Source organism: Bos mutus, chromosome 4 (assembly GCF_027580195.1).
Source record: "Bos mutus isolate GX-2022 chromosome 4, NWIPB_WYAK_1.1, whole genome shotgun sequence".
NCBI classification, from domain to species: domain Eukaryota; kingdom Metazoa; phylum Chordata; class Mammalia; order Artiodactyla; family Bovidae; genus Bos; species Bos mutus.
The window spans coordinates 55,056,983-56,174,785 of NC_091620.1; the positions used below are offsets into that span (position 1 = coordinate 55,056,983).

General features: G+C 39.6%; 9 protein-coding genes, 1 long non-coding RNA gene, 2 other non-coding genes and 1 pseudogene across 23 annotated transcripts; 6 read left to right on the top strand and 7 right to left on the bottom strand.

Annotated features, from left to right (window-relative positions):
- Positions 1-1,023: 1,023 nt before the first annotated feature.
- Positions 1,024-4,179, bottom strand: LSM5 (LSM5 homolog, U6 small nuclear RNA and mRNA degradation associated). Of its 2 annotated transcripts, none has more exons than XM_005889123.3 (5): positions 4,033-4,179; positions 2,847-2,942; positions 2,544-2,571; positions 1,875-1,947; positions 1,024-1,281 (listed from the first exon to the last, which is right to left on the bottom strand). In XM_005889123.3, exons 1-5 carry the CDS (start codon positions 4,076-4,078, stop codon positions 1,249-1,251), a joined length of 276 nt encoding a protein of 91 aa, XP_005889185.1. In that variant the 5' UTR covers positions 4,079-4,179; the 3' UTR covers positions 1,024-1,248. The 2 variants fall into 2 exon arrangements, with proteins under 2 accessions (XP_005889185.1, XP_070225608.1); XM_070369507.1 differs by lacking the exon at positions 4,033-4,179 and adding an exon at positions 3,755-4,010.
- A 4,633-nt stretch (positions 4,180-8,812) lies between these two features.
- On the top strand, positions 8,813-67,465 carry AVL9 (AVL9 cell migration associated). The gene is made up of 16 exons (XM_005889122.3): positions 8,813-9,146; positions 28,867-28,987; positions 30,658-30,743; positions 33,902-33,973; positions 36,477-36,566; positions 37,244-37,310; positions 38,398-38,438; positions 39,647-39,685; positions 43,972-44,041; positions 44,328-44,860; positions 51,953-52,087; positions 54,065-54,284; positions 56,785-56,902; positions 59,424-59,477; positions 59,993-60,081; positions 62,475-67,465. Exons 1-16 carry the CDS (start codon positions 9,057-9,059, stop codon positions 62,588-62,590), a joined length of 1,941 nt encoding a protein of 646 aa, XP_005889184.1. The 5' UTR covers positions 8,813-9,056; the 3' UTR covers positions 62,591-67,465.
- On the bottom strand, positions 52,136-52,659 carry LOC102264350 (large ribosomal subunit protein uL15-like; annotated as a pseudogene).
- A 5,168-nt stretch (positions 67,466-72,633) lies between the features above and the next one.
- LOC138987621 (uncharacterized) lies at positions 72,634-91,452 on the top strand. Of its 3 annotated transcripts, XR_011464003.1 has the most exons (5): positions 72,634-72,988; positions 73,936-75,719; positions 78,123-89,625; positions 89,863-89,965; positions 90,293-91,452. It is a non-coding gene; the product is annotated as an uncharacterized lncRNA (long non-coding RNA). The 3 variants fall into 3 exon arrangements; XR_011464004.1 differs by lacking the exon at positions 78,123-89,625 and having other exon boundaries at positions 75,595-75,719; XR_011464002.1 differs by lacking the exons at positions 73,936-75,719; positions 78,123-89,625.
- A 640-nt stretch (positions 91,453-92,092) lies between these two features.
- KBTBD2 (kelch repeat and BTB domain containing 2) lies at positions 92,093-112,275 on the bottom strand. 4 transcript variants are annotated; one of them, XM_070369509.1, is made up of 5 exons: positions 111,886-112,275; positions 106,045-106,122; positions 102,577-103,087; positions 97,459-97,624; positions 92,093-94,789 (listed from the first exon to the last, which is right to left on the bottom strand). In XM_070369509.1, exons 3-5 carry the CDS (start codon positions 102,744-102,746, stop codon positions 93,254-93,256), a joined length of 1,872 nt encoding a protein of 623 aa, XP_070225610.1. In that variant the 5' UTR covers positions 102,747-103,087; positions 106,045-106,122; positions 111,886-112,275; the 3' UTR covers positions 92,093-93,253. The 4 variants fall into 4 exon arrangements, with proteins under 4 accessions (XP_070225610.1, XP_070225611.1, XP_070225609.1 ...); XM_070369510.1 differs by lacking the exon at positions 111,886-112,275 and adding an exon at positions 108,828-109,016; XM_070369508.1 differs by lacking the exon at positions 106,045-106,122.
- A 25,730-nt stretch (positions 112,276-138,005) lies between these two features.
- LOC102267744 (uncharacterized) lies at positions 138,006-162,504 on the bottom strand. Its single transcript, XM_070368851.1, has 4 exons — positions 162,385-162,504; positions 154,958-155,289; positions 145,299-145,428; positions 138,006-138,579 (listed from the first exon to the last, which is right to left on the bottom strand). The coding sequence occupies exons 1-4, from the start codon at positions 162,502-162,504 to the stop codon at positions 138,514-138,516; spliced, it is 648 nt and encodes a 215-aa protein (XP_070224952.1). The 3' UTR covers positions 138,006-138,513.
- On the top strand, positions 162,488-206,215 carry FKBP9 (FKBP prolyl isomerase 9). Its single transcript, XM_070369512.1, has 10 exons — positions 162,488-162,987; positions 176,909-177,054; positions 177,601-177,790; positions 178,080-178,225; positions 183,066-183,255; positions 187,359-187,504; positions 195,381-195,567; positions 199,354-199,499; positions 201,020-201,183; positions 204,590-206,215. Exons 1-10 carry the CDS (start codon positions 162,503-162,505, stop codon positions 204,764-204,766), a joined length of 1,977 nt encoding a protein of 658 aa, XP_070225613.1. The 5' UTR covers positions 162,488-162,502; the 3' UTR covers positions 204,767-206,215.
- A 3,597-nt stretch (positions 206,216-209,812) lies between these two features.
- On the bottom strand, positions 209,813-249,015 carry NT5C3A (5'-nucleotidase, cytosolic IIIA). Of its 4 annotated transcripts, none has more exons than XM_005889119.3 (10): positions 248,765-248,903; positions 225,020-225,074; positions 219,093-219,191; positions 218,058-218,127; positions 217,041-217,087; positions 215,999-216,084; positions 213,335-213,424; positions 212,059-212,221; positions 211,198-211,398; positions 209,813-210,637 (listed from the first exon to the last, which is right to left on the bottom strand). In XM_005889119.3, exons 2-10 carry the CDS (start codon positions 225,053-225,055, stop codon positions 210,536-210,538), a joined length of 894 nt encoding a protein of 297 aa, XP_005889181.2. In that variant the 5' UTR covers positions 225,056-225,074; positions 248,765-248,903; the 3' UTR covers positions 209,813-210,535. The 4 variants fall into 4 exon arrangements, with proteins under 4 accessions (XP_005889181.2, XP_070225614.1, XP_005889180.2 ...); XM_070369513.1 differs by having other exon boundaries at positions 225,020-225,071; positions 248,765-248,846; XM_005889118.2 differs by lacking the exon at positions 248,765-248,903 and adding an exon at positions 229,016-229,116.
- Positions 249,016-259,413: 10,398 nt separating this feature from the next.
- Positions 259,414-267,415, top strand: LOC138987537 (uncharacterized). Its single transcript, XM_070368797.1, has 4 exons — positions 259,414-259,515; positions 262,568-264,238; positions 266,433-266,528; positions 267,296-267,415. The coding sequence occupies exons 1-3, from the start codon at positions 259,443-259,445 to the stop codon at positions 266,483-266,485; spliced, it is 1,797 nt and encodes a 598-aa protein (XP_070224898.1). The 5' UTR covers positions 259,414-259,442; the 3' UTR covers positions 266,486-266,528; positions 267,296-267,415.
- Positions 267,416-271,039: 3,624 nt separating this feature from the next.
- LOC102267466 (RP9 pre-mRNA splicing factor) lies at positions 271,040-283,731 on the bottom strand. 2 transcript variants are annotated; one of them, XM_070369514.1, is made up of 6 exons: positions 283,403-283,703; positions 279,412-279,442; positions 277,856-277,985; positions 275,509-275,600; positions 272,583-272,644; positions 271,040-271,673 (listed from the first exon to the last, which is right to left on the bottom strand). In XM_070369514.1, the coding sequence occupies exons 1-6, from the start codon at positions 283,552-283,554 to the stop codon at positions 271,475-271,477; spliced, it is 666 nt and encodes a 221-aa protein (XP_070225615.1). In that variant the 5' UTR covers positions 283,555-283,703; the 3' UTR covers positions 271,040-271,474. The 2 variants fall into 2 exon arrangements, with proteins under 2 accessions (XP_070225615.1, XP_070225616.1); XM_070369515.1 differs by lacking the exons at positions 275,509-275,600; positions 279,412-279,442 and having other exon boundaries at positions 283,403-283,731.
- Positions 283,732-287,152: 3,421 nt separating this feature from the next.
- BBS9 (Bardet-Biedl syndrome 9) lies at positions 287,153-767,479 on the top strand. 2 transcript variants are annotated; one of them, XM_005889113.2, is made up of 23 exons: positions 287,154-287,797; positions 308,905-309,027; positions 319,192-319,342; positions 322,290-322,354; positions 330,945-331,058; positions 412,907-413,081; positions 419,884-419,968; positions 427,718-427,901; positions 428,571-428,700; positions 480,655-480,836; positions 486,501-486,577; positions 490,035-490,088; positions 498,277-498,379; positions 500,080-500,184; positions 502,293-502,307; positions 507,500-507,640; positions 517,218-517,313; positions 531,091-531,263; positions 538,045-538,197; positions 665,749-665,931; positions 699,625-699,847; positions 764,564-764,674; positions 764,877-767,478. In XM_005889113.2, exons 2-23 carry the CDS (start codon positions 308,916-308,918, stop codon positions 764,906-764,908), a joined length of 2,664 nt encoding a protein of 887 aa, XP_005889175.2. In that variant the 5' UTR covers positions 287,154-287,797; positions 308,905-308,915; the 3' UTR covers positions 764,909-767,478. The 2 variants fall into 2 exon arrangements, with proteins under 2 accessions (XP_070225617.1, XP_005889175.2); XM_070369516.1 differs by lacking the exon at positions 490,035-490,088 and having other exon boundaries at positions 287,153-287,797; positions 764,877-767,479.
- Positions 392,443-392,527, top strand: LOC138987674 (small nucleolar RNA SNORD86). The gene has a single exon (XR_011464058.1). It is a non-coding gene; the product is annotated as a small nucleolar RNA SNORD86 (small nucleolar RNA).
- Positions 710,270-710,374, bottom strand: LOC138987701 (U6 spliceosomal RNA). Its single transcript, XR_011464081.1, has one exon. It is a non-coding gene; the product is annotated as a U6 spliceosomal RNA (small nuclear RNA).
- Positions 767,480-1,117,803: the final 350,324 nt, after the last annotated feature.

Genomic DNA, 1,117,803 nt, shown 5'->3' on the forward strand with positions numbered 1-1,117,803 from the left:
AGTTCAACATTAATTTAAAAAAATTAAATATACCAGATTTTGCCTATCACAATGGCAAAGAGGGGAAAAAATGGAACACAGCCAGTGTTGATAAGTATGTGATGGGTACTATGAAAAACGGCTTCCCAGGTGGCTCAGTTATAAAGAATCTGCCTGCCAGTGCAAGAGATGCAAGTTCGATCCCTGGGTCGGGAAGATCCCCTGGTGCAGGGAAGCACAACCCACTGAAGTATTCTTGCCTGGAAAATCCCATAGATGGAGGAACCTGGTGGGCTATAGCACATGGGGTCACAGAGAGTCGGACACAACTGAGCACACACACTAAGAAAAACTACAATGTGAGGCTGGCATAAACTTTTGTTGGCAATTGACAATATCTACCATTGACCTTACCATGTAAGGTAAATATATACCAAACTGACCATACAAATTTCTGAATTTATTCTAAGAAAACTAAAACTGTATAAAGATTTAGTTAGGACTACTGTGACCAGTAATAAATAGGCTAAATAAGTTATGGTAAAACCATTTAATACTTTGCCCACATTAATGTTGCCAAAATATCTGACATAGAAATTTTCTCACCATTTAAATTCAAAAAAGTCTTAAATGGAGGCAACAAAACAGTACATTTAGGAAGTTTTAAAAAAATGTACAGAGTGTACTGAAGTCTAAGAGGATATACAACAAAGTGTGATTAATATTTTCCTTTTCACTTTACATGTCTACAATGTACATATATTATCTGGGTATGCTGCTTGTTTAATAGGAGTTAATGAATTTGAGTTCAGTAAAAAAAAAAAAATTATCATTTCAAAGCATCAGAGTCTGCAATGAGTTTTGTAAACAATCATTTCTAGTTTTTTAAATGTACCTGTTCAAAATCAAGGCTCATCTTTTTGTTTGAGAATCGAATGTCATGTAGATGAGAACACAAATAAACATAAAGTGACAGGAAAGTGAGTGAAACTAACTACAAGCTTTGTTTCACTGGCTAGTGCAGTATAATAAATAAAATGACAGTTAACAAAAACATGTTTATTTTTGTCTTCAAAGAACAACTGTTCTTTTCCCAATATAACCATGATTAACTTACAAAAATGGGCATTTACAATGCATCTTCAAAGCATTTCCCTTTAACGGGAAACTTGGCTTCACAGAATACAAATATTAAAAGGTTAAAAAAAAATTCTACTTTGTTGTCATTATGAAACAAAACAGAACCTAGCATACGTCAAGGAAATCCATTCATACTTCAGGTCCTTCTCCTCCAGGAACCAGCTGCAAAGGAGGAAAAAGTTTAATACTTAGTTTAGTACTACATGATCTAAAAACCCCTACTGAGAGCTCACTGACTGGTCATTGATCAGTCTTTGCCTCTCCCTCATATTCCCATTTTCCCCATGTCACCTCTGTTTACAATTCCAACAGTATCAAATTAATACTTAGTGATTTAATGTTTCAACAATAATTCTTGGTAAAATAAATGATTAAAAAGCACAAGCAGGGACTTCACTGGTGGTGCAGTGACTAAGACTCCATGCTCCCAATGCAGCGGGCCCAGGTTTGATCCTTGGTCAGGGAACTGAATCCCACATGGTGCAACTAAGTAAAGATCTTTCGTGATGCAACTAAGACGCAATGCAGCCAAATAAAAAATATTTTTAAAAGACATACGATAAAAGGCATAAACAAACTAATCTTAGGCCTAATGTCATCTTCAACAGTTAGGCCATAGAACCTGATCAACCGAGCATTCCCTTCCCATCATAAGCACCGCTGGGCCAAGAACATTGAGTCAAGCAAGTTAGTTCTGTAATCTCTGCCCCACAAAGATGGCTTAACGTCTAAATAAAAGACCGTCACTGTCTTACCATCGTTATATTATTTCCATTTAGCAAAATTTGATCTAATTTAGTAATTCTTCTTCCTTCTGGTGTGATTTCACTAAACAAAAAGATTTTCAAAAAGTCAGGATAAAGAGTGATAGTCAAAGCCAACATTCTGATCTGCCAAAAGGCTAGTTACTATATATAAATGAACTGTACAAACACTTTCCAGAGACAAGGTTATCCCCCTCATGATGTCAATTCTCCAAAGGCAACAGAGTGGACTGACTGGCCTAAGACCCACATCCACTAGTGTAATCTTCCATCTAAAAAACTGAAACTTGCCAAGGAGATCAAATATGAAACAAAATGTCTATATATATACACAAGTTGTAATTAATTTAAAACATTAAATGTTTTCATTATCAGTTCCTTTACTTGATCTGAGCCCTAATATCCCTGGCTGCTTTTAGTATCTTTTACCTTAAACCTTTGTCTCCACTAACTTCCTAGCAATTAGTGACAATTACATTACGGTAATAATCCTCCAATCCAATTTTACTAACATCAGTAGGTAAACTTTCTCTCTTTAGAATAATTCAAACAGGCAGTGTGCTCTCCTACATCCTTTTACTGACTCAACAGCACTAAAACTGCCTTAAATCAAACACAGAGATTCCCCCTATGCATTCTTTAATTTTTAACACTACTCACAATTCAGTGACATCTTCCAATACCATATCTGAAATTTGGTGTTAAGAAAATAAATATACCAAATTAAATTTACTCTGGCTTATTTCTTTGTTCAGTTTTAATTGTAACATTGAATACAATGGCTCAAATGCAAGCTGCGTGCAACTGGAAGGAACTTCATCTTTCAGTACCACATCCCTTAAAACACTATCACAATTTCCAAGAAAATAAACTTTATTATAATAATCGGTAAGTACTGATAGTCTATAGTTCTTTTTAAAAAATCTGAAGAAAACCCCATACAACCACCTTTTAAAAGGATACTGACAAAGTCATCAAATCCCAGAAGTGTGCCAACAATCTCCTTATCACTCTTCATCACAATGTGAATTCTTGACCCTATACACTTGTCCACAAGCTCTACGGATATATTTTTTAAAAGAAAAAAAAAAAGAGGGGGGGGGCGAGAGAGAGAAAAGATTAGTTTACCCATTCATAACACTAACAAATATTTGAGTGCCTACTGACACTTACTACGTGCATATGGTGAAAAGATAAGCCAGGCAAAGTATTCACTCCAAAACTTTGGACCTTATGTTACGGATCTCTGTTCAGTCATTCCATTAACAGGAAAGTTTTCCCTGTTCTTCATTGAACCCTCCTTTGTAGCAATTTATCATGGTTGTGCTTTAATATTATTTTAGTTATCTGATTAACATATGAACGCCCCTCTTGACTCTAAGCTAAAAGAGAGCTGAGAGGTGGTTTTTACTCATCAGTGTATCCCCAATGGACAGTGCCTGAAACGTACTGGTTATTCAGAAGAATTTGTTCCAGGAAGCAAAAACACTTTACGATCACTGCTACATCCACTAACCCGATAACCCTTCAAATATAAAATATTAAAAAAAAAAAAAAGGCAGACTGTCTTCACCAGAGATTCCTCCTTGACATTAAGTCTGCGTCTGCCCTGTATCCTGTCTCCTACACTGGTTTGCATGCTATCTGAAGGTAATGGCCGTGATTTAAATTTGTTGAACAGTGCCCAATCACGGTGTCTAGTGCACAGATGCGCGGTAATTGTTTGCTGAATAAATGAGTAACAAGAGCTAGTTTTCAGAGGCCTCTTTAAATGCTCATTCCAGACCCAAGTGCCTCACTCAAAAACCAGCCAGACAGGATATAATCCGGGTAGTTTAAAAGCCCGGTTGCGGAATGAGCCTGCTACTCACTATTAAAAAGGCGAGCGCACACCAAAGACGGCCGACGACGCATTCACCAAGAGTGAACCTGTCCGGTGAAGGTTTGGGGAGTCAAAAATCCCTGCCTTAAGAAGACCCCCCACGCCGAAGAGACGTGCGCGGCCTAAGGCCGCAGAGACTTGGAGCCTAAAGGAGAGCGGCGGAGAAAGCTACACTTTTCTAACACTCGGTCAGGGACTGCGGTGCTCTTCGGCCCCAACCCTAACTTTCAACTCCTCGCCTCCGCTCCCCAACAGGACAAAGATTACCTAGAGGAAGCAGCTGCGACGGGTTAGTGGTAGCGTTAGCCGCCATGGCTACGCCGGAAGTGGCCTGCCTCTAGCGACGTCGGAACGGCGAGTTTGAAAGAGCGCGCTTCCGCTTTTTTCCTGCCCGGGCAGGCTCGACCAATCTGAGGCCGAGAGTGCGATTGAGGAGATCCAGCCACTTTATCCTGCAGTGAGATTCTAGAAAGTGTTTCTGTTCACTGAGCGTTCTAGGTTCTCCACAGGTAACTCTCCTCTCCAAACTTCCAAGAGACTTTAGAGATCTCCGGTATTATAAATAAGTTATTTCTCTAATCCGGAAGACTTTGCGAAACGAAAGCCTTTGTGCTGTCTTATTTTCCCCTATCAAGCTGTGTCTCATATTAACCCAGGATCTTTCTTCGACCAGTATCAATAAATTTGATTTTCCCGCCACCGATTGTGTTGCGATTTTCGTTAAAAAAATCTACCGCTTCTTTTAAAAGTTTGATGATTTGAAAACCCACAACTAGCATTTTTTAAAAACTCTTCTGGGCGAGGGGGAAATTTTAAGTATGTTTTCTATTTTCTACTATCGTTTTCTTTTTCTATTTTTCTATTCTACTTTTTATATTTTTTCCATTTCTACAGTTTTCTATCTTCTACTATCAGGAGTTGGTGATGGACAGGGAAGCCTGGTGTGCTGCAGTCCATGGGGTCGCAAAGAGTCCGACAAGACTGAGCGACAGAACTGAACTGTCCTTTTTAATCTTGTAATATCTAGGAGTCTGCTATACACTTTTTGTATACACTATTTCTTCCACAGTCCAACAGGCAACCACCAGATGTCACTCTATGTTAATAACAGCACATTTAGGAAACCTTGGTGCTTTTACGCATCTGTTTTGAAAAGAAAAAGCGAACAAATTTTTTGCACTCGTCTATTTTATGGGAAATAGATGGGGAAACAGTGGAAACAGTGTCAGACTTTATTTTTCTGGGCTCCAAAATCACCACAGATGGTGACTGCAGCCCTGAAATTAAAAGACGCTTACTCCTTGAAAGGAAAGTTATGACCAACCTAGATAGCATATTCAAAAGCAGAGACATTACTTTGCCAACAAAGGTCTGTCTAGTCAAGGCTATGGTTTTTCCTGTGGTCATGTATGGATGTGAGAGTTGGACTGTGAAGAAGGCTGAGTGCCGAAGAATTGATGCTTTTGAACTGTGGTGTTGGAGAAGACTCTTGAGAGTCCCTTGGACTGCAAGGAGATCCAACCAGTCCATTCTAAAGGAGATCAGCCCTGGGATTTCTTTGGAAAGAATGATGCTAAAGCTGAAACTCCAGTACTTTAGCCACCTCATGTGAAGAGTTGACTCATTGGAAAAGACTCTGATGCTGGGAGGGATTGGGGGCAGGAGGAGAAGGGGACGACAGAGGATGAGATGGCTGGATGGCATCGATGACTCGATGGATGTTGAGTCTCAGTGAACTCCGGGAGTTGGTGATGGACAGGGAGGCCTGGCGTGCTGCGATTCATGGGGTCGCAAAGAGTCTGACACGACTGAGCAACTGATCTGATCTGATCTGATCTGATTTTATGTTTATATCTGAGGAGCTTAAAGCTAAAGAGTTTAAGCAGGAGAGGCCAGGAAGAACATCATTCATTCACACAATGGCTGTAAAGCACCAATCATTCATTCATCGAACAAATACTTTAGTTGGAACATTGGCATTTTGCTCAGTATAAAATAGTGTAAAGAACAGAGCTACAACATCTTCTGCCTTTATAAGAGCTAAAGGATAAATGGGGGAGAAAGACAGCTAGCAAGCATTATGTACAAGGCACGTGAAATTTAATATGAAAAGCAAAAAGTCCTCTTTTAACTTCAGGGATCTTGAAGTAGTCAATTGTCACATCATTCTTTGGCAAGACAAAGTAATGCCCCCAATTTTTTTTTTCCTTTATCTATTCTTGTTTCATTTTCACTATACCATAATGTGAATAGGAACCAAATTCAAGGCATTGTTGCTACCTGATAGAGTTTAAAATTCAAGAAAATAAGCTTTAAGTCAATATCTTGCTTTCCATTACAGAAACCAAATTAACATTAGCAATATTCAGCACTATTGATGAAGAATAAGGGAGGTCTTATTCTCTGAAAAAGGAGATACAATTTGTTTACACAGTAGTTAATGGGGATTGCAGGAAGAGGTGTTTTTATTCTATTGAGTTCTTTCCTGAGGCAAGACACTAAAAGAAACAACAGGCCAATTCCAAATGAATTTGAAAACATATCATAGCTCTGTCTTCAGGGTTTTTCTCCTGGTTCTTACTTACAGAGTAGATATAAATTAGAACTTATAATTTATCATAACACATAATTACAAGAAGCTCTTCAATGTACTGTATGTTCAGAAAGACATTTCTAATTTTTTCCCTGGAGATAAATTTCATCATAAAATACAAGCAAATGTTTCCTTTCAAAATAATATTAAGGAAGTATTTCATTATCTCAAATTGCTATTTCCAATCTTGTTCTTTCCAACACTTTTTAAAATAAAGGAGAAATTCCTATTTTCCCTCAATGTGTCCTTATAGACAATGTCACTAATGAATGTATTTTATATTAATAGAACTCATTAAAAACTAATGTAAAAGTTGTTAAATTGTTAAATGGACCAGTCTGTATAATTAGAGATGGAAAAATTTTTAGAAATTCCCTTGCTTACTTTCTCTCCCAATTTTCCCTGTGACATATCTTGTTTACACCATTATTTTAAATGACATATTTTTTAAACATTTAGGCAAATAATGGTCAGGAATAAATGATTTCATCTTAGTTGGAGACCCTAGCATGCAAAATGTAACAGATTTGGGGGAGTATGGCTGTGCTGGGCCTTATCTGTGGCATTTGAGATCTTTAGATGTGCCATACAAACTCTTAGCTGTGGCATGTGGGCTCTAGTTCCCTGACCGCGGATCAAACCCGGGCCCTCTGCATTGAGCCCCTGGACCACCAGGAAAGTTCTGATACAGATTTTATACTGCTATCACTGGGGTCTCCTGCACAATGAAGTAAACAGTTGGCATTCATTATAGATATAGAGTTCTAAGATGCCCTGACCTTTCATCTTTTTTAAAAAAATGTTCAATTTCACTTCAATTTTAGCTAGGCTAATTGTGGAAAATGTCAAAGCAGATGGAAGAAAAGAGTAACATATTCTGTATACAGGGAATGTTATAGTTTCACACACAGTTCTGAGTCAGTGCCAAAAATTTTGTAATACAGAAAGAAATAGTAGCAACAACTTGAAGTTTTTCTACAGTATTATTAGCATTAAAACAATTCTACTGAATCACAGAAACTATGTTCTATTAATAAGAAGAAAATGGAAGTTAAAGTCACTCAGTCCTGTCCAACTCTTTGGAGACCTCACCAACGTTAATAGTCTTCAAGGCTCCTCTATCCATGGAATTCTCCAGACAAGAATATTGGAGGGGGTAGCCATTCCCTTCTACAGTGTATGGTCCCTATCCAGGGACTGAACCCAGGTCTTCTGCATTGCAGGCAGATTCTTTACCATCTGAGCTGCCATTATACAGTTTTTCCCAGCCATACTTAGATTAGAATGCAGGTCCTTAAATTTTAAGGCCAGAGTGGAAAACATCAACTATTAAGGTTGTCTAAACTAAGAGATGGGCAACTTGTAATGATAAACTTCACAACTAGTTATTGCAATGATTGTGAATGCTATTTGAAGCAGGCACCTACCCTCAAACTGCCCTGGACAAGATTTGTTAAATCTGCTAGTATTTCCACTATTCACTTTAAATTGACATAAAATGAGATTCAGTTTCTTTTTTAATTCAACTAGTACAATCAGTAAGGAAATAAAAACCTCTGATGATAACTGACTCCATGTATTTTGTGCTGATCAGAGTACTAAACCCAGAAAGATAGAATGAAAAAAAAATTTTTTTTTTTAATAGCAGGACTAAATTGGCCTTTCCTGGTGGCTCAGACAGTTAAGAATCTGCCTACAATGCAGGAGACCTGGGTTCAATTCCTGGGTCGAGAAGATCACCGGGAGAAGGGAACGGCTACCCACTCCAGTATTGCCTGGATAATTTCATGGACAGAGGAGCCTGGCCGGCTACAGTCTATGGTGTCGCAAAGAGTCTGACACGACTGAGCAACCAACGCTTTCACAACAAAGTAAAAAATAAAATATCAGGACTAGAATAATCATTTTTACAGGTCTCCCTGTAAATTTACTTTATTTTCAAGGATAGTCTGCATGAGGCCTTAAAACGCTTCCAAACTCCTATACATAATATTTAAATAAGGAAAAAACACAGAACGAAGCAAAAGAGAAACTCTGGGTAAGCAAGTAACTTAAAGGCTGAATACACAGATGTAGAGCTGCACCGATATGTCTCCATGTTATCAAAATTTAAGGATAAAGGCTCCAGGCCAGAGAGGCGAAGGGAAGGAGGTGGAAGAATTGGATACACAGAAAATGAAGGGGGAAAAAGGTAGGAAAAAACTGACGGAAGAGATGGGTAGGGGCGGAGATGTTAAGGAGGAAAAAGCAAGGACAGAGGAGGAAGGGGGAGAAGGTAGCACAGAGCGAGGGGGTGAACTGGGGACAGGTGTGCCCAGAGGCCCCACCAGGCCCCGCCCTCAGCCCCGCCCACCTAGCGCCCCCGCCCCGCTCCCCAGGCCCCGCCCCGCCATCAGGCCCAGCCCTCTCAGGTCCCTCCCGGTCCTTCCCAGTCCCGCCTCGCCCGCGGCGGCCCCGGCATCAGGTGACAGCCCGGAAACAGCGGAAGCGGATGAGGGAAGCGCGGCCGCGGCCCGGGGGGGCGGTGCAGAGCTGCAGGATCCTCGGCCTCTTCCCGGCCCCCTTCTCGGCTCTCATGCGGCTCCCTCGCTGACACCTGAAATCCACCTCTCGCCGTCCTCCTGGGGATCGCGGGGTCGCCGAGCTTGCCGCCCTCGGCGGCTGAAGTCATCGTTGTGCGGGCCCGCGGCGGTCGTCCATGGAGATCAGGCGGGGCGGCGATGGCCCCCCACGGGGGCCCGTCCTGCACATCGTAGTGGTCGGCTTTCATCACAAGAAGGGCTGCCAGGTGAGGAAGGGGCCTGTGCCCGCCCCTGGCTGTTCTGGCGTTCGCGCGCCGCCGACACCCACGCCGTTCCGCTCGGCTCAGACCACCTTCCAGTGCCCTCGGCCCTCCGCCCCTGAACTTGACTCCTCTCTCCTGATCCTCGCACTCACCTTACCTGAAGCCCACCCCGCACGCTCCCTGTTTTCCCCTCCCCCTGAAAATTGTATCTTGAGCAGCGGAGGAGCTATGTGTCGGTATGTTGGGGTTGGTAGATATTTAGGTTCTTCTGTGGAGTCAGAGGAAGGAATCGATGGTCGGCCCACTCTCTTCCTCATCCATCTCGGTCTCCGTTGACTTTCTGGTTGTCTGCTTTTAGTGGGATTCCCTTAGAAAAAAAAAATCAGCACTTGGGCTGCGTTTTCAAGGTAATGAGCTCTGGGCTTCCGCACGAGTACCTTAGGATGGTCGAAGCACAAGCGGCACCGTGGGAAAATCAACTTCCTTTGTTTATCTGTGAAAGCCCTGGAACCCCTGTTGGGCTGATGTACTGACTCCGCCCCCCTTCCCATTCGGCCTTCGAGTTCCTTTTTAGTCTTGTCCAGATCTTCCCTTTTGATGAGAGATAGACTCTCCAGTTCAGTTGCAGTGAGGGGAAGTGTTATTTACTGAGCAAAGAAACGTGCAAATATTAAGTCATTTTTAAGCTTCTTCACTGAAATGGTGAACGGGAACAATAGGACATCTGCAATCTATGTATCGAAGGCAGGGGAACAAAGGTAGAGGATTATTTAATGAGCGCAGAACTGGAAGGCAATGATGTCATAATGTGCTAGTGAACAGTAAATTGAAATGCTTAAAGTAATAAAAATGCTGATTGCTACCGCTAGGTAATGTAGCATTTCAAAGAAAATGTAATATTTTAAAAGACTGATTGGCAAAATTTCAGTTCATGAGAGGATAATGACAGAAAAATGATGGAACGAAAGTAGTTGTGTATGTATGTGTTTTAAAGACAGCTTCACTTAAAAATATATTCCTCATCCTTCAAGTAAAAATGACATAGTTACCAAGGAGGAAGTGACATTGTTCAGGGTAGTATTAGAAAATTCCAAGCAACAGCAGTGGAATATATATGGTTTTTAAATGTGGCCTTATATTTGGAGGTAAGAAAATAAATATTTGAGATAATTGTACTATGGCATGTAAGTAGTGCCTTTATGCTCAGTCGTGTCTGACTCTTTTCAACCCCATGGATTGTAGCCCCGCCAGGCTTTTCTGTCCATGGGATTCTCTAGGCAAGAATAACTGGAGTGGGTTGCCATTTCCTACCCAAGGGATCTTCCCGAGCCAGGGGTAGAATCCACGTTGCCTGCATGGCAGGTGAGTTCTTTACCACTGGGCTACCTAGGAAGCCTGTAAACAGTGTTCATCATCCTTAGACTTTTAATACTTTAAAACTTCATCTAGTTGTATGACAACTAACATCAAAGAGATGAAGTTTTATAGTATTAAAAATCTAAGGATGATGAACACCGCTTACCTCAGATATGGGTGAAGAAACTGAAACTTGGAGGAAGTAACTGATCTTGCCAAGGTTATGCTGGAGTCAGGCTTAGAATTGCCTTGGCACCACGTGTGTTCATTCAGCTGAGCCACATGGCATGTAGGAGTCTCTATGAAAAAGTAAGGAGTGGGTCCCGTTCACAACCAAACGAAATTTTTAATGACAAAAAAGAAGAAAATATTCGTAGGGAATAGAATAAAATCTTTTAATCATTTTTGTCATCTAAAGTCAAGATTATTATGTGTTCTCTCTGTTTTATTGGTAGAAGTAATATAATTTATGTTTCCAGTAAGGAAAAATGATTTATTGTATGAAAAATATATACTAATTAGGGATTGCTGCTGCTGCTAAGTCACTTCAGTCGTGTCCGACTCTGTGCGACCCCATAGAGGGCAGCCCACCAGGCTCCCCTGTCCCTGGGATTCTCCAGGCAAGAACACTGGAGTGGGTTGCCATTTCCTTCTTCAATGCATGAAAGTGAAAAGTGAAAGTGAAGTCGCTCAGTCGTGTCTGACTCTTCGAGACCCCATGGACTGCAGCCTACCAGGCTCCTCTGTCCATGGGATTCTCCAGGCAAGAGTACTGGAGTGGGTTGCCATTGCCTTCTCCAATTAGGGATTAAAGAGCACTAAACAACAGATTTTAAAATGAAGCAGAACTCTGAGGTGAAGCAGCAACCTGGATGCCATGATCTTTCTCAGGATTTATATGGCTTTTGCTTTCAGCCCTGAGACTGATTGTTTTGTGTGTTTTGGGTTTTTTTGGCCATGCTGCTTGGCTTGCAGGATCTTAGTTCTCCAACTGGGGATGGAACCTAGGCCCCAGCAGTGAAAGCACCAAGTCCTAACCACTAGGCCACCAGGGGATTCCCTAAAATGAGAATTTATAGCCAAGGAGCAAAGTGGGGGCCAATGGCTGGAAACTTACTACATCAAGGGTCAGAGGGGTTTCTAGCTAAAGCCACCTAATGGGATACTTGATAAAATTAGGCAAGGCAGAGGTGAACCCGGAAGCCCAAAGTCAGAGCCTCATTGAGAAGAGAGTTCAGAGGAGCCTGACTAGTTTGGTTAAGATGAGCCTCATTGTCAGCACTGACATTGAAGCCCAGATGTCCCTAGTCTTTATAACTGCAACTCTTTTAGTAGCACTTTTAGGTTGTAGGCTTTTAGTAGAAAGGAAAAATACATGCCTTGTATATTACAAAAATATTTTGTAATCTGCATGATGCCTCATGGAGACCAAAGCAATGATTTTTTTAATACATACACTTACTGAGTGTTTTCTCACCTGGGGTGCTGATAGAATTAAAGAGAATGCAGAAGGTTCTACCACAATGCAGTGAAAGATGCGTTGTTATTGTCTTATTGCTGACTGAAAACAGTTTTTTTAAAAGTATACTTAAATAGAATGGCAGAAATTGAAGAGCTAAGAACCTGGTTCTGCAAATCAAACAAGAATTTGTTATAATTTGTTAAAGTCAAAATGCAGTGAGCAGAAAGGTGATTTTTAGATTGAACTAGTGCATATTCTATAGTTTTTACTTATAATTTTAATAGAACTATTACTATTTCTCACAAAAATTTTAACTCACTAATAATCGTTTTTTTTTTTCTATTGCTCCTCAAATTGAAATTGGGTGGAGAAATGACACTATGATTTCTAGACTCTAAAGAGAGTTAAAATTGTGTGAGTTAATAATCTGAAAAACTTCTAAAATCCTCTGTGGTGGTAGTCAGGTGGTGCCTAGGGACTGCTAAATAGCCACTCCACTCAGACAGCAGAGCAAATGAATGAAAAGGCTCTCACACTGAGTTGGTTGATAAAACTGACAGGTCAATGCAGTCAAAAATAATTAAACTTTTGCTGGAGACATTTGTATAAATTAATGGAAGTTCATCCAGCTGGAATAGGATGTTCAGTTGATGTGTAATAGTATAGAAAAAGATGGGAAAATAGTTTGTTCAACTACATTTCTAATTTTTGGTTGCCCTACTTTCCTCCCTTTTTTGCCTTAGTTTTTATAAAATATCAAGAAAGTGTACTAAAAATCCAATATAAGTCATACTGGATTTTCCAGGTGTCTCAGTGGTAAAGAATCTGCCTGCCAATGCAGGAGACACAAGAGATGAGGGTTCAATCCCTGGGTTGGTAGGAAATGACAGCCCACTCCAGTATTCTTGCCTGGGAAATTCCATAAACAAAGGAGCCTGATGGGCTACAGCCATGGGGTCACAAAGAGTCAGACATGACTGAACACATAGGCAAAACATACGTCGTATTAGTTCTTAAATGATGTTCTTCACTTTTGCAAATGATTCTAGAAGACCTACAACTCTGCTTTCTTAAAAAAATTTTTATTGGAGTATAGTTGATTTATAATGTGTTAGTTTCTGATGTACAGCAAGTGAATCAGTTACACATAAATCCCACTATTTTTTTAGATTCTTTCCCATATAGATCATTAGAGAGTGTTGAGCAGAGTTCCCTGTGCTATAAATAGGTCCTTATTATCTATTTTTATATAGTAGTATATATATGTCAGTCCCAGTCTCCCAGTTTAACCTTCCTCCCTTTCCCCCTACTAACCATAAGTTTGTTTTCTACATCCGTAACTCTATTTCTATTTTGTAAATAAATTCATTTGTACCATTTTTTTAGATTCCACACACAAGCGATATCATATGATATCTATCTTTCTCAGTCTGAGTTACTTCACTCAGTATGACAATCTCTAGGTCCAGCCATGTTGCTGCAAATGGCATTATTTAGTTCTTTTTTATGGTTGAATAATATTCCGTTATATATGCACCACATCTTTATCTTTTCCTTTGTCAACGGACATTCAGGTTGCTTCCATCTCCTGGCTACTGAAAATAGTGCTACAGTGAACATTGGGGTGCATGTATCCAACTCTGCTTTCTTAATCTGTCAAAAATCTAAATATGTTTGATGTTCTGTTACTCCTTGGAAGAAAAGTTATGACCAACCTAGATAGCATATTCAAAAGCAGAGACATTACTTTGCCAACAAAGGTCCATCTAGTCAAGGCTATGGTTTTTCCAGTGGTCATGTATGGATGTGAGAGTTGGACTGTGAAGAAAGCTGAGCGCTGAAGAATTGATGCTTTTGAACTGTGGTGTTGGAGAAGACTCTTGAGAGTCCCTTGGACTGCAAGGAGATCCAACCAGTCCATTCTGAAGGAGATCCGCCCTGGGATTTCTTTGGAAGGAATGATGCTAAAGCTGAAACTCCAGTACTTTGGCCACCTCATGCGAAGAGTTGACTCATTGGAAAAGACTCTGATGCTGGGAGGGATTGGGGGCAGGAGGAGAAGGGGACGACAGAGGATGAGATGGCTGGATGGCATCACTGACTCGATGGACATGAGTCTGAGTGAACCCCAGGAGTTGGTGATGGACAGGGAGGCCTGGTGTGCTGCGATTCATGGGGTCACAAAGAGTCGGACACGACTGAGCAACTGAACTGAACTGAAAGTTAAATGCATCAGGTGTTTCAGACTTTTTAATTACATAAGGTTTCCCTCAGGATGAATTAATCAGGTACCTTCTTGTGTAAAGGATTAAAAGTACATGGCTCATTGAACTGTGGCTGGCTTCGGATTGTTTTAGGCGGTTTGAGGGTGCTTTGTTAGACTGCTCTTCCAAGTACTGAAAATGCTGCAGGTCATGTTGAGCACCAGTTCATTCAATGCACTGAGATCATTCATAGAAAAAATTTCCATACTTGGTTGTAATTTATAATATTTAGATTCAAGTGAGCCTAAGTTAAACTTTCATTTAAAAAAGTAACTCCGTGTAACACTGTGCTGGGTTGAACATGGTGACTTTATCTAGAGGAATGTACTAAATCTTTGTAGACTCTTCTGCTATATTCTGCTGTAAAGGTGCTCTATAATGCTGTGATAAAGAAGTCAGGTCCGTTCACATGGGCCAGAGGAAAAGCCATTTGTGTTGAAGGTCCTCAAACTAGGCATGTAGATGTTCATTCCTTCATCTTGTTTCTGACATTTTTCCACCTTTGAGGCCTTCAGATGTATTTTAAATGAAAAATGCCTCTTAAATTAGAATGAACATCTATTAACGTTATCATTTGATTATTTTCTCACTTTTATTTGGTTAATTCATGGGGATGGATTCTTCTATAGGTACACATTCGTTTCTAGTGGTCGTTCTCATTTATTGATATACTTAACATTTAGGACATTTTAGGTGAGCTACAGTACTACCATGACATTTCAAATGGTTTTGATATTTATTTATTTATTCATTTATTTATTCAATAATTCAATAAATATTCAAATATTTATTCATTCTGACTCTTCCCCTGAAATTGTTTAAAATTTAGCACTTAGTAAAGAACTCTTCTTCCTTAAAAAGCCACCTGCAGTTAGACTCATTAACATGAGGTAATTTATAGACTTCTCTGTAGTAGTTTGCTTAGATTGTGTGTCCCAGAGTTTTGCTTGTTCTTTATTTGCTTTATGGAAGTAAATATATAAACTGAATTTGTCAGATTCACCATAATTTTGGCAAAATAACGTAATCAATGTATAGCAAATAAATCTGGTTATTTCTTAGAGTGGAACTTTTTTAAGCACTCAAATTAGTAGGGAATAGTTATTTTCCAAAAATGATGTCATAGAAAGTTGGAATTAGGGACTTCCCTGGCAGTCCAGTGTTCAGACTCTGTGCACCTAGTGCGGAGGGCACAGGTTCAATCCCTGGACCTGGAACTAGGATCCCGCATGGCACAGCCAAAAAAAAAAAAAAAATCCAAACCAAAAACAGTTGGAATCATTGCTTTAATTTTGGCCACTATTCTGGTAGAGTTCATGGTTTTATATACATAGCTAGCAGTTTTAGTTCTTGAAGAAACTGGTTTTACCAGCCTGTACTTCTCTAAAAGGTAGAATCGTGAAAGAACTAGAACTCATGTTTGCACTAGTTACAGCAGTGAATAAAGCAACTAGATACAGTGAAGAGAACAGTGTATTTTCCTGTTGGACTGAGTGGCAGGATGTAGCATTGTAAATTCAGGGGTGGGTTGAGGAGATCTGGAGGGACATTTGGTTTACATTAGGGTTATAATGTCAAGTTCTGACCCACTTCAGGTTTTGGGGACAGAAGGCTGGCTGACAAATACACAGTTTAGGCACCTGCTGTTGATGGGATCCTGTGGTGACAATGATGAAATATTGGGGAGATCTTATTTATAATTCTTGTTGTAATTAAATAGGTCTTTGGGACAGTAAAAACAAATTTTGTGAGAATTAGAGGTTAGGGAAGAATAAAATCTAAAGTTTGGGGGGTTTTTTTTGTTCTTTTTTTAGCTATGCAGAAAAACTCCCGAAATGAGATTGCGTTTTCTGGCCCTCCATTGCATTTTTATATGTGGGTGGAGGTTTCCACCTGATTTCAGCCATGCTTTTTCTGTGCTGAAATGATGAAACTTTCTCACTTTGCAGGGCTGCAACATTAACACTTAGTAGCAGTGGAATAGGTTTTTTTTTTAGGCCTTGGCATCACAGCTAAGCAGGATAGCGGGCAGGGGGTCAACCTTCAAGAAATCAGGAAGATTCTTTTGTCTTAAGATTCTCCGCAGATGGCTAGACAGTGCCTAAGAGCCTAAGAATATATAAATTTCTTTCTTTACCTTAAGTCTTTGATCCCCAGTAACCCATAAGTTACCTAAGTAATATCATGGGTAGTCTTCTCCTTGTTATCGGTGTGATTGCAGATCCTTTGCTGAGCACAGATTTTGCTAGATATGGGGAAATTGCAGGGATGGGCACTATAAGAGGAAGATGAAGACCTATCTACTGAATAATTTTTAAAAAGACTGGTCCTATTATATTCTTTGGTTAAGACACCATCAGATTAAAAACTCAAGTTTTCTCCTAGGATATTTTTAGAGGCTGTTATTTAAGTTGATTTTTTGGACAGGTTTTAAAATAGTATTTCAGCTGTTTTAAGAAATGACATTTCTTTTCAGAAGTAATATGTGTTCACTGTGGTAGAAAAGTGAGAACACAGAGACAAAAGAAGACTGGCACTTAAAATCCTTTATCCTAGAGAAGTCTGCCTCGATAAATATTCCTCCATTTCTCCATTTTTAATTAATATACATAGCTTTTTCCAGAAATGTATTAAACTATAAACAAGTTTTTTGACCTGCCTTTTTAATGTAACTTTATACCATTAATATCTTCCATTTTGAGAAGTATTGAATTTTAGCATCTTAAAATAGCTAAGTATTTTATTGAAATCTTTATTTAACTGGTCTCCTTTTTAGACACTTAGGTGGCATTCCAGTGTTTTGCTGTTTTAAATAGTGCAGCAAAGAACATCATTGTGACATTGCACCATTTTTCTTTTCTTTTTTTTTTTTAATGGAAAGCTTGTTAAAATAAACTTTGAAGCAGAATATCCTGGACACAATTTAAATTACTCTGGATGATTCTGTCTTCATCACAAATGTCACCCATTGTACTATGGCATTCTGGGTTTATTTTAACATAGGGTGATTCGCACATGCCTCTGACTCAGCGGGGCTTTTGATAACCAGTCAGAGAGAGGGAGATGATGGAGCAGTTAGCAGTTACTTTTCAGTGTCGACCAGAAACAACGCCGCAGTTTTCAGCTTACCCTCCCTTCTTTCTCATGCGTTGCTTCTTTTCTTGTGTGGACTGGAAGGGCATATCTACTAAATGTGTATGAAATACAATGACAGTCATGAATTTTGAAAGAAGACCTAAAGAATTCTCTTTATCTAGGGGTTCATGATAGCTAGTTAAGCTGATAGATGCTTTTCTCACTTGTTCCTGGTCGGCAGTGTTCTAGGTAATTAAATCGTCAGAAGTCCAAGTTCAGGGTAAACTGTTTGGGTGTTCAGTTAGATTTGAAAGCAGCCCTCTGCACTTGTATTTTCTTAATCCAACTTGTCACAAGGTTTGCTACCTATGTATTAAGGGAATCACTGCAGAGTTGTTAATGAAACCTGTTCCTGCTCCCATAGCCTTCACAGGTGATATTAGTAATTTGTTAGGTTGTATTTGGTGGGTATGGTGCACACCCAGAAATTGAAATCTTTTTTGCCGTGTAGAAGTTCAGTATTGAAATGTTCAAAATAAATTTATGTGTAACAGATTGCTAAGACAGAGTTTATTAAAATAGATTTAATCATTTATTAAGAAGTTTTCTAATTTTTTTCCTGTAAGAAAATAATTTTTTGTCATCTTAGTATATATTTGCAATAGCCTAGAGATTAATGTTTCATTTATATCATCTTATCCAGAAGATCAGTCTTCGACATTGCACCAGATATTTTTTTAATAATTTCTCTTCCTGTCTTCCCATTGTTATTGTTTAGTCGCTAAGTCGTGTCCGACTCTTTGCGACCCCGTAGACTGTAGCCTGCCAGGCTCCTCTGTCCAGGAGATTTCCCAGGCAAGAGTATGGGAGTGGCTTGCCATTTCCTTCTCTAGGGGCTTTGTATATGGAATTCTTTATATCCCTTTGTAATTTCAGCTCTGCCAACTTTGTTAGAGAATAGTGAGGAAGAGTGCCAGTTCTTTTCTAGCACTGAATCTTCCAGAAATTTGCAAAGGAAAGTATAACTTAGAGAAGACCTACTTTCTATGTCCAGCATTTCATTTAAAGTGAAAAATTCTGACAGAGCCTTGGTGCCTATAATGTTTTGACTGTTACAAAAACAAATCCCTAAGATGCTTACAAAGGAAGCAGAGAAGTGGAGCAGCTGGTTCAGAATCTCATGAAGTCCTCTCCTTCCCTCAGTAAGCCTTGTATCCTTATCAGTGGAGTCCACGGATGTGTTTAGTTGATGTGCTGTTTGGCACTGTGGCTTCTATGGGTCTCTGACAGTGGAGTGGATGCTGCATTGTTAGATAGCAAACAAGGGTATTTTTGAAGTACTCAAAGTTCACATTAGGACACTATGTTATTGTTTTGGTTTTGTAGTTTTTCACTGGTGTTTTTCCAACCTTTTGCTTCTGAAGACAAAGTAAATGGACTCTGACTGAAGTGAAATTACTCACTCGTGTCCGACTCTTTGCAATCCCATGGACTGTAGTCTGCCAGGCTTCTCTGTCCATGGGATTTTCTAGGCAAGAGTACTGGAGTGGGTTGCCATTTCCTTCTCCAGGGGATCTTCCTGACCCAGGGATCGAACCCAGGTCTCTTGCATTGCAGGCAGACTCTTTACCCTCTGAGCCACCAGGGAAGGGGACCCCAATTTGACTTGAAAACTATGGGAAAGGATGGTAACTTTTATTATTCCTGGAGAGTAAACATATGTCACTATTTTTTACATAGTTCATTTAGCATTTTGAAAAATTGTCTTTTTATTCCTTGTGGTTAGAAAATTATTATTCAGCTTTTGGGCTTCCCTGGTGGCTCAGTAGTAAAAGAATCTGCCTGCCAATGCAGGAGATGTGGGTTTGATCTCTGGGTGGGGAAGATCCCCTGGAGAAGGAAATGGCAACCTACTCCAGTATTCTTGCCTGGGAAATCCCATGGACAAAAGAACCTGGCTACAGTCCATGGGGTTGCAAAAGAGTTGGATATAACTTAGTAACTTGTTCAATCAATCAGTGGTGTCAGACTCTGCAGCTCCATGGACTGCAGCACGCCAGGCTTCCCTATCCTTCACCATCTCCCAAAGTTTGCTCAAACTCATGTCCATTGAGTCAGTGATGCCATCCAATCATCTCGTCCTCTGTCCTCCCCTTCTCCTCTTGCCTTCAGTCTTTCCCAGCATCAGGGTCTTTTCTAATGGGTCAGCTCCTCACATCAGGTGGCCAAAGTAAGGAGCTTCAGCATTAGTCCTGCCAACGAATATTCAGGGTTGATTTTCTTTGGGATTGACTGGTTTGATTTCCTTGGAGTCCAAGGGACTCTCAAGAATCTTCTCCAGAATCACAGTTCAAAGACATCAGTTCTTCAGCGCTCAGCCTTTCTTATTGTCCATCTCTCTCATCCGTGCGTAACTACTTGAAAACCACAGCTTTGACTATATGGACCTTTGTCAGCAAAGTAATTTCTCTGCTTTTTAATATGCTGTCTATGTTTTTCATGGCTTTTCTTCCAAGGAGCAAGCGTCTTTTAATTTCATGGCTGCAGTCACTGTCTGCAGTGATTTTGGAGCCCCCCAAAATAAAGTGTGTCACTGTTTCCATTGTTTCCTTGTGTATTTGCCATGAAGTGATGGGACTGGATGCATGATCTTAGTTTTTTGAATGTTGAGTTTTAAGCCAGCTTTTTCACTCTCCTCTTTCACCTTCATCAAGAGGCTCTTTAATTCTTCTTTGCTTTCTGCTGTTAGCGTGGTGTCATCTACATATCTGCTGCTGCTGCTGCTAAGGCATGTCAGTCGTGTCCAACTCTGTGCGACCCCATAGACGGCAGCCCACCAGGCCCCCCTGTCCCTGGGATTCTCCAGGCAAGAACACTGGAGTGGGTTGCCATTTCTTTCTCCAATGCATGAAAGTGAAAAGTGAAAGTGAAGTCGCTCAGTCGTGTCCGACTCTTAGCAACCCCATGGACTGCAGCCCACCAGGCTCCTCCGTCCATGGGATTTTCCAGGCAAGAGTATTGGAGTGGGGTGCCAGTGCCTTCTCTACTACACATCTGAAGTTATTGTTACTCTTGGCAGTCTTGATTCCAGCTTGTGCTTCATCCAGCCTGACATTTCACATTATGTACTCTGCATATAAGTTAAATAAGCAGGGTAATAATATAGCCTTGATGTACTCCTTTCCCAATGTTGAACCAGTGCGTTATTCCATGTCCAGTTCTGACTTTAGCGACTAAACAACAATTCAGTTTTCACTTGTTGACAATCATCCTTTGTCTTCTTTTTCCCTCCTCTTATCTTCTTTTAAGTTATTTAAGTGTGAAAATTTTATTGCTAATTGAGATCAAAATAGATTTTGCCATATGAGTGTTTGTTGACATAAAAAGATATTTGAAATATGTGTGATTTAATATTTAGTGTTATCCTTTCAGTTCAGTTCAGTTCAGTCGCTCAGTCATGTCTGACTCTTTGCAACCCCATGAATCGCAGCACGCCAGGCCTCCCTGTCCATCACCAACTCCCGGAGTTTACCCAAACTCATATCCATCGAGTCAGTGATGCCATCCAGCCATCTCATCCTCTGTTGTCCGCTTCTCCTGCCCCCAATCCCTCCCAGCATCAGAGTCTTTTCCAATGAGTCAACTCTTCACATGAGATGGCCAAAGTATTGGAGTTTCAGCTTTAGCATCAGTCCTTCCAATGTTATCCTTTAGGGGATATATATTAATATCATATTATATATTAATATTTACTAATTTAATATTTTTAGGGGAGCAATTGATACATTTGTTACACACTGTCTGTGCTAATACCTTACCAGATACCATGTTTGATCCCCATATTTAACTTAGATTTTGGGCTGTGAACTTTCACTATATAATAGTTCTCTTACTGGATGATAATCATTCTAAATATTTCTTAGTCTCTGGAGATATACTTTGTTTTTTGTCAGTGATTTTTCACATATATTCAGGGCTGCCATATACAGTGTGCAGACCCTGTACAGCATGGCTGCAGGGGAGAGCCCTTCCAGTAGACTGCCATTGTTGGTGGGTCCCCCTAGACTATACAGTGAGACTGCCTATATACCTGCCTTTACTTTCTGCTTAGTTCTATTGGCTTTATTGTTTAAATTGTGTTTTGAGTCAACAGAGTATTATGTAAGAGTCTCAGGTAACCTCCAAGAGAATTCCTCTTAAGCCTTTGTGCCGTGAATTGTATGTCTGTGGATTATTTTGGATATATTGAATGGGAGCATACAGAGTATTCAGTCAGCACTCAAAATATGTAGAATTTACACCTTAAGATTTAGAAATCCCATTAAGTGCAAATAACAGATTCACTGTTGTTTTGTTTTTCCCCACACATCAACTGGGTATCTAACAATTTAGTCCTATTCTACACTAGCTACCCAGAGTTAGCCTCATACTCCACAGGTTTAAGGGCTCAGCCCCACAAGATGCCCTTACTTTAGACACCAGTCCCAGGTCCCCAGGCTACCTGCATTTCTGTCCAACTTGGCTACAAATTCAGGGGTTCCCGTGTTCCCCATTTAGATTCTGAGATTTCCTAGAGCAACTCACAAAACTCAGGAAAACACTGCTTACTTTTACTGATTTATTTAAGGATACCTCTCTGGAATAGCCCAATGGGAGAGATGCATAGGATAAAGTATATGAGCTGAAGCATGGAACTTGCAAGTACTCTCTGGGAACAGCATCCTCCCAGCACCTCAGTGTCTTCATCAGCTGAGAAGCTTCCTGAACCTGATTGTTTGGGGATTTTATGGAAGTTTCATTACATAGGCATGATGGATTAAATCAGTAGACATTGGTGATTGAACTCAATCTCCACTCCCTCTCCCCTCCCTGAGATTGAGAGGTGGAGCTGACAGTTCCTAGCTTTGAATCAAGGCTTTCTCATTCTGGTGACCAGGCCCGGTTCCAGAGTCATTTAACCCCACCTAGAGTCCACCTCCTTAGCTTGTTGTTGTTCAGTTGCTCAGCCGTATCTGACTCTTTGCAACCCCGTGAACTGCAGTACGACAGGCCACCCTGTCCCTCATCAGCTCCTGGAACTTGTTCAAACTAACGTGCATTGGGTCGGTGATGCCATCCAATCATCTTGTTCTCTTTGCTCCCCTTCTCCTCCAGCCTTCAGACACTGGCGTGGTTGCAAGCATCTTCTTTTGAATAACAAAAGATGTTCCTATCACTTGGAAAATTCCAAAGGGTTGTAGGAGCTTAGGGTTAGGACCAGGGACATAGGTCAAATATATATATATTTTTATTACATTACACTTAACTGTCCTGTATAGCTAATAATAATGTTTTAAAAAAAAGCTATAAAAATATTCAACAGTAGAGAGTTGACTAAATAATGAAACAAAACTATATTGAAATTATTGTTTATGTGTAGACACAAAGGAGTTTGTGTGGAAGTGTTATAAACTTGATTAGCAAGTTTAGCCATCTCCAAATGCAAGGATTTGTTGGTGGCAGGTAAACCAGTAGAATTCTAGAAAGTTGCCAACACAATATAGGCAATGTTCAATTTGTAAAAAGTTGTATCACCAAAGTTGGCTGTTTGAAATTCTGAATACATATTCCCAAAGAAGTGTTGTTAAATATATTCTGGGTGCAAATCAGTCTAAAGCTGCTTTAATTTACTCATGGAATTCTTAGAGCATACATAGTATCTACACTTAAAACAGTTTGATGAGTTGACTATATTTTATATTCCAACTAGAGTCACTCAAAGCAGATTTTCCTTCAGTAGAATCAGGAGAATATATTGAACATAACATAGCCTCAGATATTAATTAGACTCTGGCCATTGGTAACTTGTTAACTAAATCATCAGAAAAATAGATCTTTTCACCTCCCTTTGCTTCCAAAATGATAGGATGTAAATAAGATTTCCTTCAGAAATTTGGAACTCCTTGTGGTTATCTTTTGCCTTTTTTAAATGCTAAAAGCAGTCATTTAAAAATAAATACCAGTTTACCTAAAAGTAAACGATAATATTTTCAACTTACCGTCAAGTGGTTTAGAAAATGTATCCGTATACACGTGCAACACAAATAAAGCACATGTGGACAAAAATTAGCAGTTTGTGAATACAGATGAAAGTTATAAGATTGTTCGAATTTTCTATAACTTGGAAATTTTAAAAACGAGTTACAAAAGAAAAAAAAATCCTTGAAGAGAAATGTGCTATGTAACTATTTGCATAAATGGAATATTCCTTTATCTCCAACTCTATTTACCTCTCAGAGATATTCTAACTGCTAATTTTTGTCCACATTGCTATTTGTGTAATCCCATTTATGCAAATTATCGTTACTTTAGGTAAACTGTATTTATTTTTAAATGACTGCTTTTATTTAAAAAGGCAAAAATAACCACAAGGAGTTCCAAATTTGTAAATGAATTAAAAAACATCCTTGAAAAACATTTCTCTTCAAGGATGTTTTTTAATTCATTTACAAAGATGTGCTATGTAACTATTTGCATAAATGGGATTACAGTAGAAGTAGGATTATACTATATTTACTGATACCCTGCTTCCTCATTAAATTTAATAGTTGCATTAATTTTCTATTGCTGTTACCACAAGCCACACACTTAAAACAGCGCAAATTTATTAAGAGTTCTGGAGGTCAGAAATCTGAAATGGGTTTTAGTAAGGCTAAAATCAAGGTGTTGGCAGCTCTGCGTTGCTTCAGGATAATCTGAGGGAGAATTAGTTTTCTTGCATCTTCCAGCTTCTAGAGATCACCTGCACTCCTTCGCTCAAGGGACTTCTGAAGGCTCAAGTGCCTTCCTCCATCTTCAAAGCATCTTGAAGCAAATCATCATCACTGTCTCTGACTCTGTCTCTTCTGCCTCTCATAAGGAGCCTTGTGATTACATTGGGACCACCTGGATAATCCCCATCTGGAGATAATCCTGTCTGCAACATCCCTTTTGCATAGTAAAGTAAGGACAGATTCTGAGAATTAGGAGATGGACATGTCTGGAGGGCTTTTATTTTACCTACTTTACAGTATATCACACCTGTCTTGCTTTATCTATATATATAAATCTACCATTCTTTTTAACAGCTGCAGAGAACTGATGTAAAATCTACTTGACCAATCCTCTGATGAATATTTAGTTTTCCAATTTTTACGCTACAGTAAGTCATATTACTGTGAACATTTTTGTACTGCTCCATGTGAATATCTGTGTGTATTCATGGAATAAATTCCTAAAATAGAACTTGCTGCTGCTGCTGCTGCTAAGTCGCTTCAGTCGTATCCGACTCTGTGCAACCCCATAGACGGAAGCCCACCAGGCTCCCCCGTCCCTGGGATTCTCTAGGCAAGAACACTGGAGTGGGTTGCCATTTCCTTCTCCAATGCATGAAAGTGAAAAGTGAAAGTGAAGTTGCTCAGTCGTGTCCGACTCTTCGCGACCCCATGGACTGCAGCCCACCAGGCTCCTCCGTCCATGGGATTTTCCAGGCAAGAGTACTGGAGTGGGGTGCCATTGCCTTCTCCAAAATAGAACTTAAGTCAGAGTAAATGTATTATTGATTTGATAATTCTGCCAAATAGCCACCAAAACTGCTGTACCAATTTATAGTTACACAGCCAAACCCCATACTCTTGTCAACACAAAGTGTGAATAATTTTTTTCATGTTTTTCAATAATGAGTAAAAATTTTGAAATTACTTTCATATGTTTAAATAAGAGATTGAGCACTGTTGTACTACTTTCTTTTGGAATTTTCACGATTAAACTTGTCGAATGAAAAAAAAAAAGGCGCAACATAAGAGTTGTGAGTTAAATTTTATTTGGGGGCAAAATGAGGAGTATAGCCCTGGAGACAGCCTCTAGGAAACGTCTGAGGAACTGCTCTGAAGAGGTAGCTGGGGAGGTCAGTATATATATCAATACTGTGTGATTTTGGAGAAGGGGGAATACATGGAGTTAAGCACACATTTGGCAAAGGGTTACTGCTAGTCACAAGGAGCAGATATCCTTGTCAATGATTTTAGTGCTTTTCTAGATATAATTTAGAATTATATCTAAATTTTAAGATTTTAGATGTAAGAATTTAGGCTCATAAATATTCTGAAAATAATCTGACAGCCTGCTCTGCCAGTTCTTCTGAGAGCACAGAGTTCCGCATTCCTAATCTCTGCCCTAAATTCCGTGCAAAGTATGTTGAAGGTCCGTGACTGCAGGGGTTAGTGACCTAATCCTTGTATAGACAGGTTTCAAGTGATAATTTTTAGTTGGCAAAAACTTTTTGGATCATAAAGAGCAACATACTTCTTGATATACACTTGTGATCATTTGAATCCATGATGCTTATATTTATTTAAAAGCATGTTTATTCCATACTAAATGTTTTTTAAGTAAATACTATACATTAAAATTAGTGGTTTTCAAATGAAATTATTTTGTAATATTACCAAGTCTTCTTATGTTAAGTGTTATATATTGGACTTTAGTGTTTACATAAAATACAATAATTTATTTCCTTGGTGTTTTGTGTGGGGGGGTTTGTTGTTTTTCCTGTTAAACCAAGGATTCTGAGTTGGTAATTTTTTTTCTTTTTTAACTTTGTAAATACCTGATTCATAGCTTCAGCTTTGAACTTACATCCTTCTCTTTATGGCACATTTTGCCTCCCCTTACACTTTCAAGACAGAGAAGGCAATGGTACCCCACTCCAGTACTCTTGCCTGGAAAATCCCATGGACGGAGGAGCCTGGAATGCTGCAGTTCATGAGGTTGCTGAGGGTCGGACACGACTGGGCAACTTCACTTTCACTTTTTACTTTCATGCATTGGAGAAGGAAATGGCAACCCACTCCAGTGTTCTTGCCTGGAGAATCCCAGGGACGGGGGAGCCTGGTGGGCTGCCGTCTATGGGGTTGCATAGAGTCAGACACAACTGAAGCAACTTAGCTGCAGCAGCACACTTTGAAGAATTGCCAGTATAAAACTTGAGATTATTTATGCCTCCAGTTAACTGATATTAAATACCTGATCTTGGAGAGAAAGTTTGACTCCATAAACCAAACCTTTGAAAAATGCTTTCAAACTGAAATGTTGATTGCTTTTGGAGGTGGGGGGCAGGGAAATTTAAACATTTCAGTATGGCACTAGATTACCTGTCAAAAATAATCATTTCTAAAGCCCTTTTATAATCAGTCTCATATGACTAGTGGCACCTTGATTACCTTAAATGTAGGGAAATCAGCCATCGTGTCCTTCCACGTTAAAGGTGAGATCTAAAAGTGATTCTCATCCCTATGTTGTTCCAACTTTAGTGTATTTATTACTGATGCAATGCAAATCCCTTTTAAGTATACTTTGAAAGAAAATTAAATGTAAGTCAGTGTGATACAATCCAGGTCTTCAGTATTGAATTTTGTCAGCTCTCATTGAGACAACCAAAAGACAAAGAAGGAGAGGGAAAAATGCTGGTAAACCTGGGGAATGCCAGAAACTGCGGGCTTATGCTAAAAACTTTGTTATTTCTATAAGACACAGTATTAGAGAGACTTCATTGATCATTTCTCAATCTGGGGGCAAAAAATAACCTAAAGTGGTAGTTAATGCCCACTCACCCCCGCTAACAGCCCATTGAAACCATAAGCTCCAGTATTGGGACCAAGGGAGTCAACTGATGGGAAGCAAAGCTAGATCTTGACTCAACTTCTCAGGCTCCTTTGTTGGCTCTCTCCTACTCAGTTCAGGAGGATATTGGTTTTTCTCAGGGCTCCCTGTCTTCAGTTACTATCTATTTGGTTCAGTTCAGTTCAGCTCAGTCATGTCCGACTCTTTGCGACCCCGTGAATCACAGCCCGCCAGGCCTCCCTGTCCATCACCAACTCCCGGAGTTCACTCAAACTCATGTCCATCGAGTCAGTGATGCCATCCGGCCATCTTATCCTCTGTCGTTCCCTTCTCCTCCTGCCCCCAATCCCTCCCGGCCTCCGAGTCTTTTCCAATGAGTCAACTCTTCGCATGAGGTGGCCAAAGTACTGGAGTTTCAGCTTTAGCATCAGTCCTTCCAATGAACACCCAGGACTGATTTCCTTTAGAATGTACTGGTTGGATCTCCTTGCAGTCCAAGGGACTCTCAAGAGTCTTCTCCAACACCACTTCATTCAGATGCTTATATCTTTCCTTTTCTCCTTTGCTTTTTGCTTCTCTCCTTTTCACAGCTATTTGTAAGGCCTCCCCAGGCAGCCATTTTGCTTTTTTGCATTTCTTTTCCATGGGGATGGTCTTGATCCCTGTCTCCTGTACAATGTCATGAACCTCCATCCATAGTTCATTAGGCACTCTATCAGATCTAGTCCCTTAAATCTATTTCTCACTTCCACTGTATAATCATAAGGGATTTGATTTAGGTCATACCTGAATGGTCTACTGGTTTTCCGTACTTTCTTCAATTTAAGTCTGAATTTGGCAATAAGGAGTTCATGATCTGAGCCACAGTCAGCTCCCAGTCTTGTTTTTGCTGACCGTATAGAGCTTCTCCATCTTTGGCTGCAAAGAATATAATCAGTCCGATTTCAGTGTTGACCATCTGGTGATGTCCATGTGTAGAGTCTTCTCTTGTGTTGTTGGAAGAAGGTGTTTGCTATGACCAGTGCGTTCTCTTGGCAAAACTCTGTTAGCCTTTGCCCTGCTTCATTCCGTATTACAAGGCCAAATTTGCCTGTTACTCCAGGTGTTTCTTGACTTCCTACTTTTGCATTCCAGTCCCCTATAACGAAAAGGACATCTTTTTTGGGTGTTAGTTCTAAAAGGTCTTGTAGGTCTTCATAGAACCGTTCAACTTCAGCTTCTTCAGCGTTCCTGGTTGGGGCATAGACTTGGATTACTGTGATATTGAATGGTTTGCCTTGGAAACGAACAGAGATCATTCTGTCGTTTTTGAGATTGCCTCCAAGTACTGCATTTCGGACTCTTTTGTTGACCATGATGGCTACCCCATTTCTTCTAAGGGATTCCTGCCCACAGTAGTAGATATAATGGTCATCTGAGTTAAATTCACCCATTTCAGTCCATTTTAGTTCGCTGATTCCTAGAATATCGATGTTCACTCTTGCCATCTCCTGTTTGACCACTTCCAATTTGCCTTGATTCTTGAACCTAATATTCCAGGTTCCTATGCAATATTGCTCTTTACAGCATCGGACCTTGCTTCTATCACCAGTCATATCCACAACTGGGTATTGATCTATTTGGCAACAACTCCCAAACATCTCCAATTCAGTCACCACCACCACCTACACCCTACCCTTAAACACATCAAAATTAAACTCCTTTAAATCAACAAAGGGGAAAGGCTTACTTTTTTTTTTTTCTTCTCCTTTTCCTCCTTTTTTCTTTTTCTTCTACACCCATAGGTTTATTGATATTGTCAAATGGCGTCAACAAGCATGGCTTATCCTTACTTCTGTCATTGAGAGTTTGAAAGCATTTTTGCCTGTTGAGGTATAACTTTCCCTTTGATCTTCGCCCTGTTGGCTAACATTCCTTACCATTTTAGGTCGAGTTCTCTTACCCACCCCTGATCCCAGGAGATGGACATGATAGTCACACCTTACCTGAAGAGTGGAAGTATTTGCCCTTCCTTGCCCTACCAGATGGCGCACACAACTACCAAGAAGGTATGTAAACAGACAGTGGAGCAATCAGTAGGTGCCTTTTTTGTTTTTTTCACATTTGCTCAGACATCTTAGAGTCTGAGTACTTTGGTAAGGAAAGACATTTGGCCTAGTGATTGTTCATAAAATATTTAAATGCTTGTTTGAAGATGACCAGTTAGTTATTTATACTAGAGGATCTGCAGAGGAGTGCCAGGCTTATATTGGCAATGGTTGGTGAACATTGGCCACTCTTTTGCCAAGAGCTCTGGCCAAGGTAAGAGATTAGCCATATTAGGACATCTGCTATTGGTAGCACTTTCGGTATTTAAACCTCAGACTCCTCTCAGAGGCAAACTCAGGAAGGTTACCTGCACCAGCTGCAGGCTGACTGAAGCTCTAGCTACAGGTTGACTAGCTTCATCTCCCAGTGCCCACCTGAAAACACCTGGGGTTGTTTCTCCTCCTGAAGCATTGCCATCACAGTCTGCTTAAAAGTTTTCATGCATGAGGAGCGTGTTAACACCCTCAAAGAAAGCAGCGCTGTGAAGTTAGTACGGAATCGCCTATCACCCTATACATGAGTGCTTTGAATGGCTTAATGAAGAAATATGCTTTATCATGGTTTTATAGGCTCTTCCAAGACACCAGATTAAACTTGGTTTGGTTGCTTGTTTTTCTAAAATTTATTACTTTTTGTATGAAATGAGGCAAATCCTACTATGCAGTTTAACATAAAATTTAAATGCTGTATTTTTAACCTCACAAACCTTTTTAACTTTTTATTTTGTATCCGGGAATAGCCAATTCACAAATCTTTTTGTAAAAATATTTTTAGTATGAGAGCTTTTAAACATACAGAAAAGTTGGAAGAATAGTAAATATTTGACGGATTTTCTTTATATATGTCTACGGTTTTGCCTATATTATACTTCCCTGGTGGCTCAGATGGTAAAGAATTGGCCTGCAATGCTGGAGACCCAGGTTCGATCCCTGAGTCAGGAAGATGCCCTGGAGAAGGGAATGGCTGCCCACTCCAGTATTCTTGCCTGGAGAATCCCATGGACAGAGCAGCCTGGCAGGCTATAGTCCATGGGGTTTCAAAGAGTCAGACACGACTGAGCAACTAACACTTTCACGGTTTTGCCTATACTATTTGAAAGTCAGTTGTAAACATCATGACGCTTTATCTGTAAATACTTCAGCTGACATTTTCTAAAAATAAGATCATTCCTGGGATGACTTTGGATTTGACCTTTACCACAGCTAAGAGATTTAACAGTAATTCCATAATACCACCTTCTATCCAGCCTACATTCAGATTTCCTCAATTGTCCTAAGAATTTCCTGGATCTGTTCAAAATTTCTGTGTTGCCTTTGGTTTGTATGATTCTTTACTTTCTTTTAATCTGGGATAATCCTGTATAATAAAGTATTTTCTGAGAAGGGCAGCTGTAGTCTCAATTCATCCTGTTACAATTCAGCCTCTAGAGCTTTTTGTGTGATGAGTATACACTGAAAGGCAGTGAGAGGAATTCTAAGAAACTAGTGGTTTGATGCTAGAAATAAATCTGACATGGGTTCCTGTTACTTCACCATTTTTGTTTCAATGACTGCATTATACTAATGTCAGAGTTGATTATTAAATATAAGTAGTCTACTTTGGTATTTACATTTTTCTGTATATCTCTTAGATACTGTGTTTTTTCACTTGCCACCCAGAAATGGAAATGGAGCCACTATATATGGTATCTCTTGCTATCGACAAATTGAAGCCAAGGTAAGACAGTTAAAATGAAAAGCAAAAAAACACTTGAAAACTCCTTGTACTGGCCACTTAAGATGTAGAATCTGGGGAAATACATAAGCCTTTATCTTTTATGTGGTACCTGTAATATAGTTTTAAATTTTTATAAACTGTTTAGCTGTTTTCTCTACTGTACCAGTTAATTCACATGAATGTTTTTCTAAGTTGAGATTAGTGACTATATTTGTATCATAATGTTTGGTACATTGTTTTTAGATAGTGATACCTAAACTATCCATTTATCTTCAGAATACTGTATTTCAATTTCATGGTATCCTTGAGTTTTCTATTTCTAATGTTTGGTATGAAACCTTAAAAAAAGGAACGGTAATGAGTGTTTTTCTTTTTTTTAGAAGCTTTCTAGAAATAGTGGAAAGTACTGACAGTAGCTGCAAACTACTCACAAGTTATCTTAATTATCTATAAGATTTTGATCATTCTTAAACTTACCTGCCCTCTTAATGCCTAACTTAGTATAATAGCTCTGATTAATAAATTCAAATAAACCGAGATGGGTAGCTTCACCTTTCCTGCTGTATTTCTGAGCACCACCATTCTTTTTGCAGTGGGGATACCTTTTCTGAGTAGATCGCTTTCCTTTTATGAAATCATTAATACTCTGAAGTAGTGGTACTGGTATGTGTCAGTCATGTACGACTGTGACCGCACAGACTGTAACCCGCCAGGCTCTTCTGTCCATGGAATTCTCCAGGCAAGAATACTGGAGTAGGCCAATATTATAAAGTAATTAGCCTCCAATTAAAATAAATAAATTAATTTTTTAAAAAAAGAATACTGGAGTAGGTTGCCGTTTCCTTCTCCAAGGCATCTTCCTAACCCAGGGGTCAAACCCAGGTCTCCTGCATTGGCAGGCAGATTCTTTACCACTCGTGCCACTTGGGAAGCCTGAAGTAGTTCTCAGCTGCACATTGGAATCACCTGGAGAGTTTTAGATAAGTAGGGATGACTGGGTCCCCACTCCAGAGATTCTGAGTTAATGTTCTGGCATCAGGATTATTAAAAGCTCCCCAGGTGATTCTCATATGCAGGCCAGATGATGAACCACTGCTCTAAAACACTGGTTTTTAACCAGAACTACCTGGAAGCTTTTTAATTTAAGCATAATTGCTGGGCCTTTCCTTCTACAAACTGAATTAGAATCTCTAATAATTGATCCTAGGCGATCACAAAGTTTTAAAAGCTTCCTCAGGTGGGTAATTAACTTAGACATAAAAATTTTTCTTTCAATTTTTATAATGAACGTTTCAAACACAGATAAATTAAAAGAATGGTACAATAAATACCTGTATACCAACCATCTACATTCAGCCATTGTTAATATTCTACCACATTTGCTTTGTCTGTGTGTGTTTCCCTGAACCATTAGAAAGTAATAAGTAAATTCCAGCATAAACAAGCTAGTAAACTACATGAAATAACCCTCCACGCACAGGGCCTAGAACCAAGGAAACACATTGTAAATGTTTGTGGTTCAGGTGAATTCTGTGCTGTGCTGAATCGCTCAGTCGTGTCTGACTCTTTGCAACCCCATGGACGTAGCCCGCCAGGCTCCTCTGTCCATGGGGATCATCCAGGCAAGAATACTGGAGTGGGTTGCCATGCCCTCCTCCAGGGGATCTTCCCAACCCAGGGATCGAACCCTGGTCTCCCACATTGCTGTCTGAGCTACCAGGAAAGCCCAAAACTCCTGGAGTGGGTAGCCTATCCCTTCTCCAGGGGAACTTCCTGACCCGGGAATCGAACCAGGGTCTCCTGCATTGTAGACAGAATCTTTACCAGCTGAGCTACCTGGGAAGCCCTTCAAATGAATAACTGAATTTAGAGATAAAGAAATCTGAGAATTTGTATTTGATTTCTTCACATACTGTTACCCTTGCACATTGATATTACTAGATGGAATGAATCAAGCTGCTGCCTTTTCTTGGAAATCTGTTCCTTTTACCACCTTTTACCCCTGTAAATTGTATGTGTGTGTGTTAGTTGCTCAGTTGTATCTGACTCTTTGAAACCCCATGGACTGTAGCCTGCCAGGCTCCTCTATCCATGGAATTCTCCCAGCAAGAATACTGGGATGGGTAGCCATTCCTTTCTCCAATAAGTTGTATAATCACTAGTAAAATTATTTCTCCAGTACTGTTGTTATTAACAGCAGTTCTCATGCTCTGCCTAGACATCCTTTAAGTGGCACTCCATACTGCCTGTCTCCCTTACCTCCTGAGTCTGACCCACTTTAGTCTATAGGGTTGCCCATTTCTCCAAGCTGTTCTCTCCTTTTCTGATAACTAGACAGATAAACCAGACATCAGAGGCCATAGAGCCTAGGAGAAAGCCTTTCATTCCCTTTGAACAAAGGTGAGACCTGATGGATGAATCCAATAAAGGTAAAGAGGTAGAAGCAGATTGAAGAAAGGCTCTACTCTCAATGTAATTTAACAACAGATCATCAGTTCTCAGGCAGTTGAAGACTCAGAGCCAAGGAGATGTCAGGCAGTACATGAGAAGGGGAAGAGTCGCTCTTACTGCCCTCACAGCCTTTCCTGGGGTTGATCAAGTCTTGTTTCCTAGCAGAGAACTGCAGAAATCTTATGTGGTCATCCTCAAAATCACCAGGACCTGAGTTTTGGCTCAGAACTGGACTACAGTACGATACAGGTGTGCCAGGACAGACTCCCAACAGTGGAGAATAACCACCATAACAAAACTGCTGACGATTCTTCCATCTCTGGAGAAACAAGCTCTTAAACTATCCCCTTCTCACCAGAAACAAAAGTCTCTGAAAGGAGTATCCATTTTAAAACTGGAACCAAGGATGACTGGTTTGCATTATGATTGTGGCAATTTACGCATAAAGTATTCTCCACCAGACTATAAATTCCTTGAGAGCAGAGACGGTCTCTCACTCTTACATTCCCATTGCCTGCCAGAGTCTTAACACAGAGTACTCTGGTTGACATTTATTCATTCAATAAATGTCTTCTGAGATTCTCAGTAAGTACTTTTAAATTTATTAAGTGCAAGTATTTTTTTTCTGATTGCTATCTTATATTGAAACAATGATTTTTAAATATTTCCATGAAAAATTTCTAATAGTGACTATTTGTTTATAATAGGCATTGAAAGTACGGCAAGCAGATATCACCAGAGAGACTGTTCAAAAAAGTGTCTGTGTTCTAAGCAAGCTGGTAAGTGACTAAATAACCTGTTAATATCAAACACTCATGGCAGCTTTTTATTTGAGAATAAAGCATTATTGGAATGAGGAGAGGGACTTCCCTGGCCGTTCAGTGGTAAAGACGCTGTGCTTCCACTGCAGGGGGTTTGGTTCCTGGTCTGCAAACTAGATCCCATAGGCCACAACTATGACCCGGCACAGCTAAACAGAGAAATATTTTTAAAAATAATTTAATAATATGGACCTTACTAATAGGATCTGAAGGATCAGGGTATTTCTTCCCAGATAGTAATTTTAAACATAGGGCAAGAATAGTCTCCTAGAAAAGAAATGATTATAAAAGATTTTAATATCAGAAAATTGGTAGATTGCTAATCCGATTCCTGTACATAGTTTCTCGAAGGGTAGCCCGAAAAAATATATATCAGTGAATTTTTTTTATATACTGGACCAGATGACCAATGTATAGGAGTGCTGAATGTTGGACGAATACACCATTTTGAAAGGCTTCCTGAACAATCATTCTTCAAAGAACAATAATAATGGTGCCATTTATCAAGTGCCTGTATGTCAGATATTCTATAGCAGGCACTTTTTAGATAGCCTTGTCATTTTAAACCTCATAAGAAGAGAGATCTAAGTATTTACTGTTCTTGTTTCACAAATAAAGTTACATCTCAGACAAAAAATGTCTCTCAGAGACATGTAACTGCTAACGATAAAATTGCAGTGAAAATCCAGTTTTATTGGACAGATAAAACAGGCAGGGAGATGGAGAGAGCTGGCTCACACAGAAATATCTGATGGTTCATACTGCCTTTTAGCCTATGTTTAAAAATATGTTTGGTGCTGCTGCTGGTAAGTCACTTCAGTCGTGTCCGACTCTGTGTGACCCCATAGACGGCAGCCCACCAGGCTCCCCTGTCCCTGGGATTCTACAGGCAAGAACACTGGAGTGGGTTTAGATAGTAATAATGATATATTAACCAGGATTTTTGTTGTTGCCTGCCAGAGTCTAGCACAGAGTGCTCTGGTTGATGTTTATTCATTCAATAAATATCTTCTGAGATTCTTAATCAGTACTTTAATTTATTAAGTGCAAGATATTTTTTTTTTTTCTGATTGCTATCTTACATTGAAACATAATGATTTTTATTGACTTTTGTTGTTGTTTTAGCCGCTAAGTTGTACAGCCTCAGGGACTGTAGCCTGCCAAGCTCCTCTGTCCATGGGATTTTCCAGGCAAGAATACTGGAGTGGGTTGCCATGTCCTCCGACAAGGATTAAACCCACATCTCCTGCATTGGCAGGCGGGTTCTTTACCACTGAGCCACCAGGAAAGCTCATTAACTGGGATACTGGGGGATAAAACTATTAACTTGTTTTAACTAGTTAGACAATATATGCAGCATTAGTTTCTGCATCCTGAAAAGGACATAGAAACCAGAAAACATCTAGAAAAGAACATTTTATTGTTGTTCAGTCGCTAGATCGTGTCCAACTCTTTGCGACCCCATGGACTGCAGCACATCAGGCCTCCCTGTCCTTCACTATCTCCTGGAGTTTGCCCAAATTCATTGAGTCAGAGATGCCATCCAACCATCTCATCCCCTGCCGCCCTCTTCTCCTTTTGCCTTCAATCTTTCCCAGCATAAGAAAAGAACATAAAAGGATGGAAATGGTAGGAAGAGGGTTTTAAATAGGTAAGAATTAAGGAGTAACTTTGTTTTCAGATACACAAAAGAATATTATATAGAATATAATAAAGGACACAGACTAGTAGTTTTTTTTAGATTTTAAGCCCCTACTGAAGGCCAAAAAAGGCAAAATGAACTTAATCATGAGTGTTCAACTAGATATAAGAACTGAGTGCTGCAAGGATGATTAAATGTAACCACAGCCTAGCAGAACAGTGTGCAGAATTACGATGTTTTAAATTGTATGATACTAATGGCTAACATTTAAGTGCTTTCTATAGCCACATAGTCTAGTAAGTGCTTTTCAATGTGAAAGTGTTAGTCAGTCACTCGTGTCCAGCTCTGTGTGACCCCTTGGACTGTAGCCTACCAGGCTCCTCTCTCCATGGGATTATCCTTCCATATACCTGTGTTTACATTAGGCAGCAGATGTGGAAAGGTTAAGTGCCCAGAGTTATGTGACTGAGTGACCAGAGCAACACGCCGGAGGTCTGTGCCCACAGTCTCAACCCAGTGCTCTGAGTGGTGGTTACTTTGTACCTGCACCCCAGGAACTAGAACACATGACTTAACAACATTCAACTGTGAATGCTACTCCTACTGCTGCTAAGTTGCATCAGTTGTGTCCGACTCTGTGCAACCCCATAGATGGCAGCCCAACAGGCTCCTCTGTCCCTGGGATTCTCCAGGCAATAATAAGATACTAACTTTGTCAGTAACTTTTTCCTTTCTGGTCTTTTCAAGTTAAAAAATTGTGGCGTGTTTGTTTTGTTTTTACTATTATCAAACTAATGGTAATCTCTCTTTTTCTTTAAGCCTCTCTATGGCTTACTCCAAGCAAAACTTCAACTCATTACACATGCATATTTTGAAGAGAAGGATTTTTCACAAATTTCCATTCTAAAGGTAACTTTTTATCCTCCATGGATGTGTCTGAAGACAGATTCATGAATCAAGTAGATCTTTAATATTGTGAGAGATGGTTTATTAACTTAAGAAAGACATTCTTCTTTGAAAATAACATTGAAGGGCCAAAGATCTGCCCAAAATGTACAATTTCTACTTAGTAAATTTAACAAAACTATCTTTTATTAGGAAATGATGACTACAGTTGATTATAACAAATATTTCTGTTAGTGGATAATAGCCCTTTTGCTATGGCATTGCTTCTCTACAATTGTTATCTCATTAATACCCTGCACCGTATGTTTATATATCAGGCTTCTGGATCCTAACTCCCATATCAAAAAGCACAGAAAAACTACATGACTATTTTACTGAAGAATAATGTTTTTCTCAAGGCTGCCATTATTGTATACAGCGTGGATCTCCCCTGGATTCTAGTGAGAGAGAGACAGTTATTTAGCAAGGACACAGAGGGAATTTATCCTAGGAATCCATACCACCATGGGAATGGATCAAGCTCTAAAATATAGAGGTACAGAAAGAAGGAGTGCTGGAAACTGGCAGAGTTTCAAAGAGACAAAACTGCTTCAAAGAACCAGTTTTCTCCTGGTCATTCTATTTCTGATTCAGTGTCTAAACTGATGGTAAAGTGTTCTAAACTGAATCTTATTTTATAGGAGCTCTATGAACATATGAATAGTTCCCTGGGAGGAACTTCGTTAGAAGGATCCCAGGTATATCTTGGTAAGTCGCTTTTTCTACAAGTCAGAAGAAATGCCCTCTTTTCTTTTTGTTTGGCATGTTGGTTGCATGTAAAACTTCATGATCAGAGTTACATTTCTATATGGTATCTAAATTCTCCAACCAAAATTTAGAAGCATTATTGTATAAAGCATATTTCAGCTTTTCAGAATAATAATGGAAGTTTTTCTTTTCCTTACGTTAATGCTGATAGGTCAGTTCCTTGTCATAACACAGGGAGAGCGAGGGAGAGAGAGATCTGCTTAGTAGTGTCTTTCTATTCCAAGATTTTTCAAGTGGGAGTTTTATGCTATTTTCACAACCAAGAACATCCATTGGTGTGTCAGGCACTCAGTAAAAGTCATTTTCCTAATTATTTTTTAAAAAGAATCATGATCACATCTTGATCACACAGTGATTTGTGCTCACTCACTTCGAATTTTAGCATAAAGTAGCCAAACTGTGCTAGGTTCACTTTTGCAGTCTCATGTGTAATGTGAACTGGTTATAAAACTCCTTTTCGGAGGATATATTTTTCTCTGAATAAATTTATCTTGTCTTACGACAGGCGATAAGAGAAGCCTGTGATTCAGAAATAATACCTATGGGGTATAGTGCCCAAAAACCTTGTTTAAATGATTGACTGCTACTGTGAAGTAAAGCCTCATGATTTCTAAACTTGTGTAATTTGTAGGATGGCTTTAGAATGGGGAGAAGGTGTGAGAGTTGCACAGCCACAACATGAGCCTCTAGACACAAATAACTGTTTACATTTAGATTAGAATTAATAGAAGTTAAATAAAATTTAAAAATCAGTTTGTCAGTTGCTGTATTTCAAGTACTCAGTGGCCACTTACGTCTACTCTATTGGACAATGTAGATTTAGAATATTTCCATTATTTCAGGACGTTCTGTGCGACAGTGTTGAAGTTCTGTTTGTATGTGTACATAATCAGATATTACATAAATATTTAAATTTTGCATAGCCCTACTTTTACCTAACTTTTTGGAGGAGATTAAAACTTCCTTTGACAAAAACAGTAGGTTATAGTCACAGATTAGCTTTTCTTTTCTTTTTTTAACATTATAGGTTTATCTCCTCGGGATCTTGTGCTTCATTTTCGACACAAGGTATGATACCTTATTTAAATTTATGATGTACTCAAATTATGTTCATTTAACTAGGCAGATTTCATGAGCTGCATGGTCTAATGCAGATTATGGCATAACCATGTTTTAATTTTTCTGAGACAGCTGTCATAATGATAGAAAGTTAAAAGTGTTGGTAGTGCTTATATAATAGAAATTTCTAAAAGTACACGGTGTCTGTTTATTTCAGTGCAGGATAGGATACTTTTTTATACAGTTGTTGATATTTTGGATATTATGAAATTAGAGTGGAAAGAAACATGTTTTATTTTATTCTATTCTTCTTCACTATGGTTTATTACAGGATGTTGAGAATAGTTCCCTATGCTATATAGCAGGACCTTGTTTATCCATTCTGTACGTAATAGTTTGCATCCACCAATCTCAAACTCTCAATCACTCCTCACAACCTCCGCCACACACACTTGGCAACCACAAATCTGTTCTGTAAGCCTGTGAGTCTATTTCATGGATAAGTTTATTTGCATTGTATTTTAGATTCCACATGTAAGTGATATCCTATGGCATTTGTCTTCTCCCTCTGACTTACTTCATTTAGTATGATAATCTCCAGGTCCATCCGTATTGCTCCAAATGGCATTGTTTCTTATGCCTGAGTAGTAGTCCATTGTGTGTATATGTGTATGTGTGTGTGTGTGTGTGTGTGTATACAACATGTGAAAGAAATACGTTTTAATTAATCTTGTAGACTATTTTGTATGCTGCCCTGAGAGTGAAACATTTTCCAGCAAAATATCTATACTTAACATCTTTTGACTGGGGCATACACGCATTGATTGTTCCCTTAACACATATAGTGAGTGTCTGCTCTGTGAGTGCCCTGGACAAACAGAAGTAAATGAAAAGTACCTTCCCTTTAACGGGCTTGCAGATATTTCAAGCAAAAAATGGCACAACTTCCTCCCAAAAGTCCAATTTGATAGTGATTTATGGGGTTGCACAGAGTTGGACACGACTGAAGCGACTTAGCAGCAGCATCACATTTTTTAGAGAACTCAGATACTTAATTTCTCAGTATAAGTTCATGATTTTCAATTATTTTTAAAGCACTAGAATTATTTAATATTATTGACTCAATGTTACATGGTTATGTTTGAGGAAGGACAAAGGCAAATGAATAATAGGCTTGGATTTCTTATTTTAATACAATATTATTTTTCTTTCTTCAGGTTCTAATCCTATTTAAACTAATTCTTCTTGAAAAAAAGGTGAGATTTGAATGGATGGAATATTTAACATTTATTGACATTTCTTAAAATAAAACTAAAGTATAAATTAAGACTTTTTTGGCTATCAAATTGTGGTGAGCTTAAAGTACGTATTCTTTTTTACTACTATAGAAGTGTGAATTCGTGCAGTGTTTTCTGGGGGCAGTTTGATAGTATTCAGTTATCAAGGTGGTTTTGACTATATAGGTAATAGAGAACTCTATGTATGTACGCATATGTGGCCGTGCTGCATTGGCATGCGGAATCTTAGTTACCTGACCAGGAATGGAACCTGCACCCTCTGCAGTAGGAGTCCAGAGTCTTCCCCTGGACCACTAGGGAAGTCCCCAAAACTCAGTCTAAATTGACTTAAAAAATGTATTGGCTTGCTTCAGACTTGAGAGTATGTTGACTGAATGGTTTGATAATATAATTAATTACCTAGATTTTTTTCATCTCTTTGCTCTACAGTCCACAATGCTAGCTTTATCTTGAGCCTGATTTCCCTTGTAGTATAGGATTACTGCCAACAGTAGTTGAGCTATATATGCTGCCTCATCTATATGCTAGTGGCAGAGATAATATCTTTTCCCTAATTTAATGAGAATTCTTCCCTTCAATTCATTTGGGCCTGTGAGGCCATATGCCTACTCAGAACTAATAATTGTTGCTAAAGAAATGCCTGTATTGATTGGCTTAAGTCTGGGTTCCAGATGCACTCTCTGGTACAAAGGGATGGGATTACCATGATTTTAGATAAAAAATTATAAGGGATTTTAGACCAAGGTCTGCACACTTAAGCCCAAGGGCCAAATCTGGCCCACCAGCTATTGTTGTAAATGAAGTTTTCTTGGAACACAGTTTCAGCCATTCTTCAACTTATTGTTTATGGCTGCCTTTGCACTACAGTGGGAGAGTTAAGTAGTTGGAACAGAGACCAAATGGCCCACAAATGAAAAATGCTTACTATCTCACCCTCTATAGAAAGTTTGCTGACCTCTGGTTTAGACTAGCCAGGAGCCATCCCTGGATCTGTGGTCACTATTACTGTGCTCAATAGAGATGGAATGGATGTTGGAAGGTCAGTCATTCACAATGTCCAGTATAATTCATTATCATAAAAATGTTTATCCATTTGGCCCAGTAATTGTCCTCTTAAGAGATTTATTTTCCAGAATTTATCTGAGTTGACACAGAGCTCCAAGAGATTCTTTCACAGAATCATGTTTAATAATAAATTATCAATGGATAACTTAAGTTTTGATTTATCTTGTATATAATTCCAAACAACAAAAAAGATTCTGAGTGGTTTTATTATTGGAAAGATGTTTCATAGCATGTTAAGTGAAAAATGGTGATCCAACTACATATCAAGCCCAGGATTCTGATTTTATAAATAAATGTATTTATTCATTTAAATGAGATTGGAAGGAAAGACAGCAACAGTTTGGTGACCATGCATATTTTTTAACAAGGAAATACTTTTCTTTATTCTGGTTTTCTGAATGAATATGTATTCTTTCTTCAAACAGGAAAGTAAATTTAAAAAAAAGAATGAAGCATGTACTAGTGCAATATTTCAACCTTTAAAAAAAGCTCTTAGTTGTAAAATACATGTAACATATAATTAACCATCTTAACCATTTTCAAGTGTGCAGTTTCATAGCATTAAGTGTGTTCACATTGTTGTGGTATTACCATCTGTCCTCAGAACTCTCTTCATTGTGCAAAACCAAAACTCTACCCATTAAACAATAACTCCACTTTCACCCCTTCTCCCACCACTGGCGACCACCCTTGTACTTTCTGTCTCTATAAACTGGACTATTCTAGGTTTCTCACAAGTGAAATCATATGTGTTTGGCTTATTTCATTTAGCACAGTGTCCTCAAGGTTCATCCATGTACAACAGATGTCAGAATTTCCTTCCTTTTTAAGGATGAATAATATTCCATTGCATGTACATAGAGCATTTTTTTATCCCTTCATTCATTGATGGACACTTGGGTTGCTTCCGCCTTTTGGCTCTCATGAATAATACTGCTGTGAACATGGGTCTGTGTAAATGTCTTCAAGGCCTTGGTTTCAGTGTTTTGGAGTGTATACCTAGAAGTGGCATCTCTGAATCACATGGTAGTTCTGTTTTTAATGTTTTGAGGAACTGATGTGTTTTCCATAGTGGCCTCACCATTTTACATTCCTACCAACAGTGCACAAGGGTTCCAATTTTTCCACATTCTATCCAGCATTTGTTATTTGCTTGTTTTTTGATAGTAGCCATCCTAATAGGTGTGAGGTAGTATCTCCTGGTTTTGATTCGCATTTTCCTAATAATTAGTTATGTGAGCACCTTTTCATGTTTTTGTGGGCCACTTGTATATCTTCCTTGGAGAAATGTCTTCCCTAATCCTATACCCATTTTTAATCAGATTTGGTTTTTTGTTGTTTAGTTGTAAGTTTCAAATTTTTATTGCAACTTATAATTGTAAAAAAATGTTTTTCAACGCAGCACACATGGTTACATATATCTGAAAAAAAAATTTTGCAAAATAATACTTAGTCTAGCCACATTTATGATCAAGTAGACTTTATTTAACATGGCAAATCATAGGTATACCCTTTTTATATTCACTTGGTAAAGACATCCTTTAATGCAAGTCTTGGTTTCTCTGTATTTGCACACTACTCCTTAAATCATCAATGTTTAAGGAGAGCACAGGTGATTGTGGGCACCATGCTTTATTAGATATGACTTCGTGCTACTAAATGATTTAATTGTTAAAACAAAGAAAAAAAACTCACCTCAGCAACTATATGCTTGTTTTTTCATCTCATTTAATTATCACTAGTGTTAGTTGTAGTTGTGTATCTAACTGAACCCTATCCCTCAATTTTTATTCTGAAAACCCTACAAGAAAGTTGATGGAATAATTTTATAATGGACACTTTACATCCTTCATCTGTTGTAGCATTTTGCCACTTCTGCATTACATTGTTTTATATACATTCATTCTTCCCCCTGAATCATAATAATTTTCAACTAATTTGTAGAACCACGGTACTTCATCCCTAAACATTTTCAGATATATTTCTTAAGAATAAAGGTATATTCCTGGGGCTTCCCTGGTGGCTTAGTGGTAAAGAGTCGACCTGCCAATGTAGAAGACATGGGTTCAATCCCTGATCCAGGAGTATCCCACATGCTGTGGGACAGCTAAGCCTGTGAGCCCTAGAGCCCATGCTCCACAAGAGACGCCACCACAATGAGAAGCTGTCACACCACACCTGGAGAGTAGCTCCTGCTGCTGCTAAGTCACTTCAGTCGTGTCCGACTCTGTGCGACCCCATGGACTGCAGCCCACCAGGCTCCTCCATCCATGGGATTTTCCAGGCAAGAGTACTGGAGTGGGGTGCCATCACCTTCTCCGAGCTCCAGCTCTCTGCAACTAAAGAAAAAGCCCACACAATAATGAAGACCCAGCACAGCCAAAAGTAAATAAATAAAACCTTTTAAAAAAAAATAGGGTATATTCCTACATAACAAAAGTATTTTCCTATTCGAGAAATTTAACACTGAGATAATAAATGATATCTAATGTACAGTGCCTTTTCAGATTTCCCTAGGTATCATAATAATGTGCTATAAACTGTTTGCTTTTCTTAATCTGGGGACCATGGATCATGTATTGCATTGTTAGCTCTCTTTAATCTCAAACAGTTCTACCACCTCGCTTCTTGTTTTGTTTCTCTGTTTTTATAACATGGATTTTTTTTTTTAATAATCCAGATTAGTTGCATTTTTATATTAGATTTGTATGATTATTTTCCTTTTTCTCATTTCAGATTAAACTTTTTTGGCAAGAATATTGTATAGGTAGTGATGTGTCCTCCTGGGGCATCATAACTGGAGGCCCATAACTGCTTGTTCTCTTATTGGTGATATGAAGTTTGATCATTTGACTAAGGTGGTGATCGCCAGGTTTCTTCATATTAGTACTTGTTATTTTCCTTTGCAATTAATAGGTGAACTGTGGGATGATAAATTTGAAGCTAATATGAATAAATATCCTGTTGCCCAAGAGCCTTGCACAATAGTTTCAGCATCCGTTGGTAATTTTTACTTGAACCATGGTTTTCTGATTCTGTCATTAATTCTGTATTTATTAGCTGTTATACTTCCATAAAGAAGAGTTTTCTTCTCTCCCTTCTTTGCTTTTTTCTTTTTTAAAAAGTGTCATTGTGGACTTGTGGATTTTCTAATTTAATTTTGATTGACTCCATTTCAGGTTCTCTTTTATATTTCTCCAGTGAATAAATTGGTGGGTGCCCTGATGACTGTGTTATCCCTTTTTCCAGGTAAGAGGGTAGCAGTTTCCATTCTCTTACTTATTCTGGACCTTTGAATGATAAAAATTGTCAAGGACAAAGTGGTTAGGGTCACCGTCTATTTTAATAGGATATTTTTACTTTGACAATAGATTTTTCTTTTGTCTGAGATTTTCTTTTTTTCAATTAAAATTTGAGTAAGCATAGCTCTTTAAAAATTTTTATAGGAGTTCCACTATTTAAAGCAGAACACACAGCTCTTATCTTCTGATATCTTTTTCTAAGCCAAACTGTTCTCCAATATTGTATGTTTTAGGCATGATTGAACATGGACTCAGTGACAGTTCTCAGTATAGACCCCGAAAAAGTATGTCTGAAGATGCTGGGCTTCAGGAAAGTAATCCCCCTGCAGATGAATTTGTTTCTGTGCCTGCTTCTGACATTTCAAATACCAACTTGGGAACTGTCAAGAAAATCCTGGGAAACCATGGAGGAGATGCAGCCATCAAAACTGAAGAACCTTTGTTCCAGGTAGAAGATGATAGCAGTGAACAAGAAGCCAGTGATAGCAATCAATATCTGAAACCTCCTTCTCGCCCATCTCCAGAGTCTTCAGAAAGTGACTGGGAGACCTTGGATCCTACTGTCTTAGAGGACTCCTCCTTGAAAGAACGAGAACAGGTGGGGTCAGAACAGACAAACTCATTTCCAAAGGACTCTTTGCCCTCAGATAGTCCTCCGATTACTGTTCAACCTCAAGCTAATACCGGCCAGGTGGTCCTAATACCAGGGCTGATTTCTGGCTTGGAGGAGGACCAGTATGGCATGCCCCTGGCCATCTTCACAAAGGTAAGAGTTAACGTCCTTCATTAATGCCCATAAGGATAGCACAAAATCCTTTCAGAATTTAACTTTCAGTGTTGAACACATTTAAGTGTGCAAATTCTCATTGAAAAGTGTAAAATAACATAGCAGATGTGTAGTACTATGACACCTGTGACCATGATGTAAGACTGCAGGAGATTTTGATTAGAGTTTGGAAACTGAGGTTAGCAATCACTGTGTTTGGTGTGTTTTTCATTAGTCAGGTTTACCTTCAGGGGAAAAAAAACAAGACAGCCTTGATTACATTTAATGAATCTATATTAAAATACCATAATTCCAAAAGCTTCAATTTTATAAGAAAGAATAAAAAGCTTAGATGGCTAACTTAAATATTAGTACCCTTCATAGATATAATACACTGTTTTGGTTAACTTGCCTTAAAAATTAATCTTTAATCTTTTTATGGAAAAACATACAAAACGTATTTCTAATTTTTTTAAATAATTTAAACACACCATAGTAAAACAAATTGCATCTTTGATTTAGTATCTTATTTCTAGGATATCATTTCTTTATGTCAGTAATACTATATTAGGATTCTGGAAGCTACATTTGAGGTTTGTGTTTTTTTTTTTTAATCCTAACAGGAGAAGCTACTTTATTCTCATTCATGAATTATTTTTTGTAATGAAGAAGATGAAAAGTCCCATTTCATTTTTCAGTCAAAGAAGTATTTACTACCTTCCTACGTGCCAGGCCCTATACTAGGTTCTAAATTCTTGTATCCATGGCTTTTCAGTTTAACCATGAAAGACAGATACATCTGTCCAGTAACTAGAACAAAATTTATGTTTTTCTCTAAATACCTTCCTTTATGCTGGAAGTAAAACTTTATATGGAAAAGAAAATGGATAGCATTGACTTGACATCAGTTCTTCTCCACTATGTGGTAAATTCTTTCTGGGTTTATCTAGTTTTACAAATAAGTACTTGCCCCAAGTCAGTATTGCTGAATAGTTAGCAGAAAATGCTGTCTTTGTTCATTTTGTGGTCTGTTAGGGGATGTTGAAATTATCTTAATCGGTTTCTTGATTGAACTAATGCATATTTGCTTAAAACTGGAGTTTAGGAGCCTGGGGAGAAAACTCTGGGCCCTCAGACTACTAAGTATACTCAACAGCCACAAATTGTGGGTTTTCTGAACTCACATGTGGGTGTCATGACTGCCTATACTTTTTGGAGCCCTTACTTTTGCAACTTAACCCACCCACTCTAATTTTTATCATTGTGGAGATACCAGGAGGGAGATTAACTGGGGTGGGGGATTTTGGTTTTGTCTGCGAGGTCGCTGAACTAAACAAAGCAATGTTAATGTGTTGTATGTGCTGTTAATAAACTGTTTGACAGAATATTCTCTTTGTACACCAGTACTGAATATATGATGGGCTTACCACCATCATTATGGTAAATTAAACATTTTCCTTTTAGGTTTTCTGTTTTATTATGTAATGACTCAAATCTAACTTGTTTAATCACAGTTTCAAATACAATTGCTGATTCTTTGATGTCAGCAGCTTTGGAATATGAAATATACTTAAAAATGACTTGCCTTTAGGCTTTTCTTCTTTCCTTCTCTTGAAGATCTTAAAAATACTTGTAGAGAAGACCTGGATTAGCAAAACATCCTGAAAAGTCATTTCAAATATAGCCAGAGAGAAGCTTGGATGCCCACACAGTATTGCTGAAGTAAGATAGCAAGCTTTGAAGAGAATAATGAGTTGACTGGTCCCCTGACTGTGTTCACATATGAAAGTTATGCTTGGAGAGATTCCAAAGCTCCGAATTTCCAGTCTTCTCTCTGGGGCTTGAAACTGATGGTGCATTTCTTCTCAGTCTTAGAGATGAGGCTTATTACATAAACACTATAGGTACCAGACCTGAAAATATGCTTGAACTTTTCCTGAGAGCTGAATTAGGGATGTGAGGAAGAAACGAGGTTGCTGAGGGAGAGGAGATGGGACTGGTGGCAACTTTAGGACAGGATTCCGCGGGATGAGGGGAGGGCAATGAGGGAACCAAAGGAGAAAGATGAAAATTTAGGAAATGTACCCAGGTATTCATAGATATCTATGGTGATTTTAGGTATTCACTAAAAAAAAATTTTTTCAAAGTGAAAGTTTTAACTTTTAAAAAAAGGTGAACACCTACTTCTTAGTTTTTTAAATTACATGTATCTGGTACTTTTAAAAATTTAGTAATAATTGCCTCCACCAGAAGATCACTTAATTTAGAATTCTGTTGTTTCAGTCTGTAACTGTTTTAGTAAAGCAGTAAACTTATGAAAGAATTAATAGTAAATGTAGTTGGAAAACAAAATTTTTTCTGCTTCATGTATTAAACTTCTTTAAATATTGCTTCTGAGTTTATATTTGGTTTGCTTGCTTACAGTTGTGTCATATTCAAATTTAGGGAACCTATAAATAACTTGACGACTAGCTAAAAAGCAATAGATGCATGTTTTTGAGTTTTATTTATTTAAGTGGCACCACAATTTTTCCCCCTCCTCTCTCAACATGATTTTTAGTTTCATCATAATTTTGCATGAAGTTGTGTTTTATTATTCCTCTGTAGTTTTCTGGTTTTGGCTATTCTGCAATATATAAATTCTGTGGATGGATATCTACATTGTTTCTAGTTTCTGGTTACTACAAATAACGCTTCTGTTAAATTCTTATTCAGTAATCTTGGCTGTATACGTGCAAGCATTTCTTTAGGAGTCAGTGCTTAGAAGTGGGAATACTGGATTATAAGGAATGGGTAGATTAGCTTTACTAGAATAATTCCAAACTGTTTTCTAAAGTGGTTGTGACAATTTCTATTCCTACAGCAGTGGATAAGAGTTCCCTTTGCTTCACATTCTCACCAACGGTTGTTATTGTCAAACCTCCTAATATTTAGCCAGTCTGATGGTATCTCGTGGCTCTTGTCTTTTTTTCAGTAGTCACTGTTGAGGCTGACCATCTTTTCATATTCTTGGTAACCTTTTGAATTTCCTTTTGTGTAGTAATTGTTTAAACCTTCTGGATTGTCTCCCTCATTGTCATGATTTGTGAGACTTCAGGCTTTGTAGTTTTGACTTCCACATTTTGGGTTTTGTCTACCTGGAATTCATTTTTGTGTATATTGAGGAAGGGCGTCTGTCTCTGTGCTTTGTTGCTGCTTCATCCATGTATCTGTCTATCCTTGGGTCAGTCACGCACTGTATTAATTACCATTATGTCGTGTCAGGCAGAGAAAAGGCTTCCCCTCTTGCTATTGTTCTTCAGGAGTTTCTTAGCCCTTTGCATTTCCACATCAATTTCAGGATCAACTTAAGTTCTTATACTTAAGATTTAGATAGGGGTTACCTTTAAGTGCTAGATAAAGTTTGGAGAGAACTGACACCCCTACAGTATGGAGGCTTGCGGTTCACAAACATGCTTATCATCTCAGACCTAAGAGATAAGAAAGTGGCAGTTGGTCCTGATGACATTGTAGCCCTTCCCAGGTCACAACGGAGAAGGCAGTATGCTTTTGAAGTGCTGTAACAGATCAGCTCACAACAGGTCTGCCAGATTTTCCAAGCTGAGGTGTGTTTTTTGATGCTATCTTTTTCTTCATTTTAGTCGTGGTCAAAAAACAAATATAAGATTTATCCACTCTATATCATTTTTAAGTGCATAATTATGTGGTATTAAGTGTATTCTCATGGTTGTACTACAGATCTCTAGAACTTTCTCATCATGCAAAACTGAAAGTCTGTATTCTTTAAACCACAACTCCCCATTCTCCCCTCACCCAACCCTTGGCACCCATCACTGTTTCTATGAACTTAACTATTTTTAAATACTTACATAAGTAGAATCATAGAGCATTTATCTTTTTGTGACTGGCCTATTTCACTTAACACACTATCCTCAAGGTTCATCCATGTTGTAGCAAATGACAGAATTCCTGTCCTTCCTCAGGCTGAATCATATTCCATTGTATGTATATACCACATTTTCCTTATCCATTTATCCATCGATGGGCATTTGGGTTGCTTCTGCATTTTGGCTATTGTGAGTAGTGCTGCTGTGAACATAGGTGTGCAAATATCTCTTCCGTTTCTTTTTTTTTTGGCCATTATATACCTCAGCCCGAATGTAGAAGTTAAAGCACCCTAGAAAAGTGGAAAGTGGTGGTGTGTTTGGGTGTAGAGGCTGCTGTATTTTAATGTACTCAGACTCTTAGTGCCACTGTACATTTTCCAGGCCATAGTACTGGAGTGGATTGCCGTTTCCTTCTCCAGGGGATCTTCCCGACTCAGGGATCGAACCCGGGTCTCCTGCATTGTAGGCAGACGCTTTACCGTCTAAGCCACCAGGGAAGCCATGCCTCTGTACGTTGGAGACCTTTAAATTTAGGCTTGATTGACCATCGGTAAAAGTGATGATGCTAAAATTTTAAGGTTATTTTGAACTACTATTTAAAATAACTTTATAAATCTGCAGTGCTTTTACATGGTTCAATATTAAGAAGGTTCCAGAGCATCTATAATAATAAAAAATCTCTCTCATTCCATTCCCTGCTACTCAGAGAATAGCAGGAAATTTATTCCCCTCTCTGTTGGTAACCAACCTTACCTAATCTATGTCCTTTTTTTTTTTTTTTTTTTTAACAAAATATTCCCTGGAGATGAACTTCATCACTTAATGCAGGGTACTCCATCATATAGAAAAACATTTATTCATTGCCCTGCTGCTGCTGCTGCTGCTGCGTCACTTCAGTCGTGTCCGACTCTGTGCGACCCCATAGACGGCAGCCCACCAGGCTCCCCCGTCCTTGGGATTCTCCAGGCAAGAACACTGGAGTGGGTTGCCATTTCCTTCTCCAGTGCATGAAAGTGAAAAGTGAAAGTGAAGTCGCTCAGTCGTGTCCGACTGTTAGCGACCCCATTGACTGCAGCCTACCAGACTCCTCCATCCATGGGATTTTCCAGGCAAGAGTACTGGAGTGGGTTGTCATTGCCTTCTCCGATTCATTGCCCTAGTCATGAATAGTTAGGTTTCCTGTCTTTTGCAATGATAAGTAATGCTGCAATAAGTAACTTTTTACACATCTCACATATGAACAGGTGTATCTGTAGGATAAATTGTAAGAAGTAAAATCCTGGGTCAAAGAATATGGATATGTGTAATATTTTAAGGACTGTATTTCTTCATTTAAAAAAAAGAACTTTGAACTATTGACTTTTTAAAAAAACTACATTCTTAGTTTTCATGCGACTTAGCCAAGAATTCCACTGTTGACAACAGACTTTTCTTCTTTAACAGAATCAGTTGTGAAATGCAATACTATGAGCAACTGAATCAATCTTTGTAAATATTGGTAGTTCTGAAAGTGCCCTTATCAAGGATTCTCAGTCCTGGCTGGGGAGGTAGGAGTATTCGGGGGAGTCCATATAAAGTTTTAAAGAGCATTCAGCATTGTAGTATTTATGTTCAGAAACAGGTAACAAAAAAAAAAGAAACAGGTAACAAGTTTTTAATACGTAGCACACATTGTCAAGTATGACCCGTGAGTCTGCCAGCCGTTTGAGTGCTTTGGCATGAGCATGGGTCCTTTCCACCTTTAGTCACAAGAGGGCGTGGGTTGAGAAGCACTATATACTGAATATGTGTAAGGCATAGACATGGGTTTATTTTTGCTGCTTCTGCTATTTCGCATTTTATAGAGGGGAGGAAAACATTGTCAAGAAGGAGAATGAAACCAGTTTACCAGACGTGTATTCCAACTTCTGGAAGTCTTCTCTCATGTCTTCTCCTAATAGCTGACGGTATGGTACATCCTAGACATAGCAAAGGACATGAAGTAGCAGAAATAGTGTCTCCTTCCCTCAGAGAAATTCTCATGGTAGAAACAAGACATTATCTGGATAACTGTGGTTCAGTGTTTTGTTTTATTTTTTTAAAGATGATTAGGATAACAAATAAATAAAGCTGTCATCGAACTTGATAGAAAACAAACTCAGGAGTTCAGCAAGTCCTCCCTCCTGGCTTTATACACAAATTATGCCACTTGTTGAGACCTATCTTGATTTAGAATTTTTCAGCAGAAATTCCATTTACTCCTTCAGTGCATCATTCCAGTGTTAGCATTCCTTTTTTCTCAGGATATAGGCTATTTTTTGTACACTTAACTCCCTGCTGTGGTTTGGCAGTTAAAATATAAATTTCAGGGCAATGGCATTTTCAAATGCAATTCAACTGGAAATTTTAAATACACAACTACTGCCATGGTCATTTTTGCTTTGAACATTTAGTAGCAAATATCTTGAAATACTGTATCATTTTAAATTATAGGACAGTAAAATAATTGCCATGCAGTGCTTTGCTATTCTCACAAGAGTACTTTGGTGGTTATGTGCAAATGCCTGTGTTTTAAAATTTTACTGGAAGAAGGAACAGCTTTCTAATAAACGGCAGACTTTTAATGGGCTTAATATTAGTACTTCATTCCTAAATGAAAAAAAAAAAACCTAGCTTGATGGTTATAGTAGCTTTTAAGTTGAACTGAAAGCCAAGAGGTCACACAAGACAAACCTTCATGTTAGACCACCTTGCCAAGATTTGACCATTAATGGAGCAGGTTAGCAATTAACTGGCCTTAATACAGTCAGGACCTGTGGTTGTTATTATTGGTATATTATTGTGTTGATTCAAAGATCAGCTGTGTTAGGAATAGCATGAGGTTGTAGGAAGACTGGAACTTTCCTTTCCTACTATTAGCTGTCTAGGCTTGACGAGGGGCTTCCCTGGTGGTTCAGTTGGTAAAGAATCCACCTGTGATGCAGGAGACCCAGATTCCATCCCTGAGTGGGGGAAATCCCCTGGAAAAGCAAATGGCAACCCATTCTAGTATTCTAGCCTGGAAAATCCCATAGACAGAGGAGCCTTGTGGGCTACCATGGCCCAGTCCGTGGGGTCACAAAGAGTTGGACACAACTTAGTGACGGAACCACCAAAACACCAGCTGTTATGAGAGACATGGCTGTTCCATTACTTTTCTAACATTTTCTACTCTTGTAATTCATAGGGATATCTGTGTTTGCCTTATATGGCATTGCAGCAGCATCATCTTCTCTCTGATGTCACCATTCGAGGATTTGTTGCTGGAGCTACTAACATCCTTTTTCGACAACAGAAACACCTCAGTGATGCCATTGTGGAAGTAAGTTGACATCTGAGTGCAGATACTTGACTGCTGGTCCCTGTTTTTCTTTTTTCTTTTTTTATTTTTGAAAAGCACTTAACATTTAATGAATTTCCCAGCATGTGGCTTCAAGCCACCAGGACACAAGCCCCACCTACACCCTTAATCTTCTCCTCATCTCTTCTGCTGAAGAATTTGGCCTTCACGATGACAGGATGCTTTGGGCGCTTTCCTTTGCCCAGAACTTTGTAGTAACCTGATTGCACCACATCAATGATAGGAGCAGCTCCTGTCTTGTTCTTGGCAGCATTTACTTGTGTCTGCTCACTAACCAAGGTCCACAATTTATCAAGGTTGACAGTCGGGCAGAAACTCTGGTTCCTCTTTAAGTGGTAATGCCTCATACCAACTTTCCCAAAGTATCCTGGGTGGTATTTGTTGAAGTTGATCCTGTGATGATGCATGCCACCAGCATTACCTCAGCCTCCCGGGTGTTTCCGGTGTTTGCCGATGCGGCCGTGGCTGTGGCTCACGTGGCCCCTAAGTTTCCGGGTCTTCCTTAGTCTGGATGGCATGTCGGTGGCCTAGACGAAAGAGCCTGTTTTTCTTTTTTAAATGGAATTTGGGGCATAGTAACAACACTAATAGTGGTCATAATTGCTTCCTTTGCCAGGCATCCTAAGCACCTTAGGTATATGAACTTATCTAATTTTCATAACAACCTGTGAGATAGGCATTGTTACTGTCCGTATCACACCTGTGAAGCTAAGGAACAGAGGGGATCAGACAGCTGCTAAGTGGATGAGCCAGGATTCCTACCAAGGCAATCTAGTCTTACTTTGCTGCTGCTAAGTCGCTTTAGTCGTGTCCGACTCTGTGCGACCCCATAGACGGCAGCCCACCAGGCTCCCCTGTCCCTGGGATTCTCCAGGCAAGAACACTGGAGTGGGTTGCCATTTCCTTCTCCAATGCATGAAAGGGAAAAGGGAAAATGAAGTTGCTCAGTCATGTCAGACTCTTCGAAACCCCATGGACTGCAGCCTACCAGGCTCCTCCGTCCATGGGATTCTCCAGGCAAGAGTACTGGAGTGGGGTGCCATTGCCTTCTCCGAGTCTTACTATAGTCTCACAATAAAAGTGTGTTTATCATTTAAATAGTTTAAATACCTCTACCTTATTTAATATGCCCCAATATCAAGTGGAAGGAGCTAGAGATAAACATTTTATATCTTATTAATATAGAAGAAGTATAAATAATTTGTTAACTTTTACAATTAAAATAATTTTTATAAATGGGTGGAGGGGATTTCAGCCACCCTAAGGTTTCTGTAGTTCCTAACAGAAAGTACCAGAATGTGCTTCCTGGGAAAATGTTTATAATACAATAAATTAACTGGGATTCAAAGCTATATGGATCCCAATATTGAGGGAGAAAAATACATATATTATACCTTCCAAGACAGGAGGATATAGATGAAAGGACCACAGAGTTTTCTTAAACATTATTGTTACATTCTAGTTGGTTGGCAAGCTGATGATTATTTATTATTATACTTTAAAACTAACCTGTAAGTTACATATAGTTCTTTCTGTGTCAAGTATTATATAATAAATATACCCCAAAGTATCTGTGTGTGGTCAAAGCAAAAATTTTTAGTAATTGTATTTAATTAATTGTATTCATTTCTATTTGTATGATAAAGGTGATTTTTACTGTACATTTCTATATTTTCCAAAATATTTGTCAACATGAATCACTTTTATAATTCAAAATTAAGTATTTATGCATGTAAGAACAAAAAATGAGCATTTTTTTTAAATAGTGAAAAATAAGAAACAGCTTCAGAATAAAAAACCTCTCTTTCTTAGGCTCATCTTTTGAGAATGCTATTATTCATATTTTTTATTTCCAACTCCGACTTCCCAGTAGTTAAAGTGTGGCATGGATGTCTGCATGAATGCCCAGACTCTGACTTGTACCTGGGTACCCTCTAGGTAGAAGAAGCTCTGATCCAGATCCATGATCCAGAACTTAGGAAGCTGCTCAATCCAACCACTGCAGACCTAAGGTTCGCAGATTACCTAGTGAGGCATGTGACTGAGAACCGGGACGACGTCTTCCTGGATGGCACGGGCTGGGAGGGAGGTGACGAGTGGATCCGAGCACAGTTTGCAGTCTATATTCATGCGCTGTTGGCCGCCACACTGCAGCTAGGTAAGGAGCTCACAGTCACTTTCTTATTTTGTAACTCTGGATGCTTTGAATTGCATAAGAAATAAAGTAATCAGAAAAATTACCTGTCACTCCACACATATAGAATTAACTACTCTTCACAGTTTGAGTAATTCATATCCTTCTAGACCTTTTTCTATGCATATGTTTTGGATTTTAGTTTTGTAGTGTTCATGGTAGTCCTCTTGCAAACATGGATCCCATTTTTCATGTTTTTTATAGCTTAGTTTTTCTTTATAATATAAACATGTATCAAGAGAGTAAATGCAGATCTTCATCACTTTTTACATGACTTAGTATTCCACCATATGGAAGGATATATCAGTAGTTGAGTGCTGTTTATAAACACTGCTTACATGTTTTTAAGATATATGAGGGATGGAAAAAAAATTAAAAAAGTAGAAATCATTGCAGATCACATTCTGAATGATTAAACCTTCAAATTTATCCATTCTAACAGTACCCCTATTAAATGTTTAAAATGGATCAGGCAAACATAGAATCACTCCTGTGTTAAAATTCTCATTCCCCATAGAAACGAATATATTCAAGGAGAAAATGAAGCTCTGCAGTGAGCTTTCACACCTGGGATACCTGCCACCCTGCATATTAGCAAATCAGTAGATTTGGTAGTCGGAGAAGGCACTGGCACCCCACTCCAGTACTCTTGCCTGGAAAATCCCATGGACGGAGGAGTCTAGTAGGCTGCAGTCCGTGGGGTCGCTAAGAGTCGTATCACTTTCCCTTTTCCCTTTCATGCATTGGAGAAGGAAATGGCAACCAAGTCCAGTGTTCTTGCCTGGAGAATCCCAGGGACGGGGGAGCCTGGTGGGCTGCCGTCTATGGGGTCTCACAGAGTCGGACACGACTGAAGCGACTTAGCAGCAGCAGCAGATTTGGTAGTGATGGTGGTAAGGCTGTTAAAAGTATATGGAGCTTCTGTTTTTCCTGCTTCTCAATGATATCTCCAACTGTTTCCAGGTTGCTTTTTTAAAAATTGTGAAATCCATATACAATTTACCGTCTTAACCATTTATAAGTGTATGATTCCACAGTGTTTAAATACCTTCGCGTTGTGGTGTCCGTAGATATTTAAATCAACCCCACTGCTGCCACCTCCTAGATTAGTTCTTCCAATAGTATTTGTAGAGTTTTAAATCCAGGCTTCAGGCATGTTCTTCATTCATTAAGAAATCTATGGAGTGACTCCTTATTTGTTAATGGGATTTTTTTTTTTAAGTGTCTGCCTCTTCTACAATTGTAGCAACTGAGATCCCCAAATTAAATCCTCTAACCCAGAATCACTCAGTTTGTCTATTAAGAAAACCCAAGTCTCCACCAGTCATGTATGTTCCTGAGTAATTAATTTACTTCTTAAAAATATTTTCCTGAGTACACAGTAGCTATGTATTTTCAGAGGGAACATTTAACATGTGTGGAGACCCACCCTTATTTTTTTTAGAGCACTTAACATCTACTAACTCATTTCATCGTCTCAGCAATCTTAGAGGTAGATACCATGTCATCCTCATTTTACAGATTTGAGAAAGTGAGGTACAGAGAGGTTAAATAACTTGCTCTTCCCCCTGGTAGGAGACTGAGCTGGACTTCAACCCAAGTAGTCTGGTTCACACCCAAGCTTTTAAAGGAAATTTAGCCCAGTGAGCTGATTGATGAATATGTTCTTAAAAGCACTTCCTTATGGTACATATAGAACCATGAATGTTCTTTTCTTCCTCTCCCAGCGACGAAAGTCACATGTTTCACCTTCAAAGCAAGCAACTTGGAATTAATATATGAAGCAATAGCCATTTGAATTAGTTCTCCAAACCTTTTCTGTTCTTCCAAGTAGAAGAAGCACTGTGGATTGAAGCTTCCTCTTGATAGTGATGAAGCCAAAAAGTTTTATGCATTAAATATATGAAAATCCCCTTATTAAGTATTTTGACCGTGAAATGCATGGAGGCTCAAGAATGAGTTTCACCGAATAGTAAGATAAAGAAAAAAGAATGGCTAAAAAGAACCAATTATTCTAATTTCCTTTCTTAGAAAATGGTATTTGTGAAAAGATTTTTTAAAATACCCTAATTGCCTACTCCATATATATATGTATGTCAGTATGTTTAACCCACTCTAGTCTGTAGTTTTTAATAAATAGTACTATGCCTCCTTACCTTGGTGAGGAGAACATGGAAATATTTTGGAGTTTTTAGGAACTTTAGAAAATATTTGGCTCAACCCCCTTATTTTCTAGTAAGAAAAATGAAATCCCAGGTGATCAAGTGACTTAGCAAAAGCCACATAGCTTCTTACTAGGGTTCTGGAACTTGACCCAAGATTCCTGACATTTGGTAGGCTTTGTCCCCAAGAAAGCAGCAGGGGACAGGGAGGCTAAAGCCATTTCTTTACTGTTATTGGTTATTAATCTTTATAACCCTGACTGGCTACAGTCCAGCCCAACTTTCAAATATTTACTTGACAGATAATGAAAAGATCTTATCGGACTATGGGACGACCTTTGTTACAGCATGGAAGAACACTCACAACTACAGGGTCTGGAACAGCAACAAGCATCCAGCACTTGCAGAAATAAATCCGAAGTAAGCACATCCTCTACAGGGTGATAGAGGTGGTTGACTTATTAAGGGTTTCTGAATAAAGAAAATCATGTCTGAACTCTGATGATACTGTGAATATCTTCAAGAATCCCTTAAATAGATTTTTTAATAAAAAAGGCTCCTAAGTACAGGGAAGCAGCTGAAAACTGCTTCCCTATTCACACTTCTTACTCACAAAGCACAAGGCATTTTGGAAGCACTAACATTTCTCCCAGCTTCCAGTATAATTAGGAGACGAAAGTCCTAGCCTGTGGGGATGCTTGTATGTCATATCGATCTTTCCTCCCTTTCTCTGGATTTTTGCCTCAGCAGAATGGTCAAGTGAGATAGAAGCCTTGAGGGAAATAGCACTGGTTAAAACTGAGAGGTTATTGTAAAATATGAAGTGTGAACAACTAAAGTCAATATTTGAATTCCTAGATAATCAGTAAAATCTGGTGCCATTTCCATATCAGATTCTAAGATCCAACAAAATTTAATACCTGTCATAATATTGACTGTTGACTGGGCAAAGACTTTATTCCATGTAAAAGGCATTTAAATGTGCTAGAGAATTGGGCCATTAAGAAAAAAAATACCATGTGAATGGGAGAGTGGAGTCTAAGGAGATCAGTTGATATAATGTGTACATATTGGGAACTTCTAAATTAAAGGATTTTAATTTCTTTATGATAGAAGTATACATTGAACTTTTGTTTTCATTTGTGTTTTTTTGGTGTATGTGTTTTTTAATTAATTTTTATTGGTGTATCATTGTATTTTAAACTTTACTTCTTCATGAAAATATGACAAAAATCAACTTAGTACTGATTACCATATTATTTAGGAACTTGGGTAAACTTGACTTGGGAATGTGCTTTAGTGGGGCTACACACACAAAACCCAGGGATTTATGTCATTGTAACTTGCAGAAGCATCTGCAAGGAAGCAGGGCTTGGGAGAACATGTCTGCTAAACTTATCCATCAAGAACCATGACTAGGTTCAGGACCAGTTTTGGTGAATTTTGTCCTCATACTGGGCTATGGCAGAAACCTAGATTGCCATTTGGATGTGGTAAAAACATAGAGAATTAAAAGGCAAAAACACTAATGGAATTAAATGAAAGGTCTAAGTTCAAAGTCTTCTCCCTCACTAACCACAAGGTCTGTGTTCTAAAGAGTAATGAAGAGAAACGGATGTGAGCTTGTTTGCCCAGTGGCGCTGGTTGTAGTGGTGCTGGGGGAGTGGCCATTCACAGCTCTGTCTCCTCCCCTGGGGCTCTGTTAGCCTGGACAGATCTTTACTCAGCTGCTACATCTGCTGTAGTGCCTTTAACTTGAAGCAGCGCTACAGATTTTAATGCAGGTCCTTATGAGGATTAGCTGGCATGTGTTTTAAAGGATTGTGAAAACAGTGCTTTTAAAACTATGTAAATAACTGAGGTTATTTAGGTTGAGGAGAAAGAAAGCTGAAGCAAAAGACCAGAAAATTCAATTCGGAAATTATGCAGATATGATAGTCAGCAGATTTTCAGTATTTTCACCAAATTAAAAACAGAAATGATGATAGTCTTCAGCTGTCATCAGGGGATATAATTTAGAAATATTCAAAACTAAATGTAAGGTTTGAGATCTTTGAAACCCTTTCTTCCACTCATAAAGATTAGAAAATTAAGTCCTCTCAATGCTTTCAACTGGTGATTCAGAAATCCAGATAAAAGAGAGGTTGTTATGTATGCCTAATGTGACCAGTAAATAAATTTGTTATCATTTGAAAAGCCATACTAGCATTTTTAAAATTTTAATTGGAAGCTAATTACTTTACAATATTGTGGTGGTTTTTGCCATACATTCACGTGAATTAGCCACATAATAGCGTTTTAATGTTTTAATAAGTGGCTGCAAATTTCACCAGGGTGACTTTTTTTTTTTTTCTTTTTTTTCTGGTCACTTTCTTTGTTAGACATTGACAGAAGGACCCCTGCCCTGTGTATGAGATAAGAATCTGAATGTTTACTGATTCCTTGTTTTATAGTGTAATGTTGATCAGGTTGCTTGATTTTTATACATACTGTTTCCCTAAGATCTGCACTTTGAGTTGCTTTTCTGATAACACAGATTAAATCTTCCTTTGACCAATAGCACCCATTTATAAGATGGCCAGAATCAAGCCATGTCCAAAGTCAACGACTCTAACCCTGACTGTCCCAGGAGCTTTTTTAAAATGTTGGTGCTTGGGCCCCACCTCAGACCAAAGAGGAACATTAGGGCGGCACTAACACAAACCAACCCCACCCAAGGAAAAAAAAACACCTATTTTACAAGCAAAGTACATAAGCTGAGAGAGACTCCGTGACTGAGTGGAGAGCTGTGATCGGAGCCCTATTTCCGGTGTCTCGTTTGGAGCGCCGCCGCCCGCCTGAGTCACCCCAGTGCAGTTTCCTGACACTTCCTTGTGATAACTCTGTGTTACAGCTTCACTGGTGAGACACTCATAGTCTAAACTCAAACTTTGTTTTACAGCCATCCTTTCCAAGGACAGTACTCAGTGTCAGACATGAAGTTAAGATTCTCACAGTGAGTATTTAGGGAAAATACTAGGAACGTTCTTGTGTCTGAATTCATGCCATGTGTTTCATCGCTAATTGGGAATTGTTTTTCTCCACTTCATAGACTTGTGCTTCAAATAGTAACCAAATATGTGCATAACGTTCTCTAGCTCAGCAGTGTGTATGTTTCAAAATGAAAACACTGCTGTTCCATGGAGAATGGTGTGAACTAATAGCAGGATTTGCCATTTTTATTCTGGTGAAGTAACTTCAGTAAATTATGACCATACAAATTATGTATAACCATACATCCTTATGTCCTTACACCACTTTCTGGCTCATCTGTATATTCTTTTAAAATTTTCTGAAAATTCCTGTATTTAAAATATTAGTAAATTAATTGATGTATAACAAATAATGAATTATTTATCTTCTTTTCTCAATAATTCTGATTTGGGGGATGATTATAGAGTGGTTAATGTATATGTGAGTGATTTTTTTTTTTTTAACTGTACTTACTTAACATTTCTCTCCTTTACTCAGTTCTGTTCAAAACAGTGAGCGTGGCAAAAAACTTGGAAACGTCATGGTTACAACAAGTCGGAATGTTGTACAAACAGGAAAAGCTGTTGGTAAGGATGTCTTAGGCAGGAACAGATTGGAATCATAAAACATCTCTTCTCTATCCTCAGTATGTCATTGATAAAAACATAAAGTTGCAGAGATGTGTGTATCACATAATAATGCAAGATGGTTGAATATACAGTGGTTTTTCTTTTTAATTTTGGTCTTATTCATTAAAACAATGCTTGTGACACTAGATAATGCCAAACCAAGTTTAGCAAATGTTGTCATATCTGTTATCAGGAATCAAACTTCTCTGGATTTCTCTTTCTGTCTCTGAGCTGCCCACAGTTCTTTATAAATAGTAGAGTACTATTTATACAATAATAAAGTAGGCATTAGGAGCAGCTGTCTTTTAAGGTAGTATCACATAGTAAAGAAGATCAGTGAAAACCAACAATTGTTTTTATGAAAAGATCACATTAATGATACTTCTACAGACTAGTAAAGAGAAAAAGAAGATACAAATGACCAGTATTGGGCATGAAAGAGGGGATACCATTATAGATCTTACAGAAATTAAAAGGATAATTAGGTAATACTATGAATAATCTTGTGCCAGTTATTCAACTGCTTAGATGAAATCTACAAAATCCTTGAAAGACTCTAATTGCCAAAACCAGTGCAGTAAAGAAATAGAAAATCTGAATAGCCCTAAATATATTAAATAATTGAGTTAAAGTTTAAAGGCTTGTTACAAGTTTTTAAATGTAATCTAAGCCCAGGTGGCTTTACTTACGAATTTTATCAAACACTTAAGGAATAATGCTAATTTTATACAAACTCTTTCAGAAAGTAATGGTTGAGGTAATACCTCCCAACTTGTTTTATAAGGGTATATTACCCTGATACCAAAATCAGACGAATGGTTGTTAGGTATATCCTTCTGTACCTAGCTTTTTTCACTTTGGCTGTTTTGAAGATTATTCCATCTCTTTTTCTTGGAGAAGGAAATGGCAACCCACTCCAGTGTTCTTGCCTGGAGAATCCCATGGACGGAGAAGCCTGGTAGGCTGCAGTCCATGGGGTCGCATAGAGTCGGACACGACTCAAGCGACTTAGCAGCAGCAGCAGTAGCAGCCATCTCTTTTTCTAAAGAAATTTCTTGTTCCTTCTTTCCTACATTTTTAACTGTTTACTTTTATACTATTTCAGACTTAAAGAAATCATGTAACAGTGTACAGGGAACTCCCAGTTATCTCAAGTGTCCGGTTATTTACACTTGGCTACATTTGTTTTGTAATATCAGTATTAAAAATTGGGCACATCTCATTCCTTAGCTCCTGAGAGCTAAGGGTTAGCTAAAGGTTAGCTGACTAACCCTTACTGAACACAACTCTAAAGCCCCAGAACTAGGTGATCTCTGTGCCAGGGCCCTCCTAGCTCTAATGTCCTGTACATCTGGAGATGGGTAAGAGAACTATTCTACAGACTTAAAGACAAACACGGGGTATACAGTCCTGTCACCCTGTACAAGGGAATAGAATTAAATATATAAGCATTTATTTCCATACAATATTATACCTTTGACTTATTTTGAATTCTTTGTTTTTGATAGAAAAATTCTACTTCATCAAAGGTATATGATGTCAGTTAATTTTTAGTGATGCTGCTGATATTTAAATTCTATGGCCTGTTCCCTTCTTGCACACTCCCCTCTCCAAGAACAGTGAGTTGTATGATTCAACTTAAATAATTTCATTATAACATCAGCTTTTGAGATAATGCTGTTAAAAGCAAAACAGACCTCAGGCAGGTAGAGCTCTGTATGTTTTAATTTGGTGCACCATGGTTATTTATTTTATTTATTTGAGCGCTTCGGGCCTGTCTTGCAGCGCTGCAGGCTTTTCTGTGGTTGTGGCGCATAGGCTTAGTTGCTCCGAGGCATGTGGAATGCCAGTTCCCCGATGGGGGATCAAACCCGTTTTCTCCTGCTTTGTAAGGCAGATTTCCAACCACTGGACCTCCAGGGAAGTCCTGTGATGCAACATGATTTTAGATGACAATAACAAATTTCCCCAAGCAGCCTAACAACTCTTTCTTGTAGGTGGTTTTCAGTTATAAACTTGGATTTGGGTTACAGAGAGCACATAGAAGTTTGGTTTTGTTTTGTTGTGTTTTTTTGTTTGTTTTTAGCTCTCCAAGACGTTTAAGAACCACTAGCCTGGGAAAAGTTTCCCAAAGACTTTCAAAATACTTAGGAGAGCAGTATCTTATACCCAGTCAGGTTCCTCTTAGACATTCCCATGGTAAGGGATTATTTTGAAACCAGAAGTGTCAATTTTATTGCACTACCTATTAACATATCAGTGTGTTGCAGTTAAGTAGCATTGGTTATTCAGTGTCTCCTAACAGAAGTGAAGACCATTTTCCTTCTGTTTTTCCCCTCCTTTCCACTCAGGCCAGTCGGTTGGAGGAGCTTTTTCCAGTGCGAAGACAGCTATGTCTTCATGGCTTTCTACTTTCACCAGTTCCACTCCACAGAGTCTCACTGAGCTGCCTGACGGGAAACCCTGAGCCGAGCAAGCCACCCAGAAGCTGCTGTCGCTTTCTTAAGTTTTAAGCGTCCCCTGTCTGTCTGCTGCTCCCAGACTGTTCCTCTTCATTGGCTGCAGGTCCACAGCAGGGGACCAATAGGTCGAACTGTTTACATGGACGGTTGCCCTCTATCTAAATGAATGTCATGGGACACTGAAAAGATGAAAACCACAACCGCAGCCGGGACGGCTTCCCAGGTTGGGGTTTAAATTGACTACGTTTATTTCAGTCTGAGCCTGATTAAAACACACAGCGAACCTTCTAATGAATTTTGAGTTCTGACATTATACATTTGTTTACTTTAGAAAAGTTTCTCCTTGATGTAAGTTTTGTTCTGTTGTTGCTGTTTGAATATCCAGATGGATATTTATATGTGCTAAGATTAATTTATATTACTATTTTAATTTCTCTAAAGTGAGCCCTAAAATGTTCTGATAGCGTGGAGGGGCCATACAATCCAACCCTTTGCTGTTATTTTGCTGAGTTATATAAGGATTTTTTTGTTTGTGGGTTCTTTACCTACAAAACAAATTTGTCATTCACTTCCTCCTGGAACATAGAAGTCAGAGGTGGTAGTTCTGAGGATGGAATGTTTTGTGATTTTAATGTATCCTTTTCCCACCCTACACACTTGCTTTGAGGTGTCAAGGAGTGTCACTGTGCTTTCCTCCTCTTCCTAATTGTTCAAGTAGATGTGCAAAGAATGAGCATGGTGATGGTTACAGCAGAGTTGAAACAGTTTAACTGTGTATTTAGGGCAAGACTTTTAAGGACCTAGGTGGGTTCTGTTGACTGTAGTAACGTTGCAATCTTTACATGCGTTTTTTAACCTGAAGTTTGTGCCTTCTATTTCTTCTTTTGGACGGTTTTCCATTGGGTGTTTACAGATTTAACAGGTTTTTTCTCAGTCTTACTCTTCATGAAGCTTTTCGAGGCACTTGGCCTTCCTCCTTCCCTGATAGAAAATCCTTATGTAATCAATGTCTACCCCCTTCCAAAAGCATTTACAAAAGAAAAGATGATCTGTAAATATTAAATAGAATTCTCATCTTGGCTCACATTTAGAAAAGCGAGAGAAGAAAAACTTCAGCCATGACATTAGTCATGTTTTGTGAAGGACATCTGGGTTCATGTTAGACACAGGTGTGCTCACAACTGAAGATTTTTACACAACTAGACCTCATGTAGCTGCCAGGCTCAGCTCTCTTTTGCTTTTCAAGGGGACTCTGATTGGGTGTTCTCAGGGAGTACTTAGAGGCGACAGACTGCTTTTTCAGTAACAAAAGATACTTGGGAAATACATTGTGAATATAATCTACATTTGATGTGACAAGTATTGAGAAAATCAGGGGCCTAATTAGGGAGGGGGACTCTTGATTATATTTGATTTATCCTTTAAGAAATGTTTGTGTAAGAAGCACTACTGGGGTGTGTGAAATGAAGCATAGGGACATAATCCAAATATCCCTGAATTTTCCAATTTGTGTTTTAACACAAGTCCTACAAACCTAAAGCATACTTCCCTTTGAGTATAATAATTTAAGAATTCATTGATGATAAAGGGCTTATTGTGGGAAACATTAATTTTACTTCTAGGAAAGCTTTCTCAGGAAAATACTGTTTGAAGAGAAGAAGGTAGTACCGAACAAAAGTTTTAAAAGGTACTTTAAAGTTGCACTGAGACGAACATCTCGTTGTTTCATGAGGGCGCGTCATTGGCTAGAGTATGATAGTGCATCAGATAGCGTTCATAGTGCTGTGAGGGTCAGCCAGCATGCTGCTGGTTCATCCTTGAGTTTGTTTGATTTGGTATGATTGGGGTGAATTCTCATCTCTCGTCATTCAAAGCAGCCCAGTCCACTTTGGAATCCCATTGAAATAAAAATAGTTACTTAAAATTTAACTTTGCTTTGCTATCACTCCCCATTTTAATAATGCACACCTTAATGGAACTTTCTCTTCACGTTTCCAGTTAAGAGTTCCACCCTTACAGTGGTCATTAAACTGGCTTTCAACATAAAATGAATATTTCAGAAGATAGAACTTCTGTCATAGAGACGGTCAAAAGACTATAACTATATATATTCTTTCAGGTTCTAGGAGGTATGGGGGTCTTCAGGGAGTGCAGGCTGTCACATTGTTGGCGGGGCCCCAGGGCAGCCAGCACAGGGAGAGGCAGGAGGCCTGGCCCCTGGTCCTGGGGGCCTGCGCTTCAGGTTTGGATTCTGGGCTCCGCCCAGCGGCAGCATGGAAACAGTAGCTTCCTCCAGTCACTGGCTCTGTGAGCCGTAGCAGCCAGCACGGATGTGGCCGTCTGTGGACATCTCACTGGTAAAGATGAGTGCTTTGCTTGGCCACACAGTGCTTTCATCTGAGAACTGAGTGTTTTAAGTAGGCCTGAGGGAGCTAGGGTCAGCCAGGCTTTTTCAGAGTGTGCCAGGCACACAGACTGCATCCACAGCTTGGTGGACACTTCTCTGCTATCCAGGTGACTTAAAGATAGTGCTTGGAAAAAGTCCCTGGCTGGCTTTAATTCCTACTAGGCACTGTAATGACGATGACATAGGTAAGGGAAAGAGGACTAAAGCTGCCCCAAGTGTCCCAGGCTAATGAATAGAAGAAGTTGCCTGTCGAAGTGTGGCTTGTGGTTATTTTGTATTTGCATTGGCTCTTGTAACCAGGATGAATAGTCTATCCCCAAATCCATTAGTGATTTGCCAGCCCTCCGACACTAAAACAATTCTCTTCCACTTTTTGCTTTAAGAAACACAGCAGTAATATCCTTGGGCAGCAGACCAGAGCATATAACCTGATCTCCTCAACCTTATCTTGCTTTCTGAGTCCTATATTAAACATTGAATTTTTTTTTAAGGATAATTTACTTAGAAAGGCAAGGAGGAAACAAACTTTGAAGGGAGAGATGAGACATTTATTGTTGCAAAGCTGAGAGACAGGTTCTTAAAGTCTGCATGAAAGTATTTTGGGAGCAGTATTTAATATGCTAAAGGATGCACAAGTTCTTTAATGAAGAAGTTAGGTTTTTCATCTGCTAGTTACAAGCTGTAAAATGAAACTTTGTCTCCCTGGCAGGCAAATTTTGGTTTGGTTTAGTGGAAGTTCAAGCCAGTGGCCATTTTCCCTGAGGTGTGGTGATGAGTTTAGGAACACCCAGCTCTGGGAGGGGCCAGTGGACTAATCCTGAACCCTTGAACTATTACCTGCTTCAGCAGTTTTGGAAAGTAGCCTGTTAGGATGGTAGCCGATGAATGTGGCCTGTTACTCTATTGGGGAGTTGGCTGGGACTCTGGAGATGGTATTGACACTGGCGTGCTCTGACTGTGTGGCCAGAGTATTCAGAGCGGCACGGCATTCAGTCTGCCCACCCAGTTCTGTGGTACCCTCTAAACAAGATAGAGAACGCAGCCCTGGTTTCTAGAAGATTGTCTCATTCCACGTAGAGCAATGTGTTACTAGGAGTTTTTTCATTCCAAGTCTTTGGGCTTCGTAACATTGGAATTGTTTTTTCATAATTCCCAACATTCCATAAATATTTGTCAAGGACAAAGAAAAGGGATGTGTTTCTTTATTCTTCTCACATAAATAACTTTGTACAATGACTTCCTGCTTTCATATGAAGGAGAAGAAACTAGCTCCCTTATGTGGCAGCTCCAAAATTAAAAGATTGTTGCACGTATAAGGGGTTGAATATATTTTATAAAACTAATGCATTTGTATTTCTGTGCTGTTCTAAAGATTACCTTTTTACTTATATTAATTAAAGATATAGAAAGTATATATTTAAATCATGTAAATGTGACTCATTAGGGAGTTTCCTCAATCTTAATATTCATCAGCTTCTCACACTCATATAGTATGCTGCTCAAATTTTTTGTGTGCAATATGAACATTTGAACATTTCAGTCAGGTACTGAGCCAGAAAAGGTAATTGAAGTTTTTAGAAAACTTAACGTTGCTTAGAAAATATTTTGTTTTCTTGAAATAGTAATAATTTATAGCTGGAAAGATAAGATCAAGACTTATTTCAGGCCGCTTGGTCACTGGTTCCTAAATTTAGGAAGCACTTGATTAACAAGTTGTTGAAAACATTTAGTGGGTACAGGAATAGTTTAAATACTTGAGATTAAAGGCTTTCCTCCGATCCCTTTCTAAGAAGTTTTAGCTCAGAAAACTTAGAAAGTTTTCTAAGGGAGTATAGCTGTGGTACATGTTCCGATCAGAAAGGCAGTTTCTCTTTGCTCTGTTAGTTTTATAATTTGTACTAGTTATTTGTTTCTGTTGTCATTTTTTTTATGTTAAAATTATAAATCACGTCTAATCATACTGAATTATAAAACTTCTACTGTATCCTTCTTTTAAGGAAAAATGAGAATAAATTATCCTGTTTGTCCTGCATACAGTGTATTTGGTCTGTCTTCTTAGAAGTACCCTTCATGTTTCTGTGTGGTTTCTGGCCTGTTTCACCAATGCACAGAAGGGCCAGCTTCGTTTATTAGGAAACTAGCAGAACTAGAGGACTCGTTGCTCATTTCTCTGTCGTTTTGAAATTACTTATGGTGGTACTTGAGTCTGTGAGGTGGTTACCCTTGCAGCAAGAATGTTCAGAACCTGGGGCTACACAGCATACCGCCAAACAGAGCTTGGTCATGCAAGAACATCTTGTCACATGCACACTGACAGAAATCCCCAGGGGACAGGGGCATTGTCGCAAGCAACTCATTTTTCCATCTGGACTGGTGAGCTTCAAAATAGCCTTAACATTGCCACTGAGGACTCCTAACACATTTTCATATGTATTTCCATGTACCATGGTTTCTTTCCTTACAGCTGTTTTGCAAAACAGCTTCAAAGAAGGAGACAAGTTTCTTTGCCCTCCCGGGAATGGGCACTTCCTTGAGTGCAGGATTAAGTTTAAGGTACCAGTGTTCTTACAACGTGGACCATTGCTGCCTGGATCTGACAAGGTGACTGAGGCAGTAGAGCTCGACACTACTGGCATCTCCCCTTTCCCTAGGACCTGCCTTCCCAGGGACCTACACTTCAGGCTCTGCCATGGTGAGAGGATGGTCCCCCTTCGTCTCCTGGATCAGCGTTGCCTGGCGTTCATTCTCATAGGATGGGAGATATAATCAACAAATCTGGCAACATCTACAAGGAGCATGATTATAGAGCCAGTTTCTTCCAAGGACTCACCCATTGTGAAGGGCTTCCCTCCTCCTGCAGTAATCACAGGCTCAGGGAACTGCTCAGTAACAGAACTGATCTGTCCCAAGTTTAAAATCGACAAACCCCCAACTGGCCTTCGACTTTCATGTCACATGACTGATCCACTCCAGTCAAGATGGCTAAGGTCTAGTCATCAGCATAGGTAACATGCGTTGTATGACTATGGAGTCAGGCTGGGAGCCTCTGGGGTAGGAGAACTGAATGGTCATACTTGTTGCTCTTGATCCCATGTATATACCTATTTTTGGAACCACTGACATCCCCACAGAATACAAAAACTAAGATTCATATATTTCTAAATGTAGGTTTTATCCTTCACTGGACCTAGCTTCACTCCTGGGGCCCAGAGCTGTGGACTGTGGGGAAAATGATGAAAGTCACTTGATAAGATACTAATCATTGTTGAAGCCAGGTGATGAGTACACAGGAGTTTGTTAGACTATTCTGGTGTTGTATATGTTTGAGAATTTTCATAATGAAAAGTTTAAAACTTGCTAGTCAAACAACTCTACTGCTGCTGAAAAGGCTCCGCTGCTGCCACCCCTTCCCTGGCAATACTCTCAAGTAGTTGCAGAGAATGTTGAAGCCTTTAGTCAGGCTCTCAGCATCAAGTCAGTGTCTGCTAGTCCTCTTCTGACCTTATGTGGTTCTGGTCACTCATCCTTGTAAAGCAGAATCTCTCTCGTTAACTTTAGAATGGAAGGGCTGGGAAGGACAGAAAATAAGTTTTTGAAAGTTTGTTCAGTCACTGAGTTCTCACTGTTCCTCAGTAACTCATCTCTGTTCCATCTCATTCTAACTTCACTTCCATTGTGCATGTGTGCTCAGTCACTTCAGTCGTGTCTAACTGCGACCCTGTGGACTGTATAGCCCGGCAGGCTCCTCTGTCCATGGGATTCTCCAGGCAAGAACACTGGAGTGGGTTACCATGCCCTCCTCCAAGGGGTCTTCCCAATCCAGGCATTGAATTTATGTCCTATGTCTTCTGAATTGTGGCAGGTTTTTTACCGCTGAGCCACTGGGGAAGCCCTCACTTCCATCATTCCTGGTCCATTATGCCTGCACCTTACTGGTTTCCCTACTTCCAGTCCACCCCACCCCTCACACCCAGATTCATCTCCCTAAGACTTTAGGGTATTTTTAATTGTCCCTTGCTACATGATAATCCTTCAAGTCTACTTAACTGTCTACAGAATTAAATCCAGATTCCTAAATCTGGCACTCAGTGTCTGCCACACAGTAATGTCCTGAGCTTCTCCAGTGACCCCCTGGCCTCCACAAGCCCCTGGCTAACTGACACCTTTGCTGTGATGACACTTTCCTTCCCTCTAGCCGTTGGATGAGCATTGAGAAAAGCCCTGTAGACACTAACTGAACGTCAGCTAGACACTAACTGAACGTCAGCTTCAACCCCTCTTGTGTTCCTCAAAGTCTCCCCTGGGGCTAACCTAAGTTCTTTCTAAAATACTTGGACTCAGCTTTTATTGTTGATGTTCAGTTGCTAAGTCACGTCCAGCTCTTTGCAACCTCATGGACTGCAGCACACCAGGCTCCTTTGTCCTCCACTATCTCCTAGAGTTTGCCCAAATTTGTGCCCATCGAGTCCGTGATGCCTTTATTGAGCACCACACAAATAGATGCTTCCCAGTTTTGGAGATTTTCAGCTAGCAAAACTTTAAGAAAGGGATGGCAAATTAAGTGTGAGATATACATCTGGAAAGAAACGTGTACATTAAGATTAACCAGTCATACAACCGATGCCCAGGGAGGAAATAGGGTATTGCCAGCACCTAAAACACCCCATCCTTTGTGTCTTTCCCAGAGCATAATTCTTCCTCCAGAGATATTTGGTTCTCTGATTTTGGAGATAATTATTTCTTTATAGTTCTACCTCCTTCTTCCTATGTATATATACACAAAGCATTGTTTTGGTCTTTGAACATGTATAAATGGAATCACCTCATTGGTATTGTCTTTTTCTGCCTAATTTTGGTTTTAGGAGATCATTCTCTTTCACTGCTTCCTAAGCTGTCTCACTGTACAGCTGCACAGTTATCCCCTCTACTGTGGGTAGGCGTTGGCCATTTCCAGTTTGAGGTTTTCCTGAGGATCAGTGCTTCTCTGACCCTTAAAGAATACACCTCCAGTGCACCTAATGCGCGTTTTCTGTAGGGGATAAATGTGGGAATGAAACTGGAGGCATGGAAATATGTATCCCTCTAAACTTTTTTTGTTAATGTCAACTTGTTTTCAAAGAGATGGTGCTATTTACCCTCCCACCAGCAGGGCATGAGAACACATCGTCCCCAGTGCTTGGGTATCATCAGGAATTTAAATTTCTCCTGATTTGGTGAGTGTAAAATGGTATCTCACTGTGGGTTTTAATTTGCATTTCCTTGTTGTAAAATTGAGTACTTTTTTATTTATTGATTGATTGTTCAGATTTCCACTTTGGGGAAATGCCTATTTGTTTTTTACCCGTTTTTCTATTAGTCTATCTGTTTCTTATTTGCTTGAGTGTGTATGTGTGTATATGTCTGTCTATAGATATATATTGTTAGGGATTGCTGGATACTATTCTTCACTATATTGCAGATTTCTTGTTCTGTGGCTTACCTTCATTCTTTATGGTCTCTTTTGCTGAATCAAGTTCTTAATGTAGTCAAACTTTTATCTTTCCTCTTAAGATTAGAGGAAATCCTATCTTTTTGTGTTTCACTTAAGAAATTTTTTTTCCACCTCAAGGTCATAAGGATATTCTCTGTAATGTTCTAGTGTATCAGTTTTCCTTTTCATACTTAAAGAATTTCTCTACCTGAAATTTCTTTCCCAATCCCCACCCTCTCTTCCTTACCCAGTATGACTAGAAAGTCTTGGCACTTCTTATTTTGCTGAGTAAGACTCTTTATTTATTTTTGGTTTTTTAAAAAATCTTTATTGAAATATATTGATTTACAGTGTGTCTGTTAGTTTCAGGTATACAGCAAAGTGATTCAGTTATATTTTTTATACTCTTTGCCATTATAGGTTATTATAAGATATGAAGTAGAGCTCCTTGCGCTATACAGTAGATCCTTATTGGTTATCTATTTTATATACAGTAGTGTGTATATTTTAATCCCAAACTCCTAATTTATCCTTCCCCCCTCCCCTTCCCCTTTGGTTACCATAGCTTTGTTTTCTATGTCTCTGTGAATACTTCTGTTTTATAAATAAATTATTTGTATCATTTTTTTTAAGTTCCATATATAAGCAATGTCATATAATATTTGTCTTTCTCTTATCACTGTCACTTCTTACCAAGACATTTTGATACCAAAACATGAGAAGAGCATAGGTCAGAGTAAAGGAGAACCCTTTGAATCAAATACTTAACTCTTTGTGTTATACTTGTTTAATTTGTCCATATTTTTCTCATTTTGTTACAGGTCCTTTGCAGAACTTCGCCTAAGTATAAGTTTATGAAGATGGAGGAAGGAATCCTTTTTTTTTTTTTTAATTTTGAAAGGCAGATGTTCTCCAATTCTAACAACCACATAAATGTCCAGTGTGTCCATAACTGTCCAGAGAAGCCACTAGCAATAAGGACTTCTAACACTGTAGCAGAGATGCATACTAGCCTCCAGAGATCCAAGATGTACACATATTTGACTTGCCCTGGGAAATCACTCTCAAAACTAACGCAAGTCCCTCATACTGCATTTTAAATACCACCTTCTTCCCAGCAAGTATTTGAGTGCCTACTGTGTACACACACAGTACATGCCCCACACATAGCAGGGGGAGATGGACAGTTAACATGGATGGTTACCATGGATGGTAAAGGCCGGGTCAAGGGTCAAAGCCCAGCCCAGCTTGACCACAGCATGGCGGCCAGCTGCTTTTTTACAGATTGAGTAGATGTTGGCTCAGCTGGTAAAGAACTTGGCTGCTAATGCAGGAGACACAAAAGACGCTGGTTCAATCCCTAGGTTGGGAAGATCCCCTGGAGGAGATGGCAACTCCTCCATTATTCTCGCCTAGGAAATCCCATGGACAGAGGAGCCTGGTGGGCTGCAGTCCATGGGGTTGCAAAGAGTCAGATACGACTGAGCACACACGCACTTGTAGATGTTTCTTCCCCTGAAGACTGTGATGGTTTTAGGAGTGAGGTGGGTTTAGAGGAAGAAGCTGTAAGATACAGAGAGCTCCAGGGCCTTAGGAGAACAGCATAGGCAAAGACTGGGAGACAGCAGATGTACTTTGGTGTGGCTAGAACATAAATGGCAAGGAGAGCTGAGCAAGAAATGATGCTAAGGCCAGACCAGGAAAAAGAGATCCCTGTCAGCCTGGCAAAGGGGGGTGGACTTGCTCTAAAAGGCCAGTGGAAAACCTTAAAGGGCTTCCTAAGAGCAAGTGGCAGGATGCTGCATTTGAAAAAGTTCATTCTGGCTTGGGCACCACAGCATTTAGACTAGGGGCTTGTGAATGAAAAGCAACTCCAAAGTGATTGTGGGCAGTGCCAGGAGAGCACAGAGGACTCTTCAGCATCAGTTGTTACCTTTTTTGGCCATGGATCTTAGTTCCCTTACCAGAGTTGGAACTCGCACCCTCTGTAGTGGAAGTGCTCAGTCTTAACCACTGAACCACCAGAGAAGTCCCCATTGAAGTTACTCCTTTTTGGCAAAAGAGAGACCCAAGAGACACTTGCCACCACTGCTGTGTGGATATATTTAAACCTGGGTGCAACTCTCTTTCTAGTTTACCAGCAGGAAGGATATACTTCGTGTATTCAAAAAGTCCATCTGTGGTTAACATCTGGACTTTGATTTATATTCAGTCTAATCCATGGAATTTTTATTCTGGTCAGCGTTACCAGATGAACCATGTTCTCTGAGGAATGATTAGCCCAAAGTAGGACAGAAGAGAATCTGAGAAGTAGCCTTTCCACCTGCCCCTTGGCTCTGCCCTAGGAAACAGTCACCCAGCAGCACTTCCTGGAAACCACCGAGACAGAAGTTACAGGGCACCGGCCTCGGCTGCAGAGATCCTGAATTGGTTCTTTGTACAAGATCGTCTCTTAGACACCAAAGCCTCAGTGCCCTCAAAAGATCATTCACTCCCTCTAAATGCCTTAGAAATGGAAATTCTCAGGTAAGGTTTTAACAGATGAAGATAAATGAGTATTTTTTGTGTGTGTCACCCACTTTATGGTTATTTAAAAGCCCAAGGCCAGCAGGACTGAAATTTTTAAATCTTATATTTTACAACAATCATATTTTAAAGTGCGTTTTTCCATTGGTGATAGATTGTGCATTTTGAGACTCGAGGTTTAAAACATTTTTATTTTGTGTGCCATTTAATTCCACTCCTTTGAGCATCTGGACTTAAAGAATCCTTAGGATTTTTCCTCTTGGGTCTCCTTGGAAAAGAAGGATGCTAGTTGCTACTTCTCTAGTTGGAAAACATGTTTTCTGTTTCCTTTTAGGTTATCAGGTTAAATTCAGTGACTATTCTCCCAGAATTCTGTTCTTACAAGCTATTCTGTAAGAGCAGATTGTATTTCCAAAGTTTCTGATACAATTCTCAGGGAATGTGGAATGGGATTCCTAATGGACAATGTTGTTTATGGGAGCTGGGCCTCAGCTCGTAAAAGCCTATATGTCAGAGAGCCAGAGTATGTACCAAATAAGTACAAGGTGCTAGAGAACTGAAATGCTCCACACAATAGACAGAAAAATGTGATAACCTACAACTTGACAGCTGAAAACATAGCTACCCTCTGCACAGCTCCAGTGGGAATAAGTCAAGATTCAGTCACAAAACCACTTAACTATGGGTGAAGTGCTATTCAAGGGTCCAGGAGACAAGAAGAGATCTGCTCAAAATTTTGATATTAAAAAGTGATGAATATCTTGAGAGGTCCAATAAAGTGCCATGACTGGAACAATCAGAGAAGGCTTCCTGTGACATTCACAGGAATGAGAATGAGGTGACATTCACACTGCTCCTTGAGTGAAGATGTTAAGATTTTGAGTAGAGACAGTAAAGATCAGAGCAGATTTTTAGTCTAACCAGGGGTCCTATGATCTGTGATGCAGGAGAAGAAGGGATCAGTGGCTATAGGCCTATGAAGAGATACGGAGTGATGACAGAGGAGAAAGAAGTGAACAGTCTCTGGAGGTGCTAAAGCCAGAAGGAACCTGAGAAGTATAGAAACCATCCGAGATTAGCCTTGGTGAGAAGACAAAGATTAAGGGAAAGAGAATGAGGAGGAGGGAAATCCCTGCCAATACAGGAAGAAAAAGAAGTACCTGTAAGGGTTCATCTATATGTTGAGAACCTCTGTTGGATGAGGTGGTCACCTTCCCAGAGTCAGGAGTACGAAATACTCCATCAAGTAAGCTGTAAAGTTTGGAAAGTGCAGTTAGCTTTATATCAACATCACAAAACAAGGCATTTTGAAAAGAAACATCAAGTTGTTTTCTATGGGGACCAAAAGATGCTTTTCCCACTTTCAAGCTGTGACAGATTTCAAGTCCAAACATAATGTTGATTAAAATCGACTATTTTCACTTGATCTATGTGGTTATATGAGTGTGCTCAGTCGCTCAATCATTTCCAACTCATTGCCACCCCGTGGACTGTAGCCCAACAGGCTGCTCTGTCCATGGAATTCTCCAGGCAAGAATACTGGGGTGGGTAGCCATTCCCTTCTCCAGGTATGGAACCTGGGTCTCCTGCATTATAGGTGGATTCTTTACTGTCTGAGCCACCAGGGTATACAGGATAACAATAAAATGAGCATTCCATCACTTGATTTAAGATGGTATCTCTCATCACTCTAAGCTGGGGAAAAGATGGGAGGAGGGGAAAGGCCCAGGGAAGCACACAGGCTGCTTTCCTCAGGGCCTCCTGCCTTGTGTTCCAATCGCTACCTGAGTTTCCCTTATTGGGAGGGGATTTCTGTTCTGAGAACCCCAAAAGCTGAAGACAGTACAGTCCTGGATTGTTATGTGACCGTGGGCACATTTAAAAAAAAAAAAACAAAACTCCAGGCCTGTGTTCTGAATAAAATGAAGGAGGAGGATTAGTGGTTTTCAATCTTCTCTTAGGTGGGAAACTGCTCAAAGTCCTCCGGGTGCTGACTGAAGAAGACGCCTCCCCCGGCACTTGACTGTTTATTCGTTCCTCATTTAGGTCTCCATGACTCAGTGCTTCCTGTACTGTATCGAGTTCCCACACTCCAGCAGAATTTTTTTTAAGCGTGTCAGAATGTTAAGCTAACACTTATTTCATTGCTTTAAGAGAGATGGGCTTTTAAGGAGGACGGTCAAAAACGCAAATGTGAACCTTTTTATGACCCTGTCCCTTCATCAGGAAAGCATCTAACTCAATGTCAACGGACTTAATCCCCACTAAGCCTGATTGGCATTCCATTCCTAACAGTTAATATCAAGGAGATAATCCAAAAGGAAAAAAAAAAAAAGCCATGTGCATGGAGTTCTTTGTCATTGTATTTTTCATTATAATGAAAAATGCAAAACTAGAAACAGCCAACAGGAGGAAGGACGAGTTACGGTGTCGTACTAATAAGTTCGCTGCTCACTGTCACATCAGAAGGCTATGAGAACAATCACTGTGGAAACAGGATAACGGGGAGAAGAGCAAAGTGCAGAATAGTGATGCATGTAAAGGAGGTGGGAGTCCAGTTTGCTTCCCCTGCATTTCTCCTCCCTCTTCCCTGTGTCTTTTCTCAGTTTCTCCCACGTTGCTTTTGAAACATGGAAAAATGAGTTGATTTATGAGGTCAGTAACCCTGTGGTGATTTTCTGCTTCTGAACTGTGTCTTGAAGGAGGCCACAGAACCCAAGCACCAAGAGAGGTAAATAACTCATTGTTTAGTAGCTAAGTCACATCAGACCCTTTTGCGACTGCATGGACTATAGCCCACCAGGCTCCTATGTCCGTGGGATTTCTCAGGCAAGAGTACAGGAGTGGGTTGCCGTTTCCTTCTCCAGAGGAACTTCCCAACCCAGGAATAAAACCTGCGTCCCCTACATTGGCATGTGGATTCTTTACCACTGAGCCACGAGGGAAGCCCCAAAGAACTCATTGAATGGTAGTTAGAGCCTCGGGCTTCCAGTGCCTTTCTGCCCTGCTGGGACCTGAATATATTTCCATCACCATCCTTACTGTTCCAGTTTTGTGATGAACCAACCATGAGGACAGGAGCATGGCACATAGTAGGCACTTGTGACATGAACAAAACCCTCCTTTCCTTCCTCTGTGGTTGTGATTTACCAAGAAGCACCATGTAACTGATGCAGTGATACAGCCAGAGAAACTAAGAAAGCAGTGCTTTCAACTATTTTCTGTTACAAAGTACTTGGTGAAACTGTAAGAGGATATTTAGCACCACAAAAAGTAGGCCAAGGGTAAGAAAAACTCTCCATACCCAAGAGACTTCAGCTGACCAAATTAAGTCTGATCCAGAATAAACAGTTCTCATCTGGAAGTCTAGCAGTTCCAGAAAGTACTGTCCAGGGAAAAAGGCCCACGATGCTGATCTGCATAATTATGTAACCCTAGCAAAGTGGGGATAAATACCATTGTAAAGGGGTGCACAGGAAAAACCAAACGTGAGCAAGTAACAGTTCTCGGACCTTAAGAAGAAGACTTTATTCCTGAAGAAAAACCAGGCCCCTTCCCGTGAACTTGACCAATGTCAGTTTTGCCCATGCTCACCCAGCATCCAAAGCCTAAACCAAGATTTCTATTATCAGATCCCTCCAGTGGGACTTGCCTAGTGGTCCAGTGGCTAAGACTCTGCACTCCCAGTGCAGGGGGCCTGGGTTAGATCCCTGGTCAGGGAGCTAGATCCCACATGGTGCAACTAAAGATCCTGCTTGCTGGGAAAGATTGAAGGAAGGAGGAGAAGGGGATGACAGAAGACAGATGGTTGGATGGCATCACTGACTCAATGGACATGAGTTTCAGCAAACTCTGGGAGATGGTGAAGGACAGGGAAGCCTGGCGTGCTGTAGTCCATGGGGTCTCAGAGAGTCGGACGCAACTGAGCGACTGAACAACAACAACCTAATTAATCATAAGGACGTTATCTTTCTGCAGCACCCGAAATGAACCTATTCCAGTACTATCTCATGCCGATAATGACCGTGGTTATGCAGGTCTACTTCCTTACCAACAAACTTCGGGAGACGATACTCCATCTTTTAACCATCAAGTGGAAATTAATCTTTATATTTTACTTATTCATCCAGTAGTCATAGTTATTACTGACACATATTGAACAACTGGATGTGCTAGACAACGTGCTAACAACTTTAACATGTGTAAAACAACGTTAATAATCCTATTTTTAAACTTTTATCTATTTTTGGCTGTACTGGGTCTTCACTGCTGCTCGGGCTTTTCTGTAGTTGCAGAGCATGGACTCTAGGGCACGTGGGCTCAGTAATTGTGGTTCCCGGGCTCTAGACCACAGGCTTAATAGTTGTGGCACATGGGCTTAATTGCCCCTCAGCATGTGGATCTTCCTGGGCCAGGGATTGAACCCATGTCTCCTGCATTGACGGGGATTCTTTACCACGGAGCCACAAGGGAAGCCCAATAGGATTATTAGCTCCAGGAATTTCCACTGGAGAAGGAAATGGCAACCAACCCACTCCAGTATTCTTGCCTGAGAAATCCCATGGACAGAGGAGCCTGGCGGGATACAGTCCATGGAGTCACATATGACTTAATGACTAAACAGTAGCAAATAATCTTACTAGTAGAAATTATTTTCCCCAATTTTTGGAGGAAAAACTTGAACCAAGGAAACTCAAATTTATATCATATATCATCCACTACACTCAAAAAGACCATTGAACTGTAAGAGACATGGGGGGTCTTCAAGTTCAATCTCCTCACTGTTGTTTACCTTCCTTTATTATGGGAATACTCAAATACATTGAAAAGTGTAATAAACCTCTTTATAATAAACCACTAGGCTTCAGTAGTCATCAATTTATGGTCGGTCTTATTTAATCTTTACCCTCGCTTATTTTCCTCCATCTCATAGAATATTTTGGCCCTAATATCTTTTTAGTCCTTATCTGGAAATAATTTCAAACCTACATACAAGTTGCTAAAATGAAAATATTTTTAAAACCCATTACCCATTACCTCTATTATTAACGTTTATTCATTTGCTCCACCAGTACTTTTTTTCTCTCTCTCACCACCCCCCACCCTACCCTTACACTTTTTGGTTGCTGTTCAGTTGCTAAGTCGACTCTTTGTGACCGGATGTACTGCAGCACACCAGGCTTCCCTGTCCTTCACTATCTCCCAGACATTTGTGGGGAAACCATTTGAGGGTAAGTTACATATGTCACAACGCTTTATCCCTGAATGTGTATTTCCTAAGAATAAGGGTATTCTTTAATAGACCATGGTATAATCAACTTCAGTAAAATGAACACTGACTCATTACTTGATCTACTCTATTCTTATTCCAATTTTGTCAGTTGTGTTCCTTAGAGCGTGTCTTTCCCCTTCAGTATAGCATCCAGTTTTGGGTGAGGTATTACATTTAGTTGTTAGTCTCTTTTGATCAGGAACATTTCCAGAGCTTTTGTCTTTCATGACATTGACATTTTGGGAAAATGAATCCCTTTCCCTTTCTTTCTTTTTTTTTTCTTTTTGAGCCATGCTGTACACTGTTCAGGATCTTAGTTCCCCAGCCAGGAATTGAACCTGTGTTTCCTGCAGTGGAAGCGTAGTCTTAACCACTGGACCTCCAGGGAAGTCCCTCTTTTCCTTTTTTTAACAAGACATTTCTCATTTGATGTTTGTCTGCTGTTTCCTTACGATTAGACTCAAGAAATGCATTCTTGGCCAGAACATTACCTAGATGAGGCTGTGTGACCTCAGAGCATCACATGGGAGCTATATGATATCCATCTCTCCTTACTGGTGGTGGTAATCTTCACCAGTCAAGGCTGTTGCCCAGCTTCATCACTGTACAATTACTGTTTTTTCCCCCTCTCTTATAAATAATAAACAGCCTGTGGGGAGGCACTGTAAGATCACAGAAATGTTCTGCTTATCAAAATTTCCCCTATATTCAGTATTTGTGTTTAGTTACCTGGTGCTGCATAATAGGTTATGCCAAAACTTAGTAGATTAAAACGATAAATATTTATGATCTCACACAGTTTTTGTGGGTCAGCATGTTGGCCCTGCCTTGGCTGGATGGTTCCTGGCTCAGGGTCCCCTTATGAGGTTACATTCCAGCTGTTGGCCAGGAGCTGCTGGCACCTGAAGGCTTGACTGTGGCTGGAGAATCCACTTCCAGAATGGGTCGTTCACATGCCTGGGAAGTCAGTGGGGAACTGAGGAGGCTTCAGGTTCCCTGCCAGATGGACCTCTCCAAAGGGTCACTTAGGTATCCTCTTTGCATGGCACTCGGTTCCTCTAGAGCAAGTGATCCCTAAGAGGGAAAGGAGAGGACAAAGCCTTGTGACCTAGACTTAGAAGCCACACACTCACTCCCACTTACAGTCAGCTCGTTAGAAGTGAGGAGCCAAGTCCGGCTTACGTTCCAGAGAAGGGAAATTTAGCTCCAACTTTAAGTTCCAACCCTCTCTCTCTCTATGTTTTGGTGGGTTCATCGATTGGTTTATGGGATCTTACTTTCCTGACCAGGGATTGAACCCATGCCTTCCACAGTGAAAGCACTGAGTCCTAACCACTCGACCTCCAGGGAATTCCCTAAAATTTCAACTTTTGAACAGAGAATATCAAAGAATTGGTGGACATCGGTTAGGGCCATTACAGCATCCTTTGATGATTCTTGCCTGGCTTAATCCTTACTCAAAATAATGATTTCCCATCTATCCTGTATTATTTAATAAGCAAATTATAGCATCATATTTCATCTATCAATTTTTGGGAATGTATCTCTTTAAAATGAGTATTTTTAATATTATAAACTTATAATGTTATATATTATAATATCAAATAGCAGATCCCCTGGAGGAGGAAATGGCAACCCACTCCAGTATTCGTGCCTGGATAATCCCATGGACAGAGGAGCCTGGCAGGCTACAGTCCATGGGGTCACAAAGAGTGGATACAACTGAGCGACTGAGCAGTCAGGCAGTCAGTATTTAAATTTCCATGTGTCCCGTGAATGCTGTACTTTTTATTGAGATACAATTCACAAGCCTCAGAGTTCACTCTTTTAAAGTGTTCAATCCAGTGGTTTATAGTATTTTGAGTTGTACAATCATCACCACTACTTTATCACCTCAAGAAGAAACCCTGTATCATAAGCAGTTACTTCCCATTTCCAAATCAGTCCCTGACAACCACTAATATGCTTTCTATGGATATGCTTTTTCTGGATATGTCATATAAAGGGAATAATTACAGTATGTGACATTTTATGCCTGATTTCTTTTGAAACCATGGATGTAATCCATGTCACCTGCCTTTACTTACGAAGGTTTTAAGACTTTCAGGTCCTCCCAAGCAGCACGTAGCCTAAACAACGTGTTTGCCCAAGTTGTTTTTCAGGAACTTGGAGTCAGCTGCATCTGCTTCAAGTTGAGCCAAAGTCAGCTGTGTCTGCTCTGAACTGAGCTGTTTAGGTCAGGATGGGACCACCAGGCCTTCACCTGGGCACGCAGGAGCATCTGCTTGTGCTGTATTGAACGTGCAGAGGCCTGTAGCTTTGCTGTGCCTGCAGAGAACAATTATCACACCTTTTCCCAATCATCTTTCCTTTCTCCCCAGGCCTCAGACCACCCTGCTTCTTTGTTCTTTATCCCATACCTGAGACTCTTGCCTTAAGGGAAGCAGATTGGAGACTTGTTTTCCTGTCTCCTTTTGCTACAAACCTCTGCATCTCACTGTTTTGACTTCCTGCGCATCTGGCAAAACAAACCTGGTGGTAATACCTTCACTTAGTATAAAGTTTTTAAGGTTGATTTATGTGGTAGCATGACTAAGTACTTCAGTCCTTGCTGCGGCTGGATAGTATTCCATTGTATGGAGATACTACACTTTGTTTATCCATTTTTGGCTATTTGCAAATAACATTACCCATGTACAAGTGTTTGTGTGGAGCCCTATTTAATTTGTTTCTTTGAATTGGTACCAAAATAAAGTCCACATAATGCCGTTAGCTGATAAATCTTTTAAGTCTTTAGAGGTTCCTCTACAATTTTGTATTTTTTTTTCCAACTTGTTGAAGAAACTGAGTCATCTGTCCTGTACAGTTTTGCAAAATCAGGATTTTGCTGATTGGATCCTTTAGATATAAATAATTTAACATGTTACTCTAATATCTATAGTTTCATAGATTGGTAGCTGAGTGTAGAGGCTTGATCAGATTCAGACTTGATGGGGGAGGGAAGCTGGGAAGATTACATTATATGTCTGTTCTACAAACATCATATCTGGTTTTCTCTTTTTCTGTATTAGCAGCCATTGATGATTATTGCCTAGATCCACTATGGAATGAGAAGTAGCAATACTTTAATTCTGTCATTTCTTTATTAGCTAGAATATGGTATAAAGAAAAAATTTGCCCTTAACTGTTTTGTTACTGTATCATTCAATTTATATATAAAAGGAAGGATAAAATGCTTGAATGTTTCCCTTTATTTCCTAGTTTTCAAAATGAATTGATTCATTATCATACTCTAATAATGACCAACTGTTTGTGAGCTTTAAAAATTAACTCATGAAATCCCCTGGAGGCCCATTGGTTAGGATGTGGAGCTTTTACTGCCCTGCAGGGTTTCATCTCTGGTGGGAGAACTAAGATCCCAGAAGTTTCTTGGGGTGGCAAATAAAAATAGCCATATTAATAAACTTCTCATCTTGAAGTCTTCATCCCTTCATTCTCTTAACCACTGAAGCATAAATTACCTCAGAGAAATTTAAATACTAGTATTTGAACTTTATACATAATATTCTTTGCAGTTGCTTTTTATTTTTAAAGGGTGAATTGGTTTTTAATAAGTCAGTATCTGTTTATACTTTTCTCTTGGTTTAGGACATGATGTTTGATCATGAGAGCTTCCAATGGTATATGGAATAAGAGAAAAAATCTGCTAAATGCATTAGAAAGCATTTGAATAGAAATGCTGGTTCCTATTTAAAACACTCTCTTTTCTGCATATACCCAAATGGGAGCAAAAGATTCCTTAATATTTAATTTTTATATTGTTAGAGACAATGGGTTTAATAAATTCCTTTTTATCTGTTGTGTATTTTTAGTTGTTTGGTAACTGAGTTCTAAGTTCTTTCACATAAACTCCATTTCAAGCCTTGTTTGTTTTCAAGTACTCAAATGTATGTCTCATTTTGAACGTGAGACATATATAATATGTCTGAAGCATCTTTGTAAAAATATATAGAAGTCTTTAAAATGCTGAACTGTAGTACCTGCTTATTTTCTTTAGTCATTAGCAGAGAAAAAAGTTTTATCAAGAAGTTACTGATGTGAATGTGCAATTTACAGTGATTTCATATATGCTCCCCAGCTTCAAAATCACTTAGAACTACAGCTGTGGTTTCTGGAAGGTCAGTCGTTGCTTCCTCAAGTTACACCTATACAGCTTGGATTTGAGTTTTTAAAGAATATTTAACTTTTAAAGGAGTTATCTTAGGGAAAGGGAAGTTTGAGTTGTATTCATGGTTTTGGCTGGGTTAACAATGGCTTCAATTAAATTGTTTGAATTATAAAGTAAGTATAATTATGGTAAAGAAGCTCAGCCTCATTTTTAAATGTTGAATCACATTTTTTTATTTGTTTCTATACTATAGAAACTTCAAAATTTAGGACCACTGAAATATGCCAAGTTCTGTTTTGGGATTGTGTGTTTAGTTTTTGTTGTGTTGATTAGTTTGCTTTTTAAAAAATTTTTTATTGAAGGGTAATTGCTTTACAGAAATTTTGTTTTCTGTCAAATCAAATTTTTTTTTCCTAAAGAAACTGAAAATGCTGCATCTACTAGTGGAAGAAAATGCTTTGGTTTGGTTTGCTCTGAAGATTTTACTGTTGTTCAAGCATATTGTGGTTCAAAGATTACAAAGAATAATGTTAGTTAAATGCCAATGAACTCTTTTTATATGAAATATAGAGATTCTGGGGGGTGATGGTGGCAGCGGTGCCTCTTACTTCCTTACGTAAAATACTTGAACATTCTCATCAATATTGCCATCATCTGTTTGATATTCCCAGTAGGGAATTCCCTGGGTGTCCAGTGGTTGGGACTCAGTGCTTCACTGCTGGGGCCTGGATTCAATCCTGGTCATGGTACTGAGATCCTACAAGTCACATGGCAAAACAAACAAACAAAATCTCCCAGTATATTTTCTCAAAGTCTATTTACTTAAAATGGTATGGAATGACATAATACGGAATAACATCTGAATTACAGACACACAGAAATAATTCAATATTTAAAAATAACTTTCATATTTTGGCAGGAACACATAAATAGAATTTTTGACATTCATTATATTAGGTGATTAATGCTATTTCTTTTAATATAAAGTCCTCTTATTTGGAGTTTAATATTTCATATGTTTGAATGTGTACAATATTCCCAAATAAAAATAAAATTTTCAGGCTAATGTTTTTGTTTCTGAAGACAATAAAGAGATTATTTAGTAGATCATTTCCAAGAAAAAAAACACTGATATATTTTATAGTGGTATCCCCTAGGAAGTTCCATGGATTAAGGGTAAAAATAAGTTCTTTTGTATATCATTAAACAGCTGGCACTGTCCCACAGAGGAATATTTTCAAAATGGGAAATATATGATACAATATGTGATTAGTATTGGGAAAATATTTTCAAATACATCTACTGTTTGTATTTTAATGTTTTTCCACTAAAAATAATGTTACTGGTACAATGAGAAATAACAGGGAAAATTAACCACAATAAAAGTGAAAGGTGTTATAATTCAGAAGCTCTAATTTTCAACAAATCATTAGCCTAAATATCTTCTTGATTGGTTGGAGTTTTTATTCTTACTGTTGCTCATACTGCCCTCTCTCTGCTCAGTGGCTTTTTGGTTTGCTTTTAATTTTTTGTGGCCTTGTCTGTCCCTACACAGCCAGACCTGGGAACTGATTCTGGGGAGCCTTGATGCTGAATCACCATGGAACGCACACATGCAGTTAGCTCTTGCCCACTTGCCCTTGGGCCTCAGGCCCCTCTGCCCCACTAGGCCACATTCCTGGGGCCAGGAGTTTGTCCCCACTCTGCAACTGATGAGGGGGTTCAAATGGTGTTTACAGTTCCTGCTGTCCTTGTGGGTCTAGTTAATTATGAATCCCAGGTGTCTCCCATCCCATGGAGCTGTAGTCAGGCCTGGTCAATGGTTCTTGTTGACCAGTGGGTTCCAAAGTCATTTGATGTGACGCTCTAATAGTCTGTGATAGCTTTTTTTAAATCTATTTTTGGATGTGCTGGGTCTCTTGCTGAACACATGCTTTCTCTAGTTGTGCTCAGGCTTCTCACTGCAGTTGCTTTTCTTGTTGCGGAGCATGGGCTCTAGAACTCATGGCTTTCTGTAGTTGTGGCGCTTGGGTTAGTTACCCTGCAGCACGTGGAATCTCACAGCAGGGATTCAACCCATGTCCCCTGCTATGCCAGGCAGATTGTTATCCACTGCACCCCCAGGGAAGTCCCTGATAGCTTTCTTTGTATCTGGCAAAATAAGATCTTCTAAGCTCCTTTGTACATTTGTGTTTTTTTTTTGCAATTGAGGTGCTTCTTCTTCTAACTTAATTTTTATCTTATATTGGAGTATATTCACAATGTGGTGTTAGTTTCAGGTATACAGCAAAGTGATTCAGTTATACATATACATATTTCTATTCTTTTCCAGATTCTATTTCCATATAGGTTATTATAGAACATTGAGTAGAATTCCCTGTGCTATACAGCAAGTCCTTTTGATTCATCTGTTTATATATAGTAATGTCCATATGTTAATCCCAATCTCCTAATTTATCCCTCCCCGTTTCCTGTCCCCTTTGGTAACTGTAAATTTGTTTTTGAAGTCCGTAGGTCTATTCCTATTTTGTAAATAAATTCATTTGTATAAATTTTTTTTTAGATTTCACATATAAGTGATATCATACAATATTTGTCTTTCTCTGTCTTAATTTGATCATCTCTAGGTCCGCTCACATTGCTGCTAATGGCATTATTTCATTCTTTTTTTATTTTTATTTTTTTTTTCATTCTTTTTATGGCTGAGTAATATTCTATTGTGATATGTAATCTTTATTCATTCCTGTGTTGATGGACATTTAGGTTGCTTCCAGGTCTTGGCTATTGTAAATAGTACTGCAATGAACACTGAAGTGACTATCTTTTTGAATTATGGTTTTCTCTACACATATGCCCAAGAGTGGGATTGCTAGATCATATGGTAGTTCTGTTTTTTTTTGTGGCTGTGCCATGTGGCACATAAGGTTTTAGCTTCCTGACAAGTGATTGAACCCACACCCTCTGCATTGGAGGCATGGAGTCTTAACTACTGGACAACGACGCAAGTCCCCTGTTTTTTAGCAACCGCCATATTGTTCCCCACAGTGGTTGTACCAATTTACATTCACACCAAGTGTAGGAGGGTTCCCTTTTCTGCACTCTCTCCACAATTTATTGTTTGTAGACTTTGAAGAAAGCCATTCTGATCCATGGGAGGTGATAGCTTGCTGTAGTTTTGATGTGTATTTCTCTAATAATTAGTGATGCTGAGCATTTTTTCATGTGCTCTTCAGCCATCTGTATGTCTTCTTTAGAGAAATGTCTATTTAGCTCTTCTACCCATTTTTTGTTTGTGTGTGTCTGTGTTTTATATTGAGCTGCATGAGCTGTTTCTATATTTGGAGATTAATCCCTTGTCAATCATATTGGTTGCAAAATATTTTTTCCCATTCTGAGGGTTGTCTTTTCATTTATAGTTTCCTTTGCTATGCAAAAACTTAAGTTCAAATAGGTCCCATTTGTTTATTTTTGTTTTTATTTTCATTAGAAAGGGTGGCGGCTCAGCTGGTAAAGAATCCGCCTGCAACATGGGAGACCTGGGTTTGATCCCTGGGTTGGGAAAATCCCCTGGAGAAGGGAAAGGCTACTCACTCCAGTATTCTGGCCTGGAGAATTCCATAGACTGTATAGTCCATGGGGTCGCAAAAAATCAGACGCAACTGAGCACCTTTCATTTTCACTTTTTCAGAAGGTGGATCCAAAAAGATACTGCTACAATTTATGTTGAAGCATGTTCTGCCTATGTTCCCTAAGAGTTTTAAATATTTTTCAGTCTTACATGTAGGTCTTTAATCCATTTTGAGTTTATTTTTGTGTATGGTGTTATAGAATGCTCTGATTTCATTCTTTTACATGGAGCTGTCCAGTTTTCCCAGCACTTGTTGAAGAGACTGTTGTTTCCCCTGCTCTTTTTCATAGATTGATCATAGCTGCGTGAGTTTATTTCTGGGCTTTCTATTCTGTCACATTAAACTATTTTTGTGCCAATACCATACTGTTTTGATTATTGTAGCTATACTATATTGTAGCATAGTCTGAAGTCAGGGAGCTTGATTCCTCCAGCTCAGTTTTTCTTTCCTAAGATTGCTTTGGGTGTTAAGGATCTTTTGTGATTCCATACAAATTAAAATTTTTTTTGTTCTAGCTCTGTAAAAAATACCATTGGTAATTTGACTGGGATTGCATCGAATCTAGATAACCTTGGGTAGTACACTATTTGATTTTTCCAATCCAAGAACATGGTATCTTTCCATGTGTGTCATCTTCTTTTAACAGCGTCTTTATGGTTTTCAGAGGAAAAGTCCTTTGCCTCCTTAGGTAGCTTTAGTCCTAAGAATTTTATTCTTTTTTGATGTGATGGTAAATGGGATTGTTTCCTTAATTTCTCTTTCTGATCTTTCATTGTTAAGTGTCTAGAAATACAACAGATTTCTGTGTATTAATTTTGTACTTGCAACTTTACCAAATTCATTGAAGGGCCCTAACTAGTTTTCTGGTGGCATCTTAGGATTTTCTGTGTACAGTATCATATCATCTGCAAACAGTAAGTTTTACTTCTTTTCCAATTTGGATTCCTTTTTTTTCTTCTGATTGCCATGATTGGACTTCCAAAATTATTTTGAATAAAAGTGGTGAGAGTGACAACCTTATCTTGTTCCTGATCTTAAGAGAAAAACCTTTTAGTTTTTCATGTGGGTTTGTGATATATGGCCTTTACTATGTTGAGGTAGTTTCCCTCTATGACCACTTTCTGGAGAGTTTTTGTCATAAATCAGTATTGAATTTAGTCAAAAGCTTTTTCTGCATCTATTGATTGCTTATTGCAATGAGCAACGGCCTATTCAATAGAAAGAAAATATGTTAAGATAAAATGTAGTGTAAATTTATATAGGGTTTTACTCATCCTCTTCTGTTTTTCCTTTCTCCTCTGCAGAGAATTCCAGCTCTAAGAAGATTCTAGTAATAACAGATTAGATTATTACTCATTTGCTTTAGCCACAGTACACACACAATAGTATTAGAAAACTAACACCAACATTACCACTAATAATATGACTAAAACAAGTTAAAAAGATTTTTTTCTTTTTTCTTAAGTGGAAAAAAAATCTTATTCCACTAGAGATGTACAAATTACTGTTTTAAGTTGATTAAAAGTTCCTTTTTGGGGTTCTCCCACCCCAGTATACTAATTTAGATTCTTTAGCTTCATCTTAAAATCTTTGTTTTATAATTATGTAAAATATTTATATATTTTGATCCCTCATCCTGTTCCTTTCCTTTCCTTCTAGTTAACCATTTAAAATGTTTATATTTATCTTTTTTAAACACAAATTTTGTAAATAATGTAATTTTACTGTATACACCCACTTTTTTAGCTTAGTAATATGTTCTGGAGATCTATGGTGGATCTGACATTATTTAACCATTCCTGATTTAACCATTTGCTGATGGATTTGGGGTTGTTTCTGGTCTTTTTCCTGTTATGAATGCTATTGTAAAGGATAAGTCTTGTGCATATATTTTAAAAAATGCTTTTTTCTTTGAACGAGATCCCTAGATTTAGGATTGTGATCAAGATTACTAGTACTGTCAAATCTCCCACAACTACCATAATTTGTAGGAGTATCAGGAATATGTGAGCATACCTGGTTCTTGACCAACAGTATGTCCCACTTTGGATTTTTACCTAATACATGAGAAATGGTATCCCAGTGTTGGTTTTATTGTCTGTGTGTTTCTCGTAGTATGAATAAAATCAGCATATATTAAGTTTATTGTTCATCTCAAAGCTCAATTTCTTACAGGGTACTTGGTCTTTTTATTTTTAAAAACTCTTTAAAGATATTAGAGATACTAGCACTTATAAACCTTTTTCATATTTTGCCATGTCTTTGAATTTTGATGGTTGATAATACATAAAACAAAGCTGACTTATATATATTGTTCTTGTATCCTGTAAACTTGCTAAATTGTTAGTTCTAGTAGCTTTTTAAAAAATTTATCACAAATGGTCCTTAGATTTTGTCAAATAACTTTTCTATTGAAATGATTATATGATTTTTCTCCTTTATCCTGTTCACATGTTGTATGATTTTCAGATGTTTAACCAACCATTCATTCTTAAGATAAATCCCACTTGGTCAAATCACAATTGTTGGAAAGTTTGTGGTTTGTTGTTTTTGCAAAGTTTGTGTTTTTAATGTTGGTTCATTTGATGTTAATTTATTGACAAATCCTTTTTCCATAGTGTCAGAGATAGTCCATTACTAATTACTACAATTCTGAAATGGTGGTCTGAATTATCTACTCCCACAGACTCCCCATGTGACCTACGCATGCCTTTATATAGATTTTACTGTGTGCCTACTATGTACCAGGCATTATTATGCACTGAGGATACAGAAATAAATAGGGTAGACAGCCCTTACCCTCTCAACTGTGGTGAAGACAGTAAGATAGTTTAATAAGTGTTAGGCAATAGAGAGGAAAATTTAAGATTTATACAAAGGGAACCATGTTATAATTTTTTTTAAAGCGGCTTGGAGGGGACATGTCCCTGGAGGTCCAGGGGTTAAGACTACGCAATGCAAGGGACATGGGTTTTATCCCTGGTCCAAGAACTAAGATTCCACATGTCCCATGGCATGGCTGAAGGAAAAAAAAAAAGTCCCTTGGAGGAAGTTACCTGAATGGTAAATTGAATTCAACCACTGTTACCATATCATTTACTATCCAAACAGGGACAATTTTCAAAGTGAAAACAAGCATAAACTAGGATGTATAATCACCTTAAATCTAACCAGTCAAATGAGAAGTGTTTGAGGCAGAAAAAACTATGTGAAAGAGGACAAGGCCCATTAAGGTAACTAAAAATCTTAATTTAGTGAGCTGAGATCAGCCCTGGGATTTCTTTGGAAGGAATGATGCTAAAGCTGAAACTCCAGTACTTTGGCCACCTCATGCGAAGAGTTGACTCATTGGAAAAGACTCTGATGCTGAGAGGGATTGGGGGCCGGAGGAGAAAGGGACGACAGAGGATGGATGGCATCACCGACTCCATGGATGTGAGTCTGAGTGAACTCTGGGAGTTGGTGATGGACAGGGAGGCCTGGCGTGCTGCGATTCATGGGGTCACAGAGTCGGACACGACTGAGCAACTGAACTCAACTGAAACTGAGGAAAGAAATTAGCAGAAAAGTAAGCAAAGACCAAAATATAAAGGTCTTATAAATTGGAAAGGAACTTGAACTTTATTCTAAGGACAATGAGCGTTATAGGCAAAATTAAATGAAAACTATTGCACTGTGCATTTGGAGGGGAGTGGAGAGTGGGTATGGGTTTTGGGGGTCACCAAGCGTTCTACAGTTGTGTGACACAAAGACACTGAGTTGCATGCTATGTGCCTTACAGCTCGATAAAACTTTTTTCCTCCAGGTGAGAGATGAAAACAGCTCTGGATTAACATGTTGGAAGTATGGACGAATTCAAGAGATATTTAAGAGAACCCATAAGGCCTTGTGACTGACAGGATATGGAGGTGAGGGAGAGGGAAAAGTCAGTTAACTTCCAAGATTTTGGCTTAAGCAACAGGATGGATGATGGTGCCATTTACTGACATCACCAGAACCAGAAATGAGGGTGTGGGTGGAGAAATAAAAATGTTGAATTTGAGATAACTTTGAAAACACTAAAGTTATGGACTGTTTGTGTCCTCCCAAAATTTGTTAAGTTGAAACTCTAATCCCAACTGGGTGTTGGGAGGTAAGGCCACTGAGAATTACGTAAGGAGGGTGGAACCCTCATGAATCTGACTAGTGCCTTTATAAGAAGTGGCCCAAGAGATTACTGAATCTTTCTGCCACAGGAGGATACAAAGTTGGCAGTCTGCAAGTCAGAAGAGGAATTTGTCAGAATCTAACCATGCTGGCACCCTGACCTTCAACTTCCAGCCTCTAGAACTGTAAGAAATTTCTGCTTATAAGCAACCTAATCTATGGTACTTTGTTATAGCAGCTCCAGTTAAAACAGTATCCAAGTGTGGCTCAGGTGAAGATCTGGGCTGAAAAGAATCAGTGGAAGTCACTGAGGTGAAGAGTTTTGTTTAGGGCATATGTAAGATATGGTTAGAGGTGAAATCAGCAGGAGTCTGAGAAAAGGCTCTGAGGCAGGGAGAAAACCAGAGGAGCATAACGTGACAAGTGCAGTTTAGAGTCTCATAAAGTGTTCAACAGTGTAAAATACTATCATGTTTCAAAGTAAAATGAGCAAAGTATCCTCTGGACTTAAAAAAAATTCAAGTTTCAGTGGAGTAACAGTGGCAAAAACTAGTCTCATGAGTTTTGTGCTAAATTGTGAGCTGTGATTCCTCAAGAGACATATCAGGCAAGGAATCAGGTTTATAAGTGGAAAAGAGGGAAAAGGTTGAGGAGGATTTTTATTTTAAAAAAGGCTTGGTCATGTTTAAAGAAATACAAGGATCCAATTAGAGAAACTGAAGTACTGGAGGAATGAGAAGGCTACATAAGAATCAGCTGGGGAGGCTTGCAACGTTTAAGGTTTGGTTAGTTTAGGAATCTGTATTTAAGTTCCTGATGGGATTCTGATGCTCAAGACAATTTGGGAGCTGCTGCTGCTAAGTCACTTCAGTTGTGTCCGACTCTGAGCTAGTAGAATCATAGAGCAAACTCTGTAAGATCCTTCATGCTTTTATGCTTTCTAAACAGGGGAGGAAGAACCTATAGAGGATGCAGGTACAGACAAATTTGGTGATGGATAGTTCAGAAGTAATCTGCTAACAGACTTGGGGAAGGTGAAGATTTAAGGAGACTACAGGTTTCAGATTGTTTTGAAGAATGAAAGATAGGTTGCTAATGTTGAGGACTTAGTTGAGGATGATAATCACAAATTTATAGTGTCAAGTCTATACCATTATGCTATTTTCTGTGGCAGTTATCAGCTAACCCAATTGTATTTAGGTAAGGCAGACAGAGCTGAACTCATCTAAGATTCAGAGCTTGCCACAAGTTATAAAAGTGACAGTAAGGCAAAGAAGTTTGGAGAATTGCCAAGAAATCTTTTTTTTTTCCTTCACTTTAGAAGGATAATTTTGCAGGACACAGAATTCTATGTTGCTTTTACTCTGAACACTTGATAAATATTTTATTCCATTTTCTTGCCTGAAGAGAAGCTGGATGTAATAACTATGTATAGGTATTTTTTTTCACCTGGCTTCTCTCAGGATTTTCTCTTTTTCTTTGATTTTCTATAATTTTGAAACAGACCTAATTTGGACTTCACTCAATAAGGGGTGGGCGGCAAAACATAATCAATGATATACTCTAGGAAGACCAGAATCAAATCTAGGTAATCTAGAATCAAACCTTTAAGGCCTAAACCAATGGGGTTCCAAAAGATTACTGCTTTGAAGACTGTCAGACTGTGGTTTCCTTTGTCCCAAGTTTTTTCAAAAGTACCCAGAGATGATTCTAATAGGCAACTGCAGTTGAAAGGCAGTCATTGATCTGTAATTTATGTTGCTACAGTAAGGCTCAAATTGGACAAATATACATACCATCTCAAACAAAATTTTGAAGAAATCACCTGTTAACTAAGCTGACCCCATAAAACTACAATCACACCATTCCCATCACAAAAGAAAAACAGATTTTGAATATATACAATTTATTTAATAAATTAATGTCATTCAAAATACAGTGCCAGAACATTATGCAGTTGAACATGCTAGTAATGTTTGTCATGAAGCACCTGTGCTCATGTTAGATTGGCGGCGGCCCGCTACTGCTAGTGGTTCCTGGGATTAATGCCAGAGCAGCACTAGTTATCTGCTCTTCTGCACCGCTAGTGCAGAGAATTCCTGAACAGTTCACCTTTCTAATCCTACCCCCCACACACAACAGGTTAAAAAAAACACACCCTGACAGCTAACAAATATCTATACACAATCACTCTACAGTAATGCTTATTAAATTAAGATGTAATGACCTGGTTAACCCACTCTAAATCTTTAAGATGGAGAAATACAACAGCAGCAGGTAGTTATATGCATGAGCCAATGTTAATGTAATACAGAAAGTGGAGGCATTTACTGATTAAAGCTCCACACAGACCCGCACAATGAAGGACTAGCAATTCTTATTGCAAGCCCAGCAACTGAAGTCCACACCTGGTAAATGACCAGCTGGTTGGAAGACCTGTATTCTAGATAGACAAGTATAAGTTAGTGAAGAGAGTACATGCACCTAATAGTATATAGTTAGACTGATCCTGCAGTCATACTTTCCCTGTGCAATACCATAAAATGGAAGATCTTCCTCAACTATAGGATTCAGACAACATTTCTATGCCAACATGGACACTAGTGTTAAGTGCAGCTCAGTTAACTACACTGAAAAAAACTACATTCCAGGACTTCAAAACAGAAGCACGGGAATGAAATACATTTACCAAAATAACCTCAGCACAATTTGCGATATACCACACTAGGAACAGGAAACTACTTTAATAAGTGAACTTTTGGAACTGTACATACACAGGGCTAACAATGTTAGATAATCCAGATTGTTATGCTCATGATACACATAAAAGTTTCTCAATTATTGGATAATCTATTTCATATTATGGAAGCATATCTTTAAGACTCACTGATATATATTATACTGATGCAAATATTAAGTAGGGCATAAAAATAAAATTTATCAAAGATAGATTTTTTTATGTACTCATATTCAGTCCTTTCATAGTCTCTCATTAAGCAAAGAAAATGACAAAAGCAAACAGACGAAGCGTGCACTCCCTGAACTCCTGACTATACAGGCGGTAGTGCAACCATCTCTCCATCCATTTCAAACTCCTCTGTTCCATCCGGTGAAAAAAGGTAAGTTGGTGGTTTCCATGGAGATTCTTCAAGGCAGGATGGATACAGTTTCCCCACAGTGCATCGAAAATCTCTCCCTAGGTCCCAGAGTACACGTTCAGATATATGTTGCCGCAGAGACCACCGGTCGAGTTCCAGATCGTATTGGTAAGTGACGTATTTAGCTCTCTCATTTAAGTGGGTTTCTCGCATAAACACACACAGAGAATTTGAGATTACAACAGCTCTCACACAGGGATCTGAGTACCTCTTAGCAGGGATGTTGGCTGCCATTTTCCACTCATTTTTATTCACATCATAGACTTCCACAGTTACTGAAGACCCATCTACAGTGCCAGAGGGGAGTCTTATGCCAGAATTAGTAGCAATGTGCAACCCTCCGATATAGAAAATTTTATCACCAAAAGCTGCAGCTGAAGCAAAAGACCTGCTCGTCTGTCTCATGGCCATTTCTACCCATGAATCAGACCTTGGAAAATAACAATACATGAGGTTCAGGGTCATCACATAAATGCAGTCATGAACTACAACTGCTGCACTCCACTGCCAAGCACAAGGCAAAGGGCTTACCATTGTCCATTCATCCTTCTCAGTGTCGTATCTTTCTACAGTCCTCCGATTAAGTTCTCCACCCACACTATCTCCTCCGATTGCATAGATATAGCCTTCACAGCAAACCAAAGATGGCTTTACGCGGACAAAAAGCATTGGGGTCTTTGGAAACCAGGTATTTTGCTGTGCATCAAACCAATAAAAGCAATTCACAGTTCTAAAGGCAGTCTGAAGTTTGCTTGTTTTACTGTGATTTGTTTTTGTGTTTTTCAGAGGAACTTGACCACCTGCTATATAGATGTCATTATCAGGTGTTACAACGGTCCCAACCTTATGTAAATCAGCTGGTGGGCTGCACAGCTTGTAAACTTTTTCTGCTTGGGGGCTGTAACAGACTGAAGAGTAAAGACTACAAGGATTTTCTGAAGATGCTTCAATGAAAATCATCATCTCCTCTTTAGTCATTCCAAGTCTTGGTTTGAAAAACTTGGGCATGGACTTATACAGACCTTGAACAACTACTGACTTATCATTGGGTGGCAGACCTTGAAACCAAGCTCTCTGTGTTACTTCTGAAAGTGCATCAATTCTGATTTGGCTAAGAACTGAAGACAAATACTGCGATCGTGATTCTGTGTTGTACTCCAGCCATAGCATAGCAGCTTCACGAACTGTCTCCTCCTTTTCTACATTTAAATTGTCACTACTGAGAATGTCTATCAGTAGATCATGTGACAGCTGCATGAAAGCTTCCTGATGATACACAGCCGTGAACTTGTGCTCCACCATCCTTTTAGCACTTTGTTTTAATTCCTCACAGCTGAACAGATCAGCAAAACTCAACAATCGCACACAATTCTCTGCATTTATTTTTTTAATTAAATATTCTCGACAACGTTGTAACACATCTTCTACCTAAAAATGGGGGAAAAACAAGGCTGATAAAGGCAAGCCAGACATTTGCTATGTAACACACAAGTATATTAATCAAATCTTTATACTGTAGTTTTATTTTTACGTACACTTGTGGGCTAAGAGAGAGTGTCTTCCCGTAATAAAAAACTAGAAGACTGTGCAGGGGGTTTCCTGGTGGCTCAGATGGTAAAGAATTCGTCTGCAATGCGGGAGACCTGGGTTCGATCTCTTGGTTGGAGAAGGGAATGGCTACCCACTCCAGTATTCTGGCCTGGAGAATTCCATGGACAGTGGAGCCTGGCAGGCTTCAGTCCATGGGGTCACAAAGAGTCAGATACGACTGAGCAACTTTCACAATGTATTGTTTTGCATTTTTCTTCCTGTCTAGTGGCCTACTTAACTGCCCTATTTAGGAGTCAGTAGTATAACATCAGATAGGCTCTTGGGGACTTCCCCAGTGTTTAAGACCCTGAGCTACCACTGCAGGGGGTGCGGGTTCGATCCCTGGTCAGGGAACTAAAATCCCATATCCCACATGCTGCACAAAAACAAGACCCCCAATAAATGACTCTTAAAAACCTAAACAGCCTAAAGGTAAGGAAATTCATGCATAAGTTAAATACTTTTAGGCTTTAAAAAATATGTAACTGAAAACCAAGTAAGAACAATATAAATCAGTACAGGAAATGATTATTGTTGAGAAGTGAGAATCTGGTTTTGTCAACGTGTATAAGATATTCATAAAAAAGCAGATATACACAATGCCTAACGATAGTTATTTGCCTTTCTTACCTGGAGCACTAGGATAACCAATCAAAAGAAAATAGTGCAGTTATAATCTAAATTTAACAACCCATCTTAGCCACTCAAAGTTTCCTAGATTTTTCTCAAGACAAAACAGATCTCAGTTGAGTTACAAGTGCTACCTCCTATATTTATTCCAGATCACAGTGATTAACTAGAAACAGTTTGTGATAAGAAGTCAGGTTGTTTGGCTTCAAAACTTGGATAGGCCAGTCAACACTTGTATAATATCAGACAAGTAGCTTTCTTCTCTAAGCCTCAGCTTTCTCCTGCATAAAATGAGGAAATCCTTTAAGTGATTATTTTAGGATTAAATGAGAACTGATATATAGCATCAGTACAGTATCTGGCATATAAAAACATTTCATGCAGTTAATAGTGAAAGCCATGTTGACAGTCATAAAATGCCCCATCCCAGACTTGCCAGGGCAACCTTAGTCCTAGAGGAGGCAGAGTCTGGGTTTGCATTTGGGTAACCATATGCCTAAGGGTTTCATTAACATGATTTAAAAAAAAAAAAGGAAAGCTGTCACTATTTACAGTAACAGTGTTCTGAAATCCAAATTTCTTAAAATTAATTATTTAGCAATTGTAAAAATACCTGCTTTTAGTTCTTGGCTTTTAAAAAAGTAATGAAATCATTTAAATTAAATGATTAAATAATATAATAATAATAAATAAATTAAATCATTACAGTAGGCATTTCTCCCTTTTAGGTTTGGATTCAGGATATCAATGTCTTCCATTGTAAAGCACCAGGAAGCTACCATGGGCTTCAGTTTCCCCAGAATTACAGGTACACAAGGACACTGCACAACTGGGGGGCGGGGAGAAGAGTACAAACTAAAAAGGAGGAAAGCTACTTAAACTGGTGCTCAACCAATGTCACTGATGTTTATTCAGCACGCATTTATCTAGTACCCTCTAGGTATCATGAACTATGCTACCGAAATTTAACCTTCAGTTTGATGATTCTCCCTTTGGAGAAACTTATTTCTGAAAATACAAAGAATTATTCCAAATAGGAAAAGAAATGAGAAAAATGTATTTATTTATTTAGCCACACCATACAGCATGTGGGATCTTAGTTTCCCGGCCAGGGATCAAACCTATGTCCCCCGCAGTGGAAGTGTGAATTCTTAACCAATGGACCACCAGAAGTCCTGGAAAATATTTTTATATGCCTCTTAAAATTTAAAAGAAACGTTGAAGGGTGGAAGTCCCTGTTGGTCCAGTGGTTAAGACTCTGCTTCCACTGCAAGGAGCATGGGTTCCAACCCTGGTTCAGGAACTAAGATTCCACAAGCCACATGGCATGGCCAAAAATAAATAAAAATGTTGAAGGGGAAACAAAGAGTGAGAGAGTGAAATAGTTTATCATATGTAAATATATCGTCACTTTTTCTTTTAGTTTAATTCTTTAATAGCTCAGTGTGTTCTCATGCTATTACAAATATTTGTTTGATAACTTCTGTTAAGAATCTTGACATTTTCCATGAAAAGTAATACCATCAAAAATTAGCATATCTAAGCTTTTAGCCAAAACACCAAAGCATTTAAATTTAGTAACACTGTTAAAAGCTTTTTTACTTAAGATCTAAATTCTGCGGTATACTAGGCAGAATATGAAACTAATATGAAATTTTCACTTATCTTTTCAGTAAGGTTCCCACCATAAAACTAAGTTTACTAGATGATCAAATTCTATTGTTTTTCTTTTACACATTTTAAAAAGAGAAGAAAAACTTTACATTCTAAAATCTGCAATAAAATTACATAGCTATAATACATCACTGATGAAACAATGTTTCTTAAGAAAAATAAACCACAGTTAACACATACAACTGAGAGAAAAAACTGCTTACCTGCAGGAAGCACGCTGTCTCATAAAGCTGTTCTACAGTGCTGTCACTTATTGCCAAGTTACCCGTGTATGTATAGGTTATTATTATCTGTAAGGTGGCTGAGTCCACATTCCTCAGATGTATGTGTGTCTGTTTGCTTTCACTTAGTCCACTCATGAACATGGCCCTACAGGAAGGGTGGGAGGGAGAGACAAAAGTAGAGCTAAAAGAAACACCAAAACTAGACCACACAGAATTTTATTTAGGGTATTTGCTGATGGACAACTTACAGGGAAAAACTTTTGAGGGAGGCAACAGAAAAGTATAATCCAGTGCCAAAGCTATACCAAACTATTCCACTATGCCATTCTGAATGATAATATCAAAATTAATTCATTCCTTATATTCACACAATGCAACTTAGCAATAAAACAAACTCTTTAATACGTACACAGACAAACCTTAAAATCATTATGGTCAGTGAAAGGCAGATACAAAAGACCACATACTATATGATTCCATTTATATGAAATATCCCCCAAAAGCAAATATACAGAGGCAGAAGGGAGATTAGTAGTTACCTCGGGCCATGGGTAAGAAAGGTGAGTGACTGAGACTATAAGTGGGCATAAAGTGATGGAAACATTTCAAACTAGATTGTAGAGATGGTTGCAGAGCTCTTTAAATATACTTAAATACTTAATTGTATGTAAATTAGCTTTCAACAAAGCTGTTAAAATTTCAATTTATTCAAATGATTTCCTAAAAATATGCAGGACAGTTTCCTAAAAATATTTTACATGCAGGAAAATATGCTGTAAAGGCAATTATGTTATGAATACAAACTAAATGTCCACATATAGGGGAGAGAGAAAAAAAAATGCAAAGAGTATTATTACTGTATGTATAGAAAAGCCTATAGTGATCTCAAGTGTAGTATCACAACAACTAGCCTGGGCACCTCAAGGACAAGATTAGAAACGCTTTAAAGTGGATGAAGTAGTGAGTCAGGGGAGAATATAAGTACTTTTTTGGGGGGGGGAGACTGCTGAACCTAAGAGGTTCAGGCATTTAGATCACAGAAGGCTTTTAAAATGAGACCCAAGAGGGAATTCCCTGGCGGTTCAGTGGTTAGGACCCAGTGCTTTCACTGCCTGGGCCTGGGTTCAATCCTGCATCGGGGGTAAGATCCACAAGCCCAACAGCAGAGCCAAAACTTTTTACTGAACTTCCTTCTACATAATGAAGAATGCTGAAGGGTTCTGAGCATGGATTCACTAGCACAATAAAACATATTCTAGAATGAATACTCCGTACTGACAGACCTCAAGTGCCAAAGGCTGGAGGCCAGAAAACTGCTTTTTTTAGGCTACTGCAATAATCTATGTTAGAAATAAGAACCACCCGAGGATGGCAGAAATGGATACAAAAGCTTTTACAAAAAACCCAACAAGATCAGGTGATTTTCTGAACACTAGCAATAAGAATAGGAAGTAGATTGTTGTTTTTTAGTTGCTAAGTTGTGTCTGACTCTTTGCAACCCTGTGGACTGCGCATGCCAGGCTCCTCTGTCCTCAACTATCAGAATTTGCTCCAATTCATGTTCATTGAGTGGGTGACGCTAACCATCTTGTTCTTTGCTGCTTCTTTCTTAGATAGGAAAAGAATCAAAGCTAGCTCTTTATTTTCAAGTAAATGCCTGAAAAAAAATACTGTTAACCATTGAGAGGAAAATTGTAAGATGGAGGAAAAAAGGTGAGTTAAATTTTAGATATGTTTAATTGAAGGTGTGGGCAGCTGAGTCAAATAGAAATAATACAATAACCAATCAAGTATTTAATATTACTGAAACTATGAAGAAAGTCAGGCATTAATGCAATAGACTGTGAATTATCTACAAAATGTCATGTGTTAAAGCCAAGTAAGTTACATGAGAGAGACTAAAAAACTAAGAGAAAAACCCACCCAGATTCCCAATGACCAACCTGAGGTAGAGTTCTATTAGAAGAAAAAGTAAGAATGACAAAAGGTTGAGAAACATTCATCAGAGAAATAAGAACAAGCCAGTCAGTATAATGCTACTCTGGGCAAGAGAAGCAGGGTGACAAAAACTGGAGCGTCAAGGGTAACAAACATAGCAAACGCAATTAGGAAAGCACTGGTGATTTCTGGTGTAGCTCACAAAGAGCAGTAAGAACAGCAACTAACTTGAAGCAGTTAGGGAATGGAAAAGTGGCAAAAACATCAATCAGGGTGTTTGAAAACTGCCTCCCAAAGAATACAGAATGGCCATAAACCTAATCAAAGTAAAGGAGAACAGGAATTATTCTCGAAAAGTATCCGAGATTTAACAAGAAAACCCTAATAAAAACACCTAAGACAGCTGGTGTCACTTATTTCACAAGTCTCTTCTCTCACATGGGAGATGACCAAAAGCAACCTGAAAAATTACGAGAGATCTGAGTAAAAATGGAAGATTTAGGGGTCATGTGCTTTTTCTCTGTTCCAATAGAAGGTAGTTAACTTTGGAAGAGGAAGTAGGGCAAGAGAACAGCTGACTATACAGATGACACTGAGACAGGTTATTCCAGGCTATAGTTTAAGACACCAGAATAGTGGACTTCTGTGAAGGATTTATGCTTCCCAAAGTCGAAAGACACTAGGGGAAGCTTAGCCAACTTGATCATAAAAATCTGAAACAGGCTTTTCAAAGAAAGAATAAATGCTGAATTGCATATTATAGCAGGCTGAATTACCATGGTGAGAGAGGTGCTGAGTAATTCTCAAGTAATCCCTTTCACTTGGGTTCTACTATCTATGTTACTAAGAAGTAGAAACTATTACTTCAGAGGTTCTTAGGATTTTAGAGGTTTTTTTTGATTCTTGGTGGAATGGTACTGGTAAACTGCAAAAGAATGTACCTAGTTCAAAGGACAAAATTTCTCACAGTAAATTTCTAATGGTTAAATTGATGGCAACATATGTAAGGATACTGAAATCTACAAAGTTGAAAACAGAATCCAGTTGAAGAAACCTGGGAAAAGATCAAGTTATTATTGTGGGAATATATAATAATTATCTATCCAGTCCAGAGAAAAGATATATATAGGAGGAAAAATTAATACACGTGTTTGGTCTTGTGGATTATGAAACTGGCCCAGACACAGTATTGTAAAGACGGATGGATTTAATCCCAAACATGGGCAGAACTATTCTTTCTACTGTTACTTCAAATCCCTATTATCTGATTTGCTTTAGGGAGAATATATTCTTTTAGAACACCAAAGCTAAAGAAGGGAACTAACTAGTGAAAGTAATAGCAGCCTTAAAGAGATTGTGTTGCTTTTAAAATTTTGATACTAATGATGTATTTAAACTTTTTATTTCGTCTTCCAGGAAGCCAATTCCAACCCAATTAGTTAAAAGATAAAAGAATAACCTCATGGCTAGAGAATTTAGAGAACAGCGTGTTATCTATACAATAAAAAATAAAGTTAACAAGGGAGGAAAAAAGGTAAGACACCTAACCCGTAATCGCATGTGTTACTTTCCTGATAAAGATGACAAGCAAATAGAATTTCTGCATAGGTTTAAAAGTTAAACAAGACAACTACTAGGGTAATAACCACAAAAGATTCTATGATTACAAATACCAATCTGGAAATCCACAAGTCATAAAGCTTTCCAATAAAGAATAATCAATTCATAATTAACAGCCATTAAAAAGGGAGAACTAATGGACCTAGGTTTGACTGAATCTGTAACTCTGAATTCCTGACACTATCTACTAAGCCAATGGAAATGAAAAAACAAAAACAATCCTGACAATCACAATCATCTGGGAAGCTCTTAAAATATACAAATCCTCAAACTCTAACTTGGACCCACTGAGTTAGATCCAGAAGAATCGTTAACTTCTGGGTTTGAAATCCAAGAATCTCTATCTGTAGAAACACCAGAGGATTCTAAGGATCCTTTCTGGGTCCATTAGGTTTTCTAGAATCACTGTTTGCAAATATGCTAAGTTTTCTAAGATAAAAATAGTTTTAATGTCTGAAACTATGAAATATCCACAGTTAAACCTGAAAAAACAGCAGGAAGAGCAAAGCAACTGACAAGGCAATCTGGGTCTAAGCTTCTTTAATCATCATGAGATGTGTTATACTGGGGAACGTGAAGTTTCTACACCTTCCTCTATGTTAGCTTTGAAAAGTTAAGATTATACTGTCCTGTCCATAGCTGCCACTAAAAAGCAGCATAAAGTAAGTTTCATTGATGATAGCCACTTAAGCCAGCTAAGATTTGCTGTACGAATATACCAGTCCACATTTAATTCATCTTTACTCACTCTGTCCTCTTCAAATATTACGTAAAAATTCAACCTAAGGGCAGTGACCAAACAGGAATTTCTATGCCTTAATTCTATTTCTCCCATGAAATACATAACAAAGGAAAACCTACCTTAAAAAGATTAAAAATTGTAAAAGGTCATAAATGTAAAGTTTTATTTATAATTAGCAAACAATTAAATCAACTTCTAAATTCTGAGGCACAGAGAACAACATTATCAGTTATTAACTATTTCAATCTGGGAAGGAGTCTGGTAAGGCTAAAAAGATATCACAAATGATAAAAGTAACCAACAATGAGCAAAAAATTCATTTTTTCAAAGGAAATCAAAGTTCTTAACACATCTAAACACTACCAATTATCGTCTAGAAGTTATTATCAAGTATACGGTAACTCTTAAATTCATAAACAAAGACCATTTTCTAAATTTAATATTTTAAAATCTTATGAGTAAGTGAAAATTACACCATTCATTTTCCTTTCTCTTTCAATGAAAAAAACAGTACTGTATTCTGAACCTTTTTGCTTCCGCATCATTAAACTTAACCTTAATTTCAAATTTCTTGTATTTAATCTTTATAAAACCTTCCCTTGCCTGTCCCTTATTTACATACACAAGGAGGTGACTGGCAAACACTTTATCACCCAAATAGAAAATTTAGGCAAAACATTAAGACATCTAATTTTTTAAATTCTAAATAGTGTTTAAAATAATTTCTATCAAAAGATTAAAACAAGCTAACATTCTGCACTTGAAATTACAAACTAACCAAGATTAAAAGTACTTACCTAAAATAAGAGCTGCATGTTGCAAGAACCATCTTATGACAAGGGAATTCAGTGCCCTCAACAATTAACACTATGTCAGTAAACAACTGCTGTTCATAAAACAATTTCAACTGCTCCAACAAGGACACAGCATATTCAGTATTGATCTGCTTCTCCTCTTGAGTGGACATGACTGTATTCCATTAATATCTCCAGGAACAGATTAGAATAAAGTCAGTCTTACTGATGGAAGGTCAAGTGAATGCTTCAGAAATAAAGAAAGGAGAAACTCTGCTTGCTGTTATCTGCAGCATTCAGAACCAAGACTGACACACTCACTAATGAAGAGTATCTTGCTATAGGCTTAGAATTACTATTAGGTCATCCTGTGTTAATTAGGTTCTTCAGAGTTTTTCAACACAGTCTGCACACATCTTGCTCAAATTTGCAACTGCTGTTCATCTCAAAAGAGAGTAACACACGAGGTAGATTTTGTGGCAACATCCTATGTTTGGTGGATCCTCTGGAGTAACTAAAAAAAAAAAAAAAATACATCAGTCAGAGTATCTAGGCCAGTACATTTTTAGAATACAATATTTAAACAGACTTACATATGAATTACATTTTTTTGTAATTCAACTTTAGACATTACCATAAAAATAAAACATGAGGAAAAGAATACTTTAAAAGTTTATTTGTAGTTTTATCTTTTTGACTTCTATAAAAAATTTAAACATTTCAGAAAGAACACATCAATATGCATACACTTACAAAGTTCTTTAAAAACAAAAACATACAGTATGACAAAATACAGAAATGTATTACTACATGAAGACTTCATATTATACAAATATGAATGTTCTCAAAATGTGTAAATTTAAAATTTTCAGAAGATTCAAGTCCAATTTTTAGACAATTAATCTGGAAGAATTCCCCAAAACTGCCAAGATATCTGAGTGAAAGGGAGGCAAGTTCTTCCTCATGACTTATCAAATATTAAAATATATTAACAGTTCTATAATAAAGGCAAGTAAATAAAAATAAGTAAATATAATACACTCAAGTTATAAGAAAAGGTATTAGATATGATAAAGAAGTCTTCAAATTAGAAGACTGGGTCATTCCAACAAATAACACTGGACACCCCCAGGAGGAAAAAACAAAATCTAATACCATTCATCAAAGAAATTCCAGCTGCATTAAAGTTTAATTTTAAAATATTATTTGGAAATAAGTATTTGTAACGTATGGCAGGAGAAGGCAATGGCACCCCACTCCAGTACTCTTCCCTGGAAAATCCCATGGGCGGAGGAGCCTGGTAGGCTGCAGTGCATGGGGTTGTGAAGAGTCGGACACGACTGAGTGACTTCACTTTCACTTTTCACTTCCATGCCTTGCAGAAGTAAATGGCAACCCACTCCAGTGTTCTCGCCTGGAGAATCCCAGGGACAGGGGAGCCTGGTGGGCTGCCGTCTATGGGATCTCACAGAGTCGGATACGACTGAAGCGACTTAGCAGCAGCAGCAGCAACATATGGGAAATGAATTACAAATAAGGAAAAAGAATGTATAATATAGAGTACTAATAATAGTTAAAAAAAAACTATCACCTGTTTCCTAATTAGATGATTCTTAGTTCCATAATCAGAAAGTCAAGTGCTGTTGACATGAAAACTATTTGACCATCATTTGGAACTACTACTACTTTTTCTCACAAAAATATCATCCATCTCTCAAAGAGGTCACACTGTACTTCGGGCCAAGCTATACTATTACATAAACTGCTAACCTGATGTAGACTGTCAAATTTCCAGCCAAGTAAAGTATAAGGGAGTAACTAAAACAGGTGCAAAGCCAGAGACTTTGGGTCATTTAAGGTAATGACTTTGCTCTTCCAGATCTGAAAGTTATCCTATAAATCTAAGTTTATTGCATAACCTCTAAGGCTAATAATACCTAAAATCACTGGCTATTTTCATATATTAATAATGCAGCAAGGCCCAGTGTTAGTGAGGGTGTTAGAAATGAGCATTTTTACACAGGAGTGTAAGTTGATACATACCTCCAAGCCCTTAATCAAAACTCTTAAGAGCCAGCTATGTTCTGGAATTTAGGATTTCTCAAATCTTATAAAACTAATGTGGTACATATATCATGTACTACAAGCAGTCTAGGACAGAACTCCGTAACTGAACATCCTATTTTCACTGAGGGAAATATGAATAGTATGAAAAATAATACTATATAGAATCTCATTACTTCAGATCAAGTTTTACAAAACCAAATTTTTTAAAACTTGACTTTAAGAGCTTTTTGAATTTCAGAATTGCAAAGGAAGTATTACAGAAGACGTAATATTTGGCACTGTAAATGCTTACTATCTCAATCTTTCAATTCCGCCTCTAAAAATTTATCTGACAGAAATGTATATATTGATAGGCTAAAATTCCTAACCCCAGCTGCAGGACCCCAAATTGTCCCCATCCATGTTTAAACCAGGTGACAGGAGCTGCTGGCCAAAGCCAGGATGGATTTAGACGACACTCTACACTCCAGAATTCCTTGCAGGGTAGCTGTACAGGTTCATTCTGGTTATTTCTCTAAGACTTCATACTCTCTGAACCTGACTTTTTTGCAGTTCCTTTTCTGAGCCCCATTTATGTATGTCTCCATTTTATTAGATTTGATTTCTTTTTATCATATTCATGATACTGTATTAAAACAATACTAGTCTGCTTTTAGAAAATTACACAGTGAGCCAACTTTATACAATCTTATTGTCACTGCTTTATACGCCCCCTATTTCCACCCCTCCCTTTGAAATCTAGGGTACACTGTCTTCCTAACAATTTTTATTTAAGATATCTCAACATTAAAATAGGCAGCAGAAGTCATTCAGACATCATATAAATTTAATAATTCACCCAGATCAGTATCTAGTACAATTCAAAATAAAGTTAAGTGTTGCTTTTCTGGGAACGTAAGAGTTCAAAATGTATTAACTAAAAATGTAAAAAATGGCAAAGTTTAAGATGGCCAACCAATAACCTTCAAAAGGCCCCTAAAATCAATATACTACATGCTCTGAAACATTTCACAAAGTCTGAACTATACTACTTAATAACCAAAGATTGGACACATTTACAAATTTGCCCTTAATTCCCAGGTATCAATGAAACTGTTTACTTAATTTTTGATCATAAATTAATGGCTACTTAAATTTAACTCCACAAATGTTTTTTGAGTATTTTCTAAGTGCTGGTCATTGTACTGTAAGTACTCAGACTGAGAGTTGCCAACCACGAGAGCTCCAGGACACCAAGTGCATTTACTCTTACTACAGCCAAAACATGTCTATCATTTAAAAAGAGTGTCTTTATTCTAGACAAATTCAAATCTACAGGCAGGCAAAAGAATAAAATCTAGCCGTCATGATCTTTCATTTCTAAACTTTTGATAGAGAAGTAATACAAGAAATTTTATTCTTTACCATAAGAACAACTGTAGCACAAGTGCAATGAGCAAAGAAGGCAGCTGGGATTTGTCCCACTGTTAACAGTGGTTCACACTGCAGAGAAAAGAAACATTTATTGAAGACTTATTTAAACCTTCTACATTTTGTTAATATATGCAATGATAATTTAATTAAAAAACTCAAACTTTCAAAGGTATACTACTCTCTTTTCTCATCATAAAAACAAAATATTTTAGGATTTGTAAGCACAGTCTTTGTCCCAAATGCTAAAGCTGTTGCAGTCTGAAAACAGCGAAAGTCAACATATAAAGGAACGGACATGATTGTTTCAACAAAATGTTCTCTACAAAAAAGGACTACAGGCTAAATGTACCAATCTCTGTTTTAGGCTGCTTCTTGATCAAATATTAAGAATTTTTTTAAAAGGTGGTAACAAAAATACACACTTCAAGATTATTTTTCCCAGAAGAATGTTTCCCCTTCAAGTCATAAAAACAAGGAAAAAGCACAAACCTTAAACACTTGAAAGTTGAGTTAAATATAATTCTTAATCTGTCTATAGTCCACCTTTCAACTGAAATATTTTAACGTCTCTTACCTAGTCACACAACCACTTTCCCTATTTACTATGGGTTCAATCAACTTTTCAAACACTTTTAAAAAATCCAGTGAGTATCCTTTATTTAGGTTAGAAAAAAAGGACTTTTCTAATCTGCTGAAAGAAACCCACAATGAGAAAAAAAAACTATTTTAGAGTCAAAAACACTTGAATTTCTTTCTTTTTTAAAAAAATCAACTACATCATTTCTGGAGAAGGAATGGCAACCCACTCCAGTATTCCTGCCTGGAGAATCCCATGGACAGAGGAGTCTGGCAGGTTATAGTACCAAAGGTAGCAAAGAGTTGGACACGAGTGAAGGGACTTAGTAGGCACAACTTATTTATATATATTTGAAAAACACAAGATGTGTACAAAACAATTGTGTGTAAAGACATTCAATGAACACGTGGATTCAGCAGATGAACTGATGGCCAAAGACTAGGAAACCACTATTAGTTGCCACATTTCCAGGTATCAGGTACCTTAAGATGAATAGAAAGGTCCTGTAATTTAAAGGTACTTGTCAGGACATATTTCACAGTGAGAAAAGCCAACTAGAAAAAGCATTAAATGGGAGTCATACAAACACAGTGTAACGACATTCAGAATCTAACAAAGTAAAATGTACTCTGGCATTAAAAGTATGCATATTCTTATTTCTTTTTCTAAGTTCTTGGCTATATTCAGTATTTTTGATTGATCTATTTGATACCAGTGGATAATAGCAATGAATAAGGTTAGAATGCTATATACAGGATGATATCCTTTCTTCTTTTTACCAACTTTCTGCAAGTTAAGTAGAGAACAAAGACCAAGTTATGTTTTAATCTAAAAGCTTCCTATAAGAGTAGAATTACAACTGAGAGAAAAAAAACCAAAAACTTGGATTCTAACATTTTCTGTAGGCTACCCAAGTCTCCAAGGTTCTACTGAGTGAATTTTGCCACACAAGAGTTTCAGAGCATTGTTATTAAATGGTCATCAGGATTAAATCAGTCAACAATCCACAGCAATACACACAATTCTACTTAAAAATCTGAAATACCTCTTACAGAAAGTTGTTTCAATACTTGTTTTCCTCCCTTTAATCAATGTGACTATAAATTTTGTAGGGGAAGCAAATATATCTAACTTCACTTTGAAATCTAGTTTTCATTCCCACAAGTGTGTCATTTATAGTACCTTTCCACAGAATAGCTACAGAAACATAAACAGATACAAAAGAAGTTCTCCAATGTTATACAGACAAGATCTGGAAGATAAAGAATAAAGGATTGAAAAACTACTGAATGTGAAAATGAGACTGATCAGCAATTAACCGAGCTGTACATGTGAAACCAGGAAGGATAAAAAGATAGGGTTGTTGTTCAGTAGCTAGGTTGTGTTCTCCTCTTTTGAGACCCTATAGATTGTAGCCTGCCAGGCTCTTGTCCATGGGATTTTCCAGGCTAGAATACTGGACTGGGCTGCCACTTCCTTTTCCAGGTGAAAAAAGGGAGGAGGTTGCAAACAACGACTGCACAAAAACTACACAGTAATGATGAAACAGTGATAAAGAGGAAGAGCGGTGGACTACAGGTCACACCACCTGTATGCAGACTTTCAAGTTGTGTATTATTAACTTAGGTGATGCTCTAACTTCCAGTGCTACAAATGTCAATATAGCAGATCTAAACTTGTCAGAAAAAATCCAAGGCTATTCTAATGTCAAGTATTGCCAAAAAATTAGAGCATGGACTGTGGAGCCAAATTACTTGGGTTGAAATCCCAACTCTGCAACTTACTAGTTGTGTGACCTTTCCTAAGTTATTTCTTTTTTGTGCTGTAGTATGCTCATCTGTAAAATGCGGGATAAAAATAGAATTCTTCTCAACTGGATTAAGGATTAAATGAGCTCTATGGAGAGTCTGGAGCAGTGCCTGACACACAGAAATACTACTCTGTGCAAAAAAGAATAATTTGTAATTATTTTACTTAACACTCACTTACTGGTCAAGCTTTTTGTAGTACCTTCGCACCTTCTGAACCTTCATACCTACACAGGTCTGAGTCCCAATTACCAGGTTTCAACACTCAAACACAGTTCTCTTTTTGCCTTGGTGAGTAGCATTTTAGATAAGAGAAATTTATTCAAAGATTTTAGGGAGTATTTTTGATGGTACAAATCATGAAACAAACTAGTACAACAAAGACTAACCTTGAGAAGGCTGATGCCTGTGCAAAAAAACTAAGTGATAGCCAGGAAGGCGCCAGTCATAGAACAAGCCTTTCTTCATTTCAGTGAAAAGATAGGTTTCTCCTTCAGGGAGGACTATTGGTGCTAGAAGTAGTTTGCTTTCAAGTTATCAACACAACTCTGACAGTTGGGAATGTTTGGAAAACCACTTCATCTTCAGATTGATTGTCAACCATTACACAAACAGAATTTTCTGGAATTGCGACAAACATCAATTAAAAAACAAACACCCTGACTTTTAAAGAATGTATGAGTTTGAGAAATTTCAGTACAGCTTCCTCTACTCTGATCAAGTTCAGAACCTAGGTCTACTCCTTCTTGACCCCTTTTCCAACGAGTGTGAAAAGACTATCTGACTCCATCAAGTTAATTATGCTCAATATCCTAAGTAAATTCAGGTCACAAGAATAGGCTTCTGTTCTACATGATGATCAGTAAGTTATTTCACTTTTAAAAAATTAAACAAGAACATAAAGGAAACACCATTTGTGATAGAATAATTATGACTTGTAGTATGCCCTTTTATTTTGGTTATCACTTTTCTTTTTTCCTCTCAGCTCTGCACAGACTTAAGAAAGCTGAAGAAATATAGACTAAAGTAAAACTGACCTTAACTTTTTCAATAGATTTCAATTTTCACCAAATCAGTGATTTTTTTCAATCACAATAACAAAACTATTTCCCAGATATTAAATATATTCATGAGGTCATTAAGGGCACACTCACTTACAATTATGGCTACTTAAGTTTCTCAGTTTCTTAAAAAAATAGAAGGGTAAACTGAGGAATACCTAGAATCCCCTGCCAACCATGGAACCTATTTACATGTTACCACTTGTCAGAAGTACAGGAGGGAGTGGAGCTGAAGAAAAAAAAAAAGGGGGGGGAAGAATTGAAAAAGTATCTCTCATTAAATGATTACATTTTCTCGAGTCTCCTACTATAATCCCTCCTTCCCACACAGAAGAATCTAAGTGCTGAAAAATCCTGGCAAGCGAACAGGGAGTAAGCTTCACATATTTAAAAAGTTACTTGAAAACAACCTATCATTTCTAATACCCTGAGTAATTTGAACATAACCTGCTCTATTCAAACTCTACAAAACTGAAAATGATTAAGACTAAGATATAATGAAGGACTTTGGTATTTTCACTCATATTTTTTATGACATCAGGACCAATCCTTTTTCCTGCTCTTAGGAATATGAGCAAGAAGAAAAACAACTCTTTTATAAGTAAATGAGTAAAATCTTTGGGAAAACCAAATAATCTTTTGCCTTTTAAAGACTGCATTCAAATTTCTATAAATTTACCATTCACTTTAAACACATTCAGTGTTCAATGTTTGCATGTTATGAAATAGCTAATTATTTCCATTAACTAGGACAAAGAAAATCTGTGGAGGAGTGTGGACTGAAGTACTGACACCTCTATTCCCAACCACCTCCTTAAGTGCCATGTGAATAACCAAAGCTAGCAGATTCTACGGTACTGCTTAGGAGAGCAAATAGGAGAGAAGAGTTATAGCACTTAAAACTCTTCCTACAAAGAGCTGTCTGTAGAGAAAAAAGAACCATGTAGAAAAGCATGAACTATAAACCAAGCTCAACAGGAATGCCATAGCCCTGGTACTGTTTACTGAGGACAACAACCTCTTGAGAATTTCAGGGCCCAATCTAAAGGGGCTTCAATAAGCACTAGACCAACAAAAGATCAAAGTAAAGAAGTAAACTTAATATTAGCAAAATTCCACATCATCAAGGCTGGAAAACAATTGACTGGTTAGACTTTTCAGTTTACTTTCGGTCCGAAAAAGTCCTTCTTAGGAAAAAAAAAAAAAAAAAGGAAAAAAATCCTAACCTAAGGTTAACTAAAGCCACTCACAATTTCGAGATTTGAAGTTCATATGACTCAAACTAAAGCAAAAATTCACACAACACAGCGGGAAGCAAAACCAACCAACCCACCCACCTTACTTTAAAAGAGAACCACTGTTAATTCCACTTTGTTGATTAGTGGTCTCAATAGAAAAGATAAAAAATAACTGTAGTCAGAGTACACTGCTGATAGGGGTGTTTCTAAATGCCTGAATGCTAAGTGAGCCAGGCGTACAGATTCATGTTATCAACAACACGTGACGTCCTGTACCCTACGTTTTTATAACGCTGATACTTTAGCTAGATATTTCACACAAATATAAGCTTTCACAGGTAATTTTACATTTTCGATTCTTTTTCCATTTTCATCTTAACGGGGTCATCCGTGGCATCGGACAACTCTAGAGATTTGTGAGTTACCTATTATTCTCCCTTTGAGATGGTAGAAAGTGAGCTTTGATTAATAAACCAGGGGGGATAAAAGAGCCGTTAACTCAAAATAACCGCTCCACATCGGGATATTCTACTCCACGGCTTCTTAATTCACAGGGAGAGAAAGATGGTCGAGTTCAAATAACTTAAAGAGATTTCAGTCTAAAGTAAATACGTACACAATTCTCCGTTTCATAGGGCAGCTTCTGCTTTCTTTTTAAAATCATCAGTAGACCCACAATGGGACCTCTGTTAATCTCGACATCTCTTGGTTACTTAAGAAGTACCGGACAAGGAAAAAACGCAGGGCTTGCCCTCCTTCTGCCTACCGTCTCGCGAACACGTCGCGAGTAGTCAAGGGAAACAGCTTGATTTTGGCAATGCGGGCTCCAGCCGGGGCCAGGGCGCCGCCCGGGAGACCCGCGGCCGGAAACGCCCCCGCGAGCGACTCGCTCAGCCGCCCCTGCCCCAAGCACCGGCCGGACGCCGGGCCGCAGCGGGGCCGCCGCCGGGTGTGGACAGAGGAGCCGGCCGCCCGCGCCCATCCCCCGCCCGCGGCGGAAACGTCTCCGGTTTGAAAGATGCCGCCGCAGCCGTCCCCTGCCCGCCGAGCCACAAAGGGCCGAACCCCTTCCAGCCGCAGCCCTTCTTCCCTAGCTCTCCACAGGTCGCCCCCGGGTCCCCCGCCCGGGGCTGGCGACGCCTGCTCACCCGAGTCCCTCAATCCTGAGGGTTGCGATCCAGTGCGGCCGGCGGCGCCGAAGACGCTGGGCCCCAGGAGCGCGGCGGCGGGGGCGTGGCCCTCCCGCGGCGGCTAGGGCCGGGGTCTCGCCTCCGCCTCCCTAAGAGGAAGGCTGGCGCCGCCGCCTCCCCTTCCTTCCGGTTTCCCCTCGCGCCCTCCCTCGGCCGCTCAGTCCTGGGCGGAAAACTGCGTCCTCTTTGGGCGCCGCCGCACGCTCCTCTGGGCCCGACCACCGCCAGACTCCTCCCCCGGGAGCCGCACCGCCCGCCCTCGCCGCCTCGTCAGCCCCGGGGCCGCGAGACGCCTGGCTTGCCGCTCCCACCCCGCCCCTGCGGCGCGCTCTCGCCCTCTTGGCGGGCCCCTTTCGAAACCCGGGGACGCGCGGGCAGCGGACCGTAGCCTAGCCTTCTCCAGGTTTCTTTTCCCGCCGCGCGCGCCTAGGCGCGCGCCTAACAGCACAAACGTCAGTTTCGCAGTTTCCCGGGTTCTTGGGACCACCCCCACAACCCCGCCCGCCCTTTTCCTTTGCTAGATCCCACCGGAAAGCCAAAACAATTGGGTCCGCGCAGGCGCGTGGAGGAAGCGGAAAGAGCAGGAAGGGCGGGGAAGGCGCGAGGTGACGGGGAAACGCTTTTGAAGGGGTTTCCCTGGGAAGGTCAGCGGAGAGTCCGTGGAGGGCGCGTGCGCGGCGGAGGGGTCGCCCTCCAAGGAGCGCGGCTGTGGGGCGCCAGGGGGTGCGGAGAAGGGAGGCTTCAGGCCTAGCCTGGTGAAAAGATAGCACGGAGAAACTCAGTCCTGGGAAATGCGGACAGCCAAGCACCAAGTTCTATGCCGTAGACTGATTTTTTTCCACCTCTCGAAATACAGAAATTTGCAGGCTGAGTCCGGGAGTGGGAACAAGGTGGACTAGACAACACCAGACCAGGGAAGAAAGAGAGGTGCTGGGAGGCTGAGTGGGCTTTGTCTCCTCGGCCCCTTCTCTCCAAAACACGATCTCCACTTACCAGAGCACGTTCGGTTTTCCAGTACTCATCAAGAGAGACTTCATGTCCTGGTCTCAAGGCCAAGGGAAAACTCAAAGCAGCACCTGAAAGAGCTTGCAGTTCTGCGGAGTGAACCGTTGGCGTGTGGAGGGAAGGCTCTTCAGCTAGTTTGTGCTGCAATGCCTCGGCTTCCAGCTCCCCCCAGTAACTCCAAAGGAGAGCCTTCAGCTTCAGTAAGCGAGGCTTTTATAACAGCCGTAGGCTGTGGCCCACTCCGGTGTGGTTAACTTGGCACGGCTTGCTAGCAAGCAGAAAGTCACAGATCTATTCTCTAGTTTGATAGAAGTTATTCACAGATCACAAAACTGTCAGAAATGCCCACATAGACTTCACCTACCTGCATAACTTCCATTCTTGGCACAAGCCCAATCTGGAGAATGTACGTGACCAATTATAAACTAAATGCACACATGTTACTGAAGAGCTTCTTTAGGCCAGATTAAATCAACTGAATACACACCAAGATATGTATGTCTGGGATTACGGCAGAATCTAGAAACTAATTCAAAGCATCTTTTATTAACTGTTCAGTATGCTCTCACTCTGCTTAGTCTGACTAAATGTCTGTTTTTGATACTTAAGATTCAAATCATTTAACAGGTAGTTGTGTTCCTACTCTGTGCCAGGCTGGATCCTGGAGATGCAAAGCCTAAACAAGAAGGCAGAAACAAAAAAAGGGTTTGTGTTTCCTCCTCTAGAAGACAGAATCATTTAAAATTTTTTTAAGGCGAATATCTATTTATTTTTATTTATTTATTTTGGCCTCACCGCGCTGGCATGTGGGATCCTAGTTCCTGACAAGGGATGGAATCCCCCTACCCCAACCCCACATTGGTAGCAAGGAGTCTTTACCACTGGACCAGAAGGGAAGTACCCAGGAAGAGAATATCTTGATAAGATTTTAGAAAAATAATTCTGAAGCATGGTGCATATTGGATTGAATCTGAGGTTACTAGTTAGGAGGCTGTAAAAATAATCCAGACAGGAGGTGGAGAGAGTCTGAACTAATGTGAGGATAGTGAAACAGAGTTGGACTTAAAACTAGCTAGATACAATATATAAGATTCAGGTACTAAGAGGATGAGGGGAAATAAGAAGTGAAGGATGACTGAGTTTTCCGGTTAGGGTGACTAGATAGTAATATCAGTATAGGAAAAGTAGCTAATTGTCAGGGTAAGAGAGTTCTAAAAGGTATCATTTTAATAGCTGTACAGTTAGGAATGCTTATGGCTGCGAATAAAAAAATTCTGCAGTGGCTTAAAGAAGGGTCTGTTTAGTCACATAAACCTGAAGGTAGTTGGTTATCCTTGATTCAACAGCTCTAGAAAAGTAGAGCCCAATGTCTATGATTCTTTTAACATTTCTCTCACAATTGCAAGATGGCTGCAACAGTTTTAGCCTTTACATAGTTAGTTGTCAGAGGCAGGAATATAGGGAAAGGAATGGCTTCAGCCATCTTTTTCTTTTTTTCCCAAGAAAGTAAAAGCTTTCCCAGGATAATACTCCATACCCCAACTCAGCAGACTTTCACATACATCTCACTTTCTAGAACTGTAATTCAGCCAACTATAGCTGTGAAGACTTAGATTTTCCAAGGTCTAGCAAAAGCCTATTTGGGTCAGACAAGTAGCAATCTGCTACTTAGTTAATACTTACAGCATTACTTTATAACATTTAAAAGACTGTGGGATGGCAGGCTGGATTGAAGTTTCTAGAATTTCCAAACCAATCTTTTTGGTGTTTTATCTTAACTGGAAAAAGAACACGTTGAACATTTATTCTCAAATACTTGTACTTGTTTGCTGTTCCTTCCCTCCTCAAAGTTGTAGTCTCCTTAAAAATCCTTAAAGAAGACTGCAGCCATTAGGAAGAGGAGGCTGCTGATGTCAGAGGAGGCTGACTCCTTGCAGCTACTGTGGTGCAACAACTGTAAAGTGTTTGTCACTACAAACCTCAACACCACCTTGCCTTCTTTACAATTTAACGTCTTAGCTCAGAAGCAGAACAATCACAGCTAGTTTGCCCATTTTAGGGAGATCATAAATCAGTATTTTCTAGCTTTTATACTAATTTTTTTTTTTTTGCAATGTAAAGTAGCTCCCATGTGATCTGTATCTAAAACTAGGCACATGACATTGTTTCAAGCATTCCTTTTGAGTTAATAAGGCATTTTATTTTAATTAAGTGCCAAATGCCATGAAACAGAATTCTTAAGACTACATTTTAAACATCGTCATGATTCTAGAAAAGAAGGCAGAAATGATTATAAAAATAAATAAAATAAAAATGTAACCGGGAATATAAAGATGTAACTACACATTTTCTAAAGTTGAATTTTTGCTTAACCATTTCTGATGTTATAAATCATAATCATTTAAGATATTAAGATAATCTAAAATATTCTTAATGTTAATTTTAACCTATTTAAAAACCTTGGATTTGGGGGAGGAAATTACCAGGCCATCTGTGAGGGGGACAGTGCACAATCCACAGTTGGTTGAATCTGCAGATACAGCACTGCAGATAGGGAGGGCCCACTATAAAGTTATATGGACTTAAAGAAGGGTCAGTGCCCTTAAACTCCATGTTGTTCAAGGGTCAACCGTATACCCTTTTTATCTTGCTTCCCTATAACACGTACATCATGGATACTGGCTGAAGAAGTTGTGTAAACAGGCCTTCAGCAATATAGTGGTATGGTATGGGGCAAGGCAAGTATTTTGTATTCCTACAATTATGTCTGTCTTTTAGTGAGCTTATATTGCTCATTGTGAACTTCACACATTTCGGGTCAGAAAGATCCCCTGGAGTAGGAAATGGCAACACACTCCAGTATTCTTGCCTGGAGAATCCCATGGACAGAGGAGCCTGGCAGGCTACAGACCATGGGGTTGCAAAGAGTTGGACACGACTGAGCGACTAACACTTATACGCACCATGAGAAAACTGCAGAGCTCCAGGAGGTGAAACTCATGGAAATGTGGGGGCTCCATCAATGACTTGGTCTCCCTGGAGTTTTTATTTCTTAGACTTGTCAACACTGAGCTTCCAGAAATTTGTCAATTAAAGTTCAGGTTTCCCCACTCAGGGCTAGTTCCCATAGAGGTTGCTTCTTTTGGGCTTCACCAGTAAATTGTGATTCTCTGTCTGTCCTAGAATCAGCCATTTCTTCAAGTTCTGATTCCTCCAAGTGGAGAATGACATTTAGAAACCAAGATTTGAGGGCTAGGTGTCCTTGTTTCCAAAGATATTATTGCTTTAGGCCCTTTCAGCAAACAGAACCAGAAAACAGATGTAAGCTTATGCATACGCATGTATGCATGTTTGTACATACATGTAGACCAAAAATTAAGGAGCCTGCCAGACTACAAACATGAGATTGCAAAAGTCAAATATGACTTAGTGACTAAACAACAACAACAGAAAATTTAAATAAAAAATGTGAATTAAAAGGATATTTATAAATAAAGAACATCTAATAATTAGTGGATAAAACTTTTTGTTAAATTTACGCAACCATTTACAAAATTTGAATACTTACAAGGCTATATAAAACAAATCCAAACTAATGCCAAATTATTGGCGACTTTGAACAAAATGCACTATAATTAGAAATCAATAATAAAATATTAGCCAAAATAATCTGATGTTTGTAAATTGAAAAACTTTGTTCTTAATAATTCAAAGGATCATGAAAATAAGCATATTGCAATTAGAAAAAGGAGCAAAGAATGGAAATTAGAAACTATTTGGAAATAAATTACTATGAGAATTCTTCATAACAACTTGTAAAATGCAATCGAAGAGGTATTTAGAAGGAAATGTATAACTTTAAACATGTATATATGAAATAAAAATAATTAGCTAGATGTCCAACTCATAAGCTAGAGAAGTAAACAAGAGGAAATCCAAAGACCTTTAAAAATACAAATAAAAGAACAGTAATTACTACATCGGAAATAAAGGAGAGGACCAGCAACAAAACAGTTTGTACTTTGATAAGACTAATGAAATGGATATAGTTTTGAGCACATTGATCATGAAAAAATACAAAGGACAAAGAACATTAAGACTCAAAATGAGAACATATTTATAGATATCACAACCACTTTTAAAAAATAAAAAATCATGAAAACTTTTATAGCTACAAATTGGGAAACTCAGACAAAAAGGACAAATTCCTAGAAAAATTCCAAGTCGTTAAAATCAAGAAATTAAAAAAACAGACTTATAAACATTAGATAAAATGCATCAGTAGCCAACTCTACTTACAAAACAAAATACACAGTGTACTCTTACAGCAAAGTTCTAATAGACTTTCAAGGAATAAATAGATAATCCTTGTCTTATGCAAATTGCTCTAGAGAACAGAAAAAGATGGCAAGTTATCTAGTTTATGTTACAGTATGAGGCTAAGATATCTTGAAACCAAGAAAAGACAATATAAGAATTAAAAATTATAAAACAATTCCACTTATAGTCTTAGTTTCCAAAATTCCAAATAAAATACCAGCAAATGGGATCCTACAATGCATATTAAAATATATCAAGACCAAGGTGGGGAAATTCCCTGACAGTCCAGTGGTGAGGACTCCCTGCTTCCATTGCTGGGGGCCTGGGTTCGATCCCTGGACAGGGAACTAAGATTTCACAAGCTGTGCAGCACAGCTAAAAAGAAAAGAAAAATTAAAAAAAGACCAAGTTGGGTACACCCTAGGGATACAAGGATTGTTTAACAAGAGAAAAATTCTTTAAAGAATCTGCTTTATTAGCAAGATGAAGAGGGAAAAATATGATTATTTCAAAGATGCAGGAAACCATTTGTTAAAGTTCAACATTCATTCAATATTTTAAAACTTAGCCAACTGGAATAAGAGATCCTACTAATTTGCTAAAGGATGTCTCAAAAATAACCTACAATAATACTTTATAGTGTATCATTAGAAATTAAATACAGGAATTCCCTGGTGGCACAGATAATAAGAATCTACCTGCCAATGCAGGGGATAGGGGTTCGATCTCTGGCCTGGGAAGATTCCACCTGCCTCGGAGCACAACTCCTGAGCTTGTGTGCCACAACTTCCAAAGCCTGTGTGCCTGTAGCCTGTGCTTGGCAACAAAAGAAGTCACTAATGAGAAGCCCTCGAACCACACACACACACAAAAAGCTTAATTAAAAAAAAGAAATTAAGTACAAGACAATGCTATCTGCTATCTATTTTTTAATTGAATATTGTGCTGAAAGTTTTCAAAATTAACATAAGATAAATAAGATATTCATTGAAAAGGAAGAAACAAAATCCATTATTTGTAATAGCTCATTTGAGTGTTCACATAGAACATCTAGTCAAATCCACAAAAAATCGGAACTAAGAGTTCAGTAAAGTTGCTGGAATATAAAATCAGTATGTAAACATCAATAGTATTCCTATATCCCACCAACACAGTTAAAAATGTAATTTAAATAAATCATTTTTCAGTAGCAAGAAAAGCTGTAACTCTAAAAGGTATTTATAAAAGAAATTATAAATTAGAACCTTGTATTTAAGATTTATCCATAGAGACAGATGTGATTCTAGTTATTTCATTTAATTTCTGTGTAGTGTACTTTATCTATACTCCAATTTATTTATCTATTCTTTTATGGACAATTAAGTGGCTTTTGATTTTTTTTATATTATAAGTAATGCTATAATAACAAACACTTTAAATAAATAGCTCCTTGTGTGTATATGCAAGGTTTTTCCCAAGGATATTTTAAGAGGCAGAATTGCTGCTTTATGACTTCATGACACATTTTCAGCTTTTTCAGATACTGTCAACCTGCCCTCCAGAGTGATTTTTACCAATTTATACTCTCATGAGTAACTGTCACCCCACTTCTTCCTTAACCCTTGGTGTTTTCAGACTCACTTTCCTCCCCAATATGATAGTTATGAATGGCATCTCATTGCAAATACGACAAGAATGAAGGCTCCTTAGGAATTATAATTCTGTTTTCCTTCGGGCTATTTCCTTAGGGCTAGAATTGTGCTGGTACCATTATAGGGATTTAAATTTTGTGAATGGAATGAATGAATAAAGGATAACTAGTGAGGCTCTTTAGGTGTGGAAAGCAAGACCATCATTACATTTGTGTTTAAAATTTCTATCTGAAATCAGCATGTCAATTGAGAGGAAAGTAGAAATCACTTCACTTTAATAAGAGATGAAGACTGTTAAAATGAGAGTGACACTGACCACACAAACACTAGAAAAGGCACTGGGTCTGGAAATCCAAAGAAAGACCTCATCCTACTCCCCTTCCAACTAGTAGAACTGCAACGTAACGTATGTGGACAGATTACTTAACCTCCCTGAATCTTAGGAGTCCTCATCTTAAAATAGAGATGATAATAATAACACCTATTTGGAATCTTGAGCAGAGAACACACAGTTCACTAGCTGGACATTAATGCAAAAATAGCAACCACCATCTAACCTCAGACATCCTACCAACACAAAATGCCTCAGTTGGCACAAAAACATCCTTACATCAATGGTCTAGTTGGAATCTATGGACCAGGTAGTACCACTCTCTATTTCATTCTTGACATCTTCCAGCATTGCCTCAGATTCAAAGTTCCCAGTTAGCTGGCATTTCTGGGAACTTTCATTTCAGTCCTTCTCCCTGCTGACCTACCTACCAACTTGCTCAACTACGCAACCTGGAAGACCTGTTTAGCTAAGCACAAGCCACCATATCCCTCACCTATTTGAAGCTTATTCCCTCCTAAGGACACTCCTGTTCTGAGCTGCCCTCATGAGAAGGTTCTTCATGCTCCCAGTCTCCATGCACTCCAGGGCTAAGACATGAACACTAGCAGGTGGCAGATCCAAGCTTTCTGGGTACTTAAGATTATAAAACTCAGGGACTCCATTTAAGAAAAGCATCAAGTTATGAATACAAGCATCTTGTGATGTTTCCATCTCTCACCTTGCTGGTCACTCTGCCACATTCATTGAGGACAGAAGAACCTCTAAATGACTATAATATGAAAGAAGCTAAAGGAAGCAGGACACAGCAGGGCCCTCCCAGGGTCAAAAGCCTTTCTGTGTCGGCCATTTATTGTTTGTTGAAAAAGGTTTTCGTCTCCTAGATCTCTGAGTTTCAAAGAGCACCCTCAGTTACTAACTAAGGAAGTGAGGGAAGGCAGTAACAAAGGAAAAGCAAGACCAACATAACCTTTTCCATGGTTGTTAGCTTAAACTAATCCCTTGATTTATGACCCCAAACATCTGAGATAATGTCCTTTTTGGCTTCAACCAGCTGGCTCCAACAGACTTAAAACTGATGACACCTGGAGGGTCAATTAAGAATTGAGGCTCCTGAACCATCAGGAAGGCTCTAAGTACAGAATAAAATGCCTCAACAACTGCTTTTGCTCTGTCCTAGAAAGAAGTTAAGGGATCACTAGACCATCACTTCGGAGAAGGCAATGGCACCCCACTCCAGTACTCTTGCCTGGAAAATCCCATGGGCAGAGGTGCCTGGTAGGCTGCTGTCCATGGGGTCTCGAAGAGTCAGACACAACTGAGCGACTTCACTTTCACTTTTCACTTTCACTCATTGGAGAAGGAAATGGCAACCCACTCCAGTGTTCTTGCCTGGAGAATCCCAGGGACAGGGGAGCCTGGTGGGCTGCCGTCTATGGGGTCACACAGAGTTGGACACTACTCAAGTGACTTAGCAGCAGCAGACCATCACTTACTAGTTTTCTTTGCAGGAACACACAGATCAATCACAGTCACCAATGAAACATCCAGTGACAGGAAGCCAGGAAGACTGCAGTTGAGGTCTTATCAGAAAATCACAAAGAACCTGTACCTCTGTTGCCTTTAAAAACCTTGCACCCCAGCCCACCAGCTCCCAGGATGGATTTGAGATGAATCTATCAATCTATTAATCCATCTTTTGGGTTGGTGTGTCTTCAGCAAGTAAATCTTTCTTTGCTCCAAACTCCAATGTTTCAGTTTGTTTGGCCTCACTGTGCATCAGGCACACAAACTTGGGTTCAAAGGGGGTGACTCACAAAACTCCAGATTCCCAGATCTTTTCCTTTTTCAGAGCCAATGACCTTCATGCCCACCGGACTCCAGCAAACCAATGGTCACCCTGTGGACCTTGTTATAACTTACAGCTACTCCAACTCTGAAATCCTAAACCTCAGATATCCATTCTCACACCACAAACGCCCTCCTTTAGCTCTTTCATTCTCATGTATAAGACTTCCATTACTTTTTCTGAACTTGATCAGCTCCTCTCTGACATTACTTTCTCTCCCTGACTACATGCTAAGTCACTAAGGGAGGTAAGGCACCTAGGGAGCACGGTTTATGGAGGCGCTCACACTCAGGGTCACACAAGTGCAGGGTATGCATATGTGTTATGTATTACTTTAACATCTCACCATTACACTGAACTTTCTTGAGCCCTTGATTTCTCTTCCTATAAGCCCTGCAAAACCACAGTCCTTGATCCACCCAACCATTCTGTCTCTCCCAAGTGACTGAAAATGACGAGGCAAGTGACATACCACTGCAGATGAGGGCCAATACAAATTTGTGAATCCCATCCCCAGGTCAGCCCCTAGTTCTACCAGCAGCTCTTTTCCGTCTATAAATTACTGCTCCTTCCATTCCATGGGGCAATATGGCAGGCATTGTTAGTACTATTCCTACCCTTCTTGGCTGAAAATATAGTAGTAACAAGGTAATAGAATTAAATTCCTGCTTTCAGGATTTCATTTCTCTCCAACCTCAGAGACTTTCTCCTGTCCAAGGCCAAGCACTGCAACCAGACTGGACTACTCTCCCATTCTCAGAACGTTGTCTTAACATCCCTCTCTCTCCACTGTCAGTAACGTCTCCCTGTCTCTCCTTGCCGGAGATAAATACACCTCAATTCCTCTCTTTCAAAAAAAAAAAAAAATCTGAAAGCCCCACAAATCCTCCTTACAACCCCATGACTCCCCTCCATTACTGTCCTATAGCTTATCTTCCATTCACACACAAAGAGTACTCTACTCACCAGCTTCCCCTTCTCACTGCCCACCCATCACCCCAGGGACGATGCCACACCTCCCTGTATCACCACTGCCCTCGATCACTAGCATCCTTATCACTAGCATCCCCCGAGGTGCTGCTCTCAGCAGCATGAAGCACGCTTGCTTACCCCACCTGTAGAAATCTTCCTCCTCTCAGGTCTGTCCTTCATCCAGGTTGGCCTCCTTCGTCTCTTCTCCTCGGTAGGCTCCTCTTCCCTAAGTGTCAGCGGCTTTGTGCCCAAGTAAGGAAGGAGGCCAGGAGCTCAGAGAAGCGGCTGTGACCCGTCCTAACTCAACACACTCTGAGGAGGGGACAGTCGGGGGGGCGGGGCAGAAGGGCTCTGTCCTCTAGAAGAGCCAAGGTCAGGGCCCCCACGCTCACATGGATATGCAGAAGGGAGAACTGGGGTTCACCCCGGAGTGGGTGGAGAGGACCATTTACCCCAATAAGTCTCAGCACCGGCTTCTTCCAGCGCCTTCTGTCTGGGCAGTCTGGCCACGGAGCTCCGACAGGGCGCCAGCGCAGGGGCGGGGCCTGCGGAAGAAGCTGCACGCGTGCAGGTCCGGACGCCCGAATAAAGGCTGGGGCCTTGAACATGGGCAGTCAGGTCTGAGTAGCCCGGGTTGTGTGCTCCACGACTTCCAATTGCCTAGAGGCTTGCAGTCGCAGACTAGAGCAGGTTGGTGTCACTAATGGGAACATGGCGTCGTACAGGGCACAGGGGCGCAGGGTTTGGAGGTCTTAGGGACAGACTGGCCTACAGGGAGGAGGGTGTTAGGAGACGCAGAGACGAGGCCAGGACTCCGGGATTGGGGAGGGATTCAGACTGTGGCGGAAGCTGAGGGGCTGCTGGAGAGGCTGCGAACAAGGACAGTGCAGCTGGGCCTAAGCCCCCTCTTCCACTGCAGCCGCTGGGCACAGCCCCTGGCTTTGGCACCCGACGCTGAGTGTCCCCACGCCTCCAAGGCCTCATCCTCCCAAGATGGGGCTGCTTGGGGAGCCAGACTCGCTCAGCACGATGTGGGCCCAGGCCTCTGGGCACTGCTTCCCTGGTCGTAACGCATGCAGGGCAACGCATCCAGGCCAGCGGGAAGACAAGGTAAGGGACCTGCCACCCAGGCTCCCAGTCCTGACGGGGGACGAAGATGATTCCCTTACTTCACAACATTTTACAGGGTGGAGTGCAGCTGTCCTTTTCTGACTACGAACACGCTATTTTTTTCAGCGAAAATAAACTGCCCAGAAAACAACGAAAAATTTGAGAGCAATAACTCCAGATCTTTCTTCTATGTGCCGCCCAAGGCCCAGCAGCCTCGCCTGGGTCCCTGGTACCAGAATCCTGCCTGTAATCCCCTCTCCATTTCTGGGGCAGGTGAGGAATCTGAATCCCCAAGGAGGTTCAGTGGGATTACCGGCCATCCCTGTAAACGGAAGCCTGAAGGTTTTCTAACACCTTTACTTCCCTTTCCTCACCCTGGATTCACACTAAGAGATTGTGGCAGCCCACGGGGCAGTGTTTGTCGTTCAGGTTAATAGGAAACATTCTAATTCTAGCTATATGCCAGCTACTGTGCTAAATACTAAAAGTAGGTTCTCTGATTTGACCTCAACAACCCATGAGCTCGGTATTGTTACTGCACTTGTTTCCCAAACTAGGGAGCCAAGGCTCCCAGTCAGTGACTGGCCCAGGCTCACAGCATAATCCAATCAAAGTCTTCGCATGTTGTGAGACTAGTCTGGCTGAGAGAGGTACCCTAGAGGTTTCTAGTCCCCTGTAATATTTTTAACAAGGCCTAAAGGTTCTAAAAGCTGTTATGGTGATGTCAGAAAAGTAGTTTGGAAGAAGCAGACAAATAAGACTTGAAAATGTCTGGAAGGCAAACATCTAGGATTTCATTCAGTGCATGGGGGGAAGGGCTGTGGGCAGGCAGGAGGATCCATGAGGTGATTCTCCCAAGTATCCTGCTGTGGATAAAGCCTGTTGTGTATATAGTGTAACTTTTCCAAGTAGAAAACCAGGTGTGATGAGGAGAGCTTTTGAATTCGTCAGTCACCATTCCCAGATGAATAGTAGTCAGTCTGAGAAAGAGAACCTTGAGCCAGTTTATGGCCGGTGACCTACAGTTCCTCACTGTGTCTCTACCTGGCAGATGTTGGACTAGCACCTCCACCATGAGCCACTTCCTTCAAGAAACCTTACTGTACATAAACCATTGGGTTTGTTTCTCTGGAGATTCCCTAATTAGTACAGATGTTGAAATGTTGTTTTGAAATGGTACAGAGACAAGAATTTTGAGGGGGAAAAGTGTTGAGTACAGAGGGTAGGGGGTTCTAACAGAAAACAATTCATAGTGTATCTTAAATATTCCTTGAATTAACAGGTTGAGATGCCTCTGTGATTTTTTCCACACCATTCCCCCTCAGGTTTAAATTATGTATCCCTTAGAGTTGTGGTTTAGGAGAATTAAAGTGGTGAGTGCTGGGAGTAGGAATAAAATTTCTAATTTTTTTTATTCCAACATAATTCAGACTTTAGTGAAAAAAAAAAGAAATGTATAAAATTACACGAGTAAAGCCATCTAGTCAACTTCTGGTTAGCTAGATGGGGACTCCAAAGACATAATCCATTTTTTAGTCTATTTCCCTCTTATTCTAGGTTTTGATTTTCTCTGTGTTGGCCTCACTGTTAGCCACTATTTCAGAGTGGCAAAGATGCTCACATTTCCAGGCCTATAATGATTCTGTGGCTAGTCATCCAGGAGAAGAGCATACTCTTCTAATAGTTTCAACAAGAATTCCAGATTTGACCCTCCACGGACTAGCTTTGAAGTTATCTGTCTCTATGGTTACATGAACTACCTTTTGTAACTTCTAACCTCTTAAGAGGGCTTCCCAGGTGGCTCAGTGGTAAAGAATCCTCCTGCCAAGTAGGAGACATGGGTTCACTCCCTGGGTCAGGAAGATACCCTGGAGGAGCAAATGGCAACCCACTCTAGTATTCTTGCCTGGGAAATCCCATGGACAGAGGAGCCTGGCAGGCCCTAGTCCATAGGGTCACAAAAGAGTTGGACACAACTTAGCAGCTAAACAACAACAACAAACCTCTTAAGACAATGTTGAAATCCAAGCTGAGACTTCCTTTTCCTTCAGTAAAGGAAAATACCCATATGCATATGCTTATGCAAAATATTAGGTCAGGTACGAGAGGCACACTGATGCATTCCTTGACAGTGAAACTGAGTTCATGAGATAGCTGCACAACACTGATTTGAATGTAACTACCACTTCTTTTATATAGTTAGAAGTTTCATCTTGGCTTCACTTGTCGGTTGTACAAATCCGTCTGGCAATGTCAGATGCCTTTCTCCAAAATGTATTTGTATGAGAGAAATGTGTCTGGTGTTATTGACACCACTGCAGTGGTTATCCCTAAAGAGCGGAAATGGGGGGGTGGGAAACGTGTGTGTGTGTGTAGGGGGGTGGGGAATGAATAGTGCTGAATACATAGGCTTAGGAAGGATTTTAAATCCAAAGAACTTTTGTTCCCTTTTACTCTGTAAGGTCTGGTATTATTCTTCTTGTAACCATGACAAGCCTGAGTTTGCGCTGGTCTCTTTTAAAAGGCTACAGAGTTGGGAGTGCTGTTCTTAATATGCTGCCCAACTGATGGCCTGGGAATCACCACGTAGAATAGATGCCTGCCCTAGAGCTGTTCTAGTGTGAAGAGGGGTTCTGGAGGCCCCACTGATATAGTCATTCCTCCCTCATTGGTTGACTTCTGCGAATGTCCAGGGAGGAACTAGGGGCTGTTAACCAACTGGCATAGAGTAAACTCAGTATTTTAACAATTGGTAAAAAAAAAAAAAAACACAATTGGTATGGATGTACAGGTGTACACTGGCTGAATGTTGTGACTGGCTTCAGGAGACAAAATGACTATCCCCTTCTCTTTCTAGGTTTCAGAAATGGAAGTCTGTATTTTCCGTGTTCTATGGTGCTCAGTGAGTATCCTGCCTTCCTTGTTCCTCAGTCCTCATTGCCCACTATCCTTAATTGAAGACCCGTAGTCCCTATATCTTATAATGTGGCACAATTCCAACAATATGGTGGCTATGGGGAAGAAATGAAAATGAAACACACACACACTGAACCTCAACAGGCTGAAAACATGAATAAAAACAAGATGTGCACTCAGAAGGCAAAACCCATGACATAGGAAGGGTGACTAGTATCCCTAATTTTGACATTGAAACTGACAACATTCATCAAGAAACATATGGGGCTTTGATTTTCGTTGTCCAGAACAGGGAGCTAAATGGCAAGAGCCCTTCTAATTACACTGTATAGAAACGCACCTCAAGGAAGCTATGCATCCAAGAAAGAGCTAAGGAGGCTAGAACAGGGCAAAGGATCCTCTATGATAAAATTCTGGAAATCACTGAAACAAACTGTGGGTTTGTATGATGTGGCTTATGGTAAAACTATGCCAGAGAACGTACTGCAGCACAATGGAATTTCACAGAGTTCCTGTAAAAGTAGAGGTGTGCTTTATAACCTCATGAGGGTGGAGACCACATTGCATATAAAGATGAACACAGAGTTGTTCAGTCAGAGCAGTATTTTGATGTTGTAAGACATGATGAGATGTTAAAGTAAGAATTTATCATAGAGATGAACTTCGATGAGGAAAATAAGAGATATGCAACTCTTTCCCAAACCCACCACCTCTGAATGACAGAGATGAGATCCAGAATACCCAGAATTCAAAACTGTACTAGTCTGCTCCAGCATGGAAGCAGTTAAAGACCTGAGCCTACATTCAGAATCATCTCAGAAGCCCTTTACTGCAGGGGAAAGTATGCCAAAGAACAGTAGCGGGAGTCATGGCTCCCTTGAGACTGTGGGTGGAGAGGAAGAGAGCAACAGCTACCCTGAGATGCCTGTCCCGTCCCCTCCCTGCTTGGCTCAGGTCAGCAAAGAAGATGAGGGCATCCAGTGCAATATGAGCTGGTAGATTGAGATATAGTCTGGGAATTCCCCTGAGTCTTCACCAGGAAGTAGTAGGAAGGGAGCAGAGCAGATGTCAGTGGGGAGCAGGAACCAGGATGAAGTCTATGAGGTGGAGAACAATGGCTGCGAGGGGGAAGTTCCCTCCCCTACCTGGTTGGCCCAGGTCAACAAAGTGGATGAGGGCATCCAGTACGACATGAGTTGCTTTGAAGCCCAGGTAGAGAAATCCCCCAGTAAATGCCCCCCCAAGGGGTGAAGAGACAGTATCAGACAGCAAAACCAGGGGATCTTGGAAACAACCAATCACCAATAGGAAATTAAGTGCAGATAAAGAGGAAATGATCATGAATGATGAGACTGGGGAGGTGTATAATGAGAACTTGAAAAGGTGTGCGAAGATTAAAAAGACCTTGAAAGGCAGGAAGCTGAAAGAGCTGAGCAGTTTCTCAAATGTTAAGACAGCCTATTTGCTGAAGAAAAGAGTTGCTTTGACCATTGTGCTTCCTGAGGATTCAGAAGACTCTGAGTTGGAAGAGGAGGGTGACATGGATGAGGTAGGATGCCTCCTTGAAGAAGTGAGTCCATGGGGTCCTCTGACATCTTCCAAAGGAAGGTCTTATCATGAAGCTGGAAGGATAATCAGGATGCCACCTGAGAACTCCCTCTCCAACTTATGGTATGGCCCACCGTAAATTAGTGCAAGTTATTACAAGTTCGTGGTGAATATGAGTGTGTCCCTGCAGTTTGCTAGTGGAAACGACAGGATGGCTGTGAAAGCAGTGGTGTCAGGCTCTGAAGCAAACCCACCATGGCCAACAAGGAGGGACTGCAGTCGGGGAGAGCCTCTCACAAATCCCTGGAATGTAAGTGACTAATGTGTTCATGTACTAATTGGTTGTCTGTGCTGGTTCCCTACCAGGTGACTCAATAGCATTTCTTCATTTTGAAAGTGTGTTGTCACTTAAACTGTACTGTCCACATTCAAAGGATTTGCAAAGAGACTCTGTTGAAATTTCTGCATTCCGGGAAATTGCAGTGTAATGGGAAGTGAAGTGCTCCAGGAAAAGATGATAGAGAGCTGGGTGGTGGTGGGCTGAGGTAGTCAGGAGGACATCAGTCTAGTTGGATGACTGAGAATGGGAAGTCCACATGCAGGCAGAGACTTCCCACACAAATTTAGGATCTGTTGGGAAATAAATGGACTTCCCTGGTGGCGCAGACGGTAAAGCATCTGCCTACAATGTGGGAGACCTGGGTTCAGTCCCTGGGTCAGGAAGATCTTCTAGAGAAGGAAATGGCAACCCACTCCAGTATTCTTGCCTGGAAAATCCCATGGATGGAGGAGCCTGGTAGGCTACAGTCCATGAGGTCTCAAAGAGTCCGACACAACTGAGCGACTTCACTTTTGGAAATAAAAGGACAAAGTTTGGAGAGGGAATAGAGACAGCAGCATGATCTCAGATGGACAGCCAGGGCAGGATTCTGTTTGAGATCATCCTGCTGGAGGGAAGAATTATGAGGAATTGGGAAGGAGGCTGAGAATTGGGTAAATTAAGAGTGTTTCTCTTCCCTTACAGACTTTTATCCTGTAGGCAATAAGTGGCTAATCTAGACTGAGTAGAAAAATGAAATGAAGGGGCTGTAGGAATTTCAACCAGCATATAAAGTATTTTGTAGGAGAAATTAGAATGGAACGTGACTATATGGCTGAAAACCAGTTTTATTCAACAAAAAGTGTTGCAATTCAACAGAACAAAGTGATGAGGATCCTGACTAGCATAAATAGACACATGACAGGCCTAATACAACTATATCTTTAAAAGGTGGAGTTTGCACTTGAGTACATAGAGAAAAATGGTAACTTCCATGGAAAAGAGTTAACTTGGGAAGAGAAGTTGCTTTGCTTCGCTGTGTGGGTTGTGGTTGGGACAAATGTAAAATGGTGAGATAGAGGGACTGGACTAGCAGCCCATCCACACCTGGACCATCCTAGGACTGGTGGGGTACAGGTGACAGGAGTGGGGAGGGAGGGAGGACCCCAAGGAGAGCTTTGGGAGATGATTATGTCTGGGGGTGCAAAGAATGAAGCAAAGCAGGTAAATGAAGAATGGGACACATAAGGGCCCCAGGGAAGTTTGGTTCTAGTCTTAGTCCCCAAACCTTTGGACTTGACATGTTTAAGCCTACTATGTCCATTTAGAAGTTGGGATATTGTCACCTCTTAACTTGGCTGTAATAATAAATTCAGTTCATGCTCAGTAATTTGGAAGGGATTTTTAAAAACAGGGTCACTTTACATGAGCACTTTTTTGGCTTTGGTGTGTTTAGTCCCTGCTTATAAAAGATGGCAACAGAGACTGTTCTCAGCCACTGTGTTTAGAGACCACTTATGCACAAGAAATGGAAGCATGGTGTAAGCTCCATAACGAATGAGACCATTCCAGATGTGTGAGCCCTAGACTGCAATGTCTAAATTGTAAAATGAATAAACTAAAACACCAGCCACTTACCTTTAGTCGTCTTCTACATTCCGCATGTGGTTTCCCATCAGAGTGCAAGTGAATCTCTCTATTTGGGGAAATCACATCAGTTATAAATTTATCCTCCCCCTTCACAAAATTGTAGTTTTCAGCACTTTCTCCTTTGGCCAAGTCTGAAAGAAAGTCTGGAAAATTTCCTGGTGGTCCGGTGGCTAGGACTCATTGCTTTCACAACCAAGTTGCTGGGGTTCAATCCTTATCCTGATCGGGAAACTAAGATCTCACAAGCTACGTGGTGCGGCCGGAAAAAAAAAAAAAAACACAACAAACATCTGATTGACTTGTTCTGTGAGGAAGATAATGGAAACTCAGTTTACTCCTGGCTACATGGTCAACATTTTAATTTCCAGGCTGAAGGCTCTCTTCTATAAATTGTCTGTTATTTTTGGCCAGTGATATTTTTTGCTGCCGCAAACTATAGAATCGTATGGAATAGTGTCTTGAAGATTGGTCATTTTCTTGAAAGATGTGTTTTTTCCCCCCCTTTTGTTTTTTAAGCATCTTGGATTATTTAATGTATAAATCCCTTCTCTCAGGTAACTGTGGGAGATAAAAAACCAAGGTCCCTTACAAATTAACAGAGATCAGAGGCAGATGTTATAAAGTGCAGGAAATATCCAGCAGCTCTAGCGGTTGGTATCTATCCTGTGTTCAGTTTGTCTTACGATTTGCTCTTTGGACTTTGGGGTTTCCTACTTGGTGCCTGTTCTGCCCTCCAAACTAACACTGCTTATGAGCAACAACAAACAGCAGGGTTCCACCCAGGTAACAGACATACCTTGTAAGGAAGGCCTTACCTTTCAAGATTAGAGGCAAAGCCTTTCAATACTGTGGAATGTTATTTTTATACCGGTTTTCATACTTAACTCCTAATGCTGTTGATGGTATTGTGGGTTACATGTTGATGGTATAGTGAGTTACATGAATATATATTGTGGGTTACAGGGAATTTTGTAGGTGATCCTGGCAGATCTTATGTTCAGTACTGGAAGCTTAGCAACTCCCTTAAGGGTGGTAGCATGCCAGGGTTCCCTTCACACAGGTAACCCTTCCTCACAGTCAAGCCCTAGTCCTGGAGTGGTGGCTTGATAGCCCCTTAAAGGCCATTTCTTCCCTGCAGTGGTCACAAAGGGAAGAATGATAACTAAGCTCAGGCAAACTGTCAAGATCTTTAGCTTTATCCTAAAAATGAAAACTATAGATATTGGTAAAGATTTTCTGTATAACATCTTGAGTCTGTGATACAACTAGTTTAAGGAAATGTATTCCATTGTTCTTTCATAGGAAACAAATTGCTGAGTTCCAGCTTCAAGGAAGAGCTAAATCATATGTGTTCTTTCTTGATTGAACTATTAAAGCATTATATCAGAAAAGCAAGTTAAGAAAATGTGACATTGTAAAGCCTTTGGAATTATAAGTTGTAAAAGAGCAAATGAATTGCAGGTGTATGATTTTTAAGCATTTTCTTCTCCTCTCAAAATGGCGGCATCACCAGTTGTCATGAATAGTGTTGTGATCTCCACAAACCTCTAGATAAGGAAAAAAGGATGATGGAGTGGAGGGCATAAAGGATTAAGCATTCCCTACAAAGAACTATCGTGAAGATAGCATACTGACAATTTATTTATAAATGGAGGCCAGGCACATAGGAGGTCCATGGATGGATATTTCCAGGGGTGGCCTGTGGAATTATGTGCTTTACTTTCAACCAGTGTAAGTGCTTAGGGATAAAGGAAGCTTTAGGCAAACAAAAGAGCTTTATACTCAGAATCTAGGACTTATGTGGTCAATTGGTGGAACCGATCTCCCAACAAATGGTGCAGGTTAGGTTTTGGACTACATGCTAAAAAGATTTTTAAGTGATCGGAGGCTCTCCCAAGGTTATTTAAAAGAACAGAGCAGATGTGAGGGGATGGGGGTGCCTCCAAGAATGGGTTCCTTCAGTGTTACTTCCAAGTTACCCTATGATGAAAATGTCCTGGAGAAAAATGTCCTTTAATTCCCTATGTGTGCGTGCTAAGTTGCTTCAGTTGTGTCTGACTCTTCAGTTATGTGTGACTCTTTGCAGCTCCATAGACTGTAGACCGCTAGGCTCCTGTGTCCATGGATTCTCTAGGTAAGAATACTGGAATGGGTTGCCATGCTTTTCTCTGGGGATCTTCCCAACTCAGGGATAGAACCCATGTCTCCTGTGGCTCCTGCACTGCAGGTGGATTCTTTATCCTTGAGCCACTGGGGAGGCCACTTTATTCCCTATATTAACCAATTATCCCTTAAGATGGATTAATCCCTCAAAGTGATTAAGCACTACATTTTTTTCATTGAGAAGCAAAGGATGGTAGTGTGTCCAGGGCTGGTCTTATAAGGCCTATAATTTTGTCTAACTCCTTAAAGATTTTGTTTAGATACACCCCATCCAAGGCTAGATTATGTGATACTCCTGTGTGTTCTGGCATCACCTATATCTTCACTTTCATAGCCCATTTAATGACATGACAGATGAGACCTGTAACATTCTTAACCTCATCAAAGGAGACCATATATTCCTTAGGGTTGTGAATTAATGTAGCCAATGCAGTATCCCTGAGAGTATAGAGCCTGGAACGTCATACATATGCAGGTATTTGTGAATGAATGGCTTAGTGTTAATTTTATGAGATTAAGTCAGACCTTGTGGGTTGGACCCTAGAAAGTGGGGAAGACAGTGATACCAGTATATGGAAAGGGAAGCACAAAGACAGAGGACAGTACTAATGAACATTTTCCTGCTTTGTAATTCTTTCCAAAGTCTTGCCTTTATCGTAGAGGAGAGATGAAAAGTCAAGGATGAATTTGGAAAATGAGAGTCTAAGATGAAGGATAACTCCTGACCACACCCACCTTTCACCCACCCAAGTGGCCATCGTACCTCTGTGGCATGTTGAGTTCCTTAGGACCAGACTCTGGGGTGGAGATTTGGGTGCAGGAAATTTAATGGGACGTGTTATAGGGAATAACATCTCTGAGGGGACAAAGAAGGCATGATTAAGTGGAGAGAAGAGTTTGGATATGTTGTAGGTACAACAAAGGCCTTGGCCAATCCCATTGAGAGCTCATGAGCTGTAATGATCCAGAATTGTCCCAGTTAGGGCAAGAGGCTGCATCTTACACTGCTGCAGAGAGCAGTCATTGTGATGCAGGATGCCCCTGGAAATGAGGTACGGCCTTGGATAGGATAGCTGTCTTCAAGAAAGAACAGTCCCTGGAAAGGGCAAGTCATTTGCAACTGTTAAATAAAGTCAGCTGTTGACTAGCAGTTGGGACAAGGTGAGACTATAACAGGAAACAAGATGGTCTCTGCCTTCAAGAATCTTCCAGACATGTGAGCAAGCATTAATTACGACAAATATGGTGGCTCAAAACAGTATCCATCAACTTCTGGTCTCTGGTCTGGTGTATAAAGAGGTTAGAAGTCTTCACTCTTTCCTAACAAGTAAAACTAATGATCAGATTTTCTTAAATCTGTTAGAGAATCATGGTCTCAGGGCAAACCACTGACCCAAAAATCAGAGAGATGGACTAATAAAGAGTCAAAACTGACTGAAGCAGAAGCCTTTGTGGGAGCCAGGGTAGGATACTTTGCTATACGCCAAAAAAAAAAAAACCACCTCTGGTTTTAGAATTCTCGTGAGTTGGTTCTGATCACCCAAACAGTTGCCCTTTGAAAAAACCAAACTGTCCAGAAATGTAAGCTAATCATGGGAGTAAAATCCCTTCAAGTAATGGTTCTACAGGTTTGGGCAGGAAATCTGGGGGCCATTTTACAATTGTGTCAACCACAGCCATGATGACAGGCTAAGATACCTTAGTAAAGAGAGGTCTGGTGGCTTCTTTTGACTTCCTTAATAGGATTAGTGAGTGGGGTGGGGATGGTGGTGGGTTTGAGGGAGAGATTTTAGGATGAAGAAATTTGATTGGTCAGCTTTGTGGGCTCGGCAGTCTGGAAATTCTAATTCCCAGAGGAGGAGGAATTTGGTTTGAGATTCTTTTGGGTAATCTGGGCAGAAAAACCAGAGGTCAAGGGAGATAACAGGCTTAATTGACAGCCACAGAATGTAGGCCAGAAATAGAAGACAGAGCAACCTGGAGTGAGGGACAAGGCACAGGAATTAACTTGCAGGGGCTGCAGTGAGTGGAGAGATTCCAGTTAAAGCAGAAAGTGGAGAAAGGCTTTAAAAAGAGGTTAAACATTTAGATCAGTAGTTCTTCAGACCTGGTCCCCAAACCAACAGCATCAGCATCGTTTGGGAACTTGTTAGAAATGCAGATTCCCCAGTCCATTCTAGAATTAGTAAATTGGAAATTCTAAAAGTAGGAGTGAGGCACGAGAATCTGTTTCAACAAGCATTCCAGGTGATTTTGATGCCCCATAAGCTTGAGAATCATTGATATTCTTCTATATTGTAATAGAATATGTTTATCATGAATGGGACTCCAGCAGGAGAAAGGAAATTTCTGGAAGCAAAATTTTCTGCTGCATGGTGAGCTGGAAATGCCAAAGATAAGTTTAAGACATTGCTTGACTTAACTGGCCTTAGGGTTTTCAGAAAGAAGTTCAGAGCCATTCCAGCCAGTTGTGTTATTGAGACACACTTTTCAAGGCCAAGACTAGGAGCAGTTGGAAGAAAAGTTATGACCAGCCTAGACAGCATATTAAAAAGCAGAGACATTACTATGCCAACAAAGGTCTGTCTAACTCAAAGCTATGGTTTTTCCAGTAGTCATGTAGGATATGAGAATTGGACTATAAAGAAAGCTGAGTGCCGAAGAATTGATGCTTTTGAACTGTGGTGTTGGAGAAGACTCTTGAGAGTCCCATGGACTGCAAGGAGATCCAACCAGTCCATCCTAAAGGAGATCAGTCCTGGGTGTTCATTGGAAGGACTGATGCTGAAGCTGAAACTCCAATACTTTGGCCACTTGATGTGAAGAACTGTCTCATTGGAAAAGATCCTGATGATGGGAAAGATTGAAGGCGGGAGGAGAAGGGGAGGAGAAGAGAATGAGATAGTTGGATGGCATCACCAACTCAATGGACATGAGTTTGAGTGCACTCCGGTAGTTGGTGATGGACAGGGAGGCCTGGCGTGCTACAGTCCATGGGGTCGCAAAGAGTCGGACATGACTGAGCAACTGAACTGAACTGAGGAGCAGTTTACTGAGGGGAGTAGGGAAGGAGTCAGCCTGGCCTGCGTTGGTTATTCTTGAAGGAGGGGGAAATCCAACCCCTAGGGGAAAAAGCAGGAAGTGGGAACAGTGAGTTCCTGGGACCCTGAGTGATGAAAGCAGCAAGAGACTGGTGGAGAGGGAAGGACACTTGCTTGTGAGCAAGATCTGGCTCCACTTCAGCTCAGTAAGAACAGATGCCCTCTCCTGGCTGCAGGCAGCGTCTGGCCCTCCGGCCTCAGCTGCAGCAGTCAAAGCCACAAGTTCTAATGTCAGCTGTCCTTAGCCAACAGGAGGAGGATATATTTGGTGATGTGGGTAGCTGACCCAGTACACTGATTCCTATGTCCTTATAATTTTTATGAATCAATTATTCTGGGAATAATAATAATCATGGTACAATGGCAATAAGTGCTAAAGACATGGTTGTTCATTGTTATTATAGGCTATCCCAGCAAGACGGTAGGAGGAGCGAATTCACGTTTAAAATCAAACGCCATTCCCACCAGAGATGCTCAGAGGGCTCAAACGAACTTTGTGCACACCAGGACCCAGGAACCCCACAGAGACTGAGACAGAACTGTGTTTGAGCATCTCCTGTGGAGGTATGGGTCGGCAGTGGTCTACTGCAGGGACAGAGGCTCTGCGTGTGGGTATGGCATAAGCCCTCTTGGAGGAGGTTGCCATTAAACCCACCATAGAGCTGCCAGAACTTACACAGGACTGGAAAATAGACTCTTGGAGGGCACAACAGAACCTTGTGCACCAGGACCCAGGAGAAGGGAACAGTGACCCCACAGGAGTCTGTCCTGGACTTGCCTGTGGGTGTCTGGGAGTCTCTGGTGAAGGCGTGGGTCGGTGATGGCCTGCTGCAGGGTTGGGGGCACGGACTGTAGCAGTACATGCATGGGGTCTTTTGATGGAGATCACCATTATCTTCATTACCTCCACCATAGTTTGGCCCCAGGTAAATAGGAGGGAGGGAACACAGCTCCACCCATCAATAGAAAATTGGATTAAAGATTTACTGAGCAAGACCCTTCCCTGGTGGCTCAGACAGTAAAGTGTCTTGCTTACAATGCAGGAGACCTGGGTTCGATCCCTAGGTTGGGAAGATCCTCTAGAGAAGGAAATGGAAACCCACTCCAGTACTCTTGCCTGGAAAATCCCATGGACAGAGGAGCGTGGTGGGCTACAGTCCACGGGGTTGCAAAGAGTCGGACACGACTCTAATTTTTTTAGAGAGAGACCTGGAGAGATGTGGGAGACCTGGTTTCGATCCCTGGGTTGGGAATATCCCCTGAAGAAGGAAAAGGCTACCCACTCCAGTATTCTGCCCTGGAGAATTTCATGGACCATAGAGTCCATGGGGTTGCAAAGAATCGGACACAACTGAGCGACTTCACTTCACTTCACCCTGATGCTGGGAAAGATTGAAGGCGAGAGGAAAAGGAGATGACAGAGGATGAGATGGTTGGATGACATCACCGACTCAATGGACATGAGTTTGAGTAAACTCCGGGAGTTGGTGATGGACAGGGAGGCCTTGTGTGCTATAGTTCACGGCGTCGCAGAGTCGGATACAACTAAGTAACTAAACTGAACTCATCCCTTCCCCTAAAAACTCAACCAAACATGAAAGAGGTTTATCGGCTTCCCTTGTGGCTCAGCTGGTAAAGAATCTACCTGCAATGTGGGAGACCTGGTTTCGATCCCTGGGTTGGGAATATCCCCTGAAGAAGGAAAAGGCTACCCACTCCAGTATTCTGCCCTGGAGAATTTCATGGACCACAGAGTCCACGGGGTTGCAAAGAATCAGACACAACTGAGCGACTTTCACTTTGGTTCTTTCTTTCATGAACTCGAGACTTCTGTGTATAGCAAAGACCAACATGTTTTACACTGTTGAGTTAAAAAATAAAAAAACAAGCAGGCAAATGGGTATGGTATGCTAGCATTTGTATTAAAAAAGGGAAAAAAACATTTGTGATACATAAGATATTTCTGGATGACTTGATGAAAAATTAGTTTAAAAAAATCAAGAAAAATTAGTAAAATTGGTAGCCATTGGGAAAGGGAACTGAATAGCTGGGGAAGAAAAGAGGAAACTTTTTCATGATTAAAACCACATATACCTTTTATATATATATTTTTCTGATTACACCTCTCAGCTTGCAGGATCTCAGTCTGCCAGTCAGTGATTTGAACCCGGGCCGTGGTGGTGAAAGCACAGAGTCCTAACCACTGGACTGCTAGGGCATTCCCCTTATATACCTTCTAAATTTGGACAACATAAGTATATTATGATGATTTAAAAATGCTGCTGCTGCTAAGTCGCTTCAGTTGTGTCTGACTCTGTGCATCCCCATAGACGGCAGCCCACCAGGCTCCTCCGTCCCTGGGATTCTCCAGGCAAGAACACTGGAGTGGGTTGCCATTTCCTTCTCCAAAAAATAAATGAGTATTTTTAAAATAAATAGTGAGCTTTTATTATCCTCAGCAGCAGAGGGAAATCAGGCCTGAGCTCTACACAAGTAGCTCCACCCTGGAGGTGGAACCTACAGCAGCAGAGACTCCCTTCATCTGGCCGCCCTGCCTGAGGCATTTCTAAGGAGTTGGGACCCACAGAATCAGCGGGGAGGAGCACAAGGGGAAAAGCTCTCCAGCCTGAAGTCAGAGCTAGCACCTGGCAACGCACAACTGGCATCCTCCCTGGAAGGCAGGTGAGACCCTCGCCTGGGACCCCACACCCCCGCCCTCCGGGCATCTCTCCGGTTCCTCTCCAATCCCGCCTTCCTTTATGATCCTCTCATCTTTGGCCACAGTGTCTGGTTTGTGAGAAGAGAATGTTGAACAAGCCAGGCTCTCGTCATTCTGAGTCCGAACTCTCATTTGACTTGGAAGACTTATGCTTTCGTTTTTTCTTCTTTCTTCTTTTTCCTCTTCTTTTCTTTCTTCTTTTTCTTGTGTTTCTATTCTGAGGAACTGGAGCTTCTCCCATCGTCATCTGACATTGAATCCTCCAGTAATCGTTTTGATTGTTGTATCCTAAACACATAAGATTGACCAAATAACCATATTCAATTCAACCTAAAAAAATTTTTTTTAGATAAAAAGATAAGAGCAGTAGTAAGGATGAAAACTGTCACAAATAGTCACCTCATTAAAGACAGTACTGATGTTTATTTTTGCGTATTTCCCCATTCTTATCTATATCCATGCCTATTTTACATGACTGTAACCAGTGTACAAGCCATTTTGTATTCTCAAGTGAATACTAGGTAATCTCCCTCCTCAACAATTACAATTCAATATCACCAATTTGAAAAAAAAGAAAACCCTCTTGTTTTTTCACCCTATCTTTATTCATGTCTAATTTTTAACAATAGCTCAGACCCTTAAAGACATTGGAGAAGATAAAACATAAGAAAGAGACTCAATCACATAATAGAACTAGATATCACAATGTCAGCTGCCAACATCAACTATCTGTGACGTGAGTGGGCTTGGCCAACCTTTAAGTTAACCCTAGTGGAACAGGCTGCCTGCTCATTCCCCACATGCTGGTCTTTTCAGGGATTACTCCTGTTCTCCAAACATTTCACAACTAAAATACCATCTTTATTAAACCATTTCTCTAATACTGGAATGGCTGTTTCTAACTTTGTATGATTTCAGACTTCAAGAAGATATTATTATCACTAGAATAGTCTCACCTTATATCCTTTTTGTGTGTTTTATTCTCTCGTATGATATCATACATGGGATCTTCATGTGCCTTAAGGGTGAAAAAGGGTTGGATGAAAAAAGGGTTAAAGTTGGGTTAGGCTTGCTAGGTTGTTAGTTAATTAAATATTAAACCCCTAGGTTACTAAAAGGCAGTTATTCTGTTTCAGTTTGGTTGTTCGAATGTTCTAATCCTTCCTAAGGGACACCAGCACTGCCAACTCACTGAAGCTGTGAAAAGAATTTCCCAAATAGGAAGAAACAGGAGGGTTAACCTGGTGGTCCAGTGGTTAGGACTCGCACTTTTCACTGTGGAGGCCCTAGGGTCAACCCCTGATCAAGGAACAGGATCCCGCAAGGCACACAACGCAGCCAAGAGAAAAAAATACAGGATATAATTTAAGAACCCTTTATAAAGAAATAAACCATAGCAGAATCATGAAATATTATTCATGGAAGAAATATTGAAGCAATTCTCTTTGTTCTATATGGATACATGACCATGAAATATTAATAGTATTAAGAAAAAAAATTGAATTATAAAATCACATATGGGGGACTTCCCTGGTGGTTCAGTGGCTAAGACTCTGCTCTCCCATTGCAGGGGGCATGGGTTCAATCCCTGGTCAGGGAACTAGATCCCACATGCCGCAACTGGTGCAGCTAAATAATAAATACAAAAAAATAAAAATAAAATCATATATTAGAATGAAACATTTATAGATATACAAAAATATATAAGTCTCCCAAAGTCTGGAAATATACTGGAGGTATGCTGCTGCTGCTGCAGTCATTTCAGTCGTGTCTGACTCTGTGCGACCCCATAGACAGCAGCCCACCAGGCTCCCCCATCCCTGGGATTCTCCAGGCAAGAACATGAGTGGGTTGCCATTTCCTTCTCCAATGCATGGAAGTGAAAAGTGAAAGTGAAGTCGCTCAGTTGTGTCCGACTCTTAGCGACCCCATGGACTGCAGCCTATCAGGCTCCTCTGTCCATGGGATTTTCCAGGCAAGAGTACTGGAGTGGGGTGCCATTGCCTTCTCCCATACTGGAGGTATAGATAATTTAAAATGATTTGAATTACTTAAAAATAAGAACACATGTATGGGAAATGTTATGGTATGTGAATTATCTTGTTTTAAAAAAGAATAAACATTTATAATAGAAATTTTAGATACTGTCAGAAAATTAAGTTTTAAAAACGTTGATTACTTCACTACCCAGAGATAACAGTAACATTAACATGTGGTGTCTTTTTCTTGCTTTTTTCTCTTGTTCTGGGGGGTTTCTTTTTTGCCATCCTATGCAGTCTGTGGGATCTTAGTATCCCAACCAGGGATTTAACTTGTGCCCATATCAGTGAAAGCACCAAGTCCTAACCATGACCACCAGGGAACTCCCTGGTCTCTCTTTTTCAATGATTATTCATAATTTATGAAAAATCATAATCATACCATATAAAACTCTATTACTTTTCATTTACATTTTCATGAACATTTCCCCATGATATAACACATTCTTCTAAGCCACAATTCTAATGGCTAAATAATCTGTTACAGTAATTTATGTCGATATTTAATTTATCTTGATATATTAGACTATTAAGTTGTTTTACATTTTTCTTTCAGTCAGTTCAGTTGCTCAGTCGTGTGTGACTCTTTGCGACCCCATAATCGTAGCACGCCAGGCCTCCCTGTCCATCACCAACTCCCGGAGTTCACTCAGACTCACGTCCATCGAGTCAATGATGCCATCCAGCCATCTCGTCCTCTGTCGTCCCCTTCTCCTCCTGACCCAACCCCTCCCAGAATCAGGGTCTTTTCCAGTGAGTCAACTCTTCGCATGAGGTGGCCAAAGTACTGGAGTTTCAGCTTCAGCATCAGTCCTTCCAAAGAACACCCAGGACTGAATTCCTTTAGGATGGACTGGTTGGATCTCCTTGCAGTCCATGGGACTCTCAAGAGTCTTCTCCAACACCACGGTTCAAAAGTATCAATTCTTCGGGGCTCAGCTTTCTTCACAGTCCAACTCTCGCATCCATACATGACTACTGGAAAAACCATAGCCTTGACTAGATGGACCTTTGTTGATATGTTAGACTATTAAGTTGTTTTCCATTTTTCTTTAGTTTTCATTTTTCTAAACATATAAATAATAATGAAAACTATCCTATACATACATAAATAGTTGTGTATATACTAATGTTCTCTTATACTCTTAAGGTAAATTCTTATAAGTAGGATTTCTGAGTCAAAATGAGTATCCTTAAAGTTTCTGGGATTTATCGCCAAACTATGTTCTATGGTATCTGTAAAAATTGTCACTCCACTAGAAGTGGAATGATTGATGTCAAAATAAGTTATATCAGATTATTAAAATGAAAACACAGCATCTTAAATATCATAAAAACCAGAGAATGTCTGCTAACTCCAGTCTGTTTTACATTGACAACCTCAGTACAGCCAGACATCTGCATATTTTACTTGATAGAAGCAGTTACTGAATTTACACCCCTGGGAAGTGACTATTAAAATAATGTGAGGAAATGATAGATTTATTTTACTGTCAAGAGTATATACAATTTATATATACATTTCTAGCTTATAGTTTAAAGATATAATCTTTAGGTAAAGCCTGGAAAACTAAAACCCTATTTTAGCTATGAAACATGTTTTTTTAAATACACTAAGTTTAAAAAAGTGATTGAATAAATAACAATGTCTGCTTCAGAAAAAGAATGACTATTCCCAAGGTATAAACAAATAACACTTTAATGAGAAGTTAATTTTTTGTTAAAGAATGAATCTATCTCACAAATATACAGGCATAATACCTCATTCTTTATTGCACTTGGCAGATACTGCGTTTGTGGCAACTCTGTGTCGAGTGAGTCCGTCAGCATTGTGTTTCCAATGGTATTTGCTTACTGCATGTCACAGTGTCACATTTTGGTAATTCTCATAATATTGCAAACTTTTTCATCATCGTTACGTTTGTTAGGGTGATCTGTAATCAGTGATCTTTGAAGTTAGGACTATAGGCTTCTGAAGGCACAGATGATGGTTAGCAGTTTTTAGCAAGAAAGTATTTGAAATTGTTACGTACTTTTTTTTTAGACAGAATGCTGTTGCATACTTAACCAACTACAGTATAGTGTAAACATGACTTTTATATGTATTGAGAAATAAAAAAATTTGTGTCATTCACTGTATTGTGATATTCACTTCTAGATATTGCTAGAACTAAACCTGCCTTATCTCCGAGGTATGCCTGTGACTTAACACAAATGTGGTTAACACCAGACACTTTGGCTGAATGGCTCCGGGAATGTATTTTGTGTGAATTTCTAGTTTATTGATTACAGCCTAACTCGCTGATATTCACTGTCTCTGATATAGGTAAATTGATATGGTGTAAATTGATTACTACTCTGAACTGTTCTAACTTTTAGATTGCCTTTGATAAAAAAAAAAGGGGCATTCTGTGTCCCCTATTCAGTGACTATATCGTTTACAGCACCAACCTGAAAGCCAAAAAACAAAAAAAGGAAATATTTCTGTAAGATAACACAGTTTCCTTTAAAGAAGACAAAGAATTGGTAGATCATATCAAAGTTTTTCTTCATTAAACTCCAGTTCTAAAAACAAATGCAATCAATGAATGAACCATGTAAGATCCTAAAAAATAAAGGAAAACTTGTGATTGGGTTATGTCCCAATAAACCCATTGTACGCTGAAAATATCGTAGGTCGAAAATGCACTTTAATGCACCTAACCTACTGAATATCATAGCTTCAGTTCAGATCAGTCACTCAGTCATGTCCAACTCTTTGTGACCCCATGAATCGCAGCACGCCAGGCCTCCCTGTCCATCACCACCTGCCGGAGTTCACTCAAACTCACGTCCATCAAGTCGGTGATGCCATCCAGCCATCTCATCCTCTGTCGTCCCCTTCTCCTCCTGCCCCCAATCCCTCCCAGCATCAGAGTCCTTTCCAATGAGTCAACTCTTTGAGTGAGGTGGCCAAAGTATTGGAGTTTCAGCTTTAGCATCATTCCTTCCAAAGAAATCCCAGAGCTGATCTCCTTCAGAATGGACTGGTTGGATCTCCTTGCAGTCCAAGGGACTCTCAAGAGTCTTCTCCAACACCACAGTTCAAAAGCATCAATTCTTTGGCACTCAGCTTTCTTCACAGTCCAACTCTCACATCCATACATGACCACTGGAAAAAACATAGCCTTGACTAGCCAGACCTTTGTTGGCAAAGTAATGTCTCTGCTTTTGAATATGCTATCTAGTTTGGTCATAACTTTTCTTCCAAGGAGTAAGCATCTTTTAATTTCATGGCTGCAGTCACCATCTGCAGTGATTTTGGAGCCCAAAAAGATAAAGTCTGACACTGTTTCCACTGTTTCCCCATCTATTTCCCATGAAGTGATGGGACCAGATGCCATGATCTTCATTTTCTGAATGTTGAGCTTTAAGCCAACCTTTTCACTCTCCTCTTTCACTTTCATCAAGAGGCTTTTGAGTTCTTCTTCACTTTCTGCCATAAGGGTGGGGTCATCTGCATATCTGAGGTTATTGATATTTCTCCCGGCAATCTTGATTCCAGCTTGTGCTTCTTCCAGCCCAGCGTTTCTCATGATGTACTCTGCATAAAGTTAAATAATCAGGATAGCTTAGCCTAGCTTAAATGCACTCATAACACCTATTGATACATTAGCCTACAATTGGGCAAAATCATCTAACACAAGGGCTTCCCCAGTGGCTCAGCAGTAAAGAATCTGCCTGCAACGCAGGAGCTACAAGAGACACAAGTTCAGTCCCTGGGTCAGGAAGATCCCCTGGAGAAAGGCATGACAACCCACTCCAGTATTCTTGCCTGGAGAATCCCACAGACAGAGGAGCCTGGTGGGCTACAGTCCATGGGGTCAAAAAGAGTTGGACACGACCAAAGCAACTTAGCAATGGCAATCTAACACAAAGCCTATTTTATTGAATAAAAAGCCTATTTTATAATAAAGTGTTGAATTTCTCATGTAACTTATAAATGGATGTATGAATTCATTTACATATAATCAGTTCAGTTCAGTCGCTCAGTCCACTCTTTGCAACCCCATGAATTGCAGCACGCCAGGCCTCCTTGTCCATCACCATCTCCCGGAGATGCACAAAAAAGCCAAATTGATAAAAACAGTAGATTAATGGCTATCTGGGGCTGAAGTGGGGATTAACTGGAAAGAGTCCTGAGGGATCTTAATGGGAGGATAAAATTTTCTAAAACTTATTTATGGCAATAAATAAATATACTCAGTAGTTAACTAAAAAAAATCACTATTTAAAATGGGTGAACTTCATTATATCTATATTAAACTGCAATAAAGCATTTTCAAAAGGCCACAGACCCAAACATACAGAGAAAAACTGTAAGTCAAATGCAAAAAAATTTTGTATACCATAATGCAAAATGCAATAAACACTAAAATGAACAGACACCAGAAAATTCAATTCTAAGGCACCAGAGGGGAGAACTGAGAATCAACTCAATTTTTCTTTGCAGAACCTCCAAAGAGCTCAGGAATTGAGGTCTGAGCACCAGATACTGTTGCATGTAAGGGTAAAGGAGGAGCTGAAATAATGAGGACTGATTAAAAGTCCAAGGGCAACTCTTACTAGCCCTGGTAGAAGTTATTGTCTGAAAAAGGTAAATCATAGGATCTCTGGCAAAAGGACAACAGATACACGTGAAGACAAGGTGTGACAGTAAATACAGAAGGTTACGGGAACACATTAAAAAAAGCAGACGGCAAGATTTCCCAGCCTTTTTGCTCCAGTTAGATTCCACAACACTAGCAGCTTGGCCTTCACCCTCCATGGAGGAGCCGCCTTCTCTGGGAAAATACAACCCAGCCCTAGAAGAAAAACCTACAGGTACTGACCTCATAAGTTCTCAGTTGGACAGACTAGAAAGATCACCCTCCAGTGAAACTCAACAAGCCCTACTCACACACTTAGAGCTTCCAATCAACTTTTTATCTCCCAGTGATGAGCAAGAATCGCTGTAATTGCCAGTCTTCAAGATGGACGCCAAAATCCCTAAAAAACATGCCCTCAGGTATTCCCTGCAATGCTGAATAAAGCTAATTGTTGTAACCTAGGTACTGGGAAAGGATGGTGTGTGAATGGAGGCAAAAAAACATGAACTGCTATTTTAATTGTATGCATGAAGAATCTCTGTACAAACAAATGTCTTTAAAGGCAGCAGTACCCCTTCAAATGCCATCTTATGCTGGTGCAGTGGATAGTGTGCACACAGCTCCACCTGGTCCAGACCCACCCTGTGTGGCCCATAGCTCCTCTCAGGTCACCTGGAGAAAACCTTGATACCATTGATGAGGAGGATTGGCTGAAGCAGGACCCAAGGGACCACTCCCCAATGCATCTCTTGTTCCCCATGGCTTTGCTACATGGAATATCCTTTCTGTTACAGGAACATTACTGAAGCATAGACTCTGCAAGCAGCTACAGTCCTGTGGAAGATCACTGCCCTTGCAGCCAGAAGCCCTGGAGTCAAGACACTGCTCTGCCGCTTACCCCAGACACTGACTAACACACCAAGGGGGCTTCCTCATCTATCGCCTAGAGATCATGCCCTGACTTCAACAACATGGTGTGAGAATGAATTAAAAGGAGTGAACTCGTTTGTAAACAGTGATCCATAACTTGCGTGAATTGAGGGTGTTACTTGAAACCTTTCCATGCTCACACTGCATGACTTTGACTTCTTTCCCGAGTGGCATCCAAAGTCCTTTGGTTGGTGCGTGGGCCAGAAACTCCCTGGCATGTTCATTGCCTGGGACATCTGGAATACAGTCTTCTGGCTTAGTCTCATCTTCCTGAAAAAGGAAAGAGTGTGTAAGCTCTATGGCAAAAAAAGCACCAGAGCCTTCTCCCACCTGCTTGAGAACACAGCACTGCCTGGCTTGCTCATGGGCTGGAGATCCCTATGTCATCATGTTATCCTCTGAAGAGCTGGAAAGACAAATTGTAACTGAGAAAGAAAATATAAGTAACTATTCCAGAAGAGCTAGCCTACCACAAAAACAAAGTAGCTGTTCTTAGAGAAAAGTCACTAGTGTTTACACAGGGATGATCTGTGAGCTCCAAATTCTAATTCTAGAGCATAAAAATTAGATTCTAAGATCACAAAAAATTTTCTGCTAACTTAGAAGCTTTGTGGAATGAGGCAGAAGATAGAATTAAACAAGGTTTCCTGAAACAATAAAAACAATGTGTCAGAGTAAAATAGATTATTAGACCTTGAAGGCCACTGTCACATTCTATAATCTCATATATACTGTATTTGTGAGATGCATTTTCACCACCAAATAACTGCACTGTATAATTAAGGTGCTGTTTTTTTACATTATGATTTTTTTCATGTTTCCATGAATATTAAATTTATAATGGAAGAATGTTTTCTAAAAAATTTCTCTTTAAGTTAAAAGCTACCAAACAGGAAAGGTTACTTTGGTCTTAAGTCCTCTAAGTCTCACTCCCAGAGAAACATGCTGACACTGTGGCCGGGGTGCTGGAGGAGGGACTCTGCACCAGGCGGGGCTGGACTGGACGGATTCACATGTCCTCAGACTCCACTGTTCTCTGAACTGATGACATTCAAGAAAGCAGCAATGGAGCGTCAGAGAAGGAACATGGGGCAGCAGAGCTTTGAGAAGATGCAGTCGCAAGGGAGACAGACAGAAGGGGAGTGAGCGCTGAGGACACCCAGGAGGCCTGCAGTGGTGTCTTAGGGACAGACATGAGGCAGATTAAACTTCTGCAAAGCACGGACTATGACAAAGCCCAAAGTGCACGAACTGACTGCCATCTGCAGAGAAGAGACAGGACTACCATAAAGGAGCTTCAAACCTTAAGCAGCTGTTTTTCATAGCAACTGAGTCTGAGCACTGTGTCAAATCTGTCTCAGAGAAAAACCAAAAATACAAACTTTACACTGACTTTGATAAACCCAGGAGGAGGTTCTTCATAACTAGAAGGAAAAAAAAAACACTGGTCATCAACCATGTTCATAGGAACATAACACATTTCAATCAGCAAAAAGCAACTATAGGCCAAAATAAAAAGGTGTTGTTTTTTCAGTAAAAACAAAACATTATAACTAAAACAGTTAATAAAATATGCCCAGCAGTCAGAAGTCCCAAATAAATAAACTGATGCTATACCACATCCTACTGGGTTGTAGAACTTAAATTCACTGAAGTAATAACCTGGTGTCTTGGCATGATTTTATTTTTGGAAGAATCAAGAGATTGCAGGGAAAATGTGATGTAAAAAGAGCCTTGAGTTAATTATGGTTCCAATCTGTCATTACACTTGTGGGTGATTTACCTATCATAATTTTCAACTTCCCTGACACTGAGAGGGTCATGGGGATGGGGACTGTGCAGGGGGGAGGGAGTGAAGCCAGAGGGAAGGACCTGTTGTAGCACAAGGAGGTGGGGTTGACCTGTCCCAGAGGCTCCTCCTCCCACTCCCCACCCACCAGCTTCGGATTCAAGACCCTCCCTGAAAGGCCTGGCTGGCCTTCCAGTGGGCTGAGTGGGCTATGGGGATACTGTCTGCTGCTCAGCACCCTGACTGCCCTCTGACCTCTTGGGACTCAAAGATGCAGGCCTCCTACTCAGTGCCTGGATAATAGGTGACACTCGGTGAAGAACTACTGCTAGAGAAGCAAACGACTGTGTGCAAATGTATTTTCCCTTCCACCAACACCGCTCTCAGACCCCAGGGTCCTGAGAACGAAAATCATGCCTGTGCTCCCAGCTCATTTCCACTTGTCATTGCTATGCTGAAACTTCCAGAAAAGGCTTCTGGATGCCAAATCTAGAAAAGTAGCACCACATGCTCATGTTCATTTTTAAGTACTGACACACTACCTACTCGCTATTAAACACACTGTGTGGGTGTTTGGGTTTAATTGTGAATGCCCAAGGGACCAAAAACAAAAATGAGAATGAAAACAGAGAAACAGGACAACGGAACATGCCAGGTCTGTTCAGCGCTTCTGTAAGACATATCCAGCTGAGGACATCTGGACACTGTAGCTGGTTTAAAATTGTGTCTTGACTCCAGAAACTTGGAAACACACATGGGAGCTTCACCATTGCTGCACCCAGATGGTGAGAGCCAGGATGACTAATTTTCCACATTTTCTATAATGAAGATGTGTTACTTTATGACCAGGGGGAAAATGTTTAAAATGTGAACTAGATATCCATATGGGACAATCTCCATAAGTTTAAATTTTTAAAAAAGGGGAGTGAAGAGCAAACCATTATATTTGGTGTGTTTTTTTTTTGGGGGGGAGCCACACTAGGCAGCTTGTGGGATCTTAGTTCTCCAACCAGTGATCAAACCCAGGGTCCTGGCAATAAGATCCCTGAGTCGTAACTACTGGACTGCCAGGGAATTCCGTTGGTATTTGTGTATATGGGTAAAAGAAGTCATCATATGGCCATAACACACCCACCTTTGTTATTATACATATAGACTGTCTCTGGAAGGATATCTAAAAAACTGGCTTGTCTCTAAGGAGGGGAACTAAGGATCATATAAATGGGAGAGACTTTATTATTCATTCTATTTGCATTTGCATGCACATGTATTAACTTGCAAAATGTTTTCTAATTACAACAGAAAAGCAAATCTGTGGATTTGTAATGAAGTGGAATTTGTAATGAAGTGGAATCTTCATTACAGCTATGTTGGTGTAAGCTCAGGTTAATATACTTCTGAAAGAAAACTGAAGGTAACAGGGACTAAGAAAAATGGAGCCTCAAATAGAGGAAGCTCTGCCCCTGAAGACTACACAGTAAACAAGCAGGCATGAAGAGACTTAGCTTTTTATGTGTGGGACACTGCTTTTCCAAAGTAAATGCTTAAAATATTTTCTAACAGAAAGTGGGGAAATGATATCAGTTCATTGGCATCCATTCATTAGGAACATTAATGCTATGCCTTATGCATAGAGACCAAAAGGAGACTGCTGGTACCATCATAAACCAACTGATCCAAGAATACATCCTTTGAGCCACAAGAGTTATACAAACAACAACATATGGCCAACAAACTGAAATCCAAATTACTGAAAAAATATGTAACTACTGATGCCAAAATGAAAAGGAGTGTGAAGGGACTAGACATTTTGAAATCTATTATTAGCAATGGCTTCCCTAAAAAGTCCATTTTACAACTGTTTTCATAAGTTTAAAGGAAGGTGGTTGATGGTTTTTCCTCGGGCTAAACAATTCATTAATTTAACATATTAAAAAAAGATAGTTCTAAAAAAAAAAAAAAAAAGATAGTTCTCAATGTCTGAAGTAATATATAACTAGTACACAGAGAATAATTTAGAAATGGTAGTATGTTTATGTTAAGTTTAGCTTCTATGCCATAACAATCAAGGAGTCTACATTTATCTTTGTAGTTAAATTCTTTTTTATTTTCTGCATGGCCCATGGGATCTTAGTTCCCTAACCAGGGATCAAACCCGTGCCCCCTGCATTGGAGTCTAAAACCACTGGACTGCCAGGGGAGTCCCTGTAGTTAATTCTTAATATTTAAAAAAGTTCATCAAGGCCCATTATTCTGTCCCATCTAAGAAGCTTACCATTAAATCATTCAGATGATAATAATTTATTCTGTGTAATAAGACTAAATTAAGAAGGAATTTGTGACGGAGTGGGAACATGGACTGGAGCCTAGGTGGGAGACTCAGATGTCTTTGAGGGCCTGGCAGGTATGGGCAAAGAGAGAAGCAAGGTAAAGTGTAAGAAAATGGCCAGTGGAGATTGACGTGGGTACATCAGGGACAAAGGATTTCAATTCAATTTCTGAAAAAACAAACAAACTGTGGGGCTTGCCATTTAATATGGCAGACTGAACAACATGCTTTATTTTTTGTTTTTTGTTATAACAACAATAAACAAATTTAAAAGGTAGAAAGCTACAAAGGAATCTTGAGCAGAGACAACATCAGAGGAAGATTTCAACAAATCTGGGCAAGTGGAAGGAAGAAAGAACTGATTTCTGTCTGTGTAGGAAGTTAGTCTTCAGGAGATGGGGTTAGGGAATGTGGACATGGAGTGGCTGAAGCCACCAGTTTTTTCCTCCTTCCTTATATCCAGGAAACTGCCCACCCAACCTGTGAAGGTGACTGCAGATTAGTGCCCTCTGAGCATAGCTGAGGATGGGGGTGATAGTGAGCACGGGCTGAAAATCGATGCTGAATGGAAGTTTGTATGAACTCAAGACACTCAGCCTTCTCGTTTCCAACCCACCCAGAATGCTTGCATCCAAGCATAGATCCCCAGAATGAAGGGTCTTCTCTAGAGAAGCTGAAGAGCCCTAAAAAAAAATCTCTACCCACAGCCTGATCTTCCTCTAGTGAGGCTGTGCAGTCAATGAATAAGCACCTTCTCTCTCTGTCTCATACATGGATGCTTGTCAAAGGGTGTTACAGGGCCTCACTCTTAAATATGAGTAGACACCCAGATATCCAGGCATTAGAGGGGGAAAACTCTAAATGGAAGACAGATCAAAAGAAAAGGCAAATACAAAGGCAATGGAGGGAGCAGAAAAAAAAAGAAAAATTAATGAGTATCCTCGAAGAAGAAACAAGAAAGGATGCTATGGAAAAATAATGCTCAGAATAAGAAAAAGTTCTTGAGAAATACAAGAACAGAATTTTTAAAATATGTGCAGTAGAAGAAACAGAAGATAAATCTACAAAATAGATTGAAAAGTCGAAGGGATAAACAACTGGAGAGAAAAGATAATTATAGGATCGACAGAAATCCAACAGAAAGAAAAAGAAAAGGAGAAAAAAATCAAAACACAGTACATTTATTTAATGTACCCATGAAATGTCAAAAAATGAAAAGAAACTGTTGTAAAAAAGACACACATCATCATAAGCTTCAGAATGGCAAAAATAAATGGAAGTAAGGTTGCCAAAGCTTTAAGAGTAGAGTTAAGGCTGAGCAGGTAACCTATAAAAGAAAGGACTCATAGTACCATCAGACTCCTTAGCAATTCTGGAAATGACATGCCACCTTCAAAACTGAGTGAAAATAATTTTTGACCTAGAATTCTATACCTCACCAAATTATGAAGTTTAAAGACAGAATAAAGACATTTTCAGATATGCAAGGCATTGAAAAATTTACCTCCGATACACTCTTTCATGGGAAGTTACAGAATGTGCTTCAGCAAAATATGGGAGTAAAGACAGAAGGAGGAACAGATGTAATCCAGGAATGGGATATAAGACAGGATATTAGTGAAAGAAATTCCAGGATAATGGTTGCACTCCAGGTCTAGAAACTAACGAAGGATTACTGGAGGATAAAAGATGGAAGATCCAAGTGAAAAATAAAATGATTGATTATCTAGATAGGAATACATGGGGAAAGTATTTTCAGCTTTTGAAGCCTCAGGGGGAAAAAACAGCACTTGATAATAGTATATGAAGTCGCTCAGTCGTGTCCGACTCTTTGTGACCCCGTGGATTGTAGTCTACCAGGCTCCTTGTCTGTCCATGGGATTTTCCAGACAAGAGTACTTGGAGTGAGTGGCCATTTCCTTCTCCAGGGGGATCTTCCCAACCCAGAAATCGAACCCTGGTCTTCCGCATTGTAGGCAGACGCTTTTACCATCTGAGCCACAAGGGAAGTCCCTGGTGTGAAAAGAGAAGCAAAAAGCAAAGGAGAAAAGGAAAGATATACCCATTTGAATGCAGAGTTCCAAAGAATAGCAAGAAGAGATAAGAAAGTCTTCCTCAGTGATCAATGCAAAGAAATAGAGGAAAACAGTACAATGGGAAAGACTAGAGATCTCGTCAAGAAAATTAGAGATACCAAGGGAACATTTCATGCAAAGATGGGCTCAATAAAGGACAGAAATGGTATGGACCTAACAGAAGCAGAAGATATTAAGAAGAGGTGGCAAGAATACACAGAAGAATTGTACAAAAAGATCTTCACGACCAAGATAATCACGATGGTGTGATCACTCACCTAGAGCCAGACATCCTGGAATGTGAAGTCAAGTGGGCCTTAAAGCATCACTACGAACAAAGCTAGTGAAGGTGATGGAATTCCAGTTGAGCTATTCCAAATCCTGAAAGATGATGCTGTGAAAGTGCTGCACTCAATATGCCAGCAAATTTAGAAAACTCAGCAGTGGCCACAGAACTGGAAAAGGTCAGTTTTCATTCCAATCCCAAAGAAAGGCAATGCCAAAGAATGCTCATGCTGCTGCTAAGTCACTTCAGTCGTGTCCAACTCTGTGTGACCCCATAGACGGCAGCCCACCAGGCTCCCCCGTCCCTGGGATTCTCCAGGCAAGAACACTGGAGTGGGTTGCCATTTCCTTATCCAATGTATGAAAGTGAAAAGTGACAGTGAAGTCGCTCAGTCATGTTGGACTCTTCGAAACCCCATGGACTGCAGCCTACCAGGCTCCTCCATCCATGGGATTTTCCAGGCAAGAGTACTGGAGTGGGGTGCCATTGCCACACAATTGCACTCATCTCACACGCTAGTAAAGGAATGCTCAAAATTCTCCAGGCCAGGCTTCAACAATATGTGAACTGTTAACTTCCAGATATTCAAGCTGGTTTTTAAAAAGGCAGAGGAATCAGAGATCAAATTGCCAACATCCGCTGGATCACTGAAAAAGCAAGAGAATTCCAGAAAAACATCTATTTCTGCTTTACTGACTATGCCAAAGCCTTTGACTGTGTGGATCACAATAAACTCTGGAAAATTCTGAAAGAGATGGGAATACCAGACCACCTGACCTGCCTCTTGAGAAATCTGTATGCAGGTCAGGAAGCAATAGTTAGAACTGGACATGGAACAACAGACTGGTTCCAGATAGGAAAAGGAGTATGTCAAGGCTGTATATTGTCACTGTGCTTATTTAACTTATGTACAGAGTACATCATGAGAAATGCTGGGCACAAGCTGGAGTCAAGATTGCTGGGAGAAATATGGCACCACCCTTATGGCAGAAAGTGAAGAAGAACTAAAGAGCCTCTTGATAAAAGTGAAAGAGGAGAGTGAAAAAGTTGGCTTAAAGCTCAACATTCAGAAAATTAAGATCATGGCATCCGGTCCCATCACTTCATGGCAAATAGATGGAGAAACAGTGGAAATAGTGGCAGACTTTATTTTAGGGGGCTCCAAAATCACTGCAGATGGTGACTGCAGCCATGAAATTAAGAGACGCTTACTCCTTATGACCAATCTAGACAGCATATAAAAAGCAGAGACATTACTTCGCCAACAAAGGTCTGTCTAGTCAAAGCTATGGTTTTTCCAATAGTCATGTATGGATGTGAGAGTTGGACAATATAAAGAAAGCTGAGTGCTGAAAAGTTGATACTTTTGAACTGTGGTGTTGGAGAAGACTCTTGAGAGTCACTTGGACTGCAAGGAGATCCAACCAGTCCATCCTAAAAGAAATCAGTCCTGAATATTCATTGGAATATTCATTGGAAGGACTTCATTGGAAGGACTGATGTTGAAGCTGAAACTCCAATACTTTGGCCACCTGATGCAAAGAACTGACTCATTTGAAAAGACCCTGATGCTGGGAAAGATTGAAGGCAGGAGGAGAAGGGATGACAATGGTTGGATGGCATCACCGACTCAGTGGATATGAGTTTGAGTAAACTCCGGGAGTTGGTGATGGACAGGGAGGCCTAGCGTGTTGCAGTCCGTGGGGTTGCAAAGAGTTGGAAACAACTGAGAGACTGAACTGAACTGAACTGAATAGTATATGAAGCAAATGAAAAATTGAGGCTATTACTATTCAAAAGACAACAGTTATACTAGAAAACAAAAAAATCATACCGTTTGACTCAAAAGCAAGCAACACTGCATAATTATAACAATGTTAGTACTCACATTGATTAGGGAAGTTATTATATCATAATGGAGCTCAATTGGAAGGATGGAAACAAAAAGGGCAAATAGGAGAACTAAATCTTTATAAGAAGTTAATAGATAATGTCTAAAAGTGTTGAATCAACAAAAGCAGTATAAGCATACAATTTAGAAATGTGCAGTTAAATCCAAGAAGTGAAACCTAAAGAGTTGCATATGGAAGTCTTGGCCCTGTTAGGAGAGAACTGGGGGTAGAGGGTTGTGCGGGGAACTATCGGGGCGAATGAGGAGCGTGGCAACTCACCACTATTTTTTTGTATGATTTTTAGTAAATACTATTAATATTTGAGTTTTTAAGCTATATACAAGTATTACTCTGATATAAATTAAACTTTATGACAATCAAACACAACTCTGAACTAGAAAAAGCAAACATGTTCATAGCCTAGCCAGTTTTAAACGTGTGAAACTGGAAAAATCCCATTGATCTGAGAATTGAGGACACCTCAATTCTGCTGTAGCTTTGTTGGCTAAACAGGTCAGTGACTTAATCACTGAGCCTCCATTTTCTCACCTATAAAATGTTATCATCTTTCTCCTGTCTGTGAAAAAGTTCTGTGAGCTTCAAAATAAACATATAGAGTATTAACCACCATCTGGCATCCTATAGTTAAAGATACTGAGTGCCGAGTGGGCTCAGTCCTGCCTGAGTCCAGGGTGTCTAGAAGGAGCCAGGACTGTGGCTGCTAGCAGTGCAGCTCCTGTATCTGCACCCATTGTTCACTGAGGCGAAATTCAGCTCAAGAGCCACACTGAAAAGTACAGGTCAGGCTTCAAGGAGCCATGCATTTTGTGCCAAAGTTCCCAGAGGTGAAGGAGAAGGATTAACCCTTTGAGGACCTTTCCTGACATGTCTGTCTCAGCAATCATGAGAAAGCAGGCAATGAGAAGTGCCTGAAACAATTCAAATAACTAACTGAAAATCAAACTTAGGAAAGTTCGACTTCTAAAGCTGATTACAGGATGACAGAAACACAGAAAAGAACCGAAAGGATCGTTAATCCAACTTTCCACCTGATGTTTATTTAAATCTCCTTTACAACCCACCCTTCTCTCAGTGGTCATCTGGACTCTCCTCCAATCCACGGGAGCTGGGGGAGCACACTGCCTCTTGTCAGGCTGACACGGGTCCTAATTCTTCTTGAGCTGGAACTGGCCTCCTAGAAGCTTTCATCCTTATCCCTGGTAAAAAATCCTAAGGACCAGAGAGAACAAGTCTAGGCTGTCTTCTACCTGACAGCTCCTCCCGAGTAGTTAGGAGCCAGGCCCTCATCCCACTTTACTTCTCTTCGTCACCGCACGAACGTAACGGGACTGGGCTTTCTCTTCCTTTATTAACAGCAGAAGATGAAAAGGATGGGGATTTTAACCCGTTCACAGTGCGCCCCCTGACCTGAGAGCGGGAAGGACCAGGGTGCTCAGCCGCACTTCGGGATTCAGTCCTGACCAAGCACCGCCGCTTTCTACCGGGGAAGAGCCCGCCGCCGCAGCTCGCGTCCCCGGACGAGGCTCGGGGGAGGAGCCTCCCTCCCTCCAGCCAGCCGCTGGGAGTCTAGGGTCCCGTCGCCCGGGATCAAAACCCGCTTCGCGGAGTCGCGAAGACGGTACTTCCTCCTTGCCGCTGCCGGCGGGCCTCGCAGCGCCCCCTCCTCCCGCCGCCCCACGCCCGATTTCATCGCCGAGGCCACCGGTCCCCCGCCTCCTCCGGCAGCCCAGCTGGACAGACTGCCTCCGGGCGGAGCAGCCTTAAGTCCACACTCGGAGCGCCAAAACCCTGCGGTGGGGTCAGCGGGTGCCGCAGGCCGGAGCGCGCCCCCTGCCGACGGCCGGGAGCCTCGGAGCCAGGGTGCTGCGGCGGGGAGCTTGAACTCCCACTTGGTTCTCTGGAAGTATTTCTCCTGAAGCCTTCAGGGATGTAAGCTGTCAGTTACATTGAAGCCACCATGCTAAGAAGCCCAAACTAACAAGCGGGAAAGATTGAAGGCAGAAGGAGAAGGGGACGACAGAGGATCAGATGGTTGGATGGCATCACCGATGCGATGGACATGAGTTTTAGTAGGCTCCAGGAGTTGGTGATGGCCAGGGAAGCCTGGCGTGCTGTAGTCCATGGGGTCGCAAAACGTCGGATACGACTGAGTGACTGAACTGAACAAGTGGGGAGAGATCACGTAAAGAGGCCCTAAGACTCAATAAAAAATGAGATGTCAGGTCAGACCCCACTGCCTAACCACACCCTACCCCTAGTGAGAGGACTCCTTGGTGCATGCCAGAGATAAATTTTTAGTGGCTCACAGCAACTAAGCTAGAACAGAACTGTTCTCCCCATCTTGGGGAGGCTTTGTGCCCGGCCAGTTATGTGCCTAAAGTAAAAGAAAAGAAAATGGAAGAAGGAAAAAAGAAAAAGAAAAGACAACAAACAGTATTTAAACACAACAGGTGACCTTATAGTATGCAAGCAAATAATCTGAAAACTTTGCAATTGTTTTGGATTTTTCCCACTTGCAATTGATAAAAATCAATTTAAAGTCAGTTTACCTAACACAGTGATTTGATCTCTCAGCAAGAAGACCCAGGGATTGATAATTACATTTTAGCAAATATCAGTAAAAATTCTTTTGAAGCCAACAGTGGGCCAAAATCCAAATCAAATTGTTCTTTTTTTTTTTTTCTGCAGTACCTCCCCACATGTGGGATCTTAATTCCCTGACTAGGGATGGAAACTGTGCCCCCTGCACTGGAAACTCTGAGCCTTGACCATTGGACTGCCAGCTGCAGCTGCTGCTGCTAAGTCACTTCCGTCATGTCCAACTCTGTGCGACCTCATGGACGGCAGCCCACCAGGCTCCACCGTCCCTGGGATTCTCCAGGCAAGAATACTGGAATGGGTTGCCATTTCCTCCTCCGATGCATGAAAGTGAAAAGTGAAAGTGAAATCTCTCAGTCGTGTCTGACTCTTCACGACCCCATGAACTGCAGCCTACCAGGCTCCTCCATCCATGGGATTTTCCAGGCAAGAGTACTGGAGTGGGGTGCCATTGCCTTCTTGGACTGCCAGGGAAGTCCCCAAATGAAACTGTTCTAAGAAAATAAAATTTAGGAATTTATTGACTTACATATGTGAAATGTCATAGGATAAAACTTCAGGAATGGCTAGATTTGGGTGCTAAAATGTTATAGTTGGCAAGTTCTCTCTCCGCTTTACTTTCCTTTGTATTGCTTCATTCTTTGCAGTTTCTCCCATGTGGGGAAAAAGATGGCCACTGGAAGCCAAAGATGGCCAACAAATTAGCAGTCCTAGATGGAAGAAACTTTCCCTTTCTCAGTTTCAGTAAGAATTCCATGTATTATACTCATTGCCTTAGCAATTCTTTGTTACCCAGGGCCATCTCTCACATTTAGCCCCATTTTCTGATTGTGATAAACTCAGTATAATCACGTCTACTAAGCAATGAGACAAACGGGAATTCTTACCCTGGTGGTTATGATTCTGAATCATTGTTACTTATCATCCTTTGTTTATGCTTATAACATCTAGAGGGGCGTGCAGGTACAGTTCGTTTCCAGAAATAGAGAGTAAAGTGATTATTACCCAACCGTGAATATACATGGAGTCACCCTTCAGTTTGTACCAGGGCACCTAGCCCAGTGAGTGAGAGATGCTTTCTTTGTTGTCCCTTCCTATTCTAGCTTCAGCTTCAGTCTTTTCTACCCCTCTGCTTCATCCTAAGATAGCAAATTCACCCTCAAATCCAACAAGAGGATCTTGGTGTTGGTTTAATTGTAGAGGGGTGTCTGTATCTAGTCCTGACTGTGTTACTGGATAGATTTGAAGCCTTTTTCCTCCCCCCTAAATGTTTATTTATTTCTGACTGTGCTGGGTCTTTTGATGGTGCTTGGACTTTTCTCTAGTTGTGGCGAGTGAGGGATCCTCGCTTGTGGTGCACGAGCTTCTCACTGTGGTGGCTCCTCTTGCAGAGTACGGGCTCTAGTTGCAGCACGTGGGTTCAGTAGTTATGGTGCATGGGCTTTAGATGCCCCACTGCATATGGAATCTTCCCGGACCAGGGATCGAACCTGCGTCCCCCTACACTGACAGGCATATTTTAACCACTGAACCCCCAGGCAACTCCTATTTCTAATCATTTCAACTGGCATTCTATTTAGTCACCAATAGGATTGGAGGAAAAATGGCAGACAATGTGTTTTCTTTGGTGCTTGGAAGGGTAAAGGGAGACAGCTAACATAATTAGCAATCTGTGGCAAAAAAACTAGTTGACAAACCAATTGCCATTCCCCCTTCATTTCCTTGCTCACACCACTCTGGTTTGTACAAGAAGCTTAGGTGGCCATCTACTTCAGTGGAGGCCCTTTCCCTCCTCTCTGGAAATGAATCTTAATTAGTCTTAAACCAATCATAGTAATGCAGTTTCTCTTCCACTGATAGATTAGCAATGGGCATGGGATGCAATTTCAGTCAATGAGGCATGATGGGAGGGCTGTAGGAGGGAGGGTTTCTGGAAATGCTGTCCTTTCTCTTAATAAATGATACTTGGAAAGATAAAAGGTCCCCTTTCTGCCTCAGGATGGTGTTCTCTGTAGGTGGTAGTTGGATCTAGGGCAGGCATCTTGTAATCACAAGGGGCAGCAGCAAACCCCTGAGGAGGAAAGGAAAAGAAGGTGCGGGGAGCAAGCTCCGCGCGTGGCAAAGGTCATGAGGAAGGAGGCTTGGCATACGCAAAGGCAGGATCAAGCCTCAGGAGTCTCCCTGGAAATTCTAGAGCATCTACCTCCAAAACCAGAGTCTGCCTACTTTATGCTTTGTGCTTTCACCTACACCTCTGACTTTACGGGGGCCTGTCCCCCACTACCTTTCTCTGAAAAAAAAGAGTTAGCTTATAGCTCCAGTTAATAATTCCTGGGTGTGACAGTGTTTAACCTACAAACTCCTTTGGAAATCCTCTAGCCTGCCTGAATAGGTTTTTCCGGCCACATGTGATTGTTCAGAGCCTCCCAACTGTGAGAGGCAGGAGATGTTCTAAACTGTCTAAACACAGATTCTTTTGAATAGTTAACACATTGATTAGAAATTGTATTGGTGAAGGGTTTTTCACTTATTGAGCCAATGTTTGCTGCTAAGTCTCCATACCCATTACCTACTGTGTCCTTGGCAGTGTATTGATTGATATAATGGGTGTATAGAAATGTAAGTAGTAGCCTCAATGTTTGTAACCTTGGACCCTTGAGTTAATTCTTTTCTTGATTGAGCCCACCTCACCTTTGCCCTATAGGAATGCAGCTTTGTCCAGTGCTTTTTTGGAGGCTGGTGCCTGACTTTGGAATAATCACCTTTAGAGAAAGATAAGTTTCTTAAAATGTTAACAGGCCTCCTGGCCAGAAGATGATGTAATTCACCTGAACTTTTGCATATGATTAGTTTGAAAGCCTGGCTTCGATTAGGACCAGGAACTGCTGTCCTTGCATGACTCTACCCCTTCCCCCATTATCCTCTACGCACAACTTAAGGTATAAAAAAACTTTGGAAAATAAAGTCGGCCTTGTTCACTGAAACTTGGTCTCCCCATGTCGCTCTCTCTCCCAAATTCTGGCTGAGTCTCCATCTGGAGCGCGGAACCCGCCATGCTTGCTAATTATGCCTGGGCTTCTAAGATCCGACCGGGGGAGGCCTCAGTGTCTCCTCTCCTTCGGGAGAACGGAAGGACGCCTGCGGCCTATGTAAGTGGTGCAAACTTCTTGTCTTGAAGTTTTATTGGTCTCCGCGTAAACCAAGCTACTCAGCCTCTTTTCTCCACTGAATTTTCCTACTGAGCTATCCTCATCCTATCACTCTTTATATCTTTGATAAAATATTTAAATAAATAGGTCGCCGACGCCGTCCCCGCTTCGAATACCCTGGATCAGCCGGGGCTGTTCCCCGGCAAGAAGGCATCAGAGCACCTGAGGTTGTTCTAGAGACACTTCATTAACCACTCCTGCAGTTGCTTCCCATCCAGACCTCCTCTTCTAAGAGATAGTACATATGGGTTAAGTAATTTTTGAGTTGAGTTTTCTATTACTCATAGATAAATGTTATTCCTTACATTTCCATATTACTTTGCAGATTCCCACCCCTCCTAAGCTGCTTCACTTGATCCACAGAAACTCTATGGAGATAGGCAAGACATCTTACAAATAAGGAGTGTGATGCTCAGAGAATAGGGGGATGGCTGGCCCTACAAGCAGGTCGGTCTGATTTCTAGTCCAGGATTTTCCATCAAATCACATGGCAACTCCAGGTGTGTTGTCCAATACTGAAGGTGGGAGAATTTTTTGGAAAATCCTGGGAAGGGAGAGAAGACACTGCTACTTCACATTTGCCTCAGGTCAGTTCAGATGAATACTGGCCTTCTCTTTTATCCCCAGCTCAGTGTGTACCAAGCTAAAGTTAATAGCTTACATAGCTTAGCCTCCAGGGTTTACTGCTTTTGGAAGATCTGATTCATGCATGAATCCTTCTTTATTTCAGGCTCAATGAAAAGTGGAATTCTTTCTTTAGTGCCCCGCTTTACTTGCCAGATTATGTTTGTAATTTTCCCACTAACTTCTTGTATGGAGCTGGATCGAAAGAACCTTTGAACCTCCAACACTCTGGCCCCCTGATGTGAAGAGCTGACTCATTGGAAAAGACCCTGATGCTGGGAAAGATTGAGGACAGGAGGAGAAGGGGACGACAGAGGATGAGATGGTTGGATAACATCACTGACTCTATGGACATGAGTTTGAGCAAGCTCTGGGAGTTGGTGATGGACAGGGAAGCCTGGCGTGCTGCGGTCAGTCCATGGGGTTGCAAAAACTCAGATATGACTGAGTGACTGAACTGAACTGAGAAAGAACCTAGTTTTCTGATACTCATTCGGACGGATCCTGTTTCAAATCCCCCTTCAGTTCTTCCTCCAGGATGCTCCACACCTCCATCCTGGCCTCAGACCTTTTGTATATTTCTCCTATTGTGTCCTTGCCTCTGATTGTGTCACACATCCTCTTGTTCCTTGGCTCTGTTCTCTCACTGATTCTCATCTTCTATTTTTCCCTTCTTGCTATATTTCTTGCTTCTCCCCCCACCCTTTTAAAAAGTTCCAGTACCTTTCCCTTCTTTCTGGTTCCTGTCTCTCACCAACCTACCTCTTCCCCCTATCTTTACCTTTCTGAGCTTTTAGTCTACTGTTGACTCTTCTTGACTGGATTCAGTTTTTAAACTTGGCCAGTTCTCACAATGTCACCCCCAGAAGTTTAATGGAAATCTTTTTTCTTTTTTTAAATTTCAGCTTGACTTTATCAGTTCTTAGGTTGATGTTATCAGTAATGCCAAGAGGTAAATTTTCTCTTTGGTAGATTGCTACAGAAATCCAATTCAAAGAATGTTGGTTAGGATTTAAAGAGACATTGTAGAGCACACATACTGTTTGATCGATAATTAACATTTAAAAAGGAAAAGCAAGGGAATTCCCTGGTGGTTCAGTGGTTGGGGACACTGCTTTCACTGCTGTGGGCCCAAGGTCAATCCCTGGCTGTGCAACATGGCCAATAAATAAATAAATAAAATAAAAGGAATGACTAGAAATCAAGCCACTGGGAAGCACTACAAGGCAAAGTGGAAGTGGCAATCACTGCCTGACTGTGTCTGTCTTCTTTTCCATGCTGGAGTGTCTCCTCTCTTACAGGATCACAGAATTTTAGGATTGGAAATCTTAGAAATCAACCCCTTCATTGTGCAGATGAAGAAACTGAGGCCCAGCTAGGTGCCATGTGTTGCCCACAGTCACAAGGGAGTGCAAGATTCCTGACTGGAGCCAGGCTGACTTTTTGGTTTGTTTCTGTGTAAAACCTGGCAGACTGATTAAAAACCATAAAGAACTAATGAAAAGTACATAGAAATAAGCAAGTCATCACCACAAATTCAACTTACTGGTGGTTGAATTGTATTAGCAGGTTTTCTATTTCAATAAAATAAGCTCTATTAGGAATAATGGACGTTTCTTTAGTGCTACATGTAGCTTCTCATTAGATCCTGGATCTAATAAAATCTATAATACTCTAATAATTATAATTTTAAAAAATTATCACATTTTATCTTCATCTTACAGAGGACACTGACTTAATTTGCAGGTCACCTAGATAGTCCACATTTTTTTTTTTCCCCTTTAATAAGGTGGATTCAATCTACTCACCATTTGTTAGCATTTTTGCATTTCTAGTTAGAGATTAGGTTGGTAACCAGCTTTTCTCCCCCTTGCTATCTTTGCCAGGTTTTGGTATTGGGATTGTTTGCTTCCCAAACAAGTTGACAAACCTTTGGTGATTTGCTTTCATTAGTCCAAGTTTCAATAAATAAGAACAAACAATTCAAAACTAAGAATGCATTTAACTACTCTAGTAAATTTTCCCACAGAATCTGGGTCTGTAATGTGAAGTCTTAACTAGCTTAGTCACAGGGGTGGGACCATGTGGGATGTTTGCTAATAATTATCACTCACAACATCTTAAAACGTTTGTCTGAGCAACTGTCATGGAGTCTCCCCTTTCTCTAAGTATTAAAAGAAAATCCTGGGGAAAGAAATCTCGAAGATGGCTTCAGTCTGTTTCAACGTAGAATCCAGCCTTGAAACTAAGTTTCTTTAAAAAGAAGTTTTCCTCCCTTCCCAAATCAGCAAAGGGTAACTGGATCCGCGGCCACGTAGGAGCCTCTAGGGGCCCTAAATCCGGAGTCTCTAGGGGTAGGCAGAGATCCGCGGGTTTGCCTGGGCCAGAAAAGTCTCTTCTAACTGTAGATCGCAGCCCAATCCCAAAGAGTTCTTGATTTCTCCCTCGGGGACTGGTCCCTTTGAACTTCCAGAAGGCCCGCCTCTTCCCCGGGCTGGCCAGCTCACTGGACCGGGCCCGCATGGGCGGCGCAGGGCGCAGCAGGGCTGGCCTGGCGCGCGGCCGCGGCTCCTCCCCTCCCTCGGATGTGGCCGGGGGGCGGGGGCCGGGGGCCGGGGGGGCGGGAGAGAGGGGTGGCTGTTGCCGCCCGGGGAGAGCCGGGAGTCTTTTCCACGTTTGCAAAGGCCGCCGCACATCCAGGCCCGAACCGCGCCGCCCGAGCTCCGTGCGCCCTCGCGGCTCCCCGCCGCGCCCCCTCCTCTCCTCGCCCCCGATGGCTATCAGGGCCCGGAGTTGGCGGCCCCCGCCGCCGCCGCTGCTCCTGCTGCTTCTCTGGGTGACCGGGCAGGCGGCCCCTGTGGCGGGCCTGGGACTGGGTTCGGACTCGGAGCTGCAGATCGAGCGGCGCTTCGTGCCCGAGGAGTGTCCGCGCACCGTGCGCAGCGGCGACTTCGTGCGCTACCACTACGTGGGGACGTTCCCCGACGGCCAAAAGTTCGACTCCAGGTACCGCGCCCCGCGCGCCAGCCGGACCTCTGAGGCTGCAGCGCCCGTTTTCCCGCTTCCCGGTCTCCGGACAGGCCTTTCCCTCCCGACGGACCTCCCCCAGCTCCGCCCCTCGAACCCCCGCTCCTCCCTTTCCCTATTCTCACCCCAAAGCTTCCCCGACCCTTCATCCCTTCAGCCTGGGGGCTGCGGGGGCCCTGGAGCCTGCCGGCCCTTTTGCTCGCCTGGTGGGCTGGAATCCTCCTGGGAACTTGCGCAGCGGGGTTGGCGCAGACCACCCACTCTTCCGCCCTGCGCAGTAACACGCGCGAAATCTTCGTAAAGAGCTAGCCCCCTAGCCGACCCCCGAGAGTAAATGTTAGTGTCTGCCTGTCTGTCTCCCTTGACTGTTCCTTCCGGCAAGGCCCTTGAGTGTCAAGTCATTCATGCCTCTCGATGATGATGATGATGGAGGTGGCGACAGCCGCTAACATTTATTGATTGTTACAGTTGTTACAGGGTAGTTCTCAGTGGTTTCCATATAACGAATTTATTTAATTCTTAACTACAGTTTTCTGTGTAGGTATTATCATTACCCTTATTTTGCCAGTGAGATAACTTGAGTCCATTGAGGCTGAGAAACTTGTTTAAGCGAGATCGTTTTGAAAACCGAATAATCCAAGTCCAGGATTTGTGCCCATTAACTACCGCCCTCCCCTTATGGCCTTAAAAAAAAACTCACTAGGCAGGAGGTCGTCCAGAGCAAGTAACTCAGCTTTGCCCCATGGCCGGTGTCCACAGTTCCTGCCCTTGAATCTGCAGGGAGATCAACAGCACCTCTCCCAGCTTCCCCAGTTTAGCATTAGGGTTAACAGGCCCCTTCTCCAGCTCCAAGCTGCTCTCCTTCCCCAGACTTTGTTACGGTCCTAGGTCTGTGTCCACACTTCTCTTCGTGAATCACCAGGCTAAGTAAAGAGAACAATTTGTTAGTATCTGCTTTGTGCTTGAGGCGGGGCTAAGCTCATTCCTGAGGTTATCTTTTAAAAGGTACTCTTAGTCTTGCCTTTTAAAAAATTCCAGTGAGTGTATGTACAAAAGCTGGTTAGTATTTGATGTAGCACATAGCAAGCACTGAGAAATACTCATTCTCATATTGTTTCAGTTGCTTCTTTTTAATACAGGTTTATTGAGATACAATTTACGTTCCATACAATTCACCCATTTAAAGTGTATGATTCAATTTTTTTTTTTAGTATATTCACAGAGTTGTGAAAATCGTCACAACTCTCTAATTCTAGAATATTTTCCACACTCCAAAAAAAGAAAGCCATCAGCAATCACTCTCTTCCCCTCCAGGTCTAGGTAACCACTAATCTTCTTTCTGTCTTTTTATGGAATCTTGCCATTTGCAGCCTTTGGGTTTGGTTTCTTTCACGTAAGGTCGGTTCATTTATGCTGTAGCATGTATCAGCTCTTTATTGCTATTTATGGCTGTATAATATTCCATATCATATTTTATCTATTAATTAGCTGATGGGCTTTTGAGTTATTTACACTTTTTGGTTATTATGAATAATAATGTTATGAACATTCACATACTAGGTTTTGTATGGACGTATGTTTTCATCTTTTATGGATATATGCCTAGAAGTGGAACTGCTGGGTCCTATGGTAACTATGTTTAACTTTTTTAGGAACTGCCAAACTTGTTTTCAAACGTGGCTGCACCATTTTACAATCCCACAGCAGTATATGAGAGTTCCTGGTTCGCCATGTTCTCACCAACACTTGTAATTGTATGCCTTTTTGATTATAGCCATCCTAGTGGATATGAAATAGTAGGTCATTATGGTTTTGATTCATGAATCTCAAATGGTCAATGATGCTGCACATCTTTTCATGAGTTTATTGGCCATTTGTATATCTTCTTTTGCTTCACTAGTTAGAAAATAGTTAAGGCTTTCCTTCTTATGCTGATGTTAATTAATAATTCCCACTGGAACAAATCATCTAATACTTTCTACCTGCTAGAATGGCAGCCACTGTGAGGCAATGTAAAAGTGAAAAGAGAAAGAGTTGCTCAGTCATGTCCGACTCTTCGCAACCCCATGGATTGTAGCCTGCCAAACTCCACTGTCCATGGAGTTCCCCAGGCAAGAATGCTAGAATGGGTTGCCATTCCCTTCTCCAGGGGATCTTCCTGACCCACAGACAGTGGAAATACAGATGAGCTGTCATCCATTCTGCAAATGTGTATGCAGTGTCTGCCTCTGAAGATGGTGTTCCCTCCCTGCACTCTGGCTATTGTCCAGACAATTGTACACTGTGTTAAGTACAGAAAGAATAATAGCACACACTTCTGTCTCTCACATAGAATTCACAGATAGTTCTTACCTTGTGCCTTTACATATATGAACTACACTGAATTCTTTTAACCTCACAATACAACACCATCTCATTACACATGAAGAAATCGGGGCTCAGAAAGTTCAAGTAATTTACCCAAGATGATAATTACTAAGTGGTGTAGTAGGGCCTCGAATCTAGGCAGTTTAGTGCCAGAGTCTCATGTTTATAGTCTGTAGTCCACTCGTGTATGATGGAAGAATGGCAAGGAGCTTTGGAACCACCCAGAAAGTTTAACTATATGTTGTGTGTATTGGTGTGTTTGTGTCTGGTTGTGGGACTGGTCAGGATGGAGTTCTAGGATGTGTAAAGTCACTTCAGTTGTGTCCGACTCCTTGCGACCCCATGGATTATAGCCCACCAGGCTCCTTTGTCTTTGGGATTTCCCAGGAAAGAATATTGGAGTGGGATGCCATTCCTTTCTCCAGGGGATCTTTCAGAGCCAGGGATCAACCTGTGTCTCCTGCATCTCCTGTATTAGCAGGTGGGTTCCTTACCTCTAGTGCCACCTGGGAAGTTGATGTGTGTGTCTGTATGTGTGCCTGGTTGGGGGCTGGTCAAGATGAAGTTCTGGGACAGCAGGAATAAAATCTGAGGAGGATTAAAATTTACCAGGAGGAACTGAGGGATGAGGGCTGGGGGTGGGGGTGGAGAAGAAAAGGCGTGAGTGGTGGAGGGAAGAGCATATGCAGAGGCCTGGAAGAGGGCGCATGTGAAAGCTGCTTAGTATGGCCCGAGCTTGGAGTGGGCGTAGAGGGGCGACAGGAAGGGAAAAAGAGAAGGTGAAAGGAGGTCAGAGAGACAGGGTCAACTTTTGAGAGCTCTCCTCTGCCTGGCTGTGGAGTTTGGTCTTTGTCTAGGGACAATGGGAAGCCATTGAAGAGTTAACCACGGGCGTGAGAGACCAGAACTGCATTTTATTATACAAAAGTCCCCGTGGTTGCAGTGCAGACAATGGAATGGTGGAAGCAGGGTACACTGTAGGTGACTGATTATTGTGTTTCCTTCTAGAGCCTCCATTCCTTTGGGAGTTTATGAAGTATATTAGAGCATTCCTTTGCTATTCCTTCACAAAGAGCTTCAGTTGAGTTCAGTTGCTCAGTCGTGTCTGACTCTCTGCAGCCCCATGGACTGCAGCACGCCAGGCTTCCCTGTCGGTCACCGAGGGCAGATGCGGTACCTTCCCTGTCCATCACCCTGTGCCTCCCGGTGCATCACCAGGGAAGATGGACAGGCTTCCCTGTCCGTCACCAAGGGCAGATGCGGTACCTTCCCTGTCCATCACCCTGTGCCTCCCGGTGCATCACCAGGGAAGATGGACAGGCTTCCCTGTCCGTCACCAAGGGCAGATGCGGTACCTTCCCTGTCCATCACCCTGTGCCTCCCGGTGCATCACCAGGGAAGATGGACAGGCTTCCCTGTCCGTCACAAAGAGCTTAGGGAAGGAGAAGTCTAGGAGCTTTGGGCTTTGGCTGTTAATTTGGAGGTTTGGCCCAGAAAAAAATGATGGCTGTCAGTCTGACCAGAGTCATAAAACACAAAGGGCCTTTCTTTCCACAGAGCATTCTTCCTGCATCTGTGCCTGGCACTTGGGGGCAGTTGGTGTCTTTTCAGCTTATGGGCATTTGCAGTTGCCAGGAGGCCCAGCCCATCAGCCCTTGGTCGCTGGCTTGGGCATGGTTTCATTTTATTTTGGAGCCTCCTCGGGCTTGTTAGCTTGCTCTATGGCTACTGCTCTAGATTGAAGGAGAAGACGGCAGTTTCCCGGCAGCAGGTTTCTGGGGAGGGCTCCTGCTCTCACCCTTCAGTCCTTGGGAGCTCCTTGTCCACCACTCTTGAGTCAGCTTTGGAAGAGTTCCATAGCGTTCCAAGTAGTAAGGGACTGAAGTTTAACATGTTCCTGTTAGCTTTAGCAGGCAAAACCAGCATCCTGGTCACAGCCTTCAGGCCTGTCTACAGGCCCCTAAAGTCTATACATTCAGTAAAGGTTACTGTAGGAACTTCCCTGGTGGTCCAGTGGTTAAGACTCCATGCTCCCAATGCAGGGGGCCTGGGTTCGACCCCTGTGTGGGGAGCTAGATACCGCAGTCTGCAGCTAAGAGTTCACATGCCACAACTAAAGATTGTGCATGCTGCAATGCAGATTCAAGATCCCGAGTGCTGCAGCTAAGACCTGGTGCAGACAAATAAATAAATATTTTTTAAAAAGTAATAATACGTATTACCGTGTGCCCACTACATGCCCTGTTGGGTATTATAGAGTTGTAGATGCTTGGACCCAGTGGTGTTCAAACTGTACATGCATCAGAATCACCTGGAGAGCTTATTATACACAGTTTCTGATTAGGTAGGTCTGGGATGGGGCCTGAGAATCTGTATGTCTAACAAGTCCCTAGATGATGCTGATGGTGTGGTCTAGGACCACATTTTGAGAACCATTGCTCTAAAAGAATCATAAACTCATAATGGAGGTCAGCTTCATTTTATATATTCATTATTCAACAAATATTTATTGAATACCTACTATTCTAGTTGCTAAGATGTAGGAGAGAGAAAACAGACAAAAGTCCCTGCTTCTGATGGTGGATACATGTTATTTTACATTTATCCAAATGCATAGAATATATATCACCAAGAGTGAACCCTGAAGTAAAAGCTATGGACTTCCAGTGATAATGACATGTCAGTGCAGGTCATCGATTATAACAAATGTACCACTCTGGTGATACACTCTGCTGATAATGGAGGAGGCTATGTATGTGTATGTGGCACTGGGTGCAGGCAGGGGGTATATGGGAAATCTCTGTATCTTCCACTCAATTTTTCTGTGAACTCAAAACTGCTCTAAAGCAAAACAAAAATGAAAAACTGCCCTAAAAGAACAAAATCTATTAAAAATCCCTACCCTCAAGTCAAGGAGTGGGGAGGGCCCAGAAACCCATTCTAGCTGGCATAAGGAGAAAAGGAGGGAATTTATTGGAAGGATCATCCATTCCTCCTGAGGATCCAGAATTGTGAGCAGAGGTGACTTTCTGTATCTCTCTGATGGACTGCAGAGAGGCTGATTCCAAGCCCCCTCCTCCCCGAGAGAGCTCCAGCAGGCTTTCTGTGCCACATACGTGGCCTCTTGGGTCCAGTTATGCTGACTAACTGGAATCTGTCTCAATTCCACATTCCCAGGATTTCTCCCATTTCATTAGTCCCATTGGGAACCAGTTCTCACCCTCAACTCCCTCACCCTGGCTGTGTGTATAAAGTCAGGTGTTAAGTGAAAGAGTGTTATCTTATTCTTTAGGCAGGATGGGATCTCAGAGAGGAGCCAGAGGGCTGGGCAGTACCTTGGATGGTGTCAGGGTGGATCTAAGGGGCTAAGTGGTGGCAGGGAGACTGGTCAGGTCAGGGCACCCTCTCTTAGGTGGGAAGCATTTAAAGTGTGGATCTGGGGCTTCTCTGGTTGACCTAGTGGTAAAGAATCTGCCTGTGAATGCAGGAGACACGGGTTTGATCCTGAATCTGGGAAGATCTCACGTGCCTCGGAACAACTAAGCCCGAGCACCACAACTACTGAGTTTGTGTTCTAGAGCCTGGGAGGCACAACTACTGAGCCCATGTCCTGCAGTTCCTGAAACCCGCACCCTGTAGAGCCCGTGCTCTGGAACAGAGAAACCACTGCAATGAGAAACCCTCAAACTGCAATGAAGAGTCGCCCCCGCTCTCTGCGACTAGAGAAAAACCTAGGCAGCAATGAAGAGCCAGCACGGTCAAAAATAAATAAACAAATAAAATCATAAAAAAAAATAAAGTGTGGATCTATATGGGAAACCTTCCTATGGAAAAGCCACATAAAGAAAGAGAAGCTGCCCAGTGCAGTTTTAATAACTTGAGGTAAAGCTCTTCTTTTTCATTCTTCTTAACTAGAGTCTTATGCAGTCATTGGTAGCCTGACTTAATGTCCTCTGTGGCATTAGGACTTCCCTGGTGGTCCAGTGGCTAAGACTCTGCTCGACCTGGGTTTGATCCCTGGTCAGAGAACTAGCTCCCACATGCTGCAACTAAATATTCTGTGTACAACTAAGATCGAAGATCCCAAGCGCCACAACTAAGACCTGGTGCAGCCAGATAAATAAATAAATGTGTTTTTTTTAAGACTTAATGGCATTGCTTTTAATTTCATTTGGGCATCATTGCAAGCAGTGATACATTCGTATTGATTACTGAAGTTGGCTATATTTTACTGAAGGGCTTCCCAGGTGGCTCAATGGTAAAGAATCTGCCTGCCAATACAAGAGACATGGGTTCCATCGCTGAGCTGGGAAATTCCCCTGGAGAAGCAAATGGCAACCCACTCCAGTATTCTTGCCGGGGAAATCCTGTGGACTAGACAGAGGAGCCTGGTGGGCCCCAGTCCATGGGGTCATAAGAGTTGGACATGACTTAATGACTAAACCACCAACTACTACCACATTTTACTGGGCTGAGAACTTGTGTGAAATAAGAATTATTTCTAGAGATCTGACATTTTAACTTGTGCAGTTGCTTAAAAACAAAAATCTACAATAGCAGTATAATGATTTTACTTTCCTTTGTGAAGTTTTTCTTTTAATGATATTTTAATACACCAAAGACTGTCAAAGCCAACTGCTCACAGGTCAAGGTCTGACCCTCCATGGAGGTGTGAATGGGTGCACTATTTCTGTTCCTACTCGCTCCTCTTTTCTCTCTCATCTTCTTTCTCTTCCTCTCATTTTTCCATCTGGGTAGATCATTAATAGCTGGCCTTTCTCCTCTGCCAGGGCTCATTAGCTGCTGGTAGAGATGGTTGTTTGAGGGAGATACTCTTGTTGGAGCGTCTAGGAAGCCCAGAGTCACCTTTAGGAGTAAGAAGTGTGGGGAGCAGGGGTGGGAGGCAGAAACATCAGATTTGGCCTCCTCACTTCTGAGTTGGGCCCAAGCTCAGTGGTGGAATTCAGCCTGGGGAGGGTGTTGAATCTCACCTGCGTCATCCCAGGATTAGGCATCCAGCTAGGAGATGAGTTTCTGCTTTTGAGCATTTCATGGGTCTTATTCACCAAGGGCTTGGGCAAGGACCACAGTCCTTGTATCCCAGGTGACCACCCATCTGAGAGATTCTGAAATACCAGCAGGTGGTTCCTGTGCCCAGTGGACTGGCTCTTTATTAACTTGTTTCCTTCCTGTTTTGAATTCTCAAAATATGGCAGTCTCTTTAATGTTCAAGACAAATTTATTCAGTCTAATGTGAAGCAATGTGAATATAGTTAATAACACTGTATTGTATACTTGACGTAAGTATACCTTTTACTAAAAAGGTAAAACTAAATGTCCTTACCACTAAAAGAGAAAGAAGGGACTTCCCTGGTGGTACAGTGGATAATACTTTGAATTCCTGATGCAGGGGGCCTGTGTTCAATCCCTGGTTGGGGAACTAGATCCTGCATGCCAAAACTAAGACCTGGCACAGTCAAAGAAATAAATAAACTTTTAAAAAAGAAAATGGTAACTATGTGAGATGATGGATATGTTAATTAGTTTAATTGTGGCAATGATTTCAGTGTACACAACTTAAATATGTACACTTTTTGTCAATTATACCTCAGTAAAGATGTGAGAGGAGTAATGTATCCAGTTGTCATTTGTCTAAACTAAATCTAAAATTGGCATTTAGAGCAAGCTGTCTTTTCCTTTTATCATTAATCAGGGCTTCAGCTCTGCTAACCGTAGGGCCATATTCTCTTCCCTTTTGTAATGGCCATTTTAACTTTGCTTCTGCATCTGAGATCAGAATAATCTCAACCACAGGTAGTGTATGTGTATGTCAATTTTTGGCAAAAAGTTTTAAAATTAATTTTAAAATAAATGCACATATACTGAGTTTTAAAAGCAGTTACATAATTTCCGTAAAGCTAAAAATTATGATTGCTAAGCGACAGGAGTTGGGAAGGGGCTTGCAGTGAGGTGTAGCTGTTCTGAATTCCGACTTTCAAACTTCAAGTTTCCTTCTGCCCTCTTGCTCGTCTTTCACTCTGCAACCTCTGGGCAGCACACGGCATCTACCTTTGGCCATATCCCCTTTTGTATACACCTAGATTCTGTTTCTTCCCTTCTACATCAGTTTCTGCTCTTTCGTTCCCTTTCCATATTCCAAAATGTTGCCACCTTTTGACAACAAGGGTCCCTGCACTGGTTTTCTAAGTTCTTTTTAAAAAAGAGAAGCTGAGGAGGGTGTTCAGTTTGCTGTGTGTTCTTTTTAAAGTTCATCCTCACTACAGATTGAAACCTACATTCAGAAATTGAGCTCCAGTGTGGGAGCTTTAAGAACGCAGCCACAGGGGTAGTTAGTTACCTGTCCTGAGGAATAAGCACAGGACGATATGTGCTTGTGTGCAGCAGCTGAGTGAGTTGAAGATGATGGGTGTTAGGTGATGGCTTCTGTCTTAGTGGTCCTTGGGCTAATCATCTTGAAGAGCATCACTGGAGGGTGCTGCAGCCACCCCAATCCCCACTGGGGGCAGAGGAAGATAGAAGTGTCAGCAATCAAAGGGTCTACAGGAGTGAATGATCAGGGGAGAAAAAATAAGCTGGTGGAGAGGAAAGGGGGGTATTGGATGTGCTGGATAATTTCCATTTTAAAATAACTTTTTTGGGGGCCACATCCTGTAGCATGTGGGGTCTTAGTTCCCATATCAGGGATCAAGTACATGTCTCCTGCATTGGAAGGTGGAGTCTTAACCATCAGGGAAGTCCCATTTTGGATAATTTCCATTTGCCTTTCTAGGTCCCCGTTCCCCCAGTTCCACTTCTTTTTGCTCTGGGAGGTTGACCTGTATGGACCACGTGTGCATAATATGGGTTATATCAGTGACCCCCTTGTAGTCTGGCTTCTAGTTGGGTTCAGCCAACGGGACATCAGAAGATCAGAGGGAGTAGGGAGGCTGAGGTGGAGATATTTATTCCTCTGACTTCCTGCCTGTACAGTCATCACATAGGCTGTGTTCCTAAACCAAAGGTCCTAGCTTAGCTTCTGTCAGGTGCTCTGAGCTCCCTGTCTGTCCCTGGATCCTTCAGGCCTGGGTGTGACAACTGCACTCCCTACTTGTCCCCAGAGCTACTGCACTGGCCCTTAATGTTTCTCTGCATCCTGCACACAGCGCCCTGGAGCTGTCTACTTTGGGCATATCATCTGTTTTCTGCAGGACCTTGACTGGGACATCTGCAAAACAGCCAGATAGTGGGACAGGCTGAATAAGTGCTAATTCCAGTGGTTGCAGAAATAATTTTCATGACCAACTCCTGGCAGGACCCTGCACATGAATTTGTGTTAGTCGGAGTAATCAGCACAGACTTGCTCAGAACGATTTATTTTTCCAGATGGTCAGAGTTTTCAGCAGTAGACAAAACTGGCCTTGCATTGTTTGTTACTTTCTAATGTATGTAAGTTATATATTTTCTTTTGGAAAGGTGTTTTTTGTTTTGGGCACGTTGCTAGGCTGTTATTGTTTAGTCGCTAAGTCGTGTCTGACTTTTTTGGACCCCATGGACTGTAGCCTGGCAGGCTCCTCTGTCCATGGGATTCTCCAAGTAAGAATACTGGAGTGGGTTGCCATTTCCTTCTCCAGGGATCTTCTTGACTGTTATCAAATGAGTAAATTAATGCCATAAGGCCACACTAGTTTTTATACACCATCTAGGGAGGCTCTGTGCCTGGAAGGTGAAACTTGGACAGTCTAACTTTTTTTTCTCATTTGGCTAATTTTGTGAGCTTGAGAAATTTTTTTAACTTCAGGGGACCTGAGTATCAGTACTTCCTGATACTTAAAGTGTTGTATGAGGATTAAATGAGGTAGTGTATAGAAAAGCTTGGGCTTCTCAGGTGGCACTAGTGATAAAGAATTGCCCTGCCAATGCAGAAGACATAAGAGATGCCAGTTCAATCCCTGGGTTGGGAAGATCCCCTGGAGAAGGGAATGGCAACCCACTCCAGTGTTCTTGCCTGGAGAATCCCATGGACAGAGGAGCCTAGTGGGTTACAGTCCATGGGGTCACAAACAGTTGGACACAGCTGAAGCGACTTAGCACATATAGAAAAGCTTAGTTGCCCCTGTGCCAGACACACAATAAATACTCTCTAAATAGTAGTTATTATTAAAAACTCTCATTACTTTTGGGTTCTGTGAATGAAAAATATAAAGTTTCCAGCTTGTGCATTGTTGCTGTTTGCACATGTTCTGTGCCTGGGAAGCTTTTGAAGCCTAAATTCTGGTCCATTGTTAACCTAAACCCTCCAGTTTGATGACGGTTCAGGGTGTGGCAAGATCCCAGCCAAGTGAAATTGGAGAGCTGGCATTCCGAGGGTGGTTGTTTATTTCTCCTGGAAATAGAGGGTGGAGATGTAGAGCCACTTGGTCACAAAGCTGATCATGCGCTTTTGTCCTCTGGCTTGTTAGCCAGAACTTGGACGTTTGCTTTCTGTTCACCAACCTTGGGGAAAAGAAGGTGGTAAAATGGACTATAAAGCTAGGAGGAGAAAGGGAAGGAGGGGACAGATCTGACAAAGCTGCTCTGATGGGTGGTGAGGTGGACCATGCTGCTCTCCCAAGCTGATCATTGGGGAAAATAAGAAAAATGTAGAAGTAATTTACAAAGAAGAGCAGCACGTCCTAATGAGGTGAATTCCAACAGCTCTTAAGATTTATTATACAAGCACAGTTGTCCCTCGGTATCCGCGGGGGTCAGGTTCCAGGACCCCTTTGGATACCAAAAGCCTCAGGTGCTTAAGTCCCTTATATAAAATGGTGTAGTATTTGCATGTAACCAAGGCACATCCTCCTGTGTACTTTAAATCATTTCTAGATTACTTCTAATACCTGCTGCTGCTGCTGCTAAGTCGCTCACTCGTGTCTGACTCTTAGCGACCCCATGGACTGCAGCCTACCAGGCTGCTCTGTCCATGGGATTTTCCAGGCAAGAGTACTGGAGTGGGGTGCCATTGCCTTCTCCATCTTCTAATACCTAATACAATGTAAATGCTATGTAAATGGTTGCCAGTGTTCAACAAATTTAAGTGTTTGCTTTTTGGAACTTTCAGAAATGAAAAAAATTTTTTTTCAATTTCCAGTTGGTTGAATCCATGAAGTGAAAATTGAGGATACAGAGGGCTGACTGTATTCCATGATCATTTTGAAATTAAGAGAATTAAAGAGAAGACACATTAAGCCACTTGAAATCTCATACTCATAGATTAATATAGATAATATTTTCATGTTTCACCTTGTGGATTTTTCATATGCATCTATATATGTAAATTCAAAATTGGATTATTTTATATGTGGCTCTGTAACCTGCTCTTTTCACGTGTATGTCTTTCTGTGCCAATGAATAAAATCTTAAAAAATTTTTCATTGATGTATAATTAACATGTAGCATTATGTTAGTTTTAGGTAAACAACGATTTTATATTTGTATGTATTGCAAAAAACCACACTAAGTGTAGTTAACATCCATCACCATGCATAGTTACAAAAATTTTTTTCTTATGATAACTTTTAGGATTTTACTTTCTTAGCAGCTTTGAATAATGCAATACAGTATTATTAGCTATAGTCACCATTAACTATATTCACTATACAGTATTTTATTAACTGTAGTCATGTATTGTAATGCTATACATTACATAATTATAGCAGAAATCTTTTATTTTTAAATGACCATAGAGAATTTATTATATGTCTTTGTCTTTTATCCAACCAGTGCCATACTCTTGGACTTCTAAGTTATTTCCAGCATTTCGTTATTATAAACCAAGCTCTGTAGTTATTTTCTTAAACACAGTGTCTAAAACCCTGTGGGTGTTTCTGCCAGTTTATAAGGTTCAGTTCAGTTCAGTTCAGTCGCTCAGTCATGTCCGACTCTTTGCGACCCTATGAATTGCAGCACGCCAGACCTCCCTATAGGCAAAATTCATGCCTTGGAATTTTTTATATTCCCCAAAGCCCCTAGTAAAGTCTCCTAATTGGCACCCCCTTGTTGCTGCTAAGTTTGGCATTGAAGAGGATGAGAACTTGGATTGTAGCCATGATTCCATTATTTATTTTCCTACTTCAGGTCATCACCGGTTGGCCTTTAAAACACATTTATTAGTGATTTAAAGATTACTTCAGACTTTCAATCACCTGGAATAATTATGTATAGTAATACTGGCATAATCCTGAGGTTTTCAGAGCCCTTTTCACATTCTTATACGGATCTTCTGATGGCTGTTATTGTCACTCACATTTTACAGTGGAAGAAACTGAGATTGAGAGCGTTCAAGTGCCCTTCATGCTACACTACACTGCATCTTTGTTTAATTTAGTGACTTAAAAGAAAATAAAGGAAAATTAGTAACAGAAACAAAATCAGGGACCTAGAAAATAGACTGGTAGTTGCTAAGGGGAAGGGGGTGGGACAGGATAGGAGTGGGAGTTTGGAATTAACAGATGTAAACTGGTGTATATATAGGATGGATAAACAACAAGGTCCTACTGTGTAGTACAGGGAACTAGATTCAGTATCCTGTGATAAACCATAATGGAAAAGAAATATGAAAAAGAATATATATCCACATAACAGATATATGGGCTTGCCAGGTAGCTCAGTGGTAAAGAATCTCCCTGCCAGTGTAGGAGACACAGAAGACGTGGATTCTATCCCTCCGTTGGGAAGATCCTCTGGAGTAGGAAATGGCAACCTGCTCCAGTATTCTTGCCTGGAAAATTCCATAGGCAAAATTCCAGGAGCCTGACAGGGTGCAATCCATGGGGTCGCAAAGAGTCGGACATGACTGAGCGACTGAGCATGCACACATGTGTGGATAACTAAGTCACTTTGCTAATCACTTTGTTAATTAAATTAACACAGCATTGTAATTCAACTCTGCTTCAGTAAAAAATAAATTTGAAAAAGTTAGTATTAATTTGCACATTAGTATCTGTGATGTTGCTCTTAGGTACCAATCGCATAGAAATGCAGTAAGTGATTCTTTTTTTAATGGAAGAATTGGTAAGCTATTGTGCCACAAACTTGACACATATATTATTTAAGCCATAACATTTTGAGAACGATATTTATTTGCTTTACACAGCAGTAAAAATGATATACATTGTGTGTGTGCAAGTTCAATCACTAAGTCATGTCCAACTCTTTTGTGACCCCCCTGGATTGTAGTTCATCAGGCTCCTCCATCCATGTAATTTTTCAGGCAAGAATACTGGAGTGGGTTGCCGTTTCCTACTCTTTTTTTTTCTAGAGAGAGTTATGCCGATGCTTAACTGACTAGATTTGCTGGCAATATTCAAGGTAATTTTAAAATCCCAACCCTGCAAGTACTGTCCAGTGAAGACATTGCCTGCATCAGTAATAGATCTGTAGGTTTGTTGCTTGGCAGGGACCTCACTGTGTCCATGGGTACTTTTTTACAGGTTGGCTTCACTAAGGTTGGCTTATTTATACTCTTCTCTCTCCTTTCCGTTTGGGTCTCCAGCTACGACAGAGACTCCACTTTCAACGTGTTCGTGGGAAAAGGACAGCTGATAGCAGGGATGGATCAAGCTCTGGTTGGGATGTGTGTAAATGAGAGACGGTTTGTGAAGATCCCTCCAAAGCTGGCTTATGGAAGTGACGGTGTTTGTAAGTGTTTCTTCTGTACTTGTGAAAACATTTGCTGAAACAACCAGAACATTTGCTGGTACAACCAGAACATTTGCTGGCTCTTCAGTCAGGCAGAATAGAGAGTCTTTGGAAGCTTCAGGTAGTGGAAAATGAGAAGCAGTAAACACTCACACACGGCTGAAATTTCATCTGCAGTTTATTTATTCTAGATATGAAAGAAGTGTTATTAACACAGGTATACTGAATGTTATTCTTGTTGAGAGGAAATTTTTGTTTTTCTTTAAGTTTCACTGGGAGGGAGTTCTCTGCTGGCTAGTGGTTGGAATAACGGACTTTGACTACTGTGGTCCGGGTTAAATCCCTGGTTGAGGGACTGAGATCCTACAAGCTGCAGGGTGTGGCCAAAAAAAATTGGTTTTTTTTTTTCATTTGGAGGGAACATCACTCATTTTGGAATTGTATGTGACCTCTTGAGCCCTTCTGACTTCCATTCACCTTGGCAGCATCCTTGGTGTTTCTTTGAAAGGCGGCAGCTTCTCAGTGTGAGCTCTCTTTATTTTCTAGCTGGTGTGATCCCCCCAGATTCAGTGCTTCATTTTGATGTACTTCTGATGGATATTTGGAATTCAGAAGATCAGGTTCAGATTCACACTTACTTCAAGCCTCCCAGTTGCCCTCGGACCATCCAGGTATCTGATTTTGTAAGATACCACTACAATGGGACATTCCTGGACGGGACACTGTTTGATTCGAGGTAAGCCCTGCCATTTGTACTAGTACCATTGAAATGCCCTTTAGTTCCTTCTGTCGCATCCACTTTTTATGGCCTTGGAAAAACCAGGAAAGGGACTCGTTCCCAGCTGCTCTGTGATTGGGAACAAAGGTGTATACCTGCCTTTTCTCCAGGGATGGGTATGAATCCATTGGTCAGCTGAGTTTGAGCTGACCAAAAGTCAGCTCAAATTTTAACAAAAATCTTTTGAAGGATGAGTTAGAGGTGCCCTCGTGGTATGGAACTTCTCCCTTTTCTCATTGGTTTTCAGTCACAATCGCATGAAAACATATGACACCTATGTGGGAATTGGCTGGCTGATCCCTGGAATGGATAAAGGGCTGTTGGGGATGTGTGTGGGAGAAAAACGCATCATCACCATTCCTCCTTTTCTGGCCTATGGAGAAGATGGAGACGGTAAGTCCTTCCCATTCTTCAAGCTACTCTCATCTGTCTATTTCTTTTGCAGTGGTTGGTTTAACTTACTGTGTGAAACCCACCAGAACTTGTGGTCTAGACTTGCAGTGTCCAATAGGGTAGTCACCAGCTATATTTAGCTATTTACATTTAAATTAAGTTAAATAAAAATTTAAATTCTGTACCTTGGTCACACTGCCACAGTTCAGGTACTTAAAAGCTACTTGTTGCTGAGAGCTACTGTACTGGACAGGCACTCCAATCACTGCAGGAAGTTCTGGTGGACAGTGCTAGTCTAGGTCATCTGCTGACTGATGGTTAAGATGCAGAAATCTCCATCTATTCACGGTCATTTTTGTTCTTAAGTAAGCCGTCTACCATTGCCTCAGAAGCTGTAACCTTAGGCACCAACCTCTCCAACCTATGTTTTCCCTTCTGTGAAATGAGATTTGAATTAGATAGTCTAAAGGTTGTAGCCATCAAGGTAGAAATTCAGCTTATGTTGCCAAAATTGTTGTTTTTTTTCACTGATTTGTACCTCCTTAATGGGTTTTACCTGTGGCATTAGCTCCATGTGAATAAATGCAAAGTACTGATATAATTTTAGAGGATACATTAATTTGAATTCGTGTCCAGTTTGTAGTTTCACTATGGAGGCAAGTGGTAAACTATTTACTAGCTGATAGAATTTCTTACTCATGTTTGAATTTCAGGCACATTTAATCACACTGACAAGCTGACACAACAATGAGACCTTCAGGCATTTAAACAAACTGATATATGTAGTTAAGAATAGAAATGAGGCATTCCTGGAGGCATTCCAATGGTTAGGGCTTCAAGCCTCCACTGTAGGAGGCATAGGTTCCATCCCTCATCAGGGAACTAAGATTCCACAAGCCTCCGAGCAGTGTGGCCAAGAAAAAAAAAAGAAACGAAAATGTGATGCTATTTAAGAAGTTTACTGATAGTGGTACCCAACTTCTAATAACCCCCTAATATAATGTTTTCCAAGCTATGTTTCCTGGCCCTAGGTCTGTATACAGAGCAGGAGAGGGGAGCCTTCTCTCCTGTTGACTTCCACTTTTGGTACTTAGGATCTGCAGGAAGTTTCTTTAAAAACCTTCTAAAAGAAGAACAAAGCAGCTTGAAAACAGCTACTGTAAATATATCTTAATTCTCCCCTCCTCAAGATATGTTCTTATCTTATTGATACTCAAATTTTGTCATCCTTGGCTAGTAGAAGTTCATTCCCTTTGACTCTCAAATCCTTTTGTCTTCATCCACATGCATACAATGAACCAGATAAAAAGAGATGCCTAGCCTGATGTGAGGACTGTTATTCATTTATTTTAAACAAATAATTGCTAATTTAAATATTTAGAATAGTTTATTTAAAATAGTTATTTTTAAATGCTTTATACTTTGACATTCTGCTCAGCTATCCAGGCATAAATTTAAGTAGGTGAATTGTATGGGAATTAAATCTCAGTAAAGTTGTAAAGGTCAGTTTTCATTCCAATCCCAAAGAAAGGCAATGCCAAAGAATGCTCAAACTACCGCACAATTGTACTTATCTCTCATGCTAGCAAAGTAATGATCAAAACTCTCCAAGTCAGGCTTCAACAGTACATGAACTATTAACTTCCCATGTTCAAGCTGGATTTAGAAAAGGCAGAGGCAACAGAGATCAAATTGCCAACATTCACTGGATCATCAAAAAAGCAAGAGAGTTCCAGAAAAACATTTATTTCTGCTTTATTGACTATGCCAAAGCCTTTGACTGTGTGGATCACAACAAACTGGAAAATTCTGAAGGAGATGGGAATACCAGACCACCTGACCTTCCCCTTGAGAAATCTGTATGCAGGTCAGGAAGCAACAGTTAGAATTGGACATGAAACAACAGACTGGTTCCAAATTGGGAAAGGAGTATGTCAAGACTATATATTGTCACCCTGCTTACTTAACTTATATGGAGAGTACATCATGAGAAATGTTGGAATGGATGAAGCACAAGCTGGAATCAGGATTGCCAGGAGAAATATCAATAACCTCAGATAAGCAGATGACACCACCCTTATGGCAGAAAGTGAAGAATAATTAAAGAGCCTCTTGATGAAAGTGAAAGAGGAGAGTGAAAAAGTTGGCTTAAAACTCAACATTCAGAAAACGAAGATCATGGCATCTGGTCTCATCACTTCATGGCAAATAGATGGGGAAACAATGGAAACAGTGACCAACTTTATTTTTTGGGCTCTAAAATCACTGCAGATGGTGATTCCAGCCATGAAATTAAAAGACACTTGCTCCTTGGAAGAAAAGTTATGATCAACCTAGCTGCTGCTGCTGCTGCTGCTGCTGCTGCTAAATCACTTCAGTTGTGTCCGACTCTGTGCAACCCCATAGACGGCAGCCCACAAGGCCCCACAAGAATCCCTAGGATTCTCCAGGCTAGAACACTGGAGTGGGTTGCCATTTCCTCCTCCAATGCATAAAGTGAAAAGTGAAAGTGAAGTCACTCAGTCGTGTCCGACTCTTTTTGACCCCATGGACTGCAGCCTACCAGGCTCCTCCGTCCCTGGGATTTTCCAGGCAAGAGTACTGGAGTGGGTTGCCATTGCCTTCTCCTGCTGCTGCTGCTAAGTCACTTCAATTGCTTCTGACCTAGACAGCATATTAAAAAGCAGAGACCTTACTTTACCAACAAAGGTCCATCTAGTCAAAATTATGGTTTTTCCAGTAGTCATCTATGGATGTGAGAGTTGGACTATAAAGAAAGCTGAGCACCAATGAATTGATGCTTTTGAACTGAGATGTTGGAGAAGACTCTTGAGAGTCCCTTGGACAGCAACCAGGGACTGGAGATCCAACCAGTCCATCCTAAAGGAAATCAGTCCTGAATATTCATTGGAAGGAGTGATACTGAAGCTGAAACTCCAGTACTTTGGCCACCTGATTTGAAGAACTGACTTGTTGGAAAAGACCCTGATGCTGGAAAAGACTGAAGGCTGGAGGAGAAGGGGATGACAGAAGATGAGATGGTTGGATGGCATCATCAACTCAATGGACATGAGTTTGAGTAAACTCCGGGAGCTGATGATGGACAGGGAGACCTGGCCTGCTGCAGTCTATGGGGTTGCAAAGAGTTGGACATGACTGAGCCACTGAACTGAACTGAAAGTTGTTATAAAAAAGCAAACATTCAGGTAGTACCTAATAATGCTAGAAAAATTTAAACACTAGGGCTTCCCTGGTGGCTCAGACAGTAAAGAATCTGCCTGCAATGTGGGTTTGATCCCTGGGTAGGAAAATCCCCTGGAGAAGGAAATGGCAACCCACTCCAGTATTCTTGCCTGGAAAATTCCATGGACAGAGGAGCCTGGTGGGCTACAGTCCATGGGGTCACAAAGAGTCGAACACGACTGAACGACAAACATTTTCACTTCACTTTCAGGGTTAAGTGAAACTTTAAGGTGTTCTATTTTCTATTAAATTAAAAGATAGAGAAAAGTACAAAAGATTAACATTCTACACACACCCTCCCATATCCACACCTGCAATTGAGGCATTGATCACATCTGGCATTCCAGAGGCCAGCTTGGCAGCCCACTTTCAGCAGACTTCACCATTCCTCTGAAGGAAAGGAGATGGGGGAATGGTTCTGCAACAGAGACAGCTGAAGGAGCACAGGCTCGGGATGCCCAGTGGTTCGCTTGCCCAGGCCTTCTCCTTTTACGGCATAACAAGTAGCAAGTAAGAGTGTTGACAGAGGTGTTTGTCAGGTCACTAACTTCCTTTTATCCCAGAGTCCTGGGTTTAGAGTCAGGTATTGGTGGATGTTGACCTCTGCAAGAAGAGTTAGTGCCCAGTAATCTCTTCATGTGGATTATCCCATTGCACATATTCAATAAATCCTCACTGCCAGGAATATCCAAGAGAAGCAGTACCACCCTGAAATGAGATAGACATGATTTGAGGACTATTTCTATTTTGGATTGTGGGTGGCATTTTTTCCCCCCTCTTAGCTAACTTTAGTTTTGTTTATATGTTGTTTTGGATGCATTTAAAGGAGTGAATTTTTGCCTCTTTAAAAAATTAGCTGCGAGTTCCCAGACAGAGAACAGACTTGTAGTTGCCAAGGGGGAGGGCGGTGGGAAAGGAATGGATGGGGAGTTTGGAATTAGCAGATGGAAGCTATTGTGTATGGAATGAAGGGGCAACATGCTTCTACTGTATAGAACAGGGAACTACAATCAGTGTCCTGCAGTAAACCATAATGGAAAAGAATATGAAAAAATATATATATGACTGAATCACTTTTCTATACAGCAAAAATTAACACATTATAAAGCAACTATACTTCAATAAAATAAATTTTTTGAAAATTGACTACGAGTTCCAAAAAACAAGTCTAGGTAGTGTTCTCCAGAACCATGTCCGAGCTTTGGAATGTCTGCGATTTGCATCTGTACACAAATAGAAGCCCACAGAGGTATGTATTTGGGTTTGCATGTGGGTGCATAACCTCCCACACAAGGCCTTGATTTGCAAGCACAAGCATAGAAAATGTGGTCACAGTGGTCTCCATGTCATTAATATTGGTTTGCTCCTGTTTCTGAGGAAGCCAGGCTTCAAATTATACCTGTCAGCCCACGATTGGACACCATAGTGAGACAGAAGGTTCCATGGGGAACCACCCAAGACGTGAAAGAACATTTATTTCCTTGGCTTGAAAACTTCAAGGAATGTGTAACACCAATGCTGTGGGTGTTGAATTGTAGTTACAGTACTTCCTAAATCTTGTGTCCTGATTTCATCATCTTACTTCATTCCACTCTAGGGAAAGACATTCCTGGTCAGGCATCTCTGGTGTTTGATGTTGCGTTATTGGACCTCCATAACCCTAAGGATGGCATTTCCATTGAGAATAAAGTAGTGCCTGAAAACTGTGAGCGGCGAAGTCAAAGCGGGGACTTTCTCAGGTATCATTACAACGGCACGCTCCTGGACGGCACATTCTTTGATTCCAGGTGAGCAAACAGGGTCCTTCACTGACCAGAACATCTATTAACTGCAGTTTACAGCTGGCGGGACCATGATCTGTTTGCTTGTCAGTGCTGATCTGGAGTTAGTATTTTCATCTTCCATATAGGTTTGTATTGTTTGATACTGAATTCCTTCAGAGGCTGTTAGAACAGTCTCCCTGGGCTCTGTAGGAAAGCAGGAGGGCTCATGCTAACTCCCACCACCCCTGTAGACCGTGCTCAATGATCCAAGTACAAACCCAGCTCTTGAGTCTGAGACGGGAAGTGACTGGAAGTGAAGTCCAGGCCGTAGGATGGAAAGAGAACAGACCTAGTATCAGGAGACCTGGATTCCAGGCCCTGTATGTGGTGCACTGAGGCATTTAACCTCTCTGAGCATCAGTTTTTTGCCTGTTGTTAGCTCCTTTCTCAAAGAGATGGTTAGATTAAAGAGAGAAGGTGGGTGGAAGTGCTTTGCAAACTTTGATGACTTATCTGCTGCAGGAACTGTTTGACTGCATTATGCTCCTCCCATCCTGATACTAATTAGGAGGCTAATTACCGAGCCTGTCATTACTCAGTTTTGTATTGTTTATCACGCTTAGCTTGCAGTCTTGATCAGGCAACAGGCATTTGGTTTGTGTTGTTTGGGAGACATTCCTTTAGCTTCCTACAGAGCAAACAAGTAGTGACAGCAGTCTTCTTGTCTCTCTGAGGTAAGAGGCTTCCTGTTTAATTAGTCATCTGGAAACATTACAGAAGAATTTTTATATGGTATACTTTTATTTGCATAAGTCATTTCCTGCTCCTAGGATCCCTTCTTTTAAATTTTTCATTTGATTTTTTGGAAAAAGGCAATAGTTACATTGTTCAAAATTAAAACAAAATATGCATTAAGATATGTTGTATTAATCACCCCTGCCAACCTTACATCCCCCTCTCCACAAGCCACTTAGAGTTAACCACTTTTATTAATAAGTTTCTTTTCTTATTCTTCAAGTGTGTGGATTTTTTTCTAATGCAGATATAATCAAATACAATTGTTATATTATTAATATCTTCTCCCTTTATAGAATATAGCATATAGAATACTGTATGCACACATATATAACATTATGTATTATATATCCATACGGAACATAATGCTATGTACTATATGCACTATTCTGCCCCTTGCCTTTTTTCACTTTGGGACTTTTTCCATATTAATGCATTGAGAGAACTCATTTTTTTGTCTGTAGTGAATTGGGTGACCATACCATATTTATTTAACCATTCCCCACTGATGACATGGAGTTGTTTTTATTCTTTTTCTATCAAAAAAACTCAGTGTGTCTGTATGTGTGTGTTTGTGCACATGTGTGTGATTGAGTCACATATGAGCTTGGTTCTGTCTTTTATTCCCTGGAATTACATTTCTAGTTGAAAGGCCATTTTCCAAGTAGATACCAGATTTCTTCCCTTGTTAATGGAACCACAGTTTTCTTAGGTTTCAAACAGATTTCCATTTTAGTATACTGGGATCTAACTCATCCTAAGAGCTAAGTAATATTCTATTATAAAGATTTGCCTTAATTTAGTAATCAGTCCTCATTATTTTCTACCTTTTGATGTTCTAAGTAGAGCTGCAGTACTTACTTTTGTAGTAAAATCTTAAATAATATAATTGTTTCCTTAGGATAAATGTCTAGAAGAATCTCTAGATCTAAAGTTATGTATATTTTTACAGCTTTTGATATAACTACTAAGCTATCCTTAAGGAAGGTTTTACATCACTAAGAGTACCCCATTCCCTGCAAACTCAGCAACATTAGGTATCATTTATAAATTATTTTTGCTAATTTATAGGAGAAAAATAGAATTTTATAATTTTAATCGGAATTTATTTGATTGCTATTAAGGTTGAAATTCTTTAAAATGTTTATTGACTATTTGGATGTTTTCTTTTGTGATTTACCTGGTTGTGTCTTTTGCCTGTTTTTATATTGAGGATATTGGCATTTGTCCTTATTAATTTGGATTTTGATACATTAAAGATACTAACTCTTTTATGGTTGCATATTGTTGAAGGCATATTGCTTATTTATTTTCATTTTAATTTTGGTTATTGTGATTTTTGATCTGTTTTAAATATAACCTTTTATGTTGTTAAATGCATTCCACATCTACTTTATGGCTTCCTTTATTCTTATGTAAATTCTTACACATATATATTCTGTTTTGGATAACTTGCTAAAAGTTCTCCCCTCGCCTAGGGTATATAAATATCTACCTGTATTTTCCTCATGCCTTTCTCATTGTTTTTTTTTATCCTTTAAAATGTTCTGTATTAGAATTTTTATTTGAGAAACTATTATGTTCTTATTGTATAAGTGAAACAATGCAAAGATATTTAGTAAAATGTAATAATTTCACATCAACCCCTTCCATTTTCACCACTTGAGGCAAATATTAAAAACCTTCCACAGACTCTCTCCATGCTTGTAAACTCTTTCATGTTTAAATCTGTAATCCATCTGGAATTTATTGTGGTGTTCAGTATGACCATAAGGATCTAAATGTTTTTTTCCCAGATGGTTAGCTAGTTTTTCCAGCACTATTGAATAACTTGTCTTTTCCTCACTCATCCAAAATCTGACATTTATTATGTACTAAATTCTTACATACACTTTGAGTCTTGGTCTAGAATTTTTATCCCTTTCCAGTGATCTAGCTATTATTCCTGGGCCACTATCACACCTTTAGCTATGGTAACTTTTTAATTTGTATGATAGAGAATATTCTTTTTCTCTTTATTTTTTTTTTCTTTTTCTCTTTAAACATTTTTTTTTCCTATTAAGTGATACATTGACATGATTTAAAATTCTGGAAGTATAAAAGGATAAACAAGGAAGAATTTTCCCCCTCTCCTTGACCATCAACCTCCTAGTTCCCCTCTTCACAGGGAACTAGTGTGATGATGTAATAGGTCTTCCATTCATATACAATGAAATGCAGATAATTATGTAAATAATCTGCTTCCTGGCTGAGGAGAGTCACTTGATACTGTCATTTCTTCATGCTCTGTGGCTCTGTGGTCCCTGAGGGGCGCTGAGAAGGAAGAGCGCCTCACAGCTCTGCCTTTTCATCTCCCTGCCCCCACTGCTGGCCATTCTCTCTGAGGCCATCATCCTTGGGCTGTGTTTGAAGAGACACTGACAGTGAACTGGCTCTTTCAGGACAAGCTTTTTGCCACATCTGCGCCATGTAAGGGTGGGTAATGCGCGCAGATCATTGCAGGTCAGTTTGGTAGCAGACCTGACGTTTGAAGTTTTATTATTTTATTCTGGAATCACCAGGCTTTGGGAAATTTATCCCAATTCTCTCCAAACTCATAGTGTAATCAGAACCAGAGAGGTTGGATCTCTCCACTGAGCGGAATGCTTGGGTCTCCTGCCAGAGACATTGAGAAAGGCAGGTACTCACCCGGAGGTGGCTTGATGAGCAGCAATTACAGCAGGGAGGGTTCATCCAGGCCCTGGTGGAGACTGGAGAGTTAAACTGCTCTCAGTACATATACTACTTTTCTGGCAGTCCAAATATTCATGTCTCACGTAAACAGGTGTTCTCCTCTTTAGAGAAATTCTTAATTTCTTTTTAAATTTTTTCCCTTTTTTGGCTTTCCTTTGAAACTTTATATTAGAGTAATAGAAGACTTTAAAACTTCTAAATAAAACTGTTTACAGGAGCTCACAGATAAATTCTTAGTTTCTGTTAAGGACCCCTTGATGCTTTTTTCATTGACTAAACATGGTCCCCAAGAGTACAGTCGTTTCCATTAGCTACATTCCTGCATGGTTGCTTCTTGTAACCTGCATCCAGTTCATAACCTGACTAAAGCCAAATGCTGGAGGGCTTCTTTATGTGAGCATTTCTGCTGGAAGCAGCTCCCACGCTGTGTGTGGACCCTTGTTCTCCATTTCAGGGAAGCATGTTTCCTGGCTCGTCCTCCAGCTCTAGGGTGCACCGCATCTCTGGTCTGGAGGCCTCCGTGCTCTGGCTGCTTCATGGAACCTGTTCCACAGCAACTGCGGCGTCCCTTGTGACCAAGCTCTTTTCCTCTTTCCCAGCTACTCGCGGAACCGCACTTTTGACACGTACATTGGGCAGGGCTACGTGATTCCTGGGATTGATGAAGGTTTACTTGGCGTCTGCATCGGAGAGAAGCGGAGGATCGTGGTCCCCCCTCACCTGGGGTATGGTGAGGAAGGAAGAGGTGAGCTCTGGGTGCTTCTAGGATAAACTGAGAGCACTAATTGCTGCTTCCACAATGCTTGGAATAGGGCCTCTTGAGAGCCAAAGCATAGAAGCTAAAGTCTAGCCTCAGACTTGAATGCTCAAATATAACTCTAGTTTCTAGAGGTGCTCTGCCGTTTCTCCCTGTTACCCCTGCCCGTCTTCCTTTTGAAAAATTTAAAACTACATCAGAGTTGAAAGAACTGTGCAATGAACTCCACTTAGATTCACCAGTTGTTAACATCTTGCTATGTATTTATTTTTTCTGTATGTGTAAAACTATTTTCTCTTTGTTGAGCTATTTGAAAGTAAATGCCAACTCCCGCTTCTTTTGTTGAAGTATATTTGACATATAACATTGTGTGCATTTAAAGTGTACATGCTATTTTGATATGTTTATATATTGTAATGTGATTGCCATTGTAGTGATAATTAGCACCTCTATCATGGTGTGTGTTCAGTCGCTCAGTTGTGTCCGACTCTTTGCGACCCCATGGACTGTATAGCCTGCCAGGTTCCTCTGGCCATGGGATTTCCCAGGCAAGAATACTGGAATGGGTTCCCATTTCCTACTCCAGGGGATGTTCCTGACCTAGGGATCGAACCTGACACAGGGATCAAACCTGAGTCTCCTGGATTAGCAGGGAGATTCTTTACCACTGAGCCATCTGGGAAGCCCTTCTGTCATGGTACATAATTACCATTTTTTTGAGGGGGTTGGGATAATTGATAATGAGCAAGTTTGATGATTATAATATTGTTGTCTGTATTTGCTATACTGTGCATTGTATTTTGGTTTTTGTTTTTAACAACTTTATTGAAATATGCCATAAAATTCACCTATTTTAGGTATACAACTCAATGACTTTTAGTAAATGTATTGAGATGTACAGTTATCATATTAATCCAGTTTTAGAATATTTGTCACCCAAAGAGCAAACTTTTTAAAAAAATCACATCATATATGTTGACTTTAGAAAAAGAAAACAGAGCTCATCAACAACAAAAATTTCCCATAATCTCACCAGCCAGGAATAAGCATTATTAATATGGTAGATGGAATACTGGCCACAAAGATGTCCATGTTCTAATCTGCAGAACATGTGAATATGCTATTTTACATGGCAAAAGAGACTTTGCAGATATAATTAAGGTGAGGGTCTTGAGATGAGGAGGTTATCCTGGATCATCCAGATGGCCTTAATGTACTTCCTAGGATCTTTATATGGAGAAGGCAATGGCACCCCACTCCAGTACTCTTGCCTGGAAAATCCCATGTACGGAGGAGCCTGGTAGGCTGCAGTCCATGGAGTCGCTAAGAGTCGGACATGACTGAGCAACTTCACTTTCACTTTTCACTTTCCTGCATTGGAGAAGGAAATGGCAACCCACTCCAGTGTTCTTGCCTGGAGAATCCCAGAGACTGGGGAGCCTGGTGGGCTGCCGTCTATGGGGTCGCACAGAATTAGATATGACTGAAGCGACTTAGCAGCAGCAGCAGCAGCAGGATCTTTATAAGAGACCAGAGAGAGGAGAAAATGCTAGGCTGCTGACTGAGAAACTGGAGGAAGGGGCCACAAGCCGAGGAAGAAGGGTGACCTTGAGAAGCTTGAAAGATGAGAAAACAGATTCTCCTCTGAAACCTCCAAAAGAAACACATCCCTGCCAATAACTTTAGTTTAGACTTTGACCCCTGAGTTATAAGAATACATTTCTGTTGTTTTAAGCCACCAAGTTTGTGGTAATTTGTTACAGCAGCATTAGGAAACTAATACAACTATAAAGTGGTTGTATACTTCTGTATCTTGAGTATATGTGAATCTGTATTGGTAAAAGGAAATACATATCCATTTACACTAATAAATACTGACAAAAATTGTGATCATCTACACATATTACTTTGTAATTTCTCTTTATCTAATTTGTTGTGAACAGTGTTTTATGCCAACAGGTTGCATAGAATTTTAATGGTTGCATAAACCATATTTGTGCAAATATGCATATCTATTCCAAACCATATTTCCTTTCTTTTTTTCTAATATACCAGGAACTTTGCTAACTTAGGAATAGTTGATGCAGTATTGTTTTGCTTTTGTGTTCTTTTTGCTGGCTGGCCTGGCTGGCTGTACACATTCATTTCGTTAACCCTCTTCTGACTTCTACTACTGCATCTATCATATGGATTTCAGAATTTTCCCAGTAGGATTTGTTTGAAAGGTCTAAGAAGCCCCAGGTTGGTTGTATTTTTTTCTCTGACTTAAATTTCTGTTATAAAGCCACAAGAAGTCACAGCTTACAATCTTAAGATCATTCAGCAGGCCTCACTTCCTGTCCTGTTTGTCTAGTGTCTTGATGGTCTTTTTTTTTTTTGTATTATGTAAATGTCTGTGCTGTACTAAGTCACTTCAGTCGTGTTCAAATCTGTGCAACCCTGTGGACTGCAGCCATCCAGGCTTCTCTGTTTGTGGGACTCTTCAGGCAAGAATACTTGAGTGGGTTGCCATGCCCTCCTCTGGGATCTTTCCAACCTAGGGATTGAACCCGCAGCTCCTACACCTCCTGCACTGCAGGTAGATTCTTTACTGCTGAGCCACCAGGGAAGCCCCATGCAAATATCTACTTCTAGACAAATACATACAGGAATAAACAAATACTTTCAGAGTACCCTGTTTTGTTATGCCCTTAGAACTAATTCTTCCCTTCCCTAAGAAGAATATTGCTGATGGAAAACATTTGGTTAAATTATTTTTCTACTTTTGGCTTTCTCTCAAGTATGAGATAGTTTGCAAAGAATTATATAAAGTTCTGGGAAGCATTTGAAGTCTCATACATTTTCTGGGCACAAGGCTGCTTCACCCTGAATCATGTGTTGCCATGGAGGGAGGGGCACCCTGGCAAGTAACACCCAGGTGCTCTTGCACAGGATCTGTCTCTGACCTGTTGGTTAACAAGTACCTCTAGCCTTCTGCAGGATTTGCACAGGACCTAACTTTAATCATGGAGGGACTGACCTTAGAAGGGTGTCAGGACCCAGAGGAAATCTGTAGCTTCCTTACCGAATACCACAGGATCGGGAATATTTGCGGAAGGAAGAAATGCTGGGCTCTTCTGGGTTCTCCAATTGATCAGCATTTCATTTTGTTGCAGTTATGTTCTCTTACAGGGTTGATGGAGGGGAGGGGACAGTCCTTCTGTAAAGGCTCTGGGCCTTTTTACTGTCTGCTTTGTTCCATGGGGTTCAGCCCTAACTTTAGAGCACCTGGATATGTTCCCGACCGTGAAGTGGAGAATAAATTCTACTGCAGGGTTGTGGAAGCATCACTTCCTCAATGGTTTTCTGCCCCCCAACTTCCACATTACCTTTTTTTTAAATTGGAGGGTAGTTGTTTTATAATGTTAGTTTCTACTGTACAACAGCATGAATCAGCTATTAGTATACATATATCTCCCCCCTCTCTTGAGCACATTTTCTTTTAAGCACTCTTTTTCAAAAGTTGAAAGAGAAGCTAATGTTTGACCCATACTCTCAAAGATTTCTCATATATAAGCTCGTTCAAACTTCAAAACAGTTCTCAGTTAAGAACATGAGCCCCAAAGAGGTTGAGTCCACAATAGCTAATTAGTATGGAGCTGAATTGGACCCAGGGCTCTTACTGCCTGTGTCACAAGTGGAGGGGAAGAATGCCTTTCCATTAGGCTGTGACTTGTTGAAACCCATATATGGAGAACTGAGGACTCCAACCGGAAGTCCCAGAGCTCTCAGAGGAAACTCATGCTTCCAAGGAGTCACCGAGCTTCCTTCTGGTCCAAAGTGCCAGTCGGCTTTATTTTTTTGTCATCTGTGTCTCTTCTTGAGGAAGCTTATCTAGTGGAGAAAATTGACGACTACTTTTCTGCATTGGTTATGGGTTTATTCAAAGAGGAGGCTGGTGCCATGATGAAAAGCTAGATTTCAAGTTTGCTGGTAATGGGGAGGAAAATCATTTCCTCTATGCTTCTAGGTTCTTCTGGCTGGTCTAGGAATTAAATTGATATGAGACAGAATAACAGGAGAAAATCAAAGTTTAAGGACGTATATATGGGAGGAATCTAAGGAAACTGAGTAACTCACCAAAATGTTTGAAGCCCTCGCCTTAACATCACCTTTAGCTAAAGACAGAAGAGGATGTTGGGTGTAGTGTTTTCAGACTTCAAAAGGGAGGAAGGTGATTGACTTGGAGAAGGTAAAGCAAGTGTTAGGTATACAGATATTTGTTAGGCCACACAGACATTGGGACCTGAGAGAAATTTTAACTAACAGACTGCTAGTTTCCTCCCTGTCTACACACCTAATTCATACTGTAGTAATCTATGGTATAGCTCCCCACCTCCCCTACCCCCGAACAGGTCCTCTATCTACATTCTTTAGGCAGTTAAGTAGGAGATAAAAGAGGGTTTTTGTTTGAGTCTTTTGGGTCTTGCTCTCAACTTGAAATAATGCACATGTCAAAGAGATGTTTTGGGGTGGTAAATTTTGCTCCCCTACACTGGGGAGAATGGGCCACCATTTATAGGGGGAACTGTCATCAGGTTGGCTCATCATCAGTTACTAGGAAAACCAGCATCTGGCACCGGCCACACCTGTAGGCAGTTACTGATTAAGCACTATGATTAAGATAATTGGACAGTGATGTGAGTGAAGCAGGAATTGGTCAAGCAGGGGCAGTACAGAGAGCAAGAGAACAGCCATCTTGAATGTAGTTCAGTCATACAGTTGGCACAGGGAGGTTAAATTTGCATTGGCCCAGTGCCATCAGGTCCTTGTCCCTTTCTGGGCTTCATCCACATACTTTCTTCAGAGAAGTTAATGGAACTGCTCAAGATGCAGCTTTCTTTCTCACCAATCTCCTATACCAACCATGGCCTGCAGCCTGGTCCTCTTCATGGAGATGTTCAGTCGCTCAGTCGTGTCCAACTCTTTGCGATCCCATGAACTGCAGCATGCCAGGCTTCCCTGTCCTTCAGTATCTCTTGGAGTTTGCTCAAATTCATGTCTCTTGAGTCAGTGATGCTATCTAACCATTTCATCCTCTGCTGCCCTCTTCTCCTTTTGCCTTCAATCTTTCCCAGCATCAGGTTCTGTTCCCTGGTTGACTCTTTGCATCAGGTCGTCAAAGTACTGGAGCTTCAGCTTCAGCATCAGCCCTTCCAATGAATATTCAGGGTTGATTTCCTTTAGGATGGACTGGTTTGATCTCCTTGTTGTCCAAGGGACTCTCAAGAGTCTTCTCCAGCACCACGATTCAAGGGCTTCCTAAATAGCATCCGCTGCTCACTTACAGACCATTTAGCACAGTGTTCCTTAAACTTGGCTGCCCCTTAGAGGGGCAAAACAAAGCAACACAAAAGCCCTGGGAAACAAAACAGAACCATACTATGCCTGGCGGCACTCTAGTTCAGCTATTCTCAAATGTTGGTGCTGTCACAGAAGAGAATCGCCTGAGAGCTAAAAGATTACAGAACCAAAGGTGCTGCCTGGGAAAAGCCCTGGCCCTTTGTATTTTCACCCAGTTCTGCAGGACATCCTGATAGCACCCAAGACCGAGACAGACCACTGCACTAGATAAGCTAAATCTGAATCTTAGAGGGCACCCAGGTGATTTTTTTTTTCAGGTCATCATGACTTTTTCTTTTATTCTGTGAATGTGGTGAATTAATTTTTATTGTGGTGAAATGTACATATTTACCATTTAAACACTTTTTAAAGTTTACAGTTCTGTGCCATTGAATTTATTCACAATGTGGTATAACCATCAACATACCCAGAACTTTTCTATCATCCCAAACTCTCCATTACCCTCTCTCCCTCCAGCCCACGTGAACCGTCATTCTACTTTCTGTCTCCACGAGTTTGCCTATTCCAAGTGTCTCACATAATTGAAAACATACAATATTTGTCTTTCTGTGTCAGAGCATAATGTTTTCAAGGTTCATTCCCAGTCGATTGTAAGGGATAACCAAGATTGAGAAACCATTGAGATGGCTCCACAGCCACTCACCCCTGTTAGCATGTCCTGTTTCCTGCAGAGAGCGGCCCTTGACTCTGGTTTCTGAGCACCTTCCTATGGCAGTTGGCAGTACCTGGTTCCTATGGAAAAGATCCTGCATCTTGTTACTGCTCACGTTAGCAACTCCCCATCACTAGTGAATATCAGGCACCTGTGTTCTGCTGTGGACGCACAAGCTTCTCTAATTACACCTTGGTAACTTCGGGCAGGTGTCTAAACCTGTGCCTCGGTTTCCTCATCTGTAGGTTGGGAATATGATTATAATGAGATTAAATAAACTAATACATCGAAAGCACTTACAAGAGTGCCTGGTACTTAATAAGCACCTATCCATTAAGTATGTGTTAGAGAGAAAGCAGACAAAAAACAGAAAAGTACATGGTGGGAGTTGGAAGATCGGGGTGAGGAGGGGCTGTTGATGTTCACGTATCTCTACTGAATTCTGTTGATAGCTGTGTTATTTTCTTGAACAAGTTATATATGAGTTGGTTTCCTTGTCTGCAAAATGCTAATGAAAATATTATACATTCTTGATTCTAAGTATTATTGTTTACAAATCTTTTACATTTAAATTCTGAAATGATTTGGCAAATGTGGTTAACAACTGATGCCTCCCTAGAAGCGGTCATTAGATTCATGCAGGAATTGCTGTTCCTGAATTTATGATAATATTTACCCAACAAGGTTGCTGCAGAGATTTAATAAGAGAATGTATGTGAAAAATGCTTTGTAACGTGTAAAATGGGCTTCCCAGGTGGCTCTAGTGGTAAAGGACCTGCCTGCCATTGCAGGAGATGTAAGAGATGTGGGTTCAATCCCAGGGTCGGAAGATCCCCCGGAGAAGAGCATGGCTACCCACTCCAGTATTCATGCCTGGAGTATCCCATGGACAGAGCAGCCTGGCAGGCTATGGTTCACTGGGTCACAAAGAGTCAGACAACTGAAGTGACTTAGCACACACACACACACACACACACACAGTGTAAAACATTATCTCATATACGATGTGAGATAATGTTCTCAAAAGTGGAAGTGCAATAACTTTGTGTAGAACAGGACGTGTCATAAAGCACTTTGTGAACTGTTAGGTGTATATCTTAAGGGGTGTATATGGGCCAGTTTTAGCTAGGTATTTTCCCCCATGATGCTGATGCTGGGAAAGACCCTAATGCTGGGAAAGATTGAAGGCAGGAGGAGAAGGGGATGACAGAGGATGAGATTGTTGGATAGCATCACCGACTCAATGGACATGAGTGTGAGCAAGTTCTGGGAGTTGGTGATGGACAGGGAAGCCTGGCGTGCTGCAGTCCGTGGGGTCGGAAAGAGTTGGACACAGCTCAGCGACTGAACTGAACTTCCCCCCATGAAGTTACTGTTGTTTTGCTTCTCTTGAGCAGTGGTAGGGCACTAAAGTGATTTTATTTCTCTAACTGATTTTCTTATTTCACCTCTTCTAGCAGGAGCGGGGCAAGTGTTAATTGGCTGAGCTTTAGTTTTCTCATCTCTGATGAACTTAGCTGTAAGTCTTTCAGGCTTAACCATTCCATGGGGCAGTAGTGCACTGTCTTGACTTTTAGTCCAAACTGTGCTCCTGACTGTGGACCCTGGACAAATCTGTGCCTCAGTTTCCCCATCTATAAAACTGAGTTAGTTTACATTTTAACAGCCCTTCTAGCTTTGTTCTTCCAGCATCCCTAGGATTACATAGCTGGGTCCCTGCGTTTCTCACTGAGGTCTGTGACGAGTACCTGGTGACACGAGGGGTCAGGTGTGCTGCTACTATTCTAATTGCCTGTGTCTGTCCTCTAGGGAACATCCCTGGCTCGGCCGTGCTGGTGTTTGACATCCACGTGATTGACTTTCACAACCCGTCAGACTCCATCAGCATCACCTCCCACTACAAGCCCCCTGACTGCTCAGTGCTGAGTAAGAAAGGGGATTACCTCAAGTATCACTACAATGCCTCACTTCTGGACGGGACCCTGCTGGATTCCACGTAAGGGCAGCAGGGATTGGGGGGGTGTGAGCCTGGCGGATAACAGTCGGTATTCCCGTGGCCCCCCTTTTCTTGTCCCGATACTCATCGAGGGCTTTTGCTTCCATGCCTTTGCACTGTGTATCTTAAGTGTACGTCACTACTCTGGTACCTTGTTCTAAGAGTTCCCTCTGAACGGTCTCATCTTGTCCCCTTGAAACTGTCTGAAAAGATCTCGTAACTACTGTCTTTAAAAATTAACCCACAGATAAAATCCAAGCTCCAGAGTCTCTCTGGAGGCACGTGAGGCTCTCTTGTCGCTCCGTTCTGCCTCAGCAGTCTCATCTTCTGCTGAGGTCCGTCTTCGGCCTCCCAGGGGTGCCGTGTGCCGTGGTGCAGGATGTGCACCGCGTTCATCCTTCCTCCTGGCCAACCTCTGCCCTGGTCTCAGTGCCTTCCCTTTTCGCAAGGTCTTTGCCTAGTTCCTAGGAAGAATCAACTGTTCTCACTTCTGTAGTCTCATAATGTTTTATGTGTTACCTGCCTTTTAGTTGGGGGCTTCCCAGGTGGCTCAGTGGTAAAGAATTCGCCTGCCAATGCATGAGACACAGGAGACGTGGCTTTGATCCCTGGGTCAGGAAGATCCCCTGGAGGAGGAAATGGCAACGCACTCCAGTATTCTCACCTGGGAAATCCCATGGACAGAGGAGCCTGGCGGGCTACAGTCCATGGAGTCACTAGAGTCGGACATGACAGAGATTGAGCTGCGCACACACCTTGTAGCTGTTTTTGTTTCTATCACTGTTGCTGGTCTGAACACCTTAGATACTCAACATGTTTATTCATCTTTTTACTCCTTACACTTAGCCCAGAACAGAACGCAAAGGAAGTATTTTATAAATATTAATTGAGATGAATCTAAAACCATATTACTAGGAATCAACAGTGTATACTAGTATCATGCAGGTAAAAGGAGCTTTGCTCCTTATGTATCTGAATCTTTAGATTGTCTTTGGAAGTGAAAGTCGCTCAGTCACGTCCAACTCTGCGACCCCATGGACTGTAGCCTGCCAGACTCCTCTGTCCATGGAATTCTCCAGGCTAGAATACTGGAGGAGGTAGCTGTTCCCTTCTCCAGGGGATCTTCCCAACCCAGGGATCGAACCCAGGTCTCCTGCATTACAGGCGGATTCTTTACCATCTGAGCCAAGGTAATATGCTATTCTCTTTGGGAAGGAAACATTTTCAGCCTTTCTTTGTGTCTCCATATAAATACATCCATTTTTGTACTGAGCCTGGCTTAGAATCCTAAGTTTAGTCTTAAGGAGAAAGAACAGCTTCATATAAATATGTGCTACTGCATTTATTCTAGATGGAGAGGGTCTTGTCTCCTTCTTACCCATCCCTTTGTCTTCTAGCCTCAGGTGACAGAGTGTGGCCAGGTGTGGAGAGCTTGAGGGACATACTGCTCAGAGCATTCTCTCTGGTGCTTTGAGACCTAAAGCATTTAATGTATTTCATCAGATCTCAAATGTGTTGGTTGTTAGAAGCATCATTTTATGTATCTCAAGAAACTAAGAACGCTGTCAAAAAATAACAACATGATGTCTGTTGTAAGATGTATCCCAAATCAAGAAGAAATTAAAATGTGAAAAAATGTGCATTACAGAATCAATGAAATATGCTCTAGCTCCTGGGGCCCAGATTTACAGGAGAATCTAGCTTACAACAAACTTCACTGCACTAATGATTAGAAACTTGTGGAGGACAGTGGGGAAGAAGCATGGCTTGCATTTGTTCTGGGTTCAGTGAGCTTGTGCATGGGAAAACAAGGTTAGGACAGCCTGTAAGGCCGATGGCCAGCTGTCATTGCTGGGGCTGACATTCCTATTCTTGTTGGTCCTCCTACAGCTTTGGAAAGGGGAAGTGGGGGTGGGAAATGAACAAAGGAATTTCTTTGGTGGATCAGGATATGCGTCTCTTGTGGGGTGGGGGAATCCGATTTCCTGCTTCTGAGGCCTGTTTGGCGGATGCACAATATTCTTACAGAGCATGCAGGAGCCACGTGACACTCCTTCCTCTTCCCAGAGACTCCATCCTGAACCACGGGAGTCATTTGTGTCACGTGTACATTGACACGAAAGAGCAGTGTCTGGGCGGCCCTGCGGGTTCTCTCCTGGGTGGAAGTTTCAGAGTACCAGGGTCGTGGGAAGTGCGGCAGGAGAAGGCTTACCTGTGTGTGGGAGGAGCTTCTTCTGGAGGATGGGGTCTGGCCCCACCCCAAGCCCACGTGGGCTCTATTAACAGCTTGGCAGGTGCGGCTGTTGTTGCTCATTGATCGCGACTGGGAGAGTCTGTGATGGAAGGGAGAGAGGGGAACGTGGGTGGAGAGCCAGAGAGGGCTGCCTGTAGGCAGGAAGCAGGAAGCTTGCGGCGAATGGGAAGCCGGGAATACACAGAAGGAATGAGGAGAATGTCTGAGACAGAAACTGGCAAATCAAAAATAAAAGGATGACTTGAGGGAAAAGAATGAGCTGGGTTTTCAGAGATGACATGTAAAAACAAGTTTCTTGTTTAGAGGGTTCTCTTCATGTGTGTTGAAACTGGCCTCAGAAAAGAATAAACACTTGTTATTTGATAACTCAATGAGTTCTTGGATATTCTGTAAGATTTTGAAACCCAACTGTCCCATGGGAAGTTGCCCAGGGTCCCTGGAGAGAGGCAGTGTGAGGGCGCCTCTGTGCTGCTGACAAAGGAGGGTTGTGTTGGGGTAGGGCAGAGGACGAGCCCTCCCTCAGGCCTGGGGCCAAGGCGTCCAGTCTGGAACTGGCTTTGTTTCCCTTTCACCCCAGGTGGGACAGATGCCAATGCTGTTTTGGCCCTTCGCCTGCAGGAGGCTAGGAAGCGTGAGAAGGGGAGGTGACCAAAGGGGCGGTACCTTCCTTGTCACCACCTGGTGATGGATATCAAGGGGGCACCAAGATAGCCAGGAGATGTTTCTTTGGATTTGAAGAATATTCCCATTGTTTGCTTTTAGGAAGTGATAGGAATGCATCAATTTGAAAATAGATTTACTTTCAGTACTGATTGAGGTGACTTTTATTTGGATTCTCTTGGGATTTTGGGCATCAAGGCTCATTAAAAGCATGGCCCAAGTTAACTGTTATTATTCTGGAGTCATAGAGTGTTACAGGCACAAGCATGTCGCACTCTCAAGGCTGTCCATTTATTGAGCTCCTGATGCTTGCTCTCCTCCGTGCCAAGCATATTATTTGCTATTTAGAATATCCTGTGCAATAGCTGTTATTATCTCTATTTTATAGATGAGGAAACTGTAAAACTATATTTCTGTCAAATTAAGCGGCAGAACCAGGATTCAGACTCAGGTCTTGCTGAATGCAAATCTGGGTCTTAACTACATTACATATTTTTAAAATTTTCATGAAAATTTCTGACTAAAATTTCAGAACACTGACTAAAACTGAGTGACTTAGCAGGTATTTACGCATATCCCACTTGTTTTGCCAAATGTTCTGTAAGGTCTTTTATAACAAGAGGATTCATTGCAATATGCCCAAAACTCTCAACCAGTTCCTCAGTCGTCCCTTGATTTTCACCTTGAAACTTGGTGATTACAGGCTGGTTGTTTTGCAGACTGTCCCTCAGTGTGGGTTTGTGTCCTTATGATTCCACAGGAGTTTTGTATCTTTGGCAGAAAGATCACAGAAGTGACATGTTCTCAGGAAGACATGCTCAAGTACCAGTGGGTTGATGGCCTAACCAGAGATTCTTCTGTTTCATTTTCAGGTGGAATTTAGGCAAAACGTATAACATCGTTTTAGGATTTGGACAGGTCGTGTTGGGAATGGATATGGGTCTCAGAGAGATGTGCGTTGGAGAGAAGCGGACTGTGATCATTCCGCCCCACCTGGGCTACGGCGAGGCTGGCGTGGGTGAGTCTGTAGTAGAAAAGGCATCTGGGACATGGTCATTGTTTGTATTTTGTGCTTTTTGATGTTCTAACACAATATGCTTCTTCCATTTAAAACCCCAACCCAGAAAAGCTGTGGTTTTTATTCAAGTCTTTAGCATTTTTATTTCAAAACCCCATGAATTTGGTGTGAGTGCCATGTTAATGGGATTAAGCAGGGGTTTCTGTGGGAGAAAAAAAAACAAAAAACCCTTGACTCTTCAGACTCACGTGTGGGAAATGTCACTGAAAGGGCTTCCCAGATGAGCTCGGCGCTTCCTTGGGAAACTGTTTCCTGGGACAGTGGAATGCTATCTAAGAAGCTATCTAAGAAGATTTCCTTGTGGAAAAGATTGGTGTCAAGTTCTGGAAATACTGGTGGTATTTGCCCTCAGAGCTATTATGGTTTGATTCATGATTTTGGCCAAAATGAACCCTCCTCATGGGGTTTGGCGGGAACCCCTTCTTTTTCAGTTCTTGTACTTTTGCTGTTTGGAAATGGAGTAGATGGGAAGTGCTAATTTACAGAAGTGATAGGCACTTTGGATTGATTTTTTCAAATTTTTTAAATAATTGGAGAAGATATACTCTATGCTATTTTCCCCAATCTGAGAAAAAACACTTAAAAAAAATGTATCCTGTAAGATTATACTCCCATGACATATAATTAATTACAATATATAATTTAAAATAATACACATTACATTTATTATAGTCACATACTTCTGAGTTATTTTGGGCCCATACTATATATACTGTTCTAGAATTTGTGTTTACAAATCACATCATGGCTCATGATTTTAAGGCATAATGTATTATTCTTAAAGTTCTGTGGTTAAAGTTATTCAAAAGTTGTACCATTATAGTCTCTGCTGGTTGCTTTTAAACTTCTTTTCACCAAGACACAGTAAGAATTACATTTTATCTCCCAATTAGTGTTATGCATAAGCATACAATTTATACTTCGTATATGTATACATATGGGCTTCCCTGGTGGCTCAGTGGTAAAGAACCTGCCAGCCAATGCAGCAGCTGAGGGTTTCATCCCTGCTCCGGGAAGATCCTCTGGAGAAAGGAAAGGCAAACCACTCCAGTATTCTTACCTAGAGAACCCCACGGATACAAGAGTCTGGTGGGCTACGTCCATGGGGTCACAAAGAGTTGGACATGACTTAGTGACTGAGCAACAACAATAATACGTATAGATTTAGTTTTATATGATTAAAACTAAGTTCCATAAAATAGTATCTATCCTTTTTATGTATAATGTACTCTGATTTTATTCTCTCACTAATTTAAAAAAACGTTGGTCTCATTCTTTAAATTGATTTGAGACTCACTACCGACAGTTTGGAAGAACCACTTGCTGAGGCTGAACTTTTTGCTGTCCCAAGAGATTCCTCCATCCATGAGGCAGCCAGAGCCTGGGTGTTGGGGCGGGGGGCAGAGGGGCATGCTCGCTGCCTTGTTGTTAATGCCACCTCCACCCCTGTCCTGTGGCAGATGGAGAAGTGCCCGGCAGTGCCGTGCTGGTGTTTGACATCGAGCTGCTGGAGCTCGTGGCTGGCCTGCCAGAGGGGTACATGTTCGTATGGAACGGTGAGGTGTCAGCCAACCTCTTTGAAGAGATCGACAAGGATGGTGATGGAGAAGTCCTCCTGGAAGAGGTAACTGACCTTGTTGAATACAAGTGGGGCCCAAGGAGCTCAGGGAAGCTCCCTGGGCTGGGGCACCTATCCTGAATGTGAACCCACTCAGAGTGAGGATACCGCTGCTTGCTCCTTGTGATCTGTAAACTGCATGCTCGCTCGTGTGTCAGGCGCTTGCACACACACACTAAGTCCTCTAAGTCGAAGCTCACAGTTCCTCTTTGAAGAAACTGAGGCCCTGAGAAGTTCAGGGGTTGATTCCACGGCTCACGGATCTGGACTCAGTTCTTCGTTCCTGGGTGCTCACTGCTGCCTGCATGGTTCTAAGTGTTTTTCACATATATTATCTTGCTTAGCCCTCATGACAGCCAGGTAATCACCCCTATTTTTCAGAAGAAAACAGCTGTGCACAGAGAAGGTAAATGGCTTGCCCAAGTTTGCACAGCCATCCAGTGGTTTGTAGATGTCTTGATCGTCTAGATCCTGTGTTGTATCTCCTGAATGAGACACCCTTTGTGGAGCTGGGCAAGAGGGTCTTTGTCTTGTCGCAGCTCTGGGGAGTTTCAGGTCTCTGCCTGTTCCCATCTCCTTGTTCAAGGATGTGGCTCCAGCCTTCTCCCCTTCTCTCTTCTATCATCCACATTTTCCCAACTTCTGGACTATTCCCATTAGCTTAAGAGCATGCTGCTGTTTTTCCTTATTAATGCATCTTTCCATTTCTTTTATTTTTTTTGCTTTCTTTACAGCAGAAGCCTCAAGAGTTGTCTGTCCTTCCTGCCTCCAGTTCCTTTCCTCCTAATCTCTTTTACACCCAGTCCTGTTGGGTCTTTATCCTCCACGCCACTGAACTTGGTTTCTTGCTCAGGCACTGAACCCAATGGTCAGTTCGCAAGCTTGCTTTAGCACAGCTGTTTCCTTTTTGAGATGCCTTCTTTTCCTGGCTTCCACCTCACAGTTTCCCCAGGTTCCTTCTGCCTCACTGGTAGCTGCTTCTCCCAGGGCTTTTCAGAGTGAAGGGCCCCAGGCTAAGTCCTGAACTTTGCTCTCCTCCCCGTTGACATCATCCCTTGGTGACCCCCTCCCATCCTAAGGCTTTATCATCTTCATTCTGATGGCTTCTAGATTGGCAGCTCCGGGCCTGTCTTCTGTCCTCTTCACACTAAGGTATCAGCTGCCCACTTGACATCGTCATTCACTGAACCCCCAATATCCCCACAAAAACTTGCTTCACCCAAAGCCTTTCCCATCTCATTCGATGACAGCACTTCCCTTCCAGTTGCTCAGGAGAGAGCACCCAGTCATCTCTCCTCTTCCTCTCACAGGCTAGATTAAATCCATCAGGAAATTATTCTAGCTCTTTCTTGAAAATATACCCAGAACCTGACCACTTCTCACCACCTCCGCTCCATAGCACCTCAATCCAGTGTCCATCACCTCCCACTTGGACCTCTGCAGAGGTCTTCCTGCTCACACCCTTGCCCCTCACAGCAGCCAGAGTGGTCCTTCTAAAACGTGAGTTGGAACAGGGCCCGCTTCATCTCAGAACTCTGCAGAAGCCTCCCGTCAGGCAGCATCCTGCAGGCCCCAAACCCTTGTAGTTGTCCAGCCTGGAGACTGCAGAAAGAGCCTGGAGATGGTGACAGAGACATCAACAACTTATTGAACAGGGATCTTCCATGTCTGCAGCAAAGGTCCTGGAGTGTCACCCCCACAGTATATGGCAGATAGGACATAGCAGGAACCTTTACTACCCGGGGGAGAAGGCTGCTGCTGCTGCTAAGTCGCTGCAGTCGTGTCCGACTCTGTGCGACCCCAGAGACGGCAGCCCACCAGGCTCCCCGTCCCTGGGATTCTCCAGGCAAGAACACTGGGGTGGGTTGCCATTTCCTTCTCCAATGCATGAAAGTGAAAAGTGAAAGGGAAGTCACTCAGTCATGTCTGACGCTCAGCGACCCCATGGACTACAGCCTACCAGGCTCCTCTGTCCATGGGATTTTCCAGGCAAGAGTACTGGAGTGGGGTGTCATTGCCTTCTCCGGGAGGTGAAGGAGGCTACCATTAATAGGGGAATTAATGTCAGGTTGGCTCATCAGTTACCAAGGAAACCAGCAGCTAGGACACAACCCTCACAGGCCCTCAGGTTAAGACCATCATGAGGGCAGATATTTCCCTTTAATAAACTAGCAGGTGGAGCTGTTTTGGCATAAAGAGGAGAGCAATCACTAGCTGGGGCAGGGTTTCTTGTGAGTAGGGTGTAGGTGAAGCAAGGGCTGGCCGAGCAGTAAGAGAACAGCTGTATTTGTTGGCCTAATCATACATGCCTTTATATTCAAAGTCTTTGCAGTGGCCCCCAAGGGCCCCACAAAGCCCTCTACCACCTGCTCGCTGTGCCCTCCTTCCATCGACTCTCCCTTTGCTGTGCTGTAAACACACTGGGCATGTGTCCACCCGGGGCCTTTGCACCGGCTGTTCTCTGCTCAGCAGACATTTCCCCTAGGTAACTGCTAGGCTTGTTCCCTCACTTCCTTTAAGCCTCGATACACACTTCTCTTTAGCACTGTGCATTTACCCTGACCACCGAATTGATACTTAAACCAATTCCCCTGGCTGTACTCTTGATCTTCCTGACTTGGCTGACTCTTTCCTTTCTCTGGAGCATTTTATTTTCTAACTTAATATGTAGTTTACTTACCTTTTAAATGTTCCTTTTTTAGTGTTTGCAAAATATTCTAAATGTTCCTTTTTAATAGTGTATCTTTTCCACTAGTATACGCTAGAATTACAAGAGCAGGATGTTTTGTTTATTGATGAATCTTTAGGCTCTAGAATGCTGCTCAGCATACAGTAGACAGTAAGGTTTTATTGTATGAATGAATGAATTTTCAGAGGCAAGGATGATTAGGGGATCAGTCGTAGGTGGAAAACTAAGTGTTGATTTAGGGAAACAGGATAGTTCCAGTGACTGCTAGGTACTGGCTGCCTGGAACCTAAGCACTCCTATAGTCATTTTGTCCAAGGTTTTTAACCTGCATCCAGAGGTTAAAGCCATCCCCGGTGGCTCAGAGGTGAAGAATCTGCTTGCAGTGCAGGTGATGCAGGAGATACGGGTTCTACCTCTGGGTCAGGAAGATCCCCTGGAGGAGGGCATGGCAACCCACTCCAGTATTCTTGCCTAGAGAATCCCATGGACAGAGGAGCCTGGTGGGCTACAGTCCATGGGGTCACAGAATTGGACACAACTGAAGCGACTGAGCACGCGTGCTGGAGGAAAAAAATCTAGATCGTATAGCTCAGAAGATTTTGTCTGTTGTGCTGGCTCAGACTCAAATTCCAACCCCACTGTCCCAGGACCGCCTTGTTCAGGCTCCAGCTTGGTGTCTTCGGCTACCCTGTCTCATGGTCTGTACTGCCTCTTTCTCTCCAGTTCTCAGAGTACATTCATGCCCAGGTGGCATCTGGAAAAGGGAAACTCGCTCCTGGATTCGATGCTGAGATGATCGTGAAGAATATGTTCACCAACCAGGACCGAAATGGAGATGGGAAGGTCACGGCTGAGGAATTTAAACTCAAAGACCAGGAGACAAAACACGATGAGCTCTAAACCTGCCATGAGCCACTCGCGTGATACCAAGCCCCTGTTGTGGCAGAATGTGCACTGAGGGTGCGCGGGTCTCTCAGAAGGGGATGGTCAGCAAGTAGTCGACGGATCACATAGCTCCTGGGACATACATCGGGGTGGGTTGATATTCATGGTGAGAATTTTAGGCTGATGCCAGTGACACTACATAAAATCAGTGCGGGGGCCTTCGCATGGGTGGTGTAGAATAGTCAAAGTGCTGCATTGTCAGCTATTGTTTTGTGAGCCTTCTGGGTGGGTGGCTTTGTTATTAAAGGAAAACAGCATCATACAGAAGTTGTAATCATCTTGGAGGGAACAGAGGAAAATGTGTCTGGGATATCTACATAAAGAGGATTAAAAATGTTAACTTGCTGGTGTTTTCAAAGTGTTCTTCAGGTGGCTAGAAAAGAGAGGGCAGGTCCCAGCAGCATTCCCAGACAGCCCCAGGAAACTTCTTAGCAGCCTATACAAGACCTGGTAATGCCCAGTCTCCACCACGCCTACACACACACACACACACCTGGTAAATCCCAGTCTCTAACATGCCTAAACACACACACACACACACTTGGTAATTCCCAGTCTCCACGATGCCTACACACACACACACAGCTGGTAATGCCCTGTCTCCACCATGCCTACACACACACACACACACACACACACACACACACCTGGTAATGCCCAGTCTCCATCATGCCTACACACACACACACACACACACACACACACACACACACACTCTCCTGGTAATGCCCGGTCTCCACCATGCCTATACACACACACACACACACACACACACACACACTTTTCTGGTTAATCACATCCCACCTTGTTGTCCTTCTATTGGCCAGGTAACTTGGAGGTTACAAAGAAAATCAGTGGACCAGACATAAGGCATGTTGTGCCATGAGCAGAGAAATTGATTCTGCATTTGTCACATAAGATTGTCTGCTTTACTCTTTCTTATTCTCATCACTCTATCCCATAGCACCCTCTCTTCCCGCCCTGAATCCTGTGATCAGATAGATACAAGTAGGGCTGATGGCTCAGCCACACTCGAGTTATCTCACTGTAGCCAAGACAGAAATGTCATCCCAACAGGTGAGCATAAACGAAGTGATGTATTTCTGTCACCCCTCTGTCCCGGAGAAGGAAGTGCCCTAAGGCCTGGGGCCTCTCTGTGTAGGACACTGTGCCTGCTGACCTGTCATGTTATGCAGTAACCACCTTGCTGCCTATGTCCCCTCATGGTGGTGGCACTCACCCTGAAGTAACCAATGATTTTCCTTTTGAAGCGACTTTGTTTGACTAATTTAAACTATTTTGTACTGATGTAGCCCTGAGATAGTTCCTGAAAATGCTGTGCACTCATTCAGTGGAACAAATGTTGGAAAATGAATTTTTCATATATAAAATATTGAATTATCAGGTTTTGTGTTTTATTTGAAGGTTCATTTCTCCCATAAGAATACGCCATGCCCCCAGAATCCCCTTGGTTAAAAACCCAGCAGGAGTGAGTTGAAAGAAGTGGAAGATCGCTGTACAGTAGAAAGGGGGTGTATCTGTCAGGGTCTTGGCTGGAAACATACACTCAAGTGGGACGTCTGAAGAGAAGTGAATGAAAAGACTCTTTACACGAGTGTGGTGGGGTTGGGGCGGGGCGGTGCAGTCAGGATGCCAAGGTACCCATGACTGCTGTTGGGTGTCAAGAGTGGGAAGCCGATCTAATGCTGGGACTGAAGGGTCACGGGGAGCCTGGGCGGGGCTGCCTGGTAGGAGTGGGTGGAGGGACACAGCCACCCCCAGAACTGTGGCTGGCAGTGGGCAGAGTGGTGAGAGAGGAAACACTCATCTTCTCCGTCCTGCTCCCATCAGCTGAAGCCAATCTGAAGCCAGAGGGCAAGGAGCTCAGGGGCTGGTGTTCTGATTTACTCTTAAAAAAAAATATTTGGCTGCATCAGGTCTTAGTGGCAGCCCACGGCCTCTCTAGTTATGGCACACAATTCAGTCGCTCTGTGGCATGTGGGATCTTAATTCCCCGACTAGGGATCAAACCTGTGTCCCCTGCATTGCATGGTAGACTTGCAACTACTGGACCACCAGGGAAGTCCCTGGTTTACTCTTTGCAGAGGCAGCTTCAGGGATTCTGTGTGCTTTTGGGAGGGGAAAGAGGTGCCCATGGCCTTCCCGGCCGCCGCTGCCATTGTCACTAATGTTCCTTAACCCTCCTCTGTGGAGCACACAGTCACGCAGCTTTTTCATTTAACAGAATTCCTTGAGTGCACTAGATAGGTTAATGATCTGTTGAATTGAATTGCCCTTTGGAATGCATTTGATTTGTAACATCTTTATACTCACATGTTCATGGAGATGAATATCTTGTGCTTATTCTCTACCCTAGATCTCTAGCTGGTCCTGTTTGAATTTCTTCACTGGCTATTTTCTACAGTAGCAGGTTGGCTGAATAAAAAATAAGTTTCTCTGGGGAATTTAAGGACTGTGAGCCTTAGAGCTTCAAGAATGGAAGGAAACTTTAGCTGGTATTTGTTTTTGTGTTTAAACTGCCTGCCTGACTGCTGACCTGAAACACTGGTCTTTTCTGGCCTTTAGATTCAGACTGAAATACTGGCTCTTCTTGGGTCTTTGTCTTATTGGCTTTTACTTTTTAGCTTTATTGAGGTGTAATTTAAAAAACTGTTTAAGACATTTCAACGGTTTGTGATGATTTGACATAAATATACATTGTGAAAGGATTCCCATCAACTTAAATTAACATATACATCACATTTTTTGAGAGAACATTTAACTTCTACTGTCAGCAAATTTCAACTATATGATAGTGCTATCAACTATAGTCACCATGATATACACTGGATTCACAGACCTTATTTATCTTACAGATGAAAGTTTGTATCCTTTTATTTCCCCCACCCCCTAGGCCCTGGTAATCACCTTTTCTCCCCTCTGACTTCAACTTTTTTATTTTTTTGTATCTACATATATAAATGATACCACGCAGTATTTAGCTTTCTAAATCTAGCTTATTGAGTGCCGCCTGGCACTTCCATTCTTTCCGTTGCTAACGGAACATACATCATTTTGTCAGGGAAGTTGGCCTGACTGCAAAATTATATGTAAGCACTTTAATATCAGGTTTCTAGGAACAGAGTGGCTTTCTTTGAAGCCTTCTTCTCTTCTCTTGGATCTCTGAAGTCTTTTTTATAAAATAAGAATGCTACTCCCAATTATTTACTCCTGTTTTTGGATATTATCAAAATAGTGTTTGATACTGTGTGGTCATCCTTCATGTTGGAATTTCAGTAGTTTAGGGGAGTTTCTGGAGAAGGCAATGGCACCCCACTCCAGTACTCTTGCCTGGAAAATCCCATGGACGGAGGAACCTGGTAGGCTGCAGTCCATGGGGTCGCTGAGGGTCGGACACGACTGAGCGACTTCACTTTCACTTTTCATTTTCATGCATTGGAGAAGGAAATGGCAACCCACTCCAGTGTTCTTGCCTGGAGAATTCCCAGGAACGGAGGAGCCTAGTGGGCTGCCGTCTCTGGGGTCGCACAGAGTCGGACAGGACTGAAGCGACTTAGCAGCAGCAGGGGAGTTCCTTGCAGCTTACAGTGGCCCTATTTAAATATCATTTAAATGCAGATAAGATTTACAGTACTCAAATTTTCTTCTCTGAGCTCTAGTCCACTTACGGTATCATCTGTACATTTCATAGGCATCCCAAACTCAGTGTGTCCAAAATAGAGTGTATATTCCCACTCCCTTCCCAGCACCGTCCATCCAAGCCAGTGCTCCTCTCTCACCCTACACATTTAATCCCACAGCAAGTCTTGACATTTCTAAATTGGTAGTGGCTAGAAGAAGCTGTAGAGACTGTTCTTGTGGCTTTTATTTTAAAGGGAGGTGACTGACTGAGCAGTGACAAGAAAGCAGGTCAGAACTTTAGTATTCCTTACACTTACACCACAGTGTGCTTGTTTGTGGACGCATATTATAAACTCCTTTGGAAAATAGCCAATATGGCAAGCTCTAATAGCAAACACAGGAGTAAGGAGCTATCATTTGATAAGGGAGTCCCAATTTTTTCTATGTGAAAAAGTCCTCCAGGTAATTGACACCCCACCCTGCCTCCATGCCATGGGCTTCCCAGATGGCACTAGTGGTAAAGAACCTGCCTGCCAATGCAGGAGACAAAGAGACTGGGATTCAATCCCTGGGCGGGGAAGATCCCCTGGAGGAGGGCATGGTAACCCACTGCAGTATTCTTGTGTGGAGAATCTCATGGACAAAGGAACCTGGTGGGCTACGGTCCATGGAGTCATAGAGTAGGACACGACTGAAGCGATTTAGCACGCACACACATGCCATGCTATCTGCTTTAAAGCAAGAAGCTTGGTGTTGAGTTCCATTCTGGAAATACCTAAGTGGGGACCGTCTACTTTCTGCCACTGTGTGCTTTGTTTCATTGTTTATTATAAAAAAGAGAAGCAGTGATGGAGAATACAGATGGGATGCAGGAAAAAGGTTTGCATCACAAGACCTTGCCTCTCTACCACGTATGACTGGACTAGACATTACTGCCCATACTGGATATCAGAACCAGCTGGACATGCTTTGTCTGTATCATGGCTCAGATGCTAAGAACACCAACTAGTTGCTCACAGACTGCAGTTCAAGGGCTAGGGTCAGGATCAAATTTATCACAATGGCAAGACTTAGCCTTGTGTAAACCAATTACAGGGCAGCCAAAATTTGGAATGGAAAGTCAGGCTGCAGAGAAGCATACTGGTTCCTAATGCTGAAGTACGCTATTTTAGTCACCATGAGACCCAGCGACATTTTTTCTGCCTATGGCTGTTTGTGAAACACTGAGATGTACAATAAAGTACCTCTTTTACTAATATTTTCACAGGGGGAAAACAATTTTCCCAGGCCCCACTATTTTCTGAAGGGCAAATTAAATTTTCTCTGTAAAAATCTTTTTTATTCTTATAGTGTATAAATCTGAAATAAGTAGGCACTATGACAAAGATATCAGGATTCATATATCACACATATATGCAAGAAAATCATGGCAGGCTTTGCTAATGAATAATAATAGTCTTGACAGAATTACAAAGGTTTTTCATTTCATGTTTATCGTCAGTGCTTTGATACAGAACATTCTGTAATAATTAGTGACATGTCGATACCAATGGATATTTTTCAAACATCAAGTACCGATATTTTTTGGTAAATACTGATTTTTACCAAACAAAAGAACTAGACATAAGTTTTAGGAGATGATTAATACCATCAGCGTAATTCACCCAAATTATAAAAATGACAACACTTAAAATCATGCACATTATTTCATCATTTCATAAAACTTTTAAAACTTCTACAAACTTTCCCAATATAAAAAGATTCCTTGAAAATGTCATAATAACATTAAGCTACAAAAGTCATTCTGGAAATTTAGGGAGTTATTTTTCCAATTTTAGCTCTAAGAATTTTTTAAAATCTGTTAAAAAATATATAGTGAGGAGTGTGTTGAGAGAGGTGGAGAAATAGGAACTTCCAGTTGATGGATTCAACAAATCTGAAAATACTTCAGTAATACAGAGGAAAAACTTCAGGAGCAAGAATATATTATAAATAAAAAAAGTCTTTTAGCCAGATGAACAGATGAGCAGCTCTTTCATCAATTGCACCCATGGGCAAGAGGTCTTCTTGAAGAATGGTTGTTTATAGAATCTTCTGTAAGATAGAGTTGGCTACATCCAGTGATTCATCTTTTACTAGAACAATATCGTAAGAGTCCATGTACTTTTCTAAAAGCTCATCCACCTAATCAACAATCAAAAAAAAAGTCACAAAAATTAACATGCAGGGAGGAGAAGTAAATAATTTCAGTATAAATCTCACTATTTACATCACATCTTTTGGGTAAAATGTAGTAACTTAATTTGTTTTCGTAAAAGCTTTGATATGAATACTTTAAAAAATTTTTTTAATTCATTGACACAGAGAGTTTCTAAACTTTGGTTTTTCTTCCAAAATAATTTCTCTCTAGCCCAATGGTTCTCAACTGGGAAGAGAGTGCCCAAGGAATATTTGGCAATATCTAGAGACATTTTTGATTCTTCTGATTAGGGAATGATACCAGTTTCCAGTGGGGAAAGGCCAGAGATGCCTCACTGAGAAGGTATACTCTCTCTCCCCACCAAAACCTACAGCATGCGTATGTGCATGTCAAGTCCTTTAATCATCATCAAAGTGAAGGGATAAAGAGCAACTGAAATGTCTTTAAAATAACTACTTTCTCAGGTACCTGTGGTAACAACTTTCTACAAGTTTCATCCTAAATTGTTTTTTCTTAAAATTAAATGACAGATCTGTATACTTACTCTATCATTTAGATACCCAATTTTCAGGATGTGTTCCACATTGGCTACTCCATCTGCCATTTTTAAGTCCCCTTGGGAGTCTCCCAGGAGAATTATGTTGCTATTGTTTTTTAGTTGATTGAAATATTCTGTATTCTTCAAGGAACCATCATGTTTGTTAAACACATGAATTAGTTCTCCTTTAAATCCTTTGAGCAGCCCCTGTGAAAAATATAAATCCTTTAAATAGGTTCTGCAAATTCTACTTTTTGTATTTTCACATTCATGATAGGTAAGAAGGGCTCTGAGAAGTTAGTGACTTTCTAGAGACCACTTCACATGTTAAACACAATGTGCTGAAAACCCAGTTTTTACTTTTCATTTGTTTCCGACCTAAACAGTTTCATTTTAAGTTTATCATAATATATTGTCTTTCTTAGAACTCATTCAATAACATTAGTTCTAATTCACTTTTTCTCTATCTATAGATGTTAAATGTTCAGAATTGCTGCATTAAATTTAAAGAAGTTTTACTACTTATTAGATTGCAGCTTCAGGAACAAAGTTTAAGAAGGGTATATTAGGGGTACTCTTTCTGCCCCCTTCTGATGCCTATGTCAGAAGCTTTCTCTATCTCCTTTATACTTTAATAAAACTTTATTACACAAAAGCTCTGAGCAAAAAAAAAAAAAAAAAAAGAAGGGTATATTACTTTAAAACACGGACACAGACATACCCGTGGAGAGATAAGTCCCATAGAAGGCCCACCAAGTTGGCCTAATTTAACAAATATATAATACACTAAAGAGTAAATTAAAATGTATTTACATGATTAAAATATTTTCTGATATTAAAATTATAAGAATGATTTGATATTCTTACATTGTCATCAAAATCCATGAAGTTGGACACCACTTTGACATTTGGGTAATATACACCAGCTTGACGGATAACTTCCTCCAGCACATCACCGATACCAGCCGAAAATATGAACACAGGAATACCGTATTGTTGCAGCTTATCAAAGAAATTCTCATATCCTTCCCTGTAAGATGGAGGTGGGAACTGAGTGTTAAAAAGCAAGATATATCTCCTTTTCACCTAGATGTTAAAAAAGTGAAATAGTTCTACTTGGTTCTATGGCTCATTTATATTCTCATTTCAAAATACTACCCAAGAGGGCTGTTATTGATGTCTATGATGATACTAATACAAGTTTTTCAATCTGGTTAACTTTTTATCCTACTTTCAGTAAATTCTAAGTACAAATTAGATGATTTTAGACTTACTTGGAATATGGACATAAATCTACAGTTCACTATGTATACCATTTAACAGCAAATAGATGAACCACACCTTGAAAAACCCACAAATGGTGAGCTAGAAGAGCTCCTGCTTGCCATCTTGTTCATCTATTCTCTATCATAGGAAAAGCAGAGCGGCAGGAACTCAGCTGTATTCTCTTTACATCTGGCATCTCTCTTACCTAAGATCTGGCAGCTACAGGTAATGTCTTTATCTTAAAATCAAAACTTATTTCACTCTTAATGGACTATAGATTAAGCTGCCTACAAAGGAATACTTACTAGCTGTCCTCACACTCTTTATGACAATTTAATGCTTTCCTCCTTAGAAGCAGATCACCTTAAAATGTAGTATCATTAAAAAAAAAAAAGCATCATCATATTTGCCTATCAAGTTGAAAAATTTAAGAGGTGGTCAAGAGTACTGAAATTAACTTAAAAATGTTTATATAATTCATGATTACAAATGTTTTTATTATCTGCTAAAACATATTCACCCTTCCTGGAAATAGTAGTTTTCAAGGGAATCTGAGAATTCAGAAAACAGATCATGTAACAGCAACAATTATAAGTTTAAAATCCTTTTCAAGTTGATTTATAAACTTTCCTTTCATAATCATGTCTTTCAAAAGTATTTTGATAAAATATTTCAAAAGGATCATGGTTTCATAAATTTTTAGCCTTGAAATGATCTGTTATTCTAAATTCTTTATCTCACCAAGTGGCATATTTTGGATATGTTTTTATACATAACATTGTTATAGATTGCCTTAATTAAAAAACACATGTGAATAAATATATGACAGTAGTTCAAGTCTGTAGACAATTAACAACAAAACATCTAAGAAACTTACTTGAGCATAATGTCAGATTCTTCCACAATTTCTTTAAGTTTGGCTTTTGGTAAAGCCTGTTCAACAAGCAAACTATGTGATTTAGTATACCTGGAAAGTATAAAGAGAATGTCAAATTATCAAAGAAAAGGAGAATATCAATTAAGGCAAAGTAAGACTATTATTGGATCATGGAAAAAGCAAGAGAGTTCCAGAAAAACATCTATTTCTGCTTTATTGACTATGCCAAAGCCTTGGACTGTGTGGATCACAATAAACTGTGGAAAATTCTGAAAGAGATGGGAATACCAGACCACCTGACCTGCCTCTTGAGAAACCTATGCAGGTCAGGAAGCAACAGTTAGAACTGGACATGGAACAACAGACTGGTTCCTAATAGGAAAAGGAGTACGTCAAGGCTGTATATTGTCACCCTGCTTATTTAACTTATATGCAGAGTACATTATGAGAAACACTGGGCTAGAAGAAGCACAAGTTGGAATCAAGATTGCCAGGAGAAATATCAGTAACCACAGATATGCAGATGATACCACCCTTATAGCAGAAAGTGAAGAACTAAAAAGCCTCTTGATGAAAGTGAAAGAGGAGAGTGAAAAAGTTGGCTTAAAGCTCAACATTCAGAAAACTAAGATCATGGCATCCGGTCCCATCACTTCATGGCAAATAGATGGGGAAACAGTGGCTGACTTTATTTTTGGGGGCTCCAAAATCACTGCAGATGGTGATTGCAGCCAGGAAATTAAAGGACACTTACTCCTTGGAAGGAAAGTTATGACCAACCTAGACAGCATATTAAAAAGCAGAGATATTACTTTGTCAACAAAGGTCCATCTAGTCAAGGCTATGGTTTTCCCAGTGGTCATGTATGGATGTGAGAGTTGGACTATAAGGAAAGCTGAGCACCGAAGAATTGATGCTTTTGAACTTTGGTGTTGGAGAAGACTCCTGAGAGTCCCTTGGACTGCAAGGAGATCCAACCAGTCCATCCTAAAGGAGATCAGTCCTGGGTGTTCATTGGAAGGACTGATGTTGAAGCTGAAACTCCATTACTTTGGCCACCTGATGCGAAGAGCTGATTCATCTGAAAATACCCTGATGCTGGGAAGGGTTGAGGGCAGGAGAAAAAGGGGACGACAGAGGATAAGATGGCTGAATGGCATCACCAACTCAACGGACATGAGTTTGGGTAAACTCCGGGAGTTGGTGATGGACAGGGAGGCCTGGCATGCTACGGTTCATGGGGTTGCAAAGAGTGGGACACGACTGAGCGACTGAACTGAACTGAACACTATTATCTTTATTAAAAATGTTCTTCTGCATGAGAAAATAAGTACTTCATTCATTGTAATTTTGAATTTAAATTTTAGAGATTTAAGTTCATCACTAATGAATGTATACCCCATGTGTCTCAAAATGTGATACAATGTTCTTACCATATTTCCCAGTTCTCAAACTCTGGTTTAGTTTTAATGTTAATTAGATAATGAAAGGATACTAGTTGTAAATCTTTCTTTAGTCTACAGAGAAGAACTGAATTGAAGCTAGGAAGGCATAATCACTTCTCTGACAGCAGTAAGAATGAATAGCAAAGCCATTTTTTCCCACCTGTTTGTAATCTAAATTTTCATGAGTAGCCTAAATTGCCTAGTGAGAAAGAGAAAATTCTTGCTATGGAAAGTTTTATATATGGGTGCTCTGTAATTACATAAAACCACCTATAATTACAGCATCTCAGTATAATAAGCCTTCAGAAGCTCTATAGCTGATATCTAAAAATCCATCTATAATATTCCTAGGTGACCTTCTTCCCTGCATCAGCTCCCATCTTTTTAGTGAGCTCATTCTCCCAAGGAAGCTTATACCATTGCTAGAAAAGTCTAATTGCGGAACAGTCCTTTCTTTTATCATGTTGAAATAAGTTGGTATAAGCCTTCCAAGTCTAGATTCAATTCCTTTTATGGACAGGTAAGTAAAGTAAATCTAATCTCTTTTCAGTGCTTCATACCATAGACACTGATTAAGTGTGCAAGGTATTCAGGTTAGGTAACGGGATTATGAAGACCAGTAACATCATTCCTGTTCTCTTAAGACTCCAAAACCATAAGTTGTTGCCTCTGAAATCAAAGCATCATCTCTATTCCTTGAAATCTTCCTCAAATTCCTGTGATTATCTTAGTGGACTCCTATGACACAGACTAAGTTTGTCAACATTTCTTTAAATAGCATTCTCCCCGGACTCAACACAATGCTTTCGCTGTAATTTGCTTGGAATGCTGCAATTTCAATTAATGTGACCAACATCAGAAGCACATTTCTCAGTAACTATGTCATCTGCTGGCTTCAACTGAGTTCAGAGTTAAGTTAAATCCTAATTCTTTTTCTTTGCACATTCAGCCACATATACTTAAAAAAAATTGTTTTTAATTTAAGGCTTGAGGGTATGACTTTAAATTTATTCTCACTGATCTTCATCTTAAAACAAATTCTAGATTGCTGCAGTGATTAGAGAATCAGAGTTCATGCTGTCATATTTAATCACTGCTCTAACTCACTGGCTAATTTATGAATCTATTTATGTACAGTACAGGGGAAAAATAAACCATTAGTTGTAACTGTAATGTTATTTTATATTTTTAACCCTCCCATCACCCAATGCACACTTACCATTCTACTATATAAGGGTACTTCTCTTCTATAGTAAGAAGAGGATCAACTTCAATAGCATAATATTTTTCCTTTAGTTGCAGTAACTAGAAATAAGTAAATAATTTAATCATTAAGATTACAGAGTTGTCATTAAGCTGCTTAGTCTAATAGAAAACAAAGCAATGTAAACAAATGTTTTCCGCACGCTGCTTTATATGGTGAAGATCATGCCTAGCCAATGCATATGTCCGCTGAAGTGATCTCTGTTGATCTTAGTTTACATGTAACTAAATGGCACCCTACTCCAGTACTCTTGCCTGGAAAATCCCATGGACAGAGGAGCGTGGTACGCTGCAGTCCATGGGGTCGCAAAGAGTCAGACACGACTGAGCAACTTCACTTTCGCTTTCAAACATATCTACAAGAAGTTACCTTACTTTCAGGTCAGTAATTCAGTGACCTGAAATAATCAAATTATCACTACAAAAAAATCTTTTGTTCTCTTATGAAGGTATTAAATTTGATTCATATTTGGAGTCTTGTTAAAATAGACATAGGCAGAAACCTACTCAAGGAAAACAGAGAACTGAGGCAGTTTCCTATCAATTTAAGGGAACAAAATACATAAAACCACAGTACTTTTTTCTTTTTTTGCTTGCAAGGCTTGTGGATCTTAGTTCCCTGACCAGGGACTAAACCTCTGCTCCTTCCATTGGAAACACAGAATCCTAACCACTGGATCACCAGGGAGTTTCCATCACAATATTTTTGTTTTAATTCTGCAGTAATGTAAGGACATCAGACTATTTTGGTAATCAGTTTAAAAGTTTCTCATGAAAGTTTTATTATTAAAAAGTTATTATTACTTTTTTTTGTTAAAATAAGTTGGGAGCATATAATCCATACAATAAGCCTAAGATCTATTGAGTGTTTACTCTGTGCCAGATATGGCTATAAGAACTTTTGCATCTATTCTTGTTTGTGTGAATGAACCTGAAAAAATTCTCAGCAAAAAGGTAATGACGTCTTTGAGTAACCCTGGATTACAGTTAGTCTTTACCTTTTCTCGACATTCATCTGTGATTAGCTTACAGTTGTCAATGACATCTAAAGAAAGAAAGCAAACTAGGCATTAAAAGAATACTCTGAACTATATGCAATATCCAGGGATAAACCATAATGGAAAATAATACTAAAAAGAATATATATATGTGTATAACTGAGTACTTTGCTGTGGAGGAGAAATTAACATAACACTGTAAATCAACTGTACTTCAATTAAAAGATAAAAAAAGAAAAGAAATACTCTGATTGATGCTACCAGTAATATAAATAACTTACTATTGTTAAATGCCCGGTCAAGAAGCATGATCATTACAACTTCTGGTCTTAGTGTTATAATCCACATGGCATTCCCAGAAAATCTAATGATTTTAAAATCTAAAGCTTAGATCTAAAGCTTTTTCCTGACATTTGGGATTACTTAGAAATTTCCCAGAGAAAAATTATTGGGCCAAAGGGTGTAATTTTTAGTGGTTTTTAAAATAAATTTATCAATGATTTCTCAAATTACACATGTTCCAACAGTAAGTAAGAGAAGGCTAATATCTCTGGTTGTCAGGTTGAGGAGTATTATTTTAAAAATTCACTTCCCAAAAAAGGTATATTATTCCAGCAACGCATTTTAAGTTGCTATTTATTTAGTAACTCACTCTTTTACTTATCAATGACACAAAAATTTAATAACATTCCTAGAAAACACAAAGTATTTGATAAATCTGTTTCTTTAGGCTATTTCAAAGTTTAAATTCATTTAAATATTTCCTGAATAAATAGACCACATTTGGAGAGAAAATTTCAGAAGTCTTCATTCCTCTTGCAACCAAAACTGTACAGGAAAATAGCCATTTATGTAACATGGGGAAAACAAATCCTCAAAATATAATAAAAAAAGAAGACCCCTCTCACTTTCAATGTCCATAAAGAAGAAAAAATCACAAGAAATCTCAGATAACACAGGTTAAAAAAGGAACTTAATGATTACTTTTGTGAATCTATTTATGAATGCCACACTTACTATGACATGATGGGCATCTTTTTCCTTTGTAGGAAAATCGACTCAGTGTCATATCAAAGTCTGTTATTATCTATAAGAAAAAGGGAAAAGGCATTATGAAATCACAGCCACCAAGGCCAGACACTTACTGCACATTTTCTAGAAGAATGAGACTCCTCTAGAGTGTCTGGCCCTGCCCTCCACTGGAGGCTATTCTGTCTACACTGAGTTTCCTAAAGGAGTTCATATGTCAAGTCTTGAGAATTTCCTTAACTACAGGGTGAACCTTAAGCACCCCAGCACAGTCCCAAATAAAATCTGACTAATCAGTATAGGAATTTGAAACTGCAGGCAATACTATTTCCGATAGCAATAAAACATTGCACAATTTCAACCTCCTTGGTCAGTGGAAATAAACTATGCCATGCTTCTAGTTATTGAAACTGTGCGTTCTTGATTTGTCTGTTTAAATAAACTAAACCAATGAATGAAGGAATGAGACACAGCAATAGTTTACCAGCTCTTGAAACTTAGGAGACGGGGCTAAATAGTTTTTTCAGAAATGTTTAAAAAAGGGAATACATTTTTAGTGAATATCCAGATTATTTAACTTACATGTAAAACATTCCTTTAAAAAAAGAATTAGAAAAATTAGCTATCTCCTAATAGTTACACATTACTTTGACTACTGTGATTTATTATATTAAAAGAACACCTTGAAACTGTCCACATTTTAAAGATTATTAATCATAGTTAATCAATTTACTTAAGATGGTTTAATACTTAATGCATAGTACTAGTTAGCTGAGCACTTAATATTAAAGAAAAGCTAAAATTATTTCAAGGTTATTAACTTTTGTTGTTTCCAGTGGGGTATTCTGCGTATTTTAGACCAATTCCAGATACATCTCTTAGATTTTACATTCCAAAAGGACAGGGAAAGCTTGTCTATCTAAGCTTTCTTTATTCAGATTGTAGCAAGACATAAAATCAATGAGTCTGCTTGAAAATGAAAGATAGAGGTTTAATGCTAAAGGCTTCTTGATAATGATTCACCTGAAGTTTAGCAGCTCCTCCTTTGATAAGACCACAGATGATTTCTTCTACTCTTGTAGGGTTCTTGATGTGAACTGAATTTTTCTGGATTTCTGGCATCTAAGAATCAAATAAATGAATTAACTATTTTTAATTTATTTTCCCCCAGGTTTCTTTGATACCAAGCAAAGTAATATAAAAAAGCTTATATTATTTAAAGATGTAAAACTGTTGAGGCATTATTTTAAAAAAAGCAAACCACCATAACAAATTGCCATTTATCTAGCCAAAACATTTTAAAGCACATCAGTTATTTCTATCTAGAAGATTAAGACAAAACTACATTTGAAATACATTATCAGAAAATGCAATTTTTCTAATTATAAAAGTCATGCATGTTCACAACAGAAAAAAACAGAAGTATAAAAAAGAAAAATTGCTTGTAATTCTACTGCCCAAAGCTAAACAAGTAAGCATTTTAATGTTTTCCATTAATTTCATTTCTATGATTGCAACATGCATGTATATGCACATAGTTTATCTCATTCACATTATATACTTTTGCATCTGGCTTTCTGAAATTAATATCAATGTATTTAATTTGAAAGGCTGCTTCAAGATCTTTACTCCTTTATTGTACTCTACCCCCCCAAACTTCATTGTTATTGACATAAATTTTATAATGGATTTATTCCAAATTAAGATTACTACTAAATATTAGACCACCTGGGCTGAGGCTGCTACTTAGGCTGGTTTATGCAGGCTTTAGTTTTGCTCAACAGTTTAACATTATGTAAACAGCTTATTTTTTCTACCATGTCACAGAGAGAATGAAACTGATCAGAGTAAAATTAGCACAAAGAAGACTTGGGGGAGGAAACTACGAGTCATTTAATAGTCAGCTCCAAGTACAAAAAGACAATAACTGAACCTCAAATTAAGATTCTACAGTGGCTTGTATCCAGTAAACTTTATTTTATATTCTATTATTATATGTGTGCTATCTCCAATATTAACATATTTCATGTGTGTTATTGACACAGTTATGAAAAATTCCCCAGGCCTTGTATCTCGGCTATAAGAGAATCTGACCAGGTAAATCTGTTAGGTTCCAAGCTGTCCCTTGGACAAAATCAGAAAATCAGAAAAAAGTTAACATGTCTTCCTGAGATTGGAGGATGAATACAGAAGTAGGAAACAGAAGTAGGAACATTAAATTTTTCTTCATGAATGAAAGACCTGAATTTATAATATACTTAATTTCAAAAAGCCATACTTAAATAGGGTGGGAGGGTAACCTGCAATACAATTAACCTTCATACAGTGATCCTTTTAACTTAAATGGACTTTAAAGTGTTTCAAAAGAATAGAGGTTATTTAAATCATCTAAATAAATGCAAGGAGATCAAACCAGTCAATCCTAAAGGAAATCTGTCCTGAATATTCACTGTAAGGACTGATGCTGAAGCTGAAACTCCAAAATTTTGGCCACCTGATGTGAAAAACTGACTCCTTGGAAAAGACCCTGATCCCGGGAAAGATTGAAGGCAGGAGGAGAAGGGGATGACAGAGGATGAAATGGTTAGACAGCATCACCGACTAGATGGACATGAGTCTGAGCAAGCCCCGGGAGTTGGTGATGGACAGGGAAGCCTGGTGTGCTGCAGTCCATGGGGTTGCAAAGAGTTGGACATGACTGAGCGACTGAACTGAACTGAAATAAATCACTATTTACTTTATTGTGATTTTTTTAAACATGAGAAAAATCAATAGGCACTTGCTCCTATATTCCTGTTTTTTCATTCATTAACACCCATTCATTTTATAAATACTTACCATGTGTCTACATTGTATCAGACATAAGAAACTAGAGATATGATACTCATACTCTTTTCCTGTTGAATTTTAGGAATTAGTGCTGTCACTTCTGATGCTCCCTTACAAATACCTTAGCGAGTAAATTGATCCCCTAATCAAATTCTGCTCTTACATCTGCCTTAACTGGAAGATGCATAATAAATAGCATATGCTTTATTTAATAACTAACCCATTACTGAAAGCAACAGAGGGCATATGTTACTTACTCTATTTTCACCAAAAAAATGAGAAATTTTGTTTCAGTGTGTCCATACTAAGGAAGATGTCCTGCCTCAAGCAATCACATCCTACAATACATTTAATTTTAAAAAGCCATATTTAAACAGGACTTCTAATTAGGCTGGTTTCTGCTAGGCTCTCAACTATTAGATTGGTTTATTTTACAGTGAAAATAAAGAGAACTAGTGGCTAGAGGAGTTCATATTCCTGCTTCTGCACAACATAAAACCATTCATTTTCAGATAAATGAGTAGTGAATACCCAAACAGTACCACAGTGAAATAAGAGTGGTGAAGACAGATGAAAGGGCAGCTACTGTTTCCAGAGAACACAAGAGGGCGGAGGACACAGGTATAAGAAATATAAAAATTATATTTGCCTTGGATTATACAGTAAAACACCATATCTCCCCTTTTCACAGTACACATATAATATTACTGAAATATATGATGAATACTTCTCAAAAACTTGAGATGTTAGACATTTAGACATTTTCCTCAAATATTTTAGAATACAGCCTAAGAAATAGAATTTACTGTATGAAATGTATCAATGAATATCAGAATATCAGAACACCATGAAGCAGACTACAGGAGTATGCACTTCATCACATGTCACATACTTCTGCTACCCCTCAAATCCCTCCCTCATAGTCCTCTTGGACACAATACACCCACCTGTTTCGTGGTACATAAAATAATGATACTTGAAATTTGAAGGGCAAGTTATTTTAAATTGTTTGAAAACTTCCCAGTTTGATTATAATACAATGCTATGAAAAATAAATAAGGGACTAAAAATTTCCATCATTTATGAGCAAAAGAAAACAAATTTATTTTATAAGGTCATAATGTAAAATGCTGGGGAAGGAGCAAAGCTTTCCTGACAAGAATCAGGGTATTCTGGCTGATGAGAGCCTAAGGTGAATCAATGCTAAAGATAACTAAGGAAAACCTAAAATACACTTATTCTGGCTAATCTTAAATATACTGTACTTGTACAGATGAAATGAACTCCTAATTATTAGTCTACTTCCATATTCAGAAGGTATGATTTCTAAAGAAATTGATACCAAAGTTATACAGTTTTGTTCATAGTATTTGTGAACAAATAATGTGATTATTTGATACTATCTCGTGGCTACACTGAGATAATATACGGCCCGGTAGTCACAAAACTGTCCTAATGATGTCAACCTGTGTATTTCTAAACATAGCTCACATAAAAATGAGTTTGAATTACTTAATCTCTGTCTGAAGCTCTCAATGAAAATATTTTTCCTTTGTTTTCCAATGGTCAAATATGGTACAAACAGAAGTCTTTATTACGGGTACAAAGGAGTGGGCAATACAATTTTTGTGTGATGACATAAACAGTATAGATTTTTAAAGCCACCTATGCAGACTGGTACATTTATTCACTCATGCACCTAGATGATTCTTGCTTTATTTTGAAGATTAAGCACTGCAAAATTTGACTGATAGCCGTCTCTCCTGCCTACCACATATCTGGCCTGTCTCCACATTAAAGTAGTGTAGGCCAAATTCTTTCCTTCATTTACCATATAGTCATTAAGTGTAAGGCACTCTGTTAAGCAACCCTGTAAGAGATACAGAAATTTGAGTAAGATATACATCTTATACTCAAATTCATCTTCTCTAACATGGATTGTAATACAAATAATCCAAATAATAAAAACATTGTCAAGATGTCCATATACAATACAAGAGAAAAAGAAGAAACTAAGGTTACTTCTGCTGGGGTCAAAGGAGGGAGACCCATGGAGCTGGGCTTCTGGAGAGAAGCAGGATTTGGGTGTGCTGAGACTGGGGAGGTGTACAGGGTCTCATGTGGGAAAAGGATAAATAGCTCTGTTTTTCTAGAACTTGAGGGTACAGCTGGCAACTTAAAAAGATGTTATCAATTTTTTAGAAGAGCACACCAAAGGTAAAAATTATATAAATCCAGACTATAATGAAAATTATTTAAACATCTATCATCTCAAAAGGCTTGTTTTCCTTCCACAGTGCTTTTGTAAGTTACCTACATTGCTCTGCTGTGCTTAGCCTCTCAGTTGTGTTCCACTCTGCGACCCCATGGACTGTAGCCCGCCAAGCTCCTCTGTCCATGGGGACTCTCCAGACAAGAATACTGGAGTGGGTTGCCATGCCCTCCTCCAGGGGATCTTCCTGACCCAGGAATCGAACTGGGGTCTCCTGCATTGCAGGTGGATTCTTTACCAGCTGAGCTACCAAGGAAGCCCCAACTACACTGCAACTTGCTTCTAAAGGAGACACATGGTAGAAGGTCCTAGGATCCTGGTAACAACAAATTATATGGTAGGATTTTTTATATCACTTGTATTCATTTTCATAAAAAAAAAATCAACTCAAGCAAGAAAATGAGTTTAGACTGACTTAATTCAGAGATACTTATGCTCAGTATCAATAAATCAAATGCCAATCATGCAATAGATGCAAAGATCATGTTCAAGTATTAGACTGAACTATATAAAACTGCCAACATTGGACTGTTATTTCATGTATTAAAGAATCAGCAATTTCATATGCTTCATCCTAAGAGCTCTAAGTACACTGCTGACAAGCTTAATCAGCACTCTGAATAAATTTTAACCTCCCATCACACAGTGGATGAGGAAAGTTAAATGAAACAAGAGATTTACTAATGTTGACACAAAGCTGCTTGCATGCTAAGTTCTGGTTTATAGGTTCAGACCAGAAAAAGAAAATTAGAAAGAAAAAGCATGAAAAAATAGAGAAAAGGAAGAACAAAAAGAACAGAAAGAGAAGATAAGAAAGAGATCACGGGGCAGCTGTCCTCTTTAAAAGAGAGAAAGAAATAGTGATTTTTAAAATTTTGTGACTGAATAAGGATAGACATAATTTCCCCCACATTTACATATAAATCCTACTTTCATAAAACACTAACATAATATAGGAGATTAACATTCACTGAGTGCTTACCATGTGCTTTTAAAGTACTTTATATATACTTTTTCATTAAATATGTATAAGGATACGTCAATTATAAGATAAATAAGGTCTGAGGATATAATGTGTAACATGGTGATTATTATTATATAATTGAAATTTACCCCAAAGTATAACTCAAATATTCTTCAAAAAAAAAAAGGTAGGTTTGTGAAGTCATGGATATGGTAACTAAAGGGGGTAAACTTTCACAATGTATACGCATATCAAATATTCACATTGGACACTTTAAATATCTTATAATTTTATTCATTAATTACATCTTAATAAAGCTGGGAAAAGATATGAACAAGGACAACAGGAGGCTGGTGGTTTCATGTGTATTTCTTAAAGGTGAGATGGTTGCCTGCATTCAAGGGTGTCACAGCTAATAAGGACTGAGTTAAGATTTGAAGTCAGTTCTGAAGCCAAAGCCTGTATTTTCCCTACCTCATCCTAATGTCTATAATGCAATGAAAGCTACTGCTGTTCAAAAAGTTTTAAAAAATTAGTTAAATGCTTAGTTAAATTAGTTAAAATTTTAACTCAGAGGCCTAAGATGAAAGATCTCATGTTGTATAAGTGTGCTGTTACTGAGCAAGGAAAATTTAGCACAAAAAGAAATGGGGTAATCATTTTATCTGCTGAAAAACATTTTAGTGCACATTATATTTCAAGCAAAAAAAAATTCCAAGGAAATTCAATTCAACAAGTATTTGAAATTCTGTTGTGTGTCTAACATTGTGAAGAAAGATCTGTGTAAAGTTACAGTCCCATAATTAATTATCTGGTTAAAGACAGAGGTAAAAGTGGTGCAGATTCACCATTAATAAATGGAACTGGAAATATTCAAATACCCACCATTTTCACATGTACAGCAGAATCTTGATTAAGCATTTCTTGATTATCCAATCTTCTGGATTTTCCCAGGTGATGTCACAGTAAAAGAGAGAGAAAAAAGGTACACGTGACACACATACATTTCAGGCTCTTCCTGTACGTTAATACACTTTTGGTTTGACAGTAATACTAAGTTATTGAAGGCAGCTTTTTTCTTTCCTAAGAAGCTCAGCAAAGATTTTACTCTATCTGACAAACTTTGGGGCTAAAAATTTTGTATGGAGAACTTGCAGCTCTCCTATAAGAACTTATATGGTTTAATAAGATTTGAATAAAGAGTTAAAGTGAAGTATATATTTGGAAAAAAATGTTGTATTGCATGAGTACTTTATCAACATCTTCTCTACATGTAAGGACGAAGTTTGTGGGAAAATTATGCATTATTAATCCTGAATCAGTGAAGAAATATACAAACAGAATGTAAGGAGAAACATAATCCACGGAAGTCAAATTTATTCAACTTTCTCATATTAAAATCTTTAATTTTGTAAAATGCTGTGACTAAGATTTGACTTGTGTTTGAATCTAGCATAGTGTCTGGCACAAAACAGGTAAGTGATAGTGTTTAACTGAATGATCATTTAAGGGTTTTGGATAAGACATCTTATTATACTAAGTTTCATTTTTGCAGTATAAATCTTAAGGAAGATTATTTATTTTTGCTCTTCAATGACTCTACTTTCACTTTATTCCAGATAAGCAAAATTTTATAATGAAAGCACTACTTAAAAAGGGTAAGTTAGCTGAGAGGAAAAACTGACTTTTTCTTAGACTCTGGTAACAGAAGTTGAACATTAGATGAATGTTCTTTATAATTAAAACATGTGTAGCAGATATAAAAAAAATTCTCAAATTCTAAAACCCACCTCCTATTTCATTTAAAGTACATAAAACTGGGAAATATCTTTCCTGAAAAAGTATTTCCCACACCTCTCAGAAGGGCTGCTAGTAAGTTGATGATCTTATAATTGATGGCATCTTAAATGATCTTATAATTGATGATATTTTAAATATCTTAAATATTGATAAACAATATTTAAATAGTAGGATACCTCCATTTTTTCACATGTGAAAAATATTGTCATTGAAATTACCTGGCAAGTCTGTTTCTTCATTTATGGAATCCAAAATATAAACTATGAAATGCTTATGGCTTTTCTTCAATGTTTAATATCTGAAAAGGGTTTCTAGATTTCTCAGAAGGCACTATTTAAATAAAACCATTTTATTAGCTTGAAAAAGAGGAAGGAGAATGTGAAAAAGTCAAAGTGAAGCTTATATTAAAAAAATCACGTATTCTGACACATTTGAAAAACCTAAAAGAAAACAATTCAAGCAGTGAAGAATACATTTTACTATCTGGGCATCTAAAATCTTTTGTTATGTGTAGCCCAGCAGACCCAGTTCCTCTCCACTCTCCATCCTCAACTATGGCTCTTTTTGGAGCTTTCATTCACGTTCAGTAGAAAAGGAAAGGGGGAAAAAAAAAAGCCAGTGTTAGTAGGTAAAAGAGTTAATCATCTTTCTCATGATCTCTTCATTAATCTTATTTAAACAAAATACAAATGTAAACAAAGAGTGATCAGAAATTTGATCTGATAATAAATAAAGGCCAACTTTAGGACTAAGCAAACCTCAATAGCTTACTAGATACTACAAAAACTTCAAGTGACAATATTTCATTCTTCCTAGTCCTCAATGGCAATCTGACCAGAATTTATCCTTATTCACAGATAATCTCACACAAGTGATACTACAGTCCTAATAGAAAAATCACTATCATTACAGAAGTGTACAGACTAAGGTATAAATGTCAGCATTCTGGCAGTATTCTAAGGACGACACTGAAAATGAGGGCAGAGTATTTTTAAACCAATAGGCTTGTAAACCTATACTTGGTATATAAAGTTCTGGCTTACTTTGCCAGCAGTCATCTGTTGCAGATGCTTCAAGAGAAGAGTTGCTGAAAAAAACCAAATCGAGCGCAGAAGACTTGTTCAAAAATAGAAAATATTACCCTTGAACTATGAACTCCAAAGAAAGTTTTGAAGTTTCAAAGTATTTGGAATCTTTAAATGTGGACTGGAAAATGTGGAAACTGGAAAAATAATTACTTTGTGTTCTTTTGCTATGAGTTTAAAGTCTCTACTGTAACAGTGTTCGTTACAAGGAATATGTAGGACAAGGCTAAAGACTGAAGCGAGAGGTAAGAACTTCACTTGAATAGCATAAACTTGAGAACTGACAAGTTTTAGGTATTGTGGTATTTCATTCTGAGATGATTATCTTTACCCCTTGAAGTTATTTATAAATCAATGAGTGAAAATGTCTATATCAAGTTAAAAATCTGACTTGCCTTTATACAGTTTTAAAGTATCTGAATGTAAATTGAATACTTTTAAAGCCCCTCTTGACTGTCTTATAGGAAAGTGAAAAAATATTAAAATTTATTGATATTATTAGCCTAAAAAGCTGTGATTTCTGCTTTAAGTTTGCTACTTTCAGAAACATTTAAACTATACAATAAAGTAATGAAATTTTGAATGATAAACTGTATACTACTTATATAAGAAAAGGTATGTATTACTACAATATGACAGGGTATCAGTAATAGTCCTAAAAATCTTACTGCATATCTCTGGCAACATACATCACTTGTCCTAAGCGTGGGTTTTTAATAATGACACTTAGGGTGATCAGCACATGGAAAATCGAACTATAAATTCATTATTTATAAAACATTATAAAATCAGTTTCTTGGGGGGCATTTAAAGAATTCTCCCTAATTAGATTTTCAAGGCAGCAGTAAAAAAATAGCAACAACAAAAAGTACCAACTGGAAAGTGAAACTGTCTCTTGATACAAACATAAAACAAAAATGAAACTGAATAGCAAAAGGTGGGAGAGTAAAAGAAGGTAGAAGAAAACAGATTTCAAAGCTTAGCTATTTAAAAATTGGAAATTTATACCAATTTTCTTAAATAGCAAAACGTGGCTTCTCAGAATATTATAGATACTTATGAAAATACCCAATTTCAGAGCTTAGAGTTTATTCATCTATCCTCCACACCTCCTCTGCCCTACTACCTAATCGTGTTTTTCAAGATAAGAAAACCAAGGCACAGGGAAAATAGATAATTTATACTGATTACCCTCAGAAAACTCTTGAGTTACTCTGTCCTTGAATCTGTCCTACAACAAAAGCATAGGTAGTAAACAATATCCGGATATGTAGGGCTTGGATACAGACTGCCAATGAAAACCAAGTAAACTACCTTTAAGAAGTGGTCTGCTGCATTAGCTAACTATAAAAGATAAGGCAATTCAATTATTTAAATCTCAGTTAACCACAACATTCTAGGCTCTTATAGTAATACATATGTTTGAATCGATGGTAATGTATGTTTGAATCTTAATTTTCATCATACAGTATGTTTTAATCCTTACAGACAGTAATCCAGCTTTTATCAATTTATAAAACATAACTAATATAAAGCCATTCCATGATATCCTGGATAAAGCTTATAGGCACAAAATAAAAATTAATTATCTTTATTATTAGCAATAATAAAAAATTCCTAATCCTAGGTACACAAATCACGTGGCTATCAGCAAAACTGAGTCACACAACAACTAAATGAACAACAAAATTAGATTTTTTCTTCCCCCTGAAGAGATTTCTGAGGGTACATGGCTTTTTCTTAATATCAATGCGTGAAATAAGATGTTCTTAAAATTAGATCCTACAAATTAGAATTTCTGAGACCCAAGACACTGCAAAGTTCTCCATATTCACATCTTTGCAAACTATAAAGAAGTTTTGTGTTACACAGGATCGTTCTATTTTAATTTAATTTGGATTTTTAAATGCCTAAAATTTCAACAAGATACAGAATCAAGAATCAGATGAAGTTCAACAAGAGAAACTCACTGTTTATATGAACTGTAGACACTTACCCTGTAAAGTAACCGGACAAGCTACAGCAGCAAAAGAAAATTCTTCCTGTCTGAGGAGTACTAATATAGCACAAGGTGCAGCCGAGGGCGGTCCCAGAAGCCTTGGCTAATATGCTCTATGCAAAATCAGTCTTGTGACGCATTACTACACAGTGCTTTATTATGCTCTGGGTGACAGGCTTGCTAGCTCTGCACTAGTCACCAGTCTACAGAACAGGATCAAATAAAATAATGTGGCAGTTAAGAAAGAGAAGGTAAATTTGTACTATTAGAGCACCGCCAACTTGCTCTGCAAAGAAAAGAGGAACCTCAATAGTTTTAAGACTTGAAAACACCCTCTTCCTCATGGTGTGATTCAATTGTCAGCACGCTTGTAGTATGTGTACTTCTCTGTACGAATATTATATTTTAATACAAAGTGAAAAAGATCAGGTCCTGTTTGCCAGGGCTGGGGGAGGGGAGAGCAGGGAGCTATTGCTCAACAGGTACAGAGTTTCAATTTGGAAGACGGAAAGTGTTCTGGAGATGGACGGCAGCAGTGGTGGTGGTTTCATAACAATGTCAATACACTTAATGCTGCTGAACTGTACACTTAAAAACAGTTAAAAGGGTAAACTCTGTCATGTGTATTTTACAGTTTTAAAACGATTAGCTCGTGTAAGACATGTGAAAAAGAATATTTGCATTAAAGTGTGCTAAGTTGTTAACAATCTTCATTGCAGGGTAGTGGGATTTAAAGTGATTTTCATGTTTTTCTCCATATTTTCCTACACTGTAAATTTCAACAAGACCATGCACGGATCTACTAAAAAATCTGAACAGAATGAAAATTAATTTTTATGGTTAAGAAATTGAAAAAGCTCCTTTCCTGCTGGAAATGAAAGCAAACCGTTGTGAAGATAAATATTTTTAACCTTTAAAGAGAAATCAGTCTTGTTTTTAACCTGAGTCGTAGGATTAAATATGCTAATACCATGTGGCAGGGCCTGATAGATAAGTTATGTTACTGGCTCTGGGAAGCTTTATCATTAGGAACAGGGCTATGCTACACTCATGTAAATAAGTTTGTATACTAGCCTTTTCTCATCTATACTCAAAGGAACCTGAACCAACATAACATTTCAGTAATCAAACTTTGTGAAGCAGCACTCTGTACTACAAATGATACAAAAAGTTTTAAAAGTTGTTTTTTAAAAAAGGCCACTAACAAATTACCCAAACTTGATATCTACCAAATGTTAAAAATGTGGCATTACTATCTTATTTTAATAAGATGAGAAGATTGACAACATAATATTCCTCTTAGAGGATAATCTTTTCTATTCTAGTAATGGAGGCTCAGGACTTCCCTGGTGGCTCAGTGGCAGAGAACCCACCTGTCACTGCAGGAGACACAGGTTTGATCCCTGGGTTGGGAAGATCCCCTGGAGAAGGAAATGGCAACCCACGCCAGTATTCTTGTCTGGGAAATCCCATGGACAGGGGAGCCTGGTGGGCTACAGTCCAAGTGGTTGCAGGAGTCAGACACTTAAGCGGCTCAACAACAACAATGGAGGCCTAAGGGCAGCTAGGTGATCCATTCTGAAAACACCTCTGTTCTATGTATGAATGTGTTGACTAAACTGTCCTCTAATATATTAAAATGCTTAGCACTGACAAGAATTTTAAAGATACCTTTTTAAAAGATCACTCCAAACGCATCATCTCCAAAGTGAAAGTGAAGTCACCCAGTCGTGTCCGACTCTTTGCGACCCCATGGACTGTAGCCCACCAGGCTCCTCCATCCATGGGATTTTCTAGGCAAGTATACTGGAATGGGTTGCCATTTCCTTCTTCATCTCCAAGGAAAACAACAAAAAATGATGGAGTTGGAGTTCCACAACCTTTTAGGAGGGGAATTTAGAAATACTATTAAAAGCTTTAGAAATACACATTCCCTTTGTATAGACCAACTTTATGTCCTAAGGACTTTACCCTAAGGAAATAGGGCAGTGTATGAAGATTTAGTTGTAAGGATGTATATGGCAGAGTTGCTTTATAATACTGGGAAACTGTAAACACCTTAAATGCCCAGTATCTAAATGTTTATTGATACAAGGGAGGTGAATAAATTGTGGCATACACATAAAAATTATACAGTTCTCAAAGATGATTACTATAAATAGTTACAACCTACTGTATGTTTACTGAGTGCCAGACACTTTTAAGCACTTGACATACCTCATCTCATCTCATCTTATAACCTGAGAAGGTGTGGGCTACTATTATCCTCATAGCTGGCAAATGGCAGAAATGGATTCAAACTCAGGTTTCTGTGACTTCAGAATCCATGCCTGTAAATCAATACACAGTACTGCTCTGTGAGATCAATATTTACAGATAAACTGTGATATACATGATCTATTATTGAGTGAAAGGAGTTGTGAGAGTATCGATAGCCAGAGTCCAATTTGGGGGGAAAATCTTTAAATAAGCACAGGAAAATCTAAAGTAGAACACAAAAGACAGTATCAGTAATGGAAGTAAAGGGCCATTTTTATTTTCTGAGCTTTATAAAATAAATGAGTTCCTTGGGGGAAAAATGGCTTATTAAAATGTTATAGTAGTTGACCCAATCATGTCCATAATCAGAAAAGAAAGTTTAAAAAAAAAATCAGAACCAGTCAACATCACATGGATGGATTATTTTGAAGAATATTTCTAAAGCAGAGAATTCAGCCAGTTGACCCTAAAACAAAACAAAATACAGCATGAGAACCAAGATGGCTAGTTTCTTATCAAGAGGGGTATTCTGGTCTCTAAGGGATAGATGGCTTTGGCTCTTTTGGTGTTCTGTCCTGTTACTCTAAGGAGAGTAGAGAAGAGACAAAACATGAGTATTGTTTCCTGACTGTATGTAGAAGACAATGTCTGCCTTTGAATTCCATCCAGTAGGTGAGTATATGCCATGGGGATGGGATTGTATGTCTGGTGAGGTGTCCCTCTATGTCTAAAAAAACAATTTATATACCTTAATTTAAAAATAATTTACTGCTAAAAAGTGCTAATCACCTGAGCCTCCAGCAAGTCAGAATTTTTTTGCAACAGTAACATCAAAGTTCACTGATTACAGACTACCATAACAGATACAGTAACAGTGAAAAAGTTTGAAACACTGCAAGAATTACCAAAATGTGAGACACAAAGTGAGTAAATGCTGTTGGGAAAATGGTGCCAACAGACTTGCTTGATGTAGAACTGCCACAAACCTTGAATTTGTAAAAAATGCAATATGTAAAACGAGGTATGCCTGCGTAATTTAATCATTAAAACCCTAACAGAAAGATAATACTTTCCTTTTCATTATAGACTAGGAATCTAAGATCTGGGAGAAGTCACTTATTACTTACATAGATGACCTGGGAGACTTTTTTTTCTTACTACATCAGCACTGTTTCTAGGAAATAATATCAGCATAACACTTACATGAGAGGACTAAAGATGTGTATCAATAAGAACAATGTTTTGAAACTTGCCAGAAAAAAGGAAGAATAGACGCAAAATACTGAATGAAAGAAAATGAATTTTGTTTCAAATAGCTCTAGGATCTTTTTTTTTTTTGAGAGGAGATTTAACAGATCCAGGAAAAAGTCATAAAGTCATAAAGGCAGACTCTTTTAACAGCACACAGTGGACTTTCATCTCTGGACACAATGACTGGGCCTTGTTGCCTGGGAGTTTCTTTATTCACTGTCGTAGAAACAGTAATTACTCATACCACTCCTAATGAAACTCTAAACCTGAAACTGATATACCAAAGAGCAAAGAATCATGCAGGAGTCAAATATTTGGCAGATTTTTCTCCCCTTATAACACTGCAACTGGCTGTCTTTATCACTATAGAAAGGGGTATTCATTTGTACTTCTGAATAACTGGTTACAATGTTTAGATGTTGTCAATTTTCAATTAACTTGAAAAGCTAAAAATGATCACTGCATACTTTGCCATCAAAAGTTTTGAAATGAGAAAAAAACAAAGTCCAGAGAAAATCTATCCATTTAAATCTTAATAACTTATTAATTGATTTTATTTTTATTCTTTGGTCAGGGACTAAAGAGAATAAAGGTATTGCATTAATTAACAGTTGTATATGAAAAAAAACACTTGATAATCCCACATAAAACCTGTGGTATACAGTTATTTCTCAATAATCCAGCCTATGACTTAACTAAAGTTTATCATAATCCAATTATCATTCCTCTATGTAATGTATTTTTAAACTTCACCCTGAACTTGACTGACACCCTAGGAAGTTATTCCAAACCAAGCAATAAAGTCATATAAGGAAGACAATTCATAGATGAGATGTAATCCTCTCTATAAGGACTCTTGCAAAACTTGTTCCTGATAATTGTTGCATGATGTAAACAGCAAGACCATTTTTTTAAACATGCAAAACACCTGTCTAGGTATCTGACTTCTATCAAAACTTCTCTGAAAAAAACGAGTCAACTAACTTCAACAGGGTAACTGAAATAAATGATATAAATGTTTATATGAATATGGCTTAAAATATTTAATGAGCAAAAACAGAGCTGAAAATAACTGCTGCATGCTGGGAAAATGAACAGTAAATAAAGATTTTCCTATAAGTTTTATTCTTGTTTAAAGTAATTTCAAAAACATATCCTATTTGGTGACTGTTAGCACAGCTTATTGCTGCATTTATGAATTCACACACATATACACCAACTGCAGAAAACCCATGGGTCTGGTCTCAATGCATTTCTTAAAAACTCTATGCAACAATCTAGGATTGAGGAACTTAATATTCAGAAACTCAAATGAAGTTTTTGAACATAGTCTATATCTTTTTATTTTTTCACTTAAAAAGTAATAAATTCTGTAAACTCCTTTAGAGGAAATGACATTATGTTGTAATAAGTAGGTCAAGTTCAAGAAAACTGTGTGTAAGACAATACCATAATGAAGGAAGTCGTTCTTCCTTCCTCTCCTCTCAAACGTGCTATTAATAGTAGTAAACATTCAAGATGCTCAGCACTGAAATTGATGTTCCCGTTTTATTATGTCTAAATTTCTGCACCTGAAATGTAACAGCAAGAAAAACTTTTGTTTTAATTTTGGACTCTTTCCACATCACACAGTTGGTATTCTATATGTTGAAAGGAAACAGTATTGCTTGGGATTACTAGTTTGGTGTGGGTTCTATTAAAAATGGTAAGAAACAGTTATGCTACTAATGGCTTTTATTATTGGTGTATTATATCCAGCACACCTAAAAGGAGAGTACAAAGAATGAACTTACTATCCCTTCTTTCAGCTATGCTAAACAAACTCAAAAAATAATAAGGTAAGAAAACAATGAAGAAAATTATTGAAAGAGATTCAAGTTTATAAACTAATAACTTATAACAAAGAATTATTAAAAATTAAATGGATGATATCAGTGGTTGATAACTTTAGTTTTTAAAAGTTTATAAGCAGAAGAAAATGGCAACCCACTCCAGTATTCTTGCCTGGAAAATCCCATGGACGGTGGAACCTGGTAGGCTACAGTCCATGGGGTTGCAAAGAGTTGGACATGACTGAGCAACTTCTCTTCAAGTAGAAGAAAACATAAACTAGAACCCCCTGAAAACTTCTTTGAATAGTAATAACCCAGGAAACCAAGTAACTTAGAAAAGTTTTGATAACGTATGTGTGCTCAGTCGCTCAGTCATGCCTGACTTTTGCATGCCATGGACTGTAGTGCCACAGGCTCCTCTGTCCATGGAATTTTCCAGGCAAGAATACTGGAGTGCGTTGCTTTTTCCTTCTCCAGGGGATCTTCCCAGCCCAGGGATCAAACCTGCATCTCCTGCGTTGGCACGCAGATTCTTAACCCCTGCACCACCTGGGAAGCCTCTTGATAGCATATATTACATTCAGTATGAAATGTGTGACACAGAAACCAAGCTTGTGGTTGTCAAAAGGGAAAGGGGTGGGAGAAGGGATAAATCAGAAGTTTGAGATTAGCAGAAAAGCTAATTTTATACTATGTATAAAATAAACAAGGTCCTACTGTATAGTACAGGGAACTACATTCAGTATCTTGTAATTAACTATAATAGAAAAGAATCTGAAAAAGAATATCTATAAAAATACATCTGAATCACCTTGCTGTACACCAGAAACTAACACAGCTACACTTTAACTAACCAAATCAAACCAAAACAAAACCAACAGTGGGACAGTTGCTTATTAGAACCTATAAAAATAAGTGTGGTAGAAAGTGGCCTTTAAAAAGCTTTGTGGTCAGTTTTGTATTTGTGAGCTCTTTCAAACTTTAACAGATAGCTCCATGCCAGATAAACTATAACACATGAAATGACAATCCAATTTCTTTTCTGAACTAACTAGTACAAAACTCTAAGACAAAAGTCTCTCAGAAAGAGACAAATAGAGAAAACATACCTAATTTCACTTTGAATAAACATATAAAAGTTTAAATAATAAACCAGTAACAAACTAAATTTAATATAATAACCATTTAATGTGACTGAATCAAATATATTCCAAAAATCAATTAATAGTTATCAAAGAGAAATGACAGGGTCACAAATGACTATATTTTCTTCTTCATATTCTTGGTATTTTCTAAATTTTCTGTAATGAATAATATACTTAGAAGAAAATAAAGATTATTTTTTAAAACTTATATGTTCCAAAATAAAAGAAAGTTAAAGTGTATATAATGTTACTATATACCTCTTAGAACCAATGGGCAGTATATGTTAAGTCATATTTATGAAGTGAAATGAAAATTATCTACTGGGACAAAATCATAATATTTTACCATTTTTTCTTCAGTAGCCTTCCTCATTCCATGAGTGGGAGGATAAATTAGTGAGTAAGCTATACAAACTAAACAACATGCTGTATTTTCCTACCCTGGCTATAAAATGAAGTCATAATGTGTAAATGAGGACTTATGTGCAAATTAAGGTCAGCAAAACATTCTATAAAGAATTAGCACAAAGGTATGAAAAGCAGGGTTATATTTAGCAACTCAAAAATGGAAGTGAAATTAAAAGAAAAAAACTTGAAAAATGTATTTCTAACATACTCTGGTGGCCAAAAGCATTTTATAAAAATTCTTGCAAATTAAGACAAAGAACTGATGATTCAGCAAAGAAGAAAATAAATGGTCAAGTATTTTAAAAGTTTAATTTCAAAAGTAATAGAAACATTGTTTTTAAAAAGCTATCATTTGGCAAAGATGAGGAAAAAAAAGATACCTACTTCCAGGAAAACATGGAGCTAGGTACTTGGATATACTGTTGGTGAAAATATAACTTGGTACAACCTTTCCAGAGGGTAACCTGGCAGCATACTCAAAAGGCTTTGCTCCAGCAATTCCATTTAAACAGTCATGGACAGGCATAGATGCTACAAGAATGTTCACTGATCCATTATTTATCATAACAGAAAACGAAAAACAAGCTAAATGCTCAACAATGAAGAACTTGCTAAATAATTGATGATATTCATATATAATACTGAAGTAACATAATATTAAAATAAGGGTGTTTGTTATTAAGAAATAAATTAACAAGTGAATCATCTTTTTAAAAACAATGTTATCAACTATGACCCCATGGGAAAAATGATACTTAACAGTTATATGCATGGAAAGAGAAAGGAGTACATTTACTAAAATATGGGTTTTTCTTGGTTGGTGAAAATTGCAGATTACTTTTTTTCCCCCCTCATCTAGATATACTAATTTTATATCAGCATAAAGTATCTCAGAAATAAAAAGAGGAAGAATCAATGGGAGATTAAGTATAAAATAGGCAAATAATTTAAAAATGGAGAAATTCCTTATAAAAAGCTTAATTGTAATTCAGGCATTCATGAGTCAATCATCAAAACTCCCCTAAAGCTGAATCAAATGACTGGAAATCCACACATGGTATAGACCCCATGAGTTAATTAAATCTATAATGATCAAGACCTGTGCTTGCTGTAAGTATACTAGAGGGGACTCAAAAGTGAGTCAAACGCATGTAGCTTTATCCTTTATAGTAACTCATACTTCTTGTACAATTATAGTGAAATTAACTGAAAATGACGTGATGGTATGTGCCAATCCTCCACGTGTGCTTCCCAGGCCAGCTGAACCATCTACAAAGATGACAGCAGGAATGCAGATTAAAAAACGTTGCTCAAAATTTGGCATAATGCTGTACATCTCTCATTCTTTTTAATATTTTTAACTCTGAGAAAGATGTATGATATAATAAAACCATTCAGTTTTTAATCTCCAAATCTGAGGTCTCAAATAAAATACTGTTATCAAATAAAATTAGAGATAATTTTTAAATGCATTACTTAGTATGAACATACTACATGAAAACATCATGTCTAAAATCAAGATGGGAAAAGAATAGCTTTATTTATAGAAGGAAGAAGATAGAAGAATTAACATTTACTGAATAACTAGCATGTGGCAAAAATAGTTTGGCACTATCTGGACATACAAGATCATAAGACAGTGCCAAACTAAGCCAAATGCAACTCAGTCTCTAATTCCTAGTTCTAATGCTGGTGTAGTCCCTTTTTATCTTAGAGAACTTTGGTGGGTTTCTTCTTTGTAACATTTCACTATGCTATAAAGCTAGGCTAGGTTCTCAAGTTTTTCCTATCTCCCTATATTAAAATTGATCACGTGTCTCATTCTCTCTGAACGCTAAAAGTGTGACTGAAGAAATTGAGATGAACTGACAAACTGTTCATGGGGGAAGACTGTATAATAACACAACTATTATTATTTTTGTTGATGGTGTTACTTTGAACCCAGACTCCGAGTAGGACATCTGAGGTAAGGTAAATGAGAAGGCTGTACCATGACAAGTCTTCAAAGGAAATACAACAGAGGCAGGAAGTATCTTGCAGGAACCCACATCATGTTAAACCTGTGATCATCTACTTCCACCTAATTACAAGCAGGAACTTGCCAAACACATTGAGCAACTCTCCTCAACTGCTAAACAACTCTAACCTATTAGCACCTTGAAAACGAAGAACACATATTGGAAAAAAGGAGACAAATGGTATTTACATCTGTAATAGCAAAATACTGTCTTACTTGGCTTAAATTTCAAAGCTTAATAGTTTTTAGGAGAGGAAAAATAATTTTCTCTCTACCCTTCTAGGTTCCTGCGAGATCCCCCGTACCAGAAAGAAAGATTAACAGAAAAAATTAATTTCGTAGCTACAAGAGCCTCCACAAAGATATGAGCCCCAAAGACAGCCAGGCAATTGATCAAGGCTTATATATTATACAATGCTGAGCTGAGAAAAAGGCAGGGGTCTGGGGCTTCAAAGAGGAGGAAGGCAATTCCCAGGAAGAGGGGAAGATCAAACGTTTGGTAAGCAGACATTTGTCCCTCTATGTAGGGAAATGTCCCAGATGAAAACTGTGATCTTTAGCTCTCTCATGGTGGAGGACCCCTTTCTCAATTTTTACGCAGGTAAGGAGTAGGTAAAAAGCTTTTCTTGAGTCGGCTGCGTCTTGACTGCCTTCAACGCCAAATATTTCACACACCAAAATGGCACGTTGTGGGGGTGGTGCCTTCTGTTTCACTTCAGGTTAAAGCAACAAAGAGTAAACATAAAAGTGCATTAACAAGAAAGGTAATTTAGAAATGAAGCACTGTGCCATGAGAGGGGAAGTCTGCCACCTGCTGGCAGAAAAGCAGAATTGCATGAGTTCCCTGATCGCTGTTATTTTTAAGGGGGGACCATCTAGACAGCATATTAAAAAGCAGAGACATTACTTTGCCAACAAAGGTCTGTCTAGTCAAGGCTATGGTTTTTCCAGTAGTCATGTATGGATGTGAGAGTTGGACTATAAAGAAAGCCGAGCGCCAAAGAATTAATGCTTTTGAACTGTGGTATTGGAGAAGACCCTTGAGAGTCCCTTGGACTGCAAGGAGATCCAACCAGTTCATCCTGAAGGAGATCAGTCCTGAGTGTTCACTGGAAGGACTGATGTTGAAGCTGAAACACCAATACTTTGGCCACCTGATGTGAAGAACTGACTTATTTGAAAAGACCCTGATGCTGGGAAAGATTGAAGGCGGGAGGAGAAGGGGACAACAGAGGATGAGATGGTGGGACAACATCACCGACGCAATGGACATGAGTTTGGGTAAACTCCAGGAGCTGGTGATGGACAGGGAGACTGGTGTACTGCAGTCCACGTGAGCAACTGCACTATTTTTCAGGTAAGGTTCATGACATTAGATTTCAAATAAGTTATTATGTGAAGACATAAATTACAACCTATAAAAGGAGAATAAAGATTGAAGTAGGATTTCAGATTCTCTGTATGCTTAATTCAATAATTATTTTAAAAACAAGTAAAAGAGGAATACATGGAAATGATTTAAATAAATTATAGGGAACATTTAAACTGCTATGAAAATTTAGGATAATCCAAAGCACTTTGCAAAATTATTAAATCTGTGGGGGAGGGAAAACAATTTTCCCTCTACCCTTCTAGGTTACTGGCTGAGACTCCACTGTAATGAAAGACAGATTAGCAGGAGAAAAACAAGTTTAGTAACATATACAGTATACTTCCTGTATACATCAGAGATACCCAAGAAAACTGAGTTAACTTCCAAAATGACCCAAGCCATCAGTGGCTCAGATGGCAAAGACTCCACCTGCAATGCAGGAGATCTGGGTTTGATCCCTGGCTTGGGAAGATCCCCTGGAGGAGGGCATGGCACCCACTCCAGTATTCTTGCCTTGTGAATCCCCATGGACAGAGGAGCCTGGGGGCTTACAGTCCATGGGGTCACAAACAGTCGGACACGACTGAGTAGCTAAGCACAGCACATCACCTACATACCATCTTTAGCTAAAGACAAAAGATGCGGGGGAAGGAAAAGCCAGGTTTTCAGGCAAAGCTCGATAAACAAGGGTATGGTTATGTGGAGTTGAGATTTTTAAGAGTTTTTATGTGTTTATGTGCTCAGTTGTGTCCATCTCTTTTCAACTTCACGGACTGCAGCCTGCCAGGCTCCTTTGTCCATGGAATTTTCAGGCAAGAATACAGGAGTGGGTTGCCATTTCCTCCTCCCGGGATCTTCCAGGGAACGAACCCGCATCTCTTGCCTCTCCTACATCAACAGGTGGATTTTTTTTAAAATTACTGAGCCACCTGGGAAGCCCAAGAGTTTCAACAGACTCAGTCATTGCCCTCTTCCTGGTACAGAAAGGGAGACAACCCTATAAATGGAAATTTTCCTTATAAGTGTAAATTGCTCTTATCAAAGGGTAACTTCTGCTTATTTCTCAGAGTTTCTCTCGCGTCAGCTGTTTTTTTCCCTTTAAAAAAAAAAAAACAAACAAACAGAGAAACAGCCTAAAATAACCCAGATACCACAGAGGCGTATTTTGGGGTTACAAACTCTGCTCCCTTTCAGATCCTATATATTTCACTTCTGCAACGTGTCAACTTTCAGCCCTCCTCTTTCTGCTGCTCCCATGGCCGTCTAGAGAGCACAGTCATTCTCTTTACTCCAGGCTTATTTTAATTCCTGCTCCTCCTGGGTGGCAGATTTGCCACCCCAAGGTGTACCTTTTTTGCATAAGGATTATTTTGAGCTGATTATTTCAGAGAAACAGCAGACACAGAGAAGCTTAGAAAACAGAGTAGACATTACCCTTGTAGGTCAGTTGGTAAAGAATCTGCCCGCAATGCAGGAGGCCTGGGTTCAATTCCTGAGTCGGGAAGATTCCCTGGAGAAGGAAATGGCAACCCAACCCAGCATTCTTGCCTAGAGATACCAAGGAACAGAGGAGCCTGGCAGGCTACAGTCCAAGGGGTTGCAAGAGTTGGACACAACTTAGCAACTAAACCACCAAGGGAAATTTGTATTTTTTAATAAAAGAAATCTCCGTCTGCATCGCCCTTTGTATGAGGAAGAGAAGATGATTAAAGCACAAGAAATCTATCAATGGAGAATGCACTTCAATCTGAGTATCAACCTAGGTCAGGTTTATCAACTTCGCTTCCTCCACACCTCTTCTACACTCTTCTTTTTGCCTTTAGCTTCAGATGGTATAATTCTAAGCCATCCAGGAGTTACTCACTTTCCCTTGGTATTGTACATGTTAGTGAGCTTGTTAGTTTCTCTCTTGTTAGTTTGTCTTGCTATGGGGTCCCCAGTGGAGAATTTAGAAAGGTGGAGGGAAAATTATTTCTCTCTTCTCCTACACTCTTCTCCTTCTGATCTAGCAATGCTAATTTAGTGTATCTCAGCTACCAGATTATTCATACTAAAACACATTCCAGATGTTATTTATTAAAAAATTAAAAAAAAAAAAAAACAAGCTCAAGGGATCTTTAGCAAATTATTTACAAATACCTGATAATGGAGATGTTTCTACAATGTGGTCCAACACACACCTTTTAAAATGTTATTGCTATTCATTAACCAGTTTTAAAAAAATAAATAAAATAAATGCTCATGTTACTTCAAACATTATGAAACATTAAAGGATGATAAAGTTGAAGGTTTCCTCCATAGTCTCACCCTCCCAAGTTCGACTGTCACCAGCAACAACCATCAACAGCTTCTGGTATAGTTTCTCAAGAAGTTCCAATAACAAGCACATACATGTATATCTTTTCTGGAACTACAACTGTCCTACACCTTGCTTTTTTCCCCTAATTACTATCTTTTGAGCTTTTTAAAACGTTAACTCATACAGATTTACTTTTTTCTTTTTCAAAGCTGCACAATATTTTATTATATATGTGTACCATAATTTAACCATGCACTATTACTTACTTAACCAATGTATACCACCTCCTGAGTAAATGAAAGTGCTCATTTTCCTATGTTCTCATCACTCTGCTTTCTCTTCTTCATACAGTAAATTCTGGCAGCCTCAATTTTCACTCTTTGTAAGCAATTAACCTGGAAGTTTTGTGACTTGTAAAATTTGTAATTATGCTGGTGGCAGGAATTTGAACTGTTTACTTCAATGGTTCTCAAATTTTTGTAAGCCTCAGAATCATGTGAAGAGGGGGGGACTTGTTAAATGAAGACAGTAAAAGGATTTAAGGATATGATACCTTTTAGCCAGAAAACAAAATTATTGGATAAATTAAAAATATTAGTATATAAGACCTTATGGAAAACCTGATCAAAGTTTTTGGTCAACCTAATATCTGGTCCAAGGATGGCTTCATCTGTCATGTAAATGAGTTCACAACAAAAAGAATAAGCAAAAACAGCCAGTTTGTAAAGCTAAAACTTTTTTCAGGGACTATTCTAGCTAACATGAAAATAGCTCACTAGATAAGATATCAAACTTGTCACTGCAGTTGAAAATGTGGTTAACTTGCTACATGAGGATAACACTCAGGAAACATGACAAATGTGCTTTGAGAAGACAAAAATCATATGCCTGGCACAAACATTTCCATACTTGCAAATCTGGAGATTCAAGATGACCTTGGATATTTTCTCTGACAAAGTTAAGAGTTTAATGTATTTTCCTTATTTGAAGATATATTTTACTCAAACTGGACACATCATGATTTCTACCCCTCAAATATCACCATGTCTATCAAACATTACCCAATGTCGCCTCCTATTCCTTTGAACGCCACAAAGCTTTCTGTTGATCTCTCTCTCATAACATTTACATTCTTTCATTCTAGAAATACTGTTAGGACTTTAGCTTTTAAGCTAGTAGTGACACCTATTTCGGAGAAGGCAATGGCAACCCACTCCACTACTCTTGCCTGGAAAATCCCATGGACGGAGGAGCCTGGTAGGCTGCAGTCCATGGGGTCACTGAGGGTCAGACACGACTGAGCGACTTCACTTTCACTTTTCACTTTCATGCATTGGAAAAGGAAATGGCAACCCACTCCAGTGTTCTTGCTTGGAGAATCCCAGGGACGGGGAGCCTGGTGGGCTGTCATCTATGGAGTCGGACGTGACTTAAGCGACTTAGCAGTGACACCTATTTAGCTGGTTAGCTTCTAAATCTCAGCATGTTATGAAGGCAGTGGCCATATCTCAGGAACTATTAATACTAAGATCTAGCCACTTTAGGTGTGGATGAATAAATCTTTACTCTTTGGGTAGACAGAAGATCAAAGCTATTCAGAATTTATATCCTCTATTGCTATTATTACCAAGTACTTGGAATGCTCTATTTTTCTATCAGCTGACTGACCACCTGTAATATTATATGTACTTTCATTTGATCAAATATTGAATACTTACTGAATGGTCAGTGATATGAAAAAAGAACAGGTACTACAGGGTAGCCTGGTAGACTGCTGATTACCTTCATACATGCCCTCTCCTTTCTTACTAACAGAATCTCCATTTTGTCAGAGGGTGGTTAAGTTGCTCAGACAGACAAAATTCCTCAGCTTTACTTACAGTTATGGTGACCATATGACACTATTCCCTCCAAGCACATGTAAGGAAAAAGTTTTGCTTATGGAGTAAGTATTCTCCTCCTTGCTCCCTCACTTCTGCTGTCTGGAAGATGGAAATGTTGGCCAGGACTACTACAGCTTGTGATCGTGAGAAAAGCCAAGGACATTTCAAAGGCCTCTTCATACCTTATACCCCTTAGTTAACACCAGTAACTGCTATCTTTTGGATTTCTTGTTACACTAGAAAAATAAAATCTGTATTGTTTAATAAAGCCATTGATTTGGGGTCTCTGTTTCTCTTAGTCAAGTGCAACTAATAAAAAAGGATGATAAAAAAACCAGGCACCAATCCAGACATACCAGAACATACATTATAGTAAACAATATAACAGAGTGCATAAATTGCTAAATTATGAGAAATCATCAGGAAATGCCACAGGAATTCAGGGAACACGCTTCATAGAACAAATCAAGAATTTAAAACATGTGCTAAGAAGTCATAAATTTCTGTACTGATAAAAATTAAAGTTGAGTTATCAAAATATTTTAAAAGCCTATGTGATAGTGTTAACCCCCTGAAGCAGTTGTTTAAATCTTGGTTTTTTCCTGCCTTTTTTTCTAAATATATCTAAATTATATATATATATTCTATATATATACATTCTAAATATATATACATATTCTAAATATATATATATATTCTAAATATATCTAAATTTAGATTCAATAGTGGGCTTTCCACTTACAGACTAGCACTCAGAAAACATCTGATATTATCTTAAGATAGAAGAAAGGAAGATTTTGTTAGAAGTTTATCTCTAGGAAGGAAACACACTAAGGTTTCAAAAACAGCACCAGCTATTTAAGGAATAATTGCTGATGTTCACAAGGAAGCCATAAATACTTGAGACGTGTTTAAATTAGAAATGACAGTTTAAACTGGTTGGGGAGCTTCAAGTGGCAGTTCTATCTCCCTTATTCCTGCTGTCCAAATAATTTCCAACTTCTCTGTTGCTCTTTAGGGAATAGTGTTAAGACTATACATTTATTCTGGTTTTGTGTTCCCATTTTATTTCATTTGTTAGATACGCCTACTTCGGGAGAATCTCCCCACTCCAGATTTATATAGATATAAGTAACATACATCATTATAAATTTAAGGTATACAGCATAATGGTTTGACATATGTACATTGTGAAATGAATACCGTAATCAGTTTACTCAGCATACATCTTATACAGTAAGAAAGCAAAAGAAAAAAAAGTTTCTCTTTGTGATAAAAACTTTTAGGATTTAATCTCTAACCTTCCTATATATCCTACAGCAGTGTTAGCCACAGTCATAGTGTTAGCTAGGGTTGTACATTACAACTCTAGTGCTTATTTATCTTATAACTGTAAGTTTGTACCTTTGACTGCCCCCTTCCAATTACTTTGGGAGAATTCAATAAAGGATATGAGAAAACCTGAATGACATTAAACCATCTCATTTCCTTTTTTGGAATTAGTTTCCTATTGGATAAAAATAAGTGTTAATCTGTTGGTAAAAAGTATAACTAGAATATACTCTGCTAATGAAGAAAAAAGGAAAAGAGTTGATATATAAAAATTGGAAAGAGGTGCCATTTAGTAGGAGAAATTAAGTCAACTGGACAGAAACAAAGAATGAAGTAAGTAGACACAGTTGGTGTAAGGCTGAAAATAAGACATAATGTAAATTAAAATATGCTGGAATAAACACCTCTAAACCAGTGTACCACCAGTGAGTGGTACAGTCAGCCGTCCATACCTGTATGTTCCACATCAGTGATACCATCAACCAAGGACTGAAAATACATGGGAAAAAAAGTCCAGACAGTTTCAAGAAGCAAAACTTGAATTTGCTTCTCCCTGGCAACAATTTACACACCACTTACATTGTATTTACAACTGTTTACATAATATTTACACTGTATTAGATATTAGAAGTATACCTTTTTTATACTATGTTTGAGGCAAGTTAATAAAATTCTTTCAGAGCGCACTTAACTCTGAGCAATGAAACTGAATCTGGCTAAGGGATTATACAGATACATACATAAGTTTTTTTTTTGACTTGGGCTAAGGCAGTGGCACCCCACTCCAGTACTCTTGCCTGGAAAATCCCATGGATGGAGGAGCCTGGTAGGCTACAGTCCACGGGGTCGTGAAGAGTCGGACATGACTGAGCAACTTCCCTTTCACTTTTCACTTTCATGCATTGGAGAAGGAAATGGCAACCCACTCCAGTGTTCTTGCCTGGAGAATCCCAGGGACGGGGGAGCCTGGTGGGCTGCCGTCTATGGGGTCGCATAGAGTCAGACACGACTGAAGCGACTTAGCAGTAGCAGCAGCAGAGACTATTTAAAATATATGGGAGATAGTGCATAGGTTATAATTAAAACTATTTACCATTTTATAAAAGGGCCTTGAGCATCCTTGGAGTTTGGTATTCAAGGGAGTGGGAACCAGCCGCCCAAGGATAGTGAGTGACTATTGCACATTCTTAAAGAGAGAGGACTGTTCCTTATTTCTTTAAAAGGTTACCTGTCCACCTGTGTTCTCTATCCCCAGCCTTCCTATCTTCTCTAGTACTCAGCTTGATTGATTATTCCCTTTCCTCCTCTCATTTCATTAAGCATTCTCACTGTCCTGCCTGCCAAAATGGTCACGTTGCCAACCGCTCAAAACCTAAGCAAAAAACAACATACGCTGAAGGCATGAGTATTTTTGCATTTAATAGTCACTTTCTGGTCTTCTTCACTTTGTTGTTCTTTTAGTGGCTGTCTAACGCACATAGCTTTGAGTTCAACATGTGACCTGTGCAGACTGACACTGCTGACTCTGACCCTTCTTTTTGGTAATGCGTTCTCTTTTCCCACATCTGAGATCTCTGTTTTCTTCACTGAACACCCGTTATTTGTCAGTATTCTCAAGGTTTCTCTTTTCATCCTGCTGCAAAGTTTTGGATGAGAAATCATAACCATTTTCACTATTACTGCCAAGAAGTTAGACATTTCAGAAAGTACTGGTGCTAATCCCAATCTAGCTTCTCAATTCCAGCACTACACTTTCAGTTGCTGTTGCTAATAATAGCAACAGGTAAAGTATATACTGTATATTACTATGGGCCACTATATGGCAATAATTGCTTTTCAAAGCTCTTTACTTAATGTAACTAATTTATGGACATTTCTACTTGGCTAAACAGGACAAAGTGAATTTGCTCCACTTTGTCCCTGTCTGCTCTCTCTCTCCCCTTTTTGATCTTGGCTAATAATGTAGCCGTTATTACCATTTAGTTTGCAATCCCCACAATGTGATTAATCTCTTTAATGATCCTAAATAATGATAAGCTCCCAAATGATAGCAATTATGCCCACTGTGTTATTTCATGTAACTTCATAACTACCCCATGAAGTAGGCAGTATTATGATCTTCCAATTAATAGGTGAGCAGGGTCAGAGAAGTTAAAAAGCCGGCTCAAGATCACATAGCTTGATAAATGAGAAAGCCTAGATTCAGCGATAGGTTTGTATGAGTCCAGAGTTTGTACTGCCAAGTCCTGTTGATTTTATCTCTGAAATGTTCATCCTCTGAGCTCTCATTTTCTAGTCTAGGCTCTAATCATCTTTCACAAGGAATACTGCCAACATCCTCCTAAATTATTTCCTTTTTTCCAGGCACTCCCCTTTCACCTTCTCCTAAGTGATCTTTATAAAATAAATTTTTGAACATGCAATTATCCTGTCCAACTACCTTTCATGGCTCCCCACTGCCTAAAAAATAAAGGGCAAACTGTTTGGAATGGCTTTACAACACTCCTTTACAATTTTGTCTCCTTGTCCACATTCCCTATCTCTTCCTTCCAAACACACATCTGTATATTATGCTGCAGCCACAATACTACTTGTCCTTATGCCTGAATTAATATTACACATTATGTATATTTAAAGATTATGGCTTCACTGTGAATTTTGTGAAAGCACTGACTTTTTTTTACCTCTACTTGGTTTAGAAGAGAAGTGATAGACCAATGCACAGTCCAAGTACATACAAGAAGGTATGGCAATGTGGGATTTTTTCCCCCCACACATATATTATACATTTTTGGTTTGGAACAAAAGGAAGCCACCAATGTTTTCTATGCAGGATAGCAACATAAACAAAATGAAAATTTTGAGATTAACAACATTTGCTCTTATGAGTACAGAAATGGAGAAAAGACTGCAATAATAATCTAAGACTAATTTAATCCTAGCAATAAGCAAAACTATTGGCATAAGAAACATGTGGGGAATTAACATTTTTTAAACTTTTATTTACGAAAGAATATTTTTGTATTCAGCCCAGGGCCAAGAGCAAAGATTGGGAATAATAGTTTCTGTGCTCAATTAGAACATAAAGTTGAAGCTACGTAGTCTCAGACATGAACCTAAAATTACATTATTTAGTACAGTGGTAAACTGTCCTCTGATCTGTCAATACTAGATCCTAGAAGTTCATGTGTGTAGTATATTATTGGGAGTATACACAGGACTATTCACTCCAGTAAGTACCAAAGAACGCAACTCACTGAGAAAAATTGTCTTGATGAGTGGGCTCTAACTAAAACACAAAACATCCCTAACTTTGGAGCAAATATTGCCTATAATGCACCTCAAATGGAATTCTTCAAATACTGTCTTACAATAAAATTGGAAATAAATTTCTAAAACGTTATGTAAGAGGTTTGGTGGGGGGAAAAATGAACACAAAGATACTTCCCAGCAGTTTGAGACAGGAAGGAGTAACATTTCAAATACAAAATAAACTATTCTGAGCTCCAACTGGGTTAACTGTCATTTCTTTAACCACGGACAAGTTACATCTTGTCATAACCGAGCTCATCCTGGCCATGATGCAAAAACCACCGTCAGAATTGGATTGTTGCAACGGTTTGACCCGGGATGCCAGGAGGAGGGCGAAACATCCCCAGGAAGTTCCATTTCTTGAAAAAGCGGGTGTTGCTGCGGGAGGTAGTTTTTTCCCGAATTACCTATTTGCTGCCTTTTTGTTTCAAATAGACATAACTAAGCCCACGGGAAGCCGAGCGCTGCCGTCAAGGGTCCAGACCAGGTCATCGGGCCCGCGGGGTCGTCCCAGGCGGGACGAACGGGTCCCCAGTGGGCCCCCAGCATTCCAGCAGAGGTCGGCGCGGGAAGGCGAGGCCGGACGGACCACCCCGACCCCTCACGCGCCCCGGCACGACAAGCCCCCACACTCACCATTTCGATGATCTTGGTCTTCCGGCCTGTCTTTCTCTTCAAGGTGAATATGTACTGGGCCAGCACCACCCCCGCCACCAGGGCGCACACGCTGGCGCTCGCTACCGCGCCCACCCTCGCCACCGCCGCTCGATCCATGGACCTTGCCTCTTTTGCCTCGCGGTTCGAGAAGAGGTCGCTGGGTGGCCACCGGCCTCAGAAACGCCGGCCGGTGGACAAGCCTTGACGCCCCGCCCCTCCTGCACGAGCCCCGCCCCCAGGGAGGCCCAACCCACGAGGGCCCAGGGGCGGGAAGCTGGAGGGAGCAGGAGGAACTCGCCTGCACCGGAAGCCAAGGTGGGGAAGAGGGTCTTCTCAGAACCCGGGTCCGAGGAACTGCTCAAGGACAGAAAAGGGGAACTGATCGAAATCTCTCCCTCTGCTAATGAGGACCAGGCAGTGGTTCATTCCAGCCCCGCCACAAGAAATCTGATGCCAACCACACTCAAAAATAATTCTCGGCCTTCCACCCTCCTCTCATACTCAGGACTACAACCCCCAGAAGGCATCTGGGGCGTTGCTATCTGACTTGCGCAGTAGCTTGGCTGTAAAGTGCTACAAGCTGCAGGGTGCAGCAAAGGTAACAAGGGAGTAAGTAAAAAGCAATCTGCAGAATATGAGAAAATACTTGCAAACTGTTTAATTGACAAGGGGTTAATATCCAGTTTATGTTAAAAATGTCAACAACAACAAAACCCATTAAAAAATAGGCAAAAGACTTGAATAGACAATTTTTGGTAAAGAAGCTTATGAAGCTTATCAATATCATTAATCATCAGGAAAATGAAAATCAAAACCACAATGAGATATCACTTCACCCAAGTTAGGACAATCACTGTCAAAAAGACCAGAAAATTAAAAATGTTGGTGAGGATGTGAAGAATTGGAACCCTTGTGCACTGTTGGTGGAAATGTAAATTTGTGCAGCCACTGTGGGAAAAGTGTGGAAGTTCCTCAATAAATTAAAAATAGAATTACCATATGATCCAGCAATCCTATGTCAGGGTATATATACAAAAGAATCGGAAGTAGACTCTCACAGAAATTTTAGCCCTCCCGTGTTCATTGCAGCACTATTCACAATAGCCAAGATGTGGAAGCAACCGAAATGCCCATCAAAAGATGAACTGATAAGAAAATGTGGGATACATCAAATGTAATACTATTCAGGTCAGTAGGTGCCCAATATGCTACTGGAGATCAGTGGCGAAATAACTCCAGAAAGAATGAAGGGATGGAGCCAAAGCAAAAACAATACCCAGTTGTGGATGTGACTGGTGATAGAAGCAAGGTCCAATGCTCTAAAGAGCAATATTGCATAGGAACCTGGAATGTTAGGTCCATGAATCAAGGCAAATTGGAAGTGGTCAAACAGGAGATGGCAAGAATGAACGTTGACATTCTAGGAATCAGCGGACTAAAATGGTCTGGAATGGGTGAATTTAACTCAGATGACCATTGTATCTACTACTGTGGGCAGGAATCCCTTAGAAGAAATGGAGTAGCCATCACAGTCGACAAAAGAGTCCGAAATGCAGTACTTGGATGCGATCTCAAAAACGACAGAATGATCTCTGTTCATTTCCAAGGCAAACCATTCAATATCACAGTAATCGAAGTCTGTGCCCCAACCAGTAACGCTGAAGAAGCTGAAGTTGAACGGTTCTATGAAGACCTACAAGACCTTTTAGAACTAACACCCCAAAAACATGTCCTTTTCATTATAGGGGAATGGAATGCAAAAGTAGGAAGTCAAGAAACACCTGGATTAACAGGTAAATTTGGCCTTGGAATACAGAATGAAGCAGGGCAAAGGCTAATAGAGTTTTGCCAAGAGAACGCATTGGTCATAGCAAACAGCCTCTTCCGACAACACAAGAGAAGACTCTACACATGGACATCACCAGATGGTCAACACCAAAATCAGACTGATTATATTCTTTGCAGCCAAAGATGGAGAAGCTCTATTCAGTCAGCAAAAACAAGACAGGTAGCTGACTGTGGCTCAGATCATGAGATCCTTATTGCCAAATTCAGACTTAGATTGAAGAAAGTAGGGAAAGCCACTAGACCATTCAGGTATGACCTAAATCAAATCCCTTATGATTATACAGTGGAAGTGAGAAATATATTTAAGGGAATAGATCTGATAGATAGAGTGCCTGATGAACTATGGACTGAGATTCGTGACATTGTACAGGAAACAGGGATCAAGACCATCCCCATGGAAAAGAAATGCAAAAGAGTAAAATGGCTGTCTGGGGAGGCCTTACAAATAGCTGTGAAAATGAGAGAAGCAAAAAGCAAAGGACAAAAGGAAAGATATAAGCATCTGAATGCAGAGTTCCAAAGAATAGCAAGAAGAGACAAGAAAGACTTCCTCAGGAATCAATGCAAAGAAATAGAGGAAAACAACAGAATGGGGAAGACTAGAGATCTCTTCAAGAAAATTAGAGATAACAAGGGAACATTTTATGCAAAGACGGGGTCGATAAAAGACAGAAATGGTATGGACCTAACAGAAGCAGAAGATATTAAGAAGAGGTGGCAAGAATACACAGAAGAACTGTACAAAAAAGATCTTCACTACCAAGATAATCACAATGGTGTGATCACTCACTTAGAGCCAGATATCCTGGAATGTGAAGTCAAGTGGGCCTTAGAAAGCATCACTATGAACAAAGCTAGTGGAGGTGATGGAATTCCAGTTGAGCTATTTCATATCCTGAAAGATGATGCTGTGAAAGTGGTGCACTCAACATGCCAGAAAATTTGAAAAACTCAGCAGTGGCCACAAGGACTGGAAAAGGTCAGTTTTCATTCCAGTCCCAAAGAAAGGCAATGCCAAAGACCGCTCAAACTACCACACAATTGCACTCATCTTACATGCTAGTAAAGTAATGCTCAATATTCTCCAAGCCAGGCTTCAGCAATACATGAGCCGTGAACTTCCAGATGTTCAAGCTGGTTTTATAAAAGGCAGAGGAACCAGAGATCAAATTGCCAACATCCGCTGGATCATGGAAAAACCAAGAGAATTCCAGAAAAACATCCATTTCTGCTTTATTGACTATGCCAAAGCCTTTGACTGTGTGGATCACAATAAACTGTGGAAAATTCTGAAAGAGATGGGAATACCAGACCACCTGATCTGCCTCTTGAGAAACCTGTATGCAGGTCAGGAAGCAACAGTTAGAACTGGACATGGAACAACAGACTGGTTCCAAATAGAAAAGGAGTACGTCAAGGCTGTCTGCAGCCTTGAAATTAAAATACGCTTACTCCTTGGAAGGAAAGTTATGACCAACCTAGATAGCATGTTCAAAAGCAGAGACATTACTTTGCCAACAAAGGTCCGTCTGGTCAAGGCTATGGTTTTTCCTGTGGTCGTGTATGGATGTGAGAGTTGGACTGTGAAGAAGTCTGAGCACTGAAGCATTGATGCTTTTGAACTGTGGTATTGGAGAAGACTCTTGAGAGTCCCTTGGACTGCAAGGAGATCCAACAAGTCCATTCTGAAGGAGATCAGCCCTGGGATTTCTTTGGAAGGAATGATGCTAAAGCTGAAACTCCAGTACTTTGGCCACCTCATGTGAAGAGTTGACTCATTGGAAAAGACTCTGATGCTGGGAGAAATTGGGGGCAGGAGGAGAAGGGGACAACAGAGGATGAGATGGCTGGATGGCATCACTGACTCAATGGACGTGGGTCTGAGTGAACTCTGGGAGTTGGTGATGGACAGGGAGGCCTGGCATGCTGCGATTCATGGGGTTGCAAAGAGTTGGACATGACTGAGCGACTGAACTGAACTGAACTGAACTGAAGGCTGTATATTGTCACCCTGCTTATTTAACTTATATGCAGAGTACATCATGAGAAATGCTGGATTGGAAGAAGCACATGCTGGAATCAAGATTGCCAGGAGAAATATTAATAACCTCAGATATGCAGATGACACCACCCTTATGGCAGAAAGTGAAGAGGAACTCAAAAGCCTCTTGATGAAAGTGAAAGAGGAGAGTGAAGAAGTTGGCTTAAAGCTCAACATTCAGAAAACTAAGATCGTGGCATCTGGTCCCATTGCTTCATGGGAAATCGATGGGGAAATATTGGAAACAGTGTCAGACTTTATTTTTGGGGGCTCCAAAATCACCGCAGATGGTTACTGCAGCCATGAAAGTAAAAGACACTTACTCCTCCGAAGAGAAGTTATGACCAACCTAGATAGCATATTCAAAAGCAGAGACATTACTTTGCCAACAAAGGTCCATCTAGTCAAGGCTATGGTTTTTCCAGTGGTCATGTATGGATGTGAGAGTTGGACTGTGAAGAAAGCTGAGTGCCAAAGAATTGATGCTTTTGAACTTTGGTGTTGGAGAAGACTCCTGAGAGTCCCTTGGACTGCAAGGAGATTCAACCAGTCCATCCTAAAGGAGATCAGCCCTGGGTGTTCTTTGGAAAGAATGATGCTAAAGCTGAAACTCCAGTACTTTGGCCACCTCACATGAAGAGTTGACTCATTGGAAAAGACTCTGATTTTGGGAGGGATTGGGGGCAGGAGGAGAAGGGGACGACAGAGGATGAGATGGCTGGATGGCATCATTGACTCGACGTACGTGAGTTTGAGTGAACTCCAGGAGTTGGTGACGGACAGGGAGGCCTGGCATGCTGCTATTTATGGGGTCGCAAGGAATCGGACACGACTGAGTGACTGAACTGAACTGAACTGAATACTATTCAACCTTTAAACAGAGGCGAATTCTGCAGTATTTGAGAACACGAATGAATCTTGAAGACCTCATATACGTGAAATAAGCCAGTCATAAAAAAGACAAGTGCTGAATTATTCTACTTATATGAATAGTCAGACTCTAAGAAACAGAAAGTATAATAGTGGTTGTGGGGTTTGAGGAAGAGGAAATGATGGGGTTGTTCAACTGAGTATTGAGTTGTTTCAGTTTTGCAAGATGAAAAATTCCAGAGATCTGTTGCAGAACTGTGTGTCTCCAGTTAACACTACTGTACTATGCCTTTAAAAATTACATTGGTAAATTTTATGTTATATGTTTTATACCACGCACATAAAAAAGTTGCTACGGCAACAGAGCAGAGAGGGCTTGAAGTTAGGCTGGAGCAAGTAGGTGTTTTTTCCTTTTCTGCTGCATTCCAATCAATCATCGCCTCTTCCATCATTTTCCTTTCTGGTAGCATGACTTGTTTTCACCTGCCTGGTCTCTTTCAAGGACTCTTTCTGCAGTTTCCCTGCTTGTCTCTGGGGATGACAGGAAGGGGACGCAGGGGAGCTACTTGGGGGAATCACACCAACTCTGTGGAGCTGGTGGTGCTACTCGGTGAGGCTGTCTCTTTGCCCAGGGCTTGGAAAAAGTTGGAACAGGAGAACAAGAGGGAGCAGTAAGGGTTGCTTTTCTCTGCACCCTCCACTCTTGCTCCAGCCCTGGGACCCTGGCAGTTGTTCTGCTTGAAGGGAAATTTGTGGAAAGAGAGTTCTTAGAAAGGTGGGATAGAGCTTATCCGAGCAGCCATCTGGTGAGAAAACAAATCTGGAATTAACCAGTGGGTGCGTGAATGCCTTTTGTAGAACTGGGAAACACATGTTGGCTACTATCAGTTCATATGTTTGATTTCTCTGTTGTTGTTTTTAACTCTTTAAGTATGCAAATCTGTTTTTCTATAAATTATTGTCCATAATGATGTATGATGTTACTTGGGATGGTAAGAATACATGAAGGAATTTAATGTAAATTTATGAATTTTTGCTATGCACAACGTTTCACTCTGCTCTGATAGGATAACTGGCATAGTCTTGGCTTGAAGTAGTTAAGTAGTATTCTTGTGAGGAAGAACTATTTGGTGGATGTAGGTTTAAAATCTTCCCCCACTAACACTGTTAAAAATTAAAACAATGCAAAGAAAAACTAAAAACACACTGCTGAGACTTGCTCTCTCATTTCTTTGCATATTAAGTCGTGGGATAGCGACAGTAAGCAGGAACCTAAAGAGCAGGACGAAAGTATGCAGAAGAAAGGTTCTGTCATTAGCTGTGACTTAGGGGAGTCATGTGATATCTCTGGGCTTTGCTTTCTTATCCTGCAAAAGGAAAAAACCAAATGATTTTGGACACCATTTAGTTATTAAAGTCTTTGATTAGAGAGTAATGGTCTTTTTCATGCCCTGGAAGATAACTTGGCAGAGGTCTAGGAAAAAGAAGAGGAAGTCCTGCTATAAAGAAACATCCACTGAGGAAATCAAGTGTTAGTTCAACCAGTGCTTCTCAAACATTAGGGTGAATGCGAACCACCTGGGGATGTTGTCTGGGGAGAGGCCAAGATTCCACATTTCTTTTTGAAAGGTATTTACTTATTTTTATCTATTTATTTGGTTGCACCAGGTCTTCGTTGTGGCACTCGGGATCTTTGATCTTTGCTGTGGTTTATGGGATCTAGTTCCCCAAGCCCCTTAACCACTGGACCATCAGGGAAGTCCCAAGAGTTCATATTTCTAACAAACTTGGGTGTTGCTGATGCTCCTGGTCTGGACACTATACTTTGAATAGAAAGGAACTAAATGGTGAATGAGGGGCTTTAAGGGACTTTATTGTGCTTAGTCACTCAGACGTGCCTGACTCTTTGTGACCATGGACTATAGCTCATCAGGCTCCTCTGTCCATGGGATTTTTCAGGCAAGAAATACTGGAGCTGCCATTTCCTTTTCTAGGGGATCTTCCCAACCCAGGGATTGAACCCACATCTCCTGTGTTTCCTGCACTGCAGGCAGATTCTTTACCCAATGAGCCATCTGGGAAGTTCTTTAAGGAGTTAACAACTGGAGGGAGGGGTGGATAAATAGAATTGATAGAACAGGAGAAACAAGAAGGAATTAAAGTTTGCCAATGTTATTTTGTCAACAGAAGTAGATCTTCAATTTTATATTTGAAGTCCATGGAAATTATTGTTTGGTATAGAACATTTATAGATAATTTTAGAAAATTAGTTTTGCTTACTGGTGATATTTTTCTCTTCATTTTAGCAATCTGACAGAATTTTTTCACTAACAAAGGTATTTAAGGCCTTTGTCACATTACATCTATTTTTAACCTGATTCAATTACTTCTTGTTTGAAGTTATTTAAATTCAAACAGATGCCATATCTCCTATCTAAGCATTTTGATTTTGTATGTATCATTCAATAGCAGTGATTAAAGAAGAAAAATTCTCTTTCACCATTGCTTGGGTGTCTAATATGTTCTCTAGGCAGGGCCCATGAGGTTTTCTCTTCTATCTACTTGAGGGGACAATAAGACCTCTTCAGATGTTGGGCAAATCTTCCCTTTCTTTTTCTCTCCTTGAGACTCTTTATGAACTCTCTTTGGTTATGTACACTGTGTGCAAAGGATCACTTACTTGTTGTTAGCCTACTGATTTCTGTCCTTGGCTGTGTCTCCAAATGAGCTTGTGCCAGTAAGTCTTCATTCTTTATGATGGGTCAGTAGCATTTGATATAGCAGGTTATTCACTCTTTCTAGATACACTTATAGGTCACAATGATATTATATACACACTAGTGGTTCAGTCGCTAAATCGTGTCTGACTCTTGTGACCCTATGGACTGTAGCCCACCAGGCTCTTCAATCCATGGAATTTTCCAGGCAAGAAAACTGGAGTGGGTTACCATTTCCTTCTCCAGGGGATCTTCACAACCCAGGGATAGAACTCGGGTCTCCTGCATTGCAGGTAGATTCTTTACCTACTGAGCCACCAAGGAAGCCCTTAAACACACATAAACACACACACACACACACACACACACACACACACTCTGACCATCCCACTTGTGAGATCTTAGTTCCTTGACCAGAGATCGAACCTATCCTTTCGGCAGTGAAAGCGCAGAGTTCTAAGCACTGGACTGCCAGAGAATTCCCTTCTGTGATCACTTTATGGTCACAATATCACCCAAACCTAACCACTGGAAACCACTGATCTAGTCAACATAATGTCCTTGAGATTCATCTAAGTTGTTTTGTGCATCAATACCTCATTTTTTCTCCTGCTGAATTGTTTCCCATGATATGGATATAACAGTTTGTTTAACCATTTTACGATTACACACTGAAGAACATTTGTTTTTTTCCTTGAATGTTGCTTTTTGAAAAACCATGAAAAGGAAACAGCATCAACGACTAACATTTCTTGGAAACTTAATAAACAGTGCCAGGTTCAAGAGTTTTATTGAACTCGATCTCCAGCTCCCACCCCGTCTTTCCAACCCCCCAGGATCAGGTGTGGGACTGAAAATTCCCACCCTTCAAGCACAAATTTGGTTTTTCTGGTGATTAGCTTCCTTCCTTGAATTATCCAGGGAACTCACCTTAGTCACTTTATTAGCACAAATTCTGCAGAGGTAGAAAGAGGCTTGTTATGAATAACAGATGACATCATTTGAGCATGTCCTAACAACAGCACAATTCTTCTGCTGAGATATAAATATCCAGTTGAGAGATTGGACATAGAAATTTGGGTGTGAGCAGTATGCTGGTTATACTGGAAGTCCTGAGAATGTGTGAAAAATGCAGAGAGAAAGAGTGAAATAAGATGAAGAAAATCTAACCTCGAGAATATGAACACTGAAGAGAGAAATTTGGGAGACAGTAAAAGAGTTTAAGAAAGGCCAGTAGAGATGCAACCAGTTAGGCTGGTACCTGGGAGATGAGATTTAGTGATATGAACTGAAAAGTTTCCATGCCATTGAGCAGCAAGTGGTTCATTAGTGTCCTTGGTAAGGGTGGATGAGTGGGCATAATGGTAACAAAATCTGGATTTGCAGTGAGTGAAGGAATAGCAGGTGGAGAAGGCTGAGTGTTTATGATCCTCTATAGGGAAATAGCTGCGAAGGGAGGAAAGGAGAATGATGATTGGGGACAATACAGAGCAATGGGAAGTGGGAGAATAATGTTTCTTTCATGACCCTGAACCCTTATAAGAGAAACTGTTACCTGCCCAATTAATATCTATTCTCCACTCTTAGTCACAGGAACCCAGTTTCTTCCAAGTGGCAACATGTCCAGCTCAAAGACAAGAGTTCACACACATCCTTTCAGTTAGGGGCAACCAAGGAGATAGAACCTGAAGCTGCACGTGTTTTCTATTATAACTTTTTATAACTCTGCAATTTCTGGAAAAACCCAATTTCTACGCAGTACCACAGTCATTCCAAACTGTCGATGCGCCTTAGAAGTACTATTCCTGCCGCCTTCACTACTATCCTATGCCTTTCCTTTCTCTCATGTACAAAGAATACTGTAGGTGCCAGCTTCCCCTTCTCACTGCCCCCCCATCACCCCAGAGACGACTGCCCATACCTCCCTGTCCCATCACTTACAGCGATCGCTGCGGTCCTCTTAGCCGGAGCCCCTTCCCCCGAGATGTTGGTCTCAGCAGCATGAAGCACTCTTGCTCACCCCACCTGTGGAAATCTTTCCCCTCTCAGCTCTGTCCTCCGTGCACGTTGGCCTCCTTCGTCTCTGCTTCTTTTTGGTAGGCTCCTCTTCCTTAAGTGTCAGCGGCTTTGCGCCCAAGGAAGAAGACCAGGAGCTCAGAGAGGCGGCTGTGACCCGTCCTAACTCAACACACTCAGAAAGGGGACAGTCGGGGAGACCGAGCGGGAGAGGAGGGCTCTATCCTCTAAAAAAACCAAGGCTAGGATGCCCACACACACAAGAATGTGAAGAAGGGAGGACTGGGGTTCATGCGGGAGTGGGTGGAGATGGCCACTTTCCTCCATCAAGTCTCAGCACCTGCTTCTTCCAGAGCCTTCTGTCTGGGCAGTCTGGCCCGGGAGCTCCGACAGGGCGCAAGCGCAGGGGGCGTGGCCTGCTGAAGAGCTGCATGTGCTGCCCAGTCAAGCATAAAAAGGAGCCAGTGCAGCCGGCACTGTAGGGGCTCTTGACGGCGAGGTCGGTCCTGTGTGGGTTGTGTGCGCGGCTACAGAAATTCCCAGTCGCAGATGTCGAGCTAGAGCAGGTCAGTGTCCCTAATGGGAACGTGGGTTGTGCAGGGCGTGAGGGCACAGGGTTTGGGGGTCGTGGGGGACAGACTGGCCTACGGGAAGCGGGGTGTTAGGAGACGGAGCCCGGGGCCTGGAGTCCGGGGCTGGGCAGGTATTCAGTCTGGGGCATAGGCTAGAGAGCATGGTGGAGGGGCTGCAGACTAAGGGTGGTGCATCTAGGCCTAAGCCCCCTTTTCCAGTGCAGCTGCTGGGTGCCCTGGTGCCTCCAAGGCCTCATCTCCCCAAGGTGCTGCTGCCTGCGGAGCCGGACTCACTCAGTATGAGGTGGGCCTGGGCCTCTGGGCGCTGCTCCGCTGGTCCTAATGCATGCAGGGCAGTGCCCCATGTCTGCATCCCAGGCAAGTGGGAAGACAAGGTAAGGGACCTGCCACCCAAGATCCCAGTCATGATGGGGGACAAGGATGGTTTTCTACCTTTACAGCACTTTACAGGGTGAGGCACAGCTGTCCTTTCTTAACTACAAACACCTGTTTTTCAGTGGAAAATGAACTCTTCAGCAAACAACGAAAATTTTGAGGGCAGTAACTCCAGATCTTTCTTCTATGTGCACCCCATGGCCCAGCAGCCTTACCTGGGTCCCTGGTACCAGAATCCTGTCTGTAATCCACTCTCCATTCCTGGGGCAGGTGAGGAATCTGAATACCGAAGGAGGTTCAGTGGGATTAGGGACTCTCCCTGTAAATCAAAGCCTGAAGGTTTTCTTAATTCCTTTGTCCATGATTTCCTTCTCCTCACCCTGTGCTCACACTAGACAGATTGGGCAGTGTTTGTGGTTCAGGTTAATAGAAAATATTCAAATTCTAGCTATATATCAGTTGTGTGCTGTGTGCTGTGTTTAGTCACTCAGTCGTGTCCAATTCTTTGTGACTCCATGCACTGTAGCCCACCAGGCTCCTCTGTCCATGAGAATTCTCCAAGCAAGAATATTGAAATAGGTTGCCATGCCCTCCTCCAGGGCATCTTCCCAACCCAGGGTTCGAACCTAGGTCTCCCGCATTGCAAGCGGATTCTTTACCATCTGAGCCACCAGGAAAGCCCAAATACTAGAAATGGATTCTTGATTCATTTGACCAAGTTGTTGCTGTCCTTGTTTCCCAAATGAGGGAACTGAGGCTCCCAGTCAGTGACTGGCCCAGGCTCACAACGTAATCCAACCAAAGTCTCATGTTGTGAGACCAGTCTTGTTGGACGAGTTACCTTAGAGCTTCTAGTCCTTGTAATTTTTCTACAGAGTCTAAAGATTCTAAATGCTATAATGGGGACATCAGAAAAGTATGTTGGAGGAAGGTGACAAGCAAGATTTGAAAACATTTGGAAGGTAGACATCTTGGACCTAATAGATGGAGGTCCATTCAGGTTGTCAGTTTCTACTTGAGTTTTGGGAAATTGTCTCAAGGAATTTGTCCTTTTTTATCTATGTAATACATATTGTGGAAATAGGATTCATATTAATCATTTATATTTTTATGCCCGTGGGATCTGTAGTAATGTACCCTCTTTCATTTCTGATATTAGGAATTTATCTTTTTGTTTTCTACATTCATTCAGTTATGGTCTAAGCAGACATTTTATAATTAGTATACCTTTTAATTTGTAAGTGTGTTTTATGGCACAACGTGGTCTATCTTTGTGAATGTTCTATATGAGTGTGAGAAAAATATTCTGTTGGTTGAGGGGGTCTGTAGAGGTTAGTTATGTACATTTGGTTGGTGCTGTGGAGTTCATTCGTTCTTATTGATTTTTTAATATTGACTGCATCTATCCATGTCTGCTGTAGACATGTTAAAGTTTCCGACAATGGATTCATCTATTTTTCCTTGCAGTTCTATGACTTTTGCTTCATGTAGCTTCACCCGCTGTTAAGGGCATACACATTAGGGATTGTTATGTCTCAGTGAAGAAGTGACTTTTTCTTGTGATGCCCCACTTTATGTCCCTGATTACTTTCCTTTCTCTGAAATCTGTCTGAAATAGAGCTTCTCCCACTTTCTTTTGATTATTAGCATTAGCTAATGAGCATGGTATGTTTTTCTCCTTCTGTTTGCATTTAATCCCTGTTTTTGTATTTAAACTGAGTTTTTTTTTTTTTTTTTAGACAGTAGTTTTTACTTTTTATTACGCTTTGTAATTTTTTTTTTTGTCAACCATTTTGTACTGGATAAAAGGAACTGATCTGAATAGGCACTTAGTAATGGAGTGTTACCTTGTAGAGGTAGAGAAGGGATCACAGTTCTGTTTGTGAAAGGAGTATGATTAGTTCTTAGTCTTAGTGTGATTTTGCCTTTGGACAACAAAGTATACATGCTTCCCCCTCCCCCTTCCATTGGGTTGGGAAGGGTGGCTAGAGTGGACTGGAGAAAAGTATTTCCATTCCTGCCCATCAGTTAAGCTCTCTTTAGTGTCTTCTGAGAATGAACCTTGTTAAGAACAGTGCTTCTAGTATGTGTGATTCCTTTTCCTCTTTCCCTGCGGGAAGCTCAGGAGATTTTTCTCTTAAATTTACTGTGAGAAACTGGTTGAGCAACTGCATGGAAAACTTAAAAAAGTGTGTGGGATGGTTCCCTTATGGATGAGTTTTCTCTGAGGATTTGAACTCAGCCGTCTCCATCCTAATCTTGCAGTCTGTAAATAGCAGTTTAGGTTTTCCTACCCCACTGTGAGTTGCCATCGAGTTTTGATCTTCTGGGTCTGTGCTCCTGTAAGTTGTGATTGTATTCACATGGCTTTCCAGTGTTGGTGGTAGCACTTTTCCCAGTAACCAAACATTGCTGTGAATGACCTGAGGATTCTCAATTCTTGTTCACCTTTTTCACTTGGGTAGGATTGAGTGGCTCCCAAGCCTATGGAATATCCGTAATCATGTAGTCTATCGTCTTTTAAATATTAATTGGACATGCAGTGCTGTAGAATTAAAATAGCTGATTTATGTTCTTATAAATAGGCTAATTTTGAGTAAATGTTTCCCTTCTCCATTTTGTCTTGTGTATAATAAGCTGAATTAGAGGTTTCTTTTTGCCACTGGCCAGCATCTCTCCATCTCCCCATCATTCAGCAACCACATGGCAACCACTGTATCTAATACCATTTTTTTTTTAAGATTTTACATAAAAGTGATGGAATAGTATTTGCCTTTCTCTGTCCAACTGATTTCTCTTGGCAAAATGCCTCAAGTTCCAGCAGTTGCTGAAAACATTTTAAAATGATTAGGGGAAGAAAGGTGTTTCAGAAAAGGAAGAGAGAAGTTTTCAAAGCTGTCTTGGCGAAGGAATGCACCTATGGCTAGAGCCTCTGTATCTTGAAGGACTCAATGAGATGATAGTGAGAAACTAGATAACGAAGTGTTTTATGCCATCCTAGGGAAAGTGGTCACTATCCCTCATACCTGATAAGCCATGATGAGCCATTCAAATACTGTAACTAGAGTGAGGATCACAGATTATTCTGGAAGCAAAATGGATTACAGACTTGTGAGAAGTGTGGGAAATGGGTTAAGAAAGTTGTTAGGAGTTACTCCTGTAAAAACTGGGGGAGGACTTTATGTCCTTTGCTTTGGTAGCAGAAGACTAGGCGGGAGGCCCCTGGTGGGTGTGAGCAGCTGGGGCTGTGCAGTGTGTACTGGCTGAATGTTGTGACTGGCGGCAGGAGACAGGATGGCTAACTATCCCCTTCTCTTTCTAGGTTTCACAAATGGAAGTCTGTATTTTCCAGTGGTGCTCAGTGAGTATCCTGCCTTCCTCGTCCCTCAATCCCCATTGCCCACTACTGTTAACCGAAGATCCATAGTCCCTATGTTTTATAACACGGCACAGTTCCGACAGTATGGTGGCTATTGGGAAAAAATGAAAACAAAGGACACGCAAACAGAAGCTGAACCTCAACAGGCTGAAAACTTGAATGAAAAACAAGACATGCACTCAGAAGGCGACAGCCCTGAGGTAGGAAAGGTGACTAGTATTCCTGCGAGTACATCAAACGAAATGATGCCATCGTACGATGTGGTTTATGGTAAAGATATGCCACAGAAGGAGGTGCCGCAAAATGGGATTTCACAAAGTTTCTGTGAGAGTGGAGGAATGCTTTATAACTCTTACGAGGGTAGAGACTGCATGAACTTGGATGAAAAAAAGAAGAGATATTCAGCTCTTTCCCAAAACCCGCCACCTCCGAATGGCAGAGATGATATCCAGAATACCCGGAACTCAAAATTGTACCAGTCTGCTGGAGATAGGAACAAGCTTCATCAGGAACGGGCACTCTGCACCAGCATGGAAGCAGTTAAAGACCTGAGCCTATGTTCAGAATCATCTCAGAAGCCCTTTACTGCAGGGGAAAGTATGCCAGAGAACAGTAGCAGGAGCCATGGCTCCCCTGAGACTGTGGGTGAAGAGGTAGAGAGCAACAGCTACCCTGTGATGGCTATCCCGTCCCCTCCCTCCTTGGCTCAGGTCAGCAAAGAAGATGAGGGCATCCAGTGCGACTTGACTTGGTGGACTGAGGTACAGCCTGGGAATTCCCCTGAGTCTTCACCAGGAAGTGGTAGGAAGGGAGCAGAGCAGATGTCAGTGGGGAGCCAAAACCAGGATGAAGTTGATGAAGTGGAGAACAATGGCTGTGAGGGGGAAGTTCCCTCCCCTACCTGGTTGGCCCAGGTCAACAAAGTGGATGAGGGCATCCAGTGCGACATGGGTTACTCTGAAGCTCAGGTAGAGAAATCCCCCCAGCAAATGCCCCCCAGGGGTGAAGAGACAGTATCAGACAGCAAAACCAGGGGATCTTGGGAACAACCAATCACCAATAGGAAATTAAGTGCAGATAAAGAGGAAATGATCATGAACGATGAGACTGGGGAGGTGTATAATGAGAACTTGAAAACATGTGCAAAGATTAAAAAGACCGTGAAAGGCAGGAAGCTGAAAGAGCTGAGCAGTTTCTCAAATGTTAAGACAGCCTATCTGTTGAAGAAAAGTGCCGTCTTGACCATTGTGCTTCCTGAGGATTCAGAAGACTCTGAGTTGGAAGAGGAGGGTGACATGGATGAGGTAGGATGCCTCCTTGAAGAAGTGAGTCCACAGAGTCCTGTGACATCTTCCAAAGGAAGGTCTTATCATGAAGCTGGAAGGATAATCAGGATGCCACCCGAGAGCTCTCTCCCTCCCCAACTTATGGTGTGGCCCACCAGAAAAAAGTGCAAGTTATTACAAGCTTATGGTGAATGTGAGTGTGTCCCTGCGGTTTATTGGAAACGACAGGATGGCTGTGAAAGCACTGGTGTTAGGCTTCGCAGCAGACCCACCATGGCCAATAAGGAGGGACTGCAGTCCAGGAGAGCCTCTCACAGACCACTGGAATGTAAGTGACTAGTGGACTCATACACTGGTTGTTTGTGCTGGTTCCCTACTGGGTCCAGGATACAAAGGCAGCCATAAATCAGTATTTCTCTGTTTTGAAAATATGTTTTTGCTTCAGGTATAGGTGCCCATATTCATGTTGAAAGAGAATCCCAAGTTAGAGTTCCTGCACTCTAGGAAATTTCAGTGTAATGTGAAACAAACTGCTCTGGTAGAAGATGATAGAGAGCTGGGTGGTGGTGGGCTGAGACAATCAGGACACGGTCTAGATGGATGGCTGAGAACAGGCAGTCCACGTGGACGCAGAGGATTTCACACCAATTGAGGTTCTGTGGTTTGGAGACAAAAGAGGACAAAGTTTGGAGTGGAAATGGAGACAGCAGGGTGGCAGTCAAACAGGCAGTCAGGGCAGGATTCTGCTTGAGACCTTCGTGCCAGAATGGAGAATTGTGAGGAATTGGGAAAGAGGCTGGGAATGTGGTAAAGTACGAGTGTTTCTCTTCACTTACAAATTTTTATCCTGTAGGCAATAAGTGGCTAATTCGGATTGAGTAGAGAAATGAGACAAATCTTTGTCTTCAACCAGTAGTATTTTATAGTAGGAATTAGAGTGGAGAGCACCTATATGGATGAAAGCCTTGTATAAAATCAGTTTTACTCAATAAAAAGTATTGTAATTCAAAAAATCAAAGTGGTGAGGGTCCTAACTCACATGGGAGTAATTAGAGACGGGTGAGAGGACTAACAGTTGAATTTTAAAAGGTTGGAGTTTGAACATGAGTACGTAGGGGGGAAAATGGTAATCCAAGGAAAAGTTATCTTGGGAAGAGAAGTTGTTTTGCTTTGCTGTGTGTGTTGTGGGTGGAAGGAGTGTAAAAAGGTGAGATTGAGGAACTGGACCAGCAGCCCATCCACACCTGGTTGAAGCTTGAGTATGAACCATCCTAGGACTGGCAGGGGCACAGCTGACAGGAGTAGGGACAGGGGGAGCACCCTAAGGACCACTTTGGGAGATGATTACATCTGGCGTGCAAAGAATGACGCAAAGCAGGTGAGTGAAGAATGGGATGCATAAGGGCCCCAGGGAAGTTTAAATAAATCCCAGGCTTAATCCCAAACCTTTAGATTGAAGAAATATTTAAGCCTACCACTTCCACATAAAAATCAGGGTATATTGTTAGGTTTTAAATTCTTGGCTATTGTCTTGACTTGATTCATGCTCAATAATTTGGAGGAAATTTTTTGAAAACAGGGTTCCTTTACAACATGTGCAGGGTTTTCTGGCTTTGATGTTAGTCCTTGCTTATAAAGTGGCAGGAAATGACCTGGGCCAGTGTGCTTAGGGACCCCTCATGCGCATCTGACAGCATCTTGTGAACTCCAGAATGTGAGCTCCTGTTCATGATGTGTAACACTGAAATTATAGTTACATTAAAACACCAACTATGGTACCATTGGTCTTCCCAGTCTTATTTGCCTTTGTATTCCCACATCATGTCATTGCCCATCAGAGTGTGTATGAATCTTTTTCTGTCTTGGGAAATAGCATTGGTTATAAATTTACTCCTCACTGTGACTCAATACTGGAGAAGGCAATGGCACCCCACTCCAGTACTCTTGCCTGGAAAATCCCATGGACGGAGGAGCCTGGTAGCCTGCAGTCCATGGGGTCGCTAAGAGTCGGACATAACTGAGCGACTTCACTTTCACTTTTCACTTCATGCATTGGAGAAGGAAATGGCAATCCACTCCAGTGTTCTTGCCTGGAGAATCCCAGGGACGGAGGAGCCTGGTGGGCTGCCGTCTATGGGGTTGCACAGAGTCGGACACGACTGAAGTGACTTAGCAGCAGCAGCAGCAGTGACTCAATACTATAGTTTAGTAGTTTTCAGCACTTTCTCCTTTGGCCATATCTGAAAGAAGGTCTCACTGAGTCCTCCTGTGAAAAAGTTAATGGGAACCTCAGTTTACCCCAGGTTACACAGTCAAGATTTTTATTTTCCTAATGAAGGCTCTCTTCTGGACTGTCTATTTTTGCCAAGTGATCATTTCTACCACCACGAACAACAGAACGGCATAGAATTTTATCTTGAAAAATAGGTCACTTTCTTGAACGATGTGTTTTTGAATTGTTTTTTTCTTTTGGTTTTGAAGCCTCTTGGATTATTTAAAGTATGAATCACTTCTTCCCTCAGGTAACTGTGAGAGAGCTAAAACCAAGGTCCCTTACAAAGTACCAGAGATTTGAGGCAGATGCCATAGAATTTAGGAAGTACCCAGCAGCTCTAGAGGTTGGTATTTATCCTGTGTCTAGTTTGTCTTACGATTTGTTTTTTGGACTTTGAGTTTTCCTACTTGATGCTTGGGTCTATCCTCCAAAGCTAATACTTTGGAGGATAGGCCCAAGCATCAACATAGCAGTGTTCTAACTGGGTAACAGACATACCTTGTAAGACCCTAGCTTACAAGAAGTTTGGAGCCAAAGTTTTTCAATTGTGTGGAATGTTATGATTATTTAATTTGTACTTTATTTTTATACAGTTTTAAAGATTACTTTCCATTTACAGTTATTACAAAATATTGGCATCCTCATGTTGTACAGTACATCCTTGAGCCCTGTGGAATGTTGTTTTTATCCTAGTCTTCACGTTTAATTCCTGCTGCTGTTACCAACAGCATATTGTGGATTATATGGAATTCTGTAAGTTTCCTGGTGGCTTCACCATTAGTGTTCTAATTTAGAGCTAGGTAAAAGGAAGCTTAGCATCTCCCTTCAGGGGCCAGCAGCTTGACAGGCTTCTCTTCACAATGAGTCTTGGCACAGGGTAAGCCTTCCTCACCTAAACCCCTAGTCTTGGTCCAGTGGATTGATGACCTTTTAAAGGTCATTTCTGCCCTGCAGAGGTAATAAAGGGAAGAATGGTAACTAAGCTTAGGCAAAATGTTAACACCCTTGGCTTTCCCCTAAAAATGGAAACTAAAGATATTGGTAATGATTCTGTATATCACATCAGTTACCTGACTTAAAGAACTGTATTATTCCATTGTTACTTCTTAGGAAACAAATTGCTGAGTTCCAGCTACAAGAAAAAGTGAAATATTGCATTATCATGATGGATTAGAACATGAGATCTCTTTGTTGAACTACTAAAGTTATACCAGCAAACAAGAAAATGTGACATTGTAAAGTTGTGAATTAAAAGTTGTAAAATAGCAAATACGTTGGATTTCAAAAGTGTGATTCTTAAGCATTTTCTTCTCTCAAAATGGCCACATCACTCATGACAACACTAGTAGAACTGGGTCACCCATGAATAGCTTTGTCTTGTCCTCACCAGGAACCTTGGGATAGAGAAAAGGATGGTGGAGTTGAGGACAAAATAAAAAAGACTTAAGCATTCCATAAAGAGGCTCTGGGAGAAGGCAATGGCACCCCACTCCAGTACTCTTGCCTGGAAAATCCCATGGACAGAGGAGCCTGGTGGGCTGCGGTCCATGAGGTCGCTAAGGGTCGGACACGACTGAGCAACTTCACTTTCACTTTTCACTTTCATGCATTGGAGAAGGAAATGGCAACCCACTCCAGTGTTCTTGCCTGGAGAATCCCAGGGATGGGGGAGCCTGGTGGGCTGCCGTCTATAGGGTCACAGAGTCGGATACGACTGACGCGACTTAGCAGCAGCAGGAGCAAAGAGGCTCTATCCTGGGAATAGAGAGGATGCTGACTCATTGTCTATATAATGCAGGCCAAGCATATAGGGTCCGATAGGACACTGATATATGTGTGGAGGGTAGGTGGTCATGCATTCTTTACTTGCATCTAGTGTCTCCTGAAACAAAGGAAGCTTCATGTAAGACTGCTTTATACTCAGACCCTAGGGGCTAGATAGTCAAGAAGTGAATGCAATCTCCCAATAAATGGTGTAGGTTAAATACAACTAGGTACTCAAAAGGTTTGTGTGCCTGGGTTTTTTTGAAGGAAGGTGGCATGGCAGAATTCATGGTGTTCCAGGTATGGCAGGCAGTGGGAGTGCCACCAGGAATGTTTGTGGTCACGGTAGGGATACATGGATGGACTGGCCAATGTTCCCTGTGAGTTAAGCTGTTTGAACATATCTTTGCTGTGTTTATAACTTCAATAACCTCAGATATGCAGATGACACCACCCTTGTGGCAGAAAGTGATGAACTAAAGAGCCTCTTGATGAAAGTGAAAGAGAGTGAAAATGTTGGCTTAAAGCTCAACATTCAGAAAATTAAGATCATGGCATCCGGTCCCATCATTTCATGGCAAATAGATGGGGAAACAGTGGCTGACTTTATTTTTTGGGGCTCCAGAATCAATGCAGATGGTGATTGCAGCCATGAAATTAAGACGCTTACTCCTTGGAAGGAAAGTTATGACCAACCTAGACAGCATATTAAAAAGCGGAGACATTACTTTGTCAACAAAGGTCCGTCTAGTCAAGACTATGGTTTTTCCAGTGGTCATGTATGGATGTGAGAGTTGGACTGTAAAGAAAACTGAGCACCGAAGAATTGATGCTTTTGAACTGTGGTGTTGGAGAAGACTCTTGAGAGTCCCTTGGACTGCAAGGAGATCCAACCAGTCCATCCTAGAGGAGATCAGTCCTGGGTGTTCATTGGAAGGGCTGATGCTGAAGCTGAAACTCCAATACTTTGGCCACTTGATATGAAGAGCTGACTCATTTGAAAAGACCCTGATGCTGGGAGGGATTGGGGGCAGGAGGAAAACGGGACGACGGGATGAGATGGCTGGATGGCATCACCGACTCAGTGGACATGAGTTTGGGTAAACTCCGGAAGTTGGTGATGGACAGGGAAGTCTGGCGTGCTGCGGTTCAAGGGGTTGCAAAGAGTTGACACGACTGAGTGACTGAACTGAACGGAACTCCCTTATACTAACCCAGAACTGCTAGCTGGTGTAATGAGCATGTAAAAAGTGATAGCAGTGAGGGCAATGAGACAAATAAAGGGTCGTGTTTGCAAAGCTGGTTTTTTATTAGAAGGTCTGTGATGGCCTGATTAACTTCTGCTTCACACCTGCTTAAGTAACATCAAGAAGAGTTCTGGCCTGTATCCCCAACCCATGGTTGCATAAGGTGATTCTCATGTGTCATCAGCGCACTTTCACAACAAGACAAATACAGTAGCTATCACTCTCCTGGCCATACTCTACCTTTCTGAATGGTGTTGACTATTGCTGTACTCAATATTCTTATTAGGTAGTATTCTTGCCTGGAGAATCCCCATGGACAGAGGGGCCTAGCTGGCTACATCCCATGGAGTTGCAAAGAGTCAGACACAGCTGAGTGGCTGAGCACAGCACAGTTGTATGGAGACTGGCATTATCCGTATTTAATGGATAACTTAGTTTTAACTTAAGATAACCCATTTTGCCCTGTGGTCCCTGTCTCCACTAGCATTCCAAGCCCATCAGAACACAACTGAACTACAGAGGTAGTTTGAGATAGGAATCCAGGAGATAGGAATGCACTGGTGGGAGTAATGAAGGATTGGGTAGGAAGGGTACAGTAAGCTCAGTTTGCAGATCCTGACTCCAGCAGTGTCTTACAGTTTAACTCATTTCTGACACTGTATGCCTGGAAATGCACGATTTCACATGGCAAGAGCTCAGCTGTGTAGGACTATGCCACACGCCTCCTCCACTTCAGGTTCTACTCAAAAGTCAGGTTTTTGCCTGTGCTTCTGCCTTCTACTCGCTGCTTTGGATTCAATTAATTTGCTACATTTCTGATTTATTATAAAAGGCTGTAATTCAGGAGAGGCCTGATGGAAGAGATGCACAGGGCAAAATAGATGGGATGGGAAGTGGCACAGAGCCTCCATACCTTCTGCTTGCGTGGCATTCTCCCAGCACCTCTGTGTTCACCAACCCAGATGTTCTCTGAGTCCCTCCTTGGGCTTCTATGGAGGCTCCATCACATAGGCATGATTGATTAAATCACTGGCCATTGGTGACTGACTCAACCTCCAGTCCCTCTAATCTTTCCCCACGGGAGGGTGTGGGACTGCAAGTTCCAGTTCTGTTCAGTTTGGTTTTCCTGGCAACCAGCCTCTCCCCACATCCTTAGGTGCCTTCCAAAAGTCATCTCATGAACATAAACCCAGATGTTGTGGAAAGGAGTTAGTTATGAATAAACAAGACACTCATTTCACTTTTCTGGCTCTGTCATGAGTGGAGGACAAGAGACCAAACACAACAAAAGATGTTCCCATTGCTCTTATCACACATGATATTCCAAGGGTTTGCGGAGTTGTGTCCAGAAACTGGACAATGACCAAATATATCTGAGAAATATATTCTGGTCATGTGAGTGATCAAATATATATTATAAATCACGATATTGAAGAATGACAAACAGGAAACAACTGAATTGCAATAGAGGAATGGTTACATGATTGTAGTACCTTCAAGGAATTGTGTGGCCATTTAGAGCTTGTGGTATGTGCCGTATGAAGACACTGTATGTATGATGCTGCAGTGCAGGATATATTTGCGATTAAAATCAACATTATACTGTTAAAACATAACATGGAGATGAATGTGTATAGTATTTATACTTAAAAATAAAGCCCTATGCTTGCTTGTGATGTAGACAGTATTCCTGGAAGATGTCACAAGAAACTGGTAAAACTGGTAGCCACTGGGAAAGGGAACTGGGAAGCTGGGGGAGGAAGGAAATAGAAGTTTCATAATTAAACCTTAGGTACCTTTTAAATTTGGAGCATGTGCATGCATTAAGAAAAAAGTAAATGCATTTGAAAAATAAATAGTGAGCTTTTATTATCCTCAGCAGCAGAGGGAAATCAGGCCTGAGCTCTACACAAGTAGCTCCACCCTGGAGGTTGAACCTACGGCAGCACCGGGGAGGAGCTCCTCAGAGACTCCCTTCATCTGGCCGCCCTGCCCGAGGCATTTCTAATGAGTTGGGACCCACAGGGATCAGCAGGGAGGAGCACAAGGGGAAAAGCTCTCCAGCCTGAAGTCAGGCGTGTCCAGAGCTAGCACCTGGCGACGCACAACTCGCATCCTCCCTGGAAGGCAGGTGAGAACCCGCGCCTGGGACCCCACACCCCCGCCCTCCGGGTGTCTCTCCAGTTCGTCTCCGACCCCGCCTTCCTCCACGGTCCTCTCATCTTTGGCCACAGTGTCTGGTTTGTGAGAAGAGAATGTTGAACAAGCCAGGCTCTCGTCATTCTGAGTCCGAACTCTCATTTGACTTGGAAGACTTATGCTTTCGTTTTTTCTTCTTTTTCTTTTCCTTCTTCTTCTTCTTATGCTTTTCTTTCTTCTTCTTTTTCTTGTGTTTCTCTTTATCTTCTGAAGAACTGGAGCTGCTCCCATCGTCATCTGACGTTGAATCCTCCAGTAACTGTTTTAACTGTTGTATCCTAAACACATAAGATTGATCAAAGAACCATATTCAACTTAACTTGAAAAAATTTTTTTAGATAAAAATATAAGAACAGTAATGAGGGTGAAAAAATCACAAATTAATCACCTCATTAAAGACAGTATTTATTTTTATATCTTTCCCCCATTCTTGTCTACATCCATGCCTGTTTTACATGACTGTAACCAGTGTACAAGCCATTTTGTATTCTTTCCATTGTCCTAAGTATTCTGGCATGTTTCCATAGTCCTTACTTTCATAATTTCTAACAGATGCATACTTTCCTAAATCATTCTCCCACTGCTCAAGTCCATGCTAGGTAATCTACCTCCTCAACAATTATAATTCAGCACAAGGAATTATATTCAATATTCTGTAATAACCTGTAAGGGAAGAGAATCTGAAGAATATATGTGTATGTATATATTTATATGTTGATATATTTCTGAATTGCTGTGCTGTACTAACATGATATCGCAAATCAACTATACTTCACTAAAAAAAAATTCAAACGATTATGATTCAATACCACCAATTTGAAAACAAAACAATATTAACAACAACAACAACAAAGTTCCTCTTGTTTTTTCACCCTGTCTAGGAATTAAAAAAAAAGCTCAGATCTTTAAAGACACTAGAGAAGATAAATGGTAGTTGCCAATACCAACTTTCAGTGACACGAGCAAGTCAAGGCTGGGTCAAACACAATGCTTTAAGTTAACCCAAGGAGAACAGGCTGGCCTGATCATTCCCTACACATTGGCTTTTTTCAGTGACTACCCCAGTCTTCCAAATATTTCACAGTTTACTAAACCACTTCTCTAATACTGGGATTTTTAAATTTATAAAGTTTCTAGCTTTAATTTCGAAGTTTAAGAGGATATTGTTATCATCAGGACAATCTCACCTTATATCCTTTTCATGTCTTTTATTCTCACGAATGATGTCATACATGGGATCTTCATGTGCCTTGAAGGTTAGAGAAGGTTAAGGTTAGGTTTGGCTTCATAGACTGTTAAAATTAAATCCCTCTTTCATGGAAACAGTTTTTTCCTCCTGTTTGGTGGTAATTTTATATTCACCATGTTCTGATCCTTCTTAAGGGTTGCCATCATTTAAAACTCCTAGAGGCTATAAAAAAGATTTCCCAGTTATACAAATACAGGATATAATTTACATAGCCTTCATAAGGAGATAAACCATGGCAAAATCATTATTAAGTACTACTCAAGGTTAGAAATGTTGAGATTAATTCTATTTGTTCTATATGGAAAGATGATCAAGTGATACTATTAAGCAAACAAGTGAGTTGGAAATGATACATGACTCATTTATAGGTTCACAAAAACATACTGTATATGACCAAAGAGAAATCTAGAAGTATACTCATCAAACTACTTACTACAAATTCCCTCTGAGGAGAGAGGCAAGATTGGACTTGAAAAATCAATTGTGAAAAACCTTTCTGTAATGTTTCCATTCTGTTAAAATAAGATGCATTTATTCTTATATTTGTATAATTTAAAACTACTTAAATTACTTAAAATATGAATACACATAAAATTTCATGGCATGTGAACTATCCTTAAAAATATTATAAAATTTTTTACATATCAAAGAAATGCTATGCTATGCTAAGTCACTTCAGTCGTGTCCGACTCTGTGCGACCCCATAGACGGCAGCCCACCAGGCTCCCCCGTCCCTGGGATTCTCCAGGCAAGAACACTGGAGTGGGTTGCCATTTCCTTCTCCAATGCATGAAAGTGAAAAGTGAAAGTGAAGTTGCTCAGTCGTGTCCGACTCTTAGCAACCCCATGGACTGCAGCCTCTAACAGCCTCCTCCATCCATGGGATTTTCCAAGCAAGAGTACTGGAGTGGGGTGCCATTGCCTTCTCCGTATCAAAGAAAACATAAAGTTAAAAATATCTGATATCTTACCACCTAGGGATATCCACTGTTAATATTTTAGTGTGCTTCTTCTAGTCATTATTCATATTTCCAAAAAATAGAATCATGTTATGTATATCAATACAACTCTATTCTTTTTCCCTTATGTTTTCATGAATATTGTCCTATGACATTACATATTCTTTTAAAACGTAATTCTTTTTTTAAAAAATAATGTTCATTTATTTGGCTGCGTTGGATCTTAGTTGGGCACTTGGAGTCGTCGTTGCAGCGTGTGGGCTTCTCTCTGCTTATGCACAGGCCCCAGAGTGCATGGTATCTGTAGCTGTGGTATGGGCTTGAGTGCTGTGCAGTGGGTGGGATCTTGGTTTCCCGACCAGGGATTGAACCCATATCCCCTGCGTTGTAAGGCGGATTCTTAATCACTGTAGTTAACACCAGATACTGTGGTTTAATCACTGGATTACCAGGGAAGTTCTTCAAACATAATTCTTAAAAGCTGTATGATTTATATGTTGCAGTGAATTATGTTGCATATTAGACACCACAGTTGTTTCCTATTTTTCTTCGATTTCTATTTTTTAATCATATAAATAATTCTGAAAGTTATTCTTATTTGTGTATACTGATGTTCTGTTTTATCCTTAGATCAATTGAGATTTTGAAATTTTAAAAATATGAATATATTTAAGTTTTTGAGATTTATCATCAAATTATCTGTTAAAGGTACTGTAAAAGCTGACATTCTGGGTAGAAGTGATTTATTCACAATATTTTCTGTAAATTAGTAAAATGAAAACCCAGTATTTTAAATATCTTAAAATCCTTGTAGAATATTTATATACCCCAGTTTGACATGCTGATAATCCCAAGTATATCCAGCAACAGCATAGTTAAATTGACCGAAATAGTTACTGAATGGTGAATTAACACCTGGGAGGTGACTTTGTTAAGAAAAGCGACAAGGGACTTCCGTGGTGGCCCAGTGGTTAAGACTCTTGAGTTTTCAATGCGGGGGAGACGGGTTTGATCCCTTGTTGGGAAACTCAGATTCTACACGTCACATGGCTCAGCCAAAAAAAAAAAAAGTGAAATGACAGACTGACTTTATTGTCATCCAAAGAGAGTATATCATTTATACATACTTCCAGTTTATGATAGAAAAATATGTAGTCTTTGGACAAAGGCTGAGAAACTAGAATCCTATTTTATTTATGAAATATGATTATTTACATAAGTACAAAAAGACTCACTGAATTGATAAAAATTCCTCTTTGGAAAAGGCAGTGTTCCCAAGGCATAGCAAATATCATTTTTTTTTTTTTTTTTAAATTTTAGAGGGGCAAAAAGAGGGTCATCAGTTCAAGCCCCTGCACCCAACTCGGAACCTGGGGAGCTGTCTGGTCATTGCCCCGTTTTGTTTTATTAATTAAAAAACAATTTTTGTTCACCTTTATTGAAGGATGTTGGCTTACAATATTCTATTAGTTTCAGGTACATGACAATGATTCAAAATTTTTATAGATTATACTCCTTTTCAACTTATTATAAAATACTAATTTTATTCTCTATGTTGTTGCTATTGTTGTTCAGTCGCTCAGTCGTGTCTGACTCTTTGTGACACCATGGACTGTAGCCGGACAGGGTCCTCTGTCCATGGCGTTTCCCAGGCAAGAATACTGGAGTGGGTTGCCATTTCCTCCTCCAGGGGCAAATATCATTTTAACAAGCATTTTTTTATTGTTAATAACTAATCTGTCACACAAATTTGATTTAATAGAGATGCGGTTAACACCAGATACTTTGGCTTAAAGGCTTTGGGAACATATTTTGTGTGAAACTCCAGTTCACTGGTGACTGCCTCATTCACTGACATTCATCATATCCAGTAAATATAAATTGACACTCTGGGGTTTTACTTACTACTCTGAACTGTTCTAACTTTTGGTTGCCTTTGATAAAGAAAGGGCATTCTTTGTCGCCCGTTCGGTGACCATACCGTTTACAGCGCCAACCTAAAATAAAGACAAAGGGATATATTTCTTTAAGATAATATATCTTTACTTAATTAAGATAAAGCATCAGATCATATTAAAGATAAAAAGCAAATATAATTAATGAAAAGAGAGAAACTACTTCCTCAAGTATCCTTTAATTGCAGAGTTTTAGAAGTGAACCAAGTACTTACTAAATAATTCCATGCAAAAAACAAAGTGTGATTTTTTTTTCAACTGGGCTATAGGTTGAACTGTGTCATCCCCTTTGCTTTCCCACTGTACTGAAAGTCCTAACCACTAGTACCTCAGAATGACCTTACTGGGAGACAGGATTTTTACAGAAGCCTGGAATATATCCTTTCCACACCAGCCCTCAGAAGAACACCTTGACCTTGGATCATGAACCTCCAGAACTGTGAGACAAGAAACTTCTTGTTTAAGTCATGCAGTCTGTGGGACTTTGTTACAGCAGAACTAGCAAACTAAACAGGCATTCAGCAACTCCAACTAAGGAGGTCAGGAAGCAGGAACAGGAATTATAGGTAGGATTAGCCAATTTTGCTCCATGCTGGTAGCTAATGAAAATATGTAGTGACAGGGAAATATTTCCTTCTTCACATTTCAATCTGAGAGTTGGTAGTAGGAAACCACTGGGAAACGAATGAAGTTTAGGGATTCTCTGACCTGCCCCTTCTGCATCTCCCCACTATTTTGAGTTAGTTCCACCTGGGGAAGAAGAAATGCATTCAATACAAATGCAGTCCCCTTCAAACAAATGTCTGTCTTTATGACAAAAGGAGAAATTTTATATGCCATAAATTGATGTGCGGTATCAAGAAGGACCCATATGATCTGTGATCAAAACCTCTACTAAAGGAGAGGTGATACTTGTTCCTCAAAGTGTGGTCAGTGGACCAGCAAGACTGGCATCACCTGGGAGCTTGTCGGAAATAGAGAGTATCAGGCCCACCCCAAGTTTGAGAAGCTCTGCTTTAGATAACACTAGGATCATGGAAATCAATGCCAATAGGGTTATGTGTACATGTATTTCCATCTGGGATGGATAAAAGTTTTGTGAAGTCTTAAGCTAACATAAATTAAGGAGAAGAAGGGCTTTTTTGGGGTCACGGAGAATCTTGACTTGGTAAATTTTACAGAAAGACAGGACCACTTTTGGGACTCCAAAGGCCTTTCGAAGGTGCAAGGAAGGGGTCCTAAAGCTTAAGCTTATTAACTTCATGTAAAACTGGTTCTGGTCCAGACTAAACACTTTTAATTTGCATGTCAATGAAAAGAACAATAAAATGGAAAGTGAAGCACAACTAACTACCCCATTAAGGAGAGGAGTGATTTTTAAACTTAATTTTTAAAAAAGGAAATATAATCAGTTTAATACATGATTCAACTCTAAAAATAATAAACACAATGAATTTATTTAGTTAAATTTATGATATAACTATTACTGGGGAAATGAGATAGGTAGGGCATGTGTATGAGATGGGATGGAGGAAGAAAAAAGGAGCTGAGTTCTGGTCTCCTACAGTTAGAAATGAGCAGATAATAAGGAAATCGGAAAAATCAAGGGTCAGGAATGTAATCCTGTTATCAAGATACATGGGGATAAACTTAAAAATAACCTTTTTAAAAGAGGTTGAGGTGAGAGGAATGCAGGAAAGGGAGAAGAACTGCTATTTTAATTGTGTGCATGAAGGATCTTTGTACAAACAAATACCTTCAAAGGCAGCAGTACCCCTTCTTCAAATGCCATCTTATGCTAGTGCAGTGGATAGTGTGCACACAGCTCCACCTGGTCCAGACCCACCCTGTGTGGCCCACAGCTCCTCTCAGGTCACCTGGGGAAACCTTAACACCACTAATGAGGACACGCTGAGGTGAGACCCCAGGAGACCCCAGGGGACCCAAGGTCACCCAAGGTGACCCCCAATGCATCCTTCGCCCCCATGGCATTGCTACATGGAATATCCTTTCTGTTACAGGAACATTACTGAAGCATAGACTCTGCAAGCAGCTACAGTCCTGTGGAAGACCACCACCCTTGCAGCCAGAAGCCCTGGACCCAAGGCGCTGCTCTGCCGCTTACCCCAGACACTGACTAACACACCAAGGGGGCTTCCTCATCTGTTGCCTAGAGATCATGCCCTGACTTCAACAGCATGGTGTGAGAATGAATTAAAAGGAGTGAACTCGTTTGTAAACAGTGGTCTATAACTTGCGTGAATTGAGGGTGTTACTTGAAACCTTTCCATGCTCACACTGCATGACTTTGACTTCTTTCCCGAGTGGCATCCAAAGTCCTTTGGTTGGTGCATGGGCCAGAAACTCCCTGGCATGTTCATTGCCTGGGACATCTGGTATACAGTCTTCTGGCTTAGTCTCATCTTCCTGAAAAAGGAAAAAGTGTGTAAGCTCTATGGCAAAAAAAGCACCAGAGCCCTCTCCCACCTGCTTGAGAACACAGCACTGCCTGGCTTGCTCATGGGCTGGAGATCCCTATGTCATCATGTTATCCTCTGAAGAGCTGGAAAGACAAATTATAACTGAGAAAGAAAATATAAGTAACTATTCCAGAAGAGCTAGCCTACCACAAAAACAAAGTAGCTGTTCTTAGAGAAAAGTCACTAGTGTTTACACAGGGATGATCTGTGAGCTCCAAGTTCTAATTCTAGATCACAAAAATTAGATTCTAAGATCACAAAAAATTTTCTGCTAACTTAGAAGCTTTGTGGAATGAGGCAGAAGATAGAATTAAACAAGGTTTCCTGAAACAATAAAAACAATGTGTCAGAGTAAAATAGATTATTAGACCTTGAAGGCCACTGTCACATTCTATAATCTCATACATACTGTATTTGTGAGATGCATTTTCACCACCAAATAACTGCACTGTATAATTAAGGTGCTGGTTTTTTACATTATGATTTTTTCACGTTTCCAGGAATATTACATTTATAATGGAAGAATGTTTCTTAAAAAATTTTTTTTTAAAGTTAAAAGCTCCTGGAGAAGAAAATGGCAACCCACTCCAGTATTCTTGCCTGGAAAATCCCATGGACAGAGGAGCCTGGCAGGCTACAGTCCACAGGGTTGCAAAAGTCGGACACGACTTAGCAACTAAACCACCACCACCAGTTATCTAATTTATATATACCCTCATGTTTCTACTCAGTTGTGTCTGACTCTGTGACCCCATGGACTGCAGCCTACCAGGCTCCTCTGCCCATGGGATTTAAAAATAAAATAAAATAAAATAAAGTTAAAAGCTACCAAACAGGAAAGGTTACTTTGACCTTAAGTCCTCTAAGTCTCACTCCCAGAAAAACATGCTGACACTGTGGCCGGGGTGCTGGAGGAGGGACTCTGCACCAGGCGGGGCTGGACTGGACGGATTCACATGTCCTCAGACTCCACTGTTCTCTGAACTGATGACATTCAAGAAAGCAGCAATGGAGCATCACAGAAGGAACATGGGGCAGCAGAGCTTTGAGAAGATGCAGTCGCAAGGGAGACAGACAGAAGGGGAGCGAGCGCTGAGGACACCCAGGGGGCCTGCAGTGGTGTCTTAGGGACATGTTCTTAATGTCTCTAAGAACAGACATAAAAAATCTGTTTTAGGCAGATTAAACTTCTGCAAAGGCATGGACGACAAAGCCCAAAGTGCACGAACTGACTGCCATCTGCAGAGAAGAGACAGGACTACCATAAAGGAGCTTCAAACCTTAAGCAGCTGTTTTTCATAACAAGTGACTGAGTCTGAGTTCTGGTCAAATCTGTCTCAGAGAAAAACCCAAAATACAAACTTTACACTGACCTTGATAAACCCAGGAGGAGGTTTTTCATAACTAGAAGGAAAAAAAAAAAACAAAAAAACTGGTCATCAACCATTGTTCATAGAAACATAACACATTTCAATCACCAAAAAGCAACTACAGGCCAAAATAAAAAAGGTTATTTTTAGTAAAAACTAAAACTACAGTATAACTTTTAAAAACAGTTAATAAAATAGGCCCAGCAGTCAGAGATGTTATGTTAATATGAATAAACTGATGCTGTATCACATCCTGCTGGGATGCAGCACTTAAATTGACCAAATAATAACTAACTTGGTGTCTAAGGACAATGATTTTATATTTAGAGGAAGGGAAATCAAGAGACTGCAGGGAAAATGTGAGGGAAGAAGAGACTTGAGCTAATTATGGTTCCAATCTGTCATTGCACTTGTGGGTGATTTACCTACCATAACTTCCAACTTCCGTAACACTGTGAGGCTCATGGGGGTGGCAGTGTGAGTGCTCTAAGAAGGATGGGGACTGCACAACGGGGAGGGAGCTAAGCCAGAGGGAAGGGTCTGCCAGAGTGGAAGCAGGTGGGGGTGATCCATCCCAGAGGCTCCCCCTTGCCCCAGCTCTGGATTCAAGATCCTCTCCACTGGCCTGTGGTGTTCGCAGAGCACACTGCCACTTGCTCCGCAGCTCTCTGACTGCCCTTTATGCCCCTACTGACCCCTCTGGACTCAAGGATGTAGGGCAATCGGTGGCCCTCAACTACTGCTAGAGAAGCAGATGACTGTGTGCAAAAGTACTTTCCCTTCCACCAATATAGCTCTCAGACCCTCAGGTTCTGAGGACGCAAATCATGCCTATGCTCCCAACTCATTTCCACTTTTCATTATTTTGCTGGAACTTGGGGAAAAGGCTTCTGGTGCCAAATCTACAAAAGCAGCACCCACCGCTCCTGTCCTTTAAAAAAATAACAACAAACTAATTTTAAAACTTGAAATGGAATTAACATATAACACTGTATTACTTTCAGGTGTAATTATGTTCAGTTTCAAGCACTGACACATTTTAGACTATGCAATGCAGAGCGTGGGTGTCTGGCTTTTAAAGGTGACTGCCTAATGGATATAACCCCCTTCTTAAAAAAGAATGTAGTTGGAAAAAGAGGTAGGATAACTGAACAGCTCAGGTCTTTTCAATGCCTCTCTAGTGGAATTTTACTGAGAGAGGGCATCGAGGTGCTATGACTGGTTTAAAATGCTATCTTGACTCCAACAACTTGGAAATTGGGGAGCCCCAAAGTTGCTGCACACAGAAGGTGAATTTAGAGATGACTAATTTTCTGAATTTTATACACTGAAAATGTCATCAGGAAAACAATAAATTCTAAAATGGCTAATCACCTAATAGTCAAATAGATACGGATTATCCTAAAACTAGACCAAAATAGTTTAAGTTAAAGCAAGAAAGCAGTAGTGTAGAGGACAGAGTGTTTGGTATGGTTCTATTTGTGTGTATGGGAAAAGGGATATTATACATATACATAAGATATCACCTGAGGGAGGGAGCTTTTTTTTTCACTTACATTTATTTACATGCAAATACACTGCCTCAAACAATGTTTTTTTTTAATTACAAAAGAAAAATGAAATTAACATTATCTTCCTCACACCTATGTTGCTATAAGTCCAGGCTAATAAATTTCTGAGAGAGAAACCAAAGGACTTAGGGGCAAAAAAAGGCCACTAATAGGCTGTTAGCTCATTTCTATTATAGAGTTACATAGGAAGCATTTTTGTTTTAAACATTTCAATGTCACTTGTTTGTTTCAGGAATCATATCCTCACTCCTACTCTAACCAACTTGCTATTTCCTCCTACCAAAGAAAAGAACAGGAGGATGAAACTAAACTTTAAGGTGATACTGAAAGTTCAGTTTAGAAACTTACTCCCTGCAGAAGTAACCACTCAACAATCACCACACCCACAATGCTCAGTACCAGACGGAAGAACTGAGCCTCTCAGGGTACTCCTAAAGAAATCTAGAAAGCCATAAAGGTTGAAACTGCTCTTAAAAAACTTCCATGTAACTCTGGACAGAGGTCCTCCATAGCTTGGGACCCCCAAAATGGAGTGGCCAGTTCAAATCTAAACCTAAGTCAGCCTGCCCTAATGGGAAATGCTTCACGTCAAGGAAACCTAGTATATACCAATCACAATCCTTCAGCCCAGGGTACCTAGCTTAGTTTAGCTTACCCTAGATAAGAGGACGTGCAAGCTTTGTAAAGAAATCCCTGACTCCCTAGCCAATCATGCCCTATTTTCAAGTCGCCTCTTGAAACGCCCTGTAAAACTTGCTCCTGTCCAAAATAACTGGGAAGAGTGTTCCACTGCGGATGAAACACTGCACTTCCTCAATCTATGGATTGTTTTTCCCTTGAACAAAGGACATCAAACAGCAAAGTGTGGCAGTTTTGTCTTTTGAGCAGCAGCAGGACTGTCCTGATAAAAGAGATGTTTTAGTTTTTGAAGTAGAAAACCCTAAAGACATAGCATTAATGTTACTAATGAATGGCTGCTGACGGACTGTATCACCTGCCCAATTTATACACATTTCTATTATTCCTCCATTATGGGCTTCCCTGGTGGCTCAGATGGTAAAGAATCCGCCTGTAATGCAGGAGACCTGGGTTTGAACCCTGGGTTGAGAAAATCCCCTGGAGAAGGGAAAAGGTACCCACTTCAGTGTTCTGGCCTGGAGAAGTCCATGAACAGTCCATGGGGTCGCAAACAGTTGGACACGACAGAGCGAATTTCACTCTCTCTCCATTATTCTTACTAAAAGAGGCCATACCTGCGACATGCCACAGCTTTCCACTGGAAAATATTTCAGCAATTTGCTTTGGAGATACCATATCTAAAAAGCTTTGAACCATACCTAAAAGGCTAATTCTGTTTATACCCAGTTGTTCAAATGAAGTGACATTCAGCTTAAGAGCCACAGGAGGCCAGGCTCCAAGAAAGCATGCATTTTGTGTCAAAGCTCCCAGAGGTTAGTAATGAAGGATTAACCCTTTGGGGGCCTTTTCTTACATCATTGTCTCAGCAATCATGAGAAGGTAGGCAGTGAGAAGTGCCTGTAACAAATAAGTCAAATAACTTATTGAACATCAAACTTAGAATCTAAGTTTGACCTCTAAAGCTGATTATAGAAGGAAAAAACAGAAGGGAATCGAAAGGGTCATTAATCCAACTTTCCACCTTATATTTAAATCTCCTTTACAACCCACCCTTCTCTCAGTGGTCATCTGGACTCTCCTCCAACCCTTGGGAGCTTGGGAAGCACACTGCCTTCCAAGTCAGGCCACGCTGACTCAGGTCCTAATTCTTTTTGAGCTGGAACTGGCCTCCTAGTAGCTTTCATCCTTATCCCTGGTGAAAAATCCTAAGGACCAGAGAGAACAAGTCTAGGCTCTCTTCTACCTGACAGCTCCTCCCGAGTAGTTAGGAGCCAGGCCCTCACCCCACTTTACTTCTCTTCGTCACCGCACGAACATTACGGGACTGGGCTTTCTCTTTCCTTATTAATAGCAAAAGATGAAAAGGACGGGGATTTTAACCAGTTCACAGTGCGCCCCCTGACCTGAGAGCGGGAAGGACCAGGGCGCTCAGTCGCACTTGCAGGTTTAGTCCCCGAATACTGACCGAGCACCGCTGCCGCCGCACGAGGACTAAAACCGCCGCTTCCTGCGGAGGAAGCGCCCGCCGCCACCGCTCGCGTCCCGGACGAGGCTCGGGGGAGGAGCCTCCCTCCCTCCCGCCAGCCGCTGGGAGTCTAGGGTCCCGCCGCCCGGGATCAAAACCGGCTCTCGGCTCGCCGGGGTCTGAGGGGCTCACCGGCCCACCCCCAGGTGTCCAAGGATCCCGTCTAAAGCGCCGACCGCGAGCGGACCCTGCCGCGCGACCCGGGCCCCGATCCATTCCTAGCATTAGTCGGAGACGGAGACGGGCGTGACAGACTCACAAGGACTCTAGGTGCTTGAGCTGCTGCAGCTGCTGCGCGTCCTGCCGCCGCCGCTTCAGCTCCCGGCGCCGCTGCAGCTCCTGCTCCGGGGGGTCCCGGGGCCGCCGCGCGCCCCCGGCGCCCGCATCGTCGCGCCTGGCCCGGGACGACATCGCAGCCCCGCGCGGCGCGGCTGAGGCTGCCCGGCCGCGCGGCGAAGACGGTACTTCCTCTGCGCCGCGCTCTCCTGGCCCAGCAGCGCCCCCTCCCGCTGCGGCTCCGCGTCCCGCCGGGCCCGGCCGGGTGCCCTCTCCGCGGCCGGCTGCACCCTGCACGGCGGAATGGCCGGCGCGGTCTTGAGTCGTTGATCGGAGCCCTGTCTTCAGGTTGGCTGGTGCCGGAGGCCAGAGCTCGCCCCCTGGCGGCGGCGTGTGGAGTTGGGCCAGTTCTGGAGTGGCTGGGCCCCTCATGGAGTCGGGCAACTTCTTCGCCATCTCCAACCCGGGAGGCCAGGAAACCTGTGCAAGTCCATTTTGTATCTCCCCGTGGCTAGGCACACAGGAGCTGCTCGTTACCCATTAGTAGGATGCACTCAGTTTTTGAAGAAAGCGAGGCTTCCATGGAAATTTTTCAGTTTTCCAAAACTTGTGAGCCATGCGATGTGTCAGTTCAGTTCAGTTGCTCAGTCGTGTCCGGCTCTGTGCGACCCCATGGACTGCAGCACACGCCAGGCTTCTCTGTCCTTCACCAACTCCCAGAGCTTGCTCAAATTCATGTCCATCCAGTCAGTGATGCCATCCACTCATCTCATTCTCTGTCGTCCCCTTCTCCTCTTGCCCTCAATATTTCCCAGCATCAGGGTCTTTTCCAATGAGTCAGTTCTTCGCATCAGATAGCCAAAGTATTGCAGTTTCAGCTTCAGCATCAGTCCTTCCAATGAATATTCAGGACTGATTTCCATTAGGATAGACCGGTTGGATCTCTTTGCAGTCTAAGGGACTCTCAAGAGTCTTCTCCAACACCACAGTTCAAAAGTATCAATTATTCTGCACTCAGCCTTCTTCATGGTCCAACTCTCACATCCATACATGACTATGGGAAAAACCATAGCTTTGACTAGATGGACCTTTGTTGGCAAAGTAATGTCTCTGCTTTTCAATATGCTGTCTAGATTGGTCATAGCTTTTCTTCCAAGGGGCAAGAATCTTTTAATTTCATGGCTGCAATCACCATCTGCAATGATTCTGGAGCCCAAAAAAATAGTCAGCCACTGTTTCCGCTGCTTATCCATCTATTTACCATGAAGCGATGGGAACGGATGCCATGATCTTAGTTTTCTGAATGTTGAGTTTTAAGCCAACTTTTTCACTCTCCTTTCATCAAGAGGCTCTTTAGTTCTTCTTCGCTTTCTGCCATAAGGGTGGTGTCATCTGCACATCTGAGGTTATTGATATTTCTCCTGGCAATCTTGATTCCAGCTTGTGCAGTCTGGCATTTCTCATGATGTACTCTACATATAAGTTAAATAATCAGGGTGACTCTATACAGCCTTGATGTACTCCTTTCCCAATTTGGAACCAGTCTGTTGTTCCATGTCCAGTTCTAACTGTTGCTTCTTGAGTGCCATACAGATTTTTCAGGATGCAGGTAAGGTGGTCTGGTAGTCCCATCTCTCTAAGAATTTTCCACAGTTTGTTGTGATCCACACAGTCAAAGGCTTTGGTGTAGTCAATTAAGCAGAAGTAGATATTTTTCTGGAACTCTCTTGCTTTTTCGATGATCCATGCGTCATATAGTCAGTGTAATATATTGAATTCAGGTAAGATTTGGGTTCTGGAAATGAAAAGCCAGTATATACTGTGCACTCTTTATGTCATTGAACCAAGCTCTTAATAGTATAATAGTTCATTTAATTAAAAAACTATAACAAGTGCTGTTACCACCCATGTGTATTATCTTTATTTAGTGATAAAGAGGCCCAGAGAGCTCAGTGATTTGCACAAGGAAACAACTAGTAGGTCATGGAAAGTGAAAGTGAAGTCGCTCAGTTGTGTCCCATTCTTTTTGACCTAATGGACTGTAACCTACCAGGCTCCTCTGTCCATGGGATTTTCCAGGCAAGAGTACTGGAGTGGGTTGCCATTTTCTTCTCCAGAACCAGGATGCAAAAGTGTTAGGTGCTTAGCTAGGTTGTGCTTTGAAACTGTATGTGATACATAATTTTTTCAGCCTTGAAATAATGGAAGAAACTGCAGAGGAAGTAAAAATAACAGCATAAGGGAAATACTTGCGGAAATATTCAAACCGTTAATGCCACAAAATATGAAGAACTTCTTCAAATTTATCCAGGAAAATACAAACACACAGAAGCTATGCATAGACATCTGAAATGATACTGACATATGCCCTGGAACTTGGAAATGATCTTTTCCTCTAACAATGAAGCCAATAAGAATTGTTGAATGAACGTAGATTTAGCCATTCATGTGTAACTGATCATGACCTTATGGGGCCTTCCCAGGATAGATCTCTCCCCATATCCTCTGCCAAAGCTCCTGTTTGAAGTACTCAGAAAATAGTATCGCATGGATATTTCCTGAGTTTTTCAGATGCTAAAAACTGCCACAAAATGGAAGAAATTAACTACTTGATTATCATGAGCCCAAGTCCCCATTGCATAGGAGCTAATCACATACCTTGGGACACCTCCCCCCAACTTTGCCTTTAAAATTGCCTTTTGCTGAAACATTTCGAGGAGTTCAGGGTTTTTTATTTTATCTTTTTTTGAGCACCTTTGACCCATTCTCCTTGAATGGTTTTGTAATAAAACTTTCTCTGCTCTGAGTTCTGACATTTGGGTCTGGCCTATCTGCCTGCACTGCAGGAGACCCGGGTTCAATCCTTGGGTCCGAAAGATCCTCTGGAGAAGGAAATGGCAACCCATTCCAATATTCTTGCCTGGGAAATCCCATGGACAGAGGATCCTGGCAGGCTACAGCTCATGGGGTCACAAAGAGTTGGATACGGCTGAAAGACTAACAGTTTCAGTTTCACTGTGCTAAAGGCACACACACTTGCATTCCGCAACAATGGAAGTTATCTGGGCCAATGAGTGACGTATATGATGATGCCTTTTAAGACATTCAAATACAGTCAAGAAAAATGACAGGCTTTGGGAGCTGTGATTTACAAAGGAAATGTAATCGCGTTGCAGGAAGAAGTTGGTCTACAGAATCAAGAAGAGGAGAACCAAGGAAAGAAATCAGGTAGTGTTTTTCCAGGGTTGTTGTTATTGAGCAGAAAATTCTGGGGAGTTCCAGAATATGCACAGTACGTATTCCTTCCTTTTTGAGGTGAACATGTACTGGGCCAGCAGCACCCCAGTCATTAGGGCGCACACACTTGAGCTCACCCTCGCCAAGGTTGCTTCTTCCATGGACCTGACCTTCGGCGCCTCTCGGTTCAAGAGAAGAGGTCGCTGGGTGGGATGCTCTGGCCCGGAAACCTACTGGGACTCCGCCCTCCGCCCCGCCCAGCCCCGCCCCAACCCCGCCTAACCCCGCCTCGCCCTGCCCCGCCGCGCCCCGCCGCGCCCGAGCCCCGCCCCGCCCTAGCCACGCCTCCGTGGAAAGCCCCACCCACGGGCGACGGGGACTGAGCCTGGATTGGGGGCGTGGCTTCGCCCGCGCCAGAGGCGGGAGGCGGGTTTCCTTAGAGCCCGCGTCCAAGTCTGAGGACAGAAAACGGGAATCAAATTAATTCTGTCTCACCGCTAATGAGGAGTAGGCAATGGTTCGCTCCAGCTCCGCCCAGTAGAAATCTGATTCCAACAATCAGGAAAAATTCTCCGTCTTCCGCGCTCCGGAGACACTCAGGACTACAACCCCCAGAAGGCATTGGGACTCTGATATCTGACTTGCGCAGTAGCGTTCGTTGTAAAGTGCTATGACAACAGGGCGAAGATGGCTTGGAGTTAGGCTTGAATCGGGAGGTGTCCCTTCCGCCGCTGCTGTCCTTTTTCTGCTACATCCCACTCACTGCCTCCTTCATCATTTCCTCTTCTTTGTGAGCAGCATTACTTCCCTCTGTTCTCTCCTGCCTGATCTCTGCCACGGACTGATACCGTTTTTCCTGCTCGTCTCTGAGGGTGACAGAGAGAGGATGCGGGAGAGCTACTTGATGGGATCACTCCAACTCCGTGGAGCTGGTGGTGCTACCTGGTGAGACGCTGTCTTTGCCTGGGTCGTGGAATAAGTTGGATCAGGAGAACGAGAAGAAGTAGTAAGGATTGCTTTTCTCTGCGACGTCCGATCTTGCTCCTCGTTCCAGCCCTGGGACCCTGGCAGACATTCTTAAAGGGAAATCTGTAGAGACTGCGAAGGACGGTGGGGCAGGACCCACCTGATTCAGCATCAGGTAAGGAAGTATGTCTAGAATTAAACATCGGATTCATGAATGCCCTTTCCGTGTTTTATTTTGCTTTATATATTTTTTTTGATCAGATTGATTCTCTGATGCCATGTAATGGTTTGGGGAGATAGAGGATAACAGGTTTCTTATGGAATATGCATTCAAAAGAAAACAACCAGAACAGTGTGTGTGTGTGTGTGATCCTGTGAATGTCGAAAAAGGGTGATACGAATTTTTAAAGATTCCATTCAGGAGTGTCACATGGTGCACAAGCATTCTCCTGTGACACTTCAACAGGTCTTCTGAACAAATGGTCAAAGCAGTTCCCAGCCTGTGACTGAAGTAGAATGCATGTACTAATAGCCCTTAATTCCTTCTTGCAATAGGATTATTCCTTCTCCTTCTCTCTTTACACTGCAGACCACAGCAGTTTAGATGAACTGAAGTGATCTCTCTCTCTTCCCCAGTTCAGTGCCGTGCAATTGACTCCAATTTTGAGGATCTTTCCTGCCTGCCCGCCCTCCCGCATCCATCTCACTTTTACTTTAAAAATGAAACCATATCACAGACATCCACAATTTGAGGATGCTGGAGGGAAAAGGATGAGTCTTAGCGAAAGTCTGAGTATTCAGAGAGGGAGAGATTTTTCTAACCTCTTTACGTATTTGCTGCAAATACGTAAAGAGATTACTTGTTGAAGATTTTTTGGTGAATAGATTGAACTATTATTTAGAATAATATATAAAAGAAACTTTGTAAATTCTGCAAATGATTTACAAGTTATAATGTTAAGGAATTTTTTATTTTTTATAATTATGAGTAATTGTTGTTCTTAAATTACAACCACACATTTATGTTTTTGGTGAGACTTCTGGATGGAAACCTTCTTTGAAGGGACAAAAAAAATCCAGTATCAATAGGGTATAGTAATTTTTAAAGCTTTGCAACTTTTGAAGTTTGTAGCAGATCTTATCCCTCAGGATAAGGAATTTCTGAAAAATTATTGAAACACAAAGCATTCTTGCTGATTAATGAAAAGTTACTATCATTCTTTTCAACTTCAGTTTAAATCTTCGTTCCAGAGGGACCATCATTCACATTCACATTTGTAATTTTTTTTGTCTTGCTCGGAACATACCATAACCACCACCAGCACTACTGCTATTACTACTTCGAGGTTACTACTGACACTTCTCTGACATTTGTTGAATGCTTCCTATGGATTGGACATTGGTGTAAGTAGTTACATGTGTTAGGCTATTTTATTCTCCCATCTTGCCAGAACAACTGGGAATCTAGAGGAAGAGGGACTTGTCTAAAGCCATACAGTTGAGGTCTGTCAAACTCCTTCTCCTGTGATCTTTCATCTTTTGTGGCTTTTATTAAAATTCTCGCATTGAGTCTATAATATTGTCTTCAAAAGCAACATTCTTCTAACTCTGTGCATTTGTTATCTTGCCTGGACTGGAAGACCTGACCAATGTTTTCCAAAATTCGAGGCAGCACTAGCATGACATGGAGAAAATAAAGCTGCTGAAATGGAAAGCTGTAGTGTCAGTGTCTTAGCCTCCTAATTTCAGCCTCTGCCATCTCACCCACGTGTTCCTTCCAGAAGATTCTTGGGGTTATTATTGCCACAGCTGTTCATCTAGCCATCCTTCCATATTTTAGGACTAAGCAAATGAGGTATTAAAACACCCACGTCTTAAATGAAAACTAAATCTGAGTAAACTAGGTGTGGGAGATAACATATATATAAGTATTAAAAACAAAAAAAAAGTATTAAAAACAAAAAAAAAGTGAGAAGTGTGGAAGAGAATTTCTGGAGGTTAAGGGATAAAAAGATGAGTTCTTATTTAATATTCTAATAAGGTCTAAGAAATCAGTCTTTTGTGGCTATTTATAATATGCATCTGTTAAAACCTTCTACTTATTGTTTTCTAATCATCCTTTAAAATTTTAATTAAATATGGGAGATACTTTCCTGAAGTCTGAACTCACAGTGATTAGAATTAATGCTAACAGAGTTATAGCTTTTTAATTGTTGTGAGGTGGCTGCACTTATCTGTAAGTAGATAGTCTGGCTTTGGGTGTTACTTCCAACTTCTTGCTATTGATAGTTGTGATCGCTTGGGCAGGTTTCTTAGCCTCTCTTTGTTCAAGAATACCTATAAAATAGTATCTATGGTTTACTTTGTAGTAGCTTTGTTATGAAGATTAGAATACTTGCAAAGCACTTAGAATGGTACCTGGGGCCTTGGTAAAGGCTTAGTAAGTGTTAGCTATTATTTTCTTTTCTAGTGAAGGGAGATGATAGCCATGAAAAACCTGATATTTGGTTTTTATTTTACATTTATTTAAAAACAGAAAAGGGCTTCCCTGATAACTCAATGGGTAAAGAATCCGCCTACAATGCAGGATACAAAGGAGATGCAGGTTCTATCTCTGGGTCAGGAATATTCCCTGGAGGAGGAAAATGGCAGCCCATTCAACAATTCTAGGCTGAAAAATCTCATGGACAGAGGAGCCTGGTGGGCTACAGTCTAAAGGGTGGCAAAGAGTCGAACACAACTAAGTGACTAAGCACAACAGGCAAAAAACAGAAAATCATTAAGGAGCTGGAAATCAACACTGAATGAATAGGGGGTAAAATGCAAATTCTTATTTCTTACTTTTATTGAAGACAAATAAAATTAAAATCAACTTATGCATATTAAACTTTTGTTATTTGGAATATTTTAAATTTGTTTTTGCAACAAAAAAGCCAGATTTCATGGCTGAAAATGCCTTATTACCATTGTTCCTTTCTTCCTTTCCTGCCAGTAATAGACCTCTGCCATCCAACTGCTTACCTTAATATGTTAAAGTCAAGACCTGTATGTTTTTGAACTTGGAAAATGAATTAGGATTTTATATGAGTTTTAATTTATGGTTAATTTTTTTCTCTGTCAATGGGGTAGGATGTCCTTCTAGGAGAAAGGGTAGAATTTATTTTGCTAATCTTCTGAATTTAATTTGCCAACCTATTGTTCTTCTGAAAGAGTGGTAAATGTGGCCAAAATACAGGAGTATCCTAATTTAAAAAAGGTGAAACTTTGGGACTTCCTTTTGATCCAGTGACCAGGACTCCATGCTCCCAATGCAGGGGGCCTGGGTTCGATACCTGGTTAGGGAACTGGATCTCACACGATGCAAGTAAAGATCCCACATGCTACAATGAAGTTTGAAGATCCTACGTGCCACAAGTAAGACCCAGTGCGGCCAAATAAAAAATAAACACTGAGCGACTGAACTGAATTGAACTGATTTTAGAAAATGAAAAATAAAAATAAAGGCACTCAATTATTAAAAAGAGTAAAATATTATTTTATTATTTTTTATTATGGGAGATTTTAAACATAAACAAAAACACAAATAATAGTAAAGCAATCCCCCATGTGTTCATCACTATATACTCTTTAAAAAATATCAGCTTTATTGAAATATAATTCACATGCCATACAATTAAACCGTTTAATGTATACAATTCAATTTTGTAAATCTATTCACAGATATGTGCAACCATCGGTTGCATGACAGTAAATCTTAGAATATTTTTATCACCTCAGAAAGAAACCTTGTACCCTGTGCTTATAACTTTCCTGTCTTCTCCTCTCCTTCAAACCTAAGAAACCACCAATTTACTTTGTCTCTATGGATTTGTGTATTCTGTACATTTTATATAAATGGAATCACATAATATGTGGTCTTTTGTGATTGGCTTCTTTCTCTTGAAGTAATGTTTTCAAGTTTCATCCATGTTGCAGCATATATTAGTTACTCCATTCCTTTCATCACGAATATTCTACTGAATGGCTATGCTACTTTGCATTTATATATTCATTAATTGGTAGGCAATTGGGTCATTTCCACCTTTTGGGTATTATGAGTAAGGCTCCTATAAGCATGAGTTTATTTCTGAACTCTCAGTTCTTTTTCATTTATCTATGTCTACTCATATGCTATAGACAGAATATGGTCCACTGGAGAAGGGAATGGCAAACCACTTCAGTATTCTTGCCTTGAGACCCCATGAACAGTATGAAAAGGCAAAATGATAGAATACTGAAACAGGAACTCCCCCGGTTGGTAGGTGCCCAAATTGCTGCTGGAGATCAGTGGAGGAATAACTCCAGAAAGAATGAAGGGATGGAGCCAAAGCAAAAACAATACCCAGTTGTGGATGTGACTGGTGATAGAAGCAAGGTCCGATGCTGTAAAGAGCAATATTGCATAGGAACCTGGAATGTCAGGTCCATGAATCAAGGCAAATTGGAAGTGGTCAAACAAGAGATGGCAAGAGTGAATGTCAACATTCTAGGAATCAGCAAACTGAAATGGAGTGGAATGGGTGAAATTAACTCAGATGACCATTATATATACTACTGTGGGCAGGAATCCCTTAGAAGAAATGGAGTAGCCATCATGGTCAACAAAAGAGTCCGAAATATAGTACTTGGATGCGATCTTAAAAATGACAGAATGATCTCTGTTCGTTTCCAAGGCAAACCATTCAATATCACAGTAATCCAATCTGTGCCCCAACCAGTAACGCTGAAGAAGCTAAAGTTGAATGGTTCTATGAAGACCTACAAGACCTTTTAGAACTAACACCCCAAAAAGATGTCCTTTTCATTATAGGGGAATGGAATGCAAAAGTAGGAAGTCAAGAAACACCTGGAGTAACAGGCAAATTTGGCCTTGGAATACGGAATGAAGCAGGGCAAAGGCTAATAGAGTTTTGCCAAGAGAACACACTGGTCATAGCAAACACCCTCTTCTGACAACACAAGAGAAGACTCTACACATGGACGTCACCAGATGGTCAACACCGAAATCAGATTGATTATATTCTTTGCAGCCAAAGATGGAGAAGCTCTATACAGTCAGGAAAAACAAGACTGGGAGCTGACTGTGGCTCAGATCATGAACTCCTTATTGCCAATTTCAGGCTTAAATTGAAGAAAGTAGGGAAAACCACTAGACCATTCAGGTATGACCTAAATCAAATCTCTTATGATTATACAGTGGAAATGAGAAATAGATTTAAGGGACTCGATCTGATAGAGTGCCTGATGAATTATGGACGGAGGTTTGTGACGTTGTACAGGAGATGGATTAAGACCATCCCCATGGAAAAGAAATGCAAAAAAGTAAAATGGCTATTGGGGGACGTCTTACAAATAGCTGTGAAAAGAAGAGAAGCGAAAAGCAAAGGAGAAAAGGAAAGATACAAGCATCTGAATGCAGAGTTCCAAAGAATCTCAGGGAGAGATGAGAAAGCCTTCCTCAGTGATCAGTGCAAAGAAATAGAGGAAAACAACAGAATGGGAAAGACTAGAGATCTCTTCAGGAAAATTAGAGATACCAAGGGAACGTTCCATGCAAAGATGGGCTCGCTAAAGGACAGAAATCGTATGGGCCTAACAGAAGCAGAAGATATTAAGAAGAGGTGGCAAGAATACACAGAAGAACTGTACAAAAAAGATCTTCACTACCAAGATAATCATGATGATGTGATCACTCACCTAGAGCCAGACATCCTGGAATGTGAAGTCAAGTGGGCCTTAGAAAGCATCACTATGAACAAAGCTAGTGGAGGTGGTGGAATTCCAGTGGAGCTATTTCAAATCCTAGAAGATGATGCTGTGAAAGTGCTGCACTCAATATGCCCTCAAATTTGAAAAACTCAGCAGTGGCCACAGGACTGGAAAAGGTCAGTTTTCATTGCAATCGCAAAGAAAGGCAGTGCCAAAGAATGCTCACACTACCACACAATTGCACTCATCTCACATGCTAGTAAAGTAATGCTCAAAATTCTCCAAGCCAGGCTTCAGCAATACATGAGCCATGAACTTCCAGATGTTCAAGCTGGTTTTAGAAAAGGCAGAGGAACCAGAGATCAAATTGCCAACATCCACTGGATCATGGAAAAAGCAAGAGAGTTCCAGAAAAACATCTACTTCAGCTTTATTGACTATGCCAAAGCCTTTGACTATGTGGATCACAATAAACTGTGGAAAATTCTTCAAGAGATGGGAATACCAGACCACCTGACCTGCCTCTTGAGAAACCTGTATGCAGGTCAGGAAGCAACAGTTAGAACTGGACGTGAAACAACAGACTGGTTCCAAATAGGAAAAGGAGTACAGCAAGGCTGTATACTGTCACCCTGCTTATTTAACTTATATGCAGAGTACATCATGAGAAACGCTGGGCTGGAAGAAGCACAAGCTGGAATCAAGATTGCCAGGAGAAATATCAATAATCTTAGATATGCAGATGATACCACTTTTATGGCAGAAAGTGAAGAAGAACTAAAGAGCCTCTTGATGAAAGTGAAAGAGGAGAGTGAAAAAGTTGGCTTAAAGCTCAACATTCAGAAAACGAAGATCATGGCATCCGGTCCCATCACTTCATGGGAAGTAGATGGGGAAACAGTGGAAACCGTGTCAGACTTTATTTTTTTGGGCTCCAAAATCACTGCAGATGGTGATTGCAGCCATGAAATTAAATGACGCTTACTCATTGGAAGGAAAGTTATGACCAAGCTAGATAGCGTATTGAGAAACAGAGACCTTACTTTGCCAACAAAGCTCCGTCTAGTCAAGGCTATGGTTTTTCCAGTGGTCATGTATGGATGTGAGAGTTGGACTGTGAAGAAAGCTGAGCGCCGAAGAATTGATGCTTTTAAACTGTGGTGTTGGAGAAGACTCTTGAGAGTCCTTTGGACTGCAAGGAGATCCAACTAGTCCATCCTAAAGGAGATCAGTCCTGGGTGTTCATTGGAAGGACTGATGCTAAAGCTGAAACTCCAGTACTTTGGCCACCTCATGTGAAGAGTTGACTCATTGGAAAAGACTCTGATGCTGGGAGGGATTGGGGGCAGGAGGAGAAGGGGACGACAGAGGATGAGATGGCTGGATGACATCACCGACGCGATGGACATGAGTTTGAGTGAACTCCCGGAGTTGGTGATCGACAGGGAGGCCTGGCATGCTGCAATTCATGGGGTCGCAAAGAGTCAGACACGACTGAGCGACTGAACTGAACTGAACTGAACTCATATGCCAGTACCGTACTGTCCTGATTCCTGTTGCTTTGCAGTAATTTTTGAAATGGGGGAAATATGAATTCTCCAATTTTCTTATTTTAAAAGATTATTTTGACCATCTGAGTCCCTGGTAATTCTATAAGAATTTCATCAGAAGCCTGTCAATTTGTACAAAGAAGACGTGGAGATCTGGTAGGGATTGCATTGAATGTGGAGATCAATTAGGGAAGTATTGCCATCTTAATAATGTTAAGGCTTCAGAACCATGAACATGGTGTGTTTTCCTGTTTAGATATTTTTTGTTTTGACTATATTTTGTAGTTTTCAGAGTATATATTTTATGTGTCTTTTGTTACTTTTATTCCCAAGTGTTTTATTCTTTGGATGCTATTGTAAATGCAGTAGTTTCTTATTTTTGGATTGTTCATTGCCAGTACATAGAAATACAGTTGATTTCTGTATGTTGATCTTGTATCCTTCAACCTTACTGACTTGTTTATCAGCTCTAATAGTTTCTGTTTGTTTGTTTTTACTGAATTCTTGAGGATTTTCTATATACAAGATCATGTCATCTGTAAGTAAAGATAGTTTCACTTTTTTCTTTCCAATCTGTAAACCTTTAATTTTTTCTACTTAATTGGCTAATTTACGGCCTCCAGTCAAATGAAGTGGTTAAGAAGGACATCCTAGACTTGTGTCTGATATTAGGGAGAAAGCATCCAGTCATTCACCATTAAGTATGGTATAAGCTATGAGTTCTGCATGTAAGTGTTCTCTTTCTGTTTGAGGAAGTTCCTTTCTATCCTAGTATGTTGAAAACATAGGTGCTAATAATCAATAAACGATCTATAATAAGAATCAATTCAGTTCAGTTCAGTTTAGTCGCTCAGTCGTGTCCGACTCTGCGACCCCATGAATCGCAGCACGCCAGGCCTCCCTGTCCATCACCAACTCCTGGAGTTCACTCAGACTCACGTCCATCGAGTCAGTGATGCCATCCAGCCGTCTCATCTTCTCATCCCCTCATCCCCTTCTCCTCCTGCCCCCAATCCCTCCCAGCATCAGAGTCTTTTCCAATGAGTCAACTCTTCACATGAGGTGGCCAAAGTACTGGAGTTTCAGCTTTAGCATCATTTCTTAATAATAATAAAAATAGAAAAGCTTTATTTGAGCCAGACTGAGGGCTACAGCCTGGGAAACACAGATTCAAGAAGTTACAACTTTATAACCAAAAAGTTATGTAAGTTGTTTGTGAAGAATTAGGATTGGAGCTTGGAAGGATGCTTGTTAAGGATTTATTGGGGTTTGAAATGGTTGCATAGTTATGAGGAAAGACTTTGAGATTATAAGGTTGCAGCTGGTAGCTGTTAGCAGATATTTCGAAAAGTTCTGCATGTGCTGTTGAGTTTGATACAGTTCAGATAATCTAAGTTCTCAGTGATGCAGTAACATGAATAAAATACATCCACCATGGCCATCTGGCTCCATTTTGGATGTTTGAATCACATTTACTCCATTTTGATTTTTAAATACACTCTTTTCTTTAATGGTTAAAGCAGATGTACCATGCATATTTGACAGGTTATAAGACAGGCTATTCGACAGGGTGCTCTAGTTCATGTGAAGTTTAAATTTAATTATATTTTAAGCCAGAATGACTTCCCCATATCTCATATGTGAAAATTTCTTCCATCAAGAGTTTTTACAATTGAAGAGTTTTGGATTTTGTCAAATGCTTTTTCTGACTCTGTTTATAAGATCAGGTGTTTTTTAATTTTACTTTATTGGTTTGGTATATTTTCTTAAATAATTTTGGGTGTTAAACTAACGTTATTTTCCTGGGGGTAAATTACACTTGGCCATGGTGTTTAATTCTAATCATATGTTGCTTGATTCACATTGCTGGTGTTGTGTTGAAGATTTTTACATACACATTTGTAAGAGACACTGGTCCATAGTTTTCTTTTCTTGTATTTGTCTAGTTTTGTTATCAGTGTAACACTAGCTTCATAGAATGAGTTGGGAAGTGACCTCTCCTCTTTTATTTTTTGGAGAGATTAGTGAACAATTGGTGTTAATTTTTTAAAAACAATTTGGTGAAATTTACCATCTGAGCTTAGTCTTTCCTCCCTTTCTTTCTTTGAGCCTTGTCTTTTTTTGTAGGTAGTTTTTTGATTACTACTTCAGTCTTTCTACTTTTTATAAGTCTGTTTAGATTTTCAATTTCTTCTGTAGTCAGCAACAGATAGGTGGCAGCAAGACAAATAATGCTAATGTCCTGCCCCTCCTGGGAAAATGGTTTTCTGATTGGGAGCTGTGGGGAGAGGGTTCTTGGCTGTACCAGTCTGCAGTGCAGTACTGTCTTGCTGAACTAGGAGTATGGAGTAGGGAGTGTTAGTTTAAATATTACAGGCTCTTACTGTTCTTACAGAGTTTTAGATTTTTAGCGTTTCTTTATTTGCTGTATGCTCCTAGGACAACTTCCAGAGACGTTAAATGATTGTTTTAAAAAATTATTTTCAGAGTTTCACTGGGAAGTGGGCCCATGGAACTTCTTACATGTCATGCTGAAAGTGGAATTCTCTGAAACTTTAAGTTGTATAACATATGGTTATGGGAAAAATACCTATATTATCCCAAGATTTCATCAGAGTTCCATTAGATATCAATGTGCTCTGGAGTCTGTAAGACTTATATTTAAAAGCAAGTAGGTGGTGCTAGTGGTAAAGAACCTCCCTGCCAATGGAGGAGATGCAAAGAGACATGGGTTTGATCCCTGAGTCAGAAAGATTGCCTGGAGGAGGTCATGGCAACCCACTCCAGTATTCTTGCCTAGAGAATCCCCATGGACAGAGGAGCCTGGCGGGTTACAGTCCATAAGGTTCCAGAGTCAGACACAACTGAAATGACTGAGTGAGCGAGCAATAAAAATGATTATGTATAAGGTTATTAGAACACAGCTGATATGTGCAAAGAGAATTTTTTTGTAGGTGTGTTTTATTTTTCAAGCCAAGAGATTAAGCTTTTTTGTTGTTGTTGTTGCAGATAAGCAGGATATCTAGCAACCTTAGGTTGTTCAGACTTGCTGTCCAATCTATGAAGCCAAAGTGGAAAGGAACTCCCCTTTGAAATCTTTTATCCTGCAGCCTAAGTAAAACACCAGTTTTTTGAGAAAAGGAAATTAACGATGTACAAATTTAGCACAAATGAGGGTTTGTGTATTCTTAATTTTTTGGGAGTGGGTAGTGCACTGTTCTCTGCTTCTGCCTTTGAAATTGAAAAGAGAGGCACTGGGAGACACGCTACTGGCCATCAGTTTAAATTGTTAGTTTTCCTATTGTTCATTAATTTTTAAAGATGTTAGACCTTATTCAGCAGTTGATTGTCCACAATGGTAAATGATAACACCTGGGTCATGGGCAAACCAGTGTGAGAATTGTGATGTAATGTAATTCATGCAGTTCTGCTATATATTAGGGCTTCCCAGGTGGCACAGTGTTAAAGAATACGACTGGAAAGCAGGAGACGTGGGTTTGATCCATGGGTGGGGGAGATCCCCTGGAGAAGGAAATGACAACCCACTCCAGTATTCTTGCCTGGAAAATCCCATGGACAGAGGAGCCTGGTGGGCTACAGTCCATGGGGTCACAGAGAGTCAGACATGACAGACTGTATGCTTGCTTTGTATTAACTTATGTTTTGCCCTGTTATGAAGGTAAGTTGGTCTGAAATGAAGTAGCTGTGGTCTTGTGAAGAAGAGCTATTTGTTGGACCTAGGTTTAAAAATAGCATCCCCCCCCTTTTTTAAATTACAACAAAGCAAAACAACAACAACAAAAAACCTTTCTACTGACCCATGCTTTTTCAGTATTTCAGATATTAAATTGAAGGCAGTGACAGCCTAACAAGTCTAGAGACCTGGAGAGGGTATGCAGAAATGCTTCTGCCATTAGGTCTGTAATTTAGACAGGGATCAAGACCATCCCCATGGAAAAGAAATGCAAAAAAGCAAAACGGCTGTCTGAGGAGGCCTTACAAGTAGCTGTGAAAAGAAGAGATGCGAAAAGCAAAGGAGAAAAGGAAAGATATACCCATTTGAATTCAGAGTTCCAAAGAATAGCAAGGGGAGATAAGAAAGACTTCCTCAGTGATCAGTGCAAAGAAATAGAGGAAAACAACAGAATGGGGAAGACTAGAGATCTCTTCAGGAAAAGTAGAGATACCAAGGGAACATTTCATGCAAAGATGGGCTCAATAAAGGACAGAAAAGGTATGGACCTAACAGAAGCAGAAGATATTAAGAAGAGGTGGCAAGAATACACAGAAGAACTGTACAAAAAAGATCTTCATGACGCAGATAATCACGATGGTGTGATCACTCACCTAGAGCCAGACATCCTGGAATGTGAAGTCAAGTGGGCCTTAGGAAGCATAACTACAAACAAAGCTAGTGGAGGTGATGGAATTCCAGTGGAGCTATTTCAAATCCTAGAAGATGATGCTGTGAAAGTGCTGCACTCAATATGCCAGCAAATTTGGAAAACTCAGCAGTGGCCAAAGGACTGGAAAAGGTCAGTTTTCATTCCAATCCCAAAGAAAGGCAATGCCAAAGAATGCTCACACTACCACACAAATTGCACTCATCTCACACGCTAGTAAAGTAATGCTCAAAATTCTCCAAGCCAGGTTTCAGCAATACATGAACCGTGAACTTCCAGATATTCAAGCTGGTTTTAGAAAAGGCAGAGGAACCAGAGATCAAATTGCCAACATCCACTGGATCATGGAAAAAGCAAGAGAGTTCCAGAAAAACATATATTTCTGCTTTATTGACTATGCCAAAGCCTTTGACTATGTGGATCACAACAAACCGTGGAAAATTCTGAAAGAGGGGAATACCAGACTACCTGACCTGCCTCTTGAGAAACCTGTATGCAGGTCAGGAAGCAACAGTTAGAACTGGACATGGAACAACAGACTGGTTCCAGATAGAAAAGGAGTACGTCAAGGTTGTATATTGTCACCCTGATTATTTAACTTATATGCAGAGTGCTGCTACTGCTGCTAAGTTGCTTCAGTCGTGTCCGACTCTATGCGACCCCATAGATGGCAGCCCACCAGGCTCCCCTGTCCCTGGGATTCTCCAGGCAAGAATACTGCAGTGGGCCGCCATTTCCTTCTCCAAAGCACGAAAGTGAAAAGTGAAAGTGAAGTCACTCAGTCGTGTCCGACTTTTAGCGACCCCATGGACTGCAGCCTACCGGGCTCCTCTGTCCATGGGATTTTCCAGGCAAGAGTACTGGAGCGGGGTGCCATTGCCTTCTCCATATATGCAGAGTGCATCATGTGAAAGACTGGGCTGGATGAAGCACAAGCTGGAATCAAGATTGCCAGGAGAAATATCAATAATCTTAGATATGCAGATGATACCACTTTTATGGCAGAAAGTGAAGAAGAACTAAAGAGCCTCTTGATGAAAGTGAAAAAGGAGAGTGAAGAAGTTAGCTTAAAGCTCAACATTCAGAAAACAAAGATCATGTCATCCAGTCTTATCACTTCATGGCAAATAGATGGGGAAACAATGGAAACAGTGTCAGACTTTATTTGTGAGGACTCCAAAATCACTGCAGATGGTGACTGCAGCCATAAAATTAAAAGACGCTTAATCCTTGGAAGGAAAGTTATGACCAACCTAGACAGAATATTCAAAAGCAAAGACATTACTTTGCCAACAAAGGTCCGTCTAGTCAAGGCTATGGTTTTTCCAGTGGTCATGTATGGATGTGAGAGTTGAACTATAAAGAAAGCTGAGCACCGAAGAATTGATGCTTTTGAACTGTGGTGTTGGAGAAGACTCTTGAGAGTCCCTTGGACTGCAAGGAGATCCAACCAGTCCATCCTAAAGGAGATCAGTCCTGGGTGTTCATTGGAAGGACTGATGTTGGAGCTGAAACTCCAATATTTTGGCCACCTGATACGAAGAGCTGACTCATTTGAAAAGACTGTGATGCTGGGAAAGAGTGAACGCTGAAGGAGAAGGGGACGACAGAGGATTAGATAGTCTCATGGCATCACTGACTCAGTGGACATGAGTTGGGTAAACTCTGGGAGTTGGTGATGGACAGGGAGACCTGGTGTGCTCTGGTCCATGAGGTCGCAAAGAGTCGGACATGACTGAGCGACTGAACTGAACTGAACTTAGGGGAGTCATATACCTATAGAATGAGAAGACTAGCTGATTGATAAGTACCTTCTAGCTGTGGAGGCTCTTGATTTTAAAAGTGAGTCTTTTTCCCTCAACTTTGGAAAGATGACTAGTGGCAGGGGACACAGGAAAAATGAAGAGAAGTAGAGCATTGCTATAAGAAAACATCCGCTTAGGGTATCAGGTATCAGTTCAACTAGTGGTTTTCAAACTTTAAGGTGCATGTGAATCACTTGGGGATGTTGTTTGGGGTGGAGTTGGGATTCTCAGTTTTCACAAGCTCTTGGGTGTTGCTGACCTGCTAGTCCAGGGACTACACTTGGGGTAGCAAAGCTAAATAATCTAGAAAAGGAGGACTTTCAGAAGCTAATGAAGTGGTAGATGTCTAAGGAGAAATTGATAGAGCAGGAGAAACAGGAAGGAACTAAATGTTGCCAGTTGTATTTTGTTAATCAGTATAGATATTCAATTTTATGATAGAAGTCCATGAGAAATTACTGCTTGATTTAGAACAGTTCCGTTTACACACAGTGTTGGAGAGTTAGTTTTTCATATTGGAGATTCCTCCCCCCACTCACCTTTATTCTAGCAAGCTTAAAAACATTTGTTCACTAACAAAGGTTTTTAAGGCCATGTTCACATAATAGGTATTTTCATCTGATGAAGTCATGTGTGTTTATATTAAAACTACAGGTACATATAGTTTTCACCCTTCCTGATTATGCTTTTTGTCCTTTTAAGTAATATATCATAGCCATGATGATGACTATATGCTGAGTGTTGTGAGACCTCCTAGTGAATCATTGAATGGTGTTGAATTGGGGTCATATTCTGCCCTGGGCTGCAAGAGAATGATGTGTCTTTATTGTGGCAGTCCAATGGTATGATGTGTTACAATTTTCCAATGTATCTCAAGTATGTAATGGAAATATATGGCATTTATTAAATATGTTACATCCCTCTCAAATTAAAAAATTCAATAAAAGTATAATAGAAGTGTTTATTATGGTTTTGAATATTTGCTACGAGATTTGAAGTTTAGTCATCTGGAAATCTGTATGGTTTTACATAGTGCCATTATTAATAACAGGTGATACAGATGGTTTTTCAGAAACTCTCCCACATGTTAAAACTTAAGTTTACTTACCTGCTAGGTATTTTTCCTTAATTTTCATCAACACCTTGCCTTTACCTGACTGCTTTCTTTTTTAACATAAAGAGAGGGCCTTACATGGAATTTTCTTTCTCCCCTACCCCGTTGTTTCTTTAAAGTTGTCACTTTGAAAGGATTTTACGATCACATAGAAGCTGCAAAAATAGTGGTTTCCCAGTGATAAAGTACAATTATCAAAGCCATTAAATTGACATTAGTACAATAAATATTGAGCCATGCCATGTAGAGCCACCCACGACCATCACAGTAATCCTGTTCATTAAGATCTTTTTTGTACAGTTCTTCTGTGTATTCTTTCCATCTCTTCTTGATCTCTCCAGTGTCTACTAGGTCCCCATTGTTTCTGTCCTTTTATTGTGCCCATCTTTGGGCAAAATGTTCCCTTGATAGCTCCAATTTTCCTGAAGAACTCTCTAGTCTTTCCCCTGATTATTGAAGAGATCAAGAAGAGATGGAAAGAATACATAGAAGAACTGTACAAAAAAGATGTTAATGAACTGGATTACTATGATGGTGTGGTCACTCACCCAGAGTCAGACATTCTGGAGAGCAAAGTCAAGTGGACCTTAGGAAGCATTGCTGTTAATAAAGTTAGTGGATGCGATGGAATTCTAGTAGAACTATTCAAAACCCTAAAGGATGATGTCATCAAGGTGTTGCATTCAATATGTCAGCAAATCTGGAAGACCCAGCAGTGGCCACAGGACTGGAAAAGGTCAATCCTCATCCCAATTCCCAAGAAGAGTAGTACTAAAGAATGTGCTAATAATTGGACAGTTGCACTCATTTCCCATGCTAGTAAGGTCATGCTTAAAATCTTGCATGCTATGCTTCAGCATTATGTGAACCAAGAACTTCCAGATGTCCAACCTGGGTTTAGAAAAGGAAGCGGAACCAGAAATCAAATTGCCAACATTCAGTGGATCATAGAGAAAGCTAGGAAAGTCCAGTAAAACACCTACCTCTGTTTAATTGACTATGCCAAAGCCTTCAACTGTGTGGATCATAATAAACTGAAGAAAGCTCTTAAAGAGATGAGAATACCAGAGCATCTTACCTGTTTCCTGATAAACCTGTATGCGGGTCAAGAGTCAACAATTAGAACCCTGCATGGAACAACTAATTGGTTCAAGATTGAAAAAGGAGTACGACAGGGCCATCTGCTGTCACCCGGTTTGTTTAACCTATATGCTGAGCACATCATGAGAAATACCCGGCTGGATGAGTTACAAGCTAGAATCAAGATAGGTGGGAGAAACAGCAACAACCTCAGATAGGTGAATGATATCACTCTAATGGCAGAAAGTGAAGAGGAAGTAAAGAGCCTCTCGATGAGGGTGAAGGAGGAGAGTGAAAGAGCCAGCTTAAAACTAAATTTAAAAAAAAAAAACTAAGATAATGGCATCTGGCTCCATTACTTCATGGCAAATAGAAGGGGAAAAGGTGGAAGTAGTGACAGATTTCCTCTTCTTGGGCTCTCAAATCACTGTGGATGGTGACTGCAACCATGAAATCAGAAGACGTTTGCTTTTTGGGAGGAAAGCTATGAAAAACCTAGACAGTGTGTTGAAAAGCAGAAACATTACTCTGCCAGCAAACGTCCGTATAGTCAAGGCTATGATTTTCCCAGTGGTCACGTATGGTTGTGAGAGCTGGACCGTAAAGAAGGCAGGGTGCTGAAGAATTGACACCTTTGTCCAAGGAACTCCTGAGAGTTCCTTGGACAGCAGGGAGATCAAACCAGTCAATCTTAAGGGAGATCAACCCTGAATGCTTATTTGAAGGACTGATATTGAAGCTGAAACTCCAGTATTTTGGTCATCTGATGCAAATGGCTGACTCACTGGAAAGTCCTTGATGCTGGGAAAGATTGAGGACAGAAGGAGAAGAGGGCATCAGAAGATGAGATGGCTGGCTGGCATCACCAATGCAATGGGCAAACTTTGGGAGATGGGGAGGGACAGGGACGCCTGGTGTGCTGCAGTCCATGGGGTCGCAAAGAGTCAGACATGACTGGGCGACTGAACAACAGCAACTATACTCTATTTAGTACTATAGCTAAATTACAGATCTTATTTCAATCTCACCGTGTTTTATATTACATACACTTTTTTTTTTTTTTGTAGGAATACTGCTCTAAGAAATAAAATTTATGCCATGGAACCACCACCAAAGTCTGGTTCTAGAACTTTTTCATCACCTCAAAGAAATTCCTTTGCATTAATCCTTTAAAGTCATACCCTCTCTTAACCTTGATAACCACTGATCTGTTCTCCATCAGCTTAATTTTGTAATTTTGAAAATGTTGCAGAAATGAAATTATTTAAAATGCAACCTTTTTGTAAATCAACTATAATCCAATAAAAAGTTAAAAAGGTAGATAAGCAACAGGGATAAGTTGTACAGCACAGGGAATTATAGTCATTATATTGTAAAAACATTTTTTTTTTTGGTTGTGCTCATAGCATGTGGAATCTTAGTTCCATAACAGGGATCAAACTCATGCCTTCTGCACTGGGAAGCATAGAGTCTTAACCATTGGACCACCAGGGAAATCCCTTTGTAATAACTCTTAGTGGAATATAATCTATAAAAATACTGGATCACTGTGCTATACACCTGAAACTTATTTAATATTGGAACTCACATATACTTCAATAAAAAAATAATGAAGTAAAGGAAAAAGCAACCTCTTAAGACTTCTGGGCTTCCCTCAGATGGTTAAGAATCCTCCTGCAATCCTGGGGACCTGGGTTCAATCCCTGGGTCCGGAAGATCCCCTGGAGAAGGGAATGGCAACCCACCCCAATATACTTGCCTGGAGAATTCCATGGAAAGAGGAACCTTGAGGGGTACAGTCTATGACGTCTCAAAGAAGAGGTCACAAAGAGTAGGACGAGACTGAGCACAGACACACACAAAAGGTACGGAAGGAACCTAAATGTCCATCAATAGATGAATGAATACAGAAGAAGTAGGGTACACACATACACACACACACACACACTCACTCTCTGTCTCTCTCACAGTGGAATACTACTCAGTCATAAAAAGAATGAAATAATGCCATCTGAAGCAACATGTATGAACCTAGAGATTATCATACTAAATGAAATGTCAGAGAAAGGCAAATATGATAGCACTTATATATGGAGTCTAAAATATGACACAATAAACTTACTTATGAAACAGAAACAGACTTCACAGACATAGAAAACAAACTTATGGTTACTAAAGGGAAAGGGGAGGCGGGGGTAAAGATAAACTAGGAAGCTGAGATTAGCAGATACATACTACTATATATAAGATAGATAAACAACAAGGTCCTACTGTATAGCACAGGGAACTATATTCAATATCCTGTACTAAACCATAATGGAAACTATATATATGTAAGTATGTATATATATATGCACACACACAACTGAATCACTTTGCTATACACCAGAAACTGACACAACATTGTAAATCAACTATACTTCAACAAAATAGAGTACTGCTCCACCAAACAGATTCCATTGTATGTATATACTAAATTTTGATTATCCACTTATTTGCCAATGGACAGGTGGTTTGTTTCTACCTTTGGCTCTTGTGAATAATGCTGCTATAAGCATATGTATGTGTACGTGCTTAGATGCTTCAGTCATATCCAACTCTTGTGACCCTATGGACTGTAGCCCACCAGGCTCCTCTGTCCATGGGATTCTCCAGACAAGAATACTGGAGTGGGTTGCCATGCCCTCCTCCAGGGGATCTTCCCTATCCAGGGATTGAACCTGCATCTCTTAGGTCTCCTGCATTGCAGGTGAATTCTTTACCACTGAGCCATGAACATGGTTGTACAAATATCTCTTCGAGAAACTGCTTTCAGTTCATTTGGCTAATACAGCCAAATGAATTCCCATAAGTGGAATTGCTGGATCAAATGGTAATTTAAATTTTTAATTTTTTGAGAAAACACCAGACTGTTTCCACAGTGGCAGCATCATTTTATATTATTACCAGCAGTGCACAAGGGTTTGATTACATCATTGCTAACACTTATTATTTTTGTTAATAGCCATCCTAATGGATGTGAGGTAGTATCTCATTGTGGTTTTGACTTGCATATCTCTAACGATTAGTGATGTTGAGCGTTGTTTCATGTACTTGTTGTCCATTTGTCTATCTTATTTAGATAAATGTCTCCTTAACTCCTTTGCCCATTTAAATTTTGTTGTTGTTGTTGAACTTTACCAGTTCTTTATGTATTGTGTATCGTGGCTCTTTTCAGATACATGATTTGCAGATACTTGCTCCTATTTTGTAGGCTGACTCTACTGTGCTTTTATTCAGTCCTCACATACCGTTCTTACCTTTATTTTGTATTAACAAATGAGGAAGCCAAAGTATAGAGAGATTCAGTAACTTTTAGTAACCTGCATCTGTTTGCCTGGTTAGTATATGGTAGAGCAGGGATTCAAACTCACATCAACTGCCTCCGGAGGCTGTACTTTTTACCACCATATTATGGTCAGCTAATTTCTTAGCCAACTCTATGAATACAAGTAATCTTGATTTCTGTGTTTAACCTGTGTGGAAGGCCTACTGAAAGAAGCAGATTGATCTACCTTTTTAAAAAAGTATGGCAATCCTCATTATTTGCATATTCTGTATTTGTGAGTTTTTCTGCTCACCAAAATTTTTTGTAATCCCAAATCAATATTCATAGTGCTTTTGGTGTCATTCATGGCTGTGGGCAGAGTGGGAAAAAATCTGAGTCACTTGATATGGATATTCCCAGCTGATGTCCAACACAGCAACTCTCTGCCTTCTTGTGTTGTCTCCGCTCTCCCTTTTTTTTGTAGTCTACTTAGTGCCTACGTAGTCTACTTATTCCAACTCTGTGGTTTGGGTTTTGTGTATGTGTGTGTGTGATATTGCTATTTAAAATTGTCCCCCAGAGTAGTGCTAACGTACTCTCTAATGTTTCTAAGTGCAAGAAGGCTGTGATGGACTCTATGGAGAAAATACATATAGTAGATAAGTTTTCTTCAAATATGAGTTGTAGCGTGGTTGGTCATTGAGATCAATGTTAATGAACCAGCAGTATATAAAAAAACTATCTTTAAACAGAAACACACAAGAAACAAAATTATGTATTGATTGGTTGCTGAAAATGCTGTGAATAGAAGCTGGTATGACTCTAACCCTCTATTTCCTCTGGAAGCAATGGTTCAGTGTTTGCAAATTCAATGGTTGCTGCCACCTTATAGAACAGAGCTTCTTTGAATGAAAAGAGTTGACTGCTTATCCTAACTATCATTTAAATCAGTGTATCTTGAAGGAAGCTAAATAAATTCTCATAGAATCCCGGGGTGGGTATGTGATGTGTGTGCCTAGTTTCTCAGTCATGTCTGACTCTTTGTGACCCCGTAGACTGTAGCCTGCCAGGCTCCTCTGTCCATGGTGATTCTCCAGGCAAGAATACTGGAGTGGGTTGCCATGCCCTCCTCTAGGAGATCTTCCCAACCCAGGAATTGAACCCAGGTCTCCCACACTGCAAGTGGATTTTTTACTGTCTGAGCCACCAGGGAAGCCCTAAAAAGTGTTAGTCACTCAGTCATGTCTGACTCTTTGTGACCCCATGGACTATATAGCCTGTCAGGCTTCTCTGACCATGGAATTCTCTAGGCAAGAATACTGCAGTGGGTTGCCATTCCCTTTTCCAGGGGATCTTCCATACCCAGGGATTGAACCTGGATCTCCTGCATTGCGGGCAGGTTGTTTACCATCTGATCCACCTGGGAAACCCCCTATGTGGTTTGTACTGTAATTTAAAAGGTCCAGTGTGCTTTCACATCCACCACATCCATAGCCCAGTGGTATGGCTGGTGTATCCTCATTTTAGATGAGGAATCAAAGTGCAAAGGGGTTACGTGAGTTGCCTGAGGACACACAGGTAATTAGTGCTATAAGTAGACCTACAGCCCACATTTCCTAGTTGTTTTTTTGGTGTGAATTTCCTCTTCCATCTTCCTTTCTACAGTTAGGGGAAAGAGAGTGAAAGCTTCCTGGCGTGCTGTGATTCATGGGGTCGCAAAGAGTTGAACACGACTGAGCGACCGATCTGATCTGATCTGAATGTACCCCTTCCGGTATTAGTCATTGATGCATTTGATCTCATTTGCTCTTCTTAGCAACTCATTGTGACAGGAGATGCTACAGTCTTTCTGATGACCAAACTGAAGGGAAATTAGGTGTTTTAATTAGCACATAATTAGGAATTATGTGCTGACTAGTGCTGAATTATGTGCTGACTAGTACTGGTAGAATTTGGATCTTGATCCTTCAAAGAATATGTTACTTTGTGCAGTTGTCTGCTAAATGTCCCAGAGGAGAGAATTGACGAAACATAAATATATAATTTCTCAGCTTCACTTTCCAGTGGCATGGCAAAATATTTGACTAATGTTTCCACTCATTTGGAGTTGTGGTTTCGCGTATGTCCACAAAATATCAAAAAATTAGAGTTAAATACAATATTTTTTCTCAAAGTGGTCTAAGTTTAGTTTGTTCTGTATGCTGTAGGGGTTAATCAATTCATAAATCCTGTTGTGACTTGCACTTTTGATTATAAACAAATGCTTTCTTTTTAGAGTGAACGAAAATGTCTTTATTTAAAGCCCGTGATTGGTGGTCTACTGTTCTGGGAGATAAAGAAGAATTTGATCAAGGCTGTTTGTGTTTGGCTGATGTTGACAATACTGGAAATGGACAAGGTAAAAACTTATGACCAAGCATGTTGGAACAAAGCATGTTATAGGGATGAAATAAAAATGACTTTAAAAAAAAATGTATACTTTACAGAACTTAGGTGAACTGTCATGATTATGTCCCAGTTTTTTTTTTTTTGAAACAAAGTGACCCAGTTTTTAAGATCATTTGCCTTATAAGTAATATTTAGGTAACAGGCTGATAAATGTAGTTATTACTTGTGTTTTGTTGTTTGTATTTTTTTGGTCTGTGTTGATTCTGTCATATTTGCTGGAACTCAGAAAAATATTATAGACTATCATTTACTTTATTTTTATTTGTTGCAAATTCAGGTGTTGTAGGGTAGAACTGGCAAAACATTTTTAGTTTTGAAAATTTTTCTTTTGTAGAAATTATTTGCAAGAAAAATGATTTAAAATTGAATCTAAAAGCTGTTAACCAGAATGGACAAATTATGTTAATCTCTCTCTTTGTAGAAAACAATTCTTAAATCATTGCTTTCATTTTTATATTTTGATACTAGAAACAATATTATATTTTATTCTTATATTATTTGCTCCTCTTTGCATGTTCATTGGAGAAGGCAATGGCACCCCACTCTAGTACTCTTGCCTGGAAAATCCCATGGACAGAGGAGCCTGGTAGGCTGCAGTCCATGGGGTTGCTAAGAGTCAGACATGACTGAGCGACTTCACTTTCACTTTTCACTTTCCTGCATTGGAGAAGGAAACGGCAACCCACTCCAGTGTTCTTGCCTGGAGAATCCCAGGGATGGGGGAGCCTGGTGGGCTACCGTCTATGGGGTCGCATAGAGTTGGACACGACTGAATTGACTTGGCAGCAGCAGTAGTAGCAGCAGCAGCATGTTCATATATCAAGTGGTCTTTAAAACATTTAAGGTCTGTATTATTGCTATTTGAAATTTATATTTGGTTTAAATGATTTATAGCCATGAGCTTTTTTTTTTTTTTTGTAATTAAGATAGTTACTGACTATATAGTCACTGACCTCTTAAAAAGAAAACTTATAATACTTTTCTTCTGTTTACTTTATATAAATGTTGCCCCTTTACATTTCTCTTTATTTTCTTTCTCTTGCCTACAATGAAAATAGTAGAATTTGGGTTGTACAGTGAAAGGGGAAAACGATATAAGCAATGAAGAGTGGAAGTCACTAAGCTGTTCTGAGTGCCTACTTCATTGTATCTAAGGAAGATCTGGGCCCTGCCTTCCTACTGATAGGAGCTGTGAATGTCTTCTATTTGGAGGATGTCCTGAGTGGTTCTTTAATGATTATCAACCCTGCCTTTTGCTCAAGTGTTTGTTGAAATGTGTAATTCCCCTATAATTTGGCAGCCTAGAAGAGTCATACCACAAAAATACCTACCAGAGAGAAACAGTTTCATACCCACCTCTGCCTAAACTATTTAAAGCTCAACTTGGTTGTAAACTGTACTTACTGGTTATCTGAATAACATGGTGCTCACTTCTTATTTTTATTAGAGCTTCCCGGTGGGGTGCCACTAGTGGGTTACCAGTATGCTGAAATGCTGCGTCCCCCTAATTTGCATCCAGCTATGAGCAGCTTCCTCTGTTTTCCCGAGCATGCTATAGAGAAATCATTCTCTCTCTGTGTGTTCCATACAGGAAAAAAACAAACAAACAAAAAAAACACTGATCATTATTTCTCAAAGCCTGGACCACCTACATCATAATATTCTGAAGGGATTATTGTGTATGAAGATTTTCTGTCCCACGTGTACAGGATCCTCAAAGATCATATTCTCTGGAGGGTAGATGGATTGGATAGTGGCTTAGGTATCTACATTTTGACAAGCTCCAAAGTTGAATGGTGGCACACTAAAGTTTAACAATTATTACTGTTGACCTTACGTGGAAGTTTAGTGAGAGCAGTTTTGAGCATGTTCTGTTTGAAATAGAAGCGTCTGGTTGGCAGAACTGAAGTAGAGATTTGGGAGTGAGCAGAATGTATGTATTTGAAGTGAATGAGCAGAATGATTGTATTTGAAGCCCTGGGAAGGGTAAAAATGCAGAGATAAGATGGAACAAGAGGGACGGAACCTTAGGACCATGACTTGGAGAAAATGAACAATCAGGGAGGAGCTTTGGGAAAGGTAGTCAATAATAGATTCTGCCTGGGCAGTCAGAGAGGCAGGAGAGCCAACTGGGCTGGCACCTGGAAGGCGAGATTTAGTGACATAAAGACTGATACGTTTCCACATTGTTTTGCAGCTAGTGGTTCATTAGTGTCCTTGGTAAGGGTGGATGAATGGGCATCAGTTCAGTTCAGTTCAGTCGCTCAGTCGTGTCCGACTTTTCGCGACCCCATGAATCACAGCACGCCAAGCCTCCCTGTCCATCACCAACTCCCAGAGTTCACTCAGACTTACGTCCATTGAGTCAGTGATGCCATCCAGCCATCTCATCCTCTGTGTCCCCTTCTCCTCCTGCCCCCAATCCCTCCCAGCATCAGAGTCTTTTCCAATGAGTCAACTCTTCGCACGAGGTGGCCAAAGTACTGGAGTTTCAGCTTTAGCATCAGTCCTTCCAAAGAAATCCCAGGGCTGATCTCCTTCAGAATGGACTGGTTGGATCTCCTTGCAGTCCAAGGGACTCTCAAGAGTCTTCTCCAACACCACAGTTCAAAAGCATCAATTCTTCGGCACTCAGCCTTCTTCACAGTCCAACTCTCACATCCATACATAACCACAGGAAAAACCATAGCCTTGACTAGACAGACCTTTGTTGGCAAAGTAATGTCTCTGCTTTTGAATATGCTATCTAGGTTGGTCATAACTTTCCTTCCAAGGAGTAAGCGTCTTTTAATTTCATGGCTGCAGTCACCATCTGCAGTGATTTTGGAGCCCCAAAAAATAAAGTCTGACACTGTTTCCACTGTTTCCCCATCTATTTCCAATGAGGTGATGGGACCAGATGCCATGATCTTTGTTTTCTAAATGGGCATAGTGGTAACAAAACCTAGATTTTCAGAGAGTTAAGGAGTGAGAGGTGGGAAAGGCTGAGTGTTTATGGCCCTTTAAAGAAACAGCTGTGAAAGGAAGAGGGAGAATGATCATTGGTGACCATGTAGGGTAAAAGAGAAATGGGAAAAACTGAACGTGTAGCATAGAGGAATGAGATTCGTTCTCCTAGAGAAGGGATCTAGAGTAGACAGTAGGAGATGGGATGAGGTGTGCAGATGGAAGGGCTATCTTTAAGCTTGTGTGAAACTTTTTTCCTCTGTGACAGAAGGCAAGAAGGTAAGAATGGACATAGATGAAGAGAAGTTTGCAGGTTAGGTTGGGAATTGAGACAGTAGTGCCAGTCGATCCCTACTTTCTTAGAGGTGATCAGAGAGTGAATGAATAGTATTAGCTAGCACCTTGAAATTGCTTTGGATGAAGTTGACTTGATTCACAGAAGGATTCTTCAGTCCTGAGAGGAGATTGAGAGAAAATTAAGGATCCCTTCATCCTGAGAGAATCTGAATGGTTCAGCTTAGATTACATGCTAACCTATGGCCTGGAGGGTGTGTTTATTACAAGAATCAGAGTTAAACACAAACATAAGGCAGACTAAAAAATAGTTCTTACATTTATCACTTTTAGCTTCTCAGCATTTATACCTAACGTGGGGCAACTGTCCCTTGTACAACTGCACACACACATATTCTTACCCATCTGCAATGAAAGATAACTGTGCACCTACTGCTTCAGAGGCACTTTCAGAGAGCCCTGGCTCTTCAAGACTAGGCTCTCTGGGTGTTATCCCTTTCATTTGTCATTCCAGTATTTATGTTCTGATATTCTACTGCCTCTAGAATAATTGGTACATACAATTTGTGTTCACAGTTTAATATATACATAATACTAATAGTCGAGGAAAAGAAGAGAAAGAAAAACTTAAAAATTAAGATGAAGGAGCAGGAAAAATTGTATGGCAACTTGAAGAAGTCATGTTGGGAGCTACATCCTTCTGTTTTGCAACTGGTCACCTGTTGCAGGTTAGGTTGGGAATTGAGACAGTAGTGCCAGTTGATCCCTACTTTCTTGGAGGTGATCAGAGAGTGAAAGAATAGTATTAGAGTCTTGAAATTGTTTTGTGGCCTAGGTCTTCATTCCTGAAGGATCTAGAACACTGGTGCTTGCCTGAAGAGGATTATAGTAGCTTCATTTATGACTGATCCAGACAGTACAGGGAAGGGCCCATGGGGTCCCTGGCTTTCACTCATATTTCTTTCAGCCCCATTCAGCCCTTTTGAGTAGAGGCAATGGCAACCCACTCCAGTACTCTTGCCTGGAAAATCCCATGGATGGAGGAGTCTGGTAGGCTGAAGCCCTGGGGTTGCTGCGAGTCAGACACGATTGAGTGGCTTCGCTTTCACTTTTCATTTTCATGCATTGGAGAAGGAAATGGCTACCCATTCCAGTGTTCTTGCCTGGAGAGTCCCAGGGACAGGGGAGCCTGGTGGGCTGCCGTCTATGGGGTTTCACAGAATCGGACACAACCGAAGCGACTTAGCAGCAGCAGCCCTTATGAGAGGATGTGGCAGTCCTGGGTCCTGCGGATTGGATTGTGGTCATACTTGTAAATGTATACTCTTGCTCCTATTAAGTGAAAGCAAGCTGTTCCTGTTGGTCTCCGTGTATTGTAAAGGAGAAAAGGCATTACTAAGATTGGGATGTATTAGTTGGCTCCAAGAAAAAACAGTTTGTGAATAACAGAAGAATCTAGAGTTGCCCTTTAAGTTGTACTGATCAACCTTAATTCTATGCTTCAGTGCTTCAGTGCTAAGTCACTTCAGTTGTATCTGACTCTTTGAGACCCTATGGACTGTAGCCTGCCAGCTCCCCTGTCCATGGGATTCTCCAGGCAAGAATACTGGAGTGGGTTGCCATGCCCTCCTCCAGGGGATCTTCCCAACCCAGGGATCAAACCTGCGTCTTTTATGTCTCCTGCATTGTCATATGGGTTCTTTACCACTAGTGCCAATCTGGGAAGTCCCTTAACTCTTTCAAACCCATTAATTAGATTTTTTTATCAGCAAATTTAGTTATTAAACCAAAATTCTTTGATAGGAATTATCACATATATACAGTTAAGTTTTTTGGAATCAAATTTTAGGAGACCATCTCAAATCAGGCTTAGAAATGGTATTGATTTTGATTTTCTCCCTGTTGGAGAGATGGAGTTCCACTGGCTTCTATATAGCCCTTTTACTATAATATCCCTTACTGTACACCTTAGGGAACCAAATGGTTATTCCATAGTTTTCTACAGAAATATATTCCCTTTAGGCTCTCAGTTACTGAGTGAGAAATCATAGATTGGCTTTGCTTCCCCACTGGGGTAAAATAAGTTAGAAAGTTAATTTATTATAATTATGAATCTCCATGATTGGCAGCAACAATATCTTCCTGGGCTTCCAGAATTAGTAGTAATTTAGAGCCAATATTCAGTGTTCTCATAAAGGTTGGGTATTTACCTTTGTTAAGTACATTTGAATGAATGACTACTGGTTCGACAGGGAAGAATCTGAGGAAACTATATTAGGCATGTGTGGTGTTGTAATTGTGTTAGTCACACAGTTGTATCTGACTCTTTGTGACCTCTTGGACTGTAGCCTGCCAGGCTCCTCTGTCCATGGAGAATCCAGGCAAGAATACTGGAGTGGGTTGCCATTCCCTTCTCCAGGGGATATTTCTGACTCAGGGATTGAACCTGGATCTCCTGCATTGCAGACAGACTCTGCTACGGCAGTCTATACACAGCCCTGTCTTTGTTCAGGTGACTCCAAGGCTGTAAATTGACTTAAGTATGGGGTTCAAGTGACTCCAAGGCTGTAAATTGACTTAAGTATGGTATTATCAACTCAATGGACATGAGTTTGAGTGAACTCCGGGAGATAGTGAAGGACAGGGAAGCCTGGCATATTGTAGTCCATGGGGTTGCAAAGAGTCAGACCGACTGAGTGAATGAACAGCAACAATGGGGTTTGGTGCAATGCCATGACTGTCTGATATTGTGGCTTGAATTAGTCCTTTTTTTCATAGACCTGGAATATTTTTGGTTATAGACTTCAAAAAAGGCCTTAATTTGATAAACACACTTAATGCATTGTTACAATTAAATAATACTCAGTAATAAAAAGAGAGAAATCATTGGGGAAATAAAGGCCTTAGTGAGTTGCCTGTTTGTTCCATTCCTGGGGATCTTGTGTTAATTATAGCTTGAAATCTGTGATAGTTAGACTGTTACCTGAGATCTGGTTACTATGATAATCCCACTATTTTAATAATTATACATACACGTTGTAATTCTAGGGGTTAAAGTTGTCACCATCTGGGCTTGGCCATCCTGACTTCCTCTTACCCCTGAGGGTGGGGCAGTTGAAGGTGAACCCCACTCTTTCTGATCACTGTCTTTACTTTTATGTAAGAAACCTGGAGAGACTGTGAACTCATTTGTTACTGTAATTTAAAACCTCTAGTGTTAATCCCTGAACTAGATTCTTAGGGGTTAAGCCCCCTGTGAAATGAGGTAAGAAATTGTTTCCTCAGACTCCCAAAGACCCTTAGTTTGACCCTGAGATGAGAATTTTGGTCAAAACCTATCATTCTCTTACTTTAAATTATCCAGTGCCCTTAGAAAACGCCATCTTACATATGGTTTGGCATTGCTCCTTCCTGTTCATTTGGCAGCAGCTGTTCAGTTCACTAGAGTGTTACCTGCAGTGGGCACAGTGTTCCAGATGCTTGGAGGTGTTAACTTGATTAGCTGTTCTGTCACTGTGTATGATGCTGTTTAACTCCATATAAATTATGAACAGGAGTTTTAATGCTTTGTGCCCCAACTCACCTCAAGAATGAATTTCTAAATATCCCTGAAGGAATTGGTGTCTATTGTTTATTCCTTGGTGCTAATTTTGTATATCAGTTAACATTTTTTTTTTCTACAAGTGACAGGAAACGATTATGATAAATGCAAACAAAAGAGAGATTGGAAGGAGAGTGACATAGCTCTCTCGAATGTAGAGAGTTCATTTGGCCAAGCCTTAGTCAGAGTCAGGAACCAGTATGTCTCAAGAGAGTTTGTAAACCTCTGAGGCTGCCATCAGATCACGTAGAACCAGATTCTTTTTTTTTTTAATTGAACTATAGTTGATTTACAGTATTGTGTTAATTTGTGCTATGTGACACTCTGATTCAGTTATATATATGTGTGTATATATATTTCTTCATATTCTTTTCCATTGTGGTTATCACAGGATATTGAATATAGTTCTCTATGCTGTAGAGTAGGACCTTCTTGTTTATCCATTTTGTATATAATCATTTGCATCTGCTAGTCCTAAACTCCCAATTCATCCCTTCCCCATCCCTCTTCCCCCTTGGCAACCACAAATCTGTTCTCTATGCATATGGGTCTGTTTGTTTTATAAATAAGTTCATTTCTGTTGTATTTTAGATTCCATATAAATGATAATCATATGATATTTGTCTTTCTCTTTCGACTTACTTCACTTAGGATGGTGATATCTAGGTCCATTCATATTGCTGCAAATGGCATTATTTCATTCTTTTTTATGGCTGAGTAGTATTCCACTGGGCTTCCTAGGTGGCTGGCACTAGGCATAAAGAACCTGCCAATGTCTCCTGCACTGGCAGGAGACATAAGAGACATGGATTCGATCCCTCGGTCGGGAAGATCCCCTGGAGAAGGGCATGACAACCCACTTCAGTATTCTTGCCTGGAGAATCACATGGACAGAAGAGCCTGGTGCCCCACAGTCCATAGGGTCGCAAAGAGTCAGACATGACTGAAGCAACTTGGCACAGCACAGCACAGCATTCCACTATGTATATTTACCCCATCTTCTTTATCCATTCATCTGTCGATGGATATTTAGGTTGCTTCCATATCTTAGCTATTGTGAAATAGTAGCACCAGGTTCTTAATGACATATGTATCTCTATTCATGATTGAAATTACTAGGATAGTACCTCTCTCAGAGGATTATTATGAGGGTAATGAGCTAGTATTAATATATGTAAGCTACTTAGACCATTGCCTGGCACATAATAAGCTCTCAATAATAAAGTGTGTAGAATTCCTTCTTTTCAGTATATAGAAAAAAAGTCAATGTACCCTACTAATCTGGGGATTTAAAACAACCCAAAATATTAGTTTCCTAGGATTGCCGTAACAAAGTACCACAAATTGACTGGAATAAAACAACAGAAATTTATTCTGTCACAGTCTGGAGTCTAGAAGTCCAAAATCAAGGTGTCTGCAGGACCATGCTATCTCTGAAGCCTCTAGGATCCTTCTTTGCCTCTTTCAGTTTCCGATAATTCTTTGGCTTGTGAATTATCACTCCAATCCGTGCCTCTGTGGTCACATGATCATCTTCTTGCTTGTCCTTGTATCTTCATGTGACATTCTCCTCCCCATCCTTTCCTTGTTTTCTCTTCTTATAAGGATACTAATTGAGTCCTGCTGCTGCTACTGCTAAGTCGCTTCAGTCGTGTCTGACTCTGTGCAACCCCATAGACAGCAGCCCATCAGGCTGTGCTGTCCCTGGGATTCTCCAGGCAAGAACACTGGAGTGGGTTGCCATTTCCTTCTCCAATTGAGTCCTACCACATACTTACTCAAGTGTGACCTCATTGTAACTTGGGTTCATCTGTAAAGATCTTATTTCCAAATAAAATCAGTTACTAGGGGTTAGGACTTCAACATATCTTTTTGAGGGACATAGTTCAACCCATAATACTTATCTTATCATTCTCCCCTTTTGTACCCGAGACTAGATATTATAAATCAGAGCACTCTGTCTAGTGAGGCCTTGGAATAATTTTTAATGCAGTGTTTTGACAGCCAAAATCAGGTGTAGAGTTGACACTCTATGATGAAATCAGTTTACAACCTGATACTAGTCCTTTATTAAAAGGGCTTACTTTGTGCTGAATTATGGCTACTGAAAACAAATCAAGGCTTAAGAAAAGTGTAGTACATTAGTATATTTGAATATTGGTGATGTAAAGCTATTTAGTTCACTTTAATTATATATTCTGTTGGCAGATTGGTCTTTGTATATGAAACAAAGCTGGATTCTTTTAATTTTTAGACTTTTTTTATTGTCTTATTTCTTTTAAAAAATTTATTTATTTTAATTGGAGGTTAATTACTTTATAATATTGTAATGGTTTTTTCCATACATTGACATGAATCAGCCATGGATGTACATGTGTCCCCTATCCTGAACCCCCCTCCCACATCTCTCCCCATCCCATCCCTCAGGGTCATCCCAGTGCACCAGCCCTGAGCACCCTGCCTCATGCATCGAACCTGGACTGGCGATCTGTTTCATATATGATAATATACACGTTTCAATGCTATTCTCTCAGATTATCCCACACTCGCCTTCTCCTACAGAGTCCAATGGACTGTTCTATACATCTGTGTCTCTTTTGCTGTCTCGTATATAGGGTTATCGTTACCATCTTTCTAAATTCCATATATATGTGCGTTAGTATACTGTATTGATGTTTTTCTTTCTGACTTACTTCACTCTGTATAATAGGCTCCAGTTTCATCCACCTCATTAGAACTGATTCAAATGTATTCTTCTTAATGGCTGAGTAATATTCCGTGTGTATATGTACCATAGCTTTCTTATCCATTCGTCTGCTGATGGACATGTAGGTTGCTTCCATGTCCTGGCTATTATAAACAGTGCTGCAATGAAAATTGGGGTACACGTGTCTCTTTCACTTCTGGTTTCCTCAGTGTGTATGCCCAGCAGTGGGATTGCTGGGTCATGAGGCAGTTCTATTTCCAGTTTTTTAAGGAATCTCCACACTGTTCTCCATAGTGGCTGTACTAGTTTGCATTCCCACCAACAGTGTAAGAGTGTTCCCTTTTCTCCACACCCTCTCCAGCATTTATTGTTTGTTGATTTTTGGATAGCAGCCATTCTGACTGGTGTGAGACGGTACCTCATTATGGTTTTGATTTGCATTTCTCTGATAATGAGTGATGTTGAGCATAATTTTTAGATTCTTCTTTTAGACATTAGAAATTCTATTTTCAAAAATTTTTGTGACTAATGTTTTTTCCTATATCTTTAAAAACACCTTTTTACAGATAAAATTATTGTGGGCAGCTTTATGGGCTACCTAAGAATCTTTAATCCTCATCCTGTAAAAACAGGAGATGGAGCTCAAGCTGAGGATTTGCTTCTAGAAGTGCATCTACGAGATCCAATATTGCAAGTGGAAGTAGGAAAGTTTGTTTCGTAAGTACAGTCCACTAATTCGAGTGTTTTGTCTTACTACTTGGAGTATGTCAGTCCCTTATGTATCATTTTTGTGCATTCTTAAAAAAAAAGACTATGAATTAAATATATTTCCTGTATATTGTCATGTACTGAACATTGTTTAATATGGAAACCTGTACATTTAGGACAGGAAAATTTAGGAGTCTTTTTTTTAAGTGTAACAGACCTAAGATGCCTGATGTGTCAGAAGCTTGAAGGAAAGGAGATAAGCCTTTGGAAAATAATCAAATAAAGAAACAGAAAGTATGTACTTACTTAAAGCACCAATTTTCTAGGTTATATAAATTTGTTTAAAAAAATTAGACATCATAGTAGCTATGTGATTTGGTGCATAACTTTGAGTCTTTAAAATGTATTTCTTATTTGGTGTAGAGAGATCCTTAGTTTTTTAAAAGAAGTCAGCTTAACCCACAAAGGAAGTCTTTGATTCAAAGTACTTTATTTTTAAACCTATTTTAGAAGACTATTAATTATTTTGCATTTTGTGTAATATGTCTTTTTTTATTTACTGATGATATTGGTGATTTTATCTTATTTTCATACATGAATTTTCTTAAAATTAAACCTATATTTCTTAATCATTTATAAAAGTATCTACTATGAAATTTTATGTAGACAGAGGTGGTCTTGTTTTCCCTTCTCTTTTTGAGCTGTCTTTGCCTTCTTAAGTCAGGGAGTGCCCTGAGCTCTGGACTTTGGCTCACTCCCAATTGGTCATCATCATTTATTGGCCCCAGGTTGTACTTGTTCAGGGTCCTGATTCCTGCTAGAAAAACCTGAACAACTGCTCCTGAGCATTATTAACTTTTTTAGTAATATGTTTCATTCTAATGGGAAGCTGCTTCATGGATGCTCTAGGCTGGGAGATGAGATGGGACCTTTATGCACTGTGACAGACTGAGTCAGGAGTTTATTACTGACATGGCTGGTAAATATCTACTCCATCTAAAAGCAGATAATGATTAGGTGCCCCTTGTGAACCTAGCACATACAAGCATGATGGATTTATAAAGTAAGGAGACAAAGAAGTTCTTGTCTCTAAAAAGCATTTTTACCTTTGCATGTTTTAAAAAAGTGGAATGCTGTCAGAAATCATTCTATATAGTAATATGGTTTACATCTATGTGATCATTTTTTAGAAGGGAGGAGGGTAACATTGATGAGTGGATACTGTCCTACTATTTACTGACTAGTACTGTCTCATTAATCTGATGTATAAGATGTGACCTGCATTTAGAGATAAGGTAGCTAGTTAGAGCTCAGAGCTTTCAGTCACACAGCCAGGATTCCGACCCAAGTCTGTCTGACTCTGTTCTTTACTGTTTTTCCATGACAACATGTTCTTTTCCTGTGCATGAGGAAAAGTTGAGTGTTCAGGGTACATATAAAGATTTTTGAAGACAATCTTGATTATATGATAGCTGTGTATATTTACAGGTATTATCGAATATAATTCTTATTTTATGAATGAGAAACTCACACTCTAAAAGATTAAATGATCACGGAAATACCGAAGTGCAGAGTCAAGACCCCAATCCAAGTCTTCAGACTTCAATTATAGTCCTTTAAGTTTAGAACAGAGTCTGTTTCAGAGGTCAGACATCAGAGGCCTGCTTGCAGATTAGTTTTATGTTTAAAAGAATTGCCAATGTTTAAGAATGAGGAATTTTCACATAAAATCCCTGCCTTTGGCTTTTCCTGAAAAAAATGTGGAGATCTGGCCACAAGCCCAGAACTGAGTAGCTGCTTGCTGTCACCTTTAGACTGGCCCTAGTCTCCAGTTGATCACAGCCATTTACTCCCTTTATTCACTTACATCCTCTGACTTGACTCTTGAAGACTTGGAATTTAGGATTTCTAGACCGACTGTGCCATGTCTCTGGAAACCACTTGATAGGGGCTAAGTGTAGTGCTGACACTTGAGACCTGTAGGGGAAGAGCAATTGGCCAGGTGACGATGGTCAGGCTCTCTCGCCCACCTCACTCAGGACAGCTGAGATCATTTGTGGCGCTAAGCATGCGCATCGTGGTGTGGTCTGTATAAGCACCACCTGAAACGCTCTTAGAGCTGTCAAGTTGAGTCCAGTCCCATGGAGTTGAGTTTTGTAGTTATCATGATTTTGCTGTGTCAGAGATTAAAGCATGTCTGCCTTGCCCCAGTAAATAAAGAATATCTGTAGTTTCTACAGCTCCTTGCATCTTCTTCCAGCTTCTCCGCTGGCGTCTTGCCTATCCTGAGTTCAGTGAACAATGAGATAACAGGAAGATAAGACCAAACCAAAACATTTTCAATACCTTTAGTAAAATTTCAGATATGGATGTGATATATGCCATTTCCCAGTGATGATTAGCTTTCTCTGGTGCTTTATACTTTACTTTCACATGATTTTTATTTCATTTAATTGAAAGCTCTTATTTTCCAAAAGGGGAAACAGGCTTAGAGAGTGTAAGTTTCTTGCCCAAGGTCATAGGTTAATTAGCCTGCAAGCCAGGACCAAAGCTTGGGTCTCTCTCTTTCTCTTTTTTTTTTTTGCAACCAGGGATCCAACCTGGGCCGTCCACAGTGCAAGTGTGGCGTCTTAACCACTGGACTGCCAGGGAAGTCCCATGGCTTTATTGTGGGAGAGCACTCATTAAGGGGCCTCTGATATGGCTCTTTCTGGGAGACTCCTTTGGCTTCAACCTGAAGGCAACTCCTTGAGGCAGAGTTCTTGGGCCTCTGGGATTGTCAAACTGGCTGTTTTGTTGTTAAATTTATTTTTCGGTTTTGAGTGTTATCCAGTGAATTATTTAGTTCACTCATGATACGTTATGATTATAATCTCTTTTAAAAATCATTTTGTCATTTTTTGGGGTTACATCTGAAGCTAGTATTTAAACTTTTAAAACTTGCACCATTTTTCAGAGGTACTGAGATGCTTCATTTGGCTGTGTTGCATTCGAGAAAACTGTGTGTCTACTCTGTCTCAGGTAAGAAACATTTTCTTTTTTAAATGTAGACTTTTTACTAAAATATGGACTTCTTAATATTATGTAAGAATAGTTGTATCGACTTGGTTAAGTTTTCTTATCTTGGTTAGCGTTTTCCTATTGTTCACTTACTCTTTCCGTTGCAAAGACTATTACGTTTTCTTGGTCTGCTATTTCCATGCATACTTAAATTTCTATCACTGTAGAGGGTTCCTTGAAATCTCCTTTATCTGAGGAATTGTGTCCAGGATTGCCTATGATTAAGAGAGGCCAATTCTGGGTACTTAGGGCACTTGAGTCTTAAGAAATGTTCAATAGCAACAACAGAATTCATTAAATGCTGAGTCATGGTGGCTTAAAGTGCGTTTCTTTGGTGAACCTCAAGTATTTTTTCTTTATAGTTCCAATTTCTTGGTTTTTGGTTGTCTTCATTTAACCAGACCTCGCAGGTTTCATTCCCTGACATGGTCCTGTGGGTACAAGTATGAAAGTTAATTGTAGTCTGGTTTCAGCATTTTGGCCCTTATTAAAAATGTAACTTATGAATTTTGTTTCAGTTATTAGATAAGTTTTAGTTCAAGTTTAGAGAGTTATTTTTATGATGTCAACATTGAAGGATTTTTTCAATGGACATAGTAAAGCTAACTATCTGTGGACCTATTGCTTATTCAAAAGATACACTCCTTTGGAATTTGCTGTAAATATTAGCTTCTAGGTCTCGATTTCTCACACTCAGTCTCTTGATTTAGGCTTTCTTTGTATTTTGCTTTTAATTGGAGTAATGATTCTTCTTTACTATCACCAAGCTGGATATTCTTTTTTGGTTTGAAGATCTGTTAGATTTTGAAGGCAGGCTTGGTGTGTGCTGTGTGGTAGGCATACTTGTTGAATGAATGAATGAACTTATATTTCTAAGTAGTGCTGAGGCAATTGGTAGTAGCTATTACTCTCTATGTGTTACTTTCTTCTTATTTTCCTTCTCTGTTGCCACTATCATTTTCTTTTCCATTCTTTTTTGTATCAGAGACCCAGTAAAGTAATCTTACTGTCATTGTTAAACACTCTCATTGTTTGGTGGTAAAATATGTTGCTCCTCTTATGCTGTTAAAGTGCTGCACTCAATATACCAGCAAATTTGGAAAACTCAGCAGTGGCCACAGGACTAGAAAAGGTCTGTTTTCATTCCAATCCCAAAGAAAGGCAATGCCAAGGAATGCTCAAACTACTGCACAATTGCACTCATCTCACATGTTAGCAAAGGAATGCTCAACATTCTCCAAGCCAGGCTTCAACAGTACATGAACTGTGAACTTCCAGATGTTCAAGCTGGTTTTAGAAAAGGCAGAGGAACCAGAGATCAAATTGCCAATATCCGTTGGATCATGGAAAAAGCAAGAGAGTTCCAGAAAAACATCTACTTCAGCTTTATTGACTACACCAAAGCCTTTGACTGTGTGGATCACAACAAACTGGAAAATTCTTAGAGAGATGGGAATACCAGACCACCTGACCTGCCTCCTGAGAAATCTGTATGCAGGTCAAGAAGCAACAATTAGAAATGGACATGGAACAACAGACTGGTTCTAAATTGGGAAAGGAATACATCAAGGCTGTATATTGTCACCCTTATTTAACTTATATGCAGAGTACATCATGAGAAATGCTGGGCTGGATGAAGCGCAAGCTGGAGTCAAGATTGCCGGGAGAAATATCAATAACCTCGCTGATGACACCACCACTCTTATGGCAGAAAGCGAAGAAGAACTAAAGAGCCTCTTGATCAAAGTGAAAGAGGAGAGTGAAAAAGCTGGCTTAAAACTCAACATTCAGAAAACTAAGATCATGGCATCTGGTCCCATCACTTCATGGGAAATAGATTGGGAAGCAGTGGAAACAGTGAGAGACTTTATTTTTTTGGGCTTGAAAATCACTGCAGATAGTGACTGCAGCCATGATATTAAAAGACGCTTGCTCCTTGGAAGAAGAACTATGACCACCCTAGACAGCATATTAAAAAGCAGAGACATTACTTTGCCCACAAAGGTCCATCTAGTCAAGGCTATGGTTTTTCCAGTAGTCATGTATGGATGTGAGAGTTGGACTATAAAGAAAGCTGAGCACTGAAGAATTGATGCTTTTGAACTGTGGTATTGGAGAAGACTCTTGAGAGTCCCTTGGACTGCAAGGAGATCCAACTAGTCCATCCTAAAGGAGATCAGTCCTGAATATTCATTGGAAGGACTGATGGTGAAGCTGAAACTCCAGTACTTTGGCCACCTGATGTGAAGAACTGACTCATTTAAAAAGACCCTGATGCTGGGAAAGATTGAAGGCAGGAAGAGAAGGGGATGACAGAGGATGAGACGTTGGATGGCATCACCAGCTCTATGGACATGAGTTTGAGTAGGCTCCGGTAGTTGGTGATGGACAGGGAAGCCTGGCGTGCTGCAGTCCATGGGGTCACAAAGAGTTGGACACGACTGAGGGACTGAACTGAACTAATATTGCTCCTTCTAGTGGTGGGACAAATATTTAGTGTTCCAGAATAAATGGAGAAGGTAAGGTATAGGCTGGGCTTTCCATGTGGCAGAGTGGTAAAGAATCTGCAGCCAATGCAGGAGATGCAGGAGACTAGGGTTTGATTGGGAAGATCCTCTGGAGGAGGAAATGCCAACTGACTTCGGTATTCTTTCCTGGAGAATCCCATGGACAGAGGATCCTGGCAGGCCACAGTCCAGGGGATGGCAAAGTGTTGGATACAGCTGAGCACGCATGATAGAGGCTACTTTATTGTAGGAATCTAGCTGTTCCTGTCCCATCATAAGCCTATTAACTTTGAGTGACATTTTATTAACAGGTATGGAGGAGGATAACTTGCCCACAGTCACTCTTGATACTGCTTGGGGTACTGGTCCTTTCTAGAGGCTCTGTGGGGGCTCTAAGAGGGCAGTAGAAGGACAGATCCTAAAAATTAGAAACAAGGTTAGATTCTTGACCTTGCCTTGGCCTATTTGAATAATGGCTCAGAAAGCCAGAAGTCTCTAGACTTTACTGGGGTGTATGACATAGACTAAGGATGAAATGTGTGTTTATCAAAAAAGCCTAGTGAAAGAAACTGGCATGTTTGATCACAGCTTTTTAATAGGACATTGGTATCCATAAGGGCTTCCCTGATAGCTCAGTTGATAAAGAATCCACCTGCAATGCAGGAGATCCCAGTTCGATTCCTAGGTCGGGAAGATCCTCTAGAGAAGGGATAGGCAATCCACTACAGTATTCTTGGGCTTCCTTTGGGCTCAGCTGGTAAAGAATCCATCTGCAGTGTGGGAGACCTCAGTTCCACCCCTGGCTTGGGAAGATCCCCTGGAGAAGGAAAAGGCTACCCGCTCTAGTATTCTTGCTTTGAGAATTCCATGGACTGTATGCAGTCCCTGGGGTTGAAAAGAGTCGGACATGACTGAACGAGTTTCACCTATTCATAAACATATTCCTTCAAATTTGTGTTGAAAATGAAAGTTACTTGTCATGGGAATGGCAATTTTATTGCTCTTTTTATTCTTTGTACTCATTTACAAGCCTTGTATTCTCTGGGGATGAGGAGTTGTCCAAACTACATTCCCTTACACTCCACCTCATTTCCTTTCTCAGTCTCTCATTTCTTCAGCCTCCTGTGATACTCGTAGGCTGACAATTTGTATATTTTTTCTGGCTTGGCTTAAATTGAGAAGCAGGGAAGTTAATGTTTTTGTTCTCTTGAATATGTTTCTTGAGGTATCAGACCGAACTTTTACCTAGCTTTTACTATAACAGGGGAAGCATAAACACTTTCTAGTTTAAGTGAAATCATCGGTGTCAGCAGATGAACGTGTCAGCTGAACTTGACGTCCTTAACCCCAACTGCCCTCTCCCCAAATGTTTTTTGTTTTCCTTTGTGTGCTTGTTGTTGTTCAGTCGCCAAGTTGGTGAAGAATCTGCCTGCAATGCAGGAGACCCGGGTTCAATCCCTGGGTCTGGAAGATCCCCTCGAGAAGGGAATGGCAACCCACTCCAGTATTCCTGCCTGGAGAATTCCATGGACAGAGGAGCCTGGGGGGCTACAGTCCATAGGATCACAAAGATTCAGACACTTTCACTTTTTCACTTTTTGTGTGCTATGTGCTCCTAGAAGATATGTGAGGCAAATTAGAGGAGAAATCCTGGATACAGCAAACGACTCTTAATAATCAGAGGCTACTGTGCTGACTTTCTTTCTTTCTTTGGTCATTAAATGCTGGTTTAATATAGAGAAACAGCAGGGTCTTGCTGACCTGACCTTAGCCCATCTTATCATACTCTGGTAAAGGAAAAACATCACATGGCATCTGATTCTTTCCTGATGGTCCTCAGTTTCTGAGTAAATGGTTACAGATGTGTGAGCTTAAGCTATACTGATTATGTTCTTTTAAATATTCTCTTCTAAAAATTGTGTATTTCCTAAGCATTTGACATATTTCTAGAATTTTAACATTTGCCATGAGAGGGCAAAAATGTCTCTTTACTTTTGATAGGGTTACATAGTCTAATTTGATTATTTAATACAATGAACCTTTTACTCTGTAATGGCTTTTATTAATATTTCATTTAACATTGTTAGATTTCTCAGCAGTTATGTATGTAAAATTGGGCCAAAACCTGTTTTCAAGGTGACCTTTGATTGTCCAGAGAGTTTTTATTTTTTAATTAGCTCTTGTTTAAATAAGGCCAGCGGCAAAAATGTTCTAATATCCATTTACTTTCTAATCGATGAAACTTTATATGAACTTTAGTTATATGTAGACTATTATTATGGGCTTCCCTGGTGGCTCAGATGGTAAAGCGTCTGCCTGCAATGTGGGAGACCCGGGCTGATATACATTTATTGTATTCAATCTGTATATCCAAGGATAAAACTTATGTAAGTAATTTTAATCTTATGTCACTGATGCTTCTCTAGAAAAAATGATCAGAATTTTTAGATTTTCAGGTACTACCTTTATTCCAAGTTAGTATTGAAGGAAGATAAATTGTTCTGTTCTCCCTAGTTGCACTATCATATTTTCAAGTGCAGTTACCTGAAATTTAAAAACTTAGCAATGCATTTGGAGCTTTTCCAGTACATAAATCCTAGTGTGATTTCATGCAAGTTTGTTTAAATATTGACTGCTGCCCCTTGTGTTCACTGATGTTTCGGCTAGCAGGTATGCATGATACATTCCTTTCTTGGAGGGGTCCCTCTCATTTTAGGTGCAGAATGAAATTTGGAATTTCTGTAAGGACGAACCAGAAGTTTCTTGGAATGTTTTTCTGGTTTCTTAGAGGCTAGAACTGTCCTTAGGTCAATGCTATGAGTTATGTTTTTAGAGTTTTTGGTTTTTGCCCTTGTGGCTGGTATGGTAGTGATTACCACCAGTTTCTGTGGACTTTACTGACTTTATTGCCATTTAGGTTCCAGAAAGCTTTCATCTATCAGGTTTAGCTGGCAAATTTGTCTTTTTTTTTTTTCAATTCTACTGATGTGTGTTCTGTTCTTAGCATTTTCAGGGGCATAGATCTGTGTAGAAAATGTTTTCCTCCAAGAAATCCTTGCCTGTTAGTTTTTTCTCTTTCAACCCTTTACCTTCCAAATGAGGAAGAACAGTCCAGGGAGAGAAAGGTGGGGGGTTGAAATTATGTGTGTGTGTGTGTGTATACATATGTATACACACACACACACATGAAAGTGAAAAAGTGAAATTCAGCATTAGTCACTCAGTCTTGTCTGACACTTTGTGACCCCATGGACTGTGGCCCACCAGGCTCCTCTGTCCATGGAATTCTCCGGGCAAGAATACTGGAGTGGGTTGCCATTTCCTTCTCCAGGAAATCTTCCTGGCCCGGGTATTGAACCCAGGTCTCCTACATTGCAGGTGGATTCTTTACCATCTCAGCCATTAGGGAAGCCCTATGTATGTGTGTGTGTGTGTGTGTATGTATGTATGTATAGTTGATTTATAATATTATGTTAATGTCTACTGTACAGCAAAGTGATTCATTTATATATATACACACACATATTTTTTTTTTTGTCCATTATGGTTTATCAGAGGATATTGAATAGAGTTCCCTGTGCTATACAGTAGGATCTTGTTGTTTATTCATTCTATATTTAATAGTTTGCATTTGCTAACCCTAAACTCCCAGTCTGTCCCTCCTCAGGAAATTTTTTTTTGAAGTTGTCATTGGCTTACCAGGTTCCCTGAAAGTTGTTAAATGGGGGACAACTAGGTGCCAGGATATAGAGTGCTGGCTCAGAAGACCTGATTTGAGTACTGTGTCCTTTATCAGCTATGTGATTTTGGTGGAAATTTATTAATTTTTTTTAAACTTAAGGTGCCTCAGTTCTAAAATGGAAGTAGAAATACTTCTCTTCTTGCAACCTCAGTGAACATTGGTACATCCTTCTGGACAAAAACAAAACAAAACAAAAAAACCCCCACAAATGCTCACATATAAATCTGTATACACATACATATAGACTGACATATATATTTAGATTGTTTTAATTATCTAATGTTATTCAGTTTGGAACTATTTCATTTTCTTTGTGATATTTAAATTTTTTTCTTTAACTTTTGCATTTTTGACTGAATGACAAAGATGCTTCTTAATGGAATATGTTGCATTTAGAATAATTTTTCTTTTCAATACAGTTTCTAATCATAATGTTCTTGCCTGATCACTAGGATATAGCTCTAACTGTATATACTCTAGGAAGCCTGACAACTAGAGAGTAAAATGCAGATAAAGTACCTTTTCCCATTTGGAATGAACCAGGAAGTAATTATAGCATATATGACCTATTAAATGCAATGAAAGTTTTTTTTTTTAATTTTGAAGGATATTTTTCTTGTTTGTTGCTGTTCAGTCAGTAAGTTGCATCCAACTCTTTGCGGCCCCGTGGACTGCAGAATACCAGACTCCTCTGTCCTCCACTGTCTCTAGGAGTTTGCTCAAATTCATGTCCATTGAATCTGTGATGCTGTCTAACCATCTCATCCTCTGCCACCCCTTTCTCCTTTTGCTTTCAAACTTCCCTAGCATTGGTGTCTTTTCCAGTGAGTTGGCTCTTTGCATCAGATGGCCAAAGTATTGGAGCTTCAGCTTCAATGTCAGTCTTTCCAATCAGTATTCGGGATTGATTTCCTAGAGAATCCCATGGATGGAGGAGCCTGGTGGGCTGCAGTCTGTGGGGTTGCAGGGAGTCGAACACGACTGAGAGACTTCACTTTCACTTTTCACTTTCATGCATTGGAGAAGGAAATGGCAGCCCACTCCAGTGCTCTTGCCTGGAGAATCCCAGGGACGGGGGAGCCTGGTGGGCTGCCGTCTCTGGGGTCGCACAGAGTCGAATACGACTAAAGCGACTTAGCAGCAGCAGCAGCAGCAGCAGGATAGACTGGTTTGATCTCCTTGCAGTCCAAGGGACTCTCAAGAGTCTTCTCCAGCACCACAGTTTGCAGAATCTATTCTTCCACGCTCAGTCTTCTTTATGGTCCAACTCTCACATCCATTCGTGACTACTGGAAAAACCATAGCTTTGACTATAGGGACCTTTGTTGGCACAGTCATATCTGTCTAGGTTTGTCATAGTTTTTCTTCCAAGGAGCAAGCATCTTTTAATTTCATAGTTGCAGTCTCTGTCCACAGTGATTTTGGAGCCCAAGAAAATGAAATGTCACTGCTTCCACTTTTTCTATGTGCCATGAAGTGATGGTACTGGATACCTTGATTTTAGTTTTTTGAGTGTTGTTTTAAGCCAACATTTTCACTCTCCTCTTTTACCCTCATCTAGAAGCTTTCAGTTCTTCTTCACTTTCTGCCTTTAGAGTGGTGTCATCTGCATATCTGAGGTTGGTATTTCTCCCAGCAGTCTTGATTCCAGCTTGTGATTCATCCAGTGTGGCATTTCGCATGATGTACTCTGTATATATGTCAAATAAGCAGAATGACAATATTCAGCCTTGTCGTACTCCTTTCCCAATTTTGAACCAGTCAGTTGTAGACTTCAAAGAAAACATTATCCTAGTTATTTGCTGAGGGATGTTTTAGATCTCTCTAGTAAATTAGAACATAATGTGTTAGGGGCTTGAATATTTTGAGAGTTGGCACAGAAAATTGAATTGCTTGATAGTGTGGGGAATTTTTTTCTTAGATACTTTGAGTCATGTCTTTTCTGTTTCATTGTTATAAGTGAAGGGAACTTAACCTAATTTATTTCAGAACTGAAACTGGAAGATTTTGTTGTTATTTAAATAGTTATACTATACTTAGACATAATGGAAATAGATAATAAAATGTGACCCAGGGTAGTATTTCATCTAATGGTATAATCTAGCTGAGACTTAAATGGTTCTAACTGTGCTGGCATTCTTTGTTATCAGTATGCTAAGTGTTCATGATACATAATGCTTTAGTGCTTTGTCATTTTAAATTTCACTGAAATTGAATTACTTGGAATTGGTACGGGTGATGAGATATTAATATTTTTTAATATAAACAAATACAAAGCAGTTGTTTTATTTTTTCTTTTTAGGAACCTTGGGTAATGTGGAACATGGGAACCAGTATCAGATCAAATTGATGTATGAACATAATCTTCAGAGAACAGCCTGCAATATGACTTATGGATCATTTGGCGGTGTGAAAGGTAATTTGTATTTAATCATGAGCATGCTGTTGTAAGGATCAGAATATTTGGCCATATAAAAATGGAGGATTATGTGGTTTGAATCTCAGAGTTAAACATATTTTATGGAAACCTTTGTATTAAAATACTTGGGCAAAGTAATAAAAAAAGAAAACTCTAAGCGTTGGATATATATGATTTTCATATGGCCTGCACTTTTATGTGGTCTACAGAAATATTTCTGAAACTGCCTTTTCTTTAAATTTTGTCTTTCATACATGAGTTGACTGAAGTTGAACTTTTCTGTGGTGAACTGTGTGCCTGCCTCTCTCAGTGGAAGAAGGGGTTGATTTCTTCATTGATGGATGTCCCTGCTCTATTTGGTAGAGGCAGGATGAAGCTGTAGACCCCTGACCCCACCTCACCCACCCCCAGGGCCACTGTGCAGGTTGTGTAAATTGTTTTTAAACCAGGGCATAAGGGGCTAGTGGAGACTGGAATGCAGACCTGATCCTGCTCATCTGGCCATGTGCGCTGGCCTGGAATAAATATCCCTAGAGAAAGGGAGCCTTTCCTAAATTTCATAGAGACATTACCTTTATCAAGTCTGGGCTCAGTGATGCTGTGTTCTTTCCACCCTGGGAGTATCTTTTTCTAATTAACACAAGGGCTACCACCCTAGTTCCACCCTGGCTTCTTGAGTTACCAGGGCTTGATGCTTGCTTCTCTACACTGTGATTGTTGGCATGGGAGGATTGTTTACAATTAAATTTCTCTCACTTCACCATGACAGGGTGAGAGAGGAGCTGCTGGTGCTGAAGTAAGTATAGGAAGCCAGCTGGTGACACTTGCCTGTGTGATTTTGTGTTTGTGTGTGGAGGGGGCTCCTGCTGAACATGTAACTAGGGATTTTATAATATAGCTCTCTTTAGGCTCAAATTTTTATGAGTTTATTGTTTAACTATTGTGTTAATGGGCTTCCTTGGTGGCTCAGATGGTAAAAAATTTGCCTGCAATTCAGTGGACCTGGCTTCGATCTCTGGGTTGGGAAGATCCCCTGAAGAAGGAAATGGTTACCCACTCCAGTATTCTGGCCTGGAGAATTCCATGGACAGAGTAGCCTGGTGGGCTACAGTCCATAGGGTTGCAAAGAGTCAGACATACTGAGAGACTTTCACTTTCATTGTGTTAATAAAAAATAGGTTACCTATGTTAGATTTTTCTTTAGTGACATGACAAAATATCTTTATTTTGGAAGTATCCTTCATTCATGTGAACTCACTTTGTTTTATATACAAAGGTAAAGGCAAGAATATTTTGGGTAATGGGCTTCCCTGGTGGCTCAGATGGTAAAAGAATCTGCCTACAATGCAGGAGACCCCGGTTCAATCTCTGAGTTGGGAAGATCCCTACAGAAGGGAATGGCAGCTCACTGCAGTATTCTTGCCTGGGCAATCCCATGGATAGAGGAGCCTGACATGCTACTGTCTATGGGGTCATAAAGAGTCAGACACCACTAAGCTACTGACACTTTCACTTTCACACTTTCAATGTATAAATAAGCGTTTTGTGTAATTAAAGTGATTTATTTGCTAAACTTTAGTAACAGGAATGTTTGAAGAATATGGGAGATGTCTAGACTTAGGTGAAAAGAGACCATAAAAAGTGAAAATTTGATGAGAAGCTAACTTCTGTTAGGCATCCCCTCCCCAACTTCAGCTTTCCACTGTTCTTTAAAAAAAGTGTCTGACATGATCAGGGGACCAAGTCTCCCTTGTTTAATGAACTATTTTCAATATTCTTTCTGCTACGAAACCCTGCAAAGAAAAATTACTAAATTCTGTACAGCTGCAGTCAAAAGATATTATATGAGAAAAGAGTGCTTTGAGTAAATGAAAGTAAGTTTTTATTTTTTGGTAGCATGAAGACAATTATTTATTTAATTTTCAAAACTCTTAATTGAAGGATAATTGCTTTACAGTATAGTGTTGATTTCTACCAAACATCAGCATGAATCAGCCTTAGGTTTACCCATAAGAAAATTACTTATTTTTAAAAAGACAGTTCTTTGGATCAATGTCAATTGTTGTCCTTCATTGATTGGACTGTCCTTTTAGTTTTATTGCCAGACCAAGTTAACCTAATTAAAGTAAAAAAATTTAAATAAATTCCTTGCTTCTGTGTGACATTTTTGCTAGATTCAGTGATGCACTTTCAAAGTAATTAGAGTTATTAGTTTTGAAAAGAATAGTTAAGTTTGTACTTATATATCTTCTCTTAGTTTTGAAATTCTGCCTTATATTTAAAAAGTCCCTTTTGAAAAAATAAGAGACAGTTATGACATTTCTTACTTTCCTATGGTTAAGCAGAATATTTCCCCATTTGAAACAGAGATATCTTAGTAGCAGAAGCAATTATTCTGTTTCATGGGTTTGGAACACATAATATCTTTGAGATATCTTTAAAAAAGTAATGGAGTGGTAAATCAGTAAAAATGAGCCATTTGGGGTGAGTGGCAGGGGGGATGGGGAGTTATGGCTAATGGCTACAAGGTTTCTTCTTTGGGGATGAGGAAAATGATCTCAAATTAAATTACAGTGATGGCTGCACAGCTCTATAAATACACTGAAAACTATTGAGTTGTGTAATTTTAAGAGGTGGTAAGTAAATTGTATCTTAATTGTAAAACTGTTAAAAAAAATTATCCGTGGGATAAAACTTGCTGCAAGAGAGGTGATAGCACAGTCCGTGCATCTACTGATGTACAGAAGTTGTGGCTTCAGAACTGTGAAAATGCTTTTGAATGCTGATAGGTGGTTTATGGGAATGTGTATTAGGAAATGATCCAAAATGTGAAAAAGTCTGATCAAGCTTCTATATAATTATTTCCTTCTTCTTTCTGTCCTCCCTCCCTTCTTTTTATTTATAAATGTATTTATTTATAATATAGAAAAATTAGAAGTGATCTAAATGAGTAGCGAAAAGCAAAGGAGAAAAGGAAAGATATAAGCATCTGAATGCAGAGTTCCAAACAATAGCAAGAAGAGATAAGAAAGCCTTCCTCAGTGATCAATGTAAAGAAATAGAGGAAAACAAAAGAATGGGAAAGACTAGAGATCTCTTCAAGGAAATTAGAGATACCAAGGGAACATTGGGCTCAATAAAAGACAGAAATGGTATGGACCTAACAGAAGCAGAAGATATTAAGAAGAGGTGGCAAGAATACACAGAAGAACTATACAAAAAAGATCTTCACGACCCAGATAATCACGATGGTGTGATCACTCACCTAGAGCCAGACATCCTGGAATGTGAAGTCAAGTGGGCCTTAGGAAGCATCACTACAAACAAAGCTAGTGGAGGTGATGGAATTCCAGTTGAGCTATTTCAAATCCTAAAAGATGATGCTGTGAAAGTGCTGCACTCACTATGCCAGCAAATTTGGAAAACTCAGCAGTGGCCACAGCACTGGAAAAGGTCAGTTTTCATTCCAATCCCAAAGAAAAGCAATGCCAAAGAATGCTCAAACTACCACACAATTGCACTCATCTCACATGCTAGTAAACTAATGCTCAAAATTCTCCAAGCCAGGCTTCAGCAATACGTGAACCGTGAACTTCCAGATGTTCATGCTGGTTTTAGAAAAGGCAGAGGAACCAGAGATAAAATTGCCAGCATCCACTAGATCATCAAAAAAGAGAGAGTTCCAGAAAATCATCTATTTCTGCTTTAACCAGACCACCTGACCTGCCTCTTGATAAACCTATATGCAGGTCAGGAAGCAACAGTTAGAACTGGACATGGAACAACAGACTGGTTCCAAATAGGAAAAGGAGTTTGTTAAGGCTGTATATTGTCACCCTGCTTATTTAACTTCTGTGCAATATCATGAGAAACGCTGGACTGGAAGAAGCACAAGCTGGAGTCAAGATTGCCGGGAGAAATATCAATAACCTCAGATATGCAGATGACCTCACCCTTATGGCAGAAAGTGAAGAGGAACTCAAAAGCCTCTTGATGAAAGTGAAAGAGGAGAGTGAAAAAGTTGGCTTAAAGCTCAACATTCAGAAAACGAAGATCATGGCATCTGGTCCCATCACTTCATGGGAAATAGATGGGGAAACAGTGGAAACAGTGTCAGACTTTATTTTTTTGGGCTCCAAAGTCACTGCAGATGGTGACTGCAGCCATGAAATTAAAAGACACTCCTTGGAAGAAAATTTATGACCAACCTAGATAGCATATTCAAAAGCAGAGACGTTACTTTGCCAACAAAGGTCCGTCTAGTCAAGGCTATGGTTTTTCCAGTGGTCATGTATGAATGTGAGAGTTGGATTGTGAAGAAAGCTGAGCACCGAAGAATTGATGCTTTTGAACTGTGGTGTTGGAGAAGACTCTTGAGAGTCCCTTGGACTGCAAGGAGATCCAACCAGTCCATTCTGAAGGAGATCAGCCCTGGGATTTCTTTGGAAGAAATGATGCTAAAGCTGAAACTCCAGTACTTTGGCCACCTCATGCGAAGAGTTGACTCATTGGAAAAGACTCTGATGCTGGGAGGGATTGGGGGCAGGAGGAGAAGGGGTCGACAGAGGATGAGATGGCTGGATGGCATCAGTGACTCGATGGATGTGAGTCTGGGTGAACTCCGGGATTTGGTGATGGACAGGGAGGCCTGGCGTGCTGCATTCATGGGGTTGCAAAGACACGACTGAGCGACTGAACTGAACTGAACTGAAATGAGTAATAGATGAGAATGATTAAGTTTTGATTCATAGATTCAGTAGATTATTGTGAAGCTGGTAAAATTAAGTTTGGTTTGCTGTAGTGAACATCTTTGAACATAAATCTTTGTCCATGTTTCTAATTTTTTCCCTAAGACTGAGTGTAGAAGTGGAGTTACTGAGTTAGAAGGTTAAGAAAATACTTTTTTCTCAAAAAAGCACCCCTGCGAACTATATAAATAAATTGTAAAAAGTATAGAACTTAGGAAGAAGAAAGTAAAAGTCACTGTCACTTCAATAGAAAAGAAAGCCTATTTTCTGAACCTGATGTCGCCCGTATGTGTCTAATGTGCACCTTTACAGGACAGAGTGGGTCAGTGTTTTAATCTGAAGACTTTCCTAGACTCGTTCTTTTTCTTTTTTTGATCTAAGTTTAAAAAAGGAAATTAAAAATTATTGTCTTTTATCTTACTCTGTGTTTAAGATGTCTTCTTGTGGAATTATTAAGTTAGGTAATTGTGTTAGTAGTCAAGAAAGGAGTTAAGCAAAAAGAAAACCTAGCAGCATTTTTTTTAAAAATTTTATTTTATTTTTAAACTTTACAATATTGTATTAGTTTTGCCAAATATCGAAATGAATCTGCCACAGGTATACCTGCGTTCCCCATCCTGAACCCTCCTCCCTCCTCCCCCCTCAACCCTCCCTCTGGGTCGTCCCAGTGCACCAGCCCCAAGCATCCAGTATCGTGCATCGAACCTGGACTGGCGACTCGTTTCATACATGATATTATACATGTTTCAATGCTATTCTCCCAAATCTCCCCACCCTCTCCCTCTCCCACAGAGTCCATAAGACTGATCTATACATCGGTGTCTCTTTTGCTGTCTCGTACACAGGGTTATTGTTACCATCTTTCTAAATTCCATATATATGTGTTAGTATACTGTATTGGTGTTTTTCTTTCTGACTTACTTCACTCTGTATAATAGGTTCCAGTTTTATCCATCTCATTAGAACTGATTCAAATGTATTCTTTTTAATGGCTGAGTAATACTCCATTGTGTATATGTACCATAGCTTTCTTATCCATTCATCTGCTGATGGGCATCTAGGTTGCTTCCATGTCCTGGCTATTATAAACAGTGCTGCAATGAACATTGGGGTACACGTGTCTCTTTCCCTTCTGGTTTCCTCAGTGTGTATGCCCAGCAATGGGATTGCTGGATCATAAGGCAGTTCTATTTCCAGTTTTTTAAGGAATCTCCAGACTATTCTCCATAGTGGCTGTACTAGTTTGCATTCCCACCAACAGTGTAAGAGAGTTCCCTTTTCTCCACACCCTCTCCAGCATTCATTGCTTGTAGACTTTTGGATTGCAGCCATTCTGACTGGCGTGAAATGGTACCTCATAGTGGTTTTGATTTGCATTTCTCTGATAATGAGTGATGTTGAGCATCTTTTCATGTGTTTGTTAGCCATCTGTATGTCTTCTTTGGAGAAATGTCTGTTTAGTTCTTTGGCCCATTTTTTGATTGGGTCATTTATTTTTCTGGAGTTGAGCTGTAGGAGTTGCTTGTATATTTTTGAGATTAGTTGTTTGTCCGTTGCTTCATTTGCTATTATTTTCTCCCATTCTGAAGGCTGTCTTTTCACCTTGCTAATAGTTTCCTTTGTTGTGCAGAAGCTTTTAAGTTTAATTAGGTCCCATTTGTTTATTTTTTGCTTTTATTTCCAATATTCTGGGAGGTGGGTCATAGAGGATCCTGCTGTGATGTATGTCGGAGAGTGTTTTGCCTATGTTCTCTCTAGAGTTTTATAGTTTCTGGTCTTACGTTGAGATCTTTAATCCATTTTGAGTTTATTTTTGTGTATGGTGTTAGAAAGTGTTCTAGTTTCATTCTTTTACAAGTGGTTGACCAGTTTTCCCAGCACCACTTGTTAAAGAGATTGTCTTTATTCCATTGTATATTCTTGCCTCCTTTGTCAAAGATAAGGTGTCCATATGTGCGTGGATTTATCTCTGGGCTTTCTATTTTGTTCCATTGATCTATATTTCTGTCTTTGTGCCATTACCATACTGTCTTGATAACTGTGGCTTTGTAATAGAGTCTGAAGTCAGGTAGGTTGACTCCTCCAGTTCCATTCTTCTTTCTCAAGATAGCTTTGGCTATTCGAGGTTTTTTGTATTTCCATACAAATTGTGAAATTATTTGTTCTAGCTCTGTGAAGAATACCGTTGGTAGCTTGATAGGGATTGCATTGAATCTATAAATTGCTTTGGGTAGTATACTCATTTTCACTATATTGATTCTTCCAATCCATCAACATGGTATATTTCTCCATCTATTAGTGTCCTCTTTGATTTCTTTCACCAGTGTTTTATAGTTTTCTATATATAGGTCTTTAGTTTCTTTAGGTAGATATATTCCTAAGTATTTTATTCTTTCCGTTGCAATGGTGAATGGAATTGTTTCCTTAATTTCTCTTTCAGTTTTCTCATTATTAGTGTATAGGAATGCAAGGGATTTGTGTGTGTTGATTTTATATCCTGCAACTTTACTATAATCATTGATTAGTTCTAGTAATTTTCTGGTGGAGTCTTTAGGATTTTCTATGTAAAGGATCATGTCATCTGCAAACAGTGAGAGTTTTACTTCTTCTTTTCCAATTTGGATTCCTAGCAGCATTTTAAACAAATGTGTTGAAAATACTGGAAGACAACAGAGGGAAATTTATTTGGTTGTGTAGCAGAATGAACTACCGCTAGATGGCAGTCCTCTACAACCACAGGCTTTAGTTGGCTCTGAATACAACGGTATGGTAAGAAATCATTCAGGGAGGAATTGTTATCCCAGATCATACTTTGCCTTCTTCAGGCTGCAAAAGAGCAATGGAGTGGTTCTTAAAAAACTATTATAGATAATATCTTCACGATACAATGAAAAAACCCCTTCTAGCTGTGCTCAAATTTTAATATGCTTCTGAATCATAATGGAATCTTGATGAAATTGTAGGTCTTAACTCTAAGTCTGAAATTGGAACTCAGAGTTTGAATTTCTGATAGTGTCCCAACCAATCCCAAATTGCAGAGATCTAGAGGTTTTCTGTCACCCTGCATCTACCAAGTGTTTATTCCCTGCCAGGCAGTGTCCTAAGTGCTTTACAGGTTGAGTAACTTAAGATATACTTAGTAAATGGTAAAGCAGGGATTCCAACCCAGGCTTTCTGCTTCTAGAAACTTGTGGTTTTAACCATACTAAACTGGGATATCTAGGCTGTGAGTAATTTTGCCTACTTCCTAATTTGGGAAAAATCTTTGCTATCAGAAAGATGTGTATTTGGTTTGACTAAAGTTGGTGCATAACTTTGATTCTTTATAGATTATGGAAAAACATGTTGGTTAATTTCTGGGTCAGATATTTGCTTTCTCAATTGCCTTTTTTTGGATGATGCTTTGGTTTATAAGAAAAATACCTCTTAAAATTTTTATCAGAGCAGTTATATATGGGGGAGAGGGTAGTATATTATTTGAAATTAGCAAAAGAGTAATTGGGCTTCCCAGGTGGCTCAGACAGTAAAGAATCTGCCTGCAATACAGGAGACCGGAGTTGAGTCCCTGGGTGGGGAAGATCCCCTGGAGAAGGGAATGGCTACCCACTCCAGTATTCTTACCTAGAGAATTCCATGGACAGAGGAGGCTGGCAGACTATAGTCCATGGGATGGCAAAGAGTTGGACATGACTGAACAACTAACACTTTCACTTTTTCAGAGTATTGTTTTTCTCTAATGTTTTTTGTTTGTTTGTTTTGTTTGCTGGCTTGTTAAGAAAATCTTTCAAAAATACCCTTTATCAGTTCAGTTCAGTTCAGTTGCTCAGTCGTGTCTGACTCTTTGCGACCCCATGAACCGCAGCATGCCAGGCCTCCCTGTCCATCACTAACTTCCAGAGTCTACCCAAACCCATGTCCATTGAGTCGGTGATGCCATCCAACCATCTCCTCCTCTGTTATCCCCTTCTCCTCCTGCCTTCAGTCTTTCCCAGCATCAGGGTCTTTTCTAATGAGTCAGCTCTTTGCATCAGGTGGCCAGAATATTGGATCTTCAGCTTCAGCATGAAAAGGTAAAAATGGTAATCTTTTCAGGAAACTCAAACAGGGGCTCTGTATCAGCCTAGAGGGGTGGGCTGGGGAGGGAGATGGGAGGGAGATTCAAAAGGGAGAGGATATATGTATACCTATGGTTGATTCATGTTGAGGTTTGACAGAAAAGAGCAAAATTCTGTAAAGCAATTATCCTTCAATAAAAAATAAATTAATTAAAAATTTTATTTGATTAAAAAATGGTAATCTTTACTTTTTACACACAAATTAATGCTTGCAAAATGTAGTGAGTGGCATAAGCATGAACAATCAAATTATATAGTTTGGAAATCAAATCAATTTTAAAAAGCTGGATTTGAGTTGATTTAAAAATATGTTACTAAAATTGGTGTTATTTATTTTGTTTGGTAATTTGAACTCTACTGTTTTTGAAAAAAGGAACAAGTGCTATTTCTGCCAGGTTTCCCTTTGCTTTTGTTTTTTTTTTTTTTTTTTGCTTTTGTTTCATTGTGTCACTACAACTTCCAATGGTTGTTGACATGGTACTTTACCTGATTAAGATAAACTTGCCATTTCAGAATAGCATTTGGAAAAGGATAACATTAATGTTTACTGACAAAAAGTCAGTAGTGGAGTGATGAAAGAACATTATTGTTTTAAAGTCAACAACTGTGTGTACTTAGCTTGGTAAAACAGTATACTTTGTATAGTCTGTGTAATGTATCTTGCTACTATCAAGATAAGTTTGAGCAAGAATTTCCTTTACTCATAATGTGACTTAGAGACCCTATAGTTATATCCTCAGTTACCGAAAATTTTTCCTGTAGGGCTGAGACAAGTTGATGAACTTTGTAATGTATAGGGATCTTTCAAATGTGCGACAAGGACAATGGGAAGAAATAGTTGATTTGTTAGAGACGTGTGGGAAATTCAGGCACTAGAGCAAGTGTGGTGTTAACTGCATCATCTGTCTCTCTGGGTGTTTGTCCATCCATTCATGCAAGTTTCTCAGAATAGAAAGATTATGATATCTGAGGATACAAAATGAAATCATGATCTGATGAACAAAATGACTTCTATGATATTTTGTTGAAAGATTTAACTTGAACACATTTTTGTTTGAAAAATTACCCTGGATTTTGATGGGTCAGCTTTGTTCCTTAAAACCTTTCCCCATCATATAAACTTGTGCTTTTTAGTCATTTTGAATTATTGCCATCTCTTCATGATGATTTGTAGTTTATTTAAAAAAAGGCTTTTTAATACTTCAATAGTGATTATAACCACCATCTGGTTGTTTCTTCAATTTTTAATCTTCTCCAACATTTTTACTTCTTTGCTCTCAGTTTTTTTGGTATTTATCTTCTATTTATTTACTCTTTGTATCTATCTATAATTTTATTATTGTAAGAACAATGAACATGAAATCTACTTTTTAAATAAATTTTTAAAAATTTGAGATAATTGACATACATTATATTAGCCTCATGTGTACAGCAGAAATGATCTGATATTTGTATCTCTTAGATTTAAAAACATATAATACGGTAGTCTGCTCTACTTTTTAAAATTAATTTTCTTGATCATAAATTTTTGTTTTGCAGGGGCTATGTATATTTGGAGTTTACCTTGTAACAGAAAACTCAAGATTTAAATAAATATTACTATCAAAACCCACAATTTCCCAATTTCTGGATAGGCCACAATTCTGCTTTTCCATTGGGTGTGCTTCTTTTTTCTTTCCAATCTTGCCTTTGGTACAACTGAGAGTTCTTTTGATTGCAGTTGACAGTTGGCTTAAGCAGGAGTAAGAAATTTACTGGCTCTCATCATCTGGGCCTTCAATGTGATCAGATCTGGTTTCACTCTTCTCATCTCTTGCTTTTGTTCCCTTGGACAACCTATTTCCCCCTGGTAACAAGATGGCTATAGCAGCTCTAAATCTTACTTCTCAGATTCTAGTCCAAAAAGCTCAGCACAGCTCTCTTTCCAATTCTGTGGCTGGGGTTGGGCATCTTGGAATTGTCATTGTCACCAAAGGCGTGTGATTACACTAGGGTCGGAGTTACTTGTTACTTATGGTCAGTTTTCCTTTTACAAATGGGCTTTGAGTTCGCTGTCAGCCTGCTGTGAGGACATAAACAGTGTAGGGTAGTGTGCCTTCCCTTTTTGTTATTGTTGTTCAGTCGCTCAGCTGTGTCCAGTGGACTGCAGCATGCCAGGCTTTCTTGTCCTTCACCATCTCTCGGAGCTTGCTGAAACTCATGTCCATGGAGTTGGTTATGCCATCCAACCATCTCGTCCTCTGTTGTCCCCTTCTCCTCCTGCCTTCAATCTTTCCCAGCGTCAGGGTCTTTTCCAATGCAGATAAGTTTCCCACATTGATTTAAACCTATGCACACTTTATATTCTGGGAAAGCCCTCTTGAGGTGTGCAGAGGGTGTGTCCAATCACAGCTCAGAATCTTTAGTAGCAGAGTCTGCAGGTGGATGAGGACTATCCTGTATCACTACTCTGGGACTGATGGGGAGCATGCGTGACAGCACTTCTGATAGTCACTGGTGCCCTCTGCCCTCTCAGTTCTGTTGTCTTCATCTGTCTTTCATATGTTACCTTCCCCTTTTCCTCTCTCCCTGCCTTTTTTGGTAGTGCATTTGTGGAATTGCCAGGGCAGTCTTCTTCTTCTTTTTTTTTTTTCATACATGATATTTTACATGTTTTAATGCCATTCTTCCAAATCTTCCCACCCTCTCCCTCTCCCACAGAGTCCATAAGACTGTTTTATACATCAGTGTCTCTTTTGCTGTTTCATACACAGGGTTATTGTTACCATCTTTCTAAATTCCATATATATGCGTTAGTATACTGTATTGGTGTTTTTCTTTCTGGCTTACTTCACTCTGTATAATAGGCTCTTGCTCAAGTATGGCTGAGTTAACTCTGGGTCAGTTTGCTTTTCTATTGTGCTGGTGAATTTTCCTCTACTCCCTCCCAACCAGAGATGAATTTGTTTTCCTTTTGGACACACTGTTTTGAGGGCTGGATGTGGCTCAGTGGGTATCTGTGGCTGTGGCAGCGACACTGGACCATCTGGCCTCAGGCCTGTCTTTCATGGTTTTGTTAATTATCTTGAATCACTGTTTACTCCACCTGGATGGTCTGTAACTTGTTGTCTTCGAAGCTGGGTATCCTCAGGCTTTGCATCTTCCCTGTGCTGACTTCCTCCCTCACTCCCCCTCTTTCTCCCATCCCCCATCTTTCTTCTGGCCCCTTGTGGGTATGTGTGAGGCCTCTCTAGCCCGTCTTCCCCTCCCTGTACTCATCATTGTTGGAGATATTTAGTGTGACTGCTATTTTTATGGTCTATGGCCTTTACTGCTGTTTTTCTTTTGGCAGAAAAACACCAACACGGTAAAATTTGTTTTTCTTGTCTGGTAGAAAGGGGATGTGGTAAAGGTAGAGCTTTTGTTATTCTGGGCATTTCCATTTCTCTGGGCTGTCTACACCCCTTCTGCATCTGTCTTTCCCTAAATTTGGGAGCCTTAGTAAGGTTTTCAGAATTTTGTTTGTTTGCAGCCTCACCACCCCTCCTTCTTATGCGGAGTTTGGATTTAGCACCTTCACAAAATGCACGGAAGTCTAGCCCCGAAGATTCGCAGAAACATCTGCATTTCTTGATGGGCACCATTTTACATTTTTTTTTGTGCCACTGCTGCTGGTGTATGTTTACTATTCTTTTTTTTAATCATTTAGTTATTTATATTTTTGTTTAGTCCACAATGCTACATTTTTGAAAGGATTTTTTTGAAAGTAGTCCCCAGACTGCTAGATTTGAAGAATGGATGTTTATCATAAAAATTCTTGTGGATTCAACGGTTGAGTTGTTTGGATGATTCTGGTAGACTCCTGGATAGATGATCTTCTATTTCTATTATTTGAGCTATTTATTTAGTATGGATTAATTTCTTTGTACTTGATATGAACGTCTTTCTTCCAGGTTGTTCTTGGCTTTTCAATTGTGTGTGTATGTATGTGTTTCATTGTAGTCAAATCATTCCTTTCCTGTCAATTTATTCTGTTTGTTTTACACTTAGATCTCTCCCTTGCAGAGTTTTGATGTTTTATTTATCTATAGAGAAGACTGTATGGAGAAAGTTACTATTATTATCTTCTCTATGTTGTGTTATTGCATATAACCCTGTAAAATAGGTAACTTAATTACCACTTCCCAGATTGGGAAACAAGCTCACAGACCATAAGTGTCTTGCTGCAAATCATAGGAGGCCTTTGAATCTAGAGCTATCGGATTCTAAAGCCTGGTTATTTCTAATACATTACCTCTTATTTAATTACCTTCGTATTTAGAGAGAGGATTTATGTGAACTGTGAGGGAGATAGGAGAGGGAAGCTCTTCTGTAAGCCTAATGAAGGCAGAGACCATGTCTTTTGTTCATCATTGTCTATCTCATGTCCTGCACAGTCCTTGGCACATCTAAATAAGTATTCTTTGGGTGAATAAACCTAAATAGCCATGTAACTGAGCAGGGCCAATGTCACGCACAACAGGCTTTCAAGTTTATTTTTCAGAAACAAATGTTAGCCTGGTGTCCTCATTCTAGCCAACTTCTGAGTTTTGTTTTCTTCTTTAACAAACACGTGTTGAATATCTACTGCAATGCATGGGTCATGGTAGTTACTGTTCACCACCACAGTGGTAAAACTGGAGGTGATTACTTAGACTTCCTGGGTTCACCTTTGCTAAATTTATTTCTCAATATGCCAGTGAGGCAACACTTATACAACACAAGCTTCCCAGGAGGAATAACCAGTTTTTTTTCATCATCTTGGAGTTGTTTTTCTGTCCTTAAGTCATCCTTTTGTTACTAATGTTTTCCAGCATAAAATGTGATATTCAAAATTATTTGAGTATTTGTGATAGTGTTCACGATCAAAAAGGTTTTATTTTTCAAATTATCTAAATTTCTTAATATTTAGTATAAAAGACATTTCTTGTCTTTACTCCTTTTATCTCTTTTTGTGTCTTGTAAAAGCTCATTTGCCTTTAATTCTTCCAGTTTTAAAATTTTGCTTTGATTTTTTCAGTCAAATGGAACTTCAAAAAAAATAGAATTTTGATCAATGAAAGGTTAATGTCAGAGTGTAGATATAATATGGGTAGGGTATGGGTTATGAATGTCTGACAACACAGCAGTCCCGCATTTGTGACTGAGATGGAAAGAAAATACTGCATATATAAAAGGCTCAATATGTTTGGGAATATAGTTGTCAGTTAAGGAGGCGAACAGATTTTACTAATAATATATGTGAGTATGGTGGAATATTTTTTAAATCGCAAAATGACTTCTGTAAGCTTGTATGGGATTATATTGTCACATAAATAAAAATTCATGAATTCTTTGGAATAAAAAGCCTGCCAAAGAAAATAGTGAATTGAAGAATAAGTCAAGTCACCTTTGCCTCATTTTTAGGCAACCCACAATAATCAGATCCTCAGCCTTCAAATAATAACTTCTAATTGTCTAAACTGGAGCCTTTTTCTTGTCTGCCAAGGAAACGTATTAGTGACCACATGCGGTTGCTGAGAGGCTGTGCTTCCTGAAGCCATCTGAATTCTTTGATTGCCATCCAGAGAGTGAACCGATATGCTCCAGTGGGGTGAATGAGCATCCAGAACACAATCTTGCTTTTTTTTGTGTGTGGGGATGTTAGTGCTAATAGAAGATTAATGCCATTTTCCTTATAAGAAAGAAATCAAAGGATAATGTTTTGATAACTCTTGTCTCACTAGCAAACCACATGGCTTCTATCTTCTAGTAGATTTGGTTGAAATGTTGGAGCATCGTGCTGTGGAAGAATCCCTGTGCTCTGCTGACTCCTGCTGCTGCTAAGTCACTTCAGTCATATCCGACTCTGTGCGACCCCATAGATGGCAGCCCACCAGGCTCCCCCGTCCCTGGGATTCTCCAGGCAAGAACACTGGAGTGGGTTGCCATTTCTTTCTCCAATGCATGAAAGTGAAAAGTGAAAGTGAAGTCGCTCAGTCGTATCCGACTCTTAGTGACCCCATGGACTGCAGCCTACGAGGCTCCTCCATCCATGGGATTTTCCAGGCAAGAGTACTGGAGTGGGGTGCCATTGCCTTCTCCGCTGCTGACTTCTACTCCTTGCTTAAGCATTAAAGTATAGGTGTTTTATAATGTTGGAGTATTTCCCTTATTTGTTCTTAAGATCCTTTATGGATCCTAAGTGAAGTCGGAAGATCAAGGGGATGATAGGATTGATTTTCATCCTGTGCTGACTTTTCTCATATATATAGTATTCATTTATAAAATCCCTGGTCCAAGACCCATAAAACAATGTCGCTTTCAAATAGCGTTTTCCTGTGTATTATGTTTTATAAAACCTTTAGTTCCTGGGGGAATTTATAAAGAGAGTTCCCTGTAGTCTGCAATTTCATTTTTTACACGATTATTTATAAAGTTGTTACTTTCCCTGAAAGGTGAATTCTGATTCCCTCCATACATACGCTATAGAAATTTAGTGGTTAAATACGTCCTTGCCTACTATGACTAAGAGGGGAAAGGTTGAAAAGAGTATTTGAAGTTTTTTGGTGCTGTTTGAAAAAAAAGCTTTCTTTCATGGTGGCCGAATGCCAAGGCTGGAAAAGTGTTATGGGAATGTCTGTGGTCAGGACTGCCTTTGACGAGAGAATGATTAAATATGGTAATCTTGATAGGATTTGACAGCCATTTTTGATTCTATATATGGTTCATCATGGTCCCCTTCTTAAGAGTGAAGTAACTAAGCTATTAAATTGTTTTACCTGATTGGAAGGAAAATGATTACCAAAAAACTACTTTATTCAGATGTCACAGTGATATAAAGGTTTCCAACAGTTTACAACATTCGTCTACAAAACACATTGCCATGGGAAATGAACAATGTTCCCCACCCCCTAGTCTCTCTTGAATTAAGTTGATTCATTAAGCCTTTTCCATTCTACATGGAAACTCTTGCTTATAGATTTAAATTCTGAAGCACAAGGTAGAGATATATGTTAATGCTTAATATGAAAAACAAATAGTTGACTATGACTATGTTAAAAGTATTTTCAAAGTGCATTAGTAGTACTCTGTGTAGAGGTTATACATATAAAATAAATTTTAAGTAGATTATCTTTTTGATGGACATTTGGGTGGTTTCCAGTTTTTGACTGAAATGAATAAAGCTGCCATGAACATTCTTTTATAATTCTTTATGTGGACAGTACAAAAATAAGTGTCAGACAAATGTACGATGATTTTTACAATTATACTACTACAATTTTCTCCAATCTTTTTGTGATTAAATTTTAAAAAGACATTCAAGATTGAGTTATAATATTAGTAAGCTTGCTTTATGTGCAAGAGTAGCATTGTATGTGTTTACTTCTCAAACATTAAAGAATATGAAATATGTACCTTCAGTATTTCATGTAGTACATAATTTAAGTCCCTTCTGACTAATTTAGAGTATCAGAAATCATTAAGATGATCATATCAGAATAAGTCCTTCAACTTGTATTAATATTTGGACTATATTGCTGCCTAAGTTAAAAATAATCAGGGTTTTTGCTTTTTAGAATTATGTATTTTAGGCTGCTCTGGGTCTTTGCTGGGCACGGGCTTTCTCTAGTTTCGGCGAGCGGGCACTGTTCTCTAGGTGCAGGGCACCGGCTTCTTGCTGCTGGGGTTCTCATGTTGCAGAGCATGGGCTCTAGGCTCAGGGGCTTCCGTAGTCGCAGGGCACGGGCTTAGTTGCCCCACAGCACGTGGGATCTTCTCAGACCAGGGATCAAAACCATGTCCCCTGCGTTGGCAGGCAGACTCTTAACCACTGGCCCACCAGGGAAGTCTCTAATCAGGGTTTTTAAACCAAATTTCTTTACACTGAAATTTGTGAATAAGAACCTTTTAAAGCAGCATTTCTAGATCTTTGCTAAAACTGAGAAATATTCCTAAATATATTTTGGAAAGTAATATTCATGATTGTAGAGGACTGCGAACATAAAAATGTGTGAGTGGAAAAAATTAAGATTTCATATGGCTTTTTGCAGCTAGTTGATTAAGTCTTACACAGTTCATTGTCCTAAAGATGAAATCTGTACAAGACTTTGGAAGGCAGGAGTTATATATTAAAAGTGCTTGTTTCCAAGGTAGTACAAACTGGTTTTAACAATCTATCATCTCTCATTTACTAAAGGAAATATGTAAAAAGAAAAGGAAAATGTTCAGCAAAAACAAAATGTTGAGATGATGAAAAGCTACAGGGAAAGAAAAAAGACTTTAGAAAGACTACTAAAAAGAAACTGGCTTTTTTTGCCTCAGCAATCTGTCTGAATTCATTTTGCTTTCATTATATATCTAGCCTGGAGGTAAAGTATGTTGAGTATTACAACAAAGAGGGTGTTATAAGGAGGACTTTTTTTTAAATAATAAAGTGTAGCATATGTGTAAACCGTGCAACTTTGTAACAGGAAACTTTATAATAAGGAAGGACTGTGCTTAGCTTTTCCACAATTTTGGAAGAATGAGTTTTATTAGGTGTTAGACAAAGAAATTATCAACTGACTTTTATGCTGTAAGGTTGAAAGATTTCTTATGACCATTTCTAGACTTTAGCAGTGGTTTTATTGTGGGTCCTGATATATTAGGAACAGTGCCTAGCACTATTAATATGTCTACTGTTGCTAGTTCTCTTAAGGAATATGATGTTTAACTTTTGCCTTTCAATGAAAAATTATTCAGAATCCTGTTATTCTGTGGTTTCCTCAGCAGTAGTAGGCTGTTCTTGAATTGATCAACACATAATATAATTTGGGAACACAATCAATGGTTCTTTTCTTTTTGAAAGATGGTGACAAATTCTATTGAAACCTGGGAAATTGGCTCCATCATTCATCCCTTACACTTTGCTTTTCTTGCCCAACTTCCTGAAAACCATATTGTTTTGATGTCAGTATGTAGAATAGATTATCTGTTGGGGAATCAGTGTGTATTAATTATATTGGAATAAATGTAAGTGTAACAAATGGTACAGTTAGTAGGCACTGGGCCTAATAGTTTTTTCAGTTAATGAGGACACTAATATTAGGGACCTCTAATATGCTTGAACCATATTTATTGTAAATTTTCCTCAGTTTTGAGATTAACTGGCAATAGCTGTGTTTTTCTGGCTTTTAAAGGCTAATATATTATGGTGGAATTTTAGGATGTATATAGTGCTTCTTACAGAATAGTTGAGTTTTTGTATTTATCACACAGTTACTGGAGTGAGCTAGAAGAAGTGTAGAAGTCAGTCTTCTACTTTTTTTTTGGCTTTTCAATCTGTTTTAAAAAAATATTATATCCATTCACCTCTCCCACTTAAAAATTGTACACTGTGTACATTTGTGTACTATCTTAAATTGAGGTGGGGAAATTCAATGATACCTTTTAATATGGCATGATCCACTGCAGGGCTGTTAGAAAACTAGAGATGAAGCTCCTAGGCTTAGGAGAGAGGTGTTAGAAGTATGCTAGCAAAATACTTTATTACATCTTTAAAAATAGATCATTTAACAATTTTAAAAATTGAAGTATAGTTGATTTACAATGTCCTAATTTCTGATATACAGCAAAGTGATTCAGTTATACATATGTATACATTGTCTTTTCCATTATGATTTATTATAGAATATTGAATATAGTTTGCTGTTACGATACTATAGGACCTGTTGTTTATTTTGTATATAGTAGTGTGTATCTGCTAATCCCAAACTGCTGTTTGTCCCCCCCACCTCCCGACCCTCTTTTCTCTTTGGTAACCATGGGTCTGTTTTCTATGTCTGTGAGCCTGTTTCTGTTTTGTAAATAAGTTCATTTGTATCATGTTTTACTTTTTTAGTTTCCAACCAAAAGCAATTCTTTTTAATGTTTTAAAAAAATTGAAGTATAGTTGATTTACGTCTTATTTTCAGGGCTGCAATAAAGAGGTTTAGTGCGTATTGGCCATCTGTATGTCTTTGGAGAAATGTCTGTTTAGGTCTTCTGCCCAGTTTTTGACTGGATTTGTTGTTGTTGTTGTTACTGAGTAGTATGAGTTGTTTGTGTATCTTATAAGTTAAGCCCTTGTTGGTTGCATCGTTTGCAAATATTTTCTCCCATTCGTTGTCTTTTTGTTTTGTTTATGGTTTCCTTTGTTGTGCAAAAGCTTTTAAGTTTGATTAGGTCCCATTTGTTTACTTTTTCTTTTATTTCTATTGCCTTGGGAGAGAGACCTAAGAAAACATTGGTACCATTTATGTAGAGAATGTTTTGCCTATGTTCTCTTTTAGGAGTTTTATGGTGTCCTGTCTTATATTTAAATCTTTAAGCCATTTGAGCTTATTTTTGTGTATGATGTGAGGGTGTGTTCAAACTTCATTGATTTATATGTGCCTCTTAGTTTTCCCAACACCACTTGCTTAAGAGATTGCTTTTTCTTCATTGTATATTCTTGCTTCCTTTGTCAAAGATTGTGACCATAGATGTGTGGGTTTATTTCTGGGTTCTCTATTCTGTTCCATTGATCCATGTATCTATTTTTGTGCCAACACCACACTTTATAGTATTGTCTAAAGTCTGGAGGGTTATGTCTCCAGCTTTACTTTGGCAGTTCTAGGTCTTTTATGGTTCCGTGTAAATTTTACGGTTATTTGTCCTAATTCTGTGAAAAATGTCGTGGGTAAATTGATAGTGCATGCGTGCTAAGTTGCTTCAGTCATGTTGGACCCTTTGCCACCCCGTGGACTGTAGCCCATGAGGTTCCTCTGTCCATGGGATTCTCCAAGCAAGAATACTGGTGTGGGTTGACATGCCCTCTTCCAGGGGATCTTCCTGACCCAGGGATTGAACCCGTGCCTCTTAGGTCTCCTGCATTGGCAGACAGGTTCTTTACCACTAGCACCACCTTGATAGGGATTGCATTAAATCTGAAGATTGCTTTGGGTAGTTGGCCATTTTAACGATATGAATTCTTCCAATCCAACAGTATGGGATATCTTTCCCTGTCTTTGAATCATCTCAGTTTCCTTTATCAGTGTTTTATAGTTCTCATCATACGTCTTTCACATCTTTGTTGATCATTTACTTTAAACCTTGCAAGATGACAGAAACATTCAAAATAACTTTTAACTGTGTGCAATTAATTTGATAAAGATAAAATGTTAAATAGTAAAAACTTATGAAGCCATCAGTTCCCCACTTCCCCCTACTCTCCAATATGCTTCATTTCTACCTTTATTTTTTCTTAGGGCTAACTCCTTATCTCTCAATAATGAGATGAGATTCTCCATATCCTTGCCAACATGTTGTTATTTATCTTTTTGATTTTAGCAACTGTAGTGGGTGTATGGTAGTATCTCATTTTGGTTTTGATCTGCATTTTTCTGATGGCTAGTGATTTTGAGCATCTTTTGATGTGCCTGTTGGCTACTCTTGTATATTAAACAGTCAAGCAATAAAGACTGACTGCAGAGTGTGTGTCCTTGCGGTCAGGAACCAGAGCTTGTCAGCTGGTCGGCTTCATCTTAGGACAGTTAGGGACTACTTCACTGTTTCACTGGGGACTCAGTTATCTGTAGATGTACATCTTTTCTTCTGAGGTGGTTTTCTTTCTTTAAAGGTTTCTTTAACCTCTGTATGGGAGAGAATGAGCTAGTCCCATGTATTCTGGACCTCAGTGGGGAGGAGGTTTAGAGGGTTGATTATCCAGAATGTAGACATTTTTTTTTCCCCATCTACATATTTTTCCAGTGCTTGCCTATTCCCATGCTATCACTATTTTATACCTGATGTGCCTCTAATCTGGAGTCACTTGCTTAGTTCAACTTCTCCAGAGATTATACTTTCTGTATTCTGTGGGGGTCTGGGTACCTAACTATTGCTTACACAGGCTTTAAAATATTACTCTTATCTTTAGATCCCACCTCACCCCACTTTCTGTGGTAGCTGGTGCTTTTCAGGATTTTAGGGGATGAGTGAATGTATTCTCTAGGAGTTTAGATCTGACCTTCCTCTTCTCTGCAGTATTGTTTACCTTTTCTTTGTTCACTTTCTATCTTCACAGATTATGGTTAGGCTTACTGTTCTGATTTCTTTGAAGGAGTTAATGTCTGTTTATTTTAAAAGCCTGTGATTGTTGTTTGGTGTGGTTTGTTGTTCTTGTTGTTTTTAGAGAAGGAGACATAAGAGTCTTTAGCTGACTATCTTGAATGGGAATCATACTTGCTATCATAATGCTTCTATAAAATATTGGGGAGAAACTTGTCTTTAGAGTCACTAGTCAGTTAAAAGAAAATCTGAGTGCTTGTCTCCACAGGCTTTTAATTTCTTCCTTGAGTGAAATAATAATAAAGAGGGTGAGAATGGTTGCCAGGTCGTGATTGCAGAATCTTGGCTGTAAGTCATGGGCAAAAAGCTTTATTGTCTGCCCCCATGGTTGAATGAGTTATTTCACCTCTGGGACCCTGTGAATGTTCAGACAGTTGAGTAATCCTACCTTCACACACATGGTTGGCAGCAGGGCAAATAATATCTGAGTACTTGGCATAATAATGAATGGGGAATATAGAGGGAGTGTAAACCTTTGACGGGTCTGTCTGTTAGTTTCCTACAATTTGATTTCATGGCTACTGATAGGGTTGGTTTTCCTCAGAGATTAAGCACATTCTTAATTTTGGTAGCTGTTTGGGATTATCCTAGTACAGTTTCTGGAGGGGGGATGAGGTGAACACTGTGTTAATCCATAATCTACTATAAGTACATCTTAACCCAATGTTTTTTAGAGATGCGAACAGTCCCCAGTCCCAATTTCCTATTTCAAGACTTCATATATGACTAGAATTCTGTAAGCCCCGTTTTGACTAGTGCATAATGTGGTGTTTGGCATTCTGTGGCACTAACGACCCCTGGAAGTCTGTATTTCCTTTTCCTTTGTGCAGTGTCAATCCTGTTACGTGGTCATCATAGAAGCTTTTGGGTTTTCCACTTGTACCTTGATTTGAGGGCTTAACATCCCAAGCTTTTACATTTTGTAAGTGCTGAAGCAGAGCAGAGCAGGGAGCTCATTCAGCATTTGTAATTACCACTGTCATTGAATAGCCCAGTTCGATAGCCATTTATTTGTCAAAGCCTTGTCTTCTACTGGTACTCTGTCACACACTGCACCAATGTTAATTTGAATAATTGTGATTCCACTGCATGCCATGTATTTCTGTTTTCTTTCTTTCCACAAAGGGAAGTCATCTGTGCATTCATCAGGTATGTGAACAAGCTAGTCCCCATATCTCTTATACTGTATCAGTTAAGGTCCCAGTAGGAGACAGTTTGTGGCAGGTGACTCTAATGAAGTCGAATGAAAAAGAGGATTACTGATAGAGGTAGAAAGGGTTAAGAGAAGACATTGTCCCTATACTTAGCAAAATAAACTAGCTAATTTAAGTCATTATATTTTGGGGTATCTTTGTTGTTGTAGCTTGGCCTTTTCCCTAACTAATACAAGAATTTACTTTATTATGGCTGTGTAGACACTATGGACAACTGAGATTTGATAACATTTCTTTTCTTTGTTTTTTTTTTTGAAGTTAAAAGTAATACAAGAAATAATCTTTATGCCCTTTACCCATGTTTTCCTATTATGAATACTTTTATCTTATTTGCTTTACCATTTACACACTCGCTCATGTATGCACAATTGTTTTTTCTGAGCCATTTGAGAGTATATTATATGCATCATGGCCCTTTATTCCTAAGCACTTTAGTGTATATTTCCTAAGGATAGAAATGTTATTACATAGTACAGTTGCTATTTTCATAAAATTACTTTGATATAATACTTTTATCTATTCTAATATCCAAATTCTATTTTTTTTCAGTTGATCTAATACTATAACAAAGTGCTTTATAAGATTCCTGCCCCCCCATCACATCCCATTGTTAACAGGATCTAGTCTATAGGCAGGCAGTGCATTCAGTTGCATGTATTTTTAGCCTCTTTTAAGCTGGGGAATTTTCACCCCCTTTCTTTATCTTTTATGACATTGACAGTTCTGAAGAATATGGTCTCCCCCACCTTTTAAAGAAAGAAAATATTCCTCATTTCCTCATTTTGTTTGTCAGCCACTTTCCTCTGATTATATTGACAATGTACATTCTTGGTCAGAATACTGCCAGGATTAAAGTAGTTTCCTTATTGATTCTGACCATATCACTTATCACGTAGACAAACCTCTGTTTCTGTCTTCTTTCTAGCTAACTCACTCCCAAAATCAAGTGCTTCTCTAAGGCTGCCACTTCCAGTCCTGTACACTTTCAAGTTTCTTTCCTGTAGCCCTATATGATTATGAATTCCTTGGTCTCATCCCATGTTAAGTATTTTTGCATTTATTGTGTCACATATTCCTCTGATTTTGTCTGTGTCAGATTTTAGATTCTCTAAAATCTGTGCTTCCCTCTGTTCCCTTTCATAGAATCTTAGGAAAGCCTTCGCTTCCCCATTCTCCATGCCCTCAGGTTTTTAGTAGTAGTAGTGGGCTGATGGTGGAAGTACTGTTGGGATTTTCTCCCCATCCCCTTATGTATGGTGGAGGTTGCAGTGTTCTCCATTGCATAGTAATGAATAAGGTATGGGTGAAGTGTGGTTTTATGTGTTTTGTTTTTTTTTTTTTAGGAGAGTAAAAGAGGAAGGGTTTTGGAATGAGGTGACCATCATTATTCCCTCAATCCAGAAACTTTAAAAGACACTTTCAGATCCCAGCAATATTAAAAAGACTATAAAGGAATATTATGAACAACTTTATACTAATAATTTAATAACTTAGATGAAATAAATAAATGACTTGAAGACCACAACTTACCAAAAGCTGCCACAAGAAGAAATAGAAAGTCTGAATAGCCTGTCTCTACTAAAATTTTTGAATTAATAATAAAAACCTTTTCATAAAATGTCCATGTATAGTTTCACAGGTGAAATATATTAAACGTTAAAGGAAAAAATAATACCAGTATTATACAAACTTTTTCCAAAAACAGATGAGGAGAGAATGCTTTCCAACCCATTTTTGATAGCTTTGATTCTAAAACTGATAAAGATATTATAAAAAGGAAGAGTTACAGTCAGTATCCCTTATTAACATGGATGCAGTAATACTAAAATGATTAGCAAATAGAATCTTCTTGTTGTTGTTCAGTCACCAAGTCGTGTTTGGCTCTCTGTGACCTCATGACTTCAGCATGCCAGGCCTCCCTGCCCTGTCCTAAAAAGGCAAATAAAATCTAGCAATATACAAAATAGATAATCTCTCATGACCAGTTGGAATTTATTCCAGAAAAATAAGATTGGTTCAACAATTTAAAATAAGTCAATAAAAAAACAAGGAGAAAAGCCATAACATTTAACATGAAATGGATCATAGACTGAAATTTAAAACCTAAAACTATAAAACTAGTAGAAGAAAAAATTAAGAGAAAATCTTTATGACCTTGGAGTAAGCAAAAATTTCTTAGGGCATGTAAAGCACTAATCATAAAAGAAAGAAAATGATAAATTACAACGCACCCAAATTAAAATCTCCTGATCTTCAAAAGACAACTATTAAGCAAATGAAAAGACAATTCTTGGACTGAGAGAAAATATTCACTATGTAGCTGAAAAACTAGTTGTATCCAGAATATATAATGAAATCTTATAAATCAATAAGAAGGTAAACAGCCCAGTTAAAAAAAAAGGACAAATATTTGAAGAGACATGTCACAAACATTTGCAACTGGCCCAATAAGGGTGTGAAAAGTTGCTCAGCATCATTAGGCTTCAGAGAAATTCAAATTAAAATCACCATGAGATGCTTCTACATATCCAGCAGTAAAGTTGAAGTAAAAATGACTGAAAATATCAAGTTCAATTGAGGCTTCCCTGGTGGCTCAGCGATCAAGAATCTCCCTGCCTGCATGCAGGAGACTTGGGTTTGATCCCTGGGTGGGGAAGATCCCCTGGAGAAGGAAATGGCAACCCACTCCAGTATTCTTGCCTGGAAAATTCTATGGACAGAGGAGCCTGTGGATTGCAAAAGAGTCAGACACGACTTAACTAAACAACAGCAACAACACCTTGAACTTGTGACAGCTCGATTTTATGTTCTCATAGGGCAGATCTGTGGAAAGTCTTAAGGTATTTTCTAAACTCTTTTGACTTGGGATAGCTCAACTCCCAAACTCCGTCTTCCCTGTGAAGCTTGTAACGGCTTGGTTTAGACTTTGTTAGGTGGGTGTGTGTGCGTGTGTGCTCGGTAGTCTGCCAGCCTCCTCTGTCCATGGGATTTTCCAGGTGAGAATACTGGAGTGAGTTGCCATGCCCTCCTCCAGGGGATCTTCCCAACCCAAGGTTCAAACCCACATCTTCTGCGTCTCCTGCATTGCAGGCAGATTCTTTACCACTGAGCCACTGGGGAAGGTCGTTAGTTGGGTATAGAGCAGGCCTTACTGTGGGGCCTGGTCTTTACTCTTAACAGCAGCCTTTGTCAGTATTTATAAGGTATTAATGAGGTCTCTCCATGTCAGCTGCACCAGATCTTTAACATCCTCCAGCACTGCTTGACTTCTGGTATCTGTTCCATTCTCAGCCCTGTAGCAGTCATCCTCTGATAAATTCTGCATAGTCTCTCCATGTGCATGCTTAGCTCAGTGCTCATTTAGGAACTCTCAGGGAACTGTCTCACAACCTCTGTTTCTGCAAGACTCCCTTCTTCCTGGTGCCCTGATTCATATTTCAGGTTTCACAGCTGCCCCCAACTCTCATATCTGCCTTCTTAGCTCAGTGGGGCTCCTGTGCTCTGCTTGAATTCCAGCTTGCTGTGCTACAGTTGGAAATTGTCTTCTGACAAAGCTCGGGCGGATGGGGGAGCTCACCTCATGAGTTTTGCTTGTCTTGGTGCCATAGGCTGTGATGTCTGTTGTTAAATGCCCTCAGACAGAAACCTAATATGTTTTGTCCAGTTTATGGTAGCTTACAGCAGGAGGGCTAGTTACTCCGTCTTAGTTGGAAGTTGAAATACTCCAAGAGAGTCTAGACTTCTTAATACTTGGAAAATGAGATTATTCATGATTTCCTAAAGAGAGAATAGAAAAACTGTAAGATTTACCTTAAACTTCATCCAGGAGCAGTGAAGACTGATTCCACAGAACAGCTTTACAGCAACAATGATGGGAAAAAAATTGTTTCCTGGTTGTAGTCTGCTGAGTTCAGGAAGGAAGGAGACTTTAACCCCCTCCCTCCTTTTTTTTGGCCTCAGCTTGAAGCATGTGGAACTTCTCCCACTATAAGAGGTCAAACCATGCCCCCTGCAGTGGAAGTGCAGAGTCTTAACCAGTGAACCACCAGGGAAGTTCTGACTTTCCGTTTCTATTTGCTACTCTTCAATTCTATTCACTTTTAAAAAATAGAATTTATTTTTAAATGAAACAAAGATAAGTATTTTTAATGATAAAAGGTACAATTCACAAAGAAGATAGACATCATAAACCATTAGACATGTAACAACAAAGAAAGATACATAAAGCAAAATTCAGCAATTCTATTAATTTCATAATTTTGAATGGCTCAGTTTAAGAAGACGAGTAAATGCCTTTTTCAGTATAGCTCCCTGTACCTTCAGATGTCATATATTAAGCTTCTGTGACTTCAAAGGTGGTTTTTAGCCAGCCCTTTGATAAGCACAGATATCATGTTTATAAGTTTTACTTAGCTTTGGCAATGACAAGAGATAATAATTTGAAATCTTTTGTTATTCTGAGGCTTGGATTGTCTTCCTCAGATAATTTCCTTTTAAGAAGTAACATACTTGTTTAATAAAATGGAAATTATGATGTACTGACTAAGAGTATGTAATAAGAATATTAGACTTTATAGGCATCATAAACATCTTTCATCATCTAACTTTAATATGATTAAAACTAGCAATCATTTATTGAATACTGTTTCAGATACTGTGCTAGGTGCTTTAAAATACTGCATATATATATGCATATGTATATATATTTTTGTTTTGTTTTGTTTTGTTTTTGTTTCACCACACGGCTTGAGGGATCTTAGTTCCCTGACCAGGAATAGAACCTAGGACCCCTGCAGTGGAAGTGCAGAGTCCTAACCACTGGATCACAAAGCGGTTCCACTAAGAAATAAGTAACTATATGAAATGGGTGATACTTTACCTCAATTTTTCATCTAAGAAAATTCAAAATTACAAAATAAAATTTCTGTTCTTTGATCAATTTGATGAATCACATTCCTTTCCAAGTAATTGTGTATACATTTAGATAGTTTTCTTTGGAAGTTGCATTAATGATAGACAGTTTAACACACATCTTAAAATTATGTATTTGTTGATTCATTTTTTTGCCTTATTTTCCTATTCCTTGACTTCCCTTAGCCTTTCGTTTCTCTTAGATGTATTGTTTCCCTCTAATGTTTCATTTGTTTATGTGTGTGCAAATTCTAAGGGATGACAGAATGGTAGGGGTGCTTTGTGCGTGCGTGTGTGTTAAGTTGCCACAATTGGTCTGAATCTTTGCAACCCCATGGACTATAGCCCACCAGGCTCCTTTGTCCATGGGATTCTCCAGGCAAGAATACTGGAGTGGGTTGCCATGCTCTTCTCCACCAGGGGTGCTTTGTAGGGGTGAGTAAAATTACTTTAAGGGTTTGCTGTACCCAATTCAGGAATACTAACAAAACTACACCTGTAGGTTTGAGCCCATCACTGACTGAAATTAACTGTACCTTTTTGACTTCTGCATCCATTTTAGCCTTTGGGATTTAAAATCTATGCTTGGTTCCTAGAAACTTGTTCTTATGATTAGGAAACAGTTCAGAATGCATTTATTACTGACTGAATCCATAGTCTTATATTTATATATGAATGGAGGTACATCTTCTCAAATAAGTGGCCCAAAGTACTCCTATTTGCTTCACCTTCCCAGTCCTCTATTTGGTAAGAGGGATTAACTTTGTATGTTTTTCTTGTATTTGTTGGGCTAGTATGATGAACCAATAGTTCCAATAGAAGCTGGATAAGAAGAGAAGCTCTAGGATTATTTTTATTATAATAATCTATCTACCTATCTATATACATACACATAAGTTTCAGTTTCAGTTCAGTTGCTCAGTCATGTCTGACTCTTTGTGATCCCATGGACTGCAGCATGCCAGACCTCCCTGTCCATCATCAACTTCCGGAGTTTACTCAAACTCATGTCCATAGTGTCGGTGATGCCATCCAACCATCTCATCCTCTGTCGTCCCCTTCTCCTCCTACCTTCAGTCTTTCCCAGCATCAGGGTCTTTTTAAATGAGTCAGTTCTTCACATCAGGTGGCCAAAGTACTGGAGTTTCAGCATCAGTCCTTCCAATGAATATTCAGGACTGATCTCCTTTAGGATGGACTGGTTGGATCTCCTTGCAGTCCAAGGGACTCTCAAGAGTCTTCTCCAACACCCTGGTTTGAAAGCATAAATTCTTTGGCACTCAGCTTTCCTTATAGTCCAACTCTCACATCCATACATGAATACTGGAAAAACCATAGTCTTGACCACGTGGACCTCTGTTAGGAAAGTAATGTCTCTGCTTTTTAATATGCTGTCGAGGTTGGTCATAACTTTTCTTCCAAGGAGTAAACATCTGTTAATTTCATGGCTGCAGTCAATCATGTGCAGTGATTTTGGAGCCTAAAAAAATAAACTCTCTCACTGTTTCCACTGTTTCCCCATCTATGTGCCATGAAGTGATGGGACCAGATGCCATGAACTTAGTTTTCTGAATGTTGAGCTTTAAGGCAACTTTTTCACTCTCCTCTTTCACTTTCATCAAGAGGCTCTTTAGTTCTTCTTCACTTTCTGCCATAAGGGTGGTGTCATCTGCATATCTGAGGTTATTGATATTTCTCCCAGCAATCTTGATTCCAGCTTGAGCTTCATGCAGCCTAGCATTTCTCATGATGTACTCTGCATATAAATTAAATAAGCAGGGTGACAGTAGACAGCCTTGACATACTCCTTTCCTGATTTGGAACCAGTTTGTTGTTCCATGTCCAGTTCTAACTGTGGCTTTCTGACCTGCATACAGATTTTTCAGGAGGCAGGTCAGGTGGTCTGGTATTCCCATCTCTTTCAGTATTTTCCACAGTTTGTGGTGATTCACACAGTTAAAGGCTTTGGCATAGTCAATAAAGCAGAAGTAGATGTTTTTCTGGAACTCTCTTGCTTTTTCCATGATCCAGCAGATGTTGGCAATTTGATCCCTGGTTCTTCAGCCTTTTCTAAATCCAGCTTGAACATCTGGAAGTTCATCGATTACGTACTGTTGAAGCCTGGCTTGGAGAATTTTGAGCATTACTTTACTAGCGTGTGAGATGAGTGCAATTGTGCAGTAATTTGAACATTCTTTGGCATTTCCCTTCTTTGGGATTGGAATGAAAATTGACCTTTTCCAGTCCTGTGGCCACTGCTGTGTTTTCCAAAATGCTGGCATATTGAGTGCAGCACTTTCACAGCATCATCTTTTAGGATTTGAAATAGCTCAACTGGAATTCCATCACCTCCACTACCTTTGTTCATAGTGATGCTTTCTAAGGCCCACTTGACTTTGCATTCCTGGATGTCTGGCTCTAGGTGAGTGATTATCTGGGTCATGAAGATCTTTTTTGTATTGTTCTTCTGTGTATTCTTGTCACCTCTTCGAAATATCTTCTGCTTCTGTTAGGTCCATATCTTTTCTGTCCTTTATTGTGCCCATCTTTGTGAAATGTTCCCTTGGTATCTCTGATTTTCTTGAAGAGATCTCTAGTCTTTCCCATTCTATTGTTTTCCTCTATTTCTTTGCATTGATCATGGAGGAAGGCTTTCTTATCTCTCCTTGCTACTCTTTGGAACTCTGCATTCAAATGGATGTATCTTTCCTTTTCTCCTTTGCTTTTTGCTTCTCTTCTTTTCACAGCTATTTGTAAGGCCTCCTCAGACAACCATTTTGCCTTTTTGCTTTATACATAAACACATATATAAATATATATATCCCTATTTTCTTGAATTTTCTTCTTGGAAAAAGCTCATATTTTAGGAAACTAGCATTAAGGAGAAAATCTGAATGTTGATTCTACATTAGACAAGGAAAGGGTTGTTATTACCATCTGTAATTCATTTTTATTAGTTTCTTCATTCTTGCCCATTTGAGTATCAAAGGCTTTGTTTAATGTCATGGAACTCTGATCCCTTACAAGGCAGCACATACTTCTGACACTTAGCATCCAGTCTTTCTGTGTTCTTATTAAATATATAATGTCATAATGTACACACTGTTCTTTTGACTAGTAAATGACATCCACACTTCTGCTTTTAATAAGATCCCTGTCTAAATACTGCCATTAAAAATAGAATAGTTAAATGGCATAGTTCTTCTTACTTTTTTTTATTGCTCCTGCTTGAACTGAGTCTTTTGTCTTTCACTGAAGATTCAGTTAGGTAGGCCCAAGGGGGAAAAAAGGCACAAACCCTAAAAATAGTATTGGAAAATTAATAGAGCTAATCAGTGAGTATAACAAAGTTACAAGATACAAAATAAATACACAGAAATCACTTGCATTTCTATATATTAACAATGAAAAATCAAAAAGAGAAATTAAGGAATCAATGCCATTCACCACTGCAACAAAAAGAATGAAATATCTAGGAATAAACTTACCTAAAGAAACAAAAGAACTGTACACAGAAAATTATAAGACACTAATGAAAGAAATCAAAGATGACATAAACAGATGGAGAGATATTCCATGTTCCTGGGTAGGAAGAATCAATATTGTGAAAACGACTATACTACCAAATGCAATCTACAGATACAGTGCTCCTGCTGCTGCTGCTGCTGCTAAGTCGCTTCAGTCGTGTCCGACTCTGTGCGACCCCATAGATGGCAGCCCACCAGGCTCTCCCATCCCTGGGGTTCTCCAGGCAAGAACATTGGAGGGGGTTGCCATTTCCTTCTCCAATGCATGAAAGTGAAAAGTGAAAGTGAAGTCGCTCAGTTGTGTCTGACTCTTCGTGACCCGCATGGACTGCAGCCCACCAGGCTCCTCTGTCCATGGGATTTTCCAGGCAAGAGTACTGGAGTGGGGTGCCATTGCCTTCTCTGACAGATACAGTGCAATCCCTATCAAATTACCAATGGCATTTTTCACAGAACTGGAACAAAAGTTTTCACAATTCATATGGAAACACAAAAGACCCTGAATAGCCAAAGCTGTCTTGAGAAAGAAGAATGGAATTGGAGGAATCAACCTTCCTGACTGCAAAGGATTAATTTCCTGACTACAAAGCTACAGTCATCAAGACAGTATGGTACTGACACAAAACCAGAAATATAGACCAATGGAACAAGATAGAAAGCCCAGAAATAAAGCCATGCACCTGTGGGTACCTTATTTTTGACGAAGGAGGCAAGAATATACCATGGGGCAATGACAGCCTCTTCAATAAATGGTGCTGGGAAAACTGGAGATCTGCATGTAAAAAAATGAAATTAGAACACTTCCTAACACCATACACAAAGATAAACTCAAAATGGATTAAAGACCTAAATGTAAGACCAGAAACTATAAAACTCTTAGAGGAGAACATAGGCAGAACACTCAATGACATAAATCAAAATGATATCCTCTATGACCCACCTCCTAGAGTAACAGAAACAAAAACAGAAGTAAACAAGTGGGACCTGATTAAACTTAAAAACTTTTGCACAGCAAGGGAAACTATAAGCAAGGTGAAAAGACAACTCTCAGACTGGGAGAAAATAATAGCAAATAAACAACTGACAAAGGATTAATTTCCAAAATATACAAGCAGCTCATACAACTCAATACCAGAAAAACAAACAACCCAATCAAAAATTGGGAAAAAGACCAAAACAGACATATCTCCAAAGAAGACATACAGATGGCTAACAAATACATTAAAAGATGCTCAACATCGCTCGTTATTAGAGAAATGCAAATCAGAACTATAATGAGATATCACCTCATACCAGTCAGGATGGCCATCATCAAAAAGTCTACAACAACAAATGCTGGAGAGGTTGTGGAGAAAAGGGAATGCTGTTGCACTGTTGGTGGGAATGTAAATTGATACAGCCACTATGGAAGACAGTATGGAGATTCCTTTAAAAACTAGGGATAAAACCACCATATGACCTGCCAACCCCACTCCTAGGTATATACTCTGAGATCAAAATTGAAAAAGACACATGTACCCCATTGTTCATTGCAGCACTATTTACAATAGCTAGAACATGGAAGCAACCTAGCTGTCCATTGACATATGAATGGATAAAGAAGTTGTGGTATATATACACAATGGAATATTACTCAGCCATAAAAATGACTGCATTTGAGTCAGTTCTGATGAGTTTCATGAACCTGGAACCTATTATACAGAATGAAGTGAGTCAGAAAGAGAAAGATAAACATCGTATTCTAAGACAAATATACAGAATCTAGAAGAATGGTACTGAAGCACTTATTTACAGGGCAGCAGTGGAGAAACTGACATGGAGAATAGACTTATGAACATGGAGAGAGGGGAGGAGAAGTTGTGATGTATGGAAAGAGTAACATGGAAACTTACATTACCATATGTGAAATAGATAGCCAATGGGAATTTGCTGTATGGCTCAGGAAACTCAAACAGGGGTTCTGTATCAACCTAGAGGGGTGGAATGGGGAGGGATTTGAGAGGGAGGTTCAAAATGGAGGGGATATTTGTATACCTATGGCTGATTCATATTGAAGTTTGACAGAAGACAACAAAATTCTGTAAAGCAATTAACCTTCAATAAAAAAATTTAAAAATGGAATAGTTCTTACTGATGGTTGACATCCTTTTTTTTTTTTTTTTTTCCAAAGCCTAGGTCTTAGTCCTATTCTTGCAAAAAACCAAGTTGAACTTTGTCTTTTGTTTATCAAACAAAGAGATTAGTATCTCCCTTTACTTTCTCTGAAGAAAAGTAATTATTAGCTATAAGAAAAGTATAGGTCCTGTTTTCTATTAAAGGTTAATAAGCCATTGGGGTGAAAAAGAATTGCCTTTTAATAATGAAAACAGTCCATAATCTTTCACAAAAAAGGTATCAGTGGGGAATATAAAAGCAACCAGGTAGTAAACTATTGAAAATCAGTTTTACTATCAGGAAGAGATTTGCTGTGCTTGGCTTCTTCACATGATCTTAGTTTGTGGGAGAATTTTGACCTTATTTGATGCATGTGTTTATCTAGCTTATTGATATCATATGAAGGAAAGGGTCTCTTGGATGAACCAAATTGCTTTTTGTTTTATTGATAATTTTGTAAAATTGGGATTGCCTTTTTTAAAAGTTAAGACCATGACATACAACATGTGGTATTCCAGCTCCCCAATCAGGGATTGAACCCCCTGCATTAGGAGCATAGAACCCCAGTTGCTGGACCACTAGGGAAGTCCTTTCTTTTTAACATAGACTGAAAAATGAAGCCCATGGAAAAACAGGGATTATGTTTGGTGAAATTTGACCTTTCATTTTTAGTAACTCAAAGTTTTTCATACACTGATGTAGTTATGTTAGTTTTTGCTAAAAAGGCTCTGTGCTAATGGTCATTTGTTATGTGACAGAAAAGAGCATACCAAGTATTATTTGCGGGAGAAGGAAATGGCAACCCACTCAAGTATTCGGGCCTGGAGAATCCGGTGGACAGAGGAGCCCGGTGGGCTGCTGTCCATAGGGTCACACAGAGCTGGACATGACTGAGCAACTTAGCATGCATGCATGCGTTGGAGAAGGAAATGGCAACCCACTCCAGTGTTCTTGCCTGGAGAATCCTGTGGATAGAGGAGCCTGGTGGGCTGCTGTCCATGGGGTTGCAGAGAGTCGGACACGACTGAAGCGACTTAGCAGCAGCAGCAGTATTTGCAGTTCCTAAGTTTTTTTTAGCGCTGCTGCTGCTGCTGCTGCGTCGCTTCAGTTGTGTCCAACCCCGTGCGACCCCATAGACGGCAGCCCACCAGGCTCCCGCGTCCCTGGGATTCTCCAGGCAAGAACCCTGGAGTGGGTTGCCATTTCCTTCTCCAATGCATGAAAGTGAAAAGGAAAAGTGAAGTTGCTCAGTTTTTTAACACTAAAGACAGCTTTTTTGACATTTAGCCTTTCTGCTTACGTGAACCACTATATCTGTGAAGTGTTTTGGTCTTAAAGAAACTTTGAAAACAGAGGCAAGGAGTAAAATTTAAAAAAATTTAGCTTGTCAAACACCACCCACTGGTTATTTAAATTTTGTACTGAATTTATACAATGTTTATAATGCAAATATATTCCAAATTTTCACATTTTGATAAGAATAACATTTACAATTCTCAGAATGCACATATGTTCCAACCATGCCAAGATAACACTTATGTTCAAACAACAGTAGCTGGTCTGATGTTTAAAAGAAATACTTGCTAGCTGAAGGACATTCCTCTTGAGGCATTAACTGGAAACCATGTTGAGTACTCTAAGTGATTCCATCTGACCTGCAGAAAATCACTGTGGTTACATTTTCACTTTGCACATATGTCACTGACAAAGCCAACTGGCTGGAGTAAGATTTTTGAAATGGACATTTCTGGCTGAGCTTTTGGAAGACTGCGTTTTTTAATGTGAAACATAAAAAACCCACTATTCACTGGTTGCACATTAAAAGCAAATGGCCGGAGCAAACAAGATGAACTATAAAAAGCTCATGGGATGAAAACATTCAATTCTGTGTACAATTTTAATTTATTCTACTTGTTGTAGGTTTAAAAATAATTACCGGTAATATAATAAGCCTACTTCACTTAAGCAAAAAGATTTAGAATCAACCTCATCTTACAGGAAAGAATATACTGAATATGTTAATAAAGAAAAGATTTTGGCACACTTCATAAATGTTTATTTGCAACTGTATTTAGATTTCATACTTATTGAGTGAGATTTGCATAATTGATAATGAATCAGTGTGCTTTTGTGCTTTGAGCAAATGCAGTCTGGGATGGAAAAAAAAAAACTTCTGAAGCAAAAATTTCTGAGTTCAAGTCCTTGTTTTGCCATTGATTGACTTTGTTGGTATAAAACATACTCTTTTAGCTTTGGGTTTCTTTCAAAATATGGTTATATGTTTACCTGATCCTGTCATTGTCAGTAATAAACTGCTACTTAGAAGTGGCTTAAGCTCCTGGTAAGAAAGCCAGTTTTGTAAATGCAGGGTATTAATTTTTACAGCATATGAGACCTGAACTGGTGTAGCCAGAGCTTATGAGCCACATGTGGCACTGAGAGATTGATGAGTATTCAGAATAGTTGTTCAGATCTATTTATTCACCTGGGATTTACCATAGGCTTCTTTTGTGAAGCTGTTTGCTAGGTACTGTAAGTTATAAGATAAATAAATGGTAGTGTCTTAGCCAAAGAAACCAGTGTAAGAAACCAATGTGAATTACATGCTGAATTGTGCCAGGTACTTTGCTGGTTATTGACAGACCTTTTGTAATCACCTATATCAGTTGAAGGCCTCACAGCAGCTTTTACTGAGTGCTTGCTTATGTGCCAGACATTTTGCTGGAGTTTCATAACTATAGTGTATTTTACAGAGAAGGAAACTCACTTAAAGAATTTCCGTAAGAGCATGTCATGATAAGTGGCAGTTTGCACATCTCATGCCTGTGTTGCTTCACAGTTGGGGGCAACATATCTTCAAATGAAAAGATCTTGAGGGTTAGTTATCATGACATAGGTGAAAAAAAGGTCGTATTTCCATGTTGAGGGATGATCAGAGCGGACACCACTGATACTTTTTGACTGACCTTCTTTTGCCAAATGTGAGAAGCTCTCTGGTGATGGGATGTTGGAGCTATTCCTTATTGACCTACATTTGGAGTTTGCTTTGCTGTTCGCTCGGGTCCTGTTATTGTTAGACTGAGTCTTCACCATCACAGTGATTCTTATTAAATATAAAGCTACTTGGTACACAGTTGTGTCCACAACATAAAGATGAGATTTAAGGAGGTTTGAGCACCATCATGTTTTTGAAATGTGAAGATAATTGATTCTCCGACATGCACACTGTGGTTTAATAGTAAAGAGGTGAGTTCTATGTGAAACTTTCTTTTATGTGGTGGTTTAGTCGCTAAGTCATGTCCAATTCTCGCAACCCCATAGACAGTAGCCCGCCAGGCTCCTCTGTCCATGGGATTCTCCAGGCAAGAATACTGGAGTGGGTTGCCATTTCCTTCTCCAGCTTTCTTTAATACATATATTATTTGCAGTCATAAGTTATCCCATTCATGTGTGTACTAATTTACATTTAATCTTATACTGACTAGTACTAAAAAAAATGCCAGTGCCCTTCTTCATTCTGAAATTAGCATGGAATAAAAACAATAAAACAAAATACTCTTAATTTCACCTTTAAACTGCAAATTATAAAATTTCACTTGGCTAAAGATCGGGGGAGAGAAATCATGTTTTATGGTTTTGATTTAGACTAAGAAGTTTGTTTTACAAGATTAAAGCCATGTACATTTTCTAAAATGTAAGAGAAAAATCTAAAGCCTCTTTTATAAATTTAGCAGCGCTTTTTGCACATGCAATACTGAAGCTACTTAGCACACCTCAGTCGTGTCTGACTCTTTGCAGCCCCATGGATTGTAGCCTGCCAGGCTCCTCTGTCCATGGGATTCTCCAGGCAAGAATACTGGAGTGGGTTTCCATGTCTTCCTGCAGGGGATCTTCCCAGCCCAGGGATAGAACCTGCATCTCTTATGTCTCTGCATTGTCAGGTAGATTCTTTACCACCAGTGCCACTTGTCCTGATGGCAGTTACAACTGACGGTCTTCAACATCAGCCCAGTCTCCTAGGAGCCCCACCCTTTCCTGTGTCACTTTCTTTGTTACACTTTCCTGGTTTGGCCTGCTGATTTGATTATTTCTCCTTTTCTATTTCTACAGAATTTGTTTATACCTTGCCTTTCATTATTGCATGTATTAAGTTAGGGTATATTGATTTGTTTTAGTATTTCTTGACTGTAGTATTTGTTCCTTGAAATTGGGACTCTATTTTATTTATATTTTTAATCTCTAGTACATAGCCCAGTCCTGGCCATACAGCAAGTAATTAATGTCTGGACTGAATGAATATGATTATTCTATTTTGATTTAAAAAATATGTATAAGGTTGAAATCACCAAGTACAGTGAACTCTATGCAGAAGTATTTATTTTAAAATAGTTCAGTTTAGAATTAAAATATGTTCTTTTGTTATTTCATTTTAACAAGAAGAAAAAAAATTAGGGGAAACTGCTTTCTACTATGGGATGTTATGTATTTGATTAAATAATTCCCTTGCTTTTAAATTACCCACTTTATTGTTACAGAAAAATTTTGGAGCACTGTAATTTTGGAATAAATCTAGAGTACTTTAGGCAATTCATATAGCTGAAGATAAAAGTTTTGTACTGTTCATATACTAAAGTAATTTTTAATTGCTTTTAACCTCTTAACATTTTTAAACAACCTTACAAACCTTGCCAGAGTTGCTATACTTCACTGAGGTATGTGGCAAGTTTGAATTTGGAAATGTGTTTGTGTTTAAATTTTAAAAAAGGAAATTATTTTGAAAAGGGAATCATGTTTACATTTGAGGAACTTGAAGAGATGATGAAAATAAAAATAACTATGTCTATATCATCTATGTATTCCAATTTATATATGTGTATTTAAAAGAAGTATTCTTGGTTAAAGATTAAATATGCTATAGGAATTTTAACCCTAAGAGGAAAATATTGCAATATACATAGAAGGAAATTGGGCAGTCTTTGGAAATGAAAGGAAGCCAGTGTGTAATTAGTGATAGCAGACACTATGATGTATTTGAATATAATTTTAGCCTCTTAATATGTGTAGCATGAACTTTATTGAAAATTGAAACTTTTTCTTATTTTGTATTGTGCGTGCATGTGTGTGTGCATTTCCATGTTAGAAGTCGAAGACTTATGCACATGACTGTTGATAGGAATGATAGAAATTATATAGAGTTCTGCCTTAAATTTTTTTTCTTTCTCTTATAACCAAGGCATCAAATTGATTTGTGGTTGAGTTTAAGAAAAAGTTTGGGGGATAACTTCTAGGCTACCATAATGGTGAATTTGGGTGACATCTTTATTATCCCATGAACTGGAGGATCAAGGTCATTGGCCTTGATTTCTGTGCTGTTTTGTAGGTCCCCTAACAGGGTATTCTAATGACACTGAAAATGGAGGAATAAGATGCTTCGTTATCATCTCTACCATCATTGCCTTAATTGAGCTTTCTCTTTTTCTCCTACTTTGCTGAAAGAGCCTCCCTAGGGGTCTGTATGCCTCTTACTCCCTAGGCTCCCTGTTTCCTTCTTCCTTCCTTTCTTCATTTTGCTGCTTTAGAGTATTCTTTCAAAGCACCAATCTAATCATGTCTTTGATCTGCTTAAAATTTCTCATGGCTCCCTTCACTTACAAGAAGAATAACAAGGCTTATTATATAAGTCTTGAACTGCTAACTGTGATCTGATCTTATTTCAGACCCCAACTTGAAATGATATTTTCTCATGCTTCTGCCCATACAATAAAATATACTTTCCCTCAGTTTTTCATTTAGCCAACTCCTACTCTTTCAAAATTTATTTCAGGCTCATGTTTTTAGTGGGAGGACTTTGAAACCAATTACACCTACCTCCCATCTCATTCCCTAGTCCTTGATATGCTTTTCATGTGAAATGATAAGACCCTTTGTGTTCTTCTATCATGACACTTATCACACCGTCTTAAAAATTTTTATTTGTCTGTTTCTTTCACTAGACTATGAACTCCTTGAGATAAGAACTTCTTTTCTCTTTTCATCTGTGATGCCTGATGTAACTTCTGTTTATTTAGAATCCTAAGAAGGATGTTTAGTATTTATTTATTTCAGCCCATTTTGCAGATAGCTACTGGTCCAAAGGCTTAGTGCCACACTGTAGTAAACCAAATAGTAACAATTGTCAATTTGATTTTCTAACCACTTTTTGTTGGTAAATGTTTGCCTTTATCTGTTAACATAGATTTAAGGTAGACTGAAGCATATTTAAAATTAACTTTTTCCTCCTTTCTTGATGTTTTCTTAAATGGGTCTTCATGTATATAAATGTGATGAGTGTGGTATTTACTTTTTAATAGGAGTTTTGTGATCATTCAGATTTGTATTTAAAAAATTCTAATATGATACACTTATTATTTGCCATCTGAGCTACCACAGAAGCAGGAATTATTTATGATAATGACTGTATTTATTGGGCATATTTTATGAGTAACTGTGCTAAATTCTTTGTATACAATATCTCATTTAATTGTCGAAACAATCTTGTCAAGCCAGTGTGATTAAACTTCATCATACAGATGAGGAAACTAATGCTTATAAAATAAAATTTCTTGCCTTAGTTTACACAGCTGTTAAGTGCTAAGCTATTAAGAGCTGAGGTTTGGACCTGGGTGAATCTGACTTGTAGACCAAGTTCTTAACTATTCTATCTCTCTGTTGCATTTATGACTGTGACAGAAATAATACTTTGAAAGCCATAAGCTCATTTCAAGTTTTTAAAACCTTACAGTACACATTTTAGTTAGGCTTAACTTAAGAGTACAGTGACAAAATAATGTTATAGTGCCAAGTTTCACTGGCTTTTTATTCCATTAAAATATATCAGCAGGTTAGAATTAGATTCTCCTCTTTTGCTCCTCTTTTCTCTGGTCACCCCCTCTCCTCTGTAACTTATTTGTTGAATAAATGGAATTGTTTGTCCTATTAATTCCCATAGTCTAGATTTTGCTCCATTCCCATGGTATCTTACTGAAGTGTTCCTCTGTCCTTCAAATTTGTAAATTTATACTTAGATCTAGAAACTTTATTAAATTCAGGTTGGATTTTTTGGCAGCCTCACAGCTGCTGTTGTGTACTTCTTCTGTAAGGAGGTACCTGATGCCAGGTTGTTGGTCTTTGTGTTATCAGTAGACATTGATGATCATTGTCTTGATCATTTTTTATTAGAGTTTCAAAATGGTTATATTCTGATTTTGTCATTTCTTTATTATATATTAATCGAAATACATCCAAAAGAATAGATCTTTAGTAAGTTATAAACTATTTGGTTACCCAGAGATACATTTCATATAGGAAAGGCAGGATGAATGCTTGGTTCTCTCTTTGTTTAATATGGAGCTGGTTCCCTAGAATCCTCCGAAGATGACGAATTAGTCGTTGTTTTTGGTATTTGCATATTATTATGAACTCATGGATTTATATATTTGATGCATTTTAATTTATTGAAGTTATTTTTAGTTAATACTAAAAATCATACCATACCATTTTTGGTCAAGGGAACACTTTCAAGTTGGTGCCCCTGAGCTCTTTTAACAAAGCTTCAGTAGTGCTTGTCAGCTTTCTTGCTTTCTGTTATCAGATATTTCAGCCACATCTTGTATATTTCCCCTTCCAGAACTTGAATAAGTCATTTTTTAAAAGGAACACATTTCTTTTTTTTTTTTTTTTGGGAAATGGCATTTAAAGATCATAATTTGGGTGCTAGGAGAAGCAAGTGGCAACCCACTCCAGTGTTCTTGCCTGGAGAATCCCAGGGACGGGGGAGCCTGGTGGGCTGCCGTCTATGGGGTCTCACAGAGCGGACACGACTAAAGAGAGAGCAGCAGCAGCAGTGCTCATTGCTCCTAGTTGGTTATTGCTTCCAGTTTGTTTAGGTGGTTAGAGCTGAACTAAAGATTTCAAAACGAACCTATAATATTCTTTAAAATTATTTATATACTTATTGATATTTATATAGAAAATATCTATATTTACATAGGAAATATTTATAAATGCATATGTATTTTAAAAGTATATTGTAGATTCATACTGAAATTTTCAATTCATATTCAGAATTACAGGGTTTACTTATCCTCATTCATCTTGTGTGTGTGTTCTGGAACACTTGTGGGAACACTGCCGTACTCATTGGTTCTCAGACTTTTCTTCTTTCCCAAGATAACCAAAGCTACAACATGCAACCACGAGCTACAACACACTCCTCTTTGACTTTGTGGCAGGGGTTTTCATTCTCAAGGGAAAAAAGAGATGGAGAACTTATATGTTCTCATTGGTGAGTGAGTGTCAGTGCAGTTTGAAAAACCATCCTTACCTTCAGTCCTTTGAGGATTGGTACCCTAGAAGAGGATAATTTGTCCTCGTAACGCTTCTCAGTATTTTGTAATAACCTAAATGGAAAAAGAACTTAAAAAAGAATAGATAAATATATATGTATAACTGAATCCCTTTACAGTACACCTGAAGCTAAAACAACTTTGTTCATCAATTATACTCCAATATAAAATAAAAATTTAAAGAATTTAACCAATAATTAATAATCCTACAAGCAGAAAACAAAAAAAGGAAACTTTTTCCCTAGGAGGATTCTGGATATTAGCATGGGAGAGCGTTGTTTTCTTGTGTTAAAATTTTAAAAATTGAAATATGGTTTATTTACAATGTTGTTTTAGTTTCAGATGTGCAGCAGAGTGAATCACTTCTACACATACTTATATTCACTCTTTCTTAGATTCTTTTCCCATATAGGTCATTACAGAGTATTGAGTAGAGTTCCCTGTGCTATATAGTAGATCCTATTAGCTACCTGTTTTATATATAGTTTTGTGTACACATCAGTTCATGGGAGATCACCTTTTTGGGGGGCTGTGCTAGGTTGTCAGTGCTGCTGGGCTTTCTCTAGTTGCAGTGAGTGGGGAAACCTCAGGTTGTGGCACATGCGAACTCTAGGGCATGTGGGCTTCAGTACTTGTGGCACAAGGGCTTAGTTGCTCTGCCGGATGTGAATCTTCCCAGACCAGGGATCAGACCAACCTCTCCTACATTGGCAGGCAGATTCTCAACCACTGGGCCACCAGGGAAGTCCACGGGAAATCATTTTTAATGAATTTTTAACTGTTAGATGATATCAGCTTTAGGGTGTAAACAAATACACAGATCTGCTTTGTTAGACATTCTTGTACATTGTAGGTATATCTTGTAAGTCTTCTGTTGATAAGTACTGCAAGATTAGAGAAATCTCTTCTCTCATTTCCAATACTATGCAGAACAAAGAAGAGGGTGTAAGAGCCATACAAAAGTTATCAAGTGATTGAGTACTCAAAGAGTTAAACAATTAAACATAGACTTAATATATGATCCAGCAAGTCCACTTCTGGGTGTATACCCAAAGAAGTGAAAGCAGGAACTCAAGCAGATATTTGTACACTCATGTTCATAGTTTCAACAGTTCATGAACCGTGAACTTCCAGATGTTCAAGCTGGTTTTAGAAAAGGCAGAGGAACCAGAGATCAAATTGCCATTGAAAAAGCAAGAGAGTTCCAGAAAAACATCTATTTATTGACTATGCCAAAGCCTTTGACTGTGTGGATCACCACAAACTGGAAAATTCTTAAACAGATGGGAATACCAGACCACCTGACCTGCTTCCTGAAAAATCTGTATGCAGGTCAGAAAGCAACAGTTAGAACTAGACATGGAACAACAGACTGATTCCAAATCAGGAAAGGAGTATGTCAAGGCTGTCTATTGTCACCCTGCTTATTTCATTTATATGCAGAGTACATCATGAGAAATGCTAGGCTGCATGAAGCTCAAGCTGAAATCAAGATTGCTGGGAGAAATATCAATAACCTCAGATATGCAGAAGACATCACCCTTATGGCAGAAAGTGAAGAAGAACTAAAGAGCCTCTTGATGAAAGTGAAAGAGGAGAGTGAAAAAGCTGGCTTAAAACTCAGTGTTCAGAAAACTAGGATCATGGCATCTGGTCCCATCACTTCATGGCAAATAGATGGGGAAACAGTGGAAACAGTGTCAGACTTTATTTTTTTGGGCTCCAAAATCACTGCAGATGGTGACTGTAGCCATGAAATTAAAAGACGCTTACTCCTTGGGAGAAAAGTTATGACCACCCTAGACAGCATATTAAAAAGCAGAGACATTACTTTGCCAGCAGAGGTCCATCTGGTCAAGACTGTGGTTTTTCCAGTATTCATGTATGGATGTGAGAGTTGGACTATAATGAAAGCTGAGCACCAAAGAATTTATGCTTTTAAACTGTGGTGTTGGAGAAGACTCTTGAGAGTCCCTTGGACTGCAAGGAGATCCAAACAGTCCATTCTGAAGGAAATCAGTCCTGAATATTAATTGGAAGGACTGATGTTGAAGCTGAAACTCCAATACTTTGGCCACCTGAGGCGAAGAACTGACTCATTTGAAAAGACCCTGATGCTGGGAAAGATTGAAGGCGGGAAGAGAAGGGGACTACAGAGGATGAGATGGTTGGATGGCATGACCGACTCAATGGATGTGAGTTTGAGTAAACTCCAGGAGTTGGTGATGGACAGGGAGGCCTGGCATGCTGCAGTCCATGGGTTGCAAAGAGTCAGACACGACTGAGTGAACTGAACTGTTCATAGTAACATTATTTACAGTAGGCTCCAGAAGGTGGAAGCAATCCAAGTGGCCAATGACAGTTGAATGGATAAACAAAATACGTTGTATACATATAACAGAGTATTATTCAGTCACAAAAAAGAGTGAAGTACTGATGTATGCTACAACATGGCTGAATTTGGAGACATTATGCTGAGTGAAATAAACTAATCACAAAAGGTCAAATATTCTGTGATTCCTCTTATATGAGGTCCTAGAGTAGTGAGAGTCATAGGAACAGAAAAGAGAATGGTGATTGCCAGGAGCTGGGAGAGCATGGACTCCGGCATGCCAGGCTTTCCTGTGCTTCACTATCTCCTGGAATTTTCTCAGATTCATGTCCATTGAGTCAGTGATGCTATCTAACCGTCTCTTTCTCTGCCACCCTCTTCTCTTTTTGCCTTCAATCTTTCCCAGCATCAGTCTTTCCCATGAATATTCAGGGTAGATTTCCTTTAGGACTGACTGGTTTGATCTTCTTGCTGTCCAAGGAACTCTCAAGAGTCTTCTCCAGCACTACAGTGCAAAAGCATCAATTCTTCAGTGCTCAGTCTTCATTATGGTGCAACTCTCTCATCTGTACATGACTACTAGAAAAATCATTCTTTGACTACGCAGAACTTTGTCGATGAAGTGATATCTCTGCTTTTTAACATGCTGCCTAGGCTTGTCACAGCTTTTCTTCCAAGGAGCAAGTGTTTTTTAATTTCGTGGCTGCAGTCACCATCTGCGTGATTTTGGAGCTCAAGAAAATGAAGTCTGTCACTGTCACTGCTTCCACTTTTCCCCCTTCTATTTGCCATGCAGTGATGGGACCGGATGCCATGAACTTAGTTTTTTGAATGTTGAGTTTTAAACCAGCTTTCTTACTCTCCTCTTCTGCCCTCATCAGGAGGCTCCTCTTCACTTTCTGCCATTAGAGTGGTATCATCTGCATACCTGAGGTTGTTAATATTTCTCCTTGCAAATTGATTCCAGCCTGTAATTCATCCAACCCTATATTTCACCTGTTGTACTCTGCATATAAATTAAATAAGCAGGGTGACAGTATATGGCCTTGTCTTAACTCCTTTCCCGATTTTGAAGCAGTCATTTGTTCCATATCTGGTTCTAACTGTTGCTTCTTGTCCTGCCTACGGGTTTTTCAGGAACAGGTAAGGTGGTCTGGTATTCCCATTTCTTTAAGAATTTTCCATGGTTTGTTGTGATCCACAGGTCAAAGGCTTTAGTGTAGTCAGTGAAGCAGAAGTAGATATTCTTCTGGAATTCCCTTACTTTCTCATGATCCAGTGAATGTTGGCAATTTTATCTCTGGTTCCTCTGCTTTTTCTAAACCCAGCTTGTACATCTGGAATTTCTCAGTTGGTGTACTGCTGAACTGGAAGGGAATGGGTAGTTAATGTTTAATGCATACAGGGTTTCATTGGGTAAGATGAAAAAGTTCTACAGATAGATTGTGGTGATGACTATATAACACTGTGGATACCACAAAACTGTGCCTTCAGAAACAGTTAAAATGGTACATTTTACATTTATGTATGTATGTGTGCTCAGTTGTGTCCAACTCTTTGTGACCCCATGCACTGTAGCCTGCCAGGCTCCTCGATACATGGAATTTTCCAGGCAACAGTACTGGAGAGGGTTGCCATGTCCTACTCCAGGGGATCTCCCTGACCCAGGGATCGAACCTGTGTGTCTTGTGTCTCCTGTATTGGCCGGTGGATGCCTTGCCACTGTGTAGCATCGGAAGCCCTCATTTATGTCTATTTTACCACAATTAAAAAGTACTTACAGCATAAAAAAAGTGTGATGAAATAAGTTTCAAGAGTAATAATACAGTATGTAGTTTGTTTAGAGTCCTTAAAGCCTTCAATCTTAATTTAGTTGAAGCAATTAAAAGTAAAATATTAGTTTGAAATAAAAATGTTATTAGCTGGATTTGATTATCTGAATTAAAAAAACTTTTCATTTATTCTAGATGAAATACTCACAAAGGAAGAGGGACAACTTTAGTGTATTTTTAAGTCTTATTTTGAGTTTGTACTTGGTTTTGGGTCAGGGGTATTTGAGGGCAGTGAGAACAGAGAATTAAAATTGTGAATGAAAGGTAAGTTAGGCTTTATTTTTTAAACTATTTTAAATATGTAAGTAGTTTAGATGCTTGGAAAATTGGAATTAGTGTGTCCTTCAAAATAAACAGGAATAAACTTTTTTGAGTTAAAATTATTTGCCTTTAGGATTTTGACTTGTAATTTAAACATAAAAAGATTATTTTCTCCACATCAGAGTTTCTTACCCTTGGCACTGTTGACATTTTGGTCTGGATAATCCTTCATTGTAGAAACTGCTTGTGCTATTGTAGGATGTTTAGCAATAATCCCCTTAGGTGCCAGTAGCACAATCCCCTTCCCCAGTGTGACAGGCAGTTGCAAGACAAAATAACCCCTGCTGCTCTCATTATAGTATTAATATTAACAAAGATTAAGGACTGTATTTTAGGTATAACTTATCCAACTCTTTTTTTTTTCTCCTATTATAACTATTAGGTCTGAATCAGAATTTAATATGTTCCTTTAATATATGTTCCATAAATTCATAAATTAGCCTACGTTATTTTTGGAGGGAATTACCAATGCCAAGCTTTCTGATTTATACTTCATACTCAAATATTTTAATTATTGCTTTAAAATTACTCCTGTTTTAAATTATAAAGGCCATATATAATTCCACAAAACTTGGAAAAATACAGAAAATTATTATGAAGAAAATTTAAATTACCTTTAATCTTAAAATTTATATATAAGCAGAAATACATGAGCTTCTAAATCAAGTATTGATGAAAATGTAGTATGATTTTGGTGAACATTTGGAGACACTAGATTAAAATAGAATCCTCTCTTTTTGGGTTAAAAATGTCAAACAATGACTGTAAGCAATTCTTGTTTTTTTTTAAAGAAATAAGGGTGCGAGAGCTCACCAATATGTTCACTTGGCTTAATTTTGACTGTTGTACAAATAACTGTGGTAGCATGTATGATGCTGTCTGTGAGATTACAGAAGGTTTATTTATGAACAAATTATCCATTTGAGAGATTAACAGTAATTTTCTCATATGTGTGTAAAGTACCTTCTTATAGAACACTATAAACCTTTCAACTGTTCGGATATAATATATCGCCTAGGTGTATATGTTTATAAATGTGTGTATATATCTCTATATATTTATATCTGTTTCTAATTTCATAAACAATAAAATTTAGGTTTGAACAGAAGCCATAGTCTTCGCTATATAATTGAAAAAACGTGTGTTTCCATATAGGCACACCTACAGAAAATAGTAACTCTCAAACAATTCATCTGTTTAGAAAATGCTTTCAGAACTTTACATGTTAAATTCATAATTCTATTACAGTTATTGGATTTTGTAATGAGAAGCATTTGTTCATTGACTTAAACTTTTAACAGAATTTAACAATTAGAATTTTTCCAGAATGATGCATACTGTGTGTATTGGAGAGATAGAGGAGGTGGAGAAATGAGATATTGTTTGGAAAACTGAAATAATCTTATAGGTGAACTCTGAGTCTTGGCATTGATCGTTTAGCTGGCTATTTTGATGCTGAACTGAATTTACTTTTGTTTGCATTATTTTCTTTAAAATAATGCCATAGCAATTTTGGGATTCCCTGGTGGTTCAGATGGTAAAGAATCTGCCTGCAAGGCAGGAGACCTGGGTTCAAAAGATGCCCTGGAGAAGGGCATGGCAACCCACTCCAATATTCTTGCCTGGAGAATCCCTATGGACAGAGGAGCCTGGTGGGCTACAGTCGGAGTGCAAAGAGTCAGACACAACTCAGCAACTTTCACACATAGCTATTTTGACTGATTTCAAGTAGTTAATAAAGTGTTACCAAGTTGCAAATACATTTTTATAAATTACAAATAACCTGTTCAGGATCTTAATTTATTTTATCTAGAAGAGGGGAAGTTTTCATTCTTAACTTTTTGCTTTCTCATTTTGAGGTCATTAGAGATTTATTGACTAGTGGTTTATTTTACATGATATTGAACTTCCTATAGCTGATTCATGTTGTTGTACAGCAGAAATGAATACAACATTGTAAGACAGTTATTTCCCAACTGAAAAAATAAATAAATTAAAAAAAAGAATCACCTGGAGATTTGAATACTGATTGCAGGGCCTATTCCAGACCTGTTAAGTCTAAATGGGCAGAAAGGGGCAGGGAGGAGATTTGAAACTGACAAAGTTTATATCCTAGCTTTACTACTTATTATCTGAGTAACTTTAAACAGGTTATTTAACTTCTCTGTGCCTTCTTCTAAGAAGGGTTGGTAATACTATCTCATATAAGGTTGCTATAAACTTAACAACTTAACAAACATTACCTGTGATGATGATGATATAATTATCCAGGGCCAATCTGTTGACCTTAGTTTGGGAACCGCTGATACAATGAACTACTGCTTCCTCTGTTAAAGTTTCACATGTTATGATCCTACACTTCTTGTGCTGGCAATATGACATATTGGTGTCTGTGTGTGGTCAGTTGTGTCCGACTCTTTGTGACCCCATGGGCCCCAAGAATCCTGGAGTGGGTTGCTATTTCCTTCTCCACGGGATCTTTCTGATCCAGGTATCGAACCTGCATCTCTTGCATCTCCTGCATCAGCAGACAGATTTTTAAGTCTTATTTGTTTTAAATTGTGTACTTCAAGAACGAGGAGCTAAGTAAACAGATTTTTCAATTAAATTTATTTCATCCAAAGAAAGGAACAGCATTGTGTTTCATACATTAATTTATGTTTTTTTTTAAACCAAATCTTTTTTTTTTTAATGAAAGCTACTGTACTGCATCCCAAAATATGAAGCCAGTAAAAAGCTATTAAAATATCTTAAATGGAGAATGCGTTTGATTTAAGAGGGAAAAAATAAGACAACTGCAGATGTTGTTTCTTTTTCTTGTGTTAAAGAAATCTTCTAATAAGGGCTATTAACTTTGAAATCTCTATTGTCTTTCCAAAGGCTAAGAAAAACATTTTTTTGACTGGTACTATGCCAGTTTCCTTCACATGTTTCCATTTAATTCTTGAGACAACCTGCAAAATATCAGTAAACATTATTTCCTTTCTAATGAAAGTATTTCTTTCTAAATAAGGAAATTGACAGAGTCAGAATTCTGTAGTTATGTATATTTGTTTATATATTATATATAGGTATATATGTGTGTGTGTGTGTGTGTTATATACACTTATATACATGCGTGCTAAGTTGCTTGCAGTCATGTCCCATGGACTGCAGCCTGCCCTGCTCCTCTGTCCATGGGATTCTGTAGGCAAGAATACTGGAGTGGGTTGCCCTGTCCTTCTCCAGGGGATCTTCCTGACGTAGGGATCGATCCTGCGTCTCTTACATCTCCTGTTTTGGGAGGTGGGTTCTTTACCACTAGCGCCACCTGGGAAGCCCATACTTATATATATACACATATATATATATGTATATATGTACATATATAAAAAGATTTGAAAATTTCAAGGTTTAAATATCATAATGGTGATTTCAAGGGAATAGAGAAAAGTAGTTTTGGGGAAATACTTATGTTTTTCAACATTCTTTGTACCAGATGAATTTTTTTTGAATGGGCAATGATAGAAGTCATAGTTTTATTATGGAATCTCATTTTTTTCCTCCTTGACTTTGTCACTGTTGCTATGTTTTGGTCTTGAATTTGACACGTAACAAGTGTATTTTAATATCTTGTTAGAGGAGTACTGTCTCAGAACATGGATCCAAAGAAGAGTATGTTTGACTTTTTTGGGAAAGAGAGTTTTGCATTTGGCAGCAGTGGATAGTTCAAGTGGCCCCACTTAAACTCTTCTGCGTGAGAATATATATTTTTTCCTATTCTCCTTTCTTCTTTCTTTAAGAAGGATTCAGATTTGAGGTCTTTTGAAAATCCACTTGAGGTTGGTCATGAAGGACTTGACTTTTTATTCAGCAGGAGGTGGCAATCTTAGCACATTTACTTCTAATTAAAGCCAGAACCCAGTGTTTCACTAGGGGATTTATTATTACTTTTAAGCAATGAGTATTTTGAACTTGGAAGTGGAGTTTTCTCTTATAAACCTTGGAGTGCATTTGGGCCTGAGGATTTAAAAAAGCTGTTGATTGCCACTGTGCATTAAAAAGGTTAAAAGTCATCATTTTAACAGTTAATTTTGTGGCATTCTTTCATTATAATGCTTATTTTATGGATTTTATAAAGGTGCATTAAAATGCAGCCGCTTCTGTTGGAATGATATTAAATCAAGTTCTTGGTTTCACTGGCAACTTTTTTGTCCTTTACACAATTGATTGGACTTTTAAAGTTATACACATAACTGAAGATGGAAATATTTGTGCATTGGCATATATATACAAAGTAACTCAGACTGTGTGTGTATATACAGGAAGTGAAATAGAAAAGTGGAGGTGGTTACCTGGGTAATTCAGATTCCTAACCAACTTTATTGGAAATACTTGGCTATTTTCTCATTTTATATAAACAGTTTCTTTTACTTTTCGCTGTACTTTGTGTGACTAGAAACTGTATGAACAATTATTTATTCTTGAACTTTGGATATATAGTTCTTTTTTGTGAATAATGAAACAGCTTAAAGGAATATTTTTCTATATTACTCTACTGCTATTTAATTGTTTATACATTAAAAAATTAAATGAAGAAAATACAATTATACAGTGGGTTATTATTAAATTTGATGATTAATTGTAACTATTGACCTTTGTATATTCTATTATATACACGTGTGTACTTTAAACACCTGGAGAAGGGCATGGCAACCCACTCCAGTATTCTTGCCTGGGGAATCTCATGGACAGAGGACTTGGCAGGCTGCAAACCATAGGGTCAACACAGAGTTGGACACAACCGAAGCAACTTAGCACATATGCACACATGTACTTTAAATAAAATGGGTAACACAGTTCATTCCTGACCATTTTGCCCTATAAACTGTGGCTACATGTCAGTGCATATGACGTCATATTCATTGACATGTCTTTACGTGTCAATGAATGTAAATCTACTTCATCATTTTTAATGGCATAGAATTTGTGTTCTATGCATACATATAAGTTGACTGTTGAACAACATGAGTTTGAACTATGTGGGTCCACTTATACTTAGATTTTTTTTTTCAGTGAATACATACTGTAGTATCACATGATTCTTCATTGGTTAAATCTATTCATGTAGAACCATGTGTCCTGAAGATTGATTGTAAAGTTATATTCAGAGTTTAGACTATGTGGAGGGTCAGTGCCCCAACTCCTGTTATGTCCAAGGGTCAACTTTACATCATAATTAATTTCTGTTATCATATACACTCATTAATGCTTTTAATACTTTTATTTTTATAAATTATTGAATGTATTTGTGATTCTTTATATGTTTGTTAAAATCATAAAACAAACACATCTTTATTTTTTAAAAAAGGATAAAAATGGAAAGCCCCTCTTTTAAAAATTTCCTTGCTGCCTATGAAATTTCATTCTTCTCTAGGTAAATAGCTTGATGAACAACCTTGCACTTGCATACATTATTCAATGCTTTTATAAACATCTGTTTTATGTCAATGAATTACTATATATTCATCTATAACTTGTTTCTTATATTTACATGGATATCTTTTCATGTCCAAACATATTGACTTACCTTGTTCTTGTATGGGCTTCCTTGAATTCTGTCTATGGGTATTTCATAATTTATTTAGCTGTGGAGATTGCTTCCAAAATATACTATCATGGACAATCTCTTTTGCATTGGCTCACTCTGCTTTGATATTACCGGCTCAGAGTAAAGCTCACAGGTGACTATTCCATTGGACTGACTATGGCATGTATTTTATTATTTATATTTTATTACACTTAGGAGTATTGTTGATCTTATAATGGAGAATAGGGGCAGTTGGCTAAAAATTCTAGAAAATTTGCAGAGTTTGCTCATTTTATAGTTGGTAAAAACAGAGCTTCTCTAGAAGTTGTATTAATTACTTTATGAGGACATGAATGCATGTTCCCTCTGTTCTCTCCTCACTTTTCTTTCCCTCTCTGTTGTTTTTAAGGGTAGAGAAATATTTCATGTGTAGAGGGCATTCTTTTCTTTTTTAATTTTTTTTTTTTTTTTAAAATTTTTAATTTTTTTAATTTTTTTTTTTTTTAAATTTCAGGTATACACGTGCTCCCCATCCTGAACCCTCCTCCCTACCCCCTCCCCATACCATCCCGCTGGGCCGTCCCAGCGCACCAGCCCCAAGCATCCAGCATCGTGCACTGAACCTGGACTGGCATCTCGTTTCATACATGACATTTCACATGTTTCAATGCCATTCTCCCAAATCTTCCCACCCTCTCCCTCTCCCACAGAGTCCATAAGACTGTTCTATACATCAGTGTCTCTTTTGCTGTCTCGTATACAGGGTTATCGTTACCATCTTTCTAAATTCCATATATATGCGTTAGTATACTGTATTTATGTTTTTCCTTCTGGCTTACTTCACTCTGTATAATAGGCTCCAGTTTCATCCACCTCATTAGAACTGATTCAAATGTATTCTTTTTAATGGCTGAGTAATACTCCATTGTGTATATGTACCATAGCTTTCTTATCCATTCATCTGCTGATGGGCATCTAGGTTGCTTCCATGTCCTGGCTATTATAAACAGTGCTGCAATGAACATTGGGGTACACGTGTCTCTTTCCCTTCTGGTTTCCTCAGTGTGTATGCCCAGCAGTGGGATTGCTGGATCATAAGGCAGTTCTATTTCCAGTTTTTTAAGGAATCTCCACACTGTTCTCCATAGTGGCTGCACTAGTTTGCATTCCCACCAACAGTGTAAGAGGGTTCCCTTTTCTCCACACCCTCTCCAGCATTTATTATTTGTAGACTTTTGGATCGCAGCCATTCTGACTGGTGTGAAATGGTACCTCATAGTGGTTTTGATTTGCATTTCTCTGATAATGAGTGATGTTGAGCATCTTTTCATGTGTTTGTTAGCCATCTGTATGTCTTCTTTGGAGAAATGTCTATTTAGATCTTTGGCCCATTTTTTGATTGGGTCATTTATTTTTCTGGAGTTGAGCTGTAGGAGTTGCTTGTATATTTTTTGAGATTAGTTGTTTGTCGGTTGCTTCATTTGCTATTATTTTCTCCCATTCTGAAGGCTGTCTTTTCACCTTGCTAATAGTTTCCTTTGATGTGCAGAAGCTTTTAAGTTTAATTAGGTCCCATTTGTTTATTTTTGCTTTTATTTCCAATATTCTGGGAGGTGGGTCATAGAGGATCCTGCTGTGATGTATGTCAGAGAGTGTTTTGCCTATGTTCTCCTCTAGGAGTTTTATAGTTTCTGGTCTTACGTTGAGATCTTTAATCCATTTTGAGTTTACTTTTGTATATGGTGTTAGAAAGTGTTCTAGTTTCATTCTTTTTACAAGTGGTTGACCAGATTTCCCAGCACCACTTGTTAAAGAGATTGTCTTTAATCCACTGTATATTCTTGCCTCCTTTGTCAAAGATAAGGTGTCCATATGTGTGGATTTATCTCTGGGCTTTCTATTTTGTTCCATTGATCTATATTTCTGTCTTTGTGCCAGTACCATACTGTCTTGATGACAGCAGCTTTGTAGTAGAGCCTGAAGTCAGGCAGGTTGATTCCTCCAGTTCCATTTTTCTTTCTCAAGACTGCTTTGGCTATTCAAGGTTTTTTGTATTTCCATACAAATTATGAAATTATTTGTTCTAGCTCTGTGAAGAATACTGTTGGTAGCTTGATAGGGATTGCATTGAATCTATAAATTGCTTTGGGTAGTATACTCATTTTCACTATATTGATTCTTCCAATTCATGAACATGGTATATTTCTCCATCTATTAGTGTCCTCTTTGATTTCTTTCACCAGTGTTTTATAGTTTTCTATATATAGGTCTTTAGTTTCTTTAGGTAGATATATTCCTAAGTATTTTATTCTTTTCATTGCAATGGTGAATGGAATTGTTTCCTTAATTTCTCTTTCTGTTTTCTCATTATTAGTGTATAGGAATGCAAGGGATTTCTGTGTGTTGATTTTATATCCTGCAACTTTACTATAATCATTGATTAGTTCTAGTAATTTTCTGGTGGAGTCTTTAGGGTTTTCTATGTAGAGGATCATGTCATCTGCAAATAGTGAGAGTTTTACTTCTTCTTTTCCAATTTGGATTCCTTTTATTTCTTTTTCTGCTCTGATTGCTGTAGCCAAAACTTCCAAAACTATGTTGAATAGTAATGGTGAAAGTGGGCACCCTTGTCTTGTTCCTGACTTTAGAGGAAATGCTTTCAATTTTTCACCATTGAGGATAATGTTTGCTGTGGGTTTGTCATATATAGCTTTTATTATGTTGAGGTATGTTCCTTCTATTCCTGCTTTCTGGAGAGTTTTTATCATAAATGCGTGTTGAATTTTGTCAAAGGCTTTCTCTGCATCTATTGAGATAATCATATGGTTTTGTTTTTCAATTTGTTAATGTGGTGTATTACATTGATTGATTTATGGATATTGAAGGATCCTTGCATCCCTGGGATAAAGCCCACTTGGTCATGGTGTATGATCTTTTTAATGTGTTGTTGGATTCTGATTGCTAGAATTTTGTTAAGGATTTTTGCATCTATGTTCATCAGTGATATTGGCCTGTAGTTTTCTTTTTTGTGGGATCTTTGTCAGGTTTTGGTATTAGGGTGATGGTGGCCTCATAGAATGAGTTTGGAAGTTTACCTTCCTCTGCAATTTTCTGGAAGAGTTTGAGCAGGATAGGTTAGCTCTTCTCTAAATTTTTGGTAGAATTCAGCTGTGAAGCCGTCTGGACCTGGGCTTTTGTTTGCTGGAAGATTTTTGATTACAGTTTCAATTTCGTGCTTGTGATGGGTCTGTTAAGGTTTTCTATTTCTTCCTGGTCGAGTTTTGGAAAGTTGTACTCTTCTAAGAATTTGTCCATTTCTTCCTCGTTGTCCATTTTATTGGCATATAATTGTTGATAATAGTCTCTTATGATCCTTTGTATTTCTATGTTGTCTGTTGTGATCTCTCCATTTTCATTTCTAATTTTATTGATTTGATTTTTCTCCCTTTGTTTCTTGATGAGTCTGGCTAATGGTTTGTCAATTTTATTTATCCTTTCAAAGAACCAGCTTTTTGGCTTTGTTGATTTTTTGCTATGGTCTCTTTTGTTTCTTTTGCATTTATTTCTGCTCTAATTTTTAAGATTTCTTTCCTTCTACTAACCCTGGGTTCTTCATTTCTTCCTTTTCTAGTTGCTTTAGGTGTAGAGTTAGGTTATTTATTTGACTTTATTTCTTGTTTCTTGAGGTGTGCCTGTATTGCTATGAACTTTCCCCTTAGGACTGCTTTTACTGTGTCCCACAGGTTTTGGGTTGTTGTGTTTTCATTTTCATTCGTTTCTATGCAAATTTTGATTTCTTTTTTGATTTCTTCTGTGATTTGTTGATTATTCAGCAGCTTGTTGTTCAGCCTCCATATGTTGGAATTTTTAATAGTTTTTCTCCTGTAATTGAGATCTAATCTTACTGCATTGTGGTCAGAAAAGATGCTTGGAATGATTTCTATTTTTTTGAATTTACCAAGGCTAGCTTTATGGCCCAGGATGTGATCTATCCTGGAGAAGGTTCCATGTGCGCTTGAGAAAAAGGTGAAATTCATTGTTTTGGGATGAAATGTCCTATAGATATCAATTAGGTCTAACTGGTCTATTGTATCGTTTAAAGTTTGTGTTTCCTTGTTAATTTTCTGTTTAGTTGATCTATCCATAGGTGTGAGTGGGGTATTAAAGTCTCCCACTATTATTGTGTTATTGTTAATTTCTCCTTTCATACTTGTTAGCATTTGTCTTACATACTGCGGTGCTCCCGTGTTGGGTGCATATATATTTATAATTGTTATATCTTCTTCTTGGATTGATCCTTTGATCATTATGTAGTGACCTTCTTTGTCTCTTTTCACAGCCTTTGTTTTAAAGTCTATTTTATCTGATATGAGTATTGCTACTCCTGCTTTCTTTTGGTCCCTATTTGCATGGAAAATCTTTTTTTCCAGCCCTTCACTTTCAGTCTGTTTGTGTCCCCTGTTTTGAGGTGGGTCTCCTGTAGACAACATATGTAGGGGTCTTGTTTTTGTATCCATTCAGCCAGTCTTTGTCTTTTGGTTTGGGGCATTCAACCCATTTACGTTTAAGGTAATTACTGATAAGTATGATCCCGTTGCCATTTACTTTATTGTTTGGGGTTCGAATTTATACACCATTTTTGTGTTTCCTGTCTAGAGAATATCCTTTAGTATTTGTTGTAGAGCTGGTTTGGTGGTGCAGAATTCTCTCAGCTTTTGCTTGTCTGAGAAGCTTTTGATTTCTCCTTCATACTTGAATGAGATCCTTGCTGGGTACAATAATCTGGGCTGTAGGTTATTTTCTTTCATCATTTTAAGTATGTCTTGCCATTCCCTCCTGGCTTGAAGAGTTTCTATTGAAAGATCAGCTGTTATCCTTATGGGAATTCCTTGTGTGTTATTTGTTGTTTTTCCCTTGCTGCTTTTAATATTTGTTCTTTGTGTTTGATCTTTGTTAATTTGATTAATATGTGTCTTGGGGTGTTTCTCCTTGGGTTTATCCTGTTTGGGACTCTCTGGGTTTCTTGGACTTGGGTGATTATTTCCTTCCCCAGTTTAGGGAAGTTTTCAACTATTATCTCCTCAAGTATTTTCTCATGGTCTTTCTTTTTGTCTTCTTCTTCTGGAACCCCTATGATTGAATGTTGTAGCATTTAATATTGTCCTGGAGGTCTCTGAGATTGTCCTCATTTCTTTTAATTTGTTTTTCTTTTATTCTCTCTGATTCATTTATTTCTACCATTCTATCTTCTAATTCACTAATCCTATCTTCTGCCTCTGTTATTCTACTATTTGTTGCCTCCAGAGTGCTTTTAATTTCATTTATTGCATTATTCATTATATATTGACTCTTTTTATTTCTTCTAGGTCCTTGTTAAACCTTTTGCATCATCTTCTCAATCCTTGTCTCCAGGCTATTTATCTGTGATTCCATTTTAATTTCAAGATTTTGGATCAATTTCACTATCATTATTTGGAATTCTTTATCAGGTAGATTCCCTATCTCTTCCTCTTTTGTTTGGTTTGGTGGGCATTTATCCTGTTCCTTTATCTGCTGGCTATTCCTCTGTCTCTTCATCTTGTTTAAATTGCTGAGTTTGGGGTGTCCTTTCTGTATTCTGGCAGTTTGTGGAGTTCTCTTTATTGTGGCTTTTCCTCGCTGTGTGTGGGTTTGTACAGGTGGCTTGTCAAGGTTTCCTGGTTAGGGAAGCTTGTGTCAGTGTTCTGATGGGTGGAACTGTATTTCTTCTCTTTGTTCAGTCGCTGTGTGGGAGGGAGGGAGGGATGCTGCAAACAAATAACACTGGCGTGCGCTCGCAGTGCCTCAGCCACACTGGGTCTGCCCCCGCTCATGGCACGTGTAGCCTCCCTGCCCACACTGCTCGGGCTCTAGGTTGTTCCGCCGGGAACAATCCGAGGCTGGCCCTGGGTTGCATGTACCTCCCAGGTCCAAGCCGCTCAGGTTCAGGCACTCGGGTAGTCCTCAGAGGCGCAGACTCAGTTGGGCCTGAGTATTGTGCTCTTCCCAGGTCCGAGCAGCTCAAATGATGAGGTGTTTGGCGAGCGCCAATGCTGCGACTTATCGCCTCCCCGCCACTCGGTTATCTGGGCGTAAAACCGGCGCACCTTCTTAGGCAGATGTTAACCGTCCAGACCCCCAAGAAGTTTTAGTTAGCAAAGAAGCCTGCTTACAGTTTTATAGATAATGTCTCTCTGGGGCTGCGATTGCCCCCTTCCGGCTCTGGCTGCCTGTCACCGGAGGGGGAAGGTCTGCAGCCGGCTATCTCTGTTCAATTCTTTGTTCCGTGCGCGGGCCTGGCGGTGTCTTAGGTTGGGGCTGGCTTTTTGAGTGGTAGATATCCCACAGTCTGGTTTGCTAGCCCAAATTATTTCGCTCAGATAGTGCTCAGGGTATTCAGGCCAGATTCTTACTCTAAGCGATGCAGCCCGCGCTGCGCCTCCCTGCCCAGCCCCCGCTTGTTAATGGCGCGTGCAGGCGTCTGCGCTGCTTCTCCGCTGGGGGAGTTACCGTAGGACTCGCAATCTTCGAGTTTTAATTGTTTATTTATTTTTTCTTCCTGTTATGTTGCCCTCTGTGCTTCCAAAGCTCGGCACAGATTCGGCAGTGAGAAGGTTTCCTGGTGTTTGGAAACTTCTCTCTTTTAAGACTCCTTCCCGGGACGGAACTCCGTCCCTCCCTCTTTTGTCTCTTTTTTTGTCTTTTATATTTTTTCCTACCTCCTTTCGAAGAGTTGGATTGCTTTTCTGGGTGCCTGATGTCCTCTGCCAGCATTCAGAAGTTGTTTTGTAGAATTTACTCGACGTTTAAATGCTCTTTTGATGAATTTGTGGGGGAGAAAGTGTTCTCCCTGTCCTACTCCTCCGCCATCTTGGCTCCTCCCCCCATTCTTTTCTTTCATGAAATAAGAATAGCCTATTTAGGAGTAGATGCTTTTTGTCTGCTTCTAGAAAGAAGAACATAAATCAGCAACTTTAAAATTTAGGTCATTATTTTACTGAAAGTTTTCTAACACATTTGTTTTCTTGCCAAAGTTCAATTTATATATTTGGTAATGTAATTTTTTAAAATCACTTTACTTGAGGTTTTATCTTTAAACCCCATGGCAGAGCCACTCATTGGTGGGGCCTGAGCTTCAGGAATGGTGGGAAGTTTGATGGATACCTGTCCCTTCCGTTAAAAGAATTTTTTTGTTTTAAGTAACATGTTCATTTTGGAAACTTGGGATGAGGTTTTATGAGATGAGAAATAAAATAATCTCTAGTTGACACTAAGAACTAGCTAATCATTATGACTATTGTAGTGTATTTTTGGTGTCTTTTTATTTTGCATTTTAATGCTGTAAAGTCAGATTCATATTATATTTACTCTTTTAAGGTCTTTTTTCTTACTTAATGATATCACAAACACTTATCAAATCAACTACTGCATATAATTCTAAATGATTATAGAGAATTCTGTGCTTTACCACTGTTAATGGAATTATTGCTAATATTTTGCTTTGAAGAATACTATGGTCATTGTAAAACTTGTATGAAACCACAGAAGACTCCAAGTAGTCAAAGCAATCTTGAGAAAAAATGAAAAAAGCTAGAGGAATTATACTTCCTGATTTTAAATTATATTAAAAACCTATAGTAATCAAAACAATATGGTATTCCTAGATCAATGGAACAGAATAGAGAGCTGAGAAATTAATTCATGAATTGATTTATGACAAAAGAATCAAGTATATGCAGGGGGGGAAAGGATAATCTCTTCAGTAATAGTGCTGGAGAAAGCGGATTGACACATACAAAGAATGAAGCTGAACCCCTTACACTATACACAGATCACCTCCAAATGGATGAAAGACTTAAACGTAAGACCTGAAACCATAAAACCCCTGGAAGAAAATGTGGAGAGTAAGCTTCTTGACATTGATCATAGCAATGATTTTTTTTTTTTTTTTTGGATTTGACCTCAAAAGCAAAGGCAACAAAGGGAAAATAAACACATGGCTATAGCAGTGGATAAGTTTAAGGTTTACAGTGTCAGTATTCTCATTGACTTACATATATTGTGAAATGATTAGCACAGCAAGTTTAGTTAACACCCCATCATATGATACAAAAAAAGAAGGAAAAATTTTTTTTTCTTTGTGATGAGAACTCTGAGAATCTGCTCTCTGGACAAACTTTCTACTATTATGTCAATAAAACTGAAGAGAATGAAAAGAGAACATTTTTTAGCACCACAAAAAGTTAAAGAGAAATAGAAATACTAAAAGTTTTATAGTTACAGAAAAGTGGTGCTGTCCTTGGTTGCTCAGTCGTGTCCGACTCTTTGTTACCCCTATGGACTGTAGCCTGCCAGGCACCTCTGTCCATGGTATTCTCCAGGCAAGAATACTAGAGTGGGTTGCCATACCCTCCTCCAGTAGATCTTCCCAACCCAGGGATCAAACCTAGGTCTCCCGATTTGCAGGCAGATTCTTTACCATCTGAGCCACCAGGAAAGCCCATGAATACTTGAGTGGGTAGTCTGTCCCTTCTTCAGGGGATCTTCCTGACCTAGGAATTGAACCAGGGTCTCCTGCATTGCAAGCGAATTCTTTATCAGCTGAGGCACCTGATGATCAAAATTGAGTAGCAGGAAGTTGCTGCTGCTGCTAAGTTGCTTTAGTTGTGTCCGACTCTGTGCGGCCCCATAGATGGCAGCCCACCAGTCTCCCCCGTCCCTGGGATTCTCCAGGCAAGAACACTGGAGTGGGTTGCCATTTCTTTCTCCAGTGCATGAAAATGAAAAGTGAAAGTGAAGTCGCTCAGTTGTGTCTGACTCTTCGTGACCCCATGGACTGCAGCCTACCAGGCTCCTCCATCCATGGGATTTTCCAGTCAAGAGTACTGGAGTGGGGTGCCATCGCCTTCTCTGTATTTCTATTATATTTTTGGAAAAATTCTTTGGAAAGAAAAGTGAGTGAGGACAAAGGGGGACCTTTTCTTTGACTGTAGCATTATAATTATAACAAAAATGTATTCATGTGATTACTTCCAAATTTTAAAATATATAATCCCTGGTGGAAAAAGCCTCAATCCCCCCCAAAGTGGGATTACATAAAACTAAAAAGCTTCTGTTCAGCAAGGGAAACCATTAACCAAATGAAAAGGCAAACTATGAAATGGGAGGAAGTATTTGTGAATCATATATCTGATAAAGAATTAATATCCAAAATATGTAAAGACTCATGCAACTTAATAGAAAAAAGCAAACAATCTAATTTTAAAATGATTGCCATTTTTAAATGATTGCCATCCCCTGGAGTTGCCATTTCCCACTCCAGGGGATGGAGGGAAATCCTGCCATTTGTGACACCATGGATGGATGTTGAGGGCATTATGCTAAGTGAAATAAGCCAAAGACAAAATGCTGCATTCACTTATGTGGAATCTAAAAAAAAAAAAAGGTTGAGGTTATGGAAACAGTAGAAATTCTGACAATCACAGAGGTTCAAATACTGGTAATTATGATCATTGTGTTTTTAAAATTATCTTATTTTACTTTATTGAGGGGTGTGTGTGTGTGTGTGTGTGTGTGTGTGTGTTAATCACTCAGTCATGTCCGACTCTGCGATCCCATGGACTGTAGCCCACTAGGCTCCTCTGTCCATGGAATTCTCCAGGTAAGAATACTGGAGTGGATTGCCATTCCCTTCTCCAGGGAATCTTTCCGACCCAGGGATCAAACCTGGATCTCCTGTATTGCAAGCAGATTTTTTACCATCTGAGCTACCAGGGAACCCCTTAAAGGTATAATTGACATATAAAATTGTAAGATATTTAAAGTGTACATCATGGAGATTTTATATAGTACACATAGTTTAAGGATTCCCTTCATTTAAAACACATCCATCAACTCACTTTTTTGTTTTGTTTTTTTGGTGAGAATATCTAAATTCTAGTCTCTTAACAAATTTTAATTATACAGTATTATGCTATACAGTGCTATCATCTGCATGTTTTACATTAGATCCTCAGGCCTTATTCATTTCATAGTTGAAAATTTGTACCCTTTTATCAACCTTTCTCTGTGTCCTCTAGCCCCAGTCCCTGGCAGCTACTTTTCTACTAAAACCCTAAGACTATGGGTTTAATATTGATGGTTGAGCAGGGCTCCCTAAGTTCTACAGGCCTCTGTTATGGGGGTGATGTTATGGCACCCTGGTGCTGAGAGATTACTTGGGCCCAGCAAAGGGACCACATTTCCCAAGCTCTGAAGACAAGGACTAACACCCCAAAATGTGGACTCATTTTGTTTTTACTCTACCTTCATTGGCCCAGCAGCTGCCAAGAACAAAGGCGGTATCTCCCGATACCTGGCAGACAAATGCAGTATTGCCTCATGAATTGTTTCTCTGAGGCAATTTGTATTTGGGAAGAAGCTTCTAGAATAAGTTGAGGGGCAGCTGCCTTTCCATGAGATTGGAGAGATTTCATGAAAGAATTTGGATGTCATGAAGGAGGCAGTGGTTCACAGGAAGCAGTTGCTGGGATTAGTAGGAAGCTGGAGAAACAGGAGAAGAAACGCTTGAAGAAGGAAAAGAAACACCTGGCGGCAATTTCCCTGCTATCTTCAGAAAACAGCAGTAGTTTTTCAAAGGGATGTGAGGAAACAAGTGGAAGATCCATGAAGAAGAAGAGGCAAAAGCCCCAGGAAACTCCTCAGGAGAATGAAATAGAAGACCCAGCTGTCTCCTTCTCCAAACCGTAGAAAAAGAAATCTTTTTCCCAAGGAGGAACTGGTGATCTTGAAGAGATCTTGAAGAAGTGATCTTGAAGAGAGAGCTGGCAGTGGAAGTCTTTTCATGATTAGAAAACCTTTGCTCAAAGATGAGCGAACTGGTTAGTGACCCTTAAGAGTAAGGGAACAAGAGTGTCCCCAAGAAAGAGAGGAAATTCTCTTCCAAGTAGAAGCCACTCAGCAGTGGACCTGAAGAGACAGCTGCCAGCAAGAGCAGTGGCTCTAAGAAAAAGAAAGTTCCAAAAGCCAGCCCAGGAAAATCAGAACGGACATTTCCCCAGTGGGACGTGAACTGCAGAGGTATTTCCTAATCCATCCCCTATAGCCCAATAAAAATAAAAACAAATGAAAAAAAACCTAAGGCTAGACACTTGAGACCAAAAGCTTTTGATACACATTGTAAATTGTTTTATGTTGAGAGATGGCCCAAATGTACCATTTTCTCCGCTATGTGTAATATCTGTGCCAAGGTCAGATATTGTCATTTTTTAAAAGTTCAAAATCTCCATGTAATGGGCAAAAGTGATGTGTGATATTTTCTTAATTTAAAAATAGTAGCAAAAAAATATTCATTGGGCAGTTGCTACGTGCTCCCACCTTAGACTATGGTAAGGATTTAACCTTAACTTTCTCATTTAATTCTCAAAGCAACCCTGTAAATTAGGTCATTATTTTCATTTCAGGCACAAGAAAATTTAGGCTTGATAAGATTAAGCAGTTTGCCCAAGGTTGTGTCTTGTGAATGATGGATTTTTAACTTTGTTCATTTACTTAATGGTACAAATACTTTAGTTTTTTTCTGATGTTAAATGTTTTGATCTTTTTTGTAATGGCTTCTGATCTTTGTATCTTTCTAATGAAGATCTTTCTTACACTGTGATTCTAAAATATTGTCACATTTTCTTAACTTTCTGGAATTTGTTTTTAGATATTATATGTAGTAGGGCTCTAATTACATGTAGCAGGGCTCTAATTTGGAGAAGGCGATGGCACCCCACTTCAGTACTCTTACCTGGAAAATCCCATGGGCAGAGGAGCCTGGTAGGCTGCAGTCCATGAGGTCGCTAGGAGTTGGACACGACTGAGCGACTTCACTTTCACGCATTGGAAAAAGAAATGGCAACCCACTCCAGTGTTCTTGCCTGGAGAATCCCAGGGACAGGGGAGCCTGATGAGCTGCCGTCTTTGGGGTCGCACAGAGTCGGACACGACTGAAGCGACTTAGCAACAGCAGCAGCAGCAGGGCTCTAATTTAATTTTTTCCCCAAATGTATATCCTGTTGTCCAAGTGCCATTTATGAATATCCTTTGAAATGCTGACTTTCTTATAAAAATGCACATTACCCATTTAGTCATTTATTTGCTCTTAGACTCTATTCCTTTCCCTTGATTTATGTCCATAAATAGCGTGTCTATAAAGAATGCCAATGATTTATTTGTCCATAAATAGTGTATCTATAAAATACAAATATTGTCTTAAAAATTAATGTATAGTATGTTTTGATATGTGGGATGAGTAATCATTCTTTATTGGTCTTGTTTTTAAATATTTATGTTATTCTTGTTTTTTTTCACTTTCCTTTCAGGCTTGAAAAAGAGTTTGAGTTCCATGAAAAAAATCATGCTGGAATTTTGTCTGGCATTGCATCACATCTATAGATTATTTTAATACATAACTGACATGTTTATATATTGATTCTTTCCATCCAGGAATATAATTTGTCTTATTATTCATTTAGCTGTCCTTTTATGCTTTTTAGTAAAAATTTTAGTTTTATCTATGTTGATTGTTTACTTGTTGGTTATATCTTCCCTGCCTCTTTTCTTCCCTCCCTCCATCCTTCTTTCACTTCCTTTCCTTTCACTTATGTGCCAAGCACTGCAGCAGCAATATGGTGATAAATATAGAGGTCTGTGTGGGCTTCACTGCTGGCTCAGTGGTAAAGGGAGAAGGCAATGGCAACCCACTGGAAGATCCCATGGACGGAGGAGCCTGGTAGGCTGCAGTCCGTGGGGTCACGAAGAGTCGGACACGACTGAATGACTTCACTTTCACTTTTCCCTTTCATGCATTGGAGAAGGAAGTGGCAACCCACTCCAGTGTTCTTGCCTGGAGAATCCCAGGGACAGAGGAGCCTGGTGGGCTGCCGTCTATGGGGTCGCACAGAGTCGGACACGACTGAAGCGACTTAGCAGCAGCAGCAGTGGTAAAGAATTTTCCTGCCAATGCAGGAGGTGTGGGTTTGATTCCTGGTCTGAGAAGGTCCCCTGGAGAAGGAAATGGCAACCCACCCCAGTATTCTTGCCTGGAAAACCCCATGGACAGAGGAGCCTAGTGGGCTACAGTCCATGGGGGGTCACAAAGAGCTGAACACAACTTAGCAACTGAACAACAACAACAATAGAGGTCTGTGACCTTGTTAAGTTTGGAGAGGGAGACATACATTAAGTTGATAATCATAGAAGTAGGTATAGAAGCACAAGTGCTTTGAAGGAAAAGATGCCATGATGATGAGGGTATATTTCAGGCGTATATTGTTTAGTTCGGCCTTACTTAATTTGGCCTTCCTAAGGAAGTTAAGATCTGAAAGTTGACTTAGTGTGTTAGGAATTTAATTGCCTTGGTTATTGTGAATGGAATCTTTGTAATAACATTATTATTATTATTTTTGGAGGAGATGGGAGGAAGTCTGGGAATTCAATGTTTTGTTGACAGTTATTTTTCCTGCTCCACAAAAGATAATATTCTGCTCTGTTCTGGGAAACATTGATGTTAAAAAGTCATCTCTTAGTCTAGCTGTTATTCTTTTGCTAGTTTATCAGTCTTTTCTCTATTGCTTTTAAAACATTTCTTTTCTCTTTGGTGTTCTGCAGTTTCTCTGTCAGGCATCTAAGGGAAGATTTATTTTCACTTATCCTATTTTCAATTTATTTGGCTTAAACCTAGATCTTAGGATTGATGCTTTTCAACAATTCTGGAAAATCTTCAGCTGTTATTTCTTTGAATATTGCCTCTTTCAAATTCTCTTCATTGTCTCATAATGAAAATCCAGTTAGATACATTAGACCATCTTAGGTTATTGTTCATGTCTCTCTCTCTCTCTTTTTGTTTTTTTGATAATTTTATTATTTTTCGCTGTGCTGGGTGCAGTAATTTTATTCTTTATTGATAATTTCAGTGGATGAAGTCTTTGCAGTTCCGATGCTGCTTTCTAGTATTTTTGCTGTCTCTTGCTCATATTGCCTCCTGTTCCTTGTGCGTTGGGATTTTTGCCTGTGAAGTCATATTCTTGGAACTCTATCCATGGGAATGATTGGTGTGTTCCTTCAAAGATTTGAGTTTTCTTTTGTCAGCGGCTTGGTGGTACTTCTCACCCAGGATCACTTTATACTGACCACAGATTGAGGCTTCTTGGGCAAATCAATAGAGTGAATTTGGTCTGAAAACCCACATTAAGATCAGCTTGGGGTTTGTGAATTCTTAGGAGAGAATGTTCTCCTTCATCTTGTTCCAAGTTTTGAGACATGCATTTTGCTTTCTCTTGGGCATGTATGTATGTGTGTGTGTGTGTGGGGGGGGCGGGGGTCGGTGGGTGGGGTGATGCTATTTCTAAGTTCTCCTTACTGTAAGAGTAAAGCCCTTTGTGGTCTTAGCTTTATACTAGGGGGAGAAAGATAATACACAGGCTCAACTGGATTTCCTACATAGAGTGGGCCCCGCTGTTTTTCTTCTTTACCATCTGACATTTTGAGACTATGAAAACTGATGCTGAGGGTATATGGTTTAGGAGAATGCCCCAGGGGCTCTGTTTACCTTTGTAGTTCTCACTTTCACTTAGTGTTTGGCTCCTGAATTTTATTTACCATTTTTAAGGGGAGGCAGCATATTGATATACTCAAAAATACTGCTTTTAATAAACATTTTACTCTGTAATTTTATTGGGAGAATGAGGGTTTTATCTACTGTTCTCATCTACTTATTTTATAATTTCTTTAGTTTTATTTGCCTCTTCAAGTAATCCTTTTAGAAATAAGACACAAGAGTAAATGAATTACAGTGAGGAATTCACCAAGAGGCTATATTAAGTTTTGTCTGCCAAAGTGAAATCTTTAACAAGTGAAATCTGTATTTAAATCTGATGTTATTTATCAGCATGTGCGTGTGTGTGTGCTCAGTTGTGTCTGACTCTTTGTGACCTCGTGGACTGTAGCCTGCCAGGCTCCTCTGGAATTTTCCAGGCAAGAATACTCTAGCGGGTTGCCATTTCTTACTCCAGGGGATCTTCCTGACTCAGGGATTGAACCTGAGTCTCCTGCATTGGCAGGCAGATTCTTTACCTCTGCGCCACCTGGGAAGCCCCATTTATAAGCACCCTGAATGTATTTGTGATATACAGCTGTGTTAAATTTGAAATCAGAAAAGAATTTGGAGATTGTCATTAGAGTATCTATTTTATGCGTAGTTTTCAGTCAGAGAAGCAGACTAAGAATTAGGCTTAAATCTGGCTTGGCTGCTTACTGGTTGTGTGTCCTTAACAAACCATTGAACCTTCCTGAGCCTTAGGTCTCTCTGCAGTCGAATAAGAATGATAGTTCTTGATCTTCCCAAGTTACAGAATAGTTGCTAGAGATGGGTATGTTAATAGTATATGGGCCAGTGCTTGTAACCTGCTATTGTTAATTTTGAATTCTTTGATTTACTTAATCTCATGAAATTTCTATGAGAGAAGGTTGTCACTGCATTCAGAAATTGTTACTTTTGTTCAATGCAATCTCTTGAAACCCACCTCAGTTCTTTAGCTTCTTTAATTTCCTCTTTGTATGACATTCAAGCTCAGATAACCCTTAGAGCATAGAGTAGACAGCAAGAAAATTGAAAGCCAGTGTAGAAAGGTCTTTTGAAATACATATGGAGTGTTGCCTAGTTATACATGTCTTTCACATTTGTGTCAGATGGAGATATATTTCAGTGTTTTAGGCTATAAAGTAAAACTAGTCTTTGATAGACTAGTTTTATCTATCATGTGATATCCAGTTAGTGGCAAAATTTTTGAAAAGTTGATTGCTGTTTGATAGGATTAGATTCTTTGTCTATTTGTCAGCAGAGGGAGCCTTTGCCTCACTTTTTGATTCCAGAAACCCGATAGTGGTAAGTTTGTAAAGAACCAACATATTATGAAAAATGCTTGTTTCCTTATCTAACCTAGGTCTCAATAGGTTTTAAACCAGTTTTTCCTTTCTTCTTATAAAGCAAAAACTTTTTGTGCTTGTTTTCCGAGTTTTTTTTTTTAATTACTAGTGGTATATAAGTGCTAATATGGGGAGTTCTTTAAAAGTGGTTCCTGCTGGGATAAGGTAATGGCTCTCAAATGCTATGCCCCATTAAAGTTTTAAATGGTCTTAGGGTAATGAAGAAAAATTAAATAATATAGTAAATTTTTCATAAATCTAAAATTTGTTCAATTAAAGGGCTGTGCTTAGTACTGACATTTTCTACTTTGTACTTATTTATTTTACATTGTCTATATAGATAATGCTGGTGATGATAGTCTTTATTTAAAAAAAAAAAAAATCTCCTTATCGGGCAGTTTACAACCTATGATCTTCCCCAGTAGTTTCTGTTATACATTAGTGAGGTTCAAGAGCCTGGGATCACTGCTTTAGCAAGGACTTTAACAAATAAAGATTGGAACTTCTGACCTGAACCATTTCCAACATCCTGGTTACTTTTGGTTCTAACTTTTCCCTGAGATGTTTACTTCCCTTTTACACTTAAGGAGAGAGACTTAATGACTAAACTACTGTATCTGATATTCAAGATATAAGTGTAGGTACTAGGGATAGTTGGTTTATTTTTTTTTAAGTGTGCTAAATTTGGAATTAAGACTGGCATACATTCCTACCATGTTCCAGGTCCTAAACTGGGTAGTTTGCATAAGTTCCCTTCTTTAGTCTTTACAGCAACCCAGTGGGGTATAGAGATTGTGATAAGGTTTATTTTGCATGTGAAGAAACAGAAATTAAAGTAGCCAAAGTTACATATCTAGAATGTGTCAGAGCAGGGTTTAGAACATGACCATGTGGTCTTTTTGATTCAAAATCATTGCTCTTTCCACTATGTATTTTCCTCTAGTTTGTACTCTATTTGTTACTTTTCCCATGTTTACTCAATTTGTTCTTTTATGATATACCATCTTGATCTAAGAACAAGAAATACTTGAGAGTATCCTATTTAATGGGGCTTCCCAGGTGGCTCAGATGGTAAAGAATCTACCTGCAACTCAGGAGACCTGGGTTCGATCTCTGGGTCAGGAAGATCCCCTGGAGGAGGGCATGGCAACCCACTCCAGTATTCTTGCCTGGAGAATCCCCATGGACAGAGGAGCCTGGCAGGTTACAGTCCATGGGTTGCAAAATGTTGGACATGACTGAGTGACTAAGCAGCAGCAGCAGCCCAGGTGGCTCAGTGGTAAAGAATATGATTGTAATGCAGGAGATGTGAGTTTGATCCTTGGGTTGGAAAGATTCCTTGAAAAAGGAAATGGCAACCTGCTCTAATATTTTTGCCTGGGAAATCCTATGGACAGAGGAGACTGGTGGGCTACAGTCCACAAGGTCACAAAGAGTCAGACATAACTGAATGACTGAGCAAGCATGCATCCTGTTTAGTACCCTTTTTTGGGGTACTTTTCCTATGGTGATAATTGTTTGTTTCATATTACCCAGAGAAAGACTTTATTCAGTGCTCTAATAATTACTAAAGCTTTTAGGCTTAATCTGTGTATGGTTTTGAAGTTAGAGTTTTATAAAATACTGATAGATTTAAAGATCATTCTTTTTCTTTTGTATCCTCTTTGGGCTGCCACAGTTTATTCTTTATGGTTAAGTGATTTCCCTTCCCATGCATATATTTTCCTTTTGCTGTCCTCCCCAACCCGACCTGTATCTCCTATGTCTTTCCATTAGGCTTTTATCTTTCTTAAAAGCAGTGTTATCCTTAATCTTTTCCCCCTCTGCTTAGTATTTCCTAGTGTCTTTAATGTGCATATAGTAAGTACTTTGTCTTTTGACATAATATTAAGCCTTGAAATAATTCAGAATTTAGTTTCTTAAGTGTCATGTGTTAAAACTAATAATTTCAGGGCCTTTTTCATACCACATTTACTTTGCTGCTATTCATTCATTCAACAAATGTTTATTGAGTTCTGCTATGTCCTGGTGCGGAGAAGGCAATGGCAACCCACTCCAGTACTCTTGCCTGGAAAATCCCATGGACAGAGGGGCCTGGTGGGCTGCAGTCCATGGGGTCACTAGGAGTCGGACATGACTGAGCGACTTCACTTTCACTTTTCACTTTCATGCATTGGAGAAGGAAATGGCAACCCACTCCAGTGTTCTTGCCTGGATAATCTCAGGGCCGGGGGAGCCTGGTGGGCTGCCGTCTGTGGGGTTGCACAGAGTCGGACATGACTGAAACGACTTAGCAGCATGTCCTGGGGACTGTTTGGGGTAGAAAGGGTGGGGAATAAAGCATAATGCCAGATTTCATGGGGCTTTCATGTGACTATGATAATATTGTCAAATATCTTGGGCTACTTGATGATCATTAGCATCCTGTATCTAGTTCTGCAGTTTGACATGGTTTTCTACTTTCACGAGGATTCACTAGACGTGAACAGGTGTTTTTGGAGTACCAACTTATAAGAGCCTATACTCAATACTGTGAGCTAGACAATGAAAACAAAATTGACTTACCTTCAAGGCTTTTATTATTCACTTATGGAAGTTGAAGAGGGGAGAGAGATATGCCAAATTTAGCTGTATCACCAGGAAAAATTTTGTCAGTACTAACAGGCAGTGATGCAGAATGTACTCAGAAAGAAAAGAGGGAGAATGGATTATTTATGCCTGAAGGGGATTGGAGAAAGCTTCAAAGTGGTGGAGTTGGATCCTGGGGATGGAGGACATCTAGAAGGATTTTGTGAGGTTAAGATGGGGGAATGGTGCCTGAGGTGCATTGGACTTACAGTAACAAACACATAAGGACCTTTGGACAAGCTTATGTTACCTGAGAACCCCATGTTACCTGAAGTCTTTGGTGGTCGGGATTGGATGAGAGGGAGTAGTTAGAGTTCATTGAGCAGATACATTGAAGAGTTCTTTGGATATCCTACTTATTAATTTCTACTTATTTCTGAAGATGCTGGTGTACTTTTGAATTTTTTGAGTTGGTTGACAACATGATTGCATCTGTATATTAAGATGATTACTTTGGTGTATTTGTTTTTATGCCTTTAATTCAGGAAATGGTATTTTAACTGCTTCTTTTAGGAGAGTCCAAGGACATTTAATAGACCAAACACATCGAACCTTGTGATAAGAATTGACAGTTCAGGAAATTTAAAGTCCTTGTTGTCAGTATCCCCAATTCATTTTGATTTGCCTTTTAAATTGTATGAGTTGAGATGAAGTTGAACCTCAGCTAAGAATCTCCTGGCATTATTTTTTTCACAACCTAATTTAATTGGCTATAATGAATTCAGGGATGTAGACTTTTAATACACTGATGATTTTAGGATTGAGAGTTAATAATATACAAAAAGCAAATATTTAGCTTTTGGAGTTATTTCTTTATGGGACTGATAATATTTGCAAATAAAGAAGTATTTATACAAAATACTTAAATTGCTTTCTTTTTAGAATATTTTTGGGGCAAGAGTTTTCTGGATTTCTTATCATGGCTAGTTATTACCTTGAGACATTTATCTCACTTTCAAACCAGTTTTTAAAAAAAATAGATCCCCAACCCTCACTGTTTAAGAATTTTCCTTTTGGATGAGAGAGAAGAAAGGAATGCTAATAAATAATGGGCTCTGCTGTATGATATCATCTATCTTGTCTTTCTTATGTCATCCTGCAAAAAACATCAATAAAAGAGAGGCAGGGTGGGGTTTGGGGAAGAATCTGGGTATGTGTGTGTTGGGGGAGGGAACAGAGGCAGGGGCAGCTCATTGACAGAGAGGGCTTTCAGACACACTCATAATGTACTTCTTTAGAGATTTCAGTAGTGACCATATTAGAGAAATTGCCGTTTTGAGGAAAGTAAGCTTAAAATAGAAAACCATGTTGGATAGACAGAAACGCACACAGACCTAGGTTTTGAGAGATTTTCCATAGTTCTTGAAGTCTTAAAAAACCCTTTGCTTTGGCAGAAAGGGTGAAGTTCTGATTTGGTGTATGCTTCTTCCCACATTAAATTTTATCCTTTTTGGTCTGAAGGATTTTTTTCCTTATAATTTTAAATTATTCACATAATTTGGCCTGAAAGAGACTAGTAATCCAGTAACATTAATTACTTACCATTTACTGAAAGCTTACCAGGTACCAGCCAGTATGTTTTTTTTGTATTTTGTCCTGACTATGGCATCATACAATCTTCTCCTATACACCTGCTTTGCAGACGAGGAAACCTGCTAGAGCTTTCAGGGCTGAAATAAGTTTGCAGCAAATCTGGGCTTCAGCTGTGGCTTTGCCATCAGTTCTGATGAGAATGCCTGCCATCTTCATCAGCAGTGTCTCCCACCACTCAACACCCTCCCTCAGTGTTTACTGATCTTATTCCTCTTTAAACATGGCTCTCTTTTAATCCTGTAATCCAAGACTTTGAATGGTGTGCTCTCTGCTTTTGCTTTCCTGAATGTCTGGCAAACTCTTTCTTAGCCTGCAAAACCCAAGTGTTATTTCTGTTCTGAAGCTTTTCTTAATTTTTCCAGATACTGTTAATCATACTTCCGTACATCATCTTTTAAATTATTTTAGTATACCTCTGTTCTCACATTGTTATAACTCCCATGTTCTGAGAGTAGCAACTGTCTCTCCTAGCACATGCTAGGTTCAGTGAATGTTTGTGGAATTTGTTGAATGAATGTGAATTCTGGAGAGTATTATCAAACCTTTCATGATCATTGCATCTGACAATGTAATTCACCCAATATTTTGTGGATGCAAGTGATAATATAATGTTTAGGACCTCCTTTTAAACTCTGACATTGCATTCATATTGAATCTGTCACATGTAATGCTAATTTAATGAATGGTTGTAATTTCTTTATAATATGTTATTAACCTTGTTCACAGTTGGGGGGGTGGAAATTGTGATAAATAACTTGGTGGAACACACACTAGTGGTCTTTGTAAGCGTATTAAAGTTCCTATTAAAAAGAGACACATTAAAATGTCAAAAGGCAAGTTCGTAGAAAGAGTTAGTATGTAGTCCCAATTTTTATTTTTTTGAGTCCTAAAGTAATTACTCTCATGAAGTTATTTATTGGGGTAACACTTGAATAATAGTTGAGAATTTGTATAATTTTTCCCTGGTACGTACTTAAAAAATGTTAGCCATTTAGCTCAACACATGTATCCTATTTGATTTCCCCCGTTTTCTTAGGGCTTTAAGAAATGATATTTAATGGAAAGTTTACAATCTTGCAGGCTGTAGCAATCCACCTACCATTTGTTTTTAAGTCAGTATCTGTTGAAATCCTACTTTGAACATTTTTCCATCCTTGCTCATAGCAAACATGCTGTATCATTTTTGAGTTAAGTTTGCATAAAGATTAATAAGTTAGCGTTTCAGTTTTTCTGTAACAACAACAAAACCTTTTTCCATGCATGCATAAGGCAAGCAAGCGGAAGTTCCACAGACTCTTGGACTCTTCTGTTCGTATGCATCAGTCTCTTGATGTTTCCTGTCTGCCTTTTGGACTACCTATACAGCTGTTTTTCATGTGTTTTTCAGACTTGGAGAAGGACCAAGTCTTTTTGACAGCTGCATGCTGAACTGCAATATACGCTTGGCCACAGGTCACGTTTGCATTTCTTCACTTGTATTTTTCCTCAGTGTGTAAAAGAAATATGAGCATAGAGAGATTCAGAAAGCATGTAGCATGCTGAGTAATGGTAGTCTCCCTTCATGTATGCCTCTGCCCCTGCTACATAGATTCCACAGGAAGAAAAAGACAGCAGAAAAAGGGAGGAAAGGGTATTCAGAACTACCCTCTATGGGCCCCTTGTTGCTATAATAATGAATGATGGAAAATGCTCTGGGTCATGCATGGTGGAAGGAACCGAGATAGGTGCACGCACACATAGACACACACACACACACACGCGCGCACACACACATGCACACACACAGGGCTACAGACCATTTTAGTGAATGGGCTATAATTTAGTAAAATTATAACAGTTAAACTAGCAGGCAATCAACATATAATTGATTACCAGTTTATGCATCATGTTAAAGCTTTGACTGGATGATATTTTATCACCAGGAAATGGGATACACTTTTTAATAAATATTCATTTCATAAAGTTGCCATAATGGAACTTTCTTGCTTTCACTCACCCATCCCCACAGTCACAGAATTTTTTCTTTGTCTTTGGAAATGAAAAATAACTGATTTCCAAAATTCTTTCACAATGATTTTGCTTGGTCTTTTTGTCAGTTTGTCCCTAGATCTTGCAATGAGCATTTCAAATCACAATGCTTATTTTTCTCTCATCATGGTTAAGATTAATGAGATAAACATCAGATTTTAAATTCTGATGAAATCTCCAAACCTTCCTAGTTATTTCAACTTTAAAAGATATTTCCCCCGTATTGTTTAATGATGCTTTTTGAGGAAGCATCACTTAGATATTGTCATCTTTTCAATCTGTTGCTTTTACATTTCGTGCCCTATTGGTAAAACTTGATCCATTTCATTATATCAAATCTAGCTGCCTCTGTATCTTTTCCTAATATGTTCTCTTTTCTCTTGCAGAAATTTCCTCTGCTTTTCCCTTTGATTCCTTTTCATTCTGCCTGTCCTTCTCAGTCTAGGCATTCTCAGTCCAGAGGTATGCTACATCCAGCCTCTATCACAAAACCTTTCACAGGAAACTCACCATAATGAAGTGCTTTGGTTTTCTATAGTACTTACTCTGTTTCACATCATTTAGACTGTATTTGTTAGCATACATTTGGAGAAGGAAATGGCAACCTACTCCAGTGTTCTTGCCTGGAGAATCCCAGGGACGGGGGAGCCTGGTGGGCTGCCGTCTATGGGGTCGCACAGAGTCGGACACGACTGAAGCGACTTAGCAGCAGCATACATTATTTTAAAAAATGGATCTAGTGTGCTATAATGGAGTCAGATTCTGGTTTGAATATTGTCATTTTTTAATTCTTTGGCATTAGACGAATTATTTAAGCTCTGTGGTTTTCAGTCTTCTCACGTGTAAAATGAGACTGTTGTTAGTAAAGCATGTAGCTGTGTGCTGGGTAAATGTTTAGCACAAAGGTGGGAACATAACAGGTGCTCAATAAATGGCAGGAGTAATTTGCTGTTGCATGTTTCTTACAGCTCCTAATATAGCACTGAGCATGTGGTAAAGGCCGTATGGTTCATGGCTAGGTCATTTAAATAGCTCCTGAAATCCCATCACCTTTATGAAGGCTTCCTGTTGGCTGCTGTATTAGAACTACAGAACTTTCATGGCTTCTATAGGCCGTTCTTTCTTTTCCCATTATCTGTAAGGGGAGCCTTTGGTATGTTTTCTGAAGTGACTCCCAAAACAGTGATTTGAAGGAATTATTTATTTATTTTTGAGTAATGTTTTGGATTGATCCCTACATTTTTCTGAACGCCAGTGGCCAGGATTGTAATAAAAAAAGCATTTTTCATGTACTTAAAATGCAGTATGTGAAGCACATAGAATAGAGTCTCAGCCAATCTGAGCTGCAGATGAATAAATTATTCTGTCTAGCTTACTTCAGCTCAACAGATGTTTATTAATGTATGTCCTATGTGGCAGGCATTTTCTAATTGTTGGGTTTACAAAGATGAGTAAGGTTTACCTTCCTGCCTTTGAGTTTAACCTAGAGTTAATGAGAGACACAAAAATAGATCATTTCGGTCAGTCACTAGTTGTGAAATGAAGGTAAGGGTGGGGCTCTTCGGGATCACAGTTGGAGGGTAATTGAAGGGAAAGAGAAGGTTTCTGGGAAGACACGAGCTTCAGCCTGTGATGTCTCTCAGAGGACAAATGGTTTGATCCACTTGGCTCAGGGACAGAGACCCAACTCAGCTTCAATATTCATGAGAATTTATTACCTGTAAAGTTCATGAAAAGGTTTGGTTCCAAGTGAGACTTGATGCGCTAGCTCAAACAGTTAAGAGCTGATCTCTTAACCGCACCCTTGTAAAAGTCAAATGGCTTCTGTGATTCCAGACCTTATCCGCCTCACATGTGACTCCCTGGGGGGAAGAGTAGGGTTTTCTTTAGTTTCATCTCAGTTTAGGGATTTAGTTTCTTTCATTGGCTGTAAATTATAACCATCCTTTAACCAATCACTGTAACTAGTGGGATCCTAATTAGTTCACATAAGTCAGAGCCTACCTATCCTCAAGTTTAGAATGAAGTCAGTCTCATTCAAGCTTTGTGGCTAAAGATGGGAGGAGAGGGGAATGGATGACCAGGATGCGTCCAGTATATATTCACTATCCCAGCGGAAGACAATTGTGAGAGTTTTTTTTTTTTTTTGGAAAGGTAATAATATAAGCAAAAGCAAGGAAGTGTGCACCAACATGATGTGCGTGGGAGACAGCAAGTATTTAAATATTAATACAGCATGCAGTGTGAAACTTAGAGAAAAATTATAAAAATAATAATGTGATGCAGTATTTAACCCCTCCTGGATCTTCTGATTTTCATACATTGCTTAATTTAATTCTCATAACACCTAACTAGGTAGGTTCATCATCTTGTAGATAAATACTGGGTACTAGGTAGGTGCATCAACTTGTAGATAAGGAATTTGAGCCCAAAGTAACAGCTAATAATTGGCTGAGCTGGACTAAACTCAGATTATCTGACTATAGAGGCAGCCCACGGGGACATGACAGTATAGTACTTTCCTCTGTATTGCTAGAGTTTCTGCAAAAAAGACTTCATATATCATGCTAAAGAGCCAAGTTTTGTCTGGGGCTCAAGTTTTCTTCAAGCTCTAGGTCTGTTGTAACATGTGAAAACAGTGGTTCTCAAACTTGATCATGCATCAAATAACCTCTTGTTGTCGTTGCTTAGTCACTAAGTTGTGTCTGACACTTTTTGGACCCCATGGACTGTAGCCTGCCAGGCTCTTCTGTCAGTGGGATTGTCCAGGCAAGAATACTGGAATGGGTTGCCGTTTCCTTCTCCTGGGCATCTTCCTGACCCAGGGATTGAACCCATGTCTCCTGCATTGACAGGTGGATTCTTTACTACTAAGCTACTAGGGAATACTGAAACAACCTCTAGGGGCTTATTAAAACCTAGACTTCTTGGGCCCTTAGACCAGTTTCTGATTCCATAGATTTAGAGTGGGACTCTAGGATTTGCATTTCTAAGAATTTCCATAGACAATACTGATGCTGGTGGTCTGGGGGCCACAATTTGAGGAGCACTTCTTTGAGGTCTTTGGGAGGCTTTGGTTCAGTGACATTCAACATATTGAAATGAACTTAAATTTTACTGGTACTTTTACCTGGAAGTATACATATCTTGACCTCACATTCTTTAATAATACAGAGACTATATTTGGTTACAGTAGTATCCTCCCCCATAGATCAATGAAACAATGTTTTTCATTGATTGGATTTCTTCTGTCTCTGATTCTTGACTTCCTAAGATTAAATGTATTGCCCTCCTCCTAGGTCCTGCTCAACTTGCCAGTGCTCACTATTCTCCTTGATGGTTAAAAAAAGTACATTTGTATACAAAAGATATATATTTGAACACTTTACTTTATTTACATTTTTATTGTGAAAAATTTAAATATCAGAATAACATGAGTCTCCGTATTAACACCATTTAGAGTCAACAGTTGTAAATGTTTAACATATACATGTATACACAATTTTTTTGTGAATGATTTGAAGTCAAATTACAGATCTTGTGCCACTTCACTCATAACTGTTGAAACACATATTTAATGAGAACATTCTCTTATGTAATCACACCATGATCACACTTAAGAAAATTAACAGTAATTCCTACTGTTACCTAACATGCATTCACATTCCAATTTCCCCACTTGTCCCAATGTCTTCTATATCTGGTTGTGTTTTGGTACCAGGGTCTAATCAAGTGAAATTAAATTTTAAGAGTCAGCAAAGCTGGGTGGGTCTTTATGCTCAGATAAGTTCTATGTTATTTAAGATACAAATGTGGTTGCTTTAATAAAGACCCAGCTTAATTAAGGAAGATGTTTATTTCTGTCAAATTTGATCACTTGGAGATAAAGTAGTCCAGGACTGATAGGCACCTCTTTTGCTTTCAATATGTGGCTTCTATCTCTGAGGCCAGGATAGCTGTTCCAGCCCTATCATCATGCTGGGAAGAGAGGAAAAGAGTGTATACTCATTCCTTTTAAGGATATGTCTGGATGGTGCACATATCACCTTGCTCCTGTCTCACTGGCAAGAAAGTAATCATATGATATATCTGTTATACAGGCCTGGAGATATAGGCTTTGATTCTGTCTGGATGGCTGTGTGTCTAGAGGTAATTCAAGTACACAGAGCACCCATACAGTCTCATACCTTATGGTTTGAAAGCTTTAATATAATTAGTAGATAAAGAATAGATAAAAAAACTTAAAACAGTGACTAAAAAACCTACTATGCATTATAAAAGAATTTGAGCATTGAGGGAATACTCTTCAAAACAGCATTAACAGGAACAATCTCTTTTTCTTTAGAGATGCCAGAGTGAATCAGATGTGTGTTTAGTGAACATATGCTAAGACAATATTCAACCTGAAACGTTTCTCAGATTATTTAAAAATGGTGAAATTTATTGAATCAATCAAGAGAGGGTGGAGTATGTTGCAGTAATAAGCACCCAAAATCACGGTGTGTTTTCTTTTAAAAACACTCCTTTGGCAACACGTTTTTCTTTTTAAAAATTGCCCTTGTTTCCATAATCAGATACAGTAATAAGATCGCCATCAATTTCTATACAATTTCATTTGTTTTTGAGTAAAGTATTCTTTAAACTTCAACATTTAGATACATATATACTATATTGACTCTGTTTAGTCGCTCAGTTGTGTCTGACTCTTTGCAACCCAATGGACTGTAGCCCGCCAGGCTCCTCTGTCCATGGAATTCTTCAGGCAAGAATAGTGCAATGGGTTGCCATGCCCTTCTCCAGTATTGACCCTGATATCAAGGTAATATGAAATAGTTACTATAGGACTTACTGTACACAGTAAGTATGAGTTTGAGATGACAAATTAATTAGAAAACTGACCTTTGTTTATTCCTTTAGTGTAACTTGATTTTCCTTTGACAGAATTCTTCCCTTTGTGATATTTAGACAATAGTATATAGTAATCACACTAGCAGGTGAAAAGTTAGAGTCACTGGATTTTTCTCAGATTAGAGATACTATCAATTGAGTCGCTCAGTTGTGTTCGATTCTTTGTGACCCCATGAACTGCAGCATGCCAGGCTTCCCTGTCCATCACCAGCTCCGAGAACTTGCTCAAACTCATGTCCATCGAGTCAGTGATGCCATCCAACATATTATCGTCTGTTGTTCCCTTTGCCTCCTGCCTTCAATCTTTCCCAGCATCAGGGTCTTTTCCAATGAGTCAGTTCTTCACAACAGGTGGCCAAAGTATTGGAGTTTCAGCTTCAGCATCAGTCTTTCCAATGAATATTCAGGACTGATCTCCTTTAGGATGGAAAGGAGTCCTTGGACTCCTTTCTGTCCAAGGGACTCTCAAGAGTCTTCTCCAACACCACAGTTCCAAAGCATCAATTCTTCGGAACTCAGTTTTCTTTATAGTCCAACTGTCACATCCATACATGACTACTGGAAAAACCATAGCCTTGACCAGACGGACCTTTATTGGCAAAGTAATGTCTCTGCTTTTTAATGTGCTGTCTAGGTTGGTCATAGCTTTTCTTCCAAGGAGCAAGTGTCTTTTAATTTCACGGCTGCAGTCACCATCTGCAGTGATTTTGGAGCCTAAGAAAAGAAAGTCTGTCACTGTTTCCATTGTTTCCCTATCTATTTGCCATGAAGTGATGGGACCAGATGCCATGATCTTAGTTTTCTGAATGTTGAGTTTTAAGCCAACTTTTTCACTCTCCTTTTTCACTTTCATCAAGAGACTATTTAATTCTTCTTTGCTTTCTCCTGTAAAGGTGGTGTCATCTGCATATCTGAGGTTACTGATATTTCTTCTGGCAATCTTGATTCCAGCTTGTGCTTCATCCAGCTCAGCATTTTGTATGATGTGCTCTGCATATAAGTTAAATAAGCAGGGTGACATTATACAGCCTTGACGTACTCCTTTCCCAATTTGGAACCAATCTGTTGTTCCATGTATGGGTTTAAATGTTGCTTCTTGACCTTCATACAGATTTCTCAGGAGGCAGGTCAGGTGGTCTGATATTCCCATCTCTTTTAGAATTTTCCACAGTTTATTCTGATCCACACTGTCAAAGGCTTTGGCGTAGTCAATAAAGCAGAAGTAGATGTTCTTCTGGAACTCTCTTGCTTTTTCCATGATTCAACAGATGTTGGCAATTTAATCTCTGAATCCTCTGCCTTTTCTAAATCCAGCTTGAACATCTGGAATTTCATGGTTCATGTACTGTTGAAGCCTGGCTTGGAGAATTTTGAGCATTACTTTGCTAGCGTGTGAGATGAGTAAAATTGTGAGGTAGTTTGAGCATTTTTTGGCATTGCCTTTCTTTGGGATTGGAATGAAAACTGACCTTTTCCAGTCCTTTGGCCACTGCTGAGTTTTCCAAATTTGCAAGCATATTGAGTGCACCACTTTCACAGCATCATCTTTCAGGATTTGAAATAGCTCAACTGGAATTCCGTCACCTCCACTAGCTTTGTTCGTAGTGATGCTTTCCAAGGCCCACTTGACTTCACATTCCAGAATGTTTGGCTGTAGGTCAGTGATCACACCATCGTGATTATCTGGGTCGTGAAGATCTTTTGTACAGTTCTTCTGTGTATTCTTGCCACCTCTTCTTAATATCTTCTGCTTCTGTTAGGTCCATATGATTTCTGTCCTTTATCGAGCCAATCTTTGCATGAAATGTCCCCTTGGTATCTCTAATTTTCTTGAAGAGATCTCTAGTCTTTCCCATTCTGTTGTTTCCCTCTATTTCTGCATTGATCACCTAGGAAGGCTTTCTTATCTCTTCTTGCTATTCTTTGGAACTCTGCATTCAGATGCTTATATCTTTCCTTTTCTCCTTTGCTTTTTGCTTCTCTTCTTTTCGCAGCTATTGGTAAGGCCTCCCCAGACAGCCATTTTGCTTTTTTGCATGTCTTTTTCTTGGAAATGGTCTTTATTCCTGCCTCCTGTACAGTGTCACAAACCTCCGTCCATAGTTCTTCAGGCACTCTGTCTATCGGATCTAATCCCTTGAATCCATTTGTCAATTCCATTGTATAATCGTAAGGGATTTGATTTAGGTCTTGCCTGAGTAGTCTAGTGGGTTTCCCTAATTTCTTCAGTTTAAGTCTGAATTTGACAATGAGGAGTTCATGATCTGATCCACAGTCAGCTCCTGGTCTTGTTTTTCCTGACTGGATAGAGACTGTACTATAGAAATCATCATCACTGTCATCTTCTCAGTGTATTTGAAGAATGGTGAACCTTGTAGTTAATATTTTTACAGACTAATGGTAGAAAACACTTCATAATCTGTTTATAGTTTGGGGGCTTCCCTGGTGGATCAGCTGGTAAAGAATCGGCCTGTGATGTGGAAGACCTAAATTCCTTCCCTGGTTGTGAAGATCACCTGGAGAAGGGAACGGCTACCCACTCCAGTATTCTGGCCTGGAGAATTCCAGGGACTTCATTGTTTAGTCCATGGGGTTGCAAAGAGTCGAACATAACTGAGGAACTTACAGACTAATGCTGCTGCTGCTGCTAAGTCACTTCAGTCGTGTCTGACTCTTTGTGACCCCATAGACAGCAGCCCACCAGGCTCCCCTGTTCCTGGGATTCTCCAGGCCAGAATACTGGAGTGGGTTGCCATTTCCTTCTCCAAGGCATGCATACATGCTAAGTCGTGTCAGTTGTGTCTGACTCTGTGCAACCCTATGGACAGCAACCCACCAAGCTCCTCTGCCCATGGGATTCTCCAGGCAAGAGTACTGGAGTGGGTTACCATTTCCTTCTCCACTATAGACTAATACTTACTGATTAATAGTAGAAAACACTTCAAAATCAGTTGATAGTTTATGACAATCGATGATTAGTATTATTAAGTATTAATTGTTTTCTCTCCCAACAGTGCTCAACGCTTATTTATATAAAACTGGTGCTTAATACATGTCTGTGGATTTGGTGTGCTGTGTTTGACTGGTGTTTAAGTCTTGTGAAAATATGGGCTGACATACTATGAAGATGAAAAATAGACTGGTGCAGAAAAGTTTGTAGTTCTGATTTTGGAAAAAATAATATCTTGCAGAGTCATGACTGTTCTCAGGGATTATCTTGAGCTAGAAATTTTAGCTCATGTAAATGAAAACAAATATATTTAAAACTATAGACATGAATAGTGAAGAAACTGGTAAATGTGTATACAGTGAAATACAATAATCTTATAGCTTCATTGGTTTGCATTCTAAGATTTAAGCTGCTCATTTTGCCCCTGGGGGGAAAAATTAACTTTGTGTTGAACAGTGATAAAATCATTGTATTTATAAAACAAATATGTCATTTAATTTCCTTTAATTTTTCTTTAGGTCGTGATTTAATTTGTATCCAGTCTGTGGATGGGATGCTGATGGTGTTTGAGCAGGAAAGCTATGCTTTTGGGAGGTTTCTCCCTGGTTCTCTTCTACCCGGCCCTCTTGCTTACAGTTCCCGTACAGATTCCTTCATTACTGTTTCTTCCTGCCATCAAGTGGAAAGTTACAAGTGAGTATGGATCCTGAATCTTTAGAATCATGATTTTTTGTGTGTGTGCGTATGCTGCTGACAACAGAGGATGAGATGGTTAGATGGCATCACCGACTCAATGGACATGAGTTTGAGTGAACTCCGGGAGTTGGTGAGGACAGGGAGGCCTGGCGTGCTGCGATTCATGGGGTCACAAAGAGTCGGACACGACTGAGCAACTGAACTGAACTGAACTGATGCTGCTGATAAATTCTTTTCCACAAACTTGAGTATTGCAAGTAAAAAGGACAGTGGTTTTGTTGTTATAATGTAATTGTGGTGAGTTAGTGGATATAATTTACATATAAAATATTTGCAAGGCAGTATAGTGCAGAGATTGAGAGGAAGGATTTGGAGAGAGGCATACGTGGACTGAAGTCCTGATTTTGCGACTCACAGCTGTGTAAGACAGTGGCCTTATCCTGAATGTAAAGGAGATAGCAACATCTGTTTCGACGGATTAAGAAGGATTAAGTGTATGTTACGTTACCATGGGGTGTGTGTGTACACTGTGTGTGTGCACGCGCGTGCATGCGCACTCAGCGGTGTCCAACTCTGTGCAACCCTATGGACTGTAGCCCACCAGGCTTTTCTGTCCATGGAATTTTCCAGGCAAGGTTACTAGAGCGGGTTGCCATTTTCTTCCTAGGGGTTCTTCCTAACCCAGAGATGGAACCTGGATCTTTTCCGTCTCCTGCATTGGGAAATGGATTCTTTACCACTAGTGCCACCCCATAGAAAATGCTCAATAATTATTGCAATTGTTCCCTGAATTATAAATAATAAACACAGTGTGAATGAAAAAAACCCAGATACAAATACATACATAGAATGATTTTATAACAAAAAAAAGAATGTATGTGACATGAGAAGAATACTGGGAAGAAATACAAGTGTTATTATGAGTGTTTTTAAAAGAACAGTTCACAGAAGTGAAGTATGAAAATGACCCTTTTCTCTAGAAATTTTTATCGATTTTGGTGAATTGTGTTTGAGACACTTTTTTCTTCTACCAGCTAAATTTCAATAAGAATTATGGTTTTGAGTTTTGGAGGCTATGCTTTTTGTTGGAAGAGAGAATAGGAAAAAAATGTAGATATCCGTTCTGGGAAAAGAAATAGTCTTGGAGAATTATAATGTCTTCACTAACTTTATTGTTGTTATCTTACTGATGGCAGCATTTAGAACTTTAAACATCTAGGCAGCACTTCATTATAGCCTTTCAGTATTGTTTTTGGCCACATGATTTTTCCCAAGGCAGGAAGGAAGTATATAAATTCATCAGGCAACAGCTGTAAATTTTTGCTTCAAGTTTTATTATTGTGTATATTGCAAGTTAACGTAGTTTTCCCTTGATAAGTGACCATCTACGCTTTGAGAATTATTGTTAAGGCAATGAGGATTTAAAACGCTGAAAATAAGCAAATATTTGTGACTAAGCAGAAGTTAACTGATGGAGGTAGTGTATCATTATGTCATATTCCTTCTACAATGCCTATGGCTCTTGTCCAAAGGAGATGAATAAGTTGTGGCATTTCTACTGGTAATAAATAAAATATTATAATTGTTTTGAGACACTGAAAAAAAATCTGTATAATTCATTCAATCCTACCAAAACTTAAGCAATATTGAGGAGATCTGGTTTTCAGCTTTCCACCCTAGTTCTTGCCAAATAGTGTGATACTGGGGTGTTACACTGGGATCACGATATAAAGATTTGAATGTCCCATGACTTACTCTTTGAAATATGTGAATAGGAATTAATTTGGTAATAGCTCCAGGAGTGATTAGTTGAGGAAGCAATGTGTAGGTTTCCTTAATGTGAAGGTTTAATCTCACAAAAACTCATTCTGTTTTAACTGTAGTGATTCTCCAGCATACTGATCTATTAAATTGATCTTCATATAGAACTAAAAAGTGCACACTTTATTTATTATGTGAATCTTTTATAATGGTAAAATGCATGGGATTTGTGATTATTATGAAATGACAATCAAGAGGGTTTATAATATTAAGTGGTATATTGTATTTATATACACTTTCAAGTATAATAGGTTAAATGATAATCACAGTTTTAAATGATAATCACAGGTGTAATTTAGGATGGGAGAAAGCATGAAAACTGTAGTTTTGGTCTTTGGAGGCTTTGTTAAATCTATAATCAGTTAAAAATATAATCAGTTAATATAAAAGGCTTTTAAGACATAACTCATCTTCATTTTTGATGTTGATACTTAATTAATTTGAATACAGATCAATTATGTTCAGATAGGAACTGGAGAAGGCTATGAGTCTCAAACTTTAGTGTACATAAGAATCATCTGGGCCTCCTTTTATAAAATGTATGTTTGCTGATTCTCAAGCCCCAACCCTGTAGATCTTGATTTAGTAGGTTTGGGAAAAAGATCCAGAAATCATTACAAATACATGCTCCAGGTGCTTCTAATTCAGGGACATACTTTGAATGTTGTTTTTCTTTGAAAGTGAGAGAACTGCTTTTTTTTTTTTTTTTTGGTAGAGAAGGGGCCTATGGCCATTCCCTTGGCCATGTTTTTGCCAACTTGGACCTTCTTTTATTTTTCTCTTTCTTTCCTTGTCAGAATTATTTAGGCAATAAATCATGATCTATCTACTTTTTTCCCCTCTTACTCAGCTCTTGCTTCACATTCTGATTGACATTCAGGTCTTTATCTTTCCAGTTGGATTTCTGTTTTTGTTATCTCTAATCTAGACTTTGACGGGCCTTTCTGATGTCTATTCTTTTAAAGTAGATGTTTAACAAGATCTACTTGTTAATGAATGAAGGAATGAAATGTTAATTTTATGTTAACATTATGTTAATGAAATGTTAATGAATGAAGGAATGAAAAGTTTATGAGAAAACCTTCTATTTTGTTACTGGAATCTTTCAGTGAAAATGATTCTCACTAGCACAGTCAAGAATGTTTTAGCTATAGTTGGAATGAACATAGTAATGCTTTGTATCCAGAGCTTCCAATTCTAGTAGAATTCTACAGGTAAAATTATCAAAGTTCCCAAATCTCCTGGCACGCTTTCAGGTGACAGCTATTTTTCATTTGAAAATAAATGATTTTGGAGGGTTTACTTTTGTATTTCTGTGACACCTCAATCCATCTTTTAGTTACTTGCTGCTGTTTTTATGATGTGATACAGAAGAGCACTAAATTATATGGTTGAATTTGTCATTGGTGCTCTATGGGACCTGTTAAGCATTTGTGACTATTGGTTCAAAAAATACCATGGTTCACCTGGACTTGCTGGATCTGTGATTAGTGCCTTTCTGTTCTGAAAAATATGTATGACAGTCTTTCATGAAATTTTTTTTACATTGGACCTGATTGTTCTTTCAGCACTTTTAATAAGGGAATTTTATTCTTTAGCTTATAGCACTGAACACTTGAGTGATAAGAAAAAATATCCAAGTGTTTTATTTCAGAATTTCCAAGTCTGCTTGGAATTGTTCAGTTTTGGAAATAGATTTCCATGTACATTATTGATCCCAGTTAAGCGAACTTAAGAAAGAATTGTAAAATAAATGCTATTGGAAGTTTGTCATCATCTAAATTTATTGCCAGTTATGTTTAGTAATAAAATCCTCTTCTGAGCTGTCTTACAGGAAGAGAACTGTTCTGGATTTAGAAATCAGAAGTGAATTCTGCTGTGTCTCTGCATGTTGTTTTGATGTTAATGAGACCACTTTAGGGGTTCACTTATGCCTCAGATGAAATAATAACTCTCTACAGTTATATAAGAAGCTTCAAACAGCTCAAAAGCTTTGGATTTTTGCAACAACCTCATTAATATCCATAATATCCTCTGGTAGGTTGGTGTCTGCAGGAAATGAACTGCCTATGTTAATTATTGCCTGAGGTTAGATCCGTTAGGACTGGTCCATTAAAGCTGGTCCATTAGGACCAGCTCTGGACTGATGTTTTCCTCACCAGTGCACACTATTTCTGTTATCATGAACCAGGAAGACTAAAGGAATCCTATTTGGTCAGAGCGTGAGGTGTAATTATTTGGCAGTTTTGAAGACCTAGGGATATTGAAGGTCATTCTCAGATGGTATTTGCTGCAACTGCCTATGGAATTTTTTAGCATGGTTTTACAAGGTTGAGATCTTTAGCCTGCTACCGTTTTTTTTTGGTCTCATTTCCTATGACTTATTCCTCTCTGCCAGGCGTCTCTCCTAAGCTCCTGCCATGGCCTTTGATGTCTCTTTTACTGCTGCATGCCTTTGCATGTGTTGTTTGCTTTGCCATAATGTTTCTTAGTCTTTAACAGCATGGTGAGTTTTCACTCGTTCTTCAAAACCTAGCTTTCTCCTCCTTAACTGATACCAAGAACATACATATTTCCTCCACCTGTTGCAGGAAGGGGCACCCCTTCCAGGCCCCGAAACTGGGCTTTTGTCTAACACTTGGAAATGAATTGTCCGGGGAGACACATGTGCTGACAAAGCATGAGATTTTATTGGGAAAGGGCACCCAAGTGGAGAGCAGTAGGGTAAGGGAACCCAGGAGAACAGCTCTGCCACGTGTCTCGAAGTCTTGGGTTTCTATGGTGATGGGATTAGCTTCCGGGTTGTCTTTAGCCAATCATTCTGACTCAGAGGACTTCCTAAGTCCTTTCCTTGTTCAACCAAAATGCATGCCAGAGAGAAGGATTCTGGGAGGTGGTTGGACATGTGGTGTCTCCTTTTGACCATTCCTGAACTCTTCTGGTTGGTAGTGGCTTATTAGTTCCATGGTCCTTATCAGGACCTCCTGTCATAAAACAACTCATGCAAATGGTTACTATGGTGCCTGGCCAGGGTGGGCGGTTTCAGTCAGTGTGCTTCCCCTAACAGAACCATGTTACCTGTTTCTGCCATCATATTCCTTTGGTACTTATGTACATACCAGTCAGCACAGTGTACTCTGAGTTACACTTATTTGTTTGTATTATATATGAATCTCCTCAACTACTTTGGAAGGTCCTGGTGAATATAGGTCATGTAGTAGTTTTCCCTGTTGTTAAGGCTTGTGTGAGATCCCTACTATATGTTTATTGAATGAATGAACTTTATATGCATTAAGCTTTCTTATTAACTGGAAGACCGGTTTTCATGAATGTACTGTAAAATCTATCATAATTCATAGTCATTCTTCATTCACTGAAAATTGGAGGCTTTTTACAAATGAAATATTGCTGACTGAAATAGAATACGAGTTGGTATATAACATTGAAATACTAGTGTACATTTTAGTGCTTATTTAGATATTCTACATTGCCTTTCTTCATTAAGGTCCCTGATGTTTACACTATCAGACATCTTTCTCTTAGACAATAGGAGCTATCAGAATATATCTCTTTACTAATTTTTCTCTTAACTATAGAAAGTGGAAAGGGATCTATGAGCCTAAAATTTCTTCATTTTGAGTAGGATTATTACTCTAAAAGTACACCATAAATTAATGGAAATTAGGGAATTTAAACTTTATTGTCTAAATTAATAATTTCTAAATTGAATGATATTTATCAGTTGATTTGAAGGATGCTCTGAGCTAAATGTTACAATTTTTTTTAAAATTTATTTTATTTTATTATAATTGATTTACAATGTTGTATTAAATGTTGCTGTTGAAATAAAATACTGATAGAAAGTCCTAATGTCCATAATATCCATTATTGAGAACTTATTACATACAAGATAAATTACTAGGTGATTTATCTCTGTGTACATAGAAATCTGTATCTGTCTATTTGTCAACCGTCAGTCAAAAACTGGGTATCTAGTGTATATCAGATATTGTGCCGTGCTTAGTTGCTCAGTCATGTCCAAGTCTTTGTGACCCCATGAACTGTAGCCCACCAGGCTCCTCTGTCCATGGGGATTCTCCAGGCAAGAATACTGGAGTGGGTTGCTATGTCCTTCTCTAGGGAATCTTCCCAACCCAGGGGTCGAACCCAGGTCTCCCAAATGCAGTCAGCTTCTTTGCCGTCTGAGCTACCAGGGAAGCCCAAGAATCCTGGAGTGGTAGCCTATCCCTTCTCCAGGGAACTTCCTGACCCAGGAATCAAACTGGGGTCTCCTGCATTGCAAGTGGATTCTTTACCAGCTGAGCTACCAGGGAAACCATATCAGATACAGTACCAGACATTTAAATTATTTTTTAAATTCTTCTAATAATGCTTAAGATTATTATTATTCCCATTTTTTAGATAAGAAAGATTAAGGCATAGAGTGATTAATTTTCAAAAATTTTCTCAACTAGTTAATGGTTCAGCTGGGAATTAAACTCAGACCCTCTGGGGTCTACAGATATTAATAATTTCTACTGCCACTTTTTTGGGTATGGTTGCAATAACTCATCTGGTTGTTTTGCATTATTTGTATTTTTTTCTATTTTGGGTTTTGGTACTGGATCTTTATTGAGTATTGTTATTTATCACATAAAATTCTAATGGGAGATACTTTGACATTTGGCAGAGCCTTTTCCCCAATATTGAATTTTGGGACATATGCTTACAATTTCTTTGTCATTACAGTTTTACATAGTCTTATGCCACAGTACAAATTTGTCGTCATTCAGTAGAATTCATTTCTAAGTTAATTCACTAAATTTTACAATGTTTAAAATCAAGGAGAATGTGATACATAAGATTTGTAGATTATGTATATTTAAAAATTTAATTATATTGAGATCATGTGCTTTTAAAATAATTTACACATTTTAACTATAAAGTCACTTACAGTTATTCCATATCTTTTAAACAGATACCAAGTACTTGCTTTTGCAACGGATGCAGATAAAAGACAAGAGACTGAACAACAAAAACATGGGTCTGGAAAAAGACTAGTTGTAAGGCCTTTTAAAATATATAAAAATTTTAGAAATGTTATATCTGATCACAGATGTTTGTTCAGAATAATAATTCCTGGGAAGAAAAATTAAAAAAATATATTTCAGCCATTTTCTGTGTTAAGGTTATGTCAGTGATCAGAGAATTTAGTTGGCTGTTATTGAGCAATGGAGACACATGCCTAGTCATGGTCACAATGTACCAGATTATAGAATTGTGCCACTAGGATTATAAATGTCCAGATGGGGTCACTTTGAACTGAACTGATTAAAAACTAACAAAATAAAAATTAAAAAATTCCTTTAATAGACAAAAAAGTTGCTACTCGTATAGATGCATGATGAAATATGAGTAAAAGATGAAAATTTTTCACAGCCTGCAAAGATTAAGTTTGTGCACAAGTAAAATTTGGTAACTTTGAAAAGTAGTTTGAAGAAAAAATGTTTGAGTTTTATGGTTTTTGGACTTATATTTAGATATTTAATCCATTCTGAGTTTATTTTTGTGTAAGGTGTGATGAAATGTTGTAATCTCATTCTTTCACATATAGCTGCCCAGTATTCCCAGAACTGCTTATTGAAGAGACTGATGTGCTGCTGCCTGTGCATATGCACCAATAATGACTGTCCCCTCCCTGCTTAGACGTTGCTTTGGGTCTTAGCTGCCTTTGTGTCTCATGGCTGGGTTCTTTCCTTGGTCATGTTGGCTCTCACTCCAGTGTGGAGCTGCAGTATGACGTAAGTGGGGCTGGAACATTCAGTTTGTTCATGGGCAGTTGAGAAAAGCCAGTCAGCTACTCACAAAGTTCTGATCTGCACTTTCTGCCCTGTTTCAGGAGTGAACAAGCATGTGCACACTCCTTCGGGAACAGAAGGCTTTCCCCAGCCTTCCTGTTAGTCCTACCAGCCCTCCAACCAGCCAAGAGGCTCGTCTTCTTTGTGGAGGACCCCAGGACTGGGGTGCCTAATATGTAGCTCCAACTGCTCACTCCCCAGGGAGGATCTGTGCCTGTGAAATCTCTCTTCTCCTCTGAGTCCTCTCCCTTGGGTACAGGTGATGGTTTCTCTTCCCTTGCTGCCTCATTACATGTGGATCTCTCTCTCAGCCTTGCTTGTACAGGAGTCTCTCTGCCAATGTCCAGTTATTTTTTGCTGAGAATTGTTCCACATATGGAAGTATGTCTGTTGTGTTTGATGCAGCAAGTGGGTTCTACATCTTCCAACTCTGCCATCTTGACTTCCTCCTCTAGGAGCAGAGATCTCCTCCATCTTCTAGCTTGCATTGTTCCCATAAGAAATCTTTCATCTTATCTTGGTTCCTTGGTACACAATATCTTTTTCCTCCATGTGTCTTTCAGATTTTTTTTCGTATCACTTCTTTTGAGCAGTTAGATTATAATGTGTTTTGTATAGTTTTCTTTCATTCCTTTTTTTGGTGCTTATAGATTTGTGAACTTAGTGTACTTGTAAATTTATAGTTTTCATGAAATTTAGAAAAATTGTTAGCTATTCTTCAAAGATATTTTTCTGTTCTCCATCTTTTCTCCTCCTCACTCAGTTACACATACATTTAGGCTACTTGAAGTTACCCTACAGGTCACAGATTTGCTCTTTGTGTTAAAAAATTCTCTTTTCTATTTCATTTTGGATAACCTCTACTACTGTGTTTTCAAGGTCACTAATATTTTTTCTGTAATGTCTAATCTGGTATTAATTCCTGTCTAGTATAGTTTCTATCTCTACAAGTTCAATTTAGGTGTTTTAAAAAATATCTTCCTTGTATACTTTTAAAATTAAATAGATACAATTTATTTAACATAAGTATTATAAACTGTATATTATTATAAACTGTATGTAATACAGTTTATTTATCTCTACATTATGGATCACATTTTCCTGTTTCTTTACATGCTTGATAATTAAAAAGAAAAACTAAAACTACTAAAAACCACATTTTGGGTGGTTCTTTCCCTGGCTTTGAGTAATTTTCTGCATGAATGTGCTGATATGTACTCAGCTTATTTGAGAAGATTCTTAACAGATCTGAGTTCTGTCTCTGTGCTGCTGTCTAAGTTTTTATTAGATGCCAGGATATTGGATGGAGGAGCCTGGTAGGCTGCAGTCCATGGGGTCGCTAACAGTCGGACACGACTGAGTGACTTCACTTTCACTTTTCACTTTCATGCATTGGAGAAGGAAATGGCAACCCACTCCAGTGTTCTTGCCTGGAGTATCCCAGGGACGGGGGAGCCTGGTGGGCTGCCATCTATGGGGTTGCACAGAGTCGGGCACGACTGAAGTGACTTAGCAGCAGCAGCAGGATATAGTCAGTTTTACTTTGTTCCAAGCTACATACTTTTGTATTTCTATAAATCTTTTTGAGCTTCGGCCTGGAAGACAGTTAAGTTACTTGGAAACAGTCTGATCCTTTTTGGTCTTGCTTTTAAGTCTTGTTAGTTGGGACCAGAGCAGTGCTCATTCTGGAGCTAATTGTACCCCCTCCTGAGGTACTGCCCTTCTGAATGCTCTTTCCAACGCCCTGTGAATTATGAGGTGTTCCAGTCTGGCTTGTGAGCACAGGCAGTATTCCAGGCCCTGTGTAAATGCTGGGCGCTGTTACTGCTAATCCTTTTGGGTGGTTCTTTCCCTGGCTTTGAGTAATTTTCTACATAAATGTGCTGATAAGTACTCAACTGAATATCTGAGAGAATTCTTAAGAGGTCTCAGAGTCCTGTCCTTGTGTTGCTCTCTCTTTTTTGAGCATGCTGTCTTGGGAACTCCAGCTGCCTTGGTTTCTCTCAGCTGTTAGCACTCATCTCCTCAACCCAGGGGGCCTTGTGGGCTTTGCCTGGGTTTCTTCTCCCTGTCCCATGGCCGAAAAACTCTCTCTCATGGCTGGGGCAGTTATTCCACTCACCTCATTTGTTTTCCGTTTTCAAGGGATTGCTGTCCCTTTTTTCTGATATCCGATGCCTCACAAATGGTTGTTTCAAACATTTTGTCCATGTTGTGGTTGTTTCAGGTGGGACGGTAGAATTTTTTTCCTGTTACTGTATCATGGCTGGAAGTGGAAGGATTTTAAAATAATTGTTCTTAGTAAACTACTGTGCATTTTGAGACTCATTAATTTAGAATGTGGTATATTTCTTAAGGGAAGTTTGCAAAGAGTGGCACTCCGTACCTAGTGAACTGAAAGTATTTAGTGGCTGGATCGCAGCCTGTGGCCTCAGAAACTCTGCTTATCCATTCTGAATGAATTGTCATCTCTCAGAGTCAGGGACACATCAGCCTGAGTTACAAGTGCTGACAAATAATGCTAGAATGCAAGTCTATTAAATTGTAATGAGAAATGTAACTACCTTAGGACTTGATGTCATATCTTTTTTTCAGAGGAATCTCTGCATAGGTGAACTACACTTGAACTAAGTGATAATTGAATAATTTATGTTTTTTAAAAAATATGTTTTTATTTTTGGCTGTGCTGGGTCTTCCTTGCTGTGCAGGCTTTCCTTTAGTTGCAGCGAGTGGGGGCTACTGTTTAGTTGCGGTGGGAGGGCTTCTCATTGCGGTGGCTTCTCTTGCTGTGGAGCCTGGGCTCTAGGATGCATGGGCTTCAGTGCATCACGTAGGCGCAGTAGTTAGAGTTCTGGGGCTCTAGAACACAGGCTCAATAGTTGTGGCACACAAACTTAGTTGCTCCTTGGTATGTGGGATCTTCCTGGTCCAGGGATCAAACCTGTGTCTCCTTCATTGATAGGTGGATTCTTTTATCACTGAACTACCAGGAAAGCCTGAATGATTTGTCTAAAAAAAAAATTTTTTTTTGTTGTCGAATGATTTGGTGTTGAATCCTAATTTAGATGAAGATAATCTGATGCATAAATGTGCATAAATGCTGATATGCCCTGTGCTATCCCTCTATTCCAGATTCTTCTTATATACACGCTGATGATATTTGCCTCTTTGACTAGTCCCATTTAGATTTCATTCCTTCTTCAGATACTTAATCCTAAAGTAGATTGATTAATACCTAAATCATTTTTTGGATGGCATGAAATTTATATGTATCTTTAATGTGACTTTCCACCCTTTCATTTGTTGATTCTTGATTCTTGCTTCAAAGCCTAACTTTGAGGGTAATCTTACCTCCTCTTTGTCCAGATGCTTTTGTACATTCATCTCACTGTCATTGCTGTTTACAATATATGCCTATCATCCAAAGCTTTTCAAAATAGTATGTCTTTGCTCCTGTATGTTTTCTTGATTTAGAAACATTAATAATTGATTGGGGACTGATTTTTTCTTTATATGTCCATTTTACATTCATTCCTTCATTATTTTAAGAAACATTAAACATTGACCATGTTCTGAGAGATGAAGATACCCTGGAGGAGCTCTTATGTATAGAGGATCCTATCTATACTACTAGAGTAGCTTGACAACTGCTCTATATATGCATATTGATATTTTCAAAATTGTTTCTATATAAAAACATATTTATAGCAGTTTGACTATAGGTTTTGCTGGTTTTTAAATTTGATTGGAAAAATAAATGCAACAGCTTTCTTATGGAAAAATTTCAGTGGAGCACATATCTTCTTTATGTGTATTTTTTTTCAATAAGCCATGGACCCTCCGCTTCCTGACAGGACCTTTATACAGGCAGCTCATTTTACATACAATATTCTTTCACCCTCTTCTCTACCTGCCTTTTTTCCCTGTAGCGTTATTGAAGTATAATTGACAAATAAAATTATGTAAACCTACTGTGTATTGTGAGATGTTTTGAAATAGGTATAAATTGCAAAATGATTGCCAGAACTAAGCAAATTAACTTATTTGTCTCCTCATGTGTATATACATATATGTGTGTGTGTGTGTGTGTGTGTGTGTGTATTTGTAGTAGGATCATTAAGATCTCTCAACAAATTTGGAGTATACAATACAGTATTATAACTATATGTACGTTAGATCTTCAGAACTAATTCATCCTGCATAACTGAAACTTTGTACCCCTTGACCAGTATATCCTCATGTTTCCCATACCCCAGGCCATGGAAGCCCCAAATTCTACTCTCTGCTTCTATTATTTTGACTTTTTTAGATTCCACAGACAAGCGAGGCCATACAGTATTCATTTTTCTGAGCTTGACTTATTTCACTTAGCATAATGTCCTCCAGGTTCATCCATGTTATTGTAAATGGCAGGACTTTTTTCATTTTCAATTCAGTTCAGTCACTCAGTTGTGTCTGACTCTTTGTGATCCCATGGGCTGCAGCACGCCAGGCTTCCCTGTCCATCACCAACTCCTGGAACTTGCTCAAACTCATGTCCATTGAGTCAGTGATGCCATCCAGTCATCTCCGTCACCCCCTCTCCTCCTGCCTTCAATCTTTCCTAGCATCAGTGTCTTTTCAAATGAGTCAGCTCTTCATGCCAGGTGGCCAAAGTGTTGGAGTTTCAGCCTCAGCATCAGCCCTTCCTGTATCATGTTTTCTTTAACCATTCATCCATCATTGGAAGTTAGGTTGATTTCATGTTTTGGCTATTGCAAATCATGCTACAATGAACATGGGATGGCAGATACCTCCTCAATATTCTGTTTTCACTTCCTTTGGATACATACCCAGAAGTGGGATTGCTGGATCATGGTAGTTCTGTTTTTAATTTTTTGAGGAATCTCCATATTGTTTTCCATAGTAGATGTAATGTTCACATATATGATTTCATATAATCCCATAATAAGCTTTCTCTCTCTTTTTTTTCCCCCTGTAGAAGCTTTTTAGTTTGGTGAAATCCCCTCTGTCTATTTTAATGTTGTCTGTACTTTTGAGGTCATATCTGAAAAGTCATTGAGCTTTTCCCTTTGTTTCTTCTAATGATTTTACAGCTTTAGTTCTTATATTTAAGTCTTTAATCTATTTTAAATTGGTTTTTGTATATAGTGTGAGATACAGGTTCATTTCCATTCCTCTGCATGAGGATATCAAGTTTCCCAACACCATTTTTTGAAGATACTGCCCTATTCTGCATTGTATGTTCTTGGTACCATTGTTGAACGAGTTGACTATAAATGCAGAGTTTTATTTCTCAGCTCCCTGTTCTGTTCCATTGGTCTAGATGTTTTTCTTTCTTTTTTTTTTTTAATGACAGTTCCATGCTGTTTTGATTAGAATAGTTTTGTAGTGTATTTTGAAGTCAGGTAATATGATGCTTCCAGCTTTGTTCTTTTTGCTCAAGATTGTTTTGGCTATTTTGTGTCTTGTAAGTTCACATGGATTTTGCACATTTTTTCTATTTCTGTGAAAAACACCTTTGTAATTTTGATAGGGATTCGCATTTGTAGATCACTTTGAGTAGTATGGACATTTTAAGGATATTCTTCTAATCCATGAATATGGCATATCTTTTTATTTTTACTCTTCAATTTATTTTGTCAATGTTTTATAGTTTTCAACATACAGATCTTCACTTCCTTGATTATACTTATATGAGTGTTTGAATTGCTGAATAGTTAATACCACATGGTTCAGTTCAGCTCAGTTAAGTTGCTCAGTCGTATCGAACTGTTTGTGATCCCATGGACTGCAGCACGCCAGGCTTTCCTGTCCACCATCAACTCCCAGAGCTTACTCAAACTCATGTCCATAGAGTCAGTGATGCCATCCAACCATCTTATCTTCTGTCATCCCCTTCTCCTCCTGCCTTCAATCTTTCCCAGCATCAGTGTTTTTTCCAATGTTTCAGCTTTAGCATCAGTCCTTCCAATGAATATTAAGGACTGATTTCCTTTAGGATGGACTAGTTGGATCTCCTTGCAGTCCAAGGTACTCTCAAGAGTATTCACAGTCATCACAGTCTTGAACTGTGATGCCACCGTTCAAAAGCATCAATTCTTCGGTGCTCAGTTTTCTTTATAGTTCAACTCTCACATCCATACTTGACCACTGGAAAAACTATAGCCTTGACCAGATGGACCTTGGTGGGCAAAGTAATGTCTCTGCTTCTTAATATGCTGTCTAGGGTGGTCATAGCTTTTCTTCCAAGTAGCAAGCATCTTTTAATTTCATGGCTGCAGTCACCATCTGCAGTGATTTTGGAGCCCCCCAAAATAATGTCTGTCACTACTTCCATTGTTTTCCCATCTATTTGCCATGAAGTGATAGGACCGGATGCCATGATCTTAGTTTTCTGAATGTTGAGTTTTAAGCCAACTTTTTCACTCTCCTCTTTCACTTTCATCAACAGGCTCTTTAGTTCTTTGCTTTCTGCCATAAGGATGGTGTCATCTGCATATATTGATATTTCTCATGGCAATCCTGATTCCATGTTGTGCTTCATCCAGCCTGGCATTTCGTATGATGTACTCTGCATATAAGTTAAATAAGCAGAGTGACAATATACAGCCTTGATGTACTCTTTTCCTGATTTGGAACCAGTCTATTGTTCGGTGTCTGCTTCTAACTGTTGCTTCTTGATCTGCATACAGATTTCTCAGGAGGCAGGTCAAGTGGTCTGGTATTCCCATATCTTTAAGAACTTTCCATAGTTTGTTATAACACATGGTGAAAGGGGCAAAATACTAGAGTCTACAAAATATCAGAAATATGGAAATAGGAGAAAAAAATGAATGAGGATTAATCTTTATGCCTGCTTTTTTGTAAAGCATTTCTTAATTGTATTAATATCAAAATGAATGAAATGTTATACTTTTAGCAACCCAGTTGATCATAAGTTTTCCTTTGCAGGTAGATTGGACTCTAAATATTGGAGAGCAAGCCGTTGATATATGTATTGTGTCTTTCATTCAGTCAGCATCTTCTGTTTTTGTTCTTGGTGAGAGAAACTTTTTTTGCCTTAAGGATAATGGACAAATCCAATTTATGAAGAAACTTGATTATAGCCCAAGTTGTTTTCTCCCATATTGCTCAGGTGTGTAGAAAGATTTTCTTTTATCTTTTCCATATGTCATTACTGTGTTATATACACCAGAAAAAGCCCAAGTCACTAGCATATATTTTAAAGAACTAGGAAAATAGTTTTATACTGAACATGTAATGGAAATTTTAGCTTTTAAAGTTTGAATAGAGGTTTGATATAAAGCACACATTTGGTTTTGTCAGTCATTTTACTTTGTACAAAATGACTTGTAGAATTGGCCTCAGGTATATAATAATGTTTTCCAAGATGTGGCTATTCACATGTTTCCAAGAGAATATCAGACTCTTTTACAAGGAGAAATGAGCATAGTAATGACTCATAGAATAACTTGTCTGTAGTGAATGTCTAGTAAATCAATAGCTTAAATATGTTAAATATTTTAATCAAGTTCATCCTTTTTAGATAAAGTGCAAAAATGTTGGCCACTCTAGTTATAGTTTCTCTAGTTATATATATAGTTTTTATATATTTATAAATGATTAAAAATTTTTTTTGGTACTGGTACCTTGAAATTTAAAAACAGTGTTTTATTATTTAAAATCTTTATGCATTAAGTCAAGATATTATAATTAATTTCTATCATAAATCCTCTAAAAGGAATGTAAAAACTGTTGAAAATGATTTTTTTCTTACTGTTCTTTTTCTATCTTCTATCCATAGTTTCTGAAGGAACAATAAATACTTTAATTGGAAACCATAATAATATGTTGCATATTTATCAAGATGTGACACTGAAATGGGCCACTCAACTTCCCCATGTTCCTGTGGCAGTAAGAGTGGGCTGTTTACAGTAAGTGGTTTAATTTAAAGAGTATCTTAATCAAGGAATTCACTAGAAGTTTTATGAAACAATGGCAAATGATTTTACTAAAAAATGGCAAGTGATGTTGAATATCAACATGAAGATAATTTAAAATATAAATTTTATTAGAAAGAAAGTGAAAGTGAATTCAGTCAGTCATGTCTGACTCTTTGAGACCCCTTGGACTGTAGCCTACCATGCTTCTCCATCCATGGGATTTTCCAGGTAAGAGTACTGGAGTGTGTTGCCATTTCCTTCTCCAGAGGATCTTCCCAACCCAGGGATCGAACCCAGGTCTCCCGCATTGTAGGCAGACGCTTTACCGTCTGAGCCACCAGGGAAGTCTTTATTAGAAAAGGAGAATATAAAAAAGCTTTAATTAGCACCTTTAATCATCTCTAGCAAGATATTTTTTATAAATTTAAGATTTCAAGAAAATAGTTTACCTGATAGATAATTTTCTTTAGAATAGAAGAGGATTTCTTTAAGCATTTAATGAATCCCATTTAGAGATCACTTATTGTTAGACTGTGAGGATGTTACACTTCAAGGCTTGTTTCAGAACTTACTGTGTCAAATGGTGCAGAATTGCTAATGATTATGTGTTTAAGACAGTATCGACTTTTTTTCATTTTTTTAAATTGGAGTATAATTGCTTTACAGCGTTGTGTTAGTTTCTGTTGTACAACGAAGTGAACCAGCTATACGTCTACATATATATCCCCTCCCTCCAGAACCTCCCTCCCCTCACCCCCACCCCATCCCATCCCTCTAGGTCATAACAGAGTGCTAAGTTAAGTTCATTTTTTAGTAAAGATTCTTGAAAAGAAAAAGTCATTGAGACATAAAGGGATGAACTTTAGTAATGGGATGGAAATCTGGGTACAGTCCTGCTGCATGTAGGGGGCAGGGTTAGATGTTAGGGCAGCAGTTTTCCTGATGGTGCCAGGAGGAAGCCAGACAGCTTGTTTTAAATGGGGGCCTTAGGCTTCCCTGGTGGCCTAGATGGTAAAGCGTCTGCCTATAATGCGGGAGACCTGGGTTTGATCCCTGGTTTGGGAAGATCCTCTGGAGAAGGAAATGGCAACCCACTACAGTATTCTTGCCTGGGAAATCTCATGGACAGAGGAAACTGGTGGGCTACAGTCCATGGGGTCGCAAAGAGTTGGACACGACTGAACGACTTCACTTTTACTTTCACTTTTTTGCATTTAAAATAAAAGACAAAATTCATGTCTTAACATGAACTCTACAAAATCTATCAAAAATAGCAATAGTTTGTCAGTATATGAGGCAAGATCTTGACAAACTCTTTAGCATCTCAGATTATGTTTAGAATTAAAAATCTCGATAAATGTATAAAAACCAACTCTCTATAAAGCTTCATGGATTCCCAGATCTAATCAGTTCTGCTTATTTAGGTAATTTTATTGAATGTTTAAAAACCATATGGAGAATTTGTCAGTGATGCTCATAGTATTTGATCAGTGACCAATCCCCCCAATTTAAGAGGCTGAATGTAGAATATTACTGTGGAGGCTCTATGAAAGGCCTTTATATTTATATTAATGGTTAATCTGAAGCTTACAAATTGGAAAAATGAAAACAATGTTTTGAAAACATTGAATATTTTAAAAAGAAATTGCTTCTCATATTTTATGAGAAAATACTGTGCACTTAACCCGAATTACAGTTCTTTTGTGTCTGAAGAAAAATTTTAAATCTTGAGGTTAGATTTTTCAAAGTCTACCAGATGGTCTTTTAAGTTCAACCAAACACTCAGATTCACCAGACATTTTATATCAGTTTTACTTACAAGGATTTAGAGCAGGAAAAGTATCTTGCCAGCAGGGCAGTATCAAGTATTTCTCTCCTGGGAGATAATTCTTGCAGCAGTTCATGTATCCACTCAAGAGCTGTTCTGTTTGGCCCCCAAGTGATGGCTCAGGTGCAAGAACACAGATTCACACTGGTGGGTGTGTGACCCTTCCTGGCTTAGAGTCTCAACGCCCCTAGGAGCCAGTATCTTTAAATACTACAAACTCCTTGTGGTTTTTGTGTGTATGTGGGCCATGGGAGAGTAATGGGTAGAAAGACCTTATAGAGATAACATCTTTAGCTGAAATACTTACATTACACTTGTAACTTGTGTTTACAAGGGATGTGCCTATTTTAAGAGTTACCATACTCACACAGAAACTCAGAGATATGGTTTCTCCATGGATATTTATGGTTAATTTATAGTTTCTGTTCCTGTTGCAACTTACAAGTCAAGGGTCATATAATAACTGAAAATATCTTGAGGGAGGAATCAAATTTTTATATAGTGTGTGCTGCAAGATGCTTATATTCAAAATTTGTCTGTAGGACCTAAATTTAGGTGTTTGTAAGTGAAACTTCCTGTTTCTCATAGCTTTTTAAAGATCATAATTATAAATAATTAAGTGCAACTATTACCATTCATGATTTCCAGTTAATAGTAATAATTTCTAATTACTCATTGGAAGATTTTTCTTGCTTTTATGGACTTTAATGTAAAAGTATAGGGTTAGACTGTTTGAAAGAATTTCATTGTAATTTTTAGTAGAGTTAAAAAAAATTGTTACTGACTTAACTATAGCATATCTGTATTTAGAAGTTATTATTTGAAGCTAGAACACTTAAATAACTTTGTTTCTGCTTTTTATTACCTTGAGGGTTAAACTTTTTTAGGAGAAGCTTCCTTGGCTGAATGTGTTTATTTGTAAAGGAAATTGCTGCTATTTTAATATGTTTCTTTTCAATGAATAAGAAATATTGGATTTGGATCAAGTTGGTGCAATTATATGTAATAACAGCATTTTCTTCAGAAACTACGATTCTTTATTTCCTCCCACTCCCTCCTACTTGGCAGTCTTAGTCCTCTCTACCTTGTTTATTATAAACCAACTTTAAATCTGTCTGGGTTTCCTACTTTTCAGGATAAATGGCACTCTTGATTAGAATTTTTTAGTCTAATTCTTTTAATTTTTGTGTGTTATACTCTAGGAATGTGAAATAAATATAGTGTACAGAATCAGAAGAGCCCGAATGTGATAACTAAAATTATCTTCTTTAAATTCTTAGCTGTTACTATTTTCCTCTCATTGCATGAAGTAGCTGTGGAAGCCTGGCCAAGTATCTTACCTCTGCTATGGTCAGTTTCCCAAATGGCAAATAAAGATCATTGTTTATCGGTAATGTTATTCTCTCCAGAGATATGAAATGTATCTAAAAGTGGAAGTCTATTTGAATGGACATTCAAAGTGATGGGAGTCTTTCCAGACTTTAGCTGGCAGCCACAGCCATTGTGCTTTAAAATCTTGTTACAACTCATTTTGTAGTATAAACAATTTGGTCTAGTACTGTGTTTTTCTTCTTAGACTGTATTTCATTATAGTAACTTTTTATAACTATCAGTATTTAACGTTTTATTCTTTAGCCTTCATTGATATAGATTTATTAACCAGGATGTTTTTCCCATTTCTTTTCTGGATTTTCACATTTCTTCTTTGATTCCTAACAAGTCACATAAATAAGCCTTTTCTTCCTACCCTGATCTCCTTCTTTGAATTTCTGGAATATTCATAGTATGTTAGTGACTCCTCTTTCCTTTTCCTTACTCCTTAATTTGATCATACACTGTTTTAATGTAGGGACGTGTTCTGCTTTTGCATATCACATTGAATAATCAGTCAGAAAGCTGAACATACGGTATATGCTTGGTAGATACATAAAAGTCATTGTGGTTTGTGTATGTCAGGGTAAGGGCTGGCTAGAAAGACCTTATAAGGGTTTTTCGTTTAAAACCCCTTTTAAATATGAAAAAAATTGAGACTCATAGATAGTATATTGTTTTCTTTGAAGACATTTATTAGAGATTTTAAATTTCAAAGAGACTTTTTCTTTCAATTTTTAGTCCAACATTTGCAGTTAATTTGTCTTTTTTTCCCCCCTTTGTGGTTTGTAGAAAGAATGTTGGCTTATATATACACTTTTTGCTATGTTATATTTTTAACGATTTCCTTTGTGGCTTAATATTCCACATAATATTTGTAAATATGCATGGAAGTAGGATGGAGCATATATTGTGACTTTCAGAGCCTGTGCAATCTTATTGATATTTTCCTCTATTAATCTGTTTTAGCTCAGGAGTGGAATGTTTGCCTTACATTACTATATTTTTCTGTCAATTTTTGTTGACTATCTAAATATTTTTGACTTACATATTGTAGTTTTATGTATTCAGCTTATGTTTGTGATATTTATTTTATTTTTTGGTTAGTTTAAAACATTTTGCCCATATAAAGTGATCTTTTTTGGTGTATGTGCTTTCACTAAAAGAAAATTTGTTTTGTTTTGTTTGCTTTGAGTTCACTTTGTTATTAATTACTGGCATGCTATTGTCTATGGTTTTTTAACCTGTAACTTTATTTCAGGTGTAATTCTTATAAACAGAATTTGATTGGATTTTTCAAGCCATTCTGAAGGCTGTTGTCTTTTAATCCATTTAAAATTCCTACATTTTTTCATGTGTTTGTTAGCCATCTGTATGTCTTCTTTGGAGAAATGTCTATTTAGTTCTTTGGCCCATTTTTTGATTGAGTCGTTTATTTTTCTGGAGTTGAGCTGTAGGAGTTGCTTGTATATTTTTGAGATTAGTTGTTTGTCCGTTGCTTCATTTGCTATTATTTTCTCCCATTCTGAAGGCTGTCTTTTCACCTTGCTAATAGTTTCCTTTGATGTGCAGAAGCTTTTAAGGTTAATTAGGTCCCATTTGTTTATTTTTGTGTATGGTGGGTCATAGAGGTGGGTCATAGAGGATCCTGCTGTGATGTATGTCAGAGAGTGTTTTGCCTATGTTCTCCTCTAGGAGTTTTATAGTTTCTGGTCTTACATTGAGATCTTTAATCCATTTTGAGTTTATTTTTGTGTATGGTGTTAGAAAGTGTTCTAGTTTCATTCTTTTACAAGTGGTTGACCAGATTTCCCAGCACCACTTGTTAAAGAGATTGTCTTTAATCCATTGTATATTCTTGCCTCCTTTGTCAAAGATAAGGAGTCCATATGTGCGTGGATTTATCTCTGGGCTTTCTATTTTATTCCATTGATCTATATTTCTGTCTTTGTGCCAGTACCATACTGTCTTGATAACTGTGGCTTTGTAGTAGAGCCTGAAGTCAGGTAGGTTGATTCCTCCAGTTCCATTCTTCTTTCTCAAGATCGCTTTGGCTATTCGAGGTTTTTTGTATTTCCATACAAATTGTGAAATTATTTGTTCTAGTTCTGTGAAGAATACTGTTGGTAGCTTGATAGGGATTGCGTTGAATCTATAAATTGCTTTGGGTCAACATCACTCATTATCAGAGAAATGCAAATCAAAACCACTATGAGGTACCATTTCACACCAGTCAGAATGGCTGCGATCCAAAAGTCTACAAATAATAAATGCTGGAGAGGGTGTGGAGAAAAGGGAACCCTCTTGCACTGTTGGTGGGAATGCAAACTAGTACAGCCACTATGGAGAACAGTGTGGAGATTCCTTAAAAAACTGGAAATAGAACTGCCTTATGATCTAGCATTCCCACTGCTGGGCATACACACTGAGGAAACCAGAAGGGAAAGAAACACGTGTACCCCAATGTTCATCGCAGCACTGTTTATAATAGCCAGGATATGGAAGCAACCTAGATGTCCATCAGCAGATGAATAGATAAGAAAGCTGTGGTACATATACACAATGGAGTATTACTCAGCCATTAAAAAGAATACATTTGAATCAGTTCTAATGAGGTGGATGAAACTGGAGCCTATTATACAGAGTGAAGTAAGCCAGAAGGAAAAACATAAATACAGTATACTAACGCATATATATGGAATTTAGAAAGATGGTAACAATAACCCGATTATGCGAGACAGCAAAAGAGACACTGATGTATAGAACAGTCTTATGGACTCTGTGGGAGAGGGAGAGGGTGGGAAGATTTGGGAGAATGACATTGAAACATGTAAAATATCATGTAAGAAACGAGTTGCCAGTCCAGGTTCGATGCACGATCCTGGATGCTTGGGGCTAGTGCACTGGGACGACCCAGAGGGATGGTATGGGGAGGGAGGAGGGAGGAGGGTTCAGGATGGGGAACACATGTATACCTGTGGCGGATTCATTTTGATATTTGGCAAAACTAATACAATTATGTAAAGTTTAAAAAAAAAAAAAATTCCTACATTTGATGTATTTTGTCATTTTTCATCTGTGATATTCTCTGTTTTCTTTGGTTTCCATTTCTTGTATGTGAGTTGTGGTTTCTTTGCACTTGGATTCTTCCATATATTAGATATTACATACATATACATATCTCTTTATTTTTATCAGCTATAAATTATTATTGTTAAATTATTCTAACAGTTTTTTCAAGAATGTTTTGAAGTTGTTTTCACTTTTTATTTAGACGATATAATGATTTTAATATATTTTTTCTATGTTAAAGATTGTGAATCTTTTTATTTCATGAATTATAGTTTTTTTGACTTATTAATTTTGCTTCATCTCTCAACAGGATGATTTAATGTTCCCCAAAATGGTAGAAGGTGTTATATTGTATGGTAAAAAATTTTCATCACATTTCCCCTCATACTTTATTGATGTTACTCTTTTAATTTTTTAAAAATAACTTTTGTGAAAAAAAAAAAAAACCTGTGATTTTTGTAAAAAGTATAAAACTGTGTACACTATTTAAGACTCAAACATTATCTGGAATTCCCTGGCATTCCAGTGGTTAGGACTTAGCACTTTCACTGTTGTGGGCCTGGATTTGATCTGGGAACTGAGATCCTGCAAGGCATGCAATGTGACCCGATCCCCCCCCCAAAAAAAAACCCCAAACAAGCAAACAAACAACAGAAAGAGAGAGATAAAACTTAAGCATTATTGAAAGGTACAAGTAAGAAAACCAAAAATAAAACTAACAGCTGTTCCACCAAAGTTGTTCCAAACTTACCATTGGGAACTAACATTTGTTAGCACCTATTAAACATCATGGAGAAGGCATGGCACCCCACTCCAGTACTCTTGCCTGGAAAATCAAATGGATGGAGGAGCCTGGTGGGCTGCAGTCCATGGGGTCACTGAGGGTCAGACAGGACTGAGTGACTTCACTTTCAGTTTTCACTTTCATGCACTGGAAAAGGAAATGGCAACCCACTCCAGTGTTCTTGCCTGGAGAATCCCAGGGATGTGGGAGCCTGGTGGGCTGCCGTCTATGGGGTCGCACAGAGTCGGACACGACTGAAGCGACTTAGCAGCAGCATATGTATTACTAGATCACTTTGCTATATACCTGGAAATTATGTCAACTATACTTCAATAAAAATTAAATAAGATATTTGTCCTCAACATTTGTTGATTATGATTGTAGTGAATTCCTTGCTCAATTTCCCCTCACCCCCTTTTTAAAATGGGGTCATTTCTTGTTATTGTCATACTTTCTACTGTTTTTGGTAAGTTTTGAGGAGTTTTGCTATCTGTCTTTGGCTGGCAATGGCACCCCACTCCAGTACTTTTGCCTGGAAAATCCCATGGACGGAGGAGCCTGGTAGGCTGCAGTCCATGGGGTTGCTCAGAGTCGGATATGACTGAGCAACTTCACTTTCACTTTTCACATTCATGCATTGGAGAAGGAAATGGCAACCCACTCCAGTGTTCTTGCCTGGAGAATCGCAGGGACAGCAGAGCCTGGTGGGCTGCTGTCTTTGGGGTCACACAGAGTCAGACACGACTGAAGTGACTTAGCATTAACAGTAGCAGCATTTTTTAAAAAATCAGTTGATGTTTATAGTTTCTGGGGGGAGATTATGAAAACTTGATTTTTGTTCTATTGTAAGTAGCTAATTCTTTGTGTCTGCTTGCTTGAAGAATGTTTTTCATTTTTTTTTCAGCAAGGGCCACATTTGTCACTATATACTTGTGTTATACCATTTTCTTTGATTTAGTTGCGAATGTGGTGGATTTAATCAGTTTAGACTATTTCTTTGATTGCTGAAGAAAGCTTCCTTCTATTGTGCGTTCCGATTATTCATTCAGTTTTATTTGATATAGTCCATACTTCAGGGAAATGAATGTCTTTTGTTTGACTATTTATTTTCTGTTCCTTATATCAGCTATGTTCTTCCTCATAATTTTTATTTTGTCATTTTTCTTCCTGTTTTCTGGGAGATTGTCTGAATTTTGTGCTGTGTATCAATGCTTCCACAGCACTGGTTTTACTCTTTTTAATGTCTACTATTGAAGATTTTTTAAGTCTGCTGAAGTGCTGTCTTCTTCCCTTCTGACATGCCTCCCACCTCCTGCATCATTAATGTTATGAACCAGTGTAGTGCCTGGCAGGCTACAACTCCCATGATGGACTTGTACTGGGAGGGCTTCCCAGGTGGCTCAATACAAAGAATCCCCCTGTCAGTGCAGGAGATGCAATCCCCTGGAAAAATGGCAACCCATTCCAATATTCTTGCCTGGGAAATACCATGGACAGGGCAGCCTGGTGGGCTACAGTCTTTGGGGTCTCAAAGAGTTAGACATGACAGAGTAACAAGTATGCACACACTTGTACCAGGTATGTCTTACTTTGAAACATGTTAGTGTTTATTTTGGGGTTCTCTTGCTGAGCATATAATATGCTACTATCAATTTCTATCCCTTACTTGTTTTATAGAAATTGTTACCTCTGTCTAGATGTAGTGTAGAGAGGCCAAGGGCAGTGGCAGAAGTGGGAAAGGTTCTGATGGGATAAAATACCTTGCTTCCATAATGGGTCAAGTTTGAGTAGTAAAAGATGTCAGCCAAGTTTTATGGAACCTGAGTTTCTGAACTAGATTAAGGTAGCTATTGAGCTAAAGGAAGAAGGATAAAACATCCTCCTACCTTTGTTCAGCTGATCTCTATGAAATGAAGCTGGGGTGTGGCATAAGCTAAAGCTGTACTTTTGGCTTTATCTACTTGATAATTAGTTTAAATTTCTTTTAGGTTCTAAATTTACAATTTTCAGGATTGTTTTCTATACTTTCTTCTCCCTTTCTTCATTTTCCCAATGATTTTGTGTCTGTGTGTTTCTTTCAGTTCTTGTATGGCTCTTTAGTTAGCTATTGGAGCAGTTGCTTGAGGACTGTTGCGATATTGAATTGAACATTTCAGAGGAGCCTTAGAGTCATATTATTAAATTGCAGGAAAAAATCTAGTTGGAAATTAGATTTGAATAGTACTGAATTTAGGTGTTTTTTTTTTTTTTTTTTTTGAGAAATTGGCTTTTTTTCAGTTCTGACTACCATTTGCTTTTTAAAAATAATTTCTGTTCAATCTAGAGATTGAGCAGTATAGTGAGATTTTTGGGAAAAAATTTTAAAATAAAATGGGATGACCCAGAGGGAGGGTATGGGGAGGGAGGAGGGAGGAGGGTTCAGGATGGGGAACACAGGTATACCTGTGGCGGATTCATTTTGATATTTGGCAAAACTAATACAATATTGTAAAGTTTAAAAATAAAATAAAATTAAAAAAAAAAAAAATGGGAACCTTTTAAGAAAGATATAGTCCTTGAAAGGTGGCTGAGCTCTTAATTTTACACAGAATATATCACTGTCTTTAGTAATTAGTTATCTCACTGTCCTTTCTGACTGGTTCATATTTGGTTTTATTTCCTGCAGTGTTCATTATAGCTAAATTCTAGATCAACTAAAGGGAATTTGAATACCCTTTTAAAGTTTAACATAGTGGGTTTTGTCATTAATTTGATTGTTTTCCTAACCTTCCATTTTCCTCACTATAAGTCAGAATGTATATTCTTTTGGTGACTGAAAAAATTTTTTATTTGATTAAAACTGGTGTTTTTGTTACTGTAATTAAATTAAGCTTGACTTAGCTCATTTTACTGTGATGAAGCTTACTGATTTTCAGTGTTTTCATTATTATTTTATCCTGGAAAGTCTAGTTCCTTCCTCTGTTTTTTTATTTGCTTGTTTAATTTTTGTTTTGTTTTGTCTTTTCACTTTATTTGAGAAGTAAAAAATATCTTTTCTGTGTTAATAGTGATAAATCAGTGTTAAAGAAACTTGTTGTGACTTGAGTGGCATAAGCTTATCATTTGGTTGCTATCCAGAAATATTAATATTATATAGCATATTATGTTATAAATAGAGCAAGAGAACCCCTATCTGAAAAGAGAAGTTTCAATATGGGACCTGATGGACCTGCCAGCTGTCTTCCCAGGTAGCTCAGTGGTAAAGAATTCATCATACAATGCAGGAGACGCAGGTTTCATCCCTGGGTGGGGAAGATCCCCTGGAGAAGGAAATGGCAACCCACTTCAGTATTCTTGCCTGGGAAGTCCTGTGAACAGAGGAGCCTGGTGGGCTACAGCCCATGGAGTCGCAAAGAGTAGACATGACTTAGTGACTGAGCATGCATGGACCTGCTGTGCTGTGAGTTGCTCAGTCGTGTCCTACTCTTTGCGACTCCGTGGGCTGTAACCCATGAGCCCACCAGGCTCCTCTGTTCATGAGATTTCCCAGGCAAGAATACTGGAGTGGGTTGCCATTTCCTTCTCTAGGGATCTTCCTTACCCAGGGATGGAACCTGCGTTTCCTGCATTGTAGGGCGAATTCTTTATCACTGAGCTACCTGGGAAGCCCAAGTGTAACACAATTGAGTATAACTTAATATAAGGAGATATGGGGGAAAGAAGAGAAGGGAGATTAGAATTTATCATATTTGGTATTTTTTTTCTACTGCTTATGGTTGATACCTCAGTAACCACGATGTGGACAAATTATGTCAATTCTATTGAAGCATTTTGGGGGTAAAGTGAATTGCATTACTTTCGATGGTCATCATTACTTGTATGCATATACAGTATTTCCATTGTGTATGGTCAAGGTCTTTAATGAGGTGATTTCTAGGTTTTATATTGATTGGATTTTATGTCAATTGAATAAGAATTGTGCTTGTGAAGTCCTTATAGTCATGTAGCTAAACCATGGTTGACCTATGACCTGTCATTTTTTATGTTGCTTTATAACTGTAGTGTTGCTCCTTCGATAAGTATTTTATTCACATTGAAACGACTTGCAGTAATCATATAAGTAAATTCAAAAGTCATATATTTATTGTTATTTATCAGTTGGGGCTATAATCCTAAGAAAAACTTTTCTTATGAAAGTTAGAAATCTTTCATTTGTGGTCTCATGTTTTCATTATCATTTGGTTTTTGTATGTAGTAATGTAAAACACAGCATCTTCCTTTCTCATGAAAAGTTTAATAGGAATTACAGTTGCAGATTATTTGACTTTGGTACATTCCATAGTGTCTGTCTAATTTGCCTTCCAGAGGCTTTAGAAACGCTGTACAGCCAAGGTAAGGAGTTGCACTCAGAATGCCAGTTAGGTTTATTCTTTTCTGTTTTATAAATTAAATGTTTTAATGGTAGAATTCCTCTTATTATTATGTATTTCCACTGAAAAGTTTTTTGGACTTACTGTCATAGAGGCTGTGAACTTGTCTTAAAAGGAAGCGCTCAAAGAAAATGATCTATGTGGAAGAGCTTTGTGTTTAGTTTCTGATTTCTATCCTATACTGATATGAGAGTTAGTTTCATAGTGGATGAGGGGGCTGGCAGAGGGGTCAGTTGTGCAGTAGAGTGGTAGCAGCAGGAAAGTGTTATGCTTTTCACTCGTTAGGGTAAGTTTTATCTTTCATTAAACGCATAGCTTCGTGACCCTTTGGTCTTGGAGATAATTTGTATCAGTTGGTGACTTTGCTTTCATCTTTCTGGAAAATACATAATTTTATGTTTTCTCTCCTCACTTCACATACTCTTGTTTCAAAGATAAAATGAGGTTTTAAATTTGTTTCTAAATTAGTAAAAATTATTTGTATTTCCTAGAGGAATATAGTCCCAGAGGAAAATAAGTTACTTCCTGGGGAATATTAAAGGGAAAGAAAGTGATTTTGGGGGGTATATTAGATTATATGCTGCTGCTAAGAACTTTGGAACTTTTAGGACCTCGTTCTTTTAACTTGTTAACCAGTACATGGTCTGTATTTCTGAACTAGCATTGGAGTGCATATCTAGGATATTGCCAAGATGAAAAACAGTATTTGTAAATATATAAATCTTAACTGTATAAGCTAAAACCGGATGCCTTAAGATTAGAATCACTTGTTATCTGAAAGGAGAATACATCAATGCATATTTATTGCCTGTTGTGTGCTGGCATCATAGCATCATTAGGATCTTAAATTCTAAAGAGAACTACATTAGTAACTCATTTGAAACTTATAAAATGCTTAATCGTTTACAAGTCTTCACTAACTCCCTACATCTTTAAAATACAGATTGGGAAGAGTGATGTTGCATTATTTCATCTCAAGATACTAGAAATTACAAAAAAAAAATGGGGCTGAAAAAATAATATAGTCAAGTAATCATGTTATCATTTAAGTCCTGTATATAATTTTAAGTTGGAACTGGTAAGTGAGTGAAATCTCACCTGCAAAAATAGGACTTTAACTCTCAATTATCTGGCTTTCATGACCCATGGAATCTGTCGCTGAATAGATAGAGTGTTACCACATATTCTACAATTGGTGATCTGTATTCACTGGTTTTCCTGCCTGTAGATAAAGTCTACTACCTTTTGTTCACTGAAATGCAGTTTACTATTTAAAATAGGTGTAAAATAGAAACAGTTACTACCTGCTTTATTGATATACTGCAAAAGAAAGATTCAGGTGTTGATGTAATTTATTTTGAGTGTGTAAGATTTAAAACCATAAAGAAAACTGTACTAATTAAATGTTAAAGTGTTTTGCTTTAATTAAGTAAAAGATGACAGGTGCCATTATTGAATACTAATTCATTAATGGAGCACCTATGTTCTAATTAGAACTTATGTTTAAATCTTGATAAGCCTTGGCTATGTGGAAACTTTGCTTAGTGCAGAAAGAAAGATTTATTGTACAGTTTCCCCCCTGTAGTTTATCAAAAAGTCATCTTAAATTTTCAAATGTTTTTATTTTTTATTTTATTTTTTTAATTTTTTTAAACTTTACATAATTGTATTAGTTTTGCCAAATATCAAAATGAATCTGCCACAGGTATACATGTGTTCCCCATCCTGAACCCTCCTCCCTCCTCCCTCCCCATACCATCCCTCTGGGTCATCCCAGTGCACTAGCCCCAAGCATCCAGGATCGTGCATCGAACCTGGACTGGCAACTCATTTCTTACATGATATTTTACATGTTTCAATGTCATTCTCCCAAATCTCCCCACCCTCTCCCTCTCCCACAGAGTCCATGAGACTGTTCTATACATCAGTGTCTCTTTTGCTGTCTCGTACACTGGGTTTTTAGAGTGAGAATATTTTAATATTTGTAGAAAGTATATATGATGTATTATAAGATGTTTTAGAGCATACGTTGATTGTCCAATTGTTAATGTGTTCTTTTACCGTAACACTGTTCCAATAGTCCATATGACAATAATAGCTGATATTTATTTCACTTTGGAGGAGGAAATGGCAAACCACTCCAGTATTCTTGCCTGGAGAATTCCATGGACCAAGAAGCCTGGTGGGTTACAGTCCATGGGGTCACAAAGAGTCAGACACGACGGAGTGAGTAACTTGCACTTGCATTTCACTCACCGTGCACCAGGTGGTGTTCTAAATGTCTTATACATAGTAATTTATTTAATTCTTCTAAGAATTGTCATTGTTACTAATATTATTACTATTTCTATTTTATAAGTGATAAAACTGAAGCACGAAAGATCAATCTATGCCGAGTTCATAATCAAACATATAAACCACTAATTATAGCATGTTTGGGTTAATGCAGCTAAGTCACTTCAGTCGTGTCTGACTCTGTGTGACCCCATAGATGGCAGCCCACCAGGCTCCTCTGTTGCTGGGATTCTCCAGGCAAGGATACTGGAGTGGGTTGCCATTTCCTTCTCCAATATGGGTTAATGTTCTAACATTAATAGAAAAGCAGAAAGTGCTAGGGTCCTTTAGAGTATGTAGTCTACCATGCTACTAGAAGTCCCAACTCTTTTTGTTTCTACTAAAATCTCTCATGCCTTTCTTTTCTCCAAAACAATTGTTTCCCTTTCAGATTACTGCTATCCAATATTCAATGTACTGAAAGTATATTGTTTGAAATTAAAATGGTAAACATTTGAAAAACCAGAAGGTAGAAGCCTAAAACAAAAGTGATTACTTTTGAACTGTGGGACTGAGGGGTGGAAGAATCGGGATATGTTTTTTAAACAGCTTTTAGAAAGCCTCAGGTATTCTAAAAATCAACTTCAGTTCTTTGGAAAAATAATGTTGCTCCCAAGGCTCTTTCATTTAAACCAGAATAGTTTGGATATAAACATAATATTTTTGAATGAATAAAAAATGAAAGGTAAATTATTAAGTGTTTTAATTAAGAAGAACAGTATTGTAGAAAATTGGTCTTTTTTTCTTTTTATTTAAAAGTTATGGTTTGTAAATTAGAAATTACTAGCTTTCAATGGTCAAGATACCATGAAAAAAATTCTACCTTCTATTTCTCATTTATATTTATTTCCAACAGCAAATTTCTCTCCTCTTTGTATCCCATCTTGTTACTTTCATATTTCAAATAAGTGGATACCGTTCATATTAATTGAATATTTAAAAATTTATATTGAAAAGAAAGTTATTCTGATTTGGACCATACAATAGTTCACCTTTAGCAATGAATTTTCTGTTAACTTTTAACTTTTAGGAGTATAAAGAATCTACATTTCCTTCCTTTTTAAAAAACTTTGTTAATGATAGAAAAAAACATATATAACATCTGTCAAGATCTGTAGTTAAAAAAAAATTATCTACTTTGCAAAGTGTCAGCAATGCCCATATTGTGTGAATGCAGCATGGAACTGATGTGTGAGTGATCAAGCAGTAGGAACAGTTTCTGTGGTAACAGTATTCAAAGTTTAGCAGAAATATATGAAAAACTAAAACATAATCACTTTGGGAGTAATGGATGGATGGAGATAAAAAAGTTATCTTGCTGCTTTTTCAATGTTTTCAGGCTTCCAGATGGTAGGAAGAGCTTTGTTCTTCCATCCAGCCCATCCGTTGTTCTTTAGTATAACTGACATCACTGCAGCTACCGCAACCATTAAAGCATCACCGTATAAAAATGGCAAAAATTAGAACTTATTGTGTAGTTTTGTGGAAAGAAGATTACAATAATCAAAGTTACAGTTTGTTGAAAGATATGCTGTTTTATTTTTTTAGTTTTTGGTGTGTGTGGCATAGCTGTATGCTATTAATAGAAGTAATGCCCAGAAATGACGTACTCTAAGATTAGAGCGTGTGTGTGTGTGTGTGCACGTGTGCTCAGGCATTCTGTTGTGTCTGCCTCTTTGTGACCCTGTGGACTGTAGCCCACTGGGCTCCTCTGTTTGACAGTTTTCCAGGCAAGAATCCTGGAGTGGGGTGCCAGAATAGATTTCCCTTATTTGAGATGCGTGTGTCTGTGCATGCTCAGTCGTGTCCAGCTGTTTGTGACCTTATGGATTGTAGCCCTCCAGTCTTCTCTGTCCATGGGTTTCCCAGGCAAGAATACTGAAATGGTTTTGCCATTTCCTGCTCCAGGGGATCTTCCTGACCCAGGGATTGAACCTGCGTCTCCTGTGTCTCCTTGCATTGGAAGGCGGATTTAATGACTGACTGACTGACTGACTGAGGGGATAAATGAAGAAATTGAAAACAAGTGACTCAGTTAGAAGGGTCAAAGTTACACTGCTTCACAGCCTGAACACTTTGCCTGTGGGAATTTAGTTTGGCTACTTAAAAAATTATTTTTGACCAATTAGTTGTAACCTACTAATGGCCTGAAAAAAGCATTTTCAATTTTGTGGAAATTTAATGTAGTCTCAGTAATCCTGTCTTCTCTTTTATGGACGATGGGAATTTGTTTATGGAATATTTATTTGTTTATTCAGGTCAAACATAGATGAAAACCTCATGAAGAGTCTTAGATCCTTATTTCATGAAGAGCATGATTACAGTTTGACTCCTTTATATGCACAGTTATTTATTATGCTAATGAGTATGCCTGTACTGTTGTTTTAGGTTTTAGAAAAGAAATTTTAAAAGAATTATGTTTCTATTGGCACTGACTTTATGTCAGCAGTCATGAATTCAAGTATGTTATGTACAAGATGTCTCATACCACTTCATAGAAAGTATATTTAATTATCTTCTAATGGATTATGTCAGAATTTCTTTGACTTACATAATTTGTATGGAAGTATTTTATATTCTTATCAAACTTATACATATGTATCAGGAATACCACTTGAAATAATATGAGTGAAAATACAGTGGGTTATAGCAGCAACAATTTTTTGATAATTAGAAATTATTCTGATGCTCTTTGTGAGAAACCTCAGGTTTTTTTTTTCTTTATAAAAATCAACTCTATTGAGGTATAATTTACATGCAATTAAATTCACTCATTATAAATATTTGTGGAGTTTTTAACTTTTTCTTCCAGTTTTATAGAGCTATAATTGACGTAGAGCACTATATAAGTTAAGGCGTATAGCATAATGATTTGACTTACATCTGTCATGAATTGATTATCACAATAAGTTTAGTGAACATTCATCATCTTATATGCATTCAAAATGAAAGAAGTAGAAAATTTTTTTGCTTGTTATGAGAACTCTTAGGATTTACCATCTTAACAACTTTCATATAAAACATACAGCAGTGTTAATTATATTTGTCATGTTGTACATTGCATCTGTAATATTTATCTAAAAACAGGAAATTTGCACCTTTTTACGTTTTTCATACAGTGATGAAATAGATAAGCAAAGGACTCACAGGAGAAAGAAATCAATGTAGGTCAGAGTATATTTCTACTTAGACAATGAACAATTCATACCTTATAATGCAGACTTCTATTGTTTCTATTGAAATATTGTTTCTTGAGGTCACATAATATCATCTAGAATCAGTGTTAAGAAAATTTATAATAAAATTAACTGCCTTGTAGAATAGATGAGACTAAGTGCAGCGTATTATCTATGGTTTGTTTTCCATTTTCTCTTTTCTGTGTGTTTAAATAATATTGTATTTTGTTTAACCAGCAGATTAAAAACCTATGTCTGTAGACCACTGGGTCTTTGTGATTCATATACTTTTAATTTCTGTAATTATTGAATGAGTAATATAGTTAATTCACCCAATATCTTCTTTTAGTCTTTGTTGTATACCTGTTTATTTCATCACCGTCTGCTTCTGGGGGACTTAAGCTTTTTCCTATATGAAGAGATTGAACACAATCTTATGTGTTGCTTTAATGTGCCTGTTTAAAATATCAACATTTTAACGCTACTTCATTTCTCAGTGGAGCACGTATTACGTTGCCTTAATGTTTGTTGGGGGAGAGATCTTAAGGCTGTTTTCTCCCTTTCTCTCCAATGACCTGGAATCTCTGAACTAAAAGCACAGAAACATCAGACTGTGAATCTTAGTTTCATGTATATTTCCTAAGAAGCTTCTACAGATGAATGATTTGTTCTGTATTATACGATGCTGTTTAACTTTGATCTGACCAGCTAGTAGCAATAAGACTAATTCTAAATATCTTTCCATTTGGAGATGTTTACTGTTGTCATCAGCAGCAATGCCCTCTCCTCCCACACACAAAACACTTTCTTATGTGTATGTATGTATGCGTGTGTGTATGTATGTACGTATTTATGTATTTATCTTTCCTCCCCTTCACAGTTGGCAGGTTGTGGGTGGCTTTCTGAAGAGGGGAGGGTGAAGGAGGCCTTGGCTGTAGGCTGCTGTTGATTTAAGGCAGTGGCATTATTAATAGGCAGCATCTGCCCTCTCACTTTCAGTAATGCAGCTGACCCTTTTAGCTGCTGGATACCCAAGCTTTAAGTGGCAACTTTAATGTGATACCTTAGAGTTATGTCCTTACTAAATAAATCACATTTAGAAGCTTTTATGTTATCTTAGTCATGCTTGTATTTTAAGAAGTCTGAACATGATAAACATTAAAAATGAATTTATATTCATGAAGCAAAATGTGATTTTCTAGGTAATTACCAATTCATCTAGAAGTTCAAATGGTTGCTTTTAGTGTTCATCCATGTAAATGACACAATAAAAAAGGAAAGCTATTCTGTGATACCCTGTGATTCATTTAAAATGATTTTTCTTGATACATTTATTTCATCTAAGACTTTTTCAAATAGATGCTCCTTTCCTAAGTAGAGCTTGGTGGAGTTAGAAATAATTTAATATGTCTATTGTTAGAATGAGGCCAATATAACCTTTTACTTAGTCTTTTATTTAGTAGATTAAAAATTTTTTATAACCTCCTGAGTGAGCATATTGAATTTTTGAAATATGATTGTAGATTAAAGGATATATAGAGATGTTATATAATCTATTTTTAAAGCAAGTAGTGTTGGGATTTGTACTTAGGTGATGTTGGATATAAAATGAAATCAAAGAGGCAGAAATTCAGAGAGGTTTTTCCCTAATTAATAAAACTAGAGAAAGAGAGAGAGAGGTGAATTGCCATTGATTTTTAACAGTTGTTATTCATACGAACTTTTTGTTAATTTTAGGTTTGAAATGGAAAATGATCAAAAAGCATTTCTGTAGTAGTAACTTAAAGATTACAGGCTATATAGTTAAATTTTTAATTGATGCAATAATGTGAGCAAAATTAAGATATATATATATATTTTATAAGAGTCAACATTGTATGTGATAGCTAAATTTTAAACTTCAGTTCTGCTTTTAATTCTTAAGTCCATTTCTATTTTTTCCTTATCTTTTTGAATGTCTTTATTTTTCTCTACCACCTCCAAATTAAAAAAGGCAGTCTAGACTTTTTATTTCAGAAAACACTGACTTTGAAGAAAATATATGAGTATTTAAAACATGTAGTTGGCAGGGAAATCAAGAAAAAAAATTTCTGAAAATACTTTGCAGTGTGATTTAATCACCACACCTATAAGTGTTTAAACCATACTGTTGACCAAATAGCCCAGAAGATATTATAAATAGTGACTGTTGATGATACCTTTCTGAATGTGGCTTGGAATTGATTGGTACTTTAAGTTATAGAATTATGGAAACCATTACATATCATATAAAATGCTGTATCATCAGATTTTAATTTGTGAATGGATGACATTTGATAAGGTTTTATTAAATATTATAAACAAGCTTGACACCCAGTTAATTTAAAGCAAGTATTATTCATAAATTAAATTATTTAGTGTGCTTTCATTTTGGGTTTGTAATTTGGTAAATCTTTAAGTTGGAATGATCACTTGCTTTGTTGAGATTGTGGTAATCTAAAAAGAGCAAGACGGAACTCCTACTTAAATTAGACCTCTGACCCAAACTTGGCAGTTCTCTCAGCTTGCCAGGGAAAACACTTGCCAGGTTCACTATTTTCTTCCGTCGTCTTGAGAGAGTCTACCCCATTTTTCTCCTCCATTGACTAACCTTTGACTTCCCAAACCTGTATTTCTTTCCAACAGGGGTGAATAAACACTCTTGGTATGTGAAGATTAAAGGTCCATGGACCCTGCAGGTGCCCTGAAGCAAATTTGCTCAGAATTAATTTGGTACCTCCAATTGTGGTTTGTTTAGGATAGGAAACCAGATAGAATTCAATAGTGTATCTTGAATCTTAGAACTTAATACTCCTGTTACAAACAACAGGGAAGAAAAAAAGACCAAGTGCCAGTAACATTTACTCTTCAAAGGAAAGTTTGTGTCTCTCTGTGCCTGGTTATCTTCAAGAGTTGCAGAGTAAAAAGAACATTTCAGTGGAAGTATATTTCAGCCCTGATATAGAAAAGACCTTTAAAAAGAGTCATTGTTGACATGAAAGGGAAAACATTCTGATTTTCTGGGATGTAAGCCTTAGAAAACAAGCCAGAGTAAAAGAACATGTAGAAATGAAAAACTTATGGCTCCAGAGATGACCTGTTGTGAATTATTTCAGAATTCAGTGGATATCTCAGATGATTGATTTTTCTCCTATGAATCCTTGCTCTTATGAATGTACTGAGTAGGTATCAACTTTGTTTTAGAGTGAAATAATCACTATAAAGAATATCACTGTTCAGAAAACATAAAAACTGCTTTAGAACATAAGGTAAACTCTGTACTTGCAAAGAACAAAATGTATCTATATGAATAAAGAATATAAAGAAGTGTTTCTCTAAGTGATTGTAACTGTTGATTTGTCTTTAGCTGTAGGTGACTTGGCTTAGGAATTTCAGAATCTAAAGCTAGTAGATGCATTTTGCCAATTACACTTAGGTGATTCTGGCATCAGATATAGCAGTCTGTAAATGATAGAGGAACTAAGAAGCAGAGGAGCAAGAAGGAATAGATCCTTTCTTAGGCACATGCTTTCTACCTTTTTAAAAAAATAAAGCGTTTAACAAAAGATGTTTCACCATACTGTGGTGCAGTGCAGTCAGTGCAGCTGACTCCTGGAGTTCTGTTGATTATGTTGTGTTAAAAGTAGAACCAGTTAAAAACATACATTTGATAATATATTTGGTAAGTTCTGAGTTGAGGTGTTAGAATGGTGCATTCAAAACTGTGAGAGGATGCTATTATTATTTCTGTATTTAAAATGTTTTTAAATAGTTTTATTGGAGTGTAGTTGCTTTACAATGTTTGTTAGTTTCTGCTGCACAGCAAAGTGAATCAAATATATGTATTCATATATCCCATCTTTTTGGATTTCCTTCGCATGTAGGTAGTATCCCATGTAGAGAGTATTGAGTAGAGTTCCCTATGACATATAGTAGGTTCTCATTAGTTATGTATTTTATACATAGTAGTGTCTATGTGTCAATCCCAATCTCCAAGTTCATTCCCTTCTCTGCTTGGTATCCATACTCTTGTTCTCTATCTCTAGGATGCTTCTCTTTAAACATCAATCATAGGGAAGAATCAATTTTGTTAGATCCAAGCACCATCATGTTATTGAAAACTTGTTGAATAATTGGATACCTTATAAATAGTTATCAAATTCAGTTTTTCAGTCCTCTACATTTTTACCATAGCGAGTCTTCTGAAATTTGATTGTTTAGAAATCTTAAGATGGCTTTTTCTTTTTTAGGAGAGATATGTTCAGTTCTCTTATTTGTTTGAAAATTTAGCTTTGAATAGTTAATTTGAGAATAAATAGAAGAGAGAGGAGAGAATAGAGATTTGCTGCTGCGTTGCTTCAGTCGTGTCCGACTCTGTGCGACCCTGTAGATGGCAGCCCACCAGACTTCCCGTCCCTGGGATTCTCCAGGCAAGAACACTGGAGTGGGTTGCCATTTCCTTCTCCAATGTATGAAAGTGAAAAGTGAAAGTGAAGTCTCTCAGTTGTGTCCAACTGTAGCGACCCCATGGGCTGCAGCCTACCAGGCTCCTTCGTCCATGGGATTTTCTAGGCAAAAGTACTGGAGTGGGGTGCCATTGCCTTCTCCTGAATAGAGATTTAGAAGAACCTTAATCAGTTCAGTAATATCATGGTTCAGGAATATTTTTAAAAGCTGTATTTTTACTGTTAAGATATCACGATGGTTAAAGTGGAGGAAGTTTACTCACTTACTCACTAACCCTGAGACCTTGAGCAAGATATCTAAATTCTTTGTGCCTCAGATCCCCTTTCTGTAGAATGGGGCACAGAGAATTTAAATACCTACCACATGGAGTTGTTACGAGAAATGGATAAGTTAATACAAGTACTAATAGCACTACTATATATGTTTTAGCCAACACTGTTATTAGATTTGGTGCACTTGCCAATTTTCTCACTTGACGATTATTTTCATTAGAGAGCCTATAACTCTGTGTGTGTGCGGGCGCTGTGCTTAGTCGCTCAGTCATGTCTAACTCTTTGTGACCCTTTGGACTGTAGCCGGCCAGGCTCCTCTGTCCATGGGATTTTTCAGGCAAGAATACTGAACTGGGTTGCCCTTTTTCTTCTCCAGGGGATCTTCCTGACCCAGGGAATCAACCCACATCTCCTGTATCTCCAGCATTGCAGGCAGATTCTTTACCTGCTGAGCCATCGGGAAAGCACACATAACTCTCTAGTTATTGAATTAAATTCCTTGCAGAAATATATCCATTGTCTCTGAATTATATCTCTCTTAAAAGATTGGATCCAAGATAGGAAAGTTAGGCAAAACAGTTAGATATTTCCTGGTACATATTATGTAACAGGTCACTTAGTCAGCAACATCATTTAGTGTCCACATGTGTACAGAGCTTTTTTAGCCTCCTCCATTTGCTGGGTTGCATCAAGTTCAAACAGTTCAAATTGGAGGGATTTGGAAATTGTGTTTCTTAGAGGAATTTAATTCAGGAAGGCAACTCACTATGGTTTCCAAGATCAAGAACTTGAACTGGAATGTACATGGAATCCACCTTGAACTTGTACCTTGACACAGTACAAAGGAAGAAGTCATACTTTTCTTTTTCTTTTAACCTATTGAACCTGTACCATAATCAACTTGGAAAAAAAATTTCATTTTGTGGTTTAAATAGCAGTCAGCGGTCTTTTATTGTTGTTGATCCTTAGAGAAAATTTGGAAGATGGTTATCTCTTTAGTGCTGCCAAATATATTGTTATTATGCAGACCCTGCAGGCACCAGCTGCAGTTGTTTTCCAGAAGACATGCAATCAATCTAGCTATCATGCACCCAGCTTTAGTATTACTGGCTGCATTTGGTCTTTTTACTCACAGATGCATGCATACTGACACTTGCCAATCTGTTAAAATTGACGGATGCTATATTGCTATATTTTGATGGTCTTTATCTTCCCTTTGATCTGTTCTTGGTTTTAGTTCCTAATTGTTGCTATTATTCTTTGGCATTTCTGATCAGAAGCAAGCATTCAATTTCTATCTAATATATCCCTTGTTATGTAAGTTATGATGTACTTAAATGATTTGCTTTCACTTGACCCAGTTAGAATTTACTTTAAGTTTTGAGCCAGCTAAAGTAAGACTAAGCTGATTTATCCCACTATTTTTTCCCCAGTAATGTTGAACTGGAGCAGAACCACTTATTGTGTTAATGCTCACTTCTAAAATATACAGATGCTTATTTACATAGACAGAAAACATATACATACTAGTTGCATTTTAATCTTGGAGTAGGCAAACTGGAATGTTGTAAAAGGTACAGTTTGCCTCTTTGACATGGCTTTCTGGTATGAAACTTGATGTATTAAAAAGTAACCAAAATAAGCTGGATTGAGATGAATAATTTATTCTAGAATTTGTAGTCACATGGTCAATTTTCTACCATACATGTTAAGCAGTAATAATCAATAATAATAATGCTCTTTTAGCATATATTATTTTAACATGTATTAAGCCCTTACTTTGTACCAGGCACTTGGGTTAAGCTCTTTACGTTAAATAATTCACACCAAACAACTATTTTTGAAGCAAGTACTAGGATTACTTTTTAATTTCACAGATGAGGTAAGAGAGGATTAGAGATGTTAGCATACTATCCAAAACCACACAGTTTTGGAGCAGGGATCCAATTTTCATTGTTTCTGACTGTAAAGAGCCTGAGCTCTTAGTATTTGTTCTATTTTGTCTACTTTCCATGTAATATATTGACCTGCAGTTATATAGATCAGGGTCTTGGAAGCAACTGAAGTGAAGTGAAAGTCACTCAGTCATGTCTGACTCTTTTGTGACCCCATGGACTATAGTCCATGGCATTCTCCAGGCCAGAATACTGGAGTGGGTAGCCTTTCTGTTCTTCAGGGGATCTTCCCAACCCAGAGATAGAACCCAGGTCTCCCGCATTGCAGGCAGATTCTTTAAGAGCTGAGCCACCGGCGAAGCCCAAGAATACTGGGGTGGGTAGCTATCTCTTCTCCAGCGGATCTTCCTGATCCAGGAATCGAACCAGGGTCTCCTGTATTGCAGGCGGATTCTTTACCAGCTGAGCTGTGAGGGAAGCCCAGAAGCAAATAAATGCACAATCAAATGGGGCATTTGAGAGAGGAGTTACAAACAAGAGTAAGAGATAATAATAAGGGATGATGAAGGGATAGTGAGGCTAGCAACAGTGGGAACTATTATCCTCTCTATATATGAAGTAACAAGAGAACCCAGGGATTGAAGCCAGGTCTCCTGAATTGCAGGCGGATTCTTTACCAGCTGAGCCACAAGGGAAACCCCAATTGGTTACTGGATCTTGAAGGGTGTGGCTTTAGTTGTAGGAGAAGGTCATCTGACAGCCCCAGTGGTCTTAGGTTGAGGGACACAACCAACTTTGGTGACCTAGCAAGGACAGAGCTGAGGAAATAAATACCTTGATCACATTTTCCTCCTCTCTCCACTTTCTTGCCAGTGATCTTCATTGGCCAAACTCAACTGGAAGCCACAGGAAAAGGGACCCTTTGATGCAGTAGTTAGCTTCTTCTGGCTTACAGGAGATAAGAAACAGATGAAAATCTTCCAGCACAAAGAGAAAATATCTAGTTGTTCACAGATGCACTACCAAGAACATAGTTTCTCAATGTCAAAGCATTAGTGAGGCCAACATTTTCTACTTAGCTCTAATTATTAGACCTACTTATTCTCAATTTTAATGTATTATTTTGTCTTCTTAATTATAGATTTCTGAGACAGCTTGCTTTGTTATGGGGAATCTAGACAAAGATTCTTTCCTTGCCAAAGTTACCTTTAGGATTTTAAACAAATTAACTTTGGATATGTCTTAGCTATTTTCTTCTTCTTTAAAATATGAATAGCAATATCAATACTGTTCTAGGTGTTACAACTCTTTGTGACCCTATGGGCAAGAGGAACCTGTTGGGGTTGCAAAGAGACATGACTTAGCAACTGAACAACAACTGTTCTAGGTAGATACAATAAGGGTTCATGAAATAGTAATAAATTTTGGACATTTAATTGCATATATTTGTGTGTATATATATATGTGTGTGTGTATGTGTATTAGTTTTGGGGATTCAAACAGTTGGTGCTAGTGGTAAATGAACCTGCCTGCCAATGTAGGAGCTGCAAGAGATGTGGGTTTGATCCCTGGGTTGGGAAGATCCCTTGGAGGAGGATATGGCAACCCCCTCCAGTCCTCATGCCTGGAGAAACCCATGGACAGAAGGAGCCTGGCTGGCTTATAGTCCATGGGGTCACATATTTTTAAAAATTGTCTGATTCTGAAGAATCCCTTACATCTGAAATAGGCCTAGAATGCTTGGTCTACTGGAGTTGCCAAAACCAGCCAATGCTGTTGAGGGTAGGTGAAGGGGTCACAAAGAGTTGAACACGACTGAAATGACTTACTGTACACACACATATGTATATTTTACCTTTTTTTTTTTTTCTTTCTTTTTTTTTTTAATTTAATTTTATTTTTAAACTTTACATAATTGTATTAGTTTTGCCAAATATCAAAATGAATCTGCCACAGGTATACATGTGTTCCCCATCCTGAACCCTCTTCCCTCCTCCCTCCCCATACCATCCCTCTGGGTTGTCCCAGTGCACTAGCCCCAAGCATCCAGTATCATGCATCGAACCTGGACTGGCAACTCGTTTCTTAGATGATTTTTACCTTTTTTACTGGTCTTCTTTTTTTTTTTTCCCCCCTAAATCTTTAAGCGTTTATCTGAGATCATCTTCCTTCTGCCTAAAGAACTTCCTTTACTATTTCTTTTAATATGGGTCTGCTGGGAAGTTTTTTGACTTGTTTTGTCTGAATTGAAATGATTTCTTTATGTTTATTTTGAAGGGTATTTTTGCTGGGTATAGAATTCTAGATTGGGGATGGAGGAGGGAGGAGGGTTCAGGATGGGGAACACATGTATACCTGTGGCGGATTCATTTCAATATTTGGCAAAACCAATACAATATTGTAAAGTTTAAAAATAAAATAAAATTAAAAAAATTTCTAGATTAACAGTTATTTTCTTTCTAATATTTAAAAATATCAGTCATCTGATTATCTATTATATATTAAAATATTATACATAAAAAATTAAAAATATATTAAAATATATAGTCATCTGACTTATACAGTTGCTATTGAGACACTAGGCATGTTGTTCTATTACTTCTTTGAAGGTAGTCTGTCCCTTTTTAGTTGTTTTTAAGATTTTTTTCACTTTGATTTTCAGAAATTTTACTATGATTGGCTTAAGGTTATTGATTTATTCACAACATGCTTCTTTCCAAAGCACTTATTTCAAGAGGACCCAAAAGGTTGGAGTGTTAATTAATTGTTATTTTTAAATAAATAAGTAAAAACCCAGTAGCTAATGCAGGCTGATGTGGATAAGTTAACAGGTTCTCTTTTAAGTACATTTACATATTTCTTCTTAACATTCCTTCTTTTTTCAGCTTTACTGAGGTATAATTGACAAATAAAATTATATGTATTTAAAGTGTACAATGTAATGGTTTGATGCATGTTTGCATTGTGAAATGTTTACCACAAGCTAATTAACACATCCATTATCTCACCCAGGGTACCATTTGTGAGTGTGTGTGTGTGTATGTGTGTATGTGTGTTAACCTTGCTTCTTAACAGAAGAATGATGATAGTGCAGGAAGTCAGAAAAGGTCAAAGAGACTCTAACAAGGTTCGCTCTTTCCCTTATCTAATGCCAGGAATGTAGAAGAGAAGGAAAGAATAGAGTTATGTCAATTCAGAAGTATTATACAAAGTGAAGGGTTTTGAAAATAGTAGAAAGTTTTTATTGTAAAAGAAAAATTATTTTATCCAATGAATTGTCAGTCTATAGTGAAGGCCATCATGCTACTGAAGCATTTTTCTTTCCATACACTAAATTCATATCTTACTACGCTACGCTAAGTCACTTCAGTCGTGTCCGACTCTGTGCGACCCCATAGACGGCAGCCCACCAGGCTCCCCCATCCCTGGGATTCTCCAGGCAAGAACACTTGAGTGGGTTGCCATTTCCTTCTCCAATGCATGAAAGTGAAAAGTGAAAGTGAAGTCGCTCAGTCGTGTCCGACTCTTAGTGACCCCATGGACTGTAGCCTACCAGGCTCCTCCATCCATGGGATTTTCCAGGCAAGAGTACTGGAGTGGGGTGCCATTGCCTTCTCCATCATATCATACTAGCATCAGCAAAATCTCCCATTGTCAATCTTGTTACTCAGGACAATAAAATGTATAAAAAGGAAAACATGAAACTTTATGATCTAAAATGTAAGAGTCTTTTTATAATCATTAAACTGTATTGGAGTGAAAATGATAAAATCCTTTTTTGGGGGATAGTAATCTTAAAAAATTTGTGTACTAAGTCCTGTGAAGCGGATATTTGAGTTATTGGATTGATATTGCAAAATGGGAAGTATCTGAAGCATTCTGATTTCTTGAAAGGTTATGTTGTGAAAAATTTGTTTTGTAAGAGTAGATGTATGAAAAGCATATGTTGTTGTTATTACCTAGAATCCAATAAGAGATAGCTTTTGCAAATTATTAACATGTGTGTAGGAGTTATTTTCACAGTTAGGTTATTTTAGATACCAGAATAATTTGTTTCATATTTTAAGCATTGAAATACCCCTTTAAGTTCAGTATTCCCATGACCCCAGCATGATATATAATAGAAATAGCACAGAATAAAATATTTTGGCAAGTAATTGAAATAACAAATTCTGTGCATAGTTGAATGAAATAATGATATTTACAGGGACATTGTTAGAGTGTAGTATCTGTAAGAAGACTTCTCCTAAAGCTACTAAATTTAAGAAATGTCCATAAACCATATAATTAAAAAGAGGAAGAATATAAAACAATTGACAAAGCAAAGAATGATAAAGCAATTCATTGGTGACCACAAAATAGTACATTTTTCAACTTTTAACTTGTAACCTATATTTACTTTTAAAGTATCATTTAGCTGTGCAGAGGCAGTAAAAAAATTAGGATTTTTCTTCTTGCAGTCTGTATTTATTGGATTTTAAAGTGATGGCAAAACTCTGAAGTCATTTGAACCCTAATGGAATTTATAGTGTGTAATCGTAATAGTAGTGGCAGAAGAATTAGTAACCATAAAGAAGGCTATTCTCATTTCCCACTTAGAGGGCATATAACTTGTGTGATCTGTTACAATTGATGGCTTATTATGGGCCATCTAGAATTTTAAAATTTCTTACTAGTACTAAATGTGCTTAAAATTTGGCTATCAGTTTAGAAGTATAGTCTTTGCCTTACATACTTCAGTTTTGCTATATTTGTTACTAGTGATTCCTTGATTGTAAGGCCTGATTGTCATTGAAGAGTATTTTACTTTGATAAGTTAAAGATGTTACTAGGTTGGACTAAGTTCTAATAGACTTAGATAATTTGTTTATAGTTAAGTATCATTGCAAATAAATTAGTTCTGTAGGCCTATAAAAAGGAGACAGACTTGTGTTGTAATGAAACATTTGATACTATTCAAATTACATTTTGTTGGAATAACATCACTTTATATTCTACCAAAATGAAGTTGTAAAACAAACCAATTGCTAGATATTGTTAACAGATCTGCAGAATGGCCTTAATCACTGAAGGAAAAGAAAAGTCAGAAGCCAGGTGGTAATGAAGTACATGTGTTCATTGGAGTATATAATATGTCTAGCAGGGTGGGAACGGAAGATGTACAAGTGAATGAATGTCTTCTGACTGGTAAAAGATAAAGTGACAGAATGCTGTTGGTTGGGTGTTCTCAGCAGCTTAGGCAACTAGCTAACTGTATGCTTCACAAAGACCACAAGGACCACATGTAGCATCTGTGGGGAAACATGGAATCAAGTTAGGAAGGACTGGAGTTGGAGGATGCAGCTCATCACAGAATGCTCCATTCTCCCTCGAGAAGAAAGTGAGGCCAGAATTAAGGTTAAATTGCCTAAAGGGAATTCTAAAAGGAAATTTAGAAGTTGATTTGTCAAGATTAGTCTAAACTTTCAGGCAGGAGTAAAGTAGGTTAGAAAATACACATCAGTGAGTTTTCAGAATTCTTTGCTTTAACTGGATGCTTCTGCTAAGGTGTCTAACCATAAGATTTTGTTGTTCACTAAAGGTCTGATTCTGAGAAGGCAGTGGCACCCCACTCCAGTACTCTTGCCTGGAAAATCTCATGGATGGAGGAGCCTGGTGGGCTGCAGTCCATGGGGTCGCTAAGAGTCGGACACAACTGAGCGACTTCACTTTCACTTTTCACTTTCATGCATTGGAGAAGTAAATGGCAACCCACTCCAGTATTCTTGCCTGGAGAATCCCAGGGACGGTGGAGCCTGTTGGGCTGCCGGTCTATGGGGTCGCACAGAGTCGGGCACGACTGAAGCGACTTAGCAGCAACAGCAGCAGCAAAGGTCTGATTGTAGTGATATTGAAAGAGATGGAGAGGTTGGAAAGGGACCAGGTTTATGAGAAAGAAAAGTTTAGTTATCAGTGTATTAAATTTAAGGTGTTGATGTTCGTAGGTGGAAATAAATGTGTGCAAAAGTTCTTTTTAAACTTAAAAGACTGATACATGTTCAAGTTAATGTAATTGAAGTGAAAATACTCAGAAGTGATTTGGCCACATATATTTGAGATTACAGGCTAGGAGTGAGATTGGCAGTTGTGAGCACAGAGATAATAGCTAATCGAACAAATTTAGAGTTAATGGAGAGTGGGAAGAAGAGAGATGTGAGTAGTGTTAGTTGTTATTCAGTCGCTAAGTTGTGTCTGACACTGCAACCCCATGCACTGTAGCACACCAGGCTTCCTTGTCCTTCATTATCTCCCAGAGTTTGCTCAAACTCATGTTCATTGAGTCTGTGATGCCATCCAACTATCTCATCCTCTGTTGTCACTTTCTCTTCCTGCCCTCAATCTTTGACAGCATCAGGGTCTTTTCCAGTGAGTCATCTCTTCCCATCAGGTGGCCAAAGTATTGGAGCCTCAGCTTCAGCATCAGTTCTTCCAATGAATATTCAAGGTTGATTTCCTTTAGGATTAACTGGTTTGATCTCCTTGCTGTCCACAGGACTCTCAAGCACCATAATTTGAAAGCATCAATTCTTTGGTGCTCAACCCTCTTTATGGTTCATCTCTCACATCTTTACATGACTACTGGAAAAACTATGGCTTTGTCTACTTTGTTGGCAACCTGATGTCTCTTGGTTTTTAATACGCTGTCTAGGTTTGTCATAGCTTTTCTTCCAAGGAGCAAGTGTTTTAATTTCATGGCTGCAGTCACCGTCTATACTAATTTTGAAGCCCAAGAAAATGAAATTGTTCACTGTTTCCATTTTTTCTCCCTCTGTTTGCCATGAAGTGACAGGACCATAGGCCTGATCCTAGTTTTTTGAATGTTGAGTTTTAGGTCAGCTTTTGCACTCTCCTCTTTCAACTTCCTCTTTAGTTCCTCTTTATTTTCTGCCATTAGAGTGGTATCATCTGCATATCTGAGGTTACTGATATTTCTCCTGGCGATCTTGTTTCCAGCTTGTGATTCATCCAGCCTGTCATTTTGTGTGATGTACTCTGCATATAAGTTAAATAAGCAGAGTGACAATATACAGCCTTGACGTACTCCTTTCTCAATTTGAGCCAGTTCATTGTTTCATGTTCAGTTCTAACTGTTGCTTCTTGATCTGCATACAGGTTTCTCAGGAGGCAGAAAATGTCTGGTATTCTCATCTCTTTGAGAATTTTTCAGAGTTTGTTGTGATCCACACAGACAAAGGCTTTAGCATAGTCAATGAAGCAGAAATAGATGTTTTCCTGGAATCCCCTTGCTTTCTCCATGACCCAACGAATGTTTGCAATTTGATATCTGGTGCCTTTGCCTTTTCTAAATCCAGCTTGTACATCTGGAAGTTCTCAGTTCACATACTGCTAAGGCTTAGCTTGAAGGATTTTGAGCACTACCTTGCTAGTATGTGAAATGAGTACAGTTGTACATAGTTTGAACATTCTTTGGCATTGCCTTTGGGATTGGAATGAAAACTGACCTTTTCTAATCCTGTGGCCACTGCTGAGTTTTCCAAATTTGCTGGCATATTGAGTGCAGCACTTTTACAGCATCATATTTTGGAATTTGAAATAGCTCAGCTGGAATTCTATCATCTCTGCTACTTTTTTTCATAGTAACGCTTCCTAAGGCCCACTTGACTTCACACTCCAGGATGTCTGGCTCTAGGTGAGTGACCACATCATCATGGTTAGGTGGGTCATTAAGACCTTTTTGTACAGTTCTGTGCATTCTTGTCACCTCTTCTTAATCTCTTCTGCTTTCATCAGTTAGTTCCTTGCTGTTTCTTTCCTTTATGGTGCCCATCTTTGCATGAAATGTTCCCTTGGTATCTCCAATTTTCTTGAAGACATCTCCAGTTTTTCCTATTCTATTCTTTTCCTCTATTTGTTTGCATTGTTCACTTAAGAAGGCTTTCTTATCTCTCCTTGCTGTTCTGGAAGTCTGCATTCAATTGGGTATATTTTTTGCTTTCTCCTTTACCTTTTGCTTCTCTTCTTTTCTCAGCTATTTGTAAGGCCTCCTCAGATAACCACTTTGCCTTCTTGCATTTCTTTCAAAGTTATTGAATTTTTATCATCTTTAATTTTTATCATGAACCACTTTTCCACATGAATACTCTTGGGGAGAAATACACTTTCTGACTGATAGAGACAGGTGACAACTTACGCTGTTCCACTGTTCTGGAATGCCCTCCCTAGCCTATACAAATCATGCCTTTCCCTAGGTCCAATTTGAGTCTTACTTTACCTTCTTATTTTTTCTCTGCGGCACCTGTCATCTTTGAACTTATTATATAGTCATTTCTTTTGTTCATTACTTTTCCTCTCTTTACCAGCATGTGAGCTCCTAGAGAACAGAGATTTCTTTGTCATTTCTTCACTGGTATTTTCACCTTGAGAACCATCACTGCTACATTGAGACTGAAATAGATATTTGTTGAATATCTGTTTGGTGCTGGCTTTAGTTAAAACACTTACTGAATGTCCTGTACCCTGGGCAGGGCATGTGTGTGTGTATGTGCCCGTGTGTGTGTGTGTGCATATATGCACACATGTGTGCGTGCTCTTTAAGGAGAATTTTATTGGATTGCCCTGTTTCTTTTCTTATCCAATTTCTGCTTGTATTTTCTCTTTTAGAAAGCACTCTCTCTGGTCACGGTCTGATTTTGATGTTCTTTCACTTTGTCCATCACCCATTAGTGCATGCCTCGTACATTTCATACATTCTTGTTTGATTTGCATATCTGTAATTGCCACAGTACTTTACATTCTTTGAGGATAATGACCAGTGTAACCTGACCATCTGTCTATAACATCTAGAATGATGTATAGATACAGCAAGTTCTAAATACATACTTATTTTTCAATAATGAAGGAGTTAGAGTTGAGTCATGTCCTTATAAACATATTTTGCTTCCCCAGTGCAAAATAGGCCCTTCTAGAAGCCAAGTCTTTTTTTTTCCTGGTTAGTAATTTACCTTTTTAGTCTTGTGAACATAATTAACCAGATTTAGCAGTCTTGTGTTGACTTTCTAGCAAGTCTAGTAAGAGTTAGGTTTGAAAGAACAGGCTCATGTCTGAGTTTTTGATGCTTAGAAATTTCTTTACTGCAAAAAGGTATTTTGTTCATTCTACCCAACTACAACCTTTGTAATTTCTGCAGTTTGATGTGACAACTTCTCTTTGCAGAGTTATTTCTATTATGATGTCTGTGGACTCTGGCCTTGGCTCCCCCATTTTACTTGTCCTTTCTTGGGTATTCTAATTACCATGTCTCTTCTATTAAATAATCTAGCTCTTGATTATTGAGGCTAATTATGGATAGCAATAATAACTGAAAACCATTTACACAAACCTCAAGTTATACCTTAAAATTGTTTTAAATGTTCCATTTGTGGGACGTCAGTATGGAAAGATCGGCAAAAAAAAAAAAAAAAAAAAATCCTGTATGTGAACGAGGAAACTTAGGTTCTAGGGTTGATTCCTTTAGCTCCCAGATTTTGTATTCAGTATGAACTGTGTATGTCAAATGTATTGATATGAAGCTTTGCCTGAGAGATGGTCATACAGAGAGGGACAAACAAGGCCTAATTATTTTTAAAACTTGCAAAAGTAACTCCTCAACACATAAGAGCTAAAAATACACAGGTGGTTTCCTTAAGGCCTGACTTAATTCCAGTAAAGGCTTAGTACATTAGAAAATTATGGCACCAGATCATGTCTTCTTTCATACATCAGGGAAAGACTCCAACATCTAGTTTTATTTATGGAAAGATTCATCGCCTTGAACTTTTACTTTAGAAAACCTTCTTTTCCTTGGGAAAGAATATATTTGCATACTAGTTTTCTTGGCATTCATTTGTTCAAGACTCAGTGCCAGGTTAGAGCTACCACATGCGTACTCTATCTTCACACCCCTTTTGGCATTGCCTTATTTTTTGATGATTAGAAGGAATAATGAAGGGATATTAGATAATTGTAGATAAAGTTGGTTTTGTCTTATATTGATCTCAAGGGTTCCATTTAAAGTATTATGGACATTACAGAGGTCTTCTACATTTACTTGTTAATCTATAATTATTGATTGGTACATTGAAATGTTGTAATGTTTTTGTATTTGCTTATAACTGAGTACTATAAGTGAAGGAAAAGGCAATGGCACCCCACTCCAATACTCTTGCCTGGAAAATCCCATGGATGGAGGAGCCTGGTGCGCTGCAGTCCATGGGGTTGCTAGGAGTCAGACACAACTGAGCGATTTTACTTTTACTTTGCACTTTCATTCATTGGAGAAGGAAATGGCAACCCACTCCAGTGTTCTTGCCTGGAGAATCCCAGGGATGGGGGAGCCTGGTGGGCTGCTGTCTATGGGGTCGCACAGAGTTGGATACCACTGAAGTGACGTAGTAGTAGTAGTATAGGTGAATTTTGAATTCTTTTTGAAAATTTCATATAGATGAAGTCATTGTGTGTGGCATTGAGGGTTACAAATTCAATGTTATATAATGCTTGCCATTAGGGAGTTAACAATGTGGTCAAAGGTGACAATCAGGAAAAAATTTAAAGTAATGCTATAACATTTTGTAGTGCTTTTATAGAAATATCATTTATCAGGTATAATAAGGTAGTCAGTTTTTATGAAGGTGATAAGATTGGCTTTGGAAGAGATACTTTTAAAAAAAAGAATGAGTATTTCCAAGGTTGATTGTGTCAATTAGCTTTGCTATGTAGCAAATCCTCTCACAATTTAGTAGCTTAAAGACATGGAAATACCAGACCACTTTAACTGCCTCCTGAGAAACCTGAATGCAGGTCAAGAAGCAACAGTTGGAACTGGACATGAAACAATGGACTGCTTCAAAATTCAGAAAGGAGTACATCAAGACTGTATATTGTCACCCTGCTTATTTACCTTACATGAAGAGTACATCATGAGAAATGCCAGATTGAATGAAGCACAAGCTGGAATCAAGATTGCTGGGAGAAATATCAGTAGCTTCAGATATGCAGATGACACCAACCTAATGGCAGAGAGTGAAGAGGAACTAAAGAGCCTCTTGATGAAAGTGAAAGAGGAGAGTAAAAAAGCTGGCCTGAAATTCAACATTCAAAAAACAAAGATCATGGCATCTGATTCCATCACTTCATGGAAAATAGATGGGGAAACAATGGAAACAGTGACAAACTTTATTTTCTTGGGCTCCAAAATCACTGCAGATGGTGACTGGAGCCACAAAATTAAAAGACGCTTGCTCCTTGGAAGAAAAACTATGATGAACCTAGACAGCATATTAAAAAGTAGAAACATCACTATGCTGACAAAGGCCTGTATAGTCAAAGCCATGGTTTTTCCAGTAGACATGTATGGGATGTGAGAGTTGGATCATAAAGAAGGCTAAGTGCCAAAGAATTGATGCTTTCTGTATTTCTGGAGAAAGAGAGACTCTTGAGAGTCCCTTGGACTGCAAGGAGATCAAACCAGTCAATCTTAAAGGAAATCAATCCTAAATGTTCATTGGAAGGATTGATACTGAAGCAGAAGCTTCAGTACTTTGGCCACCTGATGTGAAGAACTAACTCCTTGGGAAAGACTCTGGTGCTGGAGAAGATTGAAGGCAGGAGGAGAAGGGGACGATGGAGGATGAGATGGTTGGATGGCATCACTGACTCAATGGGCATGAGTTTGAACAAACTCTGGAAGATAGTGAAGCACACCAGGGGAGCCTGGTGTGCTGCAGTGCATGGGGTCACAGAGTTGAATATGACTGACTGAACAACAACATTTTCAGTTTTGAGCTGGATTTAGCTGGATGATTTTTCTGCTTGGTACTTGTGTATTGCTTAGCTGGGGATACTGTAACAAATTCCAACAAACTTGGTATTTAAATACAATTTTGTTGTTATTCAGTTGCTAAGTTGTGTCTGACTCTGCAACTCAATGAACTGCAGCACACCAGGCTTCCCTGTCTTTTACCACCTCTCAGAATTTGCTCAAACTTATGGCAGAAAGTGAAGAAGAACTAAAGAGCCTCTTGATGAAAGTGAAAAAGTTGGCTTAAAGCTCAACATTCAGAAAACTAAGATCATGGCATCCGATCCCATCACTTTGTGGCAAACAGATGGGGAAACAGTGGCTGACTTTATTTTTTTGGGCTCCAAAATCACTGCAGATGGTGATTGCAGCCATGAAATTAAAAGATGCGTACTCCTTGTAAGGAAAGTTATGACCAACCTAGACAGCATATTAAAAAGCAGAGACATTACTTTGTCAGCAAAGATCCATCTTATCAAGGCTGTGGTTTTTCCAGTAGTCATGTATGGATGTGAGAGTTGGACTATAAAGAAAGCTGAGTGCTGAAGAATTGATGCTTTTGAACTGTGGTATATTGGAGAAGACTCTGAGAGTCCCTTGGACTGCAAGGAGATCCAACCAGTCCATTCTAAAGGAGGTCAATCCTGGGTGTTCATTGGAAGGACTGATGTTGAAGCTGAAACTCCAATACTTTGGCCACCTGATGTGAAGAGCTGACTCATTTAAAAAGACCCTGATTCTGAGAAATATGGAGGGCAGGAGGAGAAGCGGACAACAGAGGATGAGATGGTTGGATGGCATCACAGACTCAATGGACATGAGTTTGGGTGAACTCCGGGAGTTGGTGATGGACAGGGAGGCCTGTCGTGCTGTGGTTCATGGGGTTGCAAAGAGTCTGATGTTACTGAGCGACTGAAATGAACTGAACATGTCTATTGAGTCAGTGACGCCACCCGACCATCTCATCCTCTGTCTTCCCCTTCTCCTGCCTTCAATCTTTCCCAGCATCAAGGTCTTTTCAAATGATTCAGCTGTTTGCATCAGGTGGCCAAAGTATTGGAGCTTCAGCTTCAGCACCAGTTCTTCCAATGAATATTCAGGGTTGATTTCCTTTAGGATTGACTGGTTTGATCTCCTGCTGTCTCAGGGACTCTCAAGAGTCTTCTCCAACACCACAGTTTGAAAGCATGAATTCTTTGGCACTCAGCCTTCTTTACAGTCCAACTGTCATATCTATTGGAGAAGGCAATGGCACCCCACTCCAGTACTCTTGCCTGGAAAATCCCATGGATGGAGGAGCCTAGTCGGCTATGTCCATTGGGTCGCTGAGTGTTGGACACGACTGAGCGACTTCACTTTCACTTTTCACTTTCATGCATTGGAGAAGGAAATGGCAACCCACTCCAGTGTTCTTGCCTGGAGAATCCCAGGGACGGGGGAGCCTGTTGGGCTGCTGGTCTATGGTGTCGCACAGAGTCGGACACGACTGAAGCGACTTAGTAGTAGTAGTAGTAGTAGTTACATCTATACATGACTACTGGAAAAACTGTAGCATTGACTATGCGGACGTTTGTCAGCAAAGTAATGTATCTGCTTTTAAATACACTGTCTAGGTTTGTCATAGCTATTTCTCCAAGGAGCAGGTGTGTCTTTTTTTGTTTTTTGTTTTGTTGTTATTTATTTTATTGTGTTTTAATATTTTTTTTCTTAAAAAAAATCAATTTATTTTAATTGGAGGCTAATTACTGTACAACATTGTAGTGGTTTTTGCCACACATTGACATGAGTCAGCCATGGGTGTACATGTGTTCCCCATCCTGAACCCCCCTCCCACCTCCCTCCCCATCCCCTCCCTCAGGATTATCCCAGTGCACTGGCCCTGAGCACCCTGTCTCATGCAGCAAACCTGGACTAGCGATCTATTTCACATATGGTAATATACATGTTTCAGTGCTGTTCTCTCAAATCATCCCACCCTTGCCTTTCCCCACAGGAGTCCAAAAGTCTGTTCTTTACATCTGTGTCTCATTTGCTGTCTTGCATCATTACCATCTTTCTAAATTCCATATATATGTGTTAATATACTGTATTGGTGTTTTTTTCTGACTTACTTCACTCTTTATAATAGGCTCCAGTTTCATTCACCTCATTAGAACTGATTCAAATACATTTTTTAATAGCTGAGTAATATTCCATTGTGTATATGTAGCACAGCTTTCTTATCCATTCATCTGCCGATGGACATCTAGGTTGCTTCCATGTCCTAGCTGTTGTAAACAGTGCTGTGATGAACATCGGGGTACATATGTCTCTTTCAATTCTGGTTTCCTTGGTGTATATGCCCAGCAGTGGGATTGCTGGGTCATATGGCAGTTCTGTTTCCAGTTTTTAAAAGAATCTCTAGACTGTTCTCCATAGTGGCTGCACTAGTTTGCATTCCCACCAACAGTGTAAGAGGGTTCTCTTTTCTCTACACCCACTCCAGCATTTATTTTTTGTAGACTTTTTGATAGCAGCCATTCTGACCATTGTGAAATGGTACCTCATTGTGGTTTTGATTTGCATTTCTCTGATAATGAGTGATGTTGAGCATCTTTTCATGTGTTTGTTAGCCATCTGGATGTCTTTGGAGAAATGTTTGTTTAGTTCTTTGGCCCATTTTTCGATTGGGTCGTCTATTGTTCTGGAATTGAGCTGCAGGAGCTGCTTGTATATTTTTGAGATTAATTCTTTGTCAGTTGCTTCATTTGCTATTATTTTCTCCCATTCTGAAGACTGTCTTTTCACCCGGCTTATAGTTTCTTTTGTTGTGCAAAAGCTTTTACGTTTAATTAGGTCCCATTTGTTTATTTTTGCTTTTATTTCCATTACTCTGGGAGGTGGGTCATAGAGTATCCTGCTATGATTTATGTCAGAGAGTGTTTTGCCTGTGCTTTTCTTCTAGGAGTTTTATAGTTTCTGGTCTTACATTTAGATCTTTAATCCATTTTGAGTTTATTTTTGTGTATGGTGTTAGAAAGTGTTCTAGTTTCCTTGTTTTACAAGTGGTTGACAAATTTTCCCAGCACCACTTGTTAAAGAGATTGTCTTTAATCCATTGTATATTCTTGCCTCCTTTGTCAAAGATAAGGTGTCCATAGGTGCGTGGATTTGTCTCTGGGCTTTCTATTTTGTTCCATTAATCTATATTTCTGTCTTTGTGCCAGTACCTTCCTGTCTTGATGACTGTAGCTTTGTAGTATAGTTTGAAGCCAGATAGGTTGATTCCTCCAGTTCCATTCTTCTTTCTCAAGATTGCTTTGGCATTCGAGGTTTTTTTTTTTTTTTTTGTATTTCCATACAAATTGTGAAATTATTCTAGTTCTCTGAAAAATTACTAGAGCTAATCAATGAATATTGTAAAGTTGCAGGATATAAAATTAACACATAGAAATCCCTTGCATTCCTATACACTAACAATGAGAAAACAGAAAGAGAAATTAAGGAAACAATTCCATTCACCATTGCAGCAAAAAGAATAAAATACTTGGGAATAAATCTACCTTAAAAAACAAAAGACCTATATATAGAAAAGTATAAAACACTGGTAAAAGAAATCAAAGATGACACAAATAGATGGAGAAATATACCATGTTCATGGATCGGAAGAATCAATATAATGAAAATGAGTATACTACCCAAAGCAATCTATAGATTCAATGCAGTCCCTATCAAGCTACCAATGGAGTAAGCGTCTTTTAATTTCATGGCTGCAGTCACCATCTGCAGTGATTTTGGAGCCCAGGAAAATGAAATCTGACATTGTTTCTACATTTTCCCCATCTATTTGCCATGAAGTGATAGGATGCCATGATCTTAGTTTTTTGAATGTTGAGCTTTAAGCCAACTTTTTCACTCTCCTCTTTGACCTTTGTCAAAAGGCTCTTTAGATCCTGTTCACTTTCTGCCATTAAAGTGGTATCATCTGCATATCTGAGGTTATTGATATTTCTTCTGCCAATCTTGATTCTAGTTTATGATTCATCCAGCCTGACATTTTGCATGATGTTCTCTGTATGTAAGTTAAATAAGCAGGGTGACAATATACAATAGAAAAAAATATAAATGTATTATTTAACAGTTTCCATGGACAGAAGTCCAAATCAAGGTGTGAGTGAATATTTCCTTTTAAAGGCCCTGAGGGAGAATGTATTCCATGCTTCTCTCCCAGCTCTGTCTGGCAATTCTTGCTGTTCCCTGGTTTGTAGATACATTATGCCAATGTCTCTCCACGTCTGTCTTTTCCTGATCTCTTTCTTTGTTTCTCTGTCACTTTTCGTTTTTTTGTCTTTTTTAAGGACACACATAATTGGGTTTCTAGCCCATCAATCCAAGAGGCTCTCATTATTCTCTTAGCCTAAGCAAGAGACAGGTCTAGTCCAGATTGAAGAGGTGAGGGACTAGACTGCAATCCTTGATGAAAGAAGCTATACAGTCACATTGCAAGAGCTGTGGATATATAGCAGAGAAAATTTGGGCCCTATTTGCAATCTACCACACTGATAAAGAGAAATGGGCAGGATGGAAGAGAAAGTTGAATAAGGGTGGGAATGGGTGCTAAAGTATGAGGCAGGTCCCAGGTCATGTCAAGGTAGATTGCATTCATTATCACTACAAGTATTTAGTGTTGCTGGTATCATTTTATACATATTTGTGTATCTATGTATGCATTTTATTTGCTTCTTTTTAAACCCTCCAACTTTTCTGTTATGGAAATGCTTAAATATATACAAAGTAAGTGGACGGTATTGTGAACTGCCTTGTATCCAGTGCCCAGCTTCAGCAGTTATCAGTGTTAATGTGGCATTTGTTGTTGCTCAGTCTCTCAGTCGTGTCCGACTCTTTGCGACCCCATGGACTGCAGCATGCCATGCGTCCCTGTCCTACACTGTCTCCTGGAGTTTGCTCAAACTCATGTCCATTGAATCGATGATGCCACCCAACTGTCTCGTCCTCTGTTGCTCCCTTCTCTTCTTGTCCTCAGTCTTTCTCAGTATCAGGGTGTTTTCCAATGAGTTGGCTCCTGGGAAGTCTTCTAATAGTGATTTTAATTTTCATTTCTCTAATGACTAATAATATTGAGCATTTTTCTTAGTTTGTTGACAAGTTTTATACTTTGTAAAGTGGCTGTGGAGGTTTTTCCCAGTTGAGTTTGTTGTATGTGTGTGTTTTCATTTATTTTAATAGTTCTTTATGTGTTTTTAAGGGTTCTTTTGATAAGAAGCTTTGAATATGAAATCTAACTTGTCATTTTTCTTTTATGATTTTTACTATCTACATCCTAAGAAATCTTTTGTCTATTCCAGGTCATGAAGATATTGTTCTATATTTTCTTTAAAAAGCTTATACTTTTTTTTTTTTTAAAGCTTATAGGTTTAACTCTTATGTTTGGTTCAGTGATCCATCTCAAATTAATTTCTGTGTATACTGTGAGTTTTATTGTTTCCATATGGACAGTCAGTTCTTCAAACACCATTTATTAAAAAGACTTTCCTTTCCCCATTAAATGCCTTTGGCATCTTTGTTGAAAATCAGTTGACTGCATGAGTGTAGGTTTGTTTCTGGAGTCTCCTTTTTGTTCCATTGATCTATTTATCCTCATGTCAATACTGCATCGTCTTGATTACTCTAGATTTATAGTGTGTCTTGAAGTCAAATTATGAAAACCCTCCATCTCTGTTCTTTTTTCATTATTGTTTTGCCATTCTAGTCTTTTTGGCATTTTCATAGAAATGTGGAAATCAGCTTGTCAGTTTCTACAAAAAAAAAGAAAGAAAAAACTTTCTGGGATTTTCATTTGGATTACATTACTTTATGGATCATTTTGGTAAGAATTATTTTAAACATCTTTTAGAATACATCTTTTAAAACCATATTTTTGCTGGTGTCACTCACTAGCTAAAAAGCCTTCACTGGTTCTGTAATTATATGGATTAAAGTTTAAGATCTTTAGATGGCTTTATTCACAAGAGTTTCTTTCCTCTTTATTTAATCCACTGAATGTTGTATCCAGGCTGCTTGTTCTTTCTCATACATAGTCTAAATTTTCTCCCTCTTCTTCTCTCATTTTCTTCTTACTAGAATTTCTTCACACCTGTTCTCCAAATCCCAAAGGCTCCAATATTACAATTATGTATGTTATAATGTAATAAATTACAAGTTAACAATAAGGAGGCTATAAAAATAAATTGCCACATTTAGAATGGATAAGCAATCAGGTCTTACTGTATAGCATAGGGAAGTATATCCAATCTCCTGGGATAAGCCATAATGAAAAATAATATTAAAACATAATGTATATATGTGAAAAACTGAATTACTTTGGTGTACCTCAGGGATTGGCACAACATTGTAAATCAACTATATGTCATTAAAAAACAAGTAAAAAATAAATTGTCATGGGGCAGATCATTTAAAATTTATACAGCTCTAATTACAGCACCAGAAAGTAACATCTAATCAAACCTACCAAATAAAAAAAAACCAAACCCAAATAACAATCATATTAAAATAGGACTTTACTTTAAAATAGAAAGATGATGATAATCTGAAGAAAGGGTGGAGGACAAAACAAGAGCAAAATACACACTGATCATGAGAACCATGTAAGAAGCACTTTCAATCCAGGACATATTTGCAAACCGAGCCACGAAGAATAGTGGAATGATGCTGCATTGTGTATAGCCATGTACTTTATTTCTTTGCTACTGCTTGGAAGTTCAAACATTCAGGTGATAGGAAAAACAGTATGAATCAACTTCACAGTTCTGCTGACATCATTTCCTTGCTTACACATCACATGTGAATTAATTCTGGAAATGAGAGGTAAATAGTAAAAAGACTAGAAGAATAGCATGCTCCTTCTTACTTCTTGTTTTCTGTTTTAGTAGTATTTTGGCAAAGGTATGAAAGAATCCAAAATTGGCTTAACCATAAGAGCAATTATAATATGAAGTATTTCTAGCATAAAAATTATTTCTCTTTTGTTTAAGGCATAATGTCTTCATAAGAACTAACCAGAAAGCCACATCCCTGTTAGATTCTGTAGATACCTATGAATCTACTTTATAACTTAGATAGTTTACAGTTGATAATTCTCATCCAAAGATATTTAAAATTTCATCTTATTCTTCAGAGTTGGAACCTGCTGACAATACCAGCTCCTAAATGGCTATCAAATATGCTTTTACTACTAAATTTCAAATGGTTTTGTCAGCTGTTAGGTTGGTGCAAAAGTAATTGCGGTTTTGCATTGTCAAAATTTGCCATTTGATATTGGAATACATTCTTAAATAAATGTGGTTTTGTTATACATCATTTTAATGCACTTTTCTTCCTTTATGTTTCTTGCTAGTGAACTACTGCATGCTGTTTTATTTTATATGTAATTTCGACTATGGAAATGGTGTTAGACAAAAAGCAAATTCGAACGATTTTCTTATTCAAGTTTAAAATGGATCATAAAGTAGCAAAGACAACTTGCAACATCAACAACATATTTGGCCCAGGAATTGCTAATGAACATACAGTGCAGTGGTGGTTCAATAAGTTTTTCAAAAGAGACAAGAGCCTTGAAGATGATGAGTTCATTGGCCGACCATTGGAAGTTGACAATGGTCAACTGAGGATCACCGAAACTCATCCTTTTATAACTATAGGAGAAGTTGCCGAAGAACTCAGTGTTGACCATTCTCTGGTCATTTGGCATTTGAAGCAAATTGGGAAGGTGAAGAGCTCAGTAAATTGGTACCTCTTGTGCTGACTGCAAATCAAAAAAATCATCGTTTTGAAGTGTTGTCTTATTCTATGCAACAGCAAACTATTTCTCAATTAGATTGTGACATGCAATGAAAAGTAGATTTTATATGATAACCAGATATGACCAGCTCAGTGATTGGACAAAGAAGAAGCTCCAAAGCAGTTCCCAAAGCCAAAGTTGTAGGAAAAATAGTTGTGGTCACTGTTTGGGGGTGTCTGATTCACTATAACTTTCTGAATCCTGGCAAAACCATTACAGCTGAGAAGTATGCTCAGCCAATCAAGATTCAGTGAAAACTGCAGTGCTTGCAGCTGTCATTGATCAACAGAGAAGGGCTCAATTGTTCTCCATGACACATCGTGGAGTGCCTAAACATCTGTGTCTATACTGACTGCACATCCCACAACCAGCGCTTCAAAAGTTGAATGAATTAGGCTATGAAGTTTTTCCTCATCTGCCATATTCACCTGATCTCTCACCAACTGAGTACCACTTCTTCAAGCACCTTGACAACTTTTTGCAGGAATAACACTTCTACAACCAGCAAAAACTGCTTTCCAACTGTTTTTTGAATCCTGAAGAACAGATTTTTTAAAAAATTAATTTATTTTTAATTGAAGGATAATTGCTTTACAGAATTTTGTTGTTTTCTGTCAAACCTCAGCATGAATCAGCCATAGGTATACCTATGTCCACCCCACCTAGAACCTCCCTCCCATCTCCCTCCCCATCCCAGCCCTCTAAGTTGATATAGAGCCTCTGTTTGAGTTCCCTGAGACATACAGCAAATTCCCACTGGATATCTATTTTACATATGATAATGTAAGCTGGTTTTAGAAAAGGCAGAGGAACTAGAGATCAAATTGCCAACATCCGCTGGATCATCGAAAAAGCAAAAGAGTTCCAGAAAAACATCTGTTTCTGCTTTATTGACTATGCTAAAGCCTTTGACTGTGTGGATCACAATAAACTGTGGAAAATTCTGAAAGAGATGGGAATACCAGACTACCTGACCTGCCTCTTGAGAAACCTATATGCAGGTCAGGAAGAAACAGTTAGAACTGGACATGGAACAACAGACTGGTTCCAAATAGGAAAAGGAGTACGTCAAGGCTGTATATTGTCACCCTACTTATTTAACTTAGATGCAGAGTACATCATGAAAAATGCTGGGCTGGAGGAAGCGCAAGCTGGAATCAAGACTGCCAGGAGAAATATCAGTAACCTCAGATATGCAGAAGATACCACCCTTATGGCAGAAAGTGAAGAAGAACTAAAGAGCCTCTTGATGAAAGTGAAAGAGGAGAGTGAAAAAGTTGGCTTCAAGCTCAACATTCAGAAAACTAAGATCACGGCATCCGGTCCCATCACTTCATGGCAAATATATGGGGAAACAGTGGAAACAGTGGCTGACTTTATTTTTCTGAGCTCCAAAATCACTGCAGATGGTGACTGCAGCCATGAAATTAAAAGACGCTTACTCCTTGGAAGGAAAGTTATGGCCAAGCTGCTGCTGCTGCTAAGTCGCTTCAGTCGTATCCGACTCTGTGTGACCCCATAGACAGCAGCCCACCAGGCTAGACAGCATATTAAAAAGCAGAGACATTACTTTGCCAACAAAGGTCCATCTAGTCAGTTTAGTTCAGTTCAGTTCAGTTCAGTTGCTCGGTCATGTCCGACTCTTTGCGACCCCATGAATCGCAGCAGGCTAGGCCTCCCTGTCCATCACCGACTCCCGGAGTCCACCCAAACCCATGTCCATTGTGTCGGTGATGCCATCCAACCATCTCATCCTCCGTCATCCCCTTCTCCTCCTGCCCTCAATCTTTCCCAGCATCAGGGTCTTTTCAAATGAGTCAGCTCTCCACATCAGGTGGCCAAAGTATTGGAGTTTTAGCTTCAACATCAGTCCTTCCAAAGAACATCCAGGACTGATCTCCTTTAGGATGGACTGGTTGGATCTCCTTGCAGTCCAAGGGACTCTCAAGAGTCTTCTCCAACACTACAGTTCAAAAGCATCAGTTCTTCGGTGCTCAGCTTTCTTTATAGTCCAACTCTCACATCCATACATGACTACTGGAAAAACCATAGCCTTGAGTAGACGGACCTTTGTTGGCAAAGTAATGTGGTCATACAAATAAATTCTTTGGTACCATCTTTCTAGATTCCATATATATGTGTTAGGATATTACATTTATCTTTCTCTTTCTGACTTACTTCACTCTGTATAATAGGTTCTAGGTTCATCCGTCTCATTAGAATTGATTCAAAGTCATTCCTTTTTATAGCTGAGTATTATTCCATTGTATGTATACCACAGCTTCTTTATTCATCTGTTGATGGACATCTAGGTTGCTTCTGTGTTCTAGCTATTGTAAATAGTGCTGCAGTGAACGTTGGGGTACATGTGTTTTTCTTCAATTTTGGTTTCCTTAGGGTATTTGCCTAGGAGTGGGATTGTTGGGTCACATGGTGGTTTTATCCCCATTTTTTTTTTTAAGGAATCTCCATACTGTCTTCCATAGTGGCTGTATCAATTTACATTCTCACCAACAGTGCAAGAGCGTTCCTTTTTCTCCACACCCTCCCCAGCATTTATTGTTGTAGACTTTTTGATGATGGCTGTTCTGACTGGTTTGAGGATATATCTCATTGTAGTTTTGATTTGCAGTTCTCTAATAACAAGCGATGTTGAGCATCTTTTCATGTGTTTGTTAGCCATGTATGTCTTCTTTGGAGAAATGTCTGTTTAGGTCTTTATCCCACTTTTTGATTGGGTTGGTTGTTTTTCTGGCATTGACTTGTATGAGCTGCTTTGGAAATTAATCCTTTGTCAGTTGTTTCTTTGCTATTATTTTCTCCCATTCTGAGGGTTGTCTTTTTACCTTGCTTATAGTTTCCCTTGCTGTGCAAAAGTTTTAAGTTTAATCAGGTCCCACTTGTTTACTTTTGTGTTTATTTCCATTACTCTAGGAGGTGGGTCATAGAGGATATCAGTTTGATTTATGTCATAGGCTGTTCTGTCTATGCTTTCCTCTAAAAGTTTTATAGTTTCTGGTCTTACATTTAGGTCTTCAATCCATTTTGAGTTTATCTTTGTGTATGGTTATGAATTGTTCTAATTTCATTCTTTTACATGTAGCTGTCCAGTTTTCCCAGCACCACTTGTTAAAGAGGCTGTCTTTGCCCCATTGCGTATTCTTGTCTCCTTTGTCAAAAATAAGGTATCCATAGGTGCATGGGTTTATTTCAGGGCTTTCTATCTTGTTCCATTGGTTTATATTTCTATTTTTACCAAAGCATAGATTTGTATGCTACAGGAATAAACAAACATTTCTCATTGGCAAAAATGTGTGATGATAATGATTCCTATTTTGATTAATAAAGATATATTTGAGCCTAGTTATAATGATTTAAAATTCACGGTCTGAAATAGCAATTACTTTTGCACCAATCTCAATGTGAGGATCTAACTGTAATCATTTTGTATTTAATTTTGTAGATTAAAACAAATATCATTCACATGCCCTTGGAGAATTTGTCTCTTTTAGTTTTTTATTTGCCATATTTGACTCTTGAATACTTAGGCATTTTGTTTGAATAAAAGCTCTTCTGTATTTCATTTAAAGTACAGCTTAGTTAAATGTCAAATCATTTTGTTTCTTAGCATTTAATATTTGCTGAATATATAATCCACTCTAAAAAATCATTTTGTATGAAGTGTCATTTGTTGCCTTCTGAGGGCAGCTATATAGAAATGGAAATTTCATATCTGATGCCAGAAATTCTGCAGCTTTTTGCAGCTGTGCTTATTATCTCCTGGTAACCAGTCTCTATTATTTTCTGTTTTTCCAGGGTTTCATTCTTCTTCTTTTTTTTTGTAAAGTGAAGGCATATGAAACCTCTCTTCATAAGGTTACTGGGGTGATTAAGTGAGATAATGTGATTTCTAAATATGTTTTTATCTTTCCCTTTCTTCATTCTCATTGTCCTTGCCTGTCCTTCCTGTATTAACCCCCCACCTCAGCCCCCGCCTCCCACCCCCGCGGTCTCTCCACAAGCAATTAGAATAGATCTTTGTCAAAGATAAATCAGATCTTGCTGCTTCTCTCTCTTCTACTTTAAAACCTTTTGTAATTTCTTATTTTTTAAGTATAAAATTCACAATTTTAAACAGAGTTTATAAGAGCCTGTAAGATTTTACTCTATGTAATTCTGTTGTTATTGTTTAGTCACTAAGTCGTGTCTGAGTCTTTGTGACACGATGGACTGTAGCCTGCCAGGCTCCTCTGTCTATGGGATTTCCCAGGCAAGAATACTGGAGTGGATTGCCACTCCCTTCTCTAGGGGATCTTCCCGACCCAGTGATGGGACCTGTGTCTCCTGGTTTGGCAGGCAGATTATCACTGAGCTACCTAGGAAGCCCATGTAATTTCTATATCCCTCTTAATTTTCTTCAATCTAACCACTTTGAGCTTCTTAGTTTCACTGCTTGTGTAATACATTTCCTTTTCTTGGAAAGATGAAAGGCTTAAGGAATAACATTTAAATTGGAGGGAAGCAGCCAAAATCAGGAGCTCAGTTGTAGCCATGTCCAGCTTTAGATGTCTATTCGCCTTCCAAGTGGAGATACCAAGTACGCCACTGGATGTACACAGTTTGACTTCGGGTGAGATGTCTGTTTGGAGATATAAATGGAGCTGGCACAAAAAGGGTATTTAAAGTCATGGGATAGAAAGAGTTCACCAAGGCCAGAGTCCTCTGCCTTTAGTCTGTTCACTTTTTCCTTTTTAAATCTCTGAGAATCTACTTATAACTCAGGATCTAGATTCTGCATCCTTTGCCCAGTGAAGACTTGCTCTGCTGTTACATGTATGGTCATTATACTGCACTCTTCATATAGCATCTGACATGTTCTGTTGCAATTGCTATTTTTTTAAATAGGTTTTTCCTTTGCAATTAGACCAGAATTTTTTTTTTTATGGAGTCAGCACCATATCTTATTTGCCTTTGTAACTCTGGTATAGCAGATGCTTAATAAATGTATCTTAAACAAATGATTACAAAGTGACTCAAAATATGATCAAGTGATCAAGTCTAGCCTGTTGGGGCTAAGGAAGGACTGCCTCCACTGAGTCTGCCTGCTATGGGTAAGGGAACTGCCTTTAAATCACGTGCTCTGTATTGAGGCAGAGTAAAAATTGAGTACAATAAGTAGTATTTAAGTTTTAAAGATTTCTGTGATATCTATATCTCATAATAAAAACCACGCTGAAGATTTGAAAGCTTGAAATATGTCTATTTTGCACAAGGTGCAGCTGGACAAGAAACCATTTGATTCAATGCATGTTCTCTTCATTTGTTTTTAAAGCTATTATTCATTTGTTTTTATCATATTAGTAAAAGAAAGTGTTCATTTTTATTTTTTTGAGTATTTCAAGTACTTTCAGATTTTTAATTTTATAGCTTGGCCTTGTCAGAAAAAGAACTAGATGAAGGTTTTAATTCCATAGATTACTCAACTTTTAAGTAGCTGATTCAAGTGAATTGTATATTCCCTTTGATCTTTTTCTTTGGGGATGTACTCATATTTTCATTGATTTGTAAGAGTTCTTTACATGTTAGATGAAATATATAAAAAAAATTTTATAGGTCAAAAACAGTGAATATCCACAACTTCATACAGTTCAACTTAAATCATATATTTTACGTTGGTTGCCAAGGTTTCCCCCAGTTTGTTTGTCTTTTGTTCTTTTTACCATGATGTTATTTTTAAAGCATATAACAAGTTTAAAACTTTTTTGTGGTTTAATTTAGAGATCCTTTGCTTTGTAGTTTCCTCTATTGCTTTTTCACAGCAAAGTTCTTTCCATCTCAAGGGCAGATAAATATTTTTGTAGTTTCATATTTTTAAATTTAACTTTTAAAATCCATCTGGAATTTTGTTTGAATGTATTGTTAGGGCCAGGATCTGTTTACTGAATGATGAAACAATTACTTTCAGATTCCTGAGCTAGCTCTATTGTTTAATTTCATGCTCCATTGCTAAAATCACAAAATTATTATGTCCTAGTAATATAACATCTCTGACCTTGAGTCCTCATAAAATACATTATTCTGGTTCCTTGGTTTAGCTGATGTATTTCAAGGACCAGTAATAATCCTGAGACTTAATTTGGCAGTGTTAACTCTACTTTAAATGTGTAAGTAATGGGGTACACAATACTTGGTTTACTTGATGACATCTTCCAGCATAAAATTCTGTCACTCAAAACACTTTACACATTGTCACATGGACAATAAATATTGTGTAAGAAGATATTTTTTAAGTAGAAAGATTTTTTAAAAATCTTGATTTTTTTTATGTAAAAAAATCAAGATATTAAAAAAAATCTTGGTTTTCTATTTAATTTGGGCTTTATACTTAAGTTTGGCTTAACTTTAGAAATGATATATATGTATATTAAAATTTTTCATTTGTGTTTAACATAACGAGTGATGACATTACTTATATATTAAGTAGTACTATAGGCCTGTGTCAAACTGTCTGTCCCATCATAGACAGAAATTTCACTCATTTATTCTAAAGTTTTTAGAGCTTGTATTAGTATTCCTATGGAATAAAACATGCAATGTTAAATGAATTCAGCTTTTCTAAATTTTTGTTATTTGATCCAAATTGTATGTAATGGCTCTAATGCCATTGATAAGAAAAAAGTAAATTGCTTAAGTTTTATAATTTAGTGTGAAGGCATTCTGGAGACCCTTGGTAAGCTCTTCCAGTAAGGAAAGATCCTGGCTCCTCTCTTTTCCTTTTGAATACCTCAAAACATCAGTAAGGAATTTTTTCTTTTTGAGACACTGAAGAAAATATGTGTATATACCAGTATCAAACTGTGTCTGAACTCAGAAACTTAATAGGTTCAGATAAATTTTTAGATAAATCCCTGGGTTTAAATTATTGCTTTTTGCCATCTAAAACAGTGGGATGTAACTGATTCTCTAATAAGCTATCCAGTTCAAAGACCAAGTAAATTTGGATAGTAAGGTAGACTTATATTGGCTCATGCTAGGTTTCCTTTATAATGGACCACTCAAAGGGTGAAGATGAAATGGATATAACCCTTCTGGACTCAAAGAGTTGATGATTACCACATTGTCTGAGAACCTCTGCCTTTTAGTTTCCTAGTGTTTCCTTAGGACTTATTGTGTTTCCAAACTTTAGTAGGTCTGAGTAGATTGGGGACAGACGAACTCAATAGGGACAGAGGTTTGCCCTCTTGAAATGAGTTTGCCTGAGCTGGAAGTTGAGATTTCTGTGGCCACTCGGTGGCTTCAGTTGCCTGAAAAGAAAAGGTCAGGTCCAGAGGTTCTGTAGGGGTGAAAACATTTTATTTTAGGAAAATAATTTTATTTGGGAGTATTTATTTTCTGAGCTAGATTGGCAGAACAAGTTTGTTCGACTTAAAGACCTTTGAGGATCACCTACTTTCACCTTCTCATTTCAGAAATAAGAGCATTTAGGAAGACTTGACCAAGTTGGCACAACTACACTGGGCAGAGGTAGAGCTAGAACCTAAGTATCCTTTTAGTTTTTAGCTAGTTTTTTAATCTGTTGAATCAGAGATACCAATCTATTTTTTAATTATTATTACCAATCTATTTATTATTATTATTATAAATACCAATCTATTTATTATTGTTATTATTATGAGGTCACAGTACAGAATTATGTATAAGTCCTGGAGAAAGATTTTGTAGGAATATTGCGTTTAAAGCAGATGGTAAAGTTGCTGGTGGCCACCTTATGGGATGGATTGAGCAATGACAGTGTTTACTCTTAGTCAAGCTGAACTTTTAGTTTAATGAGCTACATTTTTTCATGACCAAAAGAATTAAAAAATTCTTATTTGTTCTGAATGAGTCCTAGACCCTTATATATATCCTAACTCCTTTTCTTCAGATGAATAACCACATTTTTTTTTCAAGTTATTGTGTCTCTCAAGTTTTCTGTTGTTTTTGATTAATAACTTTTATAACAGGGTTGGAAAACTTTTGTAAAAATCAAAAGCCAGAAAACACAACAAACAAAGTCATTATATATCAGTTCAAAATGGCTCATGACAATATTGAGTTTCTTTCCCTCTGCTCAGGATGGGGAAGAAGCAAATAGTATCATTTCATCTACTTCTATAGTAAGTTCAGGAAAACATACAACTTTTATTATTAAACATTTATGCTTAAGTTATCGATAATTTATATATTATGGCTGTTTCTAGAGAATAACAGAGATAAGGGAGACTTTAAGAGAGAAAGAAAGAGTGAAAGGGTGGGGAGGAAAAGAGATAATCAGGATGATAAGAGTGATGGGGAAAGAGCTAGAAAGTGAGAGAAAGGGAGACTTCTATCTAAAAGTGAAGGGAGAGAGAACAGACCAGAGAGCTCCTTGAGGAGAGCACGTGAAGGAAGCCATGGTGAGTGACCTGGGGAGGGAGGGGGAGCATACGTCCCAAGGGTAGAGAGAAACAAAAGGAAAAAAGAAGGGCCCACATTTCTTTTCACGGCCTCCTCCATTTTCTTAATGGTATGTTGAAGCTGAATTGAATGAAAATGTAGTTGGTCACGTCTAAATCCATTAAACATTTTTAATTATGTCTCATTTTCTCTTCCTTTTTTTTTTAAAAGTGATTTAAAGGGAGTGATAGTCACTCTGAGTGATGATGGTCATTTGCAGTGTTCATACCTGGGGACAGATCCTTCTTTGTTCCAAGCTCCAAAAGTTGAATCTAGAGAACTAAACTATGATGAACTTGATATGGAGTTGAAAGAACTTCAGAAAGTCATCAAAAATGTTAACAAATCACAAGGTATCTCATTTTCAGCTTTCTATTATAGTATTCATTGTAAAATTTATATTATTTTGTATATAGATAGTATTTTGTACCTGTTGATTTTCTCCCCCAGGCTTAATTAAAGTCATTTCTGTAAAAACAGCATTGCTCTTTAACATACTGGTCTTTGTGCTTAATTTGTATATTACAGCTTCTGAAAAATATGTCCTGTTTAAGGTAATACTTTTGTTAGTGTGTTTCACAGACAGTGCTATCTAGTTTTTTTCTTTAAACTCTAAGAAAGGATCATATATTTCTTCAGGTAGTGATCTTAGGCCTTTAGAAGAACATTGAAGTTTAGAGTGATCATTTATTAACTTCTAATATCCCTGAAAAAATTTTAGTTGCTTCTTTTAAAGGAAACCAGAGCAGTACATGAGTTACCACTTTATTACTAAAAATGTAGTCATTTGCAGCCCAGTGAGATAATTTATGTTTGTAGTTAATTAGCCATCCAAATGGAGTGTAGCCTGTGGTATGCTGATTTCTAGTGACTCAGAGGCTGATGATATTTTCAGTTCCTGAGTTTTGTATAACTCAATATTATCTTACTTTGGGCTTCACAAGGGTATAATTTTATTATAAATTAAAAGGAGAAACAAAACACCAATCCTGCAGTTTGAGTTGGACATGTGAAAAGCATTACTTTAAGTTCTCTTCTCAGGGTCAGGTAAAAGTATTTTTTTTAATGAGAAAAAATATGGACTATTTTCACATAAAAGAAATGTTAAAACAAGTAGGAATAATAAAAGAAGCAGAGCATAAAAAGCCAACCAAAACAACAGAGCCAATCTTAATCCTGGTCCAATCACTTTCCTAGAGTTATGTATTTTTGAGTCTATATTACCAAGAGAGATTCAGAGGAATTTAGATAATATATTTCAAAACGTGAATATTAAAATAAAATTGTTTTGTTTTGGTTTTACACTTTCTCTTAGAAAGTTTTGAAAGTAAACAAATGAAACTTGGGTCTTTTAAGTATCTCCAAGTATTTAAAAACCCATTTGTTGTTGGCACTCTCTGGTCAAATAGAGAATAGTTTATATTGGGTGTGTCATATTGCAATATACAAGTTTCCCATTTTTGATACTAGTGTTTTGGGATTAATGAAATATAAGTCTCATCTTGTCATTTAAAAATATAATTTGGGAAGAGTCGCATATATATATGTGTGTGTGTGTGTCGTGTGTGTATGAAACATGAAATTTGCAGAGTTCATTAAATTTAATGTAACTTTTCACTCCAAGTTTTATGTCTTGAGATTGTGGCATTTCTATAAACAATGTGCTAATGACATTTTGATTAACACTTGATTATGTAAAACATTTCTGAGAAAAGTCCCTTCTAGCTTAGTTACTTTTTGGTGGCCAAAATGATGCCCTTGAGTACTCCAGTCTTTTCACCCAGGGATAGGCTATTTTACTTGTCATTACCCTCATTCTTCTTTGTATATTGAAATAACTGCTAATTAAGCTAGGAATGAACCCACAGACTTGAGTGCAAAGTTTGTTATTTACATAACCTCAAAGTTAATATTTGAAGTTCTCTGCCCCTTCTTTGCCACCATCATTTGATTTTATTCATAATAATGAAATAGAGACTCTTTAAAAAAAAAAAAAGGAGAGACTTTTAACATAGTTTATTTCTAGAATATGGAAAGAATTTACTGTTTTTTGCACTTATAAAATTGTGGTATATTTGTTCATTAAAATACCTATAATTATATAAAAGCACCAAATCATTTCACTATAGCAGATTATGAGAAGTTAAAACTCTGAACTTTTTGATGACCTCATTATAGTAGAGTGACTTTAACTTGCAAAAAAAATGTTCTTTTCAGTCTTGTGGGTTATGTTCAGCACTTAAAGTTGTTTTTTTTTTTTCTTCAAAGCAAGAATTGCAGCAAAATATAAAGCCAATTTAAAGAATACCTTTTGTTGTACACATGGTGTATATTATCTACCATAATAAAAGTGTTTTTGAAGCTGATTTTATGTGTGTAAGTTATATGAGGAGTGTATGTTATAAGCATGAAATAATATCAATAGTAATAATTTCTGTATGGCTCATGGATTTTGAAGCTTTTCATATTCAACTCATTAGTTAGAATCCTGCATTGCATTTCTGTTACCAGTAGTCAACAACATCTGTTAGTAGACACTTTCAAAAATAGAGTTTCCTTATGATTTATTTAGATAGTTGATATGTTCTTTCTTTGGGATAAGTATGAAGGAATGAGTACAGTATTGACATAGACTCCCACACAGCATGTCTTCAGGAAGGAAAAGAGAGCAGTGAGATATAGGCATATAACTGAAAGTCTGCACCTATTTGAAGTATGTCTAGGATAACTTAAGTTGCTTCTACCATTGAATGGTAGAAACATTCGTGCTTGGTAACCTTGTTGGAAATTGTGCTGTTCAGACTTATGTCTGGCTGTCTATAACAGAATACTCAAATAAAGTGGCTTAAACAAGGCAGAGGTTTACTTCTTTCTCATGGAAAAGAAGTCCAGTAATGAGCAGTCCAGGGTTGGCTTGGCAGTTCCACTGCCGTGAGGGACTTTTGAGTCCTTCTCACCCGGGTCTTCTGTTGGTTCAGGATGGCTTCTGGAACTCTTGCCTCACATCTGCAGCTGAGTCAGCCCACTAAGGATCTTTCCTGGAAGCCACACCCTGAACAACTTCTGCTTATATCTCACTGGCCACTCCAAGCTGGGAAATTTAGCGTTTTGGTTGAACAATTTGGTTGAGCGGAGGATTAGGCTCCAAGCTTAGGATAAAATTGGACTCTTTTTTTAGTAAAGAAGAACCAAAGATTCATTACTGGGTGGGCAATGAGCAACCTTTTGTGCTCTAAGTTGTGGAAATTCCTATTCCAAATCTTGCCATTTTGGTGAGAATTTCTGGTGGCGGTTGTAGGCAGTTCTTCTCTTTGTGAGACAGCGGATTCATGTGACATCATCCAAATGCTTTCTATATTTTCAGTCAGCCATCCTCAGGGTTTGGGGGATGTTCCCTCTCAGGGTCACAAGGTTATTTCAGCAGTTTCAGGCAACAGGTACAAATATGATTTCCAGGGAAGGAGACAGATATTTCTCCGAAGTCTCCCCATTTATTAGGGAGGAATAACTTTCCCAGAACCACATACCAGCACCCCAACTCCCACCAGTTCTCACCTCACATCTGCCAGGATTAGGTTCCATGCTCAGGCCTGAAATAACAAAAGGTCAGGGGAATGAAATCACCATGCTTGGATTTGACCAATCCAGTGATTAAGATGGAAGTGAATTAGGGGAATTCGATGGAAGTGAATTAGATGGAAGTGAATCAGCAGAACTAGGGGTCTACCACAAAGGAGGAGGAGAAGGGAAGAATGGACGTTAGGGGGGCAGCCAATAATCTGCACACTATTATTATGTATTAAGTGAAAGTCACTCAGTTGTGTCTGACGCTGGGACCCCATGGACTACACAGTCCATGGCATTCTTCAAGCCCAGGATACTAAAATACTGGAGTGGGCAGCTGTTCCCTTCTCCGGGAGATCTTCCCAACCCAGGGATCAAACTCAGGTCTCCCGCATTCCAGGTGGACTCTTTACCAGCTAAGCCACCAGGGAAGCCCTATGTATGTATATATACACGTATGTTTGTGCATATGTATTATTTATGTTTCTTGTTTACTTAGGGTCTCTATGGCTTGTTAATAATATCTCATTATGTACTATAAATGTTTTTGAAATTGTGAAATTTTAAGTTGAAAATAAAATGAACATGGTAAAAACAATTCAAACAGTACTGAAAGCATAAAACCCAGGTCTTACTTCTACTAGAGTGTTTCAATGTAACCTTTATTGATAGTTTTGTGTGTTCTGTAAGAAAGTTTTCTGTTTATATAATTGTTTTTACACAAATATGTGTGTATTAGAGACACTGTACTACATCTTGCTTTTTTAGATCAATAGCATATCTTGGAGTTCTTTCCTTGTCGGTATATAAAGATGGATAGCACTCTTACTTAACAGTTTTGGGTTTTGGACCATTGCACAGTATTGATAATACCATAACTTAGTTAACTATTTCCCTATTAATAGAACTATAACTAAGATTTAGGCTGTTTTGTTTTTGATAATTATCAGCAACAGAGAAACCCCTTGGACATGAGTATTGGGTAAATGTTTGAAAGTAGAATTGTTAGGTCACAGGGTATGTGAGTTTTACATTTTGATTTGTTGCTGTTGTTGTTGTTTAGTTGCTAAATTGTGTCCAACTCTTTGCAACCCCACAGACTGCAGCACGCCAGACTTCCCTGTCCTTCACTACCTTGCAGAGTTTGCTGAAACTCATGTTCATTGAGTTGATGGTGCCATCCAACCATCTCATTCACCCACTTTTCCTCCTGCCTTCATTCTTTCCCAGCATCAGGGTCTTTTCCAATGAGTCGTCTCTTTGTATCCAGTGGCCAAAGTATTGGAGCTTCAGTTTTGACGTCAGTCCTTCCAATGAATATTCAGGGTTGATTTCCTTTAGGATTGACTGGTTTGATCTCCTTTCTGTCCAAGGGACCCTCAAGAGTCTTCTCCAGCACCATAATTCAAAAACATGGTCCAACTGTCACATCCATATATGACTATTGGAAAAACCGTAACTTTGAGTTTATGGACCTTTGTTGGCAAAGTGATGTCTCTGCTTTTTAATATGCTGTCTAGGTTTGTCATAGCTTTTCTTCCAAGGAACAAACATCTTTTAATTTCATGGCTGTGGTCACTATCCACAGTGATTTTGGAGCCCAAGAAAATAAAATCTGCCCTTGTTTCCATTGTTTCATCATCTGTTTGCCATGTATGTGTGTGTGCGTGTTAGTTGCTTAGTTGGGTCCGACTCTTTGCGACTGCATAGACTGTAGCCTGCCAGGCTCCTCTATCCATGGAATTCTCCAGGCAAGAATACTGAAGTGGGTTGCCATTTCCTCACAAAGTGATGGCAAACGATCTTAAGATGTCACGATCTTAATTTTTTGAATGTTGAGTTTTAAGCCAGTTTTTCCACTCTTCCTCTTTCACCTTCATCAAGAGGCTCTTTAGTTCCTCTTCGCATTCTGCCATTAGGGAGGTATCATCTGCCTATCTGAGGTTGTTGATATTTCTCTCGGCAGTTATAGCCAATTTACCCTCATGGGTTATACTCTTTTGGGCTTCTAACAGTAGCTAAGGAGAGGGAATTGAAATTCCTAACATAGGTCAGTCAGACTCTTTGTGACCCCATGAATCACAGCATGCCAGGCCTCCCTGTCCATCACCAACTCCCGGAGTTCACTCAAACTCATGTCCATCGAGTCGGTGATGCCATCCAGCCATCTCATCCTCTGTCGTCCCCTTCTCCTCCTGCCCCCAATCCCTTCCAGCATCAGGGGATGCTGGGTAACATCTTAGCTCATATCTTTGGGAAAAAAGATAGTTTTTCTTTACAGTAACGTAGAGGGGAAAGCTTTTCATTCTGTATTGCATCATTTTTTTTCAACTTGTGAATACATTTATGGGATTGTCTTTTGATATAAGGTATAGATAAATCTTAAAACAACTTTATATACCAATTTTTACTTTTTGATTAAATATCTTTTTTTTTCTCTCTTAAAATTACAGATGTTTGGCCCCTGACTGAGAGAGAAGATGACCTGAAAGTCTCTGCAATGGTTTCTCCTAACTTTGATTCAGTATCTGTAGGTATATTTACAGACTTTAAGAGGGTTTGTGATAGTGGTGGACTCTGATATATTGGAATCAGATTGTATTGGTTTAAAATCTGAGCCTCCAGATAGAAACTTCAGGGAAGATAGCAAGTTTTAGGCCTTGTTACTTTCTAGAAAAAAACATTTCTAGCATCTCAGTGTGATAACAAGTTTCTTAGGCAGATTTCTATCTTAAAAAAGGGGAAAGGAAGGGGGTTTGTCAAAGAGGTTCTCACCATTACTTTTTTTTTCAAACTTTTTCAGTACTGGAGTATTGAGATAATCCTACTCCAGATGAATAATACTGAGCCCGCTACATTTTCGTTGAATGTTCAATGAGATAATGTTTATGAGAGGCATGACTCAGAGTTTGATAATTTATAGTCTTTATTATAGTGGCTGTGGTGGGAGAGTAGTTTAAGAATAAAGAGTTGGGCCAGGAATTATTTTTTCTCTCATTTCTATTTGTGTGACCCAGAGCAAGGTATTTAATTTTTTGTCTCAATTTTCTTATCTGTAAAATGGGAATAGTAGTAGAATCCACTTCGTTGAATTATAATAATTAACTAACAAATCATTATAATAATCATGATCATCAGCCCTACCACAGCCATCACTGTTCCAGTTGTCTCATGTGTGCTCAATTGCTGAGTCTGACTCTTTGTAACCCTATGGACTGTAGACTGCTAGGCACCTCTGTCCATGGAATTTTCCAGGCAAGAATACTGGAGTGGGTTGCCATTTCCTTCTCCAGGGGATTTTCCTAACCAGGGTTCAAACCAATATCTCTTGTTTCTCCTGCATTGGCAGGCAGATTCTTTACGACTGCACCACCTAGGAAAATTGACTGCCATTTCCTTAATGCCAGTCACATAATGGGTGTTCAATATATATTTGCTCTATAAATGAATCAGTTCAGTCACTCAGTCATGTCCGACTCTTTGCCACCCCATGAATCACAGCTTGCCAGGCCTCCCTGTCCATCACCAACTCCTGGAGTTTGCTCAAACTCATGTCCATCGAGTCGGTGATGCCATCCAGCCATCTCATCCTCTGTCGTCCCCTTCTCCTCCTGTCCCCAATCCCTTCCAGCATCAGAGGCTTTTCCAATGAGTCAACTCTTCATATGAGGTGGCCAAAGTATTGGAGTTTCAGCTTTAGCATCAGTTCTTCCAGTGAACACCTAGGACTGATCTCCTTTAGGATGGACTGGTTGGATCTCCTTGCAGTCCAAGGGACTCTCAAGAGTCTTCTCCAACACCACAGTTCAAAAGCATCAGAGAATAACAAAGCTGAAAAACCAGAAAGGGGGACTGTCCTTGGTTTACATTACTCTAACTCTTTGTTTAGTCTTCTTTAAGTACTTATTAGATTATGGTTGGTTTTCTCTCACTGCCTGAAGTCGGGCCAAAATCTCTCTAGTTTATCTATGTCTGTACCAAAGTCGATCAATTTAGGCAAGTGATCAGATTCACTCGTTTTACAGTATATGAGGTCTATGTCATATAACTTTGCTTAGGAAATGACTGATGTTTAGGTATCAGAACACAATATAGTAAGTAATTCCATGGCTTTTTGAAGAATAATCTTAGTACAAACAGCCAACCCAAGTTGTGATAAAAATTGCATTAACATTGCCTTAGTATAGTAAGTTGGATATTCTTAAAAAAAAAAAAAAGTAGGACTATATATGAAAGAAACATTCACCCAGTTGAGTCACATAGTAGAGGTACTGTTCTAAACATTGGATATTCAGCACACCATTTCTCACTCTACCTGAAGGGTGTAGTCTGAGTGGAACATTTCTGCTTAGTTAGCTGACAAATGTACACACATTTTCTTGCCTTGGAAATGATTCTTTTTTTTCCTTTGGGCAACTTATATAATTTTTTTCTAGGTTTTTCTCTTAGACATAGGCTATTTGAAATGAGGAATTCCCTTTCTGTTCTTTAGCAACTTTTGATCTTTGTGAGTAAAGGCTTTATGTAATAGCACTGTATTTTAATATGTATTTCCCTACTGGTAACCTGAAGTGCTTTTTCCTCCTAATTAGGTATCTCTTTCCAGCTCCATTTCCCCCATCTCACAATTTTTTCCTTTTTAAGAAAGGAAAGGATTCTTGAGAGTATCATATTCATTTCATTGGAAAACATCAGTCCAATGATTTATGCGGCTTTGGTGCCATATTGTCTTCATATAGCTATTTCTCTCTGGCTATAATTTCATGTTTCCAAAGGACTTTTGTCCTTGAAATATCAAGGTGTTTAGGCATGGATGGAAAAGAGCAAGAAACGGGAGATATTGGTTTCTTTTCTAGATTTGCCGACAGCTAAATGTAAAACATTTCCTGGATTTTAGGTAATACTAGAGCAAAAACCCTGGCTTAATATTTTATTTTCAGTCATTACTGTGAAAGCACACATCCAAAACATAATGTAATTTGTGCTAGACTCGTGTCTTTTATAGAAGAGACAAATATCGCTATCCTCTCTTCTTGATTGAGAAGTTGAATCAGAATTCATATACAGTTTCCTATAGAATCATATATAGGATATGAATATCCTTACTCTTAATTATGCTGATGAGCATGACATCATACCGATCCCCACTGCTAAGAAGAGGCTTAATTTTTCTCAGTAAAATAATACCAAGTAGGCTAATTTAAAGTACAATGGATTTATTCATTGGTTGGACAGAGACTTTATGATCATAACTGTTCCCTTAGGAATCCATGTGGGTATTATTAGAAAATATGTTACCCTTTGATCTTATTCTGTCATATAGTGACCGTATTTTCCTCTCAATCTACTGCTCTAAAAAATAGTTATAAATTCTAAGGAAATATTTGCTCTATTATATTCTGAATTCTTTAAGAGAGAGGACCAGGTAACCCAGGCTGATTCTCAAAGAGTGAAAGAATTTATGATATGTACTAGTAAAAAAAAAAACAAAAAAACTGCTACTTTTGTTTTATTTTCTAGATGTAAGGCCACTCAATCTTTATATCATTAATTACATGCTTTAGATACATATTATTAATTAGAATAAAGCATCCCTTTGGCAAGTTAAAAACTCAAGGACCTAAAAGAATGGCACACTGTTTATATAGAAAATATATAGAGGTCTTGTTTTATATAATATAAAGAATGAATTAATAGGATTAGTTTCCATTTTTAAGGAAATTTGGCAGTAGTTTGATAATAAAGTATGTGAACTTTTCTTCCCTTTTTTGATGGGTGTGTTTTTTAATATTAGTTCATGACTTTCCAAATGAAGCCATCCAAAAAAGCCACAGTGATTCTTTTAGTCTGTCATCAGAGTGATAAATCCTTTTTGCCTTTTTTTTTTGGTGGTGGGAAGTATATATCAAACCCACTGTGTTTACTTACTGATGTATAGTACTTAAGCAATCCTTTCCTCCCTTTAATTTTCAATTCTGTGTTTGCAGCAAGCTACTGATGTTGAAGTGGGAGCTGACCTTGTCCCTTCAGTCACAGTGAAGGTTTGTGCCATAATTCTAGGCTCTAATGTGCGAGCAGTGTCATGCATTTCATCACATCCGTCACTGTTGTCACCCTAGAAGTAGCATATGGAAATACAAAAGAAACACTGGTGGGCAGAAGAGCTAATGCACATTTTTCCAAAGAGGACATCAAAATGGCCAACAGAGACACATGAAAAGATGCTTAGCATCACTGATTATCAGGGAAATGCACATCAAAATCACAAGAGATGTCACTTCACAACTTAGAATGGCTATCATCAAGAAGACAAGAGACAACAGGAGGATGAGGATGTGGTGAGAAGGGAGCCCTTAAATTTTGTTGGTGGGAATATAAATCGATCCAACCAGTATGGAGATCATTTGGAGTTTCCTTAAAAAATTAAAAAAAAAATCACATTAAATTTATTAAATTAAAAAAAAAGATTTCTTGGTTAAAAAAGTAAAAAAAAGGAAAACCCAAACACTTGATATTTTTAAGTTTTCCTTAGCTTTGGGAAGTAAATAGATAACCTTTATCATTTCCTACAAATATAAAACTAGTATTTATAGCAGTATGTATATAATAAAAAATTGTTATGACTTATTCCTACCTTAAATGTGTAGTATGATTTGGGGTTATTTTTTAGAAACAATATTTAAATATACTAAAGGAATTGTGTCATCACATTCATAGTAGACTGAGCAGTTCATTTCAGTATTATATATATATAGGGGAATCATATGAATATTAATAATATCTTTCTTCTATGTGTGTGTTTGAAAAGAATTCCCAGCCATCTCTCTGCCATAATATTAGCTTTAAATGGATGTATTTATAGTAGGAAAATACTAAACGAAGAAGCCACAGAGTAGAGTAGTGACAAATTGATAGTGCCCCCGAAATACAATGTGAACGATGTGGTTTTGGTTAAGGTTTTTAGTCCTGCCATTGTAGAATTTTAGAACTAGGACTCAAATGTAGAACCCTCTTAAGGCATTTAGATTAAAGTGTGGTAATCAGTCAGCACATTATTAAGCTGAAAATATTTATCACTGCCCAGACGTTGGAGCCAGGGAAAGTTGTGGATCTTGGCGACTCGCTAAGTCAAAACTTGGACGGGACTTTATATTTTCTTAGATTATGGGTTGCTGTCCTTGGAGGAGCTTGACAGGGCACCAGGCTTTACCAATTGTGTTCGCTTACACTGGACCCAGCGGGTGGCCCAAGTGTGGGGATCTTTGGTAGAAGCTGAAGGGAGCCCAATCTTATAACTGTTTCCTAAGCTAATTTTTTTGGATTCTTGCCACTGGAAACAAGGGTGGTCTTTTCCCAGTCTCCCTTCCCCCTATCCAATCAAAGGCTCTATCTCATTAATACTTCTGAGTCTGGAAAAGCTTTGGTGGCAAGAAATCAAACATTTAAGATAAAAAACAACAATCCTGCAGTGTTCCAGGAATGATCTGTAGACTTTTGTGTAGGGAAATCCCTTTTATATCTATCTACTGATATTATTCTGACACATACATATAATAATTCAGGAGCATGTTGTAAATTTCAAAAAGAAATCTTGTACCTAAACCAGATAACATTGCTCATGGTGATTTTCCCCCCACCTACTATAATTGCTATAAATAAATACATCTTTCCCTCCCATGCAGTTCTTAGGCTTTCCTGTATAACAGCTACCTTCAAATGATGGTGTGACACTACTGGAAATTTCTCCTTCATTATGGGAATTTAACTGCATTTGAGAATGACTAAGTTACACTCTCTTCCTTACTGCCATGATAAAAGAATAAGAAAGAATGCGATACTCTAGAGTTACACAAAATCAGCTTGACTTTCACGGCGGACACCGTGACTTCCTGTTTCTGCCTGACAGTTCCTATACAAATTTCTGTTATAAATCTCTCCTTATAGCCTTAAATAACAACAGCAGCCAAAATATATAACCATACAAGTTTCCGTCATAATAAATCCTGTTAATTGAGAAAATTTTTCCATCCGTTCCAAGTGAATGAAGATGTGGCTACCTTGAGTATGTGTGCATGATGCGTGACCATCTGTTCCAGGCAACCAAGGCAGAGTGGTTGTTAATACCTGGCCTTTGGAGTCATGTTTATATATCTAGGATAAAAATTTGGTATTATATTTCCTAAGGATCATATTTTATTTTGTTAGAAATGGAAAATAGCATGGAAAACGTTCATATTCATGTTTCATATTTTCCCCTTAATATTCTATAATTATTTTTCTCTTAAAATGTGAGGTTTATGATCTAGCCAAGTCTTTAACTTTTTTTATTTTGGCTCAAACACAACTCTTCTTTGTTACTGTGGTTATTTTTGTCACACATCATCTTGATTCATATTTGAAAGTGCCTAGTCCATTGTTGGGATTCAATAAATTTGTGTATAAGAGTTATCACCATCCATCTTCCATCTAAACTAAATGCAAACACTTGTAACAATGTAAATTGTATGATTGTTGTCTAAGTATGCATTGTTATGCCTAGCAGAGTCAGAATGTCTGCTGCTTTAAAAGTGGCTTATTACTACTTTAAGGATTTTTCATTTTCATTTTTAAAACTAAGCTCTCGTGAGACCTTCTTGGTCATTCTTGGTCATTCTTTTCTGCTAACTTGTATATACTGGCTCGATGGTCTTAGACGTGTTTTTGAGTTTCTCTGAACCTCTATTTTTAAAATGTAAAATGGGGAACTTTTTCATTTGCAGTTATTTTGATTCTTAACCACAGCTAATTAAGAGCATGGGCTCTGGACTCTGACAGACAGAAGTTAAATGGTGTTCTTCCACTTATAATCAGAGTTGCCGTGGTCAAATTATCTAGCTTCTCTAAGCCACATCTTTCTCTTATGTAAAATGGGATATAGTGATAGATAGTACCTGTTTCCAATGTTTTAATGGGTAAATGAGATAATACACACAAATAATTTATTAGAATGTTTCCATGCATATAGAAAGCTGCTAATGGTTATTATCATTAATTTTATTTAAGATATATGTACAGACAAATATGGCAAAATGGTTGTCTGAGGAGGCCTTACAAACAGCTGTGAAAAGAAGAGAAGCAAAAGGTAAAGGAGAAAAGGAAAGATATACCCCCATATGATTGCACAGTTCCAAAGAATAGCAAGGAGAGATAAGAAAGCCTTCCTTAGTGATCATTGCAAAGAAATAGAGGAAAGCCATAGAATGGGAAAGACTAGAGCTCTCTTCAAGATAATTAGAGATACCAAGGGAACTTTTCATGCAAAGATGGGCTCAATAAAGGACAGAAATGGTATGGACCTAACAGAAGCAGAAGATACTAAGAAGAGGTGGCAAGAATACACAAAAGAAGTATACAAAAAAAGATCTTCATGACCCAGATAATCACGATGGTGTGATCAGTCACCTAGAGCCAGACATCCTGGAATGCAAAGTCAAGTGGGCCTTAGGAAGCATCACTAAGAACGAAGCTAGTGGAGGTAATGGAATTCCAGTGAGCTATTTCAAATCGTAAAAGATGATGCTATGAAAGTGCTGCACTCAATATGCCAGCAAATTTGGAAAACTCAGCAGTGGCCACAGGACTAGAAAAGTTCAGTTTTCATTCCAATCCCAAAGAAAGGGAATGCCAAAGAATGCTGAAACTACTGCACAATTGCAATAATCTCACATTCTAGCAAAGTAATGCTCAAAATTCTCCAAGCCAGGCTTCAACGGTACATGAACCGTGAATTTCTAGATGTTCAAGCTGGATTTAGAAAAGGCAGAGGAACCAGAGATCAAATTGCCAACATCCGTTGGATCATTAGAAAAGCAAGAGAGTTCTAGAAAAACATCTGCTTTATTGACTATGCGAAAGCCTTTGCCTAAGGGGATCACAACAAACAGTGGAAAATTCTTAGAGATAGGAATACCAGACCACCTGACCTGCCTCCTGAGAAATCTGTATGCAGGTCAAGAAGCAACAGTTAGAACTGGATATGGAACAACAGACTGGTTCCAAATAGGAAAAGGAGTACGTTGAGGCTGTATATTGTCACCCTACTTATTTAACTTAGATGCAGAGTACATCATGAGAAACACTGGGCTGGATGAAGCACAATCTGGAATCAAGATTGCCAGGAGAAATATCAATAACTTCAGATATGCAGATGACACCACCCTTATGGCACAAAGTGAAGAAGAGCTAAAGAGCCTCTTGATGAAAGTGAAAGAGGAGAATGAAAAAGTTGGCTTAAAGCTCAACATTCAGAAAACTAAGATCATGGCACCTGGTCCCATCACTTCAGGGCAAATAGATGAGGAAATAGTGGAAACAATGTCAGACTTTATTTTTGGGGGCTCCAAAATCACTGCAGTTGGTGACTGCAGCCATGAAATTAAAAGACACTTGCTTTTTGGAAGAAAAGCTATGACCAACCTAGACAGCTTATTAAAAAGCAGAGACATTACTTTGCCAACAAAGGTCCGTCTAGTCAAAGCTATGGTTTTTCCAGTAGTCATGTATGGACGTGAGAGTTGGACCATAAAGAAAGCTGAGCACCGAAGAACTGATGCTTTTGAACTGTGGTGTTGGAGAAGACTCTTGAGAGTCCCTTGTACTGCAAAGAGATACAACCATCTTAAAGTCCATCTTAAAGGAAATCAGTCCTGAATATTCACTGGAAGGTCTGATGCTGAAGCTGAATGAAACTCCAGTATTTGGCCACCTGATGCGAAGAACTGACTCATTTGAAAAGACCCTGATGCTGGAAAAGATTGAAGGTAGGAGGAGAAGGGGACGACAGAGGATGAGATGGTTGGATGGCATCATTGACTCAATGGACAAGAGTTTGAGTAAACTCTAGGAGTTGGTGATAGACAGGGGGGCCTGGCGTGCTGCAGTCCATGGGGTCGCAGAGTCAAACACGACTGAGTGACGGAACTGAACTGACAGTCCAGTATGTAGGTTTTAGTTGCTCAGTCATGATACCTTAGACTGTAGCCTTTTTGCGACACCATTAACTGTAGCCTTCCAGGCTCCTCTGTCCATGGAGTTCTCTAGGCAAGAATACTGGAGTGGGTAGCCATTCCCTTCTCCAAGGGATCTTTCTGACGCAGGGATGGTACCTGGGTCTCCTGCATTGCAATCAGATTGTTTACTATCTGAGCCACCAGGGAAGGATTATTATTAATAAAATATTTAAATTATATTCTATTTATTTAAAGGAATAGCCATTAGAAAGAATGTTGTCTGCAGTACTTGCATAGTTCTTCCTGTAATTACCATTAGGGTTTTACTAAAAAGGTATTATGAATTTTATAATAAATTTGTTCTCCTAGTAAACATGTTTTCTGCTGTACTTTACTAACTCTATAGTGTGCTTGTGTGAATGAATGACATGCCCTGTGCGGACCAAGTGTGGAGCCCTGCTCTGCGGTTCCAGGGTGACCTCATATACAGCTTATGACAGAAACCTGTCGGGTGTTTATACCGACCTGGCAATGCCAAGAGGCACCCAACGTCTCCTTCGGGGACTGACCAGAAATGGGCAAAATGTGTGGACCGAACTCTCCTTTCTCAGTCAAATTTTCCGGTCTCTTTGACCATTTCATAACTTCATGGGAATTAGAGGTACTAACCTAATCTGTTGGATCATAGACTTTCAAGGGACTTGTGATCTACGCTGTTACTGTGTACTGTTACGCAGATTTCCCCCCATACTCAGGGCTCATAAAGTGAAAATCTGAGGGTTCATCATTCATTTGGTGTATTTATTGTATTTATTTTCATCAATTATTGTCCTTTAAAACTTTTACTTTGCAAGTCAAAAATTTTATGTTTATTTTTAAATGGTACAGAATATACACATCAGATAAAATTAATACATTTACTTGAATCTAATTGTATATGTATAGTGTTTGTAGGCCAGTTATACTTGTATATTATTTTTGTATCTGCAATTTGTATATATATGTGTGTGTGTATATGTATATAATTAAGGTATAGTTGATACATGCCTTTTACCTAAGAGAAAATTTAAAATGTCTTTTCTTAAAAATTAAGTATGCCCTTGTTTGTGCCCAGTCACTAAATCATGTCTAGCTGTTTTGTGACCCCCTGGACTGTGCCTGCCAGGATCCTCTGTCCATGGGATTTCCCAGGCAAGAATACTGGAGTGGGTTGCCATTTTCTTCTCCAGGGGATCCTTCCAACCTAGTGATCGAACCCAGGTCGCCTGGATTGGTAGGCAAATCTTTATCACTGAGCCACCAGGGAAGCCATGCCCTTGCATTATGCTAATTAGTAGTGAAATGAATCTGTCTTGTATACTATAGAGGCAAGACTGAATTGTTCCAAGGCAAAAAAGCCGTGTAGGAGAGAGCTTCTCAATTCTGGTTGTACATAGGTCTTACCTGGGGAACTGTTAAGAAAAATACCAATGCCCAGGTCTGCCCCCTGAGATTGTGACTTAATTGGTCTAGCAACGCTACCCGGCTAGTGACTGTAATAAATCTGGCTTACCATGTGGATAAACTTATCCAAAGGAGATGATTCAAAGAGGCTGGGATTTTTAGGATACAAATCCAAAGACAGAATGTTCCCAATGGAAGCCAGATCTTTAAGCTTTTTCTTTGATTCCGTTAGCACTGTGGCCCAGCAAAGATCTTTGGTCCTGATGAATTCTGCTAATGTTTCTCTTAAGGAGGAGTGAGAGAAGTTCTGGCCTTCTCAACCCATACTCACCCTATTTCTGAGGCAGTCTATTACCCCAGAATTCTTATCTATTAATTGTAATTGGAATGGGAGGGTTTTCTTAGCATCATCAACCAAGAGCACCAGTTTGGAAATACAGCCAGCTTAGAAATGTAGTCAATTAGTCAATATTGTCATTCTTTAATGTTTTCTAGAGTAGTTATGTCAGCTATTTTTGCTGCTAAGCCATCAAAGAAAATGTAGTATTTAAACTACATATGTATTTAAACTAGTAAATAGCTACCTAGTAAGGAAATCTTTAGAGAGCAATTAACTTCTGAAAAAGGTGATACACTGATACTAGATAAAATTAATAATTCATGATGCCACATCTGTAAAGAAGAATTAACACATACAATATTTTATGATGTAATTATTCACCAGATATGAGGGAAGATTTTTTGGGTCTGCTATTGATAGAACATTTTTAATAGTTTTATTCAGTTATAATTCACATGCTATGCAATTATAGGTCCATAGGGTCACAACGAGTCATACACGACTGAAGTGACTTAGCATGCATGTATGCACAGAATCATCACCACAATTTAATTTTTGAACATTTTTGTCCCCCCCAGTAAAAACCCCGTATTCCTTAGCTGTTGCTTTCTTTTCTCTCCACACCCCCACCTTCAATCCTACTACCATCCCCAAGGAACTGCTAATCTGTTTTCTGTCTCTGTAGATTTGCCCTCTCTGGATATTTCGTATAAATTGCATCAAATAATAATGTGGTCTTTTTGTGACTGGCTTCTTTCATTTAACATATTAATAATGTAATATACCCATGTTGTAGCATGTATCAGTACTGTATTAGTTTTATTACTGAATAATATTTCATTGCATGGATATTCCATATTTTGTTTGTCACTTCATCAGTTTATGGACACTTGGGTTGTTTCTAATTTTGGTTGTTGTGAATAATACTGCGAATACATGTGTACAAGATTTTGGGTGGACATTTGTTTTATTTCTCTTAATAAGGAATTATGAGGTTAAGTGATAAATTTATGTTTAATTTTAAAAGAAACTATCAGACTTTTTTCTTGATTAGCTATACCATTCTACATTTCCATCAGCAATTTATGCAGGTTCTTGTTTCTCCACATTCTTGGTAACACCTGTTTTTACCTTTTTGATTATAGCATTTTAGTGGATGTACAGTAGTATTCCAGTGTGGTTTTGCTTTGTATTTCATACAGCGATTTTGAGCATTCTTTCATATGCTTGTTGGCTATTTGTATATCTTCTTGAGAAAAAGTCTGTTCGATTCCTTTGCCCAGTTTCTAACTGGGTAGAACTTTTTAATCTACTACTTACGTTACACATTATGTTTTGTGATAGCTCATTTTTTTCTTAGATGGCATTTCTCTAATTGTTATTTTTAAAGTAGTTGTAGTATTCTATCAATTTGGAAAAAATGTAATTTTCTGTTAATAGCAATTTTTGTTTTCTCAGGTCACACTGAAGAATCGAGTGGCATTGCAGAAGATCAAATTATCAATCTGTGTGCAACCACCTTTAGTAATAACTGGTGATCAGTTCACCTTTGAATTTATGGGTAAGTGTTTTCTTTTGGCTGAAAGTCTATCATGGTGTGAGGTTTTTTTAATTAATTTCTTTATTAGTAGATGTATTTCATGGCTATATTTCTTATCTGAATATATCAGGTATTTTCCTGAAATCAATGTGTTGTTTTGCTTATATTTCCTCTCTAAACATCAGTCATGGACATTCAATGAATGGCTGTTGAACCATAGTAATTACAGATTTTCAAGCAATTTTCTTAACTAAATGGACCTGCAATTGTACTTAATTACTATATTTTGGAAGAATTTTTTAATGGTGCTTCTCTAGTGAGCTATTTGTTGAGTCACTAGAAAGAATATTTATTGGCTTTGGAGTGTGGCCTGAATTTGAATTTTGGCTCTGACATTCAAGGGCTTCCCTTGTTGCTCAGCTGGTAAAGAATCCTGTCTGCAATGTGGGAGACCTGGGTTTGATCCCTGGATGCAGAAGATCCCCTGGAGAAGGGAAAGGCTACCCACTCCAATATTCTGGTCTAGAGAATTCCATGGACTATATAGTCCATAGGGTCGTGAACAGTCGGACACGACTGAGTGACTTTCACTTTCACTTTCTAACACTCAGTGTAACCGTGGGCAAACTGCTTTGGTAATTAGATGGAACCTCAGTTTTTTTTTTTTTTTTTAATCTTCAGAAAGGGGATAATGGTATCTGTCTTACAGAACTATTTTAATTTGAATTTAATCAGAAAATTGATTAGATTTAATTAGAAAATGAATCTGTGTATGATATTTGTAATAATGCTTAAAATAGTAGACAGTAATAAATGACAACTCTGTAAGATTTATTTGTATAGAGTCTGTCTTACCACTTACATCCAAGTTGTCATTAGTTCTGATAAAATGACTTCTGAATTGTCTTTCAACTCTTTTTCTGTTTTTCTTTATGCCACTGTTTAGATGGGAACCCTATGCTTTACCCATAAAAATCAAGACCATCTTTTTTTTTTTCTTTATATAACTAACCTTTACCTGAGTGCTTGGCAGATAGTGGAAACTCAATAAGTACTCATTGAATCAGTGAATGAGTGGTTAGTGGTTGAGGTAAACTTGTAGGTAGCATCTTTATCTGCAAAATTTTCACAGTACTTCCAAGTTGTCTTTCTAAAACATTCTGGATAATTAATGTTTTCCAGTTGAAAACTTTTTATAGCTCTCTAATACGTGTTGGAGGTCAAGTACATGAATATGGAAGGCTATGTACAATCTGCTAAGTTGCTACGGTTTTAGTTACATGCATATCCAGTTCCCCCTTTCATTTTCTCCTGCAGTCTGTGTTCTAGCCATGATAAAGCACTATTTCCCACTCCCAAATTCTCTTTCCCTTTGTGTACCTTTTTTTTTGTTCATCCTGCCTGTTTGTCTGAGTAAAGAGAGGCAGTGGTGTGGAATGGTGGATGCCCTTGTTCTGGAGTCAATTCCTACCTCTGTCTTAACTATATGACCTTGGGCAAGCTTTTTAGTCTCTGTCACCATTTTCCTCATGCACCAAAAATGGGGATAATAATAGTGACCACCATGTAGGGTTGTTGTGAGGATTAAATGAATTAATCTATGTAAGTGTTATGTAAAATGCTTAAGACAGTAGCTGGCATGCAGTGTATATCTAATTTCAGTTGTTGTTAATAATAATTGCCTAAAATTATGTAACATATTATTTTTACATTACTTATAGCACCAGAGATGACTAGAACTGTAGGCTTTTCTGTTTATCTCAAAGGAAGTTATTCACCACCTGAATTGGAAGGAAATGCTGTTGTTTCTTATTCCAGACCAACAGGTAAACATATAGTTCACATATTTATAAGCCTAATAATCACTTTTTTTAAATTATTGGAGTTGTGGGTTAAATGTTTAAGTGTTTAAGGTGGGAAAACACATTGTAAATATTATTAAAAGAAAAAATATTTACATAGTGTTAAATAAAAAATATCTGTCCAAGTTACTTTCATGTGTTATGAATAATTAGTGATAAGTCTATTCAGCTGATTTCTATATGTAATGTTTGATTATATCTTTCAGTTAATAGTGAATATTATGTTTTTTATTCTCACTAGAAGAATTTATCTAGTCAGACTTCACATATTTGAGCTAAACAGAAAAGCCTAGTCTGAATTAGTAAAAATCACCATATAGGTTACTCTAATATTAAGGCAGTCTTTAGAGTTTCAGACACTGCTTTAGTGATTAAATAAAACTCTTTAGTATCTTACATGTTAAAATACTTAAGAACAGGATCTGTATTATTTCAAGAAACTAATAGATAAAAAAGTTCTCTTTAGACCAGTAGAGATCCAGTTGTTGTAAATTTCAAGTTGGATTCAATTTTACAGTTTATTTGTGTTTTTGTATAGTGAATTTTTCATAGTAACAGTTTGACAATTAGTTGGTTGATAAATTATAGTCATTGCTTTTTTAAAAAAGTTTAAATGTAGTATAACATTCAGCAATGTTGCATTTGTGCTTTTAAGCATTTCTGTACAGTTGTCTTAGTTTAAAAAGCCTTAGAGATGCCATATTCATATTTTTTCTATTGATATCCACTTTGGTTACTTAGCAATATTTTTATGTAATTGTCACCCTACCTACTGTGCTAATGAGGCACCTTGGCAATGTTTTTAAAATTGTAGTTCTTATTTTGTCTCAGTGAATTTTCTGGTTTTTGCATTGACAACTCTATACTTGGAGGTGTTTTTTTTTTAATAACTTTAGTACATGTTTTCAAAATCTGTTTCATCTTTGTAAATAATTTTTAAATTATAAAAAATCATTTTTAGCCAAAAGTGACCACTTTAACCTTTTACCTATATTTTCAAAATATGAGGTAGTGTAAATATTTTATGTTTAAGCAGCTTTGAGAAAGCTGGCTTCAGAAAGAAATACAAGACTTCGGTAAGGAATCAAGAAATGATGGACATTTTAGTTGGATATTTCTGAAAAGAACATTGAAATGTTCAGTGAGTTGTGAAATAAAAAATAGGACATGTTAGCTAAAATCTCTAGATAATTTATCATTAATTGGACATCTCATTATACTTATTATCTTTATAATACTGTAAAGCTTATTATACTTTTTATCTTTGTTACTCCTTGAAAATATAGTTGTAGAAATTGTTGATGCCTTAATTCAACTAATTATTTCATTTATCTTTAAGGAAAAGTAGTTGAAAATAAATTTAAAATAAATAAATGGAATACCTAACAAGTAGACAAAAGCTTAAAACTACGCTATAAAGTTATTAAGTCATTTGGTGAGCTTATGGTTGCACATACCATTTTTAGCTATTATGCTTTTGTATAGATGGAATTTGAAAGATTATAAACTATTACTAAAACAAAGAGCATAGATAATAATTGGCTGAAAGCTAATTAGAAATTAAAGTAAAAACAAGTCTATAAAAGTAAAAGAATACCAAGACAAGCTGGAAAAAAAGACATTGTTCCATAATAATATCTACTAATTAAAGTTATAATATAAGCAAGGCTAACTGGAAATATTAATTATATGTATTTGCCTTTAGCTTATTTTCTTCCCCCAAAATTCATGTAATGCTCTTGATGTTATTTACATATTGAATATGGTTTGTTTTTGGTTAGATCATATATCTTTACCTCTTTTTGCCACATTTATACTAGAATAACACCCTCTCATGGACTTGTGAGAGTGGAAGAACAAATATATTATTAGATTCCAGCTATTCATATTATATTCTTCAACTGTGAATTGGCTTATATTTATTGGAGGGCCATTTATGTCATTTGTATGAATCTTTAAAGTTTTAATTTATATTTTAAGCAGATGAGCATTAAATTTGTGCTGTAATTTTATGACATAATTTGTTGTATTCTTTCTCCCCTATCCCTTTTTGCATTGCCTCTGATGGATAGAGCGAAATCCTGATGGTAAGTGAAAAGATAATTTAGAACAAAATGAATTTCAGAAGTGAAATTTGATTAGTAATTGAATTGTGGTATTATCCTTTGAATGAATTCTTTTTATGGACTGCTGTTTTGACTCTAGCAACCTCTTTAGGGTGATTCAGTGCCTTAATTTGGCTATGGAGAAGACAATAGATATTTCCGTAATAGATACTTGTCATTCATTATTAGTTGTTTCAGAGTCATGAGAAACAATGAAACTTCATGACTTTTTGAACAAAACCTAAGCTGTCATTGACTACTTATGTCTGTAAGTTACTCCTGATTTGCCTGTATGCTCTGTTATCTTAGTTTACTTAAAAAGAGTAAGGAAAACAATTCTGAATTCTAAATTGTCTGATTCTGTATACCCCCAAAGATTCACCTCTTTCTCTGATCAGAATGCCATGTGTACTCAGTCTGTGGGCCTATTCCTTGTTTTGTTTAGAATTTGTAGGGAAATATTATCAAGAATCTGACCCCTTGAACTTGCCTGGGTCAGTGTTGTCACTTTTTGTCTTCTCCAAATCCTTTGTTTATGACTTTGCTATAATACTTATCATAATATGAATTTCTTTGTTCCTTAGGTCTCCCTAGTAGATTTCTGAGCTCTTTGAGAGCAGGGTTCAAGTCCCTGAATTGTGCAGTATTCTGATTATATGGGAGGCACTCTAAAAGTATCTTCTACTTTGATTATTTTTCTTTCTAGACACAGACTTAATGGGATGGTATGTCTTAGTTTATTAGTCATTTTAAGATTAATATTTGATAATATTAATTGGTAATATTAGATAAATAAAATACTTAATGGCCTTGCTGCTGCTGCTGCTGCTAAGTCGCTTCAGTCGTGTCCGACTCTGTGTGACCCCATAGACGGTAGCCCAGCAGGCTCCTCTTTCCATGGGATTCTCTAGGCAAGAACACTGGAGTGGGGTGCCATTTCCTTATCCAATGCATGAAAGTGAAAAGTGAAAGTGAAGTCGCACAGTCGTGTCCGACCTTCGTGACCCCATGGACTGCAGCCTACTAGGCTCCTCTGTCCATGGGACTTTCCAGGCAGGAGTACTGGAGTGGGGTGCCATGGCCTTAATTACTCATGTAGTTGTGGTGGTACCAACAACCTGAATTGCATAGTGTCTGGAAGATGAAAATATATTTATATGAGAAATATTTTAACAGAAATAAGCTTTTAGCTTACATAAAGTGTACTTGTCAAATTAGAGTTTGGGTTATTAAAAATATTAATAATGAATATTTACATTTTACTTTGCAAGATTGCATGTAACTGATAAGATTTTGCAATAACTTTTAGAAAATTCTGTATTATTATTTAAATTATTTGTTTTGAGTTAAAAAAAATCTGTAAAGGTTATTATTGAAAGTAATTTATTCCCTTTATTCAGATCAAACTATGAGAAAAAAATCACAATATATGGAAATTTTAGTATTTCAGTGCAAAGCTAAAGGCAGTTTGAATAATCTCTTATGCTATATTTAAAAATTTTAATTAAGCTTCAGGAGTAGAGTTGAAATATTCAGCTTCACCTAGTATGCAAAAAAATAATATGTTGCCACTTAGATCTTACTTATACACAAAGCTTCACATTTCAAAGACTGTTCCATTTTATTGACCTGATCTGTTCAGACTGTATTGCAGATAAGCAGTCCTGCTTTTACTTGTGGAAAAAGAGAAGCAAATGAGGTTTTATGTTGTCCCATAAGAGTTAGTCTCCATTATTTCTGCATTAGAGTTACATGACATGGGCAGTGTAAAACATGACTGCAGATGGAGCACAGTACGTAGCCAGACATAACAGGAAGGGATCAAGGAAGTTCTGGCTACCAGACTTTGCTACTGCTTCGGGCCCCTTGTTTTCAATACGAAATGACTCTAGCAGGTCCCTGGAAAGAGTTCTAAAGGCATTATATAGATGTGTAATATATAGTTATTCTACTCTGGTATATAAGTTCTTTTTCCTTTTTTTTTAAAGCACATTTTGGCTTCCCTCTTGACAGTGATACTGGTCTCTTGGGTGTGCCAGGGGTAATTAGAATTCTCTTTCTGGAAAAACTGTTCTGTCAGGAGTGATTTTGATGTGAATTTTGTCTGTAAGTGTTAAATAATTTTGTGATTAATCGCACCATAGTAATTGTGACTGTCCATTTCCTCTAGTAAGCTAGCAGGGGAAGTGTTTGAAGGAGAGGTGATTATATTTGTTAAAAAACTGTAGAACAAAGTCAGTCTGATGACTGAGTAGGCCAATATTTGCGTATTACAAATGACCAAATTTTCTTCTCTCTCAGCATTATACTCAGAGAGTTGAATAAGCCAAATAGCCTATTTTGCCAACAAAATATTGCTGATGGTAGACAATTAGGGCAAGTTAGGCTCTTTCAGTACTTTGGCCACCTCATGCGAAGAGTTGACTCATTGGAAAAGACTCTGATGCTGGGAGGGATTGGGGGCAGGAGGAGAAGGGGACGACAGAGGATGAGATGGCTGGATGGCATCACTGACTTGATGGACGTGAGTCTGAGTGAACTCTGGGAGTTGGTGATGGACAGGGAAGCCTGGCGTGCTGCGATTCATGGGGTCGCAAAGAGTCAGACACGACTGAGCGACTGAACTGAACTGAGGCTCTTTCAACTAAGCTGAAAGCTACCCTACTAGCAACTTTGGAAAGTCTTCAAATACATATAATTTTTTTCTTTCCTTATTTTAGATACACATATGCATACCCTCACACATACCTCTACACATCTCTGGCTTCAGGTTTAGGTACAATTATAGCCTGAAGATTAATTGGTAGGCTATTTTACATTTCAAGTTTCTTAAGAAAATGTAAACCTCAGTAGAAATGTGCCTCTGATAAACCCCATGTTTAAATACTAGACATTATATTTTGAAATGTTTAGGTTTTAATTTGATGGGAAGTATTCTAAAATACTGGCTTTGTAATTTTTATTTTTAAAGATTTGGTTTCCTTAAACTTATTTCTAAAGGATTTCATATACTTTTTTTCTTCCCTAATGGTAAAACTTCTCAAGCTGCCATCATTTAAAAAATAGCCATAATCATTTTATTAAGTATGTGTCATCATTTTTCAAAATAATGTTTTCCAAATGTCCTATGAAACAGGTTTACAATTCTTGGAGAGAAAAGAAATTCTGGAGAGGTTCTACAAATCTTAGCAACTGCTGACCATTGCCCTAGTGTGTGATATTGTCATTAACTGACTTAACTGAACTGTGAATTGAGTTACAATGTATTACCCTTTTTGGGTTTATTAGTGCTTGCAATCCATTTGTTTCAATTTCTGAAAACATGTATATACCACTAGTTTTTTTAGCTCTGGGTTCTTGGAGATTTAGGGCAATAATCTTCAAATATATATAAGTAATGTAAAGCTAGCGTTGATCATGATTAATTTTGTTTTACCACAAATTCAGTCAGTACCTGGTCCAAGTGAAGCTGAGCCACAGTTTTAGCAGTATAATTTTAAAAGAGTGTTTACAGCTAAATTTTATTTGAACAATTAGCTCAGACTTGGTTGAAAGTACATAGATGATAGCTTCTCTTTGTGCATGTACAGAATTGTCAGAGATGAAGTGTTTTTTTCCCCCGTTATTCTATTCATTTAAAATGAAGGAAATGGAAATAGGCTTCAGTTTCCTGGTTCTTTCCAGATTGCATCTATTAATTGAGGCTGTAATTTATATATTGTAGAGGAAGCATATTAGTAGGTATATTTTCATAATTTGGGGATGTATGGAATATATGAAGTTGGAAAGAATAATACTTTGTGATATTTTTTTATGGTGATATTGATAGTTGTGGTTTGAGCAGTAGCTTAGATCATGTTACCATAATATTTTGAGTCAAAACATTTCATCACTGTTAAGTACAAATACATATGCCTCTAAAACCTCACAAAATGTCAGGAAATAATACCCTGGGACTTTTCTGAAGAGACACCAGTTATAATTTGCATCTAGGATTCCAGGAGAAGTGAATTTAACATCTGTTCGTTATGAGCAAAAAATGAGCTATGTAAAATTTGATGGATAATAGATTATATTGAAGAGAATGACAAATATGCTCCACATGCTCTGAAAAAGTATTTAATTGACCTCATATATCAGTATGTTTGCCATTTTTGATGATATCTCACTGTCCTTGTGAATAAGTAGTACTGAAAAGCATACTCCCAGCTTGGTTGTAGAATAAACCACACAACTCCAATTGGCATTAACAGAATGTATTGCTAATTCTAGGAATCCTACCTTGGGATCATGTCTCCAAAATTTCCTTCTTCTGCTTTCCTATTTTTAAGCTGAGCCTAGTTTGCTTTGGTTTCAGTTTCATTTTTTATAAAAATATTAAAAGGAATGGCTTTTAAAACTTTAAATTCTTATATAAAAATCTTCATTGTTATTTATTCATGAAATTGCCTATTTCAATATGCCTCTATACTTTCTGAAAAAATTTGAGAATTGAGTGACTGTGTAAACCTTTCAGAATACTGTTTAAAAGTGATATGTAAAGTTAAATGAATTGGGAAAAATTTATTTGTATGAAAGTAATATTCTTAATTGGATATGTAAAATGACATGAAGTTTATTAGAACTTCAGTAGGACAAATTCTGCTTTCATGCTCATAATTTATTGCAAATTGTTAATTGTACTTTGAATATTTAGTAAATAAAAAAGCTAAAGATTAAAAGATTGGGGAGATAGAGAAATGATTAGATATGGTCATACAGAGTATTCCTGATATAAACTTCATATTCTTTGCTCATTTTAGCTGATAGTCTTGGATTAGGACTAGAGCTTTGACAGTCTTAAAGACAGTTTAGTAATTGAATATAACTGCATATAATGTTTTATATAACATTCAACTGTGAATTTTTTAAAATGATATTATTATTAAAGGCAGAGCTTACACTTATGCTCCTTTTTAAGATTTTATTTTTGCCTTGTACCTTTGGATAATAATGTAAATACATAAATTATGATAATGCTTTCCAGTTATTTCAGTTGTGCTAGATGAAATGGTCAGGTAGCAAACATTTAAACTAAGATATGTTGCTATCATGTAGTACAATTAGGGAAGTAATACAGTTTTTTTCTTATTTGTCAAATTTATGAGTATATATTTCTCTCTTTTTAATTTCAGGCATTCCTCGAGTTAGCCAATGTAAGTTTAGACTTCCCCTGAAATTAGTCTGCTTACCAGGCCAGCCTTCAAAAACTGCAAGCCACAAACTAACTATTGATACCAACAAATCTCCAGTCAGCCTTCTCAGTCTCTTTCCAGGTAGGACTTTTGAAGTAACATGCCTGTAACATCAGAAATGTTAAGAATTTAGAATGGAATCCTTCATCAACAGGTAATGATAGGGTAATTATCAGATAATTGTTAAGTCAGAATATAAAAATACCTCAAGGGTTTTTTCCTCTTGTTTGCCTGTTCAAAGGCGAATGGGTTATATCAACAAGGTAATAAAGTGTACCTTTTAAGTTTGATTAGAATTATTATAATCATTATTTTGCTTCAGAATACAGAAATGAAAACATCAAATGTTTCTTTTTAGACCGTGGGATTTTTTGGCTTGGAATGTAAATATTTATTATTCATCTTTACCGTAGGTTTTTGAATATATCCTTTTCTAAGCATATAAATATTTATTATTCATCTTCATTGTAGGTTTTTAGAGATGTACCTTTTAAAAGTATATTCTTATGCCTCTGAAAAGTAATCTCTTAAGTAGGTGTTTGTGATTCCGCTGTCTTCAGCAGTTGAAAGGGACAGTGTTCATTCTCTGCCTCTGATGTTTTAGAAGGGGTTTCATGTATAAAGCTTGAATATCACAGTGAACATTTGGGGTAATTTGGGAATCTGTGACTTTCTCCAGGTGTTGGTTTTTCTTTTTTGAGTAAGTTAGAAAAGAGAGAAACACTGATTGGATCAAACATCTGTAGTTGCCAGGGTTTCTAATGTGTCATATCTATTAACTTTCTCGGTGATGAGGTGGAATTAAAAAAATATCTGGGAATTAAATCAACCCTTTTAAATCCATCATTAAAATTCAGCACTGTTGACTGTAAGATGCATCTTCACCCTTGCATTAGTGGATAGGATTTAGAATACAAAGTATTTCCCACAAGGTTTAGAAATTTATGGTAAGTCAACTTTTGTGTTATTAACTACTTAAAGTGATTAACATTTACTTTTCATTAATTTGAAGTCTTTTTAAAAAGCTTTATTTATATATAACTATGAAAATCTCCAAGATGCTCTTTATTACACTTAATCTATTCTTTAGTTCAAATGAATTTGAGTGAATGAGCATGTGTGTGTGTGCTTGTGTGTCTGTAGTTAACGAGTAGTTGTGTGCCTTTTGGTTTCTTATTCCCTTCCCTTCTCTCTCTCCTAGTCAATTTTCTTGTAACAAATTTGGATTATAAAAAGGGAAGAGTCACTGCTTTTGTAGCATCTTATACAAACATACTAGTTCCTTGGTCTCCTATCCTGACAATATAAATTGTATGTGCTGCATGCTAAATTTATTAATATCTTTGAAAAATGTTTAAGACTGGCTTCTGAGTGGTCAATCTTTACTGTAGATGGCTGAAACCCATAGAGATTAAATAAGAATGCATGCTTTTGACCAGAGAAGGAATCTCTGTAAGCTCTGGTTGGGTAGAAGTACTAAGGAAATCTTAAATAACTCATTCATTTCTGTCCTGATTCTGGACTTAGTTGTTTTGATGTATCGTAGGTTCATCAGCATATATTTGCATTTTATTCATTTTAACAATGGGACTCAATGACAAATTTTTTAAAATTTCCCCTAAGATTCAGTTTATGAATACAGTGTGTTCTCTTTTGAATTTCCAGATTTGTATTCATATTAAACATACTGGAATCCTGTAATTATTTAACATAAATGCTCTTGCTACTTTTTTACTTTCTATAATATATTCATTCTTGCTATATGTGACTTTTATATGTTAATATTAAAGTTGCTATTGCAAATTTATTTTCTAATGGAAATAAATGAATGCTCTTCATGGAGAAGGAATAAAACAACTTTTAGTCTACATCTCTTCCTATTTGTTTATTTCAGCACTTTTTTGTATATTTAAAATAGCTTTAATTTTTCTGGTTACAAAAGATTTCTGAAATTTAGCAATGGATAACCAAGAAGAAAAACACAAAAGTTACTGATAATTCTACAACCCAGCAGTTTCTACTTATATTTCATTACATTTCCCTACTCTTTTAAAAAATATTTTCTCTAAGCATTTCATCCCACCAAAGAATATTACTTTGCATATTGTTATGAAATACCTTTCTATGTAATTAGATTTTTATTTTATGATTTTTAATAATTATATGCTAGTCTATCATAAATCTGTCTGTAAAATCATTTGCCCAGCATTATAGTTTTCAACATTTATGTTGTTTTCAGTTTATTAATACTATAAATATATTACATCAGTGATTCTCTTAATTTATTATTATTTCTTTGATGAATATCTAAAAGCAGAATTACAGAGTCCAACAAAGGGTGATATTTTTAAAGCTTTTGAAACATAATGTGAAATTGACTTTCTGAAGGGCCATACTAGTTAACTTTATCAACAGTGTTTGAATGGAGGTATCTAGGGCCCCAAATCCTGGCTAGTAGAGAATATTCTAATTATAAAAAAACCTTTAATATGCTTAATGGCTATACAGAAAATATTTACATACATACATATATATAAATAATTGGGTGATTTGGGCTAAATGTGATTTAAGCAAGATAATATAAATTTCTTGATCTCGATTAAAGAGGTCCAGAAGTGGGTATGAAAGCTGGTATGATGGTTTGTGAATATTATCAAAGACCCAGTTTTGTTTTCTCTTTGAAATGTGCATTCTCTAGTATGTTGGCTTCTTCCATGGCAATAAGATAGCTGCTTTGGATTTGTTGTTCAGTTGCTAAGTCACGTCCAATTCTTTGCAACCTCATGGATTGCAGCAAGTCAGGCTTCCCTGTCCTTCATTATCTCCTGGAGTTTTTCAAATTCATGTCCATTGAGTCAGTGATGCTATCTAACTGTCTCAACCTCTGCTGCTCTTGTCTTCAATCTTTCCCAGCATCAGGATCTTTTCCAATGAGTTGGCTCTTCGGATCAGGTGGGCAAAGTGTTGGAGCTTAGCTTCAGCATCAGTCTTTCCAATGAATATTCAAGGTTGATTTCCTTTAGGATTGACTGGTTTGATCTCTTTGCTGTCCAGGGGACTCTCAAGAGTCCTCTCTAGCATCACAATTCAAAAGCATCAATTTTTAGGCGCTCAACCTTTCTTTATATGGTCCATCTCTCAAAGTGGCAACTCACTCCAGTACTCTTGCTGGAAAATCCCACGGATGGAAGAGGGTGGTGGGCTACAGTCCATGGGGCTACAAAGAGTCGGACATGACTGAGTGACTTCACTTCCACTTTCACTCACATCCATACATGCCTACTGGGAAAACCATAGCTTTGACTATACCAACCTTTGTTGGCAAAGTGATGTCTTTCCTTTTTAATATGCTGTCTAGGTTTGTCATTACTTTCCTTCCAGGGAGCAAGTGTCTTTTAATTTCATGGCTGCAGTAACTTTCCACAGTGATTTTGGAGCCCAAGAAAATCAAATCTGTCACTGCTTCCACTTTTTCCCCTTCTATCTGCCATGAAGCGATGGGACTGGATGCCATGATCTTAGTTTTTTGAATGCTGAGTTTTAAGTCAGCTTTTTCACTCTCTTTTCACTCTCATCAAGAGGCTCTGTTTTCCCTCCTCACTTTCTGCCATTAGAGTGCTTTAGCTTAAGTCATCTAACTACAAGGCAGGAAGTAGAGGAAAGAGATAACTATGGTAATAACTTTTATCAGAAAGGCATGTTTCCATAAAGTTCATAGGAGATTTCTACTTATGGCTTAGTAGCCATAATATTGTCACATGGTCTCTTCTACAGTAAAGGGAGCTGAGAACTAATGTAGATGGGCTAAGAAAAAGGAGTTGGGAATAGATGTGAAGTTAGCTGACATTCAGTGTGCGTCATGATACCAGAAATTTTACAGAAAAATTTTACTTAAATGTTATACCAAATAGCATGCTATTGTAGCAGTCTTTTATGGTACTCAAATATATGGCTATCTTTGTGAATAAATTTGTATTTTAATATCAACGTAATATTCTATTGTTTCCCTGGTGGTTCAGATGGTAAAGAATCTGCCTGCAATGCAGGTGATGTGGGTTCAATCCCTGAGTTGAGAAGATCCCCTGGAGAAGGGCAGGGCAAACTACTCCAGGATTCTTGCCTGGAGAATTCCATGGACAGAGGAGCCTGGTGGGCTACAGTCTATAGGGTCACATAGAGTCAGAAACGACTGAGCATCTTTCACTTTCTGTTGTTTGGAGGTACCATGTACATAGCTTTTTTGTACTTCTCTGTTTTTCTTTGGAGGAATTTTTTGAGGATAAATGGCTGAGTTAAAGGATATGCACTTTTGAAAACTGTATTCAAATACCAAAGTTACTTCCAGAATAATTATATGAAGTCACACACTCAACATCGGGGTTTGTACTGAGTAGCAGCTGGATTTAAATCTTAAAATTTTTGACATGGGTATGTGAAAAGTGGCATCTCTTTTTAAAATTTGCATTTCTAAATTATTTGTTAGCATAGAAATTTTGTAATTTTTATTAATTACTTGTACTCTTTTAACATATAAAGTTTTTTAGGTTGTAAAATTTATTTTAAAGTTTCATTTCATTTTTTTTTTTTAGTTTCAAATTTTCATGTTGTGCTTAAAATGATCTTTATTTTAAGATTATAAAATATTTGCTTATCTTTCTTCTGGTACATTTTAATACCTTCTTTAATTCACAAACAGTTTCAGTGTATTTTTTTTCTTTTATAAAAAGCAACTTGATTAGAGTATAACTTATGTACATGTACACATCGGTAAGTTTTGGTGTTTACGTATACCTTTGAAACCATCCCTACAATCATGATGCTGAAAGTATCCATCACCCCAAAGAGTTTCTTTGTTCTGCTTTGTTAGCCTTTCCCCTCCACCCCCAGGCAACACTTGTTTTCTTTCTGTCACTATAGATAAGTTTGTATTTTCTAAAATTTTGTAAAATGGAAATACTCGGTATGTACTCTTTTTTGGTCTCCCTTATCAGATTATGTGATTTGCAAATATTTCCTCCCAGTCTGTGGTGTATATTTTCATTCTTTTAACAATGTCTTTGGAAGAGCAGAAATTCTTAATTTTGCTAAAGCCCAACCTATCAGTTTTTTTTCTTTTATGGATCATGATTTTAATGTTATATCTAAAAAATTTTTGCCCAACTCAAGGTTACAAATTTTTTCTCATATGTTTTTTCTACAAGTTTTCTAGTTTCATGTTTTGCATTTAGGGATATTATTTATTTTGAGTTGATATGTGTGTATGGTGTGAGATAGGGATAAAATTCCTGTTTTTGCATGTAAATATCTAATGTGCCAGTACTGCTTTTGAAAAGCCTATCGTCTTGCACTGAATAGTCTTTGAAAAGTTGTTGAAAATCCTCTGACTATACATCATAAGACTATATAAATAATTGGAATGTATATATATATTTCTGCTCATTTTGTTCCATTTATCTATCTTTGTCCATCATTATTTCTATATACCAAATAGTGTCTCGGGGTTTCGTAGGTGGCGCTATGTAGGAGATGTAAGAGACGAGGCCTAGTTCAATCCCTGGGTCAGGAAGATCCCCTGGAAGAGGGCAGGGCAACCCACTCCAATATTCTTGCCTGGAGAATCTCATGGATGGAGGATCCTGGTAGGCTACAGTCCATAGGGCCACAAAAAGTTGGACACAACTGAAGCAACTTAGCACACATAAAATAGTGTCTTAATTACTATTTATAAGTCTAGAAATCAGGTAATGTAATTTATCCAACTTAATTTTTTTTCCAAAGTTGTCTTTGAAACTTTGATCAGTTACATTTTCACATGAATCTTAGAATCAGCTTATCAATTAAAAAAATGCCTTGGGATTTTGCTTAGAATTGGAATTGCCTTAATTCTTTAGATCAGTTTGGAGAGAAACAATATCTGAACAATATTGAACATGGTAAAATTTGGTCCACTTATCCTAGTTTCTTAAGATGAAAATAGAGACCTTCAGTTATTTAGGGCTTATTTTATATTTCTCACTAAGAGTGTTTGTTTTCAATGTACCTATCTTACAAATCTTAAGCAGATTTATCCTTAAGTATTTAATATATTTTTATGCATTTGCAAATTGTATTTTATTTCAATTTCAAATTGTTCCTTCCTAGTACATAGAAATACAGTTGGTTTTTGTATATTGATCTTGTATCATGCTACACTGTTAAACCATGTATTGTTTTGTTAAACCTTTTTTTTAAAACAAAGATTCAATCAGATTTTCTCTATAGAGGATCATGTCATCTGCAAGTGAAAACACTTTTATTCTTGCTTTCCAATCTGGAGATTCAGTTTACTGTTTGCTTGCCTTTTTTTTTTTTTAACCTGGGCTAGAACCTCTGGGATGATGTTGAATAGAAATTGTGAGAGCAAACATTTGGTCTTTAAGCATTAAATATGTTCTATTAATAGCTGTAAATATTTTGTAGTTCTCCTTTACCAGCTTAAGCCCCCTTGTGGCTCAGACGGTAAAGAGTCTGCCTGCAATGCAGGAGACCCGGGTTCGATCCCTGGGTTGGGAAGATCCCCTGGAGAAGGAAATGGCAATCCACTCCAGTAATCTTGCCTGGAAAATCCCATGGATAGAGGAGCCTGGCAGGTACAGTCCATGGGGTCGCAAAGAGTTGGACATGACTGAGCGACTTCACTTTCACTTTTTACCAGCTTGAGGAAGTTCTCTTTTATACCAGGGTTGCTGTGAGTTTCATCAGGAATAGATATTTAAGTTTTTCAACGCTTTTTTGATATCATTTGAAATATTTTATGTCATTTTTTTCTTTAGTCTGTTAATAGGTGGATTACATTGATTAATTTTTGAATAGTAGCCCAACTGTGCATTCTTGAGATAAGCCACATTTGATCATGATGTAGTTTTCTTTCAATAGGCTGTTGGATTAATTTGTTAAACTTTAGTTTATAATTTTTACATTTGTATTTATAAAGGATATTGATATGTAATTTTGCTTCCTTATGAGTTATTAATGTGGAGTTAATGGAATGAATTGGGAAATATTTACCTCTCTTCAATTTTTTTTTGAAAAGTGTGCTGAATTGGTTTTATTTATTGCTTAAATATTTGGAAGAATTCACCAGGGAAGTTTTCCAGACCTAGAGTTTTGTGTATGGGAAAGCTTTTAAATTACAAATTCAGTTTCTTCAAAAGATATAGGACTGTTCATGTTACTTATTTTTTATTGAGTATACTTTGCTGGTTTCTTTCTTTCAGAAAATATGTGCATTTCATCTGAGTTGTTGAATTGATTGGCATAAGGTTGTTGATAACATTTTCTTATCCTTTTAACATTTGTAGAATCTGGAGTGAAGACAACTCACTCATTACTCATACTGGTAATTTGTGTTTTTTCTCTTTTTTTTTCTCCTGATCTGTTGACTAGAGGTGTATCGATTTTATCTCTTTCTGAAAAACCAGCTTTTGGTTTCATTTATTTCATACTTTTATTTTTTGTTTTCTGTTCTTTTTAATTTCTCTGATTTTCTTCTGCTTGCTTTGGGTTTAATTTTCTTTTTCTAGTTCTTTAAGGTGAAAGCAGAGACCATTCTTTTTAATGTAGTTGGTTAATGCTATAAAATTTCTTCTAACTATTGCTTTAGCTGCATCCTACAATTATCAAATATTATATTTTTAATTTTCATTCTATATAAAATACTTTAAAATTTCTCCTTTTGTTTCTTTTTTTGACCCTGGGGTTGTTTAGAAGTATGGTCTATAGTTTTGAAACTTTTGGGGATTTTCCATAGAACTTTTGTTATTCATTTGGAATTCAACTTCACTGTGGTAGGAGAACATACTTTGTATGACTTGAATTCTTTTAAATTCATTGAGACTTATTTAGCGCCCCCAAACTAGGACAGTTTTTGTGAATATTCTACGAGCATTTGAAAATAATGGTTTTCTGCTATTGTAGGGTGGGATCTTATGAAATGTCAGTTAAGACAAGTTTTCTGATAGTGTTTTTAATCTTCTATATCCTTACTGATTTTCGGTTTACATGTGTCAATTATTTAGAGTAGAGTATTGAAGTCTTCAATTACAATTTGTTTATTTCTCTCTCTCTCTCTCTTTTTTTGCATATCTGAAATTTTTGCTTCATATATTTTAAAGTTCTGTTTTAGACACATAAAAGTTTAGGATTATAATGTTGTCTTGATTATTATGAAATAACCTCTGTCTTTGTTAATATTCTTTGCTCTAAAATCTACTTTTATAATGTGAATATAGCTATTCCAACTTTCTTTTGCCTAGGGTTACAATGGTATATATATATTCCCTCTTTCACCTTTAAGTTGTTTACATCTTTATGTTTAAAGTGGACTTCTTATAGGTAGCATATAATTGAGTCTTGGCTTTTTTTAATGCAATCCAATATTATCTGTCTTTTAATTGGGGTGTTTAGACCATTTATTTTTAATGTGATTATTGAGATCATTGGTTTTAAATGGATTAGTATTCTGTTGCATACTCAAAGAGGACTCTGCAGATTTCTGGAGTTTTTTCGCTGTAGTGCTAATCCTCTCTCTGTCTTGAGAACTTCTGCCACTTTGGCCTTTCCAGGTTTTCAACTCTTATCACCTCAACTCAGAAAGAATGCTGTGTTGCTCTTGGGCTCCCCTTCCGCATGTTGCGGCTTGGAAATTTTCTCTAGGTGGTAAACCGGGGCAAACATAGGACTCGTTTTGTTTCTTGTTTGTCAGAGATGACTGTTGTTCATTTGCTAATTTCTAATGTCTTGAAAAATGGTTTGGTTATTTTATACCCATTTTTCAATTGTTTGTGATGGGAGGGTAAATTTGGCCCCAGTTTTCCAGGACTGATCATTTTGGCCACAGTACTTCATGAATGGTGGTATATACTTTCAGCAGTGGGTAAATAATATGTTTGTCTCTTTTTTGTGTGATTGTAATAGCTACTGATAGTCAATACCCAGATCCATTCATTCACTGGAAGTTGAAAAATGATGGCTTTCAGGCTTTCTTCAATTTTTTAGCTGGTGTATTTATGTACAAAGAATGTTTCCCTTATTTACCATTGCTTATGTGGTACAGTTCAATAGGGTCATTAGGGTAAGTACTTGATTCCTTGCCTTTGTTAGTGATTTTTAAAATGCTCAGTTGATTCTCTAGAATTCTTCAGTAGTGAGCATTTGGCTTTTCTCTTTTGTTTTTAGTGTAAATATCAACACATGCTTTTAAATATATTTGATGTGTTTTACTCCATTGCAATTATTATCTTTTTTGATACTCAAATATTTTCATCTCTGGCCAGTGGTAGTCTCTTTAAGATGGCTCTTACGTCCTTTTCATATAGCTCTCTAGTCCCTGATAGCTTTTTTCTGGTGTGACAGATATTCTAGGTTCATCTTGTGCATTTCCTGCCTCAGACTTAGAATGAACTAGTAGAAGAAAGGAAATGAAATGATTTTAGCATGTTCTTATGAGGCAGAAATTTTAACAATTGGAAGCAACTGTGGAAGTTAATATAGTCCACACACGGACTTCAGACTCCACTAGTGCCGTAAAAAGTACTCATCATCAACTAAGCTTCCTATTTTAAATATTAAGTGTTTGCCTTGTGTCTCTGTAAGGTGATGTTTTTTCTTTTCTTTGTAGGCTTTGCCAAGCAGTCAGAAGATGATCAGGTGAATGTAATGGGTTTTCGCTTCTTAGGAGGGTCCCAAGTTACACTTCTTGCTTCCAAAACCTCTCGTAAGTAAAGCCATGATATATTGCTTTTGAAAACTTCTATTAAGAACACTACATTACAGATCATTGCCACATCAAGGATTTCTATAAGAGGGATGTTAGATATTGAAAACTAAGAGCCATTATATTAGTCATGAAGATAGGGTCCTGTTTTATTAGAGATACATAACTTTGGTTTTGGGGATGAGGAGGGTTTGAGAGAGGAATTTAAAGAACTGAAAAATGTTTCTGAGATAGGTGTATGGTAAACTAGATTTTAGGAGTTACTAGAAATTGGAGTTAAATTTTTTGTGTGTACATATTCTTATAGCCTCCTTTTGGACATTGGCAAAGATGAAAGTGAATAACTTTTGTTGAGATTAATCTCAATAGAATGAAAAGTGCTAATTGTATAATCAAGTTTGAATTTCAGATAAATATTTGCTTTATTGATTTGTTTGCTTCATATGAGAATAGTTGTTGAAACTACTCAATGTACAACCGATTTCTGTGTATGTAGATAATGAAGCTACTAAGCGCACTGGGTTTTATACCCTTTCTTGGAAATAAATTATTAAGAGAGGAAGTTTTCAACAAATTTTAGGTACACTAAGGATATCAGGGGAAATGGATACATACATATATATATATATATATATCATTCATTCATATATATATAAAGTCTGGCTGAGTACACTCCAGTTTGTCTGCCATTTGTACAATGAATTTTCACTTTCTACTTTATGCATTTGCAGTTTTAATTTAATTTTTTTATAATTAGAAAATATAGTAAAATGAGGATATACTCTTTTTTAAAAATAAAGATGTCAACAGCAGGAACATATACACATTCTTATTTTAGAAACTATAATGATGTCTCTGTCATAGCACCTTCTAGAATGTGTAGGTTGGTGACTAGTGAAATAGACTTGGAAACAACTAAAAATTAAAGAATAAGACACACAAATCAAAGACAGTTCTGAGAAGAATGAGAGAATGCTATACTTTTCATGGTCTTTTTTGTGATTGGTTATGATTGTCGTCTTCTTTACATTGGCATCAATTTGTTTTGATTAGTTTTAGTCTTCAGTTAGATAATGGAATCATTTTCTTACATTTCTTTTGATTAAACTGTTCTCTTTGGTTAAACTAAAAAAGCTGTTGCCAACATTTCTTTGGGAAATTGTACACATCTGTTTGATTCCAGTTGATGATGCTGTATGATGAATCTGCAATTGAGACTATTTTAAAAAGGCATATTCTTTGTGCAAATGGGGATATTTATATCCTAATGCATTGTATTTATTCCTTTTCAGATGAAATAACTCTTAGAACATTGTTTTTGCTTATAATTACTTTATCATTACCTAAATTTCACCAAATGTCCATGTCTATAATTGATTTATTCATGTTTTCTTAATATATGACTATGAATGCCTTGACAAAGCCACAGTGTGGGCAGGCAGACTACATAATGGAATTGGACTATTTAAATAAAGAACCAAATGAACTGCAAACTGAAACCTGAAGAGTAGCCATTACAATTCTCTGATGGTTTTTTTGGCTTCAGTGATGCCCAGAATTCTACCTAGAGAAAGCCCTTGGGAGATGAAAGGCGAAAGATATGAAGAAAGTACAATTTTCTGGGGTTGAGGCAGATGTTGGTGCTCCGTACTGCTCTGTAAGAGTGTTCATCCCCAAAGAAGGAATGAAGTAATTTGTATCCAATATGTGTTTGACATTTTTCTTTTTTATGAAAGGCATGCAGTCTTTCATCTCAAAATCTGGATGGATAGAAAAACTCAACAAATGGAGAGAACTTAGTATTTTTTCTCTATCAACCAGTCAAATGCTACATGTATCATATATAGTTGTCACTAGATCTTGGATAGTATTTTATGTGCATTTTAAAACCTGCTTGATAATCAGCTGATCTTGAAGTGTACTCTGTGGTAATTTTAGTTTAATTTGGCATAGATCAGCCAGAGCAGACAAGCGCATGCAACTCATTGTCTCAGGTATGCAGCCGCATTCTCTGTGGAGCTGAATAGGTTTTTTACTTCAGAAAGTAAAGATTCAATGTAATTAGAGTTTATTGTATGAATTCTGAAAAATAAACTGCAAAGCTTTAAAGATAAAAATATTTAGGAAGAATACAGTAGTGAAACTGAAAATGATTTCCACAGACCTAAATTGAAAATAACACTGGTAATGGATATGTACATTACCTTGAAGATAGTAATAGCTTTACATGTATGCATGAGTCCAAATTCATCAAATTGTAAATATCAAACATGTGTATTTTTTATATATCAATGATACTTCTATAAAGTTGTTAAAAATAACAAATGGGTCACATTTTATGAGAAATATTTTTATAATCAGAATTATAAAATATTTCCACGTGGAAGTCAGTTATTTAGACTGATTCAGTACAGTGATATTTCAGAAGAAATATGCTGTTGTCTATAATTATATATTCCTGCCATGCCACTTTCTTAAGATCCAGATGCATACTGTTATTTATTACTTCCCACAGCAAACACTACCACCTTACTCTCTCTCTTCCTTCCTGTTCCTTTTGTCTCGATGCTTTTCTTGATCTTTGTTATGTATCTACTTTTATCTTTTTCTTTACTATATCTATTTGTACGTTGCCTTGTTCCACTTGTTTCTTAAAGTGTTTAAAATATGTTTTAAAATTACTGAAGATTGAAGAATAAGACTAACATACAATTGATATGATACTAGCAGCTTAGAAATAAAAGGAAAGCATTTTAGTTCCAATTTTCAGAATGCTCTAAAGATCAAATCGAATCAGTTGTTTAGGAGATGCATAGCCTGATACTGAGTCCAGGATGAAATTTCTCTTCTGAATATCACAAAAATAGCTTCTTCAATAATGTCTCTATAGCTTATTTTTGTAGTTATAATTGTTATGTAATTATACTTTGAATAACAAATTTCATAGAGCTTTAAAAATAATGATAAAACTCAGCTTACTAAATGTAATTCTATATTGAGTCCAAAGCAGTGCAGTCTAAGCTGCAGCTTAGTCCAAGGTTAAATTTAGAGTATCTATTAGTAGCACTACACGTTTTTAGTAACTAGCATTTTCAGTAAGAATTGGACAATTAAACTCAGTAATTCCGAAGTAAAACATAGCTGAAAGGAGTTGTGGGGTTTTGTTTTGAAATAAGCAATATTAGAGCATGTTAGTATTCTTGCCTGGATAACTCCATGGAAAGAAGAACCTGGTGGGCTACCGTCCATGGAGTCACAAAGAGTCAGACATGACTGAGTAACTAACACTTTGACTTTTCACTTTCAGAACATGTTTAAATATCAATTGAAATGAGTTAGTGGGAGAGGCTGATGATCAGGAAGTAGAAGGGCATCACAAAGCAATGAAGTCCTTTAGAAGGAGAGAGGGGATGGGATACAGAACTTGGAGGGTGAGGAGAGTTGAAAGTTTACTGTGACAGGATGTAGGTCTAGGGAGACTTTATAGATTTGTTGATGAAAAGATAGGGGAGCTTTGCTGATCTCTAAATTTGAAAAAAAAAAAGTGTGACATTGGTGTCTTGGAGAATAAGAAAGCAAACTTGTAAAATATAAGCAATGATGAGTTCCCATTAGAGTCTGAGATCCTGAATTTTAAAGTGAATCCAGTCATCCTTAGACAATTTTGCCCAGCAGTGATTTGTTTCTTGTTATCCAAGCAACTAAAGTCAGGGTTTGGATTTTGAAACAGAATTGCAGATAAAATATTTTTATGAGAATGGTTATAACAATGAACTACCAAATCTAAGCTGAGAGAAATAAAGAGCAGAGAAAAGTGATACATGGTGAAAAATTAACAAGTTCAATAGACCACATATCTTGATTAGGTTCAAGAAGTAGTGGGAATTATAGAGCAAGTAAACCAGAAGCACAAACGCTGGTGGTTAGAGAATGAGTGAGGTGTTGATGTCAGAGTTCAGAGAGACTGCAGATTCTGATGACAGGCTCATCAAACAAGGTGTGATGTTTGGGGAGTGGGTTGTAAAGATGGAGAGACAACCAATGGAGACAAAGATTTCTAGGAAATGAAATGTCTCAGTTGTGGATATTGGAGGAGCCTGTTTGATGTTAGCACAATGAATGAGAAAAAGAAATACATATAAACATATTATTGTGAAATTTTAGAGCACTAAGGATCAGGGGCATATCTCCAAAGATTAGAAAGGAAAAAATAAAAACTCAAGGTAAATTAATCAAGAAGCCATTTAACTTTTCATCAAAATTATTAGATACTATTTTAGTTCAATTCAGTCACTTAGTCTTGTTTGACTCTTTGCGACCCCGTGGGCTGCAGCACACCAGGCTTCCCTGTCCATCACCAACTCCAAGAGCTTGCTCAAACTCATGTCCATCGAGTTGGTGATGCCATCCAACCATCTCATCCTCTCTCGTCTCCTTCTCCTCCCACCTTCAGTTTTTCTCAGCATCAGGGTCTTTTCCAATAAGTCAGTTCTTTGCATCAGGTGGACAAAGTATTGGAGCTTCAGCTTCAGCATCAGTCCTTCTGATGAATATTCAAGACTGATTTCCTTTAAGATTGACTGGTTTGATCTCCTTGCAGTCCAAGGGACTCTCAAGAGTCTTCTCCAACACAGCAGTTCAAAAACATCAATTTTTCGGTGCTCAGCTTTCTTTATGGTCCAATTCTCACATCCATACATGACTACTGGAACAACCATAGCTTTGACTAGATGGACCTTTGTTAGAAAAGTAATGTGTCTGCTTTTTAATATGCTGTCTGTCTAGGTTGGTCATAGCTTTTCTTCCAAGGAACAAGTGTCTTTTAATTTCATGGCTGCTGTCACAATCTGCAGTGATTTTAGAGCCCAAGAAAATAAAGTCTCTCACTTTTTCCATTGTATCCCCATCTATTTGCCATAAAGTGCTGGGATAGGATGCCATGACCTTAGTTTTTTTGAATGTTGAGTTTCAAGCCAACTTTTTTACTCTCCTCTTTCACTTTCATCAAGAGGCTCTTTAGTTTCCCTTCACTTTCTGCTGCAAGGGTGGTGTCATCTGCGTATCTGAGGTTATTGATATTTATCCCGGCAATCTTGATTCCAGCCTTTGGCTCATCTAGCCTGTCTTTTCGCATGATATACTTTGCATGTAAGTTAAATAAGCGTCTGACAGGGTGACAATATACAGCCTTCATGTACTCCTTTCCCAATTTGAAACCTAGAGGATGATGGAAAAATTTTCCTTAAGATCTGAGAGAAATGATTTTCAACTTAGACTTCTATACCCTGTTAAACTGGTAATTAGCAATGAAAGCTGAGTAAATATATCTTCTTAGTGTCATGAGTAGCACTAAGCAATTGCAAATAGCAAATTTATGTTGCCTCAGGTAGGCCTTTGGAATATGGAAAGGATAACTAATAATGCTAAATATTTCAATATCCTGAAAGAGTGTAACATGCTAGAAAGAGTTATTGAATTGAATCAGGTCAAGTTTAAAAGTCCTTTGCTTTTCCATTTTGATTATTTTGCTTTCAGATATAATGAAAGGATTGTAGTCATGTATGTGAATAAGGGTTGAGCCTTGAAAAAGGCTTTCTTTTTGCATCTGTCAAAAGAAAGCATATATAATGTTGAACTGTGTTAAACAAAATATCTTCAGAAGAAAGAAAGTGAGAGTTTTGCTCTACTCTATCTGGCTGGACTGTGCACCTTTGCTCATTTTTCACTCAGCAGATGTCTTTATATCTAATACATCTCATGACTCTTGTGGCGCTCCTGGACTAATTGGAGAAACAAACAGGTAGTGAATCGATTATAGAACACCTGATGTGCTTATAGAAGCACACTTTAGCTGCTGCTGGATTCCAAAAGAATGAGGTTCCATAAGTGATTTTATTTGTGAAGGATCTTTTGGAATGAATAGGAGATTTTTAGGTGGAGGGCATTCCAGAAAGAAGAGAAATTATCTTCAGATGTTTGATAAAGTGTGGGATTTTTATTGTTGGCATTGTTCGGTTGCTTAGTCGTGTCCGACTCTTTGTGACCCCATGGGTTGCAGCACCCCAGGCTTCCCTATCCTTCACCATCTCCCGGGGCTTGCTCAAACTCATGTCTGTTGAGTCGGTGATGCCAGCTAACCATCCCGTCCTCTGTCATCCCCTTCTCCTCCTGCCATCAATCTTTCCCAGCATCAGAGTCTTTTCCAATGAGTTGGCTCTTTGCGTCAGGTGGCCAAAGTGTTGGAGCTTTAGCTTCAGCATCAGTGCTTCTAATGAATATTCAGGATTGATTTCCTTTAGGGTTGACTGGTTTGATCTCCTTGCAGTCCAAGGGACTCTCAAGAGTCTTTTCCAATACTACAGTTCAAAAGCATCTGAAACTTCATGGAGTAGGTACTCTGTGATAGTCCTTTAATGAAGCCTCCAAATTTAAGGACAAGTGTTATGATAAAGCCTCCCCGGATGGCACTAGTGCTAAAGAGCCTTCCTGCCAATGCAGGAGATGCCTGAGACAAGGTTCGATCCCTGGGTCGGGAAGATTCCCTGGAGGTGGGCATGGCAACCCACTACAGTATTCTTGCCTGGAGAATCCCATGGACAGAGAAGCCTGGAGGGCTAAAGGTCATAAGGTCACAGAGAGTCAGACATGACTGAAGCAACTTAGCACACACGCAGGTCATGAGAAAATCTAAACTCACCTGATATGCACCTCCTGCTGCTGTCATTGCTTTAATGTGTACAGTGATTCATCAGTATAATATTGTATTACTATTTATCTTAGAATTTCTTAGCAGTATTATTGAGGGACAATGGGAATATTATATAAATACACTTAGAAAAAAGCCTTTTGAAAATTAAATTTAGAGAAACCATCCACAGTTTGTATTAATATTGAAGAGGTTGTATATTTAGAATATTACACTAATATCTACTGATATTATTTATATTATTTCTTCCAACATTTGATTTAAAAAGCATTCATCTGCTTTTCCATTTCACATTTTAAAATTTCCAGGATAGCATAAACTATATTGATGCTTTGTTTATGATGTGAATGCAAACATTATTTATATTGATGAACTTCAGATGTTCTGACATGAATTGAGACTGACGTTATGCATTTTTGTGCCCTGCTTAGTTAAATATATTATTTTCTCCATTTGTAGTAGGGTGAAATGGCAATTGACTGGATTCCAATCCTTTAAATTTATTTCATTTGGAAGCTGAAATAGTTATTTCCATTGAGCTGCTGTTGCAAGATGCAAAGGAAAAGAGATAAAAAAATTAATTGAATGTTCATTTTGGAAGCTATTTTAATTACCAATATTGTAAGGACGTATTTTAGAATACAACTCTTTTCTTTCATGCTATATTGTACATAGAAATTTTCATTTCTCCTTTCCATGAAATGTATACTCTGGAAAAATCTCCTGGGCAATGTTAAATATCTTGGAGTACTAGTACCAAGAAAATGCTTAATAGTCAAAATAATGCCTTATAAATCTTTGACTCTTTGATTCTTGTTGATTTTTGGTAATCTGAAAAACTTCAACTTGCAGATACCATGTTTATATTTTTAAATCCCCCAGCCTCATGGTAATTTTTAACATTTTGACACATTTTTTCCCCCTGTATATGCTGATGAATAAGAAAATAATTAAAGCCCGAATTTGAAAGTTACAGAAAATATCAGACCTATTTAAATGTTCATTATTATGAGTTTTACATTTTTCTTGTTTAATGATATTCATGTATTCACAGCAGAGTACTATCTTAGTCCATTTGGGTACTATCTTAGTCCATAGACTGGGTGGCTTTTACATAACAGAATTTTATTTCTAATAGTTTTGGAGGCTAGGAAGTCCAAGATCAGGGCACTCGTAGGTTTGGTTTCTGGTGAGGACCTGCTTCCTGGTTCACAGATGTCTGGCTTTGCAGTGTGTCGTGTGGCAGAAGGGCTAAGAGTGATGCTGAGGTCTCTTTTTTTTTTTTTTTTTGAGGGATATACATTTTATTGGAAACCTTAAATATTCTTCAGACAGAACACAATGTCTTCAATCAAGGCCCTCACGTGGCCTACAGAGAAAACTGCGATTTCCGGATTGAGGTCTCTTTTTTATAACAGTGCTAATCCCATTCATGAGGACTCCTTCCCCATGACATAATCTCCTCCCCAAGGCCCCATCTCCAGATATCATCACAGTGGATATCAGGACTAAACATATGCATTTTGGGTGACACAAGTGTTCTGCTGCTGCTGCTGCTAAGTCGCTTCAGTCGTGTCCGACTCTGTGCGACCCCATAGATGGCAGCCCACCAGGCTTCCCCGTCCCTGGGATTCTCCTGGCAAGAACACTGGAGTGGGTTGCCATTGCTAGCAAATGAAATAGAGAATTTTATTTATATTTAAGTTTTCCAGTGAGCTTTAGATTTTTTAACTTGTTTTATTCTATACTTTTTGTATCAAAATTTTAATTTTTTCAACCAGTATATTTTGAATATCTAATTTTTCTTGATCTAAATTTTAAAATATAGGTACTTTTCTGGTGATTCAATGGTTAAGACTCTGCACTTCCAGTGCAAGGGGTGTGGGTTTTATCCCTGGTGGGAAACTAAGATCTTACGTGTATTGCGGCCAAAAAAATAATAATACAAAGATAAATTACACTTGTGTAAATCTTTTCCATATAACGTTATAGTTGATCTTCATACTGGCCTTGTGAGCTATGCTTTATTTTCCCCTTTGTGTGGATGAAGAAATTGATGGTTGGATGATTTATTTGTACTAAAGTCATAGATTTAAAAATTTACTACATTTTAAATTTTGCTTAGGGATAAGAGCTGAGCAACTGGAGATTGCCTTCATAATGTGATACCCTTAGTTGCTTATATATGGCACCACTATGTTGGATCATGGTTATAATGTCCTTAACTATGAGTCTATTTTTATCCCTTTTCAATTCCTTTTCTACTTGGCAGCTTTTATAATAAAAACAAAGAAACAAACAATTACAAATTTTATCATGCCTCTCTCCAGCTTAAAATCTTTTGTGTTGATAATAATATCAAAACTTTTACTAACCCTTATAGGTCTCCCTGTATGTTCTGGCCTGGCCTGAACTTCATCTTTGGGCACTTTTCCTTACTATGACCTTCTCTCAGTTCTTGGTACATCTCTGACTTTTTCTCCCATAAAGTCTTTGAACTTGCCATTCCCTCTACCTGGGCTGTTCTTTCCATCTTAAGCTCCAAGCTTTATGCACAAAATGATTAGGAGTATGAAGTCTAGAATTAGATTAATTAAATCCCTGCTCTGGTTTAGCTTTCATTTGAATGACTTTGAAAAAATTGCTGTGCCTGTTTTTTCCATCTACAGAAATGGAAGTAAAATAGTGCAATTATACTATATAAGAATCAAATGAGATAATTCCTAAAAAGCATGAAGCAATTTCCTGGTACACTGTAAGTGCTAGGTAAATTTTAGCGGCTAGTATTATTTAGCTGCTGTGTTTTATGAAATAATAAAAAGACTGTTTTACCATTAGTCTTTATCATAGCACCCTTTTTATCTGCATCATAGTCCTTTCATAACTTGTAATTATTTGTTATTTATTTGCTTATTTTCTACCCTTCTCACTAGGATGAAGGCCAGGACCAGTATGTGTTGTTCCCCATTGTTTCCCCAGCACTCACTGCTTAATACCTTTTGAATTGAATGAGTAGGTGCAGAGTTACTTAGAATCTTTTTAAGACTATCAAGATAAAGATTGTCTTGCTTTATGGCTACTTTGTAAAGGGAATTGTGTTTCATTTCTTTCATTTGTCCCTTGCCTTTTGAATCTACTGTCCAAGACTTTTCTCTGTTACTTTAGAAAGTGGAAGTCTTTGCCCAGTATGGGGGATTGAGCTGTGTCTCCTAGAGAGTTCATCAGCCTCTGTTCAGATAATTCAAATCTTGATGAAAGATAAAGAGAAATGTTTAGACTTGCCTGCATTTCATTTTGTCAGATTAGGGGTTTGTTGTCTTCCAAGAGTGAGGAAGGAGCTCCAGCTGTGGGCAGCAGAAATAAGATACTTTGTCTCTCCTGGGGAAGCTTTTGGGCCCACTGCCTTTCTTGGCTTGCTCACAACATCCCCTGCTCTCCTTAATGAAACACCCATGCCCACTGTAAGCTGTGAATGGGAACTGAATCCAGCAGTTCCTAGGAGGCATCAGGATAGGTGTCAATTGGATCTGTCTTTCCCCATCATCATTTCAGCCCCAGGACAGCTGAACTTGGAGGTACTTGTTGGCATTTAGCTAAGAGTCCTCTCCACATTTCCTCCAGCTGTAAATGCTAATAAAATGTTTTACTTTTAAATATAATTTAACTAATAAAACTAACCTTTGATAGAAATGTTTAGTGCATTTCTTTTAAGATTTTTAAGTTGTGACACATTTGTATCAAAAAATTACAGTCGAATGGACACACCTCTCCTGGTGTTGGCACAGGCCACTCTGGAGGACAACTCACTCACCATCCAGTCTGTGGCTTTGCAGATGCTGCTCACAGGGAGGGTAGCCACAGTCAAGTGTGGCAGTGCCAGCGTATGCGCTCACTCCTGCTATCATATTCATCTCTGTTGCTCCAATAGTCATGACTACATTTCACCGTCTCTTCTCTCGGGCCTGCATCCCTGCAGCATGGAACTTCATCACCTACATCTGCTACGTCCAGCAAAGAGTGTGCAGCAGAATATAAAGTTTGTGTTTGTGGAGATCACAAAGCTGTAAAAGGAGATGTAACTGGCTCAGCTCAGTGTTGTCTTCTAGAAGGCCAAGGGAATTCCCCAGGCCTGGATGGGGGCTCTGGGCTGGAGCAGACACTTGACCCAAGATGGGAAGACATAGAGAAAGACAAGGTCCTGAGCCGGCCCTGAGCCAGAAGCTATCTTTCTACCTAAGAGGGACAAATGGCTGAGACCTGGAGGCAGCACTGAGCTGCCCAATATGTGTCTTAGGATGCAGGGAGGGACAGATTGGTCTGTAACTTCAGAGGCCTATCTTCTTCCTCACTGAGTTCTACAACTCCCAAGGAGACTTTTAAGAAAGCACCAATCACCAAGGAGCTCAGAGCCTTAAACACTTCCCAGGGCAGCCAAGTCTATTAATACCTATAATTATTAAACAGTTCTTATTGTGCCTTCTTCCCTTTGCTGCTGCTCCCTTGTTATTGCCTAATTCTTCTGCTATGTAATAGGCCTTCATATACTTGAAAATAGTTGTATATCCCTTGGGGAAAGCTCTGATATTTCTGTGGCAAAATCAACCTTAATGGGGTATCCCTGAGTCCCCTGAGTCAGTGATGGTGGAAACCTTGTTCATTCTTCCCCCATCACTCTGTCTTTCAAGATCTATAGTGAACTTCTTGAAGGCAGAGGATCTTGCTTTATTCATGATTTTATCTCCAGCATCTTGAACTGACTTCTACAAATGAATAGAAGAATGAATAAATATCAGTCTGGGTTTTCTGTGTTGGATGCCAAGCTTGACTTAGGTAAGACCCCAGATTTAGAGGATTCTAATACTAGCATACTTTGTCATTAGCATTCTCCCTTCTACGTGTCTACTCACACCCCTCCATAATTGTACTCTAGTTTTCTTCTAAAACATTAAACCTTCAGTGAAAATTACCAAGAAAGGTAAAGGTTGTCATATCTGACCTTGGCCCTACTGTCTTTGATGGGGAGAAATGAGAAGACATCTGATCAGCACCATGGGCAGAAGCCAACATCCAGAATAAGACTAGAGTGAAGGGAGTGTGGGGAAGGTTCATGACATGAAGGTTCATGTCATATCATGTCAAATGATATGACAGCAGAGAATAGACTGTTTGCATGTTCTGTGGCAGGAATACTCAGTTTATTTTATTCCTTATGTAATTAAAAAGAGTCGACTTGGGGAATGAGAGCAGATATGTTCTTGGATTCTGGTTGAGGATGACAAAGTTAAAAACCAATTTAAAGTTGTAATATATTTATAGTACCATGGGAAGTATAAATAACTATTTTACATGCGTGTATCATAGTACCTTAGGTTCTTTAAGCAAAAAGACTGAGTTAATTTTTATACTCCCAAGATTTATTTCTTTATGAAACATAATAGATGTTCAATAGAATAGGTGACTTTGATCTCAAAAAGTGTATGGTCTCTTTGAAGAGACCAAATATGATTATATGGAAAGTTAAATAAGAATACATGGTTGTACACAGTTAAGTAAACAGTAAACTGTAGACATTCTCTGTATAAATTCAGAGACAGGCAATATTGTGAAGTGGTTAAGACTGATAGATAATCTTTGGATTAATAGATTAATAGATTTATTCTTCTGTAAAATGGGGATAACAGTATTTTCCCTATTGGGTGATTGAGATTTAAGCAAGAGAGTGAATGTGAAGTGCTTTAGATAGTGCCTGGTACATATAAGGCTGCTACATGTTAGTCAGTCAGTCATGTCCAACTCATTGCAACTGTAGCCCACCAGGCTCCTCTGTCCATGGAATTCTCTAGGTAAGAATACTAGAATGGGTAGCCATTCCTTTTTCCAGGCAATCTTCCTGTCTCAAAGGTTGAACCCTGGTCTCCTGCATTGCAGGCAGATTCTTTACCATCTGAGTCACCAGGGCAGCCCAAGGCTACTATCGATGGTAGAGAAATAAAGTTTTCTTGGGGTAGTTGAGATTGAAGCCAAATCCTAAAGGATAGGTCGAGTTTAGACAATTGGAAAGAATGATATTTATCATAAATTCTAGCTCTGACATTTAATTTACTTTGTGACCTTTGGCAAGTCTCTGAGATTCTCTGTGCCTGGTTTTCTTTTTTTGTAGAAGAATGAGTTGTTACAATTTTAGTGCTCGATGCATAGTTGGTGCTCAACATATAATAGTTGCTCTTATCATAGATGTAGTTATTGTCACTGCTGTCATCATCACTGTCATCTTTGTTGTCATCATCAGCATCATCAGGGTAGGAGGCAAGAATTTGGCTATGAGCTGTGGTTTCAGGGAATGGAGGGAACCAAGATTTCTATTTGGGGAAGGGTCTTATTGCAAAATCTTTCTTCAAATGAAAGAACTACTAGAAAAATAGAAAGCTTTGATTATGATAACAGGGATTTAAACTGGCTGCTGTGGCCAGGATGTGGGGCTTGCTGTAGAATAAATTTTATTTCATATCAATTTTCTGAAACATATAATGATACCAGGTATACTTTTGCAATGGCTGTTTTCTTACCTTTTTTGTTTTCTTTCTTTGTTTTCTTACTTTTTGAGTAAAGTTTTTTTTTTTGGAAGGATCCAAATTTTGTGTTTTTACTATACTGAAACCTATCATAAGATAAATAGTTAAAAGGACCATACTCTGCAGCTTGGCACTGTGATCACATACCTTTGGAGTGAAATTTGAAAATGTTAAGTTATTGATGCAGAAAATCACAATAATGTCATAAAATTATTTTTATTAAGCCAGTAGAAATTATATCTATATTCCCAAAATGAAATCTTTGTCCTTTTCATTTTGGTGTTCATGTCAGATTTAGTGATAATTCATGGCATCACTGACTTGATGGCATGAATTTGAGCAAACTCTGGGAAATAGCGAAGGAATGGGGAGTGTGGTGTGCTGCAGTCCACGGGATCGCACAGAGTCAGACACAACTCAGCGACTGAACAACAGCAATACATTATTTCAGCTAGTAATTGTGTTGATAAGCCTTTTGCTTAATTGCTTTTCTCTTTAGAACGATACCGCATTCAGAGTGAACAATTTGAGGATCTTTGGCTTATAACAAATGAGCTTATCATCCGCCTTCAAGAATATTTTGAAAAACAGGGAATCAAAGATTTCACATGTTCTTTTTCTGGATCGGTGCCCCTTGAAGAATATTTTGAGTTGATTGATCATCATTTTGAGGTGTGTATGATCATAACCCATATCATCTGTAGTTTTTCAGTGTATGAAAGAGAAGGGGATCCTGTAGAGGTAAGAATTCTAGTATACATGCCATTAGGCAGTACGCCAAGTTGTTATTCTTATGTGGGTGGTGGGGTTGTGAATCTTTTCCTGCCCTCTTGCCCAATTTGTGATCAATTGCAGACTTTTACAGAGTGGCTGCCTGGAGCTAAGCATGTGGTCTGGCCTCAGAACAGAGCTGGTTTAAGTCTCCCACATGGGGGTTTAACCTTTGACCCCAATAACCCAGTGCTAAAACTGTTTGAGCTTATCAGCAGCCATTTGGCTAACTAATTCTAGCAGGCCATAAATGAGGTGTGATTATAAAGTAAAGTGATTTTTCCTTTTCATTTTTAACAAGCACACCAGAACTTCTGCATCTGAATAAGGGTTAATCACATAAAATATTCTCGAGTATCTGGCAGAATGGGTGCTTGGTAAATGCTGAAGGATTAAATGTCTAGATCAGTGAGATTTGCCAGTGACCTTGTTGCCTGGATATGTTTGCACTTCTTCTTTGGAATTATCTTCAGAGCCTGTGTTAGATTTTCTTGAGTATCTTCAGAGTGTCAAATCTTTATCCTTTGAAAACTGATTTGATATTTGGAAATAGTCAAGATTAATGTATTTGTGAAAACACTTAAACAATGACAGTCATTGTTTTAAGTCCCATGTGTTTAAAAAAAGAATTCACCAAGCTTTACTTACTTATTTGCCTGTAAGTAGATCCTGTAGGGAATTACACAGAGGAATTTCAGAAAGATATTGAAAATTATTTAAGGAAGCATTGGTTTCCTAGAGTGGCTACTTTTTAAGGAATCCATAGGTTTTTGCATCTCTGTAAACGTGTGTGTGTGCAAGCGTGTATGTGTGTATTGTAGAGAGAGAGGAAGAGAGAGAGAATATGTAAATTGTCAGTCACATGAACATTCTACTTAATATTCAGTTCCTTGAACATTCTAAGACAGTTGACTTTAACCTATAAATAAAGACTTCTTTGAAGACAGTGTCAACATAAAGGGAAATTTTCAGTGAATACAGTCCAATTGCAGATAATACAACATTATCAAATAAATTAATTTGGGTTTTCTCTGACCTATGCTGATAATATTGTATAGGATAGTATACTTTGACCAAATTGTGGCACCAAAAGTCAATAGTTTGGGAAATAATATTTAGATACTCTAAGTATTGAGAACCTTTGCAATTCTCTAGGATATATCTGAAGAAATTCCTGCCTAACTATGCGAAACTGAGGTTCAGTGACTTACAGAAGAGAGTCCGTAGAAAGACTATACTGATTAAATATTTGTAACATTTAAAATCAAAAACATTAGTTTCTAATTGACTATGTTTGACATATAGTCCACATCCCTCCTGTCTGTATATTTGCTGGCTAGTTAATCCTTGCAGTTTCCACATCACGGACATTTCTGGAGAGGGACTTAGGGAATATGTTCAACTATATACACTTTTACTTGTTAAACAAGTTAAAAAGGGCATGCTTATACTTCCTTTACTCTCTGGCCCCACTCTCTACCTTTTTTTTTTTTTTTAAATACAACTTTCAACTTTAAATAAAGGTGGCTTTTGGACTCCAAGTGTCCTTTAGCATAAGCTCCATGAAAACAGAATTTTTGTCTGTTTTATTCATTGTTGTAATTCCTAGTGCCTAGAACATTACTTGGCACTAAGATACATACATAATTGTTAAGTGTCGAAATTCTGATATGTGAAAACATTTCAATCACTGCTATTTTGTTACACATGCAGACACCTGGCTGATGTCTCAATATTGAAGATATATTTTTTATTTCATGAATTGAGGAAATAAAATATTATAGCAAGAAGTCATACAATTAAAAGTGAAGTATTGATAACTTTGATCTCTGATTCCTCTGCCTTTTCTAAAACCAGCTTGAACATCTGGAAGTTCACGGTTCATGTATTGCTGAAGCCTGGCTTGGAGAATTTTGAGCATTACTTTACTAGCATGTGAGATGAGTGCAATTGTGTGGTAGTTTGAGCATTCTTTGGCATTGCTTTGGCATTGTCTTTCTTTCTGCTGGATCATTGAAAAAGCAAGAGACTTCCAGGAAAACATCTATTTCTGCTTTATTGACTATGCCAAAGCCTTTTACTGTGTGGATCACAATAAACTGTGGAAAACTCTGAAAGGGACGGGAATACCAGACCACCTGACCTGCCTCTTGAGAGACCTATATGCAGGTCAGGAAGCAACAGTTAGAACTGGACATGGAACAACAGACTGGTTCCAAATAAGAAAAGGAGTACGTCAAGGCTGTATATTGTCACCCTGCTTATTTAACCTCTATGCAGAATATATCATGAGAAATGCTGGGCTGGAAGAAACACAAGCTGGAATCAAGATTGCCGGGAGAAATATCAATAACCTCAGATATGCAGATGACACCACCCTTATGGCAGAAAGGGAAGAGGAACTAAAAAGCCTCTTGATGAAAGTGAAAGTAGAGAGTGAAAAAGTTGGCTTAAAGCTCAACATTCAGAAAAGTAAGATCATGGCATCTTGTCCTATCACTTCATGGGAAATAGATGGGGAAACAGTGGAAACAGTGGCTGACTTTCTTTTTTTTGGCTGCAAAATCACTGCAGATGGTGACTGCAGCCATGAAATTAAAAGACGCTTACTCCTTGGAAGGAAAGTTATGACCAACCTAGATAGCATATTCAAAAGCAGAGACATTACTTTGCCAACAAAAGTCCATCTAGTCAAGGCTATGGTTTTTCCAGTGGTCATGTATGGATGTGAGAGTTGGACTGTGAAGAAAGCTGAGTGCCGAAGAATTGATGCTTTTGAACTGTGGTGTTGGAGAAGACTCTTGAGAGTCCCTTGGACTGCAAGAAGATCCAACTGGTCCATCCTAAGGGAGATCAGTCCAGGGTGTTCATTGGAAGGACTGATTTTGAAGCTGAAACTCCAATACTTTGGCCTCCTCATGCGAAGAGTTGACTCACTGGAAAAGACTCTGATGCTGGGAGGGATTGGGGGCAGGAGGAGAAGGGGGAAGACAGAGGATGAGATGGCTGGATGGCATCACTGACTTGATGGACATGAGTTTGGATAAACTCTGGGAGTTGGTGATGGACAGGGAGGTCTGGCATGCTGCAGTTCATGGGGTCGCAAAGAGTCGGACACAACTGAGCGATTGAACTGAACTGAACTGAACTATTGATAACTTTTGCAATATTCTTCTTAAAAAATTAGTTGTTATATCACTTTAAATTTTGGTAATGAATTTTTTTTCCCTTCAAGAGAATATTCTTTGATGTTGCTACTTAAGTGCTTCTTAAGTGCTGAAACTCGGGTTAAAGGAGGGTAATAAAATTCCAAGATTTTCTCTCACTGTTTGCAGATGACATGATCCTCTACATAGAAAACCCTATAGACTCCATCAGAAAATTACTAGAGCTAATCAATGATTATAGTAAAGTTGCAGGATATAAAATTAACACACAGAAATCCCTTGCATTTCTATACACTAACAATGAGAAAACAGAAACAGAAATTAAGGAAACAATTCCATTCACCATTGCAATGAAAAGAATAAAATACTTAAGAATACATCTACCTAAAGAAACAAAAGACCTATATATATAAAACTATAAAACACTGGTGAAAGAAATCAAAGATGACAAAATAGATGGAGAAATATACCATGTTCATGGATCGGAAGAATCAATATAGTAAAAATGAGTATACTACCCAAAGCAATCTATAGATTCAATGCAATCCCTATCAAGCTATCAACGGTATTTTTCACAGAACTAGAACAAATAATTTCACAACTTGTATGGAAATACAAAAAACCTTGAATAGCCAAAGCAGTCTTGAGAAAGAAGAATGGAACTGGAGGAATCAACCTGCCTGACTTCAGGCTCTACTACAAAGCTGCTGTCATCAAGACAGTATGGTACTGGCACAAAGACAGAAATATAGATCAATGGAACAAAATAGAAGGCCCAGAGATAAATCCACGCACCTGTGGACACCTTATGTTTGACAAAGGAAGCAAGAATATACAGTGGAGAACAGACAATCTTTTTAACAAGTGGTGCTGGGAAAACTGGTCAACCACTCATAAAAGAATGAAACTAGAACACTTTCTAACACCATACACAAAAATAAACTCAAAATGGATTAAAGATCTAAACGTAAGACCAGAAACTGTAAAACTCCTAGAGAAGAACATAGGCAAAACACTCTCTGACATAAATCACAGCAGGATCCTCTATGACCCACCTCCCAGAGTAATGGCAATAAAAGCAAAAATAAACAAATGGGACCTAATTAAACTTAAAAGCTTTTGCACAATGAAGGAAACTATAAGCAAGGTGAAAAGACAGCCTTCAGAATGGGAGAAAATAATAGCAAATGAAGCAACTGACAAACAACTAATCTCAAAAATATACAAGTAGCTCCTGAAGCTCAATTCCAGAAAAATAAATGACCCAATCAAAAAATGGGCCAAAGAACTAAACAGAAATTTCTCCAAAGAAGACATACAGATGGCTAACAAACACATGAAAAGATGCTCACCATCACTCATTATCAGAGAAATGCAAATCAAAACCACAATGAGGTACCATCTCATGCCAATCAGAATGGCTGCGATCCAAAAGTCTAAAAACAATAAATGCTGGAGAGGATGTGGAGAAAAGGGAACCCCTCTTACATTGTTGGTGAGAATGCAAACTAGTACAGCCACTATGGAGAACAGTGTGGAGATTCCTTAAAAAACTAGAAATAGAACTGCCTTATGACCAAGCAATCCCACTGCTGGGCATACACACTGAGGAAACCAGGAGTGAAAGAGACACGTGTACCCCAATGTTCTTCGCAGCACTGTTTATAATAGCCAGGACATGGAAGCAACCTAGATGTCCATCAGCAGATGAATGGATAAGAAAACAGTGGTACATATACACAATGGAGTATTACTCAGCCATTAAAAAGAATACATTTGAATCAGTTCTAATGAGGTGGATGAAACTGGAACCTATTATACAGAGTGAAGTAAGTCAGAAAGAAAAACACCAATACGGTATACTGATGCATATATATGGAATTTAGAAAGATGTTAATGATGACCTTATATGCGAGACAGCAAAAGAGACACAGATGTGTAGAACAGTTTTCTGGACTCTGTGGGAGAAGGCGAGGGTGGGATGATTTGAGAGAATAGCATTGAAACATGTATATTATCATATGTGAAACAGATTACCTGTCAAGGTTCAGTGCATGAGACAGGGTGCTCAGGGCTGGTGCACTGGGATGACCCAGAGGGATGGGATGGGGAGGGAGGTGGGAGGGGGGTTCAGGATGGGGAACACATGTACACCCATGGCTGATTTATGTCAATGTATGGCAAAACCCACTATAATATTGTAAAGTAATTAGCCTCCAATTAAAATAAATAAATTTTAAAATTCCAAGTTTTTTCCCCAGTTGTGTGTGTTTTCTCCACACATGCATTGAAAAAGAGGGGAGTTTGGTTTGATATCAGAAATGTAAACTATGTTTGATTTCTGAACATACTAAATATGATACTTCAGAAGTATTATGACTGTTGTAAAGTTAAAGTAGCAGTTCACATGTTCTGGTTTCATGGAGTGTTCCCTATGACTTTGATCAGTTTTCTTTATTTTAATAATATTAAATTCAAAAATTATTAAAGAGTTATATGGAAAAGAGTCATTTCTGATTCTCATCCTCCCATTATTCAGTCTCTTTGGATGCAACTTTTGGTGTCCAGTTTCTTGTGATCTTTCTAGAATTGTTCTATGTAGTCACAACTATGTTACTGTACAAATTTTTAGAAAAAAATACATGCATGACATTCTGTATTTTTTTACTTTGCTTCTTTGAATGCATCTTTGGCTAGCATTGCTTATCTGTACCTACCTACCTTTTTCCTCTATTGATAGCAGTTTGATTATTAACATTATCTTACTGTAATTGGAACAGAACAAATTCTGTAATGAATATCTTTGCATGTACATTACTTTTTGCAAGCACACCTCTTGGAAAAATTCCTGGAAGTGTGATTGCTAGGTCAAAGGCTGTTATGTTTGAGAACTATTTGTATTAAATTCTCTGTGATCTTGCCTACTTTTCTAATGGATTGGTACTCTTTTTCTTACTTATTAGTTTGGGTTGTGGTCACTTTTTTTTTTTATCAGTTTATAGATGCTTTCTAGATATTATGGCAATCACATAGGACTTTTTTTTTTAGTTAGTAATTTATCAGGTGTGTGTGTGTGTTTGTATATGTGTGACTTTTGGCTTTTGACTTATAAAGATCTGTCTCATGCCAAAATTATTTTAAAAATACAATTTTCTAGTACTTTTGTTTTATTTAAACTTTTGATTCCTCTGCAGTTGATTTTGCTATAAATGCTAGGGGAGAGATTATAAATTATTATTCTTTTTTTCCCTTGTATATTTAATCAGTTTTCACAAAATGTTTATTAAATAATCTGTCTTTATCCCTTGGTAAGTGGGCCATTTTTACTAAATTTCTATCCAGCCTATTTCACTGTATCATTTATGTATTCATGAATCAAATATCATACTGTTTTAATTCTCTAAACTCCTCCTCTTTACCCTTTTCAAATTTTTATTGGAGTCGCCAGTATCCCTACTTTAGAAACATTTTTGTTGTGCACATTTAGCCTGAATTAAAGAAATTCTTCATTGTAGTTGCGGATAAATGGTGAAAAATTAGAAGAACTCTTGTCTGAAAGAGCTGTACAATTTCGGGCCATTCAACGTCGGCTGTTAACAAGGTTCAAAGATAAAACACCTGCGCCCCTCCAACACCTGGACACCTTGCTGGATGGAACTTACAAGCAGGTAAGTATAATATCAGTGGTAGTTTTCTACTACTAGATATAATTTTTTCCCTCACCCTAGAGTCACATACCAGACTACCAAGGTTAGGTGTTTCTTTCCTGTATATTATGAAACAGTGAACAGCATACAAGCTTTAGAGTCAGAATTTAGTCAAGCTCTGTCACTGTCTACTTATGTGACTTTGAGTAAATTAGAATAGGTCCATCCATATTTTACTTTTCAGAGTTTTTGTGAGGATTTTCTGTCATTTCTTTGAAGCAGCCAGCATAACGCCAGGCGTATAGTATATGCTTCATAAATAGTAGCTATTATGGTTAGTATGTTTTTTGGACAATTCTTGGTATATCCCATAATTGTCATAATTCTCAAATTGTCTTACAGAGTAATTGGATCATACATCCAATTTTTTTTGTCAGCTGATGTTTTAAGATAGAATTCTGTTTTTAAAATTGATGTAGAGTTGATTTACAATGTTGTTCTAGTTTATGGTGTACAATAAAGTGATTCAGATACACACACACACACACATTCTTTTTCATATTTTTCTCCATTATGGTTTATCACAGGCCACTTCCCTGTGCTGTATAGGACCTTGTTTATCCATTCTATATACAATAGTTTCAGAGAAGGCAATGGCACTCCATTCCAGTACTCTTGCCTGGGAAATCCCATGGACGGAGGAGCCTGGTAGGCTATAGTCCATGGGGCCGCTAAGAGTCAGACACGACTGAGCGACTTCACTTTCACTTTTCACTTTTCACTTTCATGCATTGGAGAAGTAAATGGCAACCCACTCCAGTGTTCTTGCCTGGAGAATCCCAGGGACAGAGGAGCCTGGTGGGCTGCCGTCTGTGGGGTCGCATAGAGTCGGACACGACTGACGCAACTTAGCAGCAGCAGCAGCAGCATGCAGTAGTTTGTGTCTGCTAATCTCAAACTCCCAATCCCTTCCTTCCCCAGTTATCCTCCCCCTTGTCAATCACAAGTCTGTTCTTTATGTCTGTGAGTCTATTTTGTAGTTAAATTCACTTGTGTCATATTTTAGATTCCACATATAAGTGATATCACATGATATTTATCTTTCTCTTTTGTCTTACTTAGTATGATCATCTCCAGGTCCATCCGTGGTGCTGTATAACATTATTTCATTCTTTTTTATGGCTGCGTAATATTCCATTGTGTATGTGTACCATATCTTTATTCATCTGTTTGACCATTTAGATTGTTTTCATGTCTTGGCTATTGTGAATCATACTGTGAATATAGGGGTATGTGTATCTTTTTGATTTATAGTTTTGCCTGGATATATGCCTAGGAATAGGATTTCTGGATCACATGGGAACTCTATTTTTAGCTGTTGAGAAACCTCCTTAACTGTTTTTCATAGTTGCTGCACCAACTTACATTACCACCAACAGTGTAGGAGGGTTCCTTTTTCTTTATACCCTCTATAGCATTTGTCGTTTGTAGACTTCTTTAGTACTGCCATTCTGATGGTGTGAGATGGTGCCTTATTGTAGTTTTGATTTGCATTCTCTATTAATTAGCAGTGTTGAGCATCTTTTCACGTGCCAGTTGGCCATGAGATGGAATTCTTTAATGGCCCTTTGTTCGAGCTCAAAAAGTCTTTTTTCTTCCTCTTTGAGTCTTTCTTCTACCAATGATTTATCATTTGCATAACTAGGGTTATCTGAGTCTTACTCTTAAGGTATTACATCTTTAAAAACTATTCAAAATTATCATCTCAGGCTTGAAATAATAATTTTTAAAATTGAAATTTCATGGATAAGTTCTCTTCCAGTTCTACTATAAAGAAGTCAGCTTTGATTAACTACATTATGTCTTCTTACATTATATCTTCTATACAATATCAGTGATCCATTTCAAAATCAGTGTTGATGATATACATAGTCTGTTGATTTTTTTGATTGAATTTTTTGTTGAGATAGTTGTATATTCCCATGCAGTTATAACAAAAAGTACAGCTAGGGACTTCGCTAGTGGATAAGAATCTGCCTGCCAGTGCAGGGGACACAGGTTCGATCCCTGGTCCGGGAAGATCCCACATGCCTCAGAGCAGCTAAGCCCATGAGCCACAACCACTGAGCCTGATTGCTGTGATTACGGAAGCCTGCATGCTCTAGAGTCCATGCTCCGCAGTTAAGAGAAGCCACTGCAATGTGAAGCCTCCGCACCACAACAAAGAGTAACTCCTGCTGGCGGCAATTAGAGGTAACCTGCAAGCAGCACTGAAGACCCAGCACAGTCAATAAATAAATAATTTAAAAAGAAACTATAAAAAAATACAGCTAAATTTCATGTATCATTTACCCACTTTCTTCCAGTGGTATCATTTTGTAAAACTATAGTATAATATTAGAACCAGATTATTGACATTGATAAAATCTGTAGATTTTTATTCAAATTTCCACAATTTTACCTGTACTTATTTGTGGATGTGTTAAGTTCTATACAGTTTTATGTAGGTCTGTGTATCCACCGTCTTGTGTATTCAAGATACCAAGCAGCTCCATCGCACAAGACTTCTTCATGTTGCATTTTATTGACAAAACACCCTCCCCAACACTGCTTCTCTACCACATTCTGCTGTTTTTGGAAGAATGAATCAGATATTGTTTTCATAGTTAGCTTTTCTAAAGGGAAGAACCATGGAGAAGGAAATGGCATTGCACTCCAGTATTCTTGCCTGGGAAATCCCATGGACAGAGGAGCCTGGTGGGCTACAGTCCATAGGGTCACAAAGAGTCAAACATGACTTAGTGACTAAACAATAACAGCAACAGCAACAACAAAAAGAAGAAAAATAGCTTATTATGTGAACATCACTAAATGTATTGATAATATATTTGCTTCTTGAAATTTTCATGGTTATTTGAAAATCAGTAGCAATTGGAGGGACAGTCTGCAGCAATAGTAGATTTTTGGCAAGAACATGGGGCTTCAAGACCAAAGACCCCAGTTCTGTCACTTATAAGCTGTGTGGCTTTTGGCAATTTCCTTACCTTCCCAGAACTTCAGTTTCTTTCCATAAAAAGGAACACATACTCACTGTCTTATTACAAAGATTCTATTCCATAGTGGATGTAGAAATGCTTGGTAAATTGTTCTACAAATACAGATTGCAAATTTCTTCTGTGCTGAAGCAATTACGTGACTCAGGTCAGTAAGCACTAATGCTGTTTCTGTTCCAGACTTTTTTTTCTCTCTTAGGTATACTTTTTGTTTTGGTTTGTTCTTCATTTTCCTTCTTTTTTCCCCTCCTTCTTCTTCTTCATGTATCTTTGATGATCTATCTCATTCTTAGGCTTCCTGCCACATCTGCACTTGGAGCTGAAGAATCTTGTCTTTAATGGTGCTGTATCATTTTGTGGACACAATGGCAGAGGGATCTTTAAAGGGGTTTGATGAAGATCCTTGATTTAATGCTTTCCATATTTTATATATAGCAAGACTTTCTTTGTCTTTTCTACATTCTAAGTTCTGGGATTTATTTTTTTCTGCTTAGGTCTTAAGAGTGCTAGATGTCCAGGAGCTGCTATGAATTCCAATAAATTTTTTAAGACAAACTGAGGGTGAAGCCCAAATCCCTTCATAAATGAATGATTGTATGTTGCTGAGTTGGCTGTAGTGTGAAATAATTGATATGGTATTAATATATTTATTCATGTAATAGTGATGGTATAGTTGTACAGGTTCTGAGGTCAAAGTTTGGCTTACTATCTCTTCATTCAGTAATGGTAGCTATTGTTATTTAGGAACCAAATGTCAGTTTGCCAGGTATAGAGTGGGTAAGGCCAGGGTGGGCAGGCAGTATGACTTCTGTGCCCTTGGTGTTTAGCAGAAGCTCTTGGGTGTGTGCATGCTCAGTCGCTTCAGTCATGCCTGACTCTTTGCAACCCTGTGGGCTGTAGCCTGCCAGGTTCCTCTGTCCGTGGGATTCTCCAGGCAAGAATACTGAAGTGGGTTGCATTTCTTCCTCCGGGGGATCTTCCTGACCAAGGATTCAAACCCACGTCTCTTAGGTCCCCTGCATTGGCAGGCAGGTTCTTTACCATTAGCGCCACTTGGGAAGAAACTCTTGGTATTACTAGCCTACACAGTGAAGACTGAACTGAAGACAGTCTCTAGTCTTCTAATGACTTGGGGTGTAGGATCATGAGGTCAAGCGACTGTCTTCTCCGCATCCCAGGTTGTTTCATCTCGATGTATTCTTAGAAGGAAAATTTCTCAGTCAAAAAATATTTCTCACTCACAAACAAACACATATCACACACACACACACACACACACACACACACGTGCACATACATATTGCTTAGCAAAAATGTACTGAATTATAATTCTGCTGGCAGTTTATAAAATAATGTCTGTTTTCTAGGTATTATTGTTTTTGATAATTACAATTCTTAACCTGGTAAGATAATTTTACTGTTATCTTAATCTTTCTTTGCTTATCAGTGAGGTTGAACATTTAAAAAATGTTAACCAGCCATTTACCTTTCTTCTATTGTGATTTACATGTGTAAAACCTTTTGGTCAATAGTTTATCAACTAGTGCAGCTTTTTGTTATTTTGTGTATGTTAAGCTAGCAAGCTTTTAGCATACTTTTGTCATGTGTAAAAAATACTTTGTGTATGTAAGAATTGTAATCTCTCTTCATATGTAAAATTTTACCAATTTGGCATTTGCCTTTTATTTTTTAGACAAGTAAAATTTACAAAATCTTTGCATAGTAAAATCTATTCCTCTTTTTCCTTCAGACATCACTGTCTAGGAAAGTCTTCCTGTGCCAAGAGTACATAAATATCAACTAAGAATTTATTTTAACATTTTTATGCTATCATTCGTTATATATACTTTTTTAATCCATCTGGAATGTATTATGCAATTTAGTGGGAATCTGATCTTCTCATCAAAAATGGTGAACTAGTTGTCTCGGCCCCTGCTTATTGTATAATCCTTTTTTTTTCTTACTGAGCTGAAATACTATTTGTAACATTTAACAATTTTAGTGTATAGCGAACTATTCCAAACCTTAGTGGTTTCAAACAACAACAATTCATTATTGCTCATGAGTCTTCAAATCAGCTGAGCAGTTCTGCTGACCTGGGCCATGGTTAGCTGTTCTTGTTTGAATTCACTCATGTGTCTCTGGTTAGCTAGTTGGTCAGCTGGAGACTAGATGTACTTACATATTTGGCATTTGGCTCACAGTTACATGGAGTGATTGTGCCACATGTATCTCCTGTGCGGCAGGCTGGCCTGTGCTTGTTCACCTGGTGGCTACAGGTCCCAATATACAAATACTCTTCAAGTCTCTGCCTGTGCTATGTCTCTAATTCCCATTGGTTTTGACCAACCCAGATCAAAGGGCTGGGAAAATAAACTCTTCTTTATTGAAGGAGTAAAGGATTGTGGGCATTTTCACAATCCACCCCAAATTAGCATATAGTAATGGCGGCTCAGACGGTAAAGAATCCGCCTGCAATGTGGGAGACCTGGGTTCAGTCCCTGGGTTGGGAAGATCCCCTGGAGGCGGGCATGGCAACCCACTCCAGTATTCTTGCCTAGAGAATCTGCATGGACAGAGGAGCCGATGGGCTGCAGTCCAGGGTGTTGCAAAGAGTCGGACATGACTGAATGACTAAGCACAGCACAAATTAGCAAAATGTTTTAAAAGCTAATTTTTGCAACTTTCCTAGCCTTTGAACTTAGGTTTTTCTATATTTTGTACTTTGAAACCTATATTTTTTTTGGTTACTAAAATTTCATTAATTCATAATCAGTGTGGTCTATGGATTCTAAAGATAATTTCTCCTGCAATTAGTTAGATTTAAGAAAACAGAACATCTGTGCTATTTTCAGGCTAGTGCCCAAATACTTGCCTATGTGCTAAGTTATGGTCAGCTGTTTTGGGGATGGAATCTGTTATTTAGTCTCTTGTCAGTCACCGCCATAGTCCTGTCCAAGGTGGGCTTTATCTGTGCAGTCACAGAACCCTGTGTTTGGTTTGAACACTCTGTGGTAGCCATCTTGAAATTCTTAAGACTTTTTGAACATGAGGCCCCATATTTTGATTTTGCTCTGGGTCCCTCAAATAGTGCAGGTTGTTGTTGCCCTATTGGGATTTCTAACGAGAATAAGACAATTGGGAGTTCAGATGTAGAGTATAATTCAAAGACATACTGGTTTTATTACCACTACGCCAAAATCACTTGTAAGTTTCCTTAAAGATGAACAGGAAGGGATGTAGTGGGCTCCTCTGAATAGCTCAAAGGTTTTTTCTGGGACTGGCCTCTTGGTTAGCTGACAGTGAAGTGACAAGGGTTATCGCATTTAAGGTTATCATCTTGCAATTAGTTGTGTCTAAGCATGTTGTGGGTGGCAGCCTGTGGGTCATTGGCTTCAAGATGCACCACGAATAGTTATGAATTTTGATGTACAAAGAGTTCAGCTAACAACTCTTCTCCCATTTTTAACTGCAAGTTATTTCTTATATCTTGTATCTTTGATTGGATAGGAACCCCCAAACCACATCACCACATTATAATTTTAGTAACATGCCTTTCCTGTATAGTATCTACCTACCATCACATCAGACTTCACTGGGGCATCTACCGACCTCTTTCCTGAGGTCATCCTACTGCTGAAGCAAGGAGAGAGGACTAGCATGTTCACTCTGGAAAAGCATCTTGTGATTCTTACATGGGAAGGATCTGGTTTCCAATGAATGAGGCTTTTCCAGTTGCTCACCACAATTTCTATACCTTATTCTAGAATTTTGGAAGAAAAGTCTTGACTTTGTCAAAGAACTTTCACCTTTATTTCAACTTTCATAATGTTGAAAGAAAGTAACTATGTCAAGAGTTTCTTTTTTTCAACAGTCAGAAACCTGTATTTCCTCATTTGGATAATTATAATACTGCTTTCTCAATCACCTGAATATATTTTTGGAGGACCTAAGAAAGAAAGTATGGGAAAGATGGGAAATTCGTGTTTAATGAGGATCTATTGAGTCTGAGGTACATTTCGTTTATTATTTCATGTAACATAATCATCTTATGTGGGTGGCATTCTTATTTCCATTTTATGGTTGAAGAATTTGAGACTTAAAGCAGGGTTAAACCACTTGCTCAGTGTTACACAGATATTAAATCATCTATTCCAAAGTCCTTGCTTCTATTATTTCCAGGTGAGACATAGACATCATAGGTTTTCTTTAGCAAATCTATAGTCAGGCTGACGAAAAAGGAGATTTGTGCATATTTGTGCATATTTGTACATATTCATGGTGTGTATATGTATATATTCATGATCATTCAATATTCATTTTATATGTACCGATCAGAAAGTCACAAAATCTGGAGAGCTCCCCAAAGTGTGTATTACATCTGACACTTGTGTATCAGAGGAAGAGGTGAGTTTGTTAATGTAACTAATGCTGAAGTTCAGTTTCTTTGCCATCAAATACCAGTACTTATTGCATTTGGCAGAAGAGCTTTGGAAAATAAGTTCTCTTTGATGTTGTAAAATTTTCATGTGTATTTGTTTGTCAAAGCAGGACTGAATGGTTGAATTGAAATAGGGGAAATTTAGACTTACCCTATAGTTTAACTTGTGTTTTAATGCTTTTATCTGTACTAAGAATTTTTTTTCCTCCACTTGAACACTAACCCTCTGTTGTAACAGAGGAAAAGTGTTTACTAATCTAAAAGTTTAATTGTGTCACATGACATATATGTAATGTAATGACTGATAGCCATTAACGTTCTAGAAAGGTACTTGGCTGATTTTTCTGTTCTGCAAAACTGAGGCTGTATTAGGCACAATTTTAAACAGAGATCCTGTGGTTTCTAATTTGCTATTTGTTACTTTTTCTATGCTTAAAACTTCCTTCCATTCTGTTTATTTGTGTGGTATAGATATATAAAAAATCATTTAAAGTCACGCAGAAATCTAAGAGCACTTTGGTCTGTGATTTTAAATGAGCATGATTTTGGCTGATAACACAAAGGAATATGTGATGAAACCATTCAGAGGCCTATTTGCCTCTTTGCATTGGCAAGTAAAAAACAGTACACTGATAGACTGAGAAGAAAGTATCAGGGATTTGATGATGTGGCTGCATTTTTTCCTTATAACTACTTAGAAGCTAAGAAGTTCTTTCTCTTTCCAAGGAGATAGAATAAACAGATGATAAAGGGAGCAGAGAAACATGTAACCATATATTTGGGATGATTGGGAGAGGTAAGTTTGAAAAAAAATTAAAAGGATGAGATGTTAGTAAAAAGAGAGAGTTTGCATATTTTCACTTCATAGTTCTATCCTTGGATGTTTAAGAAAGTAGTTTGCAAAGAAAAAAGACATTCATCAAGTTGCTCATTTATGGTATTAATCATTTTTTTGTAAGAAATGGTAAATCAGCTTTCTGTAGTTGGAAAATGATCAGATAATTGTAGTACTCTCATTTGATGTGTCATGGGCTTCCCGGGTGGCTCAGAGGTTAAAGCGTCTGCCTGCAATGTGGGAGACCTGGGTTTGATCCCTGGGTCGGGAAGATCCCCTGGAGAAGGAAATGGCAACCCACTCCAGTATTCTTGCCTGGAGAATCCCATGGACGGAGGAGCCTGGTGGGCTACCTACCGTCCACGGGGTTGCAAAGAGTCGGACACGACTGAGCGACTTCACTTTCACTTTCTTTTTCTTATCATTATTTTGTCTCATTATTTTAAGAACTGCAATAATGTGAAACATTTTAAAAAATTGAAAAAAGCAGACTAGTTTATGCTGCTGCTGCTCAGTTGTGTCTGACTCTTTGTGACCCCATGGACTATATATATAGCCCACCAGGCTTCTCTGCCCATGAGATTCTCCAGGCAAGAATACTGGAGTGGGTTGCCATTTCTTTCTCCAGGGGCTCTTCCTGACCCAGGGATTGAATCTGTGTCTCCTGTATCTCTTGAATTGGCAGGTGGATTGTTTTTTTACTGCTGAGCCACCTGGGAAGATTGATATGTAATAACTTACAAATAGATGTAGCTATGATAGATGAGTATTGAAAGATTTGGAAGGAGGATAAAAAATTGAAAATGATATACATTTGTTATGTATGACTTTAAATTCTTAAATAACATTTAAGATATTTAAAATATTATTATAATCATAATTTGACAAGCACAATTGTTTTTCACCATATGTGAATGTACTTAATACTACTGAACTGTACACTTAAAATACTTAAGATGGTAAATTTTATGTTCTGTTTTACCACAATTCATAAAATAATAACTTTTTGAAAAATTAGATGTGAGAAACTCCTGGTCTTCATTGGTTTTCTGAGGAAAGTATTTTCTCTCTCCTGTATATACCTTATAAGTTTATTTCTCTAGTCTCCTCATGTGTAGAACTTTTGAGTTATCTTGACATATATGAGTTAGTTTATTCCTATTCACTTAAAAGAAAACAATTAGATACTTGGATGGTATACTTGAGTGAATATATGAGTAAGGATGGGCATTATCTGGCTCTGACTGTAACCTCACCAGTTCCTCAGCTAAACTGGAGAACCTTACAGAGCTCTTTCAAAAATGATGCCAATTTTTCCTCATTCAGGTCAGAGTGCAATCTGGAATGTACTCTCCAAAGTGTGTTTCTTTTAAGTACATCACTGATGTATTCAATATATGTGCGTGGCTATATTCATTGGAAGGACTGATGCTGAAGCTGAAGCTCCAAAACTTTAAGTTACCTGATTGGAAAAGACCTTGATGCTGGGAAAGATTGAGGGCAGGAGAAGAAAGGGGCGACAGAGGATGAGATGGTTGGATGGCATCACTGACTCAATGGACATGAGTTTGAGCAATCTCCGGGAGATAGTGAAGGACAAGGAAGCCTGGTGTGTTGCAGTCTATGGGGTCACAAAGAGTCAGACATGACTGAGTGACTAAACAACAACAGCAGTAGCTACATTAAAAAAGCAAAATGAAACAAGTAAACTTAATTTTGATAATGTGTTTTATTTAACCCTGCATACCTAAAGTATGGATGTGAAAGTTGGACTGTGAAGAAAGCTGAGCGCCAAAGAATTGATGCTTTTGAACTGTGGTGTTGGAGAAGACTCTTGAGAGTCCCTTGGACTGCAAGGAGATCCAACCAGTTCATTTCTGAACACCAGCCCTGGGTGTTCATTGGAAGGACTGATGCTGAAGCTGAAACTCCAATACTTTGGCCTCCTCATGCGAAGAGTTGACCCTGATGCTGGGAGGGATTGGGGGCAGGAGGAGAAGGGGACGGCAGAGGATGAGATGGCTGGATGGCATCACTGACTCGATGGACGTGAGTCTGAGTGAACTCCGGGAGTTGGTGATGGACAGGGAGGCCTGGCGTGCTGCGATTCATGGGGTCGCAAAGAGTCGGACACAACTGAGCGACTGAACTGAACTGAACCTAAAGTATGAGTTTGAGCAAGTTCTTGGAGATGGTAAAGGGCAGGGAAGCCTGGTGTGCTGCAGTCCATAGGGTCAGAAAGAGTTGGACATGACTGAGTGACTGAACAGCAAACAGCAACAATCTAAAATATTATAATTTCATCATAAGCAAATAAAAATTATTAATGATATTTAATATTTTCTCACAGTAAGTCTTTAAAACATGGTTATTTTACCCTTGCAGCACATTTCAAGCGCTGAATATCCGCATGTGGCTAATGACTACCTTAGTGAAAATTGCAGTTCTAGCTACAGATAATTGTCAACTCAGTTTTATATTGTTTCTTACAATGTCTCTTTTCTTGATTTTTTTCTTCCTTTAGTCCCTCTAAATTCTTGTTCTTGATAAGACTATTGTTGACCATTGATTTTCACTCACACGATGTGAATATTAGGTAGTGGGAAACACTAAGACGACCAGGAACTGCCAGGACACTTTGTTTACATAAACCATGACTTCAGGTATTGTTTTTTAAAAAAAAAGTGTCAAATTTTGTGTCAATAGATTTGGGTCCCAGTTCCAGCTCTCTCTGACTCTTTGACTTTGGGTGTGTCACAACCTCTCTAAGCCTTCGCTTCTTCACTTTCATCTTTGGACTTCCGTAGGACCTTTTTGAGCAGCATCCAGCATGGGGCTTATCTTCTAGTAAAATTCTCAATAAATATTTATTGTGCTGTATAATGATTAGGACAAGGGACTTCGAATCTTTACGTTTCTATCAGTACAGACTTTCAGAAGCAAACGGGACCTTTTTGGGTCATCTAGTGCCAACCCTTAGACTGGGATGTGGTTGTTAGCCAGTCGTTTGGTGGATGCTAATGCTAGTGATTTAAGCTGCAGGGCTTTGTGAGACTGAATTAGTTTTCAAAAAAATACGTAAGTGCAAACTATTATTATAAATTAGAGCTACGCTTCCCTGGATTTAGGTATATAATGCTAATTGACATTAATGGGGATTGTACATAAACCAAGGGGAGAACAGACCTATTAGCGTATAAAAAACATTCTGCTTCTAGTATCAGTCTGGTATGCTTTACTTCCCTGGGGCATATGCATTTTTTAAAAATAAATTGAATGCATACTTCTTTATCTTCATGTTATTCAATCAGTATTGGAGTTTTCTGCCTGCTAGTGTTGGTTTAAACATCTCCCTAGATTATAAATTCAGTATTAGGGTTTTATTTTGGCAAACTTACCAGATTCAGAAATGTGATATTCATCTGCATTTCAAACTAAAAGTTATCAGGGGTACTCTCTCGTGCTGAAATTTCATTCTATTTGTTGTTTGATCTTTTGAAAAAAAAAAATTAGTCCTTTGACATACACTTAGAAACAAGATGTTTCTAATATTACAATAAAACAATTAATGGCTCCATTATAAGGAAATGAAAATCTTATCTTTTTGTGTCAGTGATGAGAGAAAAATATATAAGTGCCCTCCAATTATCTGTAATTGTATGAGGTTTTCTTTCATTTATGTTCTCTCTCTTCCTGTTTAATCCCATTTAGCACAATTATTCCTTTTGTATTAGTTTTCTCTAAATGGAGTTCTGAATGGTTTGAATTGTGAATTGACAATGATCACAATCTTTACAACCCCTCTCCTCTCTTCTTCTCACCTTCTCTTCTTTTTTTTTTTTCTTTTTTTTTTTTTTTTTTAATTCTTCCAATTTTATTTTATTTCTCTTTAAAAATAAAAATGAAAACAAATACAGTTTCCTGGAGAGATTATTTTATGGCAACTCGCATACTTTACATGTTTCACTGCCATTCTCCCGAATCTTCCCACCCTCTCCCTCCCCACAGAGTCCAAAGATGTTCATCAGTGTCTCTTTGCTGTCTCGTACACGGGTTATTGCCTTTCTCTTTAAATAAAGGCAAATACAGTTTCCTGTATTTTATGCAGAATGTCTATGAACAACTGAATAATTAAATCATTCTGAATAATTAAATCATTTTTAATTAAATAAATTTCTGATATATTAATCAGAATGATATCAGAATGATATATTTCTCTGTATATTAATAATTAGAGGTCTAATAATGCTCTGAAAATCTGAAATGTAACCAAGGATAAATTGAGGTGTTATATTTTTAAAAAGCTAAGAGACTGGGCTTCCCTAATGGTTCAGTGGTAAAGTATCTGCCTGCTAATGCAGGAGACTTAGGTTCCATTCCTGATTTGGGAAGCTCACACATGCCATGGAGCAACTAAGCCTGTGTGCCACAGCTATTGAGCCTGTGCTCTAGAGCCCACGTGCCACAGCTACTGAAACCTGTGTGCCCTAGAGCCTGTGCTCTGCAACAAGAGAAGCCTGCTCACCACAGCTAGAGAGTAGCCCCTGCTTGCGGCAACTAGAGGAAAGCCTGCAGAGCAACCAAGACCCAGCACAGCCAAAATATAAAAGATAGAGACATAACTGTATGTCTAGGAGCAAGGTAATAATAGGTAAAAGCTGCTGCTGCTAAGTCACTTCAGTCATGTCCGACTCTGTGCAACCCCATAGACGGCAGCCCACCAGGAATAGGTAAAAGCAGTTTCATCTAATTAAAAGGGATGAATTTTGAACATTGGACTTTAAATGGATTTAAATTTATTATCACTTTACCTGGGAATCATTAATAAAATATTGTACAGTAAAATCGGCCGGCTTTTATCATCATTATTTTACCTGATGGATCAACTCATATTGTTGTTTTTAAATTTCCTTTTATATGATTTCCAAATCTCTTATAGCAGGATAATAGATTTCAGGAGAATCAAACCACTTTTCCCACCCAAGTATTAGTTCTCTGCCTCCCTTTATCCCCATCTAAGACTGGCTTCTTGACAGTAGTTAATATTCTTGTTCAATTCGTTTTCCAGTTGGAAAGACAGGCTCAGAAGGCATATTCTTGGAGATGTTTTTCCCATGGAAGTGACAGATTTTCACAGGGCCATCTTCCTCCGTCTTTTATCTTACTGTCATGATTCAAGGTAAAGATGTGTAAGAGAATTGGCTCTTGCTAAGTTGAGGCCATGGACTCAAGGACACTCAAGGAAACCACAAGGTCCTGGTACTTATAGTCTAATATGTTGATTACCTGTCTGACACATTAGACAAGATTGATCTTCTAAATGTAATTATCTATAGTTTTTCTTTTTTTGTTTTTGTCCTATCTCATTCTAAGACCTTTAGGGCATCACTGTTGTCTATCCAATCAAGTTGAGACTTCTTACTCTGACACTCAAAGGTCTCTGAAGAGTGGAACTCAAGGCCTTCCTGTCTTAACTCCTACTTCTGCAAAACCTACATGCCAGTCAAGCTAGCATAACCTTTTAAACAAAAGCTCTATTGATGTATAGTTTGCATAATATAAAATTCACCGGTCGTATATATACCATTTGATAATTTTTAGTAAATGTATACAGTTGTGCAGCTCTCCCTTACCACAACCCAATTTTAGAACATTATCCCTGTAACTAAAAGCTCCCTTGTGCCCATTAACACTTAATCCCCTTTCCCAACCTTAATGCCAGGAAATTACTGTCTCTTTAAGTTGACCTTTTCTGGATATTTCACATAAACAGAATAACATAGTCTTTTGGATATATATATATATAAAATTTTGTTTTGTTTTGTTTTAACAACATCTGCTTTTGAGGTTCATCCATATAGTAGTATGTTGTTGGAGCTTGTTCCTTTTTACTGCTGAATAGTATTCCATTATTTGGATATAGCACAATTTGTTTTTTATCAGTTGATAGATATTTGGATTGTTTTCAGTTTGACCAACAATGTAAATAATGCTACTGTGAACATTCATGTATATGTCTTTATGTGAACACATGTTTTCTTTTGGTAGATTATTAGGAGTAGAATTGCAGGGTCATATGGTAAATTTATGTTTCTTTCGATGAGATTCACAAACCGTTTTCCTCAGGATTGTGTTGTATCATTTTATATTCCTACCAGCAGTGTATGAGGGTTCAACTTTTTCCACATGGTCACCAACACTTTTTATTCTTTTTTTAAACTATAGGCATCCAGTGGGTATCTCATTATGATTTTAATTTGCATTCTTCCTAATGACTTGTGATTTGGGCATTTTTTCATTTGCTTATTAGGCTATTCTCTTTTGATCAGACTTACCCTATGCATTTCTTCCATTTTGCCTGTGCTTATCCTATTCTCACTACCTGAACCTTACCTTTTTTTGATCCATTTTCTTTCTTGGAAGCTTCCTACAAAGTATATCTTCTTTTTTAAAGCATTCCTTTATTTCTTCCTGCCACTTCCAGTTATCTGTGGTCTCTCCTTCCTTTAAACTTCAGGAACACTACGATTAATCCTCTGATGTAACATCTACTTACATTTTTCTGCCTGACACCATAATTGCTTGAGTTTTTGCTTCTTTTCTCCTGATGATCTATGAGCTCTTGGATGACTGGTATAGTTTTTTTACTTACCTACCAGTGCACAAAACAGTGACCTACTGGGACGAGTACTGCATGAATGTTTGCCAGATAGACTTGTAGATGTTAAAGAAGAGAGGCTTCTTTAGTTAGTTATAAAGGCAGATAGTCTAAGTGGGCTCTATTTCAGTCTGCATTAGCTACAGCCAGAATGCTTCCTCTCACTTTGCAAGGATTAATCTTCAATTTATTTTCATGTTCCTTGGGCTCTTTAGGACATGAATTCCAGTACTGATCATCTCAACTGATTTATCTCCTATGCCTACAAGTCCCTGGTTACAGTCATTCCTTTTCTTTGGGAAACCAACATCAGAACATTGTCTCTGTTCATGCTGTCACTTGAGATTCATGGCTCAAAGCTTATTTGCATAAAATCCTGTCTCACCCTGGTCAGTCACCTCTCTCATTTCTCTTAGCAATCTCCTTGAGCTGACTACTTGTGGTCTATATGATTTCTCTTATGGAACTTTCTGATGTTTACTTATGTATAAAACTATATGTTAGAACTGTGAGGAAAGGACTGATAAAAATTAACCGGAGGTAGTTTCTACTTGTTGATGTATTGATTGCACACACCACTTGTTTGTTGTTTGAGCCCTGAGGATAGAGCAGAAAACAGATCTGAGGACCGAGCCTGGTGCTCCTCCAACACTTAAGTTCTATTAAGTACTGTTTGTTCCTCCAGTGAACAGTCTAGACAAAAGTGCTATTTAAAATTCTTTTGTTTACTTTTAAAATACATATAATTTGACTTGCTTTCTATCAGATTTTCAGTTTTCTTTGTTTTCCTGATTGTAATAGCCCTGTTGACTCCTAATTTACTGACTCTAGAGGTTTCAGTTCAGTTCAGTTAAGTCGCTCAGTCGTGTCCGACTCTTTGTGACCCCGTGAATTGCAGCACGCCAGGCCTCCCTGTCCATCACCAACTCCTGGAGTTCACCCAAACTCATGTCCATCGAGTTGGTGATGCCATCCAGCCATCTCATCCTCTGTCGTCCCCTTCTCCTTCTGCCCCAACCCCTCCCAGCATCAGGGTCTTTTCCAATGAGTCAACTCTTCGCATGAGGTGGCCAAAGTATTGGAGTTTCAGCTGTAGCATCATTCCTTCCAAAGAACACCCAGGGCTGATCTCCTTTAGGATGGACTGGTTGGATCTCCTTGCAGTCCAAGGGACTCTCAAGAGTCTTCTCCAACACCACAGTTCAAAAGCATCAATTCTTCGGCACTCAGCTTTCTTCACAGTCCAACTCTCACATCCATACGTGACCACTGGAAAAACCATAGCCTTGACTAGATGGACTTTTGTTGGCAAAGTAATGTCTCTGCTTTTGAATACTCTATCTAGGTTGGTCATAACTCTCCTTCCAAGGAGTAAGCGTCTTTTAATTTCATGGCTGCAATCACCATCTGCAGTGATTTTGTAGCCCCCCAAAATAAAGTCTGCCACTGTTTCCCCATCTCTTTGCCATGAAGTGATGGAACCAGATGCCATGATCTTCGTTTTCTGAATGCTGAGCTTTAAGCCAACTTTTTCACTCTCCACTTTCACTTTCATCAAGAGGCTTTTTAGTTCCTCTTCACTTTCTGCCATAAGGGTGGTGTCATCTGCATATCTGAGGTTATTGATATTTCTCCCGGCAATCTTAATTCCAGCCTGTGCTTCTTCCAGCCCAGCATTTCTCATGATGTACTCTGCATAGAGGTTAAATAAGCAGGGTGACAATATACAGCCTTGATGTACTCCTTTTCCTATTTGGAACCAGTCTGTTGTTCCATATCCAGTTCTTTTTTTTTTCAAGTCACAAAATTTAATATTTAAAAGTTATCTTTGTCAAAATAAGAATTTAAAACTCAGAAAACATTAATTGCTTTATCTGACAGTCTTGATCTTTGTTTCATGATTAAGCTTACACTTGTAGAAAAATTTCCTTTGGTTTTGTGCTGATGTTGGTCAAATTGTTAATTATGAGTCTAAAAGCATGTTCAAGTTGAGCATTAGCATTTATGTCGTTTCACAGAAACTCATTTTTCTCATAATGATGAAAATATTTTGTTTGTCTTAATTTTGGATTTGCAAACTGAAATTGAGTTGCTTTTTTAAGTTCAGATTTTTTTTTTCTCAGAACATTTTTTTTTTCTCTTTTCATTTCTTGGGTTAATGCCTTTACGAAAAACTGGTCCATTTTTCGAGAAGGCAATGGCAACCCACTCCAGTACTCTTGCCTGGCAAATCCCATGGATGGAGGAGCCTGGTAGGCTGCGGTCCATGGGGTCTCGAAGAGTCAGACACGACTGAGCGACTTCCCTTTCACTTTTCACTTTCGTGCATTGGAGAAGGAAATGGCAACCCACTCAAGCGTTCTTGCCTGGAGTTGCTTCCTGACCTGAATATAGGTTTCTCAAGAGGCAGGTCTGGTATTCCCATCTCTTTCAGAATTTTCCACAGTTTATTGTGATCCACACAGTCAAAGGCTTTGGCATAGTCAATAAAGCAGAAATAGATGTTTTTCTGGAACTCTCTTGCTTTTTTGATGATCCACTGGATGTTGGCAATTTGATCTCTGGTTCCTCTGCCTTTTCTACAACCAGCTTGAACATCTGGAAATTCATGGTTCACATATTGCAGAAGCCTGGCTTGGAGAATTTTGAGCATTACTTTACTAGCGTGTGAGATGAGTGCAATTGTGCAGTAGTTTGAGCATTCTTTGGCATTTTCTTTTTTGGGATTGGAATTTGGCAAACAGATCACCAAGTTTGTCTGACACATAGTTAAGACTAGTGAGTACTAATCAGAGAAGGCAATGGCAACCCACTCCAGTACTCTTGCCTGGAAAATCCCATGGATGGAGGAGCCTGGTAGGCTGCAGTCCATGGGGTTGCTAAGAGTTGGACACGACTGAGCAACTTTACTTTCACTTTTCACTTTCCTGCATTGGAAAAGGAAATGGCAACTCACTCCAGTGTTCTTGCCTGGAGAATCCCAGGGATGGGGGAGCCTGGTGGGCTGCCATCTATGGGGTCACACAGAGTCAGACACGACTGAAGTGACGTAGTAGTAGTAGTAGTAGTAGTAGTAGTAGTAGTAAGTACTAAACAGGGCCTAAAGTTCTTGTCCATGGTTTATGTGAATTTGTTTTAGGGCATGAGCTTTATTTATGAATCCATTTTAAGAGTTCAGGTGTGTTCTCCCCATACTTTCTCCACCTGCTTATAATTCTTACTGCTTTGGATGGATGACATTACTGGAAAATTGACATCTAGGTAGCTTATATTGTACTGAATGTACATGCCTTCCCGTGTTTCTATATGCATACATACATTCTTTTAGTTTGTTACAAAGATTTTCCCGCTTCAAAAATAAAATGAAAGCAATTTCTAAAGTTAGACACCATGTGATGCACCTCTATTTCCAGAATGATGTTGTGTTTCTGGATAAATACATATCAATTGCTCTAAATAGTCCAAGCCATATAAAAAGATGCCATGTTGAGTAACATATCGTTAATATAAAACTTGACATTTATTTATTTGATACAAGATAGATTAAGTTAAAACATCCTAGAGTGATTGATATATATGCCGTGCTAACCAAGTTTCTCACTTTTGGGAATTTCTTCTTCCACTTATGAAGAGCTTCTACTGATTTGAAATTAATTAAATCTTTTCTTTTTGAAGCCACCCATGCTTAGAATATTTCCCTTGAAGTTAATGGATCCATGTAGATAAATAATCTGGCTTAGAATATCTGAATTGGTTTTAAACTCCAGGCAAGCTAAAGGCAATATTTGGTGATGAAACTGTTTTTTGTTTGGTGATGAAACTGTTTTTTGTTTGTAACTTTTGGATAGAGTGAAGTGATTTAGAGATTGCCTCTGACAGTATCATTTAGGTAGTTTGAAACATCACATATTTTAAAAAAGACTTGTGTTGGCATGTTTTTAATTTAGGAAAGAAGATAAAATTATATAAGAAGTTAAATTTAGATTGTGCACATGTATCAGCAGACCACAGAAGAATTTAAATTTTTCCTTTTTTTAAAAAAATCTGCTTTATATACCTCTAGTATAATGAAGGCCCTATGTATACATAAGGGAATAATTAAATACAGAAATGCAGCCTACTTGTTAGCCAGAAAGGATGCCTGGAACATGTGGATAAGCTTGGATATTTGTCTAATGTTAATTGGAATATTGGTTTTTGGTTGAAGATGCCAAATCTTCAGAGAAGTAATTGGATTTAGCTTCCTATTTAACAAACTGCTTTAAATCCCTGAAGTATCCCACATCCGAAACTAATTTTTCTTGATTGTATCAAGTTTAGTCATCAAGTTTAGTCATGAACAGAACAGGGTTGACATAGTTTTTTAATATTTAAAATATTTCTTGACAAGGTTTCAACACTGCTGCTTGTCCACAAATCTTATTGTTCGGTTCACTAATGACATGAAATCTTGTGTTCCATGGAAACTAGTTTTTCAACTTAGTGAAACTGTCTTCTTGAAATAAAACAATTTATTCTTTTTCACTATACATTTAAAATTAAACTTAGATTTTGATCAGATGTCAAGAAATAACACAAAGTGGTGTGTTTCTTACTGCTTTTCATGTGTGCTCTTCTTAGATGTGTGCTCAAGTTAGCTCCTTTAGATTCAGCCTAGGAAATGTGTTTTCTGGTGATTCTTGATTCTCAGAAGCATTATTCGATATATAAATGTTTACTGTGTTGTGTCAAAGTATTTATAAGTAGTTAAAAATTTCTTAGAAAGTGTAGCCTATTTGACTATTAAAATTCAGAGATTAAGAGATTCAGTTTAAGGGATTATTGTGTCAATAGTTATTGAACAACTACTATTTACAGGTTTGTTTGTGATTGAAAGAGTTGTATAAAGGTGTTTATGATATGGTTTATTATCATGAGGGCTTCCTTGGTGGCTCAACAGGTAAGGAATCTGCCTACAATGCAGGAGACACAGGAGACAGGAGTTTGATCCTTGGGTCGGGAAGATCCCCTGGAGGAGGGCATAGCAACCCACTCTAGTAATCTTGCCTGGAGAATCCCACAGACAGAGGAGCCTGGCAGGCTACAGTCCATAGGGTTGCAAAGAGTCAGTCACAACTGAGCATGCTTCTGTCTCTGTGTGTGTATTTCTGCTCAGTTTTGGGCTTCCCCAGTGACTTAGCTGGTAAAGAATCCACCTGCAATTCAGGTGACCTGGGTTCGATCCCTGAGTTGGGAAGATCCCCTGGAGAAGGAAATGGCAACCCACTTCAGTATTCTTGCCTGAGAAATCCCATGGACAGAGGAGTTTGGCAGGCTAAAGTCCATGGAGTTGCAAGAGTGGGCACGACTGAGTGCCTAATCACATCAACATCATATAACCATGAGGGGCCTGATATATTTATATTGATGATAATTATAGAGATAGACTAATATTGCCTCTTGGTCTAGTCTTTTGCCATTGAAGATGATTAATTCACTTTAATATTTGAAAAGTTAAATGGTGCCTCAAGTAAAATATGAGCAGATGCATTATACATAGCTTTTAATTAAAGTATATTATGAAAATGATGAAATTATCTTAATAGATATTAAGATTAATAGGAGCTATACAGCTCAACAATATTCTATTCTAACATTATTCTAATGTGTTTTTTGTTCTGTGACCCATCTTATTTAGAATAAATTTAAAGCCATGCTTCCCTGTAGTTTTTATTCTAGCAGATGATTACTGTACCTTTCAGCTGAAGGAAATTTTCTGTCTGTTTTTAGTTTGTCTTCAGAGTAGAATGAATGGCCAGACCGAACATTGTTCAATACTATGCCCCATTACCTAACACAGACCCTAGGATGGCATGTAGTAGGTACTCAGTACATATTTGGTGAATTTAATGGTCCTGCCTCCAGGGCAGTTTGCCTTTCTTCACAGAGCTTCTGAAGACATGCCTCTGTCTCTGCCAATAATTTTTCTGGGTCCAGAATATTATTTAGCTAAAAAGATATGCACTTAGGGTTTCCCTGGTGGCTCCGTTAGTACAGAATCTGCCTGCAATGTGGGAGACCTGCGATTGATCCTGGGGTTGAGCAGATCCCCTGGAGAAGGGCATGGCAACACACTCTAGTGTTCTTGCCTGGAGAATCCCCATAGGCAGAGGAGTCTGGTAGGTTACAGTCCATGGACTCACAAAAAGACTCAGACACGCCTGAGTGACTGAGCACACATATGCACTTTATAACTTGTATATTTTAGACCTACGTTTATCATTCCCACTCCTGGAGTTGAACAGCATTGCAGGTACTACAGGCAATGCTATTAATCCTCCTTTGCTATGATTGTGTTAACCATTGAGTTGTTTCGGGACTCTCTGTTTTGTCACTATGGCATTTTTATGATCCCTTTGTGCTTAAGAAGCAATTACCATCTTGAAATAAGAACAGGTTCCATCATCTTTCTAGTGTTAACTTGCAAGTGTCTGAAAGATTTATGCTGTATATCATTTGAGGTAAATTATATTTATATCCCAGTTAGGTTTACAGTTCTCTTTTAAACGTATTTTTTCATGAGCCTGCATCATAGGTTCAGATGAGGTACTTTATCTGTCCAAAATTTGGTTTCTTGTTTGATAATACTCTCCTTGAATTTTGTTTTTCTTTTTTTTAAAAAAATTTTTCTTCCATAAAATTCTGAAAGCTGGTGACTGAAATCTTTGATATTATTTAATGTGGAATGTGTGGATCACAATAAACTGTGGAAAATTCTGAAAGAGATGGGAATACCAGACCACCTGACCTGCCTCTTGAGAACCCTATATGCAGGTCAGGGAGCAACAGTTAGAACTGGACATGGAACAACAGACTGGTTCCAAATAGGAAAAGGAGTATGTCAAGGCTGTATATCGTCACCCTGCTTATTTAACTTCTGTGCAATATCATGAGAAACGCTGGGCTGGAAGAAGCACAAGCTGGAATCAAGATTGCTGGGAGAAATATCAATAACCTCAGATATGCAGATGACACCACCCTGATGGCAGAAAGTGAAGAGGTACTAAAAAGCCTCTTGATGAAAGTGAAAGAGGAGAGTGAAAAAGTTGGCTTAAAGCTCAACATTCAGAAAACTAAGATCATGGTATCTGGTCCCATCACTTCATGGGAAATAGATGGGGAAACAGTGGAAACAGTGTCAGACTTTATTTTGGGGGGCTCCAAAATCACTGCAGATGGTGACTGCAGCCATGAAATTAAAAGATGCTTACTCCTTGGAAGGGAAGTTATGACCAACCTAGATAGCATATTGAAAAGCAGAGACATTACTTTGCCAGCAAAGGTCCATCTAGTCAAGGCTATGGTTTTTCCAGTGAGCATGTATGGATGTGAGAGTTGGATTGGGAAGAAAGCTGAGCACCGAAGAATTGATGCTTTTGAACTGTGGTGTTGGAGAAGACTTGAGAGTCCCTTGGACTGTAAGGAGATCCAGTCCATCCTAAAGGAGGTCAGCCCTGGTTGTTCTTTGGAAGGAATGATGCTAAAGCTGAAACTCCAATACTTTGGCCACCTCATGCGAAGAGTTGACTCGTTGGAAAAAACTGTGATTCTGGGAGGGATTGGGGGCAGGAGGAAAAGGGGATGATAGAGGATGAGATGGCTGGATGGCATCACCTACTTGATGGACGTGAGTCTGAGTGAACTCCGGGAGATGGTGATGGACAGGGAGGCCTGGCGTGTGCGATTCATGGGGTCTCAAAGAGTTGGACATGACTGCTCGACTGAACTGAACTGAACTATGCTGAATGTGGAATGTTAGGTAATTATTGGGACCTAGAAAAAGAATCAATTCATTTTTTGCTGAGTTAGTTTTTCTGACTCCTTACAATCAACATTAGGTTATGAGTTAAATGGTCCAATCAAGTACTGGTCCAGCTAAAATATGTTTCAATAGTAAGTGTGTGAAAAACCAGGTATTCTTACAATTCTTGAATCCCTGAGAAACCTTATAGGCTCGCTTCTGTTCTCAGCCATTATAACTTTCAGGTTTGTCAAAGTGGAAACTGTATGGAACCATGAATGATGATTTACTTAACCATGATCTTATTAAGACTTTGGTTGAGTTTAATATTTTGTATTGAACATCACTTTGTTTCTTAATAAAAGTTTCTTTTCTTAAGATAGATGTCCACAATAGTAATTACCAGGTCAAGAATAGGAACTTTTAAGGACTTTTAGTGAAATGACCAGATCATTGTTAATTTTATGAGTTGACAGTGCCACCAGAAGCAGAGAAAGTACAAGCTGCTAAGTCGCTTCAGTCGTGTCCGACTCTGTGCGACCCCATAGACGGCAGCCCACCAGGCTCCCCTGTCCCTGGGATTCTCCAGGCAAGAACACTGGCATGGGTTGCCATTTCCTTCTCCAGTGCGTGAAAGTGAAGTCGCTCAGTTGTGTCCGACTCTTCGCGACCCCATGGACTGCAGCCTACCAGGCTCCTCCGTCCGTGGGATTCTCCAGGCAAGAGTACTGGAGTGGGGTGCCATTGCCTGCTCTGAGAAAGTACAGGGGTGATTTTTAAATCATTCCCTGACAACACCTTCACTGGACTGTATATTAACATCATTGTTTGCAGAGTGCCTTACAGGGAATTGCCAAAAGAATGTGTCCACATTGTCCTGTCTTAGAAGACCACCCAGCCCAGCTGTATATGGAAAGGATTGTATATGGAAGCAACTGTGGAATACTTTAGCATGAATAGCTAAAGGTAGGGGTCAGCCATTGACCCCTTGCTTATGATGAATTAAAAAACCAAACCAAACAAAAACTCAGCTTCCAAAAAAGAGTAGACTGAGAAGGAGGCAGCATGTGAGTGCCTCTGCAGTCTTATTTTATTTGGGGATTTAGATAAATTTCTTTGACTGCTTCAGACCTACAAATATACAGGAGAAAAAAGGGGAAATGACTATAAAGGGTGGTAAACAATGATTGACTTCTGAGTGGATTATATAGTGAAATGAGTTCAAATTATATGGAAAAAGAAAATTTTTACAAAAGATTCTTTCAGAACAATCAAATACTTTCATTTTGTGTACTTAAAATTTTTTTTTAAAAATACATTTAATATTATCAATATAGAAAATTCATAAAATTCAAGCAAATGCAACATACAAAAATGAAAATGAAAAATGCTCGTAATTCTCTGTATTCTTCTTTCTCTTTGTATGTATACGTGTGTGTATAATTTAAAAAATTGGGGTCATTATATAAAAGATATGTTTGTAGTCCTATTTTTTTCACCTCAATTTCATCTTTGGATTATTTTTCATGTCATTTGTTGTTGTTGTTCAGTCTCTTAGTCGTGTACGAATCTTTGCAACCCCTTGGACTGCAGCACACCAGGCTTCCCTGTCTGTCCTTCACCATCTACCAAAACTTGCTCAAACCCATGTCTATTGAGTCAGTGATGCCGTCCAATCATCTCGTCCTCTGTCATCCCCTTCTTCACCTGCTTTCAGTCTTTCCCAGCATCAGGGTCTTTTCTAATGAGTCGGCTTTTGGCATCAGGTGGCCATTTATTTTTCTTGTCATTATAAATATTATTATAACATCTTATTCGATGTTACATAATGTGGATATGTCAGAATTTCATTTAACCAGTTTTCTAGTGTTGGATTATTTGGTTGCTTTGATGACCTTTTTTCTATAAATAATGCTGCAAGTGAATACCTTTGAGGCTAAAATTTGATGTATTCATGGTCATTTCCTGAGGATAAATTTCTGCCTGTGGAATTGCTGGGCCAAGGTTCATGTGTATTTGTAAAAGCTTCTAATATACACTTTCCTTCAGAAATGCTGTTATCAGTTTACTCTCTGTTCAGCAGCACATAAGAAAATTTACTTCTCGGCATCTCTGTCAACATTGGGAAATAACATGAAAAAAAAACAAAAAGAATTTTTGCCAATTTTATAGATGAAAATGGTGTCTTTTAATTTTAGTTTGAGTTTGTGGTATTGTGAGGGCTTGGTCCTGATCTCTGTTAACATTTAGAATGTGCTGATTCTTCTTTCATGTCTGATGTTGGATGTGGAGATTAAAGTACAGAACTCCCAGCCAATTCTCAGTTTCTCAGTGGTTTCATCTAGCTTGTGTCTGGGCCTCATGGTGATATCTTCTATTACATGTGCTTTCTGAACTCAGAGAATATGGGAGTAACTATGGTTCTCAGTTTGTATTACGACTAGATTTCCTCCTGCTCTTGGCGCTTACCCATAGCACTTTTTAATGGAACATTTTACAGAACATATTTTTACTTCAAATTCTAACTCTAAGTCTTTCCCGGTCCCAGATTTAGCCTTAAACTTTGTCTCCCTTCCTCTTACCCCAAGAAGCCCACCACCACAGTCACTTGTTTTCCGAAATGGTTTCCGTGGGACCCTAACATCTCAGTGGGCAATCAAGATAAAGGGTGAGAGGTCAGCCTTCATTCCGGATTACCTCAGTTTTATCTTTTATTTTCTAGGTATTGGGCTTCACTTAGGGTTTCAATTTTTTGAAAGGTTGAAAGCATTGCCCTAGTTATTCAGGTTTTTCCAAGTTAGAGGGGGCATTTGGAGCTGCCTGTTTAGCCTCCTGCTCATTGCATCCCTGATTTACAGCCTTTGTAGTTTTGCTTGAAAACTCCCAAGGAAGCAGAGTGCTCGCTCTCACTTTCCTCTCTCTCTGTTGCGTTTCGGAAGGAACAACTTAGGAATAAATCATACTTGTCTCCTTGATCAGACATTAAAATTGGCTCACATAGTGTTTTTCATTGACACATTTATTAGTTGCCAAAATTAAAAGCCATGAAACTTTACATATAAAAAATTGACTTTTGATTTCTCTTGAAAAATCAGAAGTCCTAGCCACACTGGCTTGCGCTTGCCCGTGATGCCCGTCTGGCTGTTCTCTTCATGCTTGGTAACCTTCGCCAGTGGTGTTACAGTTTCCTGACACTGAAACAGAGGGTCTGTTACCATTTATCATCAAGTTTGTGCTGACTTTTTTTTTCATGTTATAAACTTGAAAAGGAATTTTTTTTTTTGCCTACATTTGTAAAAATTGGAAAAATGGATGGTAGACTGAGAAATTATATATACTTTAGGGTTGAAAACACTATACAGATTAGTACAGATCCCAGGTGCCTGTTAAAAGATATTGCCTGAACATTATAGTCATTCCTTTACTCAGCGAATGTCACTTGAATGCCTGATGTGTACAAAGTCACCTTTCTAGTCATCAAGACCTCAGGAGTTCACAAGATAGTCATGTTTTCCACTGTCATGGAGCTTACAGTCTGGTGGGGTTTTCTGTGTACCCAAACTCATACCTTATTAGCATTTAATAGGTGTAAATGGCCATTTCAAATCAGTCAGAGACAGTGGAGGAGGTGGCCAATTATATCCTTTTAGTGAGAAAAAAAAAACAAAAAATACTCCCCAAACAAAAAAACCACACCGACACCCCATTATCCCTTTTCCTTTTATCTGAATAGAAAAGAGCAGGGGCGTTTGCTTCCTTGGTGCTTCTAGGTTTCCTTTGAAACAAATCTGTCATTTGTCTACAGTTGCTTAATACTTATTAGGGACACTGGGCAGGGGAGTTGGGGAGGGACTCAAAAATGTTAGAAATGGTTGCTGTCCTTGAGTTTCTAGTCTAGTGTGGGAGGTGAGACATGCGCCCCAACAGCTGTAACAGACACCACGTTTTGACAGTTTCTGTAGTTGTTAGATCCTGGGTCCAGTCCACAAAACTTTTAAACTTTATTGAGAATAGTATACTAACCTCCCCCTCCCCTCCCTGCCACCCATAGGTCTGTTATTTTGTACTCATTTTTAATTTCAAGTGTATACTGGTTCAGTTCCATTTTGGCACATGATGGGCTAGAAGAATCTTTTGAGGACTGGTTTGTGAAATAAACACAATTTATAGTATTATCTCACTGGGGAAATTCCTTCTGTGGGTTTAAATTCCCTACTAATAAACACATTTTAGGAATGTTGTAATTAATTTTAGTTGGATACATCCCAGTTTTAGAATTTCATATTCTTAGATTCATGGCATTGCAACAGACCTTAGTCATCTAGTCCACCTTTCCATTGGGTGTTGAAATTCTTTTAATCTAAGATTGCACTAGCAAATAATTTTCATCTCCTATGCCAATTCCATGGTGATAGCTGCCTAAAATGCTGAATTGATAAGGATTCTGAGGTTTTATTTGGGCTCTAAGGCAAAAGTTTCCATAACTGTTTAGCAGAGTTTGTTAGAGACATGAAGTTAAGAATGTTTTAATATATGCCTGAATATATGAAGGAGATTTTTTTGGCTTATCAGAGTGATATTTGACTTTCAGCCTTTAGATAATGAAATCTTAGTATCTTGGTACCATTTTCTCTTTCCAGTGGCCGGCCAGTCTTTCATTCAGCCAGGTTTTTAGAAACTTCACCAAAGCATTTCAGCACAAAAAAAGAGAGCATATAATGAGAGATGGAAAAGGTTTTTCTACTGACCTGTCTTGTTCAAATTCTGAGTTTGGGCACTTTGCTATTTACCAAAGCTGAAGCCTGATTTGAGACTATCTGTGGCAGTGTGTGCAGCTACTAGGTTTTAGGTCCTGTGGGCATAGGACAGGGACTACAGATATGGACAGGGACCATATCTATCTTGTTCACTATCAAGTATATTGCCTGGCATATGATAGGTACCTCAGAGTATATAGAGTGAATTAATGAATATAGCCCCTGACATCTTTGGAGGAAATTTATGATTAGCTCTTAGTCTTCTTGAGAGTTACATGCTATTGGCTCTCTGTATGCTTAAGCAGGTTTTGATTACAAATGTGACCAGCAGAAGGACGATGAATATATTTTCAGCCCTAATAATGAGGAGTAAGAACTGATCATGTCATTGACCCTCTCCCTGGAGAGATAGACTGTGTGGTCAGTGTGGCATGATGATTTCTTGCAGTGTAATTCTTAAACTTGGGTGTGTATTCATTTCTCTGTTGTCAAGCTCTGGGGCTAGGTCATGGGGGTCTCTTCACAGTATAAACCATTTTTGGTCAGTTAATTGGATGAAAACAAAAGCTCCCCCTGTGCCCTGTAGTTTTTGCTTTACAAGCAAGAGGCTCAGATTGAACTGCAAGCTCCCTTGGTCCGGACTGGAATGTTGTGGTGGCTCTGCCCCTGTGGAGAGAGCTGGGTTTAGAGCATCTTGTAGCCACCTTCCTGGTTGACTTAATAGGAGAGAAGGTAACCTTGCAAAGAAGCCTGTCCCAGCCTAGGGAAGTGTGGTTAACAGATTCTGAGAAATTGCTAACAAAATTCCTTAAAGGGTTTTGATCGTTCTCCTGCCTTTAAAAAGAAACGACACACAAAACATGCCAGTCAGATGGCAGTATCCAGTCTTTCATGTCACAATGTGTCCATTTACTACAGCATTTAGTAGGCCAATGATGGCTTTAGCTTAAAGTGGTTAACAAGCATACCTTGCAGTGTTACTTTTATTTTCTGCTCCCTGAGCACTTAACAAAATCCCATTATGCAATTGGGTATTATTACATGTTAAAAAGTTAATTTGTTCTGCATTCCATTAAAATTGCACTTTTTTTTTCATGTGCATTGGTCCTTACATCTTGTTTAAAGCCTATAATTTAAGCTCACACCATAGTAAAGTCTTAGGTAACCTTTTGCCCTTGCTACCTTAATTATTCTTCATCACACACATTTCAGGAGGATTGTGGCAATGGGTTAACTATTTTGTTAGTTAATGAAAATATCTATCATTTAAAAAGCAAAATGTGAACTTGGAGTTTTAATTAAAATTGCACATCAGTAAGGAAATAAAATGTACATTTTACTGAGGAAGATAGACTTTAAAAAGCATTACTTGCATTCTTTTTGAGATAACTATGCTTGGGTAAGGCCAATTGATTAAACAATTGATGGAAATGGAGAACCTATTTCCATTTAAAATATTAAAGCATTTACTTTTAAAATGTAATAACTTTCCATTTTAATTCATTGTCCCCTTGTATAAATATGCTTAGAGGTTACAATGCAGCAAAAAAGTGAAACCAGATCCTAATGGTGGTATGGCAAAAATAAACTTAATTATTTGACTCAAAGGTGTTAGGTAATTTTCTTTCTAACTTATAGTCAATAAGTGAAAAATAATTTTAAGGATTGAAATTTCCTGAAACCATGCTAAATATTTTAATAGCTCTTGATGCTTTATTTGGCCTACTTTTATTTGATAGCCAGTATACATGGGCTTGGTCTTCCCTGGTGGCTCCGATGGTAAAGAATCCACCTGCAATGCAGGAGGTCTGGATTCAATCCCTAGGTCCAGAAGATCCCCTGGAGAAGGGAATGGCAACCCACTCCAGTATTCTTGCATGGAGAATTCCACAGACAGAGGAGCCTCGCCAGTTACAGTCCATGGATTTACAAAGAGTTGGACATGACTGAGCAGCTGAGCACACACATTCACCGTTAAACACAACCAGATTCAGAGAGAACGTTAGTGACAATTGCCAACTATACTCAGCAGTAGAGAGTGTCTGACTTATGAAGCTCTTACGACTACCTTGGATTTTTTTAGCTGTGAGAATTTATATCTTTATGTCACATCAGAAAACAAAAAGAAAAAAAAAAAAGGTGAGGTGTGGTGGTGGACTAGCAGAGAAAGATATGAGCTAGTCTGAAGAACAAAGGATTTTTGTAGTATCATAGAATTTTAGAAATTGGGTTCAGTTACCTCATTTCACAAAAGAATAAAAAGAAGCCCCAAAGATTCATTGACTTGCCCAGAATCCTCCAACTAAGATGGGGAAAGAACTGAGGTCTCTGAGATAGTTCACTGGACTTAAAATAGATTTTGGGGTCAGAGACAGATATAGGTTTCAACCCTGACTTCATTATTAACCTCCTGTGTGACTACAGGCAGATTGTTGAAGCTTGCTCTCTGAGCCTCGGTTTCGTCTTCTGTAAAATGGGGGCATTTCAGGAACATTGAGTGAATTTCCTGAGGTAATGGATTGGAAGGGCTGATTTAGGGCCTGGCTCTTCTAAGTACCTAGTCAATGTGGGCTCCTTTCCCTTGGCCAGGCTGGTGGTGTTTGCTGTGCAATACAGTTGTTACATAGCAGGTCATTTTGCAAAATGAGACTGGCTGTTTTGGCCTTGAGGTCTGAGCCTACTACTGCACACACGGGGACACTAGTACACGCTCGGCTTCTGAGGATACTGTTAGGAGGTTAAGCAGGGGTCCAAGCTGAGGCACTCCACACTTTGTTCTGTGGCCATGGACTCCTGAATTTCCTCACTCTAATTTGGTAGTGCAGTAGAGAAGTCCACAGAGAGGAAGGTGACCCTGTGGAGGCCACTGCTTTTTTTTTTTTCCAGAAGAAATGTTCCATACAAACTTTCTCTGTGAACTCTCTTCAAGAGATTTATACAGATTATGAAGTCAAAAGATGGGGTTATTCCAGACTTTTCTTTCCAGGCAAAGAGGCCAAAACATAATTTTAGCAGGTATTAGTAAAAATTGAGAAGTATTTTGTGTATGCTGGGATTCTTGCCAACATCTGTGTTTGCAACTCCCAAGATAGGGCTAAGGTGAAAGTTTTTCCTCCCTGCCCTTGGAAGATTGTTGAAACAAGCCGGCCACAATTCTTTTCCATTGCATCTGTGTTACCGAGGGCCTCTCTAGACACTCTTTTGTGGAGTCTTGGGCCAACACAAATTGATTTACTCTTCACCGAAAGAGCTTCATGTTGACTGAAAGAGTCTATATGTTGACTGCAGGTGTGCTTTGGGGGAAGGGGTAAAAGAGTGAGGACTGAGGGGTTGGTACTTAAAGCAGGTGTAAGTCATTTGACTATTTTCCAACAATCTGCAAAACTGCTTAATTTGGTCTTTTTTTTTTTTTTTTTAATGTAATGATTCTATAAAATGTGAGTCCTGTTAGGTACATCCAGGGAATTTAAAAGATTGAAGATAGATCTCTGAATTTGCTTAGAAGAGGTAAGAACAGATCTGTCTCTCAGGGGGGTACAAAATAAACATTTAAAAATATTACCTCTAACATCCATAATAACTATGTATAGTCATTTGTTAATATGTGAACATGGTGATCCATGGTGTGTATGTTTGTAAACTATATCCCTCCCTTTTATTAGTTAAAGAATATGCTCATTTATCCATAAAAATGTGTAAATCTCCCTGAGAACATTTTAACCAGATGTGGCAAAGACTGAAGCATTCTTTATTGATCACTTTGTGCAGAACATCAGAGAATGTTCCAGCAGAGTGCAGCAAAAGCCAGTTGTTGCAAAATATACTCTTGTCTTTCCTTAGTCAGTCTGGAATGTGGAGACATAGAGGAATTTAAAATTCAAAAAATGATGAAAAGAAATTGTAGAGATCCTAGAATAGTGTTTCTGTCCCCCATCCTTTGGAGTAGGCCTCAAGCAAGTAAAATTTTCTTTAATTTACTCAGCAGTGCTGATCTTTCTTGAGGAAGGGACATGGTGATAGCCCAGGATAACACAAAAGTTAGTGTGGTCTATTTTTTACTTTCTTGTCTTTTAAATATAACTTTTAAAAAAGCCACAAGTACTACATACGAGAGTTCTTTGTCAGAAAATATAGACAACTAAAAAGAAGGAAATAAAAATAAAAATTACCCTAATCCCATTGCCCAGAAAGAAAAAAATATTTTAAATTTAATTTAGTACATATCCTTCCAGATTTGTGAATGCTTTCTATTGTGAATAAACATAAAGAAAAAGATAGAAATATTTTAAGACGGGATCATAAGGTACATACTGTTTGGAAAGTGCTTTTTTCCATGTAAAAATAAATCATTCATATGTTCCATGTCAATGTATGTAATTATAGCTATTACAGCATTTTAACAAGTTACTCTAGCAGCTAGTTTCAATAACAGTTGTATGGTATGTTTTCACCTTTTGAAAAAATGTGGCACACTGTTTCACAGCAACATGTAAGTCATTCATTTCACTTTGTGAATAAATATTATTCTGCTGCAAACCACTGTATATTTGATGTGTGCCACAAGGAATAAATATTTACCATCGCAGATTAGCTGATTTTTCTTTCTGTTGGTGATTTACTTTAAGAAACTTCTCTATTTAACTTCTAACCCACTTTTAGAGTGATATTTTTTACCAGAATGTGATTACTTAGTGATAATACTTTAAATTTGATAATTTAAAAAATATTGCTTACGTAGGAAAATAGAAGGTCAACTTTTCTTGCTTTCTGTCTACCAAAAATTCTGTTAATTTTGATTGTCCTACTTAATAACAACAATAATAATACCTTGTGTTCACAACACGATAATAAAAAAAGAAGAATAAAAAATTATACTTGGCTTTCCACAAAGAAAAAGAGGTACCAAGTTTTTTTTTTAATGTAAATGATAAATACTATTTAGTTGGCATATGAACACACCCATTGGAATTGTGTCTGGCATATAAATGTTCCTGAAGGAATGCTGACTCAGAGGACTTGAAGTGATTCAGGTCAAGGACCCTCCCATCTGAAATGAGTACCACTTCCTCAACAGGCTGGGGCAGTGGTCGTCATGAGTGCCTGGGATCTGGACACTTGTTGATTCAGAAGCAAGAAGATCAACAAAGTAGGCAACTATAGCCAGACCACTTGCTGAGAGGCCAAGGACTTAGCGGAGAACGCCTGTCTCTGCTGCTGGGGGCAGGAGCAGTCCCGGGCCTGTAGGGACCCATTGCAGGAGGCATGAAGAGTCAGGGCCCTTGGTTGGGCACACCTTGCCTCCGGAAGTTAATAGGAGCTAAGATTGAGGGGGTCTTTTTTATGGTATGTAAAGGATATACAATCATAGATAATAAAACATAAAAATATCTTGTATTGTTTTAGCATCAAAGTTCAAAGTAAACTTCAAAAATTGTAGATGTCCCAGGAGATAAATTAAAGGGATAGAGATATTTATAAGAATGAGTATATCAGGACATTTAGAAACTAACTTTAGTTTCTATTTTACTTTAATGGTGAAACTTGAAGTTGTCTTTTAAGATGTAAGCCTCGCTAAATGTAAGCCACTATGGAGAACAGTATGAAAAGCCCTTAAAAAACTAAAAATAGAGCTACCATGTGATCCAGCAATTCTACTCCTGGGCATATATCTGCAGATAACCATAATTTGAAGATACATCACCTCTGTATTCATTGCAGCATTACTTACAGTAGCCAGCACATGGAAGCAGTCTAAATGTCCATCAACAGAGGAATGGATAAAGAAGGTGTGGTATATTTATACAATGAAATATTACTCAGCCCCTAAAAAAAGAATGAAATCATGCCATTTGCAGCAACATGGATGGACCTAGAGATTCTCATACTGAGTAAAGTAAGTCAGAGAGAGAAGGACAAATACCGTGATGTCACTTATATGTGGAATCTAAACAAAGGTACAAAATGAACTTATCTACAAAACAGAGGTAGAGTTACAGATTAGAAAACAAACATGTTATCAGGGAGTAAGGGAGGAGGAAGGCATAGAGTGGAAGCTTGGGAATGACATATACACACTCATACACACACTACTATATATAAAATAGATAACTAATAAAGACCTATTGTATAGCACAGGGAACAAAGTTTAATTCTCTGGAATGGCCTATATGGGAAAAGAGTCTGGAGAAAGAGTTTATATATGTATATGTATGCCAGATTCACTTTTGCTGTACAGCAGAAGCTAACACGACATTGTAAATGTGCATGCTCGGTCGCTTCAGCTGTGTCCTACTCTTCACAACGCTATGGAGTGTAGCCCACCAGCCTCCTCTGTCCGTGCGATTCTACAGGCAAGAATACCGGAGTGGGTTACTCTACCATCCTCTAGGGAATCTTCCCAACCCAGGAATCGAACTCATATCTCCTGTGTCTCCTGCATTACAGGTGGATTCTATACTCTAGTAAAAATTAAAAACAATAACAACAAACCTCTGTAAGCCTCCCTAAAAATCTGTGATGGGGGTAAGCGGCCACCAGAGGGCAGTCACAGCTTGGTTTAAACTACATGTCTGAACAATAACGTGTTTTCTCTGTTGGAAAACTTCAAAGGACTGCTTCTCTGGTGGCTCAGACGGTAAAGCGTCTACCTACAATGTGGGAGACCCAGGTTCAAACCCTGGGTCGGGAAGATCTCCTAGAGAAGGAAAAGGCAACCCAGTCCAGTATTCTTGCCTGGAAAATTCCATGGATGGAGGAGCCTGGTAGGCTACAGTCCATGGAGTCTCAAAGAGTCGGACACGACTGAGCAACTTCACTTTCTTTCATTTTCTTTATTCCTTTTTGAATGAGAGCAAATAAAATAGAAAGTTAAGTAAAATTTACAAAACTTAGAATACATTCTTTGACTTTTCAGTTACCAAGTAGCATTTTTTGCTTACAACTGCACAGTCTTTCTCTGACTTGACTTTGTGTTAAGTCGCTTCTTTCGTGTCTGACTCTTTGCAATCCCAGGGACTGTAGACCACCAGGCTCCTCTGTCCATAGGGCTTCTTCAGCCAAGAATACTGGAGTGGGTTGCCATTTCCTCCTCCGGGGCATCTTTCTGACCCAGGGATGGAACTGCATCTCTTTTGTCTCCTGCATTGGCAGGTGGGTTCTTTATCACCAGCACCACCTGGGAAGTGCTTGACTTTACCTGATGATATTGTCTTATCACCTTGTAGTTAAAGAAATACACATATGAACATACACCATGTTTATATATTATTTTTAAAATTCTATCTTTTGACTCCGTGCTTGAAGAACAAGTGGTTATATAGCAAGGTGATTTACGGAGGAGCAGAAGAAAACTTCTTGGCTTATCATTTCAAAAGAATAGGGAAAAGTCTGCTCTCTATTCTTATAAAAGAGAGAACCCACCCCTTTTCCAAAGCAGTTTTCTGCTGCCAGCCAGATGTTGCTTGAAAAGTACAACCTCTATCCTTTAGTAGTTATAAAATTTGCCTTAGGTTGAATCTAAAGGGGAACATTTAATAGTACAGATTCCCCACCCTAGATTCACTGAATTTCACGGGAGAAGGAATTTTTTTTTTTTTTTTTAAGGTTCCCTGGTGATTCTGATGCAAAGTCCAGGAAAATGCCTGGCAACTTTTCTCCCTTGTAACTTGTGAGAACTACACTAGTAAGAGAATTCTTCAGAATTAACCTTTTTAAAAGTTTGAATTGTTGGAAACAGGTATTTAAAATATCTACAAATAGTACATGTAGTAAGATTTAAGCAGAGATTTTAATACAACTTTGTAAGAAATTTTAATATGTAGACTACCATTTTCATGAAGTTTGTTACTTGGGAGTTTCTTCTTCACACTATCGAAGTACAAGATTTGTTTTTTGAATTTTGGAAATGGAAATGTACTTTCCTGCTTAGCAGCTATTCAAGAAAGATTATGAAGCCAGAGTAATTGGAGTTCCTTTTAATGACTTGACTTGGAGATTTGCTCACTCCGAGAGTAACAGATGTACAAGTGGATATTCATCAGAATGTTAGGATAAAATTTTTAAAAATTGCTTATAATTTATTTGGTATACAATTAATAAGTATGTGTTCATTACTGTCTAAGCTGTGAAAATTATGTGTAGTTTACAGACGAGAGCTTGAGCAACAAGGAGAAAGAGCACCTATGTAAGGACATTCTAACATACTGTGAATGCAGAGGAGAGCCCTGGATTATTTTGATTTGCATGTCATTTTGTTATCTACCATTTTGGTATAATTGGAGAAGTTCTCCTCCCTTCCTTACCCCATGTCTAAACTTAGAGACTGGTTTTAGATCCAGCTGTTAAGTCTTCCTAGACCTTTATCTAGTGGTTTATCATTAATTAATCCAAAGCATGATGACAATTCAAACATGCACATTTTTGAAACATGGTTTGGTCAGGTGATGGGTGTCTTGGGGAAATGGTCTTCTCTCCTCAAAAGGCTCAGAAAAAAAAGGAGATTCTGTCATGAGAGGAACTATTGATAGAAGAAGCAGGGAGTTAAAAAACCTCATTTGGGACCTAGTCAAGCTAACTTTGACATCGCCTTTGCTTTGAAAAACCAAGCAGGCCTCTCCGTGTTCTATTTTGGTGCTGAGCTTCATAAACTAAAGCAGTGTCTTTTGCCACTTGTTCATAAGATCCAGCTTGCCCTTTTGGTGGAAGCCCTGTTAAGAGAGAAAAAAACTAAAGAAAGTACAAACACAGAAACTTTGAATCAGTTCTCAACAAACGAGGATCTATTTTTTTTTTTTAACCTTAAAAGAAAGCAAAAAGGAAGACTGGCTTTGAGTAACATTTATCAAATTTAGACTTAAATAAACCTAGAGGATTATAAGGTCCAGTTTGTGGAGTAAAATATTGGCATGAGGAGAATGGAAACATTGCATGTAGGAAAGTGTACGGTAGAATTAGAAGGGAAAAATCGCTAGTCATGACCCGATGTTACTACAGCCACACCAGCTTACTTATAATAGGAATTCAGTGTGTTATAACAAAGAGGGTTCTGTAAATGTACCATGATAGAAATGGCCAATACTTCTAATAGCTGCTATTTTTTGAGCACTTACTGTGTGCCAGCTAGTGTTAAGTACTTTGCCTACATTGTCCCAATTATTTTTAAGGATTCTTTTGCACAGAGGGCCTCTGCAACTTTTTTTTGCTTTCAATCATTTAATTCTTTTGAAAGGCATTTCTTTATGTAAACACTTCCCTGTGGATTTGGGATTTTCGGAAATAAAAGGGAAAATATTAGCTAACCTTGTATAAGAGAGAATGATGATATTGGGCACGTGGTATAAACTCTCCCCAGATTTCCCAAACTGTGATCCAAAGAATATTCCTTTGGGAGATATTAATAGGTGTTTTGTGAAAAATGGGTTTTAAAACACTGCATTCTGTATCCTCCTGTTGGGAGTTCACTAAGCCACACTGGGTTATTAAAGGCTCTGAGAAGTTCTGCTCTAAAGAAACTTTAAAAAAAAAGTGTTGAATATTTTCCTAATTTAGGTAAGCACAGAACAGTGTGTGTGGGAGAAGGGGGACGCATTCCACGAGGGCCTGCTTGGTGTCGGAGACAGTTCTGTATGCTGCATTGTACTTGTGCACGTCTTATGGTGCACTGGGGCATTGGCTGTCTTTGCTCTGCACTGCCTTTTTAAGAATATATTTTTAAATCTTTACAGGGAATAGTCTTGGAAGATAGAGATAATATCTCCATCTAGAGTGAAGCACAGGTGTGTGTGCTTGTGTGTGTTTTGTCTAGTGTAGTAAAGATCGTCATCTCTTCCAGGCAAAATTGCTGCCCATTATAAAATATTTGGTTTCCCTAAGCGCTTGGTTCTTTTTCTGTAACCCAACCCACAACTTATGTAGATGTTGCCTTCGTTCTTTTTGCATGATGGGAATTAGGGCTCCGGGAACTAGGACAAATGCTGAATTCTGGCTCTTGTGATTGCTATAAGTAATAAAATTCTTTGCTTTTTGAATCTTCTGCAAGCATCCATAAAACTATGACTGATTAACTTGTTAGCTTGCAAGTAGGGTAAAATCTTAGACCCTTCACAATTCTTGACAGTTAGGAAATGCTGACATATGTCCTTGGAGGCAAATGAGTCTACTTCTGGCTGAGTACACTAGGGTGGGATGGGATGGAATGCTGGGGGAAAGCTATAAAGAATGGAAAAAAAAAGAAAGATTCAGCAACATATGTCTCCGAAGTGCAAGGACCTTCCAAACATTCTGGAATATTGAATCTCCTTGCAATTTTGCTCCTCTGAGACAATCTCAGTTCCTATTGTTTTCATTTTAGGCTGTATTTTCTAGACATAAATTATATTTTGCTACTGTTCTTTTTTGTGCTTTATTTTTCCAGGTGTAGAATCTCTATTTATAAAATAAAATACAAAGTGGTGGTGGATCACTAGTAATGCAGCTTTTAGATTTGAGAAAATCTTTTAGATCTAAGAAATACACATTTATTGACTAGGTATTGTATACTTGGCACTCTGCTAGGCACTTTCCATGTGTTTATTTTTAATGCAATAGTCCATGTTACTAAGAATTTTGCTATTATTATATTCAAGAAAAAACTTAGGGCTCTGAGGTGGTTGTTGTAATATTCATAGCTAGCATTTATAGAAACCTTCTTAAACTCTAGCTACTATGCTAATAGTATATTATACTATATAATAGCATATAGTATAGGATATTTTCTTACTTAATTCTCAGAATGACCCTGAAATAGTTACTATTATTATCATATTTTATTCTAAGGAATGAAGGACCAGAGAGGAAAATATCCTAGGTCATGTAATTAGCAGAGCAGTGATCTGAATGCAGATATGCATTTATGACTTCAATATCAGGTCATCCCCTCAATCCTTGATTAAAGGTTTTATGAAAACAACTGCACTGTATGACTTGAGCTTAAGGTGAATAGTTAAAATCCAAACTAGACATTTTGGAGAGGAAAGAGGGGCAATATTAATAATTGCACCAGGACAATAGGAATAAGCTCATACTGTCATGGAAAAGCAGGTGTGCAGTCACTCAGTCATGTGCAAATAAAACACTCAAGCTAAGTTCCAGGATAGACGGTCATATTTGAACTACTGATTTTTGACAGTTGTGATTCTATGGCATTAACTCCCATTGAGTCAATATGTTGAATTCAAATAGTTTTAAGTATTTTAGTGTGCTTTTAAAAGAGTTTTATTGCCAAGGTAGACCCACCCTTATTGACAGTTCCAGTATAGATAAAATGGATTACTGCACATCCTTTTCTCACACCTCAGTGTTTTATGGGTCTCCAGAAATTAGTAGGAGGAATATTTATGACATTTTTAAAACAAAACAGGAGAGAAGTATGTTCCTCTTTTTTCTTCCACCCCCACAAACTGAGGAACGTGATTGACTTGGCTTTATAGGGTCCACATTCCTCATCTAAATGAAACCCAGCTGAGCATGGAAAATTGCAACACTATCTTGTCCTCCCAGTGTCAACTCACAAAGGATAAAACACTTCAACTTTGCTTTTCTTGACATCATTTGCAGTGGGAGTTAAAACAAAGGGAGAATAGCATTTATACAGATCTATAATAATTGCGGTAATTTTCTTATGGTGGCTTATACACAATTGTTTAATTACCCTCTACAGGGTATTACAGTGGTTTTCAATTGACTTTTCTCTATGGCACTACTCGTTCGATTTTTTTATATCAGTGTTAGATTAGCTTTGTAAATATTTACATTTTGTGCGTCTATACTGGAGTATTTTTTGAAAGAGTATTGTGTGGAATGATCCCACTATCAAATCTTTTGGAGATTAACCGTATATACTTTAGCATGTTAAAGACTAAGAGAAATACTAGAAATAACTTGTTCACATTGTTTAGCCTAGCATTTCCTACATTTAGATGCCAAATGCCTTTTCATTTTTGGTGGAGCATCTATTAACTTTCCTTAGAACATTAGAAGTATATTTTGGAATCCATTGAAAGAGAAAGTGAAAGGGTCAATCAGTTGTGTCTGACTCTATGTGACCCCGTGGACTATAGCCCGCCAGGCTCCATCTGTCCATGGAATTTCCTAGGCAAGAATGCTGGAGTGGGTAGCCATTCCCTTCTCCAGGGGAATCTTCCTGATCCAGGTACTGAACCTGGGTTTCCTGCATTAAGGGTGGATCTTCCATCTGAGCCACCAGGAAATCTTTTGGACTCCATTGGTATGTGTGTATTCCTCCTCTTTTTCCCTAAAATGCTACCCTTATTTGTCACTGTATCTCTATTTTTTTTCTCTCTTACTTTTGTGTTATCATCACCTCTCCACTTTTTTTTGAGTAGTTTTGCCTTGGGATTTTAAAAAATTCAACCAGAACAGTTTCTATTATTTATTTATCGAACTTATTCTAATTTCATTGTGCTTTGAATATCTTAATCCCCCTTTTCCTGCCTACTCTGTTCCTTTTCAAACTTCTTTGTTCCTTTTTCAAACTTCTTACTTGAAAGCTTGCATTGTTTATTTTAATTTGTTTAGAAAACTGAAAGCATTTAAGGCTATGAATTTGTCGTTGAGTACAGCTTTGCCAACACACACGTTTAAGTGTAGTGCTGATGCCATGTGGCTTGGTGAAAATATCAAAGACTTAGGAGGCAGCTGGACCTTTATTAGGACCCTGCCACTTATTTAATAATCTTGAGACTCATGTTATGCTACTGTAAAATGAGACTATTAATACTTACTTTCAGGTTTACTAAAAAGAGTAGAGTAGTTAAATTTTATCTAGAGTTCATAGCATAGTACCTGGATGGTAGACTGTTGACCAATGGGTGCTTGCCATTATTATTTTTATATTTTTACAAATACTCTATAATTTACATTTTTTTTTTTTTGACACAGTTGTCCAGTAGCTGTCTCGGAGAGTAATTTTACTTGCCAAATAACAACATTTAACAGCATACAGTTTTCCTAATATTTAGTTGTTATTTATAAGCTGGTCAGACCATGGTGGTCTTTAGAGTTTTGCATAGCTAAACCCACATATGCAAGAGAGAGATCTGAATTTTGGTGGAAATAGTTTTTGAAGATCCAACTCTCTCTGCCTAACCTGGTTTTCCTGTTCAGAGCCAATCACGTGGTTAGTAGAAATTACTCCTGCTGCTGGTCGATTGTTGACAGATATTTTTGGTTTGCACTGGTATGTAACTGGGCATTTTTGTGTGCTCTCAAGAGAATTAATGTGGAAATAGAGAAAAGAGCAAGCAAGTACTGTGTGCTGGTTAGTGTGTCAATCAGGAAGCTCCTTATATTTGTTCTTGTAAAGATAACCAAAGAAAAATATTTTATAATATTCCCAAGAAACTCATTCCAGTTTGTCCAACAGTTGTGTCAGGATTTTTTTCTTATTCTAAAAATCCTTTATTTTGCTGTGTAATTCCATTATGATTGTGTTTTTATAAATCTTAGTTTCTTTTATGATAAACCTAGAAGCTTCCATGAAAAAATAGCTGATATCCTCAGATTCAAGGCGTTCTTTTTGGCCATTATGCTAAAGTATTAAACTAAGTTAGCTTTGTTTTATTTCTGTCTTGTTTTAGCAGAAAAGTGCTCTTGGAAAATAAAATTTGTTTATTATTCAGAATAGAGGATGACTTGAAGTAAAAATGATATAATTCAAAAATTAGGTCTGTAGGAGAGTTAATATCTAAGCAAATTTTTATGATAAACCTAAAAATCATTTTTTTCCAAGAGATTTCCCCCCATTTGTATGACATGTGGAATATTATGCTCTACGAGTTTCCCTATAGGATTTTAGAGTTAAGGAGCCATTTAGCTGCTAGTATCCTCTTTCCTTCACTCTCTTAAGGCACTGACCCATACTATAATTCAGCTGAAGAGGAACTGACATGCATGTGAATAAGAGAGGGTTTATGGATTCCTTGAAGCTTGTTTCATCAATCACCTAGCCACTTAAGCAAGGAGACTGAAAACTGGGAATCATTTCTTGCAGTGCTACATGTTAGAAGATCCTTGTCTTAGGAATGTGGATAATGTGTGCTACAGTTAACACTTTTCTGTTTTATTCCTGTTCTTTTAAAAAAAAAACAACACATAGCATATAATATTACACTAATTACAGAGATAGACAATTAAAATTTTGCATTTCCTAGCATCAAGACAAGTTTTTTATTGATGGGTAGTAATAGTTACATGAAAACACATGTATGTTAATCAATAATTTACCTTCAGTGACAGTCATCTGTGTAATGTCTTTCTTCTGATACATCACTGGTAGAACACAATTTGGCAGTGAGATAGCAACAGTTGTTATCGATTTTGCATTCCTTTGGCAGAGTCGCATCAATTCTCTTATAACCTAATCCAGCAGAGACATTAGATGGATTGTTATACAGTACTTGCATTTGAAATTTCTTCTGTTTTTACTGAGTATTTATTTTCCGTCATCTTGTAACACTGTAGCACTGATTGTAGTAATGTATTATTCATGCCATCTGGTTTCATTCCATTAGTGCAGTCAGCATTAGTATTCAGTCTAAAGAGATACAATTATGTCAAGAGCTCTCTGGATCAGCTTGTCCAATTTTGCATTTGCTTCATATTCATAGAAGAGACTTCTTTTATATAGTAGACCATTTTATTTTGTTGGTGCCAATTAGAGTGATATAAGAAGCTAAGATGAGGCTGTTGTAAATGTGCCTTCTAAAATAATTTTTTAGCTTACAAGTAATTATTGTACCAAATGTGGAAGATTTGGGAACATTAAGAAGGAAAATAGTCGTCTATAATTTGATCACCCTAGTCACCTTAAGGTGACTAGGCACCTTGATCAGGTGCCTTGCCTTCTACTTTTCTTTTTTTTTTTAAGTTCATATTGGACTTCTTTGGTGGTCCTGTGGCTAAGACTCTGCACTTCCATTGTAGGGGCATGGGTTCGATTCCTGGTCGGAGAACTAAGATCTCACATGCTACATGGTACAGCCAAAAGGAGACAAACAAAAACTCAAAAGCAGAAAACACACAAATAAAAGTTAGGTTTATGTTGTATATAAAGTTTTGAATACTGACTTTTCCTTTAGTATTATATGTAGTAAATATTCAGGAATACTTAATTTTTGATGCATTTATAATCATATTATTTTCAAATATTATTAATTTTCAAGCATTTATAGTTTTCCACTTTTTTTTTTATAAGTAGTACTGCACATCATTGCTCATAAATCTTTGGTCATATCTCTGATTATTTCCTTAGAATAGATTTCTAGATGTGAAATTATTGGGTCAAAGAATATAAACATTTAAAGAGCTCTTGTTACATATTGCCAAACAACTTCCCCAAACACTGAACCATTATCTTCTGATCAAAAAATATAATCTTTCTATTTTAATTTATATTGCTAAAATCATTTTTGGTGTAATATTTTATAGCTTTGTCTTTTCAGTAACATATTCACTTTAGTAGACACCTTAGGACATTATTATTATATCAGTATATTGCTAAAATAATCAAAACAACTCAACGGATAGCTTCCTAATGCTATAAGCTGCCTGGTGGACTGCCTTTCCTTAGCATGTAATTTTTGATGACTTAAGTTGTTAGATTCTGTAGTTAAATGTATGAACAGAATTAAGGCATGGGTCTGAGCATTCAGATAGGTAACAGTAGTTCTGCTGTGGAAAAGTGAGAGCTATTGTCTTGCTTCATGAATAATAACTGAATTTTTATTGTGTTTTACCCATGCTTTTACCTAGTTCCTAGAACCATTTAGTGATCTAGTCTTTTATTTATAAATATGTCTAAATTGGTAGAAAGTCTAGGTAATCTATCAAAACAGGTTACATTTGAAGTAATGTATCTGCTCATTAATTTATTCAGTCTTAAGTAATGGGAATTTAGAATGTACAGTGATGGTCATGACATAATTCAGTATGAATTTAAAATTAAAAGTGGCTTTGACCATATAAAGTATCTAGAAAACGCTAAGTTCAAAGGAAATATTTTAATGAGAATGTTGTAACTCTGTTACTACTTTCAGACTTCTAGCACAGGACATTTTGAAGAATATTAGGAAATCTCACATCCTCTGTAAAGACTATGTGAAATGAATAATGATTTGCATTCCTCTGCCCAAGCTGGTGGGAACACTGTTTCTGATAAAAAGTAATTGCAATGCATGGGCATAATTCAAATACTGCATTTTGGGAAGGTCGTTTTTACTTCTCTTTCTGCTTGAATATCTCTCTTTAGGTCCTATATTAGTAGACTTCTTATGGATGGTGAAGGGAAGAAAGCACTGGAATTATCAAGATACTTGGAATAACTTAAATTTTTTTTCTGTAACATTTACTAGCTGTATGATGCTTGTCAAGTTCTAGATACTTTCTAAGCCCCAGTTTTTCTCATCTATTAATGAGGGATGACATTACCTCGAATATTTGAGGGAATAATGAGTGAAATGCCCCATTTATAGGAGATCTTTAATAGAAGTTTTTGCTTTTCATGTCCTTTTATGTAACATATGTGGACGGTTAAGTCTAGACTAAGGACTCTGTTGAAAGGTATTAAACCATGGATAGACCTAGAGATTGTCATACTGAACAAATAAGTCAGACAGAGAAAGACAAATACTGTACAGTGTCACTTACATGTGGAATCCAAAAAAAGGCTACAAATGAACTTACCTACAAAACAGAAATAGAATTACGTATGTAGAAAACAAACTTATGGTTACCAGGAAGTAAGGGAGGGGGAAGGGTAAAATTGGAAGATTGGCATTAACACATACACACCTACTATATATAAAATAGATAACCAATAAGGACCTACTGTATAGCACAGAAACTTCTATTCAATACTCTGCAGTGGCCTATATGGGAAAAGAATCTAAAAAAGTGGATATATATATATGTTTAATAGACTCATTTTGCTCTAACACAACATTGTAAGTCAACTATACCCTGATAAAATTAAAAGAAAAAAAAAAAGATACTAAGCCATTAAGCATTCAGCAAGTAACACTCAGAAGAATAATACTTTCAAAAATCTTTTTTTCCCTTTTTATTCAATAGAGATTCATCAATAGATATTGAATTAAATGCCAAACTTAGTGTGTGGGTTGACAACTTTCTGTGTTTGCCACTCTGTTGGTACTAATATGTCTAGTTTGTGGGAATCGTAATTATGAATATGTTATTCACAAAATAGCAGTGCATATCATCATGGAGATATATTTTCCATGAAAATCATTAAATTGGTTCCAAGAGGATTTAGTGTGTTCTCTTGTGATGCTGAGTGTTTGGTCCCTTGTGTTCTGATATATAGAAACCTAAGTGTTCAATTATTAGTATGATTTGGCCGCTCATCACATGGAAGCGAGGGTTCTGTGCCAAGTTATCAGGGCATTTTTGGGGGCCAGAGGTGGAGGCCAATGCGTTCACTTGACAGGTGGTGTAGCCCTCCCATGACCTCCAGTAGCCTTCTCCAATTCTTTGTTATGGAGAAATAAAACATTTACAGTTTTTTATGGAAAGTGCCATGCAAATTGAGTTTCAAGACTAGTCAGCCCCCTAAGTTCCAAGCAGTTGCTACACAGAGGCTAGAGCAACTACAATTTGGGACTGTTTGATTTAAGCAAGAATCATTGGTTTGCCATCATCTACTGTCTTTTTGCTATTTAACTCTTTCCTGAGTCTTAGAGATGTGGGAACCCTATAATAAAAATGTGTGGCCACTGCTATGACTGGATGTGCACTTAGATCATATTTTTGCATTTATGAAATAAGGATGTTATAGTGTATTTGAAGGAATATGCTCACTGGTTAAATTTTTTTCTTTGTTATTATTACTGATTGTTCAGATGATCATTACTCAGAAAGTTATTTTCTTAAAGCTTGTATAATCGACACTTGTAATCACATAATTTATAATCTCACACTTCCAATACTGGAAATAATGAGTAAAAATACTGTTTTTTTTTTAAGCCCAAACCAAAGGGCTTATTTAAGGTCTATTCATTTAATATTCCAATCCACTGTTAACTACTATTGGCCATTATAGCTTTTTAGATCTACCTTGACTATAGCATTTGTGACATTGTATTGCAATCACTTGATAACATATCTGTTTTGTTAACAGTATTGTGATGTTTGAGGGGAGGGGGCCTTTTTCTTCAGTGGTATCCCTAAGTGTCCCCATTAAAATTGTCCCCATTGTAAATAAGTGCTAGATAAATATTTTCCAAATGATAATGTAAAATATCCATTTTCCATGGATAATGGAAATCATCCATTATTGTGTCTGACTCTGTGATCCCATGGACTGCAGCATGCCAGGCTTTCCTGTCCATCACCAACTCCTGGATCTTGCTCAAATTCATATCCGTCAAGTCAGTGATGCCAACCAACCATCTCATCCTCTGTCATCCCTTTCTCCTCCTGCCTTCTATCTTTTACAGCATCAGGGTCTTTTCCAATGAGTCAGTTCTTCACATCGGGTGGCCAGGGTACTGGAGCTTCAGCTTTAGTAGCAGTCCTTCCAATGACTATTCAGGACTGATTTCCTTTAGGATGGACTTGTTGGATTTCCTTGCAGTCCAAGGGACTCTTAAGAGTCTTCTCCCACACCACAGTTGAAAAGCATCGGCTTTCTTTATGGTCCAACTCTCACATCCATACCTGACTACTGAAAAAATGTCCTAGAGGTCAAATGATCTTGAAATGACTTAAACATGAAATATTACATAAAATGCTCAAGTTATAAAGCATTAGCAGTCCAAGATTATTTTTGTGTTACTTGACTTAGAACTGTGATGTGATTTATTAAACATGAATTTCAATGGTGATATTTGTACATGAATGAGGAAATTTTGATAGATGATTCAAAATGCCAGGAATTATTATTTAAAAATTTGAAGTATAATTGGTTCATAATATTAGTTTTAGATATACAACATAGTGCTACAATATTTTTATAGATTACATATCATTCAAAGTTATATAAAACTATTGATTATATTCCCTGTGCTGGGTACATCCCTATGACTTATTTACTTTATGAAACTGATAGTTGTACCTGTTAATCCCCTTCACCTATTTTGCCCCTTCCCTTATCCTCCTCAGTTCTGGCAACCACTAGTTTGTTCTCTGTATCTGTGAATTTATTTCTTTTTGCTATATTTGTTCATTTGTTTTGTTTTCTAGAGTCCAAATAAGAGTGAAAGCATACAGTCTTTGTAAACAGCACCAACACCAATAACAACAAAATATCAGAAATTAAATAAATGAAATATCCCATTGCTTTAAAATGCCAGTTGGATCAGCCTTCTGCAATCCATCTCTCTTTCTATCACAGTTTTGTCAGCTTCAGGCCCATCTCAGATATTTAATTCTTCTAGAAGGATAATTAGAAACCACCCAATTCACTGTCCTCTCTGTTATAAATTGAGTTAGGGTAAATTGAAACTTGCCTTGGCAATGCGTTCTTTAAAGTCAGAGCAAGGATTGCCCTGTTGGGAAAGGCCATGCAGTTGACCTCTCAGCCCCTATACTACTCTTCTTCCAAACAGAGGTTTTAAAGTATTCATTGAACAAAGCCAAGAACTGGATCAGGGCTCCAGGGCATTTTTAATGGATATTCATGAATGTTTGTCAAACTATAGTTTTCATCACTGAATTTCAGAAAAACATTAGAGTGATATCAGTAAGACTTACTTCAGTTTCTTTAGGAAAATTCTTTTAAATTTCACATTAATTCCTTAGTTAGAAACATTGAATTATATTGAGGACTATCACTAAGCACAAGAAGTAAGAGCTTCTTAGATAATGGTGTTCATGTATTTTTAGTATATCTTTGGAAACAGCTTTTGCACTTTAACAAATAATATATTCTTCATTTTTGTTAGGAATGATGTTAAGTTCTAAAATACAGAAATGAAAAAGACATGGGCTCTCTCCTTTAGCAATTTGAATCCACTGGCAAAAAGCCAAAATTACGAAAAGTACTTTGTAATACCTTGTGATAAGGGCCACAGTAAAAGTTTTATGTGGTTTGGTCTTTAAAATACCATATATATATATATATATATAATATATAAAATATATATTATATATTATATAATTTGTAGATTTATATATTTTAAATTTAATATAATTTATATATTATATATATATATTATATATTATATATATTATTATATATAATTAATATAATTATATATTATTATATTATATATATAAATAATATAATTGGATCCTCACCTCGTACTCATACCAATAACAAAAATAAATTCTAAGTGAATTAAATACCTAAATGTGAAAGATATGTCTTTTACAAGAGAATAGAGAAGCATATCTTTATAACCTCAGGACAGGTAAGAATTTCCTAAAGAAGCTATAAAAAGCACAACTATCCTTAGAAGATGGATAAATTTGACAATGTTAAAATAGAAAACTTTTGTACAACAAAAGAAACGATAAATGAAACTGAGACAAAATGTTTTAGTTCATTCGACCAACAAAGACTATGTAATCGCTCAGTCATGTCAGACTCTTGTGACCCCATGGACCATAGTTTGCCAGGCTCCTCTGTCCATGGGATTCTCCAGGCAAGAATACTGGAGTGGGTTGCCATTTCTTTCTCCAGAAGACTACATATAAATAAGAAAAAGAAGCCCTCTGGAAAATGGGCAGTGGATATGTGAGGAACATTCCCAAAGAGGAAATGTAAACAGCCAAAAAGTATCTAAAAGGATTGCTTGGCCTTGGTAGTAATCAAAGAAATGTAAACTAAAACCACAGTGCAATTCCATTTCACACATTTCAAACTGAAAACAAAATTAAAATGTCTGTTCGGATGAAGTATTGGCAAGTACATGGAGCCATGAGAACTTACCATATGCTACTGGTAGTAGGAGTACAAATTGGTACAACATTTGGAGAGCACTTAAAATGAATTAACTGCATATGTCAGCATTTAAAACAATTTCAAAAGTACAATGGTGAGAGAAATTAACATAGAGGAATGCCTGTGGTGTGATGTCAGAGTTTAAAAACATTCAGAATATATTGTTTAGGTATACATATATATAGTAGAAGACATGAGTTTGGGTAAACTCTGAGAGTTGGTGATGGACAAGGAGGCCTGTTGTGCTGCGTTCCATGGGGTCGCAAAGAGTCGGACACAGCTGAGCGACTGAACTGAACTGAACTGATATAGTAGAAGTATACAAACATTGTATTCAGGGTACTGGTTACTTCTAATGGAAGAGAGAGGGTAATATGATGGGAACAAGGCCTAGAAGGATTTTGTGTCTAAAATGTTTAATTTCTTAAAATCAATGACAGTATAGGGTCATATAAGACTTTTAAATGCTGAGTGTTTACTATATTATTTCCTATACCACTGTGTATATTTTAGCTGTTTCATACTAAAAGGAAAGGGAGAAAGAGAACAGTAGAGAATTAATTTTCTGAGGGAAGATCAAGGAGGGGCTGTTTGGAATAGGTGCCCTTTAAGCTGGACTTCCCTGGTGGCTCAGATGGTAAAGCATCTGCCTACAATGTGGGAGACCTGGGTTCAATCCCTTGGTCGGGAAGATCTCCTGGGGAAGGAAATGGCAACCCATTCCAGTACTCTTGCCTGGAAAATCCCATGGATGGAGGAGCCTGGTAGGCTACAGTCCATGGGTCACAAAGAGTCGGACATGACTGAGTGACTTCACTTTCGCTTTTCAAGCTGGTTTTGGAAAAGTGGTCTAGTATAGGAAAGGTGTGGGGTTATGAAATAGCATTTTTGTAGTTAGAGACCTATATACAATTTGTTATTTCTGCGGGTCTAAGACAGAGGTGTGGATGGAATGGGAAAACAGGAAGGTTATTATAGATGAACCTAGAGAATGAGTTAGGAATCAGATATTACTACAGGATATTCATTCCCAAAGGAAGTAAATTTTCTAATTGACTACTATTCTCTACTTTAGTTGGGTAATTCAGTTCATTGAATTATGATGATTAAAGCTTGTGAATAAGACCCTTTTGACCTTAATTTGTAAATGTAGTGGGTGCTTATAGAGTTTGGAGTGCTCTGCTGGTGCTTTGGTAGATAGGCTACCAAGAATGAATACAGAGCTTTCAAGCTTTGAGCTGATTTACAAATAGCCAAAATCCCTACATTGTTGAGCAAACTTCATGGGTCATCCCTGGTGGCTCAGACAGTAAAGAATATGCCTGCAATGCAGGAGACCCGGGTTTGATCCCTGGATTGCGAAGATCCCTTGAAGAAGAGAATGGCTAGCCACTGCAGTATTCTTGCCTGGAGAATTCCATGGCCAGAGGAACCTGGTTGGCTACAGCCCATGGGACTTAAAAGTCAGAATGACTGAGCAACTAACACTTTCATTTTCACAAAGCCTGGGGCCAGCCAGGTTTGAGAGACATGCTAGGCATGGTCCTAGTTGTCTTCCCTGGGCTAGCTGTAAAGATCAGTTTCACCTTTTCTTACCACCACTATATTGCTCTGCCATACATGTTTTTGTTTCATTAAAAATACATTCATTTCTTGTAAAAACATTGTCTTGGAGTGCTCTGGAGTGGAGTGTTTTGGTTTTTGAGTGACTGTGTGAGCTTTTACTGTTTTGCTTATATCAAACTTATCTGAGTTTCAAAGAATGCCCTTTACAATATTATTGGGGAAAAATACTATTATTTTTCCTGTGCTGACCATGATTTCATTGATTTCTAATTCTCCTTCCCAGCCTTCATTATTCCAGACTGAAACATTTCTGTCTCTGTGAGGCAGTACCCACAACATTTTCCTTCCTTCTTATTGATTCTTAAGGGAACACCTCCCTCTCTAGTCATCTCTGATATCTAAAATAGGACACAGGGAATTGGCTGCAAGGTGGGCAAAACAGATTAGGTCAGCCTTAGCAGTCAGAGTTTTGCAGGAGATGCTTGTCTAGTACACTACATGGTTTACCAGGGAAATTTAATATGAAATCAGAAAATGTTTTTGGTAGTATGATGCAAAAGAATTAGAATTTTAAAATGGCAGTTTTCTAGCCACATAAACTTAGAAATGACAGAAAGCAAAGAAGAACTAAAGAGCCTCTTGATGAAAGTGAAAAAGGAGAGTGAAAAAGTTGGCTTAAAACTCAACATTCAGAAAACTAAGATCGTGGCATCTGGTCCCATCACTTCATGGCAAATAGATGGGGAAACAATGGAAACAGTGAGAGACTTTATTTTGGGGCCTCCAAAATCACTGCAGATGGTGACTGCAACCATGAAATTAAAAGATGCTTGCTCCTTGGAAGAAAGGCTATGACCAACCTAGACAGCATATTAAAAAGCAGAGATTTTGCCTAAAAAGGTCCATCTAGTCAAAGCTATGGTTTTTCCAGTAGTCATGTATGGATGTGAGAGCTGGACTATAAAGAAAGCTGAGCGCTGAAGAATTGATGCTTTTGAACTGTGGTGTGGGAGAAGACTCTTGAGAGTCTTTTGGACTGCAAGGAGATCCAACGAGTCCATCCTAAAGGAAATCAGTCCTGAATAGTCACTGAAAGGACTGATGATGAAGCTGAAACTCCAATACTTTGGCCACCTGATGTGAAGAGCTGACTCATTGGAGAAGACCCTGATGCTGGGAAAGATTGAAGGCGGGAGGAGAAAGGGACAAGAGAGGATGAGATGGTTAGATGGCATCACCAACTCGATGGACATGAGTTTGAGTAGGCTCTGGGAGTTGGTGATGGATAAGGAAGCCTGGCGTGCTGCAGTCCATGGGGTTACAAAGAGTAGGACATGACTGAGCAGCTGAACTGACTGAACCAAATCTTGGAAAAGACTCTTAGAATCTCTAAGCCACAATTTCTATCATTGAGGGATACAAATAATTAAACTTACATAGTTTTGTAGTCTGATTGATTTTAAACTGTATTGCAAATTGTATAGTACCTTACAAATAGAAGATATTAATGCCGTCAATGTTCTTCTTAATGATGCTTAACAGTCTTTTGGCCTTTTTTGGGGCTGTGTTAATAATGTCAGTGTGCTCATACCTTAGCATACTAACTTTCATCCCTATTTTTAGTGGCTTTTGTTTCATAAAGAAAGGATAGATTATCCATAGATAGTTTGCAGGTGGGGGCATCCCTTTTAACACATAAAAATCACTCAAATGTAGGATGGTTTTGGTGGAGAGGCTACTGTGTAGCACATACAGGGTTGTGGGCCACACTTCGTAGTTGGGGGGGGCTGTCCTCCAGTCTTTGGATGCCATGCTCAAGGATTTGAGATCAATAAAGAGAAGCTGCCAGGACTTAAGTATTTCCTTCCCAAAGAAGTATTTAAGAACCTAAAAACCTTCTGAATTACAAAGCATTATGTTAAGAGATATAAAAGAGTCATTGGAGAGTTTTTTTTTATTTATTTTTAATTGAAGGATAATTGTTTTACAATATTGTGTTGGTTTATGCCATACATCAACATGAAATTCTTGAATATGGCAAAATTCCACACCTATCAGTTCACCTTTAGATAAGGTAAACCAACCTTATGTGAAGCCAAGATGTTTCAAAGAGAAGTACAATAAAGTAAAAGAAAGTAAAACCATCCAAATCTGAGGGTCTTGTCTACCTACGTGAAAAAGAAGGAAGACAACTTTGGGTACAGCAATATCTTTGGGATTTACTAGTACTCAATACTATGCTGGAGATTGAGAAAAGTGAGCAACATATGAATTTTCAAAGAATAAACAAGGTGATTGAATTTTGAACTTAAGTTGGCCCTTTCTTTGTATATATACTGCCTGAGTTAGTGGGATGAGAAAAAGGTTCTAATGGTGGTGCCACCAGTTAATCTGTAGGATGATTTTGAGCAAGTCAATTACTATTGTAATCTTCTCCTTATCTATAAATTGAGAATTCCACTGACCCCTGCCTACTTTGAAAGACTGTTGAAGATTGACTGAGACAGTATTACTTGCCATGGAAATATAGGGATTAAGATTTGAGGACTTAATTTTTATGTAGTTTAGAATGGTTCTCAAAGACCAGGCTCTCTGTGCTACCTAATTAAGAAGTGTGACCTTCTGTGTTAGTTTCTCTTTTATTCAAATAAGCAGTGTGATAGACCAGGAGATCAATAGGCAGTCTTGACTCTAAAGGATGAAAATTTGGGAGCCAGAGACATACATGAAATTTGAACAGTAAAAATATATATGCAGCATCAAAGGAACTATGAAATGCCATATACCAATATGACAGTGACATAACTTATAATTCAGTAAATGGATGTGATCCATAGGAACAGAAATCAGAATGGTTGGCTTTATGGAGGGAACGGGATTAACTGGAAAAGGGGATGAGGGAACTTTTTAGTTCTAGGGTGATGGAAATGTTCTATATCTTGAGTAGTGTGTTGGTTATACAGATGTAAACGTTTGTTAAAACTCATTGAACTCAACACTTAAAATTTGTGTATTTTTGAATATAATTATGCTGTAACAATAATAAAAACAAAAGTGTTTAAATGGAAAAATTACAAGATATGAAAGCAATAATCAAGTGGATACAGATTAAAATCAGATGTTGTACCTATAATCATAGTATAGGTATATAAAACATCTAATTTTAATAGAAAACAAAATTAAAGAACCATCAAGGAGTGTTGGGGTTGAAGTTAATCCAGGAATGCCCCTAATTGGTGGATTCTTGAGCTTTGTTTTGAGGAAAGGATGAGCTGTAGATGGCCAGAAAGAAGGGAAAGGCTTTTCAGTTCCTGGAAACTCATATGCACAAGGACTCAGATGGAGCAGGGTACAAACTGAGGCAGGATAGCAGATTGATTTTCAAGGAATTTAGGATGGAGTAACAATGCTTTAATGTTTCTTTTCATAAAATGACAATCCCAGTAACAGCTTGTGGAAATAATCAGTCAGTCCTTCAGTTGCTGAGTCATGTCCAACTCTTTGTGACCTCATGGACTGCAGCATGCCAGGTCCCTAACATCACCAACTCCCAGAGCTTACTCAGACTCGTGTCCATTGAGTCAGTAATGCCATTCAGCAGTCTCATCCTCGGTCATCCCCTTCTCCTCTGCCTTCAATCTTTCCCAGCATCAGGGTCTCTTCCAGTGAGTCAGTTCTTTGCATCAAGTGGCCAAAGTACTGGAGTTTCAGCTTCAGCATCAGTCCTTCCAATGACTATTCAGGACTGATTTCCTTTAGGATGGACTGGTTGGATCTTCTTGCAGTTCAAGGGACTCTCAAGAGTCTTCTCCAACACCATAGTTCAAAAGCATCAGTTCTTTGGCACTCACCTTTCTTTATAGTCCAGCTCTCACATCCATATGTGACTACTGGAAAAACCATAGCTTTGACTAGATGGACCTTTGTTGGCAAAGTAATGCCTCTGCTTTTTAATACGTTGTCTAGGTTGGTCATAGCTTTTCTTCCAAGGAGTAAGCGTCTTTTAATTTCATGGCTGCAGTTGCCATCTGAAGTGATTTTGGTGCCCCCCAAAATAAAGTCTCTCACTGTTTCCATTGTTTCCCCATCTACTTGTCATGAAGTGATGGGACCAGATGCCATGATCTTACTTTTCTGAATGCTGAGTTTTAAGCCATCTTTTAAATTCTCCTCTTTCACTTTCATCAAGAGCCTCTTTAGTTTTTCTTCGCTTTCTGCCATAAGTGTGGCGTCATCTGCATATCTGAGGTTATTGATATTTCTTCTGGAATCTTGATTCCAGCTTGTGTTACATCTAGCCTGGCATTTTACATGATTATACTCTGCATGTAAGTTAAATAAGCAGGGTGACAATACACAGCCTTGATGTACTCCTTTCCCAATTTGGAACCAGTCTGTTGTTCCATGCCCAGTTCAAACTATTGCTTCTTGACCTGCATACAGATTTCTCAGGAGGCAGGTAAAGTGGTCTGCTATTCCCATCTCTTTCAGAATTTTCCAGTTTGTTGTGATCCACACAGTCAAAGTCTTTGGCATAGTGAAGGCAATGGCACCCCACTCCAGTACTCTTGCCTGGAAAATCCTATGAATGGAGGAGCCTGGTAGGCTGCAGTCCATGGGGTCACTAAGAGTCGGATACGACTTCACTTTCACTTTTCACTTTCATGCATTGGAGAAGGAAATGGCAACCCACTCCAGTGTTCTTGCTTGTAGAATCCCAGGGACGGAAGAGCCTGGTGAGCTGCTGTCTATGGAGTCACACAGAGTTGGACACGACTGAAGTGACTCAGCAGCAGCAGCAGCAGCTGTGGAAACAATAATTATTCATTTAATGATATTTTGAATTATTACTACATAAAATATTATATATATTTCTTTCAATTTTTTTGGAATCTTGAGTATTCTTGTTAGTAAAGCCTGATGCTCGAACATCCACATTTTTTTTTGCATTTATATATATATCTAAGATCACTATTATCCCAGGAGGTTAGTATTCACATGGTTATTCTCCCTTTGAATTGGAACTAATGTATGACCTAAATCAAATCCCTTATGACTATACAGTGGAAGTGAGAAATAGATTTAAGGGACTAGATCTGATAGACAGAGTGCCTGATGAACTATAGATGGAGGTACATGACATTGTACAGGATTCAGGAATCAAGACCATCCCCAAGAAAAAGAAATGCAAAAAAGCAAAATGGCTGTCTGAGGAGGTCTTATGAATAGCTGTGAAAAGAAGGGAAGAGAAAAGCAACGGAGAAAAGGAAGGGTATACTCATTTGAATACAGAGTTCCAAAGAATAGCAAGGAGAGATAAGAAAGTCTTCCTCAGTGACCAATGCAAAGAAATAGAGGAAAACAATAGAATGGGAAAGACTAGAGATCTCTTCAAGAAAATTAGATATACCAAGGGAACATTTTATGCAAAGATGGGCTCAATAAAGGACAGAAATGGTAGAGATCTAACAGAAGCAGATGGAGAAGGCAATGGCAACCCACTCCAATACTCTTGACTGGAAAATCCCATGGGCAGAGGAGCCTGGTAGGCTGCAGTCCATGGGGTCGCGAAGAGTCGAACATGACTAAAGTGACTTAGCAGCAGCAGCAGCAGCAACAGAAGCAGAAGATACTAAGAAGAGTCGGCAAGAATATACAGAAAAACTGTACAAAAAAGATCTTTACGACCCAGATAATCATGATGGTGTGATCACTCACCTACAGCCAGACATCCTGGAATGTGAAGTCAAGTGGGCCTTAGAAATCATCACTATGAACAAAGCTAGTGGAGGTGATGGAATTCCTGTTGACTATTTCAAATCCTAAAAGATGATGCTGTCAAAGTGTTGCACTCAATCATGCCAGCAAATTTGGAAAACTCAGCAGTGGCCACAAGACTGCAAAAGGTCAGTTTTCATTCCAATCCCAAAGAAAGACAATGCCAAAGAATGCTCAAACTACACACAATTGCACTCATCTCACACGCTAGTAAAGTAATGCTCAAAATTCTCCAAGCCAGGCTTCAGCAATACATGAACCATGAACTTCCAGATGTTCAAGCTGGTTTTAGAAAAGGCAGAGGAACCAGAGATCAAATTGCCAACATCTGCTGGATCATGGAAAAAGCAAGAGAGTTCCAGAAAAACATCTATTTCTGCTTTATTGACTATGCCAAAGCTTTTGACTGTGTGGATCACAATAAACTGTGGAAAATTCTTCAAGAGATGGGAAAACCAGACCACCTGACCTGCCTCTTGAGAACCCTATATGCAGGTCAGGAAGCAACAGTTAGAACTGGACATGGAACAACAGACTGGTTCCAAATAGGAAAAGGAGTACGTCAAGGCTGTATATTGTCACCCTGTTTATTTAACTTATATGCAGAGTACATCATGAGAAACGCTAGGCTGGAAGAAGCACAAGCTGGAATCAAGATTGCCGGGAGAAATATCAATAACCTCAGATATGCAGATGACACCACTTATGGCAGAAAGTGAAGAGGAACTAAAAAACCTCTTGATGAAAGTGAAAGAGGAGAGTGAAAATGTTGGCTTAAAGCTCAACATTCAGAAATCGAAGATCATAGCATCTGGTCCCATCACTTCATGACACATAGATGGGGAAACAGTGGAACAATGGCAGACTTTAATTTTGTGCTCCCAAATCACTGCAGATGGTGATTTCAGCCATGAAATTAAAAGATGCTTACTCCTTGGAAGGAAAGTTATGACTAACCTAGACAGCATATTAAAAAGCAGAGACATTACTTTGCCAACAAAGGTCCATCTAGTCAAGACTATGGTTTTTCCGTTGGTCCTGTATGGATGTGAGAGTTAGACTCTAAAGAAAGCTGAGCTCCAAAGAATTGATGCTTTTGAACTGTGGTGTTGGATAAGACTCTTGAGAGTCCCTTGGACTGCAAGAAGATCCAACCAGTCCATCCTAAAGGAGATCAGTCCTGGGTATTCATTTGAAGGACTGATGTTGAAGCTGAAACTCCAATACTTTGGCCACCTGATGCAAAGAGCTGACTTATTTGATAGGACCCTGATGCTGGGAGGGATTGAGGGCAGGAGGAGAAGGGGATGACAGAGGATGAGATGATTGGATGACATCACTGACTCGATGGACATGGGTTTGGGTAGACTCTGGGAGTTAGTGATAGACAGGGAGGCCTGGTGTGCTGCAGTTCATGGGGTCATAAAAAGTTGGACACGACTGAGCGACTGAACTGAACTGAACTGAATTGAATGTGCGCTTTAGTGAATTTTGTTTTATTTCATTACATTTTGTTTTGTTTCCTAAGAATCCATTATGAGGACTTCAACTCATTTTTTGCAGAGCTTAGAAAGTTTAAGATCTGTTAAAGGCATTCCTTTAATTGTTATCTCACCTTAACCCTTTAAAATTGCCCATTAATTATAGGAATGTTTTCAACCATCCCTGGCATATGCCTCTAAGAATATTTCACTTTCAGTCAGTTTGACAATTGAATCCATGAACTGTTGTTCTAAAAGCCCTTGATAGTAATTATTGTATTACATTTGTCAAAGAACAAGAAAGAGATCAAGATGACAGCAGTTTGCGTAATTCAAGCTGTAATATAAAACTTGGAAAAAGAACAGTATGGTTTGTGTTGTGTAAGCTGTATGTATATAGAATACAAATACAAATTTTTAAAAACTGAAATGCATATTTAAGAAAGTATCAGTGGCATGTATTTGATGTAATTTGAAAACATTTTGCCAAATTAGTAAATTTGTGGTGGAATTAGAAGGGGTGAAAGTTAATAATTTTAGAAAACTTTTTAAAAATTACAAGCTAAAGTATTACAGTTGATTCAAAGCAAAATGAGTCCACTTTTATCTCAACAATTACTGCTTTCTCTTGGGTGGGAAGGAAAAGGTAATCAGCACTGCACAAATCAGCAGCAACGATGGGAAGCTCCAGTGTATATACACCAAATTTGAGGGTTATTGTCCCTCAAAGAAGGTAGGCATTAAAGATGGCGTGATCACTTCTATTTGTCTGGTTAGCTTGATGTTTATCAGATTTCTATAGTTAACCTAGGTCTGGTTAGAGTTATAAATTCCTTTCACCTGAATTGGTCCTTGTCCAGTTTTCACACTATGTAAATATAGGCAGAAATAAAAAGAAAATTTTCCTAAGAAATAGCTTTGAAAACTAAGGAAGTCTGTTGGAAACATAAAGTGTTTTTGGCATCTTATATGTCATGTATGAAAAATTAATGGAATTGGTTTTCATGACTGGCTTATGAAATGGGTCTCGTTATTATATTGTCACACCTTGTATATGGGTAAATGGGTAGATCGTATACTCATTTCTGTGAAACATTATGACCACTTTGTGGAAGAACTGGCAGTATTATCAAGAATTTATGAATTGGAGTATGATTTTGGTAAAACTGGACTTTGTCTTCAGCCAAATGCCTTAATAACCAAACCTTTCAGTCTCTAACTGTTCACCAGAATTATTTGATTTTGGTTTCATAAAAAGTTGGAGATGGGAAATGAGAGTTGCTTGCCATTTTATCTGCTGGTTCATAAAAAGAAAAGTGGAAAATTTCATCTCTGCATATTTTGAGTCTCAGCTAGTGGAGAACTAGTTTTGTCACTGATTTCTCTTAAATCCAGACATCCTGTCTTCCATGCCCCTCACTTCCATTCTGGGATCCCATGGATTATCCTGGAGAAGGAAATGGCAACCCATTCCAGTATTATTGCCTGGAAAATTCCATGGGGAGAGGAGCCTGGCTGGCTTCAGTGCATGGGTTGCAGAGAGTTGGACATGACTGAGTACGTGTGCATACATACATATTATCCTTACCTTTGGGCTCCATGCTTTACATAATATCTCTTAAGAATATTAAGTCATTTTTATATATTTTTATTAATACTACATAGAATGACATATAAACATTTTTTGGTCAGTATGAAATAATCTTTATTGCTACAAAGAGACAATATTTTACTCAACTTTGGAAGCCCATATTATACATAAATGTGCATGTTATGTCATTTTAAAAATGTTGAAAATAGCTGTTGATTCTTCATTTTGACCTTTAAGGAGTTCACTTTGAAGACATTTTCTTATAGTCCTGTTAGCAAGCACTGACCTCTTAATCAAGCCAAAATGGGGTACAGAAAACATCAGACTTCTTCTATAGGAACATGCATTTTAACTTTTTAAAAGTGATTTCACTAGAGGCTAGGTTAGGGCAACAAAGTAAATGCCTGAGAAAAGAAGTCATCAGCAGAGGTTTATGAGTTACCAAAACAAAGAGTTCAAACTGTGCTCACCAAAAGTAGAAGCAGTTAAAAAATTAGAGAAGGTGTTTAAATTGATGAGCTGTTTGTGTTGGTCTTCTGACCTCTGAAGTGACCTTTTGCATTACCTCCTCCGGTTTGAAAGATAATTAACTCTCCTCTTCTTTCCCCCTAAGGCAACCCTGGCCAGAATTTCAGCTGGTCCTTTTGAAGGGTAATATCATGGTGCAATGCATTGGATCAGGATGTAACCTTGCATATCTGCGTTTCACCGGGACCACTGAAATAGAGATGGCCACTGCTGTTGCTGCCTTTGGATGGGGGCTTGGGGAGGTGCCTCCTCAAATCCAAACCAGTCTGCCCCTCGATAGCTTCTGATCATTCTTTTCTGCCCCCAATTTTTTTTCATTGTCAGTTTTAGACTACAATGACTCTATTATTCAAGGGGATAAAAATGAAATAAATTGTTTGAAAGTGGTTTGATTAATATATGATAGTTATTTTATATGATGAAGATTTTTAAAAGTTTATCCAATTTTTCAACATGTTTAGCTACTGTCTTCATAGCACTTCTGGAGTTGCAGTAATAAACAGCTTAATCAGGTCTCATATATTTGTTGTATACTGCTAAGGACTTTAATTGGAAATATAATAAATCCTTTAAGTAAGAACTAGTCATTATAGAAAGCTGATTTGTGACAGCTAAGTGTTCGCATTATACTAAAGTGAAATATAAACACTCCTTTGTAACTTGCATGTCATTATAACACACAGATGTCTTGGCTCCAAGAACACGTGTATTAAATGAGTGCTGGCTTGGATTTATGCCAGGGTCGCGGCTTAGTGATCTTAAGTAAGAGCCCAGAACATCCCATGATGGGAGGTCAAGCTAACTGCCTTTTTGTTAAAAGAATTCTACTCTGTGCGTGGAGTCTGTAACTTGTGAAGAGTAGATGCCCAGATCAATCTATTCTCCTACAACATTCAACTAAAGACTACACATATTTTAAAATCTCCTAACAACTAAAGAGAAAGCCTTTTCCGTACATGAAGACTTTAAGATATAAGCTGAAAATCTTGTAGAAGACTCTTGCTTTAGGGAAGATAGTGGCTGGCTTAGTTGCTTTAAGAACTGCTGCATTTCCCACAGTTTTTAGTTATGTGGGGAAGCTGAGAGTATAGAGTGCATCTTTTCCTGTGTTTAAATAAATTGTGTATGCGTTGGGGGTAAGTGAGTGGAAAGAAGGAAGGGAAGAAGAGGAGCAAGGCTGTATGCTAGGGCAGGTCCCCTAGGTCATTTTGAATTTTGGTGAATCTGCTCTCTATTGGAAATGAATCATGTAAAGATCTACATTCTGTAGGAGGAAGCATGAGCCTGGGTTTTAAGGCTGTAAAGCATTGACTAACCAATTGCTGAATGCAAATACCAGTAGAGATTGAATATGCTATTACTATTAACACTATTATTATTTTAGATAGTATTCTGATTATAGAACTTGTATAACTGTTGAGTGGTCTGCCCATAATTGTCCACCTCCTCCCACCCACCCCCCAATCCCCCACCCACCATCAGTTCAGTTTAGTCACTCAGTCGTGTCTGACTCTTTGCGACCTCATGGAGTGCAGCATGCCAGCACCTCCCTGTCCATCACCAACTCACGAGTTTACTCAAACTCATGTCCATTGAGTTGGTGATGCCATCCAACCATCTCATCCTCTCTTGTCCCCTTAACTCCCATCTTCAGTCTTTCCCAGCATCAGGGTCTTTTCAACTGAGTCAGCTCTTCGCATTAGGTGGCCAAATTATTGGAGTTTCAGCTTCAACATCAGTCCTTCCAAAGCTTATTCAGGACTGATATTCTTTAGGATGGACTGGTTGGATCTCCTTGCAGTCCAAGGGACTCTCAAGAGTCTTCTCCAACACCATAGTTCAAAACCATCAATGCTTTGGTGCTCAGCTTTCCTTATATACCAACTCTCACATCCATGCATGACTACTGGAAAAACCATAGCCTTGATGAGATGGACCATAGTTGGCAAAGTAATGTCTCTGCTTTATAATATGCTGTCCAGCTTGGTCATAACTTTCCTTCCAAGGAGTAAGCATCTTTTAATTTCATGGCTGCAGTCACCATCTACAGTGATTTTCAGTTCAGTTCAGTTCAGTTCAGTCACTCAGTCATGTCCAACTCTTTGCGACCCCATGAATCGCAGCACGCCAGGCCTCCCTGTCCATCACCAACTCCCAGAGTTCACTCAGACTCATGTCCATCGAGTCAGTGATGCCATCCAGCCATCTCATCCTCTGTCGTCCCCTTCTCCTCCTGCCCCCAATCCCTCCCAGCATCACAGTCTTTTCCAATGAGTCAACCCTTCACATGAGGTGGCCAAAGTACTGGAGTTTCAGCTTTAGCATCATTCCTTCCAAAGAAATCCCAGGGCTGATCTCCTTCAGAATGGACAGGTTGGATCTCCTTGCAGTCCAAGGGACTCTCAAGAGTCTTCTCCAACACCACAGTTCAAAAGCATCAATTCTTTGGCGCTCAGCCTTCTTCACAGTCCAGCTCTCACATCCATACATGACCACTGGAAAAACCATAGCCTTGACTAGACAGACCTTTGTTCGCAAAGTAATGTCTCTGCTTTTCAATATGCTATCTAGGTTGGTCATAACTTTTCTTCCAAGGAGCAAGCATCTTTTAATTTCATGGCTGCAGTCACCATCTGCAGTGATTTTGGAGCCTAAAAAAAAATAAAGTCTGACACTGTTTCCACTCTTTCCCCATCTATTTGCCATGAAGTGATGGGACCAGATGCCATGATCTTCGTTTTCTGAAGCTTTAGGCCAACTTTTTCACTCTCCTCTTTCACTTTCATCAAGAGGCTTTCTTCACTTTCTGCCATAAGGGTGGTGTCATCTGCATATCTGAGGTTATTGATATTTCTCCCGGCAATCTTGATTCCAGCTTGTGCTTCTTCCAGCCCAGCGTTTCTCATGATGAACTCTGCATATAAGTCAAATAAGCATGGTGACAATATACAGCCTTGACATACTGATTTTCCTATTTGGAACCAGTCTGTTGTTCTACGTCCAGTTCTAACTGTTGCTTCCTGACCTGCATATAAGTTTCTCAAGAGGCAGGTCAGGTGGTCTGGTTTTCCCATCTCTTGAAGAATTTTCCACAGTTTATTGTGATCTACACAGTCAAAAGCTTTGGCATAGTCAATAAAGCAGAAATAGATGTTTTTCTGTGAACTCTCTTCCTTTTTCCATGATCCAGCAGATGTTGGCAATTTGATCTCTGGTTCCTCTGCCTTTTCTAAAACCAGCTTGAACATCTGGAAGTTCATGGTTCATGTATTGCTGAAGCCTGGCTTGGAGAATTTTGAGCATTACTTTACTAGCGTGTGAGATGAGTGCAGTTGTGCAGTAGTTTGAGCATTTCCTGACCTGCATACAGATTTCTCAAGAGGCAGATCAGGTGGTCTGGTATACCAATCTTTTTCAGAATTTTCCACAGTTTGTGGTAATTGACACAGTCAAAGGCTTTGGCATAGTCAATAAAGCAGAAATAGATGTTTTTCTGTCACTCTTTTGAGTGGTGTGCCCATAATCCTCCACTTCTGCCCACCCACCTCCCCCTGCCCACCACAGTCTTGTTATTTTCAGTAAGCAGTTTTGCGGGGTGGGAAGTTTTGCAGAAACACAAGTATTGCATTTACATCAGAAATGCTTATGGACCAATGTAAGTGTTTAATTAGTAAACTACTTACATGTTGATATATAGTTAAATTTTGTAATAAGGCCTCTGTGACCAGGTTGAGGAGGCCTTACAAATAGCTGTGAAAAGAAGCGAAGCAAAAAACAAAGGAGAAAAGGAAAGATATACTTATTTGAATGCAGAGTTCCAAAGAATAGCAGGGAGAGATAAGAAAGCCTTCCTCAGTGATCAATGCGAAGATATAGAGGAAAACAATAGAATGGAAAGACTAGAGATCTCTTCAAGAAAATTAAAGATACCAAGGGAACATTTCATTGAAGATGGGCTCAATAAAGGACAGAAATGGTATGGACCTAACAGAAGCAGAAGATATTAAGAAGAGGTGGCAAGAATACACAGAACTATGCAAAAATGATTTTCATGACCTAAAGAATCACGATAGTGTGATCACTCACCTAGAGCCAAACATCCGGGAATGAGAAGTCAAGTGCGCCTTAGGAAGCATCACTACGAACAAAGCTAGTGGAGGTGACGGAATTCCAGTTGAGCTATTTCAGATCCCAAGAGATGATGCTGTGAAAGTGCTACACTCAATATGCCAACAAATTTGGAAAACTCAGCAGTGGCCACAGGACTGAAAATGATCCATTTTCATTCCAATCTCAAAGAAAGGCAATACCAGAGAATGCTCAAACTACCGCACAATTGCACTCATCTCACACGCTAGTAAAGAAATGCTTAAAATTCTCCAAGCCAGGCTTCAGCAATACATGAACCGTGAACTTCCAGATGTTCAAGCTGGTTTTAGAAAAGGCAGAGGACAAGAGATCAAATTGCCAACATCTGCTGGATCCTCAAAAAAGCAAGAGAGTTCAAAAAAAAACATCTATTTCTGCTTTATTGACTATGCCAAAGCCTTTGACTGTGTGGATCACAATAAACTGTGGAAAATTCTGAAAAAGATGGGAATATCAGACCACCTGACGTGCCTCCTGAGAAACCTGTATGCAGGTCAGGAAGCAACAGTTAGAATTGGTAATGGAACAGCAGAGTGGTTCCTAATCGGGAAAGGAGTACGTCAAGGCTGTGTATTGTCACCCTGCTTTATTTAACTTATATGTAGAATGCATCATGAGAAATGCTGGGCTGGATGAAGCACAAGCTGGAATCAAGATTTGCGGGAGAAATGTCAATAACCTCAGATATGCAGATGACACCACCCTTATGGCAGAAAGTGAATAAGAACTGAAGAGCCTCTTAATGAAAGTATAAGAGGAGAGTGAGAAAGTTGGCTTAAAGCTCAACATTCAGAAAACTAAGGTCATGGCATCTGGTCCCATCACTTCATGGCAAATAGATGGGGAAAGAGTGGAATTAGTGTCAGACTTTGTTTTCTGGGGCTCCAAAATCACTGCAGTTGGTGACTGCAGCCATGAAATTAAAAGATGCTTGCTCCTTGGAAGAAAAGTTATGACCAAGCTAGAGAGCATATTACTAGCAGTGACATTACTTTGCCAACAAAGGTCTGTCTAGTTAAGGCTATGGTTTTTCCAGTGGTCATGTGTGGATGTGAGAGTTGGACTATAAAGAAAGCTGAGCGCCGAAGAATTGATGCTTTTGAACTGTGGTTTTGGAGAAGACTGCTGAGAGTCCCTTGGACTGCAAGGAGATCCAATAAGTCCATCTTAAAGGAAATCAATCCTGAATATTCATTGGAAGGACTGATGTTGAAGCTGAAGCTCCAATACTTTGGCCACCTAATGTGAAGAGCTGACTCATCTGAAATGACCCTGATGCTGGGAAAGATTGAAGACAGGAGGAGAAGGGGACGACAGAGGATGAGATGGTTGGATGGCATCACCAACCAACTCAATGTACAGGAGTTTGAGTAAACTCTGGGAGTTGGTGATGGACAAGGAAGTGTGGCATTCTGCATCCATGGGGTCACAAAGAGTCAGACACGATTGAGCAACTGAACTGAACTGAACTGACCAGGTTGAGAAGCTAAGGCATCAAAAACATAAGTTGTTATCATATAATGAATGCTCCCTGTTTACCAAATTGCTCATCATTTGGTGAATCTATTTTTACCCATATAAGGGGTGTTAATATATTTTGAATCAGATAATGTTTAACTGTACCATTATTCTTTCAAACAATACCTGGGACCTACCACCTCAAAGTTAAATGTATTCAGTGTGAGAGTGGGTCTTTTAGGATAGTTTGTCATTACGGTTGTTTAGTTGCTAAGTCAAGTCTGACTATTTTGCAACCCCATGAACTGTAGCCTGCCAGGCTCCTCTGTCCATGGGGTTTTCTGGGCAAAAAAACAGAAGTGGGTTGCCATTTCCTTCTCTAAGGGATCTTCTTGACCCAGGGATCAAACTTGCACCTCCTGCATTGATTGGCAGGCGGATTCTTTACCACTGAGCCACCTGGAAAGTCCCTGGGATGTAGTTGCTTGACAGCAGCAACAACAATAACAGCAATTCATCATATGATAGAGACGAATCACAGTACTTTATAGGGGAATACTGGAGGCCCTAAAAATTGAATCCTTGTGAACAAGAAAAAAAATTTATGTGAACCAAAAGTTCCTGTCTTCCTATGTCTGCCATTAGGGTACAATTCTGAATCCACAGTATTGCCAGTTGGTTAGTATCTTGATATTGAATATTATATTAACATGTGCCACCTGATGCAAAGAACTGACTCATTAGAAAAGACCGTGATGCTGGGGAAGATTGAAGGCAGCAGGAGAAGGGCATGACAGAGGATGAGATGGTTGGATGGCATCACTGACTCGGTGGACATGAATTTGAGCAAGCTCCAGGAGTTGGTGATGGACGGGGAAGCCTGGCATGCTGTAGTCCATGGGGTCACAAGTAGTGAGACATGACTGAATGACTGAACTAAACTATTAATATTTCATTAACTTGTTTTAATAATCAATAATGAAATTAAGTATTAAAGCTATCTTCTTGAAAGGGCTCAAAATTCTCTTACAGTGTTGGGTGTCGTAACTATGATTATATCAGATCACATGCTTGTTCTCAGTTGCTTCAGTTGTGTCCAGCTCTTTGCAACTCTATGGACTGTAGCCCACCAGACTCCTCTGTCTGTGGAATGTTCCCGCAAGAATACTGGAGTAGGTTGCCATGGCCTCCTCCAGGGGATCTTCACAACCTGAGGGCCAAACTTGTTTCTCCTACGTCTCCTGCATTCCAGGTGGATTGTTTACTGCTGGGGGAAGATATCAGATCTAAAACCAGGCAAATGTCACGTACCAAGTACCTGTTCAGTAGCACCATCTTTGATAAACACCCTATCTAAAGGAATATTAAGGTCTTCATTTATTTGATGTAGAAATGAGGTGTGTGGCCAAGAAAAGGCAGAAAATGTTTAAATGAGAAAGTGGCTTAATCCCTGCCCTCTCCTTTCTTGTATTTCTCTTATCCCATCAAAGAGATGATCCCACATTTTCCAGGATCAGCCATTTCCTCCCTGCTATTGGAGTGAGTGGTGAGGAATACCAGTGAGACGACTTGGACTGCTTGCCTTTCCATTCCCCTGGTGTGAAGCCCAGCGATCCCCAGATAGGATCTGGTGTTGAGCACAGCAGAAGTCTTCCAGCTGGCATCCAGACAAGGCCCGAACATGTGGAGAACAGATTTAGTCTGAGTAGACTTTGAGACTCATTTCACCCTACATTAGGCCAAAGGTGGCAAACCCTGCTCTCAGGGGAAGATTGCTTACTAGTTTGGGAAAAAGAAAGAAAGAAAGCCAAGCATAAGCAGTGAAGAATCCAATGAATTTATAAGATAAGTAAAGAAGCATGGCAGATTATCAAAGACCAGGATCACACCTTAGAAGCATCCATCCCCAAACCATGCAAGTATTTTTAGGATTGTGTTTCTTACACATTATCATGGAGAAAGAAAAGGCAAAACAAAGATTGCTAAAGATGTGCAAGAAGAGACAAACCAGGACATTCCACTTTATTCCTAGTTGGCGCTTTTCTCCCTTCACTTCTAGGCCAGATGGTCACAGGCTGATATGATGAGAGAGGCCTGAGATCCACAGTTAGTTACTAAAGCTGCAGGGAAGCAGTCATAGTGGACCTTCACAAAGGGAAGGTAGTCAAGTCAGGCATGGTGTTTCAACCTCATTACAGTTAGCATATTCAATGCTTAGTAAATAATAATTATAAATAAACTAAATTTCTAGTAGTCACGGTTTGAGTTGTCTTTGAGTATTATCCTGCATTTTCTAAATTTTGCCTCTAGAAAATTTAGATCTGATTTGAGTGCTCACTAGGTTAGTCATCTAATTGTTTCCCAAAAGACTTCCCTATAAGTATTTTCCTGAACTTGCTGCCAGATGTATTTAGGGTTTGGGGCCTTCTTGGTGGCTCTGTAGTAGAGAAACTGCCTACCAATGCAGGAGACACAGGTTCAATACCTGGGCTGAAAAGATCCCCTGGAGAAGGAAATGGCAACCCAATCTTGTATTCTTGCCTGGGAAATCCTATAGACAGGATCCTGGTGGGCTATAATCCAGGGGCAGGGAGGAGGGTCACAAAAGAGTTGGACATGACCTAGCAACTAAACAGCAACAAATATTTAGTGCTGTTTTACATAATTGTACCCTTGATCTGACAATATTTTTGTTGATGCTGATGGAATGTTTAGCAGCCAGTATGAAATGGTTACTGTGAGTCATGTGTCTCTTAGAGAATTTCTATGAGTTTTAAACCACTGCTGACTTTGGATAACTTTTGTCCTCAGTTCAGTTCAGTTTCTGAGTTGTGTCTGACTCTTTGCCACCCCATGGACTGCAGCACACTAGGCTTCCCAGTCCATCACCAACTCCCAGAGCTTGCTCAAACTCATGTCCATTGAGTCGGTGATGCCATCCAACCATCTCATCCCTTCTTATCTCCTTTTCCTCCTGCCTTCAATCTTGCCCAGCATCAAGGTCTTTTCTAATGAGTCAGTTCTTTGCATCAGGTGGCCAAAGGATTGGAGTTTCAGCTTCAGCATCAGTCCTTCTAATGAATATTCAGGACTGATTTCCTTTAGGATGGACTGGTTGGATCTCCTTGCAGTTCAAGGAACTCAAGAGTCTTCTCCCACACCACAGTTCAAAGGCATGAATTCTTTGGCATTCAGCTTTCTTTGTAGTCCAACCCTCACATCCATACATGAATACTGGTAAAACTATAGCTTTGACTAGACGGAGCTTTGTTGGCAAAGTAGTGTCTCTGCTTGTTAATATTCTGTCTAGGTTGGTCATAGCTTTTCTTTCAAGGAGCAAGTGTCTTTTTAATTTTATGGCTGCAGTCAGTATCTGAAGTGGTTTTGGAGCCCAGGAAAAAAAGGTCTCTTACTGTTTTCATTGTTTCCCCATCTATTTGCCATGAAGTGATAGGACCAGATGCCATGATCTTTGTTTTTCGAATGTTGAGTTTTAAGCAAGCTTTTTCACTCTCCTCTTTCACTTTAGTCAAAAGGCTCTTTAGTTTCTCTTTGCTTTCGGCCATAAGGATGGTGTCATCTGCATATCTAAGGTTACTGATATTTCTCTAGATACAGTACCTTTTGCCCTAGATACGGTAGATACATTCTTTTTGGAAATTTCAAAAAAATGAGAAAATCATAGCTGATTTTAATGAAGAAGGAAAGATGGGTATATGTTATTCAGGGACCTTAGGTTGTCTGCGTGGTGTCTAGCACCCTTTTCTTACTAGTGGAACTCGTAAGTTCTTTATGTGGGGGTTGAGGAAAGAAGTGGGTAGGCAAAGTTTTATTGGTACCTAGTTAAAAAACTCTCCAGTTTCTAGGCTCTCTTTCAGTTCAGAGTGACATGTTCCACAGATCTGACCAGTGAGATGGAAGTGGAAGGCCTCCTGCTTTCTTTGATGTTCCATCATGCGGATTCCTGGCTGCCAGATTTCTGCCCTGTTGGCCATGATAGCTGCAACGTTGCCTGCCATATGGGAAAGCAAGGCCTTGCTCTGATTGGTGTGTGTGCCAGTGCCAGACTGTTTCTTTGGCCCCCAAATGTCCTGACTTCAGCTCTGCTCAGACCTGCAGATTCTTCCCCAGCTCAGGCCTCTCTCTCTTCTTTGTTTCCTAGATTTTCTGGTTCTGATACACGTTTTCTTGGACAGGGGTTGACTTTTCATAGTGAGATGCAGTCTGACTGCCTTCTTTTCGTCTTGGCAGTTTTCCACTTTAAGGGCTCTGGTATACAGTCTCTGCTTTGCTCTTATGAGGGCAACAAAGGGTCAGGGCTCAGAACCATGGCTCTAGAGTCAGACTGACCTGGTTTTGAATTTGGGGAGCTAATCTTCTTGTTCCTTGATTTTTGAGCCGCAAAGTGAGAATGATAGTTTCTATCTCGTGATATTGTTGTAGGGATTAAATGAGGTAAACTTGTAAGGTAATTGGCCTCATCGTGATCATGATCAGTCCATCAGTCACTCAGTCGTGTCCAACTCTTTGCACCCCCATGGACTGTAGCCTGCCCGACACGGGGATTGAACCCGTGCCTCTTGTGTCTCCTGCATTAGCAGGCAGGGTCTTTACCACTAGTGCCGCCTGGCATATGGCAAGCACTCAGTATAGTTGAAATGATTTTATATGATGGTGCTGATTGTTATGCTAAGCCAAAACAGATATTGCACAGAGTTATTTTCTTCCTTCTAAAATGTAGGAATCGAAGTTTGATCATGTAGTATAAGAACTGGTGCCAAATGAGCAAGTCCAAAAGCCCTGTGGGGTGGAACACATACCAGTCTCACTCAGTGCTCTCTCTCTAGTATCTGGTAGCATAGGGCCTGCTCCAGAAGAAGAAAAGTAGTGTACATTCAGAACGTTTAGTTTGTATCAGTCTATTTGAAGTGTTTTACATGTATTAACTCCTTTTCTTTCAAAGAATAATGGGTTAGGCTTTATTATTATCCCCATTTATAGATTAACTAACATCCAAAGAATTTAACTGTCCAACTCAAGGTTACACATTTCAACTGGCCAAGCAGAATTCTAGTAGTCTGGTACCAGATTTCTACTGCTTTTCAATAACTATTCATTGGGTGCCTGAGAGAAGGAAGGGAAGGAGAAAAGGAAGGAATCCTGTATCTTAACTCTTTGTATTTGAAGTTGGTTGAGTATGCTGTACAACTGGGTTCTGCCACTACTTTAGCAAAGGGTATCAGTCCTGAATGACTGATTGAGGAGAACCATAATATTGCCTGGAGTTTCTGGAAGGTAGCAGTAATGGAGGGGGTACGTGAATCCCCACCCACAGCAAATAGATCACTAACAGAATAGTGCTGGTTTTAGACCGTTTAAAGCTTATGGGCAGATTGGTTTTCCAGAATGTGTAATTTTACTTTTTGAAACTCAGCACGCTTCATCAGTAAATAGCTAAGTTACACAGTAGACTGGCCGTAACAGTTATAGGGTCTAGAGCCTGGAGAGGCACTGGGGGCTGGGTGGAGAAAGGCCTCAATGACAGGGAGCCAATAGTGAGGAGTTAGAATGGCCGCAAGTTTTACTGTTTTTAAGAAGTTTACTATTTTTGAAAAATCCCTATGGTTTAATTAGAAAGATTTTATATCACTGGAGGACATAGCAAGTGTCTGTGTTAGAGTGCAGACATTTTTCAGGACATATTTCTCTCTATATGGTCTGAGATAAAATATATTTAAGATGAATTGAGCAAACCCATTCAACTGTATTTGTTATGCCTGCTCCTTTTTATCAAAGGAATTAAGCAAAGAAATTATGTTGTATTTGGCCAGCACCTCTTTCTCGTTGTTGTTTAGTCACTCAGTCGTGCCCAACCCTTTGTGACCCCGTAGACTGTAGCCCACCAGGTTCCTCAGACCATGGGATTCTCCGTTTAAGAATACTGGCGTGGGTTATTAGAATTGAGTTTATTTCCCAGTTTTCTCCTTCTACAATAACAGTCTATCTTTCTGAAATTTAGCTTCATTTTCCCTCACCAAGAAGCATAGTCCTTTGAATCATCAAAATAATGTTCACAAAGTCCCGTCCTTTACTTATAGCAAAGCCCTGTTCATCCTCATTTCAAACTTTGCCCTTCATCAATGTCTAACCTTAGAAAATTTATCCAGCTCACTGGTGCCTCAGTGTTCTGATTTCTCTAGTGGGGGTAGTATCTTCCTTATAAGGTTGATTGTATATTCAATAAGATAAAGGGCACCAACGCTGAATATAATTCATGGAACATACTAAGCACTCAATAGATGATATTTATGCTAAATATTATTTAAAACAATACAGGTTTACTGTTTCATGTAGACAGAGTAAATTATGCAGGTGAGAGGGTTATTGTAGGAAGATACTCCAGCAGCTTGGGAAGTAACAACTGATTATGTGGTTTGAAGAAAGAAGACAGACACTATAAAATTAGATATGAGAGAAACAATTGTGCAGTAGTTATAGTCATGTAGTATAGGATCAAAAGAGCTTTCCACCTCTCCATAATTTGTTCCAGCTGAATAAATGTACAGCTGAATATAGCAGTTGATATTCATAATAGGGATTTCTTTGAGTCATCAGGAAAAGATTAAATTATATGAAGTGCATTCCATTTAAGAAGGCAGTGGGGTTGGAACACAATTTAGAAAGGTTTTTCTTCAAAATAGTGTCTTTCTTCTTCTTCTTCTTCTTTTTTTTTTACTGATGGCTCTGCAGCCCTTAGTCTATGTAAAAATCCCTGATGTTCCATATGAACATGGAAAGTACTGGAAATCCAGCTAGATCTCAGTATTTCTGGAGTAAGAATGGAGGTGCCATTAGCAGGACATGCTTTTCAGATGGTGTAGTATTCTGGAGGATTTATACCCTTGACACCACTCACAGAACAGCTAAGCCAGAAGGAAGAAGGGGTGAAGTGACCCTTGCTAGGCTGACAGTGCCAGCCTGGACCTAAAAGCACGTTACTCTGGACTTAAGCAGGACTTCAGAGCCTTTTGGCTCTTCACTGACAGTCAGGGTTGCCTGTGACCCCTTCGTCCTTGTTCTGCCTTGGAGGCAGTATTGTATAGTGGTTAAGAGCATGAGCTTTGAGATCTACCAGTTAGGGGTTTAGGTACGCTTTTGGCTGTAATTGAAACCCAGCTCAGACTGGCTTAGCCAACAGGGCAATGTATGGGCCCATATAACTGAAAGTCCAGAGGATTCGGGGTTGTCTGTCCAGTGGCGTCCATTCTGTTGCTCGGTGTGACTCAGTGGTTTTGCCTTCCTCTGTGTTTCAGTCTCATCTCCAGGCTGGTAATGGTGAGATGTCCACAGCAGTGCTGGACACGTGGCATCTGGAGGCTTGAATTACTCAGGAAGCATCCAGCAGACTTTTCCTTATGTCTCTCTGGCCCACATGGGAGCATCTACTCATTTTGGAAGCAATCTCTGATGCTGGAGGAATGTTAAATATTGAATGGCTTAGTCCAGGTGCCTGAATCTGTCATTGCCAAGAGGGATGGAATTATCATGATTGGTTTAGACAAATCATTTACCTCTAGAACTGGAGTTGGACCACCGAAATCACAACAGTTGCTACACTGTTGAGTAAGAGGTATTGAGGATAACACAGTGTTCTTTCTAGATTCACACAGGACTTGTTCCCAAGTTTCAGCTCTATCCGTTACTAGCTGTAGGCCCCAGGCTAACATTTGTAGGGCCTGAGGGAAGAATACAAATGAAGGCTCACATATCCTATGTCAAAACTTTTTACAAGTTACAAATCAAGCCAGTTTCTTCTACCTTGACAAATTTCCTTTTATAATGACCTGGGAAGTCATGCTTGAATTTGAATTCTTGGATACTTCAGAGTTCTGCCCTAGAACGTGGTTACATAAGGAGAGTAGGCCCTAGGCGTGCTGTGTCCATAGCCTCCCTGCTTCTCTCCTGCACTGAAGAGTGTTGACATGCCAGCCCACAGTCCATGCTGTGTCTTTCCCATGCCGAGGGCCACCCCTTGTCTTTTTGGGCCTAGGTGTGTGGGCATGTGTCCCCTGCTATAGAGTCAGTCCTGGGGAAGGATTTGGGAAAGAAGCCTTAGAGGTGAGCTTAGGGAAGTGTGCACAGAGAATTCTGAGCTAATCAGAAAATGTCCAGAAGAAGAAACACATGACTCTTGATTGATACATACCCTTGGTCTTGTTGTACCTTTGGAGAGAAGTATAGGAAGGAAGGGCTTCCCAGGTGGCACTAGTGGTAAAGAACCCACCTGCCAATGCAGGAGACGTAAGAGATGAGGGTTTGATCCCTAGGTCAGGAAGATCCTCTGGAGGAGGGCATGGCAACCCGCTCCAGTATTGTTGCCTAGAGAATCCCATGGACAGAGGAACGGGGAGGGCTCCAGTCCACAGACTTGCAAAGAGTCGGACGTGACTGAAGCAACTTAGCACGCAGGCACACGCATAGAAAAGAAAGCCCCGTCCTGACCTTTCAAAACTCAGGACCCAGGGTAAAGGCTCATCTTCCTGGTCTAAGGATGTATAATGGGAAGGTCTAAGGATGTGGTGCCTTTGGGTAGAACGCTGTTGATGGGTATAATGGGAAGGTCTAAGGATGTGGTGCCTTTGGGTAGAACGCTGTTGATGGGTATAATGGGAAGGAACATAAAATGGGTATACAGCAGCACAGCGCTGTTGATGGGTATAATGGGAAGGTATAAGGATGTGGCGCCAGGAACATAAAATGTTCTTCGATACACAAACTGTTCCTGATGAAATAAGGTAGAGGTTCAAGACTGCTACTGCCCTCCGTAATTTTTCAGGTAAAATTTTCCAGGTAAAATCTACTGCTGACCCGATGATTCGTTCAAACTCAAAGAAAGTCAATTTACTGAAGCAGAAAGAAATTTTTGATAAATTAGCCCACTTCTTTTTTTCTACTTCAAAGTATTTCCTTCTTGTCCCACTTCTACCCAAGGCAGTCTGATAAAGTTACTCTTGATTTTCCGAGACTTTATTTCAGCAGAATCATCCCTGTAATGATAATTAATAGATTCCCATGACGTTCAAATTAAAAAACGATAGAAAACTTTCAGTGGTGAAAAAACACCTCCGTGTGGTGTAGTAACTGGATGTTGACATTTTCAAAAAAAGGCAGTATCTGAATGGGGCTCCGGCTAACATCAGGCGAGATTCACAGGGGACTGTAAGAAAAATCTTTTATTCTGTGTTAGCAGAGCCATTAGTGATAAGCAGTTGCTTAATTTGGTGTATGCCCAGTAATGGGATTGCTAGGTTGTATGGTAGTTTTATTCCTAGTTTTTAAAGGAATTTCCATACTGTTCCTGGTGGCTCAGATGGTGAAGAATCTGCCTGCAATGCAGGAGACCTGGATTCAATCCCCGGGTTTGGAAGATCCCCTGGAGAAGGAAATGGCTACCCACTCTAGTATTCTTGCTTGGGAAATTCCCCGGACAGAGGAGCCTGAAAGGCTTCAGTCCGTGGGGTTGCAGAGTCAGACACAACTAAGTGACTATCACGTTCACTTTCATACTGTTCTCCTTAGTGATTGTATCAATTTGCATTCCCACCAACAGTGTAACAGGGTATCCTTTTCTCCACACCCTCTCCAGCATTTATTGTTGGCTTTTTGATGATGGCCATTCTGACTGGTGTGAGATAATACCTCATTCTAGTTTTGATTTGCATTTCTCTAATAGTGAGTAATGTTGAGAGTCTTTTCATGTGTTTATTAGCCATCTGTATGTCTTCTTTGGAGAAATGTCTGTTTAGGTCTTCTGCCCACCTTTTGATTGGGTTTGTTTTTATGACATTGAGCTGTACAAACAAGTCACACTGTTAATTAGCAGGGAGACATAAGTAGGACTGAGACTTGGTTTCCACGGTGCATGGTGGGAGAATGTGTGCGTGTTAGCTCCTAAGAGGGAGCCCTACGTACACTCCAGAACTATTTTAAAGCTAGTCTTTTGGGAGACAGATTAGGATTTATCCTTTTCTTCTCTTCTCTGGCTTCTGTGGGCCTCTTCAGAAGTTGTTTACACAGAGGGTCATCTTTCTGGAAAACCCATGGAACACACTGATTAATGAGTCACAAAAGCAATTAGCTTTGTAATTCTGAGAGTCATTGGCAAGAGGTCACATATTTTCCTAAGATGCAAGAAGAAAGTCAGAAATGAAATAAATTAGCCATGCTTGCTCAGAGGAGTTTTTATCTCCATAAAACTAGTCTTATTGATGCACTTTGAGAAATGGGTGGAAAGGCAGATTTCAGGGCTTTTTTCTGGCTTGCCCTGAGGATAAGATTTTAAGGCTTTCTCTTGACCAAAGACTAAGAATTCATGAATCTTGGCTAATGTTACTATTTTAATAAGCCCTTCTACTATAGTTAATCAATGAAAGATGCTGTGATACTCATTTCCATATATTATGAGATCGGATGTTTTCTGAAACTTAGTTGTTGATGGAATAAGATGTAATTTTATACTTAAAATGTTTCATGGAATATACAGAAAATATGTGTCTTAGGAAAATCTTTTACATTTTTTTTTTTAGCAAGCTGATAATTTCAAGCTCAAAATCAGTTTGTCTGGAAATGTGGAAGATTTATCTGTGGAAAAACCCAGGTGAAAATACCTCTGAAAAGAGTATTATTTGAAGACCCTAATATCTCGATTTAGAGTTTAAAAATACAGTTTGTTTTGTTTGACAACTTTTAGCCAATGCTCTTAAAGTATCCCTTCCATAAATTACCCAATCATTTTGCCAAATAGTTGCCATTTATAGATCAATAAAAGTCCAAAGAGGTTAAGTAAGTTGTCAAAAATAACATACAAGTCACAGAATCAGAAAATTCAAAGCTTTTAATTTCTTGTCTTTTGCTCTAAGACAGTTAGCTAGTTCTCCCCTGAGCTCAGCGCAAAATAATTTAAATGGGCTTCCAGGTGCACTCTGTAAAAGGGGCAGTTGTCTGGCCTGGATGGATCTGTGCTTTTTATTTTTCTGAATCGTATTTGTTATAGAAAATTTCCGGTTTTGGCTAAACTGTTTATGTCACTCTTTATCTAAGAAGGAATGTAAAACTCAGCTGAAGAATGGGTGAACGGGACACATCTGTAAAGTTGATTTTCTGAATGAGAGAAAAAATGAAAGATAAATTTCTTTTGCCTTTTGAAAACTTAGCTTTCAGAACATTATGTCAGTGCACCTGTTTATTCATTTGATTCATAAGTTTCTTCCTTGGGAACACCTCACATCAGCGTATACTTAGATTTGCCCTTAAGGTTCTAGTTCAGCTTAAGAATTTCTAGAATTAGCTTACCATTTTGGAGAAAGTATTCAAATTAACTATCCTGCACCCATTTATCTTTGTGAAAAATCCTTCTGTTCTTGTAGGCTAGACTAAGTAACAAGAAGCTGAGGCTTGTAGCTAATTGTCTAGAACACGGGATTAGAAATCCAATTCTGACAGAAGCCAAATGAGTTACACTGAATTTGGCACAGGGTGTAAAAGAAACTGGCCTCTGTTAATGACATGTTCTTGTTCATAAACAGGTGTTTGCCCAAGGGGAGTATACTTGCACTTCTTTGCAAATGTTATGGAAGAGTGGTTCACTGGAATAGGTGAACATTTCTCAATTTCACACCCTGAATATATTATGGGAATTCTTTTAGTGCTGTGAGTTCGGTGTACTTTCTCTGGCAGCCGAAGAGATGGGATTCCAGAAACTGTAGCACCCTCCTTATTTGGTGTTTCTGCGTTGCACTGAAAGGCTGTTGTCCCTGTTCTTAATTAAAATGCTCTTCAACCCAGTGTCTTTGAAAGACAGCTTTTGTGAAGTGTGTCAAGCATTTGGGGCTTTTTTTCTTTTTTACCATGAGCTTTTTAGCAGCAGTGGAAATGAAGTTAGGGGATAAGGATAATAGTCGTTAAAAAGGCCTTATTGCTGATTGCTGAGGGGGAAAGAAGAGGAGAAATGTTAAAGAAGAAAAGACAAACTCTTTTCCTTGCAAGATCCCTCTTCCTCTTACTATATTGGCTCTTAAAAACTAGCCAGACTCTCACAGCATTATTTGATCAGTTTGTTTAACCATCAAGTGTTATTTAGTTCATCATTTTGAAAGTTTCTCTAGAGCATGGTTCTCAATGAAGGGAGGGAATTTTGATTCTTTTCCCATCCTCACCCCCAAGACATTGGGCACATTTTTTATTGTCACATGGGGAGAAAGGGATGGTGCTGTCGTCATCTGGTGCATAGAGGCCAGGGATGCTGCTAAGCTTCCTTCAGTGTGCAGGACCATCCACCATAGAAGCACGGACCAACGATGTCAATAGAGCTGACGATGAGAAGCCCTGCTCTAGATGAAAGAACTGGCCTATCTCTGTAAATTCATAGCCAGTTTTTGCAAGCAAATATTCAAAAAATCTCAGTCCAGGTAGTGAAGGCATTGAGCTGTTTTTTTTTCCCAGCACTGCATTCCTTCCTGACACTGCAAGATGTTCTAAGCTCATCTTGTATATTTCCTACCCTAACCTAGAATCAGTTTTCCCTCCAAGGAGCCCATGTTCTTTTGTTGGAGAGTATTAATAGTAGTATTAGAAAATCAAGTCTAAGTGTTAAGTGTGCTCACTGGTTCTGGGGTTTTAAACTCTATAAGCTTGTTTTATTCATGGAGTCAATTTTTCAGCCTTGGTCTCGACCATATACATGAGTGTACTTTAAAAAATACTTTTCTAAAAAAAAAAACTTTTGATATTTGAACTTATGTAGAACATTCAAATTACTCAGAAAATATTGAAATTTGAAATGACATTTTTATAAAAACCTCTAATAATGTGATTTGTAAAATGTGTCTCTCCTTTTATAACATAATGATGACATTTGAGACTACTGTTGCTTTAAGTCAACTTTGTTATTGAACGCTTCCCACATATCGTTTTATTTCATAGGCTCTTACAGCTAGAAGGTGTTTGGTCCTGCCCTGTCTATATACAATTTGTTCTGAAGTGTGTGATAATCTGCCTAATGGTAAACCTTGGTAGAAGAGTTCTATTATGATTAAGTTAAATTTATTTGATAGTCTTTATTCTTTCATTAGTCAGTGTTCATATCTTTGTGGAAATTTAAGGTTCAAATACTCCTAAGATGATTTCTAAAATTTTCTGGCTTTACTTTTAACTGCTTTGCTTATTTAAAAAAGCTGTTTTCTATACTCGTATTGATCTATATAACTTGCCAGAGAGTTATGACCAACCTAGATATCATATTCAAAAGCAGAGACATTACTTTGCCAACAAAGGTCAGTCTAGTCAAGGCTATGGTTTTTCCAGTAGTCACGTATGGATGTGAGAGTTGGACTGTGAGGAAAGCTGAGCGCTGAAGAATTGATGCTTTGAACTGTGGTGTTGGAGAAGACTCTTGAGAGTCCCTTGGACTGCAAGGAGATCCAACCAGTCCATCCTAAAGGAGATCAGCCCTGGGATTTCTTTGGAAGGAATGATGCTAAAGCTGAAACTCCAATACTTTGGCCACCTCATGCAAAGAGTTGACTCATTGGAAAAGACTCTGATGCTGGGAGAGATTGGGGGCAGGAGGAGAAGGGGACAACAGAGGATGAGATGGCTGGATGGCATCACTGACTCGATGGACATGAGTTTGAGTGAACTCCGGGAGTTGGTGATGGACAGGGAGGCCTGGTGTGCTGCAATTCATGGGATCGCAAAGAGTCGGACACGACTGAGTGACTGAACTGAACTGAACTGAAGATGATTTCCAAAATTTCCTGGCTTTACCTTTAACTGCTTTGCTTATTTAAAAAAGCTGTTTTCTATACTCGTATTGATCTATATAACTTGTCAAAGTTTTCTCTTTAAGTGTCATCACTGACTTTAAAAACATTTCATACGGGTAAAACAGAGCAATGGAATTTAAAAAAAATTATTATTACTTAAATGTTTATTTCATATGTATTGAGAGAACTCGGAGATTTTTGTTGTTGTTCAGTTGCAAAGCCGTGTCCTACTCTTCACAATCCCATGGAATACAGCATACCAGGCTTCCCTGTCCTTCACTATCTCCCAGAGTTTGTTCAAACTCATGTCCATTGAGTCAGTGATGCCACTCAACCATCTCATCCTTTGCTGCCCTCTTCTCCTTTTGCCTTCAATCTTTCTCAGCATCAGGGTCTTTTCCAATGAGTTGGCTCTTCACATCAGGTGGCCAAACTATTGGAATTTCAGTTTCAGCATCAGTCCTTCCAGTGAATTTTCAAGATTGGGCTCCTCTGTCTGTGGGATTCTCCAGGCAAAAATATTGGAGTGGGTAGCCATTCCCTCCTCCAGGGGTTCTTCCCAACCCAGGGATTGAACCTGGATCTCCTATATTGAGAGAGATTCTTTACCATCTGAACCACCAGGCAATTCATTTAGAGAGATTTATTTAAACACAAGTTTTATAACTTATCACACTTAAGTATGAATATAAAGAAAAACCACATAAATTGTTCAAGGTATTTGAAAAATTGTTTTACATTCAGAGTTTGTTTGGGATCACTTTTAAACCTTGAGTTGTCAGTATCTGTATTTTTTCAAATAATATTGTCCTCAGTGTTATCAGAAGCTTTGTTGATGTCGCATTATTAAAGAATGATTTGAAATGAAATTCACATAATATAAAATTAACCATTTTAAGGTGAACAGTTCATTGGAATTTTAGTATGTTCAGAGTGGTTTAACCATCATTGCTCTCTAATGCCTCCGGATTTCTGTCACTCCATACCTATTAAGGCATTTCTCCTACTTTACCTTCCTCATTGCTCCTGGTAACTGCTAATCTGAGTTCTGTCTCTATGGATTTATCTACTCTGGATATTTCATATAAAAGTGATCGTACAATATGTGACATTTTGTGTCTGGCTTCTTTCACTTAGCATAATATTTTGGGTGTTCATCCACATTGTAGCGTGTGCTAGTACTTTGTACCTTTTTATGAGTAATATTCTATTGTATAGATATGTCAGTTTGTTTATGCATTCATTTGTTAATGAGCACTTAGGTTGTTTTAACCTTTTAGCTATTCTGAATAGTGTTCCTGTGAACATATATGTATATGTACTTGTTTCAGTACCTGTTTTCAGTTCTTTGGTGCATTTATCTAGGAGTGGGATTATGGGGTCATATGGTAATTCTATGTTTAACTTTTGAGGAACCATCAGACTTTTCCACAGCAGTGGAATGATTTTTTAAAAAATATTTTTAACTTTTTGTCTGTTATCTAAATCAAAATACACTATTTGGAAGCATACTCTCTTCAGTGCTTTGATTTTATTATTAAAAAGTAAATTATTCTTTAACATATCCACTGCTTTTTCCAAAGCTACTTAAAAAAATCTTTGGATAATTCCCATGTTCCTCTCAGGAGAGTTTGTAAGACTCTCAGAAAAAGATTCAAGACTTTTAATTTCTTGTCTTCTGCTCTAAGACAATTAGGTTGTTCTCCCCTGAGCTTAGTGTAAGCCAATTTAATTGTTCAGACACAGAATCTGCTTTCCATATGACTTGATAAAAACAAAAACAAGCAAGAATTATACTGGGTGTTCAATGACCTTTTATATATTTAAGAAGACAGTAAATGTTTTGTTTACTCTGAATAGGGAAAAAAAAAGATTAGCATTTTAAGATATATCCATGAAATAAAATACTAAGGTTTTTCTTCGTTGCAATGTATGCTAGAATTTTAAAGATTTGCTAAAAAGATATTCTTTAGCATTGGACTCTTATAACCTCATATAGTACATGCTTTTTACCAAGTGGATTCAGAAATAGTGTTTGCATTCCATCGTCTTTATAATTGGCAACTAATAGTTTATATTGTTTTCTAAGCACTTCATTTGTAAGAGCTTTTTATTTTCAAAGACACAGAAAGGGAGCCACAGATCCTATGTTAGCTCTCTCATATCCTTAAATGAGTCAGAACAATACTGGTTTATTACAGATGCTTGATAAATACTTGCTGAACTGAGTTGATGGTAAATTCTCCAGACAAGAGACTTCAGGAATGCAGGAAGTGTGTCTGTCTGGTTCATGGGAATACTGCCAGCACCTAACACTGTCTCTTCCACATAATAAATATTTATTGAATGAATGAGCAAATGGACTCTAATGTATAACATAAATGTTTTCTACATGCTGATGAAGGGAAGTTTTCTGAAGTTAATTCTTCCTATATCAAAGGTCATTTTAATTTTATTTCTCTATTTGGTGTTTTTGTGGTATTCAAACATGAAGTCGTTCCTCGGGGTACACACACTGGGTTAATTGTTAGCTAATAAAAGTCAATCTAAGTTTAAAATGTTAACTCTAGTTTGATTACACAGGAGCATTTTATTGGGATTAATACTTGGTTATTTGTTTGCTTCTCTTATTGAGAAATGCTTTTATTCTATTAAATAAATAAAATATTTCAAATTTATATCCATAATTGTGGCTTTTATATCCAAGAGGTATTTTACATTTACATTTGAAGTCAATCAAATCTTTTCTTGCAGTCATTTCCTTGATTATGGAAATATGTAAAGTTTTTTGACAAGAAAGAGAATGTCATTGTAGGAAATGAAGTAATATATGTAGTTTCTCATAGGGCACTGGGAGATGGCACATAGTAAATTTAATTCCAGGTTGCTGCAATTATTGGGTAACAGAAATATCTCCTATGGCTACCCTTATCTGAAAACACTGTGGGATGACAGTAAAAGTTATTACAGTATATTGACTTGGAAAATTGGAGTAGTTCAATTTGAAATTGTGAAAGCTTAGAATACTGTTTACATTATTTCTGGCAGTGACAGGAAAGTGATGCTGAGTTCTTCTTGTCTTTAACTCAACATCAGAAGAAAATCTGTGCTTAAGCATATACTTATGGAAAAACATTTTAAAATTCTGAGTGAGTTCTTTAAAACCTTTTCCACACAAATGAAGATATTACTTGGAACAAGTCAGAATGAGGTTACCCAGGGGAAAAGTGAAAGGACATGCCTGAAATGGCAGCTGTTCTTGCACAATGGAATTACTCTCTGGATTGGGTTCACAAAGCACCCGTGAAGCCCATGCTCTGTCCACTTTCTAAAAAATAGTTTTAAAATTAGGAACACTTAAAGTCTGATTGACTAGATCAACTACAAACCCATCTTGCATTTAAACCTTTTGGGAATTTAGAGCTACAAGGACAAGACAAGCACAAATGGGAGATAGAAGGGTGTATGCTTATGTGTGATGAACAAAATAGAAGGCCTGGGCCAACCCCAGGCCTGGAGATCTTGAAGACCTGCATAAGGAGTAATGGATTTGTAGTTTGCTGGATTTGTAGTTTGCCAAGATTTCATAAAGGGACTGGTGTGCCCAGTGCTTCCCTTGTGAGGACTGAAACTATGTTTTTTGACCCAACAGTCTATCAATTAATTAACAAAACCAAACTAAACTGGTTGCTTAGAGTCATATAGACTAAAACACAGATGTGCAAAGGCTTAGATTTTCAATTTTCAACCAGTAGTGCTGACATTGTATATTTAGAAGTGAAATAGCAAAGGGAATTTCTAGATTAACTGTCTATGCTTGTAGTAGATCCAGTTTCAGTTAGGGAACTTGTGAAAGAAAAAAATGGTTGTGTTGTTCAGAGCAGTGGGCAAAATGGGTTCCAAAGTATTTGCTTGTTATAATGATCCTTTCCAGTTCTAAAAATTCTGCGACTCTAGACCGAGTTTACAAAGTGTTTCTGGGATGTGCTCTCACCATTGCTCTTAATCTTTTATTTTTATTTGAAGTAAAGTTAATCAAATTCTTTGATGCTGGAACAAGCTTCAGCTGGTAAAATGGGGCTATTGCAACCAGATATAAACAAAAATAAAATAATGGTTTTCAAGTATTTTTTTTAAGCTATTCTGTTAGCTAAACCAGAAGAGCCTAAATTATAGAATGAGACCCATCAAATATTATATAAATACAAAGATGTTCAGTTCACTTTTGGAGAGATCAAACTTAAAAATTATACCACCCTATAGACCCAGCCCTCTCTGAAATTCTATGAGTTGACATTTTTATTTAATGTGGGTATGTGAAAACCTTTATTTTTAAATTGCTTGTTGTTCAATATGTTGACAAATCTTCTGGTATAATATTCTCAAGTATTTTTACATGTGCTGATGTTTAAATATGCTTCATGAAAAAAAAATATATGCTTCATGCTTTTAAATGACAGTTCTATGTTTTTTAAATAAAAATTATATTCTATATATGATACATCCAAACTTGTATAATGTCTTATGGGACTCAGTCTATAAATGGGGTTATCTGCTTTGGCTGATAGAATTGCTTATAAACCTAAAATAATTGAAAACATGACTTCAGCATTGTTCACTGAACCACAGACATCATTATCAGAAAAACTAGGTCAAGATAAAAAAATGAGCCTCATGAAAATGAGGGGACTATTCTTTAGATAGCCTCAGTTCAGTTCAGTTCAGTCGCTCAGTCATGTCCGACTCTTTTTGACCCCATGAATCGCAGCACACCAGGCCTCCCTGTCCATCACCATCTCCCAGAGTTCACTCAGACTCATGTCCATTGAGTCGGTGATGCCATCCAGCCATCTCATCCTCTGTCGTCCCCTTTTCCTCCTGCCCCCAATCCCTCCCAGCATCAGAGTCTTTTCCAATGAGTCAACTCTTCGCATGAGGTGGCCAAAGTACTGGAGTTTCAGCTTTAGCATCATTCCTTCCAAAGAACACCCAGGGCTGATCTCCTTTAGAATGGACTGGTTGGATCTCCTTAGATAGCCTAGGGTAATGTAAAAAGAAAAGAGGAATAAATTTGGAAGACTGAGCTTTATTTGCTGCTTTTCACTTATTCTTTGACTCAGTTTCCTCTTCTGTAAAATGGGAATATGTTTCTTTAATCACAGATGGAATGGGAATAATAAATATGTAATAGATATTTCTGTATTTCAAAAAAACTTCTTTATAATTCTATAGAGGTGGTGGTTTTTTTTTTTTTTTTTTTTTTGGGGGGGAGGGGGTCAGGATAGGGAGGAATAGTTTCCTTGAAGTTCATTTTTCCCCCAGAAATTTTAAAGGTCTCCATTTAGATGATCTGATTATAAAAGTATAATAACATCTGTTTTATCATTTTTTCCACATTGAAATAAAGATATATTAATATCTTTCAGATTGTTCTGATAGATTGTGAATGTGGAGTGCTGGTGTTTTCATTCTCACTTTTTATATATTTAATAATAGTTAATATTATAAAGCATATTCACCAGTTCTTATTTAATTTTATTTAATTCTTATAATGAGCCTGTTACATAGCTATTATGAATGTATTTTACAAGTGAGGAAACTGAGGCTAGGAAATTTATTCAGACTATTGCTTTCCTTGCCAATCCCAGCTGCTACTGATGGTATGTGTCAGTTGGTCAGAATTTATAGTTTTTAATTATGTTGTTCCCTTAGAACTGACAAAAGATGGCTCTTCCATAATAGCTAGAGCTTTGGTTTCTTAGTTATTTGGTGGCATCTCTATGGAGAGATGGAGATCTGTGAATATTGCCTGTAATTTTGCTTCAGAGATAATACTTTTGGTACTAGAAAGGCTAAATCTGTGTGGCAAAAACAAGTATGAATAGTTCTGCTCTCTTCAACTTTGCTTTGGCTCTGTCTCTTCATTCTTTCTGGAGTTATTTCTCCACTGATCTCCAGTAGCGTATTGGGCACCTATCAGCCTGGGGAGTTTATCTTTCAGTGTCCTGTCTTTTTCCTTTTCATACTGTTCATGGGGTTCTCAAGGCAAGAATACTGAAGGGGTTTGCCATTCCCTCTCCAGTGGGCCAACCTTTGTCAGAACTCTTCACCATGACCTCCCTGTCTTAGGTGGCCCTCCATGGCATTGCTCATAGTTTCATTGAGTTAGAGAAGGCTGTGGTCCATGTGATCAGATTGGTTAGTTTTCTGTGATTGTGGTTTTCAGTCTGTCTGCCCTCTGATGGAGGAGGATAAGAGGCTTATAGAAGCTTCCTGATGGGAGAGACTGACTGATGGGGAAGCTGGGTTTTGTTCTGATGGGCAGGGCCATACTCAGTAAATCTTAGTAATCCAGTTTTCTGTTGATGGGCAGGGCTGTGTTCCCTTCCTGTTACTTGACCTGAGGCCAAACTATGTTGGAGGTAATGAAGATAATGGGAACCTCCTTCAAAAGGTCCCATGCACACACTGCGTGCCCCCAACCCTACAGCAGGCCACCACTGCCCCATGCCTCTGTCAGAGACTCCTGGACACTCATGGGCAAATCTAGGTCAGTCTCTTGTGGGATCACCTCTCCTTTCTCCTGGGTCCTGGTGTGCACAAGGTTTTGTTTGTGCCCTCCACGAGTCTGTTTCCCCAGTCCTGTGTAAGTTCTGGTGGCTCTATGGTGGGGTTAATGGCAACCTTGTCCAAGAGGGCTTATGCCACACCCAAGTCTACTGCACCCAGAGCCCCTGCCCCTGCAGCAGTCCACTGCTGACCTGTACCCTGCAGGAGATACTCAAACACATTTCTGGCTCAGTCTCTGTGGGGTCTCTGGGTCCTAGTGTGCCCAAGGTTTGTTTGAGCCCTCTGAGCATCTCTGGCAGGTATGGGGTTTGATTCTAAATGTGATTACGCCCCTCCTACCATCTGGCTGGGGCTTCTCCTTTGCCCTTGGATGAGGGATATCTCCTAAAAGTTGCTCTAGCGCCGCACAGCTGCTGCCCCAGCGCCTAGTGTCTTGCTGGGGCAGCTGAGCTGGGATTTGACTTTAGGATATCTGACTCCAATTTCATGGCTCATGGACTAAAGGGTACCACCTCTCCTTGACATCAGAGACTTTAACAGCTTTCTGACTTTGTGTTACAAGGCTTAGCCCCTGGAATTGCTCTTATCTTTGTAATAAAGAGAACAGTCAAAGGGAAGTGATGTGCATGGCAAGGTCTGGGGTAAATGTGCAGGACTCCTGTGCTCTCCAAGCTGACCCTTCTCCCCTAGTCTCCAAGTTGGCCTCCAGTATGCTACTGGAGATCAGTGGAGAAGTAACTCCAGAAAGAATGAAGAGACGGAGCCAAAGAAAAAACAACCCCCAGTTGTGGATGTGACTGGTGATAGAAGTAAAGTCTGATGCTGTAAAGAGCAATATTGCATGGGAACCTGAAATGTTAAGTCCATGAATCAAGGCAAATTGGAAGTGGTCAAACAGGAAATGGCAAGAGTGAACTTCTACATTTTAGGAATCAGTGAACTAAAATGGACTGGAATGGGTGAATTTAACTAAGATGACCATTATATCTACTACTGTGGGCAGGAATCCCTTAGAAGAAATGGAGTAGCCCTCATAGTCAACAAAAGAGTCTGAAATGCAGTACTTGGATGCAGTCTTAAAAACGACAGAGAGCTCTGTTTGTTTCCAAGGCAAACCAAGTCTATGTAATCCAAGTAATCCAACTTTATGCACCAACCAGTAATGCTGAAGAAGCTGAAATTGAACGGTTCTATGAAGATCTACAAGACCTTCTAGAACTAACACCCCCAAAAGATGTCCTTTTCATTATAGGATACTGGAATGCAAAAGTAGGGAGTCAAGACATACATACAGTAACAGGCAAATTTGGCCTTGGAGTACAGAATGAAGCAGGGCAAAGGCTAATAGATTTTTGCCAAGATAATGCACTGGTCATAGCAAACACCCTCTTCCAACAACACAAGAGAAGACTCTACACATGGACATCACCAGATGGTCAATACTGAAATCAGATTGATTATATTCTTTGCAGCCAAAGATGGAGAAGCTCTATAGAGTCAGCAAAAACAAGACAGGGAGCTGACTATGGCTCAGATTATGAACTCCTTATTGCCAAATTTAGACTTAAATTGAAGAAAGTAGGGAAAATCAGTAGACCATTCAGGTATGACCTAAATCAAATCCCTTATGATTATACAGTGGAGGGGACAAATAGATTCAAGGGATTAGATCTGATAAAGAGAGAGCCTGAAGAGCTATGGTCAGATGTTCATGACATTTTACAGGAGGCAGTGATCAAGACCCTAAGAAAAAGAAATGCAAAAAAGGCAAAATGGTTATCTGAGGAGGGCTTACAAATAGCTGTGAAAAGAAGAGACACAAAAGGCAAAGGAGAATAGGAAAGATATACCCATTTGAATGCAGAGTTCCAAATAATAGCAAAGAGAGATAAGAAAGCCTTCCTCCGTGATCAATGCAAAGAAATAGAGGAAAACAATAGAATGGGAAAGACTAGAGATCTCTTCATGAAAATTAGAGATACCAAGGGAACATTCATGGAAAGATGGGCTCAATAAAGGACAGAAATGGTATGGACCTAACAGAAGCAGAAGATATTAAGAAGAGGTGGCAAGAATACACAGAACTATACAAAAAAGATCTTAATGACCCAGATAACCACAATGGTGTGATCACTCACCTAGAGCCAGACATCCTGGAATGTGAAGTCAAGTGGGCCTTAGGAAGCATCACTACGAACAAAGCTAATGGAGGTGATGGAATTCCAGTTGAGCTATTTCAAATCCTAAGAGATGATGCTGGGAAAATGCTGCACTCAATATGCCAGCAAATTTGGAAAACTCAGCAGTGGCCACAGGACTGGAAAAGGTTAGTTTTCATTCCAATCCCAAAGAAAGGCAATGCCGAAGAAAGCTCAAACTATCACACAATTGTACTCATCTCACATGCTAGCAAAGTAATGCTCAAAATTCTCCAAGCTAGGCTTCAATGGTACATGAACTGTGAACTTCCAGATTTTAAGCTGGATTTAGAATTGGCAGAGGAACTAGAGATCAAGATCACTGAAAAAGCAAGAGAATTCCAGAAAAACATCTACTTCTGCTTTATTGACTATTCCAAAGCCTTTGACTGGATCACAACAAACTGTGGAAAATTCTTAAAGAGATGGAAATAGCAGACCACCTGACCAGGCCTCCTGAGAAATCTGTATGCAGGTCAGGAAGCAACAGTTAGAACTGGTCATGGAACAACAGACTGGTTCCAAATCAGGAAAGGAGTACATCAAGGCTGTGTATTGTCACCCTGCTTATTTAACTTACATGCAGAGTACATCATGAGAAATGCTGGGCTGGAAGAAGCACAAGCTGGAATCAAGATTTGCGGGAGAAATATCAATAACCTCAGATATGCAGATGGCACCACCCTTATGGCAGAAAGCAAAGAACTAAAGAGCCTCTTGATGAAAGTGAAAGAGGAGAGTGAAAAAGTTGTCTTAAAGCTCAACATTCAGAAAACTGAGATCATGGCATCTGGTCCCATCACTTCATGGCAAAGAAATGGGGAAACAATGGAAACAGTTAGAGACTTATACCTACTTATACTCGATATAATGTGTTAATCTTCTGTCTTAACTTAAGGTTTATAATGGAATTTTCCTACATAAATAAAAGCATCTTGTTGGAGTAGTGATTTAAATGCCAAATTCTTCATTCAGAATTCATATCTTCTGTCTTCATTTTTGTTAATATATTGATTATTTATTATACTGGCTGAAAACATCTTACTCGTTTCTTTGAACTTATTATAGGCCACATGGGTGAAAGAATCCATTATCAGCCTTTTGCATCTAATTTGCATCAAATTATTCCAATGTTATGTCTGTAGGAATTTAATATAACTTTTAGCCATTTTGAGGTTTCTGACTTATATTGATGCAGAGCAATAGCTGTGACATAATGATGCTATAGCCCTTTCTGCCATTCTGAACCACTGTTATAGTTCTCTAAATTTTTGGATCACATTGAAAATTCTGTCCTAGACTAGACTCACCATGTTTAATCCCCAAAGCTATACTCTTTCCAAATCTACTCATCTCTTATAGATCCTAAATTTAGGCCCAGCTAACAGGAAATCTGCTCTATATTCCATTATTTTAGCAATGGAGGGTAATTCAATCAACAGAATGAAGTCCAGGAGATGTTGAGTTTAATCTGCTTAAGCTGAACTGTGATTTTGGGAGTTCTTTTGGAAACATGCAAACAAAGAACAAACACACATTGCATATAACATCGTGTCATCCTTAGGTGATCGAAATTACATTGGAAACCAGAATCAGCAATGAATAAATAGATAATTTTTGTGCTCAAAGATAATAAATGTTATGGATCTTTTAATGTGCAGAAACTGTAATAGATTCTGCATCGTCAGTGTACCTAAGTATAACAGGGTTGAAAAGAGAAAATGTGACAGCTTCTGTTAACGGGAGGGAGGAAGCAAATCAGTCCTGAGGCTGAAATCTAAATGTGTAATTACGTCATTGAGATGTCCAAATCCCACTAAAGAATACATGGTCACCTTGGAAAAGATTTTGTCCATTACTTTGCTGATAATTGATCAGACTTCAGACATAATAGTCTGTTATCCAAATGTTCAAGTGATTATTCATTTTTAGGGGAAAATGTAGCTACAGAAAGATAAGTGTGTTTTTTCACTCTGATGTTATAGAATATATTGGGAAGAAGAAGACAAAAAGAGGGAGGTCAAGGAATGGACACAAATAGCTAGATAGAGCAGGGGAAAAAAGACTCTCAGCATTAACAGGGACAGTATGGACATAGTGAGTTGACTCAAGTTGTTTCAAGCCTAGATATCTTTCAGTACTTTTTGAAAACTATTCACTAAGAAGGCTGCCCCCACCATATAGTGATAAATGCTTGAATTCTTAAATTCTGATCTAAATTTAGAAACCATTCTTTTGGAGGTTGTACTAATAACCAAAGGAGTAAACTAACTGTGCGCTGGTAAGTAGTATCAGACTGATCACCAACCCTTCTAGTGATTCATTGGTGGAATCTGAGACAAAACAGAGGGATTGGTAAATGCACTGTTTTCAAAACTATCTGAGTACAGATTTCTCTTCTTGGCTAGGGAAGAAAAAACAATCTGAGTTACAGTTTATGGATTTTTAGACAAAGGCAGTCTATCTTAAATTTGGTACAGAGCTGTGGAGTGGTCAATGGAGTCAGTGTGTGCTGACATCCCTGCATGTTTTTGGATAACAAGATCTTGGACTGTATTTTAAAGCTGCATTCCAACCAACATCAACCTTATTTGGCTAAATAACTTTGATATATAGTGTATCGCAAACCTATCTCTTTATAGACAGGAGGAATATCATTACTAAATTAAATGGGAAATAGTAAAGAAATTAGTAAGAGAGGGAAGATGTTTTCTGAGCTAAGATGCAAAATGAAGTAATGGACAAAATAGGAAAATATCTGGAGGGTTAAATGAACTAAGAAAATATGAAAAGTCTGTTTGAAACCACCTTTATTTTTATATAACTAAGAAAAGCCAAAAGAATAACTTTTTTGGATCAGATACCTTACCCCACAACTTTCCCAGCTGTTAAACAGGAATAAAGACAGGCTGCTTAGACCTTTGTGGTTCCAGAAAACATGGAACCCTGGTTTATTACCCAAAGCACCGTAGGGTTTGACTGTGCTTCCAGTTTTCCTCATTTTGTGCCCTTGAACTAACCAACTGCCTATGTTGCCTTGATTTTCTTAGAATAATATCTTCGTTTTCTCAAGAGTATATATTTGTGAGCACTTTTAGGGAACCTTTGTTTTAGTTGCTATAACTAGCAAATGTCCCTGTGTTACATTGGATTAGTTTTGAGAGAGACTTTGTTGAGCTTGGAACTAGAATGTAAGCTTCTTGAGGGTAGAGGCCACATCTTATTCATTATTGGAATTGAGGGTCTACCTAGCACAATGCCAGGAGCCATAGCACCCTCAAGAAATGCTTATTTTGCTAAACTGAACTGTGATATTAACTGTGGTATTATGTTGCCCTTTTGTAACAATATAGAATTACAAGATTTCTATCCAAGAATTTCATATTTATTTTAGCATTACCTTATTAAATTTTTGTAAACAGTGAATACCAGCATAATTTTTCTCAGATAAATGATTTGCTACAGGTCACTCAATGAATTATTTTTACAGTGAAAAATTAGAACCTCTTAAAAAAAAATAATATCCAAACCTTCTAAAAGATACTCCTTTCCTAGTGATGTTCAGGCTCTCTCCCTGAACTCCTAATATAAATTCCATTTCTTCCCCTTTGTTATTTATTTATTATGCTCCTGTAGATCATTTCTAGTTTTCCATGGAAATAACGAGCTTTCCCCTCTGGGGATATGTATGATGCCAATGATCAGTGACGAAGAACCTCTTTTCAAAGTGGTGCTGGATCTCTATCTTAGCATAACAGGCCTTGGAAGATGGAAAGACAAAGGAGGAAGAAAATAGCAGTGAGTGCATACTCATACCGGGCTATGATAAGATACTACTGCTGAAGCATTAACCATGCTATTGTGGAAGAGAGATCACATACAAATTAACAAGCAACGTTTGAAGAATGCAAGAAAATCCTTGGACCACTGTGTTCCTCTGAATATCTAGGCAGCTAAATGGACATACAGAATGAAACTTTTCTTTGAGGGGGGATACTCTGGGCTCAGGAGATGTTGAATTTTGAGTCAGCTTTTCAAAAGAGGAGATGGACAGGAATAGCTGAGAAATAGATGATGGTGGTTCTTAGAAGATTCTATAGTGTCATCATGCCACATATGGTATCGGTTGTCATCCTTAGCATTAATCATTAACCATCAGTTTTCAATATGACATCCTCACATGTGGAAGAATCTGAGACTGTTAGCTGCTATCACTAAAGAAGTATGTCTCCCTTCAGCATCAATACAGGCAACTTTTTGTTGTTCCAGTGGCTAATTATCTAATTGTTGACTTACCTAAGCTTCCTGTTTCTCCTCTTTCATTCTCCTTGTATTTGATTTTTAAATGGACAGTGGGACAAGGGAAGAAAGATGAAGTGATAACCTTTCACTTAATCTAAAACTGTCACCTATTTGCTTGTACAGAAGTTGAAGAAGAAGAAGTTGCAAAAGAGTTGGCCAAAATGAGATGTTGGAATTGATTTTTGGATTTATCAGCAGTATTCTTTTTTAGCATAAAAGATGGCAAGTTGGCTGTATATAGAATTAAAGAATTGTTCTGTATGAACTCTAAGAGGATGGAGTTTGTGACTTATATCCCTTGTTGCACATCTTGCCTGTAATAGGTGCTTATTGACTGCTCTGACTGGAGCTAAAAGGGAGCTTAGTGATGCAGAAATCAATGTCCAAGAAATTTAAGGGCATTCTTATTAGTAACAGAAACCACACTGAACCCAAGTCTTCTTATGTGCATCCACTCTGCTTTCCACTACACCACACTGCCAGAGGCAGTGGGAGTGCTAGCCCTGTAGAGCCCAACAGCCAAGCTGAAGACTGTGCCCAGGGACAGGAAATTGGAGGCAGCTGGGGCAAGAGGGCTTTCTCACCAAATTTTTAAGTGTTGGTTTTCAGCAAACCGGAGCTACAGAACTGTTTTAGAAAATTTCCAGTTAAAGTGGAATTTTCAAAACCAGTAGCTGCCCCTGGGTCAGCGAGGTTGGTTTTATGGGAACCCAGGGTTTTGCACAGCTGGTAGAGCAGACTGGTAATGGTGGCTCAGGCGGAGGACTTCCGTCTTGCTGAATTGCCCCGACCACAAGTTCCTAAAATCATCTATGCCCAGGGATTGTTCTTCTCGTCATTTCTTAGGACAAAACCCCGTTTTCTCTCTATGGCCTTTTGGCTCATGGAGGAACTTCCAGAGAGACACTTATTCATCTCATCTCTGTAGGCACTGGCTGAGAATTAGTGAAGTAAGCAAGAGGTGTAGGAGTGATTTCTCAATGATAAATAATGACTCGTACAGAGTAATGGTATTTTTATTCCTTCAGAGGCAATAGGCATAGCTATTAATAAAACACTGTGAAGATGTCCAGGTGAGCTTATTAAATTTTGAAAGAAAAGAAATAGATGAGGAGCAGATGAGAATCTTGGATGAAGGCCTAGACCTTGATCATGGAGGATTTTATTTATTTTTTGATATTTAGAGTGGATAACAGCAAAGCAAAATTCATAAAGAGGATCACTTTCCAGAAAAAAATGTAGCACTGATTTCTTATGCAATACTTGAGAAAATAACCCTCAGAGAAGATTCTGGATCTAATTCTAGTAAGTGGGCCAAATGTGATAAGTAAGCTTGAAGCTGGGTGACCTCTCAGATCTAATAAGATGAGAGCATTATGTTAAATAGCATGGAGGCTGGCTAGTATTTATGGGCAGACTGTCCCTAGGAGGTCTGGCATGAGTTAACTGCTTAAGAAGTTCCTTAGCAAAGAGATAATTGCAGGATGCATTGACCAGCAGAGTTTATAGTTGAAGTTAAAGGCATAGTTAATTGTGTGAGCTATTTGGGCCAAATGGCCTCTTTTTATTCTATGACTCCTTGGGTCCTAGCATACAGTAGCATTAGCCCCATCCTCTTCTTTTAAAAAAAAATTATTTATTTTAATTGGAGGCTAATTACTTTACAATATTGTGATGGTTTTTGCCATACATTCACATGAATCAGCCATGTAGCCCCATCTTCTTAATCACCATAGTTTTTCTCTTCAGGTTGACATACAAACTTTATTTTTTTGTGGAACTTACGGCAACCTACTCCAGTATTCTTGCCTAAAGAATCCCATGGTCAGAGGAACCTGGCAGGCTACAGGCCATGGGGTCAAAAAGAGTCAGCAGACATGACTAAGTGACTGACACTTTATCACATGATAAACATTGTCAATAGTGTCAGTGGTCATAGCCACATAACAAATTGCCTTTTCACTTGGGCAGATTTGCAATGAAATGATTCATCCCAGATCTCTTCTTCATGTGACTTGATTGGGCATTGATCTACTTCCTGGTTCCACAGTGTTTTGGACTCTTCCTAACCCCAGGCTCCAGTAGTTTTTCAGTCTCTATGTCCAACTTTTTGCGACCCCTGGACTATAGCACACCAAGCTTCCCTGTTCTTCACTGTCTCCTGGAGTTTGCGCAAATCCATGTCCACTGAGTCAGTGATGGCATCCAGCCATTTCATCCTCCATCACCCTCTTCTCCTCCTGCCCTCATGTGAACCTGGTTGGTCCTGTTGAGCTCCAGCTCTTGAAAGAGGATGTCCTCCCCTACCAGGTTTATGTTGGCCTTTTAGGAAAAATAAGTGTTTTGAAATAAAAATATTGCTTGCACACTGAAAGTGAAAGCGAACTCACTCAGTCCTGTCCGACTCTTTGAGACGCCCTGGACTGTAGCCTACCAGGCTCCTCCATCCATAGGATTTTCTAGGCAAGAATACTGGATTGGGTTGCCATTTCCTTTTCCAGGAGATCTTCCCAACCCAGGGATTGAACCCTGGTCTCCTGCATTGTAGGCAGATGCTTTACCATCTGAGCCACCAGTAATGTGTCCTAAATAATTATATTCAAATTAATTTATGATACAAGCTTTATGTTGTTCTGCTTGCAACATTTAAAAATACTGGTTTTTCAAATAGCAGCTTCTAAAATCTTTGTGTTTGTGTGCTAAATTCGAGTTTCCATGATATTTTCTCACTCATGACTTTGATTCTGACTAGAGTAACTCCTCCTCCTCTGTGTTTCCATGAGACTTCAAACTTCTGTTCTATGATTCCTTGTCTTATAATTCTTTGTGTATATTTATCATTTTCCCCACCAATGGAAAGCTACTGGAAGGCAGGGATCACATCTTACTTGCTTTTGTGTCTCTAGAACCTAACGATGCCAGGTGCATTATTTATCATGTAAATTTGTGCTGGGCTACAGTATATTCTGTGGAAAATGAGATTCCTTACTCTTTGAAGATTATAAATCTCCATTTGGATTTGGTGCATCACAAATTCGAGTTGACTAAAATCCAAGTTTGGTCTCTTTAGTTGCTTTTGATTTTTTAAAGAAAATGATTGCAAGTGGAATGAGTTTGTGCTGTGTGCTGCCTGTGGTAAACCTTAGATTATATTTCTGCAAATGTGGCCTGCTAGTTTAAATTGCTTTGGTTGCAGTGGAAAAAGGAAATACGTTTCCCTATTGTTGGGGTAAAAATTCAATTTGCTTCAAATCAGAGTGTTTTACTTTAGAATTTATAATTATCATGGACCCAAGCATACATATGCTAAAATATAGACTTGAGGTAATTAAAACTCCTGTGGTTATTTGGGTTCAATCTTTTTTTCCCTCCTTACCAGTTTTATTGCCATTACTCATGAACTACATCCTCCTCATGGAAAAAAATTTTCACATACAGAAATTAGGTTCCTCCCTTCTCTTATTTCCCCTATCTTTGGAGTATTGTTCTTGCCCAAGCCTGGCTTTCTTCTTGTTTGCAAGATGGCTATATTGTCTCGATGTCATAGCTGTAGTTCTAGCTATTACATCCAGACAGTATCATATCCAGAGGAAATAAGAGGACATCCCTTTCTGTCTCTCCTCCTCAGAGATAAAGTACGCTTTCCCTAATGTTCCTGCTGTTATTTTAGCAATCTTCTTCTCGCATCCTAATGATCTTATGCCTTCCTGAGCAGCCCATTCCTAGGCCAGTAACTAGGGAGAACAATGAAATTACCACAACTGGCTTCAGGGGTTGGGAAACTTTTTTTGTAAAGAGTTTTGCAGCTAGCTCATCTGGTCTCTGTCACAATTATTCTACTCTGTTATTGTAGCAACAATAGGCAAAAAAGTAAATGAGTGGGTGTGGCTATGTTTCAATAAAACTTAATATACGAAAGTGGTGGCAGGTAGATGGCCATTTCCTGGAGCCTGAAACCAGTGGCTCCAAAACATTAATATGTATCAGAATCAACTGGGAACTTGTGAAACTAGAAGGTCCCACACCCAGAGTTTCTGATTTAGCAGATATGGCTTAGAGCCAGAGACTGTGCATTTCTGACAAGTTCCCAGGTGATACTTGTTCAAGATCAAGTTGAAGCTGTTTCAATAATAGCCCTGGGTTTCTATTTTGTCATGTGTGTGGGAACTGTCTTGTCCATTGTAGTGCACACCACCCCTGGCCTCTACTCACTAGATGCCAATGGCCTCCCTGCTCCTCCTCTAGTACAGTGGTCTAAAGTGTCTGAAACACGGCCAGATGTTCCGTAGGGGGCAAAATCTCTGATTCTCCCTTCTTCTTAGACTTAGACTATTCAGATCTCTAGCCTGGCTCTGGGAGTAGATTCCCTTTTTCTTGTAGCATTCTGAAGAGTGTCACTATTCTGTGAGGAAGAAAGGAGAAAAATGATTCTGTTGGATAGGGAGCCAATAGTCTCTACTGTTGATCATATCAGAGCTCCTGAGGAAACAGCCTCACTGACCAAAATAGACCAGAAAATGGAACAAGAATACCCATTTTCTAAGACTTTTTATCTTGAGCATTGTATCTGTTTGCTGAATTAAAGGAATTTTACAGAAAATCTGGCAGTGAATACAGAGGGATGGACAAATAATGAGTAAAACATTCCATGAAGTAAAGCCTTAGTTAAAGGTGACATCTAAATCTGGTTCTTACAGGATTTTCTCATGCAAAATTCATGAAAGAGCTAATATCATACTTCTAAAATGTTGTTCCCCTTTTTGAAAGGTCATGCATGCATGCTCAGTCGTGTCTGACTCTGCGACACCATGGACTATAGACCTCCGGGCTCCTCTGTCTGTGGAATTTTCTAGGTAGGAATACTGGAGTTTTCCTCCTCCAGGGGGTCTTCCCAATCTAGGGATTGAACCACATGTCCTGCGGCTCCTGCCTTGGCAGGTGGATTCTTTACCACTTGAGCCACCTGGGAAGTCCCAAAAGGTCATTAACATAATTTTCTATTGATATTTTTAATAGTTAGAATGTGAAATATCTGTTTTTGGTGAACTTATGGGACTTTTGCTTAGGAAGTCTTTATTGTTGGGTAGTGTTTGGGCTAGAACTTTGACTATTTGTGTATGTAACAAACACAGTGGAAACCTGTGTGGTTACTGAGCCACCCTTTTCTAGCTCTGCTCTGTATCATAGTCGGTTGTGGATTACATCTGTCAGGATCCACCTCAGCTGGGAGGCATTGCATTGGTAAGAGACTTGAAGAAAGCATGAATTTCAAGGTCAGTGTTTTTCTCCTGCCTCATCTGCTTTGGGAGAAGGCAATGGCAACCCAGTCCAGTATTCTTGCCTGGAAAATCCCATGGACGGAGGAGCCTGGTAGGCTACAGTCCATGGGGTCTCGAAGAGTCGGACACAACTGAGCGACTTCACTTTCACTTTTCACTTTCATTCATTGGAGAAGGAAATGGCAATCCACTCCAGTATTCTTGCCTGGAGAATCCCAGAACAGAGGAGCCTGGTGGGCTGCCATCTCTGGGGTCGCACAGAGTTGGACACGACGGAAGCCACTTAGTAGCAGCAGCATCTGCTTTGAGCAGCATCTCATTCGTGGATTGCATTTCCTCCAAGGCTCCAGCTCTTGCTGAACAAACCTGCCATTGGTGATCCTGAATCCCTGGGCTCTGATATTTCTGTTTCTTTCCATTATCCCTCCAACCTGTGAAGTAGATGGTAGGAAATTCCTATTGCTGCTCTTCTCTAGGTTAACTCACCACCCACGCTTGCCTTGTTCTAAGTTGTTCCATACCTATTAAACCCTATATCAAAATCCTTGAATATGTGATTTCTGTTTTCCTCATTAAACTCATTCTGATACAAAGCCCAGCCCCAACTATCTTATCAAACAAACCTAAGAAGTTTACATCTCTACATGAGATTTTCGTACAAATAAAGTATCTATTAGAATTGTCAATAATAACCCATATGCTAATGTATAATCTTGATAGCTGTTAGTATCAGATCCTTAAATAAAACAGAGAAGGAAGTTAAGCTCACCTGGGGGCCCATTATAGCCTAGAGACAAAGAACACTACTTCCGAAGGTGAACTACCTAGGTTCAAGTAGCCCACACCCCTATCGTTGTGTCTTTAAGTAGATGATCTAACTTCTTAGGACATCAGTTTTCCTGACCATGAATTGGTGATGATAATGGGACATATTAAGTCTCAAAGGGACTATTGAGAGGATTGAGTAATACACCAAAAACACTTTGAGAAGTACTTGGCATATAATAAACACCCAATAAATATTAGCCATCATCATCACTATTGTTGTTATACTTACTCTAACCATAACTGATTGAGTCAGCCTGTCCCTGTGGAGAAAAATTTCAGCTTTAAAAATAAGTTTCTACATGGCATAAGGATGAAAGTGTGTATCAAAGAGAAAAGTCCATTTAAATGTTTGCTGCCTGAAATACTTCCTTTTTCCTCCTAATTTGCTTACCATAAGCCTGACTGTTTTAAAGCATATATAAGTTAATATACATACCCACACCTTAATATCTCATAATAAACATTATTACTTAAAAAAGCTTTTGTTAATGTCAGAAGTTCAATTTTTAAAAATCTATTATGTTGGCATAGAATTGAAGTACATTATTGTGTTAGTTTCAGGTGTATAGCAAAGTGAATCAGTTGGAAATATACATATATCCACTCTTTTTTGAGATTCTTTTTCCATATAGGTCATTACAAAGTACTGAGTAGAGTTCCCTGTGCTATACAGTAGGTCCTTGATTAATTATCTGTTTTATATAAAGTAGTATGTATATAGCAATCCCAATCTCCCAATTTATCCCTATACCCCCCCAATTTCCCCTGATAACCATAAGTTTGTTTTCTGCATTGTGACTCTATTTTTGTTTCATAAATAAGTTCATTTGTACCATTTTTTAAGATTACACATATTAGCAATATCATATGATATTTGTATTTCTCTGTCTTACTTCACTCAGTATGATAATCACTAGGTCCATAATAGAGATTACTACTTTAAAAAGCTTTTATGAATGTCAGGACTTCAATTTTAAGAAGAATAAGATAAGAAAGATTCTCCTGATTGCATGGGTTTAATCAGCCCATGGCAGTCTATTATTCACACAATGTCCTAAAGCTTTGTGAATAAGCAAATACAACATTAGTTTGTTCGCCATAGATATGTCATTGACCATGAGCATTTTAATCATGGAATGCAAGCAGTGGGCTTCTAGAAGACCCTTAGCTAATTCATTAAAGTTTGTATGGTCATCACAAGTTGTGCAAACATAAGAGCTAATGTCAGGGATGAAGAGAGAGTATCAATTAAAACTTACAGAATGTGTTGTGTTTTGTTTTTATTTGTTTTCTGGAAGAAGCGAGAAATCTTATGTGCTTTGCTGTGCTTAGTTGCTCGGTCATGTCCAACTCTTTGTGACCCCATGGACTGCAGCCTGCCAGTCTTCTCTGTCCATGGGTTTCTCCAGGCAAGAATACTGGAGTGGATTGCCATATCCTCCTCCAGGGGATCTTCCCAACCCAGGGATCGAACCCAGGTCTTTTCCCCATTTCAGGCAGATTTGAGCCACCAGGGAAGCCCAAGAATACTGGAGTGGTTAGCCTATCCCTTCTTCAGGGGATCTTCCTGACCCAGGAATTGAACCGAGGTCTTCTGCATTGCAGGTGGATTGTTTACCAGTTGAGCTACCAGGGAAGCTCAAGTCTTCTGAGAGATGTGAAAAAGAAAAATCCAGGAAATATAAAGCATGACTTATTAGAACACTTGTTAAAAAGTTCTTCTAATTCACTGGTTTGACTTTCCTGTATGTTACACTACTATTTATTTGTTCATTAGCCCTGAATTTCTCATAAGAGATACAAGAAGCTAGAAATGTGGTGTTTGTGAAAATTTGTTTTATTTGTCACTTACATTCTGCTTAGTTCCTTTAAACAGTTGAGTTGCCTGTTAGATTTTTCAAGTTACTTGCCCCAAAGTTAAACTGAAGTGCATGATAACAGAAAAGGAGGACTTCCCTCCTTCATTCACAATTGCACATCTTATTTATGAATTTTAACATTAATTGCTATTGTGAAAATTTAAGGAAATCATTATTGGGACTCATTCTGTAACTAAAGATTATCCCATAAGAACTGGAAACTAAATGCAGATGTGACATAAAGTATGATGTAGGACCCAGTTTAGTTCAGTTTAGTCGCTCAGTCACGTCTGACTCTTTGCAACCCCATGGACTGAAGCACCCAGGCTTCCCTGTCCATCACCGACTCCCAGAGCTTACTCAAACTCATGTCCATTGAGTCGGTGATGCCATCCAACCATCTCATCCTCTGTCATCCCCTTTTCCTTCCATCTTCAATCTTTCCCAGCATCAGGATCTTTTCAAATGAGTCAGTTCTTCCCATCAGGTGGCCTAAGTATTGGAGTTTTAGCTTCAGCATCAGTCCTTCCAATGAATAATCAGGACTGATTTCTTTTAGGATGGACTGGTTGGATCTCCTTGCTGTCCAAGGGACTCTCAAGAGTCTTCTCCAACACCACAATTCAAAAGCATCAATTCTTTGGCACTCAGCTTTCTTTATAGTCCAACTCTCACATCCATACATGACCACTGGAAAAACCATAGCTTTGACTAGATGGACCTTTGTTGGCAAAGTAATGTCTCTGCTTTTTTAATATGCTGTCTAGGTTGGTTATAGCTTTTCTTTCAAGGAGCCAGCGTCTTTTAATGTCATGGTTGCAGTCACCATCTACAGTGATTATGGAGCCCCCCAAAATAAAGTCTGTCTCCGTTTCCATTGTTTCCCCTCTATTTGCCATGAAGTGATGGGACCAGATGCCATGACCTTAGTTTTCTGAATGTTGAGCTTTAAGCCAACTTTTTCACTCTCCTCTTTCACTTTCATCAACAGGCTCTTTAATTCTTTTTCGCTTTCTGCCATAAGGGTGGTGTCATCTGCATATCTGAGGTTATTGATATTTCTCCCGGCAATTTTGATTGCAGATTGTGCTTTATGCAGCCGAGCATTTCTCATGATGTACTCTGCATATAAGTTAAATGGGCAGCAGGGTGACAATATACAGCCTTGATGTACTCCTTTTCCTATTTGGAACCAGTCTGTTGTTCCATGTCCAGTTCTAACTGTTGCTTCTTGACCTGCATACATATTTCTCAGGAGGCAGGTCAGGTGGTCTGGTATTCCCATCTCTTTAAGACCCAATCTGCCTTAAAATACTCTGTTAGTCTAGCTTTAGATGCTTGCAGTTTTTATCATTCAAGTTATTTGTTTTATTTTAACACTTATATGGAAATTCTGTATAACATGTTTGCCTGGAGAGTATAGCATAGAAAAATTCCTCTGAACACATTTGCCCATGTTAGTTCAAGCAGACTGGCTTGTTGTCCTTAACCAGTTAGATAGCTGAGCCATCTGTCAACAGCTGAAGATTGGTAGCAGATCCATCAGGGTGAATTTTGTCCATGAGACCTGGTTGAGGAATGGTAGAGGAGAGAATCTCAAAGAGAGCTTTGTGAGTGTTAGCGCACTTTAAGTGAAGGAAATCATATGTCTCTTGCTTTGAGGCAGCAGGTAGGTTTACTTGACTCTGCTAGAAATTCCAGATCTGTGAAATAATAATGGATGTGGGCCATTAAATATGATGGAGGTGATGAAAGTGGAATATTAACATTACGATACTTGTGAACCTTTTTTGAGGTCAGAGACTCCAATGGGACTCTGAAAGCTTTGAACTTTTTCCTCCAGAAAAGTACATAAAAACATCTAAAATGTTACTTTCAGTTTCAGGATATTTACCAACCCATGAAACCCATTCTTGGGACCAAGTTACAAACCTCTAGGCTAAATGAAAAGTTTTTAGGAAAATGTCAGCTTTTATAGTTTTATTATTCATTTGGGAAGCCGTTGGAAGCCACTGCAGTTTTCTGATGGTCAGATTGGCATGGTCATAATAATTCTTATGCTTCTTATAGAAATATCTATATTTACACTTCTTATAGAAATATCTTCTTATAAATATTTCTTATAGAAATATCTAAGAGTTGGACACAACCGAGCAACTTCACTTTCACTTTTCACTTTCATGCATTGGAGAAGGAAATGGCAACCCACTCCAGTGTTCTTGCCTGGAGAATCCCAGGGACAGGGGAGCCTGGTGGGCTGCCATCTATGGGGTTGCACAGAGTCGGACACGACTGAAGCAACTTAGCAGTAGCAGCAGCATTATATAAAATATAGAAACTGATGCAAGATGCAGTAGCGTTAGAACTGTGTGTTTAACTGAGAAAGTATGAATTTCAAATGTTTACCAAGGGAAACACAAAAAGCATATGAAGTATAATTTTGCTTTGAATAAAAAGTATTCTTCTTGGGAGCTTTTATTTAGTCAGAACAATCAGAAAGATTTGTTACCAATTTATTTGTAATTTTTTTACTTGGGAGATGATTCCAGGATTATTGTTTATTTTCTTTTTATTCTACATAAATTAGAGCATGATTCATTAGAAGTACATATTTTGCTTTTGTAACTATTTATAAACCTTCACTTAGACAATCTTGACAAGTCTGTAAAACAGTCAAAAGTAGATTGTTCTTCAAAACAGGCAAGAGAAGCAAAGTTGATGTTGGTGTTTTTTGGGAGCTATTTAAATATGGTTTCCCCAAACATAATTTATTCTTGGTCAATAATAATACTTTACTGTCCATTTACTAATAATTGACATTTCTGAAATCAATATTATCAAGCAAACCAGTCAGACTAGGTTCAGGATATGGTTGTACAATATAGCAACATTTATATCTTAAAAAAATTGTTTTTATTGAAGCATAGTTGATTATCAATGTCATGTTAGTTTCGGGTATACAGCAATGTGATTCAGTTACACATATCACATATTGGGTGCCAAGTCTGTTGATGTTTAGCCCTACATGGCTCAACTCAGTGGGAGTCAGAGCACTGTTTTGCTCAGTAGAGAGAGGAAAGTGTCTAAACTATAAACTCTATCATAACTCAGAAATACGAGGAATAGCTGTAAATGATAAAAATTCTTCTAAATTCTTATTGGAAGCAGGCAGTCACTAGTCACAGCCAAGACTTATCTCTTAGTGTTAGCAGCAGTAACATAATAATAAAAACAATAATAATAGCAATACATTATTACTTATTTTGTTCAAGGCTCTGTACTAATTTCTAGGAACACAAAAGAAGGATAAGCAAGTTCTTTAACTGTAAGGAACTTAACTGTTTACATGGAGAAAGACCTTTGTACCCCAGAGCTAAATTACAGTATAAAAGAGCATAAACTAAGTTTCAAAGCAAAATAGCATAGGGAATAAATAAGTGGCAGAGGAATTCTGATCTGGAAGGAGACATCATGGACTGGGATGTCTTATCAAAGCTTCACAGAGGAGGGTTTTCTGATGGGTACCACAAAGTTCTCTGTCAGGTATGTTGGCCTAATGTTTATCACATTTTGTGTTATTATGTGGTTAGTTGTCTTTCCTGGCTGTTGCTTAGGGACAGGACTAATGTGTGCATGGTTCAACTCTTATCTTTAGTACTGGGACATAATAGATGCAGAGTAAATATATGTTGAATGAATGGATAGTGAATGTATAAATGAAGGTGAGACTTGTGTTTAGTTGTGAGGGAAGTACACATGTTTGAGGGGACATAAGAAGGATGGGTAGAAGTTTATGTATGGTAGTGGAGATCCTCAAGGAATCTGGAAGATGATAAATGGGCCAAATTATTTGTGATGGAGAGGCTAATATAGGAGAGTAACAAAGCTGGGGTTAAGTAAGATAAACACTGGCAAGATTGGGAAGAATTTGAATATTGTTAATATTAAATTACTCCATAGCAAGGGCAAGACTTATAATTTCAACATGTATTTCTTTTTCTATAAAATGAGGTAGGAATAGATCAGTTAGCAAATACAAGTACAGAAATTGATATTTAAAAATTAAATTATGTAGTATGATATTTGTTATATAATGTTGATTTAATTAAGCAAACATCTAAAATATTAACCCATTCTTGTAAACTTGTGTACATATCTATACATGTGTAGCTAGTCTCAGAAAGAATTGTCTAAAAAGATATTTCTCAAAATATTAGTAATGGCTCTCTCAAGGTAGCGTAATCTGAGTGAACCACCCCCCCTTTTCAATCTAGTGGAGGTCTGTTTCAGTAATCTAGAGGTGATTTGAGGAGGATATTGATGATTGGAATAGAAGGAGAAAATAAATATGGGGAGATGTTTTGAAGGGAAAATTTAAAGTACTTGGGGGTCTTAATAAAGTAGATTAAGGAGGAGATGTGAGTTAAATATGATGTTGAGGTTTTGAGCCTGTTGGCATTGTTAATAGCAAAGTTGGGAGGGATATGTACCCTGCAGGTTGGGACACTGTTCATTGGAATTTTGACTTATTAATATCAATACCTTGAATTATTATGTAAATATGTGAAGCAGCATCTGGAGTAGTAGCTAATAGTGAACTGGATCAGGTGAAAAGGTTGGAGTAAGCAGAGGCTGGCAGTAGGCTGTGATTTTTCTATCACAGAATTCAGCATTCTTGAAAAAACAAATGTCTTCTCAATTCTCATATTTTCTTGTAGAGAATGAACATGTATCATTTGTCCTCATTTTAAAGACTGAAAAATTAAGAGTTAGGGAAACGGAGAAACTTCCAATACTTACTGAGTGGCCGGTGGAGTGGGGATGGGGGTTCTTCTTCCTGTCTGTTGACTTCTGTGTTGCCTTGGATGGTAGAAAAAGTCTATTAGTGATGCTTATGTACCCCATTATGACTGGTCTTTGGGTTGTAGCTTTCTTCTTTTTTTTAAAAATCCAGATAAAAAGGGGCTCTGTTTCCCAAAGCCATGGTGGCCTATTTTTAAAGTTTAACTGATGACATAGATGAGATGCCATGAAGGATGACTCAAAATAGCAAATATAATTGTATAATTGAGACAAAAAGGGATATCCTGGAAATAATATTATGTTTAGCTGTAAGTTTTAGAGCTTCTAATTATACTGGTCTTTTCCCTCCTCTAATTACTAATTTTAGAAAATGTTTCTTTCAATTTAAGACTTAGTCAGTCTTAAATTTGTCTACTGAAACTATGCTAGAAACCACACTATTTCCAGTTCAGTTGAAATTACATGGTATTAAACCTGTATCTTTCCAGATTCTATAGACTTTGGCAGAAATGTTGGGATTTAAAGCATTAGTGCTTCTGTGGCTTTCAGAGGTTAAGACCCTCTTGTTGTTTGGGCCATACACACTTTACCATTTAGTTTCTAGATTGTTCTGGAATGGAAATGGCATTTGTTCATTTCCTTTGGATAAAAGCATGCTATTTATCCCTATTTAAATGTGGATTGGAACTTCCCTGATGGCTCAATTGGTAAAGAATCCCCCTGTAATGCAGGAAACACAAGAGATGTGGGTTTGATCCCTGGGTCAGGAAGATCCCCTGGAGAAGGAAATAGCAACCCACTCCAGTATCTTGCCCAGGTAATCCCATGGACAGAGGATCCTGGTGTGCTACAGTCCAAAGTCCAAAGGGTTGCAAAGAGTCAGACAGGACTAAGCATGGACACAATTTGGTCATTTGATCAAAGGTGGATTTAGTAAGCCAGATTCTGTATTGAAATCAAGGGAAGGGGAAGTTACACATTTTAATCTTGTAGCTTGAGTTAGTCATGAATTCTAAATGCAGAATAAACACCTATATTTTCATCTGAGGAATAGCTTAAACATAGACTGAAATGTTTGATAACTTGTCTTAAAATAATTTGGTCTTTGACCTTGAGCAGAAAAATCCTTACATTCTATAAAGAGAAGTAGTTGCATTCTCTATTGATCTGGCCCAAGATAGAAAAACTGGGCACCCATTTTGACCTTTGGAGTCAGCAAACGCAAATCTGATTTGATTCATTATGTCCTTCTATAATTGAATTAATTGAATTTTCTAGAAATTTCTTTCTTTTACCTTTTGCTTTTTTAACATGGCTGTCTTCATTAGTCTATGAAAACATGGTGTCATTGGCCTATGAAAAGAGTCACCTCTATGCCTTCATTGGCACATATATCTTACCTGGAGTAACCTCCAGTTTTCTTTGACAGGATTAATTTAGGTTCTCCAACCTTTAGTGTGGGCTTCCCTGGTGGCTCAAATGGTAAAGAATTTGCCTGCAATTCAGGGGACCCTGGTTTCATCCCTGGGTTGGGAAAATCCCCTGGAGAAGGGAACGACTATCCACTCCAATATTCTTGCCTGGGCTTCCCCGGTGGCTCAGATGGTAAAGAATCCACCTGCAGTGTGGGAGACTTGGGTTTGATCCTTGGGTTAGGAAGGTTCCCTGGAGAAGGGAACCTTCTGGAGAAGGTTCCCGGTTCCTGCCTGGAGAATTCCATGGACAGAGGAGCCTGGCAGGCTACAGTCCATGGGGTCACAAAGAGTTGGACATGACTGACTGACTAAGACTTTCACTGCTTTTTTTCACAACCCTTTAGTGAGTCTTTACTAAGAACTCCAGTCTTCATTTATTAAGCCCATCAACATCATTCCTAGGAGACACTTTGAAGTTTACCACTGAATTCAGTACTGTGTGATTATTTCCTTTAATTTAATAGATGCTAATTTGATCTCAGCATAAGCTTTTTGCTGAGTGTCACCTTCAGATTTTCTAAGAGAAGAACCTTCTTTTTGCGGCAAAGTGTCAGACACATAGTAAATGATCAATATTACTGGCATTAATATTAAGATGGAGGAAAAAACTCTGAAATAAGACTTGTTGGACTGAGACTTAAATATTTGCTAAGGTTGATTTAACTGAATTGAGACTATTTTTATTGCCTGGCACAAATCACTTAAATTTAGTGAGAAGTTATTGTTAATCAGTTGAATCAGCCCAGTTAGTACTCAGAAAAATATATAGAGGAGTAAGTTACATCAAATTAGATTTCTCAGCAAGTCTCAAAGAGTTTGCATTGAGATATATAAAAAATATTCTTTCATTGCTATACATGGATCACAGAGTTGATTTATTTCTAAATAATAGAAAGTTGGGATCACAACCATTTAAAAGATTCTTAATGTCTTAAAGAAACATAGGACACCTTTTTCTTGTTTGTTGATTGCTTATTTAGTTTTGTTACTGGTTGATTTTTCAATAGCAGTTTGACTTTCCTAATACTGAGATCTGAGAGGAATTTTTCTCCTTAGTCTTTATAAAGTGGATATGATGCAATATAGGGGAGAGCAACCTTGATACGAGGGGGAAGATTTAGTCAAAGTAGCTGAATACATTCCTATCCAAAATTAAATAGTTGATCAGGTCTGAACCTTAAGAAGGCCATTGACTCATTTTACCCAAACTGTTGAGTTTTGCCAGTTCTTTGCTGCAGTGGAGATAGCCATTGGAAAAAAGATGGATTCATTCATTGACTGAATCCAGTGCCTGATGACTCATGTAATTCTTATGACCACACAACGGTGGGTTGAAGCCTGGTTTCCTAACTTTAGAAATTAATCTTTTTTATGCTCTTTTGGGGAGGGGTATGGGTATGGCAGGGGAACAACCAAAGTGATCTCTGTCTTTTCCAAGATTTAGGGACATAATTTAACCTTGCAGTTCAAGACTCTCTGCCAAAGTTGAGTCTGGGACAGAATATTTTTTTCTCTCAGTCTAAATCATCTAGGCTAAATCATTTTTTAGCTTACAATCAGGAGCAATCTTAAAGGTACTGTCACAGCTCCTCAAATTCATAATATTCAAGTGGGCTATAAATGATCTCCTCTTGGATAGATGTGTCGGGGCAGCCTCAGAGAGGGCCCCTGGGAAAGGAAGTGCTGAATTGAGAGAGCCGCCATCAGAAAATCTCCCAGTCAGCTGCGTCATGAGGTGCTCCTGAGAAAAAACTGTGAAGAAATGAAACTTGTTTAAGTCAGATTCTGTTTTTAGTGCACTTAGAGAGTTGCTGAACATAAAAAGGATTCTGTTAAGAATCATTTCTTTAAAGTGAATAAAATCCTCCAATGTTGCATGATTTCATGTTTTTATATATTTAAGGATCCTTGCCTAACTTTTGAATGAGCGGATTTTAAGGCATAGGTTTGTTCCAGAATTATGAAGTTTGTGAAACAAAGATTCCATTCTTCCCTCACCCAATTTAGAAACCAACTTCTTCTTATTGTTATTGTTGTTTGGATAGATACTGAAAAATATTCTAGTTTTTTCCCCCCAGTAATTTCCCTCATTGTACAGCAAGCTCATTGCCTCTTCAGAGGTAGCTGTGGTAGCCATTTAGGCAAAAAGGAATTCTCAGGAAAAGTCTTTTTTTTCTCTCTACTTTTCTCCAGCTGCTTGAGGTTGGGGCTGATACTCACAGGGACTCTCACCAACCAAGGAAACATGATTCATTATCTTAGCCAGTAATGTCTTTTTTGAATACAAATTGAGTTTGTGATTTGTTGGGTAGTTTCTTAGCCTGTGTCTCCATCATTTGAATCTCCCAAATGAATGACTATATTTTATTTTAGATATTAAAATTTAATACCAGTGTTATAGAAAGAAAATATACCTTTTATACAATTTTTTGGTATTGAAAATCCTTTGATCCTCACCTTGTGACTACTGAATGTCTTCTCTACTCCTGTATAATCTGGCAAATCTTTACTCTTAAATAATATTCTTTAAGGCCAGATGCCAAGGATTCACTGTAATTCATTGGTATCTGCATTTCTTAAACAGTAATCTGTTCCAGATGCTATTTTTTCTGCAGATAAGCTACTGATTTTATATTCATTCCTTGTAAATTAGTTGAATAGTAGGCCTTAGTTTGGAGAATATTAATTAACTACATTTTGAGATGTTAAGTTGCTTATTCTTCTAGTATAATGATGGGTAATATTTATATTTCATCTCATTGTTTACTAAAAACTTGTACGTACATTATTTTAATTGGCCCCTATAATAACTCTGTGAGGAAAGTTACTATTACTTTGCTACTTTTACATTAGGAAAATGAGAATTGCCGAGAAAAATAGAATGACTTCCTTGAACTAAACAGCAAAACTGGGATCCAAACTGTTAAGTCAAAGGCCTGTCTTCTTTCTTCCACATCAAGCAATCTTTAGATAGATTTTTGCTGCTAAAAGAAGTGGTCTGGGCCATTTCCTTTTCTTTTTTATCCCATGCCCACAGTTTTATCCCCTTCATCCCAGTAACTCTGGCCAGAATAGCCAGATGTTGTGTCTTGGTGTCTGCCTTTTATGAATTGGTTTGTTCTCAATTCATATTAGGAGACACCTTATGCCCAACCTGAGAAAGGGTTAGGGTTGAGGCTCAGGTTCTCCTATAAGGATAACATCTCCCCTTGATGTCCCAATATCACTGCTGGTGATCACAGGGAAAATAATCATTAATATCAGAGATGTGATAGATTGTAAACTATACATGAAATCAACAGTACAAATTATAAAATTGTGACTATGAGGAAAATGACTAAATTTCTGAGAAAATAGAAAATCCAAACAAAGCCAGACTATAATTCTGTTTTATGGCGAGACCTACCACTACCAACTTCAACATTCCCTCCTTCCTCCACCTGTGGCCTTTGAATCAATTTCTGGTTATGCAGCATCTATATTTCTCCCTTTTGTGCCATCCCATCTTCTTGAGTGCTTGGACCAAATTCACTTCCCCTTCCTAACTTGTTCCTTGCAGGTTAATAGTGGCATGTTTTAAATCCTCTATGCCTTCAGAATAAAACCTAAGGCTTAGAGTTCTGAGTTTAATACACTTTTAAACCTGCCATGTGACCTTGGCATTTTGCATTTTTGTAGGTGCTTGCTCTGCTTTACTTGGGAGACTGTTGTGAATAGTTAATGAGACAGTGTAGATAAAATCCTTAAAAGCAAGATATGAATGTGCCCTGGTTGTAATCCTGACCTTCTGTGTGGTTTTAGTCAACTCACTGAACCTCTCTGGCCTTAGCACTTTATATATAATATATAAAATAAGGGGCTTAAACTAGATGATTTTGAAGGCCTTTTCAGATTCGATTCAGTTGAATTCAGATGAATATATTGAATATTTACAGCGTCATGAACTTTAAATAAGAATGTAGTCTTTGTTCTTGAAGAACATATAATCTAGGATATGGAGACATGTAAATAAATCACTGTTGGCTGGCCAAAAAGATGAACTTTGTGGTCTTATGATCTAGGCCACAATTTTGATTCTATAATTGCTAAATTCTTCTACTATAGGTCTTATTAATTTTAGGGTTTATCGGACCTCTAGATAAGTAGTTTCATATTTTGGAATGGAGTTTGCTTGGTTTTTCACAGAACATTACTACTGATTGATAATATATGTGAGTGGTAAGTGTATCTGAGTTACCTTATAACATTCAGGATAAACGTCTTTAGATCAATACAATCAATACAACCAAAATTCCCATAACAATAAACTATTGAAAAACCTTTGGTCTAGAACATCATGGAAGACCTTGTGGATATTCCTAGATAAGATTTCCCTTCTTGAAAGGAATTAAATTTGACTGAGAGAAGAGTCAGCTAGTGTAAGACCAGTTTAGCGCTTTGGCCCCAACCCACACCCCTCTTTTTTTAAAAAGAATCTGACTCTAACTGTTTGTTGCTGAAATTGACTTAGAGATTTGCTTTTTCAGTAAGTAGAAGGAAAACTTGATTATTTACTACCTGATCAAAGTAGTGTTGATGACCAAGACCTTGCTACTGTTCCTATCTCTGTTCAAGCAAAAACTGTCATAAAACCAGATAAATAATCTAACTGTTCTGCATATAGGTAAAATAAAATGTGACTGGTCAACTTCTCATTCTCAGATTCCTCCCAGAATGGATTTCTATCATCCTAGAAGTTTGATGGTGAGAAGTTTCCCAATAATGTATATAATCTTTTATAAAATTATTTTTAATCATCAAATCATAATTTTTCTAAAGATTGCTAAACCTAACTTTTCTTTGGTGTCCTTAGTAGACTTAAAATGATGGCTGTTGGATAGAACAATAGAGACCTGAAACAAAGAGCTATTTCCCTAGGGTTCCCAAGCGAAACTGTAATCTCTCCCTCTCCCATCACTCATGCATGCCTCTAAAGTGCCAAGATGGCATTCTATCCCCAGATTAAAAGTTTCTTGGCTGGATGATTTGATGTGATATCTGTTATTTAACCTATAATCATCTCATTATCACATTTTTGGATATTAATTCCAAAAATTTTGACAAAAAGTGTCTGTGTGAATCAGTTACTGGTGTGATGATAATCTTTTTCTTTTGTTATTCTCTGAAAATGGGTTCAGATTTCCGGTAAATGGATTCTACTTGAGGGACTCTGACTTAAACTCTGACACTTGTTTGGTTTAGTTAAATAAACTAGAAAGTGAGTTATGTTTTAAAACCAGCTTGTAACCCATACCTGTCTTGGCAGATAATATCTTCCTTGTATAGTCTATTTCAGCTACTTAGAAGAAACAAAAAGTATGTGTTGGACTTAGAGGGACATCTATTTGTTTTGTTTTAATAAAAAAAATAATGTTGGTCAGATGTTTAGTCAGGGAACACCGAATAATACTAATATTGCTACTTCAGCTCTGTTGAGTGCTTACTGTGTGCTAGGTGTCAGGACAAACACATTTATGTTATGTCTCATTTATTCTCTACAGCAAGTGCCCCTTTTTCACAGAGGAGAGAACTGAAGTGTAAAGAGACTAAGGGGCGCTCTTAGGGTCAAACTATGGTGAGGGATGGGCCAGGACCAGAGCCTCCATTCGGTCATTTGTAGTGCAGCTGACTTCTACTTTGCCATTCCTGTTGTAGTGTTTATGTGTTTGTTTGTTTTTTAAAGTTCATGATTATTGCAGGGATCACAAACTCAAATGAGTACAGGGCTAGGCAGGTAACAGATGTAGATGGAAGACAGTAAAGAGTGATGTTCAGGAATCATGAGTGCTTTTCTGAGCCAAAGACATTCAAACATTCAAATGTGGATTTGTTTAAAAGAAGGACAAAGGAATCTGTGGGCTCTTCGCCCTCAGAAAGTCATCTCTCTTGGTTGCGGGGGAGCTCATTTATAGATTTTTCTCTTATTAACCTGATAATCATCCCTGGTGGCAGGCTACAGTCCATGACATCGCAGAGTTGAAAACGACTGAGCAACTCATACACATCTAGCATAGAATGGTGTGTGTGTGTGCACGTGTGCATGTCTAAGGATGTGATATGCTGAGAAATACTTGGGCTTTGGAAGTTTTAAACAGTCCTGGTTTGAATATAGGAACTGCTCTGTGACTTTGAACAAATTATTTAACTTCTCTGAACCTTGTTTCCTTCATCAGTCAAAGATAATAATTTCCTAGAGGAGTTATTGAAAGGTTTAATAAAGTAATAATATACATAGAGTTCTCAGGATTGTGCCTGGAACATACTGAACACACAGTAAGCAGCAGCTGTTGTTTTTATTAATATATTTATTTTTATTGCTGGACTGTTAGTTCTTTGCAGGCAGCTCTTAAGTCATATACTATATATCCCCATCACTTAGCACAGACTTGACACTGCACACTACCTTTGCCAATTTGGTCATGCACAACTCTTAAATTCTTTTCAGTAAGTAATTATCGCCATCAAAATACTTGAGATGAACAAGAATGAGCTATTTCCCTACAACCTTTCTTCCTCATTATAGTGAAAGTAAGCTCATATACAATTTTACCACATATGAATATATTTATTAAATAAACTTTTAAATGCATGGAATAACTCATTCATTCTGCAGGCGTGGGGAAGGCTCATCTTTGTATCTTTTAGATAGTAGAATATCACCTTCCTGGAAAGGTTCACTTGAGGCAGATAAGACAGTAATCCAAAGCAGGATCCGTTTATCCATTTATCCTCACAATGGGAATCAGACAGCTAGAAATCTTCTGCTTCAAAGGCAAGACACAGGATCATTTAGGCTCAAGACTTTGGACCATATCCCTTCAGGGTCTTCCTGGATTCCTATATTCTGTTCATGCACAGAAGAGTATGCTGTTGCTGCTGCTGCTAAGTTGCTTCAGTTGTGTCCGACTCTGTGTGACCCCATAGACGGCAGCCCACCAGGCTCCCCTGTCCCTGGGATACTCCAGGCAAGAATACTGGAGTGGGTTGCCATTTCCTTCTCCAATGCATGAAAGTGAAAAGTGAAAGTGAAGTCTCTCAGTCGTGTCCAACTCATAGCAACCCGATATATTGCAGCCTACCAGTCTCCTCCATCCATGGGATTTTCCAGGCAAGAGGACTGGAGTGGGTTGCCACTGCCTTCTCTGAAAGAAGAGTATGAGTGTAAAAATATTCAGCTAATTTACTAATCTTAAATACTATTCATTTTGTCAATGTATCTAATTTAGCATCCATAATACTGATTATCAAACCTTTGATTGCACTAATCAAAACTCATTTCTGACATTCATTTATGGTAATTAAAAAGTCTGCAGTGTTTCTAGAGACACCAGTAACCCAAATGTTTATGGTAGACCCCTCTGACTTGTGGGCTTTGCTTCTGATTGAGATGATTATTTTGAGCCCAAATCCAGACTCTTGAGCCACAGTTCTCAATCAGGGTGATTTTGCTACCAAAGAGACATTTGGCAATGTCTGGAGACATATTTGCTTGTTACAGCTAGAGGAAGCGTGCTATTGACATCTAATGTGTAGAGTCCATGGATGCTACTCTCCCTGTATCAAAGAATCATCTGGCCCAAATATCATTAATGAGGAGGTTGAGAAACTCTGCTCTAGAGTGTAGCTTAAGCTGATTCACATGCTCTCATCCCATGACCTTGTCTATGATGCTGTATTTTAAAGTTAAATTACAGACTTTATAACACTTACCACATAAATTGAGCAGTAAAGACTTGAACAAATTTAGTAATTTATTGTAATATAACATTAATACTAATGTGTAGAAGGTATGAAGTCAGAGCCTAGTTATTTATTACCTGTGACAGACCCAGTAAATAACAAAGCCTATAAAAACTTTTTTTAAATGGTAAGTTTTGTTTTTTTTTTCACCTACATAGGGATGGACTTTCATTGCCAAGGTAGTATTCCTGTAGATTGCCATCTTAATGGACACTCTTGTGTGACTGAGATATTGGGCATTTAATTGACTCCAGTACAACCAACGTGCATTGAGTGCCTGCTGTGAACCAGAGACACACTTTTGGGAAGGGTACAGCAAACCATAAATTAGTCTCTGATCTGAAGGAGTTTACAGAAAAGTAGATGTCAGGGACAACGTTATCTTCAGCAAGGCCACTTGCAATTCTAATGTCCCCATAGCCTATGATTGTAGTCATGCCCGCAGTTTACCTTCGTTTCACTTCGTATGAAACCAGGCAGCTCCTTTCATTGCCTTTGGTCTTATTTCCATGTTGTTTGAGCCATCTAGACATCTGTGAGTCTTGTTAAAGTACTACCAGATAGTAGTGGTAAAACTGTGTATTTTATCTCAAAAAAAGCAAAAATAATTTAAATACACAAGTATTCCAAAGAAATAGACTCTTTGAAAAAGCAGATGTTTTAAAAGAAGATTCATAGAAAAAACTCAATAGTTTCACTGTATTGTGAACATGTTGTGTTCACTTCTCAAATTCTGGAACCAAGGAAATGATCAATAGCATCATTGGCACTGTTGGGGTCTCCAGTCTTTCTTTTTGCCTTTGGGTGGATCATCAGCATGTCTTAATCGATCACACTTACTAATGTGTCCTAGCATTTCCTAAGGAATGCTCTTACAACACCTGCCAACTGTTCATCTATCCATCATTTCCCCTCATGGGAGATAGTACTCAAGGCTGTGTGGGTGGCTACATAATTACTGACATGTCCGCATGTAAGAATGTGGCCTGAAACATGCTAAACTTAGGAACTATTCAGATCAGACCTCATGGATGTTGTTTTTGGACAGTGATAGCTGTGGCATTCTTCAGAGTTTCTAAAATGAGCTCTGACATTGCCAGCCATAGATTCCAGCTTTAACAGGGATCTGTTCAATGAGTGGTCTGGAGAGCATTCATTCTTTTTACAACTTGAGTTCATTAATTATTATTTTTCAAATTGAGGTTTCACTTGGCTATAAGTAGATAATTTTATGGAAAGGGGTAAAAATTTGGTCAGCTGGTGTGGAGGGGGGTGGTACAAATGGTAATCAAGTTTGAGATCAGTTCTAGTTTTAGCATTATATTAGCCAAGCATTAGAATTAGTTTCCCTTCAGCTGATTAAGTTACATGTCTATTCGCTAAAAAAACTTTGCAGAAATAGCAAAATTTGTCTCTATGTCACTTATAAATGATTTATTGTCTCTTTTATTTAACATTTTTATGTATCAATGGTATGTATTTTAAAAGTCCCAGCCAAAGTCTATATTCTAGCACGGTCTACCTTTTATATTCTTCTGGGCAGATCATTAAAAAAGAAAAAAAGAGGGGTGGGGGAGGAGTGGTTCTACAGTACGTAGTATAAAGAAATTTCTCAGGAATAATTTGCTTTTCTAAAACCAGTTTTATATGAATTCTCAAGGCATTTGCAAGTGTAGATTGGTGTCAAGGAACATTATAATCCTAAACCAGAAAAACCATCATGGCTTCAAAGAGTCACAAAGATCATAGCTTGCTGTTCCAAAGCATAGGTGATGTAGGCAATTAATAGGCCTCTTTTTATTAAGATAAATAACTTGTGCAACTGAAGTTTTCGTACTGAATGGATACACTTTCTCCGTTGTTTTAATAGCTATCCAAAATGGTAGCATGGTTATAAATGTATTCTAATCCTGGACGTGGTTTAGAAGTTTCAGCTAAATGCATGTTATAGGGAAAACTTAGGTTTTTATTTCATGTGAGGTACAATAGAATGTAATCCAGTCCCCCATCCTATTTATACAAAATAACATAGTAGCAAAAGTAGCTAAGCATTAGATTCTTGCTATGCCTCTAAAGTAAAAACCCAGAGTTCTCTTTTATCTAGTTCAAGGTTTAGCACATACACTACTGTAGTGCGTTTAGATCGTCTCTTCAGTTTGAACCTTATTTCATTGTTTTTGGTAGAAGGATAATTCTTTTTGGATAGAAATTGGATCTTTTCAGCCAAAGTATAAGTTTAGACCTGGTAAACTTTTTCTTCTTCCTTATTGCCTCTGCCATGTTGGAGTCCACAGCAAATGCCACCATGAGTAACAGTTGAGTAGGAAGCATGCCCTATTTCTTGCCTGCTTCCAAGTCTCTCCTAGATTTAGAATGTGTTTCTAACCAAAGGGCAGCCATGTGAGGAATAAATTCATTTCACCAGTCATTAGAGCTGTCTGTAGCTTGGTGTTAGGCAGCTGTGGCTAAGGTGAACTGGAGAGATTTTTTTTTTAAGTAGATGACAGATATATTTAGGTAGGTCTGTTGTTTCCATGTGATGTCACTTGAGTTCTGTTCACATTGGGAGCCTGACAGTGCCTGATTGAGTGTGTCTAGGATTTAAGAGGTAGTTTAGTATGGCTCCTAGTTGTGCTGGATTTTTAGGTGGACTGATTTTGAGGTTCATAAGTTCAACCAGCATTTACGGGACACCCACTGTGTACTGAGTATTGGAAAATTGAAGGCAAGTTGGAGATTTATCATTTGCTCTTTTTTATACTGGAATTTTCTGGGCCAAAGCTAAGTTTTGTTTTCTCTTTGCCTTCTCATAGTGTAACTAAATAAACATTTTATTCAAATCACCAATTTCTAGCATTTTCAGTAAGATACAAAGGAAAATCAAGCAATGTTTAGCTCTCTGATTAACAAGCCTCAGAGGATTTCTAGAGAACAAGTCATATCAGGCAAAGTTGAGTGTCTGTGTGTGTGTATTTTAATAGAATTGCTCTGGAAATCAAAAAGGGAATCTAATACATGTAACTTACATAGCTAGTAGTAATGTATTGAAACAGGGTCTTATGACGTTTTATTTTGAAACTTGATTAAACTTGGCCACAGAATGAGCACTGTCCCGTTGAGTGACCACACAGAGCGGGCCAAGGGAACACTGCAGAGTGACCAACTGTCCCCCATCACTTTAGGTGGCGGTAATTGGGAGTGGGCCTCAAGTACCAGGAGAAAGTTCTTCCTTTCTCAATGTCATTGTTAATCTAACAGTAAAAGTAGAATTTACCAGGTGTTATTAAACTAAGAGAAGCCCTTAACGGTATGAAATGTTAAGAAATAGTAACCAGGAGTGTTATTTTATAGGTGAGCAAACTAAGTCTGAGAGAGTTACAGTAACTAGCCTGAGGTTGTATAACTAGTAAGTAAGCATTACCAAATGCTTACCATTAAGCATTACCAAATGGACATCACCAGATGGTCAACACAAAATCAGATTGATTATATTCTTTGCAGCCAAAGATGGAGAAGCTCTATGCAGTCAACAAAAACAAGGCCAGGAGCTGACTGTGGCTCAGATCATGAACTCCTTATTGCCAAATTCAGACTGAAATTGAAGAAAGTAGGGAAAACCACTAGACCATTTAGGTATGACCTAAATCAAATCCCTTATGATTATACAGTGGAAGTGAGAAATAGATTTAAGGGCCTAGATCTGATAGATAGAGTGCCTGATGAACTATGGACTGAGATTCGTGACATTGTACAGGAGACAGGGATCAAGACCATCCCCATGGAAAAGAAATGCAAAAAAGCAAAATGGCTGTCTGGGGAGACCTTACAAATAGCTGTGAAAAGAAGAGAAGTGAAAAGCAAAGGAGAAAAGGAAAGATATAAGCATCTGAATGCAGAGTTCCAAAAATAGCAAGAAGAGATAAGAAAGCCTTCCTCAGCGATCAATGCAAAGAAATAGAGGAAAACAACAGAATGGGAAAGACTAGAGATCTTTTCAAGAAAATCAGAGATACCAAAGGAACATTTCATACAAAGATGGGCTCGATAAAGGACAGAAATGGTATGGACCTAACAGAAGCAGAAGATATTAAGAAGAGGTGGCAAGAATACACAGAAAAACTATACAAAAAAGATCTTCACGACCCAGATAATCACGATGGTGTGATTACTCACCTAGAGCCGGACATCCTGGAATGTGAAGTCAAGTGGGTCTTAGAAAGCATCACTACAAACAAAGCTAGTGGAGGTGATGGAATTCCAGTTGAGATATTTCAAATCCTAAAAGATGATGCTGTGAAAGTGCTGCACTCAATATGCCAGCCAATTTGGAAAACTCAGCAGTGGCCACAGGACTGGAAAAAGTCAGTTTTCATTCCAATCCCAAAGAAAGGCAATGTCAAAGAATGCTCAAACTACCACACAATTGCTCTCATCTCACACGCTAGTAAAGTAATTCTCAAAATTCTCCAAGCCAGGCTTCAGCAATATGTGAACCGTGAGCTTCCAGTTGTTCAAGCTGGTTTTAGAAAAGGCAGAGGAACCAGAGATCAAATTGCCAACATCCGCTGGATCATGGAAAAAGCAAGAGAGTTCCAGAAAAACATCTATTTCTGCTTTATTGACTATGCCAAAGCCTTTGACTGTATGGATCACAATAAACTGCGGAAAATTCTGAAAGAGATGGGAATACCAGACCACCTGACCTGGCTCTTGAGAAATCTGTATGCAGGTCAGGAAGCAACAGTTAGAACTGGACATGGAACAACAGACTGGTTCCAAATAGGAAAAGGAGTATGTCAAGGCTGTATATTGTCACCCTACTTATTTAACTTATATGCATCATGAGAAATGCTGGGCTGGAAGAAGCACAAGCTAGAATCAAGATTGCTGGGAGAAATATCAGTAATCTCAGATATGTAGATGACACCGCCCTTATGGCAGAAAGGGAAGGGGAACTAAAAAGCCTCTTGATGAAAGTGAAAGTGGAGAGTGAAAAAGTTGGCTTAAAACTCAACTTTCAGAGAACGAAGATCATGGCATCTGGTCCCATCACTTCATGGGAAATAGATGGGGAAACAGTGGAAACAGTGTCAGACTTTAGTTTTTTGGGGGCTCCAAAATCACTGCAGGTGGTGACTGCAGGCATGAAATTAAAAGACACTTACTCCTTGGAAGAAAAGTTATGACCAAGCTAGACAGCATATTGAAAAGCAGAGACATTACTTTGCCAACAAAGGTCCGTCTAGTCAAGGCTATGGTTTTTCCAGTGGTCATGTATGGATGTGAAAGTTGGACTGTGAAGAAAGCTGAGCACTGAAGAATTGATGCTTTTGAACTGTGGTGTTGGAGAAGACTTTTGAGAATCCCTTGGACTGCAAGGAGATCCAACCAGTCCATTCTGAAGGAGAACAGCCCTGGGATTTCTTTGGAAGGAATGATGCTAAAGCTGAAACTCCAGTACTTTCGCCAGCTCATGCGAAGAATTGACTCATTGGAAAAGACTCTGATGCTGGGACGATTAGGGCAGGAGGAGAAGGGGACGACAGAGGATGAGATGGCTGGATGGCATCACTGACTCGATGGACGTGAGTCTGAGTGAACTCTGGGAGTTGATGATGGACAGGGAGGCCTGGCGTGCTGTGATTCATGGGGTCGCAAAGAGTTGGACACGACTGAGCGACTGAACTGAACTGACTGAAGCATTACCAGCATTCAGGCTTAATTCTAATAGACTCCAAATTCATATGATCATCTGTCATCTAGAATATTGTTAAGCCCTAGTTGCATTAATACATCAAAATTGTTATGTTAATATAACATTAATATATCAAATATATTAATATATATCCTTTATATATTAAACTGTATCCATTAATGTATTAAAATTGTTTCTTAAATAAATGCCTTTATTTTTGTTAATTTATACCTTTTATGAATTATGCCTTTACAGTACTTTTAACTCATAATTTTTAATAGGTTTATTGAGATATAGTTTACATATATACACTTTTCCCAGTTAAAGTGAGTAACTTAATGATTTTTAGCATATTCAAGGGATTATACAGCTGTCACCACAGTCTATTTAGAACATTTTCATCCTCCCTAAAAGAAACTCCTCACCAATTAGCAGTTACTTGCCATTTCCTCCTGTCCACCTCCCACCCTCCAGCCCTAAGCAATGACCAACCTGCTGACTATGTTTATAGATTTGCTCATTCTGGACATTTCATATAAGTGGAATAATACAACATAAATAGTGTAAGATCGTCACACACAAAAAAGACTGGCTTTTTAAACTCAGCATAATATTTTTAAGATTTATCCATATAGTGAAGTGAAGTGAAGTCACTCAGTCCTGTCCAACTTTTTGCGACCCCATGGACTGTAGCCTACCACGCTCCTCTGTCCATGGGATTTTCCAGGCAAGAGTACTGGAGTGGGTTGCCATTTCCTATCCATATAGTAGCATGTGTAAATACTCCTTTTCTTTTTATGCCTGAATAATAGTCCATTATACTGATATGCCACATTTAATTTATTTACTTATCAGTTGATGGACATTTGGTTTGCTTCTTTCTTTGGGCTCTTATAAATAATGCTTCTACAAATATTTGTGAACAAGTTTTTTTAGTGGACATATATTTTCAGCTCTCTTGGGCATAAACCTAAAAGTGGCATTGCTAGGTCATAGAGTAACTCAGTGTTTAATTTTTGAGGAACTGCCAATTGCTTTCCAGGGTGACTGTATCATATTGCCACTAGTAAGATATGAGGGTTCCTGTTTCTCCACATCCTTGCCAATGCTCAGTATTGCTCATCTTTTTACTTCTCTCATTTAATTCTCATAATCCTATGAATTAGTCGAAGAAAAATATTCTTGCTGATATTTTATAGATGTGTGTGTACTTTGCTCAGTCATGTCCAACTTTTGCAATCCCATGGCCAGGCTCCTCTGTCCATATAGTTTTCCAGTCAAGAATCCTGGAGTGGGTTGCCATTTCCTACTCAATTTTATAGATAAAAGCTGCAAATCAATAACTATTCAATGAGAAGCTCAGAATGTGTACAAATAGAGGGGAAGAAGTGAATCGATAAATGGGGCAGAAGCATGGATAGTTCAAAATAAATTATCCAAAAGTAATTTAAAAGTTTTTGCATCTTACACAGCTATGATGGGTGTGAGAGATCATATTTCCCACCCCTCCGTTTTAAAAGTGATGAAACTAGAGCCCCAGAAAGGGAAGTACGTTGAACACTGACCTAAGCTGTTTAGTAGGGAAGCCAGGACTAGAAGCTCTGTCTTCTTGGCTCCCAGGCCATTGCCTATTCCAGCACAACCTATTGCATTCTGCCCTGGGGGATGTATAAACTCATCCATATCATAGGAACTCCATTTTCCTAACTCGTTCATCCATGCCGACCTCTTATTAAAATAAGCCTATCTTAATTCGTAGAGGTTATTGAAGGGCCAGCGAAGCTGAAACCTCCCATTGGGAAACTTCTGATAGAATTTCTTCCACATATTGCCTATGATGCAACTGATGTGCAGGCAGAAAGTGAACGTAGGCAGTGTTACTTGGTGACGTTTGTTGGGTCAGATTGCTTGGGTGTGAATTCTGGCTCCCTCACTTAATAACTGCTTGACCTTTTTTGTAATTCTGTCTCCTTAGTTTTTTAAATGAGGATAGGTAGTGCTAGTGGTAAAAAAAAAAAAAAAAAAAAAAACCACCTGCCTGCCAATCCAGCAGACTTAAGAGGGACAAGTTCGATCCCTGAGTCAGGAAGATTCCCTGAAGGAGGGCATGGCAACCCATTCCAGTATTCTTGACTGGAGAATCCCATGGACAGAGGAGACTGGCATGCTACAAGTCCATAGGGTCACACAGAGTCAGACATGACTGCAGAAACTTAGCACACACACATGCAGTACTAGTATCTACCTTACAGAATTGTTCTGAGAGTGAAATGAGAGAATCCCTGTAAAGAGATTTAGCACAGTGCCTGGCTCCTGAAGACCCTCACTCAATGTTGACAATTATTATTACATACCATCGACTTGCTCAGACTACTGAAAACATTGTACTATATGATTTATAGAAAATCAATCCATCATTCCTTTTTAAAAATAACTTCCCTAAAGGAACAGGCCTAGAAAATAGCTGTTTTCTAAAGTCTTCATAATTTTTGAGTTATATGGAATATGATTAAATTCCCTTTGTTAAGAGAAAAAAACGTACCGTGTTAACTTCCCATCCTTTACACTGTGTGAACTGATTTCCTTTATACTATAACTTTGGGCAGAAGGCAACCTGGAAATTTCAACCTATGTTAAAAGCCCCAATAATGGGAAATCCTAACTAAAGTACATGTGTGTATGCTAAATCACTTCAGTTGTGTCTGATTCTTTGCAACCCTATGAACTATAGCCTGCCAGGCTCCTCTGTCCATGGGATTCTCCAGGCAAGAATACTGGAGTGCATTGCCATGCCCTTCTCCAGGGCATCTTCCTGACCCAGGGATTGAACCTGTGTCTCCTGCATTGGCAAGTGAATTCTTTACCACTAGTGCTACCTGGGAATCCCACATATACTGTTACTGCTGCGATGGATTAGTAGTGTGTTTCCTCATGTCTTTATTTGATTATCGGAATAAGAACCCACTGGATTATTTTGTGGAACCAACTGTATACATTTGCATACCAGTGCAGAAAAAAAGGTCATCCAATGGGGAATCCAAAGATAGGATTAATATCCCTGCCTTTCCTGCCCTGGTTCATGACCACAGGCAGTGTGCTCCTCTCAATATTAAGTTCATCAGAGCTCTAAGCTTCTGTTTCCTCATCTGGGATGGGATCAGTGATTTTGATCTCAGAGGGTAGTTATGAGGACCAAATGATAACCTGAGTATAACAGCACTAGCCTGGTGCCTGACCCACAGTTGAGGTTCAGTAAATGACAGCTAAATAGCAGTGTAACGGGGTTCTATATGCCACACATGAGATTTGGAGGCAGATTTGATGGTAAGTTTAGGTGAAGAAATTGGACAAGTCTGTGTTCACATAGTATGATTCATGTCTACTCTGCTGTTGCTGCTGCTGCTTTCCTGTAACCAATTTTAGAGCCTATCTTGGCAGCTAAAAGTATTTGGGATTAATTTCACACTCACTTTATGAGTTGAGCGTTTTCCTGCAAGCAGCTCCCTGGACCTCTGCCTCATTACTTTGGCATCAACTGATATGGCAGTTGGACAGAGATGTCCTTTGGGGTCTCCATTTTATTTGGAATCCGTCAATTTGAAAAAGCAAAACAAAGGCCATCAACACATTGTGCTTGAAATCATTAGTGTTCATTGTTTCCTAAACCCCTTCCTTTCTGTAGTTCTGTTGAACACCAGGGAGCACACATCTTGTACAGCCAGTGATGGGTCCTGAAAAATCACTCTCCCTCAAATGTAAGCCCCAGCAGCTGGTTGGCCTCATTTCTCAGTTCCAGGTGAGCTGCAAGATCCTCTAGGCCCTGGTCAGACAGATCTAAATCTTGGTGGGTCTAGTTTTTCCATCCCCTTTTACTACGTTAATTCTGCTAAATTCATTTGGCTCTTGTGGAGCACAAAGTAAACTTGGCTGTTACGTGTAAGACTAAATTGAGAACATGGAGATCTGTTTAGTATTTCATGCTGGCCAGCAGGTCAGGAAGATTTTCCTTGGGGGTAATTTACATAAGGAATTGTTTATCCCATCTCTTTCCAATTTCTGTGACCATTTGGGGATAGCAGACTCTTTCCACAATGGCACAGAAATATATCCAGTGAGACTGAAATGTAGAGAAACGATGCTTCTCTGGGATTGATGTATTTTGGGTCTTGCTCAGGAAAGATCCTGTGGCTTGGGCTGCTGTCTCACTGAGAAGTCATTCTTCCACCACAGCTGTGTTTAGCAAGTTGGGTGGGTCCACGAACTGACATGCTGTTACACTTAGTAAGAATTTCCCTTGATAGTAAGGAACGTGCATAAAAGCCTCACTTAAGTCCCAGCAAATGCCCTAAATGTTTGCTGCGATCCAGTGGCTACTTGGTGCACTGTCTCATGAGATAATGCCCACACTCAGAATACTGTGTGGCTTCCCAGTACCTGCACACTCTTCTCCTTGATATTTTGCTTCCTCTGCGACAGTTGCCCAGATGATCTTTTTTATCTCATCAAATGCTCTTCCCAAACTGAAATATTTGTTCCTTGCTAAACAAGCAGCCTCTACATTTGTGTTTTAATGCATTTGCTCAGGTTGTTTCCTTTACTTTTATCCAATATCTGTTCTTGAGGACAAATTTCAGGCACGTCTTCTCAGTGGTATGCCAGTAACTATTTAACAACTGGCTGTCTGCGAGGAGCAGGGTGGGTGGGAAGCCTAACTTTATAACATTTGTTGATTTGCATGTTGTAAATACTTCCACCAAGGCTGATTTCAAGCTTCTAGAGTGAGGTCACTGAATATGGAGTGGGAAAGAAATGGGCATTAATCCCCACCCCCTGCCATTGCTGAGTGTATCCAACATACAAATGCAATCGACATAAATAATCTCAAGGGCCTAGATAATAAATAGTAAAATAATTAGAAAGTAATGCATTTTGACTATTACTTTTGTTTTCCTGTAACTTACTAAAGTTTCTATAATTTAATTTTTAGTAATGGCCATGTTTAACACCTGGCTCACAAAATTCCTGAAAATTGAATAATCAGTCCTTTCTCCCGAACCTATAGGGCTGGCTGAGCCCAGTCCAGTTGGTGCCTGATTCTTCTCCTGTCTTTTGCTTCCCAAGGCCCTCCACATTCGCTGGTAGTTAGGCACTTCTCTGAACCTATAAGGTGCTTCAGATCTCATGCAGACTTGAGAGTCTCCAACTTTGAATGCAAGTCTCTCATTTACTACATGATGGTCAAACTGACTACTTAAATTGCACTTCTCAGTGCAAAATGAAAATGCAGGGCCCTTGTTAAATGGCAGAAGAAAGTGCTGTTAAAATAGCTACTAAGATATAAAGATCTTTCCTTTCTTCAGTGGTTTCTCACACCTTCTGGTGGTGTTTTGAGTTTCTATTTAATGTCATTCCAAGTAAGAAAAAATTAAAATTTTAAATTGTTAGCATGAATTTTACGAGGAATCATTATATTGTGCGATGGCAGTTTAAAATGCAAATATAACAGCATTTAACTCTCTGAGTCAATGAGCATATCTCCTCTGATCATGTGCATGCTCCATTATCCTATGGACTTCACTTACAAAGCACAAATTCAAAAATAAAATGTTTAAGAATTTTAAGACAGAGACAGCAGGGACTTAAACCAAGCATGGAGCCCTTCTAAGCACAGGCGCAGTAGGCACATCCTTTGTACAGTATTGGGCACATTCCTTACATCTGCCGAGCTTCAGGGGCCTCATCCATAAAATGGAGATCTTGCCAACTAAGTCTCAGTGGAGACGTGAGGATTGAAGGCACTGATACCTGTGTGGCACAGAGCAGGTTGCTTGGCATACAGCTCATGTTAAATTAATTGGAGGGATTGTTTTTAATGTAATAATCATAACATTAGTGGCATTCTCCTCCTTAATAGTCTACTGGGCCTTCCCTATGTTGTCAGTGTTTGCCTCCTTCACCTGTTTTAATTTCCTTTCTCCATTATAAACTCTTTGAAGATGGAGTTCTATATGTTGCCATTGAATTCCCTGCAGCACTTCCTGCAGATTCTTGCATATGCCTGGCACTCAGGAGGTGTTTATCACCTTGATCTTTGTGTGATTTGGACTTATTGACAGAAAGCATCTGTATCCTAATATTGATATGATGGTGCCCACAATGAAGCTTCATTAGTGCCATTCACAAGAAGAAAAAGAAATTAGACTCTGACAGCAGTTCATTGTAATCCTGGTGAAGGTGGGGGAAGCAGATGACTCCAGGTGTTTTGGTTTAAGGAAAGTGGCCTCTGCATCTCTTTGCAGGGACTTCTTGAAGTAATGGGGAAGGGATGAGTTCCAAGCCTCGTTTGAATTAAAGAGGCCCCAGGGATATTAACTCTAGCCCACAGTAATCTGTCCCTTAGCTAGCTTTTTTCGCACTTACTTTCTGTTCTGCACAATTAGGACGTTATTGCTGGAATGCTTTCCACTAATTGGTTGTGTATGTATGTTTTCTGTCCAACAAATTATAAGATCCTTATGGGTTATAGAATATCATGTACTTTCAAAAGGCAATGAAAAGTAGCACAGTAGTAGGCACCCAGTAAGCAGTGTGCTTTATTGTTAGTGCTGACCTTGGTCCAAACTCCCAGGGCTCTCTAGAGAGCTGAATGTGATGTGTGACTGCCTTTCCTAACTCCTGCAAGCCCTCAACCAAGTAGCAAAGAATCCTGGTTTGTCTGGCTTTGTCAAGCAAGGGCCTTCGGGGTGCTTTGTCTTTCTCTAACCTACATCTCTTTTCCAGTACCTCACAGATGCTCTAAGGACTGTCCCCCTCTAGCCTTTCTCCTACATGGAATTTGGGAGACCACACAGCTGCAGACTGTGTTTGTCTGAATGATGATTTTTTTTTTTTTTTAAATAGGCCCTTTGGGCCAGTGTCAGTAAGCCATGAAATATCACCAAATGGGTCATCTACATTAGACTTCTGAAACTCATCTGAGCTCTAGTCCCTTGAGCTGATGGGGACTTGTAGAAAGGAGCTTACAATTACCTTGGCTTTTGCTATTCCTGTTATGGGGGCTGTCAGACAACTTGAGCCTCTGGGCCAGTCAGTTCATTTCTTTTAATGAGCACAAAATTCACCAAGACATTAAAATAAAATAAAACACCAATGGGCAGTCTTCAGTGTTCTATCCAATTGTTACTTTAGTTCTTTTTTCCACAGGATTATTCAAGAGGATGAAGAAGAAAAAAAAGCCAATTCTATCCACTCCTGCCAATTTTATCCTAAGTAGATTTGGCATTGTAAAGCTAACACACCCCGAACACTTTTTTTTTTTCTTTCAGGTCCCTGTGGGCTGGTACCTGACATTTGTGTTAAAAATGACATTGCTTGACTGGTCAAATGTTTGAAAATTGTCTACTTTTTAAATATAATCAAGAAATATTGGCTATTCTAACACCATGTAACATATAAAAAGTAATAGAGGAAGACAGTTACTTTCTGAAAAGGGTAAAATGAAGTTATTATTTTAAATCCCAAGGTAAATGCAGCTACTCTGATAAGAATTTTTTAAATTGATCAGTCTCAGTCACTAGTAATAAACACAATAATAACTGTATTAGAGGCTTCTTATATTATCATGTACTATTATCATACACTGTAGAAAGTGAATTGATGTTGAGGTAGACACTGAACAATGTCCCCATTAAGATGATTTCATGGATATTTTCATCTCTCGGCCATATGGATTTGGAATTACTTTGGGTACTTTTTTTAAAGAAGGAAGCGAAAGATGAATGATAACTTTTATTACTCAACATACCTTGTGTTTGTGGAAGACAAAGTTCATCAAGTTGTTTTAAAGAAAAATAAGAGTGTGCCAAAGGTAATTTGTTGAGGGCTCAAGAATTGTGAAATTATCCCTAACTGAAGTTTGTAATTTCTGCAGGTAATCGCTCTAGCAGATGCAGTAGAGGAAAACCAAGACAATCTGTTCCAGTCATTCACCAGGCTGAAAAGTGCCACCCATTTGGTGATTCTGCTGATCGGGCTGTGGCAGAAGCTCAGCGCAGACCAGATTGCTATTCTGGAAGCGGCATTTCTGCCACTGCAGCAGGACACTCAGGAACTGGTAAGGACCCACAGGCCTGCAGTGGTAACAGCCAGCACTATTGGAAAGATTGTGGTTTTTAGAAGGAGATCACATGCCTATCGTGTTTTTTAAGGTATCAAAGGAAAGCTTGGTTTTGTTTTGTTTTCTTTTTATCCAAATCCTGTTTTCCTTTTCCTCAAACCATAATAAAAATGTCAAATAAAGGCCTTTTTTTTCCCTAGAGCTGTTTAAAAAATAGGTATATGGTCCATTTTTATGTGGTATCCAGTCTATTTTTTTTTTTTTTTTTAAATGTTCTTCAGTCACTTAGGAGCCAGGGAAATAGTCATTTGACCGCCAGAGTGATGGCAGTAAACCTTCAGATTAGCTAATCCTTTCCTTTTCCGCCAGAGAAAACAGCTCAGCCATTTTAATTTGCTCAATGTTCTTAAATGTGAGTGTCACTTTAAGGGTTAGAGAGAACTGAGATAGCCTTGCTGAATGACAGGGATACTTTGTTACATTTATAAAGTTCTCTTCTTAAATACCTAGTTCTTTATATGTAATTTATAAATTCTCTTATTCTTGAGCCTGTGAATAGGCAGTTTAAAACAAAAAGGGGAAAAATTGGTATATGTATTTGGAGTTTTTGGTGAAGGATAATATAAATAGAATATCTTAGTTGCCTTGAACCACTGAGGTACATGACCGCCAGATGCCATTATTTCATGCTTTTATTTACAATGAAATAACATACTTCTTGGAAATTAGAGACCCATGAACTTATTTTTTTGTATTTTGAAATGGAGGAAACCATTTCAAGAAAAAAGTCATTTCATATCCATTTTTAAACTCATGTGAAAACATGGTACTAAAGATAATAGTACTAACACTAAAATTTTGCTCCCACATTTTCTTTTAAGTATTTTACAAGGATTATCTCATTTAATCTTAAACATGGACCTACAATATAGTTAAGGTATTGTTTTCATTGCCCTTTTACATACAGGAAAATTTAGGCTTTCTAAATTTTTAGAAAATTTAGGCTTTCTGATGCTAGAGGATAGTAGAGTTTGTATCGAAGTCTCTGTGCTTCCAAAGACATGTTTTTAACTTATGTACTGTATTGTAGCAAAGTCATGAACATGATTTTGAAAATCTCAAGCTTTGTCAGTTGAGTCTGATTTTCTCCAGTTGGGTCAAAGGATTGTCAGCGTGAAAAAAAAAAATCAAGTTACATTTTATATTCTAAACAAAGTAGTAAAAATAAATTAGAAAAAAATTAGCATTCTCATTTTTTTAGGTTGATAAAATTACATCTAATATACGCCTTTGAGGAGCTAGAAATAGACACTGTAATAATAGAAAGTTAAAAATAGAATGGTTAGCATTATATTAATAAAATAATAGCTATCACTTTAAAAATATTTATTTATTAATTTTTGGCTGTGCTGGTCTCTGTTGCTGCATGGCCCTTTCTCCAGTTGTGGGGAGCAGGGGCTACTCTCTGGTTGCAGCGTGCAGGCTTCTCATTGTGGTGGCTTCTCTTGTTGCGAAGCACAGGCTCTACAGCCTATAGGAATCAGTAGTTGCACAGTGTGGGCTCATGTTGTGGTTCCTAGAACACAGGCTCAGTAGTTGGAGCGTACAGGCTTAGTTGTTCCTCGGCATATGGGATCTTCTTGGACCAGGGATTAAATCTGTATATCCTACATTGGCAGGTGGATTCTTTACCACTTAGCCACCAGAAAAGCCCTCACTATCACTTACAAACTCAGATATAGTCGTCAAAAAGACTTGAGTGACTTCAGATCCTGGTTCTACCACTTAACAGCACAGTCCTTCTGGTCAAGTTTCTTAACTGATCTAAATCTCTGCTTCTATAGCTTTAAGATGGAAACAGCTATGTTACCTGACCCAGTAAGTTGTGATAAGAATTAAATGAGATAGTTGGATAGAGTGCTCATTATCATTGGAAGTGGTTTGTCTACTTTAAGTATATTATTTATAGTCCTCACTAAAGCCAGGCAAGGTAGATATTACTACCCGTTCATGGTAATTTGTCTCCTCAACTACACTTGAGGGAAGGAATTTTATCTTACTTATTTTTTCTGTTCTTAGTGCCTGGCACAATGCTGGACCATAGTGCAGTCGATATTTGTTAGGTGAATGAATGGAGATGAGGGTGGAACTAACAAGAGTGACTTGGCAGAACAGATGCAGTAGATTGAATCTGAAGCAGGGCAGGGCCAGCTGCATAATGTACAGGGCTAAGTGTAAAATGAAAATGCAGATCCATTGTTCAAGAAAGTAGGGGAAAAAGCTAAAGTGCTGTTTAAACGGGTACTAAAAACATGGTTTTTTTTTTTTTTAGTTTCTGTATTCTCTCTCTCCTCATGGTATTTTTTGCTTGTTAATTACTTACGTTGTCCTAAACAAAGAAAAATTTAAAGAATCACCATAATTATACAATTTGTATTTTGTGGCTTTTGCATGCATGTGTATTTCACTTTTATAGAACCACAGAATCACTGCACAAAACTTAAGCTTCTTTATTTCCCTTCTTAACCTATGCACATCTTCCAAGGTTCCCTACCTTCAGCTTCCTGTTGAATAAGGCAGGACTGAAGGAAAAGGAGCTCTTTGTCACTCTACTGCCCTTTCCTTCTGTGTTATCAGTTTCAGTGTAAGTGATTCAATAATATAGGGAAGTAACAGGAGTCTAGTGGGTTTCCTTAGTCCTTCCTGTTTCTTTGCATCTATTGCCTCTTTTTTCATTCCATGCAAGTTCTGGTTCAAATGAAAAGCCTCTCAGGGCCGTCAGTTCCTTCATTTAATCAGCCTAGATGGAACAGGCCTTCCTCCTGCTTAGCTTGAGTCTCCGTGAACTCCCACTCATGCTGGGGCCATGGGGATTTTGAGCTACAGGGCTGCATGTGAAGTGAGCAAAGGAGGAAGGAGGCATGCATATTACACACATCCTCCCTTCTCACACGCACTTCATTGTCGCATCAGACTTCACTTACAAAACACAAATTCAAAGATAAAACTATTAAGAATTTCAAGATGGTGGCAACAAAACATTAAACTGAATGTGAGGCCCTATGCAATTATACAGCTTGCATGTTCCTGAAGCTGGCTCTTAGGCCAGGAAGAATTCCTGAGAAATAAACATTCTCAAATGTAGGACTTGAGTCTTGAGAGAGACTGTAGTATTTCTGACTCTAGAGATTTTAAAACACAGCATTTATTTGGAGTATGTAAGTATGCTCATAGGCAGGTGAATGGACTTCTCAAAGCCACTTTCTACCCTGTCTCTTATTTTCTACTGTCATACCTCCCAAAACATTACTTCAACTTTCTTCTGAATTTGGTGAGATTAGGTGTGTATACTTGTTATGTCTGTTGAAGTCATTAATGAGACAAGACATTTGATAAAAACATAACTTGGAGAAGAATAAATGAAAAAAGACACTTTAGTACTGCTTGTTATGTTCTTCATCTTTAATTAGGTTGTGGTATTCACTTTGGACTTATACTGTTGAGACAGCTTACATATCATGAGAAAAAAAGGAATCCTTTTTCATTCTTTAAGATGTACGCATGCCGTATGTGGTTTTGACATGCTAGTTCACAATCCCCCATGTTATGCCTTTAGACCTCACAAATAAATGTTATGTGATGGGTATCCCGCTGAGATGTGAAAATGAAATATGCAAACCTGAAATAACTTGGAAGGAGGGTGAGGTGGGGAAGAAAGGAGTCTCTGACCAGAATGTTGAAAATATATCCCATATTGAAGTTATTATGATACCACAAAAATCTGAATGCAATTTAGACGGTTTGGTTGAGGTTTAGAGGGCAGGGTACATGTATGAGGGGGAGAACTTTAGACATGTGGGCAGCATTTTCAGAAGAGCCTCTCAGTTCAAGGTCAGATGTCCCCACAGTATGTGACAGGTAGGAGAAAGTGCTCAGAAGATGTTTTATTTACAGTTCAGATAGCACTGCATATTGGTTTGTTGTATTGTCATTTAGATGGCATGTGTCACAAGGCAGGCTATATTCCATAGTCAACTCTGGAATATTTTCATCTTAATAGTCTCAGATTCACAAAGCAAAAATATTTAGAATCATTCCTTCTAATGAAAAATAATGTTCTTTGCACTATATTATCAGTATTAAAAAATGCCATCCCTTTTGGAAAAGAATTAATCTTTGTTTTCTCTGATCTGTCTCTTTTTTAATACCTTTCCATTTTTTCCACTTCTCAATACTTTTGGGGGGGCAAATAAATGCTGGTGTTGCAGACTATTATACATGATTTTTTAAGGTGCTGAAAGTTATATATGCCAAATGTGTTTTTGTAGGGATACTCCCTCTTAAAAAAAAAACAAACCAAAACAGTAAGTGTTCTATTTGGTATCTCCAAAAAGAGCTCTTAAACTCAGTTCCATCTGTGAATTGGATAACATGGTATTATCCCTTCTGCCGTCCTGTGATGGTGGAGAAGTTTTGCCTAAAATAATGTTCTATCAGAGTACCTATTAGGGAAATTCTAACATGATTTATTTTCTTACTTTTCTGAAGATATTTCAGAATATTTGAATTCTCAAATTAAATTTAAATCCTCTACTGACCCTCTATCTACTTGAAACTCTATGGAAAATACAATCTCTATTTAGGTCAATGTGTTATTGCTTTGAGTCTAAGAGAGTGTTTAATTGTGATATAATACACATTTCCCTCCCATGATGCTGCTTAAAAGCCAAAAGCTGAAAAACTGCACATACCTCAGGATTAAACCAATCTTATATCCAGTCCACTTATTATCCATTTATTCATTCAATGAATAGTTACTGAGACCTGCTGTGTTTCAGGTGCTGTCCTAGGCCGGAGCTTGCCTCAAGAAACCAAATAGACTTAGTACCCATCCTTTGTGGATTTACTTCAGCATTACAAGGAAGCATATCCTAGCCCTGTGCAGCCATCAGCTATCTAACATGATAGCCACCTATCATATGTAGCTATTTAAATTGAAATTTAATTTCCCCTAAAGTCAGGAACAAGACAAGGGTGCCCACTTTCACCATTACTATTCAACATAGTTTTGGAAGTTTTGGCCACAGCAATCAGAGCAGAAAAAGAAATAAAAGGAATCCAAATTGGAAAAGAAGAAGTAAAACTCTTACTGTTTGCAGATGACATGATCCTCTACATAGAAAACCCTAAAGACTCCACCAGAAAATTGCTAGAACTAATCAATGAATACAGAAAAGTTGCAGGATATTAAATCAACACACAGAAATCCTTTGCATTCCTATACACTAATAATGAGAAAATAGAGAAATTAAGGAAACAATTCCATTCACCATTGCAATGAAAAGAATAAAATACTTAGGAATATATCTACCTAAAGAAACTAAAGACCTATATATAGAAAACTATAAAACACTGGGGAAAGAAATCAAAGAGGACACTAATAGATGGAGAAATATACCATGTTCATGGGTTGGAAGAATCAATATAGTGAAAATGAGTATACTACCCAAAGCAATTTATAGATTCAATGCAATCCCTATCAAGCTACCAACGGTATTCTTCACAGAGCTAGAACAAATAATTTCACAATTTGTATGGAAATACAAAAAACCTTGAATAGCCAAAGCAATCTTGAGAAAGAAGAATGGAACTGGAGGAATCAACCTGCCTGACTTCAAGCTCTACTACAAAGCTACAGTCATCAAGACAGTATGGTACTGGCACAAAGACAGAAATATTGATCAATGGAACAAAATAGAAAGCCCAGAGATAAATCCACGCCTTATCTTTGGACACCTTATCTTTGACAAAGGAGGCAAGAATATACAATGGATTAAAGACAATCTCTTTAACAAGTGGTGCTGGGAAAACTGGCCAACCACTTGTAAAAGAATGAAACTAGAACACTTTCTAACACCATACACAAAAATAAACTCAAAATGGATTAAAGATCTAAACGTAAGACCAGAAACTATAAAACTCCTAGGGGAGAACATAGGCAAAACACTCTCGGACATACATCACAGCAGGATCCTTTATGACCCACCTCCCAGAATATTGGAAATAAAAGCAAAAATAAACAAATGGGACCTAATTAAAAGCTTCTGCACAACAAAGGAAACTATAAGCAAGGTGAAAAGACAGCCTTCAGAATGGGAGAAAATAATAGCAAATGAAGCAACTGACAAACAACTAATCTCAAAAATATACAAGCAACTCCTGCAGCTCAATTCCAGAAAAATAAATGACCCAATCAAAAAACGGGCCAAAGAACTAAATAGACATTTCTCCAAAGAAGACATACAGATGGCTAACAAACACATGAAAAGATACTCAACATCACTCATTATCAGAGAAATACAAGTCAAACCACTATGAGGTACCATTTCACACCAGTCAGAATGGCTGCAATCCAAAAGTCTACAAGCAATAAATGCTAGAGAGGGTGTGAAGAAAAGAGAAACCTCTTACACTGTTGGTGGGAATGCAAACTAGTATAGCCACTATGGAGAACAGTGTGGAGATTCCTTAAAAAACTGGAAATAGAACTGCCATATAACCCAGCAATCCCACTGCTGGGCATACACACTGAGGAAACCAGAATTGAAAGAGACATGTGTACCCCAATGTTCATCACAGCACTGTTTATAGTAGCCAGGACATGGAAGCAACCTAGATGTCCATCAGCAGACGAATGGATAAGAAAGCTGTGGTACATATATACAATGGAGTATTACTCAGCCATTAAAAAGAATACATTTGAATCAGTCCTAATGAGGTGGATGAAACTGGAGCCTATTATACAGAGTGAAGTAAGCCAGAAGGACAAACACCAATACAGTATACTAACGCATATATATGGAATTTAGAAAGATGGTGACAATAACCCTGTATACGAGACAGCAAAAGAGACACTGATGTATAGAACAGTCTTTTGGACTCTGTGGGAGAGGGAGAGGATGGGATGATTTGGGAGAATGGCATTGAAACATGTATAGTATCATATATGAAATGAGTCACCAGTCCAGGTTCAATGCACGATACTGGATGCTTGGGACTGGTGCACTGGGACAACCCAGAGGGATTGTACGGGGAGGGAGGAGGGAGGAGGGTTCAGGATGGGGAACACGTGTATACCTTTGGCAGATTCATGGTGATATATGGCAAAACCAATACAATATGGTAAAGTTAAAAAATAAAAAAAATAAAAAAAAATAAGTTGAAACTTAAGTAAATTATAATGAAATAAAATTAAAACTTCAGTTTCTCGGTCACACTAGCTGTATTTCAGTTGCTCAATAGCCACATGTGGTGAGTGGCTATCGCACTGGAGAGTGTAGATATAGACCATCTCCATCATGGCAGAGGTTTCTGTTGCTTGGCACTATCAGTCATTAAGAGAGAAATTAAGAGAGAAAGGGTCGGTTGAGTTAAGAACTTCAGCACATTTTAAAAAATTGGTGAAAGCAGGGTAGACCACTGACATATAGTTATGCCATGGTGTTTGCATTAGCAGCCCTTATTTCTGGTGTTATGGGATCAGCCTGATCATATGCACAATAACCAGATATTCTCCTGCTGCTGCTAAGGCGCTTCAGTCGTGTCCGACTCTGTGCGACCCCATAGACCACAGCTCACCAGGCTCCCCCGTCCCTGGGATTCTCCAGGCAAGAACACTGGAGTGGGTTGCCATTTCCTTCTCCAGTGCATGAAAGTGAAAAGTGAAAGTGAAGTTGCTCAGTTGTGTTCAACTCCTAGCGACCCCATGGACTGCAGCCTAATAGGCTCCTCCGCCCATGGGATTTTCCAGCCAAGAGTACTGGAGTGGGGTGCCATTACCTTCTCCAGATATTCTCCTAGGAACAAGAAACTCATCTGAGGAGATGTGTGCATTTGCACAATGAAGAGGCAAGAATCTGCTACAAGGGCTGCTACACCCCCTTCATATGGCCTTGGTGGATGTTATAATCATCATCAACTCTTTCCTGTTGAGTTGACACCTGGATTCAGAATTTTTTAAACACAGCATTCTAGGTAATGATCTTTCCCAATGGTGCAGCCAGCAGAAAATCTGCCTGTAATGCAGGAGACACAGGTTCGATCCCTGAGTCTGGAAGATCCTGTGGAGGAGAACACGGCAATTCATTCCAGTATTCTTGCCTGAAAAACCCTATAGACAGAGGAACCTGGCAGGCTACAGTCCTAAGGGTTGCAAAGTGTCAGACACGACTGAGTAACTGAATATACACACAGGTAGTTACTATCACTTGGAGTTGGTATGTGGATGAATCCTTTTTGCCCTTCCTAATCTCTGTATAAATCTGCTTCTCATTTCCTAGTAAACAGCTTAGATGACTAAGATTTTGTAAGATGAAGTCCAGCAGATGGCAGGAAAACAAGGAGCAGCACATTTCCAGATGGCTGTCTCATACTTCTACTCTAAATGTTCCTGTGTTCCACCTGATTCCAGAAGAAGCTCTAATGAAAAGAGCAACAGAGCACTGGTTTGGGGACCTGATTGTGTACACTCCTAAAAGTGGAGGAAATATTGGCATGTTGCATAGCATCTTTCCTGACTTTTTCTTTTCTTTCCAAGTGCTTTTAATATCTGTAGTAGATGTTATCTACTATTTGAAAAAGAAAAGCTTTATTGTGTTCTTTAGGGCTTAATAGTTACCTTCCCTAGTACTGATGTTTGAAATCCCCTGGGAAAAGTTAAGATGGAAATTTACATCAGTCAAGGAAGGAGATTTGGACCTTCAGCCTTACTTTTTGATTGATTATTCCTGGTACAAACTGATATGGAAAGAGAAACTTATTTTTAACATTTTCAACATGGTTCGTGTGAGAAAACAGATGTTTATAATAGGAAATCCTATTGTGCAGAGGGACTTATCAAGACTTACTTACAAGGCCTGAAGACTTCTACGTCACAGGTCAGATTTGATGTAAGGTCCATTGTGCCTCCTGTCTGGATTGAGTGATGACTGTGATGGCTAATCATTACTATTATTAATGACCCCTTCTTAAAAGGCAAACAAAAGGAGGAAGTCTGGTGTCAGTATCAAGCCGGCCTTTATGACTGCTCAAGTATCATCACAAGTGTAACTGTCTATGGGAACATAGTGCAGAAAGTAAATATTTTGCTAATTCCCATGATCTTAGCCAGCAAGATAAACATGAAAGAATTAGTTTTGTGTTCATAATGGCTGCATACTCTGCCTTGTTACTAGTTAGATGCAACTGATGTTATGTAATGGAATATTTGACATCCCTAGAGTTGAATATAATGTATCTTAGAGCTTTTCTGATGACCTGCTTGCTGTTTTAAAAATTGAAATAGTTGAAATACATCAGATTAGGAGCCAAGGAGAATACATTTACAAATGGTGATGTATAATTTTTTAATCTTTCCTTGTGTATATCAAATATGAAACAATGCTTTCATGGACACATTTAACATTATTCACGCATTTCAGAATAAGGAGACCAAGCAAGTGAACAAAAAATTATTTGAAGCTTTACTTTCACTGTATGCCACCTCAAATCCTTTGTGAAATAAGGTGTGAATTAAATATGAAAGTGAAAGTGGCTCAGTCGTGTCTGACTCTTTGCAACCCCATGGACTATATAGTCCATGGAATTCTCTAGGCCAGAATACTGGAGTGGGTAGCCTTTTCCTTCTCCAGGAGATCTTCCCAACCCAGTTCTCCTGCATTGCAGGTGGATTTTTAACCAACTGAGCCACAAGGGAAGCCCCAGAATACTGGAATGGGTAGCCTATTCCTTCTCCAGTGGATTTTCCCGACCCAGGAACTGAACCAGGGTCTTCTGCATTGCAGTCATATTCTTTACTAACTGAACTATGAGGGAAGCCCTCATTTTAAATACAATATTTAAATATAAATACTTAAGTAAAAATCCTGCTACCACAATGAGGACAGTAATGATCATCACCATCCTCACAATGCTTACCAATTTGATTCCTGCTGGAAGTGTAGTCACATTAGTTTAATTTACTTTAAATACATGTGTGTGTGTGTGTGTGTGTGTGTGTGTGTGTGCTCAGTCATGTCTGACTCTTCGTGACCCATGGACTGTAGCCCACCAGGCTCCTCTGTCCATGAAATTTTCCAGGTGAGAATACTGGAGTGGGTTGCCATTTCCTACTCCAGAGGATCTTCCCAACCTGGGGATCGAACCTGCGTCTCTTGCATCTCCTGCATTGGCAGGCAGATTCTTTACCACTGTGCCACCTGGGAAGCCCTTAAAATACTCAAACAAACAAACAAACAAAAAAAACCTTTACTCTACCCAACTTGAGTGTACTAATTACAAAGAGATGATTTTGCCATTTCTGGGACATTGCATTCTTTTAGAAATGTACCCATGAAAACTAGTGACTCTTTCCTCTAAAACGGGTGTTCCCGCTGTGCTGTGACCACACGTAGAGCTGCACCTCTGGGTTTAGTCAGTCACCCTGTTGTGACTGTTGTTGTTCTTTTGGAAATGTTTCTGAGGACCGCCCCTTGGCTTGCATCCTTGTCATTCTACCTGGCTTTCTGCAGTGGCATTTGAAGTAGCCTTTCTTCCCTGTTTCTGCGTTGGTGTGCCCTACACATCTCTGCAAGACTCAGCCCCATGCTCTTCTGTCACACATCTGCTTACATACTTTCCATGGCTCTCTTTGCCCCTGGTTGTGTTTGGATTCCAGTGCCAGATATTCAGGATTTTCCGTCACTTGGCTCCACTTTATCTTCTTTCTAAAACTCTTTTTCTGCAACTCCTCTCTTCCCCCACTTCGTTCTGGGAACACTGACTTTCCATGGCTACACAACTTCTTTCCATCAAGCCAGGGCTAATAGAGCTTTCTTTCTTCACCTAAAATACTGTCCTTTCTTTACCCTTCTATCCACTCTCTTTAAGAGGCAGATCAATTTTTGTTTCCTCCCTATTTATTCTGGCTTTCATTCTCTTGTGAATTTCCCTTGGGGGTATGACATAGTTTAGCTCTCACTATATGCTCTAAAACTGTCTGTATGCTTGTCTTGTATTCTAATGAATATAAGGACAGATTCTTTTGTTTCCTCACAGAATTAAAGCTTAAATTAATCATATAGTTGGATATAAGTATCCGGAGATTGATACCTCATTTACTTTCATAATGTTTTACACAATTACGTGTTGTCCTCCAACAACTGTGTAGCTTTTTAAGTTTTTTTTTTTTTTTTTTTAAGGAAGCAATCTATTTCCATTTTGTACTACCCCCTTTCTTTGCAAGCAACCTCAAATTTGGGGGGGTTCTGTAAGAAAAAACATCTTTCCTGTAAAGATGGTAAAAGATATGGGTAGATTGAACGAGACCACCACACATAAATATTTACACATATATTTATTGACATATCCTTTAATTCAAATCAGTTAACATAAAATTTTTCTTTTTTAATTGAAGGAACATAAAATTTTTCAATTTCACCAGTGTTGAATATATCTAGGTGTAAACAACTGTTAGATAAATACACTTCACCTTTATTAATTTAGCCAAATTTGGTAATAAATACTACTAACAGACATATAGTGGAATAGACACACCCAGCTATTTCTGATATTTCTTTCCAGAGAGTCCTCTAGGAAAATGTGGGGCATAAAACTAATCCAACATTTGGGCACCAGTAATCTAAGTTAATGCACTGAAAGTAGTAAGGGAAAATCTATTTGCTGACATAATGTTTGCATTTATAATTGTGAAATACCAAAACAACCTAAATGCTAATAGTTAGAAAATAAAAACTGTGGTATATCAATTGAATAGAATATTATGTCATACTGAGGTTCACATCCCTTTTAGAGCAAATACTTAATTAACTGGGTATCCTTAGGTATTAAATAAATTATGGAGCTCTCTAAGCACTGATTTCCTTATTTGTACATTGGTGAATGGACCAGATCTCAAAGACTGATTCTGCTTGGAAGGGAGATGAGAGTGGCTATCTAGATTTGATTTCACCTTACTTTTTACTTTATGTTCCCACTGAACAGGGCTTCCTTGGTAGCTCAGCAGTAAAGAATCCTCCTTCAAATGCAGGAGATGCAACAGGAGCCATGGGTTCAATCCCTGGGTCAGGAAGATCTCCTGGAGAAGGAAATGGCAACCCACTCCAGTATTCATGCCTGGAAAACCCTACAGACAGAGGAGCCTGGTGGACTACAGTCTATGGGGTCACAAAAGAGTTGGACGTGATTTAGCAACCAAAGAATAACATACTGAACCAGTAAGCAAATGGTACAGAGAACATGACATTAAGAAAGTGAGTGAACTTGGCTCTCCAATGCCTTTCTCATGAAGGTGTGCCCAGAGTTTGATGGAAAACCCAGTTTGTGATGAGTGAGGAATCTGCCAGTTTTGAGGTGCTTGGAACCAGAGACTCACTGCCTTTCACACAGTTAGGTTGGGAGAAGGGCCGTGCCAGTATCTGAAGAGCTGTTAACACGTGAAATTTCTTTTCTGTGTTTTAGGTGTGTCCTTTTTTCTACTGTGTATTTTCTTTACTGCATAATCTGGCCTTTATTAGGGTTGGCTATGGCCTTACTATTCATGCATTACTGAAACACAGTAAAAATTCAAAAACACATTGAATAAAAATATGTATATAATAAGAATTTCTTCTTCAATAATACCTCTCAAAATAATGTTTCTTACACAGAGTAAGCAAGTTGCATTGCTTGTTTTTCTCAATGAGCTAGACCATATACTGAGCCTCTTTTGGGTGTCTTCACTATGATTTTTAGATTCAGGGTTTTGATGTTTAGTTATCTATGTCAACTGGAAGACCAGAATATTGCTATTAATACTACCACCACCATCATCAGCACCATTACTGCTACTACTATTACTGCTATGATTAATGCTACCACAGAAGGTGCTAAACCATATTTTAAAAAATATTATGCATATGAACTCATTTGGAAATTACTTGTCAAAGGTGAACAGGTGTTGCTGCTGCTGCTGCTGCTGCTGCGTCACTTCAGTCGTGTCCGACTCTGTGACCCCATAGACAGCAGCCCAGTAGGCTCCCCTGTCCCTGGGATTCTCCAGGCAAGAACACTGGAGTGGGTTGCCATTTCCTTCTCCAATGCTTGAAGGTGAAAAGTGAAAGTGAAGTCGCTCAGTCGTGTCCGACTCTTCGCAACCCCATGGACTGCAGCCCACCAGGCTCCTCCATCCATGGGATTTTCCAGGCAAGAGTACTGGAGTGGGGTGCCGTTAGGACACCCTTTATAAACCTCTTAAGATTCATAGGAGGACTAATTGAGGAAATGTATATAAAGTGCCAAATGTAGTTCTGGGCATGTACAATCTCCAGGAATTAGTAGCTCTTGTTACTACTATTTGAACAATAGGATGCCATCCATTGTTAGTGACAGTATTATTTTATGGGTCACTTAGAAAAAAACAAAGCCAAATAAACTATGACATAGTATTTTTTATCACTTAGTTTTTTAGGTAATTATTGAAAGAGCTTTTAGACTTACTTAGACATATGTTTTGGGCTTCCCAGGTGGCGTTAGTGGTAAAGAACCCACCTGCCAATGCAGGAGACTTAGGAGACATGGGTTCAATTCCTCAGTCAGGAAGATCCCCTGGAGGAGGGCATGGCCACCCACTCATGTCTGGAGAATCCCGTGGACAGAGGAGCCTGGAGGACTCCAGTCCATAGGGTCGTACAGAGTCGGACATGACTGAAGCGAGTTAGCATGCACACATGCAGACATATGTTCTACCACATCTTACTCTCGAGCCTGAATAAGAGGAAAGCAATATAAATTAGTTAAGGTATTCCTGAAACTTCTTCACATTCAAAGATTGATACGCTTAAGTCACCTTTCAACAACAGGTCATGCTCTCTGTGTTTTTGCACATAGCACTGTCCTGTGTGCATGAACAGCATTTGTGTATCCTTAAGAGTATGCCACTCTTACCTTCCTGATTTTTTTCTGAGCCTTTGATATTCATTCTAAAAACTTTCTTTTTGGACTAAGCTCAAAGCTTCATTTTTTTTTTTCCTTCAGTTGAATCACATTTTGGTGCAAATTAAGGCATCTGGTCCCATCACTTCATGGGAAATAGATGGGGAAACAGTGGAAACAGTGTCAGACTTTATTTTTTTGGGCTCCAAAATCACTGCAGATGGTGACTGCAGCCATGAAATTAAAAGACGCTTACTCCTTGGAAGGAAAGTTATGACCAACCTAGATAGCATATTCAAAAGCAGAGACATTACTTTGCCAACAAAGCTCCATCTAGTCAAGGCTATGGTTTTTCCAGTAGTCATGTATGGATGTGAGAGTTGGACTGTGAAGAAAGCTGAGCGCTGAAGAATTGATGCTTTTGAACTGTGGTGTTGGAGAAGACTCTTGAGAGTCCCTTGGACTGCAAGGAGATCCAACCTGTCCATTCTAAAGGAGACCAGCCCTGGGTGTTCTTTGCAAGGACTAATGCTAAAGCTGAAACTCCAATACTTTGGCCACCTCATGCAAAGAGTTGACTCATTGGAAAAGACTGATGCTGGGAGGGATTGGGGGCAGGAGGAGAAGGGGACGACAGAGGATGAGATGGCTGGATGGCATCACTGACTCGATGGACGTGAGTCTGAGTGAACTCTGAGAGTTGGTAATGGACAGGGAGGCCTGGAGTGCTGTGATTCATGGGGTTGCAAAGAGTTGGACACAACTGAGCGACTGAACTGAACTGAAGCAGCTTCTGTCCATAGTTACCAAGAAATTTTAGGCAAATTGATGTTTACTGCTCCAACAAGAGTCTTGTGTGACACATTCATTAAGCAGACCACATCTATCCCAGGGATTTGGCAATTTCTCTTACTTTAGTTGTATTGTTTGGCATAGGATAGTACATAATACATTTCTCCTATCTGTATCTTCTTGGTTTCTTTTAAATTCATTTTTAATTGGAGGATAATTGCTTTACAATGTGGTGTTGGTTTCTGCCGTACAGCAACGTGAATCAGCTATAAGTATACATATATCCCCTCCCTCTTGAACCTTCTTCCCAGCCCGTCTCCCATCCCACCCCTCTAGGTTGTCACGGAGCACTGAGCTGAGCTCTCTGTGTTATACAGAATCTTCCCACTAACTGTCTATTTTATACACGGTGGTGCACATATTGTCAATGCTACTCTCTCAATTCGTCCCACTCTTTCCTTCTTCTTCTGTGTCCAGAATTCTGTTCTCTATACCTGTGTCTCTGTTACTTCCTTGCAAATAGGTTTATCAGTACCATTTTTCTAGCTATATGTATGTGTTAATAGACAATATCTGTTCTTCTCTTTCTGACTTCACTCTGTATAATAGGCTCTAGCTTCTTTATCTTCTTATTTTATATCCTGAAAGGTGAGTAGCTTTTGCTTTGCAAGAACATCTGGAATTGCTGTCATTCTTCTGTCATGAATATTCACTTCACTAATTTCAAATTTATACTTCCAACTATTCTGTTTCCATGCCTTTATGTGCACACAGCTTTTTTGTTTAATGATGAATAGTGGTATAATCTTGATATTTTAAAAGGTAATCAGTTTGGCAGGGAAGTATGACCATTAAACATCCATCAATTGAAGTGACATGGTAGGAAAAGTTACTAAGACAAAGAATGTGCATGCCCAGGCACCAGCAGCAATACCTGGACTGGTGCCTGGAAGCCAGCAGTTGTCAGATGCCACTGAGTTTGACACAGTCTGTTTCGGAGATATTCAAATATGAAAACAATGCCCTAGAATTGATAGAACATAATTGTAAGCACAGAGTAAAAGATTTAGAGTTATTTTTTGCTAACTGGGAATTTGTGAATGGTTTGAACTGGGGACAGGAAGTTATAGAAAAGGGCAATGCCCTGGTGTTCCGTCTTGGAGCTGATACCCTTGACCAGCAGTGCATTCCATATAAATAGGAAAAATCTTACCAGTTGTTGCTTTTTGAAAAGAAAGCCACAGAGAAACTGAGAAGTAATGAGGGTTGACTAATCAAGGTTGCTCTCCTTCTTATTCTGGCAGAATGATTATGAGGTAAGTTTTGATTTCAGTGATCTGTCATTTATGATGACTGCAGAAACACTGGTCTCTCCCGTCACAGTGAATGAGACTATGTGGATGAAATCACTGATGTTGTTAGCAGGAATATGCTTCACTTTCTGCATTTAAAATGGTGAAACTTTCCACTTTCCTATGTAATCTAATTTCTGTGGTTTAATGACAGTGGTCAGCTGCAGTGGTTAGTTGTTTTCTAACCCATTGGCTCTAAATTCAAAGTCATAAACATCTTTATATAATTTTTAACAACTTTAGAAATAAATCCAATAAACTTCCCTAATTAAGACATCCCTGTTTTGTAGAGGAAAAAAGGAGAGGAATTAAATACATAACACGTATACAATCATACACACACAGAAGAGAGATAGGCCTGCCTCCTCAACTTAAAAAAAAATGTAAGAAAGTGAACTTTTATTGAGCATTATTATGTTCTATGCATTGGCCAAGGACTCTACCTACATTACCACATTTAATCCTCACTCCATCCCTTTGAAGTAGGGGGCTGTAACAGATGCGGTTCATACTCCATCCATCTCTCTTTACCTTCTGCTGTTCCTGAAAGCTTCTACCTGCTGGGCACCTGCAGTTTTTCTGACTGAGGAATCTCCCTGTTTGGCAGAGCCTGTGGAGCCACCGTGCTTGGTCAGTGACTAATAGGGTTGGTAGATTAATACCCCAGCTCCCTCATCCCTCCAGCTGGGAAAGTCCGAGGTATGCTCCACACCACCTCCCGGAGTAGTCCAGGAGGACTGCACTAGCTACCTAAGGCTGTACCTGTTCACAGCCAGCAGTTTATTGCCTTCTCCACCTTCTCCCTCTCACTTCCCACTGACACCTTTTGGATCAGCTGTCCGATATCCTACTGGCACCCACATCCTTGCTTTATGACTATTACTTTCAATTTATAGATGAGGAAATATGCCCAAGGTCATATAGCTGGAAAAAAGCAGAGGCGAGATTTGAACCCAAACTAAGGAGCCTCACAAAAGTGAAACCTGGTTCAGTGGGGGTAGCTTTTGACCAGGTGATCATACTGAAGTTTTATTCTTCAATATGACTACTTTAACAAGGATAATAGTAATTTTTATTTTGTATTATGTGTACCCACTCTGCATTTTATACTAGAAAATGCTGACAAATTTAGTCTACTTGTTTGCTTCACATAGCACTAATATGAACTCAACGATATTGATTTTTGCACAAAACTGACAGGACGGTATCTCATGATGTAGACAGAGATCTTCCTGTCTTAAATTTTATTGCTGACAGATAATTCTTGATATCATTCTAGGAAGGGGGCTAAAACAAAAGCATTCCTAAAGCACATTATCTATACCTCTCTAAATACATTTCATTTTCTGCATCATTATATTTTTTTATACATTCTTAATTGTCACTTGAGGGTAGGATCCATATCTGATTTGCCTTTTTTTTAAACTTCATAATGTTTGGTATAATGTCTTATGTATCAGTGGGCTGTAAATAAATATTTTAAAATAGATAAATGGTTATATGGATTAAACTAGTGCTGTATTAAATGGACGAAACATTTGAAATTAGGTTGGACTGTGAAGAAGGCTGAGCGCCAAATAATTGATGCTTTTGAACTGTGGTATTAGAGAAAACTCTTGAGAGTCCCTTGGACTGCAAGGAGATCCAACCAGTCCATTCTGAAGGAGATCAGCCCTGGGCTTTCTTTGGAAGGAATGATGCTAAAGCTGAAACTCCAGTCCTTTGGCCACCTCATGCGAAGAGTTGACTCATTGGAAAAGACTGTGATGCTGGGAGGGATTGGGGGCAGGAGGAGAAGGGGACGACAGAGGATGAGATGGCTGGATGGCATCACTGACTCGATGGACGTGAGTCTGAGTGAACTCCGGAGTTGGTGATGGACAGGGAGGCCTGGCGTGCTGCGATTCATGGGGTCGCAAAGAGTCAGACATGACTGAGCGACTGAACTGAACTGAACTGAATTAGGGATAAGCATACCATCTCATAAATAACTGCTATTTGAGGTCTGTGCTGCTATGTTACTATTTTGTGTGATCAGTCGCTCAAGCTCAGTCATGTCTGACTCTTTGCAACCAGCCCACCAGGCTCCACCGTCCTGGGATTCTCCAGGCAAGAATACTGGAGTGGGTTACAGTTTCCTCCTCCAGGAGATCTTTCCAACCCAGGGATGGAACCTGCATCCCCTGCATTGGCAGGTGAATACTTTCACCACTGAGCCACCTGGGAAGCCCCCTATGTTACTGTTACCTTAGCTTGATTGCTGTGAAAAATGACACAAACATTGAATGGTATACAGTCAATCACTTCAGATCCCATTCTCCATACTTTTTTCTTCAAATTTGAATTCTATTTGAAAGAAAATAGAAATAGAATCCTAGTAGGTGGACTTTCCTATAGCTATCTCAGATCCACCGGTGGCTTTGACAAAGAAAGAAGTAGGTAAGCAAATCTTAAAATAGTGAAGCTTCTGGGTGGGGTGGTCCTAAAAATCAAACTAATTAAAGGGAAGAAAGAAAAACAAAAAGAAAAGAATTCTAGAGAAAAATGCTTTACACTTAAATCAGTGGTTTCATGTATTTTGGGACTTTTTTCGAGTTTGGTTATTTCTTTTTTTTTTTTAAATTTTATTTTATTTTTAAACTTTACATAATTGTATTAGTTTTGCTAAATATCAGAATGAATCCGCCACAGGCATACATGTGTTCCCCCTCCTGAACCCTCCTCCCTCCTCCCTCCCCACACCATCCCTCTGGGTCGTCCCAGTGCACCAGCCCCAAGCATCCAGTATCGCGCATCGAACCTCAACGGGCAACTTGTTTCTTACATGATATTCTACATGTTTCAATGTCACTCTCCCAAATCTTCCCACCCTCTCCCTCTCCCACAGAGTCCAAAAGACTGTTCTATACATCAGTGTCTCTTTTGCTGTCTCGTACACCAGGTTATTGTTACCATCTTTCTAAATTCCATATATATACGTTAGTATACTGTATTTATGTTTTTCCTTCTGGCTTACTTCACTCTGTATAATAGGCTCCAGTTTCATCCATCTCATTAGAACTGATTCAAATGTATTCTTTTTAATGGCTGAGTAATACTCCATTGTGTATATGTACCACAGCTTTCTTGTCCATTCATCTGCTGATGGGCATCTAGGTTGCTTCCATGTCCTGGCTATTATAAACAGTGCTGCGATGAACATTGGGGTACACGTGTCTCTTTCCCTTCTGGTTTCCTCAGTGTGTATGCCCAGCAGTGGGATTGCTGGATCATAAGGCAGTTCTATTTCCAGTTTTTTAAGGAATCTCCACACTGTTCTCCATAGTGGCTGTACTAGTTTGCATTCCCACCAACAGTGTAAGAGGGTTCCCTTTTCTCCACACCCACTCCAGCATTTATTATTTGTAGACTTTTGGATTGCAGCCATTCTGACTGGTGTGAAATGGTACCTCATAGTGGTTTTGATTTGCATTTCTCTGATAATGAGTGATGTTGAGCATCTTTTCATGTGTTTGTTAGCCATCTGTATGTCTTCTTTGGAGAAATGTCTATTTAGTTCTTTGGCCCATTTTTTGATTGGGTCATTTATTTTTCTGGAGTTGAGCTGTAGGAGTTGTTTGTATATTTTTGAGATTAGTTGTTTGTCAGTTGCTTCATTTGCTATTATTTTCTCCCATTCTGAAGGCTGTCTTTTCACCTTGCTAATAGTTTCCTTTGATGTGCAGAAGCTTTTAAGGTTAATTAGGTCCCATTTGTTTATTTTTGCTTTTGTTTCCAATATTCTGGGAGGTGGGTCATAGAGGATCCTGCTGTGATGTATGTCAGAGAGTGTTTTGCCTATGTTCTCCTCTAGGAGTTTTATAGTTTCTGGTCTTACGTTTAGATCTTTAATCCATTTTGAATTTATTTTTGTGTATGGTGTTAGAAAGTGGTCTAGTTTCATTCTTTTACAAGTGGTTGACCAGTTTTCCCAGCACCACTTGTTAAACAGATTGTCTTTAATCCATTGTATATTCTTGCCTCCTTTGTCAAAGATAAGGTGTCCATGTGTGCGTGGATTTATCTCTGGGCTTTCTATTTTAGTCCATTGATCTATGTTTCTGTCTTTGTGCCAGTACCATACTGTCTTGATAACTGTGGCTTTGTAGTAGAGCCTGAAGTCAGGTAGGTTGATTCCTCCAGTTCCATTCTTCTTTCTCAAGATCGCTTTGGCTATTCGAGGTTTTTTGTTTTTCCATACAAATTGTGAAATTATTTGTTCTAGCTCTGTGAAGAATACTGTTGGTAGCTTGATAGGGATTGCGTTGAATCTATAAATTGCTTTGGGTAGTATACTCATTTTCACTATATTGATTCTTCCAATCCATGAACATGGTATATTTCTCCATCTATTAGTGTCCTCTTTGATTTCTTTCCCCAGTGTTTTATAGTTTTCTATATATAGGTCTTTAGTTTCTTTAGGTAGATATATTCCTAAGTATTTTATTCTTTCCGTTGCAATGGTGAATGGAATTGTTTCCTTAATTTCTCTCTCTGTTTTCTCATTATTAGTGTATAGGAACGCAAGGGATTTCTGTGTGTTGATTTTATATCCTGCAACTTTACTATAGTCATTGATTATTTCTAGTAATTTTCTGGTGGAATCTTTAGGGTTTTCTATGTAGAGGATCATATCATCTGCAAATAGTGAGAGTTTTACTTCTTCTTTTCCAATTTGGATTCCTTTTATTTCTTTTTCTGCTCTGATTGCTGTGGCCAAAACTTCCAAAACTATGTTGAATAGTAATGGTGAAAGTGGGCACCCTTGTCTTGTTCCTGACTTTAGAGGAAATGCTTTCAATTTTTCACCATTGAGGATAATGTTTGCTGTGGGTTTGTCATATATAGCTTTTATTATGTTGAGGTATGTTCCTTCTATTCCTGCTTTCTGGAGAGTTTTTATCATAAATGGATGTTGAATTTTGTCAAAGGCTTTCTCTGCATCTATTGAGATAATCATATGATTTTTATTTTTCAATTTGTTAATGTGGTGTATTACATTGATTGATTTACGGATATTGAAGAATCCTTGCATCCCTGGGATAAAGCCCACTTGGTCATGGTGTATGATCTTTTAATGTGTTGTTGGATTCTGATTGCTAGAATTTTGTTAAGGATTTTGCATCTATGTTCATCAGTGATATTGGCCTGTAGTTTTCTTTTTTTGTGGGATCTTTGTCAGGTTTTGGTATTAGGGTGATGGTGGCCTCATAGAATGAGTTTGGAAGTTTGCCTTCCTCTGCAATTTTTTGGAAGAGTTTGAGCAGGATAGGTGTCAGCTCTTCTCTAAATTTTTGTAGTAGAATTCAGCTGTAAGCCGTCTGGACCGGGGCTTTTGTTTGCTGGAAGATTTTTGATTACAGTTTCAATTTCCGTGCTTGTGATGGGTCTGTTAAGATTTTCTATTTCTTCCTGGTCCAGTTTTGGAAAGTTGTACTTTTCTAAGAATTTTGCCATTTCTTCCACGTTGTCCATTTTATTGGCATATAATTGTTGATAGTAGTCTCTTATGATCCTTTGTATTTCTGTGTTGTCTGTTGTGATCTCTCCATTTTCGTTTCTAATTTTGTTGATTTGATTTTTCTCCCTTTGTTTCTTGATGAGTCTGGCTAATGGTTTGTCAATTTTATTTATCCTTTCAAAGAACCAGCTTTTGGTTTTGTTGATTTTTGCTATGGTCTCTTTGGTTTCTTTTGCATTTATTTCCGCTCTAATTTTTAAGATTTCTTTCCTTCTACTAACCCTGGGGTTCTTCATTTCTTCCTTTTCTAGTTGCTTTAGGTGTAGAGTTAGGTTATTTATTTGACTTTTTTCTTGTTTCTCGAGGTGTGCCTGTATTGCTATGAACTTTCCCCTTAGGACTGCTTTTACCGTGTCCCACAGGTTTTGGGTTGTTGTGTTTTCATTTTCATTCATTTCTATGCAAATTTTGATTTCTTTTTTGATTTCTTCTGTGATTTGTTGGTTATTCAGCAGCATGTTGTTCAGCCTCCATATGTTGGAATTTTTAGTAGTTTTTCTCCTGTAATTGAGATCTAATCTTACTGCATTGTGGTCAGAAAAAATGCTTGGGATGATTTCTATTTTTTTGAATTTACCAAGGCTAGCTTTATGGCCCAGGATGTGATCTATCCTGGAGAAGGTTCCATGTGCGCTTGAGAAAAACGTGAAATTCATTGTTTTGGGATGAAATGTCCTATAGATATCAATTAGGTCTAACTGGTCTATTGTATCGTTTAAAGTTTGTGTTTCCTTGTTAATTTTCTGTTTAGTTGATCTATCCATAGGTGTAAGTGGGGTATTAAAGTCTCCCACTATTATTGTGTTATTGTTAATTTCTCCTTTCATACTTGTTAGCATTTGTCTTACGTACTGTGGTGCTCCCGTGTTGGGTGCATATATATTTATAATTGTTATATCTTCTTCTTGGATTGATCCTTTGATCATTATGTAGTGACCTTCTTTGTCTCTTTTCACAGCCTTTGTTTTAAAGTCTATTTTATATGATATGAGTATTGCTACTCCTGCTTTCTTTTGGTCCCTATTTGCATGGAAAATCTTTTTCCAGCCCTTCACTTTCAGTCTGTATGTGTCCCTGTTTTGAGGTGGGTCTCTTGTAGACAACATATGTAGGGGTCTTGTTTTTGTATCCATTCAGCCAGTCTTTGTCTTTTGGTTGGGGCATTCAACCCATTTACGTTTAAGGTAATTACTGATAAGTATGATCCCATTGCCATTTACTTTATTGTTTTGGGTTCGAGTTTATACACTGTTTTTGTGTTTCCTGTCTAGAGAATATCCTTTAGTATTTGTTGGAGAGCTGGTTTGGTGGTGCAGAATTCTCTCAGCTTTTGCTTGTCTGAAAAGCTTTTGATTTCTCCTTCATACTTGAATGAGATCCTTGCTGGGTACAATAATCTGGGCTGTAGGTTATTTTCTTTCATCATTTTAAGTATGTCTTGCCATTCCCTCCTGGCTTGAAGAGTTTCTATTGAAAGATCAGCTGTTATCCTTATGGGAATTCCCTTGTGTGTTATTTGTTGTTTTTCCCTTGCTGCTTTTAATATTTGTTCTTTGTGTTTGATCTTTGTTAATTTGATTAATATGTGTCTTGGGGTGTTTCTCCTTGGGTTTATCCTGTTTGGGACTCTCTGGGTTTCTTGGACTTGGGTGAATATTTCCTTCCCCATTTTAGGGAAGTTTTCCACTATTATCTCCTCAAGTATTTTCTCATGGTCTTTCTTTTTGTCTTCTTCTTCTGGAACCCCTATTATTCGAATGTTGTAGCATTTAATATTGTCCTGGAGGTCTCTGAGATTGTCCTCATTTCTTTTAATTCGTTTTTCTTTTATCCTCTCTGATTCATTTATTTCTACCATTCTATCTTCTAATTCACTAATCCTATCTTCTGCCTCTGTTATTCTACTTGGTTATTTCTTATTCGTTGAGATTTTTAAGAATATAGTGTGTTAGGGAGAAGTTGACCCCTTCAGTTTATTCACATGGTTCTTCTCTTGTCCTAACTTAAATAAGATTCTTCTCGGACTTTGTCAGATATAGGGATATTTGGGGAGTCTATGACCTCATGTGTCTTTTGATTCCAAAATAGAAATGTCTTCTCCAAGTATTCTCGATAATGAGTCCCTGAATTGAGCATCGATAACTCAGACTCATTGAAGTCAAGTTTGACCATTGTTATGTTTTCAGGGGATGTGGTGTCCCAGGGCAGTTCCTTCATGTCAGTTATAGTAGTCCAGGCAGCTAAGAGGTAGACTTTGGTAGACTCTTCTAAAAGTTTAACTCATACAAACTGACACAAATCATAGTGCTTTTTGATTATGCAGTAAAATCTCATTTATTTATACACAGATTATTTATTTGGATAAAGAAGCTGATATAAATTTTGTGACCATAAATTTTCTAGGTGAAGACCTCATATATTTTCTGCCTAAAGTGACTTGATGACAATAGACTGAGAGACACACATGATGAAATGGGAAAAAAGTTCTTGCCGAGTGGCCAAGAGCATGGGATTTAAAGCCATGCAGTTGGATCCCATTACAGCTCTTACTTTTAGTAACTGTGTTATTTATGATAAACTTTTTTACTTTAAACTACTTTACATCTAGCACCTTAGTTGGAAGTTACAGCACCAACTTCATGGGATAAATATTTATTAGTACAAATAATGTTTATAAATTTCTTAGCATACTTTCTAGTACATAAGAGATCCTAAACAGTTGTTACTTTTGTTGTTATTATTTCTAGTGTCATTATTATTCACAAGAACCAACCCTCCAAAGATCAACTTTCAGAGAGTATTTCCAGAAGTAAGAATAATAATATGGAATTAAATAATTAAGTAACTACAATTGATAAATGGTGCCAGTGCTTATTCACTCAATCGTGTCTGATTCTCTGTGGCCCCATGAACTATAGCTCCTCTGTCCTTGGAATTTTTCAGGCAAGAATACTGGAGTGGGTTGCCATTTCCTACTTCAGGGGATTTTCCCAACCCAGGAATTGAACCACATCTCTTGTGTCTCCTTCTTTGGCACATGGGTTCTTTACCACTAGCACCACTTGGGAAGCCTCCCCATGATTAATAAACATGTCTCATTAAGTCTAAATGTACCTGGCAAAGGAAATTACTTTTCTGATTTTTTTAACCGATGAGAAAACTGAGATGCTGAGGCCTAAAATAACTTTCCCAGAGACATACAGCTTATAAGGAAAGGTGTCAAAATTTAGCCTAGGTCTTCAGACTTCTAACTTTCATGACCCTTGCTGCCTCCTACAAGGAAATACATAAGCAAGCATAAGTCCTCGCCTAAAGCAGTGAATAATTGAAGGACCCAGTGCTACATGTTAGGCCAGGTAACTAATGTCAGAGGGAAAAGCAGCCACAAATTCATGAGTCACTTTCCTGGGCCTCCCTTTTCCCCTTGATCTTGACCTGGTAACTACTATCTTGTTAGCTTTCCTATACCTTCAAAGAGGTGATTTTTTGTATATATTTTTTTCTAGTTATTCTCAGTGGGATAATTGGCCAACATGATCTAATTTACCATCATGAGAAGCAGGTTCCCCCTGAATATTCATTATCAATTTTATTTTTCAGTCTTAATATTTTTGTAAGTTATTTCTGAATAGTACCTGTGACTGGAAACTTTTGCCTGAAGCAAACTTGAATCCTTAGTCAAGATGTTTGTCTAGGTGAAGCATCATTAATGTTTTGTTTTAAAATTGAATATGGCTATCCAGGATCAAGTTTCATGATAATTCAGGTAATCTACTTTGTGTTCCTTTTCCTGTCTAAAGCTTCAGGATCAGCATAGGTCAAATGCAGATTTCTTAGCAAAATGTAACTTAAAAAAAAAAAGGATCAGAGTAGGTTGATTTGAAGCAACCTTGTGCTTTCTGCCTGTATTGCTGCTAAACTGCATGAAGTTTACTAAGCTTCTGTTTGTCAAAAAGGTTTTAGATTTTCACCTGATAGGAAGCAGTGTGTTTTATTTTTCATAATATTATGTTGATAAGCCTGGCACCTTGTTCTACTTTTGGTTAAAATCTGAAGTAGATTTCTACAGCTTTTGAAGCATCACAAAGAACTGGAGAACTCCATTAAGTCCAATAAGTCATTGCAGTTTAAGATAAGAAAGGATGATGTTGGAGAGTTCGGTTCAGTTCACTTCAGTTCAGTTGCTCAGTCATGTCTGACTCTTTGCGACCCCATGAATCGCAGCACACCAGGCCTCCCTGTCCATCACCATCTCCTGGAGTTCATTCAAACTCACGTCCATCGAGTCGGTGATGCCATCCAGCCATCTCATCCTCTGTCGTCCCCTTTTCCTCCTGCCCCCAATCCCTCCCAGCATCAGAGTCTTTTCCAATGAGTCAACTCTTCGCATGAGGTGGCCAAAGGACTGGAGTTTCAGCTTCAACATCAGTCCTTCCAAAGAACACCCAGGGCTGATCTCCTTTAGAATGGACTGGTTGGATCTCCTTGCAGTCCAAGGGACTCTCAAGAGTCTTCTCCAACACCACAGTTCAGAAGCATCAATTCTTCAGCACTCAGCTTTCTTCACAGTCCAACTCTTGCATCCATACATGACTACTGGAAAAACCACAGCCTTGACTAGTCGGACCTTTGTTGGCAAAGTAATGTCTCTGTTTTTCAATATGCTATCTAGGTTGGTCATAACTTTTCTTCCAAGGAGTAAGTGTCTTTTAATTTCATGGCTGCAGTCGCCATCGGGTTTCATTTTATTAGTGATGGGTTTAAAAAGCTTAAACTGCTACATAGGCCATCCAGCTTGGTTTCATTTTTTTAAATTTTATTTTATTTTGTTTCAATTTCAAAGAGCTGTTTTACTTCTCAGAGGTATATAGCTCAATATTTCAAGCCCTCCTTTGCATGAAGAGAGATTTGCTGAATAAAATCTATTCTTTAGAAATAATCTGAACCGAGATCAATCCTGAAAAGTTCTTATATCTTACAAATATATAATTTACAACTAAAGAACTAAATTTGTACCTAGCTTTACAATAACATTTCACATCATTGTTTTTAGCTTACCTTGGCTAAATATAACATGATAGAATACAATACAAAGTAATAGTAACCGTAAAGCTCTGTAGATCAGTCATAAATACCAAAGACTTACTGTGAATTCTTTACATCTATTCAAGATGAAATCTATTTCTCTTTGATACAGTTTTTTTTTCAGATAAATAAATATGATGTAATCATCATTTTACCTTCAAATGTGTAATGTGTAAGACAGGCTGTTTCTAAGAATGTTCTCTTCTCAACTGAACCCTAGCTGTGGCTACACAATCTCCATTTGTTCATTTACACAGATCTCTCTCTCTTTTTTAAATCTTTCCTCTCTCACTTAGAGTTAACTATGTGCACATTTGGTAATAAATGCTACCATGGCATTTTGTGGTTTTTCCCTATACTACTATAGTTGCGGATGTGGTAGTGTTTCTATTATAAACATACTTTTGCAGAAGTTTATAATTTGTTTGAATAAAAGTTTAAAGATGTTACTTTGTACGTTGGGTTCCAATGGTGTGTTTGTATTTTCTGATTTTTTAGAAAAGTAGGATTGCATATATATGCTTATTCCACAGTATCTTCTGCGTAAGATTTTTGAGTGCCTTATCATTCATGTAAGATTGGCATGGCAAATAGTGTTATTCCTGTTTTATGGAGACTTTGGATATACCCTGGGCTTCCCAGGTGGTGCTAGTGGTAAAGAATCCCCCGGCCAATGCAGGAGACATAGAAGATGTGGGTTCGATCCCTGGGTCAGAAAGATCCCCTAAAATAGGAATGGCAGCTCCAGTATTTTTGCCTGTAAAGTCCCATGGTCAGAGGATCCTGGCGGGCTACAGTCCATGGAGTCACAGAGAGTCAGATCCGATGGAGTGATTGAGCACATGCGCATGCGTACACACACACACACACACACACACACACACACACACACAGCCTACAGAGATTAAGTGATTTATCAAAGTGAAGAGGCAGTTGAGGTGAATGAGTTAAGTCAAAACCCAGAAGCTGAGGGGCAGTTATCTTCAACTTAGTTGTTTTAATTTGTAGGTGGCATGAGAAAATCTTTTAGGTTTTTCTCTTTTTTGCTTACTTTTGTTGATACCCTGGGAAATACACTTTACAAACTTGGTCAAACTTTCTGCTTCTTATTCTTTCTGAAAAGCCACTTGCTTACACTGGTATTTAGGCACCATGACCAGTGGAGACTAGCAGGACAGGTAGGGCAGAGACGTCAGAAACTCAGCCATGGCTGTCTGGTCTCTGGATCATAAAAGTCAGAGCTCAGTTGTCTTCAGTCAGGAAGAGGATAGCAGAGACCATAGACATGAGACATCCCACTGGTACCGAGAGGCATGTCGGGCCAGCATGGCATACAGGAGCCTCCACACAGGCAGGTGGAACACAAAAGCAGAAGGCTGAGTGAGCAGCCTCTCAGTCTGGGGGATGCGTGCAGCAGGCAACTTGGCACTGCAGTCAAGCAGCAGGGCTACAGCCATAGGTTTCGTTCCTTGGGAGGGATTTGGCAGGAGCAAGGCAGCCCAGTCCATTAAGGAGGGGCCTTTCAAGCAGGCTCCCAACATAGGGGCTCAGGTAGAAGGACTCAGACAAAAGTCAAGTTACCACATGGGATAGAGTCTAGAGCTTGGGAGCAAAGGAAAACGCCAATGATCACTTGTAGACCAGATACAGTAAACACAAAAAAGCCCAGTAAATAAATTAATTTGTAATGCTGACAAGGGCTGTGGAGAAGATAAAACAGAATAGCATGTACATTTACATTTATTGATTGATTTATTCACACATTTATATCTTTATTTAACTTCCCACCTACTATTGTTTCCCAAAAGCCGCACATAGGTAAACTGGGATTTAAGAGTTAGGCTGTGGATTTGAGAACTAAAATCATATCAATTATTACTGAAGAGCGCTTGCTTAGTAGTTTCATCCCTTCCAGACATTTTTAGTGCTATTTTAAGCACTAAAATTAAGATTTTCCTTCACTCTCACAATTAGGAGAGAGCAATTGGTGAACATCAATTGGTGTTCAGTTATTAGTACAACTGATGCTCAACATTAGAGGATAAAGATCAGGTGTGTGCATGTGGGTTGTGTGTGTGTATGTTTGTGTGTGTGTTTAGACATTAAAACTGAATATTGGACTTATCAATTTAAAGGATCTAAATAAAGGTGATGGACTCAAACACCAAAAAGGTGGTTAGAACAGCTTACCTTTAAACTTTTTGTCCTTGAGATTCTAGATTTCCACATGGTTTTGTTTCACGTTTTATCAGGTAAGTAGGCTATGTGTTTGATCAGTATATTATCACATTGCATTTTTAAAGCTCTTCTTTTGTCCCATAAACATTCCTTTTTTTTTTATTATATTTGAGTTTATGTAGCAATTTGAGCTCTCCAAATAATAACCCTGTATTTCAGTAGCAATCTTTTTGAAGTTTTGGCATCATGCCTCATTATATTTAAGAAATATCCATGCCAAATACCTAACCATGACATGGTTTTTGACTTGATCTGCAAGTTGGCAGTAGAAAAGGAAATTCTGTAGTACTTCTGTATTAACTAAATGCCATATCTACTTAAATTATCTAATATGCTACTATAACCTACTTATGAAAATAATAGTTAGCTTAGATGAATAGTCTATAAAATAGTAGGAACTGTTTTAATGCTGAAATGACCACAGAGTACATAAATGCCAAATTATATACAAAGGATCTTTCCTTCTTATACTCCAGAGGTCATCATTGATGGTATCAAAAACAACTTGGAAATGTGTCCTCTACAATGACATTTGGGTTACTATTTTGTCTTAATTTTCATCCCCATTATTATTGAAATACAAATTCAATTTTAAATATTGATCTGATTTAGATTTTGATAGTTGTATAGAGATTTCTTTGTAGCAACTGGTGTTTTATTATTCTTTAGTGGTTTGGAGTAGGAAGTTTTTGTTATAGCCTTTGACATCTCATTTAAAAATAATTAATGTGTTTCCTTATTTGCCTGGTGGCGTCTATAATGGATCAATAGAGTGAAAAATCCTTATGTTGGCAATCAGTGGGAAGTTCTTTAGTGGATATATAGAGATTCTGCACTTTGGTCTAAAGAACGAACTGCTTAAGCCTAAAAGGAAGATATGTGGTGAGTGTGAGAAAGGCCTGGGGCTTAATTGTGTTTGCTTGTGTGAATCAAGAGTGTGGTGTGGCTGCCAAGAAAGCAGAGGCAACCGGAGGCCTGGCTGGCAGGGAGAATTCCCAGTAAACAGTGGGGTGGGGGGTGACTCTACCAACCCTGAATCCCCATCCCCTGCCTGCTGTCTTAGGGTCAGTTTGGGGTTCCCTAGTTAGCTGTATAAATGTTTAAGTGTTTAAAATTGGAGCTCATTCAAAGACAAGTGGTCAGGATGGAGAGAAAACTTGAAACCATGTTTATATAAGGAAGAGCTGGAGGAACTGGGGATGTTTATTCTGGAAGAGAGGGTACTGAATTGCTGTCTTCTTAGTATAAAGGGTTGTCATGTAGAAGAGAGGTTAGATTTATCCTGCATGGCTCTGGAGGGTAGAATAAGGGCCAATGGGGCAGATTTTAGCTCAGCTTTAGCAATAACTTTCTGCTAGTTTCACGTGTCCCTTAAAGGAGTAAACTGTCTCAAAAAGTGATAATTTTGTATCTTGGGGACAGCCATACCTAGGCACATGGTTTCTGTTTTATTCCAGGAAGCATCCCATGAGACTGGACTAAAGATCTCCAGAGTCCTCCCAAATCTGCGATCCTAGTTCACCATCTCTCACTATCTCTCTCTGTCTCTGTCCAGCAGACACATTTCTTGACCAAGCATAGTGCTAGGGGTGCGGACATCTCCAGGCACTGGAGAAACCAGAATGCTGACAGTGGCCACGGCATAGGGTGAGGAGTGCTCCCAGGGTGATGAACTGGGTGAGTCCGGTCTCAGAGTCCCAGAGAGGGCCCACACATGTGATGTTTAGATGGCAGTGCCTGAGCTGAGTTGTAAGTAGGAGTTGGCAAGAAAGAATGGTGATTAGGCATTGCAACAGGAGGATCAAGCTTTTGGAGAGGCCAAGGTGAGAGTGTGGGTGCAGGTGGACAGGGAGAGAATAAAATGGAGCAGGAGGTGGAGCAGAAAGTGCTTTGTGTGCTAAACTGAGCATTTGGCTTTAGGAGTTGAAGTTTAGGAATCATGTATTCCAATTTGCATGTTTGAAAGGTGGCTTAGCTGATAAAGTTGAGGATGGAGCAGTTCAGTTCAGTCACTCAGTTGTGTCCAACTCTTTGCGACCCCATGAATTGCAGCACGCCAGACCACCCTGTCCATCACCAACTCCCAGAGTTCACCCAAACTCTTGTCCATCGAGTCGGTGATGCCATCCAGCCATCTCATCCTCTGTCGTCCCCTTCTCCTCCTGCCCCCACTCCATCCCAGCATCAGAGTCTTTTCCAATGAGTCAACTCTTCGCATCAGGTGGCCAAAGTATTGGAGTTTCAGCTTTTTTTTTTTTTTCAGGTGTGCAAAGATATATTTTAATCCTCACAGAGTTTTTACATACACTTTGAAATTTGTAACAACTCTCAGACCACTGATGTTTTTTCATCCCATTATAACAGCAGGAGTTCACATCAGAATAGTTCCACCCTGAAAGATCTGCAAGATCATATCCCCTCAAAGTCAGAATTTAAGATTTCACATGAAATTTTAATCTCTTACTCTTTCTCTCCAACAAACATACATTATATACAAATAATGTTGTGACTCTCTTAAGGATGTGATAGTGATAATGTGATTCAATTAGTTTTTTCCATGCAAGGATTTGCAAAATTGGTTTTGTACCTCAGTGTTATAAGAGGGTTGTGGTCAAAGGAGATTCCTTTGGAGAGTTGCTAAAGTGTTACGTTATGTCTACCTTATTCAGCCACAGGGAGATGAGGGGGTTTCCCTCCCCCTTCAATTTAAACTTAACAGAGCCCAGACTGCATCTCCTAGAGTCTATGGAGCCCAAAAATCAATACCAAACACATATGAGGAAAAAACAAATGAGATTTGCCAACTATCTGCCTAACAGAGAGGTTGTCTACTTGAAAGTTACAGCTTTAGCATCATTCCTTCCAAAGAACACCCAGGACTGATCTCCTTTAGAATGGACTGGTTGGGTCTTCTTGCAACTCAGGGGGCTCTCAAGAGTCTTCTCCAGCACCACAGTTCAAAAGCATCAATTCTTCAGCGCTCAGCTTTCTTCACAGTCCAACTCTCACATCCATACATGACCACTGGAAAAACCATAGCCTTGACTAGACGGACCTTTGTTGGTAAAGTAATGTCTCTGCTTTTCAATATGCTATCTAGGTTGGTCATAACTTTCCTTCCAAGGAGTAAGCGTCTTTTAATTTCATGGCTGCAGTCACCATCTGCAGTGATTTACCAACAGTCAATTCATCCAGGGACTCCTCTCTGAGTCTCAGGTTTCCCATCCCTTAGGTGAGGCCTTGGACTATTCTGCAGAATTCTATGAGGGTAGTCATTCACTGTCATCCTTTGTAATTTCACTTTGTCAAGTGTGTGGTGCCCTAGGTCTCACTGGCCACTGGATACAAATGCAATCATTGGTAGTAATACCCAGATTTCACTCATTTTTGATGCTTAGGACCTCTGGAACCCCTGAAAATCACACCCAGTTATCTCTGGGCATGTCCAATGGGAGAGCATAAGCTGCCTTTCTCCTTCAAGCCTCCTTACCTATTGTTATCTGTTCAAGGCTCCTCACTTGTCGTTATCTGAACCCACCTGACTGTGGTGCCTCCTTGTGCCAGTCCTTTGTGATGGCACCGCAGTCCCTGTCTGCCATTGATAGCCCTAGAATTCCAGCCTGTAGGGTACTGAGGTGGCCCTGCCCTTCTCACAGTCTTCACTGTATCACAGCCACACTGTCACCAGCCAAAATGGATAAACGGCTCACTGCCTCATTCTGTGTCACTTTTTGTCACCTTGACAGGGAAGTGGGACTGGATAGGCTTGTACCTCCCAAAGTCCCTCTTGACAAAGGTCCTCTAGTTTCTGCCTGCAGCTTCAAGACTATGGAACCAATCCTGAGAGACACACCAGGGTTTTCTCTCCATTCCAGTTTCCCCCAGTCTCTTCCTGTCTTGGCTGGTTCTCCTTCAGCAGCAAAATGAATTATAATCCTAGGCTTTGCCTCTGGATCATCAAACATAGCAATACCTGAGTTATTGATGATTACCATGTGTGGTGCGGGGCTAAAAGCTACTCGTGTACCATCTCATTTAATCACTCCCAAGAATTGATGCTTTTGATCTGTGGTGTTGGAGAAGACTCTTGAGAGTCCCTTGGACTGCAAGGAGATCCAACCAGTCCATTCTAAAGGAGATCAGCCCTGGGTGTTCCTTGGAAGGAATGATGCTAAAGCTGAAACTCCAGTACTTTGGCTACCTCATGCGAAGAGTTGACTCATTGGAAAAGACTCTGATGCTGGGAGGGATTGGGGGCAGGAGGAGAAGGGGATGACAGAGGATGAGATGGATGGATGGCATCACTGACTCGATGGATGTGAGTCTGAGTGAACTCTGGGAGTTGGTGATGGACAGGGAAGCCTGGCGTGCTGTGATTCATGGGGTTGCAAAGAGTTGGACATGACTGAGTGAATGAACTGAACTGAACTGAACTGAACCCTTGGAGGTACAGATTATTAGTAGCCTCATTTGTACATAAGGATGAGGCTAAGGGGAATTTAGTAACATGCTCAAACAGCAGACAGAGCTAGAATTTAAAACCAGACTGGTCTAGACTACCAGACACCAAGCTCTTAACAAGTTCCCAGCACTGGGACCTAAACACTCATAATCTTATAACCTGGTTAATGGTAAAGTGCTTACTTTGCTCATTTGTCATCTTTGCATAAATTCCAAATTGGCTTTTGCATCCAGGGCTGGGAAGAAACGGTGGATGCTGCTCTTTCTCACCTCTTAAAGACCTGCCTATCGAAGAGTTCCAAGGAACAGGCTTTGAACCTCAACAGCCAGCTGGGCATACCCAAAGACACAAGCCAACTGAAGAAGCACATCACCTTGCTTTGTGATCGATTAGCCAAAGGTGGACGTCTCTGCCTAAGTACTGATGCAGCAGCTCCGCAGACCATGGTCATGCCAGGTAGGAACTCCATTCATGCTCCCCAAACACAATTGTATTAAGACTTTGGCCAAATTAAAGGGATGCGCCTTTTATTGTGGCTGTTTTAGGGGGTTACATTTCATAGCAAAGTGATGATAGCCAAGAAAATTGCTTGCACATTTCCCTTCAGATATCCCAGGGTAATCACTTGGATAAATATTCTTGGGGTATTTGCTTGTTAAACATTTCTAGAATGGTATGTCTTTTTTCTTCCCCCTGCTTTTAAATATATGATCCACTTTGTTTTGCTACTAACCAATAAAAAGTGGATTAGAGAATAAAACCATTTTTAAGGAAAATTTTACTAAATGTGATCTCGCGATACCATATTTCATAAATGTAAATAGCATAATACAAGCGGCTAATATAGTCCAGATGAGTCCCATCCCTGCTGCCGTTTGTTTGGATTGTGGTCACCAGAATAGGGGGGAAGAGACAAAGAAAAAACTGGAGATCAGGCAATATGAGCAGGCTTCAGGGCTGAGGCCACTGTGTGCCAGGTTGAGAGATCCAGGTTGCCCCTACCTGGGCAGTCAGTAATGGCCATGGGCATCCAGGTCAGTATTCCCACTGTCAGAGGGGCTGAGCTGTCAAGGACTCTGCATTTTGGTCCTTAGGAGGCAGCAGCTCCCAAGTCCTGCTTCCATCTTCTTAGTGTCTCTCTTTATGGCAGCAGCAAGGAGCACAGAGTAAATGAATTTATTAAATGAAGCAGCTATAGCAACTATTTCCTCCTCAAGCAGGGACCATAGTATGGGAAGTGACGTGAATTTTTTTCATCTTCTTCTTTATATGCCTTTTGTACACCTACCTCCCTACGCTGATGCTCTTCCTCTTGTTTCCTTTCCCCCTCAACCAGCATTCCTAGAAGTAAAAAGGAATGCAAGTGAAAACTTTAAAAAGATAAACATGGAGACAGCATAGCATAATCTAATAAGCACAGGCTCTGGAGGCAGACAGACCAGTGTTTGGGTCCTGTCTTTATGCCTTACTGCTCATATGACTTGAATATGTTACTTAACTTTTCAGAGTCTAGTCTCTCCTTTCAAAGTGGGTATAACAGTGCCTTCCTTGTTTCCAGGGCCTTCTATGTTTATAAAGTACCTAGCACAATTCTCGGAACAGAGATACACTCAGAAACTCAAACTATAATTACTGCCATTGTGTAGATGTATGTATAATTCATCTTCTAAATTTGGGTGAAGAGAATGACTGGCATGGGACCATAGCATTCTATAGTCTATGATTTGAAATATTTTTTACCTTAATTATACACAGACAGAACCTTTTATTCCAAAACCATATTTCTAATATGGTGTTTCAGAATAGAATTGCCTTCCTACATAGAAACAGTTCTAATAGTTTATCTGAATTTAGGTCTTCTTCATCTTGCCCTTGTTAACATCCACCTAACTAGTCCTTTGGCCTCTATTCACCCATTGCTGTCCACTGTTAGGATGCCACATTTATTGAATATAGAACTATAGTCATTTGTTTAAATAACTAGATTTGGAGGCGACTTCAGGGCTGTGTCCATAGAAACCCTTGATGTAAAATTTCTAACTGTTGGAAGGAAGACGGTGAGGAAAGGAGGAAGAGAGGGAAGGTAGGAACAGAATGAAGGAAAGTAGAAAATGTGTTTGTTCGCAAACCAGGAGTCTGTAAGCCAGGTGTGTGCCTGTCACCGCAGTCTAACTGAGCTCATCCCGTTGGGGTGACTGAAGCTGTGCATGTTTGTCGTGCTCACAATTGCTTGCCTTCACTTAATAGTGTTTGGCTTTAGTTGAGTGACTCTCCCTCCCACCTGCTGTGATCCAATCATGACAGTGACTTTTAAAAAATTGTTAAATCAGTTCTCTTTGTGATTACCATGCTTCATTATTGACTATAATACTTTTCCTCCTTGGAGCTCAAATTTTTCACACACTAATTTCTGCACTTGGTATGTTTTTGAGGTAGAAGAAACACGTGCAATTATTGCTGTTTTACAAATAGCAATGGAGTTCGGGAAAGCTAAATATCTTGCCCAGAGTCACATGGTTACCGGAAGGGTTAGTCTAGATTCGAAATCTTCTAGCCCATTGTGCTTCCCACTAGACCACACAAACCACAACAGTACAAATAGATTTCTAGCCAGAGCCTCCTTCTGGGTAAACTGTTCTCAATCTGGCCCTCTTTTCACTTAAATTGGTGTCGCTCTGTGGGAAGAAAAGGGCAGAAACTGTTTGACACAATCTCTTTTCTTTGCTATGAGGGATATAATAAAGGTTTACCTTGTATTTGCTATGTTCTTAATTTTTATTATCTTGGTAGGTGACTTGGTACCATTATTACAGACATAATAAGAAGTACTGTGAGTTATTTCTGCTTCAAACCAGTAATTACGCAATTTATGATATTCGTTTGGCTGTCGTAGTTGTCTCAGAATACATGAAGGTTAAGTGGCGTACTAGAAAAGAGTGGATGACCGAACACATGGACACACACACATTTTTCACAGACACTATCTTCTTTTGAATGGTTGGGCGGGAACTCAGAAATCATCTGGTTTGCCTCTTTCACCTAACAGCTGGGGTAACGAAGGCCCTAGAAAGATGAAGTGACTTAGTGGTTGGTATTAAAAGGCAGGAGTGTGTGTAATTTTACCATGTTCCCTATTAAATGGCAGATGAATAAACATCTCAGAATAAAAAACCCTTGGTCTTTTCTAGCCTCCTGACTTTATGAGCCTAGCACCTTGTATGTGCCCTTTCTTTGGTGCAGTAAAGGCCATGATGACAACATCCTCCCTGGCGCCCAGAATTTGAAAATCTTCCACACTGGGAATTACCTTAAGGACTTTGTTGCCTCACATTTCTCCTGCTTGCCTTTATCAACCTTCAGATTCTCCATCAGCATATAACCTAACCTTTACTGGATATTCTTTTTATTACAGAACCTTCAAACTTATATTTCTTTTCTTACCTCTACTACTCACATCTTTCTGTTGGGGAATATTGCACTTTAATTACATGTATTTTTCTTAATCTCAGTGATATGGATTCTACCCTTAGAACAAGAGTTCCATGGGGCCACCAGGGTAGTGTTTTTACAAAAATCTGGATGTGAATGCCTTTAGTGGTCTAGCTGACTTTCTCATGCATGTTTGCTTCATCCTTGCAGGTGCTTAGGGCTGAGGTTTACCTTACATTGCTAGATTGATTATGGAAGGTTCGAGACTAATTGGTATCAGGAAAAGACCACCTGAAACTGGAGCCATTTCATTGTTGTCATTGGGAAAACAAAAGATTTGTTTGAAAAATAGTAAAATTAAAATCAACAGTAAGTTTATCATATATTTGCCAAAATTTATGTGATGTCTGTTATGTTATAGCAGTTCTTAGAGACAGCTATTGGAGAAGGCAATAGCACCCCACTCCAGTACTCTTGCCTGGAAAATCCCATGGACGGAGGCGCCTGGTGGGCTGCAGTCCATGGGGTCGCTAAGAGTCGGACACGACTGAGCGCCTTCACTTTCATTTTTCACTTTCACACATTGGAGAAGGAAATGGCAACCCACTCCAGTGTTCTTGCCTGGAGAATCCCAGGGACAGGGGAGCCTGGTGGGCTGCTGTCTGGGGGGAGTTGGACACGACTGAGAGTCGGACACAACTGAAGTGACTTTTGCAGCAGTTTCAGATGACGGACACTCACAAAGAAGGCCATTTTTAAGAAAACACATTCCAACGCGTTATCCATTTTCCTAGGGGCCTATCATTTTTATGCAAACGATTTTCTTCAGAAATATTTATCTCGTCATTATTCTAACCAGTTTTCTTCACTTCATTGTTAAGTGGACCAATTGCCAGATTTTCCCTGGGTACTGTCCATGCATGTGGTACAAGTGGTTCTCTAATAACACCTAATTTGCATTGCATTTTGCATTATCTGCAAGATTTGTGATTTCCCTCTGCAACCCATTTATGCTGTATTTGTAACAATTTCCAACAGTCACTGAAAGATGAACCAATATAAGAAGTTGATGGCAGGTGGGGATTCATATAGTGTTGAATGTGGAAAGAAACTTGAGTAGAGACTAGTTTTATAAGTGGCCAGTTAGTTTTTGAGTGACTATCTTTGTATTATGCTTTTGTTTTTTATTACTACAATTAAGATAATTAGAACATAGGAGAATCCCCCTCCCCCCAATTATGTAAGAATTTAGAATGCACTAGCCTAAATTCCGATCTCATGTGCTGATGTGGCATTTCAAAGCAATGCAGAAAGGACTTGGTGAATTAATTGAAAAATGTCACTGGGAGCAGACCGACCATTTGGAGGAAAAGTAGATTCCCTAGGCCATAACATGTGCCACAATACATTTCAGATGGGTAGGAGATTTAAATGTAAAAAAAATGAAACTGCCCGAACAGAACAAAATAGAGGTAGATACATAGATATGGAGGCAAGATAGGCCTTTCTAAGTTAAGTCAGCAAAGGCAGATAGCAAAAGACAGAGTTTCAGCTATCTACTTCTTAAGATCTGGTCCAGAAGCATGTGAACTGAGGTGTGTGTTAAGGATAATTACCCTGGATGGTGCAGTCACGGGTGGTGTCTGAGCATCCTCCTACTAGTTCTCTTCCATATAAGGTGTACATTTTCCTACAAATAACATATATAACTTTTATAAAAAGAGACTGTGGTAAAAATGCCAACAGTAAAATGACTGTAGTATCAGAAATGGTAGTAAGGAAAAAATGGTCAGTTTCGTAAATCAGGAAAATTAACGACTTTTACAGTATTCAAGGGCGATGACCTGTGTTTATGGGGCTTGTTTATATTTCAGTTGTGATAAACAAATACAGGTTCTTCAGGACTTTGTGCAGCTTGTTTGTGGATTCTGCTTCCTTCCTACCTCTATATCTCATCTCTGAAAATAAGCCAAATCCTGCAAATTATTGATCTCTGAGCAATTTGCTACCCTTTTCACAAGTGACTTCATAATTACTAAATTAGGTGAACACTTTGCCTATAAGCCTCAGTCTGCTCTGAAGGCTTTTTCAATAAGACCATTCCCTTCTTAGAACATTCTCATTTCTTAACTTCTCTTTTGCTATCAGAAACTGTACCTGACCCACCTGGGCTTGTCTTTTCCAGTCTGCTTTGTGCATCTGTGCCTGCACGTGGCCTTCTTCTCTGTGTGTACACTCCTGGTGTGTCTTCTTCCTCTTACAAGGACACTAGTACTTTTGGGTTGGGGCCTCACTCTTATGACCTCATTTAACCTTAATTATCTCTTTAAAGACCCTATTTCCAAATACAGCCACATTGGGGGGCTGGCTAGGGCTTCAACCTATGAATTTTGGGGAGGACACAAGTCAGTCCATAATGCCTCCAGATAATAGCTAAGTGCATGAAGGACTTATATTTTATTCTTTTTTGTGTGTGTGAATATAGTATCCTACTTATGCCTAGTATATATATAGTTGATGCCCATCATATATTTTTTAAACTTCTTATTTTGAAATAATTACAGACTCATAGGAAGATGCAATGGCAACCCACTCCAGTGTTCTTGCCTGGAGAATCCCAGGGACGGGGGAGTCTGGTGGGCTGCCGTCTGTGGGATCACACGGAGTTGGACACGACTGAAGTGACTTAACATAGCATAGCATAGGAAGATGCAAAAATTCTCCATAGAATCCCAGGTACTCTTCATCCAGCTTTCCCCAATGGTGACATTTCACAGACTGTAGTCTAGTATCAAAAATAGGAAACTAACTTTGGTCTACCTTATGTTTTTAGAATGAATCAGTGGAGCTGTTTATAAAGAAGCTAAGTCTTAAAGTAGGTGTGAATTTTAGATATTTAGAAAGGACAGTTGCAGATACTATAGATAGAGTTGTTAATTTAAGCAAGGAGATATGGGTCTTTAAGTAAACTGCTTAAATTTCAGGTTGGAAATTTAGTTTGATAGATCAGTAAGCATCAATTGATATAGAACTTGAAAAGCTAGATAAAAGAGGTTGAGCAAATGGTGAAGGAAACTGTTATAGATTAAGATATAAGTGATTTATAAAGGACGGTGTTCTATTCCATTTTGAAAAGTGGTTTAAAAAACAAAGCAAAAATAACTCCCTGTGTTTTAGACATACTAATCTGATAGTTGTATACAGGAGAGAGAGGAATATGAAAAATAGGGAAGAATATAGAAGTTTCATCAAGTTTTTTAATTGCATTGATGGAAATCATTAAGTTTGTGATTTTGTTATGAATAATACGCTTCATTTCAAATACAGTGAGCTTGAGATGACTAAGATGCATCCAAGAAAAGAGATATGTTAATAGCTGGATCTGAGGGATTTGAGTTGAAGGGAAAGCTTAAAGCTTAAAAGTAGATTTTAGTATCCTCAGCTTAGAAGACATCACTGAAACTCTGTCACTGGAGAAACTCTATGGTAGTGAAGGCAGAGGCAGGGAACACTGGATTTGGGATTTATTTGCAGAGCCAGATAAGAAGTGCATTCTACATGGAGGAGGTGAATTTCAAAGAATTTCCAGCAGAAATGGTATCAGTACTATTTAGGACAGAAGGTCAAGGAAACATCCGTCTATAACTGGAAGAAACAGTATAAGAAGGCAAATGCAAGAAGTAGGCTATTATCAAGGTTTTTATTTCTTTTCCTTTTCTTCTCTTTAGAAAATATATTTTAAGATGTTTGAAGGTTGGGGAGTGGTGGTAAGATGAAAGGGCTAAAAATCCAACATTCACATTCAATGGGGAGGTTTGAGGAAGCAGAGGAACAATCTAAAATACAGCTAAACTGAAAAGAGTATTTGAGAAGGGAAACAAATGAGAAGCCAGATATAAATTGGAAATTATAGGGAGATTTTTAAAAAAGAACATTTCATGAAGTCCAGCCACATGAGCTTTGGAGAAGTAAAGTTTTATAGTAACCTGCAAGAGAGCAAGAAGGGGGTGAATGCTGAGGCAGTAAATTAAGGTTGATTTGCAGTGGCTGCTGTGGGAGGGACAAGCTCAGCCATTTAGCAACTGTGCAGCTACTTCTTCCTCTAGATTTTCTCATTGAAATACTGAGATAGCACCACCTTGTTTTGAAACAGCATTTTGCTTCAAAATTGTTTTGAAAATCAAACTGTATTGTTAGAAGTAAAGAAAGCATGCAGTTTTCAATAGGGTTGCTCCTATTAATAATTATGAGGCTTCCCTGGTGACCCAGATGGTAAAGGATCTGCCTGCAATGCAGGAGACCTGGGTTCAATTCCTGGGTCATCCATTGTAATAGGGAGTCCATAATGGAATGAAGAAGGGTTAATGGAAGAATATTTGAATCCAGGATTAGAGCTGTATTTGACAGGAGAAGCAATTAGGAGCAACTATAGGGGAAGGTCTACCATCAAAGACCTAATAGAATAACGTTCTCCCTGTGTGTACTTAACAAATACTTGTTGATAGATAAGCTGGCTGGTAACTAATTACAATGTGATGACCAAAGCCCAGTTTCTTGGAAGTAGGGCTGTTAAAACAGGAGTAGAATACCAGGGGAGTTTGAGGAATTTCCTTCCCTGCAGATGTTTAAACTAATACAGATAGTCAACAGTCTGAAGATAATTTGGGAAAAACTCTGCCTAAAAGTAGGGGATTGAATTAAATAACTCTTAAAGTACATCACTATTTCTATTTCTTCAGTCATGTCATATGAACAGATCTTTAATATGTACATTTTTATCCTCATCCAGCTGCAAATGTGAGCTGTCTTTTCTTTGGACTAATCTCATATGAGATATTATAATGGAAACCCTAACTGTGTAATTTTCAATATCATTAAAAATTGTGTAGGTTGACCAAAAGAAGGAGTATTTCCGTAACACTGGAGCATCTCTTGGAAGGTACTTATCTCTGAGGCTTTGTATTGATATAAAAAAATAAAACTTTTCTCCCATATTTAATTGGCATATGGGACTATTTTATATTCAAATGTGAGGATAAAAAATTTGTATTTATTCTAGCAGCTGATGATTTGAAGGGATTTCTACTGATTCAACTTGTAAAAAATCTTTTCTAGTTTTCTTCCTCTCAACTTTTACCCCTACCTGAACTTCTGCTACCTCAGTGAGTCTGTCTTCAATAGTAAGGTTTTGCTAGTTCACCTCCAAATTGGAGTAAACACATATCCTATTGTCTTTCCTTCAACTGTTACTCCCAGGACCTGTTCTCTCTCTGAGGAATTTGCTCTTCAACAATAACTTCTCTGCTTTCAGTAGAAATTCAGGATTATTAAAATTGCATGTATTGTTTTTAATTCTCCTTTAGATTTTAGGGTACCTGGATAAAGTATTTCAAGTGCTTAGTAGAATCAACTCATCAATCAGTTACTTATGTGAGGCAGTCACTGAAACTTATTTTATATCACTTTTTTTTCATTTAAAATAATGAGAATACCCACAGATAGATGGGGCAGATCCAGTAAGGTGGCCCATTCCCATTTATATTTCTGGCCAAAATACTTGGCCTAAACTGGGAATGACATTCTGCTTCTGACACTATGCAGCCCTTACAAGGAACGATGATGTTCTTGTAGTTAGAACTGTTGAATGAAGTCAGGTCTGTGTTCCCAGCCTTTAAAACACACTTTTCACATTAAACTTTGAAAGAAAAACATTTTTAGTGTGTTTGTTTATTCAAATAAATTATTGGAATAATTAGACCCTTCTGATTTATGTGTAGTGTGATATTTCCTAAACAATTAAAAATGAAAATAAAAAACTCTTCTCTTATATCTAGTGGCTCTTAGAGTATATCACCTGATTCTGAAAGTAAAACACCTTTAGTTCTTTAGTTGTATTTCTCTGTACAATATGTCTCAACTCTATGCTTTTTATTATTATTATTTTAATATAAATTTATTTATTTTAATTGGAGACTAATTACTTTACAATATTGTATTGGTTTTGCCATACATCAACATGAATCCACCACGGGTGTACATGTGTTCCCCATCCTGAACTCCCCCTCCTACCTCCCTCCCCATAAAATCCCTCTGGGTCATCCCAGTGCACCAGCCCCGAGAATCCTGTATCATGCATCAAACCTGGACTGGCGATTCGTTTCACATATGATATTATACATGTTTCAATGCCATTCTCCCAAATCATCCCACCCTCTCCCTCTCCCACAGAGTCCAAAATACTGTTCTATACATCTGTGTCTCTTTTGCTGTCTCTCATACAGGGTTATCGTTACCATCTTTCTAAATTCCATATATATGTATTAGTATACTGTATTGGTGTTTTTCTTTCTGGCTACTTCACTCTGTATAATAGGCTCCAGTTTCATCCACCTCATTAGAACTGATTCAAATGTATTCTTTTTAATGGCTGAATAATACTCCATTGTGTATATGTACCACAGCTTTCTTATCCATTCGTCTGCTGATGGACATCTAGGTTGCTTCCATGTCCTGGCTATTATAGACAGTGCTGCGATGAACATTGGGGTACACGTGTCTCTTTCCCTTCTGGTTTCCTCAGTGTGTATGCCCAGCAGTGGGATTGCTGGGTCGTATGGCAGTTCCATTTCCAGTTTTTTTTTTTTTAAATTTTATTGTATTTTTAAACTTTACATAATTGTATTAGTTTTGCCAACTATCAAAATGAATCCGCCACAGGTATACATGTGTTCCCCATCCTGAACCCTCCTCCCTCCTCCCTCCCCATACCATCCCTCTGGGTCGTCCCAGTGCACTAGCCCCAAGCATCCAGTATCGTGCATCGAACCTGGACTGGCAACTCGTTTCATACATGATATTTTACATGTTTCAATGCCATTCTCCCAAATCTTCCCACCCTCTCCCTCTCCCACAGAGTCCATTTCCAGTTTTTTAAGGAATCTCCACACTGTTCTCCATAGTGGCTGTACTAGTTTGCATTCCCACCAACAGTGTAAGAGGGTTCCCTTTTCTCCACACCCTCTCCAGCATTTATTGCTTGTAGACTTTTGGAAAGCACCATTCTGACTGGCGTGAGATGGTAACTTATTGTGGTTTTGATTTGCATTTCTCTGATGATAAGTGATGTTGAACATCTTTTCATGTGTTTATTAGCCATCTGTGTGTCTTCTTTGGAGAAATGTCTGTTTAGGTCTTTGGCCCATTTTTTGATTGGGTCGTTTATTTTTCTGGAATTGAGCTGCAGGAGTTGCTTGTATATTTTTGAGATTAGTTGTTTGTCAGTTGCTTCATTTACTATTATTTTCTCCCATTCTGAAGGCTGTCTTTTCACCTTGCTTATAGTTTCCTTTGTTGTGTAGAAGCTTTTAATTTTAATTAGGTCCCATTTGTTTATTTTTGCTTTTATTTCCAATATTCTGGGAGGTGGGTCATAGAGGATCCTGCTGTGAAAAAAATATGGAATGCTTCACGAATTTGCATGTCATCCTTGCAGGGGTCATGCTAATCTTCTCTGTATTGTTCCAATTTTAGTATATGTGCTGCCGAAGCGAGCACAACTCTATGCTTTTTAAAAGGTAGCTTTTTGTTTTTAAAATGTTTGATTTTTATTTTAAAAATTTATTTTATTAAAAATTTTATTTTTATTTAAAAATTTTTTATTAAAATTTTTTATTTTTTATTTTAAAATAAATATATTTTGGTTAGTTAGAATTTTTGTATTTCTCTCAAATCTGCTTTTTGAGCAATACTCCATGTCATGTGTAAAATGTTCCTGAAAAATATGGTATCAATCTCTAGCTTCAGAAGCTGTGAATTATGCTAATACTGATAGGAAGATTTTTATTTAGTATAAGCATTTGCATATTGGTTAAGATATTTTTGGCTTTTGTTCTAAGATATTTATGGCTTTAAAGCCCATAAAACAAGAATCAAATTTAAACCCCATAAAACAAGAAGTAAATATATACATTGTACTAGTGAGCAGTAGCAGAGAAGGCAATGGCACCCCACTCCAGTACTCTTGCCTGGAAAATCCCGTGGACGGAGACGCCTGGTGGGCTGCAATCCATGGGGTCACTAAGAGTCGGCACGACTGAGCGACTTCACTTTCACTTTTCACTTTTATGCATTGGAGAAGGAAATGGCAACCCACTCCAGTATTCTTGCCTGGAGAATCTCAGGGACGGAGGAGCCTGGTGGGCTGCTGTCTATGGAGTTGCACAGAGTCAGACACGACTGAAGTGACTTAGCAGTAGCAGTAGCAGCAGTGAGTAGTATGGCAAGGTATGCAGGGCTCCAGCTTACTAGTTATAAGCCAATGGAATGGCAGATACCAAGGGTTCACGTGTGAAGTTTAGTGGGTTTCACTCAGTATGCGAGCAAATTTGGAAAACTCAGCAGTGACCACAGGACTGGAAAAGGTCAGTTTTCATTCCAATCCCAAAGAAAGGCAATGCCAAGAATGCCCAAACTATTGCACAATTGCACTCATCTCACATGCTAGCAAAGTAATGCTCAAAATTCTCCAAGTCAGGCTTCATCATTACATGAACCGTGAACTTCTGATGTTCAAGCTGGATTCAGAAAAGGCAGAGGAACCAGAGATCAAATTGCCAACATCCGTTGGGTCATCAAAAAAGCAAGAGCATTCCAGAAAAACATCTACTTCTGTTTTATTGACTATGCCAAAGGCTTTGACTGTGTGGATCACAATAAACTGTGGAAAATTCTTCAAAAGATGCGAATACCAGACCACCTGACCTGCCTCATGAGAAATCTGTATGCAGGTCAGGAAGCTACTGTTAGAACTGGACATGGAACAACAGACTGGTAACAAATAGGAAAAGGAGTACATCAAGGCTGTATATTGTCACCCTGCTTATTTAACTTATATGCAGAGTACATCATGAGAAACACTGGGCTGGATGAAGTACAAGCTGGAATCAAGATTGCTGGGAGAAATATCAGTAACCTCAGATATGCAGATGACACCACCCTTATGGCAGAAAGTGAAGAAGAACTAAAGAGCCTGTTGATGAAAGTGAAAGAGGAGAGTGAAAAAGTTGTTTAAAGCTCAACATTCTGAAAACTAAGGTCATGGCATCTGGTCCCATCACTTCATGGCAAAGAGATGGGGAAATAGTGGAAACAGTGTCAGACTATTTTTCTGGGCTCCAAAATCACTGCAGATGGTGATTGCAGCCATGAAATTAAAAGACACTTGCTCCCTGGAAGAAAAGTTATGACCAAGCTAGACAGCATATTGAAAAGCAGAGACATTACTTTACCAACAAAGGTCCATCTAGTCAAAGCTATGGTTTTTCCCGTAGTTATGTATGGATATGAGAGTTGGACTATAAAGAAAGCTGAGCGCCGAAGAATTGACACTTTTAAACTGTGGTGTTGGAGAAAGACTCTTGAGAATCCCTTGGACTGCAAGGAGATCCAACCAGTCCGTCCTAAAAGAAATCAGTCCTGAATATTCATTGGAAGGACTGATGCTGAACTGAAACTCCAATACTTTGGCCATCTGATGGGAAGAACTGACTTATTGGTAAAGACCCTAATGCTGGGAAAGATTGAAGGTGGGAGGAGAGGGGGAGGACAGAGGATGAAATGGTTGGATGGCATCACTGACTCAATGGACATGAGTTTGAGTCAGCTCTGGGAGTTGGTGATGGACAGGGAAGCCTGGTGTGCTGCAGCCCATGGGGTCGCAAAGAGTTGGACATGACTGAGTGACCGAACTGAACTGAACTGAACTAATGAAAAAATAAAGTTTGATACAGCATACTTTGTCAATGGGACATTTAGTCATATATAGGAGACAAGTTACCTAATATTGTTACCTGTTTTTATTTTTTTAAGAGATAAAAAAATCTTTCCTTTCAAAATTAGATAAAATATAAGGCTGCTAAATTTTAAAACTTGACATGTTATCTCATGGAAAATCATTGATAATTTTTACACTTTATAAATTTATAAATTATAAACTTCATACACCATTTCCATTTTAAAAACATGTCATGGATAAAGCCAGATTGAGACCCCAAAGTGAAATTTCTGTTGAGTGTGTAGTATGTTTGAGGCACTGTTCTAGTTGCTACAGGCGCCGTGGTAAACAGTCCACCTTTACTTTCTGGTGTTACTTTCTCATTTCTAAACTTTGCCCAGTTTTCCTCTGCTATATTACATCGACTCTATTCTTTTTCTTCCCCTCCAGACTTACAAATTATACCAATTATACTGTGGTCTGCTGCTGCTGCTGCTAAGTCGCTTCAGTCGTGTCTGACTCTGTGCGACCCCGTAGACAGCAGCCCACCAGGCTCCCCCATCCCTGGGATTCTCCAGGCAAGAACACTGGAGTGGGTTGCCATTTCCTTCTCCAGTGCATGAAAGTGAAAAGTGAAAGTGAAGTCTCTCAGTCTTGTCCGACTCCTAGCGACCCCATGGACTGCAGCCTACTAGGCTCCTCCGTTCGTGGGATTTGCCAGGCAGGAGTACTGGAGTGGGTTGCCATTGCCTTCTCCGATACTGTGGTCACTTATATATAAATTTGGGATAAAGCTAATAGCAGTATCTGTAAATAATTCATCTTTGGTGTAGGGAACAATATTAGCAGCATAATGAGCATGTGTAAAATTTTTCAAGGGGGGAAAGGAGTTTTCTTCATGAAGATAGGACTGTTTTTTTGTCTTTTAACAAAAATTAAAAAAAACACTTTGTCATGTTCCAGGCACTGTACTGGGCATTGGAATATGCTGATCAAGAAGAGAGGTTTCCACCTTCATGGGAGCTTACTTCTGGCATAGGAGTCAGATAATAAACAGTTTGTAAGGCTAAATAGGAGAACTGCAGGTTGAATTATGTACAGTATAACAAATAGGGAGTTGAAAGAGTTGCGCAGGTGGGGGCTACTTTATACAGGGTGATTGGAGGAGGCTTCTGTGATGTGGAAGATGAAAAATGAGGATCTAGGGGAGTAGCATTCCAAGCTCAAAGAATAGGATTCAAAAGCCTGGATTTGCTGAGAGTAGTTCATATTCATACACAGACAGGCACATATGTAAGTATCTGAGCTAATGAATGTGTTAATTAAATCATCAAGGGGAATACTCTCCCACCATATCATATATCAAATAATCACATGTAAACTTTAAATCTCTTACATCTTTGTTAATTATACCTAATAAAACTGAAGAAAAAAGAATTTAAAGGGCTGGAGGCTAGAAGGGTCTTGGTGTATTCAAAATATAGTTGATGGCTTGATCTTAATGAGGAAGGGAGAGCCACATCATGTAATATTCCTTACATACCATGGTCAGGAATTTATGTGTTACCTTATGAGTAGTGGGCTTCCCAAGTGGCACTATTGTTAAAGAACCCACCTGCCAGTGCAGGAGATGCAAGAGACGCAGGTTTGATCCCTGCGTCAGGAAGATCCATTGGAGAAGGAAATGACAACCCATTCCAGTATTCTTGCTTGGAAAATTCTATGGACAGAGGAACCTGGTGGGCTATAGTCCATAGGGTCCCAAAGACTCAAATGCTACTGAGCATGCACGCATGTGCATGTGCTCACACACATACACACATGTGAGTAGTGGGAAGCCATCAAATGGTTTTAAGCAGGGAAATTATGTGATCTGATCTATGTTTTCAAGAATTACTATGGCTACTATGTCCAGAATGATTTGGAAAACAGGTGGAATGGAAACAGAGGGAGAGCTAGAGAGACTGTTGTAGACATGTAGGCGAGAGGTGATAATGACGGGGGTTGTCACAATGGCCTATTTCAGAGTCTGGAATATGTAGAACATGGTGATGGATTGCATGTAAGGGGTCAGACAAGGAAGCAGAGATGACTTCTGGAATGTCTGCTTTACTAGCAAGTTAGAAAGTAGTATTGTTGGTGAAATGAGGGAATCTGGAGGAAGAACAGTGTGTGTGTGTGAACGTGGATGATAGGAAGGACAGAGTAAAAGACTCAGTTTTGGACCTATTCCATTTGTGAAGCCTAGTGGGCACCCAGCTGTAAATACTGAGTGGGCTGGTGCTCAAGGGAGACTGTCGGGAGATGGCAGCCTCTGTGTCACAGTCTTTGAAGCTGGACCGGCTCACTCATATGGGGAGAGAAAAGAGAAGGGAGGCCTCATCTAAACCCTGAGGCCTTCCAGCATCTGGAGGTCAGGAAGAAGGGCAGGAACCAACACTGGAAATTGAAGAGAAGTAGCCAAGGAATGAGTAAAAGGAAAACTGTGAGAAAGGAGCCACATGGAAGCCAAGAAGGGAGAATTTCCAAAGTCAGCATTGTCACATGCTGCTAAGATGGAGCAAGATGAGGGCAGAGGTGGGAGCTGACAGATTTCTACCTGAGGTTCTAGTACATTTTGTATATCATGTAGTCTATTTTGTTAATTAATGAAATAATCATACAGATGTGAAAGTGAGTGTTAGTCACTCAGTCATGTCCAACTCTTTGAGACCCCATGGGCTGTAGCCCACCAGGCTCCTCTGTCCCTGGAATTCTCCAGGCAAGAATACTGGAGTGGGTTGCCATTTCCTTCTCTAGGGGATCTACCCAACCCAGGGACTAAATCCAGGTCTCCTGCGTTGCAGGAAGATTCTTTACCATCTAGCCATCAAGGAAACCCAGTCATACAGATATCCAGTTACAAAGTGAGATAAATACTATGAGGCAAGAGATTATAGAGACTCAGAGTTGGAAAGTAGCAGTGAAATCATGAAGAGAGATAGCCATGAGAACTTCTTCAGAAGAGAAAAAGAACAGATTTGTTCATTGATTGGACATAAGTCTTCGTGACCCAGATAATCACGATGGTGTGATCACTCACCTAGAGGCAGACATCCTGGAATGTGAAGTCAAGTGGGCCTTAGAAGGATCGATATGAACAAAGCTAGTGGAGGTGATGGAATTCTAGTTGAGTTATTTCAAATCCTAAAAGATGATGCTGTGAAAGTGGTGCACTCAACATGCCAGCAAATTTGGAAAACTCAGCAGTGGCCACAGGACTGGAAAAGGTCAGTTTTCATTCCAATCCCAAAGAAAGGCAATGCCAAAGAATGCTCACACTACCACACAATCGCACTTAGCTCACACTCTAGTAAAGAAAGTAATGCTCAAAATTCTCCAAGCCAGGCTTCAGCAATACATGAACTGTGAACTTTCAGATGTTCAAGCTAGATTTAGACAAGGCAGAGGAACCAGAAATCAAATTGCCAACATCCGCTGGATCATCAAAAAGGCAAGGGAGTTCCAGAAAAACATCTACTTCTGCTTTATTGACTATGCCAAAGCCTCTGACCGTGTGGATTACGATAAACTGTGGAAAATTCTTCAAGAGATGGGAATACCAGACCACCTGACCTGCTTCTTGAGAAACCTGTATGCAGATCAGGAAGCAACAGTTAGAACTGGACATGGAACAACAGACTAGTTCCAAATAGGAAAAGGAGTACGTCAAGGCTGTATATTGCCACCCTGTTTATTTAACTTATATGCAGAGTACGTCATGAGCAACGCTGGACTAGATGAAGCACAAGCTGGAATCAAGATTGCTGGGAGAAATACCAGTAACCCTAGATATGCAGATGACACCACTCTTATGGCACAAAGTGAAGAAGAACTAAAGAGCCTCTGGAAAAGGCTGGAAAAGCCCAGTCATACAGATATCCAGTTACAAAGTGAGATAAATACTATGAGGCAAGAGATTATAGAGGCTCAGACTTGAAAGTAGCAGTGAAATCATGAAGAGAGATAGCCATTAGAACTTCTTCAGAAGAGAAAATGAGCAGATTTGTTAACTGATAGGACATAAGTCTTCATGACCCAGATAATCACGATGGTGTGATCACTACCTAGAGCCAGACATCCTGGAATGTGAAGTCAAGTTGGCCTTAGGAGGCATCAATATGAACAAAGCTAGTGGAGGTAATGGAATTCCAGTTGAGTGAAAGTTGAGTGAAAGTGAAAGAGGAGAGTAAAAAAGTTGGCTTAAAGCTCAACATTCAGAAAACTAAGATCACGGCATCTGGTCCCATCACTTCATGGCAAATAGATGGCAAAACAATAGAAACAGTGCCAGACTTTATTTTTGGGGGCTCCACAATCACTGCAGATGGTGATTGCAGCCATGAAATTAAAAGACATTTACTCCTTGGAAGGAAAGTTATGGCCAACCTAGATAGCATATTGAAAAGCAGAGACATTACTTTGCCAACAAAGGTCTGTCTGGTCAAGGTTATGGTTTTTCCAGTGGTCATGTATGGATGTGAGAGTTGGACTATAAAGAAAGCTGAGCACCAAAGAATTGATGCTTTTGAACTGTGGTGTTGGAGAAGACTCTTGAGAATCCCTTGGACTGCTAGGAGATCCAACCAGTCCATCCTAAAGGAGATCAGTCCTGGGTGTTGGAAGGACTGATGTTGAAGCTGAAACTCCAATACTTTAGCCACTTGATGCGAAGAGCTGACTCGTTTGAAAAGACCCTGACACTGGGAAAGATTGAGAGCAGGAGAAGGGATGACAGAGGATAAGATGGTTGGATGGCATCATCAACTCAGTGGACATGAGTTTGGGTAAACTCTGGGAGTTGGTGATGGACAGGGAGGCCTGGCATGCTGCAGTCCATCGGGTCGCAAGGAGTCAGACACGACTGATCTACTGAACTGAACTGAACAGAAGGGTTAATTGGAAAAGAGAAATGTTGGGGAGGGGTCCTGTATTGCTTGTTGCAGTTGGCTGGTGCTCCATTCATTGAGAAGGCATCTTTGGAAGAGGATGAAGCTTGATAGAAACAGGTCATGAGTTCAGTTATATCCAAGTTAATTTGAGTGCTTATCTCATGTCCACTTTTTCTGTAGGAAGCCTTCCCTGAATATTCTATCCTTAGTTAATTATTCTAATTCCTATAGATAAAATAATGTTTGCAATTGCGTATGTTTCAACCCTATACTTACTGTCAGTACTTCACATTGGCACTTTTTGTTATACTCTCTGGTTCTCTATGTGCTGTATATCATTCTTAGCTGTATATCATTCTTACCTAGAGCATAAACTCAATGTGGACACAAAATACATGGTTACTATTTTTGTTTATACAAGCTGATAACACTCGGCAGGCTATAACGTTATGTAGTATTGTGTATTTTTATTCCCAATGTCACTAGGGGATTTTCTTGAGATATAGACTAATTTCTTATGGGTTATTTAATAATCTCAAAGGTTCATTAGATAAAGAATGTCTTCCAGGGCAGCAGGAATGAGTGAGTTTACTGACATTAAGTGAATGATATACTCTGATGTTTAGTGGAATATGTTCCCTATCTGGAACTATTTTTGAATTAAATTTGTGAAACCTCTACTGCTTACTGTGTTGAGTAGTATTACTGAACTGTGACTAAAACACAAAGATAGTGAACCCTTGAGTTTTGCCAGTCTTATATTTTGCTTTTTGTGCATTATTTCTTTAATACATTACAAAACATCATCTAAATTTGCATCTGTTATAGAATTTGATAGCCCCTTCATACTTCAAATTGGCCTCAGTGATTTCAGCATTGGAAAGTTGGGATTTTATTTTCCCAGCTGTTTCAGTGTAATATATTTGAAGACAGAGGCACTGTCCGGTAAGTTTATAGCCTAAATAAATCTATTTTAAAGGTGTGCTGTCTGGGGCTAGGTGGCATAATGGGATGACATATGAGCTACTCATATTGGAAGACCTGGCACTAAGCTTGTCTCAGGATGCCAGGAAAGTGACTTTAGAGGTGTCAGTTTGCTGGAGTTCTTGGTGGGCATCTGGGAACATCCCAGAATCGGTGTAAGGTCCAACATAATGTATCCTCTGTAAATTATATTGCTACATTAGCCACCTAAGGTCCAAAAGAGCAATTTTTGAATGACTTCAGTAGACATTTCAAAATCTTGTTTTAATAAGTAATGAGAAGGGCAAGCCATGAGAAGTACAAGACTGTCTGAAAGAAAATCAGCCTAATCTAAAGGGTTATATGTGCGACTGGGAGTTGAAAGTTAATCTTTAATATTTCTCTATTTATTTGGCTCATCAGTTATTTAGCAAATATTTACTTAATCCCCTTTTCTGAGCCTTTATCATTTTAGGCATGGATTTCATAACAAGACCGGTTACCTTTCTTCTTCCTGGCTTCAGGTCTCCTACAAATGCCAGTAAAAATATTTCAAAAAAGTGTCATGAAAAAACTTATTATTACTAAGGAAAAACCTTGATAACCTTGTCTTCAATGCTTGTAAAGTCATCTCTCAATAATCCCAAGATTCTTAAGTGGACTGCTTATCTGAAGATCTTTTACTTTTTCTACTTGTCTTTGCCAAGAATGTCTAGTATTAATAATTATACACTCAGTTTCCATTTGAATAGGTTTTTGAATTACTTAAAAGGCCATCATCATGAATTCATATTTAATGTCTGAATCTAAGGTTTCCTTATTGTAGTAACACATTGTGTGCTAGCCAGAAACATCACTTAATTTGAGAAAGCATAAAATGCACAAAGGTGCCAGTCAGACTTTGATTTTTATTGTGAAAATATATTTCAGTAACTCACAGACTTACTGTTGATTAACCTGACCTATTTAGTTCCTTTCCTTTTGTATTTAACTCCTGTGCATAAAATGATCTGGTTAATGGTTGTTATTTTTTCCAGAGGAGACTCTTAACAAGGAAAGCGGTGTTATGGTGGACCATGACAGCTGATGAGGGGTGATCCTGGGCAAAGAGTGTCTGTCTTCTTTCTCTATCCATGAGAAGGTTTCAGTCTGAAACTAAGCTACACATGGTTTTGTAGCATTTCTAAGGAGTTGATCCAAGTTGATAGTGCTCCAAGTTGCTTCCAGGCTTTTTTCTTTTTGAAGATCTTCCTGTTGACTCGGATGCTTGGAATTCTCCATGGAATACAGGATGCTGAAATACAGACAGATGGTTTTTCTCTCAACCTCTCTGAACCTCAGTTTCTTTTTCTTGACCTCTAACTGTTAGGATCTCAGTATCCTTCTCTGTGTGTCTGTGATACAATGCTTCACCAGAAACTGTCCCAAGTTCTACTTCCTGTGACTCTGCTGATTGCTTGGGCAGAGCCTTTGATGCCTCATGGTCAGCTCATAGAAGGATGTGAAGAGAATTGGGGATAAATTGTACCTCTTTAATTGAAGAGGTGGTTTCAGGTTAAAATATACTTTAATCATCATCTCTTGGAATTAAAATTGTGTTTATTATATAAACCATTATTGAGTACTTATTATGTGCTTATTATCATACAGAAGTCTAGGTGTACAGAGGTGAGCAAAATAGATGAAGGCTCTGCCCTAATAAACCATCCATCCCAGTGGGGAAGGAAGGCAATACACAAACACATAAAAAGATAATTACAAGCTATAACGAATAATATGAAGGCAAGTAGTGTGGTAAAGAGTAACCAGCAGGGGGAGGAGGGATTGGGGAGCCCTTCCTAAAGAGAGGTTATCTGCAGTGAGATGGGAAGGAGCCATCTGTATGAAGATGCCTTTGGTGGGCTTGGGAGTGAGAGTGGGAGAAGCAGTCGATGTCCCAGAGAGAGGGAATAGGAAATGCAAAGCAAGTAGGAAAGAAGGCCAAGGTGACTGGGGAGGATGACAGTGGACGGGGTTGGTAAACTGAGTAGGGGCCAGATCATAGAGGAGGCCTTGTTTCAAAGCTTAGGGTTTACTAGAAATGACAATTCTTGAAATAGGACATTTTTTATGAACCTGTTATCTCTTAGACCAGATGAAAGGTGGCAGTCCTAAACTTGAATAGTCAATGTGCATTCACGGTCTGGAGTGGTTTTGAGCACAGCCAGCAGCATATTGAAGCAGTACTTTATTATATTCAAAGGCCTGAGACCACTCAGTTCTCAGGCATTTATCACTTGAAAGTGGAGGAGTAGAAAAGTTTAAAAGGCCATAGCAATAACATTTGAGAAAATGAATAATTTAAAGTGAATTAAACCATGAATAATGAATTATAAAAGGAATCCTCACTTGTGATTAGAGATTCATAATTTTCATTTTACAGCAAAATATGGTTGGCTGCCATGCATTCCTGACTTACTTCATCTAAGTACAATTAGGCCCGACACATTAGTGCCTTGATGTGCAGACTTATGACTGGCTTCTTGTGTCGAAACCATTAAATTTTAATGTATTCAGCTTAAGCATAAGTGGTCACAGATGATTCATAACCCTGCTCCCTGCTTTTGGTGAAAATGATCGTTAGCACGAGAATTGTCCCCAATGGCCACACTTATCTTTGTAGTTGATTTCCTAAACATGTTTGTGTCCGTAGAAAACCAGGAATAAACATTTCGTAGCTGATGGGTAAAGCGCAATGATAATTGCTCTAAAGCCGCAGGATATTTGATGATGATAAAATAGAACTCCGTAACTCTTGACATTTTCTTTTTGAATTTCTGGTGTCAGGAGAGTACAAGTGATATAAGCTGCTCTTTAAGAATGGAGTTAGCCAACTATGCGTTTTTAGTTTTTGTTTTTTTTTTTAAGAAGTAAATGCCAAGAATTGCCCATAGTGTTACGACATCATCATTTAGCTGTTGGGCATAGAGGAAGGATGAACCAGCAGGCTTGCCTGACTGATACTTTAGATGGCAGCTTACCCAATAAAAATAATACTGTGTCTTGGACATAGGCGATTAACCAGCCTGGCAGTTGAATGCTCACCTGACCAACCGTTATCTAGGTCCTGAAAAATCTCAGCCCAATATGCTGCTAGTTGAATTTACATATCTTGTTCAACCCATGCAGACGCATATGATGTGATGATGTCCCTCCTGAGTTGAAGTCCTGATTGCCTTCACAGTAAACTGCCGGTTATCTGCCATGACTCCTGAGTCCCACTGTGATCTGGCTTCTGTGTCTCCAGCCCTTTTGCTTGTACTTGCCAATTAGGGAGCTACCATTCTGAGCTATCCACAGACTCCTAGAAGGAAGCATATTTTTCCCTTGTCCTCAGGCACACAAGTCCTCTGCCTAGGATTCCCATCTTGTATATTCCAGCTGGCTGACTCATGTGAACTTTTACGGTTCGGATATTGTCTGAGACCATTCCTGCCTTTCCCCCACTCCGAATACCCTCTCTCCCTGAGTCATAGTTCTATCCCCGTTTGACCATTGCACCCTATATGGGATTGCATTGTATTATAGAGATTGGTATACCCTAATGCAACCACGGAGAAGGCAACGGCACCCCACTCCAGTACTCTTGCTTGGAAAATCCCATGAACGGAGGAGCCTGTTAGGCTGCAGTCCATGGGGTCGCTAAGTGTTGGACACAACTGAGCGGCTTCACTTTCACTTTTCACTTTCATGCATTGGAGAAGGAAATGGCAACCCACTCCAGTGCTCTTGCCTGGAGAATCACAGGGACGGGGGAGCCTGGTGGGCTGCTGTCTATGGGGTCGCACAGAGTTGGACACGACTGAAGTGACTTAGCATAGCATAGCATAGCAATGCAACCCTGCTGTGGGCTCCTTGAGTGTGGAGGATGTGTATTGTGCCCTTGGTACCCCTATTTGTTAGCATAGAGTTTGCATATGGTAGGCTCTTGGCACTGGATGAATTTCTGTATAGGTTATATCTCTTTCCTGACCCTGAAATGTAGAACAACTGGCTGTTCTCCAAACTGGTCTAGGTATCATGTGGGATTATTCTTGGTAGTAACAAGATAACCAGACTTACTTCAATCTCCTTATCACATTACAAATGATTTGACTGCTTCCTTTTCTAAAAGAAGACATTTTTACAGTCCCATTACTTAATGAAGGAGCATGGTCCAAACTTGCTGTAACTCTGGAAATCCTTATGAGACTCATTCATTAACTATTATGAGATTAGCCACACCTGGGTATAGGCTTTGATTCAGGTGCTCTGAGACTGCTTTTATCCAAGCAAAGTCAAAATAAGAGTGCTGCTCCCTGCTTCCTTCCCCTCCTCCCATTCATTGTAGTTTCAGGGCATGTACCACTGAACAGTCTGTCTCATTAAATAAAGCAATAATATTGTAGGGCTGAGAGATAAATCTAAAAGTCTCTGTTCTAATACTCCAGGCCATTGTGTTTCTAAAATCTCCCTAAAAAGATAGATGTTTATTCTTAAGCATCTCCAGGGATAGGCTTCCACAGCCCTCTCAATTATGTGTTCCATTATCTCACCAGTCTTCTCATCAGGAAGGTTTTTTTCCTTAATGTCTAACTTTAATCCCGCCTGTTGTAATTTAAACTCATTTCCTTTTGTCCTGACTTCAGTGGAAATAAAAAATAACTCACCAGCACCCACCCCCCCTATTTGTAATTGAAGATGTCTGACTTCCTCCAGGCAGCTCTTTCTAATGCTAAATGGACCCAGTCTTGCCTTTTTCTTCTCTTGCCTTTCTTGGAGACTCTTCCTTTTAAAACTTTCATTGTTCTTATTGCAGCAAGTATCAGGGACCATACATTTCAGTTCTGTCATTTTAATCCTGCAGCTTATTTTTTCAGTCTACCAATCTGTATAACCTTAGTAAGCCACTTAACACATTGAAAAAGAATCAATGGACACAATTGTAAAGAGCCTCACAGTTATGGGATTCTTCATCTCTGCAAGCGATCTGCTACAGCTGACCAGTACCCTCCCTCCCCAATTGTAGGGAAAGAGCAAATTAGCCACGATGGCATGGTCAGGCTCTCTTGGCCCACGTTTCGTAAATACATGGTTATGTAACAGCTGAGATCACTTAAAACACTGCGGATGTGTGTCACAAGGTACTCGCTTAGACTGCTTTGTGCAGTGCGCATATATGAGCACCACCTGAAAAGCCCTTGCGGCTGCATTATGGCTGCGTTCACTGGGTCAACCACGCGAGGAGAAAATACAGCATATCTGTTGCTGCTGTAGCTGCTGTACCAGCCTGTAGAGAATAAACACATCTGCAGTTCCTACGGCTCTTCTGAGTTTTCTTCTAGCTTCCCTGCTCTCGGTTTGCCTATCCTGAGTTCAGCAAACAGTGAGCTACTGCAAGACACCAATTTACATATTTAAGAGTGAAATGATTTTCTTGTCTTATTTCTTGCTTCTTCATGTATACAATTCATGTGGCCACAACTACAGTGTTTTAGAGTCCCAGATCTACTCACTGCTGTGCCAGGATAGCTCAGGGATGGAGGGAAGGGGACAGTATTCTCATTTTCTTTTGCCTTTCTCAGATCCTAGAGGCAGTAGCATTGACAGAAGCTACAAATTTCCAGTGTTCATGGAACATTAATCTTTTTTTTGGAATCTGAGATAAGAACTTGGAAGTAATATGAAAAGGAAGATTAGCTTAAAAATTAAAAATACAACTGTCTTCCTCCTAAAAATAGGAACTTCTCCATGAAAATTAGAAAGGAGATAATAATAGGTGTGGATGAAGATGAAGTTAAACAACAATACAAGAGAGAAGAGGAAGTGGAGCAAGAAGAAAACAAGTGATGTGATCAAATGAAGGTGGATTCATTTTGATATTTGGCAAAACTAATACAATTATGTAAAGTTTAAAAATAAAATTAAATTAAAAAAAAATAAATAAATAAATAAAAAGAAAAAAAAATGCTTTAATTTGTGGTCCTTCAACAGGGAAATATCATAGTTAAGATCTCTTAGTAAAAAATAAACAACTATAAAATTCCAGAATAAGAAGTGACTCAAATTTGTAATATAAACATGATAAGAATTTCTGTTGATGTCTATGCTGTTAATTCAGTGATTCCTCATGACATGTTACCATCCACTGCCTATGATTTGAGGAGACATGGGTATTATTAATTTGACAACTTTGCAATTCTACATAGTCTGATCCTTCAGGAATAGTCCTTCACTATAAATAAAAAATGTCATTGAAATTACTGTAACTTCAAAGTAACTTCAAACTCAAAATAGGCATATAAGCAGTATTATGTTTCCTTCTATTAATTGAAGATTATATTAATAATACTCTGTCTTCTATGTAGCAGTGCCATACAGGGTATTTCAATGAGAATCTAATTGGCCCTTAAATTTATCCTAAAAATCAAAGGGAGAAATTGGTATTCATGGCAGGTGGACTGAATATTAAGTCTCTGTAGTACTCAGTAGAGGATTTTAAACGTTATTAGTAATCACTTCTGGAAGCTTCATTAAGGACAGAGTTCTTTTTCAATGTACATGTCTGTTACCTAGGACTATTTAGAATTAACTGCAACTACCCAGAAGGAAATGAAATGTTCCTTTCTCCTGCTTCTCTGAAAAGATACCAGTTGACCAAAGTTTCAGTCTACAGACAGGAGAGAATGCCATCTTCCCCTCAAATTAAGTGAATTGGCTTCCATTAAAGCAAGTGTGTCCCTTTTATAAGTCACAGTCCTGTATTCTAAACTAAACTTGAAACGGCTCACCACACAAACTTAAAAAGCCTTATGTCTTGAAAACTTAGTGATAGGAGCAATGGAAATGAGAAAGGAGAAAATAGATGGGAAATAGATGGGGAAATAGTGGAAACAGTGTCAGACTTTATTTTGGGGGGCTCCAAAATCACTGCAGATGGTGATTGTAGCCATGAAATTAAAAGACGCTTACTCCTTGGAAGGAAAGTTATGACCAACCTAGATAGCATATTGAAAAGCAGAGACATTACTTTACCAACAAAGGTCCGTCTAGTCAAGGCTATGGTTTTTCCAGTGGTCATGTATGGATATGAGAGTTGGACTGTGAAGAAAGCTGAGCACTGAAGAATTGATGCTTTTGAACTGTGGTGTTGGAGAAGACTCTTGAGAATCCCTTGGACTGCAGGGAGATCCAACCAGTCCATTCTAAAGGAGATCAGCCCTGGGTGTTCTTTGGAAGGACTGATGCTAAAGCTGAAACTCCAATACTTTGGCCTCCTCATGTGAAGAGTTGACTCATTGGAAAAGACTCTGATGCTGGGAGGGATTGGGGGCAGGAGGAGAAGGGGACGCCAGAGGATGAGATGGCTGGATGACATTACTGACTTGATGGACGTGAGTCTGAGTGAACTCTGGGAGTTGGTGATGGACAGGGAGGCCTGGCGTGCTGTGATTCATGGGGTCGCAAAGAGTTGGACACGACTGAGCAACTGAACTGAACTGAACTGAGGCAACTGCAATGGGCCTTCGATGTGTAAATCAGAAACACTGTCAAAACAGTACTTCAGGTGTGTTATGTCATCTCTAGGGTCAAAAGGACAAGTTCAGGTCAATAATAAAATCATTTGCAAGGATATATATTGATACTTAGATTTAAGCTCCCAGATTTATGGCATCTATATATTTTACTTCAATTTTAAACCCAGGTAAAGACCACTGGAACCTAAAATCTAAAAATAGATTTATTGTTAGGATTAGTAGTAGTTGTTTGCTTTTAATTTATTGTCATCCTATGACTGTCATCCTAAGAGACTGCTTTTAAAAGAATTTACAGTTCCCACAAACACAGGAAGTAAAGTCTACGTGGAAAACAAAAAATCATTCTGTTTGAGCCAGTTCTGACATTATTCTGATTTGAAATCAAGACAGTAATTAGAAAATTGAATTTTGATAACATTTTTAGGGCCTATTTTACAACAACCCTCTGTCTTAGAAAGGTGCTTTTGCTTCAAAGAAATGGTGTGTATTTTTGGCCTCTTACCCGACTCTTTAAAAGAAACTTTTTGTTTTAATGTAAAATTGATTCTCATGTGAATAACTCAATCTTCTATGCCTATTGAGTTGCACGTACGGGTCAGTTTAGCCACAGTGCATACTGTAAAGGATGGTGAAGGGAAGGAATGCCTGAGTAGGAGTGCTACATGATATCTGTGCCAACCTGCATCATTGGTAAAGTGAAGTCATGAGTTGCAAAGTAAGTGCTTTGAAGAAGCGCTGTTTATGGTGGGCCCTTTTGCATGATTGGAGTGTCTGAGAAAGAAACTAGCCTACAACTTCAGATCTCAGTATGCTGTTACCAGTAAGGCCAAATTCTTCCTGGAACTTATGCTTTATTCATTTTAGCTTTGAAAGATTAAAAGAATCTTGCCTGGAATTCATTAATTTAAGAATGCATTTCATTATATTACTGTTTTACTTTAAAGATCAGGAAAGTATTCTGTTGTCTCCTCTCTGTTTTATTGGGAAATGAGGAGGGGAGGGAAAGAAAGGAGGGAGGGATAGAGTGGAGGAGAGAGATTTCTTTTACTTGCATTTTTATTAAAATTACTATGGGGCTTCCCAGGTGACTCAGTGAAAAAGAATTCACCTGCCAGGGTAGGAGACATGGGTTTGATCCCTGGGTCAGGAAGATCCCCTGGAAGAAGGCGTGGTAATCCACTCCAGCATTCTTGCCTGGAAAATCCCATTGTCAGAGGAGCCTTGCTGACTTGTCCATGGAGTCACAAAAGAATCCGACGTGACTCAGCGACTAAAACAACATTACTATAATGTAATTTACCAACTATGGTTCTGTTCTTACACTATCTACTTTCTGCTCGTGTATCATCATATTTGTAACTCTCACTTATAATACCTCTTACATTTTAATATTGGAAGGCATTTTAATATAAGGTAGGCAACATATAATTAGTTGGAGGTGATATGTTTTTGGACAATCAAGGTGGAGACAGGCTGACAAGAATTTGTGTTCTAGTCAACCACTTACTTGCCATGTGACTTTGAACAAGTAATTAATCCTTCTGAGACTTTGACTCCTTAAGTGATACAATGGTAGCATTGTGAGGACTGATTACACAATGCATGGAAGATAGCATGGGACCTGGCCCATGGGAAATGCTCTGCTCATGGTGATTTTTTCTTTTATTATGATGATGATGATGGAAAATGATTTATTCCTTTTTGCGTCAGATGTGCTAAAAACTTCCATGGAAGATTACATAAAGAAATTCTTGGCTGTGACTTTAAAGCCCTGATCAATTTATTCTGGAAAAGAGGTAAAAATGTAACGTGTGCTCATAATATGATGAGAATAACAATCTCACAAATATTTCTATGTTGCCTTACCAGGCATTTGAGATTGAAAGCAGATCCAGCCTGTTTCTCCAAAAACTGAACTCATTGCTGGGAGATAATCTCTCTTTTTGAGGTAAAGAATGATTTGTATTGATTTTTTGGAACTCATGCTTAAGAATCTCTGGCTGCAGACTACAGTGTAGCTATAACATCAGAAGGAAATATTTGCATCGAGTGATGGGTGAGGCTACATGGGAAAGTGAAAACAGCTTAAGGGCTGGTATGAGAAGAACTCTTTCAAATCCAGATTCTACCTGCTGCTGCTGCTGCTGCTAAGTCACTTCAGTTGTGCGACCCCATAGACAGCAGCCCACAAGGCTGCCCCGTCCCTGGGATTCTCCAGGCAAGAACACTGGAGCGGGTTGCCATTTCCTTCTCCAATGCAGGAAAGTGAAAAGTGAAAGGGAAGTCGCTCAGTCATGTCCGACTCTTCGCGACCCCATGGACTACGGCCTACCAGGCTCCTCCATCCATGGGATTTTCCAGGCAAGAGTACTGGAGTGGGGTGCCATTGCCTTCTCCGCAGATTCTACCTAGTAACTGTATATCATTTGCTCTAGTGTCATTTCTTTCCTTTTTTTTGTAACTTTAAACTTTTTATTTTGTATTGTGGTATAGCCAGTTAACAATGTTGTGGTACTTTCAGGTGAACAGGAAGGGACTCAGCTGGATACATGTACATATACATGTATCCATTCTAGTACCATTTCTAGTATCATTTTGATACTAGACTATAATGACTATAATGCTTAATTTACAAACATATTGAAATATCAACAAAGATAACATGCATAAAGTACCTTAACCTAGTATCTCATTCAGAATAGATGCTCAGTAATTCCTCTTGCCGTCTGCCCTCCCTATAGTATTTGAGATAGTTTGATGTAGAACTACCTATTTTTACCACTTATCCTGCTTTCTGGGGTCTCTAACTTTGAGTCATTTCTGACCCACTGTGTTTGCCTATGGGCTTGCCCAGTGGCACAGCAGTAAACAATCTGTGTGCAATGCAGGAGATGTGGGTTGGATCCCTGGGTTGGGAAGATCCTCTTGAGGAGGGCATGGCAACCCACTCCAGTCTTCTTGCCTAGAGAATCCCAAGGACAAAGGAGCCCAGTGGGCTACAGTCCGTAGGGTCATAAAGAGTTGGACACAACTGAAGTGACTGAGTACACATGCACACGTTTGCCTACTTGGTAAGAGGAAGCCTGGTCTTGTCATATAAGTTGCTTAGTAGAGTTTCAGGAAAATATGGTTTAAAGAGAAATAAGCTAGTACCTATTTATTGACTAAGACCTTGGTAAGCTGTCTAAAAGTGCATAAGTACCACTTAATGACTTCCTCTGTCCTCAGTCCATCACAGTCAACAAAATGATGCTATTCAACAGTTTATTTTCTTCTGTTCTTTCTCTTGATCCCCTTTCTTTTTTGTTTGTTTTTTCCATGATACATGAAGAAAGAAGAGACTGTTTTGAATTTCTATATTTAGTCCAGCTGGACTAAATATTGAATATTCTGGATATTCTCTTGCCAGTGAAGGAGAAAGACATGCGTGTAATTATTGAACTTTTAACAGCCCATCCTTGGGGCTGACTTGGAGACTTGCATAGCAACCCGTATCCAGTTAGGGTCGAAAGCAGAGCCCAGATCAATACAAAGCATTAAGGCTATCAGGTCTCCAGATGAAGTATCTGTTGTAAGTATGACTCTAAAATATAGCTATAAATAAATCAGAACACTTCTTAGACAGCAGCTACAAAGTGTTTGTTTATACAGGCACAAGGTGGTAAGTGGAAGGGACTATGTCCCAAGATCTTATTTGTATCACTTTATGTATTATTGGAAATAAGCATAGGGAGTATGGTCTGCTGATAACATCTGGGCCAGTTTTATCTCCAAATGTCTGTTTCCTTTAGATGTGGATTCTGTTGATTTCTGCCTATGGGTCACAGACTTTACTATATCCTTTACCCATTCATGTATGTCTATATAGACACAATATTGATATATACTGATGAGAAAGATTGGTTCTCATTATTGTTTAGATATTGGTATACACTCCATGGAGTTGCAAAAGAGTCCAACATGACTTAGTGACTAAATAGCAATAAATAATATTAGGTTGGTGATGACAAAATGCTAAGCAGTAATGTCAGGAATGTTTCTTGAAAAAGATATCTGTACTTTTGCTAATTTTGAGAGAGCTTATATTGCAATATATATGTATGTGTATCTCTGTGTATGTATTACACATCCTTAATATATACAGGTCTTTCAGGAAATAACTTACGGTCAGAATTGTAAGTTCTTTCCTGCTAGAGAGTAAATTTTGAGAGTAACATGAGCCTTAAAGTTCCCATGTAATAAAGAGGGCCAAGAATTTCTAATAAGGACTTCCTCACCTAAAAATTTAAGAAGAGGTACTCTGTTGTTTTGTTTTGAAATAGTATCTATGATTTGGAAGGTAGAGAGAAAAGAATTAGTGTCTTTCAAATTTAAATACTTGTTTGCTATTTTGATAGCTCTGGTTATTATCAGTCATTTTTTTAAAACAAAGTGAATTAGTGAGTCGTTACTGTGTGTATACAGTATATTTTTTGCCAAAGGTTATAAAATACATATGTTTTTAATATGAAGACAAAACTTTCAAATGAAAGATTCTAAATTGGCTTAAAATTTCACTGAAGAAGAATGTGCACTTGACAAATTAGAGATACATTTTTCCAAAGAAAATTGCAAGAACAAATATTAGATCCTTCATGTTAAGAGTATAAACAGCTACGATTTAAGAACACAAGAAAAATAACTACATGAGGCACTACTACTCTCTGCTGGTTGTCTCATCTCAGTGACTGTTCCTTCTCAGCCTCTTTTGTGGCCCCCTCTTCCTCTATTTAACCTGAAAAGTTGATATTCCTTCAGGTTCTGTGCTTGGCTCTCTTATTACTGCCTGGCTGATTTTAATTTCTGTCATTAGTTACTTTCCATATGCTGATGACTTCCAGATTTGTGTCCTGGCCACATTCTCCCAAGCTCTAGGTCCATACATCCAAACATTCATTGGCCTTCTTCACTTAAGTGTGACATATGCACTGTAAACTCAACATTTTCAGAAAGTAAAGTCATCATATGCCATATCTCACCCTACTCTAGCCTTCTCTTTGTATCAAGTAGGCCCAAAAGGTCATTCAGATTTTTCCAAAAGACATTACAGAAAAATCTGAATGACCTTTTTGGCCAACCCAATATTTCATGTCTCAGCATTAATACTGCCACCAATTTAGTTGCCCCAGCGAGACTCCATTTAACTCATAAAATTTCATCTCAAACCAATTCTATTTCCACTGCCACCAGGTCACTACTGTAGCTACCTTTGTATTGTTGCAGCAGCCTGTTCTCATTTCCCCTACTCTGTCTTCTTCAATACATTGTCTGCATTTCACTCTATGTATGAGGAAACCCCTTGGCTTAGATCTTAACTTCTGTGGCTCCCATTGTTTCTAGGATTAAGTCCAGATTCCTCACCATGGTAACAGGCTCTTCCTCACCTCAAGCGCTCAGCACTGCCTGCTTTTCTAGCCTTGTCTCCCATTCCATGACCTGAACAAGCTGAATTTTTTTACTCTAAACATTTGGACAAGCCTTCATGTTTGCAGTTCCTGCCTCTTCCTACCTTAGTACTTTTGCCCAGCCAGTTCCCCATTTACCTTCGCATTTTGGTTTGCATAATATTTCCTCCAGAAGCTCTGACATATCCACTTCCTTCCTCCCATTCACCAAATAAACACTTTGTGTTTTTCCTACATGCCCTTATAACATATCCCTATCATAGCACTTACTCCAGTGTGTTAGAATTGTTGTTTTACTCTCAGCTTTCCCCTCTAGGCTGTAAATTCCTTAAGGTTAAAGATGTTGAAACTTATGGTTCTTGGAATATAGTGTATGCTTGAAAAGTATTTCTTGATTGTGTAAATGAATTATTGTGACTTCTCCTTACTGTTTTCATGGTGGTTTTGCCAGTGTCATCATGTGTCGCATATTTCCCTCAGTTTCAGAATCTCTTCTAATTTCAAATGAGAACTTCAAAACATATAGAACATTATATACTGTTAAGTAAAAAAGTAAAATACAGAATAGTATTATTGTAAATCATTCCTTAAGGTAAGAAGAAAGATATATAAGATAATATACATGTCTGTTCATTTGTATGAAACAAATAGAGGAATGGTGAGCCAGGAGCTAGAGAGATTAGTTACCTGGAGGGAGTAAATGGTGGAAAGAAGTGGGGACCTGGGAACATGATAGCAGAGGTAAGGAGGGAACAGTTTTTTTTCTAAGATCACCTTTGTATATTGCCTTGACTGTTTGGAACCACAGTAATGTTTTGCGTACTTCCTCTCTGAAAACAGATAAATAAAACCAGGATGTAGGGGGAACCCAAAATGTAATACAAAATATAGCAGATGATTCTAACTCTGTAGTGAAATAGTAACATATCCACACTGAAGAGGGTGTTAAAGAAAAGTGCTAACCTGGGTAATGCTGGAAAACAGTATTTTGACTGGATATTGTGAAGCTAATGGCAAATACAGTTATCAAGTTAGTGTTTCTTATACAGATGGGGGTTGTCAGTTCTGAAGCTGCTTTATGTTTAGAATTATAGGAGGGGAGCCCTGTAGTATTAGACTGAAAGCACAGGTGGTTGTATGAACTCACAGTTTTTACTATATATCTGTCTAGATGTATATACAGAGGCATGGATGCAAAAGTAAAATAGATGTGCGTGTGTTGCACTTGGTGAGTATGCATAGTGTTCCCTTGCTCTGTCTGCTGATAAGGCCTAGAAACAAAGAGATGCTAGCAGCAGTAAGCATTCCTAGTGCCCAAGTTTTGGTTACCATCTTTAGTAAAAGGAACAAGGCTGATTATATAGGTAGTGCATGTGTTTGCATGCTCAAGCGCCCAATTGTGTCCAACTCTTTGTGACCCCATGGGCGGTAGCCCACCAGGCTCCTCTGTCTGAGGAATTTTCCAGGCAAGAATACTGGAGTGGGTTGCCATTTCCTACTCTAGGGGATCTTCCCAATGAAGGGATTGCCTCTCCTGCACTGGCAAGAGAATTCTTTCCCATTGCACCACCAAATAAATGGCTACCCACTCCAGTATTCTTGCCTGGAGAATCCTATGGACAGAGGAACCTGGTGGGCTATAGTCCATGGAGTCACAAAGAGTTAGACACGACTGAGTGACTAACACCTTTTTCTTTTTTTTTTCCACTTGTCTTACTTTATCATAAACATTGCACTCAGTGTGGAAAAGCTTTACTCAAGATTCAGAGGACATAAAAATGCAAGGGATTTTTACATTAAAAATAAACAGTAATAGCTCTTTCATCTACTAGACAAAAAAATTGGAAATGTTAAAACTTGATCAACAACCAAAAAAGGAACCAATGCTCCTTGGGGAAGTACTTGATTTCAGACCAGAGGCGAGAAAACACGAGATGAGCCTGAAGCATCTTATTATGCCAGAAAACCCGAAATCAAGTTCAAAAGGCAGAGAAGCCAGCCTTAAGCAGATCCCAACAGCCAAAGCTGGAATAATTTTGAGCAACAAAATGACAATTTTGAGCAACAATGATAGTATTGGATTATAACCCACAGAATAAACTAAATGACCATGAACTCATTGATATAAAATAATTGAATCAGTAAGAGGAGAAGGAGTGACGATTCTTCTTTATAGTACACTTCCATTTAATAAATGTAGAAGGAGTGAAGGAAGAACAAAACATCATTCGACAGACACCAATATAACAGTTATCTCAGGTGAGATCCACCAGTGGATGCTAACACCAGTGGGAGAAAGTTTGAGGAGAAACAGGATATTTGCATAGTCTCACCCAATGTGTTTATTAATTAGAGAGAGGAAAATACTACTTACAGCAGCAAAAGCTGGTAGACACCACCTTAACCAAATGCTCACAGTTCACATCACTTACAGTAAGACCTGTAACATCATGTACCCCCAATAGCAGGCACTGAGAAAGGCAAAAGGATTGCTTCTCTGTTATTCTGAACAAAAACACATATTCTCAATATAAGCATGAGAAAGCATCAGACAGACCCAAATTGAAAACCTTTCCAGAAGATAACTCATCAATATGGCTTAAGTGTCAAGGTTGTGAAAGACTGGGGAACTCTCCCAGATTATGGGAGACTGAGGAGATTTAGTGTAATCTGGAATTCCAGGTTGAATTTTGAGACAGAAAAGGGCCATTGGCGGAAAAACTGCTGAAATTTGAATAACATCTGTACGTTAACTAGCTAGTAGTAGTATAACAATGTCAATTTTCTGGTAAGCCTTCCTCAGGGATCAGTGCAAAGGAACAGAGGAAGACAACAGAATGGGAAAGACTAGAGAGCTCTTCGAGACAATTAGAGATACCAAGATTTCATGCAAAGATGGGCTCAATAAAGGACAGAAATGGTATGGACCTAACAGAAGCAGAGGATATTAAGAAGAGGTGGCAAGAATACACAGAAGAACTGTACCCAGATAATCATGATGGTGTGATCACTCACTTAGAGCCAGACATCCTGGAATGTGAAGTCAAGTGGGCCTTAGGAAGCATCACTACAAACAAATCTAGTGGAGGTGATTAAATTTCAGTTGAACTATTTCAAATCCCAAGAGATGATGCTGTGAAAGTGGTGCACTCAATATGTCAGCAAATTTGGAAAACTCAGCAGTGGCCACAGGACTGGAAAAGGTCAGTTTTCATTCCAATCCCAAAGAAAGGCAATGCCAAAGAATGCTCCATCTACCACACAATTGCACTCATCTCACACGCTAGTAAAGTAATGCTCAAAATTCTCCAAGCCAGGCTTCAGCAATACATGAACAGTGAACTTCCAGATGTTCAAGCTGGATTTAGAAAAGGCAGAGAAACCAGAGATCAAATTGCCAACATCTGCTAGATCATTGAAAAAGCAAGAGAGTTCCAGAAAAACATCTATTTCTGCTTTATTAACTATGCCAAAGCCTTTGGCTGTGTGGATCACAACAAATGTGGAAAATTCTGAAAGAGATGTGAATACCAGACCACCTGACCTGCCTCTTGAGAAATCCATATGCAGGTCAGGAAGCAACAGTTAGAACTGGACATGGAACGATAGACTGGTTCCAAGTAGGAAAAGGAATAGGTCAAGGCTATATATTGTCACCCTGCTTATTTATCTTATATGCAGAGTACATCATGAGAAATACTGGGCTGGAGGAAGCACAAGCTGGAATCAAGATTGCTGGGAGAATACCAGAAACCCCAGATATGCAGATGATACCACTCTTATGGCAGACAGTGAAGAAGAACTAAAGAGCCTCTTGATGAAAGTCAAAGAGGAGAGTGAAAAAGTTGGCTTAAAGCTCAACATTCAGAAAACTAAGATCATGGCATCTGGTCCCATCACTTCATGGGAAATATATGGGGAAACAGTGAAAACAGTGGCTGACTTTATTTTGGGGGACTCCAAAATCACTACAGATGGTTACTGCAGCCATGAAATTAAAAGACGCTTACTCCTTGGAAGGAAAGTTATGGCCAACGTAGATAGCATATTAAAAAGCAGAGACATTACTTTGCCAAGAAATGTCCATCTAGTCAAAGGTATGGTTTTTCCAGTAGTCATGTATGGATGTGAGAGTTGGACTATAAAGAAAGCTGAGCACCGAAGAATTGATGCTTTTGAACTGTGGTGTTGGAGAAGACTCTTGAGAATCCCTTGGACTGCAAGGAGATCCAACCAGTCCTTTCTAAAGGAGATCAGTCCTGAGTGTTCATTGGACTGATGCTAAAGCTGAAACTCCAGTACTTTGGCCATCTAATGCGAAGAACCGACTCATTGGAAAAGACCCTGATGCTGGGAAAGATTGAAGGCAGGAGGAGAAGGGGACAACAGAGGAAAAGATAGTTGGATGGTATCACCGACTTAATTGAGATGAATTTGAGTAAATTCCGGGAGTTGGTGATGGACAGGGAGGCCTGGCATGCGTGGTCTATGGGGTTGCAAAGAGTCAGACATGACTGAGCAACTGAACTGAACTGAAGTCTGATTCTGTAAGATGTTGTATAGGTAAAGGGTATATGGGAACTTGTACTATTTTTTCAACCTTTTTTGTAAGTGTAAAATTATTAAAATAAAAATTTTCTAAATAAGGGCTAGCATCTCCACTTATAAACAAATACACTTAAAAAAAAACAAATACATTTAATTTTTGACTTTTACAAATTTGACTCTATCACATGAATTTGAGCATACTCTGGGAGATAGTGAAGGACAGGGAAGCCTGGTATGCTGCAGTCCTTGGGGTTACAAAGAGTCAGACATAGCAACTAAACAGCAAAAATAATATACTATAATTTTTAGGAAAACTAAAAGAATAGGAAAAAATATAGAAAGAGAAGAGAAAATATTCTTCTGATCAGATTAAGGAAAGTTCCTTCTATTTCTAGTTTGCTAAAAGTTGTTTTTATGCTTATATGTTTTCTTTCTAAAAATCTAATTGAGGGTAACTAATTTTTAGATTTTTATTTATTTATTTATTTTTGACTGTGCTGGGTCCTCACTGCTGTGTGGGCTTTTCTCTAGTTGTAGAGAGCAGGGCCTACTCTCTACTTGTGGTGCGTGGGCTTCTCACTGAGGTGGCTCCTCTTGTCGTGGAGCTAGGGAGTGTGGGCTTCAGTACTTGTGGCATGTGGGCTCAGCAGTTGCGGCTCCAGGGCTCTGGAGCACAGGCTTAGAAGTTATGGTACTTGGGTTTAGTTTCTCAATGGCATGTGGGATCTTCCTGTCTCAGGGATTGAACCCATGTCTCCTGTATTGGCAGGCAGATTCTATACCACTGAGCCACCAGGGAAGCCGTAAAAGTTTTTTTAAATTATGAATAGATGTTTAGTGTTAAATGTACCTTTATATATCTTTGAAAAGATCATTTAATTTTTCTTATTTTTTGGCATATTGCTTTTGGAATTTCAGTCATAATTAGGAAAATTTCCTCCAATCTCAGGTTATAGAGGAAGTTATTATATTTTATATTTTCTTCTACAGTTACATAGTTTTATTATTTTAAAACTCAAACAGTGATTATAAGAAGCTAAAGAGCTTACTTTGACTTTAACCTTAAGTTCCAGTTTTTGCTGCAGTCTTTGCCTCTTGCTTCTTATCAGCCCTGTGACTGTGGTATGCAGTACATACCTTTGTAGGGCTTACTGTGTGCCAGACACTTTTGTAAGCACATTACAAATATTAAAGCATTTATTCCTTTAGTCACCAAATGAATGAGGCACAATTTCAGAGAAGAAAACAAGAACCAGAGAACTGAAAGAACTCATTCAAGTTCTCATACCTGTCCAGAAGTCCACTCTACTAATTGTATGATAAGATCCTGGCAGCTGAGGCAGGAAAATATTTGCCTGGTATCTTTTATTCTTTTCCTATCATCTTTAGTGACAGAACCAGGGATCCTCTGGGACCACACAGATAATCCTAGTAATTTCTGGTATAGGAAAAATAAGTGTATCTACTGGACTGAGAGTCATAGAAAATACATAGTTTTAGGAGAGGTTATATTTTGGAGGAGGTAGAAAGATTATTAATTTTTGAAATTAATTTTTATAGGAGTATAGTTGCTTTACATTGCTGTGTTAGTTTCTGCTGTACATCAAAGTGAATCAGCGATATGTATACCTATGTGGGCCTGCGTGCTAACTCACTTCAGTCGTGTCCAACTCTTTGAGATCCTATGGACTGTAGCTTACCAGGCTCCTCTGTCCATGGAATTCTCCAAGCAAGAATACTGGGAGTGGGTTACCATTCCCAGGGTTTCTTTCTGACCTAGGGATTGAACCCATGTCTTTTAAGTCTACTGCAATGGCAGGCAGGTTCTTTACAACAGTGTCCCGTGGGAAGCCCATGTATACATATACTCCCTCTTTTTTTTTGGATTTTCTCTTCCATTTAGGTCATCACAGAGTTTGAGTAGTATTCCTTGTGCTATACAGTAGGTTCTCATTAGTTATCTATTTTATTCATAGCAGTGTATGTATGTCAATCCCAATCTCCTTATTCATCGCACTCCTCTTACCCCTTTGGGTCATATGCTTGTTTTGTATGGGAAAGACTATTTAAAAAGAAAATTTGAAAGGGTATTTTAAAGCCATTGTTTTTCTTTTCATATGGTAAGTTAATTGATATTTTCAAATTTAAAATGTGCAGGCTTTAAACCCCATTTCTTGAAGCTGCAGCTTAACATTTGTTTCCTACTCTTCGTTAACAAGAAACGATCTCTGTTCAAAAGCAGGGTGCTTATCTGGCTTCTCCTGTTGTGTAACCTTATCTGACTTGAACAGGGCTGGCTTTAGGATGATTAACCACTCTGAACTCCAGGACTTCAGGCTGGTAAATATTTGTCTTTTTTATAAAAATGAAATGATTAAAAAAATAGATATTCCAACCTCTCCCAAGTAGAGGAGGACAGAGAAGAATTGATGCTACATGCTCTCTGTTGGCTCAGAGTTCCTTTCAACTTTTTAGAAGGAAGGAATCATGCCTGGATTCCATCATCTTACAAGAAACAGTTCCTCAGTATGTTGAAAGCCTTAGAGAAATGTCCCCTTTCTAAGAAGGCTAAAAGCTTGATTCTGACCTATCTTTCCCCTATCACTTTTTAATTGGCATTATTTGTAGTAATTTTGTATCATTATGATGCTTTCACATAAGTTACCATGTTTGATTTTCACATCAGCCCTGAAATACGAAAGGAAGCTATTACCACCGTTCCACAGAGAAAACTAAGGCTTGGAGATTTCCAGCAGTCTTCCCAAGATTGCAGAGTTGGGCGGAGATGGCCTCCTGGCTTTGGTGCTCATTCTTCCCTACCAGGCCCTACCCCTCAAATAGCACAGAAATACTAGGTATTGTCGCATTTATATAAAAACACTTGGTATTGATATATTTTACAAGTATATTTCAAATTAGTGGAAAATTTTGGTGAAATTTAGAGTAAAATTTTTTTTAAAACCTAAGTAAGATAGATTGTTGTTCAGATGCCCAGTCGGTGTCCAACCCTTGCAACCCCACGGACTGCAGCACACGAGGCTTCCTCGTCCTTCACCATCTCCCAGAGTTTGCTCAAACTCATGTCCATAAAGTCATCTCAACCTCTCATCAAGTAAATTTCAGAAAGCTTCCAAACAAGATGTCGTCCAGATCCCAGCAATAACAATAGTTGTTCAGTTGTGGCCTGGTGTGGAGCAAGACAATGTCAGGGATTGCTTCCTTCTTTCACAAGAAGTCACTCATCTGCTTGTGCTGGCCCTTTAAGACCAGTTTTACACTTCTCTGAGTGTTTATTTATTTGTGTGTGGCAAACTCTGTTAAAAAATTGTAGCCTGGTTTTGGCAAGTACTAGAAGACAAACCAGAAATCACGTAGGAAGTAGAGTGTATTACTACTTACCGTGTACAGTCTCTTGTGCTGCAGCCTGCAACAAAATATTACAGGGGTTTCGGGTAGGAATTTCTGTTTTTATGTTGCATTACCTTTTAGGAAGAACTCATCACAGCCATGTTCTGAGATTCATGAGCTGTTAAAAATCTCTTCCATATCAGAATATAAGCTTTCATATTTCCTACAGCTGGGACAAAGGGAAATGGTATAGTCTACCATCTGGATTCAGAATATACTTAGCAAAGAAGAAGCATATGCAAGATCTAGTATGAAGCATTGGAGTAAAGCCTGAAGGATGAATGCATTAAAAGTACCAGAACATGAAAATCCTCCGTGTTCAAAGGAGCGAGTTCAGCCTGGCTTTAGGCTGTCGCGTTTCGCAGGCTCTTACTTTCCCACCAGTCTGCAGAGCTGATTCTCCGTGTTGAGAAGGCTCAAGCTCACTCTTTGGCCCTAAGTTCTAACAGCTTGAAAACCTTATGGTTGGGTATTCGTATTTAAAATCCCTAAAATAAAAGTGGGAAATTTGCGAGGGACCATCCTTTTCAGTATTTAGCTTGGAACTCATCCTGTCCTTCAGGGGCCTCCAAAGACTAACTACTTCATCCTCTGAAACACTTCATTATGAGCTGAAAAGGAGCCAGCACAAAAGACCCTGTTCTCTAGGAGATGGAACACAGGACAGTGTGTTTGTCTTGCTCCTACCATGGCCAAATCACCAAGCTATTCACCGTCTCAAACTGGTCTTATTTATTTGTGTCATGCAAGAGAAATTTATTTTCTAAATTGTTAAGAGCTTGAATGTATTTATTACACTCTTTGGAAGGTTTGGCCCCAGCCTTGTCCTGAGGCGTTGAGATTTGTTTTCCATCAATTTGAGCCTCAAACATAAAAGAGTTTCAACGGTGGCTGGGATATTACCTGACATTTTAATGATTGGGTGAAGAGAAGTTAAATTACGAGATGACCTGGACAACAAACAGACTTCAGAATCCTTTCTCAATAGAGTGTTAGTGAGCTGCCCAGTACTCTGGATGGTGGTTTAAAAAAATATAATAAAATGTCAGCCAAGCTTTTTTGAGACAGATTAGAGAATTACCCAATTCCCTCAACCTCTTCACTCTAAGTCTAAAGCAAATGTTTGTTTAAAATTTGAAAACCAAGCAGTTTGTGTTCAACTGGATGAATTGTATTCTTTAGGGACAGAACAACAACCAAAAAGGTTAGTCTGTAGTGTTCTGTCTCATAGCTGGTGTATTCTTAATGAAGAACATTCCTTTGTGTGTCAGTACTCAAAATTGGGACACCAAAAATGCAACAATTAAGTAAAATGGTTTTATTTAGTTATCATCTATCTGAAACTAATGATAAATAGGAATCAGTAAAGTTTACTGCCTATAGCTGTATGCCTGGCATATTGTTACGTGGATTGTCTCATTTAATCTTTTCAAAAATCCCAGGGTTTTATAGGCTGTTATTCCCCCACTTTTTAGATGACAAACAGAGGCTTCCATTGATTAGGTTCCTTGTCTAAGATCATACAACTGTGGAGCAGGAATTGAAGCCCCATGATTCTAGGCTGCAGCACTGAGCTCTTATTAGCGCAGCCGATGGTTTTCTTTATGAAGCTCAGTTCATCCAGATAATGTGGTCAGTTAATGACAGGTCTACTGGATGATCACTTGAGAACAGAAAGCCAATTACATGGCATTGCCTAGCAGAGACAGTGGAAAAAATTGTCAACTTTTAAAATTGAAAGATTGTTGATGTACAATATTACATGAGTTACAGATATACAATATAGTGAATCAAGTTTTTAAGGGTTATACTCCATTTACCTTCCCTGGTGGCTCAGTCAGTAAAGAATACGCCTGCAATGCAGAAGATCACTTTGATCTCTGGGTTGGGAAGATCCCCTGGGGAAGGAAATGGAAACCCACTCCAGTATTCTTGCCTGGAGAATCCCATGGACAGAGGAGCCTGGAGGGCTACAGTCCATGGGGTCACAAAGAGTCAGACATGACTAGGCAACTGAACAACAACCATTTACAGTTATTTTAAAATATTGGCTGTATTCACTGTGCTGTACAGTATATCCTTGTAGCTTATTTTGTGCATAAGAGTTTGTACCTCTTAATCCCTTACCCCTAGATGGCCCTTCCTTCTCCCCTCTCCTCACTGGTAACCACTAGTTTGTTCTCTGTATCTGTGAGTCTGCTTCTTATTTATTATATTTACTAGTTTGTTGTATTTTTCAGATCCCACATATAAGGATATCATATGGTATTTGCGAAATTGAAAAATTTTTAATGTGTGTATTTAGCACCCACATAACACAATTGTAAGGCACTTCAGAAGTAAGCTCATAGAAGTAGGTGGAACTGCAGTTGGATAGTAATCTAGACATAAGACTGCTTTTTTTTTTTAATTTAAAGTGATTGCTATTCATTCTGTTTCCGGATGAGACTTTGTTTTTCTTTTATAAGTGATGGATACCCATATGCTGCTCATAAGAGACCAGAGAAAACATAGACAAATCCCATAAGAACTGAAACAGAGAGTGTCCTGGAACATTGTTAAAGGATAATTTCATTGAGGGGAAATTTTTTACATAAAATTGGCAGATGAGGGTTATTAATTTATCTCTTCTAGAAATAGCTGAAATGGGGGTACAACAGAAATCATTCCAATTCAAACATATAGGGAAATGGATTCAACCAGGATGCTAAGATAATTTTGGACTTTTTCAGTTTTATAGGCTGAGGTTTTCCATGAATGTAACTGAGACCCATGATTCAGTAACTTGGAAGGTTAGAGGTTTCACACATACACACACACACACACACACCCTGCACATTATTACCCATATCTTTCAGGATAGAATCTTTGGGAAAAGTAAAGGTTTTTATTGTTTTTGTTTTGTTCTTTTAGTATTGACAAATAGCCATTCCAACTGGTTTTATAGCAACAACTAGTCATGGACCATGGCCTTCAAAGAAAATGTTTATCTACCATTTATTGAAAGCTGTGTCTATGAGAAGGACCATTTCTTTAATTCTAAAATGACCATTTTGGGTCAAGATATTTTATACTTGTATTTGAGGGGAAAGAGTGTAAAGCACAATAGTTTCAAAAATAACTAATTTTACTGGTAGAATTAAATGATTGTAAGACAATTTCTTCTCATTGTCAGAATGGAAGTTCACTGTATGTCTCAAATATTTATTTTTATAAACATTATGGCCTGGGCACATTAAGGCCATTTTCTTGTACATAAAAAGCCACTTTACCTCAGCTTTGCCTTGTTCCTGTAAAAACAGAAGATTGTTTTATGGTCTGTCTAACTGTATCTTTGCCTGACAAATAGACATCAAATAAAGAACCAATTGTTGTACCTTACTCAGAGACTTTTGCTAGATCTCCTTACCTGAACAGACCTCAGTAGTAACAAAGAGGACCCAGCTGATAAATGACTGGTTTTGTTTTCATGAAAGTTAGGAGAAGTATCACCTGCCAGGAGGGTTTATCTTGGACTCTGGGGGCAAAAACCTTTACTGGCTCCAGAATGATGACAGTCACTAATGTTTAAGTGATATTCTAACCTTTCCAAAATCATTTATATGATCCCATTTTATCCTTACAGTGTTTTTAGAAAATAAAAGCACATAATATACGTAGCATATACTGTTTCAGTTTGGTTTTTGCTCACATGAATTTAAAGACACACACAATATCCAGTAATATTTACTATCAATTTTTTGAGTGAGTGAGTGAGTGAAAGTTGCTCAGTCATGTCTGACTCTTTGCAACCCTCATGGACTATACAGTCCATCAATTTTTTACTACTTTGATATACTCTTATTTTTTTCATTTCATATTTCTCTCTTTTTTGTTATTCTCCGGACATTTTTTCTTCCCAGCCTTTGCAGAACATTCTGATTATTTGTTTAGACCCTCCATTAAGGAAATATCCATTTTGGCTGTTTAAGTGACATATATGGATGCAAAAACATCTGGCACAGTGTCTGACAAGTAACAGATGCTCAGTGTTGACTTTTTGTTCCTCCGCCTCCTCTCCCTCTTTTTGTTTTTGGTTTGGTCTTCGGGTTGGTAGTGTGGCATCAGCCCACACTTGATAGTTGAATACATAGACATATAGATAGATAATCTCTATCCATCCATTTTTCCATTTATGTATCTTTGGTCCTTGGTTCCCTCTCTATATAGGTTTCTTTCCTTTAATCCTTGATATTCAGTTTCTCTAATTTTCTTATGCATGTGGTTGTTCAGTCACTAAGTTGTGTCTGACTCTGCAGTCCCAGGGACTCCAGCATGCCAGGCTTCCCTATCTTTCAGCCTCTCCCAGAGTTTGCTCATATTCATGTCCATTGAGTCAGTGATGCTATGTAACTGTATTTTGTACTTACTTATTGAATACACATGTACAGAAAGCAAGTGTTCTAGTGATCGTGTTTAATCGTGGGAGATACAAACCAGAGTAAGATAAAATCATGAGTCTGGCGTAGGAGATACACAAATAAATATGTCAAACCATGTGTGATATGCTCTCATAGAGAATATAGAGGGGACCTGTAATAGGGTTGAGAGCTAGAGCCTGACTCTGGGATTTTGGGGATCAGAAGTGAATGATAAATATTATTACTCTCTGTTGAGATTTCTTTTTGATAGTATGTTTTGAGGAATTAACATTAATTGAATTCTTTTGCATTCCTGGTGTAAGTTTTTCTTTATTATTGCTTTTTAAATATATAGTACTGATTTGCGAATGTCTTCATTTGAATTTTCACATATATTTACATGCATGAGTTTTCCTTTGAGGTTTTTGCTGTGTGAATTTGCACTCAGGACTTTGTGAGGTTTTCTGAGCACAGTCTTGCTAACTTTGGAAAAGTGATCTTTGTGTTAATGTTAAATGTTCTACCACTGTCCACGATCCTTCTACTTTAAACATTTCCTCTGTGAACTCATTTGAAATTTCCGAACTTTTAGAAGACTGCTATGTCTTTCCTGAATGTTGTTGGAAAAGGCATTATCTTCCACTTTACTATGTTACTTCTTTCTAGTTGTAAATCCATCTACTTTATTGAGTCACTTCCTCTCCTTAGTAATGATATTCTATAGAAACATTAATCAATTTTGAATTGTTTTTAAACAGTCTAAGGATCTTTTTAGACATCTGTCTTTACTGGTGGTTCTTTTAATTACTTCTAGGCTGATTTCTTTTTTACTGAGATGAAACCTCAGTCATTTCCCCAAACCCTTTCATTTTTCTTTTAAGCATGAGATTAGGAAGGATCAGATGTTGAGAGTATGAGGTACACACAATGATCCTGTTTTTTTTTTTTTTTTACTAAATAGGATGATCTAAAACTCTTATTCTTTAAGCAGTAATTCACAATTCCATTGCTATGTGTCTTTTATTTCTATAGGTGAGAAATAAGCTTCTGGAATGGCTTAAGACTAGATTCTGGAGTCAGCACAAAGAAGATTCTTTCATTCACTGTGTGCGTGACTTGGAGCAAATCACTTGAACTTTTTAGAGTCTAGTTTATCACCTGTGAAATGAGACACTGCTAACTACCATTTGAGGCAGCTATGTAATAAGCAAACATGTAAAGTACTATGGTTAGCACATAAAAAGTACTTTTAAATGGTACTAATGTAATTATTCAACTATCATAAGTCAGTTCCTTATCCTGTCCCTTCATGTACTATGATCCTCCTTTCCTATTCTTTCATAAAAATTGCGTCCAGTTCTCACCCCTCAGAATCCATAGACTGGATCTTCCATCATCTGCATTGCTTGTACTGCACATTTCCACCTTGTACATCTGTATTTCTTAAAAAGCCCCCTCAAGTTTTGCTTTCTGTCTTGTTCTTTACCACCATGTGTTTTGGTGGAAAATGCTTATAGCATGGAAGACCCAGGTTCTACTCCTAACAGGATATTTGGCTGATTATTTGACCTTAGGTAGTCAATCTTCTTATCATTTATTTTTGTTACTATCAATTATCAAGCATGGCTTTGTCTCTGATGCTTTATATAATATCTCATTTACTCCTCACAATCATTTGTTTGGAAGGTGTTATTTCCATTTTGCCAACGAGGAAATAGAGATTTAAAATTATTAAGTAATAATTTTAAGTAATTATTAGTAATTACTTAAGTATTTACTTTAGTAATTGCTAAAGTATTAAGTAATAATTTTAATATTAAGCCCAGAAGCTGAATGGGCAGTTTTCCTGGACTCTGAGGATGCGGATTTTTACCTACTTACAACTCAGAGTTGTTAGGGCCAACCAAGGTCAAGTGAGATTGTTTCATAGACTGGAACACGTTGCAGACAGAACAGTTCTATCAGGCTAGTATTTTCTCTTCTCCCCTCGCCACCCCCTTCTATTCCTAAGTCTTCTGACACGTGGATTATACCATGGGTTGGTTATCCTCATTCCCTCTGCGTCTTCGTTTTTGCACCTTTGCTTTCCTCTGTTCTCTCCCTTTCCTTTTGTCCCCCATGGCATTTCCAGAGAACTTCCTCTCTTACTCCGTGTCTCCCTTCCTCAGCCAGAGACAGCTTGCCTTACCAGCTCTTTCAGCTTGCCTGTTTTGTGTTTGACATCCATTTTAAAATGATTTTCATAGCTCAGTTATAGACAGCTTCACATCGTCCCTCTGTGCCCCCCCCCCTTTTTTTTTTAAAGATTTGGTTTGGAAAAGGGTAAGGCAGTGCAGGATGTGTAGAGGTAAGAAAGAAGAGAAACTGTTGGGAGGGGCTGCTGTATTCCATCTTCAAAGAAAGCAGAGCTGGGGTTAGTCCAAGTTGTTTTACTATTGGAAGAGAGTCGTTCTACCATAGTTTGGACATAACCTGGCTTTTTATTGCCAAGAAAGTATAAGATGGAAATGGAGGTAAATGTGAATAATTCAAAATAATGTTTAACTTTGAGGATATTTCACTTTCTCTGGAATTAGAGATTTATGCTAGTCAAGAGTTAGGGAGGAATTCGAAATGTTTATGTTACCAGAGTGTAGAAAACATTGTCCAGTTGTTTATCTAATCCTTCATTGGGCTTGCTTTTAAAAACACGTTTTGATTTGAAGTAGCCTGGGAAAAATAAACTGTTCCAGGCCATAACTTGATGCCCCAGTGGAAATAAGATAGATCCTTTTTCATTCATTTTTGAGAAATTTTCCAAGCAGACAGATGTCTTTGTACCTTCCTTTGCAGTTCCTTCATCCACAAATGACTATTATCAAGAACTAGAATTACAAGTGCTCTGTTACTTGTTTTTAACTTTAACTTCTACAGAAATTACTATTGGGATCTTATTTCTTTTCTGGGCTGAACATTTTATTGTTGCACCTACTCAGTCTCACAGATTCTCCATGTGTTATCATCCAGGAAGATTCATTTCTTAAAGATGTGTATTACCTAACACAAGGAACTTTTTGAGAACCTTTTTTGATCCACAGAGCAACCAGGTGTGCTGGGGAATAGGCATAAGAGATACTATACTTTGCTCTGCTGTAATTATTTTCCAGTCTCCCAGTGGAAAAGGTAGAGAGTAATATGTTAAAAAAAAAATTGAATGAATTTTGGTTTCCATTGCTTCTTCCTAATCCCTTAGCCCACATTCATTCACTCAAGGCAACCAGTAATTATTGTGTGCTTCCTGTGTGCCAGGAACTATTCTAGGGCTGGGGATACAGCAGCAAACAAAATAAAGATCCCCACAATTTTGGAGCTCTTATTCTAGCAGGGGAGATGATAAACAATAAATATGATAAAGATGTGAACTATGAAGTATGTTAGAAAATAACAAGCGTTAGTGTTTAAAGGTGATAAGTACTATGGAAAAAGAAATGTCAGAAAGGTGGCGGTTACAAGGTTATAATTTTAAATTGGGTTGTCAGGGTAGGCTTTGTTAAAAAGGCAACTTTTGAACAGAGATTTAAAGAGGTGAGGGATTTATCCATGCGCAGATCAGAGAGAAAGAGCTGTTCCAGGTAAGGGGAGCAAGCCTAGCATGTTCCCAGGACAACAAGAAAGCCAGTAGTGAGACTAGGTGGTAAGAGATGCAGTTAGAGGGGTCAGATCATGCACAACCTTTAAAAAACTTTTGTTTTTTAAAGTGAGGAGGACCATTTTGAAGAAAGTGAAGTGAAATTCACTCAGTTGTGTCTGACTCTTTGCAACCACGGGGCTGTAGGCTGCCAGATTTCTCTGTCCGTGGAATTCTCCAGGCCAGAATACTGGAGTGGGTGGCCATTCCCTTCTCCAGGGGATCTTCCCAACCCAGGGATTGAATCCAGGTCTCACATTGCAGGCGGATTCTTTATTGTTTGAGCTACCAGAGAAGCCCAAGAATACTGGAGTGAGTAGGCTGTCCCTTCTCCAGTGGATCTTCCTGATCCAGAAATCAAACAGGGGTCTCCTGCATTGCAGCTGGATTCTTTACCATTGAGCTACCAGGGAATAATATAATCTTCTGTTTTAAAAGAATGCCTGCCTGCTGTATTGTGAATAGATGGTGGGGCAGGGGTGGTCAAAGGTAGAAATGGGCAATCAGCTTGAAGTTTACACAGGTCAGTAATTCAGCAATGGTTCAAGTAAGAGGTGATGGTGGATTGCTCCACAGTGACCGTAGTGGTGAAGGTGGTGAGAAGTGATCTGATTCTTGATATATTTTAAATGTAAAGACAACAGAATTTCTAACAGAGTGGCCATGATGTGTGAAAGGAAGAAGAGAATCCAGAATGACCCTAAGAGTTTTTGCTTGAACTTTGGGCTTCCCAGGTGTTGCAGTGGTAAAAAATCTGCCTGCCAGTGCAGGAGACACAGGAGACCTGGGTTTGATCCCTGGGTCAAGAAGATCCCCTGGAGTAGGAAATGACAACCCACTCCAGTACTCTTGCCTGGGAAATCCCATGGATAGAGGAGGCTGATGGACTGCAGTCCATAGGGTTGCAAAGAGTCAGACATGACTAAGCATGCATGCAGCACCAACTGGAAGGATAAAGTTGAAATGAGAAAGGCTATGGGGTGGAACAGGTTTGTGGGGGAAGATCAGGAATACTGTTTGGTACATGTTGAGTTTGATATGCTATAAGATGTTCAAGTGGAGATATTGACTAAGTAATTGGATATACAAGTCTGAAGTTCAGGAGAGAAATCTGGGCTGGAGTTATAAAATTAGGAGTTGTCAGCCTGCAAATGTTCTTTAAAGCCACGAGACTGGGTAAGGTCACCAAGGGAGTGATTTTAGAAAAGAGAGGAGAGTCAAAGACTGAGTGCTAGAAGTGTTGGGGCTTTTAGGAGTTTGGGAGAAGAGGAGGACCCAGCAAAGGATGCTGAGAAGGAGCATAGAGTGAGGACAGAGAAAAATCAGTAGAATGTGGCATCCTGGAAGCCAGATGAAGAAAGAGTTTTAAAAGATGGTAGAACCATAGGCTGTGTCAAATGCTAATAAGTCAACTAAGCTAAGGGCTGAAAATTGTAGATTTAGCAGCGTGAAGGTCATTCAGTTCAGTTCAGTTCAGTTGCTCAGTCGTGTCTGACTGTTTGTGACCCCATGAATCGCAGCACGCCAGGCCTCCCTGTCCATCACCAACTCCCGGAGTTTATTCAGACTCACATCCATCGAGTGAGTGATGCCATCCAGCCATCTCATCCTCTGTCGTCCCCTTCTCCTCCTGCCCCCAATCCCTCCCAGCATCAGAGTCTTTTCCAATGAGTCAACTCTTCACATGAGGTGGCCAAAGTACTGGAGTTTCAGCTTTAGCATCATTCCTTCCTCCTTCAGCTTTAGATCATTCCCAGGACTGATCTCCAGAAAGGACTGGTTGGATCTCCTTGCAGTCCAAGGGACTGTCAAGAGTCTTCTCCAACACCACAGTTCAAAAGCATCAATTGTTCAGCGCTCAGCCTTCTTCACAGTCCAACTCTCACATCCATACATGACCACATTAGTGATCTTGAAAAAAGCACCTTTTGTGGAGTGATAGAGGCCAGGTCTAGACTGAGATGGATGTAGAAGAGAAAGGAAAAGAATTTAAAACATCAAATACAGGCAATTCTTTGGAGAAGTTTTGCCGTCAAGAGGAGCAAAGAAATGGAAGAAGATGCAGGAAGCGGGGGTCACGATGCAGCACATTATTCCTGATATGATGTTTATTGTCATCTTTTATAATTTATCTAGACCCCAGTCTTTGTACTTTCTTTAACAAGCTGTTAATTCCTAATGGATACTGATTTTTGCCAGCTAAGACAACAGTTAAGGTTTTCCTTGACTAGTTAACAGGACAGTTTGCATTCCTGGAGTTCAAGCATATGTAACTGCTTCTCTCTGCTTCTGAAAATTTACCACCTTCCTTCCCTTCAGCTTACATGAGAACCTCAGGCTTTTAGGTGAGGGAATTTTGACAATATAAGGCAAAGATGATCAGAATAATAGTAATATTTACTATTACAACACTTATGTATCACTTACTATGAACCAGGTGCTATTTGACATGCTTCACATTAAATTAACGGGCTTCCCTTGTGGCTCAGCTGATAAAGAATCTGCCTGCAATGTGGGATACATGGGTTTGATCCCTGGGTTGGGAAGATCCCCTGGAGAAGGGAACAGCTATCCACTCCATAACTCATTTAATCTTTCCAGTTACCCTATGAGCTAGGTACAGTTATCATCTGCATTTTGCAAATAAGGAAATTGAGGCATAGAAAGATTAGGTAAACAGTTAAAAGAAAATAAATAATGGTGAAGCTGGGATTAAAATTCTGACAGTCTAGCCCCAAAGTCCATGCTCTTAAGGCAATTGGAGAATTTTAAGAGAAAGATATTAGCTAGAGAGATTCCATTTTACACAATATGACAGTTTTTTAGAGTTGCTGGACTAAGTTTTTCTGAGAAACAAGATAGAATATAGGAGTTGATTGGGCATTTCCCAGATTTACTAGACATTAGTGAACTGTTAGCAGTGCATAATCTTCGAATGATGTGGAGAGCATTCTTCAAAAATAACTTTTTTAAAGACCATATTTCCCATATATTTCTTCAAGCTTCATGAATAACTTTCCAAATCACAAGTATATATTAAACATACACTCTTTACAAAAGAAAAAAAATTCAGCTATTTTCCTCTGTGTTTATTTTCCTGTGGGAAGCTTATTTGTTTATCACACAGACTATAGAACCATCTTGAAATTAAAGTAGAAAGGATCATATATGTGAGCATAATACTATACTAGTTTTTAATGGATTCTTAAAAATTCTTTAGCTCTAGAGATGAAGTATGAAGTAAATGACTCTTTATTAAGTATTATTTCTTAGAACCTGGTGAGCACTGCCACTGAATCCTCATTAATAATCCCTTCCTTTTCCAGAAGGACTTGCCAACACCCGTAAAGTATTCACGGGAGAATTAAAATCATATAAAAGTAATTGGTGTTTGCTTCCTTCAAGGCATACATTTAAATACATTGCTTTATTCCTCTGTTCCTTGGCTGTCTCCTATGTTTAGTAACACTAGGTCAGCAGACTTCCTCTTTTAAGGTTCATCTGCTGGCCATTTCAATTTCCCATGAGAAAGCAAACCTACCACTGTTTTACCCTTTTATCTTAATGTTTCATCCATTTATGTCATGTTATCTTGTGGGTTTGCGTTTCTCAGTAGTAATGGCCCTGCTGGTAAATAGAAAACAATGAATGTGATTGTCCACCCCTGATCATCATCACCATTTGAGCCCTTTTAAAATTCCTATTGTAATCTCAGAAGAGTGGTTATCTAGGATAGTAGATTATTGGTGATTTCATCTTAAAAAGAATGTGTGCACTGTTTTTCAAGTGAGTTATTTTAGTGCCTCTTTGACAATTTCAGCTTTGACCATTGGATCCAGCTACTAATAGAAACATTCCACTGCTGGTCTCCGTTCCCCATTTCTGTTTTCACCTGAGCATGTTTGCGAGCATCAGATATAAATTCATACCATGCTCGTGGCTTGTAGTTTCATGTGTAATTGGCTGTAACGTAATGACTAACGTATGTTGGAGGTTAGTACTGAAAATAATAGCCCAGCATTTACTGGGGGCTTATTCTGTGCCAGGCTCTGTGATAACTGTATTACACGCATCGACCAAATTAATCTTCATCTCTCATAAAGTGAATGCTGTTATTTTCTGCATTTTAGAAAAAAAGGAAACTGAGGTCCAGACTCATGTGACTTTTCTTAAGATTTGGTGATACTTGCCATGTCCCGTCTCGGATATCCCTTCCCATGATCAAAGGGATGGTTTATCATCTTGTGTACATTTCCCTTCTCTACAAAATATGACCTTGTTTAATGGGCTATTGTAGACATTTATCATTAGATAAAAGAGTTGTTTTGGAATGAACCCTGAGTACTTGTTTGTGCCTGCGTGCTAAGTCGCTTTAGTGGTGTCCAACTCTTTGTGACCCTATGGACTGTAGCCTGCTAGGCTCCTCTGTCCATGGGATTCTCCAGGCATGAATACTTGTTCAGGGTCCTCATTTGTGAGAGAGTATGATGAAACAGGCACTCTCCAGAGCCACTGTATTCGTCACCCTTTTCCCTAAACCTGTTTATAACTTAAGTGACCCAGCTGAACTCTTGGTTTCAAAATCTCCATCCATCTAGTCTCTGTCATTTTTAAAAACAACACAATTTAGTCAAGATTATGGCTTTTAATTGGGTTGTGGAAAGAAATTCAAGTTGAAGAAACGTTGCCAGGATCACTGGGGAATTAATAGCCACTTGATGCAAGAGGAAAGCTGTGAAGAACACTGGCTCTCTTATTATGTAGTGTCCAGGCAAAGTAGAGTTATACTCTTACTGTTTCATTTTTTTTAAAAGAAATTATTATTGCAGAACTATTGGCTTCCTTTCTTTCTCAACTGTAGCTATAATGTTTTATTTGTGCCTGTGTACTTCTGAGAAAGAGTTGGTCTCTGAAGAGGGAGTTAGGAGAGGAAAGTATTTGAAATGGAAATGTCTTAAAATTATGTCTCTTTCCAGTTGTACATTGGATTGCTTTAGGATTTAGAAACAAAATGGAAATTAAAAACCACAATCACCTTCTTTTAGAACAAAAAAGTGCTATACTTATCAGTACAGAAAAGATCTAGCTGAAAGACAATGGCTCTTGCATTTCCTTGCAGAGTGCTCTAGACATTGATCAACTGGCAAGGGAAAGCAATTATTAACTTTCTCTTCTTCCCCACCTTCTCACAATGGCTGGATAATACTTTTGTGTTCCTGTTTGGAGGATTTAATGGCCTTGTTAACATGTGGGAAAACATTGTGATTGGAGACTTTAACAAAATAGTGAGTAGTCCTTTTTTTTTTTAAGTTCCATGTTTATGTTCTTACTGGGTGTGTGTCTTTCCAAGTACTCCAGGTTAAGAACTAAATGTGTTAGAAAAACAGATGTAATGCAAATAAATCGGAGAGTTCTCATTTCCTTCAGTGAACAAAGCTCTGAGTTCCTGAGCCGTAATTTTAGGGGACCTTCTCTCTATATCAGAAGAAACTGTGCTTATTCCACTTCTTTCTCCTGAATTCTATTGTATCATATCTGACTAATGATCTATAGGGCCAGACAATTCACCTACATATTATAGAGGGTCATAATGCACTAACACACTATAGAGCTTACTTTTACCAACAATTAATTGGGGAATTCACTTTATGAAGCCCTGTTTACAGAGTGACATCTGGAGAAATTCTTAACCTGGATCCGTTCCAGTCTGTAGGATTTATGGACTGTGCTTGATTTTTTTGTAAATAGGACTATTCTCTGCTTGGTACATTCTATTTACATAATTATCAGTGGATGAAAATTGCTATGTTCCTGTCTTTCTTAATCCTTTGTACTGAGTGGACCTACATTCTAAGTGGTGGTCCAGCTAAAAACATACCTGGACACCTATTATTATTCAAGTTGTGGAAACATCTTAATGCCAGGAGGACCCTACTCTGTTAAATCTAGATTCTCTGACTGAAGCCCTTATACCCCAAGGGACTTAATATTCAGCCATTATGGCAATTTTAGAACTTGCTGAGACACGTGCTAGACCCCTTAAAATAAACCTGGTCTTGTGAGATGTGAAATGGAACTATTTTAAAACATAGGTGTGTGCATACTCTTGAACACATTTGAAGTTCTTACTGGGTGTGGGGAGATCAAAGTTTATTATTAGGCGGTGGAACTGAACTCTCAAGCATTCTACAGAGATCATGTTGGACACATATTACAATGACCTTCACCTGCCTCTCTGTGGTTACCATTATTATCTGTGTTAAGTAGTAGATAAGCTACCATCTATGCAGTCAGCATGTCATCTGGAAACATATAGAGAAAGAAAAGTTACAAAATAGATTTGTGATACAAAAAGAAACACAGAAAAACAAATATCATATATTGGAACTGGAAACCTAAGACTTTATTGAAAGATATTTTTTTTCTTCTGTTTTTCTGAGTTTTGAACTTGTAAAATTGCACCAGATTAAGGGTGGGGTGTCTCCGCGTTACAACCAAAAAAAGGATCTCATGGAAATGAAGATGAGAAAGATATCAACTAATACTCTCCAGTTCCTCCTTCAGGGAAGCAGCAGCATCGTATAATATCAGTCTGACTTGTCACGCTATATTCATTCAACTGTATTAGATTCTTGAGGGCTTTATTTCCAAGATGGACTTGGACAAGGTCTCTGGCTGTTGTGTTTTTAACAATCTCCTATAAGTGTGTTTTTCTGTAGTATTTGCTTAGTAAGTACCTCTGTAAACCCAATTTCACAGAACTCTTGGCTGTCTAAAATGGCCCTTAACTACCTTCCATTGCAGGGGGCACAGGTTTGATCCCTGGTTGGGGAACTATGGTCCCGCATGCTGTGGGGTGTAGCCAAAAATTAAAAAAAAAATTGAGAGAAAGAGAAAAGACTGAAAATCCTAAAGAAAAGAAAAGATATAAACAGACAAGAGTTTAAAAATAAAGTGGCCCTTAAGCACAGAATAGGCGCATGTGCACACACACACACACCCCTACACACACCCATACCATCAGTCAAAAAAATTCCAACAAGCATAGCTTTACCAATTATAGTGTGCTTTTAAGGAAATGTTAAGTCCAAGTACGAGATAGATTGGGCCCTTTGATTTGAAGTCCAGTGTGGAGGAAGGGAGGTCAGTGGAGAATTAATCAGGCGAAGTGCAGCCCCACTTCTACTCCAGAGCTTTTGGCTTTTTATCTGCATGCCAGCCCTTGTATAAGTCTTTATCTGTATTTTATATACAATTCTTCCTAGCCATATACCTCCTACTCTGCATCACATTTTTCTGCTATTATGTTTTTTATTCTTTAATATTTTATTATCTATACCTTCAGTAAGTCACCCCAAATATCTTCTGTAGAAGTGTACACACAGAAATATGGACTATGTTGCTAATTCATCCTCCCCTCCCCACTTTTCCTTTTCATCCTCTATCTCCTTCCCTCTTTTACCCACTCCTCTTCCTTCCATTGTTCCATTTTGTCAAAAAATTTCTAAATACTCAGTTAAAATTGGTTCACAAACATGCTATAGGATTTTTGACTTCCTATAGCTTATATATATATATATGCATTTATACTTAATATATAATTTTATCTATTTATGCATTTTTGTTATTTTTGATTGTGCTGCATCTTTGTTGCTGCACAGGCTTTTCTCTAGTTGTGGAGAGTGAGGACTATTCTACAGTTATGCGTGTGGGCTTCTCGTTGCAGTGGCTTCTCTTGTAGAGCATGGACTCTAGGTGGGCTTCGGTAGTTGTGGCACCTGGGCTCAGCAGCCGTGGCTCCCAGGCTCTAGTGCACAGGATCAGTAGTTGTGGTGCAGGGGCTTGGCCACTCTGCAGCATGTGGTGTCTTCCTGAATCAGGGACTGGATCCCTGTCTCCTGCATTGGCAGGCAGATTCCTTATTACTGAGCCACACGAGAACCCCTCGAAAAAACTATATTTTAAGAAAATATAAAAATGAACAAAGTAAAAGAGAATTATCAGGAAAACTCTTATGCTTGTCTATATGCCCTACATGTGGATGTGTGTGCACATTTACACAGAGAGACAGAGATTGAGGAAGTATAAAGAGTAAAACTTTTTCAAATGGGTACATTTTCAGAGAGTTTTTTAATACTCATAGTTTCTGATTTGAGAGAATAGCATTGAAACATGTATATTACCACATGTAAAATAGATGACCAGTGCAAGTTCGATGCATGAAGCAGAGCACTCAAAGCCAGTGCTCTGGGACAACCCAGAGGTGGCGGGGGGCTCAGGATGGGGGACACATGTGTACCTGTGGCTGATTCATGTCGATGTGTGGCAAAAACCACCACAATATTGTTAAGTAATTATCCCCAATTAAATTAATTTAAAAAATTTTTTATTAAAAATTAATTAAAATAGTTTCTTAGGGAAGCTTTTCATGTTTAAGATAGTGAAATATTCTTTTCAAAGTATCTATTCCCCACACTTCACAGGAATTAAAAACCTTTGAAATGGAATCTGAATGTTAACCTCAAAAACACTTTATCCATCAAGTAAATCTTGATTAAAAGAAAAATGTCATTGGTATATATTTTTGAGGTTTTTGCTGTTTTAAGTTTTAGTGGCATTTCAGGCATATGAACAGAAGATTCTTTGGCTGGCAAATCAGAGCAGGGTGTCTGTGGTCATTTGTGATTCTCAAAGTGTCTGCTTGTTTGATTCCTTTTAAACATGGGAAGATAAAAGAAGAAAAATGTTTTTCCTCCCTGAAGGAATGGAATATTTGCACCCATATACTCAGTTGATTGCAGAGATCTCTGTCGCAAGAATATAAATCTACAAAGTCCTAAAATACACCCAAAGAACAGCTTGCCAACTTTCTGGGGTTTCTGTATCATTAAAAGGAAGTACTGGTCAGGACAGCCAACTTACAGGCAAATCCACTGAGATCTTTCTGGGGGGGAAAAAAGTGGTTTTGAGAAAGCAGTAATGGTTTAGCAAGCAGGAGAACCAGGCACAAGCCCTAGAATATAAGGGGCATCCACTACCCTCTCTGAGCCTCTGTTTTTAAATGAAGGTGGTTGCATTAAAAGTTGAAGTTCTTTCATTCCTCAGAAATGGTGTGGAAAGTGCATCTATGCCAAAAAAATTCATAGATGACAGAAATGGTAAAAGGTACGTTGTGCTGAGCACTGTGTTCAGTGTATACAGTGTCACGTAATCCACACAAAAGGCCTCATTAAGACCCTCTCCTTGCAGATGGGACAACTGGTAACCTGCCTGGGTCTGACAGCCAGCCCCAGCCTGACCCACTCCTGGGAACTTTACAGTCTAAGTCAAGACTCGCTGTTGGCCGCCCATCCCCTTCACTGTCCCCACCATTCAACTGGCCACCTGGTGTTTTAATAGAGGAAAAGATGAACAACTGGAAACAATCCCCAAATATGGGGAACTCTAAGAATTTAGGAAAAGAAACTGTCTTTTCTTCTCCCCAATCTAATCATGAGAAAAACATTAAAAAGTTTCCAATAGAAGGGCATTCTGCAATATACCTGACCTGATACTTGTCAAAACTTCAAGGCCATCAAAAGTAAGGAAAGTCTGAGAAGCTGTCACCATGAAGAAGAGTCAAAGGAGAGAGGAAAACTAATGCCATGGGGTTTCCTAGATGAGATCCCGAGACAGAAAAGATGTTAAATAAAAATGAAGGAAATCTGAATAGACTATATATTTTAACTAAATGTACCCATATTGGTTCATTGATCATAACAAATGTACCATACTGATGCAGGATGTTAACAACAGGAGAAACTGTGTAGAGAATATACAGGAATTCTTTGTATTATTTGCCATTTTTTTTAATACATCTAAAACTGTTCTAAAACAAAAGAGTCCAAAATGCAGTACTTGGATGCAATCTCAAAAACGACAGAATGATCTCTGTTCATTTCCAAGGCAAACCATTCAATATCATGGTAATCCAAGCCTATGCCCCAACCAGTAATGCTGAAGAAGTTGAAGTTGAACGGTTCTATGAAGACCTACAAGATCTTTTAGAACTAACACCCAAAAAAGATGTCCTTTTCATTATAGAGGACTGAAATGCCAAAGTAGGAAGTCAAGAAACACCTGGAGTAACAGGCAAATTTGGCCTTAGAATACAGAATGAAGGAGGGCAAAGGATAATAGAGTTTTGCCAAGAGAACAAACTGGTCATAACAAACACTCTCTTCCAACAACACAAGAGAAGACTCTACACATGGACATTACCAGATGGTCAACACCAAAATCAGATTGATTATATTCTTTGCAGCCAAAGATGGAGAAGCTCTATACAGTCAGCAAAACAAGACCAGGCTCAGACCATGAACTTCTTATTGCCAAATTCAGACTTAAATTGAAGAAACTAGGAAAAACCACTAGACCATTCAGGTATGACCTAAATCAAATCCCTTATGATCATACAGTGGAAGTGAGAAATAGATTTAAGGGCCTAGATCTGATAGAGGACCTGATGAACTATGGACGGAGGTTTGTGACATTGTACAGGAGACAGGGATCAAGACCATCCCCATGGAAAAGAAATGCAAAAAAGCAAAATGGCTGTTTGAGGAGGCCTTACAAACAGCTCTGAAAAGAAGAGAAGCAAAAAGCAAAGGAGAAAAGGAAAGATAAAAGCATCTGAATGCAGAGTTCTGAAGAATAGCAAGAAGAGATAAGAAAGCCTTCCTCAGCAATCAATGCAAAGAAATAGAGGAAAACAACAGAATGGGAAAGACTAGAGATCTCTTCAAGACAATTAGAGATACCAAGGGAACATTTCATGCAAAGATGGGCTCGATAAAGGACAGAAATGGTATGGGCCTAACAGAAGCAGAAGATATTAAGAAGAGGTGGCAAGAATACACAGAAGAACTGTACAAAAAAAGATCTTCACAACCCAGATAATCAGGATGGTGTGATCACTGACCTAGAGCCAGACATCCTGGAATGTGAAGTCAAGTGGGCCTTAGAAAGCATCACTACAAACAAAGCTAGTGGAGGTGATGGAATTCCAGTTGAGCTATTCCAAATCCTGAAAGATGATGCTGTGAAAGTGCTGCACTCAATATGCCAGCAAATTTGGAAAACTCAGCAGTGGCCACAGGACTGGAAAAGGTCAGTTTTCATTCCAATCCCAAAGAAAGGCAGTGCCAAAGAATATTCAAACTATTGCACAATTGCACTCATCTCACACGCTAGTAAAGTAATGCTCAAAATTTTCCAAGCCAGCCGTCAACAATTCGTGAACTGCGAACTTCCAGATGTTCAAGCTGGATTTAGCAAAGGCAGAGGAACCAAAGATCAAATTGCCAACATCCACTGGATCATGGAAAAAACAAGAGAGTTCCAGAAAAACATCTATTTCTGCTTTATTGACTATGCCAAAGCCTTTGACTGTGTGGATCACAGTAAACTGTGGAAAATTCTGAAAGAGATGGGAACACCAGACCACCTGACCTGCCTCTTGAGAAACCTATATGCAGGTCAGGAAGCAACAGTTAGAACTGGACATGGAACAACAGACTGGTTCCAAATAGGAAAAGGAGTACGTCAAGGCTGTATATTGTCACCCTGCTTATTTAACTTCTATGCAGAATACATCATGAGAAACGCTGGGCTGGAGGAAGCACAAGCTGGAATCAAGATTGCTGGGAGAAATATCAATAACCAGATATGCAGATGACACCACCCTTATGGCAGAAAGGGAAGAGGAACTAAAAAGCCTCTTGATGAAAGTGAAAGTGGAGAGTGAAAAAGTTGGCTTAAAGCTCAACATTCAGAAAACTAAGATCATGGCATCTGGTCTCATCACTTCATGGGATATAGATGGGGAAACAGTGGAAACAGTGCAGACTTTATTTTTTTGGGCTCCAAAATCACTGCAGATGGTGACTGCAGTCATGAAATTCAAAGACGCTTACCCCTTGGAAGGAAAGTTATGACCAACCTAGACAGTATATTGAAATGCAGAGACATTACTTTGCCAACAAAGGTCCGTCTAGTCAAGGCTATGGTTTTTCCTGTGGTCATGTATGGATGTGAGAGTTGGACTGTGAAGAAAGCTGAGCGCCGAAGAACTGATGCTTTTGAACTGTGGTGTTGGAGAAGACTCTTGAGAGTCACTTGGACTACAAGGAGATCCAACCAGTCCATCCTAAAGGAGATCAGTCCTGGGTGTTCATTTAAAGGACTGATGCTAAAGCTGAAACTCCAATACTGTGGCCTCCTCATGCGAAGAGTTGACTCATTGGAAAAGACCCTGATGCTGGGAGGGATTGGGGGCAGGAGAAGAAGGGGACAACAGAGGATGAGATTGCTGGATGACATCACTGACCGATGGACGTGAGTCTGAGTGAACTCCGGGAGTTGGTGATGGACAGGGAGGCCTGGTGTGCTGCGATTCATGGGGTCGCAAAGAGTCGGACACGACTGAGCAACTGAACTGAACTGAAAACTGTTCTAAAAATAAAGTTCATTAAAGATAAACTTATCCCTGCCCAAACAAAAAGAGCATTTTAACAGTAGGGAAAGCAGTATTCTTTTAAAAAACTGCTACTATTACTCCTCCTCCTCCTTGTTACTATTGTTATAGCAATATTGTCAGATGATCTGACTGTGTTAAATGCCTCTAGGAACATTTAGAATAGGATGCTGTATGAAGAGTAGCTTGAATTAGGCCAGGGATTGGCAAACTACTTACAGCCAGTGGGCCAGATCTGCCCTATTGTCTGCTTTAATCAATGAAGTTTTATTGGAACATCAGATCAGATCAGATCAGTCGCTCAGTCATGTCTGACTCTTTGCGACCCCATGAATCGCAGCACACCAGGCCTCCCTGTCCATCACCAACTCCTGGAGTTCACTCAGGCTCACGTCCATCGAGTCAGTGATGCCATCCAGCCATCTCATCCTCTGTCGTCCCCTTCTCCTCCTGCCCCCAATCCCTCCCAACATAGCTAATGCTCATTCATGTTTTCATTTTGTCCTTGGATACTTTTGCCCTACAATGGCAAAACTAAGACCAGAGACCAGATGGCCCACAGAGCCTAAAAATATGTGCTATTCAGCAAACCTCCTGTTCAGGCTACTTGAGTTACAGGGTAGTGAGGCAGGTAAGCTGGGCCACCAGGATTCATCTAGGTTAGAATCAAGTATCTGTCAAATAGAACTCAGCAGATCAAGTAGCATGAGTAAATAGAGTAGTCAACTTCAGAGGTGGCCACATGGACCCCTTCCTTACAGAGTTGTTTGAGGATTGAGGGAGCTAATGCGTTGAGAATTCACGGCCAAGTGCCCAGCACACAGTAAGTCCACAGCACTATGATTTCCAGATCTGGAAGTCCCTGCATTTCCCTTGCTTTTGCCCGTGGGTCCTCTGTGACACACACTACACAATGTGTGTTTGGATAATTTCATTCGGCTGTGGTTTTTCTTCCCCTTCTCCTCTGATGTGATGGCATCTAAGCCGAGAGTCCTTTATCTAACATCAGTGGAACCCAGTCTCCACTTCCAAGATGGGCTTCAGAAGGTCTCCGTTAGTTTGGAGATTTTATATTTTATTTCTCTCTTTTTACTGGCTACTCTGGAATTTTTAACAAATACTTTTTCCTAACAAAAATCTCATCAGATATACCCATCTGCCCTTCTTAGCAGATTCTAGTTCAGTAGGTGTGGATGGGGCCTGAGGTTGCATTTATAATAAGCTCCCCAGCATATCTGGTGCTGCTGGCCCAGTGATCTGGCTTAAACCAGTAAGGCTAAAGAGGCCTTCTGACTTGCTGGATCTGCCTTCTGCTGCCTGCTAACTGAACTAGCCATTTTCTTTTTGCAAGGTATCTAGTTATCAGAAGCAGCCACCCTACTCTGTAACCCTTATAAATATTGCCATGCTATAGCTACTTGATCTCCTAATCTTGACCTCTAAAGGTACATCATCCCAGTTAAACATGGATGAAAGCTTAAGTAATTGCATAACACAATTTAGGATGTTGTATGAAGAGTAGCTTTCTGTGATCCTTGGATTAGACCACAGACTGGCAAACTGCTTGTTATTCCCAGTCTGTTTACCCCCAGCCATGGAGCCCCTATTTCATACAGATAGATGGGTGATCTAACTTCAAATTTTCATCTTGAAGGCCTGCTTTTTAATACTACTTCCCATGCCAGTGATTTTTGCAAGAAAACAGACCTGAGACAGAAATTAAAGTAGCATTTTATTTGGCCAATTCAGGGAAGGGAGGATGAGGAGAAAGGGAAGTTGGTCAAGGAACAATGTACACCACTTTGTGGTGCCTCCTGCCTGCCTGACCACTTTTCTCAAAGAGCCAGGAAGAGGCCACTCAGCACACAGCATTTTTCTGGAGGTTGGCAAAAAAGGAATAAGAATTCAGAGTCAACCCTGGGAGAAGTAGTAGGGGAGTTCTCCACCAGGCTCCCTCCCTTCCCCCATTTCCCATTGGTCAGAATGCCAGAGCTCCCATGCTACTGTTCCTTCCAAGCTTGAAGTGGCAGAAACTCAGGCACATAGTTGGTCAGTCTGGCCACACGGAGATATCTGAAGAAAAGAGGGTGGCATTTCTAGGGCATGTGACTAGTCAGCCCTGCAGTGGGATTTGAAAGATTCGTCATCTCTCTGTACTGTGGACAAGGCAAAACTTTTGTGCCAAGGACAAGAGATTACATGTGTTGTAATTCATGTAATGTAGAATCTACAGGATAGTCTAAAGCAACTGACTTTTCCCTTGTGCGTTCTCACTTGCTCCAATATTGAGTCAGCTGGAATAAATGGTAGACACCGATTAATCAGTGGAGATCGCCTCTGCACACATGCAGCACTGCTCTCTGATCACGGCATTCTCCCCCATCTGTTGGCAGGAGACACTTCTCCACTCTCAGAGTTTTCTTGTATGCAAAGGTTAGCTGCATCAGTACAACGTTCTTGTCATCATCCTGCTTCTTCCCTCTGCCTTGGGGATGGAGAAATGACTTAATCTGATTTATGAGTCTAGAAAGCCATTCTTTGGCCTATTTTCTTGGGGTTGGTATTCTGTTTTGCAGGGAGCACTCCCTCCTTTTTTGGAGAAGGAGATGGCAACCCACTCCAGTATTCTTGCCTGGAAAATCCCATGGACAAAGGAGCCTGGCAGGCTATAGTCCATGGGGTCGCAAGAGTTGGATATGCTTAATGACCAAATCCCCACCGCTACTCCCTTTTCTCTGTTCTTCCTGTCATTAATCTTACAGAGGTGCCCCTTCCCCAGCGCCAAATACCCTGTTCCTTTTTTCTCAGTTAGATGAGGGTCCACGAGAAGAAGGGTGCTATCTCTTGGGCTTCTCCATAGTCCCATAGTGGCTTGGAGCCTGTCCCTGTCCTCACAATACTCTAAGCAGTACTCCTCGCAGCAGGCGAGATAAAACCTGCTGCCACCCAAGACCTTCCCACCAGGTATCTCTGACTGATGCTGCAACTGGGAGCCATATAGTAATGCTTAGATAACACAGGCTTTGGGAGTTGTCAGGCTTGGGTGTGAGCTCTGTCTTACTCCTTAGGAGCTGTGTGACCTTGGCAAAGACTTATCAAGAATAGCTTTGGGAAGAAAAATAAGTACAGTGTACAACATGTTAGAACATTTCCAGGAAATGATGTACTCATCTCATGAGACCTCCGTTTTCCTATCTGTAAAAGGAGAATAATATTATCTGTTTCGTGGTGTGGTTTGTAGGAACTAAACAAGATAATACAGGCAGAGTTATCACTGAGAAAGCGTGTAGTAATGATAGTTATTGTCACTATGATCTATAAGTTTTGGAAAGAGATTAAAAATAAACCTGGTCCTCCTCCTGGATAGGGCCCTAGCTATTTTCAGATATAGCTGGGTGAGTTCCATTGCATTGATGGATAATTCTAACATTTCCTGTTTGGGGAGGCTCTGAGGCGACCTCTAATTCTTATTTTATGAGTGTGGAAATCCTTGTCTCTCAAGTTTCCCTCAACATCGATTTCTTTTTTCAGAGCTGATACAGAGGGATGGATGATAAGGTGTATTTTTCTTCAGACTTAGGGTCTGGCCACTTCCCTCTCACTTGAATGATGTGGTTTACACATCAGTGCTGCTGGTAGCCTCGCTTTATAAACCCCCTCATGCATGAAGCAAAACTTGAATATGGAGGCTTTGGACTCAGTGTATGAGAAGCCTCAGAAAAAGAAATAAAAATCACACTTCATTTACAAGAAGAATGGCTTTGGGAAAAAACATGTACAGTATATAGCATGTCAGTACATTTCCAGAAAAATGATGGCAAATTAGTCAAATCAAGTTGCAGATATAGTCAGGAAGTTCTCACATGAGTTTTCCATACAAGATTTTGGTGGATAAAATCAAATAACTTATACTTAATATTTTAAAAGTGCAGCCATGCCAGTTTATCCTCAAGTCACCTTGGAATTGACTTGGAATTGAAAGCTTCTAAATGCAATTCATGGTTCTGCTGTTGAGTAATAAAGTGTTGTGTCTGTGCTAGAAGGTGTTGGGATTCAGGAATAGAATCAAACACCAGAGAAATACCACCATGGTCACCATCTCAGAACACTAGCGTCCATTCTCTTTGTTCAAGGAAGGTTTCTTTTCCTCATGGTTGATGTGGTTTGTTTCTTTTATAGTTTCTGATGCTCTGATTCCAAAGGGAATTTCATGCTATTAATATAATTACCATTATAGTATGAGTATCACATGTACTATAGATTTTGTCCATTCTGAATTTAAAAAGGATAAATTTGAAAACAACACCATTGCTGTTGTTGCTGAGTGATCAACAGTGTGTCTTTGAGGGCAATAACTCATTTCCAGCATTTTCTCCAAAAGAAATATATTGAAGATTATTATTATTTTTTTGCTCCGCTCCTGAAGATTGTTGTCTCATCATTTACTATCTTCACCACTGGTATGTTCTTCAGCTGTTGTTGATGTCTGGAAAGATTGATTTTTCTGTTCTTTAAAATATTATTTGTATTTTTCAACTAGGTGGCTGTGCTACAATCCCAGAATCAGACCTAGAGGGAAGATCAATAGATCAAGACTCCTCTGAACTGTTTACCAACCACAAACACCTCATGGTGGAGACTCCTGTACCTGGTAAGAGAATGGGTGGCCCTCACAAATATGTCAGAACAGTGATACTCTGGTCAGGTTTTGTTTTGTCATACCGAAAAGCATTTTGCAAAATTCCTTGTTTTCTAACTTTTTATCCTTCCCCTTGACATTGGTGCAGCTGAATTTGAATATTCCTTTCAATATTCAGATCTTTTCTCTCTCTTTCTCTCTTTCATTTCCCCAGAAGTTTCACCCCTCCAAGGAGTCACAGAATAGTTGAAGTAGAGTTGTCTGGTTGAGGGGAAGATGGCCTTGCGAAGGTTGATCCTGTGTGGACCTCATGCCAAGCACAGAGGAAGGCCTGGCCCAGTGCTTCATCCAGCTTACCTGCCAGGAGATAACAATGTGTAGAGATGGGGATCAGGACTTCTCACTTTTCTAGGAGGACTTGTACTGATATGGGCAAGGCAGCTGAAGTTGTCTTACCAGGAAAGGATGTTGCTGCTTTTTGGTCATCTGTATGATTTCAGCCGCAGGATATAGTGAGAGGATGTCTTCTGGAGACAGACTTTATAATGCAGAGACCTAGATCCTATTTGATACCGCAGGTTTTTCCACAGAATTCTTATATAGTAAATGTATCGAGTTTAATAAACATCTCATTGTCAAACAATATCTTGGATTTTATTTATAATCAGAGGGTTATATAGTTGATATCTTTATTTAACGGGAAGAAGTTGAATGCACCTAAAAATGTTGCTGGGCTTCCCAGGTGGCTCAGTGGTAAAGAATCCACCTGCCAATGCAGGAGACACAGGAGATGTGGGTTCAGTCCCTGGGTGGGGAAGATCCTCTGGAGGAGGAAATGGCAACCCACTCTAGTATTCTTGCCTGAAAAATCCCATGGACAGAGGAGACTGGTGGGCTACAGTCAATGGGGTCACAAAGAGTCAGACACAACTGAGAGACTGACCATGCACGCAAAAAAAAGTTACTACTCCACAGTAAGACTTGAATATGGTTGTTTTATAAATGAAAGGAACTACAACTAGGCTAAAAGTAGGAAGAGATGTGTTTTATAGTATTGTATGAAAATGTTTAAAATATTTTCAAGGAAAAGTGTTAGTCACTCAGTTGTGTCCAACTCTTCGCAACCCCATGGGCTGTAGCCCACAAGGCTCCTCAAGGAAGCTAGTACATTAACATCGTCTTTTCATTACCCAAATGGGTAATACCTTTTAAAGAATCCAGGTTATAAAAGGATTCACACTCTATTATAATTAAAATGTAAGGTTTTCATATGCAAGAAATAAAAGAGTTTGTCAATCTCAAGTTAAAATTACAGTTGCAAGACTAATTTATTTAAACAAATAAATGTCTGTGCCAGTTTTGGAATACCTCAGTCAGTACAAGGGAAAAATTGGCTCATGGTTTTTCTATATGTGAAATGTCAAAAAATTGCAAAGGATGTATTATTTATTATTTATAGCATTCTATTTTTTAGGAGATGCAGCAGAAGATTAAATAGTTTTCATTGTGAAGTGTGTCAGTGGGCAACTTCTAGCCTTTGGGCCAGAATCAACCATTCGGTTAATGTAATTCAGCCTGTGGGGACCAATAAAAGGTGTCCTCGGCTCTGTGTAAGCCTAAAGATGGAAAACCACAGCTCTTCCGATCATCTTTAACAGCTTCGTTGAAGAAAGGTTAGACAAGAAGTGTATTACTTCTTTAAAGAGTGTTTCTGAGTTATGTTTTTTTTTTTTTTTGATATTCGATTCCCATGGACATTTTTCCCATGAAGTGCATGTGTCCATTAGCTCATCTCTGTTTTTCTTTCCTTTTTTGTGAGTCATGTCCCGTTTGTAGTGTCCTATCTGCCTTTCTTTAACTCACTTTCTTTCTCTCTTGTTTCCTTGTTCATCAGCCTTAATCAGTCTTCCCCTTCCTCTGTGCCCCCCAGTTCTTCCATTCACATTTGAATCTCTCCCTGTATTTCCTGTGATATTTTAAAACTGAAGCATTGTTTGATTTGTAAAGGTTACTTTAAATATACGTGAATGCAATGATTTCTCTTTCATGTTTCTCCTCCATTGTTTTCCTTTTATTTATGGCTGCCGCTGTTGCTCTATGCCATGAGGAAGTGACTACCAATGTAAATTCAAAAGACTCCCTATCTGTGTTTGGGGAATTTAAGGTGACTTTTGTTGCTACAATTACATATTATACTGGGAGTTTTTATGTTCAGAAGTAAATTTGTAAGATATTTTCCTAGAAATTGTTATCAGTATCTTAAGCCTATTAACAAAATAACTTGACCAAATAATTTTATTTTTTTATTTAGATCACTTTAATACAGAACTCTATAAGCAATACGTTATATAAATATTTTAAAAATATCTAATTTATTACTATTTGCATTTTACTAGCTGCAAAAAGGAAAGAAGTTACTAATTAAACTTCAAAACATTAAAGCATAGTTAGCTTACAATACTTGTTAGTTTCAGGTATATAGCATAGTGATTTGGGAGTTTTGCGGATTAATTCCATTTTAGGTTCTTACAAGATATTGGGTATATATTCCCCTGTGCTATAAATCCTTGTTGCTTATCTATTTTATGTTTAATAGTTTATATCTGTTAATTCCATATTCCTCATTTGTTCCCCTTCCCCTTTGGTAACCATAAGTTTGTCTTCTATGCCTGTGAGTATGTTTCTGCTTTATATATAGATACATTTGTATTATTTTTTTAGATTCCACATGTAAATGATATTAGTATTTGTCTTCCTCTGACGTATTTCACTGAGCATTATATTCTAAGATGTCCATCCTTAATTAACCTTTTAAACATTATCAAATTTAAAATATAAGTTCTAAAATGATAAAAATAATTTAATTATTGACTTAAAAGTATCTTTTATTAAAGAATTTCCTGAATTTAAGTTATGTGTGTGTGTGTGTGTGTGTATATATCTATCTATCTTTTACCCCTGATTTTAGCCTCATGATTTAAAACACACATAAAATGTTTCTGCTCGCAGAAAAATAATGGAGCCACAAATTGTGTTTTCTTTTAGAGTGGCTTTTAGAAAATCAAGACCCAAATAATTCTTAACTATTCCCATTATTTTGATACCAGTACTTCAGTCATTAATAACAATTGTCCATTATGTATTTCTTATGTGTGTGTGTGTGTGTGTGTGTGTATAATCTAGGAATAGCTAAAAAAGCTGGAAGAAGGAAGATGATAATAGGTTTCTTAGCCCAATGCTTTCATTATTACCCAATATATGAGGATAAGTACTAATAAATTGGGCTTCCCAGATGGTGCTAGTGGTAAAGAACCCACTGCCAATGCAGGAGACGTAAGAGACACAGATTCGTTCGATCCCTGGGTTGGGAAAATCCCCTGGAGGAGGTCATGGCAACGTACTGCGGTATTCTTGCCTGGTGAATCATATGGACAGAGGAGACTGGCGGGCTGCAGTCCATAGGACTGCAAAGAGTTGGATATGACTGAAGTGAGTTAGCATGCATGCATGCATTAATAAAATAGCAAACATTTATTAAATTCTTACCATGTACCAGGTAATTTATATGTACAATTTCATTCACTCTTCACATTACTGTGATGTAGGGAATGTTGCTATCTCTGTTTTACAAATGAGAGTACTGAGGTTTATAGAAGCTAAATAATTTATCCAGTATCCCACAGTTAGTATGTAGCAGAACTAGGATTTGAATCCAGACTGCTTCCAAAAACCTAAAAACACACCCAGATGTATAGCTTGTTGGTGAGATGTATGTTTTAAAACTGAAAGCTTTTAGTCCAAGACAGATGCATTTCTTTGATTTCTAGCGTTCTTGCACATTTCTAGTGTTCTTACATATTTGCCATTTGTATTCCTCCGTTGGTGAATTCCCTGTTCCTATTCATCTTTTCCTTTTTTGGTGGTGGTGATAATTATTGCCTTATTGATTTATCATAGTCTTTATGTGAAAATGATGTTAATATTTGGTTGATTGAAGTGAAAAGAAAGTGTTAGTTGCTCAGTTGTGTCTGACTCTTTGCAAGCCCATGGACTGTAGCCTGTTAGGCTCCTCTGTCCATGGAATTCTCCAGGTGAGAATACTGGAGTGGGTTGCCATTCCCTTCTCCAGGGGATCTTCCTGACCCAGGGATTGAACCTGGGTCTCCTGCATTGCAGGCAGATTCCTTACTATCTGAGCCACCAGGGAAACCTTGGCTGATTATGATATAAGCATTGTTCTCAATTTTTTCACTTGTCTTTTAATTTTGTTTCTACATGGTTTTTTACATAGAAATTTTCTAAATTTTAAGTAACCAAATCTATTAACCCCTTCCTTTGTAGTTTCTGCCTTTGGTGTCCAGCCTGGGTAGTCTGTCTAATGCCCTTTCTTGCTTCTTTTCTGTACCAGTCTGAGGTCATGCTCAGGCTGTTGTGTTCTATGCTATGACAAGCTTCAATCATGTCCTCCACACTGGTGCACTGGGTTGTATGAGCCACAAACCTATGTTCTCTTCTGCTCTCATATCTCAAAGGGTTTTACATGAAGTCCCTCCTAAGTTTTACACAGTTCCTTCCTTCACCCTGTGGAGAATGACTCACGTGGTAGATACCTCACAGCTTTCAAAAGCCCACTCCCCTCTGATCCTTCCCCTCCTCCGCCATGGGCTCCCCTTTAAGATGAGTGACATTCTGAAACTTTCTGTAGCACTTTGTAAATAGCCTTGGCCATACCATGCCCTCTAGACATGGTCAAACTGTCTCCATCCCATGTGAACACAGATTGGGCTCAGATTGGGCACACAGGGCCCACTTACATCTCTGTGTACAGAGGCAAGAGATGTGAATCAGTGATAAAGTCTGTACTTCAGTCCTCAAATTCTCTAAGCTTTTTATTTCCCCAGCATCTCATTGGACTGGCTTGGTATTTTCACAGGTCAGGTACACCTGGAATGCAGGAGTTCCCTCCAGTTGAAGGACATCAGAATGTATTATGAATGGTTTTCCTGTAATTCCATTAATTAAAAAAAAATTATTTAGCCTACAAGTGGCTAAGCCAAGAGACCTCTGTGTTTTTTAAAATATCTGTCTCTGACTGGTTGGTAGTCTGTGTCACAAGGTACACAGCTTATCACATAAAAATGTAGGTCAAGATGAGCAAAGAATCAAAACAAAATGCATGTGAAGAGTATTCAGCCCCATAAAAAGCATAATTTTTTATACAGCATAATCCTGTATAAACACAGGATTGCCAGTAGTAATCTGCCACAGCAGCAGTGTCCTCTGTGTGCCAACTGTCCATGGCCTTCTGTTCAGAGATTGAAAGTGTATCCACAGTCGTCGCGGAGCCTATGAAGGCAAGGTTGCTGGGAGAGAGACCCAAACTGGTGGCTTTCAGCCTTGGTTACACGTGAGGATCTTTTATTTTCTTCCTTTCACTGATCTGTATTTTCAGTGTGTTTTTTGATGAATATGTATTGCTCTTGTAGTAGAGCAGATCCCACCTGTTTTATTGATATAAATAAATGAAAGTGAAAGTGAAGTCACTCAGTCGTGTCCGACTCTTTGCGACCCCATGGACTGTAGCCTACCAGGCTCCTCTGTCCATGGGATTTTCCAGGCAGTAGTACTGGAGTGGATTGCCATTTCCTTCTCCAGGGGATCTTCCCAACCCAGGGACTGAACCCGGGTCTCCTGCACTGTAGACAGATGCTTTACCGTCTGAGCCACGAGGAATAAATAGGTTTATCTATTTAATGGTGTAAATAAAAATTAGCTGTGTACTCTTGCTAATTCAGTTCAGTTCAGTAACTCAGTCATGTCCAACTCTTTGTGACACCATGGACTGCAGCATGCCAGGCCCCCCTGTGCATCACCAACTCCCAGAGTTTACTCAAACTCTTGTCCATTGAGTAGTCGGTGATGCCATCCAGCCATCTCATCCTCTGTCTTCCCCTTCTCCTCCCGCCTTCAATCTTGCCCAATGTCAGGGTCTTTTCAAATGAGTCAATTCTTCCCATCAGGTGGCCAAAGTATTGGAGTTTCAGCTTCAACATAAGTCCTTCCAATGAATATTCAGGACTGATTTCCTTTAGGATGGACTGGTTGGATCTCCTTTCTGTCCAAAGGACTCTCAAGAGTCTTCTCCAACACCACAGTTCAAAGCATCAATTCTTCAGTGCTCAACTTTGTTTATAGTCCAATTTTCACATTCATACATGACTATTGAAAAAACCATAGCCTTGACTAGATGGGCCTTTGTTGCAAAGTAATGTCTCTGCTTTTTAATATGCTGTCTAGCTTGGTCATAACTTTTCTTCCAAGGAGCAAGTGTCTTTTAATTTCATGGCTGCAATCACCATCTGCAGTGATTTTGGAGCCCAGAAAAATAAAGTCAGCCACTGTTTCCCCATCTCTTTGCCATGAAGTGATGGGACCAGATGCCATGATCTTCATTTTCTGAATGTTGAGCTTTAAGCCAACTTTTTCACTCTCCACTCTCACTTTCATCAGGAGGCTTTTTAGTTCCTCTTCACTTTCTGCCATAAAGGTGGTATCATCTGCATATCTGAGGTTATTGATATTTCTCCCAGCAATCTTGATTCCATCTTGTGTTTCTTCCAGTCCAGCATTTCTCATGATGTACTCTGCATATAAGTTAAATAAGCAGGGTGACAATATACAGCCTTGACGTACTCCTTTACGTATTTGGAACCAGTCTGTTGTTCCATGTCCAGTTCTAACTGTTGCTTCTGAAAGCAGAAAAGAATGTTTTTCTGGAACTCTCTTGCTTTTTCGATGATCCAGCGGATGTTGGCAATTTGATCTCTAGTTCCTCTGCCTTTTCTAAAACCAGCTTGAACATCTGGAAGTTCCCAGTTCATGAATTGTTGACGCCTGGCTTGGAAAATTTTGAGCATTACTTTACTAGCGTATGAGATGAGTGCAATTGTGCAGTAGTTTGAGCATTCTTTGGCATTGCCTTTCTTTGGTGGAATGAAAACTGACCTTTCCAGTCCAGTGGCCACTGCTGAGTTTTCCAAATTTGCTGGCATATTGAGTGCACCACTTTCACAGCATCATCTTTTAGAATTTGGAATAGCTCAACTGGAATTCCATCACCTCCACTAGCTTTGTTTGTAGTGATGGTTCCTAAGGCCCACCTGACTTCACATTTCAGGATGTCTGGCTCTAGGTGAGTGATCACACCATTGTGATTACCTGGGTCATGAAGATCTTTTTTGTACAGTTCTGTGTATTCTTGCCACCTCTTCTTAATATCTTCTGCTTCTGTTAGGTCCCTACCATTTCTGTCCTTTATTGAGCCCATCTTTGCATGAAATGTTCCCTTGGTATCTCTAGTTTTCTTGAAGAGATCTCTAGTCTTTCCCATTCTGTTGTTTTCCTCTATTTCTTTGCATTGATCACTGAGGAAGGCTTTCTTATCTCTCCTTGCTATTTTTTGGAACTCTGCATTCAAATGGGTATATCTTTCCTTTTCTCCTTTGCTTTTCACTTCTCTTCTTTTCACAGCTATTTGTAAGGCCTCCTCAGACAGCCATTTTGATTTTTTGCATTTCTTTTTCTTGGGTATGATCTTGCTCCCTGTCTCTATACAATGTCATGAACCTCCGTCCATCGTTCATCAGGCACTGTCTATCAGATCTGGTCCCTTAAATCTATTTCTCACTTCCACTGTATAATCCTAATGAATTTGATTTAGGTTATACCTGAATGGTCTAGTGGTTTTCCCTTCTCTCTTTAAGTCTGAATCTGGCAATAAGTGGTTCATGATCTGGGCCACAGTCAGTTCTCGGTTTTGTTTTTGCTGACTGTATAGAGCTTCTTCATCTTTGGCTGCAAAGAATATAATCAATCTGATTTTGATGTTGACCATCTGGTGATGTCCATGTGTAGAGTCTTCTCTTGTGTTGTTGGAAGAGGGTGTTTGCTATGACCAGTGCGTTCTCTTGGCAAAACTCTATTAGCCTTTCCCTTCTTCATTCTGTTAATGCCCTGCTTCATTCACTCTTGCTAATTAGCATTTGGTATATTAATAGCATGAGTTTTACAGAATAATCTGCTTGAATAGGGAGCTCTAGTAGTTCTGAAAAGCCCAAAGTGTAATGTATTTTCATCAAAATAGTGTGATTATTACAATTTATAACAGTGGTATGAACATAGAATTGTATTAAAAATTATGGTTTCTCTTTATGTCCTTAACATGTTCTGATACAAAAAAGTGAATGTGTCAGTTAAATATGAAAGCAATATAAAGAGGGTTCTGAAAGGGCAGCACAATACTATTTAGATTGTATAAGATGCTGCCCTTTCTATAGCCTTTCCGTGTATGCAGCATTGAATTAGCTGGGGTTATTTTTCTATTTTTGTAGCTAAATTATGGAAGCTATGCGGACATCACATGTGTTTAGAGTTTTGTTGATTTAGACTTCAAAAGGTATAACTTATAGTACAGCACAACTGCCAAGGCCTAATTAGAGTAAGATGCCTGTTAGAATGATCAGGTCCCCCAGGACTTAATCTCCAGGCTAGAGAGAGGATCTCTGTTTGAGCTGATGTGGAAAAAAAGTTGCAACACCCTTAATTCTCAGGTTTGCCATCATTTCATTTTAATTATATTCAACCTAGATCCCAACCCTTCATTCGTGGCTTAATCTAAATAAGTTACCTTCTTACCTGGAAGCCAGGAGCCACATTTGAGGCCCTCTTGGGACATGTGGGGAGGGCACTGTGAACTGCAGCCTTTCATCCTGTCTCTTGCCTCCTTATTATATTCTCCTTTTTTTTGTCTTTTTATTTCACTCCACTTTTAAATGTTTTCTGTTTTGTTGTACTGATAGGACCTTATAAGTTCTTTAAATTACTTCTGCAATGGGGTAGGAGATGAATAAATCATATTGGCACCTCTCAAGACTTTCCTAATCACCATTGCTGGTGGTCACATTTCCCTCACGAGAAGTCCTAAACTCTGTGCCTCTCTAATGATGACTTGCTGACTGTATTTCACAAGTCGGATTTTCCTTTCCTGCTAGAATTGGTGTGCACACTCCTTGGGCACAAAAGTTCTTGGACTCTTTTGGCTATTTGGTAAATATTTGTTGTATCAATAAATCCAGTGAACTTAAAAGAAGTCAACCAGTCAGAGAGAAATGGAGAAATCAATGATTTAGAATACTGGCTATAATCTTACCTTCCTAATTTATTTTTACAGATTGTGTTAAGAAGAGGCCAATATGACTTTCCCACTGTATCTACTTAAATTTGGCTTTAAACAGAGGTATGATTCTGGAGAATTTAATAGCTCATTTTTTTTTTCCCATGAGTGGTTATGTGACATTGATTTGAATAGAGTTCAGGTTGTGTGAGCATTTGAAGCTTCAACACTTTTAGAGCACCTTTAAAGAAAAAGAATAAAAAATTTTAGTACAACATTTGGTGCAAAAGTGTATATGTAGTTAGAGTCAGAAAAGAATAGCAATGTATTACATGTTTGTAAAAAGCCAGTCATTGCCACAAATATCACAAAATCCATAAAAATAACATATTTCTGTATTAATTGCTTGATAGTGCTTTTTAATATTTCTGCATATTTTTTGCCACATATTCTTTACTCATCTCTTCCATTATCAACAATTTTATAATTTCATTTTCTATAGAATTAATTGAAAGATAATTCAGTTTTCCTCTGGCATTATTGATCAAATTTTTAAAATTTAATTGGAGGCTAATTACTTTACAATATTGTAGTGGTTTTTGCCATACATTGACATGAATCAGCCATGGGTGTACATGTGTCCCCCATCCTGAAACCCCTCCCTCCTCCCTCCCCATCCTATCCCCCTGGGTCATGCCAGTGCACTGGCCCTGAGCACCCTGTCTCATGCATCGGACCTGGACTGGCGATCTATTTCACATATGCTAATATATATGTTTCAATGATATTCTCTCAAATCATCCCCCCTCCCTATCCCACAGAGTCCAAAATTCTGTTCTTTACATCTGTGTCTCTTTTGCTGTCTTTCATATAGGGTCATCATTACCATCTTTCTAAATTCCTTATGTATGCGTTAGTATACTGTATTGGTATTTCTCTTTCTGACTTACTTCACTCTGTGTTTAGGTTCCAGTTTCATCCACCTCATTAGAACTGATTCAAGTGCATTCTTTTTAATGGCTGAGTAATATTCCATTGTGTATATGTACCACAGCTTTCTTATCCATTCGTCTGCTGATGGACATCTAGGTTGCTTCCATGTCCTATCTATTGTAAACTGTGCTGTGATGAACATTGGGGTACACATGTCTCTTTCAATTCTGGTTTCCTCAGTGTGTATGCCCAGCAGTGGGATTGCTGGGTCATATGGGAGTTCTATTTCCAGTATTTTAAGGAATCACCACACTGTTCTCCATAGTGGCTATACTAGTTTGCAGTCCCTCTAACAGTATAAGAGGTTTCCCTTTTCTCCACACCCCTTCCAGCATTTATTGTTTGTCGACATTTGATAGCAGCCATTCTGACTGCTGTGAAATGGTACCTCATTGCAGTTTTAATCTGCATTTCTCTGATAATAAGTGATGTTGAGCATCTTTTCATGTGTTTGTTAGCCATCTGTATGTCTTCTTTGGAGAAATATCTGTTCAGTTCTTTGGCCCATTTTGATAAACCCACAGCAAACATTATCCTCAATGGTAAAAAGTTGAAAGCATGTCCTGAAAGTCAGGAATAAGACAAGGGTGCCCACTCACACCACTACTATTCAACATAGTTTTGGAAGTTTTAGCCACAGCAATCAGAAAAGAAAAAGAAATAAAAGGAATCCAGATTGGAAAAGAAGTAAAACTCACTGTTTGCAGAAGAAATGATCCTCTACACAGAAAGCCCTAAAGACTGCACCAGAAAATTACTAGAGCTAATCAATGAATATAGTAAAGTTACAGGATATAAAATTAACACAGAAAAATCCCTTGTATTCCTATACCCTAACAATGAGAAAATAGAAAGAAAGAGAAAATAAGGAAACAATTCCATTCACTGTTGAGATGAAAAGAATAAAATACTTAGGAATAAATCTACCTAAAGAAACAAAAGACCTTTATATAGAAAACTATAAAACACTGGTGAAAGAAATCAAAGATGACACAAATAGATGGAGAAATATACCATGTTCATGGATCGGAAGAACCAATATAGTGAAAATGAGTATACTACCCAAAGCAATCTATAGATTCGGTGCAATCCCTATCAACCTACCAATGGTATTTTTCAGAGAACTAGAACAAATAATTTCACAGTTTTTATGGAAATAGAAAAAACCTCAAATAGCCAAGACAATCTTGATGAAGAAGGATCAAACTGGAGGAATCAAGCTATTTTACTTCAGACTATACTACAAAGCTACAGTCATTAAGACATTATGGTACTAGCACAAAGACAGAAATATAAATCAATGGACAAAATAGAAAGTCCAGAGATAAATCCACACACCTATGGATACCTTATCTTTGACAAAGGAGGCAAGAATATACAATGGAGAAAAGACAATCTCTTTAACAAGTGGTGCTGGGAAAACTGGTCAACCACTTGTAAAAGAATGAAACTAGAACACTTTCTAACACCATACACAAAAATAAACTCAAAATGGATTAAAGATCTAAAGGTAAGACCAGAAACTATAAAACTCCTAGAGGAAAACATAGGCAAAACACTCTCTGACATAAATCACAGCAGGAGCCTCTATGACCCACCTCCCAGAATATTGGAAATAAAAGCAAAAATAAACAAATGGGACCTAATTAAACTTAAAAGCTTTTGCACAATGAAGGAAACTGTAAGCAAGGTGGAAGACAGCCTTCAGAATGGGAGAAAATAATAGCAAATGAAGCAACTGACAAAGCGTTAATCTAAAAAATATACAAGCAGCTCCTGCAGCTGAATTCCAAAAAAATAATTGACCCAATCAAAAAATAAAGCTGAGTGACGAAGAATTGATGCTTTTGAACTGTGGTGTTGGAGAAGACTCTTGAGAGTCCCTTGGACTGCAAGGACATCCAACCAGTCCATCCTAAAGGATATCAGTCCTGGGTGTTCATTGGAATGTTTGATATAGAAGCTGAAACTCCAATACTTTGGCCACCTGATGTGAAGAGCTGACTCATTGGAAAAGACCCTGATGCTGGGTAAGATTGAGGGCAGGAGGAGAAGGGGATGACAGAGGATGAGAGAGTTGGATGGCATCACCGACTCAATGGACATGAGTTTGGGTGGGCTCTGGGAGTTGGTGTTGGACAAGGAGGCCTGGAATGCTGCAGCTCATGGGGTCGCAAAGAGTCGGACATGACTGAGTGACTGAACTGAACTGAATCAAAAAATGGGCCAAAGAACTAAACAGACATTTCTCCAAAGAATACATACAGATGGCTAACAAACACATGAAAAGATTAAATGTTTTTAAAAAGTTAGTAATAATTTGCTAGTATTTCTTTCTGCTTTACAACTTATTAGTAGTAATAAGTAGGTGTTTAGGATTATTATCATGTTTAGGGAAACCTTCATCAATCGTCCTTAATATCTGCAGTGTAATATTTCAGAGCATTTCACTTTTTATTGTTCAGTGATAAATTTTAAATAGCCATGAAGTTGACAACTCTCATTAGCTGGTTTGTCATCAGTGTCCTCCCTGAAGTTATCTTCACCACCATCAGTATTTTATGTGATGATAGGAAGATATCTAAATATTTTTCAAATGTCTTCATATAATCCACTCTTCTTGACTAGCTATATTATTAAGCACTCCAAGAGCCTATTTATTACTTCTATTCAAAATTTATCATCTCATCTTAATGAACTAATCTTGGTATGACTTTAGTGTTTCTGTTATGATTTTCCTATTGATAGCAGAAGTTTTTTTGATTTTATATAGGAGTTATATGACAAAGAATATTATTGTATGATGGGTTTGTAATTGTATACTTTGAATTATCAAATATTTGTGACAGGCAAGAACTTCCGTTTCAACTTGGTGTCAAACTGGAATCTTTATCCTTTAGATGTCTGATATTCAGAACATCAGATTTTGTATGTTTCAAACTGTATTTTGTCTCCACCACACTTACACTTTCTGTACAAGGCACCACAGAATGTACTTGTCTAGTGCTAAAGCTTTTGTTCTGTACCTTCCTCTCATGACACTGGGTGGGGAGAAACAGTGGGTGGTAGTGAAATTCCTGGAATCTCCTCAGCAGAACACTTAGAGAGATTTTAGCCATACTCAGAGTTAACTGCAAGCCACATAAATACATCCCCAACTCACTATCAAATTTAAGAAGGCGATAGCCCATTCATTGGCCCCAGGATCATCAGATTAGTTAGTGTGAGATCTAAAGTGCTACTAATTTATATTCTGTTTAACTGGCCATAGCAATCAATATTTGTTCTACCTGCTACCTGTTCCAGAGAGACAAGTTCATGGTTTCACCTGTAAACTCTCATTCCTATGTGCCAGACATCTCTAGAACATTAAGATCATTTGAATACAGGGAACAGTTGGTACCAAATCCTTTTATGTAAACAAAAAAAATCTAGAAACTTTATCTTCTCACTTAGGACAGAGTACTGATTAAGCCCAGACTCCCGTCACTTGCCATTTAGTAAAGTTTAGGGCTATAGTAGAAGGCAATGGCACCCCACTCCAGTACTCTTGCCTGGAAAATCCTGTGGATGGAGGAGCCTGGTGGGCTGCAGTCCATGGGGTCGCTGAGTCGGACATGACAGCGACTTCACTTTCACTTTTCACTTTCACGCATTGAGAAGGAAATGGCAACCCACTCCAGTGTTCTTGCCTGGAGAATCCCAGGAATGGGGGAGCCTGTTGGGCTGCCGTCTATGGGGTCGCACAGAGTCGGACACGACTGAAGCGACAGCAGCAGCAGCAGCAGCAGGACTATAGTAGTCATTGAATACTTTAATGTTATCTGCCTACATTTAGGTGAACTGTCATCTTATTATTTGAGGATGAAAATTAGGAAATCTCTGTAGGTCTCTAGTCATAAGTAAGGAAATAAAGTTTATATTTTACTATTTCTTTGGGGATAAAATTTAGTAGTTACTCACTCCTTGGAGAAAATGAGGGTGTGTAAACCTCATCTTTCACACTCAGCAGTTCATGAAAATGGGGAAAAAATAAAACTATTAACAATTCTGAAAGAAAACATTAAACAACACATGAGAGGGACAAGGATGAGAGTTGAGAAGTCTTTCAATTTTCCTTAAAATGAGCTGGCATGTGTGCATACACATGCACACATACAGATATACATATGCACCACACACATACTTCACATTCTCTACTTCTGAAGCCAATTCCATCTGGATCTGTTCTTCCTTTTCCATTCTCATAAATTGATGTACTTTTCCTCAGACTGTCCTCCAGTTTCATCACCTCTCGTGATTTGGTTGCCTTTGTCCTTGATTTTAGTCCCTCTCTTCATTTGTGTCTATAATTGATTCCTCCAGTGGCTTTGGTTCAGGTCATCTCTCCCTTATCTTTGGTTGAGCAATCTATGGTGCTAGATCCACTGGGCATACATATGCAAAAAATAAATCAATCAATCTAGAAACCAACCTTATACCTCACAAAATTAACTCAGAGAGGCCCATGGATATAAAAGTGAAATACAAAATTATAAAGTTCCTAGAAGATAACATAGGAGAAAATCTAGGTAACCTTATGAATAGCAATGACTTTTTAAATATAAAACCAGAAATATTATTCATGAAAGGAGTAATTAATAAGCAGAACCATATTAGAATTAGAAGCTTCTGCTGTGTGAAAGACACTATCAAGAGAATGAGAAAGCAAGCCACAGACTTGTCTTCAAGGTTGAAGAACTGTTACCCAAAATGTACCAAGAAATGTTAAAACTCAACAGCAAGAAAAAAAAAAACAACTGGATTTTGAAAAATGGACAAAATAACAAATAACTTGACCAAAGAAAATATTACTATATAAATGGTAAGTAAAGCATGTGAAAATCTGCTCAACATATGTCATTAGGGAATTGAAAATTAAAACAACAAAAAGATACCCCAACGCTCCTCTTAGAATGGCCAAAATCTACAATACTGACAACAACGAACACTGATGAGGGTGTTGGAACAACAGGAATAGTCATTCATTGCCGATGGGAATGAAAAATGGTACAGCCAGCTTGGAAGACAATTTAGAAGTTTTTAAATAAATTTAAACATATTCTTACCATACAACTCAGTGATCATTCTCCTTAGTGTTTACCCAAATGAGTCGAAAACTGTGTCCACATAAAAAACCTGCATATGAATGTTTACAGCAGCTTTATTCATAATTGCCAAAACATAGAAGTAATGTGTCCTTCAGTTAGTTAATGGATGAATATACTGTGATACATCTAGTAAAACAGAATGGTATTCATCACTAAAAAGAAATGAGCTATCGAGCCATGAAAAGACTGCAGGGATCCTGACTGGCAAAAGCTATGGGTGTCTGTGGCCATGACAAGAGCTGCTGTGTCCTCAGTGGCAAAGCTGCTGGGATCCTCCTCCTTTCTTTTTATCCCAAGAAGGGGAATCGTGGTCCACAGGATCCCTCAGGGGAATGGTTGATGCAGATAAATTGCTTCTTACAGTTTTCTTCGCAACCGTCCTCAGTGATTGTGCTACACTGAGTTGTTCTTAATCACATTCTGGAGCTCTCTCAGAGCTATTTTCACTCATGAGTAGTTATTAAAATGTTGTTTCTATGAGGGAATGAAAGTTGGGACCTCCTCGGACCTCACCCTCAAGAGAAACCACTCCCATTTTCTTACAGGAGGTACCAGGCAGCAGTAGAAAAAGATTTAAAAGGTATATGGAGTGTGGAAAGAATGATACAACACTGTTATTATTTGCAACTATGATGATTGTATAGAAAGGGCTCCACCTAAATTACATATAAATTACAAGTATACTATTTTAATTGTTAAGAATTAACTAGTTTGCTTGGCATCAGACCAAATTGCAAACATGAATAAGTGAATTCTGTGTCTCTGCAATGGCAATTGGAAGTTAAGAAATTAAAATTTAACAATAAAGATAGTAATTAAATAACAATAAAAATATAAAATACTGAGGGGGAAAAAATCTCATAAAATATACATAAGCCTCTTTTGTAGAAATTCATAAAACTTAGTGGAGGAAGAGAATATGTTCTTTAGTAATAAAACTCAAATTAATTTTAAAAATCATATATTTTAATGCTATTCCAATAAAATATTCCCAACAGAGCTTTTCATGGACTGTGACAATCTAATTCTGAAATTTTCATGGAAGAGTAAAGACCTCAAAACAGTCAATAGTGAAGAACTTGTTCTACTATGTCAAATCTAATCATAAAGTTTTAAGGCAGTATGTAGTTAATGCAGAGATATACTAATAGGCCAATGTAACAAAATATAGTGTGCCCCAAAATAGAATGATCCAAATATGACAGAGAAAGTATTGCATAACAGTAAAGAATGGGCTTTTCAATAAACGCTGTTGAAGCAATTATATAACTGTATTAGGGGAAAAAATGAATGTATTGAAGTATAACTTATATATCAACATACAGAAAAATCAATTTCAGTTGGATTGAATACTTAAATGTGAAAGGAAAAAACTATGAACATGTTGGAAAAACATGTAGAAAAATGTCTTTATGATCCCAGATTTCTTAATTTAAAAAGTCATAGTCATAAAGAAAGCTATTGTTAACTTTCACTGCCTTAAAATTAAGGATTTATGGTCATCAAAGGACATCATAAAGAAAGTGAAAAATCATCACAAAATAGGAGAAAATATTTCCAATGCATATAACCAGTGAAATGTTAGTGTCCAAAACATACAAGGCCCCTCTTACAAATCAATAAATAGGAGACATCTTAATACAAATACAAGCAAAAACATGAATGGACATCTCATATACAGTAAACAATATGCTAAAAATGAAATTTTAAAATCACAGTTTCATTAGTAATCGAGGAAATGCAAATTAAAACTGAAATATAGCTTTAATGCTAACCCAACCCTAACCTAAAGCAGAGACATTACTTTGCTGAAAAAGGTCCATATACTCAAAGCTATGGTTTTTCTAGTAGTCATGTACGGATATAACAGTTGGACCACAAAGAAGGCTGAGCACTGAAGAATTCATGCTTTTGAACTGTGGTGTTGGACAAGACTCTTGAGTCCCTTGGACTGCAAGGAGATCCAACCAGTCCATCCTAAAGGAGATCAATCCTGGGTGTTCATTGGAAGGACTGATGCTGAAGCTGAAACTCCAATACTTTGGCCAGTTGATGCGAAAAGCTGACTCATTTGAAAAGACCCTGATGCTGGGAAAGATTGAGGGCAGGAGGAGATGGGGACAGCAGAGGGCAAGATGGTTGGATGGCATCACCTACTCAATGCATGCAAGTTTGAGCAAGCTCCAGGTGATGGTGAAGGACACGGAAGCCTGGCATGCTATAGTCCATGGTGTCGCAAAGAGTTGGACACAACTGAACAACTGAACACCACCATAACATGATTTTGCATCTACCAGATTGGAAAAAATGAAAAAAATCTATGAAGAATAATTATTGGAAAAGATACAGAACAACAAGCATCCACATCTATTGGAGGGAGGGTATCATTTAGTTGGCTCAGTGATTTTAGTCAAATTTGACATTTCTTAACAAAGTTACATATAACCTGTAACCAGGAATTACATTCTAAGATGTGTACTCTAGAGAAATTCTTACACTCATGCCCAAAAGAAATTTATAAGAATGCACACAGAGTATTATTCCTAAGCAAAAATTCCCAATCTATCCAAATATTCACCAACAATTGCTTTGACCAATTTTAATATAATCTTATGATGAATTATGATATAGCAATAAGAAGCTAATTAAAGCTAACAGGATTGACAAGGATGAATCTCAAAAGCAATTATTTTTTGAGCAACAGAAGCAAACCATAGAATGTATGCATTATGATTCTGTTGATGTTCAAACATCAGGCAACACCTAGCAACGTATTATTTGCAGAACTTTTGGGGGCCAGAGTGAGGTACTCCACCCGTGGCAAAGGTCATGAGGAAGGAGGCTCGACATACGCAAAGGCGGGATCGAGCCTCAGGAGTCCCCCTGGAAATCCTGGGGGCATCTACCCCCATAACCAGAGCCTGCCTGCTTTACTACTTTGTGCTCCCACCTACACCTCTGACTTTATGGGGGGCTGTCCCCTACCACCTCTTTCGGAGAAGGAGTTAACCTAGAGCTCCAGTTAATAAAAACTCCTGGGCGTGACAAGAGTGTTTTAACCTACAAACTCCTCTGAAAGTTCTCTGGCCTGCCTGACAGGCTCGTCCAGCCACAGGTGATTCCTCACAGCCTCCCAACCATGAGAGGCACGAGATGCTTTAAACCTTCTAAAAACAGGTTCCTTAGAAAACTATAAGTATAGTGGGCTGATTAGAAATTGTATTGGTGAAGGGTTTTTCATTTGTTGAGCCAATGTTTGTTGCTAAGTCTCCATATCCCCTGCCCTTACACACATTAATGAATATATAGAAGAAATAAGTATTAACCTTTGATACTAATCATGTTAGACCTTAGGCTAAGTAAATTCTTTCCTTAACTAAAACCCACTATACCCTCACCCTATAGGAATGTAACTTTATTTGGGTGGCGTCTGTTTTAAGAATAATCACCCCTGGAGAAATAAGTGTCCTGGTTGACTGACCGCTGTCACAAGGAGAGAGTCATAAATTATCAGCAGGCCCCCTGGCCAGAAGATGATGTAACACCCCTAAGACCTCTGTATACATTTGTATGAAGCACCTGACTTTGATAAAAGTCAGGACTGCTGACTCCGCGTGACTTTTGCATAACATCTCAGTGTATAAAAGTAGACCATGGAAAATAAAGAATTGGGATCAGTTTCTCGAAATACTGGTCTCCCCATGTCGCTCTCTCTCTCACTCTGGCTGAGTCTCCATCTGGAGCGCGGAACCCGCCATGCTTACTAATTATGCCTGGGCTTCTAAGATCCGACCAGGGAGGCCTCAGTGTCTCCTCTCCTTCGGGAGAACGGAAGGACGCTTGCGGCCTGTGTAAGTGGTGCAAACTTCTTGTCTTGAAGTTTTATTGGTCTCCCGCGTAAACCAAGCTACCCAGCCTCTTTTCTCCACTGAATTTTCCTACTGAGCTATCCTCATTCTATTACTCTTTACATCTCTAATTAATATATAATTGAAACTATTGTATCCTGATCCTTGCCGACGCCGTCCCCGCTTCAAATACCCTGGATCAGCCGGGGCTGGACCCTGGCACGGAACTATAGATTTAGGTTGGCTTCCCTGGTGGCTCAGACGGTAAAGCTTTGCCTGCAGTGCGGGAGACCTGGGTTCAATCCTTGGGTGAGGAAGATGCCCTGGAGAAGGAAACGGCAACCCACTCCAATACTCTTGCCTGGAAAATTTCATGGATGGAGGAGCCTGGTAAGCTACAGTCCATGGGATTGCAAAGAGCTGGACATGACTGAGCAACTTCACTCACTCACTCACATAGATCTAGGTGGCAAAAGAGATTCACAAAGTTTTAAAATTGAAGTTACCTTTTGGAGGTGGAAGAGGGAGAAGATACAACTGGGAAGGGACATCAGAAGGTCTGTTTTCCTAAACTAGATAGTGGGCACATCTTTTATTCATTTTATTATTTAAAAATTTTAATTTATAGTTTTTATAGACTCTTGGTTATTTATTTCACTATAAAAAATTGAAAACAAAAAAACCATGTATCCCCTCCTCAAGAATCTGATAAAATTCAGCCCAATTTGCAAATCTCTTTGCCTTGCCAGTAGAGGTTTTAGTTAAACCTTACTTGCTTTGATTTAAGAAAACAGTGGGTATTTTTATTCTTAGAATGTAAAATTATATATAATACTATATTGAATAATTGTTTTCTAATTATATATATCTGTCTATCTCCATTTACATTTTGATTACTTCTCCACCCATAAACTGCCACTCATCCACCTTCAACCCTTTAGAAGTACCTTACAATAGCCACATTAGCAGTTGGGGATTAATAGTGGGCAGAAAGTTTTGGAAATATTAACTTTCCAATCTAAGAAACCCTTCTGTATTTCCTTATCCTATAAACATTCTCTTTGGCAGTACTGCTAAGATCTATTTCTCCTCTTTCATTTTCAAATAGATTTGCAATGTGTTTTCTCTAAATTCACAATGAGCTTGGAGTAAAATAATTTGCTTTACCAGGTGGTATTTCTCACATCCCAGTTGTTAATATAGGTATTAACACATGGTCAGCTTTAAGAGTAACAGGAGCACAGTAGTACTTACGGCATCTAACAAATGAGTTGCTGAATATTGTTGTTAAAAGATAATTATAGATAGAGTGACTGTGTAATTAACTATCCAAACACTTTTGGGAATGAAAGGGAGCATTATTAATAATTATTCTGAGTGACAGGTATAAATAGGAACAGTTCTAGGCAAACTGAGATGTCTTGTCACCCTGATTATAGAGAAATCTCACTCCAAGATTACCCAGCAGAAGACACATCTGGTCTGGTACAGATCCTATTTCAATAATTAAAACATTGAAAATAGAAACCATCTTGGTTTAAGAAATGGACAGTGTTCTAATTGTAGTCCTTAGCCAGCACTCTTGACGTATGTGTTGGAGTGCCTGCTTTTTGAAAGGGGGTTTTCCCAGCAATCCATGCAAGTGACAAGTGTCCAAATACTCTCTGAGAGATGTTTTGGGTTTTTTGGTCAATTTTTAAAGTTTGATTATCACCTGAAGCAGCACAAAGTATAGTGACAGGGTCCTATTCTATGAGTTCAAAATGTAGACAAATGGTTTAAATGTAAAACAAGAAGAATAAAATTTTTCTTGTGATGAAAATTATTTGTATGGGTTTATGAATAATAATAAAATAATAAGAATGAGCTTTTATTGAGTTCTTGATATATGACAGGCACTGAATTTGTGACATATTATAGCATTTAATCTTAACAACCATATTAAGAAGTGATTATTTCTATTATTCAGATAAGGAAACTGTTAAGGATTACACAAATGGCAGAATTAATGGTATAAGTCTAGGTCTATCTGACTCTAAAGTCTATCTTTTATCCGTTATACCTAGTGACTTTCTGGATTTTTTTTCATTTTATTATTTGCATTGGCACTGTGCCTTTACTGATACAGAGATCAGGCTCCTTTCAAACATACATAAGGTGGCTCCTCAATTTCCACTCCAGTTCAGTCACTCAGTGGTGTCCAACTCTCTGCAACCTCATAGACTACGACATGCCAGGCTTCCCTGCCCATCACCAACTCCCAGAGCTTGCTCAAACTCATGTCCATCAAGTTGGTGATGCCATCCAACCATCTCATCCTCTGTCGTCCCCTTCTCCTTCTGCCTTCAATCTTGCCCAGCATCAGGGTGTTTTTCAATGAGTCAGTTCTTCCCATCAGGTGGCCAAAGTATTGGAGCTTCAGCATCAGTCCTTCCAATGAATATTCAGAACTGATTTCCGTTAGGATTGACTGGTTTGATCTCCTTGCAGTCCAAGGGACTCTCAAGAGTCTTCTCCAACACCACAATTTGAAAGCATCGATTCTTTGGCACTCAGCTTTCTTTATGGTCCAACTCTCACATCCATACATGGCTATTGGAAAAAAACCATAGCTTTGACTAGATGGACCTCTGTTGGCAAAGTAGTGTCTCTGTTTTTTAATATGCTGTCCAGGTTGGTCATAACTTTTCTTCCAAGGTACAAGCATCTTTTAAATTCATGGCTTCAGTCATCATCTGCAGTGATTTTAGAGCCCAAGAAAATAAAGGCTCTCATTGTTTCCACTGTTTCCCCATCTATTTGCCATGAAGTGATGGAACTGGATGCCATGGCGTTAGTGTTTTGAATGTTGAGTTTTAAGCCAGCTTTTTCACTCTCCTCTTTCACTTTCAAGAGGCTCTTTTGTTCCTGTTCACTTTCTGCTATATATGGACAATTTCCGCTACACAGCTACTATTCAAATTACTATGTTGAGTTTAGAAACCATCTTCCCATGATTGGGATTGTGAATATATCTTTTATACCACTAACCCTTAACAAATAAAATAGAGAAAGAGAAGATATTTTTAAAAAATCAAATGGAACTTCTAGATAAAAACACAATATATAAGATAGAAAATACAATGGGTAGGGTTAACTGTAAATTGACTGTAAATAAACTGTAAATTAAACAACTTGAAAACCTAGCAGTAGATACCATCCAGACCAAATCTCAGAGAGAAAAAAGTCTGAAAATTAAATAAACAGAGCCTCCATGACCTATGTGAGAATATCAGAAACTTTAGAAATATGTAAATTTGAGCCCATCAAAGAAGTTATGGTTGGAGGATGGGGAGTGAGAAAACAATATTTGAAGAAATAAGAGGTGAAAATTTACCAATTTTGATGAAAACTATAAGCCTACAAATCCAAGAAGCTCAAAGAATGCCAAGCAAAAGATTTAGACGATCCTTAATTACTTTGCTGAAAACCAGTGATAAAGAGGAAATCTTAAAAGCAGCCAATGTAAATATCAGGAATGAAAGAGAGGATGTGACTACAAATCCTACAGACACTAAAGGGATAATAAGGATATATGATGAACAACCTATGTCAATTAATGTAAAACAAATGAATTAATAAATTCATTAAAAATTACAAATTGCAAAAAATGATACAAGAAAAATTATAAAATCCAGATGGCCTAATATCTTAAAAAATTGAACTCATAATTAAAAACCTTCCCAAAACCTACTCAGAAAACTGTGAGGTACTGATGGAAAAAATTTAAGATGACATAAATAGTTATGCCCATGGATTGGAAGAATTAATATTATTAAAATGACCATTCTATACACAGTAATCTACATATTCCATGCAATCCCTATTAGAATACCAATGACATTTTTCACAAAATTAGAATAAAGAATTCTAAAATTTGTGTGGAAATGCAAAAGACTCCAAATAGGCAAAGCAATCTTGAGAAAGAAGAACAAAGGTGAAGAAATCACATGCTCTGGTTTCAAACTACACTACAGAGCTACAGTAATCAAAACAGTATGGTTTTGATTTATGGTTTATGGCACAAAAATAAAAACACAGATAATTGGAACAGAATAGAGAACCCAGACCAGCACTCTTGCCTGGAAAATCCCATGGACGGAGGAGCCTGGTGGGCTGCACGCTAAGAGTTGGACACAACTGAGCGACTTCACTTTCACTTTTCAGTTTTATGCATTGGAGAAGGAAATGGCAACCCACTCCAGTGTTCTTGCCTGGAGAATCCCAGGGACAGGGGAGCCTGGTGGGCTGCCGTCTATGGGGTCACAAAGAGTTGGACACAACTGAAGCGACTTAGCAGCAGCAGCAGCAGAGAACCCAGAAATGATCTCACAGTTATATGGTCAATTGGCCTATAGCAGAGGAGATGAGTATACAGTGGGTTAAGACGGCCTCTTCAATAAATGGTATTGAGAAAACTAGACAGCTATATGCAAAAGAATTAAACTGTACAACTGTCTCAAACCATATTAAAAAATAAAATCAAAATGAATTAAAGACTTAAATGTAAAACCCAAAATGATAAAACTCCTGGAAGAAAACATAGGCAGTACCCTTTGACATTTGTCTTAGCAGTACTTTTTTGGATATGGTTCCTCAGGCAAGAGCAGCAAAAGCAAAAGTAAACAAGTAGAACTATACCACGCTAAAAAGGTTTTTCACAAAACAAAAAGGCTGCCTACTGAAAGAGAAGATGTTTGCAAACTATATATCTGATAAGGAATTAGTATCTGAAATATACAATATACAAAATATACAAATATACAACTCAGCATCCAAAAAAAGAAAAACCAGCGAACAACTTGAATGAAAAATGGACAGTGCACCTGCATAGACATTTTTCCATAGAAGACACACTGTTGGTCAACAGACACATGAAAAGATGTTCAGTATCACTAATCATCAAAGAAATGCAGATCAAAACAAAAATGAGATATCACTCATGTCAGAATGGCTATTATCAAATGACAACAAATAAGTGCTGGCAAGGATTTGAAGAAATGGGAATGAATCCTCATGCTCACATGGTGGGAATGTAAAATGGTTTACACTTGAAATTCTTCAGAACTATTGACATTCTTCAAAAAATTAAAAATAAAAGTACCATATCCAGCAATTCCACTTACAAGTATTTTTCCAAGGAAAACAAATACACTAATTCAAAAAGATATGTACATCCCTATGTTCATTGCAGCCTTATTTTCAATAGCCAAGATATAGAAGCAACCTAAGTGCCCATGATGAATGGATAAAGCCGGGGTAGGGGGGTATGATGAAATATTACTAAGCCATAAAAAGGAATGAAATATTTTCACTTGTAAAAACATAGAGGGTGTTACGCTAAGTGAAATAAGTCAGACAGAGAATGACAAATACCATGTGATTTGACTTATATGTGGTACTTAAAAGAAAAAACCAGATGAACAAAAGCAAAGCAAATGAACAAACATAATGAAACAGAAGCAGAGTCACAGATATAGGGAACCAATAAGTGTTTGCCAGAGGGGAGAGGGTTAAGGGGATGAGTGAAATGACTGAGGGAAATTAAGGGGTGCAAACTTGCAGTTACAAAATAAATGAATCAAGTGGTAAAATGTCCAGTGTGGTGAATATAGTCAACAGCAATCTAATGTCTTTGTGTGGTGATGAAGAAGGTCAAAGTTACAAACTTCCAGTTACAAAAGAAATAAGTACTATATATGTAATGTACAATGTGGTTGATATAATTAACATTGCTGTTATATATGAAAGTTGTTAGAGAGTAAATCCTGAGTTCTCACTACAAGAAAAGGTATTTTTTATTTTGTGTCTATATGAGATAATAGATGTACACCAAACTCCTTGTAGTCATCATTTCATGATGGATGTAAGTCAAACCATTAGTCTACACACATTAAATTTTACAGAGTTGTATTTTAATTATACCTCAACAAAACCTGAGGAAAAAAGAAAAACCTTCTCGGATGGTGAATTCACTGGTGAATTCTATTAAACATTTAATGGAGAGACATTATTAATCTTACACAAACACTTTAAGAAAACACAGGTGGAGAGAGAATCATTTCCAACTTACTGTTTTTGAAGCCAGCATTATCCTTATGCTAAACTGGACAAAAACATTAATTAAAGAGAAAAAAAAGGAACAGGAAAGAAAAAAGTTCAGTATCCCTAGAGAGCAACATCCCTCAAGAACATAGATGCAAAATCTTAACCAAGATATCACCAAATAGAAACCAATAATATATAAAAAATAGAATATACATAAGCAACTGGGCTTGTGCAAAATACAAAATTTTAACATTTTAAAATAAATCAAGGCAATTCATCATATTAGCAGATACATGAGAACAATATGTTTATCTCAATAATGCAGCAGTAGCATTTGATAAAATTCAGTACCTATTATTGGTACTGATTACATGGACCACAGCCTTGTCTAACTCAATGAAACTAAGCCATGCCGTGTGGGGCCACCCAAGACAGACAGGTCATGGTGGAGAGGTCTGACAGAATGTGGTCCACTGGAGAAGGGAATGGCAAACCACTTAAATATTCTTGCGTTGACAACCCCATGAACAGTATGAAAAGTCAAAAAGATAGGTCACTGAAAGAGGAACTCCCCAGGTCGGTGGTTGCCCAATATGTTACTGGAGATCAGTGGAGAAATAACTCCAGAAAGAAGGAAGGGATGGAGCCAAAGAAAAAACAACACCCAGTTGTGGATTGGACTGGTGATGGAAGCAAGGTTCAATGTTGTAAAGAGCAATATTGCATAGGAACCTGGAATGTTAGGTCCATGAATCAAGGCAAATTAGAAGTGGTCAAACAGGAGATGACAAGAGTGAACATCAACATTCTAGGAATCAGTGAACTAAGATGGACTGGAATGGGTGAATTTAACTCAGATGACCATTATATCTACTACTGTGGGCAGGAATCCCTTAGAAGAAATGGAGTATCCATCATAGTCAACAAAAGAATCTGAAATGCAGTACTTGGATGCAATCTCAAAAATGGCAAATGATCTCTGTTTCCAAGGCAAGCTATTCAATATCACGGTAATCCAAGTCTAAGCCCCGATCAGTAACGTGAAAGAGGCTGAGGTTGAACAGTTCTGTGAAGATCTACAAAACCTTCTAGAACTAATACCCCAAAAATATGTCCTTTTTATTATAGCGACCTGGAATGCAAAAGTAGGAAGTCAAGAAACACCTGGATTAACAGGCAAATTTGGCCTTGGAGTACAGAATGAAGCAGGGCAAAGGCTAATAGAGTTCTGCCAAGAGAACACACTGGTCATAGCAAACACCCTCTTCCAACAGCAAAAAAGAAGACCCTACAAATGGACATCACCAGATGGTCGGCACTGAAATCAGATTGATTATATTCTTTGCAGCCAAAGATGGAGAAGCTCTATACAGTCAGCAAAAACAAGACTGGGAGCTGACTGAGGCTCAGATCATGAACACCTTATTGCCAAATTCAGACTGAATTTGAAGAAAGTGGAGAAAACCACTAGACCATTCTGGTATGACCTAAATCAAATCCCTTATGACTATACAGTGGAAGTGAGAAATGGATTTAAGGGACTAGATCTGATAGACAGAATGCCTGATGAACTATGGACAGAGGATCATGATATTATACAGGAGACAGGAATCAAGACCATCCCGAAGAAAAAAAAATGCAAAAAAGCAAAATGGCTGTCAGAGGAGGCCTTACAAATAGCTGTGAAAAGAAGGGAAGCAAAAAGCAAAGGAGAAAAGGAAAGATACAAGCATCTGAATGCAGAGTTCCAAAGAATAGCAAGAAGAGATAAGAAAGCCTTCCTCAGCGATCAATGCAAAGAAATAGAGGAAAACAACAGAATGGGAAAGACTAGAGATCTCTTCAAGAAAATTAGCGATACCAGGGAACATTTCATGCAAAGATGGGCTCAATAAAGGACAGAAATGGTATGGACCTAACAGAAGCAGAAGATATTAAGAAGAGGTGGCAAGAATACACAGAACTATACAAAAAAGATCTTCACAACCAAGATAATCATGATGGTGTGATCACTCACCTAGAGCCAGACATCCTGGAATGTGAAGTCAAGTGGGCCTTAGAAAGCATCACTACAAACAAAGCTAGTGGAGGTGATGGAATTCCTATTGAGCTATTTCAAATCCTGAAAGATGATGCTGTAAAAGTGCTGCACTCAATATGCCAGCAAATTTGGAAAACTCAGCAGTGGCCACAGGACTGGAAAAGGTCAGTTTTCATTCCAATCCCAAGGAAGGGCAATGCCAAAAAATGCTCAGACTATTGCACAATTGCACTCATCTCACATGCTAGTAAAGTGATGCTTAAAATTCTCCAAGCCAGGCTTCAGCAATACATGAACCGTGAACTTCCAGATGTTCAAGCTGGATTTAGCAAAGGCAGAGGAACCAAAGATCAAATTGCCAACATCCGCTGGATCATGGAAAAAGCAAGAGAGTTCCAGAAAAACATCTATTTCTGCTTTATTGACTATGCCAAAGTCTTTGACTCTGTGGATCACAACAATAAACTGTGGAAAATTCTGAAAGAGACAGGAATACCAGACCACCTGACCGGCCTCTTGAGAAATCTGTATGCAGGTCAGGAAGCAACAATTAGAACTGGACATGGAACAACAGACTAGTTCCAAATAGGAAAAGGAGTACATCAAGGCAGTGTATTGTCAACCTGCTTATTTAACTTATATGCAGAATACATCATGAGAAACGCTGGGCTGGAAGAAGCACAAGCTGGTATCAAGATTGCCGGGAGAAATATCAATAACCTCAGATATGCAGATTACACCACCCTTATGGCAGAAAGTGAAGAGGAACTAAAAACCTTTGATGAAAGTGAAAGAGGAGAGTGAAAAAGTTGGCTTAAAGCTCAACATTCAGAAAACTAAGATTATGGCATCTGATCCCATCACTTCATGGCAAATAGATGGGGAAACAGTGGAAACAGTAGCTGACTTTATTTTTCTGGGCTCCAAAATCACTGCACATGGTGATTGCAGCCATGAAATTAAAAGACGCTTACTCCTTGGAAGGAAAGTTATGATCAACCTAGATAGCATATTCAAAAGCAGAGACATTACTTTGCCCACAAAGGTCCATCTAGTCAAGGCTATGGTTTTTCCTGTGGTCATGTATGGATGTGAGAGTTGGACTATAAAGAAAGCTGAGTGCCGAGGAATTGATGCTTTTGAACTGTGGTGTTGGAGAAGACTCTTGAGAGTCCCTTGGACTGCAAGGAGATCCAACCAGTCCATCCTAAAGGAGATCAGTCCAGGGTGTTCATTGAAAGGACTGATGTTGAAGCTGAAACTCCAATACTTGGCCACCTGATGCAGAGAGCTGACTCATTGGAAAAGACCCTGGTGCTGGGAAAGATTGAGGGCAGGAGGAGAAGGGGATGACAGAGGATGAGATGGTTGGATGGCATCACCAACTCAATGGACATGGGTTTGGGTGGACTCCGGGAGTTGGTGATGGACAGGGAGGCCTGGTGTGCTGCAGTTCATGAGGTCGCAAAGAGTCAGACACGACTGAGTGACTGAACTGAACTGAACTGAACTGATTATTGGTAAAAAATGTCAGCAAACTAAGAGTAGAAAGGAATTTCCTTAAGATGGTAAAAAGCATTTATGTTAACGTCATACTGAATGGTGAAAGACTGAACTAGTTTCTTTTTAAGACTGGAAATTAGGTGAAAATGTGTCTGTTTTCATCGTTTCTATTTGACATCTTACTGAAGGTCCTATCATGCAGTAAGGCAAAAAAAAAAAAAAAAAAAAAAGGTGGTGATGGGCATAGAAATTGGACAGGAATAAATAAAAGTGTTTTATTCACAGACAATGTAATCCTTTTAAAAAGCTGCTTAGAATAAATGAATTCACAGTTACAAATACAGGAATATAAATATAAAAATCACTACTATCTCTATACGCTAGCGACAAACACTTGGAAAATGAAATTAAAAGAAACTGTTCTTTCTTGCCCCGCAATGATAGGTGCTGGCGTTGGTGGGCCCAGGGTGCCAGGAGCAAGCAGGAGAGGCCTCCCGGCTCTGTCAGTGGTGGGGGTGGGGCAGGGGTCCACAAGAGGGGGGGGGTGGACTCCAGTTGAGCTGAGTTCTTTCTTTCCTGCGACCTGTTGAATGGGGTCTGTGCACAAGGAGCAAATTCAGTGTTGACCTCAAAGACACAACAAAGAGAATGTGTATGTTGTGTTAATTAGGGATAGTCTCTCGTGCCATAGAACGTCATTTACATAATGACTCTTAAATCCTGTGTATGGGTCCTTGTTGGTTTTTGCTAAAATGCTCATGTGTCAGCTCTCATTTAGGAGATGATTTCAGAATTCATCTTTGTTTCCTTTGTTAGTTTTTCCTGGCTCTGCCTCTTACTTGCTGTGTGACCTCAGGCAGTTCGGGGCTCTTCCTGAACTTCGATTCTTAGCAAACTTAAAAAGAATGAAAAACCCCTTGCTCAGACCATTGCAGTGCTTGCTAAGTAGGCTGGGTGAAAATACATGAAGCTTTTGGTATGATGCTTGCCACACAGTAGGAGCTCAAACAATACTGCTTTGCTTCTTTCCTTTTCACATATTTTAAAACACAGTCATTAAGCTTTATCAGAAACAAGGTATTATACTTAAACCTCACAGGGTAAGCCATCACACTGACATATACTTATTCAATGTTAAAATTGCATTTCTATGAAACCACATATTCAGTTGAGTCTCCCTTACATAAATACAATCTTTCTTACATTAGCAGCAAATTAAACTTCAACAATTACACTTGCTACTGTGGTTACCTCTGAGTTCCTCTAAAACTCCTCTGTATTTTATTGCTGAGTAAATATTTAGAAGACTTTAAAAAGCTAATTTCAGATTTGGGCTTTCTCTGGTCAACAGTTTATATTTCAAGAGCTTTCACCCAAGTTCGTGTTCTCTTTTGTGAAACCTAGCGCAGTTCTCACATTGATATTATTTACATTTTTTTGGTAATGTGCTGCAGGTTTATAAACCTTTCCATTTAAATTTTTGGTGTGATTAGCTGCTTTTAATTACATCTGAAAACTCCTTGCCAAATAATGATTAAAACACACAGCGATGGTATGGTTGAGACATAAGCAAAGCAAAACAGATCTATGTGAAAACTGCTTCAAGCAGTGTAACAACAGCTAATCCATTTAATTTGTGCATATGTGGAGGATTTCATTCAAATTGAAATAGAACAAAGGATAAATAAGGTGAGAAGGTAGGTAAGAGAACTTTGAAGCATTGAAATACTGTTTTGTTTTGTTTTGTTTTAAATCAAAGCATAATTGATTCTTCTGGGGAAGTTTGTGGGGTAAAAAATAAAATTTGTATGTAATTATGGTTCACAGCAAATTGCATTTGCTGCCTGTTGAGCAAACTCAATTGGATTACTAAACCACAGTCTTTCCCACCCCTGTGTCAGTTCGAGACCAAACTCTCTCTCCTCTCTAGTTCTCTAAGGCCCCCAAAGCTTAAGCTTTGGATCTTTGAGTGTTGGGTTTTTCAGGCTGCCACTCCCCTCCCCTTTTTCAGGGGATCCTTACAGCTTTCAGTATCAGATTGAAGTTCACATTTTTGGAGGACCCTGCTTTCTTCACAGTGTTCCCTTTGACCTCCCCTTCCCACCACACAATCCCTTTCCTCTGTCCACACAGGACTCGCTTCCTGGCTGTTGGGTTCCACGTCTTCTGTGCTCACTGATTTATTCATCCTTTCCATCATTCAGTCATTCACCCCACAGATGTTAATAGGCATGCTGCTTAGTTGTGGGGGTCCAATAGGAAGCCAGACAGAAACCTGTCCTTGTCCTTATGGAGTTACAATCAAGTGGAGGAAACAGACCAATCAAAGAATCCTACAGGCAGCAATTAAATGACCACTCTGATGGGAGAGGCAGAGGTGAAGGATGTGGTGCTGCGACCCTTGTAAGATACTGGGTCTTCATCTGGTTGGAAAGTCAGGAATGCTTCTCTGAGGAAGTGACTGTGGCTCTGACAGAGAAGAGCGGAAATTTACCTGGGTGAAGGCCGAGCACTGGAGGAGGAGCGAGTATAGCAGGAGCTGTGGGCTGGAAGAAAGAGAAGCTGGATGTGGCTGGTGCACAGAGAGGAAGAAAACACAGTGAGACTGGACTCATTAGAGGCAGACAGACACTCTTCTCCCATCACCTGCATCTCTTGGGCTCAGCTCAAGCATCCCCTCCTCTGGGAAGCCTCTGATGGCCCTGACCTCTCTGAGGAGGGACCTGTCCTCCCTCTGGAACCATGGCCTGCTGACCTTTGCATCCTCGGCTCCTCTCACAGGCTCCGACACGAATTAGGCATCTGTCATGGAGGGGTGGGTAGAGTTGGAGAGTGTGAGCATGACTGGGAGTCTTTGCTTGCTGAGCATGGAGAGAGGCAACTTGGCTGTATGAGTGCAATTTTCAGAGGCTTTCCCGGCGGGTGGCCCCAATTCTTCCAGCACCAGTTCAAGGGCCTCTTCCCTCAATAAGATCCCTTCTTTTTAATTCAAACCAAATCCCAGCTTGATGTAATTTCAAACGGTAAGGAAACACTGGATACAATGTGGAAGCATGTGGTTTGTACAGAGGAACTCAACCATGACTTACTCCACAACTTCGGGTGCCACTCCAGTTCTCATCAGGTTTCCCAGCCTCGTGTTCCAGTGATGGGTCTTATTAAAGGGATCCCGGAGGGAGAGACTGTTGCCTCTTGGGAGTATTCCAGTGAGCAACAGGGAAACCTGGATGGGGAATCACAGCCGTTAATTGGGGCATAAATGGAACAAATTCCCTCTCATCACTGAAAGGTATTGTGTTTCACGTTGAGGGAAAGGAGAGATTTGCCTACAAATTAGGCTGGAAACTGTAGAGAAGAAATTGTTTCCTGGCCAGATTGGTATGCCAGGATTGTAATGAAACGGGACAGAAAGAGAAGGGGGGTGGGGTACATGTTCAAATAAGAAACTGGATTTTTAATTTTTTTTTTTTTTTTTAGTATTTCTGTTACTGTCCTTTTGAAGGGTTGAGTCTGTCCTGTTGCCGGTGTTCCTCGGCACTCACCAAATTGTCCTCTTCTGGGTGATTTTTAACCCTGTTGTTCAGCAGCTGCTCCGAGAAGCAACTCAGGAATATTCACTATTCATGGTTCTGCCCTGGAGAAGAGAATGAAAGCTGATTTCCATTTGTTTCAGAATCATAATGTGAATGGAAAGCTTCTTTGGACATTCTTTTCTCATTGTAAATGTTGGAGTTAGATATCAACCCCAGAGCCTCTGGTACTGTGCCCACAGATGCAGAATTCCTCCCAGCGAGCCCTCCCTCCCTTGCACCCTCCATCCTTTCCATCCTGTGAGTGAGTGAATCCTTCCTCTGGAGTGACTGCTCCCTACCCTGCTCCCCAGGGCTTACTCATTTATTCTGGCTCTGTGTGTCTCTCAGCCCTGTTCTTCCTCTGGATCTGCTTGTGCCTTTGTTTTCCTGTCTCAGAATGACCCCCTTTGGCCTAGGCATTGGGCTTCAGAATTACTACTGCCCATTCTTAAGGCCATTATATGCAGATATAATATGCAGATGATACCACTTTAATGGCAGAAAGTGAAGAGGAACTAAAAAGCCTCTTGAAGGTGAAAGAGGTGAAAAGGCTGGCTTAAAACTTAAAAACTAAGGCCATGGCATCTCATCCCATCACTTCATGGCAAATAGGGAAACAATGGAAACAGTGAGAGACTTTATTTTCTTGGCCCCCAAAATCACTGCAGATAGTGACTGCAGATAGTGACTACAGCCACAAAATTAAAAGACGCTTGCTTCTTGGAAGAAAAGTTATGACAAACCTAGATAGCATATTAAAAAGCACAGACATCACTTTGCCGACAAAGGTCCATATAGTCAAAGCTATGATTTTTGCAGTAGTCATTATGAATGTAAGAGTTGGACTATAAATAAGGCTGAACACTGAAGAATTGATGCTTTTGAATTGTGGTGCTGGAGAAGACTGTTGAGAGTCCCTTGGACAGCAAGGAGATCAAACCAGTCAATCCAAAAGGAAGTCAACCCTGAATATTCATTGGAAGGACTGATGCTGAAGAAGCTGAAGCTCCCATACTTTTACCACGATGCGAAAAGCTGACTCATTGGAAAAGACTGATGCTGGGAAAGATTGGGGGCAAGAGGAGAATGGAGCAGAGCAACAGACGATGAGATGGTTGGATGGCATGACTAACTCAACGGACATGAGTTTGAGCAAACTCAGGAAGATGGTGAAGGACAGGGCTTCCTGGCGTGCTGCAGTTCATGGGGTTGCAAAGAGTTGGACACGACTTGGCGACTAAACAGCAACAACAAATCCTTAAGGCTAGGCCACAGCACTGCCTCTCCCATTCCTCATGGACCAGGACAATAAAAAAAAATAATTACTTAGGCTCTTTTGTGCATTGGCTTTAACATATACACTCAAGTATTCTTGCTCAAAAAAAGACAAAACCACAGTGCAAAGACGATGTCAATAAAAGCATTGAACTGATCTGTGGTCTTTTGGAGTGACTTTGAAAGAGAAGGATGCCTGGAGGCTATTGAGGCAATGTTTTCATTTTAGCATTAAGAAAGAATTCCTTTGGTTTGTTACAGGGATCATTGAAAACTTTCAATTGGGTGAGTGGTCAGTGGGCAGCCTAACCCCTTCTAAAGCATTGTGTGACCCAATCAGGTGGCTCAAAGTTGGATTAAGCAAACCAAACAAGGCCTGTGAATTAAGATGTTTTGCATGGGGGAAGCCACTTGTCCTAATACTTAATCCCTGAAAGAACAACTTGCATGCTGTTTATTGAAGCATTGTCCTAACATGAAATTCCTTTCTCTTCACCTGTTACCTCTGATTTGATTGACCTTTTTTTTTGTCCTCCCATTAAGGCAGAGTGCAAATGTAATCACTGATTTTACTAGAAAACAGTTTTGTGTACTTTAAGTTTGTTTTTAAAAAGACTTAAAAATCTTGTGAAAAGCAAACAACAAAAAAAATCATTTGATTATCTTTTTTTTTCTAGGGAAAGTGACAGATATATTTTGGGGGACACAGTTTGCAAATGTGTGTCAGGAAAAATTCTATTACTCAGTTGACAGATTTTGAAAGCTGGGAACTCATGAGCAATCTGAACAATTGTTTTGCCTTACAAAGCTGGTAAAGTTAAGGTTTTGAAAAAATCAGTTTCAAAAAATACTGTGATAAGGATAAGAGAGGAGCTCTTCACCAGGTAATTGCCAAAATATACTTATTGTGTTATTTTTATGGGTTTTCCCAAGATCTTTGGAATAGCTTCCTCATGGAGTAATAAGGAAGACTTGTATACAATTTACAAGTTTAACTGCAGTGTTGTTCTGAGGAAAAATGATTTCTTTTCCTCTAGTAAAAAGTGTGTTCAAATAATTACCTTGGGAAATGTGGTTTTGAGGTCAGTAAAAAAGAGACTTCTTGCCGGTAGACTACCTTTCCACCATGTGATCTGGAGTTTGTCACTTGGGCATCAGAGCTGTATTCCTATCCACCCCCTCCACCCTCTGCCAACCTCATCTCTCAGAGTCTTTCCTGAACTTGGGAAAACAGCTGCTTCCCCTGGTGCCACTTCTCTTCATGATTCAGAGTTGAGTCCAAAGGTCTGTTTTGGGAATCAACACAGACAGGCACCTCACAGCCTCCCCCTGGTCCCAGGCATCGGCCACCCCACCTTAGAAGTGGCACAAACACCTCCTTCACCAGGCCCCTCCCCTGTGGAGGCTCAGGAGTTAAAGCCTGCAGACTCCCTGCACTCCAGCCCCTGCCTTGCCCAGAAGTGCCTGAGTTTCTGTCAGGAGATGAGTGCATGCAGGGCTTGGTCTGGGCTAAAGTGCTCTGCTGAAAAGGAGGACAAGACCCAACAAACTTTTGTCATATAATGTGTGAGGAAGGGGAGGCAATGGCTGAGTTTAGAGAGGCTTTGCCTGGAGTCCACCAAGGGGCAGCTTGGCATTTGGATCACAGTCAGCAATCGCACTGTTTACCTCTCTGAGCCTCTTTCTTTATCTGTGAAAGGAAGATAATATCTCACTTATTTATCTGTGAAACAGAAATGATAATACTTGCTTACGTGGTTGTCATGAGGATTAAATTGAATCATTGGTATAAAACACTGCATACTTCCTGACATATTAGGAATCATGAAAGAGTGATTCCAGACTTTCCCCCTGACACCTGTCAGATGCTCCCTCCATGGGCAGTATCTTCTGTTGGTGCTGTTACCCTAGGAGTGTCTATCTAGCCCTGGGTGTGTCAAGCAGAACAGGATGAGTGCGTGTTTGTAAGAAATAGCTCAAGAAACCCTACTAGGCTTGATTTGAGAGACACTGATTAATAATGCATAAGCTCATGGTCTGTGTGCTCAGAGTGTAGGTTGCAAATAAAAGGTGAGGCAGGTCATGGTCAGGATTCAAAATCTGTCAGGTAAAGGCAGGATGATCTGGCTCCATAGTGTGTCTAAGTGACAACCAAGAAAGGGTTCTGCAGTCCTGAGTGTCACGTTGGATGTGGCATGGTGGACTCCTCACACGCTCCCAGGTCACACTAGAACAGAGACACAGGTGTATGCGATGGCCACGCTTCTCCACTGACAGATCTAGGGGGCAGAGCTGACTCTGGGGAAGTGTGTGAGTGGGCAACATTCTCCTTTGGTGTCTTTGGCCTCATCGTTTGTCCCTCCCAACTTTTTTGATTCCTCTAAGGCATCAGATACCCAGCGTCCTTCTCTTTCCCTCCACTGAATCCTGTGCTCAGAATTAGATGCCGCAATACATGTGAGGGATGTTGTACTGGCTTGTGGTGGCTGTGACTTTTCAATGCTCCTGCTTGCCTTTACTCCCCCTCCATCCCTCTCTGGTCACAGACCCAGTGTCTGGACACAAGGGGTGGGCAGAGGACCCACCTGGACTCTCAGAGCACCTTACCCGTGCTTGGCCAGTGCCTCCAGCTGATGGTGGATGTTGGGGTCCTGAAGTCAAGCTAAGCCAATCAGAGTCCCTCCCCAAGATAATTGTGTCTAGGGAAGGGCGTTCTGTCTTCTGTTAGTGAAGTTAGAAGCACCAGGGCCTTGTCCAGCTATGTGGAGAAAGCCTGTCCGCCAAAGAGAAGACCAGGGCTGAGCCAACCCAAAATAAGGGCTGGAGCAAGACAAGACAGAACCAGGCCCTGGCTGTGGCTCCCCAAGCACCCAGAACTAGCTTGGTCCATATAGCTTCAGCTTTTCTTAGGTTCTTGCTATCTGTGAGCTATCCCCAGTGCCCTTCTAATAACCTTCCTTGTGTTTTAATCAGTTTGCATTTAATCTGTAGCTTCTCTTTAGAAAAATTCTGTGTGCTTTGACTGACTCCAAGGTGTTCCTCCCTGAGGTGAATTTCTTAAAGTCACAGTTAAGTATCTAAACACAGGAGAGTCTGTGAGGGTTTTTTTTTTGTTTTTTTTTTGAAGTATCCACTGCACTGAGTGACATTGAGGAATTAAATAGGAAATTAAATTCATTGTAAAGATTATTGGTCTGTGTATACTTCTTTTGGTCTAAAAATTCTCAAAGTAGTGGCAGCTATGATAAAGTCACTTTATTTTTGAAAGAGCAAAGACAATGTAATCTAATTTTAGATCATTCCAGACTGAGTTCGAGTCAACATGCAGACAATTGGAAATTTGTCAGAAATTAAATGCTGATTATTGGGTCTCAACTTTAAGTTATGACCCAAATTAGGGTCACCGTGGGTATCCAAAAGGGCTGCAAGATTATTTTACAGACGCCCAAAATGTTGTCTTTACCTCTGTGCTCTGTATTTATTGGGTTGGGGGAGGGGAAAACTTTGCAATGGGGAGGGACCCTGGGGAAGATAGTCAGCTACAGAGAAGCCAGGCCAAGGGTGACATCCGTGCTAGAGCTCTGGTCAAGGGCAGTGTTCGTGTAGAGTGTGGATCAGGGACAGGAGTTTGCATATGCTTCCATTGATTTGGAGCAGGGTAGAAAAATAGGTTTCATCTTAAATGAAGATCCTTGACAGATAATGAAGACTACTTGGAGAACTGTGTTCAGAAAGAGTGTGAGGTGGAATATAGGCTCAGTGGGTTGGCCATGATTATTATTAGTGATGTCTGTGTCCACCTCTTTATTTTTAATGCTTCTGGATAATTTTGTTTAAAATGCATCTCTTTTAAACATTGACATAGATTAAAAAAAAAAATGTCCAGTCTGTGTCTCTCTCAATAGGAGGAAATTTATAATTTTTCTATTATGGAAAATTTTAAGCAAATACAAAAGAGAAGAACTATGAGTATCACTCTGATTCTAAAAACAATCACTTTTCACCAATGCGGATTGTTCTGAAGCAAGATTTTCTTTTAGATTTAGAAGAACTGACAGTAGAGATTTTTATTGCAAATGAGAATGACCCAGGAGAAAGAAAAAAGTGTTTTTAACATTATGCCTCCATTAATATTTAGGCATAATTTCCTGACAAATGCCTGAAGTCTTATTAGTACATTTTTAGGTTTACTTACGAGTTCTTCTAATTTCTTTATTTATTGCTTTTCCTTGCATCCCATATTTTCCTCTTTTCTTGGATTTGTGTCTTGGATTTGTATTAATGATTTGTATTTTCTAATGATCCTAACAGAAAGGATTCTTGATTGATAAATTCTCAATGTGAATAATATTTCAATAGAATTCCAGTTCAAAATAATTTTTCCTTCTGAACTTTGTAGTTACTGGTTTTATCTTCTTGCATCTGGGGTTACTTACTTCATCCATTATAGGTAAATGGCTATTCTTTTCTATTTTTGAAATATCTAATAATTTATTTATAAGTGAAGTTTTTTGGAATATATTAAAGCAACAGATAGACGTGCTCAGGTAGCTCAGAAATTTATAGCATCCAGCCATGCAATTTTAAATGTTTACTTGAAGATGTGTATCAGCCAACTAATACATGAATTAAGGAGATTCGAGACCTATGGATTTCTCTCCTCACTAAGTTTTAACCCCCCTACCCCCATTAGGCCTCTACATGGGTTTCTGTTGTCAGATCAATTTGCTTCTGCAGGGAGAGCTTGGTCCTGTTGCGTCTCAAGCAAACACTTTCCTCCTATCTTTATTCTTCTCCCATTTAAGAGGAATGTGTCCTTCACTCAAAATTTAGAAGAAATTTCTTTTTTAACGATTGCATAAAGCTAGAATGAAACCATCCAGTTCTGGTGGTAGCTAACACTGGCTAAATATTTTGTGGAAAGAGAGATGGAAAGAGACAAAACTCCACATCACTAGCTCCTTCCATCTGAGTTCCTCTCTCCCCATGTACAGCTGCATTTTTCTTCTTTCTGATTCTTGCCAGTTTGAAGTAACTTAATGCCCTTTCTGTCTCACTTTTCTTGAAGAATTTGTTGTCTTTGCAACTGGCTGACACTAAAAAGTATTTGAAAACAATGGAAAGGCGAAAGTCATATTTTCAGTTTCTGGTATCGAGAATGTGAATAATTAAAAAAGAAAACACAATCTGGATTTGTTTTTAATGAGATAGATACCTTTTTGACTTCCTCCCTGGTAGAATACCAGAAGGAGACAGAACTGAGCACCACAAAATAAGGCCACGAGCCGAGAATAACAATGATTTTGTTCTGTTGTCCTCTCCATCTCCAGTGCTGTCCTTTCCTGGATCTATTCTGCTATTTTCAAAGCACTTGAAATGATTTCACATCTGCAAGTAATTAGTTGCAAAATAATCTATCTTGGGACTGTGGGCTAGAGGGTTGAGTAATAGGAGTTCCAACTGTGGTGTAACAATGTGTAAATCATGTATTCCTTCTGTTTTTGTTGACATATACAGTAAATATATTACATGGGCATACGCTGCTCCTGCAAAACTGTGAATATAGCCCTTTGTTTGAGAATCTCATCATCAACAAGAACAGCACCAAGTCTCACATTTATATTTTATCTCATAATTTACAAAACTTTCTCCTAACGTTATCTTAATTCTTTTCACAACAGCCCTGAAAGACAGGTGAGAAGAGTTCCATCAGATACATGAGGCATCTGTGGCTGGTAAGCTACTAGACAGTAGGTGACATGGCTTGTTTTGTTGGGTTTTTGCAAACATTTTATTAACAGTTCATTACTGTAGTAACACATTTACAGAAGAATGCAGAAAATCTTAACAGCATGGCTCAATAAATTATCAAAGAGAATGCACTCATGTAACCAGTTCCCAGATCAAAAAACAAAACAGTATCAACACTTCTATGCTCTGTTCCAAGTCACCCACCCCCAAGGGTAACTGTCATTCTGACTCCTAAATAGGTTGTCCATTTATTTGAATTAGTTTTGTACGGCATGTGAACAAGGACCTTGAAATTTATGGATGCATTATGTACATGTGCTTGATACATTGAGGAATACGTCTTTTCATGATGAAATGCAATACATGTGAGGAAATGACAGAGGAGTGAGATGATTCGACCTGTAGAAGGTTCACATGCGTTGGGACTTAATAGCTCCAATATCTGAAGGACAAATGCCTGGAACATTATTAGAAGGTTTCCCCATTTCTATCAAGAACTGTCAAAAACTCACCTTACACAGAAAAAGACTTTTTTTTTTCAATCTTAGAACTTTATGGACAAGAAGAAATTTGTTTCCTTCTATGGATATTTTAAATTTTAGGTTGTAAGTGCTAACTCTGAGATGTCTTTGGTTCCATGTTAACCAGCAGCATGGAATGCACAGTCACTTTTCAAGTTTTCTTTCCCTCCTCATGTTTGGTTGATAATTTCTACCAGTTTCCACAGGAAGACAAACACTGTGTTCTTTTAAGGGAAACAATGTTTTACTGAAATAGGGAGGTGGTGCTTAATATTCCTCTGCCTTGCTCTCTTGGAGGTAAGAGTATCCCAGAGATGAAGTCTTAGCTTGTGTGTGTGCTGTGTCTCCTTCAGATAGGCAGAGCCAAAGACTGACAGCAATTGTTCCAGCTGGTATCCTTCATCAGGTGAATTTTGGAAGGTTCCACGCTCATATTCTCACCACTGTTCTCTCACTTTTCTCCACCATTATGAGAATTGGAAGCCAACGGGTAACAGTGACTTGTTTGAAATGGTTTGGGGCTCCTGCACATGAAAGAATTTAGACTAAGACTGCTCCCAGGGTTAGTGCTGTCCTGAAATGGAATCCTTTGAGACTTTGTTTAGCAAGGGCTATGTTGATGTGGCCTCCATTAGAAAAGACCTGCTTTCTCTTTGGAATCTGTGTGTATCCCTCTGCTTCACCCCCAGACCAGCTGAGCTCAGAGAAGAGGAATGTTTACATGAAGAGAGACTGCCAAGGTTTTAAATTGCATCCATTAAGAAACGAATTATCCTCTTAATAGTTTTTTGTTTTGTTTTGTTTTGTTTCATTCTCCAAAGATTAAAATGCTTTTAATTTAATAAGCTTTTGAAAAATAGGTAAGTTTATAATTGTACAAAAATGCATGCAGAGAAGTAAGAATGTACAGGGACCCCTAGAGGACATTAAAAATGACCTATTTAGGTCTTGTTCATCTTTCTTAGATACAAAGACGCTGACCACTTTTGGCTCTCCAATCTGTTTTAGAAGCATTTGGACTATTTTCTTTCCCCTATCAAATTAGTTAAGTCAGAGTGTAGGTCACAACCTTAAAAGAAAAAATAGCTGATATTTCTTCCCTTTAAAAAACTGACACTTCTCTAGACAAGTACCTGCTTAGAAAGAAATACTGCTTTTATTCACTTTTTCACCTTTATCCTACAGATACCTGAAAATGTGGATCACAAATAAAATTTGCAGTGTAGTATTAAAACGTTTGTTCTGAAATGGATGAACATAAGGATAAGAATATATTCGCTATGCTTATTTAGTTACATATAAATATTGTAACTAATTTTACCCAAGTTTAGAACAGAGCATTGTAGGTCTGGATGCCAGTGTTAGCCTAATTGTTCTTTGTAGATTCCAAAAAGTATGGCTCGCCACTAACCTGAAAACATCGGAGAAGGCAATGGCACCCCACTCCAGTACTCTTGCCTGGAAAATCCCATGGACGGAGGAGGAGCCTGGTAGGCTGCAGTCCATGGGGTCGCGAATAGTCAGACACGACTGAGCAACTTCACTTTCACTTTTCACTTTCATGCATTGGAGAAGGAAATGGCAACCCACTCCAGTGTTCTTGCCTGGAGAATCCCAGGGACGGCGGAGCCTGGTGGGCTGCCGTCTATGGGGTCTCACAGAGTCGGACACGACTGAAGCAACTTAGCAGCAGCAGCAGCAATCTGAAAACATAACAGAGAACTTGTAAAAAAGAAAATGTTCACATGTAATAATCACTTCAGTCAGATGTTCTAAATAATCTTTCAAGAAGCCATTGTTTAACCACCTTGAAATAATGGTCATTTATCTCCAAAGGGAAATGTTTAAAATCCAAGCTTCTTCTATTGGTCACAAGGGCTCTAGATTGAATATGTGTGTCCTCCTAAATTCGTATGTTGAAAACCTAACCCCCAATGTTATGGTATTAGGAGATGGGGCATTTGGGAGGGGACAAGGTGGAGCTTCATAAATGTGATTAATGCCCTTATAAAAGAAGGCTGAGAAAGTTCTCTTGCTCCTTCCATTCTGTGAGGTTATAGCTAGATAATGTCCCCTATTCATCACAAATGGGGTTCATCAGTCACTGAATCTACTAGCCCTTTGATCTTGGGCTCCAGAGGAAAAAAAATGTTTATTGTTTATAAACTACCCAATCTTTGGTATTCTGTTATATAGCAACCCTAATGGTCTGAGACACAAGGTATACATATAAATGTGGTGGATTTCCATTTAAAAAGTGTATGGGTCAACCCATTCCTGAATGAGAGTACTTGGATATTATACCTTAGATTATTCATATTTATGTATCCCTAAAAAGGAAGAGGAAGACTTAAACTTAAAAAAATATTTATAATGATGGAAGAAATGTTTTCATATTGAGGTGTGGGGAAGTCATTCTGGCTTATGCATGATTTGGATGGAGCTTTATGCTAAACTAGAACAACCTGTCATATGGCCTGTCAAACATGCATCTGCTCTAACAATTAAAGAAAAGCATTTTAAACTAAAAATGGAGTAACAGTGATTCAAGCATCCAAGATGGAGCTGGTGGCCATTGCGAATGTGGTTTCAGACATGTTCCTGCATCACTAAGAACTTGAATTCTCTTCCTTTTTTTAAAAAAAAAAATATTAATTTGGAGTATGGTTGCTTTACAATGTTGTGTTAGTTTCTACTATGCAGCAAAGTGAATCAGCTGTATGTGTACATGTATATGTGTGGAAGTTGCTTCAGTCATGTCTGACTCTTTGCCACCCTATGGACCATAGCCCGCCAGGCTCCTTTGCCCATAGGATTCTCCAGGCGAGAATACTGGCATGGGTTGCCATGCCCTATTTCAGGGTATCTTCCTGAACCAGGGGTCAAATCAGTGTCTCCAGCATCTCTTGCATTGGTAGGCACTTTACCACAAGCGCCACCTGGGAAGCCCTCTTTTGGGGATTTCTTTCCCATTTATGTCACCACAGAGCATTGGGTAGAGTTACAGTAGGTTCCTATTAGTTATCTATTTTATACACAGTAGTGTATATATCAGGGTTTCCCTGATAGCTCAGTTGGTAAAGAATCTGCCTGCAATGCAGGAGACCCCAATTGGATTCCTGGGTCATGAAAATCACCTGGAGAAGGGAAAGGCTACCCATTCCAGTATTCTGGCCTAGAGAATTCCAAGGACTATATAGTCCATGGTGTGGCAGAGAGTCAGACACGACTGAGCGACTTTCACTGACTGACTGACTGACTGTATGTACCTATAGTCATATATATATATCAATCCCAATCTCCCAATTCTTCCCACCGCCAACCCCCCATTTCCTCACTTGGTGTTCATATGTTTAAAGAACTTGAATTTTCTGAGCTATACCAAACTCAAGAATACCACCAACTTGTTCTCAAAACACTATCTGCTAGCAGCTACTGACTACAAACTTATGGTAACTATGCAACCAGTTTGAACCTCAACAAATCCTTTCTTCTTGCCAGCTCCAAACCTAATTCTTGACAACTAATGTAATTTTGTGGATTTTGCCTATACAAGCCTCTCCCATTTTGTAGTCCAGTTCAGTTCAGTTCAGTTGCTCAGTCATGTCCGACACTTTGTGACCCCATGAATCGCAGCACACCAGGCCTCCCTGTCCATCACCAACTCCGGGAGTTCACCCAGACTCATATCCATCAAGTCAGTGATGCCATCCAGCCATCTCATCCTCTGTCGTCCCCTTCTCCTCTTGCCCCCAATCCCTCCCAGCATCAGAGTTGTTTCCAATGAGTCAACTCTTCGCATGAGGTGGCCAAAGTACTGGAGTTTCAGCTTTAGCATCATTCCTTCCAAAGAACACCCAGAACTGATCTCTTTCAGAATGGACTGGTTGGATCTCCTTGCAGTCCAAGGGACTCTCAAGAGTCTTCTCCAACACCACAGTTCAAAAGCATCAATTCTTCGGTGCTCAGCCTTCTTCACAGTCCAACTCTCACATCCATACATGACCACAGGAAAAACCATAGCCTTGACTAGATGAACCTTTGTTGGCAAAGTAATGTCTCTGCTTTTGAATATGCTGTCTAGGTTGGTCATAACTTTCCTTCCAAGGAGTAAGCATCTTTTAATTTCATGGCTGCAGTCAGCATCTACAGTGATTTTGGAGCCCCCCAAAATAAAGTCTGACACTGTTTCCACTGTTTCCCCATCTCTTTGCCATGAAGTGATGGGACCAGATGCCATGATCTTCGTTTTCTGAATGTTGAGCTTTAAGCCAACTTTTTCACTCTCCTCTTTCACTTTCATCAAGAGGTTTTTAGTTCGTCTTCACTTTCTGCCATAAGGGTGGTGTCATCTGCATATCTGAGGTTATTGATATTTCTCCCGGCAATCTTGATTCCAGCTTGTGCTTCCTCCAGCCCAGCGTTTCTCATGATGTACTCTGCGTATAAGTTAAATAAGCAGGGTGACAATATACAGCCTTGACGTACTCCTTTTCCTATTTGGAACCAGTCTGTTGTTCTATGTCCAGTTCTAACTGTTGCTTCCTGACCTGCATATAGGTTTCTCAAGAGGCCGGTCAGGTGGTCTGGTATTCCCATCTCTTTCAGAATTTTCCACAGGTTATTGTGATTCACACAGTCAAAGGCTTTGGCGTAGTCAATAAAGCAGAAATAGATGTTTTTCTGGAACTCTCTTGCTTTTTCCATGATCCAGTGGATGTTGGCAATTTGATCTCTTGTTCCTCTGCCTTTTCTAAAAGCAACTTGAACATCAGGAAGTTCACGGTTCACATATTGCTGAAGCCTGGCTTGGAGAATTTTGAGCATTACTTTACTAGCGTGTGAGATGAGTGCAGTTGTGCGGTAGTTTGAGCATTTTTGGGCATTGCCTTTCTTTGGGATTGGAATGAAAACAGACCTTTTCCAGTCCTGTGGCCACTGCTGAGTTTTCCAAATTGGCTGGCATATTGAGTGCAGCACTTTCACAGCATCATCTTTCAGGATTTGGAATAGCTCAACTGGAATTCCATCATCTCCACTAGCTTTGTTCGTAGTGATGCTTTCTAAGGCCCACTTGACTTCACATTCCAGGATGTCTGGCTCTAGGTGAGTGATCACACCATTGTGATTATCTGGGTCGTGAAGATCTTTTTTGTACAGTTCTTCTGTGTATTCTTGCCATCTCTTCTTAATATCTTCTGCTTCTGTTAGGTCCCTACCATTTCTGTCCTTTATCAAGCCCATCTTTGCACAAAATGTTCCCTTGGTATCTCTAATTTCCTTGAAGAGATCTCTAGTCTTTCCCATTCTGTTGTTTTCCTCTATTTCTTTGCATTGATTGCTGAAGAAGGCTTTCTTATCTCTTCTTGCTATTTTTGGAACTCTGCATTCAGATGCTTATATCTTTCCTTTTCTCCTTTGCTTTTTGCTTCTCTTCTTTTCACAGCTATTTGTAAGGCCTCCTCAGACAGCCATTTTGCTTTTTTGCATTTCTTTTCCATGGGGATGGTCTTGATCCCTGTCTCCTGTACAATGTCATGAACCTCAGTCCATAGTTCATCAGCCACTCTACTTATCAGATCTAGGCCCTTAAATCTATTTCTCACTTCCACTGTATAATCGTAAGGGATTTGATTTAGGTCATACCTGAATGGTCTAGTGGTTTTCCCTACTTTCTTCAATTTAAGTCTGAATTTGGCAATAAGGAGTTCATGGTCTGAGCCACAGTCAGCTCCTGGTCTTGTTTTTGCTGACTGTATAGAGCTTCTCCATCTTTGGCTGCAAAGAATAGAATCAATCTGATTTCGGTGTTGACCATCTGGTGATGTCCATGTATAGAGTCTTCTCTTGTGTTGTTGGAAGAGGGTGTTTGTTATGACCAGTGAATTTTCTTGGCAAAACTCTATTAGTCTTTGCCCTGCTTCATTGTGTATTCCAAGGCCAAATTTGCCTGTTACTCCACGTGTTTCTTGACTTCCTACTTTGGCATTCCAGTCCCCTATAATGAAAAGGACATCTTTTTTGGGTGTTAGTTCTAAAAGGTCTTGTAGGTCTTCATAGAACCATTCAACTTCAGCTTATCCAGTGTTACTGGTTGTGGCATAGACTTGGATTACTGTGATATTGAATGGTTTGCTTGGAAACGAACAGAGATCATTCTGTCGTTTTTGAGATTGCATCCAAGTACTGCATTTTGGACTCTTGTTGACCATGATGGCTACTTCATTTTTTCTGAGGATTCCTGCCTGCAGTAGTAGATATAATGGTCATCTGAGTTAAATTCACCCATTCCAGTCCATTTCAGTTCGCTGATTCCTAGAATGTCGACATTCACTCTTGCCATCTCTTGTTTGACCACTTCCAATTTGCCTTGATTCACGGACCTGACATTCCAGGTTCCTATGCAATATTGCTCTTTACAGCATCAGACCTTGCTTCTATCACCAGTCACATCCACAGCTGGGTATTCTTTTTGCTTTGGTTCCATCCCTTCATTCTTTCTGGAGTTATTTCTCCACTGATCTCCAGTAGCATATTGGGCACCTACTGACCTGGGGAGTTCCTCTTTCAGTATCCTATCATTTTGCCTTTTCATACTGTTCATGGGGTTCTCAAGGCAAGAATACTGAAGTGGTTTGCCATTCCCTTCTCCAGTGGACCACATTCTGTCAGATCTCTCCACCATGACCCGCCCATCTTGGGTTGCCCCATGGGTATGGCTTAGTTTCATTGAGTTAGACAAGGCTGGGGTCCTAGTGTGATTAGATTGACTAGTTTTCTGTGAGTATGGTTTCAGTGTGTCTGCCCTCTGACGCACTCTTGCAACACCTATCGTCTTATTTGGGTTTCTCTTACCTTGGACGTGGGGTATCTCTTCACGGCTGCTCCAGCAAAGCGCAGCCGCTGCTCCTTACCTTGGACGAGGGGTATCTCCTCACCGCTGCCCTTCCTGACCTTCAACGTGGGATAGCTCCTCTAGGCCCTCCTGCGCCCACGCAGCCACTTTTGTAATCCAGAGGAATACAATTCAAGAGCTTCCCAAATCTATGTCTTGTGGGCTATTGCCCTCAGTTTAGCTCAAACAAAACTGTTTTTTATTCCTATAATAAACTGTTTACTGAGTATTTCTATCAACTATAACCATTTGAATGATAAAAATTATTTAACTGAAATTTTGAAAAAAATATAGAAAAGAAAGCAACTAAGGTAACTAAATCTCTTTAGCCTAGTGACTTGCTCTAGAGGAGAAAACACTTTTTATTAAAGTGTGACTCACAGAAAAATTAAATTGTATATTTATAGCTCTAGGGGGCTTCCCAGGTGGGGTTAGTGGTAAAAAACCTGCCTGCCAATGCTGGAGACATAAGAGACACAGGGTTGGGAAGATCCCCTGAAGGAGGGCCTAGCAACCCACTCCAGTATTCTTGCCTGGAGAATCCCATGGACAGAGGAGCCTGGCAGGCTACAGTCCTTGGGGGTCATAAAGAGTTGGATATGACTGAAGTGACTTAGCCCACACACACAGCTCTGAGAGTTTCAAAAGGTGAACATCCTTGTGTGACCATGGTCCATGTCGAGAAAGAAAACATTGTCATTCTCACAGAAATCTCCCCTGAAAGTGGCCTTTAACATTCACTACTCCATCCCTCCCACTCAAGAAATTGCTAGCCTGGTTTATCTTCTGATCCCACTGAGTAATTTTGTCTGTTTTTTTCTTTTATAAATGTCTTTTTATAATTTTTAAAGATTTCAAACCTACAAGAAAGCTGAAAGAGTACTACACTGAACATTTTTATTTCCTTTTCCCAGATTCACTTATTGTTAACATTTTGACACTGTTTTTTTTTATTTCTCTGGACTATTCTAAAGTTGTTAAGCATCATATTCACCCCTAAATACTTTATCAGATCACTGAAAAATAAAGACATTCTTCATCCTAATGTCCAATACCATTTCCACACTTATGAAATTAAATATTGATAAAGTAATATCTAATGTATCAGTTTAGTTCAGTCACTCAGTCATGTCCGACTCTTTGCGACCCCATGAATTGCAGCACGCCAGGCCTCCCTGTCCATCACCAACTCCCGGAGTTCACTCAGACTCACGTCCATCGAGTCAGTGATGCCATCCAGCCATCTCATCCTCTGTCATCCCCTTCTCCTCCTGCCCCCAATTCCTCCCAGCATCAGAGTCTTTTCCAATGAGTCAACTCTTTGCATGAGGTGGCCAAAGTATTGGAATTTCAGCTTTAGCATCAGTCCTTCCAAAGAACACCCAGAACTGATCTCCTTTAGAATGGACTGGTTGGATCTGCTTGCAGTCCAAGGGACTCTCAAGAGTCTTCTCCAACACCACAGTTCAAAAGCATCAATTCTTCGGTGCTCAGCCTTCTTCACAGTCCAACTCTCACATCCATGCATGACCACTGGAAAAATCATAGCCTTAACTAGACGGAACTTTGTTGGCAAAGTAATGTCTCTGCTTTTCAATATGCTGTCTAGGTTGGTCATAACTTTCCTTCCAAGGAGTAAGCATCTTTTAATTTCATGGCTGCAGTCAGCATCTACAGTGATTTTGGAGCCCCCCAAAATAAAGTCTGACACTGTTTCCACTGTTTCCCCATCTCTTTGCCATGAAGTGATGGGACTGGATGCCATGATCTTCATTTTCTGAATGTTGAGCTTTAAGTCAACTTTTTCACTCTCCTCTTTCACTTTCATCAAGAGGTTTTTAGTTCGTCTTCACTTTCTGCCATAAGGGTGGTGTCATCTGCATATCTGAGGTTATTGATATTTCTCCCGGCAATCTTGATTCCAGCTTGTGCTTCTTCTAGCCCAGCATTTCTCATGATGTACTCTGCATAGAAGTTAAAGAAGCAGGGTGACAATATACAGCCTTGACATACTCCTTTTCCTATTTGGAATCAGTCTGTTGTTCCATGTCCAGTTCTAACTGTTGCTTCCTGACCTGCATACAAATTTCTCAAGAGCCAGGTCAGGTGGTCTGGTATTCCCATCTCTTTCAGAATTGTCCACAGTTTCTTGTGATCCACACAGTCAAAGGCTTTGGCATAGTCAATAAAGCAGAAATAGATGTTTTTCTGGAACTCTCTTGCTTTTCCCGTGATCCAGTGGATGTTGGCAATTTGATCTCTGGTTCCTCTGCCTTTTCTAAAACCAGCTTGAACATCAGGAAGTTCACAGTTAATGTATTGCTGAAGCCTGGCTTGGAGAATTTTGAACATTACTTTACTAGCGTGTGAGATGAGTGCAATTGTGTGGTAGTTTGAGCATTTTTGGGCATTGCCTTTCTTTGGGATTGGAATGAAAACTGACCAGTCCTGTGGCCACTGCTGAGTTTTCCAGATTTGCTGGCATATTGAGCGCAGCACTTTCTCAGCATCATCTTTTAGAATTTGGAATAGCTCAACTGGAATTCCATCACCTCCACTAGCTTTGTTCGTAGTGATGCTTTCTAAGGTCCACTTGACTTCACATTCCAGGATGTCTGGCTCTAGGTGAGTGATCACACCATTGTGATTATCTGGGTCGTGAAGACCTTTTTTGTACAGTTGTTCTGTATATTCTTGCCACCTCTTCTTAACATCTTCTTCTTCTGTTAGGTCCATACCATTTCTGTCCTTTATCAAGCCCATCTTTGCATGAAATGTTCCCTTGGTATCTCTAATTTCCTTGAAGAGATCTCTAGTCTTTCCCATTCTGTTGTTTTCCTCTATTTCTTTGCATTGATTGCTGAAGAAGGCTTTCTTATCTCTTCTTGCTATTTTTGGAACTCTGCATTCAGATGCTTATATCTTTCCTTTTCTCCTTTGCTTTTTGCTTCTCTTCTTTTCACAGCTATTTGTAAGACCTCCGCATACAGCCATTTTGCTTTTTTTCATTTCTTTTCCATGCGGATGGTCTTGATCCCTGTCTCCTGTACAATGTCACGAACCTCCATCCATAGTTCATCAGGTACTCTCTATCCGATCTAGTCCCTTAAATCTATTTCTCACCTCCACTGTATAATTATAAGAGATTTGATTTAGGTCATACCTGAATGGTCTAGTGGTTTTCCCTACTTTCTTCAATTTAAATAATTATATATAATCTAATATATAATTATATCCAAAATTTCCAAATCATTCTAATAACTTTATAGAGTTATTTTAATACATGACAGGATTAAAAACCATGTACTATATTTTGTTTTGCATCATCCAATCTCCTTTAATCTGGAATAGTCTTTCTGCTCCATGTTTAAAAAAAAAAAAATTCTATTGGCATTGTTTCAATTGTCTAGGTTGGTCATTTTATAAAATGATCCTCAATTTCAATTTGTCTGATTGTTTCTGTCTGATTGTTTCCTAATGATTCAATTCAGATTAAACATTTTAGGCAAAAATATCATCTGAGTGAAGTGACTTCCTCTTCACCGTATCAGCTAGAAGTCAAATGTCAGTTGATCACATTACTGATGATGCTAAATTGGATAACTTGGTGAGGAAGTTGTTTGCCAGATTCCTTCATTATAAAATATTCTTTCCCTTTGTGATTAATAAATATTCTTTGGGGTAATATTTTGATGTCGTGTGGATGTTCTGTTCCCCTCCTAAAGTTTTCCTCAATGATTTTATCATCCATGATATTTGCCTGAATTGTTATGATAATGGTTGAAAAATTATGATTTTAAAGATTCTATTATCCCTTCTACATTGATTAGCCAAGCATTCCTCTGTAAAGAATTTTTCCATTCCCTTCTCATCGCTGCCCCCTGCTCCCCACCCCCGCCCGCCTCCTTCCTTAATTTCACCATGGATTGTTTGAGTTCTTTTGCTGAATATTTTAACATTATCATTGCTAGTTGTTTCAATGCCCTCAAATTTGGCCAGTTATAGTCCCTTTAATGAGCCCATGAGTCCTATCCATGTCCCTGCAGGTTTTAAACACTTCTTTCTGGCATGCGATGTTGTACCATTTTCTCAAGAATAATTTTGAGTGTTTTAAAATTTTTTTCATATAGCTTTTGCATATTTTAAAAAAGTTTATTCCAAGGTATATTATTTTTTGTTGTTAATGTCATGCATGAGGTTTTTCTACTCTATTATGTCTTGTGGGGGGGAGCAATGTATACTATCAATTTTTATATATTAATTTAATGGCATATTATTTTATTGACTCTCTAGTGGTCTTTTATGGACTCTTAAAATTCTCCAAGCCAGGCTTCAGCAATATGTGAAGCGTGAACTTCCTGATGTTCAAGCTGGTTTTAGAAAAGGAAGAGGAAAGGGGACGACAGAGGATGAGATGGCTGGATGGCGTCACTGACTTGATGGACGTGAGTCTGTGTGAACTCCGGGAGTTGGTGATGGACAGGGAGGCCTGGCGTGCTGCGATTCATGGGGTCGCAAAGAGTCGGACACAACTGAGCGACTGATCTGATCTGATCTGATCTGAGTGGTTAAGTTAGCCATTGAAGATACATCTCGCTATCATCTGAAAATAGTTTTACATCTTTTCTAATTCTTGAGTGCTGATTTTCTCATCTCATTGTTTTCTCTTATATAATTGTCTTCTATTTTTCATTGCATCAGTGAATACCTCCAGTATGATGATAGTTGTTCTTCACATTGGTGGGTATGCCTGTAATGTTTCCCATGAGATATTGTCTTCTAAACCCAAGTATGTGTATGTATGTATTATAAATTGGTATGCACAATACACATATATATGTGATTTGAGTGTGTATATATGTTTGTATGTGTGTATATATATATATATATATATATATATATATACATAATTAGGTTAGAAGATCAAATCTTATTAAATAGAATATTTTCATCAGGAATGGGAGCTCTTTGAATTTTTTCAAATACTTTTTCTGCTTCTAAAAAGAGCTTATAAAATTTATGCTTAGCTCTAGTAATATGGTCAATTATATTAACAGATATCCTATTTCATATTTAAGGACACATATGCTCAAAGTAAAGGATGGAAAAAGATATCCCATGCAAATGGAAACCAAAATAAACTGTAGTAGCTATACTTAATCTATCACCAACTCCTGAGCTATACTTTTGAGAGTCACTTGGACTGCAAGGAGATCAAACTTGTCAGTCCTAAAGGAAATCAATCCTGAATATTCATTGGAAGGACTGATGCTGAAGCTGAAACTCCAAAACTTTGGCCCCCTGATGCAAAGAACTGACTCATTGGAAAAGACCCTGATGCTGAGAAAGATTGAAGGTGGGAGGAGAAGGGGACGAGAGAGGATGAGATGGTTGGATGGCATCACCGACTTGATGGATATGAGTTTGAGCAAGCTCCGGGAGTTGGTGATGGACAGGGAAGGCTGGCATGCTTCAGTCCATGGGGTCGCAAAAGGTCAGACATGACTGAGTGACTGAACTGAAGTGAGCTATACTTAAATCAGATGAAGTAGAATTTGAGCCAAAAATAGTAGCAAGAGAAAAAAAAAGATCATTGTATAGTGATAAAGGGATCAATTGGTCAAGAATGTGTAAAACTCATAAATAAATACTCAACATTAGTGCACCTAAATATATTATGCAAATACTAATGATATGAAGGGTGAAATAGACAGCAATACAATAATTGTGGGGGACTCCAGCACTTTGGCTACCTGATATGAAGAGGCGACTCATTGGAAAGGACCCCAATGCTGGGAAAGATGAGGGCAGGAGGAGAAGGGGGTGACAGGATGAGATGGTTGGATGGCATCACCGACTCCATGGACGTGAGTTAGAGCAGACTGTGGGAGACAGTGAAGGACAGGGAAGTCTGTATGCTGCAGTCCATGGGATCACAAAGAGTTGGACATGACTGAGAGACTGAACAACAAAGGGGACTGTCAACAATGCATAGTTCATCCAGACAGAAAATCAACAGCAAAAAATCAATATATTGTATACCTTACACTTACAGTGTTGTATGTTAAATAATCTCAATTAAAATAAACGAAAAAATTAAAAACAAACAATAAAAGATTTTAAATTTCCAAATTAAAGGCCATTTTGTTTTAACAAATTTGTTATTAGTTTATATTTTATGGCACTGTAATATATGTTTCTGTTATTTCTCTTTTGTTGAATTTATTGAAGCTTTCTTTGTGAACTGACACTAATCAATTTTTGTAAATGTTCCATGTATAGAGATCAAAAATATACATTACATCTACATATATTACTGTTTTGTTTGTCTTTTACATCCTTATGTTTTATACATTTCACCTTGGTTTGTTTCTTCTTTCCTCAAATCTCATAAAGCTGCTGACCCACTGTTGTCTTATTTTGTACTATTACTATTGAGAAATTTGATGCCAAACTGATTTATTTCCTTTGTGAGTGACTTGGTCATTTTGCTTGGAGGCCCAGATGATTTTCGTTTTCTTTTTCTTTAAAAGTCTTACTAAGAAAAAAAGAACTTTTACTAAGATATGTCTTGAAGTTAACCATTTTGGGTCAGTCTTGTTAGATTTTTGTCCACTTATGGTTTGAGTTTAAAATTTTCTGAATCAGGCTTCAAACACTTGTTTAAGTATATTTAACTCAGGTTAGGTTGTTGTTCTGCTTTGTTATTGTTTTGGGAGGAAGAATATTCATGAGCTGAAAGGTTTTGATTTTTATATTCTGTTTTCTTCTTACAATCACTTTATATGGATATTATGCTGTTTACTCTTCATTTTGAGATGCTTTATTTTCTTGGACCAGAATAACTGCCACCTGTAGATAAAAGTGTGGAGATAGGGAGATGAAGAGGTGAAAGTTTGGTTCATATATGAGATTTCTTACTTCAAGAGCTTCCTCTTTTGTTTGTGGAGTACAGTTTCTTAAAAAAAAAAAAAAAGCAATAACTGCCCCCTTTTCAGAGGCATTGGTGGTGGTGGTGGTACATCTTTTAATTTTGTGATCCTCTAGTTTTTGAAGTACTTGTAATTTCCGGTTCTTGATTGTGTTTCTTCACCACCATGTATCTTAAAGCTATCCTTTCCAAGTTACCCCTTTTCCAGAACTGGTACTTTCCCAAGATTTCTACCTGTGTTCTTGAAGACTTTCAAGCTCCTTCCTTTTGATTTGTCAATAATCAATGCTCTAATCTACCACTTCTTACACCTACTACATCTCATTCCTATTTAGTGGAAGACACACTCTGAGAGTTATTGTATCCGTTTTTCCACACCTAGGTCTGCTTTCCTTTCCTGTTTTCTAAACGGTCTCTTCTGAATTCGGTCATTTATTTACCTATTCAGACAAAATTTGAAGTTTGTAGTATTCTGTGTCTCATAGATATGCTATAAGCATGGGTTCTGGTTGATTTGACCTACTCATTTTGTTAATGTGTATGATTTTCTGGAATATTTATGGAGAGATTCAGAATATAGAATGTTTATTTCCTTTGGATTTTCCCCTCTCCATCTTTTGTCTGTGCATAATTTTATGTAGTTGTTATCATGGAATGTCATCATTCAATTTTGCTTCTTTTTAACTTAACAATATCATTTTAATTTCTCCAATTTCTGTTATAATCTTATAGATGCTATCTTGTTTGTGAATAAGCCCATCATATTTTGCCAAGTGGATATGTCATGCTGTATTTTATTACTTTTCTATTGTTGGATGTTTACATTGGAAAAGGAAGGTTACAAGTGTGCTTGGCATGAATAAATTTTAGCTCAGGCCATTTTGAGGGATGAGCACTTGGCCCAGAATAAGCATGTAATAAATCTTTGTGGAATCAAAGATTCAGAAGAAAAATAAAACTGGATAAAATCTACCCAAATGGGAAGAAAATTGGTGTCCTTTAAAATGTCCAGTTAAAATATATAAATCTCATATTCTACAGGAATTTCATTAACTGTTTAGGACTTCACTTGAGGGGCACACCAGAAATAAATGCTCTGAGAATGTCAGGTTGAAGAAACTTGATAATTAAGTTAGGGTTTTGGAAGAGTCAAGTGCAACAACTGTGTCTTAGAGTGAAGGTCATGAAAAAGTGCTTTAATATGAGGGTAACTTTTATTCAGGGTGACTCCTGGGGCTAAGTAACCATGTGACCTTGTTATTTTGCTCCCTCTTCTTTGCATGGGTGGTGATGATTAAACCAGAGAAATGAATGAGGCTTGCAGCTCTGGATGTGGTCAGTCTCCATAAATCATTTCTTCCATTGTCTGAATACATTTGGGCATCCACAGTAGTTTATTTCCAAAGTATATAAAGAAGCAGAGGCCAAGGGTGTAATCTTGGAGCTATTAAAGTAGAGTGGTTCCAGTCAAGACAAGCAGCTGTTCCCAATTATTAGTCCATATATTCTAGGTGCCAGGGAAAACCCACAAGGGTGTCACTAAATTGAATTTTAAAGTGACCTCCTATTCAGATGAAAATCTCCTAGCTGTTGTTTTTGTCCCCAAAGACTGATCTCCTATTGAACAAGTTAGCAACAGTCTCATTATGAATGAATCATTGCTACTGCCTATAGAGGAAATCTGAATTATTCCATAGGGGTTCCAAGGAACATGAATTCACCCTCCAGGAGTCCTTTGTGAATGTTGTTAGGCTAAAAGCCTGAAAATGAGGACAAGTCAGAAATCTGCAAAATTTAATGATGGGCGGGTAGTTGTAACATTTTAAACTTGTGTGAATTGTGTCAAAGTATGTTTCCAAGGGGTGCCTGGTTCCTGGCACACATCTTAACAGTCCCTGCAACAACATGAGACTTGTGATCCATTTCTACTTAAGGGAACAGGTCCTTCTCTCTTTGGAGCTCATCACTGGTTACAGGAGCAACTTCTTCCAGAGCAGTGCCTAGAAAACACAAGCCCCTACAGATGACAAAGCACTCTTTCAACACAAAATCTTACCATCGAATGCCTTATTACCCTTTCTGCCTAATTCCATAAACTCTAGTGCTAGAGAGTACAGACTTTGGAATCACATCCTCTTGGATTTAAGTCTTGGTTTCATCACTTATTGTACAGTGTGACCTTAGGCAAGTTACTTAACCTTTTTTTTTTCATCCCCATTTTTGTATCTGTAAAATGGAGATAATACACTACCTATTAAATTATAGGATTGTTGTGATAATTTAGTGAGGTTATCCATTTAGAGTGCTTGACAACTATGGCCAGTTTCCTCCTCCTCCTCTTCATTATCTTTGACTATTGTCATCCCTCTCAAGGGATATATACATGAAGTTAAAACACTGCTTTCGTTTATCTGACTCCCTGTATTGGAGTTATCCATGTGTGTTATCACGATGACCTAAATTATTGAAGGCCATCTACTTTCCTTTTCCTGTCTCTGCATGTGGAGAGATTACAGAGAGAAGTCTGAGTAGCTGTTCCACAATTCATAAAGCCAAAGATGTCATTCGTTAGGCTAGTGGAAATATGTCCTGAGGTCACTGGCCTAGGCTGAGTATAAGCCCATCCAGGTTTAGAGAGTAGCCTCAGGTCAGTCAGAAATTCCTTGCTGTGAACCTTTTCCCTTGGAGATTTTAAGAATTGAAGTTTGAGGAAAACACATTTGATGAATGTCATTGTAAAACACAGAAGCAGTGTATATAATTCTATATGCCTCAGAGAGATACATCAATAGAATATTTATTTCGCAAACATGAAAAAGGCCCATTTAATTAGTTGTCAGGGCTAGTGGCTTTATGTCTTAAAGTGCTTTTGAAAGCTCTTTGAACCAGCAGTGCAGAGAGCTTATTTAGTTGTTCTGCTTTACTGCAGTGAGGTGCCAAGTTGACTCCAGAGAAGTCTTGCAGTGTGGTGCCTAGGAGTCTAAATCTTAAATTGAATGCCTGGGCTGCATTCTGTCCTCCCCATGTCAAGAGCCTCAAGAGCAACAGGCCTTTTATTTCACACAACTGAATTCTTAATAGTCAATGTTTATGATTGTTTTTACATACGGTTTTTATGACTTATGTTACGTCTACAAGGTTCCTAGATTATGTGTCCCTGAGTTCAATATTTCCCCTTTATGCTCTCAGACCTAACTGTGCCTGATATGCTGCATTTGATATGCTATCTTTTATTATGCAGAAGCCCTTTGATCTCTGCAGAGGAAAGGCGCCATATAAAAATGCAGAAATCCATTATACCGAAGAGTGGCTTTATGGGTGACGTCCAGCTTAGTGATGCTGCTGGAGGGAAGAGTGAACAAGGCTGTGAAATGCCAAGGCCAAAGTATATATTCAGGTAGAGGGGCTTGTTGGAGAAATTTTATTTTTTAAGTATGCTTTTTAGGGAGGTAAACATACAAAGCAAAAAAAGTCTACAAATCATAAGTGTTTAAGTTGACGAATTCAACATGGTGAATTGCTAAGTCACTTCAGTCGTGTCCGACTCTGTGTGACCCCTAGACGGCAGCCCACCAGGCTCCCCCGTCCCTGGGATTCTCCAGGCAAGAACACTGAAGTGGGTTGCCATGTCCTTCTCCAATGCATGAAAGTGAAAAGTGAAAGTGAAGTCGCTCAGTCGTGTCGATTCTTAGCGACCCCATGGACTGCAGCCATCCAGGCTCCTCCATCCATGGGATTTTCCAGGCAAGAGTACTGGAGTGGGGTGCCATTGCCTTACACCTGTGTAATTGTCATCCAAACTGAGAGCTAGAACATTAACTGTCTCTCATGCCCCTTTCATTCCCTCCAGCCCTGCTGGTCATCTCTCTCTTTTTACTGGTCATCTCTCTCTCTTTTTAGCCATCATCATAGATTCGTTTTGCTTGATATTGAACTTCACGTAGATCACGTCACACAAAATGTACTCTGTAGGTTTGGCTTCTTGTTCTCAGCATAGTATTAGCAGGATTCATCTATGCAATGATTCTTCAGTTCTTTTTTACTGTAAAATTTTATTCTGTGGCTTTTATTATAGAAATATACCACTATTTACCCATTCTACTATTGGACAGCGTTGAATAGCTTCCTTTTATTTGAATGCAATGCCACTTAACATTCTTTCAGATGTCTTTGGATGAATGTACGTGTGTACCTATCTTAGATTTGTACTTAGGAGAATTCTTGGCTTGTAAAGTATGTGACCACATTCTTCGCTTTGGTGTGTGTGTATGTGTGTGTGCTCAGTTACTAAGTTGTGTCCGACTCTTTGCAACCCCATGGACTTAGCCCACCAGGCTCCACTGTCCATGGGATTTTCCAGGCAAGAATACTGGAGTGGGTGCCATTTTCTCCTCTAGGGGATCTTCCCAGCCTAGGTATCAAATCCACATCTCCTGGGTCGGCAGGCGGATTCTTTGTAACTTAAGTCACCTGGGAAGCATTTGATTGGCTTTGGTAGATATTAGCAAAGAATTTTCCAAAGTGATTGTACCAATTTTCACTCCCTTAAGTGGTGTGTAAGGGCACTGATTGCTCCACACCCTTACCAACATTGGCTTGGTCAGTTTTTTAAATATCTGTATTGCAAGTATCTTCATCCATTCTGTAGCTTGGGTTCTACTTTTTTACTAGTATCTTTTGATAACATCAGTTCTTAATTTTAATGTATTTCAGTTTGTGTATTTTTTCTTAAAGGAAAATGAATACTTCTGTTGACTTGTTAGGAAATTTTTTCCTGTGGAGCTGTTCTCCTATATCTTCTTCCAGAAGAATTATTGTTTTACATTTTATATGTGGATCTAAAAACATTTTGATTTGTTATTGAAGGTGGAGATCAAAATACATGTTTTGTTTTGTTTTTTCCTATGCAGAGCTGCAATTTTCCAACATCATTTTTTTTTAAAGTTCATACTTTCTCCACCAAAAATTACATTTGAAAAGAGTTCAAGGTTGAAATTCCCAATAAAGGGATCACTCTCTCCTCATGCATAGGTTTTAAGACTGTTGTGCAGAGGAACCACCATGAAATGTGTATAAAACAGATTCCTAGGCCACATTCCCAGAGATTCTCATTCCCTGTGGATGATTCTCAGGCCTGGGGATCTGACCCACACTCTGAGGACTGCTGTTTCACTCAGACCACTCTGAGCTAATCAGACTCTGCCTCTCTGCCTCATTTTTCTGTGTATAGTGACCTTCATAGGGGGTGGATGGATAGGGACTTCTGATGACAGCCACCTTTCCTGAAGAAGTCATGAGGACCTTAGTGCTATCTGATAGGGAAAGATGTGGCTGCATTTGTTCCTCCTACAGATTTCTGTGGCAGAAAAGACACTGTTAACAAGCCAATTTTTGGAAATTCTATTTATTCTACTGACTGTAATGTTTTATTTGATTAATATTCTCTCCTTTCATTAGTCATTCACTAGTAACTATCAGTTAATAAGCATCAATTTGAATTTCACATGGGCATTCCACCAACTCCCTTGCCACTCACCTCAATCTTAAACGCAACAAAGCTCATTGCGAAGCAAATCCTTTGAAACAACTTCAGTCTTTTGAAACAGAGTTTAAATCAGTGGTCTCAGCCCATTATGAGGATCCATCTTGGTTGATTAAGCTTTATTGAACACTTACTAGTTGCCATGCATTGTCTTAGAACCTGCTGTTTATCCTCAAGGTTCGTAGAGTCCCTAGAAGTGATGGAGATAATGACCAGTTTCTTAACAGATGGCTCCAATGAAGAGTGATTTAAACTGCAATCAGGGGCTGAGTACAGTCACCCCTCCCTGGGGGAGTTAAGAGAAGACTTTAGCAGTGATGTTTGAGCTGGGTCTTGAAGAATGTGTAGGAGTTCACCAGGGAATAAGTGGATGAGGATATTTCAGAGGAAAAAGACATGAAACTATGGGGCATGGTTGAGGAGCTGCGTATAATCCCGCATGTCCAAACCCTTCAGTATCTTGAGGCCCATGGAATTGGGTGGTGGAAGCACTGTACAAATAAAAGCCAATCCAAAGGCCAAACAAAATTCCAACTTCAATTAGTGAAATTTGGGATAAGGTAGCATGCGAGTCACAGATGCCTGTGGTCCAGGAGGTCAGAATTCACTTCCCCTCTGAGCACAGGCATGTAGGCTATCATGGAGGGAGAGACCTTGACAATGAGTCTATTCCTCAGTCGTTTGGTGCCTGTGGCAGATTTTTCTGGTTCATCAGGTTATACCACCCAAAGCTGAAGTGGGTTGCTGTCCAGCCTCACCCTTCTTTGCTGAAGACTTCCAAGTAGGGAGGAAGGGAACATTCTTATGGACCCTTGTAGGGGGTAGATGGACAGAAGAGACTTTCTGATGATGGCCATGTTTCCTGATGAAGTCATGAGGACCTCTGTGCTGCATGATGGGGAAGGATGTGGCTGTTTTTGTATCAAAGATAATAAAAAAGGAAAAACTCTGCTAATTCAGTGTAAAAATAATTCAAAGTCATAAATCTCCCAAACTGAAAGCAAACTCCAAAAAGGCTAGTTTTGAAATTGGAGGTAATTAATTCCTCATGCAATGTGCTGAAATTCAACCCAGACATGCCTTTTTTGTTTTTTTGTTTCTTTCAGACAGTTTACAGACTGGTGGAAAGTAAAACCATGCAATCCCTTGGTGTGGTACAATTTTACTGTGTGTCTCTTTTTATTATTTTGCTCATTTTGCTCATTCTTTATGTGAACATGCATATAATGAATTCAACTCCTCTTGCCTACAAGATTTATTTTACCCTGAGGATGTCTCTTCCCTCCATTGGGAATAAAATTATTAGCGCATTCCTTGATAAAAGAAAAAGATCTTCAGACTAGAGCATTGAAGGTAAATGCTGACATATTTGAAATTTAGATTTTTTTTTTCAGCAAAAAAGCTGCAGCTTAGTGAAATCAGACTTGAAGTCAGCAAAATAAGGTTAAATTCCATATCCAGGGAATTGTAAGACTCCACACTGCCATAACATTTCAGGTTCTTTTAGAACCCTCTTCTGCAGTCAAGTTGAAAATCTTTTTAATCCTAAATGTATTGTTCATATTTCCAACTCTGTACCTTTGTTTCATTTATTCTCTGATCCTGGCCTACTCTCACCACCACTGTATGTCAGTGGGGATGTCCATTACAACTCAGATACACGAAAGAGAATACAACTTCTTTTTCTAGAACTATTTGTACTCTGTAAGACCGTCCACCCTTCTAAGGGACATCCTTGAAAGTGAAAGTGTTAGTCGCTCAGTTGTGTCTGATTCTTTGCAAGCGCATGGACTGTAGCCCGCCAGGCTCCACTGTCTATGGAATTCTCCAGGCAAGGGGAGAAGAATCCCCTTCTCCAAGGGATCTTCCTGACCCAGGGATTGAACCCTGGTCTCCTGCATTGCAGGGGAATTCTTTACCATCTGAGCCACCAGGGAAGTCCTTAGACCCAATCAATAATTTAAAGAATGTCTCTAAAATCTGTCTTTGGGGATGATTGCTCTAATTTCCTCTCTAATTTCCATCCCCCAGCTCCTGCTGTCTTTAGAGTGGTTGGGTGTGTCAACTGGAGGCCTCATTTGCTCTCATGGGCTGGTTCCCCCATGGTCTGGTCCCTGGTTTACATCAAAATGGTGCCTGGATCTACTTGAGGGACCCCATCCCTCCCTGGCCCCAGTTGCACTGTGGCTGCTGACATCAGCAGACGGCCATGTCTCTGTGTGTTTTGCTGACTTCTTTCCCTGATGTCTGCAGCAGATAAAGATGTCACCAAATCTTTCCCAGATTGGTCAGTGATGAGTGGGCCCTCTCTGTTGACAAGGCCTCCCCTTGGTCCTGCACCTGCTTCCTGACTCAGCTGCTCTGCTTAAGCTGTGCCAGGAGGTGATTTTGTGCCTGTGAGGTCTGGGGGCAGCCCCACTGGTTCTCAGCAGTGTCTGACTCCCTTGGTCCTGATGGAACCTGTGGAGTAGACACCAGCCCTCTCCACCTGACTCCATGCTCTTCCCTCTTCTCTCTGCTGGTTTGTCCCCAGTTTCTGGGACCCTGCATCACATTTTGCCCCTGATTCTCAAACAGGGAGGAAGGCAAGGGCCCTTTCTGCTTTTGGTGTTTCCCAGAGATTACCTGGCAGTGCCTCCCACAAATTCTTATCTGGACAGTGTTTAAAGTAAAGTGACTTCCTCTAGGAATTTCAGAGCTTGGTCACTATTTATAATTAATCTTTTAAACACATTTGGAAGAAAAGGGCAGTCACTCTTGGTAATGGAGTCTGGTGAATGAAGAACTGAGTATCACAAAAGGTAAACCTCTCTGTCCCATTACAAATATCTGTTTATATCTCTCCTCTGGACAATGTCTCTATCATATCTGACTCCCCGGTGTCTGGCATAGTGTCTGGCACTGCATAGATGCTCAATATTTTGGAACTGAATTCAATTGTGAATTCCTTTTGCTGAGTGGTCCATGCTTGGGTTGGCAAATAGGTATCAATAACCATTACTTTCTCAAAACTGTATAACGTTCATTATTGATGTCCCGGAGACAGAGGGGTCTTCTGATCCCTGAAGCTTGGCTCTGGTATGTTTTAACTCTCTAACATCTCAGATTTTCTAATAAAACTCCCTAATATAAAAGGCTGGAATTCACGCCTTCATGAAGTACCAATACCTACATTTTAAGGAGTGCAAAAAAAAAAAAAAAAAAATAAAAAGTATTCCAGTGGGTGCTGGAGGGTTTTGATTTTGTTTGAATGTATTTGGTGGGAGAGAGAAATGAAAGCTTAGGATTTGTGTACTTGCTTATTTCTTCTCCTTGATTGTGGATTTAACCTGGTCACTTACAGAAAAGGTTCCAGAGAGCACTCCTAGGTGGAGAAATACCCATTTGAAAGCCAAGCCAAGGAAATATCCATCAATAGATGGTTTGAGCAGAAAGATCCAGGGGCTCTGGGGAAATTTACTTTCTCCACTGGGTTATAAGGCTAGGTGGAGGAGACACCCGGAGATATGGGAGTGTTGGCTAATTAATTCACAAATATTTGTCATGTGTCATGTGTATACCTGCTACTGTTTTGGGTTCCGAGGAAGAATTATCTTTAGGGAGCATGAGCTTTTGAAGGATAAGGTGGCACAGGATAACAAAGAGGGCTGTCATAAGAAAGGATGGAAACAGTGCCTAGATATTTGCCAAGAGATTCACACTTGGAGCTTAGACCACTGTCAAGGTATCATCTCATGACATATAAAGCGAGAGACAAAGTGAATTGAAAACACCATACGTTTATTAGTTAAGAGTTTATTTGTATAGAGATTTCCTTCAATTTTCTTTTTGGCATTTTTTTGTCAAGAGTATGTGCTCTTTTTATACATCACTTTCTTTCTGACTTGAGGTCATGGATGATTTGGTTAGCATTTTGAAGTTCAATCCTAGATTAAAAAAACCAACATTGAAATTGGAAATGAATCTAGAAGAATCCTTTTGAGTTGTATGTATTTTGTCACTTTTAAATTTGTGTTAGTTTCTAGTAAGGGAGATGAAGCATGATTTATCATAATAACTGGGATTTCATACCAGGCTTGGACATCCAAAATAATATTCAAGATTAATGAAGTCCTCTCATGATGACACTGTCTTCCTGACTCTGTTTACTTTAGGGGTATTTAATTTTTAAGAATGACATTTTCCCCTGACATTATAGTAGGTTAAGTGGCTTTAAATATGATCACTTTTATTCTTTTTCAGCATAGTATTTCAAAGTTTATAGTAAGCTGAGTTTTTAAACTTCAAATTTTGGTATGCTAAGCTTTTTATAACCATGATAAAGAACAAAAATATAAATATTTGTGTTCAGCTTTCTTCCTATGTGTTGGCATTAGTATAAATTCCCATATCTTTTCTGTTCAAAATTATACTTTTGATTAGAAGCTCATATATGTAGTTTTATGCATATATTAGCACTTTTTGAGAAAGAAAATGAGACTAGGTAATATGGAAAGATAGGGGCAAAATGATTAGATCTTTCTCATGAAGCAAGAACATAGGTGGTCTAATTTGCTTCACTCTTGGTGCACTGACAAAAAGGAGCTGCTATCCATGATATAGGAGATCCTTTGTATTCATTTCATCTTTATTATTTCAATTATCTAAATGCACATGGTAAATGACACTGATTCATGGGCTCGGTGTGGGCAGGAGTTCAAAGGCCTCATCAGCAGAAGACCCGGGAACTGAAATGGAGCAGCAGGCCACCCACCCCACCCCACAGTTACTCTATAATAAATTAACTTCATCAAGCAACTTCATAACTTTTATGGGAAGAAATGAGAAGACTCAATTAACATCATTATCTTCTTCATTTGGCACTTGCTTTAAAGTGTGATGAGGTTGGGGATTGGCTGGATGAAACAGAACTTGGTGCTAGTGGAGAGCTGCTGTTGAAGGCAAGCAGAGTTTTAGTGAAAAGTGTAAATCACAATCGCTTGACGGTGTAAGAAGTAGAATTAGTTATTTCAAGGTGGGAGGAGATGGGAAGGCTCTCTGGAAGATTCTGTTGCAAGTGTAGAGCCTTATATTCCCCTTCCAGCTCTGCTGCAGATTGACATGGCTGGTCGTTTCCCCTCTCTAGGTCTCAGAAGATAGGTGTGGTCATTTGTTATCTGATGCTTACTCAGGAAGGCTGTATTAGCGTTAGATGTGGTCTGTGATGAGAGAGTGTGATGAACTTAGCCTCAGGTTTTATTTCCTCCCCAATTTTATCTCACTCCAGAGAACATCAAGGGAGTCCTATGTGTTAAGTGTTAGTTCCATTGGCACTTGGGGTCAAAGTCATGAGCTCATTTGTCGTGGGCCAGTCAGGTACTGGTCCCTCTCCTAACTTGTACTTCCAGTCCTTTGGGCCTGTTACATTTCATTGGGGGACTCTGCAATATAAAGTCCAGTTTGCTCAACTCCCTAGAAACAGCATGAAGCAGTGTAACTATCAGCAGGCATCATTTCCTCTTATGAGGGGTAGCATGACAGAGTATTGATGTGGGACTGGGACTGGCATCCTTTGATTGCCTACCTTAATATGACTTTCCTAGCCAGTGAAAGTGAAGTCACTCAGTCGTGTCCCACTCTTTGCAACCCCACCATGGACAGTAGCCTACCAGGCTTCTCCATCCATGGGAATTTCCAGGCAAGAGTACTGGAGTGGGCTGCCATTTCCTTCTCCAGGGGTTATTAGCCAGACTAGCTGTTAAATTTCCTAATTATATTTTAAAAATGTTTGCCTTTAGGGTTTCCTCCATTTTGTTTTATTGGTGGTGTTTTGACTTAAATTATTTTGGCTGTATATAATATTCCTTGACGTTTTTAAGATCCTTGGAAATGATCTAGTCTAAACATCCAATCCCTGTCTGGGTCCTGTTCACACTTCTGACAGTGAGATCCTCTGTCCTGCTTGAAAACCTCCAATGAGGGGAACAGGCTCACTCCTCAGAAGGTGCAATATATTTTTTAAAAGATATTTTTTAGAGTAGTTTTAGTATCAGAACAAGACTGAATGAAAGGTAGAGAGATTTCCTGTATACCCTGCCCCCACAAATGCTTAGCCTCCCTCATTATCAGAATCACCCACCAGAGGGGAGTATTTGTTACAAATGATGACCCTACATCCAACACATGATAATCACCTCAAGTCCATAGCTTACCTTAGGCTTAACTCTTGATGTTTACATTCAGTGGGTTTGGACAAATGTATAATGAGTTATATCCACTGTTACAGTATCATACAGAGTGTTTTCATTGCCCTAAAAATCCTTTGTGCTCAATCCATTCATTCCTCCATACTCATTAGCCCTTGGCAACCACTGATCTTTTTTTTTTTTTTTATTGTCGATGGTTTTGCCATTTCCAGAATATCATTTAATTAGAATCTTACTACTGTATGTAGCCTTTCAGATTGGCTTCTTTCATGCAGTAATTTGCAGTTAAGTTTCCTCCAAGTATGTTCATGACTTTGCAGTTCATTTCTTTTTATTGCTGAATAGTATTCCAATATCTGGATATACCGTAGTTTACTTATCTGTTCATCCACTAAAAGGCATGTTGGCTGCCTCCAAGTTTTGGCAGTTATGAAGAAAGCTGCTGTAAACATCCATATGCAGCTAGATAGAAGAATTTGAGTTTGAATTTTAACAGTTTTATTCCAGATTTATTATTATTATTATTGCTATTATTTTAAATCGCAAAGCAATAAACCACAAGTCTAAGCAAACATGTTTGCTAAAACATGTTTTGGCATCTGAAACTTATTTTTCTCAATAAAGTTATGAGATATCCTTTGCCAAAACAGACACTGGGGTTTGTTGTGAAAGTTGTTAAGATATAACTGAAGCCTACTGCTGTTTTGAATCATTTGAATTTTTTGCATCTTCCTCCGAGTGGTGTGGTTTCCAGTTGAATTAGCTTGGAAAACTAGGTTGCTATCACCTATGTGATCTTGAAAATTATTTTTGAAAGAAATAATATTCTATATATCTGTTACAACTAGACCATAAAATGGGGAATTTGACTAATAGAAAAATCATTACACTTTATGTGACAGTTAACTTACTCTGGTTGTCCATTGGTAAATAGACAGGAAGAAATATAAAGGATCAGAGGCGTGAAGTTAGACCATAAAGTCCAGTGAATGCCAAAGAGTGAGATCAAATACCAAGCTTTCAGTCCTATGCATGATTGTTTACAAACAGATGAGGATGAACATCTAAATAAAAATCTATAAAAGGCAAAAGGAAGAGAATATAACAATGTTGTATATTGATTCAGGTTTAATACATACATAACCTGTCATTGGTGAGGAAAGAATTTTGGAATGGTTCTTAGAACTCATTTTAACATGTGTTTCTATAAAGATGATGTAGAAAACTTTTTCCTGTGGGATATGCTGTTAGATGTGTACATTTTCAAAAGAGAAAAAAGGAAGTGGTCCCAGTATGTAATAAAAATCAGTGTTGAGATTGAAGCAACTTTTGTAAGTCACATGTTTTAGGATACATACTATACTTTTATGGCTAATAGTCTGAACAGTCAGATATGTAGAAATGCAGGCATGGAATCTGAAAATATTTTATAGTCAATATAAATAGGCTAGAACTTTGGGTTGCCTGGTCTTTGATATGAGAGAGATTTGTGCTAAATTTAGTCTTTAAGATAAATAAATAGCCCCCTGTGGGAGATTTCTAGCTTTTATCTGCCTTTGGTTCTGATAAGTTTCATCTTGGACTCTGTTGGTGCTACTAAGATGTGTCTGAATTAATTCCCTAGGATTCATCCCTGTTTCATTTTGAAGAATCCACTCATTTCTGTAGTCTTAAGAATGAGTTTCCTCTGTTAAGCAGGAGCCACTGCACAAAGAAAATGACTTTTTAGATTTGTTCATATCCTTCCCTCGCTCACTTCCAGGAAACAGGGAAGAGTTCGTAGATTCTCGTTCATTCAACAAATATTTGTTGAGCACCTATATGCTTCAGGCACTGTGTAAAACACTGTCACACAGTCTTCATGGAACTTTCTGGGAAATGTAAAGATCTCCAAATCTCCCACATAGCCTATACGACTAAAAATATTCCTCCTCAGAACACCAAAACACGTATTATCAGTGTAAATGACCCAATGTTACAAATAATGCCCATTGATCTTTATTCTGTGCAATTTGTGGATAGTAAACAAAATGTATTGAATATTTATTTTTCCCTATTCACTATATAATTTACATATCTTTCACGTGTGAAATACAGAAGACACTTTAATGGAGTTGATTAGTTCATAGCCACTTGGGTAGATGCTCAGTCTTGTTAGCTGCTGTCTCGGGAGTTCCTCTGCCTACTGCAGGTGGCTGCTCTCTGTCACCCTAGAAACAACATGCAGCAATTTGAATTCATGTTAACTTCAATTTAACTTCAGTCCACTTGGACTCTAGCTAGTGTAATTTGGGCCAGTAATAAAGGACTCCAGTAATAAAAGATGGCAGATATTTCTTCTGTGATGTGGACTTATGAGAATTTCTAAATTAAGTCCCAAGTCTTTAATATGTTTTAGAGAAAGGTATGTGAGCCAATTGATTAGATTAATTGTAAAAGGGATAATAGCAGGGTCCATTTCATCAGTGGGTGTAGTATGACCTGAAAGGATGTATACCGAGGGCCTGGCTAGTATGCTGGTGGTCAGGCCTGAAGCTTGCGATTTGGGAGCCCTAGAAGAAAAAATACAGAATTATGAGTTAAAAATATAATAAAATTAGAAAACAGGGGGCTCAAACATTGATCAACTTGAAAACTAATTTATTTCATTAATTTATTTATTAAGAAAGAGAAAATGAAACAGGATGCTTTTCAAATTAATTCATCTACTGTAAATGCAGCATGGTAATAAATATTCCCTCATGGAATATAGTCTGACTGTAATATATGTATATTTGATTAAAATATTAAAATATATACATATATATTAGAAGGAGAAAATCTCAAATTAAAAATTAAAAAGTTGGTAATTGTCAAAAGTATTACAACATCTAGAATAATAACATAATTTAAAAAATTAATTGACTCTGGATCTCTGACCTTGAAACACTTTTTTCTTTGTCTTTGATCTGTGTATTCTTTGGCCATCTCTTTGTATGACATATTTTGTTATACTTTTCTACAGAGAGAACAGAAAGACAATTTTGTCTTTCCTCTGGCATGATTGATCGAATTAACTCTGTTAGTTTGGCTATTGATAGTTTAAAAGTACTTTAACATCACAACTTACTATTGACACTGTGTCCTCCAAAGATAGAACGTTAGTTTTGCAGGTGGGAAAAGCCCCATAAGCATGAGGTGTGAGACATTGCCACTTTTCTGCTTGAATAATGATTGACTGGAGACAGAAGCTAACAGCAGCTTTAATTTTCACCTGATGTCCTGACTGATGTCCCATCGATTTTCATAGAACCTGCTTCTAGTGGACAATGTAGGTTTCTTGGCTGGGGAGATGTTGATGCTTTTTATACGTTTCTTCACCAAATGTTTTCCCGTAGGTAATGTTTTTATTGTATCTGAACCCACAGTAGCGTGTTGAAAGAATGGTTTTCCTTTTCTGATGATAAAAGCAACCAATGTACACGGGAGAAAATTTAGAAAATACAAAGAAAAATATTCTGGAAACCACCACAATTGTTATGACTGATTAATGTTTGGTGTTCTTCCTTCTAATCATTCCCTGGTGTGTATGTGTTTGTGTGTGTGTGTGTGTATTTAATTGGTATATTATAAAGTTTTCTATCTTTCTCTTTCTCTGGCTTCATTGGTTTATTTTTATTTATTTTACTTATCATACTTTCCCTATTGCTAAGTATTTTTTCAAAAATTAATGTTTTTTTCCTGACTATATGATATTCTATCCTATGACTATCATGGTGTTCAGAAGCATTTTTTCTTGTTAGATATTATATCCATACAGACACACCCCAGTGTTCCCATTTCTATAAATAATGCTGTAGCAAACATCCTTTCATATAATCTTTGACTATATTTCTATTCTTTCTTTAAAATGTATTCCCAGGCTTAGAATAACTGGTCTAAAAATGGGTATTTAAGGTTCTTGAGTCCAAATTATCAAGTTACTTTCCAGGCCACAGTGTAATTTAAATTTTATTCCTAAGGCCCTCTTGATGGTTAAGAGGAAGGATCTAAGCCCTCAACATTCTAGTTTAATGAGAAAATCAGATCTCAATTGCATTAAACTGTCCTGCCAAGAACATGGAATGTTGGGCCCGAAGGTAACAGTAGACACTGCTTCATTTCATGTGGATCTGACTACAGAGATGAAGTGACTCACCTGAGGATGCACAGTTGATTGGTGGGTGTGGAGAGGTGATCAGAACCAGCAGGGCTGATGTCAACACTTAAAATTTATAATACCATACTTTCTATGTGATTTTCAATGTATCTGGTTAGATCATAGTGACCTATAAGATAGGCAAGGCGATACTTGTGATGAGCATTTTACAGGTGAGAAAACTAAAGCCCCAAGAAATTGAGGACTTTGTGCATAGCCCTATAGCCAGTATGATCAAGTTTGCATACTCTGTTCTATGCCGAGAGCCAGTGGCCTTAATGTTGGTGATACGTTACAGTCACAGAACTCTATCTCAGACCAGTTTCTCAGAATCGGGGGTTAGAGACTGATCACATATATATTTTTAAGTCTTTCCAGAAGAGTCCAGTGTGTTACCGGAGTTGATAACACTGTCCTACATCTAGGATAGCATAAGGTTTCATCTTTCCTGCCACTTCTGATCTTCCGTTTGTCTTATCTGGAGCCTAGTGTTAAGAAGGATTCTGAGGCGTTCTTGTCTTAACAAGAAACTATGCATCATTGTAACGTCTACGTGAGCTGGGACTGCGGATTGACATCACAAGTATCCTGGCTATCCTGGAACTCTACCATAGTACCATTCCACTCATAGTTTCTAGAAAATATATTCTCATTAAAGATCTATAAAGATAAGGGCACAACAAGAGGGAGTGCTAGCGTGTGAAAGGCAAGCAGTCATAAGACATCTAAAGAAAATTGCTGTGACAATTTAAGTATTCACAAATATTTTTCCAGCAGTGCTGTCCCTATGCCTGTGAAAGAACCATGGATTATAAACAGTGTAGCCATGAGTTAACCTTTCATTTTGCTAAGCTTGGGATTGATTTTGAAACCTTCCGAGACGTATTCTAAACAAAATGGGAAAGGAAAGGAAGAAAGCTCAGTGTGGCTCTTTGGTGCTTGTGTTAGTTTGCTAGGACTGCTGTACCAAAGTACCACAGCCTGGGAGGCTTACACCATAGACATTTATTGTCTCACAGTTCTGAACCCCCAGGTCGAGATGTTGGTAGGATTGGTGTCCCTGAGGCCTCTCTTCTTGCCTTGTGGATTGCCGCCTTTTTTCTAGGTCTTCACATGGCCTTTCCTCTGTGCATGGAATCTTGGCGTCTCTTTGTATGTGCAAATGTCCTCTCCTTATGGTGACATCAGTCAGACTGGATTAGGGCTTACCCTAACAGCCTTAGTATAACTTAATCACCTCTTTAAAGGCCCTATCTCCAAAGAGAGTTACATTAAGAGGTACCAGGGTCAGGGTTTTAACGTATACATTTTGGGGAGACACAACTCAGCCCCTAACAGGGCTGATCTTCGCAAAGTGTTGAAAATAATACCTATCTTGTTTATCAGGTGCTCAGGCTTTGACATGAAACTGTCTCAACCAGGGGCAATTTTGCCTCTCAGGGGACATTTGGTAACGTTTGGAGACATTTTTGATTGTCATAACTAGAGTGAGAATGGCATCTAATGGGCAGAGACCAGGGATGGGTAAATATCAGACAAGCATGGGATAACCCTCCAATGCCAAAGAATTAACCTGCTCCAAAATGTCAATAGTGTGAAGGCTGAGAAATCCTGAGATTCGGAGATGTCAATTTGAATCCCTCTTATGTATCTAATAGATGTGTGACCTTGTAACACACTCCATCTTTATGAACATCCTCATCTGTAAAGTCCTCATCGTGGGTTAAATAAGATAATCTATTACAGCTTTTAGCACATGGCCTGACTCCTGGGAAGCTCTCAGCAACCTTTAAGTGCTTTATAGATTTCTCACCCACAGATGCCTCACTTGAGAGCTCAAGTTGGAATTAGAGTTGGGAGGTATCCAGCATGAGAAAAGAAGAAGGGGCATGCCAGGCACAGGTAGGTAATTGGGCCACAAGAAGGCAAAGGCCAGGGCTTGCAGAAATATATTGAATTCCATATTTTCTTTGGATGTCTTCCAATTTCAAATATGTCTGCTTCACTAGGCGAAATATGGCTTGAATTAGGGACAGCCCTTTCTCTGAATGTAAGAGGTTACATCATGCATTTCCAGTATCTGTGCAGCCTGCTTCTCCTTCCTTGAAATCATTTAGAAAGAGGCTCATCGGGTACATCAGATTTCCTGCTCAGTGTCAGGTCTAGAAAGCCTTGAAGGAGGTGGGGAGGGGGAGGCAACGAAGTAGAAACATTTCTTCAGAGGGGAAAGCTGTCTGACACACACTAATATCCTCAGAAGTTTCTGCTAATTAAAAAGTTATTAGAATGCATCTCTGTATTAGAACCTACACTGCCTTTTACCTGGGTGATAGTTTTTTGCTCTTTTACTTTAAACTTTTACCGTTTACCTGGGTGATAGTTTTTTGCTCTTTTGTTAGCTCCCTTCAACCCTGCTAACTAAAGTGTGGTCCATGGGCTAGCTGCATGGTTCTTGGGGGAATTTGTTAAAAATGCAGTATCTTGGGCTCTACTCCTGAGGACCTAGTGAGGCAGAACTCGCATTGTGAGAAAATCCCCAGGCAGGTCCTATATAGCATGAAAAGCCCTGCTCTAGTCTTTGTGTTACGGCTCCTTTCTTTTACTAGCATCTTGTTTTCACCTTTAATGGCTCCTTAGATCTCTCATAATTTGGTTTTTAATTGTGAGCCACTTCAGATCCCTTTTGGCCCTCACTGGGGTATAACTATTTGGTAAGTGTAAAGTGTCATCTGTCTTCCAAACCAGCATAGAACTTTTCTGTTGGAGAAGTCCAAGCACTTTCTTATGTATTAGAGAGGATATTTTTTTGTAGCAGCTCTGTGATGGAGAAAGAGACGTGGTTAGTAGTTTTAATTCAATTCAATTTTAATGTGCAGCTACCATTAGTTGAATATGTATTGTATATCAACTCTGTATATTACTGGGTTCCCAAATTCTACATGGTGGCTGTTTTAACTTCTATTTTATAGATTTAGGAATAGACCCTCAGAAAGGTTATTTTTCTTGAATAAAGAAGGTGGTGCCAAGCAGTGGCTTCAAGGGCTTCATTAACTTCTAATCACTGTCAACAAGCCACCACTAAAAATTAACTGAATAATAATATGTTGATAATTTTGGAGAAATTGCATGTAATGAATAAAATTGAGCATGCTAAATAAATCCAATTTAAGACAGCCTCTTCTCACACTGCCACGCCTTCCAGCTAGCTCATTGTCCCTACTGCCCTTCCAAGTGGAACTTTGAAAGTGACACTGAGCCCAAGACCACTTAACTCCACCATATTGTCCCAGAGGGTCTCCTGGAAACTAAGGAAGAAAAAGTTTTAAGTAGCCTTTCTTTTTTTTTTTAATTTTATTTTATTTTTAAACTTTACAATATTGTATTAGTTTTGCCAAATACCGAAATGAATCCGCCACAGGTATACCCGCGTTCCCCATCCTGAACCCTCCTCCTCCTCCCACCCCTCCCCTCCCTCTGGGTCGTCCCAGTGCACCAGCCCCAAGCATCCAGTACCGTGCATCGAACCTGGACTGGCGACTCGTTTCATACATGATATTATACATATTTCAATGCTATTCTCCCAAATCTCCCCACCCTCTCCCTCTCCCACAGAGTCCATAAGACTGATCTATACATCGGTGTCTCTTTTGCTGTCTCATACACAGGGTTATTGTTACCATCTTTCTAAATTCCATATATATGCGTTAGTATACTGTATTGGTGTTTTTCTTTCTGGCTTACTTCACTCTGTATAATAGGTTACAGTTTCATCCATCTCATTAGAACTGACTCAAATGTATTCTTTTTAATGGCTGAGTAATACTCCATTGTGTATATATACCACAGCTTTCTTATCCATTCATCTGCTGATGGGCATCTAGGTTGCTTCCATGTCCTGGCTATTATAAACAGTGCTGTGATGAACATTGGGGTACACGTGTCTCTTTCCCTTCTGGTTTCCTCAGTGTGTATGCCCAGCAGTGGGATTGCTGGATCATAAGGCAGTTCTATTTCCAGTTTTTTAAGGAATCTCCACACTGTTCTCCATAGTGGCTGTACTAGTTTGCATTCCCACCAACAGTGTAAGAGAGTTCCCTTTTCTCCACACCCTCTCCAGCATTTATTGCTTGTAGACTTTTGGATCGCAGCCATTCTGACTGGCGTGAAATGGTACATCATAGTGGTTTTGATTTGCATTTCTCTGATAATGAGTGATGTTGAGCATCTTTTCATGTGTTTGTTAGCCCTCTGTATGTCTTCTTTGGAGAAATGTCTGTTTAGTTCTTTGGCCCATTTTTTGATTGGGTCATTTATTTTTCTGGAGTTGAGCTGTAGGAGTTGCTTGTATATTTTTGAGATTAGTTGTTTGTCCGTTGCTTCATTTACTATTATTTTCTCCCATTCTGAAGGCTGTCTTTTCACCTTGCTAATAGTTTCCTTTGTTGTGCAGAAGCTTTTAAGTTTAATTAGGTCCCATTTGTTTATTTTTGCTTTTATTTCCAATATTCTGGGAGGTGGGTCATAGAGGATCCTGCTGTGATGTATGTCGGAGAGTGTTTTGCCTATGTTCTCCTCTAGGAGTTTTATAGTTTCTGGTCTTACATTGAGATCTTTAATCCATTTTGAGTTTATTTTTGTGTAAGGTGTTAGAAAGTGTTCTAGTTTCATTCTTTTACAAGTGGTTGACCAGTTTTCCCAGCACCACTTGTTAAAGAGATTGTCTTTAATCCATTGTATATTCTTGCCTCCTTTGTCAAAGATAAGGTGTCCATATGTGCGTGGATTTATCTCTGGGCTTTCTATTTTGTTCCATTGATCAATATTTCTGTCTTTGTGCCAGTACCATACTGTCTTGATAACTGTGGCTTTGTAGTAGAGCCTGAAGTCAGGTAGGTTGATTCCTCCAGTTCCATTCTTCTTTCTCAAGATCGCTTTGGCTATTCGAGGTTTTTTGTATTTCCATATAAATTGTTAAATTATTTGTTCTAGCTCTGTGAAGAATACCGTTGGTAGCTTGATAGGGGTTGCATTGAATCTATAAACTGCTTTGGGTAGTATACTCATTTTCACTATATTGATTCTTCCAATCCATGAACATGGTATATTTCTCCATCTATTAGTGTCCTCTTTGATTTCTTTCACCAGTGTTTTATAGTTTTCTATATATAGGTCTTTAGTTTCTTTAGGTAGATATATTCCTAAGTATTTTATTCTTTCCGTTGCAATGGTGAATGGAATTGTTTCCTTAATTTCTCTTTCAGTTTTCTCATTATTAGTGTATAGGAATGCAAGGGATTTCTGTGTGTTGATTTTATATCCTGCAACTTTACTATAATCATTGATTAGTTCTAGTAATTTTCTGGTGGAGTCTTTAGGGTTTTCTATGTAAAGGATCATGTCATCTGCAAACAGTGAGAGTTTTACTTCTTCTTTTCCAATTTGGATTCCTTTTATTTCTTTTTCCGCTCTGATTGCTGTGGCCAAAACTTCCAAAACTATGTTGAATAGTAATGATGAAAGTGGGCACCCTTGTCTTGATCCTGACTTTAGAGGAAATGCTTTCAATTTTTCACCATTGAGGATAATGTTTGCTGTGGGTTTGTCATATATAGCTTTTATTATGTTGAGGTATGTTCCTTCTATTCCTGCTTTCTGGAGAGTTCTTATCATAAATGGATGTTGAATTTTGTCTAAGGCTTTCTCTGCATCTATTGAGATAATCATATGGTTTTTGTTTTTCAATTTGTTAATGTGGTGTATAACATTGATTGATTTATGGATATTGAAGAATCCTTGCATCCCTGGGATAAAGCCCACTTGGTCATGGTGTATGATCTTTTTAATGTGTTGTTGGATTCTGATTGCTAGAATTTTGTTAAGGATTTTTGCATCTATGTTCATCAGTGATATTAGCCTGTAGTTTTCTTTTTTTGTGGGATCTTTGTCAGGTTTTGGTATTAGGGTGATGGTGGCCTCATAGAATGAGTTTGGAAGTTTACCTTCGTCTGCAATTTTCTGGAAGAGTTTGAGCAGGATAGGTGTTAGCTCTTCTCTAAATTTTTGGTAGAATTCAGCTGTGAAGCCGTCTGGACCTGGGCTTTTGTTTGCTGGAAGATTTTTGATTACAGTTTCAATTTCCGTGCTTGTGATGGGTCTGTTAAGATTTTCTATTTCTTCCTGGTCCAGTTTTGGAAAGTTGTACTTTTCTAAGAATTTGTCCCTTTCTTCCACGTTGTCCATTTTATTGGCATATAATTGTTGATAGTAGTTTCTTATGATCCTTTGTATTTCTGTGTTGTCTGTTGTGATCTCTCCATTTTCACTTCTAATTTTATTGATTTGATTTTTCTCCCTTTGTTTCTTGATGAGTCTGGCTAATGGTTTGTCAATTTTATTTATCCTTTCAAAGAACCAGCTTTTGGTTTTGTTGATTTTTGCTATGGTCTCTTTTGTTTCTTTTGCATTTATTTCTGCCCTAATTTTTAAGATTTCTTTCCTTCTACTAACCCTGGGGTTCTTCATTTCTTCCTTTTCTAGTTGCTTTAGGTGTAGGGTTAGGTTATTTATTTGACTTTTTTCTTGTTTCTTTAGGTATGCCTGTATTGCTATGAACTTTCCCCTTAGGACTGCTTTTAAAGTGTCCCACAGGTTTTGAGTTGTATTTTCATTTTCATTAGTTTCTATGCAAATTTTGATTTCTTTTTTGATTTCTTCTGTGATTTGTTGGTTATTCAGCAGCGTGTTGTTCAGCCTCCATATGTTGGAATTTTTAATAGTTTTTCTCCTGTAATTGAGATCTAATCTTACTGCATTGTGGTCAGAAAAGATGCTTGGAATGATTTCTATTTTTTTGAATTTATCAAGTCTAGATTTATGGCCCAGGATGTGATCTATCCTGGAGAAGGTTCCATGTGCACTTGAGAAAAAGGTGAAATTCATTGTTTTGGGATGAAATGTCCTATAGATATCAATTAGGTCTAACTGGTCTATTGTATCGTTTAACGTTTGTGTTTCCTTGTTAATTTTCTGTTTAGTTGATCTATCCATAGGTGTGAGTGGGGTATTAAAGTCTCCCACTATTATTGTGTTATTGTTAATTTCTCCTTTCATACTTGTTAGCATTTGTCTTACATATTGCGGCGCTCCCATGTTGGGTGCATATATATTTATAATTGTTATATCTTCTTCTTGGATTGATCCTTTGATCATTAGGTAGTGACCATCTTTGTCTCTTTTCACAGCCTTTGTTTTAAAGTCTATTTTATCTGATATAAGTATTGCTACTCCTGCTTTCTTTTGGTCCCTATTTGCATGGAAAATCTTTTTCCAGCCCTTCACTTTCAGTCTGTATGTGTCCCCTGTTTTGAGGTGGGTCTCTTGTAGACAACATATGTAGGGGTCTTGTTTTTGTATCCATTCAGCCAGTCTTTGTCTTTTTGGTTGGGGCATTCAACCCATTTACATTTAAGGTAATTACTGATAAGTATGATCCCGTTGCCATTTACTTTATTGTTTTGGGTTCGAGTTTATACACTGTTTTTGTGTTTCCTGTCTAGAGAATATCCTTTAGTATTTGTTGGAGAGCTGGTTTGGTGGTGCTGAATTCTCTCAGCTTTTGCTTGTCTGAGAAGCTTTTGATTTCTCCTTCATATTTGAATGAGATCCTTGCTGGGTACAATAATCTGGGCTGTAGGTTATTTTCTTTCATTGCTTTAAGTATGTCTTGCCATTCCCTCCTGGCTTGAAGAGTTTCTATTGAAAGATCAGCTGTTATCCTAATGGGAATTCCCTTGTGTGTTATTTGTTGTTTTTCCCTTGCTGCTTTTAATATTTGTTCTTTGTGTTTGATCTTTGTTAATTTGATTAATATGTGTCTTGGGGTGTTTCTCCTTGGGTTTATCCTGTTTGGGACTCTCTGGGTTTCTTGGACTTGGATGATTATTTCCTTCCCCATTTTAGGGAAGTTTTCAACTATTATCTCCTCAAGTATTTTCTCATGGTCTTTCTTTTTGTCTTCTTCTTCTGGAACCCCTATGATTCGAATGTTGTAGTGTTTAATATTGTCCTGGAGGTCTCTGAGATTGTCCTCATTTCTTTTAATTCGTTTTTCTTTTATCCTCTCTGATTCATTTATTTCTACCATTCTATCTTCTAATTCACTAATCCTATCTTCTGCCTCTGTTATTCTACTATTTGTTGCCTCCAGAGTGTTTTTAATTTCATTTATTGCATTATTCATTTTATATTGACTCTCTTTTATGTCTTCTAGGTCCTTGTTAAACCTTTCTTGCATCTTCTCAATCTTTGTCTCCAAGCTATTTATCTGTGATTCCATTTTGATTTCAAGATTTTGGATCAATTTCACTATCATTATTTGGAATTCTTTATCAGGTAGATTCCCTATCTCTTCCTCTTTTGTTTGGTTTGGTGGGCTTTTATCTTGTTCCTTTGTCTGCTGGGTATTCCTCTGTCTCTTCATCTTGTTTAAATTGCTGAGTTTGGGATGTCCTTTCTGTATTCTGGCAGTTTGTGGAGTTCTCTTTATTGTGGCGTTTCCTCGCTCTGTGTGGGTTTGTACAGGTGGCTTGTCAAGGTTTCTTGGTTAGGGAAGCTTGTGTCGGTGTTCTGGTGAGTGGAGCTGTATTTCTTCTCTCTCCTTTCGAAGACTTGGGTTGCTTTTCTGGGTGCCTGATGTCCTCTGCCGGCATTCAGAAGTTGTTTTGTGGAATTTACTTGGCGTTTAAATGTTCTTTTGATGAATTTCTGGGGGAGAAAGTGTTCTCTTAAGTAGCCTTTCAAACACTTTAAATCAGGAAGGGTTTTGGAAATTTCCTACAGCATTATAAAAGACTGGCTATTCTACAGTCACTTCCTGTCCAGCTCCTTTCTTTTTTAAATTTTATTTATTTAATCAAACTTTTTAATGTATGATGGTATACACCTTTACTATGACATAAATGTTTATAATATTGGAGATATTTTAAGTTTGAAAATAAAAAATTTCTTTCTTTCTTGGTTTACCTTGAATTTGGAAAAAGAATCTTGGTACCAGTTTTTACTAAGATGTAAAATGCCGGATTTCTCCATTATGATACTCAGTAAAATTTTATCTTTGAATCCTTTAAAGACCAAGTACTTCATTTTATCTTGTTTCATAGTCCCCAAAATTCTTCATAATGGATAAAATACCTACATAATAACTTTTGTATTTTAAAGCCACTATTCCTAGCATTATGTAGAATTCACATATTCTAATTTTGTCATGTTTAGGTTCTGGTACCATACTGAATGGCAGCCATATAACTTCCATTTTTTTCTCACTTTTACTATCAAACAGAAAGACTTTGACCAGCTGTGTTAGATCAAGTAATTCCCCTTCCACACTGTCCCCCAGTGTTTCAGATGTAGAAAGGAGAGAAAAGGTACAGTAGGCAAAGAAGACTCAGCATTGTGTCGGCAATGAGGGCTAGTATTTGAGGCCCGATGATGGCACATAAACTTTCCCGATGATGGAAACTCCCTTTCCATCATGCTCTGAGGGTCCAATGCTAGTTACTGTGACTAGAGAAGGGCTGGGAAGAGCTTGGAGAAGCGAAAAACCCCAGCAGTGGGGCTAGAGCAAGGGACTGCAGGGAGAGCAGGTCTATTGGGTTGCACAATCACATTAGAATCCTGGCTTTGCAGCTTACTGGAAACACATTTTGGGCAAGTGAGTTCACTGAGCATTTCCTTTGTGCGTTCACAGAGTGTAGATAATCTTGCAGCTCAGGCTTTTTGTAATAAAATATATATATGTATGACCTGGCACTTAGTATAGGTTTAGTAAATGGTAGTTCTGATGACACTAGAGATGATGATGATGAGAACTTGAAAATCAACTGAATTAAGAAACATTAAAGGACTATGATTATTCAGCCTTGAAAGAAGTGCCAAAGAAACAGTCTTCAAACAGTTTTCATGCAGGGATTGAACTGGCTTTTTCTGTGTTCTGATAGATTGAGTGTGGAGACCATGGAAACCAATCATCTGATTGTAGTGAATAAGAAAATGTGCCTGGAAGTTAGACAGCCTGAGTCCCATATGGGTCAACTACATCCTAACTTCACAAATAATCAAATTAACCAATCTCTCTGAGGCTCAGTTTCCCCATCTGTAAAATGGAAATAACAGCACTAGGATACTTGAAGTGTTTTGTGAAATTGCACTGTACTTTGTGCAGTGCTGAGCACACAGTTTGATAACTAGCTTTTGTGTTTAAATACAAGGCTGGCTCTTTCAGATGTGATTAGAATGTTAAGGAATGGCCTATAGAAAGACTCTGAAAAATCTGCCTTTGAGAAAGCATTTGGTCTGTTCAGGAGGTTGTGTTAGTGAGGAATGGTTCAGAGGAGTTCCTTCCTACTGTGGAGGCTCAGACACCTACCTGGATGGCCTCCTGCACTGTGGAGAGAGGATGCCTTTCTCACGAGCCTGAACTCCAAGATTCATCAGTAGGACTGTTGCTAAAAAGAACCAGTAGTCTAATTTCTTGGAGAAGGCAATGGCACCCCACTCCAGTACTCTTGCCTGGGAAATCCCATGGACGGAGGAGCCTGGTAGGCTGCAGTCCATGGGGTCACAAAGAGTCGGACGTGACTGAGCGACTTCATTTTCCCTTTTCACTTTCATGCATTGGAGAAGGAAATGGCAACCCACTCCAGTGTTCTTGCCTGGAGAATCCCAGGGACGGGGGAGCCTCATGGGCTGCTGTCTATGGGGTCGCACAGAGTCGGACACGACTGAAGCAACTTAGCAGCAGCAGCAGCAGTCTAATTTCTAAAGTTCCTTCCTGCCATATTGCCAAAGGACTACAGAATTGCCACTTTGGGCTAGTCTGGGTGATTTTCACAATGTTTAAATACTTTCAAGTCTATCTCTGTTTTGATAGCATGCCATCTCTCTGTATTTTATCAGTCTGTGTGATCCGAGCTTCTTAGGCAAGAAGCTTTAGGGTCGGTTCTTGCAAAATAAGCCAGTGAACACAAAGGTATCCTATGAATAGTGGGATTCTTTTCCCTTTCCCCATTGTGTCTGACACAAGATAGAAATAAAACCTGCATGATGATGGTTTACTATTTTTCCTCTTCGTTCTTATGGCTTAGTATCCATCTGACATCATGTTTCTATGAGAGCCAAGGGATATTGTATTGTAATTGTCTTTAGTGCCTAGCAATTAAGGACTAGGCATTCTGATGGGGTGGGGACTTGTGATCAGAAATAAGTGATCTGAAACAAGTAACATCCTATTTTTCTGAAAATGGTTTGGGAATTAAACAATAGGAGAAGGCACAAAATATGATCTGTTATCTCAGATTGTTTCTAAAACAAACTGCTTTCCAAAAGTAAAACTGAAATTTCACTGTAATTGCTCTGGCCTGCATAAATCCACTGGGTATTTTCCACTGGGCTGGAGTGGCAGAAATTTCGCAGTTTGTGCAAGTTACAAGAAATACTGTCTTAATTTCTTTGGAGCATAAAGGCTATCCACTGATTTGTGAACGGATTCAATCATTCATTCAATAATACCTACTTGAGCACCCGTTGTGCTCAAGGTGAATGTGTCATGGACCCTGCATTAAGGAGTTCATGCTTCTAGGACAATGTTTACTCTGACCAGCATGGGAATTGTGAGGTGCAGGCTTGCAAACACTGAGCATGGATCTCCACTCCATTTAGAACTCTGGGGTAAACTTTCTAAAAAGTGAGAACTGAGCTGACTCTTAAGGAATGAAGAATAATTAGCTAAGTTTTGGTAAAGTGAAACTGGAAGTCACTCAGTCCTGTCTGACTCTTTTCAACCCCATGGACTATACAATCTGTGGAATTCTCCAGGCTAGAGTTCTGGAGTGAAAGCCATTCCTTTCTCCAGGGACTCTCTACCAGCAAGGGATCGAACCCAAGTCTCCCTCATTGCAGGTTTGGTAAAGTAAATGAAAAAAGATTTCAGAGAGGGGAAAGAGCACATGCAAAAACACAGAGGGCGGAAAGTGTGGTAGGGTTATGGATCAAACAGAAGAGCAGAGCTACACCAGGCAGCTGTGGGGTGACACTGATTGTTAATTAGTAACTGAATGCAGTTTTCTGCTATGAAAGAAAGAAAGAGAGAGAGAAAGGAAGGAAGGGAAGAAGGAAGGAAAGAAGGAAGGAAGAAAAAGTCCTGTGATTCCTTACTAGTTCCATGCTTCCACCAAATTTCAAGACATGTTTTCATATGTATTTAATCCCGTATTGAGAAGGGTCTATTGTTCTCTGTTCTCCAGGAAATGCTCCCTAGTCAAAACATCACTTGACATTCCATCCTCTTGCAACAAGCAGGATGACTGAAGCTGTCCTTTGTCTTGTAGTTACGATCCATGACAATTACATTACCAAGAATAACAGTCTTTAGAGCAAGATCCACAAATTTATCACTAGCTTTAAATCAACGCCGTCACTTAAATAAATATTCACTTTGCTAAATCACTTTCTCTGTCAGTGTCAGTGAGAAAAAGGAGTGCCTGGGAGCTTTTGTTTGGTGTTAGAAATGAAGGTGTGAGGAGTAGGGATGGGCAAATCGAAAAATACATTTTTCAGATAGTTAAAATTTCAGCACCGTGAAGTAAGTGGAGTATTTCTGAACATTTACGTGAAAGTATTTGGCTTCAGGATATGAATGAGCTTCCTAGTTACCTGGAGGTAGAAATCAGGAAAGAGAACTGTGAAAAAGTACAAAACATTTTAACACCTGTCTGTTTGGAGTAGTTGGTAGGGTTGTGAATGCCCTGCCAGGTGGCTTTTTAAGCTCTCCCTAATCTCTACTGAGTCTGCTTTCTTCTCTCACAACTGGAGCAGCTTGTTGCTCCTCTCAGACTCAGCAGAGCTATTGTTGATAGGTAAAACAGTGAGCCTGAAACGTCTATGAGTGGCCCGTATTTTTCTGTCTGCTTGGATGAATTGCTCTTTAACAGAAGTAATAACAGCAGTATGTGGTGGTGAACCAGGCATTTTACAAATATGATGGGGGTCCATCATGAACCTCCCAAACTGGGAAGCAGCTGGGCTTCGGGAAGGGGTTCTGCAAGGAGAACCCTGGGAACCCAAGTGCCTGCATTCCTGGCTTCTCCTGGGTTCTCATCTCTTTCTTACAGAGTAGTCTTTGCTGTTCAAGTGTGCAGGTGGCAGAAAAGGACTATCTCTTAGATCTGATCCAGATTTTACAGGGACTGACTTCCCCTTGCTTGGGTCCCTCTGGGTCAATAAACTGCAGCCAGATGGTGGGTCAAGGAGTTCCCACTCACCTATGAGGGTAGAGAAGAGCCATAAGTTAATATTAAGCCAGTTGAGTCATTCTAGAAGATGAAAGCACGGTTCCCATTTATCTGAGGCAGTGGCTCAGATGAAGAGATATAGAGGGACTCAGATGGCAAATGACTGAGTGGATTAAAGCGGAACCCAAATCTCAGGTTTTGGTTCTCTCCCTATTTGAATATATTTCATTCAATCTGACTAATAGCTTATTTGAGTAGACTCTAACTGTTTTGAGAAGTAATTCTAAGTACTAGAAGATAGAATCTAAAAGAATTATACCCCTGCCTCTCCCCCAAAGATTATCTTTTTCTCTTTTCCTTTACACATTTAATTGGCCCAGGGTAAAATTAAATTGAAATTATCCCCCTTCCCAGTAAGCTTTCTTTCAAACTCTAATTTTATAAGATTGTTAGAAAAGATTTTATCAAGTGATTTTAGAGATGAGCAATAAATACGTCCCACATTTCTTACAGATCCTAAACCTCACATCTCTCAGTCCTGAGACTAGGCCTGTGAGGTGTCACTGTGGCTTTCTTGAAGGGCCCTGTGTCTCTTGCAGCAGCATGTGGTCTTGTCTGAGGGACCCGGGCACTTGGAACTATGGAGGAATTTCCTTTGTGTGAAACTTAGCTCAAACATGCTCTGACACGCTTGGTGGAGTTGTTTATGGGCTACTTCCTTTCAACCCCAACCAGCAGGCTCATGGCTGCATTTCACAAGCTATTAAAAACATGAGCACTCTCCTTTTCTTGTGTGTGTGGCATCTAACCATTTATTTTGAATATTACATATTTGGAAAAGCATTCAAAATAGAAAATGATGGCTTTGGGGGATTCAGACTATGCCCTGAGTAAACTAGATCTATAATCTGAAACATATTCACATTATGCAGGAATGATGACTGTGGTCTGTTGCCATGAGTTTTTTCAATACTTGAAAGCTTCATTTTTCTGTTTTCAGGGAATTATGTTTTGATTTCTATTTTCCATAGACAGTAGCAGACACTCACCTCCCTTAATCATTCATGACCTTCCCTCACTGTTTTTATTTTGGCTCCAAAGAGTTTCTCCTTCTCCAAAAATACCCTCCAGAACATTCAACATTTTTCTCAGTATCACTTAAACCGATACAATCTTTTGTTAAATTACATTCTTAGAGTTTATGAAACACTTTTAGGAACATTTTATCATTTGATCCTCCCTTAAACCCTGTGAGATAGTTATCATGCTCATCTCCATTTTACAGATGAGGAAACTGAACTTCAGAAAATTCTTGAAGGTCATACGTGGTGGGATTTGTGCCCAGGGTCTCTTTCTACAGAGTGTGTGCTATTTAATCTTTTATTCATTCACCCATCCACTCAATCGGTTCATTCATTCACAATGATTTATTGCCAGTAATGGGACTTCCCAAGTTGTTCAGCAGTAAAAGAATCCACCTGCCAAGCAGGAGATGTGGGTTTGATACCTGGGCCGGGAAGATCCCCTGGAGAAGGAAATGGCAACCCACTCCAGTATTCTTGCCTGGAAAATTACATGGATAGAGGAGCCTGGCAGGCCACAGACCATGGGGTCAGAAAAGAGTCAGACACAACTTAACTGCTAAACAACAACCATGTGGCAAGCAGATGGAAGAGGCAGGTCCCTGCATCTAGCGTTGCAGAGGCTCATGGGGTCCAACAGAATGGGACAGGCCTTCTGGTGTTCTGGTACGGTCAGCACACCGGGCTTGCTTGAGAATGAGCTAACTGTGGTTGTATCCGATAGCGCCACACCCGACTACACCGCAGCTCTTCAAGCTCCCATGAGTGCCTATTCATGTGCAGCACTTCACCTGTTGCTTTGCCAGTGAAGGCTGATGAGAAGCAAGCTATGGCAGCAGCACAGAGGGGGAAGGGACTTGTTAGTTGCACCTTCCATTTGGCTCAGCTGACAGGCTTAATCATGATATTGTGCTGATGACAAGCCCCCCCCCCTCCACACACACACACTATTCTTTCATTTTTCTTTGCCTTTCCTTCAAGTTATTCTTAATGGCTGCTGATTGTATTTCTTAATAGAAAGAATCCAGTTTGTCTCCTCTACGTTCTAGCCAGGAGTCAGCAAACTTTCTGTGATGGATTACAGGAGCAGGACCAGATGAATGAGGCACTTGCCTTAGTACAAAATAGAAGGAGGTGTCATAAAACTCAGTCATCAAGGTAAGTGTTTCTTTTGGATAAATGATATTTGGCTGCAGCATTTTTAAAAAATAAAAATGAATACAAAATTCCATGAGGAACAAAATATCAAAAATTTAAATAACCATCAAATAAGTTGACCTGTGCCATGCAGACCCCTGTAGGAGCCAGGGCAAAAGGAACTTTTGGTGGTGGTGATCCTTTGCTGGAGCACTCAAATCCTACTCAGGCCAAATGCCTTCATTTGGCCTCATCATTCCCAAGACATCAAGAAAATCTCCTCCCATGCTCTTCCTCAGTGGGTCTCCCTGGGAAATCTCTTTACTGTAGGGATGCCTCACTGCTGTAACTATCCCAAACTTTTGATTTCCAAGGAAACCTCATAGTCTAGAAAAAAATGTCTCTGAGGTTTTCCAGGAGCAAGTGGTTGTTCCTGAGAGCAAGGGAGACGAGAATATCTGTGGCTTCCTGAGCCTTAGAAGCCTGAGAGATATCTCTTTATACCCCAAGATGTGGCAAAAGAAGCAAGCATTTAGAAATCTCTTCCTTTATGAATCCTTGTTTGATCCAGAGACAAAATTCAAAAGGTGTGTTTCATTCCCCTACCTTCATTTAACCTATTTTGGATTAACTATAATTATGTTTAGTTATTTATTTTCTTGGTATATTTTATAATGTATACAGATATTAACTCTGACAAAAACAGTGTGTGAAGGGAAACAAGGCCAGCCTGTTGGGTATCACTTGACTGATACATTCTCTTTGGTCCTCTTTCTATGGATTGTTAGTTAGAGAAGAGAAGAGTACTATGGTTTGGATATTTTTACTCCCCTTCCTCTCCCAATTCATTTGTTAAAATCTAACCTTCAAGGTGGTGGAAGGGAAGTGATTATGTCATGAGAGTTCCAGAATTGTGTCTTATAAAAGAGGCCCAAGAAAGCCCCCTGGCCCTTTCCACCATGTAAGGTCAAGACTGGAGGGTGTCATCCATAAACCAGGAAGCCCTCACCAAACACTGAATCTGCCAGTGCTGTGATCTTGGACTTCCAACCTCCAGAACTGTGAGACATAAATTTCTGTTGTTTCTAAGTCATCTAGTATGTAGTATTTTGCTGTTTGCTTGTGTTAAGTTGCTTCATTTGTATCCGACTCTTTGCAACTCTATGGACTATAGCCTGTGAGGCTCCTCTGTCCATGAGATTCTCCGGGCAGGAATTCTGGAGTGGGTTGCCAGGCCCTCCTCTAGGGGACTTCCCTGACCCAGAGATTGAAACCGAATCTCTTACAACTCCTGCTTTGGCAGGTGTGTTCTTTACCCACTGAGCCATCTGAGAAGCCCATGGTATCTTGTTATGGCAGGCCAAATAGACTAAGACAAAGAGTAAGAGGAGATAGTCTTCCAGTGTAATAAAGTTTTCTTCATTACATAAATAATCATTAATAAACATATAAACAGGGTGTCTATTTCTTGGCTGGGAGCCCCAGGTCAGCTGAATGAAAGGCTATGTGATACACACAAGTAAGGGGCTGGCTGTTTTCCTATAGATTCATGGCTTTGCAAGAATCAACATCTTTATGTGAATAAGCTCTTTCCAACTATGACCTTTTTTTGCCTGGCAGTGGCTTCCTGTGAACCCCACTCTGAAGGATTGACAGAGCAAAGCATGGTCTCTTTCATGTATCTGTTGCCTCTGAACTAAGCCTCATGCCTGACCTTCAATATGGAAATCCATGCCAGGCAAGATGGACTCAAGTCAAGGACTGCAGTCCAGTCTTTGGTCTCTGGGGTTGGCCTTCTGGAGAACCTCTTGGTTCACACCAGGGTAATCTTAGCATTTTGCCTTTTTGGCAACTCACGGTCCCATAGCTGCTGAGAGTGAGCTGACTGGCATTTTTATATAATTTTCTGAATCAAAAATTTGAATTATGGCTTGTGCACTATCACCTTACAATACGTAGAGTACTCTCTTAAAGTATAGCACCTTAAACTACTCTCTTAAGACAGTACTTTAAATCAAGAGTCTCTGAGGAATTTAGTAAGAATCTCTTTATCTTTGACAAATGTGTAAATTTAAAAATTATTTATGAATTTGTGTTACAATATCAGGACATATTGATTTTGTAAGTAACAGTGATATATGGTTTTCTGGAAGACAAAAATGATAAAGCAAAAAAGATGCTGCAAACAAACATTTGCATAATCATGTTAATATATAATTCATTTGAGGAAAAAAATAAGCATTCTTCCTTGATCCTGGAATATCATATTCAGTATGTTCTTCTTGTCGAAGTTAACTGTCTTTGAGTAATGTTTCAGAACTAAATCTGATTGATTTCACAAAATGGACCAGCACATAAATGTGCACTTTTAATACACGAGACTCTTTTCTCTCTAAAATGTAATAGAACTACTGTCTAGCCAAATGACTAAGATATTCCCCAAGGTTAGGAGGGCTTGAAGGACTGATCCAGTTAATACCCTCAAGTTCTAAAAGGGGGCTCTCCCAAGAGTACCAAAGGGCTTCCCTGGTGGCTCAGTGGTAAAAAGAATCCACTTGCCCAGCAGGAGATGTGGGTTTGATCCCGGGGTCAGGAAGACCCCTGGAGAAGGAAATGGCAACCCACTCCAGTACTCTTGGCCGGGAAATCCCAAGGAAAGAGCGGCCAGGTGGGCTACAGTCCATGAGGCCACAAAAGAGTCAGACACAACTTAGCAACTAAACAATAAGAGTATCACACCAGTGAGGATGGGAATTATCAGTGGTAGGGAACATCTTCTATAGGTTCTGGCCAACTGAAAACAGCAGGACAAGAAGTACTCCCTCCATTCAAAAACAGGAGAAAAGGGACAAGCTAGCTCTCTGCTCTCAAGCTCACAACAACCTGGTGACAATTTCTGCCACTTTTCATTATAGGTCTGTGACTTGACAGGTAAGAACAGTGCTATCTCATGAGATGCCATAATCATTCCTGTCCCTTGGCCTTTCTGTCTATCTTTTACTCTTTCTGTGTTGTTAGAATGTGTCCCTTTCAGGTTGCTTTGTGCTCTTTAAGAATGGCTCCCACAAATTGCCCACAGATTAAACAAGAAACTGCTTTTTCTCCAAACCTATTCTTTGACACAGATATCTGAATCAATGTGTGCCCCAAGTCTGCCTGTTTTGAAATGCACAGCAAATGAGGAAAGGGAAACCATCAGGCAATTCCTAAACTCCAGCTATGACCCCTCCCCTCATGGCCCTCCATTTTACTGCTGAGAATTAGGACTGGGAGAGAGAAGCTTCCAGAATCAGGCAAAGTGAAGCTACAAGAAAGTCTACACTCAGAGTATTATCTTCTGTGCAGTGGACAGGAAGGGTGATTTGTGGGACATGACCATGTTTGTTTAACATTTAAGAAGCTGCCCAAAGGGTAATACAGTTTCCAATCAATATTCTCTTGAGATGGATTTCCAGTTGGGGAGGTCGGCTTGGTTCCTAGGTTTCCTCCTACTTAGTGGGGTCAGCTCAAGGGAAGACTGATGTGTTTGGTGGGATTGCGGCATTCACAGAGAGAAGTGACCTTTACTCTTCATTCATTGCTTTCAACATGAGTTTCCCCTGGAGTTAATAATTTTTCAGAAATCTTAATAAAGTGTTTAAGAATCTCTCCCTCCTTGAAAGTCAGCACCAGGCACACACAGGGTAGAATGGGGGCTTTGGAATAGCAGGCCCAGCCTCAAACTTTGTGCAGACACTTACTATCTGTGTGAGTACAAGCAAATTACTTAATTTCTCTGAGCCTTGTCTACCCCCGTCAGATGGCTAGAATAATACCCTTCCTGTTCATGAGATTGTTGTGAGGATTGAAGGAGATAGTTTATATGATGAGAGTGGCACTCAGTCACTCTCTTACACCCTCTTCTACTTTCAAATGTTTCCAAATGATGAATCCAGAAAAAAAAAAAAGAAAAAGAAAAAAAAAGTTTTGACTAACCAAATAGTAGTGAATTTTCAAGTAAGCTTTGTTTACTAACATTATAAGCAGACTTATATATTTAATATTTGTAAAAAGTGTTTTAAAAGATGTAAAGAAATTAAGCCATGAATCTAACTTGTTTTGTTTATAAACGTTTCAGTTTTTATTTCTCTGTTTATAGCCAGCTTAGCTATTTTAGGCAGAGGCTTCCTCTCTGGCAACGTGTGTCACTACCCTCAATATGTACTGTATTTAGTATATGCATCCTTTAGATGGCTAGAAGATTAGGGAAATGTACTGGTTCCCATTAAAATGCATCGCCTGCTTTCAAACATCTTCCTGAGTTGACAAATCAAGAAGAGGGTCTAAGAAACATGGTTGCAGCCTGGGGGTTTTTGGCAAAGAAACCCCTCTTCCCACTGGAAGCTTTGTATGAGCAAAAAGACATTTGCCCCAGATGCCACCTCTTCTCTTTGTGCCTGGTCTTTGCTGTGGAGAAAGGCAGTGTTCAGGATCCACTGTCTTTGGGGGTTTGTATTTCCCAGAATAGTCCTTTCTTGATGGGTATATGAAATATATGTGAAATTCATCTTGAATCTCAGTCTCATTTTAACCACTGATTTCAATTTCCTCTCACATCAAGCTACTTTTAAAACTTAAAGTTTTAAGTGAAATACCTAAACATGAGATTTTTCCCTTTAACTTTCACTTTACAAGTGCTTTGGAATCAGATGTTAAGAGTATTAAGCAGGAAAAAACACAGGACCAGGAAAGAAAGCCCATTCAAGGAACAGCAAGTCAACAGGCTTGGCTTTATATCAGTTCTGCCCTTACTAGCTGTGTGACATTTGATAAGTTACATAGCTTCTCCCATCCTCAGCCTCCTCATCGGTAACCTGACAATAATAAAGGCAACAGAAACAGATTATTCCCTTGCCAACTAATATGTCAAAATAACTATCTGATTGAATATTGATATTTTCTGCCTCTGGTTGTTCAAATATTGGTTATGCGCAACTTTTAATGCACTTTAAAGGCATTGTAAAGAGAACATTTGTTTATAAATCCTTGTCTTGTGACTTCTAGGATGGTTTAACAACTTTTAATGTATTCTAATATTTCCTATGCTTCTGAAATTCCTTATATTTCAAATTTATTTAGTCATTCATGAAAGTGCATGACCCTAGAAATAAGAGATGAAATAAAAATAAATTACTAAAAATGTGAATTAAAAAAATTAACTTGGATGTCATTTCATGGGTAAAATATGGATTATTAAAAAGCTGATTGGAAGTGTCTATGTCTGATGCCTATTTGAGTGCAGTCTAGTGGCTAGCCAACCTCAAATTCAAATGTCAATATCTATAGATCTTTTCAGTGGAATAGTAACTCAGAAGAATCTTTCAATTTCTTTTGTAAATATTTTTAACTTGGCTGCTGGCGTTCAGAGGTGGGTGGGAAAGGGAGCCTGGGGATATCATTATTCAGTGTTCAGACTTTCACTTAATCATTCTTTTTAGTTTGATTCCTTGTTTCAGGAGCTCCTCTAATACAATTTCTCTAGAGATCATACCATCTTATTTCTGCTTGGGAAAAGGGTTTCAGCAGATAAGGATGGAACCTGGAAAGACTCTAAAATAAACTTTAAATAACCCCCTGTTTTCAGCAATCCCTCTGCTGTCTTCATGGTGTTTTGAATGTCTAAGCATTTCAAAGGCTTCAATGTGACTTGGCTTGCTTCTCATCAAGAGCACCATTCCAAGGCACTTATTCTGATCCTCTGGCACCCTATTGGGTCCGTCTTCTTTCTCTGTTTATGCATTGCAGTGTAAGTTGATAGATGTCTCCTAATACTACTGAAGACAGAATTTCTGTTTCTGTTTCTCATTCTGTTTACTGTTCAGGGATAATTTTTGCGAGGATAAGGAGATAGGGATGTTCTTTTACTGTATCATCTTAAAATGTGATGACCCTGGTGTTAACTTTTACATCAGAATATAGTAGAAATGGAACACTGCTCTCTGTTGCTCCAAGTACAAATTAGTAAGTGGATGATAAAGAAGCCAAACAAATCCTCTTTCTTTCTTTTACAATAATTAAGTTTGGTTTACATGGAATTTCCAACTTTTGATTCTGGCAAACCACTTCAGTATTCTTGCCTCGAGAACTCCATGAACAGTAAGAAAAGGCAAAAAGATAGGACACTGAAAGAGGAACTCCCCAGGTTGGTAGGTGCCCAATATGCTACTGGAGATCTGTGGAGAAATAACTCCAGAAAGAATGAAGGGATGGAGCCAAAGCAAAAACAACACCCAGTTGTGAATGTGACTGGTGATGGAAGTCCGATGCTGTAAAGAGCAATATTGCATAGGAACCTGGAATGTTAGGTCCATGAATCAAGGCAAATTGGAAGTGGTCAAATGAGATGGCAAGAGTGAACATTGACATTCTAGGAATCAGTGAACTAAAATGGACTAGAATGGGTGAATTTAAGTCAGATGACCATTATATCTACAACTGTGGGCAAGAATCCTTTGGGAGAAATGGAGTATCCATCATAGTCAACAAAAGAGTCTGAAATGCAGTGCTTGGATGCAAGCTCAAAAATGACAGAATGATCTCTGCCTGTTTCAGGGCAAACCATTCAATATCACAATAATCCTACCAGGAATGCTGAAGAAGCTGAAGTTGAACAGTTCTATGAGGACTTACAAGACCTTCTAGAACTGACACCCAAAAAAGACATCCTTTTCATCATAGGGGACTGGATTGTAAAAGTAGGAAGTCAAGAGATACCTGGAGTAACAGGCAAATTTGGCCTTAGAGTACAAAATGAAGCAGGTCAAAAGCTAACAGAGTTTTGCCAAGAGAACACACTGGTCATAGCAAACACCCTCTTCCAACAACACAAGAGAAGACTCTACACATGGACATCACCAGATAGTCAATACCAAAATCAGATTGATTATATTTTTTGAAGCCAAAAAAGGAGAAGCTCCATACAGTCAGCAAAAACAAGACTGGGAGCTGACTATGCTCAGGTCATGAACTCTTTATTGCTAAATTCAGACATAAATTGAAGAAAGTGGGGAAAACTGCTAGACCATTCAAGTATGACCTAAATCAAACCCTTATGATTATACAGTGGAAGTGACAAATAGATTCAAGGGATTAGATCTCATAGAGTCCCTGAAGAGCTATGAATGGAGGTTCATGACATTGTACAGGAGGCAGTGATCAAGACCATCTCCAAGAAAAAGAAATGCAAAAAGGCAAAATAGTTGTCTGAGGAGGACCTACAAATAGCTGAGAAAAGAAGGTACAGGGAAGGCAAAAGAGAAAAAGGAAAGATAGACCCATTTGAGCAGAGTTCCAAAGAATAGCAAGGAGAGAACGAAAGTCTTCCTCAGTGATCAGTGCAAAGAAATAGAGGAAAACAACAGAATGGGAATGAATAGAGATCTCTTCAAGAAAATTAGAGATACCAAGGGAACATTTCATGCAAAGATGGGCTTGATAAAGGACAGAAATGGTAGGGACCTGACAGAAGCAGAAGATATTAAGAAGAGGTGGCAAGAATACACAGAAGAACTATACAAGAAAGAGCTTCGTGACCCAGATAACCACGATGGTGTGATCACTCACCTAGAACCAGACATCCTGGAATGAGAAGTCAAGTGGGCCTTAGGAAGCATCACTATGAACAAAGCTAGTGGAGGTGATGGAATTCCAGTTGAGCGAAACATTGGGCTGGATGAAGCAGAAGCTGGAATCAAGATTGCCAGGAGAAATACCAATAACCTCAGATATGCAGATGACACCACCCTTAGGGCAGAAAGGGAAGAAGAGCTAAAGAGTCACTAGATGAAAGTGAAAGAGGAGAGTGAAAAAATTGGATTAAAACTCAATATTCAGAAAACTAAGATCATGGCATCTGGTCCCATCACTTCATGGCAAATAGATGGGGAAACAATGCAAATAGTTAAAGACTTTTTGGGGGGGCTCCAAAATCACTGCAGATGGTGACTGCAGCTTTGGAAGAAAAGTTATGGCCAACCTAGACAGCATATTAAAAAGCAGAGACTTTACTTAGCCAAGAAATTTCCATCTAGTCAAAGCTATAGTTTTTCCAGTAGTCATATATGGATGTGAGAGTTGAACTATACAGAAGGCTGAGTGTCAAAGTATTCATGCTTTTGAACTGTGGTGTGGGAGAAGACTCTTGAGAGTCCCTTGGACTGCAAGGAGATCGAACCAGTCAATCCTAAAGGAAATCAGTCCTGAATAGTCATTGGAAGGACTGATGTTGAAGCTGAAGCTCCAATACTTTGGCCACCTGATGTGAAGAAGTGACTCATTAGAAAAGACCCTGATGTTGGGAAAGATTGAAGGTAGGATGAGAAGGGGACGACAGAGGGTGAGATGGTTGGATGGCATCACTGACTATGGACATAAGTCTGGGTAAGCTCTGGGAGCTGGTGATGGACAGGGAAGCCTGGTGTGCTGCAGTCCTGGGGGTCACAAATAGCTGGACACGACTGACTGAGCGACTGAACTGAACTGAACTTAGTTGCATTAGATGATCAACATCTAGTTTGCCAAAGACATCAGGTATTTCTGGAAGGAAAACTGGTGATGTGGTAAACAAGGGCCTCCTTGTCAATGGGCCCTTCCCCGTGTGGGTCTCTCTAAGATTAGTGTCTCATGACATGTATACATGGCCATATTTAAAATGGATAACCAGCAAGGACCTACTCTGCAGCACAGGGAACTCTGCTCAGTGTTACAAGGCAGCCTGGATGGGAGATTTTGTGGGAGAATGGATGCATGTGTGTGTATGGCTGAGTCCCTTCACTGTTCACCTGAAACTCTCACAGCTTTGATCGTTAATTTGCTATACCCCAATACAAAATAAAAAGCATGAAAAACAAAACAAAACAAAACAAAACCAACAAGCAAAAAGATTAGTTCCCCTTGATGCTTATGATAAATTTTTTTTAAAGTTTAACACTCTTTGTTTCCAATCTCTTAATCTGGTGCAAGGCAAAAATAATTGTCTTTCTCATTATTTCAAAATGTGAATCTTGACTGTTCTTTGTGAACTATGTGAACTTGAACAAGTTAAGCAATTTTACAAATTCAGTGTATTCTCCCATAAGCTGGGGAAACTAATACCAGCATTATTGCTAATATTAATTGAATTTAGAAGTTGGTTCATTTATTTTTTTAACAAATATTTCTGAAACTCCTTTTATGTGCCAAGCATTATGCTTGGTTATGCAAAGACACCTAATCCAAAAATCCTTGATAACAGTTTAGCAGGGGAGGTTACACAAGAATGCTTATTAGGGTAGAGAATGGAGGTGCTGGGGTACAGGGATGCATTGTGGAAGGACAGATGACGAGCAACTCACCCTGTCCTGGGCATTGGGAGCATGTCAGGGGTTTGTCATTCCTGACAGGGTGGTATCTGAGACTTGAGAGGCAGATCTTAAGAGAAGAGTAAGAGTTAACAAGGTGAAGAGGAAGTAAAGGAATATTCAGTGTTATGGAGACAGTGTAAGCAAGGATTATAGAGATGAGAATCAATATTGTATGGAAAAGGGAAAATGATTCAGTGTTGAATTGCTTTACAAAGACTCTGACCCTCCAGAAATATTAGTCATCTCCCTCTCTTTAGCTCCTGAATGTGGCCTTATTAAAATTTAAGGGGTTCTCAAATCTTGAAGTCAAGATGTAGAGATATCTATGTCAGGTATAATGACTATAGAATGGATGTGTGTGCGTGTGTGTGTGTGTGTTAGTGAGCTCGTACTTTGTCATCTATGGCTAATTTTATATAGATTTTGTTAGGAAGCCATTTCTCCCTTTTAGGAGTTCAGTTTGACCTTTGCCATTAGTATATTAGATTAGACTATAATCTAATATGCGTGTATATATTATGCACATAAAATATACACTAATGTGGTCTATTAGGTTACACTGTGCTGTACTTCTCTATGAACTCTCTGTATAACTCTCTAACAAAACAGCTGTCATGTTCTATGAAAATTCTTGTGGTCACAATGGTACCACAAAGGAGACTTTTCTTAACAGTGAGCTAGGTTAACCTGTTCCTGAATTCCCTGTAAAGCTATTTCTGCCAAGGGCTGTGATGGAATTGAGACATAACTCCCACATCTAAGGCATATCCAGAATTCTAGTTCAATATTAAAACTCTGTTGTTGAGGTTAACATGGGTTTTTCTAATTAGATCATTCACAAAAGGGGATGGATACATCACCCATAAGTTCTCAATCTTCTTTCTTAGAATCAGAGATAAGTTGACATGGACAATATATAAGTTGCTTTATTAGTGCTTCTGGATTTGCTTATGTTTTCCATGGGAAGCACAGTGTGGCTTGGTCACTGCTGTTCAGTTCAGTTCAGTCCCTCAGTCGTGTCCGACTCTTTGCAACCCCATGAACTGCAGCACGCCAGGCCTCCCTGTCCATCACCAACTCCCAGAGTTCACTCAGACTCACGTCCATCGAGTCAGTGATGCCATCCAGCCATCTCATCCTCTGTCGTCCCCTTCTCCTCCTGCCCCCAATCCCTCCCAGCATCAGAGTCTTTTCCAGTGAGTCAACTCTTTGCATGAGGTGGCCAAAGTACTGGAGTTTCAGCTTTAGCATCATTCCTTCCAAAGAAATCCCAGGGCTGATCTCCTTCAGAATGGACTGGTTGGATCTCCTTGCAGTCCAAGCGACTCTCAAGAGTCTTCTCCAACACCACAGTTCAAAAGCATCAATTCTTCGGTGCTCAGCCTTCTTCACAGTCCAACTCTCACATCCATACATGACCACAGGAAAAACCATAGCCTTGACTAGACGGACCTTTGTTGGCAAAGTAATGTCTCTGCTTTTGAATATGCTATCTAGGTTGGTCATAACTTTCCTTCCAAGGAGTAAGCGTCTTTTAATTTCATGGCTGCAGTCACCATCTACAGTGATTTTGGAGCCCAGAAAAATAAAGTCTAACATTGTTTCCACTGTTTCCCCATCTATTTCCCATGAAGAGATGGGACCAGATGCCATGATCTTCGTTTTCTGAATGTTGAGCTTTAAGCCAACTTTTTCACTCTCCACTTTCACTTTCATCAAGAGGCTTTTAAGTTCCTCTTCACTTTCTGCCATAAAGGGTGGTGTCATCTGCATATCTGAGGATATTCCAACAACACAAGAGAAGACTCTACACATGGACATCACCAGATGGTCAACACGGAAATCAGATTGATTATATTCTTTGCAGCCAAAGATGGAGAAGCTCTATACAGTCAGCAAAAACAAGACCAGGAGCTGACTGTGGCCCAGATCATGAACTCCTTATTGCCAAATTCAGACTGAAATTGAAGAAAGTAGGGAAAACCACTAGACCATTCAGGTCACTGCTGAGCTTAGTTTATTTCAGAATAGCAGTAAACATTTTCTCCCATGAAGTGTATCTGTTAAATAATGATAAAAATAATAGAGAAAAATGTGGCCTCCATCATGGTCAGTCTCTTGGGAAAGTGGGCTCTGGTGCCAGTGCTACGTTCAGACCCTGAAGACTGATCTGTTGGATATTCTCAATTAATTTCATCCTTTTAAGAATGACTTCCATTGTGTAAACCTCACAACCATGTTGTGTGAATAGAGCGTGAAATATTTTAATTTATACGTGAGGTATGGTATCACTATAAAGTAGTAAAAATCGTTTTCTTGGATGCCTTGCAAAAATGGTTCTGAAGGTAGTTTAAAAGAGTTTCAGAAAAAAACTTTAGCATTAATTGAATCAATTTTTAGTTTATTCATCTGCTCATTTTTCATTAGATACCTTTCAGGGGCCTCTTATTATTGTTCTGATTGTCTATTAGATTTTGGGAATAAAAACTATGAGTGGGACTTAACCTGTTCTTTGATGAGTGCTCAATCCACTTTGGGTGGTGGGAACGGGTTAATCATGGAAGAAATACACAAAATACACTATGATAAAGCTGTAGTATAGATGTATTCTTGTGTCTTATTTATTTTTTTTATTATTCAATAGTGACTAATAGGACCAACTCCAGGGAAGAGCTGACTACCCTGGAAAATAGAACATTGTTGGGAAGATCTAAGCTCTGCCTTCTTTTAAAAGACAGTATCATCACAGTGTAAAAGTGTAAATAGTGACAGAATTGTATCAGTTATTTGAAGTTCAAGTGTTAAGTCTATAGTAGGAAAGATTTCTGGATGAATTATAAAAGAAAGTCATATACTCTATTTCTTTGAGAAATAGTAAAGTCTATGGTTCTTTTTTCTAAGACAACAATGAACATGAAAATCTTTTCAGACTGTCCAAATAAGAGTTGCAATTGTCTTCATTTCTACCTGTAACCATGAAAATTTTAAATCAGCCCTCAAACACAAGGTTATCAAAATGACTAACAGAGGTCCTTTTTTTTTCTTGTAGCAAAGAATTTACCAGTTGAGAGTAAAGGAAAGAAGCAGCAATGGAAATGGCCCCAAAGAATATTTTACTGCATATTTTAGAGAAATGTTATTTATTACTTTGGAGTAAAACAGAGAAGCAAGAGCCCATTTGTGAAGTGAAAAGAGTTAAAAACAATTCTAAATATTTGCACTTATTGATCTTGTTTTCAACATTTCTTTCTACCCAACATTCTGTGCAGAGATAAATGTCTCAACCTAAGATAAATGTAACAAAATTCATAATTTATTCATTGGTCATAACCTTTGGAAGTGAAATAGTGCCTTCCAGCCAACACAAGAATTGGTTGCAGCTAGTACTAAGCCCCAGAGGCATTAACAAAGACACACAAAGCCTAGGTCCTTCCTTAAGAAAAGGGAAATCAAGCTGGAGTTGCAAGAAGTGATATTGCTGCCAGATTCACAGTCAAATCTTGTGGGACCTGTGACTCTCTCATGCATAAACTCTAGATATTGAAACGCCGAGAAACATTTCAAGGTTGACTTAAGTTGGTAGGATGTACTCATTTATTAACTACTAGTGCAGACCTGACATCTGCCAGGCACTGAGTTTAGTGTTGAGTGTTTCCACAAAGATATGATTCTTGCCCTCATGGAGTGAATGTACTAGTACCTTGAAGGGATACTTGTGTTAGGCATGGTTTATGCTTCTTGTTGATGAGACAATATACAATAAAATTCAGTTTTAGAAAAGGGTGATTTCTGGGAGCAAGTGGTACAGAGGAAAGTAAGTATAGTAGTATAATGATGCTGAACTTCAAAAGCTAGGCCCAGTTCATCATGCTGCTGTTTTGAATCTGAAAATCTCCCAGGATGGGACTGCTAATTTACATGTCAGGAAAGTGTGTGACCACAGCTCTGAGGTCCGAGTTGCTATTGAATTTGAGGGCCTGGATTCTGGCCTAAGAAGTGAGTGTTTATAATAACTACATGTTTTCACATGTGTTTTCCTGACTGCTTTATATTTTGGACATTATTTATACATATACTGTATAGAAAAAATGTATACTTGATAAGAAAATCTACTAAAAGATGTTAATGCTAAAAATGACAGAGAGACCCGGGGCTTGAAATCAGTGAGAGAGATTTTAATGGATAGTAAAGGGTTAACCAGGCTGGTCTTCAACATTAAAGAAAAAAATCTCCTCAGATGTGTTTCTAGTTCTGTAAGCTAGTCCTGCCACAAAGCCACCACACACAAAACCTAACATTCTTTGCTCGTCTCAAACAATAGACACTCTAAGAAGATTACATCACAGTGCATGTTTTTGGCCAGGAGAAGGCATACTTGTGAATGTGGTGGCCTGCAGTGGTTTTCGCCAGCGTAGTCCTCTGACAGACACGTACAAATAGCTCCTGTAGCGGCAACCTAATTAGGTATCATGGCTGCTGTGTGGTGCACGTGGCTGCCAGCCTGCATGAGGTGTTCTGGAGTCAGGGGATTGGTGAGGCTGATCTTCAAGGTGTTCTTTCTTTTGTTCCTGTTAAATCTCCTCCTTACACAGTCTGTCAGAAAGACAAGCTCTATATTGAGAAAGATTATGCTGAATCTCACTCAGTAAGCAATGAGATAGTAACGTAATACTCTTGCGACATGCTTTGGACTCAGCCTACTGATTCCTCACTGAAAGATGCTTGGTAAATCTCAAGAGGCCAAAAGACATCCAGAATACTCCCAATGTCAGCCTGCAACTGAACTCTTCTTATAGCAAATCTAGACGAAGGACCCTAAATTAAATTGCTTTTCTCTTGCTAAAGTACTCCTCAGAAGTTAAAGGTAGAAAAGTGGAAACAGAGACATCAGCCAAATAGCCCAGGAAAACTGGAGGTTTAATAGCCAGCGCTAGTGCAATGCCAGGACAATGATTAAAAGGATTTTGTTGCAGTTCCCCACTGTTGTTTTAATTTTCTTTAAGCAGCAGATCCAAAATCTGAATCCCTTCATAGCCACCTAAGTCACCTACTTTGCTTGCTCCAGAATCCCCTCTCATGGTCAAAGATTAATCTCAAGGTGAAAGAGGGTGATCATGAGGTTGCTTTACCTTAAAGTTTGTCTTTATTTTCTGCATGTTTGGCCTCTGACATAATTACCCTTTCTAATTTAATCAACATATGGAATTACTTTTTCTAAACATGACTGAGGGGTCAGCGTTTATGTTTCCTTTAATAAGATTACAGAACTTCTTAAAGTTGAGAGAGAGCTTTCCTCATGTGATAAAAAAAATCCCTAAGAGGTTCTTTATTTATTACTATTTTTTGAATGCGAAGACTTAAGCATAATGTTTTAATTCTCGTTAAGTGCCTATGTACAATTTTAACTATTCTTCATTTGATAGTTTATATCCATAGGAGACATTAAACAATGTGTTAGTCCCAGTTCCCCATTTTAAAAGAGGGGAAATTTATTTATAAATATTCTGGTAGTTGTTTTTAGATTTTATTTTACCCCAAACATCCCATCCAAATATAAATTTAAACATAGGCCATGAAAATATCTCCTCAAATTCATTTCATCAGAAGTAGCAGCTGATCTGGAGGTGATTTTTTTTTTTTTTTTTTTGGTAGTAAAGCAGAATTCTGTGCTGTATTTAAAAAAAAAAAAAAAGACTTTCCACAGAGTCAATTTAAGTAGCATTCCTACCCAGTGGGTTTAGTAGAGGATTATGAATATGAGAAATTCCTAAGCACTTTGGTGTACATTTAATTTCTTAGGAACATTTCTACTGAGTAAAGTAAGGCATGTATATATTTGTCTTTCATTCAACAGAGCTTTCTTATGTACTTTCTGTGTTCTGAATGGTGGACTAAATGTAGTAACAAGAATTCTTAAAAGAGAGAGATAGAAGGTGGGGAACTGAGGTTGGAATGATGTGCTTTGGAGAAGGAGGACAGGGTAATGAACTAAGGGATGTGAACAGCCTCTTACAGTTCTGGAGATCAGAAGTAAAAAATCCATTTCACTGGGCTAGAAAAGGCAGGGAAATAGATTCTCCCCTAGAACCTCCAGAAGGAATGTAGCCAGACTGACACCTTGATTTTAGCCCTTCTATCAGATTTTGTATTTCTGATCTCTAGAGCTGTAAGATAGTACACTGAATTGTTTGAAGCCACTTAGTTTCTAGTAATTTGTTACAGTGGCAGTAGAAAACTTATACCTGGAGTTCTGCCCTGGTTCTTGAAATTAATAGAAAATTGATAAAAATCGAGTCTATCCAGAAACCAAGAATTAAAGGCCTTATTATTTGCAACCACAGATGCATATCTTCATTCAGCCACTTTCTTTTTGTGCACATATGTCTAGTCTCTTCTAGGGATGCAAAGATGGATAAGACCTGTTCCCTGTCCTCTCAAGGGCTAGGATGGCTTTGGATGGTTTTGTCTTGCGTGATAGGCGAAGGCATCAGTACTTATTAATTAATTCATTATAAGAATTGGGTCACTTTTAAACCTCTGGATTTAGAAGGTTCTAAACTGACATCAGCTAGTTTTCTGAAGATAGCTTGTCTTTTTGCCCCCTGTGATTTCCAGCCCCCTTTGGAGGCTGGCCCACACCAAGTTCAGAGCTGAGAATGAGGATGGCGGTTCCCCAAAAATCCTCTCACTTCTGGACTCTGACCAGCTCTCTGATCACTGCCCACAGTCCAGGAGGCCAAGTAGAGCTGATAATGCCGCTTACTGACATTCAACACAGTTTCATTAGACCCAATACATTTTCAGCAGTTTACCTAACTATGAAAGGTCTGGACAGATTAAAAAAAAAAAAAAAAAAAAGAGCCCACCAAGAAAGTACTTACTTGGGAGAAATTTAAAGCTGGGAATTGGAAGGGGAAAAAGTTAGAGGAGGAAACCTATGAGTACATTCAACACAACCGGCTTCAGATGTAATGTATCAAAGGAATTAAGAGTGATGGTGATAAGGTCTCTGGGTCCAACAGAAAGTGTTAAAAAAGGGAAAAGGAATGTAAGTCGATCTTTCCAGTATGAGAGAAGTTTGAGAGAGAGAACGGGGGGTGGGAATAAAACAGAGTCTGAGGAGGTGGCTCTGACAAGACTGTGACACATAATTCACCAAATGTTCAAAGGAGAGGACAAACTGCAATGATTAACGGCAAACTGAGGGGAAGCGGGTGTTGGGAATTGGAGCAACCGCGTGAAGAAGAGGAAACCCGACAGCATGAAGCTTAGTGGAATGGAGCAGTAGAGGAGCAAAGGATTTGGTTGTGATGGATAGGACTGCAGAATGCTGAAAGATAGGATGAGGTTTAAATATCCAGCAGGTAAGGAAAGTCCCTGAAAGATTTTGCAGTTTCCATCCATTATGTGGTGTTGGCTTCATGCAGCCATAACTTTATCACGGGCGTGTGTGCTCAATCGCTACAGTCGTGTCCAACTCTTTGTGACCCAGTGGACTATAGCTCTCCAGGCTCCTCTGTCCATGAGGTTCTCCAGGCAAGAATAATGGAGTCAGTTGCCATGCCCTCCTCCAGGGGATCTTCCCCACCCAGGAATCAAATCCATGTCTCCCGTACTGCAGGTGGATTCTTTACCGCTGAGCCACTGGGGAAGCCCATAACTTTATTACATGTTCTAGCTATTCAGTCATGAGAAAGTTCCTCCGACAGTCATCCATCTCCAGATTTCAATGTATAAAGAAACATGAGTCATCTTCCACATGACCTATAGAGGAAGCATGTTTTATGTTATGTTCTCACCACTAAATAGCTCCCTCTCACATATAAACTATTTTCTTTAGAAAGTGGAAATAAAAGAATAGGTCATCTCCTCCATGGACAGACCCTGGTTCAGTAAGATGGTCTGTAGAGTACATAACAGTGTGAGTAAGACTTAGGATAGGTGATCAGGGTTCAGCAGAAGGATGGGGAGGAGTGGGTGGTATAAAGGGGTTCAGATCCCCAACTTCTGGTTGCACATCTCCTCTTGACACTGTTTTCCATGGAGCAAGAGAAGGGTTTATATGTACTTCAGTGGACTAGTGTGTTGTAAAATATCTTATATATAAAAGATCTCTCTTTTTTTCTTCATGGTGAAGACTAGATCAGATCAGATCAGTCGCTCAGTCGTGTCCGACTCTTTGTGACCCCATGAACTGCAGCACGCCAGGCCTCCCTGTCCATCACCAACTCCCAGAGTTCACTCAGACTCACGTCCATCGAGTCAGTGATGCCATCCAGCCATCTCATCCTCTATCGTCCCCTTCTCCTCCTGCCCCCAATCCCTCCCAGCATCAGAGTCTTTTCCAATGAGTCAACTCTTCGCATGAGGTGGCCAAAGGACTGGAGTTTCAGCTTTAGCATCATTCCTTCCAAAGAAAGCCCGGGGCTGATCTCCTTCAGAATGGACTGGTTGGATCTCCTTGCAGTCCAAGGGACTCTCAAGAGTCTTCTCCAACACCACTGTTCAAAAGCATCAGTTCTTCAGTGCTCAGCCTTCTTCACAGTCCAACTCTCACATCCATACATGACCACAGGAAAAACCATAGCCTTGACTAGACGGACCTTTGTTGGCAAAGTAATGTCTCTGCTTTTGAATATGCTATCTAGGTTGGTCATAACTTTCCTTCCAAGGAGTAAGCGTCTTTTAATTTCATGGCTGCAGTGACCATCTGCAGTGATTTTGGAACCCAGAAAAATGAAGTCTGACACTGTTTCCACTGTTTCCCCATCTATTTCCCATGAAGTGATGGGACTGGATGCCGTGATCTTCGTTTTCTGAATGTTGAGCTTTAAGCCAACTTTTCACTCTCCACTTTCACTTTCATCAAGAGGCTTTTTAGTTCCTCTACACTTTCTGCCATAAGGGTGGTGTCATCTGCATATCTGAGGTTATTGATATTTCTCCCGGCAATCTTGATTCCAGCTTGTGTTTCTTCCAGTCCAGCGTTTCTCATGATGTATTCTGCATATAAGTTAAATAAGCAGGGTTATTTAAGTACAGCCTTGACGTACTCCTTTTCCTATTTGGAACCAGTCTGTTGTTCCATGTCCAGTTCTAACTGTTGCTTCCTGACCTGCATACAAATTTCTCAAGAGCCAGGTCAGGTGGTCTGGTATTCCCATCTCTTTCAGAATTTCCCACAGTTTATTGTGATCCACACAGTCAAAGGCTTTGGCATAGTCAATAAAGCAGAAATAGATGTTTTTCTGGAACTCTCTTGCTTTTTCGATGATCCAGCAGATGTTGGCAATTTGATCTCTGGTTCCTCTGCCTTTTCTAAAACCAGCTTGAACATCAGGAAGTTCATGGTTCACATATTGCTGAAGCCTGGCTTGGAGAATTTTGAGCATTACTTTACTAGCGTGTGAGATGAGTGCAATTGTGTGGTAGTTTGAGCATTCTAGGATTGCCTTTCTTTGGGATTGGAATGAAAACTGACCTTTTCCAGTCCTGTGGCCACTGCTGAGTTTTCCAAATTTGCTGGCATATTGAGTGCAGCACTTTCACAGCTTCATCTTTCAGGATTTGGAATAGCTCAACTGGAATTCCATCACCTCCACTAGCTTTGTTTGTAGTGATGGTTTCTAAGGCCCACTTGACTTCACATTCCAGGATGTCTGGCTCTAGGTGAGGGAGCACACCATCGTGATTATCTGGGTTGTGAAGATCTTTTTTGTACAGTTCTTCTGTGTATTCTTGCCATCTCTTCTTAATATCTTCTGCTTCTGTTAGGTCCATACCATTTCTGTCTTTTATTGAGCCCATCTTTGCATGAAATGTTCCTTTGGTATCTCTGATTTTCTTGAAGAGATCTCTAGTCTTTCTCATTCTGTTGTTTTCCTCTATTTCTTTGCATTGATCACTGAAGAAGGCTTTCTTATCTCTTCTTGCTATTCTTTGGAACTCTGCATTCAGATGTTTATATCTTTCCTTTTCTCCTTTGCTTTTCACTTCTCTTCTTTTCACAGCTATTTGTAAGGCCTCCCCAGACAGCCATTTTGCTTTTTTGCATTTTCTTTTCCATGGGGATGGTCTTGATCCCTGTCTCCTGTACAATGTCACGAACCTCATTCCATAGCTCATCAGGCACTCTATCTATCAGATCTAGGCCCTTAAATCTATTTCTCACTTCTGCTGTATCATCATAAGGCATTTGATTTAGGTCATACCTGAATGGTCTCGTGGTTTTCCCTACTTTCTTCAATTTCAGTCTGAATTTGGCAATAAGGAGTTCATGGTCTGAGCCACAGTCAGCTCCTGGTCTTGTTTTTGCTGACTGTATACAGCCTCTCCATCTTTGGCTGCAAAGAATATAATCGATCTGATTTCAGTGTTGACCATCTGGTGATGTTCATGCATAGAGTCTTCTCTTGTGTTGTTGAAAGAGGGTGTTTGTTACGACCAGTGTATTTTCTTGGCAAAACTCTATTAGTCTTTGCCCTACTTCATTGCGTATTCCAAGGCCAACTTTGCCTGTTACTCCAGGTGTTTCTTGACTTCCTACTTTGGCATTCCAGTCCCCTATAATGAAAAGGACAAGACTAGATAGCATAGCCAAGAACACTGCACATATAGAACCAGGAAGATGAAAGGTGAAGGGAATCCTTTTTTTCTTAAGTGCTTGGAGTTCTTCTTTTTTTGAACCAACTACTTATAAGTGTGTATTCCTGCAGTTGACAACAAAGGACATGGCTTGTTTTAGATGGAGGCTGGGAAATTGGTGGCATGCATATTTATCAAATGAATTCCATTACTATAGATAAGTTTTATTTATCTCTCCACCAGCAAACACAGGTAATTAAGATCTTAAGCCAGACAGTCCCACTACTCTTTAAAAAAAAATTTATGTTCTATTGGAGTATAACTGATTAACAAAGTTGTGATAGTTTCAGGTGTATAGCAAAGGGATTCAGCCATGCATATATACAAGTTCTTGGAGTTCTAATGAAAATGCCACTGAACAAGAAAGTAAATTTGTTTTCTTTCTCATACTAAAGAATGTTGTCAAACTAATACTAATGTGGACTCAAGCAGAGGACATCATCCTGGGGTCCGGGGAGCCCTCTCTGGACTTCCATCCATTGAGTGCTTGAATTTGAATGCAAAGGTAGCTTGAGAAGACATTTGAAGATAGCATTTTGGAATACAGTTAACTTGGGGCTGCCAGAAGTTTGGTCACATGCTGAGCCAGTTCAGAGATAGTAACCCACATGAAGTTAACTTTCCCCTTTTGGCACCGTTTTTTGTTGATAAGGAGTTAACTCAAGTTTGCTCGTTGCCTCCAGCTTGCGAGAGAATTTTGTTTCACAAAAGCAAATTTAGAGAAATAGAGTTGCATTAAAAAAAAAATAACAGTCCCTTTAGACTTGGGTCATCTTGAAGATTCAATTTCAAGAGTGTTTTAGTATAAACACATTTCTAAGGTTTTCAGATGCCAGCAGATACAGTCCTTTGGGGAGAGACCAAATGTGTCCAAATGAAACAGGGGTCAAGTGCCAGAGAAATTCTCATAAAAGTAAACTAGTGCAAAAAAAGATATATATACACACTTATTACTTTGTATATTACATATTTAATACACATTAAATTATTGTTTATATTTAATACATGTTAAATATGTAAATACTATGTAAATAAAATTATATGTAATAATATATATTAAATACATATACATAAATTACATATCAGCTTTGGCCAGAGATTCAGCAAAGATAGCTCAAGATAAAGGAAGACAAAGATTAAATCTTAATACATTCAGTTAAAATAAATTCAAAATTATTTAAAATAATCTTTCCATCTTCACAAGGGAGTCAGCTATGGTTTGTGTCTCTGATGTCACATATGCATGTCCCAGCAAGGGGCTGGTGTGAACAACCAGCACCAGTCCCAGGGTGAGCGGCATTCTCAGGGCAGCTCCAGACCCTTTTTCTGATTGTTCCCTCTGTGCTGTCTTCAGAAACAGTGAGGAAAGGCCATCCTTCTCTAGTCAGTATGGACAGTCAGGTGTTCAGAGATCCTTGATGGTCCATGTTTATCCAATCATAATTCAGCAAACACTTACTGAACTCCTTTCATTTAGCAAATGTTTACCATATTCTGTGTTGTGACCATAGGGATTAATCATGGTCTCTTTCCTCAAGGATTTCACAGTCTCTTGAAGGAGACACATCAGTAATACAGCAATAACCATGCTGAAGTAACACAGGGTGCTAGGGAGACCAGGGGAAAGAAGATAATTCATCTTGATAGTGAAGAACAGAGGGAGGTTTCCAAGAAAAGTATCCAGAGAAGACCACACTGGAACTGACTCTGATACTCTGAAATGTGAAGGAATTACATAGAATAAGCCCCAAAACCCACTTCCCAGTGAGAAACATTTGTCTGTCTTTCTAAGTAATGGATTGTGACTGAGACTTAATAATGGGTCTGAATATTAATTTACTGGTTTCCCATTCCCAGTCCTAGTTCAAGGTGTTAGATACAAACTAAATCAAGTTAGTTGCCTCCTGAGAAATCTGTATACAGATCAAGAGGCAACAATTAAAACTGGACATGGAACAGCAGATTGGTTCCAAATCGGGAAAGGAGTACATCAAGGCTGTATATTGTCACCCTGCTTATTTAACTTATATGCTGAGTACATCACGCAAAACACTGGGCTGGATGAAGCACAAGCTGGAATCAAGATTGCTGGGAGAAATACCAATAACCTCAGATATTCAGATGACACCACTCTCATGGCAGAAAATGAAGAAGAACTAAAGAGGCTCTTGATGAGAGTGAAAGAGGAGAGTGAAAAATGTTGGCTTAAAATTCAACATTCAGAAAACTAAGATCATGGCATCTGGTCCCATCACTTTATGGCAAATAGATGGGGAAACAATGGAAACAGAGACTTTATTTTGGGGGGTTCCAAAATCATTACAGATGGTGACTACAGCCACGAAATTAAAAGACACATGTTCCTTGGAAGAAAAGCTATGACCAACCTAGACAGCATATTAAAAAACAGAGACATTACTTTACCAACAAAGATCTGTCTGTTTTTCCAGTAGTCATGTATGGATGTGAGAGTTGGACTATAAAGAAAGCTGAGTGAGAAGAATTGATGCTTTTGAACTGTGGTGTGGGAGAAGACTCTTGAGAGTCCCTTGGACTGCAAGGAGATCAAACCAGTCAATCCTAAAGGGAATCAGTCCTGAATATTCATTGGAAGGACTGATGCTGAAGCTGAAGCTCCAATACTTCGGCCACCTGATGCAAAGTACCAACTCATTGGTAAAAACCCTGATACCGGGAAAGATTGAAGGCAGGAGGAAAAGGGGACAACAGAGGATGAGATGGTTGGATGGCAATACTGACTCAATGGACATGAGTTTGAGTAGTCTCTGGGAGTTGGTGATGGACAGGGAAGCCTGGTGTGCTGCAGTCCACAGGGTTGCAGAGTTGGACATGTCTGAGTGACTGAACTGAACTGAAATCAAGTTAGGTATTTCAAGTGTCAGGTGTCATTTTAGAGCTCATGACTACACTGGTTGAGAGTCTATTTGCCCAGGAGAAATAATTTGTAAGGAGATTATGGAGACAGTACCACCTGCATTTGTAGAATGACTCTTTTTTTTTTTTCCAGGAAATAGGTGCAATTTATTTTTTTTTATTGCATTTTGACATTCTCACATTTTATTTTATTTGGGCATGATGTTACTTGGCTAATACTCAACTCATCCTTTCAGTGACTAGAGTCAGTTTTTCCCATGCAAAAATTCACAGCAGATATAATTAAGATGAGGTTGTCCTGGAGTAGGGTGTGTTCCTGATCCAATATAACTGCTAGCCTTATGAAAAGGGGAACTTGGACATAAACACTCATGGGGAAAGGTGATATGAAAAGATACAGGGAGGAGATAGCCATCAACAAGCCAAGGAGAGAGGTCTGGAATACACCCTTCCCTCACAGCCATCAGAATAAATCAACCTTGTCACAATCCTGGACTTTTAGACTTCCAAACTGTGAGACAATACACTTCTGTTGGTTAAGCCACCCAGTCTGTGGTACTGCTATGGCAGCCCTAGTCAACCAAGAAACCCACCAAACTCTGGCATCATGGCTTCAAGTAGAGGGAATATGGGTCTATTGACCCTATATGGGTCACGTTGCCTTTGCCTGTCAGCACACTTTCCCATGTGCTGCGAGAAGGGAACTTAAGTCTTTCTCTCAGAGATGCCAAGTGTGGGTTGTGAATTAAATATGGCCCAGCAAGAGGACTTTTGTCTTTTAAAAATGGTATTGGAGGAGGGTAAGAACTCACAGATTATCTTTCTTTTATTTTGTGGAATGTTGGACAGGGAAGAAAAAGAGAAAGTAACAGCCCTCAGGGCACTTTAATAATATTTACTTTTAACCAGCAGTGAAAGAATTCACAAGTTATTGATGGAATATTTTTAAAGAGAGAAGGTATTTTTGTGGATTTTCTTCCTTGTCAAATGACCAAAAAAAAAAAAAAAAACCCCAAATCCAAACTCTTTCTTTACTTTATTTTCTTTAAGATTTGTAGTATTCTGCACACTTCAGTTCAAATTTCTAATTTGTTTTCCTCTAAATTTCAACACTTAATGATCAGTATTCTTTAACTCCATGCCTAGTTATTACTAGTTGCCCAAGAGGTACATAATTTACTTTCCCTGATTTGCAAAAGGCATGGGTGTTTGTCTAAGTGACAGATTATAATATGATCACACTTTTAATTTTACAATGTGGCAAGCTATTAGCATTAATAAAGTCTATGCATGAAATAATCATTTGAATTTTGAAAATGACCTAGTAGGAAGCAAGTAGGGAAGAAATATGGTGTCTAAAAAGAGTACTGGACTTGGAATAAGAAAATCTGAGTTTAAATTCAAGCTCTTACTTCCTACCTCTGAAATTGTGAACTGATTGTATAACCTCACTGCATAATGTTCAAGATTGTAAAATAGTGATCTCCACCATATGTTTATTCTGAGAATTAAAATTAGATAATATACATCACTGGAGGAGGCAATGATAAGCCACTCCAGTATTCTTGCCTGGAAAAACCCATGGACAGAGGAGCCTAGCAGGGTACAGTCCATAGGGTCTCAAAAGAGTCAGACATGACTTAGCGACAGATTTTCACTTTTTTTCACTCAATATACATCAAATCATCCAGCATGATGCCCGCATACAAAAAATAGTTATTGGGAATTTGTTAAATTGAATGCTGAACTAGAATAATAAATGGATGTTATTTATATTCCAGCTCTGTTTTTTAAGTAGATATTTCTTCTCAAATTTGAAAGTTTCTTAAAATTAAGCACAAAAGACTTAACCTATAACCTATTTTTCAAGGCACCTAGTTTTAGGATGTCTTTTAATATTTACTGAGGGTTTGCTGTGTACCAGAAAGTGTTTATTATGATGGTCTCATCTGGTCTTTATAAAACCCCAAGGAGACAGACAGCATCATTACTCCCATGAGGAAACTGAGGCTTACAGAATAAGTGCAAAGTCTCAGCTAAGAAGGGAGCGAGTTTGGCTGGGAAGAAACATAAGGCTGGGACCAAGCTTTTAACCTCTGCACTAGGCTGCCTCCCTGTAGTAGAGAAATTACCCCAAGCACTACCCTCTCGCCATCCAGATGATGGCTTACAGAGAAAACTTTTTTTATTGGGAGAGATAACTAGCAAAAGGGATTAGATTTATTATTATCGCAGCATAAATAATGAAGACCTCTCAGAGATCACGGCTGTCTTTAATCTCTTCTTGAAAGAAAAATCTTGGGAGAAGGATAAATGAAAGTGAACGATGCCCAGCCTTGGGAGAGAAGTGGTTTCCCACATCTGAGATGACTCACATCTTACCCTTTTTGCTCTAATTTCTCTCTTTGTACATATCCTGTGATTTACTCTCTGGACGATGGCTCTGCCGCCAGTTCCCAGCCAATGCTCACAGACGCTATCCATTTCAGAAGAGACATGCACTCTGCTTGTAAGTGGTCACTTCCCACCCCCCAACCCCCCGCTTCCCCCCCCCACTCCCCGCTTCCCAGATTTCTCTTCCCCTGAGAATACTTTGTTGACCGTGAAGTAGGTTAGGAAGCAGAACCGTTTCACACAGTGTAAGAGGCAGGTTGATTTTGTGGCATTTTGCTACTTGCTATCCATCGATCCTGGGTAGCGGAGACTCCTGTAACTTCCTCTTGGGACCAGGGTGGTGTGTATGCAATGCTGGTTTTGCAATGTAGCCTACATAGAGTTGATCTTGCCCAGTAATTAGGGTTTTACTCCCTTGATTTTGTCTCATCAATCTGGTTCATTTTGCCTCAGACACATTTTTCTCCTGAAGATTACCTCCACAAACCCCAGGACTGAGAAGAATGAATTCCAATAAAACCCAATAAATCTGACAGAAAAATGTGGAGTTAGAGATCCGCACAGACCATGAGGACTGTCACATTAAAGGCTCCTGGGGATTTTTTTTATGACTTTTTTTTCCCTTCCTCTAATGCTTGGTCTTTTGCTTCCATAAATTGTACAGGCTGGCTTTTCATTAACTCAGAAAGCTGAAATAATTCTTTGTAAAGAATTCTTTAGTCACACATGATTCAAAAGTTCACCAAGATCAAAGCCAGTCAGCTCTGTGGCGGGCCCAACACCGTGTATTTCATGTAAATGGTGTGGCTTGCTGCCTTCTCGGCTGGAGTTGTTCCAATTTCACATCCCTCTGGCAGATAATGGGACCCTCTGATACTGTCCCCAGCACACAGGGCTGCTCTGTGTCCCATTCTGTTCTCCTCAGAAGCCCATGTAGATGCTGTCTGTATGGGCCAGTGAAGTCATTCTGACAACCCCCTCAACATTACCTGAAATTTCATGAGGTGTGGGAGTCCTTCTTGAGTCTAGGGGGTCTGGAGCAGTGTGGTGGGGGAGGTGGGAAACAGAGCAGAGAAATGCTTCATTGTTCAAGCCTCATCTGTTGCTCTTATTCTCCCTTCAGGGGTGTGGGATGTATTAAAGGGGCCCAAAGGTGAGATTAAAGTAAACCAAGAGCAGCATGAGCAGGCAGTCTTCCTTCTTGGGGATACTGCTCTCTTGTTCTTAGCCTGTCTTATTGTTCTTAACATTTTCCATTTAAAATGTATGGGCACAGGAGGAAATGATGTGTGAGAGACATGAGAGAAAAAGCTTGACAGTTGAGCTGTTACAATAACAGTGCTGGAATAACAGTGGGCTTTTCCTGGGGCTGGCCACTTCCATGCATCCTCTCATTGTGGACAGGAGCTCAGAGCAATTCAGAGACTCAGCAGGCGCTTGGTCAGAAGCAAGGAGAGAGTACATTCTTCATGAGGCTGAAGAGGGGGAAGGGTGTGTCCGCAGGTGGACTCCAGAGGCTCTGGGCACCTATAGAGTATATGCCAACTGGCTGTTTTGCTGATGAAATGACAGCTATCTGAGTCCATTTCTGGATGAGTCCATGGGATACTCAAGCATTCAGTCCCTTTCGCGGGTAGTAGTGGCTCTGATATCTGAGAGACATTCCAGGGATTCAGGGGAGGCCCAGAGATGAAGGACAAAGATAGGAGATGATGGATAAGCAAGAGATGTACCTGAGAAGGACATCCTTGAGGGATATTCCCCCAAAGAGAGGGAGACTCAAAGAAGAAAGGTGGAAAGTCTGCGGGTAGTTGCAGGAGCTAAAAGGACGCCCTCATCTGGCACATTGCTGTGTGCTGAGTAGAACTGGCCGTCCTGCATCCATTTGGTAGTCTGGGTAATTTTTCAGGAACTTCAGCAGTCCAGGTAACATGGCCTTTCCATTAGACCACAGAATTCAAACCCTGAACGAAGTCAGGCTCAGGTTCATCCCTTCCCTTGGCTGGCACAACTTGGGGCCAACTGCATCACTCCCTTCTGCCTTGGTTTCTCACATCTTCATTACAGGATCAGAGTAACTAAGCCTTGGCTTATTTTGCCAGGATGTTAATGAATATAATAATACAGGTAGTCATTCAAACTTGTAGAAAATGCTCTTTTTGCCAACATCATGGAAATATGGACAGTGAAGTTAGGAAAGAAAAAAACTGGCTTTCTATTACTCCCAACAATAGCTCATACATCACAGAAGTTGTAAGTCAGCTCCCCTCCTTCCTCCACAAGGAGCAAACTATATTTTCAAAAATGGAAGCATCTGGTTAAATATTAAATAGGAGAGTCATTCTTCTGAGGTCTCGCTCCGCCAGCACTTAGGTAGCAGTTAAGTGAGATGGCTTGTTGGCTTTGACGGCCGTACATTTATGATGCCGTATAAATAATAACCGACAGCAGTTCCATGGCGATCTTTCCAACAATCTCGCCTCTCTGCACTTTCTTTAGTGGCTCGTGCGCTTATGCATACACACGTCCACACACACACATACACATGCACACACACACACTTTGCCTATCATAATAGCTATTGTCTTCTCAGCCCCCTGCCTTTCTTTCAACAGATGTGTCCATTTTTAGTTAATGCAAAGGAAATAGCAGCTTTTAAAGGTAGCCTTTTGCAGTGGGAAAGAGCTGCATTAACTATAAAAAACTTTTAGTTGCACAATTTTTTATTCAGAATCCCCTCCCCAGACGTTCGTCCCCCAGTTCAGTATTTCCCTTCAAGCTTACTGGCGATTAGAAGTGATTGCTTGCGGGGCTGTGAAGGAGCAGCTCACAGCAGCAGCAGTAGCAACAGCTGAGAAACTTTAGCTCTCAGTCCCGAGGCCAGAGAGGAGTGGCATTTATAGTCTCTGACAAAGTAATATTTGTGTGTTCAAAAAACATCTTACGGAAAAGTTTGTTGTGCCAACCCGTGCTCAAGATGCTAATGGTATTTGTCTAGGCCATTGGCCAAATGAAAACAAATTCACACATACGAAGTAGAAGGACACTTGAAATAATAACTTTTGTTTCCAGATTGTCTCAAAATGTGATTAGCACACGAGCTCAGGAGACTGGGAGATCCTCAGGGCCACTGGAGGGCAAAGCTTCAGCCATAAACTGACCTCAAATGAATCCATACATGAGAGAAACCTTGCATGTTTGTGGTGTGGGAAAATCTCAGGCAGGAAATGCCGAATGCCAGCTCTTTGTACCAACTCAGGTGTAGGAGAGACAGCCAAAGGATGTAATTCTTGTGGGAAACATTCTGTAAGGTGATCACACTGATCCCATCTAGTGTCTCAGCGAATCACACTTTAGGCAGCAAATTCATCCTACAGGCCTTATTCAACAGAGTGTGTTAACAAAAAGATCAACCTCCCTCCCTTTCACCTTGTCCTGATGACCAAGTACTGAGAATGCACAAAATAATTGGAAAAATCTAAAGCCCTCTCTGGAAATTTACAAACTCAGGAAAATCAGCCATCGACCCGAGTTGTAGATGTCAATTCCATCATGGCTTCAGACTTGTTACTCATGGCAAAGAAACTTTCTACAAGGATCACACCCACATTGGTGTCTATTCCTTGGACTTAAAGAAAAGCCTTGTGACAGGCAGTTTTTCCTGCCTCTACCTTCCTCTCTCTTCTGAGAACAACCATGTAACCTTCTATATCCTTCTAAAGGCTGCTTCTGGCAAAAGTGAGCAGAAGGCCCGGTTCCTTAATGAATGCACTTAACAATTACATTAGGAAGCTTTGCAATGTGTCCATTTTCCTCTAGGTGGAACTGAGAAACACTGAAAAGATAGGATCATGGATAAACAATTTGAGCACCAACTATGTATATTGCTAAATTCTGGGGGATATGAAAATTTTCAAGACACCTTCTTCTGCACTTTCCTCTGTTGAGCAGCCCATGTTGACGATGACGATAAACTCCAACAGGACAGCCTACCAACACCTGAATATGAGTTTATGTTCTTGAGTATTTCCTATGAATTCTACCAGCAGGAGAAATCTTCCCCTAGCTGGTCAGAATTTCTTCTGCCCTCACATCTAGCCAGTCTACAGATCACAGTGGTTCCTAAACTTGGCTTTCAATGGAATCATCTGGGGCTGCAGGGGGTGGGGGGTGGGGGTGGGCGTGGGTGGGGTTGGGGAAGGTAGGGGGAAGGCAGGGGGTGTGGGTAAAATACACTGACCTTCCCTTTCCTGAGCTTTTAATATAATTGGTCTGAGGTGCACCCTAAGCAATTCTGCTGAGCAGCCAAGATTGAACACCATTGCTAGAGTCACATTATTTCCCCATTGCTGTTGCTGTTCAGTCACTAAGTCTTGTCCTGCCTTTAACAACCCCAGGGACTATAGCTCACCAGGCTCCTCTGTCCATGGGATTTCCCAGGCAAGACTACTGGAGTGGTTTGCCATTTTCTTCCCCCATTTCCCCATGGCTGTTTCCAAATAACAGACCATAACTGGTCCAGCTGCTGGGGATGTCTTCTCCGTCCTTGTTGGCCCCATGCCCCTCTCTTCTGCCCAGCACATGAGTCTTTGTATGTTTCCCAAATGAACTTGACTGAAACAAGGTCTTCAGATACCAAGAATAATTCTGTTTCTCTAGAAGGCTGCAGTTTTCAGAAAAACAACAAAAAACATTGTGGGTAGTTTTATTAGGCTTCTATTTCTGCCATAATGAATTACCACCAATTTAACCAGCTTAAAATTTATTTACTTTCAATCCAAGGGTATTTCCAGCAACCCTTTTATTATCTTGCATTTCTGCAGGTAGTAGTTCTGTGGAAGTCTGACAAGGGTCTCATCAAGTTAGAATCAAGGAATGGCAGGGCGATGCTCCTTACCTGAGGCTCTGGGGGAGAATCTGCTTCCAGGTTCATTATGATTTATGGCAGATATCACTTCCATTGGTTTGTAGGACTGAGGTCCTGGTTTCATTTCTGGCTATTGGCCATGGTTATTCTCAGCTTCTAGAGGCCACCTGTATTCCTTGGCTCATGGCTCCCTTCCTCTGTCTTCAAAGCCAGCAGTGGTAGTTGGAGTCCTTCTCAAGTGTCAGAGCTCTCTGGTCTTTCCTTCCGTTTCCTCTCCCTTTTCCTCCGCATCCATCTGACTCACTCTTCCACCTTCATCTTCTGCTCTTTGGGGCCCCTGTGTTTCTATCAGTTTCACTTGGAGAATCCAGGACACTGTCCCTTATTTAAAGTTGGCAGATTAGTAACCTAATTTCTTCTGCAGAATCCTTTCACAAGATTTAATCCAACACTAACCTATCTTAGGTTAAAGTTGGATTAAATGCCCATGGGTGAGAATCTTGGAGGATGTCTTAGAATTCTGCCGATCACAGTAGCGATTATTAAAGAGAACAGGAAACCTCTTTGTGGACAGGAAGTTACTAGAGGTCAGGGCCAGGATCATGAACCTGTAGATGAATGTTTTGAAATGATTATTATTTTAGCCATGACCGTAAATATCTGCAGATGACAGACAGTCCTTGAGGGTGTTAGAGCAAACTGGGGAGAAGAGACTCATGTTTATCCTGGGCTTTATAGTTTACAAAGACTCGTCGAGAATTGGATTGCTGAAGGGTGGGGAGGATTTGAGTACTAGAGGTTCAACAGGCAGGGCTGTGGTCCCCTCCTCTGCCCTCAAACTGGAACAGCTTTGCTTTGATGTGTTTAGGATATTGGACTAGAATACAGATGATTTCTGAAGAAATATTTCTTCATCAAATGGTCTTCGGGATGCCCTGTGAGGCAGATGGGACAGCTTTTAATTTCCCTGTCCTGCTGGCTAGGAAACAGGTTGCCTGAGGTTCCATGACGTTCCCAGAGTCCGTTTAGCTGGTGATGCTTCACTCTGTGCAGAACAGGTTGGCTGTGGCTGCCCTGAAGTGGCCTGCAGAGCCCACTTATAAGCTATGTGATAAAAATCAACTTTTTTTTGTTCTGGTAGAATCTCAGTTTAACCCTGAAACACTATGGTCCAGCTTGATTCATTTTTTTTTAAATTTCTTTTTTAAAAATTTTTAATGAGAGGATAATTGCTTACAATATTATGCTGGTTTCTGCCATACATCATCATGAATCAGCCATAGGCATACATACAACTCCTCTCTCTTGAACCTCCCTTCCACCTCCCACCCCATCTTACCCCTCTAGGTCTTCTCAGAGCACCTGATTTGCAGCTTGATTATTTTTTAAAGACCTCAGACATGGCACTCAACATCTTGGACTTTTCCCACAAATCATGCTATGCATACTATAAAGGATATTCAAAATGATGTGCTAAGCTCTAAACTCAATTGTGAAAGAATTTCTCACACAGATAGATAACTGATTGTGTGTGTGTGTGTGTATGCTGGGGAAGAAGGCGATCACTGAAATAAGTCCAAGTCTCATATAGGAATCTGCTTTGAAGACAGTGAGACTTATTTGGATACATATACTTTTCTTTCGTATTTTTTAGAAAAAGTCACCTAATTTTACCATATTTAGGTTTTGATAGATTTAATAAAGGCTTTTGAAATCACTGGAAAAAGAGCAAAGAGGAAATGGAAAATACTCTGATTCCATGGCATGTTATCAACCAAAATATGAAAATTGTATGTTACTAAGTATTCAGACTTTTCTCTTGCTTTTGGAAAGGGCTGGGTTTTCCTCCTAGCTGCAGCACTTTTACAGTATTATTGAGGCTGTCAGAATGCCTCCATCTATACAAAAAGCATTAGATGTGCGGGGTATTTCCTAGAGAGAAAACCATGCTTATCCATCTTTTCCTCCTTTGAAGTGGGCCTTGCGTGGTCTCGAAGTAGGAGTGGGGGGGGGGGGCTTTGAAAAGGAGGGGTACTGGGGGAGGGTGGGAAGTCAGGCCAGGGGAGTGTGTGTGGGAAGAGCAGCCTCAGACACAGGGTCATTAGTGGTCGGCTGAATTGCAATATTCACAGCACATTTGCGGGGGTTCAATTGATCGCTCCAGGCCAGAGATAGCGTCAGCGAGGATGTGGTGAGCAGTGGCCCGGTGCTCCAGGGCTTCCGCTCTCACACATCATTAAGCCTCATTTTTAAACGGTTTGAATTAATGACACTTATTCAGACAGACAAAGGAGGTAAATGGAAATGTTAGACCAGGCTTTTCACCTACTTTGCTTAACATTTCCCGTTACCTTGAGTGCTGGAAACTCTCCATGGTCTCCCTCAGCCTGAACAGGAGCTGCCTGAGTGCCCCGCCTGCTCGACCTTGAAGGAGGACATGTCCGTGCCCATGTAGGGAGGTGACAGCTTACGGGGAGGGTGAAGGAGGATGCTGTCAGCCCATCAGAGAGCATGCTGGGGAGCAGGGGTTCCTGTCCTCGGGGTCAGGACTACCCCCAACGACGATGCCTTTCATCACGTAGATTTTTACAATGATTAAGACAATTTTCTGGCATTTGGCTGCAACGTGTCTTGAGCAAGGACACCTTTGACCAGTTCACACAAAGCGGGCTTTGAGGCTGGTGGCAGAGCTGCCAACTGACACTGAGGGACAAAAAAAAAGGACTCTGGAATTAGGGTCCAGCTCAAATCCTCGCTTTGCCACTTCCTGCCTGTGCAAAGTTGAGTGAAGCCACTTACACAGCCTGAGGTTTAGTTTCATCATCCGTAATCATGGATGTTATGCTAGATTGAAATGACGTGAGCTGGGAAAACGGTGATCACGGTCAGAACTTCATGAGCTCACAAGTCACCAGGACTTTGCCCTGCTGGTCCACTTTCTGCTCCTACCAGATTGCCTGGAAACCATGGGTCATGTGACCCTACAGGGACACCAAAGCACTAAAGCCGATTGACCCAGGAGGACACACACATTTGCAGGACTTGAGTTTGACAGTCTGCAGAGCCATCTGTTAGCAGGGCCCAGGAATTTGTTCCCCAGGAGGAGCCAGCTTCCTTCTCTTGATGGAATGTTCAGGTTATCCCGTCATACCCTCCTTAGCACAGGTGAAGGACAGGGGATCCCAGTCTAGGCAGGTCGGGCAGTGGAAAACAAGGAACAAGGGCCACAGCCCTGTGATGGGTGGGGTGTGGAGTGTCAGGGGGACGTGAAGGCCTGCAGGGGAGTAGCTGAATCCAATCTTTTGTTCCTAGCATCTTGCTCTGGGGACCTGCTCCAGGTTTCTGTCTGGCCCCTCTCCTGACTTTTTTATGTATATGGGAGAGTAGAGGATGATCCAGAGTCAGACTGTCTGGATCCCAGTGCAGGCTTCCTGTGCCTACTGGCTTTGTGACCTTGGGAAAGTTTCTTAACCACTCTGTGCTTCAGTTTCTACATCTGTTAAACAGGGTTAGTCATTTAATACCTACCTGACAGGGTGGTTGTAGCAATTACATGAAAATGATTTAGTAAGTATTCAATACATGTTGATATGTTTGCTATTTAACTATGATTTGTCACCTTCTTAGACTTCTAATCGATGTAATTTTAATATACAGTCAATGGATTTTACATGCAAATTAATGCAAATCAATACCAAGAAAGTATTGATTTCATTCTAGCACCCATTGTTGGGACAGTGAATAAACCAATCCTCTAGGCCTCGGTTCCCCAAGACCCGCTCTGTTTCCCTGTCAACTGAACCTTTGGCTGACTCTCCTGAGGCTAAGCTGTAAAACTCCTTTTACAGATTGAAAGGTTTTTATTCTGAAAATAATATTTTCACTTTCCTTTCCAAAGGGAGTTTACTCTTCTCTGTGGGGACAATCTGAGTTTTCCTTCAGATTAAATATTTTTAATGTAAATGTTCTAAGGGGAAAAGTGTAGGGTTAGATGAACCCTCAATCCGGGTTCTGTGTGCATTAGTGAAGGTTTTCAAATGCAAATATTTGATAAAAATATGTGGTTTTGTTTATTTATATGTATCTATATGTTAGCAACGTTAACTTGAACTGAACCGTTTAACGTGCTTAATCCGAGGCAGATGGAACGGTCAGTGAATTATTTTTGTAAACCACTTCTGTTGGCATTTAGAGCTTCCTTTCGTATTGATTCCATTCTGGCCAACCACTCGAGGCTTCACCAGTATAAGCCGGTGCCAGACTCCACTTCAATGACATATGTGTTCGTTCCCCTGAAACACAACACAATTGCAAATTTCTTCAGCCCATAGAACCCCTTTTGTAACTAATTAGACCAGACAGGGTGCTGCGGAGAAACCCCCGGACACAGCGCTGCATCCTGATGGATATTCATACAGGCCAGCCTCTTCACAAAGTGAACAATTGCCCAAATAATTATTTCCTGCTGTGGAATCTTTTTTTTTTTTTTTAATGCTTTGTTTGTTAAATCCTATTTTCCTTCCTACTTTCCTGTTGACTGCAGCTAAATTGAATTTGGTCCAACTCATCTCACACTGGATCAGCAAAAACGCTTCACTCTGTGGGAGAAAGGAGTTAACCCTTTGAGTGCTGTCTTTCCTGCCAGCTCAGGACCCGACATCTGGTTCTGTCTTATTCCAATAGCAGAGCAAGAGGAGAGGAAGCGCTGCACTGATGCAGGGGCAAACGAAGAATGAGATAGAAATGGAATATGTTGTATTAGGATCATGACCATTTGGGGCGAAGAAAGTTTATGTCACTTTTCGTGTGTCCCTCAGAATACAGAGCTATGAAAAGGCAAGGAAGAGGGTGTACACAACTTAGTAAATATAAGGAAGAAGGGCAATTTTGAACCAAGGCCTTCTCTAGAAATGTGACAGACATTTGAAGTGAAGGGCAGGTTGTTAAATGAAATGTTGAATAATTTAGATAGTCATTTCTGCATAAGATTAATTTGTTGCTGTTGTTTAGTTGCTAAATCGTGTCTGTCTGACTCTTTTGTGACCCCATGGAATGTAGCCCGCCAAATCTCCTCTGTCCATGGGATTTCTCAAACAAGAATACTGGAATGGGTTGCTTTTCCCTCCTCCAGGGGATCTTCCCCACTCAGGGATCAAACCCGAGTTTCCTGCATTGGCTGACGAGTTCTTGGCCACTGAGCCACCAGGGAAGCCAAGTAAGATTAATAGAAGGGTCTGAATTAGAAAAAGAGAAGAGTGACTTTAATTCATACCCCATCTTAGAGCCATCTGTGATGGGAGTACCCATCTCACTACTGGTTTCTCACTGTTGGAAGACTTGGGGGTGTATTGTGAAATCAGATAGCTGAGTGTGTCGAGAGGCGTGAGATCCCAAGGAAAGAGAAGCTGCTGTGAGGAACATTCTGGCCAATGTCAGCAATTGTGATTTTGTTGGGAGTGTTGTAGCTTCTGTCCTTCGTTGTGTGAAACTGTCCATCCAGTGAGACTTTGTGGAACTTGCTGTAAGCAGAGATGGTGTCAGAGGCTGCATTTGGCTGTCAGTCCCGGAAATGTAGCTTATGTTTCTGCAGGTGGAGTGTCAGAGCATTTTCCTGTTTGATGCAAGAGTCTCAGATTTCTCTTAGATATTGTATAAACTGTTACTTCCACCAGCAATATATGAGACTACTGCTCCCCCCAGGCCACCCTACAAAGAGCATGTAATCAGACTTTTACTTTGCACCAATATATGTTTAAGCCATGATATTTTGGCTTTAAAAAATTTTTATTGAAATATCATTGATTTACAGTGTGGTGTTAGTTTCAGGTGTATAGCAAAGTGAATTGATTTTACATGTACATATAGTTGCTCAGTCATGTCTGACTCTTTGTGATCCCACGGACTGTAGCCTGCCAGGCTTCTCTGTCCATGGAATACTGGAGTGTATTGCCATGCCCTTCTCCATGGGATCTTCCCACACAGGAATAGAACCTGGGTCTCCTGCATTGCAAGCAGATTCTTTGCTCTCTGAGCCACCAGGAAAGTAAAGGTGTTCCAGCATTCCCTTTTTTTAGCCATACAGCTTGTGGAATCTTAGTTCCCCTGACCAGGGATTGAACCAGGGCCTATGGCAGAGAAAGAGCTAAGTCTTAACCACTTGACCTCCAGGGAATTCCCCATCCACTTTTTTTTTAGGGTCTTTTCCCATATAGGCCATTACAGAGTATTGAGTAGAGTTCCCTGTGCTATATAGCAAGTTCTTATTAGTTGTCTATTTTATATATAACAGTGTGTATGTCAATCTCAATATCCCAATTTATCCCTCCCCCCAACCCCCTCATAATCACTTATTTGCTTTTTACATCTGTTTTGTAAATAAGTTCATTTGTACCCATTTTTAGATTCCACATATAAGTTGGTTGTCTTTTAATGTGAATGAGAGTGTCTGGTCGTATGTTCAAGAGCCATACCTAATGTTTTTCCTGAACTGTAAGATTGAATCATTTGGTAACTTCATTGGCATGTTGATCTTTTTCCTATGTGTTTACAAAAGCTCTTTTCAAATGCCTCATACATTTATGAGGCTATTAACCCTTGCTTTATTATGTAAGGTGCAATATTTTTCCAGTTTGTTACTTTTGACTTTTCTATCAGTACTTTTTGCTATGTAGAGGTTTCTAATTTTGTTACCATTAAACATGGAATATTTTCCCATTATGCTTTCTAACTAATTATTGTTTTTTATGAAAACTATTTTATTCCCGTTTATTAACTTTGTGCCCTGATATTTTACTGAATTTTCTCATTTTCAGCAAACTTTCAAGTGCTGCTCTTGAGTTCTACAGATTTACAATATCTTCTGCAAATAGATACAGTTGCATATCCTCATTTTTAATTTTTAGGAACAAACTTCATAAGGATAATGAAAACTCTATGAAGAAAATTTTAAAATCATTTCTAAAAAGCATTTACCATACATGTGTGCACATGGACACCACACACACACACACATAAACATGCTTGAACAAATTGAGGCATCAATTCTTGGATAGGAAGACAATATTATAAAGATGTCACTTTTCACTAATTATAAATTTAACATGGTCACAACAAAAAGTAACCCATGGGACTTTTTAAAAGTTGAAGTAATTCTTAATCAAGAAAGAAAAGCAGAAAAATTCTGGAAAAACCAGAGCATCAGAGAAGATTGTCATATTAGATATTAAATGATACTATAACTGCTCAGTAATAGCAACAATGTGGTATTGTTCATGAGTAAGCAGACAGATCAATGGAACAGACCAAGAAATCCAAACATAAACCTTAGTACATGGAAGTTTAATATGTAGGAAATCAGTGGAGGAAGCCTGTACTATAATAAGTGGTACTGGAACAAATCATAAAATCATAGCCAAGTGGAAAGAGATAAATTTATATCTGAACTTCATGCCAAATATCAGGATAAATTCCCAATGTATCAAAATTTAAATCTAAAAAGATTAGTATATAACTTAAAAAAAATCCTAATGGTAAGGGTATTACAAACATAAAGCTGTGTCAGTTAATATACTTCTGCCATTTCATTTTTAATAGTTTTGTAGTACTCTACTCAACAAACTATCATACTTTGTTTATGGACATTCTAGGCTCTTTCCAACTTTTTACTGTTATAAGCGAAGCTGAAATGGCCATTTAACAATGTAGAGGGAATTATTTATCAAAAACAGCAAAACAAATTTCTCAAAATTGAACGTCAGTTATTGTGTTCATTTCCTATGGCTGCTGTAACAAATTACCACAAATTCAGTGACTCAAAACAACAGAAATTTATTCTTTCACTGGTCTGGAGGCCAGAGTTCCAAAATCAGTATCACGGGCCTGCTATCAAGGTATCATAGGGGAGCTCTAGCTTTTTCCTTTCCTCTTCTAGTGTCTGCTGGCATTCCTTGGATTGTGGCCACACACCATTCCAGTCTCTACTTCTGTAGTTATGTGGCCTTCTCTTCTAAAGTCAGATCTTTCTCTTCTCCCTTCTTATAAAAGTACATGCAATGATATTTAGGAACCATCTGGATAATCCAGGATAGTCTCCCAGTCTGAAGATCCTTAATCACAACTGCAAAGTCCTTCCCCAACTCCTCCCCAGCCCCCGTTTGAGGTAACATTCACTGGTTCCAAGGATTAGAACTTGCAGTTTTGGCAGGATGGGGTTGAGGGACTAGGCTGGGGGGAGTAGGCATGCGCAGCTATCCATGTTCTTGGAAATTTGTAGATTGTCCTAGCTCTGGAGAAATTCTTAGTAGCGTTAATTTCTAGGCAGATTCTAGCTTTTGCCAAATTACCAGGCTCCTTCTTACTTCTTCATTCTTCTTCTCCCTCTTTCCAACATCATTGTCCCAAGCCTCCCCAAGTCCTGCTTATCTGGGATGTTGGTCAGCTAAAGGCCTCCTCAGTCCTATTCCTAGGTCATCCTTTCTTGTCCTGAGGTCAGTTTTTCCAAGGGCTCATCCTAAAGTCTGGTTATCTCTTCCTAAGGGGATTTCTTTTTGGTATTAGCCAACTTTTCCTCTCAGGTTTTTTACTTCATAGCTCAGGTATGCAGCTATTCCTGTTATAATCACCACCTTGCTCCATTCCAGTGGTCCTTCACATGTTTCTCTGGCAGTTTCTGGCTAAGAAACTCTATTATCTACAATAACAACACCACCATCTCTCACTTTCCCAAAACTCACATTTCAAGTCTTAGCAGTTTTAACAGAAAGGAAAAATAAAAACTTTTTGCAAATCATGTGTCCCTGAAAAAGTCCGAAGTCCCTGACTTTGTTTCTTTCTGCCACGTGATTCTCATCTCCATATTATTTGTGCTCTTCTATGGACTCAGCAAAGGGCCAAAACCCAGGGAACCCCCTGTCCTCTAGGCCTGAGCACTTTGCTGGAAATCCTGCTGATCATGTTGTGGGTGCTGGAATCTGCTAGTCAGTATCCTACCCACTTAGTGTCCCATCTTGGCAGCCTTCAGATTTGTCAGCGAAGAACTTTTTTGAGTTCTTTTTATGTCGGTTTATGACCCAGTGCCCAGCCCTGGGACAGCTTCTGAGAAAAAGCAAGCAGGAAATTTGATGGCAAACCCATTGCCAGATGTGGTAAGGCCCCTCATGATGCCCTGCCTTTCTTTACAAACCCTTCCAGCATCTGTGTAGAAACTTTATTCATTTCTGGATTCCGTGTACTCCAAAGTACAGAAGAAGGGATTTGCATCAAACCAGCAGGGATTCATAGCCTGAGTCTTCCACTGGCAGAAATATGGTTTGTCCTAATTGTGTGGTCTGGTTTAGCTTCAGTTTCCCAGTCAGTGAATGGGCCCTGATGCTGGGAAAGATTGAAGGCAGGAGGAGAAGGGGACAACAGAGGATGAGGTGGTTGGATGGCATCACCAACTCAATGGACGTGAATTTGAGTAAGCTCCAGGAGTTGGTGATGGACAGGGAAGCCTGGTGTGCTGCAGTCCACAGGGTCACAAAGATTCAGACGTGACTGAGTGACTGAACTGAGCTGAACTGAGCCCAGTGAAATCATGTCAAAGGTTGCTGTGAAGACCAGGTGAGACAATGGATGTTGTACACCCAACACCACTCCTGACCAGCAGCATCTCGACACCTGGTCCCCTTTATACTTGTGCTCAAACTTGAGCCTTGTTTTTCACTCTGTATTTTCTTCCATTAAATCAAATTCTTCTAAGTCCTGCTTATACTTAGCCACAGTATGGTTTAGTAATTAAGGTAGTTGATATTTCTCCTTATTAAGCCAGATACAGCGACACTTGCCTTAGGCGCATTTTTGCATTTAATCTATCTTTTTCTTTTAAAAAATCATAGAAACAATTGAAGCCTCATTTGTATTTCTTTCCAGTCTCACCCCTGTCTCTCAAATACAAGTTTAAAGTTGATGAGGATCTTTTCTGGGTTTTTAAAATACTTTTGCTATATTTCAATGGCTAATGTGTAATAGAAAAAATAGTGCTGCTTTCTGTTTTAAAAATTTACCAAATGGTATAATGTACATTTCCTTGGAATCAACAGTGTATTTTAGAAATAGATCCATGTAGCTCTAGTCCATTAATTTTAACTAGTATAATAGTATATAGAATAAAAACACTACTATTTATCCAAACATTCTTCAATGGACAATTAGTTTGTTTTCAAATTTACAAGCAGTTCTGCAATGACTATCCTTGTGTATGTCTCCTTGTTTCCAAATTATTATTTTTTAATACAAATTCCTAATGGACAAACTATTTGGCACATTTTTAGGACCTTCATTATCTCCTAACAAATTTTGTTCCATCTCCACCAGCATCATTTATAGTTTCAGCAGCAGGGTATGAGAATGTCTGTCTCCCCAGATCATCACTAACATTTTATGTTCTGATGCATTTAAATTTTTGCTAATCACAGCAAAAAGTCATCATCTCATACTTTTAATTTTCATGTCTTTGATGAGTAGTGAGACAGCATCTTTCCTTATACTTATTAGCCATTTATGGTTTTTGTCCTGTGAGTTACCTGATCTTTATCTTCTGTATATTTTACAAATATGTTGCCCAATTTGCTAATAATCTTTCGATTTGTAGTAATTTTTACTCTGTAAACTTTAAACTTTTTATATAGTCAAGTGGTCAAATCTATCAACATTTTCAACTGAATTCTTTTTTAGTTATTGAATTATATTTAATTAAATACCACAATTCTATCTGCTGTGTGAAAGACACCAGTGGTTACAAATAATAGTCAGTTATCATTTCAGGGAGAACTTGTAATTTAGTTGAGACAAGATACTTAAAACTATTGGCAATAATACAAGCTGTCCATGATGAGTGTCAAGTACTTGGCACAAAAATTAGGTGATTTCAATTTGGCTGCCAGGAAGCTGAGAGCAAAGAGCACAAGTAAATGCTGAATCACAGTGAGTAGATTAGCCTCGGTGACTCATGGAAATGCAGAATATTAGGGCTGGAATAGTCCTAAAAGCCATCTAACCCAACCCTTCCATTTAAAATAAAAATATATATCTTTCAGCATTGACTAAATTCCCACCAAAATGTCCTGCCAGCAGACCAGGAAGCTGTGCCAGCCCCCTCCACCAAGTGTTCTCCTAAGTGACTGCAAAGTGCCCAAGACCATGCCCTCTCCAGGCTCTTTGTGCTGTGAGGCCAGTCCTGAGAACAGATGCCACATGAGCCACCACAGCCCCTTATGTGGCACAGATGCCAGCACCAGAGTCCTCACTACTGTGAGTGGGGGCTCTGGGGCTCTGGCTGCCGCCTCAGCTCTGGCTCAGGCACCACAGAGGATCAGTATTGAAGCAGTAGACCGAGGGTGGAGGATGTAACCCAGCCCAGTGCTTCCCCTGCCCTCAGTCTCCTTTCTCTACTGCACAGGGCTGACTAGTCTTGTGTTAATGGAGTCTTCCTTGCAGAATGTTCTCTTTGATCTGAAAACTCAGAATTCATTGTGGGTCCTGATTTCTTTCTTCTCATATGATACTTGCCATTGTCAGATTATTTGTACCTCATATAATTGTTTACCCACCCTCCAAAGCTCAGGGACCCCAGGATACCTCTCTTTAAGGTTAATAGCAGAGCCTCATTAAATGGTGAGACAACTTAGCAATTCCAAGGATGCCGTCTTCATCTTTTTTCCTTTTTACACTTCTTATTTTGAATTAATTATAGACTCAATAAATTGTAATAAAAGAGAGAGTAGACCCATGTACCATCACTCAGGTTTCCCCAATGATGCCTTCTTATATAACAAATATTATGAAGCAAGGAGATTTTTTTTTTCTTTTTTGGACACACTATGCAGCATGTGGCTCTTAGTTCCCCAGCCAGGGATTAAAACCATGTTCCCTGCAGTGGAAACGTGGAGTCCTAACCACTAGACCACTAGGGCATTCCCTGAAGCAAGGAAACTGACTGACTCAAAACCATCAACTAAATTACAGATCTTATCATATTTCACCAGTTTTAACATGCACTCATTCTTGGTATGTTTCTGTACAATTTTGTGACATCGCATCATGCGTACAGATTTATATAGCCATCACCATATCGAGTTCCAGAACTGTTCTGTCCCATAAAGTATCCCCTTTGTAGCCACCCTCTCCTCTTTTTTATCCACAGGATAGGAGCACATGTATACCTGTGATGGATTCATTTTGATATTTGGCAAAACTAATACAATTATGTAAAGTTTAAAAATAAATAAAATAAAAAAAAAAAAATATGTTTATTAAAAAAAAAAAAAAGAAATGATTCAAAAATTGCATCAGTGGACTCACAGAATGAGTATAACCTTTTAAGACTGGATTTTTTTCCACTTCACATAGTGCTCTTGAGATCTATTCAAGTTGTTGCCTGGATCAATAACCAGTTCCTCTTTATTGCTGAATAGTATTCCGTGGTATGGATGTACCACAGTTTGTATTATTATTTGTCTGTTGTGGGACATTAGACTGGTTCCAGGTTCTGGATAGTATAAATCAAAGTGTTTAAGTGATGTAACTGCGGAATAAGCTAAATATGTAACAGTCATATGGATATTTTACAAATGAGCTCTCTTCATCTTTTTTAATTAAAAAAAACACGTATTTCTAGGGGACTTCTTTCCCATCTGCATTCTTGATGAGTTTCTTAAAGGAGTTGTCTAGGCAAATGACTATTCCCAGGCCATCCTTCTGATATCTACCAGTGATTTTCAGACTTTTGTTTGGGAAACCAAGTTGGTCCTCTGCCATTAGAGGTTACCTTTCCAAAAATTCTAGCTACCAAAAACTGCCATCTGCTATATGGATTTCCATCATGGGGACTTTGTACATTTTCAACTTGTTTCACAGCCTTCTAACCATTTATCTCTCTGACATTATGATCTTTATTGATTTGTTCCCCTGTCTGCTGACTACCCCTTCTTTGAGAGCTGCTGCTGCTGCTGCTGCTGCTAAATCGCTTCAGTCGTGTCCGACTCTGTGCAACCCCATAGACGGCAGCCCACCTGGCTCCCCCGTCCCTGGGATTCTCCAGGCAAGAACACTGGAGTGGGTTGCCATTTCCTTCTCCAAAGCATGAAAATGAAAGGTGAAAGTGAAGGCGCTCAGTCGTGTCCGACTCTTTGCAACCCCATGGACTGCAGCCTACCAGGCTCCTCCGTCCATGGGATTTTCCAGGCAAGAGCACTGGAGTGGGTTGCCATTGCCTTCTCTGTCTGTGAGAGCTAGACCTTGCTTTGTTTTCTGCTATCCCCTAGTTTACAGCTTGGGGGCCAGGTGTAGAGCAGGTGTACAATAAATGGTTTTGAATAAATGTGTGAATGAATTGTGTCTTTAATACAGAAAAGAGACTTTTGAAAAAATCCTGAGACTGGACTTAAGCAAATTTAAGTAAAGTCCACCAAATACAGAAAATAAAGGAAAACCATTCCAGAGCTTGAATTTAGAAAGCCTGGGTAGGAATTTCATTTCTGCCCCTTTCTGGCTCTGCTGCTGCTAAGTCGCTTCAATCGTGTCCGACTCTCTGTGACCCCATAGACGGCAGCCCACCAGGCTCCCCCGTTCCTGGGATTCTCCAGTCAAGAACACTGGAGTGGGTTGCCATTTCCTTCTCCAATGCATGAAAGTAAAAAGTGAAAGTGAAGTCGCTCAGTCATGTCCGACTCTTAGCGACCCCATGGACTGCAGCCTACCAGGCTCCTCCATCCATGCCATTGCCTTCTCCGTTTCTGGCTCTAAATCTGTAGATAAATAATGTAACTTCTCTGCCAAAGTCTTGTCATTTGCAACACTATATATCGTCTTCACAGGATAATTGTGAAGTTCAAGTAAGACAATTTTGTGCACGTTGTAAGACACTAAAGTGCTATGTGAATCTAAGGGGTTCTTCCTCTTCTCATAGTTATTATGACATAGTCCTCCTTCTCTCCCACTCCCCCTCCTCCATCTTCATTTCACCATCACCACCATCAGGACCCTCTGCATCCTTGAGGGGATGAAAACATCCAGGCAACTGCAAATATGAAATCATGGTGTTCTTGTGACATTCCATCCAGTAGAGGGCAACAGTTCCTACCAGCCAAGTCCAATGTCTTTAAATATGAAGTTGAAGTACAATCATGGCAATTTATGATCATTAATACTTATTTAACAGAAACACATGTGTCTCACCTAGTAATCTTTACATTCAAAAATTTTCAGATATTCTTGTTTGGTATATTGCCTTCTAACCTAAACTTCTGAAAATGTCTGATGGCCTTGAAACTTATTTTTAAAAAAAACAGGATTTGCATTCTCTCCCTTCTTTTCTGGTTGGCTGACTAAAATGCAAAACAAATAGTGGTTTAGGACTGATGACATAAGCATGCTTCTCTTTTGAGTATTTATATCCTTGGCATTCCTCTTATATGATAGGATAATTGCTACAGGTTATCTGAGAATTCTCCCATTCCTCAGGTGGGAATTCTCCCACCTACACTTTCTGTGTGCTGGGCTGTCACTATATGTATTTCATACTAAGATTGGTAGAGAGGGTTCTCCACCAAAGAACTGATCTCCTGAGTCTACCTGGTAGGGTCTAGGAACTCCTTCCTATGATGTTGATCAGCTATCATGTCAGTGGGTCAGGGACAGAGAGGCTGGGAAGTCACTGGGGGCTTCACTGCACATAATGAGCACGGTGGGGTCTTTGATATTCTGTTTTAGCCTGCAGCCGAGGAAACCACACTAGAACAAGCCGCTGCAATCACCTCCAGCTAAGCAGAGAGGGAGAGAGAGAAAGATACACAAGGCAGCCCAGTTGCTTCCAGTTAACGAGAGCAGAGAGGATAATCAAACATTAGCAGATGCTTGCTTGTTCACTCTGGGGAGGAACATGCTTTTCCCATCATTGAGTGGAATTACAGGCAATCCTGGGATGCCTCTTCTTTTTATTGGACATCTATTAACTTTCATATCATACCAGCCCCTTTTACTGAGGAAGGCACCAAGATATTTAAACAAGATGGTTTATAAATTTGAGTATCATTCATCCATTCATTCATCAAATACCAGAGGAAGGCCTACTATTTGCCAGGAACTAGAGATTCAAAGGGCTTCCTTAGTAGCTCAGTTGGTAAAGAATCCACTTGCAATGTAGGAGACCCCATTTCGATTCCATGGTTGGGAAGATCCTCTGGAGAAGGGTTAGGCTACCCACTCCAATATTCTTGGGCTTCCCTTGTGGCTCAGCTGGTAAAGAATCTGCCTGCAATGTGGAAGACCTGGGTTTGATCCCTGGATTGGGAAGATCCCCTGGAGAAGTGAAAGGCTACTCACTCTATTATTCTGGCCTGGAGAATAGTCCATGGGGTCGAAAGAGTCAGACAAGAGTGAGCGACTTCGACATTCAGAGATTCAAAATGAAGTAGGATCAAGAAACTTCCCAGTCTCTGGGGGAATCCGATGCAAACCATTAAAGACCCACAGAGGAGCAAGTGGTGTAACTGAGCTAAGAGTGCATGGTCATGAGCACACCCTAGGAAATGGTGATTGGCTCTGTCTGTGGGAGCCCTCTAGGGAGGTGGTGTTGAAGCTGTGTCTATGTGCTATGGGATACATTTCAGAATTTCTCATCTTGTTTCACTTCTTAAGCAAAGCTTGGTTTGTGTCTACAAGGATGCTGGATGAGAAAGACGCAATCAATTTTAATTGTTGTCACCCTCCCTCTCGGTGTCCCAGCCCTGCCTGGTATAAGCTGTGATTGGATTTGACAGTTGTGAATTGGTGAGCACAGTGGGATGAGCTGGCATACATGTCCTAAGAGTTCAGGATGGGAAGCCAGATCTTGAGTCTTCTTCCCTCTTGCCTGTTATTGGCTGAGGAGAGAAGTGAATGGAGCTTGTTTGATTTCCTTTGGTTGGGGCCACACTAACTTTTCCCTAAGATAAGGCATGCCTCTCAGTATTCTGCTACAACTTTCTTATGGGTCACTGAGGAAAAGTGCCAAGTCAGGGAGAGGACAGTGCGGGCTTAAGAGGCGGGGAAGAGGTCCTGTTGTAGGAGAAAAATCCCAACCACTTCCCCATGAAACCTTATGCGACATGCGTGATTTAGTCTTCCTTCTTGGGAACCACACCGCTCTGTATATTAATTTGGTCATTTTGCTAAACCTTTCCCTCTCAAAGTTGGATCTCCAAGACACCTTTAAGAGAAGTCAGAGGGCGTAAGCCTGGCCCTGCAGCACTTCTGGAGCTCTGAGCCCCGGTCTTTGGAGTAGTGAGCATTGAGCAGCTGCCCCTGGCAGAGCAAATGAAGAGACCTGACACCCCCACCCCAACCCCCCCAGCTCAGAGCGCCCAGAGCATACATCCTCCAAGCTGTGATTGAGCCTGGGGCAGAGCCCAGCCCTGGGGACAGCACAGCCCACACTCCAAGCCCAGGAACACTTTAGACCCATGTTGGCTTGGCTCTGGAGCTGGCTGTGGCCAGCTGGGACACTGAACCGTTGGCCTGTTCTGTCAGCAGCCCTGAAGAACTGGAGCTCTTCCCCTGTGGGTGAAGTCTAAATTTAGCCCCAAAGAAACTGCCTTCCCATTTTGCTGGAGAAAGCTCTTTTCACTGGAATGGGCCTCTGCTTTGATTAAGTGGGAGGACCCACATCTGGGAATACATAAACTTTATTGTCCTTGGATGACAAAACTCTTTCCTTGCCTACTGGTTTTCCGCCTTTTTAGCCTGGACTGTGATCGTCTCTGCTTATGACTGTGTTGGCCAGGGCAAGCCATTTCACTGTGGACTGGGCTCCCCGGGTCTGTGCCTAGGCTGGAGTTGACACCTGGGGATGTTGTCTTGTCTCCACTTCACCTCCTGAGGCCCGGCTCTGTGCACACAGGGCAGAACAGAGAGCAGGGGGCTGGGTCTCTGACATGGTCCTGGGGGAGCACAAGGCCCAGATCTGACACTCTCCAGTCCTTGGATCAGATCCTAGGATTTCAGGAGGCCTGGGACATTCCGGGGCTTCCCCACAAGGCTCCATGGTCTAAGGTCTTAGTGGTCACCCTGGCCTATGCTGAGTGACCATGATACCCTACTATTGAAAGACACCTAGCCTAAGAGCTTCTCTGGGCAAAGAAAGGCTTTTGGGACTTGTGATGCCTGCCCTAAAACCCCTCTGCCATTTGAGTCTCGTGTCAGTAGTTCCAGTCATAACATCTTTTCTGATAAGTGTTTTCTTTGGTGTCCAGTGATACGAACTCTGGTTAACTCTTCTGTGTAAGAGCTTTGGAAATATAGGGTACAGACTTGGCTTGTACAGCAGTCACTGGACAAGTCCAAGTACAGCATTGGACTTGGCTTCAGAAAAGTTGGGTTGCTGGGTGGTCTGATTTCACTCCTCATTAGCTGTATGACATTGGGCAAGGTACACTTCTCCAGACTTCTGTTTCCTTGACTGGAAAATGGCAAGAAAAAGACTGTACTCATAGTTCTGTTGTCAGTGACAAATGGGAAGATGTTTTATGTAGCTTTAGAGTGCTCTTTGTAAGAGTATATTGCCTTCTTCATTCAGCGATGTGGGCTGGTGGCAAATGTTTGCTTGGACTTCATTGGCTCCCCTATGACCCCCTTTCTCTAGCCCATGGAAATCTCTTTTCTCTCATAGAGCCTCTGGAAGGACACAGGGAGCTTGGGAACTCCCGCTCTATTTAGGCCCTTCTGTGCCCACCATTGTTTGATCTCCTGAAACTCACTTTGTTTTCCAGAAGAATGAAAGTGAAGAGGTCTGAGAGCAAGGCATCATACTTTTGATTGATCTGACAGGTTTTTGCTGAATGTCCTTCAGCAGATTATATCTAGTCTGTCTTTACCTCAATTTCTTGATCTGTAGAATGGATACACAAGTACCCATAAGCAGGTCCTGAGAAATGACTTAGTGAGAGCTCAGAGACGAAAACTGTAATGATTTCAATGCTGTGGTCATCATCCAGTTCTGGCATATTTTCTGATCAGAACCTAAAGTATGGTGATTTTTCCAATCTATTCTGCACAGCCTCCAACATTTAGTACTGAAACAAGCTTTCCCATTTAACAATAATTGATAGAACAGAAAGGAATTAGACTAAATCTAAAAAAAAAAAAAAATCGGGATCTGGGTAAAGAACTGGAAAGATACCCTCTTGCTGTAATTTTCCAGGATGCCCTGGATAGCCCCCAGAAGTTGTCAGTATGGAAAGAGCTTGGGAACATTTTACAAGCTGGTGAAACATTGTTGAGGAGGGTGGTGGTGGTGATAGAGTCTTTGGAATTTATCTGCATGGATGACGTCACCTTCTCAGCACAAGGAGCCAAACTGTCTCAATGTCTGTGGCTCCTTTCTGGAACTGCTTCCCAGTTGTTAATCCCAAGTGACCCTTAAGGCCACTCACCTGTCAGAAATTGCTGGTCTGCAGTGAGAAGTGGCTCTCTCAGGGTCCCTGAGGTTGGCAAGGACACTTTCCCTTCCATCTGAAATGGAAGGGAAATTAACGGCTTCTCTGGGCTGGAGGCCCTCTCCCCCGCAGACCCATGTCTGGGCGGTCCACGCCTCATATTTTAAATCTTTGCCTCCACAAGTTGTAACAACTGTCACCCTCGCCAGCTAGATGCCATCCACAGGCACTCAGCACTCTTTTCTACCCCAGCTTGGAGGATTAGAATGTGGCTTCCAACAATAGGCTGAGCGGAACCCTGCTCTCAGGCTGAGTCCCTAACTTTGTTACGGTTGACAGTGTCACTTCATCTTTCCTAAGCTTTAGTGATTACAAAATGGTCTTTTCATCTGGCCATTGGGGAGGATATGACAATGGATCCAGGAAACCAAGGGGGCAAGGAAGGAAGAAACAAATGAACATTTACTGAACCCCTACTCTGCGCCAGGCACTCTGCTTAAATATTTTAATGTACATAATCACATTTAGCTCTCAAAGAACTCCCCAGGCTAGCACATTACAGATGTTACAGATCTGGAAACTAAGGTTTGGAGAGCTAAAATAAAATGAAGGACTCTATGGCTTTTTCTTGATTCTCTCAGAGGCTGGCTTCTCAATAGAGGTGATGTCATCTTGTACAGGAATATGAAAACAATGACCCCAGTGTCACAGCACCAGGACTCCCTGGGACTCCATTTGATAGATCCCATCCCTTCAGGTTGATGAAGCACCCCAACAGAAAAACCCAACAGGGATTTTATAGGCAAACCAATCTCTCCTTTTCCAACAGGAAAGCTGGTGCAACCAAACCCGGCCATTCCTTCCCTCTAGGACAAGGTGACCCTTCAGATCAGCTGCTCTCAAGATGGCTCTGCAGAGCCCCGGTGCTGGCTGCCAGCGGTGATCCAAAATCTCTCTGCTGCCCAGACCAGCCTTTGGAAAGAGACGGCACTGTCCAGCTGGCAAGCCGAGGGGGTGACTCATCTGGCCATGGGAGCCTGAGCATCAGCACGCCCTGCTGCTGGCCGCTGTCTTTGCCATGACCACGGCGGAGGCTGTGACCCTGGGCACTGCCAGCCACCCAGCCCTGAGACGGAGCCACCTGGAGGTAGAGAGCTCAGCTGCCATGCCCCCTGCATTCCCCGCCCTCCTTGCTTGCCTGCAGCTTGATCCCCCAGGACTTAGGGTGTGGAAAGCAATTTCTGTCTCCAGATGCCCCGTGACTGAGCTGAGTTGGGAAGGATCTGTGGGCCCCCTTCAGTCAGAGACAGCAAAGATGTTTATCCCCCAGAGTTAGGAGTCCCCTGGGTGTGAAGTGGGGGAGCAGCAGGAGAGGTCTGTCACTTTCTGACCTGGCGCTGACCTTCACTCCAGCGGCCACCACTCCCCTGCCATTTGCTTCTGCAGTCAGAGAGTGGGACAGATGACGCCATGGCACTTTTTAAAGTGCTGAAGTGAAGTTTTGACAAATTCCAAAGAACATCAAAGTGCAGAACAACAGCCAATACATCATAGTCTGTCAGCAGGGCCCCCGCCCCTGATTATCACATTAAATCAGCAATGGGCACATTTCAACCCAAGCTCAACAGACGCCTACTGGAACTGAGTTTCTCCTTCCAGACTTAAACAAATATGGCAATGGTTCTATTTAAAAATCTGTGCTCTCTATTCTACATTCAGCAGCTGAGCCCTTCATCACACACACACACACACACACACACTTACTGAGAAGAAGAAGCATGTTGCTAAAGAACCCCCAGATAATTGGGATAAGTAGTCCAGAGGAATAGTAGAATACAGAGCTGGGTTCTAACCCTAGCTCTGACACTTAATAGCTTGAAACTTTTAGCCAGTTAGTTAACATCTCTTGGCCTCGGTTTCCTCGGGGTGAAATAAGTCAATGACACCTCTATTTTCCAAGGTTGTGAGCACAGTCAGTACTGCAGTTCAACAATCATTCTCACCTGGGAATCGCGGACACTGCTTGCTGGTCATGATGTTTTGTATTCACTTTTTGATGTGTTGATTATTTGTAACTTTGGGATGTAAGAAAGAGAAGATGTTCTTTTCCACTAAAGATTGGTTTAGAAGCATTCGTGAGTGAAGGGAGCGTAGGCCACTCAGGGTTGGAGTTGCCGGTTGTGAAGGAAATACTTGCTGGGTTGGTATTTCCCTGGGTAAATTCTCACCGGGGGTGGGAGCGGAAGGTAACTTCAGAAAGAGCTTGTGTTGATCTTTAGAACCATTTCCCCGAAACTCTGGAGCATCCAAAGAAAGCAGAGTTACCTGCCAGAATGTCCCAGAAAGAACAACAGGCGTGTGAATTCTATGCCACATGAGCAGGCATAAGAAATGTCACATTTCTTTTATTACTTTAAATTAAATTTGATATGCTATTGTAGCCATCCTGCCAGGATGGGGGAAAGTCAGACTCAGGCCTTCCTGGAACACCCTCTTCCTCCCAGTTTCTGTGAACATCCACCCAGAGCATTCAGGTGGAGCCTCCTGGTCTCCTGTCCATATGGATGACCACTCTTGTGTTCATTTGTCAGGCCCTTATCAACCTTGGAGGCTGGAGGCTTCACCATCTCTTGGGAGAACTTTGCCATGGCTCTGTTTTCTCCCTGAGGCTTCCCACTCCAGTCCCTGGAGGAGGCATCAGGATTCTTTCCAGATTTCCTTCACTAATAGCACTGCCTCCCTTTCCATCTTCTAGAGAAGACAACCAGTAAGCTCCCTGCAGAGAGCCTTTAGGAACTCAATGATGGCTTCTGCTTTCTGGGGCTAAGGAGAAGGTAGCTTATTAGGTTAACTAGAATTAACCAACTGTGTTACTGAGTTGGGGAAGGAGATAGGATTGGAGAATTGAGGGACTTAATGAGGAAAATGCAGGAGAGAGATTTAGAGAATCACATGTGAAACTGGATAAGATTCTGGTTCTTCTGAAATACCTGTTGCTTCCCTTCCTCCCACTTCTCCCCGTGCAGAGTAACCAGTGTAGGGAGGAGGCCTGGAAGGGCAGCAACAGAAGAGAGCTGCTTTGTGAAGCTCCAGAAGCAACAGGAGGTACTGTCTGCTGATGATAGGGCATCGATCTCTTTGTACACTGAGAAGGTGCTTGCTGGGGGATGATCTGATGTGGCTGTTGCAACCACTTTGCAAGGTACACAGGGCAGTCATTAGTCCCACTTTCCAGATAAGAAAACTGAAATTTAGATGGTTTAAAAGACTTGTCCAAGTTTACAGAGCTGAGTGGCTCAACAGAACAACTTATCTTGGCAGTTTCTTCAAGATCCCCCAGGTTCTTTAGCTCATGGTGTTTATTAGACTTCAGCTGCACCATCCATCCATGACTTGGGATGTTTGCCTTTTGCCAGTGGTCTGGCATTCTGGAAACCTGCCGACAGATTTTTGTCTAACTCTTGCCCTTACGCTATTCTTTGCTACTTTCAGGAAGTCAGGCTAGGAGTAGAATACATTTCTTATGAGAGAATACACTTTGGACTTTGATTCATATCTGGTGGTTCCCAAAGCCTTAGGTTATGGCAAGTTTAAGAGCATGGTGCTAATTCTATGAGCATTCAATAGGACTCCCTTCGTGAAGGGAGTAATTTTATAAAACTATTAATTCAAATTTCAAAGAAGAATGGCAGGAAATGTATTTCTGACTATTTAGAAGTGACTCACTATGGGACTATTTGAAAACTATATATTATTTTTATCAGTACATAGAATTGCCTATAGTCAATGTTATCTCGTCACATCCAGGGATTCTAAGATCCGCTTACCCACTTCCCTCAAAACAACTGACAGCAAATCTGGGGAAGAGAGGGCCCACCAGTCTCAAGGCTAAACCTCCCCCACACCCACTACAAACTGATAACGCCACACCCTCCTGCAAAACAACAGAGGGCAGATAAGATGGAAAATTTCATTCCAGTTCCCAATGATTTCTGCAGCCAGTGAGATATCAGGATCGGAAGAGGTTCCATAACCAGAAAATCTTGGCTGGAGTTTCAGTGTTTGGAAGCAAAAAAGGAAAATTAAGGAGAGCCTGAGATAGCTTTTCTTGGGGGGCTTTGTTAGGATAGGGGCTTTTGAATATTGAAATTGAAACAAAGAATGGCCAAGAGTTTGTACTCTTTAGTCCTTTCCCAAGTTAACATCAGACTGTACAAAGTATTTTTTATAGAAAGTATCTAACCCGCTTTCATTTGTTTCTTGAAGTATTTGGCCTCACCTATGGGAAGTAGGAAATTTCGATGCTAGCTGTGTCAGCCAGGCTCTTTGAAACACAGGTATTCAGTGTTCAAGGCACTCTGGTCTCTAAATAGTCAAGAATAGATATTGACCACCTTGGAGCAGGCTTTAAGTTGGAGAGTGATGGGCCAGCCCATGCAGCTTTCTGGGTGTGCTCCATCTGGGGGGAGGTGATCCAGATCCTTCTCTCTCCAACAGTCCCTGGGTTTGACACTTCTTGAGAGTGCCAAATTGGCTCCCTTGTGTGCCACAACTTTGGAATGCAGCTCTTCCTGTTAGGAAGACAATGATCTTTATGGGAAGGCTAGGACTTGCAAGGAAGAAAGATTTGAGCAGCAAAGAGGAGGCAGGCACTGCTGGTAAGGGAAAGACAGGCAGATAATCCTGGTAGGGGTGCAGGTGGGAGTGGGTGTCCTTGAGGGCTGAATAATGTCTGCCTGAAGCAGAATAGGGAGGGGAGGGGGTGGACTGAGGAGGTTAGAAAGGTAGTCCGGGGGTGAGGGGCAGCCCAGCTTTAGAAATCCGGGACATAGCCTACTGATCTTTGCCATTCAGAGTGTGGTCCTAGGATCAGCAACACCCATCTGAGACTTGTTAGAAATGCAGAATCCCAGGGCCCACCTCAAACCTATGCATCATAATCTACATTTGAACATGAACCCCAAAAGATTTGTATCTTTTTTAAAAATTTATCTATTTTTGGTTGCACTTGGTCTTCATTGCTACGTGCAGGCTTTCTCTAAATGCAGCGAGCAGCGGCTGCTTTTCCTTGCAGTGCATGGGCTTCTCATTTTGATGGCTTCTTTTATTACGAAGCACAGGCTCCAGGCACACAGGCTCAGCAGTTGCAATACGTGGGCTCAGTAGTTGTGGCTTGTGGGCTTAGCTGCTCCGTGGCATGTGGAATCCTCCCAGACCAGGGATCGAATCCCTGCACTGGCAGGTGGATTCCTACCCACTGCACCTCCAGGAAAGGCCAAATTTGTATCTTTATTCAAGGCTAGAAGATACTGTTGTAGCCACGCGTTCCGGGAAACTCACTCAGGAGGACAATGCAGATAGTGGAGTGCAGTTTATTACACCGCGGGGCCCAAGGCAGAGTCTCCTCTTAGCCAAGGACCCTGACCAGGTTTTCTGAAAACCTTATATACCCTAAGTGTACATGCCCAAACCCACCTCCCCAAATTTCCTGAAACTAGACTGAACAAAGGAAAAGAAAGATACAAAGTTAACCCATGATTCATATGCCTTAAGCCTAGGTAGTTAACAGTGGACAATTATCAATAGGCCTGTGGTCATATCCCAATAAGCATAATAGAATTCATGATTCTATTCGGTTACACAGATAATTAGGGTATTCTTTTAGGCAACAGAAAGTCTAGGTACGAGCCCTGGGGCTCTTCCATCCAGGGGCTCTGGTTTTCCAGTTGGTATGTCGTTTCCATAGATACTGGGCATATAGCTCAAAGTCCACAGTCCGGCCCAAGATGGAGTCCTGCTTTCAAGATGGAGCCTGTTCTGTTTCCTCCTTCAATACAAATTTATATCTTTGTTTTAGGCTAAGAAGAAGCAAGGAAGATTTTGCAGCTTAGGATGGAAAATGTGTTTTGGAATAAGCCTGTCAACCACATGTTGATACTTTCCATGAGCACTTGCCGTCTACCTCTACACAGATTAGATCACGTGCTGCTGCAGCTGCTGACCTTCAACACTCCCTGAAGGAGCTCACCTTCATGGTGACGGCTATTCCTCGTGACTAGCAGAGGTCACAAGACTAGAAGAAAACTTTTGGAAAAATATGTGCTTGATTGCATGTATTCCCTGATTTACCGAAATCACATAGACCCAAACCTCCCCCCTGCCTCTTTGAGCAGTTTCTGAGTTACCTGAGATGCTGTCTCCCAGGTTGCAGTCCTCGTTTCCCCCCAAATAAAGCTTAATTCACAACTCTCACGTTGTGCATCTTTTTTAGTTGTCAGCCTGCCGAAATGGTTAAAGAACACCCACCAAGGAGTCCGTGGCCGTAATTCAGTTGTGGCAGAGAGGACAGAGACAAGGAGAAGAGTCCAAGATGGGTGTTTTGACCAGAAAAACAACACCCCCGAGACAGACCTCCATCGCCTGATCTATCCATCACGTGGTGGGCAGCCCAGACATTGTACAACGTTAGGTAGGAGATGTGTGCTCCAGAAGTGGCCATCCCCCGGATCTGTGCTTTTGAAGTCAGATTTCATCGCCGTGGCTGATCATATGCCCAACCCCAGGGAGCTGGCTGGTGCCCTGCAGCCACACAAACACGAAGCTGGTGGAGCCAGAGCTGCTGTGAAAGCCATTTCGGAAGTTTCCTGTGGCTGCAACAAATTGTTGGGGTCTGCCCCACAACACCGCTGTGACCTGCTTACCTCAATTTCAGGGCAGCCAGCTCCTGAAACTGGAGATTCCCAGAGCCCCTTGGTTTCTGCTTCCCCGGGGGGTGAGGAGGACTGCCTGTAACACCTCCCCTCTCTGTCCAAGCATGCAAGCCCTGCCCAATGGGCTGGACAGACTGGGTTTCCTGTGCCTCTGACCCCAGGGGGGAGGTGATTATTGCTTCCATAGAGATGGCTGAGAATAAGCGAGGCAGTGATGTGGGTCTGGGACCCAGTTAGGCCTGCATCTGCAGGCAGAAAGAGAGGCTGGGTGACATGGAGAGAGCTCAACTGGAAGATTCCAAGCCTCTCAGTTTTGAAAGGAAAGGGCATGGACTTAGTTGTCAGTTTGTTCCTGCCTTTTAAAATTGTTGCTTTGTGACTTTGGCCAGTTAACATGTTGTAGCCACACGTTCTGGGAAACAAACTCACTCAGAAGGACAATGCAGATAGTGGAGTGCAGTTTATTACACCGGCTGGCCCAAGGCAGAGTCTCCTCTTAGCCAAGGACCCTGACCAGGTTTTCTGAAAACCTTATATACCCTAAGTGTACATGCCCAAACCCACCTCCCCAAATTTCCTGAAACTAGACTGAACAAAGGAAAAGAAAGATACAAAGTTAACCCGTGATTCATATGCCTTAAGCCTAGGTAGTTAACAGTGGACAATTATCAATAGGCCTGTGGTCATATCCCAATAAGCATAATAGAATTCATGATTCTATTCGGTTACACAGATAATTAGGGTATTCTTTTAGGCAACAGAGAGTCTAGGTACAAGCCCTGGGGCTCTTACATCTGCGGGCGAGGGGGGGCTGGTTTTCCAGTTGATATGTCGTTTCCATAGATACTGGGCATATAGCTCAAAGTCCACAGTCCGGCCCAAGATGGAGTCCTGCTTTCAAGATGGAGCCTGTTCTGTCTGTTTCCTCCTTCAAACAGACCTCTCTGAGTCTCAGCCTTCTCTCTTTCTCGTTTGTTTTTTTTTTTCCTTCAGCCTGCAGGATCTTAGTTCCCCAACCCGGGATTGAACCTGAGCCCTCGGCAGTGGAAGGGCAGGGTCCCAACCACTGGACCGCCAGGGGATCCCTCAGCCTTCTCTCTAGAAGGAGATGATATCAGTTTTCAAAGGTGGTGAGGCTCTGGGCGTACTGCCTGGCATGTGGACGGCTAACCAATGTTAGTTTTCCCTCTTTCCCCTTCTCCAGAGTCGCTACCTCCTTCTTGCTGTTTCTTGCAAATAAACTTCTGAATTAAAATAATTCCCATCTGGCAATTCAGATCAACTAAAGAGAAGACAAGTCGTGAATACATGACATTTTGAATCTGGAGGCTACCGTGTAGAATAAATATGCTCATTTACTGAAATGAAACCATCTTCTAGAATGAAATCCGTAGGGTCCTCCTTCATGAACAGACCAGAGGCTCATTAGCGTGTTAGTTATTTGAGAGCAAGTGGGTTCTCCTAGGACACAAATATAATTAAAAGCAGTTTGCTCTAGTGTCTGCGGTTTAAACATTGCTCACAGTGTTCTTTTTTTCTACTCTTGCCGAGTAAACCCATACTTTATGAATTCAAAAGCTAACCTCTGATGAATCCTACTTATTCTAAATATATTCTCAAACCATGAGTTCCTGAAGGTATTTTCAGTCCTCTGCTCTCTGGAGACTGTGAGGTTATCAATGTTGTGGAAAACCTCTCATAAGGTTTTTCTCTAATATAGACCTTGGGAACACAGAAGCCTCCTTGAATGGTCAGGCTTACCTTTTTTCCCAGGACCGTAAAGATATATATTTTTGTTTCCACCCCAAACACAGCATAACTCACTTCCCATTTTTCCTGGGAGATTGTGGTAATATGGGGAGGCCTGGGGGGTCTCCAGGATAAAGCAGCTTGTAAAACAACCGTGGGGGCTTCCAGATCTGACTTAATCAACATTTCTCAAGATCCGTAGACCAATAAAACTGTTTGCTTTCTTACCACAGTTCAGTTGATTTATTTCTCTCACCCTGCAGAAGCTGTCGCTGCCCAAAGCAGTTCATTTGTCAGGTGGGGAGAATTACAATTCACAGGACCCTCACTACTGCTATCTCAGTTTATAAATTTCACGAATTACAATTTATTGCCCTGCACCCCGCAGAGTCTCATATTAATAAATTGCATCTCATCTGCAAAAGCACGTGTATACGGCTCCCTTGGACATAGGCTTACGGTCCTAGAGCCGCAGCATGTCTGCATGTGGCCAGCACACGGCCTGAGCTGTGTGGGTGGAACCGAGCTGCAGTCAAGGTCCCGCGGCCTCTGTCTGCTTTTTGCTTTTCCTTGCCATCCCCGTTTGCAGGCCCTGGTCTCTTGTTTTTAATCTCTACAGGGATGCTGCATAAAGGAGATCAGACACCATCTGTGGGTGTTTGTGTTGTGGTGGTACAGTGGGGCTGAAGGAAGAATTTAATGCTTTCTAAAATGTAAACTTCTACTGTATAGCTTTTATCAAGCGGTGGGTACAAGCAGAGTCACATTAATAATGTAAACTCTTTGGGACTTCCCTGGTGGTCCAGTGGTTAAGAACCCACCTTGCAATGCAGGGGACATGGACTCATGTCAGGGAACTGAGAGCCCACGTGTCGAGGAGCAACTTAGCCCATGTTCCAAAACTACTGAGCCTGTGCACTCCAGAGGTAGCAAACTACAACTAGAGAGCCTGCCTGCTGCAACTAAGACCCAACACAACCAAATAAATAACAAATAAATAAATTTTAAAAAAGACATCAACATCATAGGGAAAAAAAAATGGCAGAAGAAGAAAAAATAGGGTAAACTTTTCCTTTGCCAGCTTTTGCCCTTATTAGCCACAAGATCCTCCATTTGAGCCTTCTGCAAGTCTTTGGTAAATTTCTCACATATTCTCAGAAGCTAGTCTAGTTGTCCATCTGGTCAACTCCCATGCAGCGTTTTCTGTTTTCTTCCTTTTTTCCTTGCTTTGGCCTCTTCTGCTGGACAGGTCTCCCACCCATCATCACTGTATGATTTCTACCACTGTACCCCTGAGTCCACCTGCAACTTTGTTTCATCGTGAACCTCTGCTGGTCACATCAGATTCCCTGCGGGCATGCCCTAATTCTCACTACCTTTCAGACTGCCCTGTATTCTTCAGTCCCTTCATGGGTTGACTTGTGCTCCCCACAAATTCATATATTGAACTCTGAATCCTCAGTACCTCAGAATTTAAAGATAAGGTTTTTTGTTTTGTTTTGTTTTTAATTTTATTTTATTTTTAAACTTTACAATATTGTATTAGTTTTGCCAAATATCGAAATGAATCTGCCACAGGTATACCTGTGTTCCCCATCCTGAACCCTCCTCCCTCCTCCCCATACCCTCCCTCTGGGTCGTCCCAGGGCACCAGCCCCAAGCATCCAGTATCGTGCATCAAACAGATAAGGTTTTTAAAGAAGTAATTAAATTAAAATGAGATCATCAGGGTAGTCGCTAATTCAATATAACTAGTATCCTTATGATAAGAGATAATTCAGACATAGAAAAGCACAGAGGGAAGACCACATGAAGACACAGGGAGTTGACAGCTATCCGCAAGCTAAGGACAGAGGCCTTAGAAGAAACAACCCTGCCAGTACCTTGATCTTGAATATCCAGCCTCCAGAACTGTGAGAAGATAAATATCTGTTGTTTAAGCCACCCAGTCTGTGGTGCTTTGTTATGGCAACCCTAGCTAACCAATACAGTCCCCTGACAAGAAATGTCTGGAGCTTTCTTGGTGACCAAGCCAGGTGCTAGTGGGTGTCAGGTGAGAGATGAGAGCTTCTGACTTCCGTTGAGGTTTTGGTTCCCTGGGGGAGACCAAAAGCCTTCCCTGATGGCTCAGCTGATAAAGAATCCGCCCACAATGTGGGAGACCTGGGTTTGATCCCTGGGCTGGGAAGATCCCCTGGAGAAGGGAACGGCTACGCACTCCAGTATTCGGGCCTGGAGAATTCCATGGACTGTATAGTCCTTGGGGCCACAAAGAGTCGGACATGACTGAGCGACTTTCACTTTTTTTTTTTTTTTTTTTTAAATTTTATTTTATTTTTAAACTTTACATAATTGTATTAGTTTTGCCAAACATCAAAATGAACCCACCACAGGTATACATGTGTTCCCCATCCTGAACCCTCCTCCTCCTCCCTCCCCCCATACCATCCCTCTGGGTCGTCCCAGTGCACTAGCCCCAAGCATCCAGTATCGTGCATCGAACCTGGACTGGCAACTCGTTTCTTACATGATATTTTACATGTTACAATGTCATTCTCCCAAATCTTCCCACCCTCTCCCTCTCCCACAGAGTCCATAAGACTGTTCTATACATCAGTGTCTCTTTTGCTGTCTCATACACAGGGTTATTGTTACCATCTTTCTAAATTCCATATATATGCGTTAGAATACTGTATTTATGTTTTTCCTTCTGGCTTACTTCACTCTGTATAATAGGCTCCAGTTTCATCCACCTCATTAGAACTGATTCAAATGTATTCTTTTTAATGGCTGAGTAATACTCCATTGTGTATATGTACCACAGCTTTCTTATCCATTCATCTGCTGATGGACATCTAGGTTGCTTCCATGTCTTGGCTATTATAAACAGTGCTGCGATGAACATTGGGGTACACGTGTCTCTTTCCCTTCTGGTTTCCTCAGTGTGTATGCCCAGCAGTGGGGGTTGCTGGATCATAAGGCAGTTCTATTTCCAGTTTTTTAAGGAATCTCCACACTGTTCTCCATAGTGGCTGTACTAGTTTGCATTCCCACCAACAGTGTAAGAGGGTTCCCTTTTCTCCACACCCTCTCCAGCATTTATTATTTGTAGACTTTTGGATCGCAGCCATTCTGACTGGTGTGAAATGGTACCTTATAGTGGTTTTGATTTGCATTTCTCTGATAATGAGTGATGTTGAGCATCTTTTCATGTGTTTGTTAGCCATCTGTATGTCTTTTTGGAGAAATGTCTATTTAGTTCTTTTGGCCCATTTTTTGATTGGGTCATTTATTTTTCTGGAGTTGAGCTGTAGGAGTTGCTTGTATATTTTTGAGATTAGTTGTTTGTCCGTTGCTTCATTTGCTATTATTTTCTCCCATTCTGAAGGCTGTCTTTTCACCTTGCTAATAGTTTCCTTTGATGTGCAGAAGCTTTTAAGGTTAATTAGGTCCCATTTGTTTATTTTTGCTTTTATTTCCAATATTCTGGGAGGTGGGTCATAGAGGATCCTGCTGTGATGTATGTCGGAGAGTGTTTTGCCTATGTTCTCCTCTAGGAGTTTTATAGTTTCTGGTCTTACATTTAGATCTTTAATCCATTTTGAGTTTATTTTTGTGTATGGTGTTAGAAAGTGGTCCAGTTTCATTCTTTTTACAAGTGGTTGACCAGATTTCCCAGCACCACTTGTTAAAGAGATTGTCTTTAATCCATTGTATATTCTTGCCTCCTTTGTCGAAGATAAGGTGTCCATATGTGCGTGGATTTATCTCTGGGCTTTCTATTTTATTCCATTGATCAATATTTCTGTCTTTGTGCCAGTACCATACTGTCTTGATAACTGTGGCTTTGTAGTAGAGCCTGAAGTCAGGTAGGTTGATTCCTCCAGTTCCATTCTTCTTTCTCAAGATCGCTTTGGCTATTCGAGGTTTTTGTATTTCCATACAAATTGTGAAATTATTTGTTCTAGCTCTGTGAAGAATACTGTTGGTAGCTTGATAGGGATTGCGTTGAATCTATAAATTGCTTTGGGTAGTATACTCATTTTCACTATATTGATTCTTCCAATCCATGAACATGGTATATTTCTCCATCTATTAGTGTCCTCTTTGATTTCTTTCACCAGTGTTTTATAGTTTTTTTCTATATAGGTCTTTAGTTTCTTTAGGTAGATATATTCCTAAGTATTTTATTCTTTCTGTTGCAATGGTGAATGGAATTGTTTCCTTAATTTCTCTTTCTGTTTTCTCATTATTAGTGTATAGGAATGCAAGGGATTTCTGTGTGTTGATTTTATATCCTGCAACTTTACTGTAGTCATTGATTATTTCTAGTAATTTTCTGGTGGACTCTTTAGGGTTTTCTATGTAGAGGATCATGTCATCTGCAAATAGTGAGAGTTTTACTTCTTCTTTTCCAATTTGGATTCCTTTTATTTCTTTTTCTGCTCTGATTGCTGTGGCCAAAACTTCCAAAACTATGTTGAATAGTAATGGTGAAAGTGGGCACCCTTGTCTTGTTCCTGACTTTAGAGGAAATGCTTTCAATTTTTCACCATTGAGGATAATGTTTGCAGTGGGTTTGTCATATATAGCTTTTATTATGTTGAGGTATGTTCCTTCTATTCCTGCTTTCTGGAGAGTTTTTATCATAAATGGATGTTGAATTTTGTCAAAGGCTTTCTCTGCATCTATTGAGATAATCATATGGTTTTTATTTTTCAATTTGTTAATGTGGTGTATTACATTGATTGATTTGTGGATATTGAAGAATCCTTGCATCCCTGGGATAAAGCCCACTTGATCATGGTGTATGATCTTTTTAATGTGTTGTTGGATTCTGATTGCTAGAATTTTGTTAAGGATTTTTGCATCTATGTTCATCAGTGATATTGGCCTGTAGTTTTCTTTTTTTTGTGGGATCTTTGTCAGGTTTTGGTATTAGGGTGATGGTGGCCTCATAGAATGAGTTTGGAAGTTTACCTTCCTCTGCAATTTTCTGGAAGAGTTTGAGCAGGATAGGTGTTAGCTCTTCTCTAAATTTTTGGTAGAATTCAGCTGTGAAGCCGTCTGGACCGGGGCTTTTGTTTGCTGGAAGATTTTTGATTACAGTTTCAATTTCCATGCTTGTGATGGGTCTGTTAAGATTTTCTATTTCTTCCTGGTCCAGTTTTGGAAAGTTGTACTTTTCTAAGAATTTGTCCATTTCTTCCACGTTGTCCATTTTATTGGCATATAATTGTTGATAGTAGTCTCTTATGATCCTTTGTATTTCTGTGTTGTCTGTTGTGATCTCTCCATTTTCGTTTCTAATTTTATTGATTTGATTTTTCTCCCTTTGTTTCTTGATGAGTCTGGCTAATGGTTTGTCAATTTTATTTATCCTTTCAAAGAACCAGCTTTTGGTTTTGTTGATTTTTGCTATGGTCTCTTTTGTTTCTTTTGCATGTATTTCTGCTCTAATTTTTAAGATCTCTTTCCTTCTACTAACCCTGGGGTTCTTCATTTCTTCCTTTTCTAGTTGCTTTAGGTGTAGAGTTAGGTTATTTATTTGACTTTTTTCTTGTTTCTTGAGGTGTGCCTGTATTGCTATGAACTTTCCCCCCTTAGGACTGCTTTTACCATGTCCCACAGGTTTTGGGTTGTTGTGTTTTCATTTTTGTTCGTTTCTATGCAAATTTTGATTTCTTTTTGATTTCTTCTGTGATTTGTTGGTTATTCAGCAGCGTGTTGTTCAGCCTCCATATGTTGGAATTTTTAATAGTTTTTCTCCTGTAATTGAGATCTAATCTTACTGCATTGTGGTCAGAAAAAATGCTTGGAATGATTTCTATCTTTTTGATTTACCAAGGCTAGCTTTATGGCCCAGGATGTGATCTATCCTGGAGAAGGTTCCATGTGCACTTGAGAAAAAGGTGAAATTCATTGTTTTGGGATGAAATGACCTATAGATATCAATTAGGTCTAACTGGTCTATTGTATCGTTTAAAGTTTGTGTTTCCTTGTTAATTTTCTGTTTAGTTGATCTATCCATAGGTGTGAGTGGGGTATTAAAGTCTCCCACTATTATTGTGTTATTGTTAATTTCTCCTTTTATACTTGTTAGCATTTGTCTTACGTACTGTGGTGCTCCCGTGTTGGGTGCATATATATTTATAATTGTTATATCTTCTTCTTGGATTGATCCTTTGATCATTATGTAGTGACCTTCTTTGTCTCTTTTCACAGCCTTTGTTTTAAAGTCTATTTTATCTGATATGAGTATTGCTACTCCTGCTTTCTTTTGGTCCCTATTTGCATGGAAAATCTTTTTCCAGCCCTTCACTTTCAGTCTGTATGTGTCCCTGTTTTGAGGTGGGTCTCTTGTAGACAACATATATAGGGTCTTGTTTTTGTATCCATTCAGCCAGTCTTTGTCTTTTGGTTTGGGCATTCAACCCATTTACGTTTAAGGTAATTACTGATAAGTATGTTCCGTTGCCATTTACTTTATTGTTTTGGGTTCAAGTTTATACACCGTTTTTGTGTTTCCTGTCTAGAGAATATCCTTTAGTATTTGTTGGAGAGCTGGTTTGGTGGTGCAGAATTCTCTCAGCTTTTGCTTGTCTGAAAAGCTTTTGATTTCTCCTTCATACTTGAATGAGATCCTTGCTGGGTACAATAATCTGGGCTGTAGGTTATTTTCTTTCATCATTTTAAGTATGTCTTGCCATTCCCTCCTGGCTTGAAGAGTTTCTATTGAAAGATCAGCTGTTATCCTTATGGGAATTCCCTTGTGTGTTATTTGTTGTTTTCTCCTTGCTGCTTTTAATATTTGTTCTTTGTGTTTGATCTTTGTTAATTTGATTAATATGTGTCTTGGGGTGTTTCTCCTTGGGTTTATCCTGTTTGGGACTCTCTGGGTTTCTTGGACTTGGGTGATTATTTCCTTCCCCATTTTAGGGAAGTTTTCCACTATTATCTCCTCAAGTATTTTCTCATGGTCTTTCTTTTTGTCTTCTTCTTCTGGAACCCCTATGATTCGAATGTTGTAGCGTTTAATATTGTCCTGGAGGTCTCTGAGATTGTCCTCATTTCTTTTAATTCGTTTTCTTTTATCCTCTCTGATTCATTTATTTCTACCATTCTATCTTCTAATTCACTAATCCTGTCTTCTGCCTCTGTTATTCTACTATTTGTTGCCTCCAGAGTGTTTTTAATTTCACTTATTGCATTATTCATTATATATGACTCTCTTTTTATTTCTTCTAGGTCCTTGTTAAACCTTTCTTGCATCTTCTCAATCCTTGTCTCCAGGCTATTTATCTGTGATTCCATTTTAGTTTCAAGATTTTGGATCAATTTCACTATCATTATTCGAATTCTTTATCAGGTAGATTCCCTATCTCTTCCTCTTTTGTTTGGTTTGGTGGGCATTTATCCTGTTCCTTTATCTGCTGAGTATTCCTCTGTCTCTTCATCTTGTTTAAATTGCTGAGTTTGGGGTGTCCTTTCTGTATTCTGGCAGTTTGTGGAGTTCTCTTTATTGTGGTGTTTCCTCGCTGTGTGTGGGTTTGTACAGGTGGCTTGTCAAGGTTTCCTGGTTAGGGAAGCTTGTGTCGGTGTTCTGGTGGGTGGAGCTGTATTTCTTCTCTCTGGAGTGCAATGAAATGTCCAGTAATGAGTTATGAGATGTCTATAGTTTTGGGGTGACTTTGGGCAGCCTGTATCTTGAAGCTCAGGGCTGTGTTCCTTTGTTGCTGGAGAATTTGCTTGGTATGTCTTGCCCTGGAACTTATTGGCCCTTGTGTGGTGCTTGGTTTCAGTGTCGGTATGGAGGCATTTGATGAGCTCCTGTGAATGAATGTTCCTTGAGTCAGGAGTTCCTGGAGTCAGGGTTTGGACTTAAGTCCCCTGCTTCCGATTATCAGTCTTATTTTTACAGTAGTTTCAAAACTTCTCCTTCTATACAGCACCATTGATAAAACATCTACATTAAAGATGATAAGTTTCTCTACAGTGAGGGTCACTCAGAGAGGTTCACAGGGTTACATGGAGAAGAGAAGAGGGAGGAGGGAGTTAGAGGTGACCCAAATGAGATGAGGTGAATCAATAGTGGAGAGAGTGGGCTAGCCAGTAGTCACTTCCTTATGTGCACTCCACAACTGGACCACTCAGAGATGTTCACGGGGTTATACAGAGAAGAGAAGAAGGAGGAAGGTAACAGAGGTGGCCAGAAGGATAAAAGGGGGGAATGAAAAGGAGGGAGACAGATCCAGCCAGTAATCAGTTCCCTAAGTGTTCTCCACCGTCTGGAACACACAGAAATTCACAGAGTTGGGTAGAGTAGAGAGGGGTTAGGGAGGAGACACAGGCGACCTGGTGGAGAAAAAGGAGGGTCCAAAGGGAGAGAGAGCAGTCAAGCCAGTAACCTCACTCCCTAGTGAAAAATGGGTCCTGAAGATTGGGTCCTTAAAGGTACAAAATTGGTAACAAATACATAAAAGCAAAAATTAAAAATCTAGAGTAGAGTTTGGAATTTCAAAAATACGATGTTAAAGAAAAGAAGAAGGAAAAGAAAGAGAGAAAGAACGAACAAACAAAAACAAAGAAGGTCGCGAAAATTATAAAGAAAGTACAGGTACAAAATTGATAACTAATACCAGAAAGCGAAAATTAAAAATCTAGAGTAGAGTTTGGAATTTCAAAAATACGATGTTAAAGAAAAGAAGAAGGAAAAGAAAGAGAGAAAAAACGAACAAACAAAAACAAACAAGGTCGCGAAAATTATAAAGAAAGTACAGGTACAAAATTGATAACTAATCCCAGAAAGCAAAAATTAAAAATCTAGAGTAGAGTTTGGAATTTCAAAAATACAATGTTAAAAAAAAAAAAAAAGAAGAAGAAGAAAAATAAAGAGAGAAAACAAAAAACAAATACGAACAATGTCACAAAAATTATACAGAAAATACAGGTACAAAATTGATATCAAATACCAAAAAGCATAAATTAAAAATTTAGAGTAAAGTTTGGAATTTCAGATATACAATGTTATATAAAAGAAGAAGAGAAAGAAACAGAGAAGAGGAAAAAAAAAAAAAAGTCACAGAAATTATATAAAAAAAACTATAGGTACAAAATTGATAACATATACCAAAAAGCGAAAATTAAAAATCTAGAGTAGAGTTTGGAATTTCAAAAATACAATGTTAAAGAAAAGAAGAAAAAAACAAAAACAAACAAACAAAAAAACAAGGTCAAAAAATTATAAAATATATATATATGAAGTTTGCTGAAGAAGAAAAAAATAGGGTCTTTTTTTTTTTTTTTTTTTGCAAAGTAATAGGTTATAAAAGTGAAAATTAAAGGAACAATAGAGGACTTAAAATTTTTTTTTTTAATTAAAAAAAAAAGAAAGAATGATCGTAAAAATAATAAAAATATATCTAGGACTTTTTTGTTTATTTTTTGTGTGTGTGTGTGGGTGTTGTGGGTTCAGTTCATTTTTGGCTAGTTCCTTGGTCAGATTTATATTTCTCAAGATCTATAGGCCCCTTCCTATGTAGTCCATAGTAACCACAGGGTTTTGATCTATTGCCTGTAGCTTCCAAGGCGTTTCCCTCTGTTATATCTTCTTCTGTTTGCTAGTCTCTTCAGTATCTGGTTTCCGCCCTGACTCAAAGGGCACGGTGGAGGACACTTTTTTTTTTTTTTTTTTTAGGCTTACTTGTTCAGTCGCGCTGTGGGGAGGGAGGGAGGGATGCTGCAAGCAAATAATACTGGCGTGGGCTCGCAGTGCCTCAGCCACCCTAGGTCTGCCCCTGCTCACGGCGCGTGTAGCCTCCCTGTCCACACTGCTCGGACTCTAGGTTGTTCTGCGGGAACAATCCGAGGCTGGCCCTGGGCTGCATGCACCTCCCAGGTCCAAGCCGCTCAGGTTCAGGCACTCGGGTAGTCCTCAGAGGCGCAGACTCAGTTGGGCCTGAGTTTTGTGCTCTTCCCAGGTCCGGCGCGCCAATTTGCTCTTCCCAGGTCCGAGCGCCAATTTGCTCTTCCCAGGCGGCGCCAATGCTGCGACTTATCGCCTCCCGCCACTCGGTTATCTGGATGTAAAACCGCGCACCTTCTCAGGTAGATGTTGACCGTCCAGACCCCAAGAAGTTTTAGTTAGCAAAGAAGCCTGCTTACAATTTTATAGATAATGTCTCTCTGGGGCTGCGATTGCCCCCTTCCGCTCTCTGGCTGCCTGTCACGGAGGGGGAAGGTCTGCAGCCGGCTATCTCTGTTCAGTCCTTTGTTCCGTCGCGCGGGCCTGGCGGTCTTAGGTTAGGGCTGGCTTTTCGCGTGGTAGATATCCCACAGTCTGGTTTGCTAGCCCAAATTATTTCGCTCAGATAGCGCTCAGGGTATTCAGGCCAGATTCTTACTCTCAGCGATGCAGCCCACGCCGCGCCTCCCTGCCCAGCCCGGTTTGCTAATGGCGGATGCAGGCGTCTGCGCTGCTTCTCTGCTGGGGAGTTACCGTAGGGCTGCAATCTGCGAGTTTTAAATTGTTTATTTATTTTTTCCCTGTTATGTTGCCCTCTGTGCTTCCAAAGCTCGGCACAGATTCGGCAGAGAAGGTTTCCTGATGTTTGGAAACTTCTCTCTTTTAAGATTCCCCTTCCCGGGACGGAACTCCGTCCCTCCCTCTTTTGTCTCTTTTTTTTTTTTTTTAATATTTTTTTCCTACCTCCTTTCAAGAGTTGGGCTGCTTTTCTGGGTGCCTGATGTCCTCTGCCGGCATTCAGAAGTTGTTTTGTGGAATTTACTCGACGTTTAAATGCTCTTTTGATGAATTTGTGGGGAGAAAGTGTTCTCCCGTCCCTACTCCTCCGCCATCTTGGCTCCTCCCCGACTTTCACTTTTTAAAGCCTCCCAACCTGGCATCAGCCAACTGCTCCAGATTCTTATCCCCCTCCCCCCAAAATGGTCTGTGCTCTCGTTGTACCAGAGTTATTTTTTCTAGAAATTATTGTGACTTTTGGTTCAAATAGGGGCTGGGATCACTCAGAGGAACGTGGAATTACAGTGACTCTATTTGGTGGGCATGGGAGCCATGGAGGATACTGGGGTTGCTGCTGAGGATGCTCTCAAGGCTGAGAAAGGAGGGAAGAAAAGTCCAGGCTGCACCCACCTTTCCTCCCACACTTGGTCTCTGCCATGCTCATCCCATGAGTTGAGCCCCGCAGGAAACCACAGGGGTCTGGGAAACAGCCTGTGGGGGCAGCCCCAGCTGTAGAGAGCAGGTTAAGGGAGGAGAATGAACCTTGGGGCAAGCAGGCCTTCCTCTCACCCCCGGTGTTTGTTTCCTGGGGCCGCTGCTATGAATTACAGTCCTCCCACTGTATCTGTAGGAGAAGGCAGATACAGCGGTACCCCACTCCAGTACTCTTGCCTGGAAAATCCCATGGGCGGAGGAGCCTGGTAGGCTGCAGTCCATGAAGTCGCTAAGAGTCGGGCACGACTGAGCAACTTCACTTTCATTTTTCACTTTCATGCATTGGAGAAGGAGATGGCAACCCACTCCAGTGCTCTTGCCTGGAGAATCCCAGGGACAGGGGAGCCTGATGGGCTGCCGTCTATGGGGTCGCACAGAGTCAGACACTACTGAAGCAACTTAGTAGCAGCAGCAGCAGCACTGTATCTGCTATCCAAGGGGTTCCACAGCTATGGATTCAACCGACCCTGGATTGAATATATTCAGAAAAAAAAAATACTCAAGAAGAGAGGAAAAGTTGAATTTGCTGGGCACGGGCAACTATTCACATAGCCTTTACTTTGTATTTATAACCATTTACATAGCATTTACAATGTATTCGGTATTACAAGTAATCTAGGGATGATTTAAAATCTGTGAGAGGATGTGAATGGGCCATATGCAAATACTACACCAGTTTATATAAGGAACTCGAGCATTCATAGATTTGGGTAACCACGAGGGGTCCAAGAACCAATTCTCCACGGATACTGAGGAACTGTACCCCAACTTGGTACAACTTTAGGTGCCCTAAAAAATAGCAGAAATTTATTCTCTGATGGTTCTAGAAGCCAGAAGTTCAAAATCAAAGCATCAGCAAGCCTCTACTGCCCAGAGACTGTCAGGGAGAGTCCTCCCTTGCCTCTTCCAGGTTCTGGGGTTCCTAGGTGTTCTTTGGTTGTGGCTATATGACTCCATCTCTCCTCTGTCTTCAACCAGTCTTCTCCTCTTTCCTCTACGAGTCTCTCCTCTGTGTGGCACTTGTCATGGGATTTAGGACCGACCCAGATTACCACTGTCTTTCATAGCTCAGCTGGTAAATAATCTGCCTTCGATGCAGGAGACCCGGGTTTGATTCCTGGGTGGAAAAGATCTGGAGAAAGAAATGGCAACCCATTCCAGTATTCTTTCCTGGAGAATCCTATGGACAGAGAAGCCTAGTGGACTACAGTCTGTAAGTCACAAGAATTGGACACAACTTAGTGACTAAATCGGAGAAGGCAATGACACCCCACTCCAGTACTCCTGCCTGGAAAATCCCATGGATGGAGGAGCCTGGTGGGCTGCAGTCCATGGGGTCGAGAAGAGTCGGACACGACTGAGTGACTTCACTTTCACTTTTCACTTTCATGCATTGGAGAAGGAAATGGCAACCCACTTCAGTGTTCTTGCCTGGAGAATCCCAGGCAAGAGTCGGACACGACTGAAGTGACTTAGCAGCAGCAGCAGCAGTAGTGACTAAATCACCACCAGATTACCCAGGATGATCTCACCTGGAGATCCTTAACTCACTTACGTCTTTTCCAAATCCGGCCACATTCACAGGTGCTAGGCTGTGGGGGTACTTTGGGGAAGGCACCATTCAACCCGCTATAATCTCTTTTTGCTGAAGCTGTATTTCCCCAACCCTTCTCTATCTAGAAAAATCCTTCAAGTCCCTCTCTGGTATCACCTTCAGTATGAAACCTTGCCTGAACTGCATTATCAGATAGACTCACTCACAACCCCCTTGGGCCTGTATACAGTTCTTTGTTCGTGTGTGCAGCATTTGCTGCCTCAATAGTCTGGTCCATTGGACCATGAACTCCTCAAGGACAGAGCAGGGCCTGTGTCCTCTGCTTCAAGGGCCAGATTCGCCTCTCAGCTTCTCTTTTCCATGAAGACCTTTTGTCTGTTTTATTTTTCAGTTCTCTTTTCCTGTTTTTGGATAAAAATAGCTTTCTTTATTCCTGTGTAGCTCTGCCCACCATCTGACCACCTCACATGTCTGGACCCTAACCCCAGGGGTTTGCCTGAACCCCCCTCACCCTGGACCTAATCACACAGGCTTCCCAGCACAATCCTTGCTCAAGAAGTGCTGCTATTGAAGAAGTCAGATTAGAAACATGTAGGGCTGGGACTAGAGGAGGGGAAGAAACTTTGTATTATCATAGGGTTTCTGGTAGAAGAATTTGATCTGGAATTTGGGATAAAGACTGAGTCTAGTCTCTAAAAACTCATAAAACTAATAGGTAGGTGTTTGATGCTGAGAAACATTAGGGGCAGGAGAAGGGGGAAACAGAGGATGAGATGGTTGGATGGCATGACCAACTCAATGGACATGAGTTTGAGCAAGCTCTGGGAGATGGTGAAGGACAGGAAAGCCTGGTGTGCTGCAGTCCATGGGGCTGTAGAGAGTTGGACACAATTTAGCAACTGAACAACAAGGCGCAGGTGATTTTTTTTTTTTTTTTTTTGTAGTGAATGAGTTTGCATTTTTGACTGAGAAGTGTTTTAAAATCCTCTTAAAGTTCTGTAGGAAAAAAAAAAAGTCTTGATTACCAGGAACATTTGGGAAATTGGAGACCTGGTTCTTATTTGTTATAAGTCAAACCCCTTTCAGTTGTAATTCTTGGTGCTATTTTGCCTGAACCACATCTCTCTTTTGCGTCAGTAGGTGAAAGGTGGCAAATGGGATATGCATTTTGTACTGCTAGGATTGAGGACTAGAGACACCGGTTTGGGAATCGAGCAAGGGATCTGGAGCAGAGCCTTCGTAAATCCCCATTTATCTGCTTGCTTTCAGAGAATTTTGTTTTTCTCCAAAAGCAGAGGGTAAAAATAGTCAATTAAATGAAAGTTTCTTTTTGCTGAATTCTGATTAGTTTTCTCTTTCCTTCTGAAGTGCTAAGAATATTTTCTTAGCAGTAATCGAGAATATTATAAATGTTGCCGTAGAGAGAGGTTTTGACCACATTTGCAGGTTTCTTCCTGCTTGAGTAGGTGTGTGTGTGTGTGTGTGTGTGTGTGTGTGTGTAACTGAGTGTGGTTGTAAGTGAGTTAGCCTGAGGGGGGTTAAATCTCCAGTGGAATGAATGAGAAAAGCAGTGGGTTAGACATCAGAAATCTCTGCATTTATCCCTCTCTTTACTGCTTACTGTGCTAGGACCTTTAGCAAGTAAATTTACTATATCTATTTTCTCATCTAAAAATAAGACTAATTCTCATTTCTACCAGCCTTACAGAGTTGTTATGGGGATAGAGTCAGATGTTTAGAAAGTACTTGATAAATAAAATACTGCCTAGACTTTCCATGGCATTTCCATGACACCACACTCTGTGTAGAAGCGAGTGTTTTTGTAAAAGGCTAGTCTTGTTAACTGGCACCGTTGCTATTATATTTTCTAACACTGATTCTGCTTTTACCACATCTGAGTCTGCGTGGAGGCTCGTTGCTGACAGGCCACACCAGGGCCATGTTTCCAGGCTTGATCATCTTCTCTGGCCTTTCCTTTCCACACCGGTCATGCCTCACCAGCCCGCCTGGCCCTGCTACACAGCTATTTGTTGTGTTCCAGGGAGAAGCTAGACTCTGCTCTTTTACCCAACATAAAACCTTGATGTCTCCCTTGTGTCAAAAAAAAAAAAAAAAGAAGAAGAAGATTAGACGCCAGAGAGACACTATATATAGTTTTTCTTTGACTGCTGGAAAAGATAAGTGGCTGAAAAGAGACGGGAATTGTTTGCCTATAAATTGAGTGCCAGCAGGTTTATCGCTGAATGCAGTAGATTATGTTGAGTGGAGCAATCAGGAGGAAGAATGGGAGGCTACAATAACACTGAGATAGGCACTATTTGGAGTCCACAATCAGACCCTCCTTGACTTATGTATCCTGGGTGGAAAGCGCTTATGTTACAAAACAGCCTGAGGTCCTGGCCCCGAGATCCTTATGTGTCTGGCAGGTAGCGAGGTGACTGTTGCCAGTTGGATTGGTGAGCTCCACGGCTGGGTCCGGTGTCACTTGAGAGAACTAGATAGGGTGACAGGGTGGCAAAGTCTTCTTCCCCCAGGGCGTGTCAATGCCCCAAAGCTGGAATCCAGGGGGCTGCTGAGAAGGGCAGTAAATGCCTGGTGCAGAATAATACTTGGGCACAGTGTTCTGTGAACCATGGGAGGTGTGGAGTTGTCTGAGTCTCCCTCTGGCCCCTGCTACCCTGTAAGCTGCAGGTGATAAATAATGTCTAGTCCCAGTGGCGCCCGGTGTCTATGGAGTGTCCGGGTTGGCCCCTCGATGAGGCCACCGTGAGAGCTGGAAATCACATTACTGGAGCTGGGGTGGGGATTGGGGGACTGGATGGGGTGGGAACTCAGGACAACTTCCATGGACCCGAAAGCCTTTCTGACGGTTGGTGCTGTGTTCCTGGTACTGCGGTCTGAAGAGTGAAGTTCTGCTTCCCAGTAGTCCTGCGTGATGGTGGGGAGGCAATAAAGTGGTCAGGGAGTGGGGACAGCTATGGTGTAAGTTGCAGTGACGTTCCTATTCTGCTGGTGAGAGTAAATCAGGAGACTTCTCCCTTATCTTGGCAGTGGGTTTACTATCCTGATAAATCACCCTTGTGACCAAATGCATTTGGCTCAGATGAAGTGTCTCTCAAGCCTGTAATTACTCATAGTAATTCTCATTTGTGACTCCAGTGGGCTCACAGAAGGGACAGACTCAGTCCCAATAAAACGGATACCTTATATTCCCCATGCGAGCCAGCCATGGTACTGTAAGACAAGCCAAGGGGCCAAAAGAGGAGCCCATGGTAGGTGCCTCTTCCAAAAGTTTATAGCTAAAGGGGAAAAAAAAGTCTATAGCTGAACGTAATGTTTATAGACACCCCAGGTTCTCTTCAAAATCAAGCCTAAACTTCCCAGTGAGGTATCAAGATCTATCTCTCTGTCTTTTATTTTTTTTCCCAGCCTCATCTCTTGCCACTCCCTGCCTCTGTGCCCTCCCCTCTTGCAGCACCAAGATACTTTAAATGCTTCTTGGCATGACTCACACCACCTCTTCTTGGCTCAAATCCCATGTTTCTGGTGAGCTTCTACTTATCCTTCAAAACCTAACTTGAGTGCCCTCATAAATCTGCAATCCATTCACCTTCCTTACTGTAACTCTGAAATAGACTGAAAGTTTCCTTGTGCTCAGGGCAAGTTGTTTATTCCTCTAGTGCAGGGCTTACCCTCTGGACTTGATATTATTTGTTCAAAGTTTGATTTCCCCAGTAAGTACTAGGCTTTTATTAAGGCTTACTCGTCTTTAAATACCCCCAAACCAGCACAAATTGGTAAATCCTCAATTTCTTCTGAATTAAAATACTGTACCTGTAACATATGTGGCAAAACCAAGCGCTGTTTTCTTCTTACTCACTGAACAGTTATAAGGGGAAATGAAATCATTCACGGAAAAGTATGGTCTTCTATCAGCTACCTTATGGCACGTGATGAATATGAGCAAGGAATAAAAATAAGATGGAATGGAGATTTGTAAATTGGAAGCAGAGGAGAGAAGACTGAAGGTCATTTTTGTGGGAATAATCCTTTGCTTTTATTCTGATTATTCATTTGGTCTTTCACTGATATTTCCCCACCAAAAAGAAGTGACAGTGTAATCGCTCAGTTGTGTGTTGTTGCAGAGTGGAATACCATTGGACTGACAACCCAGATGCCCAGATCCAAACCCTAACTCTGCCATAAACCATAAATCATCTTTGTTTCAGTTTTCCCACCTGTGAGAAGAATGACTCAGACCAATGTGTCTCACTCATCAGTTTTACAGGTAAAATGGGATTATCAACAGAAGAGTATTAAGTACATCCCACTAAGTAGCAGGATATAATTCAGGCCCAGGCCTAAACTCAAGAGTCCATGCATTGTCTACCACTTGTATTTTGGATATAAGAAATTTTCTGTTGTTTTTAAACCTCATGGAAATAGTCAACAATCTGCAAAATTTGAAGTACCAAAAGCCATATGGTTGCCAAATATTGTGCATCTAACTGTCAAACTTAATCTTCTTTAGATGTTCTAGGAAGGCCATGTCTAGTTTGTGTTCCCCATCATTGCCAGGGCCATCTTTTTCAGATATAATCTGATCATGAGTATTTCCCTCCTAAAAACCTTCAATGGCTCCCCATTGCCAATGAGAAAATAAACAAGATTTCTAAGAGAAATTTCAAGACTACTTGTGATCCAGCTCTTGCGTGTACCTCCTACTTTTTTCATGGTCATCTCCCTGACCCCCTCCTCTACCTCCATTGCAGCAATAGATGGAAGCAAGATGGAAGTGGTTGTATCCCCTCCAGCTCCCATTTCCACATTTAAACAGGAAGGAGTTGGATCAGGGAGCAGTACATGTATCCTCTCTACCTGAAAGGGGTTCTCCTCTGCCTTCCTTCCCTGCCTGGTAAACTATTTATTTCTATACAATTTACAAGGTATTACTTCCTCTGTAAAGATTTATCTGCCCTCCAAATTTGAAACAAAGTTAATTATTCCCTCTTTGTGAGAGGCATAGCTAGTTGCCTAATCCATACTCCATCTCTTCTTACTTATTTTCCATATCAATTACACATTGCAGCATAACAAATTGCCCCAAAACTCATGTAAAACAATAATGATTATTTATGATTTCATGCCATTTACGAGGGTTAGGGATTAGGAATGGCTGAGCTGGGTGATTCTGGCTTCAAGTCTCTTGTGAGGAGGCAGTCAGTTTACAGCTGGGCTGTAGTTATCTGAAGGTTGGACTGGGGCTGGAGGATGGCTCACTCACATGGCAGACACGTAAGCGCTGCTTGTCAGCAGGATGCCTCCGTTCCTCAACACCTGGACCTCCTCATTGAGCTGATGTCCCCCAACAGACTTGGTGACTGGCTTTTCCCAAATCTTCCTTGCTGGTTGATGTCAAATTTTGTTCAGTGCAGCAGTGTGCCCACCTTATAAACGTGAACTCCCAAGCTCACTGGGCCTATGGTGGCCCTGTGATACCATTCTAGCCAATAAGATGTAAGAGAAAGCTCTTATTTTCCTGGTTAAGGGAGAGTCTCACTTGGCACACGCTTTTACCTTTATCTGTTTTTCCTGCCTGAAACTCACATGTGATGTCTGGATGTGCAAGCACCATGATGAACATCACATATGAGGAATGGCAGGGGGCAATGATGAAAGGCGCTTAGACCCTGACAGCTTCATGGAGCTTCTACTCCTGACTAGAGTGCTTAACTCTTCACTTCTTATACTTAAGAAAAATGACCCAGTTTGGTTACATCCCTGTTGTCAGTTTCTTGTTTCATGCACCTGGACACAATCCTAACACATTCCTTTGTCTTCTTCTAAACTTCTAGGACTACTATTACTATAAACATCACACTGAATTTTCCTTACTGACATGGGCTTCTCCTCAACTTTTCACTGAACTTAATAAAGGAAAACATCAGATTATACCTAACTTTGTGTGGTACATTTTTATTAAACCACTGGGCTTATATTTAAAAGAAACCTTTAATGAATTCTTTGAGCTTTTGACCTCAGAGAATAAGTTCAATCATTCTATTGGTGATCAGTAAGTCTGGTCTCATCCTGACTTTCTTTCTCACCAGAGCCAAGATCTGGGTCAGAGAAGACAGACATCAAAGGCAGCTGGGGTGGAGAGGGGAAGACCTGTTTGATGTGAAAAAAGAGGGAGAGGTCTTTGCTAAGTTGACTACAAAGAAGCACTTCTGTGGAAATGGCTGCTGGCTCGCCAGGTCATTATTTTTGCCATTCACCTTGCATGGGTCAGAGGACTCGAAGACAGATTCCTGCAGCCAGAGAGTCTAAGCTCATCGTGAACGTGACTCCAACCTGTCACTGGGTGCCCTCCCCACTCCTTTAAGTGCATCTTCCTCAAAGGATAATGAGGGAAGAGTCAAAGTTGATTCCAGGGTGATGAGGTGACTAGGGGGATGGTGTGTCATTAAGAGAAATGGGTGGTCAGGGGCTGGCGTGCAGAGCACACAGCAGACGGGCTTTCAACATCCAAGTGGAGGTGTGCAACGGGCCAGCAGGAATTTAACTTGGAGAGTTGTAAGAATGCTTGAAGTGGTCCCTGAAGATGTGAGGATGGAAATGACTCCCTAAAGGGGAGAATAGAGCAAGAAGAGAAACAGATCAGGATTGGAACTGCAGGGAATCTCCCAACTTGGGTCAAGAAAAGAGAAAAAACAGGGGCATTTAGGACAGCAAAATTATTCTGTTTGATTCTGTAATAGTGGATGCAGTTTTCAAAACCAACAGAATGTAGGAGACAAAGAGTGAACTCAATGTAAACTATGGACTTTAGTTAATAATATTATATCAAAATTAGCTCACAGATGATACCAAAAATACCACGCTAATTCAAAATCTTAATCTTAGGGGAAACTGAGGAGGAAGGGAGGTATAGGGAAATTTTCTGTACTTCCTGCTTAATTTTTCTATAAACCCAGAACTGCTCTGAAAAATAAAATCTCTGTATTTTTTAATCACAAAAAATATAAAAGAAAAATGGGTAGGAGGAGAACAAAAAGAGTTAGTGTCTTGAATACCAAAGAAGAGGAAAAGGGGGTGGGCTACAAAGAAGTTTGGGTTAATGAGATTGACACTAAATCAGAATCAGAACAGCTTATAGGAAGCCATTTACTGTGTGATTTCACTGACTCAGTGGCATGAGTGGCATCACCAACTCCATGGACATGAGTTGAGCAAACTCCAGGAGACAGTGAAGGACCTGGAAGACTGGTGCTGCAGTCCATGGCGTCACCAAGAGTCGACATGACTTAGCGACTAAACAATACCAACAACTGTGCGACTTTGGAAGATTCACTTGTTATCTCCATTGAGTCTGAGACTCAGTGTCCTCATCCGTGTAATGGGTATGTAAGATGTTAGAGTGTTTTCTCAATTCTTGGTAAACATATTACTGGTGAATTTGGAGATGCTAGAATGTCATCTTCGATGATATTGAATCACATGGTGAGAAAGTTATCTGTGTGAAATCACACAGTAAATGGCTTCATATGAGCTATTCTGATTCTGATTTAGTGTCAGTCTCATTAACCCAAACTTCTTTGCAGCCCACTCCCTTTTCCTCTTTGGTATCCAAGACACTAACTCTTTTTGTTCTCCTCCTACCCATTTTTCTTGTCCAGTTCAATTTCATTCCTAACCTGGTCAAGTGAAAGTCTCAGTCTGGTGCTTGGAGGACTGTGTGTGGGTGTGTATGTGTGTGTGTGTGTGTGTGCACGCTCAGTCATGTCCAACTCTTTGTGACCCCATGGATTAACTGTAGCCCACCAGGCTCCTCTGTCCATGGGGTTTCCCAGGCAAGAATGGTGGAAAGAAAGAGCGTGAAAATCACTCAGTTGTGTCTGACTCTTTGCGACCTCATGGACTATACAGTCCATGGCATTCTCCAGGCCAGAAAACTGGAGTTGGTAGCCGTTCCCTTCTCCAGGGAATCTTCCCAACCTAGGGATTAAACCCAGGTCTCCCACATTGTAGGTGGATTCTTTACCAGCTGGGCCACCAGGATAGCCCAAGAATACTAGAGTGGGTAGCCTATCCCTTCTCCAGGGGATCTTCCTGACCCAGCAATTGAACCAGGGTCTCCTGCATTGCAGGCATATTCTTTGTCAGCTGAGCTACCAGGGAAACCGATGGTGGAGTAGCAACCTATGGTGGAGTGGGTTGCTCTTTCCTACTCTAGGGGATCTTTCTGACCCAGGGATTGAGCCCTTATCTCTTGCATCTCCTGCACTGACAGGAGGATTTTTTTTTTTTTTTTTACCACTGTGCTACCTGGGAAACTCTTTAACACATTTCAAATAAGTAATTGCTGGTTTCATTTTTAGAAATTGTGGTTAAAATATGTATAACATAAAATTCACATTTTAACCATTTTTTAGTGTAAAGTGCAAGTGACATTAAATACATTCACATTTTTATGCAACCAAGGCCATCACCCATCTCCAGAACTTTTCCATCATCTTTGCTGAAACTCTATATTCATTAAATAGTAACTCCCTGCTTGTCCCTCCACCTTGGCCCTGGTCATCACCCTGTACATTCTGTCTTTATGAATTTGTCTACTCTAGGTATCTTAAACAAGTGGAATCATACAATATTTTTCTTTTTGTGACTAGCTTATTTTACTATTCATAACGTTGTAGCATGTGTCTGACTTGCATTCCTTATTAAGGCTAAATAATGCTCCAATCATCTGTTGATGGACTTTTGGTTTGTTGTGGGTAATGCTGCTATGAACATGGCCTACAAATATCTCTTTAAGACCCTACTTTCAATTCTTTTGTATGTATACCCAGTAATGACATTCCTGGATCAAATGGAAATTCTGTATTTAATTTTCTGTGGAACCAACATACTGCTTTCCCCAGTGGGTATCCCAGTTCTCAACAGCAGTGCATAAGAGTTTCAGTATCCCCACCTCCACCCCAACACTTGCTCTTTTCTTTTTTCTTCTTCTTTTTTGATAAATAACCATCCTAACGGATGTGATGGTTCCATTTTTAAACGAAGTGTGAATGGACTTTGGCCTCTAACTAAGCTTTAGCAGGCAATAGATTCTAGCTGGAATAACAGAGGGAATGCTGGAAACATGGCCACCTGAGGGAGGGCTCCACACCAGTTCTTTGCCTCTTCTATGTCCTGTGGCAGAAATATGTGGGCAATTGGCTGAATGAGACCCTGGGCTCTGCTGAGATCCTTATGGGAGGACAGCTGTGGCACCTCCGCCCCACGAGCTGGACGCTGGTTAGGGACCACTGTCTGGGCTTAGGTCTTGGGAAAGGTCTGGCATGTGGGGAGTGGAAGAGGTTGATATTGACTGCTTGTGAATAAGCCAGGCCTCTGTGAACCCAGAAAGATGGAGAGGAAGCTCAGTAGGGCTGAACCTTCCCACTGTCTGGGAAGAACAGTGGAAAAACCCGAGAACTGATTTTCTCCAGGGGCTCAGAGTCTCCCCTCAACTATAAAGCCCACAGGCCAAAAGTCTTTCTCAAAAGTCTTTTTTATTTTTTTTTAACTAAAAAATTCCTTTTATTGGAGTGCAGTTGATTTACCTTGTTGTGTTAGTTTCAGCCATATAGGAAAATGAATCAATTATACATATATCCACTCTTCTTTTAAAGATTTTTTCCATATAGGCCATTACAGAGTATTGAGTAGGGTTTCTTGTGCTATAGAGTAGGTTCTTATCAGTTACCTATTTTATATATAGTAGTGCGTACGTGTTAATCCCAGCCTCCCAATTTATCCTTCCCTGCTCCTTATCCCCTGGTAACCATAAGTTTGTTTTCTACATTTGTGACTCTACTTCTGTTTTGTAAATAAGTTCATTTGTACCTGTTTTTTAGATTCTATATATCAGTGGTATCATCCTTTCACTTTAAATGTGATAATATTATTTTTTCTTCACTAGATTTCTTTACACCAGTTTCTCTTATGTAAGACAAATGATATAGATTCTCCATATATGAAAATTACATACATTTTCCTTTCAAATGAATGTAAGTTAAACTATGTGAGTTATTTTCAGAAAAAGAGTAAGCACATAAAAACACAGGGAAAAATAGATATGGCAAAAATTGGGAAGGTGATATGTTAATCTAGACTGCGGTTTGGGAATCTCTGAAATATTACATGCTTTTCTCACAGGGTCATGAAATCCAAATGACAAAGTATGTGTGAAAGTATTTTATTAGCTGCAAAGTACCCTTTGGGTGTAATATATCATCATTTTCATGACAAACGCTGCAGAGTTGATTCAGTTGAGTGGCGTAGGCAGAAGTCTGATGGTGGGGGGTTAAAGAGTAAGTGGGATGTGGAGAAGGAGGACACGCTCAGGCAGTGGGTTTAACAGAGCTGGTGGTGAAGCACAGACAGAAGAGCAGGACATGTGCTTAGAGTCTGTGTGGTGGAGGCCTGTCCTGGATTAGGCAGTGGAGGGAGGATTATGGGGAAGAATGCACAAGAAGCCCTGATGGCCTGGCAGAAGTGGGGAGGAGAGGGCTGATGGAGAATAAGAAGTGAGTCTGTGGAGGCAGGTCTTCTTGATGGGAGAGGAGACTGTTGGAAATAGACCCCCCTCCCCCAACACACACCCTGGAGCAACATTCTTCAGACTATGTGCAGAAGCATTTCTCAGGCAAAGTTTTCAGAATGCAGATTCATGGGCTCTTCCCTCTGACTCTAATGAGGGACCTGGCAATTACTCTTTTAAAAACACCCTGAGATCAGGATGCTGGCAAACAATTATCTCATCTAAGAGATACCATGGGGAAACAAAAGACTAACAGGAGAAACCGTCAGCAACTTGGGTAGATAAGTGCATTATTGTGTATATTTCTTCCATTTGACAGTATTTATTGAGCTCCAGTATGTCTGATGCTGTGGGAAACTCAAGTGAAGAAGACATGGCTCCCGCATCTGTATGCAGAACCCTGGGAGCAGCTCCAGCTCAGTTTGCTGGGCTTATGCCTTGGTGCTGATACCAAGAGCTGGTCTGACTCTAATGAGATTAACGCAAGGGCTTAGGCCTCCAGGAGAAGCAAGAGGTAGTTTCAGCCTGGACATTTAACTCTGATGCTGTGTCTGGGCTCTGGGTAGGTATAAAGTCTGGTTGTCAGAGCCAAGAGATCTGAGCTAGAAGGAGAGACAAGGACTTGAGTACTTGGGAAGGAGCAGCCCAGGGTCCTGGGTGCCGGATGACTTCTACCCTGTCAGCTGGTGTTTGTCACTCCATCAGCATGCCACAGATATGAGGGTCATTGCAGGCTTGTGGCCAGGCCTTATTTTTCTTCCTTTCTGAGGTTGACATTGGATCCTTCTGGTCTGGAGCTCTCCTGGTGTTGGTGTTAGCGGTCTCCCAAATAAGACTAAAACCCAGAATGCATATTTAGTGGGGTCCTGAAAGTGTCTCACAAGCAGTCCTGTTTGCTGAAATCTGTGCTCTGTGATTGGAATCTAACGATTCTAGGCAGAGGCAGATGATACAGTTTGGAGTTGGTGTTGAGGCTTGAAGACTACAGCATTACAGCATTCAGTTGGATGGGATTCAAAGCAAGTGCAGACAGTCTCTCCTTCAGAAATCTAGGCAAATCTGAGCTCTATTTGCCAAGAGGCTCGTAGGCAATTGGCTGTCAAGGTGCTCACATGGAATCTGGACAACAATCTATCTTGCCTTCTCTGGGCTATCATTAACACACACTCCAAATGTTTGCCTTGCTGGTTTAGTTTTCTCCATCCCATTGTCCTTTCTCACTCTTTCTCCTCATGCCACACATGGTATGCCCCTCAGCATCCTTCTTTGTAGTTGTACTGGAACAACTATTCAACTGCAGTAGCTGTTGAACAATCACAGACTGTCTTTTCTCTCATCTTCAAAGAAAGAGGCCATCATTCTTCCAAGTAGCAGGAACTCAGAAGCAGGAAGCGCCTGTTACTTTGGGAAGGGGCTGGACGGGGGGAGGTGGCACTGCCAAAAACTCTGGTGGGATTGATGCATTGTAATGAAGTAAACTGAGGAAATCATTCCTCAATATTCATTGGAAGGACTGATGCTGAAGCTGAAACTCCAATACTTTGGCCACCTGATGCAAAGAGCTGACTCATTGGAAAAGACCCTGGTGCTGGGAAAGATTGAGGGCAGGAGGAGAAGGGGACGACAGAGGATGAGATGGTTGGATGGCATCACTGACTCAATGGACATGGGTCTGGGTGGACTCCGTGAGTTGGTGATGGACAGGGAGGCCTGGTGTGGTGCAGTCCATGGGGTCGCAAAGAGTGACGACTCACAAGACTGAGTGACGGAACTGAACTGAATGAGGTAGATGATGGAACGGTTAACCCTGGATTGGCTCCTCTTCTTGAAGAGGAAAAGGTCATTAGAATGTCTGTTTGGGAAGGAACGCTAGACTACAACAGAGTTCCAGTGGAATAGAATTTCTGCATCAAAATGAACTCAGAAGTACAAATCTCACATTTGAAAGAAGCAAGCTCTTGTTTTGTTCCGATTTGATCTTCAATCTCTGAGGATGAGACAAACCTGTTCAACAGAGCCCCCTTGTGGAGAATCACATACACAGCTTTGTATTAAAGGCTCTGAGAAGTTCTGCAACAAGGAGGCCAGCTTTTCATTCTGCACTTCCTAATTTTATTAAGTCATAGGATTCTCTTTTTCCCGTACTTTACTTTTCAAGTACATTACTATATGCTTCCTGTAAAACTATTGTTCTACAAAATACTCTTTGGGAAGCATTGTTCTAAGAATTTTATAATTTCAAAACCTTTCCTTCCTTAAAAAATATATGTAATCCCCCAGTGATTAATAATGTTTTGACAAACTTAGGAAAGGTTATTTTTTTCTTTATAAATAGCAAGAAAAATGGATGCATTAATTAACATATGCTAACTGCTAAAAACGAAACAAAGCAACTCCTTAAATCTCAGTGATCTTAAATTATACAGTCTAAAGCAGTTAATGGGGGCTCTACTCCATGCAGTCATTCGGGGATCCATACTCCTCTCGCTCTGTGGCTTTGCCATCTTCAGAATGGAACTCTGAGGTCCTCTGATGTGATCCAGCTGTAAGTGAGAGAAGAGAGAAAGAAAAGAAGACATGCTCCTGACTTGCTGGGTCAATTCTGCTCATGTTCCATGGCTGAGGTCAGTCCTGTGCCCCACCTAGATACACATGTGCTATGAAAGGCAGCTTAGATGTGGGCCTAGAAAAATGACACATACCTGGTGAACATCTAATTCATCTCTGTCTCTGTGAGAGAAAAAAAAATCTTCAGTTTGGGTGAAAGCGAAAGTGTTAGTTGCCCAGTCATGTCCAGCTCTTTGCGACCCCATGAACTGCAGCCCTCCAGCTTCTCCATCCATGGGATTTTCAGTTTGTGTATCTGAATCCTATTCTGATGCTAATCTTGGTAGGAGAGCAGAAGGAAGAGACCCAAGAGATGGAGAAGGTAGTGGATGCTATTGAGAATAAATCAAGGGAGGCAAGATTTTGTGAAGCCTGACACAAAGAGAAAGAAATATTCAAGAGCTACCTATGGGATGAAGAACCAAAGAATCCATGATCTCCATGAATAAAGAATACCACCTTGGGGCTCTGAGAAAGGAACTGAATGCTGTTAAAGAAGCAGTGCGGGGGAGTTGGGGAAGAAGGAAGAAGGGCACAGACAAGCACAAATTCCAGGAAGAATGTCAGAGTAGTAGTTATGCATGCCGCTTCTGTACCGGGAAATTGCTTATTTTATTTGTAGAATATCTTTAAAAAAGACATTTCTTGGAAGGGAAATGAAAGCATTTGTTCTGAAGTAGTTAATAGCCTGAGAAGACTTTTATCTTACTTTTCTTAGCTTTACTTTTGTAAGGTATTTTCCCCCTCTAGCCCAGTGACTCTCAACCTGTGTGCCAATGGACTGCAAGTATCCTGAGACAATGATCTTCTCACACCTTGAGGAATTGGACAGACTGGGGATAGAATCCTCAGTACATCCTTGGCCTCTGAGCATCTCCTCCATTCACTGCAGTGAATCATGGCAAGAGTGTTATTTTCAATGTCCACTTTGATGTGAAAAGTCCTGGGAAGTATAGACTGCTAGCTTAGTATCGGTGACTGCTAAGGCACTGGTTGGCACCAACTGGGGTGAGCCACAATCAACACATAGGTTGCAATATTTTTTATTTATCTATACCCTGCATGGCATCAGTTAAGTTCAGTTCAGTCGCTTACTCGTGTCCGACTCTGAGACCCCATGAATTGCAGCACACCAGGCCCCCCGGTCCATCACCAACTCCCAGAGTTCACTCAGACTCACGTCCATTGAGTCAGTGACGCCATCCAGCCATCTCATCCTCTGTCGTCCCTTCTTCTCCTGCCCCTAATCCCTCCCAGCATCAGAGTCTTTTCCAATGAGTCAACTCTTCGCATGAGGTGGCCAAAGTACTGGAGTTTCAGCTTTAGCATCATTCCTTCCAAAGAAATCCCAGGGTTGATCTCCTTCAGAATGGACTGGTTGGATCTCCTTGCAGTCCAAGGGACTCTCGAGAGTCTTCTCCAACACCACAGTTCAAAAGCATCAATTCTTTGGCCCTCAGCCTTCTTCACAGTCCAACTCTCACATCCATACATGACCACAGGAAAAACCATAGCCTTGACTAGACGGATCTTTGTGGGCAAAATAGTCTCTGCTTTTGAATATGCTATCTAGGTTGGTCATAACTTTCCTTCCAAGGAGCAAGCGTCTTTTAATTTCATGGCTGCAGTCACCATCTGCAGTGATTTTGGAGCCCCCAAAATAAAGTCTGACGCTGTTTCCACTGTTTCCCCATCTATTTCCCACGAAGTGATGGGACCGGATGCCATGATCTTCATTTTCTGAATGTTGAGCTTTAAGCCAATTTTTCACTCTCCACTCTCACTTTCATCAAGAGGCTTTGTAGTTCTTCACTCTCTGCCATAAGGGTGGTGTCATCTGCATATCTGAGGTTATTGATATTTCTCCCAGCAATCTTGATTCCAGCTTGTACTTCATCCAGCCCAGTGTTTCTCATGATGTACTCTGCATATAAGTTAAATAAGCAGGGTGACAATATACAGCCTTGACGTACTCCTTTTCCTATTTGGAACCAGTCTGTTGTTCCATGTCCAGTTCTAACTGTTGCTTCCTGACCTGCATACAGATTTCTCAAAAGGTAGGTCAGGTGGTCTGGTATTCCCATCTCTTTTATAATTTTCCACAGTCTATTGTGATCCACACAGTCAAAGTCTTTTGCATAGTCAATAAAGCAGAAATAGATGTTTTTCTGGAACTCTCTTGCTTTTTCGATGATCCAGCAGATGTTGGCAATTTGATCTCTGGTTCCTCTGCCTTTTCTAAAAGCAGCTTGAACATCAGGAAGTTCACCATTCACATATTGCTGAAGCCTGGCTTGGAGAATTTTGAGCATTACTTTACTAGCGTGTGAGATGAGTGCAATTGTGCGGTAGTTTGAGCATTCTTTGGCATTGCCTTTCTTTGGGGTTGGAATGAAAACTGACTTTTTCAGTCCTGTGGCCACTACTGAGTTTTCCGAATTTGCTGGCATATTGAGTGCAGCACTTTCACAGCATCATCTTTCAGGATTTGAAATAGCTCAACAGGAATTCCATCACCTCCATTAGCTTTGTTCGTAGAGATGCTTTCTAAGGCCCACTTGACTTCACATACTGGGATGTCTGGCTCTAGGTGAGTGATCACACCATCATGATTATCTGGGTCATGAATATCTTTTTTGTACAGTTTTTCTGTGTATTCTTGCCACCTCTTCTTAATATCTTCTACTTCTGTTAGGTCCATACCATTTCTGTCCTTTATCAAGCTCATCTTTGCATGAAGTGTTCCTTTGGTATTTCTAATTTTCTTGAAGAGATCTCTAGTCTTTCCCATTCTATTGTTTTCCTCTATTTCTTTGCACTGATCGCTGAGAAGGCTTTCTTATCTCTCCTTGCTATTCTTTGGAACTCTGAATTCAGATGCTTATTTCTTTCCTTTTTTTCCTTTGCTTTTTGCTTCTCTTCTTTTCACAGCTATTTGTAAGGCCTCCCCAGACAGCCATTTTGCTTTTTTGCATTTCTTTTCCATGGGGATGGTCTTGATCCCTGTCTCCTGTACAATGTCATGAGCCTCAGTCCATAGTTCATCAGGCACTCTATCAGATCTAGTCCCTTAAATCTATTTCTCACTTCCACTGTATAGTCATAAGGGATTTGATTTAGGTCACACCTGAATGGTCTAGTGGTTTTCCCTAGTTTCTTCAATTTAAGTCTGAATTTGGTAATAAGGAGTTCATGATCTGAGCCACAGTCAGCTCCTGGTCTTGTTTCTGTTGACTGTACTCTGCATATAAGTTAAATAAGCAGGGTGACAATTCAAAGATGCTTCTCCATCTTTGGCTGCAAAGAATATAATCAATCTGATTTCAGTGCTGACCATCTGGTGATGTCCATGTGTAGAGTCTTCTCTTGTGTTGTTGGAAGAGGGTGTTTGCTATGACCAGTGCATTTCTTGGCAAAACTCTATTAGTCTTTGCCCTGCTTCATTCCATATTCCAAGGCCAACTTTGCCTGTTACTCCAGGTGTTTCTTGACTTCCTACTTTTGCATTCCAGTACTCTATAATGAAAAGGACATCTCTTTTGGGTGTTAGTTCTAAAAGATCTTGTAGGTCTTCATAGAACCATTCAACTTCAGCTTCTTCAGCGTTACTGGTTGGAGCATAGACTTGGATTACTGTGGTATTGAATGGTTTGCCTTGGAAACGAACAGAGATCATTCTGTCGTTTTTGAGATTGCATCCAAGTACTGCATTTTGGACTCTTTTGTTGACCATGATGGCTACTCCATTTCTTCTGAGGGATTCCTGCCCGCAGTAGTAGATATAATGGTCACCTGAGTTAAATTCACCCATTCCAGTCCATTTCAGTTCGCAGATTCCTAGAATGTCAACATTCACTCTTGCCATCTCTTGTTTGACCACTTCCAATTTGCTTTGATTCATGGACCTGACATTCCAGGTTCCTGTGCAATATTGCTCTTTACAGCATCGGACCTTGCTTCTATTACCAGTCACATCCACAGCTGGGTATTGTTTTTGCTTTGGCTCCATCCCTTCATTCTTTCTGGAGTTATTTCTCAACTGATCTCCTGTAGCATGGCATAAATACCTGCTAAGCAAGATACAGTCCATTGTGAAATATTTGAAGAAAATATGACAAAGGGAAAAGGAAAGTTGGAAAGATAAGATGGAACCAAGAGTGAAATTGGTAGACAAATAGGCATTGCATGGAAGGAAATATCTCAGAACTTTCCAGCTTCCAATGCAAAAAAGAAAAAAAAAAAGACAACCAAATTGATTGCACATTCTCCAGTATCAGTAAGATAAAAATAAATTGTATATTCAAGAGGAAGCATAGCTATTCCTGGTACTAAAATGGGTCCTAAAAAAGACATTGTTTCATAATGATCCAAACCCTTCACAACATTCTTAGCATGAGTACAAACACATGTGTTATGGAACTTTTTTTTTATGGTGTACTTCCATGTATGTTCAGAGCAATACTCCAAGTTTTAGGCTGGGAAAAGCGGCTTGGGAAGGAAAGGATGAAGGGGGGCCAGAAATGCATAGTCTGAGAAGATGTTCTACATCACTGGGAAACCAGAAAATGCACAATGCAAAGCCACTTTCCAGCTATCACATTGGCAAAGGTCATAAAGAACTCAAAAGAACAATAATGCCTCATGCCTGTGAGAGTATGTAGAAACTGGTACTTTTTATATTACTAGTAGCCTCGAGGAAGGCTCTTTCTAAGAAATTCACTGAAGGAAATAATCATGGGTGTGCCCAAAGATGTCACTACAAAGATGTTTGTCGCTGTATTGTTTCGAATTTCTAAATATGATGGACTAGAAGATTAAATAAATTGGAGCTCACTTATAAGATGAAGTGAAAGAAAGGGAAATTGCTCAGTCATGTCTGACCCTTTGCGACCCCATGGACTGTAGCCTACCAGGTTCCATTGAATATTCCAGGCAAGAATACTGGAGTGGATTGCCATTTCCTTCTCCTGACCCAGGGGTTGAGCCCAGGTCTCCCTCATTGTAGGCAGATGCTTTACTGTCTGAGCCACCAGGAAGGGCATTAAAAATCATATTGAAGGACTTCCCTGCTGGTCTAGTGGTTAAGAAATCACTTCCCAATGCAGAGGACACAGGTTCAATTCCTGGTCCTTGGGGCAACTAAGCCCTCGAGCCACAACTATGGCGCCCACTCACTGCAACTACTAGAGCCTGTGTGCCTCAAGCATGAGCTCTGCGACGAGAGGAGCCACAGCAATAAGTCCGAGCATTGTAACTGGAGAGTAGTTCACTGCAACTAGAAAAAACCCATGCAGCAACGAAGACCTAACACAGCCAAAAAGAAAAAAAAATCATATAGAAGAAAAATATTTTAAAACAAATCTTGTCAGATGATTTTTCTTAACATGGAAACATATTTGTAATTAAGTAAATGAGATAAGTATATTACCTTATAGTATGTACAGTATAATCTCATTTTCTTAAAAGAAAAGAAAAAAACAACCACTCACACATGTACTCACACACACCCCAAAGTATAAATAGGGATTTTCTTCTTAGGCTTCCCTGGTGGCTCAGAGGTTAAAGTGTCTGCCTGCAATGCAGGAGACCCGGGTTCAATCCCTGGGTTGGGAAGATCCCCTGGAAAAGGAAATGGCACCCCACTCCAGTACTCTTGCCTGGAGAATCCCATGGAGGGAGGAGCCTGGTGGGCTACAGTCCATGGGGTCGCAAAGAGTCGGATACGACTGAGCGATTTCACTTTCTTCTTAGGGTGATATTTAGAGTGATACTCCTTTTGAGTATACACATTTTTTCCCATTTTCTCTGTTTCTTTTTTGTTGTCTTTATTTTCTAAATTTCCTACACCAGGAAATGAAACTCCCTTTTTAAAATGGAGGTGGGAGACAATCTTTTTTACTCATTCAGATCCTTCTTTTGAATGACGGTAGAGAGCAGAAGGGCAAATTATATATATCACACTATGCCTTTTGGGTAAGAGATGTGCACAGTCTCTCCCAAAGTGCCTCTCCCAGTGTTATTCAATGCCACACTCGTTGCAGTAAATTGTGGTAGAATGTTCTACCTAGGTTAATATATATGGTCACCTAACAGATGGCTAACAAGGCGGTAGCCCATCCAGTGTTCTTCTGGTCCTGTGACAGTAGCATCTTTTTCTCTTCAATCCAACTGCAGCTGCTTCCTCCCATGGTCACACCTGGGTTGTGGCCATCTCCAGGAGCTTCTCCACAGAAATCAACCATCTCACTCTCTAGTTTATCCTCTGTTCTGTCCAGTTCTTCATTCAACATTCCCTTCTGATCATTTGTCCTTAGAATTGAGACCTCCAGTCTTTTGACCCATACACATAATTTGTCATCATCCATTATCTGCCTCTTACTTTTATGTCCTTGTTGTTCAGTCCAGATTTCATAAAACAACTCTCTTGCACATGCAGTAAGTTCTTATGCATCTGTCTTTTTCCAGAATGGAATTCATGCAGTTCCAACCCTGGATTAACATAACATCCACCTTCTCCTGGCATCTGAAAAATCACCAGAGGAAATTTGCACAACTGGGTAACTTTATAACATCATATATTTTGGGATAACTATGCTTATTGGGCTCTGAATGGAGTGCAGCAAACCTCCTTCATTTCCCTGGAGAGCACGTACTCCCTCCCCTCATCATGGTGATTCCATTCTTTCTAAATTCTCTTTAAGCCTTGGTTCCATCCTAACCCTTCCTCAACTTCGGCCTCATAGTGGAGAGTCTGGGGCAGCCTCTTGCCACGTTTCCTTTTCTATCAGCATTTGTCCTCCTGGACATTAAAAACACAAACCGAATAAAATCAAAAAGAAAAAGAGAAAGGTAAAAAAGAGGAGGAGGAAGAGGAAAATAAGAAAGAAAGGGATGAAGTAACTATTTTAAAATAAGAGGAAACTAAAAAGTTACAAGGGGAATAAAACTAAAACATTTCCAGCAAGATGAGAAGGAAAAAAGTAAAGGAAAAGAAATAGAGTATTAGTTAAAATCAATTTAAATATTTGTAAGATAAGGAACATGAGATAAAATGGGTAATATTTAAGGTTAAAAGGCTTGAAGCTAATGAGGTAAAAGGTTAAAAACAGAAGAGAAGAAGATGCTAAGATAAAAGGCTCACGAGATGAAAAGCTTGAAGTATAAAAAGTAGATGGGATTAGGAATTAAGTGCAAGAATTCAGGACTGAAAAGACTAGGCTGGAACTTGCCTGGTGGTCCAGTGGTTAAGACTACACTTCCATTGTAAGGAGCTTGGGTTAAGTTCCTGGTTGGGGAACTAGGATACCACTTGCTCTATGGCATGGCTGAAAATAAGTAAATAAATAAAAAGACTAGGCTAAAAATATGAAAACTCTTAAGACTTCAGCAGTTCTTCAGAGTTGAGTGCTTGGGGGTAATGGGCTTGCTGGTGGCTCCTCTAAGTTTTCCAGTGGCTTCTGTGTGAGCCACCAGAACCTCTCACTGCCCAGCGGAATGACATAGGTGGTTTCTCTGCTTCTGAAGATTCTGTACTCAGTTCTAACATGGTGGGGGCAGGGTTCCCAGACATCCAAGCAAATAAATCTTCAACAACAGCTGGGTGTCCTACAATTCACCTTGATTCTGATAGTGTCTATACCTAGAGATAGTATCAGATTCCAGAGACTGGACTTCAATCCACAAAGACCCCCCCCACCATCCTTACCTTCCCATTCAAATGACAATAGCAAGTCCAGGTTGTCATCTGTACTTCCGACCAACAGGCTATAGATAAAGCTTCCAATGATCAGCTACCTTCGGTTTAATCAGTTTGCTACAGTGGCTCACAGAACTCAGAGTAACATTTTAGTCACTAGATTACTAGCTTATTATAAAAGGATATGACTTAGGAACAGCCAAATGGAAGAGATGCACAGGGCAAGGCATATGGGAAAGGGTATGGAGCTTGAAGTCAGGTGGGCCTGAGGAAGCATCACTACAAACAAAGCTAGTGGAGGTGATGGAATCCCAGTTGAGCTATTTCAAATCCTAAAAGATGATGTTGTGAAAGTGCTGCACTCAATATGCCAGCACATTTGGAAAACTCAGCAGTGGCCACAGGACTGGAAAAAGTCAGTTTTCATTCCAAACCCAAAGAAAGGCAATGCCAAAAATGCTCAAACTACCTCACAATTGCACTCATCTCATACGCTAGTAAAGTATTGCTCAAAATTATCCAAGCCAGGCTTCAGCAATATGTGAACTGTGAACTTCCAGATGTTCAAGCTGGATTTAGAAAAGGCAGAGGAACCAGAGATCAAATTGCCAACCCTCCACTGGATCATTGAAAAAGCAAAGAGAGTTCCAGAAAAACATCTATTTCTGCTTTATTGACTATGCCAAAGCCTTTGACTGTGTAGATCACAATAAACTGTGGGAAATTCTGAAAGAGATGGGAATACCAGACCGCCTGACCTGCCTCTTGAGAAACCTGTATGCAGGTCAAGAAGCAACAATTAGAACTGGACATGGAACAACAGACTAGTTCCAAATAGGAAAAGGAGTACATCAAGGCTGTATATTGTCACCTTGCTTATTTAACTTATATGCAGAGTAGTACATCATGAGAAACGCTGGGCTGGAGGAAGCACAAGCTGGAATCAAGATTTGTGGGAGAAATATCAATAACCTCAGATATGCAAATAACACCACCCTTATGGCAGAAAGAAAAGAAGAACTAAAGAGCCTCTTGATGAAAGTGAAAGAGGAGAGTGAAAAAGTTGGCTTAAAGCTCAACATTCAGAAAACTAAGATCATGCCATCCGGTCTCATCACTTCATGGCAAACAGATGGGGAAACAGTGGCTGATTTTATTTTTCTGGGCTCCAAAATCACTGCGGATTGTGATTGCAGCCATGAAATTAAAAGATGCTTACTCCTTGGAAGGAAAGTTATGACCAACCTAGATAGCATATTAAAAAGCAAAGACATTACTTTGTCCAGATAGGTCCATCTAGTCAAGGCTATGGTTTTTCCAGTGGTCATGTATGGATATGAGAGTTGGACTAGAAAGAAAGCTGAGCGCTGAAGAATTGATGCTTTTGAACTATGGTATTGGAGAAGACTCTTGAGAGTCCCTTAGACTGCAAGGAGATCCAACCAGTCCATCCTAAAGGAGATCAGTCCTGGGTGTTCATTGGAGGGACTGATGTTGAAGCTGAAACTCCAATACTTTGGCCACCTGATGCAGAGTGCTGACTCATTTGAAAAGACCCTGATACTGGGAAGGATTGAGGGCAGGAGGAGAAGGGGACAACAGAGGATGAGATGGTTGGATGGCATCACCGACACAATGGACATGGGTTTTGGTGGACTCTGGGAGTTGGTGATGGATAGGGAGGCCTGGTGAGCTGAGATTCATGAGGTTGCAAAGAGTCGGACATGACTGAGCAACTGAACTGAGCTGAGCTGATGGAACGTCCACTCCCTCTCTGAGAGCACCACTATCCTTACATTTCCACGTGTGCACCAACACTGAACCCTCTCCTCTAGGTCATTCCGCCCCCCCCCTCCCCCCGCCGAAGGCTCCATTACATAGGCATGATTGATTAAATAGTGACCATTGGTGATTGTCCATTCAACTTCCAGCCCCTCTTCCCTCTCTGAAGGTAAGTGGGGGTGGGACTGAAAGTTCCAACCCTCTAATCACTTGATTGGGCTTTTCAGGTGGTGCAGTGGTAAAGAATCCACCTGCCATTGCAGGAGATGCAAGAGATGCAGGTTTGATCACTGGGTCAGGAAGATCCCCTGGAGTAGGAAATGGCAACCCACTCCATTATTCCTGCCTGGGAAATCTCTCTCAGGGACAGAGGAGCTTGTTGGGCCACAGTTCATGGGATTATAAAGAGTCGAACATGACTAAATGTACAATCACTCAGTTGGTTCTCCTGACAACCAGCTCTCATCCTTTGTGTGGTCTAAAAGTCACCTAATTAACATACCAAAAGCCACCTTTAATGCTCTCATCACTTAGGAAATTTCAATGGTTTTAGGAGTTCTGTATCAGAAATGAGGAGGAAGCAACATATATATATTCCTTGTTCTAAATCACAATATCGCAGCCTCCATCATTGATATTCAGTTTGAATTTAAGACCCTACAGTGCCCTTGCATGTTCCTTATAGCTCCCAGCCCTCAGGGCACATTTCAGGCTCCTCAGTTTAGCCTTTGAGACCCAGCGGGTGTCCTCACAGTGTATGTCTTCAGGCCTGGAAGTTGAACCACCCAATCTCGGTGTGTGATGTCCTCACGCCTCTTTGCCTCCATGCTTTCCAATCCCTTTGCTTGGAATGCCATTCTTCCCTTCTGTTGCCTGGGTAGGTTTTTCCTGTTTTATGAAATAGTTCAAGAGTTATTTCCCCTGAGAAGCCTTTTCTGAATCTCACCATTATGCTCCCTCCCATCTCCAGTTTGGTTTGGTCTTCAACACCACTGCAGAATAATTGTAGATTTGCTTGTCTGCCTTCCTGATGGAGCCAATGGTGGGGGCCACTGACTATTATGAAATAAATACTCTAATAACACAATATCCAACCATTTTCTCATCAGATAATCCACGGCCTTGCTAGGTAAGTGGCTGATAGCCACATTTTACAGACTAAGAAGCAACATTTAGTTGTTTACTTTTTTTGACAAACCTTTATTGACTTCCTGCTTTGTGCCAGACTTACAGGGGCTAAATAGTTTGCCCAAGGTCACCCATTTTAAAAGCTGCAGGAGCCATTTATTGAACTCAGGCCCCTTATATTCCAAGTCTATGCTTTCACTGCTTTGTTTTTTCCTTCTCAGCACAGAGTAGGTGCTCACTAAATGCTTGCTAATAAACAAAAAAATGGATGGATGCAAACTCCTCATGTAGTAGGCAAATGACAGTAAAGCCCTTGTGAATCCATTTCTGCTTTTAAAAAATATAATCTTTACTTCATAAGTTATCCATGGTTTTTAAAAAAATATTTATCTATTGGCCATGCTTCATCTTAGTGCCTGTAGGATCCTTTGAGCAGGGATTGGACCCTGGGCCCTCTGCACGGGAGCACAGTCTTAACCACTGGACCACCAGGGGAGTCCCCATTTCTGCTTTCTTGATTCACCTCCTCTTACACTTGGCTGTGATAACACTACTTGGTGGTGCTTGTGCTTGCATCTTCAAAATAAGGTGCTGCTGAATACGGGGAGCACGTTAGAAAGATGCCAAAGGTAAACACGCAAGTTGCAATAAATTCCTGAGAATTTTCCTTTGGAAGGCAAACAGGACGTGGACTCTTGAGTTTTTGAGTCTGAGATTTCTAGGAATCATTTTTATGGTTTGGGAGTGGAATGCATCGTTTAAGCAAACACAATTAAATCCAAATTACCCATGGCCAGGCAGCTACTTGCTGTCTTTTGGTGTCAGAAAAAGTCAGGCTTTAGAGCTAGAATGTATCTAAAGAAGAGGTATGAAATGGCTTTCTCCTTTTCCTTTCTGTAAATATTCATTTAAAACATGCCAAATTCCTGAGGAGGTTGCCATTTTATTTGTTTGCTTTTCTGATTTGTTAGAATTACATAGCATGAAATCTTGTTTACAAGGCACTGTTCTTTTCTTGAGAAAGATACCCAGGGTTTGCATTCTCAGAATCTAAGTCCAAAAACTAAATACAGCTTTTGGCTCTTTGGGGCACATCTGTGTGTTCCTTAAAATATGCTCATGTTTTTCCTGCTGAAGATTCTTCAGAGACAAAGTGCAGGCAACTTACTGTGACTCGTAATGAGTTGATTTACATGGAGACTGTTTTAAATGCAGTGTATCCGTTGTTACGTAGTATACATGCTAATGTGTCATCTCCATATGGTTGGTACAGGCCATTTGAATAAAGTACCAGATGGAAATCATCGTTTATACAATTTTTTTCCCATCACCTAAATGCAAACAGCAAAATGGAAAGCCATTTTCCATAGCTTCCAAAATAATAATAATAATAATGATAATAATCATGATGATAATAATAATAATAGTAGTGTTAAAAATCCTGACAGATGCCTTCAGAGGGTATGGTATTATAATGACCGTAACTGCTATAATGGGACTCACAGATGGCAGCCGAGGCAGATCAAACCCTTCATTAGTCCTTCTAAAAACTGTCATATACTTTCTCTTCTTTATGGTTCAAAACACAAAAGGCCCTTTGTGCCTTTAGAAACTTAGCTGCAATTTCAACGAAAAAGAGAAGCACATTAGCTGCTTTTATGCATGAGCCATATCATCAGCATAAAAATGAATTTGTAATATTTTGCCACATGTGATGTATTATTGCTGGGCTATGTAAACAATACCGGGCCTGAAATTGAGCCTTGGGGACTCCCTTTACAACTGACAAATTGAGAAACAAGGCCATCAACTCTCACACATTGCATCCGGTGAGTAAATAACTCAGCCAAGATCCATTTCCAGCCCAGTCTGAGATAATCTCTGTCCTGTAATAATAAATCATGGTCAAGGGCGTCAGATGGCCCAGGCAGATCTATAAACCTGTAAACACTGCTATGCTACACAATTTTGATCTCTTTCAAGAGTTCAAGCCAAATCATTTATGAGTTTAATCTCAGCATTGGTTGTAATTACATTCACAGCTCCTGTCTGCCTGTCAAAAACAGCAGGGTTGCTCTTTGGAAATAGTTCAAGGTAGTAGCTGTCTCTCTTTGTTGATTCTTTGGTTTTTCCTTCTACACTCATGGATTCAGCAAAAGTTAGTATCTACACTGAGAATCAGGTCACGGAGACCTGGGGACAAGCTCTGTTGCAGAGGAAGGAAACAGAAAAAGATTACATAGTAAAATGAAATTGCTGAGGCAAAGAATTATCTGTCACAGGACCTGGAACAAAAGTTGGGGCCAGAAATGGCCTGGAGGATGACAAATCTGCTCAGTTCTGCCTCCTGATGGCCTTTCTTCCCTTTGCTTTAGCAGCATATGTCCCTGGGTTCATAGGTTTAACTGTCTGTTTCATGCCTGAGTTGGGTACAGTAGGACAGTTAACACTTGTTGACTGTATAAGGTCAAAGCTGATCTATGAAGCTTAATGTTTGGGCTTTCTGTCTGTATTTAGTTCTTTGTGCATGCATGCATGCTAAGCCACTTCAGTCAGATCTGACTCTTTGTGAATGTGGCCCGCCAGGCTCCTCTGTCCATGGGATTCTCCAGGCGAGAATAATAGAGTGGATCGCAAGGCCCTCCTCCGGGGATCTTCCCAACCCAGGGTTTGAACCCACGTCTCTTACATCTCTTGCATTGGCAGGCAGGTTTGTTACCACTAGCACCACCTGGGAAGTGTTTAGCCTACCCCCAAATTCACAATGTATGCCTCTTCTCATGAGCTTCACACTCAAGGACTCAAGGACCAAAGCTATGGAGCCCAACAGGGGCTACTAAGGGAGGATTTGGAGTTCTAGGGAATATGCAGAATCCTTCTCTGATTATACTCACAGGAGAAGGAATTTGCATTTGTTAAACAAACATAAAATTTCAAGTGCTGTGCTGCCAAGCTTGGGAATGTTCTCTCATTTAATCCTTATGGTAATCCTGTTGGTGGATGATATAATCCTTGTTTAAGAAAGAACAACCTACCCTTGCTGGGGGGAGACCTGGGTTCAATCCCTGGGTTGGGAAGATCCTCTGGAGAAGAAAATGGCAACCCACTCCAGTACTCTTGCCTAGAAAATTCCATGGATGGAGGAGCCTGGTGGGCTACAGTCCATGGGGTCATGAAGAGTCGGACACGACTGAGTAACTTCACGACGAAGAAAGAACAAAACCAAGACCCAAAGAGGCAAAGTAACTTGCCCAAACACACAGAACCCATTGAGGGACAGAGCTGGGATTTGAAATGCTCTTCCTCCTATGCCTTACCTTGGGAGATAAATTTAAGTTATCTCCCAAGAGTGATAGCTTAAATTCATGTGTCCTCTTTGTTCTAAGGATGGATAGGCCAATAGAATTTATGCCAGATTTGGTCAATTAGTAGTAGTGCCTGGCAGAGAAGGCAATGGCACCCACTCCAGTACTCTTGCCTGGAAAATCCCATGGGTGGAGGAGCCTGGTAGGCTGCAGTCCATGGGATCGCTACAAGTCGGACACAACTGAGTGACTTCGCTTTCACTTTTCACTTTCATGCATTGGAGAAGGAAATGGCAATCCACTCCAGTGTTCTTGCCTGGAGAATCCCAGGGACGGAGGAGTCTGGTGGGCTGCCAGTCTATGGGGTCGCACAGAGTTGGACAGGACTGAAGCGACTTAGTAGCAGCAGCAGTAGTGCCTGGAATGCTGAGTTGAGAAAGATGCTTACTGAGAAAGTATCTATGATTGATTATCTCTGTCTGGCATGTATGCTGCAGAGAGAACAGTCATCCACAGACTGAGCTGAGCATATGCTGGCCTTCTCCTTGCGCTTCAAGAGATGGGAATACCAGACCTCCTTACCTGCCTCCTGAGAAATCTGTATGAGAAATCAGATCAAGAAGCAACAGTTACAACTGGACATGGAACAATGGACCGGTTCCAAATCAGGAAAAGAGTACGTCAAGGCTGTGTATTGTCACCCTGCTTAGTTTTAACTTATACGCAGAGTGCATCATGCGAAATGCCATGCTGGATGAAGCACAAGCTGGAATCAAGATTGCCAGGAGAAATACCAATAACCTCAGATATTCAGATGACACCACCCTTATGGCAGAAAGTGAAGAAGAACTAAAGAGCTTTTTGATGAAAGTAAAAGAGGAAAGTGAAAAAGTTGGCTTAAAACTCAACATTCAGAAAACTACAATCATGGCATCTGGCCCCATCAATTCATGGCAAATAGATGGGGAAACAATGGAAATAGTGAGAGACTATTTTGGGGGGCTCCAAAATCACTGCAGATGGTGACTGCAGCCATGAAATTAAAAGATGGTTGCTTCTTGGAAGAAAAGCTATGACCAACCTAGACAGCATATTAAGAAGCAGAGACATTACTTTGCCAACAAAGGTCTGTCTAGTCAAAGCTATGGTTTTTCCAGTAGTCATGTATGGATGTAAGAGTTGGACTATAAAGAAGGCTGAGTGCTGAAGAATTGATGCTTTTGAACTGTGGTGTTGGAGAAGACTCTTGAGAGTCCCTGGGACTGCAGGGAGATCCAAGAAGTCAATCCTAAAGGAAATCAGTCCTGAATATTCATTGGAAGGACTGATGCTAAAGCTGAAGCTCCAATACTTTGACCACCTGATGTGAAGAACTGACTCCTTGGAAAAGACCCTGAGGCTGGGAGAGATTGAAGGCAGGAGAAGGGGATGACAGAGGATGAGATGGTTGGATGGCATCACTGACTCAATGGACTTGAGTCTGAGCAAGCTCCGGGAGTTGGTGAAAGACGGGAAGCCTAGCATGCTGCAGTCCATGGGGTCGCAAAGAGTTGGACACAACTGAGGGACTGAACTGAACTGAACTCCCTGGGCTACTAGGGGATGTAGTGTATCTTTTGGTAAAATTGTGCCTGTGTGAAATCTGTGTTAAGTAGTAATGTATGTCCTGTACATACATCCTGCATCAAGTAGACTGATGCTCATAACTTGGTAGCAAGGTATTGTTCATGTCTTATTGGGAAGAAATTTACATAAAAAGAATGCCTTCCAAATGCTACTATGGAAACTATGAAGTTGTAAGCAATCAGCATTTCAGAGGCTCATATTCTTGGAAGTAGAACACACCTAAAGATGCCCAGGAAATACCTAGTGTATCACACCCTGAAATACTATTTAGAGAAAAATTATTTCCCACCCTGTAGTTGAGTTGCAGAAAAAGTGGTAAGTGAAGGAAGCCTTTGTTGTTCAGTCACCAAGTCAGGTCCGACTCTTTGCAACCCCATAGACTGCAACACACCAGGCCTCCCTGTCCCTTACCATCTCCCCGAGTTTGACCAAATAATTAATATTACAACAAAAACTCCTCCAAACATCAGCTAGTGCTATAATCTATTACCCTTAATTTATTGTGGATTGCTTGCTGGCTACTCTGTTTCCTTTATACACTCACTTAGTTCTTCACCTACTTTGCCCATCCTCCTCAAGACAAACCAACCACTCAGTGGTCCAATGAACAAGCATCTCCACCAAGTACTCTTTTTTTTTAATCTTTTTTTAAATTCATAGACCCCATATTTTAAACACTTTGGTCTAGCAAACAAACTTCAATTAATAATAGAAATTCATTTTTGGATTTTCATTCATTAAAGACTGCCTATCAGAGCTTCTGCTCAGAATATGCCAAGTGTTACCAGGTGTGTTATGTTTCTCCAGCTAAATTCAAAGAGAGTGAGTGTTTTAGATAGTGTGCTTGTATGGTCTTCCTGTGCACACGCTCAGTTGTGTCTGACTCTGCAAACCTACGGACCGTAACCCGCAAGGCTCTTCTGTCCATGGGATTCCCCAGGCAAGAATACTGGAGTGGGTTGTCATTTCCTCCTCCAGGAGATTTTCCCAACCCAGGGATTAAACCTGTGTCTCCCGTGGCTTCTGCATTGCATGCAGATTCTTTCCTGCTGAGCCATTGGAGAAGCCCCTTTGTGGTCTTAACCAGCACAAACATACAAATTCTAATGGGCTTTTCAAAGTGATGGACATTGTGCACTAATTCTCATTATTGCCTTTGAAGACTTTTATCATTAATTCCTGGGTGCCAGGTAGAAATTTTGCAAATACACAATGGTGGTGCTGGCTCCCTAAAAGTAATACCTGTTGATCCTCTTTGTTGGCCAAATTTGATCATAAATTCTAGCTCTTGCTCAGGATAAAATTCTCTATTTCAGATGCTTATTATACACAATTAACATCTTTGATTCTAGGGTCCAGGAAAACAAGGATACCTTTAGTTTAAATTAAATCACCAAAGTTCTTATAGGATTAGTTGCTAGTAGTAAAAGAGACTAGAACTCAGGACAATAGGGATCCCCTACTATTTTAACAATTAGACCACACTTCCTCTCAGATATGATTTTTAAGTCCTTCAAATAAAAATAAATAGGTTTTCTGGCAGTAAGATTTCAGCTTTTGTTTCATTCCCAGTTAGCCTGGAATCCAGCCGTCTAGATGCTTCAGAAAGAGGTGAAGATGGTAAGACCAAATGTTGCTCAAAACCTTGGAGACAAATTTGTTCCAGCATGAAATGGAGTTTTACTAGATTAAGGATTAATATAAGCCGCTTCCCTCAATCCCTCTGCATTATTTCCCACTGCCTAGTGAGCACTGGACTTCCCTGACGCCCCAGATGGTATAAAAGAGTCTGCCTATAATGCAGGGACCCAGGTTCAATCCCTGGGTCAGGAAGATCCCTGGAGAAGGAAATGGCAACCCACTCCAGTACTCTTGCCTGGAAAATCTCATGGATGGAGGAGCCTGGTAGGCCTCAGTCCACAGAGTTGCAAAGAGTCGGACACGACTGAGCGACTTCACTGAGTGAGCACTGGGACTCAAGAGCCAATGTCACACATGCCTTAGGAATTAAACTTCACGAATTTAGTTACAAACCATGCTTATTATTTGGATTCTTCCAATGACAGAAGGAAGGATCTTCCTTTTGGACTAAACCTAAAAGAAGTGAAAGTTCTATGGTAAAAGTGATTCCCAGACTGTTTTTGCTTTATAAGCTGATCAAGCTGATCCTAACAGTCTCCTAAGCACATTACCCTCCTCCCTCAATGGTGTTCTCGACTAAGCATCTTCCTAACAACATGTTCCAAGTGGTTTCAGATGGACTGACACCAGAGCAGATTGGAGAGGAGATTTTTTTAAAAAATCTTTGTGAAAAAAAAGGAACTGGAAGGGACTTAAGTGTAAACATCATCAAAATAAATTAGAAGAGACCTTTAAAAATTATCACTTGCCATTATTTAATCAGGACAATGAGATTACCAACCTAGTAAGAGTCGTTCAACAAGACTACTAAGAGGGTTGCAAGAAGCCGCAGAGGAAGGAGCCCACAGTGGGATTTTTTTTTCAGAACCTGGTTTACTGTCCTCAGTGTCTAAACTTTAAAGAATTTAGGAGGACAGCGAAGTGCAACTATGTCTGAAGAACCACCTAAGAAGTCCAGAGGCTGTTGATGGCTCAGTCACTGCAGACCCAAAATAAACGGACAGATTTCAGAGGCATCAAATTTGTGATCAACTGGGATTCAGAAAATGAAGAGTGTGTGAACCAGTGAAATTTTGTAACCTCGTAAAGAAAAGGAGGACATCAACTCCTCAGAATGGTACCAGATACGACTGAGATTCAGACAGGTGTTTACCAGCTGCCGTTCAGGCATAATCTAGCTTGGAAGTTCCATCCTGCTGCAGAAATTAAGAACACTGCATTGTACCTCTCTGACTTTCTTTCCCTGGGGCTGTATCTGGCCTGGATGTAAAGATGTTTGGAGGAGACCATAAATCTAGCCCATGACCCTGGCTTCAGTCCAGTTTCACTCACCTCCCTAAATTAGGTCTCAGAGCAACTTGAGCTTAATGCAGGGGAAGATAATTCTTCTGCCTGTGGAAAGCGTTAGATGATGACAAAGATTAGATGACAAAGCCTGGTTGTAAAATCTCTCTAAGGATTAGGAAGAAAGATTTAGACCAGTTGTGTGTCTGCTGATTATAATAGAGATATGATCAGTCCCATAAGCCTCAATTTTACTTTTTTTTTATTTGGTTATATTACTTGGTTTGCAGGATCTTAGTTCCCCAACCAGGGATTGAACCTCAGTCCCTGGCAATGAAAGCTCCAAGTTCTAGCCACTGAACCACCAGCGAATTCCCTCTGCATCTTTAAAATGAGGAGATAGTAATAGTTACCTTAATAGGTGGTTGCGAGGATAAAATGAGTCATGTAGGTAATGCCCCAGCTACACTGCTGTCAGTGGTCCCCAAATGATGAACTATGGAGAGAGGTTCCCTATCTTAGAAGTGAGAGATTCCAACTGATGGATTTGCGAAGACTCTCTTTCTCATGTTCTCTTTCACTCTGTATACACACACACACACAAACATGCAAGTCTACAGGTATTAAGGAAAGTGTTCCTTTAAAGCTGTGGTACTTAAACTTTCAGAGCTAGGTGAAAGCTACAACCCTTCTGTATGGACAGCTACTAGATTCAGAATGATTTTTAAAGGACTGAATGATGGAAATTGAAATGCAGAACCAGGTTTTCAAGGTTCTAAAATGTATCATTGTTGTGATCATTGTTTTCAGCTTTATCATGCATGCTTGTCCTGAGCCTAGCCAGTGAAATGACATTGCAAAGTTCATGGTTCCTGTGCTTCTGATACAATAATGCTATGATAATTTTCAAGCACTGTACTAAGTGTTACACACACAAGAACTCATATACCTTTTGGCTAAGCCCCCAGCTGATGGTTACTTTTTGTCTCCTCACTTTAATGATAAGGAAATTGAGGTTCCGTTCAGTTCAGTCACTCATTCATGTCCAACTCTTTGCAATCCCGTAGACTGCAGCACGCCAGGCTTTCCTGTCCATCACCAACTCCTGGAGCTTGCTGACTCGTGTCCATAGAGTTGGTGATGCCATCCAACCGTCTCATCCTCTGTCATCCCCTTCTCCTCCTGCCTTCAATCTCTCTCAGTATCAGGATCTTTTCCAAGGAGTCAGTTCTTCGCATGAGGTGGTCAAAGTATTGGAGTTTCAGCTTTAGCATCAGTCCTTCCAATGAGTATTCATGACTGATTTCATTTAATATTGACTGGTTGGATCTTCTAGCAGTCCAAGGGACTCTCAAGAGTCTTCTCCAACACCACAGTTCAAAAGCATCAATTCTTCGGCACTCAGCCTTCTTTGTAGTCCACCTCTCACATCCATACATGACTCCTGGAAAAATCATAGCTTTGACTAGATGAACCTTTGTTGGCAAAGTAATGTCTGCTTTTTAATGTGCTGTCTAGGTTGGTCATGGCTTTTCTTCCAAGAAGCAAGTGTCTTAATTTCATGGCTGCAGTCACCATCTGCAGTGATTTTGGAACCCCCCAAAAATAAAGTCTCTCACTGTTTCCATTGTTTCCCCATCTATTTGCCATGAAGTGATGAGACTGGATGCCATGATCTTAGTTTTCTGAATGCTGAGTTTTAAGCCAACTTTTTCACTCTCCTCTTTCACTTTCATAAAGAGGTTCTTTAGTTCTTCTTCACTTTCTGCCATAAGGGTGGTGTCACCTGCGTATCTGAAGTTATTGATATTTCTCCCAGCAGTCTTGATTCCAGCTTGTGCTTCATCCAGCCCAGCATTTTGTGTGATAGACTCTGCATATAAGTTAAATAAGCAGGGTAACAATGTAAAACCTTGATGTACTCCTTTCCCTATTTGGAACCAGGCTGTTCTTCCATGTCCAGTTATAACTGTTGCTTCCTGACCTGCATACAGATTTCTCAGGAGGCAGGTAAAGTGGTCTGGTATTCCCATCTCTTTTAGAATTTTTCACGGTTTGTTGTGATCCACACAGTCAAAGGCTTTGGCACAATCAATAAAGCAGAAGTGGATATTTTTCTGGAATTCTCTTGCTTTTTCAATGATCCAACAGATGTTGGCAATTTGATCTCTGGTGCCTCTGCCTTTTCTAAATCCAGCTTAAACATCATGGTTCATATAATGTTGAAGCCTGGCTTGGAGAATTTCGAGCATTACTTTGCTAGTGTGTGAGTTGAGTACAATTGTGCAGTAGTTTGAGCATTCTTTGGTATTGCCTTTCTTTGGGATTGGGATGAAAATCGACCTTTTCCAGTCCTGTGGCCACTGCTGAGTTTTCCAAATTTGCTGGCATATTGAGTGCACCACTTTCACAGCATTATTTTTTAGGATTTGAAATAGCTCAACTGGAATTCCATCACCTCCCCTAGCTTTGTTCATCGTGATGCTTTCTAAGGCCCACTTGACTTCACATTCCGGGATGTCTGGCTCTAGATGAGTGATCACACCATTATGATTATCTGGGTCATGAAGATCTTTTTTTAATATAGTTCTTCTGTGTATTCTTGCCACCTCTTTTAATATCTTCTGCTTCTGTTAGGTCCATACCATTTCTGTCCTTTATTGTGCCCATTTTTGCATGAAAATTTCCCTTGGTATCTAATTTTCTTGATGAGTTCTCTAGCCTTTCCCATTCTATTGTTTTCCTCTATTTCTTTGCATAGATCACCGAGGAAGGCTTTCTTATCTCTCCTTGCTATTCACTGGAACTCATTCAAATGGTGTATCTTTCCTTTACTCCTTTGTCTTTCTCTTCTTTTCTCAGCTATTTGTAAGGCCTCCTCAGACAACCATTTTGCCTTTTTTCATTTCTTTTTCTTGGGGTCGGTCTTAATCACTGCCTCCTGTACCATGTCACAAACTTCCATTCATAGTTCTTCAAGTACTCTGTCTATCAGATCTAATCCCTTGAATCTATTTGTCACTTCCACTGTATGATCAAAAGGGATTTGATTTAGGTCATACCTAAATGGTCTAGTGGTTTTCCCTACTTTCTTCAATTTAAGTCTGAATTTTGCAAGAAGGAGTTCATGATCTGAGCCACAGTCAGCTCCCGTTCTCGTTTTTGCTGCCTGTATAGAGCTTGGCCAAGCTTATAGAACCAGTATGTGCAGACCTAGGATTTGAACTCAGGTCTGTGTGAATCAGACCCCAGGTTCTTATCACTCCTTTTCTTCACTGCCTCTCATTGTGCCATGCTGATGGGAATGGCAAGCATATGATGCTCCAATACTGACTTGGGGCTGAACTTCAGAATGAGAACTTGGGGAAATGGGCTGTCATGTGACCTGTCAAAGACTTGCCTGTTCTTTCTTTTCTGGAAGAGAGGTATCTTGTCATACCAAGCTCAACAGGGTGAAGACTTGGCCCTTCTTTTTGAACTTATCTTGCCTTCATTTTATTTCATGACCCTGGCTGCTCTTCCCTTGTAATTTAGGAAGAGTCATTAAAAGTTCATCTCTGCCCTATAGTAGTCAAGTCAAAAGCACAGGCAGATTCTCCCTGTGAGTTGCAAATTTGTTGAGAATCTTGTATTTGATAACTTTTCAATCTTGTCCACCACCACCCCGCTACCCGCCCAGTATGAAGTGGATGTTCTAACTGCCATTCTGCAGGTGAGGAAACCAAAGCTCAGACAGATTACTAAACTTACCTGAAGTCAGATAGCTAGTTGGTAGGCAAACTGGCATATAGATCTTAGGTCTAACTGAACACAATACTCTTGCTTTTTACTTATGCCGTATCCCAACACTCTAATGCAATGGTCCTCAACCAGTGGCAATTTGGCCCTGCAGACAACACTTGGAAGTGCCTGGAGACATTTTTTTTGGTCAAAATTGGGGGCAGCTACCAGCAACTAGTAGATGGAGACCAGGGATGCTACTGAAGATTCTACAATGCACAGGAGAGCCCTCCACAACAAAGAACAATCATACTCAAATATTAATGGTACCAAGGTTGAGAAATCCTGTTCTGAAGGCAGCAGGGGAAGCTGTATGGTGTAGTAGAGAAAAGAACAAGCTTACAGCTCCTAGGCCAGCCACAGGGAGTATCTTATCCCTCAGCTCTGCAGGTGAGATCTAATTACCTTCATTTCGCACACAGGGAAACTGAAGTTCAGAAAAGTTAAGCAACTTGCCCAAAATCACACAATGAGCAATCATGGGAGGTGAAATTCAAATGAAAGCCTCCTGATCAAACCCAGAGGTTTTCTCCTTTATCATAATTGCACCCTCCTGGATTCTTGCTTTTCTCTGTGAATTTTTAGACTTTTAGTCTACCTGTACATTGTTTAGCTGGGTAAATGGTTATCAAACTATAACCTGCTCCAGGTTTACAGGAGGTTTGGTGAAAACATGAATTGCTGGACCCTACCCCCAGAGGTTCTGATTCAGCGGGACCAGGGCAGGACTTGAGAATTTGCCTTTGTAACAGGCTCTCTGTGCTGCTGCCGCCACCGCTGCTGGCCTGGGGGCCACGCTCTGAGAACTGCTGTGTTAGGTCCTAAGTGTGTTTTCTTTTCTTCTCTTGTCTGGGGGGGAGGGGGAGGGTCATGTCCTATCCCCCCCTTGCCTCTCTCTCTCACAACTGTCCGGGGACACAGCGTGCTGAATGCATAGCCTGGCTCCCGTGGACAAGCTGAGGCTGACAGGCCTGTGAAATATTAGTGGAACATGTGAAACCCACAGCCTTACGAGTGCTCACTGCAGAGCTCAGCCAGATTACATGCACTATTGGTCCAAGCAGTCCCTGCAGTCTCCCGGGAGTGAATTAAAATCATTTGCTGGTGACATAGGCGGATGGGCTGGTTCTGAGTCGGGTCTAATCTGGGTCAGAGAGCACAGACTGATCTGTCATCTGAAACACTGAAATCTCCTCCTGGCGTCTCCTGCAGGACTGCGGCTGCCCTCTGTGCACAGAGGCAAGAGGGTGGAGGTGCAGATGGAGGCCTCTGTCCCCTGTCCCTGTGTCTGGCAGCTGTTCCCCTCACGGGGTGGCTGCTTCAGGCAGCAGTAGGTGGTCTGCTTCAGGAGTTGGGAAGTCAGGCTTCTCACAGCCCTGGGGGTTTCCTACAGTTTATTACCTCTGAATACTTGAAACATCTGATGTGCTTGAGGTCCAGGAATTTGTGATGAATGTACAATCAAGACATATGCTGCACTCAAACCAGCACGAAGTAGGCAAAAGAGGGAGAGATAGAAATTAGTATTTGTTGTTGTTGTTATTGTTCAGTTGCTAGGTTGTAGCCAACTCTTTGCAACCCCATGGACTGCAGCACTCCAGGCTTCCCAGAAATTAGTATTTATTGAGCTTGATTGTGTGCAAGGCATTGTGCTTGATGCTTTACAATCATCTCATTTTATTAATCCTCATAATAGTTTTGCAAGTTAGGTATTCTTACGGCATGAAGAGATCAACTGACTTACCGAAGCCCATGAACCTTGTAAGTGGGGTCACCAGGACTTGAACCCAAGGTAAATTTGACTCCAACAGCTGTAATCTTTCCAGTTAATGACAGAGAGAGAGAGACAGAGAAAACGCTTGAAAACTTGAGGTTCAAAGGAGATGGGAGTGCTTTATGTCTAGTGATTTACTTTGTAGTTCTTAGGCCAGTCATGGCTTTATCAAGCCTTTGTCAGATTACTTCAGAAAATCACTTTCTCTATTGTGTGGTGCTGAGAAATTAGAATGAGGGGAAATGCATTAGTGATGCTGTAAGGGATTTGATTTCCATCCTTAGGTAAGTGACTTGTGAAGTGAATATTCCCCTCAGAGCTTTGTAGAAGACACAGTAAATTCCAGAACTACTAATAGAGTTTTGGAAGAGGGAGAATATAAGATATTAAGGAGCTGAGACTTGTTTAGAGTAGAAATGCAACTTGTTCTCCTTTCAACCAAAATTTGCCGTCTTAGATCTAGACAGAACTCCACTGCTCTTTTTCTTTCTTGAATAGGAAAAAGAAATCAACTTGTTTCCTATAGTTTCCCTGACTTGTGAAAAAAAGTCAGAATAGGTCTTTGCAATGTTATCCCATCCAAGAAGAAGATGAAAGAAGCATGAACCCAAGTGATCTGTTAACCCACTCTCTCTGTGGTCCCCAATGCATGGGTCTTCACTGCAAGTAGGAAGGGCATTTGGATTGGTAAGACTTTTTTACATTCACTCATCTGGAGCAAATTGTGATAGCCATAGGACAGGCAGAACCAAACATTTAAACCACTGTTGTGAATAATTGGCCTTGAGCCTCCTAATCCCATAATATGCTTAGTGGTGTCTGCAATAGGCCTGACTTCCAGCACTGGCCAATTGAAATTAGACCCAATTCACAACATAATTAATAATACCTTTCATTACTTAATGCCTTTTACAGCCCTGTAAAGCATTTTCAGTCACATTATCTCATATAATCCTCAGAACCACTCACTGAAGAAGATATTTTAATTTTCAGTTTATAGACAAAGACACCAAGCTTTGAAAAGTTCGCACAGTTGGTAAGGGGCAAAGTCCCAACTCAAATTTAAACCTGAGTCCTATCTGACTTAGGCTTGTTCACTACATTTCTATCTGCCTCTTTGTTTTGTAAGGTTGACTGCTGATTAGATTTGTTTAAAATAGCTTTTCCCTGATACAAAATAAACACATATTCTTATTGAAAATATAGAAAAATCAGTAAAGGAACTCTTCACCTTAATTATACAACCGGTGTCAACATTTTGCTGTATTTTTTTCTGTACATATTGAGTCAGCACCTCTTCATTTTGACTGAGGTCAGATTGCATGTACGTGCTTCCATTTTCTCTCCCCAGGTGGCCCTAGCAAGATTTGTTTTTCTTTTTTAAAAAATTATTTTTAATTGAAGGATAATTGTTTTACAATATTGCGTTGGTTTCTCCCATACCTCAATATGAACCAGTCATAGGTACACATATGTCCTCTCCCTCTTGAACCTCCCTCCCACCTCTCACCCCTCCCCATGTCCCTAGGTTGTTACAGAGCCCTGGTCTGATTTCCCTGAGTCATACAGCAAATTCCCATTGGCTGTCTACTACATATGGTAGTGTATACGTTACCATGCAACGCTCTCCGTTTGTCCCGTCCTCTCCTTCCTGCCCACTCCCCGTCCCATGTCCATAAGTCTGTTCTCTATGTCTATATCTCCATTGCTGCCCTGCAAATAGGTTCATTGGTTCCATCTTTCTAGACTCCGTGTATATATACGTTCGTATACAATGTTCGTTTTTCTCTTTCTGACTCATTTCAGTCTGTATAATAGGCTCTAGGTTCATCCACCTCACTAGAAATGACTCAGATGCATTCCTTTTTATGGCCTAGCACTATTTCTAAAGCCTAAAAATTGCTCTGAGGGATCTGCTGTGTGGATGGAGGGATAGAATTATGAATGCATGCACACACAGGTGTACGAAAGACTTAGAAGGTATTGTCTCTGTCTTTGAAATGGCTGCCATCTAGATATTACAAGACTAACTTTTATTCATGCAGCAAATTTTTGGAACAAAAACACAATGAAGCAACTAAATCAGGAGTTACTAATATGATAACGTGTGTCGTGTGTAAGTGTTGAGAATGGGATTGGACAGCACAAATTGGGACTAGTAAAGACAAGAGTTTCTGGGCAACACAATCTTTAATTAAATTTTAAGAGAAATGAGGCCTGTGGTTGGCAGAGAGTTGTATGGTTCTTTAGTCTTTTCCAATTGTGTCACTATTACCTGAAAATTTGGAAGTTACTTATATTCTAACAATTTTCCTTTGGCATTTGGGTCCCTTGAGTGGGAGCATAGTACATCTAGTGGTCCTAGGAAACCTATTCTTTTAATCCATTTATTGAAAATATAAATGTGACCTATGTTTCTGAAGAGTGCTATTTTCTAAGCATTTATGGAAATATACAAAGAAACAAAAATAGGTTTTTTTATTATTATTTAAGCTTTGGTAAAAAGAAATCGTGCAACCTAAATAATTTACAGATTAAAAAACTGAGTGTTAAGGAAGAGGTCAGCTTTGTTGATTTTAGAAGAATGATTTATGGGTCTACTTAGCTTTAAAAATCCTGCTGTGACATTTCGGGAACATGCTTTTCCATTGATAAGTAATGCTGTAGTGTGATAGATGAGGAACAATAGCATAAGTTTGGCCAAATAGCTATTCTTATATTTGGTTAACAGATAAAGAAGTCAGGTGATACTTTCCACCAGTGTGTTGTGCAATACTGTAAAACAACAGCTCTGAGATTTAGCATAGAAAGTGAAAAATCCCCAGGGAAACTCTAGGCTGGTCATTAGAAAAGGGCATCCAGCATCAGCTGGATTCCTTAAATACCTTTGCCTATGGTTTTCATGATTTAGTAGAATGTGCACAGACTTTGAAGTCAGATCTGTGTTCAAATCCCAGCTCCGTTACTCTGTAGATGTGAGCCTTTGGAGACGTTACTTGGCCTTTATAAGCCTGTTCCTTTACTCTCTAGAAAGGGTTAGCAATAGCTGTGTCACAGGGCTGTTGAGAGGATGAACATAGTTGCTTGTGTAGAGAGGCTTACATAAAACCTGATGCCTAGTGGACCCTCGATATATCCATTCATTCAACAAACATTTTGCACACTGTTAGAGGCTGCACAGCACAAGAATGGCAGACGGTCTCTGCCCTGACAGAGCTAACATTTTAGTGGGAAAGACAGACTCAAAATAAAAGTAGACAGATAAGTATATATAATCACCATAAATTTAGTCAAATGTTAAAAAGATTCCAAATGCAGAGACTGATATTTGGAGTAAGAGTGAAACTGTGTCCCAGGTAGGACAGAGAATGCTTTTTGAACAGGCAACTTGAACAGAGAGCTAAAGCATGTGAAAGAGCCAGCCATGGAAGAGTAAGGGGTCAGCCTTATGAGCAGAAAGAGTGGCCTGTGCAGCAACATCACCTGAGGCAGGCATTACTGTTCTGGGAACTGAACAAGACCAACGGGACATGGCCTGGAGAACAAAGAGGTGAACTGCTTTGGAAGAACAAGGTAGGAGTCAGCAAGGATGGGTCAGGCATGGCCTTGGTAGAGAGTCTAGGTTTCATTCTAAGTACGATTTGGGCTTCCCTGGTGGCTCAGACAGCAAAGAATCCATCCTCAATGCAGGAGAACCAGGTTCAATCCCTAGGTCAGGAAGATCCCTTGAAAAGGGAATGGCAAGCCACTCCCATATTCTTGCCTGGAAAACCCCATGGACGGAGGAATCTGGTGGGACACAGTCCATTGGATTGCAAAGAGAGGACACAACTGAGCGACTAACACACTTTAAGTACGATTTCATCATTTGTGTTATTCCCTTCCCATTGTAATTTCAACCATTATATAGCATCAAGAACCTGCCAACTGTCATCCAATTTTGCAGGAATTCCAAGGAGCATGTGCTCCAAAGATTAGAGGAGAAATACTAGGGTGGTGAGAAAGTGTATCCTGTTGTGAACTTAAGCCTCTGGAACCTGCAGTGAGAGGCTACTAGCCCAGCATTTATTTCACTACCGCACAATGCGTCAGAGCTGCCAAGGCTTTGGAGCTCCTCCCATCCTGTTGCTTCATTTTATAGATGCAAAAGATCTTCCTGAGGCATGCGCTTAAGGTAACTGGGAGAGATTTAAGTGTTAATTTATTGACAGTCTTTTGTTTTCTAGGAAGGGTGTTCAGTACTTTCTTCTTTAGCAACCTCGGAGAAGGCAGTGGCACCCCACTCCAGTACTCTTGCCTGGAAAATCCCATGGATGGAGAAGCCTGGTGGGCTGCAGTCCATGGGGTCGCTAAGAGTCAGACATGACTGAGCGACTTCACTTTCACTTTCCACTTTCATGCATTAGAGAAGGAAATGGCAACCCACTCCAGTGTTCTTGCCTGGAGAATCCCAGGGACGGGGGAGCCTGGCGGGCTGCCGTCTATGGGGTCGCACAGAGTCAGACATGACTGAAGCGACTTAGCAGCAGCAGCAGCATAGGTCCCTGAAAGACAGTCATTTTAGTCAGATTTCCCATATAAGAAAGATGAGTCAATTGGTTAAGAAAGTGACCCATTGGTGCAACTATTTTGGCAAATAATTTAGTTTTATTCTGTTAAATTGAACTTTCACTGGCAAGCCCAGATTTTTACTTTTTGTTATATTCCTAAAGGAAATTTGTATATGAGAGCCCCAAGAGACACGTATAAGAGTGTTCAAAGAAGTGTTGTTCTTAGTAGCAAAGAACTATGAATAATCCAAATCCCTATCCCTAAGGAAATAGATAGAGAAAGTATGATATAATCACACAATGGAATATTACCCATCAGTGAAGCGGAGTGACTTACAACCACCCCAGCAATATGGATTTCATTCAATATAGTGTTAAATGAAAACTAGTCCCAAATGACTTTTTATAATATTATACTCTTCTTATAAAGTTCAAAAGCAAGTAATCTAAATATATTATTTAAGTATATATGTATATGTGATCAAACAAAATTATTTTTGTTGTAAAGATTTGTGGTCTTCAAACATTTTGATCATGCACCTAATCAGTAAACATCTTTTGAACATTCATTCCTAATATCTGAGAATTTATTGATAAACTGTCTACAGCTACTATTATTAATATGTCTATTTTTTCTTCTTTTAAAGTAAAATTAAATATAAATGAAAGTTTGAATGATTGATTTCTCCTCATACTCCAAAGGATTGTCCTGTTTATCCCACTTTGGGGAGATATATAGATCACTAAATCATATTAGAAAACACTTATATTTCAAAGTCTTACCTATTTGATGTTAGTCAAATAGTCTCAACTATTTGATGTTCATGACATCCCTAAGTGGCAGAATGGGCAGGCAGTGTTTTTCCAAATCACCAGTGGGGAAAGTGAAGCCCAGAGAATTCTTGGTTCTCTCATAACATTACCAAGAATGTGGCAGAGTTTGGAGTAGAAGCAAGAAGGTCCAACCCTTCCAATGGGTTTCTCACTCTGTATTTGGGAACTTTTAGGCTAATACCAGGGCTTCCCAGGTATTTTTGCCTATATTCTTGCCTGGAGAATCCCCATGGACAAAGGAGCCTGGCAGGCTACAGACCATGGGGTTGCGAAGAGTCAGACATGACTGAGCAACCAAACACAGCACAGCCTAATACCAACAGCCTCATGTGATTCTTAAAGTCAGGTCAGCCTGACTTCAAATTCTAGCTCTAGTGCTTAGTTGCTCTGTGTGCTCAAATGGGTCACCCAATCTCTCCAAATCTCAGTTTTCTCATCTGTAAAATGGAGATAATCTTACCTGCTCCACGTGGTAGTTGTAAGGAAAAAAACAAGACCAAATAGTTTAAAACTTATAGGGAGGACAAGATAGTCAATAAAGGTTAGTTTTCTTTTCCTTCTTATTCCCACTTCTTTCTCTCATTATATTGACATAGGTGATTTAGCAATTTTTGGAAACAGAAGAGGAAGCAGTAATTATAAACAGCATATAAAATACAGTTTTCTAAAATATAAATAAAATAAGTTTATTTAATATAAATATATTAGATAATATCAGATCAGATCAGTCGCTCAGTCGTGTCCAGCTCTTTGCGACCCCATGAATCGCAGCACTCCAGGCCTCCCTGTCCATCACCAACTCCCGGAGTTCACTCAGACTCAACGTCCATCGAGTCAGTGATGCCATCCAGCCATCTCATCCTCTGTTGTCCCCTTCTCCTCTTGCCCCCAATCCCTCCCAGCGTCAGAGTCTTTTCCAATGATTCAACTCTTCTCATGAGGTGGCCAAAGGACTGGAGTTTCAGCTTTAGCATCATTCCTTCCAAAGAAAGCCCAGGGCTGATCTCCTTCAGAATGGACAGGTTGGATCTCCTTGCAGTCCAAGGGACTCTCAAGAGTCTTCTCTAACACCACAGTTCAAAAGCATCAATTCTTCGGTGCTCAGCCTTCTTCACAGTCCAACTCTCACATCCGTACATGACCACAGGAAAAACCATAGCCTTGACTAGATGAACCTTTGTTGGCAAAATAATGTCTGCTTTTGAATATGCTATCTAGGTTGGTCATAACTTTCCTTCCAAGGAGTAAGTGTCTTTTAATTTCATGGCTGCAGTCACCATCTGTAGTGATTTTGGAGCCCAGAAAAATAAATTAGATAATAATTTATCTAATTAAAATTAATTAATTTTATTTATTAATTAAAATTTTGATTTAATTAATTAAAATTAATTAAAAATAAATTAATAATTTATTTTATTTTATAAATAAAAAATAATCTAATCTAAAAAATAAATTAGATAATATATTTAAATGTAAACAATTTATTTAAATATGAATATATTTATTTAAACATATTAATTTATTTAAATATAAATAAAATTTATTTAATATAAATAAAAATAGAGTTGATTTTTAATATTTTTTGTTTACTTATTTTTGGATCTTCACTGCTGTGCTTGGGTTTTCTGTAGCTGTGGCGAGTGGGGGCTCTTCTTTGCAGTGCAAGTGGTTCTCATTGCAGTGGTTTCTCTTGTCGCAGAGCATGGGCTCTTGGGCAGGCAGGCTTGAGTGGTTGTGACACATGGGCTTAGTTGCTCAGTGGCCTGTGAGATTTTCCTGGACCAGGGATTGAACGCATGTCTCCTGCATTGGCAGGAGGATTCTTAACCACTGGACCATCAGGGAAAACTCTAAAATACAGTTCATATGTTTAACTTTAAATGCAGAAAATCATATTAGCTGTGTGAACCTTGTCTCTAAATCTCTCATTCTTAGATAAAGCAAAACAGGTCAAGGTACTGAAAAGCAGTGTGGTCCACACAGACTTTGTATCTCTTCCACTTTTTTGATAACAAATATGTTGCCACATTGAGATATTTCATAAGTGTACCCACTTAAAGAGCTCTAGCTCTTTGAGCTATAATATAATTTTCTTCCTTATCCCTCTCTGAAGGACCACCAAAATGTTTTACTTTGTTTTGTTTTTTGTATCTAAACAATATCAGTACGGGAAGTGAAGTGTTAGTCACTCAGTCATATCCGATTCTTGAGCATCCCACTCTAGAGAGCCTGCCCTGCTCTTCTGTCTGTGGAATTCTCCAGGCGAGAATACTGGAGCAGGTAGCCATTCCCATCCCAGAGGATCTTCCCAAACCAGGGATTGAATCCGGGTCTCCTGCATGGCAAGCAGATTCTTGAACCTGTTAACCTAGGCACCAGAGAATCATACAATGCATATGTGGCCTTATCTGTGAATAAAATTCCTATAAACTTGAGATATAATAACACATCTTTACTGAGCTGACCTACTGAATGCCTGCACATGTTTCAAATTTACATGGAATTATTCTCTCAGGAGATTCCATTCTCCCTTAAAAAACACACATGTACAAAAACAAAACTTGATTTAAATGAAACAGACACCTTAAGAATCTTAACAAGTAGAGCTGACCTTTGAAAGTAATTCGACAAGACTTATTGGACTTGGAGATATTGGACAGATCAATGCATGACAACTCCCCTCCTGAACTTCCATAACATCCAGAGGAGGACAGATTCCATGAGACTCATGGGCAAGGGTGACTTGGCCAAAATCAGGTGGTGCTATTTTTCCTACCAAGCCTGGCTATAATCAAGAGCCCTTCTTTCTCCCTGGAAGCTAGCATCATGTGTTTCCCTTCATTTGATAGTAGCAAAGCCTTTTAGTACAGAGACCAGGGGAGGTTGCCTTTCTGTCTAAATAGAATATACATGTGTAGTAACATACATGTACATACACAGGGACATACTTAGAAAACACATGTAGTTGTCCATGCATACATCTGATCTATTGATCAGGAGCCCAGATTCACTGCAGTGTCCCAGAGTTTAGGGAATCAAATATTAATAACAGCATATATTAAATCTATTCTGAGAGCAATTTACCATTTTGCTGAAGACACTCAGATATCTTTAAAAGGCTTGGGTCATATTTTAATCTTCATTTCTCATGGTTTTGGCCAATGGCAGAGTGCTACTTATGGGGGGAACTGTGGTGTTGGAGAAGACTCTTGAGGGTCCTTTGGACTACAAGGAGATCCAACCAGTCCATTCTAAAGGAGATCAGTCCTGGGTGTTCTTTGCAAGGACTGATGCTGAAGCTGAAGCTCCAATACTTTGGCCACCTGATGCAAAGAACTGACTTATTGGAAAAGACCCTGATGCTGGGAAAGATTGGAGGCAGGAGGAGAAGGGGATGACAGAGAATGAGATGGTTGATGACATCACCAACTCGATGGACATGAGTTTGAGCAAGCCCCGGGAGTTGGTGATGGACAGGGAAGCCTGGCGTGCTGCAGTCCATGGGATCGCAAAAAGTTGGACATGACTGAGTGATTGAACTGAACTGAACGTATCTGGATCCACAGGGACAGCACAGGTTAGTGGTTGCCAGAGGCTGGGGCAGGAGAGAATGTGGAATGACTGCTTCATGGGTTCAGGATTTCTTTGCGGGTTAATAAACATGTTCTGGAATTAATCAGTAGTGATGATTGTACAACACTGCAAATTTACTAAAAGCCTCTGGATTGTACCTGTGGCGGATTCATTTTGATATTTGGCAAAACTAATACAATTATGTAAAGTTTAAAAATAAAATAAAATTAAAAAAAAAATGGTAGGTTTTATGTTAAATGAATTTTACCTCAATTGAAAAAAAAATAAAATAGGGACCAGGAACTAAGAGTGTTAAGCTGTGGAACAAAAAGTTAGATCTCCCCAGTGCTGGGGAACAGAGGGCTGATTGCGCCCTGGAGAGCGCCAAGAGGAGTTCCAGGAACAGGGCCTGGGAAGAAGACGGGTGGATTCCAGGACCGGCAGGTGAGGGATCTCGGGGTCCGGACTGGGGAGTCCAGGAGGCATCCAGAAAGTACCGACTCACCTTTCCCTGGCCACTGCCCCTATTTGGCTGTTTATTCTGATCCTGGATTATGTTCTGGTGACTAAAAGCAGGACGTGTGTGAGTGCTTAGTCATTCTTCTGTGACTCTGTGAAGTGTAGCCCTCCAGGCTCCTCTGTCCACGGGATTTCCCAGGCACGAATACTGGAGCAGGTTTCAATTTTCTTCTCGAGGGTATCTTTCCCACCCAGGGATCCAACTCCGGACTCTTGTGTCTCCTGCATTGGCAGGCAGAGTCTTGACCACTGTGCCACCTGGGAAGCCCTAAAAGCAGGAAATTCTTCCTAACACACATAGGTCTGGTGTCCCAGAGCCCAGCCTCCACTCTTCTTTGCCTGGGACAGAATCCAGCCTAGAGGGGTCCTAGAGCTGATGCCATGTGTATCACGAGGACCTCTGGACAACATCCCTGGGATTGCCCAGGGAGCCTGTGACAGCAGGAAGGTGCAGGAGGCCAGCTTGCCTGGATTCCTGTGGCCAGAGCTTCACCCACACATGTTTACACGACGTACATTTTCCCCTAACAAGTGAGCCTAGTGTCATTATGAGTTCAGTTCAAGAGGGAACCAGTTTATTTCTAAAGTAAATCAAGTTGTATTTTTTATTTGGGAAATGAGAAAGTTGGGCCTTTGTAACTCACCTAGACTTTTTTTAAAAAATAGCTTTCTTACAAAACATTCATGTTAGGCTTGAATTTGGAAGTAACACGTTAAAGGTTTTTAAATTTCTCTCGTACAGCAGGACTGAAATGGTTTCCTCTGGCATATACTCTTTTGTCTTGAAAAATACCAGTAATGAATGCTATGAATTTCTGCATCGGAAAATCTGAATCACCCTGGGATCCACATGAGTTCCTTGATGAAATGTGAAATTAATTTTATACTAAATAAAACTTGAAAATGGTTTCAATTATGGGGGTGGGGAAAACATGAAATGAAGATAGTAATTCTACTGTATCATATTCTTGTTTCATTATTTTGAATTTTTAAAATATCATCATTTTTAGACACTGTTCTATTTCATAAAGATGCTGAGATTGTGAATGTTGGAAGTTGTGGTGATACCTAATACAACCTGTCACCTTCTAAAGAGAGTCTAGGACTGCTTTGGAGTAGGAGGAAATGGAGGGAAGAAACAAATATTTATGAAGCATTCACTGTTTGCCAAGATCTGGGCATACAGGAAGAACCACACTTGTCTCATGTAATACTCTCATCCAGTACTCATGACTGTCTGAGATAAATACTGACACCTCTGTTTCAGATGGAACATGAAAACTCAAAGAGATTATTCAAGAAATGGCAAAATGATATAGCTTGCAACTGGCAGAATGTGTGTTTCTCTCCTACTCTGAAAATGACTTTTCATTGCAACCCCATAATCTATTATTGAGGAAATCCAGACAATGCCCATAGAAAAGACTTCTCCCCCTCTTCAGCCTGGGTTCTTTCACCAACATCTCACACTTGGCCTGAGTTTCTCTTCTTAGTCATCATCCTTGCCTCCATAGTGAGCTCAACCTTTCTGAGAGAGTCCCCATGACATGTCAGAAACTGAGGTCTGAATAGAAAAATAAGCAAAACACAGTTGTACTCTTTGGGAGCTTAATCCGAATGTTGAATTTTGCAGTATTTGACCTGTGTCTTCACCTTAAAATGGACATAATGGTACTTGACCTGAAGGGCTATTTCATGAATTAAAGTAGTGTCAAGTGTCTAGAATCAAAATACATGAATTCTATTCCCACTGCTACCTCTAGTTTTGGGCAACAGGCACATGAGAAACTTTGTCAGAAACATTGAAAGATGAGATAAGAGTTGGAAGGCAGACAGCAGCTGGCGCTTTCTTCCACCAAATGCCATCAAAATCTTGGTGAATTCACATAAGTACATACACACATGTGTGCCTTCATGGGCTTCCCAGGTGGTGCTAGTGGTAAAGAGCCCACCTGCTAGTGCAGGAGTTGTAAGAGATGCGGGGTCCATCCTGGGACGGGAAGATCCTGTCAAGGAGGGCATGGCAACCTGCTCCAGTATTCTTTCCTGGAGAATCCCTTGAACAGGCTATAGTCAATGGGGTCTCAGAGAGCTGGACATCAGAGAGTGACTTAGCATGCACGCATACACTCATACCCACACCCACACGTCTTTTAAAACTGAAATCTGAATGCAATATAGTTTCTAACCATCAGGGTAATTTAAAGACAGCTCTGTGGTGAAATTTCATGATGGCAGGATGAGTTCCCGAGTAGAAATGACTTCTTCACCATACTCTGAATGTGATGTCACTTGGAGTCATGGTCTCCACTGCTCTGTCAAAAATGGGTCCAAATCAGAGCAGGAAATGGGAGATGTTTTCCTCATTCTAACATTTAACTCTGTTGTTGGTCAAAGGACACCCTTATAAAGAAACCATATTTTCCAGAATGAAATGGAAGACTTTATTGTTAGAGCAGAACCCAGATTTGTCACTGCAGGTGTTGAAGTTCCCCTCTCACAGGCCCAAGGGGTGAGTCAAAGACACACAAACCAAAGAAAGAGCAAGCAAGTGCTGGTGAGGGTGAAGACGGAAGGAGCTTCAGCTTTCTGGGCTCAGAGGCTCCACAGTGATTCAACACAGAGCTTTAGCAGCAGTTTTGAGCCTGTGAGTGCTAATCACTCACTGACTCTGAGTTTTCTAAATTATTCAGAACATTTTCACCCATACCCTCTCATGTTGCCATGGAAGGCAATTAGAAGGAAGGACAAAAGAAAAATGACATCTTAAATTGAATTTCTAGGATGTGTTGGGCACTGTGATAAATGCTTGCCTGTGGCCTTATTTCATCTGGTAGGTAATACGGAGATTTAATCTTCCCATTTTGCTGGTAAGGAAACTGAGTTCCTATTGGAAATGGGCTTTTGCCCTTTTTAGGTGTATCTGCTTGTGAATGTTTATAGTATATTGAGGAAAGTTAAACACACAAGATGGGCTTCCCAGGTGGCAAGAACCTGTCTGCAATGGAGGAGATTCAAGTTCAAGTTCTGGGTTGAGAAGATCCCCTGAAGAAGCAACCCACTCCAGTATTCGTACCTGGAAAATCCCATGGCCAGAGGAATCTGGCGGTCTACTGTCCATGGAGTCCCGAGTCAGACATGACTTAGTGACTAAACAACAACAAAACTTCAAAGAGATGGGAGGAAAGTTTCCATTTTGAGATTGAAGGCAGATATTGGAGAAAAGCAAAGCAAAACCCCAGAACAATAAAAGAAATATAATCTGGCATTGCAGAAGAGGGAATACCTACTTTTTATGCCTCAGCACCACACCCCAAAGAATGTGTGCCCTAATTCAGCCCCTAATTCTGAATCATTCCTTGTTGGTCATGTAATATGGTCATTTTCCTACCTAGCAGGCTTATTTCTTTACTACTTGGAAAATGCTGGGGAGCTGTAGTAATGATCCAAGGCTGTTCAGGTTTGGCACATCAACAACCTTTACAAGCCTGTTGAAAACAAACCCAAACAAAACGCAAGAGCCTTGAAAATGATCAATAGAATTTGAAGATTGAGGGCAGGTTTTAAATACTCTTTTCATCACAAATCCCCAATATCCTGGATTCCAGTTGTCTTTAGCTTAAAGACAACGATGGAACATCTTCCTGACACTTTAGATTCATTTGCAAAATGGTTTTCAAACTGTGTTCTTTGCGATTCTAAGGTTCTTTGGAGGATCCCCCATGGGGTTCCCGTAGGGGAAAGGTTATGGTTAATATGGAGGGGCTCTCAGCTGCCTCCCCCTCATATGCCTCTTCCTTCCCCTCACCCCACCTTCCCTTCCATCAGAGCAACTTTGCTTTTATCGGTTTTATGTACTGGTCCTCCCCATTTGGTTTAGTTTAGAAAAGTTACATCGCAACTAGCAATTTGAAAATCAAGGCTTTAGGAATGGTAGCTCTTGGAATTGAATACAAAAAGCCTTCCTCTGAGATTTACCTTAAGGTTACTGACTTGGAGAGATTCACCTGAGGGAGCATGGGCCAGAATTCAGGGAAACACGTTTCACTTTCCAAACTCATGTCAGCTTTCAGGACTAAAAAAGAACAAAACCATTGTGAATACAAAACATATCATAAAAAGAACAAAGTGTGGCAACACCACCAGTGAGATCAGACTCCTTTTAGCCCACAGACTTACTGATTGGAGTTTTCTGATGAGGCAGACAGACTCGTGGAAGGCTGCCAGGAAATTCTGGACATCAAATTGCTTTTGCTAAGCCAGCCCAGCGGTGCAGTAAAGAGCTAAGGAGTCCCAGGAGAGGGGTGGGAAAGGATCGGTCTCTGTTTCTCTACCCCTGATGTGGGCCTTTTTCGATTAGGAAGTGGAGTGTGAAGGAAGTTATCGGGGGTGAAATCAACTCAGCAAGAAACCTTTTTAGACCAAAGACCAAGGAAAACTAATAAAACCAGTTGGGCTGCTTCATGCTTATTGTATGTTGTGCATGTAGGTCAGCTCGCTTTACAGCCAAGACAGACACCCCCAAAACAAAATGCTCAGTTCTATGAAAGGATTTCCCAGCCCCTGAAGGATGGCCTGGTTCTTTTAAGAGGCATTTGCTACATGAAACTCTAGTACAAGCAAGTTTCTGACACACCTTCTCGATTATTGATTGAAATGAAATGTTGCCTATTGTACGGATTAGGGATTGTATTTGACTGAGAGGAACAAAGGCCCCCATGTTTCTTAGATAGCAGTAAGTCTGCAGGCAGCTCAGGGATGCCAGGATCCAGGTCTTCAGTGATCTCTTGGCTCTCTGCCCCACAGACCCGCAGTGGCTCCCATCTTCCCTGGCACGTTTTCCAAGTTCCAGGCAGAATGAAGAGGGCAGACAAAGAGTGAGTGGGCAGGAGGCTGCTGAGTCTGAGCTCTTCCTTCTTCTATTCCCATGCCCACATTTTAAGGAGATTTTCTGGAAACTCTATTCGACAACTTTAGCTTATATAATTTAACTGGAAACTATGTCACATGCCATTTCATCTGCAAAGGAGTCTTGCAAATACAATTCTTTTAGCTAGGAGTGTTGTGGTCCCCAAGAAAGCTGGGGCTCATTTCCAAAGAAGGGAAAGGTATACCATTCTAACAATTAGCAGAAGATTCCTTCCTCTTAACTCCTCAGGATACATCCACAGTACCCCAGGGCCTGCTCTATCTGGATATTCACATGGGATTGATTCCAGGATTCCAGTGGGTACCAGAATCTGCAATTGCTCAAGTTCCCCATATGAAATGGCAGAGTATTTGTATATAACAAACAGACCTGTCTATACTTTAAATCATTCCTAGATTACTTATAATATCATACAATGTAAATGCTATGTACATAGCTGCAGGCATGCAGAAAATTCAAGCTTTGCTTTTAAGGGACTTTCTGGAATTTTTTCACCCCAAATTTTTGATCTATGATTGGTTGAAACTGCGGATGTGGAACCTGTGGATTCGACTCTACTTCATTCTCACAATAGCTTTTCTTTGTGCTTTGGGTTCTGCTTTTCTTCATGACCTCAGATTGCTTATTGGAATATCACAGCATGCTTAGGTGGCAGGCACGTCACATTCCTGGCTAATGATGGTTGCTAGTGCGGCTTGAGCTGAGTCACGGCGCTGTGTGTGGGGAATGTCGAGTCCAATCCTTTGCAGATGAAGCAGCTGGTGACAGGCTTGGGAGAACTCACTAGTGACTGTGGGGCTTCCTTTCAGGTTTGCTGTCATGAGGTCGAAGGTGCACCAATGCCAAGTTTACACAATTTGCTCAAGTACGGCCATTGTTCCACAGATGCAGCTGAGAAATGACACATCCCTGGCCTAAATTGTGCTAGAAACTGCTCTTATTTAATGTCTTATGAATTCTCTGGCTTAATCCCTACAGCAGATGTTTCAAGCTTAGTGTATCTAACCCCAAATTCTAACTACTTTTCTGTCCCCTCCTCCATAGAAGGAGACCTCAATCCTAGTTTGCTACAAACAAAACAAAACAAAAACATGAGGTCATTTGATACAAGTTGTGTCCTTCATGCCTCCAAGAGCACTGCATTTTTCATTCCCCCTCTTTGTTTCATCTTGATTATGAGGAATCTAGTTGTTTCTTGGCTCCAGCACTGGAATCGTCCTATGGCCCTTGGCCCATTTCTCACACCCCTCCAGAGCTTGCGTGTCTGTCAAGCCGTCTCTCCCCTACATTTTCAGTTCCTTCATCTCACTCAGCAAGTGCTTCTTACCTGTGTAGTAACAGTCATGGCTACTCTGGTCCAGATCAAGCTCGCTCTGTTCTGCCGCTCGTGTAGGCGTCTCCTTTTCTCCTCCGCCCTTTTCTAGCAGGTTGGCTGCATCCTCTGCTGGAGGTCCCACCTCCTGGTCTCTTGTTGGGGCTCTTCACATGCACTCTCTCCCTCTCTGGATTCAGTACTCACTCTCCTCCCTTAGAAGGAGTAAGTGCTCAGGGGAAAAGAATGGAAATCTGAAGATTAACAAATATTTGCTCTGATTAGGAAATTAATGGTGCTTTTTAAAAAGAAATCTGTTTATTCTTCTATGTACTTTACAATTTTTTTTTTTACATTAAGCATAGTTTTAATTAGGAAAGCAGCTTAAATTTGGATGAATGTCTATCTACTTAGGAAACGTTCTACTTGTCTACCTAGTGGCTCAGATGGTAAAGAATCTGCCTGCAATGCAGGAAAACTGGGTTGGATTGCCTGGATTGGAAAGAACCCCTGAAGATGGAAATGGCTACCCACTCCAGCATTCTTGACTGGAGAATCCCATGGGCAGAGAACTGGCAGGCTACAGTTCATGGGGTTGCAAAGAGTCGGACATGACTGAGTGACTAACACTTTCACTTAGAAAAGCAAGTAGGTAAAAGTAAAAGAGAAGAGAAGTCAAACGAAGTGGACTCAAATGTTACTCTTTCATAATTTACTATGTGTCACTAAGTGGATTTTCTCATCCATAAAAATCCACAAAGTGGCAACTGTACTTTCTACTCTCTGACATTTCCACGGCTTTTGTGAGGATTAAACAGACTATATATGGTAAAAACAATTCTTCTAAGTGATCAGCTGTAAGGACCAATTTGTTCTTTTTTCTTTAAAAAAAAAACATGCTAACTAAAGTCCATAGTTATTTAGGTTTTCTTGTATTTTACTGAATCTCCTTTATCTGTTCCCACATACCTTTTAGGACACCAGATAGTGTCTCCTTAGCTCTACTTGGTTATGGCAGTTTTCAGACTTGCCTTGCTTTTGATTACCTTGACAGTTTTGGGAAATATTGGTCAAATACTTCATAAAATGTCCCAGTATTGGAATTTATCTGATATTTTTCTCATGATAAGACTGGGGTTGTGGGCTACTGAGAGGAAGCCCACAGAGGTAAAGTACCACTCTCATCACATCATATCCAGGATGCAAACCATCAATATGATTTATGAAGGGTGATGCCGGTCTTGATCACCGTTGGAGCATTCGTTTCTTTCTTCTTTCCATTCCATTTTACACCTGGTTCTATTGCACACAGCTTAGGACACAGTTCACGACTCATCCAGCTGTAGGCAAGCACAACAAAATAAGGCTACTGGTCACATGTTTGGATGGTGTGGCCATGGCAAGTGCCAGAAAATTTCTAATACCTATTCTCAACTCGCCTGCTTATCTCACCCCAGATCAGTAAATGTCTGCAGATTGGCCTGGGTCCACAACCACACTTTGAGTAGCATCATGCTAGCATATACAACACAGGAGGTTGCAGTAAGTAATTTGAAATCAAACTGAGTATGATTGAGAAATAAAAGGTGAATTTGAGTTGGAACCGTGAAACCATTGCAGTGAAAATGGAAAGGGATCTTGGTGAGAATCCTTTCAATTTCCTTACCCTACAGATTAGGAACGTGAGTGTCAGGTGTTCAGCTCCACAAGGGAATGTGGTGGTGAACTGATGGGGAGCCTGGGTTTCTGGGAAGAACCAGGGTTCTTCCCACTATCTGACTCTGACTGGAATCATTTCAGTTTCCTCCATAAGGAAGACCAGGGAAGAAAACAGAGGTAGAGGTCAGAAGGAATTTAGATTGACAGCAAAGTTAAATTTCTCCCTGACTTTCTCACCTCCTGTTACCCCATTAAAACTTAAATGAGTACCCAAGAAAACCAAAATGTTTAAGGAGAAGCAGAGGTGCTTGCTCGGGTGTAAGTAGCGTTCAGATGACTGGGGGCAATTTGTGCTTTTAAGATAAGTAAGTTAGTCTCCCTTTGTCATCATTCCACCTGTCCTGTCTCAGTGCAAGTCAGAGAAAAAGAAATTTAGGGCTGAGGATGGAAAACAAATTAGTAAGTGGCAGAGTCCCCCCTCCTCAAATGCCCTGTTCACTTCTACTTCCCTTGCAAAAAAAAAGATGGAACGGAGATGTGGGTGAAGGGCTAGAGAAACAAGAAATCAGGAATGTTAGGAGAGGTTTCCTCATTTGACTCTTTTTTCTGTGGAAATGTATTTAAGATTAAATTAGACATGACATTTAGTAGACTCCCAGTGGAAAAATATTTTCTTATACCTGAAGGGGCTTTGGGAAAATGGAACAGCCTGGCAACCAGGCTTGCCTGGCCAGGGTATGGTGGGAAGATTAAGTTCCATGGGGTACATTGTAATACACTGCACAGGATCTTCAGGGAAATGGGTGATGGGATTCTGGGGCCATCTGCTTCTCAGTCGTTCCTCAATTGTTTTTGTTTCATTTTAGAAGGTTTTAAGTTTAGAAGGGAAAGGTGGCATAAGAAATGGATTGTTATTTGACAAGGCATTGCCCCCTAGTTCACAACTTTGCATCACTGTCTATGTGATGAAGCCCCTCAGCTTCACCAAGGCACTCAGGGCACCCCCAACTCTGTGCCCACCTGACCCTGTGGCCTCACCTGCCTCTTCCACATCCATAGTTTCCCCCATCCCCTGTTTGTATCTCCACCCTTTTGCAAGAGCTCTTTCTTCATCCTGGAAAACACCCCCTTCCTCCTTAGCTGTTGAAATCATTCATTCTTGAAACTCCAGCCCAAACATTACTTCCTATGAGAAGCCTAACCCAATGCCTCAGCCTCAGTAAATTTCCCTGGCCCCACCCTCTGCTGCCTATTGAATGTGTCCACAGTCCACACTTGTAACACTGCTTTCATCATTCGTTTATACACAAAGCATGAATGAAGTTCTACAAGGCTCTCTGTTAAGGGCTCTGTATAATTGTCTTATTTCATCCCACCAGGATCGGTCAAGTAGGATCCATCATTACCCTCCTTCTATAGACGAGTAGAGCTTCTGAGTCACCTCGTGACTTTCTCAGAGTGGTACGGTCTGTAGAAGAGGGATTTAAACCCAGGACTTTCTATTCTTGAGTTCTCTGTGTTTCTTGGTTAAACCCCTTGATTCACCACATTCAACTCTGTGCTGGTTATCCCCGGACCTAACTCCATCTCCAGCCCACATCCTCAGCGGCAACCCTCTTGGGAGCAGAATTCCTGTTAGATGGCTCTCTGGCATCCCTGGTGCCCTGGCTCACTGAAGCGGCCAGGACTGTTTGTTGGCTAAAAGTTACTTCTTGCATGAGCTCTCTCCCCAAGTCTTGGTAAAGCATCTGACTCAAAAGGCTGTAGCTGATGTTTCTTGTGTAAGAAATAGCCCAGCAGTCAGGAAAACCCACAGCTGAATCCTGGTGGCTGGCAAGTGATTTCCTTGATACTCAAAGCTTTTGTGGTTAAAATCAGAAGGCCTTGAGTGCCAGTGAAGCCTGTTTCTTCAAGACCAAAGTAACCAACCTTTGTGCTGTCCTTCTCAGATCCTCTACAAGACTGGAGACTTTTCACATCACTCTCACAGCCTTGTCCTGGGCAGCAGTGTGTTTTGAGTCTAAATCACGACCAAGCAGCTGACAGCTTCTGTGCTGCCAGGGGCTGGGGGTGTCTTCAAAAGCCTCAGGTGGCCTCCTTTTTGCTCTCTCTTTCCCAGAGACAACTCCCAACTTCCAGACATTTGAAGTGGCTCAAAGAATGGAAAGATACCCTTAAAAAATAAATTAAAACAAATTCACTCACATACAAACACACAAAGACTTTTATGTGTGTGTGGGTAGGTACATGTTTATCTCATCAGCTTCTATTGATTCTCTATATTGAGTTCCTCGGCCTGTTCTTGCAGCAGAAGTGCAGATCTTCCAGGTAAAGATTTGTGGCATCAGTGCCTGAAGAACTATGGACAGAGTTTTATGACATGTTACAGGAGTCAGTGATCAACACCATCCCCAGAGAAGAAATGCAAAAAGACAAAATGGTTGTCTGAGGAGGACTTACAAATAGCTGAGAAAAGAAGACAAGCTAAAGGCAAAGGAGAAAAGGAAAGATATACACATCTGAATGCAGAGTTCCAAAGAATAGCAAAGAGAGATAAGAAAGCCTTCCTAGTGATCAATACAAACAAATAAGAGGAAAGCAATAGAATGGGAAAAATTAGAAAATTAGAGCTTCAAGAAAATTAGAGCTACCAAGGGAACATTTCATGCAAAGATGGGCACAATAAAGGACAGAAATGGTATGGACCTAAGAGAAGCAGAAGATATTAAGAAGAGGTGGCAAGAATACACAGAAGAACTGTACAAAAAAGATCTCATGACCCAGATAATCAGTATGCTATGACCACTCACCTACAGCCAGACATCCTGGAACATGAAGTCATGTGGGCTTTAGGAAATATCACTACAAACAAAACTAGTGGAGGTGATGGAATTCCAGTTGAACTATTTCAAATCCTAAAAGATGATGCTATGAAAGTGCTGCACTCAATATGCCAGCACATTTGGAAAGTTCAGCAGTGACCACAGGACTGGAAAAGGTCAGTTTTCATTCCAATTCCAAAGAAAGACAATGCCAAAGAATGCTCAAACTATCTCACAATTGTACTCATCTCACACGCTAGCAAAGTAGTGCTCAAAATTCTCCAAGCCAGGCTTCAACAGTACGTGAAGTGTGAACTTCCAGATGTTCAAGCTGGATTTAGAAAAGGCAGAGGAACCAGAGATCAGATTGCCAAAACCCACTGGATCATCAAAAAAGAAAGAGAGTTCCAGAAAAACATCTACTTCTGCTTTATTGACTGTGCCAAAGCCTTTGACTGTGTGGATCACAACAAATTGTGGAAAATTCTTCAAGAGATGGGAATACAAAACCACCTGACCTGCCTCCTGAGAAATCTGTATGCGGGTGAAGAAGCAACAGTTAGAACTGGACATGGAACAACAGCCTGGTTCCAAACTGGGAAAGGAGCACGTCAAGGCTGTGTATTGTCACCCTATTTATTTAACTTATATGCAGAGCACATCGTGCAAAATGCTGGGCTGGATGAAGCACAAGCTGGAATCAAGATTGCTGGGAGAAATATCAATAACCTCAGATATGCAGATGACACCACCCTTATGGCAGAAAGTGAAGAAGAACTAAAGAGCCTCCTGATGAAAGTGAAAGAGGAGAGTGAAAAAGTTGGCTTAAAACTCAACATTCAGAAAACTAAGATCATGGCATCCGGTCCCATCACTTCATGGCAAATAGATTTGAAAACAGCGGAAACAGTGACAGACTTTATTTTGGGGGGCTCCAAAATCACTGCAGATTATCACTGCAGCCATGAAATTAAAAGACACTTGCTCCATGGAGGAAAAGCCATGACCAGCCTAGACAGCATATTAAAAAGCAGAGATATTACTTTGCCAACAAAAGTCCATCTAGTCAAAACTATGGTTTTTCCAGTAGTCATGTATGGATGTGAGAGTTGAACTAAAGAAAGCTGAGCACCAGAGAATTGATTCTTTTGAACTGTGGTGTTGGAGAAGACTCTTGAGAATCCCTTGGACTGCAAGGAGATCCAACCAGTCCATCCTAAAGGAAATCAGTCCTGAATATTCATTGGAAGGACTGATGCTGAAGCTGAAACTCCAGCACATCAGGTTCACATCCACCTGATGTGAAGAACTGACTCATTGGAAAAGATCCTAATGCTGGGAAAGACTGAAGGCAGGAGAAGAAGGGGACAACAGAGGATGAGAAGGTTGGAGGGCGTCACCAGTTTGATGGACCTGAGTTTGAGCAAGCTTCTGGAGTTGGTGATGGATAGGGAAGCTTGGCGTGCTTCCATGGGATCACAAAGAGTCAGACACGACTGAGCAACTGAACTGAACTGCAACAGGAACGCCTTCACCTCCAGGCTCTAAGTGTGCTTCAGTTACCTCAGAAAACTATTTCTCATCTATTCCCATGCATCTCTTTCCCTTTATGATGTTACCAAGCTTCCCTCATCCAAAAACCCCACTGGGATTTTAAATGCAATTGCGTGACATTCATAATTAAATGTGGTGCACTGACCTCTTGACAATACTTATTCTTCCCATGTAGGAACATCATGTCTCTCTGTGTTTATTCACGTCCCTTGATCTGATTTTAGGTTTGTCTCCACACAGGATGTGTGCATTTCTTTAACTGTATTCCTCAAAGTTTTGTACTGTTGTGGCCATTGTTGGGACTTAATGTTGAATTTATGCACACACACTCCAGCTGTTCTGAAAAGGGAAGTGTCTTGAAATTAAGTGAGTGGATTAGATACCTATTAGAGTGGTTCAGACTCTATCACCTCATGGGTGATACACCTCATGCTTGTGGGCTGCAGGGGACGGGTACATTGCAGGAGTTCAGGATCATGAGAGTGATGGGTAGGAGAAGAGGTCCTTAATCATTCAAGTGAAGGTAGGTCTGTATCAATTACTTCCCCTTTGGGGAAGTAGGGGCCTTTGGGGAAGCAGGGGCCTCAACAGCCATTTGCTGTTGCTCACACATCTGCAGTTTGGCTTTGGTTCAGCTCATCTCACTGGCTGGGTGGGGCCTTTGCTTTGGGCTGTGACTACTAGGGAAACACTGAGCTCACTCTGCTGTCTCTTCAGTTCAGCCCAAGATGGTACAAGCAGTCAGATTCCATTTAAGGTCTCTTAAATTCTGGACATTGAACTGGTTTGCTGTCCCTTTGAGGCATGTGCACTGGCCAAGACAAGTTATATAGCTGAAGTCAGAGACAGTGGGCATGTGGTGGCTTCGTTAAGTTGGGGTTGTGCTTCTGAGAATGCCCTTCCTTGGAAGGTCCTAGAGGAGGCTTGGCCACAAGAAAAATATTCAGAATATTTAGAAGGTAGAATTGAAGCCATGGTGTGTCTATGACAGTGGCAGATCACTGCTGTGGACCTGCTGGCTCACCTTGTAAAGAAATATGCCAGCCCATGCGCCTTTAACTCCCTCCAGATCACCTTCAGCCTCTCTGACTCATGGGTTGGGTTTGTAGGCAGCTCCATGGAGCGAGAAATGTTCCAGCCTTCTGCAGGTCTGCATGAACACTGGGGTCTTGGAGGCAATGAGACACCCATGTGAACACTAGCTCATCCTTGTAGGCTCCAACTGGCCACTGGTCTTTCCCACTTTGCACACAGCTCAAGAACTGGGCCTGCTAGACCTCAGGCCTAGCACCTGATGCAAGCACATCATCCTTCCATGGACTGCTTCACCCACTCCCAAGATCCCTATGGATCCCTTATTCTAATTCTAAAATAAGTCCAGTATTTGCCTCATGATTTTGCTTTTCTGACTGAACCTTTCCTGATGCAGGTGCGGAACTGCACTTTGTCCATGATATGGCCAGGCAAGAGATGGCGAAGAATCGAGGCCATTCATTCTATGTTGGTCACAATATAGTACTTGCAAAGACGAATGTGCCTGCAAACTTCTTCTGAATATTTTTTTTGTAAGGTTTAAGGCAAATGGGGCTCCAGTTAACTTCCAGATCATGGCAACTTTAATAATCAGTATCTCCTAGATGGCTTAACTACAGATTTAACTCTATCTCATATCCATTTTAAATGATCTAGGAGACATCCCAACAATGACCCTTCAAGAGCAGTTATCAATACTTCATTATAAGGGGATGTTTTAAAAGAAGTCTCTCTTTTCAATCAAAGAAAGCTGAAGGTCAAATTGTATTGTAACAAAGGCTCCTCCAACAAAATTATAAATTATAATTAAATTTCTAAGGTCTAAATCCTCATCTACTTACTTGGAGGAATATTTGATTGGGTAATATAGTAGAATAATTAAACAATCTCTGTCTCTTTAGAGTTTAAACAGGATTTGATCTTTAGTGTAAATAATTTCTTCTTTAATTTGCCTACCACCATCCTGGATTCCTTGTTTCTTACTGGTCCAAACCGTGTGTTTAAGTAACATTTTAAATGTGAATTTCTTAAGAAGTCTTTTGTGCTTTTATTTTTTCTTAAAACAATTTTTGCTTGCCTGGCCTGGGACACTGGCTTTGGGGCTTTTGGGGAGATAAGACACTTCAGTGTTTTCTTGACAGCTGAACTAAAGAAAACCTCTTACACACACGTCATCTGATTTACTTCATGCCATTTTGATTGCTCCTACTGACAGTTCTGATTTAATTTTTCCTTCAAAAAAGAGTATCAATTTCAAGGTTTAGAGTTCTTCGGATTTAGAATCTTTGATTAAAAAAGTGAAATTTAATCTTGAATCAAGGGGAGGGAAATGTGAGCAAGATTAGCAGGCTTCTTTTTGATAGAAGACTCTTGTAGCCAGTATTTATTATGGTAATGCTTTGTTATTATAAACCTCCTACGAATAATATTTTGGGGAGCTACCACACAACAAGGCATACATTATAACACCCGGGTTAGGAGGGGGGTGACAGCAACGAACTGAGAAGCACAATTATCTCACGGATATGCATGCCTATGAAGTGTGTTATTACTTTTGTTTTTTACAACTTGTAGAATATTTTCATTGTAGGTGAAGCATCAGACACATTTTTATTCAAAGGAAGAGAAACAAAAAGAAGGTTGTGTCTGCTGTGTGTTCTGAATGGTACCCTGGTGGCCCTGGTCCTCTAGTTGGGGGGCTAATTTATAACTGAGTGTCTCCCAGGCGCCAGAACATTCAGCTTTATTGTCTGTGTCATGGTCTTCTGATATCCATGGCACAAAAGGAGTCATTATTTGGAAATGGTGATTAGTCAGTTCGAACAGGAGGGTCTGCTGGTGTGCCTACAGGAGGTGTTGTTTTAGGTTGACTTAGTGAAAAAAAAAATCAGTAAAGCTTGGTGTGTGTTAGTTTGATGTTTCAGAAATCAAGTAACCATGCAACTGGCATTTTATTTGTTGCTAAAGATTTTAAGACCATATTGACAGAGTCCTAGGATAAAAATTAGTCAGTTCTGGGGAAGAAAGTGAGTTAGTGACTGTTAAGTACTTTGCCAGGTGGTTTACTTCAGGTAGATTTTAATTCTCACAACAACCTATAAGGTTGATAGTACGTCCATCTTTGCAGAGGTGAGGAAACTCAGGCTCTGAGAATTCAAATGAGTTTCCCACATTGCTAGGAGATAGTTGTTGTTCTGACACTCAGTCATGTCTTACTCTTTGTGACCACATGAAGCATGTGGTCAGCATGTCAGGCTTCCCTGCCCTTCATATCTCTGGAAGATTGCTCAAACACATGTCCATTGAGTAGGTGATGCCATTCAACAATCTCATCTTCTGTTGCCCTCTTCTCCTCTTGCTCTCAATCTTTTCTAGCATCAAGGTCTTTTCCAATTAGAACATGATGGAGCACATATTCAACCTGAATTTGCTTGATTCTATAGCTTGTACACACTTCCATTAAACTAACATTTCCTAAAGGTATATTTCTATGTACAAGAATACACAGAAGAACTACACAAAAAAGATCTTCATGACCCAGATAATCATGATGGTGTGATCACTCACCTAGAGCCAGACATTCTGGAATGAGAAATCAAGCAGGCCTTAGGAAGCATCACTACAAAAAAAATTAGTGGAGGTGATGGAATTCCAGTTGAGCTATTTCAAATCCTGAAAGATGATGCTGTGAAAATGCTGCATTCAGTATGTCAGCAAATTTGGAAAACTCGGCAGTGGCCACAGGATTGGAAAAGGTCGGTTTTCATTCCAATCCCAAGAAAGGCAATGCCAAAGAATATTCAAACTATCACACAGTTTCACTCATCTCATATACTAGTAAAATAATGCTCAAAATTCTCCAAACCAGGCTTCAATAGTACATGAATTGTGAACTTCCAGATGTTCAAGCTAGATTTAGAAAACGCAGAGGAACCAGAGATCAGATTACCAACATCCACTGGATCATCAGAAAAGAGAGTTCCAGAAAAACACCTACTTCTGCTTTATTGATTATGCCAAAGCCTTTGACTGTGTGGATCACAACAAACTGTGGAAAATTCTGAAAGAGATGAGAATACCAGACCACCTGACCTGCCTCCTGAGAAATCTGTATGCAGGTTAGAACTGTGTGACATGGAACAACAGACTGGTTCCAAATTGGGAAAGGAGTACGTCAAGGCTGTATATTGTTACCCTATTTATTTAACTTTTTATGCAGAGTATATAATGAGAAATGTTGGACTGGATGAAGCACAAGCTGGAATCAAGATTGCTGGGGGAAATATCAATAACCTCAGATGTGCAGATGACACCACCCTTAAGGCAGAAAGCGAAGAGGAACTAAAGAGTCTCTTGATGAAAGTGAAAGAGAAGAGTGAAAAAGTTGGCTTAAAACTCAACATTCAGAAAACTAAGATCATGGCATCCGGTCCCATCACTTCATGGCAAATCCATTTGGAAACAGTGGAAACAGTGACAGACTTTATTTGGAGGGGCTCCAAAATCACGGCAGATGGTGACTGCAGCCATGAAATTAAAAGACGCTTGCTCCTTGAAAGAAAAGTTATGACCAACCTAGACAGCATAATAAAAAGCAGAGACATTAATTTGCCAAGAAATGTCCATCTAGTCAAAGCTATGGTTTTTCCAGCAGTCATGTATGAATGTGAGAGTTGGACTATAAAGAAAGCTGAGCGCTGAAGAATTGATGCTTTTGAACTGTGGTGCTGGAGAAGACTCTTCAGAGTCCCTTGGACTGCAAGGAGATCCAACCAGTCCAACCTAAAGGGAATCAGTCCTGAATATTCATTGGAAGGACTGATGCTGAAGCTGAAACTCCAATACTTTGGCCACCTTGTGTGAAGAACCGACTCATTTTAAAAGACCCTAATTCTGGGAAAGATTGAAAACAGGAGGACTAGGGGATGACAGTGGATGAGATGATTGGATGGCATCACCGGCGCAATGGACATTAGTTTGAGTAGGCTCTGGGAGTTTGTGATGGACAGGGAAGCCTGGCATGCTGCAGTCCATGGGGTTGCAATGAGTTGGAGATGACTGAATGACTGGACTGAACTGAAGGTGTACTTCAAATGGGAATACCATGGGTAATGTGTTGAAACAGATATGTGCAGGGGTGGGCCATGACCAAATGCATTTGGAGAGTGTTAGATCAAAGACATTTATGTTTTTAAAACTGCAGGACTTTTCAGAGCTTTATAATATACCACTAAGCAGTGGCCACAGGACTGGAAAAGGTCAGTTTTCATTCCAACCCCAAAGAAAGGCAATGCCAAAGAATGCTCAAACTATCGCACAATCGCACTCATCTCACACACTAGTAAAGTAATGCTCAAAATTCTCCAAGCCAGGCTTCAGCAATATGTGAACCATGAACTTCCAGATGTTCAAGCTGGTTTTAGAAAAGGCAGAGGAACCAGAGATCAAATTGCCAACATCTGCTGGATCATAGAAAAAGCAAGAGAGTTCCAGAAAAACATCTATTTCTGCTTTATTGACTATGCCAAAGCCTTTGACTGTGTGGATCACAATAAACTGTGGGAAATTCTGAAAGAGATATGAATACCAGACCACCTGATCTGCCTCTTGAGAAATTTGTATGCAGGTCAGGAAGCAACAGTTAGAACTGGACATGGAACAACAGGCTGGTTCCAAATAGGAAAAGGAGTACGTCAAGGCTGTATATTGTCACCCTGTTTATTTAACTTCTATGCAGAGTACATCATGAGAAATGCTGGACTGGAAGAAACACAAGCTGGAATCAAGATTGCCGGGAGAAATATCAATAACCTCAGATATGCAGATGACACCACCCTTATGGCAGAAAGTGAAGAGGAACTAAAAAGCCTCTTGATGAAAGTGAAAGTGGAGAGTGAGAAAGTTGGTTTAAAGCTCAACATTCAGAAAACGAAGATCATGGCATCGGGTCCCATCACTTCATGGGAAATAGATGGGGAAACATTGGAAAAAGTGCCAGACTTTATTTTCCTGGGCTCCAAAATCACTACAGATGGTGACTGCAGCTATGAAATTAAAAGATGCTTATTCCTTGGAAGGAAAGTTATGACCAACCTAGATAGCATATTCAAAAGCAGAGACATTACTTTGCCAACAAAGGTTCGTCTAGTCAAGGCTATGGTTTTTCCTGTGGTCATGTATGGATGTGAGAGTTGGGCTGTGAAGAAGGCTGAGCGCCGAAGAATTGATGCTTTTGAACTGTGGTGTTGGAGAAGACTCTTGAGAATCCCTTGGACTGCAAGGAGATCCAACCAGTCCATTCTGAAGGAGATCAGCCCTGGGATTTCTTTGGAAGGACTGATGCTAAAGCTGAAACTCCAGTCCTTTGGCCACCTCATGTGAAGAGTTGACTCATTGGAAAAGACTCTGATGCTGGGAGGGATTGGGGGCAGGAGGAGAAGGGGATGACAGAGGATGAGATGGCTGGATGGCATTATTGACTTGATGGATGTGAGTTTGAGTGAACTCTGGGAGCTGGTGATGGACAGGGAGGCCTGGCGTGCTGCGATTCATGGGGTCGCAAAGAGTCAGACACGACTGAGCGGCTGATCTGATCTGATCTGATGCAGGATTTGTGACCTGCCTTTTTTTCCCAGAAAGGGATCATAATATTAAGAACCACATGACGTCATCTGCCCCTCAAATGCTTTTTGAGGGAGCACTTGGTGGCATTAATGTTCTGGGGAACACCCATATCCCTGCCTCTGCTAGCCTGATATTCTCCCATATCTGCCTGAAACTCCCTCAGCACATGTGCTTCATTTGAATCCAGAAAGAGGATTTCTTTTATTTGGCCACCGAGGTATGGTTGTATGAGCTTTTTGCTCTGAAAAGAGAGTTAACAAGCAAGCCTGAATCTGTATCCACAGCAGGCGACCATGCGAATCTTTGACAAGCTCTTTGCTTGTCATTTTTCCATTTGCCTTGCTTTTCACCTTCGGTGTGGGCGCTCTCTCTGGCCTCAGTGCATAGATAAGAGGCTCTCTCTCAGGCTTCTGTACTCTGTGTACTTCACTCTCATCTCATCCCAAGTTGGCATAGGAGGCAGGCACACGCATACATAATGATGCTGTAATATGACATCAAGTGATGGCAGGGAGCTGCCAAATGTAACGGGAACACAGAGGAATGAGGGACTGTATTGGAGAAGGGAAGGAGGGGCAAGGAGGGGGAGAGCATGACGGAGAGCCTGGGTCTTAAAGATGGAGTGGGATTTAGTCTAGTGTCTACCACGTAAAGTGCAGTTCATGTGGAGGGAACGGCACCAGCAGTCTAGAGCATGAGGACCGTGATCTGTGTAAGGATCAGTTGCTCCTTTCAGCAGTAGCTGGAACAAACTGGGAGACAGATGGTGAATGGGTAAGAGCTGGGGCTGCTGAGATGCGTGGTGGTCAGGCCATCTGCAGAAGATCTCATCTGCTATTTAAGAAATGAGAGCCACTCTGGAATCTATGGGAAGACATTGTGAGGTTCAAAGGGAGCAAGTGATGGGATCAGATTTGGATTTCCTCAACATGTAAACAATCCTGTCTAATGATGGTGGATGTTTCCCTTTCGGGCTTGCTAAACTGGAAAAGGAATATGAAAGAGCCTTTAAGATGGCTCCTGATCTTGGGGTGAGCACAATTGCACTCTTGTTTACCTTAATGTAATAGGATCATTATCTGGGTGCCCCATTTGGATGAAGCCTTTAAAGCATATTAACCTGTCAACTTTGTTCGCAATAATTAGGGAAAATCTCTCAGGCTCCAAGCCCAGGTTTTTAAAGCCAATGGTGAAGTGGTCTTTCCTTGTTTTCTATGTTGTCTTTCATTAAAGATTCGCATAAACATAACTGAATGGTGACTCTTGCTTTTTGGTGCCAGCCAATTATATGAATTGATTTTTGCAGGCCGAAGGTGTTTTTGATCTGCAGTTTGTAAAAGGTGAAGGCGGGGGTGTTGGCTGACCTTGACCTGAACAAGGAGAGGACTTACCTTTATATCTCAGGGTCTAATAACAGAGACCTCAGTGGTAAATCCATGGGAGCCAGTGGCTTTCTAACCCCACTGTGACAGAGGGTCTCCTGGGGAGTGGGGACCACAACTGCTCAAAGGAGGCTTGTGCTTCTCTTCTCCCTGACCCACTGCCTGCCTCCATTTACCCAATTAAAGTAGTGCAGGGCATGACCTGCCTGCTGCTTTCCTGGTTTCACTTAGCCGACCCACCCTCTGACTTTGGAGTGCATGATGGATTGGTTTGAAACAAAACCATCTCGTTCCCAAACTGAAAGGTTCCTTTTTACAACTGGGAACAACTTGAAACCACTGGAGAAAATCATGTGCCAATTATGTATAAACTCCTTTACCACAAGGTATAAAGGAAGCCATAATTCGGGGGGCTTACATTTGATTGAATTCATCTGTTTTCATTTTGTAAATAGAGAGGAGGGAGAATCCATAGTGGGGGACAGTTGACATAGTGCAGCTTCTATTCCCAGGCAAAAGAAAGGGTGGCCCTGTCGCCTCACTCGCTCAGAGCCACGATTCCTAGGTGTAAAGAATCACAAGAAACCCTTACTCTGGAAGGGAGGTCAGCCTTGCTCCAGGCAGCGCCAGACTTCCCCCAGAACCAGAGGCACCGAAGAGAAGGGACCGTGTTTTATCAATCACCCAGCCAAGAACAACAACCTTCAACTGGGGAAATACCCGGGCCCCCATCTGGGATGAGATTTACACTGATGGGTCTGTATTTGCCAGCAGCTGACAAGTCAGACTTTACCCTTAACATCCCTAAGTGTGTTGGTACTAATTAGGTGAAAAATGAGATGCATTGTTAAAACTGGCTTTCCTTTCCTGCTTGGCAGCCTGACATTATGGGACACTGAAACCTTAAATTGCCTTGCAGAAACATGCCTGAGGATAACTGCGTTGTGGGGGTAGAGGGAGGACCTGGTGACGGAATAAAGATCACTTCACCATGGCTGCCATCTGTCACTAATGAAAGACTGCCTTGTTAATAGGCCTAGAGGATTAATTGATATCTTTCTCCAAATGTGTGCAGCTAGTGACCCCTGATCTTTGGATGCACTAGACAAACTTGGGTGTAGTTCCAGGTTTTCCACTTGGCTGGTGGCATGACTTTGGGCACCTCTCTCTGCTTCCATCTCCTTAATTGTAAAATGGGGTATTTCTTTGTGCTGTTATGATCAAACAATATTTGAGTGTCATGTCACATGTGAAAGTGAATCACTGGCTTTTTCCTTTCCATTCTGAGCCTCTTATTTCCTAAGAAGGTGGGCTCCTGTGTTCTTTATTTTAAAGCCCTCATGATGGACCTCGAGGGCTCCTTGCTACATAGCAGAGAATGACCACATTCAGTGGCTGTGCATACACCTTTCCTAGACTTTTCTGTATTCTCACCAGGCCACTTTGGGTCATCTGTCTCTATCTTGGCGGCTGTGATAACTGGCCCTCTGGATCACTGGTGCTGTGTGTTGTGCTGTGCTAAGGCGCTCAGTCGTGTCTAACTCTTTGCGGTCCCCTGAACTGTAGCCCACCAGGCTCCTCTGTTCATGGGATTCTCCAGGAAAGAATACTGGAGTGTGTTGCCAGCCCTCTTCCAGGGGCTCTTTCTGACCCAAAGATCGAACCCAAGTCTCTTACGTCTCCTGCATTGGCAGCCAGGTTCTTTGGAAGCCCCCCTGGATCACTGGGTGTAACCTTAAACTGTTTTCTCTTGTTACTTTTTAAAATATTAAAATATTCTTCCCCAAATGAAAATGGATTACTATAGGACAGTTGCTGTTGTTTTTATTCGGTCAGCTCTTGATTGTGCATAGACTAGGGGTTTAAGGCTTACTCTCCTTGCCTGATACAGACCCTTGCTCTTCCCTTGCTGTCTCATCTCTAGTCCATGCTTCATTCAATTCTGCAAATATTTCATGATAGCTAAGTGACTTACTTGGATGACCTAATTTAATCTTCACCCTGTCTGAGATTATCCAACAAATAAATGATGGGGATGGGATTTGAACCCAGGCAGTCTGACCTTAGAACCTGAGCTTTAGGGATTATGCCTTTATCCACCAGGTGTTCCTTCAGTGCATTAGAATAGATTGCACAAATGAGGGCCCAGATCATGAAACATAGATCAGATAAATCCAAAGGCTCATGTATGAATGGTGAAGGTGGAACAGGAAATGGGATGCGAGGTTCACACACACCTGGGGGACTCGCACTAACGTTTAGTCCTCAAAGCCAGTGCTCTTCTTACTCTCATAGTCAGCTGAGGTCTGGAGTGAGTTCTACTCCCAGAAAAAAATCAACTTCCAATTTCTTTAAGAGAAGTTTCACTTGCTATTTTTATGTGGGGGGTTGGGGGGTGGGGCAAGGAACACATCATAGCTTCCCAGGGCAAGTCACTCTTGACATCCTAAAATAAACTTGGTTACACTGCCTGCCTCTGGGCAGCAAAAATCGTATTCATAGTCATCAAAGTTTGTACTCAAGCGATTGCTCCTCCTGCCCCTCTGGAGCCTTTAGATTATGTTTTTGTTCATGATTTATGCTGCGACCACACATCTGACATATTTTTCCTGTTATTTGTTTCAGGCATCAGAATATCTCAGGCTGCCCCTAGGCTTGAGACATAAAGGCTCTATTTTGCTTTTCATAACCCTCTTTCACCCCCTTGGACATTCAGACCTTCCTGGGTTTGCTTGGTGATTTGACTGCAACTTTTCTCAACTTGGACTTTGGGGGCATCCCGTTTACCTCCATGTGTTTTATAAGCAGAGGTAGCCCCTGCTTATGTGACAAACCTAGACTTTTGGGAGGATCAATCCTATCAACGTGTCCAGATTTATTTGTCTTTGTGGGATGCATAATGAAGGGGTTTCAGAGACTGAATAACAGAGTAATTTGTTCCATCCCAGACAAGGATGGTCTTATTAGGGGGTGACTATCGGTGCTGCTGAGGCATCCGTGGAGCTCTAACAATATTTGCTTTTGAAAGGCTGGAAGTCCAAACCCCAGCAGCACTCAGGCTCCCGTCAAGACAACTGACCTAATCTTACCCTGATGTAAGCAGTTTTAATTCATTGAGATTCTGCCTAATGATGCTGGCGATTTACATTGCTGTCATTCTTGAGCGTGATTATGTTTTCAAAGAAAGGGATCGTTCCTGTGGAGACATTTTCCTCTAAATGCTTCCTTTGAAGGACTCTGCTCACTGTGGAAGGGAAAGAAACGAAACAAGAGAGAGTCTTCTGTAAGACAGCCAGGGTCTCTCCTAAGAACTCTGGGAAGAATAGCATCTATTGTACTCACGTGGCGTTTAGATATCTGTCATCCCAGATCACTTGGAATGAATCCTCCAAGCAACGTCTGGGCCGATAGGAATTTTAGGGTTCCCTGTGCTCAAGTTTTGCTTCGTTGTTGTTTTGTCCCTAAGTTGCGTCTGACTCTTCTGCGACCCTGTGGACTGTAGCTCTCCAGGCTCTTCTGTCTATGGGATTCTCCAGGCAAGAATACAGGAGTGGGTTGCCATTTCTTTCTCCAGAGGATTTTCCTGACCCAGGGACCAAATCTGCATCTCCTACATTGAAGGCAGATTCTTTATTGCTGAGCCATAGGAGCAGGTTTGGCTTGAGCCAGTATTATTGTCAAAAGCAGGATCCCCTTGATTCCATGAGAAGGGGATTTCTACTACCCTAAAGATAGAGCAGGCACTCTGCAAAGCACTTAGATCCAGAGAGGATACTATGAAGGGAAACCTAATGAGCATAGTGGTTAAAGAGTCGGACACGACTGAGCCACTAAACAACAAAAACAACAGGAGGAAAATTAGAGGAAGGAATAAGAGGTAGAGATGGTAACTATCATTGGAAAGCAGTCTTCAGAACCCTGGCTGCTGCTGAAGAAGAGAGAAGGTTTGGTTTGGCCAGGTGGCTAAAAAATACCACGAGTGGATGTTATAATGACTGTTTGTATCCTTCCTTCATGCATAAGACATGTACCACATACACCAGGCACTGCTAGGATCTTGGGTTAACAGCTGTCATTTGAATGTTGTAAGAGCCCCCCAGACTGGTCTCCTTGCTTTCATCCATTCCTCACCCCTAACAATCTTATCAACAGAACAGCCAGAGTGATTCCAGGAAAATGCATGTTCAGGTCCTGTCACCCTCCAGAGGCTTTCAGCATCTCTCGGAATAAGTCTGTACAATAGTCACATGTGAATGGCCAAGATCTCCCCCCAACACCCTATTTCCCACTCCAGCACCTCTGAATTCTCACTGAGCCGCTGAGACCCAGCTTACACGCCACCACCTCCTGAAGAACCCTTGGGCCCCTGTGCCACCCTTTGCTTGTGTCTCAGTTGTTATACTGACACCCAATTTCTCTCTTATCTTCTCCATGCCCGCTTTGATCTCCGAGGTTCTGCAAGAGGAACTGGCTTTCACTTACCTCAGAATCATCCCAAGACTAAGTTCTCAGGAGTATTGTTGAATGAATGAACAAATGAATGTGTGCGTGACAAATGCCCCTTCTCCATGGGGCGCCTATGGCTCTGGTACCCCAGGGCAGCCAGCAGACTGGTTCTACCACTGGACTCTGTTAATGTTCACACCACGCCTGTGTGCCGATGTGCCCCATGGCCAAAGCTAGGAGCCAAAGCACTTCATTTTTCTGCCCCAAGAGACATCTAGAGACTCCCCACAACTCCATTCCCGGCTCCTGGAGAAATGAAGCATGACTATAAGATCCTTCCTCGCTTCCTCAGTCCTGGGGTGGCCCCAGGAGAGGGTGGGCAGGATGGGGAAACACCTTTGCAGCCGGGCCTGTGCCCTGTTCACCTCCACCCCCTGTCTGGTGGAACTGGGCTCTGTAAACTGGCCCCCCATGCTCTGCAGCTCCATCGATGTAAATATTGTTGAGACTCTCCACTGTGGGGGGATGGGGAAGGAAAAGCCATCATGGAGTACACATATGTCTGCAGTACCTCTTCCAGGGGATAACAGTCTGGGCAGAACCAGCTGTGTGGTCAGACTGCTGGACCCTGAGGCAGGGAAGAAAACCCTGCACAAATCTGAAGGACCCCCCACTGCCCCCCCATGAACTAGTGGCACCTACTGTGGCCAGGCCTTTCTCCAAGGCAGGCGCACAGTGGGCTCCTGGCACTGAAAAGGCTTGGAAAAATTATAGAGGGGAAAGCTATTTGCTTGTGGCACACTGCCCAGGCAGGTTAATCCAATCCCTCCGAGGAGAGAGTTCTTCCTGAACACTTGTAATTAATCCGGAGAGCTCATGGCCTCAGGAGGTTATGAGGCCAAATTACTCAGTAGGTTTCCAAAAAGAAGTTGTTGTCCAGGTGGAAAAAGTAGCATCTTCCTTAGACAAGGGCAGTAAGTCTGCAAGGATTGTCAGTGGGACTGCTGGGACAGAGGAAATGCAAAGGTCTGGAGGAAGGATAAAATTAACAGTAGTTAACTTTTAGAGAGCAACTGGCTGACTCTGTGAGCCAGCACTTTATTTGCATCTGCTGGTGTGATTCTTATAAGCAGTGACTCTTGTCATTCCCATTTGACAGATGAGGGGAAAGGAGCCCAGAGACATTAAGTAACGTGTCCATGGTCACACAGCGAACACATGCTGAGTTAAAATCTAAACTAAGGCACAGGGTTTCTAGATCAGCTCTTAATAAGTGGGCCTTAGTTCTTTGCTGCCATGGGTTGGAATGGGCTTGGTGAGGCCATGCATGTCTTTTCCTTGTGACTTAGTGCCATGTGTAGAGAGAGTTTCAAATTTGGAAAATACATTTGGTCATTAGCAGCATGACCCTAGAGCAAGGCATTTCATCTTTGAGTAGTGTCCTTGTCTGATAGAGTAGACATAACAACACCTTTCTTACCCATGTTGTGTGGTTAAGTGTCATGGTGTATTGAAATACACAATAGACACACAAAAGTGCTATTGAACTATCAGACTGTTTTGTGAAATTATCTACAGTTTTGGTAAAATGAAAGTGTTAAAGCCAGGCTGTCTAATGGTCTTTCTGAATAATGGAAATACTTTTTATGGATGCTGTTCAATATGGTAGCCACTGGCCCCATATGGCTATAAAAACCCTTGAAATGTGACTAGTGATATTGAGGAACTACATTTTAAATTTCATTTCATTAATTTGAACAGAACATGTGTGGCTGTTTGCTACCATGGTGAAAGCACAGGAGATGGTTTCATCTGGGAAAGGCTTTGGAGATCCTTGAGTCCAACCTCTGTTTCACAGATGACAAGACTGAGGTTCTTAGTGGGGTAGGAGCCTGCCCAAGGTCATTTGGTAAGTTAGTAGAGAGCAGGTTAGAATCAGGTCTTCAAGCACCCTGATATTCTCTACTTTAAGCATTCGGAATATCCCTATAAGTAGACTAGAAAAGAAGATTGATCATCATCAGCCTAAAATCCATACGAAATACCAGGAAAGGTCTGGTTTTGAAGAGGGGCTGAGGCTAGAGGGGGCAATAAGGAATGTCCACACCCATTTGTGCGATGCATTGTCTGACTCTTTCCACTAGGAGCCTAACTGGGTGTTGCCCTGACCAAGCAGGCATCTTCTTGCTTAGAGTCAACAGACAGGAAACCCTTTTTCACTGAAACCCATCACAGCAATGATGGAGATACCTCTGGCGAGGTCCATTTCTCCGAGGAATAGTCCTGCCAGTGATGGAGGGCTTGGGGCTCAGTGGACTGTAATGGTATATCTGTGGAAAGAAAGAAAAGGCCTGTGGTGAGGCTGCAACCTTGGTGCCAAATCACAATCTATAATCGGGCCTGATTTTTTCCATATGTATCAACAAAAACAGCTTTGCTTTCATGGAGATGAAAGCAACCCCTTTATTTGGTCCTATTTCCCTTTTGTATGTATTTCCCAGGTCTTCACTGGGTTCATCATTCTCCAATCAAAACAAACCTGCAAGAGAACAAATCAGAAATTAGGGATATGGAAGGACTTAATGGAGAAAATATCTTTTTTATAATTTCTGTGGCAGAGAGATATGCTGTATTTCTCTCTCTTTTCTTAACCAAAATAAAATTAAATTACTCTGCCATAGTTTTGATGAAATCATATTCTTGGGGTGCTTGAGTGCTCTTTATGGCCCCACGGACTACAGCCTGCCAATCTCCTCTGTCCATGGGATTTTCCAGGCAAGAATACTAGATTAGGTTGCCCTTTCCTCCTCCAGGAGATCTTCCTGGCCCAGGGATTGAACTCCTTCACCTCCCTCTGCTGGTAGGCAGATTGTTTACTACTGAGCTACTGGGAAGTCCATATTCTTGGGGTAGTGAAAGCAGATAAGTGCTTAACAGCAGTAGATTCACGGATCTGTGTGAACCATCTTTATTAAAGGACATATACATTGTCAACCCACATTTTGTATTGCTGCCATAACAAAAAATTGTAGACTGGAAGCTTTGAGCAAGAAAAATGTATTTACTTGCAGTTCTGGAGGCTGGAAGTTCAAGATGAAGGTACCAGCTACTTTGATTTCTCCTGAAGTCTCTCCCTTTGGCTTGCAGATGGCCACCTTCTCTCTGGGTCCTTGGGCTTTTTCTCTGTGCATATGTCCCTGATGTCTCTTACTCTTCCTGTAAGACCATCAGTTCAATTGGATTATGACCCCACCCTTACCACCTCATTTAACCTTAATTAACTCTGCAAAGACTTTATCTCCAAATATAGTCACATGGGAACCTAAGGCTTCAGCATATGAACTTTGGTGGTTTAGTCACTAAGTTGTGTCCAACTCTTGCAACACCATGGCCTATAGCCTGCCAGGCTCCTCTGTTCATGGGATTCTCCAGGCAAGAATACTGGAGTGGGTTGCCATTTCCTTCTCCAGGGGATCTTCCCCACCAAAGAATCGAACCTGGGTCTCCTGCATTGCAGGCAGATTCTGTACCGACTGAGTTACAAGGGAAGATCCATATGAACTTTGAGGGAACACAATTCAGTCCTTAACAACTTTATTGAGGACTTGCTATGTTTTGGGACTGGAAATACAGGGAAACAAAAAACAAAACAAAAACAAAACAGTATAATAACCTGACCTCTGAGAAGCTGGGGGTCTGACAAATGTAAAAAAATGCAGTATGATATGCAATTTATCTACACCAAAGGCATTGAGGGAAAGAATCCACTTTATTTTGGGAAATGAAAGGGAAAAAATTTAGAGAAGTCTTCAAAGACACAGAGCTGAGTGAATTGAGATTTGAAGGAAGTCTGGCATAGGCAGGATGGCAGGAAAAGAAATAAAGAGTACAGACAAAATAAGCCAAGTCTCTTTCTTGACTTCTGAAAGGTTCTAAAATACTCTTCCCATTTTAAAGGCCAAGCTTCTATGATCAGAGATGACTTCTTTCATTAAGCCATTGTTTCCTAAGAAAAAACAAAAAACAATATTGGCTTGGAATGCTTTTGGCTACACACATCATAAAACTCTTCTACAAGCCGGCCTGCACAGTAGGGGCAAGAGTATTTTCCGTGAGCAGATCAGTGGTAGAGTGGGTTCTGGGCACGGTTTGAGCACTGAGTGATCACATTGATGACTCAGGTTTTTTTTGTCTCTCCATTTTGTCTGTTTTACAGTGGCCTCAGACAAAGGCTGGATCTTCTTCTCCTGGCTACAATAGTCATCAGCGGAAACCCTACCGACATGCTTACTTACTCACACACTTCAGGAGAGAAAGTGAAAACCTCTTCTCCAATCTTTGGTGTGCTAGAATTGGCTTCTCCTGGCTCCTGAGATCTGATTGTCAAATTTTCAGAAATTTTGCAACTGGTTGTTAAACATAACTGTTGTTAAAAATTAAATTATACAAACCTAAAACAAAATAGACGATTAAAAACAAAGATAGTAAATATTCAAAATTCATCACTCCCTCTTATTTTACTAATTTTACTCTCATCCGTGCCCCTGGCATGATTTACATCCATCACATGTGGATGATGGTACACTCTACAGTGAGAGCTACTGCACTGCCCTCCCCAGCTCTGTGCTGGTGACCTGAAATCGGCCATGATGACAGTATTCACAGCCTAGAAATGGGCAAGTGCAATAAACAGGTTATGAGATACTATTTTTTGTTTGTCTAGGGCTTCCCTGGTGGCTCAGTGGTAAAGAATCTGCCTGCCAATGCAGGAGACACAGGTGTGATCCCTGGCTCGGGAAGAGCCCCTGGAGGAGGAAATGGTAACCCACTCCAGTATTCCTGCCTGGAGCATTCCATGGACAGAGGAGCCTGGCAAGCTACAATCCATAGCGTTGCAAAGAGTCAGACAAGACTAGGTGACTAAGCACAAACACACACACACACACACACACACACAGACTACAGAAAGTGATGGAGAAATGCGAATAATGCAGATTAAATTTTTTAAAGTGTTATTCTAAACCACTTGGGTTGTGAATAGTGCAGAAATTTGAGGAGATATTTTTCCAGTTATATCTGATTCAGCAAAGAAGTCACATCATTGAAAGATGACTGAAATTCTGATCATGTGCTTTCATTGTTTTACTTGTAACGGAAGCAAAAGCAGCCAGCATTCATGCCAGCATTAAAACTTATCTGTCAATTACAACCATTGATTGGTTAGAGATGTAAGAATGGCAAAAGCGAGTAAGAAAATTCTGTGAAAATCAATTTATAGTGTGGAATTTACAATGAAGAACATTTTTTTGTGTTATTGTATTTGTGTTTTGGGTTCTAAACATCCATTAGATTAGTAAAGATTTATAATAAATGTATGCCTACATAGGCATCAGAGGGCAGACACACAAACCATAATCACAGAAAACTAGTCAATCTAATCACACGGACCAAAGCCTTGTCTAACTCAATGAAACTAAGCCATGCCGTGTCGGGCCACCCAAGACGGGTGGGTCATGGTGGAGAGGTCTGACAGAATGTGGTCCACTGGAGAAGGGAATGGCAAACCACTTCAGTATTATTGCCTTGAGAACCCCATGAACAGTATGAAAAGGCAAAATGATAGGATACTGAAAGAGGAACTCCCCAGGTCGGTAGGTGCCCAATATGCTGCTGGAGATCAGTGGAGAAATAACTCCAGAAAGAATGAAGGGATGGAGCCAAAGCAAAAACAATACCCAGTTGTGGATGTGACTGATGATAGAAGCAAGGTCCGATGCTGTAAAGAGCAATATTGCACAGGAACCTGGATTGTCAGGTCCATGAATCAAGGCAAATTGGAAGTAGAGAAACAGGAGATGGCAAGAGTGAATGTCGCCATTCTAGGAATCCGCGAACTAAAATGGACTGGAATGGGTGAATTTAACTCAGATGACCATTACATCTACTACTGCAGGCAGGAATCCCTTAGAAGAAATGGAGTAGCCATCATGGTCAACAAAGGAGTCCAAAATGCAGTACTTGGAAGCAATCTCAAAAATGACAGAATCATCTCTGTTAGTTTCCAAGGCAAACCATTCAATACCACAGTAGTCCAAGACTATGCCCCAACCAGTAATGCTGAAGAAGCTGAAGTTGAACGGTTTTATGAAAACCTACAAGACCTTTTAGAACTAATACCCAAAAAAGATGTCCTTTTCATTATAGGGGACTGTAATGCAAAAGTAGGAAGTCAGGAAACACCTGGAGTAACAGGCAAATTTGGCCTTGGAATACAGAATGAAGCAGGGCAAAGGCTAATAGAGTTTTGCCAAGACAACACACTGGTCATAGCAAACACCCTCTTCCAACAACACAAGAGAAGACTCTATACTGGACATCACCAGAGGGTCAACACTGAAATCAGATTGATTATATTCTTTGCAGCCAAAGATGGAGAAGCTCTATACAGTCAGCAAAAATAAGACCGGGAGCTGACTGTGGCTCAGATCATGAACTCCTTATTGCCAAATTCAGACTTAAATTGAAGAAAATAGGGAAAACCACTAGACCATTCAGGTATGACCTAAATCAAATTCTTTATGATTATACAGTGGAAGTGAGAAATAAATTTAAGGGACTAGATCTGATAGGTAGAGTGCCTGATGAACTATGGACGGAGGTTCGTGACATTGTACAGGAGACAGGGATCAAGACCATCCCCATGGAAAAGAAATGCAAAAAAGCAAAATGGCTGTCTGGGGAGGCCTTACAAATAGCTGTGAAAAGAAGAGAAGCGAAAAGCAAAGGAGAAAAGGAAAGATATGAGCATCTGAATTCAGAGTTCCAAAGAATAGCAAGGAGAGATAAGAAAGTCTTCCTCAATGACCAATGCAAAGAAATAGAGGAAAACAATAGAATGGGAAAGACTAGAGATCTCTTCAAGAAAATTAGAGATACCAAGGGAACATTTCATGCAAAGATGGGCTCAATAAAGGACAGAAATGGTAGGGACCTAACAGAAGCAGAAGAACTGTACAAAAAAGATCTTCATGACCCAGATAATCACGATGGTGTGATCACTCACCTAGAGCCTGACATCCTGGAATGTGAAGTCAAGTGGGCCTTAGAAAGCATCACTACGAACAAAGCTAGGGGAGGTGATGGAATTCCAGTTGAGCTATTTCAAATCCTGGAAGATGATGCTGTGAAAGTGCTGCCCTCAATATGCCAGCAAATTTGGAAAACTCAGCAGTGGCCACGGGACTGGAAAAGGTCAGTTTTCATTCCAATCCCAAAGAAAGGCAATGCCAAAGAATGCTCAAACTACCGCCCAATTGCACTCATCTCACACTCTAGTAAAGTAATCCTCAAAATTCTCCAAGCCAGGTTTTAGCAATACATGAACCATGAACTTCCAGATGTTCAAGCTGGTTTTAGAAAAGGCAGAGGAACCAGAGGTCAAATTGGCAACATCTGCTGGATCATCGAAAAAGCAAGAGAGTTCCAGAAAAACATCTATTTCTGCTTTCTTGTCAATGCAAAAGCCTTTGACTGTGTGGATCACAATAAACTGTGGAAAATTCTTCAAGAGATGGGAATACCAGACCACCTGACCTGCTTCTGGAGAAACCTGTATGAAGGTTAGGAAACAACAGTTAGAACTGGACATGGAAAAACAGACTGGTTCCAAATAGGAAAAGGAGTACTTCAAGGCTGTGTATTGTCACCCTGCTTATTCAACTTATATGCAGAGTACATCATGAGAAACACTGGGCTGGAAGAAGCACAAGCTAGAATCAAGATTGCTGGGAGAAATATCAATAACCTCAGATATACAGATGACACCACCCTTATGGCAGAAAGTGAAGAGGAACTAAAAAGCCTCTTGATGAAAGTGAGAGTGGAGAGTGAAAAAGTTGGCTTAAAGCTCAACATTCAGAAAACTATGATCATGGCATCTGGTCCCATCACTTCATGGGAAATAGATCAAGAAACAGTGACCTATTTCAAATAGGTGTGAAATAAAGTCTGACTTTTTTTTGGGGGGGGGGGCTCCCAAATCACTGCAGATAGTGATTGCAGCCATGAAATTAAAAGACACTTACTCCTTGGACAGAAAGTTATGAACAACCTAGATAGCATATTTAAAACCAGAGACAATTCTTTGCCAACAAAGGTCCATCTGGTCAAGGCTATGGTTTTTTCAGTGGTCATGTATGGATGTGAGACTTGAACTGTGAAGAAAGCTGAGTGCCAAAGAATTGATGCTTTTGAACTGTGGTGTTGGAAAAGACTCTTGAGAGTCCTTGGACTGCAAGGAGATCCAACCAGTCCATCCTAAAGGGGATGAGTCCTGGGTGTTCATTGGAAAGACTGATGCTGAAGCTGAAACTCCAATACTTTGGCCACCTCATGCGAAGAGTTGACTCATTGGAAAAGACCCTGATACTGGGAGGGACTGTGAGCAGGAGGAGAAGGGGATGACAGAGGATGAGATGGATGGGTGGCATCACTGACTTGATGGACATGAATGTGGGTAAACTCTGGGAGTTGGTGATGGACAGGGAGGCCTGGCATGCTGTGATTCATGGGGTCGCAAAGAATCGGACACGACTGAGTGACTGAACTGAACTGAACTGAACTGAGATGAGTGCGATTGTGGGGTAGTTTGAGCATTCTTTGGCATTGCCTTTCTTTGGGATTGGAATGAAAACTGACCTTTTCCAGTCCCGTGGCCACTGCTGAGTTTTCCAAATTTGCTGGCATATTGAGTGCAGCACTTTCACAGCATCATCTTCCAGGATTTGAAATAGCTCAACTGGAATTCCATCACCTCTACTAGCTTTGTTCATAGTGATGCTTCCTAAGGCCCACTTGACTTCACATTCCAGGATGTCTGGCTCTAGGTCAGTGATCACACCATCGTGATTATCTGGGTCATGAAGCTCTTTTTTGTACAGTTCTTCTGTGTATTCTTACCACCTCTTCTTAATATCTTCTGCTTCTGTTAGGTCCCTACAATTTCTGTCCTTTATTGAGCCCATCTTTGCATGAAATGTTCCCTTGTATCTCTAATTATCTTGATGAGATCTCTAGTCTTTCCCATTCTATTGTTTTCCTCTATTTCTTTGCATTGATCACTGAGGAAGACTTTCTTATCTCTCCTTGCTATTCTTTGGAACTCTGCATTCAAATGGGTATATCTTTCCTTTTCTCCTTTGCTTTTTGCTTCCCTTCTTTTCACAGCTATTTGTAAGGCCTCCTCAGACAGCTGTATGTAGACTGTATTTTTTCCTAGACAGTCATTTTTATGCATTAATTAGCACCAATCCCTCATTCCTTTAGTTTGATTGAGCCAATCTAATTTACATGCCCACTCTTAAAACCTGGAATGCCTTATATTGATTACTGTTTGTTGCTGGGAATGGGTAGTTTGTTGGGAAAAAGGAAACGGGGTGAATTTTGGCTAAACAGACAAAACTACCTACACCTGTAAAGGTCACCTACCCCCACCAGCATAAACGACACGTTAATACAATATCAGTCTTTTTATTTTGTGAATGTGTGCGTGCTATCGCTCTAGTCATGTCTGACTCTTTGTGACCTTATGGACTGCGGCCCGCCAGACTCCTCTGTCTATGGAATTCTCCAGGCAAGAATACTGGGGTGGGTTGCTGTGCCCTCTTCCAAGGGATCTTCCCGACCCAGGGATCGAACACAAGTCTCTTCTGTCTCCTCCATTGGCAATCATTTTCTTTACCGTTAGTGTCCCTGGGAAGTTGCCTTTTTGTTTTAGTATGAATTAATATATGACAATTTTTGAAATAGAACAGCTGACTCAGGGCACACTGGATAGAACTTTTAACAGTTTGGGCAGGATAATTCCTTGTTGCGGGAGGAGTGCCCTGTACGTCATAGGAAGTCTAGCAGCATCCCTGACCTCTACCCACTAGATGCTAGTAGCACCCCATTTCCAATTATGACTACAAAAACTTCTCCAGACATTGCCAGATATCTTCTGGGGTCTGTTTTGCTCATCAACTACTGGTTTCAACCCAGGACTTAGGGTTCCAAAGCTGGAAGATTTTAGCTTCTGTTCTCCTCCCTCTAAGTTACTGCTTATCTGTAATCAAATGTTAAATTGATGGCTCAAAGCAATGCCAGAGAAGAGGTACATTCCTGAGGGCTGGAACCCTGGGCCCCAGAAAAATGAGTCTGGAGGCAAATCTTCTGGGCTCAGGAGAAAGGAATGTTCCAACTGGGGAGGCCAAAGTTTCTAGATACCATCTCTCAACTTAGCAGATTCTACTGTGGCTTTTTCCATCTTTGAAATTCAAATGATATGAAGTTCTTGACCTGAAGATCTATATATGAAGATCTTAAAAACATTTTGGTTCATTTTAGACAACTTAAGTAGATTTTAGCCTGAGTTAGAAGGAAGATTTCATTTAGCTTATGCTTGGGTTCCAGAAGCATCAACTCTTCAGACCATAGCAATGATGTAAGTTCCAAAGGAAGCAAACAAATGCATCTCAGCAAGATGTAAACTGTCCAAAGTCTGGGAAATGTCCTCATGCCAGAATCTATTGACATTTGTGTAAAATAAGCTTACCCAAAACTCTCCTCTCCTCAAGAAAACCCTCCTTAGACCTGTTTCTCCTTCCAGCATCCAGCCGGTCTTCATCTTTCCTCAATAGCTAAGGCTCTCAAAGGATTAGTCTTCTTTTGCTGTCACAATTTGTTCTCCTTCTGTTCATTCCTTGGATTCTGTCCCTAAATACCAACAATACTGTTCTGATGTGTTCAGTCACCTCCTCTATAACATTCTTGTTCTGTCTCATCCTTAGGACAACTTTGGACAACTTTGCTGACCAGCCTCTCTCCTATATGTTTTTGCCTCTCGTTAGTTCTGTAATGCTGGGGTATTTTTCCTACCCTTCTGTTGAATTCTTTACTGGTTCCTCTTTCTCTGTCTGCTGCTTAAATAGAAGTATTTCCCCAGGGATTTCGTCTTGCTCCTGTTTCTTTCCTTTCCTTTCTCTCTGGGCTGTCTTCTTATCACCTCTTGACTTTAGGTGCGTAGCTTCCAACTCTGCATCTTCAGCCATGCACGGCCTCTTTCCTTGGCTCCAAAGATGGGTACATTCACCTTCCCAGTGGTGGGGGCAGCCACAGGGGCTTCAAATACAACACACCTAACTTGGAACTCTTTTTCTCTTTTCCTAACCCAACTTTTTCTCATCTCTGTCTCAGTTAATGAAATTGCTTTCTTTCATGTCTCCCAGGGTAGAGACCCTAAAGACACCTTGAGTCAAGGTTTCCTTGTAAATCAATCCCAGTATGTCATGTGTCTCTGCATCCTGTGAATGTCACTGCCATCATTTCCTTGATGAGAATGCCACCCTCTCCACCCACGTTTAGATCACAGACTGGCAAGCTTTGTCTTGAAAGGAGCAGATAGTAAATATTTTAGGCTTTCTGAGTCACTGTCTTTGTTGTAACTATTCAACTCTGCTCTTATAGCATGAGCACAGCCATGGATAATAGGTGAATGAGAAGGTAGGCATGACTGTGTTTCAGTAAAACTTTATTTACAAAAACAGATTTCTGATCTGATTTAGCCCAAGGGACATAGCTTGCCACCTCCTTGTTTAGAGGGTGGTTGTCTTTTACTTGGATTATCTCATCTTCCCAGGTGGCGCTAGTGGTAAATAACCTGCCTACCAATGCAGGAGACATAAGAGACGTGGGTTCAGTCCCTGGGTCTGGAAGATCCTCTGGAAGAGAGCATGGCAACCCACTCCAGTATTCTTGCCTGGAAAACCCATGAACAGAGGAATCTGGCAGGCTACAGTCCATGGGGTCACAAAGAGTTGGACATGACTGAAGCAACTTAACACACACACCAGAAGCTTATCTCCCTCTCCAGTATTATTTTCCTCTAACCAGTTTTATCTTGCTGTCCAAAGTAAATATTTATTGATGAATGCATCTTCTTAAAATACAGACTGATTAGATACATCAGACTTTGACACTCTATGTAAGTTAGCTTTCTTCAAACATGCCATACCCTCAAGCTCTATAATTCTCCCTTTACTGTTTTCCAGCCTGGAATGTTCTTCCCTGTCCCCAAATCCTTTTAAGTGTCAATTTATGACATAGCCTACAAGGTATCTTTGCTATGAAGCCCTCCATACCTCCCTTCCCAACTCTGAACTCTTTCTGCTCTAATACTCTCTTAAATAATATTGCTCCTGCCTCACAGTGTCATCTCATTATGAGTGTGCCTCATGGCGAAGTGACATCTACCTATGTTGATCTACCTCAGTCCAAAGCTCCCTGGGAAGCAAAAAGTGTCTTTTGAAAAAAATATTATTTTATTCCCCAACATATTACTCCATTTAGATAGTAATCTCTACTAACATAGTCTGCAATTTCAAATACAAAATACACACATTTCTCAAGAATAGATGCAAAAAAAAAAGAAAAAGGTACAGTCCAGAACTAAGCAAGTTCACTCCACCCACCACCACCAAATGACGTTTGGGATTGCTTATTCAGCCTCAACCACATCTTGTTCATCAGTCCATAGCATGCCTACGGAGTCTGTGTTTAGTTTTTAGGTTTGCGTTTTCTCTTTTAAGCTTTTGAAAATGGATAGGATGTTGAAGGTTGTGGGAAAATGAAGCTATGACAAAAATAAAAGAGAAATTCATTTTTTAAATGGAAACTGGCAGGAAAATGTTGTGTGTGGATCGAATCTTTTGTCTACAAATATGACTTTAAAGGACCAAGAATGAGCCAGACAGTGTAACATAAAGAGTACGTTATCAATGTGATGCAAGGCGATGAACCATAAGCAATGAGGTGCAGAGTGTGCATGTGCCCACGGTCGTGTCAGACTCTTTGTGACCCCATGGACTGTAGCCCACCAGGCTCCTCTGTCTGTGGAATTTTTTAGGCAAAAATACTGGAGTGAGTTTCCATTTCCTACTCCAGGGGATCTTTTCGACCCAGGACAGTAGCCCGCCAGGCTTCTCCGCCTGTAGAATTTTCCAAGCTAGAATACTGGAGTGGGTTGCCATTTCCCACTCCAGGGGATCTTTCCAACCCAGGGATCAAAACTGTGACACCTGTGTCTCCTGTACCAGCAGATTCTTTACCACTAGCCCCCTGGGAAGCATGCGGTAAGAGGGGAAACTGTATAATGAAGAAATGGAAACATATTTTGAGAGTTTAGCTAGAGTGAGCACTATTTAATATGGTTGTTACTATCAATATACTTGGTTATTTACATTTAAATAATTGAAATTAAAATTTAAAATTCAGTTCCTCAGTTGCATTAGTCACGTCTTGAGTGCCCGCTAGCCATCTGTTGCAAGTAGCCACCAATTTGGGCAGGACAGGTATAAAACTTTTCCATAGACATAAAAAGTTCAGGTGAGTAGCATTGGTCTAGAATCAGTGAAGTCAAGTATCTGTTAGCTGAAAGTTAAGTCAGAAAAGGATGGGACTTTGTTTGAGAATGCGCTGTGTGTTAAGTCGCTTCAGTCATGTCCAACTCTTTGAAACCCCACAGACTGTATCCTGCCAGGCTCCTCTGTCCGTGGGATTCTCCAGGCAAGAATACTGGAGTGAGTTGCCATTTCCTCTTCCAGGGGATCTTCCTGATCCAAGTATCAAATCCGGGTCTCTTATGTCTCCTGCATTGGCAGGCAGATAGTTTACCACTAGCGCCACCTGGTAAAGACCAAACTTGGTTAACATGCTGGTGATGAAAGCTGAGTCAAACTTTGCGGACAGTTCCACAGAGTTGAGGCCCAATAGAATGTGATCAACTTCCATGTGAGACTGGAGACAGTCAGCTCTGAACAGATTCCTCACAAATTCAGTATTTCTATGTGCCTGCTGAGAGCATCATTCATTACCGAAGCTATTTGCTTTTTTTCAATGTACATTTAAATGTATCTTTTGGGGAGGGATGTTCCACAACAGTATTTCCCAAAATGTGGGTCAAATTCACTTAGTGGGTCATGAATGATTTAGAATAGAAACAGAACAGACTTGGAAAAAATCAGCCTGGGTCACACATTTAAGGACAAATGTTGTTTTGTGAATCTTTGCTTTCAGTGATATTTGCCCGCATTTCTTAATGTGAAGTGAAAGTGAAAGTCATGTTGACTCTGTGATTCCATGGAATTCTCCAGGCCAGAATACTGGAGTGGGTAGCCTTTCCCTTCTTGAGGGGATCTTCCCAGCCCAGGGATTGAACCCAGGTCTCCTGTATTGCAGACTGATTCTTTACCAGCTGAGCCACAAGGGAAGCCCTTCTTAATGTGAGTCAGGCACAAACATTTAAAATCCACTGTTTCAGAACATAGATTAGCACAGAAGGAGAAAATATGTTTAGTTTTTGAAATGCAAAAAGACAGACCCGACTGTGTAGGGCTGCATGTGAAAAAGACAAGCACAAGTGTCACGTGGCCTTAGAAAAAAATCAAAGTTAAAACAAGCCTCCAGAATCTAACCTGTTTGTTCTTTAAAAAAAAAAAATTTTTTTTTTTAAATTTATGACTGTGCTGGGTCTTTGTTGCTGCATGGGCTTTTCTCTAGTTGCGGTGAGTAGAGTACACTCTCATTGCAGAGCACTGGCACTAGGTCCAATGGGCTTCAGATATTGCAGCTCCCTGGCTCGAGAGCCCAGAGACCCTACAGAGACTAAGCCAGAACTGTGTTTGAGTCTCTCCTGTGGAGGTATGGGTCAGCACTTGACTGCTGACAAGAGACAGTGAAGCCTGGCGTGCTGCAGTCCATGGGGTCACAAAGCGTCGGACACGATTGACTGACTGAACTGAACTGGTTCTAGAGCACAGACTCAATAGTTGTGACACAGAAGCCTAGTTGCTCTGTGGCTTGTGGGATCTTCCAGGACCAGGCATTGAACCTGTGACTCCTGCATTGGCAGGCAGATTTTTACCACTGAGCCACCAGGGAAGCCCTAAGCTGTATGTTCTTCACTTTCACTTCCTAGAAATGTGTGGATTTTTACCAATTCTTGAGTGGTCTTCATCCCAGAAGAAATGTTCTTTTCTTTGTTATAGCTTGTTACCAGAAACCACCTGAGCTTGCCTGTCAAAAGTGGATTGATCCCAGGAGCCAAAATTAGCTACTTAGAAAATGGTGTGACCCCTGCGTGCATGTGACAGGCAAGACCAGAAAGTCTTCCATGTGTCCCCAGGCACACAGCCCAACAGTCACCTTCCTACTTGGCAAAAACAAATGCTCTAGTAAATTTTGAGGGAAGAGAATAATGCTTGTTTTATCCACATATTAATATGATTTATTTAAAAACCCTGATCATGTTGCCTCAAAACGACTTATAATGCTCTGTTTATCTCTTGGAACGTTGACAGTGAGAGTTCAGATTTCTCCCTCCAGTCTTCTAAGTGATCTTTTTTTGGAGCTGGTGGGAGCCCAGTGTACTCTGCTACCCTATACATTACATAGTAATATGGAAACCTTGATTGCTGATTTTGGCCAATTTAATTAAAAATTAAAGGAAAAACCCCAGCATAATAGAAAGTTCTATGGATGGCCATGCAAATTTGCAGAAACCCTGAAAACTTGATTAGTCACTTTGAAAAACAGCATTAATTACTTATAATTGTCATTAATAGTTCAGTTTCAAAATTCTTTCCTCAGGTTAAACATCCAATCAGTTCTGACTGAAATATATACATGTTTGTTCTAAATTATCAACATTTCCATAGGCAACAACTTTGTGCTTCAATGAGGGCAGATATTAACTGAAATTTTGGAAGTAGTTTTCTCTGAGCATTTGAGTGGGTGAGATATTTCCAAATTCTTTTCCCATGAGTTTTCATTATACGGATATATAAAGATATATATATATTATATATCTGCATATCTGTATTATATATATGTGAAAGTGTTAGGCTCTCAGTCATGTCCATGGACTATATAGCTCACCAGGCTCCTCTGTCCGTGGGATTCCCCGGCAAGAATACTAGAGTGGGTTGCCATTCCCTTCTCCAAGGGTGACCCAGGGATTGAACCCCAGTTTTAACGTGGTGGCTAACAAAGTTTACTTCAGAATGTTCCTGTATATTTGCATTTATTCCTTCAGTTTTCTCTGTGAGGCACTGCAAGTATTAACATGGCTCAGCTGCCAGCTCCATGCACTAATCATAAATTACATTTATCCCAAGTTCTAAAAAAATTCAGACCCCTGGGCTCTGTATTCCCAGGGACATCCCCACCTGCATCTCCACGGGCATCTCAAATCCAACATGTTCAAATCTTGCTGCCTCGACTGCTTCGTCCTCCAGCTGCAATGCTGCAGCTTGGTGAACAGTGTAGTGTTTCCCCATATCCTAAACTGACAGCCCTGAAGTGGTCCTGAAGGATTCCCTTGTCATCAGCCCCCTGTTAACTAAGACCATTAATGTTTATTAATGATAACAACAATAGGATTTATCAGCTCTTCCTCAGAAATGCCTCACATTTCAGACTCCACTGGCAGTGCCTGCGGCTTGGCTCACTATCTCACCTGGAAGACAGTGCCAACTCCCTAATCAGCTTTCCTCTGCATTTCAGGTCTTCATCCATGCTTCCTCTGTGTTATCTTCCTAAAAACAAGCAAACATTTCCCACAATCCACTGTCTAACTCTCCTCTGTAGGATGTGTGTGCTAAGTCACTTCAGTTTTGTCTGACTCCTTCTGAACCCATGGACTATAACCCACCAGGCTCCTCCATCCATGGCAATTCCCCAGGCAAGAATACTGGAGTGGGTTGCCATGCCCTCCTCCAGGGGATCTTCCCGACCCAGGGCTCGAACCCATGTCTCTCATGTCTACTGCATTGGGAGGAGGGTTCTTTACCACTAGCACCATCTAGGAAGCCCAACAATCCCTGTTATCTCCTATTGTTGGCAGGATGAAGCCAAACACTCAAGAAAGGCAAATGTGTCCCACAGTTGGCCCCTCTTCTTTCTACCCCTCCTGAATTTGGTGCTTCAGACACACTGAATTTCCTTCCACTTCCTTCAAATGGAAGGTATTTTCTCATCCCTGCCTTTGCAGTGCTCTTTCTCCTAGAATGGTCATACCTTTGCCCCCACAACGAAGCCTTTTTATCCTCTAAGACTAAACTCAAATACCCCCTCCTATGGGTATCTTTTGTAATTACACCATGAAGTATGTTAGCAATTAATCCCTCTTTTTTGTTTCATTTCTCTATTATAGCACTTTTCACATTGTATCACGATTACTTACCAAAATGTGCGTGGGATTTCTTAGGGCTATCTATTATGTGTTGCTGGATCTTTCCCAATCTAGTTGTAAGAGGGAATGGCCCTTTCTGATTTTTTTTTTTTTTTAACAATTTCAAATTTTATTTTATTTTTAAACTTTACAATATTGTATTAGTTTTGCCAAATATCGAAATGAATCCACCACAGGTATACCCGCGTTCCCCATCCTGAACCCTCCACCCTCCTCCCTCCCCTCCCCTCCCTCTGGGTCGTCCCAGTGCACCAGCCCCAAGCATCCAGTACCGTGCATCGAACCTGGACTGGCGACTCGTTTCATACATGATATTATACATGTTTCAATGCTATTTTCCCAAATCTCCCCACCCTCTCCCTCTCCCACAGAGTCCGAAAGACTGATCTATACATCGGTGTCTCTTTTGCTGTCTCATACACAGGGTTATTGTTTCCATCTTTCTAAATTCCATATATATGCGTTAGTATACTGTATTGGTGTTTTTCTTTCTGGCTTACTTCACTCTGTATAATAGGTTCCAGTTTCATCCATCTCATTAGAACTGATTCAAATGTATTCTTTTTAATGGCTGAGCAATACTCCATTGTGTATATGTACCACAGCTTTCTTATCCATTCATCTGCTGATGGGCATCTAGGTTGCTTCCATGTCCTGGCTATTATAAACAGTGCTGCGATGAACATTGGGGTACATGTGTCTCTTTCCCTTCTGGTTTCCTCAGTGTGTATGCCCAGCAGTGGGATTGCTGGATCATAAGGCAGTTCTATTTCCAGTTTTTTAAGGAATCTCCACACTGTTCTCCATAGTGGCTGTACTAGTTTGCATTCCCACCATCAGTGCAAGAGAGTTCCCTTCTCTCCACACCCTCTCCAGCATTTATTGCTTGTAGACTTATGAATTGCAGCCATTCTGACTGGCGTGAAATGGTACCTCATAGTGGTTTTGATTTGCATTTCTCTGATAATGAGTGATGTTGAGCATCTTTTCATGTGTTTGTTAGCCCTCTGTATGTCTTCTTTGGAGAAATGTCTATTTAGTTCTTTGGCCCATTTTTTGATTGGGTCATTTATTTTTCTGGAGTTGAGCTGTAGGAGTTGCTTGTATATTTTTGAGATTAGTTATTTGTCAGTTGCTTCATTTGCTATTATTTTCTCTCATTCTGAAGGCTGCCTTTTCACCTTGCTAATAGTTTCCTTTGTTGTGCAGAAGCTTTTAAGTTTAATTAAGTCCCATTTGTTTATTTTTGCTTTTATTTCCAATATTCTGGGAGGTGGGTCATAGAAGATCCTGCTGTGATGTATGTCGGAGAGTGTTTTGCCTATGTTCTCCTCTAGGAGTTTTATAGTTTCTGGTCTTACATTGAGATCTTTAATCCATTTTGAGTTTATTTTTGTGTATGGTGTTAGAAAGTGTTCTAGTTTCATTCTTTTACAAGTGGTTGACCAGTTTTCCCAGCACCACTTGTTAAAGAGGTTGTCTTTAATCCATTGTATATTCTTGCCTCCTTTGTCAAAGATAAGGTGTCCATATGTGCGTGGATTTATCTCTGGGCTTTCTATTTTGTTCCATTGATCAATATTTCTGTCTTTGTGCCAGTACCATACTGTCTTGATAACTGTGGCTTTGTAATAGAGCCTGAAGTCAGACAGGTTGATTCCTCTAGTTCCATTCTTCTTTCTCAAGATAGCTTTGGCTATTCAAGGTTTTTTGTATTTCCATACAAATTGTGAAATTATTTGTTCTAGCTCTGTGAAGAATACCGTTGGTAGCTTGATAGGGATTGCATTGAATCTATAAATTGCTTTGGGTAGTATACTCATTTTCACTATATTGATTCTTTCAATCCATGAACATGGTATATTTCTCCATCTATTAGTGTCCTCTTAAACTTCCAAACTCATTCTATGAGGCCACCATCACCCTAATACCAAAACCTGACAAAGATCCCACAAAAAAAGAAAACTACAGGCCAATATCACTGATGAACATAGATGCAAAAATCCTTAACAAAATTCTAGCAATCAGAATCCAACAACACATTAAAGAGATCATACACCATGACCAAGTGGGCTTTATCCCAGGGATGCAAGGATTCTTCAATATCCACAAATCAATCAATGTTATACACCACATTAACAAATTGAAAAACAAAAACCATATGATTATCTCAATAGATGCAGAGAAAGCCTTTGACAAAATTCAACATCCATTTATGATAAGAACTCTCCAGAAAGCAGGAATAGAAGGAACATACCTCAACATAATAAAAGCTATATATGACAAACCCACAGCAAACATTATCCTCAATGGTGAAAAATTGAAAGCATTTCCTCTAAAGTCAGGAACAAGACAAGGGTGCCCACGTTCACCATTACTATTCAACATAGTTTTGGAAGTTTTGGCCACAGCAATCAGAGCAGAAAAAGAAATAAAAGGAATCCAAATTGGAAAAGAAGAAGTAAAACTCTCATTGTTTGCAGATGACATGATCCTTTACATAGAAAACCCTAAAGACTCCACCAGAAAATTACTAGAACTAATCAATGATTATAGTAAAGTTGCAGGATATAAAATCAACACACAGAAATCCCTTGCATTCCTATACACTAATAATGAGAAAACTGAAAGGGAAATTAAGGAAACAATTCCATTCACCATTGCAATGGAAAGAATAAAATACTTAGGAATATGTCTACCTAAAGAAACCAAAGACCTATATATAGAAAACCTTTCTGATTTTTTTGTGATTGGGTAAGATAAACGACTAGTTCTGGATAATGAATTGGGAGTGGAAGGGATGAGTGTTATTTCTAGACTGAAACATTTAATTACCAGTGCAAGAATCTTCAGACATCTCTTCTCTTCTAGTGTGGTGACTGGCAATGTTAGAGATAGTAACTACTCCATCAACCCAGACTCCTGATCCACAATACACATATAACATGAGGAAGAACCTTTGCTAATTTGGGGCAGCAAGATGTTGGAGATGTACGTTCCTGCAGCATCACCTAGCTAATTCTTCATGATACAATATGTGTCATCCCCATGGGGCAGTGAACTCCTCAACAGTCTTCAGCCAGTTCAGTCTGGCATCCCTATTATCTTGCAAATGCATGGTAGCTGGGTGTTCAATGTAACATTTGTTGAATGAATGCAAACAGAAGTAAAGCATTTAAATCCCAGGGATATCAATAGAAAACCATTAATAAAAATACAGTGTTTTCATGCCCCTTGGAAAAAAAAAAAGGCCACTTGAGAAATGTACTTAAAACCAATTCACAGCTGTTTTCGTTAAGTTTTCAGTGCAGTTTTGTATTCTGGCTCTGGACCTTGTATTGCAATGAGGGGAATGTTTGTTAAAGAAATGGTGCACAGGGAGTAGTCAGGGGGAGAGTGCAGAGCTCTGCTCCCTCTCCCAGGCCAGCACTGGGAGTCTCCCCATTTGGCTGTTCCTGTGTTATATCCTTTAACAGTAAACCTGTGATCCAATTCATGTCCGTTGGAGTACATCATCTTCAACAAATATGACCGACGCAGGAGGTGACTCTGAGGATTAACAAGGCAAATGTAAACGTGTTAAGCTTTGATGAGAAAAGAGGATATAGGGTGATGAAGGCCGACACGTGTCCCTGCCGCTGTACTGCACCTTCTGTGGTCCATCTTCCGCCACTATTCTAAGTTTTTCCTACGTACTTGGCATTTAAGAAGCTCACACAGCCACCACTATAGTCTCAGTTTGGAAGCTGGTGAACTCTGTGTCCTGCCTGGGGAAACGGCACCTGATAAGAAGATTCCAGAATCACTTTTGAGAGTGAAGAAATTTCTTCTGAAAGGATAGAGATGAAAGATAAGAAGGCAAACAAGAAGATGGCGGAGGAGTAGGACGGGGAGAACACTTTCTCCCCCACAAATTCATCAAAAGAGCATTTAAACGTCGAGTAAATTCCACAAAACAACTTCTGAATGCCGGCAGAGGACATCAGGCACCCAGAAAAGCAATCCAACTCTTCGAAAGGAGGTAGGAAAAAATATAAAACAAAAAAGAGACAAAAGAGGGAGGGACGGAGCTCCGTCCGGGAAGGGAGTCTTAAAAGAGAGAAGTTTCCAAACACCAGGAAACCTTCTCACTGCCGAATCTGTGCCGAGCTTTGGAAGCACAGAGGGCAACATAACAGGAAGAAAAAAATAAATAAACAATTAAAACTCGAAGATTGCGGTCCTACGGTAACTCCCCAGTGGAGAAGCAGCGCAGACGCCTGCAGGCGCCATTAACAAGCGGGGCTGGGCAGGGAGGCGCAGCGGGCTGCATCGCTTAGAGTAAGAATCTGGCCTGAATACCTGAGCACTATCTGAGCGAAATAATTTGGGCTAACAAACCAGACTGTGGGATATCTACTCTGAAAAGCCAGCCCCAACCTAAGACCGCCAGGCCCGCGCGGAAACAAAGAATTGAACAGAGATAGCCGGCTGCAGACCTTCCCCCTCCGGTGATAGGCAGCCAGAGCGGGAGGGGGCAATCGCAGCCCCAGAGAGACATTATCTATAAAACTGTAAGCAGGCTTCTTTGCTAACTAAAACTTCTTGGGGTCTGGACGGTTAACATCTGCCTAAGAAGGTGCGCCGGTTTTGCGCCCAGATAACCGAGTGGCGGGGAGGCGATAAGTCGCAGCATTGGCGCTCGCCAAACACCTCATCACTTGAGCTGCTCGGACCTGGGAAGAGCACAATACTCAGGCCCAACTGAGTCTGCGCCTCTGAGGACTATCCGAGTGCCTGAACCTGGCGGCTTGGACCTGGGAGGTACATGCAACCCAGGGCCAGCCTCGGATTGTTCCGGCGGAACAACCTAGAGCCCGAGCAGTGTGGGCAGGAGGCTACAGCGCAGTGGCGGGGGCAGACCCAGTGTGGCTGAGGCACTGCGGCGCCGCCAGTGTTATTTGCTTGCAGCATCCTCCCTCCCTCCCCACAGCGCGACTGAACAAAGAGAAGAAATACAGTTCCACCCATCAGAACACTGACACAAGCTTCCCTAACCAGGAAACCTTGACAAGCCACCTGTACAAACCCACACACAGTGAGAATAGCCACAATAAAGAGAACTCCACAAACTGCCAGAATACAGAAAGGACACCCCATACTCAGCAATTTAAACAAGATGAAGAGACAGAGGAATAGCCAGCACATAAAGGAACAGGATAAATGCCCACCAAACCAAACAAAAGAGGAAGAGATAGGGAATCTACCTGATAAAGAATTCCGAATAATGATAGTGAAATTGATCCAAAATCTAGAAATTAAAATGGAATCACAGATAAATAGCTTGGAGACAAGGATTGAGAAGATGCAAGAAAGGTTTAACAAGGACCTAGAAGAAATAAAAAGAGTCAATATACAATGAATAATGCAATAAATGAAATTAAAAACACTCTGGAGGCAACAAATAGTAGAATAACAGAGGCAGAAGATAGGATTAGTGAATTAGAAGATAGAATGGTAGAAATAAATGAATCAGAGAGGATAAAAGAAAAACAGAATTAAAAGAAATGAGGACAATCTCAGAGACCTCCAGGACAATATTAAATGCTACAACATTCGAATCATAGGGGTTCCAGAAGAAGAAGACAAAAGAAAGACCATGAGAAAATACTTGAGGAGATAATAGTTGAAAACTTCCTAAACTGGGGAAGGAAATAATCACCCAAGTCCAAGAAACCCAGAGAATCCCAAACAGGATAAACCCAAGGCGAAACACCCCAAGACACATATTACTCAAATTAACAAAGATCAAACACAAAGAACAAATATTAAAAGCAGCAAGGGAAAAACAACAAATAACACACAAGGGAATTCCCATAAGGATAACAGCTGATCTTTCAATAGAAACTCTTCAAGCCAGGAGGAATGGCAAGACATACTTAAAATGATGAAAGAAAATAACCTACAGCCCAGATTATTGTACCCAGCAAGGATTTCATTCAAGTATGAAGGAGAAATCAAAAGCTTCTCAGATAAGCAAAAGCTGAGAGAATTCTGCACCACCAAACCAGCTCTACAACAAATACTAAAGGATATTCTCTAGACAGGAAACACAAAAATGGTGTATAAATTCAACCCCAAACAATAAAGTAAATGGCAACGGGATCATACTTATCAGTAATTACCTTAAACGTAAATGGGTTGAATGCCCCAACAAAAGACAAAGACTGGCTGAATGGATACAAAAACAAGACCCCTACATATGTTGTCTACAGGAGACCCACCTCAAAACAGGGGACACATACAGACTGAAAGTGAAGGGCTGGAAAAAGATTTTCCATGCAAATAGGGACCAAAAGAAAGCAGGAGTAGCAATACTCATATCAGATAAAATAGACTTTAAAACAAAGGCTGTGAAAAGAGACAAAGAAGGTCACTACATAATGATCAAAGGATCAATCCAAGAAGAAGATATAACAATTATAAATATATATGCACCCAACACAGGGCACACGCAGTATGTAAGACAAATGCTAACAAGTATGAAAGGAGAAATTAACAATAACACAATAATAGTGGGAGACTTTAATACCCCACTCACACCTAAGGATAGATCAACTAAACAGAAAATTAATAAGGAAACACAAACTTTAAACGATACAATAGACCAGTTAGACCTAATTGATATCTATAGGACATTTTATCCCAAAACAATGAATTTCACCTTTTTCTCAAGCGCACATGGAACCTTCTCCAGGATAGATTACATCCTGGGCCATAAAGCTAGCCTTGGTAAATTCAAAAAAATAGAAATCATTCCAAGCATCTTTTCTGACCACAATGCAGTAAGATTAGATCTCAATTACAGGAGAAAAACTATTAAAAATTCCAACATATGGAGGCTGAACAACACGCTGCTGAATAACCAACAAATCACAGAAGAAATCAAAAAAAAATCAAAATTTGCATAGAAACGAATGAAAAATGAAAACACAACAACCCAAAACCTGTGGGACACAGTAAAAGCAGTCCTAAGGGGAAAGTTCATAGCAATACAGGCACACCTCAAGAAACAAGAAAAAAGTCAAATAAATAACCTAACTCTACACCTCAAACAACTAGAAAAGGAAGAAATGAAGAACCCCAGGGTTAGTAGAAGGAAAGAAATCTTAAAAATTAGAGCAGAAATAAATGCAAAAGAAACAAAAAGAGACCATAGCAAAAATCAACAAAGCCAAAAGCTGGTTCTTTGAAAGGATAAATAAAATTGACAAACCACTAGCCAGACTCATCAAGAAACAAAGGGAGAAAAATCAAATCAATAAAATTAGAAATGACAGTGGAGAGATCACAACAGACAATATAGAAATACAAAGGATCATAAGAGACTATTATCAACAATTATATGCCAATAAAATGGACAACGAGGAAGAAATGGACAAATTCTTAGAAAAGTACAACTTTCCAAAACTCGACCAGGAAGAAATAGAAAACCTTAACAGACCCATCACAAGCATGGAAATTGAAACTGTAATCAAAAATCTTCCAGCAAACAAAAGCCCAGGTCCAGACGGCTTCACAGCTGAATTCTACCAAAAATTTAGAGAAGAGCTGACACCTATCCTGCTCAAACTCTTCCAGAAAATTGCAGAGGAAGGTAAACTTCCAAACTCATTTTATGAGGCCACCATCACCCTAATACCAAAACCTGACAAAGATGCCACAAAAAAAAAAAAACTATAGGCCAATATCACTGATGAACATAGATGCAAAAATCCTAAACAAAATTCTAGCAATCAGAATCCAACAACACATTAAAAAGATCATACACCATGACCAAGTGGGCTTTATCCCAGGGATGCAAGGATTCTTCAATATCCATAAATCAATCAATGTAATACACCACATTAACAAATTGAAAAACAAAAACCATATGATTATCTCAATAGATGCAGAGAAAGCCTTTGACAAAATTCAACACCCATTTATGATAAAAACTCTCCAGAAAGCAGGAATAGAAGGAACATACCTCAACATAATAAAAGCTATATATGACAAACCCACAGCAAACATTATCCTCAATGGTGAAAAATTGAAAGCATTTCCTCTAAAGTCAGGAACAAAACAAGGGTGCCCACTTTCACCATTACTATTCAACATAGTTTTGGAAGTTTTGGCTACAGCAATCAGAGCAGAAAAAAAATAAAAGGAATCAAATTGGAAAAGAAGAAGTAAAACTCTCACTATTTGCAGATGACATGATCCTCTACATAGAAAACCTAAAGACTCCACCAGAAAATTACTAGAACTAATCAATGATTATAGTAAAGTTGCAGGATATAAAATCAACACACAGAAATCCCTTGCATTCCTATACACTAATAATGAGAAAACAGAAAGAGAAATTAAGAAACAATTCCATTCACCATTGCAACGGAAAGAATAAAATACTTAGGAATATATCTACCTAAAGAAACTAAAGACCTATATATAGAAAACTATAAAACACTGGTGAAAGAAATCAAAGAGGACACTAATAGATGGAGAAATATACCATGTTCATGGATTGGAAGAATCAATATAGTGAAAATGAGTATACTACCCAAAGCAATTTATAGATTCAATGCAATCCCTATCAAGCTACCAACAGTATTCTTCACAGAGCTAGAACAAATAATTTCACAATTTGTATGGAAATACAAAAAACCTCGAAATAGCCAAAGCGATCTTGAGAAAGAAAAATGGAACTGGAGGAATCAACCTACCTGACTTCAGGCTCTACTACAAAGCCACAGTTATCAAGACAGTATGGTACTGGCACAAAGACAGAAATATAGATCAATGGAACAAAAATAGAAAGCCCAGAGATAAATCCACGCACATATGGACACCTTATCTTTGACAAAGGAGGCAAGAATATACAGTGGATTAAAGACAATCTCTTTAACAAGTGGTGCTGGGAAATCTGGTCAACCACTTGTAAAAGAATGAAACTAGAACACTTTCTAACACCATATACAAAAAATAAACTCAAAATGGATTAAAGATCTCAACATAAGACCAGAAACTATAAAACTCCTAGAGGAGAACATAGGCAAAACACTCTCTGACATACATCACAGCAGGATCCTCTATGACCCACCTCCCAGAATATTGAAATAAAAGCAAAAATAAACAAATGGGACCTAATTAAACTTAAAAGCTTCTGCACATCAAAGGAAACTATTAGCAAGGTGAAAAGACAGCCTTCAGAATGGGAGAAAATAATAGCAAATGAAGCAACCGACAAACAACTAATCTCAAAAATATACAAGCAACTCCTACAGCTCAACTCCAGAAAAATAAATGACCCAATCAAAAAATGGGCCAAAGATCTAAATAGACATTTCTCCAAAGAAGACATACAGATGGCTAACAAACACTTGAAAAGATGTTCAACATCACTCTTTATCAGAGAAATGCAAATCAAAACCACTATGAGGTACCATTTCACACCAGTCAGAATGGCTGCGATCCAAAAGTCTACAAATAATAAATGCTGGAGAGGGTGTGGAGAAAAGGAACCCTCTTACACTGTTGGTGGGAATGCAAATTAGTACAGCCACTATGGAGAACAGTGTGGAGATTCCTTAAAAAACTGGAAATAGAACTGCCTTATGATCCAGCAATCCCACTGCTGGGCATACACACTGAGAAACCAGAAGGAAAAAGAGACACGTGTACCCCAATGTTCATCGCAGCACTGTTTATAATAGCCAGGACATGGAAGCAACCTAGATGTCCATCAGCAGATGAATGGATAAGAAAGCTGTGGTACATATACACAATGGAGTATTACTCAGCCATTAAAAAGAATACATTTGAATCAGTTCTAATGAGGTGGATGAAACTGGAGACTATTATACAGAGTGAAGTAAGCCAGAAGGAAAACATAAATACAGTATACTAACGCATGTATATGGAATTTAGAAAGATGGTAACGATAACCCTGTATGCGAGACAGCAAAGGAGACACTGATGTATAGAACAGTCTTATGGACTCTGTGGGAGAGGGTGGGAAGATTTGGGAGAATGTCATTGAAACATGTGAAATGTCATGTATGAAACGAGATGCCAGTCCAGGTTCAGTGCACGATGCTGGATGCTTGGGGCTGGTGCACTGGGAAGGCCCAGGGGGATGGTATGGGGAGGTTGGGAGGGAGGAGGGTTCAGGATGGGGAGCATGTGATTTTTTTAAAATTAATAAAAAAAAAAAAAAAAAAAAAGAAATGGTGCAGGCATACGTGTTTAATTTGTACATCTCTGTGTAGTTGGATGATTGGTCCTAACAGACCGTCAGAGCTTTTTAGAAAACAGCACTCAGCAATGTGCACATTGCCTTGATTAGGTGAGCTCCTGTTGTTGTTCAGTCGCCAAATCATGTCCGACTCTCCTTGACCCCATGGACGCAGAATTCCAGGCTTCCGGGTCCCTCACCATCTCCCAGAGTTTGCCCGAGTTCATGTACATTGAATGTAGGGGATTGCATAACTCAATGAAGCTATAAGTCATGCCATGCAAGGCCACCCAAGACTGACAGGTCAGAGTGGAGAGTTCTGACAAAACGTGATCCACTTGAGGAGAGAATGGCAAACCACTCCAGTATACTTGCTGTAAGAACCCCATGAACTGCATTAAAAAAAGGCAAAAAAGCTCCTAGGTGCAGAGACCTAGCAAGGGTCTGCCTAGTTATCCCCACAGATGTTAAGGGACTAGCTGTTTGAAAGCAATTAGTTACTGAGACTTAACTTTTTTCAGTGATGGAAAATGATGAGAAGCTGCCCTTGAACCAGCTGTGTGTTTGCCTTTGTAAGTGACCAGAACACTGTGTCAAAGCTCCATACATGAACTAATAACTTGCATTTGGAACTGCTTCCCCCGTCTTCCTGGAAGAGGCTCAACATTAGGAAATATTGACTAATGGTGAAGAGAAAGAACCCTGGGAGGCCTGTCTAGTCAGGGAGGGCTTCAGGGAATCTTTACAGGAGCCAGAGATAAGTAAGATATGGCTTGATTAACCACAAAAAGATAACAATGAGCAAAGTGGACAGTGTTTGGAGGGGGACAAGCTCAGACATCAGGGATTCTGAGAAGGAGTCATTCTTATTATTTTATCACATTGGAGCATGATCAACTTATGCTTCTCCAAACCTGTAATCTGGGTGAGGGATTCCCAAGCCTTTGCCAGCCCTGAAACTTCTCTCAATGTGACCTCTTTCCATAAACAAAGAAGGGATAGAGAAAGGTAGTGCACTGATTAAAAGAGGGCTTTGCCTGAGAACCAGACCTGTCTGACTGGAGGTCAGATCCCAAAGCCGCCACCTACTACTGTATGCTTTTCACCTCATTGAACCTCAATTTTGTCATCTATAAAATGGTGTGCTTATCACACTGGAGTGTTCTGAAGATTCAACAACATCATGCATGTAAAACTCTCACTATTCTCATGAAGCACATACTAAGCCCTCCAATAAGTTTAGTGGTTATCCAGCTTGGAAATACACACTGGGAAGTCCATCACTTACAAACGATGTTCTGTTCCTGAAAATGAATCAGAATGGAGAGGTTTAGGTGGTAGGAACGAGGGGCAGAGAGTTGGGGTGTTGGAGGTGAAAGAACATTTTAGCATTTAGATTTCCTACAGGAAACTGTTTTATAAGACATACTTATGGGTTCCGTTGTCTCTGCAGCAGGCGGCAACCATTCAGAACTGTAAGCCTCCTGCTGATGCTAATAGCCCGAGAATCGAACAAAGCCCACAGTCTTTGCTTCCCGAAGCAGGGGCCCAGTAGTTACTGTTTTTCCAAAGGCTGCATTTGAGCTTTGTCAGCTGTCTGGGCTGAAGTTTATCCTGTGTCCACTTCCCTTATCAGCCGCCCATGGCAGGCACACGTTTCTCTGCTCAGTGAATGGCAGGACTTTAGGACTCCCTGTTGACAGAGCCAATCCATCTTTCTGCTACTGCCATCTTGAAATAACTTCGGAGCAGCTTGTTGGAGGATATGGAAGCTGCCATGACGATTGGGAAGTTTTCTTGGTGTATGAAAAGCACTTATTTCTAACGGCCTATCTAATGGAAACTTTGATGAGGATATATTAGGGAGGAGGCCCAGAACATCTGTTCATTTACTGGGGGAAGAGGGAGGCCCTCTCATCAGATAGTCCAATTTAGCCCACTCATAAACTCTTTTAACACAATATCTTTATAGGAGGTTTAACGAACAGGAGAGCCCCTGACAAAGTCAGGACATCCTGTACCCCTCTCTACCTATCAGAGCTACAATTGCCCACATCAACCACTGTCACTGGAGCAGATGTGGCACTGCTTCCTGTCCCTAAGATGGGCCTCTGGCACTGACCCACCTTAGAGTAGCTCCCATGGTTCCACACCTGCCAGGCATTCTGCAAGCATGCTGCTATTGGGTCATTTTCATGTGATTGGTCCTAGGTTTTGAGAACTGTTTTCCTTTGGCAACAGAAAGCAAGAGGATAGAGACATGCCTTCTTATGTTTAGTTCTCCTTTTCTTAGGGATGGATTATCCTCTATATGAAAGCGCCCAGGATCATAAGAAACCAAGTCTTCCTAAAGGCTGATCAGACTGCAAACCAGGATTCCTGCTTTTCTCTCCTTCACCACAAAGTCAAAAGTCAGGCTAAGGGACTTTCTTGTAGAAAACAATCCACCTAGTTTGGCTAGAGGGAAGGTCATGGGGTGGAAGTTTAACCTGGTCAAAGTGGGTTTCTAGGAACTTCCATCCTGGTTCCAAAGTCCAATCTGAGCAGTCTCATCTCATTACACAACTCTGGGGTGGGGCTGTGGGGAGGAGGATGGGCATCTTTCATATCACCTGCTATGTGACTGGTGCCCGCTGGAGTCATATGGTGTAGAACCTGTGCAAGGCAGGAGGCAGCAACTTGAACTTGAGCTTCAGTTCCCACATGACATGGGCTCTCAGCCTTATGTTGTGTTCAAGGTACTGCTGCGTCAATACCTTAGCAGGTGGTTGCAAATCACTTGTATCTCATAGTAAAGTACAAACATTTGCAAACTTGTTCATTCCTTATCATGAGTTAAAGAAAGCCAAGATCATCATTGCTTGATCACTTACTGTGACTTAAATATGCTGGCTTTGCTTTCCTTATAATATTTCAGTGTTAGATATGAGAAGGAAAGTCATGAAGATCCATCTCCAGAATTTGAGTAGGTTATAACTGAGCCTTGTGATCCTTTATCTTAATGTGCCAGTGATAGGAATGTCATCAGTCATGTGTGTTTTGGTGGACACAGAGGCAAAGATCTTCAGGCAAGAAGAGAAAAGAATGGGAACTCTTTGGGCGAGGACTGTATCTTAGCCATCATTCTTCTTCAAATTGAGTGTGTTGCCTGGTGCCTCAACACTGAATTTAGATTTTTACCATGAATACTCCTGGCACCACCCTGCCTGGGGGTGGGGTATGCAAGACGGTGGGGAGCTGGTGAGACTTTAGCTCTCACACTTCAAAGGAGGGAAAAAGACAGATTGTGAGTTACCCAACCCATTCCTTATCCTCACAGTGGATTGCATTTCTCTGAGTACATGGTGATCAGCATTTTTAAAAGAGTATTTTCAAAGAAGAGTGATAACCTTGTTAAATTTGGCAAAGGAGTTTTATTCCCTGCTTTTTCTCACAGCACTGTCATCAACCTTCATTTTTTGCTTAGCTATAAATGTGTCTCTCAGGAACGTGCAGTGTATTTGGAGAGCAAGTGGTGAGCTTGGTACAGATCCATTTTTCAAAATGGGAAAGTCAAGGCAGTTAAATTAGAGTTATATCCGAGGTGGCACTTATAAAGGCAGTTTTCTCCTCTAAGCTGTTTTGCGAAACCAGCCTCATCTTGGCTTAAAAATATCACAAGAAAGCCTCTGGCAGTGCTAGAGCTCACAGGGTCCTTGGAGATCACCTAAGACAGCCTCCCCTTTACGGCAAAGTCCTCTGAGGACAAGTGAATTTGATCCTTGAGGAAAAGTCATTTTGGCGAACATGACTCGCCTTGGGCAATGTGGGGCAGGAAGAATGCACCGGGACCCAGGGGTTGGACAGCTTGGCCTTCATTTTGGCTCTTCTGCTTGTGTTTGACCTCTGGCAAGTTTCTGAACTCCATTCTCCTTGTGTACTAAGTAGGGGTCCAGCCTCTCCCTGCCTGGGGGTTGGAAAGAGAATTAGAGGAGAGTATGTCTTTCCCTGCTGACAGCCATCCAGGAGAGTTCCGTTATCATTAAAATTCACTCTCTCCTCAGCACCTCCATAGCTATTCTTTGCCCCTGAATAAGTCACTAACTCTAAATTCTCTGCAAAACCCATGTTTCCTACGCAGTCAATAGTTGGCGGAGCTTTTTGCCAATAGCTATTTGCCAATCCATGAATGCATATGGATTTGCAGAAAAACTTTCTGGGCTCATTTAGGGACTGAGTGCATAGCCTTCTATAGGGTGCCTCAGTGATTCTTTAGAACATGCCCTAGGGAATTTTTAGGCTATTCCTAAATGGGGGGATGACCCCTTTCTGTGTGACAACGAGGTTCAGTATGACCCCCTATACTGCTGTTTGGGGATGCTGTAATCTTGTAGCATGGAGTGGCATGTTCTTATTCTTTGTGCTTAGTCGCTTGCTCAGTCATGTCCGAATCTCTGCAATCCCATGCGCTGTAACCTACCAGACTCCTCTGACCATAGGGATTCTCCAGGCAAGAATACTGGAGTGGGTTGCCATGCCCTCCTCCAGGGGATCTTCCCAATCTAGGGATCAAACCCAGGTCTCCCACATGCAGGCAGATTCTTTACCATCTGAGCAACCAGGGAAGCCCTTTTTCTTTATATTCCTTTAAAACTGCAGATATTTATAGATTCACATTTTAGTGACATTCCACAGCCACTCATCAAGTTTGCAGCAGAGCCAGAAGCCTAGCACACAAAACACTACACTATGTTGCCTCCCTTCCTACCACAAACTAAGAAAAGCTCCCGGAAGAGATGGCTAATGACGAATGACTCTCCTGCAATTTGAGGCCATACCAAGCAAACAAGATGCTCGTGTGTGGAAGGCTGTCTTTGCTTGGCCTCTCTGGGACTTTCTCTGTTCTCTTTCTCCTTCTGTAACTGGAGACTAGACTTGAGGTTGGATTTCAGTTTTAAGGTTTGTGATACAGCATTGGTTTGATCAATAATATAGAAAACTAAGATTTACATTTCAAATTCTACCTCTTAGCCACTGCTCGTGTTCTGTCTTGTACTGTAGCTCCTAGGGAGGTATGCATGACTGCAGTGTTGGAGCTATGAGACCAGGAATGATGTTTTATTCTTCTTGGCATCGTGGCATCCCTGCTTAGTTCTGAGGATAACTGGTATCCTTCCCTTAACTGAGTCCATCCTCCCGGAACTCTGATTTCCTCCCTCAAATTGCTTCTTCTGCCATCTTTCCTGTCTCAAGAAATGGCATCACTACCCAAGTGCCAAAGCAAGCACCTATGATTCATATCCCTCTCTTTTCTTCCCACCACCCTCTCCATGTCCAATCCATCAAAAAGCTCTCCTAGGCCCTCTCAGAGTTGGCATTGACTGTTGTGGTTATACAGATTGATATATTGAAATATTTCCAGACTAATTGATAAATTATCTCTTTTAAGAGTCCCCCACTGAGGGCCCCCATCCCACAATCTCAGCACCCCAGCCCCTTCCATGGAACCTCACCTTTTATCCTCTCGTGGAATCTAACAATCAAATGATTAATGCCTAGCACAGGGAGAATCTTCTGAGTCTCACCTTCTTTCTCTGCTGTACAGGACAGGAATGCCATTTTTAGTTTTGTGAGGATTAAATTAAAGAATGTATTTAAAGTTGTGAATGCATAAGGCTTGGCATTCCCCAAGTGGGTGCTCCATAAATGAGTTCACTTTCCCTTCTGCTTTGATGGGTATGGGTACACAGTAAGAAAGGCTTTAGAGAAAGCTAGATGTAGATACAAATTCTGGCCTTGCCTCTTTTCCTGTGACCTGGGAAATTAACCAGCATCTCTGAACTTCTGTTTTCTTGTCTGTGAAATAGGAATAAGGAATGTCTAGTGCTGTTCCTCAGCCTAGAGGGTATCCACTTTCACTAAAGATCAGTTTTCCTTGGTTAATTGAGTTTGCATCAGTGGATGCCTTTGAAGTGAAAAAATGTATTGTATACTGAAAAACAGTCTGAAACAGTGAGATACCACCATACACCGATCAGAATGGACAAAACCCAAAACACTGACAACACCCCATGGTGGTGAGAACGGGGAGCAACAGGAACTCTCATTCACTGCTGACGGGAATACAAATGGTACAGGCACTTTGGAAGACAGTTTGACATTTTTTACAAAACAGAACACACTCTTAACCATACAATCTAGCAATTGCCTGCCTGGGCATCTACCCAAATGAACTGACATTTTATGCCCTCACAAAAACTTGCATATGGATGTTTATAACAGGTTTATTCATAATCACCCAAACTTGAAAACAACCAAGATGTCTTTTAGTGGGTGAATTTATAATAAAAAGAGGTACATCCATATAATAGAATATTATTCATTGCTAAAAAGAAATGAGCTAGCAAGCTATGAAAAGACATAGAAGAATCTTAAATACATATTATTAAGTGAAAAAAGCCAGTTATAAAAAGGCTATATGCATACTGTATGGTCCCAAATATATGACATTCTCGAAAAGGCAAAATTGTGAAGACAGTGAAAAGATCAGTGGTTGCCAGGGGTCAGTGGGGAGAGAGGAATGAATAGTTGGAACACAGAGAATTCTTCAGGCAGTGAAATTATTCTGCCTAATACTTACTTTAATGGTGGATATGTGTCATTATACATTTGTCAAAACCCATACAATGTATACCAAGAGTAAGGTAAGCTTACCCCAAGGTAAGCTATGGACTTTGGGTGATTATAGTGTGTCAATGGGTGTTCATCAACTGAACAAATGTACCACTCTGGTGGCGACATTGGTAATAGAATAGGTTTGTTTGTGTGGAGGCAGGGAGTACATGGGAAATGTCTATATTTCTGCTCAGTTTCGCTGTGAACCGGAAACTGCTCTAAATAATAAAGTCTATTTTTAAAAAAAGTCTAAAATTTAGATTTCTAATCTAAATTGACCTCTCTTAAGAATTGCCTTAGAAATTACATTTTTTCCCAAAAGAAAATAGGTGGATGCCCTATGTCCCTTAATAATAATTCCATTCTCTTATGCTTTTAGTACCATAGCTTGGGTAAACTTTGAATGAATTTGCCTTGTGGGTAGTTTGCTACCAGGGGTTAAAGAAGACATTACAGTGAATGAAAAGGAGTATCAGTCTGATACAGTTTGTAACAGGCCAAAAATCCCCAAACAGAATACTCTTAACCATCAGAGTGTTTTCTACCCAGAGAGTGGGCAGCTAGGTGGGGCCTGTTGACATGTTGGTGGTGATTGCTTTCTCAATTTTGTCCTGTGTTTTTTGAATCCTCTTTTTGAGTCATGATAATAGCCACTATAAAGAGTTTTATCTGGGCCTTTGAGCATGAAGTCATTCTACCTCAAATTCTTTGTGGAGCAAGGCAGGTTATAAATAGATCCCTGTGTGAACAAGTAAGTAAGCAGCACACGTTTCCTATGATAGCTCTTCTTGCTTATTTTATGAGGTTAATCTCATTGCCGGATAGAAACCTTGAGTTACCACAAGTTCACTCATGCCTGGGAGAGCTGTAGGGGTGGAGTACCAGGAATTTTCATGTGAATCTATAAGATTTGCTTATATCTGCCTCTTTCCACACCCAAGAGATTTCCCTGATCACCAGGATGTCTGGGAAAGGGCAGAATTAGGTAGGAGAGGAATGCCTCTGTCCCCTGTCATCTTTTATAAGCAGGCCACTCAGTTCCTGGAACATTCTTTACCAAGTGATCAGGAGGGAAGAAGAATGGTATCAAACCACCATAGTTCTCATGACTACTCCAAGTGTTCTAGTGGGAGGATGTTCCATAGGTTTGTTGAGTAAATCCAGGAAAACCATTCTTATACCAGTATCATTCATCACTGGGCATCCTTATGTTCTCAGGACCTCCCTCCTAAGATCTGGGTTCCCAGATGGAGAAGTATCAGCAAGTCAGGTGTGAGATCCATTTTTCTATCTTCTTCACATTTACTGAGTATTCCAATCATTATGGGAACTTTGAATCCAAATACCTCCCTAACACTTGGAGCTTTGGAAACATTACAAATACTCTCTCCCCCAAATGCCTGATGCCGATTGGCTTGGTATCTCTGGGTTGTAAGGGGACTAGGTTTTTCAGAGATGTATCCAGGCTTCATTTTGAGTGCACTAAGAAAATGGGACCTGTATGAAAATGAGAGAAGCCCTTTTTTTCCCCACAGGAAATTGGGTCTTCTGAAATCTGAATGTCTTCGCTTGTGTTGGTGTTGAGTTTTGAGTGAAGGTTCAGCCAGATTCTTATTTTCTGTAAAACACTGCTATCCATAGATATACTGGCTAATGAAGCTGAGCCATGTGATCCAACGTGGTAAATGTTTTGCTTAAGTCACTAAAAGTTTGGCATGAATAAAGATCGAACAAGGATTTAGGATTAACTTTCTTGGTCCCAAAAGGTGAACTAAGTTTTTGAGACCCTTCTTTAAGGGATTTGCATCCAAATTGTCATCTACCATCTGGGTATTTGACAAAGAAGAATTTGGATTTTTTAAAAGGTCTCCCTTTAGTCCACTTCTAAACCCACATAAGAGCAGTTTGGGACTGTTAAGAGCCCTGCAGAAAGAAGTAGAAGACTGAGATTTTTGGATAAAAGTATTTCGTTTTTATGGAGATAATTTTCAATAATACTGACTTTCAGCATAGAGTCCATAGCCTTTATTGAGATCAGAAAACATTTTGGATGGGGTGATGGAGTGGGGGTGAGCTCATTGCCTGCAGTGACCCCTGCACAGGGACCCTGAATAGACGTTCACTGCAGAAAGGCAGTGGTTACTGAAAATGGCCAGGGAAAGAGTAGAGGGGAGGGCAATTGAATGGGGCTTGAGTTCCTTCCTCCTCAAGGGAGCTATTTTTTGCTTTACATGCAAAGAATTGCTTTGGACAGCCAAGTTGGTTTCGATCTTGTTTACATAAGAGAAATCGAACATTTATTTTGTGCCGGGTTATTTTTTTTCTTCCTTTGCCAGTCAGAGGGTCCTAGGCAGATCAATAAACAAAGACCCTGCTCTGTTTTCATTTTGTGGCTGGGGATTTGGACTGGGTAACCCTTCAATGACTGGATTAGCTACCTCTGTGGGGACTGAGACTTTTTGCCTCAGTTAGATGGGGTTTCAGACACATTCTGGTCAGGCTGGAACCCTGCAGCTCCAGAAGACAGTGGGAGGGCCTCTGGATCCTTGGGTCTGCAGCAGATGGCAAAGTAAAAGAGAAGAAAACTACCTTTTGGCCTCTGTAGAAATCAGTCGAAGTCCTGAAGTATGTGATTTCGTTACTCTCATCTTCGCCTAGTCAACAGCCAGTATTGTTTTGGAGCATTAAATCAACACAAACGTCTTTAAACACCACAACTCTGAAATTTGACTCAGCAGATACGGAATTCCATAGAGAGGCTCCATGCTGGAGGCGGGGGGGGGTCCGGGCGGGGGTGGCGGGTGGGGGGGGGTGGGCAGAACATATTTTTCCTTTCTTTTTTTCTCTAACTGTACCTGCCATGAACTTGGACTGACCCTTTGTTCTCTTGTTGTGGGACAACATGAAAAATAAGGGGGAAAAGTCTTCATTGTAAAAGCATTTCCTTAACCAATGTTCAACTGGCTGATTTCCCTCTTTAAGAGTTCACAACAGTGGCTTTTACAGTGGTTCATCATCTATAAATCTCAACCACTTAATTTCTCCTTTAATTCCTATTATCATTAGCTGGAGCAGCATGATTGAAGTAGGGGAGAATAAGAGCTTTGGTGTTAGACCAAGACTTGAAATCTTATTTTATGCCATACTAGTAAGTTGGTCTTCGCTAAGTTATGTGGCCTCCCTAAGCCCCAGTTTTCTGCTCTGGAAAGCAGGAATGAGAAGATTTATTCTAGACATGATATCTATAAGGAGGTTGGCATGGTACAACACACCATAGGCTCCGAATGAATGGTTCTCATTAGGGGTTTCATTCTTCAGACTTGGAAGTTGTGGTGACAGGATTCCTTAGAGTAAGAAGACCTGTGTCACTGACTGGTTGCAGAGGATCTTCACTCTTCTGAGGGACTCTAGAAAAATCTTTAGTGGTGTGAAAATCTTTTATGTTGACATGTTATGATCATAACATGTCAACATATCAGTCATATGCAAGATAAGTTGTATATAAATATAACTAACAAGCCCCACAGAATGAAAGTAAAATAAATTGAATTGGCAGTCGTTGTTCTTTGCCAAATAATATTATTATCCAAACTGGACACAGCTTGTTCCTTTGAGTATACCTGTTTGAGCAAGTGTAAAATAGTAGAAGAAAAATATTGAATTAATCAAAAGAACTCTGAGTCTTACTAACAGCATATGTTTATTAATTATCTAACCATTTAACAAGCTGGAAAAGTCTGTGGCATACTAATTAAAGTTCACAGCTAGTATTTATTTAATAAGGACCTATAAGAGAGCAGGCAATGTTCTCAACTTTTCACATACATCAAACTCAATGACAATTACCTAAATATAGTCTCATGGGATATATTGTTCTTCACCTCTTTTTACTGATGGGACCATTAAGGCTCACAGAGATCAAGTATTTTGCCCAAGGTCACCCAGATGGAAAGTGATGTAGCTAAAACATGAGCACAGAGAGTTTGACTCCAGAGTTTATTATTTTAGCCACTATATTATTCTCCCTCTGCTGCTGCTGCTGCTAAGTCACTTCAGTCGTGTCCGACTCTGTGCGACCCCATAGATGGCAGCCCACCAGGCTCCCCCGTCCCTGGGATTCTCCAGGCAAGAACACTGGAGTGGGTTGCCGTTTCCTTCTCCAATGCATGAAAGTGAAAAGTGAACATGAAGTCGCTCAGTCGTGTCCAACTCTTAGCGACCCCATGGACTGCAGCCTATCAGGCTCCTCCACCCATGGGATTTTCCAGGCAAGGGTACTGGAGTGGGGTGCCATTGCCTTCTCCGATTCTCCCTCTAGTAGTGATGAAAAAGGTCTGTGAGCAACAGACCTGAGTGTGAGTCTCAGCAGCACTGAACACTGTTTCTATCAAAGTGATCTGTGTGAGGTTTCCACCTGATATCTTGCAGGGTTTAGCTCAGATAATAGGCTTATAGCAACGTGAGTATAATAATGTAACATGATAAAAATATGTGAAAGGACCAAGTTAAAGTCGCACGTCATGAGAAGATTAAAATCTGAAAGTCATTGCCAACCATGAAAATCACATGGAGTCAAAACTATCCTTGAAAATCTTTTAAATTGCTCACTATGTTCTGTGTATATAACTGTATGCATACAACCTGCTACAACAATGTTAAACCATGAGGCAATGGATTCTTTACAAATGCCAGTAAGCTCTTCACATATCCAATGACTAGCCTTTTCCTCCATGTGACAACACTACTTAAATTAATCTTTTTTTCTTGCTGACTGTATAGGATTGAATCTGTAAATACAAGTGATATGTCCCAATTGGACTAGGCAAATTTTATTTGAATTAGAACCACTCCTTGCTGGTGTGAGCATTCTGACATTTCCTCACATCAGGATCATTATAAGGATCAAATAAAAAGGTGATTTTAAAATGTGTTAAGGGTCTCTAAAGATTCCCGTGCATTATCTTGGGGGTGTGCCTTTGTGTTCACTTTGAATTGTCATTTATAGATCTGTGATACTCAGCAATGTTTACTCAAAATCCCAGCCATTCTGCCCACTGATTGGTTGATAGGTTGGTTGTTTTTAACTGCTGACTTTTCTGACTCTAGTTTTCTCTCTGTCCTGTATGTGTAGTATTCAACAAAGTTTAGGGACACTTTTGAATCTTTACTCTTTCATAACATGATTTTCAGCTCTCAGTCTGTTGCCCCTATCCCTTAGTGGGAGTCACACGTTTACGAGGGTCCACTGTGTACCAGGCTGGGTGTTTTCTGCAATCCTTTTTCAGAAAGCTCCAGATCTATAGCCCCCTTCAGAACATTTCCAGCTAGAAGTCAAGCCATCTCTTCATCTCAGCCTGTTTAAATTGGAACCGAGCATCTCCTTTACCTTTTGGGAGCTACTCCTGACCTCCTGGTTTCTGCTGCTGGCAGCAGCTTCTTTCTTTCAGAGGAGACTGATACCTCAGCAGCATCATAAGAAGCTCTTCTCTTGTGCACTTTGGAAGCAGTATCAGGTTCTGATTCTGTAATCTTTCTATTCCTTTCACCTTCAAACCATTTCAGGAGCCCCCATTCAGCCTCTGGCATCCTGTGTCTCTCCAGTTTCTTTAAGGGATACCTGTTTGTGAGATTTACTTTTCCTTAAAAGTGCTTTGTGCTGCTTCTAAGAAAAATCTAAATACAGTCTGACCACACCAGCGTTTCTGTCTTTCTGCTTCTACAGAAAGATTCTACATGAATACTTTTCTTCAAGAACACAGTTACATTTCTTACTGTTTCCCCATATGTCCTGCCTTTCTTTCCTGAATATTGTCTATTAAGGAAAAGATGGCAGTTCTTACCCAAATTGGTCTACACATTTAATAGAGTTGCAGTTGAAATGCAAGTATGTTTATTTGTGTTAAGTTTATCTGAAGGAAGAGAGACACATTAATAGCAAAAATAAATTTAAAAGAAGAAATTGGAGGGGAACCTTACACTGATAATAAATTGTAATATAAAATTACATTTAAATAAACATGCAGAGCCTGTAACAAATAGAGAAAACAATGGACTAGAATAGACAGCCCCAAATGCAATGATACATCTATTTTTAGTACATGAAGACAAATCTCCAGCACTTGAAAATAATGTGAAGTGATGGATTATCCAAGGAGTGATGTGAGAATAATTTTTATTTAAAAAATTAAGTTAATCCTTTCCTTCTCACCATAGGCTGAAATAAATTTTGGGAAGATAAAAAAGTCAAAAAGTAAAACATACCATAAAATCAACAGAAGAAATCTTAGTTAACTAGTTCTATAATCTGGATATGTGGGAGGTCTTTTCAGGCATAACCCTAGGGCAGAAGCCATAAAAAATTTAGATATGTAACTATATAAATGTGAAATTATGCATAAAAGTTATAAACAAAATGAAAAGCAAATGGTTAGACTGAGAAAAATATTTGTAACGTATAAGACAAACAGGAGATTAATATCTTCAATATGTAAGGCATCATTACAAGTCTCTCAGAAAAAAATAAACATGAATAGAAGCAAAGGGGCAAAGGCTATACAGAGGCAATTCACAGTGAAGAAACAAAAATGCTCAGTACATGTGAAAACATCTTTAATCTTGCTTGTAATCAAAGAAATGAAGATTTAAATGTTACCTCTGAGGACTAAGACATTTCCTGTTTTACTTTATTAACTTTTGTACTCCTAAGCAATTTTCTAAAAAAAAATTCAAATTTAATTGAAAGATAAAATATGCTACTGTGGAACTTTTGTAAACCTGTAAAGCCCTTACCGAATTCTTAATCCTTGAGAATGATCTTCTAGCGGTATATTTATTGGCAAGTTATCCATCAATAAATACCTAAGAGATAAAAATAACCAAAGGATTAGAATATGTGATAAGGTCCTGTTTCAGTGAAAATGTATGTAGAAATATAAAAATATGTAGAAGAAAATTTAGATGCCTATAAAAGAGAATGTTGATAGGTTGTTTTCAGGTATTGGAAATATGGATAGCATTTTTATTTTCTTATTTTTGCCTATTTATTTTCTAATTTTTCAGCAGTAAGCTTACATTGCTATAAACAAACTTTTAAGTACAACAGACATACATAAAAACATATAATTTGTAAGTATCAGTTTGATGTATTGTCAGTAAGTGAGCACACTTGTATTCGTTTTTTAATTTTAGCATCCTTTGCAATCTGGGTGGGCCAAGAACCTCTCAAATTACTAAGCACTGGCTCCTTTTATCCTAGCAGTTCCTTCAGCAGTTTATCTTTCTTCTCACATTTTATAAGAGCATCACGAAGAGACCAGGCTGCATCTTCCACATTTCCCTTGAAAAGTCCCTCAGCTAAATATCCAACCTCATGGCTTACAAGTTCTGCCTTCTATCCAATGGAAGAGCTCAGTTCAGCCAAGTTTTCTCCACACTTTACAACATGGATTGCTTTTTCTCCAGGTTTTAAAAGCATGTTTCTCACCAGAAGTACCTTGAACATTCACATTTCTTACAAGATTCTATTTAAGATGATATATGTTTTCTCTAAGATGATAGAAGCTTTCTCTTCCATGCCCTTCACCTTTTTTTTGAGCTCTCAACAGAATCACCTTTAAAGTCCATGGTTCTACCATCTCTTCAAGGCAACATAGTCATTTTCCACACTTTTAGGTACTTGTTACAGCCACCATCTCCTTTCCCGGCAGCAAAATCTGTATTAGTTTCCTAGAGCTGCCAAAACACATTATTCCAAATGTGGTAGCCTGAAACAGCAGAAATTTATTCTCTCACAGATCTGGAAGCCAGAAGTCCAAACTCTAGGTTTCAGCACATTGTCCTCCCTCTATAGGCTCCCAGAGAGGAGCCTTCCTTGTCTCTTTCAACTTCTGGTGGTTCCAGGTGATCCTTGACTTGCAGATGCATCACTTCAATCCCTGCCATCTTCACAGGAGTCTTCGCTTAGCCTTCTCTACTCTACTCTTCTGTGTTTCTCTGTATCTTTTCCTTTTCTCTCTCTTACTTTTATGGGAGCAGTTTGTTGGCGTTTGGGGCAATGGGTGCGGCTTCTTTCACTACTCTGGTCTGCATATGAAGAACACACTCCAGGCAGCCTATAGTCCTTTAGTCTGAATAGCATCTGAGTGGTGATGGGGGTGCAGTGGGGGAGAGCAGCAGCTCCCATGGTTGTCATCCAAGGCTCTCCATGAGTAAGCAGTCAGAGGTCTGGGAAGGGGTTGAGGCAGGAATCTGAGGAGAATGTGTGTGTATTGGGTCTAACATACACACACACTCCTTCAGCTGCTCCCACTGCTTTGAGAATAAAGACAAAATCCTTTGCATGGCCTACTGGCTCCTGCCCACTTGCCTTGTGTTGGAGTCATGTTGGCTTTCTTTTGGTTTCTTGAGTATACCACGATCCTTCCTGCCACAAAGGATCTTTGTGGAATGTCCCTATCCCCATTCAAGAGTTAACTCCTATTCATCCATGAGGTCTCAGCTTTCCATGATTTCTGAGGAGGATTTCCAGCTACCCTCTCCCTGCCCCCTTGTCTGTACCCCTTCTCCTCGTACCATGTCATAGAACTATCCTTTCTCCTTCCTCTGAGTGCTTTGACCACACTCATCAGTTATGTGTGATTCACGCATGTCTCCACAATCAGACTATAAGCTCCTCGATGACAGGGACACGTCTCTAGCTACTCAGTGCTCCACTGCATCCCTTTGCCCAATGCCTGACATCACAGCTGGTGCTCATTAATACATAAAAAGTTTCAAGATGAAAGAGAAATTGGGTAACAAAGAAGACCAGCTTATATACTATAATTGTTCTTGGGGTGGGGGAGTGGGGTATGGGCTGCCTCGGGTGGGTTCATGTTTGTTGATGAATAGAGATTCATACATCTACAGGGGATTCCTACATCAGACAGAGGTTGACCCAGATGACCTCTAAGAGTCAGCTCTGAGAATTTGTGCTTTGAATACTCCACATATTCAAGTCACACCTGGAGTAGAACTTATCAGGAGGTGCTCTGTCTTTCTGTTCACTGTCACTGTCCCTGCCCTCTGGGAACCTTCAGTCCATGGAGCATTTCAAAAGCATCTCCGGTGGAGATTTGGGAGTCTCGACCCCGCTGGTCTCTCTGTTTCTGGTGGTTGAACTTTGTGACCCAAAGACTGGGGTCAAATTTGTAATCAGTTATGTTTATTTGGACCATTGTAGCCCTTGAATTTGGAGACAGTGAGGAGGGGGAAGCTCACAGAATATCTAATTTAGTCAGGCTGAGATACTGAGTGGAGACAGGGAGGAATTGAGCAGAGGTGAGGCAATGTGTCCTTGGCTAACAAAAACTGGAGAGGGATCTGTGACTTCTCAAAGGTTAGCCCTCAGGGATCCCAGGGGTGGGCACTCCAGGGTTTCTCGGCACACTTGCTTTCCTGTATTGGCTCCAGCCAGCTCAGTATGTGCAAGAAGCAAGCAAGACGCCCTAAATTTTGGCCTGTGTAGTAGTGCGTCTCTTTAAAAATTTACTATTTTTGCAGAGTTCTAATGTTCCTCGCCTATGGTTTGCCCTGGTGAATGCTTGTTAATTCAGCTTCATTGTTGCCTGGGGAGAAAGAACCCCAGTGACCCACTATAACCACTGCTTTAATGTGGGGCCTCTGCTTTGGGCCTGTGGAGTATCCTTTAACAAATGAGCAGAAGTGGCCAAAGTTATATTAGGCAACGCTGCCAGAGGTTTATGATAAAATCTCCAGTCACTGCCAGGGACAGTGTGATCTCTGTCAGTCTGAGGCTTAACTTTTCTGTAGTAACAGCTCAGACCTTTATTGGGAGGTTGTGGGGGAGGCTCTCACTACATACCAGTCACTGTGCTGCTGGTGGGAGTGGGGATGGGGGGTGATGCTTTTATATGCATGATTTCAGTTAGTCTTATGTGGTTGTTGTTCAGCTGCTAAGTTGAGTCCAGCTCTCTGCGACAACATGGACTGGAGCACTCCAGGCTTCTCTGTTCTCCACTCACTCCTGGAGCTTACTTAAATTCATGTCCATCGAGTCGGTGATGCTATCTAACCATCTCATCCTCTGCCACTCCTTTCTCCTTTCTCCTTTTGCTTTCAATCTTTCCCAGCATTAGGGTCTTTTCCAATCAGTCAGCTCTTTGCATCAGATGGCCCAAGTATTGGAGTCTTCATAATATTTTTCTAATGTGGATATTAATATTAGTCTTCATAATATCTTTCTTATGTGGATATTATTATTCCTACTTTATCATGGTAAAATGGGGATGCAAATTGTTTAGATGACAAACTCGAGATCACACTGGGGCTGAGATTCCACTCCAAACCTATTAGTTGCTATGCACCAGGCTGCCCCTAAGATGACTTAAGAACATAGAGCCAGATGGCCTAGGGCTTCCCTAGTGGTGCAGAGGTTAAAGCATCTGCCTGCAATGTGGGAGACCTGGGTTTGATCCCTGGGTTTTGGGAAGGTCCCCTGGAGAAGGAAATGGCAACTCACTCCAGTATTCTTGCCTGGAGAATCCCATGGACAGAGGAGCCTGGTGGGCTACAGTCCACAGGGTCACAAAGAGATGGACATGACTGAGCAACTTCACTTTCTTTCTTTCAGGTGGCCTAAGGCTGGTTATTTGTCACCCATGGGTTAGGAGGAACCAAGCTCTTTCCCACTCCACCTGAGATCATGCAAAGAAAGTGAATTAGGGACAAGAACAATGAAATTTTCAGCTAGGCATTCTCTGTCTTCCTAGGTAGCATTTAGAAGGTGTTGACAAATGTTGGAATAAATTAGAAATTTTTCAACCAATCCTTGCTGTGTTTGTTCAGCTGTCTCTTGTCTTAAATTCTCATTCCAATGCTGAACCAAAGTTTTCCTTTGTCTGAAAGATTCCAACATGAACTTTAAATCCCCCCAATAATATTCACTTTGCTGGGTTATTGTAAAAAGAAACTGTGAATGATCACATTCTCATTTATCACTTCATTGCTTTATATAAAAAATTAAGTGCTGGAAAATACAGGAAGTTAAAATATGAATATACAGACAAGAGTCCTACACAATTTTTAATACTGAGCAGAAAAATTTGGCTCTGAATTTCCTGCTGGTCAAAGGAAAAAGAGAAATAAGATCGAATATTTAATATTAATTCTCATAAAGAAAAACTATGGAAAATATAGTTTCTCGGGGCAGAGAGATTTCCCTGGCACTTAGAGAGGTAATAAATTTCTCTAGAAGACTGAGGATGACACTGGATGATAAAGTGACTATAGTCCTCAACACTCCCCTCCCTCCATTACATTCAATTGCTGTCGTTCAGTTGCTCAGTTGTGTCTGACTCTTTGTGACCCCATGGACTGCAGCACACCAGGCTTCCCTGTCCATCACTATCTCCCAGAGTTTGCTCAACTCACGTCCATTGAGTTAGTGATGCCATTCAACCATCTTATCCTCTGTTGCCCCCTTCTCCTCCTGCCCTCAATCTTTCCCAGCACCAGGGTCTTTTCAAATGAGTTGGCTCTTCATATCAGGTGGCCAAAGTATTGGAGCTTCAGCTTCAGCATCAGTCCTTTCAATTAATATTCAGGACTGATTTCCTTTAGGACTCACTGATTTGATCTCCTTGCTGTCCAAGGGGTTCTCAAGAGTCTTCTCCAGCACCACAGTTCAAAAGCATCAATTCTTCAGCTCTCAGCCTTCTTTAGGGTCCAACTCTCATATCTGTGCCTGACTACTGGAAAAATAGCTTTGACTAGATGGACCTTTGTTGGCAAAGTAATGTCTGCCTTTTAATACGCTGTCTAGGTTTGTCATAGCTTTTCTTCCAAGGAGCAAGCATCTTTTAATTTCATGGCTGCACTCATCATCCACAGTGATTTTGGACCCAGGAAAAGAATTCTTAAATTCAATATTACAATAGAGGCAAAATGCCAAAGCGCAGTCCTCTGAAAGGAATTCTGCAAAGAAGTTAAAAGAATGTAGTTCATGAGACTTCTCTGTCAGTCCAGTAGTTAAGACTCTGTGCTTCCAATGCAGGGGGCATGGGTTTGATCCCTGGTCAGGGACCTAAAATCCCACTTGCCACATGGCATGGCCAAGGGAGAAAAAAAAAAAAGAATGAATGTGATTCATTGGTATGTATTTCTGGAGTGCCAACAAATTCAGGATTTTAAAATCTAAAATAAAAATGGAAAAGATGCATATATTTTCATGTATCTTCTATAAGGCACATTTTTCTCAAGGGAGTTTCGATCAAAAATTGGGCAGTGGGCAGAAGACAGTTTGAGGTTATATAAAGACAACAGTGGCCTCAGAATTTCTTCATGGGGTGAAGGGTTAAGGGAGAAAGACTGGTTGGAACTGGGGGTGCTGGGTTGAGTGACCAACTTGTCCAGCTTGGCAAGAATGTCCTCATTTTGGGGACTAAAAATCCCACACCTCTAGATGCTCCTCAGGCCTCAGCCATTGGAGCAGTGGATCACCCCAGTGCCAGGCTAGGAGTTCCAAAGCCGCACTGACATAACAAGCACACTATTTTTACTTAGACTGCATGTTTATTTAGGGGTGGCTCTGGGGGATACTGATGGATTTCTCCCCAAAGCCAACACACATGTTCTGCATTGCCAAATCGGAATGATTTAGCAGTCCAGTGCTTGGGTGGTGGAATCAGATCCGTCTGTGAAAACTGATGAGCCCAGAGATACTCTGGGGACTAAACACCCATTGTGCCTTGCCTTAGGGTGACTTTAAAAATGCTAGGTGAGAGCACACATGGGGAAGTTTTCTTTCCTGAAATTCTGTAGAAACTAGAGAAAAGAGCCAAATGGAGTGACCTTAGTTAGTGTCCTGCTTTGCCACTGATCAGTTGTGAGGTTTTGAGCTGTTCACTCAACCCTTGGAAATGTAGTTTCCTCATTTGTAAAGTGGCCATAGGGATGCTATGAAAATTGACTGAGATACTTGAAAGCCCCTGGCAGAGTGCCTAGTTCAATGCATATCTCTTTCTTCCCCCTCTTCTCAGTCTAAGTGTTCAGTCTGCAGGTGGGAGATTTGAACCAAAACAATAATTGTTCTTCAGATAAACCTCAGCAGTTAGAATATCCCCACCACACCACAGCGATGAATGGAGAGCTGAACATCTCAGGGGTCATTCCTAAATGTTGTCTGTCTGATTGCAAAAGATGTGATTTGCGAAGTGCTTTAAGGATATTCAGTATTAATTTAGTGCCATCTAAAACATCCTTGGATTCTAGACTCACTTTTTCAGCCAGTAAAACATGTGATTTCCCTCCTTCCTTCCTCTCTCCCTCCCCCCTGCCATCTCCCTCCTCCCCTTGCTCTTTCAAGCTTTCTATGTCTCCCTTTTGCTTTTTGGCCCGATCCACTTTTTCTTTACACTAGATTAATTTGCTTTACCATGCTGATCACTGCTCCAGCCTCCTATGTTGTTCTGTTTACTAGCTATGGGCTCCCAGGCTAGTTATTTGTAGACTCAATCTCCTTATCTATAAAAGAAAAGAAGGAAACCAGATAATTTATGAGGTCCCCTACAGCTCTGTATCCTGTAGTATGAGGAATACTGTTCTTTTATTTATTCAGCAGATATTTATTGAGCACTTACTAAGTACCAAGTGCAATGTAGTAATTAGGGCTACAGCGAAAAACAAAACTGCAAAGCCTCCGTTCTCATAGAACTTATATATCAGAGAGAGAGACAGGCAATAAATGAAACACAAATGAATGTGTAGCATATCAGGGGCAGTAAGTGCTGGGAAGGGAAATTAAATGGGATGAAATGTAAGGAATGACGGTGATGGTGGGATGTGGGAGTGCCCCGTGGTGCTACTTGAGAGGCAGTGGTCAGGAAAGCCTCTCTCCAGTAAGCCGACATGTGAGCAGAGACCTGCATGAGTGAGGAACAAGCCAGGTGGTTTTCTGCGGAAGAGTGTTCTGAACAGAGAAAACAGTCAGTACAAACGTCCTGAGGTTGGACCATGTGCTCATTTGGAAGAAATATCAAAGGAGACCAGTGTGGCTCTGGATTGTGTGGAGCCAGAAAAGAGTAGTAAGAGATGAAGCACAGAATTATGAAAGGTAATAAGAATAACACACCATCGGTTCAGCATCTGTGTCCGGCACAGGTTTTCACGGGAACCCTAGAGGGGAGCATAGACCATCTAAGACTTATCTAATTTCTGGGTGCTGGCCTCTCACAGTCTCTCTTTACATGATGCTGTGTCTTTAACCTCATCCAGGGCTAAGGCACACAGTTTTCAGAGACCATTAGGCAGGGACACAGAGGCACTGAAGTCTGAGTGTCTGGCTTGTTATTCCTGGTACTCTCAGGCATGAGGGCTTGCCCCAGGCTCTACCTTTTACCATCTCCCTGCCTGGAATGGTCCTCAGAGGTGTGGAACACATGCACTGCGTTTAGTAAGAAGCTGGTGTTTTCCATCCCATTGAAAATGGGGCAGAGTGATAGAAAGCAAATCTTGAGGAAATGGAAGCCTCAATCTTGTTCATGTGTTCACGAAATCTCCCCAGTCTATCTGTCCCTTTCCACAGCTGAATTTGCCCTCAGCCTATCCCTCCCAGCACCCGTTTTTCCATTATGTAAGGGAAAAATAAAGAGCCTAGAAAATCTGACTGGGCACTTGCTGCGATAAGCTGAGAACCCCCAATTCAACCTTATCTATCAAGGCACAAAGAACTATGGCTATGGCTTCCCGTGTCTTTGCAATCTCAAGCCACTATTGGTCAGAGCCGGCTGTGAAGATATTGATAGAATATTTCTTCTCGTGTTATTGACCACCTCCTTCTTATACTCCAAGGTCTAGTGGAGTCTGAGACTAGCCACTCTGGCCTCATTGAATTAGAAACTGTCCCTAACCGTTCCATGTTTTGGAACTTTTTGTGTTCAGAAAGAAGATACTAATGACACATTTTTGAGTGGCTGTAAAATTCTAGAAACAGCGCCAGGTGCATTTTACACAAATCGTGTCCTTCAGCCCCGGCGCTAGACTGGGGTGGTGGACGTGATGAGCCCACTTTCCAGGTGAGGCCAGGGAGGTGCAGGTGAAGCAGCTACAGTCATAGAGCGGATAAGTGAGGGGAATTTTCCCTTTTGTTGCCTCCTTGTTTTTCTTCTAAACATGATCAACCTTTGCTCTAATGAAGGGTGGCTCCTTGACCTAATCCACTTTCTCTTCAAATGCCAGCTGGATTGGAATTGAGGTTTGGGGAAAGGTGTAGTGGAGCAGAACTTTGTTTTAGACGATGGTCTTTAAATAAGATGAACTAAGCTTGGCCACTGGAGGAAGAAATGGCAACCCACTCCAGTATTCTTGCCTGGAGAATCCCATGGACAGAGGAACCTGGCAGGCTACGGTCCATAGGGTCTCAAAGAGTTGGACACGACTGAAGTGACTTAACACTGCAGCATGAGCTTGGCCACACACCTAAGCTGGACATCCCCCAGCCAACGCAGAAAAAGAGTTGTGTGATTCTTCAAACAGTTCAGGGCCACCATATGTGCTTCTGCTTCCTCACCTTGCAAGACATCTCTGGGAGCTGCAGGACTCACACAGGGCACTCAGTTCTTTTTCTTCTCTTAGTTTCACCATATCCCTGAGCAGTTGGTCTTCCTACTGCTTTTCTTGCAGAGCTGAGGGAGTCTACACAAGGGATGTGATTGCTCTGTTCACATAGCCATGGAGGTGGTCTTTGATTTTTGGTTCTCAAGCACCCAGGTAATTTAAAAGCCAACACTTTCTCCTATGGAATTTTAGCTGAACTGGCACTTTTCTGGTGAAGTGTGAGTTAAGTGAGCCCCGCTGTTTCAGAGATCGGCTCACTGAATTGCTCTCCCTGGCCTCTTCTGCCTGTTACTTTGTGTTGGAACAGAAATTCCACAGCATCTGCTTGCTGAGAGCTCAGCTGGTGTCATCACCGTCCTCCTGGATCCATCAGCACTCACTGACAAACAAGGAAACTGGATCCATGTTGGACATGAGCTTTGCTCAGTTATGTAGTTTGTCTCTCTGTAATCCCTCTGGTATTGACAAATAGAACGCAGGGACGCAGGCGGCAGTGACAGCTCCTGCAGACAGCACGTATTAGCGTCAGCATTATCGTCCTTGGCCCTGACAGCCTGGGCACTAGAGAGAGGATTAAGCGATTAGTACTGTGTATGTTACAACCATCTTTTTATTCCTTGTGACTTTTCGGTTTTGCTCACTTCATAAAGATGTAAAAGTGGGCTCTGAGTAAAAACAGATGCATTTATATATTTTTCAGGTCTGATGGGTAGCATATGTCTTGGATATTTGGGCAATGTTGAGACATTATCAAGTTTCTCCGTGTACTGAGCAAATTCTCTGCCTTTGTGGCAAATATAGGCTTAAAGGGAACTGTGAGGTACATTACATGTATTTAGAAAATAAAGATCTGTTTGAATCTCTGACATTGCATTTGATGGGTTGGTGTATATAGATAATCATTTAAAGGAATTTGTTCCCTGAAACTTTAGTAAAAGTTAGGGATAAACAATCTCATGGGATTTTGCCCCTGAGATGGGATTGATATAAGTGAAGTGAAGTGAAGCTGCTCAGTCTTGTCCGACTCTTTGTGACCCCACGGACTGTAGCCCACCAGGCTCCTCAGCCCGTGGGATTTTCCAGGCATGAATACTGGAGTGGGTTGCCCTTTCCTTCTCCAGGGGATCTTCCTGACCCAGGGATCGAACCCAGGTTTCCTGCATTGTAGGCAGACGCTTTACTGTCTGAGCTACCAGGGAAGCCCAGGATTAATATAACTGTTATATATAATTTCTTTTGCATTTATTTTTGATTTGGCCAATTCTCTGGAATAGTCATTCATAAAAGTGGCCCAAAGGAATGTCCACCGTATCTCTCAACATCAATTTTACAAGTGATATAGCATGTTACACATTTCTAGGGTAGGAAAGTCTATTAAAGTCATTATAAACTAGGGCCTTTGGTCTTTATCATACTGTGCGATTTTTAGATTGTAAAATGCTGACCTCTTATATTCTATATTTTCTTTTCTTTTAATTTATTTATTCATTCATTGTTTGTTTGTTTGTTTTACTGAGCATGTCCTATGTGGAAGAGGCAGAAATCTATAACAATCTAAAATATGTATTCTTTGCTCCCCGAAAGTCTGCTGAGCTGTCAAGGACAGTTTATGACTATGTGCCAATGAGCTCTGGCAACAAGGAGTGGAGCGGACTTACCGTCAGGGTGAGTCAGTGAGGATGCAGAAGGCAGACAAGACTTTACAGAGCAGGGGATAAGATGGCCCTCAGAAAAGGAAAGGTGTGCAGGAGAGAAGGGTGTGGCCCCTGCGGGGGTAGGAACGTAATTAGTGGTTCATATTTGGAGTTCGGATAAGACTGGAAAAGGAGATTGGAGCAGACTGTGTTGGACCCAAATTGTCACATTTTGGGAGTTTGGAGCTTATCCCCCTAGAAATAGGGAGCTTCTGATGTGAATGAGGATGATGTTTGATAGGTGTTCTTAGGACAGATTGTTGGCAGGTAGGATGAAAGAAGTGCTAAGGAAACCAGACAGGTGACCAGAATGCAGGAATCAAGGGGTACAGCCAGGAGGCCCAGATCCCCAGTTACCACAGAAGCGAGTGGGAGGCGATTCTCAGAGGAGGAAGTACCTATGCTGAATTATTGGAAGTTGGAGTAAGAGCCAACCTTTTTTTGGGGGGCCCCATGTGGAATCTTAGTTCCCTGACCAGGGATTGAACCTGTGCCCTCTGCTTCCTGGACTGCCAGGAAATTACCCGAGCCAATGCCTGTGTGCTGGCCAAACTGCTAAGTAATTTGCATGTATTTAATCTTTACAGAACTTCTGTTATGTAGGAATTCTCATTAGTCCCATTTTTGGATGAGGAAATCGAGGCTTAGAGGGGTCAAGAACTTGATTAATGTCATATTGTAGGAAGAGGAGAGCCAAAATTTGAACCTGCCCTCCAAACTCCTAATCATAATGCCTGACTGTGGAAGGGATGGAGAGCAGAGGGAGAAGGGGAAAAAAACGTTTAAAAAATATTGGAAATGTAACATTTCAAAAGAATTTTATTAGTATAATCATATTATTATTAGCCTGGAAAAATAGCTAGCTTGAAATAGAAATGAATAAATCAAATTTTCATATTAAAAAAAAGATACTCTATAAAGTGAAAGAGAAGTTCATCCAAAATATCCTGTCTTAAAATAGATGCAAAATTCAGAAACGCAATGCATGCTGTTTATCTTAATCCTCTTTATTTACATGTTCTCATACACAGAGCCCTGTACACTATGAGGCTGCCCATGAGTACACATGTGTGTAAATGTCACCCGGGGACCCAAACGAATTTAACCTTGGTTCAAGCTTGAAGGAGAAAATGGCTGTAGTTTCAACTTTTAAAAAATTATCTGTTTATTTCCCTTTCTCTGTCGATAACTCCTGGTTGTAATGCTGAAATCTTATAAATACAGCACAGTTAACTCACAAAATGAGCTTAGTGTTCTCTGGGCAGCGCAAGTTGAACAACACATAATTTGGCACAATTTGGTGGGCCTGAGTTTAAGACAAATACGAGACTGAGAGAGCACAGAGGCTTTATTATTTCTAAGTGAGTTCATGCAGTGTACATGGGTGGAACCGATCAGAAACCCCCACACGGCCCTCTGCCACATCCAAGCATTCAGTTCTCGTGCTTTCATAAGTGTCGTATTCATGGCACAGGGTTCCTTCTTCCCAAATAGGAATGCTGTTGTTTTAAATGACCATCTGTGCTTTTGGCAGAATAGTGAATGCCATCTCCTTTTGCCCTCTTCGGGCCCTGTTGGTATCACAGGGAGGTTGGAAGGGCAGTGGAACACACAAGGCAGAGTGTTTTTTCTACACTCAGAGTGGTTTTCTACAGTCTTATGAAAGGGGTGGCAGAGGGGAAGTGCTCTATAGAGCTGCTAAATGGGGGCTTCCTTACCCATTCAGAGTGTTTTACATCACATTTACAAATGGAAGTTCAGTTCAGTTCAGTTCAGTTCAGTCGCTCAGTCGTGTCTGACTCTTTATGACCCCATGAACCGCAGCACGCCAGGGCTCCCTGTCCATCACCAACTCCTGGAGTCCACCCAAACCCATGTCCATTGAGTTGGTGATGCCTTCCAATCATCTCATCCTCTGTCATCCCCTTCTCCTCCTGCCCTCAATCTTTCCCAGCATCAGAGTCTTTTCAAATGAGTCAACTCTTCACATCAGGCGGCCAAAGTATTGGAGTTTCAGCTTCAACATCAGTCCTTCCAATGAACACCCAGAACTGATCTCCTTTAGGATGGACTGGTTGGATCGCCTTGCAGTCCAAGGGAACTCTCAAGAGTCTTCTCCAACACCACAGTTCAAAAGGATTGATTCTTCTGCACTCAGCTTTCTTTATAGTCCAACTCTCGCATCCATACATGACCACTGGAAGAGAAGGATATTAATGCAGATTTGCTTGAATCCTTAAGAAAAAGGAAGAGAAAGAAAACGAAGATTTGTCAGGCACCTATGGAGGAGACCTGGGTTTGATCCCTGGGTTGGGAAGATCCCCTGGAGGAGGGCATGACTACCCACTCCAGTATTCTTGGCTGGAGAATCCCATGGACAGAGGAGCCTGGTGGGTTATAGTCCTCGGGGTCGCAAAGAGTGGGACCTGACTGAGGGACTAACACTCTCACTTTTCACTATATTGTATAGCTCAGGTGGCCATATACCAAATCTGAGATTTTACCTACCGGTTTAGGGTGAAAGTGAAAAGTGAAAGTGAAGTCGCTCAGTCGTGCCCGACCCTTTGCGACAGGGTCAGTAGCCTGCACCAAGCTCTTCCGTCCATGGGATTTTCTAGGCAAGAGTACTGGAGTGGGTTGCTGTTTTGAACTGGAAAACGTCTCACTTTCAGAGGCGTCCTGGTTCAGACAATAAATCTCATCATTGTCCTATGCATAATCTGAACAAGAGCCCATTTTAGGGAAAAATCTCATTCTTCCTGCTGTCCACCTCTGGAAACTGAGTCACTGAGAGGTTAAGTAGTTCAACACATGCAACTTAACATGGAAATTTGACAAGAAATTCTTTCTGCTTCATCATGGTACCTCCCAAACAGCATTTTATCAATGCCAAACAATGGTACTCATCCACCAATGGGGCAAATTAATTTATTTTCAAAGCTATTTGAAAGGGCAGCATGTTCTTTCTATTGTTTTCCAGTGACGGGGAGTTGGATTTATCCCATCCTCTCTTACATTGTCCTCTTGAGACCAGGGATAAAATTTGAAGGATTAAATGAGGAACTGATGATCACAGTTAAATGGACTGTGGGTTCATGGACTACAAGAAAGGTAACAGATCTGTACAGGAATTAGACCCAGAACAGCTTTTTCTCCAACTGTGAAGACAGTTCAGTTCAGTTCAGTTGCTCAATCCAGTTCAGTTGCTCAGTCGTGTCTGACTCTTTGCAACCCCATGGACTGCAGCATGCCAGGCTTCCCTGTCCATCACCAACTCCCTAAGTTTATTCAAACTCATGTCCATCGAGTCGGTGATGCCATCCAGCCATCTCATCTTCTGTCATCCCCTTCTCCTCCCGCCTTCAATCTTTCCCAGCATCAGGATCTTTTCCAATGAGTCAGTTCTTTGCATCAGGTGGCCAAATTGTTGGAGTTTCAGCTTCAACATCAGTCCTTTCAATGAACACTCAGCACTGATCTCCTTTAGGATGGACTGGTTGGATCTCCTTTCAGTCCAAGAGACTCTCAAGAGTCTTCTCCAACACCACAGTTCAAAGGCATAAATTCTTTGGCACTCAGCTTTCTTTATAATTCAACTCTCACATCCATACATGACTACTGGAAAAACCATAGCTTTGACGAGATGGACCTTTGTTGGCAAAGCAGTATCTCTGCTTGTTAATATGCTGTCTATGTTGGTCATAGCTTTTCTTTCAAGGAGCAAGCATCTTTTAATTTCATGGCTTCAGTCACCATCTGCAGTCATTTTGGAGCCTAAAAAAATAATGTGTCACTGTTTCCATTGTTTCCCCATCTATTTGCCATGAAATGATGGGACTGGATGCCATGATCTTAGTTTTTCAAATGTGAAGTCAGAGGCTGAACAAACCCAAATTCCAGAGGCCCGAATCCAGGAAGTGAGTATTTATAGCATTATATTTTCACACTTTTGTGTTGATAAGTAATAAAGTGCCTTTTAGCCACTGCATGTTTGATTGATCTTAACCAGTCACAGCTAAGAGATAGTTTTGGACCTTTTGAATAAGCTCTCACTACAGGAAGTAGTGCAGAGAACAAAGAGTTCTGAAAAGGGGATCCAGAAACCTTGAGTCTTCCTCCACCTTGTAGTTAACTATCCATATGAGCTTGTACTGGCTTTCCTGGTGGTTTAGTTGGCAAAGAATCCACCTGCAATGTGGGAGACCTGGGTTCAATCCCTGAGTTGGGAAGATCCCCTGTACAAAGGCATGGCAACCCACTCCAGTATTCTTGCCTGGAGAATCCCCATGGACAGAGGAGCCTGGCAGGCTCAAGTCCATGGGGTCGCAAAGAGTTGGACATGACCGAGTGACTAAGCACACGTGAGCTTGTGCAAATCAGTAGATCTTGCTGGGATTCTGTTTTTTAGGAGTAAGAAAAAAGAAAAAAAAAGAAAATGAAGACATTAATTGATAAGGAGTCCAAGTCTCCAGGGGGTCCTGATTACTGCTAGTTTTTGTAAATACAGCTTTCTTAGAACACAGCCACACCCATTGTTTACACGTTCTGGTTTTTCAGCTACAATACCAGAACTGAATAGTTACAAAAAAGACTATAAGACTGCAAAGCATAAAATACTCACTGTTTTGACCCTTTATAGAAAAATCTTGTCTAATCTTGAATTAAATGATTTCTGAGGACACTTTCACTTTTTGTCTCTAACCACAAGAAAAAAGATAAAGAGAGTCAGGGAAGATGAAGTCAGAGTTATAAATCTGAGTCCAAAAACCAGAAAGCAACTTACCAACAATCCACAAGGCAGTTGTCCTAACAGGGACAAATTGCATCGCCCCCTGCTGGCCAGGAGGTCCTTTTGCTGTAACGGTAGGCCCAAGAACTATAAGAAAGTAACAAATCTGTCCTGGAATCAGACCCTCAGACCCATTTTCAACACGGAAATCTCTGCCAGTCAGTAAGGAAGTTTCCGCTTGCTCCTGATGCCTTTGAATTCATAAAGCACATGCTTCATGTAGGGAAACTAGGGGAATTTGGATCCTCAAGCTAGAGTGTAAAGCTCCTTTGGAGAGAAGTAAAACCAAGAGAGGACAGGAAAAGCTTGCTTGAAAGAACTTAATCATGGTGAATGAAGCCAAAGCTAATAAACAGTGCTGGATGGGCTCTCATGGCCTCAGACAGTAGGTGAGGATGGTTATTGTTGTGATTGCATTAAATCATACTAATCCCAATGCCAAAAGCCACTTTGAATGATGAAGTGAAGTGGCCTGCAATGGCGACCAGAAGGCTCTCTGTTCTATCCCGGTTGGGCAGGGCTGCTGTCAGCCCTCTCAGGCAAGCTCTGCATCCTGTCTTAGGGGCCCAACTCTGCCTTCAGAGGAGACTTGCAGACTGGCAGATTTCAGTTTGGTTTGGAGTTTTGTTGTGTGTTTCTTGGCAGGAGGGGACCATCCTCCATCCATGGAGAGCCCCGGATTAATGGCTAAAGTAACACCTACTGGCAGGACCAGCCTCTCTGCTATTGACTCAGGACTCTGCTTGACTCACAGCCTCACTTAGTTTTGCTGGCTGTTTGAGGTTCCTGCTCTAAAGTCTGCCTGTTTCATGATGTGAAAAACATGCTGAAGAGTACATGTTCCTTCTTTCCCAGAGTGGAACATGGGCTCCCTCACGGGCCAACCTTGGGGGACTCAAGAGGAAGTTGTTTTGTGCTATAGTGAATCCCAAGCCAAAAATAAATTAGCTTTAGCATACATAGTCTTAACTTGGTTGCTTTCTTTCTTAAATTTCCTTAAACTTCTACTCATAATCTTGGGGAATGGTTGAGATAAAGTCCCAATAACCCAAACCCATATGAAGGCTTAGGTTTTTCCTTTTGCCTCCAGTGAATTGAGGTGAAAATTGCCACAGTTTTGGTGTGTTTTCTTCTCCTCTGTGATAAATCCTTCTAGCAACAAGGGGGGATATGAAAATATATGGTGACATGTTTGTTTACTTACATTTTTTCACCCTTTCTCTGAACCAAAATTGTGCCCAAAAGTGCTATTTTTTTCTACTTGGTAGAAGGGTGGAGATTTTTATTTCCTTAAATCTCTCTCTCAGGAATATAAGAAAATCAAAATATCTTCTGTAAAGTTTTTAAATGGGCTAATTTAACTTGGAGCTTGCCTTTGCTACATATAAAACATTTATTTATATCATGGGTGGACATTGAGTAATGTGAATTTTCTTCATTTTTGAAGGGTACAATACACAAACCAAAGGGATGGTGAGGCATCTGTTGAATTGCCTTAGTTGCCGCATTAAAATGATGCTAAAAAACTAGAAGAAATAAGAATGAAAAATGAACCAAATTTCAGGAAAACTAAACAAGAAGTTCCTATGCAAAAGGCATGGAAAAAGGAACTGCTGAGTAGTTCTGCGTGTCTGTATATATGCACATGTCTTTATGTGTCTGTGTGCACACTCTCTCTCTCACACACACACATGAACTCTCATGCAGTGGGGTGAGATGTGTGGGAAATCTGACCGTTCTGGGAGTGCAAGTGTAAGGAGAGAGGATTCTGGGATTTCGGATACTGGGGCAGGAATAGATTTCATATCTGCCAGTGTATCGGATGGCCTGTGTAAGAGGAAAAACCCTTGCCTCTGAGCTTCTAGGCAGGAAATCTGACCCGATCTCCATCTTTTCTTCTTAAGGGAGAATCCAAAGTTTGGAGCATATAAGAAAAATGAAATGATGGATCTCTGAGAAGAAGGCAATGAAATTCAGCCTAAAGGCCAACCCCTCCCAATCATCTCTTACCTCTTGGCCAGGAACAATTAGCACAGAATGTGCTCTGGGTTTCCAAAGGAAACCTTGCCAGAGAGTCACTTAACTGCCCCAGTTGGGGGTGGGAGTAAGGGGATTTCTTATTTCTGAAACAATTTAATTCAAGTGAATTTTTCCTTTTGTGGGTCACCTTAAAGCCAGGATCTTGAAGATGTCAAAACCACCTGCTAAAGTTCATTTTTTTCCAAGTTACTAGACCTCAAAGACGGAGATTTATTTTCATCTCAATTTCTCACACTCCATGAGTGGCAGTTGTATACAGACTATGGGAATTTCTGTGGAATTACCATCCTGGGAGAAGAATCTAGCTGGAGTGGTGACCTTGGAATTGGAATTCATTTCAAAATTGACACTCCAGAGGAACTTTCCATATGTCCCTCCTCCTGGGGACAGTGCACACTTCTAGAACTCTCAGAAACACTAATTGATAGCAGTGTTTGACAAACGGTAGCTTTGCACCAAAACATGTAGCTGTGACTTTTCTTTTTGCTGTTTGCGGTTATAATGTTGAACCTCCCAGGCACATGGCAAAGTCTTACTTCTTATGTATGTGAGTCAAGAAACTTCATTAAGCTGATATTGACTGAAAGAACTGAAAATTAAAGACTTTGTTTACACAAGGAGATGGTCAATACATATTTATTCGATAGAATATTTTTGCTTTTGAATAGAAGTTGAAGATTTTACAGGGAGGTATTGCTTTAAGAGAAACAATGTGACTTGCAGCTGTGTCCACTCTGTTTAGTTGGCTGTTTAACCTTGAGCAGTATATTATCGAGTAGACATTTTTTAAAAAGATAGAACCCAGTGTTGGTGAGAGGTTGAGAAATGGACATACTCCTACATTGCCAGCAAGAATATAAATGGTAATGGATTTTTAAATAAAATTATTTGTATACTGTGGTTCAGTAATGCTTCTTTTAATAATTTATCCTAAAAAAGGACATAAACAGTAACATATATAAAGGTATATATACAAGGATTTTCATCACATCATTCTAAGAATGAAAGCTTTGAAGATAACAAAATTTCCGAAAGAAGAAAATGGTTAAATAAATTATGACATATATGGTCTGCAGACATAAAAATCATTTTTGAAAACTTTTTAGAGACATAGAGAATAATATTTTTCAAGTATAATATTAAGTTTAAAAGGCAGGAAATGAAGTGAATTAATGAAATAATTTTGGTAAATAATATATGTATAGGAAAAATATTAGATGTACATAATCACTGATACATTTTGGTTTATATCTGGTTTATATTATAAAAACTTTTTATCTTGTATTGGGCTACAGCCAATGAACAATGTTGTAATAGTTTCAGGTGAACAGTGAAGGGACTCAGCCACACACACACATGCATCCATTCTCCCCCAAAATCTCCCACCAGGCTGCCATATAACACTGAGCAGAGTTCACTGTGCTATCTAGTAGGTCCTTGTTGGTTATCCATTTTAAATAAAGCAGTGTGTACAAGTCAATCCCAAACTCCCTAACTATATCTTCCCACTATCCTTGACACTCTCTGCCTGCCTGTGTCCGTGCAACCATAAGTTTATTCTCTTAGTCTGTGAGTATGTTTCTGTTTTGTAAGTAAGCTCTAAGTGATATTTTTTAAATGATGCAAGTTTCAGCCTCCTGATATCTCTAATGACCAAGCAATATCTCCAGTATATTCCAGGGCACCCTGCCTCCTTTCCTGCTCTCCTCAGCCCCTATACAGCCTACCCTCCAACATATGAACTTCTCTTTTTTCTTTGAATACACTAAGTCCCAACCCCCCTCCTATGTCTTTATCCGTGTTCTTCCCTCTGCCAGGAATATCCTTGTCCCCTTTTCTGGATGGAAGACTGTTAAGCCTTCAGAATAAAACTGATCATAATAAAGGTCACATTTGTTAGATACTTACCTAGCCCAAGCACTTTATATACATCATCTTGCATAATTCCCAGAACAACTGTATGAAGTTAGTGTATGTATGAGTATTAGTTACTCAGTTGTGCCCAACTCTGTGATCCCATGGACTGTAGCCTCCCAGGCTCCTCTGTCCTTGAAATTCTCCAGGCAAGAATACTGCAGTAGGTAGCCATTCCCTTCTCCAGGGGATCTCCCCAGCCCAGGGATCAAACCTGGATCTCCTGCATTGTAGAATATTCTTTACCATCTGAGCCACCAGGCAAGCCCTTGATGAAATTAGAACTACTCTTAATTCTCACATTATAGACTGAGGCTTAGAGAGGTTAAGTCACTATAGTGGGTTGATTCCCAAATGGCCCACAATGGTCTCCACTTCCTGATATTCATACCACTTGAATATGACCTGGTCTAGTGACATACTTCTAACCAATAGAATATGGCACAAATAATGAGATGTCAATTCTGCTATTATAAAGATGTTTAACTTCTGTCTTGTTAGCAGATTCTCTTCCTCACAGGTTTTGATAAATTAAGTTGCCATGTTGGGAATGTTCAGTTGGCCAGGGACTGGCAGAACCTCCAACCAAAAAATCCAACTAGAAATTGACACTCAGTCCAGTAATTCAAAAGGAACTGAATCCTCAGCAACTATGTAACTGAGCTTGGAAACAAATTCTTTCCTAGATGATCTTTCAGATGAAACCACTGCCCTGCCTAATAACTGAACTGCAGCTTTGTGAGAGACCCTGAAACAAAAGACCCTTCTAAGTTATGTTCAGATTCTTGATCCACAGAAACAGTGAGATAATAAATATTTGTTGTTTTAAGGCACTAAGGTTTTGATAATTTGTTATGCAACAAAGGTAACTAAATACAGTCATATTCTTAAGATCCTGGGTCTTAGAAATCCATGCCTGGCTGAGTCCAGAACATATGCTATTGTTCACTTCTCTGCTAGCTCTGAATATACCTTCATTAGGAAATTTTTCTACTATAAGTATAATTAGCTCTGTGATTTTTATTATTATTAATACTTATATTTAAGCTCTTTCCATATTAAATTTTAATTTTCTGTTTATTTATCTCTTAGACACTAGACAGTTCAGGGTCATGAATACAGATTTATTTCTATAACTCTGGTACCTCACTCAGTCCTGATACATAGATTCTTTGAAAATGTATATATTGAACTGATAAATTATTACTTTGTAAGACAATGTAAATCAACCAGCAATTCACTTCTGATGATATTTATTGATGTCTGTCATATGTCAGCCACTGGACAACATGTCAGGGCTCAAGCATGAACAAATCACTGTTACCTATATACAGCTGCTAGCATCTAAAGGTGACTGGCATATGAAAAAGAAAGACAACACAGAGCAGTAAGCAGTATCAGAGAAGTGTTAAGTTGAACCACATAAAATGACCATCTTTGTATGTCAGAAAAAATTGAATATGGACAATGTCATATGATTCGACCTATCAGAGATTATGCTATCAGAACATAAGGTGGAATAATTAGTGGATCTGACATTGTCTTGACCTTTAATTCTAAGGCTTGGAAAAATGACAAAGATAACTGAATTCTTAGCAAACAGTAGGTTATCCTTTGAGCAGATAAACCCAAGAAGACATTACATTGTAAGCAAACAGAATGATTGGTATACTAACAGAGGTGGGAGTAAATGAGGATAAGGTTTTAGACTGCTAAATTCAGAGGAACAGATTTTCTTTTTCAACACCACACTTCTGTAAGTTAGTTGCTATGAAAATAAATTGTGAAAGAAATTATCCTGTGAAATTTCAATTCAAGTAATCAGTTCAGTTCAGTCGCTCAGTCGTGTCCGACTCTTTGTGATCCCATGAATCGCAGCACACCAGGCCTCACTGTCCATCACCAATTCCCAGAGTCTATTCAAACTCATATCCATCTAGTCGGTGATACAATCCAGCCATCTCATCCTCTGTCATCCCCTTCTCCTCCTGCCCCCAATCCCTCCCAGCATCAGGGTCTTTTCCAATGAGTCAACTCTTCGCATCAGGTGGCCAAAATATTGGAGTTTCAGCTTTAGCATTAGTCCTTCCAATGAACACCCAGGACTGATCTCCTTTAGGATGGACTGGTTGGATGTCCTTGAAGTCCAAGGGACTCTCAAGAATCTTCTCCAACACCACAGTTCAAAAGCATCAATTCTTTGGCGCTCAGCTTTCTTCACAGTCCAACTCTCACATCCATACGTAGCCTTGACTAGACAGACCTTTTTTGGCAAAGTAATATCTCTGCTTTTTAATATGCTGTCTAGGTTGGTCATAACTTTCCTTCCAAGGAGTAAGCGTCTTTTAATTTCATGGCTACAGTCACCATCTGCAGTGATTTTGGAGCCCCCCAAAATAAAGTCTGACACTGTTTCCACTGTCTCCCCATCTATTTCCCATGAAGTGACGGGACCAGATGCTATGATCTTCATTTTCTGAATGTTGAGCTTTAAGCCAACTTTTTCATTCTGCTCTTTCACTTTCATCAAGAGACTTTTTAGTTCCTCTTCACTTTCTGCCAATCTACCTAATAGCAAAATACATGTGCCAGGTATATTAATTATCTCATTTTATATTTACCCATAATGACATTATTATCTTACAATTTCTGTAAGTCAGGAATCCAGGCACCTCTTAGCTGGATCCTCTTAGCTCAGGATCTCTCACAAAGTTGCAATCAAGGTGGCAGCCATGGCTGCCCTGCTTCTAAGGTTTGACTGGAGCATGACCCACTTCCAGGCTCACTGGTGTGGCTGATGAACTGAGGGCCTCAACTCCTCAATGGCTTTTGAACAAGGGCCACTCCTAATCCTGGCCATGCAGGTGTCTCCAAAGGGCCATGCACGTCATGGCCACTGAATTTTACCAGAGCAACAAGTGAGAAAGCAAAAGAGGGCACACAAGATGCAAGTCACTGTCTTTCACGACCCCACATTGGAAATAACCTCCAGTACCTTAGAACGCAGCCATCCTTCTAGAGGTAATGAACTGAAGGGGAGGTTATTAGAATGGATTCTAACCCAGTGTAACTGGTCTTTATAAGGGAAAATTTGGACACAGGGAGACACACAGAGGGAAGATGACATAAAGAAGCCGGGAAAACCTCATGTGAACATAAAAATGGTCACTGATCAGCCCAGGCAAGAGGCCTAGGACAGATGTTCCCCTCTCAGCCCTCTGAAGGAACCAAACTTGCCAACACCTTGATTTGGGATTTCTAGCCTCAGAACTCGGAGAAGGCAATGGCACCCCACTCCAGTACTCTTGCCTGGAAAATCCCATGGATGGAGGAGCCTGGTAGGCTGCAGTCCATGGGGTCGCTAGAAGTCGGACACGACTGAGCGACTTCACTTTCACTTTTCACTTTCATGCATTGGAGAAGGAAATGGCAACCCACTCCTGTGTTCTTGCCTGGAGAATCCCAGGGATGGGAGAGCCTGGTGGGCTGCCATCTATGGGGTCGCACAGAGTCGGACACTAGTGAAGCGACTTAACAGCAGCAGCAGCCTCAGAACTCTGAGACAATAAATTCTTGTTGCTTAAGCCACCCAGTCTGTGGCACTTTGTTACAGGAGTGCTAGGGAACTTATGTAAGTGGTGAACAAAATGGATAGGTTTCCTGCAGTCAGAGAGCTTTCAGTCCAAGGGCAGAGATATATGTTAAACAAATGACGAAATATGTAATTGAAAACTGAAAGACATGTTCTTAAAAAAGGAAAAAAGGCCCTATGAACACATAAGAACCCAACTCAGCTCACTGAGTGTGATATCTACACACTCAGATATCAAGAACAAGCAGATAATAAGGAGGTAAAAATTTGCATTAATCTAGCATAGATTCCTAGATGAATGTGGATAAAACTTGCTCAGGAAAATTCCAGCAGTGAAGAATTTAAACATTGGATCCATTGGGCGGCTAAGCATTTCAAAGGAAGGATGGAAATCCCATTTCCTGAGCAATTGCAGATAGCACAGCGGAAAACACTCCAAAATCAATTCTAGGGAGCCTTGGGGATTCCCTGGTGGTCCAGTGGTTAAGACTCCATGCTTCCACTGCAGGGGGCACAGGTTCTATCCCTGCTCAAGAACTAAGATTCTACAGCCAAGTGGTATGGCCAAAAAAAGAAGAAACAAACAACAAAACAAAACACAAATAGGGAGCCTTTCTCTGGCCAGTACTTTTCATCTGTGTCTCTTTCATTTCTTTTGCTTGCAGTTTTCTAATTGCATCTCAAGTTATGGCCTGATAATCAAAGGGGCTCTAATGCCTCCTTTGTGTAGTCACAGCACTTTGCCCTTTATAAAAGGAATTATGCAAGGCTAATAAATTAGGATAACCCTCAAATAAAATAAAGTGACATTTAAAACAAAATCATTTAGGACTGTTCACCTTCTGAAGGAGGAAAAACTGTTAAGAAATTGAGTCTTGAGATGAACTTGGTGTTTGGCAACCTAAGAGGCTCTTTTCCAATGTAACATTACTTGGCAGCCCAAAGGTTTTAAAACAGAAGCCATTCCTTTACAAGTTTTCAGAAACCATTTGGATTATCTAGTCGAAAAATCACAGGGTTGATAGTTGATTCGGCTGGCATATGAGTCATCTTGTATATATCCAGGCTGTTTTAACTCAACACCTCAAATCTTAGATACTCAGATTTCAGCTGAATTGACCTTCAAAATCTGGGAAATGTGTCAGATGGTTTTAGCACGCCAAAAGACTCGCTTTTGTTTTCCTACACAACCTCCCAATGGATAAAGTTTAGAAGCGCGGATGGTCTCTTTGCCAAGCAGGTCTGTGTCACTGAGATCCAATTTGTCAGTGACATTAGGTTGTCCAGACATAAGCGTCAGGCGAGACTACTGCCAAGGTCATGCTAGACAAGGGCAGCCAAGTAGGAACAAGCATCACCCTCCCTCATTTTGAAACACAGAGGTCTCAGCCTGAGCCGCAAGGCAAGGAGAAAAGTTCTGATTCCAAATCTTTTACTTTTCTGCACCCAGTGCTTCTCTGCTATGCTGTATTCACCTGAATTTACTCCCTCTTTTCTATCCACTGTCCCAGGGCTTCCAGGTGACTCAGTGGTAAAGAATCTGCTTGCCAGTGCAGGAGATGTAGAAGATGTGTGTTCTATTCCCTGGGTCAGGAAGATGCCTTGGGGGAGGAAATGACAACCCAGTCCAGTATTCCTGCCTGGGAGATCCCATAGACAGAGGAGCCTGGTGGCTACGATCCATGGGGTCTCAAAGAGTAGGACCTAAGTTAGCAATTGTTTACTGTCATAGCAGCCATTCTTTCGCCTTTATAACTCTCCATTTGGGGTCCATCATTGACCTTGAAGGCCTGGAACCTTGTTCATGTTTGAACTTGTTTTACACATTCTCATTCAGATTACCTGAGTGATTCTCTCATGCCTGCTGCTGCAAGGATGCCATCTATGTCCAGGAAAGGGCATATCAACACTGGTTGGGAAACATTGCTGCTGTGATGGGCCCAGTGAGGTGCCCAGTCACTGATTCCAGCCAGCCTTGTCCCAATATCTGATTATTAAGGATCGTAACAGAGGGGCCCATCTGGGAAAAGGGCTCAGGTTCTCTCTTGGATCTGGTTAGTACAGGTTTGAGAAGAGCTCAGTGGTGGCCAAGAGGGCCATGGTCTCATTACTCTATTGGTGTGCTTAGAGATGATGTCCCACTGCTGGTGTTTAAATGAAGTCTGAGCCCTATCTCTCTGTCTTGAACAATGACAAAAAACAGTGTGAAATCTGAGAGGTAAAGCTTGCTTGGGGCAGAATGACAGCACATGATAATGGTCTGCTTATATATTTGCTGTAAAATTCCACTTGAATGGATGTGGTTGTTCTTATTCTTTCTCCTTTACACTCACACACACAAGGCACTATGCACATTGTCAGTGTTAAGGTGAGATGAGGGAGACATTGGGCTGATTGCTCTGGTTGGGGAGGCTACAGGCTTTTACCTAGTGTCAGAGGCAGGGGCAGCCCCACTGTGTCCAAAGTCTGGAAGTAGCATGTCTCAGCTATGTTCCCTCGCGTCCTGCCATTGCCCAAATCTTGTCCTTCAGCACCCCTTTGGCCTTAAGAATTCTCCTTATTTCCTTCCAAAAATCTCTGATTTCTGCTTTAGTTAGTGAGAGTTGGACTTCTGGCATTACTATTTAGGTATTACATTGTTGATAGTGGAATTAGATGAAGTGGTTAATCTTTTTTTCTTTCAGCTCTCTCTTAAAACAACAATTCATAAACCCTCCTGGACTGTATCAACTCAGTGATTTGGTTGAAGGAGGTGAAGAGGTTGATCTCGTTTCAGGATGTGAGTCAGTGGGAATGTTAGTTAGAAAGACCCCTGGAATCCAGAGGCTCCTATATTTTCTCTCTTTTCTAAAATTCTCCACCTGGAAAGAAACAAAAGTTTTCGGCAATTAGTGTGAAACTGCACTGACCCTATTGACCTTTTAATGATTTCATTTTCATTTTGCTGATTAAGCTCTAAATAGAGCCTAGTTAAGACTGAAAAATTAGTATAAAGTGCCAAGATATTGAAGTTTACAAAACGACCACTACTTGTATGGTACAAGTCCGTCCACAGATGGAGGTTACCATGAGGATGTATTCGTGTCACATGATTCGGTCCATCGCAGAAGAGAGTAGGAGGGAAAGCTCTCAGCAAAGGGGGAAACAGTGGTCATAGCATTTGGGCTTTTAACTGTGCTTGACTGCCTCTTATTCCATCTGTCACCTTTGGATTATATTGTTTCTGAGAATAAAATATGGCAATGTATAATGGTGATGAGATGGGTCTCAATCACAATTCATTTCAAGTCTCCTTGGCTGAACTAGGTCCAGGAATTCAGCAAGAAAAGACAGTAATAATCAAGGAGAAGAATGAATAATCATGCAATATATAGAAATTCAACAGGAAAGTATTGAGGTCCTACACTGGGCCAGACAGTGCTAAGCCAGAGGATATAAAGATAAAAGATGACTAATTCTTGTCCTCAAAGAGCTTAGTGTCTCTGGTCACTTGGAAATGTGGGTGAATCAATGTATTCTATGTACGTCATTTCAGACCAGAGGCTTGCAGGGCTGGAGGTTGGATTACAAAGAAGCAGGAATAGGTGTCCCACATCAGACCTAACAGCCCTTCAACTTCAGTCTGTCTGGAGTTGACCATCTATTGATTCCATGGGGTTAGCCAACAAAATTTGGGGCAAAAGAGATAAAAAGGCAAAACGAGAAGATAACTGCAGAGCAGAATACAGCCAGCTTGTGTGGCTGCAATTCATTCATTCCAGTGGTTAAGACTCCGTGCTTCCAATACAGGTTCAATCTCTGATCAGGGAACTAAGATCCCACATGCCATGGGGCCAAAATAAACAAAAAAGAGTACAACCAGCTCTGCAATGTGAAAATAGGAAGAGCAGAGTAAAAGGCCTAAGATTTCAAGAAGCCTAGTCTATGGACTGGCGCCATCTTGGTAATATTTTATAACCTATAGCAAAATGATAGAGAAACCAGTGTGGTACTTTACTCTATGCCAATTTAAGACTGCCAAAGGTTTTTCATGAGAAAGACTCTCATTTATCTTAGCACTATCTTCTCCATAATTTAAAATGCCCTCTCTTTTATGACAGTGTGTACTCAGTTGGCAGCTCTCTGAGAAGTCCCCAGAACTCATTACACTGGTGTGCAAAAACTGGAAGTCGGGAACCACTGGGAAATCACAGCGCAGTTCCCACCACTGGAGGCGCTTCTGCGCTTCAAAAGACAGGCATTTCTTGGGAATTAAACAAACCTGGGTTCTTTGTGCAGAAAATGAAGAGGAAATGGTGATGGGATTCTGGAAGCAAAGCTTCCTTCACAGTCCGTAGGTACGATTACATTTGGTCAACCATCGGTTTGAATTTCTGGAGACTGAGGGCAAGGGGTCAAACCAGTGTTTACATGGCTGTAGGGAAGAGTGGGAGGAAGGAATGGATGAGTCAAGATGCATCATTCTGGAGTTAGAATGAATTCCTGTCCTTCTCGGCAGCATCTCTGACCAGCCAGCTACAGAAAAAATGAGGAAATTACTTCAAAACAGGGAGTGGAAGTGGAGAGAAAAGTTTCCTTAACTTTCTAAAAAGAAGTCAATAGGCTTTTTATCTCTTCTTCATCTAAAGGAAGAATCCTGAAACTAGGAGCCTCTCCTTATAATGTTGTTATTGTTATTTAGTCACTATGTCATATCCGAATACTTTTGTACAATCCCATAGACTGTAGCCCTCCAGGCTCCTCTGTCCATGGGATTTCCCAGGCAAAAATACTGCAGTGAGTTGCCATTTCCTTCTCCAGGGGATATTCCCAATCCAGAGATTAAACCTGAGTCTCCCTCCTTGGCAGGTGGATTCATTACCACTGAGTCACCGGGAAAGCCCCTCTGCTTATACTACAAGGCTCCAAAACACTGAGCTTATACCGAAGACTTCCTCTTGGAGCCTATAGAAAGCAACTATGCTTTCCTTAGGCATTGACAAATGCCTGAAGAAAATGCTGGTCTTCCTAAGGGAGTAGATTCACTGAGCTTCTCTCATCACAGTGAAAAGGCCTCATCTTGCCCTGTTTTCTTTTTTTTCTTATTTGTTCAACTTAACTGCAGGCCAAAAGCATCCTATGGCTTTTCTCAACCAAAGTGAACTATCGTTTTGTTATTATTATTAATCAGTGTTATAAACCTCACTCTACCTCCCCTTCCCACTAAATTCAAATGTTGAAGGTCTAAACCCCAAAATAAATGTATTTGGAAATAAGCCCTATAAATAAGTGTGTGTGTTAGTTACTCAGTCCCATCAGACTCTTTATAACCCCATAGACTGTAGTCCAGCAGACTCCTCTGTCCATGGAAGTTTCCAGGCAAGAATACTGGGTAGCCATTCCTATCTCCAGGGGATCTTCCCAACTTAGGGATCGAACCTTAGGTCTCCTGCACTGCAGGCAGATTCTCTACCATTTGAGCCACCAGTGGAAGTGGCAGTGAAAGTCGCTCAGTTCAGTTCAGTTCCGTTCAGTTGCTCAGTCATATCCAACACTTTGTGACCCCATGAACTAAAGCACTCCAGGCGTCCCTGTACATCATCAATTCCCTGAGTTTACTCAAACTCATGTCCATTGAGTTGGTGATGCCATCTAACCATCTCATCCTCTGTTGGCCCCTTCTCCTCCCACCTTCAATCTTTCCCAGCATCAGGGTCTTTTCCAATGAGTCAGTTCTTCGCATTAGGGAGCCAAAGTATTGAAGTTTCAGCTTCAGTATCAGATCTTCCAATGAATATTCAGGACTGATTTCCTTTAGGATGGAGTGTTTGGTTCTCCTTGCAGTCCAAGGGACTCTCAAGAGTCGTCTCCAACACCACAGTTCAAAAGCTTCAGTTCTTCGGTGCTCAGCTTTCTTTATAGTCCAACTCTCACTTCTGTACATGATACTGAAAAAACCATAGCTTTCACTAGATGGACCTTTGTCAGCAAAGTAATGTCTCTGATTTTTAATATGCTGTCTAGGTTGGTCATAACTTTTCTTCCAAAGAGCAAGCGTCTTTTAATTTCATGGGTTCAGTCACCACCTGCCATGATTTTGGAGCCCCCCAAAATAAAGTCTCTCACTGTTTCCACTGTTTCTCCATCTATTTGCCATGAAGTGATGGAACCAGATGCCGTGATCTTAGTTTTCTGAATGGTGAGTTTTAAGCCATCTTTTTCACTCTCCTCTTTCACTCTCATCAAGAGGCTCTTTAGTTCTTTTTCACTTTCTGCCGTAAGTGTGATGCCATCTGCATATCTGAAGTTATTGATATTTCTCCCAGCAATCTTGATTCCAGCTTGTGCTTCATTCAGTCCAGCATTTCTCATGATGTACTCTGCATATGAGTTAAATAAGCAGGGTGACAATATACAGCCTTGACATACTCCTTTCCCTATTTGGAACCAGTCTGTTGTTCCATGTCCAGTTCTAACTGTTGCTTCCTGACCTGCATACAGATTTCTCAGGAGGCAGATCAGGTGGTCTGGTATTCCCATCTCTTGAAGAATTTTCCAGTTTGTTGTGATCCACACAGTCAAGGCTTTGACATAGTCAGTAAAGCAGAAATATATGTTTTTCTGGAACTCTCTTGCTTTTTTAATGATCCAGCGGATGTTGGCAATTTGATCTCTGGTTCCTCTGCCTTTTCTAAATCCAGCTTGAACATCTGGAAGTTCATGGTTCACGTACTGTTGAAGCCTGGCTTGGAGAATTTTGAGTATTACTTTGCTAGAATGTGAGATGAGTGCAATTGTGCAGTAGTTTGAGCATTCTTTGGTATTGCCTTTCTTTGGCATTGGGATGAAAACTGACATTTTCCCATCCTGTAGCCACTGCTGAGTTTCCCAAATTTGATGGCATATTGAGTGTAGCACTTTCACAGCATCATCTTTTAGGATCTGAAATAGCTCAACTGGAATTTCATCACCTCCACTAGCTTTGTTCATAGTGATGCTTCCTAAGGCCCACTTGAATTCACATTTCAGGATGTCTGGCTTTAGGTGAGTGATCACATCATTGTGATTATCTGGGGTGTGAAGACCTTTTTTGTACAGTTCTTCTGTGTATTCTTGCCACCCCTCTTCTTAATATTTTCTGCTTCTGGTAGGTCCACACCATTTCTGTCCTTTATCAAGCCCATCTTTGCATGAAAAGTTCCCTTGGTATCTCTAAAATTCTTAAAGATATCTCTAGTCTTTCCCATTCTATTGTTTTCCTCTATTTCTTTGCACCCATGACTGAGGAAGGCTTTCTTATCTCTCTTTGCTATTCTTTGGAACTCTGCATTCAAATGGGTATATCTTTCCTTTTCTTCTTTGCCTTTTGCTTCTCTTCTTTTCTCAGCTACTTTTAAGGCCTCCTCAGACAACCATTTTGCCTTTTTGCATTTCTTTTTTTGGGGATGGTCTTGATCACTGCCTCCTGTACAATGTCAAGAACCTCTGTCCGTAGTTCTTCAGACACTTTGTCTATCAGATCTAACCATTTGAATCTATTTGTCACTTCTACTGTACAATCATAAGGGATTTGATTTAGGTTATACCTGAATGGTCTAGTGGTTTTCCCTACTTTCTTCAATTTAAGTCTGAATTTGGCAATAAGGAGTTCATGATCTGAGCCACAGTCAGCTCAGCTGTGTCCAACTCTTTACGACCCCCTGGATCATACAGTCCACGGAATTCTCCAGGGCAGAACACTGGAGTGGGTAGCCTTTCTCTTCTCTAGGGGATCTTCCCAACCTAGGGATCTAACCAGGTCTCCCACATTGCAGGCAGATTCTTTACCAGCTGAGCCACAAGGGAAGCCCAAGAATACTGGAGAGGGTAGCCTTTCTCTTCTCCAGTGGATCTTCCTGTTCCAGAAATCAAACCGGGGTCTCCTGTATTGCAGGGAAAGCCCAATAAGTAAGTAACTTTGGTTAAATGAGGCCATAAAGGTGGGGCCCAGATGTGATAGGACCAGTGTCATTACAAGAAGAGACATCAGAGAGTTCACTCTTTCTCTCTCTCCCTGCCATGTGAAGATACAGAGAGAATGTGGCCAGGATGAGAGCCCTCACCAAAAACCAAACCAACTGGCCACTTGATCTTGGGCTCCCAGCCTCTAGAAGTGAAAGAAATTAATTTCTGTTGTTTAAGCCACCGGTACGTGGTATTTTGTGATGACAACCTGAGTAGACTATCATTAGTTATTATCCTATGAACTGACCTTAATTTCTTAAGAACAAAATGTTTACCCAGAGGAAGGGATAGAAGTCTCTTTGGGAACCACATTGTCACTTAGAAAGAGGAGGGTACGAACATTATTTGTGCTTTTACATATTTGTTAGACAGGAACTAATCATTGCAAATACACTAGGTAGGAAGCTGTGGGTTAGAGGGCTTGTGCAACTTGGTATGTCACAGGGCTAGTAAGCTGAGGGCCCCCGTGGGATATGCCAGGTTTGCTGGGCTCAGAAGCCAGGATGTACCTGTTTTCTCTGCCATCTGCACTGTCCTAGCCCACATTAGACTGAGTTTTCACCTTCCTTGTCTAACATATCACTTTTGCTGCAGCAATTAAAACCACTTCATAAACTGGGGAAGGTTTTTTAGAGCATTTACTGAGATCTAGTGGTTATATGATCCCAATTTTGCAGGGGTAAAGATAGAACAAAAGAAAACACATACCGTATATCTTGCAATTTTTAAAAGCCTGGGGAAGAGAAGACTGGAAAAGTGACATCAGATAGTGAGAGTATCTTTGCTGTTGTTGTTGTTTTTCTGAATAGTAGGATAATGAGTGACTTTATTTTGCTTTTATATTTTTTTGGACACTTTTATTTTACATTCTCAATTCTTGTAGTCAGAAAAACAATTTTGAATGACAAAAAGCAGGCTACACCGTCTTCTTCCTGTGGCATCCGATTGCTCTGTACCAGCACAGGGTGTCCACGGCTCCTTGACTAAAAGCTTGGGCATCACAGTTAGGGCTTGGGAGGACCATAGAGAAAAGTCAGTGGCAGGAGCTGACCCTGGGCAATCCCATTACAGAGCAGTGGGGGCGGGGAAGAGATGCTGACACGGGTTCAGTTCCAAACCTAACTGGGAAAAGGTGAAATGGTTACCATCTGGAGTTGCCTGTGACGGGAGGTGAGGGGGGGAGGTGGCCTGCCGCAGGGCTCCAGCACAGGCATCCCCTCTCTGTGCCCCTGCCCTTCCTCCGAACTGTGACGCAGGAGAAAGAGCTACACCTCTCTGTGACCCTCGGATGACCCAGCCACTCTGACAGGGTGGCCACCATCCAAGTGACATTTCCAAATAATGAACTGATCCACAGACACTGGATCATATCTTTGTAGATCTATCTTTATCAAATAGAGAGAAATGAAAAGCAAATTTTCTGCCTGCGTTCTAGAGAGTGTGTGGCCTAGATGGGTGGTATTCTCTGTGGTTATCTTGGCAATAATCAGCTCTTGTTCCCTCTTATATCTTCTGAAGTGCCATTTTTGGCAAAAGAGCCCCGGAGAAATAGTAGATATTGAGGAAAAGGAAACAGTAGGGTTCCCACCCCCCACCCCCACAACTCTTTCTTTCTCTGTTTCATAATGAAAAGTTGTAAACAGTAGAGAGCTAGGATTTCTTGAGAGAAAATGATGGTGAATGAGAGATTCTTACAAATGCTATAATATTCTGGAGGTGATCTGGCTGATTAGAAAGTGAAAGGGCTATTGTATTTTCCCCAAGGGGCAGTGACCTGAACAGGGTAGAACTTCTAGAAGGATTTACATTTGTCCTAAAAGCCTTTATGTAACTCTTTGCCTTTTTGTGACTGCCTATCTTTGCCTCTAGTTTCAGTAACTCTTAGAAAGCAGAGATCCTGTTCTGTTTATCTGTTTGCTTCTTCAGTAACTATTATTGAGCATCTGTTATGTGAACAGCTCTGTGCTACACATGGAGGGGATATACATGTATATATGTGTGTGTGTGTGTGTGTGTGTGTGTGTATAATGAATACATTATACATGCATTCATTATATATTTTACGTCTGTATATGGCAGTAGAGTGAGTGGTGCTCACCAAAAAGATAGGTCCACATCTTAACACATGTTGTGTGTGTGTGTTAGCCGCTCAGTCATGTCTGACTCTTTGTGACCCCATGGGTACAGACCCCTGGCTGTAGCCTGCCAGACTCCTCATCCATGGGCTTCTCCAGGCAAGAATACTAGAGTGGGTTGCCATTTCCTTCTCCAGGGGATCTTCCCAATCCAGGGATTGAACCTGGGTCTCCTGCATTGCAGGCAGATTCTTTTACCACTGAGCCACTAGGGAAGCCCCTAAAATGAAGTAAAAGTCACTCAGTTGTGTCTGACTCTTTGTGATCCCATGGACATACAATCCATGGAATTCTCCAGGCCAGAATACTGGAGTGGTTAGCCTTTCCCTTCTCCAGGGGATCTTCCCAACCTAGGGATGGAACTAAGGTCTCCTGCATTGCAGGTGGATTCTTTACCAGCTGAGCCACAAAGGAAGCCCTAACACTTATTAGGTATGCAATTTTGAGTAATTTATATCTCCAGTGGAGGTAATAGCTTATATGTTCTCACATATTCTCTGTTCTTCACCGATCATAATCCTCACTACTCCTTATTTCAAATCTGTGTTTAATGCCTGTCTTCTTTGATTAATGATTATGTTCTATTGTTCCATGAGATCAGACATTGTTTTGTCTGCCTGTGCACTAACGCACACTTGTACATAGAATATATATTATAAGTGTGTGTTAGTTTCCCAGGCACTCTGACTCAGGAGCCTCGGCTTTTCGCCATTATACCTCATTGCTGTTTAGTATACGGAAAGACTGGCAGTATGACTGAGCCTGGCTTTGTAGGCAGAGGCAGCAGGCAAGGGCTTAAGGCGCTGTGATATGTACAGTAGCTACACCTTACATGAAGGATTCCGTGCAAGTTCACAGCTTAGTCTGAAAAAGGAGAACTAGAGCAAAGGGATTGCTGTCTTCAACAAATGCTATTAGTCTGGGATTCTGCAGAAGCAGATGCTAAGACCAAGACTCTAACAGAGATGATCCCAGAAAAAACACAGGTAAGAGAGTTGGGAAAGTGAGACAGGGAAAAGAAGGCAGCCCAGGGAAGAGTTGATTATCAAGCAAGCTCACACTGTGGGTAGCTGAAGATTAGTCCTGCTATGGGTCCCTGGGAGCCAGCACGGGGGCACATCCTGGGGTGGAAATTATCTCCACTGAGAGATAAGAGAGCTGGGCTATTTACACACCAATAGCTATTAGTGTTTTGTTTAGGTCTCTTCACAGGGGACAGGATTTCCTTGCACTTTTGGCCAACCAAGCACCAGCATAGGCCTTCCAACAGAGAAACACAGGTGTGTTTCCCTGGGAGGCAGTTATTTGGGCCATGGGGAGAGCACTGAGAACATCTGCCTCAGGGGATTGAAAGCATCCATTTTCTAAGGTTACTGGTCCTGAGGTGCATGTGGAGAAAGAGGTGGGGCATTATTTCCCAGAAATGCCAAATCCCCAAACTAGATACATTGTTCTCCCAACTTAAACCCCAGTTCAGTCCAAAACCCCACAGCAATGAGTGAAACAATGAGTAATTATTCCTCTCTTTGATTTCTCCTTTCCACATGATCAAATACGATTGTTTATCATGATTTGAACAGTGCTTCTATTTCAGGTAGAGTATTCTAGAGAAATAGGAAACCATATTGGGTGTATTGGAGAAGGATATGGCAACCCACTCTAGTATTCTTGCCTGGAGAATTCCATGGACAAAGGACCCTGGCAGGGTACAGTCCATGGGGTCACAAAGAGTTGGACATGACTGAGTGACTATCACTCACTCATTGTGAGTATGGTTGGGAAAATAGAAAAAGGAGAATCTAAATGTGGAAGTCATCTCAGACACAACTGGCACTAGAAAATTAGAAAACAATTTTTCCTTCTTTTTTGTGGGGGGCAGGTGCAGGCAGCTGCGGGAGGGTGTGGTTTGAAGCCCAGCATCTCTCTGCATATCTCAAGTCCAGTGGGAGAAGAATTTTGGGCCCTGTGGATCTTTTGAAAACATTTACCTTGGCCTTCCTTGGGGGCTCAGATGGTAAAGAAGCCACATGTAATGCAGGAGACCTGGGTTCGATCCCTGGGTTGGGAAGATCTCCTGAGGGAGGAAATGGCAACCCACTCCAGTATTCTTGCCTGGAGAATTCCATGGATAGGGGAGCCTGGCAGGCTACAGTTCGTGGGCTCACAAAGAGTTTGACACAACTGAGCGAATAACACTCTCACTTCATAACTGAGCATGAAAAACTGTGGAAAATCATTACCAAATCCTCCTGAGGGAGGACATGCATGTGGCAGGTCCAGGGAGGGAATAGATCTCTCTGTTCTCCCACTAGGGGTAGGGGGGAGGCAGTGGGGGCAGAGGTCTCTTGCTCCAGGAAATAAAGCCCCACTGAAATGAGTTGTTTGGGGCAGCAGGGATGGAAATCTTTTCTTTACCAAGCCAAGAACCCTCAATATCTGTAGAAAGGATATCATTTCAGAGGCCACAGAGGAATTTCTGGAAGAAGAGACATAAAAACATCTTTGTGATACCCTCTAAGGATAAAATGAAAGAACTCCACATTTTTGGAAGTAGTAACAGAAGTGAGCAGTCTCAGAGGTTGGTCCTCAAATCAGGGAAGGGGAGCCCTGGGAAGAGTTGAAGGTGAAGTTGTTGGAACTTCCAAGTGCTGCCTAGTGATGGCAGCAGCTCTGAGACCATCTGTCATTGCAGGGGAGTAAGGGTGGCAGATAGGGCATCAGTGCAGTTGTGGAGGAGCCTGGAAGATTAGAGGAGCCATCTGGAAGAATCAGGGAGCAAAGAAACTGGAGCTATGCAGTTCTCACCTGGTGGCAGAGATGATGCCCGAGACTGTCAAGGCTATGTAAATGAGTGTTTCAAAATTGGTATAAAGTATATTCATAGGAAATTTGAAGTATAGCAAGGTCAACAGAGGTGGCAAGAATACACAAAAGAACTACACACAAAAAAGATCTTCACAACCCACATAATCAAGATGGTGTGATCCCTCACCTAGAGCCAGACATCCTGGACTGTGAAGTCAAGTGGGCCTTAGAAAGCATCACTACGAACAAAGCTAGTGGAGGTGATGAAATTCCAGTTGAGCTATTTCAGATCCTAAAAGATGATGCTGTGAAACTGCTACACTTAATATGCCAGCAAATCTGGAAAACCCAGCAGTGGCCACAGGACTAAAAAAGGTCAGTTTTCATTCCAATCCCAAAGAAAGGCAATGCCAAAGAATGCTCAAACCACCGCACAATTGCACTCATCTCACACACTAGTACAGTGATGCTTGAAATTCTCCAAGCCAGGCTTCAGCAATACGTGAACCGTGAACTTACAGATGTTCAAGCTGGTTTTAGAAAAGGCAGAGGAACCAGAGATCAAATTGCCAACATCTGCTGGATCATTGTAAAAGCAAGAAAGTTCCAGAAAAACATCTGCTTCTGCTTTATTGACTGTGCCAAAGCCTTTGACTGTGTGAATCACAACAAACTGTGGAAAATTCTTCAAGAGATGGGAATACCAGACCATTTGACCTGCCTCTTGAGAAATCTGTATGCGGGTCAAGAAGCAACAGTTAGAACTGGACATGGAACAACAGACTGGTTCCAAATAGGGAAAGGAGTACGTCAAGGCTGTATATTGTCACCCTGCTTATTTAACTCATATGCAGAGTACATCATGAGAAATGCTGGACTGGAAGAAGCACAAGCTGGAATCAAGATTGCCGGGAGAAATGTCAATAACCTCAGATATGCAGATGACACCACCCTTATGGCAGAAAGTGAAGAAGAACTAAAGAGCCTCTTAAGAGTGCAAGAGGAGAGTGAAATGTTGGCTTAAAACTCAAAATTCAGAAAACGAAGATCATGGCATCTGGTCCCATCACTTCATGGCAAATAGATGGGGAAACAATGGAAATAGTGACAGACTTCATTTTTGGGGAGCTCCAAAATCACGGCAGATGGTGACTGCAGCCATTAAATTAAAAGACGCTTGCTCTTTGGAAGAAAAGTTATGACCACCTAGACAGCATATTAAAAAGCAGAGACATTATCTTGCTGACAAAGGTCAGTCTAGTGAAAGCTATTGTTTTTTCAGTAGTCATGTACAGAAGTGAGAGTTGGACTAAAAAGAAAGCTGAGCATCGAAGAACTGATGCTTTTGAACTGTGCTTTTGAATTGATGCTTTTGAACTCTTGAGAGTCCCTTGGACTGCAAGGAGATCCAACCATCCCATCCTAAAGGAAATCAGTCCTGAATATTCACTGGAAGAACTGATGCTGAAGCTGAAACTCCAATACTTTGGCCACCTGATGCAAAGAACTGACTCACTAGAAAAGATTCTGATGCTGGGAAAGATTGAAGGTGGGAGGAGAAGGGGATGACAGAGGATGAGATGGTTGGATGGCATCACCGACTCAATGGACATGAGTTTGAGTACGCTCTGGGAGTTAGTGATGGACAGGGAAGCCTGGCATGCTGCAGTCCATGGGGTCACAAAGAGTCGGACATGACTGAGCAACTGAACTGAACTAAGGTCAACAGGTCCAGAGATGATTGTCATTAAAAGATGGTTTATGGTCTTCCCTGGCAGTCTAGTGGTTGAGACTTTGTGCTTGCAATGCAGGGGCCTTGGGTTCAATCCCTGGTTGGGGAAGTAAGATCCCATATCCTGGGTGGTGCTGAAAAAGAAAACATGGCTTGTTACTTACAAGTTCCCAAGAGGAGGGTATGCACATCAAGGGCAGGTGTGTGGGGGGTAGCACGTGAAAAGGCACCAGGTTTGGTTAGAAGACAGAAGGAGAGAGAGAAAACTGGTTTCCGCAGGGAGGTACAGGCAAGGCAGAGTAAGCGGGCTTGAGATTGGCCAGTTTGAATGGTTTCAGTGGACTCAAGGGCACAGGACTGTCCCTTACTGTCTGGACCCTGTCCTGGGGTGATTGGTACAGGTGGTCAATGGCCTGGAGTGTGAGAGTCTGATAAAGGAGGTGGCTGGGATATGAGCTCTAGAGTTGTTGGTGTGTATCTTGAGAAGTGTGTTCCCGAGTGAGTCGTTCATCTTTAGGAATTAGCTGACTCTGGGAAGGGCAGTCTTTCCACAGTCAGCAAGGCCCCAGAGCTCAGAGCATCCACATAAAGAAAATAAAAGACATGGTTAATACCACAAGCCAACTGGAAGGTGGTGAGCACCATTTTTTCTTTTTCTTTTAAAACCTTTCATAAAGGTTAAAACACTTTACATTTTAAGTTATGGCCCCTATTTCACCACATAGACCAGCCCTCGTGTATCTACTCCTAAAGGGAAGTGGTTATATTTGTCCCAGGCCTCACTTGGAAAGGATTTTGAAATCTTCTTCTGTAGAAGGCCTCATATTCATAAGTACAAAACCTTATTCATTGATAATAAACTTCAATGGAAACTTTTAATCATGTTTTTAAAAGCTGCTGTTTCAAAGCAATCTAGTAGAACCAAAGCGTTCATTCTTTGAGAGATGTTTTTATGCAGAGTCTGTTGATATCACACTTTGAAAGCGAATTAATGATGAGCCTGGGTAAGCTGGGTATTCAAAAAGATGTCAGGAGAGCTCCCCACTGGAAACAGCTTACACTGTGGTATAAAGGGTCTTCCTGTCGCAACCCCACATGAACTCTGATTCCCCTTCTTTCTCTCTCTTTTGGGTTGCCCTGCCAAGAAGAAGCCAGTCAAAAACATACACATCATACTGTATTTCACTATATAGCACTATTGTTACTACCATTTGAATATTAATTTTCTAGAATCAGATGGCAGTGCAACTGCATACATGACACCAGGGAGGGTATGAAGGCGTGAGTGTTTTTCTACCACACATGGAGTCCTGGGTTTGACCAAAAATAAAAAGCAGTAAATATAACATATTTTTAAAAAGAGAGAGCTTTAAATCTCAACAGACTTTGGTTCTTGGGCTTGTGACAACAGCTTGGTCTCTGAATCACTGAGTGAGCTCTCAGGGAGAGCTGAGCTCTTGGAAGAACCAGCACATGAGTTTCAAAGCCAGGGCTGGCTCCAGGAGCTCAGGGTATCCTGGAGCAGCGCAGTGTCCAGAAAATGTAGCCAAGAGTTCAGTTGTGTCCAAAGGGTTGATTCTAGAGCTGGAAAAGTTCTCTCGGGTCATCTAGTGCAAAGCAACCCTCTTCAAATCTGGGCCTTGGATTCTGTGCTAATCCTACCCAATTTTAGCCTGTCTGAGGATTGCTGATATGTAGAGTGGACTGTGCTTCATGGGGACAGTTGGCATTTACTGGTCCATGATGGCTTCCTGCCACCACCCCTGGACTTGCCACGGGCTCCTACTCCTGTTGACAGTATTTCTATAAATGCAGTCAACTCTAGTGTGATGTGGTAAAAGGTACAACTCATGCCATTCACAGAAGAGAATGTTCTCATCCTCACTTGTTCAAAGGCAGACCTTGAAAGGCGATTCTACTCTGCTTGGGCCTTTTCAGCCAGCTGGAGTGACCTGAGTGCCCAGAGGCCCGGAAATACAGACCACAATCCCCTCCAAGTGTTTATGGTATCATTCTTTATGGAAATAAACAAAGAATAGACAGAAAACAGGGGTTGCTTTCATTTTGTCATATGAAAAAAAATTGTATCTACTTTCCCTATCATGTTACAATAAAAGTAACACCTAAACATGTGAATGTTCTTCGAAGTTTTCTAATTTACTCACTGTCTGGAGAAAATGTTGGCAGATTGCTCGGCTAGGTAAAAAATATTGACCTGTTTTTGTTGAGTGTTTTCCAGGTATCCTAGGCATTCTTTTAAGCCCTGACATGTGCTATCTCATTCCCCCCTCCCCCTTTTAAAATTCTTTGATGGCTTCAAATGGTCTTTTGTAGTGGTGGCAATTTCTCATTTCTGTCACATCAGATCCATCAACAGGGCCTTGCCCAGGGCATTGTGTAGATAGGGATCCTGACATGAACCAGGGCTCAGCTGGAAGGGTGCCTGATTGATTAATTATGCCTGTCCCCAGAGCAGGTCTGTGGGATGGGATGGGTGGATATTTGCCACCCCACAGCTCTCCAAAAAAGTTTCAAAGTTCCCAGTGGGAACTTAAGGCACTTGACAGTTCTTAGGATGCCTTCCTAGACTCATCTCTTTTCTTTCGATTCAATGCCAGTGCTTCTCCAACTAAAAAAGATACACGAATCTCCAGGGTTCTTATTAAAATGCAGATTCTTATTCAGCAGTTTTGAGATTCCCCATGTCTATCAAGCTCCCAGATGTTGCCGGTCCATGGACCACATTTTGATCAGCCAGGCCACTTACCATTAAGTTCTCAGAAACTGCAGTGTGCTTTTACTCGTTAGTTAATAATGATTGCCATTTATTATTTACTAAGTGTGACCCCCTGTGCTAAGCATTTTACATAAATCATCTTATTTAATTCTAACCAAAAACCTCTTAGATAGATAACTGTGTTGTCATGCCATTTTACAAGTGAATAAAACCAGACTCAAAGGTTAAGTAACTTGATCATGTTTAGAGGACAGCAAGAGGCTTGAACCCAGTTCCCTGCCACAAACCACTCCTTGGTGGCTCAGTGGTAAAGAATCCACCTGCAATGCAGGAGACCTGGGTTGGATTTTCCTGGGTCAGGAAGATCCCCTGAAGAAGGAAATGGCAACCCACTCCAGTATTCCTGCCTGGGAAATTCCAGTCCATGGAGTCACAAAAGAGTTGGACACAACTGGGCGACTAAACAACAACAAACTCAGCCCACGGTTAGTAGTATCAGCATCACTCTGGAAGCTTGTTAGACAAGTCAAGCCTCAGGTTGTGCCCTAGACTCTATTGAATCAGAATCTTCATTTTCTCAAGGTCCCAGGTAATTTGAATACACATGAAAGAAGTAAGTAGTGCTATTCCAAACAACCAGGACTTCTCAGATTTTTCTCATGCTGTTTCTTTCAAAATAGAAAGTCTTGAATCACGTGATCCATTTCAATCAAGGATTATTTTTTAATACTCTGCAGTTTTGATCACACAAATTTCACCCAAAGGGCATTTTTACTAGGTTGCTGAGCAAATTTTTGGCTTGGCTGAAATAATCTATACAAAATAAAACTGACAATGGCTAAAGATGCGAGTGGTAAAACTTCTTAAAAATGAAAACCCGCCTAACGGGTCATCCCCTATCAGTCACGTTGGATACTGCAAGAATTGGCTCAAGACAAAAACTAGACTTGGTTGAAATAATCAACATGAAATAAAACTGTCAACAGCTAAAATTACACATGGCAAGATACAGATTTAAAAAAAAAAAAAAGAAAGAAAGAAGAACCAAGTCTTCTTAAAAATGAAACCTGCAAAGTTGGTCCCAGAAAGTTGAACTTGGTAGAAAGAGTGGCCTCAAAAAGAAAGCTCACAAATGCACAGGTTACTCCTCCAAACTCCTCTTCCTTGTTGTCTATTTCTAGACAACAAGAAATTCTGATTAATGATTCAATATTAAGTTCCCTGTGCAGGAATTAGGATCTGTCTTATTTACTATATATTCCAGCTTATGCAGCATAGCCCAGTATATAATGGTATCTCAGTTAAAAATGTGTTGCACAAAAATCTTAAAATGTACAGGAATACAATCTGATTCAAAAAAATTCAGTAGAACAAAAATGAAAATGGAAAAAATATTTTTAAAAGTCTGAATGTGTGGTATAGAATTTGACCAAAGAAGTAAAGTGATTTAATGACATGTGAGCCAAAGAATGATTTTCAACTGAGAAAGATTTCATGAGAAGATGATTCATCAGTGTTGGCAGAATTTGGATAAGAAATTCATAAACATGAGTTAAAATAAGCTGGAAGGGTGAGCTCATACTGTCCACCTGGTTAAATGGTGGAGTCAGAAAGACAGAGCAAAGCAGCTGCGTGGGAAAAATCTGCATTTTTTTCCTTCTGGCAGTAAATCTTAATTATCCTTCAATGCCTAACTGAAATTTAACATTTTGCATTAGGATTTTTTTTTTGATCCAAAGAAGGACATGTTGTCCTCAGTGCTTTCACCCCTACCATTTTGACCCAAGGATGTGCTGACCACACCACAGAGCCTATTGAAATTCATCAAAGTTGAAAAGAAGATTTTGAGCACAATGAGAGTATTTTCATAATAGAGCAAGCTTCCAATACCTGAGAATTGCTTACAATTTTATTATAGTTTAGCTAAGAAATAAATTCAAACTGTCAAACTGTTACTCAGTTCATTATATATGTTACTAAAGATAATATATAAAATATAAAGTGTTAAACAGTTAACTGCCTGAAAAGTCACCCTTGTTCATAACATTGAAAGCTACAAAAATTCACCAAAAGTAATTAATACAGTATAAATATTCAAATAAAATAGTCTGAAGTTGAACTATTGATGGAAGAATGAAAACATCTTTCGAAATTTAAATCTGAATAATTGAGCTCAGGAAATGGAACTAGATGAAAATGATCAAGAATAAAATTTACGGAGTGATTCAGTACTTACACTTTTAAGTATGTTCCATAAAGACATAAACAAAATATAAAAGAGTTATATCCTAAAATGTTCATTCAGAAGTTATTTATAAGAAAAAATTAGCAAATCCTGCTAAAGATGGAGTATATGGGGAATATTAAGTAAACAACGTCACTTTCTCTTGATGGTTGACGGCTATTTCCCAGAGCAGCATCTCTCTGTTTATGTCTGATCATTTTCATTTGTATAGTGATGAAAATAATATTTTCCCCATTCTCCTTAACAGTTTCGCAAGATGGCATTTTTGCGGGCAGTTGTGTGATGTCTCTGAGTGACAGAGCCCTGGAAACACAAAGGCTACTGCTACTGCTGTTTCATCTCCAGGATACCAAACACCAAAGCTGTGTCGAGGGCTTGAGTTGGGAAGTCCTGAAGGATCAAAATATAATTTTGGAGCCTGCCTAGCATGCTGGGACCTAAGGGTTGGAGGGTGGAGGAGTGAGAAATATGAAACACTCCACAATGTTCGAGTAAAAAGTGAATATCCTATCTTTCTCAATTCATTTAATCATTCATTCAAGAAACATTTCTTGAGTGCCTACTACGCACCAAGCATTGTTATAGACAATGTTCTAGCTTTAGGACATCAAATTCAGAGACTGAATGGTGAACAAAACAGACAAAAATTCCTGCCTTTGTGGAGGTTACATTCTGGTAGACAGAGACAGTCAAAAAATACAGAAGAATATTTGAGGAAGGTAAGAACTTCTCTCCAGTGTAGACCAACCCAGAGACATAATTTTATTACACACTAAAGCTCTTGGTGTCCTCAATAATTTTTAAGAATGTAGAGAGGTCCTGCAACCAAATAATTTGAGAATTGCTGGCCTAGACAATCCTTTTTTAAGCTCCCAAGAAGTCAAATTACTGGTTTGAGACCTGCAGGTTACTGAAAGCAACTCCCCTCTCGACTCTGAATCTATCTCTAAATTTGGAGAACAGTGATTTTGATTTTTGCCAGTAAAAGTATTTTTAGTAAGTCTCATTTATCACTTTCATGGACTTATCCCTCTTCCCATGGGGTCTCTGCTTCTATTGTCAGATATTGAATTTTGAATTCTCATGTCATTGTCCAATCCCAATTGAACATTGTTTTCTCTCTTTTCAAAGTCTCATGCATCCCTGTGATGCTGTTCTTACCGTGAAGCTGTACAAATATTTATGGAGTGTCTCCTATGTGCAAGGGTTTCCCTGATAGCTCAGTTGGTAGAGAAATCGCCTGCAATACAGGAGACCCTGGTTCAGTTTCTGGGTTGAGAAGATCCGCTAGAGAAGGGAAATGCTATCCTCTCCAGTATTCTTGGGCCTTCCTTGTGGCTCAGCTGGTAAAGAATCTGCCTGCAATGTTGGAGACTTGGGTTCGATCCCTGGGTTGGGAAGATTCCCTGGAGGAGGGGAAAGGCTAACCACTCCAGTGTTTTGGCCTGGAGAATTCCATGGACTCTACAGTCCATGGGGTCGAAAAGAGTCAGACACGACTAAATGACTTCCACTTTCATTATATGCAAGGTGCTTGTCTAGGGAGATAGGGAGACAGAATAATGAAGGAGATGCTATCCTGTTCTTGGAGTTGGTAGTTCAGTCAGAAAATATAATGTGTCGTATAGTCATCCTTTGGTATCCAGGGAATCAGTTCCAGGAAACGCCATGGATACCAAAATTTGTGAATGCTCAAATCCTTTATATAAAAGGTTTAATATTTCCTTATAGTTCACGCACATCCTCCCATAGACTTTTACTCACTAGATTATTTATAATACCTAATACAATGCAAATGCTATGTAAATAGTTGTCAGCATGGGGCAAATTCCAGTTTTGCTTTTTGGGACTTTCTGGAGTTCTTTTTTCCTGGATAGTTTCCATGTGTGATTGGTTGAATCCATGGATATAGAATCCGCAGATATGGAAGACTGACTGTATTTAATTGAACATTTACTCTGTATCAGGTTCTGTGCATTTTACATGTGATATTTCTGTTTTATTATCACAATTCTCTGAGGCTAGTACTAGTCTCTCCACTTTACATAGAAGGAAACAGGTTAAGAAATTAAGAAATGTGCTCACAATTACCATACCCTTACTTGATCTTGGCATCCTCACTAAGATCCTTTCTGGTCTTCACCAGTGCTGTGCATCCATCCCTAAGTTTGGTGTGTTGGAGTGTTAATAACTTGTAGCTACAGAGTTCTTCAGAGGATCATCTATGGGCCACCATAGCTGCAAGCCCTCCCCAAGTGCTCAGGAGTTTACTCCCGAACCTCCACCCATGAGCTGATGACTAACTGAGGTTCAGGTACAAAAGCCTAGCTTCTTTTAACTCTGGATAAACTCTGGGGTACAATTCATACTTCAGAGATTTCCAGGGATCAGGCAGAGGCTGGTCTTCAACTGAAATTAGACCCTTGCTTAGCTTCTTCTTCCCTACTCTGATTCTCAAAATTTACCATTTTTTGGAGATGTCCCTGGTAGTCCAGTGGTTAAGACTCTGAGCTCCCAATGCAGGGGGCGTGGTTCTGATTCCTATTTGGGGAACTAAGATCCCACATACAGAGTGACCTTGAAAAAAAGAACCTGAGAGTTCTTTGTTGATAAGTCACTTGAACTTGAATTTTTGGCTCACTGCTTCTGGGAGATGCTGACTAAAGCCAGTTATCTGCCTAAGTGGCAGAAGTCAGGATCTGAACCCAAGGCCAACTGACTCAAGCACATGCAATTTTAACTAGCACGTGTTCCCAGTTTACTGGTGTGGGCTTGTTGGCAAGTTAGCCTACCCAGATGTTAAGGCTATATAATCGCATTTCTTATTCTACCACACACAAGGCTGTTTCTTTTCATCCTGAGGATATGTGTTCTTGACTCCCTTGATAGAAATTCTGCACAGAGAAGAAAGTCACAGTAAGACAGGGTGTCAAGCTTATTTAAAACCAGACAACTGAAAACAAGGATATATAGACATTTCCTTGCTTCCTCTCCTCCCCAACCTAAATAAAAATAAAGGAAATAGCGACAAACTCTTCTTTCCAACTACCATGATGGAAACAGGTAAGTAAATGGAGAAATAACGTTCCATGGGCTCCGTCCAGAGGATCAGCAACAGTTAAGAGTGTCATAAGCTGTAATGACCCCTCTCGAGAAGCATCAGCAGCCTGGTGTGTGTGAGTGTGTGGGGGTGTGTGTGTATGTGTGTGTGAGTCACACCATCGTCATTGTGCTGAGTTCTGCCTTCTGGTGTTGAATGCACGAGCTGTTACTCCTCAAGGCCCTCGCCACCCCTTAGTCCAGTCCCTGAAACTCGAGTCAGGGTGACTACAACTACCCATGCATTGCCTTTACAAAAATCCTCTGGGCTTGACTGTTGGTTGCCCTTCTCTATTGTGGGGTCCTTGAGTTTGTCTGGTGTTAAAATTCACAGGAGGCGTAGGGACATGTACCCTCAAAGCAGCCTTAATATCAAAGACATTTCTGTGAAAGGGGCCCTTCACCATTACTACAAAACTGTTTATTTTTCTAATTAATGAGGGATAAGGTGGTCCACTAGGGAATTTTGGCTTGGAGTTCCAGCATTTAAATACATATGCTAAGCGAGAGGCTTGAAAGACCTTAGATTAATCCAGTTCTTGTGACATCTGGGGCTGGCGTGGGGGTGGGAGCGGCTAGTTTAAGTGCTGACTTTGGAAAGCCCTTCTGTTGAAGTTTGGAGCCTGGAGCTCAGGTCACAGCTGCAGGCTTGAAGTATTTCACCAAGCTACACTCAATTGAAAAGTTGACAGTCCATCTATTGACGTTACTTGATACATACTCTCATCCCTCTATTATACCTTTCCTTCTCTCCTCCTCAACAAACAGCATCTTGTATTTTACTTGAAACTTCGCATACAGACTTTAAGGCACAGTCTATTTTTCATTACAAGGAAGAATAAGCCCCAGTGAGGTCTTCCTCAGTGACTCAGTGGTAATGAATTCACCTGCAATGCAGGAGATGTGAATTCAGTCCCTGGGTTGGGAAGATCCCCTGAAGAAGGAAATGGCAACCCACTGCTGTACTCTTACCTGGGAAATTCCATGGACAGAGAAGCCTGGTGGGCTACAGTGCTGCTGCTGTTGCTGCTGCTAAGTTGCTTCAGTTGTGTCCGACTCTGCGACCACATAGACTGCAGCCTACCAGGCTTCTCCATCCATGGGATTCTCCAGGCAAGAACACTGGAGTGGGTTTCCATTTCCTTCTCCAATGCATGAAAGTGGAAAGTCAAAGTGAAGTTGCTCAGTTGTGTCCAACTCTTAGCGACCCCATGGACTGCAGCCTACCAGGCTCCTCCATCCATGGGATTCTCCAGGCAAGCACACTGGAGTGGGGTGCCATTGCCTTCTCCCGGGCTACAGTGCATGGGGCCACAAAGAGTAAGATATGACTTAACAACTAAAATAACAACAACAAACAACAAAGGCCCGGTGAGAACCTTATTGGGGGCTAGGTTAGGTACAGAAAACACCTCACTGATCCATGCTCCTTTTAGGTTAGACTGAATGTAGTTCTTTTCCTCCTCATGGATAGCAGAGCAGTCTATTGCATTTCAAAGCAAGCGTATTTGTAGAAATGCTACAAATCTGGTACCTCTGCTCTGCAAAGTTTTCTATAGCAAATATTGGCACAAAAGTGGGGAGGAACTCACCAGGAACTACTAAGAACACTAATGACTCTAGAGTTAGGGGCCACACTGACAACTTCCCTTTTTGTTCCCTTCCTCACTTCATGTCCTCCCTTCTCCAGTCTGAAGATACAGATTCATCAAACTCCCCTGAGGTGGGGATGATTAATGACCAGTCTGATCTTGGGAGAAACTAGACTTTGCTATATATTTCAGCAGAGAACCCCAGTAAGATTTCTAAAAGTTACCCTCTAATTTATGGAACTGAGAAATATTTACACCATCTCTTGAATGATTGATTGGAGTAGTGAAGTCTTTCAGAAGAGAAGCTTCCTTTCATTGTGGCATCACTGTGCTCTGTAATAGATGGTATTCAGGTCTGATTTTGTCTCCTCTTCCCCCTTGCATTTTATTTCCATCTACTGGAGAGAAGAATCTCTTAAACAGAACGTGTGTTATGATCTTATCACCTCTGAACACACTGCAGTCTTTTTAGGGCCCAGGACACCTCTCTCCTGGGCATGGTAGATGCAAAAAAAAAAAAAATAGAGAATGGGAAAGTCTTCTGGCTTAAAATTCACTTGGAGGGGAGGAGCCAAGATGGCGGAGGAGTAGGACGGGGAGAACACTTTCTCCCCCACAAATTCATCAAAAGAGCATTTAAACGTCAAGTAAATTCCACAAAACAACTTCTGAATGCCGGCAGAGGACATCAGGCACCCAGAAAAGCAACCCAACTCTTCGAAAGGAGAGAGAAGAAATACAGCTCCACCCACAAGAACACCGACACAAGCTTCCCTAACCAGGAAACCTTGACAAGCCACCTGTACAAACCCACACACAGTGAGGAAACGCCACAATAAAGAGAACTCCACAAACTGCCAGAATACAGAAAGGACACCCCAAACTCAGCAATTTAAACAAGATGAAGAGACAGAGGAATACTCAGCAGATAAAGGAACAGGATAAATGCCCACCAAACCAAACAAAAGAGGAAGAGATAGGGAATCTATCTGATAAAGAATTCCAAATAATGATAGTGAAATTGATCCAAAATCTTGAAACTAAAATGGAATCACAGATAAATAGCCTGGAGACAAGGATTGAGAAGATGCAAGAAAGGTTTAACAAGGACCTAGAAGAAATAAAAAGAGTCAATATATAATGAATAATGCAATAAATGAAATTAAAAACACTCTGGAGGCAAATAAATAGTAGAATAACAGAGGCAGAAGATAGGATTAGTGAATTAGAAGATAGAATGGTAGAAATAAATGAATCAGAGAGGATAAAAGAAAAACGAATTAAAAGAAATGAGGACAATCTCAGAGACCTCCAGGACAATATTAAACACTACAACATTCAATCATAGGGGTTCCAGAAGAAGAAGACAAAAAGAAAGACCATGAGAAAATACTTGAGGAGATAATAGTTGAAAACTTCCTAAAATGGGGAAGGAAATAATCACCCAAGTCCAAGAAACCCAGAGAGTCCCAAACAGGATAAACCCAAGGAGAAACACCCCAAGACACATATTAATCAAATTAACAAAGATCAAACACAAAGAACAAATATTAAAAGCAGCAAGGGAAAAACAACAAATAACACACAAGGAATTCCCATAAGGATAACAGCTGATCTTTCAATAGAAACTCTTCAAGCCAGGAGGGAATGGCAAGACATACTTAAAATGATGAAAGAAAATAACCTACAGCCCAGATTATTGTACCCAGCAAGGATCTCATTCAAGTATGAAGGAGAAATCAAAAGCTTTTCAGACAAGCAAAAGCTGAGAGAATTCTGCACCACCAAACCAGCTCTCCAACAAATACTAAAGGATATTCTCTAGACAGGAAACACAAAAACAGTGTATAAACTTGAACCCAAAACAATAAAGTAAATGGCACCGGGATCATACTTATCAGTAATTACCTTAAACGTAAATGGGTTGAATGCCCCAACCAAAAGACAAAGACTGGCTGAATGGATACAAAAACAAGACCCCTACATATGTTGTCTACAGGAGACCCACCTCAAAACAGGGGACACATACAGACTGAAAGTGAAGGGCTGGAAAAAGATTTTCCATGCAAATAGGGACCAAAAGAAAGCAGGAGTAGCAATACTCATATCAGATAAAATAGACTTTAAAACAAAGGCTGTGAAAAGAGACAAAGAAGGTCACTACATAATGATCAAAGGATCAATCCAAGAAGAAGATATAACAATTATAAATATATATGCACCCAACACGGGAGCACCACAGTACGTAAGACAAATGCTAACAAGTATGAAAGGAGACATTAACAATAACACAATAATAGTGGGAGATTTTAATACCCCACTTACACCTATGGATAGATCAACTAAACAGAAAATTAACAAGGAAACACAAACTTTAAATGATACAATAGACCAGTTAGACCTAATTGATATCTATAGGACATTTCATCCCAAAACAATGAATTTCACCTTTTTCTCAAGCGCACATGGAACCTTCTCCAGGATAGATCACATCCTGGGCCATAAAGCTAGCCTTGGTAAATTCAAAAAATAGAAATCATTCAAGCATTTTTTCTGACCACAATGCAGTAAGATTAGATCTCAATTACAGGAGAAAAACTATTAAAAATTCCAACATATGGAGGATGAACAACACGCTGCTGAATAACCAACAAATCACAGAAGAAATCAAAAAAAGAAATCAAAATTTGCATAGAAACGAACAAAAATGAAAACACAACAACCCAAAACCTGTGGGACACGTAAAAAGCAGTCCTAAGGGGAAAGTTCATAGCAATACAGGCACACCTCAAGAAACAAGAAAAAAGTCAAATAAATAACCTAACTCTACACCTAAAGCAACTAGAAAAGGAAGAAATGAAGAACCCCAGGGTTAGTAGAAGGAAAGAAATCTTAAAAATTAGAGCAGAAATACATGCAAAAGAAACAAAAGAGACCATAGCAAAAATCAACAAAACCAAAAGCTGGTTCTTTGAAAGGATAAATAAAATTGACAAACCATTAGCCAGACTCATCAAGAAACAAAGGGAGAAAAATCAAATCAACAAAATTAGAAACGAAAATGGAGAGATCACAAAAGACAACACAGAAATATAAAGGATCATAAGAGACTACTATCAACAATTATATGCCAATAAAATGGACAACGTGGAAGAAATGGACAAATTCTTAGAAAAGTACAACTTTCCAAAACTCGACCAGGAAGAAATAGAAAATCTTAACAGACCCATCACAAGCACGGAAATTGAAACTGTAATCAAAAATCTTCCAGCAAACAAAAGCCCCGGTCCAGACGGCTTCACAGCTGAATTCTACCAAAAATTTAGAGAAGAGCTAACACCTATCCTGCTCAAACTCTTCCAAAAAATTGCAGAGGAAGGTAAACTTCCAAACTCATTCTATGAGGCCACCATCACCCTAATACCAAAACCTGACAAAGATCCCACAAAAAAAGAAAACTACAGGCCAATATCACTGATGAACATAGATGCAAAAATCCTTAACAAAATTCTAGCAATCAGAATCCAACAACACATTAAAAAGATCATACACCATGATCAAGTGGGCTTTATCCCAGGGATGCAAGGATTCTTCAATATCCGCAAATCAATCAATGTTATACACCACATTAACAAATTGAAAAATAAAAACCATATGATTATCTCAATAGATGCAGAGAAAGCCTTTGACAAAATTCAACATCCATTTATGATAAAAACTCTCCAGAAAGCAGGAATAGAAGGAACATACCTCAACATAATGAAAGCTATATATGACAAACCCACAGCAAACATTATCCTCAATGGTGAAAAATTGAAAGCATTTCCTCTAAAGTCAGGATCAAGACAAGGGTGCCCACTTTCACCATTACTATTCAACATAGTTTTGGAAGTTTTGGCCACAGCAATCAGAGCAGAAAAAGAAATAAAAGGAATCCAAATTGGAAAAGAAGAAGTAAAACTCTCACTATTTGCAGATGACATGATCCTCTACATAGAAAACCCTAAAGATTCCACCAGAAAATTATTAGAAATAATCAATGATTATAGTAAAGTTGCAGGATATAAAATCAACACACAGAAATCCCTTGCATTCCTATACACTAATAATGAGAAAACAGAAAGAGAAATTAAGGAAACAATTCCATTCACCATTGCAATGGAAAGAATAAAATACTTAGGAATATATCTACCTAAAGAAACTAAAGACCTATATATAGAAAACTATAAAACACTGGTGAAAGAAATCAAAGAGGACACTAATAGATGGAGAAATATACCATGTTCATGGATTGGAAGAATCAATATAGTGAAAATGAGTATACTACCCAAAGCAATTTATAGATTCAACGCATAATCCCTATCAAGCTACCAACATTTCTTCACAGAGCTAGAACAAATAATTTCACAATTTGTATGGAAATACAAAAAACCTCGAATAGCCAAAGCGATCTTGAGAAAGAAGAATGGAACTGGAGGAATCAACCTACCTGACTTCAGGCTCTACTACAAAGCCAAAGTTATCAAGACAGTATGGTACTGGCACAAAGACAGAAATATAGATCAATGGAATAAAATAGAAAGCCCAGAGATAAATCCACGCACATATGGACACCTTATCTTTGACAAAGGAGGCAAGAATATACAATGGATTAAAGACAATCTCTTTAACAAGTGGTGCTGGGAAATCTGGTCAACCACTTGTAAAAGAATGAAACTAGAACACTTTCTAACACCATACACAAAAATAAACTCAAAATGGATTAAAGATCTAAACGTAAGACCAGAAACTATAAAAATCCTAGAGGAGAACATAGGCAAAACACTCTCTGACATACATCACAGCAGGATCCTCTATGACCCACCTCCCAGAATATTGGAAATAAAAGCAAAAATAAACAAATGGGATCTAATTAACCTTAAAAGCTTCTGCACATCAAAGGAAACTATTAGCAAGGTGAAAAGACAGCCTTCAGAATGGGAGAAAATAATAGCAAATGAAGCAACTGACAAACAACTAATCTCAAAAATATACAAGCAACTCCTCCAGCTCAACTCCAGAAAAATAAACTACCCAATCAAAAAATGGGCCAAAGAACTAAATAGACATTTCTCCAAAGAAGACATACGGATGGCTAACAAACACATGAAAAGATGCTCAACATCACTCATTATCAGAAAAATGCAAATCAAAACCACTATGAGGTACCATCTCACACCAGTCAGAATGGCTGCGATCCAAAATTCTACAAATAATAAATGCTGGAGAGGGTGTGGAGAAAAGGGAACCCTCTTACACTGTTGGTGGGAATGCAAACTAGTACAGCCACTATGGAGAACAATGTGGAGATTCCTTAAAAAACTGGAAATAGAACTGTCTTATGATCCAGCAATCCCACTGCTGGGCATACACACTGAGGAAACCAGAAGGGAAAGAGACACGTGTACCCCAATGTTCATCGCAGCACTGTTTATAATAGCCAGGACATGGAAGCAACCTAGATGTCCATCAGCAGATGAATGGATAAGAAAGCTGTGGTACATATACACAATGGAGTATTACTCAGCCATTAAAAAGAATACATTTGAATCAGTTCTAATGAGGTGGATGAAACTGGAGCCTATTATACAGAGTGAAGTAAGCCAGAAGGAAAAACATAAATACAGTATACTAACGCATATATATGGAATTTAGAAAGATGGTAACAATAACCTGGTGTACGAGACAGCAAAAGAGACACTGATGTATAGAACAGTCTTATGGACTCTGTGGGAGAGGGAGAGGGTGGGAAGATTTGGGAGAATGACAATGAAACATGTAAAATATCATGTAAGAAACGAGTTGCCAGTCCAGGTTCGATGCACGATACTGGATGCTTGGGGCTGGTGCACTGGGACGACCCAGAGGGATGGTATGGGGAGGGAGGAGTGAGGAGGGTTCAGGATGGGGAACACATGTATACCTGTGGCGGATTCATTTCGATATTTGGCAAAACTAATACAATTATGTAAAGTTTAAAAATAAAATAAAATTAAAAAAAAATAAAAATAAAACAAAATTAAAAAAAAAAAAATTCACTTGGAGGTTTGCATTACCCATATAATACCAACTGCCTCCAGAAGGTGGATTTCCACCTCAGCTCAGAGACTATACACACATATAGAGACTGAGCAAAATCCAGAAGTGGAAAAACTTAGTTTGCCTCCCACAGCCCCTCCACTTCCCAGCAAGTGTCCTGCTCTTCATTTCCCTTCATTTCTTCCTGCTGCCTGCAAAACCACTGATTCTGGTATTAGGTATGGTTGGATTTGCAGCTCAGTGTCAATGGATTTAGTTCAACATGTTAATTTTTCCTGTATTTGTCTTATTTTTAATTAGGGAAGGAAAGGTTCTGCCCTCTTAAAGACATTGTGGAGAACCTGGGAGACACTGAGGACTTAGAAAGGAAACTTCTCCAGGAACCAAGAGAAACACCATCTGAAAATGCCTCAGCTAACAAAACTGAGTTTAGGACATCTGCTTTTGGCCCATTCTCATTAACCACCATGTCCCTAGAGACTAGTTTTCCTCCTAATATGGTGAAATATGCCAAAAGCAAGTAAATTCTCCTGTGGGATTTAAAGGATTTAACTGAATCACATGGAAAGTTACCAGATCTTCTCAATGATTTATGTAGTAGAGGCATGGTTCTATTTGGATGAACTTCTTGCTGTATCACAGGAAAAAGAAAGCATTCAATATATATTCACCAAGAGGTTCCAAGGGCCTTGCCTTGAAAAAAGACATATTTTGTTCTAAAAGTTAGCTTAGAAATGTATAAAAAGAAGTCACATTTTTATATTGCATTATCACATTGACTTTTTTCCCCATTGGTACTATAAAGTCACTTTTCTTGTTAGTGCATCATTTAATTGCTCATGAATTTTAAAAAGGTGTATAAGTGTGATCTTAATCTGAGTGTTAACACCTTGGGTGGAGATGTGGAGTCCCTCAAATTTATCCTAAACACTTAAAACACATGAGAAAAATTTTAGAAGCTGAAAACCACATGGGGATGCTGGGTCCCAGATACATGCCCTTGTGCCCTCAAAAATCTACAACATCTCTTAAAAGGGATTATTTCTATTCCCTGCCCTGCTTTAAAATGGAACAGCAGTAATGAATTCTGTTGGGGTCTGCTCACATCTCAGTGACCCTAGAAAAGTCTGCAGGAAGTATACTCCTCAATCATACATTTAGTTGCCTTGTACCTCAAAGACTCCAGATAGTGTGTGGTATTTTTCAACAACTACAGCAAAAATTGGTAGAGAATCAGGAAAAAAAATATACAAGTTTTTTTTTTTTTTTCAAAGGTGTCTTCAACTGGAGAGGCAAGAATTATTAAAGAATCTTACATTATAATAATAATAAGAAGAATGACCTGTTTTTGCAAAGAACAGATTTGGCAGAGGAGGGATCCAGATGGAATTCAAGTAATCATGGTGTGCTCTGCAGTCAGCACATGCCTCACGTTTCATAAGTGTTGGGGAAAGTTACAGGGTCACCCGGATGTGTCCATCTAACAAGTTCCTGTTCAGCAGTATCCTTCACCCCATCTGAAAACCAGCAGTGGTCTTGGGAGGAAATTTGGGTGCTTATTTGACAAACTTTCTCATTTTAGAAATGAAGCTTGTAAAATACATTTGACCTTTGGAACAAAGTAGGGGCTAAGGGAACTGACTCTATGCCTAATCGAAAATGTTAGTATAATTTATAGCCAGCAGTCAACATATACATGATTCCTCTATCCAGATATGTGGTTTCACATCCATGGATTCAACCAACTGTAGATTGTGTAGTGCTGAAGAAATTACTCATGGAAAAAAATCCTTGTATAAGTGGACCCATGTAGGTCCACTATGATTTTCAAAGGTCATCTGTGTGTTTAGAGATCATTTTGAAAAATTGATTCAAGACAAGTAAAAAGGTACACACCTATCATATACACATCACTTTCTGCTCCAGGGTTCTCAAAACTCCAGGTCTAGAACATCATTATGGGAGAGTTTTTGTTTTAAAAATATCAGATAGACAGGAGGAAAGAAATAGGATTCTAACTTTGGGCAGAGATATAATTCCTTTAACTAGTGACCAATTAATCCAACTCATCAGAATAACATTTGCCCTCACTTTTAAGTGGTTTATAAACAAGAACCACAGGAAATGGCATTGCTAGGAACTTTTCAGAACTGGAAACAGAATAAAATTGGCTCCAGAAACAAACAAATATAACATACACCAAATTCAAGCTTTAAATGCTATTCAAGCCAGAGAGACAAAGAAGGAAATGCTGATTACTTGGGAGAGAAATGGTGGGAGGGGTGGGGGGGGGGGCAATGGAAAGGGAAGACCAGATGTTCAATTTTCAACATCAATGTTCCTGAAGCCAAGAATATATTGCTGACCCAGGCTTGATAAAATGTGCAGGGATTTCCAGCAATCCACAGTCAGCTGACCTGTTTAAGGAGAAAAACAACAATTGAAAAATAATAAAGTTAGGCTGTAAATATAAATTTCTTATCTGGGATTCTGGTTATTTATACCTCAGAATGAATAGCTGCATAAGGATCTTATTGTTTCTCACTGGAACAAGCTTCAAGGCCAGGGAATGCCTTGACTTCATAAGGTTATCAGAAGAAAATGTCTTTTTGTGAGATAGACTGACATGGATTTTATTCAATAGTCAATCTGACATTGATCAAGATGCTATCAATTATATCAAAAACAAATAGAAATCTTCATCTTATGGCTGGATATGTGGCAGTAATGTTCTCCTTCCAAAAACTGATGGAATTGAATGTTGTTTGTTTGTTTTTTGCTTTTCATTGGAACCATTTTACAAGTTTGTTGTTGCTGTTGAAATAAAATGATTTTACCAATAACACTGAGTGAGCTGTACATTGCCTTCATCAGCTGACATTTTGTAGGTTTGGTTGCCTGAAGATACTGTTTAAAACTTTATAATCTGTCCAATTTCTTTTTGACCTTGCAATTACCAAACAGAAGAAAAATGGCTTTTATAGGGACATGAATCCAATCGAAACTCTGCAAGATTGGAATCACTTAATTTTTGGAGGTTGTGTTCTATCCAAAAGCCTTCTGTGGTTTGTGTACCCCAAGAATGATTTTCTATCCAAAGCATATTTGAATAGAGCAATGGATAAAAGCATATCCTATGTTTCCAAGAAACCTAATCTGGTCCAGCAGTGGAGAGTCTATAATCTTTTCTTCCACCATTCTTTACAAAACAGGCTGGTAGAAAGTTTGTTTGAAAGCTTGTCTACATGAAAAAAATGTCATTGCATTAACTAAGTCTCACAGCACGAGTTGTCTATTTCATGTCAGGCTTAAAAAATTACATCACAAATATGTATATTTTCTTTTTTATCAAAATATACAGTTTATGTTTTTCAATACCAAAGAGAGGGAGAAAGTAGATTATTTTCATCAGAAGTAATTCTGCAGTTTTTCCTTTTCCCTCGACTCAAGATAGACAAAAATATTTTTGCTATTTTCTTAGAAAGAATGACCTCAATATCAACTGTCTTGTTCCAGATACAACTTTAGCAACCTCAATAGATACATGGTATCTTTGTGTTGAATCTAGTTGTTGGTTTAAACATTTTATAATCCCAAAACATCCCAACTTTCTAAAGCTTGAAAGTGAAAGTGTTAGTCGCTTAGTTGCTCTTTGCAACCCCACGGACTGTAGCCCTCCAGGCTTCTCTGTCTGTGGGATTCTCCAGGCGAGAATACTGCAGTGAGTAGCCATTGCCTTCTGCAGAGGATCTTCCTGACCCAGGAACTGAACCCGGGTCTCCTGAATTGCTGGCAGATTCTTTATCTCTGAGCCACCAGGGAAACCTTCTAAAGTTTAGATCTATTTATTTCTACCTTAATCTGTTCTGCGTTCCCTCCAAACAAATTTAAGTCCTATCTGATAAGTTAAACAAAAATGTTGTGATCATATGGGACTTAAAGATTTCAACATGGGCTTCAAGGTGATAAATATTTGTATTAATTTTGTTCTATACCCTAAATAGGGCTAGTTCCTGATTGAAGAGAGTGCTCGATAACCATTTGAAAGACTCTAGGGAATTCCCTGGTGGTCCAGTGATTAGGACTCTGAGCTTCCACTGCAGAAGGCATGGTGTGCCCCCTTCTCTTGGGAAACGTGAAGTAACGAAAATCTTTCAATGGTGTTATCCTCTTTGTGTCATCACTCAGTCACCACCCTAAATTAAAAGCCTGTGGGTACACATTTGACACCCACATTGTCTCCAGTTCAAGAGAAGTGTCCTGAGCAGTGTAAACCAATGAGACCACGGCTCCTCCTTGGCATCTGCATTTGTTTAAGAGAGGGCACAAGAATGAGTTGACCTAGTCATATAGGCAGGAATGATTTGCATCCCATGTTGGGGGAAAAAATGGCATTTTTTCTTTCTCCTGCTGATTGTGAATTAGGAATTGTATGAACACTCACTGCTATAGGCAGCCATCTTGTACATAAGTGTTAGTCACTGAGTCATGTCCAAGACTCTTTACAACTCCATGGGTTATAACTCTCCAGGCTGCTGTGTCCATGAAATTCTCCAGGCAAGAATATTGGAAGTGGGTTGCCATTTCCTTCTTGCCATCTTATAACCAAAAGGCAAAACAGCTGTGGGACAGAACCTCTGCTGAAAGTCAGAATAGCTGAGGGCCAGAGCTTAGAGCCTGACTGATCATCAGTGCTTAGTGTGTGTTAACTGAGCAACAGCCTGGGTTCTGCTGAGTTGGAGAGGAACCCTCATTTGAATCCGCACCAAAAGGACTCTGGGGCATTGGTCAGTGAGGATTGGAAGGGCTACTCTATTTCCCGTATATTGAGTAAGGAAAGTGCAGTTTTATCATGTGATCAGCCTTAAGTGATTGTTCTCCTTAAAACCAAAACTCAAGTACAACTGGGACATTGGCCTCTGTAATCACTGCCTGTAGTCATAATTCATTTCTATCAAAAATACTGCCTTTTCTGCCAAATTGTGGAAATTACAATCTTGAAGAGTCTGGCCTAAAGAAGTATTTTCTCAAACAGAAATAGTATTTGTACTGTGAATTTTGCCCATGATATTGTACAATAACAACAGTCAAAATTGTGCTTCTGGTCATAGAGTATCATTTAAGTATCTGCTAGCACCACTGCAAGGTGACTCTTCCAATTCAAGCCCTTTTTGGGGGCTATGATAACAGAGATGGAAATTTTTGCTGCTGGCTAATGCTTAGCATATTAGATTTAAGCTTCCAAGCATTCCTGTGAATACAGTTTTGCCAAAATGCAGGCATGCACCCATGAATACACATATACAGACACTTTTTTTTTTTTTAGAGAACAAGCCTCAAAAAACCACATAAAGGAGGAAGAAGCACACTCTGACAAAGCATGAAGTCTTGCTTTCTTCTTGCCTCTTAAAAGCAACAATCTTGTTTGAAGATGTGGGATAAGAACAGGGAGTCCATCCAAAGTGATGCCCCCCTCTTTTTTTTGTTGGAGTTTTGAAATTCAGAGACTAATATTTAAAGTTTGGATAAACGGCTAAAATTGCGTGCTTTTGAGTCACAGGACTGATTCTTGAGTGATTTTGTTGATGATCTGGTTCATCTCTTAACAAGACTTTTTTCAGCCCTTCCCTCTGGGCAGGTTTTGGTACTCCCTAGCAGGATCCAGGAAAGTCTCCACAGTCAAATGCCAGCCTGGGTTCTGTAATAGACTCTCCCCCCTCTGTCATCATTCAGGGCCTGAGAAGAAGTCCAAGTCCCAATTAGGGCTAAATGTAAAATCCTGTCTGTTGGTACAATTCATTAAAAGACAATTCACCTATAATAGCTACTTAATGTGTCTGCAGTATATTTTCACCATAGACAAAATCAATAGAGACAATCAATAAAAAGAATTATCACAATTTCCTGACAACTCCATGGTGGCAGCAGCTGGGAAGCCACAGGGAAGGGGCGGGTGACTTTGCAGGGCTGCCCTTGGGGAGTGGCTGTCTCCCAGGCACTGGCAGGCAGTCTAGACTGGTTATCTCTGAGTGCCAGCCTCAGGGCTCCCAAGAGAGCTGCCCACGGTCCCCTCTCTACTTATCCAGTAGACCATTACCTTGATCTCCTACTGAACACCCTGGCTCCCAGCCCTTCCCTGGGTGGAGAAGGGATGGGGTGAGGCCCCGAATGCGGACTGTTTTGATTTTCATTCTTGTTAACTCCAACCAGGAAACTCTTTAGAACGAGGGTAGCCAATCACTGACTCAGGTTGAGGGAGGTTGCTCTGTGCAGTTACAGCAGAACAGACATATTCTTTCACTCCTGAGTTCTCCTGATTGTGTGTTTGTCTTCACCTCTTTTATCCAAGCACAAAAGTATTAGGCAGTCTAACAATCTAATATAAATGGGAGAGGAAGTCAAGGTCCTGGGCCAGGACATGTAGGACCATTTAGTGGCTATAACTGAGTGGCACAAAAGGATATGTAGGGGAAAAAACAAAAACAAAAACATACCAAAACTCTAAAAGGATTCCCTACAGGTTCTTGGTGAAGAGGAAAAACACACCTGTTCTCAGCTATGTATGCCTTTTTTGTTCCTGCTCACACAGCCAAGTTTATGCAGGCAGTAAAGATGTCCAGGTGTCAGGGAAAGTCACCCTTTTCCAGGTAACCCTTCAGAAAGCCTGTCATGGATTTCAGTTTCCATTTGCTTGGGGATGCTAACCTCAGCCCCCTTTGCAGAGGAGGTGGTCTGTTCAGACCAATGACTTGTAAGGGGAAGTCTCCCAAGATGACGGGACAGAATCTCCTCTGCGGAGAGCCATTTGAGTTGTCTTTCCTTCTTCTTGTGACCTTAGCGTGGAAGCTCCATTGGTGGCGTTTTTGCCACCATCTTGCCATATTGGAGCTTGGAGGCAAAGGTAGAGAAACAGACCCTCTGGGACTCCTCTCCAGATTTCTGTTTATGTGAGAGAATCAAATACTTTTATTATTCAAGACACTACTGGGAATTCTGTTCATTGCAGCTGACCATACCCTACTGATACAGATAGGTCCTGTTATTGCTTCTGTCATGTAGGTAGGGACAGTTGAGGCTTCCCAGGGTGACACATTAGTGAGTAGCACTGCTTGGGCTGGAATCATTTTCTTTTTGACTCCAGACTCAGAACACTTACTCCCCCTCATAGTAATTCTCTAATTTCAGCTGAGATCCTTGTCAAAAATGCAGATTGCTCTGCTTCAAACCAAAAGAGTCCTTTCAGTAACTCTGAGGTCAGGTAGTAGGAAACTCCATAAAGCCAGCCGTACAGGTGGTTCTGTTAGGGGAAGCACACTGATTGAAACTCCCCACCCTGGCCAGGCACCATAGTAACTATTTGCATGAATTGTTTTATGACAGGAGATCCTGATAAGGAATACGGAACTAATAAGCCACCACCAACCGGAAGAGTTCGGGAAAGGTCGAAAGGAGACACCGCGTGTCCATCCACTTCCCAGAATCTCTCTCACTAGCATCCATCTTGGCTGAGCAATGCATGCACCACCAGGAAAGACTCTGAATTAGAATGATTGGCCAAAGACCACCCGGAAACTAATCCCATCATCATAAAACTGGAGACTGTGAGCCATGTGGCAGAGCTGTTCTCCTGGGTTCTCTTACCCTACTGCTCTCCACCCGGGTGCCCTTTCCCAATAAAATCTCTTGCTTTGTCAGCAGATGTGTCTCCTTGGACAATTCATTTCCGAGTGTTAGACAAGAGCCCAGTTTCGGGCCTTGGAAGGGGTCCCCCTTCCTGCAACAGTGCTGGGGCAAGGGCTTCTTGGATCCCCTTTTAAGACTCATTGCCTATGTTTTCCAACTCCTCAACCAAGTTCATTTCTTTCCAAAGCCCACTCTTCGTCCCACCACTTTGGGCTGACCTCACTATAGCATCCACACCTCCCCTCCTATCCATCACCTGCAACATGAGAATAATTTCAGCCATGAGTCTAGCTTCGCAAAAAACATCAGGTCCCAATTCTTTGGGATTGGAGGCTGAAAAGTGAGAAGAATTAGGAAGGAGGAGTGAGACAGTTTCCTCTCTTCCTAAGCAGTATTTTTTTCACTTGTCAACTGGACATCCTGGTGGTCACAAATTGAAACAACCAGCTCTAAGCCTTACTTAGTCAGCCAGCTAGCCAGCTTATTACTTGGATGTCAACTCCTTGAACCATAGAGAAACAAAATGATCACAAGTCTTTTGCGGGAACATGTAGAGAAGGAGTGGGGAGAATAATGCACACATTCATTTTTGTCTCCAAAGAAACCCATGTGGTTCACTGTTATTCAGCATAGATCAGTCTTTGGCTTTGCCTGAGAAACACAGTCCAAACTCAATATTGTAGGAAGCTGTGAAACCAAACTTCTGAATTTTTTTCAAGAATTTCATTTTTAATAATAAAAAAATCACCAAGCCCATGTGTCCCATAAAAATAAATGAGTGTTTTCACTCTTGAACCAATAAAGCAGATGAAAGTTGGAAGCCACATGACGCTCGTTGTGTAGCTCATCCAGGCTACGCAAGGGCTTAGAGACTCAGTCATTTTGTGTTTTGCAAATGGGGGAAACTGAGACAGTAACAGGTCTGATTCCCGGAGCGTGACCTTCAGAAAGTTGCCTGCCAGCTGTTCTATTCTGGAAGGGCAGCTCTCCAGAGAGCTGGAGAAAAGCCCAGATTCTGTAGCATGGCAAGTCCCAGCCTAGCCAGCAAGCTTGCTACATTTCCGGCTGAGTCCTTCTTGCACCCAATGACCTGTTGCAGGGAGTCCTGTTGCGTCATGCCTTTATGCATGCTGCCCCTTCTCGAGTCCTCTTCTGCTTCTTCCCGCACAGCCAGCGTCCACTCACCCATCACTCACTCATCACCCGAAGCTGCTAGTCCACCTGTGTGGCTGCACTGTTGGGCCCTACTGCAACACCTGGCTACTCGATGACATTTACGTGCTCTCATGTGTCTGGCCATCCCACCACCTCCCACCATAACATATATGAAGCATCTCAAAGACTCGATCCTGTTTATCTTTATGTTTCCAGGACAGGCCACATAGAACAGATGCCCATTAAATGCTAGTTGAAGGCATAAGTCAATGAAACAATGTAGAAACGGGGTAATGTGAGCAAAAAGATGACACCCTCAACCCCTCAAAGAAGTCAGAGGATGAAACAGAAAGGATGCAGCTCATTCAGCTTTCTGGCTAGCCTTTTCCCAGGGGCTGCGTCTCCTCTCTTGGTCTATGGAATGTAAACACTCAGATTCCTTTCACTGATAAATAACTTCTTCCATTAAAAAAAAGGAAGGAAAACTGACAGTTACTTGGGGGAATGGTTTCTGCTAGGTTGCCAGGGAACATGTTTGTGGCTGTGATGGGTATTTGGGCAATGATACTACAGGCAAGGCTGGGATCACTTAAGGCCTGCCCCATTTGTGGGAAGACTTTTTTTTTTTTAAGCTTTTTCTTCTCTTGGGAGGAAGTCACACCCGGCAGCCACTGTCACGCTACGCTCAGTTTAGTCCTGAATGAGAAAACCCAGGGTTTTAGCAAATCACCCCTCTAGCTCCTTCAGTACAAAGGCTGGGAACTGAGTAACAGACCTACTACGGTGAGAGGGGTTTTCCCTCCAGCCGGCAGGTGTCAGCCTCCCCACCAGGGGGCTGGAGTCAGGCCTGGCTCAAGCATTTACCCAGGCCCCGAGGCAAGGCAGCCCACTGTGATCTAGGACTGCCCTCAGCCTAACCTGGGCAATCCCACAGCCTTTCCTGTCAAGGCTCCATAGATTGTGCTATCTCTAAGCCACATCTTCTCACAACAGGTTCAGGTATTTGAATTTTCAGGGTGGGAGATTGGGAAATTGGCAGTGGGTATTGATGGGAAAAGCCCAGAGATGGAGTTGGAGAGAAAGTTCTGCAGAGTGAACTCTGTCCCCTTAATTGAGGAACCCTGGTACCAAAGAAGAAAAGAGGGGGATAAGAGGGAATTAGCCTTCATTAGGGGCCTGGTCTTAAGCACCATTAAGGTGGTGCTGTTTAATATGTGTTATTTGATTTAAAACGCCCAAGTACCCTTGAGAACCATATTATCTAACCGTCTATCTGTTATCCACTGTACACATACGGCAAAACTGAGGGTAATAGATCTATGGTTCGGATGGGAATATGGTTCATCTGGGGCCCAGCCATGAACTAAGCATAAGCAGTAGGAAATTTATTTTTAAAAAATAAAAAAGAGTTACCCCTGAACAGTTTAAAATCAGGACCTGATTTTTGCATTTCTTGAATGGCTTTTCTCTAAAACAGGTGTCAATATTTTTAATCCTTATAAAGCTTCCATTTTGTAGATGAGGAAACAGACTCAGAGTGGTCACGCCACCTGACCAAAGTAAGATGACAAAGGACTTGTGGAGTCAGAACTCAGGCCATCTGGAATCCTACATATTGAATTATTAGTTCACTAGATTAATTTAATTTAATCAATAAGGAAGGAGGAACACATATCTGCATAAAGGAGCAAGTGACAATGAGAATGAACTTCTAGACTCTGATGAACCATTAGGAAAATGTCTTCCCCAAGATGCTGAGTGAGATAGGGTAGAATCCACTTGATTGAGGATGAGTAGAAAAAGGAGAAGACTCTTGAGAGTCTGTTGGAAAGCAAGGATATCAAACCAGTCTAACCCTAAAGGAAATCAATCCTGAATATTCATTGGAAAGACTGATGTTGAAGCTGAAGCTCCAGTACTTTGACCACCTGAAGCAAAGAGCTGACTCACTAGAAAAGACCATGATGCTGGGAAAGATTGAGGGAAAGAGAAGAACGGGGCGACAGAGGATAAGATGGTTGGATAGTATCACCAAATCAGTGGACATGAGTTTGAGTAAACTCTGGGAGATAGTAAAGGACAGAGCAGGCTGGCATGCTGCAGTCCATGAGGTTGCAAAGACTTCCCTGGTGGCTCAGACAGTAAAGCGTCTGTCTACGATGCGGGAGACCCGGGTTCGATCCCTGGGTTGGCAAGATCCCTTGGAGAAGGAAATTGCAATCCACTCTAGTACTATTGCCTGGAAAATCCCATGGACAGAGGAGCCTGGTAGGCTACAGTCCATGGGGTCGCAAAGAGTCGGACACAACTGAGCGACTTCACGTTCACGTTCACGTTCACGTAGTGGCTGAACAACAGCAACAAGAGGAAAAGGAGCAGAGAACAGATGAAAGCACTTCCTGTTGGAGGTTGGCGCCGCCTAGAGGTCATAGTGACCTCTCATTCCCCCCACCCCCCCCAGATCTTGAGATAAGTGCAGGCTCCCCCCAAACTGGGATATTTTAAGCTCCTTTGAGGTGGTTTTAAACAAGCACACAAATTCTTTGATACTCATCCCATCAGGAGGGAAATGTCTACGTACCCATCCTTTGAGCCTACATGGGCTTCTGATTTGCTAATAGCTAATAAAATGCAGTAAAAGTGACTGCAAGAGTTTTGAGGCCAGCTCAGAAAGGCGACACAGCTGCCACCTTTTTTTGTTGTTGTTGGGACGCTCATCTTTGGAACCCTGAGAAATGTGAGAAATTTGGTTCCCACAGGCTGAGGGACCCTAGATCGTGTGTTCTGGTCAAAAGCCCCAAGTGAGGCCCCAACAACAGCCATAAAGTCACCTCCAGCCCCCATGCCCACCCCATCTTTTTATCTTCCCAGTCCAGGCTCCAGTTATCATGGGGCAAAGATAAACTATAACTGCACCCCATCACAATACAGGTGGACTCCAAGAGCACAATCAAGTCGTTTATGACCCAAAGTCATGGAGTGAATTGTTGCCCAGCAATAGTAACCAGAACATCAAGTCACTTCATTTATTTTTAGGGGAAGCCCATGTTCCTTTCCTTGCCTCCCATGCCAACCTCTTACTTTTCATTGAATTCTGTGGATACTAGTAGTGGCTGTCCTCTGAAGATTGCACAGGCTGATCTCATCCTTTGATGAGGGTGATTAGAAGGGCGAACATGAGCCAGCTGCTTTGCAACTGCCTCTCCTAGCCAGGCTCTCAGGCCTTGCTCTCAGCCCCTCTCCATCCTTCACTTCTAGCTGACAGCTCTTTACTCCCTCCTCTGTGCATCTCCATTTGGATAGCAGATACTTTTCAGTCCACTGAGCCCCCAGGGCAAAAGCTTCCCATCAACTCAGCCATTTCTGCCATTACTCCATTCACCACACCCTGGGAGCAGCTATGGACTTTTGTGAAAGTGGTTGGTATGGAGTTGCCTTAGCAGGTATCTATGTAGCTGAGGTTCTACCCCACTGGCATAATTCCGTGGTTGTTAAAATTCTTCAAAGAACAAGATGAGCTCATTTCTCTTAAATTAGTGCTTGGTAGGAGAGCTCTCATTTTCCCAGAATAAAGTTCATTATGGTACCCCCACTACAACTCACAATTAGCTACCCTTTCAACCAGGAAACAGAGAATAAAGTTCAGAGTCCAAATAAGATTTTTCATGCTTTTATTTATTTATTTATTTTCTTAGTTGACTGTGGAATCTAGCATACATCCAGCATGGCATAATGGGAAATTTTTAGAGCTAAATAGATCGATGTCTTCTCTACTTACTGGCTAGTGACCTTATCAAGTTATCTAAATCCTCTGAGTTCCAGTTTCCTTATCTGGAGGATAGAGATACTAATTCTCACCCAAGGTTGCCGTGAAGCTGGATTGAGATAATATTGATTGTCAAGTTGGCTAGTTAGGCTAGTTGAAAAATTCTCAGGTCTAAGATATTGTTATTTTTCTTTTATTGTTTGTGGTTCCTCTTCAGCAAATCCTACCAACTCTGTTTTCCTACTAAAGCCAAAATCTAGCCACTTCTCATCACCTCCACTGCTTATCACTTGGTCCAAGCTATGATCTCCTCCATTTGCATGATTGCAACACACTCCTATCTGGTCTCCTGGTTTCATCCCAGATTGATGCTTTTTCCACCTCCACACAGCAGCCAGAACAATCCTGTTCAATCTTGTGTTACTCCCAGGCTCCAAAAGCTTCAATAGCTTCCTTTCTTACTCAGAGTAAAGTCTTTTACAGTGACCTGCGAGTCCGTGCAAGACTGGACTCCTATTACCTCTTTGCCTTCATCTTTTCCTCTTCTTTCTCCCCCTCTCTCCTTTTTCTTTTCTTTTTTTGCTATTCCTCAAACAGCACACATCTACCCTAGAACCTCTGCATTTTGTTTCTGGGCCAGAGAATGCGTGACTTGTGCCTTTATCTCCTTCCAACCTCGATTCAAATGTCCTCTTCTCATTGAGGTCTTCCCTAACCATCCTATTCAAAACATCCCCAGTGCCTCCTTTCTGACTTGTTTTTTATTACAGTTGATGACCTTCTAACATACAATTGATTTTTTTTTTTTAATTTGCAGGATCTAGTTAGTTCCCTGAGCAGGGATGGAACCTGGGCCCCCTGCACTGGGAGCAGAGTCTTAATCATTGAACCACCAGGGGAGTTCCGATAATTGGCTTATTTATTTATACTTATGGTCTATTTCTCCTAACTAGGATCTCCGCCAGCTGAAAGGAGAGATTGCGCTTTGGTTGACTGCTATCTCCAGTGCCCCAAACAGCAGCTGTTACATAGTAGACCCTCAAGTATGAGGCTGAATTGACCATGGACCACAGAAACAACTTACATGGTGCTGGTTAATATTTTATTTTAATGAGGATGACTATGTGCATCTACTACAGCATTAATAATTTTGTTTGAGAACATTGTCACTGTGCACTGTGTTTGGGTTTGATGAAAGACTGAAGTTAGAATCCAGCTGAAGTTAGAGAATGCCAGAATAATAGGGCCTAGACATTGTTCTGATTGTTGATTCAGAAGGCCCCCAAGAATCAAGTGTGGACTCTCATTTTCAGCAACAGATATATAATTTTCAGAGCCTGGTGCAAAATGAACATGCAGAGTGGCCCCTTATTCAAAATGATTAAGACTTTCAAGACTGAGATAGCAAAGCACTGAACTGAGAGTGGGCCCTTCTGAGCTCAGGGATCTGTGTCACTGCATGGATTGCACCCATGTGATGCTGGTCCTACTCATTTTTTTACATCTGTATATGTTTTTTTGCATCCATTGAAAACAGATCCTTAGAAAGTTTGTTTACTTAGTGAATTTTAGTCACCTAATATCTCTTTAAATAGCCATGAAGCTGGAATAGTTAAGAGTATCCATTCTGCCTGAAGTCCACTGATATTCAGGCTTCAGAATAATCCACTTTTGTTTTGTATTGGATTATGTGACAGCCTTCATGACCCAGATAACCACGATGGTGTGATCACTCACCTAAAGCCAGACATCCTGGAATGCGAAGTCAAATGGCCTTAGGAAGCATCACTATGAACAAAGCTAATGGAGGTGATGGAATTCCAGTGGAGTTATTTCAAATCCTAGAAGAAGATGCTGTGAAAGTGCTGCACTCAATATGCCAGCAAATTTGGAAAACTCAGTAGTGGCCACGGGACTGGAAAAGGTCAGTTTTCATCCCAATCCCAAAGAAAGGCAATGCCAAAGAATGCTCAAACTACCGCATAATTGCACTCATCTCGCACACTAGCAAAGTAATGCTCAAAATTCTCCAAGCCAGGCTTCAAGTACATGAACTGAACTTCCAGATGTTCAAGTTGGACTTAGAAAAGGCAGAGGAACCAGAGATCAAATTGCCAACATCTGCTGGATGATCGAAAAAGCAAGAGAGTTCCAGAAAAACATCTACTTCTACTTTATTGACTGTGCCAAAGCCTTTGACTGTGTAGATCACAACAAACTGGAAAATTCTGAAAGAGATGGGAATACCAGACCACGTGACCTGCCTCCTGAGAAATCTGTATGCAGTTCAAGAAGCAACAGTTAGAATTGGACATGGAACAACAGACTGGTTCCAAATCAGGAAAGGAGTACATAAAGGTTATATATTGTCACCCTGCTTATTTAACTTATATGCAAAGTATATCATGCAAAATGCCAGGCTGGATGAAGCACAAGCTGGAATCAAGATTTCTGGGAGAAATAGCAATAACTTCATTATATGCAGATGACACCACCCTTAAGGCAGAAAGTGAAGAACTAAAAAGCCTCTTGATGAAAGTGAAAGAGGAGGGTGACAAAGTTGGCTTAAAACTCAACATTCAGAAAACTAAGATCATGGCATCTGGTCCCATCACTTCATGGGAAATAGGTGGGGAAACAATGGAAACAGTGACAGACTTATATTTTCCTGGGCTCCAAAATCACAGCATATGGTGACTGCAGCAATGAAATTAAAAGCCGCTTGCTCCTTGAAAGAAAAGCTATGACCAACCCAGACAGCGTATTGAAAAACAGAGACATTACTTTGCCCACAAAAGTCAGTTTAGTCAAAGCTATGGTTTTTCCAGTGGCCATGTATGGATGTGAGAGTTGGACTATAAAGAAAGCTGAGCACTGAAGAACTGACGCTTTTGAACTGTGGTGTTGGAGAAGGTTCTTGAGAGTCCCTTGGACTGCAAAGAGATCCATCCAGTCAATCCTAAAGGAAATCAGTCCTGAATATTAATTGGAAGGACTGATGCGGAAGCTCCAATACTTTGGCCACCTGTTATGAAGAACTGACTCATTGGAAGAGATCCTGATGCTGGGAAAGATTGAAGGCAGGAGGAGAAGAGGGCGACAGAGGATGAGATGGTTGGATGGCATCACTGACTCGATGGACATGAGTTTGAGCAAGCTTCGGGGATGGGTGATGGACAGGGAAGCCTGGCATGCAGCATGGGGTTGTGAAGAGTCAGTCACGACTGAGCAACTAAACTAACTATATGACAGCCTCAGTTTTAGAGCAGTAAGATTAAAAAATACCCAAAATACTCTCCTTATCCTTTGAATAGGTTACAATAGATTATAAAATCTGAAGACAGCGCTGGATGGTGAGACTGGGAACATCCTGGAGCCAGGTAAAGAGGGATTGCTGCTTCTGAAAGAGATAAGGTCATTTCTGGTCCATCATCACTCTTATCCACTGCCTGACCAGCAGCACCAATCTCTGGCTTAATGGTTTGCAGATGTGGTCCAGCCTGAGAGGCACCTGAGAGAAAGTGAAAATGGAATTAAGACACAGTCGTGGGTGGAGGCCAGGCCCCAGGACTCCAGATGCCATCAGGTAATTTTAGCTAATGACAGTGATCCCTGCTAGAATCCACTGAGGCATTGCTGGCCGGTCAGCTCCTGTCCTTGGTTTTATTTTCTCCATCTTTCAAAGGAGGACTGTGTTATTCAAAGGAGGATTGTGTTATTCAAATGATATTTTTGAATATTAACCAGACTTTAAATATTGCATTTTCAGGGTTTTTTTGTTTGTTTGTTCGTTTTGTTTTTTGGAATCAGGAATTGTAAGAAATGCAAGCCACTCAGCTGTTTTATTTAAACATTTTCTGGGGGGGAAAAATGAAATCTTTTGCATATTTTCATTACAGGTCCATCTTGACATCTTAAATTTTAAAATGGACCTAAGGCTATCTCTAGATTTTTAGATAGTTCTAAAGATGAGATGATTTGGCCACAAAGGATTAAAAAATATTAAATGAAATGAGCAGAAACATTAGTTCAGCATTTCAAGGACAATTTATCACTAAACAAATGCATTTGAATTTATGGAGATCTTTCTTACAAGACTTCAAAGTCTTTTCTTAAAGATAACTAAAATAAATATCATACACTATTTAAAAATTTCTGTGTACATTTAAATCTTAAAGTGAACTGTTTTTTTGTGGGTCAGAAGTAACCCATTTGTATAGGAGGACACGTGACCACTCATATTTACAAGGGTAAATTTTCTTCACTTGCATTTTTGTGTTTGATAGGGCTGTTAACATTTCAAAGTAGTTTGGCTTGTGGTGTGATTGTTTAAATGTGTCCATTCAACTGTGGACTTCAGTTTCACAGGAAGTGAAATGTCCCGAGGTACTTGACTCTACTGCTACTGCTACTGCTAGCTAAGTCGCTTCAGTCGTGTCCGACTCTGTGCAACCCCATAGATGGCAGCCCACCAGGCTCCGCAGTCCCTGGGATTCTCTAGGCAAGAACACTGGAGTGGGTTGCCATTTCCTTCTCCAATGCATGAAAATGAAAAGTGAAAGTGAAGTCGCTCAGTTGTGTCGGACTCCTAGCGACCCCATGGACTGCAGCCTACCAGGCTCCTCCGTCCATGGGATTTTCCAGGCAAGAGTACTGGAGTGGGGTGCCATTGCCTTCTCCGTACTTGACTCTGGAACAGACTAAAGAATTCAGCCAAACACATTTGGAATTATAGGTTTCTCCCCCTTTAAGTGAATATTCTCATAATTTAACTTTCTGGTTCTACACCAGGTTCTTGCGCAAGTACAACCGACTTTGACTTTGAGGATTCTGATTCAGATATTGCCTAGAGAAGGATGCAGCTTGCTCCAGAAATGGGAGCCTGGAGCGTGAATCACCTTATTTCTGTGTAAACCTAATGAAACTGTTGCATTTCCAGGGATGGCTAGCAGAGTGCAAGGCATTCCTTCTGCAGAAAAATCAACAAGGAAAGTTGCAAGGAAGCTGAGTTGTGCTATCTTCATGGCAGTTAGCCTGGTTTCTTTATCTCAACCAGGGGAGATATCTCTGCAAGGCAGTCAGCCCCAACAAAGCTGTGTCCCCACATTTCTGGCTCGTGGTGAGATTCTCCTTTTCTAAGCCCCACTCCTTCTCTTTAGGTCTTCACATTCTTTCCTTAGATATGTTAATGTCCTCTCCAGGGAGCTACCTGGGGGCAGCCTCTTAGGAGGGGATTTTATATCTCTACTCAGATCATTTACAGCCTCCCTGGAGTTGGCTTGAGTGTGTGGCCTGGCTTCCCTGTTTACAAGTTCGATGAGAGTTTCAGGCAGAGGGTATCATTTCTGGGTCCCAGGTGTCTGATGGGCATGTGAAAGCATTCATCCTTGGATTGTGCTAAATTCAAGGCTGGGCCCCTAAATAGCCATTGTTTCTAATTGATGAAAATTGATAAAATAATTGATAGCAAGATTGATAAAATAATCAATAATTATAAAATTTATTCAGCTGAATATAAGAAATTGCCAATATTCAACCATTTTTTGCTTATCAATGTAGCAATTCCTATGGTTTGATCTAACACTGCAAAATGGTTTCAGACATCAATGAAGAGATATTGAAAGGTTTTCATTTTGTCTTTTCACTATATTCTACACCTAACTTCTTTTCCGGTACCCTGTTTCCTCCTAAGACTACACACACACACACACACACACACACACACACACACACGCTCGCACTCACAATATGACTTAATCTTTCTTTTCTGGGACCTTTGAGAGGTAAGAAAACCAGAAGACAATGAGATAACAGGTTTATAGGAATGAAAGGCAGGTCTATTCACAATACTCTTGCCCTTTGTTCAGGGACATTCATCCCTCTCATCTCCCTCCCCCCGTTCTGCCTGAAATCATTCAATTCAGCTTGAAAGCAATGAAGGCTTGAGGGCAGGCAGTTTATGTATGGAACAAGCTCCAACACTGAGTCACAAGCTCTGGATTCTGCAAGTGGTTTGATTAATTCCTGATAGGTGATCTTGGACGAGTTACCTAAGCAGAGTGTATTTCAGTTTTCTCATCTGTAACATAGGGACAATCATATCTACTCATTAAAGTTGAAGGGCGTCAAGTAAGATAATGTTTGTAATGTACCCCAAACTGGGAGCCAAACTCTTGTAAGACCAATAAGATAATATTTCCAGTTCCCTGGAGCTTCCAGCCTCCGTGCCTCGCTGTCTACCACACGTGGCTCAGAAACCAAAGAGCCGCTTGAAGTGACATGTGGCCAGGGACACTGGATGTCTCAGTGGGAACCAGGCGGCCCGGTGAGTCATGGCTAGCAGGGTCTCTGCTGCTTTGGGAGAGATAACTTGCAGCTGGGGAGGCTCAGAAGTGGCTTTGTGGCGTCAGTGACATTTGGGCTAGTCCCTAAGGATGGTTAGGATTTAGAGACGCCCTCTAGGCCGGCGGGCCTCATTAAACCCACTGCAATGATGGAAATGTACTCTAATCTGTGCTGTCTGAGATGGGCTCCTGAGCACTTGGAGTGTGACTGGTGAGATTGAGGACAGAATTTTAAATTTAACTTTAATGAATATTAAGTAGGCACATATGGCCAGTGGCTACAGTACTAGACAGCTCAGGACTAGCCAGAGGAAACAGCAAGTGTGAGAAGCAGAAAATGATGGGAGTGGGCATGGGGTGCAGCCCGCATTTGAGCACAGCTGAAGCCCTGGGTGTAAGGAGGACACTAGCAGTACTAGCCAGAGGTCTGGGGAAAGTTCCAATGCTCTTTGCTGAGCCGTGGAAGCTGGTGAGGGTTGGTGAGAAGAGGAATGACATCCTGTTGCTCAGTTCAGGGCAATGAATCTAGCAGGAGTTGAGGGAGTGTATCTCTCTGACTAGACCAGATAGAAGATGGAAATGGAAGCAATTTGGGAGTGTTACTGCAAAAACTCAGGTGAAGCCCTTCCTGAGTGCCAGGTACTTAATAAGTGCAAACAGCTCTGCCTGGAATGTTTTGTGTCCCTCTGAGGCAGGTGCTATCAAGAGATCCATCTTACAGACAAGGAAGTGAGGTTTATCATTGGCTAAGTTAAAGTCCTAAAGTAAGTATAGAAAGAAAAATTTTAACTCAGGTCTGTTGGATTCCAAAGACACAAAAGAAAGTATTTAACTCCACTGTCTCTGGGTCTTCCCTGGTGGCATAGTGGTAAAGTTATGCCTGCCAATAGAGGAGACACAGGAGATGCCGGTGCAATCCCTGGGTCAGGAAGATCCCCTGGAAGAGGAAATGGCAACCCACTCCAGTATTCTTGCCTGGAGAATCCTACTGTTAGGTAGTTAGAATAGGGAAAAGGAGTCCAGAATGTCGGTGGCTAAAAGATAAGGAAGAGAAAAGCCCATGAAAATAGAACAAAGGAAGGTCCGAGCGCCGCGTGAGGACCTCAGGTAGAACAAACAGCACTCCTGGCTAGCCCAATTTACGTAGGGCGGGCACAGCGGGGGAAAAAGACAACATATAAAAAGAGGAGCCAAAGGGCTGGGGGTCTTTCGCTCTCCCCCCAACCCCCACTCGCTGGGGCGCTCTTCTCTTCGCGTCTTTCGGTGGACATACCCTCACGCCTCGAGGATGGATTTTCCTGTTATTATATAAATAAAATAGAGCTGTAATACGGAGTTGTAACACTGATTTGTCTAAGAGCTATAACACGGTCCGTTCGAGACCTGAGCGCTATAACACGATCTGTCCAAGACCCGAGAGCTGTGATTCGCCGAGGGCTTTAATGTCCATCACTCCAGATCTTTGTTGTGAAGAGACAGAACCGAGGAGCATACACTCGCCTGACACTCCCATGGGCAGAGGGAAGCCTGGTGGGTTACAATCCATGGGGTCGCAAAGATCAGACACGACTGAGCACATACCACCTCTGCTTTAGCTCTCCCTTGGGAAAACAGAATAATGAGAGGTGACATAAAGCCAACCCTAAAGGTGAGGACCTGACATTAAATGAACTGGGTGTGGCTTTTCTCAAGACCGGAGAGAGGAAACTCTTCTTTCCACGTGCATTTCTAAATGGGACTCCCTGTTTTGCTGCCAGGTCTGACCCCTCTCATCTTCCTACTGCCTTGGTGAAAGCCTAAATTAGGCCATTACTGAGCCCATTAACTTGCCTATTTGTGGGCCAGAAGAGTTATTATCTGTATTTGGGGAGCTCTCCAAGAGTACAGACATTTCTTTCCTGAGATCTTTTCAATTTGCAGGCAATTATCTAATGGCTTTGAAAATTTCTTTTAGGGTCTTCTCTTAAGAGGCAGCTCAGTGTGGTGTTACAAGCACCCATTTGAGAACCAGGCTGCCTGGGTCTGAATGCTGGTTTACAGCCTGACTTGGGGTGTGTGTCAGGCACCGACTAGTTTTAAGGACTCAGTGAGGAAAGGTACTTAACAGGCTGTGCAAAGCATTTCCTATATGTGTTTTACAAGCATTATTATTTGCAAAACCTAGGCGGAGATGGGACAGGAGTGGCCAGGAAGAGGAAGAAGCAAGTCTCAAAAAGCCATTGGAAAACATTTAGGTGTGAATCAAAAGGAATTGGTCAGACAGCAAGGTCCTGAAAGGCCAGTTTTCTGAGTTTAAGTTCAGACTCCCCCGTAAAAGAGAAACCTTACAAATGTAAATGCATGCAGAGAAGTTAGGCTGGAAGGGAAAAGGAAACTCTGACAGGTACTGGGAAGAACAGTTTCTACATGCGTGGGAGCAAACTAACCTCACTCAGGGTCGCGGCGGCCACCGTAAATGCAGCATCCAGGGGTGCGCTCGCCGGTAGCCTCAGTGCTGCCACCTATAGGGCCTGAGAGGCAGGGCGCGCAGCCCCGAAGGCTCCTGGGCGGCAGGGAGCTGATTGTGCGCCGGAAGGGTAACCTCATTAGCCTTCATTAGCTCCTCTCTTCTACAGGTTTTAAATGATTTTAGCCCTAGACATAAAAATTCTAGGAGATATTTCTAAATATTATTTCCCCAAGGGGGGGATATAAAAGATAAAATCAGAGAGAGCTTCCCACATGGAAATGTAGAAATGTCACTTTGATGTAGCACCACGTGTCAGGCACTGGTTAGTGGCTTGGCAAGTGAAATTGCACTTGATCCAAATAAAAGATGGCATCACTAGTATTATGCCACTTTCAAGGCAGGTTAAGGAATCCCATACAAAATTGATTATGACCTGTGCCACTCCCATTCCAAAGTCCATATGTGTTATAACACGCTAGCTGACAAATTATTTTTGCATCTTTCCCAAGTATAAAAGCGCACACAACTGAGTTGAACAAACAGGATCAATAGTCACAAAAGTTTCTGTTTGCACATGGCAAATGGTGCTTACCTTGAGATTTGAAAACCAGAACTCTTCAAATGAAGATGCTAGAGCAGAAATTCTCGCGTAAGTGAGTAAGGACTTTATCACCACAACTTAAATCTTTGTCCATTTGTAAATTATGTCTATTTATCTGAGCCAACCTGAATGAATTTATAATGTGGACTAAACTACAGAACAAAGTGTCCTGCCTTGTCTTACCAACTCAATTTTTCTAGTAATGAACTGACATTTGAGCACATTTATGCTCTTTGTACACTACCAAAGTCATGTTTAAATTGACTATCCAGTGGCATTACAGTGCTTCTCAGACTTTATTGTGCATGCCAGTCCCCTGGGGACCTTGTTGAAATGCAGATTCTGACTCAGTGGACCTGGAATGGGGGTCTCAGGTTGTGCATCTCTAACAAGCTCCTAGGTGATGTGGAGGCTGCTGGTTCAGCAAGCACACTTTGAGTTTCAAAGGAATTTGAAGATCTTAAAGATCTTCTTTTGAATCATCAAAATGTTAGGTTGGCCAACGAGCTTTTTGACTAACCAAATGAAATTTTACTTACTTGCGCATTGCTTATATTTTATTGTTTCTTAGTGCTTTGAGAATCAGTAAACTGTTTCATCTAAAATGCTTTATCAAAAGTAAAATAAAATACTTTCTCAACTAGAACAATGAACTTACCAGAATGTTCTATTCCTTTACCCAGGCTGGATTATAAGGTATTTATCTTTAGAAACTCTCTGACTTAAAGAGATTTCATCTTCAACCAAAGAGAAATTTAAGCACTACAGGAATTATTTTCCAAACTCTAAGGGAGAGTAATGATGATACTAACATAAGAAAAAAACTTGTTAAACTTGTTAAAATTAAGCTTTCCACTTACTTAGGTTTTCCAGTGTGACTCTTTTGCCATCTACGGAATTGACTGTATGGATGTATAGAGCAGGGAGTGGGCCCAGAGACCCACTGAAAAACCAAGGAGCACCTCCTCCTGTCTCTCAAATCTGGAGGTCCATTTATGCTTATGCTTATCAGAATTTCCAGATGTTGAAGGGCAAAAAGTAACACACTCACATGTGATACAGAGTAAACACCTATGATAATGCTCAAAGGACAAGCTATTTATAGCAGTAAAGAATAAACTGACCCATAAATAGAGTGTCATTTACTTCTTTGTTTTGTCTAGGGTGCATCGAACGGCATCTGTTAGTATTGCAATAGCTAATGTCCAGCAATCATTTCCATCATACACCTCATTGGGGATGAGAAATGCAATGAAATGAGATCTTCTGTTTGAAATTGATTTTTTTCCCCGACATCAATTAAAATATGCAAGAAAGGCATTGAGTTCTCCCCCCATGCCTTCCTATTTACACAAATAAAATATATATACTTAGATAGTTAAATGTAAATGATTGCCTTATATGCCTGAAAGAATAGAATGTCTCATATTAGAGTAGTAGAAATTATGGCAACTTTAATAAGAAGAAAATGAAAGAAAGTATGGAAACTTTGATGGGAACAAAGTAGGTACATTGGAATTTGTCAAAAATGTGCATTTACTGACATGTAGGCCTTAAGATTGATTGCTAGGCTAACATAGCAAAGACTGACACGGGATTGTGAAGATAAGAGTGGGCTCCAGGGAAGGGAAACAGGCTGCTGCCATCTACTTCCCGTGAATTCAGGGCTTCAGCAAAGCTAGTTCTTTCCTCCTTTGCAGTTCCCACTCTAATGCCCCAAATTTTCTTTTAGTTTTAGTTCTTTAGGTTGAGACATTGCTTATAGAAGATGCTGTATTACCTAGGTATTGGTGAATTAACTATGTACTCTAATTATTGCCAATAATATCTGTGGTGACCAGCTTCTGCTCAGGGCAACCGTGTTGCAGGCTTCGGGCAGAGAGGAAAAGGTACTGTTCCTGCAATTTAAGTTTGAAAAATCCAAGAGAAGAGCTGGGGTCATTTTTTTCAACCCTGGACCAAAAAAAATGTGGTCAGAGAGATAGAGATTACAATTGGTCCAGTCTTGACCACACGATCTTCCTGTTTGCTGGAAGTATGTGTGTTTGTGGGTGGGTGGGATTTGCGGGGGAGGGGTTATCATTATTTTAAAGTTTAGTTAAACCATATATTTTGAGGAATATTTCCCAAAGAAGGTACTTGCTTTTCAGGAAAAAAATTCCACCCATCACAACTTTGGACAAGTTACTTTATTTGAACTCCAGATGAAGAATTCGTATATTTGTTTGAGAGAGTAGAATTAGATGTTTTCTGACAGCCTTTCCATATCTAAAATCTCTAGTTTTCAGTTACCTTTCTATGCAGCACTTTATGAAATGATTTCATATCCAACCCTGATAAGCAGGCAGAGGTGATGCTATTTCACCCTCTTATTAGATGGGGGAAACCAAGCCTCACAAAGTTAATTAATTGGCCTCAATGATTAGAATGTCGAGTGGCAGAACTAGGACTACATATTAGGTGATTGGATTAGTTTCAAAGAATTCCCTTTGAATGCTACCCACATTAGTGAAATTAGCTTTGTTCATTCTGCAATGACCAATAACTAATCTCATTGGTAGCAAACTACTATAAATTAAGCTAGAGTTGAAGGGAAAGTTTTGATGAGTTAAATCTTGGGCACTTGAATCTTTAATTTTGCTGCCTTCTGGGAGACACTGAGGTTGTTCATTAATATGATTACTATCTTTCTGATGGGAGGTACTAGAAACTATGGCTTAGGGAAAGAAAAGCCACTGAGAATTCAAGTTGAAAGAAACTGCATATAGGAAGAGATCCCGGGAAAGCCTGGAGGGAACTGATTATTATCTTCCAGCCCACAGGCAGTTGATATTATGCGTGAGGCTCATAGCAGTCAAATAAGTCACTATTGTTTGCTTTAAGATTTCCCTAAATAAATATTTACACCTCATAATCAAAGAAGTCTAGGAAGTCAGTGGAATGTGCTTCATTTCTAACAAGCCTTAAATTAATTGTATATCTCCTGCATCTACAAAACTTTATTAAGATCATTCTCAGAACTAGCTTAGAGCTCCTAACAGCTGGCTTTCTTTTTGAGCAAGTATTTCAGACTGGTGTATAAAAATTTTAAGGCTAAAATGGAAAATAATCTTTGATTAAAATGTATAAAATTATGATTCATAAGCTTTAATGCATATATCTTTGGTCTGCCAATTAATAAATTTATCCTCCAGGAAATGAAAATGAATAGTAAAAGTATGTTCACTAAAGCATCTCTTAGAGTAGTAAAATCAGGGAACAATTTAGATGAGAGACTGTTGAAGAAAATTGTGACACTTTCATAAAATAGAATATTATATAATCATTTAAAATGATGCTGCCAAAGAATAATTAGAGACAAAAATATTCACAACAGCATAACCCACAGAAACATAATTTCCAGAGTCAGACAACCTGGACCTTGATTCTAGTTCAACCAACCCCCTATTGTGAACAATTTACTTAATCTTTTGTACTTAATTTTACTCAGATATGAAATGAGGCTAATAAAGACTGCACTGGGCTCAGAAACTTGTTGGGTGAAATGAATGAGGTAATGTATGTAAACTGCTTAGTGCGGAGCCAGGCACTGTAATAAGGTTATCAAACAGCATAATTTTTTCTTTCTTTGCTAATCTGTATTTCCTACTTGGGGGGCCAAAGTTATGTTAATTTGGTAATGATGAAGAAAATGTAAAAGTTTTTTTTTTAATCATTAAAAATTGTCATAATATATGTATAACATTTATCATCTTGATCATCTTTAAGGATACAGTTCATTAGTGTTAAGTACATTCACATTGGTGTGCAACCTATCTCCAAAATTCTCTTCATCTTGCAAAACTAAAACTATACCATTAAACAATAACTCTCCATTCCCCCCATCCCCCAGCCACCTGACAACTGCCACTCTTTCTGTCTTTATAAATTTTACTACTCTAGGAACCTCATATAAAGTAGACTGTATGGTATCTATCTTTAGCAACTGACTTATTTCACTTAGCATAATGTCCTCAAGATTTAACTATGTTGTAGCCTGTGTCAGCATTTCCTTCCTTTCTAAGTGTAAGTAATATTCCACTGTATGTAACACCACATTTTGCTTATCCATGTATCAATTAATGAACAATTGAGATACTTCTGCCTTTTGGCTATTGTGACTAACACAGCTATGAACATGAGTGTACAAATACTTTAAGATTGCTTTTTCAAAGAAAAAATAGTATAAGTTTCCCCAAATTTCCTAAAACTGATAAGGCAAGTATAAACAGGGACCACACAGGTGATTGAAATCCTAAATTCACTCATTTTTCTGAAAGTGATTCAACACAAGTATTAACTAATTAATTAACATATTTAGTTTTTTGTTGGACATTTTGTCTTTGAGCCTAATTATTTCAGAAGATTTTATATTTAGTTGAAAATAACAAGGGGAAAAAAAACACCAAGGGCTGAAACAAGACAGGCACTGAAAGTCAGAGGTAGTCAGCTCAGGGTTCGTACTGCATTTCATGGTATCAGAGTCTAACCTCTCTTCTAGCTCTACCATGTCCCTAAAGGTTTCCTCCTAAGGTCTTTTCCTGGAACAATGTGGTTGCTGCTCCAGCAGCATTATTTCTGTTTCTATTCCAGCCATCAGAAGGGGAAAAGGAAGAAGGAGGTATACATCTCTACTTTAAAGATATTTTCCATTTCCACTCCTTTGCCTGCCAGTTAGTCATGGGATCACTCCTGTCTCAGAGAAGCTGGGAAAATGGTGTTTATTGCTGATAAGTCATACACACTACACAAATTAGGGGCTCAGTACTGAGAAAGAACGGGGACATTGGGGGACAGCCAGGATTCTCTGCCCGGAGTCTCCACACATGTTAACTAGCATCTTGGGATATACATCCTTAGTTAGGTAATGTTGAACAGTTTCTCTCTGAGTCTGTAAATAATCTTGAATAATAATTCAGAGATAGTGGTGAGTTTCATGGCTTTATTTTTATCTACTTCAAATGAGATCCATTTAAAGTCTTGTAGTAGAGATGGTAAAACCTAGAGCAATAGGCTTAAGGCGTTAGCTTAATATTCTGGTGCCTTGGGCTTGTGTGAGATTCCTTCAACTATCCCCTACTTCAGATAGACCTATAAGGCTACAGCTTTAGTGCCAATGAAGATGGTGATGAGGTTAATTTGGTTTGGGGAGTTACTTCCCAGATGAAATATAGAGATGAGAATCCATTCTCAAGGATCATTCTCTGTTAATGAGCAAACATTTGTGCCTACCTAGTGGGGTGAAATGGAGAAGGCAATGGCACCCCACTCCAGTACTCTTGCCTGGAAAATCCCATGGACAGAGGAGCCTGGTGGGCTGCAGTCCATGGGGTCTCGAAGAGTCAGACACGAATGAGCGACTTCACTTTCACTTTTCACTTTCATGCATTGGAGAAGGAAATGGCAACCCACTCCAGTGTTCTTAAGTGAAGAATCCCAGGGATGGTGGAGCCTGGCGGGCTGCCGTCTATGGGGTCGCACAGAGTCGGACACGACTGATTCGACTTAGCAGCAGCAGCAGCAGTGGGGTGAAATTGGTATCTGATTTTTATAGCTTCCAATATAAAAATAATTTCTTTATTAAGTAATTTAGATGCTGATGAAAATTAAAAAGCATCTTTGAAAAATCATTGCTTTTGTTTTAATTGTAGAACTGGAGAATTTATGGCACTCCACTGTGGCTGTTTTGGCTCATGGGTATTTAAATGAACAAGCACTATGTGAAACAGGCAAAACTCACCCCATCTCTCGTGATGTACCATCATCCTTGAGGCAGGAATTGGAGTGAGATCAAGGTGGGTGAGGGTCAGGGACGTGAAGGGGATTTATTACAATATTAAATAAAAATGAAAAAAAAAACATTTTATTATTCCAATGCAACTGTGTCTAAAAATGTCTGGTCCCACCATCTTTATTAAAATGCCCTGCTTTAAAAATGAATAAACTCTTCAGTGAGTACAGTCTTATGAAAAGAGCCTTGAGGTTACAAACAAAAGAGAAAATGATTGCATGTGTGTGTGTGTATTTGTTGATCAGTTTTGTCCAACTCTTTATAACCTCATGAACTATACTTCCTGCTAGGCTCCTCCAACCATGGGATTCTCCAGCTAAGAATACTGAAGTGGATAGCTATTCCCTTCTTCCTGACCTAGGGATCGAACCCAGGTCTCCTGAATTGCAGGCCAATTCTTTACAGTCTGCTCCACCAAGGAAAACAGTAGAGAAAATGATTAGTAAGGAAAAGATCAGGTTAGTGACTTGATTCAATTTTAATAAAAATCATTTAAATAAAATAGGCCTATATCACTAGAATGATGCTTTTGTCATTGCCCCCACTTCCCTCACCTCCACAAAAAAGCAACTTCAGAGCCTCTGACTTTGGAATGACATTATTTAGACCTATCTGGCAGAATCTAGAGGATTTCTCATCAGGGTCAATGGTACCCTCTCCTGTCTGAAGGACCAGAAACCGAGAAAACCAGCAGCAAAGCCCAGAAGACAGCACAGTTTAACATTTTAGCCTGGTGACCTAAGAATAAAATCATCTTTCAACCAGTGAGTGAAGCTTTGGTCTGTTTTACTTGGTCTTCCAACTTGTATCAGTGGTAGCAGTTCAGTTCAATAGACATATGAGTACCAACTGTGCCAACTCTATAACTTAATTTGTATCACATTTAATCCAGTGGTCCTTTCCTATTTTCTTCTGACTCAAGAAGGCAGAACACTTGTAATGGGAAGCATCATGATCAGGAAGCCAGAGGAACTCTGTTTAAATGGGCTATGCCATTAACTAGCTGTGTGACTTAGGGCAAGCCATTTTCCTCTTAGTCTTCAGAATTCTCATTCTCAAAGGGAAAAGGCAGGAAGTTGGTTAATATGATCTCTAAGATATCTAGTGCTTAAAAAAAATGTCAAAAGCATCATTTCTACTTTCATCCCAAGAAGAATCATATAGCCATTGATATTAAGAAACTGATTCATGATGTATTACTTATTCCATCACCCAAACCCTTTCGAACAGATGGAGGTGGAAATGGTGCTCTCCAGTATGAGATTAATAATGAATACATGTGCAGATTGATGAATACATCTGCAGAAATACTTTGCATTCTAAAGAAATGTAGTCTGATTGTTTCTAAGAGGTAGGCACTTACTCCATGGTGAACATCCTGTTGCTCATCTCAGATGGATCCAAGCGCTGCTCATACATCCCTCATGATCAAGCTTTCCCAGAGCTCTGCTCAGCTGACAGAGCCAATTATGACTGTTCCCCATTCTCTTTATGAATCTCCTGTCTCCCTGCTGTTACTCTGCAGCTCCTGGATGGTCTTTCTATCTACTGAAGCTTCTGCTTTTCAAGTCTCAGCTCCTGTGCCACCTCCTCCATGAAGCTAAGTCTCTTCTTTCTTTAAACGTTCATGCCCCTGGTAATTGTAAATAGTGCTGCAATGAACATTGGAGTACATGTGTCTTTTTGAATTATGGTTTTTTTAGGGTATTTTCCCAGTAGTAGGATTGCCAGGTCATTATGGTAGTTTTATTCCTAGGCTTTTAAGGAATCTCTGTACTGTTCTTTAGTGGCTGTATCAATTTACATTCCCACAACAGTGCAAGAGGGTTCCCTTTTCTCCATATCCTCTCCAGCATTTATTGTTGGTAGACTTTTTGATGATGGCCATTCTGACCAGTGTGTGGTGATACCTCATTGCAGTTTTGATTTACATTTCTCTAATAATGAGGGACATTGAGCATCTTTTCATGCGTTTATTGGTCATCTGTATATCTTCTTTGGAGAAATGTCTGTTTAGGTCTTCTGCCTTCTTTCTGATAGGATTGTTTGTTTTCCTAATATTCAGCTGCAGGAGCTGTTTGTATATTTTGGAGATTAATCCTTTGTCAGTTGCTTCATTTGCAATAATTTTCTCCCATTGCTGCATTCATTCATAAACATGCTTTATCTCACCTCCTAGACTATAAGCTCCAAGGCAACATCATCCCTTATCTTCAAGTCTAAAATGCCATGCCTGGTGCCTATCATAGAACAAAACTCACACCGTTATGGAATACTTTCGGCCCTCCCTAGTGGATAATATCACAATTCCTTTACCTTGCTGCTTTTGAAAGGTCTATTTATTTTTAGGAAACTGGGTTGCTGTAATTTCTCTTAAAGTAACTTTGAATATACTGTTATTAACTGGTATATTTAGTTGGGTTTTTCAGTGCAGATTCAACATCATTGTTTTACCAGGAGATGAAGAGAATTTCTCCTACCACAGGCCTGGTTCCCTTTTAGTCTGATTAGGTTATATTTTTTATTTTAAAGAAGATGAGATAGAGCCTTTTCTGGCTGATAGTGGAACAGGTCCTTATTATCCATAGGTAATGAATGATCTTTGGGATCCATTACCCCTCTTACACTGAAAAATGTCACCAACAGAGCCAAAGACAGATTTGCTCTCCATTTGATTTCAGTCAAGAGCTTTTGGGGGTTTGGATGGTATCACCCTTAACATTATTGGCTTCCCAGGTGACCCAACGGTATGGCATCTGCCTGCTAAGGCAGAAGTTGCAAGAGATGCTGATTCAATCCCTGGATCAGGAAGATCCCCTAGAAAAGGAAATGGCAACCTGATCCTGTGTTCTTGCCTGGAAAACCCCAGGGACAGAGGAGCCTGGTGGCTTATAGTCCACAGGGTCAAAAAGAGTCGGACCTGACTGAACACAAGGTGGGGGGCCCTTAACTTTAAAGGTAAAGGCAGATCCATACGCTTTTTCTTGTATACTTGTTTCTTTTTTTTTTTTTTTTTGACCCCAGAATATCTCGTGTTTGTGTAGACAGAGGCCACTGGCAGCTGACAGTCTGTCAGTTGAAGGGATGGTGGCAGCAGCAATGGAGGACTGATAAGCCCTTTGGGGAGAAGGATGCTCTTCTAGAAGTAGAGCCCACTTATCCAGAAGGCATCAGGGAAATCACTGGTGGCAGCTGATAAACAAACAGGAAGAAGGGACAGGCTTCTGTACATCTTTCCCATTGGTAAACTTCCAGGCAGATGAAAATGCTTTCCAGGTGGTTTTTGCATTTGAACCTATAGGGGAAGTTCCAGTATACCCCAAAGCACCTAGTTTGAGAAATGCCACAGATTCCACCATAAAGACTTTTGTTCTGCAAACCCTTGAGGATGTCAGGGAAGGCACTCTTCAAAAGTTCTGCAATCCTCTAAGGTGAATTTATCCAGGTCTACTGCTGAAATCTAGGGCAATGAAAGGTCTCTCAGCCTACCCATTATTCCTTCATTAAGTTATGCTTAACAAGTTTATATAAAAGCCCCGTGCAAAGAGAATCTTTATAGGGTAGAGTTTCAACTGACTGTACTTATCTGTAGTCATAAAAGTTTTTCTTTTATTTTTTGATTGGTCACTATAGATCAAAAAGTATATAGGAGATCAGACTAGGTTTAGAGATTTCTTTTTTCTTTTCTTTTTTTTTTTTGCATGTTCTCTTTATCGTTAGTAAATACACTAAACGCTGATTTTCAAGGAGCTGCCTGGCCATGGTGGTTATTTTTGGGGAAAAAAGCAACCACACGTCATCTTTCTTCTCTTTTAATTTGAGTTTTACACTAAAAATCTGTTTTGAGAGGGAAATGGAGCGTGTTAGGCTAATGACAGCTTTACCCTCTCTTATTTTTTCCGTTTAACAGCAACGCTCCTATAGGCTCCCCGGCGTGCCTGGATGTGGGCACTGCAGCCTTAAGTGAAGCCTCCAACGACTCGAAAAAATAAAAACAAATAAATAGCCCCATTCCCCCCACTCCAAAGAGGGTAGAGCTTAAGAGGAAACTGTACAAAATGTGTCGGCAAACAGACGAATATATTTGCAAAGGTATAGTTTCTGTGACTACAGACAATCCCCACGTTGCCCAGAAATTGTTAGATGCGTCCTGCTGAGAAACGTGCTTGGCTAGTCCGTGATTGCCTTTCGGATCCGCCCTGGCCGACCCACCAGGAGGACCCGCGTGAGGGGCCCCCATTTCCATTCTTAGGGAGAGGAAGCCGGGGACCCACGTGAGCGCGGAAGACAGCTGATCATCAGGTCCCAATACTTGCCAAGCGTCCCCTAATTCCCATTTGGTTACAAAAACTCTCTCCTCCATTGCATATCCTCCTTTGGGCAGAGTGGGCCACTGCTCGAGAGAGAGGCCGTGATCTGGCTGGGATCATCCCTGGGCGGTAGGTAGGGTTGGACTCTTTGACACCCAGGGCTGCTGAAGCGACAACTCCAAGCTCCCGAGAACGCCGCGGCGGTCCCTGCCAGAGATTAGCCGCCGCGCGGGTCCCTCCCTCTTTTTCGGGTGAATGAATGATTAGTCAAACAGCACCTCCCTGCC

What these genes read in the sequence shown, in the direction of transcription:
- LSM5 (XM_005889123.3), bottom strand. Translation starts at nt 4,078, where the DNA reads ATGGCGGCTAACGCTACCACTAACCCGTCGCAGCTGCTTCCTCTAG. An exon ending in GTCGCAGCTGCTTCCTCTAG is followed by an intron (nt 2,943 to 4,032) that starts GTAATCTTTGTC and finishes ATATATCCGTAG; the next exon opens with AGCTTGTGGACAAGTGTATA. An exon ending in GGGATTTGATGACTTTGTCA is followed by an intron (nt 2,572 to 2,846) that starts GTATCCTTTTAA and finishes ACCAAATTTCAG; the next exon opens with ATATGGTATTGGAAGATGTC.
- AVL9 (XM_005889122.3), top strand. Translation starts at nt 9,057, where the DNA reads ATGGAGATCAGGCGGGGCGGCGATGGCCCCCCACGGGGGCCCGTCCTG. An exon ending in AGGATCCCAGGTATATCTTG is followed by an intron (nt 37,311 to 38,397) that starts GTAAGTCGCTTT and finishes TTAACATTATAG; the next exon opens with GTTTATCTCCTCGGGATCTT. An exon ending in TCAGTGATGCCATTGTGGAA is followed by an intron (nt 52,088 to 54,064) that starts GTAAGTTGACAT and finishes GGTACCCTCTAG; the next exon opens with GTAGAAGAAGCTCTGATCCA.
- KBTBD2 (XM_070369508.1), bottom strand. Translation starts at nt 102,746, where the DNA reads ATGTCCACTCAAGAGGAGAAGCAGATCAATACTGAATATGCTGTGTCC. An exon ending in ACATGCAGCTCTTATTTTAG is followed by an intron (nt 97,625 to 102,576) that starts GTAAGTACTTTT and finishes CCCTTCCTGTAG; the next exon opens with GGCCATGTTCATGAGTGGAC. An exon ending in AGACAGCGTGCTTCCTGCAG is followed by an intron (nt 94,790 to 97,458) that starts GTAAGCAGTTTT and finishes CCCCATTTTTAG; the next exon opens with GTAGAAGATGTGTTACAACG.
- FKBP9 (XM_070369512.1), top strand. Translation starts at nt 162,503, where the DNA reads ATGGGCGGCGCAGGGCGCAGCAGGGCTGGCCTGGCGCGCGGCCGCGGC. An exon ending in GGCCAAAAGTTCGACTCCAG is followed by an intron (nt 162,988 to 176,908) that starts GTACCGCGCCCC and finishes TTGGGTCTCCAG; the next exon opens with CTACGACAGAGACTCCACTT. An exon ending in GGGACCCTGCTGGATTCCAC is followed by an intron (nt 195,568 to 199,353) that starts GTAAGGGCAGCA and finishes TTTCATTTTCAG; the next exon opens with GTGGAATTTAGGCAAAACGT.
- LOC102267744 (XM_070368851.1), bottom strand. Translation starts at nt 162,504, where the DNA reads ATGCGGGCCCGGTCCAGTGAGCTGGCCAGCCCGGGGAAGAGGCGGGCC. An exon ending in GGATTGGGCTGCGATCTACA is followed by an intron (nt 155,290 to 162,384) that starts GTTAGAAGAGAC and finishes GCCCGGAGGCAG; the next exon opens with TCTGTCCAGCTGGGCTGCCG. An exon ending in AGAAGTCAAAGTCATGCAGT is followed by an intron (nt 138,580 to 145,298) that starts GTGAGCATGGAA and finishes TTCACCCTTAAG; the next exon opens with GCACATGAAGATCCCATGTA.
- NT5C3A (XM_005889117.3), bottom strand. Translation starts at nt 248,902, where the DNA reads ATGGATCGAGCGGCGGTGGCGAGGGTGGGCGCGGTAGCGAGCGCCAGC. An exon ending in CAGATGAATGTCGAGAAAAG is followed by an intron (nt 216,085 to 217,040) that starts GTAAAGACTAAC and finishes ACTTATTTCTAG; the next exon opens with TTACTGCAACTAAAGGAAAA. An exon ending in TTGGGTATCTAAATGATAGA is followed by an intron (nt 210,638 to 211,197) that starts GTAAGTATACAG and finishes ATTGTTGATTAG; the next exon opens with GTGGATGAGCTTTTAGAAAA.
- LOC138987537 (XM_070368797.1), top strand. Translation starts at nt 259,443, where the DNA reads ATGGCCCAGCAGCCTTACCTGGGTCCCTGGTACCAGAATCCTGTCTGT. An exon ending in ACTCTCCATTCCTGGGGCAG is followed by an intron (nt 259,516 to 262,567) that starts GTGAGGAATCTG and finishes TTCTCTTTCTAG; the next exon opens with GTTTCACAAATGGAAGTCTG. An exon ending in CTCTCACAGACCACTGGAAT is followed by an intron (nt 264,239 to 266,432) that starts GTAAGTGACTAG and finishes TTCTTCCCTCAG; the next exon opens with GTAACTGTGAGAGAGCTAAA.
- LOC102267466 (XM_070369514.1), bottom strand. Translation starts at nt 283,554, where the DNA reads ATGTCGTCCCGGGCCAGGCGCGACGATGCGGGCGCCGGGGGCGCGCGG. An exon ending in AGAAGTCAAAGTCATGCAGT is followed by an intron (nt 275,601 to 277,855) that starts GTGAGCATGGAA and finishes TCTTTATTTTAG; the next exon opens with GTTGGCGCTGTAAACGGTAT. An exon ending in AGACATGAAAAGGATATAAG is followed by an intron (nt 271,674 to 272,582) that starts GTGAGATTGTCC and finishes TTATGTGTTTAG; the next exon opens with GATACAACAGTTAAAACAGT.
- BBS9 (XM_005889113.2), top strand. Translation starts at nt 308,916, where the DNA reads ATGTCTTTATTTAAAGCCCGTGATTGGTGGTCTACTGTTCTGGGAGAT. An exon ending in CATCAAGTGGAAAGTTACAA is followed by an intron (nt 413,082 to 419,883) that starts GTGAGTATGGAT and finishes TCTTTTAAACAG; the next exon opens with ATACCAAGTACTTGCTTTTG. An exon ending in AAATGTTAACAAATCACAAG is followed by an intron (nt 480,837 to 486,500) that starts GTATCTCATTTT and finishes TTAAAATTACAG; the next exon opens with ATGTTTGGCCCCTGACTGAG.